The 1,153,433-nt window shown below is 41.6% G+C and overlaps 2 protein-coding genes, 4 long non-coding RNA genes and 1 other non-coding gene across 39 annotated transcripts; 2 read left to right on the forward strand and 5 right to left on the reverse strand.

The window, feature by feature from the left end:
* Positions 1–27,614: 27,614 nt before the first annotated feature.
* Positions 27,615–135,165, forward strand: LOC142830367 (uncharacterized). Of its 4 annotated transcripts, XR_012905550.1 has the most exons (13): positions 27,615–31,528; positions 37,683–37,960; positions 68,391–68,541; positions 75,719–75,813; positions 105,056–105,160; positions 105,555–105,608; positions 114,846–115,002; positions 115,694–115,805; positions 120,781–120,899; positions 121,990–122,098; positions 127,373–127,555; positions 128,717–128,792; positions 134,578–135,165. It is a non-coding gene; the product is annotated as an uncharacterized LOC142830367 (long non-coding RNA). The 4 variants fall into 4 exon arrangements; XR_012905549.1 differs by lacking the exon at positions 37,683–37,960 and having other exon boundaries at positions 27,621–31,528; positions 134,578–135,161; XR_012905551.1 differs by lacking the exons at positions 37,683–37,960; positions 105,056–105,160; positions 105,555–105,608 and having other exon boundaries at positions 27,626–31,528; positions 134,578–135,158.
* On the reverse strand, positions 112,054–854,217 carry KCNMA1 (potassium calcium-activated channel subfamily M alpha 1). 27 transcript variants are annotated; one of them, XM_075934710.1, is made up of 33 exons: positions 853,096–854,217; positions 683,899–683,934; positions 647,521–647,685; positions 478,786–478,847; positions 395,489–395,512; positions 383,213–383,306; positions 379,696–379,807; positions 346,290–346,365; positions 339,067–339,142; positions 333,357–333,527; positions 331,613–331,704; positions 307,242–307,352; positions 302,377–302,482; positions 299,632–299,714; positions 294,427–294,496; positions 292,532–292,687; positions 273,922–274,031; positions 263,825–263,893; positions 252,970–252,981; positions 244,770–244,856; positions 239,021–239,097; positions 203,452–203,745; positions 198,974–199,067; positions 182,295–182,418; positions 177,302–177,526; positions 174,101–174,293; positions 140,861–140,974; positions 137,604–137,734; positions 127,367–127,561; positions 122,739–122,857; positions 120,464–120,688; positions 118,312–118,340; positions 112,054–112,786 (listed from the first exon to the last, which is right to left on the reverse strand). In XM_075934710.1, the coding sequence occupies exons 1-33, from the start codon at positions 853,417–853,419 to the stop codon at positions 112,635–112,637; spliced, it is 4,008 nt and encodes a 1,335-aa protein (XP_075790825.1). In that variant the 5' UTR covers positions 853,420–854,217; the 3' UTR covers positions 112,054–112,634. The 27 variants fall into 27 exon arrangements, with proteins under 27 accessions (XP_075790825.1, XP_075790824.1, XP_075790827.1 ...); XM_075934709.1 differs by having other exon boundaries at positions 112,054–112,789; XM_075934712.1 differs by lacking the exon at positions 683,899–683,934 and having other exon boundaries at positions 112,054–112,789; positions 853,096–854,216.
* Positions 854,218–860,953: 6,736 nt separating this feature from the next.
* Positions 860,954–904,299, reverse strand: LOC112544316 (uncharacterized). Its single transcript, XR_003087659.2, has 4 exons — positions 904,189–904,299; positions 903,242–903,377; positions 877,898–877,956; positions 860,954–861,089 (listed from the first exon to the last, which is right to left on the reverse strand). It is a non-coding gene; the product is annotated as an uncharacterized LOC112544316 (long non-coding RNA).
* On the forward strand, positions 867,969–880,455 carry LOC112544315 (uncharacterized). Of its 2 annotated transcripts, none has more exons than XR_012905553.1 (4): positions 867,969–868,058; positions 868,602–868,696; positions 878,277–878,362; positions 880,319–880,455. It is a non-coding gene; the product is annotated as an uncharacterized LOC112544315 (long non-coding RNA). The 2 variants fall into 2 exon arrangements; XR_003087657.2 differs by having other exon boundaries at positions 878,277–878,443; positions 880,319–880,449.
* A 29,469-nt stretch (positions 904,300–933,768) lies between the features above and the next one.
* Positions 933,769–939,188, reverse strand: LOC142830481 (uncharacterized). 2 transcript variants are annotated; one of them, XR_012905767.1, is made up of 4 exons: positions 939,080–939,188; positions 938,454–938,604; positions 937,691–937,846; positions 933,769–937,315 (listed from the first exon to the last, which is right to left on the reverse strand). It is a non-coding gene; the product is annotated as an uncharacterized LOC142830481 (long non-coding RNA). The 2 variants fall into 2 exon arrangements; XR_012905766.1 differs by having other exon boundaries at positions 937,656–937,846.
* A 23,717-nt stretch (positions 939,189–962,905) lies between these two features.
* DLG5 (discs large MAGUK scaffold protein 5) lies at positions 962,906–1,134,917 on the reverse strand. Of its 2 annotated transcripts, XM_075934726.1 has the most exons (34): positions 1,134,217–1,134,917; positions 1,072,041–1,072,109; positions 1,068,251–1,068,280; positions 1,039,210–1,039,375; positions 1,028,515–1,028,658; positions 1,026,125–1,026,308; positions 1,020,473–1,020,732; positions 1,013,892–1,014,204; positions 1,009,959–1,010,189; positions 1,007,164–1,007,348; positions 1,006,531–1,006,656; positions 1,004,719–1,004,851; positions 1,004,044–1,004,171; positions 1,002,207–1,002,382; positions 1,001,015–1,001,118; positions 999,912–1,000,004; positions 997,546–998,565; positions 993,825–993,963; positions 990,807–990,951; positions 989,438–989,559; positions 988,236–988,325; positions 986,494–986,662; positions 983,075–983,237; positions 982,443–982,576; positions 981,635–981,799; positions 981,106–981,289; positions 977,880–978,028; positions 977,306–977,476; positions 973,498–973,694; positions 971,979–972,122; positions 971,652–971,779; positions 968,664–968,773; positions 967,296–967,405; positions 962,906–964,589 (listed from the first exon to the last, which is right to left on the reverse strand). In XM_075934726.1, exons 1-34 carry the CDS (start codon positions 1,134,533–1,134,535, stop codon positions 964,486–964,488), a joined length of 6,105 nt encoding a protein of 2,034 aa, XP_075790841.1. In that variant the 5' UTR covers positions 1,134,536–1,134,917; the 3' UTR covers positions 962,906–964,485. The 2 variants fall into 2 exon arrangements, with proteins under 2 accessions (XP_075790841.1, XP_075790842.1); XM_075934727.1 differs by lacking the exon at positions 1,068,251–1,068,280 and having other exon boundaries at positions 1,134,217–1,134,915.
* LOC112544324 (small nucleolar RNA SNORD109A) lies at positions 1,102,964–1,103,030 on the reverse strand. The gene has a single exon (XR_003087673.1). It is a non-coding gene; the product is annotated as a small nucleolar RNA SNORD109A (small nucleolar RNA).
* Positions 1,134,918–1,153,433: the final 18,516 nt, after the last annotated feature.

The following is a 1,153,433-nucleotide window of genomic DNA, read 5'->3' on the forward strand; positions in this document are numbered from 1 at the left end:
ACTGTGGGGTGTGAAGTCAGTGGTGAATATTTGTCTCAGGTTGTCAGGCTGTCTTTTGGCAAGGTCTGGCCTGCCTCCCAAGGTCTGTCAAATGATAAAATACTGATATTAATGTAAACATGCATAAAGTCAGTGATAGAGGGCTTCCTTCAGTTGCTTTGGGGTCCCAAATGATAACTATTAATATGTGTTGTGTGGCCTTAGGGTGCCCAGTGGGCTAGAACTGCTTCTGTCGATAGTATATCCAATATGCTCTTAACCTTCCCTCCCAAACATTAAGCTGTCTAGATCATACAGTAAATAACATTCTATCTACTATTTCTCAGACTTGCTCACATTACAGATGTGATTGGTATGTTGCTATTCTCCCTCAATGAGTAAACAATTGATCCTAAGCTTCTGCAGGAGCCTTGGAGTTACATATTAAAGGAAGCCAGTATGATACGTTGGGACATCTAGCTATATTTTTAGAAGTGTTCTCCAAAAGTGGGTTGGAGTGAAGTTGAAGTCATCCAGATCTCAAGAGGTAACCGATGCAAGAAAAATTCCTCTTATCAAGAAAAATTCCTCTTATGTTTTGTAACCTCACTTCAGGATGCATCTGAGTAGAGCCATTTCCTTCTACTCACGTGGAGATGTAGTCTTCTATCCACAGAATCTACAGTTAGCATAGTGACAGCTTCTACATCCTGCTTTGCCAACCTCTCGGCAGCCCTCTGCAGCTGAAAAAAGGAGGTAGTTCAGTTCCCTCTCTATTCATTTCTTGCGCTTTCTAGTGAAAGTACTACAATGAATTCCAGTGAGCCTCTGATGTGATGGGGAGAAATGGGATTAGATCAAGTGGCCAGCTATCTCAATATTATTGAAGAGTCCTCACATGGCAGTAACTTTCAACTACTACTTCTTTGACCTGGACTTGAGTAGGCTAACAAGCAATGAGGTGCTGTCTAACCCAATACCAATCCTGTGAGCCATCTAGTCTTCCCATCAACAATACATTTCTTTGTGCACATAAATTGCCTTGGACCTGGGTCCTCATCCACGCTCCTATTGGGTGGCTTTTTAGTACAGTCTTTGCATAAGAGCCTTGTAAGCCGCTATTTCTACTTTACAAAACCATGGAGTTTTGATGTTTTGGATTATATAAAGCTCTCATCTGTACCTATTGAATTGATTAGGATTGTACTGGTATTAAAACCTGATCAAAACTAGTTGAAGTCGATTGAAAGATGCCTTTTGATCTGAATGGACTTTGACTCAGGTTCTTAGTAAGAGCAGAATTTGGGCCACTACTTATTTCTCTGTCCTGATTCTCAGTTTTGCCATTTTCTGTACTTCAAAGGTACAATGCTACATCATCTTCTGAAATCTAAATGTATATATGCTATTCAGTTCTGCAGATAATTTTGCAGATTAAATTAAAATGTTAAGCAATATATGCAAGAGTAGAATAAATGAAGGGTATTGTTTCAGTTTTCCTAGCATCTCAGGTTCTCTCATTCACATACATAATGATAAACATTCTGCTTGGAATTTCTTGTTTTCCCCCTTGTAACTTCTCTTTCTTTTTGATTGAGTAGGTCAGTAATGTAAACTGATAAACGGCAGAGAAACATGATGTGGACATGAAGACTTTCATCAAGCACATCAGTTTAGAATGGCCTCAAGTGGGGGGAAAAAAGCATGTGTACTCATGCACTTGTGTGTTTTATATTTAACCAGGAAAAAAAGCCTAAACAAAATGCAGTATAAAAATAACAGTGTAAAACAAGAAGCTACATATTGTGCTATTACTGAAAATACAATGCAGAGTGAGAGAAAACATCCTAAAAGAACCTGTGTATTGCATTGTCTTTAATAGCAATATTTGGAGGGAGTGTGGGGCCCGAGTCTGCATTCCTTACTCAAGCTAATCAGCATCTACTCATGCAAATAGTTGCAGGGCGAGGGGTGCAGAATTGGGCCCTTGATACACCTCAGAATTTTGCAGGGGTGGTTTTCAGACTTTGAGAGGATTCCTGCAAAACTCTGCTGCTTGTATCTATTCAGATGATTGTTTATATTTGGAACAGTCTTTTTCTTTTCATACATCTATTTATTTTAAATAGTCCCCCGAGCTGCCTGATGCATAGAGATTAGTGCAGATCGCTTCAAACGCCATTTGGCTTGGAATACATATTTACATTGTGCCTGGTTAGGAAGAGGAGACCCTAGTAGATCTGTGAGCAATTATCAAACCAAGAAGATAAAACATAAAACCTTGTGTGTCTTTGTTGTTGTACTTTAATTCTGCTAATCGCCCTAGGTAAAGATTAGCTGCTGTTGTCAATTTAATTCAGCTTCAAACAAAGCAACAAGGTCACTTTTTTCTTTTTTTTCTTTTTCTTTTTTTTTTTTTTTAGCAGACAGGATTGAGTTGTCATGTAGTTCTAATAGGCAGCACAGGGAATCATTAGTCCACCTCAACTCCCTGACTGATGGGCATTTCACTTCAATCATCTGCCTGAGCACTTGTGGCCCAGTACTATTGACACCATGTCAGAGCTGAGAGAAGATGCCTTAATCGGCTCAGACACCCTCTGCATTGATTTGACAAGTTGCTGTAATGACCTTCTTGTTTTTCTGAAGGATTACTGTTTACCCAGGGAGGTGTTGCTGACTAAATGTACTGCATCGTCATGGAAACTATTATTGTTGCATCTCCATCCCATTAACGCTGCGGCGTGTGACATTGATACGAGATGCTGAATATTTCGATGAAGCCCAATCCACCTCAATAATATTAATCTCTGCCCATTAATTGGGCTTACACAGATCTCTGCATGCTTGGGCCAAAAGGAATTAAAGAACCAATGTTCTATTCTGCTCAGTTGGATCTCACGCACCCCAAGTTTTCCCCCCAGTTGGCATGAGAAAGTGCTCTGCTCCATTTCTAGTCTAAATTTTGTTCTGCAGTGCAAGAAACTCACCAGGAAACATCAGGTCAAAAATGGGGAAGACAGAGAGAGAGCAAGAAAGGAGGAAAATGGGCTCAAATGTGAATGTTGTATCTGCAATGGCAGAATGGGTATACAGAACACTGACTTAACATGGTATCATTCCTTACTTGATGATCCTCCCATGTATGTTTCTCAAATGGCTTATTTCCTTATAGCTTTAAGATGATGGAAGATGAAAGCTAAAAATGTTAAATCTCCTTTGTCCTAGGTAAGTTGGCCTACATCAATCTTAGATGCAAGGTTGGAAGGGAAAAAAACAGTAGCTTACCCTTCAGAGTAGCCTCTTTCCCCAAAATGAGGTTCCTAATACCATCATGCCAAATACAGATGACTAGGAATAGAGCTGCTTATCCAGGCTACGTCTACACTGCAATGCTATTTCGGGACATTGGAGTGTCCCGAAATAGCTGTCCCGCATCCTTACAGCAAACCCATTATTTTGAAGTATAACAGGTGCGCTATTCCAATGTCCCTGTAAACCTTATTCCACGAGGAGTAAGAGCTGTTTTGGAATAGTGGGTTATTTTGAAATTTGGCACTGTGTAGACAGCGCCAAATTACAAAATAAACTGTCAAAATAAAATTGAAATAAGACATGCAAATTGCATAGCTCAAATTGTGTATCTATTTCGAGCTACAATGCAGTGTCAACGCACCCCCAGCAGCCAAGACAAAAGGGGAAGAGCCAGCAGCACAAAGCAATTTATCTTGACAAGAGCCCCATAAGGCGGAATTTAAAATTATGACATCTGTTTTCTTGGGAAAAGCAGGATTGGAGGCGCTCTCTCATGCTTAGAGAGAGAGAGAGAGAGGTTATCTTTGGTCATCATTTGAAAGGTCTCTAGCATCAAGGGATGGTTTCTTTAGAAGTGGTTGGAAAATTGCAGGTTTTTCAATGGGTAGTACCTTCCCCTTAGCAAAGGAAATGCAGACCATTTCTGTTACCGGTAACAGAACTTACCACTAGTATCTTCTCTCTCCCCACCCACCTCGGCTGGGCAGGGATCAGCATTACAAGTCGAATCCCTGACAGTCATTACACAGCAATTATGATTGCTATTATGTTTGTAAATGGGTCCAAAGGATGGTGTTGTGTTCCCGATCTTACGCATTTAGCTACTTCTTGGCAGGATATGAGACCTTTTATTTCACAGAGAAGATGGCCCACATGAAGAATGAAGTGCTATTATAACCCTCTCACCTGCTGGAATTGTAACTCACACACACTGTCCCCTCCAGTGGCATTGAAACCACCTAGAGAGGGATAACGAGTCTACTCTACAGCCTAGGCTTCGAACCAGCTGGCTTTTCACTAGAGTCTCATGCACTAAGCTCCTGAGATCCCAGGTCCAATCAGCTGAGTGGTGTTGTGATGCTTTGAAATCCTTTTGCTGGCATGGGTGAACTCAGTCAACACCTTCATTGTAGCTCTGGGTGCCTTACATTCATGTTGCTGACACTCAGCAGTCTTGCTCGTATGCTGACAATAGAAAGGATGCCATTTACCCCTTCAGCATACCCTCAACAACTCTGCCAGCCACCAAAAATGCTTCTCTGCCAAATTCAATCCTGCTCACTGTATCACTCACAAAGCGTTAACAAAGTCACTGCTACTTTAAAAAGGCCGTACACAGCAGTCTATTACCTTTACTGGGATTAACATACCTTCCACGTAAATGCACTGCAAGGAGCTGGTTGATAGAAATGGTTACAAATTTGTTTTACTTTGGCTATCCCTATCCCTTCTACTTGGTGTCACTGAAATCTCTGTTCTATGGTTACTAAACAAACAAAAGTAAAAAATATTTTTTAAAAAACCAACTTTCTAAAACGGTAGCCTTCTGTTCCAAGTATTTTTTTTCACCACAGCCATTCACTGAGCATAGCTAGCCAGCCTTCAGTCAGGATCCAACACAGAGACCAAAGCACTTAGCAGAAGACCATGGCATAGAATCCAATTCCAATATCTCCAAAATACTTGCTCATACCCCTCCAAGAAAAAGTTTCACAGAACATTAGAGGGTTATCCCATAGCTCTTGAGCAAGACAAACCAAACTTTCTTATAAAAGAAAAAAAAAACAGGCAGACCTGGACATTATGGGGAAGTAAAGGAGTAAGCCCATATAGCCCATGCTAAACTTCGGAGTCTTTTTGGAGAGCATCACGGGGGCGGGGGGAAGCTAGATACATTTCTAATTTGTCATTAGTAGTATTTTGGCTGTACGCCGTATTTCTCTTGGCTAAATATATTGCAACATCAACATGCTGATGCCACATAGGTATTCTTCAATTATGCTACAGTATCACTTTGAAATATGTTTCAATTTAAAGTGACACAATAATCCTACATTCACTCATTCTTTAATTTGAATCACTGGTAATACAATATGGATTCAACAGACAACATACTGTCTATTAGCATTTTTACAGTGAATCACTGCTGGAGACTGTCATCTTAATATTTATTTAACTGAGCCCCATATGATCTATTTGAACATAGCACATATTCCTGTCTTTTCCTTTCTGACATCATGTGTCTGAAAACAAATTTTGTTCAGTGTATAAAATACGTCTCCATCATATGCAAAAATTTATAAATGCATGAGGTTAACCTCTGAAGAATTAAACAAATGTAGAATACTACTAATTATGTTTATTTATGCCTATTTATTTTGTGCACACAACCTCAGGGTTGTATTTTTATAAGCATGTTAACAGCAGGAAAAGCCAGTTTGATCATGGTACTAGGAAACAGGATTCGTGGATTATGTTGTCCTGCTGGCCATTAACTCACATTCATAGTTGACCATGCCCTGCCATGGGAATAAGAAAGGAAGTGGTATGATCAGCATAGGGGGCTAGTTCCTTCCTATCACTGGTAGTTCTCTCCCTTTTGCTGGGCAAGAAGAAACTGTGCTTGGCTACCAGATTGTCTTCAACCTTCCCAGATTCTAACACTTATAGGAATTTAATTTATAGATTTTTTGCTAATCTGGCACCCTTGGGACCGGACTGGTGCCAAACTAGGGATGTGAGGGAGTAATTGACTAGTTTTTGCTTATTGGGTAGACGAGTCGACTACTCACATTTTTCCCCCTCCTTGCTGCCTCTGGATCAGAGGCAGCGGGGGTGGGATGGGGAGAGGAGCTGGCTAAAAAGGGGGGTCCCACATACAGGGGCTGCTGCTGGAAAGCAGCCCTTGTCTACCATGGGTTCGGCATTTAAAATGTAGCAGGAGCCAAGCGGGCAGGCAGGCAGCCCGGCTCAGTTCCGGCTCGTGCCGGGTCCGGGTCCGGGTCCAGGACCAAACCCCACTGCAGCTCTGCAATTTAAAACGCAGTAGGAGCCGGGGAGCAGACCCTCCTCCAGCCCTGAGCACCTCAGTGCCAGAGAAGGGCTCTCTGGTATCTAGTAGTGAATCTTAGCTGACCTGAGAAGTTCACTGTAAACCCCCCCCCCCCCGCCATGCTGATGTCATGATATTTAAATTGCAGCGCTGCAGCAGAGTTTGATCCCATACCTGGCATGAGACGGAACTGAGCCAGGCTGCGTATCAACTAATTGAGCAGTCAATACAAATTCTATTGACTACTCGATTAGTTAAATACCCACCTCTTAATATCCCTATGCTGAACCAGAGAATTTGCTGGACCATGGGAGGTCAATATTGTAGTGAGTGGGCCTCTCTTTATTTTTATTTTGCTGATGCATATTAATGGATCAAGGCTTGCAATGCTGCTTATAGGGTGCTTCAGCTACCCTAGACTAACACGGCTACATTTCTATCACACTTATAGGGTGTATTAGTACAGTTAGACATTAATATTAGCCTAAGCTTAGCCAGGGTTTATCAGCTTTCTTCAAAAAGTGTTAGTGTTGTTACACTATTTTACTGTACTGGCACAAGAAAATAAGGAAATAAATAATTAAAAAATGCTTATGCTTAGCTCTAATTTACTCCTACATGTCTTCTAAGAGCCCAACAGGCAGTGCAAGTGCGAAGTTGCAGCCCAGAACACTGAGAACTGGGACTGGCAGCTGTTAAATGAACTTTATGGGATTGTGGGAAACTTAGCAGCATGTCTGCTTGTCATTGATGTGGCCAACTAAAATAAATCTGGACCACAGATATTACCAGACCAGGGAGTAGCCGCTTAGAGAGGTTCAATCTGTACCAGTAACAAAGGCACTTCCAAATTCCACATTTAAGCTTCTTTCACTGTTTTTGTTTCCTGATCTCTCATGGAGGAGGAGAACGGAGATCCTAGACTTCTTTTTTACAGAGGCAGCAAACCTATGTATTTATGATGTGACTTGCCCTCCAGTAAATTAGTTGCCTCCTCTGGCCCTAAGCGCCTCAGTGCCAGAGGGCAAAGGGCTCCCTTGGCAGTGAATCTAGGGTATCTAGCAGTGAATCTCAGCTGACCTGACCAGTTCATTGCGCGCGCATACACACACATCCTGCGATGCTGTTGTCATGATATTTATTTAAAAGGTGTTTTGCAACCTATCATTGAGAAACTAGTAACTCACTGGTCATTAATCTCCTTCTGTGATGTATGTATGGTTAACAGGTCATTCCATGTTTGTGTTGAAAAATGTTAAATGTTATATGCAAGGCACACAAAGCCATCAGACAAGTCCACATGACCTCGACAGGGGATGGAGGCGTCACCTGTGGAAAACCTTCCTGCCTCCTTTAATGGGGCCAGTTAACTTTGGGAAGATGCATGTGAAGGCAAAAAAAAAAAAGGCAGCAACTAAACAGAGAGCACACACTGTGATTATGCTTGCTCCCTGTGCAAGTTTTCGCACATCAAAGGCAGAAAGAGAAGGAAAAGGCACTGTTGCACAACAAAGCCCATAATCAGACAGACCTGGTGACTGAAACGCCTTACCGACAGATCAGAAAGTACGTGGCAATGGCTGTTATAACAGATCTGCCCTGACTTGCAGTGTAGCCAGCAGTCTGGCCTATTTTACCAAAGGGTAAAATTGGATATTGTGAGGCTTGCTTAACATCTGCATTTGTATAACATTTCTCACCACGAACTTTCAAAAAGATTTACAAAGAAGTTCTTATACATTGAATACATTTTTTTTTCTTGAGCAGATTCGGTTATTAGGTATATACACCTCTAGTATCCTCCCCTTCAGGGTGATGTGTCTTTGGGTACATCTACACAGCAGTAGTAGAAGTAACAGTCGGCGTTGACACTACCAGCAGTTATTTCGACATGTCAAAATACTGGCAATCTGGAAGACTTCTTACTCCGACTCCTGTAACCCCCATTTTACGAGGAATAAGGGAAGTCAGAGGAAGAGTGCTCTTCCTCAGAGTTCCTGCTGCGTAGGAAGCGCCAAAAGCTGAATTAAGCTATTTCGACTTTGTGTCTTTGCCACAATCAAAGGCTTAAGGGCACATCTACACAGAAGGACTAAAACCGAAATAAGCTACGCAACTTCAGCTACGTCAGTTGCGTAGCTTGTATCCTAATGGCCCATGCTTATTCTCTAGGAAGTAATATTTCTACTTCTTGAATCATCAAAGATCTTTTATGTATCCTATCATAAGAAATACAGGAGTTTGTTTTTGAAGCACAAGAACTAGGTTTCTGCCATAATTGTAAGACCACGTATGACTAACATCGGGTTGTAGCATTGAATCGTAACAGCTTTGTTTATGCCGTACTTGATACATTCACTTTTTTTGAGGAAGCAGCCTGGAGTCCAGAATGGATCTGCTGTAAAAGTGGCAGGATCTGCAAAAGCAGCAAAACTAGCTTGTCTTTTAAATGTCTTTATCCTATTATGGTACTTTCCCTTCCTCAAATAATCTTGTTGCTATTACAGTTAAAAACTATACTTAAAAATCCACCGGTGAAGCATTTGATACTGTTAGGTGCAACATGGGAACTGAAAGGCTTGGCTGACAAAAAGATAATTTGACACTGCATGCAAAGCAAGACAAACTGCAGCTAGACCAGCTGCTGCCTTGCATGTGAATGAATTTGGAAGATGAGAAGAGAAGATGATTCTTTCCACAATCAAGCTGTGAACTTGTCTCGACCAAGCATGAATTGTAAATTTCTCTTTCCCAAATGGGTAAAGCACGTGTGTGTTTAAAAAAAATTCAGTTGTTTGTGGAGGCATGAGTCAGATCTCATATTGATTGTGTTCTTCACACCGCGTGTCTCAGCCATTGTTCAAGTCTGCTTTCTCCTGAAAGCTTTGTGTGGTGGAGTGTGCGCATGGGATCTGATCCTTCTGTCACTGCCAGTCACATAAGGCGAGAGTAACTCTATTGCCTCCATTGCAGTTTACACCATTGTAAAACTGGAGAGAGGGAAGGATCCGGCCCAGGGATGCTAAACAATTGATAATTTCTATTGATGATTAAATTGATTAGGCAGTGTACGATCTACAGAAGAAGTGGTAGAAACTCAATTTGAAACGTGTATTGTACAGATGTTTAGTGAAGTCTATTTTTGACATTGGTCTCAGACTCATAGAGGTAACAGATGAAAAGGACCTGTTAGAAATGATTTGCAAGAGTTTTCAATATGAAACCATAAGCTTACCAGTCCATGTCTTTAAATGCTGCTCACCTAGAAGGTTTGTCTGCATTTGCCACACTCTTAGGGTATGTCTACACTACCACCCTAGTTCGAACTAGGGTGGTTAATGTCGTCAACCGGAGTTGCAAATGAAGCCCGGGATTTGAATTTCCCGGGCTTCATTTGCATGTTGCCGGGCGCCGCCATTTTTAAATGTCCGCTAGTTCGGTCTCCGTGCCCGCGGCTACACACGGCACGAACTAGGTAGTTCGGATTAGGCTTCCTCTTGCACGAGGTGTACAGATAGTTCGGAATAGGAAGCCTAATCCGAACTACCTAGTTCATGCCGCGTGTAGCCGCGGGCACGGAGTCCGAACTAGCGGACATTTAAAAATGGCGGTGCCCGGCAACATGCAAATGAAGCCCGGGAAATTAAAATCCCGGGCTTCATTTGCAACTCCAGTTGACGACATTAACCACCCTAGTTCGAACTAGGGTGGTAGTGTAGACATACCCTTGGTGCTGCCCACATTCTTTTCTTTACCTAGATTAGACCATGTCACCCTGATACACCTTGGAAAACATAAAGAATAGCAGGGAGCAAAGTAAATTGATAGAGGAGAAAATGAAAATAAACAGAACAATTGCCTTAATCCGCCTACAGTGAGGCTACGGCTACACTGTCAGATGTAAAGCGTTGGCAGTTACAGCGCTGCTCAAGGGGTGCAGCAGTGAAAACAGTGTGGACACCCAATATTGTCAGCCACCAGCGCATTAGCATGGCTACCTTCGTGACACTCACTGGGAGCAATGAATTCTAGGTATCTATCCTACAGAATGCTTCTTCCTTGTCTGTGGGAAGGCATAGGGCACCCTGGGTCCTGTCCCAATGGTGAATCACTTCGCATAACAGGAACCCCTGTGATTCTGCCTGCATTTGGCACCAGCTTTCAGCAGCTCCATGCTGCACTCTCTGGTGTGTAGGAATGGAGCCCCAGCTGTTGACAAAAGTGCTGATGGGCACCCACATGGCAGTCGAGTTATTCCTGAAGCTGTAAAGTGACAAAGAGGAGTCTGTGTAGTGTTCAAACAACAGGAGATTTCTTATGGCGTTCATGGAAGTGCCGACCATGGCGGAAGGCCACTTTTGGGCTCAGGAAAGAAGCACTGAGTGGTGAGACCACATTGTCGTGGAAGCCTGGGATGACAAGCAGTGGCTGCAGAACTTTCGGATGAGGAAAGCCAATTCCACGGGCTTTCGTTATGGAGTGGTAAAGTTGACTTCCATCAGTACAAGCCCAGTAATGTTCAGGGCCCTCACTCGCATCCTGCTCGGAAAGACTGTGATTCTGGACCACATGCATGAAATTGCAAATGGCTTTGGATAGATGGTCTTCCCAAACTCCTGTCGGACGATAGATAGCACATTCCAATTCTGGCCCCAGACCACCTAGCCTCCAAGTACTTTAGCCACAAGGAGTATTTCTCCATAGTTCTGCAGGTGCTTGTGGATCACCATGGGCCTTTCATAGTTTTTGCCTTCAGCATGAACCTTTCCAGGCCAGCCTGCATTATCTTTCAGAACAGAGTCCCCTCTTGCAGCTTCCACGGTGCAGGGAGTGACCATGCTCATTGTGAGGTTTGGAGACCCTGCCTATCCCTTAGCACTGTGGCTCATGAAACCATGTGTGAGGAGCCTTGGTAGCAGCAAGGAGAGGTTCAATAACAGGCTGAGCAGATGAAGAATGACTGTGGAATGTGCTTTTGGCTATTTGGACACCCCCTGGCTATGTTTGTACCTGAAGCTGGACTTGGCTAATGACAACATCCCTGTGGATATTGCCAAAGGCTGTATCCTCCATAATATTCGCCAAGGGAAGAGTGAAAGCTTTACTCAGAATTGGACTACTGAAGCACAAAGCCCTGGTCTTGGGCTGTACAAACTTGGCCTTCAGGCAGTTAGAGGAGCAGAATGTGGGGCTGCAAGGATCAAGGCGACAATTTGATTCTGAAAGCTAATAAAACTGGTTGTGATGCATGGGAGTGCAGTGGCTGTGTTGCTAGGAAGTTACTTTCATTGGTCCATGTGCACCACTTGGCTTTGATGGGGTACATCTGCTCTCTCACTCACCGAGGTCAGTGTAGCGATTTCCTGCTTTTCGTGTAATAGTCATAAATGAAGTTCCTGTGTTTCAAAGAATCTTTAACAGTGCAAATGTTTGTTCCATGTTTCCCGGGTGTCCCATGTTTACTTTTTTGTGTTTAGAGACAGGGAGGATGCAAGTGGGGCAGCAGATGGTCAGGCGTGGCCCAAGAACATCACAGGTTTGTGTATGTCCCCCGTTCAGATGCAGCCCCACCTTCCGAGGAGCCATGGAGTGGGGGAGGGGCTCTGGTTCATCAAGACTAAGCTGCAAATGGATTGGTGTTTGAGTGTATTGGCAACCTGCGGTGAACTTCACCTGCCCACTCATGCAGAATGCAGCGGGTGGCCCCCAGGGACAGAACAGTGCCTACATTACATTCGCGGATATGGGGGAAGGGCTGTGGCAGCTTTTGTGTCCCTTCCCCCCCCCAATCACAGTAATTGGGGTTATTCCAGGGTGCGGTAGCCACCTGATTGGTTGCTTGACTGGCAACTGTCTCATTAGTCCATAAGTTTCTTGATCCCTACACAACCCCAAGTCCGTGAGTAGTCCTATTCACCAGGCAAAATGGCCTTCTGGCCTACCCAGGGTCCTGTGAGCGGTGGGGCTGCCAACTGCTCTCCCTCAGCAGGGAAGCCGTCTGAAACACACTGAGAATACCCAGGTGGGAGAGGTGGCTCCTGCACCTTTGCGGGGTCGCTTCCTACCGGTTCTGCTGGGGCGTCGTCCCACGTAGCAGTTGGGTCTCCCAGCTCCTGGCTGTGGTTTCTCCCAGGGTCTCCATAGAGGCTGAACCGTGGCAGCCTCCTGGCACTTCAGCTCCCTCTGTCTGAGACGTGGGCTGTAGCAGCATTGGAGCTCTGTCTAGAGAACCTTCCCCTTTGCTGGCCAGCCTAGACTGAGCTGCTCTCTGGCCTTTTATACTGCCCCGGCACTTGGAGCATGCCCAGTCAGGTTGAAGGGGCGGGACTTCCTCCGCCCACAGGATTTCCACCCCTCCCGTTCTAGTGTGGGGTATGCCCACCCGGTTACAGGGCCGTTGTAGAAAAGGTTTTGGGACACTGGCTACAGGAGGGGCGGTTAAGCAGAGGCTCCATTCGCAGTGCTAGCAGCACCTCCAGCCTATCTGCATGTCCCTTCATGGGGAAGGAGCTGTGGCATGCTATCCTTCTCCTCCCTTCTGCCACTGTCCCTCCTCTCCAATTCCTTGTGCTCAGGATGTCCACAAAAACTCCTCCCTAGTCTGCCTTGTGCATTTCCATGCCCACTTCAGAGGCTCTGCAGGAGTTATGTTGCCATTTTATCCTTGAGAGAACCAGCCTGATAACTTCCTGAGACTGGCATTCTGTCACAGAAGGCTCATTGTGAATGCCAGACATAGCATTGCCCCAACCCCTTTGATACACTTGCTCTGTCCATGTATCTAGCACTGCCTGTCCTGAGGTGAGTGTAGATAAGATACTGGAGCCCCACAATGCTGAGTCTCCACTAAGGACATCCAAAGAAAGCCCTACATGCAGCAGGAAAGGGGAAAAGGCTGGGAAGACCCTTGCTGTGGGGTTGTGGGCAGGGGAATCCTTTCTGCAAAAATCCTTGGTTTAGCCAGGCAGGATGCTGGGGAGCGGCCGTACCATGTTCTGGTCAGCAGTGAACGGGAGAGAGCAATGTGGGGTTAAGAGGGGGAGGAGCAAAAGTAATGGCTACTCCTTTCCACAGGCTCTGTTCCCTGCTCATCCTAAGCAGCAAAATGTTTTCCAGCATGACGTGAAGGAGGGTCTTTTACTAGACTGCTGATTCTGTGCAGAACCATACATGGCTTGTCCTTTTGCAGTGATGCTCCCCCAGTGACAGCACAGTGACAAGGGAATGTCAGCCTTCAGGGGCCAAACACCATTTTTGCTCTGCTAGCTAATCGGAGGAGAAGGGTGGCACAGCAGCTGCATGAAGCTTTCAGTGAGGCAGAGTACCGAGATGTAAGAGATCACATCAACGGTCCGTTCGCCATCTGACCGACACTCTGCTGGAAGCAGCATCTCACCAAACCCGGCCTCCTTTCTCTAACCCTCTGCTCCCAGCAAGTTGCTCGAGTGCTTTCCCTACCCACTTACCAGTCGCATCATCCACAGCCTCTGAGGGCTGCAAGTGGCTTGCCTCTTCAGGGGTGCAAATCAGCTTCTATCTGCAAGTCTCTATGGATGCCGAGTCATCCTCTGGCCCTGGGTCCCTCTTCTCCAAGAACTCTTGGCCACGACTTCCTCCTTCTGACTCAGAATCTCTGGGGGCATCTGGCAGTGGATTAAGGTATCCATGATGGTCTTTGGAGTAGATGTGGGCCCATCCCTAAGTACATCATCCAGCTCTTTGTGGTAACTGCACCAGAGTGATGGTTTGCTTTGCACGTCTTGTGATAGGCATTTTGCTGAAGTGCATACCGGTTACAGCCCCTTTCGGAGTACAGCAGTGACTGGACTGCCTCCTCTCCCCAAATGCTGAGGAGATCCAGCGTCTTGGTGTGGAGCAGGCATGGCCACACAGAGAGGTGCACTGAGAACACCATGTGTCACTGAGTAAATAGGAAGGGGACTTTCAAATTTCAAAAAGAACTCAAGGACAAATCTTGGTTTCTGCTCTGCTCTACCAGGTGACCAACCAGGTAGAGGTCAAACAAATGACCAGAGAGGCAAGAACAGGCTTCGTGGGAAGGGTGCCAGAGGCCAGTCAAGGTTCAGTACTACACCACAGTGTGTACACCGGCACCCAAGCACACTATCCAGAGCCAGGTGGTGGTGGTGGTATTTATTATTTTGGGTATTTCTTAGTAGCCTGTGGGGGGGCTGAAGCTGCCCTAAGTCAGCACTTACTTGTCCTGTGCAGTCAAGAATCTCTTCATGCACATACCGCCTCCATTTGGAAATCTCATTTCTGTGCACTGGGGTGTATCGCAAATTTAGCAATGGAATGAACCCTTCCCTTCCCCCCCCCTTCCTCCCCCGGATTCTGTCTTCTATTCTATAATATAAGAGAGAGAATGGTTTCTGCACAACAAAATGCCTTCTCCGCCTTTCTTTCATGAAATGCCCTCTTGTTTTCACAAGGGGTGGGGAATAGGCTACTATCAAACTGAGGGATTAATTAATTTTAAATTTTAATCATGAATTCCTTAATCAAGTCTCTTTGAACTATACAACTTTTCCAGAATGAATAATCCTGTCATACCTCTAACTATCTTCATTTCTTTTTCTGTGCATCTTATCAGTTTCCATGCTATTTTAACTTTAGGGTAAGAGAGAACTTTGGATCTTCTATTCCAAATTCCATCCCTTTGCATGTACATGAAGGTTTGATGTTTCTAGGATTTTTTTTAATACTATATTAATTTGAATTCAGTTAGTAGTTAGGGTACTTAAGAATTTCCATGAAATATTTCTGTTGAAGGCAATTGGAAAATCATAAATCTGTCGGCAGCTAGTTGAGGCTCCCAGGGAATGAGTTTGCAGGCAATTATTCCTGAGTGTTTTTCACTGAAATGTAACATTTCTGGTACACTCAGAACATTTGATTAGCTAACGATAGTTTACATGCACTTTTTCAGATTATTTTCTGGAAAAATAGCTCTCACCAACCTTGACATACTTTTTTATACATTCATCACCAAGGCGTCTTGGTCTCCCTTTGTCTTTGTAGGATGCAAGAGAATCAACATCATTACATAGTAATAGAAGAAGACGACCTCCATTTAATGTTTCATTTCCCTCCAGAGATAGTCACTTTCATTGTTTCAAGATGAGGCTCATTTTGTTTCCCCACCATATTTCTCAATTCCCTATCTAACCCACATACCTAGTGGGTGTGGTTCACTGTCCCATGTAGTGGCACTTAGACCACATAGGCTCTAGAGCTCCCTTGTTCTTATCTTTCAATGTAAGGTGGGAGCTAGCTGGCTTTCTAGCTCAATCTGTAGAGGCTCCTATACTAAGTGCCAGATGTCTCCCGGTTCAATTCTGCCCTTTTCAGTGGGAAAAAATTCAAATGGTACAACCACCAGCATGACATGCATTGGCCCTCTACGTAAGGATATAAGTCATGTGCGTCTTATTTCAAAGATGTAGGTAGCACATATCTATAGACCTTCTACTGATGCGCCAGACTATATCAGTTTTGGAGTTGGCAAGGCATTTCACTTCTCTTACAATTTCAAATGGCAAAATACTATTTAGTACTTCAAGATTCAGCCCATTATATAAAAGATAGTGTCATTTAAAGCCATCAGCTTTTTAAGCCATTCAATACTGGAAAGGACCTTTCTAATTGTTCCCTTTCCTATCTAAAAGTGAGACCTCACTGTCTGTCAATCCTCTGCTCTAATCAGAAAGGCTACTGTACCAACAGCAAGTTTCAGAAACACAGTGAACTTGATTGATGGTCTTACTCTGGATTTGTAGCAATGGGTGCAAGAGGAGAATCTGTTTTACCAGATTTCAAGCCTAAGTCAATGTAACTACTTTAGATTTACAGTGGCATAAATGAGGTCAGAATCCAGTCCAGTTTAGCATTTCTGATCAAAATAACTGATAGGTGTTTTCTGAATCTTGGTTGTCCAAATCTCCCCTTCAACACTGATTAAACTCTACTCTAGTTCTATGCAAAATACTGTTGGAAAAACTGTAGCATCAGACAGATTTATTTATTTAAATATGATGGCTGCTTTAATTTAATACCAATACATCTGTTGTTCTTTTCCTGGACATTAGGGCCAAGTCTATGCTAGCTCAGACTTGGCTTAACTTAAGCTGAACCAAGGCAGCATCCACATAGCAAGAAGCCAATGGGAGCAAACGCTCACGTCAGCTTCCCTTACTCCTCACAGTACGAGGAGTCCTGGACACCAGTGAGTGCTGCCCTCGGCATTTGATGTACAGGTCTATATTAGACTCAGTAAATGGAACACTAAAAGATCGACCTCCAGAGGGTCCATCTTCTGGCAAGTGTAGACATTCCCTACGTTTCACAGCTCGTGTGCTCTTATGGATACAACATGAGAGAGAGTTGTGCACAAAGAAAAAGGGCAGAATTCCGTCGGACTTGATGGGATCACAAGGAAAACAGCAAAGTCCCTTTCTGGTTGCACTTACGTCCTTAATAATTTTCTGTGGAGTAGACTTTATTAGGAGCACTGTCTAAGAAATGTTTATTTTTCTTGAGTTGAGAGAATGTGTTTGGAGATTTTTTTGGGGCAATGTACAAGTGCTGACAGAGGACCAATACTTTCATGTGAGGTGCTTTGTGATTGGTATTGCACGTATCTTAATGGGGCCCACAGCTCACTGGCAGCGTACAGGTTTTTTTTTCTGCACTTTCTGTCACCACGCTCTCCGCGGTGTATCCTTCTGCAAGCAAAGGTAAAGAGTCATTGTTGATATTGCTGCTTGCAGTTCATCGCATTGTGCTCACGCTTCCCCTCTTCTTGTCACGGAAAAGGTTATTTATTGACAGTGCTGACACCGGCAGTAAATAGAGCTTGCACTGTTTTACATCGCTGATGAGAATGTGTGTCTCGTAATTCTTTGTGCACAATCTGATGCCAAAATCATGCCTTCTTATCCCCTTCCTTTAAACGCGTGTTTCTGTATTTCATTATATGAGCAAGAATTAATGCAGACAGGCAAGAAATATGAGCAGTCATTTATATTACATTTCTTTTGAGTGCACGGGTCTTTTCGGACTTGTTGGCAAAAGCAGTCAACTACAAATGCCAGATCTGATGTACACCCTTTTGCAGAGCTCATAATTTACCCAATAGACTTTAGATCAGGGATGGTAATCGTCCTAACTATATTAAATTGTGTCCCAGTTGGGGAGGGCTGTTTGGGGGAATGCTCAAAAAGATTAGCTAGTTATTAATACTTTCCTATAAATCCAAGCTGTTCACTAGACCATGATCTGTTCGCTCTATCACAATTTGGGATGCGTTCCCGCTTGTGTTTGAGCATTGCACGCAGTTGTGGATTTGTCTAAACCTCTGTGTATAAACCACACCAATATTCATAAATCATACATTTTCCCAAATGGATCATACATCCATTATAGACTCAAATTCATCCATAAAAGTATTCATGGCAAACTTGTATAAGACTGTCTAATAGTATATTTTAATTAAGAAGGAAAATCATTCTCTCTGCCCGTGTGGGGGGGTATCTGCAAGACTCAGGCACTAGAGATTTCCTACATGCCATAACAAAATAGTCTATGGGTTGACTTTATTTCATATCTGAGGTTCGTTCACTCCTCAGCCAGTCCAGCTCTTTACTCTTGGTTAATGTAAATATTCTCCCCCGATTTAGCCGGAATTCATAAATTACTCTAGTTTTGAACACTATGTGTCTGCTGAGCTATGGGCCTATGTTAAAGAACAGTCTAGAAAACTGAAGAAGATGCCGCTTTCTTAACAAATGCACATGGAATTAGAAACTGGCATGTCATTCTTTCCTGCATTCTGTACGCTTTGCATTACTTTGGAAGTTGGAAAGTTGGCCAAGGGAATTCCCCAACTGGCAGGGAGCAGAGAGAGCAGGATAGGAGGCAGCTCTTTTACTACTCTGGGGGTTTCTAAATGCTGATATAAGGCTGGGACCCAACCAGCCCATCAGAACAAGAATGGCTGTACTGGGGCAGACCAATGGTCCATTCAATGTTGAGGGTTTGTCGGTTGCCAAGCATTAGTTCCTCAGAATTTTTACTCATCAATTTGCTATTGGGCAATGACACTCAATTGTTGATGAATGCCTGTTGATTAGGTTCTGGAAGAACTGCGTCAAACCACTGATGATGATAGTGGGCTAGACGACTATGCCCTCGTGAAATACAGTAATGGTCCATCTAGCCCACTATCCTGTATTCTGAAATGGCTTCTAGGAGTGAAACGTTCAGTCAGGGCCGCTCAGGGCATGTCTACAGAATGCGGAAGATCAAGACCCGCTAAATTGAACTTAGGAGCAAATGTTACCATCAACTTCCCTTACTCCTTGTGAGGAGTAAGAGCACTGGTGACAATGGGGGGGGGGGTGGCATTGAGGCTGGCGCGGAAACGTGATGTAAAATACGCAACTCCAGCTATGTAAATGACATAGCTTGAGTCAACATATCTATCTTTGACCTTCCGATGTGGTATAGGCCAGGCTTCAGAGCTTGACCATCTTGGCCATTCATCTTGGTTGGATTTATGCTCCATTGTGCCACTTGTGGGCAAGCCTGCTACTGGGGGCAGGGTTAGGGCCCTTTAAATCACCGCCGAAGCTCTGCACTGCATGTTCTGGGCAGTTCTAAGGACCGGCTGCCCTCAGCCCCCAAATTCCATCTCAGGCCATGCCCCTTCCAGAAGCATGGAGCAGAACCTCCCCCCCCACACACACACACCATGGCCACAGAGTCTGTGAGGCTTGGCCATCCAATGAATGGTAGCTCAGCCCTGAAGATTCTAATCTGCATTCATGCTAGGATCTGGAATTCAGAGCCTCTGCATCTGGGGAAAGAGGGCACCCTAATTCACAGGTTTCTCTTCAGTTCATATACTTTATTTAGCACAAGCCCCTCAGACATATTTGTAGTAAAACCAAATTAAAGCAGAGCTTGAGAGATAGAGATTTAAAATAAATGTAAATAAAAGCATATGGAAACATACGGTTATGGGTAAAAGAAAAGGATAAGATGCAAAATTTAGGCTGTACTTATTGAATTAATTCCCCGTCTCAAAGAATTTCTCACCTAAATCACTTCTCAACAGTACAGTAAAACCTGTGTTATCTGGCACACTCGGGGATTAGGGCATTCTGGTTATCTGAGGGTCCCATCAACGTAGGAAAAACCAATGGATAATAATAGTAAAATTCAAGTTTTGAATATTGGTAGTTTTGTAGTGTGAGGTACTTGGTCTCACATTTCTATTTTGTGTTAAAAATAATTTTTTAATTAAGAAGTGCTAATCAAGCCGATCATGGTAAACCAAGACACGCCTGTGCGCCTGAAGATGTGACAGTATTGTGGCTGGGGGCAATGCCGGTTAACAAAATTTCTGGTTAACAGAGTATCGGATAACAAAGGTTTCACTATACTTCTACAGTCTGAAAACCTGGAATCCACCATTCTTGAGGCAATTCCAGCTGTCAGAGTAACTCTTCTGTAATGGATGTCTCCTTGACCTCTTTCTTCTTCTCTTATAGATTACTGTGTTTCTACCCAGGGTTCCCTTTTCAGAGACTTTTATTGGGGTTCTCTTTATAGTCTGAGTCAGATGAGGGCTTTTAGTATTTACATAGACTAAACTACAAACTGGCTTAGCCATTGTTCTCCGAATCACTGATCTCAAACCCACCCTCTAGGTCAGTGGTTCCCAAACTTTTCGGTGTCATGCCCCCCTTTTGATTTTTGAGAAACCTTCATGCCTCCTCACCCCAGCAAAACTTGTTGAGGAAAAAAAACCCCACTGACTGGGACCGAAAAACAAAAATAGCAGCAAAACTTGGGAGGGTGGGCGGAGATTGACGGGGGGTTGGTTCACCTCTCACAGCCCCTGGAATTTCTTCATGCCCCCCCAGTTTGGGAACCCATGCTCTAGGTGCTAGGTTCCAGGAACATCATAGCCTACATGTTACGTGAATCTAAAATTGTTCCCTGTACAAACATCTCACAGTAACAATCTGCTAGACATTAGCTTTTGGCAGAGACCACGTGACCCTCTTTGGTGAAATATTGAGAAAATGGTTTGATACAGGGTAATATACCTAACTGGGTGTGCCTGGGCATGTCTGTAGCATAATGTGCGGTAGTGTTCTCTCCCTCTATTTTTTTTAATCAAAAGTGCATTTTTGAGTTTCTTCACCACCTATATTTATGACAGCCAAACAATTGCTTTAATTTTTTGAACTTGTCACTGGCAAATAATGTATATTTTCTCTTAACATTTTTTTTCTTCAGTAGGCCAAGAATAATTTCTCCCCCCCCCCCCCCCCCCCAAAAATGACCCGCTATGGTCGCCACCTTTATTAAGTGCTCACATTTAGAAGTGACTTCTGACTTAAATTTCATACTGACTGTTGTGCACCAACAAAACCTAATGCCCTTTCCCACCTTTAATGAATGCCAAAGTCATCACAAAACCAAGCCTAATGAATAATGCATGTGGCCCAATTAAATGGTGTTTAAATTTGCTGTTTTATTTGCTGTGAGGAGTATTTTTTGCCAACTACTATCTTGTAGGCAGTGGTGAACTACATTTTGACGGCTGAACCTGAAATCTGTAGCTCCTTGGAACATTTTCAATTCTGTGAATTAATGCTGCTTTGGCTTGTTTGGAAAATTTGTCATATCTGATACGTGACTTAAAACATTTTCAGCGGTCCAACTCATGAGAGAATCCAGTATTTAAAATGGAAGTGTGGGTGGAATCAGGAACATTTTTCAAAATGTTTTGGTATGTCCATTTTAGATCTCCTTCACATATCTTTAAGCTGATCCAGTAGTGCTAAATTGATGCAAGAATCTCAATCACAGAAGCAACCCTATAATCTTTAAGAGTGAGAAGAAACAGATTCAGGAACATACAAACGTGATTTAGTTTACCTCAAAAGTGTAAGTGCAGCCACTGAAGTGCTTATGGTGAATATTTGGTAGATGTTACAAATCCCTTTGAGTCATCTCAGAATCAATAATCTAGCATCCATTAATCTCTGAAAGAGAACTATTTTTAGATGGAAAACCAAGGTTTTTAGCTACTTGTGCTCATTAAAAAACTCGTGACACTCTTTGCAAGAGCAGACATGCAGTGCTATCTACCCTGTGGTTTTCAAAAGTACCTAAAGAAGTTAGGTCTTTTGAGTCCCAGTTCAGCCTCCTTTCTGCTGGAATGGGGTTTTTAAATGTCAAAAAGTATTAAAGGGATTTGTTATCCTAAATCCAACAAGCCTAAATTCTATGCAATGACCTTGATTAATCATTTCACAAGCAATCTCTGTAAAAGTTCTGTCAACTTAGATTTCAATGGGAACTCCCATTGAAAATTCCCACCTATGGAATTCAGGCACAAAAATCCCATTGACTCCTCTTTTTGAACAGAGGAGCCATAGACCGTAAGATCTTTTGAGGCAAGGGCAGTTTTGTTATGTTTCCATTCAAGATCTAACACAATGGAGCCCTAATTCTGATTTGTACCTCTGATTTGTGTGATACAAACTAAGTATCGTCGTTTTTAAAACACAGATCGTAATAATGAATTGCTTTGAGATTTTGAAGTTCTTCCTTTGTTTTACACATTTATTTTCATTGTGGATAGAAAACAGATATTCCTTCTGTTTCTAATTTTGATTTGGGTGTATCCAGTCCATTTGGCCTAATAGGAAACTTCTATGGGTTCATTGTCATATACAGAAACAACTTTTGCTTGGGTGTTAATGAATCAGGGTGTATGTAATGGTTATTGAGTATTTCACCTGTAGGTCACCAGCTTGAATTTGGCCCAGGGGCTATTGACAGAAAGTAATTACTATCTGACAGCCGTTTGGTGGCCTGAGTGAAAACAGGTAGTTTCAGTCCTGATAGTCATGCTGAAAAAAATAGCTTCCCATGTGGGTTCTGCAATGTATTTTATTCCAAGTTAATGATGTAGATACAAATACGTAAATAAGTATTTTTGTATATCTCCTACCCTTCATCTGTTTGCCCTAAAGGGACATCAACGTGTAAAAGATACAAAGATTCTCTCTTTTTTTGTTTGTTTGTTTGTTTCTCCACAGCACTCAGTACAAAGGGGGTCTTTGGGTGCTATTGCAATGGAAATATTTATACTCTTATTACTCTTATACTCTGCCAACCCAAATATGTATTTTGTATGTTCACCCCAGTAAACTGATTGGTGCATGATCTGACATACCAGTAATGTTGGGATAGGACTGTGGCTGTTGGTTTCTGAAGATGATAAATACCTGTCTGACACAGAGCATTTGACCATATTAATTATAAAATATGCTAGCTAGGGATGTGTGGTTATTAATTCTATTAGACTTTTCTAATAGGGGATTCAGTACTTGCTGAGAAATGCTTGCCAGATTAATTAATCACAATGCAATATAATTTTCTAGTACAGGTGGAACCTCTTTGGTTTGGGATTCTCTAGTCTGACAGGATCACGGATGTTGCTGGACCAGAAAGCCCCTGGACTAGACAGCCCGGGCAGGAAGTAGCTGGCCGCAGAGTCCCAGCAGCCCAGGGCTGGCCAGAGAGCCAGGGGCCCCGTTCCAGCTGACCTCCAGTGGTCTGGCAAACTCCTTCCTTTGGGACCAATCAGGTCCCGAGGGTGCTGGACCAAGGAAGTCCAACCTGTATTTGCTGGGAAACTTAAATTGAAGCTTGTGTCAGTCAACCATGAGTGGTATATTTTGTATGCAGATATTACCAACCCAAGAAGTTCATGGGTTCTCTCATTTTTAAGTATGTGAGCTGTCCTTGCATTTGGGAGTATATTTATTTGCAAATAATCAGTCTTAGCAGGATTGGTCTCTACTGTTGTTTCCAGTTTTACCATGAAATGAGTTTGAGGGGTAGCCATATGAGTGATCTTCAAAAGAGAACAGTGCAAGATAGAAACAAAGGGCTTCACAGTGATACAATGCCATTCTCAGTTTCCCTTGTTGTTTCAATCCATAGAAACAGTAGCTCCTAGAATAGAATTATGCCTCGTTTCTGAGGGTACGTCTAGATTACAGACTTTTGTCGACAGAAGCTTTGTTGACAGATACTATCGACAAATCTTCTGTCGACAAAGAGCGTCTAGACTACATCCAGTTCTGTCAACAAAGCAAAGTGCTTTGTCAACATGAGACTGTAGATGCAAAGGACAGTGTAAATACAATAACACCTTCTGTCAACAGAACTCTGTCGACAAAATGCATTATTCCACATAGAATGAGGTTTACAGCCATCGACAAAACTGCCAAGTTCTGTCGACGTTATGTTGACAGAACTTGGCGGTAGTGTAGACGCAGATATAGTTTTGTTGACAAAAGGCCACTTTTGTCTACAAAACCCTGTAGTCTAGACATACCCTGAGTGTAATGCCATTTATAAACTGTACAAGTGGAAATCTAGTGGGTTGGGATGTCTATATTCTTTATTCTTTTGTCATTAACCGGGAGGCTAAATTTCCATTAATTTCAGCCAACTTTCAGCCAAAAGAACCATACAGCATTAGGGCAAAAAAGTGATTGATTGCTTAGCTTAAAATTAATATGGTTAAACAGATGTTGGATGGATATGACAGTCTAATATACTTTTGTATTAACTCATAAGGCTAATAATCAGAATAAATATTAGTGTTTAAAGAGACTTAAAATGGCATTTCAAGACACACAATTCATTAATATCCTACATTGGTGATTTCTTTCAGTATTTTGTCAGAATAAACATGTTGTCTATTGTTTGCTGTTTTTTTTTTGTTTCTTCTTCTTAAACCCTTGTACTCTGAGTGGAGCATAGGTCATCTACAAGTCTCCTCCATTTCATTCTGTCTTGAGACAAAACTTCTAGCTGACTCCAGGAGCACCCCAATTGTTATCCTTCAATCTCAGTAGAGCTTCTCCATGTTGTCCGAGGTCTTCCTCTTTTGCACTTTCCTTGCAGGTTCCATGTGAGAGCTTGACAGACTATGCTGGATGATGATCTTCTGAGAATGTGGCCTAGCCACCCCCACTTTCTTCTCTTGATTTGAATGTCAAGTGATTCTTGTCCTGTTCTGTTCTAAAGCTCCTCATTTGTGACAGTCTTGCCATTTGATGTGAAGGTGTATCTCAGGCATCTGTAGCTTGTGATTTGAAGACTTTTTAGTATGCCACGTCTCGCATCCATACAAGAGCATACTCTTCACATTTGTTAATGCTCAGTCCAATCATTGAGGCAGTTTTTTCTAGTGTTGTGACCTTTTCTTCCGTGCTTTCATGTTGGTGTGAAAAGAGGGCAACATCGTCAGCAAAATCAATGTCCTCTAGCTGTCTGAAAAGTGTCCACTGAATGCCACTTTTTTGTTTAGTCAGGGTTAATCTGGTAAATGCTTGTTTCAGGATTTCCAGATCAAGTTTCTTTAAAGTCAACTCTAAATGAGACTGCAGGGAAAGTGTTATTCCACAGCAATGATTTGTCTTAAAAACAAAAAATGGAGTAGACGACACCTTTAGGACTTTTAACTAGAGCTTATTTTTTACTTAGTAGCCGGTGACATGTAAATATCAGATTGTACTTCTGAGGCATGATTCTGCTTTTGCTTACCTCTGGGTAAATCAGAAAAAGGCTCATGGAGAGAGGTGTAGCCACCTAACACCAATATAAGTGGGATCAAAATCCAGCCCTATGGCTCTTAAATTATAGCCACATATTCTTGACTAATTTTGGGGAGATTGATTTGGCCCCTTTTCTATCAGACAGGCTCTTATCAAAGAGAGTACAGCAATAGCTTAACACATCTTGTCAGGAGTAAAGTCCAGCTTTTGAAGGAAGGAACTGCCATCCATTTAAAAATACGGTATCTAAAAACAAGGAAGATTGATAGTCTGGTCTCTTATTCTTCCAAGAGGAGCTAATAGAATTGAGATGTTGAATGTCTATAATGATTTCTTCAATAAAGCAAACAAAGTTCTTAGGCCTGGTCTACAGTAGGGGATAGGTTTGAATTAAGGTACGCGACTTCAGCTACCTTTACTCGAATTTTGGCGCCATCCACACTGCAGGGAGTTGAAAGGAAAGCAGTCTCCCTTCAGCTTCCCTTCCTCCTTGTGGAAGTAGGACTGCCAGCATCAAGAGGAATGCTCTCCTAGCAGGTATAGTGAAGACCTACTAATTCAAACCCTGGAAGATCAATTGCGGCTACTTTAAGGCCATGTCTACGCTACAGACAAGATCATTGTTTGAATTTAAATTCTTCTCTGCAAGATAATGGGGGCTAACAAATAACTAAATGATTTTGAATGTATTTTGCCTTGGGCTTATGGTATTCATATGCTTAAACATAACTGCGGTTTCCAAATTATTTTCCAGCAAGACAACAGAAGAATGTTTGTGGGTTGTTATTTTTTAATTTTCAAATCAAATGTGACACTATGAAGGATACCTAGCCAGCACACATTTTAGTGAAGAAGCTACACCTATTGCACCCTACATCCATTGCACATTACAAACTCACATGATTTTCTGTCATTTAAAGAAATCTGGATTTGTATTTTAAACAGACAGTACCTTTCATAGAACCTTTTGATAAAACGATCTATCGTTGCTTCAAGTCTGCAAAAATACTATTGCTACGGATGCTGCAGTTTTACTGATTAGAAGTAATTTGCTTGATCTACCCCACCCTGTCTACTTTTCAACTTTTTCCTCTCATTCTTTTTTTTAAAAGAGGACTTCTTAAGATTTTCTGATTCATTATAAGGTTAATATATAGTTTATTGTGAGCCTGATAGCTTGATTAATTAAACACTGAGCTGTGGAACCGCTACAATTCATGTGTCAATTCAGACAATTTTCTGGAAATGATTTGAATCAATTGCTAATGAAATTGAGAAATTTAGCAGAAGCTTTCTGACTTTCAAGTGACAGCACTCATATTTAACTCAAGAAATGTGACAGTAAATGACAACATAAAAAGTACTGTGAATTATTTGCCAGATCATGTGAAAATTACAGCAGCATCCTATCGAAACAGCTTGTGGCTCATCAGCATGAAAATAAACAGTTGTAATCACATACTTAGAAATCTATGATGCCGTTTAAAATATAAAAGATTCTGTCTGAAATAAACAAAGAACATAATCTTCATGAGCAGTTATAATATTTCATAATTTCTCTGAGTATAACATGATAGATGAGCGTACTGCTATTAATATTAAAATTGTAATCCCGTGGAAAAGATAGTGTCTTTGTACCTATTTTGAGAGTTTAATATGATTATATATAACAGTCTAATTTTTCTTCTCTGCTGTAATTAACATGCTCACTGTTGCAAAGTTTGTATTTAAAGTGATGTTCTGCTGCATTTGTTTCCATAACTTTTCACTCCCAGACACACTTTAATTAATTTAAAACTTCATCCAGATATAATGAGACAGTTATTGCGTGTTAATGAAATATCAATGGAAAGTGTACTAATCAATAATTAATCTAATTAAGGTGTATAAAAGACAATATTGCTATGTAATTAACTGAAAACTGTATAAGTAACACATGCATATTTAAATTTGTATTAATATATTTGTAAGGAATTTTTAGATCATGCTGTTTTATGGGTTTACAGGAGAGAAATAAAATTAAAATGTTTGTCAAAGAGCTTCTGGAGTAAACATTAAATGCAACCCTGAATCATTTTAACAGTCGCTTAAGATTCTTGTGCGTTTCTAACACATACTAGGAATGAAAATATATTTTACTGAAAATAAGGCTCAACTTCCAGGGAAGATTCCTCTTTGGTATAGGCCTAGCTCATACATATTCCATATTGCTATAGATTGAAATTCATACACTGAACTTAAATGGGGAAATATGCATCTTAACTTGAAAATTCTGCATTTCTATGTGTGGGGAAATGATTAACTATGGAATTACAAGCAATGCCTCCTAATTTAAGACTTCCACTTAAAGCAGAAATTCAATCTTTTTATATATGAAGAACAAGCAATATTGTTGACAAAACTGCCGTGTGTACTCTTTGTGAATGCATTTTCTGAGAATTTACAGGTAAATCTGTTAATTAGATTAAAGGATCAACTTTTAAATGATTAATTCCAATAAATTTAATCTTTGTTGAATCTCTTTGAAATGATTTTCAAAATGGATTAGTGTAAGACTCTTCAAGTTTTGCATACAGCTTAGCTGCAACTGAGTTTTAAGTGTAGTTTACATACTAGATTGTAATGAGTTTGGGTATCATAATCAATAATATACTTAATCATTCTTGCTACCATTATGGTGAATTTTGGTGATATGATAGTTGTGTTCTAGCCTGCATTTGAAGAGGAAGTTTTTGTTTTACATACAGAATATTTTCAGCGTACAATTGATAATGAAAGTCCTCAAAACTGGAGCTTTTTTTTTTTTAAATAAATAATTTAGTTCACATTCTAACATTATTTGGGAGCCAATTTTTAGTTTTAATTCACAATTTTTCTTTCATTTAAAAATCTGCAAATTGTAGGGCATCACAAATTTGTAGATTGAGGCAATTTGAATTCTATGGAGTTACGTAAATATGCTGTTAATTAGGAAAAAATAATTGTGGTGTTTCGTATAACAACTCTTTAAGCCTCACATTTAACTGACAGAGAATGAGATGTTTAGGAGACTGCTGGTACTTTGTTGAAGGTGCTAAATGAGCTGAATGAGCTCAACAGTTTCAAGTCAGTGCTCAAAGCAATAGCTACTGAGTTGAGGACACTGTTCTTTAGGAAACTTCTCAGCCAACTGAGGAGCATTCGATTTTCCCTAAGACCGAGTCAGTGGTACTCCCTTGATGTACCAGACAGCACAGGTAGACAAAATTTAATCTCAAATGTATGAAACAAAATATTTTGGGCTCTGAAACATCAAGTAGGCTTGTGACACCTTAGAGCAGGGGTGGCCAACCTGTGGCTCCAGAGCCACATGCGGCTCTTCAGAAATTAATTTGCGGCTCCTTGTATAGGTACCAAATTCAGGGTGGGAGCTACAAGTGCCAACTTTCTATTGGGCCGGAGGGCACTCACTGTTCAACCCCCAGGTCTGCCCTAGGTGCTGACCCCCTCCACCCTTCCCCCTAAGATCCTGCCACTTCCTACCCTCTGTACTGAGCCTGTCACACACCTGCTTCCCCCCTCCAGTCCCTTCCAGTGAGAGAGAGCTGATTTCAGTGGGCAGGAGGAAAAGGAGGAGGCGGCACTGACCAGAAAGGCTGCCAGGGGGCAGGATGTGCTGGGAGTGGTGGTGGGGAGATGATCAGGGCTGGTGACAGCCAAAGAGCAACAGTTATATATGTGAATTGGTAAATTTTGGCTCCTCCTCTGGTTTCAGTTGGCCACCCCCGCCTTAGAGATTAACAAAAATACCTTTTGTGTCATGAGATTTCATGGACAAAACTCACTTCCTCAGATGAGCTTGAGTGGAGAAAAACAGGGGGACACTCACAATTTATAACAGCAGAAGAGGGGACGGGGAAAAACTGAAAAGGCTGGACATCTCTTATCCAGCACACTCGGAACTGACTGATCCCAAACCAGGGAATTTGTTGGACTGAGAATGTTCCTTGCCATAGCCCCCAGCCACCGACTGGGTAGGCTGCCTCTGGCAGGGTCTGGAGGTAGTTCCCCCGTACTTCCCTCTGAGCTAGCAGTGTTCTGGCCCCGCTGCTGCTGCCCCAGACAGACTTCCTGCTGGACTCCAGCAGTGCTGCGGGCTGCCAGGGGCTGGCTCTGGCCCTGGTCGGGCTGCAGAGTGCTCGGGCTCTGGTCCCCAGCCCTGCGGCAGCCTGCAAGTTCTGGCCCCACTTTTTGTGGGTTATCCAGGGCTCCGGCCCTATGCTGCTGGGTGGTGTTGGGGCTGCCACCAGCCCTGGGCCCGGGCCCGCTGTCAGGAGCTGCCAGGGGCTGCTGCTGGCTCCAGCCCAATTGCTGCAGGCTGCTGGGGTCTGCTGTCAGCCTAAGCTTCTGCCCTGACCCAGTACATCAGCCCAGCCCCTTCTAGATTGCCCTCCTGCCGCTAGACTACCAGGGTTCTCTGATGAAGCTGGACCACGGATGTTGCCAGACCAGAGAAATCCAGTTTTGAGAGGTGTAATCTGTACCTGTCAATTGTAGTGCTAATGAGGCTAAGTGAGTGGGCTAGAAGTATCCCATACTTAGCTTTTGATATTGATGAGTGTTAAATGTAAGGAAGCTGGTTTTATAACGGGCCATCAGGTTAATATCTTCATTCAGGCCAAGGGAAACTGTTAAATTTGCATATGAAGGTCAATTCCTCACTCTCGAGTTGGCTTGTGAAATTTTTATATAGAAGAATGACTACTTTTAAATCCATGCTTTAGTGCGCAGATAGGTTAAAATATTCCCCTACAGCAGGGCTTCTCAACATGCGCGGCACAAGGCCTGTATGTTTGCGGCCCGTGGTGCGGTTTCAGTTTACGCAGCCCGTAGGTGGGATCTTTTGAACATGGCCTCCACTAGGAACATGCTCTACAACAGCAAAGCATCTCCCAGGCTGGGTGAGCATTGAAAGATGCAAGCAGATGGGCTCGCTGAAATAGACGGCTACAGGGTGTCGGCGATTCTAGCCCACAGGGAGGAGGTACTAGGAGTGCCGGGGCATTATGAGCAATGCTTTGTATTCATGTCCATCAGTGTGAAATAAGCTATTTGCATAGATATTTTCATGTATATGCAACCACACTTAAGTTGCAGCCCTCAGCATGTGGCTGTGAGTATCATTGTGGCCACTGGGGCTTCCAAAGTTGAATAACCCTGTCCTACAGCTTTATGTGCGTTACCATTTCTGGTGTCAGATTTGTGTCCATTAATCCTTCTTGTAGAGATGGTCAGGTCTAGCCAATATACATGGCAGAGGGGCATTGCTGGCACTTGATGGCATAGATCATATTAGAGGATGTGCTGTTGTATGAGCTTCTGATGTTGTGGCTTATATGGTTAAGTTCTGTGATGGTATCGCTTGGATAGATGTGTGGACAGAGTTGGCAAGGGGGTTTATTGCAGGGGTAGGTTCCCGAGTGAGTGTGTCTGAGGTGTGATCCGTGGTTGCTGGAAATAATTGGGGTAAAATTAAACTGAAGCAAAACTAAATATTTCACTTTATGTAGCCTTAGAAAACTTTTGGTTTGGGGCTGAAATTTTTGGGATGGGGAAGAGATTAAAATGTATACAAATCCCATTTAAATTATGTTATGTGCATTGTTGGCCAAAAAAATCTACAGTGAAAAATTATGTTTTTCAAACATCTCTATGTGGAATATAGAATGCTAATGGGCAAGACAGTAATTGGTGTAAAAGTGAGTGGGTAGATTTGTCAATGGTAGATTAATTGGTTGCAAATCGTCATTGTTCTTAATGAATCAGGCTGCCAACTTGCTTGCATGTAGCCATGGAATTTTGGACACGCCGCTGAGGCTTTCTCCTGCTTCACTGCGGTAAAGGAGCTGTAAATCCGTCCATGTGCTGTCTTTTGTGCCTCAAAAATAGTGAGAACTAATCAGACTATACCAGGGAATCTGTCCCTACATTTTGAAATAAAATAGGCTAGTACTTCGTTGCTTCAACTCATTAACGTTGTTCCATCGGAACAAGAACTTTTGAGTTTTCCATTCAGGTATGAAATATTTAATAGCAAAAAACAAGCATATTCCTTTTTTGAGCCATACATCAAACTGAGTTCAAAACACAAGATAAGATTCCTGGAATTGTCCTCAAAACAAGCATTATAAACCTAGGAAATTCGGAGCTAGTTAGTTAAACTGAAATAAAAATACAAACATATGAAGGGAATGTATGGGTAAGACACTTACATAACCATAATCCCATCTATTATGGACACGACAGAAGAAAATTATAATTAATGTATTTTTATAATACCAGACTAAACAGTTTAAAAAAAATAAATTTTCATCTTTTCTTTCCCTCATGGCATCACTACAGGGTAAAGTTAAGATGATTTGGTTACCTTAATGGATCAGCTTGCGAACAGGAACAGGAACAGCTAACAAGGAGTTTGGAGAAGGCGTTCTCCAGGTAAAAGAGGAGTAAAAACAGGACCCTTGTGGTAAGTGGCTGTCTGGAGCGTGTGTTTGTGTGTGGGGGAGTTATTTGCTGTGTGCTGAGGTTGTCTTTGTCTGGTTGGTTGGTTGGTTTGTTTGAAGGAGCTTCTAAAAGGTTTGAAATATAGAAGCCTCTGTTAATTGGCTGAGCCTCGGTCAGGGGGAGGGGCTATCAGAGTTATATAAGCCTGTGACTCAGTGACCAGGAACAGCTAACAGGGAGTTTGGAGAGGGAGTTCTCCAGGTAAAAGAGGAGTAAATACGGGACCCTTGTGGTAAGTGGCTGTCTGTAGTGTGTGTTAGTGTGTGTGTGGGTTATTAGTGTGTGTGTGTGGGGGGGGGGTTATTTGCTGTGTGCTGAGCTTGTGATTGTCTGTTTGGTTGTTTGAAGGAGCTTCTAAAAGGTTTGAAATCTAGAAGCCTCTGTTAATTGGCTGAGCCTCAGTCAGGGAGGGGCTACCAAGGCTTGATAAGCCTGTGAGTCAGCGACCAGGGAGCTTGCGAATGGGAAGTTTAGAGGGGGAGGTTAGAGGGTGCTAGTGACTCTTGACCTTCTTTAAAACATAACTCTTATAATAATCTATATTCCAGAGGTTTAAAAAGAATCCCAGTTTATACTTAAACTTATTCTTTAGAAAAATGGAGGCAGAAGCCCAGCAGCAGAGTGGGGGCTATCCTGTTTATTGCGTCGAGTGTAATATGTATGATTACCTGCCCTGTGGGTGGGTGGCGTATGTGTGCACCCATTGCAAGGAGCTCCTGACTCTCAGAGACCGAGTTCGGGCTTTGGAGGCCAGGGTGGCTGACCTGGAGGAGCTAAGGGAGGTAGAGAGCTATGTTGATGAGACTTTCCAGGACACTGTAGTACTGTCCCATCTCCAGTCTGAGAGCCCCAGTGCTCTTAAGGAGGATGAAAGTCGCAAGGGAACAGAGCATTCAATGAGAGCAGAGGGAAATCATCCTGTAGTTGGGACCCTCCTCCCAGAGAATGTTGCGGTATCCTCTCGCACTGAGGATACCTCTGAGGGAGAGGGAATGCCAGTTAGGAAGAGGCAGGTGTTAGTAGTGGGTGACTCGATCGTTAGAAACATAGATAGTTGGGTTTATGATGACTGGGAGAACTGTATGGTCACTTGCCTGCCTGCTCCGATAGTTGCGGATCTCTCGAGGCATCTAGATAGACTTATGTGTAGTGCTGCGGAGGAGCTGGTGATTGTGGTACATGTAGGTACCAATGACGTAGGGAAGGGTAGGAGAGATGTCCTGAGGCCAAATTTAGGTTGCTAGGAAAGAGACTGAAATCCAGGACATCTATGGTGGCATTCTCGGAAATGCTTCCAGTTCCACGCGCAGGGCCAGGTAGGCAGGCAGAGCTTCAGAGTCTCAATGTGTGGATGAGACAATGGTGTAGGGAAGAGGGGTTTGGATTTATTAGGAACTGGGGACACTTTTGGGAGAGGGAGAGCCTATACAGGAAGGATGGGCTCCACCTAAACCAGGGTGGAACCAGACTGCTGGCACGAAACATTAAAAAGGCCGTAGAGCAGTTTTTAAACTAAGAGATGGGGGAAAGCCGATTGATGCTGAGATGCACGTAAATCGGAGGGAGACTTCTCGTAGAGGAGAATCCATTGATAGAGACTCTCTAAGCTATAGTCAGAAAGAGACTCTCTAAGCTATAGTCAGAAAGAGAGGAGGGGAGAGGGCAAACCATGGGCCAGAGCAGACAAACAACTGCATACAAAGGAATCTAATGCATCAGGAAAGGGCAGACAAATAAGCAGTGGCAGATTTTTAAAGTGCTTCTACACAAATGCTAGGAGTCTGATTAATAAGATGGGTGAACTAGAGTACCTCGTATTAAAGGAGGAGATTGATGTAATAGGTATCACTGAAACTTGGTGGAACGAGGAAAATATGTGGGACACAATCATACCGTGATATAAAATATATCGAAAGGATAGAGCAGGCTGGGTGGGTGGCGGAGTGGCACTGTATGTGAAAAATAATGTAGAATCAAATGAAATAAAAATATTAAGGGAATCAACATGTTCAAGAGAATCGCTATGGATAGTAATTCCATGCTCCAATAATAAGAAATTAGCTGTAGGGATATATTACCGACCACCTGACCAGGACAGCGATACTGATATTGAAATGCTGAGGGAGATTAGAGAGGCTACCAAAATAAAGAACTCTATAATAATGGGCGATTTTAATTACCCCCATATTGACTTGATACATGTCACCTCAGGAAGAGAAGCAGAGAGAAAATTTCTCAGTGGCTTAAATGATTGCTTCTTGGAGCAGCTGGTGCAGGAACCCACAAAGGGAGAGGCAATTCTCGATTTAGTCCTGAGTGGAGCGCAGGATCAGGTCCAGGAAATAACTCTTACAGGACCGCTTGGGAATAGTGACCATAATATAATAACATTTAACATTCCAGTGGTGGGAAGAACACCTCAGCAGTCCAGCACTCTGGCATTTAATTTCAAAAAGGGGAATTATGCAAAAATGAGGAGGTTAGTTAAACAGAAATTAAAAGGCACAATGACTTGAGCCAAATCCCTGCAAGCTGCATGGAAACTTTTTAAAGACACCATAATAGAGGTCCAACTTAAATGTATACCTCAAATTAAAAAGCATAGCAAGAGACCTAAAAAAAGAGTCACTGTGGCTTAACCACCATGTAAAAGAAGCAGTAAGGGACAAAAAGGCATCTTTTAAGAAGTGGAAATCAAATCCTAATGAGATAAATAGAAAGGAACATAAACACTGTCAAATCAAATGTAAAAATGTAATAAGAAAAGCAAAAAAAGATTTTGAGCCAAAAACTCAAAAAGAAATAACAAAATATTTTTTAAGTACATTAGAAGCAGGAAGCCTGCTAAAAAACCTGTGGGTCCCCTAGATGATTGAGATCTAAAAGGAGCAATCAAGGAAGATAAAGCCATCGCGGAGAAACTAAATGATTTCTTTGCTTCAGTCTTCACGGCTGAGGACGTTAGAGAGATTCCCAAATCTGCACCGTCCTTTGTGGATGGTGAATCTGAGCAACTGTCCCAGATTGAAGTGTCATTAGAGGAGGTTTTGGAACAAATAGAAAAACTTAATGTTAACAAATCTCCGGGACCACATGGCATTCATCCAAGGGTTCTAAAAGAACTCAAATGGGAAATTGTGGAACTATTATCTGTGGTTTGTAACCTATCCTTTAAATCAGCTTCCGTACCTAATGACTGGAAAGTAGCCAATGTGACACCAATATTTAAAAAGGGCTCTAGAGGCGATCCGGGCAATTACAGACCGGTAAGTCTAACTTCAGTACCGGGCAAATTAGTCGAAACAATAGTAAAGAATAAAATTGTGAAGCATGTAGAAGAACATAATTTGTTGGTCAAAAGTCAACATGGTCTCTGTAAAGGGAAATCCTGTCTTACTAATCTATTAGACTTCTTAGAAGGGGTTAACAAACATGCAGACAAGGGGGATCCAGTAGATATAGTATACTTGGATTTTCAGAAAGCCTTTGACAAGGTCCCTCATCAAAGGCTCTTGTGTAAGTTACATGGCCGTGAGATAAGAGGGAATGTCCTTTCTTGGCTTGAGAACTGCTTAAAAGACAGGAAACAAAGGGTAGGAATAAATGGTAAATTTTCAGAATGGAGAGCAGTAACCAGTGGTGTCAGTCCTGGGACCAGTCCTTTTCAACTTATTCATAAATGATCTGGAGAAAGGGGTAAGCAGTGAGGTAGTAAAGTTTGCAGATGATACCAAACTGTTTAGGATAGTCAAGACAGAAGCAGACTGTGAGGGACTCCAAGAAGATCTCACCAAACTGAGTGATTGGGCAACAAAATGGCAAATGAAATTTAATGTGGATAAGTGTAAAGTAATGGACATCGGGAAAAATAACCCCAACTATACGTACAGTATGATGGGGGCTAATTTGGCTACAACAAATCAGGAAAGAGATCTTGGAGTTATCGTGGACAGTTCTCTGAAAACTTCCACACAGTGTGCAGCAGTGGTCAAAAAGGCAAATAGGATGCTAGGAATTATTAAGAAAGGGATAGAAAATAAGACCCAGAATATCTTACTGCCCCTGTATAAAACTATGGTATGCCCACGTCTTGAATACTGTGTACAGATGTGGTCTCCTCACTTCAAAAAAGATATTTTGGCCTTGGAAATGGTTCAGAAAAGGGCAACTAAAATGATTAGGGGTTTGGAACATGTCCCATATGAGGAGAGGTTAAAGCGACTGGGCCTTTTCAGTTTAGAAAAGAGGAGACTGAGGGGGGGATATGATAGAGGTATATAAAATCATGAGTGGTGTAGAGAGGGCCAATAAAGAAAAGTTATTTATTAGTTCCCTAAATAGAAGAACTAGAGGACACCAAATGAAATTAATGGGTAGCAGGTTTAAAACTAATAAAAGAAAGTTCTTCTTCACACTGCGTGTAGTCAACCTGTGGAACTCCTTGCCAGAGGAGGCTGTGAAGGCTAGGACTATAATAGAGTTTAAAGAGAATCTAGATAATTTCATGGAGGTTAGGTCCATAAAAAGCTATTAGCCAGGGGATAAAATGGTGTCCTTGGCCTCTGTTTGTCAGAGGCTGGAGAGGGATGGCAGGAGACAAATTGCTTGATCATTGTCTTCGGTCCACCCTCTCCGAGGCACCTGGTGCTGGCCACTGTTGACAGACAGGATACTGGGCTAGATGGACCTTTGGTCTGACCCAGTACGGCCGTTCTTATGTTCTTATGTTATGTTCTTTTATTTTTCCTGCTCTTCAAAGGATCTGAGCTGTAAGATGTGTTTATGTAAGATGAAAAGTACTTTGAAATTCCAGGATTATTATGTCGTAAATAGTATCAATTTTTTAATTACTCCTGTCTTATTTAATTTTTAGTGAAGTAATAGATGCATGCTACTTTTGAACAATGTAGTATTTGGTTGGAAGGAACTTTAGCAGAGCAGTGCTGGCATTTTACGTATTGTTAGAAGTGACTTCATGCTGACACTTCAGTCTGAATTCCTTATAAAAATATCTTCACTTTATTCTACTGACTGCTGTAAATCAATCCACTTCCATTATTGTGTGATTAATTTCATTACAAATCCATCAAAATATTATGCTAGTCATTACTTGACATTTATAGCAGTGCCTTTGCTTCTCTAATCCAAGCGAAACTAACTGTACTGCTAAGAATTTTAAAGGAACAATGATTATGTGAAAATCATGGATGTAGTCACTTTTGATGTTTCCCTTGTATGGTTAGTAACTTTTTTCTTGATGAATAGAGGGGCTTACAAGTATTCAATGGAGGAAGGAGGAAAAAAAACTTAATTTTAAAGGATTTTGTAAAAAGGAATTACCGTTTATAGCTATCAGAAATAAATCAATTTTAACAAATACAATTTGACAGCATGCCTTTAACTTGTTTTATCTGCTTTCGCAATGCACTGGTATAGCTATTGCACTATATGTCAATCTGTCATCCACCCACATACCCAGAATGTGGAATGATTTGTAATCCTTCCTTTTTCACATCATTTTACATTACTTTCAGTGAGGGGTGGGAAGGGAGGGGGTTAAAATTACTAGCTTCTTTGTATTAATCAGTTTATCCAAATTACCATATAATTAAAAATGAAATTATACCAATAAGGTGAAAGATGTTGAGAGACAGACATATAGGTGAGTTCAATTCCTGATCAATAATTTCCACCAAGTTGTTAAGCATTTCATTAAATGTACACTTAAGTATCTCTCCCTGTGGAATTCTGGTCTTGAAGTGAAACGTACCTGATATTGTATATCCCCATCCTTCTGATAACTGAACTAATTAATTTCTCTAGAAATCTCAGATTCCCTTACCGTCTTTCAATTCTCAGTCCTCATATCTTAAAGAGTCCACTCTACTGCAATTTTATCCAGTATGAAGATTTAAACAATGCTGTATTTCCAGACCAAAGTCTTAGAATATTATAAAAATCTAAAGAGTTGCAACCTCTCAAAACTGGTGAGATGATATTCAATAAAAAGAAGTGAATTTTCAAGTTTTCTAATTTTTAACAAAGAATCTGTCAGACAAAATGACAACCATGCTTTACCTAAACACAGGCTTTCTCTTCATGTGTCTGCAATAAAGGCCATTGACTGGAATTAGTGCTACCTGAGCGGAATGTTGCCCATTGCTGGTGTCTCCTACGAGATGAAAGGCAACGTAGAAGACATACCGAAGAGGGGACCTGTCTGCCCATCCAGGAGATGTTCAGTGACTGACCAGACATTGGGAGCAGGTCTGTCAGCCAGTATTGTCTCCACCAGTATGGAGCCACCAGAAAAACAAAAACATGGCTTTGACTCTTGGGTTTGGAAATCACCCAGGAAAACAGAAGAACTGGTGGAAGAGATCCTCTGTGAAAGGTAAGTATATGCTGATGACCAGCACTTAGTCTCCAGTCCAATTCCCAGACTGCGGATCTGGATGGAATATCAGTCTGTGATGCACAGAGATCTCAGGTCTATGCAGTCACACCACTGCATGGTGTGGCTGTTGGAAGAACATGTCCTTTTGGTAGATATTTTCCTCTTTTGCTCAGCCCTCCAAATGGAAAAGGATTTCTATATGGCAGCCCACGAGGCTCAGGCCAAGCTTTCTAACACAGTTAGACTCATAGACTTTAAGGTCAGAAGGGACCATTATGATCATCTAGTCTGACCCCCTACACAATGCAAGCCACAGAATCTCACCCAGCCCCTCCTAAAATAATCCTCTCACCTAGATCTCAGATACTGAAGCCTTCAAATACTTTGAAGACCACAAGATGCAGAGAATCCTCCATGTACCCCATTCTACAGAGGAAGGCAAAAAACCTCCAGGGTCTCTGCCAATCTACCCTGGAGGAAAATTCCTTCCCGACCCCAAATATGGCGATCAGCTGAACCCTGAGCATGTGGACAAGACTCACCAGCCAGACACCCAGAAAGTTCTCTATAGTAACTCCTATCATCCCTGCATTGACCTATTTCCCACTGATAATGAACGGTCAATTAGTTACCAAGATCATGTTATCTCATCAAACCATCCCCTTCATAAACCCATCTAGTTTAATCTTGAAACCAGATAGATCTTTTGCCCCCAGTACTTCCCTTGGAAGGCCGTTCCAGAACTTCACTCCTCTAATGGTTAGAAACCTTCGTCTAATCTCAAGTCTAAACTTCCTACTAGCCAGCTTATATCCATTTGTTCTTGTGTCCACATTGGTATTAACATTGGTTTCCACACAGTTCCTTGACTATCTACTGTATCTCAAGCAGGTTCTTCACTGAACTTCGTTAAAGCCCACCCAACACTAATTCCACATGGTCACCCACCTGTGGGCTCCAATGCAGGGGAGTGAGGGAAAACAGAACATGGAGTTTTGTAAAGGTGATAGGGTGTACCTGGTTCCTCTGGCGGCAGTGAGGTTTTACTGCACCCTGCCTTAGGAAGCAGTAGTGAGGGAGGGTCCTCCAGCATAGAAACAGCCAATCAGAGCCCAGCAGGTTCAGATAAAAGTAGTTGCTGGTCCTGAGCAGGTCAATTCAGCTGAGATCTCACCTGAAATTCATCGCCAGAGGGATTATCAGAATTGCACTGGAAACAATCCATTAAATCACCTGTCCTCTTTCCAGACCCGCAATTGGTGTTCACAGAAAATAAATTGCACCCATTAAATATCTTGAAGATTCTGTGTTTTACATGGATAGGACTAAGCCATTTAGAATGTTGCCCCATCTTTTTTCTGGCTCTAGCAGAGTATTCAGCAGGCCAAGCTATCTTTTAGCACTTGTCAGCTAAGAAAAATGTGGAAATGTCAATATAAAAACACAAGACCCTGTATTTTGTAATATTGTTCTAGGCACAAAGATATAGCGAATGACAGTTCTTGGACAGAAGCTAAGTCCTTGACTTGGCTGAACTCTGTAGGTGTAATACAAATGTTAAATACTGTTCAAAAATAGAACATCATCTAAATCCTAGGGTGGAAAACCCATTCCGTTTTCCTATTTTTTCTACTTTCTGGGCCTCTTATTATGAATGAATCCAGTGGAGCAATTTTAAGGATAGTGAAATGATCCTCGCCTAATAGCATTTATCAACTTCTGTGCATAAAACTCAATTAAATCAATACATGAAACTTTCCTTGAAAATGCCTTAAATTTAATTCATTCATCACTAGTGAAAACTATCACACTTAAGTCTTAATAACTCTTTACACCAGAGTGCTGTCACTGTCCTCATTATTGTATGTACATATCTTCAATATATTACAGCTGTTAGAATCCGTGCACCAGAATCAATGCGTTAGGTATAAAATATTCTAATCTCTCACAATTAATTTTCTTCCTTGAATTATGTTAATTATGATCTTCCCCACCTGGGAAGAAACCCCTATTGCTTTCCTGTCTAGATCTAGATCTAAAGAAGGTTCCCTGAAGCAAGAATCTTTGATAAAAATTCCATAACTTCTTACTCGTCTCTCACTTCTGTCATTTGTACATACAGCACAGTTAGAAATATTAAATGAAAGGTTTCGTTTCACCAATGTTTCTTGAATACATATGACATCTAGTCTCTCTTTAAGTGAAAAAATAAATTCCTTCACTTCTTGCCCCAGGGCAATTAAGCTGTACACATTCCATTTTGAGATTAAAAGCCCAAATTGAAAACCCACTCATGATTGACTGCTTAACAGTTTAGATGTAAAGTATAAAGAAATATCTTTTTTCCCCCAGAAGAAAAGATAAGTTAAAAATTATCCTTGAAGCAGCAGAAAGACAACTAGATAGAGAGTTAATAAAAAAAAGTTTCATGGACTTTGATGTTAACTAAATATATCAAAAACATAATAATGGACTAATACATTTCTCTGGGTTCTCAAACTCGGGTGATTTAAAAATAGATCAATGAAAAGAATGTGAGTCAGGTGAAACAAATATGGGAAGTGATCAAGGAATTTATCGCTGATCTCCATCAGATTAAACACTCTGTTTTGAGTGCCTCTGCATGGATATCTGACTTACAGCTTTAAGCTTCTGAACTTCCTTGGCCTTGTTTTCCAGAGCTGATTGCTATGTAGCCTGCAAATTTGGTGGGATATCTACTAGGCTTTTAACCTTGTTGTTTCATTGTCTTCAGAATATCAATTTTAAAACCCTGTGGCCCATCCACATATTTACTGAGATTTGCTCTTAAAGCTGTTGCTTAGAGGATGTTTTTGGCATGCATTTAAGACTTGACCAAAGCAGAACCTCTGCTTATTTTTATCCTGCTACTCACATTTGATAACTAGTCAGGTGCCCAATCCAGTTGAAAACTTCACATCTCATTTTCGAACCAGCGAGAAATCTCACCATTCATTGCCTTTGCTCTCCACTTGTCTCTACTCATGGATGGCTTTCCCCAGTCTTTGCAATACAGGTCAACAAATTGAGTTTGTTACAAGTCTTACTAGGACCGGAGGATCTCAAAAGAAGCAGGGTCCCATAGAAAAGAGAAAAGGTTGCTGCCAGTACCCTTTATAATTAACTGAGGTCTTCAGGGACTCAGATCATCCCTATAATAAATGCGATCATCAGTTCATTTTTATGGGTACAGAGAATTATTTATTCATGTGAAAGTCATCAAGGAATCCTTCCCCCAAAAAAGTCAGCACGAAAATATGTGATTCCTGGTTCTAAATATTCAGTAACTCGATAGCCAGGGAACATGTTTTACACCTCTCCATCATATTTCAGTGATTTGGATGATGATTTGCTAAATATATTAAGATATTTGATTCTCTGTGGTCAATGGCAGATGTTAGGAGTCCTTTGTGCATATACACACACACACTCTACCCTGGGGGAGTTTCAAAAATAGATCACTGGGCAGACAGGTGCAATGTGTACAGATCTCTGGCATTTGGAACTGCGATTGTAGTTTGGCAGAGATGGGAGTCAAGATGTGCATAGCTGATTAGAAAACTGTTCCCCGAGAGTAGTTATTAGTGATTCACAGTCAAGCTGGAAGGGCATATCGCAGGGGGTCCTGCAGGGATCAGTTCTGTTTCTGGTTCTGTTCAATATCTACATCAATAATTTAGATAATGGCAGACAGAGTATGCTTATCAAGTTTGCGGATGATACCCTGCTGGAATGGGTTGCAAATGCTTTGGAGGGTAGGATTAAAATTTGTAATGATCTGGACAAACTGCAGAAATTGCATGAAGTCAACAGGATTAAATTCAATAAGGACAAACTCAAAGTGCTTGGGAAAGAACAATCAGTTGCATACATACAAAATGGGAAATAACTGCTTAGGAAAGAGTATTGCAAAAATGGATTTGGGGTATAGTGACTCACATGCTAAATAGGAGTCAACGGTGTTCTGCTGTTGGGGGGGAAAAAGGCAAATAAGCAAACCTCATTCTGGGAGGGATTAGCAGAAGTGTTGCAAAGAAGACAGGAAAAGTAATTCTTCCTACACTGATTAGACCTCAACTGAAGTACAAGCATCTAGTTCTGGGTGTCACATTTTAGGAAAGATGTGAGCAAACTGAAGAAAATGCAGAAGATTGGAAAAAACTGTGTTTGAAGAGAAGACCAAGAGGGGACAGGGAGACAGTTTTCAGGTAGTTCAAAGGTTGTTACAAGGAGACTAGAGAAACATTTTTCTCCTTAACCACCGTGGTTAGGACAATGAGCAATATGCTTAAATTACAGGAAGGGCAGTTTAGGTTGGATTTTGCCTAACTGGAAAAAATGTCCTGTTAGGGTAATTTATTCCAGTGTTTAAGGAGAACATGGAAGGAGCAGGTTAGACAAACACAATCCTTTGTCCTGCCATAACTATCAAGACTGTCCCTGAGTGCAGGAGGCTGGATTAGATGACCTCCTGAGGCCCCTTCCAGTCATATGAACCTGTGAGCAAAATCTCAATCTTGCACCTTCTTATCCCGTATAGAATCATTTCATTGTATATAAACTGTGTAGGAGTCCATGTGGTTATGGTTATCGTGTCTCTTTTCCATGGGAGGATAGCCAAACAAAAGGGAGTTATGCTTCCATATTCCTACAGACTCCGGAATGCTTGTGAGTGGGCAGGAAAACTTTGGCTGAATAGCAACAAGGCTTTCCATGTCAGAAATGAGAGGAAGTGGAGGAGAAGACATGAGAAGTTAACCAAATGTAGAGAAGCATTGGCAAGGCCGGTCAATCAGGCTAGTTTCTCAGCATCCTATACTGTAGGATATTATTAGTGTTAAATTAATTTACTCTCCAACCCTAATCACGTTCAGTTCACTTTGCTATGAAATCCACAAGATTAATTACTCTATAGCTACCTGATATTTACTAAGCAATTACACTGTGCAACAAAGATCTACATCTTGCAAGTTACAAAGCAATTGGATTAAATTCCTGGGTACTTAGAAAACAAAGTTATGTTTTTAAATTACTGTGTACTTAATTTAAAAAGTTGCATAAGATATGGCCTCCCAGAGGTCCTCCCCTGCTATTGGCCAAATGCTATCTTCTTCAGATGGAAAGATATTACATATTAAAAACAACAAACAGTCATGTGGCACCTTAGAAACTAACAAAAATATATATAGTATCATGAACTTTCATGGGCAAAACCCACTATATGTATTTTGGTTAGTCTCTAAGGGTACGTCTACACCGTGGTGCTATTTCAGGATAATGGACAATATTCTGCAATAATGGGCTTCCTGTTAAGATGCGGAGAATGCTATTTCAAAGTACATTCAAAATAAAAGGCTTGTTATTCCGACATACCATAAAACTTATTGCATGAGTGTTAGGGGATTCATCGGAATAACGCTCTATTTTGAAATTTGGTGCTGTTTAGACAGTGCCAAATTTTAAAATAGGCCATCTCAAAATAATCTATGCAATATGTGTAGCTCAAATTGCATCGCGTATTTTGAACTATGTGCAACTGTGTAGATGTAATCTAAGGCACCACTTGTCTTCTCATTGTTTTTAGAGTTACAGACTAACATGGCTACCCCACTGAGATTTATTAAACATTCAGTTCATAAATGGGAAACACAAATTGCTGGTAGAGGCTGGTTGCATTGTAGGAGTGCACTTCATTGTCTTCTAGCTCTTACAAGCTTACAAAACCAGAACGGATCTCGGCTTTTTCTGTAGGGGAAAAGCCAGTTCTGAATAGCCTGATTTATTTGGATTAATGTTACTTACTCCTAGGTCACATACATTGGTATGAAGCATGTTTTGTTGCTTTAGTTGAAATTATCACTTATATAAGAAGATCATACACCGATTCCAGCTGTACTGAAGCTATGCCCAGTAAATGTGTATCTGGGAAGTAATAAGTGGGCAATCCTGCACTTACAGATATTGGACCCTGGTTTTGGAATGGGATTTAGGTTAAACAAAATAATAGGGTTGAAGGCTTTGTCTTAGAGACTGGAAGCTCAGTCCAGGGAGGCAGAACTCTAAGTTATCTCATGCCTGGAGATCCAGAAGAGTTTCTGGAGTAATTGTGTGGGACAAGACCAAGCTGAATTGGCATCTCTGACTACAGAGCTACTTTATTAGGAAGAACCAACCGGACCAGCAGTGCAGATCTGACATCCCAGTGCCCTGACAGGTAGCAGTGGTAGCTCAGAGCGGACTTCATGAGGCCTGAGCAGACCTGGATAAGGTAGCTTTGTATTGGAACACAATCTCATGATTCAGACATCTTCTGAGCACAGGATATGGAAGCAGGAAAATCATACCACCACTTCTGACTTAGCCTGAGAGTGGAGTTTTTGATTAGTGGAGGTACTTGTTTGTGACTGAGGTTTTCCTCATTTTGTTGTATATAAATTGTGTTCAAGTTTCAAGAATGTGACTTGTTAAAGAACAGAACTCAATCTGTGTAGCAGAAGTACTATTAGTGCCAAATAGGGAGAAGGCCAAACAAAAAAACCATAATAATCAGGCACTAAGTAAAAGGTATTTGTGCTTCCATATTCCCAAGGATACCTAAATGCTTGAATGCGGGCAAGAACTACCTGCAAAATTGGCATCTGGCAGAAGAATGTGTGTATTGTACAATATCACCACATGACTTGACAGCATCGCATTAATCTTGAAAGAAGATTGTCAGATCTGCTGAAGTACTGAAGTATAATGTCCATTGGAGAGCTATGTGCAAAACCTCCCTTGCATGCTCCTAAGATAAAGTAAATGCCAATAGCCTCATTTTATTATGGCGGCCAAATTCACCCACTGCAGGTTGAACCACTCTAGTCCAGCACTCTCTGGTCCAGTGATATCTGTGATCTGGCATGGTTTTTGTTAGCCAGATGTTCATTTATCATGGACGTGGCCAACTAAAATCATATGTCCAAATGTACACTCATACACCTATGAAGAAAGAATCAGGTCATGGTTACAGGATATAGAACTCTTGCAAAGTTATTTCTTTATAGAATAAAGACTTATGGATCACAGTGGATCACAGGCTAATGTGGTCTTTGGGTATGTAAATAAAGGATTTCATGCAGGAGTAGGGAGAACATATTGTCTCTGTATTTGCCAGACTACTGTGTCTAGTTCTGGTGCTCACAATTCAAGAAGAATGTTGAACCAAACCCATTGAGATCCTTGAACTTCAGGCATGTTTTCCAATCTTTAATTTACTCTCATGACAATTTTTGGGATTCCCTCCAATTTTTAACAAAGTGAAGGCTAAGGGATGACTTGACCACAGTTTCTAGGCAACTAAATGGGGAACATACATTTGATGAGAATAAGCTCTTCAGTCTAGCAGACAAAGGTATAACTTGGCTGGAAGTTCAGGTTGGAGAAGTTTAGACTAAAAATATGACCCACATTTTTAAGAATGAATGCAATTAACAACTGGAACAAGTTGCACTGGGCTGTGATAATTCCTGTTTGGACTACAGCATAGCTTTTAGAAAAAACATCTTGGCTACGTCTAGATTAGCATGATTTTCCAGAAATGCTTTTTACAGAAAAGTTTTCCGTTAAAAGCATTTTCGGAACAGAGCGTCTAGATGGGCACAGACTCTTTTCCGCAATAGCACTTTTTGCGGAAAAGCGTCCGTGGCTAATCTAGACGCGCTTTTCCGCAAAAAAGCCCCGATCGCCATTTTCACAAATCTCAGCTGTCTACTGGCCCTTTTGCACAAAAGTTTTGTGCAAAAGGGACTTTTGCCCGAATGGGAGCAGCATAGTATTTCCACAAAAAGCACTGATTTCTTACAGTAGGAAGTCAGTGCTTTTGCGGAAATTCAAGCGGCCAGTGTAGACAGCTGGCAAGTTTTTCTGGAAAAGTGACTGATTTTCCAGAAAAACTGGCCAGTCTAGATAGCGCTTGGTTTTTAAAAATTCCAGAAATAACTCAGAGACATGCAATTGTAACCCCTACACCAACTGGGTGTATTTCACTGTCCCATCTAGTAGCACTTAGGACATGAGCTTCTACGGCATGAGCTAAAAGCCAGCTGCCTCACAGCGAAGGCTGTAGAGCAAACTCATACTCTCTGTCTGTAAGTGGTCTAAGCTCCAGAGGTCCCAGGTTTGGATCCAACTGTCGGTGTTACACAGTGGTCTCTCTTGGTTTTATTGATTTCATATAAATATAGAGAGAGCGCATCTGATGACATCATCAGAGTTGTAAAGCTACCAAGATATGAGAAGGCTCTGGCAAAAGGAACCTCTTGGCTGGGCTCCATTCCTCAATGTGGTGTAACTGCTCTTCTCAGCTCCTGCTCCTATCAAATAGCTTCCACTAATTCCCTAAATTGTGCAGGCAATTGTGTTGTGGGGAGGGAAACAAAATCCCAGGGCAGGGCCAGCCCAAATGCAGTCTGGGGCCTTATGAGAGACTTATACATAAAACCGCAGTCCCTTACTTGCAAACCCTGACTTATGTAAGTAGTCCTATTTGCCTGCATCTGTGTGCATATCTCTGATTGAGATAGCATGTGCATGTTTTGTAAAAAATCCAGCATATCTTTTGAATCAAATTAGAACAAAAAAAAAAACCTTAAACAACAATAATCAAATAGTACCTTAAAGACTAACAAAATATGTAGATGGTATCATGAGCTTTCGTGGGCAAAACCCACTTCTTCAGATGACATCTTCAGGTATCATCTGAAGAAGTGGGTTTTACCCACAAAAGATCATGATACCATCTCTATGTTTAGTAGCACCTTAAAGACTAACAAGACTATTAGTCTGTAACTGGAAAAACAAACTCGGCTGATGTGGTGAAGGGACAGTCTTTTTTTTTTTTTTTTTGTTCTAAAGACTGTTTGCACTGTGCTTAGCACAATGGGGCTCTGGTTCATGATTGGAGCTCCTAGCTGCAACAGTAATACAGCTTGTTAATACTAATAAACACGGTGGGTGGTGTGTGCATGCACAAGACTCATTTTGAAACTAAATCCTACATGATGTATGAGATCTGACCCCCTGCACCTGGCATGCCCAAGCTGCTGCTTCTTTTGAATTGCCCATCTTATCTTGAAGAAACATGTCTTGTTTACGATCCAAACCAGGTTCTTATCTCACTTCAGAGGCCAGGTTGAGGTGCAGTCTCAGAAGTGAAATGACTTGAGTGCTCTCAGCTCAACTTGTGCTAGTACTCTGATGTGAGCTGCACACGCATCTAATTTAGCTGGCTCTGGCAATTTGTTCAAAAGAAATTTAGGAGTACATTTGTAGAGTCATTGAGTTATTTCTCCTCTCCAGAGACCAAGAATTAGAAAAGGATCCTTTCAGGTCATAGCTGAGGACACTAAAGGAACTCCAGCACTGTAAAATTTGAAATGTGTGACTGGTCAATACTTTCAAGGCTAGAAAAGGGAATATGAAGAGACAGACCTTCTACAAAACAGTGAGGGGAAAACTGATAGCAGCCTTCAACTATCTGACGGAAGGTTCCAAAGATGGAGAGAGGTTGTTCTCAGTGGTGACAGATGACAGAACAGGAAGCAAGGGTCTCAAGTTGCAGTGGAGGAGGTCTAGTTTGGATATTAGGAAAAACTATTTCACTAGGAGGGTGGTGAAGCACTTAAAATCCTCTAGGGATGGAGATTCCACCACCTTCCTAGGTAACTAATCCCCGGCTTGACAAAGGCCTGGCTGGGATGTTTTAGTTGGGATTGGTCCTGCTTTTAACAGGGGGTTGGACTCCATGACCTCCTGAGATCTCTTCCAATCCTATGCTTCTAAGGAACAAATGTTCCCAGAAACTATATTAGCTCATTAGAATGCCATCCACAATTTTTGTTTGCATTAAAATAGTTTCCCTTGAAATTTATGCTGCAGTTCCTTACTTGCAAACCCTGTCTCATGCAAGTAGTCCTATTTGCCTGCATCTGTGTGCATATCTCTGATTGATTCAAAAGAGATGCTGGATCTTTTACAACTTCTCACCATGACAACGCACCCCTTACATTTCAGATGTTCATGCCATAATGAAAAGATTTTTCGTCTCATTTGATGAAGACATTTAACATGTAGGTAACAAAACATGGAATATACCATCTTCCAGTATCAATGACTTTTGCTTTCCCTTTCATTAACGACTGGCTTTGGCATTGCATCAGTAAATAAATGTACTTCTCGGGTCACAAGTCAGTGTTTGCTAATTATTTTCACTGTAGTGGTTATACATGAGGAATATTATGCACGCCACACCTTACTGCTGAAATACTTTAAATTTTGGGCACTGGATATTTCACCGGTGATGTATTGGGGTTTCCCTTCCCTTTGATGCGTGTAAGGGTACATCTAGATTGGCGGGTTTTTCCAGGATGCCGGAGGTATCCTGGAAAAACTCTGCCGTGTCCAGGGAACGCATTTGCTCTTCTGCTTTTTTTGTGGAAGAGCAAACGCGCTCTTTCGGGGAGCCGTGTATACTTCGTTCTATGAGGAATATGGGCTCTGCTGAAAGAGGAGGCTTTTCCAGAAAAGCAATCGGTAAAAGCTACGCAAATTGCCCAGTGCAATTTGCGTAGCTTTTTCCGATAGGCTAGGTCTAGACTACACTCTTTTGACTAATATTGGACAAATGAAAGTAGTTATGCATCTTAAAGAAAAATAGCACTAAGAGGTGCATCAATCCTACTGACATTGAGAAGAGAATTGGCCACAGTGGTAATTAATTACTAATATGGTGGAAATAAATTAGGGAACTGGGTACCTTCAGATACTGGCAACAGAGGCACCCGTCACTTCTGGATCTTTGGTTTTAATTTGAATCACATTGATCGTTACTGAGTGGTAGGAGGTAGCTTCCTGGTAATCTGTGCTACAGAATGTGAAACGAGTTGATTTCAGGCTTGTGGACATGTTTTTTTACGTCACAATCATGTTGTGACTAAACCGAGAAACTTCAGTTTGCACATATAAAACACTTCTAATCCAGGCCTTTTTTTCCCCTTCCCCACCGAACATTTCCCCACAAATGGGTTAAAAGTGCTAAATAGCCAAAACGAGTCATCTTTCTGAGTTGCAGCTTGGCAGGCTTCATAAAACAAGAGGAGGACGATCTCTTATGCTACTGATACCTTTCCGACCCACACAGATTGCAGTCCCAGAGGGGTTTTCCCCATGTCATTATAAAAGTGGTGCTTTCAGAGAAACGTTTGCAGATGTGAAATGGCAATTAATGTGCCGGCAGGTATCAGTTTCCAGAGACGCTAGTCCAATGGGGTTGTGTATAATTTACACAGAAAAACAGGGTAAGCAACAGAAAGAGGAAAGCAAAGTACTCTTGGCTTTTGTGCAGAGGGGATATGGTGCCCTTTTAACATAGGGAAGAAAAGGCTAAATAAATGCCAAATTGAAAGGCCCACCACCTTAATTAAAGAAGCAAGTGCTCATTTTAGTCTTCTGTTATGTATTTATGAAACTGCTCTAAAATGCCATGCCCCTCTCTTGTATTTTTTACCAGTATTGCAAAACACATTTGCAGGGAAGGCTGTATCCTATCAGCCTGGAATCCCACCTTCTTCAGCGGCTTGCCTCCATATTGATGGCATACAGGATAAACAGAAGAAGTTAATTTGTAATCTTAGTTAGAAAATGATAGCGGCACTGTTTCTGTCATTGAGCACTCTGCCAGTTTAAACAGCTGATTAGTCAGCTTCTGTGGAATCGATCTGAATCAGTTCCACCTGCGTGCACCCCCCAGGAGCCACTTTATTGTAAATCAATCATTCTGAAAACATCTCACAAAGGGGCCAGCCCTCACTAACAAGCCATCAATTTAAGCTGTCTGTCTGAAGCACTCTGCAAATTAGGAGTGCAACAAACATTTATTCAAAAATTATCAAGAAGGATTTTTTTTAAACCATAATGGGTAACTTTTTTCTTTGTTTCTTTTTTGGGTTCTTTTTTTTCTAAAATGCAGTGGGATCAATTTTCAGGCAACACAAAACAAAACTCAAGGAATGAAAAAAAACCTCATTTTTTGAGAGAAAAACAGTAGGTTGGGAATTCTAACAGCAATGGATGGCCTTTATTACTAGAAGGCAGCATTAACAGTAACTCAGAGACTTTATGTTCTGCCCTTGTGCCCCTAGGGTGTTAAGATCGATCCCTGGAGTCAGAGAAGTTCTCCTTATTCTTTGACATGATGAACTGCTAAATTTTGACTGTGCACATAGTGGGACTTCCAACTGGCAGCGGTTGGAGAAGCTGCCCCAAGGGAGGCATACAGATATATGGTGTGGTCTCCAAACTCTTCCTTTAAGACATTTCAAACTATCCTAAATAAAAGAGAATGGAAAAGGTATATTCCACTTTTTTTATTGGCCTGTCTGGACATTTCACTTATGTCAACACACAAGCTGTGAGAATCATGTTTTGAAGTTGAGTGCATTGTTTGGAATCTCTGGAGCTTTATTCCGCATGAAAAAAATATGGCAGCACTTTATTTTGCAAGGTGCACTGAAAACTCCTCTGTAGAATATTGTGTTGTAATTGCATGGTGCCCTATGATGGTTTCTCTCAATACCGTGTCTTTCACTTAGTTATTAAAGAGTTCTTCGGTCCAAATTCACAAACATGACAGTTGTGCTAATGGAAATATTGTCAAAATAAAGTCCATTAAGCCCCCACCAAATAGTATGGGAACCAATTTAATATATTGGTGAAACTGAGCCTGCTATACTTTCCATTGATATCAGTCGAGAAAGATGCCAGTAGACTGCTTTACACGGGGCTGATCCAAAACACATTATAATCAAAGCAAAATGAATACAATAAAAACTGAAACCAGTGTTGACAAAAATGTAACTGGTATGGAAAGTGTCATACCAGAAGTGCACATAGTGAACAATAACCAACACTGCTCAACTTCTAACAGGATGTCAAAAAGAGGCAAATGCTAGCACTTTGTGGTTTTGCTGAGTCTATAACATTTCTATCATGTAATAATTCCCAGCTCCAAACTTGCCATTAGAAGTACACCTTGAAAAGCTGACTCCAAATTTTGCACTGATTGGCTGAACCTGTGGCATATCACTCCAGAGGGTGGAGAACATGACTGCACTTTTCTATCCTAGTGGCTAAAAGGGAGCGGGAGAGGACACAAACTAGCTTCCAGGTATTTTGCCAAGGGATTGATCCCTGTGCTTTCCATCCTAACCATTCACAAGGGCAGTGTAACGTATCTCTGGCCCTGATCTTCAGGAGCCATCAGGAAAATGCATCTGTGCCTCTCCTTGCTGTCACTCATCAAAACTCTAGCTCCTTCTTCAAAGACATGGCAGAATTAGAGCAGAGCCACACTGCTACCAGCTCTGGCATCTGATCCAGTATCTAATTATAGGAGTGGACCTTGTCCCCGAAAAGGTCTACACCGGATTAAGAATTAATATGAGGAAGATCTTCTTGGAGATGGGTGGGGCATGTGGGAACAGAAGGTTTTGAAGGCTCCAGGGATTTAGTTTCCAAAAGTCTTTGAGGTTCTCCCATCGCTAGTTCTCTAATTTAGTTGTGGTAAGGGTGGTAATAAGGCATGTTATTTGGCTTGACTGTGATTGCTAACCAGTGGTTTGAATGCTTACTTTATTCCTCTTTATGGTCCTAGAAGGAGGGCAAGAATTATTTGAAGAGGGAAAGACCACAGTGTTCAGTTTCAAGTAGGAGGCTATGTCTACACTGATCTTTTTCCCCAAAAAAGATACGCAAATTGCAAACCACAATTTGTGTATCTTTTCCTGCTTTTTCTTTTCGGAAGAGGATTTCCTGATGTTTGGCCCATCTACACAGGGCCAAATGTGGGAAAAAAAATCTTCTTTTGGAAGAGGCCTTATTCCTCATAAAATGAGAACACAGGGCTTCTGAAATATTGTGCCTGCTTTTTTAGAAATTCTTCCAAAAAAGCGGACGCATTCCCTAGACATGTTCCCTAGACGCAGCAGAGTTTTTCCAGGATACCTCCAGTATCTGGGAAAAATTCTGTAGTGTAGACATAGCTGAAGTGACTTCAGGCTATCCTGAATATGAATGTATTAGACATTAAGGTACATTAGTCACGCCCTCCAAGTAGACAGAGACAGCTGAGTGCCTTTAGGCCACTGTGCTCAAATGCATTTGATTACATATGTAGTCCCCTTATTAAAGCGGCCTCTGACTTTCTGGGAGGATCCTTTGTGCTGCAGTCTAGCCCTAGAGACTACAACTCCCATGAGTCCTTGGGGGAAAAAAGGAGGGATGGAGGGTCTTCCAGGCATGGAGAGAAAGAGAGTTAGGCGAGGCTCCATTTTTGAGAGAGGAGCCAGGCTGCTGGTGTGGAGCCTTTTTCTAGCCAGGAGGTGTTGTGCTGCACTAGAGCCTGATACTGAGAGCCTGCTGGGGCTTGGATCTAGTAGGTTGCTTTGGAGGCTGCTGTTGATTATCCCTGGAGGGAAGAGATCCTGGCTGTGCTTGTGGCTGAAAGAGCTTACATAAACCTATACAGGAGGTAACTGTGAGTAACTGGGCTGCTTGGAAAAGTGTTGCCTGGGATGGAGCACAAAAGACAAATTGCCACTAGAACAGGCCCCACCAAATGCCAGCAGCTCTGGTTCCCTGGGCAGATCACGCTGGGTCTCATTGCACCCAGAGTCAGAGGGATTTTGCAGCTGGCTGCTCAGCTGGATTAACACACACAGAACCTGCACAGCTCTTTCTCCACTTCAGCTGCAAACCATCAAGCGCGCCCTCGCAAGCAAGTGTCTGGGACTCTGAATCCAGAGGAATGCACACTCCGGGGTGGGATAAATGGTGGCAGTGTAAATGCCAAATAGATACGTTTCCTTTCTTTCTGTGTGCTTTAAAAGTGAACAAAATCAATTAAAATCTGTTAAACCCAGTTTCCTTAAGTTATTAAGTAAAGGTGTGTTAATTCTAATGTAATCAGTTAGATATATCTTATTTATAAATGTTGTCTCAGAGTTGGGAGCCTCCAGGAATAAAATTCTTCCAGTATTAACCTGGAACTAAGGCACACCATGAGTGTGTATAGGGCCAGCCAGGTGGAAGCCCCACCGTTGTATATTCTTTAGGAGCAAGGGACTGCAGCAAGAGGGTGGATAGGGAATCCCCAACTAAACAACATCACCACTGGGGTACTCAGGATCTCCTTTTATGTTAAAAACATTGGGCACACACGTGAGTGTGACCTGCTCCCAAGTAACCCAGGGAGGAAAAAGGGGGTTTACACATATTTACAGCAAGAAGGATTCTAGTTGTGGACCAGGCTAAAAGGTTAGTTCAGCTCTCTGGTTCCTGCCTCATTATATTTTACTCTACTTTTGATGGACCAACATCATTCACTGTCCTGTCCTGGTGAGTGTGCAGTGGACACATCGTAACAATCAGCGATGCTTTGATGGCACCACTGGGAGGAGGCTGCCCTTGATTAGGGTGGAAAAAATCCTCAGGAGTCATCAAGTCCAACTCCCTGCTCAAAGCAAGACCAACCCCAACTGAATCATCCCAGCCAAGGCTTCATCAATTCAGGATTTAAAAACATCAAAGGATGTAGATTCCACCACCTGCCTAAGTAATCTATTCCAGTGCTTCACCACTCTCCTAGTAAAATAAATAGTTTTTTCCTAATCAGTTGAAGCCTACTCATCCCCTCTTCTTCTTATTCTTTCACCTACTTTCTTCAAATTGCTGTCTATCCATAAGTAAGTCTATCCATAAGTAATGCCACAGGAAGGGACAGTGCAAGCTATTGAAAATGCAGCTGAATTATTGGAAAAGTGGGCCAAACAAAGGGTTGCGCAGCACTGCTGTGCATATGACGATGGGATAAGAGAAGGAGAGGTCAATGAATGTATAGTTTGCAAACATGACTTACTGACTGCCATATACAGCATGCTAGTGTTGCATTGTTATTTATAATATTAACAGAAAATGCTGACTTGTGAAAGCTATAAAAACATTGTCAATCTAAGTACGTGATTTGCACTAAGGATGTTCAAATGCGGTTAATTGACTAGTCGACTAGTTGATGGAATTTCCGTTGACTAGTCGATAGGCATTTCCGCATTCTTCCTTTGAAATGTACAAGAGCTCCTGCTGGCTCAGCTGTGAGGTGGCTACCCCTTTGAATCACCGCCTCCACGCTTTTCAAAGGGGCAGTGGAGCCCAGAGTCAGGTGGGGAGTCCCCAGCTGACCCCAGGCTCCAACACTGCCCCCTCTGAAATGCAGAGGTGGCATTTTAAAGGGGTAGCTGCTGCACATCTGACCCGTGGATCAGCTGTAACGTGGCTGTATCTTTGAAATATCGCCTTGGGGTTTCAAAGCGGCAGTGCCGTACAGCTGTGTGGCACTACCACTTTGAAGTATCCCTTCCCCTCAGCAAAGGGGAGGGATATCGACTAGTCAAAAGACTATCCGATAAGCAAATAGTCTTATTGGATAGTCGACTAGTCTTCAACATCCTTATTTTGCACATACTTTAGTTTACAGATTACAAATAATAAGTATGTTCTTACCTGGTGCTATTTATTTTATGCCATTGAAAACTCTGTACCCTCCAGTTGCTGTTTCTGTAATTTTTACTAGTGTCTTCGTTCTACTTAGCAAGTATGTTACACGTTTTGTATATTATATCTAGTGACCATGGGGCACAACAGCAATATATTAATACAGATTTTGTTAACATCAGCAATTTCTATAATATCTAGGTTGTTTAGGAAAAAGTAGAAACATGGTTACATTTTGATTACTGAATTTAAATACTGAGTTTGCCATATGCTGCGATGTCAAACAACAAGGCTACGTCGACACTACGAGTTTTCTCGGCAAAAAATATGCTAAGGAGGGACTCATTTGCATGAACCGTGATTTCATTTGCATATTTTCTGCCGATCTGTTTTTTCGCTAAGGTTTTTGTGAAAAAACAAGCAGTGTGGATGTTTTCTTTTTGTGCAAAAATCCCTTTTCTCGCAAGATCCTTATGCCTCCACAAAGGAGGTTTACCGTTCTTGCAGAAAAAGGGGTTTTTGCGCAAAAAGAAAATGCCCACACTGCTTGGTTTTGCGCAAAAACCCTAGCAAAAAAAGGATCTGCAGAAAATATGCAAATGAGATTGACTCATGCAAATGAGTCCCTCATTAGCATATTTTTTGCCGAGAAAACTTGTAGATTAGACGTAGCCAACTGTAATTCCTATTATAAATTGGTACATATACTGCATGATAAATACATCCATGTAAAGTATATTAGAAAAAATCCAGCAGGCAACAGCTGTAACTTTCTAAGGGTACATCTACACCGCACCCTAAACTCAAAATAAGATATACCCAGTGTGCGTAGCTTAAATTGTATCTTATTTCAAATCTATTTGGAAATTTTGTGTGTCTACACAGAGCCAAATTTCAAAACGAGCTATTTCGAGCCATCCCTTATCCCTCGTGCAATGAGGTGTACCAGAATGGCGAAACAGCACACCTGCTATTCCGAAAAATATTTAAAAAGAACAGGGGGCTTGTTGAAGCAGGTGACACCAGATGGATCACTTGATGATCCCCCGTTTTATTCATTCCTTCTGAAGCATCTGCCATTGATGCCCTTGGGAAGACAGGAGACTAAGCCAGATGGACCTTTGGTTTGGCCATTTTTGTATATTCTGATGAAATATATGTTGTTCTTGGTGCCTCTCAGTTCTAGCATTTATTTCCTGCTAGAAATTGATGATGAAAAGTCAAGTGATCATTCTAGAGTGTATAGCAGAAGGAATTCTAGGGATTGACTGGTAAGATAAATGCAGCTTTAAAAAAGCACATGGCAATGCTCTGGAAAAGAGCTCTGAAAGGAAGGCTTTGTATTTGTCTCCAAATGACTTCCAAACTGAACACACATAATGTGAAAGTTTAAAAAAAAAATAGAATTGTTTCGTTTAATAGGCCCGTATCTGAACCTGGGACCTCAGAATGTTGGGGTTTTTTTCCATTCTGAATTGTGTTTCAATATCAGAAGTAAAGATTCTCAGCTGGTATACACTGGCATAGCTCCACTGATGTCAGAAGAGGGATGTTAACAGCTGAGAATCAAGCCTAGTCTAAATTTAGAACTGATTTCAAATTACTGTACAATAGATGATGCCTGCACCAGAAAGGAATCCATTTCAGAGCCAGTAAAGGCACAAGAATAAAAAGTAATAAAAGTGTATTTATATGTGAGCTGGGCAGAGATCATTTGGAAATAGAACTCGTCAGATATTAGAATTTCTTTTCCATTGGAAATTTTGAAAAAAAAAATCCATTTCTGAATGAAAATTTTCTCTCTGACAGGAAAATCTGGAAAAAAAAAAAGGGTGACACATATTTCAAAATTAAAGAAAAGTTTCAAAATGAAATTGAGCCTGGAAACCCAACCTTTGAGACTCCCCATATCCATTGAGTCTGGGACCTATAAGGTCTGTGATCATGTGGATAGTCCGCAAGGCAGGCCTGCTCTAGAGTCCTAAACTGTGGGATCCCTACCATTCCCAGTCCACATGGTCAGGGAGCTTCTGGGATCACCAGGAGCCCACTAGATTAGATGGCAGGAAGCCAGACATGTTTCTGGCTGAAATCTGACTGTTTTTTGTTGGAATTTCATCAAAACCTATATATGTCCAGGGAACATTATGGTTTTGACACTAATTGGCATTTTCTGAGGAAAACCTATTTTGTCAGAAATTTCGCAGCCAATTCTATTTGAGATACACATTCAAGGGGAGATTGACAAATTCTGCTGTGTGACCTCAGTATAAATCTTGAGTTGCTCCTCATTAGATTTAGATGGAACTCTTGTTTCTTAGTTACATGAACATAAATCCCCAACTCTTCTTAATTGGATGAGATGCAGCACTGACGTAAATGGTTGGGTAAGTTAAACTGCTTCGTTCCTTATACAGTTTCTTTGAGCAATATGCACTTGCCATGTATTTTATCACACTATTTATATCCCTCTTAAATGTGACCCAGAAATTTCCATGGCATTTATCTGCTTCTTCCAAGTCAACCGAATGTGGCCTGTGGTAGGCCAAATTTGTCCACCTTCTCCACTGCTATCACGCTATCAAGAGATCCAAATTTATCCATGTTACGAGATGCCAGTTAAACCAGTAATACCAGGATGAATAAAGTGTATATAGATTTGTAAAACACTTCTGTCGAGTTTCTTATTTAGAATTTAAATCCAAATTTATTTTGAAGGTGGATGGTGATGGTTCTTGTTGATAGACAAACAAATCAAGAGTCTTTGATGAGATGTGCTAAAAAAATACATTTTGTAATTTTGTAGACCAGGTAGAGTTTTCATTGTGGGCTGTTTACTGATTTTTTTTTTAAAGTTGGCCTTGAGTGGAGTTGCATCCTGTTATTACTTATCTCTAGTATATAATTTTCCCCGTCTGAAACACAGACTTCTGTGTGAAGAGGCATAACTCTGTGCTTAGGCACACAGCCCAAATGTAGAGCTCTGCAAAAAGATTTCTATAATAATTACAAAATATATTGTTCTCACTGGGAAGAATAACAGAACTGATCAATCTTACCTCAACAACAAGAAACCAGCCAGTCTAAAACACTGATGTGACAGTAACATATAGTTTGGGACCCAAGAAGCACAATGACAATAGCAATAAAAATTCCCATTTATAGGGCACTTTATCAAACGAACATCTCAAGGTGCTATACAATAAAAACATAAGAAAATGAAATCAACCGCTGTGGGGTTGATTGAAAGGAAATCTTTGAACCTTATTCCTAAAAGTGCGATGAAAGGAAACTTCATCCCTGAGATCTCATTTCCTAAGCTTTGGGGTTTGACACAAATGATCTGGAATAGATTTCTGTCTTTTGTTATGCCAGATTCACTCTGGTGTGGCATGGTATTAGGCCTCTGATCACTGGAATGAAATCTGATTGAAAGAGGAGAGTAGTCCCACTTCAAATATTAATTATGGGGTTAGAAATATTATTTGTTCTAGCAATAATGCCTGTAACTACAGAGAGATATCCTGTATCAGTTTTGGAGTGTAGGGGATTAGTTAGCTTCATTCCCATCAGGATCCTGTGGTATGGACCCTTGCTTCTGTGTGGAAACCCATTCATTTCAATTAGATGCTGTATGAGTGCATGTGTCCATCTCTGGGATTGTGTGCAGTTAATAGTAGCATTCACTTTACTTCAGATGTCTGCCATGAGAGGAACAAACTCTACTTTTCAACACTGGTTGCTAGCGTCTGTGCATAGGGAAAAAATTGGATTCCCTTCTAAGTTCCCTGAGATCCACAAGTGAGTCCCAAATACAGGTTTAAAATTATCCCCTAAGGCAATGAAAAAGCTTAGTATGTAGGAACCAGATTTTTTTCTTTGTAAAATGTGCTTTGTATTTTCTAAATAATATTTTAACTATTAAGCAAGCATATATATATATATATATACACACACACACACACACACACACACAATGTGTATTTTTATATATATATAATATGTCATAACAAACAAAAATATAACATATATGAATGCTAATCATCTGTTCTTCAAGCAATAATGAGTGTACTTCAAATCGGAGATGATTTTTCAATTCTAAATCCCAACTCTTGTCCTCTGTAAGCCTGAAAGGAGGGGTGTAGAAACTTTGTGAATTTGCCAAGTCACCAGTTAGATTTTAAAGCTGAAATCTAATGAACTAGAGTCCTCAATAAAAGGGTTATTCTATTTGATTCCATTCCTCACTATAATTCAAATCGAGTCCGGGGGTGGAGGTGGCAGGGTTAGATTTCTAAATTAACGCATGTGTTTTTTCCATGTTACCTCTTAATCTTAATAGTATTTCTTAGATCAGTACACTTGGTTATTCTTATCCGATCAAAAAACTTTAATTCACCATAACCACATCAATATATAGTCAGCAGTTTAGCACTCAAGTGCCAATACAATCAATGTTCTAAGTGTGTGCCTAAACTACACCCCTCTGCCGATGGAGGGATGTAGAATATGCACATCACTATTGCAAATGAAGCGGGGATTTAAATATCCCATGCTTCATTTGCTTAAAAATGGCCACCGGTTAGTTTGTTTCGTTAGTAACTGCTTCTGATCGTATGCCTCCTTATTTGTACTCACTTTGTAGTCCATAGATTTATTTTACAGAAATAGATAAAATATAAAATCTAACTCAGTGACCTGTCTGGAGAACTCCATTCAGGATAGCAGGTTGTGTGAATATTATTCCCTTAAAGAAATAACAGACTCAGTAGTTGGGGACTGTCCAGGAGAGGATAATAGGTCAGTACAGGCCTTGGTAAGTCATGCACATATAGATACAGGCTTCTTCAGAGACTATGAAGTTTCAGCTGTGGACATTTTATGTTCTTGGCTCAGAAGCAAGTTATTCCCAACTGATTTAAATCTACATTTTGTTTTTCCTTTCTTCTAAGTCTTAGTTAACATACAGGAGACCAGAAATGCCAAATCCCCCTCTCTGCATCTGGCCAAGGCCCTAGCATTCCCCACACCCCTGCAACTGTTCTGCCTCTTTCCACCCCCCTTCCTGCCTCTTTCAGCCCCCCTCCCGCAAATGTGCTTTGTCCTCCCTCTTCCCCTTCCTTTCCAGAGCCTCTGAATGCTGCAGAACATTGGTTGTGCAGTGGCGGGAGGCACTAGGAGAGAAGGAGAGGAGCAGATCAGCTGGGGTTGCCAGTGGGCTGAGGGAGACGGTGGTACTTTGCAATCACTAATTTTCCCCCAGCAGCGTAGGAGATAATAGGGCACTCTGTGAAGGGAAGGGGGCAATGATCCTTGTCTGATTCTTGAGAAAGGTGGTTCTTACCTAGATAATGTGAGTCAATAGGCCCAACCCAACAGATGAGATTTTGCTTGGAGAGCATTAAAGTAAAGTAAAAAAGGACAATTCCAAGGAATTTTCCCACCCTTGTTTGTTTCTCAAACCAAACACTGATGATTTGTTCAGGGAGGCACCTTCCATGTTTTTGAACCTCAGCTTCCTCTAAGGGCTAGAATACGATGATGAGGCTGATTGTCTCCTGACAGTTAAATGTGCAGAGCTAGACAGAATGTATTTGGGGCATATTTTAATATCTGTGCATCTCACGCCACCAAATAAAGAGATGTCCTGTCTTTAGTGGTTATTTTTATACTTTTTGCAATGTCCTGGTCTGTGTTATGAATGCCCAGAAATGGGCATTTTCTTAGTAATTGAGAGGTTCAATCTGTATTGTCTGCTCTGGCAACATCTGTGGTCCAGCATGGTTTTAGTTGGCCACACCCCTGATAAGTGGACATCCAGCTAAGTTTCCCACAATCCCATAAAGTTTTATATCCACTAGTCCTGGCTTTCAGTGTTCTGTGCTATTAGAAGACATTTAGGGGTAAATGAGAGCTAAATAACAGCCTAGTAAGCAGTGGAAGTGTTGGTAATGCTGCTAGACAATATTGACCACCGGTGGTTCGGCAAAGCCTCAGGATCTGACTGGTGCTGAACTAGAGAGATTTAACCTGTACAAGAAAATATCTAACTGTCGTACCCAGAATATTTAACAGAAAGTTGGATATGTCTGTGTTTTGGAGGGTGAGAAATAAAAGCACAGAGGATTGTTAATGGCAAATCTTAAATTTTTCCTTTAAAAAACCAAATCTCTTCTGTGTATAAGATGACACTTAGGTTTTAGTTTCCCGCCACTGCTCCTGAATGCATAACACATGATTATTGATCTTTGCCACCAAGCATTTGTGTTTAAATTTAGTGGGGAAAAACACCCTTCTGAAATCCCATGGGAAGGTTCAAGTAATGTATTCACAAGGATAGTAATCAGAGTTTTTGTCCAAGCCCTTTGTCATGAAGTAAAATGATTGGCTTTGTTATGATACTAAAACTTAGAATTCTTTCAATACTAAAGTTTTATCTCTCATTACTACTGGTGAAGCTTTGGCACCTGTAAAATTATGTAAATCTATCAGCTGTTTTTCTGTTCTTACTAGAAAGCAAATGTATACAGCTGTTGAGTTAGCAGGAACAGCACAGAGGTCATTTGTAGTTGTCGTAAATAAGGATTTCTTCACCACCCGTGGAGAGCAAATATGATTTGGTCACGTTTCTGATAGGATAAATTTTGAGCTGTTGAGTTCAGTAATATGCTTGGTAAAGAAAAAGAAGGGTTAAAAATCATCCTAAAATGTCTAACAAACATCAGCTAATATTTCCTTAAACATGACTTAGTATTTCACCTACACTGGCCCCTTTTCCGAAAGGGGCATGTTAATTTCACAGGTCGTAATAGGGAAATCCGCGGGGGATTTCAAAGTAGGAATAAGATCCTCCAGAAAAGGGCTTTTTTCCAGAGGATCGGGGCCAGTGTAGATGCTCTTTTCCGGCTTTTCTAAAAGCCGGAAAAAAGCGGCGGACATTTTTATTTAAATGCCGCGGGGGATATTTAAATCCCCCGCGGATTTCCCTATTACAACCTGTGAAATTAACATGCCCCTTTCGGAAAAGGGGCCGGTGTAGACGTAGCCCTAATGTCTAGCAACAGCAATTCAGTCTTTAGCTAGATTAAAACAAAACCAGTTTCTAGACCTTCAAGTCTGAGTTTTACTTATACATCCAGACAGCATGGAGGCTGCCTTGCCAGAAACTGACATAAAGGACAAATAGACCCAGTTATTATCTGTGACACAGTTGGAGCCCCGACCATATTCTATAATGATGACTCAGAGTAGTGAAACAGAGAAGCTGAAAGGGACTGGTACTACAGTAGAATTAAGCCCTGAGGACCACCTCATAGACTAGAAAACCACACAGCTATCCCTACTGTCAAAGTAGTACACTGAAACATCGGAGCAAGTGAAGATGCTGACAGTAGCATTACTTCAAGTATTTAAACACTACAGTAAATGTGTATGGTCTGCCAACAGGGTTTCATAGACTGATTAACAGCTCATCACCATAGGTTTATGGCTGAGGTAGTTGGTAATGGGACTTGTTGACCAATACCAACATAGGCTGGATTCAAATTTACAACCTACAAATAAAAGGTGCCATCTCTTAGCTTCTGCAGCATGGACGCTACTCTACCAGATATTGCCACAACTTGTGCTGCCTCACATTTACTAGTCCAAGAACATAGCAGGCACGGAAAATGAATTGTCCTCTCTTCCCCTTATCTTGATCTCTCTCTGTCAAAGTTGAGGTGTACGAGGAGGGCAGAATGGGGAAGATTGCACTGCCGCCGCATGTGTCCTAATTAATTATTTTAATGTGTTTAAATCTCAGTGTCATTAAGCCACAAACCTCAGAATAAAGATACTAAGACTGAGGTGTAAGTGCTATACAAAGAAAGGTAAGTCTCAGTTTTCTCATCTGCAAAATGGGAATAATGATGCATGAAGTGGAGAGTTGGGATGATTATAAATCCTGCTGAAGGCACTCCCTGTAACTGTAGGCTAGCTGAAAAGCAAACTGAGCTCAGTGTATCATAATGCACACAGTATGATAAATGCCCAAGGGCATTTTCCAGGATCTCACTTTAAAATAGTAAAATAAAACAGTAAATAATTTCTGGACAATACATTGTGTGTGTGTGTGTGTGTGTGTGTGTGTGTGTGTGTGTGTGTGTGTGTGTGTGTGTTAATAACAATACTTTGCATATACACAGCACCTTTCATTTGAGAATCTCAAAGTGCTTTACAGATGGAGAGACAGGCACAAAGATTATGACTGAATCATTGTGTTATTCTGGGCAAGCCAAACAGGGTGAGCTAAATAATGATGGAATAAATTGGTATTCATATATTTGTAAAGTACATGAGGAAGGGGGCAGAGCTAGTATTACATTTCTGACTGATTTTTTCTTCATTTGGTTGTATCATCGGAATGAATTGTGTAAAAATATGTAGAATGCTGCTTCTTGTTGACTAAAATTGTTATACATCTGAGTTTTTGTTTAAGGCGCGAGTGTTTCATTTATGATAGACACTAGAGAAAGGGCAATGGCTGAGCTGAGATTTGCCACGGACACCAAATAATCATAATAGATTTCTCCCTGATTGTGAGAACATAAGTGTCCTCCCCCCAAAAGTCATTGTGTTGGTCGTTTGCTCAGTATTGTGACATCATGCTCAATGTCCTAATGTCAGTGATCCCTTAAAGTTCTATATAGAATGGGTCAGTTTACTCCGTCTGCTTTGCTATTGATTTCAAACAGAGTCAGATTCTATTATGTACACTGAATTTTGCACTATTGCCAGTTGCAATTATTAAAAAAAAAAAGTCCAGTTCCTTAGATAAGCTTATTTAAAACATGCTTTTTAGAACAATGTAGCCTAAACCATGCATTTTGGTATGAGACTGGGTCTCTTATCTTCTCCTTTTCAATGAATAAACTTCCTTAAATGCCAGATTGAAAATCCATTGAAACCAATCCAGACTCCTATTAAACTTCAGTGGGTCTTTGAAGGCAATGACTCCAATGGTCTTTGGGGCAGGCCCCAACTAAGTGTCACAAGCAAGAGAGAATATTTAGGGTAGTGAATGAAACCACGCGAGGCACACGCTCCTATCACATGTGGGGCCTTGCAAAAGCCATTTCATGTCTAAACCATGTGCCTGTCCTTGGTTTACCTTGAAAACCACATTCTGTTGCTACATTCAGTTGTGCTTAACTAAGGCAAACTCGGGTTTAAATGCACTCCTAGGAGACAACACCTTGAAGAGCGATGGATGTGGTTCTTTCGTCTCTATAGGGCTGTGCTCAGAGTATACATTCCTTGCGCAAAAGCACATGCCAGTGTAGACACTCTCTTGCGCAAATACTTTAACGCAAAAACACTTGCGTTAAAAGTATTTGCGCAAAATCTTGCCAATGTAGACGTAGCCTGGCATTGAATTCCATGCATATTATACTTTGTGTTTGACCTGCATCATTGTACCACAGCCAGGTGGCCAGTTTTTTTGTTTTCAACCATTCTTCCAAGCAGAGAGCAGTTGTTACAAAAATTGCACTCTGTGTGATTGACCGTTTATCGCAAAATTCTCAGAAGTTCCCTCACCACATGCATATATAGCATATAGCTTCTGCAATGAAAGGAGAAGTGTAAAAGACACCAAGGATTTTCTGCCCCAAGAGAGGGAGTTGTCACAGATATAAAACCCTCCATTAAGATTTTGAGTTGTCTTTCAAACACCCAAAATTATTAACATTTAAATTCCTTCAAAATATGACTTCAATTAAACAAGACTTCCATTGAGAGCTTTGTTTTTATGGACTCTTTTCTCCAATGCCTCTGTTTTTTGTGCATATGTTCTCTTCAGCACAACAACAAAACATGCTGAATGTTCAGGATATGATGTAACATCACTGAAGTTACACAAGGATATTAAAAGATGAGGTGAGAGAATCATGTGGTAGCTAATTAAAGGGAAACAGGGGAGGGAACAAAAGAAATAAGAATAGTAAATGACCCAGATGATCGGCCTAAATTTACCTGCACTTTAAATATGTAGGGGCTGATCCTCCATGAAATTTTCACTATTCTATTGCATTATACATGAGGGCCTGTATCTTAAAGTCAATAGGGGCTTTTCATATATAAAACAGCTGCATGATGGGGCTTTTAATCTGCGCATGTATCTTTCATGCCAAGTGTACCCCAAAATGCTTCATAGAATTGAATAGTATAGTGACAGGACAAAAGGTTGCCATTTCTCTATCCCAGTCTGATTCTGCAATTAACAGGGCACAAAGAAAGCTTTCTTGGGTTTTGAAAGTGGGGCTACAAGAATACAGCTGTTTTCAGGGATAGGAAGCAAAACAAATTGTGAATGTGAGGTGGAGGCAAGCATCCAAGGAGTTATCCACACTCGTCAATAGCCTCTTGACAAATTTCCCATCTTAGTTGCTGTATTCGTTGTTACCAGGAGGTGACAGTATTGACACCGGTATCGAAGAGCCAATAAGAATAGAGGGGGTCATGAAGGAAGAAAGGATTTTTTTTATGCACAGGTCCATCAAAACCTGGCAGCCTGCAGTGATGGGAAAGATACATAATATGATAAAGCTTGGTTGCCGGCATGTGCGATTGAACAAACCAATGAAGAGATAACATTTGAAAGCTTTACAGCTTGGAAAGCTGTTAGCAAGCTGGTGTCTCCTTCATCATTTTTAATTTTACTTTTACTGCCCTTCATTTGCTTTGACGGGTTGATGTTGCCATGGTGCAGTTGAAATTCTCATAAAAGTGCTGTTACCCTTTCAAGATGGCTATTTTTTCCTAGGGTTTATACCACATTTTATAGTTATGTCAGAAGGTTTACTTGGTTTATGAATTCTCCAAGCTCTAAGATTGCTCTAAGAAATCCGGGTTGTGTTCTGACTTTTGCCATTTAATTTCGGAATTTTAACTACCATTACACTGGTGTGTTATCGCCTGACATTATTAGCAAAGGATACAAATTAGTCTTCTAATTAAGGTAAATAAAATACCAGCTCCTCCTTTCCCTCACCACTGCTTTCAAAAAGTAAAAAAGGTACATTTTTTTGGCTACGGATTTCTCTTTTCTTGGTCCACTAAAGATAACTTTTAAACAATATAGAAAAAATAAGATGTGATCTGGCATGATTAGCTGTGAAATGTAGCACAGGAATTGCTGCTGGCATTAATAGGAATATTTCCATTAGTTTCAGTGGAATTACAGTGTGTGAGATCAGCTGAAGATTTGGCCCCAAATACTTATATGATGGCATAAATGAATTAGCCTATAATAATAAAATCCATGTGAAGGATCTAAGGTGAAACTTTCAGCAACAGCTATCTGATGGGGTATGTCTAGACTACATGGCTCAGTCAACAGAGCCATGTAGATGAGTTTATTAGACATAGGAAAATGAAGGGGCAATTTAAATAATCGCCGCTTCATTTACATCAAAATGGCCACCACGCTGTACCAATCAGCTGTTTGGCGGCAAAACGGGGCAGTCTGGATGCGCCGCGGTCGACAAGGGAAGCCTTTGTCCACCGCTCGGATAAACCTCATTTCAGCCAAAACCTCATTTCTTGACTACATGGCTCTGTCGACGGAGCCATGTAGTCTAGACATACCCATGAAGACTTGAAGACTCTATTGAAGGGTATGCTCTTTATAGCAAGAATGGGAGTTAGGGTTGATAAGTCTTTAAAAGGACCCAGTTCTGATGCTTGACAAGGGATATTTTTTTAGATCAATGGGAATTTTTGTAGAATTATCCAGCCTGAGCAAGGGATGCAGAACTGGTGCCATACAGCATTAAATGTCCAATGGCATTGCACATGCTAGTACGCACTGTGCCTGGCTGAGCTTAATTGTCATCTTCTGTCCCCTGCTTGGAACAGGAAAAGCTATACCTGAGGTTTCAAGGCAATAGCCATGTTAAGACAATGGGAAGAGAAGGAATTTCACAATCAACCCTCATTTTATGCCACTATTATCAAAAATTAAAAGAAGACACTGCAGTGTTGCCCTCCCTCCTTTTGAATTGTCCTTCCAATAAGACTTCCCAAGAAATGAATCTGTGAGTCTAATGGTGGCAGAAACCAGACCAGTGGTGCACTTAAAATTCATAAGCGCTTGGATCTGGGATTGTGGTTTGGTCCAATCATTGATATAATGTAGAATGAAATGGACAAGCGAAATTAAAAAGAGCAACAGAAGTGAACAATAAACTAGATGCTGGCTCTGATTCAGCACAATATTTAAGTATATGAATACATCTACTGAACTACCTTGCCTTCACTTAGGTATTAACTCAAGCCTGTGCTTTATTTCACTATACCTCTGTGAAAAACTGTAGAAAAACTCAGCTTTCTATGGCCATAAGAGACCTAGGCCAGGTCTACATTAGATCAGGCAGATCGGCTTAAGATACTTAATTCCAGAATTTGTAGCTAGAGTTGGCTTACCATATGCTGAGCTTGGGAGAGTACCCACAGTGGGAAACTGATAAAGGGCACCCTTGCCAGTGGCTTGCTCCCAAGTTTGATTTAGCGAGTCTTAACTAGATTGCAACAGCGGCAATCTTCTGCTTAGTGTAGACAAGGCCCTAGTGTTCACACAATACATAATTTATATGAGCACATGGCAACAAAACCCAGATATTACAAATAGTAAGTCACGTATAGTTTATGTCCCCCATTTTTGTCTTCGTTTTACCTTTATATCTGTACAGACTTGCACCTGGTACAAGCTATGAGAGAATTAGAGGCACATATATTAATGACCAGTGGTTTGATTGCTCACCAGGGACAGTATGGTGAACTCCAAGGTGCACCTAAATGCATATGGGTTTCCAGGGTTTATGATGAGCGGAGCTGGAAAAATTGGACTGTTTTTCTGAAATGGAAAACCTTTTTGTCAGTTCTTTTTCTTTAACATTTTAAATATACATTTGGAAAACTTTCCCCACCTCTAAGCATGAGAGTAGGCCATCCAGATGAGAAGCACTTATTTTATCCCTTTTGCAACTGTAACATGTTTGTTGGCTTTGTTTTGTTTGTGAATAAATGTTGTGTGCTATAGATCAAAGGATGTGTGCTATAGAAATAGAGGACTTCTTGAAAGGTTGATTCCATCAGTGTAGGCAATGTCTCATTTAATTTTATGTTATTTTATTGTAATCAAGTGACAGTGTAAATGTCATTGCAATGATGATCTGTCTTTAAAATAGTATAATTTCATTTTGGTCTCTTGTTCAATAGTTCCCTTCTTAATTGCCTTTTCATTCAACCAGAAGACATATAGAAGCAACCACTATACAGTTGAAAAACTATTCATCGTATCAGTCACTGAGCCTCATAACGGAGTACCTTAATAAGAGCAAGTTCTGTACTTTGTGAAGGCTCAAGATGGATTATGTTCAGAGTCCATTATGTGAGCAAGGCTATCTGACTTATAGAAAATCTATCTGAAAGAGTGTTGTAGAATTGTATTTTATCTTTAAGAAATGTATTTTATAAAAGTAAGATATTTACTTCTGTTGCAGTAAAGAATTTAAACAGAAAAATTTCTCTCTAATGTTTGTTGAATCATGCTGGAATGATGAGCGAGAGCAGAAGCATACATCAAACTACCAATGTGAACAACTCAGTGCTGTATTTTATTTCAGGAGGGAAAGCTAAGCACAGAATGCCCAGTGGTGTTACCAGGAACACTTACTCACTTTCTTCCTTACATTTCAAGTCATACATATCACAAAAGAGATAACAGCACCTTCTTAACCTTTTCCCATTACTTACATTTACACAAGCACATTTTATTTTTCAGATGCTCGCAAAGGACACCAGTCCTGGATACAAAGTTGCTATGTATCCACAGCAAAACGACGGAGGAAAATTGCTTCACTACTTCATGTGCCAACTCCCCACTCAAGATGCCCTGTCCACGACTTGGGGGACTAACCTATACATGAGAGAAGGTAATGAAATCTCCTTACAAGTTCAACATCTTCTTGCTCTGTGACAACTAATGGCAAGCACTCCAATTAATGCTAACCACATTATGGAATGTGGACACTTGTGCACCTAGGACTAGATTGAAGTCAACAACTCATTTTCTGATTATGCCTTTAGGGTGTCCTAGTTGTAAGAATAGCTTTTGGGCTTTATTACTTGTCTGGGCTAGATGCCAAGTTACAACTGTGAGAGATCCTTTGTTGCATTGAAATTTACTCAGGTTATCCCTCTCAGTTACCTACTTTTGTTTCAAATACTTCATGGCCTACAAAAATTGACTATCAAGCGGGAATGGAGGTTATCAAGGCACCTATATGTTATATGGTACAGCAAACCCCATCTCGTCTTGATAGTCTGAGACCCCAGGAGCTATTTCCAATCCAAGTACAATTCAAAGGCAATAAGTGGTACTGGGTACGCAAGGTTTCTTAAAGTATAAATGAGAATTATCATGATTCTTGCTCACAATTAAACTAAGTACTCAATGTACTCTATTGGCATATTAGCCCACAACATATTGGGTGGACCTTGGATATTTTTTATCTTCTGCTGCAATGAGTATGAGGGGTTGGTTAGAAGCTATTTGCATAGAATATGAGTTTCTTAGCCTATGTTGCCAGGAGAGCAGCATTGGTGGACTTTGGTTCTTCCTGTTCTGTGTTCCTACACAAAATCGTATTTTCCATTGTAAATATACTCTCCACAGATGGCAATTTTGGTAAACAGCAGCTCACAAACTCATTGCTTCTGGTGAAAGGCCAGCCTAAAATGCCTATACTTTGCTCGCTAAGTTGAGTGAGCTAGATCAAAGCATAACAACAAAACCCACAACTCTATTCAAATGTTATTAAGAGAGTAGCAGATAATTTTTAGAGGCACTTATAGTAATTGAAAAATTTGCATAAGAAATGTCAAATCCACAAACAGGAAGGAAGTTGAGAGGGTAATACACAATTGTCTCTGTCAGCAGAGAGGGCACATAGGGAAATTTCAACCTCAAATGTCCTGGATCAGGAAAACTAAGGGTAACCCACACAGCTATTGTGGTTCACTATTCCATGTAGCGACACTTGTCCTTATCTCTCTCTGTAAGTGGTCTAAGCTAAGGGAGCTCTATAGCCTGAGATCCCGTTGGCTTTATAGCTCAAGCTATAGAGGCTCCTGTACAAAGATCCTATGTTCAAATCTGCCCGTTGGTGGTTACATAAGCTCAGATCACTCCAAGTCCCAAGGGCAGATGGTGCACTGGTATTGTACTTGAAGCATCATGGGGGTGCTGGTCTGCAGGGGGTGCTGGTCTGTCTCAGTCCCAGACGGAGGGGGACTCTAACCTGAGCCTCCCCAGCTAGAGCTGGAGCCCTTCGGTTTCAGCCCTGGACAGTGGAGCTTTAGTGTTAGCCCGGGGTGGTGAGGTATCGGCCTGGGCCCCAGCACATCTAAAGCCAGCCCTGGTGACCCCCCTTAAAAGTATAGATCAGAAGTTCTCAAACTGTGGATCATTTTCTCAAAATGCAGACAAATCCTTTAGGCACAGGGGCTGTCCTTTTCAATATATTTGTACATCACTAAGGCAGGAGAATCCTGACCTATGGTAATGTTATATAATATTGCCAGGTTAAGGCCCATTGCCACTCCATGCCCACAGCAACCAGTGATGACAGGAAGCAAATTTTATTCCTAAAGTAAGTATTCGGAGACCACAAATATCACCGCCTGCTGATTCTGGCTTAAAACGGCAACAATTAGGTATGTCTAGACTACATGCCTCTGCCGATAGAAGGCATAAGGGAGCGGTTGACAAAGGCTTCCCTTGTCGACCGAGCCGCGTTTTGACTCACGCTCTGTGCTGACAATCAGCTGAGCCGGCACAGCACGGCGGCCATTTTTATTTTAATGAAGCCGGGGATATTTAAATCCCCGCTTCATTCATTGTCGGGTTGCCTATTTTACATGCCTCTGTCGGCAGAGGCATGTAGTCTAGACATATCCTTAATGGCAGACAAGTACATTGTGCCTGTCCTGACATGTTGCTAGCAGTGATTTCTATAGGCCTTCAGTCTGCCATTAACCGCCCTTGGGAGGACTGCTGAGTTGGAGTGGTGGCCTGTTGAAGCCAGCAAAGCACTGTACAAGCACTCTAAGCCAGCTGTATGCTCTCGGTTCCAGGATTGTGTCCACAATAAAAGTTTTATGCACGTCTTGCTGACATTTTTGCTTAGTAAGCCAATCAGGATTGCTCCACTGTTTACCTACAGTCTTCCCCATTCGTTTGTCTAAATCGCTTTCTGTTGTCTTGTCACATGTAGATACTGTCAATTCTTTCAGGAAAGGATGACCTTTCTGTTGTGTGTGTGAAGGCGCACACAATGGTCCCCAATCTGGGTGCTTTCAGAATAGGAATAATAAATATGAATAGCAGATGCCAGGTATAATAAATAATAATACAAATCACAAGGTAATTGCATTGACTGCACAAAATATTTACTTTTCTGGTGTAAGGGAGCAATTTGACATTTGCAAGATTGGCCTTGTAGTAGAAGAGGCTGACTCTAGTGAGAAGTATACGGAACTGGCACAAAATTGTTACATTTCTGAATCCTGGCATGGCAACAGAATTTTCTTTTCTGTTTTGCCCTCTACACTTCCCTGTGCGTTGGCGTAACAGAAATTAGAGACAGTCTGGAGCTGCCCAGTTCAGATCCAATCTATTCCAGTGGTGGAGATTATCCCCTCAAAAAGATTCAGACAGCGTCTGGCCCATCTCCAGAGAAAGCTTTTTTGTGGCTGCTGTTTTCTCTCAGGGAAAGCCGGATGTGCTCTGAAGCAGCTGAAGTGTCGGATGCAAAGGCAAGTGACATTGTTTGAAAATGATGGCCATGAAACGCAAAGACCTTGCAAATCACTCAGCTGCACAGTCTTGGAATAAGAGCACTGCACTGCTGATGTATGGACTGATGTCGCCATTTAATGTGGTTTCCCAGAAAACCTTTCATAAAATTCATGACTGCAGCTGACCTCTCTGGCTGTGTTCTTCTCAGCAAAAAGGCTATAACCCAGCTCTCTAAGACTGTTCTGAAAAGTGATGTGTGATCTGAAGCAAGGTGAGAGGAATCATGTTCACTTTGCCCGATATGCTGTGACATTTAATCAACTGTTTGACTATGGGTTCACCTCCAGTGTCTGTAGCAATCTTACCGAATGACAAGATTTTGCTCCGTTCAGCTTCAAACCAAGAGCCTGATTCCAATCTCATTTACACCAGCGTGTCACGAGGGCTAGTCAGAAGTAGTCTTATTGTGGCACATGAGAGCAGAATCAGCCCGCGAGTGCCAGTTGTATTGGCTACCACTGGTTAGGTTGTGGCTTTTCCCCAGGCAGGGAAGACCGATGATAACTAAAGTTCTTGTGAAAACGTGATATGTTCTTCTAGGGGAAACTGAGGCAGCTCCTCCATGCACTGATTTTTTTCTATCCAAAATAGGTAGACTTTTCTGGTTTGTATTTTAACTGTGGTTTCAAATCTGGGTCTGTCCACTTCCCCATGTTTATACATAACACTGAAGAGTGCCATCTCAGGGTACGTCTAGACACCGCCTCTTTAAACGAGCCCGCTATTTCCTGAAATACAGCGCCAAGTTTCAAAATAAGTTCTTTCAACCTAGACTCAGAATAAGATACACAATGTGTATAACGCAAATTGCATAGCTTATTCCGCCAAAAGGGTGCTGTCTAGACACACCCTCAGTCACTTACACACAGAGAGAGAGAGAGAGAGAGATGGAAAGAAGCAGAAATGGCGTAGTGGGGAAACAAGCCTCAGCTGGAAGTGCTGAGAATTCTGTGAAGATGGAAGGGAGGAATCAGAATATCTAAACAGGTATCTGGAACAAGAAGGAGGAAGGAAAAACACACACAGCTAAGTGCAGTTTGAACCTAACAAAGATAGGAATGAGCATCACGTTTTACACATAGGGTACATTTAGACTACGAGCCTCTTTCGAAAGATCATCTAGACAGCCACAAGACATTCAAAAAAGCAATCTGTTTTTTCAAAAGAGAGCACCCAGGCAATCTGGACGCTCTCTTTCGAAAAAGCCCTGTTTGCATTCAAGAGCTCTTTCAAAAAAAGGTGTTCTTCCTCGTAAAAGCAGGTTTACTGCTGTCGAAAAAGCTGCTGCGTTCTTTCGATTTGATTTCGAAAGAATGCGGCGGCAGTCTAGACGCAGGTGAAGATTTTTTGAAAAAAGGCCACCTTTTTCAAAAAAACTCTGTAGTCTAGACATAGCCAAAGAGTCCTCAGGACATGGAAACATCTTTCCTCCTATGTGTGACTGATTCACTGTTAACTGCCCTTATTGCTTTTAGGCAAGTTAGTTCATAATTCCTACTCCTGTCCCCCAGATCCACTGTGGCTAGCTAGGACTTTTTCAATGCCTTCAGTCCATGTGTGGTAGGGAATACCTCCTCTGGGCGACTGGGGATTAGGAGCCACATACCGCCCTTTAGACGGTGTTGACATCACACTGAGTGTATGTCTACATTGAATGCTTATTTCTAAATAAGCTATTCCGGAATAGTTATTCCAAAATTGACTAATTTTGAGGCTTCCCTGCAGTGTAGATGTGCTGAGGCAGGCTTCCCTAATGCAGACATGCTATCTTGGTTTAGAGCTCCAGGAGGCACTAGGGAGGAATAACTGAGAGAGCCCCTCCCCAGGGCCAATTTTGAAATAGCAGCAGTGGTGCGTCCACACACATCATATTTCAAAATAGCTATTTTGGAATAGGCGTTATTCCTTGTAGAATGAGGTTTACAGATTTTTGGAATAAGCCATCCATTATTTTGAAATTATTTCAAAGTAACAGAATGGCTGTGTAGACGCTCACATTATTTCAAAATAATGCTAGTTACCTCAAAATAATGGTGCAGTATAGATGTACCCTGAGCGATCTTGAAACACTTGCATTCTTCTGCCAGTAACATTGTGTATGCTTCTCCAAGAGTGTGGCGGTGAGGTGGACTTTCAGAGAAGAGAAATTGTTTCCTTCTTCCTCTCCCATGGATGTAGGTTTCACATATCATGGATGGTTGGGGAGAGACAGCAAGGGAGTCAGGCTTTATTTGGAGGGAGGAAGTGTCTCATTCGGTGGCAGTGATGCTGAATGCTAATGAAGCAGTACTTGTGAGTCATATATTGAGTAGATAAATCCAGGCACTGAACAACATAGAAGCAAGTTAGGTACCACAGTTGTTCAATCTGAAAGTAAAATGCAGCCCCAAATTATCCCATTTCCAGTTCAAACAAGCTGTAGATGTACAGTAATAAAGAGCAATAGCTTCAAAAATTTACAGTATAATTAATTTGTTTTATCCTAGTTCTGTCTGGGCTATATAGCCCTGCTTGCTGTTTTATTTACTTCATAGCCACTCTCATTTTGTAGCTATTCCCTTTCGCTTGTAAACTCTAAGGTCAGTCTAAGGACAAGATGTTGCTTCCCAGAGATGAGTTGTGAACAAATACAAGTAAACTGTGTTAGTGCTTCTTTCCTTCTGCAATTTCTGAAAACCCAGTCTGGAAAGAAAAATCTCACATAGCTCAGGATTTAGGTCCTGAATTCAGATTTCAAGGTTGATGTCATTTAAATGAATGTCGCGATTCAGGAAAAAACAGAGTCGTTACTGAGTAAGATAAGGTTATTCAGTGCAGTGCTTGAGCAAGAGAGAATTACAGACCTTTTCCCCCTAACCCGAAAAATGCATAAGGCTAGAACCCAAGTTCTGTAAGTTTTGGTCATTGATTTTTTGCAGTAAAAGTTTCATTTCATTGTTTCTATTAAAACATTGTCTCTTTCTTCAGAAGCAATGAATGCTCAGGACAGTGTGGACTAGATAGTACACCCTTTGGGTATCATTTGTACTTGTGGCAGAACATTAGTACTGAAGTTATAGTCATACCTAGTGCTCTAAATATTTGAACTGTGAGGGCAACAGATCTTAACCTCCAGCTAACACGTTTGAATTATAGAATTGGAGACAGTAGTACTACAAGAATCGGCTCCTCATTCATTTTCTTTTTCCAAACAATACAAGTGTGCTGGTGCTAAATGCCTTCATTTATATGTGAGTACAATAAAGATTAGTCTTTAATTATTTCTGGCATATGTCCTTTACATTTAAAGCCTGCAAATCGCAATGGGCAAAGGGTAATCCATCTTAACAGTTTACACCTCCCTGAGGATTTGTTGATTGACATCAAAATTGGTTTTTCCCCCCCGCCTGATTGACAGGATGGCAGGTGTGAAGTGATGGCAGAGTGCTGTAATAATGTGTCAAAAGACCTTAAATCAAGACTAATGTGGCTTCAATGATAAGCTCCCAAAGGTTTGTATGGCAAAAAGGCTTTGAGAAACTCCAGGGCAGATTCATCTTGGTACTGTAATGTCTTTGAAAGGCCTTAACTAAAGAGCAGTCTAGACATTCCAAAGACTTTTGGGCAGAGTTGTAAGGAAAAGCTTCCTCTTACACAGACGACAGAAGGAGAAAATCATTTCTGTTCAGATTAGTTTCATTTTTTACTAATGGGAACGGCCAGACTGGGTCAGATCAAAGGTTCATTTTGCCCAGTATCCTGTCTTCCAACAGTGGTCAATGCCAGATGCCCCAGAGGGTATCAACAGAACAGGGAATCATCAGATGATCCCTCCCCTCTCAATCATTCTCAGCTTCTGACGAACAGAGGCTAGGGACACGATTCCTACCTATCCTGGCGAAAAAAAAAAAAAGAGTTAAAAAAGAACTAGAAAAATTCACAGAGGAGAGGTCCATCAATGGCTATTGAAGTCCTGGTCTTCACAATATCCGCTTGGAAGTATTTCTTCATGCAACACACAGTCAACCTGTGGAACTCCTTGCTTTTGTTTTTTGTAAACCTGTTACCTATTAATTTCATTTGGTGACCCCTAATTCTTCAGTGATGGAAACAAGTTAAAGAACTTTTCCTTACTCACTTTCTCCACACTAGTCATGATTTTATAGATGTCTATCATGCCCTTCCTTAATCTCCTCTTTTCTAATGCTCCCTCATGCCTTCATTTTACTGTTTTAAAGTGACATTTTAACGCAAAATTAACTTTGTTACAGGGTCTGGAGGAGATAACAGAGAACTCATTTCTAACAGACACTGCTGGACAATCCATATGTATAGAAGTCAGCATCTCATGAGTGCCCAGACACAGGTAAGATAGTAAGATTTATTTTTAAAGGTGGGAGCAAGGGTGTGCAGGGCCACAATCTCATTAAACAGGTTCTGTGGCCTGGCATATATATGAGTTTCACCTGAAGGGTTCTGGAGTTTGATTATGCAAAACATAAGGATAATGGATGAATTTGCCTTTTGTTTAAAATGTGGGCTTTCATGCCAAAATAAAGAGGAAAAATATGAACAACTAGTTTTCAATTGGATGATTACCAACAGAAATGTTGTACATTCTACTTACACAGTTCAGATGAGGTCTGCTTGAAAACCCACTGAACTCAATAGAACGTTTATTGATATGATGAAGCTTTAGGTGGAGTCCTTCTGAACTGCACTAGTTTTGCCATTTTTGTTCTGGTTAGTTGTGAGGGCTCTTCGCAGGACTAAGCAGAGACATTTCACAATTGTTATACAAGTTCAGCGACAGCATTTTTAACGCTAATAGAAAAAATGTCAGTCCTGTAGATTGTGTCTCTTCCTTTCATTTTGTGAGCCTGTTCTAGTGGTAAGTTCTGGGTTTATTCAAAACCTGAAAGTCATTAGTATTCTGTTTTGCCGTTGTCTGCATCTATGCTGCTTTTCTATATTAAAAAAAATGCCAAAACCACCTCTTAAAAATACAGAAAATATATACCTAAGAAGCAGGAATTCCAATTTATGGTAAGGGCAGCTAGAGTGTTCCAGCGGTTGGTATTACGATGTAAAGACGTTTCTCTGTTGCTCACTGTTTAAATTGTTGTAGTAATAAAATTATCAGACAGCATTTATTTTCTATGATGGCTGATATGAAATGAGCCGACTATCACGATCCAGTCTGTAGTGGACAGATATCAGGGGTTTACAAGAGTCTCCATTCACCATGGATGCCCTAGTTAGCAGTTTCATTAGATATGCTGAGAACTAATGAGGAACAGAGAATGACATATCTTAGGATTTCTTTTAAGGTTGCATACCGGGATTAACCATGGTCGTGGGAAAGTTTGGGCAGCTTCCTGTGTGTGTGTGTCTGTGTGTGTGTGTGTGTGTGTGTGTGTGTGTACACACTGTACCTGTCCTATGGAAAAGTAAGTTTAATTTCTCCAATGCTATCCAGTATCTCTTTCAAAGTTAAATGCATTTTACATTGAACATTTGTAATTTTCTTCAAAGGAGTAAGTAAAATGAAATCCATATGGTTTCAGCAGTGACCAGGATGTCCCTTTGCGATATAAGCCAACAACAATCAGTGGTAGCCTGGACGTGATAGAGAAACAGTCCTTCTGCTGAGCTGCGTGTAACTCTAGCTTCTATGCATGCTCATTCTAGATCTCTTCCTTATAGCTCTACCTTACTGCTGCATTACCTATCATTAATGAAACAGGCATGAAATTACAGCAGTTCAGGTATTGCGTGGAAGAGAAAGGCAAGCAGGTAAATGTACAAAGATTGCCTTGTAGTGCATTTTAAGAAAATTGTTAACCAGTTAGCAAGAAATTCTGTTTTCCAGTACAGGCAGTCCCCGGGTTACGTACAAGATAGGGACTGTAGGTTTGTTCTTAAGTTGAATCTGTATGTAAGTCGGAACTGGCATCCAGATTCAGCCGCTACTGAAACTGATCAGTTTCAACAGTGGCTGAATCTGAACGCCAGTTCTGACTTACATACAGATTCAACTTAAGAACCCCAGGCGTCCCCAAGTCAGCTGCTGCTGAAACTGATCAGCGGCTGATTCCAGGAAGCCCAGGGCAGAGGCTTCCTGCAGTCAGCCACTGGTCAGTTTCAGCAGTGGCTGACTTGGGGACGCCTGGGGCAGAGCAGCTGGGGTGCTGCTGGGTTGGTCCAGTAGCGCCGCCGCTCCTCGGCGCTACTGGACCAACCCAGCAGTACCCCAGCTGCTCTGCCCCAGGTGTCCTGATTCAGCTACTGCTGAAACTGATCAGCAGCGGCTGAATCAGGACTCCTGGGGCAGAGCAGCTGGCGTGCTGCCGGGTTGGTCCAGTAGCGCCAAGGAGCGGTGCTGCGGGACCAACCGGCAGCGCCCCACCTGCTCTACCACAGGCCCGGGGCTTTGCTCCAGGTCTCCCTGGTCTGCTGGGGGGGGGGCCGCTAGCTGCGCCCCCCCCCCCCCAGCAGACCAGGGACACGGGGAGCAAAGCCGCAGCGTCGGCGGGGTGCCGCGCCTCCCCGGCTTTGCCAGAGCAAAGCCTCAGAGGCGCGGGACCCCTCCACCTCCCCGGCTTTGCTCCAGGTGTCCCTGGTCTGCTGGAGACGGTCCCCAGCAGACCAGGGGCACCGGGAGCAAAGCGGCAGCAGCGGCAGAGTCCCGCGCCTCCCCGGCTTTGCCAGAGCAAAGCCTCAGAGGCGCGGGACCCCTCCACCTCCCCGGCTTTGCTCCAGGTGTCCCTGGTCTGCTGGAGACGGTCCCCAGCAGACCAGGGGCACCCGGAGCAGCTTTTCTCGCCCCAGAGGTCGAGGTGGCGGGACCGCTGCGCTCTGGGCGGTCCCGCTGCCTGCGAGCTCCGGGGCGAGAAAGCCCCGTTCGTAAGTGCGGCTCCGACGTAAGTTAGATCCGCGTAACTCGGGGACTGCCTGTACGCTTACTGGCTATGCAGAACTTGTGATCTGAACTTTGGAGATGGCTGCTCTACTTATGGCATAGATGATGATAACCGTTACCACGAGAGAAGAATCTGTGGGTAAAAAGAGGTGGTCCCAGCTTGAATATAGGACAACTAAAGTGAGATTTTGCCCATGAGGAAAATAAATAGTACAAAATGAACCCAGGTGAAGAGTCAAATGAGGAAAATTTATTAATCAGAAATGGTTAATTAATTATTCTTAACCATTTAAATTTTTAAGGGAGAAAAACCCAGCGTTGTCCCCCCCCCAAACAAGAAGAGTGTCGTTTAGGTACCAAGAGAGGGTGGGAATGATGGTACAGAAAGGGATTGGACGGTATTACTTTAGGACTGAAGGAGGAGGATATAAAACCATCTGATTGAAGAGAAAAAGGAATAAAAATGTTCTTTACAGAAGCAGACCAACAAATGTAAAGATCTCTGGAAGTGAGAGAGAGTGTTCATGGCACTGTCATACAATATTAATGCCAACTTAGGCTGCCTAAACGGAAGAGTGGAAGGCTAGAGAATTAGGGAATGCCCATCCTTCCATGCCCCTCACCTACTTTAAATCTGCCCAAGCCACATTTTTTCCAAAAGGCCTTTCCTTTTTCGTCGGGTTCCTAGCGATCTAGGGGTGTGTCTACACAGCAGTGTAACTCAAAATAAGATACGGAATTTGAGCTACGCAAATTGCGTATCTTATTTCAATGCTATTTTGAAATAACGTATTTCATCATTTGGTGAAATTTGGAAATAAAGTGCCATTCTGAAACGTCCTTTACTCCTTGTAGAATGAGGTTTACAGGGACGGCGGAATAACAATCCTGAAATAGCTATCCTGCATCTTCACAGCAAATCTGTTATTTCAGGATACTCCGGTATCCGGAAACAGCATTGCAGTGTAGACATACCCCAAATGACTATAACACAGTTAGCACGTTCCTCATTTCCACAGTAATGATTTAACGTGCTAATGAAGCCAACATTTATAAATCAGAAGTGTCAACACAAGGTACCTGATTAGTAAAAAATAACAACAATAAAATAACGAGAGATGGCATATAACCTGTTGATTTTATACACAGCTGCTTTATTTACTCCGCTAGTAAAAGGGATATTTGAGCTTTACTTGGTGACAAAGCAAATATCCCCAGTAAAAATTACATTCCTTTAAAGCTCAAAGGCCCACCATAAACAAGAGAAACATGGGAGAGGGAGAGAATGCTGGCCGGGGATGAGCAACCAAAAGCCATTCAACCTATTCATTCATAAGCCTCCAGAAACTCATCTGCTGTTACTGTTTCCCCTGTTACATGCATTTTAGACACTCTGGGTATGTCTACACTACCCCCCTAGTTCGAACTAGGGGGGGTAATGTAGTCATACGGAGTTGCAAATGAAGCCCGGGATTTGAATTTCCCGGGCTTCATTTGCATAAAGCCGGCCGGCACCATTTTTAAATGCCGGCTAGGTCGGACCCCGTGCCGCGCGGCTACACGTGGCACAGACTAGCTAGTTCGGATTAGGCTTCCTAATCCGAACTAGCTGTACACCTCATTCCACAAGGCATATAGCTAGTTCAGATAGGAAGCCTAATCCGAACTAGCTAGTCCATGCCGCGTGTAGCCGTGCGGCACGGGGTCCGACCTAGCCGGCATTTAAAAATGGCGCCGGCCGGCTTTATGCAAATGAAGCCTGGGAAATTCAAATCCCGGGCTGCATTTGCAACTCCGTATGACTACATTTCCCCCCCCCCCCCAGTTTGAACTGGGGGGTAGTGTAGACATACCCTCTCTTCCCCTCACCCCACAAATGTAACTTATAGGCCTGAGAAGACTGAAGTTACTGCTTGGTGCCATTTTGGTTGTTAGGTCGGCAGGCGTGTGTGGGGAGAAGGGCAATGGTGGATGTGTGCATTAAAATTGCTACTTCTTTTCAAATGATGAGGAAGCAACATTCTTCTCATAGCTTTGTGAATTTATGGAAGTTTCCCACATTATTGTTTGTCAGCTTGGGTTTGGGTCTTTGGTCCTATCAGCCTGCCAGAACTTAAATGTTACAGCATAGGCCACTCTCCTCAGGAAAGCTGCACAAGCCAAGGGTGCTAAGAGCTACAGTTGGTTGGTTTTCATCTAGCCTATATCTCTGAAATCTATGTGTTGCGGAAACAAAATACAGGACTATGTAGCACTTTAAAGACTAACAAGATGGTTTATTAGGTGATGAGCTTTTGTGGGCCAGACCCACTTCCTCAGATCAAATAGTGGAAGATACATTACAAAGATAGCTTCCCCAGTTATCACCTCTAATATCATTAGCTCACAGACATTTACCTTCCCCCCCCCCCCATCCCCTTTCTGTTCTGAAATTTGATTTGTCCTTTTCATATGTGTTCATTTTTTTAAAATTGTATCCTTTGGTATATATGGTTGTGACTATTTTCATCACCTAATAAACCATCTTGTTAAAGTGCTACATAGTCATAGAATCATAGAATAATAGGACTGGAAGGGACCTCAAGAGGTCATCGAGTCCAGCCCCCCGCCCTCAAGGCAGGACCAAGCTCCACCTACACCTTCCCTGACAGATGTCTATCTAACCTGTTCTTAAATATCTCCAGAGAGGGAGATTCCACCACCTCCCTTGGCAATTTATTCCAATATTTGACCACCCTGACAGTTAGGAATTTTTTCCTAATGTCCAATCTAAACCTCCCCTGATGCACTTTAAGCCCATTACTCCTTGTCCTGTCCTCAGAAACCAAGAGGAACAAATTTTTTTCCTTCCTCCTTGTGACACCCTTTTAGATATTTGAAAACCGCTATCATGTCCCCCCTTAATCTTCTTTTTTCCAAACTAAACAAGCCCAGTTCAGGAAGAATCGGGAGCTGGCCGGACACGATCTCCCTCCTGCTGTAACCTGATCCTCTTCCCTCTCCCCTCCCCTTTCCCCTTCGCTGAAGCAAAACGCTCTTCTCCATACTGTAACACGATCCCACTCTCCCTCCAACCTTATGCTCCCTCCGGTTACAGCCAGCATGTGTGCTGAGCGGCAGGCTTTTTAATCAGCTGGTCAGGAGCGCTTAGCATTTTGATGCCGGAGTATCGGGAGTGCCGAACAATTGGATACCGGACTACCGGAGTTTTATTGTATATCATAGTTTCAATCCAGTGCCTTGTGGAGTAGTGTCAGGACTAGAGCACCAGGATTGGCACTGATAGTTGCAGGACAAGGATTCAGTGGTTTAGGGAAAAAACCTGTTGAGTTGATGCCCTCGGTTCTGTACTGAGGAACATTTATGAGTTAATGTGGAAGGAAGCTTGCCCTTCTTTCATCTGTGTGGGCATGTGCATTACTAAAACCAGGAGATGTACGTGACTGAGAAATGGCGAGCAAGAAGGCAAAAATAAAAAGGAGCTCAAGAGACAGCCAACGACACAATGAGCCTGTGTAATGTCTTGGGTTTGTCAAGAGTCATTAGTGGGAGTAAACAGTATTCAAGACACAACTTCACCTCTAATTCTGTTTAATGAAGGCTGGAATCTTTAGACACATTAGATCTTTACAGAGGACAGCACAACAAGCCAGACTTGATAGAGAGACTGGGAATAAGGGTGGAAGCCTTTGTTTCACACCCCTGTGCAACATAAGGGCTAGTGTAGACATGGCCAGAGAGAAACAGCCTGCTAGGTTAGGTAAATGGCTTGGGGATGAGGACTGCAAACACCTCAGGCTGGTAAACCAACAGAAGTACCAGTGTGAACAGTGTTCTACTGTCATAAAAGTTCTGAGGGGCTCAAGTCACATTGAACAAGTACAGTCCCTCTTCCTCTGAAATGACAGCATCACTACTTCTGGAGAAATTCCAGCGTGCAAAGGGCGTTGTCCACATGGGATTTTGTTTAAACTGGGAAAGTAAAGGGAAAATGAAGCCTCTTAAATCTGTAAAATGAACTTGCTCCCCACCCTTGCCTAGAGGACCAGTGAGGCTGTCAGCCCCACAGACCAAAAAATATGAAAATCAGCAGAGGCGACTCCACACCTACGGTTGCCAGGTGTCCGGTATTCATCTGGACAGTCCAGTATTTTCGGCTCCTGCCCGGTAAAAAAAGTCAGAGAATACTGGACACCTGAGATGTCCGGTATTCTCTGAATTTTTCCCGGCCAGGAGGCAAAAATGCCGGACACCTGGCAACCCTACAAACTTTCAGCGCCCAGCCTCCCCCCACCCCGATCCCCTTCCGGTCCCCAACATCCCCAGCCCCCCGACCCCAGCCTCCATGCTTACCTGGTTCACAAGGCTGCCGGCACAAAATGGCTGCCGGCCAAAAGTCTTAGTGCTCTTGGGTCTTAGTGCTCAACCGCTCCCCTGTTCCTATCCCTGCCATTTTAATTCTGTTTTATTTAAAACAAGAGTATTTTATTTTTTGCTCAACAACTTTGGTCTCCCCTCCCCTTTTTCCCCCCTTTCAACAGAATTTTTTCCTGGTGTTTTTTTTGGGGGGGAAGGGGGTGTTCGGTATGTTTGTTTCAACCATCTGGCAACCCTATCCACACCGCCGGATGGAATAGGGCCTTCGGCAGAAGGAGTGGGGCTAGGTTACCACAGACAGCCTCCATTCCACCTGGCGCATTGCTCAGAGTGCACCATGTTGGGCTCCTGCTGCCGCAGTAGTGACAATGGGGGAGGAGGGTAAGGGGGCGAGGAGGACAAAGGGCCCCGCAACTGCCCCAGAGCCTGGTGATTCAAAAGGGCCTGGGGTTCCTGGCCGCTGTCACCAGGCCTGGTTTTGGTTGAAAAATACCCCTGGGAAAGGCAACACTGAGGGAGTGATTAAAATTTTAGTTTTCATGTATGTATTCGTGCCAGTCCTTGCCCAGCTGGTATGAGTGGAAACAATCTTCTTAACATAGGCTAACACCCTAACCACTGGACAAATCTCTAATATGACCTGAGTCTTGTCTGACCTTGATTCTGTTCTTGTTCTGCCATGGAAATGGAAGGATATGTCTGTGGTCATACAGGGAGTCTGTCTGATTCAGTGTCCCATCTGTGAAAGATCTGGGTATTTTGGCACATCACTATTCACAGGGATGTTTTGCAGATAAGTACATAAAAATTGGGATGTACTTAATCTGTTATAGGATGCACTCAGATTCTATTGAACAAGGGATCATTTAATAGAAGTTTTCTGTAAGGAAGTATAATAAGGCCTTACTTTTGTTCCTATTAATAGATTGAGTTCCTACAAGTTTAACTTTCAAGTTAAAGTAAATCCATTTCCTCTCACTATAGTCACACACACACAAAAAAAAAAAAAATCAAGCAACCACCAGCTAGACCAAAATTTTTCACCATAGCATCAGCCCCTCGTGAGTCTTTCCATTCTCACATTTTGCCACCTAACCCAATCAAAGTCTGCAACAAACTTTGTTTTTATTATCTAGTTTGTCTACCTGTTTGAAAACAACAACAAAAAAAACATACCACAGGATATGTGTGGAATATTTCAAACCAAAAATAAAGAAAGAAAAGAGGAAAGTAAAAAAAATTTGCTTCTGAAAAATAATTGACATTTTTAAGCAGCTCTGTTTCCAGCTGGAAGGAATCAAATACCACCACCACCACTAATAATAATAATAATAATAATAATAATAATAAAAAGGATTGTGAATAGGAGCCAGATTTGTTGTAATGGTTATTCTAAAATGTTCCTTTTGCAAAAATTAGTACATATTACTAAAATCAGTTTCCCCCAAAGGGCTGTGATAACCCCTGGACCTGTATTTCTCAGAACAGGATTAAAATTACATTCATTCATGAAGCTAAGTAACAGTTGACTCCAAACTACAGACTCACTACATTCTGAGATATGTGAGAAATTAACTAACGAGATAGTATAAGAGTAGTTCAAAGCCAAGATTTGAGTAGAAACATAAAATACAATCCTAAAAAACAGAATTTCCCAAGGAACCTGCCTCCCTGAGGTGAGTAAACCAGACCAGCAGAGTCACAACAACAGCATGGATAGTTACTGTTGGCAAACACACCCAAGATGGGTGGACAGCTGTGGAAGGTTGTGCGTGTGTGCACATGTGTGTGAGTATAGAGAGACTCGTTTTTTTGTCCACTCTTCTTTTTATAATCACAGTGGCTTATGTGTTTATTAGAATAGTCACATCTGTGGCCTTGTGACATAGGCTAAACCTAGATGTAGCCAAAGGAAATTGGTGTTTCCTACATCCAGGAGTTAGTCTTATGTTAATTAAAACATAAAATCCATGAGAATTACATGGGAAGGAAAAAAAACCCGAGCAGTGTGTGAAGCTATCTAAACTCAGGCTTTTCTCAGATATGAATACATCTAAATGTCAAATTCATCCTCCTTCCCTCAGATACAAATCTGAATATAAATGTCAGGACCCATGCACATGCCTAGTTTCTATATAAGAGCTTTTTGCCTATCTGTAGGAGTGATTTGACTTCTCTGTATTGCATTAGACCACTGTCATTAACAACAGGAGTGTCATTTTGATGTGATCTATGAGGCAGTAGAAGCTTTGAAGTTGAAAGATAGAACAGACATGGATAAATTGTGCTCTGAGTATGCTGCTATCACACCATTATTGCTGGCAATTATTTCACCAAGTGACACATTGGATAAAAAGTCATCTGCCTTGCTGTGAAAAGAAAACTCTGCTCACTGTAGCACGTGGTAGATTTGTCGATTTTAGAGTCTCATAAAAGCTCATTAGTTGTGGGCAGCGCATTCTGTACCATTCTTGGGCTGTTTTATGTGAGTGTTTCTAAGCATTATTTAGCTTGGTTTCTCTTTTCAATCTATGAAATCTGTGAATGTGAGAAGGGACCTTTATGTTATACAGGTCCAATTGGATAGTCAGAGATAGAAGTGAGACAGTCCTTTGGCTTTTTGGTGTCTGGCCTTTTCACATCTCTTTTTTTTAGTAGTACTGTAACTCACACACCTAGTGGGTGTGGTTTACTGTTCCAGATAGTGGCTCTCAGGGTGTAGTGCTCACCCATTCTAATCTCCCTGGGTATGTCTACACTACCCTCCTAGTTCGAACTAGGAGGGTAATGTAGGCATACCGCACTTGCAAATGAAGCCCGGGATTTGAATTTCCCAGGCTTCATTTGCATAAGCGGGGCGCCGCCATTTTTAAAACCCCGTTGGTTCGAACCCCGTGCAGCGCGGCTACACGGAGCACAAACTAGGTAGTTCAAACTAGGCTTCCTAGTTCGAACTACCGTTACTCCTCATTCCACAAGGAATAACGGTAGTTCGAACTAGGAAGCCTAGTTCAAACTACCTAGTTCGTGCCCCATGTAGCCGCGCTGCACGGGGTTCGAACCAGCGGGGTTTTAAAAATGGCGGCGCCCCGCTTATGCAAATGAAGCCCGGGAAATTCAAATCCCGGGCTTCATTTGCAAGTGCGGTATGCCTACATTACCCCGCTAGTTCGAACTAGCAGGGTAGCGTAGACATACCCCCTGATGTATGTAGTCTGAGAGCCAGCTGGCTTTACAGCTTAAGTTGTAGAGGCTCCTACACCAAGCTCCAGAGGTCCCAGGTTACAGTACTAATTATGTTGTGCTGCCATGCCCCTTGCCATCCCTGGATTGTTTAGCAATGTGAAATTTCTCTACTGGTCTTAGAAAATGTGTTTCAGTTCTCCTTTAGGCAAAACCAACCTCTGTACTAGTTTTAAATATCTCCTCGTGGATCAATTGCTGGCTAGCTCGAATCATTAACATGATGCACTTAAAACTGATGGTGCCTATTGCTAGGAATAATAGAATGGTTTTGACTATACAGTACCTGACCACCCCCGTGCATGAATGGAACCTCACTGACTTCATATAAGTCAATGAGGCTCATAGAAGTCTGCATATAAGTGTAAGACCCGTCCCACGTGATCTTGTGGGATCTCAGCCTAAATGCCCATATTGGAGTGTTTGGCCCTGTAAAGTGAACTAGCTTAGTCCTGGGCCCCAGGCCTGTGCTCAGGCCCATAAGTAATCTGTTAGAGGCTCCCCTTTATGTCCAGGCCTAGAGTATGGGCCGAGTGGTTCCACAAACAACAGTCCACTATTTCGGGCATCCACAGGCCCAATGTAGGACTGAGCAACAGACAAACTTCCACCTAGCCTGCAGACAGGGCTGGGTTGGTAAACTAAAGGCCACACCCTGAGGCAGGGCAGGGCAACAACCAACAGTTCAAAACAGTCACAGTTTAGAAGGCCAGGCCCGGCGTAAGGGCGGGGCAGCAACCAACCAACAAACAGTCCATAAACAGTTAAACCATCCAAATAGTTCAAATCTCAGGCCTGTCTGGAGGCTGAGCCAAGGGTTAGGTTCCTTGCTGGTGGAGAACCGACAAGTGCAGGAGTTTTCTCCCTACAGGGGGAACCTGCCACCCTAGGTGAGGGGTGGCAGGTGGGAATGCAGGCCCACCAGATCCACTGTGTCCCAGCTCAGGGCCCTAATGGTGGCAGCACAGGCTGTCACTCGGTTGGCAGGTATCCTGGCCACAACATGCCACCCACCTGACCTCCATCTCCTCTGCTGGCCTTAGGTCAGCTCCCCTGGGCTGTTTCCCGATTCCTCTTGGGGTCTTACCTGGCTCCACAGAGTCTGCCGGGGATGAAGGTGCTGGTAGTGTGTCCATGGGTTTGGCTCAGCCAAATTCTTCAGAGCCTAGCATGGGTCCTGGCAGCAGTCTCAGCAGGTCTACCCATGCTTGAGGCCCAGCAGTGGCCATGGCAGTCTTGGCCAGTCCTTCAGGGCCTGGCAGTGGCCCTGGTGACCCAACCCAACCCACTCCACTCCTCCCACTGACTTCCCTTGCTCCTGTAACCCTCACTGTATGAGGAGTAAAAAGTCCTCCAGCTTGACAGTATTTTGACATTATTTCAAAGTACCTAGCATTATTTCCAACTAATTTGGTCCATGTCTACACAGCAGGCAGTTATTTAGAAATAGTGTTACAGTGTAGATGTACCCTATTATTTAATGGGTAAATTAGAGCTAGATGTCTTCTGAGAAGCCAGGACTGGAGGTTGTAAACAAACTTTATGGGACAACAGGAAACTTAGCCAGATGTCTACTTATCCTGGGTGTGGCCAACTAAAATCTTGCATGACTTGGTCTGGATTTCATTCTGAATATGATCCAGTTATATCCTTGTCGGGGTTAGAGTTGATATTATTTTAGTTACTAACCTAATTTATATAGGGTTATAGTCCATATTTATATTAATTGGTGCTTTGTTAGGGCTAATGTCACGAAGCTGAAAACAAGTATAATATGAGCCAAATAGGCTATGAGGAAGATTTAACCAAAAGACTTCTCAATCATTCATATTTTTCTAAGTATACATTATTAACTGTGGGATTATGTCTTTTGGGGGCATCTGAGAGAGAAAATGTAGTCTGTTTAAAAAAAGTAGAAGTTGATGGCATTGAATTTAAATCAGAAGCTAGGAAATATAGAAAATTGATAAGGGAAGCAGAGTTCTCATTGTGTCCCATAGCTTCCATTATCAATTTTCTATTCTGATGGCCACAAAGGGACATACTGAGCAATCTTCTTCATTTCCTTAATTCTGCTGGCTGCAGAAGTTTTTAAAATATATTAGGAACAAAAAGAATCCTTACCATTTCCATCTGGTAATAGATGATACAATCTTACAATTGCATTGGTCTATTCTCTTCAATATATTTCTGATAAACAGAGAAAAGGCAGAAGCGTTCAATACGTAAGTCTTATCATATTGTGATAACACTTCAGTAGCTACTATTTAATGTATCTGGTCCTGGTGATATTAAAATGTTGAACACAAGTGCAATAGAATGTGTTAAATATCCTTAAAAGACCATGCTAAGGAACTCATTGGATTATTAATGTAGCTTTTCAGTAAGACGTGGAACACTATGGAAGTTCTAGATGACTGGAAGAAAGCTAATGTGCCAGTTTTTCAAAAGGGTAAACTGGATGTCCTACACAATTATAGGCTTGTCAGCCTGAATTAATCCTTCATGGACTGAGCCCAGTATCAGCTGCTACATTATCTTGCCAAGGATTAAAGGAGGGTAATATAATTAAAGCAAATCAACATGGTTTTACAGAAAATCGATTTTGTCAAACTAACTTGTAATCTCATAAAAAGGTAACAAGTTTGGTTGATAAAGATAGTAGTGTTGACATATTAGACTTAGACTTTGATAAGGTGTTTAACTAGGCTCCACATGACATTTTAATTGCCGCCCCCAGAATGATATAAGATTAACTGGCATACATTTAATGGATTAAATACTAGCTGATTGGAAGGTCTCAGATTTAAATTGAGAATTGTCACTAAATGAGTTTGTTTCCAGTAGGGGCTCTAAAGAGATCGGTTGTTGGCCCTATGATGTCTAACATTTTTGTCAATGACCTGCAAGAAAACAAAAGTATTATTTGATATTATTTCCTAAGTTTGCAGATGAGACAAAAATAAAGGATGTGGTTAAACAGTGATGAGGTCAGATCACATATTCAGAGCCAAGTGGATAGCGTGGTAAACTGGGCGCAGACAAATAAAATATGGTTCGATAGGGCTGCATGTAACTGTGTACTTCTAGGATCAAATAGTCTCCCCTAATCCTATAATTATGGCCTACTTTGCTTCCTAGAATAATCGGCTGAACTTGAGCTTCCAGTGTGACAATGGTCGTGATGGCCAATGTGGCCAAAAGAGCTAATGCTATCATTGGTTGCATAAGTGGAAGCAGAGAGGTTATTTTACCTCTGTGCTTGGAATTGTGAACTGCATACGGGATTCCAGGAGTGGTCACTCCAGAGCCAGTCTACAAATCAAGACAAATTGGAGGGGATTCAGAGAAGAGCCATGAGCATGATTACAGTATGCCTTGTCTCCTGTACTGGGTGCAGCTGTGAGTGTCTGCCGCCAGGATTGGAAATTCTTATAAAGGAAGGGGTTCAGAGAAGGAGGGGGAGGCAAAAAGGCCCAGGGCAGCTGTGGGGTAACACCTCCCCTCTTCCCTCCCCCCCATCTGGGTTGTCTCCCAGAGCACATCGGTGACTCTATGTAATGTGGTGGCACTCACCTCCCGGTAGTACCCCTCATCTGGTTGAGTGCATTTGCCTGCACTGCCTCTTTAAAAGACTTTTGGCGACATTTCTGCGTGATACTCAAGACCCTTCTAGGTACATCCCTAACAGGGGCCCATCCCAATGCCTTCTGTTGGTATCTCCAGGCTGACCAAGGAAGTTGCCTTCAGGAAGTGCCATTCTCTCTGAGCAGGGTGTCTGCTCACCTTGAGCTCTGCCCCACACTGACTGCTGCTAAGCTTTGCAGCTCCTTTTGTAGGCCTCCCTGGCCCCTGATTGGCCAGTTTCTCTAAAACCTCTCTAGCCTCTTGGAGGACTTGTCTATGGCTCTTTCTGGATCAGGGTCTTGTCTGCTCTATCACACTCTGACTGAGGGAGGCTTGCAGATTCAAAGAACTGCTCTGATCACGGGCAGCGAACGGGCTGCCAGAGAGAGCAGCAGCAACCTGCTGAAAGACCCCACCACGAGTCAATGACACCCTGCCTTCTCCTTCTGTGCTTTCTGAATCACTGTTCTTCTCATCACTACCATTCTTCACATCCCAAGGGGCTGAGTATTGTGGCTGGACCTTTTAAAGTGACAGTAACTTCACCACATGATTCAATAAAGGTTTGCTTTCACATTTGAACAAATACCTATGAGTGAATCTTTGTCAAAGAGAATAGAATCTTTGAGATCTTGTTGTTGCCTATTTGTTAATCACCGAATTTAGTAAGAACAAAGAGATTTTGCCGTGTGTCCCAATAAGGTGAGGATTACAAACATTTAATTAAGGCCAGTTTTTAGTCATGATGGCAGGACAGTCTAAAGATACTTGCCCAGTATCATTTCCTGTCTTGAGAACTCTAGCTACTGTTTGATTTTTGTTTGTTCTACACAAACAATGTTATGCATACATGCTAAGTTGACAGTTTGGCTAAATGTCACCATTGTGGTTCTTCAGCTATGTAGTGACAGCTGAGAATTACTTCAGAATGGTTTGTTACAATATGAAACACACATAATCATGCAAGACAGACATAGCACAACAGGATCACTCATTACTTCATAGCAGCAACGGGGAGCGAATGCAAAATCTTTAATTCCTTATCTCCAGTACTGTATAACTTAATAGCAATGGAGATTTTCCTTCATCTCAACAGTATAGGGTCTATGAAATACAGCTAAATAATTTTGATTTAATCCAATGAAGGGCAATAATGCTTTTGTAAATAGCATGGACTCTATTGGCTAGTTTATACAGGCCAGTGCTTTTATGTGATGGTCGCTATCCACAACATCAAAAATCTTTCGGTGTTTATTGTTAGGATTGTTTCGGGTTAGAGACATACCTGGAGAGCAAGAGGCTTCATACCAGTGGCCTCTTCTATGGATTCTTTTTGAAAGATTGCCTCAGAAAACTGTAGTTTTTTTTTCTTTTGTTTCTGGTAAGAATATTTTTGACTTGCTGTCCCAAGTTGCTAGTAACTGAGCAGCAGGTGCTAATGACTTGAATGGGGACTCCTAGCCAGAAAGGACAAACAGCGCTGTTTCATTCAGACTTCTACTGTAACTCGGCAGTGGTGGGTTTTCTCGAGGGTGCGGTCGGGGCTTTTCATTGAGACTGGAAATGTAAAGCAACGTTGGGAAGCCGGCCCTGCTGCTTTTCCCTGCCAAACACCCTACAGGCCTTCCCCTGCACGTTGATAGAATCGTTTCAAGGGAGTCCAGCTACAGCACATTGAATCAAAGGCTTGTGAGGAACTGCATTGCTTGACAGCGTGCCATGAGAGCCTCCCCACGCATCCCTTGGATAGAGGCCAAGCACAAGAAAGCATCTGCAGACTCTGAAACGATGAAGGAATGTCTCCTTGCAGCGATTGATCCAGGGTGAGAGGGAGAGAGGAACTCTGAAGTGCTCGGTGAATTTAAAAGGATTCCTTTGTCATGCACATCCTCTGTTCGAAGGGCTGAGTTATTGGCATCAGTAGAGGCAGACAAGCTTGTCAGTGAAGTGAAACGTGAGCTGCCATACACTGGCTGTTGATGGATCAGCTGATAGTGCCCAAATGTGCATCTTTGTCAGATATTCAGTGGTCTCCTGCAGAACGGTCGACGTGTTACCCCAGCTGAGGCAAACCTGAGATGATAATACGCTAGACATACTGGGGATTGTTGTGATCTTTGTATTGGCTTGAAAAAAAATAGCATCCCGCAAGATGGATGGTTCTCCATCCGCGAGGGGCCCTGAGAATGGATAATGAACTGCGCTAAAAGGCAATGAATCCTCACTTATTGGCGTGTTTCACTCAGTCTGAGTTCAGCTCACAGGAACATTTTGCTTCATGATAGAGCATCATATCCAGCCACTGCAAACATTGACGTTAATCATTTGTGCCAGACTGGCATTCATTCATTCTTACTAGAGTGTCATGAATTATTATTTATTTCTTTACTAGAAGAATTACCCGGCATTGCTCGGGTCCTTAACTCAATTAATTTGTGGAGGTTTTTTTTGGAAAGTAAAATGATTTAAATGAGGCATGTGCATTTTCATTACTCTGGGCTGGAGTTGAGGAGGAGGGGTTCAGTAGGCAGGCTGCCCTGGTGAGAGAGGACAACCCCAGCCCTCTCTTACTGCAGTAGCTTGGGGCCTGGAAGGAAACATCTCTCCAGGACTACTGCAGCACCAGCAGACACAGCCAGGGGAGTGGCGCATATCCCTTGGCTGGGGAAGATCCAGATTCATCTGCTGCATTCCTCACTCGGGCTGGGGAGTGCAGGGGGCAAACTGTGCACTTTCCCCTCCTTGCTCCCTGATGAAGGGGAACACCAGCCACAGTGTTCCCATATGGAATAGGGGAGAGCTTCAGCCTCCCAACTTGCCTTCCCTAAAGGGAGCCTGGGGAATGAGAGGCTTGGGGTGAAGCTTGGGGAGGAAGGGGAGTACACCCCAGCTAACCCCTTTCACCTACCTGGTGATTCTGTCTTTTTTCTGTCTGGTTTATGAGAAGCCAGTCCCATTCCAGGCACATCCCATTTTCCTGGCACAACCCATTTTCCTGGCACAACCAATCCCTTACATTGCTTTAAGTTACAAGAAGAAGCTGCATACCAAATTCGCTCTTACCATTTAGGAGGAGTTCTTAGAGAGAGACACACAGACACTTGGAGAGAGTCAGGTAGACGAATACATACATAGTAGATTTGCAGATTCTGGTTGTTTATAGCTGCACTATTGCTGATTGCTTCTCTTCATTGAACCAATGTTCCTAGTGATTAGAACCAAGAAGCGTGATCTTTCAGTCTTTTGTTCTAATCCCGGCTGTGTTGTTGGCACCCAGTTTACCACATGGCCAAATCATTTTAACTTGTGACTAGGTAAACTGAGGCATACCCAGAGATGCAATATAATTTTATGGAGGGAATGAAGACAGGGAGCAGCCTGTGTTCTTACAACCTTTCCCTGAGTGAAATGCGAAGATTTAGAACTCAAGTTACAATGGCCAGAGGTCCTTAAAGAAGATCACCATTACACACAGAAAGGTTAAGACATTATTCCTACTGCCTTTATTATCACCTCCATATTACCGATAAAGGCTTGCAACACATCTTTGTATATGTTTCAATAAATTAAGGATGTTATTTGCCCTGAACTGAGTACTTCAACCAGCTCCCCTTGCCTTCATCTCATGTTTACACCCCATGCACCAAGGCATCTGAAGTATTTTTTTAAATGCTTGTACCCTTTTTGACAAACCATTAGTGAAAATGTTTATTGACATTTTGAATGTTGACCAAAGGGGAAAATTTGCAATTAGAGAGAGTTCCAAATGCAGCATGGAAGCTCCCTTTCTGATCCTGGGCTGAAAGGTGCTTGGAAATTCGGAGTAGGGCTCGTGGTGGTATTCTTTGAATAATACTTCACAAAGGTTAAATGGAAAAAACATTTTTAAAATTTCAGCATGTCAAATGCTTATTTTTCCCTCCCAAGAAAGGTCTCATGTTTGTAGGCATTGCAATGGTACTTAATACACTTCACTGAAATTGCCTTATTCGGGGGCCAAAAATAGTGATAGGAGCTTGCTAAGGTATTACACAATCTGTAGTCAACAGATGTAGCCCATTGTCCTCATTTTACACACAGAGAAGTACTTTCGTACCTCAAAGAGGTAAGTCATTTTGCGTCATTGTACCTCAAGAGTCATACAGGAAGTCTGGAGAGTTTTGAACTTTAATTATTATGTTAACTACTGAATCGTTCTCCCCTGTCTTTCGGTCCCTGAAGCTGAGGCTAAAAATCTTAATTATCTTGTGTTAGGTAGAGAATGTTTGGAGACCTGACCTGGAGAGCTCCAGATAAGATTTTTAATGTGAAGCTTGCCTAAGGTATGATGGAAGCACAGATGCAATTATATCAGTGATGTGTCAACCTGGAGAAGCCACTTTATCACTGAATATAATCCAGACCCACAAAATAATAAAAAAGTGATATTCTGTCACATCATTGTTATTACAAATCATATATTGACGCAATGTGACAGAGAAACAAAATAACCAGCTAGAAGCAATCAGAGCAACACAATGTAAGGACATCAAGTGCTGTCTTCCCTTCCCTCCCCCATATCTTATTAATTACAGTATAGAATGCAGAAGGAACTTACTGACCACTGTTCATTACACCAGTACTCTCCAGCACAGACTGACATGCGTCAGGCTGCATGAGTAACCACTTGCTTTCGCTCAGTCAAATTGATCAGGGTGCCGATCACACACGTACATTAGAAGCCTTCGTCCAAACCTATTGCCATCATCCGAGCCACATGAAAGGTTGCAAAGAGCAATTTGTGGTGCCTACATTCTTATCCTTCTCAAAAAGGAGTCATATAAAAAGTGGAAACTAGGTCAAATTACAAAGGATGAATATAAGCACACAACGCAGGTATGCAGAGTAAAATTGGAAAGGCAAAGGCACAAAACGAGCTAAATCTAGCTTGAATATTTGTACATATATTTGTAGAATGTCTTCTTATTACTCGTTATATTAGAAGCAAGAGAAAGACCAAGGACAGGGTAGGCCTCAGTGAAGAGGGAGAAACAATAAGAGGAAACCTGGAAATGGCAGAGGTGCTTAACGACTTCTCTGTTCTGGTTTTCACCAAGAAGTTTGATGGCAACGGGATGCCTAACTTAGTGAATGCTAGTGGAAATGGGGTAGGTTTAGAAAAGTTAGAAGTTCAAGTAAAGTTTTAAGACATCTGTTTTATTTTAACTTGTTCTTAAGTTACCAGAGCCTGATGAAATGCATCCTAGAATACTCAAAGAGCTGATAGCTAAAGGCTCAGATACCTCCTCTACCATCTTTGAAAAATCATGGAAGGTGGGAGAGATTCCAGAAGACTGGAAAAGGGCAAATATTTTCATTTTTAGAGATGAGCACTATAAGAACAAGCCAGGAAATTGCATATGAATTCCTTAATTACTTGCTTCATTATCTTCCCTGGTATAGAAGTTAAACTGACTGGTCTGTAAACAATTGGAAGATAATAAGGTGATTGGTCTGACATGATTTGTTCTTTATAAATCCATGCTGGCTGTTACCTATCAGAATATCAAGCCTTGTGTATATCAATCAAAGAAAGCTAAGGGAGAAGTGGTGAACGTGGTAGACTTTAATAAGGCATTTGACATGGTCTTGCATGGCCTTCTTATTACTAAACTAGGGAAATACAACTTAGGCTATGTCTAAACTGTAGGCTTCTTTCAGAAGAACCTTTTTTCGGAGGAGAACTTCCATAAAAACTTCTTCTGAAAAAGAGTGTCCATACACAAAAGCGCATTGAAAAAGCAATCTGCTTTTTTGAAAGATAGTGTCCATGCTGAATGGATGCTAGCTTGCATTTAAGCTGTGATTACTATGGACAGAGGAACCTGTGCTTTTTTCCTCTTTCCTCTTCTTTCAAAAGAACTCCCTCTTCCCTGTCCACACACGCCTTTTTCTGGAAGAGCTTCTTCCTCATAGAAAGAGGATTACAAACGCTGGAAAAACCCCTAGCTGTGTCTACATTTGCAAGATTTTGCGCAAAAGCAGCCACTTTTGTGCAAAAACTTGCCGCCTGTCTACACTGGCCGCGAGTTCTTGCGCAAGAACATTGATGTTCTAATGTAAGAAATCAGTGCTTCTTGCGCAAGAACTATGACGCTCCCGCTCAGGAATAAGCTCTCTTGCACAAGAGGCCAGTGTAGACAGGCAACATGAATTTCTTGCGCAAGAAAGCCCGATAGCTAAAATGGCCATCGGAGCTTTCTTGCACAAGAGAGCATCTACACTGGCACAGATGCTTTTGCGCAAAAGCGCATCTCTTGTGCAAAAGCACATGCCAGTGTAGACGCTCTCTTGCGTAAATACTTTAACGCAAAAACTCTTGTGTTAAAAGTATTTGCGCAAAATCTTGCCAATGTAGACGTAGCCCCTCTGTTCTTTCGATTTACTTTTGGAAGAACGCAATTGCAGTGTGGATGGAAATGAGGTTTTGTTGGAAAAACAGTCATTTTTCTGACAAAACTCTGTAGTATAGACATACCCCTAGATGGGGCTACTCTAAGTTGGATGCATAACTGGCGGGATAACCGTTCTTAGAGAGTAGTTATGCCCTTCCAGCATTATTGTGAACCATTAATAAAAAATGGGGTTCCGCAGGAGTCTGTTTTGGGACTGGCTCTGTTCAATATCTTCATCCTATTTAGCCCATTTCGCTAGTTTGTCCAGATCATTTTGAATTTTGACCCTATCCTTCAAAGCACTTGCCACTCCTCCCAGCTTGGTATCATCTCTATGCCATCATCTAAATCGTTGGTGAAGTTTATTAAGGAAAAATGCAAAGTACTCTACTTAGGAAGAAGCAATCAGTTTCATACATATAGAATGAGACTTGATTATCTAGGAAGGAGCACTGCTGAAAGGGATTTAGGGGCCATAGTGGACAACAAGTTAAACATGGGTCAACAGTGTGATACTGTTGCAAAAAGAGCAAACCTGATTCTGCGATGTATTAACAGGAGTGTTATGAGCAAGACTCGAGAAGTCATTCTTCTGCTGTATTCTGCACTGATTTGGCCTCAGTTGGAGTATTGTGTCCAGTTCTGGACACCACATTTCAAGAAAGGTGTAATGAAATTGGAGAAGGTCCAGAGAAGAATAAAAAAAATGATTAAAGGTCTAGAGCTATGAGGGAAGACTAAAAGAATTGGGCTTGTTTAGTTTATAAAAGAGAAGACTGAGGGGAGACAGGATAGGAAGTTTTTCCTAGAGGCCAAGGAGAACAATTTTTCTCCCTTCTCCTTGTGACACCCTTTTAGATACTTGAAAACCTGCTATAATCAATGTGCAACCTAAACTTCTCTTGCTGCAAATTAGGCCCATTGCTTCTTGTTTTAACTGTCAGGGTGGTTAAGCACAGGAATAGGTTGCCTCGGGAGGTTGTAGAATCTCCATCACCGGAGATATTTAAGAACAGATTAGATGGAATCTAGCAGGGATGATCTAGATGGTGCTTGATCCTGCCATGAGGGCAGGGAGATTGGACTCGATGACCTCTCGAGGTCCCTTCCAGTTCAAAGATTTTTTTATGATTCAGCGTGTTTGCTTTCACCAGCAGGCTGAGGTCTATAATTCTCTTATACCACATGTGCAAATGGCTGCAGAATGTGATTCTTCCAAGCATTGAAGATTTAATTCTCTGAACAGTGGGCCCTATTTCTTCATTGTGCTTACAGCAAACAAACATCTCAAAAACGGTCTGCTTAATGAGGCTCTAACTCATATATATTGCTACCTCTTAACATGGATGGCGATCATTTTTATTTCATGATCAGTAGGCAGGAGAGGAGTGACATTTCCTTTTCATTTGCAATTTGATACAGTATATACACACACACACGCAAAGATGCAGTCTTTAAAATTCCTTCCGGCTAGTTCATTTCAGGTACTTGAAACATTCTGCCTCCACTATTCAAGAGGGTGTGGACCCAAAATTATGGCATATGCTTCTCCAGACTCCAAAGCATTCCAAAGCTATGGTAATTGCCCACTGTCGCGAGAACTACAGGTCCGATGATGCATACCCAAGGGGGGAAGGATAGAACCAGGTAGACCGTTTTACAAATCTTAGAATAAATACTATAAATCCATCACTATCATAAATAAATATATTTTATTTACTAATAGACCCTGTTAATAATGAATTTACAGTATTTATTATATTCTATGATTTCTAGTTAAACATGTCAGAAATATGAGAATGATAAGGGGAATAGTCTCTATTCTAAAAATATCCAGCTACACTAATTAAATAACAGTGATAACTACAAACTCTATGGACTACCCAAAACAACTACCACACAATATGCTTATACAACAAAGAAAATCAAATCATACCTACCAACTTACACAGCACACGGAACATTTCAAAGATATCGATTCAGTTGCGAAGGCTTTGGTTACGCCCGAGAGTCGAGGGAGGTGGCTGGTCGGTTGATCAGGCCGGCAGCGCTTTGAAGTATACGAGAAGGCACACACACGGTGGTTCGTGTGTTGCGAAGACCTCCTAGAGTGAACTGTGCGATGGGTATTTATCCTCAAATCTGCACATCGCTTTCCTGCGCTTGCATATTACCATAGACAGCCCAATGGTCACCAAGTGGGAGGTCGGTGTCCCAGGGGTTGGGCCGAAACTGTGCAGGTTTCATGCGACCAGATAAGCCCTGCAGTTCTCATGCCAAGGTGACGGGTGGTAGAGTCTGAGGCTATTTTCCCCTTTTCACACCTTCCCTTTGTCTAAAGGCAATGGTATGCAGGAAGGGTGCGGCTGGTTTCTCCCAAGGAGTACTGCAGCCCACTATAGCAAGAGCGGCCTGGCCAAACTTTTTACTGGGGGGGGGAGTTTTTTCTCTAACATCCACACATCATCTACCATAACCCAGTTAATAAAGAAACACAGGTAACATTAAATGAGCATTTCATGTAGATTTGGACACCTCTCAGTATGAGGGATGACATTTCAGACTGAAGGACTTTGTAGAGCAGCTGCAGACTGTCACTCTTTGATGCCTTTTCACTTCAACAGGGGAGTTGTGTTTAGTTTATGTCCCAGTTGACAGGTTTCTGACCACTTTTCCAACATACCGGCAGCAGAGGCAGCATTTTTAGTTGCTGCAGCACAGACCGAGAGAGACTTTTCTCTTATGGCTTTCCAGGCAAATAGATTTATTCACAACCATCCTGAAGGAACCTCAACACTTTGCTTTACTTAGAGCAAGAAATGGATGGTGACAGACAGGCAGTTTGCAAAGCTATTTTAAACACACACCACACTCTGTGTGTGTTTTCTTTCAGAGTCAGAACCTCAAGAACCCCCTTCCCATACTTTGTATGACGCTTCACCTCTCTCTTTCCCTTTTTATACTTTGTGTTTGCACAATGACTGGCACAAACAATAAAGATCCTGTCACTGTATGGTTTTGCTTGAAAGCTCTTGATGTAACCAGACAATGGGGGCATCTGGGCACTATTGTAATACATAATAAATACTAACGGGGAAGACGATAATGCAGGCATCTTGTCCATTTAGCCATTGACCTTTCTGCTGATTCTGCTACCATAAGTGTTGGTTTATAGATTAAAGCTCATTTCAGGCAGGTCACAAAACAGTTATCGGATTGTCATGGTCACTACTGGCTTGGGCTGGAGTCCAGCTTAGTTACCTAGACGTGAAAGATTCAATAGCCCATTATCATTCACACTATCTAGCATGCACAAATACGTTTGCTCACTGCCTAGCCAAAATTCACGTGAAGTTGCAATACCATCTTTTCACCTTCATCAGCTCTATAGTTTCCCCTCAATAATATTAGTTTGATTTAATTTTGTTTAAAGATACGTTTTTACACATAAAAAATGCTGCGTGTACTTAGAAAATTTCCATTAATAAGCATTCATCAGTTTGTGTGTTTATGGGGTCAACCTGCTGTCTACCAACATTTATTGATTTTTTTAAAAGTCTTCCAGGTGTAAGGATATTTACGTTAAAGCTCAACATCTAGTGTCATTAAATAATTAAAGCGTTATAATCATTAATATGCAAATTCTCAAAACTATCAAGATTCAGTGTCTGAGCCATGCCTCCAATGTCCCACAATGCTTAAAATATAAAATTTAAATTTCACAGTTGTGCAAAATTGATAATAATCTGAAAGACTTGCTTAAAATATATAATTTAAATTTTCACAAAATCTTTCAGATTATCATCAATTTTGCACAACTGAGAAACTGTAAAGCAATTACAAATAGAAAAAGCTTGAAATAAACAAATTTTAGTTGAAATTATACAAAAAGCACATTATGTCAAGCCTAAATCTGCACCATTTTGGTCTCTTGACGATTATTAAAATAGGAAAAAGTGGTCTGTATAAATGTGTTACGCTGCTCGTGTGAAGTGATCAATGTAAACACCAACAGAATCCACGTAATTACATACTATAGCCACATTTTTAGATGATAAGTCCAGTGGCTGCAAGGCCATGCAGTTTCTGTCTTCACTGGAGTCTCGTATTTCCCATGCTGCAGCCTTGAGTGCACCTCCTGAATTGTTGGTCTAGTGGTAAGATACATGTGAACAGTTCTTCACTTGGAGTTGCTTCCTAGGAGGCCTGTGGATGGGCATAATTTGTAGGAGAAGCATACAGATATTATAGAAAGTACAATCGCCAGGGTGGAGTTCTTTTTAGTGTAGGCACAACATGCCTCAGGTGTCATGTGATCAGGGTTCATCACTGAATTTGGCCAGTGTTGGGCTCGGTAGCTTCCCCAGCGTGGGCTGGTGCTGATCCATACCTGGTAAGAATGGAATTTAGTGGATAATAATTATGAATCACAATTCTTACACACACCCGAAATATAATGTAATAGTTAATGGTGTCAGTTTGAGTGTACAGTTCCATTTAATGTATTGCATGCAACAAGCGGTTAGGCTGTTTTACCATTAATCCTGAAGCCTTGTGGACTTGTAAAGATGAATAGTAGATGATTGCAATGAGCAATGCACATGAATAGTTAATGGAATCTGATGATCATATGTTATTTGATGTCACTTACTTCTTAACAAATTAGAACTCATACATTTGGACCGGGAAAGGATGTGAGATTCAAAATACAGGGTTGGATCCAAATTTTGCAGCTAAACCCTTTTTGGTTTGTGTCACAGGGCGCGCCCCCTGTCATAGGATGTGACACCCCCACAATACCAATCTCACAATTTGGTGTCCCTTACTTAGGGGAAATAGGCCCCACAGGCCTAGTCCAACAGTTCAGTGCCCCTTTTCCAGGGGAAATGCGGACTAGGCTTGTGGCCATATTTCTCCTGAGTAAGGGGTACTGAACATTTGGGCGAGGCCTATGGGCCATAAGTTCAGTGCCCCTGCTTCAGGGAAAATATGACCCACAGGCCTAGCCCAAAAATTCACTACCCCTTACTCAGGGGAAATATAGCCACAGGCCTAGTCCACATTTCCAAAAGTGGCCTAGAGGCCTGAGTAGCTAGTGTGCTCTCCCTGGCTGTTGGAGAGCCAACCACCAGTTGGGGTGAGTGTAGGGGGGGGCCGGGTCCCAACCCAGGGCCCTGTTGGCGGTGGTGACTGCATTGACAGTTCAGCGGGAGGTCTCCCTGCACCACACTGAGCTCCCAGGAGGGTATCCCTCCGCCCTGGGCCACTTCCTACTGTCTCTGGAGGGAGTTCAGTCCCCGGATTGTGGATTACTTATTTTGCAACTGATGGGTGCTTTTGTACCTGTGATTAACATACAGTTCCTCTCTTTGGATCTGTAACTGAACCATATTTCCTATAGCTGTGCTTTCAGTCAGTGCCATTTATAAACTTCCCCCTTTGCTTAGAATGACATTGGCAACACTGAAAGTTAAATGGAGTCTTTGTTTGCTGGACTAGAGCGTTAGAGCCGTGAGTGGTACTTTAAAGAGGATGTTTATTCTTGTGCTCATTTTTCTGAATGAGAAACAAAGCAGCTTCTGTTAGGGTATTGTACATCTGTCTTTGACCGTACTGTCTGATGATACATGTGTAAATTCTAGTGAAGTACTAACTTAGATGTCACAGCCTCTGGGATTGGCACATGGAAGAGAGAGACATAGGTGATATCAGATGTCACATGGCCCTGGAGTAGGAGCATACAAAGGCATTAGAATGGCATTTAAAGGTGACTTAATGAGACTTCAGTATTTGTTCTGGCTGCAGAAGACTGCTCTAGCTTCTATTAGTTGGGGATCACCCTTAAAAATGTCCTGGCCACATCCACTTTCTCCTACTCATGCCCCCTACTCTAGTAGCCTGGAAGGGTGGCCGGGATAAGAGTAATTCCACAACTCAAAGATCCTCTTTAGACTGGTGATCCTTGGGTGGCCCAATCCAATTGCTTTCTAGTTGCTTTTTCTTCCTGAAAGCAACCCAACGCAGCTGTAGAGGTGGGTTGAAGAAGCCCAGAATCTGACACAGTATGCCCCATATAGGCAGGAATGTGTTGACTAGGTACAAAGCCCATCTCATGCAAACCTTCTGTTAGTGATGGATTAGGACTATTACTCTGTGTAGATGTTTTCAGAAGCAGTAGTGCTTCTAGCCATCAACTTTGTGGGGTGGAGAAATAGTGATCCAGATAGTTGGCTAGCCAGTTATTTTATTACCCTAGAACAATACCAGCGTAAATGCTCTCAGGATTTGGTCCTATAAATTGGCATTAAATACAGTGGCCTGGAAAGTAAGGACAAGAAGAAATTCCACCCAAGGGAACAAATGTTTAGGTATCTTCTGGGCAGAAACAGGACATTGCTAATCTTGAAGTCTGGAAAGACATTCCTGAAAGGGTCATCTCCTGGAGAGTCTTCATGCTCAGAGATACACAGATGCTTTGGATCAGGGCAAAGACTAGAAAGGAGAGGGGAGACTTGTCAAACACAAGACACTAGGTGGCTTTTCATAGTAATTCCCAGGCCAGGATGTTTTTTACTATTTGCAATGGTGTAAAGCTAGACTAACCTTGGGGTTACAGAGCAAGGTGCTAAAACACCCACAGAAGTAAAGGGGAAAAAAAGAGATCTTGTAGCTTGAAATTAGCCCACTGATATAACCACAAAGCTAGATACTTGTGTGTTAGGTCAAAAGCATGTAATTCTACACATGAATAGATAAGGAAGATATCGCTTGCCTTTTGAGCTTTGTGTGTTCCTTATTTAATTGATGTTTGTCCCTGGAAAATTATTCTAACAAATTGTGTTCAGTTAAAATACTGAGCAGTCTGCATCACCAGACACTAAAGCCTGTGCCAAAAGCTGGTGCACATTTCCCATCAAATACACAAACACACTTTCATGTAATATACAAATTCAGAATTCCAAGTAAATATATTGCAGTTGCTTTCTTCTTTACAAATAATTTTGGTTCCAGATTACCTGAAATCATCTAAAATGCCAGAAACTCCCATTGAAAATGTGTTTAAATGTCAAAGGAATCTGTGAGCGAAGGGTCAAGCAGAAGGAACAAACAACAATTGGCTCGTTTCAGCTTTCTGGTTGTGTGTGGCATGACTCCAGGTTTGCCATTTACCTGTGTCCCTGAGAGCAAACTTTTGTCGTCATCAGTCTGGATTCCGATTGTCAAACTTAAGTGCTTTCCTTCCTGCCTCCCTTCATTTCTTCAGAATTTTTAAATATTATGTTGTTAGCTGAATATTCTGTTTTAAGCCAGGTCTCTCAACATCCTTTGGAGGTGGAAGCTGTCTACCTGCCGAATGCCAAAGTGTTTCCTTTCCGTAAGGATGTGCCTTGAACAGAAATAGCAATACATGGCTCATGCAAAGACTCCATCCAGTGACAATAACTCCTTCACTTTCAAGGCATCAAATGCTGTACATTTCTCCACTCAGCTTAGCTCATACACTTCAGTTCTTCCCTTCAGCATTCATGGATCCAGGCAGCCATCTTGGCCAAATAATGTTGATTTTAGTGCCTAATGGATGTTGTTCCATATCACACACAGAGCATCTTGATATAAATGTGGCTCTAGAAATCAGAACCAATTTGTTGCTCAGGCCCTCTGGCCCCATCCACCTATTCTTTTTTATAGCCACGTATCAACATCGACTGAAATTCCATGCAATGCGGAGCTCCCAAACAAGGTCCTTGAAACCATTTAAACCCTGGGGTAAAATGTTCAGTGCTGATGTGCTTTTTCGGGCTTTTGTCATGCAGGTGACTTTCTTTCGCACTAAGCTTGTGAGAGTTTTTTTCTTGTTTGAGACTGACAAGTGGTCAATTCATTAAAGATAACACTGGATTCTTCATAATTACATATCTGGGATTGGTATGATGTCTATCCAAGGTGTAACTTCTCAGCGTCACTAAGCTATTTTTTAAACTACTGGAGGCCAGTCCTGGAAACTGTGCTAATCTTGAAGCCCACGGGTAGTTCCGTTGTTTCAAAAAAACCAACAATTTTTCTTCTTAAATTAAGCACCTTTGTAGGTGCCCTCAGGAATAGGGCCAAAATTTGGAGTGTGCTTATCTGATTTCGCTTCTGATAGCTATACAATGAAAGTGTAAATGTGACTTGTAGCCACTGGGGCAAGAACCAATTAGACTTTCTTTAAATGTGTGCAAACCTAACATTCAATTAACTATCAAAACTATTAAAAATGAAAGAAGAGACTCTCTTTTATGGTTAGGTTAGCTAAATTACTCCAGGATATAAATCATATGTTGGGATTGGAAGGAAATGTATCTTGGAGGCATGGTTTTGCAAATTTGTCCATAGGGTTTCCACATCTTCCTTCAAAGCGTTTGGTTTTGACCATTAGTGGAAACATAGCAACAGGCTCGTTGGACAACTGGCATGAGCAGCTAGTTCCGGTAGTTTCTAGTTGTGAGTCCCAGATTAAAGGTGGCATGCAAATTAGAGCAATTTTATTACCTATCAGGTTGCATAGTTACTGGTAGGCTTGATATCTACTGTTGCATCATACTTTGTGAAATACCCATTTCTACGACAAAAATAGAGCTCACGCCTTGTTTTAGAACACAAATACATAAATTTTAATCTGAGAAAAATACAAAATGAAACCATGTACAAGTTATGTACAAACCCTTTTTACAAGACAAGATATTTATCACTGGATATTACATATGACAAAGTCAGGTAGATCATTTCTGAGCACCAGCATTTTATCTCTCTCACCGATCCTTGGTACAAAGAAAAATGATGAAGTCATACTCCTTTTTCTCTATGAACTGGAAGCGTGAATACCATAGGTAGTTTATAGGAATTGTTTTCAAGGAATGACTATAATGGCAAATGCTTCCTTATATTATATGTATGAACAAGGGGTCTTAAAATAGTTAACCTGTTAAACAATAGCACTTAACTGGCTAACCATTTTAACATAGGGCCTGCTTCCTAGCCTGCTGCCTGGCCGTGCCCCGTCCGTGAGGTCCTGCCACTGAGCCTGCTATGGCTGTGGTTTCCCGCCACTGGAATTGATAGGCATACTGGTAAGCTTCATGTTTAACATCTTTAATGTGAACTGTATGTTTTCTATGGTCTAGAGGAGGAGAAAGGCCAACTTTGCCTGAAAAACACTGACATTAAAATTTTAATTCTTCTGGAATTCCAATAGGTTTAGCAAATGCAACAGCTAAAATATGTCTCTGAAACAATATCAGGAGACCGAGAGAAAGAGAGAAATGTTAATTGCTTCTTAAAATAAGCAATGTGAGGATTGCAGCTGAAATGTTGATGAGATTCCTTAAACTCTTCTCGTTACCAGAAAAATTCCCATTCTCACTTTTCAATTTCAATGAAAGAAGAATTGCAGAAATTTCTCCATTTATTCTTATGTGCTTTAGTGCCTACATTCTTTTTTTTTTTTTTTTTTTTTTACTGCAGGCCTCCTCTGAAACTCATTGAAACAGTGGGGGGGTCTTCTTTCAACTTCAACAGGTACTGGATTTGACACATAAATGGGGGAGCATTTTATGGATATTTTATTACTTTTTTGACAAATCTGAAGCTAAATTAGAATAATCTTCTTTATTTTATTGCCTTTAATGAGGAGCAAACATCAATTTTAGTAGTTCAAAAATCGGCTAGGTAAATGTATAGACTATCGCAGTTTATAGATTATTCAATCGCTGTTTTTTACTTGGCTTTGTGCGCCACATCACTGGATGTCTGCCTGCTAAATAACAGCAGCATGCATTCTCACACATCTCACGCATATTCATTTGCAGTTTTTTTCTAATTATCAGAGAACCTGGAAAAGAAGTTTACACACATTGAATAGAAAAAGACCTAAAAACTGAGATGATTAACACACACTTAAGAAAAATAAGAGATGAAAAAACTACCCCACTGTACAAAATAAAAGCAAGCGCAAATTTTATTTTTTTCTGAAAGCAAAAATTGAGATTAGTTTTGGATGTCTGTGGCCAAAAGCTTTTAAAGCATATAATCATCTGGCATTTCTGCAAAGGTACAGAATTGTGAATATCTGGTTTTAGTATAATGTCCTGTCTTCTGTTAAATGTTTGGTATTTTGTAAGGGAGAAATTCATTCTACATAAGGCCCCTCGTACAACTTATGGGAAGTTAAGTTTTGAGATATGGACGACTCTGCATAGTGGAGAATTTGACTGATGCTGAACTGTTCTAGTATTTATATTATACTCTGATTATGACCCACTGCCAGTCATGGGTACTAACACTGTGTTCAGTAAAGTTATTTTCATACCGTCAATGGAAACAATTGTTTTAAAAAAACAAATTATAATAGACCCTATTCATCAAAAGCCTTGAAGTACATGCTAAAGTGTGTAGCTAGATCCACTGCATTGACTAGATTCAACAAAATGGGACTATGCACTTGCTCAAAGTTATGTATTTTGCTGTATCAAGACCTTAGTGGCCCAACACATATTTAAAAATCGTGTTAACTATCTTAGACTTGGTTTCCATTACATCAATCTATGTGACTAGCATAGCTGAAGTCGACATACCACAGCAAAAACACTGTGAAAATTAAATCTAAGGGTATGTCTAGACTACAGGGTTTTGTCAACAAAAGTGGACTTTTGTCGACAAAACTATACCTGCGGCTACACTACCGCCGAGTTCTGTTGATATAAAGTTGACAGAACTCGGCAGTTTTGTTGACGGCGGTAAACCTCATTCTATGAGGAATAATGCCTTTTGTCGACAGAGTTCTGGACGTAGTCTAGATGCTCTTTGTTGACAATATCTGTTGACAAAGCCTCTGTCGACAAAAGCCTGTAGTCTAGACACTCCCTAAGTTACACAACTTCAGCTAAGTGAGTCAAGGGTAGATGCTCTCCCATCAACTCTGGTACGCCACCAAAATGACAAGCATAGGCAGAGTCGACGGGAGAGCACTCAATAGTCTATTGATTGGGTCTATATCAGATGTGATAAATTGACCCCACTGGATTGATCACTGCCCATCAATCTGGAGGGTAGTATAAACATAATTTAAAAGGGTAAGTACTGACTGGTGCCATTGAAGAAAGCTACTAAGCTGTGAAAGATAAAGAACATGCGCTTCCCTAGATTTTCCCAAACAGCTCCCATAGCCTTTGATCAGTTTCCTACCCACACCAACACAAGGTATGTGGGCCTTTGCACTGACTCACTCACCCTTTTATTTGTTCTGCTTTGCGGGACATATGACAAGGTGTAGAGGCATGTGCCCTGATAATTGCTAGAACACTGGAAGCACACTTCAAAACTTGTTGGCTTCTTGAAGCTGTTGCCAATTAATTTGTATTACGTTAAGAAGGTACAGATTTGTACAGTAACTTTTAGACTGGGAGATGTAACAGGGCAGTTGCTAAACATATGTATGTTTTCACAGCTATGGATTGTATAGCATGCAAACAGGCAAATTACCCATTTGTAAGTTGAGTCAACAGTGAGTAAACATATGAGACAACAGTGTGACGCTGTTGCAAAAAAAGCAAATATGATTCTAGGTTGTATCAACAGGTGTGTTGTAAGCAAAACTCGTGAAGTCATTCTGCCGCTCTACTCTGCACTAGTTAGGCCTCAGCTGGAGTACTGTGTCCAGTTCTGGGCGCCACATTTCAAGAAAGATGTGGAGAAATTGGAAAGGGTACAGAGAAGAGCGACAAGAATGATTAAAGGTTTAGAGAACATGATCTATGAAGCCAGGCTTCATGAACTGTGCTTGTTTAGTTTGGAAAAAAGACGATTAAGGGGGGACATGATAGCGGTGTTCAAATATCTAAAAGGGTGTCACAAGGAGGAAGGAGAAAATTTGTTCCTCTTGGTTTCTGAGGACAGGACAAGGAGTAATGGGCTTAAAGTGCAGCAGGGGAGGTTTAGATTGGACATTAGGAAAAAATTCCTAACTGTCAGGGTGGTCAAATATTGGAATAAATTGCCAAGGGAGGTGGTGGAATCTCCCTCTCTGGAGATATTTAAGAACAGGTTAGATAGACATCTGTCAGGGATGGTGTAGGTCGAGCTTGGTCCTGCCTTGAGGGCGGGGGGCTGGACTCAATGACCTCTTGAGGTCCCTTCCAGTCCTATTATTCTATGATTCTAAGTTATCGCTCTTGCTGTGCAATAATTTATGAATCTGATTAGTAAAGGCAGTTTCACAGAGAGAAAACAAATGCACCAAGCAAACTCTATGTACTTCAGACCCTTAAAGGACCCAAGCTGTACTCTGCAATATTTTATCAGATCTTAATTTAAAATAGAACATTTTTAGATGTGTAATACATTTTTTGGTACTTCCTTTCCCATCCATGGCACGTTACCAAGATGTGGGTGGAGAGGAGAAGGTGTCTCCCTTATAACCCAGCATGCCTCATTCAGCCAGTCATCTATTTCTTAACGTGACAAGAATTTTTCATCCTTAATGTCACAGATAGATGGGGTGCCTAACCCCTCCGAGGCAGCCTCCTCTGTTTCCCCCTTGATGCAGCAAAAAATCTAAGCCATTGGGCTTTATTTGGCTAAATAGTACATCGGCTGGGATAATGCAAAATTTTCCACCACCTTTATCGTGGGCTGGTGTTGTCCGCCCACCCACATTCAGTTGCCTCTCCAGCCTCGGGGCTGGAATAGAGACATCTCCTCCATGCAAATTACATGGATCCTTAGGTCTGCTCTCAGTCCTTATGACTTCAGATCACATGGGCTTCTCCCTGAATACCTGCTAATATACAGAGCACGTCTGAGAGGGTGGGGCAGCTAAGCTATTGCTGAGAACGTTTTTGCTAGCCCCCTGCCTCTGGGTGAACAGTGCCTTCAGTGATTCTGATCTATCGCTCTGCTCTTAGTTGGATGCGTTGGGCTCACATTCAAAACAGCAGAAGTTGGGCATGTTTAGCTCAAATAAGAATTAGGCCTTGTCACATTCCAGTAGTCACTTTGCTCAAGGAACCCTGATGACTCGTACACACGCGCTCATATACACATTGTATTGCCGTTTCGACCAATGAAGTACTGGCTTAGTATTAGACCTGTCCCAATCGATCCCTCTGCTATGCCAGGACATATCAAATACGAATTACTGCCCTAGTGACCTACAATGCTGTATCTGTCCTGGATCTGACCTGCCATTTCTTCAAAGTACAAAGCCATCAGATGCACACACTTTGCCTCTCTTTGGGTTTAAAAAAACAACCAAACAGTCAAATGGTCTAAAACAGGGCCACTCAACATGCGGCCCGTGGTGTGGTTTGGGTTTATGCGGAGCTCTACACACAGCACGCTGGTGGGATCATTTGAATATGGCCTTCACTGGGAACACGCTACACAATGGTGAGTCAGTATAATGATCTTTTGTTGATATGCGTTGAAGTAGTTAAATTCCTGGACTGTCATTGCTCATTAAAAGTACTGTCATATGGGTGGAAATTGGGTAACTGTTGCATTTTATTAATATCAGCAGAACCGACTTAAATGGGGCCTGTGTGTTGTGCAGTCTTGCCGTAATCTTTGTATTCATGCCCGTCAGTGTGAAAGAAGTATTTGCATATATATTTGCATGTCTATGCAACCACACTTAAGTTGTGGCACGTGCTGAGAGTATCACGGTGGCCCCGGGGATTCCAAAGTTGAGTAGCCCTGACCTAAAACCTAGAACTTTCCTGTCCTACTTTCAGATTTTCTCATGTAGCCCCATAGACTTTGTTTTGCTGAATTCAGTACACTGTACGTGAATTACAGTGGTCACTTTCTTTGCCTGAAAACCCAAACCACAGCTGTACTACATGTTTGTTAAAAACTCATTAGTAATCTAAGGAAGGAGCAAGTCTAAAGTTTGGATTTCATATGTTTTTAAGAAATGTGTGTTGTTAATTATTTACAGCCCCCACATCCGATGGTATAAATGGGTGCTATTGCAATTAGCTATATTAATAGAACTGCTTTTCGTGTTGCCCAAGACCTAGTTATATAGTGGCAATCTGCTTTTTAACGTAGACCCCATAACAGCGTGACCCTGACATGCAGGCCTTAGCAATGCAGGTGAGGTTTTTTTTACAATTCAATAAAAAATATGTCCTCTACATGAGAAAGGAAGGATGCTAAGAAATGGCACCGTGTACAGTTACTTCTGTAACATTCAACTTAAGAGTACTTCACATTATTTCCTATGCCAGCCATAAAACAAGTGACCTATAAAAATCAAATGTTTTTTGGCTAAGATTGACATCAATTTCAACAATTCTATTGGGATTGATGCCAACTTTTTACTCCTCTGGCAATAAAATTAGTGCAGTTCACAAATGAAAAAGGAGTACTGACTTGAAAGGAAAGGTTTAAAGTGACCCAATGCAAAATCAGAATGCAAATTATAGGCTGCCGTTAGCTAACGTAATAACAAATCAAAACCACCAGATTCTTGCTTTATTTGGGGTTTTGTGAAATGGGTTAAATATGCGTAAAAACGGCTCAAGTTATTTTGTTTCTTCATAGGATAGTGAGTATAAATATTTTTAACAATCCCATTTTACATACATTATATTCACAATTCTTGTTAATTTTTTGTTTAAAATAACTAATTCTACAAAAGGTAACAACAAAGTAGTCACAGTCCCAAAAGTCACTCCAGAGTAAAGCCTGTTTAGGTGGCAGTATGGTTATATTTGTACTGCAGCCAGCGAACAAACATTGACGCTGAGATAGTTTAGCTTAAATGTTGGATTATATAGTGGATGTTCTTTTCACAGTAAATCGATCTGCTTTGTATGTGTCTGATTCACTGATATTTCGCTAATGTTAATAGTACCACAACATGTTTTATCTTGGCGTTTTGCAACTGTACAAAAGTACAAAGCCTAAACTTAACTGGCACAATGGGACCTTATCTTTTTTTAACCCATGGGGGCCTTTTTTTTTTTAAACCCTTGATAGCTCCGCTGGTTGCATCAAATGTTAATTTGAAACTGAGAGTTGCTAACTTGCTTAAAACATCAAATGCCTAGGTGAATACATACTGCAGCACAGATATGAAATATCACATATTTGTCTGATGGCTGTAAAGCTTGTTGGCCACTTTGTGAAACTGCTAATACAATTGGTTTTACTGTAGACAGCTCTTCAAAGGCCTTTTGTAAGTTATCATGCTTAAATACATTCATTACTTTTGTTTTGTTTTGGTTTTCACTGTACCTTTGAGTGGAGTCGCAGCAACTTAAAAAGACAAGCAAACAATAACATTTAAGACATTTTTTACCAAAATTAACTGGCAACAAGATGTTGAGACACTGTAGACAAAAGCCTGAGCTGCAAAGTTTGTGCTGTGAGCTGAATTCACCAAAAATACAGGTGTGCTCAGAGCTGTGGTTTTGATTCGGTCTGTTGCTGATAGATGGGCCATCAGCAAAATTCTGCTATGGACCCAACCTTTGCCACCTTTAAAGGAGCGTTTGGATCAGGTAGGGTTTGGGTCAGGCACAACTCCAGTAGTTTTAAGCAAGAACTCAAGTGCAATCTGGTAGATGTGTGGGTTATGAATATCATGATCTTGTGTGCTATTTAGACATCCTGGATTAAAGTACTCAGAAACCTGGCAAAAGAAGAGGATTTTCCATGGTTGAACTCCTTGAGTCAGCAAGTGCTGATGGATAATATGCAATGTGAAGCAAAGCAGAATTGCACATTTTGCAACCTCAAAGAAAGTGCCACTATGTGCATCTTATCTGCATGCCCTTTGTTTTACACTAATGGTCACTACCCATTGTCATAGAAATGTACCAATGCATGGTTTTGGATCTTAAATTTACCGGCGCTTGAGATGAGCTGTAGGAACGTCTTCACTGTGGATGGTAATAAAACGATGAATAGTTCAGAGAGAATGTTAATTCTACAAAAATATGACTTTCGGCTTTGAAAATAAATACATTTCAGTTTATTAAGAGCTGGTGTCAATGCTGAACAAAATACATAGTCTCCAGTAAAGAAACATGTTGGTGAACTGTTTGGAGGTTTTTTTCTTCTTTTTTGATTTACTAAAATGCAAGTTGGACCTTGTATTTTTTTATATATTATGTATCTCCCTTGATTACATTTCCTCATAACTGTGACCATCATTCTCCTCAGATATGAGAGTCAGCAAGAGCAGATTTTTTTTATTATTATTTTTAGGAGTCTGGCCACATATTCAGCTATTTTAAAGGGAAAAAAAGACAATGAAAAAAAGAAAAATATATTTTCTTTCTAATAAATAAAAATAATTTAAAATGCTAGAGGCTATATATGATTATTTTTGATTATGTTCATTTATAAATGAAATAGTTTCCAAAATACATGGAAGCAATATTAAAGGCAGACAAACAAAGATCTGTCTACTTTATTTTCCCATAACGCTCGCCCTTCGTAACTTTTCCACCCGTGGGTCAGCATGTAAGAGGAATAAATGTCACATCACCATTCATGAAGTCTGCTTTTAAAAAAATAGTTCTGGCCTTCTGTGAGTCAACATTCATCTTCAACTTCTCTGATGGGTGGGATCAAGCTGCTTGTAGATTTATACTGATTGATCTGATTGGCCATGTGAGTGCTCATGGGCTTGATTTGAATGTTTCTGGGATAGGCATTATCCGGCTCATCTGTAAACCATTTCTTTTCTGCTAAAGAGCAAAATGGGTAGAGACAGAACAAGGAGGGAAAAAGAGAAGTTTAATTAGTGCGGTGCAAAAAGCAGTCAGTAACGTTCATAGAGGAAAGGCAATCAACAGAGGGTAACAATGAATAATTGCTAGCAGCAGAGTATAGTAGCTTAGTACACTTGAACACATATTATAAAAGGAGGAGATGTTTGCAGGGTTCATAGTAAAGGGTTAAGGAAAACTGGCAATTTGCTGGGGTGTTTGAATGTATGAGATTTTTTTTTTAATGCAGTCATGTGACGTGCTGTGCTGATCAAGTATCAGAAATAAAAAGGATGCATTTAGAAGCTCGGAGCATGCTGGGGTTAGTGTTGGGCTCCTCTCCTAAGGTTTGGGAGGTTGTATTTGGTTTGTGGCAGTACCTGAAAAGTCAACCTCGTGGGGTCTGCACAACTGGCTCAGGAATCACACCAGTGCAGGGTTTCTTGTACGTCTGCTTCCAGCCCTTGCTAGAAATGCAGAGCTGGATAAAGCTGAAAAACCATGTTAACGATGTGGGAAACATTTCAATTCCTTCCTGCGGGGTTGGGCACTAGAATACAAAGTCCTGGCTGGGATGCTTTAGTCAGGGTGAGTTTTTCTTCATGCGAGAGGTTGGACCAGGTGGCCTTCTGAACCTCTTTCACGGAAGATTAGGGTTGGAAGCGACCTCAAAGGGGGGATAGCACCAAAGCCTTGCCTCTTACATCCAGGAATGGACCCTGGCATCATGGCTGTTTGAATGCTGCTGAACTTTCTCATTACATGCAGCTACAGATGGATCAGCTGACTAACCCCAACATTCCGTTAGGCTGAATGGGTTGTTAATGATGAATAGGAGCATGGCAGGCGAAGCAGAGGGAGGGACGACTGACAGGCAAAAAAGGGGAAGAAAAATGGGGAGGCTTTTCCTTTTGTTTCGGGTCCATTTGTGCAAATGTGGAAACAATTTTAGAATTGAGATTCGAGGGAGTGGGGGGACACTGGGAGACAAAACACAGCACGCCGCCACCTCTTAGGCTTTGGTCCTGGCTCTACAGCGCGTTAGAGTCATGATTTCTCATATAGAATTTTTAACTAGAGATTTTCCTTCAATTGTTTATAGAGCAGAGCTGCGCATCCCGTGACTCAAATACAGAATAGTGGCGAGAGGAGAGGTACCGTGCAAAAATGAATCGTCGTTTTTCCTGGGCACAAATGAGAGGATTGGCCCATAGGCTGGAATTCTGTAGATGCGACATATTTGCGTGGTGCTTGGGTAGAAAATTTCAACCTGTATATTGTTTTCTCCTGTCACCTTAAAGCCTTTGTACTCACTGGCGGTCAGAGTGTTCAAACTCAGGCAACTTTACTAGGGAAACAAATAAGCAATGTTTAAGCTCCCCTCCCCTTACCTATTATAATTAAGCTCCCTTTGATTTGAACAGATTGAACGATAGGAATTCATAATGTTACATCCTGCACAGTGAAGCTAACTGATTAAGTGCTTTAAATTATTCTTCCTGACAGAATGATAAAGTTACAATCTGTTCTGAAATGATCTACAGCTTGCCAGACTCCTACCGCTTCTTTCTACATTCATTTATCTTTTTGTCAAGCAGTATTTTTTTTTAAAAAAAGCTTCAATTCCAAAGATCTTTTAAAGTCATCAGAACATTTGAATTATTAATGAGACTTTAAGGGAATGTCTGACGGGGGCTGGTTTACAAAAAGGGGGTAGGGGAAAATATCTGGGAATGTGTAGACATCAAAATAATTTCAGCTCCGTTTAAAAAACCATTTAGTTCAAGTATGACACACGAACCATTATGCATTTGTGGAAACCAATTTTATGTGATCTACGATTACACCTCTCTGAAAGGTTAGTTTAAAGTGTGATGGTTATCATGTTCTAAAAGCCTCGCAAGATCACATAAACAATTTCAAACTAACAGTTTTCAAATGGTCTGTGTTTAAAATGATTTTGAGGCAAGTTAAGCATTGTGTACTTTTATCCGACTTTTTTTTTTGCCTACCGCTGCACACGCTTTGTTTACAGGGAGAACTTGGTGAAAGTTCTTTCAGTCGGTGTCAAAAGGAGGACAGAGTGTTGGTGCGAAGGATGAGAATGAACTACATGTCCTCCCCTTCCAGCGGCAAATGAAAAGCTTTTCCATCTACCCAGCTTTCGTGGAAATTTGCAGCAGCCTCACTAGGTAATTGCTAATATATTTGTCTTCCCCGTACAATCCATGGAGACCTTTAAAAGTACAGACACTGTCAATACCCTGGTGCATTCACACTGTATATAAAATGCTTGTACATTCCATTTTCTTCTTTTTAATTCCATCCTTCCTGCACGCAAAAACTCTGGCCCTTGCAGGGGCCTCTCTTGTGCTGGGACTCATCAGCCCCTTCCTGGCAGCTTCATACCTTACCTTTTCTGTCTCAGCTGCTCAGATCATCTTTCTTTTCTGCCCTCATCATGGCCAGACTCCTCTCCCCTTCAGAGCCAGGTGCAAGCTCTTCTGCATCGTTACCTTCAAGCCTCACGATCTCTTTCATTATATTATTTTCTTTGCAATCACTTTCTGCCGGCCCATTTGTCAGTCTCCAGAGATGGGCAGAATAGCTGCTAAGCTCACGGCAGGTTCTACGGCTCGGTGGCTGTTGAAATGCTCCCCTCAGTCCAATCCAAATATGCTCCAGTGAAAGTTGTCCCACTCCCTGCCTTGTACTTTAGGGTGGAACACGCTGCTGTTCCAGCAGCTGGCCAAGGAGGTCACTGGACCAGAATTGCCAGCACAGCCGCCAGTGAAACATGGAGTAGTTCAGATGTTTTATTGTTCAGCTGCAAAGGCACGTCCAGTGTTCTAACCTGGGGGCCCTTCCTGTTTCCTCCTCTAGAAAAACCCTCCCATCATCAGTGATGGAAAAGTGATACTTCCTGGAGCCAGCTTCCCTTTTCCCTGCCTGGTGCATGTGGTTGACTAGTCAGGCCCTCTGGAAGACTGCAAAGGTAAGTGGGGAGGAAAGGTGGGTATCTGACCATTAGCATTTGGTCCTCCAGAGGATCCTGCAGGTTTGGGGCTGATGCCATCTGCTTTAAAACTGAGCCTGAAAAATGGGGTTCGGGTGCGTTCCATGAATGGACCTTGCAAGGTTCAACCACATCTAGTCAATGCATTAACCACCCCCTCCCTTCCATTGCCAGATGCGGTCTCACTTTTGTTGAAGGCGCTAATCCCTAAAGCCATGCCTGTACCTTCACCCCCTGAGGACAAGCAAGGAAGATACTGTACACCCATAGCGGGGAAGTCAGAGCCTATTCTTGTTATGTGCTCGGCTGATTTTTTTCTGTATCAGCCGAGAAAATGTTTTCCTTTCACACATTAGCTTCAAACCACAGCTCGCAACAACAAAGTAACAATATAGGCAGCTTATTTAAAATTAAATGGTGGTGTTAGGAAGCAACTGCATGCGAGATTGTCTAAGTAAGAAATATTAGAAGTTTCACCACCCACCAGGGTTGTTAGTTTGGCAGGGGAGTATTTTATGATACTCAATTTGCCGCTCAGTGAAACGGCTCTCATTATTTGTAAATGTCTGTGACTGGTTATAATGCAGCTCTCCTTGTACACATACTAGTGGTTAGAAGGGCTCAGCTAGCAGTTGATTAGATGATACAAACGTGCTGTCAACTGATGCACATATGCATTTTGTAAGAACAACGACAAAAAAGAAGCCCTGTCTTTGGGGCCCAATCAGCATAATTCCCTGTGGTGTTAATGGCAGCTTTGCCTTTATACGGAAGGCCAGGCAGGGCCTGCTGTCTTCTGGGGATGTGAAAGTCTGCTTGGCAGTGTCAGATACCCCATACGCTCGCTAGGCTATGTCCAATCATTAAGTAATGTTTATCACGACATAGACGCACAAAACCCAGCAAACACAAAAGTGCCCCATACACTACACTACTACTTTGCAAAAGCTAAGAGTTCCTTCCTGTTTTGCCTTGCCAATCAGAGTCTAACATGTTATGGGGGAACATGAAAGTACAGAGAACATAAAACTACAGAACTTATGGAAAGCACCTAACCAAGCTCAGTATCTGAACTGTGGAAAGGTCTGTTACCATAGAAACCTGAGCATTTCACTTAATTGTACCTATAAGGGATACAACTCCCTCTGGCTTTTCCTTTACAGGAGTATTCGTTAAACCAATGTTATGTATCTTTTATTCGAAATGCATGAAAGTTCTAAGAGAACCTTTGGTTAAAAGTACTCTGCAATATTCTACCCATTGTACAGTTTTTCCCCTTTTGAGTGGAGCAAACATTGGATGCATTTGGCCTAGAATAGCCATATAAATGTTGCTGTAACTCAGCTAAATCAGTGTAGTTTTTGGTTACTTTTACAAATATAAGGACCATAATCACCAGCAGGGTGAGAATGCATGAGTTTACCAGGAATGGCAATTAGAAAGGAGTTGGGGGAAGGGAGAGGGAATTGACAGCTATTCGTGACTTCAGATAGCTTTGGATCTCTGGGATGATAGAGTGTTTGTTTAAACTAGATTGGGGCTCTCTAGCCTTTGAAAATTTCCATAGTGTCATTGAAAATGTAATAAAATATGTCTATTAGAGACTGTCATATGCAAAGAAAATAAATAGTCAACACGCAGGTTATTTTGTACACTGAGCTAGATTCCTACATATAATTCAGTGTGCTTTTATATTGAGAGCAATAAAAATGTATTTGGCCCAATCCTCAAATCCTTTTTCACTTCTTCTGCATGTAAAATTCCCATGGCGAACTAGTCCTTAGTAAAACCATGGAATTCGATATAGGCTCTTACATTTAGTGTCTCATTTTCTGCTCAGTTCCAGAAGTGGACAGATTAGTTCTCTCATTGTCCATCACTTTCTGCCTGAGACAGAAATGATCATATCGTAGAATTTGCATAATTGTGCATGCATTGAAATCTATTTTTCAGATACGTGACAATTGATTCCATATTAACGCCCCATTCAAAGGAAAATGAAATGAAATGAGAAGAGAAAAGCATGTTAGGTGGCAACGCTGCTAAAAAGTGTGCAACTGGTAACAACATCAGTATTGCCACTGGAAACAACATTAAAAAAAAAAGTTCAGGGCCTTGGTTAAAAGGTTTGGGGGGCGAAGCGGAATGGAAATGAGAATTTGGCAAGGTGAAATGAGCTCTGTAACAGGTCAACATTTTTACTACATAGGTACGTAGATGGTTAGCAGAGGGCGCGTGCAGTTAAACGCCAAGCAGATGAGAGGAGAAAAATAAAACAGGGTGGAGCAACAGCAGCAGCAGCAGCAGCCAGTTTTACTTTTGATTTAGGGGAAAAAATAAAGCAAAACAATTAAAAAACACCCCCAATAACTGAATAAAGTTTTTAACTTCTTTTTTTTTAATTTCACAAGTTTTCACAAGGACAACATTAGAGAAGGAACCCCACAGCCGTTGCTAGGTCATGCAGAACCATTAATTGTCATACCTTGGCCCATTCTATTCATCCTTGTTGCACTTTAGAAAGAGAAGTAAGCTCTGTAAGTTTTACAATGCTTTTAAACTGTCAAATTTCCGGTTGAGCACTTTAACTGGCACAGCCTCGTCATTATGCATGTTCTTAGGGCAAAACCTCAGAACTGTTTTCAAAGAATACCTGAGTGTGTCTTCAGAGGCAAGAATTTTTGGGACAGGGGACAAGCATAATTTGAAACATCTTCCACTGGGAGGACTAATTGGCTGCAATTATGCACAAACACATACGCAATAATTTCTGATTCCAATCATTATTCTTAACACTGCACAGATGCACTGTGGGTAGCCCCGTTTGTACCATACCAGGTTTTGTCAGTAAAAGTGCTTGACTTCATTGTCAATTCACACAGCAAGCAAAGCTCTAAAATTACCATGCTCGGGGAAGGGAGAGAGGAGAAAACAGCGCTAACCATAAAAACACCTCTTGCTGTTGGGTAACTACCATGCTACACCTCCTCGGTCGGTTTTCTAGAGACATGCCTATTGGGCTGGGCAGCTCGTCACAAAGTAGGTAGTGTGATTTCAAAGTGTCCCCCCTGCTGCTGGCATTTAAAATAGGTTTCAAGATACAATAAAGAAAGGGCAGCTAGGATTGGAAGCCACTAAAATGTATTTAATTCTGGCAACGGCAGGATACTGCACCAGTATTGTAGCTAGGAACAGCCTAGCACACACAGCCTCTGATTTGCTCACTTCTGGCCATGGGAAGGCATATAGTTTCATGTGTGGGCTGTGCTCTGTAACTCACCCCTCCACAGCTTCTTATGCTGCAGGCCCACAGAAACTATCGTTCTCCCTTGTGCTTCTTCTAATGCATGCGCCCTTTACAAACCAGAACACAGCCGACGATTTCCTCCTATTCATTAGAGCGGCCAGTGAAAGATCTACCAAAGCTAGCCTATCATCATCCCCCAAAGACTGATACTTTGGTTTTGATACTTAAAGTCCTAGAAAGGCAGGTTGTAGACATCTTTGTACATAAGGTATCTTTTCAGACTAAAACACTGCTCAGAAAAATATTTTTGCCATGTTTAAGACTTACATCCAATCTTTGATACATATGGCTTTTCATCCCAAATGTCACAAGTGAAGGATAATATAGCTACTCATGTGGCAGTATAAACAGTGAGAATAATAATTTAGCATGCAATTAGACACTTTTTTAAGTTAAAAGTTTTACAACTCCACGCCTGGAAAATGTCAGCGGTACAGGGAGGAGATGTGGAAGGACATGCTTTAAAATACTGTCCTTTTTGGCTACGTCTAGACTACAGGGTTTTTCTGGTATACCAGAGGCATCCTGGAAAAATCCCGCCACAGCCAGGGAGTGTATTTGCTCTTCCGCTTTTTTTCGCAGAAGAGCAAATGCTCTCTTTCGGGAAGCCCTGTATACCTCATGCCACAAGGGATAAGGGCTCCACCAAAAGAGGAGGGTTTTCCGCCATTTGGCCCCATCTAGACTGGGCCAAATGGCAGAAAAGCGCGTCACTTTTTCCAATAAAGCCCCATACTCGAGACCTAGCCTTAGAGAGAACAAGTCTCTGATGTAGAGCTGGTGCTTAATAATCTATACAGATGGTGAAAGACTAGACTATTTCAGCTTTGACGGTGAAACAATCGCTATCTTTACTTGAAGCGTAGAAGTTTTTGTTCAACGGGTAAGCTTTCTAATATCTTGTGTGTGTTTAAACAAAAGCCCCAATATATCACTATTTCTTTATTAAATTACGTGCTTTGTGTGACTGACTTTATGAACAAGCATTCGTGCTAAACACATTCTATCTTTGGATATGTAGAGTAGTTGCTACGGTGAGTTATTTATGCTTTTGGCATGCCTGTGGGTTTAGGATTTTTCCCCTCCTTAGCATCATAAATAACTTTTGGTCCGTCTGCTTTGTTGCTGTTGTGCTTAAGGGTTTTATGGTGGTGAAATAAAAATGACACTCACATGCACACTGTCATAGCTATGTAAAATATGTGTACAAAAAAGAAGAACTCCATGGGAAAAACAGGGAAACACCAACAGGGAGGAATGGGTGGCAGATGCAAGTTTCACACAGGGTAGGGATGGGTACACATATCAAAGTCTATCTTCTTGAACATACTTCTGTTTTTCCCGGGAGTCCCTGGTCTTGCTGCGGTTCTGTCGGTTTGCTGTTGACGGGATGGAGTGCACTGATGAGCTCTTTTTGCTGGAGGAGTAGGAAGAATGGGAGGAATGAGAGAGGCTGGCTCGGGACTGGCCAGCGTTGTGGTCAAATTGCATCAAACAGAAGATCAAGTCTGTGGGCACAAGCTCAAACTCATAGGGTGGGTTTGTGATCACGTAGCTGGAAAAGCAAAAGAAGAAAGTGGCTTTAGAGTTGCATTAACGTCTTCTCTAGTGACATTTATCACAAATTTTGCATGTCTTCTTCCTTAGTGGGGCCTGTGTTGAGCCCGTATGAGGACCTAGGAAAATCTTATCTCTGAGGCAGCCTGACACGAGGAAAGAGGACGTCTCTGTCAGTGGGACCGTCAAAGCAGAATATTCTCCACAGGGTGAGAACTCATTCCACTCCCTTGGTGATTCAGTTTATGATGCAAGGGCACTTTAGCGGGGAAACCTAACACCTTCAAGCACCAGTGGTAACGCACTAGCAACACAACATTTACATAATTGCAGAAGCGAGGGCACTACACGTGTGGTCTATTTAAGTACAGTCAGGGAGCACGATAGAAAGAAAAATATATATCATTGTAAAAGAACGGAGCTAAAAAATAAACTGCAGTAAAGTGAAACATTGTTAATTTAAAATGCGTCTCTCACTAATCTCTTGGTGCATTTATAAATGTGCCAAAAGCAACACCGACATTTGAAGATGCAAACAAAAGATGCCTTTTAACCTCAACCCTCAAAAAATCAAGGCTGGAGTCACTTACAGAGTCTCCCAGTGAAATTCTGTGGCCATGTGATGCTCACTGACTTCACAAGGCAGGCCTCGCATTGTATCCAACAGCAGAATTATGTTTTTTCTTTAGGTGGGAACTAAGTAAGTCCTCAGTCTCTGATTACTTCCTTGTATCACTGATATTCAAGTAATCAAAAAATGATCAAGACCACCACAATTTAACTTAAGCATTTTATGAGAGAGAGAAAGTAAGAGATGAAAAAATGGTAGGGCTAAAGGGAATTTTTTGAAGTGAATTTAGTGTTTATGGGAGATTTGGATTGGCACTTTTGAAGAGCGAAGCATTTTACTTCTCCACAGAATAGCTAGCCGTTAATCTGCTCAGCAAGTGAAGTGACAATCCAATAAGCAACCCTGTTGTCCACCAAGGAGACACATTTGTCACACCCATTTAGTTGTGAATCTTTCTACAGCATTTCTGATAGAAATATTGGGCAGTTAGAGTGGGGGTTGTGTGATGCAGCTATCATCTACTAAAGTAAGACCCTCTACTCATAGAAGCTTAGCACACTGATAGCCAAATGGTTTAGTGGCGGCAGTGAATATGGTCCTCTTTGCTGCGTACATTGGCGCAGATCCTGGTGCCAGAGAAGCCCATAGAAATGTTGCCTTTGACGACTTCTGTGCAATCAAAATATGACATATCAGTAAGATGAAGATCTGTGTCTTTCATTGAGCAGAAGCCAAGTCCTGGTCCATTAATTGAAGGCAACGATGAGAACTGCACCGAGCAGTAAAATTTCTCCTTGGTTTCCTAAGGGTGTCAGCTATGCAATATGAGAGAACAGAGTAAGTACAGACCACTGTGGCTGCTATTATCTGATAACCTGAGCCCCCTCACAGAGAAGAGGTTATAATTATGTAATAAAGCAGTGTCGTTAATATATAGCCCTGATGGTGTTCTAACCAAACTTCTGTTGGTGAAAGAGACATGCTTTGAGCTCTTCTAATTAAGCAAGGATGCAATTAAATATATGCTGCTGTCTGAGCATTTCAGTTACTACTTTGTCTCATATATGATAACCCAAGATATTCTACTTGTGCTTCGGGAATGGGGGGAAATTTACTGTGCACTAAATTTAATCGGCAGTAAATTAGAATCAAGGTGGGTAAGGCAATTTTTTTTTTTTTTTTTTTTGCTTGAGACCACTATGGCTATTAGGGGTACTCAAAAATTAACCAGTTCAAGCCATATCAAAGAATATGAATGGTTTTGTTTTCTAATTCTTTGGTGAGCCTCAGTGATAATCCCCTTTGTATCCCCCCAAAAAAAGAAGAGGCATTTGTGTCTCGGTGATACAGAGCATGGTTGGGGATGGTGGAAACAGTTTACAAGGCACAAATACCAATCATTTTAAGGGCATCTGGATTATCCACAGCAGGAAGAATGAAGCACAAATCAGCAAGAGAAATAAAAGTCTAGACATACCGTTTAGTGCATTGGCTAGGTGTACTTTGATGTGCATCCCTCAATCGATAAATTCCAAAACAAAGCATATTGTATGTTTTCAGTGCTTTACAAAATAGATCTCCATAACAACCACCATCCTAGGAGACAAAATAAAGGGAGAGGAGGAGAGAGATTTTCAGTCTGTGTCACACCTTGGCCCAGAATCACAATCTGTTTTTTGTTTCTCATCTGTGGCAGGTTATCATTCAAGAAAGTCTCTAATTTAAATGTTGAATTGTATATGCATAGAATGTTACTGGCCAGTGATTTTATTTGATGGGAACACGCAATCAGTGAATGACTCTGTCCCCAAGTCTTGCGCTTCCAGTTAAAATCAGAGAATAGATGTTCCATCCTTTGAGAGGGTCATGGTTGCAACAAAATGATGATTGACTTACTTTTTGCTCCAATTTTGGGAGTATGCTCTTCCTGCTGCTTTTCTTTCACAACATGCAAAGTGGTGATGGCTTAGAATTTTAAGGAGGTAACTATTTATTAGAGCCAATGAATTCAGTATTTGGAACCAGAACCCATCCATCAAATTATGCTTGTTGCAAAGTTCTGTTAACTCATCATAGAAATTCCACAGATTATTTACGAAAATAAAAAAAATGATTTGGGGAGAAATAATCACTTTGTGATGAGACATGACTGTACGTGATTAGCTCTGCTGATACACTCCAGCTGAATTTCAGGCTTAGTTCCATAATAAGAATTGGTAGTAATCTTTTGCTTGCCTATACTTTGGAGGCTCTGTTGTTTATCCTGACTCCAACTCAAACGTCAAAGACCCAATATATCTTGACTCATAAAGCAAGATCCCAAGAAAACACTGAGCGCTAACATTTGATTACACTTCTAATGCAGGCAGGATGAGCTTAAGTAATTAGTATATCCATTCTATAGTTGTATTCATTGATTGTGGAAGACTTTCAAGTAGGGAGACTGTTCATAGATAGCTGGAGTTCTGTTCCATGCTCTTCCACTATAACCCTGTTTGTAATAATATGTAGTGACTTACATAACCATAATTCTGGTGCATCACATGATATGATATTGGATGCAGCTTAAATATTCATATTTAACTAAATATGCATACCATTCCATAGTTTTAACTACCATATAGTTATGTCAAAGTCATTTAAATTTGTCAGCTAACTACGGAATCCCAGTGTCTTGGTACTCTCAGAACATAAACACCAATCAATTGCCATACTGTCTCTGTCGTGTCCAATAGGGTTTCTCAGCATCTTCTGCTATTGTCACGTTATTCTATCGGTATCCACCTTACGCCTCCCTCAGCAGTTCCTACGCCATCCATTAGTGTCTGGTTTATGTCTTGAAACTTATGAGTTAAGATAAAAATAGTTTTTACAAGGGAATCTGTTGTAACAGATTTTATGGGTTGAACTTCTCTAGTTCAGAACCAGTCAGGCCCGGAAGATGCCGATCGACAGTCTTCCAGACCATGGGAAGTCAATATTGTCTAGCAGCGTTACCAGCCCACTGATTGTGAGCACATTTAGGGTAAATTAGAGCTAAATAACAGCACAGAACACTGAGAGCTAGGATTGGTGGCTGTAATCAAACTTTTCATGGGTGCGGACAAGTTGCCCATGGTCCCATAAGGTGGACAATCTGGCTACCTGAAATCATGACAGATGTTTCTGGAGAAGGGAGTTCTGAACTAGAGAGGTTCAACCTATAGTTATTATGTGAAAGACATCTTCAAATACTCGAGAACAAGATATGTTTTGTCTATAGATTACATAATTTAATGGCCAATTTATGCACATATTGCAGCATTCACTAAAGGCTTGATCCCCACTTTCAAACATTTGACAATTAAATCATAAAACTAGAAGAGACCTCAAAATGTGATCTAGTCCAGCCCCCTGCCTTCAAGGCAGAACTAAGTATTATCTAGGCCATCCCTGACAGATGTTTGCCTCTGAAGATTGTGGAAGCTCCATCATTAGGGATTTTTAAAGAGCAGGTTAGATAACTTTTTCCCAGTGCTTAACTACCCCAACAGGAAGTTTTTCCTTATATCCAACATGAACTGCCCTTTTTACTCTTGTAACCCGTCAGGATAGGACAAGAAGTAATGGGTTCAATTGTTACAAGGAGGAGGAATAAAAATTGCACAGTCTTTTATGTACTTAAACTTTGTTATGTCCCCCTAAATCCTCTCTTCCCTAGACTTAAAAAACAAAACAAAAACAAACCATTAGTGTTTTCAATTTTCCCTGATAGGTCTTGTTTTTTCTTGCTCTTTTCTGGGTGTCCTCCAATTTATTCACATCTTTTTCTTTGCCTAGTAGCTCTACTTATTTTATTAAATGTTTGAGCAAAATTATTACTTTGACCAAATGAATGAAAGTTTCAGACATCTGGCCAATGCAACAGAATGTCTATGACCCACACATGAGCATGGCTTATACACCCAACACTGAAATGTAGTAAGTTAATTTCAGCCTATTTCCTTGATACAAACTGTGGAGTCGCTGCCATAAAAATGGCTGTTGTGTTCTATCTCTTAACTGTCTCCAAACCCATGAAATAACTACCCAACACTTTAGCAAGCAAAAACTGTTTTACTTGCTTAAATATCCTATCAAAATGATCAACAAACACATCCTTAATTTGGATACTCAGATTATGTTTAAAAATGGTTTTTTAATCTTCATTTGACTTTTGCTGTAAATACTTCTGTGTAATTTCTTAGTCTGTCCATTGACTGAAGATTGCATTTACCAGTACTGGTCAGAGAGAATGGACTGCTGTGTTCCATGAAAATCACAGAGATTTGATCATTATAAAATAATCAGATTTTCTAACAGCATGTAAGGAGACGTTCAAAGCATCCATAAGATTTACAAGGTTTGGCAATTTGATTTGGTTCAAATAATTTTGTCTCTGTGTCTGGATACTTTTTGACATTCAGAACTTTATAAATAATGTTAGGTACTGGAGAAGGAAAAAAAAGAAATCCATACCTGCTAAAACTCATGTAAACACTTTTTTTCTGATTTTAACTTAAAAACAACACAATCTAGTGTTCTATGATTCTATAACTGGAAGGGACTTTGAGAGGGCATAGAGTCCAGTCCCCTGCCCTCATGGCAGGACCCAGTACTGTCTAGATCATCCCTGACAGGTGTCTGTCTAACCTGCTCTTAAATATCTTCAGTGATGGAGATTCCACAACCCCCCTAGGCAATTTATTCCAGTGTTTAAGCACTCTGACAGGCAGGAAGTTTCAGTTTTCCCTCATAGCTCATGTTTTCTAGACCTTTCATCATTTTTGTTGCTCGTCTCTGGACCCTCTCCAATTTCTTGTGTCTTCCTCACAAGACTCTTATGAATGCATCCCAGAATCATGTTTGCCTTTTTTTCCAACAGTATGACACTGTTGACTCATGTTTAACATGAGTCATCCACTATAACCTCTAAATCTTTTTCAGCAGTACTCCCTTCTAGACAATCACTTCCCATTCTGTATGTGTGAAACTGATTGTTCCTTCCTAATTTGCATTTCTCTTTATTAAACTTCAACCTCTTTACTTCCAACCATTTCACCAGTTTCTGCAGATTATCTTGAATTTTGACCCTATCCTCTAAAGCACTTGCAACCCCTCTCAGCTTGGTATCATCTGCAAACTTAATAGCTCTATGCCATCATCTAAATCAGTGTTTCCCAATTTTATTTGGCCACGGAACATCTAGGGTTGCCTTAAAAAAAAGCCCCGCCCAAGTATTGTGCCGCCACATTTTGTTGAACAGAGGCACTATCTCTTTAAGAGAGGGCGGGGGAGTGCCAGCTCTTGGCGGAACCCTTGCTTTCGCTTCGCAGAACCCCAGGGTTTCACGGCACACCAGTTGGGAAACACTGATCTAAATCGTTGATGAAGTTATTGAACAGAACCGGCCCCAAAACAGACCTGTGAGGAACTCCACTTGTTACGCCCTTCCAGCATGATCGTGAACCGTTAATAACTACTCTCTGAAAACAGTTATCCAGCCATCGTCTTCCTTGCTGTATATTCTAGCTGAGGTTTATGGTCTTAGACTTATGAGCAAAAACAAGGACGATCAGGAGTACAAAAGGGAAAAATATGCTACCAAAGCCCCACAAAGATTCAGATTTAGTTCAGCTTTAGAAAGGAGACTGGGGAAACAGCTCTTATTTCATCCAAATTGTCTCACCCATCTCTTCAGATACTGTGAAGAACTATAGTTTTGTTTATAATTGCTTCCATGAGCCAGTGTTTTCCTGAAAAAGTCAGCAGTCCCATTAAAACACAAAACAGTTTCTGTAAGGAGTTCCTCAGGTTGCTTCTGTGGATGGGTCCTGCAAATCTACTCTGTTCCTTTTACATTGTCATCTCCGGTTTCAGCCTACGGAGCCATTAGGGGAAGTTGGGTGTTGACAACAGAAACGTAACACCGGAGCTATTCAAAATTTCAAGTAAACTCCACAGCTTATGGGGGAGAAATTAAAAAAAAAACCCACCTCTTTCATTGTTACAGAAACGTTTTTTTTTTTAAATTCAGCAAACGGCGCAACAGTTACGGAACGGCTGCCTTTTCTTTTCTGCTCTTACCCCTAGGTCTGCAAATGGCCCATCATACAAAGCCAACTGAGCAACTCGACACCTGTCCCTGTTTGCAAGTGTCTGGGGTGTGCTGTAGCCTCCTCTCAGTGCATTCTCCTCAGCAATCAGCGCTTCCAACTCTGGTGTGGCTCCTCCTGTTACCAACGTCCGTATCAGCGTGAGGATATTGTCATTGAAGTATGTCTGCAGAGATAAAAGAAAGCTCTTTAAGCAAACACCATTAAAGTCACAACTGAAGACATCCAAATTACAACTTTTCTGGGTTTCTGCTGTTTAAAGTTCTCGGCTGTCTCTTCAAATGATTTTACATAGAAAATGAAAAGACAGCAGACTCCAATTACTCTATTTTCTTCTATCCCATTAGGCCCCTACACTAGATCTTGCCTTTTAAACACCAATTCAGGCTGATTTTTATTAAAGAACAAAAATTTGAATGATTTATGTTTCCTATAATTGGTGTTAGTAGTGATGCAATGACTGCTTTCCTTCTCATTGCCTTCACGTCTAATAACAAGCTTTAGGACATGTAATTGTAAAATTCAGACCACATTTAAGGCTTACACAGGCTAGGCTGCCTTTTTATACTTGTCACCAATTCGTTGGGGAGCTGCCTTTGTGCTCCAAATGTCGTTACTTATTACTGTGGCTGGACTCTTGCCGTCTAACCGATGTATTGTACTAAACATCTCATTACGAGACTTGACAGTGTTCAGACATAAGCATGTATCAATTAAACATTTTGAGTTCATTCCAGATAAATGTATGATGAGTTTGGGATCCTGGTGGTCCTTTTAAAAAACTCTAGGGTATAGGATAAGTGTGGTTTATTAGGGAAGATTTACTCCATACTGACGTTTTGCCAGCGTCTGTAGCATTGCTGGGCTGTCAGGCAAACAATGGGCATTTGAAATATTAATTTAATGCCAGATGAATAACTTTCAAGTTCATTTACAAGTATACTGGTCTAGTTCAAAGATACTCAGTTAAACACCTAAAATATACACTGACAGTGTGCACTGTTTAAAAACAGAATACCCAGAAAATGACCACGACCAAAAATTGGCAACTATTACTTCCAATTCTATTGATGTCTGGTATTTTTAGAAGATTTGCACACAATGAAGTAGATTAGGGAGAAAATGGTTCATTGAAATCTTGTGAGATCAAAGGATTTGCCTTATTGATACTTGCCTATCACTGAAGTTAACCAGATGCCTACAGTGCCACAGGACTGCTCACTATTTATAACAGAGACTCACAAATATATTACATGGGTAACCCCCGCTTCATCAGATGAGTATGAATACTTAGACCTGAAACTATACGTTTCATCCACAGATCTCAGTCATGCTTCCCTGTCTTTGTAATGAGCACTATCTACAATTCACTGATTGGGAAACAGAGGCACATAGAGGTAAGTGGCGTACCCTCGGTCATACAGCAGGTTGAATAGTAGAGCTAGCTTCCAGACCAGGGCCTTATAATCTCAGCATGCCTTCATCAAGACACAAACATGGCAAACGAACTAATTTTCCATCTTTGGCAGGGCTACTGTACTACAGGTTGAAACTCTCTTAACCGGGACTCTCTGGTCCAGCAACTTCTGTCGTCTAGTAGGACCACAGATGTTCCAGGACCAGAAAGTCCCAGTGCAGGGCTAGCGCCAGGACAGTGGGAGCCCCCTGTGTGGCAGCAGGAGCCCGGCGTGGAAGCTACGGGCCTGCCCGGAGCGGCAGCAGGAACCAGGCATTGCGGTAGGAACCTAGCATGTGGAGACATGCTGCACAGCATGATACTCAGAGCCAGGTGTGTGAAGGCAGAGGGCTTCTGGGCACTGCTATAGGAGCCTGGTGTGCACATAGGTGGCCAGGGTGCCTGGCGTGGCAGTGGGAGCCCAGTGAGCAGAGGCAGCGGGGCTGCCCGCTAGAGCAGCAGGGTCAGAGCGAGAGGAAAGCCAGCTGGGAGGGAAATGGTCAGGCCAGGGCTGGAGGGGGTTGGTGGCAGGGTTCCAGAAATGACCACCCCCGATCTGGCAAAAATCCCTCATCCGGGATGGGTCAGGTCCCGAGGGTGCCGGACCAGGGAAGTCCAACCTGTAGTGAATGGGGAAAAGCAGTAGATACGATAGCCTGTCAGTCATGCAGGACACCGATCTTTCAACCAGTTCTGCACCCACTATGTATACAGTAATTTAAACTAAATCAGTGTTTCTCAACCTTTTTTTGCTCATGGCCCCCTTCTGAGTCTCATTCATCATACACCTGGCAGTTACGTTTGGGTGGCCCCCTCAGAAACTTACTGTGGCCCCCTAATGTTCCTTTTTTTCCACGTTGCCCCCTAGAAGTAAGGCATGGCCCCCTGGGGAGCAATATGGCCCATGTTGAGAACCACTGATGTAAATCATGTTTAACTAATCTTTGTCAAAAGCCTTCAAAAACTAAAGCGCTAATAAGTAAAGAGTTTGTTCTTAAAGTGGGAGGTGGGGACGCTGTAGCAAGTGGGGTCCTATAGGAATCTATCCTGGATGTTATAAAATTTGTTCTCCAAGTAATTAATGAAAATATCAGAGTGTAAATAGTACAAGTCTAATGACCAGACACTAAGCAGGAAGGAGTTACAAGCACTTTGGAGGACAGGATTAGAAGTAAAAAATGATCTTGGTGAATTACTCTGAAATTAATAAGACGACATCCAGTAAAAGACCAGTCCTAAACTTAGTCCTCGTTCTGTGGTTGTGCATTTGATTTTTCCTTCCTAACTGACTGCATAGGTAGTAGAACTGCAGAAAAGGATTTGGGGGAGGGGGGTTGTATCACATTATAATGGATCACAAATTACGAGCCACGTGGCTCTTCTAGAACTAACTATATTAGGTTTTTTCAGCAACTGCAAGACATGGGCAATATTAAAGTAGTTCCACTCTACTTGGCCCTGGTGAAGCTATATCCAGTTCTGGGCACCACATTTTAAGGAAGGAATGGGAAGCAAATTGGAGAGTGTTCAGAGGATAGCTTCAAGTCTAGAAAGCCTTTAGAGGAAAGGATTAAAGAAACTTGGGCATGTTTAATTTGGGGAAGAAAAAAACCGGGGTAGGTGGACTGAGCCCGCAACATTCACCTCACTAAAGAACTCTTGTTAAACTGTGAAGCAAAGGCAAAAGAATATATTAAGTAGTGCATCTGTCACAAAATCAATAACACAAACACTAAACATGTAAAAGGAAGCGATAATAGGCGTTATTCTGATTCCAAGGAGCAAGCTCAATGGATTTAGTGACGTTAAATTGATCCAACTGAGGAGGGAATCAGGCCCGCTGTCAATGGAACAGAATGCTGTCACAGGAGAATGGTCTCCCACTGCTAGACAAATGTCAAGGCAAAGCGAAGACATTTATTTAGAAAGCAGAGAACATTTATCTTGGAACAATAGATTACTTTGAGTTTCCCACCATGACTGATGTGGATGTTCTCATTGAATTTGACAGCTGAGTGCAGTCAAGTGACACTTTTTGGTCATGCTCCTGCAGTTGAATGAAAATGTTCTGATTTTGAGAATGGATTCCTCCTGGCCTGCTGCCCATCAGAAAACATCTGAGATGATGAGGAGTTTAACTTTCCAGAAGGAACGCTATTTAAAGATGACCCATGCTGCCTAATCTTGCATACCCGCAACTCCCACGGCACTCAAGCGTCCTTCAAATCTTTCCACGGTGCACCTCAAGCTCAAAAGGGTTAGAAATGGCGATCAGCCAGATCAGACTTTTTTTGAACTAATAACATATTAAAAATGAATGAGAGAGTGACCCACTCAAGAATTGGCATATCCAGGCCTTGCAAGGGGATAATGGGTTTAGTGCTACATCGCTGTTCCAGCTTCATTCAAGGTAGCAAGCCACTTTATGCAATTAACAAAAGGAATTGTTTGTTACTGAAATCATAACTGAAAATCACTTTTCTACTGCTCTTACTAACTGAACCACAGGCTGGCTGTCATGATAACTTTATCATGCCAGTCTGAGAACATGCATTCAATACAGTGCTGAGTAATGGAAAAAAAGGAAATGCATCATAGATGCTACACCATAGGAAATTGACAAGCAAATTCTGAAATAGATAGCTGAGGTAGCAGTGCCACCTAGCCCGTGAGACTGAATTCTGCTGCAGTTGTTTTTGAGTGTGAGTGTTCTGGGAGCGCTTTCCAGTTTGCACAACCATTTTTTAAAGCATAATTACCAGAGCTTATGTTTCGCAGTTAATGCTGTCAAGCCTTTTAAACTAATTGGTCTTTTACAGAAAATTTAACTGAAAATTAACACATCTTTTAATAACATTGCTTTAACTTTAATGACACTTTGCCTTTCATTTATAACTCCTCTAAAATTGTCATTTTCCATGTCATAGCTGCCATTTTTCTTATGTTTAAAAAAATTACCAAAGTAGCAAAGGAAAAAAAGGTGGTTATTTTGCTTCCATTTCAGGCAGATACTTTAACTTGCTTGTTTCTCCATACGTGATGAAACAAACGGTATTCATTTGACAGAATGGATGTGAATGCATATCCAGATATGGGGGATTACAGAGCTAAACTCATTAACTTAATCCTGAATAGGCCCTTGGGACAGGTCCAAAGCAAAGGTGAAAGAACGATGTTTTATATTGTACTACATTGTAAAAATACCTTCTAGACTATTAAGGTCTATTGTAAGTCCTCTGGGTAAAGGGATGTATTACTACCTGCTAATCCTTCTGAACAGCAGGACACAAAAATAGAAAAGTTGTGTTTAAACTTACGAGATGGTCATTTTGAAACATACTTCCGTGGCAAAGAACCTTGGGGGTTCCAGTGCAGGCTCATTTATTCAGAAAAATTAATTTTTAACATTTATCTCATGAGGGAAGGAGGAGTGACTTCTGATTTCATAAGGGAAAAAGGAATGATGTTGATAGGTCTGTGTTGATAGAACCATAATTTTTTTTAAAAAAATTATAGTTCTATCAATGACAAAGTTAAATTTAAGTCTCAGGATCTGACTCTGAATAGACCATTTTGTACATTGACAATCCCTAAGCTAGACAAATCCCGCTGCCAGTGGTATGTATAGAAATGATGGTAAAGCACTGGAAGTTCTGGATTGGCAGTAGCATCACCAAAATGAATACTATCTACAATCAAGATACATAGGAAACACTTGTTGGGGCAAATGGCATTTTTGCATCCTGCACTTTGCTTGTCCTCCACAGCTAGAGATGTTGTCCAAGACTTTCTAAAGTCACTAGTGATTTTGGGTACCGAAAGGCCTTTGAGAATCAGACCCTTTTTAGTGCCAGTGTGGCACATCTTACTGGGGCCTGATTGGTAAGATTTTAAAAAATCATGAGACTTAAGATATCTTAAAGACATACCTCTTTTGAAAGTGTAAAGCTTTTGAGAGTAAAATGTCTTGTGTCTCAAAGATAGTTATGAAGCCTGGATTAACCTATTTCTGTTTTGCTGTAAACAAGCATGGAAAGCAATATGTACTTCTTTGTGTACTTGTTTGATTACCACTCAAACATCTACAAAGCATGTTCTGACAATACGCTTAAGTTTTTCATTTGCCTCAACTTAGATTGCCTAACCTTTACTGTGTCTCCAGAATAGAAGGAAATATAATGAAAAACTCAGGCATTTCTTCTACATCAGCCTTAATCATAAAGTCTCTGGCATATGCGGAAATGGTTCCCATCCAAAAAATGCTTCCTTGTTTGTTATCAATAACTAACACAGTCTTGTCTGCACACCCCTCGTTGCTGAAAATGCAAATAAACCTGCTGAGGAAATATATAGTGTGTTGCTATAAATGAAGTCTTCTTCTGCATAGTGCCATTGGTACATATAGAAAAGAAACCCCGTATGGTTGGGCCTTACCCAGTGGAATTCTGGCATATCTCCACTGATATAAACTTACTGCACTGGGTACAACAAAGGTGTAAACTGCTCACATTCTTCTCTCACTTATTACTTTAAACATTTACATTACCAAAATTAATTACATTACACAGAGATCATGGGATAAATTTCAAGTCTAAAAATTAATGTGAAAGGGAAAAGCAGTGCACTTTTTTAGTCAAGGGACACAGTGGGAGAAAACAGTGTGTACCTTCTCTAACTCTCTTTACTATTCTATGCAAATATAACTTTTGCCCAAACATGCTAATCAGTGACCTCCCGTTACAGACCTACTAGCTTTATGGGCTTTCCCCGCAGACTTTGAGTCTATCTGCTAAACTGATCAACTAATAATTGAGTCAACCTAATCCTGAAGCTTACAAAAGTCCGTAGTGAGCTGACATGTAACAAAGGACTTCCAGTTCTAGTATGCTATGATAAGAGGGAAGGGACTTTGAGAGGTCATCTGGTCTTGCCATGAGGACAGGAGATTGGACCTAATACCATCTAGACCATTACTGCCAAATGCCTGTCTAACCTGCTCTAAATATCTCCCACGATGGACCTTCCACAAACTATGTATGTAAGCAATTTATTTGAGGACTTAACCACCCTGACTGGAAGTTTTTCCTAATGTCCAACCTAAACCTCCCTTGCTGCAGTTTAAGCCCATTGCCTTTTGTCCCATCAGGCGTTAAGGAGAATAATTTTTCTCCCTCCTCTTGGGTTTGTTTAAACTTTGGAAAAGTTGAGACTAAAGGTCTAGAAAACATGATAGCAGCTTTCAGTCTTCCGTCATAGGTCATATCCCACCTCAACTGTTTTTGTTGCACTTTTCTGGACCTTGTCCAAGTTCGCCACATCTTTCCTGCAATGTAGTGCCCAGAATTGGACACAATACTGTAGCTGAGGCCCAATCAGCACAGAGTAGAGTGGAAGAATGACTTATTGAGTCTAGCTCATAACAGTCTTGTTCATGTATCCCAGAATGATGTTTGCTTATTCTTATAGCATTACTGTGGAGCTAGTGTAGTGAATGTATGACTCATGTTGGTCCTATAATCCTACAGACTGTTTTCGGAACGATGCTTGAATTAAGACAGTTTGACTAACAGCACAAGTAGAGGTCAGATCACAAAAAGCAAAGTGGATATTAGAGACCTAATGGACGGTGTGGGAAATGACAGGATCCCCTTTTTTTTGGGAAAAATATTTGGTGTAGGAGAAAGTCAGGATAATTGTTTGATGCCTGTTTCTTTTCCACCCTGCAGGGAAAGTCGCCCAGAAGCAGGGGACTGTGAGATCCTATCAGCAACACAGTAAGAGGAAGAGACAGAAAATTCTAGCTTAGAAGAAACACTAGTCAAGGGGAAGAACTAAGGTTTCACTCTAGAATGATTTGCCAGTCCTCATTTGCTATATCAGTTTCTTACATCAGAGCCTTCTCCCTGGCTTCAGATGGTGGTTTCATCCTTAAGAGATTAAACAATATGGTGGGGCACAAGCTTGTCATGTTTCTTCTGCAAAGATTCCTCTTCAGCAGTCATGAACAGATAAAGGGGGAAATACATTTGCTTTTTGAAAAATAAACTTGACTGACTGTGCTCAAAGGAAATATTTCTAAATTGTGTTTATGCTTAGATAACTCACAATGGAGTATTACAATTATTCTCTTACAGTTTCTCTGTCTAGCGTTTGCACAATAAAGCAACAGTGTGGTGTGTGCAACATTGCTCTCTGTTACTCTGGGAATGCCTATAATAAATAGAAGGATTAGCCTTTCAATAAGGGAAAGGGCAAGCAGCAAGCATTGAATTACAAGACATTCTTTGCATCAGGATGCTTAGACACCTGATTAAATGGCAATTTGGGGAAGAGAGTTACAGGAGAAGAATCAGTGAAATCTAAATGGCCCTGATGTTTAAATGTTGACTGAAATTGACTTAACTTTCAAGACAGAAGGCTAATCTTTCAGCTGCCATTCTCGCCCATATTTTCATTCTGTCCATGCATTATCTGCTCATATTTATGATTAAAATTCCTAAAATCAGGAATTGTGTGTCCTAAAACTCAGTTTTATTTGGGAATCCTCTTTTGTCTGGTAAGATGAACAGTACAAAATGCCAGTTGGAACTCTTACACATGAAGTTTTCAAAGGCATTACAAAGAAACTCTAAACCATAAAACATTTATGGGTCATAAGTATTGAACCAAACTCAAGCCCTAAATCCATTTAGAAAGTCCAGGTGTGTGACTCTTGCAAAATTTGGCTGCCGACTCTCAAGAACAGGGTATCTCATAAGATTACTGTTATTTTATTCCAGAAAGGAGCAGGAAATATCGTAGGAAAAGGGTCCCTCATATTATTTCATTATGTCTGGCTCCAGCAGCAGAGCTGGGTTTCTGAAAGGTCAGCTGAACTTTTTGAGCCATCAAAGTTTGGTTTGACTTTTTATAAGCGCCAATTCAAACCTTCACCTAAAACAAATTAATATTATTTGGGGCTCAAGCCAACTTATCTCCGGGGAGATGGGCAAACTAATGACATGAAACTAAATTCCATGGCATAGTCTGAAAGGGACTGGTTGAGCGTTCTTACTTTACATTTAGCTTTACAAAGTCTGCGTCTGCAACTTTTGGCATGCACAGTCAGATTTTTTGTGCACAAACAGCATATTGGTCACACAGGTATATATTAGTTTGTGTGTACAACTGCTTTGCACATGGACAGGGAAGGTGATAGTGTCTAGCCTTAATTTAAAAACAGAATTTAAACCAGTCAAAATCACTAACTTTTTTGTCAACAGCCCCAATCAGGATCATGAAAGGCACTATTAAAAAACATAATTTACAAAGTAATCACATTACAACAGCTGATACTGCAACAAAAGAGTCTTCGGAAACAGCTGCAGTTAGGATAATCAGGAGTAAACAAGGTCTCCAAAGGGATACTCATTTGAACACTTTTAAATCAGAGGTATAATATAACAGGCCTGCTTAATGGAGCTTATCATAAACAACATTTCATATTCTCCGCCATTAATTACAGCTCTCCTGCATCTTAGACCTCTCGGGGTAGATGACTATTTCCAGTGAAAAGTATCAATCTGCAAACTGCTAGTGTTTGTATCCTAGTGTTTCTATACAATCCCCCAGACTACTTGCTTTCCATTTGTCCTCTTTATGTGCCAGCAAATGAATGCTGGAGCAGCTTTCTGCAAATGGACCAAGGATTTTAAATGGCGATCCTTTAACTTGGAGAGCATCAATTTTTAGCTGGTTTAGGCACTCAAAGTAGAGGCCAGTACCATGCATGTAGTGAGAAAAGCATTTAATTATTTGCTGCTGGCCAGAGAATAACCATTCTCTTGCTTTTCAACCAATCTGAAGCCTTAAGATGGGTTTTTGTTAGCTGCTTATTTTCAACTCCACTGAAACTTAATTAAAATAAACCTATTCTATTTTAAAATCGGGCAAACACTGGTTTAGACAAAACAAAACACCCGTCTCGATTAATTATTTTTTTTCAGTCTGGGTTCCAGGTACAAGCAGGAATATTGGATTAACTTGACAGCACGTTCTCACGTATATTCAGCCCTAGAACTGTGGTGTACCTAATCTTTCAAGAAATCCCATTCCCACTGATTTCCAGCCCACTTTTGCAAATCCTAGAGGGTCATCTGGTTTAATTAAGATTTGTAGACGCATCCAAGCTTCTATCTGCTGACCAGATCTGAGCTAAACATCCTATCCTTTTGTTAGTGCATTGTATGGGTAACAATCACTTTATGGATGAAACATATCCATTAGAAGCTGTAAAATGTGTAAATCACTGTGTTTTTACATAACATACCTTCCTTGACACTTCAATTTCCAGATTTTAGAAATCATGCTCTAACCTGCCACCGGCGACTGGTGATTTTGAGAGCTTCTAGTTTTGGAAGGCTAGTTTGTGACACCCTGCTGCAAGCCACTGGCTTTTCTATCCATTCTGAAAATAGCACATATTCAAAATCACCAACATCTTGAAGACATAGGCCAATCTACATACCTGATGGTTTGAAATATTAGTTGCTACAGTCTCAGATCCAGATCCTCAAAGGTAATTAGGCACATAACCAACGGACAACAGGAATTAAGCATATAAACACCTAAAAACCATCATGATTTTAATACTTTGCAGAGAATACCTTTGGTTGTGAACCATAGACAGACCATGGGAGGCTGATAATGTGTAGCAAGACCAGTGCCACCATGCAGCCTATGGGGAAGGGGGAGAAAGGTTTGATTTGCTTACAGCGCTCATGAGGGAGTCCAACACACTGACGGCGAATGCGGTTCCGCACGCAAATGGCTGTGTGAGATACAGTTCTGTGTCTGGGTCATCGTCGTCATCTTGGTCCAAAAACTGAACATTTGAATCGTTTACTGCAAAGAATAATGCAAGACATATTATCACCTGTTTCTTGGCCCATAACACGTGACCTTTCATACTACACAGTCAGCAAGAAAAAAAGCAACAGCATGTGTCTGGAAATACAGACTTGTGTCTTTGACGCCACTTACAATGAAATCAAAGTGGATGTGAAAATGTGCACTTAAAAATCTGCAGATCCGTGTTTCGCTTGTCTGAAAAGAGACTATGCCTGTGCCAGAAAGACGGCACCACCTGTTTACTTGCCATGGAGCTGAAGTGCATCTTCCCTCAGTACAGGTGAGATACAGTAGGTCGGGCTGTGCAGTGCTGCAGCGAGCCATTAAAGCCACGGCCACTTTGGGTCAAGCCAGTGTTTTCATGGACCAGGTTTATTTCACAATGGAGCTGCAATTGCATTAACACAGTTTCACTGGAAAAGAATCACAGCAGCAGATGCCTAAGAGGGAACCCCCCCATTCAGCTTGCATTTAGATAGTCGTGCCAAATAATACACTGCAATTCTACTACTATCTTGCAGTAGCAATGGTCATCCACATGGTTTGAGCCACAGCCTTACTGCCCTAACCACAACTTCTGCAAAGTAACCTGATTTGGAAACTTCCTCACACCGAATGGCATAGAAGAGAATAATCAAGGAAACACTTGACATTTAGATCGTAGTGGCATGGGACAGGGGTGCGTCGATGAACTCTGGCAACTCAAACAGCTTGATATAAATCTTATCAAGCAGATGATATTTGAGGAAGTCATCTCTTTCACATACGAGGACCCCTCGGGCATAAAAGTGCAGACTGATTACTTGTGTCACCAAAGATGCTTCTGAACTTTAATTTGTTTATGAAAAAATAACTAATTTCAGACACGAAAAGTATTCAAGACCCACACTAATCAGCTGCCGTAAAATGGAGACTTGCCTAGCCCCGGATGGTAACATTAAAAATGAAATGACAAAGATGCTTCTAAAAAGCCAAATCCTAGTGCCTTTGAGTTCAGTTGGATCCCTCTCTGCCTCAAGAAGATAGTTCAGAATGGCAGGCATATTTCTAGATAGTTACTTTTATTTGATCAAACCGCCCGGTTTTTAACAGCTATCTTTCGCTGGTATAGTAGTGCACTGTTCATGCTGGGCCTCAGTGACAGCACTGTGAAGAAGATAAGCACTGTTATCCGTCTTTTACAGCTGGGCAAATTAAGGCACCAATTGGCTGTGACATAACCAAGGTCGAACTGAATCAGGAGACGAGCTGGGGATAGAAAGTACAATTCCTGATTCTCCGTCCCCTGCGATAACCACTAGTAAGTGACATCTTTCAGAGCTCTCCACGGTCACTCGTTACATTATGTGATGCAGATGAATTTTGTCCTGGTAAATAGCTCCATTTACACTAATACTATCCTTCCCAATGGCTGTCAATTTATTCTTGGGTTTCTAAGCAAGATGCCATTTGAAAGGCTGTTGTACTGTTTCAAAATATACTTTTTCCCAAAGATGGATTAGTTTGCTCGCAGAGAAGAGGAACTAAGGCACAACCATCAGAAGCACTCTTTTTCCACTTCTATCAGAAAACCTATGCCAAGGTCAGATATTAGCCTTACAAGTCTGCCAAGCAGTCTGGAGTGTCAGTTTCCAAGTTGCATCAGGAAAATAAAGATATTTTCAGCCTTAAACTGCACTTGTAGAATTCACTGATGATTTGGTGTAAGTTAGCCTGCTACAATTTGTAAAAAAGGTCTCTGGGCTAGACAGGGGTAGGTTTAAGAGTGCAGCGCTGCGCCACAGGAAATGCTAATCAAACTCTGCTCTCAGCACCTTGTGAGATCTTGGTTTATTGAGAGAGAAGCTATACAAGCAGCTAAGCTTCTCGGCACTGAGTCTAAGAAAAGGTCTACCCACAAAAATAAAGCCAACAAATAAACAAACAGCTTAAGGAAAGGTCTGATACCAGGGTTTCTTTTTTGAACTCGTTTATTTCTTTTTTGACTTCCTGTGAGAGCTCAGACATGTCAGTCAAATTGACAATCGTAGACTGAAATAAAAAAGAGAGGGAGAGAGAGGGAGGCCCAGGCCAAAGGAAATGAATTGGTGAGAAGATGCTATGGAAACAGCCGGCAGGTCAGACGAGTGTGATCAAAGGTTTACTGATGCTGCGTGAAAAAGAAATCATTAAGGAAGGCCAGAACAAGACAGTCAATTTCTACAAGAACCACAAATAAAACACATTCAAAGCAGTGCCAGGAGGGTAGCCCCTCTGATACAGCCAGATAAATAAAGAAAAAGCTGATGATGGTAGGAACAACACCACCAACAACAAAAAAGAAGACAGTGATGTGAAGGAAAAAGGCACTTCTTACCCAGTTCAGTTATCATTAGTATGTGGGTTCCACTGTTTTTTTCCTGACTGATTGAAACCAAAGGCAGAAGTTTGCCAGGCTTAGCTAATAAGTAAAGTATTTGGGGGGGGGGGGGGGAAGAAAGTACAGAAAGAGAATAAAATAAGGGAGTAAGACAGGTAAGGCTCTAAAAAAATAAAATTGAAAAATAAAAAGGACAAAGGACCACAAATCAAGTTTGTATTTGCCACAAAAGCTTCTGCACTTCACACCACAACAACTTGACAACATGAATATCCACAGCTGGAATGGAAATCATACCCTGGTCACCAGCTGCCCCATTCTCAAGGGTAACAAGTGTCACATCATTATGCAGTGATTATGCAATAGTAAAACAAGTTTTGGAGCATGAAGGGTTACAACCAAGTGGTCATTTAAATGCAGAAGGGAAGTCTTCTGGCATCTTACATAGTCTTTTCAAAAAAAGGAAAGTAATGTATTACCAAGTAGGCAGCATTCTTTGGCATAACCTTTTGCCTAATGTAATGTGTGTTCTTGAATACAGCAGATGGAAAATCCATATGGAAGAACTAGTTTAGTTACTTACTTATCCAAGTAGAAATAGCTGTTTTGATTTATGCTCTCTTGGAAATATTAGGGGAAACTAACTGAAAAGTAAGCCCCGTGTCACTAGCTATGAAACAAGTAACTCTCCTGAGGCCTGTAAAAAGAAATGGGAAAACATATGGGAATGGACATCAAAGGAGTGTTTTTGTTTTTCTTACCTAGCTCTGTTATAATAGGGATGTTGGCTCCCGTTGTGATCGAGGGTTGCCGTAACAGACCATGGACTGGACTGTTGTCTGGTGATGTCCTATCCATTCCTGGTGGCGTGAACCCTAAGGAAGGAAAGTCAGACAGTTATAGGATGGCCTTCAAGATGCAAGGCAAAAAGTCATTTCAGACAGATGCAAATGATGACACCAGACACAAAATTTGCACCTAGCTCCTGCAATAGGTTTCTACCTGTAGCTCTCTCTGAAGAATAATCCATCATACTTACTACAAACCAACATTCAATATTGCTGAAATACAGCCCTTCAAGCCTATCAATATTCAGAGAGTTTATGCTCTACGCCAGCTGGCAACAATTAAAGCCAACACACTTCTGCTCAATTTGTAAAAACTGCTGTTTCACAAACATCAAAACATGCTAAAAGTTTCCGTGCAAAATGTGATCCTTATCTGAAATATTGATAGGAGAAAAAATAGAAAAACTGAAAACAAAATCCAAACACCATTACTCTTTTAAGAACACTAGTAATAGGCATCCTTACTTAAACCCATCAGCCCCTGAAGGCTACAGGCATGGTGAAGTAAGAGTCATCATTGTATATCCACCCCAAAACTTCGGAATCACGCCTTGCACAGCATTCTAAAGGCCTAATAGATTTAATTACTTTGTGGAGCCCATTGAGTTCTTTGCACACAAACCTTGTGACTTCTAAGATCAGCCTGGAAACAATGTAAGAGCAGAACACACTAGTCTAGAAGGAATGGGGAGAGCGTGGGAAAAGGGGTGGGGAAGGACATCTGGGAATAAACAGTAGAGAGGTGCACACACTTCAAGTGGAGAAAAGCCACATAGGTGGAGCATGCAGATTGCATAAGGAGGCCCTTGCTTTTGCCCCAGATGATCCCCTAACCTCCTGACTCGCCACTGCATAATTCTTGTATCATAATTCCAGCTTAGGAAAATACTGTGCCTGGGTGAGTGCTGAATTTGTCAGTGATCTCAGTAAACCAAAAATCTCTCATAAAAATGACTTTCCTGCCGACTTTTTGTGCTGTGCACTTAAATGCATGATCCTATTCTTCCTACTTTTTTTTTCCAAACCAGGGAGACACAACATCACTGTTGTTGCAGTGCAAGTGACAACACAGAGTTAGGCTCAAGGGCTCCATTTCCCCATTACGATGGCAGTATTTGTTTGAGCAGCTATTTGTCTGCTGGGAAGAGAAATGAGGCCAAGCTAATCTTGCATTATAACTTGTTGAACAGCCATTAGAACTTGGACAAAGGCTGCCCAGATGTTTTACTTTATGGCTAAGACCCCAGGACAGGGTGTTTGACCTTCTGACGTGGAGTGATTGAAGAGTGGCAACTAGCTGATTCAAATCTAGCTCAGGAGAATAATGACGAAATCATTCTGGGTGTAAACTTCTCTTTGCATACAAACAGAGCTACTCAGCTACATTGGCTCAAACATTCCTCCGCTGTTGACTCCATTGCGAGTGGCTACTGTATTTTCCTCTGCCCCACCCTCAATTTTGGCAGTACAAACAGATCATGAACTATGTAGGGAATCCTTTGATCACATTTTGAAATACTATAAAGTTATGTCAGCCTCTTACCTGAATTTGTGCCCCTTTTGTGACACTAATAATTACAGCTATCAAACTAGTTTTAAATATTTTAAAATATTCAGTGTGCTCATTTTAGACCCTCCGTTGTCTTCTCAGTCTAACACAGGGGTGGGCAAATACTGGCCCAGAGGCCAGATTCAGTCTGCCATGGTTATCCTCTGGCAGAGGGCTTCGCAGGTACGGGGGATCACGGCTCCTGGTGGCCACGGGTCACAGTTCCTGGCCAAGGGGAGCTGCGATCATGGATACCAGTGGAGGTACAAGAAAATATAGTGGCAGCAGCCCACCAGGAGCTAACCTTGGTGAATGTACGCCATTTTCTTGTCCACGCCTGATCTAACAGCAGGTCGGCACATGACGTGAGTCTCCAGTTCAGTTCTGTGCACCCACGTTAGCAAGGTATGACAGCGTTGCTGGGGTGCTGGAATATTTTTAAGAGTGAGGGTGCAGAAATCAGCCCCTTTACACCTGTGCACCCTGCCCCTCAGAGATGGGAATGAGAGCAGAGCTATGTCTCTGGAAGGTGGGGGGCAGGTCCAGGGCATGGGATGGCAGCAGATTCCACTGTAAAATGTGGGACTGCTGCATGACCCCCTGCACTTCTAGTTCCCACACCTATGAAGTGCTTGCAGGAAGGGACTATGTAGCACTTTAAAGACTAACAAGATGGTTTATTAGATGATGAGCTTTCGTGGGCCAGACCCACTTCCTCAGATCAAATAATGGAAGAAAATAGTCACAACCATATATGCCAAAGGATACAATTTAAAAAAAAATGAACACACATGAAAAGGACAAATCACATTTCAGAACAGAAGAGGGATGTAGGGGGAGGGGGGAAGGAAGGTGAATGCCAGTGAGTTAATGATATTAGAGGTGGGGAAGGGGAAATGTCTGTGAGTTAATAGTATTAGAGGTGATAATTGGGGAAGCTATCTTTGTAATGTGTAAGATAGCTGGGGTCTTTGTTAAGTCCGGTGCGGAGAGTGTCGAATTTTAGCATGAATGCCAGTTCAGAGGATTCCCTTTCAAGTGCAGATTTGAATGTCTTCTGAAGTAGGATGCAGGTTAGCAGGTCATTAAGACTGTGTCCTTTCTGGTTGAAATGACAAGCAACTGTTTTTTTCTTTGTGATCCTGTCTAATGTCTGTTTTGTGGGCATTGATTCTTTGGCGAAGTGTCTGAGACGTTTGTCTGATGTACATAGCAGACGGACACTTACGGCACATGATAGTATGGTTGTGACTATTTTCTTCCATTATTTGATCTGAGGAAGTGGGTCTGGCCCACGAAAGCTCATCATCTAATAAACCATCTTTATAGTCTTTAAAGTGCTACATAGTCCTGTATTTTGTTTCAGCTACACAGACTAACACGGCTACATCTCTATCACTATTCTGCAGGAAGGGGGCATAGAACTCTGATGCAGCACAGTGGGTTCTGAACAAAGCAGAGAGCGGCCTTTTGTGTTACATGGACACCACACTGGAGCTTAGGCAAATATGTGGGGCTGAGAAACTGCCCCACTCCTGCAGGGAAATAGATTTGCTACTGTGGGCCTTGTCTACTGGGAACTCTCGTGCTCCTCCAGAAAGCATATTAAAGGGATTTTGTTTTCTCTATGAATGAAAAATAATTCTCTGCCTTCATGTTTTTCCTCTATGGGTTTGGAAGATCTTAGAAATATCCACAATTGTATTTCTCTGATTGTGCTTAATTTGAATTGGCTGGAGGAATCCATGGCTAGTGAATAGAAAAATACTTACCTCAAATCCTTACATTTTCTGATTTTTCTGTGCCTGAAAATATTCCAGCTTCGTTTAACAGGACATAAGGACTTTGCAGCCTACCTTCCAACCCACAACATAAATGTTAGTTTTTTCAACAACAGTCCATTTTCTTCCACCCAAAAAAGTGAAGGAAAACTAAACTGTTTTATCAGAACTTTAATTTGAACGCATGAAAAACTACAAGTGACAGCTGTGCAGATTCAGTGAATGAGACGTTTTTGAATTTCTTCAATTTGACAAGTAAACACCTTAAATCGGTAATGCTATATGCATAATACATGGCCTGTATTTTGACATCCATCATCAAATGCTGACTTGAGAAAATACAGGCTGTACATCAAGGAATAACACTCATAAAGTTGAGAGAAATTCAGGTCACAGGGTATTAGGAAAACTATTTCATTACAGAACCAGAAACAAGCTAAGGTACCAGTTTTAAGATCCATTTTCATCTGTGAAAAGATTCAATTTGCACAGAGCCTTCGTTTAGACATGACCTGTTTTCCTCATGGTCTTTTTTCACTTCCCATTTCAGATTCCATTTTCTTCTTCAGTCTCCAAGTCGTGCTCCATTAACATTCATGGACACAGTAAAATAGGGCATGCGGTTATTGCGATCTTCCAAACTGCAGTGCCATGCTTATTCCCGAAACAATGCCAGATGTCTTTGCCCATAAGTATGTGAAGTCTATGTCAATTTCACCCTTGAGGATTATCTTCTTCTGAAATCCATGTGAGATAACATAATGGCCGATGGCGAAGGATGAAACTCCGTTCTCTACAAGTAGCTGGTAGGGTGTTATTGTGCAGCTAGTTCATGACAGCATCTACATCTAACTATGAACCAGCAGTAACAGTCATCATTGTCCTTGACTGTTGAATCAATGGCCCCAATCCTTGCATAAGTGAGCAGTAGATAGAATACAGCCACTCAGTCTGCCTCAGTCATGTTTCTGGAGAGAGATCTTTCAGTGAGGGTATAGCTAGACTATGCGCTTCTTTTTTTTTTTCAAAAAAACTGCCCTTTTACGAAAAAACTTCACCTGTGTCCACACTGCAATTGTGTTCTTTTGAAATTAAATCGAAAGAACGCAGGGTTTTTTTCGACATTGATAAACCTTAAATTACGAGAAAGAATAGCAATCAGGGCTTTCTTTTGCAAGAGCGTCCATGCAGTCTGGATGCTCTCTTTCGAAAAAGCAGTTTGCTTTTTCGATCTGGTTTTGAGGCGTGGATGCTCTCTTTCGAAAGAACCTTTCTCAAAAGAGTTCTTTCAGAATAGCTTCTTTTGAAAGAGGCTTGTAGTCTAGACGTACCCTGAGTGACACATGCAAAGGTCCTTCTGTGTGGGGCAATACACATGCCCTTTCTGTGGCTTTAATTAACCTTCTTACTAGTGGTTTGCCAGAATTTGCATGCAGGAACAAACCTGGCCGTTGGATGTACGCTACAAGGCTTCCACGGACTTCACTGGGCACATTTTGATCTTTTACATTTATAACATGGTTTCCATTCAGAAGGATCACCTGATGCCTCACAAACTAATCCAGAACTGAGGTACAGACAGTTTTAAAGAGCTCTTTAACTTCAAGGGCAGGTAGGCTGGATTCAGGTAAGTATTCGAAACCATGTTGTGTTACTAACTCCAGTCAAATACACATTCATCTTTTCATCTTCTCTTTCACAGCACACAGTAAAATCAGTTTTCCAGACTAAAATGCCAGCCATACTTATGGCGCTGCCTAATGACAAGCAAGACTATAGCCTTTAGCGCTGGCAATCTGGTTACATTTCAAAGAAGTAATAAGACATTACCTCATAAATCCCAAAAAGCTTTTGCTATCTTATTTTTTAAAATTCCACTTCTACAGGATTTAATCTGAATATCTTTTGAGAACTATCTCTATTGTTTCTTGCTTCACAGATGCATCAATCATATTTTGAATATAGATGATCAGCGTGCAAGTGGTGAACTTCTAAAGCAGTGGAGGGACAAGAGTAAAGAGAGCGAGAGCCACGAACCAGAGACAAACAGACAATTCTCCTACACTAGGGCTATGTCTAGACTGCAAGCCTCTTTCGAAAGAGGCTCTTTCGAAAGATACTTTCGAAAGAGCCTCTTTTGAAAGAGAGCGTCTAGACTGCACGTGGAACTTTCGAAAGAGCAAGCCGCTTTTTCGAAAGAAAGCACCCAGTGAGTCTGGATGCTCTCTTTCGAAGAAGCCCTATTTACATTCAAGAACGCCTTCTTTCGAAAGAAGCACTTTCGAAAGAAGGCGTTCTTCCTCGTGAAATGAGGTTTACCGCCGTCGAAAGAAAAGCCACGTTCTTTCAATTTAATTTCGAAAGAACGCGGCTGCAGTCTAGACGCAGGTGAAGTTTTTTCGGAAAAAGGCTACTTTTCCCAAAAAATCCCCTGAGTCTGGACACAGCCTAGGACTTCACCTTTGCTACTGTTGGCTGACAGTGCACATTAAATGTCCATTGAATTCAACAGAATGATTGCCTTTACCTCTTATTCTCCAAAGTATGGCCATTTGGGTATAGCTAAAAAGTTCAGCGGCAATCATGCAGCTAAAAAGGTGCTGACATTCACAGGAATCTGTTACAGCCATTCAATTTCGAAACCATTCCAGCTGCAGTGTCCCCCTGAGACAAGAGCTTTGGTTTGACCACAGCACCAGGAAATCTTGAGTTCTAATCTAAACCGTTTTGGTGCAGCCTTGTATTTAGATACAGTTGAGCCGGAAAACAACTATCAGGATCTGGACTGGGATTTCAACCCCTCAGAAACCTGGACCAAGTGACTTCCAGACTTTTATTTAACAGTCCAAACACAGAAGTTTATGTACAGATGCCCTGACTTTGAAGTTCATAAGATCCAAGGAAGTTTTTTTCTCAATGTGACTTCCTGTTATTCTTCTGTCCCACAGTGAAGTGGTTAAAACTACAGTTTGCCTGAACCCAAAACTCTGAATTTTGGTGTGTATCTGTACATAACATCGTCACACTTACGAAGGACCAAAAATTTGGGCAATTTTAGAAGGGTTTTTCTGTTTGCTTTTTAGCTTAGAACCATGCTAAACCACACATATTATTCACCCTGGAGCCATAGAGCAGGTCAGGTTTACCACAAGTTTACACAAAACCTAAAACCACAGGAAGGGTTTAGGTTTTGTTATCAAAGCCTTGCAGACCTCTGTTTTGGAGCTCTGTCTGCTCCCTTCCCCACACACTAATTTAAATAAGATGAGATGCAGTCCTCTGCCATTTCCAGGAATAATAACCCTATCCTAGCAGACATCAAACACAATCAATATTCATCCAGATGAACTTTCCACACTCGGTGGCGCCAAGCACAATTTTACTGAAATTACATTTATTTTTGGTAAAAAGGAAACCAAGGGAAAGGCCACTTTTGTTGACTTTTTATCCAGATTTTTCAATGCTGCAGCAATTTTTAGAAGGATCCGATCACACTTTTGTCCAGGCCACTAAATTTCTTTGCCCTAGATTTTTTTTTTTTTTTTGGTACTTGATAACACCTAATACACAGTCTAGTACTCTGATTAGGACTCACAAAGTAAATTTTGTGTGCCAATGCATAAGTGTTATCTTAATAGTGTCTTTTTCTATTGCCTAAGGAACCAAGCAGAGAATAACACTTTAAAATAATTGTATTTCCAGGTTTTGTTAGTGCAAAACAGGCCCTGCATTGCATGAAGAGCAAAACTGCAGAAACCCACAAAGTCATAAAGAGAGGAATGGTGCTTAGATTGGAAGGCAGCTATGTGGAGGAGGGGTACTAGCAGCCACGTCTTTTACAATTACAGCAGATTCTAGACATCAGGGATATGTCTAGACTACATGCCTCTGCCGACAGAGGCATGTAAATTAGACTACCGGATATAGTCAAGGAAGCGTGGATTTAAATATCCCCTGCTTCATTAAAATAAAAATGGCCACTGCGCTGTGCCTGCTCAGCTGATCGTCAGCACAGAGCAGCAGTCAAGATGCTGACCAGTCGACAGGGAACGCCTTTGTCGACCGCTCCTGTAAACCTCGTTTCACGAGGCATAAGGGAGCAGTCGACAAAGGCTTTCCCTGTCGACCGATCCGTGTCTTAACTGCCGCGCTGTGCTGACGATCAGCTGAGCCGGCACAGCGTGGTGGCCATTTTTATTTTAATGAAGCGGGGGATATTTAAATCCCCACTTAATTGACTACGTCAGGTAGTCTAATTTACATGCCTCTGTCGGCAGAGGCATGTATTCTAGACATACCCCAGAACAGAAGATTTCACATTTAAGATACAGTAGAATTATTTACTGTAAAGTGCACATTACAAGTAAGGGACCAGAGACATACAAAGTATTTTCATAATGCAGAGAGGATTTGGTCTAGATTGTGCTCTAGTTGGAAATATCCCTATCTATTACCTGCTTTTGGCCTTGCACCAGCAATCTTACAATCTTCTACTAGGATTGCAAATGGGAGAGGGAAATAGCCACCAATCAATCGTACTATCATCTACCCACCTTTCACACCTTTTCCATGAAAGCAACAGCTATAGCTGGCATAAGAACATAAGAATGGCCAGACTGGGTCAGACCAATTGTCCATCCAGCCTAGTATCCCGTCTGCCGACAGTGGCCAATGCAAGCTGCCCCACGTAGCTAAGTGTTTAAGTAGTTGTGCAGTCTCAGATGCATTATGTATTTTACATTTCTAGAAGAAAGGACGGAGCAGAACACAACAGTGCAGTGAACTTTCCTGTCTGGTCTCTTCCCCTTTCTGTACTTCTGCTCCTGCTTCTCTAACAATCTGCCCCCTTTCTCCTCCTGGCCTTTTCTTTCTTGTTGGGGACTGTTCTCTTCTGGGTGCACTCCCTGTGGACGGCTCCTATTTCCTCACCGCTCATGTGCTGGCTACAGCTGGCTTGGCGCCAGCTATTTTTATATACACCCCAAGCTTTCTTTTGCCAAGAACCACCCAAAGAGCTGCTGAAGTAGTTGGGAGCAAGAAGGAGAGCATGGTAACCCAGCTTTCCTTGGACCAGCCACAAATGCAGTTAGGAAAAAGTGAGGAATTCTGAGTTCTCATGGTAAAACCACGAGGCATGGGTTGCATTTTGAATATTTAAATTCTTAACCTCAGTGTTGAATCTGTAGTTTTTCCTCTTAGTCTCCATTTAAAATTTGTAACTTTGCACAGATTGGCATCCATTGCACGGGGGCTGTGAACAGTGTTATATTGGTTTATACCCAATAAAAAGTTAGAAGCATTTATTTACATGCACAGACTTGCAGCTATACTGCTTACGGACCAGATTCTCCATATTTTACTCATATGAATAATCCTGACATATTTAGCCTTAGTCTTGGAAACCAGTATGCAATTCTGCTGATATGGCTTAATTTAGTTGACTCATTTCATATAGCAGAGACAAGTATTCACTAAGAAGTTGTAAAATAGAAAGCTCCCAGTTAAAAATGACCTATAAATACATGTTTGGGAAACATTTACTTTTTCTGGTACATGATGTAATATAGGATGTCTCCTCAGTGGAAAAAAGGAGCTAAGCCAGATGTGATAGCAAGCAAAGATCAATAAAAAACAAAAGTAACAATGCTGTTTAACTCATGATTGGCATATGCTGAAACATACATTATACCGATTTCCCATGGTTGCTTATGGGAAAATTATGTAGATTAGCATTTGATTAGGCTTATATCATGAGACTCAATTTGGACTTTTAATCTATTAAACTCCAATAAATGAGGAATCTGAATAGCTCCCCTGAGCAGCAACAGTAATAACCAAAGCAGTCATTTTTTGCAATATGTATTCCGACAATTTCCTTAGCTGAAGAAATTAAGAAAATTCCACATCTCTGTGTACAATTACTTTGTAAGAATCCATTTCCCAGTTGCATACACCTGAAATTTCTGCAAAAGTTTCTACGTGCTTAAAGAGATAGTTCGTGAACAGCAACACCTGTCACCTTATGCTAGCGATATTGTTTTCACATCAACTTAGATTTATTCATGGTTGACTTTCTGGTCTGCATGGGTGAAATAGGGTTTTACTTTACAATTTCAGCTGAATTCTTCCTTGAGCAATTTATAAGCCTGCTGACACTATTAAGTGCCATATATGAGGGGTCATAACCAAAATCTCAGATCCAAGCCTGCTCAGATTTTGGGACAGTTTAGATTCAGAGCAAGATAACTTCTAATGTGTAGCTCAACTATTTCCCATAGGGCTCCTGGTACACTTACTATAGTATAATCCATATACAGTGATTCCAAAACTTTTCTACAACTGCATTCATATTATAAAACTCAACTGCCAGCAAAAGTTACTTATCAAACAGGGCATTGACGAATATTTTCATTCTTTCAAAGATGAGGTTGATCATTGAAATTGTTCTTTGCTTTGTACCTATGTCTCAGCCAAGTTTTTGGAAGACAATTATGCAAGTGCATAATCAAGTGCCAGTCAAAAATTTTTGGGCCATGAGATAAAAGGCCCAACTTTAAACAAAATATTGTCATAGAATCATAAAATCAAAGAGCTGGAAGAGATCTCAAGAGGTCATCGAGTCTAGCCCCCTGCCCAAGGCAGGACCAATCCCAACTATATCAAACCAGCCAGGGCTTTGTCAAGCTGAGACTTAAAAACCTCTAGGGATGGAGATTCTACCACTTCCCTAAGTAACCCATTCCAGTACTTAACCACCCTTCCTAATAGTCAACCTAGACCTCCCCCACTGTAACTTGAGACCATTGCTCCTTGTTCTGCCATCCGTCTCTACTGTGAACAGCCTCTCCCCATCTTCTTGGGGACCTCTCTTCAGGAAGTTGAAGGCTGCTATCAAATCCCCCCTCACTCTTCTCTTCTGCAGACTAAACAAACCCAACTCCCTTAGTCTCTCCTCATAGGTCATGTGCTCCAGCCTCCTAATCATTTTGGTTGCCCTCTCCTGGACCCTCCCCAATTCACCCACATCCTTTCTATAGTGGGAGGCCCAGAACTGGACACAATACTCCAGATGTGGCTTAACTTGTCTCCTAAGGCTAACAGTATTCGGCAAACCAGTACACTGGATCGCTATCTCCAAGGCCTTTTTGTAAAATCAAAGATTTCACACAATGCCAGAATTCCTACCGACCTTCTGTAGGTCTGTTTAGAAAAATACATTCAATGGCCTTTTCCATGGAGCTACCAGCTTATGTTACACAAAGGCTTCAGAATACTAGGGTATTTAACATTATGTTATTTGTATGAAAACATATTCTGAGACTTCTGAGCTATGTCAGTGATACAATCCCAACACTTTGAAAACATTATGTGATAGGGTCATACCACCATATTTGAGCAAGAAGTTTATAGTTGAAAGAAGGTGACAAATTCTCAAAATCTTCCTAATTCTTATGTCTCTACTACATCCACCAGCTTTCTCCTAGGCTACTCAATGTAGTGCTAAGAGTCCCTCACTGCCTACAGCCATCAAAAAGGCCTAAGAAATGCACCACGCTAAACACTGCTGCCATAGTCTATTGGGAGTGAAGAACATTTTGATGACTTACTTATATAAATTTTGTGAGATGCCTACAAGGGTAACAATTTAAAAAGTTGTAGGCACATACTAAAAATATGCTGAATCCATAAAACCAGGCAAGGCTGGTAAATAAATTCCAGCCAGGAATGTTGAGTTGCTGTCTGCTTAGGTCTCACAGTAAAACCAAGAAAAATGTAAATCTCTATAAATTTAAAGTTCTTCCCAGTGTAATACATTGAAGTGTGAGCACTTAGGTGACCTAACTGTGTTGTCTCTCTTTGGAGACAGCGGATTTGGAAATTTCTGTTCATGTCTGGTAATGGGCTGGGTTCTGCAGAGGAGTCCTTTTCAAGAAGGTTGAGGAATTGGAGAGCACCTGAAGTTAGCTCCCCAAACCTCTACCAGCGTTTACTTAGATTTGCTGGAGCTAAAGTGTGTCCCTGATCACCAAGGTCTGTTAACCAGTCTGTTAACCTGCAAGGCATTCTCTCGCTATGGCAGGGGTAACAAGTTACTTCCTCAGGGAGTTCAAGGCCAGGAATCATCACAAGATATCACCACCACATGGAAAATGAGCACCCTTGCAAAAAGCATAATTTGGTCATGGAAGAGCACCCAACTTTAACACAAGTTGGAATGAATATAATGAGAAAGCCTTGTTGAATATGGCAAAACTATTCCATGACTCTCACACAAAGTTCATTCCAATGGCAGAGATATTTGCATGTCCAAACTAATTTTTTGCAATGTCCATGCAGGACAGCTCTCTCTGTCAATGTAGCAACATACAGGCAAGAAGTGAACTCTATTAAAATAAATTAGCCAGACGTGCACTTCTGTAGTAGAGGATTGAAATAAAGCCTCATGCTTGCTCTCAACTTGTCCTGTACCGTTCAGCTCAATATAATATCGCTATGCGTTGGACCATATTCCACTGCTTTGGAAAATTCTAGTTTCAGTATCAAATGCTAAAATTTGTGTTTTTGAACTATTTGTTTGTTGCAGTGTGACTGTTACTGGAGCTATTACTGACAGCACACAATGTAATCTTTTCTTTAAAATGTATAATCAACTATTAAGATTATACATTTGTGCGTTCTGGGAATCAGGGCATACACTAGAGCAGTGGTTCTCAACTAGTACACGGATGTCTTCCCAGGGTACATCAGCTCATTTAGATATACGCCTATGTTTACCATAGGCTGCATCAAAAGCTCTAGTGAAGTCAGCACAACCTAAATTTCAAACACACTTCAGTGTATAGAGCAATCATGATCTAAGTACTAGATTTGTATTATAATTATTCAATAAATCAATTGAATAGTAAAAATGAGAGAGTAAGCAACTATTCAGTAACAAAAATACAAACGTGTCACCTCATATTAAGTCTGATTTTGTCAGCAAGTAATTACTAGGTGAGACGAATCTTGGGACATGAAAGACAAATCAGACTACTAAAAATAGTCTGTGAAGGTTAGGTCACCCTTCAGGCTGCTCTAGTGAAATGGCTCTCAATTTACACCCAGAATTAGGGAGTAGGAAGAATATCTTCTCCAAGGAGCAGCCAGACCATAAAGCAGTATTCAGAGATGGCATTATTTGCTGCCGTTGTCATCTATTTTCCCTGATTCAATGGTTCAAAACATCCAAGAACTGGGCCCAACATTTTGCTAACAGCTAGACTTTCAGCTTTTTTTTGGAATTTGCAACACAAGCAGCAGTCTTTCTGCGTCAGACAATCTTAATGAAGATCCTACAACCACAGTGCTAATGATGATGTAAAATCAGAAGCGAATTCAGTGTTAAATGCAACAAGAATTATTACTATTATTGTAATTATTTATATATTGATCACTGGAGTTGAATATCATAGAAGCATAAGGCCAGAATTTCAGTTGGGGCCTTTGGGAGCTGATAGCAGAAAGGTTTAGCTGAGGGCAGGTCTATGCTACTTGGCAATGTCGACGTATGTGGAGTCGCGCTAACTTAGACTGAGTTGCACTGGAGTCTTTATTGTGGGAGGGCCGGGGTTGTTGGGAAAAACTCCCCTTGTCAGCATCCTTTATGCTTCTTGTTCCAGAGGAGCACTGGTGTCATTGAGAGTGTGTGATCAGCAGTCGATTTAGCAGGTCTTCACTAGACCCGCTAAAGCAACCCCCAGGGAATCAATTGCCACATCACAAATCCCCCGATAAGTACAGTTCATACCCAGGCTATAACCTTATCTGAGTGATATGATAGACCTTCTTGACTTCTACCCTGACATCAGGCCCATCACTGCAGCATCTCAGTAAGGGTAGGAATAAATCTCATGGTGTTTGCCCTATGGTACCATATCAGGTTACCTAGCCTAGTGTTGGAGCTTATTTGTTTTATATCAATTCCTGACATCTCAATGTTAAATTGGAACTTTCAAGGTGCAGCACATAACTGTGGCCATGACAACACATTTTCAGCTCTATTTTATAAGTGGATTGAAAAAAATTGCACTGCATAAATTCTCTCCTAGGACATGTGTGACATTTGCTTCCCAGCAGAGGCATACCTTACACATGGACATATTATTTGGAATACGGATATATGTAGTCTGGTGATAGATCTACTGTGATGAAGAATAATAGCTATTATTGAGCAAGTGTAATTTCTTGTATTGTACTTTGTAGATGATGGTTCATCATCAATTATTTGGTGCAGTGACGACACTGAATTGCTCTAGTGAAATTGTTCAAGCTCACTCATCCATAGGTGTATTATCTCTGCAAGTGCTAACAGTTGTCAAAACTCATTTCTGTCAATATATTGAGATGACATGGCTTGGAGATACATAGGGAACTGATACGTCTGCTAAGAACACATCACTTTTGCAAAGTATCTTTTCTGACTATACCCATAACTTTATGATTAAATCTAATTCAGCACTTTATGTGTTATGCTTGATCACACATGGACTAAATGATAGGAACTGCACATTGGGCCACATTCTGATTTCCATTACATGCAGCAATGGAGTTGATATAACTGGGTGAATCTTGCATTCATTTACACCGTTTCAAGACAAACACAAAAGCATAACACTGAAGCCAGTAACATAATGTCTGTTAATAAAGTAAACAGAAAGACCCATCTTGCTAAACTCTATTTTGGTTTCCATTATATCAATTTCCCCCATTTTCACTGAACATTACATTATAATGAGCTATGTGCATTTCTGTGATTAAAGGTAGGTATAATTTCAATCACTCTCATTTTAAATGTAAAAAGTTATTTGAATTGCATGACAGATGTTAAAAAGCAGATGTTAATATCCATAAGGATATTAGGAAACTGTTTAAAAAGTGCATGCGAAAATGTCTCTTTCTCTAATCTCCAAGTGTTTCACTTAAATGGGATCCAATAGGCAATGTGGTAGAAAACAAACTGTAAATGACAATGATAACAACCCCCCCCCCCATCTGATATTCTTAATGTAGTGGACAGCAATAAAGTGTTTGTTTTCAATAGAATGTTACTATGCTTGATTCATGCTGCAGTCTGCTGACTATCTTAACACTTTCTCAGAGAGCAATTTTTGAATGTATTGTACAAGTATAGGCAATCTCTACCCTGATGTACATTTTAAAATATGTTAGTATTTAGATAATCTCCATAAACCTTTAACCTACACACATTCACATATATATTATTATTTATAGCACCTAATGCATAAACTGGAGAGGAAAACGGACAAGTAAATGTATGTTAGCTTGCTTGTTTTACTTATAGTAATGACAAATGTACATGGAAACATTAGAAATCCCTATTTTAAAAGACAAATATGAACCATGAAATTCAGAAATGTGCCCATTATTTGATATGACTGTATAGATACAATTTGGAGATGGGCTGGATCTCTGTAAAATTCAGATCCAAATTTTTCATGTGTTAGACTGGATGCGTTGGATTTTCATGTGTTAGATTCCACCCAACAACCCCTGAATTTTCTCCTATTTCTAAATTTTACACTGTGCCCTCCTTCTCAAATAGGTCATTCCACACATCCAAATCCAATCAAAGCTCTCTGTTAGGATTTTGGTTTATGCATACTCCAAGACATAAAGTATTAATATGAAAGCCAAACTTGCCACCTACCCCACGTTACTCCTGAAAGTCTAAACTTGATGGATGATGGGGGTCATTTAAATAAATGCAGACTTGCTGTTTTTCTGCAGATTTTTCTGTTTCTCTGTAATTTAAGCTTTCACTTCATTTCTTGTAAAGATATAGCAGACCAGGAATGTAAAAAGCATCATTGAGTTAATCTGGCTGAAAAGAACTGAGTTTTTGTTAAGGCATTTTGATTCTCTCTCTGAAATTCTGTGGTGGAGATGCAAATGATTAGAGTTGACTGGATTGGGGCAAAGACATCTGGAGCTTTGCCATGGACTTTTATGTGAACAATTTTTTTTTTAGTGCAACAATATGCATGGTATGAAGACAAGGAGAGAAAGCCTAACCCCATTTATGTGGCTATAAGAAACACAGCTGTAAATAACTATTTTAATGATATAAAAGGAGTACATGTTCCCAGAGTGTCAAATGAAATAATTATACATTTTGGTATGTATCTATATAGAAAGTTAAAATGAAATCTCAATGTAATGTTAATTATAGCTATTTTTCCTTTTAAATAAACTTAGGTCACAGCTCACAAATTTTTCTCTCTAAGGATGGTTGGGTTGGTTTGTTTTATATTTTCACCCTCCAAAATCTGCAAAAATATCTGGGGGGGATTTTCTCAAACACTTTTAGTGCATGTTATTGGCGTAACAAACATAGCTCCATTTAACCTCAGTAGCCCTCATCTAGTGAACTCATCCATTCCACATGCAAAATGTAAAGGTTCATATCCATGGTTTGACAGCTTGATACTTTTCAAGAATAGGGAAGTTTAAAAACAAAACAAACCGAGAACTTCTCAAACAAGGCAGCTTAGAGTTAAAGACGTCAAGAAAGCTGGGGAACTCAACCACCTTAAATGCTACCTTCAGAGATATGTAAGCTTTTATGTTTCCTCCTCTGTGGACAGAGAATTGGGAAGCGTGCACCACAACATAATTTAAAACATTTGGTTTACACATGGTGCTCATAGCTCCAACACCAATGTATTGCTTTGTCACCACACTAACATTTCCTGGAAGTGCTGTAAATCTATAATCTGGGCACATGTGATTTTGAAGCATACAAGCCAGAGTTGGGCAACCACAAATAGTCAATGCACTGCATCCTTCATCTCCGTGGGCCGCAGCAGCAGTGTTCCAGTTCTGGGAGGGAGGGGAAGAAGCGGGGACCGAGTATGAATCAGCAGATTCGCGGCTCTTCCAAGAGTGCTGGGAGGGAGGGGGAAGAGTAGGACGTGCAGGGCTCTAGTACCCGAGAGGTGCAGGGGGAAGGAGGGCAGACAGAGCGTCCATTTGCCACAGATGGAGCCCCACTGGACAGCATGTGACTCAGAAGCTGCAAGTTGCCTGCCACTGATGTGAGCTTTGTGTCCTGTGAAACGTAGGCTTGGTCTATGCTTAAAAGTTAGGCTGATATAGCTACAGCGCTCAGAGGCGTGAAAAAAATCACACCCCTCAGCATTATTGCTACGCTGATCCAATCGCTGCATGGCACAAGTACTCTCTGATTAGAATAAAGACATTCTGGGTTTTGTGTTCACTGGTCACATCAAACTTGCTCATGGACACAGAAGAGAATGAGAACTTCTGATTTTTAAACTGCTTCGCCCTCCGGGGGGAGAGCGGGAGGGGAGACGAAGGCATTTTGGGAGCCTTGTTTGGAGTTTGAGGCTGCTGTTTCAGCCAAGAAAAGCAAATTTGAGATTGCACTTTCCAGTGTTCTTGAGCAGAAATTAGCATTCAAATTAGTGATCTGTGCCTGAAACTTCAGCTGCTCCTTAAGAGAGTTTTTTGGTGTTGGAATTCTCTTGGACTAAGGAGTGAAGGAAACTTGGCAAGAGATGGACACGGAGCCTTTTCCTCCATTCTGAAGTGTGCGCAGGGAAATGTTCATTAATTCACATCTCTTGCAGACCTATCAACCCCCTGTTTAATCTTGAGAGGCTTGTCAGGTGTTCTACAATCTCTCCAATCACTTGGTTCCTCTGAGTCCTCCAATTCCCTTGCCCCTTTAGATCTTAAATGTCCTCTCAACAAATGTGAGTCTTACACTAGCCCCAGGATAAGGAAAGGCTGCTAGGAGTAGCTATCTATCTAGGGTAAATGTGGGAGGGAGGAGCTGACATGCAGCTCGGTGCTGCACAGAAGGCAGAGAGAAGCAAAGCAGATAATTTTCTGAGGAAGACAGCAGTGAAAAGTCCCCGGTGATAAACCTCAGGTACCCCAAAACTTCCTTCTCCTGCTGCACTGTGGGCAAAGGGGAAAGCAAGCTTCTCTACCCAAGACACTACCTGTGGTTCATTTACTTCCCTCCCGACACTTCAAAGTAGGCAATTTGGTAAATTATAGTCACATGTCACAAAAATGTCTGATTGAATTCTTCCTCTAAACTAAATCTGCTTTAAGCTGTTCTGCTTCTTAAAGGCCCCATTGAGAACTGATTTCAAAAGTTTGGCCATGTCAGACTCGTTCTTGAATTGATATATCTAAGTTACATTTTTACAGACGGACATCTGTATAGGAGGATACTTATAGGAACAGGAGTAATGTCACAAATCGTTGGCTTCTTCCACGGTAGATCGATATTATATCCATTCAGAAAATGATTGTAAAATGACCCTATACTAGAACCATCTAATGTTTCGAATCATAAGCTAAGTATTCAAAAAGCTATTACAAAGAATATCTGATAAAATCTTATTATATTCATCAACTTTAGCTGGTTTCAGTCAACGTTTCCCCATGATTTGTTCTTTTAAACTTTCCTGGCTACCTTTGCCTGTAGTTTGTGACTTTCAAAAGAGCTGCAGTCTTGCTGTGGCTTTCTCTGTGCAAGTTTGTTCCTTGATGGCTTATCGGCCTAACCTACTGGATGTAAAAAATAAATTAGAGAAAACCTCCATTCCCATTTCAAAAGATTGAGAAAGGCTCCATAGCCGAAACTCACTGTGAGTTTCGTCTCTCTCTCATTTCTATATATCTGATGGCCTCTGCTGAACCTGCTTATTTTCTTTTAGGTGTGTTGATCATCTAGTGGTATTTTTATTTCAACACATTTTCTCGGTGGGCCCTGTAAGCCCTATTAGCACAGGCGGCTGCTCAAACATAATGGAACCAGTCAACCCCTATGGGCGCATCAACCCATGTGAGAAGGGCCTGCTGTTGTTGATACAATCTCTGCTCTTGCATGAGAGTATGGGCTCACCAAAAAGAAAATTTAAAGAAAATACACGCTGTTAAGTTTTGTCTGTCAAACACATGTCTATCGTCTTGCCTTTCATCACTAACCTCCAGTCATGCTCCCCTGCTGACACCAGAAAGCACTGAATTATTTAATGTTACATAAAAAGTTAAGAACAACAAATCAGAACAGCCAAGCCTAGAATCAACAAGGAGAATGCCTAAATGAAACAATCCATCTCAACTTTGATTTAGACCTTACACAAGTACAAAGTGTGAGCTCTTCAGAACCAGGTAGGAGGTCGGTAGAGCTTCAGGTATACCTATGGCATTGTGGAATTGCATATAAAAACAATTAGAATAATTCTGGACCCACTGAATTCAAAAGCAACATTTCCATTGACTGCAAGAGTACCAGATCAAGTAGAATAAGAATAATCAGAAACTGAGAAATATGAGTCAACACTCCTGCTGCTTTAAAGAAGCTGTTTTATCAAGGTATATGGTTTTGTGCTTTTGAATCAAGAATTTTCCAGAGCTGAGTATCCTAGCAACCCAAAAGTCAATTTGCGAAAGTAGGTTGAGCTTTGGTTTGAGTACAGTCTGAAGACAAGGAAACAGCGGTCACTCAGTAGATCTTTTTCTATCCTTTTTTGCATTTGTGCTTTGTTCATCAATGGTTGTTTAAAAAAAAAACGTGCGCTGTAAACATTTTGAGGTGGCTGCTCAGTAGTGAAATTGAGTTTCAAACCATATTTTACTATAAAAAATCGGTATGGTCAAGCCACATGTTTTTTTTTTCCAATATTGCCATTAGTTTAACTTCTGATTCTTGCAAGCCAAACCTTGTCTTTGCACTGAACTTGCAAAGGTTCAGAGATTCTACAGCCAAAGGCCTTATTTGAATTAATCAAATTCAAATGAGAAAATGTCATTAGGAACCAAATGCTTTGAAAGAGGTGGAATTTTTGTCCAACAAGAAGGGATTACAACTCCACTTCCAACACTTAACGCATTCATTTGTCCTTTTAATTCTTTGGTCTCTTATTCAAAGACTTTTGACCATCTAGAGATGGTTAGGACCACATCAGCATCAAGAACAGTCCATTGACTGAGTGAGTTTCTCTTCAACTTTCCAAACCAAAGACAAGCACAACAGTTGACACTGTGTTTTCCTAAAGCAATTGTTCCAATGCATTTAAATTCCCATTTATTAAACAAACAATATGTGCCAAAGCAAGGAAAGATACTTCATGAGCCTCAGAAGCATAATTCTGGTACTTCACATAATATATTACAGGATTACAAGATAGTTATCTATGTATTTCATTTCCTTGAAGTTATCTTCATAATCAAGATTCTATCACTACCATCATGGGCATTGAAACTATTTTTTAATTTTAATTTAAAGAGCAATTAAAGAAAGACAATGGAGACACACGATAATAAAGCAAGTGATTAGCAGCATGCAAATGACATAGGCTTAATGATAATACCATTCTATTCTCCAAAGGGCCTGTCGAAAGAAATCCTTCCTACATGTGGTTGTTCAGTTAATGTGCCTCAACCTACAATTACAACATTGCTGACACCATTAACCACTGAAACAACATCACTTCGTGAAATCCTTGTTGTCTCATTAAAATGTAAGGGGTCAGGTAATTTACCAGCTTTGTATGTCTAGTTTTGTTGTTGGTAATTAGCAAGCATTACCCAGCATGGAGTCCCACTGGGAACCAGAGAAACTTTGTGAAATATTAACAAGAAACGCTTGATATTTCACTGGGAATTATAAATACACACCTATTCTCCGGACATACCTGTACATATTTTCAGATGTGAACAATGCTGCCTTTAAAAGGTTTTAATGTCACCTAAAAGACTGGCTGTACAGGATTATTTTGGAAAGTGAATTGCCAGTTTAAACAAAAATGCTCCTACATAAGTGAATTTAAATATAGCTCCCTATATTTGCAAAAGCTGCTTATTTACAGGGGAAGAAAGTACAAAAACAACAAAAATTACCTCATACAAAATTTCCAGTTTGGGAAACTCTTCAGTATTTTGAATAAACGATTTTGTTAAATTTTTTTTTTTTGTTTGAAACATAGGGAAAGAAAATGCACCCTAATGCCAATACTCCCTTTCTTCCTGCTAATGGAAGCCTCATAACCATAACAGTGATGTGGGTTGCTTTACATGAAGATAATTTCATATGTTGGCCAGGAGCAGAATGGTATCTTATTCTTTAACTGGAACTTTTAGAACATAAAACACATTCCAATAAAAGTGAACAGAAAATTATGAATTCATTAAACTACTTTTGTATCTTGTGCTATATATAATATTTATATCCCAGCTACTGTAAAATATGCTTTAATATCTTTAGGCAACTATAAGGACTTAAATATTTATAAAATGGCTAAAGATAAAGTATGGCCCTCTTATTCCTACATACAGATGATGTAAAGCATGCAATCAAAGACAATAACACTTCCAACCCATTTGTCATCTTAAAGGAGCCTTTCAACTTCAGATCCCTTGTGTGCAATCTGCATAAGAGTTGTTGCCTACATAGGCAACTCCAGAGGAGCTTGCTCCTTAAAAACTACCAAGAGTGCTATACTTCACATAAAACAGGGTTTTCTGAAAATGGACACAAAACTATAAATTTGCAGGCAAAACAGCTCCAAGTGTGGCTTCAAAATACGGCTGTATTTATCTCTAGGACATCTGGGAACAGGAAGCATTTTGATTTAATATTTCATAACACAGAGGCAATTGCTTCCTTGCCTGTGTATAATTAATGCTCATAAAAAGAGAGTTTTTTTTTTTATTTCTCAGCATCCGTAACACGCCTCTGCCCGCCTGCTAACACACCTACCCCTGCGTAAGGTCGGGTTTGCTTTGGAGACTTTGACTCATTTACTAATATTATTTGTTGTTCACAGTCAATTTATAATGGTCTTGGGACTATGAATCGAGTTTATTGTTTAAGTGTGAAATGACATTTGGCAGACTGTATTATTTACCTCTGTTGTCCACTTTTGTCTTCCTTTAGGCCTAGCAGAAGTCATTTGGGCTAGTATTTAGCTGCATCCTTCACCTTGACATCTTCTAACTTGCCCAAACACCACTTCTTTCCTGCTAGTTCCAAACACCGTTTCATGGCTTGTAGTTAACACATCCCTCTCTCATTCCCCCAACACAACAGCAGGTTTGAAAACTTCCTGACCTATTCTATCTCTCTCTCTCTCTCCAAGGAGATAGTTTCAGAAGGCAGGAAATAGTAATTTCCTTGCTGCTTCCCCTCAAGGCATCAGAGGGTCTATCCAATATACTAAACTCAGGTAGTCTGAGAACTGAGGGGATAAGGGTCCTGGATAGAGACTTCCCTCCTCCCTAGGGGTTCCTTGTAAGGGCTCATGCCCAGGATGTCCTGTCTGAAGAAAGACAATGGTGTAAAGTCATAAGTGAGATAAAGGGTTGAAGGAGGCTATATATTCAGCTGGGTGTCTGGGTCCCAATCTTGAGCATAAAACAGATGTTTAACTTCACATATTTGACTTGTTTCACTTAGTCTATAAAGTGCTACCAGACTATTTGTTGTTTTTAAGTTAGTACTAAGGTGTTAGGCTTTGCTCTGATGTATTTACAGCCGAACAAAACACGTAGATGGTATCATGAGCTTTTGTGGGGACAGCCCACTTCTTCAGATGACCCCAGTACTATCAAGACTGAAATTTACTCCCATTGACCTATCTCCTACTACTGTGCGTACAGTACGCCTAGCACGATAGCCTCCTGATCCCAGCTGTAGCCTTCACTATAAACACATTAGATACGTTAATAATAGTCAACCAACCCACTATCCAGAATAAGGATGATGCCCAAACTGTGGGGGCTTATTTTTACTTGTGTCTGGAGGCTCTCTTATTTTACTAGTATTTAGAAGACCCGGAACCAGAAATAATAATGCATTGGAGCAAAGGGCTGAAGTGGGGCAACTGCTGAGAAAAACTGACCATCCCTAACATTTTATTTCATTGAGAATGCTAGGTCGAGACGTGGGCTGAGACTGGGTCCCCCCCCCCAATGGTCAATTTGCTGCTGAGTTTACTGGTTAATCCCATACTGTCCAGCTGAACTTCTGAAATATTTATTTAAAAAAAGAACAGCTAACCCCTCTCAGAGTTTTGGGATGCTCTCGCTGCCATGGATGTCTTCTCTTTTCTTTCAAGTTCCACGATCACCCATGGAATATGCAAAGCAAGAGTGTTCTTAAATAAGCACGATCCTCAAATTAAAGCTCCTACCATCGCTCCTGTTGATCCTAGCATTTTTGCCAGTCAGGATTTAGAGATGTTCTGGTTTCCGGTTAAAGATATAATTTTCAAAGTGTCCTGAGTGATTTAGGAACCTATTTTTCAATAGACTTAAGAGCTTGGTCTCAGTGAAAGTCATACATGCTTTGAAGTCTCTTGAAAAATGGGATTTAGGTTCCCAACTCACTTAGACTCCCTTTTGCTACTTTAGTCATTTGTTTTGAAGACCAATTTTCAAACACTGAAACTCTTAATAGCCCAGCTAATTGGGATAAGTGCATTTTTTTATAATGTGCTATAAATCTGAATACATAATATAGAGTTGACATTTTAATGTGAGATTCTCAGAAGTGTTCAGCTTTGCCTAACTCTTCTCCCACAGAGGTCAACGGTACAAGTTCCATTGGACTGAATGGAAATAAATTTTAGATGTATGTCTCTAGCTCAACTGTAAGTGTTTATGTGCCACCCAAAAGAGACCTACATTTATAGACACCCTTTATCTAGCATTCCTTCCAATGTCTAATAACATTGGAAATGTGTAAAAGTCTTGGAAATTAAAATAATTTTGCCCAGTAGGATATCACAAAGCCCTTTTCAGAGCTCGTGAACCATTTCCTCACCCCAAAGTAAAGGTCAATTCTAAGTTTAGGATGGATCAGATTTATAGCCGTGTTTATTATGCAGAAGAACCGCAAACCATTAATTGATCTTTTTATACCATGAACTTTCACACTAACGTCATCAAGTTTATGACAGCAGATTCTACTCAAGAGACGTTCTGAGAACCAGCTAAATCCAGCCATTCCTGGCAAAAATTACACAATTATTTTAAAAGCTAAACAGAACTGATTTCTTTTTCTCATCTTTGGAACTGAGTAATTAAATACCTGGTATTCAATGTGAATAATCAATTTAACAGATTCACGGGGATGATCAGATGTAATTTTCTCAGGGTTTTTTTTTTAAACCTTTCACCTTTGATTGCATATGGAAATCACAGGGCATGCAGGAATGTGGATCCACTCTAAATAGCCTTTCTGGAACACTTGCACTGGCATAGCATCATGGGTTGGGTATGTCTGTCTTTAGGGCATGCTGGCAAGTGGACATAGCTGGTGGACATGTGATCAAATGAAGTCTATAGAAGGCTGCGGTTTTATTATAGATAAAATTTAGCTGCTAGATACACTGACAACTGGTTAAGGGGAAAATACCATTCCTGATTAGTTGCACAGGTCTTGCTTTGTGTGAGGAACGGGATTTGGTTATTATAAACCAAGTTCTCTTGACAAACCCAGATGCTGATTATCAATGTTATGTTTTGAAGGATGTCTGGTGTTTGCTTTACGTGTTTTAGTTTGATGTTGGGAAGTACAGAGGAGTTAGCCACAAAACCAGAAAGTAATAATATTCAGCACTCAACAAAAAGCATCTTCTACAATATTGATGCAAATTAATTCCCAGCCGTTTGCTTTTTGAACTTGAATTGCTATATGTTGGCTATGTTTCTAACCAACATGGCATGCAAGTGTCACCTATTCACCATTGACACAATCATACTTGGAACTGATGGGAAACATTGACTGAACAAGAATCTGAAGACAACGCAAACGGGATAAGATAAGATAAAGAACTTTTCTGACTTCTAATACTGATAACACTGCATATATGTCCCAGAATTTTAAATGAAAATCATCTACTGCTATTGATGTATTTAAGTTATATCCCACTGGTAACTTGTATGGTCTTTCTTCTAAAAGTAGGCATTAGTTTTTATGAGAGATTTCCTGCATACAGGGCACAAGATTGGGCCCCAAAAGGGTGCATTCATTTTATAACTGTTGGATTTCATTAGCATTGTTTCACAATCATTCAATTCAACTCAGTGACTAACAAACTCCTTCAGTGTATTTCTGTCCTCTCATTTAGGCCACATCTCCACTTGCCATGCTGGAGATCGATCTTCTGGCATTCAATTTAAGGGGTCTAGTTAAGACTTGCTAAATCAAATGCTGAGGCCAGCTCTGAATGGCGCCGCTATTCCCATTATGAAGATGGCACCACGCTTGGCTTAAGGTAAGCTGACTCCAGCTATGTATTTCACCTACCTGGAATTGTATACCTTAATGGACCTTCCAAGTCTAGTGTAGACCTGGCCTTAGATCCTGCTGCAGCTTCCTTGGAAATTGCTGGGGAAAATAGCACTAACTTCAGCAAGAAATAGACTGAATAGGAAAAGCTTAAGGATTTCAAGTTATATTTCACCTGTGTAATCTGCTACATTGTGAAGCAAGTGTAATTTTTTGAACATATTTACTCGATTTTATATGATTTCCCCCACAAGAACCTTCCATGATGAATGAGAAATATATTACTCAGGAGTTTCCTCCTCTTAGAATCAAGGAGAAAAAAAACCCTAAAGTATTTTTGTTGGAGGATCTATTACCAGGATTGTAAATGGAAGTCTTATGAGAATTTTCCCTAGGAACAGTATTTCACCACTTGAGAGAGCTTTGTAAGTTGAAGTCGTTCAGAAAACAGCTGCACTGATTGTAGCAAGTGCATATGTATTTCAGCACAGTGGTTATCTGTCTTATAATATCCCTGGGAGAAAAGCAATTGTACAGCCTTGCTTTCTGTACTTTAGACCTGCTTGGAGCCATAAGTTGGCTTTTCTTTATTGTTTAATAAGTGGCTTTAATGAAATGTGCTGCTCTTATTATATAGGAGTCAAAATAAGACCTAAATCATTAACCTATAAAAGAAAATTATTGGGCAAAGTATCTAAAGTTACTACCCGGAGGCTACTCTTGTACACTGTTTATATATCTCTAAACAGTTAAGTATAATTGTCTTTCTGTTTTTTGGGAAGGAAGCCAAATAACAGTTTTAGTTACAATTGAAGACAAATATTTTGTGTTGAGCTTGGATTATCTGGTGGGTAAAAAAAACAAGTGAAATTCCAATCATGTGGGATTTGAAAAAGAAAATATTCTGAAAGTTCAGTGCTGGGTGGGAGCATGAGATAAATATTCCCCTAGAGGGTAGCGAACAAAAGGAGGAGAAAAAGTTACTGGAGTTGTTGCAATACACTGCCAATGCAAATCCACACTGCAAATCCAGAGTCACGCACCCTGGACATTTGGAGGCAGTCTATATTTTAGAAATGTTGTGAGAGAGAGCTTCCTAAAATGGCCCCTTAATCAGAGGCAGATTAAAATTCATCAAACAACATTGATCCTGCAATGAAAGCCAATATTTATGAGTGGGCCACATTACTGCAGCACGTATGACGGTGGGAATTGGCGAAAAAATCCCCACTGAAATACGCACATTAGGAAGTCAACCCCCATGGGAAGTCCAACCGCATGTAGTCAGGCAAATCAGGGAAGTACAGGCAGTCCCCGGGTTACGTACAAGATAGGGACTGTAGGTTTGTTCTTAAGTTGAATCTGTATGTAAGTTGGAACTGGCGTCCAGATTCAGCCGCTGCTGAAACTGATCAGTTTCAACAGCGGCTGAATCTGGACGCCAGTTCTGACTTACATACAGATTCAACTTAAGAACCCCAGGCATCCCCAAGTCAGCTGCTGCTGAAACTGATCAGCGGCTGATTCCAGGAAGCCCGGGGCAGGGGCTTCCTGTAGTCAGCCACTGGTCAGTTTCAGCAGCGGTTGACTTGGGGACGCCTGGGGCAGAGCAGCTGGGGTGCTGCTGGGTTGGTCCAGTAGCGCCGCTGCTCCTTGGCGCTACTGGACCAACCCAGCAGCACCCAAGCTGCTCTGCCCCAGGCGTCCTGATTCAGCCGCTGCTGAAACTGACCAGCAGTGGCTGAATCAGGACGCCTGGGGCAGAGCAGCTGGGGTGCTGCCGGGTTGGTCCAGTAGCGCCCAGAGCGGCGCTACGGGACCAACCGGCAGCGCCCCAGCTGCTGTACCACAGGCATCCGGAGCAAAGCCGCGGAGCACGGGGGCAGCGGGACAGCCCAGACGCGCCGTGGCTGTCCTGCTGCCCTCGGGCTCCGCGGCTTTGCTCTGCTTTGCTCCCCATCTCCCTGGTCTGCAGACCAGGGGGACGGGGAGCAAAGCGGAAGAACACACGGGCAGCGGACAGCCCAGACGCGTCTGGGCTGTCCGCTGCCCGCGTGCTCCGCCGCTGTGCTTCCTGTCCCTGGTCTGCTGGAGACCAGGGAGACGGGCCCCGTTCGTAACTGCGGATCCGACATAAGTCGGATCCGCGTAACTCGGGGACTGCCTGTACTTATAAATAAGCAGAGTGCCAGCACCTCTCAGTGTAATTGTTTGAGCTCTGACACCTTTTTAAGGGCCTGCTTGGTTACTTGAAGATGCCATTCTTCCCTCAGCTTTCCTGATTTGATGCTTAATTTTTTTCCAAGGCTTGCCAGAGCTGTTTCAGTAGAGGCCTCTTCATCACTTGGGCTATGTCTAGACTATGCTCTACTTTCGAAAGAGGATATGCAAATTCCACGGGGATTTGCATACCTTCTTCCAATTTCACTTTCAAAAGCAGAGCTTTCAAAAGTGAAAGTAGTCTGGGATGCAGTTTCTTCAGAAAAAAACCCCTCTCTCAAAAGAACCCCCTGCTCTTCCTTAAAAAATGAGGTTTATGCGGTTTTTACGAAAAAGGGTTTTTTTCCCGAAAAAAACGCATCCAGACTGCTTTCACTTTCGAAAGCAGAGCTTTCAAAAGTGAGTTTAGAAGAATATAGAGCATCTTTCAAAAACAGAGTGTAGTTTAGACGTACCCTAGTTAGACCTCTGTTTTGAGAGGAGATGAAGAGCCACCACCAAATCTAAATTAGCTTTATTTTTCCAGAGCAGCTTAATACAATGTGTGCACAGGAGTCACTCGGACCTTTGTTCCAGTTTGGTTTAGCTGTATTGCAAACACTAGAATGTCATTTAAACAGAGCTTTATTGGATATATAAAGCTTCAGATAAGACCTGTCTTTTATAAATGGAGCTGCAGCTACAAAGGTATTATGTTTAATATACAGCTTACGTGGTCTGTGTGGTTTAGCTGAATGCACCTCAGCTCTGAAGAATTAGCTTTGTGCTAGCCAGGGATTCCCCCATAGTGGGAATTCCTCAGCTAACTACCATTTAAGCCATCGTAGCTGGCTCTGCAATACCCATTTCATAGGCCTCTTTGTAGAGGTGAACCCAGAAATTGAAAGCACAAGAGAAACGGGCTTCCTGCTCTTGGTTTCAATGCACCCTAGGCAATGCAACCAGAACCAGTGAATACAGCTGAGGTGCCCTGTCGCTCCGCGAGGGTAGCGTATGTGCAGTCTGACAGCGAGGATGGAATCTTCAGTAAGTGGAATGCATGTAGGAACCATGAGCGGATGAGCATGCTCAGTGAGGACGGAATCTTTGGATTTTTTTAGTTGCTAAATTCCAAGGAGTTTCTACTGAGCATGTGGCATTTTTAAAAGGCTTATAACTCAGCCAAATTTGGGCAGATTTTTACAAGATCAGCACATGTCCATACCCTACCAATTTTTGTATTGTTGCTTCAAAATCAGGACAGCACTAGTGCTCAAACAAAATGTCATCTATGTATTTCCCCTCCCCCCGCGCCTTGTTCCCAGAAGCAGTGAAATAGTTCTCATTGAAACTTTCCAAAGTAGTTGAGCCTGAGGCAGACGCTGTGAATAGATCATTTCTGCCCACACAATTAAAATTTGGCAAAGTTATAAGCAGTTCAAATTAGAAGATAGGCACAAACTTCCCGCAGTTTCTGGGTATTTGGGGTCCATAATTTATTTCTGAGTTTGAGTTCAGATCTAAATTTTACACCCAAGGACCAACACATATATAATATTTAGATTATAGAGTGTGTGTTTGTTTGTGCATGTAATATGTATAAATACATGTATGTAATTATTAATTATCCTCTGTCTGCCCCATTTTCAAGCTCATTTTAAGTCAACCAAGAAGTCTTTAAACAACATAAGTAAAAAGCCTGGGAACATTTAACTGCAAGCTTTGTCAATTAAACAAAATGGAAAGTTCATGAGTGGACTTTCATTTCAATGACAATTGCCGTTAGTGGGTAGCACATTCACCACAGTGGACTTGAGCAGTATTTGCGTACAAATGTTTTAAAAAAGGTACAGAGACATGATAAATACATGCATCCCGCAGTCTATTTCTAGGTCACAAAAGCTCCTTCAACCTAGACAGAACATATTTGCTCCAATAAATCTCTGAGAGGCCGAAGATTTAAAAAGAAAAGGTGGTTGTGTGGAGGGGAAGAGATAGAGGTCAGAGGTGGTGGGAAAATCTCACAGGAACAAACAGGTGGCAGTTTTTTGCTCAGAGGAAAAAAACCCTATCAATGAAATTATTGCTATTATAATTTATGTTTGGCCCATCTAAAAAGAAAACAAATGTCAGCCTTGATTGTAAGATTGTACTTTCCCTTAACTGCACAATTGTACTGACTACATGGCAACACCCCAGAGGCTATTTAAACAGCATTGCAAAAACTCATTAAGATTCCCAATTTTTGACTGAATTCATACCCAAATAAAGATGACCTTTGATGGGGTACAGAAGAGGGAAGAGATAGCTGCATAGGGATAAGTAAATTTCCCAAACACCGTCTATTCAGAACCAGAAAGGCCCACTTTGGCAAGAGTTGTACAAGCTGAAGTGAATTGAAATGTTCTGCCTGGATAAACGAGTGTGTTAAATAATACAAAAACGCTTAATTATAACTGGTGATAGATCATTGTAAACAAAGGCACTTTGTGGGCAACCAAAGTGGTTCTGTTATGTTGTTTGCTGACCAGCAGAAAGCTGGATCATGTGGTTTGTATAATTGTCACCATAGTTGTGCCTACTCTACGTTAAAACCGCATCTCATAGACAAAATGTCACATTGGATACAATTGCCTGACAAGTTTATGCCCCCTATTGATCTAATTTTGTCTGACAATATAGCCGTGGTATTAAAGATCTTTCAAGGAAAGCTCCTGTGTTGAAAGCAATGTAACCAGTTCAGAGGTTGTAGATACGTAAATGGTGCAAGCTATGGAGACGGTAACGGTTTTCCATGGAAGCGGTGGGTGGAAGAGGGGATAGTAGTTTGCTTTTCAAGTGAGTTGGAAAATTTGTATAAACCTGCCACATGTTTAAAATGCACATTGATCTTTTTCCTGTGCCCCAGACATGTTCTTCAGGCAGAGTATTCTGCAATGGGAATTTCCTCCAAGCCTTTTATAAGGTGCAGCATAATCCATTCCTCCTCCAATGAAAGATGTCAAGGAGGCTTAAACTGTGCCCCTACTCCACTCTTTTTAACTCTTGCTTGGGCTCTGTTCTGCAAAAGCCAAATTTGTATCCCTTTATTATGGACTTCTGTGGCCCCGGTGTGATGCTTGGAGAGAGAATTCCTCTCGACTTCGGCAGATTCTTTGCATGCAAAGAATAGCAGGACTAGTGTTTGTGCCCGAGCACTGAGGTTAGCAACAAGGTAAAGCTTCTGCTCTTTAGCCACACTGAACAGGGCCAGAAGAAACCAAGGGGTCCCTAACAGCAGGAGGGAGACAGAATTTTAAATGAATCTGAAGCGTGATTAGAGAAGGAAAAGGATGTGAGCTTGCTTAGTTCTACATAGCTCATGTGTTTCATGCATGTCAACTTTGCTGTACTTATTGAGTTTGTGCATGTATTATTATAAGTATTTAGATAGTGGATACAATCAGAGAGAAGGCCTGATTTTAAAAATGGAGCCACCACATGTCTAAATAACGTATAGAAGCCACAAATGGAAAAAAACAAACAAACCTCAAACCCATTTCAGTGGAGTAGGAAAGCAAGCCTTCCCTGATACTGAGAAGTAATGCTACCATGGAAGCGTCACACACAGATGTTGGTAATGATGTGGAAGATTTGTGATAAGTTTTCAATGTCATCTTCTTTCACCTAGCAACTTCTTGCTCAAATATGGAGGTGTGACCCTAAGAGGCCTTTTTGATGGCTGTGGGCAGTGAGGGACTAAGAAACGCACCACACTAAACACTGCTGCCACGGTCTTTATCAGGAGTGAAGGACGTTTGATAAACATTTTCATATGATATTTTACATGTCATCAGAATCATAGTGAGATGACTACACAGGTAATTAAAAAAGTTGTGGGCATCCACTAAAAATATGCTCAAACCAGAGCTGGTAAATAATTTTGCCCCAGCCTGGAATGTTGATTGGCCTGTCTACAGAGATTTACATTTGAGACCGAAGGAAACTTAGGGTGTGTCTAGACTACTGAGTTTTGTCAACAAAAGTGGACTTTTGTCGACAAAACTATACCAGCGTCTACACTACCGCTGAGTTCTGTCGACATAACGTCGACAGAACTCAGCAGTTTTGTCGACGCTGGTAAACCTCATTTTACAAGGCATAACACCTTCTGTCGACAGAGTTCTGTCGACAGAAGGTGTTATTGCCTGTAGGGTTGCGTCTAGACTACAGGGTTCTGTCGACAAAGCAGCTTGCTTTGTCGACAGAACTGAATGTGTCTACACGCTCTATGTCGACAGAAGTTTTGTCGACAGTATCTGTCGACAAAACTTCTGTCGACAAAAGTGTGTAGTCTAGACGTACCCTTACACTGAGAAGAACTTACAGTAAAACCAAGAATAATACATTCAAGTATTGATCTGCCTTTGGTGAACATTGTTCTTTCTGCCAGGCCCCTCTTTTTCTGTCTTAGGGTCATGTGATAGTTTGTCTGCTGCAGTCCCAGAAACATGCCTTCAGATACTTTCTGTTCCTTTGGATCCTGCCACTCAGGAGCTACATGATCCAGGGAACATTCCATGGGAATACAGACTGATTCATGCAGACAGAGCTATTATGAGCTTCCATTCTCTTGAGTCTACACTTTAAACTGGCACAAGCTTTTCCTTGCTAAGTCCCAGATTGTCAGCCTCTGGTCTCCTGCACAAAGCTGGGAAGAATTTTCTCCTGCTTACTCCTAATCAGCACATTGCGGGGGAGGGTCATGTGTTACAGCCCAACTGTTACCTTCTGCTCCAGCACATGGAAGAAGGCCAGATCACTAGGGGGAAACCTATCTGGTCCATGACCATAAACAAACAAACAAACCCAAATCACTGGTCCCCTCCATTACCCTTTGCACACCTTCCACTAGGAACTCCCATATCCTTTGCATACCCATAGTCTAATATCCCAGCTAGCAGCAGATTTTTTGGATGAAAGTGTAAAATTATTCCATAGCTACGTATGGTGGCATTTCTGTCACACTAGCGAGGTCTTAACTATTAGTCATTAGGATAACATTTCATGCTCCAGAGTTTAAGCAAATTTCTAACTCTCAGCTTGCTATCCCTATAAATATCCAATCACTCTGAATCTTGCTAACTTCTTGGCCTCTGAAATCATGTGGCAATGAGTTCCAAAGTCTAATTACTTTTTCACACCAGCTATACTGGTTAGCCCACATACAAAAGTTCGGGTCTGATTCAAAGCCTCCCTCCTCTGCTGACACAAGAGCTACGTGCTCATCTCATCAGCAGCAGTCGAAGTCACTCCATTTGAGTGGTTCGAAACCTATCAACGTAGCAATCAATGTGCTTTGAAATTTCATTCTGTCTTTAGGCTGTGGAGGGGAGGTCACAAGAGACCTTCCTTCCAGCCATACTCCCTATCCAAGGATGGACTTAATCTCCGTTCTCATGTACCTCCAGGTTGTACAAGGTTGGTGTTTACAGGAGGGAAAAGGACAGCATGGGCCATAGTATCGCCCTTCTGCACCAGCCGTTAGAATAGCTCTGGAGGAATAATTCACTGCATCAGTTTAAAAGGTTTAAGAGAGGCCACTACTGTCTGCAGTTCCGCAGAGAGTAACGAAAGCTGGCGCCACACTGAGGGAACTACATAGGGCACCTTAGGATGGATTACCAGCACAGATGGTGTAAAATGGCCTTGGGACACTTATGAAGCAGGCTGTAAGACTGAGAGATTTGTTCTGTGCCTTTATGGGAGCTGTACTTGCCAAAGAAATCAATTCTCTGGGGCTTTTTCTCACAACAAAGAGCAAGAAAGCACCAAAAATGTAAAGAATCCTCAGTTTAAATGATCTTTCTTTTCTTTTACCTTGCATGGCATTTGGCTGTTATTTGCTGTGAACACCGGACTGTAGCCAAATATCAGCCAGCATGTACCTTCATGCCACTGATAGCCCGAGTTGGCTTATCTTCGCAACTTTGTTTCGTGGAATCCAGAGCGAACAGAATTGTGTAGCTTGAGCAATCAAAGGTGCAGTTGGGGGTAGGAGGGAAGAGAAAGAGCAACACATTTAAAAATTAAAATCTCGGTTCATTCATTCCCCGCTGCTCCCTATTTGCTTTGTGATGCAGCAGGGAAACTATGTGACTGTCCCTTTAAAAGCCATCATACCAATCAGCAGGTTTAACTGTCAAGCAAGCTGATGTAAGGTTCTTTGAATTACTGAGTGAGGGATATTCTTCCTGCCAGGTCCTGTCCCCTGTAGGCATGGCAGAGAAGTATTATAGGGCAGTTCTTACCTTGGGAATTAGCCTGCAAGACCCCAATGCTGTCATCAAACTGCATAGATTTGATGTTGAGTGACGCCAAGATGCATTCCTTGTCCTGCAGCGAAGCATCATCAATATTATTCTGATTGGCTGACAGGATAACGCACATGTCGCAGAGGTTGATGTTGACAGCCCTTAAATCAGCCCGACTTAATGGCGTACCCTTCGGCAGAGTGGGAAAAAAAAAGAGAGGGGGGCAGGGAGAGGGGAAAAAAGAAAAACAAATTAAAGATTGAGAAGGAGCTTTGGGAAATTATTTAACAAGTATCTTTTTTATGCTCTGACATTAAGCTGGTCTAACTATGTGCCAGGGAATAGGAGATGTGTGCTAATCTAAAGGGTAGTTGGTGCTGATGGCAGCATTTTAGGTTCAGTCTCGATACTCAGTCAAGCTATTACTAATAAACAAGGAATAGGAATAATGCCAGCATTCTACATCTCATCTGTGACTTGAAATTGTCTTGATTTAAATCACTATCATGTGCCAACCTCTGGCTTTCTGAACATAATGAGGGGTGTGTTCTAAATGTCTGTTTATCTAATACCAGCTCACGCAGGTCTAGGGCAAAAAAACATCTCAATTTAAACAGGAAAGCTTTGTGTGTCCTAGCCATTCGATCTGCAATCAAGAGGAAACTATTTTTCTAAAAAGCGTACTACCTGGAACAATACACAAGAAAGGTTAATCCTTTCCAATACATGTTTTTGATGCTTCTACCAGCAAAACACGCTGATATTTACAATTGTGTGATTAAACCCTTGGAAACAGAAACTGGATGTTAAGTTAATAGGCACAATTCATATAATATTCCCTGGAACTACAATTACCTATCAGAGGATGCAGTATTTAAAATGAAATGTTGTGGTCGTTAGTGGGGTTTTTCATGCCTAAGGCAACCAAGATACAACACTTAACCTTCTACATTTTATACACAAGACAATACTTATTTTTTGCCTTAAATATTCCAGAACTTAAGTTTCGGAGTATTATATCTAGGTAGCAAGGGCAGCACTCGGACTGGGGTTATATGAGTGCCAGCCATAGCTCACTTAGCTTCTACAGAGTTGTACCCACAGACCTAATGCTGACAGGGATATTAAACATTTCCTTTGTCCAAAGTTGTGTCCCTAGAGCCCACATACCATCTTCCTTAAAGACTGAGCAATGAAACTCCCACCCTTCTCCTCATGGTCATTCACGAGGAACGATCTGCTGAACTCCATGGAGATACTGAATGGCACAAAGGGTAGTTAGGGTCTGCAAATTAGAGCACCGTGCTTCCCACCCAGCTTAAAATTCAGCCATCTTGTTTCTCCTAGAAGAGTTGTCAGCAGCAGCGATGGAGACCTGCCTTCTTTTGGGGGATGTTGGTGAGGGATTTGGGGGAGATATTCAAGAACGCAAAAAGGAATTAGGAAGCCCAGATGCCATTCAAAAATCAATTGGATGTAGACACCCAAGTCCCAGCCCAGTGCACAGCTCCAGGTAACTCAGTAAAGAAGAATTGATTGTGTGCTTGAAACTAGTACCAACAAAGGCACTGAATTAATTCTGTGAGCTTTCACACAAGAGCATGGGCCAACTGCAGGAGTCCTTGGTTCATAGCACCCCTCCCCTGCCACAAACCCATGAGAAGAACGTTATTTAGGTTGCAAAATCAGGCACTCGGAAGTTAGGAAATGCCAGATTCAAGGTTTTCATGCAACATTAATTCTGCCCCTTTTGTGTCCATCCTTAATAATGAATGAGGCAGTGGTCCCATATGATACATAATTGTGTGGCTGCACATTATTTTTTCTAAGGCATGCATACCAGAGAGCCAAATTTGAGCTTTCTGAACTCAGGTTAAAAAAAGTACAGTATCTCCTTATTTGATTAACAAAAAATAGCATTTCAATTTGGATAGGTCTGTAGCAACAGCTGGATTCTGCTCTCACACATCATCAAGAATATTGTTAGCTAAGCTCTGATTGCTGAATCTTTATTACTGGCAAATGTAAGAGGCTTGACTTTCAGATGTCAGGCTGAATTTGCTGGGCTGGCAGTTACAAGGAAAAAAAATCTTTCACGGGGAAAATTTGATCTTGACGCCATTTGTGAGGCACAAATGTCACTTGCTCAGGAATTGCAGAAGAGAAACTAAGGGAAACAACCAATGTTAGGTCATCTCTACCCATACATTAGACTAAATTCATCATTGGACTCTGAAAGCTTCTGGCTTTGAACTTGTATTAGTTTAAATGTTAAAGAATGGTAAACTTCTACTTGACTTTCTTTTATTCTGGTAAGGATTAAAGAATATTGAGAGCTGAGAAAACAGAATGGCCAAGCTCGCTTTACTGAACTTTTGTAAAGTCTAGGACATCTCTTCTGCTATTTGACCAAGGGCCTGACCCTCTAATTCTTCCACTTTGTGAAATCATATACACCTCTGGGTGTAAAACCATACTGAATTATGAATCATTCACTTACACCAGAGGTAGCATACCATACTCACTACACAAATGTGAATGATGATACAAGAAAGTAGAGAATCGGGCCCTTGGAATATTGGACTCAAGAGACTGAAATCTGGACTCCAATGAAGTCAACAGGGGAGGGGAGAGGGGCGTTGTCATTAACATTAAAGGGACCAGGATTTCTCCCACTTTTGGTGGTAAGCATTTTACTACATAACTGTAAACACTTAAAAAGGAAACGCTCTTAATGAAAACACTATGATCATTGCCTTATATGCAAGAGAGCTAGGAGGCCAGCATCTATCAAGCCTTTACAGTTATAGATAGACAAATAATAAAAAAATAGTTTTCAAAGGTTTTCCAGGCATAAATAATGTCATAAGTAAGTACTGTCATTCTGTCAGAAAAATCACAACATCAGAACTAGCTACACGCAGGGAACTAGAGTGAATGTTCAATAGATAATGCAGCTAATACATTTCATAGCAGCTGAAATTCATCCTTGACAAGGGGACTGAACACTGCTGCAAATTTCTTCTAATAAGGTCTCACAGGGCTGAGTTTTCATAGATATAGTAAAGGGGAAGGGCTAGGTCCTGAGGCCGATAACCAGACAAAAGTAAAAAGCCTATCATCAAAGTCAAGATGAATCTGTCCAGTTGGTGTCTTTAAATAAAAAAAAATAATCGATATCACGACGTTAAAACTTACAGGCAAGATTGAAACCTTGGGGAAGTTATGCAGCATCTCCCATTCCCTTTTCAGATATTCAAGTGACCCCACAAATACAATGTGCTTGAGTTCATGGTAGTGAAAGTTGCTGGCGCGTAATGGCATCACTAGATTTCTCACTCCAATCAATGCAGATGTAGCATCCCCAAATATGCAAACGACCACATGACCACTTAACACAGTCATCGCTGCTTCGCTCCGGGTCTGGAAAAAAAACCCAACAATTAGGGAAGGGGGAGATGGAGGAAAAAGAAGCATGAATCACAGACTGAATTCTAAACCAAGAATAAATGTGCTTTTTCTGACAATATCGTTCATGCACAGCGAAACAGCAGGACATTAAGTCATTCATTATTACATTTATTATTGAATGTGTGTGGAGTGTGGTCATTGCTGTATAAACAGAGGGGTCCTGGCCCATGGTTCACCTGAAGCTTGCAGTTCACAGCAGAGGCCTGGTCTACACTGCAAAATCAGGATAGTTTAATCACAACAGTGACCACCAACCAGTCAATCGGGATCTACCAGTAGATCTTGGAGTCTCTGACAGGTGATCCTGACTGGTTTGGCTGGGAGGCTCTCAAGTGCCTACACTTCAGCTGCCTCAGAGCTGCCCCCTGCTTGTTCTGCAGAGTGGGGGAGAGAGAGGCAGGGGGGTGTTAATGTCACTCTGTGAAGATGGCGTACAGGAGAGGGGGACAAAGTGAGGCCTGAGCGAAGGGGTGGACTGGGAATATTTGGGTTTAAGGTAGATCCTGGACTGACAAATTCAAAAAGTGATCTTGTGCTTTAAAAGACTGGAGACCACTGGCCTACAATGTTCAAACATGTGAACAATCCACCCCTCTTGAGTGGCATAACTGAGTTGACGTAAGTCCCCATGGAAAACGTGCACCATGCATTTGATGATCTGATGGTGGATTTGTTTCAGAGAATTCAGGACGCTACACTCTGTGGGGGAACCAGTAATTATAAACTAAGAGATAAGGCAGATTGGGGGAATGCGGGGTCCTAACCTCATGAGAAGCATGAAGGAATGCAACTGTCTCCCCCTCATGTTGGTGCCAAGGGGCCAGGATACCAATGGCTTAACTTTGTGATTCAAACCTGCACTACTCTAGTAGAGCAACACTTTATGTTCCAGTATGAGTAAAAAGAATAGCTGTGAACTGTAAAATACAAGCAATTGAGAAAAAAAACGGTGCTCAACATGAAAAAGAATGATGTGACTCTATTTGGTGTAATGTGTCCACAACAGGAGAACGAGGGGTGTGTGAAAAGAGTGTGGGAAACAAGCAATGGAAGAAGAGACTCAGACCTTATTCTGTTTGAGTTATGTTCTTAAACCACAAGAACTGCCATACTGGGTCAGGCCAATGGTCCATCTAGCCCAGGATCCTGTCTGCTGACAGTGGCCAATACCAGATGCCCCAGAGGGAGGGAACACGACAGGCAATCCTCACATGATCCCTTCCCTGTCACTCATTTCCAGACAAACAGAGGCTAGGGACACCATTCCTACCCATCCTGGCTAATAGATTCATGGATGTTATGTCCGTCAATGGCGCTTTCTCACTTTTTTGAATCCTGTTAAAGTCCTAGCCTTCACCACATCCTCTAGTAAGTAAGTTATACTTACCTCACTATGACTCCACTAACTTTAGTGCAGTAACTCCTGAATGACAGTGGTATGAGACAAGAAAGAGATCCCCCTAGATGTGGGAAAAGCCTTCCAACAACTCTGTCCATACCCTGAGGTTTTGGGTTGCTTTCCAATTAGTCTCTGGTTCAAAGTGTTTTTCTTGGGCTGACAGGAATGGTTCTATTTTACTTATGCAGCTATAACCTTTGGCTACAAAAGCATATAAAGGATTGTAACTTCTTGTAGCAAAATTACAATGTCAAAACCCAGAATGCTTTTCCCGCTCACTGCTATTTAATAGCTGTGTTGATGAGTCTGAGCTAATGGAATTTTCCTCCTCTTGCATGTCACTTGACCTAGAAACAGAAGGGAGCCTTAAAATCTACACCCGATTCTCATTTATATTGTTGAGCTGTGCATGGTGCCACTTGGGGGAGGGTTCATTCTAGGATCCTGGACTTAGTCACAAAAACTTCCCCTGAGTGTAAGTACATGCTTTAAGTCTATGTCCTGGGACAAGCTGCCACCAGCACCACCCCCAGAATAAAGTGGAGTAGCCTCTCTGCCACTCTAGTCTACACCAGATACCAAAAGCCCCAGAGGGTCCTTTGCACCATGGTGAAAGAACTTGACTTTTGGTGACTTTTCATCGCCAAGAACATCTGAGGGGACAGAAGGAAGAGCCTGATGGCACATATCTAAATAGTGTTCAGAACTGCCTGCTTATCTCAATGACAGACGTTAATCCCAGTCACTCTTGAAGGCAGCCCACACATTGAGATAACCATTAAATGAAGTCATTAGTTGACAATGACAGTCATATCTAGATCCACTGTTGGTGCTGTTGCATTACACTAATAAATATCTCCTTTCATTCATCAAAATTCCATTAGTGAGGTAGATCTTCAACAAACTTAGCTACGGGCTGTGAGGAACTAAGGAGTAAAAGCTTTTCATGGAGAATAGGTTTATCAATCATGATTAGCCAAGATGATCATGAACACTAACCCATCTTCTAGGTGTCCATAACCCTCTGATTGTCAGAAGCTGGGAGTGGACAACAGGGGATGGATCACTCAAAGGGAAAGAACCATACAGGACAGTTTATTAAGTCCTTTCTATCTTCTGACAACATAGACTCATCGTCTGTCTGAATCCTCTGATATTTAGTATGACCATTCTTATGTTCAGAGTCAGGGAAACATATTTATTGAAGCAAGAAAACAATATTTTTATTCTTTTTTCTTCATCCACAGAGTAAGCTGTGGATCTTTGCTGCTTACAGTTTACACAGACTGCATGGAACACAAAGACAGTATCTCAGCAGCATATTCTAACTCTGGAGTGATTTTGGCCAAAAGGTTTCTTTCTTGTCACTTCAAAAAAATGTTCTGCTTTCAATTGCACGATTGCAACTGTATTCATTTTTTTTCTGTGAAAGCCCCATTCTGCTCTCAGTTGCATGAAAATTAAGGACTTGATCCTGTAAGATGCAAAGCATCGTGGCTTTGATACTGTACAACATTTCAGCTTGCATTTGGAGCATATGAATAGTCCCATGTATGTCCGTAAGTGCTTTGCTGAATCAGGAATTTACAAGACTGAGCCAAACTATTGTTCTTGTCTGAAAAGTATGTAAAAATGTCACCTTCCCAATTGACAAACTAAACCCCCATAAGGATTAGAAGGCATGTCTGCTGATTTGAGTGACACGCTGCCCTTAACTGCTGTCAGCCCTGCACAACCAAAAAAGCCCTAGGGAAGAAAGGTGAATTATTTTCTGGTTTGGGCATCATCAACACGATTGTTCACACAATTTTCAACTAGAGGATCATCTGAGCAACCCCATCATCTTCAAATTATGCCCTCATTTGCACTTGTGCGGTAAGGTTGCACCGATGCACATGCGGACATAATTTGTGGACAGTGGACAAGTGTAAGTGTAAGTGAGGGCAGTCTATTGCTCACAGGATTTGTATCACGGGTGACGATGCATGAAACAAGAAAGAACTCAACAAAACTTGCAGATCCCAGGTTGAATTTACGGAGCAGGCAGTTAAGGGAAAAAATCATGTACTTGCAAACTGAAAAAAAATTGATATGAAGTAAAAAAAGATATAATAAATGAGGTAAACCCCACAATGCGATTTTTACAGGAATACTTTTCAAAGTAGAAGAACAGGCTAAGGTCATACCTGACTGATCTGTGAAAAAATATTTAAAATATTATAGCTGATCTCTTTTTTCCTCTGTTATACAATCATGTCTAGTGATCCCTCTCTGTTATGAAGTAATGGATGGTAAGGTTGCCCCTCATGGCCTACTGAACACCCTGGAATGAATATTAATTTAAAATGCTCAGACCAAACTCTAACAATTTAGTCCCTGGAATTGACTAGTTTATTGATTGTTTAAATGCCAATATCGCAGTTCCAAACAATGTCATGGTTATTATAGAAACCCCTGAGGAGCTTGGGAAACAACCTTTTATGCCCCAATCGTTAGAATAAACCGGGGCTGTCACCATTATTGGTTACACCATGCAATAGCATGGGGAAAGTGTAGACAGCAATCTCAAGAAAAGCTTTATAAACTGCGACAAAGCGAAGATCCACCAGGGAGCTCATTTCAAATATCATCAGTTGTGTGTTTGAGATCTGGAGTTAGTTACTTGTTACTCTTAGGTAGGAGTGTATGAACATATACAGAACAAACTTTCACTGAATGTAACAGATTGTGATAGGCCCGGTAATTATTTTTAATTACTTGAGTCAGTTTGATGGCCCTCCCAGTTTAACAATGAAATGAATACACACTAGACCCGGTACACTGTTAGATGGGTAGACGAGCAGTACCATTTACTCATGTTAAGGCACTCAAACAAGCTTGTTTAAAACAAGATGATCATGCATTATTCCTTATTGGTCAATGTGAATTTTCCCCTATTTAAGTTTATCTCTTGGTTTTCAAGAGGCAAATGATACATGGTGATTTATGTATGTAAATCTGATTTACATAATCCTTGCTCTGAGCCTACACAAGGTATAAAGTACATGTATAACTTTAAGCTGCTGAGTAGACCCATTGACCCATATGTCAATATAATCTCAAGATTTGGGGCCAATTATCAGTGACGTAAGTAAAGTTTTAGGCTTGAATACCTAAAAGGTTTGGCTCAAAATCCACCCATATGGCATTTCTGATATCTATGTCATTTTTAAAACCATGGCACTGAAAACTATGTTAACCCACTAAACATCCCACATTCCTATTGTCAACAAGGCCTCTCTTTGGATAGAACTTCGATGGTCATTCTTTTAAGGCACCCACCAAAATGACCTTTTCAATGTCCTTGGCTGGACACCAATGAAACATCCCTGTGGAGTCATATTTTTTCACACTGGCATCCATGTTGTCAATCTGCTCGTTGCCGGGAATTAACAAAGGGTCATGCCTGGGGAAGAAAAAAAAAGTCAAAGATAATGTAACTGGAAAACATTATGAATTATGGATGGGAAAATATCCCAAGAGCTATATCCAATCAGGGATCAAAGTTAAAAAAAAAGTATTTACCTTTAAACCAATGTTTTCAACACACCTACTTTAGGAGGGAAAAATCTAATAAAATAACAAAAAATAAGTTTTTAAATGCTAGGTTGGGGCCTGGGAGATTTTTCAATAAGCTTTTCAGTTGATTTTAAAATAGTCTGTCACGTTCATGTCCATAAATATTCTCTCTTCCCGCTCCCATCCCTCCAAAAAATAAATATCAAAAGAGTTGCTATTAGCATCTGCAATGAAGTAGAAGGGATCGGAACAGAGCCCCATGCTGACTGACTGGCAGAGGTATGGAAAGCCAATTACTTGCTTTTACCACATACAACTTCTGACGTGATGCTCTTCACAGTAAAAGCTTTAACAGGCTGCACTTTAAATATTTTAGCAATTTGCCCAATCCTATTTTGCTTTCCCAAACTGAAGCCCTTTAAAGATTCAGCAGTATGTCATTTTAGAGTAGACTGACTAACAAATGCCCACATCTGGAATACATGATTTTAATACTAAACAACAGTGTCCATTTTCTGTGACAACTGTATCTGTGGAAACCTAAGTGTTTCTCCGGCAGGATTTTAAAACCTAGGGTTTTTCAAAGGAGGCACAAATAAGAGACATTTTAATTAACTGCCCTCCAACAAGTATAGCTGTGTGTGCACTTGCACACCCAAATACACACACCGTTCATTAATTTATTTGTTGAAAAAAAGTAAGGGAAGGGGGTAAGTGCATTAGCCAGAACTCTACAAGATGCTAAATAAGAGAAGTCTTTCTAATGATACCGAGGGATGCTATTACTATCAGTACAGCCACTGGAAGACCAGGGGCATCTGACCATAAAAACAAAATAGGGCACAGAACATATTCTGCCAAAGCCTGAGTGTTCCCCACTTTTGCACAGAATTCTCTGAATACAGAACAGTTTATACAGTGTATATCCACAGGTTAACTGTCCCTGAATTGCACAACAAACATAATGTGATACCTCATGCAGAACATGCTCACAAACAGGTGCCTGAAGGTGGCATCTACTTTGGTATCCACTTCGGTAGAATTCTGTCCAATGTCACAGGGATAAAATGATGCTTACGGTGCCGGATTGCACTCCTACTGAAATCAATTGGCAACATTCCTATTCAAATGAGTCCTGCTCACTTCCTCTATGGGTTTGTCCTGATGAAGTGGTTACCCGTTTAAAACAAAATACTTCCATGCTCTCTCCCAAGGAGGGAAGCAATTCACTACTTGGCAAACACATGTGTAGTTAGTGAATGTCACCTGAGAAAAACATTAATCACTTGGATGGCTTTGTACTGTCACTCAGTACCATAATATCTATAAAGCGCCGTCCATGTTAATCCGATTAGCAGCAAGGTTATCCTTACTGGTCTTCATGGAGACTGGCTCTGGGTCCTTGCAAATGACAAAAAGCTCTGTTTAGGGTAGGGTCTCACTCTTGGAGTAGGAGGAGAGAGAGGAGGGACATGGGGTTAAAAAGAACTTGTTGATGATATCAGTGACATTCTTATTATGATGCATCAAGTAGGAATGTTGCAAAGAATTTGCTAAAGATGGACAGATTTTGGATTCATCTAATCTCTTCAGGAGTATGTTATGTGCCCATGACTGCATGTTTTGTGTGGGACATGGATGCGCGCACGTTATTGTCTGACAGAAGTTGGTACCACAGCTAGATCACCTCAGTTAAGGGTGCTTAGCCCTAAGTGAGGTGTGAGGTGGCTGGAGATATTGTTTCAGAGGAGCCCAAGAATCCTGAGATTTTGTAGGTAAAAACATTAGAAGTATTGATGGACCAGCACTTTTGTAATTGGTAAGATGGTGGAGTAGGGTGAATACAGCACACAGCTTGGCACAGAATGTTTTAACACCTGCCATTTGCTTCTACTAGGTCCTCTGCAAAGGATTGGCTCTTCAGAAATATGTTTATGAATTCCAGTGATAAGTCACTGGTTGCACATGGTTTAGCAGCAGTATCCATAGTTGGAGACTTTATCCCAGGTTAGGAAATTTTCCAAATTTTCCAATTCTTCCTTCATATTGGCTATGGAAATTCAACAAATGATTCCCCATGAGCCCTTCCTAGAGCATTACTGACATGAAAGCAGAAGTCACTAATTAAATCTTTCTTTCCCCTTTTAATGTGGTTTAATTCAAACAATTAGACACATTAAGGATGTGATTTATACATTTCCCTTCCTATTCACTAGGAAACAACAGTAAAATGGGTTCTTAAAATGTCTCCATTTTATGTTTTAATTAATTTTTCTTGACTGCTCTCCGGTCTAACCCTCTTAAACTTGTATTCAAAATCTGCAGCAATGTCCCTGGTTAATTTGCAGCAAAGTCCAAAGTTAGGAGGAATCCTTTAATAAAACCAGGGGACTGCACTATAAAAGTCTGGTCTGTGTTTAACTGTTTTCAGCCTTGATTCAGTAAACCACGTGCATGGGAGCTTACGATTCAGCACTCGTTTATGAGCTGTTTTGAACTATGGCCTTGCCTCATACCAGAGACCATTCATAAGAGTTTGTGATAGAAACTTACAAGTACAGCTCAATGAAAGACTCATAATAAACAATTTAAATGAGGAGAGCAGCCCCTTTTTCTGCTGATGAATTATCTGCAAACAGATTCTTATGGATTCATTTATTGATAACTGTTTGACTAAAACCTTTTGTAAACATATTTCATCCAGCAGACAGTCTCTAAGTCAACAAAGTTTTTTTTACTAATTATGGTACGTAACTGGGCAATTAAGGCATATGGTTTCGTTTTTGTTCTCTGATTGGATATTATATCAATAATTACTTTTCGTATTACTGTAGCACTTAGGGGAACCTAGCCACTGTGAAGGACCCCTTACTCATCACCAGAAATACACTCTCGCTCCATCTCTAAAAGCCACCTGCATAGTAAGATTGTCTTGAAAACAAGCAATCCAAACCAGGGGAAAAAGAGCACTCACTGAGACAAATGGCTCAGCTCACACTTATCAGAATGACAGTATCATGCAGAATTAGCCTTCATGGGGGATTCCAATTCATTTGAGAACCCATGGAGATGAGTTAACTGCTTTGTAAATCTCTTATGATTTAATAAAATAATCAAGAAGCTGATTGAGGTATCTGAGCCATTAGCTATCATCTTTGAAAAGTCATGGAAGATGGGAAAAGGGCACATATAGTGCCCATTTATAGAAAGGGAAATAAGGACAACCCAGGAAACCACAGCATGGATTTGTAAAGAATAAATCATATCAAACCAATCTGATCGCTTTTTTGATAGGATAACAAGCCTTGCAGATAAGGGGAAAGTGGTAGATGTGGTATATCTAGACTTTGTAGCAAATGCTTTACTAGTCTCACATAATCTATGCTGTATTCCCCTAGTTTATTGATAAGAAGGTTGGGAATATCTATTCAAACAGTTATGCACCCACTTTATTGTAGCCCAGAGAGTATTTACCAATGGTTCACAGTCATGCTGGAAGGTCATAACAAGTAGAGTTCTGCAGAGGTCAGTTTTGGGACCAGTTCTGTTCAATATCTTCATCAACAATTTAGATATTGGCATAGAGAGGATGCTTATAAAGTTTGCAGATGATAGCAAGCTGGGAGACATTGCAATTGCTTTGGAGAATAGCATCATAATTCAAAATGATCTGGACAAACTGGAGAAATGGCCATAGATAGGGTGAAGTTCCATAAGGACAAATGCAAAGTACTTCACACAGTCACTTCCCATTTAGTATGTCCAGGAAGGAGTGCTGCAGAAAAGTATCTAGGGGTCATAGTAGATCACAAGCTACATATGAGCCAACAATATAACACCGTTGGGGGGAAAAAAGCAATTATTCTGGGACACATTAACAATAGTGTTGTAAGCAAGAAATGAGAAGTAATTATTCCCCTCTACTCTGCACTGATTAGGCCTCAACTGGAGTACTGTGTCCAGTTCTGGACACCACATTTTAGGAAAGATGTGGAGAAATTGGAGAAGGTCCAGAGAAGAGCAACAAAATAATTAAAGGTTTAGAAAACATGACTTATAAGGGAAGACTGAAAGAACTGGTCTTGTTTAGTTTGGAAAAGAGAAGACTGAGAAGGGACATGATAGCAGCTTTCAAATACCTAAAAGGGTGTTATAAGGCAGGAGAAAATTTATTCTCTTTAATGCCCGATGATATGACAAGAGGTAATGGGCTTAAATTGCAGCAAGGGAAGTTTAAGTTGGAAAGTAGGAAACACTTCCTAATTGTCAGGGTGGTTAAGCATTGGAATAAATTACCTACGAAGATTGAGGTCTCTCCATCTTCGGAGATAGTTTAGATAAATCAGGGATGGTCTAGATGGTGCCATGAGGGCAGGAGACTGGACTTGATGATCTCTCGAGATCTAGTATTATATGATTCTGTGATGTGGAAGGTTGTGCAGCAGTGTTCCCTCTATGCTGCACTACAGCACAGCTTCACAAATGATTAATCAGCCCTGCCCAGTCAGGCAGCTCCACACAGGGAGCTCTGAGCCTCCGACTTGGTGGGGCTGGTTAAATACCTGTGAAGCTGTGCTGCCACACAGTTTAGAGGGAACACTGTTGTACAGAGCTCCTTTCCCTACCCTGGTCCATGAAATGTAGTGTGGACTTATCCTTCCAGATTGGGGACCTGGCGGAACCAGGAGGAAGGCAAAGCTATTAGTGTTCCCAGGAAGCCTCCTTGTGCTTCTTCATTAGTGATCCTTGACTACAACTACATCCTCAAAAAACAAGGAAAATTGATAGCCCCAAAACTTGGTTATTGCAGACCTGAAGTTCACCACCAGTACCTGCTTCCAGAACATCAAATGCATTTAATTTTCAAACTTCTTAAAACCAGGACAGAGAGTATGTACCCATATCACCCCACAACCTTAATTCTCCTCTCTTTGAAATGTATTTTAACCCACCCATTACAGGCACTGTGTAGCATTCTATCCTTCCAGATGATATAGGATAGTGCCGGAACAGATCATGTGGTTACAACAGGAGATATGCATTTAGAGCATATCTAATGACCTGGCTATACCTGGCCTGTATTCAACCATCTCATCAACCCTGATAATATTGAGCAGCTCTCTGCTGAGTAGTATAGTCTATGGTCCTTATAAGGATTCTCTCAGGAACATAAGCTCCACTTCCTCTGATCTGCAGTGCACTCTTATGACTGCTACCAGACTGTTATCGACATGGGGATTTTGTAGCATACAGTCGTGCGCCTCTACATGCATAAGTCATAACACAACCCAGCCACAAGGAGTCCATGATTTCTGGGTGCACCTGCACCTCTCCTCCTATGGTGACCAACTCCAGGTAATCCTTTCACCAATAAATACAGTTGTCCCTAACACAATGCAGGGAACACATGCAGACAAATGAAAGAATATGATTCCGTGGCCCACAACCTGCAACATGAAATGGCTCATTTACTAGTCATTCCTCCTGTCTCCTTTATTTTAGGACTTCCATGGCTGAAGATCATGTCAGCTCCCAGGGGCAGAGTTAAGGTTGGGGGTGGGGATGGAATGGATCTGTGTTATTAAAGCTTTTGGGCAGTGTATAATTCTGTAACTACAAATGAATTATTTACACCACTATTAGGTTCTTTGTTTCTCTAATTTAACCTTTCAGACTGTGGTAACAAGAGGCACAATAGGAAAAATGACAGGATATAATAAATAGGGAGTAATTGTTTTAAAGTCTAATATTATAATTTACTAACAAATGGCTAACGCATGCTAGCTGACACCGTCGCAAAACTCTTATGGGAACTGCATTTGATCATCGAAGAACAGAAATTGTCACAAAGTAAAAATTACCTTGGTAAACTCTAACAATGGCTTCTGATACATCTACTGTTTGGAAACTGTGTGTGTGACCATATTTCTGTCTCTTATAAATTGTCTCTAATTAAAGCTTTCTCTGAAGACTTGCATAATATTTAAAAAATTGTTTAGAACTAAGGTCTTTGACATGGTCCTGAGAAAAATTAGTCAACAAATCTAAATATTTTAGAACCCTGTTATGTACTTAAATATATGTGGTCATGACTATGTTATTAAATAGTAGTAATATTTTAATAATACATTATTACTTTAGACATATACAGTTCCTTTAGACTGGGGCTCTATACCTGCTTTACATATACTAATTAATTAAGACATTGTACAGACACACAGACACTAAGATTTTCAAAGCTGCCTGTAGGATTGAATACCCAATTCTCATTAAAATTGACATGAAAACACTGCAGTTGTTCTTAGCTACTAAGGGTACGTTTATAGTGCACGCTTATTTTGAAATAAGCTATTTCGCAGTATTTCTTACAGAACAGCTTATTTCGAAATAGCACGTCTACACTTCAGGGAAGCCTCAAAATTAGTCTGAGGCAGGCTTCTCTAATGTGGACATGCTACCTCAATTTAGAGCCCCAGGAGGCACTGGGGAGTAATTACTTTGAATGACCCTGGGGAGGAGCCATTTAGAAATAGCAGTAGTGTGGACGTGCCACTGCTGTTATTTCAAAATACCAATTTTGGAATAGGCATTATTCCTCATGGAATGAGGTTTACAGAAGTCGGAATAAGCCGTCTGTTATTTCGAATTTATTCTCTGTGTAGATGCACCCTAAGTCAAACTGAGTGTTTTTTGAGACTTCCATCCTGTAACCTTCAAAACATGACTTTGAAAGCTGCTGATTCCACAGACTTAGACATTGCATTGGCCACGGCACTAATGCAAGATTCCCCACACTAACCCTACTTGTTGACTCCAGCGTTCCTTGAAAAAGGCACTAAAAAATTCTCATAAAATGGGGGGAAAGCATCTGTCAGTTCAAAAGGGTCTATTTTAATCTTGATATCCAAAGGATTTGGACCTTCAAGCATCTTTTGATCATTGCAGGACCGACTAATGTCTTGAAATGAGAGTACAGGCATGTTAGAAAAGCAACCAAGTTCAGTTTCCTCACATCGATATACTCCAGGTTATAAATAGCTTCTTTAGTTCTTATGGAAAAAATTATGTGTGCATGACTTAAAATGAAAAATAAAAGACAATCTTTTCAGGGTTTCGTGAAGCATATAATGCCACTTACCATCAATTAAACCTGGGAACGACACTAAATGCCATGCTACAGCGGCAAACCCAAAAAGCCTGCCTTGAAGACAACAGCCTAAAGCAAAACCATGAATCCCTTTTCCAGCAGAACTGTTGCGAGGAAGCCAGAATTATATTTTAAAGAGTACTGCTTTCATTGTAGACATTTACAACCACTCCAAACACATTCAGTTGGCGTTTTCAGCTTGGAAACTTCTGACAAATGTGGAAATGGAATAAAAATAAGAGTTTTTAGCCTTTTTCTTTTTAAATTGTGTGTGTCATTAATATTAGTCTTTCCATGGATTTTGTCACCTTTCTGTCAATCCTCTTACTATCTGTCATATGCTTCTATGTATCAGGGCCGTATATTTGCATGGATCTGCTCTGGATCTCCCACAGATCCAGAGCACAGGGAACTCGGGCAATATACGACCTATAGTGGCCATCACAATGCTTGAAAGTAAAGCTGAGATATGTCAGTCTTTACCTATGGATTAAGGTCCTTTTTATACTCTCTTAGAAAACAATCCTACTCATACTGAACAGATATACAAACTTCCAGTAGACCTCTATGCCAGGTCTACATTAAAGGAGAAGTTTGAATTAAGATATGCAACTACAGCTATGTTAATTGTGTAGTTGTAGTCAACATACCTTGATTCAAACTTTGGCGCCATCCCCACAGTGGGAGGTCAATAGGAGAAACGCTCCCATCAACGTCTTTTACTCCTCACAAGGAGTAGAAGTATCAGTGGGGCCCCATCAGCATTTGATTTAGTGGATCCTTACTAGACTGGCTAAATCAAATGCCAGAAGATTGATAGGAGCGTCAATCCACTGGTAAGTAGAGACATGGCTTTAGTCTCACTGGGCATGCTTATGTCTGGAAATACACTTTTTCCTTGGTAACTAATGGCCTGTAGTTTGGTATGAAGAAATGAATGGCAGTCCCCCTAGAGACTGAAAGGTTTGGAAACCATCTTGTGCCCTTTGCAGTGGTTTTCAGTTTCCATACATGGATGCTCTTTTTCTTTTTAAGGGAAACGGAAGGAAAAGGTGCCATGCAAAGATGCATTGCAAAACGTCTCAAGCCTTTCAAATATCTTTTACAACCACCCTAACAAATTATGGCAATTAACATGCTGTTAGTGCGAGATGTATGCAGCCAGTGCAGGTGCTAATAATTGAAAAAGCATTTAGAGCTTTTACACCCGGGTTGAATATTTCATGATGCGCTGCATGTTTCACTATTTACTCAGTAGGCCTCTGTCACTTCAATCTTCCCTGACTGCTTTGACTGGTGCTATAAAGCTCTACCAAGACAGAGTGACGGCTTGTCACAGGCAAACTCCACTGACTACTGCAGCTCGCTGGGACTAGCTGTGAAGGTTGTCACGCTGCTCTTGTGGAATTCAGCAAATGTTTTGTGACTAATACACCCAACATTTGTCGACTACCATTAGCCATTCCCTATGACCCTCAGCAGCCTGGGTGGATGGCGTGAGGTTGTAATGAGAATTGGTTGTCTATGTGCAATACGCTAATGACACACTTTAGCAGACATTTACTTTCACAAGTTAATCAGCAATTAAATTTCTACAGCTTTAGTGCACACATGAAAGAAACTTTATAAGGGAAAAAAGATCCAATGAAAACATAGGTTTTTCTTTCTGTCACTGTATCACTTTTTCTCATGATATTCAAACTCATGGCTAATGGAGTCTAGTCCCACTCTTCTCACACTATCCTCCTGAAACTACTATGTCAAGTACTTAGCTAATGCAGTCAGTGGTAGTCCATTTGTCCTGTGGTTGCCACTGGACTGAGGTGTGCCTCTGAGAATTAGCAATCATTTCTTCTGCCTCCACTAAAATGCCGGTAGTGTCTTTGCTAAGTTTACTAAGGAACCTTCTTTTAGGAATCTGTTGCCTTATGTCACAATATTCTACTCTATTCAGCCTTTCCAAAGAGTTGTCATGATGAGTAAATGTATTCTCTAATTGGAATGTCTCGAGTATGTCAACAGCAACTCAAAGTATACTCCTCAAATTCTCACTCAGAAGAGTTCTGAGATGGTCACCTATTCTTGCATACAAGCAAATCAAAGATGACGACACTGGGGCCAGAAAGCGTGTCCTTAGTTCTTAGCATTTCTCATTTAGGTTCTATCAAGCTGCACACACACAATTTTTTGGGGGGTGGGAGGGTGGAAAGCACCTAAACAAAAGCAATCTATAGAAAATTACCTCATCCTCGTCTTAGCTGCTGCATTATCCTTTACCTTGAGGTATGAAACATATAATCCATCCAGGTGGAAACGTCACAGCTTTTAGAGACTTATTTTCTCTAAGCCATTGGTGAAAGAAAAAAATTCTCTTCTGCTCACCTGGTTTAAATATTTTACATTTCTTCCTCCCGACAACTTTTGTCTAAACCTTATATATTCGGGTTTAGCCTGTACATTTGAAAATAACTTGCTTATTTTCGCTGCTGGCAGACTCTCCAAATTCTTCCTGAAAACCTCTCTCTAAGTTTGGATACATTTTTGCAAGATTTCACAAAGGGTACATCTAGACTACACGGCTCTGTCGACAGAGCCATGTAAACAAGTTTACCCGGCATAGTCAATGAAGTGGGGATTTGAATAATCCCCGCTTCATTAAAATAAAAATGGCCACAGTGCTGTGCCAACCTGTCGATCAGCTGATTCGGCACAGCGTGGCAGTCTAGACGCGGCGCAGTTGACAAGGGAAGCCTTTGTCGACCGCTCTGGTAAACCTCATTTATTTAAATCCCCGCTTCATTGACTATGCCGGGTAAACTAGTTTACATGGCTCCTTTGATGGTGCCAGGTAGTCTAGATGTACCCAAAATGCTGGGTAAAATCTGACACTTTCTTATCCCCATGGATTGTAAACATCACAAGGGTAAGTTCATCTACTATAGCAGAAGTCGGAACTCTAGAATAAACTGTCCCCTATCCTCTAAAGTATCAAGTCACCTAACTCTGCCAAGAGCAGATCTAGACAACATGGATGTTTTAATGTCAATCGTCAGCCTAAAACCTGCACTACTGCACTAGCTACCTCTTTTAATATAATGGATTCCTAAATGGTTGCGTGGAGTTGACTTATGCCATTAAACAACTACTGAATAGCCCCTCAGAGGTGGCTTGCACATTAGTTCAGTGTCATGTGATTCTTGAACATACAAAGTAGCACTTTCAAAGTTTATAAAGTGCTTTGGGATTCTTAAAGGTGAAAGATACTATATTCCATAAGTCATTGTTACGGGAAACACAGTACGCTTTCACCTCTGCAGACCTGGTATTCAGATCTGATGATCTTTGCTGTGTGAGTAAACCTCATTTCACTAGTTTATTAATGGACAGGTTTTTCCATAAAACTGCACTATTGCTGTAATTGGTACAGACAGAAAAAACTAAGCATATCAACTGGTACACAGGTCAACCCCGAATAGCACTGGCAGAACACAGTGTGCATGCCTGTGATGTTATGTCTAGCCAACCAGAAAGGGGTGAGAGTCCCCTGCATGCATACATATACCCCATGAGGTGCTTGTTCTCACCGAGTGAGCGCAAGTAGAAATAGCTCTAACTCTGGCAGCAGCAGCTGTACAATTTAGCCATATTGAGAAAGTCCTTACTCTGGGTGCATATTCAGCCTTGCTAATAGTCCCTCCTGGAACTGTGGCTTTATACTTGCTCTAGCTCTGTGAGAACTGGCACAGGTATGCCTTTGCAAGCAAGGGAAATCACACCCCTCTCTTACTGTGTAGACATAGCTGAGGAGAGAGGAGTGATGGAGATGTTGTACAGCTACTGCCCACGCTATGCCTAGATTAATATATGTCTTCTCGTTAATATAGACTGTGGCTATATTCCTGTTTATTTGTATCAGACAAAAATAGGCTCCCTGGGTTTTTACAAATCTGGCAGAAAAGTTGACTTTTTTCCATGTCACTCAGCTGGGCCATGATGGTTTCTGAACAAATTTACTGTTGGATGGGTATTTTAATGGATCTTAGATCAAGCAAAATCCTCAGGCTTATGAAATTTTCTGTGGTAACCAACTGAAAATGCAGCTTCCCAAAGCCTCGGATTCTTCTGTGATCAGGGACAGTTACGATAATGACCCTTTGCTGAGTATGCTACTTGTCTAGAGGCCGATGTCAAGTATACCACTCAGTTCAGAGTGGACAGGGACAAACTATTTATTTGCTCTTCAAGCCCCTTGGGCCCTGTCACATGCCATTTGTTCTTATATTAATAGGTAGCTTGACTCAACTGGGTTGACATTTTCTGCTACTCAGTGCATTCCAGCAGTAGTTACCAAGTCATTAAGAAAGAACTTAGACCCTGTCAACAGTTTTTTAAGTGGCTTGTTGGTTTCTGTCCAGGACTTTTCAAAATTTTTACATTTGAATCCAAGGGGACTACTTTTTGACCAGCTTAGCTACCACATACACTGGGTGAGATAGCCTAGTCACATTTAACATGTCAACGACATGCTCATCATCTCATGATCTCTGTAAAAAGGCAATATGCAAACATTTGGTGCTCCCCAGGTCATTAAGAGATATACATTCCCTTGCAACAAAACAAAGGCCCTAAGGAAAGCAACCTTATGTCACCGTTACTCTGCTATGTTTTGTTTTGTTTCTTTCTTTCTTATTCTCCCTTTTCATTTTGTGATGTGGCCTCACGGGATGTCTTGCTGTGTCTAGGACAAGTCTGTAAGAAGCCTGCTCTCTTCCCTTTTAGAGTTTGTGGTTGCGTTTTTGTTTTAAGTTATCTTATAGCAAAATTACTCTGGTGGATTTAAAAGACCAGATTCTCAGCTGGTGTAAATGGGAGTAGCTCCATTGATATCAAGAGGTCTATGCTAATAACAGCAACTCAGGATCTGGCCCAATATGTGTTTTCTATTTTATTGCCTACTGGTACGGCTACACTGTCTTTTTTTCGGAAGAGGTATGCAAACACTGTTTGCATTTGCATACCTTCTTCCTTTTTTTTCCCCCTGGAAGAGGCTTTTCCACCATTTGGCCCCATCTACACTGTCTATACGGGGCCAAAAGTCAGAAAAAACCCTCTTTTGAAAGCCCCCCCTTCTTCCTCGTAAATGAGGTTTACAGGGGCTTTCGAAAGAGGGATTTTTCCCGACATTTGACCCTAAATGGTGCAAAAGCCTCTTCCGGGGGAAAAAAAACGGAAGAAGGTATGAAAATGCAAGCACTAATTGCATTCCTCTTCTGAAAAAAAAAGACAGTGTAGCTGTACCCTAAATGTTTATTCAGTTTGTCAGTTTATATATCAAGTGTTATAACTAGTCTGTGCCTGATTCATCACCGCATTCCTCCTGTTTTATGTTATATCAGTGACATTTCACTGATTTTCACTGGAGGTGCAGTGCTAGCATGATACTGGCATCACATTCAATTTCCTGAATCTCCAATATACACCTAAAACATTTCTAGTATCTCCAGGAAATTTGCACACTTCACAACTATTTACCTCTGCGAGCAATTGAGTTTGCTTCTTGCATGGAAAAAATAGAGTTTTACAGTCTTTGTGGCCTGCATCAAATTAGGTAATATGGATTTGTATAGTGCTGGGTGAATCTCAAAAACATCTGAGCTTAGGTTTACTTTAGAGTAAGAATTCGTTGATCTGCCCAAACCTCTCTGTTCATGCACCTGCTGGCCATGCTCATGACACCCCTGCTGCTTATCCTTTGTGTTCCAGTGGAAAGAGCTATCATGGGCGTTTTGCCCCTGGCGCACAAGGAGACACGCAACCTCTTCCTTGCTGCAGCCATGGTCCTGCAAGGGGTTACATCCAATTGTCAGGGGCCCACAGCAGGGAAATCATGCCCTGAAGTCCACAAGGGGGTGACACTGGTTTGCTCTCTGTACAGTAGAGGCCCCTATGCTACCTGTAAGGCTAATCAGGAAGTAACACTCTGTAGAGCTCTGATTAAATTCTCAGATAAGTCAAGTGTCACCCCCTTGTGAGCTTCAGGGCATGACTTCACAGTTGTGGGACCCTGACAGGCCATAGGACCACTGCTACAATCAGCCAAAGGCACACTGGAGTCATACGCTCTCCAAAAGTCCAAATGAAAAAGGTGTTGATTCTTCACATAATTAATTAAAAATATAATGAGAATAAAAAAATCTGGTCCACTGGGGATTCAGCAGTCAGAGCACATCCTTCTGTCTCCATGTGACTCATTCATTCTTGTCCATCCTCTTGAGCTATACATCCCATCCACAAAATGGCTTCCTCGTAGCAAACTATCTTACGCTTTTGGCTGGAACCTGCTTCCCTGAGGAAGCAGCTCACGTCTGCTCTCTTCCTGTCAACTCACCTCTCCATGTGTGACACCGGCTTCAAGTTTAGCTGAGCCGTGACACACGAGCTCTCTGCAACTCCCTCATTGCCAGTGCGTGTCCTATTTGCCCTATCAAAGTCCTTTTCATCAAAACTTAGAAGCACTTTGAAATTGAAATGTGTTGACCTCCCCAACACAGGTTCCTGATTAATATCACTGAGAAATAGACAATGTTTCCTTCTAGCGAGGGAAAAATAGTTTGCCGCCCATGGATGGTATCTACTTTCAATTTCAATCATTAAGGTATTAAACATTAGGTAAAGGAGCCTACATTAATGTGCAGAGGGGAGGATTTGATCACTGCACAGCTTACAAGGAAAATAGATATGGCAGACTGAACTGTAGCTCAGAGCTCTCAAAGTAGAGAACACAGGAACGAATTGGAATTAATATCTATCAGGAATGGAGTGGCAGAAAGGCTATGGGATATGGGTAAGGATTGAGGGAGGGGGCATAGGGTGGGGTAAGTAAATTCAGCAGCAAGACAGAGGAGAAAGAAAACAAAGTCTGGATTCAGAGGCTTGGCAAGTTCTCCACTCATTGCTCGACCCGTGTTTAGCAATTCTGATGTGCTACTGAGCCGACAGCCCAAGCTTGGGCTGACGATTCTCCCTCAGTCCCTCTTCGGCAGGCAATGAAAGCAGGCTCCACTTTGAAAATTTTCCCCCATCATGCAAACTGACACAGGCATGCTTTTCAAAAACCCACAGCCAATCTGTTGATCATTACTTATTTACAAAGGCCTTCGGGCAGAAAGTCCTGTAAAAACCATACTTGATACGGTATACACTAGCTTTTTCTGCTTGTGGAAAAAAAAGTACCCCTAAGGCTACCTCAAACCATCACTTTCTATTGCACATAAAATGCACCGTGTAACACTAAAGTATTTAATATATATGGTATAATATATCTACAGGAAAGGCATTTGTGTAGAAGTATGTTACCCTGTATTTGGTAATTTGATGTTTTGCTGAAGGCTATGACTTGAAAAAGCCTGCACCTAGTACAGAGGACCTGTCATCTCAGTACCCAAGAGCCAGTAGAATAAAGAAGTACCCTTAAGCAGCAAAACTTTGACATAGCTTTGAAGCATATGAAAACAGTATAACTCCCCAGAATTATTATTACTCAAGATCAAAGAAATGAGGCATACTTTACATAGCAAACAGGGATAGTGCACTCAGCTACAAATGTTTCAGTTCTCTCTGTCTTTTAAAAATGTTTTACTGCCCTAAATTTAAGGGTTAAAGAGGGAAGTTCCCACATTTTTCAAGCTTTAAACAGGTACAACTATTAGTGCCAGATAAGAAGATTACTCAAAGGTGAGTAAATTGAAAACGAAGCTAGCATGACAATGGGCGTCATAAAAACGAGAAGCTTGGCAGAATGCTCTTTTTATTCTTCTTCGGAAACTGTAAACAAGCATGTAAATCAGTGTCACAGAGGCAAGGCTGTGTTCCCAGGAAGGCAGAGAACTTTTAACGATACATTTAACAGAAATAGATGGTCAATGGGGGAAAAAAAAAGACACAGCCGGGTGCATTTTCTTCAGTGAATCAATCTCACTTTTGGTCCTACAGTTAAAATACAGATGAAGAAGACGTAAAAAGTTATGTCCTTGCATATGCCCTAAACTGTAGGAATGATAAACAGAAGAAGATGCTTCCTGAATTGGCTGAGGAAATTCCCACTGTACTGACTGAGTTACCGGGGGAGAGGGAAAATCATCTGACTCTGTAACTGTTAGGAGAACATGGCTGCTACCATGAAGCAGTGAACGGTGCAAAGCAATACATGTATGTTACAAATATACAGAAAAAGCATGCATGTGTGCCTGTCTCTTTAAGTGTATACAGACACATACACTAGAGAGGAGTCTGAGGTATGATACTGAGATCTGGAGATAAATTTAAACTGGAGTTCCATCCTGGCCCCTTCCTTATGTGTAGACATAAACAGAGTAGAACAAGTTGCCTGTAGAGAACTTGGATGTAAGACAACTCCATTGAGCCTGATCTTACACCCATGGACTATGACGGGAGAAGAGGAAGGCAGAGAGAAAAGTAGAATGAAAGTGCTATATCACGTCAATGTAGTACAGTAACCCAACTGCAATTCCAATTGCAGGGAACCTGATCTTAAAGGAAAATTGCCCTATGGAAAGGAATTACTTTAATATAGGAGAGTTTCCTTATTATAAAATACTATATATCCAACAACAGCAAGGAAATTTCATTAGCAATCACAAGATGTTTTTATCATCCACTTTCAAAGTATGTACTATTCTTAAAAAAAAAACCCTCTGTATTTCATAATTAATATTGCTTTTAGCCTGAGTAAAACTGCATTAGTTTTGAACTTTGCTTCGGCAAGTACATAGATTATTAGACTTTTTTTTAAATTGGTCAAAATCAATTAACAGAAATTTGATTTCAATCGACAGGATAAAAGGAAGGTAATATTCAGGTTCATTTTTGATTGTGATGATACATCTCACATATGGCCTTAAGTACAGAAAACAGTACTCCGAGGGATTCCAACAAAAAGAGAATTGCCTGAGGCAAGCTAACCACATGAGTTCCTCTGATTGGTTAGTGCTATCATTAATGCCACTGCTGTTTAAGAACTACACATGGACAGGACAGGGTGACAGCTAAGACTTTAAAGCCTATGTATTTTTCAAACAGCTTTTCAAACTGTTTTTCATGACAGAATTTTTTTCAGCTCTATCATTAACTGCTGACAAGCTGACAGAATAAATACTTCAGCCTTTCAGAAACCATCTAACAATCTTTTTCTTCAACCCCCTCCTCCTCTTTTTGAGGAAGGGGGAGGTGTAGAGGAAGTAAAGAAGATAAAGATATGAGTTTCTTACAGTCTTACCTCATCAGTTTGGGTGAGGAGTTGGGTGAATTTCGCATGCCTCCATTTCGCTGCTTTTTTTTGGGTGACAGTGTTGACGGTTGTTCATCTTCAACTGGAAATAGAGGCACCTCATGAGATTAAGGACCACTCTGAATGCATATACGAAATACAAGTGACATAGCAAAGAACACACACTCAACGTCCATTCACACACTGATACTTCATTACTAACTTTTTAGGCCCAACAGTATAAAAAATATCAAATGTGTTAGTCAAAAAGATCAGGTTGGAGGAGGAGGGAAGAAAACCAGGGTTTTGAACACAGACGTTCAAATTGGTTTCATACTTCTAAACCAAAAACAAAAACAAAAAAAAGGGTGTGTATGTCGGGGGACGGCCTTTATGTTATTCTCTGAGTTATTTTCAATTAATCTGTGCTACTGAAAAGTAGAATTAGTGCTTAGCTATACAGACAGAAAAATAAAGTACTATTTGAAATACCAACATAATAGCTGCCAGCCTGCTTTTGCTAATGAACCAGAGACCAACTGGTTCTTGATTCTCACATGCCAGACAACAGAGTCTTCATGAAGAGATGTAAAATATTCAATGCCTTGATGTTTAATGTTGTGGTTAGTCGGGATTGTGAACGTTGCCCGCAACTGTGCACAGATCTCCAGCACAACTCAGACCTCATCACTCCACCTTTGTCACAAAGGGGAGCTGTTATAACAGGAATGAGCAGAATATGGTGGAATGGTAGTGAGGGATAGCACCTGTATAACAGAGGATCCTTGTAGCAAAGGATCTTTTAATGAAGATGGAGTGCATTTTAAATGAAAGATCATTTTCCAAATGCAAAATCACTTACGATTACTATAAAGTGTACAGCAGTGGATTACCTATCACATAATGCTATTTGCTTTAAACAAGCACATTTTTCTAACAAGTTATATGTTAATATTAACCTTTATCATTTCTGTTTAAGGGATAGCTACTGCATAGGATAATTAGCACACATAAGTATTATGCTTGCTATCAAAGGGAATCATCTGTGAATGGTGGTTTCTCAAATTCAGACTAACGCTGTAATATCAAGAAGGAAAAAATAGTCTCTTTTCCATCCCATAGTTAATTGAAAAACAGACTAGAAGACAATGTAACTGAGGACTAAGTAGCTGTTACCTTAAAGATAAAAGGAAAGAGATTAGTCGTAGCAGCTACATTAAAGGAGCTTAATACACATGAGCAGTGCACAAGCAGCAGCTGGAAAGAAAATCTATTTGCAATGAACTATACTGAAAAAGAAAAAAGCAGACCTAGACATGTCACCTGTTCTAGATTTATCTGAAAATGAATTAAACAATATCCTTCTGCAACAATCCTCTTCTGACACTATTTTCTTACAGCCCGCATTCTAGCTTGTCATGTCTGTCTTCCGGAGTATGTTATGGAACTTCATTTTGCCTTCATCAAGATTACAGGACTGGGCCCTGAAAAGGCAACATTGCTGTCTTCTTAAATGACCTAGCATTGTCTAACAAATCCTGGGATTTTTTTAAAGCCGCAAAACACTGAAGTTATAGTAGTTGTCGTTAAAACTGAGTGATGAACAAGTGACAACAAATAATTTATTAGACTAAGTCAGACTTTTTTTTTCTGTTTAGAGAACATCCATAAAGAATATGAAATTTCCTCAACATTTGACCATTTCATTTTTTGTTTTACAAATCCACAGCACAATAATCATGAAATTTGTGATCTGATATTTGACATTCACATTTCTAACTCTGCTACCTAGTTGTGATTCATGAGATAAATCACATAGTGAAAATTACTGCTCTTTGATTGGCTGAGAGTGTAAACATTTCCTTCATGAATGCTGAAATGTGCACATTTACCCGTCTCTGGCAGAGTTGGTTGCAATAAAACTTAATCACTTCAGTATCCTGTTGTTTGTAAACTCTCAGATTTTTTTTAGCAGTGTCTGCCCAGCTTTACTTATATAAAGAACCATGGTTTATTATGTTCCATAACACTCTCTGGCAAGTCATTTTCTGGAAAATGGTGAAGGCTTGTTTTAAACTTGTCTGTCAAAAACAGTTATTCACATGCTATGCTACACAGGCAGTAATTTGCTTTTAATACATATACTGGAGTCTCCTGTTCTTTATTGGATATAAACAGTTAGTCCAAATCATATGGACTCATCACTTAAGTGATTAAAGGAAATAACCACGCACAATGTTGCTTGCAGAAATCGCCTACAAATAATATGTTTCTCTCTGCCAGTAAATACAAGCTCAAAATTTATCTAAATTCATCAGCTCCCATGGGGCTAGAAAATTTTTATTAGAAATTCAGTAATATACTATAAGTAGAGTACATCTTTATACCTTTGTCACTAGTATAAAAAAATCTGTACCCAGTAGTAGCATTTGTAAAGTCTTAATTTGATATAGACCAGCTGTAAGGATATTGTATACAGAAATATTTCTAACAGTGCAAAATGCTATAAAACTATTTTTCCAAGACTCCAGTTGATTTCAATGAGTTATGCTTGCTGTTTCAAACATTAAAGTTAAGTCCAATGAGAATCTTTTATTTTACATGGTCTAGCATTTGTTTTTTCCAGTCCCACCAGATGGTATTATCATGCTGGCCAATTGTAAAAGTAGATTTTATTATTATTGCCTTCCAGAATGATGGTCTCTACAGTTGGATTTCCTGACCAAATGCACAGTTTCTTTTAGTGTTGTACTTATAATAAACAAGCTCTTTTCTTCATTAAGTACCCATCGTCTTTATGCCGTATTATTAAGTTTACCTGCAATGTTCTAGGGTAACATTCTCACAAGTTAATACCTTTTAGCAAAGCCATCTGAGACACCTGATTTCTGTACTAAAGCTGTGCCTTGCTCAAATAAGGGAGTCATTTATTTTCATTGAAGCAATGAAAGATCATCTAATTGAAACATGTCACATTTTAATCTGGATTTTGTTTTTAAAAGAAATTTGTGTACAAAGAGTTTATAGTGCAGCTGTAGTTTGGAAATGTAATTTTACTTCCTAAATGTGTGTGGGTTGAGGGGTGTGGGAGAATTATATGAAGCTGAAATATACAAATGGCGTGTAATGAAAACCACTACCTATGGACTGGTTCCCCAAAGAACTGCGTAACTCACAGGTGGGTTCTTAGTCATAAGTAGGCTATAAACCATATTTAATTATTATCTTTTATATAGTCTATTAATTTCCTATGTATTTCAAGAAAGGTAGAACTAGCAAAACTTTTAGTTCAGCTATAAAATATTTTCATTTCATGGAATCTATTTCTGCATGAGAGAAATAAAAATTAAATTAAAGTGAATCTTAAATTTATTCACTTTCATGAAAGACATCTGTATTTGAATAACAGGCTGTGATATATGGCAACTCAACACTAAAGTTGTTCATTTAACTTACTGCTTCTGTTAATGAGAATGTGCCCCTATTTTTTAATATTTTCAATTTATTTAATGCTGTGGGAATTGTATTAGAGTGCAGTCATGCTATATTATGCAGACCTTCATTACCAGCTTTCATGAAAGTACAGACAAGTTCAGGAATTCGACATAGAATTTTATAGAATGTGAACTCAATTCAGCCTCTGAGTTCTCATAAAATTCAAGAGCTTGTTTTTGCACATCCCTAAGTATAACACTTAATATACTGTTGTAACAATCCAGTGCTCGCTTGTCTAATAGGCACAGAATCTAACAGTTTTACAGTTCAGGAAGACTCAGTGCTAGAAAAATGTCAGGCAAGTCTAATGAGGCTTCAGATACTCTGGTTTATGCTGGAGTTTAATTTGAAGTTACACTGATGTTTTAACATGTTTGCTTATTCTTGAGTAAAAAAGGATTCATTATTTCAATGACATAACCTCCAGACAATGTTCCATGAATTGATTTAAGATGTGCTGGTAATTTTAACAGCCGTAATGCAGAGCTGAACATCTGTAACAACATATTACTTGACTTTTATCCTCATTTCTTTTTTAAGCCAAATAAAGGAAATGTCTTCCAGAAACAGTGGACAAGTTCATAACTTTTATTTTCTTATTTCGTTGCATTAAAAAAATAGTATCAGTCTCTTTCATTGCCTCAGCAAGGTCGCTAGCAATCAGTTTATGGCTTTTGTGGACCCCCAAAATGAACTGGATTATCTAACAACCTTTAAACTACCAAACACTATACAAATTGGAATACCTAGGAAGCTTGTTACCTAGAATGCAAATATTTTAAGCAAAGAAACCATAAGAAAGATAAAGCATCAACCACCCAGAAGCATTTGTTAACTATCTTGTTTAAGTTATTAATCACCACATCTCAAGAAATCCACATCTGTAAGCACTTAGAGCATTAGTAATGTCATTTTCACATTTCACTCCAAGTATAAAACCATGCACAAGCCAATCTGTACTGCCTTATACATCCAGCTAAGGGGCTACCTACAGAGATCTTGGTTCAACCCAGGATTTTGAGGGTGGTAGCAGTATTTTACAGGCAAACTGAGTGCCCTTTGCAATCTACAGAAGGTAGATTTTCCATGCTCAACAGAACTCAACAAGTTAAGGTGCACCAGCGAGGGACTGTTGGAGAGAAAGAGGCTCCCTTTACGGTTATTAACAAGTGGAACAGGTTCCAGGATTCCTTCAGTGGGCTTGGCACCAACGAGTGAATTAGTGGTTGCATTCTTGAACTGAAATGAACATTTTGGATAACTTGATCTAGCTTCATTCTTTACTTCTAAATAATAAGAAAAAATGTAAATTAATGTTTTGTGTATTAAAAAAGGTTTCAAACCACAGGCTAAACAATGCTACTACAATGTGGAATTATAGATTTAAAGTTTAAACTATCAGTTTCCACAGCTGAAGTATAGCTTTATACCTGCAGCCTTCTTAACATTTTCTAAAAATGCCAATATATAAAATCAACCCTTAAAGATGATAATATGGAATAATCCTTTTATAAGCAATAATCCTCCCCTAGAGGATGTGTGTTTGAAGCAAAACCTATTTCCTAAAAGTTGATACAGATCTCAAGATTTATGAGCTCGTAGATGATGTTTATTCCCTTGAATGTACTGAAAGTGTCAGGGAATGTGTAGTCCCTCTGTAGCTATTAAAGTGAAGAAGAATCAGAAAAGAGGAAAGGTCAACATTGTCAAACTTGTGCACCTATAGTTATGGACTGAAGTCCATATTTACACTTTTAATTAAAAGTGGCCTGATTTTCAATGGAGCTAAACACTAGCAAATTTCACTAACTTCAAAGCACTGCACCTATACAGATAAGATCAACGAATTTCAGTGCCCAGATGTGGTTTCAGTTTGGAATTGTGAACTTTATCTTCTGGTCTTTAGAAGAGGAAATATTAATTTAACATAAACAACCCATTAAGTTAAACCTTTAATCAACGTAACCTTCTGCAAAGAACAGCGTAGAACATGCTTCAACCTTGCAGTAAAATAATGCAGCTACAATCGCCTATTGCTGGTTTCAATCCAAAAGACTATCACAGAAAAGTAGATACACTGGGTGGGAGAGGTAATATCTTTTATTGGTTCAACTTCCATTGCTAAGAGAGAAAAGCTTTCAAGCTTACACAGGGTATTCTGAAGAACAGTTCTGTTTTAACCTCGAAAGTTAGTCTCCTCACCAGTAGACGTTGGTCAAGTAAAAGATTTAACCTCACTCAACTTGCTTCTCTAATATACTTGGAAAAACTGCATGTATCTTAAGCCTGGTCTACACTAGACCAGGCAGGTTGGTTTAAGGTATACAACTCCAGCTATGAAAAATGGGTAGCTGGAGTCATCTTACCTTAAGCCAAGCCATGGTGACATTCACACAGCGGGAGGCTGACAGGAGCACACACAACCATCTTCTTCCCTTACTCCTCGCAGAACAAGGTGTGCTGGATGCCAGTTATTGCCCTCAGCGTTCAATTTACAGGTCTACATTACACCTGCTAAATCAAACGCTAGGGAAGATTGACCTCTGCAAAGTTGATCTTCTTTCTAGTGTAGACATGCATAGAAAAGTAGGTAAGCATACCCTTGAGCTGGTAAAATTCTGTGATGCATTATTACATTGCCATAGCTGGGGAACAACTGGAAGGAAGAATTTATGGGCTTATTTTGCCACACTATTCCCCCGGCTTACAAAATTATGCACTAAAAGAGAACAGACTGTTTCAGAGGTCAATTATGTTTTTTACCTCTTTGCTCAGTTTACCATTAGCAGGAAATGTGATATATGCGGGACACTCAGATACCTGCCAATTAATTCCAAGAGATAAAGACCTATCTTGATCCCCAAAAGCTTATCATGCATGACCTATGTCAGATTAATTGAGTATGCACTGATTATTACAATTCAACCACTGTAGATTTACTGAAGTACCCATTTGTCCAAGAAGGGTCTCTACATGTACAGGTAGATCCAACTCTTTTGGCTGTGGATGAAAATATTTAAAACAATAAACGTTGGATCAGAACTTAATAGCAAGGAGCAGCAAAAAAAACAACAACCCTCTTTTCACGTTAAGAATAAATATGGTCAAATACTAATTGATAAGATTACAAATGGATTCTAAATTGTTGGGATCCAATACAAGACCTCAATTAACTAAAATCATGTGCAAAAATTTGCATATTACACTGAGCGGAATACATTCTCAGGGAATCATCAGACATACATTGGACAGATTGCGCTGTTTGTCAAACCTTCCACTTCTGGAATTTCTCTACTGACAGATTTTCTCATACTAAAATCTATCCAAAGAGCCTACTTCTCTTTGCTGGTCCATGGAGCCTTGCACTGATTTGAACACTTACTAAAAGACCGCAATCTCATTCCATTTTTTGTCCACGGTCAATAATGGTCAATAGGATCCATAAGAAACTACATTTTTGCATCAAAATACTTGAAGTAAAAAGGAGGGAGGAAAAAAATCTACCAATAAGCTTCTTAAACCTTTCCAATCAACTCGTGTGAGGACCAGCCCAGTTTTGGGGGAGACAATTCCAGGGCATAGTTGGCTTTGGGTGCTCAGATCCCATGTTGCTAGATAGCATAAATGCTCTCATAGTTCTTATCATTAGGGATTTATCTCCTGATATTCAGCCTAGATTTTCCTTGGCTAAAATTCACTTTATGACTTCCAGCTTCATCTCATACAACAGGGGTGGGTAACCTTTTTGGGGTCAGGGCCGCTGACTCTCAGAAAAATCAGTCAGGGGCCACACAAAAGTGAGGAAAAAAGAGAAAACACCACAATCTCACTTGATGCTTGATGTGGCCCCCAATTGAGGACACTCCTCATATTCCCCTTGCACACCAGAGCCAAAGGGGTCCAGGCTAGTAGATTTTGTGGACCCTCATAAGCTCTGGAGTCGGGTCAAATGAGGTATTCAGTGTGTGCAAGAGAGAGGGCTGCCTGGAAGATAGATATTTGCCTACAGTAAATAGGCAAATATTTATTTAATGGCAACCACTGTATGCCTCTGGGCCAACAATCCTTTTAGGACTATTTTATGTGTTAATAATGCCTATCAAAAATGAGGGTCTCAGAGACGATTTATGCAGAGGTTTATTTTCAAGAGAGTAACGTGCAGCCCCACAAAAGGTCTTAGCCAAGCTGCACTCTGAAGACGACATTATCAAATCAGATTTGCCGATTGTCTTTTTTCCATTGCTATACGTTAAACTTGTTATAATTACATTAATTTGAACAATAACCAGCGACTCCTGCACATCTTTTTAAAACAACCCATGTGCTTAATTCAATGCCCATGGCACTCTCTGTTTTGTTCTTAGCTTTAATTTAAATGTAACAAGGCAGAATACCAGTACTGCTCTTTCAAAGAAATGGCTGGAGCTGGCTCCAGTGTGATTTGCCTGGAAGGGGACATAAAGATGTGTTTAAAAGATGAAGATGACGACAAATCAAAACAATAGCTAAAATAAAACAAAAATCTATCCAAACTGTTAGGCTTTCGATACCATTGCTTCATCAGAGTCCAACATATCATTTTCCCTCACAGCCAGCCATCGGCCACAGTTGTCACTTGCAGATGCCTCGTTTTTTTGTTTCGATTTAACCCACAACACATCCCTTTCATCCCTATAAAGAGTGATACTACATGTCTATACAGATAATTCTCTGTGCTTGCAGGGATAAGGTGGCTTATCTTAGCAGTCTATTAACTCCTGGTTTGAATAACTAGTTGATTCCCTGCCCCCTCCCCATCACCTCCACGCTGCCTCTTTCAACTTTCCTTTTCTCTTTAGCAACTTATCACCACACACAGCAATCACTGTTCTGCTGTAATCTGGCATTCTTTATATCTTGCTCAGCCCTCATACTCCAAGGGGTGGTGGAATACAATGACATGGAAGCTCCCTATTACTGAATGCAAATAATGAATGGGTTGATTGAGCTTCGGTGTACTCAATGTCTTTTTGGTCTGAGTGACAATGAACATGACTTCCCTCTTTCAATGGCAAGCCTGTTTACTTTCCTACCTACCACTGTGCATCAGGCAACCAAATATACCCACTGCAATTGCTCCAAACTGTCAGCTGTTGCTGTGATTCCACCCAGCACCCCCTGTACAAGACAACAGATTAACCATTAGACTAGATATGTTGAAAATATACAGCTTCAACCTTTCCCCAGCTAGCTCAGAGCAATGTATAGATGATTATTTCAACCGTCAGCTGCCGCATAGACTTAAACCCCTGCACAATAACTCCTGGATTCATCTGCCCCTTGTCAAACTTGCACAGCTTTAGTTTGAGCGTACGTAGTGTGGCAGTTTCGCTGCGGATCTAGAATAATCCAGACGGCTGCTGTCTCTTTGTTAACAGGAAGCTAAACTGATGAGTTTGTAATGTATTTCTTATCAAAAGTAGTTAAAAAAAAAAAGAAGAAAATATACCCAATCAGTTTGGGTTGGAATTTCACATGCACTGAAACATGGTTTCATCCTAACACTTGTGTTATTTGTCAGGAAAACAAATCTTATTAAGCCCCCTTAAAAATCATTTTATATCAATGAATTATTTATTTTATGAATTTATAATTATTGCTTGTTTTTCCTTCAGTCGCATATGCAGTGAAATCATTGACCAGAGACTAAAAGGCAATGGTGCCTGACTAGATACAAGAATATTAATTTTAGAAAACGGCAAAGCAGTATTTGTTTGGTGTCTGAAATGGTAATTTGGAGCGAAAGGAAAGGAGAGCAGTCTTGTTGCCTGTGTGCCTTCCAAATTCCAAGAGAAACATTTCATTTCTTTGTGTGTAAAAGGAAACCGATATCACCTATATTGATATACAGTGCTGCCGATATAAAAGCAAGTGAGTCTCACTGACAATCAGTTTGTGCTATGTGCTAGAAGATAAGGAAACAAAGATCCAAGAATGTCAGGTGTGTACGGTTTCTGTGTGTTTTACAAATGGCTGGCAATACAGAATGCACTTTGAGCCTTTGCATACGGTACTCTCCATGAAACAACAAGACCCAAGGAGCCAGTTATTGCTCTTGTGGCGGAGGAGGGGCCTTTTATCTTGTGACTAGAAACATATAAAATTGATTGACCTTCAAATGAATCACTCCAACTCTCTTTTTTTTTAAAAAGCAGGCATCTGCTGTTTAAATGTTGTATTAACACAACAGTGGTTTTCCCTCTTCTAATTCTCACAGCACAAAAGTGATTGTTCAAGAGAGTTTTTTTTTTTAACTTGAATGCTCTATATAAGCAGTTAACTCACGTGTGAAATGCTGGTAGGTGAAATCATGTTATGTATTATAGATAGTGGCTCTGATCTTCTATTAAACCAAGCGAAAGTTAAAATATATGGGCTTTTAGGGTAAGGCAGGTACATACTTTGGCGCAATGAAAGATATGCTGCAAAGACACTTGATTTAACCTTAGTCTGGCCTTTTATTTTTTAATCAAAAGACTAAGATTTTACACTGCATGTTGCCTTTAATATATTTCTTTAGGGGTACGGTAACCCCCTAAGGATACTGTAGAGCTTTGATTTTTCTTTGCTTAGCTGATGTTTTGGCAATAGAGTGATAAGAACAAGTATCTGTGGGAAAGCATTGATAACACGCTGCCCTTGGATTAAACTGGAAAGCAAAGTGAGGAACTAGGTTAAGGCTGTTCATTTTAGAGCCTGTGAATGTCTCTCTCTCTCTCTCTCTCTCTCTCTCTCTCTCTCTCACACACACACACACACACACACACACACACACACACACAAACTATTTTTATTGACCTCAGTGGGCTTTGGATCTGGAGCATTAAGCTGTTCATAGTTCATGCTTCGGGGAGCGAACTGATGAAACAGGGCAGAAAGAAAGCTTTACCTATTGCACAGCATAGCTTAGGCACCTATATAGACTTCAGGTGTAGGACAACACCAGAGGAAGGACACTAGACTAGATAGGTCTGGTATGGAAAATGCTGTGTTCCGACACAGTGATATACATCATGGCGCTGCTGTGTGCGGAAACCATCCCCCTTTTCCCCAACACTGGCACACAGTGAAAAGTTAGAACTAATATCTATGAAATCCATAATCAAATCGGATATGAATGGGAAAGGACTAAAATCTGAACCAAATATCCATACAAGTATAAATAAGCCTGACTATAAATTATCTCAGTTTTTCAGATGCCCCATTCCACATTGACTTCTCAATTTACTATTCATTCTGTAACTATTTATTCAAGCCATTTAACTGTTATTGGCAAACTGTCAAATGAAAAGTTAAAAAAAAAAGAGGAAATTTTCCTCTTCTGATTTAACTGTCCACTTGACTTTCCCACGTATCATGGTTATTGGAAATATCAGTGAGGTACGAAAATGGCTCTTGACTAATTGTTCTTTTCCCATCCCTATTTCAAAAGTCTTGGAATAAAAGCTCCTAAGTTCCAGTGTTTAGAACAGAACTCCCTCAGCACTACAGGCAATTTGTTCCAGGTCCACCTCTTTTGAGAAGACTGGTAAAAGGAAGAGAAGCAAAGAAAACACTGTAGCTAGGTAATGCTGAAACATAAATTCTCCAATTGGATACATAGGGAACAAGTATTCTCTCAAGTAGATTTTACATGCTGGTGTTATATAGGGTCATGTTATTCCAGTACCTTAAATGGTAGGCAAGAGCAACAGTGACAGAGAGAAATCTGGTGGATCTCCCAAAGTGGATCTCCCAAAGACTAACTTTGACAACAACTTAGGGTTGCCAGATACTTTCACACAAAATACTGAACACTGGGGGACCAAAGTTATTGAGCAAAAAAAAGAAAAAAGAGGCACTGTGCCTTTAAATCCCCACTCTCCCCAGTCCTTCCAGACCCTGCTGGATGCGGCAGGGGAAGAATGTCCCCGATGGCCTTCCATCTGAGAAAAACAGAAAATACCGGATATTTTCCATGTCCGGTATTTTCTGGGTTTTTACCACCAGACAAAGGCCACAAATACCAGACTGTCTGGGCGAAAACCGGACACCTGGCAATCCTACAACTTCTCACTGGCTTGTAGCCATTAAACTATCAAGCATCCCTTATCAAAAGGACAGGGTTAACCCATGGTGCTGAGAGATCTGGGGTTTTAGTTGTAGCTCTACTGCTGATTTATGATGAGAATTTGGTCAGGTAACACCTGTCCTGATGCTTAGTTGTGTTCAGCACTCACAGCTCCCACTGAGGTCAACAGGGCAGTCATCTCTATGTACCTCAATTCTTCTATATACAAGATAGTCCTATTAGTACCCATCTTTGTTAAGTAACTGGAGATTAAGTGCATATGAAAAGTATTTTTGATAAGGATAAGTTGAGATTGGTCAATGTCTGATGTATTGGACACACACAGAGGTTTCTTCTATATATATATATAAAATTTCATATTTCTGTGCTTTTTTATTAAGTAAATGTACAGTATCTATAAAGGAAATTGTTGTTCCTTTATGAGTGGTCCTCTGGCATTTCCCTTCGGGTGAATCATATTAAGCCAAACATCATGCCTTTTTTTGGCTCCCTTAAGGGTATTATCACAGGCAAACTGTAGTGTTAAACTTTTCCACACTCATAGTCCTGGACTTGATGCAATGGAAATTATCCTCGTCTTAATATGTTGCAAGCCAAAGCATAGGCTTTGACCCACTGCCTTGGAGAGGGTTTTGACACCAGCTGCAGAGGACATGGAGGAAGAAGCAGTAGCATTAGCAAGAAGAGACTACAATTATGTCATTCTGTCAAACTGTCCTGTTATTCCTGCGAAGTACTCACTAATGGAGGTTACCCAGGTGTAGTTGAATATACTGCAGAGTGATCAATCACTGTTAAAACCATGGTCAAAAACTGTGGTCAAGAAACCAACCAACCAAAGAGGAGCCTATCTTTAAAATGAACCTCCTATGCCAATCCCACAACAGTGCCTGTGGTGCAGTTAACTGTTTGTACTCTTCCAGCTATCGTATTAATATTCAGTGGGGAAAATAATATAAACTTGTATGTCAAGGACGACACTGAAAAAGAGAACAGGGCCCTTGGTGATAGCTTGACTCCTCTGGATTGAGAAATCTTGTGATTATAGCATATAGCACATCTGACAGGAAAATAAGGTTATTTAGTGCATAGGAAAGGGATTCTGCAATATTCACTTGCTTACTTCTCCAGAGGAGAGCCCTATAAATCTAATCTAGACTGTGGATGAAATTGTTTCCTTTCTAAGAGCAATGGGAAGTGTAGATTTTGCCTTAGAGAAACCTAATTAGAGTCATTACTTTGTTTTCCAGTGCCAACTGCCAATTTTTATCTACTTTTAAAAACATATATTTCCAGTAAAATTCCAATCACTATCTTCTGGAAAATATAAACTGAGGAAGTAACCTGTACTTTTCCCCCAATTATTTCTGCCCTCATTGAAAGCATGTTGAGGGGGTTTTCCTTAACAAATGGAATGGATAAGTCCTATTAACCATCTTAACAGCCTCCTGACAGTAAAAGGCCATTAAATATGGGGAGTTTTAAGAGAATTTAAGGGATTTATGTCCATTATGTACCTGGGAAATTTTCCCGTTTGTTTTTCAGGGCTTTGCCTAGTCTGTTTTGAAACATCACTATTTAGATAACTTTGCTTAGGTTCTTGTCCCAAAGATTCCCAGTGCCTCTTTCTGAGTGTCTGATTTTGCCTTTTTTTCCGCTTGTTTCCCACCCCAATTTTTTCCTTCTCCTTCTGCAGCTCCTTGCTGCCATACTGAAGGGCAGATAAATGTATGTATCTCTCAGTGATGACCATGCTATAGTTCACATCAGCAAAAAGAGGTAAGGAAAGCTTCCTTCTGGCCCTCAATAGGAGCCTGTTCTTATTCAAGTCAATGGGAAAACTCCCTTTGAGTGGAATAGAGCAGCATCAAATTCAGTGATCCCAGGGCTCTGTCATGCTAAGGCCCAGTCTACACTAACCCCTCCACTGCCGATCAAAGCTACTCCACTTTAGCTACACAAATTAAGCGAGCTCCGAGCACTCTCCCATCGATGCTATCACATCTAGGCAGACCAAATAAATAGACAATCAGTGGATTCGTTGTTGCAGTGTCGAATCCTGGCGTAGTGGAGACAAGCCTGGAGCCGCATCACTCTTTTGTGATGCAGGGCTTTTTTTTTTTTTCCTCTTAATCATGTGTGGGTAATAGGTTTTTTCAGAAACCTTCATTAGCCAAGCATAAGGTTCTGTTCAGATGTTTATATAATTCATAAAGCCTTGTTGTTTTACGTATGTGAATGTATATTGAACATGTATTCAAGTTATGTGTATTTTTATTCGATTGCCAAGTAGCATCTGACACATTAGAAATTATTTTTTTCTAAACAAAATTAATTACTTAAACATTTGATAAAAGCTTACAGGATCTTGTTTCCTTCTCAGTTGCTATTTTATTTGTAAGCTAGCAGCCCCATCTGCTGGTTATACTGAGTTTCAAACCCTTCTGTGGTTTTTCTTCCCTGGGATCTATGCACAAATAAATAGCAGTATTTCTCAGCTGATGTTATACATTGAAATGGTATTGCCAGGAGGCAGTATTTCTAGCACATCGGCTGCAGTTTAATAATACTCCATTACCTGCAGTATGGCTTTATTAAGCAGTGAATGTTAATTGTTGACAGACCAGTTCTAATATGTGAAACACCAAAAGCCATTAAGTAAACACCCAAATACATCATCTTGCAGGAATAGTCTATTGTATATGTTGACTTGATTTCTTATCAAATAAACTTAAATACAGTTTAAGACATGAAGAAATCAGTAACGTATGCCACTAAGAAGGAACACTCTCTTTATCAATGATTCCAGTGATGTATTTTACAGACCTCAATATTATGAAATTATTTTGTTTTCTAAACAAACACCCCTACAGTAGAAGCATCATTTAATACATTTACTAATAAAATGAACACCCAAGACACACACAACTAAGATTAAATCCATAAAATGATAATAAAAATGATAATCAACCAAGCAGAACTGGAACATAATTCACTGATATGGAGAATTAGAGAAGTTCAGCATGTCATTTTTAGGTAAGCGATGGCAAAGGAGAGGAGGCAAAGTAATAATAGAAATGGCTATGTGATAGCTAACTCTGATTATATCTGCAAAAGCAACTGCACAAAGAATTAATGCTAACACATCTGCCAAGCGTACAGTTGTTTGGCTAGAACTGATTATTGCTGGGGAGCAAAGAATCACAATTTCTTAAGAGTGAAAAATAAAGTATATGCTGAGAAATCTAGTGGTGATAACTAATGACAATGTTACTTACAACGGTGATTTGATCTCCAACAGAAAAAGTACTCTAAAGGATGGATGTGCACAGCAGGGATCATATTTTTCTTACAAAACAAAATAGAATCAAGATGCCTCTGTGAAATAAATTACCGTTATACATTCCCACTGATTAGATCTATAACAAAAATATTACACTGATAACACTCAAATACCCACAGAGGGTAGGGCCAGACTACTTAGTGTCATTACATGAAGGAAATGGATGACATTTCACATATTGCTAATGGGAAGCTAAATATAATTTTATAATATGGAGATTACATCTCTATGTGGGAAAGAGCAAAAAAACCAATACAATACTGAAACCTCCACCAAAGTACATTATTTGAATGGATTATTTTTCTTTTGCTGTTGTAGTTAAGCAAGTAACTCCAATCTGCTTATTTGACACTGGCAATGGGCAGAAGTGGGACTCTTTGGACAAGTCACAGCTCTTCACAAGGAGCAGACTGCGTAAGGAAAGTTCGTTCTAGATGTGTATTACATGGGAGTGTTTGGTTTCATTAATCAAGCTGGGGTGAAAATGCGGACCAGAGCATCAGGAAGTGAAGGAGAGAAGGAGGTGGTAGCATCTAAGGGTGTGTCTAGACTACAGGGTTTTGTCGACAAAAGTGGACTTTTGTCGACAAAACTATACCTGCGTCCACACTGCCTTTGAGTTATGTCAACATAATGTTGACAAAACTCAGCAGTTTTGTCGACCTATGTAAACCTCATTCTACGAGGAATAATGCCTTTTATCAACAGAGTTCTGTCGACAGAAGGCATTATTGCATCTACACTGTCCTTTGCGTCCACACTGTTATGTCAACAAAGCTGCTTGCTTTGTCGACAGAACTGGATGTAGTCTAGATGCTCTTTGTCGACAGAAGCTTTGTCGACAGTATCTATCGACAAAACTTCTGTCGACAAAACCCTGTAGTCTAGACATACCCAAGTTGAAAACATGGCACTGAGAGAGGGGTGAGGGAAAACTGTGGCAAGGCCCAGGACTGCCACAGAACTGAATTAGCAGCTCAAGTTATCTAGACAGATCCAAAGAGAACACTTCATTTCTCTGTGTTACAGCTCCTAGAAATGGCCCTATAGTCTGTAAGCACTAAGAGTTAGGGATCTGAGTATTCAAAATTAGCAACACCCATTTTCAGAGCAGGTAGCATGAGATGGGGAAAAGACAACTGACCAAACCAACAGAAATCTGTGGGGAAACCCACTACGATCTTTGGCCACAATATTAATCCCGATTTTGCTCCCATTGAAGTGAATGTGTATTTTGCTACTAGTGTCAGTGGTATCCAGCAGCCAAGGGAGTCAACGAGGAGAAGCAGTAGCTGTTTCCAATACAAAGAAAGATACTATGCTAGCTTTAATAAGATTTAATTTGCCACAGGATGTCAATAGAGTATTGCTGCCAGATGTCTGGAGAGTGAGATTCTGAAAGCATCCAGAAACCCAGCTCTCAAGGAATCCTGACAGCTGTCAAGAATGTCATCTTCCAAGAGCAAGTTGCTTGGAGTTCTAGCTCTCAGGCATTTCTTTACTCCTGTAAAAGGAGGTGGAAGAGGGCAGACCAAAGAATCATATGCTGAAGGCGGATAAAAGCTACTTTGTATACTTACAGACTTTATAATTCCTTGAGGCCAGACCCTTAAGGATATCAATGTTCTCTGAGGGGTATGTGGGACCTGGAAGCTAGCTGCATAAGCCTGCGGGTTCTGCTTAACCAATGCCTTAAGAAATGTCAACTGGAGACTTACTGATTCAAAGCCAACTGCTGACCTGTTTGGTAGGAGGAGAGTGCTTTGTACAATGTGGATGAGAAAACTGCAGTACCAAAAGGAATCAAACCATCAATCCAAATAAGCTTCTGGACTTAGAAATGAAAAACCTTAGAACTCCAGAATCTAAAGGCTAAACATTTCTCTTCACCGCTCTGGGGGTGTATCTACATAGCAAAGTTATTTCAGAATAACGACTGTTATTCTGAAATAACTATGCGAGTATCTACACAGCAATTCCATTATTTTGAAATAATTTTGAGATAACTGATGGCTTATTCTGACTTCTGTAAACCTCATTCTACAAAGAATATGCCTATTACGAAACAGCTATTTCGAAATAAGGCGTGTATAGACACTTCACTTCTGTTATTTCAAAATAGACCCTTACCAGGGCCATTCTAAGTTATTCCTCCTTGGGCTCAAAATCAAGATATCACACACATCTGCATTAAGGAAGCCTGCCTCAGACTAATTTTGAGGCTTCCCTGCAGTGTAGATGTGCTATTTCAAAATCAACTATTTTGGAATAACTATTCCGGAATAGCTTATTCTGAAATAACTGTGCAATATAGACATACCCTGGTGGGAGAGCATGTGTTTGGGATTACAACTGGAAAAAGTCATGATAGTACTACCTATCAAGACAAATCTGAAGGTTTGATACCACTATAATCAGTGGACTGACTTGATATGCTTCATATCTTCTGTGCTGGTTCTGCCAGGCAGGAAAAGCCAAAGTACAGGGGAAGAGGAAAAAGGCAGGGTGGGGGGTGCTGGTAACAGGAAGCACTTAAAGAGTTAAAAAAAAAGAATACCAACGAAGATACTCTAGTAAAGATTATGTGGGGGCAAAAAATCTTTGTCCAAGAATTAAAAGGATAATTGCTCTTAAGGAAATCAGAAAATGTTTAGTCTTGCAAAGGATTGCAGGTGTATTTTGGATCCGGGACAGTAAGGGCATGTAACAGATTAAAAATCATGGATGTAGAAGACTGATAATGTCAAGTATCAGAGGGGTAGCCGTGTTAGTCTGGATCTGCAAAAGCAACAAGGAGTCCTGTAGCACCTTACAGACTAACAGATGTATTGGAGCATAAGCTTTTGTGGGCAAAGACCCACTTCGTCAGATGCATCTGATGAAGTGGGTCTTTGCCCACAAAAGCTTATGCTCCAATACCTCTGTTGCTACAAGACTGATAATGCACATCGAAATCATGCAGAAGGAGCCACTTGCCAGTTGGTCATAAGAATAACAGTATTTCACCCTATAGAATGTAACAGGGAGAGCAGGTAAAAGAATACAGAATCATGTAAGACCAAGAAAATACCTTTAGACCTTGGGCTTGATTCACCTTTTCCCTTAACCTTTGTGTGGCAAACCTCTTTCACTGCTTTGATCTCCTGTAAATGACCACCAAAGCGCAAGGAAAGGGTGAACTGAAAGGAAGGACATTGTAGAGTAGACGTAATTAGATTATTTACGTTGTAAGTTCTTCTATTGTGCTTATCACCTTCATATCTGAACAACTTTTCAATAGGGCATTTAGCAAAGTGACTAATAAGTGACACATGATTTGCTCTCATCCTGTCCCCAGAGAGCGCCTACGACTTACATCTGAATGAAGGAAACAATAAGGCACATCCTGTTACCAGAGCCAGAAGTACTCCTGGCTAGAGTGGTGTTACGTATTTGTTGTAATGAAATGCTTACAAGTAAAAGAGTGCATATTTTCAGAGAAACTTTTCCTTTAGCCTGCAAGTTTTTGGAGCAAAATGGGCCCCTTTCAAGGGTCAGTTTTTGAGCAAAATCAGGCCTTTTTAAAAAGCAGAAATTGGTAACTATTGCCCTGGTATAGTGATTTTTTTATGCACAAGCCAACTGCGCAAATGTGAAACTGTCATCTTAAATGATAAATAATTCAAAAATATATAGCGGGATAAACAATTAATCCTGTGTGGAATAATCAAAAACATCTTGTACCTCAAAAATAAAACATCTAATAAAATGCAGATTTAGTGCAACTCTGTGACCAGAGAAGCAATACGTTTTCCCCTATTCAGGAAAGAACAGTCAAGGTGAGAAGACAGCAAAACTCTCTGAAGAAATTTCTGATCACCTCATTGTATTATAAAATCCAAAGACTGTCCCTCTGGTCTCAAATGCTGTCTGTCTGTCTATGCATTTACTAAGAAAAATTGATAGACGAGTGGATACAGTACCAATTCCACTATCTTCTGTGAATGTCACTAATATTACTAGACCTGCTGAATATTGTGGGAATTAGTTCACACATTTGAAAGTACTAACTAGATGTGGAAGCCAACAAAGTCTAGCCTGTTCTGCATTGATGTACCTCTCACTCCATTCTTCTGCCTGCTGAGGTTGTAAGTTGCAAACATTTTGCACGCCCTTTGTTCAAGAAATAAGCGCAATTAACACTTCCTACCACTTCCACCAATAGTCTCACCAGTTCACTTCAGATGAGCCTGTTCTACCTCTCCCTCACACACACCAACATCAGGGATCTTTCCAATGATATTACACCCAGGTCATTAAAAACAATAAGGGGATAAAGTTACCATTCATGAAATAAAGTGTAGGTTTCTGGGGGTTAATTTGAATGTTACTCACAGATGGGAGGTAACGGTCCCTTGTAATGGAAGAATGCATTTGTTCTTTGATAGCTTTAGTAGCCCATGAAATTTAATAGCTGTGTCATATGAATCATTACTTAGAAATCAAGTTTACTAGCTAGGCTGATATTTATCATTAACAAAAGTGTGAGTTAGAAGTCTTCTCAAGTATATACTATTCAAAGAAGGGGCTAATTACAAAGGGAACTGAAAGCAGAAAAATAGAACCAATGCAAATCTGTTCTGCGAAGGGCTTGCTAAAAAAGTCTGATGGTCTCATGGCATATAAACAGGAAATAACATTCACTCCTGATTGCCATTGTTTTTTCTGGTTATAGCTACCGTAACGCAAAATGCTTCTCCATATTGTACCAGCTATGTCAGCCAACACATATCACCACTGGTGTTTCGAGAATAAAGGCAATGCCATGCCCGTTGCAATGCAGATGGATACGCGTTTAAGGCAAACAAAGTATTTTGTACAAGAACAAACAAAGGAAGTTGCATGACACAGCTCAGAAAAGCTGTAAGGTTTTCTAAGATTTCCACTGGCAGTTCTTTCACAGGAAACATGTTCCGTGTTTCAATTAGAGTTCAAAAGGATCTAAAAACTACAGTGATTTTTAACTATTTTCCCCCAAGATATATACTTTGTGTTGTACTGTGTCACATGCGCATCATCACTAGAATTCAGAGACATTTTGCATTATCAGTATTGACTAAATACACTACCAAATATATACAACTTAGTTTATTATTCTGATTCAGATGGCTCTCCTAATATTGCACCATTTTCCATTCTGTACTAGATTTTGACCATAATTCATCACATTTCAAGCACAATCTGGAAGACTAAAGGCCAAGAAATGTGTTTTTCTCTATATTTGATTTAAAACATTCTGAGTCTATGCAAATAAATTATTAAAATCTTTCCGGAGAGTAGGAAAATAATCAATGACCGCTGCATCATGTGAAAAATTAGCATAGTATAGTCAGAGTGAAGTCATCATAGATTAAGCATTCAGTTGAATTTGGAAGCAATTTGAAAGGAGCACAAGATCACACGGTAAAGTGTCCCTTATAACCAGTGTAAGGGTTAGAGTTTTCTATTGACTTTGAAACAAATTTGTTATGGTGTGATTGGGAATGTTCTCCGGTTAGTATCGGACCAGATACAACATGGCAATTAAGTTGGGAGTCTATCCTGAAAAGCGGAACTAAGAACTTCCCAGCCTTGATGTGCTTCTCAATCCTGCAGCTGTTTCTAAAAGCTTCCTCCCAAAGGCACATTTAGTATGAAATTAAATGCAACTTTGACTTAATTAACGTTTTAAATGATAATGAATACAGCGTGGATTCATAGGAGACATTTACATTGTGTTGTAAAACGAATAAAAATTTAATAACGCTTTGTTAATAAGTTATGTCTCTTCAGACCCGTAAAGCCTAAGGCAGTCAATGCTCTAGTCGAGGGTCTAAGCTAGGTTCCTAATGCAGGTGGAACAAGGATGGAGAAGACTGACTTGACATTTGCTCTAAGCCTGCTCTGGATCAAGCCTTGGTTTGTTCATAAGTACTTTATTTTATACAGTAAAGGTCAGAATTTGGGCTCAAGGCAGGGCTATGACAGAAATGTTCAAGTGGAAACTGAGCTAGCCCTGGCATCTGTCGCTTGAGATAGCTCAGAAGCAGGAGAGACGGAGAGCTAACTGGCTAGCATCTGTCCTACACCAAGAAGGTAACAGGAAGAATCTGCTGCCTGGTGGTAAGAAACTGTCAGGGTGAGTTTCATGACAACCAGCCACACTCAGGAAATAAAAATGCAAACATAATTTCTATGTCACCTTTCATAAGGTCCTCTGCTAAACTCACTCCACCGGATGCAGACAGCATCTCTCCTAGCTTGTCCCCATCAAGGCAAGCCCCTCACTAGTCACTTCCCTGTGACCCTGATAAGAATCACTCCCCAGTGGAAAGGCCTAAAGGAATTTTAAAAAAAGACTTCTTGGTCTCTTTCCTCCCTTCTCAACTCTTCAAAAAGATATGTTGCTAAACTTAGCAGTGCCTGAATCCTGCACTGAAGCTATTGTATGTATCGCTATGCTGTATTTCACTGAGCACCCTCATACCAGCCCATTGGTAAACACTGCGCCACAAAACTCATTTGAAAGGCATCTGTTTCATTATTCATATATTCTGGTCATGTAGAACAACTAGTCAGGTTGTCTTGCTTTCACCATTCTACTGGTTGACAAGGAACAGCTGGGTGGTAGTTTTTTCCCCCTGCTTCTGCATTTCCACGAATCACTATTAATCTATGTCCTCCTATTATTCCCCAAACAAACGGAAAGCCAAGTCATTTAGCATTGCTCACGTTTGAATTAAAACGTGCATCTACAAAGGGGATTCGTTTTCCATCTTTATGAGAATCCAACAATGATTGTGTACTGGAAGTCAGATATATGAAAAAAATAGTTTCATTTTCCTTTTTTCTATTGTAATTAATCTAAACAAGAAGTAATATTTAATCTGCAGGGTTAACGTCCTTTATGCACAGATGGATGAGAGCAAGGTGTGGTAAGAATCTCTGTGTTGCCAAACTTTAGAGACAGCACACTAATCGGATTTTAAATTATACTTATTTGTTATCTGAACATAACCACTATGCACGTATATACACACACACAGAGCACATAGTGTGCAGGGGAAAAGATCGCATGAGTCCAAGGTTTAGTTAACACTATAGTATAAATCCAGGATTGGTCCCAGGGATGAAAGCACACCACTAGACTGAGTGACCAATGATAATTTTAAGCTCAGCTAAACCATGAGCTAGAAATGAATGCTCTTGATGCACCTGTCCAAGAAGCTCAGCATTAGTGTGGCGGACACACTTGTTCATGTGGACTCTTTCACATCAGTTTTTCAAAAATGCACACAGATGGACAACAACTATTTGCTAGCCTGAAGTTCTTGTCTCTCTTTTAAGAGAAGTGTCTTCTCCCTTCTGCACTAACTCTCTTTTATAAGAAAACCCACACGCTATAAAATATATAGGGCTGGAATTAGTTTCCCCTCTGATCACTGATGAAATAATTCCTTACAACCACAAATAAGGCCTGCGGGTGCCCCAATTATTTCATGACAACCTACAAAAATATACAAATGGAGATGGGCAGGGTGTGTGAGGAAAAATCACGTCTCTCCCCTCCGCCCCCCCCAAAAAAAACCACTTAAGCATCGAGCCAAAGAGTAATAATGGGGTTATTTATCTTAAAAATACATCTCATGGCAACTGAAGTTGCGGTTTTTCAGAATTCCAGTGTCCCATGCTTATTATCAAGAATACCCTGTCTCCAGCACCTACAAACTCAGATGCTATAGCGAGAAGCGCAGTGTAAGAACATACATAGAATGGAACAGCACTATGTTACCTCTCTGAGTCTTTCCACAGTCTGGTTTTATATACTTCAAAAGTGCATTTAGGTGTCATCAGGTTTGTTGACAGTAGCTTAATCTGTGCTTAGAGCTAATGAAAATAAATTGGTGTTGTTTATTATCCCGTAGCACTGAAGATTACATTAAAGCTGCTATGCTGCATGGTGCTTTATTTTTTATGGCATTTTTTCCTGTATTTTTTATGGTATTTACTGGACTTTTTACCATGAGTATGTTATTTAAAATTGATTATTTACATAGAAATAATTTTAAAACATAATTGTGTATATTAATAAGCATTCAATTTTTACCAACATTATTGAAGGTGTATAACATACTGTAGGTTTATCTACGGGAAATATCACACTCATTTTGGCGCTCAGTTACATAAGCATAGTTCCAGAGTAACTATCAATTTCAACAGTAACTGAAGGAAAAAAAATATTGTCCCACAGGAGGAAGGATTTTTTTTTAATAGTTTTATGGAAGTCAATTTCCTCTCCACACAGTGGTTCACTGAGTTACTTCACAAATGTTAGATGTTTGTGACAAACACTGCATGATTTGTCTTCTCTGTGGGTTTCAATTAATAAGCTTTTTATTGTGTCACCGTGCCCTCATTTTAATTGTCCTTTTATATTAGTCTCATTAAAGGAATGTCAGGATAGTACAGGCTAACACTAACAGTTTTATGATATGACCCAACCTCTTTGTGTTGGAGACTGAGTTAGAAAAACATACCACTCTTATCATAGTCACTTAGTTAACACTGAACAGGCTTATCCTGGAAGAGGGGGTGCCTAAATCAGACCCATTTTCCCTCCCTCAACAGATCCCATCAATTTTTCTCCTCAACCTCTCTTTCCCCAAATACACTCTGTGGTTTGTTGTGCAACACAGAGAAGAGATAGCATAAGCAGAAAGAGGGTCACTGAGCCATGTGAAAAGGTGTCTGTGGGGTAGCAACAATAGTAATACTAGCATCCCCAACAGCACATGCACCTCTGTTCCTTCTGCGGTTACAGTGATGCTCACACAAATGGGGAAGGAGTCTGGACAACAGCACAGTATCCGGCATATTCCTCTTCAGCATTTACATAAAAACTGGATCATAAGTTGAGTAGCCCTAAACTCCCCAAACTATAGCTTTCCCATGCTACAGAGAGGATACACACTGATGCTTATCAAGGGAATCCATTGCCATTGTAGAATGAAATAACCGTGCTCCATTAAAGGAGGTTCCATGTCACAGCCTGTACGGGTCTGTATGGCTCCTAGCCTAGGAAACAGAAATACCTGCTCTTGTGGAGGGCTGCTTCAGGATTCAAATGGCAGCAAACGAGGAGCTGTGGATTTCAGGGTTTAAGTCCCACCTTTTAATGTAGAAAGCAGAAGCTACGGACCTCAGAAAGCAGCCCGTACCACACAAGGAGATGATCACTCATTGAGATGTCTCTGAATCATTTACATTGCAAATAAGAGAACTAAACCAAACCAACTAACAAAACCCCTCTGCCCTGTCTCACTGCCCACAGTTTTTAATCTAGTCAGTCTGTTCTGGACCCAAGATTTCAAAGTTTAATCGGTTTGGTAAACCTAGGCAATGACATGCACCTTCCAATTATAACCCACTGCTCAATGTGTGTCATGTGTCCCTCTCTGTGTCTGATCCACAGAAGATGTCAGCCTCTTACAACCCGGGCAACAGAGCCTGGCTCTTTAGTTTAAGCTGCAGAGACCCATGCTTTCCTATGAAGGGCCTCAGGGTATGTCTACACTTACACCTTAGTTCGAACTTGGGATGCAAATGTAGGCATTCGAAATAGTCAATGAAGCAGGGATTTAAATATCCCACTCTTCATTAGCATGATCTCATCGGTGCATTACTCCAATCAACAGCTGTTTCAAAAGTGAAAGTGCGTGCCGGGACGTGTTAGTTCGAACCAAACCCCTTGGTTCGAACTAACATTACTCCTCATTTTTGGTTCTAACTAACACATTCACTTGTGCGCACTTTCACTTTCAAAACAGCTATTGATCGAAGTAACGCGCCGGCGAGATCATGCTAATGAAACATGGAATATTTAAATCCCCACTTCACTGACTATTTCAAATGCCTATATTTGCATCCCCAGTTCGAACTAGGGTGCAAGTGTAGACCTACCCTCAATCCATGAATTGCTGCCATCACACAAATATTCCTAAACAAAGCCAGGTGCATGCTGAGGCATATTTCCTAAAGAAGAGTATCAACCCACTTCCATTCATGTCCTTTCCTAAGCACCTGCAGGTCGAGATGCTCGGGGGATGGGCATGGTAAATTTACCTACATAGATTAGAACAGAGCAATGAACCTTTACTCTGGGACTGTTGATATCTGAGGAATATCACTCTGACGTGTAATTCAGGTGGTGTGAGCTTCCCCTTAAATTAACCTCTCTCTCTTCCATTCAGGGCTTTGTACATAGAAATTATTCTGTGAACACTACCCAGAAATCTCTTGATGGAACAAGAGATCACATGAGGCCTGCCCTTTACATACTGCATCAACACAGTGGGTTTTTTCCCTTTCTGAATTAGCCCAGGTTTCCAAGTGGAACTCTACCCCTCAATGCATCTCCAAAGCAAGAGTGGGAAGCACCCCTGAATTGCTGTGTATTTTATCTACCTACAAAATGTGGCTAGCTCTCTCTCTCTCTCTCTCTCTCTCTCTCTCTCTCTCTCTCTCTCTCACACACACACACACACACACACACACACACACACACACACACACAGTTGCTCATCTCATATCGCCCTACATTTGCAAAAACCACTGCTTTCATTTCAGAAAGATGCCAACAATGCCAAAAGATATTTTGATGTATTTATAGCTAATCAAAATCTGTGTGTCATACGCTGAAGTTCAGTGAAATTCTATCTAATAAATAAACAGCGGAATAATCTCTTTCACGTACAGTGCATCAAATACTATAAACTCCACTACTTCCATTGGGGCACACAATTAGCACACAAAAAATTCTGTGTACCTCACTGAATATGTAACTTGATGCATATAGGGTTGATAGGGTTCTAGTTCGCGCCAGATTTCTATAAACAGGATTAATTCTTATAACAGTTATTCACTGTTTCAAGACACGTCACACAATGGTTTCTGTTAGTATTTATTTTGAAAAATGGAAAGCCCCCCTTTAAAAATAAAATAGAAATAAAATAGAAATAAAAAAAATAAAAAAATGAAAAACACATTAAGCAATCTTAGAAGCACACCAGCTCAACTGGGGAACTATGACCAAAGCAAGCCCTGTAATAGTATAATGACCTTTAATGAGTGTCTTGGGAAACAATACAGCCCTAGCATAAAAGACAAAGGGCAAAATTCATCATGGCTCCACTGACACTAATTCAAAATGATTTTCTGAACAACTAAAGAATGTAAGAGAGGTAATCTGATCTACCCATGTGACCTCACTTTGATTCCAGGGCCCTGCTGCTGCCATTTCTAATTGTCAAACACTCTAAATTTCACATCTGTTCATATTTAATGAAAAGCCGACTCTCACCACCATTCTTTGAGTTAACTAGCTCTGTCAAGATGGGCATCATCTGACCCCTCTGCACAGCAAAGAAAACATGGTGATTTCTATTGAAGCTCTTCCAGTGGAATTTGGTGAGTATATGCGTGCGTATGTATACATATGACTTATGCTGGTTTGTGAAGGGCTGGCTGGAATTGATATTGATTTTTCTGAGTTATTATTAAACGGGTAAAGGTGACTGGTCTCACACGGGGAAGAATGAGACCTCTTGATTTGATGGGGCGACGATGGGGGGAAAAGGCCTATGAAACGGAGGATGCTACAAATCCCTAAAGTTGTCAATATCCCTTAGATTTCAACATGTAATATGGGTGTGACGTGTTTCCCAAAGTGGTGCTGTTGAGGGCAATGCTATCATACACAGGATGCTTTTGGTTGACTAGGCAATGAAATTAAAACCAGGGTTTTTCCCCTCTATAGCCTTAAGTGAACTGGAAAGCACCAAGAACTATTAAAATTATGACTTCTTTTTGCTTGCCAGATGATATTCATGGTCACCCATTTGTAGAGGACGTATTCATTTAGCCCTGTCTGTTGGCTGCTAGCAGCAGTGCCAGGACTCAACCACTGTCTCTTTGCATGAGACCACATTAATGTAAAACTATTCTGTGCTGGGCTGCAGAGACTCGGAGGTTGTAGGAGTAAATGCATCTGCAGTATCTCGCAGGAGGGAAAGGTTCTCATTTACTGGGCTGAGCACAAGGCAGTTGGTTGGACGATACACTGTGGTGACCCAGGTTTCAACAAGGGGTGCCACCTCTTAGTATAGAGCAAGGGATTTACTAGTGGAAGCTGACACCTGTGGCAGGTGATGCATTAGAGGTGACTACTGGAAAAAGTGACACCACAACTACGCTACACACTCCTTTATGGCACTATGCAGAGTACATACGAGTCACATCCCTCCAGCACATGTATAAATAGTGTAAATGGTGAGACTTTGCTTAGGCGAGTTGAATAAGGCCCAAACCCTTACTGTAGACACTCTCAACAGCTCTGTACATGCCCAAGCTGCACCTCCCCCATCGAGACTGCTATGGGAGCTGCATAGTGTCCTGCTACCTCTCTGTTGCTCAAGTGCTTTCCCCACGGCAGGAAAAAGGCAGTAGCAGTGCAAAGAGGCCTGGTGAGGAAGAGGAAGGTGCTTCAGCAGTGCCCCACTGCCGGAGCCTTTCTTTGCCACAGGGAACTGCTATAGCCTCCGCGCCCTCCGCCTTGCCAGAACATTCACTGACACGTGAAGTTACATGCTGCAGTGTGGACACTGTTTCACCGTTCCATGTAGTCTACCTATGGCTGCCAGCAGAGTGCAGTAAGAACATAGCCTCAGAGTGCTGGGACCTACACACTGGGACACAGAGAGGGTTCTCATCACCAAGAAAAGCCTGCTAGATAAAGCTTTTTGTTTAGATGCCATGAATCCATCTCTCTGAATCCAGGGATCACAGACCAAAATAGTTAGAGCCAAAGCATCCACCAAGTGTCACTAAACTCTGCATTTATGATGGATCAGCATCCACTAATCCTATTGCACTCAGCCCTTGTTGGGGCTCCTGTGTTCCAGACCAGACGGTATAAGGTGACTGCTCTTCCTGACCAAAGCTAGATCTTTCCTAACAGCTCATTCTGATTTTGCCCATCCATTTGGATAGGGAAAAGGAAAACAAGCTCTGTCTGTTACGGACACTTGAACAGAGTGGCCGTGGTTGTCCTTAATCATTTTCTTTGACTGCTGACGAATTCACTGAAAGAACTGGTGTGCTCTGGCTCCCAATAATTTATTGAACAGCCACATGCACTACCCCTCACTCTATGTCGTCAGAGGCGCCTTTGTGGCTTGGTCACGATAGGTACTAACCACTGTCTGTTGGTAGAAGTGTATTTCACTCCTCCTTCACACAAGGGTACTTTGTCATGGACTCCCTCACATAAAGCTTGTATCAGGGTAGTCTCATTAAAGAGCAGCTGATGATGAAATAGCTGTACAGTGGGCACGCTCAACTGTACTAAAGCCTTCTGGGGTGTCTATCTTGAATGAGGACTTCCTTCCTTACAGAAAACAAAAGCTTACAAAGAACAAGGCTAATAAAAACAAACAAACAAACAAGAAACCCTAGCTTCAGCTACAAATTCTATCCTTCATAGGGGATTTCCACTGCCTATTATATGCCATTCAACCACACTGCTATCATATTTGCAGACTGAATTTACAGGTTTTTTTTTTTTACCAACTTTGTAGTCACAGATTTAGACACAGACTTCCCCCCCTCAACTATCAATAAGGCATTTACTTTACTATTTAATGACAATTTATACTGTATGCATGAAATCAAAACAAAAACATCACCAAGCTGTGCTACTAAAAGTCTCACATGCTGCTGCAAAGACGCACTGTTTTTAAGAAGCACATAAAGCAAATTGATGCGTAAATTAAATTTTGGTATTAAACTCCCCTCCCCCCCAAACCGTGTAATACATAAAAATAGAACTATATTAAAATTAGTTTGGAAAAAAAGCATCAGCCCAATAAAACTCACAGAACTACAATGTACGACACAAGACAGGGATGGTAGCACAGACACCACAGACATGGAACAGCATGTGTTGGTGTTAAAACTTACAGGCACGTAAACTGGTGGAGCAATCATTAACAGAGACAGAAGAAAGTGGGAAGGCTCTCTCAAGGGTGTCCATGTTACTATGTACACTGCCTGACATGCAAGAGCAGTCACGCTCAGAGCGTCCGCAATCAAAACAACATGCCAGTTTCATTCTCTTGTAGATGGACATCTTGGCTATAACCATGTGTTGGATGGGAGGAGAGGAAGAGCAGCAGGTTAATGGCAAGGTTATATAAATATATAACAAGGTAGCTGGAAGGTAACTTAAGGGATTTAATACAGGCCTTAGATTATGTTTAACAGTCTTGACCCAGGAAAAAAAATGCAATGTGATTATTGATAACAATTTGGCTGCACATCAAAAGTAGGGAAAAGATAAATTATTCTTTATACTCTCCCCAAGCCATACAGGGTGACCAGAGACATAGGGAAAAAATCACAATCAGATTTTCAGATTAAAAAAGAACAATGTAAAACGAGAAAATCCTAAAAACATTTTTTTTCCCTGGCACAATTAACACTGCTGGGCCAAAAAAGAGAGAGAAAAATTTAAGGATGTTAATCGATCAGATAATGTGGACCTACATTTTTTGTGGCAAACGTCAAAGTTATTTTTTTTTTAAGTAGAGAGCCTCTAAAAAGTACTAATAATTTCTCACTACACATTAGTGGAGAGTTACAAGATGTCTACACAAAATTTCCTGAAAGATTTAGTGACTTTACAATATGCCTTCAGGAACAGAAATGGACTCTCGACAGAATACCAAAATTTGTCCACATGAGGGCTGCAGCTAATAATGGCAAATATGCTTGACATTAAAGTCAATTCACAAATAAGGCATCACCAAAACACACACTGGTCCATTGGAACATGCTGAACCAATCATTGGCATATTTTCTGCTCCAAGTGGAACTGTGAACGAACATCACAACCGTCTTCAGATGTCTATTTGCTATCAACGTAACACGTTTAATTTTAAAATGACTTGAAAATATCATTGCCCAATTTTGCCATATTCACAATTGTGATCTGAAGATGAAAATAAATGCCACTTGAAAATAGTTTCAGATGTTGCACTGAACCATCATTGTTGGTAATGCCTTAGCATGAACTGGCTTAGTTATACCACCACTTAAGCAGAACACTGAAAGCCAAAAGTAAACCCTTTAAATACAAAAGTGGCCAAAAAGGAACTGCTTCTTTTGCCTGTAGCTTCTATTAGAAAGTTGTGGGTTTTTTTTCAAATGTGACAGTGGTGGCCTTATTTAAATTATTTCCCCTCGGTTTTGCCATTTTTTAATGCTATAGTCACCAGGAAAGAGGGAGTTCTCTCTCTCCAATGGGTCAAGTCCTGTTCTAAGGCCTTTGTGACTTGCCATACAGTATAATTGTCAAGCAAGGGTAACATTATGATTGTGGAACACAGGCATTGAGGGAGATGAATGAGTGATCTCTTCAGCAGTGATTCCATTCCTCTAAAACATTAATTGCATTTCTAGTGGCATGTTCTTTTAGCATCCTAGTCAAGTTATCTTACAGCTGGTCAGAAACTCATCATGCAGCGCCAGGCCCGTTCAGTGCATTGTACATCATTCCTCAGAACTTGGCTTTTAGTACCAGGGGTTCCACTGCAGCTTTTGATACAGACAAATTTGGACAACATAGGACATCCATGTTTTCCTCTCCTAATTCTCCCCAGCGTGCACTTTTAAATCTAAAAGTCAGGGATTCAGAAGGGAGGAGATTTACAAATAAACTGTTTAGATGTTTCCCTTACACCTCTTTTTATTTTATTATTCTGTTTTTCACTCTAGCAACATGTGGAGTTCCAAAAGAAAAAATACTCAAACACACTAATACTAGTTGAGGGGAAAAAGGAAGACTCGTTTTAGATTTCAAATAAGCTGCATTGAGGGATTTTTTCTAATCAAATGCTGTAGTGAAACACAGTATCTGAAAAATTGTGTAATACCATTGTTGGTTAGTAACAGTCCCTGGTTTTCAGTTACTTGTAGTCATATTTTGTCAACAGAAAATAAGACGATACAATGCATTTCTTAAAATTAAAAAAAAATCATTGCTAAGGTCAGGGAAGGCTTGGAAGGAAAACTTTGGGAGCTGTTTTATTCAGACTTAAACCAATGATGTGAACAATTTAAACCCTTCTAGGCAATAACAGGGAATTTTGTCAAGTACATCTAAAATCTCACACCTTTCAGGGACTGTTTTTAACTATTATTATTGACTGTTCTGGAGACCATGCATCATTTTTGATATTTCACATTGTTAACATGCAAGAAACAGGCTTTAGCCTGGCAATAAATATAACACAAAAGACTTGCTATAAAGGGTTTAAACCAGTATATAAGCAATCACATATCAAAGCAATACATTTTGTAAAGAAAACATGCTGTAACTCTTCATTCCTGTTACACAGTCATTTTACATTCATACCAAATACAATATTGAAATAAATTTAAATTAAAATATGGAATATTAGTAAGGATGATTAGTGAAAAGATCAAAGACAAGACAGAAATGATTAAAGATGGTTCAGCCACACACATACTGTTTCCTGTTAAACCTCCATAAATATTAATAAAAAATGGTAATCAGCAGGGGATAAGGGGCTCTTTTGTACAGCCTTTTGGATGGATGCTAAATTCATATGATACCTGTAGCAGCTGCATAAAAATCCAATCATTCTCTACCATACCCTTGTAGAAATGATCAGGATGCTGAATGGAACTGTTATATTTGCAGTTCTAGTGAAAATAAAAACAGAACATAAAACAACTTAATTATCCTATTTTAGGTTCTTGAAAGACAAATGGCTAAAAGGGAATGGCAGAGCCCTTTACTCCACATAAAACGCCCCCCAAAAAGGAAACAAAAAACAAAACACGGGAAGTGTCTATGTATCTGAAATCAAGCCAGTGAAACTTGGATTTTGCTAATGAACCAAATGTTGCTGTTCCACTGACACAAAAACTATTTGATAAGAGCCGCACGCTGAGGCAAGATTCTGAAGCTCTCTGGAAATGTTTACAAAACTATCAACATTTTAGACTTCAGCTCTCAGCTTTCGTTTATTTTATCATTTTTATAGTGGCCAAAATGTTTTTGTGGCAGTTTTTAAAAACAGACTGAAATTCTTTGTTTCTGATCAGAAAATGAGGTGTTGCCAGAGTGCCAGACGCTCTGCATTCTCCTCCAAAGTAGAAAGTCCCCCAAGCCCTGTCAAAATGTCTAGAAGAAAATACCTCAGATTGTCTGAGTGAGGTGTCATTTAAAATTCACAAAGAGTAATGGGGAATATTTCCAGGAACAAAGAAAAGCAAGGGAAATGGCTGATTGTTCTTTAAATAAGTTGTCAAATAACAGTTCCTTGTCTAGAGCATGCAGGACAAAGCACCCCTTTTTCTCTGCTGATTGCTTTTTGTTTGTTTGTTTTTTTGTTGTTTTTTTGTTTTTTTGTTACCATACAGTCTCCCGGATTTCACTGCTCCACCCATCACTAATAGTAGCTTTACTCTTGAAACTCAATGGTAATAAAAAGTAGATCTATGAGGACATCTAGTGGATCTTTATCAAACAGCAGCTGGTTAAATACAACCGGGACTGGAGGTCACTTGATTGGCAGTGAGTAAAAAAAGCGCCCAACTACCATTACGAATTGAAATGGATACAATGTCATTTCAATTCATCAAGTTCTCATGATCCACAGCAAGTAACATGACAACGAAGGGGAACTTTACAAAGAAATTATGGAAGAAAGCAAGTAGCAGCATTAAAAGAAGGCCATATTGATCTGATTGCCTTTTGGCGACGTTGGGTAACATCATCAATCTAAAAAATTGAAAGGGCTTCCCACAGCACAATTTCAGTTTTCTTAAAAATACAGCAGCCTGTCAAACTGGTGACAATTGATTTTCTCTTAACCTGACCGGCAAAGCTAGCTCTCCGTCATTTCACTGTGTTCCAGGGCAATTTCAAGACCACCAAATGCAGCCTGCAAGCTATTGTGTGAGTTTTGCAAATTTCTGACTTTAAGTGATGTCAGTCATAGGTAATTTGTTAGCCGTTTCCTGAAATTCACAGGGTGTTCTTGTTCTTCAGCCAAAACCGCAGGAGTAGCAGGTGAAGTTGTTGGACAATCGGCACGTTCCACTGCCTTTCGGGAACGTTAGGAAAGACTTGCATGTTTTGAATTAATAACATTTCATAGACCAATTTATTTTTATTTTCATGCATCTTCATGACCCTTCCTTCATTATATTTCAGGGAACACTCAGCAAATGTGTTCTTAATACTTCCTTCCTTCCTTCATTTCTAACTGGGCTGAAACTAGTAGAAGAACTAATGCAAAGTAGCAGTGCTGGGTGGGTTTTTTAAAAACTATATTCTTGTTTGATTCTGCTTGTCAGCTCAAGGTGAATTATATTCAAAAGTGACTATGTAAGACTGGATTCTTCTTTTCAATATCTCTGTTCTTGATGGAGTTGGTCTTCAAAACAGGACTCAAACTAGCCTCTTTTTTCCAGGAATAGTTTTGTGTCTGAGAATAAGTATGTCTAGTATGAATTGTGGGCTACAATATTAGGGCTTACATGGCAACCAAACCAATTTGAAATGGCAAAAAAAGAAGGATTCTATTATATGATATTGTACTTTTTGCATCATTATCTAAACTGTCACCTAAATTCTGATGGCAGACTCTTTATTGGTGGTGATGATGTGCACTACAGATAGAACACAGATTGAATCCTAGACCCTATGGGGAATTTGCAAGGTGCAAAGTAAGATAAATAATCTTTTCTTGTGCAATGAAGACACATCTGATATGTAGATAATTTAGAAATAACGAACAAACCCCCCATTTTGACATTTTTAGTCTAACTTTTTAAATTATAATCTTACTTTTAAACCTATTTATTTTTGACTTAATAGTCCTGATACTGTTAATTGAGCTCTACTGGATCAAAGATGATTGCAGCAGGAACTGGATGCTTGCTTTCAAATCCTGATTTGCTGAAGATAGGAACTGAAATTAAAAACAAAACTGAGATGCAGGAACCCAGCAGGCCAATCAGACCACTGCTTTTAGCTGACATCAGGGCAACCCCCCCGAGGATGCTGGGTGAGGTTCTAGAGTCACTAATGTCAGCACTGAAGTCCTCGTATAATGTACTAAATTTTCGGGTGTCAATTCTGGAAGCAGTGTGCATGTAAAAATCCATTCTCTGTCCAAGAATCAGGAGGAAGGTGTTATCTGGCTGAACTGTAAATTGTTACTATGCAAGTGGTCAATTCTGCCACCACTGATAGTCTCAAATAGGAAAGCTGGTGAACGTGGTTCTTGAACTATTTACTTGATTTCAATTGTGTCGTTCAGCAACTTGCATGGAGTAGTAGATTCCCTTTTTCTCGACATACCTCCCAACAACAAATGGCATTACCACACTGGGATATGCTAATTGGCTAACCCTGTGATGTTATTACCAGAAATACTGTCTTTCCTCGATTCTTTGGGTCTTTGTGTTCCTATTTGATTGTACAGCCCTTAGCACAAGGCAGCCAGAATCTTTTGCTGCCATAAAACAAACTAACAGCAACATTTGGGGAGACAGTTAAAAAAAGGAGCCTTACGGGTTTGGAGTAACCATGGCTAAAATGAATGGTTAGTGAGCTCACAGTGGGACCACTCTGGCTTACTACATCATGGAACTATCTAATGCTGGCCCCTGAAACTTCTGGGGAACAGTTTAGTCATACTGAGAAGCTATGTATAGTCCTGTAAGTATGGTAGTAGTACCTCACCCCTTTCCGATGTATTTTCGTTGGAGTGCCTGTCCATCTAATCAGTGCAAATGAAAACTATTCTGCACCTCCCAAGTGCTGTATTTATTGTAACTACCATGACCACGTGTACCCTAAGAAATGTTTAAATGCCTCCACAGAACTGTAGACTTAACAATGTTGTGGCTCATATTCAGATGGAGTGTCTAAAAAGTTCATACTGGATCAGTAATAAGCCTCAGAGTTATGCTACTGAAAGCATAATTGGGCCCTACACAGCAACGGGAATTTCATAGACTGGTGAAAAATAATTACCACTGTAGAATCACATGTCTCCAGTTAAGGACAGGTTTAAGGTTTATGTATCAGAGGTTGATCACACAATTAATTCATTGCCTGGCTTATTTTTTTCAGGGGAGGGGGTGGGGAGAAGGGACACTGGGGGGTTGCTGAATTGCTCTTTCTGTCATGAAATGAAACTGAGCAGCAGAGCATACATGTACAAGACCTTGCATACAAGCCGGGCAATGAATTCCACTTAAACAGGCAAACCGTGCTATAGTGGTAATTACTCCAGTCTAACTAGCAACCCTAAAAAGTAATGAGAAGTCCAAAGCCATTTAAAGGAAATGTCATTGTCAAGGCTTCATTTTCCATTGGAGATAAAAATAAGATTGGGGAGAAAATGGAGAGGAAAGGGAAGAGGAGGAGGAAACTGCTGTATTTTCTTCAACGTCGCCCTGATCCGTGTGGGTGTCAAGGATGAGAAAGGCGGGGGGGTATGACATCACTGCTACATGCAACATAAATATTAAAGAAAAGAACCAAACTACTAAACAAAACAAAACAAAACAAAAAAACTCTCCGCTAGAGAAAGACAGGTTGGACCGCACTCTGGGCTACAGGGAACCCGTTTTTACTCACAATAGATCACTATCAGTGTGCAGTTAAAATATAGTAGGGACCGTGTTCCAAGGCAGCAAAGAGGAAAAATAAATCAAAAATTTGTCAATTTTCACAGGTTACAACACATTCCTTTAAAAAACATCAACGTACACACGCTCTGTCCCTCAGGGGTTCAGCCCCCACCCTTTGCAGCAAGCAAGTGGCTGGAAAAAATTTATAGAGAATTAGACAAGAGTTGTTATACAGAATGAAAGAAAACAGAAAGTGTGAACTGTCCGGCTTAGAGATTTCATCCCAGCGTGGCTGTATTTAGTATATATGAATACACATTTGGCCCTTTGCTGAAAAGCTACAATGAAATTAAATAAGAAAGAAATTGAAAACATAAGCTAAATATACAACACGATTATCAATGGCTTGTGAATAGAATTTATAGATTTCTTTTTGGACAAGGAGATGTGAACATTTACAGATTGTTCAGGCAGTTAGGAGAGGAGGGAGAAGAATGGATAGCTGAAAACTGTGAAAGGAAAGCATAGTTACTTTAATTATCCCTAGCCTTGTGGAGAAGCATAGTTCTTACTTGAATTATTAATACTAGGCCTAACAGGTTTGGACAAATGGCTATGTAGGTCAGGCTCACTCCTAGACCCTGACAATACCACCGTTAATATTCAGACAATATCTAAAGGGACATGAAACCTCAGATGCATTATTAAAGAACATGGCTTTCAACTGTCCCAGGAAGCTGCATGTAATTAATGCCATAATAATTAAGATTTCTATGTAAAGAAGACATTCTTTCACATTTCATTCACCTGTACATGCTGATAGTTTTATCTTCATTCCTTCATTTTATCTTACATGTCATCTGCACTCCACTGTTTCTCATTTTGATTATGTTGCTCATTAATGTTAAAAAAATATATCTGATATGTTCACAGTGTCGTCAGAAATTAAATAGACAGCCAGGTCCCACCAATTTAGAAGGAAATGATTTTAGTGTAATTTCTACTTTGTTTTTAGCAAGAATGTGTTTTTAAAGAAACAATTTGGGCACCAAAGACAGGCAAGATTTCCAAAGGTGATTAGTGATTTTGAGGGCCAAAACTGTGATACCTTAAAGAGGTAGATGTACAAGACTCCCTACGAAGGAGTCTCAAAGTTGGGTATCCAAAAATTTCTTGATTAAAAAAAATAACTAGTCACCATTGAAAATCATGTGCTCTATGATTCACTGATTGACAGGACTTTAAACAAAAAGCTACTATATTATTGCTAATAATTATGAACACAATGTTACAAGCTGGTGTGTGTGCATGTGTGTGTGCGACAGAGAGAACAAACTAAGAGAACATTCTGAATAAATATTAGATTTTCCCATCTTTGTCTTCACCTCCACTCCCCACTTGACTTGGAGCACTGAATGCCAAAGGGGTAATCTTCCATGTGGTGGCTCTGACAGGCTTCTTCAGCCTCACTAACTCCATCATTTCATTCCACATCTGTCCAACTCCCTTTTATGCACTGGACTGATGTGTGTGACCACGTCGTTGGGAACATTTCCTAGTGCTACATGCAGACGTTGTCAATCTAGCCCTGACGCAACCTTACCCCTGTTTTATACTGTGTTCGCTGGTCTCTTTCCAAGAAGTCTTCTCCTCCCTGGCTTGCATATATTATGCCATTTCAGGTTTCCAGCCTTTCTATCATAGTTGCTAGTTAATTAGTATCAATATATTTGAGTTAAATGTGATACAACAATATAGGTCTCCCATCCAAACGATACCAAGTCTCTGGGAGAATTTGGTAGAAGCCTAGACATGAATATATCATGGTACTACAGGTATAAAAGGTTGGGTGGGGCAAAATAAGAATATATAACTGGCACCCCCGCCCCCCGCTGGTAACATGTTCCCCTTCTCTCTGGGAAATCCTGGGGGGAAATTAGTTTTGTGAGAACCCAAAAGCATTTTTAACTTGCTTGACCCGAACTTACTCAGCAGTCTCGCTGACCTTGTCAGAAGTTCTAGGGTCACAGTCACACATGGATAAGCAGTTCTTCAACAATTTTTATCAATCTGTTAGGCAAATGCATGCATTCCTTCCACATCAGACATGTGTATCTTTGTTCTCTGTGATTGGGTCTTTTTTTGGAAGAGATTTGAAAGGAGAATGACAGCCACAACAGTCACAGTGAATGCAAAGTACATGGAAATCAAAGTTTCTCTATTATTTTCTTATGATAGCATAATAAAAATGGCGGAGAAGAGGAAGGTTGCCTTTAATAATATTGTTCTCTCTCAATAGAGTCCTTAAAGAATTATCTGGTTTGGGTTGAGGATAAGCACTGTTATACTGGTGTGTGTGATGTCCCTCTGTCATTTTGGCATTTGGAAGAAAAGGCTAGAATGGACCCAACAGCATTGAGTAGGCCACAGTATTCTGGGAATCATAAAATAAGAGGAGCAGAAGCATGGGCAACCTCTGCTGAGAGTCTAAACCACCTTTCTTGTGACTCTAAACAGGATCTCTGCACTTCATGTGCTTTTTAATGGCAGATCATCATGTAAACCATAGAAAGTGTACACACCAGAGTTAAATCGGTAGAGAGAAGGAATCCCCACACAGTTGAAATCTATACTACAAATAGTGCCCCAGAAATGGATTTGACCAATGAAATAAAGGCAGTTCCCGGGTTACGTACAAGATAGGGACTGTAGGTTTGTTCTTAAGTTGAATCTGTATGTAAGTCAGAACTGGCGTCCAGATTCAGCCGCTGCTGAAACTGATCAGTTTCAACAGCGGCTGAATCTGGACACCAGTCCCGACTTACATACAGATTCAACTTAAGAACCCCAGGCGTCCCCAAGTCAGCTGCTGCTGAAACTGATCAGCGGCTGATTCCAGGAAGCCTGGGGCAGAGCAACTCTGCCTGGGGCTTCCTGTAGTCAGCGCTGGTCAGTTTCAGCAGTGGCTGACTTGGGGATGCCTGGGGCAGAGCAGCTCGGGTGCTGCTGGGTTGGTCCAGTAGCGCGGCCGCTCCTCGGCGCTACTGGAGCAACCCAGCAGCACGCCAGCTGCTCTGCCCCAGGCGTTCTGATTCAACCGGCAGCGCCCCACCTGCTCTACCACAGGCCCCGGGCTTTGCTCCACGTCTCCCTGGTCTGCTGGGGGGGGGGGGCACTAGCTGCGTCCCCCCCCAGCAGACCAGGGAGATGCGGAGCAAAGCGGCGGAGGACCCGGGCCAGACCGTGGCGCTTCCAGATCAGCGCCGCGGGTCCGGCCTGGGTCCTCCGCCGCTTTGCTCCCCGTCTCCCTGGTCTGCTGGGGGAGCCAGCAGACCAGGGAGACGGGGAGCAGCTTTTCTCGCCCCGGAGGAGGCAGGCGGCGGGACCAGGCGTCCCGCCGCTCCAGTCCTCCGGGGCGAGAAAATCCCCGTTCGTAACTGCGGATCCGACATAAGTCGGATCCGCGTAACTCGGGGACTGCCTGTATGTGGGCATGTGGTTTGGGTAACCTGATTGCAAAAAGTCCAGCAAAACTGCAGAGTCAGATATCATTCAGACATAATTATAAAGAAATAAACCAAAAACAAAACTAGACCTCAACTCCAAAATTCTTCTCTCCCTGCACTCGCAAATCTCCCACTGACATCATTCACAGTTCTATTAACCTGTGTAAAGCAGCTGATAAACACTGAAGTCTGCTGAACATCTCTGAAAGCAGAATTTTGTCCTATTTAAAAGACAAGTGCTGCATTTCTTCTGTCTGTGCACTGAACTTCCATTGACTTCAGGGTTTCCTTTGCAGAATGACAGCAGGATGGAGCCTATGGGACTCATCATAATATTTTATATCAGCATTGTTACATAGCTCATGCTGTTTCTTAGCTTACTTTATATGTTAAATTACATTATGCAAGACCCAAATCTGCCTTTATGCTTCTCAGAAGCTATTGCAAATAATGGGTTTTCATGGGATGTAAGTCAGGGCAGAATTTGGTCCTGAGTGGATAAGTTTGTTAATCTACACAGAACCTCCTATTGCCCACAAATAAAAATGCTGTGGGCACACATTCATCTTGATTTAATTACCTGAACTTCATTAACTTTGGACACAAACAGGCATTTTAATGAAGCTGCAGGTGTGAGTGAGTGGTGTGAAATTTAATTTTAAATATATTCATCTGTCAGAATTACAGATGACATTTAACAGCATTGCCATGTATTTATTTCCTACCCTTTCTGCACCACTGTGTAAAACACATAAATGCATTTAAAGAGATTCCTTAAGGCTGAACAGTTCCTGGAAGGGTTGGGGTAGAGGGAAGGGGGAAAGAAGGAAGGGAGAAGAAATATTACTTACGCCGTTTGCAGCCACATTTTTTTATTCTTTTGGGATCTGTGATGTCATCATGACAGGCCTTGCAGTAAAAAAATGCCCTAGAGAGACAGAATGGAAAAACTGACACATTTCTTAATCCACACAAATGAAATTAGTCCCACATTTCCTCCTGCTACATTGCCAAATTAATGAAACATGCCAGCACTAATTTCCTTTAATCTTTGGAAAGGTTCAGACATTTAAAGGAGGAAATGTTTGCTGCAAGACCATTAATTTCAAACACAAGACTATGATTCAACTTAGTGCTTCTTTTAATAAACTTTCATTTGAAAAATAATTAGGAGAAAGGTTGACAAATATGACACAGTGGATCAGATCATTTGCATTTCATCTTTAAAAAGTAGCATCCAATGAGTCTCATCATCAAGGCACATATGAAATGAGTTCACTGTTCTTGACTTGAAAGTCACCAATTCAGAGCTGAATGGTTTTTGAGAAGGACAGCTAAGGATTTAGAGCCAAGTTTGCCCCAGACCTCCATATTAGTTAGAGCAATCTGGGATTTCTGTATCATTGTGACCTAAATTGTGGTCAAGAACATCATGTGTGCAATTACTTGCATCTATAAAAATGGAAGCTAGCGTCTGAAAAATTAGTCTTAAAAAGCAGTGAATAAACACGGTGACTTTAGTTATCTTGGTTCAGATTTCTTTCCTTTTGCCATCAGGCTTCAATTAGAGCAGAATCACACTCATTTTGACGGCATAAGAAAACCCTCAGCAATAATCCCTAAGCAAACAAAATGATGTAATTCACAAGACGACCTACCTAGCTCTGCCTATTTAGGTTTTTACATATTGCCTGTTACCCTACGTTTTGCATACTTCACCTAGCAGTAAGTGCAATAAAACATAACATACCAATAAAATAAAAATGATGTTTTAACAAACATACACCACTGGAGATTTCACACGCCTGTCACGTCAGTATGCCACATACTAATGCTCTGACACGTGTACACTAAGTGACGATCGCAAAGCACGTCTCAAATTGAGCCAGTCTGGGATGCTATAGTATGCACATGTTTTTTTCTAGCATGACAAACTGGGGCACACCAGCCCTTCAGTAGCTGCCAAACTTCCCCCATGGCCTGCCTCTGACTCCTCTCTACAGATTCAGGTTGATGAAAATGAGAGGTCTTGCAGGTAATACTGCTCCTGCACCTGAGGTGGCTTGAAGGCTCTGGAAATAGGAGAGGCCAGAAGAACCTACAATCCTGGGATACTGGAAATTAAAATAAGCATCAAATGCACAGGGACAGGAATGTATAAAATCTTAGTTCCAGTGTAAATGAAAGTACTGTTATGCACTCATGGAGACAAAAATAACAAGGGTTTATTTATGTTTCACAGCGTTCAGGGATGTTAAAGAGAGGGAGAGGGCTCAGGGAACATGGTACTTTCCTGGCATAAGAAGAAACATAATCCATCTGCCAGACCCCTGAAGCACAAGAAAAAAGAGGGAGTGACTAGCACTGCGCACAGGAGCAGCAGAGCCTGCAGGGCTATTTCCGGGTGTTTTCCTGTGCTGTTTCCAGGCATTACCTGAAACTGGGTGTTATGGTCCTCACGCTACAGAAGGGGGAACTGGACCCTAGAGAAAACAAGGGATACATCTGAAGTCAAAGAGCCAGTTTGCCACAGAGGTGTCCAAACTCTCAGACTGCCAGGCTACCTGGAGTCAATGAATATTCTCCAGGATTGACCTACGGCTGATGTTTTTAATTAGTGTCAGGTTTAAAACACCCCTTAAAACAGAGGGGGTTTTCCAACATTGGTAAACCTCTTTCTACGAGGAGGAGCTCTTTTGGAAAAAGGCGTGTGTGGACAGGGAAGAGGGAGTTATTTTGAAAGAAGAGGAAAAAAGAAAAAGAAAAGGTGCCCTGGTGGCCACTCTGCCTATAGTAATCACAGCTTAAATACGAGACAATATCCATTCGTGTGGAAGCTATCTTTTGAAAAAGCAGATCGCTTTTTCAATGTGCTTTTGCTGTGTTGACACTCTCTTTTGGAAGAAGTTTTTTTGGAAGCTCTCTTCTGGAAAAGTTTCTTTCGAAATAAGCCTGCAGTCTAGACATAGCCTTAGGACAAGAAGCAATAGGAATTTTTTCCTAATATCCAACCTAAAACCTCCCTTGCTGCAGTTTAAGCCCATTGTTTCTTGTCCTATCCTCAGAGGCCAAGGCAAACAATTTGACTCCCTCCTCCTTGTGACTCCCTTTTAGATACTTGAAAACTGCTATCATGTCCCGTCTTAGGCTTGTTTCATTTGGAAAGGAGAAGACTAATTCTTTCAGTCTTCCCTCGTAGCTCATGTTCTCTAGACCTTTCATCATTTTTGGGGCTCTCCTCTGGACCTTCTTCAATTTCTCCACATCTTTCTTGAAATGTGGTGCCCAGAACTGGACACAATACTCCAACTAAGACCTAATCAGAGTAGAGCAGAAGAATGACTTCTCATGTCTTGCTCACAACACACCTATTAATGCATCCCAAAATTATGTTTAGCTCATGGCCCACTATGACCCCTAGATCCCTTTCTATAGTACTCCTTTCTAGATAGTCGCTTCCCATTAAGTATGGATGCTATCTTTCGAAAAAGCAGATCACTTTTTCGATGTGCTTTTGCTGTGTAGATGCTCTCTTTTGTTAAACTGCATTTGTTCTTATTAAACTTCATCCTATTTATCTCAAAGTAATTCACTTAGATGAGGTTTAACTGGTAATTCAAAGTAAGGGGTTTATTTCGGAATCACCCTTCTCTGCCGCGTGTAGACGTGGGCAGTTATTCTGGGCTATGCAATTTCCAAAATGGCGACTGCCCAGGAACATGCTAATGAAGCGCAGGATATTTAAATCCCGCGCTTCATTTGCAATTTCAGTCGCCCTCATTAGCCTCCCTAGTTCAAACTAGGGGGCTAGTATAGACATACCCTTAGGAAGGAACAATCAGAGTAGAATAATAAGAAGAATAAGGGGGTCTAATTCAAACAACTGTGAATTTAATCTACACAGAACAATTCAAACTGGCCCAGATTCAGCTGTGTGAATTATATGAGAATGTGTAAGTGACTTGAAAGCAGCAGGGTTTAGTGGAGTCAGCATAACGCGAGCCATCAGGAGATTTGGGTTCTAAGCCTGCTATGAGGACTAGTGGACTAAAACACTCAAACCAGTCACTGTCAGAGATAGAACTGGGACTCAGGAGAGTCAGTCTCTATTCTTCTATGGACCATGTGGACTCCTGGGATACATTTCCCTCCTTACTGTGTGATTTTCCTATTATTCCGTAGGCCAAAATTTCCTCTCCAGTTTTTGCAGTTCCCTCTTAGTACATTTAGTCCAGCTGAAGCAGGTCCTTTAGCATCAATCCCTCCCCACACCATACAAGTTTAGAAGACACTGCACAGGAGTGGGGTCCCTGCTGTCACACTCTAATGCAGAACTAGAACCCTAGTGTAGGCTACATGGGATGCTCTCTGGGTAGGTCTGCTCTGCTGCTTGGCTAGACATACCTGCACCAGATGGCTAAAAACAGCAGTCACCCTTCAATGTAGCTACAGAGGCATGAGCTTCAGGATGAGCTGTGTCAGCAGGCCAGGGACCCACATTGCTAGAGTGCACTAAAGACTGCCACACTGAAGACTGCTACTTTTAGCTGCGGTAGCATGATGAAAGCTATGCCTAGCCATGCTCCAATCACACTGCAGATCGCAGTGCAGGCTATACCCTAAGTGCAAGACCAAGAATAAGTGACTGAGATGCTTTTTAAAATGAAATTACCATATTGATAAAATAATTAAAATAAATGGATTTCCATAATGCATAATAAAATGTAAGTGGCTAAAGCATGAAAAAGACATCACTTATATTGCATCTATGACACATTAGCACTCAACTCTTTATATACAGCTCTTCACTACAATAAATCCTTAACATAAAGGTGTGTAATATGTACCTATTATGTAAAAAACATAAAAAATCATAGTTTTAGCAATATACAAAATTACTCTACTACAATTTATGGTGCATAAACCGTGTTAAATATGCAATGCAATATGGTATAGTTATAACCTAAAAGATGTGTCAACATCCCTTAAAGCACATAACAATAAACAAAAACATTTAATTTGAGCTACAGTGTATAACATATGTTTGGTTTGTTTTATTGTACTTAGGTAAAAATCCTGTTTTTTACTCTCCTAGAATTGTTGTTATTGTCATTGTGTAGAGATAAATTTTCCAATAGCCCATTGATACGTAGGTAAGACCCCAAACTATGGTCTCTGGTTAAGCCTTTGCAGAGGCCTTGCTGTGCAGTCGAGGCAAAGACACAAGGCCTTGATGAGCCAAAACAGATAACAGGAAACTCTGGGAAAACAGGACAGACACAGGACAGCAGCCCTATCTGTTTATAAGCTAAGCAGCGCAACACCAAGTGGAAAGCAATAATTGGGTACCATTATCATGAATTTCACATACACACCCAAGGTTATGGCTCTGCAGAATGCCACCCAGTCTGCTTCTTGGCATGGGAAAGCACACCCAGCTGCCTTCTCAAGGCTAACCACAAATTGTTGCCAATGAACTAGAGATAGCCCACTCTAACAAGCCCAACTCGCAAATCTACCAAAGGCATACTTTAAACAATTGCTTGCTGCGTACCTTACTTTGTCTTTGTTTATACCCCCAGAACACCACCTATAAACCACCCCCGCACATGTTGGAAAAGCACCATCAGCATTCCTATGAATCCCAACCGGAAAATAGCTATGCCTTGCAAGGCAATCCTTGGGGAGACCCTATACCGTCTATTGTAATTATTTGCTTGGCAGTGTTTGCTGAGCCCAAGTGGCCAAGTGGCACTCCACCAGCGCTGTGCGTAATAAACCTTCCTGCTTGAATCTATATGGTGTATATATGTTGGTTTCCAAAACATTTAGATCCCACCAAAGCATCTACCACTTGTTTGAAAACAAAGGCTGAGAATTCATGGAGAGGGATTCAGTTTCTCTCAATTTTGGAACATGTTTTCTGACTCTGATTTACCAAGTTCAAAGGGTGAAATTGGCAATCAATTTTCATAAATGGCTTTGTGAGCTAAAGCACACCTGATAAAGACCAGCTTTGCACAGAATGGCTAGGGAAGGTAGGAAGGGAGAGAGCAACAATGCATATTTCTGGTCAAAGATTTCTGGAAAAGGCAAGTCGCAGCAGGAAGATCTGCTTTCACTTGCTGTTGTCATGGATGGAAATTGGTATACCAACCACCTCAGCGAGTAACAGGGCTGGCTGGTAACGAGAAAGGAGTGAAGGAAGCCTGCTGGCCAAGAAGAGGCACCACAGCATGGACTGCACTGATGGACCAGCAGGGGGAGTGGCTAGCCCTATATGCTACCACTATGTGCAACCACCAACCTTGCACTCCCAACCTCAAATCCAAAGGGAGTTTAACACACACAACTTTGAAGTAATAATTTTGCTGCAACTGAAATAAAATGAAAACGACTTTTTTTTTTGGCCACGAGAAAGAGTCCAAAAGAAGAGCCACATGTGTTTTGATGGCTGAATTTGGTCCAAATCTACCCTCATTGAAGAAATGTGACTCCTCCTGCTGACTTCCATGGGAGTTGGGATGAAGCTCTGAATGTGAAGAACAAACCAAGGAAGAAACTGCATTTTTCAATTGAAAAGAGCCAATAAAAAATTACCTTTTTACTTCTTTGGCATCACTTGCAATGAAGAATCCTAAAGTACCTTCTTGAATCTTGACATGGTTTCCAGGATTGATTAATATACTGCTCAATGAAACACAAACAAACACAAAAAGACAAAGGCTGTGAGTTTATATCACTTCTCATGGAGTGCTCAAAAATGCTGTATTTTTTGTCTTATTCTAGGGAACCCACTAGTCAGGAAAGGCTATAAGGAAATTTGAAGCCAGTTTCTTCTTTAAAATTTCCAATCAGACCACTGCTTCAACATCAACAATGGGTATCATTACAGGACTTCAATATGTAACAGGCGTGTGTATCTTCCCTTAAAATCATATCACCATTTCAGCTCTAAAGTCACTACTTTCTTACATTCTAGCCATCACAGAATTAGCATCTTTTACCAAAACAAAGCAAAAAGAGCATTTCAGAAAAGACATGTGTGAATCGGAACAGTTTAGCTTTCTTGCGCTGTTATACAGGCTGATGAAAAAGTTCATGATATGGTGAAAAGGGAAGAGATTCCCCCCCCCCCCCCCCCAAGGAAGCAACTGCGTGATAATAGTACAAAGGCATTTCATGAATTAAATGATTTTAAATATCATTGTGCCAATTTCTTATGAAAAATACTGTAATGGGACCCCAACTGTATATATTATATTGTTTATAATATAATAAATATACACATACACTCAAGGGGAATGGTACAAGACAACCAGTCGCTATTACTGAGGAAAACATAAAATGAATATAACATTTATAAAAAAGCCTTTACTATACAGCCTCTGGAAAAAAACAAAATAACCCAGCCACCCTGACAGAGTGACTGCAATTCAGTTTGATGGAGGAAATCGCAGGTTAACATTGGGGGTGGGGGTGTTGATCTCTGCTTATGTGTAAAATATCTGCTACACCGTCGAGAAGATTTAGCACCAGAGTATTTTTGGTTATGGTAATTTTATAAGGTATCAGGCAGCCATGTTTATTCTTCATCATGTTTTACTATGAAGTGTAAAATAACTCCGCTCTTGACTATAAGTTTAATAAAGCTTGCCAAATGTTTCACTTTCTTTTTTATCAAGTTTAAGCTTTGTAAGTTAAAGAGTAGTAGGAGTATGCATGCAAGATTTACAGTAAACTAGGGATAAAAGAAACTATGATGCTTGTGGCTTTATCAGACAGTGACTTTTAGGAAAGATGTAAATGCAGCAATCGATAAAACGTATATGTGAATGGACATAAGGTGCTAATATTGCAAGTATGCGCATTGCTAAAGATTTGTACCCTTATTATTTGGGAAATATAGGCTCAAATGTTTCCATAGTCTTGATTATAGATAAATTATTGAGTTAGATAATGCTGGTAAGTACAGAATGTTTTCTTAAATACATAACATTTTCATATACTCTACTTTATATACTGAATATGTATGACTTATGCATGTGCATCTGCTCACATACTTTTATATACAGATGCACACATATACACATCAAAAATCTTATGTGACAAGAACATTACCTAACTTTTAAAAGCTGATTTTGCAAGCTTACTGTCAGATATAAGGCTGCCAGTGCACCCTAAATTCGGCCTCTTGGGCATGTTTTAGGATATAGTCCTCATTGTCATGATCATGTACTATTTTTAGCTCCTTAACCGAATAGTTTGGATGCTGCTCACTGAATAATAAGCTGCTCAATAGTTTATTGCTTCACCTGTAGCCCTGTGCAGACAATCCTGTTCTATGTACAGAATTATTCACCGCCTCATGGATTTTTCAGCACTATAGTATCTGACTACTTCCTAAATATTTATTCATTAATTTGCATAGCACATCTGTGGAGCGAGAGGTGTGTGTGTGTGTGTGTAGAGGGGTGGATTATTCCTATTTTGCAGTGGGGAGACGAGCAGAAGCAGTGGGAGACTAAGGTTAAAAGAGTTTAGTCGTTTTAGATACCTGATCTGACATTACAAAAGCCTGATATTTTTCAGACTACTTAGGATTATATAGCACCTGGTATGTTTAAAGCCTCCCTTTCCTCATTCACAAAACAGCTCCAGCTTCTGCAACAACGGAGGCGGCTAAGATCCTACAGACAACAGCCTCCATCACTACACAAACCTAATTTGTTCTAAAGCACAGTCCATCCAGTCCAATGAAAGAGGCAAGAGGTCCTGAAAAAAGTGTGTCCAAGGGGACTGAACTGAAGATGTACAGGCAACCTTAAGTCTGACATTTGCTAACTTTTGAGTGCTTGACTTGGCAACTAAAGTGTTCTTTTACTTGGGGAGGGGCAAGAAGGTTGATACAATTTTCTACATTTTAAAAAAGCAAACTGAAAAAACAAGACATTCGATTACATGGAATTATATCGGCACCCACATGGCGGGAGCCTTTAGAACTACCGCACAGATCTCTGCTACTCAAGTTAAAAGAGAAACTGATAGCAACAGTAGATGGATGAGACACATTCTTTGCCAGTGGTTGGGTGTCATGGATATTTGATCCCAGCGAACAGTATCCTCCAGAATTCCTGAGCCTCAACATTTTTACCTGTTAGCAAAGACCTTTCTGCTCCTGTCCCACTGAAACCTGACACATTCTGCCTCCTTTCTCCAGCCTATCCCTTCTCACTCCTCCTTGCCTTCGTTTTGCCCTTACCTCCTCATCCTAGTCCAAGACTCCTCACCTAGCCAGTCCCAGTCTCCAACTCCAACACTTCCCATCTTAGTCACAGTCTCCTGGCTCAGCAAGTACCATTTTTTCTTCCCCCTTCTCCAAATTTTGTATTCCATCTTTCCCACCCAAAGCTCTTTGTCCTAAACACCTTTCCTCCCTGTGACATCAGATTCTTGGTCTCTCTGATGTGAGTCAGGCTGCTTACTCTGCCATCTTGTCAGGATGCCAGTAGCTGGGAAGGGGAAAGTGTGATAAACACAAGAGTGACATTTTGCCTCTTCTCAACACTGGTATCCAGTGACAAAACAGCAATAGAATCCAGAAGTAATAATGGCAGGGGAAGCCCTACTCGGCCCCTACTGTCCCGGGATGCATCATGTTCAGTGCAGATGGAATAGTCTGAGAATTCAGCTGCCAGTAAAACAAATCTCTTTGCACCATGGACAAATAGATATTTCAAATGTTAGTGAGTCTGCGTTTTTTCACAGAAAGTGCAAGAGGAATATCCACAACACATTGATAACCCCTATGACAAATGTCAAGACCTTGTTCCAAAGCATGGAGATGAAAGATGAAATGACTGTAAAATATTTTTAAAGAGCAAAAGAACATATTTTTCCTAAATTTCATTCTTGGAAATTGATCAAGTAGCCTGAGGCAGATACCAGGTATGGAAACTTTTCTCCCAAACCGTAAAAGTCTGTCAAGGTGACAAGCACCTGAAAAGAGTGTCTTATAATGGGAAGTGACAGGCAAACTTAACTTTAGGTGACATTTTCAGTTTCACCTTTAATATGTATGTAGAATACCACATCACATGAATTGAGTTCATATCTGTCAGAAAATTTTGAACTATACTATGTCATAACCACAAAATAAGGACCGTGTCCATGATGGGAATAAAAAAGAAATCATTTTTCTTAATAGTATTAACAATAAATAACAGCAGAGGTTCACATAGGTTTGCTTTTATTCTCACACATTTTTGTAAGTAACACAAACATCAGCTACTCACAAGCAAGTCCTATTCATCTGGAATGCTTTCGAAGAGCAACTAAAAGAAGGTATTTCTGATGCGATAGCTCTCTTACAAAAGCTAACAAACATAGCCCAGGCTAGTGATACTAATTATTGATTCAAATAGATATAGAGGGAAAGTATTATTGAGTGACTGGGGAAAAAAAACCTGTGAACTTAATAACTTACCCTTTACAATGATATATATCTGAATAACAAGTCCATAATAACCAACTTGTATGATTGTGTGTCTCAATAGAGAAGATGATGTGGTATAGAAATCTTGGGGATCTAGAAGAAGATGACTTTTACCAGAACTTCATCCAGTCTCAGCATCTCCTTAATGTACCCCTAGTCTTTTATACATAGTGAACAGCAGTGAATACAGCAAAACTATAAAATGCATTGTATGACATGCATTGGATCAAATATACACTGATATCAAAGTCATTTGTTTCTTTTAATCTAATACCTACCTACAAAATCAGACCAGGAATGTCATATAATTTGGAACTTTTATAGTTCCAGCTTAGGTTAGCTTCAGATCTAATGAGGAAATAGCCAGCTAGAACACTTTTGAGATGTAGCTTCTTTGGCAGTCCTACTTTCAGGAGTATTTTCCTCTAGCAGAAAGGGATCTCAAAGTTTCTCATGACATGGGCCACATCTCAATACAAAGATTATGAATGGAAGGGTAGCTTGTAAAGGACACAAACATGTGAGTCATGTGGCCAGATGGTTACACGAAAAACAAATATTAGGAAAATATTTAAAATTTTTGCGGTAGTTTATTGCAATTTAGTAGCTGAAAATGTGGAGAAGGAAACAGTTCCACGTGACCAATCAGTTATCCATAGAACTCAAGCAATTTCTCTGTGGGCCACCCACCACAGTTTGGAAACATTTGCTCTAGTATAATGTGGGTCAGTTGGTAAAATGGGTTTGTTTGAATCACCTGCATTTTAATACAGCCAAATGCAAGTTCATATATCAAGCAAGAGCAAATGCAGGTCACATTTACAAGATGAGGCAGCATATCCTCAAATGCAGTGCCTCTCTAAAGGACTTAGGCAGGTAACAAGGGGGCATGAGCTCCAAGTGTAATGCAGTAGTTAAGAGGGCAAGCACAACCCTTGGATGTATGAGTAGGAGACTATCAAGGAGGAAGATGGAGATGGTAGGGAGAATATTACTGGAATACTGTACACAGTTCATTCTATTAAGTTTTCACAAGAGAAGGGTAAGACATGACAAATGTCCATGAGCAAGGGATATCTGATAGTAAGATAATTTCTTACTATTCTATTGAAATATATATAAATATATATATATATATATATATATACACACACATACACACACACATATACAGGGCTAGCCAAGCAGCAGGGAGCCTTGCTTGCCAGCCACGTAGAAGTGAACACTGTGCATGCACAGATTGTGCTGTGCATGCGCTAACTGCGCTGCTAATTTGTTGAGCCCTGTGTGTGTGTGTGTGTGTGTGTGTATGTGTGTGCGCGCGCGTGTATAAACCCTCTTCCATACATTTGAGTAGAGGAGAAAACTTTTTCTATCTTCCCAAACTGCCCAGCAATCTTCAGTCTGACTCACAGAAAAAGTGAACCATAAGATTTGTTCCCTGCATTCCTATTGAATTCTAGATATTAGTGCATATAGTTATTGAAAATGAATTCATGAAAAAAAAGTGTTATGTTTTATTTTGTTGGACTTCTGCTCAAGTGAAGCCTCTGTTCAGATCATAAGTGAACACAAGCTTGGGCCCTGAGGCTGAGCAACAGTTCCATAACACAAAGGTACCACTGGTGTGACTGTCAGGTTTGTTCAGGAAAGATCGCAAACTTGATTACCAGGGATGGCAACAGAACAGGACTTAATTTAAGATGCATTGACAGAAGTGTGTATGGAAACCATGATGAAAATCACAGAGAAGGCAGCAGATCAAGACAAGGCACTTTAACAGGAACCTTTGTCTTCCCGTCTTGGGGATCCACACAAGTGATGCTGCGGGACAGATTGAAGATGCGTTGGTAGAACTTTGCTGGGAAACGCCCACAGCATGAACTAAACTATGTCTAACTCTACAGTATAATTAGAGCTTTATGTTTTACTTTCACTTGGATACATTTTCAAAAGCAACAGGTGACTTAGAAGAACAAACCCCATTTTCCAAAGCTCTGAAGCGAAAATTTAATCCCTCATTGATAATATCTAACCCAAAAAGAGCAACATGTAATATGTACACATCAATCAACACCACACCACACCCGTGGGCATCCATGACAAAGAACATTTTCTGACCCAGCGATATTCCTCTTCGTATTTTTCAGGTACACTTCTAACTTCCATTGATCCCCGCCGTAAAATATGGGCCCATTTTTTTAACTCAATGAAGAAAAAATGGCAAACTTTGAAGTAAATCAGTCAAAAGCCATGACAACTCTGGTTTAAACTTTGTGGTAATGTACTGTACCATTCCCCATGCAACTATAATAGAAACACTAATATATTCATCAGTCACATATTATAATAGTCATATTATAATAGTCATATTAACTGAAACGAGATAATGGAATGTTATTGACTATAGCTATCACATATAAACACAGCTACCATTTTAGACTGGTTCATGCTGTGCCCAGATGAAATGCACAATATTAGTGCAATGGCCTTTTTAATTGTGCCATGTCACAAAAAAACTATCAATTATAGAAATAATTTGAACCATTATGGCTTTTCAGAATATATTTTGAAAGCACGTGTGAGGGTAGGTGCACAAACCAGCTTTTGGGATCTGTGTGAATACCAGCTGCACACCGCTTGTAACTCTTAGGCATTGCTTCTTTCTTCTGGGCTCTATGACTGATATGAGTACAAATTCCATATAGCTATACATAGAAAATTCTATTACGACACTAAAAAGGATACAAGGCAAAAGACACATTGCAACATTACATGCTACAGTATATTAAAGCTTCATTACTACAAGCAAACAGAAACACAACAAGTTGCTCCCAGCAATTAAGTTCTTAATAAGAATGACTACTAAGTGTGCCCTATATGCACACCAGAGATTTAATTGCGCAGAAATTAATACTCTGTAAAATACTTCAATTAGTGTTTTTGGTTTACGGTATGAATCAACTAGGAATACAATGGAAACAAATGGACTCAGCAGCATAAAGTATTTTACTCTGGGAGCAAGCAACTGCACTTGGTACCACACTTTTTCACACTGCTCAACATGCCAGTATCAGCATGCCTTCACCACAAGGTAAATATACTCAAAAGCAAGAAGCCAAGTAGAGGTGCAACAACTGCAGATCCTTGAAGATGCTGTGTTGCAGTAACTTCTCTGCAGTTGGATCATATCAATAATGCCAAACTGACAGGAAGCCACCTCTCCTTTCACACATTGACTCAAAAACACAGTAAAGTGAGACAATAAAGAAAATAAACACAACACACAGAACACACACAATGGAACACATGTGGAAATTAAGGTTGGAGTATGTGATTAAGTAGGAAACCAAAATATGTCTTAACAATGAGGAGTCTCCAAAAGACATCACACACAGTCAGGCTGTGATAAGTTGTTAAAAATAAGGATTTGATAGGCCCCGCCTTGCTTATTTCATTCAAACCAAAAACAAAATGTAATGTAGGCTGAAGATGAGGCCTATAACATGGTTATTAGAGGAATGCACAAAACATGCCAACACAAAAAGAAAAAAAACAAAGCAAAGTCTTTCATTTGAGATGTTTCAATAAATAAGCTCATGTAATAAAATGATTACGAACATACAGCATAAACTACCTATAAGGACTTCACTGGAACAGTACAGTCGCTTTAATATGTACTGTATTACAATTAATCTGGAGCAGCAATGCAAAAAAATCAGGCATTCAGTCACTGGTAACGGGAGGTGAAACTATGAGAGCACAAAGTATTGTACAGTAAAACACATATTTTACAGAAAGACTCTGTGGGACGAGTGGCTATCTCTAAGGTTATGAATATGGAGATAAAATGGCAGCACAAAGACTGGTAGACAGAGGACGTGTCACAATACAAAACAAATTAACAAAAAGAGAAAAAAAAGGATGGTGAACAGCAGAACGAGTTTGATTTCCAAATGTAAAATTGGATATATCTATTGTTCCATGACGAAATAAAATTCTAATGCTTATTTTTATTTTATATTTCCTGCAAAGAAGTTAGTGCATGAGTCACAAGAACCAATAAAAAATAAAATGATTCTATTTTCTCTCCTCTGTGAAATTGGGGGCTCATATATAAATATGCATATATATATATATACACACACACAGAGACACATGAATATATATATATATGTACATATATAGAGAGAAAGATAGACAAAGGTGTTATCTTCCTGAGTTCTTGGCAAGGAATTAGTCCTGAAGTTAGAAGGAGTGAAGGTAGGATTGAGGTTGGAAGGAAAGGTAACGAAGAGGGCATACCGCTTTCGGCTTCTGCAAACGACAAGAAAAAAATTGCAAATCAAACACTTTGATAAGAAATCAACTGACACCAAAACAAAAGCAAAAAAACCCTTTATTTAAAATTCTTCAATGACCAAAACATTAAAAAAGGTTTTTCTGCTGAGAATGAGGACAAATAAATGGAGAGACAAAGAGAATATTAACAGAGGAGTAAAACATAGGGTGCACAAGGGAAGAATGTGGCTTTTGTTCTTTCTTATTCTTGGAAGAAGAAAAAAAAAGTGAGGGAATGGAAAAACTCCAAACAACACTGAGGAATCAGGATGAGGATTTTTTTGCGTGTCTTTGCAGTTTGTATTGATGAGGTTGTAGTATATTAAAGATTTTTTTTCTCATGATCTCAAACAAATTTGCCACATGTCTTGTTGGATTATTTTTAGGAGATTATGTGTTTCTGCAACTTTCTTAAGAAACAGTATTCAACTTTAGGGCTGCATCACTGAAGCAACAGTAAATCTAAAAAAGTGTTTCTCAAGCATGTTAGCATCAACTGTATCTAGGATTATTAGCCCAAGAGTAAAATAAATTACTTCAAAAACACTAACAGCTACCTCAAATTCTGATCTGCCACTGGGGCCAGTTAGAGTTCACCATCAGAAAATTCCATTTACTTAAGTGAGATTCTGCATAAGTACAGGGAGCTACATTAGTGGAATTCAAATCAGGATCAAAATTTTAAATCTCTTAAAAACTGAACCTAACTTTAATATAAAAATACTATAAGATACAATATAATTATGCGTTACATTAAACATGTAGAATTTGTAATCAGCATAAACCATGGTTCGTCATTTTTGTTTCAAAAATCATATTTTACATTGACCATGTGTATATGGTTGTAATAAACATACTTGTATTTGCATAAACGATTGGGTTTCTTTTCTTTTTTGTAACTAAAACCTTTTTATAACTTTAAAAATGCTTTTGATTACTCTTCTTGAAATAAAACGAAGTTTAAATTGTAATGTGAACAAATAATTAAAAAGGTAAAAAACAAACCAAAACATGATCTGACATATGTACACACCAAATGACTGCTTAGGGAAATGGGTGTTTATATTATGGCTGAGACTGTGGCTCTAGTGAAGTCAATGGGAGCTTTGCTATTGATTTCAGTGGGGCCAGGATTTCACCATGTGTCTCTTTAAAAATGAGTACAGTAGTGTGACTCATCCTGTAGTTCTTGCACAGGAAAACTAAAATGAGAGAGACTTTTCTGTGCAACTACAGGAACAGGTATATTATTTGCTTATGTAAACAGATAAATAATATATATTATTAAAATAACAGAAATCAGGGACAAAAACTGTTGTCTGGTTAGGTGTTCAGGACCAACATACAAAGAGAGCTTACTCACTTTGTGCAGTGACTGGAGTTCTTTGAGATGTGCAGTCCCATGGGTTCTCCACTGCAGGTGTAACGGCCACTGGGTGGATTTGAACCAGTGGCCTCTGGTGCTTAATGTAGGAGTTTCTACAGCTTGAGCTATATTAGCCAACTATCGCTCAAGCTGTAGAGGCTCCTACACTAAGCTCCAGAGGTCCAACGTTCAAATCCACCTGCTCATCCTGGGTCTCTGAAGCTGGGGATGCCCTTCCTCAGCTAGGGGAAGTATGTAACCCACATACCTAGGCTATGTCTACACTCATGGGTTCTTCGCAAGAATGGCTGTTCTTGCGCAAGAACCCACAGAGCGTCCACACTGCCCGCCCGCTTTTGCGCAAGAAGATTTACAGAACAGTGTCGGAAGACAGGGTTTCTTGCGCAAGAGCTACGCTCTTTTCTAACAAGTGTAAGTCCTCCTGTGCAAGAGCTCTTGCTCAAGAAGGCAGTGTGGACGCATGGCAGGGGTTTCTTGTGCAAGAAAGCCCTATGGCTAAAATGGCCATCAGAGCTTTCTTGCAAAAGAGAGCGTCCACACTGCCATGGATGCTCTTGTGCAAAAGCACATGGCAGTTGTGGACATGTTCTTGCACAAGAGTTCTTGCACAAGAACCTTTGCATAAGATGTTCTTGCACAAGAACCTGCCAGTGTAGACATAGTCCTGGTGTGCTTCACTGTCCCATGCAGTGGCACTTAGACCACTTACAGTGAGAGATAAGAACAAGGGAGCTCTGCAGCCTAAGCTGAGAGGCCACTGGCTTTACAGCTCAAGTTGTAGCTGGTTCTATACTAAGCTCCAAAGAACCCCAGGTTTAGATCTGTCCATGGCAGTTATCCATGCTCCATTAAGCAGAGATTTTTGTTAGCAGTGCCCTTTTGGCCTGCATCTGAGCCCTGCACATTCTTGTACCCTGAACTGCCCTCATTTCCCTCTCTATTGCAAAGTATCACAGAGCTAGCTCCAAAGCAGAGGGGAAAGAGGGTGGATAGCGGACCACCTACATGGACACAAATCTAGAAAACTCGTGTTACTGCACAAGCAGAGTAAATTCGTCTCCTTCTTCAAGGAGCATTGCCGGTGAGTGCTCTGCTTGAGTTGACTCCCCAGCAGTAAACTTTTAAGGAGTTGGGAGTTTTTTTAACAGAGTCCGTTGGTGAAGTAGGGCTTGTATAACCTACTGCTGCATCTGATTTTGCTGTGGGTAGTAAGTAGAAAATGTATGCACCAATGACCATGTTATAGCCTGGCAGTTTTCAGCAACTGAACAACTTTGAGTGGGCTACAAGCATAGATGATGATCAAATACAGCATGCAGTCCCTTGCAGGGAAGTCAGAACATCGGCACAACAATAAGAGGCAACAATTTATCCAGAAATCTCTACAGAAAGTCAATGAGTGGAGACATAGGCACTGTTTCTATTGCATAGGTCGAGGGAGCCTATGAGTCTTCTTGAATGGTCCAGTTCTATCCGAGTGAAAGACCAAAGTTCACTTAACATCTCATGGACAGGAGGTACTCTCTTGTGTAGGCTCACGCAGCATAGGAGGGGAGAGGACAAAACAATGGGTGAATAGTTTGGTCAAAATGTAACTCAGCAGAAGCCTTAGGTAAAACTTTGGATAGGGTCCTAATAATATCTCACCCTTGCTGACCTGTCTTTAGAGGACAAAAATGAGCTTGGCTTGGTCCTTCTTGATTTTGATGAGGATGTTTAACAGTAATTGAGTGGGAGGATATGCATAAAAATGACCTTTTGTCCATGTAATAAGGAAAACATCTCCTAGATATTGGGGATTAAGTCCCTCTCTGCAACAGAATTTCAAGCACTGTGTGTCGACTGTCATGGCAAAAAGGTCAATCTCTGGACATTCTCAAGAAAATATATTCTCTGATGACTCAAGAATCCAACTCCCATTTCTAATTCACGGAGAAATGTCTGCCAAGGTCCTCTGCCATGTTGTTTTGTGCAGATAGCCTATCAGAGAGTTCTCTCAGCTTCTTATTTTCTATGCACCAGATTCAACTTTATCGCTTCAGTTCATAGCGTGGTGGAGTGCACACATGCTGATGAATGGTGTAATACATGCAAGCCATGTTGTCTGTCATAATCTTCATATACTTGTTCTTGAATAGGGGAAGAAAGTGAAGGCAAGCTACTCTGACTGCTCTTCACTGTAACATATTGATGTGCAAGCACTGTTCCTATTAGGATCATTTGCTTTCATCTATGTGATGACCCAAATCCATATCTGATATAAATGATAGGGGAATCCTGATTGAACAGGGTTATTGCACAATCCATGGAAGAAAACTGTTACTAGGTGAGTGACTGAAGGATACAGATACGCATTTCTTTAGACTGTGTATTTTGGGTATATAAGCTGTTCTGTGCCTTCACGGCAGACATTAAAGATGCAACCTGTGTCTCAAAAATGCAAACACCTACCTGTCCCAGCAGCTGCAGATATGTTCTAGCTGGGTAACAGCTTCCTTGCTCTAAAGGAACATATCCAAAAACAAACAGCGGTCTGTATCAAGATGATACACTCTGCCTGTTGTCAAACCTAAAAATTCTCCTGTAGAGAGAATTAGCTGTCTAAGAATCAAGATTGATCTCTCAAGATTTATCTGCAGGCCTAGATTTTGGAAGAGCAAAGTTGTTGTTGGAACTGCCATCGAAACCTCTTGATATCCTTTTCCCTCGAGGAGTCAGTTGTTGAGGTAGGGAAAGCCTGTTATTCCTAGATGACAGGTAGGCAGCTACAACCACCATGGTCATTGAGAACAGCCTTGGGGTGCATGACAGGCTGAAAGGTCTGGCCCAATACTGGTAATAATTGTGATTGACTGTGAAATGAAGGTTTTTTTGTGAGAGGGATGAATCACTAAAAAGAAAGAAAATGCAGGACTATGTAGCACTTTAAAGACTAACAAGATGGTTTATTAGATGATGAGCTTTCGTGGGCCAGACCCACTTCCTCAGATCAAATAATGGAAGAAAATAGTCACAACCATATATACCAAAGGATACAATTTAAAAAAAATGAACATACATGAAAAGGACAAATCACTTTTCAGAACAGAAGGGGGATGTGGGGGGGGGGGGGGGAAAGGAAGGTGAATGCCAGTGAGTTAATGATATTAGAGGTGGGGAAGGGGAAATGTCTGTGAGTTAATAGTATTAGAGGTGATAATTGGGGAAGCTATCTTTGTAATGTGTAAGATAGCCGGGGTCTTTGTTAATTCCGGTGCGGAGAGTATCGAATTTTAGCATGAATGCCAGTTCAGAGGATTCCCTTTCAAGTGCAGATTTGAATGTCTTCTGAAGTAGAATGCAGGTTAGCAGGTCATTAAGACTGTGTCCTTTCTGGTTGAAATGACAAGCAACTGTTTTTTCTTTGTGATCCTGTCTAATGTCTGTTTTGTGGGCATTGATTCTTTGGCGAAGTGTCTGAGACGTTTGTCCAATGTACATAGCAGACGGACACTTACGGCACATGATAGCATAGATTATATTTCTGGAGGCGCAGGAAGCATCTTGGAAGTTGAGGGTCACAAACCAGTCCCCTAATTTCAAGGTGGAAATTATGACTGCTAGGGAAACCACCCTGAATTTCAAATGTCTGACATGCTGGTTCAATTGTCTGAGATCTCATATCTGCCTCCAATCCCTGTTTTCTTGGGTATCAGAAAATTTCATGAATGAACCCCTTTCTCTCACATGGAAGTGAAATTTCTTCTATAGCTCCTTGCATGGCAGCAGGGTTGGAAATGCAGAACTTCTAGGGGAACTTGTAGGATGTCAGCAAATGATTTTCATCAGATCCTGGAAGTGCCTAAAGTCATTTGGCTAATGAAGTCAGTTTTAGCATTAGTGCTTTGTCAGGTGATGACAGAAATTTTTGTAAGGCAGACAACCTCCTTGACTGCCCTTGCCTCTTGGTCCTCCAAGATCTCCGTTGATTCAGAGCGGAGAGTACACATGGGTATTACAGTAATGAGGGATTTCAATCACAGTTCTTTGAAATCGCTGGTAACTTGTCCAAGAAATCCAGAGTGCCATATCTTGCCTCTAGGCCCCAGCCTAGAAATTTATTTCTGTAAACCATGCTGTTTTGCCCATGTATAAGCATGGGTACTGAACTAATAAAGATACTATCAATGAAATTAATGTGTGCAGCCATTTATAAGAGTATCATAAAGTCTAAGCACTAAACATATTGTTATCACGTGTTAAGTTTTTGCTTTATTCCTATAAAAAAATGGTTGCCCTAAAACCATCAATCTGATAGATGAGATTAGTTCGGATGGCCTTTTTAGTCAGCAGGAGACAAATGGACCATTGTGGGACAGGACAAAGACTTTGTGAATTACCCCTTCACACTCATGAAGAGGTCTATGTGCAAAAGGCTCACCCCATGTGTTTGGATTCTGGAAAGAGGAAATAAAGATTGTGAACAAGAAAGGTAAACATCTATTTTGTTTTTTGGACTCTGACAGGGCTGGAGCTAAGAAACAGAAGAAGACACAGCCCCTAGGGTGAGCCTGGGTTAGCCCTAAAAGACATCCAGTGCTGACAGATTACTATAACTGTCATCTTTTCAAACCACAGACTGTAGCTCATTTGTGTATTTGTGTTTGCCTGCTTTGACCTGTATTACTTTTCCCTAATTAATACATCATTAATTAGTCAACTATAAGATTGGCTATAAGCATTGACTTTGATTTGAGATCAGAGGCACAAGTTGACTTGAGATAAGCAGCTCTGTCTTTTGGGAGTGGAGGCAACCTAAATCTTTGGTATAGAGCAACCAACTAAGTCTTGCAACTGAGGCATTTCAGTCTGTTTATCAAAAAGCAAATCAGACACCCTAAACTTTTTGTATGTTCTATGCTTTTCATGACCCACTGAAAGCACTAGCATAGTCCTACCATGGAATCACAGTCTGCCCAGGAGTTGGCACTCACAGTCATGAACTATTCCACAAAGTGTGCCACTCAGTCAGGCTAGTGAGGGGAATCAAAAAACAAAGTGAGGGAAGGTATCCAACTTTGTTCATCTGAAATATATTTAGGCAAGGGCTGATATTCTGAAATAAAGTGCAGAACTTGGAACTGAAAGTTCAACGTCTGAGTTGGAATGCTCCTCCACATACTGTATCCAAAGTGGCAATCCTTCTTCATGGACAGAAGAAGTTGGGGAAGAGGTACGTCTCTCAGAAACATGAGCAGTCAGTGACCCAGCAGTCCTCAGTGCTGTGATCTCTAGAAGTCACGTGGAGTGGAGTCTCAGGCTCTTTTGATACCTTAAGTTGTTTTGGATACCAGGATGCCTGTGATACCAGGGCCACAACAGAACTGAACAGTCACTGATGATGATGTTCTAGATGACATTGTCCAAGGCATTGATGTGATTTAAATTATTGCCACTTCATTTACATCAAATGGCCGCCGCGCTGTGCCGATCAGCTGTTTGGTGGCACAGCGGGGCAGTCTGGACGTCGACAAGGGAAGCCTTTGTCAACCGCTCAGGTATGCTTCGTGAAATGAGGTTTACCTGAGCGGTTGACAAAGGCTTCCCTTGTCGACGGCAGCGCATCCAGTCTGTCCCGTTGTGCCACCAAACAGCTGATCAGCACAGCGCGGCGGCCATTTGATGTAAATGAAGCGGCGATTATTTTAATTGCTGCTTCATTTTCCTATGTCTAGTAAACTCATCTACATAGCTCAATCGACAGAGCCATGTAGTCTAGACATACCCTCAGTGACTGTAATCTCAACGATGACAAAGCTCTAACAGCTTGTACAGGGTTGTTCTCTGCAATCAGTCAAAAGTCAGTCTTAAGGCTAGCTCCATTATTAAGAGCCTATATTTAACTTCCCTGTTCTAAGAGGCACCTTTTAAAACCCATGGAAACCAGCACCCCAGATGAAAGAAAATTTGTCAGGGTCCCTCAACAGGGGAAACCAACAAAAATATGTATTTTTTTAAAAAAGAGAAAAACAAACAGGAACAAATGTTCCAACAACTATAGAAGACACTAAACCTACCACCACTAAGAAATATTAATGCTAAAAATACTAATAAAAGAGGAAATAGTTGAACACTAAATTCTCTCGCTGCCTGAAAGCCATTGAGAAGAAACTGCCCATGGTTTGTCTATACCGTTCTATATGGCCTTGGTATAGGGCACAAGGATATGTAGGGTACATGTGTGGGTTAGACAGGCACTGCCACCAAAAATCTCTGATGAAGGGCTTAAGGACACGTGCACATTTGAAATGGAGCTCCCACAAGGACACTTCTACTAGTCTGTGAAGCAAGGGCATCTACTTAAATATGTTTTCCTAAGAACATTTTTTCTTCCGATGGAATGTAAACTATGGAGAACTTTCCAAAGGTTTCACAAAAGAAGGAGGAAAGTTAATTTATACCCCCTCCCTTGGGGATCTCTCGGCCAAGAAGCGTGAGAAGCTGGCTTCAGTCCCATGCGATAGATGGCTTCCCTATTCATATTGAAGAGGAATGACCGATTAAGGCTAAGTAAAGTGCTGAAGACATTAGAAGTGGAGGAAAAAAAGGTCTGATATTTTCACCACAATCAACAGCAACAAAAAATACTGGTGAATAATAAATGCAAGAAACTGACACCCCATGCTTAAAATCAGGTTATTCTGATTGCTGTCTTGCTTTCTCATCTCTCTACTTCAATGCAGGCATGACTCTACAAGTCAATATTCTCATGAAACCCTAAAAAGTGAGAAATGAATGCTTTGAACTATTACATTTCTGATTAGTCTAACATGTTCCAGTTCAGCAATAAACGTAAGCATGTGCTTAACTTTGAGGTCCCATTAAAGTCAATGGGACTTTACCTGGTTTTAAAGCATGGGTTTCATTTTATGTATTACACTCATTGTTTATGTAGTTCTCTTTTTAAGCACATGCTTAAGTGCTTTGCTTAACTGGGGCCAAAGCATATGGTAGAAAAGCAGGACAGTATCAGAATTATGTGATACTGATGTCCAGTATCACATGGACAAGCAGGACTATAAATAACATTACCTGTCACTGGGAAGTGGTTATTCCGAGCTTTCTAATGCAATGTAAATATTCTAGCAATGGTAGTTCACAAGGTAACGAACCCTAAAAGAGTCCCTGGTTCATTAGACCAACAGTATTATTTTGGCAGTAGTTTGATAGAGCAAAAGTTGACCCTTCCACTAGTGGAATTCTCTTCTGTTGTATGTTTATCACACACACTGTGTGCTCTCAGTCTAAAAAATGTTACCTTATCTTCATTAGTATTTTTTCTTTGAATGTCCACTAGCCTCACCTCCTACCAAATTTCTTAACAATGAACTTTTAACTTTGGTGACATTAGGTAATTTATATGTAAGTAGATGCTCTATCATGCTGTGTCACTTTATTTTACTTTTTTGGAGCATCTTATGAATAAGGACCAATATAATTCCCATGGAAGTTGATGGAAAGGCTCCCATTGACCTACATGGGAGATGGGTTGTCCCCTAAATTATTGAAGAAAAACTACAATATCAACACTTATGTCACAAAATGGCAATGGAAGCAATGACAGCAGAGTTGGATACAAATTCTTATTGAGAACCAGTATAAACCAAGAACTTCATATAAATAGTTATCAATAATATTTCTATTGCACTGTCCTTTCTAATCATGAATGAAACTCATCAGACATAAAAACAATAAATTGCTTGCTTTACACCTGCTTATGCAGAATGAGGCAATTCAAAGGAAAGCATCTATTTTAAGAGAAGCCCATGGAATTTGAAAACATTTCAAAATTCTGACTTAAATGAAAGGTCCCATTAATTGGCGATGGTATTGCATAGAGAGAACATCCATCGTCACATACACCATTTCACATATCACTTGTCAGGAGTAAAAAAGGAGAGATATAAAATCTAACATTCACTAGGGCTATACTTTAAATAGCCACATAAGGAGTGGAAACATTCAGACTGTCTTGGATATCCCATGTCTTTTTCACAGATTCTTTTTAATAGCAAATGGGTAAAAATAAAGCCTTTTCCAAAAGATCCCTTATCTCTTATTTCAAGAGGGATAAGGGATCTTTCAGAAAAGGCTTTATTTCAAGAGGGATAAGGGATCTTTCGGAAAAGGCTTTATTTTTCGAAAGATCAGAGTCTAGACTGGCGCTTTTCTCCGGCAAAGCTCCGTGCTGAAAAAAAGTGGCAGCCATATTTATGCTAATGAAGTGGGGGAGATTTAAATCCCCACTTCATTAGCAATTGCGATACGTCTAATTTACATCCCTTTTCCAAAAAAGGGATGTAGTCTAGACGTAGCCTCAGATGTGTGTTTTTTCCATACTCCTGCATGACATACATTTTGTAAATGTAAGTGATAGCGTAGACATGATCCAAAGCTATATAAATCAAACATCATCTCCAACTTCGGTTTAGGTGATCTTCGGTTTACCAAAATGAGAAGATGATAGACTTTTACATATGCCTCCAGTTTTATTACAGAATCTTATAATACTATAATGGATTTGTATTCAGGATGCTGATAACACATTTCAGCAATATTTAATACAGTGTGCAAGTCCAAAATTACTTTGCTTTCACACTACATTCGTTCCATGATCCCTGAGATGGTAAGGAAACTGTCTAGACTGTTACAAGTATGCTCTAAAAGGGCATGATGCTAAGATGGAGGTATTAATAAAACCAAAATCAACTCTTTTCCTCTCTGCAAATTTTGTGTTATTAGCTATAGAGTGTTTTCCTTTCATTTCTGCATGTAGCGTGAGATTGGCATATTTAAATTTTCTAACTCAACCAAATCCTTCCCCATCTCAATCATGCTATTTACACACACACACACACACACACACACACACACACACACACACGATACTTATCTTTATCTATCAGTTTTATCTATACTGTCCAAACCATCTATGTTTATGCTAAAAGTAGCTCTCTCATCCTATTAAAAAACTGTGATGCAGAGAAATGCATGCAGTACATAAAACAGTGTATCTTACCATGAGATTGTTGCTTTCATTCCTGAAAGTCCACTAAAATATGCTAGACCAGAGCAGCTCCGTTCCCTCATGCAGTCAGCCAGGGCACAAAAGATGGAATCCATTTGCTTCACACATACCAACTGTACTAAGTTGTACATTAAGCTATCACCCTTTCTTCCACCTAAGTATTTGATGCAATGTTAATTCAGGTGCAGAGGGGGAGAAAGACAGAGCCTGCCAATATCATGTGAACTGGTGTAAAGTGATGCCATATTAATTATGCTTTGAAATGCTTTCAAAGGGATACAAAGAGTGATGTTCGTTCAGAAAAAAAACCAAATTGTCCATGGTGTATACTGAAAAACTGTCAAATGTTGTAGTCATTTACATACCTGCTTTCCCGTTTTTCTGACTTGTATTCTATGGCTATCATTAAGAGCTTTAGCTTCGCAAACACCAGTCTGCAGAAGAAAATAAGTCAAGATTCAGTGCTTCTTTATGATTTATCATGAATCTAGTATTCGTCAAAACATTTCAGACTTCCACGTTGGGACAAAAAATCCCACGTTTTTCCTTGAGACTTTTTGCTAAAACCTAAAAAAAGTCTCGGCTGGCGGCACATATAGCACTTATCAAGGCTTTTCCATAGTGAAGGTTAACAACAGCCACCCTCATTCATATATTGCTCAAGCAATTATAATGGTGCTGGTGCTGGAAACTTAACTAGTAAAGGGCACAATACTCGAAATAAAACACTTCTTCATTTTTTTTTGTACTGTGAATGTCTAGGAGCAAGTTTTCAAATATGTGTTAGAATTTAGTCATAGGAGCCTGGTTCTTACCACTGCATATTCATTAGATAAAGTCAGTTCCAGTGTTTAAACCCCTAAACACTGAAGAAGCTATTAAAAAGTCAATATTTGTCAATTACCACCACAGTTAGCAAAATTAATTACAATTCCAAATATAGGGGAAAATGTGTAGAAAGACAAATGCTGACTTTTTAACAAAGCCCACTATAATTATGAAAATCCGTGAACGCTACTATTAACTAATACATTTCAAGAAGTTTCAGAAGGGTAGCCGAGTTAGTCTGTAACTGGAAAAACTTAAAAATCAATGAACAGTATAGCAGACTTTAAGGTGCTGCTAGACTATCTGTTGTTTTTTAAATTATTCCAAGAAGTGCTGGCTTTACACTACTGGAATCCCGCTGAGTTGAACACTTGATCAACTATCTTCCTGAAGGCAGACAATTTCAGAATTATGAAATAAAACATATGGAAAACTAACTAAAATTCTTAGCTAGAACGTATTTTCATTTTGTTTTTGTCACTCAAATTTATGTGAACACAAAGTCATATGCCTCCTTATGCTCTTAACATGTGGAATAGGATTCATATCTTTTTCTTGGAGTGTTTCCTTTATGGCTTTTTACAATTTAAATAACTTCTTTTACAATGATGTACTTAGAATCTTGTATAGTAAGCCTATGTCTAGACTACACTGATCTATCGAAAAGGGTACGCAAATTGCGTACCTTATTCCGATAGTTTTTTTCGAAGAGGCTTTTCTGAAATTTGGCCCATTTGGATCTAATTTCAGAAAAGTCTCCTCTTTCATAAGAGCCTTTCTTCCTCACGGAAGGAGGAAGACAGGGCTTCCAAAAGAACGTGTCTGCTCTTCCGCAAAAAAAAAACCAGAAGAGCAGACGTGTTCTCTGGACGCGACAGTGCTTTTCTGGAATACCTCTGGTAATATAGACATAGACTCAGTGTACTTAGTACACTGTCAGTGTTTCCCACATTTACTGTACATGAATAGCATGCTAAGTACACTAAGTAGACAAGGCACTAAGTACATAATTGTAAAGGAATGGAGCTCTTTAGATGCCCAGAAATCAAACCTCCAAACAGAATGATGTAACATGACGGGAGGCTACTAGACAATCTATTTCAAGGCCAGATTTTCCCATTCACACTGCTTAAGCTGTATCAAGTGAACCACAAGCAGAAATAAATTTGCAGTAGAGATTTTCCCTTATATAGAGAGAATTTCTGATCAGCACAATGCCGGTAGAGGTGGCTCTTCAGCCTTCAGTGTTGGAGTATCCCACTTCTCCCACTGCTAAGGAAGGGAAGGTGTGCACTGAGGTCAAAGAGGATACCGGAGAAGCTATTCATGAGCAAAGCTTTCCAGTACTCTCCACTAGTGTAAATTAAAACTGTGATCTGACCCTTGTGCAGGGTCTCAACTGGATGGTTGAGATTAGCTTCCTGTCCACGGGAAAGCGGCATAGTGTAGTAGCATCAGGATACAATTCATATTTACAGGACTTCGTACTGAAATCAATTTGTATGGCTAAAAGTGTTTTTCTAATCTGTAACAATAAATATTTTGTTATATGTATTTGCTTGCACAATTTACTGTCATGACCATTTCTGGAAACTTAGCCAAAGACGACAAACCCAAAGTATGTTGCTGGCAACAATATAATGTCAAGAACAAAACAAAAAAAAACAAAACAAAAAAAAGCCGTTTGCTAGTACATGGCCTTTGTATGACAATTACCTCAACAAAAGGGCTGTAAGAACACGTCAGATCGTTTTCCCTCCCAATAATGATGAGAGGTCCACAATATTTGACAACAACATTATAGGAAGCCTTAATCTCTCTCTTTTTTTTAAGCAAGCATCATCTGTTAACTACAGGGGTTTGAACGCAGATGTTCATGAAGAAAGGCTGTTAAGACGCTGAATCCAACTGTTTCTACTTACCCAGAGGGAATTAAATTATTCTTGCCATTAAATCAACTCTCCTGACTGGTAAGACTAGTCATTGGCATAAATTAGATAGGGAAACCTGCTGCAGAATTTGTACACTGGGGTATTTGTTAAGTATGAGTATGAGTATTTGTACAGATATCGCCTAGTTCTAAGGCACCTAATGCCTTTGTATCTGAGAAATGGAACACAAAGATGAAATCTTTGTGAGCTATTAATATACACAGAGCATTAACATATACACAAAAGGAATCTTATATAGCAAGCTATTAAGTGGAAAAGGCTTATTCTTTTGGTATATCTTTTTTTTCTCAAAGCCATTCACATTTTCTTCAAGCCTAGTTTTGATGAAGAACTAGATCTTATCCTCAGAAAAAATCAGAGCATTTCCCATTTACTTTTATCCAGAAATCCTGCTTCAGTTACCAAAGGTATGCACATTGCAACGTTATGCCATAATAATACATGAATAAAATTCCAACTGCTAAACAGAATACAGCAGTCTCATAAATAAAACATTTTGAAATAAAAACATAAAAATCATGAAATGGGGTCAGACCAAACGTCAATCTATCCCAATATTCTGTCTTTTGACAGTGACCAAAACCAGGTGCACCAGAGGGAATACATGGAACAGGCAGTCTAAGTGACTACTTTTGTCACCTATTCCCAGTTTATGACAAACAGAAGCTAGGGACACCATCCCTGCCCATCCTAGCTAATAGCCATTGATGGACCTACCTCCATGAATTTATCTAGTTCTTTTTTGAGCCCTGTAACAGTCTTGGCATTCACAATATCCTCTGTCAAGGAGTTCCATACATTGACTGTGTGCTGTGTGAAGAAGTTCTTTTTACTTGTTTTAAACCTATTACTTTCATTTGGTGACCCCCTAGTTCTTGTGTTTTGGGAAGGAGTAAATCAGAAACACTGAGTCACAAAGGGAGCCTATGGCTCTCTTTGAGAAACACTGGATAGCTGCTTTTTTAAACACTTTCTCCATACCAGTCATAATTTTATATACCTCTATCATATCCCCCTTAGTTGCTTCTTTAATAAGCAGAAAAGTCTAAGTCTTTTAAATCTCTCTTCATATGGCACCACTTCCAAAACCCCTAATCATTGTTTTCACCTTTTTCTAAACTTTTTCTAATGCCAAGATATCTTTTTTGAGATCAGGCAACCACATCTGCACATAGTATTCAAGATGTGGGTGTATCGTGGATTTATATAGAGGCAATAAGCTAGTCACTGTCTTTTTCTCTATCCCTTTCTTAATGATTCCCCATATTGTTTGGTTTTTTTTGACTGCCACTGCATATCGAGTGGATGTTTCCAGAGAACTATACATAATGATGCCAAAATATCTCTCAAGTGGTAACTTCTAATTTAGTCCCCATTGTTCATAGGTTTGGTTCATCACATTATCACAAATTCATTCCCAAACATGCATTAAATCTAAATGGGAAAAAGTGTTTAAACTGAGAATAATAAATGGCAAAACAGAAATTTCCAAGTATCCCGACGGGGGAAAGATAAAAAAATCCCAAGCAAGGGACATACCATGAAGTGAAACAATCAAGAAATATGTAAGCCTCTGCGTATTGACCTGCAGTCATACAAAATTCAGAAGATCTGATTCTCATGCAATTTAAAGTGGGGTGTATCAGTATTAATGCAACTGTAGTTACTAGAGTTACACCAAAGTAAATGAGGGGTGAACGAGAGGGGAGCTCAGTATAATCTGTTACACCGGTCTTAATGGGGCATTAGCAGTTCCATGTCAAAATTAGAATTTTATCTACAGTCTCAACTCTGCCATATTTTCAGAGTATGTCTTCTGTCTTAACCCCTTCTGACCAATAAAATGAAACACGATTAGCATTTCTATTTTGCAAGCAATCAATGGCTGACTGAAAAAATACCCATTGTCACATTCAGTGCATGGAAAATGTTGTTCGTGTTCAAGCCAAAGCGGGGAATGATGCGACTTTTGATTTCCACAGCCTGAATCCAATAGATGATGTGGAGATAAATTATTTAAAATTGGTCCAAATATTTTTTGGGGAACAAAGTTGAATAAGTTCACATGGCAATATTTTTGAAAAGAATTTAGCAGTTCAGTTAATCCTTCCCCTGATGTCTTGGGGGGAGACAATACAGAAATTCTCATTCCTTTCATGGCTTCATTGCTAAAACTCATGATAATGCCAATTAGTTTCATCCCTGCAGGCTCACTTTTGAGAAATACCTAGTAGATGCCACTGCCTTTCACTCTTAAGAGTCTGCTGACTCGGGGATGTATACAACCCCGTCGAGTTCTAATCATGTGATGGAACCAGAAAACAGCTCTCAGCACTATGATATGCAGTGACTGAGAAGGAAAGTTTACAAGGGAACGATTTATGAGTTTCTAAGGGATTTGCTTGAACTTTTATACCCATCAGGCCCTGTTCTTGACATAGCTAGTGTCTGACAGGGGAAAGAGTCGTTTTGCTGTTAGTTTTAGTGACAGAAGCAAGATGCCCACAATCTGTGAGCCTAGTGCAAAATCCAAAAAAATCAATGAACGTCTTTGCATTGGCTACAACTAAAACCATTATAAAACCATTTTACGATAATTGTGGTATGCCATCTATTAAACCTGAAAAAGCCAGAGAACTAGCTCTTCAAATGATGCAGAGCAAAAAGGGCTAGTGGCCCATAAGTGACGCCACTGAAAGATATTAAAGGTTAACAGGGGATTGGTCATGGTGAAAAGAAAAGCGTGTGGCTGTAGTAGGGTTTTGCACACCCAAATGTAAATCTGAACCAATTTCATTAATGCTGCAAAAATGTGGGAAGAAATTCACCTTTGCAAAGCAATCCAAATCTCAGACCAGAATCAAAGAGGTTCCTCAAATCACTGTAAATACCTATTTTGAATAGTTTTGAATAGTTCACTGTAGCTGGCAAGGGCATGAGTAGGGAAGTAGAGACATTTGCTGCCAGCAGTAATAAATCTGAGAAAAAGTTGTTATTTGGTGGGTAGCAAGAATGACTGAACAGTAAACAGATTTAGTGTCTCATCTGTCAGTGCTTTTAATCAGGGGATGTAAAAAAATGACACTGTCAGGTTTCATTTTCATATTTTCATATTCATTTTCATACTCATATTCATTAAGTTGTCATGGGATAAGAGGGAAGGATAAATGGTTAAAAGACAGGAAACAAAGGGTAGAAATAAATGGTCAGTTTTCAGAGTGGAGAGTGTGTGGTCGCTCAAGGATCTGTCCTGGGACCAATCCTATTCAACTTATTTATAAATGATCTGGAGAAAGGGGCAAACAGCAAGGTGGCAAAATTTGCAGATGATACTAATCTGCTCAAGAAAATTAAGACCAAAGCAGACTGTGAAGAGCTTCAAAAAGATCTCACCGAACTAAGTGATAGGGCAACAAAATGGCAAATGAAATATAATGTTGATAAATGTAAAGTAATGCACATTGGAAAAAATAATCCCAACTACCCATACAATATGATGGGGACTAATTTCTCTGAAAACATCCACTCCATGTGCAGCGGCAGTCAAAAAAGCAAATAGAATGTTAGGACTCATTAAAAAGGGATAGAGAATAAAACAGAGAACATCTTATTGCCTCTATATAAAACCATGGTACACCCACATCTTGAATACTGTATACAGATGTGGTCTCTTCAACTCAAAAAAGATATACTGGCACTGGAAAAGATTCAGAAAAGGGCAACAAAAATAATTAGGGCTTTGGAACAGGTCCCATATGAAGTGAGATTAAAAACTTAACTTTTCTTTATCCAATTTTTCCATACCAGTCATGATTATATAGACCTCTATTATATCCCCCCTTCATTTCCTCTTTTCTAAGCTAAAAAGTCCATATACTTATTCCCACAATATAAGAACTAGGGGTCACCAAATGAAAGTAATAGGTAGAAGATTTAAAACAAACAAAATGAAGTTTTTCTTCACTCAGTGCACAGACAACCTGTGGAACTCCTTGCCAGAGGAGGTGGTGAAGACTAGGACTTTAACAGGATTCAAAAAAGAGCTAGATAGATTCATGGAGGTTAGGTCGATTAATGACTATTAGCCAGAATGGAGAGGATTGGTGTCCCTAGCCTCTGTTTGTCTGTAAATGGGTGACAGGAGAGGGAATCACATGAGAATTACCTGTTGTGTTCCTTCCCTTTGGGGCATCTGGTATTGGCCGCCGCGTGATGACAGGATACTAGACTTGATAGACCTTTGGTCTGACCGAGTATGGCCATTCTTATGTTCTCTCCATAATTTCCTGTTCGAATATCTCAGTTTACAAGTCAAAAGACTTTTTTTTATCCAACAGCTCTGTAATGGTCATCAAACTGCATTAATTTGGCTTCATTTGCACCATCAGCAACAGTGCAGTCCAAATTTATCTGACAGATTTCTAGTGCACAAGAGAGAATAAAATCCAACTCACTCTTCCAGCTACTGGTGAAATTGTGTGTGGTTTCACCTGCAAAAATCAGTTAAAATGTGGTGGTAGGTTTGAAAGAGTTTCTTTTTTGGTGTGTGTGTGGGCACAAGGGAAGGACTGAGTTCTTAGAAGCTGAAAAGGAAATTAAAAGGAGGGCAGGGGGCTAATCTATGCAAACTGAAATTGCAGAAAAACATTTGCACTGAGTTTCACACAGCTTTAACGAGTGGAGAAAGTATCGGAAATGCTGGTGTTTGAAGGGCAATTTCTGTGTATAGGCTTCAATTTAGTGTGAGAACTGAGAGCTCACAGGACCCTCATGACAAACCAAGAAGAGAAGATGCATTAAGAGATCTACTGAAGAGCAAAATATTACTACAGATTTGGGGTTGTCCCTCGACTGAATAAAACGTAAACAGTCACATCTGGCCACAATCTTTTAGCAGATAAAGCACCCCAAGGACTTAGGAATACCCTCTCTTTCTGACTTAGAGGAGCGGTTTACCGTAGTGGAAAAAGCTGTGATATTTCTAACACATTTAATGTCCTATCTCCATAGAAACTAAGGCTACTTCCACATCCTTTTGCTTCCAGTTGCCCGAACTGAGTGGCAGCCCATTTATCAAAAGGCACTTCTCTTGCTACCTACTGACCCTCACTGCCTGGACAGTTGGGACGGTTTTGCAGTTACAAACGCACAGGGTGCTGTTTATTTTTCATCAGGAAGTGTATTTATTGCCTCTATCATCATACTACCCTGCCACAGGCTTATAGAAAAGAGAGGCTTCTCTGCAGCCCTCATTCTCTAGCCCAGGCTCATCCTTTGAGCTCCTCTGGAGCTGCCCCTGGCTTCCAAATGTCCTCCTCCTATTGCCTCCCCCATTACCTTGTTAGTCCTGTGATTGTTACCCAGATGCTCACAATCCCCCACCAGAAAGGGTGTAACTACCCTCAACTAGGCCTGCAGTGATCAGGATGCTGCTGATGGCACCCCGTCACTCCATTCACCAACCAGTTACGTTTCTGCTTTGCTGAAAACCCCCCCAAGCTAATAATCAACAGCAAGAGCCCACAGGAACACACATTACATCCCTCTTCCGTGTTTCAAAATGCCAGTGGCTTCATGAATGCTGAAGATCCCTGCATGATGAGAAAAATTGCTCAGTGTCTCTGCATTTTGCAGGCAGCTGATTGGACACTCTGGGGGTATGTATACACCGCATGGCTATTTCGGAATCCCAAAGAGATTCTACATAAGCCACCTGTTATTTCAAAATATTTTTCAAAATAGCAGATGCACTATTTTGCCATCCCGATAAACCTCATTGCATGAGGGAGTAGAGATGGCTTGAAATAGCGTGTTATTTTGAAATTAGATACACAATTTGCATAGCACAAATTGTGTCCCTTATTCGAGTTTAGGGTGCTGTGTAGATGCACCCTGAGTGTCCACTGATTCTTTTTTGCCTTTTCACAAGCTAGCTTGAAACACATTTTGGCATCCAATGCGTCATCTGCAATTGGAAGCCACTTCTTACTGTAATGGAAATACTTATGTGCCAAGCTCAGTGATGTACAACACTACACTCGAATTACCACTGTGCTTTAATTAACCTGAATTGAACAATGTTATCATTATACTGCTGGTGCATTTAGTTACATCTTTTTTTCTTCAAGTTCAACTAGAAAACACAGATAATTAAACCTCTGGATAATCAAATGCCTGAGGAGAGCTCTAATGTTCTGGGATGTTCCTAAACCTCATCAAATGGCCCTTCTTTATTGATTGTTCTACCTCAGCTATATCAGTGGGTTAAATGAATGATAACTCCATGCTGAATACACTCTCCGCCACCTTTTTTCTAGGAAACGTATGGAAACTTGACCGGATTTGAGAAAGAATTTTGCTTGGATATTTTCTCCTCATAAAAGCAGCTTAGTTCATGTGGTCAGAGTATTGTAGACTTTGCTTAACACCATGCAGAATGGTATCTTTTGTGATTTTTTTTTTTTTTGGCTTAGTGCATTTGACGTAGAGGGAGACATTTTTTAATACAATTTTCAGTTCAAACCAGCGCTGTCTGCTAATAAATCAATCACAGGCCCTGGAAGCTAAGGGCTGCAAAGGGAACACCTTCCTCACACAAATCCCCATGGACGTGTGGTCTGGCTTCATTTAAATCTACATAAGCTCCGAAATAATTTATGGCCAAAGTTCTATCACTTGCAAGAATGGAGGCGACAGTAGATTTATGTCTCAGAGTCATCATGGTCTATTGGCCATGGCCAGGCTGGGACTCAGATACCCGGAGGATCTGTTCGTGGGTTTGATGCTGATTTGTTACATAACCTTGAGCCAATCACTTCACCTCTCTGTTGACTCTCTCCCCTCCTACCCTGTCTGTCTCATCTAGTTAGACTGTAAACTCTTCAGGGCAAGGGCTACGTGTTTATACAGTGCCCAACACTTTTTGGTGTGAGTCTAATAATAAACAACAACAACAACAACAGAAATCTGATGGCCAAGACTCTTCTGGAAGCATTTGGGGTGTTTGTGTCTATCATTGTTGCTTTGTGCACTTTCACTTCCTTCTGACAGAGCACTTCCTGGACAGATGAAAGGCCACTCAGTCCTCTATAGGAATAAGACTTATAACTGCCCTGTGGACTATGCAGGACTATTCAGTCCATGCCCAACACGTTCTCCTCTCATTGTCAGATGGATCTATTTTTCCTGGCAGAAGTTATGTTTGTTCAAAGCATTTTTCAGGCAGTTCTATGATGTGTTAAATGACTCTCTCCCTACAGTATATATAACTCCTTTACATCTGCCCAGATTAATGAATAATTTTCTAGAGATCAGGCAATAATCAAGCAAGTGATGCTGACAAGCACCATCCAAAGAATGGGAACTATTAGAAGAAACAATTGGACACCAGTTATGAATAAATAACTCCCTTTAACCAGATTGCTGATTCAGTTTTTCAAACACACTTTGGCATTTAGGCTTTCGTTTATGTTCCCTTACTTTTAAGTCTCTTCTGAAAACAGACATTAAAATTTTTGTAGTACTTCCATACAGTGATTGCTTTAATGTTTATTTTACTGGATCCCATCTGATGAGGCAACGATATCGGGATTGTAACAGAGTGGAAATGCCTCCCATGGAAACCTTTGATTTCACTTGAGAGCAGGCAACGAATGTATGACAATTAATATATATCTACTTACTCACAAACTGCAGGGAAGGACAGACCCACAAAGGCACTAGATAAATATTCTGTATACATTTCATTCGCGACTCCTTCTAGATAGTATTTCTGCCACGTATCCTCTTCAATCTAAGAAAAAGAAACACAGATGCAGAGTTGTAAATTAAAAATTGCTTTCTGCAAAAAATATAACCAGTGGATTTAATATGAATCAGTTTTTAGTTAGTTGAATTTTGGAGCCCAGTTTCCTTTTTTCTTTACAATTAATAATACTTAGCTAGCAGGGTTCCACTGGACACTAATAAACAATGCAAAGTAAAAATTAAATATCACTGTACTTGACATTGTTTGGGATTTTGTGCAGGTACATTGCAATAGTGGCTGAATTAAAGTTGTGGAAAGGAAAGAGCAAGGCAGTTCCTGATTTTGTTTTGTGAAAACTCTCCCGTGAATAAGTGTAATTATTTTATCACTTTACCATGATTGTATAAAGATTCACTTGCTTTCACAATATTTGAACACTTGGGCAGTATTTTGCAATCATCACCATCATTAACTCAGCTACAACAACACTACAAACAACATTTTTAACACTAAAGGTAGGCAGAGATGGTATGCAATGTATACAAGAGAAGAGTAGAGAGGTCTTATGAGTGCATGCTTTGCAAGAGTATTTTTAGGATTTGGGGGCCCAAGTACCAGGTTAGTCTTAGTGAAGTATCCCTTCATACCCTCTGTCCTCACTGACATTTCAGTAGGGCAGCCCACAATCTGACCCCATACACAGTTTGCTGGAAAATTGCTTATCCTTCAAACTGAAATTTGCCTGCAGAAACTGAAAAGAGGGGCTACAGACACGGTTCCCAAAAAATGGTCCTGCGCTCTCTGGACAAAATTACATGTTGTCAGTGCAAACTACAGGAGCTCAGCACCTCTAAAATTCAGGGCTCTGTGCTCAGGTGAACTGGATAACTTTAGTTTTTAATTTTTTTTTGCACTTTGTATGCTACCTCCTCGTATGTGTGTATGTACATCATAGGCACCACCTCAAAAATATCTGTTTGCATAGTTTGTCTATCACTTTCCATTAAAATGTTAAAAAGTTTCATTTTCAATTGGACATCCCTTCATTTAATTAGCCCTTTGAATATTAGCCAATTATGTGATCAAAACCAGAGCCTTTCGTGATTCCAAGAATTATTATACATATGACACAGCATCAAAACAGTGATTACACTGAACAGTGAGATCATATGCTCCTTGGGGGTGAGATTAATAAACTGTGACACAAGAGTAACCAAAATAACTTGCCAGCTACACCAGAGCAGGGGAAATAATATATGAAACATTATTTTTGACATAGCAAGTTACTGACACTAATCAGAGGACGTGCAATTGCACAATACGCAAGGAAACAGAAAGTAGCAATACCAAGCCCTTTGAGAAAGGGTGGTTTTAAAACTGCCGATCCAACATGCATTATTATAGATCATGGAAACACTTCTTTTAACATGAGCCTGTGCTGCAAGAAAATTCTGGCCCTTCCATGTTGCAAAGAAACCTTAATAAGCAAATATGAATACCTAACTCCATCCTTACAAGCATCCTTTAGGATATGCCTTACATAGCAGAGACTGAGAACAGAGAGTTCTTCAGATGTAACGGCCAATGGCTTCAGAAAAGCTTTGATAGAAGCTGAAGTAGAAGGCATTTTTATCAAGCTCTTTGGATAAGAGTTTCAATTTTGGGTGGAGAATTTGTGTGGAGAGTTCTGACTGATGTTAGTGGGACTGCAACAGCTAAATCCCTTACAATGCTTTCAAAGTCTCAGTATTGGTTCATAAAAAGTGATGTTTTCTAGGGGCACATTACAAATATGATACAAAGAACACGAACCCTGATTCACGGCAACACTGAGCTGCTGATGCACAGCTGAGAAAGTTGCAAAGAGCTGGTTGTGACTTCCTGATTCAGGGATGCCCAGGACCCAGGATAAATTACAGTAGCGGAGGTTCTGCTCCAATCTATGTCACTGGCACTGCTCAAGTAAGTTCCCATAGATAACAGCTTTGTGGAACTTGGCTCTATTAGGTCTTCTCCTTCCTTCTCCCCTTCTGTTGAAGGTGGGAGGAGTTGTGGACATAAAAGGCATTTACTGTATACCACTTCCACCAGCTGTATGGGAGGGAGCCAGATTCAATGAGATACCCAACCAAGGTAAATAACTTATCACTGCTGTAAAGGATGTGATAGAAGTACCGGCTCACCATATTAAATAGCTTGAGTAGAATCCAGCCAACTGTTCTGAGACTGCATGTAAAGCTTTACACTCAGGGCTGTATATTTTTAACGTACAGTATATTAAATGAGTTTTTTTAAAATTGTGGCATGTATTTCTTTCTTGCATATATATTCCTTATCCTAATATGAATGCACATCTCTGCTGGAATTCAAGCAACAAAATTAATGCACAGAACTCCAGTGATTCAGGGAAAGATGCCAAAATTAATTTTTCAGCCATTCAGTGATCAATCAAAAGAAGAAAAGCATCCCGAGGCAACAATATATCTCTGCCTGTCATGTCAAACTACAGCTGTTTTAGAAGAGCATTAAAGCAAGAACTTCTTGAACAAAATGCAGGGCTTTAATGGAGTATCTCACTGGAGAGTCAAAAAATGAAACTGGAGATAGAAAAGACTTAGAGGTCATTGAGAGCAATCCTGAATTGACTAGGGATGCAATCTATCATCCACTGCACACAATTTTTTTTCCAGTTAAGTTTCTAATGGCTTTCCACAACTTTCCTCAGTTTAATACATATAATTCAGGATCCTAAATGTTACAGTAATGAATATCATTATATTGCTCTTACATTAATTATATGCCTTATTATTCTACTCTAACACTGCTTTTAAAGCAGTGGCCTGATTTTCAAATGTCCAAATTTGTTAGGAATGTTAATTAATTCAACAGAAGTTTTAACATGAATTACATTTCCAAAAAAAAAAGTGAAATACTGTCCATGGACACACTGACTAATTGACCCAAATCAATGTGCAAAGCGTTAGAATATTCATATTTCTCTTGCTCCTGGTTTCATTGGCAACACATTTAGAAAATACCGACTGTAACTAAGTTATACCGTTGTGTTCATTGGTGTTACTCCAATGCCACACACTGAAACACGTAAAATACAAAATGGTGGATGATACATTAAAAACCAATTCAGGGAAGATTGGACAGTACAGTGGCCAAATCAGGAACAATTAATGTTGAGATAGAGATTCCACCCCATAGTTCAAGTTGAACTCGGCAAACCAGGACTCTCTTCTCCGGCATCATCAGTGGTCCTGTCGGACTATGGATGTTCCTTGACCAGACAGCCTGGCAGCGAGGAGTCCAGTGGCAAGAGGGCTGGTGGCCTGTGGGGGTCAGGAGCCCAGCCAGTTTGCCAACAAGGGTGCCAGCGGCCAGGAGGGGGAGCTTAGGAGTGGGGACCGGCGGCCAGCAGGGAAGCCCAGCAGCTGGGGAAAAGCCCAGAGACCGGCAGCAGGGAGGCTGGCATTGACCTCCCCAGGTCCTGATTCTTATTTTCCTTCCCCATTTTAATTAACATACCTGGAGTTGCGTATCACAATTCAACCTTCCCCTTCCCGGCTGCATTCTCATATTGGACACTTCAAAAGGCACTAATGGAATGGGAGTATTGCAGACTTTCTAAGAACTCTCCATTGAGATATCTATTTAAGACAAGGCATTGGTCTCGTGGTGGGCTGCTAGGTAACCCGGGACATTAGTTTTGGAGATGCAAACATACAATTTTAAAAAAAATTACATGATGAGAATGGTCCAAATCTCAACCTCCCTGAGAAGTGAGCTGCAAATAATAAAGATTTCATCCCCAAAGATGGTTTTGCCATTCCAGAGCCATGTGAGGCTCTAAAAAGATGTTTCCATTGTGTAACATCCTGCCACATGCACAGAGATCATCTTGCATCCTCTCTATTTATGGCTGGTGAACGATGTTGGACAAGCAGCTCGGAAACCAGAAGTTCTCTGTTTGTGCACAAAACAAATCCATCCCACACAGGGTAATAAACAATATCACATGGCCTCCCCCAAGCATCATGCCAATATATCCCAGCAATCACATAGTATAGAAATAAGGTGACCATGCCTTCAAAATCAAAACCAAGAGCTTTTTTGTGGCAATTTTAGGTTTTTGAACTATGAAAATGCTCCTCAACCTGGCTCTATTTCAGAAATATAGTTAAATGCCTTTCCCTCCCCATGGGAAAAGCACAGGGATTTGGAACTCACAGAGAGGGGCATTCACTCATTGGGACTCAGAATGTAATACTGTTGGTCCAAGTTTTTTTTAACAAAGTTGGGTCTTAAACAACGATTGGTATGAAATACACACTTACTAGATGATGCGAGTGAAACACACGTGTATACCAAATAATATACAACCCCAGTGATTTCCCCATTTCTGAAGACAATCAACATTTCACTGTCATAGTAATTACTTATGTAGTCAAATAAATACACCGAATTTAGCCTAACTATAGATACTAGTGAATTCCCAGTGATGGAAATGTCTTTGATTTAAAACAAGCAAGACAATGGAAATATCTTTGATTTAAAACAAATAAATTAAAATCTTCAGGTCCAGCCTTCCAGTTACAAAGATACCATCTTGTTATTAACAGTAATGTGACAGCAGATTTTGGATCCTTACGTTTTCTATCACTGTACTATGTGGACTTCAAAGTTGAGCCCATCAGAAGAGATTTCATTTCAGAGCAAACAGTTTCAGCAATTAACTTTTGCTTGTTTGCCAAACAAATGCTTTCCAGCAGAAGGCATAAATCTTTCTTTATTAAGTTCTGGGGAGTCCAAAAAAAGCCAAATTGTTTCTTTGGTTCTTGTATCAAAGACGGAGTTTTCTCTCCTGTTCATAGTTATTGGTGTGGAGTGCTGCCAGTTTGAGAAGTTGGTAATTTAAATAATACCTCCTATTCTTCTTGATAAAGACTCTCGGGCTTGCTCTACACTACACGGGAAGGTTGAAATAAGATATGCAACTCCAGATATGTAAATTATGTAGCTGGAGTTGACGTATCTTACATCACGTTTCCACGCTGTTCACACAGTAAGTGGCCAATAGGAGCAAATGCTTCCATCAACTTTCCTTACTTCTCGTGAGAAGCAGGAGTACTGGTACCAGTGGAGGCGCCCTTTGAGTTTGATCTGCGGGTCCATACTACAACTGCTAAACTGAACCCAAGAGGATTGAATGTGGCATGTCGATCTTCCATGTAGTATAGACATGCCCTCAGAGGTTCTCTCTCTCCAATGTTCTCTATGGCAGAATGGGCAAAATACATCACACAAAATTTAGTACTTTGTGGAGACTGTGGAATTTGCTACAAAAGTTCACATCACCCCATGTCAAAAGCAAGGAAAATGTAGGAGGAACGCTTATGATGCTCTAAAATTAAAAAGCAGAATACAAGGGATCTATATTGCAGTTGCAGTGAGCATTTCAGACTGTGTCAGATCCCATTATTTATTCTCTTTCCTTCTTGTACCTATCCCTTGCGCTCAAATGTTATTCCCCTTAATTTGTTTATTTTCACATCATGGGCCAAATTCAGACCTTCACCAGAGTTTTGGGGGCAAATGCATATTAAAACTTCCATCTCTCCCCTTCTCCCTCCCCCCCCCCCAGGAGTTGAGCAGTGCTCCCTGTAAACTAGGCACTTGTGCATCCATTGAAGAAAGATTCAAATGCCACCCAGCTAATGGGGCTGGGGGTTGTTGTTTCTACAAGTGATGCACATTTACACAAGCCTCAGTGCACACAGAAAAATTTATTCTGCCCATGGATGGAAAAGCTTAGCGGGAACATTGGGGTTGGACCCTTTTTTGCTTGTTTTTGAATGAGTAAGAAATGCACCTCAAAAACACAGGCACACACCTATACGGACTATAAGTCCTCATGCGCAGGGCATTAGATGATCACTGACAGTGTTAGGAAGTGACTCTGCATGTTTAGCACTGCAAAAGTAGGTATGTTTTATGCGCTTTCAACTTTCTTTTGAGTCTATTGCAGGCCCGCTGATGGGGGAGGGGCAATTGCCCACGGCCTGGAGATTTAAAGGGTCCCAGCAGTAGTGATGGTGGGAGACCCCGGCCCTTTGAACTGCCATTGGAGCACTGCTCCACATGGCTCTGGGGGCTAGGATACACCACAGTCTGGGTGATGCTAAGGGATGACTGCTTTCGGTCCCACTCCTCCTGTCCTAGGCTCCGCCCCTTCCAGGGCTGTGGAGCCAGGCCCTCCACACACCTTGCTCCGGGGCCGCAGTTGGTGTTGGCCTCGCTGGTCAAATGATTGTCAGAGGCAATAGCCAATTCCTTCATCCATTGATAAAGCTTCCACTTGGGCACTGAATCTTACTTAGTGAGCTGATCAGGAATGTAGGATACACAAGAACTATGAAGTTAATATTCCACTGCAGGGTTTTTAACTAACTTTGCATAAAAAGTCAACATTTTCTTAAAGTCGCCTCTTGTATCTGGTGGGCTTTTGTGTCTTCAAGCCCTGTAAACCCAGCCCAGTGCACCCTAGCCAGCCTTCCTGCCTCTTTTTACAGAGATTGGATTTTATCTACATGTTTTGTTAGTCTATAAAGTGCTACCAGACCATTTTTTTTTCTGTAACAGACTAACTCGGCTACCCCCTGAAACTCTTTTGTTGGGATTTTAAAATCTCAGTTTAGAATTTTATAGCCGGGGCAGCATTCTCTGTTCAAGTATATGGGCCATTGTGGGATTGGTACTTGAGAGATACACAAGAAGCTTCCCTTCTTTTCCCTGGCTCATGCACGGGCTGATCGCAACAGCAGTCTTTGTGAGTAGGACGGGTTTGTTATTTGCCACTTCCAGGAAGCAAATTAGCCAGCACTGAGCTAGGGCAGAAGGGCCAGGAGTTTGCAATATGGCCTCAATGCCCCCTTTGACCAATCCTCAGGTAGGCCGAGTTATCTTCACTGCCCTAAAAGACAGTGCTAAATGTGCATCCTCCATGAAAAGGGGGAGAGGGGGAGGCAGCTTCTTGCTCCTTGACAACAAGAGCTTTAATCAGATTGTGCAATCGAGCACTACATATTTTTAGAATCATTTCTAAATAAGAACCCCATTTGTTTCACCCCTATTAACTTTGTTACCCCAGGGGGGAAAATAGGAGGGTATTTGATTTAGGAAACATATGCTAATTGATGGAATTCGTTGCTGTTGTCATTAACCGCCTGGTTTTAGATAAATCCAAACAGATGTAGTATGTTCTTGCATGCTTTTTCAGATGAGCCAATTTGGCCTGTAAGTGTTCAGAAAGAAAGATGAATTAGGAAGCTGGGTGGGGAATCTGCACTAGAAATCAAGCTGTCTTTCAATTTTATGTTTTAGTTTTCTGTTGAAGAGACCCAAGAGACTAAATCAGCATATTTACTCATTACTCAAGAATCTGACAGCCTAAGAATTAAACAAGAAATCTCTCCCCCGCTCCCCTCACAAGTTGCTAACTGCTCTGATAAAAAATCTGGGAAAACTAGGCACTTTATAAGGACAAACGCTTGAATAGTCTATGCATAAAATCTTGTTACAAATGTATTTCTTTCCAGTCACACACAAAAACAAGTGTTTAACCCCATGAATGTGGCAGATTGATTTGGCTAATCACGTCCTAAAGACTATCCTGATCTGAGACCTTTAGGCACAGTTTAAGGCCCAGCCTCGAAGATCTGTGCATGCACATGCTCCATGGAAGTCCACAGAAGTTGTACACTTCCACATTGTGTAGCATCTGAGAATCTCTTTTACCTTATAGTGATGACATGGCATTCTCTTCCATAGCGTGTCCATGGCTTATTGAGCACCTAGTCACATAAGTAATGCCATTAAGATGCAACCAAAAGGGATGGTTTATAAGCATTAACCACAGATGCAACCCAAAGAAGATCTCGTGAGATAGATAAAATAAGGAGAAGCCTGGCTTATTACATTAAAGACATTTTGTGGGCCCTTGCCACAATGCAGATTATGTAAAAGAGTAATTTACATCTGATAAAAAAAAGTATCAGACGGACTCTATCTTAGGGTGCATTTATACTGCACCATAACTGAAAATAAGATACGAAATTTGAGCTACGCGTATTTTATTTCAATGCTATTTCGAAATAGTCTACTCAGCGTCAAATTTCAAAATAAAGCGCTATTCCAAAATTAACCTTACTCCTTGCAGAATGAGGTTTACAGAGACATCGGAATAACAAGCCTTAAATAATGAGCTTGCTGTGAAGACGCGGGATAGCTATTTTGGGATACTCCAGTATCCCGAAATAGCGTTGCAATGTAGACGTACCGTTATAGTCGATAAAGCCACAAAGGCTCAATCAATCCATTTCTAACCACCAAGGTTAACAATGGTATTACGAGGAACATCAATAGTTACTTAAGGGTGTCAAGGAGGGATTTCACCATACTTTCCCCCCCCTTTTCGATTGTGTACTTCGTCCTTCACTCATTTATGCAATGTCATCTCTGGGGCACACTCGAAAAGAGGATAGAATACACTGCCCTGGCCTGTTCCTATGGAGAATAGGAGTATCATGGCTTGAAAGAGCCTGCCTGAAATGAGCCCAAGAAAAGGCATTCAGAGGTCACACAATCATTTTTATCACTGATGCGAAGCAAGTCTAAGACACTTCAGAGAGTAACTATAAATATGTATGCAATATAAGATCCTAAGGACAGAAAATGGGTGCAGACAATTAACTGTTTCAACTAAAACAGTCTTTAATGAATCTGAACCAACAAGAAATCTACCATAACTCTCCCCAAAGAGTGACCACATTGCAGATTAGGTGATACACATTTTCCTCTTTATAATTTACATTCTGCTAGTGCCTACATGCTCTAACTGATTTTGGTGCCACCTTGTTCAGTACTTTGCATGCACATACAGTCGGAGGCAGTCGGAGGCAGTCTCTGCCCCCAAAGAGATAATAATCTAAACAGAAAATAAATAAGTACAAGGTGGTAAAAAGTGAATCATTTTACAGATAGTGAAATGAAGATGAGAAGCAAAGGTGGAATTTCAGAAGGTGGGGGAGCAGCAGCTGTGTGCTCTGGGACACTGCTTGCTTTTCATCCCATTCCCCAGACTATCAGGGAGCGAGGGGAAAGTACTTGCCAGCCAGGTGTGAGAAGCATGCACGGAATGCGTGTACTTTCCCTTCGCTCCCTGATAGTCCGGGGAATGGGATGAAAAGCAAGCGGTGTCCTGGAGCGCATGGCGGCTGCCCCTCGCTACCCTTCCCAAAATTCTGACCTTGATGAGGAGAGATTATGTGACTTTCCTACAGTCAAGGAGAAAGACAATTGCATAACTGAGATTTGAACCCAGATCTGCTAAGTTCTAATTGAGTGCCTTCATTAAAAGTCATCTCTCCTACATAACAGCTCTGGTCTCCTGGATAATAGTACTACCTTATCCATCGATTCAATGGCCCATCTGAAGAATAACTGGAAAGTGACATAATAAGCCCCAAGAGAAGAAATTTAATTTTCATCTGAATCATTTTTTAAAATAAATGGCAATGTTGCTACCGTCTTCTATATCCACATATAGATACAATCATGAGATCATCAAACATATTTACATAGGGCTGTCATTTACCAATGATAAATGGTGACAGAGGGATAAAAAATGATGCAAGTATCACAAGTATGACCATTAATATTGTTAAAAAGTCACCCAGCTCAACATTGTGTAGTGTAATTATCAACAGCTCTGCAGTTTCAAATGATCTATCTTGTTCATAGCACGTACTTCTCAATGCAATGAAATAAATAGTCATGTCAAAGAGATCCCACATATATAATGATCCTATATAATGTCTTCAGTGCTGTCAAGGAATATGACCAAAAAGAAGAGACTGAGGTTGGAGTTTGTTTGATTAGTGACACTGTGTTGCATTTTGCATTTAATCAAAAATAAGCCTTTGTAATTACAGGACAAGCTGTAATGTCAGCTCACTCTGCCATCATGCAGGGAATAGCATAGCTCACTAATTCTGCTGAAAATCAATCCAACCATTTGGAAGAGGAAAACTGGTCTCTCTCATTTTCCATCATACCTTTGACCTTCATTTCGCTATCTGTAAAATGATTAGAACGTATAGACAGAGAATCCTATTTCACATGGGGAAAACAAAGTTGATAAACATTTTAATGATATTAACCATAGAAAATAAATAGGATGGATTTAGGTTATTATCGCTTCAAAATAATTTTTGACTATTTATATTTTATGCCATTAAAATTTGCATGTTTGGTTCCTCTGGCCTAATCTGTTTATTCAATGTAAATGAGGAAATATGTGAGATTCTGCTGAGATGCGTAAACCTTTTACGATCCGAAAAAGCACCCAAAGATGGAGCTTGTGCTTATACACTAGCCGGTTAGAAAAAAAACATTGAAAATTTTTCTACTATGTGAATTAAAAAAATCATTGTATTGCCTGGGTCTAAGAGGTGCCCAGTATCTTTCAGAATCAGGCTTTTACCTTCTAGTGAGGCTAGGTTCTAGAACTGTCTGGAAGCTCCGATCAAGCTTCTCAAGCTACAATCAATTTGATGTCTGCATAAGTCCCACCCATCCTTCAAGAGCATCAGTTCATCAGTTCTCCTTTATCTTTATCCCATGTTGGTAAGTATTAAAAAGCCAGGACAATATGTTTGAACATCTTACACAATTCCTCCCCAATCTAACAGACAAGGCAGTGTGATGTGCAAATACAGATTTATTATTTATTAGGCATGAGTGTATTTTTATTTAAAAACAAGAATCATTTCATCTGAAGAAGTGGGCTTTGCCAACGAAAGCTCACGATACTATACATATACTTTTGTTGGGTCTCTAAGCCTTGGTCTACACTAGGGAGTTATTTTGAAATAACTCCCCTTATTTTGAAATAATAAGCGGCGCGTCTACATGACCAAGACCATGATTTTGCAATAAGGTGCCGGTTATTTCTAAATAACAACTCCTTCTTTCCATGAGGAATAATGCTTATTTCAAAATACCTATTTTGAAACTGTGATAGTGTGGACACTCCACTGCTGCTATTTCGAAATAACTATTCCTCAGAGTCATCCAAAGTAATTATTCCCCAGTGCTTTCTGGAGCTCTAAGTCAAGGTAGCGAGTCCATATTAAGGAAGCCTGCCTCGGACTAATTTTGAGGCTTCTCTATAGTATGGACATGCTATTTGGAAATAGTTATTTCGGGAGTTATTATTTGAAATAAGTTATTTTGAAATAATTTCCTAGTGTAGACATGCCCTAAGGTGCCCAGGACTACTCACTATTTTTTTTAACAGTTGTTTTTCAAGTTACAGATTAATATGGCTCTCTCTCTGGGACTATGTTATTATTTGTTCATCAACAGGAAAAGGGGCAAAATCTGACAAATGAGTTATTTGGCAAAAATAATTCATACAAACTCATTACAGGCAGTCCCCGGGTTACGTACAAGATAGGGACTGTAGGTTTGTTCTTAAGTTGAATTTGTATGTAAGTCGGAACTGGTACATATTGTAGGGGAAACTCTAGCCAAACATTTCTCCAGAGCTCAGTTTTATTCTCCCACACCTCACTTCCCTCAGTCCTTTATTCTCAAGCTGAGGTGTCTGCTGAGAAAAGCCACTCCGTGCCTCCCTGATCTGCTGGGGGGGCACTAGCTTCGTGTCTCCATAGTCTGCTGGGGGGAAGCAGCTAGTGCGGGGTTGCCTCACCCCGTTTGTAAGTAGGGATCCGATGTAAGTCGGATCCATGTAACCTGGGGACTGCCTGTATATTTAAGAATCCTGGAAGTAAACTGCCCAGTACTAAGTGTTATACAAAACCACTACCTTCTAACTCACTTACATTTGTCTGTGTTAATCAGAGCTAATAAACCTCTATAACAATGTAATTACATAGCTTCCGGGGCAGGGACAACAATCCCAGCCAACTGGATCTTTTTGGTCCCCCAGAACCAGATGTAAAAACAAAACCTGAGTGCATTGTATCTTAATCAAATGTGTAAATCAAGATTAGCTCTAACAGACAAGATTAGATATAGATGCATTTTCCATAGTATACAGAAATAATCTGTATGCATTTAAATGGAGTCTTGTGCTACACCAAACAGCTACTGAAATACTAAGATGGCCACGTACGCCCACAGATACAGGCAGTAATGGGACTTGCACCCATGCCACTAAGAGGAGAAAAGGCACACAGATTTCATTTTAGTCTTTAACCACAAACTTTACCATTCAGGGAAGGCATTAGCCAATCTGGAGGGTGTGGAGGAGAGGGGGTAACACATGAAACGAAAAATGCATCATTTAATGCAAATTGGTGTTCATACAGTCAAATAACTTTGTAACTGCATGATTTAAGATAGGACAACAAGCCCAAAAGAGCATGTGTGGATCTTACTCCCATCCAAGGACAGTTTCAATGTACCACATTCATAGCTGATTCTCACACCAGTTTTCAAAGGCTTGTGTCAATGCATAGGAATGGCTGGTTCATAATTTACAGACTCCCATTGAAATCAGCAACCTAAATTCCATTCCCTTAACAAAATCATGGAACACAGTGACTTCAGTGGGGTTGCATGCTTGTCCCGAAGGCTGATTTTGGCCCTCTGCATTATTTACTTACTTTAAAAATATTTGTATAATGGTAAACCTCTGGCAAATGTTTGGTAATCCAAACCATAAACAGTAATTGCTCTATAGAGCAGTATTTCAATCTAGTGCTGAGATCATGTATGAAATTAATAGGCACATCATTTCATTTTTATATAACCCTGAGAATATTCAACATAATAAAATGAATGGGTCTATTAAAATATACCTTACTGTATGGTTTTGATTTGTTTTCTCTTAAATCTTTTTATTGTGCAATTTTTCCTTCTTCCTTTTAAGTATTTACAGAACCATTTCTGTTACATTTTTTAACTGATTTTACCTTTGTTCTATTTAGTGCCAAGAGCAAAATAAAGAATTCCATATGAGAGTACAGCTACAAAACCAAAAGGAAAATATTACATTTAAATATAACAGTTTGAGGTTTATAAATTTGTTTTACCTTTAATGCTGGACAGAGAATTTACACAAATCATTTTGATGCAGACTAAGTTATAATGAGTTAAATGTGTGTGGGATAACCATCAATCAAGTTCATTTGTCTTTGACTGACCAAGCATTTACAACACATTAGACAACTTTCTAATCATGTTAGGAAAAAGGAGAAACAAATCAGGTTTTTTTTTTTAATACAGAAGTTTCAGTAAGATTTTTGGGAATGTTTTAACATATGTACAAAACTCCACTAATAATGTTTGCTTAAAGAAATTGTGAAGCTCTGACAGTTGCTATATTGAATGTTCTAAAAGAGTGCTACTTTGAAATAAGGAAAGTGAGACATTCATAAATTGCTTTTCTCCCTTTCAATTCCTATCAACACAGTTCACTTGTAGTAGCAAAGGCTCTGGGTGTTGTATTGCATTCATTCATTCATTATTTCCATCAATTAATGATTACCAAGATTAAACAACTGTGTGTGTAGGTTGAGGAAGAATGTTATTTCAATTAAAAATAATCAGCATTGTCTTGTCATTGATGGAGTTGGGATTTTGGTTTTGTATGCATCAGTTCTCATGTGCCTGTTTTGTTTCAGATATTAACAAACTCAGAAATCTGAACTCTCAGATAGTATCTACACCCAGATACCGACATGAATAATCCATTGTGCTGGAGTAGTGATGGCAGAAATCGATGTTAACCTATATTAACTATTTTCTCTCAAAACATTTATACGACTATATACTTTTTGTTTAACCCTAAAACACTGTGAAGTCAATATCTGAATAGCCTGCTGTCAAGAGCACAGAAATGTTCTTTTTTGCCCATTGGCCTCCCAGAACCGGAGTTAAGTAAAGCTATGATACAAAACTAACAGAAATGATGATCTATTCACTATGCACAATAAGCAGCAGCAACATTGCTACCCTGGTATGACCCAAATTAGTCAAATTTCCCATGATTATACGGGTTGAACATCTCTAGTCCAGAACTCTCTGGTCCAGCAACATCTGTCATGCGGAATTATTGTAATTAGCTGGCTGTCCAATTATCATATGTCTGGCCAAGTTTCCCTTGGTCCCATAACATTTGTTTACAGCCACCAGTCCTAGCTCTAATTTACCCTAAGTGTCCTCTAACAGCCTAGTAAGCTGTGGAAGTGTTGATAATGCTGCTAGACAATATTGATCTCCCATGGTTTGGAAAATTCTCTGGTTCGGGACTGGTCAGGTCCCAAGGGTGCCGGACTGGAGACATTCAACCTGTACTATATATCTAGAAAAACCTGGTCAGAATCAGCAAAGTCCATTTGACTCCATGAGAGTTCAAAATGCTGCAAACCTCAGTAAAGGTCCTCCAAGCCGTGCAGAACTGGGCCTACAGGTCGTAGAAGAAATCAAAGGACAACCCCATCAGTCTGTTTCATCTCACACTGCTGAAAAATGTTATTGTATTATGACATGGAGGAAATACTGACCGGGTGGCTTGAAGAGGGACAAGTTTAAAGGCAGAATAGTTTGCTGGTGTTCCACTGAGCCTCGAAAGAGAGACATACCAATGATAAGAGGGATGAATTAACATTGAGATGCACCAATTTTAATCCAGCTTGAGCAAAAGATTTTCAACTACAAGATCTAGGTGGTACAGCTTCCTCCCAAGCAATGATTTTTACTGGTTAAGTCTGTCCCTAATATTCTCAGTGCACTGGGGCAGTGCTTAGAGAGGACACACACAAGCCTTTTCTATAAGCAGCTTGCTCACTTCTAACCCTGGGGAAGGCAGAAACGGAACAGAGGTGACAGTCTACACAAAGGCTACGTCTACACTGGCCCCTTTTACGAAAGGGGCATGCTAATTTTAAACTTCGTAATAGGGAAATCCACGGGGGATTTAAATATCCCCCGCGGGATTTAAATAAAGATGTCCGCCGCTTTTGTCTGGCTTGGGGAAAAGCCGGAAAAAAGCATCTAGACTGGCCCGATCCTCTGGAATAAAGCCCTTTTCCGGAGGATCTCTTATTCCTACTTATTCCTACTTTGATCTCTTATTCTGGTTACTTTGAAGTAGGAATAAGAGATCCTCCGGAAAAGGGCTTTATTCCGGATGATCGGGCCAGTCTAGATGCTTTTTTCCGGCTTTTCCCCAAGCCAGAAAAAAGCGGCGGACATCTTTATTTAAATCCTGCGGGGGATATTTAAATCCCCCGCGGATTTCCCTATTACGAAGTTTAAAATTAGCATGCCCCTTTCGTAAAAGGGGGCAGTGTAGACGTAGCCAAAGGGTCAAAAGCAAGAGCACAGATGTCCCTGGAAAGGTTTGCTTCAGTGCAAACACAAGGAAGTTGGCACATGCAGAGAAAGCTGAATGCCCTCGAGGCTGCTGGATTCTGGTTACAGATATTAGCAGCAGAGCAAGGAATTGCACAGTGACTCTCTAGTGACTAGCAGTTGCAAAGAATGTAATTAAAAGAAGAGGCAACCACCTGTTTTGTGTTTGCGACACTTTCTGTTTAGGATAAAAGAAGGAGGTGGTTAATTTCAGAGTCGCAGCATGCCAATGAACTAGCAAGAGTTCAGGAAAGTTGAGCCTGTGTAGTGAAAGGAGTTACAGTTAATGGTCTGATAAAAGCAGCAAATGGTCTAATTGCATAAGTAGAAGCATTGCCAGCAGATCAAGGGAAGTGATTATTCCCCTCTATTCAGTACCAGTGAGGCGACATCTGGAGTACTGCATACAGTTGTGTTCCCCGCCCCCCAGAAAGGATGTGGACAAATTGGAGAGAGTCCAGAGAAGGGCAACAAAAGTGATTATGAGGTTGGGGCGCATGACTTTTGAGGTGAGGCTGAGGGAACTTGGCTTATTTAGTTTGCAGAAGAGTGTGTGTGTGTGAGGGGAGGAATTGATAGCAATTTTCAACTAACTGGAGGAGGGTTCCAAAAAGAATGGAGTGAGGTGGTTCTCAGTGATGGCAGATGACAGAACGAGGAGCAATGGTCTCAAGTTGCAGTGGGGGAGGTCTAAGTAGGATATTAGGAAAAAATATTTCACTAGGAGGGTGGCGAAGCACTGGAATGGGTTACGTAGGGAGGAGGTGGAATCTCCATTTTTAGAGGTTTTTAAGACCTGGCTTGACAAAGGCCTGGCTGGGATGATTTAGTTGAGGTTGATCCTGTTTTGAGCACAGTGTTGGTCTAGCTAACCTCCTGAGGTCTCTTCCAACCCTCATTTTCTATGATTCTAAGTTAAAGTGAGGAGCCCAGGTTTGCTTTAAGACAATTGCAGAAATAGAAAGTGACTAGGAAGGGGCACTGCAGAAAGGGAACTAAGGGTCATAGTGGACCACAAGCTAAATATGAGTCAACAACGTGATGCTGTTACCAAAAAAAGCAAACGTTATTCTGGGATGTATTAACAGAAGTGTTGTAGGCAAGACACAAGCAGTATTTTTATGTTTTACTCTGTGCTGATTAGGCCTCAACTGGAGTATTGTGTCCAGTTCTGTGTTCCACATTTCAGGAAAGATGTGGAGAAATTGAAGAAGGTCCGGAGAAGAGCAACAAAAATGATTAAAAGTATAGAGTGCATGAGGGAAGACTGAAATAAATGGGTTGGCTTAGTTTGGAAAGGAGAAGCCTGAGAGGGGACATTGACAGCAAATTTCAAGTACCTAAAAGTGTGTTACAAGGAGGAGTGAGAAAAAATATTCTCCTTAACCACTGATTATAGAACAAGGAACAATGGGTTTAAATTGCCACAAGGGAGGTTTAGGCTGGACATTAGGAAAAACTTCCTAACTGTCAGGGTGGGTAAGCACTGGAAGAAATTGCTTAGGGAGGCTGTAGAATCTCCATCACTGGAGATACTTAAGAGTAGGTTAGACAAACACCTGTCAGGGATGATCTAGATGTTGCTTAATCCTGTTATGAGGGCAGGGAACGAGACTTGATAACCTCTCAAGGTCCCTTCCAGTCCTATGACTCTATGAACTTGGCTTCCATATTGAAAAGCTGAATTCTTCTTGCCACTTCTGCTAATCGAAGATGGTTTCTTGCACAGAGTCCAGAACCCCATGAAGATCTATTTTCTGGGGAACTCCAAAAAGCTCCTCACATCAGTCTCGGAAACCCCAGCTGCTACTTCACGCCAAGAGAATAAATATCAGAAGGCACTGTACCAAGGGCTCCCAACCACCTGTATGTGCACCATAGCTGGCACAGTCTTCCTGGCTTTCCTGCTTGGTACTCTAGGAAACTACTGCTCACTTCCGTGGTGGACTTGAAGAATCACAGCCCATCTCACATTCCATCATGCCCTGGCCCCTGGTCACTAATGGACTTGAAGAATCACAGCCCATCTCACATTCCATCATGCCCTGGCCCCTGGTCACTAACACAGGACTGGACATTGGGCAACCACGACCTCAAGCAAGAACGCCTAAAAACAGAATAAAAGGAAGGGAGCACCAAGGTAAGTTATATTTACACTACAGACTTTCGAGCAGCACGGCTGTATCGCTGCAGCTGTGCTTCTGTCAAGTCTTCCACGTAGCCAGTCTATGATGACAGAAGTGAGTTCTCCCATCTGCATAGTTAAACCAAACCCAACGAGCAGCAGTAGCTATGTCAGTGGTTGCAGGTCTTCCAGTCACGGAGCACTGTCTACCACCGGTGCTTCCATCGGTGAAATTCATGTCACGCAGCAGTGTGTTTTTTCACACCCTAACCGACAACATTTTACTAAATTTTTTTTAATTAACTTAGGTGAGCTCTTAGACTAGTGAGATGGCATGGTTGCCCCCAAAAGGGTAGGAACCATGGCACTACAAGTTTTTTGCAAATGCGCCCTTAGGGGCTCTGTGACAGAGGAGAAATAAATAAATGAGTGATATTGTAGGAGGTTTGGGCTTCAGTGCAAACACATGGTCCATATTTATTCTCACAGTGAGAGGTGCACTGGCCACTTGATGTAAAAGAGCAAAGTGATCATTCTTTTTCTCTAGGCGCTTTGTTGCCATATGGGATACATATAAATCATATTTTTGTTTTAACAGCAGAGGCTTTCCTGATAGATAAACATGTGGTTTATCTAAAAAAAGAATTGAAATGGATTGTGCTTTGAACGATCATTTAATGGCCATAGATGTGCCAAATAAAAACATATTTTTTTAAGAACCTGGCTCACTGCCCAATATAGAACAGAATTTGTATGTGTGTGTGTGTGTGTATGAGAGAGAGAGAGAGAGAGAGAGAGAGAGAGAGAGAGAGAGAGAGAAAGTGTGTGTGTGTGTGTGTGAGTGAGAGAGAGAGAGACACCAAACTGGTTAATGTATCCCTATCTGTTTTGAGTTTAAGCAGTGCTCTCTACTCGACCCTGTGCCAAGTTGAATCCCAGGCTAACACACTCTAATGAGACAAGACATTACCTTTATGAATGACCTCATAGAGAAGAGGTTGGCGAGCATTGTTGAGAGGCCTGGTGCCAGGCAGCTCTGGGCTATGAAACCCAGCTTGAGCTCAGCAAGACAGATTGCGTCATCCCCTTCTTTCCAATTCCAACTTGGGATATTTAGCAGATGAGCCTGAAGGAAGAAATATAGGTAAAGGACCCCGAATGCTTTCCCCACGTTTTGTTAACACAGGAAGTATCCAAACAGGTGACAGCTAATCTTTTCCTTTTGTGCAGGTCTGCTCCTCCTGTAGAAGGTTAAAATATGATTACGACTCAGACCTCAGTGATTCAGGAGTCAAATAAGTCAACAGCATTACCAAAAAGAGCTCCAGTACTGTCAACTCATTGCTTCATTTTTTTCATCACATATATAATTATTCTCACAGGAAAACTACTGACCAAATATTCTGCACTTGGCTAATAGCCTAGTAAAAGCATCCTGATCGGTTAATAATTAAAATCACACAGAGTTTTGATATCATGTGCTGCCAATAGCCATGGAAGACAAATTAAAGAGACACTTGTAGTTTCCAAGTCTCAGGCTGAGTATCACTGAAATAGAGGGTTTAATAAATATTCTTCCAAACCAAAATATTTCCAACAAAGTTCCTGGATGGGAAAGGTCTCCACTTTCACACCTTTCCGTTTAAACTTCCTAATATCCCTTGGGAACTTGATAGGAGGCTTTGTAAGGCCCAGCGACAAAGCTCAGGTTGTTATAGAGTATTACAGAGTTTTCATTGCACCCAAATCTTTGTATACTCCTTACAGCAATCTCAGCTACTCCCTGAGAGATAAGAAATGCACACAGACCTCAGAAATCAAACACAGGTTTTAAACTAATCTAATGTGGAAATGCAGAGGTGTTATCACATGTCCACAAACTCAGCCCTCGAATAATATGATAAAACCCGCACTCTTATGGTTTCTCTAACTCTCAGAATCCAATAAGCAGAGTCTCATGTAAGGAGTCTTTTCTCTCATGTAAAGAGTCTTTTCCTTCATTTCCTCATTAATTTTCATTAGAAATACAAAGCAAAAACATGTTTTTAAAACAACATGCTTACCAATGAGGGTGAAATAGAATGAATCTGTTCCACAAAAGAAAGTGGACCAAATTCTGCACATTAGCTGCCCTCCACTTATATATGTGCAGAGGACAACCCAGGCAGTAGAAACCATGCTGTATAAAACCAGGTGGATCTTTGAGCAGGCCTACATTTCTTTAACTGACATTATACAGAAACAAGATGGTGATGTATCTTTTACTATACCAGCTTTGACTGGAGTGAGACACAAGCTTTTGGACTTACACAAAACACTTCTTCTGGTCTGGAAAACTTAACCAGAGTGTCACAGCAAAGCACAACATAGAACATAATAGTTGATGAACAAAGAACACAACAGTTGATGTATATTTCAAAGAATCATTCAAGGGGAAATGAAGGTACGAATCCCTTTGGAAATCTTACCCACCGTCTGCAGACTCCCAGGACTCCACAGACCACAGGTTGAAAAACACTCCCATACACTCTATCTGAATAGATAATAAAAGCATTGTACATGGTTTAGTGAATCAAGCTGGGCCTTATTTCACAGGAAACATGTGCTTGTAAGACCAACTGAAATCAATTGGAGCTAGGGAAGCTCAGCATACCAGGGTAACGGATATTTTAGCATTCTGCTAAGGTCTCTGGCATATGTAAAAACAGCAGAATTAACTTTTTATGGGATTCCATGACAATTCGTATACACCCATTCCTACTGGAAAGAGAAACACTTCCAATTTATGGAACCAACATAAGTGGGTATGGGAGACTGTGGTAGCAGAAGTCTCTGAAGAGCGAGTCCCTTTGGTCTTCTCATTACCTTGTTATGATACTGCAGCATCTGAGTGATAATTCTTATCTTCGGATGGTAATTCTTTATGGAAATTACTCTATAAAGAAAAAAATAATATTTTAGCTAGTGGACACATTGGACATTCTCCGAGAGCAGCTTGTGTCACTGATTTATTTGCATCCGACAATTAAAACTAATTTGATTTTTCACTTGATTGTGAAAGCATCTTAATGAGTAACAGACCAGTTTAAATTTTAGAGCTAACAAGTTAGTCAACTCAGACTTTAGGGACCAAAAATTATGAGGGTTTACAAAAAAGAAAATAAAACAAAACTACGTGGCCTAAATAGCTCTGCCTATTGTGGATTTCACAAGAAAGTTCTCTCTGTTGTACCTAAAGGCAGCCAATATGACTCTTTTTGTTACATAAATAATATGCTAGCAGATAATCTTGTTTTCATCTTTTATGTATGAGGGATAGATTCTTCAATGAATATCCTAGCTGGCTTCTTTAAACTGTTTATTTGTTCAAATTTCCCAGTTGGCTTACACTTAAATGGTCTCCCTTCCTTTTTTTACTGTCAATAGCATTTTCATTAGTCTTTTGTGCAAATCAAATGCCCAGATCTCAATACCCTGAATTAGAAAGTATTCAAAATCCAAACCTGAATCCAGATTTGAATTTTGCAAATGGCTCCTGTTTTTATGGCTTAATCCAAACGGGCCTGAATTTAGGAGCATGTAAAATCTGAGTCTACATTCAACATTCTGCAACCTGACTGCATCATCCCCAACTGTTCTCTACAGAACAATATAGTGTCTTTGAACTGTACATAGTGCACAGAAAGATACCAACAATATACAGGCAAAAATTACTGGGAGAAAGAAATATCTTGAATTTTATCTTAAATACAGGTTGGATCTCCAAAATCTGGCACACTCTGGTCTGGCAACATCTCTGCTCCAGCAGCACCATGCGTGCTTCTGGACCAGAGAGCCCGGGAGCCTATGAGTAGGAGGGCCAGACAGGCTGAGCATTGGTCAGCAGCCTGGCTGGGGACAGCACAGGACCGGGACAGAGCCCTGCAGCAGCCTCCAGCAGCCCCTGGGAGTGCAGGGATGAGGTTGAAGCCCCATGGCAGTGCAGGGTCAAAGTCCTTGTGGCAACCCCCAGGAGGGCAGGGCTGAGGAAAAAGCTTGCCCCGGAGGTGCAGAGCCAGGGCTGGGACTGGAGCTCCAGACCTGCGGCTGCCCCAGGTTGTGTGGGGCTAGAGCCTGCGGCAGGAGCTGGAGCCTATGCTGCCCAGGAAGCCAGCAGTACTTGGGCAAGCAGACCAGCCAGGTGTGGTGGGGAGGGCCAGGGTGAGGCAGGGTTACCTGCTGGGGAAACCTTCCAGCAATGGGTGTTGGATTTGGGGGCCAGTGGCTTAAGACTTTCCCTGGTCTGGCAAATTCTCTCATTTGGGACCGGTCAGGTCCGGACAATGCTGGACCAAGTAGGTCCAACCTGTACAGCGGACAAGGCACTAGATTGAATCCCTGCATATGTATCCTATAGGTTATGAAGAGAAAAATAACCCCAGAGTTTTAAAGAAAAAGAAGCACACATCAAACTTAAACACACAGACATGAGTTGCAAATTGAGCTCTGTCTTATTAACAGAAGGCAGGAAAAGGAGAGAAAACAACTGAAGGGGAGAAAAATGTTGTGGCTCTGCAGTTTTTGCAGCATGGTAGATTCCACGTATCTCTAGGTATCTTTACATTGCACACAGCCTGGGTCCCATAAACTCAAGTTTGTGGTCCTGGCGTTTCTGAGCATACTGCATTGTACACCTGGATTTACAATTCCTGAACCTGGGTCCCATAGCCATGCTAAATTGTCACTCATGCCTGCAGCTTGACCAGCATCCACATGGCAAAATCACAGGGCTTGGACCCATGCTACAGCTCGACTTGGGCAATGACCTATCCCTCCCCACCATCAAGGTCCTCAATGCTTGCTGACTAAATTAGATTGATCTGTGTCTGAATGAAAGGGAGACTTAGGGTCTATGCTGCAGGGCTTAATTTGAAAGAAACTACGCAAATTGAGCTACGTCAATTGCATAGCTTATTTTGAAATTGGGAGTGTCTACACAGCACTTATTTCGAAATAGGGGATTCTTCCTCCAACTTTCCTTATTCCTTGGACAATGAGGGTTACAGGAGTGGGAGTAAGAAGTCCTCCAGCTTGACAGTATTTTGACACTATTTCGAAATAACTGCTGGCTGTGTAGACGCAGATTAAGTTATTTCGGAATAGCGCTAGTTATTTCAAAATAGTGTTGCAGTATAGACGTACCCTTAGTCTCCAACCCGAGTCAGAGACAAGGTTTAGTATGCAGTGTAGACATACCTTCTGAGAGCAATAGCTTATTACAATGGTGTGCTGCCGGCATACTATGCCGGATGTTGCAGGCATATGGGGCATACTTGTTGCAGCCTTATTCCAGAGATTAGAGAATAAAGGGGTCTGATTTTCTTTTTGGAGGGAGGAGAATTGAAGGGCAAAGAGAAAAGTGTGATGCTCCCCTCCCCCTATTAATTTCCCTTTTTCCATTGAAGTGTTTAATTAAATCAGTTTTATTGAATCACACTCGCATTCCCAGTAATACTTCTGCATTTTATTACATTAAACATACTGAATCCATTTAGGAACCCACCAATCCGCATCTGGAATGCTCTTTAATCTATTTATTGCAATTAAAATCAAAGTAGGATTTCTCCCGTCACATCCCAAACGTGGCTTTGGAAAATAAAGCGAGGGTACTTAAACCCTTCTTTCACAGGCATCCCACACTCGAGAGAATACATGGCCTTTTCCAATGAAGTATTTCTATTTTAAACTGCATTCCTGCATCTACCTTCAACTCTCAGAATGCAAGCATTTGACAGGCCAATAAAATCAGTTTGTAATACTGGCCATTTCATTGCATTAAATAATTTCAATGGTTTTTTCCATTTTAATTTTAAAAGGGGAAGACTGGTTTCCTTAAAACTAATGCTGCCTGAACAAAATAAAAGCAATGAAGAACTCTTATTTTGACTTACTTTTTGCAATTTCCTTATTACTCCCTTGTTATGCAAGACAAACAATGGCATCGTGTCTCCTTAACTAGAACGGTTATCAGTTTTCACGGGTTAATAGCCTGTGACTAGCTGGGGAGGTCAAGAATAGCAATTTCAGATCAATATTCACAGCAACTGTGGAAGGCAAAACAAGTCTCTTCTTCTCAGACCACTCTCATGGCAGGAAGGCAGAATAGAGCTTAGGTGTGTAGTTGGCCAACACAATCATGTTCCTCAACTCAAAAAGGAGATAAAGCACAGGGCCAAAAGAACTGGCTGCCACTAAAAGTAGGTGCAGGGGGAGCCCGTGTTACACACTGTGGCTCCGGCTACACTGTTTGTTTTTTGTAGATGAAGAAATGCAAATGAAGTGCTCATTAGCAAATCTCACACTCTCATTTGCATATTCTCTTCTGATCCTTTTTGCAGAAGATGTTTTTGCAAAAAACCTGCAGTGGTGATGGGGCCAGTTTTCGGGGAAAAAAACCCTTTTGTGCAAGATCCCTTATTCCACAAAAAATTAGGTTTACAGGATCTTGCACAAAAAGTTTTATTTTCCAACAAATGGCCCCGTCTATACTGCGTTTTTTTTTCCTTTCCCAAAAACCTCTTTCGCAAAAAGGATCAGAAGAGAATATGCAAATGAGATTTGCTAATGAGCACTTCATTTCCATTTCCTCTTCTGCAAAAAACAAACAGTGTAGATGGAGCCTGAGACTGACAGAATTCCTCGGAGCACTACTGCCTGGGTTCCATGTTGCCACTTACCCAACCTCATGAATGCATGTGGATACAAAAGCCAGAATTTTAGGCTTAGCAATCTTGTTTAAATGAAACGGAGCTATTCTGCAGAACAACACTCTTCGGACTTAGTTTTCAGAAGAGCAAGTGACATTTGTTAATTGGGTTGGAAAGCAGTAACCAGTGCTCCTACTATAAATGTTGTGTATTTTGCCTCTGCTGCCTAGGAGCATGGGGAACTCATAGTAGCACTTAGAAGGTGCACTGACCCCAGACACCCTGCCAAAATTTTAATTGCAAAATGGAGTATCCCACATGTCCCCCTCCCTGACTCTCTGGGTGGCCCTTCCCTGCTCCCTCTATCCCCGGCAGGCACCTGCCTCGGAGAGCCAATACCGTTATTAAGGCCTTTCAGCTCCACTCTTCTAGAACATGGGATGAACAAAAATAAGGGGAAATTCATTTCCCCACTGAATAGGTGGCTTCTTTATGGGATACAGCAATAAACACAACTGCCTTAAAACCAGAATCCTGAAGGTGGTTCTCTCAAATATCATTACCCTTACTTGCCAGAGAGGAACACACAGGAACCCGTAACGAGAAAAACTGGACTTTCCTTGTAAGCAATAAATACATCGGTTGAAGAAAAGACTGTAAGTAGGCTGAGAGAGTCTGGATATTGTGTTCTGAATAAAAAATACGTTTGAGCCCAAAGTACAGGATAAGGTGTTTGAGATGGCAAGGTCCCTAGGATGCTGCCAACACATGTAGAAAGTGCGGGGCGCACACAGGCAATTTTAATGTGAGTATCTACTTCACCTTCATTCTCCAGATAAAATCTCTGAGGCCACATAAATGGTACTGGCTAAAGTAGCTGACCTGCTCTGGTAATCTTGGCTAGCACTTCCTCTTTTCATTATTTTACTCCCTGTCTCTGGAAGCAATTGTGTGTGAAGTTTTCAAACGTAACAGAAATCGGCAAGTATGAAGCAAGCTATGGGTATGGTCCACCTAGACCGGGGTGAACAATAAAATGGCGGTGATTTGCTTGGGTTATCCCTGGTGGGTCTCTACAGGCACAGGTAATTGCAGCTCCCAGTGGCTATGAATCACCATTCCCAGCCTGTGGGAAGTGTTGTTGAATAGGACACCGCTTCCTACAGCTCCCACTGGCCGGAACGGCGATCCATGGCCAACAGGAGTTGCAATCTCCCGTACCTGTGGAGATGCAGGTAAATATAGCAATGGCGGCCTGTCAGAGCTTAAGCCTGGGGAACTGGATCTGGCTCATGGACCGGTGTTAGCCCACCCAGACCTAACACCAGCAATTTGCTCGTCATAAATGAGCACGACAACCACCCTCAAAAACTCTTCAGGTTACCTCATAATATTGGAGGCATCTTCAGCATCTGGGTCAGCGCAGTATTTATTGGCAAGGATTAGGCACGCATCTGCTGACTCTATCTGAGACACACAAAAAAAGCAATCATAAATATAAACCTTTGTTTCCAACTTCTTATCATAACCATGGCCTCTAAGAAAGCAAAACAGGTGCTTCTTCCAAGAGCAACAACAGTTTGTAATTTTTGCTGAGTATAAAGCGGATGGTATGCTGTAGATTCTGACTCCTTATGATGTCAGTGGCACTACCTACATAGAACTGATCACTCAAACTGCTCAAAACACATTCCAAACATTACAATACTCATGGTTGGTCAATACTTAAACATACTACTGCCGTGGTTGTTATTTCATAGATACCAAAAATGAAGCACCAACAGGTTCACAGCCAAAGTTTTAAAATTCCATGTTGTAGGTCAAGCTCCTAAATCCATAGGGACAGGGACTGTTTTTCTGTTGTTTGCACACTGACTACAGGTTTAACCTCTCTGGTCCGGCACTCTCTGCTCCAGCAACATCCATGGTCCAGCATGATTTTAGTTAGCTGGATGTCCAATTATCACGGGTGTGGCCAAGTTTCCCGTGGTCCCATAAAGTTTGCTTACAGCACCAGTCCTGGCTCTTAGTGTTCTGTGCTGTTAATTAGCTCTAATTTACCCCAATTGTCTGCTAAGAGCCCAGGAAGCAGTGGAAGTGTTGGTAATGCTGCGAGACAATATTGCTCTCCTGTGGTTTGGCAGATTGTTTCAGGACTGATCAGGTCCCAAGGGTGCTGGACTAGAGATATTTAACCTCTATTACAACAGGACCATAGTTTGGGTCCCTAGAAAACAACATCATAAAAAAAACCCAATAGACAACTGATTTTAGGGGCAAGGTCAATCTAATTGTAAAACTAACACTCATCAACATTGAGTCTCGTTAGCATAAAGCAGCAGATTTAAAGTATAACAAAATGACTATTTTTCAGTACATTTGGGCAGTTCCCACACTGTAAAAGAGAAGATGCAGAGAGAAGATAACAAGAATGAATTTTATGGCCATTACAAGAACTTTATTTTATGCTGCTGATTAGAGCTCAGCTCAGAGTATGTTGTGTAAAAATGGACCAAGCAGCTTTTGTAGCTGGCGCAGGCAAACCCCCTAATTTGTATGCAGTAGAACAGCTTAAGATCAGGTAAAGATCTTTATGATTTAAGAAGTGTGTTTATGTCCCATTAAAAAGGCATGCAATGGGGTAATGCTGCATATAAGTTTGGTATCTTTTTCTCTTCCCAGTTTCAGGGTTTGCTTCAAGAGGATGAAATTATTTAACACAGAGTGCTTTAACCTAGTGTTTTTCAACCTTTTTTAATAAAGTACCCCTTTTAAAAAAAATTAAAGTACCCCAGTATCTACAGTTTTCAGACACACACCATTTTTTTCTACCATTGCAACACATTTGTTTAAACAACTTAATTGTAGCTGGGCGGCTGATGAAATTTTTGGGTGTAAAAAGTACAAAAATAATACAGCGCTGTAAAACTTAAAACAAAACTGAGTTTTCTCCAAATTTCAATTGTGTTGATGTGCTCCCCCCCAGACTTCTCTTGAGTACCCCTAAGGGTACACGTACCACTGGCTGAGAAACACTTCTTTAACCAATACAGGTTGAACCTCCCAATTCCAGGACTCTCTGGTCCGGCAACATCCAGCAGGGCCACAGATGTTGCTGGACCAAAGAACCCCGGAGGTGGGGAGCGGGAGCCAGGCGAGATCGCAGGGCAGGGGAGCAGTGGCTGGGCCACGTGGCAGCTGGGGCGCTTCGGCCTGGCGGGGGACTCCCCCGCGTTAGCGTGGCCAGGCGCGGGTGAGGAGCCCTGCCCCGACCAGAGAACCCTGGGCTGGGGAACTCCCGGTGAGAGCAGGACTGACCCTGGCAGTGGGGCTGGTGATGGCTGGGTGACTCCAGCTGGGGAACCCTGGGGAATCCCTAGTGATAGCAGGCTGGGCAGCCCCGGCCAGGGAACTCCCCTGTGTTATCGGGGCAGGCGGGGCTGGGGAACCCCCAGCATCAGCGGGGCCAGGCAGGGCTGGTGTCAACGGGGCCAAGCAGCAGGGGAGCCCCAGCTGGGGAACCCAGGGAATCCCTGGTGGCACTCGGGCTGGGATGGCCGGGCAGCTCCGGCCAGAGAACCACCGGAGGTAGTGGGGACAGGCGGCAGCAGAGAACCCTTGGCTGGGGAGCCCCAGGGAATTCCCAAAGGCAGCAGCGCCAGTAATGTCGGAGCAGGACTGGTGGCAGCTGGGTGACCCCGGCAGGAGAACCCGGGAAACCCCCGGTGGCAGCGAGCAGGAGCCCCAGCCTTGGGAGCCTGGGAGTGGAGCAGCCAGCATAGTTCAGGACCTAGGAATGGTTCAGGATCTCTCCAAGGGTGCCGGATCAGAGAGGTCCAACCTGTACTGTCATTCTAGTTAGCAAATATCTCAAATTCTATTTGCTTTTTCAGGACACTAGGCAAGAGAAAAAGAGTAAAAAAGGTTTTCTAATTGCCCCAATGTAAACATGTCAACAGTGTTTGTAACATCAACTTCTAACATGTTAAATGTTAACGATCATAGGACTTCTCCTATTAAAGTCAATTAAAAGATTCCCATTTACTTCAGTGGACACTGCATTGGAGGTAGAAGCTGCTTATTTAAGGGAAGAGAAGGAGTAGAAATAAAGCATCAGCAGAATCATTACCTTTACTCTTGCCAAGTCGTGTGGATTGAGAACTGAACCCTGATAAAATTCCACCTGAGTGAAGTGTCGTTTAAAAAGAGCTTCCAGTTCAAGGTTAGGGGAGATACTGCATTGGGGGGGAAGAACAAAGTAGTAGTCAGTTTGCACAACATTTCTGTCCTACTCTTCAATTCACTTTTAAACTCTCTGGAATTCCATTGATGCTTTTCTTGTAGGGTGAAAACCATGGGTCTCACCTTTTCTTGGCACAGCTCCATTCCTTTTACTACATATGTCCCCACATCAACAGCGAATGTGGCCCACCAAAAGGAACTAAAACCAGCTTCCCTGCATGTAGCATAAGAGAGCTAAGTATGTGGATTATTTTTTCATTTGACCACTTAAGGGAAAATAACACTGGTCAAAAATGATATGACAGAATGAGAACAAATGGACTTAGTAACGGTTAATACAATCTAGAGGTTTTATCAGGTCCTGTAGGTGACTGTTAACTTATTGTATGAATTACACAGTCTCGTGGCAGTGCATCAAAGTGCAGATAGATAACTGTGTATGGTCTGGACTGAGTGAGCAGCCAATTCAATGGGTAGATTTTCAAGAGCATCATGAATTGAACTCAAATAATAAGCTACTACTTTTGCATCCTTTGGTCTTAAGTGCCTCCAGGGATAGATTCCTAACAAAGCAGAGGAGTTTTTAGGGATCAGTGTTCCTCTTCTATGTATGAATTCATGTTACTAAGAGCCTATGTGTGATGAATAGTTTTGCTCCTGTTTTCTAGGTTTGAGTTTCTTAATTAACCCAGGAGCCATAAAGTTAATAAATAATACCAGTGCCAATATGGACCTCCTCTTTGCTATTGTGTAGGATTCTTGTATCTCAGCTGTACCAAGCAGTATGGACACAGCGTATATGTCACTCAGACAGAATACTTACACAGCAGAGAGTGAAACAAACCTCATGGTGTCTGAATTGAGGAGAGATGCTGACATGGTTACAAGACTACTGCACCTCTGTCCCCTTTTCTGATCTCTCTGTCTTGGTCTACACTAGGGAGTTATTTCGAAATAACTCCCCTTACTTCAGAATAGCAAGCAAAGTGTCCTCCCTATCAAGCCCATTATTTCGAAATAAGGTGCTGGTTATTTTGAAATAACAACTCCTACTTTCCTTGGGGAATACGTTTATTTCAAAATAGTTATTTCAGGAGTTATTTCAAAATAAGCTATTTCAAAATAATTTCCTAGCATAGACATGCCCTTGGTAACTAGCAAACATTTACTTGCCAGGTAAAGAGCATTAATTCAATTTTTAAAAAAAAGTTTACTTGTGGTTGTGTGGGCCATTTCTCCAAATGCATGCTCAAATGGGTAGGAAGTGCTTAGTTACCCATGTGCACAAACAGTAACCAGAGTTCTGTACACCACTGCAGAAAGTGCATATGCAACTATGGATGCACATTGGTCAGACTTAGTAACAGTTAATACATTCTAGAGGTATTAATTTTTTTATGTTCCCGAACCTCCAATTCATTTCCTTTTGGAAATTCAGTTCCATGTGATCTCTTAAAAGGGAACCTCCTGCTTACCCTAATAAAACACAAGCAGTTACCGGGGATATCAGCTGTATCCATTCATCTAATTTAATGGCAATAGTATAAAATCAGGCAGGTAGCAACTCTATGCATTGGCAACTTCCTTTATCCAATCACCACAAATGACTCTTAACCTTTCAATCATTTGGTTTGACAGGACGGAAAATGCATTGCTTCTTGTTAAGTGCGTTAATATCACTCATTCAATAACAGCTCATGGCGCGTAGAAATGCATACTGCTCTCGATAGGAACAGACAGTTAACACCATATTTCTCTCAAGCAAATAGCTGTTTCTAATAGCCTCTCCCTAAGACATGCCAATTTGATACTGAATTGTGTGTAATGGGATGCTAGTGACAAATAGCAACTACCTTACAGCAAAATTTCTGATGGGAAGGGTATTCCCAGGCAACTAATGGTTGGCTGGAGAAATTGTGGTCCAGTCAGTCCTTACTTGCCAGGAAATACCTGAGTTAAACATGATCAGTAATGTTACCAGATAAGAGTATTTCTATCAGTTTGCAACATCACTACAGCGGTTCGACAGCGTTTTGTTTTTGTTACACTGTTGTTTTGCTAGCAAATATAGACCAATACAGTAAAACCAGAGGTGACTGCACTGGGTTTGTAGATCTACATGAATTGTATCAATCAGTGTTCCTCATCTCATTCATTTTTACAATTCAAAGAGCATCTTGGACCTCCCTAACTGTTCAGGTTCTAGGAGCAGCTAAAAGGGGTGCGTGGAAAGCAGCAATGTATCATAGAGCACTTCTTGTTACAGAGGGATTCCAGTCATTTTTCAAAATTTCAGAATCCAATAATCTTTTCACAAAGTCATTGGAATGGGCAATTTCTGTAAATTTACATAAAACTAGTTAACTGTACTCATCGTCTGCAAGTTCGCAATTGCCTGGTAAGAAGATTAAATGCAGCAAAATCTTTTTTCATGATGTTTGTGTTTGGAAAAGCAGCTAGTTGTGCACATCGTTAGGTAAACTTGAGCATATATTTGAAATATGTCATTAGAATCAGAGAACACAGCTTTGCTGCAATTCAGCTTGCAACTGTTAGACTGATGAGGCATAAAAGTTGGAGATAGAGATAGATAATTGCATATGCCTATGAATGGGAGTTTCTAACATGTTTTCTCCATAGATTGCATGATGGAAATTAATCTCCATAAATTAAACATAGAACTATCCATGGCCAAAGAAAACTTCTACACTATTTATTAATGTTTTTATTATCTATTATTTCTTATTTCTGAGTACGATGCACTCTTTAAAATAAACTTACCAATAAAATTAGTAACAAACAACTGAATAATTGAGTTTTTCTTTAATACGAGGAGCAGAGGTCTGAAGTCTAATAGTTTCAAATACCTGTACTGTTAAGTGTACTAGTAGGTGGGAACAGAACACTTGGGGTAGCCAACAGGAAAACAAGATTTCATTCTCAACATTCCATTTGTTTTGCAGTGTTGGCCAATAGTCTGCTCAGATCAGGATAACCTGGGATGGTCATCTGTCTCAAGTTTTTATTTCTTCAAAATTTCAAATATACGTATTTAATTCATTATCCTTTAGTAATTATCAATCACTAAATAATTTGAAATTTATGTAAACTATTTCTTTCTTGTACTCCCTATTAGATCCATACTTTTTCTTCTTCACACAGCATTTGTTTTCTTATTTATAAACTACATGTATAAAATATCCTTGGTCAGGTCTCCTCTTCTGAAGAAGCATAATTTGGAGAATAGTAGGACACACTTTAAGTGTCAAGTTTTAACTAACAAGGTAGGGCTAATCTGTTTCCACTTGCTTTAGGATACAACACAACACAAACTACTGTTGAACAGCCTAACAATTGCATAGCAGATGAACTCAGTCTTTGCTGAGGCTTAACTAAAATAATTTGGGGCCAAGTAATCTCTTTAGATGCATATGGCTTATAATGAAATCTATATAAGCAGTTCTGTGGACCTGATGGCAGAATTTCGCCCACTGTGCAGAAAAGGAAAGAAATTTCTGTGTAACTGCCTGGAGGTTCTTGAGACTATCGTATAGAAAGATATTGTGTCTACCCTATGATTAGATTAATAATGGGTACAAATACTTATAAACTATTTTAGGCCTCACTAATAATAACGAAATATATTGCATTGAACTATTAGAAAATGTGGAACCAATGAAGAATAACAACTGACAGTAAGGTTGGGAAGTATTCATGGATTGACACTACACACTTTCAAAAGCTTCCTGTGAAGTGCAACAAAGCTTTTTAACTTGTAACAGCAATGTATGATTTCATAATGCAGTCTTGGCCTTTGGTCATCATGATGAACTGGTGTGGATAATGGTTCACAATGACATATGTTTGGTTCCATAAGTTTCTCAAAACTTCATGCTGTATCTTGGGTATTTTAACATTTCACAGGAATGGGAAAAATCAAGGCTCAAAATTATTTTGACTGGTAGGGTCAAAAATAGTTTATGAGAATCAGGCACTCTGAAATTCAAGAGCCTTCATAATCCCAAATGTATAAAAATCTAGTGGAAGAGAAACAAACTGACACCCAGGGTGAAATTCTGATCCTTTTAACATCAACAGAAATTTGGCCATTAACTTCAAAGGAGTCAGGATTTTACCTCCAGGGTCAAATACCTATCTGGTCTAACTTCACTGAACGTAGCTGAAACTAAATGAGGTTACACCATGAATAAGTTTGACCATTAGGGTACATCTACACCACATGCTTATTTTGAAATAAGCTATTTCGGATTTTTTTCTGAAATATCTTATTTCGAAATAGCACGTCTACACTACAGGGCAGCCTCAAAATTAGTCCGAGGCAGCCTTCCCTAATGTGGATGTGCTACCTCGATTTAGAGACCCTGGAGGCACTAGGGTGTAATTACTTTGAATGGCCCTGGGGAGAAGCTATTTCAAAATAGCAGCAGTGGAGTGTCCACACTACTGCTATTCTGAAATAGCTATTTTGGAATAAGCATTATTCCTTTTGGAATGAGGTTTACAGATTTCAAAATTATTTTGAAATAACAGAATTGCTGTGTAGACGCTCAGATTGTTATTTTGAAATAACGTTAGTTATTTCTAAATAAATGTGCTATGTAGGCAGTACCCTAAGAGTCCCATCTTAACCTGCTCTACCTCAAACCAATACAGACTGGCCAAAAGGAGCCTTTATGACATGTTTGGACCATTTAAAGAGCAAGAAAGGTTTTGGCTGGAAGAGTTACTCACTTATGCAGAAAGACGATTTCCACGTTCACATCATCCCTGTCCTTGTGCAGGAAGTCCTTCAGGAAGTTGGACACGCTTTCAAGTGTTATGTGACCACAGACAACTATGTGCCTGTCACAGAAAAGTGACAGTTACTTTTTCAGGGAAAACTAACACACACGCATGCAAATAACAAAGGGTAAAATAAGCTGTTGGCTGAAAAGGGAAGCATTAGACTTTTCCTGATGCTTCTCTAACACCTGAAGTCATCAAAGGAAACCAACAATCCTCGAAGATACTTTGACACTGAAAACACATATGGGCTCTCACGTCATGCTGTAAAAGACTATTACAACCAAAATCATTTGGCCAAGTGGTTTAATGAATTTATTAATAAATATTATCATTTATACATGTATATGCTATATTATCTAGTCCATTCCAGAGTCATATTTCTCTCTCCACCTCCATTCCGATTAAGATTTTCTAATTTTTTATGACATAGACCTTATCATGTAATGAAACAACAATCCTCCCCAAAACATTTCTTATTATTTTCCCAGTTATATATCAGTGAAGCAAATGCAAATCTTGACATATTATGGGCCATAAGCAATAAAAAGAGAAATCATGAATTTTCTACTGTAAGTCCTATAGTGGAAGCACTTCACAATAAGTGGATTTTTTTTATGCTGCCATGCAATGCAACTCCCACAGAACTAGAGTCTGTGTAGAAAGTCATATCCACTTGTGCTCCATCTCCACACAATTTCCAGCAGTGTTAAAAGGAAACACTCACATATACAACACTGAAATGGTGTCCACTTCTATATATTTATTTCTTACAGGCTGAGCAAGAGGTCTAACATTGTATCCTTTCTTTAATTTCTTGCTTAATGTGTTGTTAAGCCACTTATTGTCAAGTGTTGTCCAAGTGCTTGTGTTAGCACGCTTTCTTATGGCTCAGTGTTTCTACGACAACGCAGACTAAAGCATGGCTTTCATTAGTCAGAGGAGTACGTGGGAGGTGCTGGTGTTTACAGCACTTCCATTGCTACTGCTCCTGCTTGCCACATTTCTTGCAGCTGTCAGAGAAAGAGAGGGCAGCAGAAGTGTGGATTCAATTTAATTATTAAGGTAGCAGATAATCATTCGGTAATCTGACCTCATTACAACTGATTGAGTCGATATGCTCATTGCAACAATGGAACATTTTTTTCATTGGCTGCCAGCAGGTGGCCAAAATGAAGCAAAGCAATTTCAAGGGCAAAATTTAGACTGCCCAAATCTTACCTACTTCATAATTGTTTTGTGAACATTCCATTAATACAGAAACCTCATTGGCTGGAAGCAACAAATAATAGGTAATAGCAATAATTGCTTATGCAATGTACCATAACGGGCCTGGCCTTGCTTCATAATTTGGTGCTTGACTAAGTATATGAAAACAATGTAATGAACTCATTGGTGAAAGGATAATGATTCAGAACAAAGAATAAATCAACAATATGCATGATGCAGTTAAAAATATCACCATTGTGCACTCTTACTTTTGCAGTGGTGCACGTGGTGACTAGGAAAGCAAAGCACAATGAAGCATTATACTAATCCAGCACACCACAGGGGACTGCTTCACTGTTACCTCTTTGTTTTTAATGAATCCTTTAGCACAGGACTTTACATCTGAATTTAGGAAGACAAGTTTCTCAAACACTTCTTATTTGGCCTTTTAATAACCTTTAACGGCAACCCACCAAAGCATGAGCACGTGGCGTATTGGAAAGCAAACAAAAATCACAGACAGCTCTTTTCTTCAGTTTATAACAGGTCTCTATAAAATTACGTTTAGGCTGTATGATGTCTAATTTACGGCTTGGTCCTACATACCTATTTGCCAGATGCAGTGTTTATTACAACCGAGTGGCTGCTTCAGCTTCAACAAGATTTCATCAGCTCAGAAGCTAGATGATTGGTAAAAACGCATGAAGCATTGGACCCATAGAGAGTGAACTTCTCAAAGCAGGAAACAAAACTTTCTTCCCTGTCCCATGAAGTACCAAGCACAGTATCAGCATGCAATGAGCAACAAATGCAACGAACCAAGTGTCTGACCCATTTTAGTGCAAAGAGAGATGCAAGAGTTGCCTTGTAAGGACTTCACAATCTGGCAGATTACCGCGGCCTCTATGCTGGGGCTTAGAGTGGGGTAGGACCTGACCCTGCTTTGGGGAGCTGCGAACTACTTGGCAGCTGCATCCTTCAGCTTTGCCCAGTGCTTATTGGGTAGAGATGAGGGTTCAGCTGACTGTAATGATAGCTCTCTCTCATATGCATGCAAAATAATACTCAAGTCAGATACTGCATCAGCTCTGAAAGTGTAGCAAACTCATTACTCCACATAAATTAATGGAGAGGCTTTTTAAGGGCTAGGTTCCCATGGCTGATTCATCCTGTTGGCTCTCTCTTTGTGAATGTAAACACAGCAGAAAAGAGATCACCACGTTATGTCTTGACTTGACTGAACACAGACTTAAATGAAGTAGTCAGTATTTCCTTTGAGGGACACAAATTGTGGTCACAGTAGTATAAAGTCAATAAGAAAAAGGTTTAGAGATAAGAACAGAGTTTTTGGTAAATCTTCTGACTCTCTTTGGGTTTCACATCAAGTAGCAAAGAAAGATCTCAGCAAAAGGCTACTGGAAGGCTTGTGTCAACTGCTCTTGGAGCAGTTCTCACTAGAGACCCCAGGTTTCTCCTAACTGGGCCCCTTCAATTCATCTTCAGTCCATCAACTTAACCTAAAATGAAACAAAATCTGCCCTTAAATTACAAGTCTTCCTTGCAGTCTTCCTTTTTCCTCTGTCAGCTTCTTAAAAAAGTAGAATAGCCATAACCAATGGTCCATCTAGATCAGTTTTCTGTCTCCTGACCATGGATGGTTCCTGATACTTCAGAGGGAATGAACAGAAGAGGGAAATTATCGAGTTATCCAATTCATGTCATCCAGCTTCAATTTCTGGAAGTCAGAGGTTTAAGCGTGCCTGAGCATTGAGTTGAATTATTGACCACCTTGTGTAATAGCCATTGATGAACAGACACTCCATGACCTCTCCTCTGCAACTGGACTCAGAGAAGCTAACAGAATTCTCAGATTTCAGTGTGGATCAAAGAAACAACGAGATTTTGAACTGGGCATTCAAACAAGTAACAGTGATATATGAGGAAGAAGAGAACCCCTAAATACCGAGGACTCAACAGTACCTTTGTGACACCAGTAAGACAAGACTTGTTATATTACATAGATGGCCAAAAAAAAAAAAGTTCTCTGCCAACCTGACTTAGGGGAACATTCCTTACTGTTCCCAAATATTGGAATCAGTTAGACCCTCAGCAAGTGGGCAAGCCCCACCAAACCCCTGAAAAAGAATTTGCTGTAACTCAGGGTGTGTCTAAACTATACCCTTCACCCAGCAGAGGGATGTAAATCAGATGTTATTGAGAGTGCAAATGAAGCCGGGATGCAAATATCTCATGATTCATTTGCATAATGGCGGCTGCTGCTTTTTTTCGAAATGGTACTTTTCAAAACAAACAGCAGTTTAAACAGGGCATTTTCATCAGAAATGCCCCATTTCGAAAGATTCTGTACTTCCCATGGAAAGCTATGTCAGAACTTAACTCTTCTAATGGTTAGATACATTTCTCTAATTTTAAGCCTAAAGCTACTGATGTGCAGTGGATACTATTTATTCTTGTGTCCAAGGAGGCACTTAAGTCCTCTTGTTTGCGGGTATTTATCTTCCTAATGAGTATATAGACAGCAATCATATCTCCCTCCTAACTCGTCTGACTGGTTTCCCTTTATTCTTTCTGAATTAGCCCCGTCCATCAACTTAACCTCAAATGAGTCTACAAGTCTTCATAGTCCAGGGTTTGCAGGTTTTGTCTCCCTGACAGATTCTTTAGAGGCAGCCTGGAATGGGCAGTAGCCCCTCCTCTGTCCTAGACCTTTCTGCCTCCCCATCCCTCTCCATTTGTCTTCCTTAATAGATGAGCTTGATTTTCTTATTGGTCCCACCAATGTTTACAAGGCCCCACAATTGGCAGATCAGGCAGCAATGCTGGGGATGTGGCCAACCTCATTGCCTGTAAATAGGGAAGACTCTCCTCCCCATTCTGCCTCTGTTCAGTTTTGAAAAATCTCATGACGCTTTGTCACTCAGGTTTTGTTCCAAAACTTCTCACATGGTGTTTCCCACATAGTGTGGTTCTCCTTGAGGGGTTCTGCTAGTGAGGGACAGCTTTAAAGAGCAATTAATGGTTGCCTCATCCTCTTTTCTAGCCACTTGTGAGGTTGCATGGGTTAGTTTTGCAAGAGTCACACATGAATTATGCCTCAGAAAGCACCTCAAGTCTGACTTTCCCCTATGTAATATGTGGGTGAACCTAGTCCATAAGCTTAAAAACTTACAAATGAGGGATGAGCAAACCTCAAAAGCTTCACTTTCTGTTGGGATATACTTATTCTCGATGTTTAATAGAACATTATATGTAAACTGTGAACCTGCCACCATCTGCCATTTGGAGGTAGTAGTGTTGTACTGGTTGGTATTCAGGCAGCTTGCCTGCATCTATTCCTAAAAACACTCCCAGGAATTGTAGAGGCATAAAAAAAGTGAACAGTAATAGCAAAAAATAAGCAATTTTAATCCTAAAAGTCACAGTAAATGGGACTTATTTGCCCCTCCCTAGTTAGGAGTTGATATTTCATTTTGTTTATTGGAATAATATTTATGGCAACAGGAAAAATTCAAGTGTTTAGGTAACTGCATTTTATTATTGCTTTTTACTGTCCTTAACACTTAAGATTCCACTTGCTCTGCAAAGACTTCCAGGAACAATTCCATAGGACAATATTGTCTTCCTAGAGAGGAAAAAAAAAGGCACTTCCTTCCTGGAGGAGAAGTGGGACGGCAGACATGCTGTAACTCACAACTGTAATTTTTGTATTTTTAATTAACTACCGTATTTTATAAGAGAAAACTGAAGACCAGATACTGGCTGTAAAACCATCAGCCAAGTTGGTTGCAATTCGGAGGTGAACTCTTACAGCAGGATCTCAAGCATTTGGTTAGATTCTCAAGTGCTTTGCTGCTCAGACAGTCATTTTGTCATGCATAAAGCATCAGAATTCCAATTCAGTAGTGTTTTACATCCACTTTACCCTGGTGTTAAAGTACTGCATAAGGCTCTAGGCAGTGTAGAAGTAGGACCATAGATTTCTTGTACATAAGCACAAGGACTGGAATCATGCAAAAGTCACAGAATGCATTGGAATTAGGTATTCCTTACACACTTATGTTCATTATCTATCCCCTTGCATCTTTGCTTTGCCTTATAATCGTATTAGTTGTCAGATACAATTCAGAGCAATTTGGACAGGGAATTTCTGGCTTCAGAATAACTAACTAAATTTTAAAAAATCTCCCTTTAACATAAGTGATATTTTTGCTTAGAAGAGAGATTGATAGAAAACAGATTGCCTTCTTGCCCAAGGAGAGTTATTAGGTACATTATAACTTAGAAACACTGGAAAACCCATGTTGTTCCAATCTGTCCTGTATCTGATTTGAAGATTTACAGCTTCCTCTTTTTCTGCCAATAATCATTCCCTTCCCTTGCATCACCCATATTTTTTCCATACAGTGATTTTTTTTTTTTACAAAAGCCAACATATTGAAAGTGTTTTGAATTCTGTTTGAATTGATTGATAGTAAAATACCATTTAGTAACTCAGAATCTGGGCTAACAGACTTCCTGTGGTGGGAGTATACTTTAAAAGGCATTACCAAGAAATTTATTCTGAAATACAGGCTTTGGATTAAAAAAAAAAACAAAATCAAAGACAGCATTAACCAAAATTGCTTTGTTGTATTATGCTTCCAAGTTTCAGTTAAAGTTCTTTTTAATTTCAAAATTCACCTTACAGTGCTGAAAACTCAAGCATTGTTGCCCTGTCTTATAGATCCTGATCCTGCAATTTCATCTACTCTGGTAGATGCTAGCGCTCATGTGCAGATGACTTCAAAAGGATACCATGTTGGTGTGAATGAATAATTATAAAATGAGGGCAATGTCTTATGAATGAGAACAAGCCACTGAATCTGGCTATATAAGCAGAGCAATGAAATTTGAGTAACACAGAAATATAAAATTACCATAAATGGGTAAAAATAAATTAAGATTTTAAAAATTATTTTCTTTTCAACAATTAGTAACACGAGTAAAGAAATATTTTATAAGTAACAGTCAGATTTCAACCTTTGTGATGACTCAGATGCATCTCAGAATTTAGGCAATAGCTTTTAACCTGAATTAAAGGTTGACTGAAAGCTGTAATGTCATCTCTCATAATATTAATTTAGTGGATTATTTTGATTCTTTACATTTTTGGGAAAGAAACAAGAGTAGGTTGATTATTTCAGATATCTTTGTTGTTATTAAATGTTCATGGACACTAAATTCATTCTATTTTTGTAATAGTGTCTTTTGGTGGAATTACTCCATTGTGATGCAACTGCTCCAAGAAATCAATGCAATCTCATAGGCTAAAGGTCTTCGTCCTGAAAAAGGATCTGTAACATGATAACTCTCTGCTAAAGGCTGTAGGACTGAGGTTAGCCAACTCTGATCACTACAGAGGCACACCTGAATTGCATGAGGAGCTTCCTTATACCAGAGCAGCAGGATGGAGCTAAAAAAAGGAGAAACTAGTTGTCAGAGGGCAGGTTTCCAGACAGAAAGGGCTGGGACTGGCAGCTTTGGGTGGAGAAGACTAGGACAGAAGAAGTCTATGTGGGACAGAAGAACCAGGGCTGAGTATTAACATTTGTGCTCTAGCTATGGACTTTCTTTTGGGACTCCAAGAACCATTATTAAACCATCCCCAGGTGGAAGGACTGTTAGCCATAGGAGCAAGAGCATGGAGTTCTCAAGGGCCCCACCAGAGGGTGCCTGCCAACCGACCCCTAGCTACAAAACGGTGCTCAGCAGGAAGCAGGTCTTCTACAATTGGTGTACTCTGCAGCATTCATGATCCCCACTCACAAAGGAGGAAAATGGAAACTGTAGGAGCAAGAGTCAAACAGAAGATGGAGGACGTTTTCTGCTCATTCATTGAAGGCAGAAAAACTCAGATGTTCCTCCTGCCACTTTTGAAAAGTCAAACACGGTCTGAGTACAGTTTGCCGCCCAGCAGCAGGATCAGTATCTGAGACATGAGCCACTGGAGCGGTTTCTGCAGCAACGAGAAGGGTTGCCATTTTTGGCTGGGAGTATTTGTGGAGATTTCATTGCATGATCTAATCTTTAATTAAAGATGAATCTTTAATTCCTGCAGACGCCAGGCCAAACTTCTAGCACTAGGTTAGGGGTTGGCAAGGCTGGGGCCTGAGAACAATCCTGAGATTTTTCTCTGAGCCTTTGAGAGGATTGCCCGTGTGAGAGCGGGAAGACTCCCAGGGCAGCTCCATTGTTCCTTGGGGAGGCTGAAGCTGTTTATTGAGCTTTGAGTGGCCCAGTGTCAAACTTTTACCCTGAATTGAAAGCCGCCATGTTGGATACATTCGGACAGACACCAGAAGCATCCTGGCATAAGTTCCACATTGAGCCGTTTCCATGGAGAACATGGCTCTGTGTGGTAAAGCAGAGGTTGCAGGGCCGGGCTGATTGAAGGTGGCTTCTAGATAGCAGCTCTCTGGGAAAAGCCAGGGACCTAATTATTTGAGAGCAATTCTTGAAGGTTCTGCCTGTGGGAGCTCAAACTTGGATGAAGCCGTTTGGCAATCTTCTGGGGGCTGAAGCAGTGGAAAGAGCAAAGGCTTACTTGGAGGATGAAGGAGTCATGCAGCTAGAGCTACAGGCTCAATTTACACAGCTTCTCTGTACCTCTGGGAGTCCATTCTTTTTACAGGGACATAGTCCAATTCACCTCTCATTTCCTCAGAATTTCCGATCTCAAAATTACTATTAGCATTATAAAAACAGTATACATTATACAGAGATGTGGCTCTGTCTTGGTGAATCCCTTTGCATAATCAGGGATGGAATTTGTTGACTTGTGTATTGAAAGGTGGGTTATATTATCTTTTAGAGAGGCACTGGCTCCCTACAAAGTATGCTACAATTGTGATAAAAGGTCCTTAAACCACTACCATTACCGCCAAATGTACAAGTGGGTTAAGGCAAAGAAAAAGGATAACTAAAACATCCATATTCCTGAAGTGAGATAATTAAGAACACACAGTTAATCCATGTAAACTGCACTGTAAATGAAAACAGCTCCATCCCAAACAAGATTCTGCCAAACAGATCTCATATCTCTTTACTTGTACCTCCTCCAGAGAAGCCAATATGAAATGCAAACCTCTTGGCTGTTTATTTTTAGAGAAGTTATATACATTTTATTGGAAGAAATATAAAGAATGTGAAGGGGGAAAAATTGCCCTACCTACTGTCATAATAAATCAGAGAATGAACTGAAAATTCCACTCAGCATTCCCTGAATGCATTGTGTACACTTTGTCAAGTAAGTTAATAAAATGTGGCAGATATTGATCTAGATGTCTCTTTAAAAGTATAATATTTATATCAAGTACATATGCTTTAATCTCTTGTCTAACTTCCTGCTTAGTCTTCTAGTCGTGCCCTTGTCTAATGGCCATCCGCCCTCTGCACAATAGTAGCAGGATGATAAAGTTGGAAATGAAACAGAGGGATGTTTGATGAGCCTACTAGTATTCTATCATTGTAATGTGAGGGGAATTTGGTTAGTACCAAATGTTTATGCTTTTCCTATTCAAACATATCAGAATCACTATCTAAAAAACTGTCTACAGTTCTCATCGGGGATTGGATATACTGGTATTTACATGATTTAAACATGCACTCTAACTGGATTTCAACTATATTGTCATGTGCTTTTGCTTTTTTTATGACTTATGTACTATCACTCAAGACTTCACTCAACCAGGTTCTGATTCAGCAAAGACTTCATGCATGTGCTTACATCCATCCCTTCTCACTTAAGATGTACCTAATTTTATTATACTCCCCTTTCCTGGATAGGGGAGGAGGGCAAAAGCCATCTTTGCATTCCTTCACTTGGGCTCTTGTACCAAGCAGAGTGTGGTTGAATGTGATTATTTAGATTATTAGACAAAGGAGACCCATCTACATATACTGAGAGCTTGGCCTTTTATTTATTTTTAATACTGCAGAGGATACAAGAAACAAAGGGCCTGACTCGCCACGGTTTTGCATCTGATGCAGCCATTGGTACCTATGAAACAAACATAAAATGCTACCAAATCAGAACATAGCATTTTAACATGAAAAATTACTTGCATTTCCTAAACCTCTGTAAAATACAGTATGTTGCTACATGCTGATGCCAAGATCAAGTCCAAGAACTCCTCAAGCAGAAGGGATAATGGAAAAAACACAAGAACATAACACAACATGTAGTTTCCACGACACTACTTTGAACCTAAAACTAAAGCCCTGACACATGCAAAAATCCCTATTTTTATCTGCATCAGGACTTTCAGATCAAGGTTATGCAATCAGAGCTAACCAGGAAATATACCTTTATCAGATAGTATAACAACATAGCTATTGCTGAATCACTCACTAATTTATTTTTTGGCAGAGATGCCACTGGTATGCTGTCCCATATCTTGTGACAGTCAAAGCTTGAGTAGTAGTACTTTAAAATATTATGCACTGACGCTTTTAAGTTCCTACTTAACTGATTTTTATTGCAAGCATGTGGAGTTACAGCTACTATTTTTACCTGACTCTTTGCTCTCCTTCAGCTATTTGTTATAACACAGAGTTTCATTACAAAATTTCTCTGTAGCACTGCCCAGTTTCCTGACCTGTAAGTATGCTCTTATTAGGCAGGGTGAAATATTTCTATTCATGTGGTTACAGAAAGTCATTTAAAAATTAATCCTGTTTAGTTTAGATGGCCTTTACTAATGATATATGTCTCTTGAGACTAAAAAATGCCTACTACATAGGTCTACCTAAACCTAAAGTTTTATCATACATCTACAGAGGATCAAGAGGGACTGCCAGGCATGCCTAGCTTTTATCATGTAAGCTTTGGGTATAGTAACTTGGATCCCTACATTCATGCCCATTAGTTAGAATGGCCTTCAGCCTACCACACATTAGTAGGCTTTACATGGTTAGCTCAAAAGCAAACTTTGACCTTCTCAGAGAACTGATGGGCAGGATCCCCTGGGATGCTAATATGAAGGGGAAAGGAGTCGAGAGAGCTAGAAGTATTTTAAAGAAGCCTTATTGAAGGCACAGGAACAAACCATCCTGGTGCGCAGTAAGAAAAAGCAAATATGGTAGGCGACCAGACTGGCTTACTAGTGAAATTCTTGCTGAGCTTAAACACAAAAAGGAAGCTTACAAGAAGTGGAAACTTGGACAGATGACTATGGAAGAGTATAAATATATTGCTTGAGAGTGCAGGGGAGTAATCAGAAAGCCAAAAGCGCAACTGGAACTGCAGATAGCACGGGATGTGAAGGGTAACAAGAAAGGTTTCTGTAGGCATGTTAGCAAAAAGAGGGTTATCAGGAAGCTTGTGGGGCGCTTACTGGATGAGGGAGGCAGTGACAGATGATGTGGGAAAAGCTAAAATAGTCAATGCTTGTTTTGCCTCTGTCTTCACAGACTAGATCAGCTCCCAGACGACTGCAATAGGCAATGCAGTATGGGAAGGAGGTGGGAAGTCCTTGGTGGAGAAAGAACAGGCTAAGTACTATTTAGAAAAGTTAGACATACACAAATCCGTAGGGCGACATGTAACGCATGGGAGGTTCTGAGGGAGTTGGAAAATGTCATTGCAGAGCCTTTGACCATTATTTTTGAAAACTCATGGAGATTGGGAGAGGTCCCGGATGATTGGAAACAGGCAAATGAAGTGTCCATCTTTTAAAAAGGGAAGAACAATAATCCAGGGAACTATAGACCAGTCAGCTTTACCTCAGTCCCCGGAAAAATCATGGAATCCATTTTGAAGCACTTGGAAGGGGGAAAGACATCTGATTAGCTTCTATGACGAGGTAATTGGCTCTGTGGACATGGGGAAGTCAATGGATGTGATATACCTTGACTTTAGCAAAGCTTTTGATATGGTCTCCCACAATATTCTTGCCAGCAACTTAAAGAAGTTTGGATTGGATAAATGGACTGTAAGGTGGATAGAAAGCTGGCTAGATTGTCGGGCCCAACAGGTTGGCAGTCGGTTTCAAGTGGAGTGCTCCAAGGATCCGTTGTAGGGTCAGTTTTGTTCAACATCTTTAATAATGACCTGGATGAGGGGATAGATTGCACCCTCAGCAAGTTTGCAGATGACACTAAGCTAGGGGGAGAGGTAGTTTCGTTGGAGGGCAGGGATAGGGTTCAGAGTGACCTAGACAAATTGGAGGATTGGGCCAAAAGATATCTGATGAGGTTCAACAAGGACAAGTGCAGAGTCCTGCACTTGGGACGGAAGAATCCCAAACATTGTTACAGGCTGGGGACCGACTGGCTAAGTAGCAGTTCTACAGAAAAGGACCTGGGGATTATAGTGGATGAGAAGCTGGATATGAGTCAACAGTGTGCCCCTGTAGCCAAAAAGGCTAATGGCATATTAGGGTGCATTCGGAGGAGCATTTCCAGCAGATCTAAATAAGCTATTATTTCCCTTTATTCAGCACTGGGGAGGCCACATCTGGAATATTGTGTCCAGTTCTGGGCCCCGCACTATAGAAAGGATGTGGATGCACTGGAGAGGGTCCAGCGGAGGGCAACCAAATGATTAGGGAGCTGGAGCACATGACCTACGAGGAGAGGCTGACGAATTTGGTTTTATTTAGTCTGCAGAAAAGAAGAGTGAGGATAGCAACCTTCAACTTCCTGAAGGGAGGTTCCAAAGAAGATGGAGTCATTATAAGAAAGGGATATTAGGTCCCTCCTCCCTAAAGTCTCCTTTCTGGAAGGCAATATATTAACTTTCCTTAGATGACGGGTTTATAGGCCTATTCCATCTGGTGGAATTTTCACTAACTCACCATCTGGCATGGACTAGTTACTTGGGCAAACACTTTTGAACTCTGGTACTTAAAGTTCAGATTTTATTCATATTTAAGCACCTAAATGTAAATGACCGGATTCTCAAATGTGCTAAACTCCTGCAGATGCCACTGAAATCACTGGGAGCTGTAGGTGAGCAGGATCTTTGAACATCTGCCCAGTTTTACTCTTAGGAGTCTAAGTGTCGAGTTTCATTTTGGAAATGCTGATCTTGACTTTTGGGGTTCAGAGACCTTCCATCCGTCACATATAAATATACTAATTAGTGGGAAATCTTTTAGCTTTTTGGAAGTTTCTCCTTTTCCAGTCATGTTTGCTGTCTCTGTAATCATGAATCCTGCTGAAACTGGTAGATATTTTTCAAACTGGTACATATTTTTAAGGTCACTTCTTGTTTGTTCCAAAGCAATTGGGTAATTTGGGGATTAATTAGTACTCGTGAAGCATGCTGAAAGTGAAAAGTCCTATAACAGAGTACAGTTAGTACATCAATACCAAGCAATGCATTCAAATATGAAAAACAAGATCAGAGATGTCACCTCTGACACAGAATTTTATTTATTTTTCGGCCAATAAATCAATGCAGAAATTAAGAACCATGAAAGAATAATCTGAAACTCTTCCTTTGATGGAGAGGTTGGAGCTTGGAGAACAGTAACAGACAGTTACCCACCCCCAGGACACTGGAACTCCTGGGCTGGGTTGCAGAATTGCTCCAGCCCAGGGTAGCCCGCAGGCCGGGAGTTTGAGACTCGTGGTCTAGCTGAATCAACACTGGGGGGTTAGGTTCACCTATCTACGGCATTCAGGGTGCAAGATTTTTCACAGCCCTGAATGATGGAGTTAGGTCAAGCTCATTTTTAAGTGTAGACCAGGCCTGAGAGCGCCAGGGACACAACCCTGATCTCCTGACTTCTAGCCAGGTGCTGTTAGCTCTTTTAAAAGGCATCAGAATTTTGGGTTAATAGATAGTATATGGTGAATAGTAGGGATGTGATGAGCTAACTGTGTGATGCTTACTGGTTATGGTTAACTGGTGAGGGCTGGAAAAAAACCCACCCGACATGGGCAGGGAGCCAGAGCGGCCTTGTCTGCAATAGGTCCAGCCCAGTGTGCTGCAGGCAGGAAAGCACCAGCCCAGTAGGACAGGCCTGGCCTGGCCGAAGCAGCATGACAGAGGCAAAGGCTCTCTAGTCCGGCTGTGGCGGGCCCCCATCCCACCCCCATTTAAATGGTTAACGGGTTAAACATAATGTTTAAACCGTTAACTGATTACATCCCCAGTGAAAGTCAGTAAAGGAGTGTAATTGGGCTTAATCTCTAGCTCAGAGAGTCCAAGTACAGCGGATTAAGTGAACCCTTCCAAAAATACAGTGAGCTATCTGATTGAGGGACTTTACTGGAATACATCACACTTGTATAAACAGGAAAACCTCTTTCTTTCCCAGAGTATTTTGAATACAGACTGGCAGAAGTGGGACATGTTTCCTCCTCCCTCAAGATATTCTATAGGTTTGACAATGCACTCCCACGCCACCTGGAACATTTTTATAATGCAGGAGAAATCACTGTTATTAAGCCCACCTAACTGGGACTACTGCCAGGGAACAGAGGCAGAGGAATGCATTTTAGTGACTGTACCTGTGGATATATGGCACACTTAGTCTGTTTAAACAACATACCTGATGCTGTTTGCAAGCCTAAACACAATAGTATGCTAGCAGGAATGATCCACTGAGAGTCCTCTTTCTCACTTCTGACCGCTTCCGTGCTCAATTTTGGCCCCCATGAGTTAATTTGATCTTGTTTAAAAGGCTTGTACATGGCTTATATCAAAAACAAGTCTTGAGGCCTAAATTAATATCTCTCAGCAAGATGTATCTGTCGCAGAGACACTGACAATGAGGAATTTGTAAAATTCAAATGCTTCTGTTTCCACCAGGGTTTGAGTGAGTTAAGCAGATTCTACCTTAACTCAAAGCAGTGGATGAAAACTTGCCTTATATACTACAACACTAATATTGTCCACGACTAGAATATTCTTGCTTTCACATTGTATACCGAAACATTTAGACACAACACACGTGCATAACAACAACACAAATTCAAGGCTTAGTAAAACTAGTAAAAACTTGAGTGCTGTGACATGCAAAAGGAGAGCATGCTAGAAGGTTTACAGGACAACAAACGAGTAAACCATACCTCTAGCATCAGCACTTCAAAATCAACCAGACTTTCATCTACTGCTCTAATCCTTCCAAATACCAATATTTTTGAGCTACTGAGTGTAACATAAAATGTGCAGAAGATACCCTGCTATTACTTTTGCAGTCACCTGAAAATGATTTTCTCTTGTATATTCAGTATGTATATTGTTCACTACAGAACATAAAAGGCTCCCAACCCACTTCCCCCATTTAAAATGCTCATTCATTTCCTTAATTCTTTTAAACATTTTTTTTACAAATGTTCCATCTGTCAAAAGACAGTTGCATGACATTAAGTTATCAAAGGCTTTAAAACTTCAAGCATTTTATGCATGACTGAAAACAATGCGTTTCTCTCAAGTGAAATCACCCCCAAAATTTCATGACTATTTTCTACAATGCCGCTTGTGGAAGTAAAAGGTCACAATTTACCAAGGCTCACTACATTTTTTCAACATGTCTGCCATCTCACATTGCTCCTTGTGCAATATTTACTTAGTAATTCACAGCCTGCATATTCTGTGGAACATGGGAACTCACTGCACTGAGAATACATTTCTGATCAGACTCATTTTCTTAGGTAAAAATTGGGACAGTAATAGCTGCCACTTTTGTGCTAAAATAAAACAGTAAATACTTAAAAAAAAATTGGGAACGGCAAGGGAAAAGCCTACATTTTTAGATTTGTGCCTAGAAATGTAAAATTACTGTGCTCAGAAATGAGTATGAGCGATGAGGACCAGAGTACAAGTTTTTAGAAAGGCTTGTAAATACTATTACATGTCATTGCCTACATTTCCATTTTTGCTTTAATAAACAATGAATAGATTTTAAATGAATATTCAGAAAAGAATGGAGACAAGAAAAGAGGAGGAAAGACTCAGTCCTCTGTCCTACTTATTGTATGTGTTAGTTAATCTATTTGTGTTTCCCAAATGGTGTTCCGCAGAACCCAGGGGTTCCCGAAAAGTGAAAATAAGGGTTCCGCACGAAAATTCCATTACAACAACATTTTATGATTAAAAAATGAATATTTAAGCGTTTATGAATTTTATTGAAAACAATTTTCATTTGTGGTGACCTCATGACCTTGTTTAGTATTTGTTTATTATTATCCTTACTTATTTGTGGTCTACTTTTTCAGCTCCATATATAAGACTGTTATTAGGGGTTCCGCAACATTCTTTCGAGTTTAAAAGGGTTCTGTGGCCAAATAAAATTGGGAAACAGTGACTTATTTAGCAACAGGGGTTACATCTGTGGCCCCAATACTGCAGAGAGCCACAGAACATGAAACATCTCTTTCCTTACTAGTTGCGTGAATGGGAGTGCTCTTTCAGGGACTTGGCGGAGCACAATGACTGTGCAATCACATGTGACCAGATGGGGCAAGAAGCAGTATCAGGACATGAGAACAGGATTATTTCAACCTGAATCATATTGTCTGTATCTCTGAGTAGGTCTTCATTTGAAATTGGGGACTTAGAAGAATGGTTAGAATGATACACACACCTAGGTCCAGAGAACAAATCACGGCATATTCTCATATTACTATTTACATTCCAGTGGAAAATAATCTGACATATTGTATCAAATTGACATTATACAGTAAACTTCCGATAATCCGGCACCTTTAGGACCCAGGGGGTGCCGGATTATCAGATATGTTGGACTATCAGAAGGGGGGCCTATGAGGGGTCAGGAGAGGCGTGGGAGGGGATGCTACCCCAGACCCCTCATAGCCCCCCCTTACGATAGTCCGGCTCTGCCCCAGGCGTCCCTGATTCAGCTGCTGCTGGTCAGTTTCAGTAGCAGCTGAATTGGGGATGCCTGCAGTAGAGCAGCTGGGGTGCTGCTGGGTTGGTCTCATAGCGCTGCCTATCGGCGCTGCGGGACCAACCCGGCAGGACCCCAGCTGCTCTGCCCCAGGAGTCCCCGATTCAGCCGCCGCTGAAACAGATCAGTGGCTGATTCCAGGAAGCCCGGGGCAGAGCTGTTCTGCCTGGAGCTTCCTGGAATCAGCCGCTGATCTGTTTCAGCAGCGGCTGACTCGGGGACCCCTGGGGCAGAGCAGCTGGGGTCCTGCCAGGTTGGTCCCGCAGCGCCGATGGGCAGCGCTATGAGACCAACCCCGCAGCACCCCAGCTGCTCTGCCCCAGGCGTCCAGATTCAGCCTGCTCTGCCCTGGGCTTCCTGGAATCAGCCGCTGACCTGTTTCAGCGGCGGCTGAATCGGGGACCCCTGTGGCAGAACAGCTGGGGTCCTTCCGGGTTGGTCCCGCAGCGCTGTCCTTTGGCGCTGAGGGACCAACCCGGCAGCACTCCAGCTGCTCTGCCCCAGGTGTCCCCAAGAGCATCTGGGGTGCTGCTGGGTTGGTCCCGTAGCCCCGAGGGGCAGCGCTATGAGACCAACCCAGCAGCACCCCAGCTGCTCTGCTCCCGGTTTCCCAGATTCAGCTGCTGGTCAGTTTCAGCAGCAGCAGCTGAATGAGGGAAGCCTGTCCGGCTGCCCCAGCACTTCTGGGTTCCTGATGGTGCCGGACCATCAGGAGTCCCGGAGCATTGGATGCCGGACTAATGGAGTTTTACTGTATCATTATATTAAATACTTTCTTTGAAACTATGTCGCTCATTATTGAAGCTTAAAAAAAAAACAATCAACCAAACCTAAGGGTATGTTTGCCAAGGTATTCAGCTGTCTTTTTTTTAAGTCATTCTAATTCCTAATCAAACCAGTATGCCTAATGAGTCCAAGATGGCCTGTCAACTTAAATTATCTGTTTGTCTGTCTGTTTACTGTATTCTGTCTGTCTACAGTTCTTTTTTTAATCTCTGTGAAGTTCAGTTATTGAGTCCCAGATTTCCTTCTGGAAGGAATCTCTAACAGATTATCTTTCATGGTGATATGTTGATGATTTGCTAATATACAGCTTATAAATGTAAGAAACCTGAAGAAATCTCTGAGAAGCAGAGCAGCTCAGAGGAGAGGAGAAACAAGAGATTTTAATAGCTTACCCAGCACTGCAGTTTGATTAAAATAAAAATCTTAAACATATGTCTTAACTAGAAGAATATTTTGGGATGATTTAAAAGTTTCTGATTTAAAAATGTAAAATAGTATCTTCCATTAATTTTTACTATCAAGAGATTTCTATATTATATGTATTCATGCTGAGCCACATTTAGCTCACATTTTTCATAAACAATCATAGCAGTTAATAGGAGAATGCATAAGTCAGACAAGCAGGATTTGGCCCTACAAAGTATAGTCTAACAATAAAATAGAAAAGCTTCAGAAGGGTAGCCGAGTTAGTCTGTAACAGGAAAAACTTAAAAAACAACAAATAGTCCGGTAGCATTTTAAAGACTAATAAGACATGTAGGTTGTATCATGAGCTTTTGTGGGTAATCAGGTGAAAAAAGATCTATCTTTCAGCAGTGCACGATTATTTCTTACATTATTTTTTCTAATGTTATGTGCTGTCCAATTGTAAATGAATGACTAATTTTCTTTAGGAGATTATTCCTCAGTGTTTGAATAAATTATGATCACATGAGCTGCAAAGTATGTGCATAAATACAGAAAACTACTAAGTAAGGGCCATTCTGATCCAAGATTAATGCGAATGTCACGAATATCAAGCAACATGTTAACTTGGGAAAGAGCAAACCAGTTCAGATAAATTAAGATCTGATTTCGAGTTTCATTCAGAACTCAAACTGAACTTGACACTTAAGAATTTCAGACTCATCAGTTTGGCTTTTGGGCTTGTTTTTAAAGTTTCAGTTGCCTCTATCATTTGTACCTTGTCTGGAACTAGAAAGGAAAATTCCAATATACCACAAGGAAGAATACATTTTCAGAATTTTCGGAAGACAAAACCAAGAATCACTGAAAATCTAAGGAGAACACCAGCCTGAATTTCATCGTAAAGTTGGTTGGAGAAGAGTATCCAAACACAAAGTAGTAAAAAAGACCCTCTCAGCTTTTCAGAGGTTTGCACGAATGGAGTGACTTAGACCAGGTTTACACTAAAGAGAAAGATCGAATGAAGATACACAACTCCAGCTATATTCATTACATTGCTGGAGTCCACGTACTTTATTTTGAGTTTCCCCACCATTCCAACAGTGGGAGGCTGACAGAACGAATGCTCCTGTAGGCTTCCATTACTCCTTGCAGTGGCTGGAATGCCAGCCACCAAGGGGGGGGGGGATGCCCTCTGAGTTCGATGTAGCTGTCTTTACTAGACTTGCTAAATCGAACCCAGAAAGATTGATCACGGCAGCGTCGATCTTCCCCAGAGTGTCGACATGGCCTTAGAAGCCTAGTGGCTGCATTCTGGAGCAGTGGTTCTCAACCAGGGTACATCTATGGGTACACAGTGGTCTTTCTGAGGGCACATCAACTCATTTAGATATTGCCTTGTTTTAGGACAGGCTACATAAAAAGCACTAACAAAATCAGAACAGTCTAAAATGTCATACAATCCTAGTTTATACTGCTCTATATACTAGTCACTGAAATGTAACTACTATATCTATATTCCAATTGAATTTTTGTTTATAATTATACACTAAAAGGTGAAAGGAAGCAATTTTTCAGTCACATTGTGCTGTGATACTTTTGCATTTTGATGTTCAATTTAGTAAGCAAGTGAGATGAAACTTGGGGCATGCAAGACAAATCAGACTCTTGAAAGAGGTACAGAGTCTAGAGAAGTAGACAGCTACTGCTCTAGAGTCTCTGCTCTGGTTCCCTATCATCCGGCAGATGCTGGACATGGAGGTGTCCAGGATCATTGACAGGAGGTGACAATGGTGTCTGTTGCCCGGGGCCCAAGAAACACTGCAGAAAGAGCAGCAGCCAGAGACCTTCAAATCACCACCGGAGCCCCATGTGTCAAAAAGGGCTGGAGGAGGGGGAGGCACCAAGCAATGCAGGCAGAGCTGGCCATAGCCCCGCTCCTTCCAGGTGTCCAGAGCTGAGCCCCTCCCCACCCCCACCCCAGCACATTGCCCAGGGCCCAGCCAAATTTGTCACTAGCCCTGGTGTGTCCTGTTCATCCATATATGGCCAGTGGAGCTGAGCTCCTGCATGCTAATCCAGGAGGGCCAGCCAACCAGCTCCAAAAGAAGCCCCAGTAGCTTCAGCTGAGCTGAAAGTGTGAAGATGAGGAGGACTAAACACAGGATATAGGGACAGGTTGGCAATCTCAGAACTCCTTCAGCAGATCACCAAGGGGAAATAATAGCCCCACAATATTCAAGACATACCTTATCGACTTGTCATTGGTGATACCCAAGGTAAAAAATGACTGCCTGCCTTACTGAGTTTATAATCTCTCTTTTGTTCCCTGATCTACAGGTCCTGTATGATAGTGCATTTCCCAGATCACATAGCTTTTCCCCCTCCTCGCTTCCTGTTATATCTAACTTTTTTCCGGCATCTGTTTTTGTCCAGTATCAATCATTGAAAACTACTATGACTGTTCTGTATGATCCCTGCATGCTACTAATTTAGTTAACAATTACTTCCACACTCTCATCCTTTGTAGCATGCAATATATTACTAAGTGCCTGATGTCCAGATAATATAATGGCTCACATGTTACCACTGCAATTTGTAACACAATATATTCTTCAGCAGTATAATCCCATATTGTCTGCTAAGTAGACTTTATATTTAGAAATCCACCTATCCAATTGCTTGAGTACATAATACACATCTCTTGTACAGGACTTGCTTTGTCTAGTCAGTAGTTCATGCTTATACGAAGCATGAACATACTGGCAATGTTTCATGTTATCGTGAAATAAGCTATACAAATACTGCATATAACGTTGGCAGTGTGATGACGCAAGCAGATTATAAACTTCGCTGTTTCACACTGCATATCACCTTTCATCTGCAGAAAGCAAATACACAACTCAATGAAGCCTCACAACATCCCTATGAGGTAGGTATTATTCTATTAATTATAATACGTCAGCTGAACCACAGAGAAATTACATTATTACCCAAAGACAAACACAGGTACTCAGTGGCTGAGTCAAAAGCAGGAGCGAGGCATTCAGATTGCTGGTACCCTGTACTACCCGCTAGACCATTCTTCTCTTTAGAGAACGGATGATGCAATACAGAAACTAGAGCCAACACTCTCAGTTTGTGAACTGAACGCCCACAGACCGCAATGGGAAAGCCATGAACCTCTGACAATGTCACATCTAGTAGCATATTTGCATCCCCCCCCCCAAATGGTCTTCTAGAAACATTTGCAAAAAAGGGCATACAAAAATCTTGCCGTTAGAAATTAATGGAAAGGTGGGACTGCACGAGCGTATGGAACAGAACAGATTCCTTATGTGCACACTTTAAAAGTAAAAAGTACAGTGAATAACATTTTTTATCATTATTTCCATGAGTAACTTTAGAAAAGTAGAGATGCCTCCCTCTGAATTAACTTTATTTCAATTGTCCTTTCTTTAAAATAAGCACATTCCAGGATTCACATTAAATAATCTATGGTCATTTCAAGCCAGTTACTAAACATGGCTCCCATGCTTTATAGAGTTATAATGCATTGAAAAGTTTTTGGATCATTTGTGTGCTGCAGCTGTAGTACACTGGGCTATAGCTGTATCAGGTATCATCAGGTAAGCAAGGTTTGAACCAGTCAATATTTGTATGGGAAACCTCAGTGTGCTATTTTATGATTTATGAAATACTAAGTGACACTTTGCCTAAAGTCAGCATTGAACAAATTCTCTTGCATGGTGTTCTATCAACTCTACTCTAAGATGTTATATTATTGGAATAGCCGCGATGCTGAGGTCCTACGCATTTGGTATAATTAAAAAACTCACAAGCTATTTTGCAACAGAAAACTGTGTTTGAACAACAGCAATTACATTCTTCCTCCAAACTCCTTTTATTCCCAAGTTATCTGTGCATCTCACCCCAGGGGTGAAGGTTTCTGTAATGAGGAAAATTATTTTTATAGTGTGTAAAAAGTTTTGGGATTTTTCTGGTTGAAAGGCACCGTGTAAACATAAGGTCAGAATTAATGGGGGGTTTTTCTTAAATGACTGATGATATTGGCAATGCTTTCTGAGCGTAGGTTCCAGCTACTTCCATAGGTATAACTTTACAGCAAATTCTCTTCAAAATATATCCTTGGTCTTGAAATTGGATAACATAATTTTCTATTATTTTTGAAACAAGAACTGAGAAATACTTTTTTTAAACTTTATACTATACGTAATACTGTAATTTGGATAGACGCCTTATTTTATATGTACAATATTTGTGGTGTGTGTGTGTGTGCGCGCGCGTATGCATGTGCACTCTCTACTACCACATTGTGTGTGTTTCTCTCAAAGAGAAAATCAAACACACATGCTATTTAAGAGTCTGAACAACATCTTTCAACAAAGTTTAGCTGCTTTCATTTTGTAGACACTTTTAATTTTATCTGGAAACTTTTTGACATTAGAAATAGAACAACTTGTAGTTTCTCATTATGGTTGCTGCCAGAATCTATGCTTGGTTGCTCAACTAAAGACCTTGCATTGCTAATTACTTCCACATGCCCATATCCCAAGTGAAAGAAAACTTATTGGTTCTGACAGCCCATTCTCTCAACACTGAATTCCAAATGAAAACTCAAATTTTGGCCAAACATAACATTTCATCAATCTTGTTCTACTGACTGGAAAAGCAACATCAAACAAGCAGAGCTAATGGCTTTTTACTGAGCAGTTCCCAAGCTTATATTCTCTGATGATAGATCCACGTGAGCAAAGGACTTCTTTAAAGTACTTAGTAATTAGCTTTTGAACCAAGAAACAATGCGTAAAGTAAATTGAACCATCCATATGCCGATGACAGAGTGAATTCAGTTGACAAATGATATGGACAGCAGAGACCAACAGAGTAAGAGCTAAAACAAACAAAGTGCACAGAAATAAAGCAAAAAGAAAAAAAAGTGATAAAATAAGATGAAGCAAGCCCCAAAGCTAGCGGGAAGCCTGTGATCTGGGAGTTGAGGCCTTCAGGATATTGGAATTTAATTGAAGATCAGGTCCAAGTTTAGAGACAACAGAGCAATGCTGGGTACCAGTGACCAAAAAAAGAAAGAAAAAAAAAGACTAGACTAGGGGGGATTAAAACTGTATTTTTATAACTGTACTGTATTTATTAGGTCAAATTCTGTGCTGGTGAAACTTCAGTAATAATTGCACCATCAAATGCTGTAGTTTTATGTTTGCAAAACTCCTAGACTTGAAAAATCTGGGACAATGTGTAGGAAACTGAGTAGACGGGTATTAAAAACAAACATTTTGGGGAAACTAGTGATTCCTCTCTCTCTGATGGTCAGAGAAGGCAAATGACAAATGAGAAGGCAAATCTTGAGGATTAACTCAATTGGTCTGGGTCAGCTGTGCTGTCAGATGCCCGTACTGGTAGCAGTTGTGTATTTTAGGCATTCAAGAGCATATTTTTAAAGTGGTTAAGGAGTTATCTGCTTTACTGGGGACATACTGTAATGCTCAGTGGTACAAGTCTGTGGTACAAGGAAAAGGTTTTATTTGTGGGTCACATGATGTAAATCAGTGCTCAGGAATTAGCTGGTAAATGGTTACAGATTTTTGGAGCTTCTCAACTCAGCAAGGAAGATAATATCAAGTTATTTCTCTTATTTCTGTCACACGACAATGAGATGTCAAGTGATGGGTTCAAAGGAACTAGGTTGAAATGCTTAATTCTCGAAGATGAGGGGAGGGACAAAATTTGGATTCCTCCAGAAAGGGTTATTTGGAGTATCCTCTATTAAGTGCTGTGCAAAGGAGTATGCAAAAGGTCTTGAGGGTAATGGACCAGTTTTCTCCATCTCTGTACTGGAATGGCAGACAGATGAGTGGAACTAAAGATGAGATGGGAAAACTGTTAAGGTGGGACCAAAAGGAGAATATTATTCTCTTGGTATCTAAGTCTTATTTGAGGCTATTTCTCAACAGATCTAACATGGCTTTCGGATAGACTTGGTTATAACATGGTAAAGATGAAAACAGGCATTCAATGGAAACGCAGTTAATGCGTGAAAGTTTACGTGGCCTGTTTAAGCGTAAGTGTTGCTACCAGCCAAAAAGAATTATTTGTATGTGTTTATAGCACTACCCTGATATTGACTCTCTCATTTTTTTTAGGATTAACATAGCTTTTGGGGTGTGTAGGTGGGCATGTAATGGTCTTTAAAAGACTGCTCTGAACCCTAAGAGTGCCCTGAGCACCTGCAAACACAAAAATAAGCCCATTGGAGCTGCATATAGTTAGCGTCTTTTAGAATTTGATCAATGAAAAGTAGCAACATCACCTTCCAGTAGGGCCATCGTGATGAAATTAGCTGGACAACATTAAGTGCCCATGTCGTATTCTGGCATGATCAATTTTCTTATGGATTAAGTAATTTCAAAATGACAACCAGTCTAATTGCTTGTTTAAAATACAGTCAAGTGATGTCTAACTGGTTGATGCTTAGAAAAGCACAATATGACCTTTGTCCATAAGCTAACTGCAGATGCAATAGCAGGGTTCCTTCCAGAATGTGTCCATTTAGTTCTAGTGGTATCTAGAGATTTTCTTTAAAAGGGGGATAAAATATTGTGACTTGTACCTTAGCATGGCCCAGGTCTCTAAGAACATAGTGTGACAACTCTCTGGTGGTAACATGTGATGTCACAGAGCACAAGCATTAGGCAGTGTCCATGAGTCAGATGTCACCACCTGCAGGGGCTCTTTAGCGTGTCACCACCACACCTGGTCTTTTTAGACTTACTTTCTGCCTCGGGTTGAGTTAAAAGTCCCGCCGTATTTCTTCCGATTAAGGATGAGAGCAGCAATTTCTGGCACGTAGCGAGCAAACATTGCCTACATGCATGAAACAAAAAAAACAAAAAAAAGAAAATGGCATGCAGAGAGTGTTCTACTGCAGCAGAGGCAGCAGAGCCCCCTTGGAATACTTACTTTCTTCCACTAACCGCACTATAGGAACCACCATATTTCTTGCGGTTTCCTATTAACTCTATGATTTCAGGGACGTAGCTGGCAAACATGGCCTAAGAAGAAGATAGGAGACAGAAGAAAAGACTAAAAAGAGAGGCCAAAGAAAGGGGGATGATGAATATTTTCAGAAGATATATATCTTTAAGATCTGAAAATGCAAAAGAATTAAACCCAAATAAAAGTATTTTTAAAAATGAAAAAAATGGGGAAAAAAAACAAATTTTTATAAAACAAAACAAGAGGACTCAACGTAAAAGTTGATCTTGAAGAAGATGGACATTTGGTAAACTAAAAGCAATGGTTAAAAGAGGGGAAAAAAAGCACACAAAATAAAAGAACAAAATAAAGTCAAATGTGGGATTTGATTGTAAAATATTGGTTGTGTCTAATTCTTTCGGAAAAGGGTGGGGATGGAATTACACAAAGATTACATGCTACAAAAAACAAAAGGGGAAATTAATATTTTTAGGTTTTTTTAAAAAAGATGGGTGGACTTTTTTCCCCTTAATTAAGATTCAAAGGAAGACAAAAACAATATGGTGCCAGGCGTTCCCCCACATTCAAGAAACAAAATGGAGTCAATCCCCCTTAAACAAAAAACAAAAACAACCTTTTTCAAAAGTTTTGTTTTTAAAAGGGTTGTAAGCACACGTGAGAGAAAAAGGTAGTAAGGAGAAAAAAAAATGATCTGCCATGTTTTGTCCAACAAACATCTTGCTCGTGGCTGGATACTTCTAAGAGCTGCTGCCAGTCAACTTGGTCTCTTTATCCAGATGCAAATACGTGTGTTTTTTGAAGTGCATATATATTATACATATTGCATTGATAATGTATCTGTTATACATATACCTCCTACAGAGAGACGTATGCATATGTACAATAAATATGTGTGCATAATAACAATACATATATGCACATAAATGTGCAATACATGTATGGTGAATGAATTTTAAGCCACACTTACCTTACAGGGTATTAATCTTAGCATAAACTGCTCTTTTAAAAGACAAAATGTAGCAGTTGCTGTAGTGGTACTAGTAATGATAAAAAAAGATAATTTGACATAGAACAATTAGTAGCTTTAGTGCTAAGTATATACTTATTTGAACAGGAGAAGTGATACAATTTGCTGAGTTAAAAAAATGGTTGTGTTTATACTAAGTGAGGCTACTGCCAGAGGACATGATGACATGGTTGCATGTCTGAAATTAAAGAGAACATTGGTTGTTAGTGTCTGGATCAGGCATGCTGCTCTTTAAGGCAGTACTAAGCCACAGTGTTTGTTGGAATTCTGGGAAGGAACACGGGGGTCGGGAGGGGCTCTTGAAACCGCAAACTTCCTTCAAAATATCAATGACCATTATCAAACAATGCACAACAGTAATTGTTACTGAAAATAATGGACTGTAAATAATACTATAAATACAATTGCTAAGGCATTTCATGTATTTACATGCATTACTTTGTAAATGGATTAAACATATTCTTACTGCAGATGAATTACAATCTCTGCAAAAATGTGACAAGACCTAGCTTAACAATACTTATCTATAAAATGAAAAAGGTGTGTGGCTGAATGGTTTAAAATTCCTGTATTATGTTTTTAACTTACTCAACAAAATACTATAGCTCAGGTTGCTACTTAATAGATTTAGGGGGTATAAAAATCTGTATTAAAGCAGTAATAGCAATAAAGAGATTTTACCAATCCCCCGAGGATGAAGAAGACCATGAAAAGGCGACCAAGGGTTGTTTTTGCATAAACGTCTCCATAGCCAACAGTGGACATTGTAACCATTAGTAAATATACACATTCCCAATATGTAAGTGATTGGTTATTTTGGAAATTTTCCCATGGATCCCCTGAGTTCTCCACCTATGATATGAAAGGACAAACACATTGATTTAATATGGCAGTAACAGATTAACACTAGCTAATTTTAATTTTAACTCTAATTGGTATGCATGTAATGCTGGAAACATTTTACTCATAAAGGACCAAATTCTGCCTTAATTAAAGCTGTACATGTACCCTGTTACCATTCAGAGTCTTCTTGCTTACATTATTTGTGGAAATCATTATTATTTAATTTAATAGTCTGACCTTCCTTTTCCTTCTAAAATAACACACATCCAGTGATGTCATGTACACAGTAATTACCCACACGTATGCATCATCAAAAACAGATCTCTGGCTCCAAAAATTCATAACTTTTAGTTTCATAAGCACAAACGTCTATCATCATCAAAACTTGAATCTTCACTGTCTATTGACAGTAGCATGATTCATGTCAACCAATGAATAATTATAGACGACTAAACAGTTAACAAGTTCTTGCTATACCCAGCAGAGAGAAATGTTACAGTTATCAAGAGTTTGTTATGGCCTAACTTATGAATTGGTTGAGATCTTTAAGCTAAAGTTATTTTATAACCCTCTATTTTCATGTGTCTGTAAGAATATGGGAATTGCCACACTAGATCAGACATAGGGTTTTTCTAATTCAGCATCCTTTCTCTGACCATTACCAGAACCAGCTTAGGATGACTATAAAGGCTAATTCCAGTCTGAAAATCATCAAGGAGCAAATTTTCAAAAAGATCCCTGTAGTGAACCTGGAATGTTAATAAGTGCATTAATCTATGCAATCAAAACTCTGGGGGGCTTCTTTGTGTGCTCAAGTGAGGGAGTCTATGTTGTTGAATTTGGGCAGAAGTACACGCACAGAGCCGGTCTTAGGGGCGCCATTTTCAAGGGGCTGCTGACAGAGCCGGTCTTTGACTGCGACCACTTTTCAGCCCAACTTCCTGAATCCTTCCCCCAGGTTTCCCTGGTTACTCCCCAACCGCTCCCCTTCTCCCCCCCCCCCCACACTTTTTTTTTGCTTGACAAATTTTTGTCCGGTATGTTTTTTAAACCATCTGGGAACCCTACGGGCAAGCTGGGCAATCGCCTGGGGCCACCAATTGGTTAGGACCGGCTTTCTACATGTAGACAAATAGAGGCCCTTGAAAATACTTGGGAGCAATTTAAAAGGCCCATCAGTGAAAAGTTGTCTCAAACTTCTGAATATGGAAATAAAGCAGTTTTAAAAACAGTAAGTTTGCTATTTTTAATCATTCCTTCAAAGCTTCTTGACTATTCAAGCTACAAGACCAGGAACCAAAGCAGAGATCTTGTTTCCTAATTTTAGATAAAAGTTCTCCAACTCCAAGCAAGGTAACAGAGATCTATGTTTAAAATTACTACAGAACAGGGGTTCCCAAACTACCATCTATAGATCACTTGCTGGTAATCATAGGAAAACTGGCTGATTCTATGTGTCTGGCTCCCCCTCTTATTTTCCAGATCATTAATTTTATTAAAAAGCATCTAAAATACATTAAGTAATTCCCAAATTTTATTTTCCCACGTAGCCAGTTACCACAGGGATGTTGTATGATCATGGAAGAGAATCTTTCAGATTATGATCATCTTTAATAAGATGTGGTCCACATTATCTGGTTCAGCTGCACCATAAAGAAAATATGAAGAAAACTGAGACATGTTGCATAAAAATGCCTCTGCCTGAGCTTACTTGATTTATATACATGGGTTTTCTGAAACTACACCAAACTGTAAGGTCTAAGGTTTTAAACTGCAACTCATTGTGATCTTTGTCAAACTTTGTAATTTGTGTAACTCTCAGAAATTTACTGTAAACTGCAACTTTATAATCTTTTTAAATCTCAGCCACCTTGTTTGTAACTTTCCTTAAGCTGCATTCTCTCCTGGGTGAATGGAGAGAGAGTGTGAGTGTGAAGAAGACTGGGAACCATGGAGCACATTTCAATGAATCATCACAGTCTGGGCATGCTCCCTGCTGCATAAAGGGAAGTCTGGGCATGCTCCCTGATGATGAGGTGAATGAGTCACAGGAGCCAGTCAGACACTATATAAAGAGGAGCACGTGAGACCCTCTCTTTTTCCTTCCCCTGCTCCTGAGAAGCTCCCCTCCAGTGTCTCTCCTCCTGACCAGCTTCCCCAGCTTGATAAGCAGACAGACCCTCCAGGATCTACATGCCTTGGTTCCTTCTGCATCCCATATGTCTGTGTAAGTGTGTGAGTGCCTGAGGGCAGGAATGAATGGGTGTGAATGAGTGAATGAATGGAGGGCTGTGTGCTTACTTGCTTGCGCGTGAGAGTGTGTGAGAGAGAGAGAGAGAAAGAGAGTGAGTGAGTGAGTGAGTGAGTGAGTGAGTGAGTGTGTGTGTGTGTGTGTGAGAGAGAGAGAGAGAGAGAGAGAGTTCTATCTTCTTTAGTTTAAACCTTTGGTGGCTGCTTTCTCCTCTTTAGTCTTACCTAGTGGAAATAAACCCGTACTAGTGTAACCCTGGGTGGTCTCCAGTGAGAATATTTTTGAGGTAACAAGACAGATGAACAACTACAGGTTACACCTCTGAAAACTGGCACTCTCTGGTCTGACAACTTCTGTGGTCCGGCAGGACCACAGATGCTCTTGGACCAGAGAGCCTAATAGCAGGAAGGTCAGCATCCCCGCTAGGACCGTGGGCAGCAGGGCCAGAGGAGCCCCACAGAAGTGATGGGGCCAGAGACCGGAGAACCCCAGCAGCCCGCAGCACCACAGGGCCGGGAGAAGCTGATAGCCTGCAGCAGCACGGGGTGAGGGGCTGGAGAAGCCCGGCTGCCCACAGCAGTGCTGGTTTGGGGAAATCTAGCTGCCCACAGCAGTGCGGGCCTGGGGAAATTTGGCTGCATGCGGTAGTGTGGGCTAGGCTGGAGAACCCCTGTCATCCCTGGCAGCCTGGGGCTGACAGCAGCACAGCAGACTGCTTGGCTGGGGAGAGGGCAGATGAGGCCAGAGGCAGGGACCGGCTGGCTTAGGCCCATGGCAGACGACACCTGCCTCTGGCCTGGTCTGGCGCATGTCATTCGAGACTGGTCAGGTCCAAACTGTGCTGGACCAGGGAATTCCAGCCTGTATTAAAAACCTGCTTCTCCTCAAATCTAGAAGAAGAATCCCCAGATTGCTAATAAATCATTACTAACAATGGCTGGCACAATTATAATGTTTTGTCCCTTTTCCAACCCACATTGCCTCTTTCACCAGTATAGCATTGTGGTGTGCACAGCACTAGGTCACTCTAAGTGGCGTCACTCGGAAAAGCAGGTTTTTTCACACCTCTGAGCAACATAGGTTAGAGTGACTTAAGCAGTAGTGTAGGCCTACCTCGAGTTTGGTCTTTTGAGGCACTAATTAAAAGTCTATGATGATGCTTGTATCACAAAGTCACTAAGGAGTATTTGTGATATAAGACAGACAAGGTGGGTAAGATGCGATAATTTATTTGGAGCTGTTTCTGCTGGTGAGAGACATAGATGCTAACTTTTATTTTTCCCTGGAAGTTCTCAAGCCCCACTCTGCCCTGAAGGCCCACCTCTGCTCTATCCCTTCCCTCAAGGCTCCGCCCTCCCTCCATCTCTTCTCATGCTACCTCCCTGCCTGGAGACCCCACCCTTGCTCTGCTTTCTCCCAGGCATCCCTGATTAGTTGATGGGGACATGACCAAAGAGCTGTGGCTTGTGGGTTCTGACCACCCACTGTTTTTCCCTATGGGTGCTCCAGTCCCATAAACCCATGGAGTCGGCATGAGCAGCAATCAAGCTAGGTCGAGCTCTTTTTAAAGTTGGGAAAGGAACTCTCAGGTCACAGCTAAATGGAAGATGGAACAGATATTTATCACATGTTGTAAAGGACCATTCAAGCCAGAATAGCCTGGTGAACACCTCTGTAGTCAACAGGCTTTAAAAACAAGGGGTTAGTGGGTTAGAGGTTGTTGTCATAGGCCATAAATCCAATGTGTCTGATTAATCCACAATTTTGGGACTCTAGCAGAGTAATGAATTTAAGCTACCAGGCTCATCTTTTAAAAGTCTACTGCAGATTTCCTTCGAAAATGAGGTCTGATCGGTCAGCTACAGTGATCACTTTTTGAAAAGTGTTTAACTACAGGCGCTATGATGTTATCGTCTATCATTTTCCTCTGTGATATAGTGTACAATAAGAGGAGACTAAAAACTTGTTATCTTACTAAGCCTGAGTTGAATCTATTACATAATATGCCCCTAAAGTCCTATTAAATTGTACTCACAAAATAAACACTTTGTTTCAAAACTTGGATTGCTTTTTTAACTTGTAAAATAATGGCATTAATCAGCATTTTAAAACTGGGCTTCTTTTAGTGATAGAAGTGTTTAAAACAGACAGCTAATCAATACTGAATAAGTATTTAAAACATCAAATAGATAATATTTTTTGGCAGGGAGTGAAAGTCATATGATTTTTTTTAACTCAATAAAGCAGCCCTAAGATCACTACTCTAAAGTGTCAGGAACTAGATTAATTCTTCTGAAAATATAGAACTGCTTATTCGGCAGAGCCTTGTGTTTCCCAAGATGGCCACTCTCAGAAATAGGGTGACATTACTATTTATGAAAACAAAAACAACAACAAAAATGGTAGCACCTTAGAGACTAACAAATATTTTATCTATCTAGTATCACGAACTTTTGTGGGCATAACTCACTTCTTCCGATGAGCCCATGAAAACTTATGATTCATATATAAATTTGTTAGTCTCTAAGGTCATGTCTACGCAACAAAATACAGGACTGTGTAGCACTTTAAATACTAACAAGATGTCTACACGACAGCATTATTTCGGAATAAAGAGCGTATCTACATTACAAGCCTTTATTTCGCAATAATGTTGAGCTGGAGGACTTCTTACTCCGACTCATGGTAACTCTCATTTCACGAGGGATAAGGGAAGTAAAAGGAAGAGTGTTCTTCCTTTGACTTCCTGCTGTGCAGACAGTGCCAAAAGCCGAATTAAGTGATTTCGACTTCAGGTACGCAACTGACGTAGTTGAAGTTGCATAGCTTATTCCGATGTTAGCCCTGTTGTATAGACATACCCTTAGGTGATACAGGACCACTTTGTTTTTTTAAGTTACAGATTAATATAGCTACCCCTCTGAGACTATTACTATTTATGCAACATCAGCTTTTGTCCATTCCCTCCCCTCCCCTTAAGAACACACACTAATTAGTAAAGCAATATTGCCATCTAGTGGTAGGATGTGATTACTGAAAGTTCTATTAAAATCCATGATTTATGTAACCATTGCTGAACCTAAACAGGGAGGCTAATGATGTGAATATTACTTACTGTTCAGAATCAGTTTTGGGTACCAGGCCTGAAAATCAGGCAGCTGTGATGCCTTTCTTTATTGTACTTTGTAACTGTGTTAAGAGATTGTCCTGAGCAAGGTCATTTTACATAATAAAGTAGCTCAGAGGAGCTGATCCATGAAAAAAAAATCCTGATGAAGTATTTTTAAGTATACTTACCAAATGTATGAACCCAGCTGCTGTCAGCCACGTGCTGATAAATATAGAGCACAGATTCACCAGCTTGATGGAATTACTGCACAAACAAATAGATATATATTATATTTCACAGCTAAGTTGTAACTGGAACACAAGTTATATAAACCATTTTGTAATGAATATCCCTACACAGACAAGCAGATCACTTTTATATACTTTAGGGCTGAAGTTCTTCATATTCATTTTAGTGGGAACAGAAGCAGGTGCTGTATGGGAATTTAAGAAATACTGAAAAATACCATATGCAAAAATATTTATTATTACATAACTCATAATTTCTTCCTTCATAGATTTCATATGGTTTTATATGCAACTTTTGTGAAGCTATGAAATGGAGAGAATAATAATTAACAAAAGTTTTCTGAGATCTGAGAGGATTTTCCAGCAGCAGGCAAGACAAAAATTGGGCATGTAAATTACATTTGCACCTGTGATCAAATATGAGATACCCATGGGCCTAAATCATTCATTCTTGCCCTATTTTCACATTTCCATTCCCCTTTCTCTTTTCCTCTGTCTATTCCTACTTGGATTAAGAATAGTACTTAGTTCAGTGTAAGTACTATGGGTTGGATTCTCAGCTGGTGCTAACTGGTGCAGATCTAAAAGCTACACCTATCTACCTCAGGTAGGAATTGGACTTTTATACCTGTAAAATGCATTTTTTAAACTGTTTCATTTCTTATGCCCTTTTGTATTTCCTCAGTATGCATTTTGCTTTTAACACCATTTCTATGAAAACCTTACATTCTGTGAGCAGCCCCATTAATGAAAAATGAATGTACTGAATTCAGTGGTACAGATGATAGCATGTAAACACTTGTGTAAATCATTGCAGGATTGAGGTTTTATTCTGCACATATAGAAAATAATCAGTGACCAGATTAGTGCAGTTAATCTGTAGGCACTATATGGCCATGAAGAAGCTGGATAGCATAAGGCCATTATGCCTACAGCTGAATGTCCTGTCCCTGTTGCAGGAAGAGGGGAGGCATTCTTCTTCAAGAGGGTAATGAAATTTGCAGTGTTCTCTAGTGCTTCTATGGCGCTTCCCCATATAGGCTGTGATTTTGAAATACCCTTGCTGGTGAAAACACTTCTTTGTATGAAAGAACAAAAGCAGGAAGGTCAATTTGCTTTCTTCTGTGAGATTATTGGGTTCGTTATTCCTGAGCATTCACACGGTTGGTAAGTATACGTAAACATATTAATGAATCCTCAAAGTTCTGCCTTTTTTGTGTGGAAATGATGTTTTTTCCCCAAAATGCGTTCCAGAAAATGCATTAATTATTTTACTATTTAAAAAGTTTCAATACTCAGATGATGGACTGCACATTAAGAACTAACTGATGTAAATAAATAAAATGAACTTTCTTTAGTACTTGCAAACATTTGTCAAATAATTTAACACGTGGATAGGTATCAGGATCAGCTACAGAACCATATACAAATAGGAAAAAGGTTAAATCCTAGAGAATATTATTTATTAGAAATTATTTGTATGCCTTTACTGTTGATATTAATAGTGCAGCTAAGCAACCCCAATATTAATGTTGTCATTTTACATACTCTTGGAATGTTTCAGAAAAACTTTGAGTAGCTGAAGTAATCTAAGGGCGGAAGATAAATTATTTTTATGTGTAGGAACTATTTTTTCCTAAAGCTTTCACAAACAGACATATCACGGCCCTGTTACATCAGTCTCCCCCCCCTCCCCCCGCCGATGTGAATTTGCACATGCACTGAAGAAAAAAGGAATTGTGCACTGTGCAATGCACTAATGACAGTGACAGATGTGTAAGATTAGACTTCCAAATTAAATAAAGGTTGTGTTTGGATTTTTTTTTTTCATAAAGACATACTTTTGTTCAAACAGGAATTCAGGGAAATTCTGTCGCCTGAATTATACCATACAGGAGATCAGACAACATCAGGGGGGCCATCAGCCTCTCTGAACCCTTGAATCCTTCAGTGTACTCAGTGGCTTGCGGCAGTGCAGATGTCTGCCCCAGCAGAATAACATGCAGGACATAGTGAGTAAGGCAGCGGTTCTCAATCCACAGACTGTTTGCGATCCATGTGACATCCTCAGGGCCATACAAACCGTATTGTGTGGCTGCAGCCCACAGGATACCTGAGGTATGTCCACACTGCATTCTTCTTTCGAGAGAGGAGTGCAAATGCAGACAAATGAAATTGCAAATGAAGTGTGGATTTGATTTCCGCACTTCATTTGCATAATTGTGTCCAGCCGCTATTTCGAAATACCCTATTTCGAGATTAAAAAATGCCTTGTAAACGTGGTTATTTTGAAAGAAACCTTCTTATGAAATAACCGTTAAAACCTCATTTTTAAGGAGTAAGGGTTATTTCGAAAGAAGGGGTTTCTTTCAAAATAACTGCGTCAACACTGCGTTTATCTCGAAATAGGGTATTTCAAAAAGCGTCCGGATGCAATTATGAAAATGAAATGCGAGAAATACAAATCCACACTTTATTTGCAATTTCATTTGTCTGCATTTGCATTCCTCTCGAAAGAGGAATGCAGTGTAGACATACCCATGGTGTGCTGAATATGCAGCTCCCAATGGTAAACAGATCGAGAATCTCTGTTGTAAGGTTTGATTTTGACATTTGTTTATACATATATTTTATACATCTGTTTTCATTTTGTTTTATACTTAAAATTCAAATGGCTTTTATTAAAGAAATGATGGTGAAAGTACTATTAGTGGGTTTTAAAAAAAACGTTAAGAGTAACCTTCACACTGGTAGAAGATAATGGACTTATTATTTACTGCATGGGCAAATGCTAGTCATTCAATTTGCTAAATGCATTCATTCCAGCAATATATACCCCAATTCACTAAAGCATGTAAACAAGTGGATAACTTTAAGAACGTGACCTGTCCCAATGGAGTATATAAACAGTTAATGCCATATTACATCATATCCTCTTGGTGGCTACATTTGATTATAGCAAAGAATTCAAACCTTTGTCCTTAAATTAGAACAAAAGGCATAATTCATAAGCATGCCGTGCTTCATTATGAAAGTCTCAATATTGCTCATCCCATGAATTTCAAGAGGAGGACTGTATCTTCCCAATGATGCTACAATATATCAACTGGCTTCCAGGTGCTCTCTTAGCACACATAAATAATAGTAATCGCTGGTATTAAAGAACTACTTTGATTACTTCTTTAGGTCTGATGGGGTTTTTTTGCACATTTATTCATAATCGTACCCTGCCTGTCCTTTATGAAATACCCCTCTTTCTGCCAGAGACTAAATATAGATGAAAGATTAGTCACAAACATTTTTCTGCTCTTTAAGCTCTTTCCAACATCTGTGCAAAACCCTTATTACGAGGCTTGCCTAAAGCTCTGTAGTTTTATTGAAACCTTGGATAAAATAGCGAGGGGAAAAAAACTAACTAAATTCAATCATCTAAAATATGAGAGAAAAAATTAACAATTCTGAAAAAGATTCATTACATTTCATAAGTATATAAACCTTAAATCAATAAGGGACATAGTTAGCCTCCTAGAGGTCCAGGTTATACTAGGGCTGCAAATTCTTTCTGCATCTGCGGAGAGTCTGCTAAAGAAGAATTAAGGCATTTTTAAAATGTGCATATAATTACATGACACCCAACAACTACCTGCTAAATGTATTCCTTTTTCATTTGCAAAGTATTCTAGCCACTTCGTATGGATCACAGTGTTATGAATGGCCCTTCTGCTGATCGTATGAATGAGATTTGTTCCTTTAATCCTAGTCCTTCAATTGCTACATTCACTCAGCTTCTCTTTCTGACTTTGTATTATAGAAAATAAAGCCTTGCAGGCAGTAATTTTAACTTAGAAGTTAAAGTCAATCATATTTTCCAAGGGAGGGGAATTCTCTTCCTCTCCAGCAAGATCCAAATATTACAGGGTCTGTCTTTCCATGTGACCTAGAGAAGAAGGGATGTACTGCATAACCCACCAGTATTACAGTATATAGGGTAATAAGTGTTGCTACTGAACACACAACACACTGTATTCAAATGACCCCTTATGTTATTGTTTTAGGACATTCTTTACATGAATCACTTTTAAAAGAGGGATATGAAATAATACATCCAGAATTATTTAAATGATCCAAAGAATTAATGTTCAAGATACAATTATTTCAGTGTTTATTACTGTAGCTAAACATGTTAGAGAGTATCCTGAGCCTATTGATATTTGGCTTGCCTTGCAAATCTGCTGTTATTCGCTCATGCATGTCTCATTAGATTCAACAGATCTAGGCCTTCATATTCAGAGCTGAACAATATTTTAAAATTTCTACAGAAGCATAATACAGAATCCTAAAATGATGTACAGTTCTCTATCCAGGAGACACTTCACCTGTTTCAGGTGAAGTCATCTCCATGGTAGTGCACAGCAGCTGTTTAACAATATGCAGTACTAAAACACAGTGTAAGGCAGAAAGTGAGGTAGATTTACTGATGTTAGAATTTACTTAGGGAGAGTGTATTTAACCAAAACACGAATTTAGTCAGTTAACTGAGATAAGTGTTCTAACCCTTGGAAAAGTGCTAAAGGATGAGGAGTAACCACAAGCAGTCAGCACCTTAGTTTTACATTTCATTTGGAAAGACTAATAATACAATAATATTGAAAAGAAGCTTTCTTTTTCAACATTTGTTTTTACTTGGAGTCATTTTGATACCTAGCACCTCTGAGCATCACTGATGGAAAGTTTATTGGTGCTGGCTAGAATGCCACACTTTTTTTTTGTTTGTTTTTGCGCTATTATGTCAACAGCTATAAGGTCTGTCAAAATGGCCTTTTAGGCTAGATCAGCGAGAAGTCCTGTGGCACCTTATAGGCTGTCACAGGACTTCTCATTCTTGCAGATTCAGACTAACATGGCTACCTCTCTGATTCTTGTCACCATTTTATGCTAGATGCGTCTGGTTATTAATCACACTTAAGTGCATGGTAAGTTGTGGTCCATCATTAACTATTCTTAATGCTTAACAGATACATCGTCTTCCCTGTTTTATTTTTGTTTGGTTTTAGGTTCTGAGGTTAATTTGGCACATCATATCCAATTAACTACAACAACACTGCTTCCAGGTCGAACTTCAGGTCTACTATAACCACTGCATTGAAGTCAGTGAAATTATGCTCCTTCATTTCAGTTTGGCTCACAAGATTTTATAAATTACATTTTTTGGACACAGTAGTTTTTTATACTATTAATTTTTCCTTATGTTTATTAAATTAGACAAAAGATACCACATGTGCCTGATTACTGCCTGTTCAAGAATAGGGTGGGGGACACAAAACAATTTATTCTGCAACGTTTGATGATTTTTAAATCAAATGAATTGTTTAGTGATCAATCAGTTTGGGTTAATCAACTGAGTAAAACTGAAAAGCAGCCCTGTAGGTAAGCTGGATTTGAAGGGCTTTATAGTAATCAGAACAGGAGATTTACGGATGCCTGAATATCCATGTAAATAATTACAAAGACGATGAACATCTAATTTGGGAGCAAAGTTTGGCATCAGACAAATGCTATTATGAACAAAGGGGACAGGGTCCTAAGCCAGCTTTAAATGAAACACATTTAATTAAGGCACCTCTTCTTCACTGGCTGTTCTTGAGCGTTAAAATTCCACCATTCCTGAAAGGGATTTGAACCTTTATAAAAAACTTACTGAAGTCAATGGGATTTGTTCCACTGATTTCACTGGGTTTTAGATAAGATCCTTTGTATTCTGTAAGGAAACTTTGATACACTGAGTTTCTGTAACAATTACCCTTTCTCCCTGCCAGACTACTAGCATTTTAAGGCTAGAGGACTATATTTTTTCTGAGTGTTTATTTAACAAGTTACATTATTTTAAGAAGAAAAACTACACTCTCACTCTATTCCAGGCAGATCTTGAGAGTTCTAGAGTAATTTAAGATCTCTTTCAATGCAAAAGGTGGCATAATGAGAACAGTTTTAAAGTACTGCAGAGACTGCTTGTTATAATGTACCTGCACACATCTGACTAGTCTATTTACTCACCATGAGTAGGGTGATTTACATGGATTCCTTGCTCATTAAGGGTACGTCTACACTTGCTCCCTAGTTCAAACTAGGGATGCAAATTGCTAATGAAGCGGGGATTTAAATATCCCACTCTTCATTAGCATGATCTCGCCAGCGCATTACTCGGTTACTCGGAAATGTCGAGTTATTTAAAAAAGTACTAGAACATTGGCGCAATATTTTAGGTGGTGTATTTTAATGCATGTTAAAAAGTTAATCCCTTTGCTGCAGTGAAACATGGCACAGTCCCTTTGGTGCTTCACAGTGATTAACTAATGGGCACAATAGCAGCTAATGTGTACTCACACAGAAAAAGTTAAAATATGAATACTGTAGTTAACTGAAATATCGTCAAACATCCATCTAAAGAAAGGCTTATGTCAATGAATGGAATGACATATCCAGAGTGGAAAATCAATACAAAAATGTTTTTGAAATCAAAGATTTTCATCATGATTCAGAGCAATAATCACCTCTGAACTGCCATCTCCTCATTGAATGTTTTGTTGGGCAAGTTATTCCTACTTTAATGAGGCAATAAAGTAGGGATTCAGAATGTGGAAGGATGGATTATTTAATCACTGTGTAGCTCTATCATGAGTCTTTTAAATTCATAATCACTCAGTCCCTTGTGTATTACAGGTATAAACATGTATCAAGTGACATAATCAACAGAAAATATCAGCAAGACATTTAAATTGATAAACCATTCACTCAAAATACAGCATGCAATGGGAATTTAGAATAGAAGAGATGACTAAACCTTTGTGAAAGAAAACCATTTATTAGGAAGCTCTAGGTTCACCAATGCAGCAGGCTCACCAATGAAACTAATCACCAATTAAACTGATAAATCACATTTCCTAAAAGATGAAATGGATGCATGGATAAGACTACACGACAGCTTGGCTCATGAATGTGCCTTAGTAGCTAATGTCTTTAATTAAAACTACCTCAGGGAAAAAGTCAAAAAGGTGTATGTGTTTCCTGCCAAAAGCATTAGGGAAGAAGAAATTACCTCTGACTATGACTATAGACTGGATAAGACAGACTTTAGACAGGTAAAGTATGCATTAAAGTCTTACCTTGTTTTTAGGATATTCAGAAACTGCAAAATTTCTGAAAATTGTATCAGTCTAAGGGCTCTTAAAAATCTTAAACCTGCATAAAAAGAGAATCAGACATAACTCCAGTGCATAGTAACCCATATTATTATAACTTCTGACTTACAATAGTAATAATCAATGAAGTCAACAGTATGTAGCATAAAGAATGTCAAATACCTTTGAAGTGTTCTTCCATATTTAATAGTCCCAAGATCTTGACCAGTTTTTCCTCAGTTAAATTTAGATCTATTTCTCTACCCTACCAGAAATGTGTACTGCAAGTACAAAGCTATGAAATGGGACCTCAAAACGATGGAGAAAAAAACCTTACTTAGCTTCAAATAGCAGTCTTGGTGCCCATACTCCTTACATTTGGAATGGCTAGCTAATGAAAATATAGATATACAACTCCCGAAAGCTCACAACTACCCCAGTGCTCAGCAAAAACTAAGAGATTAGGCGCAAGAATCTGATAACCTGTTTTTTTGAAAAAGCTAGACTGTGGATAGGCCTGATTAAATTGGTAATTCTTAATGACGTAAATACTTTTATTGTTATACTGCTCCTTATCCCTATCTGAAACTCCAAAACTTCAGACAAGATTATGTAGTTACCATGTACTGTGGCTTTAAAAAAGTAAAATTACTGCATTTGCTATCAAGCAAGGTGATAATTACAAGAAAAGACTTAACTTTGGTTCTTAGAAAAGTAATCATGTTTATAAAGAAATAGCATTGACTTGTCGAAATCAGGTTGCTTGGATAGCAATTCTCAGACAGCTGCAGGGTCAGACAGAGAGAGAGAGAAAATACCATAAAAGATTAAGGGCTTAAATTACTGAGAGACTTATATTGGTAGTAAACAATTTTGCTGTAGATCTTTGGCATATGATTCAAGGTACAATGTGTATTTTATATATACAGCTTATAAAGTTAGCCAGAGGCTTTGGGCATTTTTATTTTTTTTACTGCATAGCTGGGCCAAGAGTTACATAAAAATTGTTTAATATGGTAGTTTGACCTCTAGGGTTGGGCCTGGGGCAATGTCAGTCCATGTATCCTCCTTACTGACATTTTAAATTTAGTAACTACTAATATTTCTCAGTTAGCATCTCAACAGCATTTTCTGTTTTCAAAATGCTAAGGATGTGATGTCTCAGAAACCTCATCACATGTATAACGTGATTCACGCCAGTGGACTCCAGGGGGACTACTCACAAAAGAGAAATTATACACGTGCTCAAGTGTTTGCAGAGTTAATTTTCCAACACTCCAGCGAGATAATCACATATTAATTATTATCATTATTTCCAAGTGGTATACAGCCGCTACCACAAGGTCTGGGATCTCATGTGTAAAAGGGATAATACTTCACTGGCTACTTTACATGGATATTGTGAGAATTAATCAAGATTTGTATGGTCACCTGAGATCTAGATTCAAACTGCTCAGAATTACTAAATTTTCCATGTGATCCCATTTATCGAGTCAGTAGTTTAGGATCAGGTAACAAGACAGACTAATATACAGCATCCTGCTTGGAAAGAAAAGTCTGCTTCCTGAAAATAAAATCATCAAAACCTGCCAAGAAGCTTGGGAAAGGTTACAGTTAGCCCCAAAACCTCTATTTCCAAGGCCTCACCATGATCTGCGCCTATTTGAAATGGTCACACACAGGAGGCACAACCCACCAAGAAGCAAAGGGTTACAGAAAATTCTTCACTGTCTCGGGGAAAATCATTAACAGGGAGGGTCTACAATTGCTGTTGCCTACATCATTTTTCAGATATTCCTTCCGGCAATGGTATTTGAAAGAGAAAGTGAATGGGTTAGAAGTGAGCTTAAACACAGGACTGCTCAGTAGGACAATGCCTTCCTTTTTTCATGAGGATGTCTTTCTTGTACAGTTCTTGGCTTACTGACAAGGTGAGTCGTTTGAAATGAAGGTCAAGCATCAAACCCCAGAAACTATATATATAGTACTTGCCTTAAATGATAGCCAAAGATGGTAATTAGGCCTGGGTGGGATGCGGGGGCAAAATAACACTATCAATGTAGCATCTGATATTTTCTTATCTGTGGACCTGAACCTAAAACTCTAAAATAAGCTCTCTCAAGGTTTTGAAATTTCTGTTTAGCTTTGTCAGCCAATGTTTCTTTTTCATGCATTGCTGCACTTCCAAACAGAAGCCCGGGAAGGAAGTACTATCATAAAAAAGCAGACTCTCCAACATTTATTTCTACTCTGACTGGAAGCACGTGGGAAATGTTATCAGAATCTGCTCTGATGACACTTCCAGCTAATGGTTTCTGGAATGAATAGGTATGGCATTAAGGAAAAGCACGGGAACACTCAGGTGCCTCTGTACAAAACCCAAAGCTTTATACCTGTATTACAACTAGTGCTCTCAATGTAGGCTGTTTATTTCCTCTGATTTTTACAAAAATTAATTGCATGTATTTTAGGAGAAAAACACAGATGCATTATAAATGTTCAAAAATGTTTAGGAGTTATACAAAAATTTGCCCTTCTCTGAAACCTCATAGACTTTAAGGTTAGAAGGGACCGTTATGATCAACCTGCACATCTGATGAGAGTTTGGCATCACCATTCAAACTCAGATGGGACATCATCATTTTCCTGGGATAAAATTCTAAGCACAAAGCATATTTAAATGAGAACAATTTAGGGAAGCTACAAACATCCTCCAAAGTGGAGCCAGACAATGGGGTTACAGTGAAACACTCCTGTTGGACCCAGATGCCTCTTCTTGGATGGTTTATGCTGATGTTTAAGCTATAATGTATGTGTTAGGAAGAGCTAATATGCTTAGAGATGTTCACAATAAAGCTCCTATACAAAAAGTAAAAACACAGTGTATAAATGGTGGAAACAGACTTTGTAGGAACTTATACAGGTTATGGTCTGGCACCCTCCAGACTTCACCGGTCCCGGATGAGGGATTTTGCCAGTCCAGGGGAGGTCATTTCAGTTCCCCTCACCCCCCTAAGCTACCGCCAGCCCTGCTGCAACCACCGACCTCCCAGCTGGCTCCCCACACTTGCTGGTCCCCACTGCCCTGACAGCCTCCCCCCCGCCACCTCCGCATGCACCAGGCTATTGCTGCAGCACCCAGCAGCCCCACCACCTCTGTGCACTCCCAGCTTTTGCTGCCATGCCGGGCTCTCACTGCGGTGCCTGGCTCCTGCTGCCGTGCTAGTCAGTCCCACAGCCTGTGTGCACCCGGCTCCCGCAGCCCCACTATTGTGTGTGGGACTCCCACTGCCCTGCCAGGAAGTAAGGATGTTAAATAGCGAGTAATTTACTAGTCCACTAGTCGAGAGGCACTTCTGCATTCCTCCTTCCTCCCGCTGGGGCTCTTGTACATCTCAAAGGAGGAATGCAGAACTCCATGTGCAGCCAAGGGCCAGCGGGAAGTCCCGCTGACTCTGGGCTCCATGCTGCATGCCAGCTTTGAAATGTACAAGAGTCCCCAGTGGGGCAAGAGCCTTGGGCCCTGCACTTTGGGGGCCCCGTGCTGCTGAGTATACACCATCTACCGCTTGGGCCTGGGACCCCACTCCTAGCATCCTGCCTTGGGCCCTGCAAACCCTTTGGCTGGGCTTTTCCCTGGCTCCTAAGCATTGCAGTCAATTTCACCCCTTGACAGAAGAATTAACTAGTTAAACTGAGAGCAAAGGAAAAGGGGAGTTCTCATTCTTAAATGACTGCTGTGGAAAGGGATGCATGTGTTTAAATGTGTTTTGGGAGCTAAAGCATTTGAACATTAACTGCTCTATCCTCTGCAGCCCAATTACATGTGTTTGGAAAATCGAAGTAATTCAGAGGCTTCAATCCTTTCTTCAAACAGAATTCAAAGAACAGCTGCTGAAAGTGAACTTTAAGAGGCAGACTCAGATTAAATGAGTTTGCCCTGAGTAGATGATTGTCAGTATCATCTCGAGCTTAGCAAGGAGATGAAGAACGAATCGAGTACACCCCAAAGAGAGAGCCCAGAGACCACTTCATTCTGGTGCTGTATTTAATGACATGCCAAAAGCGAGCTCACAATCAAAGATGCTTCTGTGAGCAGATGACACAGTAACCCTTTACTCACACTGATCGGTCTGCCATAGTACCAAGACTGTTGTCAGAAACAAAATGAGCTGAATTATTCTGTGGCTTGATAAAAATCAGGTTGCTATCCATCCAAGCACAGCAAACCCTGCTCTGCTTACATTAGCTTTAATTTGTTGGTAAGACTAATTCAGTAACAACAATGGGTTCATACAAAAGGTCTGTAAAAGTGACACTTTTCAGAGGTGAGGAGCAGCATAAAGCTAGCAACACGATGCTCCCTATTTATTGTGTTTCACTGATCGTTTGTCAAATTTTATCAGTTGATAGTTACAATGATGATTGGTCTGTCAGCCCTCCCAATGCACCAGGGATCTGAAATTCAAGCAGTGTTCTTTATGGCTTGTACATCAACGGTAATCAAGATTCTGTGATAGGAAGCTATTGCTAATCCTTCTAAAGATTTAACAGACAGAAATGAATCTTGCTCATGCTCCCACAGCCATGTCAGCTCTGCATATAACAACATTTTTGTAGCTCTAGCTATGAGTACTATGTCTGGGATGTAATTCTGTCGGTGTAGGGAGACATGATCTTATTACTTCATAATATGGAACAACTGCTGAATCGCCTTGTCTGTATGATCAATAATCTCTCTTTGTTTAGGTAACATCACTTTGTAGTTCAGTAAACTCTATTTTGATTTCAGATTGATTCTGTATGTCAGATATTTCATTTGGATCCCTGCTCCTGCCTGGTTAAATTAATGACACAAATCACTGAAAAGAGTGTTCCAAATACATTTCTTTGAATTCATTCTCCTTTATCCCAGTGATCCACTTTATGTTGTAGTCATCTTTATGTGATATGTCTTGAGTAGGCACCCAGGGTATGTACTGAAATATCATTTGTGATTAATCTTTCACACTTTTTCTACCCCTTTTTAAATATAAAGAAACTACTTCTCTTATCTAAGCAGACATAATGCATAAAGCATATGGTCCTATAGTGTCAACTGGCTCCAAAAAGTGACTCTGTTAAACAGGAATTTTCTTACTCAACACATCTGGTCTCTATATTGTAACTAAATTAAGTCTATATGATGTTCATGACTCCCAACCCGGCTGAACCAAAAGAAGGGAGAGAATGAACCAGATTCTATTCCTTCTTATACTTCATTAGGAGAATTCTTTACATTAGAAAAGTCGCACTGGTTAACTACATTGAATTTAAATCCATCTAGTTAAAACTATGCAAACTCCTAATATTGACACTTTTAAACCGGTGTCCACATCATTGCTTTGCTCAAATTGACTGACACAAGTTAAATTGATTTGAACAAGAATTAAACCACTTTAAGTATATCTACGTTTGCACAGGCTTAGCTAGATCAATGGATAATGCTCACTTAGGGGAGCCAACAGGATCACTGGGAAGTATGGGGGGGTGGCTCTATGCCCCCAGAAGGGGTGGGGCCTCAGGTGGAAGGGCAGGGCTGGGGCAACCAGCCCTCGACACTGCCAGATAGCTTGATCTCCCCCATCTGCCTGCCTTCAGAGCTAACCAGGAGTGTGCTGCATGGGGCTCTGGAGACCGCCACTCACTGCTTCAGCAGCAATTTGAAAGGACTCTGACCCCCAGAGGACCAATTGGGATTGGTCCTGGTTTGGGCAGGGGGCTGGACTCGATGACCTCCTGAAGTCTCTTCCAGCCCTAGGATTCTATTCACCACCTCTGCTATAATATCCATGGTGGCTGGGAGTCCCAGGCTGTTTAGAATTGCCAGGCCCTAGCTCAACAATCTCCTTTGCTCCCCCCCCGCTCTTTAATGTTTTTAGAAAGATTGTTCAGGAACTAGACTGATTTTTTAATAAATACAAAAAAAGGATGAATTAAACAAACATTCTCACCAATGAGAGATGCAGGTCTCCTGCCCTGCCTTTTCAAAAGTGAGAAAAAAGAAAAAGAAAAAAAAAAGAAAAAAAAGGAAAAAGGAAAGAGGAAAAAAGTAAGGATCCGTCTTTCCATGGTGGGCCTGATCCATATTTTTAAACTTTCCATGGGCCTCCTGCAGCACCATCACGGACCACACATTGGGAACCTCTGCAGTAGACCATTAATTTCTGCATATATGCTCCAGGGCTGGAAGGCAGTTACATTAAAATAGAGGATGCATGACTGATGTACAAAGCTGTTTCAGTAGCAAAGAAAAAGGCATTTCCCCAGAATGTACACTGCAAAACAAACAGCATACATTTAAGTCTTAGTCTGCATACATTGCTAAAAGATGCAGTGAACATAACATTCTCCGCTTGTCATTCAAGCACTGATGCAATCTGCTCTACAAAATTAATGATTTCAAACGGATTAGTAAACAGCATCAATCAGGCTTACTCAAAGGTTACAAATCCCAACGAAGGGAACTCCTTTCAAGCATCAATGTAATTTGCAAAAGAGAACACAGGGAAATCCCCACAGATAAACTATTCACTGGCATAAGATACTATAGTCAGGGGATTTTTAAAAGGCACAAATGTTACCTGTGTGACTAACTCCCCTTCCCTTTTCCATGATTAGCAGGTAAGATTCCTTTTTACCAATGGGATTTTGCTTGGACTGTTGGCTCATTCATGAAATAATTTTCCATCGAGACACTGATGGTCCCTTTCTCATTCATGTGTTTGGTGTAGTGCACATTATTATTCTCCAAATATTCTGGGACACACTATTTACTTCAGTCTGCAGCATAAGGGGCTTTGCGTAACACTTCCTTTCCCTGCTTCCCACAATCACAGGAGTTTCACAACTGAGGAGTTCCTTCCGTATAATCTAAGCTTCCTCCAGAAGTTTTAGTGTTTGTGGTTTTTCAGATGTAGGGTTATTAGCATGCTCATAACTTATGCCATTTTATTTCTGACACGAGACAAATACTAAATATCCATTTATGCTCCTACTCCTCAAAAGAAGTACTGTAGAATAAGATGAATATAATTTTTGGTGAAAATCAAATACATTAATTAATAATCAAATACATTAATTAATGGTCAGTCCTATCCCGTACATGACCAAAACTAAATATTTTATTCAACACTCAAAGCACAAGAACTCCTTTCTGGGAAACCAGATATAAACTGATCTGATAATTACACAACAGAGTGGCCATGAAACCAGAGACTAGTTTCCCTGTGGGCAAAGAGCTTTTCCAGGATGCAAAGCCCCTAGATAGATTTTCCTAACCCTAAGTCGCCCAACCTGCTCTGCAGAACTGCATAGGATCACCCCCACCCCATGAGGATGGAGTTAAAAAGGTACCCAAGAACTCTGACATGGAGAAAAAGGCACAATGAAGTGTAGGTCTGTACGCCCATGGTCAGCACATATATGGGAACAAAGAGATAATTCACAACAATAAAAGCAATAACATGATGTACTCAGAAAGTTTTGCTTATATGGCTCTGCTTGTCAGTGTTATATAAGGGTATAACAGATCAGAGCTTACACAGCACGGAAATCTACTGCCTATGACCCATAGCAGAAAAATTGGATTAAGGGCATAAGATGATCCTAAACCTTCAAAGCTTTGTCATTTGTGTTTTTCAGGCAGTGCTACAAAAATGTCCCTTTATTAAAGGTCTTTGCTGCACACATCTGAACTATTCTTTACCTGGCCTCATACCCGTTAAAACAATAAAGGCAAGTGTAGTAATAACCGGAATGACTGCCTCGTATCGCCCTTACTGTAGAATGCAGCCTGAACCTGAATCCGGCACTCTCTGGTCCAGCAACATACGTGGTCCTGGGATGCAGAGTGGTGGCCAGCTAGGATTCTGGCAGCAAGGGGCTAGGAGCATTGCTGGGCCTGTGGCAGGGGGGCCAGAAGCCAGGATTCTGCTCAGGGCTGGGAGCTCAGCATGGCAGGTGGTCCAGGAGCCAGTGGCTGGAAGCCCAGTCAGGGCAGGGACTGGAACTGGGATGGCACAGTCAGCAGTTGGGAGAGGAGCCTGGGAGAAGGGGATGGCAGCCATGAAGTTAATGGCTCCCTGCAAGAGGCCAGAGGCTGGCAGGAGGGGGCTAGCAGTAGCCGCCACCACCACTCCCCCGGTTCTAGCAAACTCCCTAGTACGGCACCCTTGGGACCTGACCAGGGCAGTCCGACCTGTACTATATCCTGCATCTAAACAGTTGTGAAATGCATTAAAATTCCTTTCTAGAAGAACATTTAACCCCTTTACAAGCAGCATTTTACATCTCCTGTGAAGATTATGCATATTGCATAGTGGCCCTTTAAGGAATGGTACTTCTGCTTGAAGCTGACTAAAATCTATATCCGTGCAAACGCACTAAATGAACTTGAAAAATTAACTCTAAAAAGCTTCCCCTTGGGGAAGGATTCTATTAGCACCATAGGCAGGATCACAACAAAGAAAAAGCATCCAGATGACAAGTTTGGAAGGAGAAAGTTTAAGGTTATAGCTGGACCTTACCCCAATAGGCGCCGACCCTATAACAAGACACCAAGGAGTGTCGAAAAGTGTGTTGCTCCTCCTTTTCAGGGACACTATGTCCAGCTTTGACCCGGTATCCATTTTGGAACAGTTCTCCTAGAGACTTTTTACGCCGCCTGGTTGTTCGGTAAGTCTCAGTCCGAGTGCCCCCGGTGGGGTTGTGGTAGACTAAAATCTTGCTTGGTATCATGCCTATGGAGCATCAGGGTCAGTAAAGGCTGAGTGTAGACAAAACTGTATTCCACCCTCTGTTTACAGCATTCTCTGATAGCAAAGACAAACGTGTCTTTACCCTTCCTTTTCCTAATTCAGTACCAAATGGGAAGGAGACTGATGAGCAAAAATGGTCTCTCTAATACCACTTCTCTCTGGAAGCAGACTAGTTTTGTTGGGCAGGAGAGGCCGCAAGATTCTCCTGGACACATGGCCATCAAAAAGCAACTCAACAGATCACCGGCATCGCTGCTGACGGGAAACAAGCAAAATGAATCCCTACCCTACCCAAATTCAACGCCCTAAAAACGCACAGGGAACATCACCAAGTTCAAAGCCAAATCAGAATGGCAGGAAGGCAGACAGGCAGTACAGATGCTCATCCAATCTGTGATGTACCAGAGCTTAAAAGCCACCTTCTATCCGGATATTACCACATAAGCTTCTTTCAGACACACCAAGGAAGAATACATGGAGAACCCCCACACCCAACCCAAAATCCACAAGGCTGATGCTTCCCAGCTGGAGGGAATAGTTTACTCTAATAGAAGAAGGGAGAGATTTGGACCACATGCACGAGAGGCATAGATTGTTGTTCCAATTGTTCCTTTGACTGCATTACATGCCTTCTCTTCTGGTTAAATCGTGTATACAGAAGGCAAGGGTCACGTAATCAGCCAACTCGTACAGGATTTCTTTCCAATGAAATGAAATGAAAAAAAAAACAGAATAAAACAAAAACAACCGACCTTCAACTAATCCTGGGTTAATGACATCTATAGGACTGAATTTAAAAAATGGCTTTAGCTATAAAGCAAATGTACTGGAAGCAGGCAGCATTAGCTCTCTCAGGCAGACTTGTTGTGGATGGTCACAAAAGGGGATTTTCATTCAACTTGGCTCCCATCTAATGTGCTTATCTTAATATTTTAAAGAGGCATTTTTAATAGGCGATTTTTCTACATGGAATCCAACCATTTTCCAGAAAAGGAAGAGATTTTGAAAGCCACAGCAGCTTTGAGGAATATACAAATGACTGATGAAGTACTGTGTGCTTTCTTGAGCTATCTTTTCACTTTGAATGTGACATGTAGAATCACTTGGTCTTTGTTCAGAAGAATCTGTGTATGTAGCACTTCAAATTATTTGCATACAGAAAATGCCATAAATACTCATGTGTCAAAGGGTGATTGTATTGCTTAATCTATGCAACACTATGCATTTACAATGCACCATAGGGCATACAAGGGCAAAACTCCACCAACACCAGTGGGAAATAAACTCTTTATATATATTTAAATACTTGGGCAATTAGAATGATTCTATTCAGAGCTAGAAGGATTTTACAAAAGGCAATCCTTAACAGTGTTACTCACTGCATCTAGCAAAGTCACGTTGCCAGAACTTTATATCATCTAGAGTATGCCGTTTGTTTTCTGCTTGGATTTTAATCAGCGTGGGGAATCAAATTAGCCTGATATGAAACATACACATATTATTACTGAACTTTACATTGCATTTAGATCATAACATTTTGGCAGTAAAGCCCATGTATCTTACGAGCCACATAAAGCTCGGAGCACAATCTGTGCATGTATAATAAATAGCAGTACATAAGTCTTATTTAAATTGGAGCATCTACAGTTTGACCTTCATCATTTGACAGCATTCCTTTAATTTTCTCGGCTTTATGGTACAAGATGGGAGGCACTGATCTATATACTCAGATCTATATTGATCAACTTTCCAGCATGGTTTTAGTAACCACTATGTTGATGGGCTCCCGGCCTTGCAGTTTACAGGTGAAATTGAGGTCCTGAGTGTTTGGGGTCCAAAATCAAAATAGCCTCTTTCCCTCTAACACAAACAGCACCATTTTTCAGCTCGCTTGGTATTTGCCTAAGATCAGCGCTGGTCAAAAAAGCAGCTGTCTGAAGCTTAACTCAGCACACAGCAGCAACACTTTGCGGACGACGAAAAGAAAGACTCTGGAACACTAGAAGTCACTGTTATCCAAACCATCACTGAAGGGGAAAGCACTGGTATGACTGGATACACAGATAGAGATAACCACGAAGAATCCTTTCCGCCACCTCTGACTATTCAAAAGACTGCCCCTCATCCTACCGAACATATCGCCGGCCATATCAGTCCTGGCTTTTGTGATCACCCGGCTAAGTTATTGCAACTCATCATGCCTGAGTATGAAAATATCAGCATAAAACCTCTTCCGTTAACCTGGAATGCACCAGCCCTCTTCTCAACAACAGTATCTAATGGCAGCCTGTTACCCAAGTGTCTCACTCACTACAATAGCTTCCAAAAAGATACCAAGTCAAAATCAAGGTCAGACGTTAATCTGCAAGGCCCTCCATGGAAACAGGTCAAAATACCTGAGAGCACTTTCCTCTTTGCAAGGATGACTTCCCTTGGAAGCTATGTGGAGCTGTGAACACCTTGAGGAAGAGAACAAGAGGGCTTTCCTCTGCAGAAAGGCCTAGTCTTGGCTCTGGGACTGCAGGAATAAGAGACTATGGTGCACTTCCTATCCTCTCTTGGCCAGGGTGAGGGGCAAGCCATGGGTGGAACTTTGGCACTGCTATCCAGAACGCTGGCCACAGTCTTGTATAGGTCAACAGCAAATTATTCTTTCTCCTGGAGCAAGAGGGAAACGGAGAAGGGATTGTGCATCGGTGGAGTGACTGATTCCCAGTGCTGGAGCAGGCAGCTTGTGGCCTAACGACTAGCTCAAAGCAGTACTTAAAGGTAAGATCAAGCCCAGTGGTGCGCAACCTTTTTTCAACCGTGACCTCCATATACTCATGTTGCGACCCCCAGGATAATTTGAACAGTGTGGCATGGCACTTAGATCTTGGCGGCTGTGGGCTGGGCCCGGCCACAGTTAGCCCTGCAGCGTGGCACGGCACTTAGATCCGTGTGGCTGTGGGCTGGGCCCGGCTGTTGGTGGTCCCCTAGGAAGACATCCGTGACCCCCTTGGGGGTCGCGACCCACAGGTTGCGCGCCACTGATCTAACCCACACATAAAAAACAACAAAATCCAGCAAGCACATTGCTACGCAGGGGGAATCACATTGGTACATGATTTCCAATTATTTTTTTTACTGATTGACAGAGTCGATTTTATGGACTGATTTTGTACTAAGGCAGCATGAAGTACTATGTAGGGAACTCTTTCTCCTTTAAAATTGTTAACAGATTGCATTCTTACTCATGCTATCTCCTGATGGTATGACTGAATAGGCAGCCTAACTGGTATTTATCCCTCTAATTTTCATTTGCCCTCATTCAAACACCATAAAAATATGCACAGAAAAAAAATCCTATACATTCAAAAACATTCTCCAGCCCCCTGTATATTTTTTTCCTTGGGTCTTTCTTCACAAGGCTTATGTTGCAAACTTCTCTGAGTGGTGAGAATCTTGTTAAGTCCTTACAAAAAGACAAACATCCCACTACACGGTGAAAAATGTGACACCAACATGGAAAATACGAACTCAGCTTCTTATGAAAGCAGCGCTGTGAACTTATTTCTTGCCACACAGTCATGAGCAAGAAGTCTTACCTAGCATCACACTCAGGAGACCTCATCCGACATGGTATTAATACCAAAAATTAGGCACGTCACACAGCCTTTTGCTACTTTGTGAAGTATCCCTGAACATACAACAGGTTACAGATATACTGTAACAAGCTGTGATTGGGCCTTATCTCATAGGTAAACAGGGCAGGGAACTGTTTGGGTGCAAGATTTGTAAGTGGCACACTTTCCCTGAGTCAGAACCGAAGCATTATCATCCCACTGGGTAGAAGCAAGTACCATTTTTCAGATGAGGTGGAGAAAGCTGACAGGAAGGGGAAAAGTTGAGAAAAGCACCTCACTAAAAGAGAAACGTAGCAGAGGAAAAGAGGCTGTATCGATTCCTAGTAATTTTCTATTCATTTCACACTTCTGTGGTCCTTTCTTGATGCTATCATTGGGATTATACAAAATCCCCATTTAATGCTTTGCTTCTGGAGCCAGGAGGGCTGACAGACTTGCCGGTGCCCTGGCCGAGGTATGGCAGGGGTGGGTCCAGCTTTGCACTCCCAGCATTAGGGGGTCCGGCTCCACACTGATGGGAGGGTGGGGCTATGGGCAGAAGGAGCGCGGTTGTGGCCGCCAGTCTTCAGTGCCGCCCAGAACATGCCGTGTCCCACTCCCACCAGACAGTCCTCAGAGCCACCCGGAGAGCACTGTGCGGCACTCCAGTGGCAATTTAAAGGGCTTGGGCTCCAGTCCTTTAGCAACAGTGGTAGCCAGGAGACCTGGGCCCTTTTGAATCACTGAGCTCAGGGGCAATTGAGCCCTATGCCCCTCCCAACAGCGGGACTGTCCAGAGCACTAAACATAAAACGCCGTTTCTTAATGTTCCTGTTACAATCAAGCTGGCACTTGGAAGGAGACGTTACATTTCAGTAAGCTAACCTTGTGAGGAGGCGGGGGATGAGGGCTGCTTTTTAAAAAATATATGCACTCATTACAACGCAATACGATGTAGTTTAACTTCACAGAGAAATCACACGTCAGCATGTTTTGTAATTTTCTATGGCATTCATCAGGAACAAATTACCCTAATACAGGACTATACTATTCCGAAAGGTTATAACCATGGGGCAGGACAGAATGACAAGGAGAAAGGCAAAAGAAGGACAAAGACCAGTCTCAAAACCTGAATCATGCTGCAGGGTGCTGTGTGAAAGAAGATCCGCAGTGGCGTTTTCTTTGCTCCTATGACTCACAGGGCATAGGCCACAAGTGCCAAGAAAAAGACGGATATGCTATAAAATAAGAAGCGAAAAGGAGTCAAAATAATTCAATTGTGTTCAATTTGTAAGAGGTTATATATACACTGGCCAGGAACTTCAGTTCAGTAATGCCTATAAAATAGATGTTTCAAAGAGATTCAAGATGGCTGATATAGATTTGTATAGCGTGGGTGATAAAAAAAACCCAACCTGCTGTAAGACGGCACATGGGGTGGCTAGCCGAGATCAATAAGAATGTATAGTATCCTGACCAAACACATGCTAGACACTTTAGAAAGGATTTGTCACTGAAAAGGAGTCCACGGTCATTCACCATTGGGAACGATCCATGTTTCATAGTGTAAAATCTTAACATCACATGTGAAGTGTCAGATCAAGGACAGGACCAGGCCATATTCTCCAAAGAAGGCAACAAAACATGCTGCTTTTCCACCAGGTACTGTGACTTAAATGTTTTACAAAAAGAGGACCAAGAGACCATAAGCTCTTCCTAGCCTTCCACATGCCAGTGTGTGCACCATGCACACACAAACACACCCCTCTCGCTTTAATTGGATTTTGTTACAAACTTAAATTTATTCTGATAAGGTGTAGGGTTTGGAGGGACCCAATCCAACCATTAAATTCCCTGATGTAGAATAATTCCAGCAAAGGGAGCATTAGTGCAAGGTTTCATAGCTCCACCTGGTTTTGGAGGAACTATCCCCCTCTTCCTGAAACTCCCTCAGAGACGTTGTGAGTTTTGTGATGTGGACATATATACCAATTAGATATAAGACTAGCCTCTCAGCTTATTTTCAGCTGAACCACCAAATAGTTAATTGATGGCAATGACCTCCACTCACGACCAGGCCGGATGTGAACCTGTGCCTTAGGAGAAAAAAAATGTTGCTTTTACTCTCAAATCACCATCATGGCAAATCCAAAGGGACAGAGACTTTTTGCATATCAACTGCCACCTAAATGGATCACTAGCTAGGGCCTTAAGATGGTTCACACTTATTCACAGATGCTCCATCCTAAATTTGTGTGTATTTGAAAAATGGAAGCAGCCGTTTCCTATTGACTTGCCTGCTAGCACTCCAAGAGCATCTTCCAGGTACTCCAGGTGCTGTTACCCCCCTGCTATTCCCAGGACAAATTTCCAAAAGCCAAGAGGAGTGGAAGAGAATCCAGAAGAGCCTCGCAGGCTTACTTTCACCTTTTGAGGAGTGGTGGCCTGCAGTATATCTGGAGTGAGGCTTTCGTAAGCAGGGAGGAAGGAGAGACTGAGTATTAACCGCTGGAATAGTGTCATTCCATTCACAAGCTATCCACATTTGACTTAATATTTTCTCATGCAGGGAGAGTCAACCAAACAATCCTCGTTTGTCACTCTTCTTCGCGGAAATGTGACGGTCAAGATACCATTCCAAGACAATATAATGCCTGTCAATCACCCTTGTCAATCCTGTGATGTTGGAACCATTTTTAGGGTGGGGATGCTGAACTGTGCTCACCCGCTCCCTGCCTGTTCACACCTCTCACTGCTCCAGACTGGAGTCACACTTACAGTTGCCTACACTCCTGGACTGGACATCATTGCCACAAATGGCGTCTGATATTTCTGGTCAGGGAGAGTTCACAACCTGCCCATAGCTGGAGGCGGCTACAGAGTCCATGGCCTGGAGCAGAGTCCAAGACCGGTGGCTGGACCTTGAGCGGCAGTGGAGCCTCCAGGGCCAATGGCCTGGACCCTGGGGATGGTGGAACTGGGAATAAATAGCAGGACCCTGGAGGGGCCTCCCAGAGGCTGGCAGTAGAGCTGGAAGAGCCAGTGTCGAGTTCACAGGGGGTCAGGATATGGGTGCAGGGAAGCCAGATGCAAAACTCCTTCACATCCCTACTTCCTGTCCCTGTCTGCCAATCCATGGCTTAAGAATCATCATTAGCATAAACTTCTTGTTAATATTATTTACCTTCAGCAATGTTATGTATTTTCCCAACACACCACAAGAATTCCCAATTCTGATAGCTGCTACGGGAGCAGGATTCTCACTATGAAAGGGTTACAAACACTAGATTTCAAAAGACGAAGAATTAACAGGGAGGTTGTATAAAGAGGCAGCAAGACAATCCATTGAAATATAAGGATTTTACACTAATCCTATTGTGACTATTTCTCATCATGTCACATGGCAGCCCACACATTAAATCCCTGAGAAGCCTGACTTACCCCAGAGAACAGGATATTATATAAAACAATCCCAGCCTCAGAAATAGGCAAAACTGATCTAGAATGATCATATCCACTCCGAATGTAGTATTGTGTGTCAATGACTGGCTCAGCCACCTGGAATTAGGACTAACTCGTAGAGATAAAAAGGCCTTTCCCACAGCAATGTGGCAAGTGTGTACATGTAGCTAAGCAGATGATGACATTGCATCTTCAAGCACATGCCAAAATGTCCCACCACTAGGACTGTGTGTTGGCTTGACTCGGTGATAGGTGGGAGACATGACCGGGGGCAGAGGAGGGGTTGGCACCACATCAAAAAATGAAGAACTGGAACATCTCCGAAGCATCACACAGATACATTTATGCACACAGATGAGGGATACACACATGATGGAATACATTCCAAAAAGTCTCCAGGAGCGGATCAGAAAAACACCAGCAGCATTTGGGAAGACAAGGAGATGCTTTACCTCCATGATGTTATCTATGCCAAGCAACAGCATCACGGAGGTCAATCCAGATTTCAGATGTAGCCACCAAAAGTTCTGAATATCTCTTTGATTTAAAATACAGCACAACAAATACAGTGTTCCTCACCCTATTTGCCTGTGAGAAGTGTCCCTATATTCTTGAGTACGCAGATCATAATTTATGGAGGTACCACTTTCATGAATGCAGCAACCCTGGAGATGGCCAAAGAGCAGCGAAGGAGTGGTGCTGAAATACTATTGCCACCAGGATCATTACCTCTTAGGGGGCAAATATTGCACAAACTGCCCTCCAGTAGTTGGAGCGTCAAACCCCTATCCAAATATTTCTACTTGCAAATTGTCTCATCTTCTAGTAGTTGGTCCACGACGACCATCCTGAGATAGCTGAGAGCAATGAAGTATCAAAGAGCAGCTGCCAGAGGAGGCAAATTGAATTAGAAACATAAAAGTAATGCCAAATCTGGAGTTTTTGCTTATTTAGCAACACACATTCTTAAAACAACTTCTTCTTAGCAGGGTCAATCCATTTTTACCAGCCTGCATTGACTGCTACATTCTGATTGGCAACTGATGGAGCAGCTGAGATAGTCAAGAAGGCTACCCTAGCAATAATTCTGGCCTGACCTGTAGTAGAAACTACAAAGATTTCATAAGGAAGCTTATTTGTGGGCAATTTCCTGTCCAGTTGTGCAGACAAGACAGGTGTGGAAAGTTTGAACTGGAGTTCACCATGCATGCCAAGCCTTTTATTGTTCACCCCTGTGTAACCAGCACATCAAGGAATCTTACAGAATGGAAAACGTTTCTTTAATTATGTATACATTTTCACATCAAATCTGCTAAGGAATGGCACTGATCAAAAGAAAGCACCAAACACATACCTGAAATGAATGATTTCTGAAACTTCACTGCAGAGGATTTAACAGAGCTCCATATTAAAAAGCTTCTTGCACTAGAAGAGGCTTGGAAAGACAGGAAAGCAGTGGAAAGGTCCAAGAACACGGAGATGTAATGAGCAAGCAAACACTGCCCTCTAAGCATCATTAGCTTTAGTGTTCGTGGCTTCCTGGCAACCTGTCAGGTGCAGTACAAACGGTTCCAGAAAGGCCATTAACTTCAGTGAAGCCTCTGTACAGCAGAGAACTGCCCTCTCATTTGTGGATTTGACATCCGTATTTTCTCCACTGCTTTTGTTTTATTATTTAAAAACTTCAGACAATATTAAACCAGATGCTGAACTGAAGGTGATGCCAGAGCCAATGAATGCTGCATGTCCCTAGGCCAGCTTGGAATCAGAAGCAAATCTGCATATTGGGAGTAAACCCAAACGTTATAAGAGAGAACTTTAGGTCCTAGGTGGCTTGATGGAAAATTCACACGCTGAGTCTGAGAGGTGCTCAGCATGTGTAAGTCACAGAAAAGTTGTGCCACTGAATGGATTCCTGTATTCATGCCCTACACACACGGAACCGTCTTTGTTCAGACTGTGCATTGTGAGATATCATTTGAAATGAGTAACTCACTGGTAAAAACAACAAGGTAAAATGGATCCCTTATTAGGCAGGAGTGATTAAGCACATGTATCTTCAAGTAATGAGGGTTTATCCCAATTATATATAAGTGGTCCTTGAGATAGCAAGAAGGAGACAAGGTAAATCAGTAAAGAACAGAAAGGAATCCCCCCAAAATGGAGCAGCATAGGATTCACTTAATCACTATTGCAAAAAGCTGAATTGTAGCTGGACCCTCGTGTCACAGAAGTCGATGGGCAACAGATCCGCCTAAACCAACCCGTAGTGCAATTCCTTTCCAATCCCCCCTCTGCACCACCTCCAAACCTAGACGCGTAGCGTTACTACCTGACAGGCTCCAGAAAACCTATATCGCACCCCACTCAAGTTCTGTAAGTCACACCATTCCCGCTGCTTCTGGCATGCTCTGCAGCTGCATAGGAAGGGTCACATTTTTGCTGAGACCAATATCTGAGCTGACAGGAGTAAGAGAAATTGTCCTTGCTCACCCAACCCTAATGGGACTGTTGGCTCACCAGTGCATAGCTGAACGCTGGAGCTAATGAAATGCATCGGTGAAGAATCCTGTTCTCAGTCTAAACTAGTCACGTGAGTCAGTGAGTTCTGAAACTCATATTCCCCTGGAGTCAGACACAATAACTATCAAGTAACCCAAATGTACTCTCCCCACATTCATGCTCTTTTGACTATGTCTTCCCTCAGCTGGGCCCCTCTCTGTATCTAGTACCAGCAAGGAGGGTTATTTTTCAAAAACTCATATACTTTTACAGCCCTTCTGTAATGACTTTTTTTACACCATTTGGCTTGATACAGGGTAGTCAAACACTGGAATAAATTGCCCAGGGAGGTCGTGGAATCTCCATCTGTGGAGATATTTAAGAGTAGGTTAGATAAATGTCCATCAGGGATGGTCTAGACCGGTCCTGCCATGGGGGCAGGGGACTGGAATCAATGACCTCTCAAGGTCCCTTCCAGTCCTAGTATTCTATGATACATACAATATACAGTTCGGCAGAATATATGTAATGTAAGTGAGGCACAGGGACATAATTACATCAAAAGATTGCTGGTGCCATCATAAATCATTTGAGCAAAGCAACAATGACCTCTGATGCATCCCAAAAAGCCCCTATGTATCATGTTACCCTTGCTGTTCAATGTTGCCTTGTCTATTTTATTTCTTATTTTCAAATAAAATCTGGTCAGAATGTTTACAGAAATATATACACTGTCCCATTCTTATGGTCAGGGAACTCATGCTCTTGATGGCATCCAAAAATATCTTGAGACCACAAATTTGTGGACCTGTGACAGTGTTTTGCTTTTTGACTTCTGCCAGAGTCATAGATTTGAGCTATATTTTAAGAAAAAAAATTGAAAAATAGAAGCTTTTTGTTAAAAGAATAACCAAAAGAATTCACATGGGTTGTTCAGTTGTTTTGTAACAATATGCATCTATTGCCTTCACTTTAATGGCTTATATTATTATGTAATATTTAAAAAAAAATACATTAAATACTCCCTAATCTTGTCTTATATTTATTTCTATAATAATCTCCCAAGGCTAGGGATAAAAATGGCTCTCAGAAATAATAATGAATCTCTTTTTCTATATGAAACAACTCTGTACACAGAGCACCAACAGTTGGGTTAAGTCGTCAAGATCCATCGAGGTTAGAATTGAACTTTACACTGAGGCCCTCCCCAAGACACTTTAAATCACTAATTCCAGCAGACACAGAAAGCTTTGCCATTCCCATGTACCACTTCACAAACCCCTCAAGGATAGTACACTTAGAACAGCATGCAAGGAACATCCTTATCTAAGGACAGAAAGTCTAGTAATACCCTCATGAGGAGGAGAGCTGGCTGAATTATTCATTGTGAATGAATTATGTAAATGTAGTCCCTATCCTCTTTGTGAATCAAATCTGATTTCGATGAATGTAACTCCTAAGCGTGCACTGGCTATTTTAGACAATTTTCAACCCCGGGTTGTTGTGAGCTCTTCATTGTGACAATTTGTGATGCATGTTTAGTCACCTAAGTCACATTGCTTTCTTTCCACTCAATGACTGAGTGACAGGATACATTTAAGCAAGAAAATGATGAATGATGCACAAAAAATCATTGCATACTCTTACTCACACATGTGTGCCCATGTGAAAGTGGGGGTTGCCATAAAGTACATGCACTTTCCTTAGATTCACTTGGAAAACAAAAACCAATATATCTGCACAGCTGCTCAGGGATAGCTTTTAAAAAAGGCACATAGATGTGGTCAAACTGATAAGGTACATAACTAACTCTATTCTTCCCTCAGTCCCTCTTAAGCCAATTTTCTAATAATTTTCTTAGGCTGGGGAGTAAGAAAAAACAGATTGGCCAATACAAGAAACATTTTTGATCAATTTCTGAATAAATAAGAACATTTTCCAGGGTGAGGCTGGTTACATTAAATGGCATGCTTGTATAGGCTCCTGCCTTTGAAACTTTAGTGGCAAGGCCCAGTCATGATGGCTAACCCAGTGCCTCTTCCTGGTACTTCACAATGAGAAATCCAGATGCCGTGGTATCTGCTGTATTAATTTCAATATACAGGTTGAACCTCTCTAGTCCAGAACTCTATGGTCCAGAAACCTCCATCGTCTGGAATGATTTTGGTTAGCCAGATGTCCCCTTATCATGGGTGTGGCCAACTTTCCCACAGTCCCATAAAGTTTGTTTATAGCCACTAGACCTAGTGCTCAATGTTCTGTGCTATTATTTAGCTCTAATTTACCCCTAAATGTCCTCTAACACCCCAGTAAGCAGTGAAAGTGTGGGTAATGCTGCTAGACAATATTGACCTCCCGTGAGCTGCAAAATTCTCTGGTTCGGAACCTGTCAGGCCCCAACGCTGCCAAACTAAAGAGGTTCAACCTGTACTATACAGGCCTAACTGTTAACATAACCCAGTTATTATCCAATGTCAAACCATGTAAAATACTGTTTGGAATTTGGTGTACAGAGGCAACTGCCTGCTTTGTACCATGCAACACACATCATCACAAATCCTTTGAACTTTCCATTAAAGATAAAGCAAAGATGAAAAAAGTTAAAGCATTTGAATTGTAAAGTCTTTGTTATTTTAAAATCCCTGGTTCACGTTAGTTGCGGAGAATTTTTAGAAGGAAAAGCCCAACAACTTGACAGTCTCTCAGATGGTAATAACCGTCCTTTTGGGGAAAGGAGAAGTAGTTAATTGATGATGAGTAGTCCTGTAGAACTTTAGAGAATTATATAAATAGTATCATGCACTTTTGTGGGCAAAACCCACTTTCTCAGATGAGTGGAGAAAAAAGGGGGAATCTCCAAATTTATAACAGAGAAGGAAGGGAGGGTGGAGAAAAAAAACCCTGTCAATTGTAGTGCCAATATGAATGAGGCTATTGAGTGGGCTCCAAGTGTCCCATACTTGGCATTTGATGTCATTTGGGTGTTGAATGTAACGGCCCATCCAGTTCATGTCTTTGTAAGCAAAGAGCAGTGAGCAAGAGTACCATGGAAACCTGAAAGCTCAATATTGGGCTGCAAAGGGAGTGATGACAAAAGTAAGGTGGAGAGCCTTTTTAGAGGCACAGGAGGGAGAGTTTGGGGATGTTAGGAAATAATTTCTGTATTGCAGAGAGCTGGAAGGAGCCTGCCAGGTAGGGTCTCTGAGCTAGGATGAAAAGGAGCGATTGTAGAAATGACTCACGAGGAAGAGAGGGTCGTGAGAGTGCTGTTAGTGCCCATGAGATGGGAGAGAAGGTGTAAAGGCATCTGTTCAGGGGACAAGGCAACAGGAAATGGTTGCATCTAGGAACTTATGTTCAGAAAGGGCTAAACCGAAGAAAGGCAGAACGGTCATTGAGGGGAACAACTGGGTTCCTATAAGCATCTGAGCTTAGCTAAATAGAAGCTCACAACCCTCTGAGGTTTACTTGGCAAATCTCCTGTTGGTACAGGCTTACTAAGCCACCTACTGAGAATACCAGGATCTAACTGAAGCTCTTCTTTAAGAAGTGCCTAGCTCTCTGTGCATGGCTTGGTAGCCTTTTAAATCTCACCAGGGATTGCTTTATGATTAATTCATTCTCACAAAAGCTCAAAAATTACTTCTTTAAAATGACTCGGCTGCATGCTACATCCCTTCTTAATGCCACATAAACCAAACCCCTACCACACACACTGCACTCATGAGAATTCGATAGGTGACTGCTGCTGAATGAATGAGAGATTCATTTACGTCAGCAAGCGTTTGTTCCAGGGCTTTAGAGGCGAGGAAGAGGATCTCCAGGCTGTGAAGTTACACACTGGGAAATATGTAAAAAGCCAATCACGCTGAGTCCAAATGGCAGCTGAAAGTTACTTCCATGTGTAAAGATCACTGAAGCATACCTGGTCAAACTTTAAGGCCTAAGTCCTTCTAACTTTTGGTTAAAACAGATCATTATTTACTGTGCCCACAAGGTTAAAAAAACAGACATTGCTGCATCATTGTAAACATCAGCTTATAATTAACACAATGACAACTTATCACCCATAGCATCAGCTTGGCACTATTCCTAGTCCTGCTCACATTCACCAGAAGCTGGATGTAACAAACTCAGGTAGCATAGAGCCATGGAACTAGGACAGATTATGGACCTCACCCCATCTCACCCTACTATCATTCGATCCATAATTACCCTTTTAAAAATGCTTCGTTAGGGTCATCATCCCATGTACTGTACTGGCTTTGGGAGGATGAATGAGTGATTTTGCAGTTATCTGGCTGATCCAGAGGGTAAATAATGGACCTGCTCCTATGAGTAGCAGGTCACTAAAACTACTATACCTGTTATCCCAGGAGCTGTAGAAGTTCTGGGACCAGAATTCTAGCCCTCAAAACCACTTTTAATAGCATCTGACATATGTATTGTCTCTTCACTCCACACTGAAAAGAGCCCATGTGTCCACGGCACAGAAGGGAAACAATATCAAAAAATAGCAATGCAGGCTTTTAGAACTTGCTGTTACTGGTGAAAATCAATGCTTCCATTTTGTTTCTTTATGGCAAACAATTACCTGATATCATGAACGTCTAGGAGGAATTCCACATTTTGGCAAACTGAGATTAAATATAGGTGGGAAGCTATAAATATCGGCAGGTACTTTTAATCAATTTTGAATTATCTAGGCTTCTTTCCTTCTAACTTTTCTGAAAGAAAGCTCTCTCTCCTGCTAAGATGTTATGGCAAGAGCAAGGATAAAGCCATCATTCTTGTGTCTAAGTAAAAACACTCCTTTTACAAGTCTGAGTAAAGATTATTGTGGCAAAATTTTGCATCCAATATACCCTTAAAACAGATGGAAAAATCTAAGAAAGCATGTAGACTGTACAAAATGTTTGATGTTCAGACCAGCTAAGCAAACCAGCCTTCACTGTAATATTTTTTGCCATCAATACTGTACTAATTATTGAAAAATTCTCTGCAGTGAGTTTTAAAGCCTACAAATACAGCTCTACCTGGAGCACAACGGCAAAATGTTGCAAAAGACCTGCATTGCTACTGCACTGGCAGACGACATAGCAGAACAACTGCATAAGTAGATGCCACATTCCTTTGTAGCTACAGTTCAGCAACATGTAGCAGCTCTTCATGCAGGTGTGTGAAAGGCTAAATATTGGTCAGTTCAGGTAGCAATAATGCATGAGCTATATTTTGGCACGCATCGAGGGTAAGAAGAGCCAAAATCCTACATAAAGAGACAATAGCAGACTCCCAATAAGTTGGATAAATGAACATACTGCTTGTAGATTCTATTTCCTAGTCTCATGATGTTCAAGTGCATTTTTCTTGGTCAAAGGCTATTTATTTTGGCTTTGCTCTATTTTACAAGGTTTGACCCAAGGTCCTTGTGAACCTGTGTATTGGTATTAATCAGCTACACTGTGCTTTGTAGTTGTGAGACTGCAATGAAAGACTTGAGAAGAGACAAAAGACACTTTACACTTGTATCCTTTCTATCTAAGGATCAGGCCTCAGCTGATACTACAGATATTAGATGTCAGATTCTGACATCACTTATTTTTACGCAATATAAAAGAAGTCCTTTTGATTTCTGTGGAAGTACTCCTGAGTAAAGTACTACTCAGGGTGCATCTACACAGGAGGACTTAACTCAAAATAAGCTATGCAAATTGAGCTATGTCAAATGCATAGCTTATTTCAAAATTGGGAGCGTCTACACAGCACTTATTTTGAAATAGACCACTCTTCTTCCGACTTCCCTTACTCCTCGTACAATAAGGGTTACAGGAGTCAAAGGAAAAAGTCCTCCAGCTTGACAGTATTTCAATATTATTTTGAAATAATTCCCTGCTATGTAGATGCAGATTAAGTTATTTTGAAATAATGTTACAGTGTAGATGTACCCTCAGTGTGAGTGGATGTACAGAATCTGGTCCTGTTAATTGTATAGCAGGTTAGCATTATTAAAAAATGCAGAAACTCAGGCAAATACAATTGAATTCCTTGCAAAAATTCCCACAAGGACTCAATTTTAGTTCTAGAAAAAGAGCACCTACCAGTCCCTTCTTCCAGTCTCCCACTGTAGCCATTAGCCTATGTAACCAAGAAACAGAGACTTGAGAACAAAGAGGAGAAGGAAGTTATGAGACAATGACAATAGGGAACAAAATGTTTTGGTCTTATTGTTTTTGGTCTTATTGTTTTGGTCTCTACTTTTGTAAAGAATTTTAAAGTGTTCCTTAAGAGCATTGTGACAAATTGTAACACTTGTCTTTTGGGCTTACACTTTGGTAATAAGATGCTAATTTATTTCCCAGGAGACATGGAGGAAATAATACTTACAAGGCTAATAAAGAGCAACCTCATGATTTAAATCCTTCAGTTGCATTTCATATGCCTGCTCATTTATTGCATAACAGATTTTGGCACTAAGTAAGTTAATTATTAGTGCTTCGGTTCCAGTTTATATCTGGACAATTATTATAGTCAAACACATATTTCACTTAATTTTATGTTTGATGCCAAAAATCAGTTCAAACTTCAATAATGTCACATCCTCCATATGAAAACCACACGTTATGTAAAGATAATCCAGACACAAAAAGACTTTGTGATACATCTTGCCTATATCATTACCTCAAGTCTCCTCTTTCCAATCACTTGCTGGCATCACAATATATTATTTTAAAATAATTTGCATATTCAGATATTTAATTACCATTTCAATTTTTAAAATTCATTTAGTGCCTTTTTTGATTTTTTTTCTTATTGTACATGTAAGAATTTGGGCACTAGCACCCTTTTCTGTAGAGCATTTGTTCTTTAAGACAAGCTAAAGTTGTAAAGAACTCAAAGCATCTGTATTTTTAATTCCATACATTTTTAATTTGGAGCTGTGTTTGTCTAGTCTACTCAAATATTTCCTAATTCTGTTCTTTTTCTCTTTCTATTGGAAAAAAAATGAGGAAAACTGAAAAGTATAATTGGCAATATAATATGAAGGCATTAAACTTCTTTCAATGCCACATTATTTAAAAATAGCATTCCATGGAGGGTGTTCACAAAGACTTTTATTGACAGGCTCAGTAGCTATCTGAAACTCTCTCAGGAACACTAACAGCTGTTGTGAAATATGAAAGAGAGGAATAGCACATATATATAATGTATTGTCTTCTAAGGCTAATCCAGGGGACTTCTATTAAGGAAATTAAATCTGAGAGTCTAAAAATCTTGGCAGTATGCTTTTTAGAATATAACCAAATAAACTGGATAAGTTAACTTACAAGATTTCTCTAGAATTAATTATTACAAATGTGGAATCTATTTTGAAATCCTAAATCAATGGTTTCAGAAGTGTTTTCAATTCCCCTTTTGGTCACTAGATGGCAGAAATGCACAATAGTTAACCAACAGAAACAAAAAATGAGCGCAAATTTATAAGAGAGTTTTTGTCATGTTAGGCTACAGAAACAGGAGGCTGGAGGAAACTGATCATTCCCCCACAGATCTAAAATAAATATTTTGGAGCTGAAAGTTCTTCACGTGTATTGCTGACATCACTTCAAGCTCTAGTTCAATTATGACAGCCACTGTATTTTGCCACTAATATTTAAGGTGCTGTCAACAATCCTATCTAAAATTGCATTTTCTGAAATTTATAGAAATGTGCTGAGGAAGGAAATATGAAAGATGGGGCTCCCATTGCTTGGCAAAGTTTACACAGAAACAAACACATGTAGCTGAGTGATTTTTTTTTAAATAATAGCTTGTCAAAATGCAATTTCACAGCAGTTCATGTGATTTGTGAATAGTTTTGTTAAAAAATGTTTTTTGTTAGTAAAGTCTAAGTGTTTTATTTTGACATTTTCAAATGTGTTTCAAAACATTTCATTTAGAAATGTGGCTAGTTAAAAAAAAAAAAACACATTCCAGATGATGGTACTATCAAACCTGAACCATTCCCCCACTTACTCCAAAAACCCTAAATATATCTAAAGTCAAATAAAATCTTTACTTTGACCCAAAACAATTATTCTAACTGCTTTTTTTCTCTCTACAACTAACAAAACAAGTTCGTATTTGTTTTAATTTAATTAAAATATTGCAAACAAGTCAGTCCCCAGTCTAGAGTAACATTTGGTAATTGAGAAAACAAAACAGTTACACCATTTTTTTAAAGTGCCTGTGTATATACAAGGTAATCTTTCTTTCAAACCTACTGCATCAATCATCTGAAAAGCAATTCCTCAAGAAGTGATTTTATTTAAAAGTCATCAAGACCCTATCCATACCGCAAACAGTATATTGTGCTCACACCTGTTGAAGGTCAGTCAGCAGACAGCCATTTTGAGCTAAATGATTCAATGTATATGCAACCTGATGTAGAGAGCAGTGCAAAGAACCCCTCCCCCCATGCCCACAATCTCCCCGGGACTTTTCTGATACAGGCTACTACCTGGGGTATTCTATGAGCTGGTCCATGGACACAGCAACTTGTTCACTGGCAGAACTGCTAGCAGGAACTTGTTATTGTAGTCAGTGCTGGCACAGGCAAAAGACATGAGGCTTCTTGCATGCTTCTGCTGCATCACCTGTGTCAAGTCTCATCTGAATCTGGCCCTTTCTCTTACATTGTCCTATTCATGCTTGCTTTGAATGCACTGTTGATATCTTTCTTCCGCAGTCACAGAAGCAATTTTTTTCCAGAAAAAAAAAAGTTTCACAAATCATCTCACTTTTGTAATAACACAGTCACAAATGATTTATCCAAGGCCTCCCATGGTTTACAAATGGTTCAGTGATGCAATCAAGGAGTAAAGGCAAAACCATATGTTTTTTGCGACCATTTAAATGTCACAAAGAGCAAATACTCAAAGCAATAGTTCACAGCCAACAATCTGTGAGCAAGCCACAAGCTGAAGCTGGTTTGCATGAATACGCCTCAATTGCAATTAATGGACACATTAGTAACAACTGAAGTCTGTTTGTGGATAATTAATGAATAGAAAAAGTGATCAATCTGGTACTTAAATCATTCCTTGAAAATTGCTTGCTCAGTTTCAGAGACAGATTTTCTCACACAACATGGCAGCAAAAATGCAATTTTGGGCTGCATGTGCAAATGCATCACTTCGTGAAGTAAGAAACACAATCCATCCATATGGCTTTGCTGTCCAGCATCACTTGCTAGTGAAAACTGGCAAAACTCCACTTGAGACATTTTCTTCACTAAAGTTTTAATCTGCAACAACAGAAAATATGGCTGACTATATTGAATGCTGGGTGAATTCAGTCCACAGAAGCTAACTCAGCTACCCTCTGAAGCTTTAGATTTATTAAAGTGGCAAGGAGTCCTGTGGCACCTTATAGACTAACTGAAGCATTGGAGCATAACCTTTGTGGGCAAAGACCCACTTTGTCAGATGCATCTGACGAAGTGGGTCTTTGCCCACAAAAGCTTATGCTCCAACGCTTCAGTTAGTCTATAAGGTGCCACAGGACTCCTCGCCACTTTTGCAGATTCAGACTAACACGGCTACCCCTCTGATAGATTTATTAAGAAAGACTTAAAAACCAAAGAGAAGCTACTGCTAATGGAGCCAATAACAACAATCTATGAATTTCTAAAGGGTGTCTAAACACCAAAGAAGGAAAGCCAATTTAATAGATGGGCCAAAGAGGTAACATAGGTTGCTAGAAGTAAATGTAATGAAGTTAGGGAAGGGAAAATTTAGGTTGCATGTCAAGAAAACCAGAATATATTAAAGTTGTGAAATCATCTCCAGCTTTTGGAATTTTTACTACCTGACTGGGCATTGTAGAAAACACTCCCATACTGGGAGGCAGAGGGATGGATGATTTAAAGAGTCTTCCCATCTCTAATAGCTATGATCCTAAAATACCAGAGAAGAAATCAAAGCTTAGGCTGTGATGGCAGTCCTAATGGCATCTCATGACAGCTGCTCGTCAGACTTGGGTGCTGCCACAGCTAGTGGCAAGGGGCAGTTTGTTTTATCTGCTTACTCCACCTCTATCAGTATTAGCCTGTCTAGGCAATTAATTCTGAGGCTAAGTTTCAACCAGAATCAATACCTTGCTTTTTTCCTCACATAGCATCTATAGTTGTCAGATTGAGAGGCAATTTCAGGCATTTAATGTGGCTAAAGTAACAGTGTTAAAACACCGTGTGGTATATTTGTAAACTACTGCTGAATGTATTTCTGGAAGATACTTATTTTTACAGTGTTATTTAAATCAGTATATTGCAACCCATCTGAAAGCAATGAGGATTTCACGGTTGAAAATGCAGCTGTGTCGGCTAAAACACAACTCATGTCTGTTACAAAAGGAGAGAAAATTATAACATAAGACTCATCCCTCTAGACTGATGTCACTGTTTTCACAGAACAATTTCATTTTTAACCTAGCTTCACTGGAACTGGACATAAAACCTGTACACACTGCAATGCACTGTAGTCATTTGGCTGACAATCTGTGAAATTATTTTTTTTAAAACACGAAACTCTGCTCTTTTTGTTGGCAATGTTTTCTTGGGAAGATTCTCCTCTCCACAGATGTGTGTGCTTGGACTGGAGAATTGTCCTTTTATTGCTATTATCAATTTTGCGTATAGTGTTATGCTAGAGATATAGAGGATTTTATGAAGCATGACATTGCCAGCACAGGCATGACTGCTTCTAAAAGAACAGTGGATGGAGGAAATGGCCAGGTAGTCTGCTTTTCTAAGATGAAACCTGGAAGTAAGTAAACTTCCCTCAAGAGAAAACAAGGATATTTGTGACCCTGTCATAGAATCCACCCCTAGGGAAAAATGGTACAACGTGACTAACTGAAGAAATAAACCCAGCTCCATAACACTGTTCAAACTGTCTCCAGATACGCTAACATTTTTCTCTCTTCTGTGTTTCACCTTACTTTTGAAAGGAAAGTTAGAGTAACAATTAGGAAATGAAATGTCGATCAACAAGCATGAAAAAAAGACGGGAAGAAAATTTGAGGTAAAGGGAATGAGAAGGAATCCATGATGATGTGGTGCGGAAAAAGGTTTTATTGACACTCATTTAGAATAGCAGTGCTCACAAATGCAAATTCTTCCCAAGTGAGTGTTGATAAATCTTCTGTACACTACCCACACCAATAAGTATTTTCCACAGCCAATGGCACATTTATAATAAATATTTTAGAAATGTTTCCCAGATACGTTTTTTTTAAGTAAATCCTTTCTTGATGATGCTTCTCTCATCCTTTCTGAATGACTAGAGGGGAGGAAAGAAAATTAACTGGCTTTCCACTGTAACTGAGCAATAAACTAATGTATTAAGATCATGCAAGTCCTTTTTTACTCTTGATAACTATGGAAATGCATGATGAAAGTGGCTATATCTCGGTTCTTGAAATGAATATTTGCTTCTCTGGAAACTGTGTTTAATCTTGGGTAAAGAGGGGTTTGGTTTCTTTTGTTTTGCTGTAACTGAATTATAATGTCCATCTATTTCCCTTGGCCTCATTTACAGAGGCTTAAGATATCTAACTGATTTAACCAGTTGGGACAGTTCTAAGTTATATTAAGGCAATGGCACCATAAATTGGCAGGAAGTCACATCTGCTCCCTCGAGTATCTTTGCCTTAGGTGAACTCACCTCAGCTTGCTCATTCAAATCCCAAAGGAAGCCATGGATCAGTTCAAGAAACCCCAGAATGAAGTGCATTCTTGATACTATCCCATCCTACCCTTAATACCTAGGGCTTGGGAATTCTCCTGTGCTCAGGGAATCCTTACATTGCCTGCTTAGGTCAGCTTCATAGCCCTTTATACTACTGCAAAGGGCTATGGGAATAGGCCAAGGTCTGGTGTTTTGTTGAGGGAAAACGGAAAAATATTTATACCATCCTTGGACTCTTCAGGCAGAACCAACAATCTAAAGGGTGGACTCAGAGGTTCATCATTAACACATATTGCTGGATTTGTACATAATTCGTTTGTCACAGCATGTAGGAGCAACACTGAAGGAGCTGAGGTTATGGCTCTAAATTGTAGATCTGGCAGGAAGCTTTAATGATTCATGGTTCATTCTTTCACAGAGGACCCTTCTGCTCTGAAGGGGGAAAAAAACCACAAGGAGAGTGGGAGACAGCTTAGAGCATTGCCCGTTGTACACAAAGCCTAGGCTGATTTCACAGACAAGTTCAGTCACTCAACAGGGAATGAGAGCCTTCAGAAGAGGTAGCCACGCAACAGACAAAAGCGAGACTGCAAATGGCAACCAAGGGGAGAATGCTCTTGCCTGGATCGGGGATGACTCTTCCTACCCAATGGGAAGGAGTCACGTTCAGTCTTGAGCTTCCTTTTCCAGTAAAATGGCATCTACAGTGGCAGAACTAATTTATAAAATCTGTAGAAAGTGTATATGCTCTCTAATATTATTATTAATTATTTAAGTTGTGGTACCACACTGAGTACATCACGCTGTCCTTGTCCCCCAAAACATATAGAGAAAACAATCATCCCTATGTAGTGAGTGGCATTGGTTTAACATTCAAGTAGCATCCCCCGTCATTGCCTGGGTAACCCCCGGGAAGCTAATGACCCAACCTAGCAGACTGAATTTTTATGAATTCAATAAATCCTGGTACTTTGCCAGACGTCATCCCTGACATTGTGCCATGCCGGAATTTCTAGGCATTGGTCCGGTTTGAAGAGTTCTCCAACTCCATGTTGGCATCCAAGCACAATGTAATCAGCTAAATCACTCATCACAGTGCTGACATTGTCTAATGACAAGAGAACACATATAAATCAAGAAGCAAAGAGATATGCCATCAATTAATCTGATCTGCTGTCACGTTGCACATGCTAAATATGTTTGAGGATCGCAAGTTCACTTCAGACACCTCTGATACTGCCTCCCCTCCCCCCCAGTGTCATCAACCAACTACGGTGGCCTCATTTAAGTGTCTGGGTTCCAGGCTGCAAATGTCTACAAACCACTAAGTGTAAACTGGGAACAGCCAGTCTTATCCTCTCCACCTCACCCAGCTGTGTGTGTGGATGAATCCAACAGGAACCATGCTCACTTAGAGCCAAATGCAGACAGCGGACAACTGGTTGTTTTGTGCCCACTCCACCATCTTATTCTTATTGCTGACCCAAACCCATGGGTAATCAATCCTGTGGTACATTAGAGACTAACAAAAATATAGATAGTATCATGAGCTTTTGTGGGCAAAACCCACTCCCTGGGATGATGAGCTGGAGAGGAACAACAGAAACCAACTATTTTATAACAGAAAAATATTATCTGTCAATTGTAGGACTGGTGCTAATGAGACTAATTAAGAGGGCTTTGAGTGTCCCATACTTAGCTTTTGATGAAAAAATGAGCTGTTAAGGGCAGGGGACACTGGCTTTCTAATGCAACATCCAGTTAATGTCTTTGTTTAAGCCCAGGGAAACAGTGTCAAATTTGCAGAAGAATACCAATTCTGCCCACTCACTCTCTCTGTAATTGGCTGGTGAAATTCCTTTGTAGAAGTATGGCTACTTTTATATCCATGTTATAAAACACTTGGTTTCTGTTATTCCTCTCCAGTTCATCATCTGAAGAAGTGGGTTTTGCCTCAGAAAGCTCATGATGCTATGTACATTTTTGTTAGTCTCTAAGGTGTCACAGGACTACTCATTGTTTTTAAAGTTACAGACTAACACAGCTACCCCTCTGAGACTCCAAAACCAGGGTAAAGTGGAAAATGGGTTGGGGTGGTCCCTTGTAACCATGACTGCACTAACTATAGCAAGAGCTTTGACTGAATAAGAATTCCAATATTTGAATTAAAGGGGACGTCTGTGTTTTGTATTAAGGATAGAGGAACTTCCAAATACTAGGCTGGCACATGGTTTGTTTTCCATTAATATTTCTCTGTCGCCATCTCTGCTTCTCTGCCCTCCTCCCCTGTGCATTCTCCCTTGGTATTTCTTTTTAACACTGTCTGCTCAGCTTCATTTTGTGCTTTCTGTTTTCACACAGCACCTCGTTATTTTCACCACACCAGCAGTGGGAAACCTGCGCTTCTATGTGCAGCTTGAAAGACGTTTTGTTTACCATTGGTCATGCACAGAGTTGCCAGATTCTGCTGGTTTCCGTCCATGTCGGTTTTTGCATACCAGTATTACTAGCATGACATGCAGGTAAAGCAAGGGCATGTGAAGTGAGGTGTGCGCTAATCGAAAACAACATTGGCTATAAAATCCAGGTGCTCTTGCTGCATCCAATCAAAGTGCTCTTACAGTTCGACCAGCACACCCTACACATTCTTAGTACACAAGCACAGTAAGCAAAACTACCCTGTCCTGGCAGACCGCCTTGGTTGTGACAGTCTAGCAGACCATTGAGATGACGGAGGGCCACTCATGCAACCCATTCACTAGCCTAGGGAATCAATCATTGTTCCACCCCCATGGTCTTTCCTAAGCAAAAGGTCACACCAATACTATCAGAGTCTTTCCAATTGTTCATACGAGTTGGCCCCAATCAGTTCAAGTTTTTGTTACACAGGTTCATGATGATTCATGGCAATGTACGTCTATAAATGAATGCTTTGGATTGTCTGCCCAGGTTGTGAGCAGGAACAATTAAATTAAACTTACCTTTTAAAAAGTAACTTAATCTCAGACACTTCTCCTTGCAAGCTGGTGTTCACTGCCACGCAAATGTCACCAGGTATCTATTGCAACTCTGCCGTACTGGGAATTGCATTCACGTATCAAGAGTATAATGGACCTGGTAAGTGTCCCATGCAATATAACCCACCTGTCTGCTGAAATGAACATCCTGCAAAGACAACATCTGTTCCATTCCTCCACTTACATGGGATGCAGAATGAAGAACTGCAAAACTCTGTCAAACTGGGCCTTGGTGTGTGTGTTTTGATATCAGCAATTAAAATGAAAAGCTATTTACTTACCGAGCCAACTTCTGTTTAAATACACTGACACAAACACCGGAGGGACTGTGAAGAAATCTACCACTGAGTTAACCTCCAGCCAAAACCATAGCTTGTCATTGGCTGCAATGAACTAGAAAAAGAAAAGGGGGAAATAAATCAATTTATAAACATGTTTATACATTTGTGTACAATATTCTCCTCTCTGAAGATTAAGTTCCCGTTTTACTTTAGAAATTTGTGGAGCAGCATTTGGTGTGCTCAGATGAATCACAAGACTGGTTTACTTGACAACATTACCTGGCAACACTAAAATTAACAGTGAGAGGGCCATATATCAAGAGAAAAATGAGGAACATTTATGCATTGAGTTCTCAGATTTGTTGAAAGGAGACAGCAGCAATACACCCCTCTTTTAGCATTTATCGAGATCATTCCAAGTAAACTCTTTTTTATAAAAAGCCATGGAGAGTGCAATCAGATTTCCTTCAGCACCTCCACTCAAGTATTTGATAGCAGTTACATACATGTGGTTGATACCCAATTTTTCCTGGCATTTTTATGATCTCAATGAGATCGTATGTGCTACGTGGGCTATTCTGAACATTAATGTTTCCTTTAGGAAATGTGCAACTACTGTCATGCAAAACTTGGAGTAAGTGTACACACCAAACTCAGATGCACATCAAAGGCATTCTTTCATTTAGTTAGAGAAATCAGGAATCTACCCCAGCTAGCACTTGACCGTTGGATGATTAGATATAAAAGCAGTACCTTCAACTGAAAGCAATGTCCATAAACCATATCATTGTTTCTCAAGTCTCTGACTACTTGTTGCCTCTTTAAAACTGTTCTACATAAAATAATACATGTTGTACACCAACCGCATTGCAACTCCAGAGAGATTATTAGAAAAGGGCATGGAGTGATAAGAATCCAATAAAAGTCCTATACCCAAACAAAAGGCCCCGAGTTTGTAACAACACATTTTTCCATGCTCATGAAGTCCCATTAAAATAATTAAAGAGACACCTGCTTGCTCAATTGACATCAAAGGTCTGGCATGAAAATATAACAAGGAGATAACCAAGTGTAGGCTGAAACTTGGTATCACCTTGCTCAGCAAGGGTGTCCCAAACTTGGGGAGATTTTAGGAAGATGTACATGGAGATATTTAGTCACAACAGAGTTGGTTTCTTGTGTGATTTTTAGCCTCCCATAACTCAGAATTCCCTTACTTTCAGAAATCAAGTCAAACTGAGACTTGATTCAAATTCAGTAAGCAAAAGACATTGGTTTTTTCTATAATGGTACTGAATACAAATACTGTGAAAGTAATTCATTTAAATAATTAATAACTCTCAAACAAATTCCATAACTGTAGCAGGATAAACTCCTGAGGTAATACTTATCATGCTCTAAGTGTTTGCATGCCATCATTAAGGTACTTCGCAATATGTCATGCATCCCAAAGCCATGATTAGCTCTTGAAAACCATAGTTCTCTCATGCCTTATTGCCTGACTATCTGGTAATTCATTTAATTTGCGTTTTGTCTTCATCAGAAGTTTGAGAGCTTCTGTTTCTCCTCTGCAGTAAACTTAGGATGCCAGCTGAGTAAGAATTTATACAGGATGCATGCATGTATTTGGACACAAATATCTTCTAGAGCTGTAGATAAAGTAATATTTATATGATTGTGAGTTGCATTTCATTATTCCAGGGGGAACAGATGAAGATAATATATATATATCCATCTGATTGATTATATATATATATATATATATATATATATATATATATATATATATATATACACACACACACACACACACACACACACACACACACCTCTGAAGAAGTGGGTTGTGCCCACAAAAGTTCATGATTCTATATCTATAGATATATCTATAGATACAGATTTGTTAGTCTCTAAGGTGCCACAGGACTACTCATTGTTTTTAAAGTTACAGACTAACATGTTACAGGCTATCTCTCTGAGAATTCTATTATGTATTTGTGATATAGAATATGGGAAGCAATACTGAAAATACAGAGATAATCTGTTTTTCAAAGGGCTAACTAGTGTACCTAGCTCAAGTCAAACTGACCAGATAAAATAACTCCCAATCAAGACCCTTTTTCCAAATCACAAGCCAAACTTTCTTACTGATTCCTAAAATATTGATAAAGTTTTTCTTAACTTCTTATGCTCACGATTACACTTCCAGCTCCTGAGAGGAAACAAAAGCAGAAGTACCAAGATACCACAGGAAATATGTGAACCCCCAAGAAGGATATAGAGGAAAGCCGATGAAAGAATCTTGAAAAGATTTCCAGGCCAATTTTACAGACTATCAAATCTTTTGAGGTTCTCCCCATAAGCATTAATAGCCAGCTAACAACAAGCAGTGTTACCCTCAAGGGCATAGCCCTTTCGCCTGAATTTAGCAAAAAAAACCAACATACATGACAGGGAAAATTGGCCCACATTTTTTTAAAATGACTAGTGATTTTAGGTACGTTGATTGCACAACCTGATTCACATTAAACAGATCTGGTTTTCAGAACACAGGGAGAAGTGATCAATGATGCATTTTCAAAATACCATTTTTTTCGAATAACTTAGCATTTCAGACAGCTGCTAGCTTGATACCATTTCAGACAGCTGCTAGCTTGATAGCTTGCAGACAGTATGGCTGTGTCTAGACTGCAGGCTTCTTTCGAAAGCATCTTTCGAAAGAGCCTCTTTCGAAAGATTGCGTCTAGACAGCAGGCGGATCTTTCGATAGAGGAAATCCGCTTTTTCGAAAGAGAGCACCCAGCGAGTCTGGATGCTCTCTTTCGAAGACGGCCTCTTTACATTGAGGAACGCCTTCCTTCAAAAGAGGAACTTTCGAAGGAAGGCGTTCTTCCTCGTGAAACGAGGTTTACCACCATCGAAAGAAAAGCCGCGTTCTTTCGATTTACTTTCGAAAGAACGCGGCTTGAGTCTGGACGCAGGGGAAGTTCTTTCGAAAAAAGGGTACTTTTTTCGAAAGAACCCCTGAGTGTGGACACGGCCTATAAATGCAACACAAGATGTAGCACTGAATTTCCCTTGCTATATCACCAACGCGTCTGCACTACTGAACTAGAGCAAAAACACGGAGGAGCTCAAAGACAGTTCAATCACTCTCCCAAGATTGCCAAGAAGGACAGGAGTTTAATGCCAGTTGTAGCAATTTTTGTGATGTAGACATCAGTCCATTCGGAACTGGACTGAGACCAAATTCCACACGGGTCTTTGAACAGTATTAGAGGATAGCAGATTGGCAACGGTCTAAAGTTATCTATTCCAATCCCCTTAGTAATCCAGTCCTATCATCACTCTTACTTAGCCTCTGAGCCCTCAGCCAAAATCCTTACTTATTGGTCTCAGAAACCACTTCATTTCCTGGCATCAATTGTGAATGAAGAATTAGGCAGCTGCCAAATAACCTCTGAGTACAATTCTTGCATCCCTCCCCAACCCATGTGGCATAATTCAAGGTACTTACACGCAAGCCGAAGTAGAGTAGGAAGAACACGTTGAAAGCCATGTCTATCTGTAATGTGAAATCTTTGTAGAAATTCTGGCAGGTTTCTATTGGGCTATTTGAGAGAAAAAGAAATTGAAGTAAACTGGCGGTATCAGATTGTGTGGAAAATTTCAAAAAATACCCCCTTTTCAATTTTGCCTTTGGTTTTGATAAAGGCCTGAATTTAGGAGCTACGATTGTTTACCCAGCCCCCTGCAAAATACAAGCAGGCATTTCCAAAAAGAACATTTAATTCATTCAATTAGTCACTCATTCATTCCTAATGCTCACATGTTCAGGTGAACTACCTGAAAAGAAACATGCAGACATTTTAAGGAAAGACAAGCAGGAGAATACCTTGGGATCCCCTAACTCCACATTAACCCTTAAAGAACTGACTTCTTTTTATTGGATGCACAGCTACATTGGTGTAGGAAGTAAATCTACCAGGCATACAATTACACTGAAACATTAAACACTTCAAATTAATGTCATAATGTAAAACCTTAAAAACGGTAGCTGCTTATGAATAGATCACCCATTAACACCCTGGGGGAGTTTGTCTTGGTAAGATTTGTTCTCATAAAGAGTTCTTTTTTACATGGCTCATTACATGAGTTGTGTACAGTACTATGAGCTGAGTAGCAAAGCTGAACAGCCCACTAGTAACATTAAACAACAACAAAACTGTGGAACTTGAAGCAGTACTCTAAGGGTTAATTTTTGCATGCAGGTAAATCAATTACCTTTGTGTGTGCAAGCAGACATTGCACATTCTAGCATATTATATTAAGAGTAAGATAGGTCCAACTCCAAAGCATACGCTATACAAACTGGTACTTTACAGAATACTTAGATCTACCAGCTCATAGAGCTAAAGAAGGAAACCTTTTCTATATACATAATTAGTGATTTATTTTTGAAATTCATATAACAGATTAGGGAAGCCACAGAAAGGTCTTCAAGTTGCAGACCAAGGTAAACAGCACATCCCAATATATATATAGCAAACCATCATTTAATCATAGATATCTAAAGAGGAAAGGGAAAAATATACTCCCTAGCTGGAAAGTTCTTGATCATTTAGAACCATGGAAAATACACTTTTAGGAGAGAGATGCAGAATTTTCTTGGCTTCTCCTGTTCAAAATCAATCACTGAGTGCAATACCAGTTAGTATAGTTGTACCTCTGCACATATGATGCTGAATTGCTCAACAAGCAAGGTTCTATGCATTATGAATTTCAGTAACCTATTTTAAGATATAAAGGAAATTAGCTGGGCTACCAGGTCATTTTATACATGCAGTCAAATTCTCTCCGTTTCTTGTATACATTACAGGTCAAACAAGTTCAGTATAGCATGCCCTCTCTTGACTTTAGATGCATAAAAATATGGCAAAAGTCTCCCTGACATACAGTCACCTAGTGTTTTAAGAATGTCAGTTCAGTAGGAAATTGTATTCAAAATGTTTGAAAGAAATACTATTTTGCTTTGATGTGAACACTATGAAACATGCCACCTAAATTATAGCTGAAAAGCTGATTTACAAGAGCAGATGGAAAGAAAAAAACCCCAAACAGCTAAAAAATTAATGTATGTATTGAAATTTGCATCTCTCACTCTACTCATACAGACTGAGTTACAAAAAAAGGATGGACATCAGCAAAGAATCAGTAAATGTACCTTGTGTGAGGACATTTTTGAGAACAAAGGACCTTGTTTTAACAAAGCAGGCTACCCAGTTGAGTCATGATGTACCACAGCAACAAAAATCAAAGGAAGTATAATGGAAATAGGAAAGATTATGCTGCAGCAACACAGGGTTTTAGGGCCTCTAACTCCTAGTTACACCACTGTAAAATCAGCAGTAACACCACTGAAGTCAGTGGAATTACACACGTTTAACAGTGGACAAGAATAATCACTCTTATTGTCTTCCCTCCATTGCCATGTAGTGTCAGCATGCCTGCTCTCGGAAGGAGTCAACCAGGGTTGCCAATGAGGCCTGCATGTCTGCACTGCTGTCCTTCCAGAAAGCCATACGATTTTTACAAGTGCGCTAATGCCATTGTTCACCATGGCTTCTCGTGTTTCTACAGCACTTAGCAAAAGGAGATTCCGATCCAGACTCTGGGCGCTATCAAAAAACAAATACCACCACTAATATTCCCACCTCTCAAGTGTCCCTTAATTCGAATCCCTCATTTCTAGTCCCAAAGAAAGTTCTGTTGTACACAAATGTGGTGTCTTTTTGCTTTTATTGTTGAAAATTCTTTGCATCAGAAATGTAGGATCATGGAAAGGCAGGAAAGCTATTTACACCAAAGAGATGAATTCCACAGCAATCTGACTTTTCCAAACGCTGCAGGATCAAGTCTCTGTCATTCATTTAGGCCATGACATTTGACTATGTTGCTGGTGATGATAATCCTGACTGTAACCATTTTCCTTTCCCATGCTGTGGATTATACAGGGTTACCACTAGTTCCTTTCTCTCCCCAAAGTCTACAAACCGTATATATTCTGTGAAAAAGAAAAAAAAAATCTACAAAAGTATTCACCATGACATCCTGCAAATAGTTAGCCTTGGAGAACACGTCCGACAGATAGGCACAGAGATTCTAAAGGTACCAGGATAACTATTGCTTTGGTCCTTTTCCAACTAATAAAAACATGAAGGGATATCTTTTCAGTGCAATAAGAAGAAAGTATCAGCCTTAAAACTCCTATTAGCAATATGGGAGCTGTGCTTTTCTTCCTTACTCCAAGCAGAAAACATAACCACAGCGTTACTACTGAATTTTGTTTAGAAAAAAAAAATCAGTCAGATTATACTAAAAGTTTCATTCTCCCCTCGGTGCCTGGATGGAATTCACATTTCTACGAGATATTAGATCACATTTATTTCTCTTACTGTGAATTATTTGGGGGGAAAGGGAGGAATATTAAAAAAAAATCACACAAATATAGTTTAATATAGTGGAATTGAATGAGGGCAATGATTCTGGTGTAAATTTTGCATTCTGGTTAAGTAAATACCATAATTAAAACAAATCAGAGTGGGACACTCAATAAGAATACAGAGTCAGACAGCCATGGAGATTAATAAGGGACTTTTTTTTTTTGTTTTAATTCAAGTGCCTTTCATTTATTAACCATGTTTTCTGGACCAAGCCAAGTTCTTTTAATTGAAAAGCAAACATTGCTTTCCTGCAACACACATATTGATCTGTTCTAAATGCTAGCCAGTTAGTTAAGTGGCTACGTTTGGAAGGCCTCGCTTTAAAGCTTAACATCAATAATTTCTCCAGCGCCCAAAGGGTTTTAATTATTTCTCTGATGGACTGACATGATATGGGTGAATAACCGGGAATGTCCCCATATTGATGGTGATGTTAGGTAGCACTACAAAGGGTATGTAGTTAGGGTTGTTTTGTGTCAAAGGGAACACTCGCCATTTGGATCAGAACAATATTTTAAACAAACAGAGGAAAGAACTCCCACTATATCATGAATGGTGCATATGAATGCAGCATCACCTTGGATGTAGCCCAAGGCTACATTCAGAAGTGTTATCTTTCTTTTGCTCATCTTCTAAGATTAACCTTAAATGACACACACGCTCTTGCTGTGACACAACCTTTTATCCAAAGAGCCAATTATTGCTGTTTGTAATTTACAAACTCGGGGGCCAGATTCTGATTTCATTCGCGCCAGTGTACATTGGGAGTAAGTCCACTGAAGCTAATGGGAGAATGCCCCTCCCTGTGCTGTCCTAACATTGAGCAGAAACTGGCTCTGGATTGTACATATAGGACTGTGAAATAAGGATGTGTTTATTTCTACGGTTACAATATTTTCTAAAATAGGATTCAATACAGGGAGCTAAAATTTAACCAGTTGGTAAAAGAGGCCCCATTTATGCTCTCACTGAATTCTCTGCATGTTTTGACACCCACACTCCTTAACGTTCCTTCATCCCTTGCCACTGATGTAGAGACCTTAATATCCTCAATTCCCTCTCCCCCCACAGCTACAGTTTTGAATCCTCCCCCTACTGTGAAACCCTGCCAGTCTTTCTGCTTTTTAGTTTTCCGGCCTGCTTCCCCACCATGGGAATGGCTTATCCAATTCATTCCTCCCTCTGTCTTTCACATTCCACCTAAAAATCCATGAATGCCAAGAGGCTCACATACGAATGTGCACTTCAACATTACGTCACTGTGTGGTGCCCTTATTCACCCAATTTAAAAAAAAAAATCTTCTGGGTCTCGGTTGTGTTTTTGACTACATCTGCAATTGACTTGATGCAAACAGCAAGCTTCTTGGGACAGCACCTGCCTTCCCCTTGCCAAGAAAAGCAAGCTCCTGTTTTCGTTTCCCTTTCCTAACACAACATCCCCTTCTACTTTTACTGTCTGGCACAGTACAAACTGGATGCCAGAAAATTAACTTTCTGGTGTTAACCTGATTAAAAAATGCATCTCAGCTCATTTCCTCTGCAGATGCTGTTCCCCCAGGAAAAAACTATTACAGTATGTTAGCAAGTTCTCAGGGCCCTGGGCAAGCTGAATTGACGTGTGGCAATTTCTTCTAGGTGAGACAAACACCGTGTTTTCACCTTAATACAACCAACAGAGAGGCAGAAAAAAAAATGCACCAGGAAAAAGAAACCAAATCATGATTGTTAATAAACGAATCCAGAACACCAAGTGTACCTCCTAGAGCACAAACAATTTGGTCTTCATGAAGTCAGGGCCAGAACCACACATCTTTGCTTCATTTTTTTCCACACGTCACTCAAAGAAGCCACTCTTACGCTAAACCAGTTTGTATACAATTTGTTTACTTGGTGGGCTTGAGGTCTGATAAAGCTGTGTTTCATTCGCAAACAGGCTAACCAAAGTTATAACACCCATACGATTCTGTAGAGAAGAGGCAGCAGACAGACTCTTCTCCTTTCTGCCTTTTATGGAGAGAGCAAATACAATGCAGCAGCCAGCGTTCACTATCAGGGACCACTATCTATTCGACTATTCAACCGTCATCTTGCTGAGGCAGGGGCCATATCTTCTTCTCTGTGGAAGCAAAGTGGAAACCCCACGTATATTAACGAGCATCAAATGCTGCAAAGAAACATGCATGGTTTCCTTTAGATAATGCTGTAGATAAAACTAGCTGCACCCTGGGAGTAATATCCTACCACAATCCACAGTTATATTAATGATGACAGGACACAGTTTAGAAGAAAGATTCCTCAGTGTTCCCACTAGTGAAATACCCACAGCCAAGGCAGCTGTGTAGAGATGGAAACTGGGGACTTATTCTGAAGGCAGCTGCACTGCATATCCTGTTTTGAGCTACTAAATCTGCAGAAGAAGAGATTCAGAAGCAGAGCCCACTGGTACCCAGCCTGACCTTTACGAGGTTGGCAGACAGCATGGTGGGCAAGGGATTTATAGACTCCCTGCTCCTATTCAGTTGCCTTCCTCCCATTTGGTCTCTGTCCAAATGTCCAGGTCTATTACGAGGCTTCAGATTGAGGGAGCATTATTCAGGTCCTCTAACTACCTATCTATCACCATGGCTTGCACTTCGGTAGGGTCTCTTATCCTGCAGGGTAAGTACAGAAATAGCTATTTCTGTCCTCCTGCTCCTTGAAAGATTATTCCTATTACTATAGCTCTCTCCCACATGTCAAACAGGAAGAACCTCACTGCACTCCGCTGGTTGCACGTCACAGGATTCAACTGGCAAAATTCCATGCTGACAAAGTCATACACGCTGCACGTTGGGGGTCAGAAAATATGTCAGTGGCAAAGTTCTGTAGCCCAGACTCCCAAACTTTGTGTGGCACCAAAATCCATGGAGCCTAATGAAGTTGGTGTGATTTCAGTGTAACGTAAGTACAACACATAGCCACTTACACCTCTCCTCTAGCCATCTTCTAGTAAGTGTCTGATTCTCCTCTCACATGCATGAACTTTACACTGGTGTAAATGCCAGGACTTTAAGTCACTCCTGGTTTACAACATTTGTAGTGACAGTACAATCAGTGCCAGCTGTCAACTTCCCCTAGCTAAACCAGCACAAGTTGGCTAAACTCAGCAATGGCATTATGGTGCAAGTTACACAGCCACATGCAGCTTGTTCAGTCACTAAGAATGGTGCAAGTCAGAAACATCAAATGAAGTCAGATGACTTACAGCACTGTAAAACTCGCGCATGCATTTGACTTAATACGTTCATGATATTCTGCGTCCCCAGAATATCATGGACATCTGCTATTAGGGAGTCAAGTCCTGGCCCTTCCCTAATACAATTTTCCATGGAGTGGTTAAGTATTCTTAGGAGGGGATAAGCTTCCCATGACACCATCCTTCTGAAATTCCAAACCAAAGCTACAGTGCTGCTGCACACAGAATCCCAAAACACCAAATTATGTCTCTCTCTCTCAGCACACACAATTCTTCCACTTGTAGAATTCTGATAAACATTCAACCTCTCTTCTGGATACATTAATAGCTAGGAACTTCACCTTGGTGAATAGCACATTTCATGTAAGGTGCCAAAAAAAAGGTTTAACTAGTGTGGATTAGCATTCAGTGTTTGTCCCACAGAAAGAAGAGGTTGCACAGCACTAACTGCAGTAATATGAAATTAAAGAGCAATTTCACGTAACAATGATTTTACAGGGCAGAATTGTATAAAATACCATAACCCTGGGAGTTAACATAGCACCATTCTTCTTGTGTTGCCATTGCTCAGACAGTTTTAAAAATAATTTAATGTTACTTTTGTGATTGCTTTTGTTGCCAGCCTAAAGGCCACTCAAGGTGCATCTACACAGCACCCATAGTTCAAAATGTGCTACGCAACTTGCGTAGTTTATTTCAAATGTATTTTGAAATAGCTTATTTCGTAATTCAGCACTGTCTACACAATGCCAAATTTCGAAATAACTCGCTATTCCAAAATGCCCCTTATCCCTCCAGTTACTGGGACATTGGAATAAGCCACCCGTTATTTCAAAATCTATTTCAAAATAGCAGGCTGCTTCAATAGATGCGGAATAGCTATTTCAGGATAATTCCGATATCCCAAAGTAGCTCCGCAGTGCAGATGTACCCCAGGAAATAGCGTGAAACTGCATTACAACAGCAAGCAGAAAGTCCATGGCAAGGATAAACAGGGTATTCCCCATACTCAGAAATGAGGCAGTCAGATTCTCAACAAAGCTCTTCCAATAGAATTACCTTAGCAAGGGTGTAGATCTCATTGACTTGCATTACCATGATAAATCCATCCTCTCTCTGTCTTACAAAGATTTTTTATCCTAGAAATATTCTGAAGATTGGTACTGGCCTAAAATGTTGATATTTTAGCAGATGCACGGAACTCTAATTTTTCATTATGAGAACCACTAAAATATGCACATGTAAAAAACAAACCAAAGTTAACAGGCCATAGGTGAATATTCATGTGCCATCCAATAAACAGACAATTATTCATAAAGATAGCAAAAGGGAGATATACCTGGTTAAAACCAGGAAGCTACTCACATGCTGCAGAAAAAGGTCATTGACAATCTTACAGAAGCAGAATTCCTTCCCAATCCCACATATACTGATCAATTAGACCCTGAACATGCTGACCAAGAACCAACCAGCCAAACACACAAGAGAGAAAATGCTTCATGCCATCTGAGAGCATTGGCCGACCCTGCCCCGTCTATAGAAGTCTCAGGTCCCATCTCTGATGCTTTAGAGAAAAAGACGACAATTGGAGGGCGAGGGAGGGAAATTCATTCCTTATCCCTGCAGGGAGCCAGCTGAAGCACTGAAACAAGAACTTGTGAATCATAAGACCAGCAGGGGCACACAGGGCTGCTGAATCCTCCCACCCGCACCACAAGCAACCCCATCATACGAGCTTACTCCTAAAGGTGTCCAGTTTGCTCATAAAAGTCATTAACTTGTTTGTTCCCCACATCTGCTACTGAGGAACTGTTCTAAAACGTCATTCCTCAGAGGGCTAAGAATTAAAAGACACTAGCTTGTCTAGACTACATCCCTCTTTCAAAAGAGGGATGTAAATGAGCCAGATCGAAAGTACGAATTAAATGCAGATTTAAATATCCCGTGTTTCATTTGCATAGTCACGTCAGAGTGCTGTTTTGAAAAAGGGTATTTCGAAAGTAAAACTGCAGTCTAGACGCGGTTCTTTTGGAAAAAAAACCCTTTTCGAAAGAACCTGTACTCCTAATATTTTCAGGAGTACAGGTTCTTTCGAAAAAGGGATTTGTTTGGTTTTGTTTTGAAAGAATCACGTCTAGACTGCGGTTTCACTTTTGAAATATCCTTTTTCAAAACAGCGATCTGATGCAAATATGCAAATGAAGCTCGGGATATTAAATCCATGCTTCATTTGCGCTTTTGATCTGGCTCATTTACATCCCTCTTTCAAAAGAGGGGTAGTCTAGATGAGCCCTAGGTGCTGGAGGAACCCTGACACTGATGAAGAAGCACAGAACAACAGGGTTTCCCATCAGGGTTGAGAGCGGTAAGACTATGACTGTTAAAGATTGTGTGTGCCTAGAGTGCTTTATAATTTCATACACAGTCACTCCCTAGCGTAAGGTATGAGACTGCAACACCTCAGGAGTGGCTACTTATTCACTTCTGGGGTAGAAGTTATAATTAATGCAATATGAATAATGTGGGTTTCTGTAGATAGTGAAATGAACCGAGCTATACTACAGAGATTAGAGATGCAGGACACCGCTGCTGTGGTTAATGCAAAACTGTCTTTATGTTCTGCTTATACAGACTGTTACACTTTACAAAATGTCCCCAGTTGATCTCCTGAGTACTGGCTGTAAGAGACCACTCTACCGCAAGACAAAATGGAAGAATATCTATTCCAACGATGTAACTACCTATTCCTACCACTCAGGTAGTGCATTTAGTTTTCATAGCTTAATGGCATTTTAGTCTGCACTGGACAAAGCTACTTTACTTTAGACTCTGATTCATTACTACTTGGTACAAATTAGTGCAGATGTCTCCCTTGGACTTGTGACCCAATATTGACCTAGTAGATAATTCAGAAAAGATGTAAAACAGAATGAGGTGGAAATCTTTAACTTTCTCACTCTGTCATTTTCACAAAGGAGTCACATTTATCTTGCATGAGAGGCTGTCCTATTTGTTTATATGGAAGGAATGATAATTTAAGGGAATGTCAAATTTTTGAAGTCTACATTTACTGAATATTATGAACTCCTGAAAAGACGTGGCAAACAGAATTAAACAGAAAAGTAATTCGGGTTGCATATAACTTAATACTCCTACTTCACGGGTCTCCAACCTTTTAAAGGATGAGATCACTTTCTGAATTTATGTGCAATCCAGGATCTACCTCAAACCCAAATATCTTTGCCCCATCTCCTTCATGCCCCTTCTCCAAGGTCCTGCTCCTGCTCCCTCCATGCTCGCTCCTTCCCTCATTCTCCCTCCCTTTCACCAGGCAGGGGAAGAGGGTTGGGGCAAAGGCATTGGTCTTGGGCTAAGGGATTTTCAGTGTGAGAAGGACTCTGATCTGAGCCTGGGGCGGGGGTGGGGTACCAGAGGGGGGTTGGGGTAAGTCTCTGTAAGGGAGTTTGGGTCTAGGAGGGCTCAGGGCTAGGACAGGGGGTTGGGTTGTAGGAGGGGGTACATGACTGGGACAGGGATTCAGGAGGCAGGCTCCAGCTGGACACTGCTTACCACAGGTGGCTCCTGGGTGGTGGTGCAGTGGGGCGAAGGAAGGCTCATGCCTGCCCTGGCCCTGCGTGACTCTCAAAAGCAGCCAGCAAACTCCCTCCAGCCCAAACCTGTGTCCTCCACACCCGTTCTGTGGAAATAGAATTCAGGCTGAGAGAGGGAAACAGCTCCAAGGCAAAGAGCAGGAGATGCGCAGCAGTGTGGGGAGGGGCAGCGGAAGTGCTGCACTTGACAGCCTCATGGCCAAACCAGTCAAGATGATCTGTCAGAGGCTCCAAGATCTACCAGTAGATCCCAATCGACTGGTTGGTGACCACTGGCCTACTTCAATTTTTCAGATAAGAAAGTTGTTTGAAATCTGAATGAAAAAATGCAGAGTCCTGGTGATTTGTTAAAGGTGAAAGCCAAAGGCTTGTTTATAATAGTACATTACGTTCCCCCCTACCCCCCCCCACAGCATTTACTTTTTACTGATCACTTTGGCTACATCTACACTGCAACGTTATTTCAGGATTCCAGAGTATTCCAAAATATCCTGCATCTTCACAGCCATCCCATTATTTCAAAATATAACAGGCTCACTATTGTGACATCCCTGTAATCCTCATTCCATAAGGAGTAAAAGACGTTTTGGAATAGCGGGTTATTTCGAAATAAGATCAGCAATTTGTGGAGCTCTAGTTGTACATCTTATTTCAAGCAATGGTGCAGTGTAGATGCTCCCTTTATCTGCTTTACAAAATGGAGCTCAGGACTGGCAGCTTTCAGCAGCGCAACAAGCTATCACAACATGGCTCCAACTCCACAGAACTGAGAGGATGCAGAAGCATTTTGTACCCAAAGTAGCAGACAACATGAGGAATTATAATGATAGAACAAAATTTGCACAGTTCTTCTCATCTGACAATATATCAAAATGCTTTACAAACATTTGCTACGCTTTGTAACAGCCATCTGAGGGAGGGAAGTATTTATTGCCCAACTGATAGGGAAAACGGATGTACAGCAAGGTTAAGTGCCATGCTTAATACCACACAGTGGTAGAGTCAGAAATGGAACCCTGCTCATGCCATTTCTACTTCCTCTTCCTGTGCTCTACAGAGACATTTCTGGCCAGTTCAGAAACAGCCCTCTCAATAGCCTCAGTTTCTCTTCAGCAGAAAGGTAACTGGTATTATATGGTATCCTCAGTATGTAAAAAAAGAAAAAAAGTGGTATGGAGTCCTAAGAGCTGCAAGACATCCCCAGACATCACACTACATCTGTTATAAAATGATGTTCTTCAAGCAATTTCCATTATTTCTCTTCCATTCTGAATATATTTGACTATTCACTGGCTCCTTTAAAAGCCAATGTTTTAATTATTTTTTTCGTGCTTACAATTCCATTTATCTACATAATTTTTTTTCATGTTTAAAATACCATTCAAATTACTACAAATGCAAAGCATGGGTGTGTAGGTGTGTGCGAGTGGAACGAGGACAAGGCATAATCTCCAGGCATCATAGATTGCTAGAGAATAGTTCATCAGTCCTGAAAGGAAAACTTATGGTGTCTAACATTTCAGCACACGATTCACATGATTATATTTGCTAGTCAATAATACCACCAAATGGAATTTTGAGAGAAGATGCTCAAAATACTGTCTATGTGGGGAGTACATTTCCTAGCGATGATATTACACATCATTATTCCATCGAGACCCAAGCTTTAGAATTAATACTACATCACACATCTCTTGCCATTTTAGATGAACAGTTTCTGCCAACACATCTAAGAACAAATAGTGAAGAGCCCGTCTGGATGGCCAAAACAATTTGCCAAGGGAGTTTAGGACAGGATGGTGAATCTTCATGTCAAATCGGAATCGATACTTCTGGTGGCATTTGATAACGGAATCCATTTGAAATTAATTCAGGTTAAATATGGCAGACTGTAGAACTTTAAGTTTCTTCACAAAGTTTTATATTCGATAAGAACTGGTATATTACTCCCATGGCCACCATAACTATTATGAAGGGGTTTTGTGCTCAGTTAGAGGCTTACCTGACTTTTGAGTGCTTTTAGCTTCCATTCAACCCTCATCTAACAATAATAGCCAGGAGGCTGTGTGCACTCTCTCCTGCCACCAGCAACCCTTCTCTTAGTGCTTATTCTTTTGGTTAACTACCGTAGGATGCCAGATATTTTAAATGAACAGACTTAGTACATATTGCTATTAATTTAGTTCTATAAGGGTGTAACTAACTCCATATACAGCGATAGCCATCATGTTTATTTACTCAAAAGTCATCTTTTTTTAAATTCTGGTTCATGCACTTAATGCTTAGACTGCATTCAGTGTATAGGCCATTAGGATAAGCACGTTGACATGCACAAGCAGTACAAGAATAGAATATAATTAATCCCATAGACAACCAAAAAGGTGAAGTTGCATCATGCAATGAATTCACAGTTTAGCCTTGGCTGCCATGCAGAAAAAACCTACATCATTGAGTCTGCAGTGCGGCTCCTAGGTATAAGAGTTGATATGAAAGAGGTGGGTTATTTCAGCAATGAAGACACAGGCTGAAAATGTTTACGCTACTATAAACAAAAATTCTATACATAAGCAAGAGTTCTACACACTAGAAAATGAAGCTCTCTGGAGGAGAAAGATTAATGAGCTTGAAATTCAATCTATGTTTTTATATGCATTTTGGTTTGTTGTTTAAAAAAGTAACCTTATTAGCACTTTCAAACCAAACCTTAATTTTCAAGATGTTTGGAAAACTCCAAAAGAAAACAAGGCACAGATTAATGATATACACTGTAATTTCAAAAATGCCTACAATATCCTGTAATTGGGCAATAATTGGAGCTAGTAAATAATACACAAACATATAGCAGTGAATTTTCAATGAAGCACACAGGATTTAAATCACACAACTTCTACTGATCTGAATGCATAATGTATTGCATTGCATGAATATTGATACCATAAGGAAACAATTAGGTGTAAAGGGTTTGCTCAGCAATCATTCTACTCCTTAACTGGCAGGCTACCTTGTTTTCTCTGAACAAGATACTACATTGCATAAACCAGCAGAAACTCTGAATAGCCTTTTGTTTCATTCACCTTCATGGCTGCCATGAATATAAAATATAAACATATATCCTGGAAAATAGGGTGGTCACCTAACCTATGTTTTAAGGGCCATTCAATATTTGGCATCCAATAATTCACATCCCAAATGCAACAAGTAGCTTTTTAAATTAGTCTGATCAGATAGAATTTCTTTTCAAATAATACTCAGGTAACAGATCATACAGCATAACTAACATGTATGATTTTGTATCATGAATGAAATATTGCATGATGCTGCTCTACTACAAATAAGCTTTGTTCCATAATTTTATTAGCTGTTAATTTTTTTCCAAGCAACTGGCTTTTACTTCCTTGAAATGTAGGTGACCACAGTAGGTATGTTCTGTAATTCCCAAACACATTAACTAATTGTTCAAGCGAACATTTCCGACAACACCATACTTGTGGCCAAATTTTGAAGACAACAAACTAATGTAACTGAGAGCAGAATTGAACCTCTGGCCTCCACAAACCACTGAATTCTTTCAAAAGGTCTGAGCAAACTCCCTTTTAGCAGAGTCTACAACCATCACTAATATCTTGTCTTGATTTCAAAATATTTGGTTAGAATTTAATAAAAGCATAGCTGTTCAAAATTATGGACTGGGAATGAGAACATGTTTTTAAATAAACAGAAGCGCACATACACAAATATGCACTGCACATGTGTACACAGCTAACTGGGTGGGCATTTGTTGATTTAAAAAAAAAAGAGAGAGATCAGCTCTGCTACCAAAACCAGCAGACTTTAAGCTGTGCAAGTTCATTAGCTGAGGTGCCATAATACTTGTGAACTTCTAAGGAATGCCAAGGAAAGAGTTGAGGTTCATTCTGTATATCCATCATATATATTACAATGTACCCAATATACACTATACAAATGATATAAACTATATGTATATTTTATGTATGTAACATTTTGCACTGTTGGTGATACTGTCTTACACATCTGAAAATAAATATCTAATGCTTTTTTCCTTTTCTAAATGACAAATGTTGATCCAGCTAAGAAAATGTATGCATATACAAAATTTACAAAAATCATACCCCTGGTAAAAAACCAGGCATAGTTAAGTATTTTTCCCCATCTAGACATTATAGAAGTGTCCCAAGAGTTTAGTAACTTGCCTGGATTTCCTATCCTGTCAATTTAACAAAATGTCAGTTAAAACAACCTCATTGACACAAGCCCAGATTTTCAGAGGTGCAGAGTAGATACAAAATCCATCTGTTGACAACAGGAGCTACAAATACCAGAAATTATAGTTTCATAACTTCAACACAGCCCCCAGTAATATTTTATCAGCATGAGCACAGAGGAGCCTACAGCCAGACCGCTCCCCTGAGCAAAGTGGGGGAAGCAGACCCTTTTGCTCCCCCCATCTCCTAGTTGACAGGCCTGGATGAGCACAACAACATTCACTATTAATGTCTAGTATTAGGAAATCTAACAGCATCCAAGAGAACAACATGGATTCTACATTTTTATATCAGCTACACCCTGAAGCACTATGGCTTGTGTAACCTTTTTGGGCTGCATGGGTGCAGCTAGCAACTTCTCTCCAAGATGTGCTCAATAAAGGAACCAACATACTTTGAATGCCTTGCAATCCCTCCTCCTTCCCTCAGAGTAAGAGCACACCAGCGGGTAAGGGTCTGGAGGGAGTTGACCTATACACTGGAGTGAGTTGTACTCTACACCTCACACTGCTAAAAGAGGTCCGTTCCCGGGAGAAATTCTTATGGATTGCCTTCAGGGAACTGGGAGAGAGATGGGGGCATCTTTTTTTGCATCCTGTGGATTTTGCTGTTAAAGCTATTCTCACTTGAAGATTTTCTATCTTAATCTAGCCAAAATGTATTGTTCCTTACCCTCACTGTACTTGTCAAAAATAAGACGCATATGCTGCCTTCAAAGTACCTGAAAACAATTCAATACGATTTCCTCAACCCCTATACAAATATATGCCATATATGTGTGTGCTAAACAAGACAAAAGCACAAATTAAGGGAAGATCCAGGTGAAACAAAAGACAGGGGTATGCAGCACTTTAAAGACTAACAAGATGGTTTATTAGGTGATGAGCTTTCATGGGCCAGACCCACTTCCTCAGATCAAATAGTGGAAGAAAATTGGCACCCAGGTGTGACAGTGAAAGGGACTGGTAGGTAAATCTTATGCTTAGTAACAGGTGCCTGTGCTGTGACCTGTATTACATTCTTTGAGACGAAAGTGAAGGACTCATAATTCTCCTCCCAAACTCAAAAGATAGAAAAGGCACCAGAATGAACAGCTCTTTTGTTCTCGTGGATCCAGCAGCCGTTTAGATTTAATCCAGTTGAAACAAGATACTTCCCCCCCATGAAAATAATAATCAATTTTGGATATTGTATGGTTCAAATTAAACCAACACTACTACAGGCTGCACCTCCCAAAACCAGCACTCTAGTCCGGCAACATCCGTAGTCCAGCAGGGCCATAAGTGTTCCTGGACCAGAGAGTCTGGAGGCCCCCAGCAGCATGGGTCAGCCCATGGAAATGCGGGGGCCAGGGCTGGAGCCCCTGGCAATCTGGGGCAACGCAGGGCCATGGCCAGAGCTGAAACCCACAACAGCCTGGCTGGGGCCAGAGCCTGAGCCTGTGGCCTGGCAGCTCTGGACCTGGGAGCTGCCAGCAGCCCAGCTGCGACTGGAATCAGAAGCAGCAGGGCTGGTAGCAGTGCAGTGACAGCCCAGACAGGCTGTAGCGGGGGGGTGGGGGGGAAGGGGAGAGAGGTGAGACCAGGCTGGGACGGTAACGGAGCCAGGAGCACTGAGGGGAGGCAGGCTGGGGAGCCGGTGGTAGGGGACCTCCCTTGGTCCGGCAAATTCCTTCATTCGGGATCAGCCAGTTCCCTTGGGTGCACCAGGGAAGCCCAACCTGTAAAAAGTTTTCCTTAATTCATGGGGGAGGGAGGGATTTTCCTACATTTGGGCTGCAGCTTCTTCACACTGTCCAAAAGCTGATCTCCTTCTTATATACAGGGAAAAACAGCTAGCAGCCGTTCCATAACCGATGCTCTTGGAGTTAGGTTACACATTTCCATTGCTCTGTAGCCGAGTGTATGCCCGATGCATGATGGGCAGAGAGGTTTCCCCCTCAGTGGCGCCCATTCAGGGAGGTTCGAGTGACCTCTGCTGCTGTATGCCACTGTGTGCAGGTATAAAAGGTGGAGTTGCCCCTCCCAACTCCTCAGTTCCCTACTCTCAGATGGACTCTGACGGAGAAGAGGAAGAGGGTGGGCCATAGAATGGACATGTGCTAACCCCACCTCAAAGAACAACAATTAAAGAAAGATTAGTAACCATATTTTGTCTCCAAGTGATTGCAGGTTTCCACTCCCCGGTGGGTGGACTCATAATCAGTCTGATCTGGAGGTGTGCTCATAATCTAGCTGAACAGTGAGTGTAGAACAACATGCCAGAATCTGGCATCATTCCTAGACTGACGGGTGATAGCACAGTGGGGGGCAAACATGTACCCCACCGAACAAATCAAAAGCCTTCTAGACGATGGAGTTACATGAGCAACTGACAGCACAAAGGAATATGAGAAAATGCAGGTTGGACTGCTCCAATCCAGGTGTCCTTCATCTGATCACATCCAAGCTCTGGCATTCGTGGGTACTCCACACTTGGGACACTCGTGGGGAAAAGCCAGGGGCCCTGTGGTGAGTAACTCCTTCCTCACCCTCTCAGAGGTTCTGGATGCTGCAAATCCCTCATCTGTGGCATTCAAGCTCAGTGAGAGAGGAGCAAGGTGTGGAGACAGGAGGGGGGGCTAGGAAGAAGCAAGATGGCGGCAGCCAGCAGCATCAGCAGGGCCAGTATTGACCACTCCGGGTCTGGCAAATTTCCTGCTTCGGGACTGATCAGGTCCTGAGGATGCCAGACTAGGGAGGTTCAACCTATACCAAGAGGAAATTTGAGAGGATAGAGGGTGGACTTTCAGTCCCTCTACCACTGCAATGAACAATTGCAGTAAGGACCTAAAATGGTTGAGGTCAAAAGCTGAAGTTCTAACATCTACTAGGTGAAGCTTTTCTTCAACCTTACAAGCATAAGGCTTTGGGAAGAAAGTCATCAAATAGATTCCCTGGTTAACATGACAGTTGGAAACTCCTTTTTTGAGGACTTTTAGACGAGGATGAAGGCAATCTATGTTCCTATGGAGGGCTGCATAGGGAAGCTCTGTTGTCAGAGCTCTCAACTTACCCACTCTCCTCACTGAGGTAACTGCAATTAAGAACGCCACCTGCATAGACAGCGGCACCAGAGAACAAAGTGCTCATTAACTTTGCTCATATCAGGTTCAAATCACGGATGATGGCACCAGGAGAGGTTTTTGCACCTGAGGGAATACTCTGGCCAGAGCTTTCAAATGTCTGATAGCATTGGGATTGGAAGAGAGAGACCATTTTTTTACCAATGGTTGGAAAGCTGAGAAAAACTGCCAGACAAATCTTGACAGAGCTAAATTACTAAGCCTTTATGTTTTAGTCTAACACATGGTTAATGGGAGTCTAAGACCTAAAAACTGAACAAATAATTAACAAGCCACAACCTTAAATATAAGAATATAAGAATGGCCATAGTGGATCAGACCAAAGGTCCATCTAGCCCAGTATCCTGTCTTCAGACAGTGGTGGAGAGATGATCTAAAACTAGCTTTTAGTTGGCTCTAAGTGAAAATGAATATATTTTACATGGCATGAGGGAAGAACTTTCAGTAGCAAGGCTGTAATCGCTCCAACCACCACCACATGTGCATGCAGCCACAAAGGACAATTAAGGCATCCTGATGGGCACCACAGACAGAAAAAGTCTCCAACCACGTGCACACCCACCTACAGCGGCATGGCAGTGTGCAATCACTTGAAGAATGACTAGCAGCAGCAAAGTGAGTGACACTGACAGGATGATAACATGAGCTCCAACTGTGTGAAAGTATCTACGTTTTTTAAAACACCATAAACATGTTCTGTGTAACTCATCCAACATACAGATAGGCCAATTCATGCAAACACTTATGGGATGAACATGAGTAACTCCTTCCTCACCCTACTAGATATTCTGCAGTGCTACAAATCCCTCAGGAACTAGAAATCTGCAGCTGATCACATATAACAGGGAATAGTTTCCTAGGCCCAATTCCTGCTATTTGGCTTATCGACAAAGCAGCAAAACAAACACTCTCCTAACTTTCAGGCATGTAAATAGCCTCCGAACTGCTCATGCATTTATAACCTAAAAAGAACATTTCACTTAGCAGGACTATTTCTTTCATGCTGAAGGTAAAATTGCTAAAACTTAGGGTAACTTTTTGGAAAGTATCTAATTGATACAGGAGCTGAAATCCCATGTGCAAAAATTATATAGGCACTTAAGAACTTAAGTCTCTTTTGAAAATGTGACACGAGTCTTTTTAAAAATGCTACACAAACAACTAAAAATCGTAAGCAATATGACTCCCACCACAACCTTTAAAGACTATTTCACAGTTTGACAGGGCTCACAGCTAGGAATCTTGTATTATTAATGTTTACATACATACTGTGTACTGACATTCAACAAATGCAGCACCCTGTTCTTAGTTGAAATGCTGTTTAAGACAGACTACTCCTCCACAACAAAATCATGTACTAAAAGAATTCATTAAAATTCACAGTCCTGCAATGGGCACATGGTAAATCATTTAGGTAATCTCAAAAGGAACAGAGACTAATTATTGCAGCTCACTTTGCATAATAGAATTAAGAATTTACAGCCCTACAATTGATAAATACTCTTCACTTCAGGTACTCGACATGGCAACAGAATTTCAATAAATAATCTGAAAAAAATCCCATCCATTTCCCATAATAAAATACATAGATCATTAGATAAAAATAGAGGGAGAAATTTTCTTACAGATGACAATTCTTCAATAATTCTCATACACTGTACAAGCAGAAACCCACATACTAAAAAATGGTATTTGCACAACATTTTAGCCTACGAATCATCATTTTCTCATTGTCTGAAGCACAGAATTACAACTAAAATGGAGATTTGTACCAATGGTACAAACCGCAACCCTCACTTTAGCGTGTCTGATTCACCACTGAAATTTTGCAGTTACACAACTTGAGCTGGGGTGGTGTGGAAGGAACTAGTGGAGAAGGTACCATACTGCACACAGGTGACACCATCACAAAGAGAACGTGTCAGTACAAAGGGAGACGGGAATGGGCAGAGCTGGTGGATCTTTCATGACATGGATTCGCTGCCTTTCCCCTTACCCATGATGAGAGACAGTTCCAGAGTGCGAGAGGCTACTACCGAGCCGAGAATGAAGTCATGGCTGTGAATTAGTTCTGCTGTCATTCTGCATCTATGGGGTGAATCAAAATCCCTTCTTTCTTTGACCCTCACAGACCTCAGCAATGCATAGAATACGGAGGCTTTGCACCTTAATGAACAGACCAGATTCATACAAAGGCAGTTAGCCTTTTTTCCTCTTGTTAGTTTCAATGACAAGCCTCAAGATTCTGGTAAGCTTGCTTGCTACCAACTTAAAATAGTTGGAATGCCTTGGAAATCATGGACATTTAAAAATCAATTTCTATTGTGAGTGGTTAAGTCAAGGAAATCCTGGACTGCAAATGTATCAGATAAGACAACTTTAGATTCAGTTCAAAAGATGTGCCTTTCCCTTCCCTTCCCCTCACAAATTATTCAGAAAAAACTGTTCAGTGGTTTAAAATTAATGTTCCATTAAATCGGATGAATTTAATGGAGAAACAGCTACCACCTTAAAATACAATCCTTCAGAACTCTCTTTGTGTCTGTGTGTGTGTGTCACATCAATGCTTGCTTACTAATTCCTTATTCTTTAACATTTAAAACACAGTGAATAGTGAATTGAAGTCTACCTAAATACCCCAGTATTTATATTATCTCCATCATCACAGGATCTGGGCATCTGCATACTAAAGCCAACAGAAGTTCAGAAAGCTAGAAATACTATTTCTGAGCTGTTCCCTTTCATATACTTTACATGGCTACCACTGGAAAATTTACTGAGAAAGTTAAAAAGAAGTCATGCATGTAACAACCACTGCTTCTTCTCTGCCAAAGAGCTGACAATATTTGGTTCTATGAGATACAGAATGGTTCTACACAAGAGATTTCTGGAGACAGATGACAGATATTTCATTTTAGGACCAGTTTGTTTATTTCATAACAAAGCCACACCACTGATTAGCCAAAACAGCAAACACAGCCTGGAATGGATCCGAGAAACATGTAACACACATTTCATATCCTCCTCAGAGAGCACATTTGTTCAAACGCCCTTGCCAGGGAGATGGCAGAAAAGCGATCAAAACAGCATGAAAGGTAGAACCAAGGGGACACACCAGAGAGGAAAGTAGGACAAGAGACATCTGATCCTGGAGGCTGGGTCTCTGACACATCACCCTGCTGAAAGGGTCAAAGAAGAATAAACAAACTAGCAGATGAAAAATGTAAGCTACAGCTTATTACTTACAATGGCACAAAATTCTTATGTATCTTGATTTAGTAAACTTCCTGTGATTTTTAGACTTGTTTAGGAATTTTGCACAAAGCATTCCCAGAAAGTTGAAAACATCTTGGCTCTCCAGGAGGTTTTGTAAACAACAAAATAAGTAGTGGTGAGTAGAGAAGGGTTGTTTATAGAACTAGGAAGGAATGTGCTTTCTGGAGCTGAGGGAGAACAGTCTGCAGTGGCCGAGAGCAGGATCCAGCAGGGGACCCAACATTCACATATTGATAAAACTATTTGCAATTTTGTGTGTCACAACAGCTACTGGGGAAGTGATGCTTTTTTACTCTGGTTTGCCAGAAAAACATTTCAGTGTATCACAATTGCCCGATGAATATTAGTTTGATCCACAAGAGTTGATCTAAGAATTTAAAACTGACTAAATACAACTAATTGCTTTCCAGAACAACCAGGTGGGGCAGATAAAAATCAACCATTTTTTAAGCATTGATTTTTTTATTTAAATTGGATTTTTTTAAATAATCCATGCAATACTACATTTCTTATTTAAAACTAACAGATACAATTAAATATCATTACAAACACTCTCATAAAAATGAATTAATAGCTCTAGTCTGTCCAGCCTAACAATCAGCTCTTGCTTCTTGTAAGTTCTGGGCTTTCAGCTTCTGTTTCTGAGCAGACTAAAGTCACCCGTGCAAAGACAGACAACAGCTGGATAGGTTTGTTTTTGTTCTGTGCTTATGTGGTGGTGGACATTGGCCAGGCATGGCAGAGGAGTTAGTAAAGACACTGTCTTAAAGATAGACACACAAAATATAGGAAAGAACGCAGGCATCAAAGAAAGGAACAGTGCCGTGGACTGGAAAGAAAAAGAGAAGGTATTATTCAGCACACACAGAGCTTTCTATATCTCCCCACACTTTTCCCTCAGGAAAGCTGTCATGGCTTTTGGGTACATGGTTGTGCCCTGGTGCACAACTCTGGCAAGAGCTGCAGCAAAAGCCTGCAAGGAGCTATTTAAAGAGCAGGCAGGGACCCAGGCTGCAATAGGACAGTCCCTGGAAGAAATATTAACTTACTTTCACACCTGCATAAGACAGAACCTAGCTGGGAATATTTTGAAGAAATTCGTTCCGTGGTTAAAAAGGAAACGTGTCAAGTGGAAGCAGCACAAGAAGATGATGCAGGGCCTAGTTGCATGAATGAAGCAACATATGGAAAACCGCTTTTGGAGAGAAAATGATGTGGATATGGCTGAATGGATCAACTGTTTAGTAACTTAAACCATTTTAAAAAAAAAAGAGTCCTGTGACACCTTAAAGACTAACAGATTTATTTGGTCATAAGCTTTCGTGGGTAAAAACCCAATGCATCATTCTTCAAGACTCTCTCTCTTGTTTAGTGTGTGATTTGACAAGTAAATTCCCCAAGAGGTTTACTGTGTTGGATGTTGCTAGGAAAAAAAAAATCTATCTTAGCTAATCCTCATGGCTTTTTTAATTAGTTAACTAGGTTTAGAATCTAGCACTGATGTATACAATACAAAAAGCTGCAGTAAGAGAAACCTAGAGTTGCCACTAGCCACTGAGTGTCATTTTTTATTTTATATTATGGAATATATGCCCGTTATTTTGGAATATCATGGCCACAGTCCAAAATGGTGATGCCATAAATCTATTCCCTATTTCATCTGTACTGACCTAAATGTAGAACTGCTTTATGAAAAATTGAGGGGGTGGGTTTATTTTCATGGTAACTGTCACACAACAATTCTCAACCAAGGTGCCACACAGATGGCCCTGAAATCTAGCACTGGAGAAAAAGGCATCGGGATGGTGGGGAAATCAAGAAAAACTTTGATTTTTTTTTCCATTTTTTCATTAAACAGAAACCAAATAAAAAACAAACAAAAAAAAAAGGTGCAATTTAACTGGGATAGTTTTTACTAGTTCAACTAAAACTAAGGCTAAAATGTTCAGATGTGGGTGTCTAATATTAGGTATCTAAATCCATAATGGCTTGATTTTCAGAAGTGCTGAATACTCACAATTCCCACTGAATTCAATGGGAGCTATGAATGTCCCACATCTCTCAAAATCAGGCTACTTATGACATCTGACTGACATAAGATACCCATGTTTAAAATTGTTTGCTAGGAAATATTCATTCAGCTGTCTGCATGATAATTGATCCTTTTTTTTTTCTTTTAAACCTTTCTGTAAGGGCTTCCGGGTTTATATCCCACATTTCATTCATTCTATCAGGGTCTTCAGAGCATCTCTGAGTATTACTGCAAATGAAGAAGCAGGGTGGCCGTAGGGAACTTTTTGCATGTGCATTAATTAATCTTCCAGCAACTGACACTGAAAAGAAAGGTACATTCTTAGATGTCTAGCAGCTAACTCCACCCATCTGCATCTGGTTCATGTAGTGCTAAGTATTTGTAGTATTGTTATTCTATTATAGGTGGAACCTGTCTAGTCCGGCACTCTTGGGACCCGACGCGTGCTGAACCAAAGAATTTGCCAAACCCCAGTAGGTTAATATTGTCTAGCTGCATTACCAACACTTCCACTGTTTACTGGGCTCTTAGAAGACATGTAGGGGTAAACTAGAGTTAAATGACAGCACAGACACAGAGCCAGGATGGGTGACTGTAAACAACCTTTATGAGACCACGGGAAAGTTGGCCACACACGTGAAAAGTGGACACCTGTCTAACTAAAATCATGCTGGACCACAGATGAGGCCAGACCAGAGAGTGCTGCACTACAGAGGCTCAACCTGTACTACTTCCTTAGCTTCTCTGATGTCACCTCATTGCATCCCACAAAAGGAGAGAGATTTCAGAGAGCTAACGGAAGAATTAAAAATCCAAACACTACAGCAAATCAACCTCAAGCCTCATTAACCATTGAGACATCCGTCCGTCAGGATAGCAGTTTTGTCCTGTCCCAATAGGACTAAGGAAGCTGACTCCTCCCCCTGCCCTGCTAGTGTTCCCTCTAAGCTGTGTGGCTGCTCAGGAGAAATTCAAATGCTGCCCAGCTCATTAGCAGAGCTCCCACAGCTAGATTTTGTATGTCTATTGATGGTGCATATTTGTACATACCTCGGTGCATATAAAATTATTCTTCACATGGATGGAAAAAATGAGAAGGAACATTGCCCCCAACCCTCCTTAGGTCAATACAGAGTTCATCTTCCTTACAACTGCTAGTTCAAATAGAATGCATACTACTAGAAACAATATTTATTGTGTAAAGCCTCCGCCTGAGTTATTACCCTGTAAATTGGAGCTACTGTACTCGGTTTCCACATAAATTTTCTGTAAGGTCCTGCCAGCACATGACTTAGAGAATGACAAAACCAGCTGCTAGAACAATGGGAAGTCCTGTGGCACCTTATAGACTAACAGATTTACTGAAGCATAAGCTTTCATGGGCAAAGACCCATTTCGTCAGATGCACGTAGCGGAAATTTCCAGAGGCAGGTATAAATATACAGGCTTAAGAAAAGAGTTCCAATCAAGAGCAAGGTTAGAGATAATGAGGTCAATTCAGTCAGGGAGGATGAGGCCCACTTCTAGCAGCTGATGTGGAGGTGTGAATACCAAGAGAGGAGAAACTGCTTTTTGTAGTTGGCTAACCATTCGCAGTCTTTGTTTAATTCTAAACTGACAGTATCAAATTTGCAGATGAATTGTAGCTCTGCAGTTTCTCTTTGAAGTCTGGTCTTGAAGTTTTTTTGCTGCAGGATGGCTACCTTTAAATCTGCTACTGTGCGCCACGGGAGATTGAAGTGTTCTCCTACAGGTTATTGTGTATTGCCATTCCTGACACCTGATGTGTCCATTTATTCTTTTATGTAGGGACTGTCCAGTTTGACCGATGTATATAGCAGAGGGACACTGCTGGCACATGACTACATATATTACATTGGTAGATGTGCAGGTGAATGAGCCCGTAACGGTGTGGCTGATGTGGTTAGGTCCTGTAAAACAGCTGCTGATTGCATTGCTTTGGACACTATTTGGGGGGAGACAGTCGTCTCCTAAGCCATTTTACCACAGATGATTCGTATTTGATTTTCAGTCCATTGCAGTGCTTTGGAAGGTATCTTTGTAATTGTTGAGCTCTGAAGTTTTGTAAACTGTTTCTTTGCAACTTTCAGGTGCTTTGCCTATACGTTCTGCAACTTGTGATAAGATTGTTGAGCTCTGCAACTTTTTAGTCTTCGTAACTTTCAGCCACTTCGCCTTTTAAGTTCTGCAACTCACTGTAAGCTTTGTGATTGTTGCGCTTTGCAACTTTGGAACCCCCACCTCTGAGCGGTGCAACATTCCCATCCTGCAGTGTGTAGGTGATAGAGTGTGAATGTGTGTCTGGGCAAAGAAAACAGCAAGGCTAAAAACAGGGAGCCAGGAGATGGCTAAATAAAGTAATCACAGCGGCACGGCTGCGCTAAGCAAATAAAGGACTTGGAATGAGGTCTGGGCATGCTTCTTGGTGACAGTCACGGAAGGAGGACTCTGCGTACATGAGGAACCGCCCAGTTCCACTAAAAAGGAGAGATTATGTGGACAATGCTCTCATTATGATCAGCTTGCCGGCCGGGACACGTGACTGCAGGCAGATGCAGGAGACCCACTATGCCTTGGCTTCCTCTGTTGTCTCTCTGCAACCTGCGTGAGGTCATCTGTGTAAGTGTATGAGTGCCTGAGTATGTGAATGTGTGTGTGAGTGTGTGTGACAGCTCGATCCCCTTTTGTTTAACTCTATAGCAACACTTAATAAATCCATATGAGTGTAACCCTGGGATGGTCTCTAATGAAATTTGGTAACAATATTCTGTGATTCTTTCAGCCTCTTCTGGAAGCCTGCATACTCCCTAAGGCCTTACTATTAGCTATGTTTATCATGCACAATGGCAGTAATGTACTGAAGGTTATCAGTTATTGCAACTTCATCCAAAGCACTGGTTTTGTGCACACACTCACTGTGGGAGGTGAATTACAGAAGGAGTTGACGCATGTCTCCTCTATTGAGTGTGACATTGCTGAACTTCAACGAGACAATAAAATAAATTAAAAATACAACAGCATTGAACTCCTCCTATTTTCATATCAGCATATCAAGACTGGAGGTCTTCTACATTTTCTAAATGAGAAGTGTTTCTGGTTCTAACATAGGCATACCTTTATATTTCATATTAACGTAGAAAAATCTTTTAACATCCAGCTAGTCAACAAAGAAAAACAGTGGAAGTGTCTATCAACATTCTCCCTCCAACTGCTGAAAAGCATTTTGATGATACTTTGGGCTATGTATGAAAGTTATGTCACAGCTAAAATATTCCAAATTACTACTACCATGGAAATGAATAGTGGTGGGATGATAGATATTTATATATGAGCACAATCTTTTCAACAACCATGCCCCTATAAAGTATTGGCACTCTTTCCATCTAGCTATAAATGGGCCTTTTGGCTATTGGTTTTGTTATAATTAATTATGCCTTTGTTTCCTAAAGATTAGGCCAGTGGATTATGCTGTACAAGGGGATGGGGGGAGGGAGGGAAATAAGCTACATCTTCTAACAATTCAGAATCAAAACTATGTTTCCCATAAATATGTAATTTCCAGTCTCCTTTACTGGAAAAAGGAGGATAGCAATTCCATGGAAAAGAAACTAGAGCGCCTTTCTCAATATATGACTTTTGTAACTAAACTTTTCATCACTGCCCTTGGTGACAGAGGCAGACTTTTTACATTTCAAGGTACAGTACTCAGAAAACAGCTTCACAGCTGCATGCAGGTTGGATCTCCATTGTCTGGCACTGTTGGGACCTGACCAATCCTGACCAAGAGAATTTGCCGGACCAGGGGAAGTCTGCCACGAGCCCCCAAGCCCATGCTGCTGGCAGGCTGCCCCAGAAAGCACCCTGGCTCTCCCTCCTCCCTAGGGTTGCCAGATACTTTCACAAAAAATACTGAACATGGCAGGAAAAAAATTGGTTGAGAAAAAAAAAAATGCAGAAAAAAAATCCATACGCTCCCCACTCCACCAGACGTGGCGGGGAAGAATGTCCCAAGCAGCCTTCCATCTGAGAAAAACATTTTATATGTCTGGTATTTTCTGGTTTTTTTACCTGACAGAGGCCCGCAAATACCGGACACCTGGCAACCCTAACTCTCCCTCTCCGCACCAAACTGCCTGGGCTGCTTGGCCAGCTGCGGACGGCGCCCTGAGCTGCACAAGCTCGGGCTCCTGCTGCAGGGCTCGGCCCAGCCTTGTGCTCCCAGGGGCTGCTGTGGGGCTCTAGTTCCAGCCTCTTGCTCCAGGGAGCTACTGTGGGGGCTTTGGCCCTGCATTTCTGCAGGCTGCCAGGATACTCTGCCCCCACAGTGCCATAGGGCTCCATCCAGTTCCCAGGGGCTGCTGCAGTGCTTCAGTCCTGTGCCAATATGGGCTACCTGGGGACTGTGGCTCTGGCCTTGTGCTGTGCTGTGCTGTGCTGCCACAGGGCTCTAGTTCCAGCCCCCTGCTCCAGGGAGCTACTGCGGAGGCTCTGGCTTTGTTTCTGGAGGCTGCCAGGGGAATCCAGCCCTGGCCCTGCACTGCTGAAATCTGGTCCAGGAACATCTGTGGTCCAGCTGAGGAATGCTGGTTTTCAGCGGCACAGAACACACAACTGCACAGTTACTTAAATGACCAATGACAATGTAAAAACCACCCTTCTGCCTGAATATATTGTACCCACTGTTGTTACTAACCACACTGGAAATGACTAAAACAAAATTATAGGGTGAGCAATATCCAGCTCTATTTCTTCAGTCTAGTTTGGGACCAGATGTGTAAAGACACAGATCCCTAGCTGCTTATGGAAATACCACTTCGGTGCCCGCCTGAATCTTATTGCCCCTAAATACCTGCAGAAATATGTCCTGTTGTACATTTTTAGTTACATGGTTTCCATTAAGTCACCCACCAGCGGATATGGGCTTTTCATGAAGCCACAAATGAGAGAAACCCTATTTTAAAAATACTAGTATGACATTTTAAAACCACTGAAGTTGGTTGTTCTTAAAATTACCTTTAACTCATTTTTCAAGTCATTTCTTTTCAACTGACTATCTTTCAAGTTGACAGGGTTCCTTTAAGTGGCATTACACACAAAGAGAAGATAACATAGTTGGGTGTGTTCACTGCACTGGATTCCAAGAGGGTTGCAGGAACAGTTTAAGGCATTTCATAGCAAATATGAGCCTTAAATGGGTTTGCAAACTGGTTATCACAGAGACTACCTTTCTTGCTTTATATTACTCTGCAAGCTGATGGGGTGTGTGTGTGGGGGGGGGGGGCTGTTGGCCTTTTTTGGGGGGAGGGGGAAATCTGAAATGTACCCCTCAAATTGAGGGAGCTTGATTTATTGAGGACATGCTTTAATGCTCATTTCTTTTACTCTGTGTGTCGGTGAATTAGGGATGTGTGATGGGTGGTTGAAGTTTTTGCAGATGAGTATATTTCTTAGTTTGAGTTGATCTGTATGGGAAGCTTGTATATTTTACGAAATGATGTATGCATTCTAAATACTTCTAAAAGCACCTATAACCTGTAATAAACAAACTGTACACAAATTTAAAGAAATAAATGGTAAAATGTACATATCACACACACACACACACACACACACACTAAATCCACACTACAAACTGAAGCAGGCTCATTAACAGGGCAAGGGGCAAAGGGGGCAGGCAATTGCACAGGGGATGGACATTTCAAAGGGGTCCGGAGTTCGCGGCGGCCGCTGCTGCGGGAACCGCTCTGAGGGCAGGGGTGGGGCACACCATGTTTCTGGTGGCACTGAGGTAAGACTTCCCTAGGGCCTGCCCCTTCCCACCCTGCCCCACAGCCCCTGATGGCTGTCAGCCCCACTGAACTGCACTCAAACTTCAAGCCAAACTCAATGAAAACTGACCCATTAGGTCCTGCCTACATATCCTGGGGCTACCCTGCATGACTTTACCTTCTCTGTTCACCAATTTATCTTTCCACAAAATGGGGACAATCCCCAGAAAGTGCTGTGAAGCTCAGGCCATTAAAACACTTTGAGACACTGCCCGCTAAAAGGTGCTACATGACTGCAAAGTATTATTATTAACACTGATCCACATGCCATGTTCTTGATATGGGGCATAGGATTTAGCTATGGATACAATTCTGAAGGATGAAAATATTACAAAAAGTTGTTGAAGATTCTCAAACATGTATTTCAAGTAAAAAAACTTCCAAATGCCTATATAAGCAAAAGTAGGACTGCCGTTCTGGTTTTGTTTTTTTAAAGGTGCAAAGAGTGAAAAGTCAGACATTCCATTATCAGATATGGTCACAAGAGCTTCTCATTTGGCAGAAAACTGCATACAATAAAATGCCTATATGACAAGCAACTTGCCTGGCAGACCCACACCAACCCCTGGGTCACAAATTAGTTTCTTACAGTTCTTCCAATCATGTTAGAAACTATGAATATTATTTGACCCAAGCAAACATCCTTATTTACATTCCTCATCTAGATTTCTGATCAGCTACTCTTCCCTACACCAAAATATCGATGAAAAATTGCATGCAGTACTGCAGCTGGCATTTTCTTTTCCTTTTGGAAGCATAAAAATGTTCTCTGTGGGAATCTGACGAGCACTTTAATGGCACAATAGAGTACATTCTGTTTCAGTCCTCAGTACCATGGGGTTAGTTACAGTGTTTTCTGTTTGGAGTTGAATCTAAGCTTACAGGCAAATAATACCCATGTGATGTAAACTCTCAAATTAAACATGCAGGTTGTTAATCATCTCTGTGCTGCAACAAGGAACATTATAGAGCCTGACGTTGTGTTTTCTGTGTGTGTTATAACAATAGCGGCAAGGCACGGAAGATTAACCGTTCCCTTCTTCCCCCCACTATAATTTATCTCTCAAACTTGGGGCCTCTTGTTAGTTTTCTAGTGACAAAGGAATAATTCACAGGCAAGAGGCCTTCACTTTGGGCAGCTGACTCTATGGCAGAAATAACGTCAATGTATCAAGTGGGGTGAGGAGTAGAAACCAGGACACAAACATCACATTATACTGTCCTCATATGCTCCTGATTCTGAAGCCAGCTGGAGTCAAGGCTATTTCACTGGTGTAAGTTAAAGCAACCTGAAAACTGCTCAAATACACACCAACTTGCCTCTCAATAGTCCATTAGGGTCGTTCCAGCAACTAGGCTGGAACTCAGATTCCTTCCACAACTTGTATTAAGTGCAAGTGCCCCGTGGCATTGGTGTTGTAGTGAGTGGCTAGTGGTCCTTTGAAGCCGCCTGTCTTCATCTTCATGTTCTCTCAGACCATCTTCTACCCAGAAGTCCCCTGTGATCCTGCCTCCCTTGCCCCGTGCTTGGATAACTCTGGTAAGCGGTGGGAAAGGGAAGCCAATAGCATTATTGACGGTAGTCCTGGCTGGGGTCGGACAGTGCTGGGTGGTGAAAAGTTATCCTGTAAAACTGCTGTCCTAGCCAACACACAAGGACTGTTTGGCAGGCCATGGCTCAGTGCTATATGCCGACCCCCAGCAGCGTTACGCTGCTGCCTATAGATCTGTGCCCATGTCAGCAGGGTGCAGAGCTGAAAGATAGATCCATGTAACTAGCTAAGTTCTTACAGTGGAGCCCATCTCTATGGTATGTAAGTGGCGCCAAATAAACAGTAACCAAAGTAACGATTGATCTGTGGTCTCTGTCTGCATCTTCTCTTTGCTTCCTCAGGGGAGTTTGTTTCTGGTTTGATGTATTTCTTTGCCCGCTGTGCCTTCTTGCCCTCACTTTTTTGGCTTCCTTCTTTTTGCTTTGTTGTTAAGTGAACATACACTTTAAAACGTGAACTCTGCTCACTGTCGATCTGTGGTAATCCTCATCTTCTCCAGTAACATGGCTGGGCCCTGTTGCTGAGATTGTTCAGCTCTGACAATCTTACAAACATGAGATGTATAGTTTCTTCATTCCTTGAGGAATATAACTGCCTGGGACCATTGCTGACACTAGAAGAGAGGCATTCTCTGAGACATCTTGGATCAGTTCTACAGAGGTCTTTGAAGATTAACAGCAAGGCTCTGAACTTCCTTGGAATTGTACTAGGAGACAGCGCAGTGCACGGAGCACTAAGCTTACCTGAGTCAGAGGAAAAGAGGGATGGATACTATGCAACAAGTGGGAAACCATGAGGTAGGGAGAGAGAGAAACATTTTCAAGTCATTGCTTTTCAAGTCAGTAAATGGTCTGGAAGCCATTGGAGGACTTTATGTTCATTCTGCAGACTGGCAGATGATTTTTCTTTATTTTTTTCTCTCACGTAAGAGACAAACATTCCACAAGCACCCAGAAATAGTGCATAACAATTTTATCTTAAAGTAGTAAAGGACACTTGGTTCAAGAAAAGAAAGAAGATAATATAGATGAATGAACTATTTTTTTTTCCAAATTGGAATGTGGCCGGTATCACATGTTAACACCACACACGTTATTGTCAAAAACATGCCATGGACTCTTTAAATAGCTAAGAAATCAGATCCTCCATTTTACATCTCCTCTTAAAGATGTAATATGCACTTCCTTAAAATTCTGCCTCATGTGTAAGGAGTGTCACCTATTCTATCTTCCCCATCACTACCTAGAGCACATGTTTGTTTGTTTCAAAATTCTGAACAGGCCTACGTTCGCTTGGCTTGTGGGAGCTGAGAAAATCACAACTCAAAGTGGCCTGACTACAGAATTATCTGAGCCGGTCTCAACTATTTATACAACCACTTCTGTTTTTCAGCTTGCTTTGCCTTTCAGCTTGACAAACTGCTGAAGGTTGATAAAGTAGTTCATAGTGAATGGAAAAGAATCTATTTGAATTCATAATAATGGCATAAAAATTGTCCGTGCACTTTTCTGTTCTCTTGCTATTTAGGTAACATACTAGTTAAACAATTATCAAAGGTTTTTTTGAAAAAAAGAAAAAGAAAATAAAGCAATCTAAATGTGGTTGTTTAAAAAAACACACCCCTTTTTTGAAAGAACCCTTATTCCTGAAAAAATGAGGTTTGCGGGGTTCTTTCGAAAAAGGGTTTTTTCCCCCAAAAGAACCATGTCTAGATCACTTTTAAAAAAGAATCTTTTGAAAAAGTGATTGGATGCGATTATGCAAATGAACGGCGAGATTTGTAAATCTGCGCTTCATTTGCATTTTTGATTTCCTTCATTTGCATTCCTCTTTCAACAGTCTAGATGCACCCCAACAGAAGTTAGCCCAATAAAAGATATTAGCTCACCCACCTGGTCTCTCTACATGATTTGATTAAATAATTAATTTCTTAGCTTTCCTATCGGTAAATTGTGGGGGGGCGGGGGGGAGGAGTTAGTATTATGCTTGCCTGCCTCACTGAGATGTTGTAAGGGTTCGTCTGGAGTGTGTGCATTGCTTTCAAGAGGAGAGCATTATAATAAATAGATGAGTGTGCCATATACAACTGATCTAAATCTTCAGAAAAAGCCAATCTTTTGTGGGGCTCAAAGATGTTTGTTTATCTTTCCCTTGCCATTGATTTTCATTTTCATACACTTCTGGGTTCCCACCAAAAGTGGAAGCAAGCAATGTTGAAATACCACCAGTCTGCCCTAAAGCAGGAAATAAAGGAAGCTTTAAAGCAGGGCTGGGCAACATATGGCCCGTGGGCCAGACCTGGCCTGCCAACCCACCGGATCCAGCCCACGGACACAACAGGGAGGCCCAGGCAAGCTCCCTGCTTGCCTTAGCTCCTTTTCTGCATGGTGTGTGGGTGGGGCGTCGGGCCATTTCCCTTTCATCACCGTGAGCCGGGAGGAGGGGGAAAGGCTTCATGAACTGTCCCCACTCCTAGCACAACCCCATTGGCCAGTTCTGGCCAATGGGAGCTGCCTGTTCTTAAAACAGCACATGAAGCACCATTCCCCCCCGTCCCCTCTGTCATGATTATGAGGGTTAGCGAGCAGCCTGGGGATTAAGGGGTTAACTACACCTAGCTAGGTGGAGTGACCAGTAGGAATGTAGGTGGGACTTTCAAACTAGGACAGAGGAATTTGGGTTTTTTCCTTTCTCCTTTTCTCTCTCTGAGAGAGTCCTCTGCAGCTACAGGGAGGGACAAGCATGTCTCTCTCTCTCTCTCTCTCCAAGAAACAATTCTTCCCTTCTGTAAGTAGGGTAAAGTTTAGGTAGTTTCATTAGGCTTGATTGTTTTAAGGGTTGGGTTTGGATCTGATATCCGGCACTGCTTAAGAGTGCTTTTCTTTTTAACTAATTTCTAGCCCATGGTGTAACTCCTCCATGAGTATATTTTGTTACCTTTCCATCTGATCCTTATGCTTGCAACAGGAATATTGTTGTAATAATAAAGGTTTTCTCTTTATTAACCTGGCATTGGTTACTTGTGTGTCCTGATTTTTATAATAGGGGTGAGAGTTCCCTAATGATCTTTACCCTAATCTCGTTATTAATATTTGGGTGGTGGCAGCGAAAGTTTTATTCCCAAAATCTAGGTTTTTAAGATTTTGGGGGAAGTTTTATACCAAAGCCTGGTAGATAAGGCTTTGGGGTACGCTTGCTGGCCCCCACTTCTGCATTTATCATGCCAGCATGGGGAAGGAGGCATGACACCCTCCGGCTCGTCATTGTTCTCACACACACACACGGCTCCCACAGCATGTGCAAAGGCAGGGATATTGCCTCAAACACGCTGGGCTGCTGGCCAGGAGTCACCACGGTAAGACTCGCAGGTCAGAGCCTGCCTCTGCCATTCCAGCCTCTCCCTCCCCTCAAGACTCTGCCCCGACCCCATTCCTGTCTCCCTACCCCACGTAACCCAAACCCTCTCCCCCCTCCTCCCTTCCCAGAACTTGTACCCAATACCCTGGCCCCAGATCACAACCCCCTCCTTCCCTATGTCACAACCCAAACCGCTGCATCCCAGTCCAGAGCCCCAGGTCACAATCACCTCCTTCACCCAAACTCCACCCCACACTCCTTCCTGCACCCTAATCCCTTACCCCCAAGCTTCCTTCTGCACCCAACCTCCATCCCAGATCCCAGAAATCCTCCATTAATACCATGGAAGAGTGCGGCTCTTGACCAATTTCCAAAATCTTGGAATCCCCCCTCCCCCCCCGCCATCAAAAATTATTGCCCACGCCTGTTCTAAAGGGAAGGTGGTTCCTAGATTTCCATTCCATCTTCAAACAACAAAGCTGTTCAGGTAAATGGGATAGGCACCGAATCAAACAGAGCCTTCTGACCGTTCATGGTTCCCTCCTCAGTAGAGTTTATATGTAATTATGTACACCATATCATCTATTTAGAAAACATACCTTTCACCAACCTTTCTAGTACTTTATAGTTATACCACAGATTTCTTTCCCTATACTGTACCATCTGGTAATTGCAATCCTTTCTGAACACCAGAAGGAAAAAAAATCATCCATCTTCAGCAGGATGCCCATAAATGTTAAATTCTAAGGGTGGTTGTTGGTCAAAATTTTGTCCCTCAAAACAAACCCAGTCTATCTTCTGTAAACTTTCTTCCTCTGGAATGATAAGGTCAGAGTAAAGAGTGGCTGAATACATTAAAATGAAGCTGAAGTCAAGTTTGATCACTAGGAATGTTGTTTGATTCTGATACAGCAAAGCAGATTTGTTTATTATTCCCCAAAATGTCCATCCCACAGTGTCTCTACTTCACTGTTACTATGTAGTGCTTCATCTTGAGAGGAAGATTTATGCCCGGTCAGCTGCTGAAGGGAATGGCAACTGAGAAGGAATTCAAACTTCCCCATTTTCCCCCCACACAAAGGAGACTGCCTAAAATGGGACTTATTCTTCTCTTGGCTCTTGCCTGCCCTCTTTCAGTATGAGCCCCTTTCATTTGTTTCCCATTCTGCAGAAGCAAGGCAGGATGCATAGTTCCAGCTGAAACCCACATCTATGCGAGTGACCTACAATATCAGGCTGTTCTCAAGAGAGGAATCCTTTTGTGGCTGCAACATTCATGCAGAGGAAGACACTTATCCACTTTTATCTTCTGTTTGAGAGGTTGTTTCTCTGATTGATCCACACAAGCAGATTCAATCCCAACTTGACAAAACTGCCAGAGGCAAGAAATTCTGACTTGCGTTACACTGACATTTGACTCACCTGCGTACAAAATCCCCTCTCTTCATAAAGTGAAACATGTTACCTTTGTACCACTTTTGCATGGCTATGTCTACCCTGTGAGTTTTCTCAGCAAAAAATATGCTGAGTGACTAATTTGCATGAGTGGTGATCTCCTTTGCATATTTTCTGCCAATCCCTTTTTTGCACGGGGGGTTTTTCGCAAAAACAAGCAGTGTGGATGTTTTCTTTTTACACAAAAACCCCTTTTCCTGCAAGACTGGTAAACGTTTTTTGAGGCATGCAGATGGATCGACAGAAAATATGAAAATGAGATCACAACTCATGCAAATTAGTCACTCATTAGCGTATTTTTTGCTGAGAAAACTCGTAGTGTAGACATAGCCCATTTGGTCAACCTAGGATAGGACAAGTAGTTTCACGTTCCGGCCTGCTTTTTCACTTTTTTTTTATTTTTGCTATCATCAAAGGCTCATTCACCTGAACATCTACTAATGTGATATATGCCATCATGTGCCAGCAATGCCCCCCTGCCATGGACATACTGGACTGTGTCTATGCGACAGAATACATGGAAACAAATCAGACATCAAAAGTGATAACATACAAAAACTGGTGGGAGAACATTTAAACCTCCTTGGACACAGTTACGGACTTGAAAGTTGCTATTCTCAAGGAAAAACACTTCAAAACCAGGCATGTAGAATAGTGATAGAAATGTAGCTGTGTTAGTCTGGTGTAGCTGAAACAAAAAACAGGATTATGTAGCACTTTAAAGACTAACAAGATGGTTCATTAGGTGATGAGCTTTCGTGGGCCAGACCCACTTCCTCAGATCAAATAGTGGAAGAAAATTGTCACAACCATATATACCAAAGGATACAATTTAAAAAAACACATATGAACACATATGAAAAGGACAAATCAAATTTGGGAACAGAAGGGGAATAGCGGGGGAGGCAAATGTCTGTGAGCTAATGATATTAGAGGTGATAACTGGGGAAGCTATCTTTGTAATGGGTAAGATAATTACAGGCAGTCCCCGACTTACGTGGATCCGACTTATGTCGGATCCCTAGATACGAACGGGGTGAGGCAACTCCCGCACATGCGCAGCAGCATCCCCGGGGCTCGCTCACCTGGATCCTGGGATCCACCTCCTCCTCCTCCTCCTCCTTGGGCCTGCTCCTCCGGCCCGCGGGCTCTGACTGGCCTCCGCCTGCAGCAGCAGCTGGCCGCAGGGAAAGGGGTCCCGCAGAGCTGCCGGGCGGAGGAAAAGTGCCTCCCCACGTCCGCTGCCCGCCGCGGTCTCACAGCCTGCACGCCCCGGCCGTCGGCCGCTGGCCGGCCTCAGCCCATCTTCCCCCTCCTCCCCTCTATACATGCCGGGCTCCCGGCGCGCAGCAGCATCCCCGGGGCTTGCTCACCTGGATCCTAGGATCCACCTCCTCCTCCTCCTCGGGCCGGCTCCTCCAGCCCGCCGGCTCCGACTGGCCTCCGCCTGCAGCAGCAGCTGGCCGCAGGGAAAGGGGTCCCGCAGAGCTGCCAGGCGGAGGAAAAGTGCCTCCCCACGCCCGCTGCCTGCCGCGGCCTCGCAGCCTGCACGCCCCCCCGCCAGCAACAGGCTGCCTCCCTTCCCCCAGCAACAGGCTGCCCCCCAGCACCAGGCTGCTGAATCAGCGGACAAAAGCAGCCTCTCTGCCCCCTAGTCCCACCTTCCCCCTCCTCCCCTCTATACATGCCGGGCTCCCTGGGAATGTAGCAAAAACAAACAAACAGACTCCACCAAAACAAACAAAAAGTGCTGGCCTCATTGTGTTAGCAAAAAAAGGACCCTCCTCCTAGAACCCTGGATGGTGTGTGGAAATAAAGCTATTAGCTCAACGCATGGTGCAGAGCTGTTTGGTATTTGATGAGTTACTCTCTTAGTCCTGAGTTTGTTGCAGGATTAGCATCTCAGCTGGAATGAGAAGACAGTAAAGTTTACCATTCTCATATAGCCCCTTAGGCTGGAAGGAGGACACAGAGGGTGAGTGGAGACAGCTGGGGCGGAGAGGGTGGAGCCACGGGGGAACGCCTGCGCAGGTGTTCCGGAGGAGAGGACAAGGCCTCGCTGCTGCTCTGTGACCCAGGCAAAGGCCAGGGCCAGACCGAGGTGCCAGGACGCCCCGTAGCTCCTGGCTAGACCTCCTGCTGCTTCCTACCTTCAGCATCCTGTCCCCAGTGCCTGTATGTCTGCCCTGCTTTGCAGTGGCTGCGGCTCCGGCTCCTAGAGGACGTGGGGCCTGGCTGGACACGCGAGGTGGCTCAGATGAGCGCAAGCAATCAGTCACAAGGGCAGCCGTGGGCCGGGGAGCAACCTGGAATAACTGGGCAGCACATAGTCAAGCCCCGGGTTCTCTGTGTAGTAATGACATGGCAGGGGACTCAGGGTTGGACAAGGCAGAGGAGGGGAGGAAGCAAGAATGAGCTGAGCGAATGCCAGAGGGGGGGCTCCGGGGACTCTGTGGGTGACCAGCTGTGGTCCTGACAGCTCTTCCTCCCTGTCACCACGCAGCACAGTGGACGATTTGGATGGGCAGAGGTGGGCTGCTGAAAAAGCTTCCTGAGAGATAAGGGGCTGTAACAACAGTGTACCCCACTGAAGATAGCTAAAAGGCCTGCGTCCCGCTGACCAGAACCTGTGTACATACTGTACAGTGTTTTTTGCACCCTGCAACAATGCCTCCAAAACACAAATCTGATGCAAGTGCTGGTGAGACAGCAAAGAAAAGAAAAACCATCACCATGGAAGAAAAAGTAGAAATAATAAAGAGATCAGAGAGAGGTGAAAAACCATCATCCATTGGCAGAGCATGTGGTTACAGTCGGTCAACAATCGCAACAATTTTAAAAGATAAATATAGAGTAATGGAGCATGTGAAAGGCCATACCCCAATGAATGCTACGATTATTACCAAGCAACACAGTGGTTTAATTATCGAGATGGAAAGGCTGCTGACAATTTGGATAGAAGACCAAAATCAGCGTAATCTACCTATCAGTCTTTCTTTAGTGCAGGAAAAGGCTCGAAGCCTTTTCAATGATTTAAAAGCTACTCGTACAGCAAGTGAAGGTGATTTCAATGAAGAATTTGTTGCAAGTAAGGGTTGATTCAATCGCTTTAAAAAAAGAGCAAATTTGCATAATATTAAAGTTCAAGGTGAAGCAGCGAGTGCCGATGTCAGTGCTGCAAGTTCTTTTCCCAAGATATTGGAAGATATTATTGACGATGGAGGCTATTTGCCAGAACAAATCTTTAATGTAGACGAAACTGGCTTGTTTTGGAAAAAAATGCCTGAGAGGACATACATTTTGAAAGAGGAAAAAAGTGCACCAGGACATAAGGCATCAAAGGACAGGATGACTTTATTACTTGGGGGTAATGCATCTGGGGATTTAAAGCTGAAACCTTTGCTAGTGCATAGCTCCCTAAATCTGAGGGCACTACGCAATGTCACTAAGGCATCTCTTCCTGTTATCTGGAGGGCAAATTCAAAGGCTTGGATTACACTTGCTATGTTTGAAGAATGGTTTTCGAACCATTTTGTCCCTGCTGTTGAACGTTATTGCTTGGGCAAAAACATTCCTTTCAAAATTCTCCTTCTCCTTGACAATGCCCCTGGACATCCAAACACTTTAGATGACATGCACCCCAATGTAAAGGTGGTATTTCTACCCCCCAACACCACATCACTAATTCAGCCAATGGATCAGGGAGTCATAGCCTCCTTTAAGGTCTATTATTTAAGGAGGACATTCTCACAAGCTGTCAGGGCTACCCAAAAGGATGAGATGACCTTAAGGGATTTCTGGAAAAGTTATAACATTTATGATGCCATCAACAATATTGCTGATGCTTGGGATGAAGTGAAAGAGACAAATATGAAAGGAGTTTGGAACAAATTGTGCCCCCAATTCACAGAAGAATTTCTGGGGTTTACAGATGAGGAAATCGCCGAAACCAGGCAAGCTGTGGTTGCTATTGGACATCACTGAAAATGATATCATAGAGTTACTCGACTCCCATAGCAAAGAACTAACCAATGAAGACCTTATGGAACTAGAGCAGCAGATAGAATCTAGGGAAGAAAACCAGGACCTAGAAACTCCACAATTGAAAAAATTTTCTACAAAAGAGTTAGCTGATGCTTTTCAACTTATTGAAGCAGGATTGGCAAAGTTAGAGGAGCAAGATCCTGATACAGAGAGGTTCGAAAAAGTTTACCGCACAGTTAACGAAGGTCTGAGATGCTACAGGGCTATTTATGATGACTTTGGCGAAGTGTCTGAGACGTTTGTCCAATGTACGTCTGCTATGTACATTGGACAAACGTCTCAGACACTTTGCCAAAGAATCAATGCCCACAAAACAGATATTAGACAGGATCACAAAGAAAAAACAGTTTCTTGCCATTTCAACCAGAAAGGACATTGTCTCAACTACTTGATTACCTGCATCCTGCTTCAAAGGCCTTTTAAGAATACACTTGAAAGAGAATCCTCTGAACTGTCATTCATGCTAAAATTCGACACTTTACACTTAAGTTTGAATAAAGATTCTAATTATCTTACCTATTACAAAGATAGCTTCCCCAGTTATCACCTCTAATATCATTAGCTCACAGACATTTACCTCCCCCTCTATTCCCCTTCTGTTCTGAAATTTGATTTGTCCTTTTCATATGTGTTCATTTTTTTAAATTGTATCCTTTGGTATATATGGTTGTGACAATTTTCTTCCACTATTTGATCTGAGGAAGTGGGTCTGGCCCATGAAAGCTCATCACCTAATAAACCATCTTGTTAGTCTTTAAAGTGCTACATAGTCCTGTTTTTTGTTTCAAAACCAGGTTGCAACTTGAATCTGCTGAGCTCGAATTCATATGCAAATTCACAATGGGTCTGAAAAGGGACTGGGAATGGCTCTCTCACTGCAATAAGTAATTTTCCACTTTAGGTATTCTCACCTTCTTATCCATACCTATCCTGACTGAATTAGCCCTGATGTAACACTTTCATCTCTGTTTCCCTAGTACGTGTTTCTTTTTTTCTCACTTCATGCTTCTGAGAAAGTAAGTTGCAACTAATGAAAGCTTATGCCATAATAGAACTGTTAGTCTTTAAGGTACCCCAAGATTCCTTGTTTTCACAGAAACAGACTAACAAGGCAATTTTTAAAACCGGTAATTTGCAGAAAAGTTTTCAGAAACATATTCCACAACGGTGCCACAAGGTGGCAATATTCTATGCAAATGTTCTGCGTTGTCGGATTTTAGGGATATATTCGTGAGTTAACGAACCCAGTCTGTTTATCTAAAATGAGAAAGTGTGTTTCATTGGAAAATTTAGTCATTAACAATGATGAGTAAAAATAATTACTGAGTATACAGGGCTAAGGCAATCCCAAGTCGTCTCTGGGCATTCTCCCAGGGCATCTCAATGGGATCCTAATAATCCGCACATTTCATTGGTTGGCTTTCAGGGGTACAAAGGAGCAAAGGGAACTGCCAGTGTGCCTCTAAAACTCTCCCCCTATTTCCTCATGCACATGGGAGAAGCATATTTGACAGAAAACTAAAGAAAATGGACTTTCTGCCAATTTGATGAGGTACTGGGAAACAATACAACATTTTTTTCATAAGGAATTGTATTTGTCCTCCTATGCTAACTGTCAGCATTCAACATCACTGAAGGTTTGATGCTTTTCCCATTGAGGTAAATGGCAAAATGCCCATTGATTTCAATGAGGTAGGATGCAGCCCTAGGGTTCTATTTGTCTTTCACTGAGTAAGGGAGATTTATGCAAGTAACTCTTGTGAATAGCAATAGGAACCATGCATAAACCTCCTGTGCATCACTCAGGAACAACCACCTCTGAAAGATACAAAGATACAAAGACACAAAGGGACAAGAGAATGCTTGAATAATTTAGTGCTTAGCCTACTTTGGCTGGTTGTGGGGAAACTTTTCTAAGCAAATAAATAATAAAGGAAGATCAATTTAGATCACTCTTGTTAAAGAAAAAAAAACCCTTCCCTCCCTCCCTTCCTCTTCCCCTTCCCATGTGGGACTATTACAGATCTGGAGGTTCACTGAGAGTCTTAAAGTACATTTAAAGCCCTGCCAAATAAACTGAAAAAAATCCTCAGGTGCATATGCCCAGAATCTCTTACTTTGAAACCCACTATAACCAAACACTGTCACAGTTTCAGGATTAATTGTGCCATTGACCCATCCTCTCATTATGATCTTCCAGGCATCCACCTAAGAGTCTCCTTCCCAAGCCACAACCTATCCTAAGGCAGAGATTTGCATCTCCCTCCCATAAGACTGGAGGTGGGGAGGTAAGTTTCAGTCCCTTCTGTAGCTCAGTGAGGTTTTCCTGTAGGTCTGACAGGAGACCAAATCTATGCTTAACTCTTCTTCCAGGGGCTACCATAATTTATAGCAGTTACTGAACTCTGAGCTGCCTTTTGAAAGCAAACTGCACATATTCTTGTGGGTCAAAGCATTACAGCGATAAAATACACAAAAACAATAAAAGAACCTACATGCATGCTGAAAGCTTTCTAGAGATTATCCCCACTGCAAAAGTGTGTTTCAGTCCTTCAAGTCCTCCATTGGGTTAGCTTTTTGATCATAAGCTCATGCCAGTTTTTAAATCAGGAACCAGACTCTGAATGGAGGTTCAGCTATTTATTTATACACCTGAGGCCTTGGATCTAGTGTCTCTGGAAACAGGTAAATCACCAGGCAGGGGTCTCTCTCTAAGACACAGAAGGAACCAAAAGGCCAGGTTTTTGCATAACTGGGGTTGTGTAGTTTGCATTAACCACTCCTCAAGGATTCCCCAGGAGACCCACTCTAAGACTTAGTTTGATTTAGTTGGAATTGGTCCTGCCTAGAGCAGGGGGCTGGACTTGACGACCTTCTGAGGTCTCTTCCAGTTCTATGATTCTATGACTTCTTGTCCCAAAAGTCCATGTATGTCTTGCACATGTCAGTATAATTGTCTGAATTCCTTACACTTTCTAGGTCTAATCTCTAATCTCTCAAACACCGTTTTTATGCTGTAAGCAATTCATGTGGAATCTCAGTGGTTTATCAGTTAGCAGTTAGGTGTCCCACCAAGCATTTTGTTATTTTCTCTAAATGGCACCATTGTCGCATATTTACAATATAATTATATATTTTGCAGGGGATGACTTCTGACCAGTTTGCTGCCAAATATGTTTGTGTTTTGTCCTCACTGCCCTGCTCCTCTCCCGACGTATTTCCCGACTATTGTTTTAATTAGGCACTCAAGCAGCTGTGAGAGCGCTCGCTCTTCTCAGAGAAAGTCCCGCCTCTCGTGCCAAGTTCCAGAATGGCAGGCTTATTAGTCATAGATCTGTAAATTGTCCGGCTCATAGGCTATATGAGCAACTTGGGAAGAAATTCCTGGGTTTCTCATTGCACATGTGCATTTATGAGCTGGATTTCAGAGTCATGTGGGCTTAATACTGAGGTAAATCGACTTTGTTTCCCAAAACCAAATAATAAATCTCTCCAACGACGGGCTCTTGCAATTCTCATCTGGGGCCTCTACAACAGCAGATATGAGGTGCCTACTCCGATTGTGTACTCTGACCACCTCACCCTCAGTCACACTTATATCTAGGGGTTTCTATGTCTGTTCCCAAAATGGGGTTTTCTGGAATGTATCTGTCGCATGGCAATATCGGTGCTTAATTGTCACACAACCATTAGATTCAAGTTGCCTGTGATCTCTATTTGTAAACTGTCTAGATTAAGTACAAGAAACTAAGGAGACAAAAAAATTAGACAGCTGCAAACTTGGCCTGGGCTAGATGGTTTTGATGCACTGCTGTTGTTAGACCCCAGTGGCTTTGGAAATAATCCATCCCCGGACTCATCAGATGAGGTACAGGTTGGACCTCCCTCGTCCGGCACAAGGGGATTTGCCAGACTAGGGGAGGTCCCTCCCAACATGTCCCATGCTGAATTGCTGCCCCTTGCTTCAGCCCGGCACTGATGCTGCCTGCCTGGCCATGGCTACCCAGGCTGGAGATCTGCGGCTGCTGCGGGACCTGAGTTCTGTGACCAGGACCGTATCTTCCTGGCTGTAGCCAGGGCTGGAGCTCTGCAGCTGCTGCCTTCTGGCCACAAGGACTAGAACTCTTCTTTGCATCAACCCGCCCCTCCACATCCCCCGCCCATGGGGCTCCCAGCTGAGTCACTAGCTCCGCACCCACCGCGGTCCTGCCCCACAGTCCGACCTCGCTATACCTGGGCTCTGTGATCTAGGAATACTCGATCCTGCCAGACCAGATGTTGCCAGACCAGAGTCCCGGTTAAGAGAGGTACAACCTGTATAAGGCACATATTTTAACAGCATGGGTAATTAACCATTGGGTGTTTTTCAAAACAGCTGCTCTAGGAATTATTTTGGGGCTCTTTTATAGCTTGCCTTACAGGAGGTTAGGCTAGATAATTACAATGGTCCCTTCTGGCCTCGGAATCCACACAGCTAGGAGAAACTGAGCTTTGCAGTCCGAGTTTGGATTCCATTGCTGGGATATCCTCTCGTTTCATGGGCACACTCCAGATCTCTCCTGCTACCATGATCTCCAGCTGCTTTACCTGTTCTTTTGCTCTCTACCTGCCTGCCCCACACACCCCTGCTGCTCTGTGCCCCTGGCAGCAGTGGGAGAATAAGATAACCAGATAAGCAGAGTGCTGCCCCTTCTCCCATTGTCCACTGACTTTGTTAACCCACCAAACTAAACATCAATGCCAAGCTGGGCTAGCTGGGGCTCCCCCGGGCTACCTGTTGCTGCTGCTATTGCCCCATGGCCAGCCCCCCCGCTTCCCCATTCTGAACTCAGAGAAGGAAGCCGAACGTGTCCGTAAAAGAAAGAGCTAGTCTGGGAACAGGTGCTCTTGTCAGCAGCGGGTGGGACTGCAGCCCACAGTCACCAGCTGTAGAGGCAACAGCAGCCCCACAAGGAAAATCAGCCAGATTTTCCTGAGCTGACAGCAGCTGTTCAAGAGACTGCAAGCAGCTGCCAAAAATGACAGAAATTTCTGAGTCCCAAATATTTTTGTGAGACTGGCAACCCCAGAAGTAACACAATAAATCATTCCACGCTGAGCCAGAATCTATACATTCAGAAGCCCGGGCACATTCTTCTACGTGAAACGGTCCTGGAGGGCTCAGACTCCCTCTCGCATGGGACAAGTGGCCACCTCACGGAGGTAAATGGGGAGCCGAGAGGCATTTCTTGGTTTCGTTTTCCTTTTCATGTTGTTACCGCACCCTCTCGCTTGTCTGCGTTGCCCACCTGTTGCCTTCTGTTTGACATCTGAGCTCCGTGGGGCAGGGACTCTACGGGCTCACTCTTGTTTTTCTGAACATGGCGAGGCTCTGACCAATTGAGGTTCACAGATGCTACCAGAATACAAAATCTGCCATCACAACTGACAACGCTCATCTTTGGTGGTGGTGGCGGCCCCAGCAGAGGGCCACATAGGTTGGGTGCACATCAAGAGTGAGTTTTCACCTGTCTCCCAGATCGGAAGAGAGGCAAATGACCGGGCACTGTCTTGGCTGGGTGGTGCCACCTCCTTCTTAAGCAGGCCCCTTTTCAGGGCTGGCAATAAAGCATCTTTCACAAGCACTAAATCATCTTTGTCTCACGTGTGCACAGATATTTGTTTCGCATTGGGAAGTGGCCATGCAGGGAACTAACATAGCCAACAAGATTGTAGTTGTAGTATAAACCAGAGTAAACAAGCAGGCGACACCACATTTCAGTAGAAGCCCTAAACTATATGGAAAGAATACCGAGGCCTAACAAAGGAGGAAGGTTTTGTGGCTGAAGCATTGATGGGGAATTTAGCCATCCAGGGAATGTTCTCAGCCCTGCCTTGGCCTTCTTTTGTACCCCTGGGCAACTCAATTGCTTTGTGCCTCGGTTCTCCAACTACAAAATGACAACTTTCTTGCTCCCACCCTTGGTCTGTCTTGTCCCCTGTTCAGGGCAGAGCCTGATTTTTACTGTGTTTCTGTATAGCACTTAGAATAATGGAACTTGGGTAATTACTGTAATACAAACACTAACAAAACTCTTTAGTACCCGTCGGATGCTACAGTAAAATTGTGTTAATCTGGAGGCTAGCAGCAGTGTAAGTCTGTGATTTTCTGAGTTTGATTTGCAAATTCCAGTTTTCATAATGTAAGCAAAGTCTTGGGCTTTTCAAGCTATTTGTAGCAGACTACCATTTATTTGTAGAATTAATGTAACTGCATTAAATCTAATTATATAATTGGTAATAAAAAATCTGTGTTATTAATATGGTTAGAAAGCATGAGAATTGCCTGAAATTACATCATTATGACATATAATGATTCCATTTTGATGTGCAATGTAGTAAAAATAACTACAAAGATTTGAAAGACACACTAAAAAAAAAAATCTACATGAGTGGGTCAGTGGCTAATATTTTACAAGGATGCTGTCAAGTAGCTTTGCACGTGTCCTAAAGGTTAGGGTATGTCTACACAGAAACTAGACTACTACGGCTAGGCCGAAGACAGCTGACTCAAGCTGTCGGGCTATTTCATTGCTGGGTAGATATCCAGGCTTGGCAAAAGCCCAGCATCTAGAACCAGGCAAGGTGGGAAGGACCCACAAGGGTTCCAGGAACTCTGCAGGCCTGAGTCAGCAACAATAGACCAGCTATGGCTTTTTCTTTTCTGTGTAGACTTAAACAGAATCTAAGGGATACAAGAGATGTTGGTAAGGTAGGTTCGGGGAAAGCAAGTATGCAAAACTTAACAGAAAAACTGCTTACTGTCACAAGTTGGGACGACTGGGTAAGAGGATATTCTCTAGCTCTTTGCAAAAGCATTTGGGAGTCTTGGGTCTCTCTGCTTATATCACATGGTCCAAAAAATGACCATCAGCAATATTAAACTGACAGGTTCAGTTCGCTGTGTATGTAAAATACACTGCATCAAGTTAGGATAGAATAAAAAATTACAGGTGGAAAATGGAAGGGGCAGTGAGGCCTACTAGAAATGCCATTTTGTGCCTCATTTCCATCCTTCCTCCCCCATGAGCAAAATAGGATTAAGGACGCTGCCTTCTTTTGTAAAGTGCTCTGAGATCTCTGGATGAAATGTGCCATGTCACAGTTAAGCATTGTTATGAATAGTAGTAGTAGTAAAAGCCAGTTGGAGAATCCACTTCTCCCTCCCTTGACAGTTCTGGGTTGTTCCTGAATGCATGACGTGCATGACCTATTAGATATAAGCAAGGGGAGAGCCTTCCATACAAACAACAGAAGAGATGGGAACGACTTCCACATTAAATAATGATTCATGGTGTTAATATAACGTTCTGAGTATGAATTTTACCACTAGCTTTGCTAAAAGCATTGAACCAAGAAAATATATTGTTGGAAATGTTAGCCCAGAACCTTAGCTGTGACAATCTGCATAGTTCCACTGACTCCATGTAGTGATGAACTTCTAATGGTACACAGCTAAAGGCACTTGGGCAAGAGAATTGTAGCATCCCAACATATACCTACATAGAAATTATGGAAGAATATGTATGGATCTGAATTCTATATTTAACCAGACATTATTGTTATCATATGAAGGCGGCTTAGTGATCTATGTGAAATCCATCGAGTAGTCTCCATTTAGTACTTACCTAGTTGTGCTCACATTTAAAAACAGCCCCCAAAACATCAGAAAAATTATTCTTGTTAGCAGCCTCAGTAGCAAAGTCAGACCGAATAGGCTCATGGAGAAAGAGTCATCGTTCTTGCCATAGAGATGTGCCTTAAATCAGCATTATACATAGACAGTACTACCCGGGTATCCGAAGATGTGCAATGACCTTCAGGTATGAATTCATCATGGCGCTTTGCTCAGGTGATTAAAATTATTTAAATATTTTGCAGGGTTAAAATTAAAATATGACTGCACCGTTACATACATGATAGAAGACAATCCCCCCAATGCAGTGGCTCTCAAATTGAGAGCAGCACAATACCATTCTGAGAAGCATATTTTGTCAAAGTCTGCATTAAACTTGCCAATTAGTCAAGCTGTAGCAGCATATATTTAATTTCCACAGGGAGGGTAATTTGAGCATACAGCCTAATAAAATTAGGATCTGCTTTCAGAGAAAACGGATCTGACACACAAAAATATACACCTAGTCTCAGAAGTTATTCCAAAACTTTTGATTTGAGTACCCAAAGTCAGGCCTCTATGGGTGTGTCTAGACTACATGCCTCCTTCGACGGAGGCATGTAGATTAGCCAGATCGGAAGAGGGAAATGAAGCCGCGATTAAAATAATCGCGGCTTCATTTAAATTTAAATGGCTGCCCCGATCTGCCGATCAGCTGTTTGTCGGCAGATCGGGGGAGTCTGGACGCGATGCCCCGACAAAGAAGCCTTTCTTCATCGACACAGGTAAACCTGGTTTCACGAGGCTTACCTGTGTCGATGAAGAAAGGCTTCTTTGTCGGGGCATCGCGTCCAGACTCCCCCGATCTGCCGACAAACAGCTGATCGGCAGATCGGGGCAGCCATTTAAATTTAAATGAAGCCGCGATTATTTTAATCGCGGCTTCATTTCCCTCTTCCGATCTGGCTAATCTACATGCCTCCGTCGAAGGAGGCATGTAGTCTAGACACACCCTAAGTGGCAAGGATTTTCAGAAGTGCAGCCACTCAATAGTTCCCATTGGCCTCAAGACTATGCTTTCAGGGATGCTTTAAATTGTGGTCAGCTGCAATGGCCCCAGTGAACTATCTGGCAGCTAAGAACAGGTGGATACAGCTGCGGAATAGCACCGTACCACTTAGGCTGTTCCCACCCTCTTGTAGCCCAGGAGCAAAGGAGAGCCATTCTGGAAGCCCTGTACAACTTGGAAAATCCTCTTAAATTGGGTTGTTCTTCGGGGACTCAATATGGCTGGTTTATATGCACCACTGAAGTGTCAGCCAAGTGCAAGAGTGGGCTTGTTAATCAGGCTCTACAACTTCTCAAATTTCAGGCTAATGATTTCTGTCCTCCATTTTATGGAAGAGGTGCTTCAGACTTTAAGCTTGATACAGTCTATACACAGTTTATTTCGACAAAATACAAAGGAAATGCTCAAATGATCCAGAAGTGAATTGATTTTCCCTGATTTTTATCCAAAGAAATTCAAAATGCATTTTGCCAGTGGTATAGATTTATAGCCACCCGATCCAGTCGGGTTGGATTGCCTTTGGGAATCTGCTCAGTGTTTTTTCTGATTCCAAACTTCCCATTACCGTGAAAGCCCATTTCTTTAACACCAGTATCCTTCCAGCAATGCTGTATGGCTGTGAAACCTGGAATATGATGCTTACAGAAGAATCAAAGCTGCAAACCTTCCAAAGAGCCTTGGAAAGATTCGTGGTGAGTGGAAGTAGGCTACAGCATGTTGCAATTTGCGTACAAGAAGCAGTGTCAATGATATTATCCAAGTAATGCATGACTGGAAAAGAAGACGGGCTGGCCATGTAGCAAGACGGAGAGACAACAGAGAGACCATGCGTATACACCACTGGTATCCACAAGACGTGAAATGAAGAAGAGAAAGGTATGTTGGGTAGATTCTTTATGGAGGATTCATGGAAGGACATGAACGAGAATCGTGCAAAACAGGACGGCATGGAAAAGTTGCGATCTGCATCGGTAGCAAGACTATCCGCCTAGACGAAATCATAGATCTTCCAAGTATTCCAAGTGTATATTTATAATGTGGCATTTCAGTTTACTCAAAGGAAGCTTTCTAGTCAAAAGATGCCTCCTTTGAGCTTCTTCGGTACGATCAATACTTGTGAATGCCATTTGCCAATCTCATTACACTCGGAATCTATCACTCATGCTGTCACTTGCTTCCAGAGGAAGACAGAGGGAATGAGCTGGAACAATAGCTTGGTGGACAATGAGCAATGGTATTCAGATCCTAAAGAACACGTAACATAACAGGTCAGTTTAAGAATTCTTATTTTTCAGAGCTCTTCATCCCAAGAGGAAGGTTACTTTTTCCACTACCATAATTACCAGGTCAGCATCCCAAATTGCTTTAGAAACTCCTTGTTCCATTCTGTTTGCCGTTCACCAGCTTTCTGGGGTAGGGTGGGGGAGGGGAGTGGCAGGTTTTTTTAAACAGCACATAGCAACACCACAGGACAGTAAAAGACAAGAGATAGAAAATAAGTTAATTTATTAAGAGCTTGTCTACGGAGTCCTTTGAAGTACATTAGAGAGGCGTGACTTGCAGACCTTGCTGGTGAGAATGAAGAGGGCCTGTTTGTTCGCATCAGCAAGGTCTACACAAGACAGTTAAAGCACAGCATACTAGTAGCCTCTACAAATGCCCTTTGACTGTTCTTTACCGTGCCGTGCAGACAAGCCCTAAAACTGCAAGAGGAGTTCAGAAAACCAAAATCAGAGTGTGAACCTAGCCAAAGGACCATGCTATCGGTAGTGTACTGTTTTGGAGTCAGTCATCCAACTTACTGAATCGTCACCAGAATTTCCTGCTGGACCTTGGATTGTCATCAGCAGTCTCCCAGTGAAATGCTGAGCAAGCCCATTGTGACTTGGTTTATAAAACCCGCTGTGATTAGAGCACAAAACAACACAGCTACCGGCAAAAGATGAGCATAAGATTAGCCACAGAGCAGCACTGTGGTGCTTTCTTTATCACTATAATTGTGGATAGGGGAAAGTGGTACATGTGAAGCTATCTTCAGTTTTATGATACTGTCTTGTATGACCTTCGCATAAACAGATCAGGGAAATGCAATCTGGAGGGGGCTCCTTTTAAGTGGGTGCAAAGCTGGTTGGAAAATTATTGCCATCGAGTAGTTATCAGTGGTTCACAGTCATGCTGGAACGGCATAAGAAGTAGGGTTCTGCAGAGATTGGTTCTGGGGGTCCAGTTCTGTTCAATATCTTATTAATGATTTCGATAATGACAGAAAAAATGCACTTATGAAGTTTTTGTATAATATCAAGCTGGCAGGGTTGCAAGTGCTTTTGAGGCTATCTGGACACACTGCAGAAATGGCTTGCAGTAAATGGAATGAAATAAATACAAAGTACTCCACTTAGAAAGGAACAAATCAGTTGCACACGTACAAAATGGGAGATCTAGGAAGGAGTAATGCAGAAAAGAATTTGGAAGAGGGGGCGGGGTTAGTGGACCACAAGCTAAATATGAATATGAATCGACTAACACAGTTGCAAGAAAAGCAAACATTTTGTGATATATTAGCAGGAATGTTGTAAGCAAGACACGAGAAGTAACTTTTCCACTCTATTTTGCAATTAGGCCTCACATGGAGATATTGTATCCAGTTCTGGGTCCCACATTTCGAGGAAAGATGTGGACAAATTGTAGATGCATCTGACAAAGCAGGTCATTGCCCACAAATGCTTATGCCAAAATAAATCTGTTAGTCTTTTAAAGTGCCAAGGGACTCCTTATAGTTTTTGAAGATACAAACTAACATGGTTACCCCTCTGATACTCAGCATATATTTCTTGACATGCTTTAAAAAGCCTCAGAGGGGTAGCCGTGTTAGCCTATAACTTTAAAAACAATGAATAATGTTGTGGCACCTTAGACACTAACAACATTTACATATATAGTATCACGAGCTTTTGTGGTTAAAATTCAGTTCAGCAGATAAAAGCTCATGATACTATATATCTTTGTTAGTCTCTAAAGTGCTATAGGACTACTTGTTTTTGGCATGCTTTGTTGAACATATGATCTGCTGCATTAGAGAGAGAGAGACCTTTACATAAGAAACAGGTTTGGTTTATTGGAATGTGCATTCAGCAGAGTAATTTGTAGTTTTTAGGACAGGCGGTGGCAAAAAAAAGTCACATTCATATATATGTCTGATAATTAAAAAAGAAAGTGCTATCGTTTTTGATGTACAGACTCAAAGGAAGCTGAAGATTAAGCACTATCAACCGCATATAAAAATGGCCCTAAAGCCTCCTTTTTTAACCACTCCCCCCACTGCCTGTACAACTTTTCAGTTAATTCATTCCTACAGTCTGTTTCTAAGAAGGTCTGACCTCATGTATTATGCAGACAAGAAGCTACTGAGCTATCAATCAAACTCTTTTCCTTTCTCAACAAGCTTTGTGTAAACATCCCAGAGCCTTTCAAAAACAATAAGGCCAATTAACTGAAACATTCAGCAACATAGATTATAAGAGCTATTCTTCAGAGACTCCGGCTAATATTCTTCCTTTGCATGATACATATTGAAAGAAGAAATGCCTGAGTCATCTCATGTACCACTGGAAAAACAAAACTACAATCCTATTTAAACATGGAATAAAATGTTCCTGAGAAATGCATCAGATCCCTTTGGGGTCTGAATGACCTTGACTTGTAAATGAGTGCAAACCATTTCCTTCAGTATTCTCATAGCATGACCTCCTCCCCATGCCATCCAACTCAGTTTCTCTGGTTTTGTGCTCTGTAACCCTAGCTAGATTGATAAAATAATTAGAGATGGGTCCATGCCAAAACTCAGGATTTGAATAGCCATCAGATTCCAGAAGAGCCTGGATAAAAAATCCAGAGCTGAAATTTGCAGCTTGACTCCCTCTGTAGAAATATTTTTTTAGCGCTTGCATAACACCGCCAGATTGCGATGCACAAATTGGTCCCAAAGGACAACACACTTAAAAGTGGCAGCCCTATATAGTAGAAGAAGTGTCATAAAAGTGTACGTGAAAGCTTAAGCTTGACATCATAAGCACATCCTACACTGACAAGCACTTTTTCTCTATGCTAGCAGACTGTATCCTAAAATCCCCAACACTATTCTTCTGAATAAGATATGGAATTGACAATAGGCTGAAGCCTCGGCTTTGTGTACCACATTAGCTTTCCCTGTGTCTGATGGATATCGACGTCAGCTTTCATGTCTCTGATGGAGTATAGCAGAGCTCATCTTAATTCTGTTGCATTTGCTGGGTAATATGTAATAGCCCAACCTTCATCCCTCCCCTGGTGCCTTTCCCCATACTCCAGGGGATTTATAGGGGAACTTCCTTCCATCTTCAATGAGGCTCGACATTAGTTTCCCCTGCAGACGACATAAAATCTTCATCAGGGAATTCCTTATGTTGGATGGGGCTCTCGCAGTCTCCCATATGTCAGGCTGGATCTATTTCAGAGCAGCCCCTGCAGTCACCATGGGAGGTAAGCGGAGTCACCCTGGGTATTGTAGGAATAGGCAGCAGAGACTCCTTGTGTCAGATTTGGGTCTTCATTATGGCATATTCCATTCTATCAGCATTTCATGGGGAAAGAGGCATCATACCCAGGTGTGGGTTGGGAAAAGATCTTGTCAGCTGGCATGAGTGGGAGTGAGTAGCCTAAGGACAGTGAGCAAAACACAGCATGAGAATGAGTCTTCCATTTTTTATCAGAAGCCGAACCTGGGTTGATAAAGAACCTGATCTACTGCTTAAAATTATATGTCTAACCTGCAAGTCTTTTTTATAGTGCTTCCAGCACGGAAGTGAATTGAAATCCAATGCTTTTTTCAGTCATTAATCTGCAATCTGCAAGGCAAGTCGCCATCAAATGAATTTTAATTTGTCTCTTTTTTCTTTCATCTAGGTTTGGACATGAGTGCCCACATTCTGAAAATGAAAACTAGTTTTTAAAAGATACACTCATAGACTATATATCCACACATTTATATAGTTATATTCCCACCTATACCCAGAGAGATGCACCTAAAATTTACTGGCTCACAACCTGAACTTTTGTGTGTGTGTGTCTGGCTACACCTGATGTCTCAAACAACAAGTGGATTCTAACTGACCTCATGTACATACATTTTATGTTTATGGCTGGGATTTTCAAAGGAACGTATGGGTGCTGGGTACCTTAATCCTCTTGCAAGTTAATTGGATTCAATGTCTAACTTACTTAGGTTCTTTTGAAAATCCCAGCCAAACACATACAATGAAAGAGAGTGCTTGCACTGTATTATAGATCTATCCTGCAGATCTTATATTTAATAGCCACTTGATTTAAAGCAATACTTTTGTTTAGTTGAAACAATAATTTGTGCATTACTTTCTGTACATCAGACACTGATAATATATTATAACAGTATATAAAACAGTGCCAATACATATATTACAGAAATGTTATATGAACTTACTCCACACAAAAAGGATGGGTACTAAAAGCAAAGATCTACACTATACAATGCCTGCTCCTGCCAAATGCTGAATGTCCTGTATTCTCATTGACTTATGATCAGACCCATAAAATCTTCCCTGCAAATTATCTGAGACAGTATTTCCCTGGAGCTTTTGGGTTGTTTGCTTTTTTATGCATGTGTAAATCCCTCTATCTAGTTAAGGGAAAATATGTTATAATAAAAATATACATTCCATCGTTCGGCGCTGATGTCAAGGTCATTTGCTTATTATTATAAAGATTATTCTAACGCTATTCCACTTTGCACCTTGTGTCTCTAGTTAGTTTTCCCTCACATTATGCTGAAAAAAGCACCTCTATGAAATGTCAGAACAAAACTGATTGCATCTCTTATCTTCATCCAGTAGAATCGTAATGTGCACAATTCTATTTATGTGATATTTTCAGACTTCTCACTACCAGCAATATGCAACAGTGATCAGAAAATCCTAGACAGGGAAGAAATATACTTGGCAGGACACATTTTGCTGAGATTCCAGACTGAAAGCAATTTTTTTATAATAAAACAATTTATCAATTGAATCCGTCTGCTATCAGTTGCCATTTCTTCTTTTCTCTCATGAAAGAGTTAAAAATGGAATTATGTCAATCTACAGTATGACCACTGGGGGTCATTCATCTTTCACAAACATGCCAGGGCAGTGCAAGGTTTGGGACATTATCTGGAAAGGAACAATAATGCACATTTCAATGAAATTCATTTATTTCTATCTATTAACTGGTATGTTTTCTCATTTAGGCTGACGGATAAAAAAGCATCAATTCCTATAGTCTTCATTAACCATTGTGTCCCATCAGTCGAAGGAATAATTGAAGCGGTATGAAGGAAAGTGCAAAGTTCTCACACTTGTACACACTCCTATGGCACCTGGGACCCTAGTCATGAATCAAGACCTCATTGTGCTAAATGCCATACAAACACCTGTTTTGCTAGTGTTGCCTTATACTTTTAAAGTGATGAACTAGAAATTAGGAGTTTGCTTAGTTGGATTATGAAAAGTGAGAAACAAGACATTGTTTATTTCAAAGCAGTCACTCTAATCTCTTTTCATCTGGTGTTGGGCAACTTGCTGCATCTCTTCACAATGTGAAGGCAAATGCATCAAAATGATCTTAGCCCTATATAAAATAACCATTCTGGATAAAAAACAAAAAAAAGTGAATAAAAGAAATGGACAATAAATTTCAGCTCAAATTTACTTTGGAAAGAGAAAGGGTTTTTTTTTTCCAAAGATTAGGTACTCCACTTTAACTATTGATTTAAGAAGGTAACTAGAGCATTAAAAAATTTAAAAACTACAAAAAAGGTCATGATTCAAAATCATTCACAAAATATGGTCAAATAAAAATGAAGACATAACACTTTATGCCCTTATCCCTTTTTACCAATTCATTGCCACAACACCCTTATGAGAGCACCTAATTACTACATTACCATATCCAATTATAGATGGGGAAACTGAGCCAGCGACAGCTTTACTGACTCACTCAAGGTCACAGAATGAGTCAGTGGCAAAACCAAGGATAGAGACCAGGAATTCCAGCTCCCAGACTCTTGCTCTAATGGTTAGCCTCTTGTTCATGACTTATCAGTGCAGCCAGGATTCCAGTATCAAAACTCACATTAACGGCACCAGAGTTAAGCATGTTGCACCATGTTTCTTCCACCTTCATATGTGCTTTAGTATTAAAAATGGCAAGTACATTCGACAATACTATAAATCAGAAATTATTTCAGCCTTCACAGGCCTGTTAAGTCTTCAAAAAAAACTCACTACTATGGGCGCTTTCCTAGAGCTGCTACCAATGGCTAGGTCTAGACTGCAGTGCTTTTTCCGGGATACCAGAGAAGCTATGCCACATCCAAGGAACACATCTGCTTTTTTGGAACAATTTCTACGAGGAAGAAGGGATGTGCCAAAAGAAGAGGTTTTTCCAAAATTTGATGCTGTGTAGATGGGTCAAATTTTGGAAAGCCTCCTTCCAAAAGGAAAGCAGAAAAAGATATGCCAATTGCGGTTTGCAATTTGTGTACTTTTTTCTGACTTTTCTTTGCCGTGTAGACCTAGCCAATGTTACTAAGTGCTAAAGAAAAAGGGGTTCTTTTCTGTGGCAGGTATTGGAAATATACAATCCCAAGTTCAAGTCCTGACAAGCAAAAGCTTTACAGTTTTTTTAAAACAACTTAACTTAATAAATAAAAGTCAATTGTCCACAGACTTATTCAGATGGCAAAATCAACACTTAATTACATACTTACAAACTGTGTGATAGATTGTGCTATCCTGACTACTTATCCTGAGCACCTTTTCACAGATAGCTCCAAAGATTTCAATAGGAGTAATCAAGGAATAAGGTATTAAACAGGAGCAAGACAATCAACATCTGATCCTAAGGAAATTATGATTGTTTTTGCATGTGCACGGGAACACTGCATTTCATTAAGTACTGTCTAGAGGTTGTAGCACTTGGGAAAAAGAGGCTTTAGAGCAGGATGAGGGCTTGGCAGAAATCAAGAAAAGATGTAGATGACAAGCACTTTATTATAAGCAAATCTCAGAGGATAGTTCTGTTTCCTCTAAAGTCAGTGTTTTATATTCATTATACTTACTACATATTTGTACTTGTTATTAAGAGAGCACGATAAATAAGGAACCACTAATTTTGACCTGTATGTATTTGCACCGACAGGTACCACATTTGTGCATACAAGTGGGCTACAAGACATGTTGCTACAGCACATGCCCCTTTGGGGGGAGGGAGGGTAAAAAAAAACGCCTGGTATCTGTGCATTATGCACCTTCTCCCTGTTTTTGACTCAAATGCCTAGTCAAAGTTCAGGACCTTGACAGCTGTTCCCGTTGGGAGTAGAATTGATGAGGTCTGCTATTTTCTTTGATGCAATTGTGTTTACTTACAAAAAATATACAACAAACTGCTTCTGGGAATGCAAGAAGAACCAAAACCAAAAAGAGTAGTTGGTTTATTTGCATAAGTCCAAGTTTCTTTGAGCCTCCCCCCTTTCAACAGGACCTCCCTTTAGACTTGTCCCAGGGTCTCCTCAGGGTTACAACAGGCTGCTCCTTGGATCTCTTGCATTCTCTATTTCCTGGCTCCCTCTCTCTGCTCCCACAACACCCACAGGCACTCACAATAAAGCAATACCCTGGGGAAATTTTACTCACAAAAGCCTTATTTCTGGGTAGTCTTTAGTTAGGGGGGCTCCTTAATTGTTTTACAGCTCTCTCAAATTAAGGGTGCAGTCCCACCCATGAGTTTCAAGTAACTCATCCCAGAGAATCCTACGGTTGGAAGAGACCTCAGGAGGTCATCAAGTCCAATCCCCTGCCCAAATCAGGACCAACCCCAACTAAATCATCCCAGCCAGGGCTTTGTCAAGCCGGGACTTAAAATCCTCTAGAGATGGAGATTCCACCACCTCCCTAGGTAACCCATCCCAGTGCTTCACCACTCTCCTAGTAAAATAGTTTTTCCTAATATCCAACCTAGACCTTCCCCACTGTAACTTGAGACCATTGCTTCTCATTCTGTCACCTGTTCCTACTTTTAATGAGGTTTAACCCATTCCATAGCACCACCAGTAGAATTTGACTTTTTAGTTACTATAAGTTTCTGGATCTGAGCAAACAATGACAAGTGGCATATATTTAAACATCATATTTCTATTTCATGCTCTTTATATTTTCTTACCTTGCTCTCAGGGCTGGATTAACTCTTCTCGGGGCTCAAGACTATTAGATTTTGTGGGATCACCTAGGCTTCTGGGTGGGGACAAAAATCAGGGCTTAGAGTGCACGAGGGGGCTGTGGGTTGAGGGAAGGGGTTACGTGCGGGAGCAGGTGAGGGGTCTGACTGGAGGTGCAGGCTCTCGAGTGGAGCCAGGGATGAGGTGTTTGGAGTACAGGAGGAGGCTTCAGGTGGGGGCCAAGAGGTATGGAACGTGGAAGGGAACTCAGGGTCTGTGAGTGTACATCTACATTTGCTCCCTAGTTTGAGCTAGAGATGCAAATGTAGCCGTCCGAAATTGCTAATGAAGCAGGGATTTAAATATCCCGCGCTTCAATAGCATATTCTCGTCCGTGTGTTACTCTGCTTAGAGTCCTGTGAGGATACAAAATTGGCATTTGCATCTGCAAAAATGAATTCGCAGGTACATACATACGAGGGTACCTACAGTGGATATCCATGGATTTGCGGAGCTCTAATTATTATGGATTCCACCTTAAAAATGACAGTGCATCTCTAAGAAATGACTTACTAAAATCTACAGCCACCCCATGTGGCAAATTTAAAAGCTATAACTGAACCACTGCTTTATGACTCAGCACTGCACCCCCACTCTCCAAAATGACATTTCCATCAGAGTTGGGGGGGGGTGGCATATGGGAACTCATACTGCTCATCAAGCACGGTAGACTTGGCAAGTTATATATTTTTTTATTTTGCCCAAAGAGGAGGAAGCTGGCACAGTAGTTCACCCAGATACTGAATATGAATGCAGTTTATTGGGAAGGATCTCTGCCTCCTCTGCCTACCTGCCTCCTCAATATTTTTTTCAATCCACTGTAGTCAATTTAGTCGAGTTGCTCAGTTTTGCAGCCAACACAGATTACTCGCTTATGAAAAGAACACACGCTCTGAAGATGAAGAAAAAAAAATCACCTAAGCATCTTCTGTTTCTGACAGGAAATTATCCCAGCCACCTAAACTCCCTTCCTACTGCTAGCAGTGAATGACTCCAGCACTCGGATTCGTTACGTGATGATACCCACATCTACTTCTTGAACGTGAATAGAGTAGTACCCCCATAAATTTAAATTTCATGACTAAACACCTTTGCCACATGTTTAAACACAGAAGGGCTTCAGATGCAGACAGTGCTATAAATGTTCATTACTTGTAGGTATTTAACACAATGAAATATTTTAACATCTTTTTTGAACTGGGAAGCAACCCGCCTGATATTTCAGAGATGCAAGAGATCATAAGAGACAGGGTTGTTTAGAGATTAAGGCCTACATTGATATAAGGGACCTTGCAGCTACCTAGTTGTGTATGTGGCTACGATAAAAAAAATCTAGCACCCTGTTACTCTGACATAGTAAGACCAGCTTCCCAAAAGGCACGGAGCCACAGTTGATGTCTGATGGTCAATCCAGCGGGACTGCCCAAGTGACCATGCTGACTACAAATGCACTTCTGCCTGGAGGAGACAGGCAACGCTGGATCCCTTGAGCCTAGGGGAGAAAAGTCTGTGCAGACACAGCTCTGAACCAGACATAGAAACATCAACATCTACAAGCAGAATGCTTGGGGGATGAAGGAGAGAAGGCACCACAGAGGCTGGCAGCACTCCTGAATGAAAGCCGATGAGCTGAGGAGACCTACCAGAAGGCCAGGAAGACCAACAATCAAGCCGATACCTAGCATCAAAGAGCTTTATCAACGAGCTGCATGCCGCCCTTGGTGGAGACCCCATCTCCCTGCACACCGCCACGGACACCTCCATGGAGCCTGAGTCACACGGTGAGCAGTGGAGGATGAGGAAGAGGAGAACGAGGGATAGTTAACGATGGAGGTTGAGCTGTGCTGTTTTTGATTCCACCACCGTCCAGCCAGTCACGTATGAGTGAGCTTGATGTAGAGAAAGGAAAGTTGAGCAAGTGTATAAATAAATTTCCTCTTACAATGACACTGCCCCAGATGATCAGGACACAAGTATTGAATTTTCCTCGTTTTCTTGTAGTGCTGGAGGCAGCGGGTACAACAAAGACAGACAGAGTTGCATTCCACTTTTCCATAACCTTCTAGAGTTAAGCAGAGGGGACCAGGTGGAACAGTTTACAAGGCTGTCCCTGAATCCTTCTGAAAGCCTGATGAAACTTCCTGGAGTTGCACTGCCATCCGACACTTTCCCATGCCATGAGGCGATTACAGCAATGGAACCTGTTGACATTACCAGGCTGGTGGCTCAGAGCAGGGCTGATGTAGACTGATGCCATGAACAAGCAATCCGAAGCAAAGAGAGCGCCAATGAGAGTGTCTTGTTTAGCTCTTTAGGACAACATGAGAAAGGAGTTCTGAAGCTCAGGTTTCACTTTCCTTTCCTCCCAATAAATCTGTTGGTTTTTAAGATGCCACACAACTCCCCCTTTTTTGCTGCTGTTGATTTTTTTAAGGCCTGAAAGTCAGACTGTTCCAAATTGCAACTCTGGTTAGAGAAAACTGTCCTTACAGAAGAAAAGAGATGGGCCAGGCACAAGTCTAGGAAAGTTTGGATAAAGACTTAACCGTACATTAGAATGAAGTTTTTAAGTGAAAATAATTACTTCATGCTAAAGGAATTCCACTGCCTCTCTAATCAAATGTAGCCGAGTGTCTAGTTAAGTAACATGAGACAACACAAGTGGTTTGAACTAGTCTAGACACATTTTTCAAATATCATTGGATACCTGTGATCTTCTAAGAAGCATCTTCCTCCCTATACTTTGGGCACCTGAGATCCAGTGGTTTCGATCTTTAAGAGCAGGTTAGACAGACATCTATCAGGGATGGTCTAGATGGTACTGGGTCCTGCCATTAGGGACCTCTCAAGGTCCCTCTTCCAGGTCTAGTGTTCTACGATCATGGCAAACTTTTCAGCACAAAAAAGTGAAAGTTTTTTAAAGCGACAAGCAATTGAAACAGGAGCCATCACACGTACTTGGGAAACCTGCAGCTTCAGATGCCAACTGTCAATGCCCACCCTGCGTGCATGCACACATCTCCCACCCCCTTATGTGTGCTGTCATAACCCTCTCACAGATCACTGTATAATGGTCTACTCAGTGTCTATTGCCATGACAGAGAGTCACCCAGTACACTGTTTCCATAGTAACTAAAAGAGAAAACGCAGGCGACTAAAAAAAGGAAAAGTTACACAAAGCCAACGACAAAGAAGCAGCACAAACAAAATGGTCCCACTGCTTCCAGTGGGATGACACCACTGACCTCTGTGTAATTATATCCGTGATAACCTGTGCTGCTGGCCGAGGGGGGTGATTTACTAGAGAGTTTCCACGTGTGATTTATTTGGGAAGATCATGTGACTCACTTTTTTGGTACAATCACTTATGAATAATAAGGTAATTGGACTAACAATTGTCTGGCCCAGTACAGTGTGAGGGGTGGTATCATATGGCAAATGGCTGAACTAGGAGATATAGGAGTTAGGTACCGAGCTGATGTCAATGAGCAGAGTTTCATTTGTGTCAGCTAGGGATTTGGCCCCATAACTTTATTAAGCACCTTTTGTGATGATGCACCTCTCTGCATCTTATTCTCACACTCCAGATGCCATGGGCAGCCTCACATAGCTGCCCTATTTTTTTTTTAAATCAGCCTGCTAGGAAAAGAAAGGAAGCTAGCTCACTTCCTTCCTTTGCACCTTCAAGGCTCACAGTGGCATGATTCAGTGACCTAGAAATACCATGTTAGGAATTCTTTGCTGTGCCTCCAAGAAATGCAGGACCGAATGTGCAATTCAGGGGGAAGCCGAATTAAAATGGCCGTCATCCATCTTGTGCCTCTAGGATTTTGGACAGCACTTGGAATCAAGAGAGACCAGGTAGAAAATCTGGCTGTGCAAGTCACTTGGCTCTGTCCGACCCTGAGTAACAGATAACGGAGCCCGTTGTGGTGCAAGGTAGACACAATGCCTGCTCTGCCACGAAACATGACTCTAGCCACCGTGGCGCTACAATGGAGACAGGACTGTCCAGACAGGGAGGCTAACCAGGGTACTCATTATTCAGTGCACTGCCGTCACCCAATGCCAGGGGGTGCTAGTGCTACAAGTTAAACTGCACTCTCCCAGCAGAGCCTCTGAGAAAAGGCAGAAGTGCAAGCATCATCCATCCCTCTCTCAGAGCTGCATTTGCCCTGGCCAGGACCAGGGGGCAGCAATTTGCACCTAAGACAGAGAGAGTGAATCAAGCCAATTTTCTGCATAAGTGTAACGGCGACAAGCAATACCAAACCTGGGCCCTCAGTGCATGAGCCTCTATGGCTTGAGCTAAAAGCCAGCTGAGAGGATTAGTAAAATTCAGTCTCAGTAACCATTTATTACGTGCTGAGATTTCCAAGAAGAACAAACTTTCTTATCTTACCATATCTGTAGATCCCATCTGTTACATTTCCCCATTATTTACAGTCTATGCAGCCTCTTACACATACACGTAGCTAGTATTCTGCAAAAGATTTATAAACACACACACACACACACACACACACACACACACACACACACACAAATAAAAAGCCCTGTACAATGCTTTGTACTTGGGATTGTTTGTTTAAAACTATTTACTACCCTGGACTTTCTAAAACACAGCAAATCCAACTCCCGACTTAACTGGATCCATCCCATGACAGATGCGCCGTCTTACAGGTTGAACCACAGGGTTGTGAAGTTCCACATCTCTGCGGAAGATGATCCAATCGAGTAGAGTTGGCCTGCACTTTGTTTAACAGATGTTTTCTCAGGCGTTGCAAGATGGTTTAATTTGCCTCTGTTAAATGTGACCTAGGTAACTTCAATTAGCAAACTGATTACTTCTGTAATTTCCCGCTAAGAATTCTTTTATCACCACAGATACAGTGTCCCAGGAGAATAGCTGTAAATAACTCTAATTTTCATATGCCTAGATTAACAAGCTATTCTGTTCTGATATTAGTATTCACCAGCAGTCTGACCCGTTTTCAATAATATTGTTGTTGATATTAACAGATATATCAGTAAATAAGGCAAGATACGCTTCTATAAGCTATGCAAAATGCAAATATGGTTGGGAGTTAATTATGGTTGATAGACATGTTTAAGATACAGAATCTTTCCAGGAATGTGTGTGTGTCACTCTAATCACGGGTGTACCTCATCCATACAAATGCTAAGTCTGCACAGAAAGTCACTGTGCTGTACAGTTGGCTTGTTATTGAGTTTTGGTTTTGATTGAGTGAATTCAGTGCCAGGTGAAGCATGCCAGAAATTGACAAGCACTGGAAGTTTAAGTCTACTGTTAATCTGCAATAGGCATGAGGAACTTCTTTTCGGTCAGGGGCCACTGACCCACAGAAAAAAATCAGGTGGAGGACACACACAAATGAGACAAACAACAAAACAAAAAAAAAACCCTGCACCTCAAAACCCAAAACAGCAACAAAATCCAAAACAAAAACAACGCCAAACAAAATTCACTCACCTCCTCCCAACAAGCAAAAAGAGAAACAAACTAAACCTCACTCGCCTGGCTCTCCACAAGCCCAGTGCAGGGCAAGCCAGCACACACAGCCCAGTCCCAATGGGGGGCGCCGAGGCTCAAACACTTGCTGCGGGGCTGTAGCAGGAGTGCTATCTTGCTCTGCTGCCAGGGAAAGCCCCGAGCCTCAGTGCCCTCACTCCCCACAGGGCTGAATTCGAGCACTGGCTTTGCCCGCTGTGGGGGAAACCCTAAGCCGTCTCACAGGATGGATCCAATTAAATCGGGGGCCAGATCTGGAGGTTCCCCACCCCAAATCTACAGAATTAGAATCATAGGAATAATAACGGGACTTTTCCATAGTCTCTGTTTTAGAAAAGAAGATGTTTTACATAATCAAGGTTAAAGTGCAATGAGAATAATCTTAACCAGTTGAGGGGAAAAATGAAGTTTCCGGAAGTTATCCCTTAATTCTTCCTTTTATGGACTGGATGCAAAATGCAGCCATATGCCTTGTCTCTGAGGGGTGTGGGCATCACGTGCAGACAATGCAGGGTCTTACGAAACTCAGCAAGTCTGATACATTTCACAAAAGCTGTGCGGTCTCTAGCATTACAGCAGTGCTATCTGAACCACACTTACTGCTTGGCAGGAGGCTGTCTTTTGGCGGGACTTTAAGGAACCTCAAAATAACTCTCCCCTCCCCTCCAGCTGTCATTCTTCTGGAGAGCAGTAGCAAACTTGCTGCAACTGACCATGTAGAGTCAAGAATATTAACCAGACAGAATGTTTGCAAATAGCATCTTAAACTTCTCTCTATATTTTGAATATAATTGGCATCCAACCACCTAAGACTCTTTGGGAATTGCCAACCTCTGTTCCTTACTCCATGAGTCATTGGAAGGATGTGTACTCTCATCTCACTGATCTGGATCTAGATATATCATGCAATACTGCTTGCTTTGCTTGTGTTTCCATTTCTAAATTTGATAATGTTCAAAAAAATCATTTCTATTCCTACCCTGCTATACATTCATAATTACAATGACACTCTGAATGCATCTGCCATATTGCACATTTCCTCAAAAGGTATCGAAGTGGAATAATGCACTAGCCCTCACAAAATCTCTAAGTTTGGGGAAACTGAGGCACAGGAGTGCAGCAACTTGCTCAACTGTAAGGTCACACAGCAAGGTTGCAGTGGAATTGAGAATAGAAATTAAGTCTCCTGAAATTCTATCCCAAGGTGTTACCCTTTGACGCTGGTTCCCAACCCCACTTTTCACAACCTGGATAATGTTCTTTATTTTACGGGTGAGAAAAATTAGACACATGAAAAAGCAAGGTTTCCAAAACTGTTGAGCATCTGCAGCTCCACACAAAAAATAATAAATGGCCTTCCAGGTGCTCATCTAACCCATGCACCTAATAGAGAGCTATCTCTTGGGAGACCCTTGGGGGAGGTAGGAGCGTGTTGTGTGTGGGTCCCTAACACTCCTCCCCCAGAAGCTGGAACTGGGTGTGGTAGTTTGGGGTCTGCTTCAGAAGGTTTGGTCTCTGTTGCTGGGTTCAGAGTCTATGAGCAAGCAGGCAGGGCAGGCAGCTGCTTTTCTAAAGGTCATGTGCTGAGACGCTGAGCCAGGAGCAGAAAGCAGGTTGCTGTTCCTCACTTTGCAGCACTTTGCAGCAGGTAGCAATGATGTGAACCCTCTACCTGGGAACATGGGCATGTTAATTATAGCAAGGGGAAACTGGAAGGGGAAAATAACTTCGTGTTAATTGTATGCTTTGAATGCTGTTTTGATTTTAGCCAAACTGTTCTAATTAACTTTCTCAGTCAGTCTGATTCTTCAGCTCCACTTTAAATGTAGTAATAGGGAAAGAGTCATTTCTATTTTGTTATTCTCAGGTTTTGTATTTTCTTGTAACAGGGGTTTCTTAAAAGCTATGTCTAGACTACATCCTTCTTTTGAAAGAGGGATGTAAATTAGACAGATCGAAATTGCAAATGAAGCCGGGATCTGAATTTCCCACACTTCATTTGCATAACGGCAGCCACATGTTCTTTCAAAAACAGGTATTTCAAAAGTGAAACTGCTGTCTAGACACAGTTCTTTCGAAACAAAAACCCTTTTTCAAAAGATCTGCAGGAAATTCAAATCCTAGCTTCATTTGCAATTTCGATTTGCCTAATTTATATCCCTCTTTCAAAAGAGGGATGTAGTCTAGGCTTGCCCTAAGTCTGTAGGCTTGAGAGTTACCAACTGGTTAAGCAATGAGCTGGCTGTCTGCAGGTATCCACAGCAGAGGAAGAGTCTGCCTGGACTGCAACTGAGGATCCCTACAAGCAAGTGGAAAGATGGTTCAAACTCCGCATATGGTTCAGATTTGATGATCAGAGATATAAACAGACTTTGGTGAATTAAATCTAAGTTTTTGGCCTCTCTCGGGGTAAGTCTACACTTGATTCCTCTCTCGAGAGGAATGCAAATGCAGGCACCCAACATTTCAAATGAAGCAGGGATTTAAATATCCCACACTTTATTTGCATAATCGTGTTACGGCGCTATTTGGAGAGAAAAATGGGGTTATTTTGGTGCCTGTCAAACCAGGGCCACCGCTCTGAGAACCTCACTTACCATGGAAAAGTTTCAAGCCAGATTTTACTTCAAATTCAACACTTAGCCCAGGTTTTTTTGCAGAAAAGTCCCCCAAAGTGCACAAATCTTTCCAGTAAAGCTGCTTCTAATTTCAAGAGAGACTGAGTTGATTTTTTTTTTAATTTCATGCTGAGACCAGGCATGGCTCTTGGTGCCACCATGGTTTCAAAGTGAAACCAGGAAGTTTGACACTGATACACCAAGTGAAACTCAGGGATGAGAGCCCTGCAAATGCAAACCAAAGAAAAGATTTGCATGAACAGAAGCCATTCAATTTCACACTAACACTGTGTGAAAATGTTGCTCATTATACTAATAGCCATGAATATGGAAGTCTTGGCTTTAAATGAGAATGTAGGAAGTGTGGAGGGGTGTGTTATTTATGAGGGAAAACAATTGTCAGGGCTGTTTTTGGTTGGATTGTTTCTCTTCATCTGTCCCCTTTAATCCCATGATTTTGTTCAATGCATAAAAGTTTAATTGCATTACCCTTATTCTCCACCACGCTAACATTCAAGGATAACCATAGGGCAGATATAAAGAGTCTCCTTAGAGTTCACCTTGCCGGCCTTGATCCATGCGGCATGAGGGCTCTGAAAGCTCTTCATCCTCTCTTATTATTGTCCCTGTTCTTCGTTAACTCATCTGATCAGCAGTAGGGATATAAACTCCAGTTTCATCGGTTAAATGGGCAAACGCAGTGCTGACACGGCATTTAACTGATTAAAAGGGGTGTGTGTATGGGAACCACGCCAAACCCCCACCCATTGGGGTCAGGCTATGGGGGTAGGGACCACTCCAGCCCATCTGCTCCCGGTCCCCCCCATGCAGGGGCTGCCGCTGTCACGACTCCTGGCTCCCCTGCATGGGGGACTACCCCTGCTACTCTTTCTGGCCCCCAGGGGCCTAGCAGGACTGGAGCAACCCTCCACCCACAGCTGGGCCGCAGGGGGAGGGGGAGCTGCTTCTGGGTACCATTTAACCGTTACCGGGTAAGTAGCACCCATTATGGGTGATGCATACTGGCTAAACATTTAACTGGCTACCTGTCAACATCCCTAATCAGCAGGGCTAAAAATGTAAATTCTTAGGGTCCAATTCCCCTTCACTTATTCTGATTTTATAACTGAGTGATTTTCTCAACTTCAGAAAACTTATTCTGCATTTACACTGGTGAGAGAGTAGAATCAAGACCTCTCTCTCAAGAGCCCTGCTTGTTCCAAAAAGTCACTGTCCTCTAATATGTTTAGCCACTACCCTTGCTATCCTGGGACAATTAAGCAGTCACACTCTTGTGGGTCCAGGACAGATGATGAAAAGAAAAGCCCACAGAGAAGGACCATTTGCATACTCAGCCTTTCCCTGTGCAGATGTTTCCCCATTCACTGATTCTAGAACTGGAGGGACTATAACAAGCCAGGACGTATGAAAGATACTGTTTTCTTCCAAGTCATTAAGAAACTGAGCACAACTTTTCTGAACTACTGTAAGTTGAAAAGAAAAACAAAATAAAGCCAAATTCATCTCTGTTTTATATTCATCCATTGATTTTGATGGAGTGACATCAAGAACAAATCCACCCAGAGATACTAATAACTTGTTTGTTGAGAAATGCAATACTGGAAAATAAAGATCATATCAGTTAGCAGTTACTGTCAGAAAGGCATCTACAGAAAAATGGTGCTTCTTTAGATTTAAGATGTCTGCTTCCTGTGTATCCATGCTGAAACTCCTTGAATTTGTGGGCTAAAGCACCTCAACACATCTATCTTGGAATGAGCTAGTGTATTGGGAGTCACAGTGGTGGGAATCAACAAACTGTCAGCTAGATGCTACATGTAACATCTTTATTATTAGAGATATAGACAGAGGCAGAATCCCATTTGATTTTCAGATCCCAGATGGAGTTTGCAAGGCAAGAGAAGTAGAAACACTTTCTGACTGCTAAACTGAGCAGTTCTAATACAGAGCCCCCCAGTGTCAACTTTACCTCAAAGTTTCAAGTTATAACTGTACTTTAATACAAGTTATACTGAGAACTACCTGTTCCTACTTGCACATCTCTGTTGTTTCAAGGAAATTCCAAATAAATAAACCATCATGGGGGAGGGAGAGAATAAACAACTATATAATGCTATTCCTTCAGCTCCGTTTTTTGGGGGAGATGTATTATTTGTGTTTTTCTTCCTATTCCACATTGTCTGTTGGGTAGAGCTGTCAACGGAGCATCTGACACTGGGTTCCTACTTTCTATTTTCCCACCACTGTCACTGATTTGTTATGCAACCTTGGACAAGTCAATTTACTCTCCCTCCCACACCTCCCATTATATGTCATTTTCTCCGTGCTCTCCCCTGCGCTGCTGTTATACGGCACTGAAAGGGTCTGACTATCTAAGGGCCTTATTTCCCTTCAGCCTGACAGAAGCAGGAATTACCAGTCATCTCACTAGAACACATCATGTCTCAAGATTGCCAGCCCACTTCTCTAATACTTTGTCAAGAATTAGTGCCTGCAACAGCCAATTTGGAAGCAGGGCTAGCAGTAGAGCCAGTCTCTAGGCAACCTAATGATAGTGAGCCTGCCTGATTGGCTATTGCCCCTGATTGGTTGAGAGAGCCAGCAAACTGGCTCTGAAGCTCAACAGCAGCATAATTCAGCAGCCGACCAAAGCATTCACCCACAGCGGCAACAGCTCCTGTGCCAGCTTGTTCCTCAACCCTGCTCAGCCTCTCTCCAAGCAACTGAGTTTGCACTCTCAGCTCCAGTTCCTGTTTTTTGCCCTGATCCTTGCCTCTGGCTTCTGCCTCAGCTATGGAGCTCGGATTTCTGTTGACCATGAGCACCGGATAAGAGTGTCCACCTCCCAGTCCCTGACTATGTGAGTTGATCCAATACAAACAGTATGAGAACTTGAGCTATCTAGTGAGCATAGATTCTAAAAAAGCCAATATCTTCTGGACAGAGGTACCGGAAGCCCCAGGTTGCTGCCTTACAGCTGCAGAATGTGGCCTTACAAGCTCACACAGGGCCACCTTCAACTCTGACCTCTATGAGCCCAAGCTCACAGGGCTGTCCTTATACACAGGCAGAATATGCAGCTATGCAGGGCACCTGAAAATTTGGGGCACCACTGGGTCTTAATGTCCGCCCACCAGACTCTTCCTATTCCTGTTCCGTGGCTCAGATTCCTCTGGAGAAGGTCTAGCTAACTTACAAGTGACATAGCCTGCCAGACCTAGGAGCAGAACACTGGCCTGTGAAAGAGCCATTCAAATGGTAATGAAGCCATTTCACAGGCATGTGCCAACCCCCAGGCATATGCTGTGAGTTTCTGAATGTATTGTGTTAGTCTACAGGACCAGACCATAGTTTAAAATTTACTTTTAAAAAAATCAAGCCCCCTTTTGGGATAATTTGAGGGCTTAGTTTGAACTTTGGTGGGGATCTTTGGTGAGGGTACGGCTAGAGAAATGCTTCAGGCTTTGCAGCAGAGACTCCAGAGTTCCAATGCTTGGTAGAAGACACCAAGGGAAATAATGCCAGTCAGTATGATCTTTTCTGGCTTGGCCTCAATAATGATATAAAAGCCGAACCAGCAGGTGTGGAATCCCTGTCTGGACTGGATGCCCTATTTGACTGACGTGTCTGGATCGACCGATGCCTGACTACATGCCCCCAAGATAGAACATGGTCCTCCTGACTTCCATCAGCACTGGCCTCATCACCAATTCCTTCTTCATCACCTGAACGCAGCAAGTCAATCAGGTTCTGCCCATCTCTCCACCAGACACTGGTCCTATACTGGATGGTGCCAGGACATTTTGCATCAAGCTGCCCTGCTAAAGTCTGTCTGCACCTGAATCAGAAAATGCCATCCCTGGGTTGGTATCCTCCTCCTCGGTAGCCCAAATCACTTGTCCTTTATGACCAATTTGCCACTAATGAGACATTTTGGCAAATTCAAGACCTGGAATCTGGCCAAGAGGCCTACAAGCTTTCCTCGTGGATTACATAAGGCTCTCTGGTCTCTACATCCATGCCAAGAACCCACATTTAAAATTCCCAGATCTCCTCCAGCGTCAACCTACACTTCAATAGCCTTGGTCTACTGTATCCATGGACTTTGCTGAGTGTCCCTAGAAATCAGTTTGACAACAATCATATTTTTTGTTACTCTACTAACAAAGATGGTACATTTCATCCCGTGCCATACTCTTCCTATAGCATGGAAGACTGGTCAGCTCTTCCTGAAAGTCTCCCACTACCACAGGTTGCCGACAGGCATAGTATCAGACCTAAGAGCCAATTAACCAGCTTCCCTGCCTCACCTCACTGCCCCTCACCTCACCTCACCGCCTGTTCCCAGAGTATCAATCAAATCTCGGTGCAGCATTTTCACTACTTTTTGAGTTAACCACCAGGATATTGGCTTCCCCACTTATGCTATGCAGAACATGCATTCAGCAAGGCAACCCACGCCTCACACCAACATAGCACATTCTTTGCAAAAAATGGCGCTCACCCTTACTTCACTCGGTCTTACCCATGAGTTCCCCAGTACTTAACACCACAGAATTAACCTCAAACTTACACTAGGTGCACTAAGCACTCAAAGAACCATTGCCATCTGCCAAGGAAGCATATGAATACCATGTGGTCTAAGAGAGTCATTCTGTCCCTGCTCTAGTTGTAGGGGATAAGGTGTAGTTCTCTGCCCAGAACCATTAATTGAGCTGCCAATCTTCCGAAGTAGGCTACCAAATCCTGGGGCCTTTCATGATTATGGTACAGCTAATCGATTAGCTTTCAAATGACAGCTAACGAAATCCTTGAGGGCTCACCCAGTCTTGCCCATCTTACTTTTATCCAATCTGCTCTAACCCACCACCCATAATCCACAGACAAAATGAGCACTTGAGCCACTTAGTTCTCTACTCTTTGTGAGTTAGAAGGGTCCTCTACAAGAGGACAGAGACTTAACAGAGTCAGTCTGGAATCAGAGCCAATCTCTAGGCAAACTACAAAGCTCACTAGCCTGTAATAGGCTGCCTGATTGTTGGAAGAGTAAACAGAGCAGCTCTTAAGCCTAACAGCAGCAACAATTCAGTGACTGTTCAAAACATTTGCCCATGGTTATGATGGATCCTGTGCAGCCTTACTCTTGCCTTAGCCCCTGCGCTGTACCAGTTTGACTTACTCCAAGTAACACTTCAGCTCCAGCTCCTGACTTCTGCTCTAACCCTTAGCTCTAATGGCCCTGACTATCGACTCCAACGGTCAGCATTCAGAAAGCAGAATCGCTCTCAATTCAGTCACCATGTGGCAAAAGGTAACTGTTATTATATAGCAGTAGATGGGAATATTGAGACTAAGATATATTACTGCCACCTATCACCAACGACTGCACAAAATGTATTTCTCAATGAGAATCATTTAGGGGTAATTTTTGAATACAGTGGTAAGCTTTTATTCAATTCCTTTTCTGGCAAAACTCTCCCTGATTTAAACACAATAAAATAAACCAACTGAGTGATTCATCCCAACACTACTATATCTACCACAAAATAAACCTCTGTATGAAACGTCTTTAAATTCTCATTTTAACAGTTTGTCCTGTACGTCTCTGTGTGAGTCCAAAATATTAGGTTGGAAGTTGGCAAACAAAATATTTTTTTCTTATTAAGGAGTTTAGCAGTTTAAGTGGGATATAGACTCGCTTCCATTTATGTCCTGGAAAAATATGTCCTGAAACTTAGCAACAGTGTTTGAAAAGGCTCTCACATTTTAAACAATACTGTTTATATTCATTAGACTTTATCCCGTGCTCCCTTCAGTCATGACTAGTAGGAAATGATATGTACCTTACGAGAGTTAAGTAAAAAATTATTTATTTGCCAAATATACAATAAGATGGCTTTTGTATTAAGTGCCACTAGGACATGAGCTTGAAATCACAACCTGGTTGTATCAAATATATATATAATTACATACAGTATTCAAAATATTACTGTATATTTAATGTGCATGCATAGAGTTAGGATTAGACACTACTCTAATAGTCATTACAGAGAATGACAGGTAATATTCTGGAGCATTTACAACAGACATCGAACAATTGTTAAAAGGTTCAGAGGTCCGACTTTCATTACTATGAAAGCTAACATATATTCGAAGGGATGCTAAATAATAGAGGATTTGCACAAAGGACTCAGGCATGTCCTTTGTACTGTGGGACTAATTTCAAAAACAAAATCTGCTTTTAAATAACATCAAAGCCTAAAATAATTTTTAATCAGTATGGTGCTAGTGACTTACTTTTCAATTATAAGTTTACGACCAACTGATGTAAGTCAAATACACCGTTTTAGAAATATTCCACTGAACATACTAAACTATACTTGAGAAAAACGGTCCCTCAGTTTTTAATTGAAGATCTAAAGATCATTTTGTGCTACCATTTTGTTCACTCCCTCACTATAGTTCTCCTGGGAGTCCTACACAGGCTGATATAAACTACTAAAGCCACAGCAGCAAAACCATAAAGGAGAATGAGAAACATAAATATCTGAAACCTATATGGTTTCATTCATTGATTGCCTCCTTTAAGTCTGTGAACTCCTATCCTTGAATTCTGCCTACCATGTTATATTATGTTTAGCATTGATGTGCTATATTCAGACAGGCCACTGACAGGTGCGGGGGGCAAAAGATCAGTTGCCCCACAACCCAGAGATTCAAAAGGGCCTGGAGCTCCTAGCCACCACCACTGCTGCCACCGCAGTGGTGACAGGCTGAGCCCCAGACCCCTTTGAATTGCCACGGGAACGCCGTAGCACCGCTCCACACAGCTTTGAGGGTGCAGTGCCATAGTGTTTGTGGCACCAAGGGCAGACTGCCCTTAGCCCCGCCCTTTTTGTGGGTGCAAAGCCAGGGCTCACCCACACCTTTCTCGGGGCCCCCCAAGGTTGTCGGCCCTGCTGCATGATGAGAAAGTCATTAGAATGATGGCTAAAATTGGGATTTTTAAAGGAGTCTAAAGTGAGTTAGATCTCTGTCTCTCCAGTGAAATACACAACATGAGGGAGACCACTGTGTCCAGTTCTAGTGTTCATACTTCAAAATGGTCATTTAAAAATTGGAAAGGGTTCAGAAAAAAAGCTACAAGGATGATATAAGGTCTGAAAAACACACCAAATAGCCTAAAATACTTTAGGAGCCCAGTCAATTTATCTGAGGAAAAAGTTAAGGGATCACACAATTACAATCTATAAGTACCTTTTATAAGTAGAAGATGATTCTTTAACATAGCAGAAAATGGAAGAGCAAGAGCCAATGGGTAGAAGTTAAGGTTAGACATTCAGACTAGAAATAAAGTGTAAATTTTAAGTGAGGGAAATGATCTATTGGAACAATTTAGCGACTCTGCATAGGGACATGGTAAATTCTCCATTAGCTTGAAGTCTTTAAATCAAGACTAGATTTTTTTCTAAAATAGAAATTATGGGCTTGATACACTAGATAACATAGAACCCCATCAAGTAATTATCATGCAGAAGTTTGACTAAAAGATCATAATAGCTCCTTCAGTCCTTAAAAGCTATTACAATCAACATAATTTTGGCACCTTAAACCCAACCTGAAGAAGTGTACATGTAAAAAAGGTCAACAGTTAACAACAATTACCACAAAATCTTTATCTGAGATACCACAGTGTCACATCAAAGTGAAATATGGCATAATTTTATTATCAGTGAACTCTGGGATTTTATATAAATCATGTAGTTTGGTAAATAATTCAAAGTTTGAACATTATACGGACTCTTGGTAGGAGTTTATTGATAGTATTTCTATGGGAGTTATTTGTAAATTAAATTCTAAAATTATGAGGCTTTGTACTAATGATACATATCACACATACTCTAACACCAAAACTGAACCCAAGAGGAGAAAAGACAGGTTAATCTGAAGATTATCACAGGACTTTTGAAAGAAAAGGTTGCTGAAACCAATATTTTTATATTCTTTAGAGAAAATGGACCTAGCATAGAAACAATATTGCCCAAACTTTTGCATAATTGATATTGCTTGGTGTATTAATAGCTGCATTAGAAAATGTTTGCTATTTGCCTTGGAGGAGGGATTCTCAAATCTTTCATTGCAGAGGCCACATCTCAGAGAGATTCTCAAGGCACACCACCTACTGCCATGGGGACTATGGCAATTGTTTATTAGTTCAATAAATGTTAGCCAATAAAAATAAGAATCACCAACAAGTGCTCCTTGGGCCACACTTTAAGAACCAATCTCTTATGATTACTATATGCATTTAGTTCCTTTGCTTGCCTAGAAGACACTGTGCCTTTATTGCCTTTATGCCTCAGAGTTAATTTCCTGTATTTGCCTTAGATAATTCCAATAATTGTTGACTTAGATTCTGTCTTTTAAAAGCTTTTTTTAAATATATATCAAGCAAAAGTGTTTTGACTAGTGTCACTATTCATGACTAGTGGGACTAATTCTCTGTGTTTGATTATAATAATTGGATCTTTATTCCTGTAAATTGTCTTACTATTTTAAGGGAAAATATCAGGCACTTTTACTTACACACACACACACACACACACACACACCCCTTACTTACGCGCACACACACACACACATACCCCTCTCTCTGCTGACAAATGGTAATTTTTTAATGGAGATTAAGGTTAATATTACTAAGGACTTAAATTACATGAGACAGATATGAAATTCAGCTTTTTTTTTTTTTTTTTTTTTTTACAGGACCACCAGACACAACAAAATAACCAGCTAGCAAAATGCCACAGAGGATCAGCAGCAGCAGCAGATCAAACACTCATTGCCTGACAAATATTAAGATTGGCACACTGTTCCTAGAATTGTGTCTTTTACAAATGAATCCTTCCATGGGTGATGCAAATAAACCATTCCGCACAGTATCAAATGTTTATTTGTGTATGCTTGTAAAAGCATAGGCATCAAGACAGGAGTAATTCTGTATGCTGTCACTCCATTCTTATGTCTCAAACAATTCAACATAGGTATGTTAAACAGCTAACCAGTCAGCATTGCAGGAAGCATCAGGATTACTGGTATACTTATCGGTTAACTGTTTAACCAGCATTTGACAGCAAACTCTGGAAGTGGCCAGCTGTGCCATGCCGGAGCAGGGGACCAGGCAGCAAGACCTCACGGTTGTGGTGGGACTCCATGATCACTGTCACGGTGTGGGCCAGGCACCGGCCCAGTTGGCAGAAGCTGAGTCATTAGTGGGTTAACCGCTCTCATTTAATGGAGTAACCAGTTGAACGTCCTTAATTCAACACAAAATGCTTGACTCTCAGGCTCTGCTCCTGAGTAATTCCCATCAACACTAATAATGCAATTCTATTGCTAGTTTTGCTGATGATGCAAAAGTCCAGAACAGAATCTGGCTCTCTCTTAGAACTAGATTAGGTCTGCAGAGCTAATGGGGAGGTAATGGGTTATTACTGAAAGGAGGCTTAATATGAAGATATACAAATAATAGAAACATAGAGGAAGGTGGTGCCTTTTATTTTTTAACCCACATACCATAGTCACATATCTATTCTATTTCTTAGTCAGGATCTTCTCTGTTGCTTGAATCTTGCTCTGAAAGCAGCTAAATGTTTGAACACTGATCTGTATTATTCTTGATCTACTTTTTTATTCCCTTTCTCCACCCATTTCAAGTGCCCTACAGTTTTTTAAATAAATAAATATTTTGTAGCCTTTTTATCTGTGCACGTTGCAGACTTTAGGTAATATGGCTTCATGGTACTCCTCATGAAGCAGATATCACTATATCCACTTTACAAATAGGTAAATTGAGGTACAACGAGACTCACCAATCAGCCCAAAGTCACTGTCTGAAAAATGGAAACATTAAGTCTGACCTTGGAGGGTATGTCTACACTACCACCCTAGTTCGAACTACCGTGGTTAATGTAGGCAACCGAAGTTGCAAATGAAGCCCGGGATTTGAATTTCCCTGGCTTCACTTGCATATTGCCGGGCGCCGCCATTTTTAAATGTCCGCTAGTTCGGACTCCGTGCCCGCGGCTACACGCGGCACGGACTAGGTAGTTCAGACTAGGCTTCCTATTCCGAACTACCGTTACTCCTCGTGGAACGAGGTGTACCGGTAGTTTGGAATAGGAAGCCTAGTCCGAACTACCTAGTCCGTGCCGCGTGTAGCCGCGGGCACGGAGTCCGAACTAGCGGACATTTAAAAATGGCGGCGCCCGGCAATATGCAAGTGAAGCCAGGGAAATTCAAAACCCGGGCTTCATTTGCAACTTCGGTTGCCTACATTAACCACCCTAGTTTCAACTAGGGTGGTAGTGTAGACATACCCTGAGTTCCCTTCTCTAACCAGCAGGTGCAATACTACTTACAAAACACACAAAAAAAGACCATTTAAATAAATGAAATAACTTTCAAATGCAAAAGAAACCAATGGTAAACATTATTCCTGGGAATTAAGCATTTTGTGGAGGCCTTAATATGCTACATTACACAGCCAATCGCCCTCATTCTCTACCACTGCAAAAGCCAGCAGTTAGTGAAGTTGGCTTATTCCAAACACAGAACTTGTGTCACGTGTGCAATCACAAATAATTGCTCCACACACAGACCAAAGCCATAAAGGATCCATTTACTGAGCCTTTTCACATACAGTGAGTTTTGAAAGTCAGTCAGCATTATAAACGTACACACATTTATAAATGTGTGGATTTAAAACTGAATACTGTAGCTAAATTTTAAGTCCTTCTATACCTAGATGTACATATTCATTTTCATATGAAATGACCAGCCAGGCTAATAATTTATTTCAAATCTTATCCATATTGCGAAGCCCAATGCAGTCACTGATGTTTACATAGATGCCAAGCTGTTTCTTACAGTGTCGCCCCAATTTCAATTCTGGCTTTTTCTAGAGAAAGAATTTTTTCTACCTGCCTAATTAACATGACATACTTGGTGCCATGACTCGGTCAGTAGTGAGGTATGAGTCAAAAGTGGAATGGGTGTCCTTGTTGCAAGAAATTCTATTTTTGCACCACAGAAGGAGCCATCAACTCCTGGGGCCTCCCAAAAGCTGCAGGTTGTCAAGCTGACAGGAGAAAGGGAAATAAAAAGGGGGCAGGAGGGAGAAAGAGGTCACTTCTCTCTTTGTGTTTCAAAAGCAGATAATGAGTCTGTGCTTGCCTGTGCTGCCCCACACAGAAGGGTGGAGATCCCTGCTAGTCCTCGTGCACTGATAACCGGTCTGTTGTATGATGTTTCTTGGCAAGGGGTACCCAGTCTTTTAAAAGCGGATCTGAATTGTCTCACGGTTTACATTAGACAGATTTATAATCTTCTCCAGTGGGAAGGAGGAATGTTGCTAATTCACTGTGCATAACTAACCTGACCACAGGGGGAAAGAACAAGGAATTCAGTTCTTGCAGAGACACTATCGGATGCTTTAGGACTGGCCTAAAAGCAAGCTTTGATTTAAAGAGAGAAAATTGAGGAGGAGGAGGAGGAGGAAGAACAGGAAAAGGTTTTATTCAAATACAGCTTACAAGTATTTGGGGTCATTCCCTCCCCTACCCTCTCAGGAGTATTAGGACGCCAGGAAAAACTCAGGGCTAGTTCTTGAAAAACAGAAAGCAAAGCTGAATATGAGCAGAAAACATTTCTGGTCTATTGAGTTAGTCTAAATTGAATCTGCAAACAGTATCCAGTAAAAAGGATGAAAATAAACAATGGGAACTCATAGGTACTGAGCTTTTTAAAATCTGGCCTGACACATCTACTATCTATTTTAGAAATTTTGTGAGTCCTTCCGTCTGTGAATCCATTTGTTCAAGAACTCCTACGAAATGGTAAGAGCTAGGACCACCAAATTCGGTAAGCAGCTTCCTCTTATCATAACTTAAAGCAAGGTCAGGGCTTGGTTGTGCCAGGACAATGGGATGCACCTGGAATTCAACTGCTCCTCAAAAAATGGAAAGGGAGGGGTCTGGTAGGAGGGACAGTTATACTGTAGAATGACCACAGAGGGGGAACAAGAGGCCAGAGCTGGTGTCAGGGACGACTATCACCCCATTGGGCCCTCGGGGGCAAGAGTGGAGAAAGGTACAGCTTTCAGAGAATGTGTCTGTTTATGTGTCTGTCTATCCTCCCTCAGTGTGTCTGTCTATCCTCCAGCTGAGGGACATACTCCCCTCCCCTGGCTATGCCTGCTGGAGCTTCAGTGGCCATGGGGAGGCATTTGTCACCTGATCCGAAGCTGCTGGGGTGAAAGAGGGCTAGGGTAGTCCTCTCTCCCTGGGACAGCCTGCATACTTAACCCCTCATCTCCAGCCCCACCCAATGATTTAAATGAAGAAAACCAAAACTTATTTGTATTAAGGACCCAAGCAATGCTGGGTAAATCGTCTAGCTTTTAGTACAAATTTCAATTGTAATTATCTGCGGCATTACCAGTAGAGTGGGTAATGGCATTATTGTAGGAACAGTTTATTGCATATTCATTTAGCAAGACTAGTAACTGTATCAAGTAAAATTTGACTACAAACAGTGGTTACCAGAAACAGTTTACTTTATATCCAGAACCAGTTGTATCTAGTATTAATGTAACATGTTTACTTGTACATATTAAAATATATGTAAATATCCATTGTCAGAGATTCATAGTAATGTGGCATGGCAAAGACCATTCACCGTGTATTTTTTATCCACTATGTCCAAGGAAGGGGTGGGCAATAATTTTTGATGGGGGGGGGGGGCACTCCAAGAATTTGGTAAGTGGTCAAGGGCCGCACTGCAGGGATTTAGGCTTCATCCTAGGGCATTGCTAGGAGAAATTCTGGATGTGATGATAGCTTGTTGCTCTTGCTTGAGCCAGAAAGGATGTTGTTGCTCAGGAGAGTTAGGAGTAGATGAAAATGAAGACGGTGCAGAGAGACTTTTAGGTGCTCCCAGAGATGCTGCTCATGCCACTGAGTTTTCATCAACCCCGCTGAGATATACTTGCCAGTTTGCTTTCTGCATCGTGCCAGGCTTCCCGTCAGTGAAGAGTAGAAGATCTGGTGTGATACGACCAAAGAACCGCGGTGGTCATGGATGCAGAATAGCAGAAATTTTGGGCTAAACTGTGCCAGGCCATTGCACAAAGCTGAAAGGATTCCCCACCTCTCCTCAAACCCTTGCAAAGAGGTCTGGAATAATGCCAGGCTTTTGAGATGCTGACATTCAAAGACCAGGAATCTAGGCCTGACAGTAGTGAAAAGCAGTAACCATCTCAAAAGGGAGCTGGAGAATACTGAAGCCAGGCTAGGGAGTGGGTCTCTGGAAATTGCCCTGCTCTGTTTATTCCCTCTGAGACATCTGACATGGGACACAATCAGAGACAGGTTCCTGGGTTAGGAGAACCATTGGGGTCTGACTTAGTATGGCCATGCTTATGTCCTAACTTACCCCTCTCTGGTACTGAAAGACGATTCAAACAGAAGGGGACTCATGGGGGGGGGGGGGGGGGGAGAGCCAGCAGCAAGAGCAGACCTGGGTGCAAATAATGAACCTAGGCTTACAATGTCTTTAACTGTAGCAAGGAATTGCCAGGAGTGACAAATCACATGTGTACTGGATGGCAGCTCTGTTAGGTGCTGGGCCATGCTCTATTTTTCCAGGTGTTTTCAGGGTATCACACAAGAGAAAGCAATAGAAGCAAGAGTGTCCCAGGGCAAGGCTTAGAGGAACAGATTGCTCAAACCAGCCAAGACACTTAACTAGGTCACTGGACTGTCCATATTGAAGAAAAGAAGGAAACAGGTAATTTTTCAATGTATTCATTACCATAAACCTGCCTCCTCCCAGATGCAGTCAATTCTCTTCAGCTGAGGGGTGTCAAACTCCAGGCTTGAGCCATTGCACAATCTGGCCTGGGACTCCTGGCAGGCTGAGGGGAGAGGGGGGCTGTCCATTACCAGCCCACAAACCCCACCCCCTTCCTGACCTCACCTCTCCTCCACATACATGGTACCCTGTCTCCGATGATGCGCACTCCCCGTAGTGGCAGGAGACACATGGGGAAGCAGAGCGCCCTGGGCGAATTCGATCGCTCTGCTGCGCTACACTTTCCTATGGCTCACGCCAGTGCAGGGAGCATGGGGAGGTGTGACCCCTACCCCCCAATGACCCCTACGGCTGCATGTTCAGGGGACAGGGTGCTATTGGGAGAAGAGGGCAGGGCAATGCCGGGAAGGGGCAGGATTTGGGGCCTTTGTGGTACAGCAGGGCCCATGCCCAGGGCAGTACTTGCAAGCATTGGCTCTGCTGCACCACAAATCAGGAGCTGCCTGAGGTAAGCCAGCGCCCGCACCCCTCACCCCTCCCTGCAACTCAGCTCTCTGCCCCAGCCCTGAGCCATCTCCAGCACCCACATTCCCACCTGCAGCTTGCACCCCCACCCCCTCTTCTGCACCCCAACACCCTGCCCTGGCTCCACATCCCCTCCTGCATTAAAACTGCCTCAGAGTCCGCACCTGGCACCCCCATCTGCTGTAGCCCAGTGAAAGGGAGCGCAGGTGAGGTAGAGTGAGTGATGGGGGAAGGGGAAGACCTTGAAAAAGGGTCAGGGAAGGGTGTGGCCCAGGCTGGAGCAGCCCGTCACTCAAAGTTCTCGCCCAGCCCTGCACTCCAGCTCTGGCCTCTCACCCACAGTTGGCCCGGCCCAGCAAGCTGTGGGCAGGGGCACTCCAGCCCACCCTGAGCAGCCTCTGCCCTCAGCAGCCAGTCCCTGTTTCAGCGGTTAACCAGTTAAACAATATTTAAGCGGTTAACTGATTTAAGGGGAGTTTACACCCCTAGCAGGGAGCAGGCAAGGATGTTTGAGCTTATGTGGTTAGACAGTGGCCAACTCTTGCTGCAGGGTTCAAGGCTGAAACATGTCAATTGGTTTTGTGGGTCTCCTGTGGCAGGGACCTCAGGCAATTGCTCTGCTTCCTACCCCCTAACACCAGGCCTGCTTGAAACCCCCTCCCTTTAAACTCCTCCCGCGTTGAGAAACACTGTCCTAGGATAACCATCTTTCTCCTTCAGCATTCAGTGGCTGGCTGCTAGGGAGGAGTAAAGAAGGGGTCTCAGCAGGGTCATCTGGGGAGTGAAGTCTCCCAAATCTCCACAGCCAAACGCAGGCAACTTACGTTAGTTACTATATCCCACTGGACACCTAAACCAGTTACAGCTGGCTCCTGGCCTAGCCTCCCCTCCATAGGACATTCTCTTACAGGCACTCAAGCTGTTCTGCTCCCCTCTCCTCCAGCTTTCCCTCACCAGCTCAGACCCTTCAGTCTCCCAGCCGTTCAGTGCAGCTTCTTTATAATCTCCTGACTTTACATATCCCCACAGAGGATCACAGAGCTTATAAGGTTCAAGACTCCCACAATCTAGATCATGGGATTTGGAGTCCTCATAATGTCTAGCCTCTACAGTTCACTGGTAGGACTGTGTTCTGGACAATGCTTGACCAGCCTCGCTGGGTTTCTTTTTAAATGAATTTGCCATACAAATTATTTAATCTGCCTGAGGCAGAGGGGAGGGTTAAAATATGTCTAAAGTTTTGCATCATCATCACAGTACACTGGAATATCTAATATTTATAGTTTCTCTGTCCATCTAAAGAGGCGGAAGTGTTCCTATTTCTGCAGTTTAAGTGATAATGGATCAAAACTATTGAAAATGAAGCAACTGCTTGCTCACCAACACACAAGTGCACGATGCAGGTGTGAGAGAGGGTTTGAGTCATGCAAGAGCAAGGAGTTGTGGGATGTTGTTAATCTTGTCTATGCATGTTCTCTTTCTAGGTATTTTAAGCGGCTGCTGAAGTAACTTGGAAAAATTGCCTTGGATTTTGGGGGCTAGGACTATGGCAGACACACCTTGCAGGAAGGAAGGAAGGAAGGAAGGAAGGAAGGAAGGAAGGAAGGAAGGAAGTTGCTGGATTCTTTGCTTTTCAAAAGTGCTACCTCAATTTAATGGGGTTTAGTTAGAGTGCAGCCAACACACAATACACTGAAGCCGAATCAAAAACCACCCACGGCATGATTCGGATGCCCCCTTAAACGGATGAGCCAAAACTTGCAGCACAAAAACTCATACTTTTTTAGAAAGTCACCTATGATACATAATATTTTTAAATAGCCAATTTCAAACAATTTTAAGTGTATAACAAAGCACCCGTTAAAAGTCAATGGAGTTCCTTTAACGTTCCCAGAAAAAACAACATTCAGGCAAGACCATTTCAAACAAACAATTATGTGAAATAATACTGGCCAGAGACTGAATTCACTGGAGAATTAGGATGAGTGAGCATCTGTCACATCCAAGCAGGTTACCAAAAGAGGAAGGCCAAATCAGAACAGAGAAATTCTTTAGTTATGACAGTACTATTACTCCTATCTTTTCAATTACACATAGCAAGAACTAGCCATGCCCCTTTTAGAGAGTCTATTCTTTATAAAGGACAGTCACCTCAACTTGACCCTCAATTTAAGGCGAGCCAACTTTCAATATTAATAATCCACATAACAAACACTAGAAGCAGCTGAGTTTAAACATTAATCAAAAGAATAAATACATACCACTCAAATGAATCATCAGCTCCCAGAAAGACACTATAAATATGCAAATATAGAAGATCCTGAACCAATCTTTGGCTCCATATAGCATTATGCTTTCTTCAGAAATGCTGAATTAACAGTTAAATGACACTATATTCTTGTCACTCATATAGAGCATTCAAGGAAGCTTTTGACCCCTGATGGCATGATGGAGATTCCCAGTTGTCCCTTAGCATTTCCACTTTCAATAGTCCTCCCCCAAAAGAAATCATACACCAGAGACTTTTGAATGTGAGCCTTGCTAACCAAACTAATTTGAAAGAGAAAATGTTCAGATGTAAATTCCACTTGAGATGCCAAACTGAGAAGGCTAGAAAATTGGATTCTTCCATTTAGCAATAGAAAAGGTAAAATGTGGGCAAGCAACAATGAATGCCTCATCCTGCCATCATGCCTCAACACTGATCTGAGGGGAGATAGTCTGAGGACAAAAGGGAAGTTCATTATCCATGTTCATTCATTTCTTGGCTTTCCTGTTGAGACTTCCAAGAGCATGGCAATTGATACTATTGTATTTGTGATGTTGACTCCATATCAAACTGGATTTTTGATCATTCTTTGCTAACCTAGGAATAACATGTATGGAAGCACTAGAGAGGAAAAGCTTCATATCCCATTAGCAATCTCAATGGAATACATAAGAGGTGTCAGGGTAGTCAAACACTGGCATACGTTGCCTAGGGAGGTTGTGGAATCTCCATCTCTGGAGATATTTAAGAGCAGGTTAGATAGACATCTACCAGGGATGGTCTAAAAGACGGTACTGGATCCTGCCATGAGGGCAGGGGACTGGACTCCATGACCTCTTGAAGTCACTTCCAGTTCTAGTGTTCTATAAGGTGTGAATAAACATTGCTCAAAGGCTCAGCTTGTAAATATAGGGGATAAATATCCAGAATGCTTAATTCTGAATTCTATGTCGAATACTCAACATCAATCTTGTTTACAACTATCTGTAGACTTTAAAGGATTAGATTTTTATTGGCAATAAATGTGGAGATCACACACACCCTGAGGAAAAAATATTCCCACTGATAATGATCTAAATTTACCAATAGGTAAGAAAAATGATGCCTGAGAACTTAAGTTTAAGAATTATGAGGTTAATGATTGGTTATAATTTGTGGTTTTTTACTGTAGAACCATTAAGTACTATGAAAACAAGGACAGGGCATTTATGTTTATATTTATAAATCTGTCTTAGGAGAGCTGAATTTTTAATCAAGCATTTCTGCAACCCTCTTCAACCCCACAGAAACCATGGTATGGGGTGTTATGTTTTACCAGTTCTATTAAATTTGTTATTTTTAGATGGCATGGACTAAATAAGTTGCGAACCAATGTGAATCATTGTCTTAACAAATGGACAGTGTGGAAAACATGAGCGAATTCCTGCATGTACAACTCAGACTATATTTAGCTTGAAAATAACATAGTAAATGACCTATTTAGGGAATGACCTATTTAGATCCCCCATGCCCATTCGTGAATTCTATTCTATTCACCCATGCCACATACCCACATTCACAAGCAGAAACTCTGAAGAGCCACCATTAGCAAACTTTCAAAACTTTGCAAATATCTTTTTGTTCTGTGTTTGTACAGTGCCTCGCCCAATTGGGTTGTGCTCTGTTGACAAACTCCTGGCTGCTACTTGTTTCTATGCTGTGGATTGATGACTCTCTGGCCATTTCATGCCATTGGAGTTCTCTCACAATTAACGTATTTTGTGCTTAACAAACAGCCCTGCTTCTCTTTGGCATTTAATTATCTGCAAAGGCTGCATATTGCATCCGGTACTCCTCGGGCATGAACAGTGGACCTTAATTATAACAAGAGTAGTTACCACTGAGGCTTGTCTGTGGACAGTGCATTGCAGAAATCTTGTCACAGTGCATTGCAGAACATTAATAATTACAACAGCTATAGAGTCACCAGGCACCTTTTTCAGAACATTACTTCTTGGCTAAAGCAGCAAGCAGGTACACCGCAGAAACTAATACAAATACAGTGAAGATCACATTGAATTCAGCTGGCCTTATAATGGGCTTGGAAAATCTTATTTGGTGCTGAATCAATATAAAGTATGATGATTCAGTCCTTTAAAGTTATACACTTAGTCACTGCCCAAGAACTGGGAGTAGGAACAGTGTATCAGTTTTATGGTTTACTGGGATCAATGTGAAATGAATGTAAAGTCTTTAAGTAATTTGAAAGTAGTGATTTTAGCAAGGATTCATTGACATCTAACCCAAAAGTTTCTATACAATGAAAATGATAAATTACCCCTCGTGTATTTCAAATGAACTGCTGTGAAAGGGGATTATAGGCTGGTGCTAGGAATTAACCTTATGGTGAGCAATCCAACTGAATTTGCTCACTAATGGACAGGTTTCATTAGCTCAAAGCTGGCATTCTTGCCAAAAATAATTTCATAGTCAAAAGCCATTACCGCATTAATCAAACCAGTAGAAGTGACAATGCAAGTAATGCAAGGAAACCAAGTGGGATACAGTGGCAGATCTGGACAGATAAGTGGAATGAGACCTGGACCATTTCCATTGAGTGGTTTTCATATAAATAAATTATTAATTGCTGCCGTGTGATAGGTTTAAATAGTGTTCTACAAACACTTGAGGAGATTGTAAGTTCCTTGGCACTGGGAGGGAAGTGTCTCATATTGATAAGACATAATGTAACTGGATTTAAGTACAAATGCGAAAGCAGGAGCGGGTAGTTTCAGAGGGAAGACCAACAGCATTGTACGGAGAAGGACATGAGTTGGAGGCATGTGGAGGAGATTGAGGCTCCTTCAAGCATGGAGAGGGGTGCAAACTTTCTTCGATGCACATGTTGACTATGCCTTTGCAATTAAAATTGCTGAGATATTTCCTCTATAACCACGCTCTCACCATAGGGAATACCAAAGTGCTTAGCAAGGAGAATGTCACAAATGTTTTCACGACTGCCCCTGTCATGGCCATTTTGAGCAACGAGAAAGTAATTTATTTCAAGATGTTAGAGAGCCCTAGGTCAGCATTTTAATGAATCCTCTCCATAGCTAATCCTACAACTGTGGGAAAAAAATACACCACAATATTCATCCTGGCCTCAAAAAGGAAACAAAAAAATGGGCCTGAGAAGGGATGATATGATGCGGTTAATTGGCTAATCGAGTAGACAGTCGATAAGGTAAGGCAGCCCCCGGCTCAGTGCCAGCTCGCACCAGTCCAGGATCTATCCCCCACTGCGGCTCTGTATTTTAAATGTAGTAAGAATAATAGGGGATGCTGGTGGAGCAGCCTCTGTCCATGGCCAGCCTGTGCTGCTGGGGACAGAGGCTGCTTCATGGCAACAGGCCCCATCCTTGGGGGCAGGGGGGGGGCCCCCCAGGACAGGGGCTGCTACTAGAGCAGCCTCTGTCTGCAGCCAGACTGGCTCCCCCCACCCCCGGCTCCTGCTCCAGAAGCAGCAAGGACAGACGGGAACCAATAAGTGTAGGCTTATCAGTTAGTCGAGTAGTTGCTTACATCCCTAGGCCAGAGAGCACTGGGTGTAGTCCAAAAGTGCCATCAGGCAAAGAACATTTTTTATCAATGATGAAGATACAATTCATAGGGGTGACTGGGAAGCTCAGAGACTATGCACCCCTTATGTCCCTCTTAAATCCTCTAAATAGGATTTAATTGGTTCTATAGTCTTGGCTATCTGCCTATAGGTAAATTTCATCCCTTCTACAGAAAGGAGCCCAGATATAGTAGCTGGCTATGAGCAGACAAAAAGCATGGGCTCTAGCGTGAAAAAGAAACAGTCACACAGAATGGTAGAATTAGCTCAAACTCTTTATATAAAATGCACCAGAATGTTTAGATTCCTAAGAAAATAACAAATGAATCCAAAGCAGAATTGTATTAAGCATGCTAATGAAAATACAGTAGAATATTCTATGATCTAGTGTTCATATCACTGCATTAAAACTAGTATCAAGCAAGTGTTTCAATGCATAATTTTATATTGACTTTCTTCTAAGACAGTTCATGGGGATTCCCATTGCCTGAAATGGGGTTCAAGTTTTGGATCTGAAAAAAATAAAATTCAAACCCAGTTCAGATGAATCTGCCAAGTTTCACCTGATTTAAGATAAAACTGTCATATGGCGTGTTTGATTTGTTTTTCTTTCTGTTTGTCAAAGCTGCATAGTGGGCATGGTTCATCCAAAGGTTTCGGGGCTGTCATGAAAGGGGAGGTATACAGGAAGAAAGTTTGTGGTGACATACAATAGACTGATAGTCAGAAAAATCTGGTTATACTTCTTGGCACCGTCACTTATTTCCTGGACAATTTAATTCATCTCCATGGCTCTTCTTCTACCCACCGACTAAGGATAAAAGTACACTCTCCCTCGCGGTGTGCATCTCGTCTGTTTCGATGGTACATTTTCTGATAGAACAACTGCTTTAAATGTTGTAGTCACTGCAGAAAGTCACATAAGATGCACTAAGATCTCTCTACAGCCACAAATAGCCAGGAGAATAACTGAGTCCATGGACACTGCCTGCAGTTACACTGACTGAAAGCATCTGCAAATGAATTATTCCAAAAGAACAGACAGGTCTCATTAATTACACTTCTCTACTGGGACACACAGACAGGAAATTCCTTGATTGAAATATCTTGCCTAGTCTCAGTGGATTCTAATTTAGCCCCTAACAGCAAATAATCCTGTGAATCCACAGAATTCTGCAGGAATCCGGGTTATTCTTTTGACACTTAAAATTGCACATGTGTAGGGAAGTTAGGGAGTGTTTCCTCCCTACCTGACCCCACCACTTCTCCTCAGAGGATCTGTTGAGGCACTTTCCTTTCATAAGAGTGCCAAGGCACTTTTTATTAAAGTCTGTCTTACCAACAGGCTTTCTGAAGAGTATAAGGGGGACCACCAAACAAACAAAAATAGGGAAATTCCCCAGTCACTCAGAATCCCTCCCAAAAACCTGGCTGAAGTCATGGCTCTTACCACAGGCTGGGTGAGCAAAAAGGGTTTCTTCACAGAATCTCTCTTATCAGCTCCAAAGCTGACTCCTTTGAAGCTTCTCCAAGTCTGTTCCATTTTTCTCCTCCCGCCACCTCCAATTTTTAATCAGCTGCTTAAAGTTCCTTCCGTGTGCTAGAGGTCTGTGGTTGGCTCATTTAGCAGGCCTGTTCCAGGCTACCGCCTCTCATTCCTTCGGTCTCTCACCAAGAGCATTCTATAAAAACTCTCAGTAAACCACATACAGGGGAGCCAACTGGACCACCAGGCCCCGAGGCAATGGAGGGGAGGGAGACTCTGTGCTCCCAGAAGAAGCGTGACTGGGGCAGCCAACTGCCAGTGCCTCCTGGAATGCGTGATACCGGGCTCTAGAGCATGTCGCCCAGGGTTCTAGTGGTGATTATAAAGGTCCCAGGCCTCCAGCTACTGCCTTTTTGAGTTGGTGGGCCTGCCCACAAACTTGGTTTTTAGTTAATATTGCTACCATACAAGGAACAAAAAGCCAAACAACTGTCTCCAGACAGCTGAAGAAACCAGACTCAGGCTCTTAATGGAGCTCAAGACAATAATTTTCACAGATGAGCTAGTCTGTGCCTCAGACTGAATTTATCCTAGCCAATTTCGCTAGATCTCAGTGCATTTGTTATATAGCAATAGCTAGATAGATATGTACAGTTTTTACTTAAATATATGTTGCAGAAAACCCAGACAAGAGATGGGGAAGTTTCTAGGCAGAATCTCTGCAGTGAAACAGAGGATGAAAGAGCAATTTTGGGATTAATGCTGTTTTCTAATAGAATCCCTTAATCTGTTTAGGAAGAATGTAACTTTTGTAATTTTTTACCACAGTGTCATGTGATGATCTGCAGTAACCATGTCTCAGAAAATACAGGACTCCATGAATAATGAACCCAGCAAGTTAGAAAATGGGTTTTCAATTGCATCCTCTTTTACTATTCAAAACCTAGTTTCATAATCAATGCAGAATCAAACCCAACAACGGTGGGATTTACAATAGCTAAAACCGAGCCCCCTTATCGCCTGTGTCAGGTGAGGAGAGAGTAGCACAAAATGGATTTTTGAATGGTGAGGAAATTGTTTCAGCTACACCAGACTAACATGGCTACATTTCTACCAATATTTACATTTAGGTATTTTTAATCATTGAGAGCAGTTTCATGAGAAAGTGCTGACAGAAGGAAACATTCCTTAAGTAATATTAGGGAAAAGACCATTTAAATTAATATTTTGGCAAAGCAACCAGAAACAGAAGAGGAAGTTTTCTGTTTCTAAGCTGGCCTCCACTAGAGAGATGGCATAGCATCTGAGTTAACACAATACTTTAGCAGCGTCTAAGAGTTGACAGTATTTGTGCAATCTATTGGACTCTCACAACTGAGAGTTTGGTTAGAAAACTGAAAAGACCATATTCTCCCACGCAGAAGCAGCAAACAGTTTTGAGGCCTTTCTTGATGCACAAAGAGAAGTTTTATGGGCAAAAAAAGATCTAGCTAACCACAGGGAGCAATTCATGTGTATCCACCATATCTAAACAGAGAAAACACTGATTCTTGCGGTCTTCAGCTTAGGAAGCAACAGTGGTGGACAAGCTTGTATCCTCAGCAAGTCTTTGTATGGACATATATGTATAAATTTCATCATTCATAATGTCATTGCCATTCTAAGATCCAGCTGTTTTATCCTCATTCCCAGATGGCATTTTTATATATGACTCTAATTAAGGAAGTGCATGACGACAATATAAAAATTTAGTCATTTAGCAAAAGCTGCAATATTGTCTTTTAATTTAAAAGACAGCATAAAATAAACCACTTCGATGTTTCTGCAGAATGTAGAAAACAAATTAAATGACTTGTCTGTTGCATCTTCTCTCTCATTTCTGTGCTGCCCTTTACCATATTGTTAAAGTATAATTGGGGACTTGATCTTGTTGCAAGGGGACTTCATTAAAAATGTTGCTCTCAGGGGAAAATGGATGCAGGGAAAATGGATGCAGGATTAGGCCTTTAGAATGTAAGCTCTTTGGGACAAGGGTGATCTATGTTAGATAGATGCCCTGCAATCCTATCCCTATATATAAGTAACAGCCTTAGGTTGAAGGGTAGTTCATGAATCAATCCTTGCTCTAGGTAAAGCCAGTCTCAGGATGAAAGAGACCCCAAGAAAGTGTATTAATTTATATCACAAATTGTTCCTTTCTACTCAGATTGCAGGAGGGAGAAATCAGGAGAGTCCACAAGTTACAAAAAAAACATGGAGGACTGCAGAGTCTTCAGCAATTACTTCTGTTGTTTGTCTCTATGGCCTAGTCTACACTACAGTGGGCCATCAATCTAAAGTTATGCAGCTTCAGCTATGTGAATAGTGTAGCAGAAGTTGATGTACTTAGAGCAACGTGCTGTCTTTGCTATAGTGAGTTGACGGCAGACACTCTCCTGTTGACTCCACCAACGCTTATCGTTCCAGTGGTGTACTGAGTCGACAGGAGCGCACTCAATGGTTGATTTATCATATCTACATGGACCATTAATCTGGCGTGTACTGTAGACCTGCCCTGAAATGCTGTTTCTTCCTCTGTGGAAGGTTATTCAGTGTACTGGGTAGCATTTTTAACTTCTACTGTACACTGTTGATAATGAACTCTGTAAATAATAAGGGTTGAGTGCATGAAGGGTGGGAGGGAAAATGAAATGAAATAAAATAAGGAATGCATTAATTTTGAGACCAACAAACCACAGAATATGCCACATTGCATACAAAAGTGTTGAGAATAAGTCTTAATTAATAGCACACTAGTACTATTTGAAAAGCAAATACAGACTACCAGAGAGGGGGAATTACCCACAAACAGCATGCCCTAAACACACAACTGCCAAATGTTTGGCATGAGTCACTGTTCTATTACACTGTTCTATTACAGTGGGTGCAGCAGAACCAGCAAAGGGACATAGGTAAACATAAGGGTTCTTTTCTTAACTATAAGGGTGACTTCATTGATGTCTTACCTTGAAGAACCAAACATAACATTTTTAAAGGGAAATGAATGGGAAAAGAACCAGAATTAGAACAAATTAACCTATTTTATACTATAGCAGATTGTATTTGACCACTTTTCCTTTGCAATTTAAAGCTCTGGTTTTTACACAAATTAAAAACACATCATGAAGCAATGGAGTGAAACTCAGCTTATTTTTCTAAGTTGAAATGTTGTGGTTTTAGGATTAGACACTTTAAATAGTTTAGAGTGTTTAAAAGTTCTAATGTCCAGAATACTTGAGTCTTATTGATGCAGTTCAACAAATTGTGTGGAACCATGATCAACTAATATGGAAACTTTTGAATGAGACTATATTTAGTTGGGAAAGACCCCAAAGCAGTTAAGCCATTTTCCTGTTCACTCCTTTCTTCGTTCATGGACAAAATTCTGTCCTTTGTTGCAAGCATGCGTCACTGGGGTTCATAGGAGTTGCACACATTCATTGGAAAGAAGAACGTGGTTTTACAGTTTTGTGGAACAATAAGCAGGTAGGAAGAGGCAGCATTGAGTGAAGTAAAGAATAATGTTCCACCCACTTCTAGCAAGAATGAAGTACCTTTTGATTCTCTTTGTAAAGAGCCTTTTCTATAGCGTGAATGGAGCAGGAAAGAGAATCTAAGACCCCGCTCTCTGCACAAACACCAAACTTATCACAATTGCAGGGTGTCGTCATAGCTGCCTTCTAGCCAGTTAACACCATTCACTCTGCAGAAAACCCCCTTTCCCAAAAGCACGGTTTCCAAAAAGCATGAGCAACTTCTCTTGCTTCTGAAGATGCCAACTCATGTATGGAGTCACATGCAATTCCATTACAAACACATCCATTTCCTGTGGTTCTAAAACTAAGTCTAATAGAGGATAACTTCGTTGAGCCATATACTGACATATTGATCATTGTTGGGTCTTCACCTCCAGTTGAAGAAAGACTGATTCTACATAGTCATATTTCTTACAGAAATAGTGGTCTGGATAAAAGTTCATTGACCTGTTGCTAAACCTTTCAAGATGGCTCTAGGACTTATCAAAGAAAAGCTCAGGAATTGTGCCATCTAGGATATGGCTGCCTTTCACCAACATGGTTTCCAGCAGTAGGTTCTTAATCCTAGTTGGTTGGCCAGGAAATCTTAAAACGCTCCTTTCGAGTTCAGCACCTAAAATATTCCTCCATCCCTTTTGTCTCCTCCTGATTCTGCTACTGCAATTCAGCCTATTGAAGTTTAAGCAACCATAAGTGATTGGTAAGCCTGGAGACAGAATAGACTCATGCTCACTCTCCCAGAGCTGCACAAGACAAGACATTCTAACACAAGTAAAAATACAGTTGGGAAGGGGAGAAATCTTATTGTTTGTTAGTACAGAGTCATATTTGCTTTAGAAATACGCTCAGCAGCAGGTCTCCTGAGTAAGGTGGCAGTGTTTTGAAAGGGCCTTTTCTGACTATCCATCACTTCAAGGTGAATGAGGAGACACTTGCTGACAAGACCCAGAAAAGACTTCCCTAGCTGAAGGCTCTTTCCTCTAGAATTTGCTTCCTCTCACAATTTACCAGAACTTGCACCCATTACAGATCCTGGACACGATGTAGGAAAATTATGCTTGGCTTACCCTATTGTTTCAGTTGATTTTATAACAAATATTTTGGCATCTGTATTTCTTTAATGATGCTCATGGTCTGGTGTCTTACAGAAGTTGCATTTAAATAATTTAAAAAAACACTTTAGGCTAGGGCAACAGGTGCTCTTAAAAATAAATAAATCATATGAGTCTGACAATTGAGAACCCAACCATCCTGTAAAATACCCAGACAATGTGCATTGTATGAAACCATCCAGTATGTCCTTGTGTGACCCAGGGATTCCAACAGGCAGAGGGCATGGGGGTAAATAGGCTTTTACAGGGAACCCCTGTGTTGGATACCTGCATAATAGTTCACTTAAGAGAGACATATGAAGTCTCCACTGAGGGTTAGTAATCCACTGGTTTTCATACCCACTGCAAAATATATGGATAATATTGAGTGAGTTAAGGATCTATACTGAAAATTGTGTTCTTAAGGTCTTGGAGTGAAGGAAGGTCACCAGACCTAAGAAATGTCCCTTTCAGTCAGGAGGTGACTGGCATGCAAAGTGAGGCATACAATTCATAAGTGGCCAGACAGGGAGATAGATGTGTGTTTGCATAAGGAGAGATTGCAAAATCTATAAGAGAAGAAATTCACAGTAATAAACCAACAGCCAGCAGATGTCCTCTTTACTAATGAAGACAAAGGGTTATTTGGGGATATCTTGGAATGGAAAGCAACATTCTGGATGCTTAATTCATGGCGCTGTGCATGTCTTATGATATAAGGGTTGCAGCCAGCCTGGCTGTCAGAGCCCTTCAAATCTGTTGATAACCAATTTACACCCATACACTATACAGATTGTGAATGGCGGCAAATCCAAATTTTCTATTCGTGCATGCATCTAGCTGTAAAGCACTGCAAGATTTTGGGTGAGCAATACTCTGCAAGCCATGATAGCATCTTGTCGATTATGCCTAGGATTTAGAAGGTGCATGTGATGATTTTATTTTGTACGTGACCGTTTGTTCTCCGTATATCTACTGGCTAAGATTTAAATCTCTGCTATGGTCATGAAACATGCTCGATTTCATTACAACCTTATCTCAATGCTGTTGTTTACTAGGGCAGTGACCTGAGGGGGAACTGGTAAGTTGGGGTATCTGTTTTTTCAGATGCAGTAAAGCAGTGAGTATCGTGCTGTTGCAATGGACGTGGGATTGGCTGCTCTTGGGAGACAGAGGGCTCCAGGGTTGGAGCATGCCAGTTGCTAATCTGCAGAGTGATAACAGGAACTCCAAGGCCTCGAAGGGGAGTGTTGCCAGTGGTTCATGGAGTGGGGGAGCTGACCCATGACAATCACAGACGAGATTTCCTCATGCTACGGGCAGGTGGGAGTGAGATGCATCACAGCCTGGGAAGCATCACACCATCCTATGCTGGACACCCTGAAGCATGAGGTTTACTTGCCCTCACTTTAGAATATATACTGCCAAATTTTGCCAGCCATTTGTAAACGTTAGTGACAACATTTACTTCAATATTACCTTGAGTTTCTGTAACCGAGTTAGCCTACAGATTTACAGAGTTTGCTTTAAAAAAAAGTGCAGAACTTGCCGAGTCATTTGGAAACCAGGAAATGTACCTGATTTTCTGCTGCCATGCTCCAATTCCACCAGTTCAAAGCGAGTGTGAGAGAGATAAAATGTGCTAACGAATCTGAATAAAACAGGTTTTGCACTGGGGCAAATGGTTTAGGGCAATGGAAAGGCACAGTGTGTGTAACACCCTATGTTATTACAAGTTTGCAACGCCATTTTTTTGCTGATTGGCTAGTCTGATCTTTATTCAGAGGGGCAGAAGTGCAAATATACAGAAAATGAAAGTTAATCTTGTGCAGTTAACAGAGCAGTCCCATTTTGATTGCTTTTTTCCCAGGTAGCACTTTTATATGTATATTAGCCTTTACAGTCTCCCTAGAGATTTTATATCAACCATTGGTTCGAAACCACTACATTTCTAACATGGGACTGTTTTCATGGTTTGGACAGAAGTAGAGTATTTGCACAGTGTAAACTCTGAATTACTTGCATTACACACAGTACTGGAGATCTACATTGGGGGTCTTAGGCCGATACTTCACTCCATATGGTTCCACATCCTTGTAATGGACATCAGATCAGCTTCTTAATGCAACAAGTTGATTCAGAGCTTTTCATTGCAGGGAATTAACTGTGGAGCTTCTAGATCTGAATTAAGGTAGTAAGGGTTACTTTCCTCTTAGTAAAGGAGGAAGCTCCCTAAAATAATCCATTAATAGAGAGACTGTTGGTCTGAGGTTGCTGGAAACAGCATTTCTTAGTTTAATATTAGATGAGTAAATTGATGAGAACTTGCAACTCAGTGCTCAGAAGGTGAGAAATAGCAATACAACTGTAGTACTACACAGATGAGATGGTCTACATATGCCTAAACACCCCCAGAATATCTTCCCAATAAGTTGAAAGAAACTAAGTGAAAACGGGAAAAAGAGAAGCTGACATATAGAGGCAGGCAAGGCTCAAGAAATACTATAATGTTGTACAGCTTCACAGCAGATGAGGGGCTCCAGGGAGTGAGGACACTGCCACCAGCGTCAGAATTTAATTGGGCTAAAATAAAAATAAAAATAAAATCAGGAGTAACAGTTTAATCTACCCATGTCATCGTTGTTTATTTGACCCTTTCAATGGAGCATTCTATAGTGCATGTAAGTATGGCCACGGCTTTGCAGTGAAGTTAGTCTATACAAGGATACTTCACTTTTACTTTCAGACCAGCCACAGCTGGCAGGGTAACACAATAAGGAGAAATTAGCTAGGATGAGAAGCTCATAAAAACTCTAATTGCACGGTCAGAAGTCCTAGGGCTCGCCTTCATGGCATTGTTAGCTCAAGGTACAACTGAAGTGTTGCTGTTAACCTGACTCCTGGCTACAGACAAAAACCCTTACCTCAAGTCAAGCGGCACTTTAAACTTGCAATAGCCAGCTTGTGAGGAATGAAAGGGGAGGAAAATGAGCTCAAGGGCCGCTGATGCACTGAGGATGCTGCAGCTTGAATTACAACAGCTCCTCGACTAATAATCCGGTCATGCCGAGCGGTTCGTCAGGTCACTTTGTGGAGCTAAAGTGTTATTCTGCAGGGAGGCTGCTCTCATTTTTGCTAAGCTGGTTCAAGTACAGTCACTGAGGTGTGCTAAACTGTACCAGCAAAAAAAAAACCCCATGCTCAAACTTACATGGTCAACTGCGTTCACAATCTTACTGCCTTATCATGCCGCTGATGCCTGAGTGGGTATACCCACCCTAATGGAAATTCTACTGATCAACATTTCTATTAACTCCACTGCCATTTTCTTCTTACCAAGCCTCTTGCCCATGAGAGGCCACTGAGCCAGGCAATCTTACACCAGCAACTGATGTTCTCCTTGCCACAAGCAGAACTGCTTACATAAGTCTCAAAGGGGAGGATATAAGATTAGTTTCAATCACCTCTGTCATGACAACAGGACTGTTACGTTTCCACTGATGATGTACAGTCATGAGGAAACTTTGAGCACCTCTCATTGAAACATCAGCACAGAACCACATTTTATTCATTCCCCCCCCCCCCCCACACACACACACACAAAAGGTTAAATGTTTTGCACGTCCTACAAGCTTAGCTTGCATGGCCTGGGATAAGCCCATCAAATTTAGAATTTGGTAATCCAAAGAGGTAACAGTGCTTTTTACTACATAGAGGGTTTTAACGTGTTTTTTAAGGAGTTCCTGGAAGTCTCCTTAGATACACGCTATTTATCTTTATAATTTCTCAAGTCCATCTTCCTTCTCTACATTCTCTATTCTACTTTTATCCTTCAAGGATAGAGTCAGCTTAACCAGAAGTATAATACGTTCCTGCAGTATGCAGGCTCTAAACTCAGAGGAATGTTCTTTTCTATCCTCTTCTTCTCTAGCACCACATATAACCAAAACTAATGCAGTTCACAAAACATCTTTCCCTCATACCTAAACCTCTCCTAGAAGATTATGAACTATTATAAAGTTCTTTTGCATTCAGGTGAGGAGTATAAAAAGCTTTGAATTGAAGTAGATGAATGGAGCAATTTAAAGCATATAATTGCTTTAGGAAAAGAGGGGAAATGTATTAGAATACTCACCTTGACGAATCTATGAAGTATATTACAAGAGCACCAATACTAAGAGCAAAGACTAAGACAACCTGCAAAAAAACAAAAAGAAAAATGCAATCACTTAACGGTGTATGACGGAAACATTTATTCTTTCACACTTGAAAGAGAAAATAATATGTAAAACATCATTCAATTTATTTTTGCGTGTCGCTTGTTTTAAGAACTAACCCTGCTTGCATTTTCAAACATATTTCATTGGATTGAGGAGAGACTGACTTCCATGTCAGGGAAATGCAATTTGCAAATGGCTCCTATATCCTAACTTTTGCTGAAATGGAGGCATTAATTTTAAATGACAGATTTCCCCCACTGAAAGTTATTAATAGTCATAATGTTGCTTTATAAAAGAGCTATCCTTCAGCTTTCTCATAAAAGTCACATTTTTTGTAGGTAACCAATAGAGATGACAGATTAGATTACATATACATTTATATTACATGTGTGATAGTGAAATCCATGTGTTTATAGAATTATGACTGTGATCATTGACTTTTACCATGACCTCTGATCATTTTACCAATCCGCTGCCCACTCATACTCCCATCTCTACCAGAGCAGCTTCTGATATTCCAAGCCTTCAGGCAGCTTCAAATAATTGATTTCTCTTTCCAACACCCTAGCAGATAAGTTTCTTCTTCTTTTCACATAGCTGTGCCATTTCATCTAATACTGCAGGGAAAATCAAACCTATCACTAGCCTAAAGCTAAGGTCCAATATCTTGCAAACCATGAAGGTTAGAAATGGGTGCATATGACCATTGAAAAGCCCCTTTTTAAAGCCCAAAGTTTTCAATTTCAGTGCTAATAGGTTGGGAAATATCAGATCATTTGTATTTATTTTTTCAACAGATGCATTTTCAAAAGACACATCATTCTCTCTCTAAGCCTCACACTTTTGGACTGATCAAGGACCTTAGTTTTATAGACAAAGAGATACAAAAAAGATCAATAAAACCAAGTTTTCTGAAAAAGTTTTTAAACTTTTTTTTCCTGTAAATTATATGGGACATGAAATACAGAATACGGAATATGGGTGATGTACTATAAATGTTTTATTGGCTCTAGTATAGAAATAATTGGGCAACTTATTCATGTCTCTGCTACCAATGCCGCAATCTCTAACATACTCCAATAAAACCTTTCTTCCACCTTTCATTTCTTGCAGTCATGTATTCTCCACAGATAAATACACACACAATGCATATTTTAAAATTTAAAATATCAGTTTCTCTATCCTGTCTGGAGGTTCACATACTATACTGACCAAAATCCAAGAATGTTTGAACAGATAGATATATAGGGATACATTTTAAAGGAAAAGAGTATGTGAATTGTCATGCTATTTTGACAAATCCTTTTTAACAGGAAACATGCTTAGCCAATGCAAAAAGTATTTTGTTTTTAACAATATATTTAGTAAATCTAAAACTAAACTTTCCACTTCGCTTGGTAAATGATTTTGATTTAGAGAATTACTAAGTTAGTGACTTGAATATTTTCTATTTTCCTTCTCAACCAAGCAAATATATATATGTAAGTTGCCTTGCTCTGTGGGAATAAAACAGTGATTCCTTGTCACAATTTCTTGCACTCTTAAAAGATACCGAAACAATTGATTTGAGTGGGTGCAGGATCAAGTCCTTAGTGACAGGGTAGGACAGTGGCGAGCAACCTGTGGCTTGAGGACCACATACGGCCTACTGGGGTTCTACGTGTGGTCCCAAGACATGTTGTTAACTGTTGCCCACACACAAGGTTGCCAGAGTCCACTGTTTTCTGTCCACATAGGTTTTCGGCTTCCCCCCCCAAAACTGGTATTACTAAAGTGACACATATGTAAAGCAAGGGCACGTGAAGTGAGGTGAGTGCTGATTGCATGCAACACTGACTGAGCCAGTATGCTCCCCCCTGCAATCAAAGCGCTGCTATGGTTCAATTGTCACTAAGCATGTAAGCAACGAGTCGATTAATTGACTGATAGGTATAAGCTTATCAAATAGTCGACTAGTGATGCAACTAGTCACTTCCCCTTGCTTGGTGAGGGAAACAGGTGCCGGTATTGGGGGGAGCCATCTTAAAAGACAATTCCTCACCACCACCACTTCCGGGGGGTCCAGGGAGGTAGAGGCACAGTGGGAAACGGCACAAGCAGGGACTGAAGTAGTCTCTGCTTGTGATGCTTCTACTACTATTTTACTTTTGAAATGTACAAAAGCCCCACTGGGGCTCTTGTATATTTCAAAGGCTGAGGTGCTGCAGGGAGCACAAGGCCAGTACCTTGCTGGCCCCGCACTGCCTGCGGAGCTTCCGCTTTTGAACTGCAGCAAGAGCCCAGTAGGACTATGCACAATAAACACAATGTATTTGCTTCATAAAGAGAGGGATTTGTTCTGGAGGACTATCACTCTGCAATCTATTATTCTAATCCACAGTTAATTAACTTTTTGCATCCTCAACAAATAATTCGCTGTAACTCTTCAATGTTTCCTTTAACCACCGAGTTTATTATTGTTCCACAAACTCTAAAACCTTTGCTATCCCCAAGATGATAAAGACCTACGTCACGACTCGTGGTCTCAAACCTCAGTTTGCAAAGTTTGCAAGTGCAGGCTTACTCCAACCGTCCACCTGGCCACCTACTGGAAATTCCTTACCAAGAAAACATGAACCCAGTGCCAGCTTAAAGCTCTACTCCACAAAGTCCTATTAGTCTCAGAGCAGTTGATTGGCCTACTGGCCCTTCTTAAGCTCACAGCAAGAACAAAAAGCTGTATGAATGACTGGGTTCCTGTTCCCCCATATGGCAAACTAGGCCAGCTGGACTCCTGGCATCTGAATGTGGTTCACAACCTTACAGTTGTCTCTTCCTTCTGATTCACGAGTCCATCTTGTGACTGGGTGCTCTGGCGGCCTATGACCCAGTCATGGGAGCTTTGGTTTTCCTTGTGGCTTTTTGGAAGACTCCTTACATATCTTCACAAATTAAATCCAATCATCTCTGGAAGTTTTGGGGGTTATTTTTCATTTGGATTCCAGTGGAAATATTTTCCCCCTTCCTTTTAGCAAAATAGGTTTTTGCTAAAGGAACAATACTGCATAGTCTACACAACTAAAACAACAACAAAAAAAACTTATCTATTTTAAGTTATCTCTGAAGCTATAGTATTATGAAAGAACCCAACAGTCTTACAATAAGCAATGCAGTGAATAATGTGCAATGTGTCCATTCTAGGAGGAGATAATGAAAAAAAGAACTGGAAATCCCAAGGTTTTTAGCCATCACTCAGCAGCATAATGGCACTTTTTGAAGTGGTGCAACTGTGATTACGTATGGTATATTGAAGCTTGCAGGGACACAAGTCACAGGAACAATAACGAGGATTTGCATCATTTTGTATCTTTCTACTTCTGAGAAAACCAAATTGCTGATCAGTCGAACCTTCTTCAGAGATTTGTTTCACTCTTCAGAGATTATTCAGTTCAACATTTTGGTTGTCCAAGAGTACCTTCTCAAACTTTCATCCTTTGTCAACACAAGGCCATGAAACCTCATCCTGCACCACTGGAGTCAATAGGAGATTTGCTGTAGACTTCAATGGATCAGACCCTTAATGCTGAAGTAATACTAGAGGTTTTACTATTTAACCCTTATGCTATGCATACAACTAGATGTCAGTTCAATTAAGAGTTTTGCTATTAATTTTGATGGAAAAGAGAACAGTCCTAATTGTATAAGTAAAGAAAGTGAATAAGCCCATGCCAAGAGGTTAAAATCTGGAATTGATGGGGTTTTATAAGGAACTTGTACACCACATAAAGCCTTTGACTGTTACAAGTCAGCTTGAAATTTGGTTAGAGATAGTCTCTTATTTTCCAAAGTCTGGAATTAAAAACAATTATTTTACAGTGTTGCGTGCTGGAGAGACTGAACAGGTGCAAAGCTTGGATCCATATGTGAACCTTTCTAAAATTTAGGCCAGGGAAAGGTCAAGAGGCAGACCATGGACCAAATCTGGACTATCAGACACTTTTCAATGGATCCCCAAATCTTTTTATTTATCATTTGCTGTTGTTATTTTTATAATTACTTTCTCTGGAGTCTGAACTATCCCTTGCCCAAGAAATCTGGACTTTGACAAAAAATTGACTCCCATAGGTTTAGTAATTATGTTTTGGCTCTTCTTCTATGAGTCATCTATAAAACTATTAATTGCACAGGATTAAACAATTATTTTAAAATGCTTGCAAGACACACAAAGTGAACCGAACTACTCAATCTGCATGCAAAAGTTTGGCAATCATTGGGTCAAGGTTCACATTACTATTATGTGAATCATAATGGAAAATTCAGTCATGCAGCCTATAAACAAAGTGAAGACTGAATATAGTATCTAGCTAATGGCATATTTCTTGTTATAATAAATAATGGTAACTACAGACTGAATACATTGGAATCACTCAGCTATGGTTATAAGCAAAGTCCAAGTCCTCTAAACCTTGCAAGTAGATATGGACTTGAGTTCTGCCTCTCCTATAAAAAAAATAATGTTTTGTGGCATAATATGCCTCAGTGAGTAACCAACTAGCGGTATACTTTGGAATAAACAGCATTACAGCCCACAAGTGGAGCTATATTTAATTTATACAGAGTGTTTTCAAACACTCATTACACTATTGGAATTTTGTTCTACAGAACCTGGTTGAGAACAACAAAGCTGACTAAAGGATTTAGGCATCCATCTCCCAACAGAATTCCTACATCTTCCATTAACCAAATCCTATTGACTCCTCTGAGACATTCAAATACATTATAACCATATGGCTAATAATCCCAAATATTTAAGCATTTTGTCTGTTATCCTAAAATACACAAAAAACTTAGATCAGGGCTTCTCTCCCCACTCCCATTGTACTTAGAGAGAAAGCTGGCCTTATAAGTTACACTGCCCCAAGACTCCAGACAGGGTAGAGGGTTGAGAGGAATCAGACTTCTGTTCCCCTCTCCTCCTGCTAGCAGAGCTTCTTCCTCTACTACTCCCCTTAACAGAAAAGGAAGTGAGTCTGGGCTGTAACTTGCCAAGGTTACCTGGCATCCAGGGCCCAAAGTAAATGCACAATTTAGTTGAGCTCATGGCTGACCCTGCCAAAAAATCCCCCCCCCCCCCCCCCGTCTGATTAATTGGTTCAATAGAAATGGGCCCAAGTTACATAATTTGGTGTGGATCCACATTTCATACATCTCCAAGTTCATGGATATTAAAATCCAGGATTTTAAGTTGAGCTGGTTATAAACTGGTATGCCCCTTGTGGAGTTGGATCCAGATTTAGATTCTGAGTCCCTGGCAAAGTTTTTATTTTATTTCATGTTTACTTTCTGGATACTTTTGCTTTCTTAAAAGGGATAGTGAAAAGTTATAACTTGAGTGGGTCCTCTTGGATTCACGGCCACCAGAAGCCGTGGTGAGACAGGGAGGATACTTTGTTTATGAAGTAGACTTAGAGCAAAAAAAGGCTGTCTAGTGCCTTTTATTATTCCAATGCATTTCGCACAATATTGCTACTTCTACATATTTATTATAGCTGCTATCTTTGTCTGGAAGGAATCTGTTTTTTGTAATAACTTACTGTTTGTTTAAGCACAGGGAAGAGAGAATTATTCAGTGGTAACTACATTGACTAGGCATTTAATTCTGAGTAAAAAATAAACACCACTTTGACAGGGGGAAAAAATAAAACAGTTGCTGTACAATCTCCAAATCCTTCTTAAAATAAAACAACCTGGAGTTCAATAAAATGTCACAAAGCCTTTTTTTGAGGCAGGCAATCACAGAAACAATAGAAAATTCATGTTCCATTCACCTGTGAATGAACTACAGACAAATCAGTTTTCCTCTAACATTAGCAATGTTCGAGGAGCTTGGGCTAGGCTGTTTTTCTTGAGATGACGGACTATGCATCCAGATGAACAACTAAGAGAGTAATAAGGGCTCTGCAATCAAGATTTCCATGAAGGATGTAAAGAAGCAACAGAAAAGAGAGACGTGTGCATATTTAGAAAACAGTGTTTAAATGAAGCCATAACACTTCAGGGTATGATCATGTGTCACCCAAGAGCAGGTCTAGCAAGCATAAGTGTAAAAGTCCTTTATGGAACAAAAGGGTTCCTGCAGGAAATGGTCCTACCAATAACCCAAAAGGGAGCACTGCTTATCCTAAGTCAGTAATGAAGCAATGCGCCCTAGCAAGATTAAACACACATATGTGAACAGAGACTGAAAAGCTTGGAACTGATTTCATAGAAAGTAGATTAATAATTGGGGACATTAAAAGAGAGATAAAATGGTACAGAGAAAGCATATGGACAGTAAAAATATCTAGGATAATATTAATAAATATTTTTAAAAAGAACTAAGTTCAGAACCTATGCTTCAAGGTATAAGTCTATTGAGCACTCCCAGTGAGGATGCGCACTGCAGACACAAGGAACGAAGTGGAGACGCACACAAATGATGCGTACACCAACATAAGTTAGGTTGGCTTAATTTTACAGTGTAAGCGTGCTGCAAGTCAAAGGAGTGAGGTCTTTTTCTGTGTCCTTCTCCCTATGTTCTCTCCTGCTTTCCTCTTCTTTCTTGGTTCCTAGAAACTCAATCGAGTTTCCTAAAACACACGGGGGAGCGTAACAAAAAAAAACTTTCCTGTTCAACTTTACATAAGACGCAAGATACATATTTTAGAGTGAACTTTTAAAAAGAACTGTATAAATAGCCGCTATTTTTGTTGAATTTGCTGCCTTTGAACAAAATAAGAGGTCTGTTGAATGACTGACAGCAATTGCAACAAGTTGTTCTGCCTTTGGCCAATGGAACTGTGATGAGAAGGAATGTCAGCAGGAAGGTCAGTTGACTAAGGGCATGTCTTCATGAGGATCAGAACTGTGCTGCACAGCCACAGCTGGCAAGGGCTAGCTGATCCTGGCTCATGGGGTTACAAATTGTTCTTTAGATATTCAAGCTCAGGCTGGGGGCTCAAGTTCCAGCATTCTCCACCCTCACAGTATCTCATAGCCAGGGTCAAAAATATGCAGCTGCGTAGGGCACCTGAAAATTTGGGGCACTATTGGGTCTTAATGTCCGCCCCATCTCTTCCTATCTCTGTTCTGTGGCCCTGGCTCCTCTGGAGAAGAGCTACTTGACTTAAAACTAAAAAAGTCTGCCGGACCTAGTAGCAGAACCCTGAGCCTGTGAAAGAGCCATGTGAGTGGTAATGAAGCCACTTAACAGGCATTTGCCAACCCCAGCTGTATACTGCCAGTTTCTGAATTTACTGTGTCAGTCAATAGGACCTGAGGCCTTATCTACACTGTGAAGTGGATCAATGTGGAAGCTATCGAGCCACTGGCTGTCGATTCATCATGTCTGCTGTAGGTGTGATGAATTGATCTCCGAGTGCACTTCCATAAATGGTCATTCTCCACCAAGAGGAGAAGAGCAGCCAGTGTTGATGGGAGAGCAGATGCCACTGGCCTTTCCTGCACCCAAAAATGCCAGGGCAAGTACATTGACTTCAGCTAGGCTATTTGTGTAGCTAAAGTACATCAATGGTGCCGCATAGTGTAGGTAAGACCTTTGCTTAAAAACTGCTTTACAAATATGTCATTAGTGCATTGCTGAGGATTATAAAATCACATCTCTAAAAAAATCATTCACCCCACTCCCCCGGGCTGCCATTGAGCAGAGGGGCAGCAGTTTAACAGTACTGGGTAGGGCCCCATAACTTCTAAGGACAGCCCAGCCCAGAGGTTAGGCTCCAATCTGTCTACACAATGATTTTTCAGCCCCAGAGTCAGTGCTTCACAAAACTATTTTAGCTGATGTGGGGCAGCCATGGGGTTACTTTATCCCTGTGCAGAGCTACCTAAGAATTTCCAGGGAACAGAGCCAGTTTTGAAGATATCTTTGGGGCCCAGGAACTAGTCTTCTCCATACTGCTTTTGGGCTGGTTGTTAACTACTTTAAATGAAGACCAGACTTCAGTTAAGCTCATCCCGTGCATAAGATGCAAAGAGAATTTGCTTCTTTCCTTTTCCACCCATTGTTTGATCCCTGCAGGTACCCATTTTGCTCTGTCCTAGAGGCAGATGCAGCTAGTTTCTAGTTTAAATTAGATATCTCTCAGTCACACTCTGTTCTTATTGCATCTGAGGTAGTTTATTCTGTTTTGATATGGATCTATATAATTTCTAATGAAGAGGATAGCAATATTGCAGGAAACATACATTCCTTTAATCCCTTAGTTTAATAAGAATAGGAGGATGAAAGCAAGGTAACTGAGAGTAACAGATTCCTAATGCTGTTAAAGCTGGGGGGAAAACAGAAAAGGGAAATCTAAAAAATTGTTTTATGGAATCAGGAAGACAGGAAAAATTCCGTCTAGTACGTTCTTGAACTGGTGTCGTCTTGCTTTGAAATATTATTTCAGACATCTGTGTCTGAGACTCTGCTTATTCTAAGGTCACAATGTCAGTCTTCATTTTCGGTGCTAAAGCATAAGACCTATTGCACTGCTTGGAATATATTAGACTGCCCATTATTAATATTTTAAAGGTCACAACTTTAATTTGGTTGTGAATATCTTTAGTTGCTAATAAGATGCTGAGAGTTGTTTTTTTTACAATATTTAAAGCTAAAGCAGTCTCTATTAGCCCCTGTATTTTGAATTATATAAGAAGAATATAAATTATTTCTTATTACAGGAAATCTCCATTTTCCATTAACTCCAGGGTCCATTAATTTAGTTACACCAATGGCGGCATTAGCAACTCACCAGCAGCCTAAAGCTTCCAACTAATTTGAAAATAAATTTCCATTACTTTGCAGATTGACATTTTCAACACTGATATTTAAAGTAATTCACGTTGGAAAAACTCTACTATATGCGCACAAAATGTTGGGGTCTAAATTAGTTAGCACCATACAAGAAAGAGATCTTAGAGTCATCATGGACAATCCTCTGAGATCATCTGTTTTACATCTGTGAAGTCGCAGCCCAAAAGCTAATAGAATGTTAGGAACTACAGGTTGAACCTTTCTTGTTGCTGGCCTAGAGAGTGCCGGACATCTTTGGTCTGGCATGATTTTAGGGAGCCGGATGTCCATTTATCATGAGGTGTGGCCAAGTTTCGCACATTCCTATAAAGTTTGTTTACAGCCACCCGTCCTGGCTCTCAGTGTCCTGTGCTGTTATTTAGCTCTAATTTACCCCTATGTGTCTTCTAAGAGCCCAATGAGCAGTGGATGTGTTGGCATTGCTGCTAGATAATATTGACTTCCCATGGTGCAGCAAATTCTCTAGTTCGGCACTGGTCCGGACCTGTGGGTCCCGAACTAAAGACACAGATAATAAGAAAGAAAATATCATAATGCCACTCTATAAATCCATGCACTGGAGCCAACAGCCATACTTGGCCACTGGACAAGGGTGGCAGCTCTATGCTCCTAGAAAGGGCAAGACCTCAGGTGGAAAGGGTGGGGCCTGGAAGTGAGTGTGCCATGCCAGTCCCCCTCCCCTCCCCTGCCAGTCCTCAGAGTGTGCTGTGCAAAACTCTAGTGGTGATTTAAAGGGTCCAGGATCCTGGGCCCTTTTAGAGTCACCAGACTCTCTTTGCTTCCTCATGTCAGCAGGCCTGAATCCATGGTATGCCCAAACCTCAAATACTTTGTGATGGTCTGGCTGCCTTATCTTATAAGACATATCAGCAATGGAAAAGGTACAAAGAAAGGCAACAAAAAGTAATAGATGTATGAATCAATCACAGACTCATATGGCTGGAGGAGACCTCAGGAGGTCATCAAGTCCAGCCCTCTGCCCAAGGCAGGACCAATCCCAACTAAGTCAACCTAGCCAGGGCTGTGTCAAGCTGAGACTTAAAAACCTCTAGGGATGGAGATTCCACCATCTGCCTAGGTAACCCATCCCCATGCTTCCCCACCCTCCTAGTGAAATAGTTTTTCTTAATATCCAACCTAGACCTCCCCCACTGATCCCTGAGACCATTGCTCCTCGTTCTTCCATCTGTCACTACCAAGAACAGCCTCTCTCCATCCTCTTTGGAACCTCCCTCTTAGAAGTTGAAGGCTGCTATCAAATCCCCCCTCACTCTTCTCTTCTGGATACTAAATAAGCCCAAATCCCTCAGGGTATGTCTACACTACCCTGCTAGTTCGAACTAGCGGGGTAATGTATGCATACCGCACTTGCTAATGAAGCCCGGGATTTGAATTTCCCGGGCTTCATTAGCATAAGCGGGGAGCCACCATTTTTAAATCCCCGCTGCTTCGAACCCCGTGCAGCGCGACTACACGGGGCTCGAACTAGGTAGTTCGGACTAGGGTGCCTATTCCGAACTACCGGTACACCTCGTTTCATGAGGAGTAACGGTAGTTCGGAATAGGCACCTAGTCCGAACTACCTAGTTCGAGCCCCGTGTAGCCGCGCTGCACGGGGTTCGAAGCAGCGGGGATTTAAAAATGGCGGCTCCCCGCTTATGCTAATGAAGCCCGGGAAATTCAAATCCCGGGCTTCATTAGCAAGTGCGGTATGCATACATTACCCCGCTAGTTCGAACTAGCGGGGTAGTGTAGACATACCCTCAGACTCTCCTCATAGGTCATGTGCGCCAGTCCCCTATGGAACTGCTTAAAAAGACTGGGATCATAGCAGTTACAAAAGAGATGGCTAAGCGGGGATATGTAATCGTGAATGGTGTGGAGAAAGCGAATAAGGAAGTTTTATTTACCCCTTTGAGAACCCAGCGTCACCCAATTCAATTTATAGGCAGCACAAACATAATGAAATACCTCATACAATACACAATCAGCTTGTAGCACTCATTGCCAGGGAATTTAATGAAAGCCGAAAGTATAACTGGATTCCAAAAGAGATTAAGATAAATTCATGGAGGACCGATACATTGGTGGGGATTGACCACAATGGTGTCAGAGGACAGCTCACTGTGCAAAAACATACTACAATTCTGTTGAATAAATGCCTATTTATGGTATACAGCTGTATACATGTATTTCTCTTTTTATTCCTTTGAGTCTGTGTAGTAAGATCATTTTCAGTAAAATTGCTTGGGAGCTCTCCGAGTTCAACAGTGTGTGAAGTAATAGCAAAAAGACAGAAGTTTAAAAAGTCAGAACAGTAAATAATGTACTGAGCATTCTCATTCTCCATAGACAGTGTTTTTATGCCAGGGTGGTAGATATCAGAAATATCTAACGGAGAGCCTTTGGAACTCAGATCCCCATGGCTGGGGCTCTGCATCTGGTAAAACAAGACCCTAGATCACTGTGAATGTGCACACATACAGAAATGCAACTTATTAACTACAATAATAGGTCATCAAGCCCTGGTTCACACTAGGGTTTTACTTCAAAATCACCCCCCTTAGGTTGAATTAATAAGTGGAATGTCCACACTACCAAGCCCATTATTTTGAAATAGCGGGCCACTTATTTTAAAATCTGTACGCCTGCTTTCCTTGGGGAATAACGCTAATAGTGAAATAGTGATTTCGAAACAGTGGTAGCATGGACGCTTTGGTGCCACTATTCCAAAATAACTACTCCCCAGAGTAATTCAAAATAATTACTCCCCGGTGCTTCCTGAGGTTCTGAATCGAGGTAGGGCATCCACATTAACAGAGCCTGCCTTGGACTAATTTTGAGGCTTCCCTGTAGTGAGGATAGGCTATTTCAACTTTGTTATTTCAGGAGTTATTAAATCGATTTTAGTTATTTTGAAATAGTCTCCTAATGTAGACATGCCCCAAGGCTAGGTCTTCTCTAAATACAACCCAGCACGCAAGACACCTAGCAATCTATTTCTTGTTTTCTTTCTCTCTCATATAGGTACATATGAGCCTTACCCCAGGTTTGTTATTGTAGGGTTACATATGAATTCTTCAGCTCCATCTGCACAGCTCAAACAATTTGTCTGGAATTCAGTAAGAAGCTAGTATCATGAAGGTACAAGATTAGGGCTGTGAATAGTCACCTTTTGAATCAAGATTGTGTGTGAAAATTACAACCACCAAGCAGTGTATTAAACAAGGAGAAAGAAATGGTTTAAATAATGACCCTTGTTTTAGGAAAAGCGTAAACAAAAACAAATTCAAGAAAATCTTTGAAAAGTTGTCTATTACACCCTTCTAATCTTTACTAGCATTTCAATTATATTTTCCTTTCTTTATACAAATGGGTTTTTTTTCCCCTTAACTACCTCCTGACATAAAAACCATTAAGAAAAACCCACAGATTTATTGGCAAGAAAGATAAAATCTTCAATTTGATTCCTAATTTTTAAAAGGCTAATTAGTGAAAAATCCCAAAGAAAAAAAAGTCCCATCTGTTAATAGTGCTCCCCAGTTTGAAGTTAATTAGGTTTATTGGGAGAATGCCTGGCAGTGTGACCAACTGAGGTGCATGTATCTTTGCCAATACAGTTTTTAATTTAATTAACCTAAAAAAAGCACTACTTTCAGATCAAAATGTGTAATTTTCTACTGCTAAATGCTGAGTGGATGGAGAGTATATTATAAACGCACACTGTAACAAACTTTGACATGAGCATAATCGTGGGGCACTAGGCCTGCTCCCATGAAAAAGATCAATGGCAAAAATGCTGTTGCTGTTATCTCAAGTTAATAGCGAAACGCTTATTGACTTCCACTGGAAGCAGGATTCAGTGCAGGGTTTATAGTGACTTTGGTGTGTGGGTAGTGTTGGTGATCTATCATAGACAGGGATTCAGCCTAGATTATCTGCTGGTCCCTGCTACCAATAAACTATGGCTCTAGAAAAAGACCTGTTGTGAAAGAGCTGTATCTATAATATATCTTTTCTACGGTTAATCCATTCCACCCTTCCTCCTGCAGCACACAACTTCAGCCTGGCTATAGCTCACAAGGGGTAATGAGTCCAGTTTAGAGTTATATCCACTTGACCTCTTTAGCAAGGCAAAACATGTAACCAAAACCTGAAAAGGCAAACTGGCTTCACAGTGCAAAGCCCCTCGTTTGCAAAAGGTAACAGCGCCAGGCACAATCTACCCACCAGGGACAGCTAAACAGAACAACCCTGTGCTCTTTCTCTCACTAACCCTCTGAAAGTCTCCCCCTAGGACATCAAGCCCTCAAGCGCAGCCGCCATCAGTTATTCTTGCAAACAGCATGGTGAGGTTTCATGACACACCGGACCTCCTATGTATGGAAGTAGATCCTACATGCCCTCACATAAGACCCTGAATTCCTTAGATTTCCTTGCCTTCCCTGAGGAAAGAGCAAATTATGACAACAGGGAGGGAATAAAAAACCTCCACCCTCGAACACTTGCACAAACAGCCTTGCCCATGTACAACTGTCCTTCTGCTGCAGGCCCGTGTAGTGACCCTTAAAAAGAATTTTTTTAAAAGATACAATATCTGGCTCTAAGGGTATTCCAGAAATAGCATTAGAAAAATCATGTCAGCGATTCATATAAGTGGTTCATCGTCGGGCTACAGGATTGGAACTGAAAAAGAAATGCAATGGTTGCCATTACAAATCAGCATTCACCAAGATATACCATAGAGCTGACTGTGAAGTACTACAATTGAGAACTGGACAAAACTCTAGTAAGTGTGTAGAATATATTGCTCAACGCTAGCTTTTTTAGTGTATCCCTTACCGTTATTCAAAAGGAAGGAGTTACTTTGGTTTCCTTATATTTTCTTATTTTCAAATGCACAAATGCATATCTATTTTTGTTCATTTTAATAATGTTGATAATTAACAAAATGGATGAGTGCCGAATGTGAGAAAGCAGACACATTTACAGGAAAGAAAGACAGAGAAATTAACTGAAGAGAAGCACTTTGCAATTGCAGCTCATTGCTGCACCAGTTATGCGTGTAAGGTTAAGCGATTAAGTTTATTTACATTCACTTCTAATCATCAAAAAAGCCATATTGCAGCCTTCAAAGAGTGGCCCAATATGAAAGATGTTTCCCTGTAATCATCGGTTGCAACTATCAATTTTTATGCTATGTAACTGAAGGGCAGGACAATGCCAGAGAGCTAACTCAGAAAATAAGCTTTACAAACATGACCTTCAAAAACAGATTTGTCTGACTGTGTCGTGAACAACAACATTGGACTGTGTACTTAAAAAAAAACCCCACACAAAAAAATTTAAAGCCATAACTGAGACATCAAGTCACCTCGAAGAGATGATAGCTGCTTTTAGCGTGCATTACATTAATTAAATTTAACTTTTTCAATTTTGCTTCAAATTGCCATGTTTTTAAAGAAGTTTCTCTCTCTGGTTACACTGATCACTGTATGTCAGCACATTTCTTCTAAATTAGCCTGCGCCAGCTTGATTGATTCATTCAGTGATGTCACACTTCTCTGTTTGCTACATAATAATGAACAACTACCGGGAGCGGGGTGGAACTGATGTCCCAAACAGTGGACTGTGATTCATTCATCAGAGAATGAATCAGGCCAATAATGGAAGAGCATATTCTCAAACAGTTTAGTACACTACATGCGAACATACACACTGACGCAAACAAAGTGACAGGATTGATTATATAATACATTTGCTCCTGACAATGAGATTACAGTTTAAAGATAAATATCTGAAACACAGATCGGAAGGAAGGCTGCTATTGGCAAGTGCTTACAAACATGAGTACATTTGCAGACTGGGGACCTTGGTGAATTAGTGCCGGATCCGGGAAGCCATATTGGGTGTTGTATCATTTACATGGCAGCCAAAATGACTCCATTAAGCATTCAGGACAAAGCTAGAATACATGGCTGAGTAGGAGAAACTTCATATCCCCAGACATTGCAGCATCTCCTGCCCTGATGTGGAAGCCACTGTTTTTCAGGACCTCATGGAGCAGGTCCTGAGTTGAAGGGATAAGGCAAGCTAGGATTAGGCAAGCCAGGAAGAGACAGGACCAGGGAGATGCATATTAATACTTATCAGCAGTGTCAGAGGGCAGAGCACTGTGAAGGCATATAGGCTCCACAAGGAAGGTCTGGATTAGTCCGTCGGACACTGCAGCCTGCTCCACAAAGAGATGAACCTATTGCCCTGGGAGGCTGAAGGAACTCCATCACAGAATCCTCACAGAAATTTCCTCTCCTGCTCAGAACACCCTCGTGGTTTTACCAAGTTAAAGGTTGAATCAATTGAAGAGTCTCCACGTGTGTGTTGTCATTAGCCTGCTACATTTTAAGCAAAAAGAATTTAACTGTTTTAAAAGGTGATGCCTCTCTCTAAATTAGATGCAAGATGTATTGCTTACCCAAGCTGACATGTAGGCATTGTGATTGTTGGTTAATATTTGAAAAAAAAAAGCCAAAGATATTGAACTGGTTCTTCTACCCTCCTGCTCCCCTCCCCTCTGCCCTTCTTTCCCACTGTATCCAGTGAAAACCAAACCAAGGAATGAATGAAGGTAAAATGAAGGCCAAATCACTCAGCTTGGTAAGAGCATTGGGTAGTTCGGAGAACAGTCAGACTAATACATTCTGGATGAACTCAACACATGTTCTTCAGAAAGAAAAAGGACCCTATAATAAGGCACCTGGCTTCAGTTTTCTAGTTATTCACCCATGCAAAGGAGTGCTCTCTCTTCTCAGAAGCAAACTCAAACCCTTCTATTCATACGAGGTGCCACAATCCACAGGTCCCGCTTATGAAAAATCCGAAAGTCAAACAAGATCAACACAGAAGCTCTGCACATCTCACTGACAGGTCACCCTTCCCAGGTGAGTCATCAATTGTTCAACCCAAACTTCCAGGTCTTCTACCTCACAGTTCCAAGGCCCACATCTCCCCCATTGCTCCAAGCAAGATCACCTGTCAGAAGGCTCCCTGCACTATTTCACTTCCTCAGGCTGTCTTGCCTGAGTCCAAACCCCGCAGAGGGAAACAGCCTTCCTGGACCAACTCTCTGCCCGGAAGCTCCTCCTACAGCTCTCCACTTCCATCTTGTTCCACAGGGTTTCCTGCATGTTCTACTCCCAGGCCTCCTGGCCTGGAAGTCCTACCTCTGTTCCTGGGGACGTCCCTTCAGAATCAAGTCCTTGTTTCTGGGCCTGGCTTATGCTGACCAAACTGATTCATTTCTTCTTCCTAGGAGCCAACGCATGAGCTTTCAGATAACTTGGTAGTTTTCTTCAGCTCTAGCCCATGCCCCCAACAGTTTCTTATGGCTCACGATTGGCAACTCACTGTTATGGCTCTCCTTGCGGTCTCCTACAGCACTTGGCCTCAGGAAACTCTCCACTGCTCCATTGGACTTCTCTCTATTCTCAGGCAACTCTTAACTGCTCCTCCTGACTGACTGTTCTCAGATGTTTGCCAACATGTGACCCTGCTGTCTGGTCTTAAGCCTAACTGGGATGCAGCTAACTAGTCACAGGTGCACCAGCTCCATCTTAGGATTCCTCTACACACTGCACACCCGTGTGGCCAATGTATAGGGCATATGCCACAGTGAAAAGAGCACTGCAACCACACTGCAATGCAGGCTGTGGGGAGGCAGCACAGAAAGGGTTCAGCAGGTCTCCATTCCCAGAGCCTTTTATTGTGGCAAGTAAAGGCTCTGGTAGGGGGAAGCAGTGGAGAAAATACTTATCAGCAGTGTCAGAGGGCAGGGACCTGCCAGCATTTCCCTATGGTTGGAATAGGCTACCTCAGCCAGACATTACACTGCTTAATATAGCAGTGTAGACAGAGAAGGCACTGCTTGGGCTGTAGGGAGTGGTGTAGGGTGCAGGCCCTGAAACACAGCCAAAGGGCTCAAATAGGATTTTACTGTACTCACCTAATCAGGGCGTCACCGTGTATACAACTATTTAAAGCTGCATGAGGGGGGCGAGCCATCTACGTGCTCTACATAGAAATGTGCAGTGCAGATGATCCTTCAAAAAGGGACAAATCACACTGTGGCAGAGCCATTCATGGGATTTCTTTCATGAATTACCCAGAGTTGTTCCCTAGCTCAAGCACATTCCCATCAGTGCTCCCAGCTTGCACTGTCTTCCCCAATGCATTTTTCAAACCCTCCTTTCCCGAGAAAAAAAGCAGCACTACTGAACGGGCACTGATCCTTAAGTGAGCTGTTACTCAACCAAATTCTCTTTCTTGCTCCAGGATAAATATGAGGATATACAATCACCAACCAGTGGGTGGTCTCTCAGACAGTCATTTCTTACTTGATAGTGATCATTTCTGCCTTCCTCTCCCCCTTTCCATAAGGGACTGGAATCTCCATCCCTAGAGGTTTTTAAGTCTTGGCTTGGCCTCTGAGGATAGGAAAAGAGGCAATGGGCTTAAACTGCAGCAAGGGAGGTTTAGGTTGGACATTAGGGAAAACTTCCTAAATGTCAGGGTGGTTAAACACTGGACTAAATTGCCGAGGGAGGTTGTGGAATCTCCATCTCTGGAGATATTTAAGAGCAGGTTAGACAGACACCTGTTAGGGATGAGCTAGACGGTGCTTGGTCCTGCCGGGAGGGAAGGGGACTGGACTTGATGACCTCTCAAGGTCCCTTCCAGTTCTAGTATTCTGTGATTCAATGGTAAGACATCAGTATGATTAGAGGCACTCTCTAATCTGCCTGGTTCATTCGGTGATGACAAACACAACTTACTGTTGGTTGCATAGTGTTTCCTTAGCAGTTAATTGAGGTAACAAACACGTGGTAGTGATGTCACTGACCAAAATCAATCAAGAGAGACTATGCTAATCAAGAAGAAGAAATCTGCTACAATGCAGTTAGACACCGCATCAGCTTGGAAGGTCATTTATATAAGGTTATTTCCTTCAGCAGTTTTGTCCTTTAGTCATTTCACCAAAATTGATAGCTGAGATTCACAGGTACAGGAAAGCCTCTCTTGTACAGATCCTCCCTTCTGGGCTCTTTTGGTCATTAGGAACAAATCTAAACACAGTTAATCACTCAGCCTTATATGAGTGCCTGCCAATATTGAAAGCTGCCCTGTAATTAATTTACAAAGAAAAACTGTAGACACAGCAGTAGCCTAATTTATTGTAGCAGTCATCCTGCACAAAGCATGCTGGCTCTATGAAGGAAAATTTAAGCCTCGTGTTATCTGAAAATGCAAAATGTCTTCTTATTGTCTACTCTCTTTTCTATAGCTTGCACTTTTACCTATGGTTTTAATTACAGACTTAGGATTTGTCTATACAGCATCCTAAACTCGAAATAAGGTACGCAATTTGTGCTACGCAAATTGCGTATCTTATTTCAACTGAATTTTAAAATAGCATATTTCTACATTTGGCACATCTACACAGCACCAAATTTCGAAATAACACGCTCTTTCAAGACATCCCTTAACTCTCGTGGAACGAGAGTTACAGGGATGCCAAAATAGCGTGTCCACTATTTCGAGACCTATCTTGAAATAGTGGGCATAGTCAAAAGATGCAGGGTAGCTATTCTGGCATATTTCCGGTATCCCAAAATAGCTCTGCTGTGTAGACATACCTTTTAAGACAAGGTCCATCATATCTATCATAACGCAAGTATAACCAGTGGGAACTTTTCTAACATAACTGATATATCGTGCCACTGGACTTCATTGTTTTAACCGATATATCTGTAATTCAGTCCTTGCCAGTTATAGAAATTACAGCATTTCCAAACTCTTTTCCATGCTAAATGTGTCATATGGTTTAACAAACTAAATATAAGGGGCCAAACAGTATCAATATAACAAATAAGGATTCATTATTATATCTGCACTTTTAAATTCTCCCAAATGGGCTTTTTAATGTTCACAGGCATGCACATATGTTACATGGATGCAAACATGCATACAAATCTATGACTATGCATAAAATACTGCATTAACTTACTATGACTGCACTCCTCTTTGTAGTTATTTTTTATGCTTTTGAGGCCACTTGACCAAACAGCTGGAGGACTCTGCCTGCCATTATCAAGGCTTCGTAGCAGAGAAGTCACACCATTATCCACAAGGAAACGTTGAGAGTGCTGTTAATCTTTGAATTATAAGTCAATGTCACAGAGAGAATGCTAGGAAAACCTCAACAATATTTAAATGGAATTAATTTCCTGCTACTGCAGTTATCACTACAGCTGTAACGATGAAAAGCATTTGCATGTGCACTTAGGTACATACATAAGTACTTTCTTGATTCAGGGATTATTCATAGAAGAGAAACTTGGACATGCTTTTTTGGGGGAGCTGGAATTGATATGCATCTCAGGGAAGAAACTTGTGATAATGGAGAAACCAAAAGCTAAATCCTTTTTCAGAAGGTTGAGTTTTTACAACTAATTCGAAATGAGGGGGGCACTTAGGTCAATGCCGGTAACCCTTCTTTCACAAGGAGTAAGGGAAGTCGAAGGAAGAGTGTTCTTCCTTCAACTTGCTGAAGTGTCAACAGCGCCAAAAGCCAAGTTACGCTACTTTGACTTCAGCTACATAATTAACATAGCTAAAGTTGTATGCCTTAATTCAAATCTGTCCTGTAGTATAGACACACCCTATGAATATAGACAAGTCTAAGGAAATAATGAGATGATGTTGGTCATCCTAAGAGGTAATAGTTTCAGCACACTAGTAGCAAAACCACGGTCAAGGTTTGTGTAGGAATCACAGCAAGAGAGCTTTAAAGAGATTTTTTTTTTTACTTTTTAAAGCTAAAAATTAAAATAATCACATGAGTAGGAAGAAAGATCACACCTGTGTTGAGTGTTCCAATTAGCAATTTTTTCTGCGATACCTGTTTTTAAATCCAGACTTTAAAGCCATGCTTTGCTAACTTTGTCACTAAACCAGAACCCCAGAAGGGGAATGCAAAATCAAAAACCCATGTGGTGTTTTGACTGATTGTGAAAGAAGGTAAATTAGGGCAGTGAAGTGGGCCAGATGCTAACCTGAGTATGCTGGTAAAACAGTTGGCCTCAAATGAAGTTTTCCAAGTTTCTTCCCCAGATGCAGTCATGCTTTCCAGCCCTTCCTGCCTCAGGTTCAATGGTCTTTTCAGTCCTTACTGGGCTTTGCAAGCCCTAGAACCCTCCCTCCAGGCCTTTGTAGTCTCCATGGCCTCCCAAGTTCAAACATTTACATTTGCTCTGATGGTACAGGACAAACAAAGGGGCTTCCTCCCATGTTCTTCCTCTTTAGTTCTCCAGCTCTTACGTAAAGTTCTAAACCAGCTCTTCCAAACTGCAACTCATCCTGTGCAGACTCCCACTCCATGAAGATCTATACTCTTTACCTGACCAGGGTTGCCAGGTGTGTGTGTGGGGAAGGGGAGGGGGCAGATGCTGTTTACAACTGTAACACCTGGTCAAAAAGGGACGCTGGGGACTGTAGTCAGCATCACTGAACATGCAGAACAGGCTGGTAGAAGTCCAGTTGATTGTGCAGTGGGGCTAAGGCAGGCTGCCTACCTACCTAGCTCTGCACAGCTCCCTGGAAGCAGCCACATCTGTTGGCTCCTCGGCAGCAGAACAACCAGGGAAGTTCCGTAAGTGCCCCCACCCTGAGTGCCAGTTCTGCAGTTCCCATTGGCTGGGAACTATGCCCAATGGGAGCTGTGGGGGGTAGAACCTTCAGGCAGGAATGGGATGGCACCTCTGCCTTACAACCCCTACTGGGATCTTACTTTCTAACAGTGTTATGAGAGTCTTGGGCAGCCCACTGGCATGTCAATTATGACTTTCCCTACATATACAAATAAATTCAAGAAAGTAAGTGCTGAGTGTATGAGTATCTCCAATGTCATAATGTTTGCTGCTCAGTCAGTTACAAGGGGCAGTAAATGTCTACTGTGTGGAAACAATAAAAGGCTTTTCTAGCATTCCTGTTTCCCCACGTTTCCTCAAATACTATTATACAAACACAAAACACACATTAGTGCCTGAAATTTTGGTTGAACTCCCCAGTGCACTTTGACAAAATAAGCCTAAAAGAGTTGCTGGGACAGAGAGGGCATGTCTACACTTCATGGTGAAAGTCGAATTAAGATACATAACTTCAGCTAAGTCAATTACATAGCTGAAGTCGAAATAGTTTAATTTGGCTTTTGGCGTCTACACAGCAGAAAGTCGAAGGAACACTCTTCCTTCAACTTCCCTTACTCATCATGAAATGAGGGTTACAGGAGTCAAAGTAAGAAGTTGTAAGAGTCAGAGTAAGAAGTCCTTGATCTTAAAATTATTTTAAAATAACAGCTTATTGTGTAGATGCACGGTTATTCCAAAATAACACGGGAATGCAGATGTGCCCTGAAGATACAGATGAAAAACTGGAGAAGTCTGATGCAACCGTAACTATGGTCTTTATGACACAACAATAGAAATGCAGGGCTAGAGTGAATCTCAATAAGTCATCTATCTCAGCCACCCGGGCTAAACGTGGTCTTGCTATTGAGAGACCATATTATACAAATCCATAAAATGGATTTAACCCTTGGAGAACACCCAACAACATACTTGCTATGGCCATTCTAAAAACTGCTGTCAGTCTAGTACTTTACACACGCTTTCTTTTTAAAAAGTCCCATTGGAAGAGTACATTAGCAAACAAAACAAATGCATATGGCAAAAAACGTTCTTTATAATTACTGTGTGTCTAATGTGTTGACAAACTCTGTCACCATCAACATTGCCGCCCCCAAAAGCCTACAGACATTTTTCAAAAAGTTAATCTTTCAAAATATGTTCTCTAATGTATGGCTTTTTTTAAGGATCTGCTTATTTTCTTAGAGTCAGTATTAAAACAGTTTTCACCTAAACTGGCAATAAGCACTGAACGCTTTCATATAGCTCTAAGTCCACTAACATTTGACTTTTGACTTCACTTCAGATCACATGTTATTAAGAATATATTCACAACTGGTGCCTTGGTGTTGGGAAAAGTCAACACAAAATCAATGAGGTACATTATATTTTGAGAAGGGCATTTGTTCTTTAAGGAAAGATTAAAAGTACCTAACAACTTAATGTGCTTGAAGTTCACAGTGTCAGCAACCTACGTGGTGTGATACAATCTCTTGCCACATTTCTAGACATACAATACAATTTACAGCAATGATTTAGCAACATATGAGGAGAGTTTAAAACAAAAGGAGTTAAGATTGGGAACAGTGAGAACCTCAGTGTTAAAATATCCATATCCCCAAATTAGTGGGCCTACAAATTCATTTAATTATCTAGATGAGGGCTATTAAGATAACACCCAAGTAAAAATCAACAAGCCACCATCATATCCTACCACTCCCTGATGTGATCATCAAATTTTCTTCTCAGTCTTTTGGCATTTTTCCTCCATTTGAATACTTTGATAATATGGTTGAGAGAAAAAGTGGTTTTCAGAATTGACAATAGGCACTTATCTGTGATCTAAGAACCTCTTAGCCCTAGTCTATAATAGGGAGTTATTTTGAAATAATCCCTCTTATTTCCAAATATGAAGCAGAGCATTCACACTACCAAGCCTGATGTTTCAAAATAACAGGCTGGTTATTTCGAAATCTGTACTCCTGCTTTCCTCTGGGAATAAGCTTATTTCAAAATAGTTATTTCTGGAATTATTATTTTTAATTTAGTTTTTTTGAAATAATTTGCCAGTATAGACATGCCCTTCATGACAACTAGCAAGGAGATACAAAAAACTCATGAGAACCTTCTAGTTCACCAAAGAATGTCAGGCAAAGTCTCAAATGAGAGCTGTGGTCACAGTGATCATTAAAATCATATGTAGTATCTGTACATACATTCCAATAAGGTGTAATATACACATACATTGCAAATATGCTTTCTGAAATCTGTATCACATTATTAATTACCATCAAAGCTGAAAAACAGGTTTTTTCCAGACATGAGAAACATGTATCTCTGTCAGGATATAAGCATTGCAAGCTAACACAAGGAATGCCAATTTACATAATATGAAGTCAAATATCAACAAAAGGCACATGAAGTCAACCAGAAAGCAACACTTGGGTGATCAGACAGCAAATGTGAGAAAACAGGATATTTTTTTCAGGTGGTTGTGGTAGTACAGTTGCATGTACACGGCAAAATCCCTAATTTGATATTATCTGGACTATGTGGTCATCCTAAACAGCACACAGGGAATAAGCCATCGATAGTTATTCTTTCCCTGAGAAAATACAGTAAACTTTGGAGGTATATCTGGGAGACAAAAAGAGGACACCCCTTCACCCTGTACCTAGCAAGTAAATGGACAGTACATCTAAAGTCATGAAAACAGGATCTCTAACAACTTTCATTCAAAATCCTGGAGAGGACTTTGGGTGAGAAATTTTAGATGCCAAAAAGCATATCCTGCTTTTTTCTATATGTAACCATTTGTTTCCAGTATCCTCACTCACTATCTCCTGAATCTCTAGCCTTTGGTAATAAACATATCCTTGTTTTCACTAGAAATATCTCAGTGCAGTGCTGAGCAAGCTGGTGTGTGCCTTGCTCCTTTGGGAAGAAGCAGGTCTGGCATTTCTGTGAATAGCCAGTTCCTAGATACCATGGGGGGGGGGGGAACATTTCAAATGGTGCCCGAGACTGGAGTACACCTACTGTTAAACAGCCAGGCAAAGTGAGAGGTAGCATAGCCACTGAAGCACTCTGCTCTGAGTTATCAGGCTACACACAACAAGCCTTCATCGCGCTTGAGGGTGACTCCAAGACACAGTAACCTGGTGAATTCATCATAATAAACAAAAATGATGAAAGGTCTAGAGAACATGAGCTATGAGGGAAGACTAAAGGAACTGGGTTTGTTTAGTTTAGAAAAGTGAAGACTGAGCGGGGACATGATAGCAGTTTTCTAGTATCCAAAAAGGTGTTACAAAGAGGAGGGAGAAAAAGTGTTCTCCTTGGCCTCTGAGAGGACAAGAAGCAATAGGCTTAAATTGTAGCAAGGGAGGTTTAGGTTGGACATCAGGAAAAATTTCCTGCCTGTCAGGGTGGTTAAACACTGGAATAAATTGTCTAGGGGGGTTGTAGAATCTCCATCTCTGGAGATATTTAAGAGCAGGTTAGACAGACACTTGTCACAGATGAGCTAGCTGGTGCTTGGTCCTGCCGTGTGGGCAGGGGATTGGACTCAATGACCTCTCGAGGTCCCTTCCAGTTCTAGGATTCTATATTGGTTTTCGGGATGTAAAATCCCATTTAATTGGTTAATGGTTAACCAGTTAAAGGGGGCGGTCAGCTGGCCAGAGCAGCCCCTGCCTGTGGTGGGTCCTGCGGGGCTAGAGCAGCTCCTTGACCTCAACAAGCATGAAGCTGCTCCAGCCCCTCCCATTTAACCGGAACCAGTAAACCTCACTCATTAAGGGTGAGGCTTACTGGTTAACTGGTGAAGCATTCACAACCCTAATAGACTTATACATTGTTTTGGTCTATTTTATTCATTTGCCATCCCTTTGGAACAATAAATATATGCAATAACAACATTGTATAACAAATCCAGGTTGTATCACAAGTATAAATTATGTAACTGGACATTTTACAAGTAGATCTAAAATTAACATGATGCTACAAAACTTTACTTATGACAGATCAACTTCCACCCAATGCCAAGGCCCTGTGGCCCACTCATTTCTTTAAGCATTCTGAGTGAGTTTTAAATAAGGTAGATGCACCTCTTAAATCCCATTTAAAAGCCTCAAAATAGGCCTTACATGGTGCATAGCCCTTGTGCAGCTGCCCCTGATGGGTGATTTTTGCCACCTAAAATAGGTATTCAATAGTGCTTGAAGTCTGCATAGGGTGAATGTTACGTGAAAGGACCTATCCTGAGATCTTTACCAGGACATTCACCCCGTAAAACTCCATTAGACTTCAGTGTGAGTTTTGGTCCTCAATCGCACATTTCAGAAAACAGTGATTTTCATTCCCTTTCAAGTCACACGTATGCATTCACATTGCTGCATAAAGCCACATGCAATTTTATCCTGTGGGTCAGAAATATTGGCACCTCTGTGATTTGTGTTGAAAGTGAAGAAACACCAACTCGTCACCAATGATTTACATTCATCTGGCAACTTTGCACACTGCAGAAAGAACAGTCTTCAAATAAATTTTCAGGAACTCCTTGTGTGTGCTTTTAGGCTTTTCTCTAGGAACAACCCAGCATCAAGTTCCAATATTTCTTGGAGGCATTAGGGATAGACACGCATTGAGAAGCTCATGCAGTAATGAATTGCATTGTACAAAAAGCAGGGATCTCCTGGCAACCTGTCATTAGGAACAGGGAAGAAGTGGAAAGGATCTTCAACCAAACATTGCACATGATGGGCAAAATGTATCCTTCAGCTAAGTGCCACCACTAGGTTAATGCACCACTTCAGTCCTACTCTGATGTCTTGTGCTTGCCCTTTCCCTGGGGGTGCATTTCGCCCAATATGAACAGCACTGCTGAACTGTTTAACTATTTTTTTCCTGTGACTCACAGACCCCATTAGGGGTTTTTGTTTGTTTCTTTGTTTGCTTTCAATGCTTACCCCCGTGAGGAGACAGTCTGTAGGCGTTGGCTTTATTACCAACACTGAAGCAGAACTGAAGCATATGAAAATATGATCTGACATGGCTTCTAAAGATTTCCTGGAAGACAACTTAATAAGGAAGGACTTTTATGTGACTACATATGTACTGTATGGTACAGAAGCTAAACTTATATTCAATAATAGGCTCTCTATAGTTATTATGTAAGCAACAATTTTATCTAATTACAATTCTTTGCTGTTAGCTGATATCTTATCCACGGATGTCAAATCACTTGATTTCCTACTACTTGAGGAAGCCTGACATATTTATCTATAAATACACAAAGATCATTTCACCCACCACTGAAACATTGCCACTTTTTTGTGTTCTTCTTTGGCAGACCACAACAGCAGAGTGATGCTATTCAGGGGTTTAGTTTAGGAAGACAAGAAAAATACCCTCATTTATTGGAACATCAACAGCATTCTCTCACCTGATTTGGAAGTTGGAAAGAAAACAAAAGGTAAACACTATTACAGGTTTATAAAAAGTGCTCTAAATGATTTCAGCTGATTTGGACCTTTGTTTTTATGCCAAGCTGCAAACCAGCACACACTCAAGTGCTTACTTGTTCCAAATCCAGCAAATTGGAGCCAAGCTATCGTTCTGGTCTGCAGTTTACAGCAGCACTGCAAGTGCCTGACAGCTGGAGTGTTTTGTTTAGGAGGCGTCCTCAGTGTTGTTTTGATTCTCCTACTATTGTCCTCACCATTCAAAAATAATATGTGGCTTAAAGCAAGGATCCATTGTATTATTATGGGTAAGGTCTTCCTCTACCAGGAACAATGTTTTCCATGGATGTAAACTCAAACATGGTTCAAAAACAGAATCCAACATGAGTGCCATAAAGTCAAGTGCCATGGAAAGCCAGGCAGAGGCACTGAATCACTGCTGATTCAGAGTACCACCTTCGGAATCATCAACACTACTTCCAGCAACATGTAGGTGTTCTTTGGCAATCCGTTGTCTAAGCACCAGCTGAGTAATGTGCCACAGAGCTTATGGGATCAAATTGAATGTCTCAAAATATTGTGGATCCAGGTAATTACTACCAAAAAAATCTTGCATGATCAAGTACCACACACATCCACAGTTTTCGGGTTGTCAGTTCCTTTTTTTTTCCTTCCAATTAATTAAAGGCTGCCACTTTTTTTTTTAACCCCCCCACCCAACACAGGAGGGTGGCACTAAGATCTCCAATGTGTTGCAGGGGATCATTCAGCTGCATCACATGGAGCCAGAAGGATCAGCTTTTGTAGTATGCATGACTCACAGAGATCACCTTTAACTTTATCACTTGCATTTTAGTTTTTTTTTTTTTTTTTTTAAGTTTTCTATGATTTGCAAAAACTGGGGAAAAATCTAGGTTAGGTCTCAGCTTTTATGCAAGTTGTGTAACTTTTGCACTTCACCATATTGTAAAACTAGATTGAACAGTATGCCTGTTTTTATGGTACTGGTATGTTTATAGTTCATTTTAACTGCTATATTTATTACTGCTATGTTTATTAGAGTACTATGTTTTACTTCTTGGTTGTCTTGCATTAGGACAATGCTGCTGTTTGAGTTTCCAAGGAATGCTTACATTTGGAAATGAGGGGAACAGAGAAGCCCCTTTTCATTTATGTATAGGATTTAAATTTTTCAATTCCAATGAGTTTTGAAACACTAAAATTTCATTTTGAAATATGCGCATGAACTACTTCAGTGTCCATCTAAAGAGGAGAGGAATGGCTTGACTAAGTGTTCACCTGTTTTTCCCTTTATTATTCATTAAAATCCTGTAATTGTGAAGTTCTATTACAAGTGTAGAGGTTCTATGTCATCAAAACTCAAAGATTATTTTAGATTATACAATGCAAACTTATTTTTAATTTGGGAAAGTGACTTCTTCATGTCAAGGCCTACAGACTCCTCCCTGCAGAGGCTCACTAGCTCTTTTAAAAACATCAGAGGAACATGCACAAAGTATTATTTTTGAGACAGCCATTAATTATCCATGAAGACTTATCTTGGAGTTAGTAGTACATTTACATCTCTGTTTGAGAGAGGATTAAGTGCAGATTAGTAATACCTGAGCTAATTTTTCATCAAGCCATTTGGTGAGTTTGAAAAAACAGCTTCTTCTTTCATAAATATCTAGGACCAGGCTATTTGTTTTTGCCAACAGCAACAGAATAAATCATGTTTAATTTAAATATATTACTCAACTTCTATTTTGGAGAAGTGGAAAGGACATGGAGCACAGCTTTTTCTGTCTCCCAATTGCTAGCAGCAATAATGGTGGGATGGAGGAGGAAATCCCTAGCTTTTGAAGGCATGTGCTTATGTAAGAATCTAAGTTTTCATTTAAAAAAAAAAAAAGAATAATTGTTGAGGCTTTGCAATTATGAAGAAAAGCTGGAAAATATTATTTGCATGCATGCTGAAGTTCAAAAGCTCATAGCAAATACAAATCTCATGATTTTTAGGGCCTTTCTATATGATTTTTGAATAACTGCTGGCATAGAAGTATTACAGTATTCTATAGTTATGGTCCAAGACAGCATAATTTTCTTTAACACTACAGTGTTTGAGCTCATATTGCACTCCATGTAACTATTTAAACTCAAGAATGAAGGTTTAAAGTATATTAGCATTTAAAATGTGATATCGTTCCATTGATTATATTTTAATTGAATGGAAAAATACTCCAAAAGCCTTGAGTCATAGTTAAGATTTATTACTGGACATACAGTACAATACATTTAAAATGACGCTTGTCATCATAAAAGTAGTTCTAGTCAAAATGAGTCTTTCTGGTAAAGTAAATTCTTGAAAAATAGACATAGCTTTTGTAAATCTCCAACCAAGGATAGATAGAGGATATAACTAGGGACAAGAGAATTATAAAAGCTGTAAAATCTAATAGTATTGACGACTTTTTTGGGAAACAAAACCTAACATACACCTTTTTCCCAATGCACATTTCTTCATCGTATACTCTGTACAACTGACAATACCAAGTTTTCAGCAACAAAAGTTGAAGATAAGCAATGACACAAGTAAATTACCACACACATAAAAAGGTGCTGATTAAAAAATTGATCAGATGGCAATTTAGAACAAGTTTGCTTTATCCACGGGAAGATATATGAAAAGATGGGAAGACTCAATACATAACTCGCAGAAGAACAGAATGACAACTTTTATTTCTAGGTTTCATTCAATACTGTATTTACAGCTTACTATTTAGCACCATTTAAGAAGGGACCTTTGTCACTTGAAACATGTTGGAAGTTACTATGCAGCTGACTATAATGACCTGGTCCTTCAGGTCTACAGGGAGCAAGCTGGTTTCTCTTTGCCAGGGAAGCTCAGTATCAACAGGCAGGTTCGGTTGCCTATTTAATTAAGGAGTAGTTGTAGACAGGGAGTCCTCTGAGGACTCTACACTGAGAGCATGTGCAAGATTTCATCTGAATTTCTGGCCTAGAATGGAGCACCTGCTTGAGCTTATTTGGGGATGCCTGCTTCAGGGCCCTGAAAAGTTGAACAGAACAATTTTGTTCCAATGAAGCTACATTGGCTCTTGAATTTCCTAACTCAAGGCTCAATGCTGCAGTCCCCTTCCTTTTGACCGAAGAGATGGACGTAAGAGCACTCTTATGTTCCTGTAGTAATTGGTTCAACTGGCTGGTTTTATTTGCTTTATCCTGGATTTGAAAATGTTGCCTCAATGATCATGAGAATCTATTTCTACTTGTAAACGCACATGCACAGCTGAAGTCAATGGAAAGTCACAGAAGAGAATGGGAAAGGAGAATGAAGCTCTGCACAGTTACTTCTGTTACAAAACTTTGGATTGAACCAAACTAGTCCACCATGTACGGATGGGGAACTTGGGTTGTGGGGTTCTTTTCTGATGTTCAAGGCTGATGCACTAGAGAATAGCCTACCTCTCATGTTTCTCATTGCTAGCTCAGGTCGAGTTTAATGCTAATTATCGGAAAGGAACACTCCATAATGACACAGTCTAGCATCCAAGTAGAACTAACTGTCAAGAGAAGCAGGTGTTCCTGACAATACTGGGACTACAGGGTGAACGTTTCTATATGGGAAAAAAATCCCTAGAAATACTGAACTTGGAGCTCGAGTCTAGCCAGGCAAGATCTGAGATGCTGGTGGTGGCAGGAGAGGAAGTGGCCCTTGTACCTTTGCAGGCCCCAGATTCTGGTTCTGTTAGGTGTAGGCCCTGACATAAGTTACAGCAGACTGATACATCATTCTTACACTGATACATAACTATGCATGTCCATAACTTCTAGGGCTGTGGTCCTAGCTCCTGCCCACATTCATACCCTATGCTCAGACTACATGAAGGGGTGGGCAAGAGCCCTATTGGCTGCTCTGCACCACCTTGGAATTTCTCTTCGGGCAGGGGAATTCCCAACTGGACAAACCCACCTGATTTCTAGGGTCTTTACATTACTGGAGTGGTGTACAGGGGCTGGACTGGTCAGTCCCACTGATGGGGGAAGGGAACAAAGGGGAAAACTGCCCTGGGGTCCGGTGATGCAAAAAAGCCCAGAGCTCCTGGCCGCTGCTGCTGTAGTAGCAGCATCTGGGAGCTGTGGGCCCTTTAAATTGCTGCTAGAGCACCGCACCTCACGCTGTAGGCAATACTGAGGGCTGGGGGGGTGCGCCACAGTGCTTTCCAGAGGTGCTAAGAGCTGGCTGTCCCATCCCTTCTGGTCCCCTCCCCCCACCACTGCCTTTCAAGGCCGCTGGCCCTGCTGCAACTGGCACAGGGATAAAAAAGTGGAGTCATCAAAGCAAGGGACTGAAGCTAGTCAAGTGAAAGGAATACTCCAAAGTTACACAGTCTAGCATCCAAAAAGAACCAACAGTCAAGAGAAGCAGGTGTTCCTGACAATACTGGGACTACAGAAGGAACTTCTCTATTGGAAAAATTCCCTAGAAATGCTAGACCTGGTTCTTGAGTCTGGCCAAGCAAGGCCAGAGGTGGTAGTAGTGAGAGAGAAAGCACATTAGGGTATGGATGCTAAGAACCTCCTCAGCCAGAAACAATGGAAGTGAGTAAACTACGACCTGGGCCTAATGGCACTTGAGTTGATCTAAAGTTAGATGTTAAAGACTGGACAGTAACTACTGGAGGATCATGCAAAAATATGCTTATAAGAATCAGTCATCTACCTTATTCATAGCTGTCAGTTCTGTTCATTTATCTATTTTTTGGCAATGAACTGTATTAATTTATTGCCAAATAAAACATAAGCACTGGCAGTGTGCTGAGGCTAGCAAAGTTTATGGGACTCTATTTCATCAAAGCAAATGGCAGCAAAACTGCCAAAAAAAAGCACAAAACATTACACATCAAAAGGCAGGCTGCTTTGCTCAGCTCCATTTGCTACACAGTAAATTAAAGAGAAGAGAGCAATGATTTCAGCATAATGCCTTAGATAAATAGTTGTTTCTTTCACGAAGATGTGGTAAAAGTCTTATTACTTGCCCAATTGTGAGATTTGCATGTTTGGGCGAGGCTTTTTAAAATAATGTTTGTTTTGTGTAATACCCTATATGGGGGGTAGACGGGAAGGAAGTCGAGGGGATTTCTGAGGAAGGAAAGAATTGCAGTCTATCACCAACGCCGAATTCAGTGAGTATCCACCATTTGACAAAATGGGATAAAATGCAATTAGAATGTGCAATATTGGCATTTTCCTGTGCCACTACACTTGCTCCATGGATACAGTATAAGAGTATATGAAAGAAATGCCTGCTTTCAAATCAAAGAGGGTAAAATGATAAAAATGCACGTTCATGTACTTTGGACCTCAGCCAGCCATTTCCAAATACTTTGTACATCTGATTAATTAACCCTCCCAGACAACCACTGCTATGAGATTGATACCAGGTACCCATTTTCTAGGAGGTTGAAAAAGACAAATCACTGTTAATTTGACTTCCTTAAGGACACACGCAGGACTGCTTAAAGACCTCTATCACCTCGTCACTGAGTTTCAAATACAGCAGATTCTCTTTCATGAGTATGGACTTGAAGATCTGCTACGTGTGTGTGACAATTTTTGCAACTAAGAAAAGCAACAAATATTATGGAACAAAATAGGGGCAATGCACAAGATATCCTTGCTCATTTGGGGTTTTACCCTGCTCCGCCTTAAAGAAACTCCACAAAAGTAAATGCCGTCACGCTATTGCACAAGATGGATAAGCAAGAGCAGAATGAGGTACACCTGTCCCCTTGACAAATATAATTGATGTTTTAATTATTTATTGTACTATTGATAAGTATATCAGTAAGGGTTCTTCAATTTGCATCAACAGAAAAACCCTAGCAATTTAAAGCCTCATAACACAGATATGTCATTATATTTTTGCCATGAAGCAGGGAAGCCAGAGGAGTTCTAGTGTGAGGATTCAGGTCTCTGGGTTAGTTGTACTGTAATGACTTTTGATGGATTCCATTTTTCCATTTCCTTACTTTGGGGGTGAAGAGTGAACTTTTAAGGTGATCCAATACAGTAGAACAGCATCCGTCCTCTATACCAGCAGTGGGCAATAAACAGCTCATGGACCAGAGGCACTTCACTAGGGTTCGTCCCTGTCAGGCCACTGTCACCTTACTTATCTGTGCCTCCACAGGTACAGACGCTTGAAGCTCCTGTTGGTCACAGATCGTTATTCCCGGCTAATGGGAGCTGTGGGAGATGGTGCAGATTGGGACATCACTTCCTGCAGCTCCCATTGGCTGGGAACAGCAATCCACAGCCAATGGGAGCTTCAAGTGGCTGTACCTTAGGAGGTGCAGCTAAATAAAAGTGCCGGCTGTCAATCCTGGTGAATCGTATCTCCCTTATTGCCCACCCCAGCTTTATGCTCTGTTCATAGAGCAGATGATGATCCTAAACTTACACTGATTTCTGTGAGAAGGTAGGATGCACTGCACTTCACAACACTGGGATCCTGGTGACAATGAACCTGTTCGGGCTATTGCAAGCCATACGTACAACAATGGTGCTAAACTGAGACAGTTACAATGAAGTATACCTAAGAATAGTGGCGAATGACAGAAGAGGTCCTAGAAGATTGAAAAAGGGCTAAAGTAGTGCCCATATTTCAAAAGGGAACTAAAGACAAGTCAGTCGGACCTCACTGCCTGGGACACCACTAGAACAATGTTTACAATATTTATCCTCCTCCAGGTATTTGCAAATTTAAGGGGCAGCAGCCAACATGGGTTTCCTGAGAACAAATCATACCAACCTAGTTTGATTTCTTTCTTTGACAGGGTAAATGGTTTGATAGATGGGGGAATGCAGTAGATATAATATATATATCTGGACTTTAGCAGGGCTTTTAACACAGTTATATATAACATTCTCGTCTATAAGCTGGAGAAATGCAGGTGTAGTGGAACTGCCATTAAGTGGACACACAACTGATTAAACAACTGCAAACAAAAGAGTAGCTCTTAATGGAATGATGTCCAATTGGAAAGATGTGTCAAGCTGGGGTTCCACAGGACGTGGTTTTGGTTGAAAGCAGTTTGCATGAGAGAGCTAAAATGCAAAAGGGTCCTAATAAAGTAGAGAACTGGGCTACAGACAACAAAATGAAAATCAAAGACAAACGTGAGACAAATGTTACACTTAGAGAAGAAAAACCAACTGCACTAATACAAAATGGGTGTGGGATAAAGGGCTTGGCAGCAGCACTGCTAAGACGGATCGGGGCTGTGTGGTGGATTACAACCTCCACATGAGTCAACAATGTGATGCTGAAAACAAGCGCATGGCATGCAAGTCATAGGGGGCGATTGCACCGCTCTATTCGGCACTGGTTAGGCTGGAGTGCTGTGTCCAATTTGGGTTACCAATGTATAGCAAGGGTCTAGAGAAACTGGAAAGGATCCAGAAGCAAGCAACCAAGATGATCCAAGGGATGAAACACAGGCCACGTGAGCAAAGGCTGAAGGAACTGGGTATGCTTACTTTGGAAAAACAGATTTTTTGGGGGGGTGCAGGGAGACATGATAGCATTCTCCAAATACTTGAAAAGCTGCCATAAAAAAAAAGATGGAGAAAAAAAATTCTCTCTTGCAACAGAGAGCAGGACAAGAGGCTATTGGCTCAAACGACAGCACAACACATTTAGATTAAATCTCAAGAAATACATCTAAACCCTAAGAACAGTTGGACAATAGAACAACCTGGATAGCCATCTGTCTTGGATGGTTAGGAATCAACAAATCCTGCATGTTGGCAGGAGATTGGACTAGATGACACTTGAGGTTCCTAATAACCTTGTGAGTCTATGAAAAATGACAGAAAAGTCAGTATAGGAAAATGGAGGTTAAATGTTACTGACACCTATTAGACTATGGAACAATTTTTGAAGGGAACTGGTGCAAGCCCCGTCACAAGTCATTTCACTCTGGATTGAGCTGTTTGGGGTATATTTAATCCAGATGTTTGCATTCTAAATAATTTAGGAGATGTTCTTTCATGTGCATTTAATATCACAAGTGTGGGAGTAGCATCATGAAAAGCAGGAGCATAAGTAATGAGGTAATGAGAAAAGAAATATACACATTCAATGACAGAAAAAAAATTCAAGGCACAAATGCATTTAAGTTTATAATGTTTAAAGTCAAATATGGGTCCTGTGTAGTTTCTTTAGCTTTATGCTTATTTTCTCATTCTTTTTGCAATTTTAATTTAGCCATGACATTTTTTTTATAAAAACTATGTTGACTCTTCCCCACTATATCATGTTCATTTGTGTGTCTGATAATTCTGTTCTTTAACTATAGTTTCTACTAATTACTTGGTACTTAAATTAGTTTTACTAACCTCTAATTGCTAAGATTATAACTGGAGCCATCTTTTAAAAAATCAGTGTTATATTAGCTATCCTCCAGTCACCTGGAACAGAGGCTGGTTTGAGCAACATGCTGCATATCACAGTTAGTAGTTTTGCAATTTCATATTTCAGTTCCTTCAGAACTCTTGGGTGAATACCATCTGGTCCTACTGACTTACTACAGTTTAATGAATCTATTTGTTCCAAAATCTGTTCTATCAATACCTCAATCTGTGACAGTTCCTCAAATTTGTCACCTAAAAAGAATGGCTCTGTTGTGTGAATCTCCTTCATGTCTTCTGCAGTGAGGGCCAACTCAAAGTCATAAAGCTTCTCTGCAATGGCTTCTCTTCCTTGATCATCCAGTAGCCTCACTGATTAGTTGCAAGCTTTTTGCTCCTGAAAAAAAATGTGCTTTTTCTAGTTGCTCTTCCAAAAAAAAAAAAAAAAAAAAAAAAACCTACCAAAAATGGGGGGGGGGGGGGAGGCTGCTTATTTATACTTTTAAGCTATGTCTCTACACTCACACTTTTGTGTATCACTGGTTAGAAAAAAAAAAAAAAAACCTCAAGGGATACAAGTTTCACCAAGAAAAGTGCTACTGTAGACAGCACTAGATTATTGGGGATGATTTAATTATGCCGATGGGAGAGCTCTCTTCCGTAGGCAGAGAGCAGCAAAACAAAAGACCTTATATCGGCGCAACTTCAGAGAGGGTATGTCTACACTGCATCCCTAGTTCGAACTAGGGATGCAAATGGAGACAATCGAACTAGTTAATGAAGCGGGGATTTAAATATCCCGCGCTCCATTAACATGATCTCGCCGGCGCGCTAGTTCGAATCACAGCTGATTCGAACCAGGAAGTGCGCGCCGGGACACGTTAGTTCGGACTAAGGCCCTTAGTCCGAACTAATGTTACTCCTCAAAAAATGAGGAGTAACATTAGTTCGGACTAAGGGCTTTAGTCCGAACTAACGCGTCCCGGCGCGCACTTCCTGGTTCGAATCAGCTGTGATTCGAACTAGCGCGCCGGCGAGATCATGTTAATGGAGCGCGGGATATTTAAATCCCCGCTTCATTAACTAGTTCGATTGTCTCCATTTGCATCCCTAGTTTGAACTAGGGATGCAGTGTAGACATACCCTGATATAGCTGTGAGACTCTACAGGCCTTAGAGTAGACCTGACATTTGACTTGCCAAAGATTATGCTCCTCCGTAGGACCTGACTTCCAGTTTTTTAAAAGATTCCTTTTTGCCAATAGCCACCTCCTTTCACCCTGTTGGCTAGAGTGAAATTTTTAGGTCCTCTTTTTTTTTTTTTTTTTTTTAAAAGTTAAAAGTATTTGAGTATACTTTTGCTTTCAGCCTCTATGATGGGTGTTTTCAATAGTTTCTAAGCAAATTGCAGGCATTTCATTGTCTTGAGTGTTCCTTTTAATTTTAGTACAACAAGCTTCCTCATTTTTGTTCCCCTTTTTGAAGTTAAATTCTACTGAGGTGGGTTTCTTTGTAGGGTTGCCAGGTGTCCAGTTTTGAACCGGACAGTCCAGTATTTGAGCTTTCTGTTCAGGAAACAAATTGAGAAAATATAAATGTCTGGTATTTTCTAAATAAGACGTAATGTAGAGTGTGATGTAATGTCAAGTGTGTCCGGTATTTTTGTTGAAGCCACCTGGCAACCCTATTCCTTTGGTATTTTCCCCCCTACATGGATGTTAAATAGAATTACATTATGGTCACCATTACCAACCAGTTCAGACATAGGCAATGTGCGGGATAGGAAAAAATGCAGGGTCCCCCGTCCACACTCCCGTTCCCCCCACTCCCTCCCCACACACAGAATTTCACCAGGATGGGAGTCAGGCGTAGCACAGCTGGGGAGAGCATGCCTGCTACTGGTAGGCCTCACTAGGGAGCACCTAGAGCAGGGAAGCAAGACCAGGCTGGAACCAGCCCAAAGACGGAGCATACCAGACTGCAGAAGGGAGATCAGGGCAATGCCGGGAAGCAGCAGAGGACAGTGAGGGATGAGTGGGGAGAGAGCCATAGCTAGGCAAATGGTGAGGAGCCCACAGGGAGACAGGCTGGGTCAGGGGAGATGGGTGGGCTAGGGGCGACAGGGATTTTTTTTTTGGGGGGGGGGGAAGAAAAGTGCAGTTCCCATGACATTGTGACAAATGGCATTTTATTTCATTTTTTTCCCTAAAGGCCCTAATCCAGCAGGGTATTTTAAACAGGCGTAAATCCAAGCAGTTGATTTCACTGGGGCTACTCACATAATTGAACAGATGCTTAAGAATTTGCTAGATTGGGGTCTTACTATATCCAAATATAATGAGCATTTGTAATTAAGAACTGAAAAGTCATACTATTAAAACTTTGTACTGTTCCTAAACTGTAAATCCAAACTGAAGCCACTTGAAAGGAGCGTTCAGATCTGGGGTTCTGAACTGGCCCATCATAAAAATAAATTTGAGCTGCGAAGCTGAAATTGGGGCCTCAATCTGATCTCCTTCGGGATTGGATGGTTTGGATTCTGTGTCCTAGTTTCGGATCCATCCCTAATTAAAAATGAATGGTAACGAGAAAATGGAGTTGAAGGCAAGCTCAGGAATGTGATTTAAGAGTACCTACTAACTGGGCTGGGCTCAGGAAATTAAGCACAGAAATCTGTTTTAATTTATTTTCCAAAAATTATTTCAAACCACTATCCTCCTGCTATGCAATCTGTTTTCACAGGTTGGTTAATGATGCCCTATATCCTTCAGCATTTGGTAATACAACAGATACTGGAAGAGTCAGATGCCAGACAAGACTGGATAGCATGAGATTTTTGGTACTTGTGATAGCTAAGAAAGCCAAGATCTCCTAGTAAAACCATCATAAAGAGGAGATTAAGATGGAGAAGGAAACTAATTTTATACGGTTAATTACAAATAGCCCCTGGCACTATTATTGGGTGCTGATATCACAACAGCTATAAAAAGACTGGTTTGCAAATGCCTCTGTTCTTCCAATGGATGTCATACACCACTGTAATCCGGCAATTCATGTGTAGAACCATCTCCATTTACCATTACATAATATCATAAAACACAGCATCAAAAGTAGTTCTAGAAATCAAAACTCCTTTGACTCTTCAGTACCTGCCCTGAACCCCACTGTGTGCCACCAGAACCTTGAAATTGTGCCACCTTTCCCCACTGTCAGCATTTACCTGTTGCTTTTGGATTCAGAGAAAGCCACCTCTTGGACTAGATCCTGTTGTCATTTAAGACTAAATTAAGAATTACTTCGCTCCTGGAGAGTTCCAGGACTAGCTGTTCCAGAAAGCAGGCATTAATGGTCTCTAGAAATTTTCTCTCTGTATACCAGAGGGAAATTATATGTATCCAGGCAATATGGAAATAGTTGAAATCCCCCACTATTATTATTAGGGTGGGGTTTTTTTTGTTTGCTTGTTTGTTTTTGCAACCTGTCTAATCTCTCTGAGAATTTCACAATCACCATCTCCATTCTGGTCAGGTGAGAGAATTTCCATCCACAAAGATTCTATGGTACAGTTTGATTCATTTAAGATTTCTGCTTTGACTGTATGCTTTCTTTCACAGATAGTGCTATTTCCCCAACAAGCACAACCTACCCTGTTGTTCTCACGTATTTTGTACTCTGGTGTTACTGTGTCCTATTGATTATCAACATTGATGTCCTCTCCTTTTCACTAGGCTATGGAGAATCCCCTTTAATAAATTGGTCCCTATAGAATCTGATTGATATGGTTTTCTTCTTGAAGAAAAGCCTCTGGTTTTGAATCAGAAACTCATTTGCTTCTAATTTTAGTAACCCACTTGCCGAAGCTGTGTCACCTTAAAGTTCCTTAGCTTTAAGTATCAGTAATGTGACAGCATGCACTAAGCATCTCTGAAATAAAAATGCATTAGGCACAAGCTTGAGGCCTACTTTCATCACATTTTTATAGGACCTCAGTTTCATATAATATATGTATTTACATTTTCACATCCCAAGAAACCTGCATCCCACTCATCATCAATCAGCCAACAGTGAGTTTGTTAATCCGACCCTTTATTCTCCTTGAGAATTTAAATTGTGATAAAACTGTTTTCATTGACGCCTTTTAGCAAGCAGGTTTAGCATTTGAAATTGCAAAGGCCTAATAAATTGTAAGGGGTGTAATTACACAATAAATATACAGGAAATACAACGAAAAAAGTTTCAGTCTTGGAAGACTGAAAGGATTGCCACTTTCAAGGTTCTGGTGGCACACAGCGGGGTTCAGGGCAGGTACTGAAGAGTCAAAGGAGTTGTGTGTCTCACTATAGATATGGAAACTTATTTTTAGCCTCTCAGGTCTGAACATTTTCTCACCGGCGTTATGGCAAAACATAGAGAATATGTGACACAAGACACTTCTTATGTAATGTGCTTCTTCAGTGACCTTTCTGTTGCAAGTTGTGGTTGCTCACTACTAGACACTAGTGTTATTGTTTTATTATAAAATTTTTAAACATTTACAAAACTGACTTAGAACTCTTACACTTACAAGAGCACAGTGAAATAATATGCACGTACCCATTGCCTCTTCTCCCTCCCCCCCTCCCCGGGCTATTTATTTTGGTCCTGGACATCCAACACTCTGGTCATCTGAAGAAGTGAGCTGTGCCCACAAAAGCTCATTGTATCATCTCCATGTTTTGTTAGTCTTTAAAGTGCTACCAGACCATTTGTTGTTTTTTAAGGTTACAAAAGACAGACAGACACCCCTAATGGTGTCACCCACAACAAAATACTAATGTCACTGGAGTATGCATTCGTAAGTGAATTCTGCAGCCTAGAGCACACTACTATTTCTTTTAGCAATGCATCATTACGTCCTCCTCAGATGTCATAAGAAAAACAGATTTCTATCTATTTCCATCCCTCTACATCTTCCCTCTTACAATCTCAAGTCCATTTCAGTATGCAGCTGCTTACTGAACTTAAACTGTACCCACCTGGAAATACATCTTCCTCTCAAGGGGCAGGATGCTTTAGTAATTAGCAAAGAGACCTCTTCTTCTGTAAGTTTCCATTTTGCAAAGGGGCTCATTAAGAATCACCTTCTGAAAATGTTTACTGCTCCTTTCCAAAAGAAAACACTTGGAAGACGCGGTTGGGGATGGGGAATAAAACAGCTTCCAAACATTCTCACTAATAGGTAACAAAGTGGGGAGGGCATCAGCAAATTGCGCTCCTTTTCCTGAACTCAAATAGGGTACCACAGCATAGCAAGGCAATTACTGCATAACTCAGAGAGGCGATGACTTTCCATGATGTGAATGAAATTGCATCCAAGCTCTCTGTGTGTGTGTGTGAGAGAGAGAGAGAGAGAGAGAGAAAGGGAGAGAGAGAGAGGTTCAGCTGCCTGATAAATTCACTGACTGATTTGCCACCTTGTATATAAAAGAGATTATCCGAGAAAGCTATATTTGTTTCTCAACCAGATTGTCTACATGATAAAGTGCCTGACAATTGATTGCTAACACACAAGTGCATGATCTTCCTCATAAAGTCCCTCACCAAATCTTAGAAGCAAGGAGTAGAACAGATTTTTGCTCTAAGCTGGGAAATGCCAACCTTTGAGATATTTTGCACAGAGTGGCTCTCTCCAGCATTTAAAAAAACTTAAGTGGCTTACATTTTGCCCTCAAAAACTAAGAAGAAAGAGGGCAGGCTGTCTTCTATCTTCTCTTCTACTGACCCCTGTTCTGTCCCCTTCTGGTCTCCCTTTCTTTCATCCTCCTCCAGGTCAGCATTCCACACAGACTGATACCCTCCCCCTCATGCACAAATACATCCCTTCCCCTTGGTATCAGAGATTTTCAACATTTTCAATGATTCTATAAGTCTAAGATTCCAGCTGTCAGCTCCTTGTACACCAAATGCATTGTAATGAACTTGTCAGGGGCAGTGCTTCCTTGCCATTCCTTTATAAGAGGCAACCCTTCTAGCTCATACCTACTCACTAGAGAGGGGGACAGCTGAACTAGTTACAGAACTGACAGCTCAAACAAGCATGTGAACTAAAAAGTGGAATCACTAAGAAAGAGCACCGGGGTGGGAGCATGCGGGTACTCAGAATTGTACATGGCTCTATAGTTGAGGCATTCTCCATGGATTGAAGGCAGATGTCAATACTCATAAGGATGGGCATTCAGTCCCTTATGTAAGCCCTCTTGTGGGTGTCCAAATGGGAAAATTGTCCTGTATTTTCACTCCCCATCCTGCAGGGTATGTCGGCTGTCAGCACAGCTCCACCAGCCTCCAGTTTCTGGCTGGCAGGTGAATGCTGGCAGGTGGGAGCCTGCAAGGGGCGCTCTCCGGCAGGGTTCATAGGCAGAAAGAGGCACCACCCAGTAGGAGGAGAGGCAGCTAGTGTGAGATAGAGGGGTATGGGTGTATGCGGGTGAGTGATGGGTGTGTCACCCTCCCCCCCCCCATGTGCACCCTGGAGCAGGATTTCTCAGGGTGGGGGGAGATCAACTAGCCTCGCAGCCTGAAAGGGCTGAAGCCCTAATCTCCAGCACCTGCCGCTGGTCTGAATTCTGGATCCCTGGCATACCCCCACCCTGAAGCTCCAATTCTGGTGGTTTTCCCCTCAGACTGAAGCCTCAATCCCCCGCATGTACCTTCCCCACCCTAGGAAGAAGCCCTGCTCCTCAATGCCCCCTCTGCCCTTAAGCTGAAGCCCTGATCCTAGGCATACCCCTCCCTCAAGGGCTGAAGCCTCAAACCCTGGAAACCCCTGTGGGGCTAAAAGCAGGAGCCGAGAGACTGAAGTCCCATTCCCCTGAACTGAAGCCAGAAGTGGCAGGGCTGAATTTCAAATTCCTGGTACTCCCCAGGCAGCAGAAGCCCCTGAGTCCATAGGCAGAGCTGGGGGACATGAGGGATGTTGCCCCCCTCCAAACTTCAGTGGACATGCAGGACAGCCCTGGGTACAGACCCACCTCTCCTCTCTCCATACCTCCTGGGCAGTTTGGAGGTGGGAAGCACGGCATCCAGCGGATGCCATGGCGCAGGCAGCCGTGCTGTTCCCTCCTCTCCCAGCCCTCTTTTCTCACACAGCTGGTGATAGCTGCAGGGATGAGGGACCTGGCTCCATGGCTGGCAGAGCCCGCAGGGAACAGAGGCACCCTCCTGGCACGCAGCCTGACCCCTGGGCTATGCCCCTATTCGCACACAGCTCCTAGCTACCTCCTCCATGTACCCTGAGTTATTCCCTGGCCACACAAAGCCTCTAGTTACCCTTTCCCAGCACCCTGAGCTAGCTGCTACCCTCACACAGACTCTAGCAACCCCCTCTCTGCATCCCAAGCTATATCTCCTAACTATCCTCTGCCTGCCCCCTGGCTCAGAGCCACCCTGTCTATAAGACAATTCCCCAGGCCCCATGGTTTGGTGGGCTCTGTGACAGCCACCACAGTCATCCTATGGATAAGGAAGGACTCAGGGGCCTGGTTCAGGCCGGTAGCAGGAGTCCTCCCCCCCCCCCCCCCCCCACACACACACACTGTGGCAGTAGAATCCAGAGTACCTGGAAGCCTACACCACTGCACCCTGCCATCTCCCCTGGCTGGCTGCCCTCTGCTTCTCTACAGCAATGGGAAGTAGAGCACCCCAAACCCGCAGAGAAGCAGGGCACAGCAGTTTGGGAGGGTGGCACGGGGGTGTGGAGCAGGCTGACGGGCCACTTTGGATTCTGCTGTGGCGAGGGCAGGAGGGGGGAGGCGGAGACAACCCTTTTTGCCACCCGGTGCCAGGTCCCGGAATCATCTGGAAAAAAGGGTGAATGGTGAGATGACAGTTTTGCAAACAATGCCAACAATACGTAGGATAGTTAGGTCCAAAGCAGACTGCAAAGAGTTACTGCGGGATGTCACAAAACTGGGTGATTGGCCAAGAAAATGACAGATGCAATACATTCTTGATAAAGGCAAAGTAATGCACATTAGAATACATAATCAAAACTATACATACACAATGATGGGGTCTAAATTAGCTGTTACCACTCATTAAATACATCTTGGAGTCATTGTGGATAGTTCTCTGAAAACATCTGCTTAATGTGCTGCTGCAGTTAAAAAGCTAACAAAATGTTAGGAACCGTTAGGAAGGAATAGATAATAAGACTGAAACTATCATAATGCCTTTGTATACATGCATGGTACACACACTGCTGCTTGCAATTCTGTTCCTCAATCTTAAAAAAAAAAAAAAAAAAAAAAAGATATTTTTGTTAGAATTGAAGAAAATGCACAAAAGGGAAACAAAATTATGGATATGGAACAGCTTCCATATGGGGAGAGATTGTATAAACTGGGACTCCTCTTGGAAAAGATGTAACTGAGAGGAGACATGGTAGAGGTTAATAAAATCATGAATGGTCTGAAGAAAGTGACTACGGGAGTGTTTGTCCTTCACAACACACAAACCAGGGATCGGATCACTCGATACAATGAATAAGTAGTCGGTTTAAAACCGTCACAGAATACAGTCAGTCTGTGCTATTCATTGCCACGGGATGTTGAGAAGGCCAAAAGTGCAACTGGGTTCAAAAAAGAGCTAGATGAATTCATGGAGGGCCTACTCACTACTGTTTAATTTATCAGTGGTTAGTAGCCAAGGTGGTAAAGGGTGGAACTCCATCCACTGGATGCCCCTAAACTTCGGGCTGCGAGAAGGTGGGACTGGATAACAGGGTGCAGTCTTGGCGCCAGCCACTATGAGAAGCCAGGATGCTGGGCTAGATGGACCATTGGTCTGACTCATTGTGGCCATTCCAGTGTTCTTATTATCTTAACCAAACTGTTCGGGGTACAACACCCATATAGAATACATATGTCCATATGTGCCTACCTCTATGTTTGGTCCAAAAAATAGCATATTACATATATAAACACAACATTGCTGCATTATTCAAAGGAACACCGAGGGCCCAACTCTCTCTCACTTATGCATGCAGAGTAGGGCCTCACATCACAAGAAGCCCATTCAAAAGTGAAAGGATTACATGGAGGACACTACTTAATACAGGCCAGGGGAAGTGAATCAGTTCCTGGACGTTTATGTATATGTTATCTCCAACACATACACATCTACCTAAAGGCTTATGAGTATTTGCTACGATGCCAAATGGTCACATAGTCCAAAGTGCTTGACAACTATTAAACCAATAAACAAATATATATGATATTTAGGGGTGCATTAAAAATAAGCTTTAGAAAAATTGATACAATCCAGGTCCCAAAGACCACTAGAAAATAGGAGCTCCTGACATGTAAACTACCCCCAGGCATACTAATGGCATTATGTCTGCATCATAGGACCCAACACTTGCCTTCAGCACTGCCGCCTTATTCCAAGAAGTGAAACTTTCTGTGCCCAGAAACAACATGAAACACAGGGCTACAAGAATCTGGCAAAGGTAACGGATCAATATTCACAAGGGTTCCTGGACTAATCTCACTAACCTCTGTTTTAAGCGATTTGTTTTCACATACTTTTATTGCATTTTGGGCAAGTTGGGCACATTTGGATTCACTGTAATTTAAATTGTGGACTGGAAAATTGGAGATTTGAGTTCTAGACCTGACTATTCCATTGTTGACTTACATGGGTAGCTTTGCCTCTTTCTGCTACTCCATCTGTAAAATAGGAAATTATGGCTTACCTGCCCCTCAGTGGGGTGCTGTAAGAATTTATTAACATTTATTCGTAAAGTACTTTAACTAACTGAAAGTGTTTTTCCACGGCACAAGAAAGGATACATTTCTGAATGTCATTGCTCAGTTCTTTTCCGACTGGAGTTACTGATGAGATGTGTAGTTTTAATTTGCAGGCGACAGGTCTGAATCTAACTAAGATCACTAGTGAACAAAAGCAGTTACCATTCAAAGGCTGTTCAGTGGTAGATGTGTAGTGCATTTCCTAATGAATTTATGTCCATCATCTCATCTTACACCACAACTGGCACTAATTTCCTTTCCCCATTGCTAACTTATTTGGCAGCGAAATCAGCCTCCATAGTCCTATAGAACTTGAAGTAACCTTGCACTGTTGGAGGTAGTCTCGCCTACATTCTGGCAGGAGCGGAGCGAAGAAACTAGCAGCGTGACACATCCTATGTTTGCTGCTCAGAACCCAGAGCTCTAGTCTATCACCATTCACAAATGCTTGAGATAAATAAATGCAAAGAACTTTCCCAGAAAAAAAACAAAACCACCCTCCTGTTAAACATAACAGTAAATTTCTGGATAAGCAAAATCTGAAAATTCGCAAACACCGACACCTCATCTCAAACTGGTTTCTATGTTTATAAGCCTCCTGCCCTCCATACCCAATACCCATGGTGGAGGAAAGCATTGAATTTTCGTTCAGAGTGATTCAAATAAAAAACTGTGTGTTTCTAATTTATGGAAAGCTTGCATCACAGAGAGACTCCCTCTAAAGTAACAAGCAGTACAAATGGGCCCCTCTAGAATATAAACAAATTATAGTGTGTATGCCATATTCATTTTTATTTAGAATCTTTCCTTTTCTTTTGGTCAATATCTCATATTTGTTTTTTGTTCTGTCTACACCTCACTATATATTTTTCACCAAACTTTTCTCTCTATCTCTAATCCCAATTCCAACTGCTCCTAAACAAAATTCTAAAGATATTAACATCTGATGTAGACTTCTGAACCCCCAACATTTGTCTGGGTTCAAAACTAGGCAAAATAAATTCACTTATCACTAGTATATAAAACTAAAAGCAAAATGTCATAGAATCATAGAATAATAGGACGTAAACGGCTTCCACTGCTAAAGATTCATAAAACTATTTAGATTCCTAGTGTGACTAATTAACTTGGTATATAATATATTACACTTTAAAGTGATATTAATTGCTGTTGGAATTCCCATACAGTGTATCACAGGAAATGTAGCAATAATGATTTCCCACTTATTACAAAGTGTTAACGTTGCAGTGAGTAGAAAGTTAAGTTGCAAATGCAAAATGCAAGCAAGGTGCTCAATATTAACCCCCACTGAACCTGTACTGAGTTTCACAAAAAGTCATTTAAATTCAATTGATATCACAACACTTTCAGGTTGATAGTTTATTTGGAATTCTTAAAGAACAGTTATAAAACTAGAGGTCAAAGTAGGATAGTCTTAATCTATAGCTATTAGACAATGAATATTTTACTCAAACACCAAAGCGCACACACCCCTCACACCCGTTAAAGAGGTCTTGGATAAAAGAGAGAAGAGTCTATAATACTATCACACACTTATATAGGCTCTCTCACTCTACCATCTCAAAGCACTCAGCAGAAAGCATGGATTTACTGGCTGATTTTGAAAAATGAATGGACATTCTGGCATCAAAATTACAAAGCCCACGACTAACTCAATCCTCAAAGGCGTTTTACCTATACAAAATGTTGTTGACCACATGAAAGGGGAAAATAATCAGACACTATATTATTACCTGTATTGTGGTATTGCCTAGAAGAATCTGGATCCCATTGTCCTTAGTGCTGTACTAATACCAAAACAAGAAGATGACCTTTGATCCAAACAGCTTACAATTTACGCATGAAGACGTTACACTAGCACGTTAATTGTGGCAAAAGTATCTTAAGAATCAATAATTGGGTTGTCAAGATGGACATCTGGAGAAACCAGCATCTTTGACAGAAAGAACCAGTTTAGTGAAGCTCTGGTTAAAGGAAACAAAATGCTTCAGTGCAGACGACAAACAATTGTCAATATTGTTCTAGTCAGTCAGATGAAACGAAGCTTTTCTCCCAGAGCCAAGCTAAGATTGTCCTAGCTCTCACTGCACATTTAACACAAGGAAGCTTTGTTTTCTAGTTGAATTGCCAGTTCAGTTACTCTCTATTCAGCATCACAATGATGAGGAAAGGTTCTGAAGACGACTTTTCACTTCAAGTGCTACAGTTATTTTATTATCAGACACCCTCTGTTGGTTCCATTCGTAGGAAGTGAATAACAAATCGTCTGAAGGGCTCTAATTAAAGTTGTGCAGATAAATTCATTGAAGAAAGGCTCTCTCTCCTCATTCCCAATCTTACATAAATGACAACTAGATTTGTTGTGTAAGTTACCACAAAGAGCATTTCTGGGGAATTTTGATTGAGGGGTTCTGAGATCATAACTAAAATAAGCATCAACATAATGCTGGAAGATCTCATTCCAGATTTCAGAAGGTCTGTCTGTCTCTCTACCTGTCCCACCCTCACCCCATCCCAATGAGGGTGCATAAGCATGAAAACTACCAAACTATCAGATCCTCCCAAAAGTGGCCAGAACAATAAAAAAAAAAGAAATTCTATTGGTTCACACATATTTGTCACCTGTTGGGGGCCTTTGTTTTAAAATGAGATGTTTAAATTTTTTGTTTAAAATAACAAAGGGAGCATTTTTAAAAATTTGGTCCAAATAGACATAGTTGTGTTTTTAACATTTCAATTAAAAAATTTTATCACGCGGTGCTGAAAACCTGAACATTGTGCTTATGAGATAAGAAACAAATGAAATTTACTAAAAAGAGAGGGTAGAAAATAGACTAGTTTAACTATCCAACAGATGAATTATAAAACAAACTTGTTATAAATGGTGAAGACTTCAGAACATGTCTTATAATGTCTTTCATCTTACTAGTGTAAGGCCTCACCTGCTTTCTTTTTAAATGTATGATAATACCTATCTTGATGGTATTCCTTTAAAATCAAATTTACTGCAGTTATTAATGATCTCTCTCTACAGTTGTTAAAAACTTCTTCAACTCGAAGTCCCAATGCCTTTGCGGCAATTCTAAACCTTGACCTAAATATCTTAAGAGCAGGCAAGCCACTTCAAAAGCTACAGTTAATGCATTACCTGCAGAGGATTAGAGAAGTAATCATATTTCATAGGAAGCTACAACCTCTATCTAATACAAATGCCACATACTCTTAGGAAAGGGATCTGTACAAAGTAAACAGCAATGGTCTCAAGTTTTCTACAAAATTCAGAATAATAGAATACTAGAACTGGAAAGAACCTCGAGAGGTCCTCATGTCAGTCCCTTGCACTTATGGCAGACCAAGCACCATCTAGATCATCCCTGACAGATGTTTGTCTAATCTGCTCTGAAAAATCTCCAGTGATGGGGATTCTACAACCTCCTGAGGCAATTAATTTCAGTGATTAATCACCCTGAGCGTTAGGAGGTTTTTTTCCTAACGTCCAACATGCTCCTCAAAATTTTTCAGCTCATTCATTAAGTACCATGTTTAATGGAAGCCAGCTTTACATAGCTTCAATATTTGCAATGTTCCAATCCAGTGCATGGAAAGCTGGACAAACAGTTAGGGGTACATTCCCTTTGTAATGGGCATTTAACACCTGAGACTGGTAGTGCAATTCAGTTGCACTCTCAACACTTCTAACTTAGATCTATTGAGTCCAGTGATACTTTTGCTTTAATAAGGAGTGCTTAATCAAGTCCATACAGAGGAATACAACCTTCTGACCTATACATTTTGAGGGTTTTATGTTTCTTTATCAACTGCTACTTTTTTATTTACTGTATGGGGAGTGACTAATATGGATAGCTCCAGAGATGAGAGAGAAAAAGCATTTAAGTGGAAAGTCCTCATTGAAACTCTTTTTTGCTGCCAAATGTACTCCAGTGAATGGAAAAAGGGGAAAAAAATATTCCATTCCCTCATGTGCTAGTTGCGTCATTATAAATCATTAATGTTCCATGGAACTAGACACTGTTAGATCCCAACAGAGCAATAAGTTCAGTATCATGAACTTTGCCTTTCAAATCACAGCACTCTCTCTTTTTTTAGGGGTAAAAATGTAGACAAGCCACATTAAGGCTTTGAAGATGCAGACCAAGGTAAATAAATAATTCTACAATATAAATTACTTCCCCACCAGACATTAAGTTTTATCCAGGCAACACTTTCCCTGGCTGCCCAGCACTACAAACAAACCAACCCAAACTACCTTACTGTACTTTCTATAACCTTTTATCATGCATCATAAATGCTGCATATTAACGTTGACTTTTCCCATGATGGTCATAGGGACTCAGCAGCAGCACATTGCTACAGGGCTGGCAGGTCTTTGTCTACACTATACTTTTAGGTTAAAACATCAGCCAACAGCGGTGCAGCTCCTTTACCACTGTAAATCAGAGATGCTCTATGACGTGGCCCAATACGGTCACATTGAGATCAACTTTAGACAATGAAATTCTTTGAAATAAGCAGCTTGTTGGATCATTGCTAGAGCTGTTCCAGAGTAGAGTAAATAAACACCTCTAGGTTTAACATAGCATGCAATATTTTCCTATTGGCACCATTAGAGATTGGAATCCCTTGTAATTTCATCCTCTCCTATCAAGGCACTATGCATTCCATGACTCCCTGGAATTCTCTCTTTCAGCAAAATGTTGCTCCAGGACCTGAACTTTAATATTTTTTTAGTTCTTGTCATTGAGGTAACCATGGGAACCGAGTGAAAACTGACACAGGATCACGTGCCTGAATCTGCAGACAGACAGTCTGAGGCAACACCGTCTGACATCTCAATCAGGGCAGGATGGATTCTGCTAATCTGCAAGCAATGGTATTCGGCATTTTCCCCAAGGTGCCACAGAATTCCCCCACTGTGTTGCAGCCAGATGCTTGCGCACTTGGTTTTCTGTCTCCATGCCCACCCTCGGGTTCCCATCACTCCTCCCAAAGGAAGAATTGTATTACAACGCACACTTCCTGCATTGCTCCTTGCAGCCAGATATATGGGCCACCCAACTTAATAGCAAGAAAACAGAACAGTCATTCAGACACAATGGGGAGCTTATAGCCAGCTTCAGCAGCTCCAGTTCTTTCACATATTTGGGGGAATTTGCTTCTGAGCTGCATTGCTACATCTTCATTATGGGAGTTGGGCAGAAATGGCGGAGCTGGGGCTGCTGGATACTATAATGAAAGGTCCTCCCATGAAAATAATCATGGATGAATGATGGGCATTACATGACAACAGAACAAATTAATGCTGCCCCCGTATCATGGAGAGTAGCTGCTATGGAATGTGGTCTAGTTAGGCCTCCTACTAAGTGTAAAACATCATCAGATCATACAAGACCCTTCAGGGACAATGTTTCCTGCATGTTGAGTACAGTACTTGGGCAGCCACCCAAGAGAGATTCAAATGCTGTCCAGGTGATTAACAAAGCACCTACAGTTGGCAGCATGTGTTTCTACTGGTGGTGAGCATCCACAAACAACACAGTGCACAGAACAAAAATTATTCCATGCGTGGATGGAAAAATTAAGGGAACATTGTTTTAGGAATGTGAAATATTTGGTAAATTAAAAAAAATAATCATGCTGCTCATAAGTGTTTCTGACTCTGAGGGTATGGGTCAGTGCTCACGTCACACTTCCCATCATATCCATCCTGGGCAAGTTAGCGATCCGATCAATGGACCAGGTTTCATCACTGAATTTGGTCATGTACTGCTTCAAGTACATTGTGCATACACTAAGATGATCATTTCAAACTGCCTGAAGACCTCTATTGCATTCAAAATTCCTTCTGTGCTCATAAAAGGCTTAATTACAGTCCCAGGCTTCCAGTAAATTAGCAGAGTAAATTGGAATCTCTGTGCCAATAGCGCTAGTACAAGCAGTTGCATCTCCATTGACTTAAGTCATATTATGTTTGATTTTGCAGTGCTCAGCTGGGCCTAGTACTCCAAAGCGTTAGGGATTTCCTATAACGAAAATAACTTTTTGATAAATAGCAAGAACTTCTAGAACCAATAGGTTCATCTTCCACTCCAAACTGCAGGGACCCTACAGTACATACATGATCCATGCAAGAAGAATTCTATCAATATATTGCATATATACCTCAGGTTAATCAGTTCTGTATTTAAAAGCAAAATATGTCAAGGGTGCAATATATTAATACATTATCCAGGTTAGCTGATGCACAGAGTTTATATTATTATTATTGAGTATAATCTCTTTTGCTAGGACTTGGAATTAACATGTTGGTAATGGAAAAAAAAACAAAAATTGTGAAGGACTATAATCTTTGGGGTATATTAGGAAAGTCAAAAATGTTTTAATATGGTATTTACGGAAAAAATGAGACTGTTTGTATATTACATTTGAAAATGAAGGGGAAGCAGTAAAATACACATCCAGGGAACACATCAGCAGAAGTCCCACTTCAGTTTCAACAAAAATGTAGGGAAAGGAGGTAACCCGTCAATATGACTAGCCCACTGCAACCCATGGTGGAGCCCAGTTCACTGTGAAACCCTTGAAACAGTGAAAACAACAGCAAAACTGCCCATTGACATGGGGGATTTGATTCTCACCGTTGACAGTTGCTCTAAACAGAATCCTAGATCAGAAATGGCTGTCTCAGTCTTTGAACAGACAAAGAATGACCTAGACACACAGTATCCAATTGCCCAACCTCCAAGAATCCCCTCAAATTATCTTCTTAAATCCTCCCTTAGATCAATGGGATGTGCTGTTGTTTTTTGCTTTCCCCCTCAGTTGTTGTCAGCACTGCAGTTCACTGTCAAACAAGTGCTGAATCGAGCTACGGGTGCATAACTGCAGCTAAAACAATTCATGTCAATAGTTCAGGGTCCTCAGAGATGAAGAGTGCTTATATAAATATAAGATAATACCATTAGGGTTAGGTGCCTTATTCTTATGCCTTCCTTCCTGGAGATGCTATCTTCTTACAGCCCTCCGCAGGCTCTGTCTCTACTCAGTCCCGGCAGTCACCCAGGTGTTCCTTCATTGCTCCCCTGATTCCTGCCAGCAGTCCCAGCAGCTAACCAGGAGTCTCTTGTTCTCCTGGTCCCTACCAACAGGCGGTGTTTGGTCCTGCAGCTCCATCAGCCAGGCACAGAGTCCCTTCTTCTTCAGCTCCAACCAAGAACTAACTGCTGCTCTGTTCTGCAGCTCATTTTATAGAGTCCTCTTAGCCCGTGATTGGTTGTTCCCATAGCCCCTCTGATTGGTTCCTTCCTCACGACCTTCTAGGCCACCTGGAGAACCTCTTTACCTGCTCTTTTCTGGAATAGATGTGGCAGAACCCTGAGGCTTCCAGTAGGGGACCTTTGGGCCTAATCCACCCCATCACGGTCTTTTGACTTTCTGGGATGCAAGGCATGGGAGGAAGGCAAAGGACTATTTTTTAAAGGTTCAGAGGAGACACACAACTGTCTTTCATAAAAGAATGGTCACACCCTTCCTTCTGGCTCTCCTAGATCTCATACTGATCCATGCCTTCTGCTGTAAGTCCAAGGAACCAACATCAACACCAAGGAACCAACATCAATGCCTCGCACTCAAGCTCTGCCCAAACGCGTGCCATGAATGTATGGAATGGAAATAGTAGAGAGTAAATATAACTGTATGATACTTCTTTAGATAGAGTAGTCATAGTGTTTGAGCATTTCCTGTTCTCCATCCCCAAGGCATCCCCTGACCTAGAAATACCTGTTGAAAATCATGGTCAGGTTAACAGATCTCTATGGGTAAATTACAGTGTACATCCAATGCTTGTTTTCTTTCAATGCTATTGAAATACTTTCCCCCCAACCTTGCACCCAGCACAGATGTTGAATTTTCTAAAAAATTGCAGAGGTGACATATAGAGAATCAGGTATCTAGCTATCTAGTATTCATCTATTAAACTCTGAATGCATTTCTAATCTTGCACGTAAACGGTTTGTTCCTTTTTAATCAGAATGTTATTAAGTATTTTGGTACAGGTTTTTGTCTCTAATGGAGCATCAAATCTCTTCCACAAACAATCACGCTGTCACATTCAAATACCCCCATTCCCTTCAGTACTCCTGCCTGCTAATGATAAATCATTTAAATGCATTTTCCCTTGCTACATTATCCAACAAAGTTTCAAGAAATAAAACTTCTGATACAATTGATCTAAAAAGTAAGTTGAAATAAGAAGCAGTTTGTCAGTGTAGTTTAATTTATTCATGTGGGCCCAGCAGGAATTTAAAAAAAAAAAAAAAACACACAAAACCCTAATTAAGAAAATGTCTCAAAATATAATCAACTAGTAATTTCTTCCCCTGCCAATAGGGGTGACAGCTCTGAATACAAGGCTCTATCAAATAGCTGAGCATCTGAATAGTCAATTTAAAAAAAAATCACAGAAATCAGAGGTGGGAAAGTCATCTTGGGTAATTTGGTCAATCACTCGGTCTGTTACTGATTATTTTCTACAGAATATTCTTCAATGCTTTGTCCAGGTTAGTGTTAAATGACTACAGCAAAAATCACGTACCATGTCCCTTAGGAGATTATTCCACTCTCTAACAGACTTCATTGTTAGGAAGTATGCTGGTCTTTATAAAAAGCCACAAACCCACTAAACATTGATGGATATGTCATTTTGTTTTAATTTGGCCTTACATGTATTGTAATGTACTTTGTCTTAACCAGGTGGACTTCCTATAGAATGAATTTAAAAGATCATTAGCAAAAGAATGTCTGTGTTATACTGCAATATTTTAAAGTACAGTAAAACCTGTGTTATCCAGCACGCTCGGGGATTAAGGCGTTCTGTTTATCTAAAAATTCCCATTATCTGAGGGTCCCAAAAACCAATGGACTATAATAGTAAAACACAAGTTTTTAATATTGGTAATTTTGTAGTGCGAGGCAGTTTGTCTCACATTTCTATTTTTAGTTAAAGATGATTAGTACTTCTTAAATAAAAAATTGTTAAGCCAATCATGGTAAACCAAGCCAGGCCTATATACTTGAAGATGTGGCAGTATTGTGACTGGGGGCAGTACTGGTTAAAGTTTTCTGGTTAACAAGACTGCCGGATATCAAAGCTTTCACCGTATTGTGTCATGGATTATACAAGTGAAATTCTGTCTTCATTTCAGGTCGAAGACCAAAACGTCTCCTTTGTACACTGTACAGTCATTCATGAAAAACCCAGTGTGGGTATTGTTTCAACCACTTATCTATAGGTGATACTCAGGCCCTACTGCTTTGTGACTGAAGAACAAATACACAAGGGTTATAAAACTGGACAGCTGAAAGCCTCACATTCGTCTTACTCCTCACAGTACTTCACCCCAAACTCACAGTATCCTAGCCAAGCTCAGGAGAGTTAGAGAAGCCTTACATCATCAATCTCGGAATGATGGCTGCTTTGGAACTTATTCATTAAGTAAAAAGCTCCAATTATGGTAATTGTCCTGGGGGAAAAGAAAAAAAGAGTGAATACCGCAGAAATGCCTACTTATAGACTCTGGTTGAACTGAAACAAGAGCTCTGAGCTAAAGGTTTTTCATATGGGGAATGTCACCTGATATTTAAATGAGATGAGCCTCAGCCACAAAGCCACGTGTGGATCCTCATTTCTTCACAGTTCAGGGGTGGGGTGTTTGTTCCAGGGATTTTGCCTTGATTTATTGTTTGCATTATTACAGCACTTGGGAACCTAGGTGCTGACTCCACATGTTCTCCAAAGCTGTTGCACTCACAAGAAAAAATAGTGAATGCAAAGCATCCTCTGGCAGCTAAAATCCCTCCCTTTTACTCTTCCCCTGTGCCTCTCACCTCCAGCTGGCCCCACTGACCAAATCCTCTCCTGCCTTCCCTGTGCTTCCACAGCTCTGCGAACAGCTGGTTGGTTGTGTTCAGGAAGCAGAGGGAGGGGAGTGAGGACAGGGGACTCTCAGAGAAGGTGGCAGGGAAGAGGTGGAATGGGGCAGGGTTGGGGAGGAATTGAGCACTCCCAAGCTGAGGAGAAGCCAGCACTTGCGCCAGGGAGTACCAGTCAGGGACCAGGACGCTATTCTGCCAAGAGCTTTTCATACATAGAACATGGGCCCATCCCACAGAACGTACAGCCTAGAAAAAGACACGAAACAGATGCAGATGAGGAGGTGCAATGAACGGGACAGGCAATATTGTTCAGCATGAAAGGCAGCAGTCTCGTCACATCAACATCTAACCGTTGTCAAGCTTTTTTTGGAGGCATCGCAGCAAAGGGGAGTTTGAAAAGGAGGGATCTGAAAGTAGTCAGTGAGGTTTGCAGGTATTTTCAGGGAACTCCTCCCGAGACATACGGGAAAGCCCTGGACAAAGCAAAAAGATGCAAGTTTGAAAATATAACAAGTAGGAGATACTGGCTCATGACGGCAGCCTCTAAGGCGATGTCTACACTGGGAAGGTTGGGTGACAAAAGTATTGTTGACATGCAAGAGTCACCGTAAGTGAAAACCAGTCAAATCAGTTTGCCTGCCTCCCCAGAACCCACTCTACGGATAGAGCAAAGCATCGTGGGAAAGCATCCCACAGTGCAATGATGTGGAAAGACAAAGCTGATCCCTGCACTTCTTGGGATGCCCTTGTAGCCCAGCCGTCTCTCCAGCCCTCCCCCTGTAGCCGTTGCCACAAACTTCCTGGAGTTTTGAAAGGAGAGGGGCACATACCTGCAGGGATCACAAGACACTGAGCACGGCCATCATTGTTGTTTACTGGTGGAAGCCAGTGCCATTGACAAAACAAACAGCTGATTCCACACTGGCTCTGTGGACAATAGAAAGAGGAGAAAAGTCTCTTGCAGGGGCTGAAGTTTTTGTTGACAAAAACTGGGTGTTTTGCCTGACAAAAGTCGCATTGCAGTGTAAACACTCTCACTGTTTTGTCACAGAAACGATGTTCTGTTCTGCCATTTATTCTTCCACATTTCCAGGAGAATGCTGAACAAAAATCGGAGTTTTTTAAATCTCTGTGTTGGGAAGCAGTTCTACTTTGGCAATGCAATTACACAGGGACATGACGGTTACTGTCCTGTAACTGGAGTTTTTTAGATGGTCCCTGTGCAAACCGAGCCAGCTCCTGAGGGGTGAATGAAGAGACCGCTCCAAGAGCATTGTATACTTTGGACCCAATTCCCAGGAGGTGCTGAGAAACTAGCTCTGATTTCAGAGGCAGCTGTGGGTGTCCAACACCTCTGGAAACAGACTCTGTTCATGTGTACATGCCATCTTATTCTGAAAGATTTTCATATTGTTGATGCCATCCTTGTCTGGTGACTTACTGGTTCTGCTCAGCCCGGTTACAGGTTTCACCTTCCAAACAGGTGTCTTAAAACGTCATAATTCAAAAACACTGAATTGTGCATTACAGCAATATTGTGTTATCTGCTTTCCTCTCACCATCCCGCATATCATGAATATCAAGCTTTGGCACTCGAAGGATATACTTTGCTTTATGGGAGAAATGGCAATTATTCAAAGTAGCCAACCTGGGATATTCCACATTCTTCTGTTTAATGCACAAAACATTAAGTAAAATGCAGGAGCACCCCACTGCAGAATAGTGAATTTGCATAGCGGAAAACTCATAAATAAATCCCGATTTATTTCAGTGCAATGCATCGTGCAATTCTGTTGATAGTGAGGTCAATCGGGGATAAAGCTATTTTTGTATGATGCTTCACATGTAGCAAGTGCTCTTAAGGGGAATACAAATTTTGAAAAATCTTGATGTTTAGACTGTAAGCAGAATTATTTTGATGATACCTACTTCAGTCAACTATCTTCCCAAAGAGCAGCAATGGTTAAACTGATAAAAAACTACAGAATAGGGGACAGAATTTCTCTCAATGGATTTCGTGTTGTGATGCCGTTATGCGAGTGGTCGTTGCGCTAACTGCACGGCAGCACCCACACTGCATTGTGGGAATTAGAGCCCAGAGATGTTTCTGACAAACTATGTCTATAATAAAATGCTGCCTTTAGTTTGTTTTGACAACCATTGCTCACATTCCCCCTCCTCTCACTGAAGCGAGGCGTGTTACAACCCATTTAATGAAATGGCACTTTTGCTACATCATTCATGAGGTGATTTGTCAACCTGTGACACGACAATACACAAGGAGTGGATGTGAGGCCCCAGTTGCCAACCTGCTTAATGGGGAGGATAAAGTGTAATAGGAATGTCTAGAGGCTAATGTAGCAGTCAGAGAGAAAAAAAATAGAAAAAGGAAACCCACACTTTTTCCAGAGCATCCTACATTGTGTCTGTCTTGGGAGATAATCGAATGGCACTCATCTGAAGTCTGCAAATCCATCAAACTCACCCCCGTTTGTGTTTCCAAAACAAAAGGCAAGGTTAAGTGGGAATAAAACTAAGACTGCCCTTTGAGCTGCACTAAAATACAATGGAACTTCAGAGATACAAACACCAGAGTTATGAACTGACCAATTACACATCAAATTCTGTACCAGAATTATGCAATCAGGCAGCAGCAGAGACAAGACAGAAAGAAAAAAGGCCAATACACTACAGTCACATGTTATGTAAAACTATCAAACAAGGCAAATCAGCATTTTTCTTTTTTCAGAGTAGTGTCAAATCTGTATTAAATAAATGTTCATACATCACTGGGAGGACGCGGACCAATGGCAATTAATGCTATTTGGGAAATCCCTACTTTTGGATGCCTTTCTTGAGACACCTAATTTTCAGAGATGCTGAGTGCCTACAGCAGCCCCCATTATTGTTAACAGATGTTGTAGGTACTTGATATTTCTGAAGCAAATTAAAGAACTCAAAATTTGAAGTACCCCAAAACCCTGGTCACTTTTGAAAATCTTGGTGTAAATTTCTTAGCTTTGCCGGTTTTCTTTCTGTCAGTTTGTCAATCCCACAGAAACAAACTATGATCACTTTGACATCTCTCCCACCAAAACCAAACAAACTACAATTTGCAGTGCAAAACAACGAATGACCTAATCTTGCATCTCAACTCCTACTGAAGTTAATGTGGGTTTTTCCTGAGAAAGGATTGCCTAAATGGGCACTAAATGTTCCACAAAATGTTCAGGGTATACATACAATTTCAGAAAAGTAAATTCCAGTTTGAATACATGGGAAAGAGCTACAATTTCTTGTAAGCATTCTGTAGTATACATGGAAGGCCACCGCTATTCAACTGAGACTAATTTAAATTGATAGTGTTACTGGACTAATAAGCAATTCCAGATCTTCAAACTGCTTCTTCGGGAAAGGCCAGCATATCATCAGCAATGATAAAGCAGATTATTTATGCTGCAGCATCTCTTAACTTTTACCAGAGATCATTTTAAGCATCTCTTAACATCTGAGTTGCTGGCTAAGACTGTGTGTTCTGAAAAGAATTTAAATAATCTACACAAACCGCTCTCACCTGCTACTAACATACCATGGTCAAAACGTACATTTTACAGGGTTTGGACTTATTATTAATTTGAGTTATGATTTTCAAAATTTTAGGGCACATTTAAACAGCAGTGTTATTTCAGAATACCTGACATTATTTAGAAATAAAATGTGCATCTACATAGCAAGCCATTATTTTGAAATAATGTTGAGTTGGAGGATGTCGTATTCAGACTCCTGTAACCCTCATTTCATGAGGAGTAAGGGAAGTCAAAGGAAAAGTGTTCTTCCTTTGCCTTCCTGCTGTGTAGACAGCACCAAAAAACAAATTAAGCTATTTTGACTTCAGCTACACAATTGACATAGCTGAAGTTGCATATCTTAATTTGACTTTTTCCCTGCTGTGTAGATGTACATCTCAGCAGCTATGTTCTGACTTAGGCTCCTGAATAAGAAAGTTGATTTTCAAGCCTGTTGAGCACCCAGCAACTTCTCACTGACAGGAGTGGAAACATATTAATGTTATTATAACCCATGTTGCCCTTGGATCTTCTACGGTTCTGGTCCCTTTTGAATCAGGTACACCCTTACAGAAAAAATATCTACTCAGACTGGTAAATAAGTCACTGAAGCTCTCAATTATTTACTTCAAAATATCCTAACCCTAAAACACAGTTATTTTTTAAATATTTCAAGGTAAGAATCTGTCCTTGTTTCTTTTTCAGAAGCTCTGCAGGGCACTTCTAAACAGTGAACACTATGAGCATTTATACTCAGCAGGTCTCTGATGTGACTTTATTCCAAAAGGTCTATCTGTTGCATTAAACTGAAAATCCATGCATTATATATAAGCACAGGACACACTTGCCTTCACCTAGAATATTAAAAATGCAGCACAGCTCAGTTATAGTTAATTCAATCATTTAACAGGCCTCCATTAGAAAACAACTTCATGTACATAATACCAATGTGGAACCATGCAGAACTAATTTATTCATTGAACAAGTTTATTTATACTTCATCTAAAATACATTTTATTAATAGAACCTCTCAGTCTTCAGAGATGGCAGTGTAGCAATGTATTCTTCTAACTGCATTTTACTTGTTTTTCGATCTTTTTTCCCCCCATCAATACTGATGACACGTACATTTACACCAAGGTTAGATCAATCGTTTACATTATCCCAGCATAGCTATTCTCATTATCTTGTCTTTTTCTCTTTTTGGTGTGCTGGAAAGGAAGGAAAGCTGATCTGATGACACTCTTGGAAAACATATGATCTGCCTCTCCCTGCACCCTATTGAAGTCAATGGGAGCTTTGCCATAGAGTTCACTAGGAAAAGGATTAGACTCTTTTCTTTTTAATGCATCTCCCCTGATCACCCAAACACCCGGGTCATCTCATACACTGCGAACATTTAGGGACTAAAGATGAGATTCAAAGCCCACTGAAGTCTTGCCATTACTGTCAACGAGCTTTGGATCAGTGCCTAAAATAACAGAAGCCCTTAATTCTGTTGCTTTCCTGCTTGTTTGTTCATCCCCACTCCACTTGCAAGTCTTCTAGTTATTGAAGCTGAGAGAGCCCAGTATGGACAGAAGAATAACTAACTATTATATACGCCTATCAATGAAACCCTGTAGCCCCAGGAGGATGGTGCAGAAGTGCATGTGGTATTAAAACAATATTGTGTTTGTTTTCAGTGCACGGAAAGCTGAGACGCCTAGATTTGGCAGAGGGCAAATCAATCAACTAGCTCTAATTAGAGCCTGGCTGATTCTTTGCCTGCCATTTATTATTTGAAAATTAAGCAGTTTTGAACTCGGTTAAGATCTTCAAGTCTACAGTTAGCCAGTTCGTAAAAGGGCAACATGCCCAGTCCTGCTAACACCCGGGACCATGCTGGGCCGATATCTATAAACACCACTATTATCTGAGAAACAAAATTACATGCAGTAGTATTTAGGGTTGCTAGTCTACTATCCGATAAGCAGAGGCAGCAGCAGGGGAGGAGGGGAGAAAGAAGTGAAGGGAGTGCTTCAAAGTAGCAGTGCCACATGGAGCCCGGGGGCAGACCCTGGGCTCCATGCAGAACTGCCACTTGGAAATGCCATGTCCCCAGCTAGCCCCAGGTTGCACACAGCATTTCAAAGAGGCAGAGCCATGTGGAGCCCAAGATCTTCCACTTGGAAATGCTGCGTGGAGCCTGACACCAGGCTCAGAGTACACAGCTGACCCCGGGTTCCCTGGACACTGATGCTTTGAAACCCTGCAGGGAGCACGGGATCAGCAAGGGGTCAGCAGAGGACTCCCCACAGCCCTTTTGCCTTTGAAATGGGGCTGTTGCTACACTTCAAAGCTGGAGGCACCCTTATTGACTAACTGAGTAGTTGACTATTGCAAATTGCATCGACTACTTGATTAGCCAATTCACCTAAATTTAACATCCCTACTAGTGTTGTACCTGTGTCATTCATGTTAAAAGAAAAAATATTTATGCTCCCATTTCCAAACATTTTAACGTGGCAACATAATCTGTTGTTGTGCTTCTTCATTTATTTACTTTCTTTGGACTGAAGACAGTTCCTTTTTTCACAGCATTTTTTAACCTTGTTATTTTTGCCTATTTGAGAGTGTTTGTTTCCTCCCTTCCTTCCCAGCAAAGTGCTTTACTGACAACAAAGTATCACCTCTCCTTTGGAGAATATGGAAACACTGAATCCAACTGTACTGTAATTGACTCTCTGGGGAAAATGTTTCTTTAAGATGTACTCCTATTAGAAATATTTTATCTGCTACTAAATGTTTAATTCCAGAAGAAAAAGGGCAATCCATACAGAAGACACACTAGGAATTAGAAGATGCTTTTAAATCACAGTAATGGGAACATCTAAAAACAGTTTAAAGTTTAAACCATGAGAAAGCAACTCAGTGGTCCTGGAGATTTGAATGAATCATTAGCAATTAAAATTGGGGTGTGAAGAAGCCCATAGAGTTCTCACTGCTTCAGGCTCTCTGTAAGCTCAGCATTGTTCCCTTCAGGGTTCTTAACTCAATCAGGAAATAAAATGTGTCTAGATAAGCTAGTCTGGCGCATGAACTAAAATAGCAAAAGAAACATAGCCAAAGACACCAGATCCAGGAAGAAATGCAGTCATTACAGAACTAATATGTCTGGCCTCCTGGAAATACATTGCTGCCAGCATACTCTCAGCTTTCCCTTCTGCAGCTGATTGGGTTTGTAAAATAGCCATTGAAAGAGGCTTAGAAGAACATCTATACTTGGTCAGATGAACTGTCCATCCGGTCATCCAACAGTGACTTATGCCAGATGCTTCAGGGAAGTAGAACAGGTCACGTATGGAGCCACCTATCCCCAGTTATCCCTTCTTTCAGAGCAGCTGTAGTGCAGAGTGGGAGGTATCATTGGGAAAATAAGAGAAAAATGATACAATATCCTTTATTTCTCTTCAATGAATTTCCTATCCCTATCCTGGTTTAGGGTTTAATTTTTGGGGTCAAAGGAGGTGAAGGCACTCAATGTTTAGGAGGTACTCAGGACTTCACTGAGCTATCCATGTTAATGGAAGCAGGATCAGATCCCAGAACAGGAACAGGTTCTCGACATCTATGCATATTAGAGATCATAGAGCACTAGAACTGGAAAGGACCTCGAGAGGTCATCAAGCCCAGTCCCCTGCCTTCACGGCAGGACCATGCACTGTCTAGATCATCCCTGACAGGTGTTTGTCTAACCTGCTCTTAAATATCTCCAGTGATGCTACCAGACCATTTCTTGTGTTTTCTGTAACAGACTAACTCAGCCATCCCCTGAAACACCCTGACAGTTAGGAAGTTTTTCCTAATGTCCAGCCTAAACTTCTCTTGCTGCAGTTTAAGCCCATTGCTTCTTGTCCTATCCTCAGAAGCCAAGGACAATTTGTCTCCCTTCTCCTTGTAACACCCTTTTAGATAACACACTGTCATGTCTCCTCTCAGATTTCTCTTTTCTAAACTAAACTAAACAAGCCTAATTCTTTCAGTCTTGCCTCATAGGTCATGTTCTCCAGACCTTTAATCATTCTTGTTGCTCTTCTCTGGACTTTTGTCAATTCCTCCACATCCTTCTTGAAATCGGGTGTCAAGAACTGGATACAATACTCCAACTGAGGACTCATCAGTGCAGAGTAGAGCGGAAAAAATGACTTCTCATGTCTTGCTCACAACACTCCTGTTAATGCCTGCCAGAATCATATTTGCTTCTTTTGTAACAGCATCACACTGTTGACTCATTTAGCTTGTGGTCCACTATGACCCCCAGATCCCTTTCTGCAGTACTAGACAGTCACTTTCCATTCTGTACGTGTGACACAGATTGTTCCTTCCTAAGTGGAGAACTTTGCATTTGTCCTTTTTAATCTTCATCCTATTTACCTCAGACCATTTCTCCAGTTTGTCCAGATCATTTTGAATTATGACCTTCTCCTCCAAAGCAATTGCAACCCCTCCCAGCTTCATATCGTCTGCAAACTTAATAAGCGTACTCTCTATGCCAATATCTAAATTGTTGATGAAGATATTGAACAGTACCGGTTCCAAAACAGACCCCTGCGGAACCCCACTTGTTATGCCCTTCCAGCATGATTGTGAACTGTTAATAACTACTCTCTTAGAATGATTATCCAGCTAGTTATGCACCCACCTTATAGTAGCCCCATCTAAACTGCATTTGCCTAGTTTATTGATAAGATCATGCGAGACCGTATAAAATGCCTTACTAAAGTCTAGGTATACCACATCCACCACTTCTCCCTTATCCACAAGACTCATTATCCTATTAAACAAAGCTATCAGATTGGTTCGACATGATTTGTTCTTTACAAATCCATGCTGGTTGTTACCTATCACCTTATTTTCTTTCACATGTTTCCAGATGAATTCCTCAAGTACTTGCTCCATTATCTTTCCTGACACAGAAGTTAAACTGACTGGTCTGTAGTTTCCTGGGTTGTTCTTATTTCCCTTTTTATAGATGGGCACCACATTTGCCCTTTTTCAGTATTCTGGAATCTTTCCTATCTTCCATGATTTTTCAAAGATGATAGCTAAAGGCTCAGATACCTCCTCTATCTGATAATCTTCATCCAAAAGTCTTGCTGGTGAGTCTTGCCCACATGCTCAGGGTTCAGCTGATCACCATATTTGGGATCGGGAAGGAATTTTCCTCCATGGTAGATTGGCTGAGGCCCTGGAGGTTTTTCGCCTTCCTCTGTAGCATGGGGCACGGATGACTTGCTGGAGGATTCTCTGCATCTTGGGATCTTTAAACCATCATTTGAGGACTTCAATATCTGAGATATAGGTGAGAGGATTATTCCAGGAGTGGGTGGGTGAGATTCTGTGGCCTGCATTATGCAGGGGGTCAGACTAGATGATCATAATGGTCCCTTCTGACCTTAAAGTCTATGAGTCTATCAGCTCCATATTCTAGGATACATTTCATCAGGCCCTGGTGACTTGCAGACATCTAGCTTTTCTAAGTAATTTTTAACTTGTTCTTTTTTTATTTTATCTTCTGAACTTACCCCCTTCCCACTATCATTCACTATGTTAAGCATTCCATCATCAGATTTCTTGGTGAAGACCAAAACACAGAAGTCATTAAGTACCTCTGCCATTTCCAAGTTACCTGTTATTGTTTCTCCCTCCTCACTGAGCAGCGGGTCTACCCTGTCCTTGGTCTTCCTCTTGCTTCTAATATATTTACAGAATGTCTTCTTGTTACCCTTTATGCCTGTATCTAGTTTGAGCTCATTTGGTGCCTTTGCCTTTCTAATCTTGCCCCGCATACCTGTATTGTTTGCTTATATTCATCCGTTGTAATTTGTCCTAGTTTCCACATTTTATATTACTCCTTTGTGATTTTGAGATCTTGCAAGATCTCCTAGTTAAGCCAAGGAAGTCTTTTGCCATACTTTCTATCTTTCCTACGCAGCAGAATAGCTTGTTTTTGGGCTCTTAATAAAGTCTCTTTGAAAAACTGCCAACTCTTGTTTTTCCTCTTCATCTTGCTTCCCATGGGACCTTACTTACCAGCTCTCTGAGTTTTCCAAAATGTGCCTTCCTGAAGTCCACTTTCTCTATTTTGCTGTTCTCACTTCTACCATTCTTTAGAATCATGAACTCTATGATTTCATGATCACTTTCACCCAAGCAGCCTTTCATTTTCAAATTCTCAACCAGTTCCTCCCTATTGGTTAAAATCAAATCTAGAATAGCTTCCCTCCAGTAGCTTTTTCAACCTTCTTAAATAAAAAAATGTCTTCAATGCAGTCTAAGAAATTATTTGATAGTCTGCTCCACTGTGTTAGTTTCCCCTACATATGTCTGGATAATTGAAGTCCCGCATCACCACCAAATCCTGCACTTTGGATAATTTTGTTAGTTGTTTAGAAAATGCCTCATCCACTTCTTCTACCTGGGTAGGTGGTCTGTAGTAGACTCCTAGCATGTTATCACCCTTGGTTTTTATCCCTTTTAGCCTAACCTAGAGACACTTGACACATCTGTCTCCTACGTTCATTTCCACCTCAGTCCAAGTGTATTCATTTTTAATATATATGGCAAATCTCCTCCCACCTATCCTTCCGGAATAAGCTGTACCCTTCTATACCAATATTCCAATTGTGTGTATTATCCCACCAAGTCTCTGTGATATCAATTATGTCATCATAAACAAACACAACTATGACATCACAAAAGCCTGCTGGCAGTGACACTTTTGAGTGAGCATGTGGTCCTTACACTCACCATTCAACTTGTTAAGGAAGTATGAGGGTCCTTTTAAAGACAGAGCTGATCTCCTGTTTTTCAGGAGGACAGACAGAAGCCACCTGGCAACACTTCCAAATGTCAGCAGTAAATGGCCTTTTAATCAGAAAGCCGAGAGGTCTCTCATGTGCCCGAGAATGTAAAATTGGCCCAAGACCTGTTTTTAGTGGTTTTAGAAGGTCTCCTATTCTAGGAGGAGTGTGAGAAAAGGTAAGAACCCAGGAGCAACATTCAGGTTAAAAAGTATATTAAAAAAAACTAAATTTGTCATCATGCTACTAAAAGCAGCAATTAACAGCAAAAAACATCTAAATTTACTTTGCACTTAATTTAGTACAGTGAAATGAGGCAGACTCTTTCTAGTCAATAGCATCTTCCAAGTTCCCATGCACTAGCACAAGGCTGCAATATTTGCATTTGCAACACTGCAGAAGGACTCAACTAACCTTAAAAACATTCGTTCATTTTAAATGTGCATTCATTCAATACAGCAAAAAGATTTAAAAGTTGTCCAAGCCCAGATTTCAGGGACAGGCCCTAAACTTCCTCTCAGTTAAGTTCCGCTAGGGATTATATGACCCTTATGCTTATTAGATGGAAAAAACGTTCAAATCACAAGTGTGTGTGTGTGTGTGTGTGTGTGTGTGTGTGTGTGTGTAACCAGAATTGATGTGCTAAGAATGACAATGCTGATGATAGAGTAGCTTGAATGAGGCATGTTCTCTGCCACAAACCAGGAGTTATCAGTGTCTGACAAGTGAGTCTAGTTACTGTTACTAACTCAAAGTCATTTCCAATGCATCTGGCTGTAACGAATTATGCAAGATCAGAATTGAACAATAGAGGGCAGATAGGTGCGAATCAGAGCAGGACAATGGGAAATATTTAAGGCTATGTCTAGACTACAGGGGTTTTTTGAAAAAAGTAGCCTTTTTTCGAAAAAACTTCACGCGCATCTAGACTGCTGCTGCGTTTTTTTAAATTAAATCATACGAACGTGGCGGTTTTTTCAATAGCCGTAAACCTCATTTTATGAGGAAGAACGTCTTTTTTTTTTCCAAAAGAGCTCTTTCGAAAAAAGGCGTTTTTGAACGCAAACAGGGCTTTTTCAAAAGAGAGTATCCAGATTGCCTAGGTGCTCTCTTTCGAAAAAGTGGATTCCTTTTTCGAAAAAAAGTGGTGGCTGTCTCGATGATCTCTTTTGAAAGAAGTTTTTTCAAAAGATTATTTCAAAAAAGCTTCTAGTCTAGATTTACCCTAAGAGACACTGTTTCCTCAGCTTGCTGTTTAAGAAAGAAAAATTATTTCATTCTCTCTTTACCCGGCAAGCAGCTTTTTGGGTGGATCTGTAGAGTTGGAATAGGGACATTTTCAAGTCAATACTAGTCTTCAATAACAGCTAATTCATTTTTTTTTTAACATTTGTACATGGTCTGCTATTCCTTCCATCTCCATGTCACTCTCTTTGGAGTCTGTGATCACAACATTGTTATTCTGCACTCAAAGAGGTTTTAAACAGCTTCTTCAAGCATGTATAAACTTTAATTTATTCAAGTCTTTGAGAAATCAAATAGATTAAGTTATATAATTGAATATTCACAGAGAAGGTCTTTTTGGATTACCTTTTAATGCATTTCCACAAATATTCAACAAATGGTGTATTTAATATATATTTTCAGATGCGTTCCCCTAAGGTCTCAAATTTACAGCAGAAGTTACTCCACTGTGCTACACGTCTGCTTCAAACAAGTCAGCACGAAGAGAGACTGTTATAATTAGATTATCTCAACCCTGGATTGTGCCTCTCGGCAAAGTCTACAGAGAAAAATAAGGAAGAGGGGTTAGCTTGCCACATGGAATTCTTAAAAAGTAACTGATGGACTCTTTCTGGCAGATAGCAGTGGCACTTTCTGAAGAGCGGCTGAGGATGTGGTGATATTAATTTTATACTTGGATAAGGAGATGATTGAAACACTTTGCTTATATTTATACTGTTTTGTTGGGGGAGGAGGGGCGGGAAACAAACTTCCCTAGTTAGATATGTTAGGTGAAAGGATTTTAAATAGGATTGTCTCTTGTTTTATCTACAACTTATTAACAGATTCTCCTGCCAATGATGGCAACACCATCACTGCCAGCTCAAGTATTTTGATTGCTCATGGCAAACTAAACTACCCCTATCACATCCAAACATCACTGGCATGATAAATAGTCCAATAATCACTTTGGTGCCACAGGCAACCACCTGCTCTGCCCATATGTAATCAGTATAAATCCAGGATAGACAACTCTGAACCCAAGAAATTATTCATAGTAACAATCCTACTCTACTGGCATGACTATCCCTGATTTCCTCTGAGCAATTCTCCAATTTCTAAATTTCAGTCTCCATTCATGTTTTGCAGAAAAAAACCAAAGTCAGTCTCCCACACAAAATTAACAATCTGAGACAGAGCTGTGCACTTTAAACAACTCCGGACATGTGTTAAAACTACTCAAGGAGCTGGGTTTGTCATTTGTCCCTCAAAGTTCCACAATCTCCAAACACCTAATTTCAATGGGAGTGGAAAAAAAGGAAGAAAATTTCCTATACGCGGCATATTGCAACGAAAAGGGACAGTGATTGCTCACGCATCTCAAATGACTAAGTGTCTTGCATATCCTGATGCACAAAGAATGAATTAGTGGAGGTTTTAGAAGGTGTCCATGGATAATTCAAATTGCTTACGTTTAACGGGTGCCTAATGCCTTATATCAGCAGGGGGTGAGGAACTTAAGGCCTAGGGGCTGGATATACCCTCCCCCCAGCTTGCCTGGATCTGGCCCCCAAGGCTCAGGGCTCCTCCCCAGCACACGATCTGTGTGGAGCTGGAGCACACAATATCGACTAGCCTGGACGCCACTAGACTCTGCTGTGTAAGAAGAATGTGGGGAGCGTCTGTGTTCTCAGTCAGGAGACACGTCAGTGAGGATTTCCATTTTTCCTTCTCATTTGTATGTGTCCCCTTCACCCCCTCTCCCCCCCCGACTGATTTTCCTGGGGGTCAGTGGCCCCCTGACTCAAAAAAGGTTCCTCACCCCGCCTTACATCTTTAAATACTAATTTGATACAACTGAATAGAATATCACTAAAGTTGATTTTCTCCAAGTTCCTGCATCTTGATACTGAGCAATTTATTATATGACTTGTTACATTCACCTACCATCAGGGTTTGTAGTTTACTGCATACTTTTAGGCTGCCTGACAGATTCAGAAGAGTTTGCAAGTGTCAACAAGTTGGGTGTAATTAACACACTGGCAGAACGCAGCAGATGGACAAAATAAAATACCAGAATGTGGAAAAACCTGGAAGTGCTGGAGTTTGGTCATTTGAAAATTCTGCTTTATCTCCAGCAAGAACTGAAATTTGACATTGGATTTAAGGCAAATTGAATCAATAATGCCATTGGACCTACCTAAAAAAAAAGTTAATTTAGAAAGACTAAAACTGTAAAAGTTTGAATTTCATAGCTCATTTATGTTTTGGGGAAAATGATCACTGCAGTATGACTATAGATGCTGGTATATTCAATGGTTCATTCAGAAAACTCTGGAAGGCTGCTGCTAACTAGTAAGGAAGCTGTCCTATTCCTAGGCCATATTTGCAATGCAAAGGTGTCAACAAACACCTGCTCATTTTCATAGGCGGCACTATGAACAAGTTTGGTAGAACCTCAGTTTTATAGACACCAAGCTTATGAATGATCACTTATATAAACCATTTTTTTCCACATGGGGAAAAAATAAACCACATAAAAAAGGGAAGTTAATGAAGAACAAACTGGCATATTTTCACATTCTAATGCCTTCAGTGGATTGGAAATTGGTGTGCTGTGGTTGGGAAGCCAACAAGAAAATGTAAAAGCACCATTCTGCAACATGTGCCCCATATTTAATGTCACTTTTAGACAGTCAATTCTAGGAACATTTTGGTTTTATGAACTTCTCAGTCCCCAATTAGTTCATGAAAGAGAGGTTTTACTGGACTCACTCCCACTTGGCAAAGGGATCACATGGCAAAACAGCTAGTCACAAAGATACAGTTTCTTGTGCTCTTCACTTATACTATATTTTTCTTGTTTTATTTTTGGAGAAGGCTCTCAACCAAACCTACAGAGCTAACTACCCTACACCTGGAAGAAGTGTACATCCAGAGCCAAACCCGGCATCTCAGATTCATCCCTACTTTTTATTTTTTAAAACCTCTCCGTCCTGACTTTCAAGGTATAAGAGGGAGCAGGGACTTGCACTTTGGAGATAATTAAAATGAGGTGCCATGTATAACTTACTGAAATTGAGAACGGGATGATGAGTCTTTCACCTCCAGGACACCGATTCAAATTCATCAAAGACTGGTGGTGGCAAGAGAAAACTCCAGATGCAACACATCTAATACTTGGGGGGGGGGGGGGGAATTCCTGCTAGGATCCTAACTTTGGAGTTCCAACTCATCTCTGAGAACCAGTCGTCTGAAGGCATTTTGGTCACCTCTATTCCTTGAGACATTTCAATATCACCGTGCACACCCTGGGTGCTAATGTCCTTGAGAGCCATGAAAACTAGATCTGGGTGGAAGCACCATGGCAGGACTTTATGTGTAAATATGTACAGCCAGTTTCAGTATTATACCTGGGTTGAGGATTTCACGGTTCTTAGCTACAAATCCCACACCCTTCACCAGTGTTAAATTCACTTGCAAATGAAAATTAAGTTAGAGCCTAGTGAAATGGCTGACTGTCGTTTCCCCAGCATCAGCTCTTTATATGCATTATCCACAGTTTTTAAGGTATTTGTAAACACACAGGCATATTAGTGAAGACAAGTATCTGTACAGATTTCCTCTGTGTCACTGATTATAATCAGATGCTCAAGCTCTGGGTGCACAAAGCCAAAAAGAACAAGGGGAAAAAAGCCCCAGATTTATTCACGAGCTTCGACTACCAAGTGCTTCATTAAGGCCCTGTACCGCGATGCACTGAACATCAGACCTACATAACCAAATGCATGATGTCAGCTGCTATGTCTGGATGCTGCAGGAGGACACAAAACATTCTGATGCTATATTTGAATTGACAGGGCTTAACTATATCTGGAATTTTTGCTGTCTCAGAGGGAGCCTGGGGATATGGCTGTCAAAGCAAGAAGCCAGGAATGTCCTGAAATGGGAGCCCCTGTCAACTTCCTTCACTTCTTCAGCAGTAAACTTTTCTTGGTGTTGTCCCTACTGTGAGGCTCCACGTGCCTGCTTCGATTGCAGCTCCTACTCAGTATGTTGTCATTCATTTGAATGAAATTGCCCCCTCTCCCCCTTTCCACTAAATCAGATAGACTAAAAGGGCTTGGAACCAGTTCAACATTTAGCATTTCCCAGTCAGATCAGCATCTTCAGATCAAATGGTCACTAATGGATGTGAGTCCACACACTTGTGCCCCCTACCTCACATGCCCAATTCTGCTCAGAGGTATTTATACATACTTATACATACTTACACTGCCAGAACATGTTAAGACTGTGGTGAACTGACACGGGGCTGCTGCCTATGTGTCTTGAATCAGTGCTACTAGATCCATGCTTCCAGAAGTACCCACAATTTCTAAATCGCTGTTCTTCACCCTCACCCCTCCCCATCCAAGATCTGTGCTTAACCCATACCAGGTATGGAAAAATTTAGTCTGCTTAGTAGTAGTGGTTCTTTGATTCCATTTCACAACCTTCCACTTACCAGCTAGTTCAGCTTAGGCAAGTCACTAAGGCTACCTCTACACTACTGTCTAAGTCAGCAAAACTTATGTCACTCAGGGTATGTCTACACTGCAGAGTTTTTCTGGAAAATCTACACTTATGTCCACACTGCTATGGCATTCCTTCGACAGAAAATCAAAAGAACGGAGGGGTTTTCCCAACAGTGGTAAACTTCTTTCTACGAGGAAGAAGCCTTTTACCAAAAAAGCTTTTTCAGAAAGAGAGTATTTTTTTCCAAAAGAAGAGGCCTCCAGGAAAAAGCACAGGTGTCCTGGTGGCCGCTATGTCCACAGTAATCACAACTGAAATGCGAGATAGTGTCCAGTCCATGTGGACGCTTTCTTTCGAAAAAGCACATCACTTTTTTGTTGCGCTTTTCCTGTGTGGATGCTCTCTTTCAAAAGAAGTGTTTCTGGAGGATCTCTTCCAGAAAAGCTTCTTCCGAAAGAAGCCCGTAGTCTAGATGTAGCCTCAGGGGTGTGAATATTCCATCTCTCTAAGGTGCACGAGTTACACTGACCTACAAGGTAGTGTCCACAGGGCTACGTCAGTGAGGGTGCTTTTACATGCTGAAGGGAAAGCTCTCCTATCAGCATGCAGCGTCATCACCAGACGTGTTGGAGTGACAGCTCTCTCAGTAGAAATGCACAGCTGCAGCACTATATGTGTAGACGTGGTCTTAGTCTCTCTGCGCCTCTGTCTGCTTATTTATTAAAAAAGGTGGGGGGGAGGGGAGTTGCGCAGCTTCCTTAATATCCATTAAGTGTTTTGAGATCTCTATTGTCTAGGGGCCTGATCCATACAACCTTACTAAGTCAAACAGAGTTTTCCCTCATTTAGAATTTCAGGGTGAATAGAGAATGAAAGCAGAGAACAACTTCCTTTATAGGCAGTCCTGCATCTCAATTCTAATATTCGTAGAGCTATCTTTTAGATAACTCCTGGGGTATTGTCATATTAAAATGAAACCGTCTGGATAATTTATTCTGTAACTATAACCCAACCAAACAGCTCACAGATGGATTAGGAATTGCTTGTACATTTAAACAGCTCATTTTTGCACTATGGGAGCACGTTTGTAAGTGGGCTATAGAAGAGGCAGTGCTTTGCCACACTAACTTCTAGCAAAGGCAGACACTATTTTATACTTTTTCCATTAGTTAGCCCAGAAGACATCTTCAGGCTTGTTAAGTGGGAGTTCTGGGTATTTGGCACCTCTGAAATTCAGGCCTTGGGTGTTAAGAATGGCTATTCAAAAAATTGGCACACCCAGCATTAGCAGATAGTATAAAATTAAGTCCTTATCCTCTCACAATTTATCCATCTCTAAATTGGGGAGACTGTGAATTCGCCTAGGACCCAATCCTGCATACCTTGTGACCCTTTAGCAAGAGTTAAGGTGCTCAGTATTGGGCAACCACTGTAGAGAGCTGTTCTGTGAATTATTTACTATTTGTAAACCACTTTCCATACAGCTGGTTGATGCTGAAATAATTTGGAGTTTGTGATCTTTTTCAAACACATTACTCACTAATTTTTCATTATTCACACTGCTCTGATTTAGAAGATGAAAGCCAAAGTACGTGATGATTATTAATAATCGGCATAATAAAAGTGATCTCCCCCTCTCACACAAGTAATAGCTTAACTTTTAAACTTTTGCCTACTCATAACAGAAAGGGATTATGATATCTCTATTAAATCAACATCTAACTTAAATGTAAATTTCCTGATGTATGGACAGGTGCCATTACAATGTTGTATTCCTTTACTGTATTTACACCAGGGTGAACATAATCAGATTTGGTGTAATAAATTTCTATGACAACTGGTGCATAACAATCGAACTGACAAATAAAGAAAGACATTTGCAGCCGGTAGCTATGTTCAGCTGAAAGTATTCATTTGGAAGACTTAGAAAAGCTTGTAATGGTCAGTATGGTTACTTTTCCAGTTTTAAGCAATAGTCCTTTTAAGCTGGACATTCACATTTAAATTAAATCAATACTTCCAGACAATGTATGTTTACACCAAAGAATATTTCCAGATAGAACTGTACTATAAAAATCAATAGAAGAGTAGGATGTGCTGTCTAAGGAGGATTTTTCATTAAAACGTGGCTAGAAAAGTTGAAAAAAAAATATAAAAAGTATCCTAATGTCCATATTTCTCCACTTTCTGGGGTGGGAGGAGAGGACATTATATGTTTAGTGTACTGAAGAAAATAAAGATGCTCCAGATCATTAGCCTGCTACACATGTGGATATGCTCTTGGTCTCATATGTCTTCACCTAAATGAGCATGCATTTAGGTCAGGGGTGGGCAATAATTTTTGCACGGGGGCCACTTCAAAATGTTTTTGAAGTATCCCTAGGTTACCCCGGAAGGAAAGGGTCCTAAACAGGAAGGGGCGGGGCTACCCCACCCCCAGACCATAATTGGCCTGGGTGCGGGGGAGCAGCAGAGCCTCCACGGGCTAAATCCACCCACTTGGTGGACCGGATCCAGCCCACGGACGCCCTTTTGCTGATCCCTGATTTAGATACACTTTGGTTTTGACAATGAGCTTCACAGATAGAACCTCAGGCTAGTAGAACAACCTTTAGCACCTTCAACATCCAACTTGCAAGGTATCAATTTTACACAGTAACTTGTCTGGCTACAAGCACAATCTTTATAATTTAGTCACTCCCATACTACTTCCTTTTTTCTTATTATACAAGCTGAAGTATCATTTTCTAAATGTAATAAGAAACAAGTTACAAATACAAATCTAGTAGGTATTTTTTGAGAAGTTTTACATTTTCTTGATACCTTGCTGATGTCACTCTATGGAACTTAGATAACCACCACTTGCTATACCACCCCACCCCAACCAAAGCTCAACTTTGAGGGAAAAAAAAAGTTTGACATCCTTGCTCTAATTACAGAGCCAGTTAAATACACTGGCAAAGTTCATCTGCATAAAGCCAAGGGGAAGGTAATGCCAACAGTAATTTGAAACATTAAACATTTAAAGCACTTCTCATATAAAATTAAATAAGTGGAAACGTGTTTTCTTTTTATGCAGCCTTTTGTTTCCCAGCAGATTAACTTTTCTTTTTCAATGCAAACAAAAAGTGATGAAAGGACCTGGCTCATTTGTGGGAGTGAATCTTTACTAATCCAATGGAAATATAAAGAAATAAAATAGCTACTTAAACGGATGTTAAAGGTAGTGATAAAAAGATCAGTAAAAAAGATTTCCATTTCCAAAATCCCAGAATATTATCAGGAACAACTGGATGGAAGGGAAGGATTTTAACCATTCAAAATATCTTGGCTTTGCAACAAATAGTTCCAACAAAATCCAAATAAAATGATTTCCCCAGAAACATTTAAACACGTGTTTAACATATATGAAAAAGCCACTATCCTAAAATCCAGCGAGAAAAGTTAAATTAGAAGATGGCTATTAGTTTAGTCATGTTATCATCAGCCATCCACCAACCTCAATGCAATTCTACAATATCTCAAAGTTGTTTACACTGAGAAATAGGATAACCAAATGCCTACTAAGTATAAACATCAGGGAACAAGTGGAATTGTTTAGATAGGTGGTACAGGGAATTATAACTCATATAGTAAAAATGGAATAAAAATCAGTAGTGGCAAAATAAAATGAATTAACCATGAGGAATTAAGCCCTGCCACTGAGTTCCAGCTGACTATCCTAGATAGAAGTCTTGCAAAGGAAATGTTGGAATCTTCCTTGCTGGAGGAATCTGCACTACATACAGCATGATTTACTTTTAGAATCACGGGCACAGACTCAGAAGATCTCTTATAATTTTATGACGCTATAAACAAAATCAAGGTGCTAACAATCTTGGAGACATCTGCAAATAACCCTGATCTAGGGTCACTCTACCCCACTCAAGAACCTGTTACTCCACAATGCTCACAGCGGTTTTGTATCCATGTTGGTTCCAGCATATTAAAAAGAAATAATATCTTTTATTGGACCGACTTCTGTTGGTGAGAAAAATAAGATTTCAATCTTACACAGAGCTCTTTTTCAGATCTGTGAAAGATATTCAGCGTCACAGCTAAAACAAGGCGGAACAGATTATTTAGCATAGCATATATTGTCAAACACCATAAAGTGGCCAGTCATTCCCTCCGCAGTGATAGAAAAAAGGTTAGAGAGTTATATATTGTTGAAATAAAATGATAAAATCTAATGTCTTTATGGAGAAAACTCTATATCCACCACTAATACACTGCTAGCTCATTCATTTCATTCTCACCTGTAAAAATTTTACATTCAACCACAAACACTTTGTCCAAATCATGGGAACAGCCACAGGTACTAGAATGGTCCCCCAATATGCCAACCTCTTGTTGAGCCACCTTGAAGAAGAATTTCTGGACAAATGCACTATGAAGGCATAAGATACTCTTTCATTCTCTGGACAGACAACCTAAATCTCTCATAGATTTCCACCACAACTTTAACAACCATCCATCCAAACTCTCCCTAGAGCATGCCCAATATCAGCATCATCTTCCTGAGCACCACAATCAAATTACAGCAATGGAAACCTACAGACAGATATATACAAGAAACCTATAGGTGGCTACTTGTACCTTCACAGATCTAGTAACCATCGCAAACACTCCAAGAAATCTATTATCTACAGCCAAACAGACCTCACAAAATATGCTCTAGGAAGAAAATCTGGGATAAACTCCTTAAAACCATCTTTACCAAAGGAGGACACCATCAGAAAAATGGATTTCATCATAGAACAGACTACCAAAACACCCAGAGAAATCACACGGCAATACAGGGGGGAAAAAGTTCGGACTCGCATTGGAACCTACACAGGGTACCATTAAACAGTTATAACACACAGCTGATAGGGACCACATCCTGAAAGAAATGTTTCCTTACCTCCTCTTCTGGCTGTCAAACACCCTTCCCTCCTTCCCCCACCCTTCATCTCATCAAGTTCTTTAGCATAAGCAAGCTGCTCACAGACCAGGGCACATTAATGCAAAGTAGCACCAAAACATGCCAGAACACATGCAAAACCTGGAGGCAATGATAAATCCCCCACAATGCACCTTTTGAGATCCCTGGATCCTGTGCATGCCAATCATAGTATAGTGTACCACATCAAGTGCAACAAATGCCCCAATAACTATGTGAATGACATGACACAATCGCTATACTCTCGAATGAACTGCCAAAAAATTATAGAAGACAAAACACACTGTATCAGCCATGGACAAGCACTCTTCACAAAATGATGACACTGTAGCTATACGACTTCTCAGTCCTCATCCCCAAAGGAAACCTACATAACACTTTCAAGAGCTGAGCCTCAGAGTTTAAATTCATCATTTTGCTAAACTCTAAAAATCATGGCCTTAATGAAGACAATGGATTCATGGCTTAATACAATAATCTGTAAGCCACTAACCCTCTCTTTTTTGGTCCTTTGACTGCAGAGGTTAACTGGCTACTTCATTTGGAATGGTCTCTTACCATCTGTGCTAACCACTCTGTTCTACCTTGTACTGAGCTGTGGGATTCTGATGATCTTTCCTAGACCTAAAGAAGAGCTTTGTGTAACCTTGAAAGCTTGTTTCTCTGGCCAAGAGAGAATCCAATAAAAGATGTTACCTCACCCACCTGGTCTCCCTAATTATACAGTTATGTCACGCTCACATATGAATCCTTATCTTAGACTTTTTAAAACACTAACATGGAAATGCCTTACAGCACAATATAGGGAAATGCCAATTTTACTGAAATTATAGGAAATTACAAACATATGTTTGGGTAGTTAAGTCTTCCCACTAATTATAGAAAATGCATGTCTCACCAAAGGCTGTGCAGTTCAGAAGATTTATGTGCACCGAGTAATTCTGCTACTGCCAAATCAGTGCATTGGGACTAAAACTGAAAAGTTTTAAGTGACATTTTTTAGTTGAAATAGGCTTTTTTTGAAAAACAAAATATTTCATGCATAATTGATAATTTTTCTGAAATATTTTCCATGCTGAATTTTAAATCAAAAGCAGGTACTGACCTGTTCAATATTTTTTCATAAAAACCATTTATTGAAATGGTGAATAATTGGGGGTGGAGCAAAGAGGGGTCCATCATGAACCCCATGAAATGGAAATAACTTCAAAATTTCTTGTCTCTCTCCCTCCCCTTCCCCAGCTGTCATTAAGATAGGCAGTTCGGTTTTGTTAAAACACCCCTGTTCATATCGAGCTTCAAAGTTCTAGCTCCCCAATGTGGAAATACTTTGCATCTGCAGTGCTTGGGACTCTGCACATGTTTGAGCTTCATCAGTACAATCCTGCAGGATATAACTGACCTTTGCTTGACTATAACTGTTGGTTACTGGAGTTCAGTAAATCAATGTATGGCGAGTACAGTCAGATTCAGTCCGGTGCACTTGCAAAAGGTTTCTCTTCCTCAAAAGGACACTATATAACTTCCTGAATTTTTCCATTGACATTTGAAGTAAAGAACGCGAACAATTAAACTGCCAAACAACAGAGTAATTGGATGGATTTTGCATGCCAACTACAGCTCACTCTGCTGCCAAGCAAAATATTCCCCTTTCCTGTTTATCAACTTTCTCTCCAATCCTGTGTATAGACAATAGGCACCATTCAAATTCCAATACAGACCCAACAAATCTTTTTCAGAAGACTTGGTTGAGTCCAAATGTGATGGACAGTATAATTGTTAATCATACCTGCACCTGGCACCTTACCGAGGGTGTGGATAACGTTTTCATATTAGGTACAATATATAGAGAATAGATGCTTGTATGATATTGTATAGATATTTGTAGAACACTCTTCTCTAAAAATATAAAACAAAAACTATACTCCATGGCTCTTTCTGAAATACCCTGAGCAGTACCAGATAAATGTGAGAGAAAATCAGGCTTGGATATAAACAAACACAAAAAAGCAAGTATATTGGTTATCAACTCTGAGGGAGATATGCCAGTGTTTGCAAAGCAAAGCCCTGCACAAGGGAGATGAGAAGTGATGGGCATTTCCTACCCTTCCTTCTCCACATACTTCTATTCAAAGACTATGCATCATCATAGTCTTTGCGGCAAGATGAGCACATGGACCATCTCCGCCAACCTCAATTGGTGATCTGATCACCTTATGACCTCTTGATGCCCCCTTACCAGCAGGACTCTCTAGCTGCAAGTGCCTAAACAGTGTAGAAGACGTCACATTTCCTTGGTATTTCCAGGAGCTAGCTTCCAGGACTATTCTCCTTCATGTGATGACAAAGTCTTCCATTTGCCCACTGACATCATGTCATTTAACGTCTTACTAATGGGGTGTTTGTGAGGCATAAAGTTTGTAAATTTGCTTTGGTATTCTGATGAAATAACATAGAGGTTGCTAATGTTATTAAATAAAAAAAATCTTTGCAAAGATATTGAACTGCTAAAAGACAAACCTTTGTACTCATATACATTTTATAGCTTTTTAACTGTCAAGAGTGCAAATTTCCCAGAACAACATATGCAAATCAGAAGCATCCCATACGCAGTAAGAATAGTTGCTGTCCAAAAAACAACTATGACACTCATCTACAAGACTCAACTTTTGGCAGGTACCACCATGAGGATAACAATGGAAATCTGACTGACAGACAATCTTGCAGAAATTACTTTTAAAAATCCAGTGCTACAGCCATTTATGTCACAAACCCATCATTCTTTCCCTTATCTCTGTGGAAAACATGACAACTCAGAGATTATTTTTTCCAGCTGCTCTTTTTGGATGACTCTGTTAGCAAGGTGGGAATGACCCTCATCTCCCTGCTTGCACAGCACACAGGAAAACAGCACATGGCTGTCCCTGACTGAAAACAACTTAAAAAAACCTGAATAATCTAGCAGCACTTTAAAGACTAACAAAACACGTAGATAGTATCATGAGCTTTTGTGGGCACAACCCTGAAGAAGGGAGTTGTGCCCACAAAAGCTCATGATACTATCTACATGTTTTGTTAGTCTTTAAGGTGCTGCTAGACTATTCGTTGTTTTTTAAGTATTTCCAGTTACAACTAATTCAGCTACCCCTCTGAAGCTTCAAAATAACTAGTAAGTACAAATTTATCAAAGGCTATGTCTACACTACAAGTTTTGCCGCAAGAGCCTATGCTAATGAAGCACGGATTAGCATTTTTTCGCATTTCATTTGCATACTCTCTTTGGTCCATTTTTGCGCAAAACCAAGCAATGTGGACGTTTCCTTTTTGCACAAGATCCTTATGCCTCAAAAAAAAAGGAGGTATGCCGATCTGGCACAAAAAGGGGTTTATGCGCAAAAGGAAAGATCCACGCAGCTTGTAATTGAGCAAACACCCCTGGTGCAAAAATGGATCGGAAAAGAGTATGCAAATGAAGTGCAAGAAAATGCTAAACCGCACTTCATTTGCATAGGCTCTTGCGGCAAAACTCGTAGCGTAGCCATAGTCAAAGAGTTTGAAGGAGAAATAGAATATGCCCACTCTTATCCATGCCACAGTAATTCTTCTACTATATAAAGCTTACAGCAATTATCCTTCAATGCTCAGTGATAAGGCATACCATTCAATTTGTTTGCACCTATATTTGACTGATAATTGTTGCAAAGGGCTATGATTTTGAGTGGGTAACCTTTTTTCCTTGGGAAAATTTACACTTTCCCTTTTTCCCATCTATAGTTGATTACCCAACAACCAGATTTGCACCTGTATACAAGTGTCCTTAGTGGAATCTGCAATTCTTATTGGGGGGGGGGGGGAGGAATGCAGATACAAATTGTATCTTCAATAAAAGGGAGATTAGGTCTAACCCTCCACCTTCTTTTCTAATATTACTTCTGACTATCCTTAAAGGGAAAGGGAGAACAAAATAAATATTAGGATGAAATGAATAGATTTAGTGCGTAAGACCCAATCCTGAAATTGAATGGAATTTTGATGTAATTAAAAAAAGACTGATGATGCTTACAAATCCCATTTCCAAATTTTGCAAACCTCTCAATTTCAGGCTATGACTATAGGTCTGATTTTGTAACTAGCTCCAGGCTTGGCAAATCTCTGTGCCCAAATGAAGCCTATGGGGTTGCGTGTAAGCACAGGTATCTGCCCATGCTGAACAACTTGCAGGGCTGGGCCTAAATGCAGAAATGAAGCAGAAAAAGTTCATTCTTATGCATTTCTCCAGTTTAATTATAAACAGGAACTCTCATTAAAAAGCCTGTTTTTGTAATTTTGCAGACCCAAGAGTTATCATAAGCATCTACACATTTGAGAGCTTATCCACATGGAACCTTTGACCCTGTTGAGGTTTGCCCCTCATTAAAAAGAAACCTCTCTGCGTAAACACATTTGGATCCTGCTGTTCAGTTTCTACCAATCAATGGAACCTGCCATCTCTCATGAACTAGGATTTCACACGCACATTCCAATCTGCTTAACATCTGTACAAAGACCTGAGATAAATTCTAATTCTACAACTGAGGTCAACATAATCTTGTGCATGATTGTATGAAGAGAGAAATGTGTGTTTCCTTATTCTGAAACATACTGCCGAAAAAGCAGAACTACTTTTCTCTATTGTGAAGGCTTAGATGATTTAGAGAGTTTGGGGCATTTGGTGAAGTCCCCTCGCCTTCTTCTGAAAATTTCAAAAATTACCTACGATAGAGCTCCTTACAGAGTTGTCCTATACAGCTCTGGCAAACTGAATATTATTATGGCATGCAGCCATATATGATTAAAACCTGGTACATGTTGCTGGAGCTAGTCAGAAGAATCAATAAAAAAACCACATAATGTGGTAGTGGTTATTCAGTAAGTGACACTCTTCCCTGTAAACCTGTACTGAAATCAACCATCTAGCATGGCATAAAGGAACACTGCTGTGTTGCAGAATTTACTGAATAGGACGTAAAAACTATTACCCTGAATTCTTGCGGTCACAAGGGAGCCAGTGGAAAATTTTTCCATGTAAATTGTGGTGTTAACAGTGATGTCCTAACAAAACTCCAATTTGAGCAATTGCATTCTTCTCTTCCTGCCCTGGATAAGGGAGAGATGTTTATATACATTGAATTTTATTTAGAAAATTGAAAGTCCATGATGTTTTCCCAGTAACTATATATTATTTGTATGCTCACTAACAGTGTAATTAAATGACAATACAATTAAACAATTCTTTAGAAAATATTGTGTTGATATTTTTTTTTTGCTGCCTACTGTTTATTGTAAGGAGTTTTCTGATGAATGGTAAAAAGTCTAACGCATCTCTCCAGCTGCAAAAGGTCATTATAAAAAGACTATGATTTGTTTCCAATGAGAAAAAAAAGCTCTAAAACCAGTGCTTTCATGTTCCAGAGAGCGATACTCAAATCTGTTAGGGTGATTAGCATTTAGAAGCTACTAAGTCATATAAAATTCTAAACCCAGTGAAGCATCAAATAAGCAATAAGACTGTCATTACACAACACTTCGGTTTAGTGTGAAGCCACAGCACATGTGTAGGAAGTGGGCTAATACCTTTCAGTCTAGTGAATTCACTTAAGTGTTTTATGGGGGCTGAAACAGAGTTTAAGACATTGAACACTGTGCTATGTTGGTTTTTCCCCCTACTTGCAGAACAGACATTTGATTGCAATGAGTGCCTGCCAAGGCAACTTTGGAAGCAAATTTAAATGCATGCCATTAAAAAAAGAAAAAGAATAATGATAAACTTTCTGAAATTAGGAAGAAGTGAACATCTGGATCCTCCTTTTTGGCCCAATCCCCCTTGAAAAAAAATTCAACAAAGGCACAATAATACATTTTAACATGTTTAAATTTATCATAGGATTTTGATAACTGATTTTTATTCTGTTGAAATCCATAGCCATAATTTTGACTAAATACTGGAATCCTGAGATACCATGATGATCAAACTAATATAGTCACCAACAAGAGATATTGATCTCTAGATTACAATTTGAGAATCTCTGATCTAAACAGTCTGTAGAGAGCTTTCCTGGTTAAAGAATTAAATCTTTTGAGAATCAAAGCAATGGCTTTGAATCACTCTCTTACAAATTGGTGTGGATACTGAATAGTTTGAAGAATGACAAGATGAGAGATAGACCAAACGAGATAAAATAAATCAGATGGGTCTGCTCTCAAGTGTTTTAATAAATTTAATTTGAAACTGAAAGCAGAACTCAGTGAGGGAAATCTATGTAACTCCAGTCCAACAGAAGGTGCTATGAAAAAACAGAATTTCAGTGTTTAGTTTCAGTTGTGCATTAGAATAGACCTATATTCCCCAAAATTAGTGGAATGTTACATGTATTGTTTTCACTTCTGTTCCTTTTATAATACAAAAGCAATAATTAATATTGTGGATACCTTGACACCTAAATAACCCATTAAAGAAATCACGAGAACTGGCAATGAAGGATTTAAGGACATTACAACATAAAATGCTGATTTCAAAGCATGTGACCAATATGCATGATGGTCAAAGGTCAAAAGACTAAGTGCATTTCTCACTCAAAGGAAAAGTGCACATGAACAACGGTGTTGTCAGCTTGGTTCCAGTGAGAAGGTGGTATGAACTGAATTCATGGAAAGATCCTTTCTCTCTGAACTGTTTGGAAGTGTGACAGATGCAAAGTGGAGACCCTCGACCCCTCCTCCCCCCGAGACAAGCTGGAGATCTTGAAAAGGCTTCTGGGAAACAGTTCATTACACCACTAACTTTGTAACTGAGAACTGTGATTCACCTGTAAATATATTTTGCCTGCTTTAACCTCTCAATTCTCCTTTATTCCTTAGGTCATATCTATACTTACCCATGAATCAACACTCCACAGGTTGATCTTGCAGTGTTTGAATTAGCTGGTCTAGTAAGGACATGCTAAATCAAATGCTGAGAGCACTCCCATCAACTCTGGTACTCATACTCCTCACGAGGAGTAAGGGAAGTTCACAGGAGCTTTTCTCCCATCAACTTCCCACTGTGTGGATGGTGCCAAAGTTCAAACTAAAGTATATTGACTCCAGCTACATAATTATCCCCTAGCATCGATCTGGCCTTAGCTAACAAATCTTATGTCTTTGGTGTAAAATCTAAAGTAACTATGGGGTAGATGACTGGCGTTTTGGGAATGAGGGAAGCCTGATCTGGTGTGATTTGGGGTTTAAGTTCCCTTTTATCCCAAAGTCCAGTTTACTTGGACTTAGACTCTCCAGCTTGACTGTGATTCTATGGTTAAGACCAGTATAGTGATCCAGGAGTTCCTATTTGTTACTGACTTGGTGAAATCTAACTATAGCGCATGCCACCGGTTTGGGTATTTTCAGACAATCTGCCCTGAGATATGCACTCAGAGTTATAAGCCACTCCAGACAGCAAGACAGGCACACATCTAAAAAAAGGAGTGGAAAGTGAAAGCCAGTAGTATTGGATGGATTTCATCTCTACCTGTTTAAAAGATAGTAAAAGAGTTCAGATCCTGACCCAGTGTCTAGAATCATTATCTGCCTACTTTCCTTAGGATTTTCGAAATTGCCCATCACTGTTGCATCTAATGAAACAAAACTATACAAAAAAAAAAAATAAAAGAAGAAACATCCTGCTCTTTTTGCCTGCCTATGTAACATTGTTAGGATTCAGGTTTTGATTTTTTTTAAACGCATCAAGCCCTTTTAGCTATTGCGTACATAGTAACGTGAGCTTGGAATGATTTCTGAATATCGCATAGGCAAAAACAGATCTGGTAAGCATGTTCCTTCCTCCCAAGTAAAGGAATTATCCCATGACATTTGATAGTATTAACATTTATGAATGTTGCTTACAGAGCAATGCATTATTAATTAGACTTTTGCAGCCAAAATCCTCTCTCCTATGCAAGGAGGATGGCTAATCTTTTACCCTTAGAACTAGTTCTCAGCAGTACAAATCACCCAGAAGAGTATGTAGCTTTATAATGAAGATTTACAAATATTTTGACATTTTGTGGCGCTATCACTCTAACAGGATGGGCTTAGGATGACAAGTAAAGCTACTTAAAACTGAATTTTGTGGGTCAGCAAGTTGGTAACTTTCTTTACCACTTAGGCCCAAAGATGGTTCTCAGCCTTGGATTTGGTTCCAGGATCATTATGGGCACCATAAGGGCCGATTTAATGAACCCTTGACATGCACTCAGTAGCGCCAGAATTCATCCATTAGTATATTATTGCAGCACAGCATTATTGGGGGGGGGGGGGGGGGGAAGAGTAAAGGACACATCCCAGATATATCTGCCAAAAAAGCTTTGTCCAATTAATGCAATTCCAATAGATGACATGGATTCAAGTACTGTTGGCTGTATTCAAGCCAGGTGTTCCAAACTGTAGAAACTGAACTATCATTGTGTTCCTACTCCCACTCTACAATAAGTTCTGTATACAAATCAATCCTCTGGAAAACACTATTCTTATCCAACAGTGCACTACACAAGCTTCTTAGGACAGGAACAATAGGCCAGATTCTCAGCAGTGTAAACCTACGTAGACACATGGGGCTAACACTTTGGACAAACCATGTTATTTTCGGTAACATCACTTCAGTTTACATTAATGGCTTTCAGTGAAATGCTGCCAGTGAAATTGGTGCTTGGAGAGGGCATTAAAAATAGTATTGGACCCGACCCAGCAACCCTCCTGAACTACTGATTCATATGTTCCTAGATTTTAAGGCCAAAAAGAACTACAGTAGACTTCTGATAATCCGGAACCTATGGGACCTAGGTGGTGGCAGATTATCAGATATGCCGGAGTATCAGGAGGTACTATAAGCTGGTTATGTATATACTGCATATAGTATATACTGTGTATACAGTGTTCTTAACCCTTTTTATTGTACATACTGTATACAGTATACTGTAATGTTTTAGGGTTTTTTTAACCCTTTTTTACCCTTTTCGCTCAGTTCAGCTGCTGCCGCTGTTACCTTGTGACTCATTTTTTGCCGAAGCTCACTCACTAGGCTCTTGCCATTTTGATGCCGGACTATCAGGAGTGCCGGACTATTGGATGCCGGACTATTGGAGTTTTACTGTATTATGATCACCTACTCTGATCTCCTGAATAAACAAAAAAGGCATCGAATTTCCTCCAGTTTTTCTTACAGCATGCCCAATAACTTGTGGTAACAAAAACTGGGATTTCTCAAGACAAAATTTTTGGTGGCCTCAGGGTGCAGCTACCAACTCTTGCTTATGGCTATTCTGACCATTTTTCCTGAAATACTTTAGGAAAAACAAATATAGATGCATATATATGCACACGGCCAAAACACATTTATTTATGTAGGGTTTTTTTTTTATAGACTAGGTAATAAAAATGTACAGTTGTCTATTCTTTTCTATTCATCTTGTTGTTTCTTTTGCTTCTTTGTTTCCTTTTTAATACTTCTTTCTAGTAAGTCTGCTTCTGTGAAAAGTGATATTTTTATGTTAAAACCTTTTTTTAGCAGACTTGTTAGCTAGCTAGAAGGCAGTGAGAAACGATATTAACAAACATACAAATACCACTTTTCACAGTAGACTACTCAGTCAGGGGAAGAGAGGGACTAAATAAGCCCTGGATGGAGAGGTGCGTTTGAGAGACAGCAGGAACTAGGGGTGATGGAGAGGAATGGGAGCAGCTGAGGGCTGAAGCCCTGTGGCTGGGCTCCTTCCTCAGGCCACAGAGCCTGCTGCCTGCCACTCCAGGGATGAAGCCTACAGCCTGAGTCCCACTGCTTCTATGAAGGAGAACTCACATCAGCTGCCTCCTCCTCCAGCATTTATGACTCTGGAGGGGGACAGAGCCTAAGTCTGGTTGGCAGTCCTTGGGGAAGGGGCCACTGCTTTGCTCCCTCCCCAGCCCTCAGGAGGATGTGACTGCAAACAAAAGTCCCTGGTGGCGACATCTGTGAAACACTGGCGTAGACTGTGAGTAAGGATTACAAAACTGAGCTCCACATCCATTAATCAGTAAATGCCGTAAGTACTATGTAAAACTAATCTCAACATAAAAATTCTGATTAGTTTCCAACTCTAAGCACTCATCAATTAAGGCCGCTGGCCCTCTGCAGCATTTTTACTCTGCATGAGTAACTAATCAATATACATCAACAAGTAATTAGAACTCGATGCAGCCTCGAAGTGGCACCAATCTTCCTTCCCCTCAGCTGCAGAACAGCCTTGTAGATAAACAAGTGCCTGCATTACTGGTGTAGCAGATACATTAGAAGCATTGTTGAGGTGGTGTTATTAATATGAAACTATCAAACTGTAGAAGGCCGAGTGCTTGTCGTCTTCTTCTAAAGCACACCTGCCTCCATGCCCCAAATAGAGTGATATACAAGAGTGAAGCACCAGAATGTAAAACCTGACAGCACTGACTAGATAACAAGTACATCTTGGAATGAATAAATTAATTTATTGTTTACAATATTTTTATAGTAAAGTAATCATAACACGGGTAATTTTTACGTCACCCCGAAGGGCAAAGCGGTGATAAATGAGATAAACAAGTCTACAATGATATTAAAAGTAAAACCAGAGGGTAATAATCTTAGCATTAGAAATATTTATGTATGCGTGCATGGATTCCTAAACATGAGCCAGTATATAAAGAGGGATTTAAAAAAAAAAAAAAGACACAGTAGTAAACTCTTGAATTGGTCAGGAATCCTGCCAGGGCACAGATGGGGAATGGGTTGTGGCTCTTGAGAGAAGCGGATCCGAATAGACTTGGAAGTCACATCCATGAAACACACACACACACTCACTCACACACACACACACACACACACACACGCCTCTCCATTTAGCTATCTAACCTCTCCTTCTTCATCCTATACAGTCTGCATTATCACTGACTGCCTCCCTCTACATTTGGTTTAAGCAGCAGTAACTAGCTACCTAGATCCCGTCAGTACTTATCCGGCCTATACAACCGTGGTATCGGAGTTGCTTGCAGTCTTAAACCAATGTATCCTCACAGCGCCCCTGTGCAGTAGGGCAATGAAATTATCCTCATTTTACAGATGGAGAACTGAGACAGAGATTAGTGAATTTCCTGGAGGTCACCCAGAAAGTCTGTGGTAAAGCAGAGACCTGAAGCTGTGTCCCCCTCATCCAACACTAGTGCCCCAAACCATTGGCCCACCCTTCCGCTCTGTTGAAGAAGTGATCAATGAACAATTACCCTGAAGAAGAGATTGTGTGGGAAGCATGGCGTGGACAGCAGCTGCATTTTTGCACCACCTTCTCCAAAGATGTTTCCTCATTTTAAAGCCAGAGTCAGAACTCTCACTATTACCCCGGGTAATAAGAGGTAAAGGGGACACGGGTGAAAACTTGTATCCACCACAGTAACACTCCTGGCTAACAAGTAATTCCAAGGATGTTATCACCACCCCTTCATGATATTTGCATATTCCCTCTTATGAAAGGGGCCACCTCTGTTGCACTAGGCAGTATTTCATTCTCTGAGAATCACCTGCGATATTTTCCACTGGCGACAAGGTAAGTTTTAGTTATGGGTTTGCGACAGACACTCATTCAGTAGGAAGTTTAGAATGAGTGTGCCAAAGCAGAGACCAAAGTGCTGAAATGGACACTTAACTATGCTTCTCTTTGACAATAGACACGGATATTCTCCAGAACGCCGAGTTGCCTAGTGAAGCTACATGGCTCATACCCAAGTGGAAACTAATTCATTATGAAAACATACCCAAAGACCTGAATTAGCAATTCATTGGCTCATTTGGTAGCTGACCAAGAAATGAAAAATACTACGTTGCAAATTTTCCTTTAACAACACAGACCAGAACATTGCAAAAGATTTCTCCTCTCAGAATTCTCCGAACACCGGAACGTTGAAAGGAAAGCAGTAATACTGAGCATTGTGTCGTCAGACAACTAAGTCACTGGAGTAGGAGCTTGTCTACACTAGACAAGCTGCAGCAATCAATCCACCAGCTGTCCATTTAACATGTCTGCTTAGACATAATAAATCTCTCCTGTCAACTCTTGTACTCTACCAGGACGAGAAGAGTAGCTGGAATCGACAGTAGAGTAGCGCCTGCTGATCTTATTGCATGGAAGACACCACAGTAAGTAGGTTAACTTCAAATACACTATTCATATAACTTTGCTGTGTAGACACACGCATGGCAACCACACCTCCCATTTTTTAATGGGACACTCCTGTATTAAAGCCCTCCTGCAGATGGACTGAGTTTTTGTTTAAATGGGCAAGCTGTTCAATATTTTCTGCCTCCCCCCCTGCCCAAACAGTACCTGCAGGTTCTGTTGCTGGCTGGATCCTTGCTCACAAGCCAGACCTGCCCACCACCAGTGGTGAATGGAGTGGTGCAAAGTTTGATGATGAAGATGAATGTGCAAAAGGTGGTGGTTTGTTCTCTTCTCAAACTGACAGACTCCATAACTGGGTAGGGGCTTAGCACCCTTTCCTCCCCCCCCCCCCCCCCATATCCCTGGGTCCTACCCTCAAGGGTCACAGAGCTGCTCCATCCCCTAGTAGGAGAGAATGCCTGAGCCACCTCCTTTGGCCAGGCTGTGGCCACTGAAGCCCCTTAGCATTTACCCCTTCCTGCCTGCTCTGTATCTGGGGGCAGGAAGAGGTGCGCTGGGCAAAGATACAAACCAGGTCATCCCTTCTTTGCAGCTGCAAGCAGCTCTCATGCCTTCTGTGCTACCCATGTTCTGGTGTGAATCCTGGCAGGAATCCGGAGAGAGCAGGTGAGCCTGTGTGCTCACACACACATTGGCTCAGACAGATGCAACGCCAGGTACCCGAACCATCCCCGCCAGGCACAGTGGGCAGAAAGCGTGAGGCAGGGAGGGTTGACTGGTCAGTCACCCCGTATGTGAGAGAAGTTGTGGCGTAGTGGGGGTGCCGTCTGCTCTGTGACCCGGGGTCCCCCTGCGCTGTGATGGGAGATTCTCACTGACTCTCCCAAATGTGGATTAACCCAGGCACCCAGGCTCAGCCTCCCAGGGAGAAACAAAGGAAGGAGGACGGAGACCAGCACCTGGCTGGGGGGCAGGGCTGGAAGAGAGTTTTAGTTCCTGTCTGGTATCACGGGGGAAGCAGCCTAAGCAAGGGGCTGGGATTTAGGGGCCCAGTCTCCCCCATCTCAAAGGGGGAGCTGAAGCATCCTAGGCTTGCCCTGTATCCAGATTACATCTATGCTGTGCTGTATTCTAGAGAAGCAATAAACTCCCTCTATTCTACTGGCTGGTGGAGTCTGTTCGTGCCATTACGGGGGTGTAGGAGTTGGGGGAACCCCGACGCGCCGCGACAGAAGTAAATAAAGAGAATCCAATTATGCAGTATTTTTAGCAGGGGCTTAGTCAACTTATTTCACAGTTCTGATTGACAGATGGCCAAATTTCTTGAATAGGAGTAATTTTACCAGGTGTTCCATACTTAGCATAAGGAAATACAGTCCCCCCTATTCACTATACATTTGTACAGGGCTTAGTATAATGGGGCTTCAGGATTAAACAGAGGCCTCCAGGCACTCCAGCAATACCAATACATTCGTTTAACAAGATTATTAACTTCTACATAGGTGCCAAAGTTTTGCCTTGAAGATGTGCTTTTACCTTATCACAAACCAACAGAGTTTGGAATCAGGACATCATCACCGACAAAAATACAAAAGAAGGGTGTGTCCGGGAAAAGAAAGCACACTCTCCTCCCATGCACCATGGGGAAGGGAGACAGGGAGAGCTAAGGGGGCCTCAGGCTGGGGGTGGGAACAAGTTATGTGGGGGGGGTCAAAAAGGAGGGTTACATCCCCCATACAAGCTGGTGCCCTCATTACATCCCTCCCATCAGTCTCGCCTGAGGTCAGCTGCTGTTCCTTGAGAGCTTGAAATCAGCTAATGTTAGAATGAACAACAAACTGAAACAAACCCAGTGGTGACCAAAGGGAAGGCAAATTTAGAATAGCAGCACACAGTGACAGAGCAGGGAAAGTAACACAGTTGGTGAAACTGGGAGACTCGGTGAGGCAAATAAAGACTAGATGCTTGAGTGCAGTTGCCCCAGCAATAGAAACTCTGCTAGACATGCCTGTCCCAAAGCATTTCTGTCCATGGGACCCATATGAACTCCAGCTTTAATTCAAAGCTGCCCTTCCCTAGTAAAGTGTGATAGTAATACTGTCACCTACCCATCTTCCACACCCTCATGCGGTGAGTCTCTTCTTGAGTACTGGTTATGTTCCCAGCACTTGCATAAATTAAAGCATTTCATAGGGAGCCCAATGTCACACTATTGTATTTCTTAGACTCTAGAACCCTGACGTGTCAGAGCGAGATAACAGAGCTAGCTATGACAGAGAGCCACAACTCAGCCCAACTTGCTCAAGCCCAGCTCTTTGTAGTCTGCACAGATCATGTGGCCTCCATCAGAGCCACCTAGCCCACAAGTAGGACCAGGAAGCCATTTAAATGACAAGCTCTCAATTACAAGCTCTCACTTCACATTTTCAATACACCGCAGATGAAATAGGGTACACACACGTTTACATGGGGTGAACTAAGCCTGTTGGGAAAACTGAATGTGATGCTATAGAATTAACTATGATGATTTGTATCATTATTGCTACTACTGTTATACAGTTGCAGCAAATCTTGCACAAAGTGTGTCATGGAAGAAGTCAATGCAAAAAGTTATGATTTGCTAAGTAGAACTATCCTGTTCATATGCATGTTTCATCTTTGCATAGGAAATTATGAATACTGGCTACGTACTTGTATCTTAAACCTGATAGTATTCCTGGTTAACCCCACCACTGCAATGTAATTTACATTAGGGCTAGGCAGTTGTGTGCTGATGGCCTCTCGAGGACACTCTCCTCTCACAATGGACCATTAAAGAAACACATCTTGCACAGACGAGTCTTCCTGAGGATGCCTGCAACAGCAAGGAGCAATGGCCACTCCCCACCCCCATCATTCAGCAAAACAGGCAAGGACATGCGATATGCTTATATAACTCTGGACTCCCTTTCGGCCCAGTAACTTTCCCCAGACAGGCACTGTGGCTTTGTTTGGGACAATACATTTCCATGCACATGGTAGAGGTTATAAAGAGACACCATGAAACATCTCCATGTTGCCTTTTTCCTTCTCTAGGATTTACATTTAAGAGGAGCATTCTGAACTATAGCCTGTGGACTGTCAAATCTATAATCCTGATTTTGCAATCAGTTGTATGTATATGATCTATTGTTTGTAACTCTGCTTGTATTGGATAAATATCTAATTAGCTTACTAAGGATCAGCATGCTATTTGGGTAAGATTTGAGTTTGACCTAGCAGTGTGAGTTTGATCCTTTGGGAAAGGATAAAGTGAAATGAGTTCTCGCTATATTAGATTAAGTTGCCTGGATGTGACCCAAGAGCTGGAATGCATCAAGGCAGTGTGTTTGGCTTCCAGTAACCAGTGTGGTACTGCAGAAGCTCTTCTGTTAGTGGGGTCGTTAATCTAATTATAGAGAAAACCACCAGCTTTGAGGATTGTCTGCCCTCTCTTGCACTCTACCTTCGGTGTGGCGTTATCAGTGCGATCTCTCTCAGGCACTCACTGGAGGAGAGTAGAGTAGTTACCTAATGCTCCACAGTGCCCATAGATTTAGGAATGCAACCAAATTCTTTACACCTGTCCCATTCATATCAAGCAAACAATATGTTTCTGTAGGAAAAACATATATATCTTATTTTTAAAGAACTAAGTTGGCTGCACAGTTTCAGCCGCTCTCAGAGAAGTGTTTGCAATAGACATTGCTTCAATGACATGATCCGTGTTGTAAGTGCTTAATAAACTGTCCATAATAGCAGAAGCGATGAGGAGTCCTGTGGATCCTTATAGACTAACAGATTTATTGGAGCATAAGCTTTCATGGGCAAAGGGAGAAAGAAAAGAGGGAAGACATGCAGGAAAATACGTAACAGATTACTGTAAACAATAGACAGGGTAAGGTAAATTATGTATATTTTTAAATTACAGAGTTCCAGCTATACCCAGAAATAGTCTTTACATATATTTGTACATTTTATCTCTAGCTCAGACGGCGAGTGTCTCTCTCTCTGGAATGCAACAGACTGCACAAAGTTGCACAAATTTACACTCCTGCATCAAGGATATCCCTGGACCTACCTCATCAGGTATTGAAAAACAATTGGCCTAGTTTAATGCCAGTGTTTTCCATCTGTGATCTGAGTTGGGCCCTTCATTCACCCAGTCCCAGTCTAGATGGGACTAATCCTATCCCAGCTTTCCCAGCCACTCAGTCTGCCCCTCCTCCTCCAAAGTATGCTCCCACCCCACCGTGGGTAGACTCCCCATCCCACTCTCTGGGATTATTTGGATCTAATTAGTCATTTGCTGGATGTCACATGTCTAAATTTGCATCATTTTCCCCCCACGGCGCCGATCCCAGCCTACATGGAGGGGCAGGGAAAGAGGCACCAGAAAAGCAGCAGCCTCGCATCCCAGCAGGTAGAGAGAAGGGCTCAGACCTCTACAGAGGGTAGGGTTCCTTTTCATCCCAGCACATACACTGAAGGGAGAGAATCCAGCACGGACAGACCCTCCCATGCATGATAACCCACCAGCCTCCTCTGTTGCCCCTCACATTCTGCAGTCCCTCCTGCCTTCTCCCCTCATCCTGACCCCTTTCCCTGAAGCCTTTCCCCTACCATCCATTCCCAGTTTCCATTCCTCCGTATAGTGCATGTCTACACTAGGAAACTATTTCAAACTAACTAAAATCGATGTAATAACTCCTGAAATAACAAAATCGAAATAGCGTGGAAGCCTCAAAATGAGTCTGAGGCAGGTTCTGTTACTGCGGACGTGCTACCTCAACTTAGAGCCCCGGGAAGCACTAGGGAGTAATTAGTTCGAAATAATGAATCCCCAGAGTAATTCAAAATAGCGGCACCGGAGAGCCCAAACTACTGCTATTTCGAAATAACTATTCCCTGAGACAAGCAGGAGTACAGATTTTGAAATAAATGGCCCATTATTTCAAAACAATAGGCTTGGTAGTGTGGATGCTCTACTTATTCATTCAACCTGAAGGGAGGTTGTTTTGAAATAACTCCCTAGTGTAGCCCAGGGCATAATGTCCCTATCCCTAGCTGCAGAACCTAACTCCTCTAGTCACCCTGCTCCTGCCCCTGCATTCACCTCTCCCAGGGAGTATTTGCATGTGTAATGTATTTTCTTTTCAAAACCAGTTTCAGCGTCTTCCAAATCTTCTGCTCCACTCATGGTACATTCCTAAAAACAAAGAGCCTTGAGGGAGGCAAAGGATTACACTTCATTCTCAGATTTTTTTCCAGCCTGGGATTCAAGTGTTCAGTAGGCCCATTCATCTCAGTGAGATACTGTGAAAGAAGACCTAATGGAGAAGAATACAGCCTGAGAACAGCTGAGACATGTGCACCACTACCTTTCCCCTCAGCATGTCCACTGCTGACCAGGGATGGGGCTATTACCCTGCAGATGGGCAGAGGCCCCCAGATGGCAGAACATTCACAAGGGCAGGGAGCAGAGCTAAGAAGTTCGTGACCTCTGCTAGTGTGACCTTCAAATATTAAATGCCCTGTTTTTTCTCTCTATATGATTTGAACACAAAACCAGTTGCCAAAAGTCTCTCAGCTTTAAGAAATGCTTTTTTGAGGGCTCAGCTGTATCCCCTCTGTGTCAAATGCCCCCAAATTTGGGTCACTAATAGAACTTCAGTAACCATGTGGGGATTTTAGAGCATTAGGAGCTGAGTTTCAAACAGACGCTGGGTCTAACCTTATAACAGGACTGTTGTGCCTTTTATAATTTCAGCACATTTAGTGACAGATAAAGGAGGACAACTCCATTGTAACTCCACCGCCTTTTCTACCTACACTAAACAATTTAAGGGACTTCTAACACTTGGCATTACACAGAGATGGAAGGATGACTTTGAATTACTGAAATTATAAGTGCAAAATGGAAAGTTTTGCTAGTAATTCTCACTGCCTTTCAGTTTTATGTTCAGGTGGATAAGAGTTCAGAAACTTTCAATGAAAAGCAAAGGAAGAATTGAAAATCATTCCTTTAGTACCTTTCTGGCCTGCTTTTATCCATACAATATTGAAACATTTACAGTATAGGCCATTCCAGTAGCATATCTATTATGCTCAATTAGGGTGCTGCATAATTCTCTGACAAATAAGATCAAAAGGAAAAGTTCTATTTTAGCATCACAACATTTTTTAAAAGGATCCCAACAGCGTAGTCAACAATATTTATCATCTTGCTTCTTGTAGCTTATCTTCTTGATACATCAGTGCTAGCCAGGACAACATTAGCATATTTTCTTTTTAAATCACATTAAACATACAGGGGCAAAATTTTACCTGTATTGTAATAACCATGTCGCTTGTCACAGGGCACCTGAACCTCACTACTCGGGCAGTTCAGAGGGTCTTGCAGTCACAAACACCTGAAAGGCTATTTTCCTTAAACTTTACAACAACAGGCAACACTGGCTTGTAGAAAAGACAGGATTCCCTGTAGTCTCCCCTCCTCAACCCAAGCTCACCTTCCTGAGCTGCCTTTGCTTTCCATTTTCTCTCTAGCTGCACTGTTAACCCAGTGACTGTTGCCCAGGTGCTCACAATCCCCACTAAAAAGTGTACAATTGCACTCAGCTGGTGCACAGCTTTCTCCAGGCTGCAGATGACTGTGCTGCTGCAGCAGCTAGCAGCCTGGCACACAGCTTTTTAGCTGGGGGGCACGGGGATATTGCATCATGGTATGGTGCAATCTCTTTTGCACTTGACTGGAAGGTTCTGAATGAGGCAGAGTCAAGGTTTAAGACAACTATGCCACTCAGAGTAGGCAGAATGGGGTATGCTACTGAGCTAGTCGAGCAACAGGCAAAGGGACATTGAAGAGGCCTCCTGAGAAAAGCTGGCTTGGGGCCTGAGCAGTCATAGCTGAACCAGGAAGCCTGGGAAGAAGATTGAACTTTTAAGTGATCTGGCCAGAGGGCAAAGTCCCAGAAGACCCAGCCAGAGGCCAGTAATTGGAGGAGGCAAGCAAGGGAAAGGTCCAGTAACCCCACACCCAGCCACAATGGCTGGTAAGACATTTCTGTGTACATGGGGGCTGGGCCCTGTAACAGTGGGCTCTCTTGGGCCAACATACCTGTGGAGTGCATAGCCACTGTCTGGAGAGCTCTGGGATTCTACCACCATTTTTTTTTCCCACAGAGGAGCTATGATTTGTCTCTTGCCTCGGTGCTTAAGAAGGGGCTGACATCTTCTCGTGACAGGAATTGCAAGGCATGCAAGCATTCTGTAAAACGACTCAACCTTGAGCTGCACAGTGCTAGTGGGTGAGTGAAAAAGGGCTGGAGCAACCCCCTCCCTTTGCTTTCCTTCCCCTCCCCACCATGGCTGGGCTAGAGTGGCCCACCACCGCAGGCAGGGGTCGTTCCAGGCATCCGCTGCAAACAGGGACAAGTGTTTATGCACCTTCAAACTAGGAATGTAAAATCCTGTTTAACTGGCTAACTGGTTAAACGTGAAGTTTACTTCACGTTTAACTGGATGACCAATTAATGGGGGCCCAGTTGAACTGGAGCAGCTGCTCCCCATGGCTGGCCAGAAGCAGCATGCCTATACCCCTCCCCTGCTGGGCCCTCCCCCAGGCATCCAGAGCAGCCCCTGTCCATGGCAGGCCCCTGCAGGGCTGGAGCAACCCCCTGCCTGTGGCAGGCAAGGAGCTGTTCCAGCCCGCACAGGTTAACTGGAACCAGTAAGCATCACCTGTTAAGGATGGTGCCAGCCAGTTAACCTTTTACATCCCACTTCAAACAATAGCCACAGACCTAAGATTGCCAAGTAGCAGGAATTGCAGTAGCACCTGTACTTCAGCAAGTGAACTGAAGCTATCAATTCATTTCACATGGACCAAAAAAGCCAGACAGATAATGACTTCCAGTGATCTGGTGACCGAGATGTGAAAAACAAGAAATTACCAATTCCTGAGCCCCCCCGCCCCAAACAAAATCAGTGTTCCCTGTAAATTGAGCACATGGGTGGCCATCCAGGAGAGGTTCAGGTGCCGCTCAGTCAATTAGCAGAGTACCCACAGCCAGCAGCATGTGTTTTCATTGCACAGCTGCACATACCTCAGTGCACATAACAAAATTTATTCTGCACACTGGTGGAAAAAATTAGAGGGAACATTGAACGCAACTGTAGCCTTTAAGTTTAATTTTTAAGCCTTTGCAACAGGTTGATTACTATGAATAACAACAAAATGACAGCACTTTAAGGTATTTAGAAGAGATATAATTAGACAACTCATTTTTGTTGATTATGAACTTTTCTCAACATACTTTAAAAAAGTCTGCACTATGAATGGCAGCTTACATCTAAAGTAATGAGGGATACCAAACTGAAATTAAATTTTCTGGGCTCTGTATAAATGGAAGAAAAGAAACTGGACCAACAGCAGCAGGGAGCAAAATTCCTATCTAGCCTCCTATAAAATCAAATTTGATGTATTGAAAAAATTAACTCACTTCTTGTAGGGGGAAAAATAGCTGTCATGCAATACTGGAAATCAGTCTTGCTTGACAGTATTTAAATTGAATCTCTGTGAGTACTACCCACAATTTGCAGAGAAAGTTGAAGCTATTAAAAAGTCTATGCACAAGATTAAAATTTAGAATGCTATTTTAATAATATGGAATTCTACTAAATTTCAGAGAGCTGTCATTTTTTAAGTTAAACCAATTTTAAAGTATTTGACAGATTATATAGAATTTAGAGTAATTTCTACTATAATTTCCCTTCTTTATATGCTCTGCAGCCAGAGATATGTGTGTATGGAAGGAGGGATATTAATGGATGAGCAAGAAAAGAAGTGATCCTCGTAAAAATTTGTGTAAACACTCTTATTGGACAGGCTTTACAAATTATGTTTGCTTCCTTAATAACTTAATCATTTAATGCCACTCATCGAGGGTATTCTTTGATCAAGATTCACACAATGGAAGCCTTAAAATAATCCAGATGTTAGTTTTGTATGGCAGAAAATAATCTATTTGAATCAGGAAGGACTCTGGGATACAATCTGAAAATATATTTTGGGTGTTCAACCTAAGATGTCTTAACAGCATCTGATTTTCTTACTGTACTGAGCATATACTCTTTAAGATGTTGTGAGATGGATAACTAAAAACTGAGGCACCTAAAATCCCCAGTTACTGTTGAAAATGTAGACTTTGGATTGTCTTTTAATCTAAATGTGCAGTGGATAATGCACATTCCCAGAACAGTCTGACAATATTTAGACTGGTCATTCCTAAGAAAAAACTATCCATCCAATCAAGGTGAAGATACGTTCTCTATCTTCCTGTCAAGACAGTTTTTCTCTTCACAACTTGTTGATACCCATAAAAAAAAAATCTCACTACTGAGTTCTGTACTTCGTGAAATCTCTCTCATATATATATATATATATATACACACCCACTGATTTAGGGAACTAACATTTTAGATTATATGTTTCAATACTTGAAAATAATGTTAAATCCACTCTCCTGCTTTACTGTCCACAAAATATTACCTTTTATGGAAACATGAATGCTGCTATCAGCCTTCGAGTTACTGGGTTTTAGAAAATAATAAAATGCCAGCTGATATCAACAGAACATGACAGGACTGTCTTCAGATACTAGCAAGATACAATCCCAGTTGATTAACAAGTAGATTTCCACTACCTGAATAACTTTACACTACATTTATGATAAGGTCACCCAACCTGGAAGAAAAAAGGACCGTTTCATTTCCCCAGTAATATAATTAGAAAAAGATGTATACAACTATAGGAGAGCACAATGAGTTTTTACTCATTTGACAAGAAAGGAAAAAAATTCTCTGAAGTTAAATTTAAAAATATCTGCAACATAATTTTTAAGTATCTGACAATGATATTAGAATGCAATACCCTTTAAACCTTAAATTGTAGCAGCCAATATTATGGTTTACTGAACCTATACATTCTACAGAAACACATTCACAAATGTCATAACTTCTCTTCTAGCGCTGTATTTTTTTAAAGCTATATTCTATAAAGCTTGCACATTACATCAGTGTTTTCATGGTGTATATCACAATACCCAATGCATCTTAAGGTCTCAAATTTCTAGCTCTCATGATTGTGGAGAAGAGCTTGAAAATGTACTGTAATTGTGCCATAAGTGTCAGAGACCAAAAAGAAAAGCAAACCACCTTCCGCCCCTTGTTTATTAATTTATTATCATTATTATTTTATTAATCTTGATTTTCGGAGGCCAATGTAGTGATTGGGGGCTGGGGTGATTCGTGATTTGGGAATTTGTACATCAAAAGTCGCATTAAATAATCTCCCCGAAGACCAACTCTTTCATATTCTAGTATTTTTAATAATCAAATAGAATTAAATTGTGTTGTGGGTTAAAATGACATATTACATTTTGTTTGGCAAGTCTCAGAAGTAACTGGTCCCTCTCTCCCTTGCTTTCACTATGTGTATGTACCACCAGATACCACTGGCGTGATGGGTGATAGACAGAAACAAATAAACGTTCTCTCTCTCTGTTTGTTTGTAATATGGTAGTGCTTAGATATCCCAATCAGGAATTAGGGCCTTATTGCGCTGAGTACTGTACACATAGGAAATATGAGGTAGTTTACAATCTAAATTTAACACAATAGGTAGTGAGAAAAAGCTAGGGTGGAGATGAAGTGAAGTGTGAATTTATGTAATTTGGTGTAGCAGGCACCCTCTCTGCCCAGGTGTCATGAAATAATTTGCAGACGGTTCCCAGCGGAGGCGAGTTTTAGAGGAGAGATTGAAAGCGGGGGTTTATTTTGGAGCATTTTGTTTTAAGTTTTCAACATTAAGTTTAGTCTTTAATGTGGAGATTTTCAAAGCTGCCATGGGACCATATTTTTACTAGAGTGGATAGGATTTGACAGTAGAAATCAATTGATTAAAAATCTAAAGGTTTATTTACATATGATGTTCCTCTTCTGAGTCATCCTAATTTGGGTGCAAGAGATGGATGGAATAACATTGAATTTACCCTTCTGGCATCATGTGCATATCTGTGGGTGTGTAGAAGGCTTTTTAAGGTGTTATAATCTGAAACAGTAGTGTGTCTCTGTATTATTCTGTGTATATATATGTAAGGGATTCCTGTGCCCGCCCCCTTATTTGTTCACAAAAAAACAGAACCAAATTTGGAATGAAGTTCATTTGTGCCTAATTTTTGGCAGCCCTACTAAATGAATACAATTTATATTTCTGAATCCTAATGGGAAAGGATAAGGCTAACATGGCCCATGGCATTTCAACTGTGCCAAAGGCCAAACAACACAAATGTGTACCAGCAACATAATCTGGAGGTCATGTGACCACAGACAAGGACAAACACAATCCAAGGACAAACACAATCATTTCTGCAGTAATTTTAGAACCTTTTTAAAATCTGTCTTAGTCAACTCATTGGTTTGCTCTCAAATCTCATAGTTTTCTTCAAATAAAAAACAAAACAGAACCGTGAAAGTTAGATGCTTCTATAACCTAAATCCGCAATTGCATATGAACGAGTCTTAATGGTGAGATTCAGACTCCCTTATATTGTAAGTAACTTATCAGGCACTACTGCACACATGCCAGACGATACGTTCACAAGGGCAACTTCCAAAGTCACTCACCATATTCTAACAAATCTGTGTCCATGCAGATTCTGAAATGAGGACCAGTTAATCCTGTCCTGTGGTACTTTGTCACCAGAACTATGCTGCTATGGTATTCTCTCTCTCTGCTCCTCACCTCCGCCCCAGCCACAGTGGTTAGAAGTGCTCCTCAAGCAGAAGAAACCCTCCAAAGATGTGTCATTTGATAACACCCAAAAGGTCAGGTGAACTGCCTTCAGCTTTCCTTCAAGCCCGCTTTTTCCCAATTTGGGGGCATAATCCAATCACAAGGCCAGCAGTATTGGATGTTCTCATTCAATTCCATTTTAGTTCTGTTTGTGGATCTGGTCTCTTGATCAAACTGACATTTTTAACAGGAAAAAATAAGTAACTCTTACTCTATCTTTCTCTCAGCTCAGACTTAAAAGTAATTTTTCTCTGGTTAGGAGCTCTCAGACTTTGTTTAACTGTAGGTGTCTATAGACATTTGCTAACGGGAGTATTATGCCCCCTTGAACTGTCCTGAACATCTCCCTGAATGGAGTTACCAATGTATAACCAAAGATAACACCAGGGCTGTGTCTAGACTGGCCAGTTTTTCCGGAAAATCAGCTGCTTTTCCGAAAAAATTGCCAGCTGTCTACACTGGCCGCTTGAATTTCCGCAAAAGCACTGACTTCCTACTGTAAGAAATCAGTGCTTTCTGCAGAAATACTGTGCTGCTCCCGTTCGGGCAAAAGTCCCTTTTGTGCAAAACTTTTGCGCAAAAGGGCCAGTGTAGACAGCTCAGATTTGTTTTGCACAAAAGCGTGTCTAGTGTCTAGATTGGCCATGGACGCTTTTCCGCAAAAAAATGCTTTTGCGGAAAAGCGTCCATGTCAATCTAGATGCTATTTTCCGAAAATGCTTTTAACAGAAAACTTTTCCATTAAAAGCATTTCCGGAAAATAATGCCAGTCTAGACGTAGCCCAGGAGTAGGACAGAAAGGAGATTAACAGATTTAAACAGACAAATTCAAAACCTCCATAGTCCTCATCTCTTTTTATTTAACAAGCCCCTCTTCCCCGTGAATTGCTTTCAAACCTACTGCACATTTCAATCTCTGATAAGATGTACAGGACTGGAGGCAGCACAGACTTAAAATCTAGCTACAACTATTCACTGGTAGCTGCAAGAGGTGACTTCATATTAAAACAGAAAAATTACCTCATACCCTTCTTCCCATGAGAATACCCTTGCAGTAATTTATTTAGGGACTGGGTATGAAAGGCTCTTTTTTTCCCCCCCTCACTCTCCATCCACTGCCCAGGAAAGCTGTAATATTTTTAGCACGGAAATGACAATATGAATTCAACATATTGGGGATGCAAAAATGCAGGGCAGAGTTGTCTAATATCCCACAAGTTTGTTAGCAGGCCTCATGAAATACATAGCATCTTGAGTTGCATCAGCCATAGAAGAGAAACATAGCAAAGATTCATTTCTTAAAAGTCCTGCTGATGTCTAAAGGAAATTTTTCTATTTAGAAAAGACGTCTGCCTACGTATGTTCTCTGGTTTTCTCCCTGGAAGCATTTGAAAACCCTTGACCCTCTGTTCCCCTACTCATTTTTGGAAGGTAAGGTCACATATTTAAAATGTAATGCTTATGTAAGATTGTCAAGGGATGAACCCTGCAGTATGAGATCTTGACAAGCCATCCAGAGCGGTCACATAGGGTTATTTCAATCCCTTCACACAACTTTGCTCAGTTTTCCACTAGATCTGCAATGTGCTGCAGCTGTAAATGCTCACAGTAATTGACAATATACCTGGCCTTTTGCAAGAGCTTGTCAAGAATAAACTGAACTTATCATTAATGTGAATTATGGTCAATGTTTGTTTTACCGTATGAATCGGTTAGTTCCCTGAGACATTGACAACAACTCTTCCCTGGCCTTCCACAAACAAGTTAAAACAGGGGTGCTAGGTTCCTTCATGAAGGAGGACCAAGTTAACCTTTCAGATACAGCTTGAGAGCCAGGAATTAAGAAATTCATGGGAACTGAGGCCCATTTTGTTGTCTTCACCAGGTGCATAATGTACCTCTTTAGTGAGCAAAGTTAAATCTTGTATTCAAAGACTTCTTTTAAAAAGTAAATCCATTTATGCAACAGTCCTTTCCCTGACAATTAAATTTCTTCAGTTGGCACATTTCCCCTATGACCAGACCTGTAATGAATTCTCTCCTTCCCCCAGCACTTCATGGATGCCTGTTCCCATGGGATATGGCTTTCTGAGAGAGATTTTGAGGGCCATGATTGAAGGTTCTTAGAGTTCAGCTCCTCCATGACATAACAGCTCTACTCCCTCACTTTCAATTGAAGTTTAATCTACACAGTTCTCACTTCCTTTCCGGGAGCACAGAGAAATTAATTTCACATCTCATTCACAGATTTAATGAGATGTAAAATAAATTGTGGGGGGGGTATGATCATCTAGCATTTGAAATTGTCATGCTGGGCTGGACAATTCCTCAATCCCACAGCTTTGACATTCCCATGCCATTTACTGGGAAACATTAAGCATGGAATTGTCTACTCAGTGGCTCTTTTCCTTCAATTTTTCATCTCACCTTCATACTTAGCCTGACTGGAATTTCAGTGATGAATTCTCTCTGTCTCTGTCACACACATACACACACACACCAATCTCACAGATCTAAAAAAACGCTTGCAATATGCATTGGTATAATACCACGCGGACAATGGTGGATTAGCCATTGGGCCACTGGGACCCATGGTCAAGGGCTCTGGCCAACTGAGGTGCCCCCAGGCTCTGTCTTGCTCTTCTTTCCCAGTACTCCTGCCAGGGAGCTAATTTGGGGTGAAGGGCTTGCCCTAGTTCCTTTGCCTATCTGGTGCTCCTGCTGGGTAGCAGGACAAACCCCTAATATCTGACCCCATTTCCCCAGCAGGAGTGTGGAAGAGGGACCGGGAGGGTCTTCAATCAGAAGAGGTGCAGAGGGGACATTTGCTTTGGCTCAGGGCCCCACAAGTCCCTAATGCAGAACCACCACTAAAGAAGCCAAGTGTGTTGAACATATAATGCTGGCAGTGTCTGGAAGGGTTTAGAACCTCTGGATGTTTGGTGGCCAATGAGAAATGGTGTGGAGATCCTGGTCTGTCTCTGATGACACAAGAGACCTATGGCCCTAACCAATCCTCTGGCTGATCACCTCAAGCTGTCAGTCGTGTGGGCTAGAACTACTACTTAATCTTATTTTTAAAGAAGAATCTCCGAGCACAAGGCAGGCGGGTGGTTCAACATCCCAGGGCACCGCAAGGTGCAACTGTAGGTCTATTAAGCTGTGTGCGTAAATGAGATGGAGCCACACATTTCCCATCACAATCTAGATTCAAATTCAGCAAAGCTAAGGGTGCTTAGAACTGGGATTCAGATTCAGCCCATTACAGCTCTAAGAGTCAGTAACAAATTCTGGACTTGGTTTAGGGCTGTTTGGATTTGAGGATTTAGTTTAGAACCATTTCTTGGATTTGGATAATATATGCAAAGCCAAAAATATTTCTAGGCCCAAGGCACAAAAAAAGCAGCTCAGATCTCATTACTCATAGTTATATACTCTTTGCAGTGGTCTACACATTCAGGCTGTGTCTACACTGGCATGAATTTCTGGAAATGCTTAAAACGGAAAACTATTCCGTTTTCAGTTTTTCCAGAAAAGGAGCGTCTACATTGGCAGGCTGCTTTTCCGGAAAAGCCCTTTTTCCGGAAAAGTGTCTGTGGCCAATGTAGACGCACTTTTCCGGAAAAGACTACTGGGCTGTCTACACTGGCCCTTTTCCGGAACAGTGTTCCGGAATAAGGACTTATGCCTGAGCAGGAGCAGAATAGTTTTTCCGGAATAGTGGCTAATTTTGTACAGTAGAGCATCGTTGCTTTTCCGGAAATTCAAGGGCCAGTGTAGACAGCTCGCAGCTTATTCCGGAAAAGCGGCTGATTTTCCGGAATAAGTGGCCCAGTGTAGACACAGCCTCACGTTATCTATGTGTAGACCACCAATGATAGATTATGAGATACCATGGCATATTATTCTGAGCTCAGTTCATTCAGTGGAGTTGTGCTGTTTTTTACACAGCATTACAAATCATTTGGAAAAATAACCTTTGTGCTTCTCTTTCTCATTCACTATTTTTGCTTACGTATACAAAGTGCAAAATTCTGTTCAATCATTCCTACTGACTTCACTATAATTTCAAGTTGAATTTCCTAGATAGATTTCCATATAAAGATATCCTTGTACTGTAGGTGTGTCAAAAATATCATTGCTCTCCAAAGTTTTCATAAGACAAATCTCCATCTTAGGCTGTGTCCAGACTCCATGCCTCCTTCGACGGAGGCATGTAGATTAGCCACATCGGAAGAGGGAAATGAAGCCGCGATTAAAATAATCGCGGCTTCATTTAAATTTAAATGGCTGCCCCGATCTGCCGATCAGCTGTTTGTCGGCAGATCGTGAGAGTCTGGACGCGATGCCCCGACAAAGAAGCCTTTCTTCATCGACACAGGTAAGCCTCGTGAAACCAGGTTTACCTGTGTCGATGAAGAAAGGCTTCTTTGTCGGGGCATCGCGTCCAGACTCTCCCGATCTGCCGACAAACAGCTGATCGGCAGATCGGGGCAGCCATTTAAATTTAAATGAAGCCGCGATTATTTTAATCGCGGCTTCATTTCCCTCTTCCGATGTGGCTAATCTACATGCCTCCGTCGAAGGAGGCATGGAGTCTGGACACAGCCTACGTGTACTGAAATTCAAAAAGGAATAGGTTTGGGAATGGTAACAAAAAAAGGAAGATTGATTCTCAGGTTCAAATATGTTTTCAGTGTAAGCATAAGTTTCAAGGTAATTATTTTTCAATAGGGATTCATTACAGCTTGCAAATGAATTAATCTATTCACTGTGTTTTCAGTGACAAAGGTTCTTGATACAGCGATTAAATTTTCTTTCAACCTCAATTCCTTCCTCTGGTACCCTCACCTCTCATCAAATTGAAAATAAAATCTATTCATTTGAAAAACTTATTCGCTCCCTATGAATAGAAAAATGACCTTCTACCCAAAATAATTGTCTTCCTACTCATGCTGAAACTTTGTCCACATAAATTTACAATAGGAAACTCTCAGTTAACTCTTCACTACCATCTTTCTTACAGCACTTCAGTAATTCTACATATGCCTCATTTAATTCAAATGCACGGTTTCTTTGGTTTCTTTTGTTTATCTGACAGGCAAAGCCACAGCTCTCCCAAATCAGAAAATAGGTAGCCCCATAACTGGATCATACCAGCGGTCCATCTAGTCCTTTTACTTTGTCTCCAAAAGTAAACAGTACCAGTTGGTTTGGAGGAAATTCTAGGAATCTCCGTGATGAACAATATTCCTGGGGAGAAATTTCTTCCTGACTTCAGGCAGCTAGCAGTCAGTTTATTATTTGTATTACCATAGCGCCAGCAGGCTCTACTTGCAAACCAGAGACCCATTGTGCTAGGTGGCATAAAATGGCCTGGAACATAACTGATGATATTTCATACTACTGAAGATGCCTTCCCATCACTAGTCATTTTTTTTCCCACCTTTGGACCCTTTCTATTCCTGATATATCTCTTTTGCGATGAGGTGATAACTGAGCAGGATATTCCAGGTCAGGGCATCATGGAACTTTACACACAATGGTCAGTTGTTTCCAGTTTGCATAAGATGGATCCCTCCCCTTCGGCCTAAGCTCTCACTTGCCAAGTTGTACAGACAGACACTCTTTACGTGGCCTCACCAGGGACCAGGTGCATCTCAAACGTTCACATTTTCTTCACTGATCTCAGTGGGAAATCATACTTCTCATGTGAGGTTTGTTCACTCCATGGGTGCAAGTAAAATGGTGTATGTGACTTGAGGAGGACTCATTGCATACTAAGGCTACATCTAGACAGCAGGGCTATTTTGGGATACCGGAAGTATCCCGAAATAGCAATTCCGCATCTTTAAACGCACCTGTTATTTCAAAATAGATTTTGAAATAACGGGCACGCTATTCCAGTGTCCCAGTTCCATGAGTGTTAAGTGACTTTTCGGAATAGCGCTGAGTTTCGAAATTTGGTTCTGTGCAGATAGCACCAAATTTTGAAATAAGCTTTCAAAATAACCTCGAAATAAGCTACCTAAATTGGGTAGCTTAGGCAAGGATGCTGGGTAGACACATCCTAAGAGTGCACAAAACTGCTGAACACACACAATGGGTGCTAAACTTCATGCTTACCCTCACTTTACTTCTCTGTTGCCTCCCTAATCCTCATCTCTTGCTTGTCTATTTAGGACAGTTTGTTCTTAGGTATGAATGCCTTGGTCTTCAGACACCTCTCTGACTTCTGCCAGTGAAGATGACTGCAGAGGAATGACCACTAGAACGAACACCTGCTCAGCATAGACCCAAAATGGGCATCTCCCCTTAGCAAGGCTCCTCCATAGAAGTGTCCATAAAAATTCAAACCTTCTTCCATCAGCTGAATCCCCTAGGAAGAGAAGCCATGCTAGCACCATCTAGACCAGGGGTGGCCAACCTGCGGCTCTTCAAAGAAAAAATTGCAGCTCCCGCACCCGTGGCTCTTCAAGGGGCAGACTTCAAAATGGCTACCCTTTAAAGGGAAATGCCTGCTCTGTTCTTAAAAGGGCTGCAGCTGGCTTCCTCCCACCCCCTCTTTTTTTTTTTTTTTTTTGGTCAACAACTTTTTTCCCCTCAGGTCTTTGCGCTGTATCCACCACTATTTTGGCTCTTTGTCTGTAATGGGTTAGCCATCCCTGATCTAGACTTTAAGGGAAAATCTCAGCCTGGGTTTAGCTGCTTTCACTTCCTGCCTGCACATACACAACCCACAACATCCATCATCTGTAAAGAGCTGAATATATTGTTGGCACTACACACAAAAGTGATGAATTATTTCCAACATCAAAAACTACAAGCAAAACTGCAAAGTCACATAACTTACAGGAGAAAAATGCATACAGATGCATGTATTTGCTTTCAACTGTCCTATTACATAAGAGATTGCTCCATATATTTTATTTGGTTAGTTCATTAGGGTCAGGACAACTACTAGAGGATTAATGATGTGTTGCTTAAAAATGGCATTGTCACTAATATGCAGCAATAGAAAACTCAAGTCAGTTTTAAAATAGTATCAGAGGGGTAGCCGTGTTAGTCTGAATCTGCAAAAGCGGCAAGGAGTCCTGTGGCACCTTATAGACTAACTGAAGCGTTGGAGCATAAACTTTCGTGGGCAAAGACCCACTTCGTCAGATGCATGTATTTTTAAAATAGTGGAGCACTGTTACTGAAAGATCAGCATAGCACATGTCTGCCATGTGTGTCATACTTGAATACAGTGTCCCAAACATACTTCAAAATAGGAGCCTGGCATTTCCCAGGCATTAAGGCTACGTCTAGTCTACAAGCCTCTTTTGAAAGAGGCTTTTTCTAAATAATCTTTTGAAAAAGCCTCTTTTGAAAGAGAGCATCTAGACTACAAGCAGATTTGTGAAAAAGCGAGCTGCATTTTTGAAAGACAGTTTAGATGCTCTTTCGAAAAAGCACAGTTTGCATTCAATAGCGCCTTTTTTCAAAAAAGTACTTTCGAAAAACGGCATTATTCCTCGTCAAATGAGGTTTACCCTGATCAAAAGAACTGCCACATTCTTTCAATTTACTTTAGAAAGTACACAGCTGCAGTCTAGATGCAGGTGAAGTTTTTTCAAAAAAAGGCTACTTTTTTCGCAAAAACCCTGTAGTCTAGACACATCCTAAGAGACACTGCCACTTCAGTCAGCTGAGTTGGACACTTTTCTCCCTCAGTGAAAGCAACTGGATGATTCTGAGAGACCTGAGAAAAGCGACATCTTTATCTTATCAAAATGAATTAAATGTGACATGAAGCCACAGCAATCCTTAATATGAGCCAACAGCACCTTGATGAAATGATGGTGGTAATGGACACTTTGTGCAGGAAGGGACTTCACAATGAGAGCAAAGTTTGGTTTGTGCCACTGTGAGCAATTTAAAGCTCACGCATGCAAAATCAGTTGTGTGTGTACGTTGCAGAAACAGGAGGATTCCAATTACCTCACGTACACAGATCAATTTTTCCTTAATGTCCCGTTTCATCTATTCCCCTTACATCTCAATGTTCGTTACAATAAGCATTTCAGCATTTCTCAGCCAGGAGTCTACTCTTTCAGAAATCAGACTCAGCCTCTTATTTTCCTTGCCTTGTTTCAGTTTGTGTGCTCAAGAGCACGTACCCTCTACAATCAGCATGCAGTCTCATCCATGGGGATTATCTGGAAAATGGAAGTACTAGACTGGGCAACCACCTTTCACCACCAGTCAAGAGAAAAAAATTGATTAATGATAATTCCAGCATGTGGCCAGCATGCAATTGTGATTTTCCCATTCATCAGAGAGTAACTCGGGGGTGGGGGGGATGAAAGAGAAAAAGGCTGTGTGTCTCAGTGGGAGAGAGACAGACATGCTGACTGTGTTCTTACAGCTGGGAAACCTGGAACCATCTAACAACCAATCCGCTCTCTTTCACCCTGGGTCCACCCGGTGATAGCTAAGGTAAAACGATGTGAGAAGCACCTATAAGGCATTGCTGAACTTGAATGTCCCACCCTGCAGAGACTTCCAAGCCCCCAATCCTGCAAGCCAAACTGCAGAGCCCTGGCTTCGCAACTTCCTTTATGAACCAAAGTTTGTAGGGCCTGCACAACCCTAGGGCTACGTCTATACTGCCCTCTCTTGCGCAAAAAATATGCAAATGAGGCAAAGCGTGGAACATCACCACACCTCATTTGCATAATTAATGAGGCTCTGTTTTTGCGCAAGAGGCTTTTGCGTAAGAGCCGTTCTTCCACCTTTTTTCAGGAAGAACAGCTCTTGTGCAAGAGGGGGTTTTGCACAAAAAGGAGCCGTGTGGACAGCTCCTTTTTGCGCAAAAGCCTGTTGCGCAAAAACGGAGTCTCGTTAATTATGCAAATGAGGTGCAGCAATATTCCATGCTTAGCCTCATTTGCATATTTTTTGCAAAAGAGAGGGCAGTGTAAACATAGCCTAGTAGTTCCTAATAGAGACTGTTTTTGTGGCTTTATTTCCTTTTTAGTGTAGTCCTGCCAGCAGAGGAAACAAAAGTCAGAAGTATAATGAGAGCTAATGAAAGAGCCTACTATAGCACTAATTACTGAGAGGCTATTTTTAACTTGACAGAGTTTAACAGATCTTTTTGGTGCTTAGCAAAGTGGCAGGCAATTGAGTTAATCCATCATAAGGAGTTAGCCCTCATAATAATACAGCTATCTGCATTGAAAACATTTATCTTTATTTAATCATATGCTCAGACAGGCTGCTCAAAGCAGAGAAGGATATCACACTCAGAAAGGAAGTTTAAATCCTTTTGTACTCTACTGTGTAACAGGGCAGTGCATAAAATACAGCTTGCATAGCTATAGGTCAAACACCAACACACCACCAATACGACACCAAGCACTCAAAAATTAGTGAGATCCCCAAAATCATTCCACAGGCTTAAATATGTCAAGATTTTAAAATTAACATATTTGGGATTCTTTTTATTTGCCTTCAGATATTGGGTCCTCTTGGGTTCATATTTTTAAGCCATTCTCCATAATCAAGAGTGAAAAACTTACTTTGTAAGTGCAAAGCTGAAAGTCTCATGTAATCACATGACACCAGGAGCTGGTGATTTACAAACCACCTACAATTATGAGATTCACAATAAGAGGGTGAGAGCTGATTAGACTAACAACAGGGTTTAGCCAGGTCCAAATTAAAACCCCAAATGCATAGCTCACATCAGCCAGCTTCCAGAGAGGAAGAGCAAACCACCCCAGGTTCTCCTCTTAGTTCCAGCTCCTTCCCCTCTGACTTTCAGCATGAAGCTCAGAAAGTAGCTCATCACAGCACAAACCCTGATAATTACTCAGCTATTTTAATTGTTTTTCTCTCCAGTTACCAAAGAGACAGCCTAATGGATTCCAATCAGAGTATTATGGCCTAAGCCAGTGGGACTGGAACAAAGGCAGGGGAATGGGACCATGACCTATCCCTTTTTAGCTTCTCTAAGGGTGAACAAGGCGGGAGGGGAGTGGAAAGAGTAAAGAGGAGTGAGGAGAGGCAGGGCCTCAGGGAAGAGGCAGGACCATGGTTCAGGTACCGGTGGCCCTCCCACGTCTAGGGAGTTTCTGGAATTCCTGGTTTAAGACCATGTCTATACTTACCCAGAAGTTCGAATTAAGAGACGCACATTTAGCTACGTTAAGTGTGCAGCTGGCATCAACGTGCCTTATTTCAATTTTTCGCACCAGCTTCACAGCGGGAGGTCGTCGGGAGCGTTTGCACAAATCGAGCAGTACCAGCATCGATGGGGGCACTCTCCACATTCAACTTAGTAGGTCTTTGCTAGACCCGCTAAATGGACCACCGGAAGATTGACCACCACAGTATCGATCTTCTCCCTAGCACAGACATGGCGTAAGCAAGACTGAATGAATCCAGGGTCAGCCTATCAGCTCCCTTTATTTTCTCCAGCATCATAATGCTAACATTAATGACGACAAACAACACAATAGCGACGAGGAGTCCTGTGGCGCCTTATAGACTAACTGAAGTGTAGGAGCATAAGCTTTCGTAGGCAAAGACCCACTTCGTCAGATGCATCTATCTGACGAAGTGGGTCTTTGCCCACGAAAGCTTATGCTCCTACACTTCAGTTAGTCTATAAGGTGCCACAGGACTCCTCGTCGCTTTTGTAGATTCAGACTAACACGGCTACCCCTCTGATACTAAACAACACAATGTGAGATCAAATGAGAGCCAGGGTTTTTCCCTCACCACAAGGATTTTCAGGTGTTCTTTGGTTCTTTATCCTACTTGTGCTACATTTTGTGGTGGGAATAAAGAGTATAAGGCCTCCAATACTTCAGCGTACAGGGCTTCTACTCTTTTCAGCCGCTATTCCAGAAAGCATTGCTTGACATGTGCCGAGGCTATTCCCCACTCTGGCACGATGAATGCAGAAGTGGGGGGCCCACAAAAGCAAACCAAAACCTGATCTCTACAGGCTTTGGTACAAAAAATCCTACCACCTGGATTTTGGGGAATCTGCTGCTGCCATCAAGTGCTTCTTGAAACCAGCCTCTGGGCACCCAACCTCTTTTCTCCAAAGAGCTTGAAAATAAAAGAGAAATATACAGGCTGCAATCTGTGATTGCTATCCCCTTGTCAGAGGCACAGACAGATTTTCCTGGACACAGAAATGAACCACTACCAGGTTAATTTAAAAAAAGAAAGAACATTTAATAATTAAAACAATACCCCAGTTACAAATATAGTTGGAATGGCTAGATGGTAAGAGCCACCAATTTATATGCTCATGCAGGATTCCCCCATGGGCCAGAACTTAGTTGCAAAAGAGAGGAAAAACCATTTCTAACAGCACAGACATCAGATCCAAATTCCCAACCTAGAAAACAAAACCTGATGGATGTATCTAGATTTTACCCTACTTAAACATTAGGAAGAGTCTTTTTCTTGGAGAGAGACATGTCTTCTGTCTCCCTCAGTATCTAGAGATCAAAACTGGTTCAGAGACAAAAGAGGAACCCTCCCCCCCCAATTACTTAGTCTCAGTTTGAAATCCCTACCTGCATTTCTATTGGCTGACCGCTACCTGGGTAGGTTAACCCCTTAGTCCCCAGGCTGCTGGCCAACCCTCATGGTTATGACAACATGAAACACCTTATTCCTGAGGCTGGGCTGGGGAGTGATCTGCAAAGAGGCACAGGTCCCTCAATCTCACAGCCTGTCTTCAACATAAAGAGGGAAAGTGTTAAAAATTATCTCCAGTTCCTTCAGTTTCTTAATCTCTAAAAGGATCTGATTCATACAGTCATCCGTAAAAATTAAAGCAGCGTTGTATTTATTTTGTGGGAAAACTGACACCAAGACTTAGATTGACTAGTTCTAACCATACACAAAGCTGTCTTTTGTAAGCATTGTGTATCTATGAAACAGGACTGCCTTCTGGGCACCCTACAGTGAGGACTGGAGAGAATGACAAAGCACAATCAAGGTTCATATCACTGAATCTGTCAAAAGGCATCAATATGGTCTGCTGCCAAGGTAGGGCCCAATCATGCAAATGGGGGGCGGGGGGAAGAGGCCCCGACAGCTTCTGTGGACCCCTGAGCAAGGTGTGGGAAGGGCAGCTCTGTGTTCCTGGAAGAAGTGGGGCCTGGGGCAGAATGAGTGGGGCCAGAGGCAGCCAGCCCTCAGTGTTGCCCTGACCATGGTGCTGACCCCTCCTGCCCTGAGAGCTGCACAGATTGGCACTCCAGCGGCAATTTAGATGGGCTCCTGCCTCCTTTACTACCCTTATCGGTGGGCCTTCATGCAAAGTAGTGAGTGTCTTCAGCCACAAGATGAAGTCAGTAGGCACTAAGACACTCAGAGCCTTCCAAAATCAGAGCCTGAGTTGCAAACTTAGTTTCACACTGTGGTATGCATTTAAACTTGGTTCCCTCCCCCACAGAATAATAATAAATGAAGACTCTAAAACTGTTTTTGAAATCTCTTCTCTTGCAATAAGTGGCTTTAAAAAATAATGCTTACTTCTGCATGATTTACAGCGAGGGAAAGGCCGCTACAAAGATTTTATACTGGTCACAAAGAACTTTTTGAGTAGGTGGTTATGTTGTAAAATTTTCCAGAGAAAGAGTTCCACACAAAGGGCACACAAATTCTAGCTCATTAAAGTTCCATCTATAACATAAAGTCTATTTTTTCTCTTCATTTTATTTAATGATTTTTGAACACTTCCATTTATCTAAAAGTGCATTTCCCAATTCTTACTCCTAGCTGGTCATTGATTAGAAAAGAGTTTTATGGGTAACTTACAAAGATCCTAGAGCTCTACAGCCAAGGACACCACACTAGCTATAATTATTAAGGCATATAAGGTGGCTTGCGAAGAGTCCAATCATGCGCCCAGTCAAATCAAAGGGATTTTTCCACATACAATGGAAAAATTTGGCCAGAATCCAAAAGCTGTGCTAATGGACTCGCATACCATTTCACGGTGATGACTGCAGTATAAAAATCCAGAAAAACGGACAAAGAAAAATTTTTTTTTTTTTAAAAAGCTAGTAAAGACCTTTGATTGTTTGTTCCTCTGAAATAGTGCCAGCTGCATGTTGTCGCAGGTGCTCGCTAATTGCATCAGGACCCTGGCTGTGGGGCGTATGTGTGTAGTCCAGTGCTCTTACTATAGCTCACCTTTTAAAACTGGGAGCTGCAGTTGTAGAATCCTTGCTATTCCTAGTTATGTGCCCTTTGGGAAATCATACCTAAGGCTTCTTGCTGCTTTGTCAGGGGAGCACACAGGAGACCCCCAGAATCAGGGAAGGACTTTAAGAGCACTGGCTCTTTGTTCCAATCAGGAAAGAAGACTATAGACAGAGACACTTCTAGGGAGCAAAAGGCCATTGCAGAAATCCCTGAGATGGGGGGCAAGACTGGGAATCCCTGAAGACAGGGCCCCAAGGATTAGAGACTGTTTTGGGTTACCTTAGTGTTGCTTTGAATCTTTGTTGTGACATTAATAAAGAAAAGCCCTGGAGAAAGAAACTGGAACTGTGCAATTATTTGGTGCATGATTTCACCTTCCCTGGTTAATGGATCTGTTCCCCCCAGCTAACAGTAATATTCTGGAAACAAAATCCAGAGCAGAAGCATAACTCAAGAAAGGCCGAAGGGGAGGTGGCAAAAAGTTGTCTGGTTCTACATGCAGTGTTAAGCAACAGACAGACTATGTCAGCTCAGCACCTTGCAAAATCAGGATAAATTAACCTCTGCATTTGTATGTATTTAAAGAAAATTCTATCAATCAATCTATGGAAAATTGAAAGGAACAACAAAAGCCAGGCACATAACATGTTAAATAAGGAAATGATACAGTTTCTATGGGTGCTGCCAAATGCCCCAGATATCCTTCCCTTCAAAAATGGAGTTGCCCTGACATTTTTTCATTATAAGCCCCACTCTCTCAAGCATCTCACTCACCCAGCTCCCTGCCTCAGGTATCCTGCTCCATCTGTGTCTCATAATTGCTAACTTGGGGAAACTTTCATGAATCTATTTATGGATTTGAGGGCTAGAATGTTAATATACCCTAGAACTGGGAGCAAGTACTTAAACTTTTCCCGGATTGGGAAGTAGAGCTACTGTGAAAAATACTAAGCAGCTTAAAAACTCCCTTCCAAAGCAGAAGGAACGATTCTGTTACACATATTTAAATGAGTTTTCTTTAGCAAGGTTAGTTCTGTAGGCGTTCTCCAGTCATCAGTAGCTTTAAATTTAGATCTCAATCTCAAAAGGTTAAACATGTGCTTAACTTTATACATGTGAGTAGTCCAATGGCATAAAGCTAAGCAGGCGCACATGCTATTGCAAGCTTGGACCTTATCATGTACGTAACATACTTCTTATAAAATACATGATGAACAGTTATAAAGACCTAGAAAAGACAATTAGAAAAACAGACTGAAAAGTCTAGTTCTTTCAGCTATTCCTACTTTGCTTTTCTTATACTCCATTATGTCTGTTAGCATGAATTACCTCACTTCTCATCTCAAGAGTTTCTGCTTTTGGGCAATGTTATAGTACTGAGGGATCCTGTATCTTTAAAGCATCTTGTAAAAAAAAAACCCCACTGTCTGCAAACTTATACAAACTAAGAGTTCAACAAAATATCTGCAGAGATTTTCTTATCCTTTTGAAATGGAGTGAATTCTAGTGTTGAACTCTGGACGGGACTGCATCAGATTCTATAGGGGATCAGACAATAATACAGTTTAAGTGTGTGTTCTTCATTTTCAGGGTACAATAATACAGTTGATGTTAAAATATTTGCTTTCTTGGGAGATGCCATTATTCCACAAATACACTTTTTCGATCACCACTCTTCCAATCTTTGATAATGCCCAGTCAATTCCCTCTCCCTCATTATACAAGTGCAGAGATGAAAATAAATCTGAAGAATATCAGAATTTTTACTGTGCATATATCATCTACATACTCTTTGAAACATCAGTTACAGCCCTCAAGGATGTTTAAGAGCTTAAATGGATCCAAAAAAGTTCTTCTGTTCATCATACTGTATCTATTCTTATCTCTCAAACAGGGGGTGGTGAATCAGCATTTACCACAAATTAATACATCTTTTACACTTTATAAAATCTATTAGATGTGTTGCATGCACAGGGGTTAATACTCAGAAGCTGTGGGGAATTTGGGGTTCCAGTATCGGTCTAACAGGCATGAACATTTACCACGTGAGTGTTTCATGCTCAAGCCAAATTTTAATTGGAAAAGTGCATATTGCTTGTTTGGGAGCTTTTTGGAGACTCCCTGGTAGATACACTGACCTGCGAAAAAGTAATACAACCTTTTCCTGTGATTTCAACACAGGAAGAAGTGCTTTCTTCTTGTGTTAGTTTCCTGTTTTGCAGATGCCGGAGAGGGACAGGGTGTGTTGTTTTCCAAGGACCATGTTAAAACCAGAAAGCTGCATCCTAAGGGCAATTACACTCACACCCTTCCTTATGCAGAGTACAGTCTGCATATTGCTTTTCAGATACACCAGCACAGTTTTAAAGAGTCCTTCAACTTTTTTCACACAATGTCAAGAAAAGTGTCCTGTTTTTTTAAGAGCATAATGAGACAGATCACCCCCTCACTCACACCCAGGTGGTAAAAACCATAGGTAAACATTGTGGAGAATGTAATCCCAGTTTTTCCCACTTTGTCCTGCCAGGAGGGCCGGTCTCATCTTGTGTGCTGATTTGCAAGGTATATTAGAACTCTCTTCCTAGAGTATATGGGCAGATGAGGTCAAGACTAAGGATTTGTGTGTTGTAGGTTTTTCACTAGACTGCGGATGGCATTATTATCCTTTATAGCCTTCTTCTCATTAATGCTACTGCTCCAAATAAGTTCCCAAGTGAACAAAAACTTCCAAGATTTCTGGCAAAATTTTCTCTGGAAACTGGCTGGTAAGAATATGAACAATTCTGAACATCAGTCCACCCTTAGCTCCACTGATGAGATCTAATCACTGAGCACTTAGTTTTCAAGTTACACCGCTGTAAGGAGTCTGTTTTTACACTACATTCTCAATGCCACAATAATTCAGCCTCTCATTTACTTTCTTTGGAAAAGGTTTAAAGCAAAAAAGGGAAACCTGAATCAGAAAGAGTGGAATCATCACATCCTCCGAATCTCATTGCCAGATCTGCTTACTGCTTTACATCCCGGACCAAACCCTGTATCAAAAATACAGTCACGACCATGTAGGACAGATTAGATGCTTGTAGTGCTATAGATCCAATCTGTCTCCACCAATATATGTTTCTGTCTCTTTATATTTACAGCCAGATTCTGATAATCAGCCTGCTTTCATACTAGTGTGACCTCACTGACATGAGTGGCGTCAATCCTGATTTATGTTTATTTAAGTGAGCAGATTTTTTACTTTCCACAGACTGATCCCTGCTTTCTCTAAATAAAGTGCATCTGAACTACATATAAGAGATGTTACCACCCGATTACTACCAATTGCTCCATGACACTTAGTATTAGAGCATTTTTCACTAATCTATTCCACTTACATCATGTGAATTTAAGCAACCACAGCAATTGTATCTACTGAAAAACTTCTTTAAATAGGTTTGTAGTGGGGTGGAGTGGCCATCCACTGACTCAGAAAGGGAGGAGCCCCTCCCAAAGCCTTACTGGGCTACACGTGGTGGAGAATGTGGGCAGGACCCAACCCCTGAAGTAAGGGGTATAGGAAGTGACTCAGTTAGAAAAACCCTATAAGGAAAAAAAAGCGAGGGAGACATGGATCTTGAAAATGTTTTCAAGTACTTTACTAAGAGCCAGCAGCAACAGCTGGGTGCCCAACATGAGCAATAGCGGCATCTGATGCGAGAGATGGGCACACGGCACGGCAATTCCTCCAGCAACTGGTTCCAGCAACAAGAGTTCCAGCAGCTGGCGTCCCTCCGGTCCTGACCTGGTGGACTGTTTATCTTGTATAGGGGAGGGTCAAGAGCCAAGAGTTTAAAGGGGGGGGTGTAATGGGGCAGAGTGGCCGCTCACTGATCCAGAGGAGGAGGAGTCACTCCCAGAGCCCTACTGGGCTACAAAGACATATTCTCAGTTCTTATTTGAAAACTAACCTTCTCTATGTCCCCCTTTTACCCCACTAAGAGAGGTCTCATAACAGACTTTTGCATTTTAAAACGCTCTTCTATGAAACTTACTCCCAACAGAAGAAGTTGCAGCAGTTTGCCTCACAGCTTCCTACGGAAGAACATTAAAAAAAGTAGGCGTTTAAAATTATAATCAAGCCCATGGGAACTTTGAATCATTTTAAGGTTCCAATTCTGCTGTATCAATTAAACCCTTTCTCAGTCTGCTATTTTCCAAACTAAACAAGCCCAATTCTTTCAGTCTTCCATCATAGCTCATGTTCTCTCACTAAGTGATCCAAGTGACAGTGAAGCACACTAGCTGTGTGGGTTACATAGACACATGGCTTATGTTTATTTTCAAATATTCTGTTTACATAGCACTGTGGTTAGAGATGTCCAGCACCGAGGATACCAGTTCAAATCCTGGCTTGAACCTTAAATAAAAACATGGAGTGCCATACATACCTAACTGAGGGATGGGATTTCACAATCAAAATCAGAATAAGGGCTGCCTAGTTTGCTGGGGTCAGAGACACAAATCCCATTACATAGTATTTCTTTAGTTGTTTCAGCTAGAGAGAAATATTTAAGCCCTTCTTGATGCTTTGGAGTGATCACAGAATGATTTAATAGGAGTTCCCTCTGAAAGCCAACAGTGAATAGGCATCAGGGAATTAAGCATAATGCATCAGGGAAGGAAACATTTTCACAGCAAAATAAAGAAGCATCCTTGTAAACTCAGACCATTTTGAAGAGAGACTCCCTATTATGACTAAATTAGCAACCTAACTGCCAAATTCGTTATCAGTGCCCAGAAAGCAAATCCCTCTTAATGTACAATACAGTGTTGATATCTATTTCATCGTCAAAGGTTTTCATGTTATTCATAGTGGCTTACAGAATTGGTATAGTCTGACTCTAGGATTCAAACTGTAGCCCAGATGCATAAAAACAAGACTACTACAGGCTGTTTACAGCCTCACCTAATAGGATCCATTTTGATCCCAATAAGAGTAGTATGGAGGTTCTCTCCATGCAGGCTTCCGTTCTCCCATGGAGGGGAGGGGGGCAGTTCTCAGAGAGCATTAGCAACATCTTCCCCACCCAGCCTGGGATCTCATGAAGGCCCAATGAATAGAGGGATAAGCATGCTGAAAATTACCTTTTCCCAAAACATCTGAGATTGAATTAGTTTTGCAGGAGAAAACCTCTTAGGGGATTCTGGGATCAGCTGCCGAATAAGGATTCTAAGACACTCTAACTCTGACAATTCATCATGCCTGCAAGCAGAACAGAACTGAACCTATTTATGTTCACCTAGCAAGCTTAGGTCCTTTATCATTCCATTAGCCACTGTGCAGTTGGCCCAGTGCCTCCAGTACATCCTTTGAGATCGGCAGGGTTTTTGAGCAGGGTCAATAGCTTATTCTACTACCTACCCACAAGAGAGAATGGTCTGAAGTAATCAGGATGAAATTCAATAAGGACAAAGAAAAAGTACTCCATTTAGGAAGGAATACTCAATTCCATACAAAGTGGGCATGGATTGCTTAGGAATGAGTACTGGGGAAATGGATCAGGAAATCTAGCAAAAAAACAAACAAACCAACAAACAGACATACATAATTCTGGGATGAACCAGCAGACCATACTAAATAAGTCATAAGCAGAAATTCTTCCACCCTATTGGAGTATTGTGTCCAGCCTTCAGTACCAAATTTCAGGAAAGATTTGGAAAAACTGGACAAAGACCAGACGGGAGCAACACAAATAATTAAAGGCCTACAAAACATCACCTCTAAGGAAAGAATGAAAAACCTGAGTTTCTTTAGTTTAGAAAAGAGAAAACTGAGAACAACAGTTTGGAAGTATATAAAGCATTGGTACAAGGAGGGCAAGAAAATGTTCTTGTTAACCTCTGAGAATAAGATAAGAAGCAATGGGTTTATACTGCAGCAAAGGAAGTTTAAGCTGAACATTAGGAAAAACTTCCTGTCAGAGTGGTTAAGCACTGGAATAAATTACCTAAAGAAGTTGTGAAATCTCCATCATTGGAGATTTTTTAGAAAAGCTAGAACAAATACCTGTCAGGAATGGTCTAGGGAATTTCTTGAGTGCAGGAAAGTGGACTAGTTGATCTACGGCAGTCCCTTCCAATCATGCATTTCTATGATTCTTGTAGCAATGTGTAACCCTAACAATGTGACTCCATTTTCAAACAGGAAGACAAACCAGCCACTGTTCATATGAACAAAACATTTTCCACCACCTTTCCAACATATGAGATCTCATTTCTCCAATGGCTGAAAGATCCTTCATAAGCTTCCTTGTCCAGCACAAAAGTGAGCATTTGGGGTTAAAGCAATAGGATTTTAAGATATGCAGTTTCACACCTGTCATTAGTTCAGCATACTATAATTCGGAGGATCCTTGCTGCAACAGTTATTAAAAAAATATATGAGAGGAGAAAAGGCAAATAGGCAATAGAAATGATGGAAGACTTTAAAGACACGTCCTATGAAGAGGAAAACACAGGAACTTAAGGCATGCAGCTTGGAGAAAAGATGATGTAGCCTGGTTGAATAATGGTCTATAACATAAAGGGGGAGGGAGGAATCACTCCAGGCACCTGAAGGGCAAACAAAAAAAAAGAACAGCCTGAAACAAAACACATGGAAGACAAATTAGATATTAGGATTCAATTTCTAACAGTGAGGTCAATTAGATACTGGAAAAAAATTGCCAAGGGGGTCACCGAGGCACTGTCATTGGAGAGGCTAGAGAAATGTAAATAGATTAGTACAGAGGACAGTGTTGCACTAATGTAGAAGATAGGACTAGATGACTCAAAGTCCTTTCCAGCCCTAATATACATAACCAGGTGCTTCCATGCAAGTTCTTAACACTGGGTTGCTAGTTAAATTATCTCCAAGTGCCATTTACTGAAGCACACTCAAATGCATGTATTATAAAGAAGTAACCATATGATACCACCAGGCAAACCAACCACATCTATTAATTCCCTTGTCTATCGTAAAGGATTTACTATGCAGACACTCTTCTCTGGGCATTATACTAATTCAAACACTGGGGCAAAAGGCACAACCCTGGAGATTCATACAGGTTACAAAATGTCATGGTTGCATTTTGACAAGTAGCAATGAAAAACAAGAGGAAGGAGAAATCTGGGTCTTCTCCTAGCCCAATGCAAATGGGGCACGTTATGAGCCTAGTTCAAAGCACAGAACTTGGGCAGATGTCCAACTTTAAGCTTAATGTGAAATCCATCACCCTCATTAATAAGGTATTTAAGCATGTGCTTAATTTAGAGTGTATCTACACAGCAGGTCTTAACTCAAAATAAGCTACGCAAATTGAGCTGTGTTAATTGCGTAGCTTATTTCAAAATTGAGAGCATCTATACAGCACTTATTTCAAAATAGAGCACTCTTCCTCCCTAGCGCCTCGGACAATGAAGTTTACAGGAGTCGGAATAAGAAGACCTCCAGCTTGACAGTATTTCAACATTATTTTGAAATAACTGCCTGTTGTGTAGACACGGACTAAGTTATTTCAAAATAACGTTGCTGTGTAGACGTACCCTTAGTCTTTATTGCAGTTGGACTTCAGTGTGAGCTTAAATGTTTTGACAAATAGGAATGGTGCTAAATGCTTGAAATTGCACACATGGTAAATTAGATCCTGTCACCTGCTCTTGATACAGGCTGTCTGGGGGGTTCCAGCTCTCCCCTTACTAGTTCCCTTCAATTCATCTATACTCCAAGCAGTCTATAACCACTTAACTTATATCGAGTCCATTGGTCATTAAACTCCATGGCTTGCAGTCTCCTTTCTTGTGCGTGTCAGTCTCTCAGATGCAGCCTGGCATTGACTGCAGTGCCTTTGCTATCCCAGGCCTTTCTGCTTCCTTTTCCCGCTTTGCTCTTGCCCACTTCATAGCTAGGTTTATTTCCTTTGTTGATCCCAGCTGTGGGCACCCGTGTCCTCCATGACTAGCCACTGTGGACTGAGCAGGGGTGTGGTCAGCCCGATGGACTGTGAGTAGGGAAAACTCCTAGGTTCAATATGGGGTTTGCAAATCCATTTTTAGAGTAACTCAGAGGTGGGCAATAAGTGACCCATGCCTGGACACAATTTTCCAGAATTTGTCCCTGGTGCAGAAATGGGCAACCACTGCTAGTTTGTGGGCTACATGAGGGGCCATCCATCTTAATGGGTCACAAAATTGTCGTAACCAGGATGGTGTCCCAGGACAGGATAGTTTTGCTCACTGCGTGTGTATATGGGCTGTGACAACTGAACCGTGGTAGCACTTTGATTGGATTGAAGAAGGAACATGTGGCTCTCACAGTCAGCGTTGTGTGCAACTAGCATGCACCTCACTTCACACGCCCTTGCTTTACGTGTGTGTCACTTTAGTAACACCAATAGGGGAAAAAAATGATGTGGATGGAAAACAGCAGAGTCTGGCAACCTTGTGTGTGGACAATGGTAAACAAAATGTCTCACAGGCCTCACACAGAACCTCTATGGGCTGCATGTGGCTCGTAGGCCACAGGTTGCCCACCACTGCGCTGGTGGGTTCCCAGACATTTTATTTATCTGCATGTTTGCATGCTTGCAGCTCCTACTGGCTGCGGATCACCATTCCCGGCCAATGGCAGCTGTGGAAAATGGCATGAGTCACTTATTGCCCACTCCTAGTCTAACTACTATAGTTAATTGGATGCTTCATTGTGCCTTAATCCTGAAGGGTGTATGGCATCTACCACATTGGCCTGTAAATTAATTTGATTTTTATTCTTGGGATGTTGTCTTTCTTGTATAAATTCATCGTATTTTGTAGATGCTCTAAAGGTACTTGTTTGGAGTTTGATTTTTTTAAGTTAACATATTTCATCTATGAGTTGGGGCATCTACCAATGGAATCCTGATCCAGAAGGCAAGAGTCTAAACATACTCACATCACCAGTATATTTGAAGAAAGAACCATTTTGAGGTATGGTAATGAATGCAAGTGTAAGGATGACTATAGAAGAACTTCATGACCTTGGGTCTAGCCTAAAATTACAGGAGTTCCCATCAGCTTCTTCAGGTAATTCTGAGTGAGCTTGCCAGGTTTCCTCTTGAGATCTCAGTAGACTGATGCAGGATGAAGACAAGAATGACAGCTTGCTTTGATGTTTTTGACTGCTGTTACTTATTTAATATAGACACCTTATCAAAGATTTCTTCAGGTGGCAAATCAACCTGGCTCTCCCTGCATCTTTTAAAAAGCTAAAATGTATTATACATATCATATCACAGCCAGAAAACTACATTAAAAAAATAAGAAGGACTCAGAAGTTAAGAAATTTCAAAATTGTCATTGCTTAGGTAACCTTAATGAACCTCTCTTGTGCATATACACTATTCTATAGTCTGTAATTGCATGATCCCCAAACTATTTTTCCCTGCCTCATTCAGCCCAGAGGATAGGTGGTGTTCAAGAGATGAATCAGGATTGTGCACTGAATGATGTTCGGGTCTGAAGGACCCAGGCCTCATTCTTTCCCAAAGTTGGAAGAGGTGTAGTGAATGAGGCAGACATCAGTATGGAAAATTTCAGCCATAAAGAGTTAAAGTTTGGTGAAGTTATAGGCAAATGTTTGCAACGGAAAATATCAGGCAGCTTTAACTAAACACATTGCCACCTGTACAGCATATAATATAACATTATTATAAATGCTCCATTGTTGTGCTCCTATGAAATCAATTTAGTAAAGTAGCAATAAGAGGCTTAAAAGAATTAAAGTATTTCTTGGTTAGCCAAGAGGATCAGAAAGAAAAGTTCTCTAATTAGAAGTTCTATTAAACTATGGAATCTCTTCCTAGCGGAAGCAGTGGAAGCCTGATCAGGCAGGTCATTTGAAACTGGACAAGACAAAATGCCAGATAATAGTTCGTAGGGAAACAATCAGCATTGGCAATTGAATAAACTAATTGAATAAATTCCCCCCGTGTGTGGCTCAGTGATTAATTTGTCACTAATTTGGTACATTTTCTGCATCTTTATAAGCTAGATACAATAGGTCAGGCGTGGCCAACCCACGGTTCGCAAGTAGGGTTGCCAGGTGCCTGGTAGTGACCCAGACAGTCTGGTATTTTCGCCTCCTGTCCAGTAAAAAAATTCAGAAAATACTGAACACCTAAAATGTTTGGTATTTTCTCATTTTTTCCTGGCCAGGAGGCAAAAATCCCGGGTGCTTACCTGGTTCTGCAGGGGAGCTGTCTGGCCCAGAGTAGAAAGACAAAATGGCAGATGGCTGCTGGCAGTCTGTTAGGGCCAAAAAGCCACAAAGGGGCCATACTGGATTTTTTTTTAAAAAAAATTTGGCTTAATAACTCTGGGTCCTTTTTTTTCCCCCTCAATAACTTTGGTCTCCCCCTTTTTTCCTGTTTTTTCTCCGGTGGTTTTTTTGGGGGGGGGAGTGGGAGGATGGGATTTGGTATTTTTGGTTAAACCATTTGGCAACCCTACTTGCAAACTGCATGCAGCTCTTCCCCCCATCAGTGTGGCTCTCAAAGCCGCCCCGCCTTCCGGCTCCCCTGTGCTCACCGGGGCAAGGGAGCTGTCTGGATCCAAAATGGTGGATCCAAAATGGCGGCTGAGGCTGGGAGCCTGCTGAGGCCAAAGAGCTGTTGGATCCAAAATGGTGGCTGCCAACGGGAGCGTACGAAGGCCAAAAAGCCTTCTTAAAGGGCCAGTCGTTTTTGTTGGTTTTTTTTGTTTTTGTTTGTTTTTGCACTACCATTTTTTTGCCCCAACTCTTCACACTGGATCCAGCTGGATCTTGGCTCTTCATCCAGAACAGGTTGGCCATCCCTGCAATATGCTTTCAAAGTGAAAACTATATGTATAGCATAATAGGTTTTTTAATATAGCGAATGGGAGTTTAACGATTCGTTCTCACATTTAAATTTTCACAATATAGTCCCTTTGTGGTAAGTGCCAAGAATCTGGAAGCTTACTTGAGTTTAAAGCTGCGTCAAGATACAAATTAAGTACTATACACCCAAACAACAGAGTTCTTCTGCAATGCAAACTGTTAGACTGGAGAGCTAAATGGAGTCTTTTTAACAATGAATTCAATACAAAGGCTCCCTCTGTGGTAAGAGGACAGACACTAACTGAAGAAATTTACTAAGCAGATCATTTAATTATCATGAACCTGATTCCAAGAAGGCACAGATTTCTTCTAGGGGAATAATTAAGACACTGTCATCCATATTTTGCTTGAAACACCCATTGTTACCTCAAACATTAAAGAAAAAATACAATTTTGTATAAACTAAGATGTCAAATGTTCTGTATCTAAAGAAGTTAGAAAAAGAATGCAGCAAAGGAGCTCTTTAGAGAAGAAATACATTTAGAGAACAAAGATAATATATAGACATTACACTAAGTTATTGGGTAGCAGCCAGGGAAGGCAAACAGATTTGAGAATTAGTCTTTTAAGGCCCTTATTTTCCACAAAACAACATCTGAAATACTGAATAGTTATTCTTATAGTCTTTTTCCTGCTTTAAGCAGCCAGGATAGGAGAGGAAACACTCTTCCAATTAACTTCCTCTTTGTCCCCTGTTCTCTTCCTTTTGTGTCCCAACCCTTGCAGCCATGTGAGAAGCAGGACCTCTTAACCCTTTAAAAGCTGCACTGATAGAAGTGCAGGGAGGTACAAAAGCTGCAGAAAAAAACAAGTCTCATGGGAGAACGTTGAAACGTAGTACAGTAACTTGCACAATGGATGTTGATATGTAGCAACTAGCGTGTAAGAAGTTCTTTTCTCAAAGCAAGTTAATGCATTATGTCTTCAATCATTCTTTGGTAGTAAACAGAGAAACAAAAGTTAAGTGAGTTGCCCAAAGGCAGATGTCAGCCCCTCCCCTCCCGCCCCAAAAAACAACCAAGCTCATAGCAGAGTTGTAGAGCCCAGATCAACAGATTCAGGCTTGTGCTCTGGGGCAAAAAATAGCAGCACAGATGTTTCCATTCAGGCTCTGAGATCTGGCAAGAAAGGTAGTGGGTCGATGAGAGAAAAGAAATGCAACTTCTAGGTCTACATGTGCAATCCCTGCTTTTATCTGAATCACGATCTTGTCAAGATACATTTCCCCTCATTATGAGTTTTGTTCTTCTGGTGGTCACTGTACACAGATATGCAAGCTGAATGTCACTTCATTTGTAGGCAGTTTTTAAGGCACTGTTCCCTGTAAGCTGAGAGCTTGCAGGGCTGCTCAGGAGAGATTCAAATGCCACCCAACTGATTAGCAGAGTTGAACATGGCAGTGACAAAACTTTCCCAAATACTTGAAGAAGGCCCTGTTAAAGTCAATAGGAGTTATGCCATTCACTTCAATGAGACCAGGATCTCAAACCTTATCACAGCCAAACTAGATCTTTATCAAGCAATGCTAGTGTCCTAAATAACTCTTTTTCTTTTTAAACAATTTTGCAGTTGTTTCCACTTTACATATTTCAAAATGGACTCCTTTTGCTGTTGTTTTAATTTATTCATGAAAAGTACTCAGAAGATGGAGAAGCAGCAGGCATATAGGAGAAAACTCAGCCATTATGTAACAGATAAGGTCTCCAGATGTTGTTATATCCTAATTTATCCTGGCATCTTGGAAAACTACATAGATATTTGCTGCTTTAGGATTGAGTCTGAAGTAACAGGTTGCTTGGCTCGTGGACTAGCAAGACTGGAGCTAAATCAGACCTGATCACAACGCAGGCCACACCTGGGTTGAATCAGGAGATTCCAAGAGAAAAGGCAGCAGGAAGTGAGGGGTCGGGAGGGTGTATTCCTGCAGTGAAAGAGTGAAACTGTAGGGAAAAAGGGTCACCTGCAGTGGTTCTTGAGGAAGGGACAGTCCTCGGGGACTGTGCCCAGTTTAAGCCTAGGTGGAAAACTCTCTTTGGGTATGTCTACACTACCCCGCTAGTTCGAACTAGCGGGGTAATGTAGGCATACCACACTTGCAAATGAAGCCCGGGATTTGAATTTCCCGGGCTTCATTTGCATAAGCGGGGAGCCGCCATTTTTAAAACCCCGCTGGTTCGAACCCTGTGCAGCGCGGCTACACGGGGCTCGAACTAGGTAGTTCGGACTAGGATTCCTATTCCGAACTACCGGTACACCTCGTGGAACTACCTAGTTCGAGCCCCGTGTAGCCGCGCTGCACGGGGTTCGAACCAGCGGGGTTTTAAAAATGGCGGCTCCCCGCTTATGCAAATGAAGCCCGGGAAATTCAAATCCCGGGCTTCATTTGCAAGTGCGGTATGCCTACACTACCCTCCTAGTTCAAACTAGGAGGGCAGTGTAGACATACCCTTTGTGTTTGAGAACTTTGTCAATGTTAAAAATCCCAGCTCATAAAAAGGGCTATGACTGAAAGACTGTGGAGCCTGCTGAAGGAGCCCTTGTAAAGGGGGGAAAAGAGCAGCCAGGTACCCCCAGCCAGAAGGGCGTGCTTGGGTGGCAGCTGGCCCTGTGACCATCATCTCATTAAATAACAGTTCCCTGGTAACCTCCTTGGGAAACTGGGTGAGATACAAATGCTGATAGCTGTGTAAGAAAGCATGCACCCTGAATAACCCACTGTAACCGGAAACCATGGTTCTAGCTGGAACAACAGTCACCGAACCCGAAAAGCCAAAGTGACAGCAAAAGCACTTGTATACAGTCAGACACACTATGAATGCAGGTGTCCTTCACCTCAAAAGGCCTGTACTACAGATGGGTCCACACCATAACACAAGATCCTCAGTGCTGTGGGAGACATCGATAGTTATGATCCGGTTCTATATATGATCTTCATACCTTTGGCTTTTCTCTACAGTAAAATCAAGCTAGAACATCTCATCCAAAATCCTGTCCCCTTTGGGAACTGTGGGCGAGAACAGTTTCAGCTCCAAATTGGAATTCAAATTCCACAGATTGATTATTTCCATATATATGATAGAGCAGTTCCACATGCTCTGTCTCCACTTTAACAGTGCAGATTAATTCAGGATTAAAATTAGCCACGTGAAAAGCCACACAAGTCAAAGAAGGAACAACTTCTGCATAATGAAATGCAGTGAGACAGCAAAGAGCATTCTGCAAAGCACAGACAATATAATATATCCTTCATGCTCCTTCCCATATATTTTGCCCCAGTGTACCACTAAGACCAAACTCACTATTTAATACTCTTGCCTCTTGTGCAATAATTAGTTTTTATTTCATGAGGCAGCACTAAATATTTAATTTTAAGATGGTAGCTTTGAGGAGCTTTAAAGATGACCTTGAAATTTCTCCACCCAAAGGTCACAGCAAGTATGTAAAATCCTCAGACAGTTATATAAAGTGTTAATTTCACTGCTTGTTCTTGAATAGGCATAGGATGAGAATGGTAACTAATGAAATTCTTAAAGCATAGTGCAAGATGATGCAGAAGGGCCAGCTGTGCAGTATATTCCTATCTAATTACTTCAACACACCTCATTTTCTATAGCATATTTTTCTTTAGAAAAATTAATCGAAGATGCAAAGCCGTAGTTCAAGGTTACAATTTACAGCATAAAAAAACCCTATTGTGAATACTTAAATTCCAGTTAAATGTGTCTGCATACTGATTTGTTCCAAGAACAAAAAATAACCACATACTGTCATACTTGTCACCTTCCTTCCACCATCTCCCACTCTCCTCCCTCCCCAGTACAAGGCAAAACTATGTCACCAAGCTATCTGGCACCATCCTACTAAACTCACAGCTTGGAGATGACACTTAACTGGCTATGAAGAAAGAATAGTGAGGCCAGCCAATTGCTCCTGCTAAGCTTCCACCAGCTCAGGAATCAGCAGGATGCAATGTGAAGCACTTGCCAGAGGGGTCATGGAACAGTGCACATTTTCCCCAGGCTGTTCTGCTAACATGGCAGGGTTGAAAAGAGATTCACTGGTTTTGTTTTCCTAAAGTGGGGGCTCAGCTTTCAAAAGTTTGGGGAACATGACCCAACTGGCTGCCCAGAGGACTGCTCTACTTCATCCTCAAACACCAGATGTCACCAAAACTGGGTGCATAGATTGATTCCAAATGGTGAGGGCCCCTTTATTGAGAGGTCAGAAATCTGGAGCAGCTTTCCCATCAGCTATTCTTCTTACTAAAGGCTTGTCTTCTCTGCTGTGGCCTCTGATCTTCCGGCAGTTGATTTAGCAGGTCTAGTAAAGACCCACTAAATTGAAGGCTGATCGTACTCCCATTGACCATGGTGTTCCTTGCACTCACGAGGACTAAGGGAAGTCAATGGAAGCATTTCTCCTGTTGACCTCTGTTGCAAGGGGATGTGGATTGCAACTGCTTTAAACACTAAGGAGGGGTATCACCACATAGGAGTGTAAAGGGTTTGTTTATTCAATTAAAACTGGGAAGGGAGGGGAATCTCACTCATACACTCAATCACACTTACAGTGCCAGACAGGATGATAAAGCTAGCAAGAGGCAGTTCATATTGTTTGATTTTCCCAAGTTGACTCCTAAGCTGGTCCGCTGGCCAGGCGATCCGAGCAAAGGGCGTTCTGGGGGGCTCCACTTGATGGTCAACCCACTGTGTCTCTGTCCCTCTCTCCTTTAAGGATCAGCCACATGCAGCCTCTGAGTCTGGGCCTCTTGGGGCCCGTCTGCACTCCCTGCTGGGGGCCGTGTGCATTGTTGTTTACCTCAGGCATTCTTCTGCACTCACTCAGGGAAAGGATAAGGGGTTAACAGACATCACTCTAACAGTTTAGGGAACCAGATAACACCATTAACAGGTGATAAAGAACAACCACCATTTTAACTCTCCCCTTGCTCCTCCTTTGCCTCCAACAACCTCCTTCTGTGGGGCTGCCCCAGAAAAATCAATGTAAAGAACATTGACTCCAGCTACATAATTATCATAGCTGGAATTGCATTTCTTACATCCATTTTCTCTGCCAGTGTAGACCTGGCCTATTAGACTCAATGGCAGAGTCATTTGTGCTTAGATGGGCATGTGATGGGCAAAAGAACCTAGAAAGATACACAGAATTTAGTCTGGTCTAGTGAATAAGGCACTGGATGGGGAACCAGGAGGTCATTTTCAGCTCTGGCACTGATCTGAGCATGTCATCTCACCTCTCTGTGCCACACTTTCATCTCTCTTTTTTCTATTTAATTTATAAACTCTTAGGAGGCAGGGGCTGTCTATGCGTCTAGGATCCCCACTAAAACTGGAGCCTCTAAAATAACAGACAACAAATAAACTACACTATTTCTGACATCTGTTTCAGAAATGAATAAAAATGTTTTGTTTACATTTGTTGCTTTAATATAACAGACTTCTTGTGTGTGTTGTTGTTCCCCCCCTACCCTCGACACCTCCCCTCCTCCAACCTGGACGTGAAGCTTTCTACTTCAGTACTAACACTGAAACCCATATCCATCATTTGCTACAAATCTCACACCGTCAGACTTCAACACGTCTACATGCAACAACAGATCAAATAAGGGATTCATTTCCCATTGGTATCATAAAGAAGATGTTGCGCATAATAAGCTATTACATTCAGAGCACACACACAATGAGAGTTATGTAAAAAAGGTTTTACTAGGCAGCTGCACAGAAGACACTTTATTTTTCACCTGACCTTACTGCCCTGTACAAAGCTGAAAAATATATGAACCACCCATCAGTGCCAAGGAAAGTCATGGAAGCTCCTTCACAGAGGTTTCCTAAAAGAGGCAGGATAACCATCTATCTTGGATGGCATAACACAGCAAATCCTGAATCTTGACAGAGGGTTAGACTAGATGACTCTTGTGGTTCTTTCTAACTCTATGGTTCTATGATTTTGTGATACTTAAATAGCCGTCTCTGTCTTTCAAGGGAAAGAAATGATTTTGCTTTTATTCAACGTTTTACCCTTTCCCCAAAGAAAAATCAAACCTGCCTGTTGCCATTGAATTTGGGGAAGAACGTTATCAGATATTCTGAGAACCGCTAAGCATAAAGTTGGTACTAAAGAAGCTATTTAATTAACCACTCTGGGTATGTCTACACTACCCCCCTAGTTCGAACTAGGGGGGTAATGTATGCATACCGAACTTGCTAATGAAGCCCGGGATTTGAATTTCCCGGGCTTCATTAGCATAAAGCCGGCGCCGCCATTTTTAAAAGCCGGCTACACGCGGCACGGACTAGATAGTTCGGATTAGGCTTCCTAATCCGAACTATCTAGTCTGTGCCGCGTGTAGCCGCGCGGCACGGGGTTCGCACTAGCCGACTTTTAAAAATGGCAGCGCCGGCTTTATGCTAATGAAGCCCGGGAAATTCAAATCCCGGACTTCATTAGCAAGTTTGGTATGCATACATTACCCCCCTACTTTGAACTAGGGGGGTAGTGTAGACATACCCTCTGCTATTACTCAGTGAACTCAGGAGCATACAAGTATAGTGCTATTGCCTCTTTTCCCAGTTTTCAGAAGAGATGTGCCAATGAGACAATCTTCTGATCTTAATATGGATTAGATTTGTTTGAGGATTTATGTCTGATCATGAATGCAGTATAAAGGCTAGGTTACACTGTTGCATTACAACCAGAGCAGTCACACCAATGCAGCTCTGCCGCTGTAGCACATCTGGTGAAGACACACTGTGCCGACAGGAGAGTGTTGTCCTGTTGGCATAATGACTCCATGTCAAAAAGAGGAGGAAGCCACATTGGTTGGAGCAATAGCATGGGTAGTGCTTAGACTGATATAACTTCTCCACTCACAAGTTGGTGGCTTTTTCACACCCTCGAGTGACATCATTTACATTGCCTTAAGCAATAATGTAGATACGATTCATTTCAACAGAGCTAACATCTCATGTGCTGTTTTCATGAGAGTTAGAATGCATCCAAAACAAAACCCTTTAATATATCCTGTCTAGTTTCAAGTCTTCCCCAGCAGCAAAACTGCAGCAATAGATTTGGATTGGAGATTTAAATCTAGTTCCTCTCACCACGATGACCTAAGGAAAATGTGCAGTGTAGACTCCAGAGTTTGGCCAGTCTGCTGTTCTTAGAAGGATAACTACAAAGTTGTGGCTAAAACCACACACAGCCACCTCGAACAGTGAAATGGAGAAGTCATTATCCATTTTACTGAGAGCACAACTCAATTTCCCATACAATGAGCAGTCCTGTGCTACCTTAGATTTATTAGGTCATGAGCTTTTATGGGGAAAACCCACTTCAGAGGAGTTGCAGTCGAAATTACTCACAGAAGCTCATGACCATAGTTCCCACTAAGGTGTGTACCTGCATAGCCCTGAACAAAAAACAAAAACAAAATCTTCCCCTGCCACCTCCTCTGGAAAGCTACCCAGAAGCACTCACACAGCAGGAAGCCGCTCCAACGGCCACACCAGTTGCTGGGACAGGCCACATGGAAGTGGGGTGGGGTCTGCTCCGGCTGCTGGGAATGCAACCTGTCATATGGCAGAAGGTTCTACTCTGGTGGCCGGGAACATGTGTGTGTGTTAATAAACCAGGTGCCATGGTGGCACACATCTAAATCAAGGAACATGACCTCAATATTGGTGCACAAGCCAAAACTCGGCTCGCAGTTGGAAAATCTTAGAGGGAACACTGCTTATGACCTAATAAATTTGTTGGTCTCTAAGGTGCCACAGGACTGCTTGTTGTTTTTACAGTTAAAGACTACCACAGCTGCCCCGAGACTTTCTCCCATCCAAGTTTGTTTCTGTGCTTTAAAGTGAGCAAACCTACATAAGAACAGCTATACTGGGTCAGACCAAAGGTCCATCTAGCCCAGTATCCTGTCTGCCAACAGTGGCCAATACCAGATACCCCAGAGGGAGTGAACAGAAACAGGTAATCATCATGTGATCCCTCTCCTATCATCCATTTCCAGTCCCTGACAAATAGAGGATAAGGACACTGTTCCTACCCATTCTGACTAATAAGTATTGATGGACCTAACCTCCATGAATATATCTAGGTTTTTTTTTAACCTTGGTCTTCACACCATCTAGACCTAAATGCCAACTATGCTTCATGTACTAGGGTCTTGGATGTTAAGCGATGAAGCTTTGTCCTAGCTAATGGTTCAGTATTGTGTGATCCTTTGCAAAGAATGCGCTACATTGAAATATGTTTTGTAAATGCATGTGGATTTGAAAGGACATAACTGCTGTTGACGTCATTTAGAAGAGATTTTCCAAGATGGTTGCTGATGTACATAAAGTAGAAGTGAAACAGTTCGTATACCTTTCAGGAAGTTCATGTTACTCCCCCTCTGAAGGATGGTATTTTACAATAGCATAACTAAAATTTCCAATCCACAGTTAATTGAAATCATTATGCTGTCAGGATGTTTCATAATATTAACAGTGAATTGATAGACCTTTTATATTACTACTCCAAAATTCATCTCCAAAGGATTCATTTCCAAAGTACTGCTCTAATTAATACAATACCAAATCTATTGATAAAGGATTTTTTTTTATTTGTATAAAAGTTGTTTTCTCCCATACCTTTTCTCCATAGGACTGCAGGCCAACCTAGTTAAATTTGGTGGAACACAATCTAGCAAAGACCATGAAACAGTGAAAATACCATTTGTTCAGTTTTCTCCCCTTCTACTGATAAAGTTTGCTTTCAGTTCAGAGATCCCTTTGCGTTTCTAGATGACTTATCTATATAATGGAGTGTTTCAGGACTTCACTACAGTTACAGTCATGTATGCGCCAATGGGTGTTTATTCATCTGTTCCATACTGTATTGTTCTTACTTAACTCTTACATAGCACATTTAACTCAAACATGAGCATGCTTTATGGAAATGACTCCATATTACTGATGAGGTCGTGGAAGCATGGAAGTCAATTGCTAAGGTCTTACATAAAGTTTGTGCCTGAGTGGAGGAAATCAGCTAGGTCACCAAACTCAGTAGCGTGCTCTAGGTGCCAGACAGCGGTATCTTGCTATAGATAAAAGCGAGGGAAAGTTGTGGTGAGTAAGCAATCTTTCAGGAGTGGTCACTACACTGTTCCTTAACATTTAAGCTTTTGAATCTGAAGATATATTTTTATGGTCTTCAATTTTAGGACTCAATAGTGCTCCCCTTGAAGTCAATGGAAGATATATTTGGCCCCAAACCAGGGTTCACTTCTGTTTCTTTATAATGTAACATATTAGTAAGGTTATCATGAACACTGGAAACTTTGGGAATATCTTTCACACTGATCAACTAGGTTCTATGTTGGTGAGTCCGTGTAGTATTTATGTAGACAAGGTTTCAATGCAAAAGTGGAGCTGAAGACAGCAGGAAAACTATATGGAAGTCATGCAAAACAATCTTCCTTGACTTATTAATTGGCTCACTCTTAATTCTTACTGAAATCTGGAAGAGAGTCAATTCTATGCCTCCTTTGGGAATTTTGCCACAAACTAAAATGGCTTCCAACATCAGTTATAATTAAAGCTGGGAAATGAGCAGTCCAAAGTCTGTCCTGTGATGTGTCTGAAGTCGTGCATCTGAGAAAAGAACTGGGTGATTTGTTTGAAGTTTCCGAATGTGATGCGCTAGCATCACTTTTCTGTCTTGTGATTGCAGCTCATACAGTAAGTTACTTTGAATTCAACTGTAGGAGACCATCACCATAGTCTGAATCATAAGAATAATAAGAGGCCAATATGGTCCCATCAGGAGTTCATTAATGACCTGAAAATCAAAAGGGGATCCTATAAAAAGGAGAAATGCAGAAACAGCTGAGGAGTACAAAATAATAGCACCTCACATTACAGATGGCTTCAAGATGGGAAGGGTTGTAAACACTTTGGAGGACAAGATGAAAATTCAAGATTACTATGACCAAGTAGAGAATTAGTTTGAAATCAACAAGATTAAATTCAATAAATACAAGAATAAAGTACTTAGGAAGGAATAGTAAAATGCACAATTTCAAAATGAGGAATAATTGCCCAGGTAGTAGACTCCTCAAAGGAAGCTCGGGGTTTGAATGGATCACATGAAGAATACTGGTCAACAATGTGATAGAGTACCTTAAAAGATTAGTGCTCTGGGAGAGCTGTAAGATAATTGTCTACTCTGCCTTCATGAGGCCACAGCTAAGTAATTTATTCAATTCTGAGCACTGAACTTTAAGAAAGATGTAGATGAACTGGAGAGAATCCAGGGGAGAGCAAAAACATATATATGTATATAGGAAGTTTACAAAACCCTGACCTATGAGCAATGCTTAAAGAACAATGGACATGTTTAGACTTGAGAAAAGAAGATGGACGACCTGATGACAGTTTTAAAAAATGTTAAGGGCTTGTTATAAAGATGACTATAACAGATTGTTTTCCATATGTCCAAGAAATAATGGGCTTAATCTGCAGCAAGGGAGACTTAGATGAGATATTAGGAAAAACTTTCTAACTATAGGGATAGCGAGTTTTGGAACAGGCTTCCAAAAGAGGTTAAGAGTCCCCATAACTGGAGGTGTTTAAGAACAGGTTGGACAAACATCTGTTAGGGGTGATTTTGGTTTACCTCTTGACTTCCTATCTGTCCCAGCACAGGAGGTTGGATGTGATGACTTTTTATAGTCCCTTCCAGTCCCTACATTTCTCTCGTCACCTAATTTGTTGTTGAAAATGGGACCATTACGGAGATGGAACTGTCAGTGAAAAGGGAGGAAAGCTATTTAGACAGTCACTATGGAACATATGGATGGTATTTTACAGAGACTATAAAGCAATTAACTATACAAAGCAGTGAGCCAAATGCTACTCTAAGTTCCAACTAAACACACTGACGTCAATATGCCCAATGTGGAGAACTTACCCCAGAAATTCCAACTCACAACAGTGCTGATGGCGCAGCAAATTCCATTGTCACAACTTTCAGAGAGAGAGTTGTGTTAGTCTGTTACAGCAAAAACAATATGGAGTCCAGTGGCACTTTAAAGGTCATCGGATTCTTTGTTGCTTTAATTGTCACTAGTGCAACACGAAGTAAGGATTACAACTATACGAAATACTCACATTTATGGGTACATTTTTCAGACACAATAAAGCCTTGGATCTAAAGACAACAATGATACAATATTGCCCAAAGGGGAAAATTAGCTGCAGCATATTGTCTGGTAATAAAGCCCAATGGAAATGTGATTGGCTAAAGATATTTTTTCACTGTAAGGTTCATTGTTTCTTAAAACTGCTGTTGCTGTCTCAACCAGTGTGCAATTCACTGTTACTGCTTACGTAGTAGGTGTATGACTGTAGCACTTATTAATTAATATGCTAAGCCTAGTGTGTTTGAAGAAACCCAATAGTTGTCCAGGTCACAGTGTTCTAGGACTGCAAGTACTGGACTCTGACAGGTTTTTGCATCAGTTGCCAGTCATTATTCTGGTATTTTCTACTCTCCATTTTGGAGGCAATAATTTTGCCTAACTTTGGTCATGTAACTATTATCAATGGGCTGATAGGTAAAAAAAATATGTATGTGCCTATAAAAATGAAGTACATTCTTATAAACTGGCATCCAAAACTGATGGAATTTTGACATGACACCAAAGAATGAAACATCCTGGGTTATAGAATTATAGCATCATAAGATACTAGAACTGGAAGGGACCTTGACAGGTCATTGAGTCCAGTCCCCTAGCCTCACGGGGTAGGAGCTAGAAATACAGTATATAGAATTACAGAACCTAAATTTTTTTTTCCATTTTAGATTCCCTCATTTCCTATTTGTTCAGAAGTTGCCTTTGATTTTCAGCAGCATTATAAATAGGTCATGTTGACCCATTCAAATTCCCACAGATGTTATCAGGCAAATACATTATAATGTTGTCGGCCTAAGAACAGAGTAGCTAGGAAGTAATTGAGAATAGGCAAGAAATACAAACTCCATCCAAATAAGAAAGCCAAGACTAATATTGTAACATTCACAAAATTTAGCAGACAAGCTCAGAAGCATTTCCTGTATGTATATTGTATATCATAGACTTAGAAAACATAAATGTTCACCTTTATTTTTGTCTAATGGTAAATAATTGGAGGGTTCTCATTGGAGTAAGCAGTAATTAATTTCACTTCCTTAAATGGTGGCATTTTATCTGTAATGTCTGACCTACATTAGAATTACAACCATGGCAATTAGCTTAAGTACAACATAATTTAATTTGACATGTCTGTGGCTTTAACACAGTGCAGGGGAACATGCTTAACATCACATTTATAGAAGAAAATAGTATGATGTAGGTACACCTAGCTGGCAAATTAGGTCATCTCCCTTATAAGTTCTCATTGTTTAGCTTAAAGAATATAATGTTTGTTGCACCTACTCTGAAACTATGCCCCTTACCTTTATTATGCAGAGTACAACATAAGAGAAACCCAGATTCATAATGTAGAGAAATTGAAGGGAATCCCTCCCAGCTGACGTAGAGATGATAATTGTCTGTGTCAGTCTAGCTGGGTTGGTTTGTGATATCAGTCGCCACAGTAACAGAAATCCAAAATCACTGCAAGGGAAGACTGCAGTCTACAAGTAGTCACAAGGAGCATCTCAGTCACTGATAGTTCAGAGTAACTTAGACTGAAATAATACTTCTGTTCCCAGAGGGATTTACCCAGCCCAACAGCAACACACAGCAGAAGACAATGTATGGGGGAAGTCTTTTCTGCTACTGTACTTTCGATAAACAGCAGGCTTAACTTTGTAGGGCTTTCAAGACATGAGTCAGTCTCTCACACACACACACGATTTAAAGAGACGTTTATGATTATCTGCAAACAATTTGCAGATATGCCCCAAAAAATTTACACTAAATGTCAGTCAATGAGTGACACAAACAATAGCAGCAACGCACAATGTAGTATCAAGATGCCACAATATAAATTACACATCATCACCATACTGCTTTGCAATATCAGGACACAATCCTATAGTACAGAAATACACCCTGGATTCCTCCTACCATTAATATCACACAACTGTGATTGCATTATTAAAATCTGAACAGACCTGGAAATATCTGAACAGTCACCTTATTCATCACATCTGCAACAAGGGAAACATTTTCCTTCTTTTGGAATGAACTTAAATATTAACAGGCACATGATTAATTGAATTTTTATGAAAACACCAAGATGATCTTGGATTTTGGTGATGATAGCTTAACAAATTCAGGTTGACATGAAGTGCATTAGATTTATTCTGAGAACAGTCATGTTGGTTTCCCACTCTGGTGGAGTGTTTTAAAACAGACTCCCTAAACACCACTGTGACTTCAGCTGCAGATAAATGGAAATAAATTAGTCTACAAGTGAGTAAGAAATCAGAGTAAAAGCGACTGAGCCAATTTGCTTTTAATTAGCCTTACATGGCCTTCCTTTCCTTATGTTCCTCAACTCCCTCCCCATCTTTGTAAACCTTCAGGGAAAACAACAATAAATGCCCTTAAGCTTTTACATATTACTCCTCTCTAACAGAAAGACTGAAAAGCCTTTTCAACCTCAATACTTCTAATATAGTTAGCAGGATTCAAAATTTACAATCTAAATATATCCCTTGTAAGAAATATCCACTAATTTTAACAGACCATAAAAAGGGGCAGTTGCCCACTATTGTACTTCTGGGCTATCATTTCATTGAATGCTTAAAGGCAGATTCTTAGGCTATTTTAGTTTTTACTTATACTGGCACTACACAAGGCCATTCTCTTACATTAGTACTAAAGGAGAGCAAATGCAGCACAACATTCTGAAGATGTAACAAAGTACAGTAGATTGCTGCATTTATATGAAGGTACACCTCTCCATTACAGAGCTGCAGTCTTGGGTTTACTCATTACGCGAATATATAATACCCAAGAGGGGTCCTGCTGCCCCCTCTGCCCTACAGCGCACATACAACTCTCAAGTCAGGCAAACAGAAGTTATGTGCAAGACAGGAAGAGAACAACTAAAAAAATTCACTCATGTTGCATGCATGAGATTCATGGACAAAATGAAAAGGAAAATGCATATGGACTCCAGCTCTGCAGTAGGTATTATCATGTTTTCCATTGGCGAGGTCAGTGGGGATAAACATGTCTCCACAGTTGCGAGCACACAGGACCAGCAGTGAAGTTGTTCAGCTATTGCCTCAAGGTCAAATACAAACATCATTCATGCACACTCACTTAGTGTATATGGGAGTCATTGCTGCCATACAGATCGATGGCTGTTGCTTTATCTCTGTGCCATTTCCTCTTCTCATTCTTCAAAACATTGACCCACATGGGAGGGATAGGTGGGTAGGAGAATCATGCAGCATTAGTCGTCCTGTCCACAAGGATGAATCTCTGATTGCCACAAACCCCTCTGACTGGGCTGTGTGAGCCAATCCTGTTCCCTAACCGTACTCTTGAATAAGTCTGTTTGACTCACCCACTAGTGAAGCTTAGTTGTGCTGTGAAAGACTGAAGCACAAAACTAAAATAAATCCCTAAATACTCCTAAAGGTGTCTTGCAACGGAAGCCATACATATTTTAATACATGTATTTTGCATTAAGGATTATGGGAATAGAGTCAGGGATTCAGCATAACTAGTTCTAAATGTTCAAAAAGCACAAGTCAGCTTCACCCCACCCTCCCAAAACAGACAAGGGTAGGAATGGATGGAAGGGGGAGGATTTTATTTCTTTTGTTTTGGGAGATACTTTTGCGGGTATTGATCTATTTGTAATTTTACATTAAAAATTATGATCTGATAAAGTAAAAGAGGAGGAGATGGTGGGAAAACAACCCTTTCAAGAACAAAGAGTAAGACTGGAGGGAGGATGTGTATTCAAAAATTCCGCAGGAAATGTTTTATATATGCAGTCCCTCATTAAAAAGAGATTGCACGCTGGGGAATTGGACAGTAGGAGTTTGTGCAGTAGAAGGTGTTAGGATGGTTGTTAAAAAAAGAGCCAGCCTTACTTCAGGGTCATAATGTAAGCCATTTCAATCAACATGATATGAGGAACACAAACTGGGACAGCTTCGGTAAAGGAAAGTTGTCTCTCTACAGTCTACTGGAATTCTTTGAGCACGTCATGACTGTTGACTTCCGTGAGCCTTATGTGGCTAACAGACATGGAAGCGTCTGCCTTATAAATCAGCTCAGGTTGCTATCCTGTCTTTTGTCTCAGCCTATCTTCCTCAGCCACACTATAAATACTTATCACAGTGACGAGTCCATTCAGTCAAGGTCTCACTTGGAAGCAATTACAGCACATCTTCTCAATCACCTTCCCTTTCATTCTGGCTGGGATGGGGCACATCCCAACATTTTTCTCTTGCTGTAACAGGGTTTCCTTTATGGAAAAGGCTAAGAATCACTGGTTTACAGGATCAGATCCAAAGTCCCCTGGCTCTAGGACCCATTGAGCAATATTTCACAAATGGGCTTTAGCAATATCTAGATGGTTATTTGATAGCTTCTGTGCTACTCTGGAAAACTGGGGAATGAATGATAGAATTCTGTTGAAATCAGAATGGACGAGCCAGTGTTGCTGAAAAGTGGGACAGTTCTGGGGGAGTTTCTGCCTCTCTTCTGAACCAGGTACCCAAGGCAGCTGCAAAGCTTTTAACTTCTAATTTTCTAACTTGTGCAATTGGTGTTGAAACCTTACACCCAAAGGGTATGTCTACACTACCACCCTAGTTCAAACTAGGGTGGTTAATGTAATCATTCGAAGTTGCAAATGAAGCCTGGGATTTAAATATCCCGGGCTTCATTTGCATCTTGCCGGGCGTCGCCATTTTTAAATCCCCATTAGTGCGGACTCCGTGCCCGTGGCTACACGCAGCACGGAGTAGGTAGTTCGAATTAGGCTAATTCGAATTACCGTTACTCCTCGTGGTAGTGTAGACATACCCAAACTGTCACATTCGATGCATCAACAGCTCCTGAACTCATTTAAAAGTAAGTTTTTCATAAAATACTAATTTTTTTAGAAAAATGACATCTCAGTGAGCCAAGCTTACGCCTTATGTGGCCCGACATGAATGAGGTATTAACCTTCCTCAAAAGATTGGTTTCTAATGTAAAAGAATAATCTATTGCTGCACTATCAAATGTCAATATAATAAATCCAAGTTTCAGGGAGTTGCAAAATTTAATTCAGCTCTGATTTCAGAAGAATACTGCTTCTAATAACTCTGTCACACTGGGAATTTGTTTTCCCAGTCTAGGTCACTCATTCTTGTCCTAGTGAGATGGCAATATTTTACATTAGTTTTGTTAACTGCATCACCGGAAGGATCTTTACACGGTAAGTTTATAGTTTTTCTGCATGGCAGGGTCCAGCTTTATAATTCTAATTCAGGGTCATTCGGGTACTTCTATTAGAAATGGGGCTACTCATGTGAGCAGCTCTCAGCTAGTTGTACTGTAAGAAAACCCCAGGACAAATGAGTGAAAGAGAAGGAAGTCTTACACAGGCAGTTTTATTCTCTTGCGGAAATAGAACAGACGTGGTTTTGGATATGGAAAAGAACTGCATCATTAAAAAATAGGTCTATCATCTCAAAAGCCATCAGCTATGAGGACACCATGAGCAACTAGTGTTGATGCCCAAGGCATTTTCCAAAAGGGGAGTACATAATGAGTCTAATGGATTGAATGGCAAGGAAAAATTCATATTGTTTATCTGTCTGTGTGTATCGGCCCCAGACAGAAGATGAAAAGCAGAAGTGCATAACAAAAACAGTAGGAAGAGGAGCCTGAAATGAGGTAGGAGAATATTTTGGAACACAGAAACAGGCATTCTGCAATTCTTAGTTCTGGACATTAAATACTTCTAATATTTATATAGCATTTTTCATTCATAAATCTCAAAGTGCTTTACACACCCAGGAAATTACCTTTATTCCTATATTTCCAGAAAAGGAAAATGAGGGACAACAGTTAAATTCCTTGCTCAGGGTCACCAAAGTCAGTGGCAGTGGTGAGAAATAATTTCTGACTCCTGGAGGTGGCCAGCACCCTGGACCCTTTAAAATGCTTATGGAGCACCATACAGCACACTCTGAGTGGTTCGGAGGGCTGCCAAGGTGACAGTGAGAGGCCGCGGCATTGCACTCTCTGGATAACCCTGAGGGCTGAATCCACAGCTCCATTAGCCGGAAACCCTGACACCTCCCACCTCCTCACACCATCCAAATCCCTGCCACAACCCGGAATCTCCTCCCATACTCCAAAACCCTCAGTCCCAGCCCGGAGCTTGTACCCCCTCCTGCATCCTAACCTGAGTGAGCGTGGGGGAGAGCAAGTCACGAAGTGAGTGGGGATGGAGTGAGCAGGGCAGGACCTTGGAGAAGGGTGTTTGGGTTTGTATGGTTAGACAGTTGGCAACCCTAAGTAAGAATTAGCCTGATAAGTCCAATTTGCCTCTAAAAATTTTTGTTACTGCAACGGGCTTTCGAGTTTTCCAAAAATGCAGCTCAACAGGCCTTGAAATCAAGTCTGTGGCACAAAGCAACCAAATCGCAGTAATGGAAATAGGTCCAGGCCTTAAGAATCTGTGACAATGAATATAATGGAACCAGAAAGATTCAATTTTGTATTTTTGAAAGTAAGCAAGCTAACAACCATATTAAGAAACCTAGTGCTGGATTCATCTTACTGTATCTATTCCTGGTTTCCAAGCACTCCAAATCATTTTTATTATTTTTTAATTAAGTGGATTTCAAAAAAGCTTACGTAGAAATTGAGTTCTGTCTACATGACTCAGAGCAGACATTTGGATTTGTCTAATATAGTTAGAGAAGCAGAACCGATCAGACTAAGTTCTGTTTACATGGGGTTGCTTTAGCTGCAGCACAGAGTACTCAGGTCTGCTCTGCCATGCTAATGACACCATAATAAATATAGCCCCACTGACCTGATGCCTTTGCTTGCTACTCAACTGTAATCCAAATGGGTAGTTTGAAGCTGTAAGTCACAGGCTCCACCCATGTTCCCGCTATTCTTTTCCATCCATGTGCAGAATAATTTTGTTTGTACCAAGACATGTGAATGTGCACCACCACTAGAAACAAAAAGCTAGCTCTGGGTGCTCTGTTAACCATCTCGGTAGCATTTAAATTTCACCCAGCTTACAGGGACCATTACGCTCCATGCATTCTCCCAACTTCTCCCTGGACAAACCCCTCCCTGGTCACCCCCAATAATTCTCTCTCTCCTGAAGAAAGTTTAGCTCTAAAGTAAAAGTAATTTGAAAGTGTCAAGTACATTTAAACAAGATCTCCCCAACCCTGATTCTTTCTTTCATCCACCTTAGCAATGCTATCAATTAATATAGCTTTACTCCCCAACATCCATTGTTAAAATGCAGAATACATCCACTGGGAAAGATTAAAAGATTCATCCAGTTTAGAATTCTGTTAGTAACATTTTACCTGCCTCGACTCAAAAGAACAACAGTAATGACACCAGAATTTTTTGTACATAAAAAACAAACAGGATGGAAGATATAAATTGTATTGTGTGGCTAGAAAAGACATGTAAATAAAAAGAACTTGAGTATATCTACGAGATGTAAAGATGAAATATATATTCCTGTTTGAAATGGGGAAAGAGAAAAAACACAGTGATATGCTCTCCAGCATTCAGAAGACATATGTTGGTCTTAAATGGACTGGCAAACACTACAGAATCATTTTTTTCATAGATAATAGCAAAAATATAATGTAAGCCATGAATTGCTAGATAAATCACAATGCTCCTATCTGCCTTGTGTCTGGTTCGCTACAGTATCACATTTTGTACATCAGGGCAATCTGATGGCTGGATACCCATGTTGACTCCTCAGTGAAGCCTAAGAAGTCATTTTTGTAAGGCTTTCACGTGACTGATGTGAGTAATCCTATGTTATGAGACAACAGGAATCACATGTGCATCTGACGGCAAGGAGAAGGGGAACCCTTGATAAAGGTACATGTCTTCCATTTCACTCAGTTTCCATCTGAGGACTACATGTCCACATATTTAGTGCTCCTCCTTTAACTGCATGATTTTCGACACCAAGCTGTATTTCACCCAGCTTACGGGGACCATTAGGCTCCACGCACTCCCAACACCACTGTAACACTGACAGACCTCGGTTGTCTGCAGACAGAAATTAATCTGGGATCCTTGGAGTTTACTGTATGAGCCTCTATGGCACCAGTTAGTTATTAGGTAAGGCTGTAGATGTAGCGCAAACTCATCATTCTCCCTGTAAGTGGTCCCAGTGCAACCAGATGGGACAGTACAGCACACACCCAGAAGATGTGTGTGGTTACACCTAGAAGGTCTTTTTATTCTTTGGGGGTCGGAGGGAAGACGGAAGGAGAGAGGATGCAAAAAGCTCATCAACTAGGCTCACATCACACAGTGATTATGAATTTGTATACATTTAGCCCATTTACATTCAGTGCTACCTGAGAGGGTTACAGCCTCTCACAAGCATGACAGTACCAATGCATTCATTCCATATCCTGCCAGCCCAATCCCAACTAATTTAGTGGACCCCATCCCAGCTGGTGCTCCTGCACTTGTGGAAAGTCTTCTTCACTACTCAGGCTATGTCTACATTATAGCCTTTTTGCAGAAAAGCATATGCAAATGAGGCTAAGTGTGGAATACTGCCGTGCCTCATTTGCATAATTAATGAGCGCCCATTTTGCGCAAGAGGCCCATTTTGTGCAACATGTCCACTTATAGGTGTAGCCAAGTTTCCTGCAGTCCCATAGCATTTGTTTATAGCCCCCAGTCCTGGCTTTCAGTGTTCGGTGTTGTTATTTAGCTCTAATTGACCCCTACATGTCTTCTAAGAGCCCAGTGAGCAGTGGAAGGGTTGATAATGCTGCTAGAAAATACTGATTTCCCAAGGTTTGGCAAATTCTCTGGTTCAGCACCGGTCAGGTCCCAAGGGTACTGGACAAGAGAGGTTCCCCTTGTACTGCAATGTGTAATTGGTCTGATGCTAAGGAGACAGCGAAGGATAACTAGAAAGGAAGGACCTGCAGAAGGATCTGAAAACCCTCAATTGAAAGCGAAACCCAGGAGAAGACAGCTCTCACATCACTATCCTGGTATGTGCCATGCCTACCTAATTTTGTCCCTTTGCTATTCCAGTTTTTAACTAGGTGCCTGTGGAGTCTCTGTTCTTTTACTTGAAGGCCAAAGAGGTGCTTTCACTTATAGGATAAGCAAAGATATTTCTAATTCCTCACTGCAAAAAAGATAAAGCTTCAAATGTGAAGGTTGTTAGCTAGAGGGAATACCAGTCACTGCACTCAGCCGATTGCTCTTTCTTTAGGCAGGGTCTTCCTGAGTCTTGGATGCTACCACATAACATTTTGCCTCTTTCTGTAGGACATCGTTCTCTCCCAGCAACAAGCCTGTGGCTTACAGGCAAGTCTTCCTTTCAACAGTAAATGGCAAAGTTGTTTGCACTGCAGCTTCTGCAGCAGAATCAACACATTGCAATGGGAGCTTGGGCCCGCTTTGCTAAAGCTACTGCAGCACAGATGCTCATTTAATCTGGCAGGGTGGAACTGCTGCACTCAAGTGGAGCTGCTGAGGTCAGTGAGCAGCAGGATCCAAGGTCTGTCCAGAGCCCCCCGTAATGAGATGTTGCACACAGCTTGTTAGGAAACCCCTAAGGTTTGAGACTGCTAGCCTGATTTTCCATCCCTTGGCTCACAGTTCCAGTTTACAGCACCTCCTTGCCAGTCTCAGCAGTTCTAGTCAAGACATTTCATAGAACAGCTGACTTACAAGTAATAGTAGCAGTTCTATAGGACTAATGCTGCAGTATATGTGCTCTCCTAACAATGCACTTGCTCATTAGGCTGAATGTGTGCTTTCCAAGAGTCTCACATTGACCACAGACACTCCCTTATCATCCAAAAATGACCAGCTACACTTCTAGGGTACGTCTACACAGCAGTGTTATTCCAAAATAACACAAATGAGCATCTACACAGCAAGCCTTTATTTCAAAATAATGTCAAGCTGGAGGACTTCTTACTCTGACTCGTGGTAACCCTCATTTCACAAGGACTAAGGGAAGTTGCAGGAAGAGTGTTCTTCCTTCGACTTCCTGATGTGTAGACAGCACCAAAAGCCGAATTAAGCTATTTTGACTTCAGCTATGCAATTGACATAGCTGAAGTTGTATAGCTTAATTTGACTTTAGCCCTGCTAAACAGAAACAGGACCATGTGATCTTCCTTGGTAGTGTTTTATCATGAGCAAGAAGAAATAGATCTTCCAATCAAGGAAAGATTTAAGTCAAGGCAAAACTCCTTGGAGCCCTTTTTTCAGCAAGAAGAGTTTCCCTCCTGTTTCTATCACTCTGACTCCCATCCACATATGCAGATGGATACACAAAAGTTAATTTCAATGGCAAAGGAAAAATGTGTAACACATAGTACCTGGTTTTATGTGGATGCAGACAGGGGAATGGATGAGGATAAAAAAAATCCTCCCTACCTTGCACCCCTGCATATAATTATTTGTATATTGGATATACACTATTCAGACCTTAAATGTTTCTCTGTGTTGTACCAAATTCCTGATAAACAAGAGACACAAAGCTGGAACTGAAGCTGTGGGGAAGCCTTTGGTTGTTTTGTTTTTTGTTTTTTTGGGGGTGGGGATGGACAATGTGTCTCTTATTTGTAGTTCTCTTGATTATATGCCTCTGGGCTGCGAATCCACGTATTACCATGTAGCAAAAAGTGCAAGGAATTAAGGTCTTCAATACTTCCTGCAATAATAGAACCCCCGAAGCAGATGGGGAGGTGCAACGACTCTCCCCTTCTCTAAACGAGGCAGTGGTGCTGCCTTGTCATGAGGAGAAATATGCTGCATTTTTTCCCCAAGGATTATAACAAACTCCATGATTCCCTAGAGATCCTATCTCCAGCATAATACCTTTGGGAGCTCTTTCCTTCCTTTTTGACTAGAGGGAGTAATCTCCAGGACTAGCCCCAGAGGGTGATGATCTTAATAGGACTTTATTTCTCTCAAAAACATCCAGCAGCATTATGTGATTCTTTAGCAGCTAAGTCACATTCATGAGATATTTTATTTCCTCCAGAATATTTTTAAAAGGTAAATTTCTGTTTTTAAGTACACATTACCACAGTGACAGAATGATGCTATATTTTGCTTTCTTTTATTAAAGCTTTATAAACTAGTGGATAATGATTTCCTTTCAGGGCATAAGAAAACAAAATAGCACCAGTGGCCCTCCTCCCCATCTTGGGGGTCTCTGGAAACATGCCCAAGCCAGATAAGCCAAGATAAGATAACTAGTGCCTGTTATATTTTCCAGTGATCTGCTCAAAAAGTTAGAATGAGATTAAAAGGAAAAATCCACAAGAAGTAGAGAGACCCGACCTAGACAAAATTCATACCAAGAGGTTACCAGCCTTCACCACTGATCTAAATCACAACCCAAAGATCTGTATACTATGCAGAGGCAAGTTTTAGAGGGACATTTCAATAGGACCCTGAAGAAGCTGGCTACATCCTCACCTTGAGCTAATTACTTGCAGATTACAGCAAGCAAGAACAGTGAAGAGACCACAGAAACAAAAGAATGACCTGTTAGAACCTATGGTGCGGTCATACACAACATCAACCTTGCTTCTTTCATAGTATCAAAGCAAACAACCATGCACAGTTGTATCAGGTATTATTCAGCCATTTCAAATTAAATGGCCCATGATGTTTTACTAAATAGAAACAAGTCGGAGTTAATATCTTTTTTTTTAATGCTATTGTCGGTCTGACTTTTCTTGAGGTCTATAGAAAAAAGATTTGTTTATTTACAACTTTATCATCTGAATTGTCCATTGTAAATAGTTTAAAAGTTTGTAAAATTAGTATTTAAAACTAGCTACAGTACTTAAGTAAACATTATTGATGTACAACCAAAGCAATGTTTTATCCTACAGTTCAATAGGGAATATTACCTATATTTTTAATAGTACTTTAAAAAGTAGAATTTCTAGGACACCCATTCACATCACAATAGGTACTAATAAAGGAGACATGTGATGCCTGATCATTAAAAAACATAACGTATTTTAAAAACCATCACGATGAATTCATCTCAAATGTTCTGACAGTGGGGGAAAAAATCAATACTTCAGGCAGCCAAAAATCATTCAGTAGAGTAAGAATCCAACCTTTATACCAGGGAAGCTGAGATCATGTGGAAGTGGGTACACAACACAGCATCAGGTAAAAAAATAAATAAATAAAACAGGCTGTAATTCAAAATAGGGCCAGCCAAGGCTACTATGCCTATTTTGACATATCACTACTGGCTAAGAACAAAAAAGAAATCAACATAGGAAAAACAGAAGTGGAGTAGAGCATGCGTTGTCTGGCTGAAGTTGAGATACAGCTGTTGGTAAGACTGTCATTAGAAAGGTTTCTGCAGTCATGATCTGCTCACCAACCACAGTCCACATCACTAGCCAACTGACAGACAAAGGAGCATCTATTTGCATGGTCTAAATTAATCATCTTTTGCTTTTTATGGAGCTGCAGATTTCTTAAAGAGAAGAGCTGACTGGCTAATTCCACTTTCCACACAACACAAAACAATACGTAACTGATACTACTGAGGCTTCCCAGACACAAACAGAATTACTCTTAAGAGTGTTCATTATCGCATTAGCGTTTTGTTTTTGAGAGCAAACACAATGTTACTAAATATACTAAATGCAGGGAGGCAAAGATTAAACAAACAATGTTATGAACTGCAACATGGGAGAAGCCCTTTGCTTGAGAACACTGCAGATGCCTTGAGGGGAAGCCATCTGTCTCCATGGGTGAGCTTTGCAAATATGTTTATTCATACACAGGATACAACAGTTGTGTCCATACCTTTTGTTCTATGTGATGATTGCCAGGGGCCTGCAGGTAAAACGTGAATTATCTTTGGAACATAGTCACATTGAAAGGAAAATGTCTAGGTTTGTGGGAATAATAACTGCAGGAGCTTTTAGCAATGTAATAGTGGGCAGATCTTTCCAACTTGTACTTGGCATTTGTATTGAGTGTCATATTGACCTGAGACAACTTCTAAAACAGTAAACATTCCTCCTTACCCCTAGATCCCCACATATACACACAGTGGAGTTTCCCTGTGCCAGTCTTGTTATCCTGTGAGTCCTAAACCACAACCGGATAAAGGCTCCCCATGTTTTCGACCATAAAAAGGGATTTTTACATATGCACATCCCATTGTTACCAGCAATCAGTTTTGAGCCTCCTCATCCTAATTATCGAATGCCCAAGTACACTGAAGTAAACAACATGGGGAGGTAAACATCAAGATTTTAATGGGATCCACAGAGTACGTCCATTACAGCTGTAAGAAAATTGAGCTGTTTCAATTTGAAGGACTATGACCATGCCTTTCCTTGGGTGTCAGTGCATGGGTTTGTTCAAAACGGACTCAGTTTTTAACCGAAAGTTTAGGAACCATTAATTTATCCCACAGCAGCTGTACATGTGGGCTGGTACAGTACAGCAGACCGTAACAGGCAGAGCTGGAATTTCTGCTTCTTTCTCCAGAAGGGGGAGGGGCAGTGGAAAAAGGAGCAGAACACCGGCAGCCCTGCACCCCCAACTGTCGTACCCTCCCCAGCCCCCACCCACCCCCAGGTAATGTGGCATTGAGAGGGGAGGTGAAGAGCATGGGAGTCCCAGACTGCGGGTGGGGTACAGTCACATGGGGGGGTCACATGAGGAGGTCACATGCTCCCCTCTTTACTGGTGTCCCCCCTTCCCTTCTTGGACTGGTAAGAACTTTTGTTTACTTGCACCACTGTCCCACACCAAATTCTGAGATCATTAATTGATGTGTATTCACACAATTAGCATCTGGAGAGGATAAGTCCTTCCCCCTGACTATTTAATAGTGGTGTAGACAGGACAGATTAACCCTTGCTAAGAAAAGACTCTGTCCTTGGATGTCTAGAACAGACAAGTCAAATCCAGGTTTCAGGAGCTAAGATACTTACACAACTTTTATCATTTCTCATGTTTACCATGCTCAACTGGCATCATAAGTTAGTCACGTATTCTGATGTCCATTACAACCTTTTTGTTTGTTTTTTAACTTTAATTTAGGACACGGCTTCTAGGACATAGACGAGACAGAAATCTAGAAGCACTGCTGTTGATTTTACAGAGCCAACAGAAACAAAACAATTGAAACCACCTAAAAACATGATACATTCAGTTTCTAATACAGTGGTAAAAACTGGAGATATGTTGCTTTAGCAGAGCACATTCAATCATCATTCTTCCTGTTTGGCTTACAAAAGCAGAACTACTTCCAATGAAAACAATTGACAGGAATGTGCCCAAATTACATAGACATAGAACTGAGGCACTCTGAGTCCTGCCCTGCACAGTGCTGGGTGATCTCCATTCCCCTGATTTCACTAGGAATTGAGGGTGCTCCGCTTTTAATGGGAGTAAAAAACCCTGTATGAATCATCATATAAAGTTTGGAAATTTCATTTGGCGACACTCCAAAATATCCAGATGCTTCTCCAAACATCTTTTGCCATACAAAAGGTGTAATATCAGACTCACTCTTTCAGGATATCCAGGACTTCCTGATTTGGGCAGGGCTGGAAATTTTATAGGCTTAGGTGTGTCCTGACTTTGCATTCAAACTAGCACTGGACTACAACTGCATCCAGCCTCTGCATTCCCTGGAGGAGGTTCCTTTGGCACCCATGTGAGGGCCAGCCTGATCAGATTAATAGTAATAGGGTGATTTTTCCACCTCTGCATCATGGCAAAAACAGAAATTGCAGAGGTACTTGGACACTGTCCCATCTCTCCATTTTCCCAAATCAGTCTCCCTCCAAAAACAAAACAAAAACGCAAACCCAAACCCACACATTTGATCAAACTTTCTCAGAAAGAAAATAAAAGCAGAACCAGTTTAAGTTTTAAGGAGAGGAAGAAGGCAGGTCTGTCTTTTATTCAAATACCATAACCATCCCAAACACAGAGCATGTGTCTTTGGGACAGTCAGACTGGTTTAGATGGACAGATTAAACCTGAACTAAATACCAAGGAGCAACTTACATTTTTGCTTAATCCTCAGAACCAACCAGAACTTTTGTGAAGGCGTGAGAAAAAGGAGGAAGGAAAAGATAAGGTGCCTAGAGCGACACATCGCTTTTTTACTTCCTTGATACATCTTTCTTTGTGTCTACAAGCATAATGCACTGCCATCATTAGTTTCTCCACTCACACCCAGATGCGTCTACTGCCCTCCTTATGTCCTCTCTTCCTTGTGATTATAAGACAAATAGATTTTTTTCCTCATAGGTGCCGCACTCACTTTGAACTACTGTCGCGCTGCTGCACGATCACTATACAAACAAAAACACCAATGTCTCTCTCATCTAATCCAGGCAGGCATTTCAAATGCACTTATCACCATAGCTACTGATTCAGTGCGCCGCTTGGGAAAAAAGTGGTGTAGGGTGCAATTCATGCATTCAGCAGCATGTTGCATGGAACAATTCAATGGAAGCCACCAATCCGGCCATAGCTCAGATTTTCTTACTTAAAAAAAAGAAATGACACCTTTCAACCTTCCCCGTGCCCAGAAGGGGGCCAAAACTTACTCATTTCATTCAGTGCACCCTCCAACAAGAGAGAATATTGGCTGCGAGGAAGGAAGCAAGGAAAGGAACTGAATAGCAAAGGCTGCCATCGATCATGTGTTTGTGGAACTAATATCTGAGTTACATTAAAAATACATATTCCCAATGGTTAGGAAACATCAAGCAAATGTTTTCCTACTATTTATATTTTCCACTTCTTACCAAGAACATCCTCTTGAGGTGCTGGTCTTTAAAAAGATCCCCTCCCAGGTGATTAATTCAAGTGTACATATACTGCATTTATCAACCCAGTCACAGTGAAATTTCACTTTAAAATGAATTGTCCAGGCCTTACAGTTATCTTGGGACAGTGCCTGACCTTGCATAACCAGACTCTATAATCCTGACCCTCATTGGTGTTTTTGATTAAAAGGCAATGCTCTGATCTATAGGGAAATAAAGAAACTGGGATATTTCCCCTTCTCATAAATCTTTATCCATACAGAATGCAGGCCACTGACCTGAACCTGTCAATGGATAGAACCACTTCTTTCTGCTTTTGAAGTTTCCAACTTAAGTTTCTAAACTCTCTATCTAAATAGCTGTCTGGAAGTCCTGATCCGATCTATCCAGTCACTGTTCCCTGGAGGGAAAGTGCTTGGGCAGCCACCTAAGAATAATTCAAATGTTGCCCAGCTGATTAGCAGAGCACCCACAGCCAGCAGCATTCTACTGGTGGTACATATATGCATATGCCTTGGTGCACAAAACAATATTTATTCCACATGGATGGGAAAAATTAGAGGGAACATTGCTATCTATGCATTCATACTGGGTATTAAGTATTTAGAGGGCACTAATTAAGGTTCTATTGATGGGCAGATTGGTACTGAAATTAAAAACCTGCAGCTGACCTATGTCAGGTGATGTGGGCTCTGGCTAAGGAGCTACTTAATTGCAGTGTAGACATTCAGTCTTAACGTAGAGCCTGAGATCTGGGACCCTCCCCACTTTTGGGGTTGTAGGGCCTGGCTTCAGCCTAAGCTTGAACGTCCACCCAGCAATTAAACAGCCCTTTAGCTTAAGCCCCAGGAGCCTGAATCAACTGACATGGGCCCGGCACTGGCGTTTTGTTGCAGCATAGACATACCATAGGTAGTTAGACCTGTTACCCTCATGCAAGTCTTGCAAAATTGTGTTCCAGTGCCTGAGAGCGCTCAAAGGTAGCAAAGAAGCGATCCAGTCAGCCTCCGGTGAAAGAAACGAACACAAAGGCTGTCTCTACACTAGCATTTACGGTGGCACGCATCACTGGCAAAGCTGCACTCGGTAGTTGTGCTACTTTCTAGCACTGCATCATCTAGCACAATTCGGTGACGTACTGGTAAAAACGCATGGGCTTGATCTATACCACCACTTCTACTGATGGAACTGCAGCTAGGTGTTCCACAGCTTCTGCCTGAATCCTCCCCACTCCATCACTTCGTCACTTAAGTGGGTGGTGTGGAGCTAGTTGCCAGGGAAAACTGCTCATGAGCCCATTAAGATCAGACAGTTCTCTGAAAAGTCAGTCCAGGAACTTCAGTTAGCTTGGGTTCGAGGGTTTGCCATTTCACACAAAGGGTGCACTTTAGGTCAGTATACAGCACAGAGTTGTTTTGCAGTCTGATCTCCAGAGTCATGTGCCATCGAAGTAATAAGATGTTGCAATGGAAGTTGAGAAAGAACAGAGAAAGGTTTATAACATTGGGATGGACTCTACACACACATTTCATTTTTTGTTTCTTCACCCACATATCCCCCCCTTTTTTAACAACATGCCCAGACAAGAAACAGTTTGAAGGATAACACTAATGCTTTTATTCCCACTACCTTCCAATTCCCAAGGTGGTTGCTGCCATTTTATTTTGTAACACGTTATAAATGCTGCACACTGAGGTGTACTTTGGCCTGGAACAGTTTGCTTTATCCTTGTTTGATATTGGCATATAAATCTTCTGCATGCTCATCCAAACCACCTCCACAGGACAGTAGGTGTGTCTCTGTATGGTGTGGGGACAAGGGCATTTGTTGTTGATTAACTCAGATTTTCTAAAAAAAAAAGAGTAAGTCATGGAAGGATATAACCAACCTTGAAAGAAATTTGAGCATGGGATTCAGAGATATAGAGTGAAAGGCAGACAATCTTTCATTATACCATCACTTAGATGCAGTTGAATAGAACCATGTCACAACCTGGTTTCATGACGACACTGTGCCATCTTGTGATTCAGGCATTTTTCTTGCTCCTTTCTAAAGGAATTAAATCCAGTGTGAAACTTAAAATGATAGTCTTGGGAAGATATGAGATAGATCCAGCTCCATTAAATTTGAACAGGTGTCTATCTGCACCTCTAATGGCAATTTGATGGTGACTTCTATTGTGACGTTGCAACATGCAGAATAATAAAATACCAAAATCACGTTGATTTATGCTAAAGCAACTTCCTCTCCCTCACCATTTTAGGCATAAGCGCAGCCTTCAAACCAAAAAGGAATCCCTGCAAACACTACCTGGGTTTGTCAAAAATAAATAAATAAATGTGAAAAGGAAACAACCATAGGCTGAATTTAGGCTAGCTCCAGTTGCCATAGAAACTGGCTTGACTTACTCAGCTCCTCTGTACTCTGTGCCCTTATCATTCAGGCAGATGATGAACACCAGTGGAGAAGGCATTGTCCCTGTCCCTATAGAAACCTAGGAAATAGCCCAGACTATTGTCCTGGAAGATTAAACCAACCTAGGAGACACCTCTCAGAGTCAGCATTTTGCAATTCTTAGTAACACCAGGGACTACCACCGATTAAAAAAAAAGCCTAGGGAAGCCTCTGCTCAGCACCAAGGGGAGGAAACTGAAGTGTTCGGTCTATGCACGAGAGATAAGAAATCGGCAAGTGTTTGTGAGCAGATTAGACTATGTGAACACCTAAAAAGAACAGGCCCACATTTACAGTTATACTCGTTATCCATAACCCAGTAAATTGCTTTACACATTCTAGACAAGAGCACTACATGTTCGCACTACTAATACATAAAAGCCCTAACTCGGGAATTAGCCTCAGTTCTGACTGCATAATTATTTGTTGTTTAAGGTGTTTTCTACACAGAAACAGTATTATCGCATCTAAAACCTATATACCCTACTTTCCATCACAAAGTCTCCAAAAAGTATATTAGACACAGGTTCTGATTCATAGATAGTACTGAATAAATAAGATTGACTGCTCGCTCTCTCTCTCTCAATATGCAGTGAACTAAGTGACATCTTTACTTGCAGCTACAGTAGCTGTTTCACCGTGCACAACAATACCACACAACAGTTTAAGATATGACATAAAGAATGCCAGAACTAATTGATATTACATGGGGAAGTGTAAGCATAAAGAATATTGTTACCCAAACTGGAATTGGACTAGGCCACCAAAGTTAAAGCCCTTACAGAGGCACTCCATTTTATTCATTGTATAACACTACAAAATTAGAGAAAATATAGCATGGGCCAATGGTTAAGTGAAGAAAAAAAAAACCATGGTCTCGTGACCAGAGCACATGACTGATAGTTGGTAATCCAAGTATTATTCATGGCTCATCCACAGATTTGCTGGGTGACCTTGAGAATACTACTTAGTGCTTTGAGAAGGTAATTCAACCCCTTTGTGCTTTAGTTCCTTCATTTCTAAAATACAAATAATTTCCTACCCCAGAAAGGTGTTGTGAAATTTAAGGCATCAATGTCTCAATAATACTTTGAGAATCTTTCAAAGAAGAAGCTAAAGAAAAGCAAATTACTTACGAACATGATTAATTAGTATTACCTACTACTAGAGACAAAGGAAATTTTGTGTCTGAAACTTTTTCACAGCAGGAAATGAAGATTACACAATACCAGTATGTTGTAAATTCATGTTGGTGTCACAGAATTGTTTGTGTAAAAAAATTCTTCTTCAAAATAGTTTGTTTTCCCTTTTTTTTTCCAATTTGAAATTACCTTTAATTTTATTTTTAAAAAACTAAAAATTCTTTGAAAGAGCTTTGGGTAGAATGAAAGGTGTCACCTGACCTGAAATGTAATTTCTTTAGACTTTTTAATTCAACAATACAGAAAATATTTCGCTTTTGAATAGACTTGAAGCAATTTTCTTTCCAGAATTGCTAGTGCACAAAAAATACATAATTTTTCACACAGCTTTAATTATTACCCTTATGAAAAAGTGTCAGAGGAGTTCTAATGGTCACAGATGGTCCAGTAGCACCTTAGTTACATGTCTCATTCAAAAGAAGCATCTTGTCTGGGACAATGATATAGTACTGACTAAGAGGTAAGGGTGCCTTTTTTCCCTCAAGGAAGATAGCAATAAAATTTGAATTCTTGGCATGTACCTTGGAAGACACTGATCCAAGCACTGCACAGCCTCCAACCTGCTTTAGTGTCTGAGTGCAGTCAAGATTAGAGCTCAAAGTAGTTTGGGCTGCTGACACTGTGAGACAGACAGGCCCTTTCATGCTTTGGTAGGACTGTTTCTAAGCTATCAGCAATCTCGTTCTGAGATACCAGCAATAATTATGAATCCAAGTCCTCGTGTTGGCCTTGAGTCCATGACCCTATGGACTAGAAGCACTGAGGGCTAACAGAGCATAGCTGAGCAAAATAAACTGATGACTGCTTGAACTGCTGCAGGTGGAATGAGGAGGTTTTTAAAAGATGATATGTGAGACTTTTGGAAAAAGTGCCCAGGAATTACTTACAGTAAATTGAAGTTATTAGTCCAAATTCAAAGGTGATTTTAGGTCAGCCAAAAGTAAAACTAAATTGGCTTTATTGATACCTTCTGTAACATTCTCTTCCTAACATGTGTGTTATCACACTTTAGAGTCTGGACGTGTTTACTTGACCAAGACAAATACATAGTTTTGTGTCTTTGCATGACTATTTAACTTCCATTAATGTGAATGGAAGTTATGTACACCTACCGGGAAGAGAAGTGATAAAGACAGAGAGTGAGTATGACCTACACAGACAGTTACATTTTCTAATAGTATGTCTTTTCCCCTAAACATCATGGTACTGTGTTTTATATTAAGGGTATGTTTATCATTTTAAAAGTCATGTTTTTGTTGTTTATTTTATTGAAACATATAGGATGGTTCCTTTTCAGCTTGTTCAAAAAAGAACATGCAACAAAAAAAATCATCTTCCTTCTTAAGCACAGGAGCAGCACTCTTGAAAAGACTTAAAATAGAAGATTAATGTTCATAAAATTATCTTTCATATAAATGAGCTTTTAAAGTTATATAAAAATCACTAAAACTATACCCAACCCATGGCAAAGTCATTATGATTCAACGTCTTCTGCAAACTATTTCTAGAATAATTATATTACTATGAACTCTTTTACAAAAGTCCTTAAACTAAGAAAGAATGTATTTAATTTTGTTCCACAGCACTTAATCTGTTCAGCCCAGCTTAGCCAGACATTACATATTTGGATTTTTCAAAATATGTTTTCTAGACTGCACAAAGTCTCTGTATGAGGTTTGTTGTGATAATAGCAGTCAAGTAATGATACTCTAAATGGTGTAAATATAACTATGTAGTAGCCATATAGTCAGAGAAACACTGTTTCACAGATCTTCTATACCAGATCGCTGGTGGTGTTAGCTCTGCACTTTGTTACTCCAATAATGCACAGACATAGGGTAGGCTGACTTTACCAACTGAAAAGTCCCTGTGCTGTACCAAACAATGTCAAACAATGTCCAATTTACAAGTTCTGGTCCTCTACTGCTGCATAAAAAATTTGTTTATGAAGTACCTTGTGGTTCAGTTAAAGATACCTTGGTTTGGCACTCACTACACAGTGCTGATGTTCCAACCATTAAGTTTAGTAGTGGTCTGTTTTGTTTGTTTTAACAGGAGTTTGTTTTATGTGGAAAGCTCCAATATACTTGATAAACTCCATACATTCTTAAAATACACAAGAGATAAAGCATTTTGCAGATTATGCAAAACTCCATCGAAGCCCAAAAGGCCTAGACAATGGGTAACAGATACCACATTGGCTGAGAAGACATCAACAATTGAACTGGGGCCCTAAAAGCATGAGTCTCTACATTAGTTATCTCTCCCTCCACTTCAAGACTCTCTAGCGGAGAGAAAGGATAGAGGTACAGATAGGTAAGGCACACTGACTAGTGGGTTACAGATGCAGATGGGAAAGACTGTGTTCATTTCAAAGCTATCTGATTCAAGGTTCTGATAGGCTGCCCACACTTGAAGAGCTCCCCATAGAGAGCAAGAAAGGAGGCCCAAAATTTATGAAAGATTGGCCATTGATTTTGAGTGCCATACTTGCAACACCTTCTCAATGTCCATCTCTGGGGTTCTCATGATGTTGCTTTGTTTCTGAAAATTCTCCTGATATTGTGCATGCCCAACTAGATGGAACATAGACAACCTTGGCAATAATGGGACAGAAAAATGACCTGAGTGCCAACCTTAGAAGTCCAATGCAAAACTGAAGAGGAGTTTTTGTACTGTAGAGGCATATATCTTGCTTTCATTCAAGTCAATGACCAGGGGAAATGGCCCCAAATAATTTGTAGGTTGCTGTATTTTGTTACAGGTGCTACATAGGTGCCAAAAATACTTACTATATACACCCATGCTAAAATGTTCACAGGAAAATCCACTATAATTATACATAATATTTTAATTTTTTTGCCAAATTCTTCATGAGTTCTCAGAGCGTTGTGCTTACTTAGAAAGATACAAAATACATTTTATATGACATTGCTTCATTTATACTCATTTTCCTCCTGGGTGCTTTTATTTGATATTATTTTTAATAAATCTCCTTCTTGTGACACGTTGATGGACAAATGTAGCACATTATCTTAGGAAGATAAATGGACCTAGATTGAAGTCAGCTTGCTTGTTAGCTTCAGCAAGAGTACTGTAAATTCAGCTACCATTCAGGCACCATGTATAAAGTCTATCAGTGGCCTCAGAAGTAAACAAGCTAAAAAAGCTGAAGGCTTCGATTTTCTAAAGCCTAGGAGAGTTAGGCACCTAACTCCCATTGAAAGTATATTTTGGAACTCTCTGCTGAAATATCTGTTTTTTTCAGCATAGTACCAGTTCATCCACTTCCAAAAATAGTTGGCAATGGATTAGTACAGGGTATTAAGATACTGCTCTTCTTTTATCTATGAGGAGAATGGGGTTGTACAGCAGCCATTCATAGGGGCTATGTCTATACTGCAGAGTTTTTCCGGGATCCCGGAAAAACTCTGCCGCATCCAAGGAACGCGTCTGCTGTTCCGAATTTTTTTCGGAAGAGCAGACACATTTTTTGGCATCCCTGTAAACGAGGAAGAAGGGATGTGACAAAAAAAGAGGGTTTTCCGACATTTAGCCCCATGTAGACCGGCCAAATGTCGGAAAAGCCTCTTCTGTCATAGAAACAGAAAAAGGTACGCAAATTGCGGTTCTCAATTTGCGTATCTTTTTCCAGAAGAACACCGCAGTCTAGAAACAGCCTAGGAACCAGTGTTGCTTTAGACCATGAAAGGTGAAGGAGGTACACTAGCAAAGTGGCTGTGGTAGCAGACTGGAGAAGTGGTGTAAGGGAAGAGATGGAAACTTTGAATAGTACTGTATTTGCCTTTACCATAACTCCAAAGACCTGCCATTGTGTCTATTATCATTTTATAAGCATTACCGCAATCCAACTTATATTACCCAGAAATCAATTAAGTACTGGACAAATTCCATCCAATTATCCATGCAGTGGTGAATGCCGTTTGGAAAATGGCACACTGAGAAATCCTGATAGAACATTCCAGAGCTGTTGCTGTTACTGTATGATTTTTGTTTTGTTTTAACAGAAATGGGAATAAATGACTCAGGTAGATATTTTCACACGGAATTATGATGCTACGTAGAAAAATATAGCTATATTTGAATATAACTATATAAAGAAATGCAAACCCTCGCCGCCAACTAGTGAGTTGTTTCTCATACACCGGTATGCAAATTTAATACCAAAGAAATTACGGAGGTAACTGAACAGACACCTGTGGTTACAGACCTTTCCCCCAACGGGTACAAATGGTTTTTAACCATTATTAGAGTTAAGTTTTCCATCCTGTGGAGAAGGGAGTCATGGCAAATCTTCATCACAAAATTAATTAACTGTCAGCACTCTCAATTCGTGTGGCATTCAATGCAAGTTGAGATGTTCCACACCTTGCAAGATCAACTCCTCCACAGAGACAATGGCAGGGGTAACAGCCTCCTGCTGTTAACCTCTGAGTGACTGGCAGCTTTGTTCAGTGCTTCCCAGCTTGCATTTTCAGAGGGAGGAAACATGAAAGAGATCTGAGATGCACGGGGATTCTTTCTTCGACAGTGGTACAGTTAAATATCTTTGGTTTCTTTTTAATTGTCTGAATACTAACAATGTTGAAATCAATAGCTTAGATTCTAAGAGTGGGGGGCATATAACTGCACACACATGCATTCACCAGTTGATACTCTGTAGCTACAAACCTGGGACCCAATTTAATGCTACACGGATCAGGACAATAAGTTTACTCGTTGGCTCAAAATAAGACCACAGGGTTCTGCAGAGAAGAAGAAATGCCTCTTCTGCTTGGTTCACATAGGAAAAAAAGGCTGCAGAGGACCATTTAAAATAATCAAAACTATGAGTAACAATCTGTCCCAAGACAGCCTTTCAGAGGCAACCTGTGTGCTATTTCTTAACCTGCATTTGGGGGGTCAGTGTTCATCCCTGCCCTGGGCATTCAACATATATGCCTCTTCTTTACAGGCTGGTAGATGGAAGGCAGGCCTACTCTCAACTCTAGGTTTCAGCTCAGGGAGCCTGTATTAAGAAGCTAACTTTGTTTCTTTTGACATCCTGCATTTTCCCTGATCCATTCTTTTGACATCCTTCAAGTCTCCCTGGGCTGCTTTCCTTTGGTTCTTAGGTCTCTGGTGTCTCTCTTCTATGCTGAATTAACTGGTCTACTGTCCCTCTTGGGCTGGCTGCTTTCTCTGGGCTTTTTGCCACAAAAAAGTCCTATCGCCTTAAGAATCTTGCTATGATTGAGTTGCCTCAATTTCTATATAAGGCCCAGGTGCTTAATGATCCTTATTTTGCTCCATCCTCCAGACCAGGAAAAAACAATTACAGATGCATTAATTGGCTTTTAACCCTGCTTTATTTTACAAGTGATGGCATTAAGCCCTATCATGACCATTTTTATATCCATATTACAGTGCCGTGCTCCTTCAAAATAGAATTATGTATAGATAGGTTACATGGGAGCTTCATGAAACCATGCAGAGGTGAGAAGAAAAGTAAAGGATTTTTCTATCCATCTCTAACTGAAGCTGTCTTGGTGGATATTTTTTTTTCAAAAAAGTCCCTAAAAAAAGACAAACTGTAACCTACTTTCTGCACAGATTTGATGTTCCAACTCCTGAGAGATTAAGTAGGGCAAGAAAAAGGGAAGACACAGAGGAAACTGAATTGCATTAATGTACGATAGCGAGCTCATTCCCATACACATGGAGTCAGTTATGAACAATCTAGATGTCCTGTAGAACGCATTCTGAACAAATACTTATTGCACGTTTTTAAAAAAAAGTCAACAGGATCTATGCAAAAAAAAAAAAAACACATGCAGAAAGGGCAGCTTCCCCTGATAACAACAGACATGGTATTAAAGCAAAGAAAACTAAAATTTGAAATACATTGCTTATTACTTCAGAGGGGTAGCCAACTTAGTCTGTAACAGGAAAATCTTTAAAAAAACAACAAATAGTTTGGTAGCAATTTAAAGACTAACAAAACATGTAGATGGTATCATGAGCTTTTGTGGGCACAGCCCACTTCTTCAGATGTGTCTATATAGAATCTAGTGTTAATACTCTTCCTTTACATTGCAAACTAATGGTTCTTATCTGCCTCTTTTAATTATCTAGTCTTTAGGTGCTAATAAACTATGTGTTGATTTTCAGTTTTTCCTGTTAGATACTGGCTCGGTTTTCCCTTTGGAATTTATCTACTCACTGCCTTTTTTTCTTCTCCCACCCCTCCAATTTTTTCCTTCTCCCATTCCTCCCCACCCCCTTTCCCTTATTTATTTTGATTCTGGACATCCAACATTCCAGTCATCTGAAGAAGTGGGCTGTGTCCACGAAAGCTCATGATACCATTTACATGTTTTATTGCATCACCAATGTAATATTTTGTATTTTCAATTACCATAGAAACATTAATCAATCACCACCACAGCTGATTATCATTACTACTAGAGTCAGCAGGAAAATGTCACACAACTAGTGACTAGTTTATTGACAGCTGAGGACAATATGGTAAAAAATATCATTACATAATCCTATTAAAGCTTAAACTGCATGTTGACTGGCCCAGAACCACCCTTTAAAGGGAAAGGAAGACACTGTACTCCACTTCCTGTTTACATGGATCCAAATCAAGCTAGCAATTAGCAGACATATGTAGCAAAGCAACCTCAGTTCCTATATAATTAAATTAATCTATCAATGAATTGATTATCATCAGGTCAGATTTCTTCCCAGATTTGTTTTTTCCCCCTCAGTGTTAGTTACCTTTTTTTAACATGATTTATTTTAATGGGTTCATTTTCCCTTCTGTGAGCCTTCCTGGTCCAAACCCTCTCCAGTGACCTCACTGCTCACCTTTATACATATTGCCCAACAAATGTGCAGTGCACCATGGCAGCATATAAAAGGTCACCAGAAAGGAAAATAAAGCACGCATCACTGCTATCCATTTGCAGGGTGTTTGATAAAACAGAAGAAAACAAGTGAAAGATTTCCTCTGCCATTGTCTCTCCTGGGTGAGCAATAACCACAGTAGTACAGCTAGCCAGGGAATCATGTATCGGCTGACATGGACAAAGGTGTTCAGCTGACTGGGTTCACTTTCTTAAACACACAGTTCTTGAAGAACTACAGATGCTTTTCTCTGTTTCCATAACAACAGTGGATATCCTAGCCAGTTGCAGGGGGAAGGGTGAGAACAGCTGCTTCCTACTATATGTAGGGGTGGGGGCAGGGAGGTGAATACACAGATCCGTGTTATTGCTAACCCTTCACACTGCAAACAATAAGTATCTAGCTTCCGTCTCCCAAACTGTAATTTCAACATCTCCAAGCAAATGAAAATTAGTACAGATAAGAGCTGTAAAGTGGTACCTCTAAGGGCTGCATTGAAAACTGAAGGACAAGTAAGAGAGAAGAAAAGAATGTTCAGCTATTAATGCTGTAAGCTTGAGGTGTGTGTGGTACAAATGGACTGGTGAATCTGCAGAGCTTGAGTCTTGGAAGGTGCTCAGAAACATGCAGTTGCATATGATAATATATAGATAGCCTCAGAGGGGCAGGCTTGTTAGTCTGTATCTGTAAAAACAACGAGAGTCCCATGGCATCTTAGAAACTAACAAATGTAGTAGAGCTTTTGTGAGTAAACCCCCCCTTCACCAGATGAGTTGGAGTGGAAATTACAGAGTCCAGGATATACTGTATATAATGGCAAAGGAATTTACCTGTCAGTTGTAGGACTAGTGTTAAGCTAATTAAGTTAGGATGGATGTGTCTCATTCACAACATTTGATGTGGGGATGCAAATATCAAAAGCTGGGAAATTGCCTCTGTAGTGCATTAACTAGTTCAGATCTTAATTCAAGCCTAAATTGATAGTGTTGAACTTGTGAATTTCCTCACCATTGATATTCGCAGAACACATCAAATGCTGTGAACATACTCTCCATGGGTATATTCCACTCTCCACTGCACTGTATTGCTTCAAAGTTCTGTCTCATTATTGTTTTAATTAAAGGATTATTTCTGATTTCATAATAAAACAAATAATAATCCATTCATAAAGTAGTGGCAATGCATTTTACATTAAAAAAACCTTACATTTTCTATGTCAGATTTGTACAAAGATATAAAGATACAGATAAAATACACAATGCCACAACTATTACTCATCAACAAAATGCACTACTATCCATTCTTCCCCACCCTCCAGATGACAACTCCATGTAAAACTGCACATTTTCAGGCATCAGACTCAATGTAAGAGCAATAAGAAACCATAATGATATTGCTTTGGCTCTTTCTAGCTGCTCAAACCTCAGTCCACTGCTACAGCTTTCATCTTTATTCCACAAATATTGTGCAAAATACGAGTTACAGTCTTGGATAATTTTTTTCTGCAGTCTCCAATCTATTCTACAAAACCAGTGCCTCCTTCCTTTCAGATGGCCAAATGCACACTCTGTGGTCATTCTGCAACTACTGATATAATAGATAAACAGTTCTTTTCTTTCTGTCCAAGTGGCCTGTGAATAACTGCATTAATCAGAGCAGCAGAATAAATGGGGTCTCAGGGTAACTAGAGCAATCAACATTATATAATTCTATACTGAGCACTGAAATTACAGTAAAGGTAGGTAAGATGAAAGTGGTAAAAACAATGTTGGCCAAATGATGTAATAATTGGATGACTACATGTCTCGTTCTCACGTCTCACCTTGAAAGATGGGAATTTGCCTTTTGAACAACCAAACAAAAATTGATATTACTCCAAGGGATCCTCATAACAGAATTCCACTTTAACTACTAGGCTGCTTTTGAATGTTAATGTAGCTATATGGGTTATGTCAGAAAAATAGATGAGGAAAAGGTACAAAGCAGTAACAAGTGGAACACCCTAAAATTCCCATTTCTGCAGAAACAGCTTTTCTTAGCTACTTCTCAGGAGCACCAAATAAAACACTTGCCACACCTCTCCTTCAGCATTTCTCCAGAAGTAATTTAAGAACCATATAAAGGATACTATTGTGGCGTAAATGAGAAGAACCAGCTGAAATGGAAGCATGATACCTTGCATTCTGTAGCACAATAACCTCGGTTTCCTGATTCAGTATCTCTCATGTAAATAATTTAACCGATAATAATAATAACCAGGGGAGAAATGCAGATGTGTGTAAGTCACAATTAATCCAATATTTAAGATGAAACACAGCTGAAAGCTACCATATGCAAGGAAGTGACCCTTAGAGAAAAGTTCTGTCAAATTCAATAGTGATTAATCTCTTTTGTATATAATTTATAAACTACCCAAGAGAATACTACAATGGGGACATAATTTTCTTGGGTAGCTTAAAAATTCTGTACAGTGGATATTGAGGATATCATTCTCATTTATGGGAATGGTTTTAGTACCATTCATTTAACATGTCTTTTTTTTCTATAAATCCCTTGGGTTTTATCTTTGTTACCTTCTGGGAGACAAAAGCATGATACCAGACACCCAGTAACCCAGCTAATCAGATATGTTTCTTCAGAGTCCATCTCTACGTCTTACAGCTGTTTTCCATGTTTCATGTATTAATTTTTCAAAACCACAACAGTTCACCTTTATCTAAAATCTCATCTAATAACCACCCAAGATTTCCGCCCACGTGTTCTGATATATTTCACAACGCAAGTCTATTTCCGCTTTAAGAAAAACACCAAAATAAATAATATGAACAGGAGAGGGAAGATGACAGCCAACAAGAAAAATTTCGGAGGTAACCAAATTATTCATATTTCTGTATTTGCTGATCATGGTAGGCATCATACAGCAGTGTCTTAACTTATGCTCTTGAACAAACGTGACACTCCAGTTTACATAGTACCGGACATTTACATTTGCTCATTTGGGGCCTCAAGAAAACATAGATGCACACAAAATAAATTAGATGAAAAAGGCAGCAAAGGAGGCATCTGGAACATGAAGAAGAGATTATATAACTTTCTTTCAAATAAGCTACACAGTGCTGCATGGAAAATGAGGTTTCCCATCTTGAATCAGGACGAAAGGTCAAAATCTTTCAACAATTTCAAACACTTTTTTTTTCCCTTTTCAAAATGAGAAACCTGTCAAACTAAACCTACTGCTTACATTTTGAGGAATCAGAATTTTCCTGACTAGCTCTAAAGCTGTGAGATTGAGGAAGACTGTCTGTCCACCCAGTACTTTTAGGGAGTCTTAGTTTCTGACTATTGACCCATGACCGATATTCCATAGGAAGCATCAAATAATTACTTCGTCCTGAAAAAGATTTGGTTTAAAGCAACAATTCTGTAAATAATTCCACAAAAGATCATACACTATTACAAAAATATATGATCTTATATCACTGTGGGGTAGTGCCCCTTAAAAAGTAAATTTTGTTCTGTACTTTTCATATTGTTACCTTTTATTTCCTTGAAAAATAGGTATTCACCTTTGCAGACACACTGGACATTCTAACAGCATATCACTAAAGCAAATAAAACTCCCAACAGCAGCAGCAAGTGTAAATGTAGGCTATCACACTCACTCACTCTACGCATTTGTGCAATATGATTTGCTAAGTTAGGAAATCACTTTCTGAGGTTTTGCAAGGACAAGCCAAAAGCTAGACTAGACCTGACACCAAACTTCATTAGGAATCAGTCCTGCAAACATTTAATTTAGGTTCCACCGACAGAATTTGTCACCCTACGACAAGTCACTGCCAAGGAAATGACTGCCCAAATAAGAACAATTAAGCGAGATTTTTCTATGAGAAGAAAACATTAATGAGGTTCCACTTTACACTGATGTTTACACCGCACTTTGCTAACTCGTCCCCTTCACTTGGCAAATAAATCCAGACAGCAGTTATACAATAGCTTTCCGCCCATCGTGCTGCACTAAAAATCAATTACAACTTTTCTCCTAAGTTAGTGTTCAGGGAACCAGTACCTAAAGGTTATTTAATAGTGAATGTGGAAGATTGACTTTGATTTAAAGCTTTGGCTACAGTATGAAAAGATACTTTAATTTCTTTAGCCCTGGCTTTATCTGGTCTTATTTTGATCCTCAATAGCACTGTGAAACCATTACCTTTTTGTCAATACAACAGAAATTTCCACATTGTACTTGCACAAAAGCATAAAAACTTTCTGGAATGGGCTATTTTAAATCACTAGGAATTCATTAGTAAATCTCTCAAAATATTTTCCCACAAATATTCCATCAGATAAAAATGCCAGTCTAGACTCATCTGTGTTCAATTTCCACAAACATTCTAGCAAACATGCTGCCTAACTGAAATGCTCAAGGAAATAATGGATTTTATCCAGGGTCAGAGTTAGGTCCATTGTCTATAGGTAAAGCATTGGAATAAACTAATTACTTGCAAGAGACAATGGGGTATTTTAAAGACAACATTAATTAAAGGATCAATTAGTGTAAATGAGGAAAAAAACTTTTTGAAAAGCTGTCTTGAAGCCTTGAAGCAACTCTAGTTTTAAACTGCTCCATTTTTCGTGGTTCAGACTTTACCTTCAACTTCTTTGAATCCGTGGTAAAATTCACCCCAGCACGGTGAACAGGCATCAATTCCTGTAACTCCCGTAAGGGTTTAAGTGGAGCATAAGTACTTATATAAAGCTCCTGTGCTAGGTGAATTTCATCCTTGATAAATAAATCAGCATGTTCAAAGGAACATGTCAGCACATGAGAAATCAGCACATTCGTTGTAAAGAGTCAGAGCTTTAAGATTTACTGCTTTTTTTTTGCAGGAGATGTCGAGAAATTATATAAAAACCAGTATACTGTACCACTCTTCATAAGATGACTGGCATGTTAGGCCTTTTTTCTCCGCTTACCAGGAGACTTACCTGGGGAGATTGATCTCCACAGTGGTCGATTTAGCGGGTCTAGTAAAAGATTCTAAATTGACTACTGATCATGCTCCCATTAACTCCGGTACTCCAAGGAGTAAGGAAAGTCAATGGCAGAGTTTCCCTTGTCAACCTCCTGCAGTGGGGATGCCACGTAAATTCAAAGTAAGGTACGTCAAATCCAGCTACGCTCTTCACGTAGCTAGAGTTGTGTATCTTAGTTTGACTTTGTCCCCCAAGTGTAGACCTAGGCTCAGACTCCCACAGAGAAGTTCAGAATTAAGGCTTGGTGTACAATAGAAAATTAACTCAGTGTAACTATATTGATCAGAGGTGTGAAAAATCCACATCCCTGAGCACCATTGTTAAGATTACCTAAATTCTTGTGTAGACAGAATTCTTCCTTCAGCCTAGCTACTGTCTTTTGGGAAGGTGAATTATCTTACGCCCCTGGGAGAACCTCTCCTGTCGCACAAGGCAATGTCTACACTGCATATTACAATAGCATAGCTGGAGTGGTGCAGCTGTGCACTGTAGCATTTTAAATGTACAAGCCCTAAATCTAAAAGCAATATCCTAATAGGTAGTCCAATAAGATGAACTGCACAAGTTAATGAGCCAGAAAGCAGAAAATAGCTGATGTTAAGTGGGGAGGAAAGTCTAATAAATTTTTCTTTTTAGATCCACCTGCAGATTAGATTTCTGTTAAATGAGTTCAAAACATACCACAGATATTGGTAGCGTGAACAAGAGAGGAGACATTTGTCAATTGTAAAGGTCTAGGACTTAAAACAGCAGAAGAATTTTATTAAGAAAAACAATCTAAATAACTTATTGCCAAAAGCAATGCAGAACAATATAAATAACTAGCCAATTAGCCCGTCATAAGGCGGGATTTTCAGGTCTCTCCTCCACGTCGGTCTTCTCTCCTGAGCCTCCGGTCTCTCGCTCAGTCTCTCTCTCTCTCTCCTTCAGCTCTCCTCCACCTCCTTCCTCTATCTCTGTCTCTCTCTTTCTCTTCTCCTCCCCCTGCTGCCTCTCACTCGGGGGACCGTGGAGCCCAAATGGCTGTTTGGGCGCCGCATGCCACTCGCTTGCGCCACTTGCTGCCACGCAGCGGCCTGGCTGAGCAGCACAGAAGTCAGCCGAGCGCCACTGCGGGAGGTGAAGAGGGGCGGGGAGGTGACATTCACGGCCAGGGGGCAGGGCCTAGAGCCGCTGTCATGCCGCACGTCACAACCCCACCCCCTTTTGCCTCCTGTCGTGGCGCTCGTGGGGGAGCAAGCAGACGTTTGGGCCCCGCACTCCCCATTCAGCATGGGCTTCCCAGAGAGAACAGCCAGCATTTCAGGCAACAGCACCTACCACAGGGAACAGCCAGCATTTCAGCATTACAGACTCACAGACACTGGGCTACTATATATATGACAGGAGCTTTCCTGCCTTTAACACTGCATTGTGTTAATTTCATAGAGATAGTTAGACAATAAGGAAAATATCTGTCCAAGAGCAGAAACATCTTTTCTTAATCTCCATAGCTATGCACAGTAAAATCTCTCTTTTCCCAAAACTAAAAGTCAGAGGCCAAACTCTGCTTTCAGTTCAACCTATTTCATTCCAGAAAAGCCCATTTAGTTTCACTGGGATTGGAGCATAGAATTCAGCCCACGCTATATGATCATTCTCTGCATTAAACACATAGCTATTGACATTGGGCCTAATCTGAAGCTTAGAGATTTTTCCATGTCCTCAATGGGCTTCAGATCAAGCCTGTGGAAATGCAGTAGCAGTTAACAGAACTGCAAAATTACCTGCCTGAACTTAACTGAATGGAAACTTTCACAGGCTTTTTGACCATAAATTATGTATTTTCAGCTTCTGATATACAGCTCCATTTGTTTAACTTCACTAGCTTATTGCATAGCAAAATTTTCTGAGTAGATAAAAAAGAGAAGATATCATCACCGCTTTGTAGGAAACAAGATCATTCACATCACACATCTTATTCAAATCTTATTCTTACAGTTCTTTCTAACAGCTAAAAACAAAAACTTATTGAGCTGGATTTTCAATCTGGCCCTGCATTTCAAGTGTAACATTGTGCTCATGAGAAAATAAACTCACAGTTTTCCACTAATTATTAATTAGTAGGAAGGAGGAGTAGGGAGTCGTGCAAAGTGATGCCTGCAAAAATATTGGCACAGATAGAAAAATCAGTCCCTAGCTACAACAGAAAAGGACTTTCATTACCCACTGTATCGGCAACAGGAGCAGGGTCTGCCTTTTCCATCTCCGAGAGAAATTGCGAAGGGAGAGAATTAGTGGTGTGGCATAGCACTGATTAGCAAACCCTAGCCCTCCTGAGACAATAATCTGAAGAGCTCATTAACAATTACTCTTTTCAAAGAAGATATGAGCAAACTGGGTACAACTCACAAGGACTCTGCCGGTCAGAGTCTGGGCAGATATCATCACTCCTGCCCAGTCTTTCACAGAGGTCATCCAGCCCACTTCTGCTGCGACAGTCTCCTCTTTCTCATCTGTAGGTTTGCAGGATCCATCCGCCTGGGTCTCCCCACCACCATTAATCTTCTGGGCCTCCTGTAAAGTACAGAGAAGATTTAGAATGTTTTGCCGGGTGACAGTAACACTTCAAAAGCCTGTGACTAACGCAGAGCTAATACAGAACTGTGATCATAAGATGGAGACTGACCATTTGGAGGTAGATCAGAGATGAGACGGCACTAAGAATGCTGTCTGTTCTCCTCGTTAGGTGATCATGATTCCTGTCTCTCTCCAGTGGCAGCCCTAACTACTAGTTACTAGCTAACGGAGCTTCTCCTTTACTTTAAATCTCAAAGGCATCTCTGGCACCAAAGATGCAGGGTTCCATCCCGTGTGCTGTGTGCAGAGCAACTGGCAACAATGACTTTTGTAATTACACAGCCACTTATTCCTATGTTTATTTATTATAAACAGATACTCATGCAAAGGCTTTTTAAATTTACAGGGGTCAACAGTAAGCGTGAACATAATGTAGGTAACATTTTCATTTTGCAATCTCTCAAATTAGTTTTCTGAACAGGTTAAATGGGGATTCCAATGCAGCAAGACAATCATTATCACAAGGCAAGGGAACCAAATGCCCAGTGAGCCGCGATGCTGTCAGTGAGCCATTGTTCCAATGGTGGCAGTTGAGATGTCAGAGCAATGCTATTATGGAGCCAAGAGATAGAACTTAAAAAGGCATCTCAGCTGCACTAAGAAAGCTGACCAATGAGTCACATTCATTGGAATTCATATCCACCATGGGCAAATACTGCAACAAGGATCTTCTACGTGCTAGTCATGGAAGAGAAACACAAAAACAGCCTGGGTTGCACTGCATTGTTTAAAAATATATCATAGGCAACAGACTGTAACAGATTGTAACAGGGCAAGAGTGTGCCTTTGGTGACAACGGACCAGCAGAGAGGGTTGTAGGCACTCACAACTACCCCAAGGGCTCAGCCCCTTGCAGGATCACATCTCTAGAACGCACTCGCCTAGTGAGCAATCACTTGAAAACGGCTATCAGTTCCTTGTGGCCAATCCCCACATGTCAATCATATGTGACATTGACAGGGGGTTATCAATAGGGAACCAGACCTGATGGATATACAGTTGTTGTAAGATAAGCATGCAACCCTGAGTGTATTAAAGTACAAAGCCAACAAAGCCACTTCCTGGGAACTGAACAGTATTGCACTTAGACAACAATCATGCTGAATTTAGGAACAGCAAGACCAACAAAGTAACGTGGAATAGGATTAAGAATGGGTAACCAGTTAATGGTTACGTGGTAACCATCACCTTTCGTGGGTGATGCTTACTTGGTAATGATTAACTGGTACCCTGGAGCAGTCCCTACCCTGTGGCCCCATCAGTCCCGAGCAGTGCTGGGAGCTGGCAGCCCCACACAAGGGCCAGCCACAGAAACCCCACACAGGGGCCAGGAGTGACAGCCCCACATGAGAGTCCCCCCCCCCCCCGAGGGGCAGGCAGCTGCAACCCGATGCATACTGGCAGCCAGCAGTCCCACACAGGGCTGGAAGCAACCTTGCTGGAGCAACCCCTATCTGAAGCATGGGGACCACTCTAGTCTGACCGCAGCAGGCTGGGAAGCCCCTCCACCTGCCTTCCTTTAATCAGTTAACTGGTTAACCAGTTAATTGGGATTTTACATCCCTACTGTGGAGCTGGTCAATTGTTCTCCCAGACTCCCAATTTTGGATCTCAATTAACCAATGAGATCGCTCCCTTAGTTTTGGCCATCTTCTAAGTAGTGCCATGGGGGTGTCTCTTGGAACTGAACAAATAACAGTAGTGTTGTTAAACGAATTAATCAATCACGGTTAAAAAAAAAGTATAAGTACAGTCCAGTATAACTCAGTGGTAGGCAACCTGCAGTAGGAGAGCCACATGCAGCCCATCAGGGTTCTATGTGAGGCCCACGAGACATGTAGTTTATCTCTGCCCATGCACAGGATTATCAAATCGTTTTTCGTCCACTTAGTTTTTCCCCTACAAAAAGTGACATACACTTAAAACAAGGGCATGTGAAGTGAGGCACATGCTGATTGCACACAAGAGGTGTGCACTCCCTCTGCATCCAATCAAAGCGCTACTATGGTTCAATCGCCCCCTCCCCCTGACACACAAATTCTAGATATGTAAGCGCAGTTAGCAAAACAACACTATCCCGGGAAACTGTCTTGGTTACGACAATCTTGCAACCCACTGAGTTGAAGGAGGACCTCCCATGCAGGCCACTCACTAGCCTAGATTGTGCCTCACTAATAAAACATCTGTGGGAAGGATAACAGTCACTTTCCTTCTATTTGCATACCTGTACCTCACTCACTCATCCATATGGATATGATGAATCAGACACTGCAATCAGCACTGAAAGAAAACTACTGCATTCCCTATGCATAAACCAACCCACAAAAAAGAGCTTGTTGTTTTAAGCAATAATTACTACGGAGGCACAAGACATTCCCTGAGGATTCAAGGCAGACTACAGTACCCCCTTTCAGAAGTCTGATTTGTCTTGTGTACCCCAAGTTTCCCCTTACTGAAAAACTGCTTGTTTACAAAAACAAACATAAACATACAAAAGTGTCTCAGCCCACTATTACTGACAAATTGCTTGCTTTTTCATTTTTACTCTATAAAATAAATTGATTGGAATATAAATATCATCTTGGTGTGAACTACATGTTGCAATATGAACAAGTCATTGACTGCGTGAATTTTAGTTTGTATTGATTTCACTGGTGCTTTTTATGTAGTCTTTTGTACAACTAGGCATTTATCTAGATGAGTTGATGTACCTCATGGAAGAGAGTTGCATACCCTTGCTTGAGAACAACTGACCCTAAGTACCACCAAGGTATTGCAGTTAACCATCAGGAAATGCCTTGTAATAAAGTTAGTATTTCTGTTATAAAATGTGAAAAGAAAGAAAAAGCCCCGTCGATTTTCTTTTCTGAATGGTTATTGGCATACTTAGGGTATTGCTATCGAAAGAATGTGTGGTGAATTAACCAATTCAGTTGCTTCTCCTTTTATCTGTCTGGTAGAGTAGTAACCTACCATAAAGATGGTTGAAACACAATTGTCATATGTGGATCTCTGTGATTTTTCATGCTAATGTCACATATCTCACATGTGATTTTCAGAAGCAGAAACCACTCAACTCCGCCTGAGTCAATACAAGCTGTGAGGTTCTCAGCATCTCTCAGAATCAGAGCCCCAGCTACCTCAAGTTGAACAGTTAAAATGGGATGTACTGAGAATTACTAGATATTTTACCAAGTGTGTGCCTAAGAAGGAATATGAATGGTTAATGGTTAACCGGTAAGCCTCTCAGAGTATGTCTACACTAGCCCCCTAGTTCGAACTAGGAAGGCTAATGTAGGCATTCGAAATTGCAAATGAAGCCCAGGATTTAAATATCCCACACTTGATTTGCATCTTCCCGGCCGGTTGCCATTTTTTGAAATTTACAAGTCCAGACTAACCTCATTCCAGGAGGAATAACAGATAGTTCAATTTAGGGCTTTATTTCAAACTACCGGGTCCCTGCCGTGTGTAGACGTGGGCAGTTAGTCCGGACTTGTAAATTTCAAAAATGGCGACCGGCCGAGAAGATGCAAATCAAGTGTGGGATATTTAAATCCCGGGCTTCATTTGCAATTTCGAATGCCTACATTAGCCTTCCTAGTTCAAACTAGGGGGCTAGTGTAGACATACCCTTACTGAGTAATGCGTACCAGTACTGGTTAACTGGTGGCAGGGTCTGGGGCAAGTCCCCACTTGGTGCAAGTGAATGCAAGGTTTTATTGCCAATAAGCTGACAGAATAAGCAATCTCACTTCCCCTAAATACAAGTGCAAATACTATGGTTGCCTGCATTTATTCTGTGATAAATGTATATTAAGAGTAGGTGCAGGTCCCCCAAGCTCCTGGCAAACTGCCAACATTAATTACTAGTCTTGCCAAGTCTGAAGAGTCCCTCATGGAAATTTGGTAGACAAGTCTACAGTACAATTCCATACAGTGATGGCTTCCGTACAGTGAGGCCGTTTCCTGTGTTACCCACCTACTTGCACAATTTCTCCCTGTCCTCTGACTCTTGTTACTGTGCTACAGGTGTGGTTTCAATATATATTGTGAAACAGAAAAATGGGAAGAGTACAACCATGCCTGGTAAGTGAAGAGTCTCAAAGGCCCATCCCCTGATATGGTACATTCACAGACATCATGGCTATTACTATACTGAGGAATACCTGGCATCTAAATTCATTCAATGTTCTATAACTGATCCAACAGATATTTAGAAAAGTAGTTAGAGTACTTGCCAAGAAGGTTATACATCTATTTTTCACTAAAATAATTAAAATACACATAAAAAATCACATAGCGTGGATATACATACACAGTTTGGAAAACTGCATACTGTTAAGAAATTAATTAATCTCATATAAACCACACTGTTATGCATTCTACAGAGGCAGAGAGATAATCTATGTAAACTGGGAATAGTATTTCCCAGCAATGAAACATGCACTGCATGTGCTTCTGCTTAATTGGAAGAATTTACTTTCACTCTTGGAGCATTTTAGAAGACCCAGCAAATGTCCACAGTGAGGTATGGGAATGGCCCTGTTAATGTACATTGTATATCATAAGGTCTGATTGAAAGCAATTGGCATGTGAAAAAAGAGTGCCTTGCAAAGGAGAATTTAAGACTTGGTTAAAAAACAAATCCTTACCTCTAGGTAGAGATGGAAATGTCATTTGCCTTTGCTGCCTTTAAAAAGAAAAGAAATCCTCTTCTAAAATGTCTCTAACTCTGTACAGTATGCCGCCTTAAAAAGGAAAAATGGGAACAGAAGGCAGGTTTTACCTAGAGTTTCTATGGCGACTTGCAAATCTGCTTGTTTGCTGTAAATGAACTCTTTTAAAAGGTGCTATGCGCTTGCATACAGCATCTTTCATCAGAGGGACACAGAGCATTTTGCAAATTTTAATTACCTGTCTGAGGTAGAAAAATTGCTCCTGCACTATTATGCATTTTATTTCACCTACTCAGGTAAATGCAGTCAGAGTGGAACTGAGGAGTCCCGATGCCCAATTCTATGCTCTATCCCTATTGTCACAGCACAAAACTTTCTGACACATTCCACAAGAGGGATGAAATTTTGAAGGTTTTGTCCCTGCCCAAAGAAAAGGAAGATTTTGTCTGGAAAAATTCATTCAGATATTTTGAGTGTTAAGCATGCAAAATAGCTACATTTTCCCTTTAAAGATTAAAAAATCCTAACCGTGCTCTTTTTGGACAGAGCATTTGAAAGATAAACGATTGGTGTTTGAAAGATAAAACTTGACATGGACCAAGTGCTTGGTGTTTGAAAGATAAAACTTGACATGGACCAAGGGGCTAGTGCTTTTGCTTGGGTTGAAAAAGAACAGCTTTGATTTAATAACGTTATTAACATTGTGAAACTGCAGTTGATATATACATTAACTTCCACAGGTGTAGAGCTGAAGGACAGTAGCATTATATTGCCATCATTAGCCAGCCATTGGGAGGGGATGGTAGGGGAAGTACTGGTATACCGGGGGTGAAAGAAGAACTACCTGACACAAGAACCATAATAAATGAATACTGATATTTAGTTCTTATATCACATTTTTCATTGGCGGATCTCAGAAGCTTGATTCCCATTAACTTCCCCTTATGTAGAGCATACCATAAACTACAACCCAACTAATGGCTAAGCAGCTGCCAAGCTGTAATCACTACTGATGGTTGGTTAAGCATCGAACACAGCCTGTTTATGTTACTGTTTCCCTTATTCCATCCCAGCGTGCTTGTTGTCTTGTCCACATGTTACACCTTGTCTTTCAAACCATAAGCTCTTTGGCAGAGGGACGGTCATTGATTATGCATTTGTACAGTACCTTAAAAAATGGAGCCCAGCCTGGTTCTATCTTCTATGCTGCCCCCATAGAAGTACCAAATTAATGACAATAACATGCTTTGCAAAGGAAGGCAGGTATATTTATCTCCACTTTCCAGATGAGAAACTGAGAGAGAGGTGACATGGCTAACCCAGTGTCATGTGGCAGGTCAGTGTCAGAATCAGGAATAGGACCATGTTCTGTGCTGATTCCCCATCTAGCACCTTATACAAGTACTCAGAGCAGGATCTGGCAAATTACTTAGAACACCTGCAAAGGCCAGAAGCTGGGAACAGGCAACAGGGGATGATGATTTCTCTGTTCTGTTCATTCCCTCTGAAGCACCTAGCATTGGCCACTGTCAGAAGGCAGGATACAGGACTAGATGGACCACTGGCCTGACCCAGTGTGGGATTTCTTAGGTTCTGAATATTTTTTAAAAAACATATTTTTATGGACCATCTTGCAAAAAGAAGTAAAACGAAGCAGGTTTGCAAATGTTATTAATCTTCAGATCTATTCTTCTGTCCAAGACAAACAAAATCAAACTGCGTTTTTAGCACTTGATCATCCCAAAACACAGTACTCTGCAGTCAGTATAAAGAACGAACAACTCATTTCATTGAAACAGAAAATTAACTACGTCTAGTTTTCAATTCCCTAGATTCCTAGATTCCTTGTAAGTCCTTCTTGAATTCATTATGAGTTTTGGTTTCCCATAGAGCATAGGAACAGTTGAATAAGTTCGACTATAACCAGGAGGCAACCAGACAACTCTCCAACACCACATTTTACAAACCTCTCTCCTCTGATCCCACCTCAGAACAACAAAAGAAACTACACTGTCTCCTTAAAGACCTCTCTACATCTACGCGGGACCAAATCCACAAAGAAACACCTTCTGAACCCCGACGAGGGTTGTTCTATCTGCTTCCCAAAATCCATAAACCGGGACATCCCGGATGTCCCAACATCTCAGATATCGGCCCGCTCACTACTGGATTATCCAGCTATGTAGACTCTCTTTTCAAACTCTACACAACAAACACTCCCAGCTATCTCCGAGATACTACTGACTTGCTGAGAAAACTACAAAACATCAATAACCTTCTTGATAACACCATCCTTGCTATCATGGATGTAGATGCTCTATACACCAACATCCCACATGAAGATGGATTACAAGCAATTAGAAACACTATCCCAGAGGACACCACTGCCAATCTGGCAGCAGACCTATGTAACTTTGTTCTCACCCACAATTATTTCCAATTTGAGGACAACTTATACCTCCAGATCAGTGGCACAGCCATGGGTACCCGCATGGCCCCACAGTACACTAACATCTTTATGGCTGCCTTAGAACAATGTTTCCTCAGATCCCAACCCTTTTTACCCCTTCTCTACTTACGCTACATCGATGACATCTTTATGATCTGGACTCATGGCCAAGAAACACTGGAGACATTCCACAGAGATTTTAACAATCTACACCGCACCATCAATCTCAGCCTGGACCATTCTACACGAAAGATCCGTTTCCTGGATACCACAGTACAAATCACCAATGGAAAATTAGACACCACTCTCTACAGAAAACCCACTGACTCATACAGTTACCTTCATGCCTCCAGCTCCCATCCAGAACACACCATACAATCCATCGTCTTTAGCCAAGCCCTTTGATACAACCGCATCTGCTATAATCCCACTGACAGAGACCAGAAACTTCAGGATCTCTACCAAGCATTTATAAACCTCAATTACCCACCTGGAGAAATAAAAAAACAAATTGAAAAAGCCAGACGAATACCCAGAAACCATCTACTTCAAGACAGACCCAAGAAAACCAACAATAGAACACCACTTGTCATCACCTATAGCCCCCAATTTAAACCCGTCCAGCTCATTATCAATAAACTACAACCTATACTAGAACAGGATACTATACTCCGAGAGGCTCTGAGAGACAGACCCATAGTCTCCTAGGCTGTGTCCAGACTCAGGGGTTTTTTCGAAAAAAGTAGCCTTTTTTCGAAAAACCTCACCTGCATCCAGACTCAAGCCGCGTTCTTTCGAAATTAAATCGAAAGAACGGGGCTTTTCTTTCGATGGCGGTAAACCTCATTTCACGAGGAAGAACGCCTTCTTTCGAAAGTTCCTCTTTCGAAAGAAGGCGTTCTTCAATGTAAATAGGGCTTCTTCGAAAGAGAGCATCCAGACTCACTGGATGCTTTCTTTCGAAAAAGCAAGCCGCTTTTTCGAAAGTTCAACGTGCAGTCTAGACGCTCTCTTTCGAAAGAGGCTCTTTCGAAAGTATCTTTCGAAAGAGCCTCTTTCGAAAGAGGCTTGCAGTCTAGACATAGCCCCACAGACAATCACCTAACCTCAGGATTATTCTTACCAACAACCACAGGACATACCACACTAGTACCAACCCTAAGACTTTTCCTTGCAACAAACCCCGTTGCCAGCTTTGTCCACATATTTACTCTGCTGACATCATTATTGGACTTAATCAATTCAGTTATAAGATCAAGAACATATATTCCTGCTCATCCAGAAATGTAATTTATGTCATCATGTGCTGACAGTGTCCGTCTACGATGTACATTGGACAAACGTCTCAGACACTTCACCAAAGAATCAATGCACACAAAACAGATATCAGACAGTATCACAAAGAAAAAACAGTTTCTTGCCATTTCAACCAGAAAGGGCATTGTCTCAATGACTTGGTTACCGGCATACTGCTTCAAAGACATTTTAACACCAGACTTGAAAGAGAAACCTCTGAACTGTCATTCATGCTTAAATTTGACACTTTACGCCAGGGTCTTAACAAAGTCACTAATTATCTTACCCATTACAAAGATAGCTTCCCCAATTATCACCTCTAATATCATTAGCTCACAGACATTTACCTTCCTCCCCCCCAACCTCCTCTCTGTTCCGAAATTTGATTTGTCCTTTTTATATGTGTTCACTTTTATTTGATTGTATCCTTTTGGTATGTATGGTTGTGCCTATTTTCTTCCACAATTTGATCTGAGGAAGTGGGTCTGGCCCACAAAAGCTCATCACCTAATAAACCATCTTGTTAGTCTTTAAAGTGCTACATAGTCCTGTTTTTTGTTTTAGGAACAGTTAGTGACTGATTTTTGTAAAGTATTACGGTATGTGTGCGCACACATATTTATATCAGCTCTTAGTTTACATCTGCATAAATCTATCAGCCAGGCTATTTTTCCATAAAATTACTTTTAAAATTCACCCTCTAGCAAACTGAAGTCCTAGAAAATTTCAGTCTGAAAGGTCTAAGCTCCAGAAAATCATGAGTGACTGAAATAGAAGCTTAGAAAGGCAACTCTTGCAAAATTTAACTGCAGCAACCACTACAGCTACAGCTGCATTATACATCCAGATGTGTTCAACATTTCTCTTATGTAACAGCAACACTGACTAAGTCTATTTTTATTTTCAACCTACATTCTCTATTCTCTTTTAACATATTTAATATGCATTTCAATATGCAAAAGAAATTGCAGGTTTCTTTCCTCAAAGTCACTTTTGTGATGTATGTGCAATTGCACAGTGATTCTTCAAACTGCTTTAAAGCCACTTTCACTTACACTATGCACACACCCAGCCTTTTATCAATTGTATAATACAGCTCTGTTATTATTTCTTCACCTCAAACCATTAACTAAACAGCACCACAGCCAACAGCAAGCTGGCAGAAATCACTTTAAAATGTTCTGTTTAATTGGTGAATTATTTAGGGGCACAGCCAGTACAAGTAAGATAAGACCTTTATCCTGTCTGCTTACCTGTTGTTTCACAAGGTAGTCATTATTTTCATTACGTGATGACAAGAGAATTTAAATATATTAAAGTGAGAGGAGGTATACTTTGTTGTTTGCACTTTTCCTGTATTTATTTTTCAACTAGAAGATTGACCTGGCACATTGCTCGGGTCCTTAACTCAATTAACTTTTAGTTACTGGAAAATAAAATGAAAATGTCCATGCTTCATTGGAATCATTGCGTGGAGGTGGGTCTGGCGATGTGGGGTTCAATATGCAGGCTGCCCTGGGGAGAGGGGACAACCCTGGCCCTCTCTCACCACAGCAGCTTGAGGCCAGATGAGAAGTGCCTCTCCAAGGCTACTGCAGCTTCAGCTGGCACCACCAGGGAAGGCTTGGCTATGCCATGGCTGGGGCAGGTCTAGGTTTGTCTGCCTCCCTACACTCCTCAGCCAGACTGAGGAATGGAGCAAACTGTGCTCTTTCCCCTCACTCCCTGACAAAGGGGAACAGCCAACAATGTTTCCACAGGAATCGGGGGGGCATTAGCCTATCTCCCCAAAAGGGTGACTAGAGAGTAGGAGGATCAGGGCTGGAACCATCCCAGATGAGGATGAATATGGCCCCAGCCAGCCCCTTTCCTCTTCCTAGTGATTGTGTGTCTTTTCTGTATGGTTTCATGAGAAGCGATCCCATTCCAGGAATGATGCTCTTCCAAGCTGACACTGCAATTGTAAGTTTGTTAAAGAAACACTCACATGCTTTTGGCAGGCTTGGGCAGGACTGCTTCGGACTCTTAACACAAGTGGCTTACCCAGCCTCCATTGACAGCCAAGAGAGGACTCTGCATTCTGAAGGGTTTTTAATTATGCAGCTGTGTTTCTATTTAATTTTAAAATCTTTCAGAAGAGCAGCCTCTTCATACCCTGCATTCTATTACACTGGGCTGAGATAGCCGCAGTTCTCTTGCACCCTCGCATTGCTTACAAGCCAGTGACTTATTTGAAAACACCATCAGATGCTGTCCCAAAGAGACTGATGAGTCAGCATCTTGCATTTATTATGCTTTCTCTCCCTACAATGGAGCAGAAGTCTAATTATTGGGTTAGAGTATTTTTGGTGCAGTTCCTTTCTGAGGTCCAAGACAGACTCCATCATCTAATGGATAGCACCAATTAAATATTATTGCTGTGAACAAAGGTTCAAATAACATAATAGTTTGTTTTTATTAGTATTATTAACAGCTAGAGAATGTACCAAATATGTCAAGACACAAAGTACTTGCCAAATGTTCCAGGAACACCTGCTGCACTGCCAAATGTGCCAGGCACATGCAAGATATTCATCAGCATAACAGATGTTCTCTATCAGATAAATCCAGGTGAAACACCTGCTGTGCTGCTCAGTGTGCCAGGTACCAGTCCACCTGGGTTAAAAAATAACCAACCAACCACCTGTTGTGCTTCTGAGTTTCTCAGGCACATGGATTTAGTTGAAATGTCAATGGTCAACATCAGAAGATGTGGTGAGGAAAACAACAGTAAAAATATTTACAGTACCCTTTGAAAAGAGAGTCAGCTTTAGTTGAAAAATAAAAGGAAAAAAGGCAGAAGTAACTAAATGCCTTCTAAGAAGTACTCCTACTGACCTACAAATAGAGCTATCCACATACTTCTTTGAATTGTCCTTTTGTTATTGGATTACATTGACGTCAGCTATCATACTGTACCTACGGTTTGGTTAGTTTGAAAGCATTAATTATTGATACACAGAAAAACATTGTTCTTTCTAGTGAAGAAAAAGAACCAGGATGACCCGTGGAAAACATGTCTGATGAGAGCCAAACGTTTTTCGGCCATAAAATATTCACAAGCTAGGTAACATGTTGTTTGCGGATTTGGCAACTTAAGAAAACCTGAGCCCAAAATAGATTTCATTCTTAATATTTCAAGAGTGAGCCATTACACAGTTAGGTGTTAACTACTCTGTTTCCTTACATATCCAGCCAGAATTCTGATGATCCCTCTGAGACTGTCTCAACATCAAGGCCCTTGGCTGTAGCCAAGGGATAGCTTTAGGTAATAAAGTCCCTACATTTACGCAGAGTAGGATGTGCAAGGCACAATCCATTCTCTCCTGTCCTATGACTAGCTCCCTCCCTTAGCTTACACATACCCACTTATTATGGCAGATTTTGTTTGCCTAGTATGTCCCTAAAATTGCCACCATATTCTATCCAGCCATCCTTTCATGTCATAAGACATTACTTTGGCAGAACTGGGCAAACGAATATAAGAGCTTGACCTGAGAGGCAAGTGAAGATTGGTTATGAGGAAAAGAGGATTCCAGCAATGCTCCTATGACAGAATAGGTCTATGGACACTCAGATCCTCTAGGTAAAGATGATCCTGTGACAATATCAGAGGTATAGTGGGTCTATAGCAGTCAAAGGTTGGAGGAGAAATCAATGAGATTTTCTTCAAAGCCTAAGAACACACTCTGGAAATCTTAACAGGGTCACAGGTGAACGTTACCAGATCTTTGTTTCATCTTGCTCAAGAAGCAGAGTGTGGATATTACAGACTACATCATCTGCATCAGGATACAAAGGGCCTGGAGCTTTGACCAGCACTGTGCAAAACTCAATGCTTTTGGCTCTCAAGTTTCAGGTAATTTTTTTCATATACAAGATTATTTTTTATTATTTTATTTGGCATTGGCCACCGTCAGCAGACAGGATACTGAGCTAGAAGGACATTTGGTCAGATCCCGGTATGGGCGTTTTTATATTCTTATGTACTTATAGAATACTAGAACAGGAAAAAACCTTGAGAAGTCATCAGATCCCATCCCCTGCCCTCACTGAAGGAACAAGCACCATCTAGACCATCCTTGGCTGGTCTTCATTTAACCTGCTTCAATGATGGAGATTACACAACCTACTTAGGCAATTTATTACAGTACTTAACCACCTGACAGTTAAGAAGTTTTTCCTAATATCCAACCTAAACCTCCCCTGCTGCAATTTAAACCCTTTGCTTCTTGTCCTAACATCAGGAGTTAAGGAGAATAATTTTTTCCCTCTTTGTAACAACTTTTTAGATACCTAAAAGATGTTATCATGTCCCATCTCAATCTTCTCTTTTCCAGATTAAACAAATCCAATTCTCTCAATTTTCCCCCATAAGCCATGTTTTCTAAACCGTTAATCATTTTAGGAAGACCGAATCATTCCGACCTTGGAATCTGTCATTCTATGCATATGGCTCCCACTGACCACAAATCACCAAGGCCAAACCCTGATTTGTTATGCACTCTTTCACAGCTCATGATCCCATCTACATGTTTTGTCAGTCTTTAAAGTACGACTAAACTATTTGTTGTTTTTTAAGTTTTTCCTGTGACAAGATAGTAAAATTAATTCCATTGCTATGCTCTACATATTCTGTGGCTAAATAACTTCAATTTCCAATGCTGCATATCAGGCAACATTTGAAACCTAATACAAATAAGTTTATCAGTCAGTGAAATATAAAGGAATAGGGGAACATTTTGGTGGGACAGAGCAGGAAAATGGCAAATATTGCATCTCCCCCCCCAAAAAAAAGTAAGGAAAGGAGTTGTCTCCTCTCCAGTTAGTATGGATGCCATGGACAGATGCTGTCAATCCTGTGATTTTAAAAATACAATAAAATACTTATTTTTAAAATGCATTCCATGAAAACAAATTCAGAAAAAATATTTCCTTTCCTATCACCCCATCTTCCAGTAGATTTTATGCTGGGGAAAATTGATGCATTTACAGCCTGGGAGACTGAAATCTTGCTGAGCCTCAACACAGTTAAATTATGGATACGCAGTATGAGCATTCCAACCATATCAGCCTCAACTATAATTTAGAGATACCATGGCCATGAGTGTAACATTTATTACCACTGCAGTAAAAGGTCCTAAACACATTGGGCTGTACTATTTATTACAGGTTTTTTTCCTAATACTCTGTGACAAACCATGAAACGAGAGATTTCCAGAATGAACAACTCACAAAATACACTGCTTGCTGTGTCACTAATTTTGACTGTATGACAGCTCCAAGTGATAGTCATTCCTTGGCTTCTCCCCTGGCTTGGTAAAAACTATGAGACATAGGAATGTTAATGTACAAGTTCATTCTCAGATTCCCTTGTCATCTTATTGATGGTTCACAGCAGAACTGATGTGCGGAGTCTAGAGGAATTCCTTCCATTCAGCAACTGTTATCCTTAAAAAGATTTAAGTGTGGAAAGAAGGCACTAGAATTTAGAGAAAACTAAGAACATACATTATTATTATTATTTTGATACAATTGAAGGGTGCATGGTAATTTAAAGCATACTGTTGAGGGAATTTTAGGACAGCAAGATACCAGTAATGGTTGATCAGTCCTGTAATCAGAAGTAAGGCACATGAAGTGAGCTTTCAGGAGAGATTTGAGGATAGCACTGAAGGATAGCTGTAAAGTGACATACAGCATAAGTGAACTTTTAAAAAAGGGGAATTAGAAAGAATACACAAAATAGCTAAGGCTAATCAAACAATTATAGGAACAGAAAAGTAATGACCAAAGAGGATGTCTCAGCATTATAGCAAATGGTGAAAGGAAAACACATTTTTCTTAAGGATCTGAAAGGGAAATCAAAGGTGGAAGATAAATGGGGATCTACAAAGTTAGACAAATAGTGAAGAGGAGAAAATAACAATGGTGGATTGTCTAATCTCTCCTGTCCTTGATCACATCTACAGAGCAAGGCAAAAGCTGAATTAAGCTACGCAACTTCAGCTACATCAATTGCGTAGCTGAAGTTGAAATAACTTAATTTGTTTTTTGGCGAACACTCTTCCTTCAACTTCCCTTGCTCCTTGCGAAATGATGGTTACAGGGGTTGGAATAAGAAGTCCTCGCCAGACACGCTCTTTGTTACTTTGGAAACAGGTCGATTATTCCGAAATAACATTGCTGTGTAGACATACCCCTAGAGACAAACAGCAGAAATAACTTCTCTTAAAAATGCAGAAGTCTGGGAAGAGAATGTCATATTTTCAGGTTCAAAGTATGCACTGACAGGTAGGTACACAAGAAAGGGAGTGAATAAGAAATCAATAGAAAGTGGTTTCTTGGGGTATGTCTAGATTGCATCCCTCTGTCGGCAGAGGAATGCAGTTTAGGCAGGTCGACATTGCAAATGAGGCAGGGATTTAAATATCCTGTGCCTAATTTGCATAAAAATGGCCACCGTGTTTTGCCGACTCAGCACTTTGTCGGCAAAAAGCGGCAGTCTAGAGGGGGATCTGTCGAGAAAGAAAGCCTTTTTTGACAGATCCTTTATGCCTCCTGCAAGGATGTTTATAGGATCTGTCAAAAAAGGCTTTCCTTCTCGACAGATCCCCCTCTAGACTGCCCCTTTTTTCTGACAAAGTGCTGAGTCAGCAAAATGCGGTGATCATTTTTATGCAAATTAGGCACGGAATATTTAAATCCCTGCCTCATTTGCAATGTCAACATTCATAATCTGCATCCCTCTGCCGACAGAGGGATGCAATCTAGACATACCCTTGATGCTATCTGGTTCAAAGTAACAAATGCCTATACATCTCTTGCTGCAACAGTGATCATGCAATGACCATATTCTTTTCTGAGATGAATGTTACTTTGAGTGCGTGAGCAGTGAGAGAAAAAAGGTATCATTTTAAAAGTGGAAGTTTAATACCAGTGAGGAAAATAGAAAGAAACATAAACTCTATCAAATTAAGTGTAAAAATCTAATAAGAAAAGCCAGAAAGGAGTTTGAAGAACAGTTAGCCAAAAACTCAAAGAAGAATAGCACAATGCTTTTAAGTACATCAGAAGCAGGAAGCCTGGTAAACAACCAGTGGGGCTACGGGACTATTGAGATGCCAAAAGAGCACTCCAAGATGATAAAGTCATTGCAGAGAAACTAAATGAATTCTTTGCTTCGGTCCTCATGGCTGAGGATGTTAGGGAGATTCCCAAACCTGAGCCATTCTTTTTAGGTGACAAATCTGAGAAACTGTCCCACATTGAGGAGTCATTACAAGAGGTTTGGGAACAAACTGATAAATTTAACAGTAACAAGTCACCAGGTCCAGACTATTCACCCAAAGGTTCTGAAAGAACTCAGATGTGAAATTGGGGAACTATTAATTATGGTTTGAAACCTATCCTTTAAATCAGCTTCCGTACCTAATGACTGGAAGATAGTGTGGCAGGGCGTTGCCCTGCACTGGCCCTTTAAGGGGCTGGGAGCTGTAGTGAAGAAGGAAAGCTCAGCTGTGGCAGCCAAGGAGGGCTCAGCTGGAGGCCATATAAAGCAACACCTGGAAGGAGGAGAGGGACCTGCCTGCGTGCAAGGAGAGAGGCTTCGGCCTAGCAAATCCAGGCTACCCGGCCTGAGGCCCAGGGCTGCAAGGAGGCAGTCATGGAAGGCAGGGTTCGCATGGAGGCAGCCCTAAACTGCCAGGCTGCAAGGAGGCAGCCGCGGTTCGCAAGGAGGCAGCTGCAGTAGGCTGGGGGAGTTTGAGCCAGGGAAGCCCCAGGCCATAAGTCCGCAAGGCAGGGTTACAGGAGGCAGCCGGGCAAGCAGAGTGGGAGAAGAACTGGGGGTCCTAGGGAGTAGGGAGGATCCTGGAGGAGGTGCGGAGGAAGAACAATGACTCCACCAGGAAGGGGGCGCAGACCAAGATCAGAGTGGTCATTGCTGGAGGGCAGTGCCCTGAAAAGAACACCTCATCCAAAGGGGGTGCGTCGGCATCAGAGCAGCCGGTTACTTCCCCAAAAGCCACCCTGAGGGAAGAAGCCGTGAAAGTGAGTCGAACCCGCTACAATAGCAAATGTGATGCCAATATTTAATAAGGGCTCTAAAGGTGATCCTTGCAATTACAGACCAGTAAGTCTAATGTCAGTACCGGCAAATTATTTGAAACTATAGTAAAGAATAAAATTGTCAGACACATAGATGAACATAATTTGTTGGGGAAAAAGTCAACATGGTTTCTGTAAAGGAAAATCATGCCATACTAATTTAGAATTCTTTGAGGGGGTCAGCAAACATGTGGACAAGGGATATAGTGTACTTAGATTTCCAGAAAGCCTTTGACAAGGACCCTCACCAAAGCCTCTTAAGTAAAGTAAGCTCTCATGGAATAAGAAGGAAGGTCGTCTCATGGACTGATAACTGGTAAAAAGACAGGAAATGAAGGGTAGGAATAATTGGTAAGTTTTCAGAATGAGTGAGGTAACTAGTACCATCGGTCCATACTGGGACCAATCCTATTCAATTTATTTATAAATGATCTGGTGAAAGGGGTAAACAGCGAGGTGGCAAAATTTTCAGATGACACTAAACTGCTCAAGATAGTTAAATCCAAAGCCAAACTATGAAGAGTTTCAAAAAGATCTCATCAAACTAAGTGATTGGGCAACAAAATGGCAAATGAAATTTCACGTTGATAAATGTAAAGGAATGCACACTGGAAAAAATAATTCCAGCTACACATACAACATGATGGAGACTAATTTAGCTATAAAAATTCAAGAGAGAGATCTTGGAGTCACCATGGATAGTTCTCTGAATCATTAAAAAGGGATAAAGAATAAAATAGAGAACATCTTATTGTCTCTATATAAAACCATGGTAGTCCCACGTCTTGAATGCTGCGTATAGATGTGGGGGCCTCATCTCAAATAAGAAATATTGGCACTAGAAAAGGTTCAGAAAAGGGCAACAAAAATGATTAGGTGTTTGGAAGGGGTGCCATATGAAGAGAGATTAAAAAGACTTGAACTTTTCAGCTTAGAAAACAGGTGACTAAGTGGGGGGATGTGATAGAGGTCTATAAAATCATGCCTGGTGTGGAAAAAGTGAACAAGGAAAAATTATTTATTTGTTCCCATAAGAACTAAGGGTCACCAAAGTAAATTAATAGGTAGCAGGTTTACAACAAACAAAAGGAAGTTTTTCTTCACACAGCGCATGGAGAGCCTGTGGAACTCCTTGCCAGAGGAGGTTGTGAAGACCAGGATTTCAATAAGGTTCAAGAAAGAAGTAGAAAAATTCATGGAGGTGAGGTCCATCACTGGCTATTAGCCCGGATGGGTAGGAATAATGTCCCCAGCGCCTCTCAGAGGCTGGGAATGGGTGACGGGAGAGGGACTGTTTGATGATTCCCTGTTCTGTTCACTCACTGTAGGGCATCTGGCATTTTCTTTCCATTCACAACGGTTACATTTTATGTTGTGTGTGGTGTGCACATAAAATCATAAATTGGCCCAGGTCCACTTCCAAAGAGAGAAACAATTATTCAGTAATTCTCTTCAATAATTCTCGAGTTAGGCTATAGTTTGTGGCAAAACCCAGCATAGGGTAGGACTGTAGGATTGTATGGGTAGGGGTAGGGTGGACGTTGCAAAGACATTTTGCACAGCTTGAGTCTGCTTTTTGGCCCAGATCCACCAACAGAAATTGTGCATCCTTCTCCCTTGTTACAAGTCAAAGCATTCCTGATTAATCCAGTTTATGAAGACTGAACCATTATCACGTTAAGTGATTCCCCAAAGCCCCCATTCAATTATAAAGTGGCAGCAAAAAGGGCAAAACAGACATTCTATTTGATTAATGGGGACACAGACTTTAAATCAAAGGAGACTCTATCTTTCTTCTTTTGTCCCTATGCACTGAGGCAATAGGTTCAGTCCTGTAAATAAAGAAGACATAAGACAGTGGTTTAGTGTTTCAGTACTAAACCACTCACTGCTCTATGATTCAAGTATTACACTGCAAAACAACTCTTCCAAATAGGTAAATGTCTTTAAAGTGATACACACAGGACAACAACATGGTCATACTAGATCACAAATATCTAAAGATCAGGCAACTGCAGGTGCAAACACATTTAGGGGAACTTTCCATAAAGGTCTAATTATCATAATTATGAAAGGGGAAGAGATTCTTACTAGGAAAACACCCTGAAGGAAAATCCATCCAAACATTTTGGTTTCCTTGCACAGCATGAACACTAATACAGGTCTGAATTGGAAATGGATCAGGACAGAACTATGAAGTGAGGACACTTAGGATACTAGCTGTTGGTATTATGGATCCAGACCAAATTCTTTACTGTCAAAGAATTCATAATATTTTAAGTTTCAATCATTCATTGAGCAGTTCTGCCACTATTTTTATTGTTTCACTCACCCTAGTAATGCTTAACTCTTGTCATTAACATAGTGACCAAGATAATATTTCAATCCAAAGTGCTTTACAAAAGAAGGCATATTGACCCCATTTAAAGCAGGAGAAACAAAGACAGATCTTCAGTAACTTGCCCAAGGTTACAACGTGTATCAAATGCCTCCTTAAAACACTTTAAGATTCTGAAGGATAAAGAGCATATAACATATCCAAGAGGCGTTTCAGGGAAGTAGAATTGGTTGAAAAATGTTCAATGAAATTTTTTTCAAACTTTTGTCAAACTTACTGAATTTTTTTTATGGAAACATGTCACTTCAGACAAAACTTTTCTTGAGAAAGTGTCTCAGTTCCGGAATGGAATTTCTTATCAAAGCCAGAGACAACACATTGCCCCAGAAATCCTGTATATCCTGGTGGTGATGGCCCTAATGTTGAAGATCTTGGTTCAAATCGCTGCTCTCACTAAATCTTTTAATAAGGTTTTTAGCAACAAAAAAAAAATCTTATTTTGTACTGATATAGAAGGGGAAAATGTCTAAAAATATATAAAATTGTCATAAGACAAGGAAACCACTTTCCATCCAACTCTGCAATGAGGAGAAAATTAATGTTCTTTCACCGCTAGGTAAATGACCAAGCTCAGGTCCTCAGTTACCATACTGAGGCTATGTCTAGACTGCAGGCTTCTTGCGCAAAAACCTTTTACAGACAAGATCGTCGGCAAAAACTTCTTGCACAAGAGCACACCCACACTGCAAAAGTGCATCAAAAAGCGATGTGCTTTTGCAAAAGAGAGCATCCAGACTGCATAGACGCTTTCTCGAAAGTAAGCTCTGATTGCTATGCACTGAATGGCCACCAGAGCACCTGTGCTTTTTCCGCTTTCCTCTTTTTGTACAAAAAACTCCTCTTACGCATCCACACACACCTTATAGTGAAAGAGCTCTTTCACAAAAAGGCATTCTTCCTTGTAGAATGAGGAATACCTATGCCAGAAAAACCCCTCGGTTCTTTCGATTTTGGGGGGCAAAAACATGGTTGAGATGTGGATGCTCCACAAGTTTTTTTTCAGAAAAAATGGCAATTTTTCCAAAAAAAACTCTGTAGTGTAGACATAGCCTGATTGCTGCTATCTGGTGGTATCTGGTCTCAGTTTAATTCCTAAAAAACTTTGGTATCAATATAAGAAAGCTGTATAAAATCTGGCACTTAGTACTAGTCTTTCTGGAAGTCTCAGCAGAGAAGCTTGACTTTTCCCTTATTTGCAAAGGTACTCCCTCTCACTCAGGGTGAGTCATGCTGGCATTGCGACATAAATGAAACATCCATTGCTGCTGCCTGTACTACGCAGTATTTGTTGCCATGTGGTTTGGGAGATACTTTTATTTTTAAAATTAACGGAAATACTAACTGCAAATTAAAAAACAAATCAGACGAGGGCTTAACCTGTCAGAGATGTAACACAGAAACTTTGCATAAGAACCAAACTTCCTCATTTGGGCACAGGGGAGAATGGACCTGGTCACTTTCACTTTGTCATTCAGTCATACAATACTACTGTGTTTGGATATCTCTAGTTAGGTAACAGTATACAGGAGTGAACTTCCCTTTTTTAGTATGCGGGCCTGGCTAAAGAGTTTGTGGGGCCTGAGGCAGCACGCTGTGGTTGGTTGTGTTGCATGGCCGGGTGGCTCCCAGCCAAGGCAAGGAGCAAGTGGCTGGGGAGGCGAGTGCCGGGCAGCACGGGGCCCCTGAAGGTGCAGGGCCCAAGGCAACTGCCTTGTTTGTCTTGCCTTAGGGCTGGGCCTGTTGCTATGCCTCTCAAATAGACTTTACTTTCATTTACTTGTGTATCAAAATTAAAGAAAACACAAGAGGTATGCAAGGGGAGAATTTTATTTTTATGGTGTAATTTTCAATTTTTTAAGAGACATACAAATCTAAACTTGAAACCCAAAGTATTTGATAGTGTCCTTTTAATTTATGAAACAAAATACAGGACTATGTAGCACTTTAAAGACTAACAAGATGGTTTATTAGGTGATGAGCTTTCGTGGGCCAGACCCACTTCCTCAGATCAAATAGTGGAAGAAAATTGTCACAAACATATATACCAAAGGATACAATTAAAAAACCGAACACATATTCATTTTTTTAATTGTATCCTTCGGTATATATGGTTGTGACAATTTTCTTCCACTATTTCATCTGAGGAAGTGGGTCTGGCCCACGAAAGCTCATCACCTAATAAACCATCTTGTTAGTCTTTAAAGTGCTACACAGTCCTGTTTTTTGTTTCAGCTACACCAGACTAACACGGCTAAATTTCTATCACTTTTAATTTATATTAGCTTTAAATAGTTTCACCAATAATTATTAGAATTTTTGGAATTAAATGACGTCTTTTAAAGGCCTTGCTCCCTTTTTCCAACCATGGTTAATACATAGTCTTTTTATTTGTTTAAAATTTTAAAATACAAAGGAAATAATTGTGAATTAAAGATAAACCTGCAATTTAGATAAACCCATGTGTGATTCTATGCTGACGTGGGAAAAGTTCCAGTGTGCATAACAGAAATACTTGAAGAGCAGTTCAAGGGAGCAAATAAGTAATTAAAAATCTTTAAGGGCATCCACTTCCCACCTCAGAGCTTAAAGACTTTAATATTGATGTCAGGCTGGAAAATCTTTATCTTGCTAGCAAAGGGAGTGGTGGTGATGGTGGTGGTTGTGGCCAGAGAATTGGCAAGAAGAAACACAGGGATAATTGTCAAAATTTTTCAATCCAGTATTCTGTTGTAATGTTATTGCCATTTTAATAATTAATTTATATTAAACTAAATATCACCCTCAGGGACTATAGTGATACATTTTTGATAAATCCAGAAGTGACATTATTTAATGCTGTGGCTATGAAATTCATATCCTATTGCTATGGAAACAATGATGTCATCACAATCATAAATTCTTGTTGTACAGTGCTGATGATCACGAAGGTGGAAGTAGGTAAGAGCAAACAATACTTTTTAAAGAAAAATTAATAGAACTATTTCCTGCATGGCTCTTGGGTGACTTACTCTAGGTACAATGAGTTTGATAGTCTCAGTACATTTCCCACTAAACAGTGGTGAGTAATGGCTAAGCAGTCTCGTTTCTATAGTGCTTTATTCATAATGTTCAGTGAAATGCCAATATTGTTAAGTATTCTGGTGTTGAATCTCAAAACAGGACGTGCTGAGGCTTGCAACAATAAAAACATGTATTTTTAAAAGCAAGGATTTTTAAAATGGGTTTGTGATTGAGTTTTAAGGCAATAATTATTTCATTCTGGACTATTTCAGATATCCCTACACTCAATAATCCATCCAACAAAAGGATTATTTAATCTTTAAAACATGTAGCCTTATTCCTGACAATGCCCTTTCAAACAATTTTTAAGGAAGTCTGTGAGTGGTACAGACCTGGCATTCTTGAAATACCAGCTGTTCTATAGGACAGGATTGCCTTTTTCACAGGAACTCTGCGTTATTCAGTAGAAATCACCTGGAACAGGAGGTGGCATATGGAAGGGCCAAGACATGGTAGCTGAATGCCACTGGTTTGAGACTCAACGCAAGAGTAGTTAACAATATTGGCATTTCATTGAACATGATGAATAAATTGTCATAGTACTGAGTCACTACTTCTCATTTTCAATAGTTAACGTATTTTACAGTCATGAACTAATTTAGCTCTTGAAGTATGCTGCTGCTGCTGCTGATGAGTTAGAGTGTGACCAGAATAAAACATCTCTGAATACTGTTATTGTCTACAGACGAATAGATATTCATTTTACATACAAAGTCAGACTCCAGAATGTAACACAAGGCACTTCTTTGCTAAAATAATACGGTAGATCATGATGAGAGAACATAGTGTCTACAAAAAAATAAAATAAAAATAAAAGGACTAATTTCTCAAAATAAAAAAAATACAGTCCAATAAATGTTCATTGTCCTGAAATTTCAGTAGTACTCCCAATGTACCTTCTTTTTTTTAATTTCCGTAACCTGGGTCTTCAGAAATACAATACACAAACAAGCCCCACATATTGTATTGGGCGATGGTCAATCTGAGTGAGAGCCACCTAAACTGGCAGAGCAAGAGTATACATTATGCAACCTTGGATGACCTCACATGTCCACTACCACTAATCTGTCTCCACCAGGATTATATCCCACATTCCAAACATCTGACATTCTTCAAAGAGCTGTTGTATTTTTTTTAAAAAAATAACCTGCCTGAGTAACATTCCCTCTGTTCGATCCCATAGTCCAATATGGGCAGCAAGTTGATACCCAACACCATTAGGGCTCTGTCTGCAGACACTGACAGTCCAAAGCTGACTTCTGACGGGCCGCTAAATCCTTTTTGCTGATGTCATGGTCATGCATCAATTCGCAGTGACGTGCACTTGGTGCCTCACCATCAAGACAGCAAAAACTGCGCCACCTAATATATTCTCACCCTGGGAGGAGAAGAAAGCTCAAGAACCATGGAAGATTCTATCAACCAAACTTCCAGATATATCATAAAAGAAAGTGAGGTTGGTGTTATGTATGTAGGGCCCCTTTGAAACGCCCATCACAGGGCTAGTGAGAAGCAGTACCTCGGCACTTCTTCTACCCAGCAGCCTGTCTGTGGTAGCTGAACAGAGCCAGGGGTTGTCACCTCTCTTCAGTACTCCTCCACCAAGTCTAGATCGGGATAGTACCCCTGTCTGTCAGCAGAGGGGAAGAAGATGAGGTAAAGCAACACCTTTAGCCCATCTCAGCCCCCAAGTGCTTCCTATTCTCAGGGGAGGAAAAGGAGACCCTTGATCCTGTGCCTGTTGCTTAGAGCAACTAAACACCCAAGAAAGATCCAGTATGGGTTCCCCTCTTCAGGTGCCCCCTTCTCCTACTCCCTGTTCTGCAGTCTCAAAGAAGCTCTTTTGCAGACACACTGCCTAAAACCAGTTTCCTCCCTTTCCCCCTCACTAATGTCTTGGAAGCAGATTTACTTGAAGGGGGCGGAGGGAAGGGTATAAATAGGAGGTCAAACTTATGTCTATCAGAACTCCATCATAGCCCTCTGTTCTGGCTACAGAGAAGCCTCTGGACATATTTGCCATGAGGATTGGGCCTAATGTTCTTCACATTCCTGCAGCAGCTACATCCAATGTTTCAATGGAAAAGTATGCAGAGTTCATTTAGCCATCATTTAGTGCAAGATGGCAGACAGAAACAAGGAAATGAACCAGAGTCAGCACTTTGGATACCATCAATGGTTCTCAGACCACAGCCTAGAAGAAAAAATACTCTGCTGTGCAGATCCTCTGTTTCAAATGCCACTAAGATGTTCAAGAATGAGAGCACTTTGGTCAGAAATTTCACTATTGTGGAAATACTACATTTATTTTTCAGCTACCTTACAGAGAGAAACCAACATCTCCTAACCTTCTCTCTAATGGAGTCTCTTGGAAAGCCTAGTTTACCCTGTGCACACCTCTCAGCTCTGAGAGTTTTAAGACGTTTAGAGCAGGAAGAGCTGCTGATCAGCTCAACTGAAAGAGCCTATTAGTAGAAGGGGAAAAATATTCATAATGGAGAGAGAGGGAAGATTCCCACTCAGATATTTACTCAGGGGATGGGGAAGACTTCTCCATTCTTCTGCTGTGTCTTCCAAATACTTGGTTTTTTTTTTATAATTCAATATTACATTTTTGTCATTTCTTGTTTTCAAGTTTGTTCCACTGCTCCCACGGTCTTTCTGAGCTTCTGCAGTGATTCTCATGGATTGCAGCGACATGGAGTGATAAAGCAAAGATCAACAGCAGCACCCATCCATCTGGCTGAAACTCCACCAGCCAGTAAGCCAGCCTCCTAGGGTGACAGTAGATGTTTCTATTATTCCTCACCTCTCCTCAGACCCAATATTAGCACAGGGTAGGAGCCTAAAAACTGAAAAGACAGGCCAGGACATTGTCCCTGTTGTCTGTCTAATTGCCAGTCTTCTGTTGGAGGATACATGCATAGTTAAGAAATAAGTTACCCACAGGTAGTGTTGCTTTCTAGAAATAAATTTATTACCAGAAAACAAAGGTCTGATTTACGCAAGACCTGAATTCACTAGTGGGTTTGGCAAAGCTACTAGAACGGGGCTTTTCGGAATGATAGGAGTAGACAGAGTAACCTGAAAACATCCAATGACAGCTCAATGTTTTATTTAGTGTTTCTATTTTGTAATGTGAAAGAAGCTGAGCATTGGGGAATTCCTGAGCTTCACTGTGACAACATGAGTGTAGGGAAGAGAGTACAACTTTACTGATACACACCTCATGGGAACAGGGGGGAGAGGAGGGAATGGAATGAGTTTCTGAAGTGTGTATAGAATCAAATTTGATAGTCTCGATTTGTGATTTCTTTGGCTTCTCCTCCCTTATTTCTTCTGCAATCTTTAGGTGTAAGGGACCACATTTAGATACAGGTGTCTAAACTTTATCACTGTGAATAAAGACCACATTCTCAGATCCAGGAAATGAGTTTTTTGTATAGCAAGTGTATTCTTTCCACAAGCACTAACCTTTTTATATATATCAACTTATGCCCCTGTGTTAGAAACTATGGTCCAGCATTTAAAAACAGACCTGGAGCACTAGCTGGGAAGAATTTCTCTTTTGTATATTGTGGTACAACCTCAAGGTTAAGTCAGGTACCATAGTTATTTTCATTGAAAATAACACTTAGCATTCATCTTCAAGAGAATGACCAGAACATTAATTAGGAGTTCAGAAACTACAAAGATTGTGGTTGTATAAGGGCCAAGTAGACACAACTACCTAATCCTGATAACACATCTGAGTAGTATCATAAGTCTCAGTTTTCACCGATAGAAAAGCTGAAGTAGAGAGGTTAAGTGACTTATCCTAGGTTGAACAGAGAATCAATGTCAGAGCTATGATTAGAACTCTGAAATTTCTGGTGTGCAGACCTGTGCACAGAAAAAAAACCCAATAATGAACCAAAGGTAAACTTTCTTAGCGAGAGTTTATATATCTATCTACTTGTCATTCATAGCTTGCTGGGACCCTTGAAGGAGTCAGTTTCTCCTAAAACTGAGAGAGACATCAGAAAACCTAAACCTTGGTATGTTCCAAAAACTACCTCAGGAAAGCTTTCTGAGTCAGAGAGCTCTAACCATGATATTTAATAAAATGCTCATCAGTCATTAGAAAGGACACAGTTTTAAAAATGTATGATTTTCCGCTGCGCTCTGCACTCATTGAAATCAACATGTTCTCCTGGAATCCAAGCCCAAGAAATTTTTCATCCACTCAGTCGTATCAATTATATGAATGTCAGCTCCCTTGGAGGCCAAACTCAAACTGTAGTTAAGGAAGTTGTTTATGCAGTGGATAGGGCAAAACAGCAGAAAAGAAAAATAAAGGGACTCTTTGGTGTACAGAGTAAGGTATTTTACAATTAGCTGCAACTTGCACCGACGTCCCATGCTGATACAGAACAAGGTTGCACAAAAGAACTCATTTTTTACCCCTTGATAGTAATTATGTCTACCCATGCTTTCATACATTTACTTACAGTCAGAAGTATTCCAAAATGCTTAAAAATTTTAAAAACATCTGTTCTATAAACTATGATCAGAGATCACTTTAATCAACCTCTGCAATACAGCTACCTCTGGAAGTAAGAAAAGTGAGTGTGCAGACATACATGTTGGGAACATGTACAGAACATCGAATCATAGAACACTAGAACTGGAAGGGACCTCGAGAGGTCATCGAGTCCAGTCCCTACCCTCACAGCAGGACCAAGCACTGTCTAGATCATATCTCACCTGCTCTTAAATATCTCCACGGATAGAGATTCCACAACCCCCCTAGGCAATTTATTCCAGTGTTTAACCACCCTGACAGTTAGGAAGTTTCTCCTAAAGTCCAACCTAAACCTCCCTTGCTGCAATTTAAGCCCATTGCTTCTTGACCTATACTCAGAGGCCAAGGAGAAAAATTTTTCTCCCTCCTTCTTGTAACACCCTTTTTGATACTTGAAAACATTATATCTCATTGAACCTGTTGCCTGATTAAGACTGCATATGAATTCCAGTTACCACCTTTAGAGGATTCTTTGCTCCCGGATCAGGCCCAATATTCAATTATTTTATGGCTGGGAACCCTGATGTGCACAATTGCAACACTCACACTATAAGAACTCTTGTGTATTTACAAAAATAGTGTATTCATACAAATAGCACAGTCACAAACACTCCACTTTCGTAAGAGAGATAGGGAATGTACTTTCGTATTTCCATACCATATTCTCACTATTTCTTCTAGAACAACATGAGGTGTTAGCCATCATCTACCTCATTACCTTCACCTTCCTCATCATCACCAGGGGCCATCATTCTGGCTCCTTCCATGGACTACATCTTCTCCTCTTCCCATCCCTAGGCTGCGATGCCATTTTTATCATATGTTATGCTGACGTTGTTATGTTTGATGCATATTTACTAGGGGATGTTTCCTTTTCTCTTTATTTGTAGTTTCTCACCTTACTAATGGTAAAGTGGGTTTTTTTCCAATAGGTTAGTATATTATTGATCTCAAGTTCTTATCATATGCTTTAGTTCATTACCATGGGCCTTTTGTGGTTGTCCGTCACATTTATTATTTCTGACCTATTTAATTATTAGGTCTGGTCTCAACCGGTTATTTCAGGTTTTTCTAAGTAATGATGTACCTGCTAAGTTTGAGGGTATTCTTGGAAGTGCCTATACCATAGAAAGTCCTTCCATCTTACTACTATCTATCTAGGTAAACAGTCCCAAACATATGTGAGCTAACTGTGCTAACTGGAAAGGTCCCAGACAAAAATACTAACTAAATATATTTATAGACAAGCAAGAAGGTTAGCCGTATAGGCTACAAACCAGCTAGATTAAAACATCCATGTTCTAAAGAGTGCCACGTGAATCTCAATAAAAGTCCCAAGTGGGTAGGGCCTCAACTATAAGAATAGCAGCACATTCACCCTAATGCCAAAGAAAGCGTTCTTGCTGATTAAGCCTGTCAATGGGAAGTGGGGGAGGAGGCAAAGGGGACAACTGCTTGGGGGCCGGGAGATCCAAAAGGACCCGGATCTCCCAGCTGCCACCATTGCTACTGCAGCAGTCACCGGAGCTCTGGGCCCCTTTAAATTGTCATTGGAACGCTGCTCTGTGTTGCTCTATGTGCTGGAGGGGATGCCACATTTTGTGCAATGCTTGGAGCTGACTGCTCTCGCCCCCACCCTGTCCACTCGAGGCCTTGCCCCTTCCAGGGGTGCAAAGTTGCCCTCCGCCCCTTGCCTTGGGGCCCACAGTGGCTATGCTGTCCATGCTGATGCTGAATCAATGACAGTGGCTGGTGAAGCACCTTCTGCAGAGCACTCCTAACCAAGAGGATGGGAAAGTAACTCCAGTTCGGCTTAGTTTGTGGAAGCTAAGGGATTCACAGCACACAGTCCTATTGGCCTCGGGCTATTTTCTTTCCAACTTATAGAATCACCATTCTGGAAACATGAGTTATCAATCCCATTACTTATCTACCAGGCAGTAGAACTGGATTGTGCTGTGCTGAAGATCCCTGCAGGCTTCCCATAGACAATTTAGGACTGCACCCAATAAAACTTTATTGCTATATCAATATCCATGGTATGACAAAACCATCATTTAAAAAAAATGATTTTTTTTCCTGCTTTCATTATTATTTGTGCCCAAACTACTGTCCAGATACAACTCAGACATGCATACAACACGGCCTTCAATAATCTTAAATAACTGTGGAATTTATAAAACCTGGACAGATCCCTGGAGAACTCTGAATGGCTCTTTTCCTCATAAACCTCACACATTGCTCAAGCACAGCAAAGTCTTTGATGTTGCCTCTTCTTCCAGCATCTGCTTGTTACAAACAGGTGGTAATGGAACACGGTTACTTTCTTTACAGTTGGGTATGGTGGAGTAACCCACACCCCTTTTGGGTGTAGGGCACTGTCCCATATCATGGCATTGAGACCACTTACAGAGAGATTAATGAGTCTGCTCTATGGCTTTAGCTGAAAGCCACCTGGCTCTTTAGGTCATACAGCTGAGACTTAAGCTACAGAAGTCCCAGGTTTGATTCCACCTGTCGGTGTTTCAGTAGCACTATGATCAGGTGACTTCCAGAAGTTCTAAGGAAAGTGATCTTGAGTTATATCTACACTGCAAATAAAAACCTGTGGCTAGCCCATGATTTAGGCTCCTGAGCTTGAGGCTATGGGGCTGTTTCACTGTAGTACAGAGTTCCTGGCTCCGGCTGCAGCTGAGCTCTGGAATCCACCCACCTCATAGGGGCTAAGAGCCTGGGCCATGAGCCAATTAGCTGTCACAAGCCAGCCATGAGTGTCTAACAGCAGTGTAAACATGCAGTATAAACATCCCCTTAAATACATCCCCTTACATACAACCGTAGCACAGCTCCCAATTGCTAGAGAATAGAATGTAACACAGCCATGCATTTAGCATGACAAAGGGTGGTCGTTCACAGAAGACGACCTAAGTCAATGAAGTAGACAACAGAACTGTACTTATTTACATCATCTAATGATCTGCATAAAGATGTGTTTCCTTCAGGACAGGGTGATTCAGATTGCCATATGGCGTTATGAATTATCTTAAGGATTTTGCTTTTCTATGTTGCGTCTGATCAACATCTGTTATTTCTCAGTTTACTATGCATTCTGACTATACTCCAAAACCACTCTTAAGTGACACAATTCATGGTAACATCTAAAAATAACTTTTAATCACCCATTGCATCTTTAACGATTAATAATTATGGTACACCCAAACACAATTAGCATTGTGACATTCAATTAATTTGCAGGTTTCTCAAGGGTAAAAACGGACACCATGCAAGGGCCCTACAATTTTCTTACTTCTCTGCTTAAGGGATATTTGTTCCCCTGCCCTAGCATGCATTCTTGGCCCCTAAGCTCACTCCAGCCCCCCCAAACACACCGTGAAAGCTAAACACATCCTTCTGTCTGCCATAGAAGGGTCATGGAACTCCTTTGACAATATTAAGTCCCATTTTACAGAATGGAGAATCTCCATTAATGTAAAAATAAAAATAAATAACTACTGGAACCTGAAGAGATCCTTTTAATTTTTTTGCATGCAGCTGACACAAGGACCCCCGGGACATTAAAGGTAAGTGTTTAGTGAGGAAGTGGTCATGATAGGGCAAGTAATGAATTGGAGAGATTGGGATGGAGAATAGCTCAGTATTGTTTTAGGAGGTAGAAAAATGTACATAGAATGTACCTCAAATGTATCCAGCTCTGAGACCTACTATGACTAAGACAAGAGAAATGCAATCTGAAACTTACATAACAGAAAATCAGTGGAATTTAAATGTATCTGCAGCTCCACATAATTTTGTTTACATTGGTATTTTACACACATGCACATCTAACACACACACACACACACACACACACACACACACACACACACACACACAAAGATGTTACCATTTGCCCTCAATAAAAATGGGACATATTTGTGATTGGGGGCACTGGGACATACTAGTTAATAATGAAAAGGGTGCTCAAATTGGAATCAATACTGGATTCTTGTGAAACCAGGGTTTGCAAAGCTAGTCTCTGAAATGTATTTGCTTTTCTGAAATTGTCATAAATATGTGACCACAGAGTTTGGGTTCAAATCTGAACCCTCCCAAAATTTAGAGTTATCCAGAATTGGAGCTGTTTAATGTTAAAATATATTCGTTATGAATTTTTAGAAAGCACTTTCAGTCAAAAGTGACTCTTGGTTACTGCTCAAAATAATCTTACTGATTGAAATCTGCCTCAGTCAATAATGGCTAACAATTGTACCTATCCCACAGATGCTTACCGGCATATGGAAAAACAGTGAGTTAGTTGCTTCAGGTCATTTCCCACTGTACATCTGTCTACGCTTTAAACCCACTGCCACAATGAGCAGTCTCAGCAAAGAGAGTGAATGGACAAAGACTAATCTGTCCTCTCTTTCCAAGGAAGCTGGTTTCCTAGGTTAGTCTTGGAATACACTGAATTCACAGTGCAAAGGAGGAAAGACAGCACTGCTACTGTCTATGTAGTAGTACTTCTGGAAACAAACTGAGGACTTCATTCTCCAGGGACATTAAAATAGCACTTTTCATTAGTATTTAAAAAAAACATTTAAAAGAAAAAGAACAGCCTTATTAGACAATGACCTATCTTGACCCTCAGAAGATTCCTTAAGGACATGATTTAATTGGATGTTCTGACTTAAGCAAAATTGCTTTTTTTGGGCCCACAGAGAATTAATTTTGAAAAGCCAATATCCCTTTTTGCACACTGCCAATTTAGATTGCAACTAACCTGTCAGAAGGTTCCCACAAGTCTGGAGAAGTCTCTCACTCTCTTGGTGGTGAGATCTCCTCACACTGTGAGGACTGGGACAACTGTAGATTTAGTGTTATAAAGACACCCACAACTGGCAAGTGACCTAAGAGGAAATAGTGGTCCTGCCTGACAAGCATTCCATCCACACAATTCCCAAGCAAGTCCATGGAGGCCTTGTGCATGGACACCTTGCAGGACCGTATCCATAATTAGAATTGTGCAAAACTAAGCGGTTCTGATTCACAAACACTTGAGTAAATATTTATTTTCTTCAGTTTCTATTCCCTGGGTTGGCACCTCTGAATTCTGCACACAATCAGTAAAACAGCGACTTCTGCAAGATCCTTCCTGGAGGAGTCCATTATCTAGTCTGATAAAAAGTGGATCTGGTTCTGTGCCACAGACATCATTATAACCAATGTGAGTGATACAAGTTAAGGTTGCCTGCCACTTCCCATTGTAAGACATGCTTTCACTTGCTGCTAACTTCACCACTCTTACATCATTTGGGCCCAACTTTTCCATGCCATGTCTCTGTCGGAGCTGAATTATATTGGGAAGATTTCAGGATTTCAGCAAACACAGAGCAGTCATTTCCCAGAATAAGGGCACAGGCATCCTTAATTTTGGCACTTCCTAACTTTTAAGTGCTTGACTTGGTAGCGTTAATGTTAACCGAATATGGTTTTTTCTATATATGTTATTTACTTAGGTTTGCACTCCGATCCGATCTCATTAGCTAATGAGTGTCAGGTCATTACTGGATGAGAAAGGTGCATAAATACTTAGATGACCCAGACACAGGTATTGATCATCCAACAGCACTCTTCCTTCAGAGACAAGGTTGCAATTTGGCATTAAAAAACACTTACTGTTTCTTTAGGGTTTCTAAGACAATTATCACCAGGGCTCGAAAAACAATGTAATCTACTTGCCTGCGGCGAGTAGATTACACCCCAAAAGAGCTGGCACAGAGCGATCTGCGCATGCAACAGACGAGACCTGATTATCACTACGGCATGGAAATGCTGTTGAACAGAGCTGTGTCTTTTAGATGAGACAAAAATCAGTACTGATTACCTGCACAGACTGATAGAACACTAGAACAGGAAGGGACCTCGAGAGGTCATCAAATCCAGTCCCCTGTCCTCATGGCAGGACCCAGTACTGTCTAGACCATCCCTAATAGATGTCTATATAACCTGCAATCATTAAAAATCCCATAATTTTCCAAGCATAGGGGTGTTCTCTCCAGCAGTTTGGGCCAATTCCAACTCTGGCATTTACATTTTGTCTACCAAAATTCACTCAACAGTTATAGCAGGAAAAAGGGAATATTCATTTGCCGTCTTAGGCCACGTGTCCACCACAGAGCTTAGAGCAGCACAGCAGTACTGATGCAGTTGTACCACTGTAAGGTTTCCTGAGTAGCTGCTCAATGCTGATGGGAGAATTCTTCCATTGTCATAATTAAACTACCCCACACACGCAATCAGTGGCAACAGCTGTGTTAATGGGAGAAGTTCTCTTACCAACCTAGCACTGTCCACATCGGCGCTTATGACTTATGTCACTTGGAGTGGGGAGGTGGTGTTTTTTACAGCCCTGAGAGACATAAGCTTTTCCAACAGAAGCGGTAGTGTAGACAGCAGAACAAGTGTAACTGCACTTGCTGTAGTAAGCCCCAAGTCAATGGGCCATCTCATGACCTCTAAGTTAGGCATGTGTTTCAATACTTTGTTGAATTCGCCCTTAAAGTCAGTATATGTGTGGTTCTCTTTCATCCCATACATGGCTGCAGTTTCAGTGATGATTGAAATGAACTCGGTATATATTTTGGGTATCAGTTTCTAATTCATTTTGGGATGCGAGGTTATTTTCTGATCTTATTTTAGCACATTTTAATGCCTTTCCTCCTCCTTATCCCCATCTCTATATCTTTTGAATGTGACTATGAGACAAACCATGTTAAGAATTTTCAGCTTTGATCTGCATGATGTTTTTGCTTTTAAGTGTAGGTTAGAATTATTACAGCATGTTCACTAACAACATTTCATTACTAGCTCTGGATTTCCTAGTACGAGCATTGTTCTCTGCCTGCATGTGTTCTTCTGTTTATGACTGTGAAAGGACGAATAGTTTTATTTCACTGTATATTTTCCAGGTACGGCTAATGCGTCATGGAAGAGAGAAAGATGTACAACGTAATTATATATCATGAAGGATCAAAGCAAGGAAGAGATGGGAGAGGAATGCAACTCTTCTCTCCTCTCTGCTAAAAGAGAAGGAAAGTACTTTTCTTCTCCCTAACTTGGGGAAGTAACATCCTCTGCCCTACCCATCTCATGACTTCCCATCCTACTTTACTGTTTTGGTTTGTACTCCCCGTCCACTTTCCAACTACAGGCAGTCCCCGGGTTACGTACAAGATAGGGACTATAGGTTTGTTCTTAAGTTGAATTTGTATGTAAGTCGGAACTGGCTCCAGATTCAGCCGCTGCTGCTGAAACTGACCAGGGGCTGACTACAGGAAGCTGGAGGCAGAATTGCTCTGCCCCCAGCTTCCTGGAATCAGCCACTGATCAGTTTCAACAGCGGCTGAATCTCGAGCCTGGGACAGAACAGCTGAGCTGCCAGGTAGGTCCCTGCAGGACCAACCCGGCAGCACCCCAGCTGCTCTACCCCAGGGTCCACAACAAAAGCCTGGTCTGCTGGGGGGGGCGCACTAGCTGCGGCCCCCCCTCAGCAGACCAAGGACACGGGGAGCAAATCCGCAACGGCGGCGGGGTGCCGCGCCTCTGAGGCTTTGCTCTGGCAAAGCCTCAGAGGCGCGGGACTCCACCGCCGCTGCGGCTTTGCTCCGGGTGTCCCTGGTCTGCTGGAGATGGTCCCCAGCAGACCAGAGGCACCGGGAGCAAAGCGGCGGCGGGGTGCCACGCCTCTGAGGCTTTGCTCTGACAAAGTCTCAGAGGCGCGGGACCCCACCACCGCTGCGGCTTTGCTCCCAGTGTCCCTGGTCTGCTGGAGACAGTCCCCAGCAGACCAGGGACACCCGGAGCAGCTTTTCTCGCCCCGGAGGTCGAGGTGGCGGGACCGCTGCGCTCTGGGCGGTCCCGCTGCCTGCGAGCTCCGGGGCGAGAAAGCCCCGTTTGTAAGTGCGGATCCGACGTAAGTCGGATCCACGTAACTCGGGGACTTCCTGTACATTAAACCAGTAAAGACAGGTAGCCAGTCCATATTACCATACAGATTCATAGATTCTAAAAACAAGGAACAATTATTATAATCTAGTCTGACCTCCTGTATAATGAAAGTCACAGAAATTCCTCCAAACAATTTCTAGAGTATGTCTGGGTGTATTGTTAATTTGCACAACAGGTCAAAATTAATCCTTTGGTCTCATAAATGGTTATTTCAATAAAGAAATGCCAACTGTGGTGATAAGAGGGTATGAGAGTGATTAATGGCTTTAGAAGATAAAAAGAGAGGGTGCCTAGTGAAATTATAATCTAAAAACATTCATAAATGCATATAGTTTTATTTAAGAGGACATCTCTATGAACAGCTAATGAGTGAGCCATCACTAATGATATTGTCTTGCTTCACTGAAAACTCTACAGCTATGTCTACACTGGCAGCTTTTTGAGCAAGAATGGCCGTTCTTGCACGAAAACTTGCGGAGCATCTACACTGCACGTGTGTTCTTGCACAAGTAAATTTACAGTAAAGAATCAGACAAGAGGGCTTCTTGTGCAAGAGTTATTTCTCTCCCCCATGAGTAATAAGCCCTCTTGCTCAAGAGCTTTTCCACAAGAAGGCAGTGTGGAAGGGCAACAGGGGTTTCTTGCGCAAGAGAGCGTCCACACCACCATTGATGCTCTTGCACAAAAGCACATCTCTCGCGCAAAAGCATATGGCAGTGTTGACACGCTCTTGCACAAGACCTTTTGCCCAAGAACTCTTGCACAAAATAGTTCTTGCGCAAGAAGCCTGCAGAGTAGACACAGCCTACCAGCTTTTATTAGTAGCATTATGCTTAAAGTTGTGTATGTCTCTTTCTGGTCATGATCAGCCAGTATAAAGACATGGAAAATTCATCTGTTTAAATTTGGTAAAATTTGGTAAAAGTTTCAAACCCATGGTATTTCAGCCAATGAGATTAAGAAGGGTGAAACCAATGTTCCATCTAGTCCAGTGTCCTATACAGTAGCAGATGCTTGGTACTTCAGAGGGAATGAAGAGAACAGACAATCACTGAGTGACCCATTCCCTGTCATCTGCTCCCAGTTTCTGACAATCAGAAATGCTTCACAGGACAAGTATTGCAAAAGCAGGTCTTGAATGAAGTTTTTACTCCTTTGTATTTGTTAGCACTCCAGATCAAATTCAACTCTGAAAGAGAGAGTTGATTCTAACCTACATTTGGTGTCAACAACAGACTGTTTAAATTTTTAAATTGTTGTGGGCAATGCATGGCTAAGTTCCCAAGATATGTTTCTAGGGTTGGCAGGTAGGAAAGAATCTTTACTTAAAAATTAGTAAATTTGATGTAGAATCAGTAAGAAAGAAAAATATCACAGTTTTTTCTTTTGTTTTTAAGTCATTTTTCAGACTAAAAAAATCACATTTTAAATTTCCGTCTTCTCATAGTATCTGGCATGTAATGTGACCTACTGATACACAATTATAAGGTGGAGAAATATGCACTACATTAGCACTCTTATTACAAAAAATATTCAAATATTGACTTGCCTTAAAATCTTCATGCCTCCTTCTGTTTTTTTCACTCTATGCAAGGACAAAGGCAAAAGAAAACCGATGATACTTAACAGTGACCCAGAATGCTGACTCATTTACGACAGTGATTAGCTACATTTTTTTCCACTTCCACTTTCTTTGTTTTGTTCCAGAACATGTCTGTGGCATCTGTTAGAAAGTTTTTATTACTAGCTATCACAATTATTGCAGCTGTACATAGCATTGTGTATAAAATCAATCAGGCTTTATGACATACTTATTACCTATTAGCCTTATGTCCAATGTTTAGCATTGGTTTGATGTGTAACTTTTTATTTATCTCTATTAAAAAATCTCAAAAATATAAAATTATAATTATAAATCAGCTTGGCCAAAATTAGGATGCACAGTTCTACAAGTGGTTACTTAAGTGTATTAGGCTCTGATCTGAACACACTAATCCAGGGATGGGCATGTCATTATATTAAAGGCCTATATAATCAAAGCTTTAAAAGTCTGTATTGGCATCCCTAATGTCACTATATTAGCAGGACATCCAGGAAAGGGGTCAGTTAAACTCATATTTCAAGACAGGCAGACAGACTGAGAAACAAGAACCACAAAAAACACAATGAATTATTTGGATTCTGCAGGGAGAAACACAAAATAAAAAAATCAGCTATATCTTTCTCTCAGAGCCAGAACTGATCAAAGAAGTCAGCGATGTTACTACTGGCCTCTTTGGACTCTAAATTGGCTTTCGGTGCACAGTGATCTGTTGTAGAGTAGGTTACATAACCACAGGTGAACCAGTTACTGGGGCTGCAACATACACATGGCAGAAGAGCTGCCCAAACACATAAACAGGCCAAGGTATTTGAGAGTTTCTTATTTCAATCATGAACCCTTATAGGGAGTGTCAAAAATGGCTACTTTTTAAGATTGTGTCAGTGTAAATAGAGAAAGAATGAGAAAATTAGGCTAAAAAAGAAACTGAAAAACACACTCTCTTTAGATCAGTGGTTCTCAAAGTGCAGTGCTGCCTCCCAGGTGGTCCGTGGCTCAAGCTCAGCCCCCCTCTTCTCCGACACAGCAGGAAGCCTCATGGTCAGCGCACAGCCGTGAGGCTGCAGCACCCGCTCTGGCTTTGGGGGTCAGCACCCGCTCTGGCTTTGGGGGTATGTGGGATGAGAAGGGAGGTGGAAGAAAGCAAACTCATCCCCACCCCATGGGGCACAGAGCTACAGGTGCATACTCTGAACCCCTCATTTTTGTTCCCACCCAAGAGCTTAAGGGGGGGCCCATAAAATCCACTAACTCCGGAACCCCAGAAAAGTAAATCTGAACTGAGGCCTTGAACCTCAGTCTTCCCTTCCCCTCACCCCATGGGGCTGAAGTGCCAGAGGAGTGAGGAGTCTTAGTTGGGGGCTACATCGGTGAGGGTTGGGGGTTTCAAACTTGTTTTTTTGCTTCTCGCTTGTATGGTCCCCAGCTGATTTTTCTGTGAGTCAGTGAACCCCGACCCAAAAGGGTTCCCCACACCTGCCTTGAATAAAGAAAATATTGAAACCTTTTGTGTTGGTCATAAATTAATATTTTACTTTAGTTAAAATGAAGTTTGATAAACTAACATGAGAAAGTTAATACATTTCATCTGTTGAATCATTTAAATTAAACCATTCTCCCTAGCTGCAGCACTAACAAAATGGCTCGGGTGTAATTATGTGATTAACGGTAAGTTTCTATTAGCAACTGGTGGTCCGTGGAAAGGTTTACATTCAGCCAAGTGGTCCATGGGCCAAGTTTGAGAACCACTGCTTTGGATCCTCTCTCATAAAACATGCACAAGGAACTACAGTAGCATGTTTAGCATTGGGAAAGTAGCAAAAAAGTGCACTGATATAGCAAAGTACTGAGACTCTGGAATACCCCATGTATTGCCTCTCACTTCCTCCCACACCAACCCTAGAAGTCAGCACTCCCATTAACCAACATGCAATATCAGAATATTGTGATTGGATTTACAATAGACATCATTTAATTGTGTACATAGGAAATTGCGTACATAGTCCTCATCATAGTGCAATTAGCTATGAAACCCTTTGTTTTCTGTATATGGAACCTTTAACTCTAAGCATAATCCTTGGTTCCATGCAAAGCTTACTGAAGGTCAATGAGACCCTTTCCATTGAGTTTAGCAGGCCATTTAGATCAGGCCCTCTGTGTGCAAAAACAGAAACTGCCTTTGCTCTCATTACTGACTACAAGAAGAAACATACACTGTGTCCTCATGGGGTCTGTTTGCTCCTTTCATATAGAGAAATATAACAGCACACAGGTTCAGAGTGTCTACACAAGTGGTGTTTTCAGGATACCCACATCCAAATGCAGTACTTTGTGATTAAATATGACTACCACATATTTTTATAGCACTTTCTATCCAATTGGTATTTGGTTGCTATTAATTGAGTAAAAAGAAAACAGGATAGCTTTTTTTAAGATGATTGATTATGAGAGAGATATAGGTTGATTCCTGCATGTGCAGCTGCCAAGAAGCTGAGAGTTTTAAAGCATTTTCAATAAGCTGAAACCTGTTTAGATATGTAATAAAATATTTTGTGCGAGTTTGAGGAGATAAAGAGGTCTCATTCTTTAGCAGAATCCTGTAGCTTCATGAACAAGCAGAATGGGATCAGTAAGTTTAATGTATTCATGTAACAGTAGCACGAACAAATCTCTATGCCCTATTGGCACAGTTCATTTTATTCTGTGCTCTTCTACTTTCTGTCCACTCGTAGAATGTATTCAGTTTTTATACAAACAGAGGCACAGGAAAAATAAATAAAAATCAAATATAACTATAGAAATAATTTCCTCGTATAACTTTAGATTATTTTTCAGAACATTAAATGGGAGGCTGGTATTAAACTGTTGGCAAAAAATTCCATCTTTTCTCATGAGTGGCCAAGCACATGCACAATGTAATGAGCTAATCTGAGAAAAACATATAAGCCATTGCCCCTCCCCCCCCCCAAAAAAGCTGGTGTTTTTGGTAGGCTAGTTTCTGTTCAAGGCATATATATAAAGTCTGGGTCTTAAATTGATTTTATAGACATATACCTATTTTCACAAACTTCTGATATATTTTCATTCTTAAGTGCAAACATTTACCTGACATGCTGGAAACCCAAACAGAAGCCTGGTGCTAAATAGAAGCACCAGATAGGGAAATTGATTATGAATCGATATGCTTATTTTCTTGTATACAGTGAATATGCAAATCATAAAAACATATAACTTATGGAAAGAAGAAAACAGGCTTTTAAAAAGTTATTTCAGTTTTACTATTATAGGCCCCCAGCCTACAAATTGCTCCATATAAACAGATTCCTGTGCCAAACTGTGGCCAATTGGAGCTGTGAGCGGCCCTTCCTGTGGAACTCAGGTGAATCAAGCATCCGGTGGCCCACTAGAGGTTAATCCTGACGAACCATGTCGGGCCTATGGGCTGCTTTTTGCCCACTCCTATTCTAATCCTATAGGGCTTGTCCTGCCACCTTCTACTCATACAAGTTGCCTTTATTGCCACAAATATTCCCATCAAAGTTACTAGGACTAATTGTGTGAGTAAAGACTACTCACACGAGGGTAAGTTTATAGATCAAACCAATGGAAAAATATTTTGCAGTCAAATAGTAACTTTCCTCAACGTTGAAGTTTGATATAACCTGAACTGAGATTTGAACGCTGCAATTTCCTGAAACAATTTTAGACTTTCATTCCCATTTACTATAAATGGAGTTATTTTATAAAGGAGAATAGAGAAAGAGATCATTGAGGGATAGGAATTTATCTTCAAACACCTTCCATTGCAAATGGAAAACTAAGGCACAGGCTAAAGTCCAGATTTTTTAAGGCATTTGGATGTTCATATCCTCAGCATTGCAACTCCTCACCGGTTTAGGTGTCTAAAGCTTTTCAAAAACAGATTTATGACCCTAAATCACATTGGCTAACATTAGGATTTTAGCTCCTCCTTGCCTACATCCCTTTTAAAAATGAGTTTAAACACCTAACTCAATTAGGCATTACACAGCTGATTACCACAGTGCCTCAATACTTTTATACATCTGGGTCCAGGTGTCTTATCCAAGATCACACAACAAATCCATGGCAGACCAAGGAATTGCACCTAGGTCTACATGAACGCTAGTGACTGAACCACTTTCTCTCTCTTTAGTACAATGCAAACAGCTTCCATTCCACAAAATCTTTATCTTCTTCTCCCATTGACTTCAGTGAGACTTTGATCAAGCTCTTTGACAGTGTCCTTGCAAAATGACTTCAGTGGATTGTGAGCTTGGTCTAGTGTGTATAAAATATATTGGTTTAATAAAAGTCCTGATCCTTTGACAATATACTCTTCTAATTGGTTTATATTGTGCTATAAAGTCAAGACTCCTCAGGACTGCAAATTTAGCCCATTCCTTCCTGTTCCTCTCCCCTCCCCATTTAAGAGAGAAAAGTTGATTCTAATAATAAAGTTAGTTGTTATCCAAGTTTTATTAGTCTTTTTTGTCAGAAGTTGTCTCATCACAAGAAACCCCGCAGCAAAGTCTCTGCTTATTTAACTGATCACCGATTTCATTTTTTGATTAATTCATTCTCCCTGCCACCACCAGTTTGATTCTAAAGCACATTAAAAATGAAGGCAGACAGGAAGGACAGAAGTCTAGCCAGAAAATTTATGTCGATCCCTGTTGATTATTCCAGGCAGCAGGTGAGCTTTGTCTGGCTACCATGTATATGTTCTTCAGTTTATAATTCTCTAGACATCTGAACTCAAAAACAAATCAGATTAGGGTAATGAATTGGTCTTAGCCAATTCTTCTCTTTCCCATGAATAACATCCCTCAGGAGAAAAAACAGCTGGAAAGTCCCAGACTTACAGAAAATATGTTTCACCTCATGGAATCTCCTATGAAAAGCAGGGAAAGGAATGGAAAAGACAAACTCCTAAGTGGCTGAGCCAGAAGAAAGCCATCCCTTTTGGTTCGCCTCCAAGAACTGCTTTCTAGGCTTCTTCAAGCAAATCTAGGGTCCTGTGCAAAACAGCAGGTTACATAAGAACATAAGAACGACCGTACTGGGTAAGACCAAAGGTCCATCTAGCCCAGTATCCTGTCTGCCAACAGTGGCCAGCACCAGGTGCCCCAGAGAGGGTGGACCGAAGACAATGATCAAGCGATTTGTCTCCTGCCATCCCTCTCCAGCCTCTGACAGAGAGAGGCCAAGGACACCATTTTATCCCCTGGCTAATAGCCTTTTATGGACCTAACCTCCATTAAATTATCTAGCTTCTCTTTAAACTCTATTATCGTCCTAGCCTTCACAGCCTCCTCTGGCAAGGAGTTCCACAGGTTGACTATTTGCTTTGTGAAGAAGAACTTCCTTTTATTAGTTTGAAGCCTGCTACCCATTCATTTCATTTGGTGTCCTCTAGTCCTTATATTATGGGAACTAATGAAGAACTTTTCTTTATCCGCCGTCTCCACATCACTCATGATTTTATAGACCTCTATCATATCCCCCCTCAGTCTCCTCTTTTCTAAACTGAGAAGTCCCAGTCGCTTTAACCTCTCCTCATATGGGACCCGTTCCAAACCCCTAATCATTTTAGTTGCCCTTTCCTGAACCCTTTCCAAGGCCAAAATATCTTTTTTGAGGTGAGGAGACCACATTTGTACACAGTATTCAAGATGTGGGCGTACCATAGTTTTATACAGGAGCAGTAAGATATTCTGGGTCTTATTTTCTATCCCTTTCCTAATAATTCCTAGCATCCTGTTTGCCTTTTTGACCGCCGCTGCACACTGTGTGGAAGTTTTCAGAGAACTGTCCACGATAACTCCAAGATCTCTTTCCTGATTTGTCGTAGCCAAATTAGCCCCCATCATACTGTACGTATAGTTGGGGTTATTTTTCCCGATGTACATTACTTTACACTTATCCACATTAAATTTCATTTGCCATTTTGTTACCCAATCACTCAGTTTGGTGAGATCTTCTTGGAGTCCCTCACAGTCTGCTTCTGTCTTGACTATCCTAAACAGTTTGGTATCATCCGCAAACTTTACTACCTCACTGCTTACCCCTTTTTCCAGATCATTTATGAATAAGTTGAAAAGGTTAGTTTCTATTAAACAGGAAATGTGGAGATCTGCGTTTTATCATAGCCCTGGAGAGGCTGAGGACAGAAAGGAAAACTTCCTGATTTCTCATGGGGAAGTTGTTTAACAGCTACTAAGTTTACCTCAACAAATAGAAGATCTGCGTGGAATATTGCACACAGCCCCTTGAGGTATATTCAATTAATATTTAACAATAAGCCTTTTGTCAAACACATGTTCCTCACAATCAATGGTAGACATAATTGCTCATCATGGTAGCCCTTTTTACAGTCCCTTCTCTTGCTCAAAACAATTAGTACATCATGGATAAAAGATACAAGAACTAAAATTATATTCTAAAACTTCCCTGTAAAGAACAGAGATACAAAATAATGCTGGGGGGGGGGGGAGGGGGCAAGTATTCTTCATTTATTCTCATATGCAAGGTACAGGCTATATCTTCCAGTGCCTAGATTCCCTAGTTGAAGCCAAGAATAAAATCTAGCCATGTTAAATAAAACTACATGTGCTGAGGTCTGGTTCATTATAAAGTCTACAAGTTAGAGGTTCAAAGCTTAGATTTCCTGCTGAAAATTAGAATGAATGTTTATGTATGCTAAAAATATGCTATACGTTGAGCTGGCTGGTAAATACACCATTGTTAAAACTTCTGAGTGTATAGTATAATTAATCCTGAAAAGTGCTGTCAGACCCCTTTCAGAGCATCTTTTAACAATGGGGTGCATTATTGTGCAAAATGGTTCCAAGCTCTGGGGAATCCTGACACATTTTAATGACATAACTTACTAGATATTCCGATTTAACTGAAATTTACCACATATTTTCAAAATACACTTCATGAAATAAAGTGTATAGTGGAAGAGACTGCTATTCAGTCACCTGACTTTGCTTGTTTTGGGGTGATTTGGACTTTGCATTCATTAGATAAACCTGGAGAGAGTGTTCCTCGTATTCAATTCTTAATGCGTAAGAATGGGGAACTGAAATTGGAAACATCACCTAACCAGCTCCTCTAGAAAATGGTTGGCTTTAATGATAAAAATAAGAACATAAGAACATAGGAATGGCCATACTGGGTTAGACCAAAGGTCCATCTAGCCCAGTATACTATCTGCTGACAGTGGCCAGTTCCAGGTGTCCCAGAGGGGGTGGACCAAAGACAATGATCAAGCAATTTGTCTCCTGCCATCCATCTCCAGTCTTTGTCAAACAGGCCAGGGACACCACTCCTTACCCCTTGGCTAATAGCCTTTTATGGACCTAACCTCCATGAATTTATCTAGCTCTTTTTTAAACTCTGTTATAGTCCTAGCCTTCCCAGCCTCCTTTGGCAAGGAGTTCCACAGGTTGCCTATGTGCTATGTAAAGAACTTTCTTTTATTAGTTTTAAACCTCTTACCCATTAATTTCATTTGGTGTCCTCTAGTTCTTATATTATGGGAACAAGTAAATAACTTTTCTTTATTCACCCACACCACTCATGATTTTCATACCTCTATCATATCCCTCCCTCAGTCCCCTATTTTCTAAACTGAAAAGTCCCAGTCTCTTCAGCCTCTCCTTATATGGGACCCATTCCAAACCCCTAATCATTTTAGTTGCCCTTTTCTGAACCTTTTCTAATGCCAAAATATCTTTTTTGAGGTGAGGAGACCACATCTGTATGCGGTATTCAAGATGTGGGCGTGCCATAGTATTATATAGTAAGATATTCTTCATCTTATTTTTTATCCCTTTTTTAATAATTCCTAACATCCTATTTGCTTTTTTGACTGCCGCTGCACTCTGCATGGATGTTTTCATGTGACAAAAATTCTTTACACAGTTGGAAATTAAGGAACCCTTCATGAACACCAACCTGGAACACACACGGTATAGAACACTCCCTGTCCCCACAAGTGTTCAGAAATTAAATCTCACACTTCCTGTCACTCATCAGAGAATGTATGTGGTGCTATCTTGATAAGACTTTCCCACTCATTCATCAAGTCAAATTTCAACATATTGGAACTAAAAGATGCATCTATATATATATATCACAATAAAACAGTTACGTAGTTTCCCAAATTCTGCCCAGCATTTTCCTCAGCAATAAAGCAAGGTGCTAGTTTGCAGAATGCCAAATCCTCCCCCGCTAAGGACTCACTATTCTATTTTGAGTTTGCCATCCGCCACTGTTCTCAAAGTGCTCCGGCTGTTTCCACTGCAGCTACAGCTCCCAACTGGAGAACAGGGTAAACAGCAGGTTAATATATACATCTATCTATCTGTATATATTCATTTGCCATAAATGGCCAGCTAAGTCTGAATTGCTACCATGGGAGAACACCTGAACGTATTGTTATACATCCCTTTGAAATGAAAGCAAAACCACAACATCAGTGCAATAGCCCAACAACACTGGAGTCTATGTGTAGTCACAACATTAAGCCAAAACATGCACACAGACCTGGCTGAGTGATGAACTTTTATTTCAACCAAGAAACTGAAAATCAGGGAAAATATTCCGTTTGGTTCCAAAAATGTTCAGAATGTGTCAGTAAATTGAATGACTCCATTTTGGGCCAGCAGAGAACAAGATGTTTTATGTGTTTAGCCCAGTGGTTAGGGCACTTCACAGGCATGTGGGAAGGAGACCCATGTTTGAATCCTGACTCTGGAACAGAGACCTCCCCCCTTTGTGCTACAGGCTATTCTGGCATGGGTTGCTCTCAGTTTCTCTTAGTGGAGCTGTTCCACTTCATACCAGTGAGTATTTAAAACAAAGAGAGAAAGACCGAAAATGATTTACCTCCTCTCTGCCTGGTTTAGAGGGATATGAATCCACGTTCCTTAATTACCAAGCAGTAGAGTCATTCTCAGGCCAGGTCTACTCTAGCATAGAAAAATCGATGCAAGACATACAACTCCAGCTATGTGAATTGAGTAGCTGGAGTTGACATGCCTTGCATGGATTTTCCAGGGTGATCTCACAGAAGGAGGATGATGGCAGAAATGTTCCCGTCAACCTCCGCTATTCGTCATGACGAGTACCGTCTACTGAAGGGGACAACCTCAGTGCTTGATTTAGCGGGTCTTTACTAGACCTGCTAAATCAAACCCTGAAGGAAGTGGACACATAGCCTTACTCCCTCTCTTTGGCCCAATAATTACTGTAGTTACAAAGTGGAACAGCTCTAGCAGGAGATGCAGCCCAGGCCACAGTAGCCTAGAACCTGCTGGGCAGGGCACTCAACAGGGAGAAGAAAGAGCTTAGTAAAGTCCCTTTTCAGAATAGGGATTCACACCTTGATCTTTTACACCACAGGCAAGTGCCCAATCACTAGAGTACTGTTCATAAAAAGAGGTGCATACATGTGTGCTGGTTCTGAAAAGCTTTCCCCAAGCTGAAACAATTAGCTCAAATTCAAAACAGTTTCAGTCAACCCAAAACTACATATGTAGTGAATAAATTATTTGTCTAAAGTCTTCTCCCAACCCTGCTGTTGAGAACCCTCCAGTAAGTCGTCATATTGTATTTTACTCATGTTAAAAGATGTGCAGACCTACTTTGAAAGATTAAAAAGAAAAAAGACATTGAGTCATCAGTGAAACTTACCATTATACATTTTTTACCCTGTCCCATAGAAAAGCTATGCCTTCCCCTTTTGGCCTATGACCAAACCTTGAGTTTTCAATGAATGTGACCATTCTCAAAGAGGCAACGACAAGTGTTTTCTACAGGGCACTACTCAGCCACATTTTCAAAAGCTTCTTATGTATTTCCATAAGGTGATTTTAACTGGAGAATCTGAAAGCTATATTTCACATACAGGCAGTCCCTGGGTTATGTACAAGATAGGGACTGTAGGTTTGTTCTTAAGTTGAATTTGTATGTAAGTCGGAACTGGCATCCAGATTCAGCCGCTGCTGAAACTGACCAGCGGCTGACTACAGGAAGTCCGAGGCAGAGTTGCTCTGCCCCGGGCTTCCTGGAATCAGCCGCTGATGAGTTTCAACAGCGGCTGACTTGGGGACGCCTGGGGCAGAGCAGCTGGGGTGCTGCTGGGTTGGTCCAGTAGCGCCGAGGAGCGGCGCTGCGGGACCAACCCGGCAGCACCCCAGCTGCTCTACCCCAGGCGTCCTGATTCAGCCGCTGCTGAAACTGACCAGCAGCAGTTGAATCAGGACGCCTGGGACAGAGCAGCTGGGGCGCTGCCGCGTTGGTCCAGTAGCACCGAGGAGCGGCGCCGTGGGACCAACCCGGCAGTGCCCCAGCTGCTCTACCCCAGGCGTTGGCGAGAAAAGCCTGGTCTGCTGTGGGGGGGTGGCGCACTAGACTTTGCTCTGCGTCTCCCTGGTCTGCTGGGGGCCCCTCCCCCAGCAGACCAGGGAGACGCGGAGCGGCTTTTCTCGCCGCAGAGGAGGCGGGCGGTGGGACCGCGCGCATCTGGGCGGTCCCGCCGCCCGCGTCCTCCGCCGCATCTCCCTGGTCTGCTGGGGGATTCCCCCCAGCAGACCAGGGAGACGGGGAGCAAAGCCGCAGAGGACGCGGGCAGCGGGACCGCGGCATGTCTGGGCAGTCCCGCCTCCCACGTCCTCCGGGGCGAGAAAAGCCCTGTTCGTAAGTACGGATCCGATATAAGTCGAATCCGCGTAACTCGGGGACTGCCTGTATATCCAGTCCTAGAAGGATGCACCTAGTTTTTCAAGGAGGGGAGTGGTTCATTTTTGTATTACATATATATTTGTTGGATCATTAATTGAGCATATACTTGTGTTCAGACATTAAAATGACATCAAAATCATTTATCTTGGAAATTATTACAAGCTCTACTTGTTTTTTTCTTGAGTGCTGTTGTATTATTTTAAATATGATTTATTTTTATGCACAAAAAATATCTTTTTATTAGTAGGGTTTTTATTAGTTAGTCGATTAATCTCAGCAAACACATGTGATTAATTACTCGTGATTAATAATAATTTTCATTGCACTGTCAAGCAATACAATGCCAATTGAAATTTATTAACTATTTGGGGGGGATACATTTTCAAATACAACACAGAATATGAAGTGTACAATGCTCATTATGTTGTTATATATTATAAATTATGGATTTTTACAAATAGTTTAAAAAATCAGTACAAATATTTACAAACAACACATAGTCCTGTAGCACCTTAGACACTAACAAATATATATTTAGTATCATGAGCAAAGTGGATTTCACCCATAAAAGCTCAGGATACTATACACATTTTTGTTAGTTTCTAAGATGCTACAACAGGACTTCTTGTTTTTAAAACTACAGACTAACACAGCTACCCCTCTGAGACTATATTACAAATATTTGTACGAGTTTGTTTACATTTGCAATAAAGAATGGGGCCTGTGTCTTATTTACAATTTCATCTGAAAGTAAGAACAAGTGATCACGTGACATTACCTGCCAAATATGCTGAACATTTGTATGCCCCCCTTCATCCTTCCTTCTAGAGGACATGCTTCCATGTTTGTTAAAAAAAATAACGTGTTAATTAAATTTGTGACTGAATTCCTTGGGGGAGAATTGTATGTCTCCTGCTCTATTTTACACACCTTTTGCCATATAGTTCATGTTATTGACATCTTGGATGATGACCTATCTCACATGTGGTTCATTTTAAGAACCCTGTCACTGCAGATTTGACAAAATGCAAAGGAGACACCAATGTGAGATTTCTAAAAGTAGCTACAACACTTGCCTCAAAGTTCAAGAATATCAAGTGCCTTTCAAACTCCAAGAAGGACAAAGTGTGGAGCATGCTTTCAGAGGTCTTAAAAGAGCAACACTCTGATGTGTAAACTACAGAACCTGGACCACCAAAAAAAAAATCAACCTTTTGCTGGTGGCATCTGACTCAGATGAAAATTAATGTGTGTCAGTCCATACTGCTTTGGATTATTATCAAGCAGAACCTGTCACTAACATGTAAGCATGTCCTCTGGAATGGTGGTTGAAGCATGAAGGGACATATGAATCATTAGTTCCTCTGGCTCATACATCTTGCACTACAATCTACAGTAGTGCTTTGTGAACATCTATTTTCACTTTCAGATGACTCTGTAAACAAGAAGTGAGTGGCATTATCTCTTGCAAATGTAAACAAACTTGTATGTCCAAGTGATTGACAAAACAAGAAATAGGGTTCAGTTTATTTGTAAATGACAAATCTTTTACTTTTAAATGCAGTTTTTTGTACATAATTCTACATTTGCAAGTTCAATTTTTATGATATAGAGATTGCACCGCACTACAGCTTTTGTTTTAGGTGAATTGGAAAATACTATTTATTTTTTACAGTGCAAATATTTGTAATAAAAAAATAAAGCAAGCACTTTATTGTTATGACTGTTGAAACTGAAATCAATATATAGGAAAATACAGAAGACATCAAAAATATTTAAATAAATGGTACTTTGTTAATCTAACAGTATGTTTAATCAAGCCATTAATCGTGATTATTTTTAATCACATTATTAATTACAGTTACTTTTTAATCACTTAACAGCCCTATTGCTTAGTAAAATAAACTGCCCTAATTTGAAGAACATAAGAAGAAGATCTGTTGAATAAGAAGGTATCATTTTTACCAAGTCAGTTTTCCGGCCATATTCAGCCCACAAGGACATACCAAGGCAATGCTCAATATCCACTCTCTATATTTTCTTATTTCCCTGTTGGAAATATGGTTTGACCTTGAAAACTTGCAACATCTCTAAAACGGTAATCTTGTCTCTGTTCCCTAAAAATCTGTTTAACTTCTATAGACTTAGAAGTAAAAGTGGATGTTTTTGGAGTAGCTTTAGACTTTTTATGTAGAAAACTAATACAAAGTTCTTGATTGGAAAATGTAAGAGAATATGGATTTGCTTTTCTTGGATTCCAGCTATTTGTTCTTCTCCATGCTATTTCTGTCATGGTCACATTGATAGAGATATCTCAGTAATGTGCTGCCAACCCAAGTGTGCACTTAAGGTCCCAATCCTACATCACTGAAATCACCACCTTGGAATACCAAAAGAAACTACACTGTCTCCTTAAAAGCCTCCCCACAGCTACTCGGGAACAAATCCTCACAGAATCACCTTCTGACCCCCGACCAGGATTGTTCTATCTACTTCCCAAGATCCATAAACCTGGGCACCCCGGACGTCCCATCATCTCTGGTATTGGCACGCTCACTACTGGTCTATCCAACTATGTAGACTCTCTTCTCAAACCCTTCGCAACCAATACCCCCAGCTATCTCCGAGACACTACTGACTTCCTAAGGAAACTACAAAACATCGATAACCTCCCCAATAACACCATCCTTGCCACCATGGATGTAGAAGCTCTATATACCAACATCCCACATGAAGACGGATTACAAGCAATTAGAAACACTATCCCAGAGGACACTACTGCCAACCTGATAGAAGACCTATGTAACTTTGTTCTCACCCACAATTATTTCCAGTTTGAGAACAACTTATACCTCCAGATCAGCGGCACAGCCATGGGTACACGCATGGCCCCACAGTACGCTAACATCTTTATGGCTGACCTAGAACAACGTTTCCTCAACTCCCGTCCCCTTTCACCCCTTCTCTAGCTACGGTACATCAATGACATCTTTATGATCTGGACGCATGGCCAAGAAACATTGGAGATATTCCACAGAGATTTCAACAACCTACACCCCACCATCAACCTCAGCCTGGACCATTCTACACGAGAGATCCACTTCCTGGACACCACAGTACAAATCAACAATGGAAAATTAGACACCACTCTCTACAGAAAACCCACCGACTCATACAGTTACCTACATGCTTCCAGCTCCCATCCAGAACACACCACATGATCCATCATCTATAGCCAAGCCCTTCGATACAACCGCATCTGCTCTAATCCCACTGACAGAGACCAGAAGCTTCAGGATCTCTACCAAGCATTTATAAACCTCAACTACCCACCCGGAGAAATAAAAAAGCAAATTGAAAGAGCCAGACGAATACCTAGAAACCGTCTACTTCAAGACAGACCCAAGAAAACCAACAATAGAACACCACTTGTCATCACCTACAACCCCCAACTTAAACCTGTCCAACACATTATCAATAAACTACAGCCTATACTGGAACAGGATACCATACTCCAAGAGGCTCTGGGAGACAGACCCATGGTCTCCTATAGACAACAACCTAACCTCAAGATGATTCTTACCAACAACCACAGGACATACCACACTAATACCAACCCTGGTACCTTCCCTTGCAACAAACCCCGTTGCCAGCTTTGTCCACATATTCATTCTGCTGATACCATTATTGGACCTAACCAAGTGAGTTATAAGATCAAGAATACATATTCCTGCGCATCCAGAAATATAATCTATGGTATCATGTGCTGAAAGTGTCCGTCTGCTATGTACATTGGACAAACATCTCAGACACTTTGCCAAAGGATTAATGCCCACAAAACAGATATCAGACAAGATCACAAAGAAAAAACAGTTTCTTGCCATTTTAACCAGAAAGGACACTCTCTCAATGACTTAACCACCTGCATTCTGCTACAAAGACCTTTTACATCTGCACTTGAAAGGGAATCCTCTGAACTGTCATTCATGTTAAAATTTGACACTCTCCAAAAAAGAATGAACAAACACTCGAACTATCTTACCCATTACCAAGATAGCTTCCCCAATTATCACCTCTAATACCATTAACTCACAAACATCCCACTCTCCCCACCTCTAATATCATCAATTCACAGACACTTACCTTCCTTCCTCCCCCCCCGCCCCCGCATCCTCCTCCTGTTCTGCAATGTGATTTGTCCTTTTAATATGTGTTCATTTTTTTAAATTGTATCCTTTGGTATATATGGTTGTGACTATTTTCTTCCACTATTTGATCTGAGGAAGTGGGTCTGGCCCACGAAAGCTCATCATCTAATAAACCATCTTGTTAGTCTTTAAAGTGCTACATTGTCCTGCATTTTGCTTCAGCTACCCCAGACTAACACGGCTACATTTCTATCACTGAAATCAATCGGAATTTTGTCTTTGACTTTAGTGGGCACAGGTTTGACCCCTTTTTAGCACTGGATTCAATTTGTTGGCTTTCTCTTTATGATAATTAAGGAAGGACACAACATCACTTGAAAAATAAAACTTCACTGCAAATATTACACTCAAAACCAGACCAATGTAATGAGTAGACTGATATTACTATGCAATGGGGACAAGCAGGCAAGAAAACAGGATTTGGGGATCCCCAAGGTTTCTTTGTTCCTATTTCAAACCAAAGTAAATGACCAATTTTAAAGTGTTTCTTGGTTTCTCTAAGACCAGCAAGTAAATAGTATGTGGTAGGGAGGGATGGTTTCACAGTATCTAGCAGGATGGTGATTTAGATAGAGGCAGACAAATTATCACACAGTCAAATACAAAGTTCCTTGTGGGATGGTCAAGTATTTGTTCTATAACATATGACAAGCCCAGACAGCCACACATGCAGCAGCTGGCATATGAACAATTGTTTCAGGAAATAGGTTTCGTTTTGAAAAGCTATAGGATAGGAAGCAATTTGGGAGGGTTTTCTGAAGGGCTCAGCATTGAACCTAATTCTGCTCCCATTCAAGCCAATGGAAGTTTTGAATTCAGTGAGAGGAGAGTTCTGCCAGAGTTCGTCAAATGCAAAACAACTGAAAAATCCCACCTTTCGTATTTAAATTGCAACCTGGTCTGTTTCTTAAAGGATGGCAAAAGTATCATCACAGCCAAATAGTGATAGAAATGTAGCCATGTTAGTCTGGTGTAGCTGAAACAAAACCCCAGGACTATGTAGCACTTTAAAGACTAACAGGATGGTTGAATAGGTGATGAGCTTTCGTGGGCCAGACCCACTTCCTCAGATGAGGAAATTGTTCCTCTGACAGCACTGAAATTTTTTGCATTTGTTCATTTAAAAAAAAATCCAAATGTGCTGAGCATGATTATATTTCAATATATTGCTAACTGAAGGAAATACAGCTGCAAATATTTCAAACCATATTTACTTCAGCAATATTTCCATCTCCTCCAGATACAGAATTCTCTGAAACTGCGTAAAAGAGGATGTCAGTTAAAGGTTATCAGAAATGCTATAAGCTCAAATAACTACAGGCAGTCCCTGGGTTATGTACAAGATAGGGACTGTAGGTTTGTTCTTAAGTTGAATGTGTATGTAAGTCGGAACTGATCCGTTTCAACAGAGGCTGAATCTGGACGCCAGTTCTGACTTACATACAGATTCAACTTAAGAACCCCAGGCTCCGCGGCTTTGCTCTGCTTTGCTCCCCGTCCCACATAAGTCGGATCCACGTAACTCGGGGACTGCCTGTATCGGATTTGGGATCTGAAAGCTTATCATATAACCTATGACAGGATGGATAGGCCCTGAGCCTCACTCATGGGCTACATCTACGCTGCAGCGCTATTTCAAAATATAACGGGCTCGCTATTCTGACGTCCCTGTAAAGCTCATGCCATGTTCAGTAAGAGTCATTTCGGAATAGCAACTTATTTTGAAATAAGTGCTGTGTAGACAGTGCCAAATTTTGAAATAAGCTATTGACTCAAAATAAGCTATGCAATTTTCAAAGCTCAAATTACGTAGCTTATTTCGTACTCTGGGTGCATTGGTGACGTACCCATGGAGGCCTTGTTGCCTAGCCCCAACCCACCCCAGGGAATGGCAGAAGAGAGGTCCTCCAAGTTGCTTAGAGTGGCTATGGGGGAAACAACCAGTCAGGACCCAGCAGGCTAGTATAAGAAGTGCCACAGGGCCAGAGTGAATTCAGTTCAGTGTCACCACTTTATTTTGGAGTGGGGACAAAGAGAAACATTACTGAAGGCACGCAGAGAGGCCCTAATGGGACTTGTGCCATAACATTGGAATTTGGAGTTCCAAAGGAGTTTGCTTTGCGTCTATCACACACATGTATGTATGATTTGGCCAGAGTACTGAGTCAGTGAAGACCTACCACAAATGGGAGGTGGGGGGGGGGGGGGGGGGGGAGAGCGAGCATGTGTGCAGGCACACACACTCGGACAGGGGGCAGTTGGAAGAGGTAAGTGCAACCTCATCACACATACAATTAACACATAGATACCTCTTTTTCACAACTGCCACTTGTGTATTAAAAGATACACACGTGTTAACAAATACTTCTTTTTTGTTACAAAAATTTAGTAAAATTAGCGAACAGCAGCAAAGCTTGAAAGGCAGAGAAATAAGTTAATTAAGCCAAATTATCAAGTCTTTCCTTACTCAAAGAAGCTAGTATTAAAAAGGGAGTTTTGCATGATTAAAGACAACAAGATTTGAGTCTATACTTATCCAATTTTATTGTCTTCAAGATGTTTTAAAGCAAACTACAATTGGGTAAAAGTTAAGCTAATAACTGACATAACTGACTACAAATATACATGTACAAAAGGGCAGCCAAACAGCTGTTTTCTATTGTGTCTGAGTACTCCCTTGGGTAACTGGTTTATGTAGTTAAAGAAATATTGATCTGAAAGCCTTAAATATTTCTGTATTACTGAAATAGCTACAGTATCTCTAGAGACTATACACAAAGAGAAAAATAGAAATGTCTGCCTCTCGTGTGAGAAAATTAATGTGATTGTTCATTACTGCATGTTACTATAAAATTCCAACTTTAAAAATTACCTTAAATTCCCTGATTTTTAGATTTTTAGGTTTCAAATTCATAAGCATCTCGCCAATTAACTTTGCTACAATTAACTTTGTTTAGTATAATAAACTTTATAATAGTGTTTAACACTAACAGATAAGCCCAGGCCAGAGCCATAGGCCAATTCATTTGTAGGTGGGCATCAAAGAACTGTTAAGTGTATTGGTATGTATTCAAACTAACAAACGCATATGCTACAAGAGATGTTGATATTATTATATTTTCCTTATCTGTAACTAGCTGTCTGGTACTACATTACATTTACATTTCATATACCCCAGTAGTTACATTTGCATTATGTGTACCCTGGTAATTAGATGATCCTAAAGGGTATGCTTGCATGAGAATGTAGTCAGGTGTTCAATTCATGACAATTAGTAAAATGCTTTATTGTTTGCTATTACAAACATTTGCATTTGTGTATAGATGGGGCGAAAGCAATTTAAATTTTTTACCAGTACAAGGGTCTGGCCTCACGCAGACCAGGCTCCAGCTGCTGCAGTGGTAACAAGAGCAGAGGCTGGGAGCCTACTGGGCTATTTTTAAATGGCTGAGTCCAATAGCAGCTACCCATTTTGCCCCTCCGCTCCTGATGGCGATCTTGGGCAGGGGGGGGGGACAAGAGAGGCAGAAATGTTGCTGGACTCTACCAACAAGGCTGACGATGGGGGACAAAAGGAGCAGTAACACTGAAGTGCTGCCTCAGAAGCACTTTCGCATTGGCTGTGTATGGGCCATATCAATGACCACTTCTAACTGGTATGCTGTCCCAGCCCAGACGGCCTCACTTCCACCTCTGTGTATAACCCTGTACCTAAATGACTCATGAAAGAAATCTTGCACAGTGCTAATGAAGAACTTAAGGCCTGTAAAAGGAAATGATCATTACAAAGCAAGTGGCCAGTGCATGAGTAAAACACGTATCCGATTGTGGTTTGGAGAAGAAGCAGTAAGTACGGTTTCAAAGGAAGATCCTTTATTTCTGGACCATTTAGATTCTAACAGGGAAGAACAACTAACATGAAGATGGATCCCCCAAAATCTCTGAGTAGCCCTGAGAAACTTTTGGAAAATTGGCAGTGTTTGCATCCTGCCATCTTTGGAATTATAAACTGTGACTAAACTATGATTTTATCTAGATTATAATGATTTAAAACCACTTTCAGGAGACTATTTTACTGTATTTATTTATTTATTCCACTTATTCTTAGGGCAAATTTCAGACAGTCTCGCTGCTGAAACTGCTAGGTTACCATTTGGAGCCAGATGTGGTAGAGGTATGTTTTTCTTTTTATTCTATAAAGATGGATAAGTGAGCTGGACTCACACCACAAAGCAAGTCCTGCTAGCCTGGTACCCAGATGGACAGTCTTACTCTTTCCCTAGTACAAGTTTTTTAAACAACCATTTTCTCATTGGCCTGTTGTAGGAAAATCCAAGACTAGGTGCTCAGATGTACTAGATGAATTCATATTTCAGACACAAGGGTTTATTTTAATATTGGGTAGGCTACCCCAGAATTGGAACTACAACATATTGGGCACAGACAGGCATGGCCAAGCATCTGTCCGGTAATCAATCTGTATGAGAGAACTAAATCTCGGCCCACTTCTCAGCAGAGAATTGTAGCAATTCAGATTTGATTGCAGCCACTGAACCACTGTATGAGCTTGGTAAGACAATTCACCTCTCTGCACTTCTGTTTCTCCTCCAACCCCTTTGTTTGATTTGTCTATTTTGATTGTAAGCTCTTTAGGGAAGGAACTGTTTTCCACTGTTTGCATACTGCAAAGACTGGGGGGGGGGGGGCTCTAATCTTAGCTGGGGCCTCTTGGCATTATCATAATTCACTTTATACTGCAGATCCCTCAACAGAATATGTGGAAGTGTAGCTCCTTCTTCAGAAACATTTAGACCACCTCCCCGCTACCTGCCCCCACATCCAGGTTGATTAAAGTTTCTTAAAGTTATGCCAAATCTCTTCCCCCCCCTCCCCCCCCCCCCCCCCCCCCCCCACACACACACAATGTACTTAAATTGTTAGGGGATTCTTTTTTTGAAATCAAAGTTCCTAAATATACAAACCCTCAATGGGGCAATGCTGATCAGACTATGATTTTGATAAGATTTCAGAAGAAAAATATGCACAGCTTTGACATCTGAACTGAGTGCGGAGAGCAAGTTAAGAACAATTTACACCTAGCAATCTAGCTTCTCATATGCCCTTAGGAAATAACTTCTTTGAGTGGAAGAAATTCAATCACTAAATGGTTGCATCAAAAAGCTTCTCACCTTCATCATGCTAATATTTCAATGTTGAAAAATGGCCACTGACTACTAGCCATCACTGCTGCTGCTGCATCAAGTCAAAAGGGAGGGGAGAAATAAAAAGATTTCTGACTCATTACTAATAAAGCATCTGTTACTAGCTGTAAAGTAAATTTCAGAGCCTTTTAATTTAAACATGAACTGAGACAGGGGTGCAAGATTAGTTTGCATTATCAGCTGGTTGAATAACTCTCAGTGAATACCTTAGCTAACTTTCCAGCAGAGTACAAAAGAGCAGAAGGGAAATTGAAAGACAAAATGATAGAAAGAGGCTATGTCTACACTTAAAACGCTACAACTTCATCTGTACCTCTGTAGGGCTTCCGTGAAGACATTCAGAATAGGGACAGGAAGGTAGCTACGGTGATGGAAGAATTCTTCCATCAATGTAGTACTGTCTACACTAGGCTTAGGACAGCATGGCTATGTCACTCAGGAGTCTGTAAGCTTGAAAGCTGGTCTCTCTTCCCAGCAGAGGTTGGTCCAATGAAAGATACCACCTTTCCCACCTTTTCTCCCTAATATTCTTGGACTAACACAGCTATAGCAGCCCTGATACTCTCTTTTTCAGGGGACTCTGACAAAAAAAGGTGCAGTATTGTTTATCTGTTTAATGCAAGTGCCTTGAAGTTAGATATTAAGAAAAAACTTTCTAAGTACAAGGATGGTTAAGTACTGGAATTGGTTGCCAAGAGAAACTGGAATCCCCATCCTTGGAGGTTTCAGAATAGTTCAGACAAAAACCAGTCAGGGATGGTTGCGGTACACTTGTTCCTGCTTCGCTGTCTGAGAAAGCAGGAAAGGGGCTGCACTAGATGACCCTTGATGTCCTTTCCAGCCCTACATTTCTATCTATATATTGTAGAGATGTCTGTCTCTCTATGAATCCATCTCTCTGTGAGTCAGTTTGTTCAAGAACTCCTCCAACATAGTAAGAGCTGGGAGCCCCAAATTTGGTACGCAGCTTCCTCTTATCCTAACTTTAAGCAAGGTCAGAGTTTGGTTGTGCCAGGAAAACAGGATGTGCCTGGAATTTGATTGTTTTTCTATAACACGGAAAGGGGGCTGAATAGAGGGGTGCAATACTGCACAGTCACCACTGGGGGGCAGTGAGCATGTGGGACAGCTATACTGCACAGTGACCTCTGGAGGCATCTGCACCAGGAAAGTTGGGGACAGGGCTTGCCACCTTGCCAGCACGATACAAAATGTAGTGGGCAGGCCACATTTCTGGTGCGGTCTAGAAAATAAAACATATGTGGCCTTGCTCTTTTACTATGAGCAGCCTGCTCCATTAGTATTATAAAAAAAGGGGGGGAAGGGTTGTAGTTAATGCAAGCCTTAACTTGCACCCTTACCACTTTCCATAGGGGTTCATAGAAGATAGTGTCAGAGGAGAGTTGTTGGCTCAGGCGCATGTTGGAGAATATGAAATATTTCTCATGAACATTTTCATATAATTCCACCTCCCCCATTTTTCCTTGAACAAACGTAAATGGAAAAAATTCTAGATAGCATATGTCCTTAAAGGACCAAATAAAGCTATTTACTAGGACTACATCTATTGTTAGGCATGGATGTTATTGTGATGATGTCAATACATACAGTGAGAAACCTGGATGATGTTACTGTGACCTGACTAACTACAACTCTTAGGACCAAATTTCTGCTGCAAATGCTCATAGAAATGGTTCCACAAGCACTTGCTTTCCATACTACCCTGTTCTAGTAGAACTCAGCTGTCTGAATTCTCATAGGAAGAAAGCACAAAAGGGAGAGCCAACATGGTTGAAGAAAGTAAATAGATATTTGCTATAATGTTTTGTGCGTGAGACCTTTGGACACTGCATTTCCCCACCCATTATTTAAAAAATTGCTACAAAAGAAGCAAAAACTATGAACAATGCAGTTACTCCACAGGAAATCTGTATACTACAGGCAGTCATTTCTTTTATATATTTTTGGTAGTGGTTCTGTATATAGTGTATGATGACACAAAACAGTGAAAAGAGGTTCTTTTCAGTCCAAAATAAACACAACCTTCAGATTTCACTGCATTTTCTTTACTTTTCATTCCACTGTTTAAAGTTTTCTTGGGATAGGCACAGTGGGGAGGCAAGAAAGAAACTGACAGAAATGTTAACACTTTCTAGAATCCAATTGATCTTTTGGACAAGAAAGAATGTCAGTTTTTAAACCCAGCTCAGAATTCAACAATTAGGATCTCTCTCTCTCTCTCTCTCTAATAGGTTCAGAATAGAACAGAAGTGTCCAATACAAGTGTCAATGCTGAATAATGGACTCAAATTCCAGATTTAAATTTTGTAAGCAATGGCTATTCCTAATGCATTTACAAACTAAGAGGTTCAGTTCAGAGACAAGTCCCAACTCTACAGTCCCTATGCAAGTAAAATTTCTATTAATTTCAATAGAAGTTAAAGTATTTATATCTGTCAAACAAAACCACCACATTTTCTTTTTAGCTTTTCCTCTCATTACAGATTCAAATACATAGTAAAATCCACTAAAAACTACAAGGCGGTGTTGCTTCTTTAGGGTGCAAAATACTTATTCGGCTTTATAGCAAATGGCTTCTATTTACTGCTTTTATTATTCAGTGAGTGAAAAAAAATCAAGTTTTGAACTGCAACAGAATCAGGGTATAAACTCAGTGGATCCATGTAACTAATTGTTTTGCTTTGGGATATGCATTTGCATTAATTGACTGCTAATGTCATGCTCTGATACCACTGAAGCTATGGTACCTTGTACAAGTAGTGTGATAATTGTGTATTCTACCTCCTTTTTACCCTGAAAACAATTCTTATATTTCTGTTTCAAGAGGTCTAAAATCATCGCCATCTTAGCTTTTCTTTTTATGACGCTCAAAACAATTTTACATTTGTTTCTTACAATGCATGCTGATTTTGTATTTACTAGCTTAATTCTTTTTCATCACATGACCCATTCTACTACATATTTGTTACTAGCTTTGGGATATAGGTTTATTTGGTGGTTCCCCTCCTCTCAAATAACCTCTGATTGACAGATGGCAGTACACATCTAGTGGAACTTCAAGAAAATTGCAACCCTCTTCTCTGCAGAGGGGTAGATAAACTGCAGAATGCCAGTGACTGCAAGTGCTTAGCATAGACTAAAAATTCAAACTGGGATTCTGAATGTCACTGGAAACAGGAAGTGCTGCTTCCACTTCAGTCAGCACTAAAGATTGTCTGTGATAAAGATATGGCAAACTATGCTGGACATCCTGAGAGGGATAGAAAACTATACAGCCTTGGCTGCTGTCTGAATAATTTGGAGAAACTGATAAAGCAAAATATGGGGGACACAAACTGTCTGATGACTATCAAGGCTAGCTAACTGTTACTGGATCCCACAACTAAATTAAGCTCAAAGGTAAAGTTAGGAAGGGGTATATAGTGAGGCAAAGTGGGCACCCCTGGATCCCTTCACTGAGCCCTGGTGAGCAGAGCCAGGTCATACTCACCCCTCCTGCCGGAAGTCGGAGGGGCAGGAAGTACACGTAAGGTCTTCAGGTACATATTCAATGACGAGGTTAGCACAAAATATTTCCTCTGCATATATAAGGTGTAGATTCACCATGCCATAAACATAGGCACGTCAAAACCAATTTCCTAGAGAACTAATCTGCGCACTGCCTTACAGTGAGGGCTCTCTCATTGCCAAATCGCTGTTTTATTACAAACATGTTTAAAATGTTCCCTGCTCACCTTCTCTCTCTTTCCCCTCAATAGCCAAACTTGTCGATATATAAAATGTATCCATGTCTGGGCAGAGGCTCAGCACAGACAATTTTGCCCCGAGAGGTACAAGTTTCCAGAAAGTTCTGAGTAAATGAATGCAGAGGCTAAGAAAAGAAGCTATTAAGTAGCTTTAAGTAGAAAGTGCTCTGCTACAGACCCTGAAGTTCTATGAACAGCCAGAGTTAACGCTCGTCAAGTTACAATCCTTGTTTTCAGTTGCTTCCGTAGCAGTTTTAGGCAATACTTGATAGTTTGCACAGCTAAAATTGCCACATGTTAAAAGTATGTTGGGGGTGCTATTGGGTGGGTGGTTTTGTTTTTTTTGAAGGTAGGAGGGTGAGTAGCTTTGGGAAGGCAAAGAGCGGGGAAGGCCCAATTTAATACACTCTGATTGACATCAGGCATAAAACAAACGTGCTTCATTGCATTATAAATCACAACGGTTTGACTGCAAATTACCTTTAAAGGGTTATAATTATAGATGCTATTAATACAGCCTAGGGCTTTACTGCTGCTAATGATATTCACATTGTTCATATTGCATTAAACGGTGAAATATATGGTGTTGTGAACCTAGCCAAAAAGTTCTCAACAGGCAGATAGTCAAACTATGCTCAATACATCAATTAAATTACTGGACTGTATCTGATAGCCTATTATATATAAAAAATGAAGCATGGTATTCCTATACAGTTTGTGCTTCCCTTGCTCTCAAATCAGTGGAACCCTGAAGTTCCAATTGCAAAAGAAGTACCATCCACCACCCCCGCAAAGTGGTGGCACCCTACCATCACCAGTAACTGAGTCAGTCACTATGGAAAGGCGCCCCCTTTGCTCCTTAGACCTGGTGCAACTGCCTGGGTTGCAGGTGCTTAGCACGGCTCTGGGCCCTCAGCCTCCCTGAGGACTCACACCCCTCTGCTCTGCGGTGCATTTGCAAAATCCGACAGCATTGAGCATACTGGAGTTTAAACATGCTGGTAGCAATGTATGTTTCCATAGATATTTCTTGCTGTGGGACACGGAGAACTGTGTGTCTGCTTGCTCCATCCTCTCCCCAGACCCACAGAATTCTTCTCAACTGGCCCCACTCAAGTTCTGCTGGCCTCTGCTAGACTGTGCATAGAAAAATCAACTTTCTTTTCTAGGATTTCTTCTAATAAGCAGCACAAAAGTACACTTTATTTAGGGCTGCCTTTCCAGCTTTTTTCCTTACAAACTACCTTTTTTCATATCTATTTTACAGAATGAAAAAATGCACTTCTTGAATATGTGTATGTCAGGTAGCTTAGTAGAGCTTGAACCTCTCTAGTCCAGTACCCTTGGGACCTGACTGGTTCTGAACCAGAGAATTTTCTGGACCATGGGAGGTCAAATTATCTAGCAGCATTACTAACACTTCCACTGCTTACTGGGCGGTTAGAGAACATTTAGGGGTAAATTAGAGCTAAATAACAGCACAGAACACCGAGAGCCAGGACTGGTGGCTGTAAACAATTTTTATGGGACCACAGGAAACCTGGCCTCAACCATGAAAAGTGGACATCCAGTTAACTAAAAGAATTCTGGATGATGGATGTTTCCAGACCAGAGAATTCTGGATTAGAGAGGTTCATCAACCTGTACATCTTTCAGATTATGCCTACTGTCACATTTAATAGCTGCAGAGGGGTAGCCGAGTTAGTCTTTAAAGTGCTACTAGACTATTTGTTGTTTTTCAAGTTTTTCCTGTTACAGACTAACAAAACATATAGATGGTATCATGAGTTTTTGTGGGCACAACCCACTTCTTCGGATGACAGGAGTATTAGAAGTCCGGATCCAAGAATAAATAAGAGAAGGGGGAAAGGGCATGGGAGGAAAAAAAGAGAAAAAAGTAGGGGAAGGGAATAAAAGAGAGACCATGAGTAGATGGTTCAAATAGCTACAAGAGGCTGATAAGAACAATTAGCACCTCCATTGTTTGTTTGGTTGGTTAAGTCATTAGGATGTAGAAGGTAGTGTGTGAGCCAGCCCATGTCCCTACTCATACCATTTGCATAAGAATTAAACTTGTGAATGAAGTTAAGTTCCAACCCTTCTCTATGTATTTGGCTTGTGGAATTGGCCTGAAACAAAATGATGACTTAGAGATCCATTAATGAGTGTCCAGGCAGATTAAAGTGTTCTCCAACATGTTTTTGTGTATTACCTTTTTGGATATCTGATTTGTGTCGATTAATTCTTTCCTGTAGAGACTGTCGATTGTCCATTTTGGCCCATATACATTGAAGTGGGGCACTGCTGGCATTTGATGGCATAGATCACATTAGTAGCTGTTTAGGGATACAGAAACTTAAACATCAATGTAGTTAACAGTATTGGAAGAGTATGCTAAAGCCAATGTCTATCCGTGGGAGAAGCAAACATGTGTGACCATATGTGACAACACTAGAGTTTGCAAAGGTTCATAGTTTCCCAATGAATGTTTTGATAAAGGAGCACCTGCAAATTAGGGTTGTGATAGTGTACACACAGTGTAAACAGTTACACACAACGCTCACGTCCCCACCCACCCCCGCCGGGCTGCTACGTCTGTATGGAATAGGAAGCCTAGTCCGAACTATCTAGTTCGTGCCGTGGGCATGGAGTCCGCACTAGCGGACATTTAAAAATGGTGGCGCCCGGCAACATGCAAATGAAGCTCGGGAAATTCAAATCCCGAGCTTCATTTGCAAGTTTGTATGACTACATTAACCACCCTAGTTCGAACTAGGGTGGTAGTGTAGACATACCCATACAGAGGCAGCAGTGCTGGGGGTGGGCAGCAGGTAGGAGTCACCTGCCCCCTCTCCCACACTGCTGCCTCTGAAACAGAGTTTATACAACTGGCAGCTAGACAGAAGCAGTGGTTTCCACTTCAAAGAACAACTTATCTCCATCTGCTAGCTGTGTGACCATCCCTGGTTCCTCTGGAGTCCTCTGGCCAGCCCTTATATTGCTTGCAACCTCTTGTCCCTTTTACCTGCTCCCCTGAGGTTGCAGGTGACCTTTTGTTTGGATGTTCATAAATTGGATGTTTGTAACTTGGACAGGCCTGTACTAAAAATATTTCTTGACTCAGTCAAAATTGTAGCTCATTTGTCTCCCCTGCCACGGCCACTATGAAGTGCTGGAGAGCAACAATTGTGATATTTGCATGAGCATCAATAAAGTACTTGCAAGACATAGTACAGCTATTGCGTAGCACAGTGGTTCACAACCTGTGGTCCATGCACCTCTGGTGCAATACTGTGACAGTATTGCAGGTGGTCCGGGGAAAGTTTAAAAATAAGGAATGGGCCAATCATTACTTTTCTTTTCCCTGACTTTTTTTTTCTCTGCCAGGGGGACGGGTCTGTGAAATTTTAATCGATTGAAAAGGGGTCCGTAAACTCGAAAAAGTTGGGAACCAATGGCCTAGCATATGAACAGCACCAAGAAAATCAAATATCTGAGCAAGATCATTCTTGATGAACTTATTTTTTTATAAGCATCACAAACTGGGAAGTACATACTTAATAGTTGCCAAGAAGCTTTTTTTTTATTGACATTACAGATCTAACTATGGATAGTAGCCATGCTGATCAAATGGCCAATTTGTTTTTCTTTATTAATACTGATCATATTGAAGGAAAAGGAGATATATAAATCAATTTGTAAGGTTTGTGGCAGTAAGTGAGGAAGATGTTGATTCCTTGTGACCCCACATAACTCATGTTTTATTCTGCAAGTACAAAATTGGACCCCAAATATATGTCCAGACAGTGATATACTGGAACCAGTGTTAAAACCTCCCTGTACACAATCTAGGGAAATGCAACCTAGAGCTACTATACAGAGGTTACATAACAAATTGGAAAATTCTTCCCAGAGTGTAGTTATCAGTGGTTCACAGTTAAGCAGGAAGGATATATTGGGGAATGGGGCCATAAGGATCAGTTCTGTATCTGTTCAATGTCTTATTTAGATAATAATGCAGAAAGTACGCATAAAGTTTGTGGACGATACCTAGCAGGGACGTAAAATCCCATTTCATGCCTGTGGCTGGAGCAACCCCCTTCCCGCAGTGGGTGGGGAGCTGTTCCTCCCCTACTGGTTAACCTTTCACAACCCTAATTCCTAGTTGGGAGGGGCTGCAAGTGCTTTGGAGGACAAGAATAAAACTCAAAATAATCTGGATAAACTGGAGAAATGGTCTGAAGTAAATATGATGAAATTCAATAAGAACAAGTGCAAACTATGCCCCTTGGGAAGAAACAATCTCAATGCCTACGAAGGGATACTTCAGAAAGAGATCCAGGATTCATAGTGAACCACAAGCTAAATAGGAGTCAACATGTGACACTGTTGCAAAAAAACCCAAACCTCATTCGGTGATGTGTTAGTAGAGTGATGTAACCGAGACACGAGAAATAATTCTTCTGCTCTACTCCACAGAGATTATCCAGAGAAGAGCAACAAAAATTAAATGCCCACAAAACATGACCTATGAGGGAAGATTGAAAATATTTGGTTTGTTTAGTCTGGAGAAAAGACCGAAGGGCAATATAACAACAGTTTTCAAGTACGTGAAAGGAGGAGGATGAAAAATTATTTTCATTGACTTCTGAGGACAGAACAAGAAACAATGTGCTTAAATTGCAATAAGGGAGGGTTAGGTTAAATATTAGGAGAAACTTCCTGTCAGGATAGTTAAGCACTGGAAAAAACTGCATAGGGAGGCTGTGGAAGCAACACCATTGGAAATTTTTAAGAGCAAGTTAGATAACCACTTATCAGGAATGGTCAAGATCAGGGCTACTCAACACACAGGCCACATGCAGCTCATGGCCTGTTTGTTTGCAGCCCGCGGTGCGGTTTGGGTTCACGCGGGACTCAACAGGCAGCCCGCAGGTGGGAACCTTTGAACATGGCCTCCACTGGGCACATGTTCCACAATGGCGAGCCAATATAATAGTCTTCTATTGATATGTGCTTTAGTAGTTAAATTCTGGGACTGTCATTGCTCATTAAAAGTGCTGTCATATGGGTGGAAATCGGGTAAATAATTGCATTTTATTAATATCATCAGAACTGACTTAAATAGGGCCTGCATGTTGTGTAGTCTTGCCTTAATCTTTGTATTCATGCCCATCATTGTGAAAGAAGCTATCTGCATATATTTGCATATATATTTGCATGTATATGCAACCACACTTAAGTTGCCCTCAGCATGCCCTGTGAGTATTATTGTGGCCCCCAGGGCTTCCAAAGTTGACTAGCCCTGGTCTAGATAATATTTAGTCCTGCCTGCAAGGCAGAGGACTGGACTAGCCTTGAAGTTATCTTAAGGTCTCTTCCCGTGCTACAATTTTACAGCTGGAACTCATGGGGATCTGCAAGCAAAAATGAAAGAATACTTTTCAGGCAAGGGAGACAAAAAGTCTAGCGCATCAAATTAATCTCACATTGGTGCATGCTGCTGAAAGTAAGGCCAATCCAATCACAAAGGTTTTCTTCGCTAGAAGTAAAACAATTTTTACTGACTCTGTCAATGGAAAAAAACTAACCGCTAAGTCTAAAAAGTATCTGCATCTTGAAACTCTTGTGGGAGGGAGTTTTGCAAAAGGAAGAGAAACTTGATGCACTTCAGGCCCTTGAAAAAGTTGACAGGATTGATGCAGCGGATGAAATTGATCGAACATTTGAAGAATGAAGGAGACCTTTACATCTAAAGGTATTCTAAAGCTAAGTGGGCAGCTCGAATGAAAGCCAGAGGCAATGATAGTAAATTTTCAGAGTATAATTGAATGCTTAGAAGATGAAACTATTGCTCAAAGCAGGAATAGCAAAGACATATGTCAAGCAAAAAGCAATGTGTCTTTGATGGCTTGCATGTTCTATCTCGATCAGTTATGGTGGCATAGGACATTAGTTATGGCTGCAGCCTCTGGAATTCTTCAAAGAAAATTGACACATTCCGAGTCCTCTAGACATCTAAGAACACAGAAAATGAGGTCAGCAAACTCAGATCTGAAGAAAAGTATGAGGAAATTGTAAAAAGACTCCCAGAACAGGTAGGAAACAATGGGTTTTGAAAATGCAAACTATCCAAGCCACAGTAGGATGCTGACATCTCATGGATGATAAATTTAGTTATTATGCCTTTGAAGAAAAAGATAACCATCAAAGGAAATGTTTCATGGCCTTCGACAATATGATTAGGGAACTAAAATCACAATATGAGATATTTCCAGAGTTAGCTACTTTATTTGGTTTCCTCCAACTCATGCAATTTCAAAATATAACTTTAGAAAAGCTAAAGGAGGAAGTTCTTAAACTCTTGGGACAATACCAATACTTTTCTTTAGACTTGGTTCACAAGATTAATTCTGTCGAGTTATATTATTTTAACAAACAAGACAGTGGTATGCATTTTGTCACTTGGCGTCAAGAACTATTTGAATTTCTCTGGAAATCAAGTTCTCTTGATGATGTTTTATTAAAAATGGAAATGCTGTGTCAACTTTTTCTCTCCATGCTAACTGGAATGCCTAGTGCTGATCACACCATCGTACCCAAAGGACTGAAAGTGAACAATCCATTAAGATCAACATACTGTACTGACTACAGTGAAAGACTCTGCCTCACACTATCCAAGATCTGAAATTTGATTTGTCCTTTTCATATGTGTTCATTTTTTTTAAATTGTATCCTTTGGTATATATGGTTGTGACAATTTTCTTTCACTATTTGATCTGAGGAAGTGGGTCTGGCCCACGAAAGCTCATCATCTATTACACCATCTTGTTAGTCTTTAAAGTGCTACATAGTCCTGTATTTTACCATGCATAAAGTGAGACATGCCAAAAACTACATGCATTCAGCATGGGTGACCTTGCTTTCCTTGCAATTAAGAAAAACGAGATAGTTAGATCAAAGCTGGACACCATCACAGAACAATTTGCCAAAGAAACATGTTGCTATAGTGTGACCTTCTAATCATTAGGCATATGCAAGTCAACACATTTGGGGTGATTTTTGTGTAGGCCTGTGATTTTTGTTGTTTTATTTTTAACTTTTTATATTTAAAAAAGCCTAAGATGGAGAGCTCACTGGACCACATAGTTCATGTTACAGTCCATGTTTACTGTCTAGTAAATCCGCCACAAAATCTTCTGTCTTGGCTTCTCACTCTTTCCAGTCTCACTGCTTCATGAACAGTCTCTTCTTCCTGTTTCCAGGCCCTGAAACTTACACAGGGGAAACCCCTAGTCCAAAGTTGCTTATGTCGACTATAAGACCTGGAAAGGGAAACTTAGGCATCTTACCTCCCACTGTGCAGCTGTTCCACAACATAAAGGAATCTTGAACCAATTGCTACCCTATTATAATGAACATATACAAGAATTAGAGTTATGGGTAAAGTTACTGTAAGAACCTTAATGCTGAATGTTTGAAATTACCATCTCAAATTTAATGTGATGAAATGTTAGGGATTTTTGCACATACGTTTATTCTGCCTTAAGATATTTGAAAAATATTGTCAAGGGGAAGTACAAGTTCAGAAAAGATTTGCACAGAAGTTGGAGTGACAGGTAGAGAAGCAACTTGGTTTTGTGGAGCTTAAGGATTCAGGAGACCTCTGGACAGGTCTACACTAACCCCCACCATCGATCTAACCTACGTGACTTCAGCTATGCAAATAACATGGCTGAAGTCGATGTACTTACTGCGGTGTCTTATGTGCAGTAAGGTTGGCAGGTCCTGCTCTCCCATTGACACCACCTACTCTTCTCATCCTGGTTGAGTATCAGTGTGGATGGGAGAGCACTTAGATTGATTCATCACATCTAAGCAGATGCAATAAATTGATGGTCGATGGAACGATTGCTGCAGCACTGATCCCGAGCATTGTGGAGACAAGGCCTAAGTGCTATTCCCAGTTCTGCCACAGACTGACTATGCCACCTTGGACAATTCACTTAATCTCTCTGTCTCTATTTTTCCATTTCCACCCTTTTCTCATTCTTGTCTATTTTGATTGTAAGTTCTGTCTTCTACTAAGCGTCTGTACAGTGCCTGCCACAACTAGCCTCTGATCTTGGCTGGGGCCTCTATGGGCTACTGTATTATAAATAAATAATATAGCTACAGTCTAGAACATAAAACATTTTGTGTAGACAAACAGCAGTAAATATTACATGCTGCAGTATTGCATGGCAGACATGAAGTTCACTAAAAGGCAGGAATGTGAATTACTTACCCTGGCAATCGATAAAAGGGCAGGAAAATTCATATTAACACAGACTAAAATTTCCTTCACAATAGCTAAACGAATGTGACTTAAAGAAACAGGTAGTAATATTCTGATGTTTGCCTGATGCTGAAACCTACTTGTGCCTACAAGAGACTAGACTGGATACATTTTTGGAAGACAAGTTGCCAAGGCCAGAGTGAACTCTTGCAAGAGTTGGTCGTGCATATTAAAACAGGTTGGGGAATCTTGGTGATAGTCTAACAATGCATTGTACCTCTACAACAGCGCTTTACATCTCAGGATCTTTACACCTTTACAAACATTCACAAATTAATCCTGCCACGTCCTTTGGGAGATTAAATATTGTCCGTCTCATTTTATAGATAACGAAACTAAAGCAGAGGAAGGTTCTATTGCTTGCTCTATCTGAACCTTGTATTGAGTCAACTCCCCTCCCCCACTCTCACCCCAAAAAGCTGGATTTAAAAATCATTCAATTCTTAAAACAATACATGTGATGGGGTTTTATGTGCTTCCTTATTTTTTTTTTCTGAGCCTTGGGGATTCATATTTTTAAGCTTCACAACTTCAAAAATGACTAGAGACTGCGTTTTATTTAAAAGTAAGGCTGAGAGCCTCCTGGAATCACAAGAAAATATTGCGAGACTTGTGATAAGAGCTGGCAAAACTGAATCTTAGAGAATGACAATACTGCATAATTGTGAATGAGAGATTCTTGTTGCATCATTTAATTTTTGAATTATTTAAATATACAGAGAGCAAATCAAAGCAAAATAGAACCATTGGATAGTAGCTTTAAAAAAAAGAAATAGAAGCAAGAAATGATCAGCCTACAGAAGTCTGGGTATAATTGCAATTTATGATGTCTGAATCATGAAGCTTTGAATGTTTGGGAATGCCAGTGTTTCAAAATAGAAGGAGAAAGCCATTAAAATGGCACATATGGAGAGATATTATACATACTCTGTTCCAAATCCAAGCTGGATTTAAAGTGATATTAAAATATACCTTCATATACATAATCAAGGTAGATTTTTATACCTGCAACTTTTAATATTTAAAACAGTGATAGCTAATGGATGCCTCGTGGAGAGCTCAAAGCATTTTTTAAACAAAACTGTCCACTAGAGAATAATGGAGAAAGAGCAGCCACAGGATGATGGAAGAATGAACCCATCTTTATTTCCTTAATTGTCACTTCAGTAACTGATTCTTGATGTTCAAAAAATTACCTTTGTGGTCAACAATTTTCCACATACCACTGCTCTCCTATTAGCTGTTAGAACAAACACCAAATAGCAGAATTTGTTGCAAAACTGGTTAAGTTGTTCTGTCTGTGATCTCAACAGGTTCTTGTCAAAGCCTTTCATCACTCTAATGACAAGAAGCCAGCTTTGTTTATTTATTTTTGTTTAAACTCAGACAGTTGCCCAGGATAGTTAATAATCCAGGGCCTGCTTTTTTTCTCTGCCCAGCATTTTGTGAAAACTGGGTGTAAAATGAGACCACCAGTGGCAGTGAGCAGAATTCTCAGATTTGATCAGGTTTTTACACTCTTTGCACAGATATAAAAAGACTATAGGAGATGCAAGGCAATAAACAAGTAGGCCCATAGGACATAATTTAAAATATGAGACAGTCCGAGCCAACATGGGATAGCTGGCAAGCATATCTCTCCCACATACTCTTGCTGCACATTTTTTCTTTCGAAGCATCAAGGAAACTTTGTTTCATCCTTAAGAAAGTTTCAGTCAGGGATCAATTTGAGATTTTCAGAGGCTACACAGGAAAGCACTTTTAAAAAAAAGTATTTTTCCCTTTTCCTACTTTTATCTAGTAGTGCACATGCCTAGACTCATAGGAATATAAGATTAGAAGATACCTCGAGACATCATCAAGTCCGGCCCTCTGTTTACGACCAAGTAAACTTAGACAACCCCTGACAGGTGTTTGTCCAGCTAGATTGGAACAGCTTCCAACAATGGGGACTCCCGTGGTAGTCTATTCCATAGTTCCCTCATTAGTTTTTCAGTGGAAAAGAACAACAATTAATCACTATCCTCTTTATAGCAGCCCTTAGCATAGTAGAAGGCTGCTGTTATCTGGTCTCCCCTCAGTCTTCATTTCTCAAGACTAAACATGCCTAGTTCTTTTACCTTTTCCTCAGAGGTCATAGATAAATATTTTATCATCTTTGTTGCTCTCCGCTAGACTCTCTCCAATGGGACCACATCTGCCCTGAATTTTGGTGTCCAGAACTGGACACAGTATTCCAGCTGAGGCCTCACCAGGGCCTAGTACAGCAAGACAGTGACCTACTGTGTCTTACATAACTCACTCCTGCTGTTAATACAACACAAAATTAGGGGGTTTTTTTGCATCTGCATCACATTGATGACTCATTCAGTTTGTAGCCCACTATAACCCTAGATTCTTTTCAGCAGTATTTCTACCTACATAGTTAATTCCTCCTTTGTTGTGGTGCATTTTATTTTAATTTTATTTTGCTAAGTGAAGTACTTTGCATTTGCCTTTATTGAATTTAATCTTGTTGAATTCAGAAAAATTCTCCAGTTTGTCAAGGTCATGTTGAATTGTAAGCCTCTCCTCCACAGTACTTATAAATCATTTTCAGCTTGATGCCATCCACAAGTTTTATAAGTATGATCTCTTGTCCATTATCCAAGTCATTCACGAAAATTTTGAATAGTGCCAGACCCAAGACTGGTCTCTGTAGGAACTCACTAGATAAGCCCTCCTAGACAGAAAACCACTGATAACTACTCTGAGTACAGTCTTCAACCAGTTCTCCAACCACTTTATAGTAATTTCATCTATACCACATATCCCTATTTTGATTATGAGAATGTTATGCAGAACTGTGTCAAAGGTGTTACTAAAAGCAAGCTATATTATATCTATTCCTTCCTCCATCCATTAAGTTGGTAATCCTATAAAAAAGAAGGAAATTAAGTGGGGTTGGCATGATTTGCTCTTGACAAATCCATGCTGATAATTTTTTAGGGATGTTAAGGACTAGTCGACTATCCGATAAGCAAATGCTTATCTGATAGTCCATCGACTAGTCGACTAGTCGACTACTCGATTCCTCCCCCCCCCCCTTGCTGTCTCTATCAGTTGGAGGCAGCAAAGGGGGGGGGACGAGGGAGTACTTGAAAGCAGCAGCGCCGCACAGCTGAGTCCGGGATCAGCTGTGCAGCGCTCCATGCATGGAGCCCGGGGTCAGCTGGAGACTCCCCAGCTGATTCTGGTCTCTAGTGTGGCATTTCCGCAGAACCCGGGATCAGCTGGGGAATCCCCAGCTGACCAGGGTTCTGGGGAAATGCTGTGCGGAACCAGCAGTCAGCTAGGGAGTCCCCAGCTGATCCCAGGTTCCGCTAAAATGCCAATGAAATTCCGCTGACCCCAGCTCCTCATGGCATTTCAAATCGGCAGTGCAGAATGGAGCCCAGGTCAGCAGGGGACTCTGAGTTTCCTGCTGACCCCAGGCTCCATGCTGCACTGCCGCATTGAACTACACAAGAGCCCCTATCTACTACTCGACTAGTCAGTTAACTGCTAGTTAACATCCTTAGATTCTTTACAACTCAATTACTCTCTACATGCTCAAACTAATTGTGTAATCATTTTCCAATATTTTTCCAGTTATTAGAGGTAGGTTTACTGGTCTATAATTTTCAGGACCCTCTGTTCTTCTTTTTATAGACAGGTACTATGTTTTCCCCTGTCCAGTCTTCTGTGACGTCCCTCGTCCTCCAGGAGTTCTCAAAGATAATTGCTAATGGTTCTGGGATTGCTTCAGCTAGATCCTTATGTATGATAGGATGAAATTCATCTGGCCCTGCTGACTTAAAATATTTCACCTATCTAAATACAGTAATATTAATAGTATCTAAATATTGATTTACCTCTTATTACCCTAATTTGGCTTGCTTCCCAGTAGTTGTTAATATTGTGTTAAGTAACTGTCCATAGTTAAAAAGGCTATGAGGAGTAGCCAGGGGAGTCTGTAACTTTAACAACAAGGAGTTCTGTGGCACCTTAGGGTATGTCTACACTACAGCGTTATTTCAAAATATCTTATTTCAAAATAGTTATTTTGAAATATTTATTTCTAAATAGCTTATTTCAAAATAACGCGTCTACACACAAAATGCATTTCAAAATAGCATTTTGCTATTTCAAAATAGCGCATGCATACTGAGTGGACACTGAATCTCATTTAAGGCCGGTCGGAACCTGGTCCGGCAGGGCATCAGGTCAGGAGTTACTTGGTGTGGCTGGTGCCTGAGGCTATCTGAGGCCTGTGCTTAAAGGGACCTGCCCCTGGACAGCCGGTTCTCAGCTTTCCCTGCTTGCTTGCCTACCTCGATGAGGGACAGCAAAGCATTTTGTCTCTGCGTGTTCTGGTTGCCCTCACTCAGGACACCACAGCACTCTGCAACATGGACCCAGAGCTGCCCCTGGGCACTCTGGTGCTTCTCGTGGACACGTTGCTGAGAGCCTGGCTGCACTTTCTGGTTTCACGAGTAATAAGGGATCGGTTGGCAAAGGCTTCCCCAGCCAACAGATCTGTGTCTAGACTGCCGCGCTATGCCAGCCATGTTTTCAGTGCAGCGGCCATGTTTTATTTTAATGAAGCGGGGATTTTTTAAATCCCCGCTTCTTTGCCTATGCTGGGTAAACTAGTTTACATGGCTCCATTGACGGAGCCATGTAGACTAGACATACCCTTAAGCTATGTCTATACTGGCGGGTTATTGTGCAAATATGGCAGTTCTTGGGCAAGAATCCACAGAGCGTCTACACTGCCTGCCCGCTCTTGCGCAAGGAAATGTACAGTATGGCGTGATAAGAGATGGCTCCTTGTACAAGAGCTACGCTCTTTTTTAACAGGTGTAAGCCCTCTTGCACAGGAGCTCTTGCTCAAGAGGGCAGTGTGGACGCTCAGCAGGGATTTCTTGCACAAGAAAGCACTATGGCTAAAATGGCCATCAGTGCTTTCTTGCGCAAGATAGCGTCCACACTGTTATGGGCACTCTTGCACAAAAGCACATCTCACACATGGTGGTGTGGACGTTTTCTTGCACAAGAACCCTTGTGCAAGATGTTCTTGCGCAATAAGCCGACGGTGTAGACATAGCCTATGAGACTACCAAAAAATATATATATAGTATCATGAGCTTTTGTGGGCAAAACCCACTTCTTCAGATGAGTTTGAGCCACGATTAACATCTTTAGTGAGGATGAATGCAAAATAGTTATTAAGCATCTCAGCTTTCTTCATGTCATCATTTATTAACACTCCTTTGTGGTTAAGCAGAGGACCTACACTTTCCTTCATTGTTCTCTTGCTCCTTATGTATTTAAAGAACCTCTTTGCATTGCCTTTATGTGCCCCATTTTGTGTCATAGCTTTTCCACATGCGCTGTCCTTTTGTACTCCTCCTTATCAATTTGACCATTTTGCCACTTTTTGCAAGTTTCCTTTTTGATTTTCAGGTCATTAAAGCATTGCTAATGGAGTCATATTGGCCTCCTTCTGGTCTTTCTACCTTTTCTTTGCATTAGAATAGTTTCCACTTATCCTGTTAATATTTTCCGTGAAGAACTGCCAGCTCTGCTGACGAATTTTCTCTTAGATTTTCTTCCCAGGAGACCTTAGCTACCAGTTTTCTGAATTTGTTAACATCTGCTTTTTTGAAGTCCTTTCTTGTTCTTCTGTACCTCTCATTCTTTCCTTTTCTTAGAATCATAAAATCTACCATTTCATGATAGCTGCTACCCAAGTTTCCTTTCTTCTTCAGAATTTTTACCAATTCCTCCTTATTGGTGAGAATCAAGTCTAAAATGGCTGTCCATTTGGTTACTACTTCCACTTTCTGGAACAAAAAGTTGTCCCTAATACATTCCAAGAATTTATTGGAAACTGTGTGTTTTTCAAATGCTGTGGTAGGCACTATCATGCTTTCTACTATACCTTCAGGACAGCATCATTTCACAATATTAAGTGAAGACTAGGGGGCATGTTCATTTAGTCTTTTGCAAATCTGGAGTAACTCCACTGAGAGTCAGACACTGGAACAAAACTGATATAAGTCAGAGGAGAAACCAGTGTTCATTTCAGGGGGTTGCCACTGCCAGGAGCAATTCATATACTGCAATGGAACTTGTGTCCGAGTGGAAGAAACCCCTCAGGTTTATTAGGATGCACTATGGTATAGTGGATTATCATGGTTAACATGGAGTGTGTTACTTTGCGGGGACCACATTTGTTAAATTGCCAAAGTAAAAGATAATTACACTTGCAGCAAAAAATCCATATGCTAGTTTAGCCTGTAGCGTGCTAAGTTCCCTGGGGGGACACTAGACTCAACAGAGAAAAATCTTCTTTTTAGAATGTCTGCATCAGCTAATACTGCTAAAAAGCAAATAATGGTGGGGAAAGGGGGGAATACTGTTAAAGGTTATATTGGCATATTGCTATATAACAAATCTTACATTTATATTTTGCTTTTTGTCACTAAAGTGGCTCTGGGCTCTGCTTTCATTAGAGGAACTCAAAGCATTTGTGAAATATCAATTATTCCTCACAACAATGCTACTAGGTAAGTAAGGGATTACTTCTCCCAATACAGCTATACCATCACCTTTGAGCAGAGATGGGCAAAAGGGTCTCCGCGGGCCGGATTGGGCCGGCTAAGCAGGTGAATCCAGCCTGCAGAGGCTCTGCCATTCCCCTGCTCCCGGGCCAATTAGGACCTGGCGGGGGTGGAAGCGCATGAAGTTTTCTTTGCCTTACTAGGAGCGCGTGGCTCCTCGCAGGGCGGGAGAAGACTTTGCGCACTTTCCCGCCCCCAAGTCCTAATTGGCCTGGGGGTGGGGGCAGTACACAAAGTTTCCTCTACCCAATCCCTGCCCTGCAAGGAGTGTAAAGCACTTAGAAGTGCCATGCGCTCCTGGCAGGGCCTGGGGGGGGAGGGGAAGTGCGCAACGTTTCCTCTGCCCTGCCCTTGCACTGTGAGGAGCGCACAGCGCTTAGCCATGCACTCCTGGCAGGGTGGGAGGAGACTTCGCGCACTCCCCCCCACCCCTAGGCCCTGCCAGGGGCGCGTGGCACTTCTAAGGGCTCCAGCAAAGGGGAGCATCCCAAGCCTTTCCTGGCTGCCTTTCCTCACTGGGGAAACAACACTGGTAGAACAAGCAGTGTAAATGGGGAGGTCTGGCTTCAGCAAGCAGAGAACACCTTGGGTATGCACTTGCATACACCCTCCAGGCTTGCATTTACTCATCTAAGCTGTGCTTCACCTGCTAGACTGTTATTTAAGCTGTGGTAGGCAGCCTGTGCATCTATGGACACACCACTAAAAGAAGCATGCGGCGTAGATGCACCTCAGGGGTATGTCTACATGGCAGCGTTATTTTGGAATAACTGCCATTATTCCAAAATAACAAAGAGCATGTCTACACTACAAGGCTTTATTTCAAAATAATGTTGAGCTGGAGGACTTCTTAGTCTGACTCCTGTAACCCTCATTCTTCTTTCGACTTCCTGCTGTGCAAATGGCACCAAAAGCTGAGTTAAGCTATATCGACTTCAGCTGCACAGTTGACATAGCTGAAGTTGCATAGCTTAATTTAGCTTTAATCCTGCTGTGTAGCTGTACCCTAAGTGACATGCCCACGGTCAAACAGCAAATTAGTGGCAGAGCTAGGAGCATAAACTAGGTCTCTTGACTTCTAATCCTCTGCCCAGTTCATTAGGCCATGTTGTTTTCTCTGTTGTTTGGATTTCTACACTGCTTATCCGACAGAGCTATGGTAGGATGGTGGAACAAAATGTAGTACTCCTGCATTCTCTTTGGACAGCAGAGCCTTTATATTTCCTAAGCAACCCTGTAGACAGCTGGACTGAACATTTAAGTGTGTAATGGTTAAAACATGCCCTGCTGCAACGTAGAGGTAACGTGTCTTACAATTAGTCAGGGCTTCCTAGGTTCTGTTCCTGGCTCTGACACTGACTGTTTACATGTTAATTTGCATACATTACTTTGATACTCCCAGATGAAAAGCACCACCAATACTCTGAATATTAATAGAACTGCAAAGTATTTTCATCTCACATGCCAATTCTCTCCTAAGGCTGCAATGCTCTGTTTAAAAAGTTAACCACTTAAATGTTAAGTTTAACCAGGATCCAACAGGCAGGGAGCCCAGCTGGCCTAGAGTGGCCCCCCCTTCCTGTGGTATGGCCTGGTGGGCCTAGCTGGGCCCTAGCAGACCCCCTGCACCAGTGGACCTGGCTGGGCTAGAGCAGTCCCCTTCTCCCCCCCCCCACCCCCACGGCTGTGCCACTGGTGGGGGGGGGGGGTGCTTCAGCCTGGCCAGGCCTGCCACACTGCAGGCTGCTCAAGCCTGATAACCCTTTACATCCATGTTCTCTCTCTCCTGCCCCCATCAATGAAAGATGTATTGGGCCCCAAATGCCAAATTATCCACCAAAACCGTGCTCTAATTTCCATTCCTCCAATTGCAGTTTTTATAATTTGATAAAATGTCTAGAAGCACCAGTCTCATGGGGGGGAAATGATGGGGAAAAAAGAAAGTATAAAAATAAAATATAAAAACTATGAAATAGCAGCACCAACATCCAGTGTGTTGGAAGGGTAAGTAGCTAACATTGATTTCTAACAGGCCTACCCAACTTATTTGGCCTCAGCTATACTTATCCCATTCATTCATTCATTCATTCATTCATTCTTTAAAAAACCTCACTATTTCAATAACAAGACATAATTGCATAACACACACAGTAATTGATTTTTTTCTCTCTCCCATTCTCCCAAATGGGATTCTTTCTATTCCAATGCAGCCAAGTAATCAAATGATCATTTCATTCTCCCCCATTTCAACTGAATATGACAGCTTACTGAAAAAATTAACAATGATTTCAGGGAATGTAATTGCTTTGCAATTCTAGCCACAGTGCAAAAATAAAATAAGACAACAGGAGGGAGATGGTTTCTTAACACCAGGTCTATATTGAAGCACACATGGGAGTATTTCTGGGATATTGAAAGGAATGACTTCTACATATAAAGAGGTCACCAGTAAACAAATGCACTAAATACAAGACTGGTTGTCAAATGATTTTTGAGATCTTTAAATTAAAGAATTCAATGTAAGCTACACATCAGATGAGATTTCTTTTTAATACAATTACCTCAGCCATTCACATCTCTGCAGTCTATGAAAACTAGGTCAGGTCATGTAATTCCATTCATATAATTCCATTTTTCTCTCTCCATTCAGCTTTTATTCTTTAGTAGATTCAGCCAAAAGGAAACATTACTGCAGAAAATAAATTAAGACTATGTTGTTTGATATTTCAGACTTTACATGATTGGTTTAAGAATGAGTCAACTTAAACCCTACAGAACCAAAAATGGATCCGAGATCAGTATAGGTTTGTAAATCAAAAACAAGCCAGAAAAAAAATTTTAGTTATTGGAATTCTTACACAAAATTAATAGAAGTAGCTAGAAAAACATAATCATGCTATCTTACATTTAAATGGGACACTTTAGCTGAAGATTCAGGCCTTTGGTTCCTATGCTTGTGGAATTAAATACTGCAGCAAATTATTCAAATTCTGAAGTCAAAATGCTCACTAAAATAATTGTGAGTTTGCAATGAATAAGGACTGAGTTTAACACAAATTAAACAGCACTATGTGGTAATCAAAGTGAATAGGTATTGCGGAATCAGTCCCCAAGTACATGCTACAGGATTTGGACTTATATTTGATAAAAATAAAGGTTCAGGTAACTACTGGATGGCATAATCCATTATAGCTTATTTTCTGACCATAAGAAAGAATTCAGGGTAATAGCACAAGTCTGGAAAAGGAAAGTCTCAGAAGAAATTAATGGAGTGAACTTAAGGTATCATATCACCAGCACTACATAAGAGAAACTGAGCCCAACTTATTTACAGTGCACTTCAAAGCAAGGGCACCATTTCAAGAGAGCAGGGGAGGCAGCAGCTATGTGGACCGGGACGCGGTTTGCTTTTCCTCCGATGTCCCAACTATCAGAGAGTGAGAGGAAAGTACTTGATTCTGTGTGTTCCTCTTATTCCTGGATGGTGAAAGGAGGGGACAGAGGAGTAATTCACAAAATACATGTACTTTCCCCTTGCTCCCTGATAGTTGGGGGAATGGGAAGAAAAGCAAGCTGCGTCCTGGTACACATGGCTCCCACACTCCACCCCGCTCTCCCAAAATGGCACCCTTGCTTCAGAGGTGTTGATTTGTAATAAAGCTAATTCATTCTTCAGTCCAATTCAAAAATACTATTCCTTTACAAACATAGGGCATTAATCATCCTTATTTCACATGCAATGTCTAATCAAAATATTTGCCGCTTCTTTAATCACTGGAAAAATAAATGCTACATTTAATGGAAAATCATTAATTAACATTACCAGCTCTTGATGGATCAGAAAATGGAGGCTACATTCAGCTGTTACTTAACAAGACTCGTGTGTAAGTCTTGCGATACTTAGTGAAATTGTTTTCTGAAAAAATCCTTCCCAACGAATTAATATGCTGACAATCTTTTCCTTCAGCAAGAAAGAATTCAAGGTGCACTTCATCAGGGATCCACGGACATTAGGACACGTTTGGTTTTGGCACTAATTCGCCTCACAAGGATCAATGTAGTGAGCTTAATCCTCTGCAAAAAAAGTCAGCACAGAGCATGTTCTGATGATCTGATGTTCTGATCTGACAAACTTTATCAGAAGGAAGATGAAATTGCAGACCTTCCTCCCCCTGAAAAAGCATAAAAGCACTGCAATGTGGAAACACACTTTTCCAGGCCTGCTTGTTGATCAGATATCTCCAAGCCCAGACTTCACTAGGACAAAAGATGTGATTTTATCCCATGGCAGCTAACATATAACTAATATGAAATAAAAAACATAGTGCACACAAGGCATATGTAGTTTTAACATGAGATCACATGTCGAGATGAACCCTACGCTTGACCTGCTAATGCATTAAAAACTACACTAAGATTGTACCTGGTGTTAGTTACCATGTTGGCAAACAAACCTAAAAATAGACATTCTCCCTAGTGAAGGTTGCTCAGAGTTTTCAGGGTAAGCTTTGTTTATTCCGTAACAAGAATTTTGACCACACAGTATTCAGAAGTGACAAGAAATTGTGTGTGCCTTCATTTTTTGAATGCTCACCTTGGATATTTTCAAGAGGCCTGATTTTCAGGAGGTGCTAAATCTTTGCCCTATGTTAACAATGGATGTAGTTCACAGAAGAACAGTAAAAATGATCAGTGAGTTGAAGGTTTTTGTTTAAAATTCAATATTAAAGCAACAAAATGTGTACAGCTTTGCTGATGACTAAGGAGTCAGGATACTCTTTGAATTGCTGATGGGGTAAACACTAAGAGACAGATTATGTAAATTAATGTGGGAAAGAAAGAAAGAAAGAAAGAAAGAAAGAAAGAAAGAAAGAAAGAAAGAAAGAAAGAAAGAAAGAAAGAAAGAAAGAAAGAAAGAAAGAAAGAAAGAAAGAAAGAAAGAAAGAAAGAAAGAAAGAAAGAAAGAAAGAAAGAAAGAAAGAAAGAAAGAAAGAAAGGTAAGGTAAGGTAAGGTAAGGTAAGGTAAGGTAAGGTAAGGTAAGGTAAGGTAAGGTAAGGTAAGGTAAGGTTATCAAGACAAACTTCCTGGCAAAGAAATATTTTAGTTGTTGTGGATCAGCAAAGTTTGGAAACCCAATTTCTTGGGATGTTTAAAACCTGACCAGACAGAAAGCAATATACCTGAAGAGCAATTCCTACATTTTTTCAGGATGACAAGTGATAGAAAAGACCTGTTAGATCACCCCTCCCCCCCCATCCAACTCTAGGACAATATGATTTTATCTGGCATTTAAGACTTTCTTTGTACAACAAATAATGCAAGATAAAATAGGTCATCATGTTTTAGCAAATTCCCCACTTGCCTTTCCCTATGCCTTTCATCAAGTTGCCCTCAAGGCACTTACCCTGAATTGATAGAGACGATGGATAGAAAGAGAATTACAAAACATGACAAGAAATTTAGCTTGGGCGAGCCAAATCCAGCAAGCTAGATTGCAATCTCCAACATGATTTCCTTGGAGGGTTGTCCTTTCTTCATATGCAGCTAAGCAGTTCACGTACTATCCAAAAGACACACAAAAAATAAAAAAGACAGAGAAATGCAGGAGTCTGCAAACATCCAGACTGGTGAATCCAGTGACATAAGAGATTGATAGTACTGCATTTCTGTTGGCCAGGAAAAAATTCTCTGCTAAACACTTGTGATACAGGACAAAGAGATGGTAGAAACCTTTTATATTGTAAACATCACCGATATATGGATATCCTCCTTAATTCAGATGAAAGTGTTACTGTGGCTCAGTGGTAAGATTAAACACCAGAGTCAGAGACACCTTCTGAATGTATTGTGGACTACAACACAGAAAACTGTATTCTTTGACAATTGGTACACAGTCTGACTGTACCTCACAAACATTCCTCTACGGCAGTTTAGATAAATGTATACAAAGCACAGTTAAAATGCCTACATTCTAAACATGGTTATTTATATAGAGTTATAGAGTCAAAATATGCTATGAGTATAAATTGCTGTCAGCATTAGTGGATGTGTTGAGCAGTGTATTCACAAAACAGTGTTCTATTTCATGCGCTGGTCCATCTTGTGTCCAATAATGTGAATGCAAAACAAATTAATGTATGCTGCGCAATAAATAAAATAACAGTGCTTATTCACCAAACACCATGTGTCTAACTTGTCCACATAAACAAGGCCAAATGGCAAACAGGAAAGCAGCTCAAGAGAGGTATAATTGGCAACCCACTGAGATCTTGGTTTCTGTGATTCACAACCTCTTAAAAAAAGGTTTTCCTTTCACATAAATATTTTAAGGGAGGCATGATCAAAGCCCTTTCCCTCTTACAGGTATCTCAGAGCCTTCCTCCTAATTAAACATAGAAAGGAAAAAAAGGTTGGAAACTGATGTGCTGAAATGGCGGCTGGCATAACCCTTACCCAGAAAAGAACCGAAACTGGAAATGGTCTAATCCTAATAGGTGGTCTCAGATATCTAACATTTGTGCACTGGACTGGTATCACATCCAGCCCTCTAAATGCCTTAATCTACAAGATAAATCAGACCACAAGCCAAGGAGGCGCGAATCTCAAGAGGCTCCGAGGTTGGGATAAGCACCCATAAGGAAGGCACATCCAAATCTTACATTAATTGCCTCCATCTTCAGAATGGGGCCACCAGTCTCATGAGAGTAGGTTCTCTTGCAAGGCTCTTGTGCTTCTTGCATGTGCATGGGAATGGATGTGGGACACTGCTTCACTCCCCAGAACACCACATAGATGAATACCCTGAATCAGGCCAATAAGCAACTACACATCTCCAGCTCCTTGATTCATCCATAGCTCACGTGTCCCACATATGGGCCATGTTCAGGGAGTTCCACTGGACACAGGTGGACAGCTGCTCTGCAGTCAAAGCTATATCACATTGGAACTCTCCTTACAGTCTCAGCAGAAAGGCAGCTGGCTGATCTGACAGAGACTGAATGCCCCTCTAGCACCAGTGAGGTGGAATGATACACAGCCAGATTCGTGCTGAACAACTTGCACTACCATCTGCCTGAGCTGTACTCTGTACGTCTGTTCTATTCGAGTTTCTGACTGTGTTAATCGGGCACTTCCTAAATGTACCTTTAAAAGCATGCCTGCCACGATCTAAGAGCATGGAATCGCACTCCCTTCCTTTCTTTGTGTGTGTGTGTGTGTGTGTGTTTTATTCTTTACAGAAGAAGCCAGAAACCCACACATAAGCCAATTCTGTCAAACTCATACCAACAACTAAGAACTGCAGTTTTTTTGATGTTCAAATAATAGTGTGGGGGGGTGGGTTCAGATTGTTCTGATTGTCAATTGTCGTTTCGGTGGGGTCTGTTTTTGTTTCTTGCTGAGCAGTAGCATTTGCCTCAGGAAAAACAGCTCTTTACAGTAAAACCCCCAAAAAGCTGATCTTAAGTAACTGATTGCACATGCCCTTAGAACAGGATTAACGGTAGGGATGCTGTATTACTACAAGAGGAGTAGGTATCAAAATCCCAGTGGAACTGTAAGTTGATTGACAAGTTTTCATATTTCACTCATGTCAGTGCTAGAGTAATATATGGTATTTACTTGCTTAGTTATATGAAATATTATAGATTGATTTGGAAAATCACCTTTCCTGGCAACAAAAAAAAAGCTGTTATACAAGAGCAGAGACCGTATGGGATGAAAAGAAAGTAACACAGAATTAAAAGCCAGCAGGAAAATACATAACTAAAGTAAGGGATGAGCCTCTGTGAATAGCATGGCATTTTACATTAGCTATGCAGTAAGAAAGCACTGTGTATTGCTGTAAAAGCAGCGAGGAGTCCTGTGGCACCTTACAGACTGACCGAAGTGTTGGAACATAAGCTTTCATGGGCATCTGACGAAGTGGGTCTTTGCCCTCAAAAGCTTATGCTCTAATACTTCGGTCAGTCTATAAGGTGCCACAGGACTCCTCGCCACTTTTACAGATTTAGACTAACACTCTGATACTCTGTGTATTGCTATATAACTGTTGTTCTGTTAAATATAGCACGGGGATTGAAGAGTTGTATAGCTTTTTATCTGATGTTTTTAAAACATTTAAAACATCCTTCCCACCATTGAAATGCACCCACCATTATTTTAGGAAAAGTAGTGATGGGTAAATTCTCTAAATAAAGCTACAGGGAGAATTTCTGGCTGGGAGAAAGTACATCCCCAAAATGGTCTGTGGCAATTGCCCTAACAGTAGTCACTCTGCAGTCACTTTAAGAAACCAAAATGAATGTGAAATACAACTAAGCCATGGAGTTTCACTACAGGATTGTGTCTGAGGGCTGTGATACCTGAGACAGAGTAGGATATGTTTATAGCAAATTATGAACTCGATTTTGTTTTGTGGGTTGAATACATATCTCAGAGCGCTTGAGGCTAGCCCATGGAATTGCATTACAGAAAGTGGCCCTGTTTTGGAAAGATGATTGACAACTTACTGAAGGACTATCATGGAGAAGTCCTGGCACAGTTGGGCACCGATAGGATTGGGAAAGAAGGTTAGCATTTTCCAGTTGAGCACATGGCAAGGAGACTAATTTCAGAGGGTTAGCTGTGTTCGTCTGGTTCAGCAAAAACAACAAGGAGTCCTGTGGCACCTTAAAGACTAACACATTTATTTGGGCACAAGCTTTTGTGGGTCTGGAAGGTGCATTAGAGCTGCCCAGGTTTCTCCCTCTGATCACGTGCCTGATTTTCATATTATTTTTCTCAAAAACATAAACTCTCATATTGTCATTGCCCAAGATGCTTAGTGCTTTGGTAAATCCCTCTAGGTGCCTATCTGCATTTTCTCACGCCTTGGTAAATCTGGCGCGCCATGCTGAAAATAAAGGTGTCAGACAATTGGCTTTCTACATCTCAAATGTTGCTAGCGCCTGGAGAATTGAATTGATTTTAACTGTTGGAAAGTTCTCTAAGCATAGAAAGGGTCTTTGATGAGGGACTTTCATCCAGTGCCTGCCCAAGGTAATTGGAAATCTTTTTTTTTTTAATAAGATTGAGATAGGGTGTCAAATAGTTTACCTAAAATGCAAATATACAACATTTGCTCTGTTCCCTTCATCCAGTAATCCTGTAACACTATCCAAAATGAAAGAACAGTTGCTTTAATACAGATGCAAGGGGAACCGAGTCAGTACCATTTCCTGGGTTCTCTTTGGAAATGTGCTGGATCTTGTTTAATTTAGGAGATCTGACAAAAGCTTAGTCTGAAATGGGATGGCTGCTGGAAGAACTTTGCTCTACAGTAACCTCCCTAAAGATAGCACTCGCAGGTCTTATGAGATCATTCTTGATGATGATATAGAAAGAAAAGAGAAAGTGGGGAGAGATCAAGAAAATAGGAGATGCCCACTAGAATAGTCTACAGATAGGGTTATAGTTTGACAGCAGCTGGAAATCCCTTCACCTCCTCTGGCAGGTACCCAATTACTGACAATGCACTTGACTGTGGCCAAAATTGAAGTTCCTGCCTATGATCATGCATCATACAATTGCTCCTTGCTTGAGCAAATGGTAAGGAAACAAATTTCAGAGGGGAATGATGCATTAAACTTTGAAGGGCCACAGTTTGCTTTTAAGTGACTTCATGAAACTATCCAATTACTGGGTCACCTCAGTAGCTGCTTTGCTACAACTTTAAATATATTAATTATGCATTATAGTAATAAAAAAGCCTCTATTCAAAATCATTTATCACAACCACACCTCAAATGAAGAGCAGCAGAATTTTTACTAAGTTCACATTACAATACATAGCTTTGATTACATAGCAATCAGAGATGCAGATGCCAATATTAAAATATGAAAGCAATTTACCATCTTACAAATTTGGTTTAGAACATTTTTTCTTGCTTTCGAATATTGGGAATGGTCGTGCTATGGAAGGTGGTTGGACTCAATGACCTCCTGAGGTGTCTTCCAAACCTATGATTCTATGAACCTAAAATACTCTCAAGTAAGTGGTAATATGACAAAATAAAATGCTGGGTCAGTGTTTATCACCTGCTGGAAAGGATCTGGCCCTGGAAGTTTAAGACAAATTCAAATTTGCAGAAGGGGTAGGTTAGCCAAATAAATGCACTGTTTAGAGTGCTTCTGCTGATGATAGGTTAATTAGAAATATAGTGCTTTCTAAAGATAAAAGTTTAGCTTATGCCAAGTTTCAGAAAACACAGAGCACATTTAACAAAACCTGGCACTCTTTTCTCAAAATCTAGTTTATGACAAATCCTACCAATCATACTGATTGACCTTCATTTAGAATTTGATCTTCTTCACCAATCTTATCTTCAGCTGCCTGTTAGGTAGAGAAGCAGAGGGTGGAGGGGGTTAGGAAAGTGCCACTTTGTAGAAATCCAGATAATTCTTATCAGTAGCTTCAATTAAAAGAAAAAACTTCCCTGAGAGATTCAGCTGTATCAGCAAGTCTTTCTATGGGGAGGCTAACATCTTATTTTAAAATACTCCAGCATTCCTCTAAAGAGATTTCTGGTTGGAAATCTGGTGAGACAGTATGCAAGAGGCTTTGGTCAGGTTTCCACTTACATGAGAACTATAAATCCCATCTTCCTATACATGCTGTTCATCTAGTCTTGTAGCTACAATATGTGCAAATCCGTCCATCTCAAAAAACTTGTCAAGTCACAGATTGCGAAAGGAATCAACATAAGGTAAAGTCTTTCTTCCAGTTCACCTCTCAAACCTCTGTTAAATTCTATTAATAATTTCTGTCTATCTTACTTAGCAGCCTGCCATTACTGTAGTTAAGTCATGAGGCTTTTCCCTTAAAAAACATGCAAATACTTTCAGATTTTCCTTTGCTAGAACTGGGTCACCTTAAGTTTTTATTATATCCCGTTAATTATCTCTATTTAAAATAAATTAGAATAGACCAGGAAGAGCAGGAGGAAAAGAAAGATCCCAGCACCATAAGAACCGTTGCTGAAAACACAGGGGCCAGAATCAGGGATGAGACACAAACGAAACCAACCCTCTTAAAAATGAACATTATGCTTCACTAGCTTTTGGAACACAAGACACACTCTGTATTAGTGTCCTCACTCAGCCCATTCCTGCAGTAACTTCAACTAAACATAAACCTCAGCATAAGAACTTAACAGCTGTACTGGGTCAGACCACAGGTCCATCTAGTCCAGACTCCTTTCTTCCAACAGTGGCCAATGCCAGGTGCCCCAGAGGGAATCAACAGAACAGGTAACCATGATGTGATGCACCCCTTGTTGCTCATTCCCAGCTTCTGAAAACAGAGGCTAGGGATGCCATTCCCGCCTATCCTAGGTAATAGCCACTGATGGAACCTAACATTCATGAATTTATCATTTTTTGAACCCTGTTAAAGTCCTGGTCTTCTCAACATCCTCTGTCAAGGAGTTCCACAGGTTGACTGTGTGAAGAAATACTTCCTTTTGTTTCTTGTAAACTTACTACCTGTTAATTTCATATGGTGACCCATAGTTCCTGTGTTACGGGAACAAATAAATAACTTTTCCTTATTTAGTTTCTCTATACCAGTCATGATCTTGTAGACTACTACCATATTCCTACTTGATTTCCTCTTTTCTAAGCTGAAAAGTCCCCGTTTTATTAATCTCTCCTTGTTTGGCAACCATTCCAAACCCCTAACCATTTCTGTTGCCCCTTTCTGAACTTTTTCCAATGCAAAGATATCTCTTTAGAGATGAGGAGACATCTGTACACAGTATTCAAGATGTGGGCATAACATGGATTTATATAGAGGAAATAAGATATTCTCTGTCTTACTCTCTATCTTTTATTGTAATGATTCCTGATATTCTGCTTGCTTTCTTGACTGCTGCTGCACACTCACTGGAACCATCCACAGTGATGCCAAGATCTCTCTCTTGAGTGCTAACAACTAATTTAGTCCCCATCATTTTATACATATAACTATAATTAAGATTATGTTTCCAATATGCATTACTTACAAAGTTAAAATTCATCTGCCATTTTGTTGCCCAGTCACCTAATACTGTGACATCATTTTGAAGCTCTTTGCAGTCTGCTATGGACTTCACTATCTTGATCAGTTGTTATCTACAAATGTTGATGCCTCGCTGTTTACCCCTCTCTCCAGATCGTTTATGAGTATGTTGAATAGGATTGGTTCCAGTACAGACCCTGTGGGACACCACTAGTTACCTATCATCATTCTAAAAATTGACCATTTATTCCTACCCTTTGTTTGCTATCTTTAACTATTTATCAGTGCATGACAAGATATTCCCTCTTATCTCTTGACAGCTTACTTTGCTTAAGAACTTTTGGCAAAGGTTTTCTGGAAATCTAAGTACACTACAGCCACTGGATCCCACTTGTCCACATGCTGGTTAACCAACTCACTGAATTATAGTAGATTAGTGAGGCATGATTTTCCTTCACAGAAACCATGCTGACTGTTCCCCCAACAAATTAGGCTCATCTATGTGTATGACAATTCTGCTCTTTACTACAGGTTCAACTCATTCGCCCAGTACTGAAGTTAGACTTGCCAGTCTGTAATTACCAGGATCACCTTTAGAGCCCTTTTTTAAAAATTGGCATCACATTAGCTATCCTCTAGTCATGTGGTACAGAAGATGATTTAAAGGATAGGATACAAGCCACAATTAGTAGTACCCCAATTTCACATCTGAGTTCTTTCAGAACTCTTGAGTGAATGTTATCTGGTCTTAGTGATTTGTTACTGTTTAGTTTATCAATTTGCTCCAAAATCTCCTCTAATAACATTTCAGTCTGGGACAATTCCTCAGATTTGTCACCTAAACTTAACAGCATAAACGTTCTGTGCTCCCAACGTGGTGCAAGTTCCACTGCCTTCTAATCCACTCTGCCCTCAATTTCCCTCCAAAAGATGATGCTTAATGCACACAAACACACACAATAAAATTTTGACAGCATGAGCTATCAAGTCTTCCAAAATCTGCATCATATTTCTGTGCTTTGCGAGCTCTGCCCTAATTTTGTTATAGATTATTTTAATCACAGTAGCAACTACAAATCCTGGTTCCCACTGTGTTAGGCTCTGTACTCATACCGAGGTGGAGAGAGTTTACAATTCTAACAGGCATGTGAAACTAATATGCAAGTGACAGTATACAAAGTATTAGCAAAACTACGCCTCCACAGTTTGCTGTATCTACTGTCTTGTTTCCAACTCCAAGAGATTGATGGGGTTCCTGTTTGAAGACCACTCCCTCGGGTGTCATCTCTTGTTCACAGAGCTCCCCTGTCAAGCACAGATGGCCAACAGGACGCAACAAACCCATTAGAAATATTGTAAAGATAAGCATTTATTTTTAGATATGGTCACAGTTGGGATGAAGCCATCTGTTTCCACTGGTTCCAGAGCCTGCCAAGAGTTATAAGGGGCAGGGGCAAGAGACAGACCCTGCACGAAAAAGAAATTGTGAGAATGTTTTGTACCAAAAAAGGGAAGAGCAGGGTAAAAATTACAACAGAGTAAAATGGGCAACCAACGAACTAGCAACCTGAAGCAACCCCCGCTGTAACCTCAGCCTCCATTTATAGAGTCTATGCAGCCCATGTAGCAAAGAAATGTAGCTATTTTCATCTGTCTCAAAACTGCATTGTGTAACATCTGCCAAAAACACTAGTAATGCTCAGGTCTAAGAGGAGGCAGAGTCAGCTCTGCTAGCACTGAGCGATTAACGGCACATGGGACTGCAATCATCCTATAGCCTGAGATTTGAGTTCAAAGAGCCTAGGCACATTTAAACTAGTCATTTCTGTGTCAGCAGCATCTTTCTGCCACTGCTTATAATGCTAAGCTATTTCTGAGATGCTGGAGGAAGTGATCAAAGAGACGAACAGAATAAAATAAATAATCAGCCTCATAAATGAAGTGACTGCTCCTTCAGTTTGTGTGTGTTACAAAACATGACATCTTCAAGAAATGATGTATTTACTAGTTGTGTCACTGAGTTCTAGTAGGTATGCCTTGATTTTCACCTACGTGACCTATTTTTAATAAGGGTGACTACAGATGTGCTTATTTCTTTTTAACGGTGGAAGGAAAGTCGTTACAAATAGCTCCTGAAACCGCATCAGATTCATGTCCAGTTCAATTTTAGCAAATACAGAGCTATTTCAAAGCGCAGCATAACAAGAAAGTGGGCCAATATGTCCCCACCACAAAAACTAATGCACATTTTTTCCCCAAACTATTTCTCTTCAAGTTACATTGCTTTTGGATTCAGAATAGTCATGAAACCAACCATACGTCTGTCCAGACAACTGTTAGAATAACATCATAAATACTTAGAAAGCAAGTTAAAAACAATCCACCCATTTAATTCAAATTATTGAAGAACATTTGGAAAGAAATATGTCTGTGTTACAGATTTAATATTCCTTGCATTCAAGTAAAAGCCACAGGCATCAACATTTTCATATCCTATACCTAACCGAGGATATTCACAAATCTAAAGAACACAAAATTTAGACATAAAAATGGAAAATAAAAACGTGGCGGTCAGGCCTTTTAAAGTATAGCATTAAAAACAAACAAAAAAGTGCAAATTCTTTTCTCTCTCTTGTTGCAGATCACTTTTAATATTTCTTTATTATCAGGCTGCATAGGCCTCCATCTTTCAGGCCAGCCAACTGTGTTAACTTGTGAGTGCTCCTGAACACCTCTGACTGAGAAATCTAGGAAACCTTTCCCACTTCAATCAAGCAGTCAGACACATACTACTTGAGAGGAAAAGGGTAGAAACCTCATGATGGATTCCTTAAAAGGCAAGGAGCTGGAATAAGAAATAATCACAGGGAGAAAAGGGAAGGTTGTGGAGAGAGACTTGGACAGAAAAGCAGAAAAATGACGTTCTCCCCCTTTTGAAGGAAAGTGCTTGGGTTAAGGTAGGAATGGATGCCAAGGTCAGACAGTGGTCGTCTCAATGTCAGACTATACAAATCACTGAAACAGCATCATCTACTTGGTGTTTTGATCTGGCTCTTTCAAAATATAAATCTTCCTTTTATGCAAAACATTAGGATTCCACAGCCATGGAGACTTCTTGGTATGTTAGTCTTAAAGCACATACTCTCTTGGCTGTGTCCAGAAACATCACAGCAGAACTAACCAATGTCTTGAAGGTCCATTCATAGCTACATTCTGTGACATTCAAAAGAAAAGCCATTGTGTCAAACACACCTCCTCACAAGGACTGCTGGGAGCCTGCTATTCTATATTCTAACCACTAGAAATCCCTGATACATGTAAGGGATATTAATCTAAAACATGTCAAAAAGGGCAGCTACAAAAGGAATACAGATCACAAATTGAAAACCAAAACAACTCAACTGATATTTTTAAACTCAGCTGTTGTCAGCATTTCTCACACAGCAAACATTTTTCTCATTAGACTTCCCTTGCCTGTCTCCTCCATAATCCTCTTCAGACCTTTGCCTCAGGATAACTCCAGGCTCTTTGATTCTTCGATATGACCCATGTCATTCCCCAGCAATGCCACTTCCCAGGAGTGGGCATTTCCTCTCTAGCCCTGTTCGTTTATTCACTCCCAGGCTCTGATGCTTATCTGTCATATACCCGTTTTGTGGCTAGCCATGGCGATGTATTGATTAAATCCATTTTTGTCCCCCAAGCACAGTAGCATATTAATAATCCTGAGATTACTTCAGCAAGTCACAGCTCCCTGAAGCAACCTGGCAAACTCATTTACTACTTTGGACAACAGAATAAAGCTGTTCAGATAATAGAGCTAAAAAGGGTAACTCACGACACTAAACTAGTTAGCATCAATTGATTCACACTGCAGTGTTCAGTAAATGGAGATTTAATAGCTAGTCTCTGCCTAGGGAGGCCAACTCACTAAGCCAAAAAATAATTCAATAATCTCATCAGGTGTGTGAAGCTCTAGCAAGAATGATTTGTCTTGCTTTTCTTTTGTCCAGACACTAACGGTGGCTGCAAACTCCTTAGCAACCATTATTTACATGACAAAATAAGGAGAAGATGAGGTTGGTAATGGTCTTGGGACGCCTTGGACCACATTTATTTTCCTCCTTCTTTCTTGGAAACTTTAACAAAAGACAAAGAAGAATGCACAATTGCAGTTAATAGCTAAGTTCCCCTCTACCCGCCCCCCACATGAGGATAATCAAATGTCATGATCAGGCAATGGGAAGAGTTGTAATTGTAATTAATGCTGGGTTCATATACCTGCCACTTTAATGGCCTATATTAGCTGCCCTTAAAGGGTCATCATCTTAGGACCTTCTTTAAAGATAATTTTTATGGGACTGTCTTGAGCTACTTTGGAATTATTTTTGCTCACTTTACTATGCAAGTGAATTTTAATGCTGGTGAAATATGACAGACAGACATCAAGACCCCCACCCTGCTTCCCTGTAAGTCAATAGCAAAAGTCCCACTGAGTTCAGTGGTGTAGTATTATAGTTACCCTCAGAACAGTTACCCCATAGCCCGGGAGATACATGCAGGCTTACCCATCGCCAGTTCTCCAATAAGCCTTTACTTAGAGGAGGGGAAATCACATCGTGGAGCAAGAAGATATTTCAGTTTAATTCAGTTTAATCCTTATTCTTTCTGCTAAGACTGCCAACAGAACAGCCAGGTGGCAAGGTGGCTTTGTGACATGGAATCTCATCCAGTAGTAAATGGACCGATGGCACCATATTAGAACTACAAGCCCCTGGAAACGTCTATGGTTAACAGTTTGATTTCATGACATGGTCTATTATCTTTTCAATGCATGAGTGTAATTCATCAGCTTTAAGCTCTATCAAAACATACTTATGTTAACCCTTAAGGGCCTCACCGCACGTCCCATAGAAGTGTTGGTGAGCACATTGTGAATCAAGTATTGCCATTTAACTCAATGGAACTGCTCACACGAGGAAGCACAGCCTCCCCAATATCCAACTCATCGGAGGAAGTGGGTTTTACTCGTGATCCTATATATTTGTTAGTTTCTAAGGTGCCACAGGACTCCTCCTTGTCCCCTATGTAAGTAAAGGCTACACAACTGGGGTCTTTATGTCCCACACTGCATGTTGGAATAGGAAATAAAACAACAGTGTATTCTCCAAAACTAAAATGTCTCTAAATCGTGTCTCGTTTATTACAAAGCAACAGGATTTAAATGCTGTATTTCTCATAGACTACATTATTCCATGGTAAATAACAAACTCAAGACTATGTTAGCAATAATAACTTCCATGAACAGATCAGCAGGTTAGCTCTAATTCAAATAATTCTGGTCTGAGGTGCATGGATAAAATGTCCTTCACCAGCAGACGTAGGCCAAAACCATGGTGTGCTCTGAGGTTTATGATGACAATCCAAAAACAATTTATTTCAGAGTGCAGAAATGAAAACTTAAGTCCCTCCATTTTATTTAATCAAAGCAAAGAATTCATTATAGATTTTATACAGTCTATTCATCAGACTGAATTAAATATTTGATGACCCATGGTTTAATTTTTTATAATATAATGAACTGCAATAGATCTTCCTGTGTCTTCCCCATTTCCACACAATCTGCTGGAATCAAAGGTCAAGCCCAAATAATAAGAGAAAGTTCAGCTTCCACATGCTGAATACCTGGACTGTAGGAAGCAGCATGAGAATAAAACTGCAAACCAAGCTACAATATTTGCACAACCCCAAATGCGCAATAGGAGGGCTGCTTTTCTAAGACTTACAATGGCTATCTGCACAACAATTCTGTAACACCTTTTCACCAAGCATCTTAACAACTGCTTTACAAAAACATTAGACAAGCTTCATAATGCCTCATGAAGCATTTTTGTGCCATTATGCAGACAAAGAAACTGATGGACAGACCAGTTAATTGACTTGCCCTAAGTCGGTGGCACAACCAAGATTAATATCCAGGACTTCTGTCTCTTGGTCTCCTGCATAACATACGGAGAATCACTAAGGGCAGAGGGGGGAAATGTCCCCCTCAAGTTTTTAGTCTCTTATTACAACTTACAGCAGCTACGGGTGTTACATATTCTCTTACCTGTTCCCCCAGACAAACATCCAATACCTGCACTAATTACACAAGTGGAGCCCTTGCATCTACTACAAATATGTCATTCCACCATGTTATTAGCACAAATGAAACCCTAATGATGAAGTGAATGTAATTACCAAAATTAAAGCAATTCCTGACTTAGCCTTATTTCTGGTCTCTGAAGGTGGCATTCATTTCAGTCCCAGAATAGATTCATTTGGCAGCAGGAAGAGGTAGGTGTCTGTGAAGTTCTCAGATGGGTGAACTTCACTGGTACCCCTTTCAGCACATATCTAATTAATTTGCTCAAGTGCTTAGAGAGGCCAGAAGAGGAACCTTTTTTTAATGCAGGCAGTCACCAGAGATTTACACTTTAATTTCTTTATAATTGGATGCGCTGATAACAATGCATCGAAAATGTCTTTTAAACCACTCCCTCCCTCCCATTCTTTTCTTTCTCAATCACTCTTTTAGTAGCAACACACATTAGTTGCTGAGTGACTAGTTGGAAAATCAACTAAATATTTTTTCATTCTGACTCAATTCAATAATGAGGGGCATTAGCTGGACTTCATAAGCTTGTGGACCCATTTCAACAATTAACTGATAGTAAAATGATAGCTGCTCACTTCATAGGCCTTGTGGCGATTAACGGTAAAAATCTATTTAAACTGCAGGTATTTCACAGTAGCCTCATTAGGCTAAGGGTCTGTTTCCCTCTTTTGCGCTGATCCCCAGTGAAGGTACAGGACCAGAATCAATGAGTTCTGACAGCTACAAACAGAAAAGAGAATAGGCCCAAATTCTGTGGAGGTAATCACACCTGAGATTATTCCAATCTGGATGCTTAGTAGACGACACTAGAGATGTATTTGTACATCTCCTCATATTTTTTAAAATATAGTATAACTATGATATGCTGTTTGCTGCATGAATAAAATATACCTCCTCAGCAGCCATTTGATATAACATAGTCCACTCTGTGTCTTTCAGTGCTACCAGAAGTCTCAAATATATGGTTTCAGCCATCCCTCTAATCCATCTCCCATTGATGCAAACATTCCTTTTTACATACATATATTTGTGTCCACAAACTTGGGCATGTCCTTTAATTATTCACATGCATATGACAGAATTCATGCCTGAAAAACACAGTGGCACCTAATCTGTTTTGCAAATACAGAGTCTAACACTTCCCTACATACTTGCCCAGTGGTTTGTATCTGCAAAGTACAGGCACATACAATTCTATGTGCAAACTGAAAATTTTGCCCATGACATCACATATATTTCCACAATTAGTGCATTTGAAACTGGAGCATTGGCATGTAGACAAGCAATAAGCCTCAGTCATGATGCATGGGTCTGGATTGAAACATTTTGAAAGTTTGGAGTGCTTGGATCAGATTTCCTGGTATACAGCCACTTCAAACTTAAAGAGAATTTACTTATAATCCAAATTCATTATAGACCTGTTCCATTGTATAACCACCTTGGCACAGTTTCTTAATTGAGACACCATAGTGGATGGCCTAGTAGCCCAATTAAGCAGCTGCCCTACTTAAGTCAAGGTACCTTTAAAAAAACTGAAGAAAAAAGTTAAATGAAATAAGGAATTGTTCTGACTCAGATGCAAGAAGAAATGCATTCAACTTTATGTTTTGTTCCTTGAAATGTTTTCAGCCAGCTTCTCTATGAAAAGACAGAGTTCAGAATTTCACATTGAGAGAGATGTGGAGCTTCTCTGTCATATTTTATAAATACTGTAGGTTGGGGGATTCTATATGACTTCTGGTTTAACACAATAGGTGTCTGGGAAAACAGCCAGAGGAAAAGCCGTTGTTATTCAGGAGAAACAGAGGGAACACAGGGAACTGCAGGAGGTAGCTGAAGAAAATGGTGCTGGCTAGGTTATCATCAGGGTCTGGGGAGCTTCTAGGTGAAACAGAAGAGTACAGGCTACTCGTGGTATTAAAAATCCTTTTTCTCCCTGGAAGCATAGATCCTTCTGCTAAACCAGCAATACTTTGGTTCCGAGAGGGCTGCCCAAACACTGTAGCCTAGCGATCATAGATTCCTGAAGGGGAGCTGCTTGAACTCAGTTACACCTCCAGGGCAAATATGATTGATACTGAAGCCCAGAACCTGGTCTAGGGGCAGGAGGATTGAAAATCCTCCCCCCACCCCCACACCCTAATATGTAAAGGCATAAGGCCTCACACCTGGGGGGGGTCACTCAGACTAAAAAGGAAAGTAAGGTGCAGCTAGTCCTGTAAACATGACACACATCAAATACCCATGCAATATTTAGCATCTTGTTGAATGCCAATTAACCCCTTGGCATTAGCTAAACCCCATTCAGATTAAAACTTTACCAATAATTTAGCATTTATTGGTTTCTTAGGAGTTAGGGCAATCATTCAGCCATATGAATTAAGGACATTCCAATTAAATGATATGTCTAGAACTTAATGCCTATGAGGAATCAGTATTTCTTCATCAGAATCCAAACAAGTTGTGGGGACATTTTCACAAAAAATATTTCCCCCTTTTTTTTTTCATTTAAAAAATGGCTTTTTTGTTCTGAATTTTCCTTGAATGGTTAGAAATGTCAAAACAAAACATAATTTGTCATTTTTGGCTCGCCAGAAAATTCAAAATGTGTTTATGTTGTTTAACCAGAAGCAAATCTTACCCCTTTCCTCTCCCCCACCAATCCAGCCACTGAACCGATAACTCAATTATCCACACAGTTCTACTGTTGGAGACTGAGGTCTTGGCAGGTGCATACAAACCTTTTTCAGTTTTGAACTCACTTTAAATGCAGCTTCTACAAAGCTTACATTTACCTGAAATTGTGCTTCACAGTCTGTCTGCCACCAGGAACCTGCAACCCAGAGGAATCCATTGGATGACTCCAGCCCATAAACTTGAATTTTCTCACTTGATCTAGTGATACCTAGTAACAATAAGAATTGCTAATCTGTGTCACATGTTGCCTGAGTGCCTGCTCCTTCTATGTGCCTAAATAAAGAACTCCATCCTTTACATTCAATAACACTAATAAAGAAGTTACTAAGTAGACCTAAAGAAGAGGAAAATTAATAAAAGGCCTCTAGGACCGTCTGTAGAAAGAAATTATCTGATCTGTCCAATGTAGAACTATCTAGCATTAATGTTAAAGATTAAACAAGAGTAAGTGTGGTCTATGTATATTAATAGCTGAGATGCATTTTTAAAGGAAATTAATTGTGAGAAAATTATGAATTCATTTTTTTTAAAAAAAGATCAAAGAAAGCACTGGCTTGAGCTGAAAAATGGGCAAGCAAATACCAAAAACTCACCCTTTCTAATTCATGGAAAATTCTGACCTTTCGAAAGTTTTTTTGCACAGAAACACTGCAGCAAGACTATGGCTACAGTTTTTACTAAATAAGTTAAACACCACCTTAAGGTGTTGAGAAGTTATCAGTCAAATGACAATATATTAAAACATTTTATGGTTTTGCCTGGGCACATTTTTTTTTCCAGAAGTGAGGATGCTATCAACTGCAAATACTAACATGAATGTTTTCACATGGCGTACTTTTAACTGACAAAGAAACTCAAAGGTTATTATAATATTTTTCTATTTCCATTGAAATTTGCTGATGCGGATGTTTTGGTCCTTGCAGTTCACTACTTTCAAAAAATGAAACAGTATGTGGATTGAAATAGACACCACACAACTGATAAATATCGCTTCATGCCTGTGCATGCACTTTATGATGCACTCACTCCAGTAACACGCATCTAGCTGTCATCCCTATTACCTATTTGATACTGAGAAAACATCGGTGTTTAATGTTGTAAAAAAAATGTTGTTTGCTGCTTCAGATATCTTGCCATATTGGGAGAGTGATGGAAAAGCCACAATTCCTGCAGCAAGTTGGTAGCAGGGCTGTATGACCAGACAGTGAGAAAAGGAGACTCGCAGAGACCTGAATTGTTTGAGCTCCCATCTAGCAGTCAAAAATGACAAGTCACAGGCCAAACTACCACCACATGAGGATGATTTTGAAGAGCTTGTCACAACTGCATCTTGTCAAACAAAAATATAGATGTCTTTGCACATTGGTAAACCAGATATTGAATTACCATTGCAATGTGAATGGAAAAATATGGATGATAAAACCATTTGTTGTATTCTTCATACATAGGACTGTACCAGTAGGGGTCACTGCACAATCAACTGTGCCTCCAGTCAGAATAATCTTCCCTGCACTGAACTGCCTACATACCAAGTCAACAAGACCATGGTAACCCTCATACGCCCAACAAAAATCATAATGATGACTGAGATGATGGTAATGATGTTGTTTAGAAATCTCACTGATGCTATTCCATTACAATGATACTTGTACACGGTTATTATTAGGTTTTGTTTTATCCTTTAAGATTGCTGGTGTGATGCTTTCATGTCACAAAAGATCCAATTTCATGTGTTCAAATAATACGTACAGTTATTAAACTAACAGAAACAAATGCAACTATTTCAGAGTGGTCATTTCAATATGTTGATGATGTCATTATCATCTCAGTTTCTATGGTAATGGCACCACTTGACATCATACATCATCTTGAGGAAGACACCATAAATTTTCAAATGACAGGATGGTCAGCGGGTGTAGAAAGTGGTGGTTGCTGCTTGCTTATTTGATATCTGGCTTCACCTGAATGCCAAAAACTTCCAAACTCCTAGATCCTCGACAGTTCATGTAGCAGGGATGCCCAGAGCTGCAGCTGCTGAAATCTCAGGTCTACAATCTGCCAGGCAAGGAACCAAGTTCTATGAATGAGAAGTCATCAAACCAAGACTGTTTCAATTAAACAATTCTGTTTTGATAAACCGGCATTTTCATTTTCTGACAAAACTGTGTTTCACTGGAAAATTTCTCTACATGCAAGTTTCCCCTCTGCCCTTCATGTAGAATCTGCAATACACCCTATTATGACACCCACAGACTGTTTGAGCAGAACTGCACTGATCTGGTCTACATTAAGATACCAACTCATTTTTACTTATGACCAGGAAGAGACAAGAAGCCAATCCATGAATTTGAGCTTCCCCAAACTTTCGGGGTTTTCAGACCCAGATGTGAACTTCAGACCTCATAATGAGCTGAACCAAAACCCCACATCGAAATACTTCCAAACTTTGGGGAAGCCCAAATCTGCAGCTGAAGTTTGTGAGTTGAATCTCCAGATGCATCTTCATGCGGGAAAATAGGGTATTCAACTGAAGATGGCTAACTCAAGACAACTAACATGAGATAAAATCCTACTGAAAACAAGCCAGTGTGTAGTTTTCACGTGAGTTAGCAGGTCAAGTAAGACGATAGATGATTCTGGGATTTACTCAGACCTGCTAACTCTTATGAAAATTACAAACTACCAGGTCATCACTAGGATTTTACCTAGTGTTTCTTAATTTCAGTTAAGAACACACTTTTTTGTGAACAAAAGGCCTAAAACTGATGAACGTTTATTTATTTTAAGTCAAATTTACCAGAGGTGAGAAGAAAATGCAAACGCCACATCAGCATATGTATATACCAAACCCATATATAAATGTCATTGACCAATCCTATAATCAATCTTTTATCTCATGACGTTAACACACAAAAGAGTCATTAGGCTTCTCATGATGAATAATTTCTATCGCAGATTAGAGGCATTAGAAAGCAAGGTGTGAAAAATGTCCTGCCTACAGCAACTTTCCTAGTTTATTGAACCACTCCCATGAGACTTGTTATAATGAAAATGAACATGTGCCATCCACATAGACAGTTAAGCACCATCTGTATTGGTTAAAACCTGATTTAGTGAGGTTACAAGCTAATTTACATTAAAAGTGATTTCCATTCATCATTCAGTCCTCTCCAGGCAGTAATAAGTCAAACAGACACACTACCAATTGGATATCTAATTAAAGAAGCCCTTCTAGGGGACAATTCAAATGTTGCTTATCCAACTTTAAAACCCACAGTGTTTTGCAACCATTATGAATTCATTTCAGCTTTCTGTTTTGATGCACTTCTTGCTGATGAGAGGGTCGAGTCTTTGGGGTGGGCAGAGGAAGGGGAGTTTCTCCTCCACAACTTCTCCAAGATGAGGACACTAATCAGGATGCTTCAAGACGACAAAGCAGTTATGGTCCCCATTTATTGAGTTTTCTACCAATATATACAAAAAAAAGATGCCTATCCTTTGCTCTTAGAGGCTCTGACACAAATTAAAAATACAAGAGGCAAGGATTGCTCCTAAATATGTTTGTACGGTGCCTAGCGCAATGGGGCCCTGATCTCAGTTGGGGTTGTGCAACTGTTATACAGATTTAAAAAAAAAAAAAAAAAAAAACAAGAGCTAATCTGCTCCTAAAAAAACTCCTTTCCACACCAAACTTCTGCCCTTTCCCTTCCAGCATAAGCAGACAGGCCTTACCGTACAAGCTCACAAAGCTAAGGAGAGCCTCAAAAGGCCTGTCTACATTGGGAAAACTTGCTACCCGGTTCAGCACTACTGGGCTCAGGCTGCCATAAACTACCAAAAAGTGAGTGTATGTTAAAGGTCAGAGGCTCAAAACTTTTTACAATGGGAACTGGTTTTAAAAATTAAAGTAGCACCTCAGGTAGCCTGCTACAAAAATTAGGCCTACAAATTTACCCTAATTGTGTGGTCAATTGTGACAACCAAGTGAGAGTTCATAAAATGTCATGTTAACTTATCAGAACAAATTCTGAAGGGAAAAGCAGCAAAAGGGAATCAAGAGTGCATTATTCTGAACCAAAAGGCCAACTGATACAACTCCAGGACTGTAAACCTCGTTCGAGGTAGATCCTGGCTTGACTTAAATTGGAAAAGTGATCTTGCGCTTAAAAAGGTTGGAGACCGCTGATATACATACTGTAGTTCAATTGGCTTGTGACAGTTTCCAGATATGTGGAATGAGAGGTGACATATTTCCGACCTGTGATTTTTGCAGAGTTTCAGCAAATCACTGCAATGAAAAGGCACTGGTGTACCATACACACCCAGACATTTAATAAAACTCCAATTGGAGAAAAAGCTTGGGGCAATAACATTAAGTATCTATATCACAATTTTGCTTGGAGTAGTCTAAGATAAAATATCCATAGTTTTCATTTGTTAAGCTAAGATGATATAACTCCTGTTTGGGATTAAAGCTATTTAAATCAGGCCATGACTTACAGGCATTGTAACTTCTACATCTGCATTATTTAATGCTTTTGTAAAGATGATTTTCAAGGCAGGAGGTAAGTTATCTTATCTCCACGTATGCACTCTCCTAATTAAAATCAAGGGCACTGATAGCTTTATTAATTTAAGGGGGCACACAGCCAACACAGGAAGTAAACAAAGGTAATGCTGGTATGTTGTATATTTACAAAGAGCTTCTTTCTTTCCTCCACTATTCCTTTGATTCCTTCATAGTGTCAAAACAGTTCCAGGAATTGCATAATCCCCATGTAATTATTTGGTATTTATCAATGACATGTTTCATGCCATAGATGGTGCAGCTACAACAAACAGAATGGTCGCACTCCCTGAGCTAACATGAAAAAAATCCAGATCCAGGAAACCTTACCTTAGGGTGAAACTTCCTAAAGTCTAAATGGCCTATAACCCTGTGCTTGAAGCAGATGGAATGCAGTCCATTTCAAACAGGAAGCAATGGTTTCATATGGGTTGGTGAGTGTGCTTATGGAGAGTGGGGGTAAAAGAATCATTTGGTTGGAAAGACAATTTATGAGCCTCATACCACTTGAAAACGAGAGAAAAAAGTTCATCTGGCTAACGGAAAATTAGGTGAGCAAATATATCTTCTAAAATTTTCTGCTAGGGGATTTGAAAAGTTAGAAGCTGAAACAACGCAGGCCATATGCCATTTGAATCTCATTTTTAAAAAATAGGAGTTTGGGGCGCAGTTAGTATTATGAATGAAAAGAAGTGGGATATATTAACTCCCATATTAGAGATGTTTTTCAATTTTAGCATAGAATTCCCCACTCTTTTCCTAGAGCTTTACAACAGGAATAGCATGTTGAAGGACCATTTGGAAAACTGGATAATTTAGGAAATTGGTTTTGTGCAATGGAGCTTTTCAACGCTCAGTCGCTAGTTTCAATCCAGCTCAGATCAGCGTTCATCTAGAGTTGCTATCCACTGTCAGCTCTGGTGGCTTATTAATATGTGCAATGGAGCCTTTCAACGCTCAGTCGCTAGTTTCAATCCAGCTCAGATCAGCGTTCATCTAAAGTTGCTATCCACTGTCAGCTCTGGTGGCTTATTAATATATTTCATAAACCTCAGTTTGATTCCTAGCAGACATGTCCACACCACAGAAAAGAAACACCCACAACACATCCAGCACCTCTTTTGTAAGTCTCAGCCAAAGAGCCAAGTACTGAATGGGTGCAGAATCTGAATGAACCTTGGCCTTCCAGATGAAGTGTCAGCAGAAGGTAGCTTGAGACACATTGGCAATATACCATGGGTGAAACTTGTCCCCGCCCTTGCTGGTGCTCAAAAGATTTTTGTGGCTACTCAGGAGCCATGAACTTGCAGTCAGGTACCTTTCACCAAGAATAGTTTCACCTGTGCAGGAAAAGAACATGGTGACTAACAAAATGTGCATCCCTGTGGCTAAGTCCTTGCTGGGCATGTTGCCTGCTCCTTAACTGACCAGTTATGCCTTCATGGGAGCAGCAATTTCACACATCATGTATTCAACTACCATTAACCTCTACAGAAAAGAAAGTAGCTCGTGAGCTGTGACATGATCCCCATAACCCCTGAAAAATACAGCAACCAAGCCAGCTCTTCTCCTGCCCTCTTGTTCTAAGTGCCTTCAAATTGCAGAGGTATCCCTGCGTCCTTTGGAAAGCTATCTGCCAGCACACATTCCTTTGATCATGTTGCCAAACAAACAGCAACCCAACAGGCATAAGTGGTATTTGATGACATTATGTTGTTTAATTTGCTAGGCATAAGTATTACATGGACAGAGCTTGGTAGACTGGGCCGGCTTGCACTTATCAAGTAATGGATACCATCAATCAATAGCAGCTACATCTGTCTCGTTAATCAATATGAGTGGCTGGGCTGTCTGACAGGAAGCAGAGTAGAAGAGTTACATGGGAGGAGAGGGATCACGTTATCACTCAAAAGCGCTGACAGGACCACTTCCAGATTTCTTCTCAACAAAAGTTTTGGTGTCTGAATTCTTCACAATGGATAAGATTACGCGAGGGAACTGTCAGCAGAGGTTATGGTGCTAGCAACGGTCAGCCACTACCTGGCCCAGAACTCCACTCCAAATTTCAATTGCTGACAGAAGTATTTAGGCTGCACTTCTACACATACACACACACCCTCCACATGCACACTTCCTTTACTGTGTTGGTTTTATGTTTCTCTAAAATAAAATACAAAAATACCAGCTAATTGCCAGGTCTGCATAATTGTGCCATGTGAGTCATGAAGAAAATCAGAGGGTAACAGGTGGAACTGAAAGTCATCAAAGTTTTGCACTGAGTAAAAATATGACCTCGTTTTCAGAGGTGTGAGCATCCTCTGTTCCAACTGACTTCAAAGTTCAGTGCCACTGAAAAATCAAGTCACTAGAAGTTGCTGAAAACTTCTAATCATTCATCATCCTTTGCCGTCCTCTCTCTCCTCCTTTTCCTCAAAAGATGTGAAACATCTACGTTAGGTCCATTTAAATGATGTACTCCAGAGATTAAATATATCTACCACATCTGCTTGTTAATAAGATCAAGCTCTCACTAAATTTCAGACAGTTCATAAAGGTCATATGATGACAATGAGAAAATGAAGACACAGTGGTGTCTCTAGGGGAGACAGAGAGATGCGATATAACAGACAGATGACTTAATTTCTAATTCTGGTTACGATTTTGATTTGCTGGGGAAGCCATAGGTTAATCTCTCCAATTTCCGTGTACTGGGTTTTTTGTAAAGCATCCTGCTCTTTTGTAAAGCATCCTGAACTGTACAGCTACCAACAAGCAGCCATCTATAGCTGTTACTAAATGCTACAGGTTGAACCTCCCTGATCTGGTACCTGCAGCACCTGAACGGTCCTGGGTGAGGGATTTTGCCAGGCCAGAGGAGGCCATATCTGGCCCCCCTAATACTGTGCTCCCAACTCCTGGCCACTCCCTCCCTGCCACCGCTGCTCTGCCAGTCCCCCGACCCCCACTTCCCTGCTAAACTGGGCAGCCCAGTTCTAGCCCAGCTCCAAGCGCACCAGGCTCCTGCCCTAATGGGCAGCTCTGCTAGGGGTGCACTGGGCTCCCTGTCCCGCTGAACACCCCAGCTGGGGCACAACTAGAAGCCCAGCTGCAGGGAGCCCAGTTCCCAACCTTCCACTAGGGCACAGATGTTGCCGGACCAGAGTGTCCCGGTTTACAGAGGTTCAACCTTAAGTAAAGTAAGTTGTCATGGGATAAGAGGGAAGGCCCTTACGTGGATTGATAACTTGTTAAGAGATAGGAAACAAAGGATAGGAATAAATGGTACATTTTCAGAGTGGAGGGAGATAACTAGTGGGGTTCCCCCAGGGTCTGTCCTGAGACCGATCCTATTCACATTATTTATAAATGAACTGGAGAAAGGGGTAAACAGTGAGGAGGCAAAAAGGTGCAGGTGACACTAAACTGCTCAAGATAGTTAAGACCAAAGCAGACCGTGAAGAGCTTCAAAAAGATCTCACAAAGCTAAGTGATTGGGCAGCAAAATGGCAAATGAAATTTAATGTTGATAAATGTAAAGTAATGCACATTGGAAAAAATAATCTCAACTATACATACAATATGGCAGGGACTAACTTGGCTACAACTACTTGAGAGAGAGATCTTGGAGTCATTGTGGATAGTATTCTGAAAAAAATCCACTCGATGTGCAGCAGCAGTCAAAAAAGCAAATAGAAAGTTAGGAGTCATTAAAAAAGGGATAGAGAATAAAACAGAAAATATGTTATTGCCTCTATATAAAACCATGATACGCCCACATCTTGAATACTGTATACAGACGTGGTCGCCTCATCTGAAAAAAAGATATATTTTTGGCATTGTAAAAGGTTCAGAAAAGGGCAACAAAATGATTAGGGGTTTGGAATGGGTCCCAAATGAATAGAGATTAAAAAGACTTGGACTTTTCAGCGTAGAAAAGAGGAGACTAACGGGATATAATAGAGGTCTATAAAATCATGACTGGCATGGAAAAAATGATTATGGAAAAGTTATATACTTATTCCCACACTATAAGAACTAGGGGTCACCAAATGAAATTAATAGTCAGCAGGTTTAAAACAAACAAAAAGAAGTTTTTCTTCACTCAGCGCACAGTCAACCTGTAGAAATCCTTGCCAGATGATGTGGTGAAGACTAGAACTTTAACAGGGTTCAAAAAAGAGCTAGATAGATTCATGGAGGTTAGTTCCATCAATGGCTATTAGCCAGGTTGGCTAGGAATGGTGTCTTTAGCCTCTGTTTTTTTGGAGGTGGGTGACAGGAGAGGGATCACGTGATGATTACCTGTTGTGATCCCTCCCTCTAGGGCATCTGATATTGGCCACTGTCAGCAGACAGAATACTGGGCTAGATGGACCTTTGGTCTGACCCAGTATGGCCGTTCTTATGTTCTTAACCTGTATTATATTTGCATAGGTAGCAGAGTTTAATTCTATCCCATGATGAACTGAAAGTCATCGTTTTCACTCAGCTACTGCAGTTTTAAGATGAAGTCAGTCTTTTTCTGGACAAAGTTCTTGAGGCAGAAACAAAAAGTCATTTGCATGATAGAGCCAAACATGTTTTTGCGGTTTCCTTGGTTTGCGGTACTAGACCCATTTTCTCCTTGTCCTTATCCTTTTGCAGTAGGAGCCTCATGGCCATGCTCAGAAAGCTTCTTTGCCATCAGAGAACAGCACCTGTACCTGGAGAATCAGAGACAGTCTGAAAAGAAGTGTGCTATTCAAAATTTGTCTGAGCTCGTATAGAAACCAGAAATGCAGAACCAGGTAGAAGAGTATTTGCTCTTATCTTCTGTTATTATCAAAGTTAACTCTGTGCTTAACCATCCATTTCAGAGGCAGCTGCCATTGTAAATTGGCCTGTTGGTCCACTACTGTGAATGGTCTTTCTACATGGCGAATGGTGGGTGTATAAATTGCTCACATGTCCATTGTTACAGTCACTCTGAAATTATGTGAAAGTGAGAAACAGGGAAATAAGAAAGCTCCATTTCCCTTCCAGGGTATCTTGATTCCATCCAAGGGCTCCGTAACATTTGGGCACCTTCTGTGGTTCCTGGAAGATGCATTACAGCTTGGTTATTGTCCACCACATGGGAAAGAAAAAGATTTTAAGTCAATACTGTTTCCTCATTCTGACTCCTCTATTCCCCTTGTGTTCACAATACATGCACAATGGAGGTCTCATCTCTTGAACAGAATATTTTCTGATGTTATAGGGTTTAGCTTTTTCCAGAGCCATGTTTAAAGCTAATTCCACTAAGTAGCCAGGTAAATAATTATTCCTTTGAAATGTTTATTCTTTTCCCACCCATTGGCCTGGCTGTGACCGGGGAGGGTGGGGGGAAGCTGTGGAGGGCGGGGCTGGCTATGACCGGGGGGGGCAGTGAAGAGGCCTGGGGCAGAGTTGCAATCAGGGTGGGGTGACGGGGAGGCTGGCTGTGACTGGGGAGGAGGGTGGAGAAGCTGGGGGGGGCAGAGCCGAGAGTCCAGGGCTGGCTGTAGCCTGAGGAGCTGAGAGGCTGGGTCTGGCGCAGTGAGAGGCTAGGTCTGGTGTAGCCCCAGCCCTCCTGAGCGAGCAGGGGGATATGAAAGGCCTGGTTTGGTGTGGCCCCAGCCCTCCCCAAGTATTGCAAGCAGGGGACACCACCCCCTAGTATTAAATTAACAGCATTTGAATCAGTTTGCTCCATTTTCATAGCAGATTTCCATTTTATAAAACATCAGTTTTGCAGTGACATTGAATAAAACTGGATCATATCAAAAGCTCAAGATGCTTACCATGAAAACACAATCATGAAATAAGATACTCTCAAACTACCACAAGAACTGAAGGCTGTATCCAAAATATATGGGATGTTCTGAAAATCTGGCCAAGGTACTTTACAACATGATAAACATGATGCAGAGGTTCAGTATTGCTTTGCATATAGCAAGAAATAACACTATGAAAAATATAGGTTCCACCTGATAAATCCTACATTTGGGTAAAATAGCCATAACATACTTTAACGTACATGGATGACTAACCATAATGCAGAAAACATTCCTGGGGGTAAAGGAAAGCTGTATTAAATGAGTAAGTCCAGAAATCTAATTTTAGTTACCATTTCATCTTTTCTAAGTACTTTCCTAGTAGTTATTTTGAAGTTGTTATTAACCGCTCGGTTATTTTTAATGCCCTGCATGTGACAGATGTCTATGAAATAAAAAGGTGGCTGAAGTAAAATCAGTTGTCTCCAGGATATTTTCCATGTAATGTTACAATGAAATCAGTCCCAAAATGGGTCTCTAAAGACCTATGGAGGGGCACACTGGTAATCTTCATTCACATCAATGACAATTTTATAAGACCACTTTTGCTTTTTTTGCTTGAAGACCTGATATTCTCAGCACCTTAATAGCAAAAAGCAACATGCTGAAAACGCACCAAGAGGAGTAGGATCTTGGTTGAATCTGAGCCAGGGAGTCAAGAAGCCAGCATAGAAGTATGTATCACAGATACAAATCTCAGAGTAGCTATCTTAATCTGTAACTGAAAAAAACAACAAATGGTTCTGCAGCACCTTAGAGACTAACAAAAATGTAGATGGTATCCTGAGCTTTCGTGGGCACAACCCACTTCTTTGGATGAATGGAGCAAGGGGTCCAGAGTTGCAAATAAATAGCAGAAAAAGAGGGGATGGGGAGGGAAAGAGAAGGGGAAAAAATTGTGAATTAGAGAATCAGTGCTAGATGAGGCTAATAGAATGGGCTGTAAATGCCCAATACTTAACTTGCAGTGTCATTAGGGTGTTGAATGTAGCTGCCTATCCAAGTAAGGTCTATTTCACATCTTGATTACAGGTGTCAGATTTGGGGACGCAAATCTGTAATTGCTTTTGCTGCAAGTGTCATTGGCAGGCATAGAAGGGCCACCATGTGGTGTTTCCCCATTTAGAACAGAGCCCTAACCACGCTGTCAGGTACAGACCAATTGCTACAGAAAATGAGACAGTGCAGTGGGGAAAAAAATGTTCGTGTCTCTTAGAAATCTGATAAATGGGTTGTCAGCACATGAAAACATTAAAACTTGTGCCAGGAGCTTGCTTTCAAAACCTCCAGAATACAGTACCAACCTGTGTTTATGAGATGTATCCGTCTCACCCAGAATCCCAAATGTGCCAGAGAAACTAACTTCTAAAATGGTGCTCTGTGTGGCCCATCTCGCTGACAAAATTAAACAAACCCACCTCAAAACCACTTTACACAACAGCCAAGTTCTTCCTACAACACCGAAGTGTTTAAAAGAGACATAATTGCGTGTGCCAGGACTGGATTGATGTCTAATTGCTTAGTATCATGCCCACCTGTTTGTGTGCCCACTCAGACAATATTTGGGCTCTCACCCTTGGGTGACAGAGAGAGTTTGCACAATGGTGTACACTCCATCTGTTCGGTGAATGGTCCCTTCTCTGGGTCTCTTCTTTGGTGGTCCCCTATCCATTTTTGGGTGGGAATAGAAGGATAGCTGCACTGTGAGGAATACACAGTCCATTGGTCATTTTTCCAAGTAGGTTTTATTGGCTCTTTTTGATGGTGCCAAGACTGATTGTATGCTATCAAGTGCCAGAAAAATCCATCTGTATTCCTTGGACCACCAGAGTACACATAACAGGGAAATGCTGGCTGGTCACGTAAGCAAGTCAGAAAAGGCCTGAAGGAGACAAGGTAAACCACTGACCAGGGAGTCCAGTTGTATTTATGGCAGTGGTTCTTGCTATGATCAGCAGCAACCAGGCAGGTGATGCTCTTATGAGCTCCACAAAGACAGAATATAGACCTCATACCAGGTTGTTCTGCTTGCAGATCTATTCTGATCCATTGTTTGTAGTTGTTGCAGAGAACACACGGGGTAGATCAAGTGATTCAAACCCTACATGGACTGAGATATATTAAGAGATACAATGGTCTGCTACGAACATGAAAACAAGTCTATAAATACTAGTTTAGAAGCATTCAGGCAGACATAAGCTATAATCAAATGTCCTTCTTAAAGTGGGGTTATGGTCAGAAAAAAAATGACTGAGGCAAAGGAAAACTAACAACATCACTTTCCTGAGTACCTACAAGCCAGTTCCATTTATTTGAGAGGTAAAAACATTTTTTTCTGTTTAACTTTTGTTAGCTCTAGAGCATCAATGCTGTAATAGGACAACAACCTGGATTCTATTCTGACTCATATTACGAGCATATTGTCAGATGAGTCTTAATGGCAGTGTCTTTATTAGCAGCAATGGTGTGATAGACAGGAGGAATCTCATCTGACTTCTAGAATGCAGGAAAAACTTTAAAAACAACATATAGTCTAGAAGCACCTTAAAGACAAACAAAACCTGTAGATGGTATCATGAGCTTTTGTGGGCACAACCCACTTCTTCAGATGACTGGAGTATTGGAAGTCCAGATTCAAGATTAAATAAGGGAAGAGGTGCAGGGAGGAAAAAAATGGAGGGGAGGAAGAAAAATAGAGACAGTGAATAGATAAGCTTCAGAGGGGTACCCGAATTAGTCTGTAACAGGAAAAACTTTTAAAACAACAAATAGTCTAGTAGCACCATCAATGACACCTTCATCATACGGACCCATGGGAAAGAGATGCTTGAAGAGTTTCACAGGGATTTCAACAACTTCCACCCCACCATCAACCTTAGTCTGGATCAGTCCACACGAGAAATCCACTTCCTTGACACTATAGTACAATTAAATGATGGACAAATTTCCACCACCCTTTATTGGAAACCTACCGACCACTACACTTACCTTCATGCCTCTAGCTTCTATCCCAGACACATTTCTCAATCTATTTTATATAGCCAAGCCCTAAGATACAACCGAATTTGCTCCAATCCCACAGACAGACACGAACACCTACAGAAGCTATATAGAGCATTCTTAAAACTGATATACCCACCGGGAGAAGTGCAAAAACAGATTGACAGAGCCAAAAAAGTACCCAGATATGAACTACTTCAGGGCAGGCCCAAGAGAGAAAACAACAGAATTCTACTTATCACCTACGATCCATAACATAAACCCTTCCAATGCATTATCAACAATCTAAAATCTGTCCTTCACTCTCAGAGGCCTTGGGGGAAAGGCCAGTTCTCACTTACAGACAACCCCCTAGCCTCAAACAAATTATTTCCAAGAACCACACAATACACCTCCATCATAATAATCCAGGAACCCACCCCTGCAATCAGCCCTGGTGCCAACTCTGCCCACACATCTACACCAGCAATTTCATCACTGGACTCAACCACATCAGCCACCAAATCAGAGGCTCATTTAACTGCACATCCACTAATGTGATCTATGCCATCAAATGCCAGCAATGCCCCACTGCAATGTATATTGGCCAAACTGGAAAGTCTCTATGGGAAAGAATTAATGGACATAAATCAGATATCCAAAAAGGCAATACACAAAAACCTGTTGGAGAACACTTTAATCTTCCTGAACACTCATTAATGGATCTCCAAGTCACTGTTTTGTTTCAGACCAATACCACAAACCAAATACACAGAGAAGAGTTGGAACTTAACTTCATTCACAAGTTTAATTCTTATGCAAATAGTACGAACCAGGATATCGGATGGCTCACATATTATATTCCACATCTTAATGACTAAACTAAACAAACAAACAATGAAGGTGCTAATGGTTCTTGATGTCTGTGCAGAATCTGGTGTTGGTCATCTTCCTTTCCAATGCTAACTAATGGTTTTTATCAGTCTCTTGTCACTATTTAGTCTTTAAGGTGCCACTAGACTATTTGTTGTTTTTTTAAGTTTTTTCTGTTACAGACTAACTGGGCTACCCCTCTGAAGCTTATCTACTCGCTGTCTCTTTTTTTCTTCCTCCCTTCCATTTTTTTCTCCCCCACCTCTTATTTATTCTTGGATCTGGACTTCCAACACTCCTGTCATCTGAAGAAGTGGATTGTACCCACGAAAGCTCATGATGCCATCATGTTACAGACTAACTTGGATACCTCTCTGAAGTTCTAGAATGCAGATGGAGTTGGCAGAGATGGTGTGGGTCTTCAAATCTGACCAGTGAATTAACATGGGGAATAACGAACACCACAGACTCTCTTCTTTTTACACAGATCTCCTCTGCCTGCACTTGCATCGTCAATTCTTTACATGGGGAGAAAAGAGGAGTCATTGGTCTGTTTCAGGAAGCTCTTATGTATGTGGAGGTCATGTTCTTCTCTCTTACCATGCTCAACAGCTTCACGGATCTCATTAGGTCAGGGCACCAAAAACTGGCTTTACACTCTGAACCCTGATCCACACAAGGGCTTTATTTCAAAATAACCCCCCACCCTTAGGTTGAATTTATAAGGGGAGCCCATACTTTGAAATAATAGGCTACTTATTTTGAAATCTGTATACCTGCTTTTCTCAAGGAATAACAATAATTTTAAAACAGTTATTTTGAAATAACAGTAGTATGGATGCTCCAGTGCTGCTATTTCAAAGTAATGACTCCCCAGAATAATTTGAACTAATTACTCCCCAGTGCTTCCTGCGGCTCTGAGTCGAGGTAGTGCATCCATATTAATGGAGCCTGCCTTGGACTACTTTTGAGGCTTCCTCATAGTGTGGGCATGCTAGCTCAATTTTGTTAAATTGGGAGTTAAGTCAAAATTATTCATTTCAAAATAATTTCCTAGTGTAGACATGGCCTGATAGTCCTATGTCTTTAGGGAGAAAGATCAGGCCTGAATCGCTGCTGCCTCCAGTCAGGCTGTTAGAGGAAAGCAATCTGAAAGGGATTTGTTTTTCTTCTCCTCTGTTCCCATTGCTGGACAAAGATTTCATAACATGAAGGATTCTGAACACAGCAGCAGGTAATAAAAGTCACTTGTTCAGTCTGCATCTAAGATCAACCCTTAAGCCATCATCCATATACATATGGCAAAAGATGGAGAAGTAACTTCATGTTCCATTGCAGTAAAAGGAAGAGGCTGCCAAACCTTTATATATATATGACTTTGTTACTAGAAGATTCCAAAAAACACATGGATTTCAGATCACAAGTCTACATGACACATCTGGGTTTTCACAGCCAATGTAGATTTTTTTTTAACTTATTTGAATCTTTAGTTTTCACTTGCTACTAAACTGCAAGAGCTAGTAACCAGAATTTGAAGTAATTTTCTAAGAGTTCAGTGACTAAATTTCAGCATTCACACATGTGGCTAGAAGTCCTGGATTCTTATAGGCAATACATTGTAGGCTGCCTTAATTAATATGCTGAAGCCGTTATCTGTGTCTCATTGTCTTTCATTCGTTTATTATAAAAAACCAAACTGCAGGTGTTAAACTGTAGCAAATCAGCGCATTTTTGATTTTGCACAAAGAATACTGCCGATACACTGTAGTATCCCCTTAACTTTCAAACTACCTCATGGAAAAAAAGACATGCTAATGAAGGCGTGATTTCAGCTATCTGAGACTCACAGGCAGAAGGGACTCCAGTTATGCATGGAGATAGTCATGTTTGCTTTATACATTCTTTACAACAACCAACAAACAATAAAACGGCAATATTTAGATAGCACCATTCAGACAAGGATCTAACATCTTTCAAACATTTCAAGCTGTATATAGCACCACCGAGAAATCCTTTTATCCATCACTGAAGTGCACACATTTCCAATGCTGGAAGGTGGCAGCCTTTATCCAAAACACAGCAGCACTCTATAGCTATACACAGAGAACAACATCTCATGTCATTTCCCGGTTAGAATTTAGCAGAACCCTAGCGTTTAATACCCAGATATTTGTAAGGGTAAACAGACTGTGCCTTCTAGAGTACAGTATAATAAGAGGGGGGAGGATCTGATTCTCACTGAAAGAGAATAGTGTCGCCTACAGAATTAACTACCCCCTCTTGCTTTGTGTTCTCTCTAATGATCACTATATCCAAAAGCCCATAAGCAATTTATCCTGAGGCTTTAAAAATTCTAGAATTCCAATAGTTATATAGGTAGAAGAGGGCTGTTGGAATACCATCTCCACCTTAGATACCGATCCGCTCTATGTTAAGAGAGCAGAATCAGAGACATTTTTATGTAAAGTATGACATCAGGGTTTTCCCCCATATTCCGATTTTGTTCCTGCTTTTTCTGAGAAGCACTGTGGTCTGGAGGAATGAGCATGAAACTGTAAGTCAAAAATTCTGGAATTCTAATCCAATCTCAGTCAACAATTGACTATTTGTCCTTAAGCAAATCTCTGCCCCTAGGTTTTCTAAGTATAAACTAGGGCTTAACACAGCTTGTTTGTTCTGTTTTTGTGAAAACTCGCTTTAATTTCTATGAAGAAAACAGTCTGTGGGGGCAGACAGCACATGTTTGCATGTGTAGGACTTCAGTAACATCAGCACTGAAGAAAGTGGCTGCTAAGGCTGCACAGGCTGACCATTAAAAAGTGCAGAAGACAAAATGTAATAGTTCCATGAATCACACCTATGGCACAGAGGCAGTAAGCATAGTTAACAAGTCTGATCTGCTCCTGTTGACCTCAAGCACCAGAAGATTCATTGTAAGCAGGCTCGGCACAATGGTCAGGTGAGGCTTTGGAGATATAAATGGACAAGAAGATTCACCTAGCATTGCCCACATCTTTTACTCAAAAGCCTTTTGTTTTTCTTCATTTAAATCATTGCTCAGGGGGGTTGGGGATGAAGGGTTCATGATGCAGGCGCCCGGAGAAGAGCGGTCCCTTTCTCCACCCCTGCCTGTCCAATGGGGTTATAACTGTTCCTGTCCCCATCTGTGCCCCACCCCCATGATCATTCTGCAGTATAGCTCCTGCAAACCCTCCCCTTTCCATTTTATGAGAAACAATCAAATTCCAGGCACATCCCATTGTCCTGGCACAACCAAGCCTTGGCCTTGCTCTGGGTTATGATAAGGGGAAGCTGCTTACCAAATGTGCAGGTCCTAGCTCTCACGGTTTAGGAGGAGCTCTTGAATGAACAGACTCACCGATGGACAGACATTTCTACAATACAGAGTTAGAAGATATGCACTGCTGAGTATGCTTTCATTTGTGCATTGGTGAAAACAAAGCCATGTGGGAACCAGCATTTTTCCTAAGGATACTTGTTATATGATCAGAAAATAAATGCTAGCTCTGCCTTCTTACTCCTTATCTCATCCCATCCCCCGATTGTTCTTGCAAGGAGCAACAGAGTTGCTTATCCCCCACATCTTTCTCCACCCCACACACACACAGACTCTGCTTTCCATCTGATTCAGGAACCTATGGCTAATTGCTGTTATGACCTATATGCAAAAGGATTTGTCTCTTGGGTAGAACAGAATCTAAATATCATCCCCACAGCTCACAAAGCCACTACTGCTCCCTGCCTGTTTCTGCTTAACTCCTGTGCAACAGCTTAGCACCATTAATGCAATGGGCTCTCTGGAGCTTTACACAGAGATTTACATTTTCTACAGAACTCATATTCCATTATAATGATTTGACATTAAGAAACTTAAGAGATCCTCGTTAAGTAATAGCTTTGAATTTGAAGAGCGGAATACTCAAACAGCAGGAGCCCTAACGTAGCGGACATGTCAAAACAATGCTGGGCCTATGTTTTTGCTGCAAGGAAGAATACCAAGTGATTGTCATTTTAGTACATTCTTGGCCCCTTCTCTCTTTACCCAGATGGCATGCAAAGATGTCTGTGGTCATTATCACCAATCTCCCAGTCAAGATTGCCCGAAAAAGTTTGAGTATCTTTGTTCAGTTTGATGGAGGGTGGGGGGACAATTTCATTTTTAAAAAGGAGAATTTGCAAATTATATACGAAGCAAACACAGAATCTTTTTTTTCAATGTATGCATTTACTGGTTTCTTTATAAAGTATTGCACTTATTTTTTAAAAAGTTGAAAATGACAGAATACCACTTTGATATGGACAAAGCACATACTAAAAATTGATGGAAAAAAACATCTTATAGCCAACATGATTCAACTCAGTACATTTTTATTCAGCTTGGAAAATGTGCAGTTAAAGATAGATGCGCACACTTCTTAGAAGGAATATGTTTAAACAGCATCCGGAGTCTGGTTTTATTTGTTCCTTAAACTTCTAGTAAGCTAATCTTGTGGTCCTCCCCAAAATTGTGCTATTTGTTGGGAGGGAGTTCATTATGAAGCACAACAAAAAGTAATCTACAGCATTAAAACAGCTGAAACAGTTTAAACCTATCCTAATCCAAAACCTGCTTTTAAAGCTTTAGATCTGTTTAAATAAGAGAGTTGGAGAGGAGAAAAACAAAACAAAAACAAGAAAAAAGAACACAATTTAAGGGCATAACAGGAAGGCAGAAGGTGGATCGGAGAGGCATTGAGAGGTATATATCTTTCTTATCTATTTCTTATGTGAGCCCACGTATAAAGATACAAAGTAGGCCTGCAATACCAATGAGACACACTGTGACCTAAAGCCTGTTAAATATACCTGTTTGTCATGATCAATAGTAAACTACAGGCACAGACTAATTTTGGCCAGTGAGTACATTCTTTCTGATTACACAACTGGGACCTTTCTTTATTCCTAGTGATGTAGACAATAAAATACAAAAATGTGTGTGATGGGTGCCTAGCCAAGCATTCAAAATTTTGGAACTGCAATAGCTAAGGTTGAACGTGCAACCTTACATTTACTAAAATAGTTTAAAAAAAATGGCCCTGCAGGTTATGCAAATGCAATACCGAGTACAGACAGAGATAAAAGCTAGAATATGTAAGCATTATATTATTATGAATTAGATGCATCAAACTGAACATTTTTTCATACAACTGACTTGCTCTTTTGAGCAACTTAGAATACATTATTAGCAGCCCTTGCTTTTTCTTATGTAGATACCAAACTTCATTAATAAACCTTGGCTAGAATGTTGAACAATACTAATTGTTGCAGAAATCTAAAGAAAAAAAATGTGTCCCTTGCAACTAAAGATTAAGAAAAAAGTTCTTCTTGTGGAACTCATTTTCTAGACAATGAAAGAGAGGCAGGGTGTGTTAAAGAAAGCCCATATCACTAATAGAACTGGGTGAGGAAAAAAATGTGAACATTTTAATGAAAAAAATTTCCTACCCCCACCATTTGAAATTTTTCAAAATTTGTATTTATTTGACCATCTCTATTAGTGATATTAACCTTCCAGTGACAGAAGATACTACAAACGAGTGTGAATGGGACATCATCAAGGTTCAAGATGCAGACGTCAGGGTTTTTACAATAGCAATTTAGGGAGAGATTTTCAAAGGCTCATATGGGAGCTGGGCTCCATCCACCATTCGCACCTTTAAAAATCTCTCCCGAAACAAGCATTAAGGTCCAAACAACCCAGCCTCGTCCTTCAGGTAAACAGAAAGCACCACTTTGGGCTTCTCTCTTCCTACTGAGAGATCAACATTGTAGATATTGATTTCCTGGTGTTTGATTTAATGGGGCTAGTAAGGACCCGCTAAATTGACCATTGATGGTGCCCCCTTGACTCCACTTACTCCTCACGACTCGGTGGGGTACTGAAGTCAACAAGAGAGTTTCTCCTGTCAACCTCCCACAGTGGGGATACCACAGAAACTCGACCTAAGGTACCTTGACTCCAGCCAAGCTATTCACTTAGCTGGAGTTGTGTATCTTAGATTGACTATTTCTTTTAATGTTGACTTGGCCTATAATGAACCATTTAAGGCCCTCATGCAGGAAAACAGCCTTATTCAGGATAGCATTTCAACATGTGCTCATTATTATTGAGGTCAGTGAGGCTAAAAGCATGTGCTTAAGAGCTTTCCTGAAGCAGGGTCAAGGAGTTTAGTCTCCATTAGACTTCGGTCAAATCTCCATTGGGAAGTTTCCATTAATCAACAATACACAGGAGAGCAGCAAGGTCCCTCAGCCTATCATCCTGTCAGTAGCCTGAAAGGATGGTTCTGTTCAGGTGAAATTCTCATCAGGAGAAAAAACAATGTAACTAATTCAGCTCGGAGATTTTAACTTAATTCAGTCCTGTAATGCTAATTACCCTTTCCTTTTTAAAGCATTGACACTCCATTAAAAGAGCCTAAAGCGGTTTCCTAGCCAAGTAACATCAATAATTTGGTCCATAATTCATCTTGTTTTTCCCATTACTGCTGAAATGATTGTGGGTCACTCACTGGCTATGGAATCAGAGATCCCTTTTGTTTGTAGCCGTATTCCAAGCTTCATTGGCCTATTTCTTGCACCAAAAGTACTTCCAGAATATTTCAAAGTCACCCAAAGAAACAAAGTTATTTTTGTGCCAGTATTCAAGTGTTCATTATCTGTCTTACATCCTGAGAATAATTAAGGACACACTGTCAAGGTAATTTTTCATAATTAAAAAATATCTGTGCTGTTTATGAATTCTTACAAGCTTGAAACTCAAACCAGTTTCCTCTCTGAAATGCTATTTTCTCTGTATCTCAAACAAACACACAAAGACACCAGTTTGTTACAGAGAATTAGGCTAGTGGAATTTAATTTATTTATACTGATAAACAACAGCACTGAAGCATTTATAATGAAGGAAGAAAAGCAGCACATAAATGGATTACAAAGACTTAGCAAACACATGCAAGGGGTGAGGAAAGGGTAATGGTAGATTTAATTTGGGACCCACAAACCTTGACCATCTCTCTTTAAATTCTTCTGACACCAGCATTTATGTGCCCCACTAGGCATAAGGGAAATGAAACAACTGTTCACTCTAATTAGCTTTTTGTGCTATGAAAGCCTGTTCTTCAGGGAACTAATTCCACTTCGAACATCTGAAGAAGTGGGTTTTACCCACTAAAGCTCATGATCCTATATATTTGTTAGACTCTAAGGTGCCACAGGACTACTTGCTGTTTTTAAATTTTATAATTCAGTTCTAAATAACTAACCAAGTACAGCTACCCATCCTCAGAGATCTGACAAACATGGTCCGGAAATGCCCTTAAAATATTATAGGCATAATATTTCCAACTTTCTTCTCAACTTCTTCTCAGTTGGAAAGAGAGAAGTGGATGTGATCCACCTCCCAATTCAAGCATTACCATGAATGCCTATCAGTTCCCTATCTTAGGTTTGTTTGTTTGTTTTCTTTCAGCACTCCTTGTCTTCCACTGACAGGTACTCTGATCCCAGCATTGTACTTATTCACTAGGGGCCTGATCCAAATCCCTCTGAAGTAAGTAGGAGTCGGATCAGTATGGGTTAACATGTTCCACATAAAGCAAGAACTAACCTCAACCTTCTCACAAATCTTGAATTAAAACATTTCCTGGGGTTCATTAAAAGAATCTGGATAACTTGCTTTTCATTTTTGCATGTCTGAGCAGTTCCTGGTCCTGGCTGGAAGCAGAAGGAGAAATGTAAAAATACCAGGAGGAAAATTACTTTTTCTGAAAATTAGGGCCCAATCAGAACCTGTCTATGGGACCTGTCTATGGCATATTTCAGACTTCTGTGTGCTTAGCCTAGCCTAGCTTCTGAACACTTTCTCCTCATGCTCAGATATTTTATATTTTTACAATCCTAGATACAAAGCTAAACATGGAAGGCCTCATTCAAACCTCTGCTGAAGACTCTGGATCCCAGGAATTTCACTGGGAGTTTTGGGATTTCGTCTCCTCACAAGTTCAGGATGAGGATACTATAGTATGTGCCATCCCCCCAACCTTTTGATGCCACTTTTTGAAAAGACCTGCTTGGATGGAGAAAAGAAACACATACAAGAAAAGAGCCTCATGTACAGTATATATTTATAACAACAAACTTGCATTGACAGAAAAGAACTATGCAGGGTTATTTGGTACCAGGTCATTCCCCATTCTGTGCTGCTCAAAAATTTCACATATTCATCTCTGCTGGATTGTGCTATCAAAATCCACACAGAAGCAGAGATGAACTCCTTCACACGGCAGATACGCGTGAATATCTCTTAGCAACAACCAGTCATGAGCCAGCAAGGAAATCTTACAATCCCACTTAAAACATCCCACGTCTGAATACACTCTGATAATGTCATCAGTAAAAACCCAAACTGCTCACTAAAGCCCTTCGCTCCTGAATTAACAGCCTTTCCAAAGAAGCCAGACACCTGAAGGAGATGTGGTCTAAATATGCTTTGTCCCACTGGCTATTGCAAGATCAGTTGTGATGAAATTATTAGTATGCCTCCTCCCACAACTCTTTCATTTTCAAAACCTTAATATTCAAGGCAGCCCTATCATTCACAACACTTGAACCTCCATATTCTGAGTGGCCCTAATCCAGGGACACCTGTGGTATGGAGGAGGAAGCAACTCTTCCCAGCTGAGGGAACACAGCGACAGACGTGCTTCCCCTGCAGCTTTTCCCTACTGCTCTCATAGTGGCAGGGGTTGGTGCCTGGGAGCAACAGGGAGTGCGGAGCCATGTGTGTTCCCAGGTGCAGGGTGCCAGGTAAGCACGCTGCCCCCATTCTCCTCATGCCCAGACCCCACAGCACCCTCCATGGCTCAACAAAATCTGTTCATCTGGCATACCCTGCTTCCCAGGGCTGCCGGATTAAAGAGGTTCCTGTGTATTTATAGAATGTGCCTGTTTTATCACCAATATATAAAGAAATGAAGGGGGAGAAGAGAAGAGGAAAAAGAGAGGCAAATCATTCATAATCACCACAGTGTTATCCAAACAGGGAAATTAATGTAGTCAAACTAGATTACTTGTACCTGCAGCCTCAAAGTCAGATTGGCCCTTGTGGTCCTAGGTAAAAGAGCCTCCTTACCTTCCACACCACACACAAAGACCAAAAACAACTAAAGTCTGCAGCTTCCCCGATACCAGGAAGGAAGCAGGACCATGAGCTGCGTGCTAGGCAGCAGCAAAAGCTTCCACCTAGGGAACAAGTCTGTATATTCCTCCCAGGGACTGAACTGCATCAGGAATGGTGTGGGAAGAGGGTCTACAAGAATAGTCCTTGTTCTCTCCTTGTTCCTTTTTTAGTATGTCAGCCTCTACAGAGGCCCTTGGCTTGATTAGAGCAATAGTTATTGCAAAGCCGATCCTGCAATCCTGGAGAATTCTTGCTGACCTCAGGGAAGTGCAGAGTGACCACTTCCATTGAAAATTATACAACATATTTAGGTGCCTGAATATAAGATCATGAGACTGATGTTAGGACCTACTTTGTTCTTTCAGTCTTGGCCAGAAGCTTAAACTGCCTGGCTGTGTCTTGACTGGCATGATTTTGAAGAAATACTTTTAACGGAAAAGTTTTTCCGTTAAAAGTATTTCTGCAAAAGCGCATCTAGATTGGCAAGGATGCTTTTGCGCAAAAAGTGCTTTTGCGCAAAAGCATCCATGGCCAGTCTAGACGCGATTTTGCACAAGAAAGCCCCGATCGCCATTTTAGCCATTGGGGCTTTTTTGTGCAAAACAGTTCTTCCCTGTCTACACTGGTCCTCTTGCACAAGTATTCTTGCGCAAGAGGGCTTTTTCCCAAGCGGGAGCGTGAAAGTATTTGTGCAAGAAGCACTGATTTTGTACATTACAAAGTCAGTGCTCTTGCGCAAATTCAAGCTGCCAGTGTAGACAGCTGGCAAGTTTTTGCGCAAAAGCAGCTGCTTTTGCACAAAATCTTGCCAGTCTAGACACATCCCCTGTGCTTAAGAGGCAGCAGCCCTGCAAGTTCTGTCATTGCAATGCTGAACGACTAATCTAACCACTCATGTAACATGGTATCCCTGGCTAGATAGTTTTCTCTCCCTCCACCCCAAATATCAACATCCTAGAGGTGGCTTTTCAACCTTCCACGTTCAACATTGCCAGGTTTAATTGATGGAATGGTTATTAAACGGAATAAGCCACTAAAGCAAACAAATGGCATTTTAAATATATTTCTAACTTTTTTCTCTATAAACCTTGTTCACATCTTTCTTTTTATGTTTGCTCCAGATTAAAGACCCTATACTTTATAGCACATTTCTCAAAGGGCTGCTGTTCATTAGACCAATATAATTGCATACTCCCATGTCTACTTGGGCAGAGACGGGGGAGGAATGTTCTTTCTTTAAGAACAAATTGACAAGGTATGAGTGAACTAGTTTAGAGTTGGATTGGATAAGGACTGACCTGAATTTTCACCGTGTTTGGACCATACAAAAGAGGAAAGAATTATAAGAATCAATATTGTGCGGGGTGGGGGGGGACAATCTTTAACAAGATAATGTCTCTAAATCTTCATCTATACAATAAAAGGATTGGCTTTAACTCATTTATCCCAATATTACAAAGTCATTTTCCCTTAATTTTCCCATACTTCTGCATTACCTAGTTTCACCTGGAAGGAAAAGTTAAATTTAAGAAGAAAGGCTGCTCCCATGGTATGTGTGGTCTAAATGGAAGCAGGAAATACCAAAAATATTGGGAGGAAATTTGTTCATGGAAGCACTGCCGTCAGGATTTTCACATCCATTTTGGACATCTGAAAAGTTTGTATAAACACTTGAATTGTGGATGTTTATTATCCAAAATAGTTATATTTCAGTCATCGCTGTAAGAGACACTGATCACACAGAGTAGCAGAAGTACTGGCCAGAGTAAACTAGCCCCTACACTATTTCACAGAAACACCTTCCTTTAAAAAGTAAGAAAAAAAACAGCCTATGGGACACCTCATAACTCTAATGCCTACATGGCATTCTTCCACCATGATGGACTCGACCGCAAAATATTAATGTCCTTTACAGTATAATACAAAACACTAATTACAAGCTCAGCAATATTTAGGACCAGCATATTTACCCAGCATTGCTCACATCTTTAACTCAATTTAGTTTTTTTAAATAAAAGGAAAATGTACATGTTATCTTGAAATGATTGTATTTTTTTAAAAAAAATGTTCTTTTTATGAAGTTAATTTTATGTTGGATTTCTTTTTAAAAAGGGCTTGTTAAAATGTGTCCATTTAGTTTTTGTTAGTACATTTTTTAAATAAGAATTCCAACAAGTATATGATTTGTCTTCGTCCCTCTAATCATTCACTATGTTTAACAAAAAAGAGCTAGTCAATTTGGTTTTCAATAACATTGTCTTCTAGTTGTGAAACTTTAAGCACTAATTTAGCTGTGCTAAAACAGAGCACTACACCAAAATCTCCATTTTATCTCTTTTTTCAAAGGTTTATTGAGAAGCAATCCTATTTCACATTCATCCGATTTCTCCGGCTCATCTTGCTTCAGTCTCTTTCAACATTTGCTCAGTTATGCCAGTTTTGAAGACTGTTCTTGATTTGGTGATTCTGTCTCTTCTCTGTTTGGTTTTATGACAAGCAATCCCATTCTGGGCACATCCCATTTCCCTGACACAATCAAACCCTTACCTTGCTTTAGATTATGGTAAGAGGAAGCTGTATACCGAATTTGGTGCTCCTAGTTCTTACCATTTAAGAGCTAAAATATACAGTAGATTGTTTATGAAGTGAAACATGAGTTTATAATGAGAGACTTGTGTTATAACTTTAGGCATAGTGTCTTCCCTTAACTGTAGAGCAAAGAAGGAAAGCCGATCAATGATAGTGAAGTCATGAGTAGTTTCAATCACATTGTAAATTATGGGAAATGGGAGTAATTTAAAATATGAAAAAATGTGAATATAGCTTTACCGAGATCATGTGTGGCCTCAAACCTATTGAGTAGCTTCAGTCTCACTGACAGACATTTTCAGTGAGGGAAGATCATGAATGTCATTTGAAAGACAGAAAAATAATGGTTAATAGCTCATTTTTTAAAATATACATTTGAAGATTGAGGACAATAAGTTTTCACAATAGGGAAAGTGTGAATGATAAACAAGCCATTTGTTAGCAACAAGGGCACAAGAATGGATAAGACACTAACAATATCTTAATGTTAATATTTTAAAAATAATTTTTAATTCAAAGAGATTTATTTGAAACTCCTCGGAAAAAGAAGTCTTCACGCCAAAATTGTGTACTACACATTTGGGAGAGATATGCGCTATTTTCCATATAACATAGTCTTTCATTTAAGTGAAAATCAGCCCAACCTTAATACAGAAGCACAAATTCATCTCTAACTCTCTATAATAGAGATGAAATTTCTGCACCATCTAACATCTTGCACATTTTTCCACATTTTTTCTCCGCTACCTTAATTAACTTTTGGGTCATCTTTTATTTTCTTCTGTGTGAAAAATAGATAATTTTTCCACTGGATTACTTCAGTATATTTCAGAACTTCTCTCAATTATAGTAGTTTTATTGAAAAATATTCCTCTAACTGTGACAGAAATAGCTCTCTGGTTTACTATGTAAGTTAAGTGTCCCCTTCACTGCAGTTCACCCCCATAGCTGCTGCCAGACAATTTATTCAGAATAACCTGGTTTAACCATTGGCTGTGCAGTTTCACTGCTCTTTGGACAGTGCTTGAATACTCTCTTGTGGATAATGGGCAAATTGCTCCTAAATATCCAAAATGCAGAAGTACAAAAAAAATAGTGATGGGTCATAGATTCAATACGTCTATATGTAGTTTAAAACAAACACAACTGAGAAAATTCTAAGCATTCACATAGTATTTCTAAATATATTACTAAGCCGATAATGTGATCCACTTATTAGTAGGCAAGAATAAAACTCATTTTAATAAGATCTTTTACTGAAAAACATTGTTAAATCCTGATTTCAAAGTTACCAGCTGAGTGCTGTTCTATAGCCCAAGTGATGTGTAATACTCGCTGGCTAATCAGACTAAGACAATGAACAGTGAACTGGTGTCCACAACTCAAAATTACCCACTATTGCAACTAGTAGAGAGGCCAACCATTGCACAAACACAGAGAATGAATTGCCCTCACACACCAAGAGGAGAGCTCAAGAATATGGCTGAAAAACACTGATGGGACCATCTTGGGAAGTTTGCGCTGGCATGACTTCTTTTTGGCGTGCATGGAAGACCTTTCATCTCTAGAGCTGTCCAGCTCTGAGACACTGCATCTTCAGTAAAATTCACTACACACAAATCACATCATAAAACTTTAAATCCTTTCTTGTTCTGAACTATGATGTCTCTCTTCTCGACTTCAAGGGTCAAAACTCTCTTTTCTATCTTGCAGAAAGACAAATTTATTTATCACATCTACATAGGATTTATTGAGAATAAAAATCCAGGCATATTCTGATTCGAAGTTTTGAGAATTACGGATATTTGGATGTGCCACAATGCATCTCCCACAGAACTGATCGAGTCAGTACTATTAAAGCCTCCTAACAGCCTTGAAAGAACATCAGACCCAGAAGTGCTATGCTATGAGCACTGTTCCAAACTAAGCACTGAAAAATGCAAGCACTGAAGGCCAGCAAAATGGACAGCAGAAATCAAGCTAAATCTGGGGGGATGTTTTAAGATAAAAATCCCTTAACAACCACCTAGCATATCTAAGACTTAAACGGAGACTATAAACTGCATTTGCAATTAATTTATTCTGGTCTCAATTAGACAAGTAACATACAAGCTGCATACTCTGGTAAAATATAGTCATTAGAAAATGAGTCTGGCCTCTTTTCTGACACAACCAGCAACTGTATGCCATTTATTGTTATGTAGCTGAACTGACTCACATTTATTGCATTAGCCCTCATAGCACAGCCACTTTTACATGCACAATTGCCAACTTGAGTATACTCCCACGTTTGTAACAAGCATGCCATGAAATGGCTGTGAATCACAGATGGTGCCAATGAAGTTCTATCCATTCCTATCTTTAGTCATTCTGCAGGCAGGAAAATCAATTAGCTACACAGTACCCACCTCCTGGAGCTTCACTGCTTCAGCAACTCTGTTTTGCCATAGACATTAGGTTATCTGCATATGCCTGACTCTCTCTTCTGAAATGTTTTCTGCCTCCTCTCCCTCAAAAACCCTCTCCTCTTCCCCAGACGCACCGCCTAGCATTACAGGACTTTCCTTAAACCACGCAAATTCAGAGTCATTTATGCCCTTCAGCTACAAGCCAATTCCTATAGATACAAAGGGGATTTTTAGGTATGGATAATGGGACACTATGAAGACACTATTGCTCCCAAGTCCATATGTGCTCCAGAATTCCCACCATGTAACCATTTCAGCAAGGGGCACCCAAGGCTTTCCCTGGAGGTAACGTGCGAGCGGGAGAATGAGGAGGTGTGAGAAATAATGGATATTATGTGAGCCTGTGTGATAGATAAGTTCAGACAGGATAGACAACAGCTTTTGCTAACGAATGGGGAACTCTGTCCAGAGCTGAAAGTCAGGCCAGAGGGAACTGCAAATTAATTGTTCATGTGCCAATTATAGCTTAGAGGTAATAAAATATTGTAGGTATTGAAATTCAAGAAGTGTTTTACATCATTCTGAAGTAACACCATTCATTGCTAACATCTCTGTCTGTTTGGTGACCCTGTTAAATGTAACACTGCATAATTCCACTACCCACACTTTTCTTGATGTACAGTAGGTTTCTAAAGGAATCCACTGAAAATAATTCCTCCTCAATGTAGCCCTTAGAGAAAGCTAAAAAAAGTTCCCATTTCCTTCCAATCTTGTTGAAAGTTATTATCCTATCCTGGTAAACATTTTTGGTCTCTTAATCAGTGTGGATAACTCTGATGTACAGTACTGATTAGCAGTAGGAATTAGGTTACTGTAATATTTCAGACTGCACAAAGCAAGACATATGCCAGCACAAAGTGCTTTATCCAGCTAAGTTCTGGCATGTGTAAGTGTGGCCTGGAACAAGAGAATCAGACTAGCAAATATAGATCATGAGCAGGTTTTTTTTTCCGCAGACAAAATACAAACAAAATTAGGGAACTACCAGCTATCCAGTGGTCTTGCAACAAAGTCAGTTTCAGCTAAACCACTTTCTTCCTCTATGTTATTATGTGTGTTGTCTGCTTTACTACAGCAAAGTAACTATGTCCCTAATCCAAAATTATCAAGTACAGACACAAATCCAAGAACACAATTACCAAAATCAAAGAAAGGAGAAAACAAAAGAGGCTCTTAGCAAGGTCATCAGATTTTTATGAGCTGGCACAGAAAAATAGCACATAACTATCCGGGGAGTAAAACTAGCAATCTGTTTGCTTTAAAAGACTCCTTTCCATTCTTCAAACTGGGCCAGTGCACTTGCAGACACCACTTGGGTTACATCAGCCAGCTGATACATTATGATATCTGTAGCAGCGTTTTACTGCCTTGTTTTTCATCACCAAAAGCTAACCTCAGCTCTTTGAACTCATGCACAGTGGGCCAAAGTTCTCCTTGCTGGAGTTAAAGACTCCAGAATCTGAACCTCAATTAGTGAGCATCATATGTGATACTGAACACAAAGAAGAAATTGGACTGTTTCTGAACAGCAGATATCCTTGAGCAATGAAAATGATTAAGGGAGGAAAATTATTTGAATGGGTTGCATCACAGCTTAGAAAGAAGGCACGATGACCAAGTGTATGGCCTACACCTTCACAAAATGTAGCTCCGTAGTATGTTAACTCCTAAACTTTCACCCTCTGTTCATCTGCTGAGATTAAGTCTGGTAAGAGAAAAGCAGGACTGGGGGTTTCTTCAGCAACCCATGTAGATGGTAGACTGCACACACCCTCACCTCACTTGTACCCCCAAAATCTCTATGTCCTGGTCTACATTTAAAAATTTAGATCAACCTAGCCCAGGGTTTCCCAAAGTGTGCTCCACACAATGGGTGCAAGAGCTTGACAAGAAAATATTAATGACAGTTGTATGATCTTGTTATTTTCTGATAGTTTTCTTGGGGGAAAAGAATGTATAAGAAATGTGTAAGCAATAAAAATAGAATTACAAGACTTGGTTTATTTGGGTACCTACTGAAGTAAAAAGCATGATATTTTAGGGATCTGACAAGTTTTCAGGATCCCAAAGGGGCTCCATGGCTGAAAGAGTTTGGGAAATCAGCAGTATTAAAAACGCGCACCCCGTAGCGCCATTTTTAAGCCAAACTAACTCCAGTGTAGACACAACTGGGAAAAATCCCATCAATGTAGGAAGTATCTATACTACAGTGCCTACAGCAGCACCCTTGGAATGTGACAGCTCTACTAATACAGTAGAACCCATTGAGCAGACAGGCCATTAGTAAGTTAAGTTTTTTGTATTTCTGAGAACATATTGGGAAGTTCCCCAATCAGCACTCTGATATGAAGCACTCTACTGTCTCGTCGACTCCAGAAACAAATAGAAAAGGATTCATTAAGATTTAAAATAGCTACACAACACATACAATATTTATTACATATACTCACCTGCAATTAACATGACCAGTGCCATCAATTTTCACACCTTCTGTGTTTCTGTAGTTATTGATGCTCATAATTAAAGGGATAAGAATCTGGTACCACATCCTAATTAAAAACTAAATACATAAAAATAGAAATCATCATTGATAAAGAAGTTGAAAAAAAAAAACCATGTCAGTTCTCTTACATTTACATTAATGTGAAGAGCCTGAACCTTTTTTCATTTTATGTATTGTCTTGAGGATTTACCCCTGCATTCCCTTATCATCAGAATACGTAGTGTTTTTGCATTAGTAAAGTGCAGGGTATTTTCATTTAGCATTATTCTGTACACAAATGTTCCTATCATTGTCACTATCCTATGAAATTATCACACCAAGTTCTGTCTGTCAAATGGGAGGCTATTTTTTCAAACAAGAACTAATTTGTTTAAAAGACAAACTGCACCAATGGATTACATCATCTCAGCCAAGAATAAATTGTCACCAGTATGCACAAGTACCATACCGATTCCTTAAACATGTTGCTTATTTTGAACAATGCAATCTGGATTGTCAATAAGGTAATTAAATAACATGAACACATCCAGTGACTACAATGAGGCTCATGCATGAGTGATGACAATCGGGATTTCTGTAGAAAAATTCAGGTAAGATTGCAGAAAGTATGTGCTCTTATGGGACTTGTTATGCGGATTAGAAGAGGTCAGTACCGAGGGTTCTCATATTTTCCAAAGCACACACTACATATTAACAGAGATTGTCTTGCAGAAATCTTCTCTCTCAGGCCGCATCCACTCCAAATGCTGATTGCAAAACCTCCCTGTGGCATCTGCATCAGATGCCTTCATGGGAAAGTAGTGTTAAGGAAGTGTTTAATGTGTTTTAGCTGCCTTTACATGCAATTTAGCAACGGGTAATAAAAAGGAAAGACCCTGTCATTAGCTGCTCTCAGCAGACCACAGATTGATATTAGTGCCAACACTTAGCATTCAAACATCATGAGTCAACCACCACAGAAATCAAAAGATTGTCTTCAAAATCATGGGATTTTTAAAATTAACAACATTATTAGTTCCGCTGATTTGGCTTGTTTTTTAGCCTTTGGGGTTCATGTGCTCGTGTTCATCTCCATAACTACGAGAACTAACAATTTATAAAAGCGAGAGATTTTCATGCGATCCCATCACTTCAGAAACTGGGGCTTTAAGGAAAAGAAACACTGCCAGATATAGAGAGATTCACGATAACACAGTGAGAGTTGGCAACTTTAGTGAATCCCTGTGGTGTACAACAGCCTAATTGCAAATAGCTTCCATTATTCGGGATCTACATTTAAATCTGAAATACTTTTCACTATTTACATTATGCTTGCTTTTGCATGTCATTCAATGTGTATTACTCATCAGAATATTTCACTGTCTAGTTTTCATATAAATTAATGTGTAGACAAGTGACACAAAAGTTCAAAATTACTCGCTTTCTCTGAACTGAGCAGGAAACTCTTGCTCATTATATTCATAGATCCCAGTTAAAAAGTCTCTTGCCACTTCAGTCTCACTATTGGATGCTATCATGACCTTCCTTGGGTTCCCAAAAGCAAGCTAATAATCATAATCTGCTGGTAAAACCCATAAAGAACATGTATTTACTTATTTGGTGCTATGTCGTGGGTTTTGGTGGTGGTTGGTTGTTGGTTTTTTTAGATGATTAACAACAAAAAAGCTAACTATTAAAATTGTTTTGTGTTTAGCCAGCTCTTGAAAATAACTTAATATATTTTAATTGCATTGTTTGTGGGGGGTTTCTCTGTTTAACCACAGAAGTGAGTGTTTTATTAAACAATAATCTTGTAACTAACCTTCACACAAGGTCTGTATCTCTCAAAATGTTGAGCATCTATTATTGATGAGAATTATTTTTCTCCAAAGTGAAGAGAGAAAGAAAATCATGCATTAGGAAATACTGCACTGATGTGAAACCCAACCCTCCCTTTAAGGCTGGCAAAACCATTTGGCATCAGAAGAGGATTATTGGAGGTGTGGTGAAAAACTACCTGTGAGGAGCATATCTTCTCTGTGCATGCCCTTCTGCAAGCTTGACAGGAGTACAGTAGACTTCCAATAATCCGGAACCTGTGGGACCTAGGTGGTGCTGGATTATCAAATATGCCGGACTATCAGGAGGTACTATAAGATGGCTATATATATACTGTATACATTATATACTGTATATAAAGTGGTCTTAACCCTTTTTACTGTACATATTGTATACAGTATACTGTAATGTTTTAGTTTTTTTAAGCCTGTTTTACCCTTTTTGCTCAGTTCAGCTGCTGCTGCTGTTACCTTGTGACTCATTTTTTGCCGAAGCTCACTCACTAGGCTCTTGCCATTTTGATGCCGGACTATCAGGAGTGCCGGACTATTGGATGCCGGACTATTGGTGTTTTACTGAATATAGGAGCAGGGAAAGATTACAACTGCTGGGAACTGTATAAGAAGGTACAATAGCTAGTTACTTTTTTTTTTTTTAATAAGTGAAACATTTGGGAAAGACACTGAAAATCAAATGTTAACAGCAATAGCAATTTAGCTATGGAATAATCTGCCTAAAGAGAAAGAGATAAGCCTCCAACCCTAAGAGGGTTTCAGATTAGGTTAGATAGTAAAGGAAACAATATATATAAAAGTACTTCAATCTAAATTTAATATAACTAGAACAGAAATAATCGCTAATTACAGACATAAACCTCAACACGGACTCATGTGAATAATTCTTATGCACACAAACAGTCCTTCACACAAAGCTCAATTAAACCATGAAACTCTTTGCACAAGGCCACTTGGGGAGGTTAAGCCTTTATATGGATGACAAGAGTTTCCAGCATTGGAACAATAAATGTTAAAAATAAGAGATTAGGACAAAAATTAAAAACCCTCCTATTTCCGGGCTTACCCAATTTATAGCTCTTGGGAGTTAGGAGGAAGTTCTCTCAGGCATAATGTTCCCCACAATTGCTACTGTAGGATTTCTTGCTCATCTTCTGAAAAGCTGGTAATAGTCACTGTTGGTGATAGGATTCTGGAGTAGATGGACACAATCTGAACCAGAATGCCAGTTCCTGTGTTCCTTCTCCCCGTTAACTTAAATGAGATCGCTTACATGAGTAATGAGCACTCCAGTGAGTACTCCTTTGTAAGATAATTACAGGTGACAATAACTAACAATAGACCTTTGAGAAGGAAGCACTCACAAGGAACTGCATAATTCAGGAAATTATTAGAACAGAGGTTGGCAAGCAGCCACTTTCTGGACTTAGGTACATGCGGTGCTCTCTCTGAAATCAATGAGAGCTGCTTTTATGGATTTGCAAGTGGAATTTGGCCTTCAGAGGGGATTGTAGCCTGCTATCTATCGACCAACAAAACTCCCATGCATTTTGATGCCTCTCCGTGATAGGAAAGATAGCAGGCGATAGTCCACAGTTTTTTCATTGGACGTTGTAGAGCATAACGAATAATGGCTCTGCAATAAAAGACTTTTTCCCTACTGATATGATGATTAAGGTTGGTGGCTGCTGGGCCTTCTCGGGTGGTTAAATCCACTCTGCCCACACAGAACCCAAGTACTGGGGCTCTGAAATGGAAGAGCCTGGTGGGGATGAGGAGACTTAATCCACCCCAAGGGGACTTATTCAGCAGCTCCCCATCACTCTGACCTGCTGTTGCTGCAGAGGATGGGTAGGTGAAAGAGCACCGGATCTATATTAACACTGCTGCCCTCTCCACGCAAGATTGAGGTGCACAGCTGCTCTTTTCCTCCTTCTCCCTGCATTCCCCCCATACATCTCCAGTCCACACAGCTGAATTTCATCCTAGTGTATATTCCCCCAATCTAGGAAATTGTCTATCCATAATTGCCCTTTCACCCTGAGATATCGTTATTCTTCGCTGACTCCATTCTCAAGAAATCAGTATTATTGTATATTTAAGCCTGAATGCCCTCCTGCTGCGAAGTTAAAAATTGATTTATTGCACCAAGTCCCAGCTTGACTTCCGACTACCAGTGAAATAATGGAGTGCTAATATCCGTGTGCTACTTCCTGTTAACATTTTTATCTACATAGCAGAACAGAATATATTGACGGTTAACTGCCTAACTGCTTACTAAATTGCATACCTTTGTGTCTCTTGCTCTGAAGCCAAAACAAATGGTAAGAAAACAAGAAAAAAAGACTCAGTGAATTGAAATAGTAGGATAAGTTAAAGGGCTGAGAGCTAGTTTTCCAAAAGGGAGGCAATTTTTAATACTACTGAATACAGGTTGCATTTGCCAAACCCTTTATAATTTTCAGGGCACCATTGTAATACTTTACACGTATACTGTGTCTCACCAACAACATCTGCAATAGTAATCTTTTGTCTTCATGAGGAAAAAAATCAATGTAAACTAAAGCTGTCCAGACAGGGTACAAATCCAAATTAGGATTTTCTCCTCACCAACTAAAATATTTCATAAATAATAGAAGCTTCGCATGCTAAGAGGCCCATTCTCCCATGAATATACAGAGGAGTGAGTCAAAATAAATAGTATTTCTCATTTATAAGAAAAAGTGAGCCTTATAAATAGTACATGGAGCTGGTAACTACAGTTCAACTAGTTTTCTAGTTTCCTGTAAATACAGACATTTGGCAGTTGTCAATAATAAAAGCGATCATCACACACACAAAATGATAAACAGAGATAGCACTTACTGCACCAAATTTAAAAGATTGAAAATGGCCGCCTTTCCCCCTTATAATTAACTTATCAGTATTTCAGTAATGATCACCAAGACGAAGCTAAAGAAAGGCAGCTGGAAATTATGAGCTTGATCCAAGCAATCCTTACTGATCTGAGTAATCCTCAAGGACTGGAGTCCTACAGCAAGCCATATGGCATCACGGAAGGACCTTTGCAAAGGTGTTTCATAGTCGTGGGAACTGACTGGATCTGCTACACATTATCTGCAAAAGTAACCTCCCCCCACTTTTCCATTAATTCTGTAGTTTGCCTGAAGTAACATGCAGAGAGTCTGCTACAGCTCTAATATAAATAGCTTTCTATTTATTTTAATCTCTTCAAAGTAGGAGGCATCTTCAGAAGAACAAAAAGTTCCGCAAACTGATGTGCCATTCCAAGGGAGTGTGAGAATTTAAAGGGAGATCGGCAGGTTAAAATGATTGCACGTCACATGAATAGTCTTCACCTGGCCACAATTGTTTCTACTAGTTTCATGTGTGCTGCCCAATTGTGAGAAGCTGGTGGAGCGCCACTGCTATGACTTATTTAGAGCTGAAGGGCAAGGCAGAATTCCTTTCTCGGGGTTCCCCTCCAATCCACATCATTTCCCTCTCATGCCATGTCATGCTCCATCCAGAAATGACCTTCTCCCCCAGTTTGTAGGGCCCTTCCAAATTCACAGCCCATTTTGGTCAATTTCACACTCATGGGAGTTTAAAAATTACAAGTGTTGTGATTTCAGCAATTTAAATCTGAAATGGCATGGTGTTATCACTGTAGGTGTCCTGACTCAAAAGAAGGTGGTAGAAATGGGGGAGTCCAAGGTTATTGTGGGGGAGGGATTGCAGTATGCCACCATGTGCCAGCAATGCCCCTCTGCCATGTACATTGAACAAATACGACTGTCTCTATGCAAAGGATTAAATGACACAAATCAGACATCAAGAATGGTAACATACTAAAAAAAAACAATAGGAGAAACAATAGGAGAGCACTTCATCCTCCCTGGACATATAGGGTGTCTGTTATTCCAAAATAACTATGTGAGCGTCTACACAGCAATTCCGTTTTTTTGACACAATTTCAAAATAATGGACGGCTTATTCCAACTTCTGGGGGGGTTGATTAACTTCTTTTCCCTGTCCTTTTTGGTTTGTTTTGCTCAACAACTTTACTTTTCCCCGGGGGGTTTTTGGGGGAGGGGAGGATCAACAACTTTTCCCTTAGGAATGATTGCCCTTTTTCTTTTTCTTTTTTTTTTTTTTTGGTTCAACAAAAAAACCGTTCATGTTCCCCATAAAAAAAAGGATTGTTTGGTGTTCCTCAGTTTTAAAAAGTTTAAGAAACACTGCTCTAGAAAGACTGGGAAAGACTAACAATATAATAATAAATGTTCCCCTTTAGGTATTTTCACCTTCGTATCACTATTGGAAGTGAGCCACATCTACCCTGATTGAATTAGCCTCATTAACACTGTTGTAGCACTGTATGGATATATATCCCTGCATTTGAGTCTTTCACATCATGCATCTGATGATGTGAGCTGCAACTCATGAAAGCTTATGCCCTAATATATCTGTTATTCTTTAAAGGTGCCACCAGATGCCTTGTTATTTTTGATCAAACAGACCAACACAGCTACGTCTCTGAAATGTGTCAGTACTGCCACTCTTACTTCTGTGCTGCTGCCTTCCAAGCTGGGCCCTGGACCAGCAGCTGCCTCTCTCCAGCCACCGAGCTCTGAAGGAAATGCAGAGTTAAAACTGGCAATACTGTGACCTCCTTACAATGACCTTGCAACCTGTCCCCAACCTTTTTCTTGGTTCGGACCCCCACTTTCAGAGACATGGGTCTCCCCCATGAATTCTGTATAAAGTAAAATACGCAAAAAGCCAGATTTAAGTCTGAGAAGTGTCTTTCAGGCCCGTGAATTTGGTAGGGCCCCATCCATTTGTTACCAATTCCCTTCTCCTTAGTTCCTAACCCCTCCATTTTTTGCCCCAATCTCTGCAGTTTTCCAGCTCTGACCTGTCTCTCTGGGAGTTACTGCACCAGCTAGTAGTCCCAACTCCTTCTCCTCCCCCTATTCCTCATGGATTGTAGGGAAAACTAAGAATGGAGGAGAGGCTGAAAGGCAGCAGCCTGAGACCTGTGTCTAAAAGCTGCTCTTTAGAATTGAGGTTTTTCTGTGAAATCGTGAAGAGTTTTGACCAGCTCTACATATATGCCAGTTCTAATTTAACCCCGCTGCTAATAAAAGTAACAATGAGTGGGTGCAATGGGTTCAGTCTTAAAACCAGAACTTTCACCAGCTGCATTGGTTGGCATGGGCTAGAGGGTCACCAGCTTTGGTATTTAAGTGCTCCCCAACTTTCCCTAACTAAGGACCCTGCCACCAAGTCTGGATGGAATCCCTCCATTACCTGAACAACCATCGGGCTATTGCAGATAGTTCAGAGGCAAATTTCCTTACCTCCAAAAAAAAAATTGAGTTAAAAAAAATTACGTAATTGAAAAAAGTAGAACTGTAACACAAGTGAAGTGAAGTAACGTTGTAGAATACCACATGGCACTGTTAAAATGGGATAAACTCAGGGTAGGAGTAGTCTTTCAAAGGAACCAGTCAATGGGAGTTAAGTGTCTTTGTCCCATTCAGACTTGGGAAATATCTATCCCGTGATGTTGTTTGTTCACCTAGAAATACAGAGAAAACCACTTGTCTACATGATGGACCTTTTCTAGTAATCACAAGAAACTTCCTGGAAAAACTAACAGAGAAGCATTACCCATCTCACAAAATTACCCTGGTGGAACTAAAACCTGAATTCATGTGCTGTGTGTGGTCACAAAATGAGGCCAGCAGTGGGGTTTACAGATCTTTAAATCTTCAAGATAATTAAAATGTTTTATGATGAGACTTATGCTCCACTGTGCAGATCTTATTCCAAATTGTCTATTGCTGAAGTGCATAACAAAGCGTAAGAACAAAGAAATTAAATTCTAAACCCAGAAGCGCCTTTATGCATACAAGTAGTATCTTCTCTTATCTGCTTGATAGCCCTCCCTTTGAAGAGCCCTTGGAGATTTATTTATTTTTGTCATTATTTCTTTTCTTATTTTTATAGTATTTCAGACATAGCAGCAATAACTAATGATATCATCATGCCAAGTCATATCATATTATGCATTTCTACTACTGCATATCATAACACAACAGACGTGATGTGTTATGACCTAATATACTAGTCTGACTATTTGATTCATTTTATGTGTCATTTTATTTTAAATTCATCAAGGGCATCTGCTACTTAGTACTGATTGAAACATCTTTTCTATAGAAAAGTGTTTCCTGTTAGGGGTAATGAAACAGTTTGATGCTAACACTTTGAACACGAAAGAAAGATAAGCACTCAGTATACTAGTGGGAGGAGTGGTTGGAGTCAATATCCTTGCAATAAGTCGGGAATCTTTTTTTCTAAAAAAATAAGATAAAATGTTTCAATCAGAACTAACTCATGGTATAACGATTTAAATAACAAAACATAAATTTGATAGACTATTTCCATTATTCCACACTAGTAGTTAAGTCATATGGCATGTCTATTATACATTACTACTACACTGAAATAATGTAACAATTATAAAATATAAAAATCAGAAAACTAAAATTCAAAAGAAACATTTCCACAAAGTTTATTTTTCCAAAACCAAAAATGTTTTAACCTATATTTTTCAAAATTTTTCAAAATTTTGTGTTCTGATTTAGAACAAAACATTCTTTTTTTACATTTACATTTCCTGTGAAATGGAAGTTCTCAGGTTTTCCAGTCTACTTGTGACCTACCTAACAACCCCTTTAGAGTTCTGTAGTTAGTGATTTAGAACAGGACTTCAGCTTCTCAGCAGATAGGGACATTTGCACCAGAGCGCTTCCTTCAAGATGAGAAAAACTTATATCATTGTTCTCAAACCCCATCCCACATCTCCCTGAAGTGGTCTAAGACAACAGAATACACAGAGACCTTAAACAAAAATCTGCACTTTTCTGTACAAGTGCAGGTGGGCCACTTAGTGAGGAAACCGGAGACAAATGATAGGTCAAGACACCGCCCCCATGACTGCAGGTGAATCTTTCTCCAGGGAAATACATAGGAGTTGCCAACCTGCCTCCATGAGAGGCCAGTTACTCAATGATCCAAAGAAAGGTGAGTCTGTTACTGTTACCATGGCCTCCCCCTTTTTTATGGCATCCATTTTTTACATCCCATTCTTGGGAACTGCCTCTTTCTATACGTTTGTCCTGCACCTAAAATCATGGACTGCTGAATCCTGGATGGGGACTCCAGGTACCGCTGAAGTGCAAATATGTACAAAGTTCCCACATGAAGCCTCAGTCCAACTGCATAATGCTGACTAAATAAGGAAAAACTTCTTTTTGGACTCCTGCAGGCAAAATGCTCACCTCCTGTAGCTTGAGTTAGAATTACCCATATCCTACCATAGTTACAAATGCTTTTACCAGCTATTCCGACTGTGGTCCTTTTACATATTCAGGCAATGAATTCCACCGCTCCAATGCACACTTTGGGTATGTCTAGACTACATGCCTCTGCCGACAGAGGCATGTAAATTAGACATACCGACATAGTCAATGAAGTGGGGATTTAAGTATCCCCCACTTCATTAGAATAAAAATGGGCACCGCGTCGTGCCGGCTCAGCTGTTTGTCGGCACAAAGCAGCAGTCAAGATGGGGATCGGTCGCCAAGGAAAGCCTTTGTCGACCGATCCCTTATGCCTCGTGAAATGAGGTTTACAGGATCGGTTGACAAAGGCTTTTCTTGGCGACCAGTCCCCGTCTTGACTGCTGCTTTGTGCCAACAAACAGCTGAGCTGGCACAATGCAGTGGCCATTTTTATTCTAATGAAGTGGGGGATATTTAAATCCCCGCTTCATTGACTATGTCGGTATGCCTAATTTACATGCCTCTGTTGGCAGAGGCATGTAGTCCAGACATACCCTTTGTAAAGAAGCATTTCTTTTTGTATTGATTTTAAATGTGCTGTCTTTTAATTTCTATCGGTGTCTCCCCTTTTCTTGCTCTCCCTCCACCCCTCCCATTATCTAATAAGGAAAAGAGAGAGTCCTGATTCTAGGATAAAACTGGAAGATTTTATAGTGAAAAGAGTTATTTTCAGTATTGATTTTTGGAAATATGCAGTATGCTTGATACTGAATTACTAAGAAATGGATTATAAAGACTGGACAGTATATGCAGGACCACACCTACAAGTTACAAATAATGACAGGATTTGGTGACATTTCCAAAATCATATCTAGTGTAGCTATCTGAATTCCTGAAGAATAAAGAGCATCCTATGTCCACTGAGGTAGTATCATTGAATTATTCACCAGCCATTCCCCCTGCAATACCTCTGAAATCCCTCCCACTAATGCGTATATTTTCTTATTTGTCTCTCAGACACATCTGGGAAGGAGACTCTTCTGAATACAGGATCTCAATGAAAAAAATGTAAAGCCAGACGAAGTACTATTTGCCACTAAGAAAGCACTTTCCCCTGGCAGTAGAAAGACACTGGGTTAGGAAACAGAATATATTTGGAGACCTAAGAAAAGATTCCTTATAACTGAAGCATAATCATTTAACATATGATAGCACAGATGTTTGCATTTCTATTTTGTGAACAGCCCACTCGATAGTTCATTTTTTCCCCGCACACGTTCAGCATATCGCACAAAATGCTAACCCAGACACTTAATTACTACTATCTCCTATTGGGTATGAACTGGATACAGAAGTTGCTTGCACATTCAGGGCTAGAGTCTACCTCCCTTACACACAGGGAATGGTACCCAGGTAGTCTCACTGGCTATGTCTACACTACAGAGTTCTTTTTGAAAAACTGGCAGTTTTTCCAAAAAAAACTTCACTTACGTCCACACTGCAATCGTGTTCTTTCGGGAAAAAAATGAAAGAACTGAGGGGTTTTTCTGACATTGGTAAACCTCTTTCTATGAGGTAGAAGCCTTTTTCCAGAGCTCTTTCAGAAAAAGATGTGTGTGGATGGGGAAAAGGGAATTCTTTTGCAAGAAGCGGAAAGAGGAAAAAGCACAGGTGCTCTGGTGGCCATTCTGCCCATAATAATCACAGCTTACATATGAGATACTGTCTATTTAGTGTGGACGCAATCTGTCGAAAAAGGAGATCGCTTTTTCGATGCCCTTTTGCTGTGAGGATACTCTCTTTCAGAAGAAATTTTTTCAGATGATCTCTTTCAGAAAAGCTTCTTCCGAAAGAAGCCTGCAGTCTAGACATAACCTATGAAGTCGGTCACTAATTCCAGTAAGGCCATTTGGTAAGTAAAGTACAATTCAATGTGATTAAGGGTGAGAAAAAAATTGGCCTATAATCCTTATTTATACAATAGTGGTGGCAGTTTCAAACGTACTCCAGTCGATTAGTTGGCAACCTTGTGCTCCTCAGATGCTAACCTGAGAGTCCTCAGGAGTGAAACATAGGCTTCCTGTAATACAATAAACTTTCTCGTGCAGGAAAGGAGACTGCTAAAGTAAGAAGGAAGCAAGAGTCATTCCAGTAGCAAAGCTGCTCAAAAGAACTGCAACCCGTGTATGTCATAGATATCCCTTTTATTCACCATCCATTTTCTGACAAAGCTGTTTCATAAAAAATCTCCTGTAAACAGGGCCGGCTTTAGGCCGATTCCCCCGAATCAGGCCCGGCGCCTAGGGGTGGGTCCTCGCCTAAGAGGGCCCCGCTTCCGGGCACAGAGCGCATGCGCAGCCCTGCCCCCGCAAATCGGGCCCCCACACTTCCTAAAGCCGGTCCTGCCTGTAAACAAGGAAAATTAAAGAACGAATCTGTCAGCGATATGGATTGCAGAGTCTAACACTAACTTGCAAACACCTGGTTTAGACAGGGTCTTTGAATCCACTTCTGATCAGGAACTGCACTAACAGAAAATGAAAAAATAAAGCTCATACAAACATTTAAAAACCTTCAGGTCTTTGTCCTCTACCCTACTGCCATGCCTCCACTCCAGGAATGCAAATAATTACTAATTATGGTCAGCTATAACTTTTGCTTTCCATATTATACCTGCAGATGGCCTCAGTTCCAAAGTTTATTCTTCATTTGCAGCAAATTTACAATACAACTTTGTTTCCCCAAAAGAAGATGACACACTGAGGGTATGTCTACACTAGCTCGGTAGTTCGAGGTAGGTAGGCAAATGAGGGCAACCGGAGTTGCAAATGAAGCCCGGGATTTAAATATCCCGGGCTTCATTTGCATCTTCCCGGGTGCCGCCATTTTTAAATCCCCCTTAGTCCGAACTCCGTGCCCGTGGCTACACGCGGCACAGAATAGGTAGTTCGAATTAGAAAGTACCGGTAGTTCGAATTAGAAATCCTAATTCGAACTACCTACTCCATGCCACGTGTAGCCGGGGGCACGGAGTTCGGACTAAGGGGGATTTAAAAATGGTGGCGCCTGAGAAGATGCAAATGAAGCCCGGGATATTTAAATCCCGGGCTTCATTTGCAACTCCGGTTGCCCTCATTTGCCTAGCTAGCTCGAACTACCGAGCTAATGTAGACATACCCTGAGTCTTTGGAGAGGAAGAGTACTCTCTGGAATAGGTCCAAGATACCTCAGTGCCCTCGCTCAAGGGAAAAGCATCATGGGATCTTTAATGACTACAAGTGGTCAAGATTTCTGTTTTGCATCTCATCTGAAAGTCTGCATCTCTGTCAAGAGAGTGCTCTCAAGTACAACAGTAGAGCACAGGGTCACAGAAGAAAGAATGTCTTACAGTGAGTAAGTCTTGCAATATCTCAGATCCTTGGAGGCCTTCCACTCAAATGCTCATGAGAATTAGCCCCAAATGCTCCATTTTGCTTAATTTCAGAGCAATCATGGGATCCTGGGAACAAGTCAGAGATGGAATGCAGCTAGTTACTCCAGCTACACTTAAGAAGGGAGTAGTCACAGAGATGAAGCAGCTGGGTTAGTTTACAAGCACACTCCACACCAGTCAGGGTGAAACCAAATGGTTTTCCTCAGAAAGAAGAAGCAACTAAAACTAAACAATGGCCTCAAACAAACTGCCAAAAAAAATCATAAACTCAATCTGATGTTAAACTTCCTCTGACCTAGGGTCCCCTTTCCAGCCCTAGTCTGATTCCCATGAGGGTCCAGGTTTTGTCGGTGTCTGTGACTCAAATGACTGCCCATTGACTGAAGCCAGGCTTAGCCAAAGTGGCCCATTCTGAAAGGAGCTCTGTGAGGAGAAGCTCCATGCAGGCTTGCCTCCTTAACTCCACCACAAAGCCTAGAAACAATTGTGTCACACACATTTCTAGCCCTTTCAATCACTTCTTAGGTAACATCAGTTCTGGTCCACCAATGGGGAAGACAAAGGGGCAATTGCTCCCAGGCCTAGCAATTCAAAGGAGCCCAAAGTTCCTCGCCACCACTGCTGCCAGAGCCCCGGGGGCCTTTAAATTGCTGCTGGAGCACCATGTCTCTGAGCATGGGCAGGGGAGGGAGAAGATGCTGAGAGCTGGCTGCCCCCGGCCACACCCATATCTTGCCCGGGAGCCCACCAAAGCTACCGGCCCCCCGCATGAGTGATTCTTGACTGAGTCTGATTCTTGCCCCAGGGTAGGAATCACTGCCATGGGACTGCTAATAGCATTCAAGGAAGAGGGTTTGTGAGTGTAAGGACTTTATGGCAGGATATGATGAAATGCAGGTCTTAGCAAAAGGCTCTGAGAGTTTATCTTTAGAAAGCAATAAAGTTTGCTTCTAAAGATAAAAGTTATAAAAAAAACATGTGGATGGTGGATACATTGTTTTTCTATTGTGCAATTTCTAACACTTGCTATCAAAACCAAACACCAACTGCATATGGAAAAAGAAATACCTGTCTTTCTCGCTGAAGTACCGGGAAGATGAATAATTGATACCTTCAGTATCAGTGGGCCATAAAAGTGTACACGTGAGTGTGGAATGGAGCACACACAAAAACTTCTGCTCCAACCAATTCTCTGTGATAATTTCCCAAGAGCTGTGAGCTGTCTCATAAGAATGCTGGTATTTATATGGCTTTTGGAGAACTCCATACAGTACATAATTACAAACCAAACAGAAGATGGCAAAGCTTTTGAGACAGTCTCCAACAGTATTCTTGCCAGCACATTAAGGAAGTATTAATGGGCTGTAAGGTGGATACAAAGCTGGCTAGATTATTGGGCTCAATGAGTTTGTGATCAATGGCTTGATGTCTGGTTGGCAGTTAGTATCAGGTGGAGTGCCCCAAGGTTTGGTTCTAGAGCTGGTTTTGTTCCACATCTTTATTAATGACCTGGATGAGGGGATGGATTGCACCCTTAGCAAGTTTGCAGATGACACTAAGCTAGGAGGAGAAGTAGATACGCTGGAGGGTAGAGATAGGGTCCAGAGTGACCTAGACAAATTGGAAGATTGGGCTAAAAGAAATTTGATGAGGTTCGACAAGGACAAGTGAGGAGTCCTGCACTTGGGACGGAAGAATCCCAAGCACTGATACAAGTTGGGGACAGAGTGGCTAAGCAGCAGTTTGGCAGAAAAGGACCTGGGGATTAAAGTGGATGAGAAGCTGGATGAGAGTAAACAGTGTGCCCTTGTAGCCAAGAAGGCTAATGGCATGTTAGGTTGCATTAGGAGGAGCATTGCCAGTAGATCTAGAGAAGTGATTATTCCCCTTTATTTAGCTCTGGTGAGGCCACATCTGGAGTATGAGATCCAATTCTGGGCCCCCACTACAGAAAGGATGTGGACGCATTGAAGAAGGTCCAACAGAGGGCAACGAAAATGATGAGGGGGCTAGAGCACATGACGTATGAGGAGAGGCTGAGGGATTTGGATTTATTTAGTCTGCAGAAGAGAAGAGTGAGGGGGGATTTGATAGCATCCTTCAGCTACCTGAAGGGAGGTTCCAAAGAGGATGGAGAGAGGCTGTTCTCAGTAGTGACGGATGGCAGAACAAGGAGCAATAGTCTCAAGTTACAGTGGGGGGAGGTCTAGGTTGGACATTAGGAAAAACTATTTCCCTAGGAGGGTGGTGAAGCATTGGAATGGATTCCCTGGGGACGTAGCGGAAACTCCATCCCTAGAGGTTTTTAAGTCCCAGCTTGACAAAGCCCTGGCTGGGATGATTTAGTTGGGATTGGTCCTGCTTTGGGCAGGGGGTTGGACTTGACTTCCTGAGGTCTCTTCCAACCGTACAGTTCTATAATTCTGTGATTCTATGGGCAAGTTTCATTGTTACCCCACGAAGAGCACTGAAAGGCATATATCGTCAATGATCAACTACAAAGTCATGTGACATGCATGGCAGAATGCACAGCCAACACAACCTCATCACAGTGGAGGTCACAAAATTCCTGCACTAAATTATGAGACGGGCTCAAGTTCTACTTCCTCTTCATTTGCAAAAGATCTCTGAAATAGACACACACCTTGTGGTTAGTTTTTGGGGTTTTTTTTAAAGAAAAAACAGAACTTTTTAGTTTATTGTCATGGATCTGCCATAATTTTGCAAAAATTTCTATCATACTTTGTACGTTGTCTGACTCTAAGGCCAAGAAGGGATTTGCACACCCACCACCAATAACTCTGAGACAAAACACAACTCTGCTTCCATCTTACCTGCTCAGAGTAATTCAGCCCACGCTGTCGGCAGAGCATATAGCTGGTTATCAACACATACCAAAGGCACAGACTCTGAGTGCTCCGGGGCTGGAACACCCAGGGGGAAAAAGTTTGCGGGTACTTCCCTCCCTCCAGGGCCTCTCGCCCACCGACAGCCCCACTGATCACCATCTCCCGAGGCCTACTGATGGAGAGGGAAAGGAGGCTACTTCCCTGGAGCCTGGGAATTCTAAAGGGCCCAGGGCCTTCTACTGTGGCTGTGGTGGTGCCCAAAGCCATGGGCCCTTTAAACTGCTGCCAGGCAGTTCTCAGGGCTGTGGGGGGCCGGCATGGCACGCTCCGGGCAGCACCGAGGCTGCGGGGGAGTTGGCATGGTGCACTCACTGGCCCTGGCCTCACTCCTTCCATCTGAGGCACTGTCCATTCCGGGAACACGGAGCCAGGTCCCCCAGACACCTTGCGCAGGGTCCAGGTGTGGCTGTCTGCTCCCTTGCTCCTCCTTCTCCCTTCCTGCACCTTCCACAAACCACAAATGGCTGTTTCACGGCATTCAGAAGCTCCTGGAGGAGCTGGGGGAGTGGGGAAGGCGTGGACTTGGCGGAGGAGGTGGAATAGAAGCAGAGTAAGGGGCCGGGGCTTGAGGGAGCTAGAATTACATTGGTTGCAGGAAGGACTTCAATGGACGATACCTGTGATTCTATCTACCAGTATTTTATCAGTTTCCCCCATCAAAGGCATGGGCTTCATTCTCATCTCACTGACACCGGATTTGTGTGTGGTAAATTAATAGATTTCAGCAGGCTTTTTTATAACAATAAAAAACACAGCACAGTTCAGTTTATGGTCTTGGTCATTCAAACCAGCCATGTATTCTGTAAACCTCCCGCCATGAAGTTTACACTGTCTTAATCCAATAGTTCACAATCGGGATAGGAGTACCATGTGGGTCTGCAAAAGTCTTCCAGAGGGCACATCAACTCATCTAGATAGATATCTGCCTACTTTTACAACAGCCTACTTTTTTTTTTAATGACAAAGTCAGGAAAAACTAAAATTTCATACAGGTAATGACTTATTTTATACTGTCTATACACTATATATTGAAATGTAAGTACAATGTTTATATTACAACTTATTTAATAATTATATGGTAAAAATGAGAAAGTAAGTAGTTTTTCAGTAATGTTGCTCTAACACTTTTGCATTTTTATTTCTGATTTTGTATGCAAGTAGTTTTTAAATAAGGTGAAACATGAGGCATGAAACACAAATCAGACTTCTGAAAGGGATACAGTAGACTGGAATTGTTGAGCGCCACTGTTTTAAACTATTGATTAAACTAGCACTAGACAGTTTTGAATTATTTTATTGTAAAAGAAAAGGAATTGTCTTATTTCAATAATTGTACATCACAAACAACTTAATTATTGGACACCTCCAGATCACCTACTAGAAGTGGGCCTCATCCTCCTTGATTGGATCCACCTCGTCATCTCCAGCCTGATTCTGGCCTGCATATTTATACCTGCCTCTGGAAATTTTTCACTACATGCATCTGACAAAGTGGGTCTTTGCCCACGAAAGCTTATGCTCCAACACTTCGGTTAGTCTATAAGGTGCCACAGGACTCCTCGCCGCTTTTGCAGATTCAGACTAACACGGCTACCCCTCTGAAACTTAATTATTGTGTACCTGGCTTTACCTGATTTTCAAACAAAAATGATGACACTTACATTTTTTACAAGAACACTCCCCCCCCCTTTTTTTTCCTGTTACTAATAGCCCAACTGAATCACTTTAACTTGGTAGCATAGGGTATGTCTACACAGCAGGGATAAAGTCAAAATAAGCTACGCAACTTCAGCTATGTCAATTTTCATAGCTTACGTTGAAATAACTAAATTCGGCTTCTGGCACTGTCAACATAGCAGGAAGTCAAAGGAAGAACACTCTTCCTTTGACTTCCTTTGCTCCTTGTGAAATGAGGGTTATGGGAGTCGAAGTAAGAAGTCCTCCAACTTGCCGTTATTTCGAAATAAAGGCTTGTAGTGTAGACGCGCATTATGTTATTTCAGAATAACGTCAGTTATTCCAAAATAACACTGCTGTGTAGACATACCCTTAGAGTTGATGCATGTAAAAGGACTGATTTCCTTGATTTATAGCAATCATATTGGTAGGAGATTCATTTAACTTCGCTCCCACCCTTGACTCCCATGTACTATAATATTTGCCAACCTCGGTCTCCACATAGTCTCTTAAATTGATCTCAAACCATTCCAAAAGAGCCTTCTGCTCCTGCTGCTCTGTACAAAGAACTTCAGAGGAAGTACTGCTTGCACATTCACTACAGATTCTAACCTTCAAACTTCTCACCTCTCAAATCAAAAGGAGCGGGGGTGGTCTGTCTCTATCTGACACATCTCTTGACATTTTTAGTGGAAGGGGGGGAGTAAGAGGTAGCAATTAATTTATGTCATGTTATTTCTCCCACTTAGGGAATTTCTCTACCCCTCCCTACTGCATTAAAAATTAATAACACCTTTTAATGTATGGGCACCCACACCCGACTGTTTCTAAAATCCAAATGCTCATATGCAAAGGCAATCGGCCTATTTGAAGCAGAACAGCAAGCTAGGGGCCACTAAGCCCAAAACGAGAAAGGGAAAAGAAAGTTTTGCTTGGAAGGAAGCGGCAGATATGTTTTGGTATTAGCAAAGAAAGGGAACACTTTTGAGCTGGGAGGACTGGTGTCACCAGTTCTAACCAAATAACCGTAATTCTGAGACTGGCATAGAGCAGCAGCTAGTAGTCCAGGCAAAATGCTCTTTTTATTATGTAGATCAGAGATTTTTCAAAGGCACCTACTAGATTAGGACTCCCACATCTCATCAATTCCAAATGCCCTAGGGGAGCTTTAAAAGATTTCCGCTTGAAGATTTAAGTATTATACTACCGGGAAAGAACCAGTGGACACTTGCTTGATAAGAGGCAGGCAGAGAAGGTCACAAATCCCAGCGAGTGAAAACCCTGCAGATATTCTGCTTCTATTGCAATGCAATAGCTGCAATCTGAAACCATCTTCATTCATTTCAGTGCATTGGTTGTTTTTTGCATCCTTCTCAGGTTTGTCATATGTTTGCCCCCTTGGCACTTTTATCAAGTTTAAAAGTATCTAACCAATTTAGAAACAATTTTGATGATATTATTTCCATGCTTCCTAATTCATCCTTCCAAGCAAATTTAGTCTTTCTGTATCCAAATCCTCATTTGTTAATGCCGATAAGGAACCAGCCTTCAGTCATTTAAACACACGATAAACTTCATCCACATGGGTCTCTTCTAAGAGAATTAATCAAATGAACCCGGGTATGTTTTCAGGGAAGATAAACTCATTGGGACCGACAGTACAAAAACTGGGGTTTTTTTCTCATTTGCTAGCAAGACTTCCTATTTTCAGCATGCATTCCACACCTAATAAACTAGAAAGATAAGCTGTGCTTTATGTAAGACTACCTGACTAGTCTGAGAACAGAAGTTGCACAGCACTTCCCTCCCGTCAATAAACTGGGGTTGAACGTGCAGACTTGACTGCCAGCCAATTGTAGCCACTACACATCTTCATCATTTTGAGAAAGCCTCTCCTTTGCACTGTTTTAACTTGTCCAGTAGCAGCTGTATGCTAACCACTAAGGGGAAGAGAGGGATTTCAAATGAAACAGCAAACAAATAGGAGCACAGGAAAAACGAAATGGCTGTTTAGTAATTACTGGCATTTCATCCATTGCATTACAAGGATCACCACACGTGGCAGATCCAAAAATCAAAAGATAGCCCAGAAGGTTTGAGGCTAACACAAAAAGCTGCTCTTTGGCCTTCTAGTATAAGCAAACACAAAAAGCAATTCTGGGCAAATTTCCAGATTGAGGGTGTATTACACAGCTACTTAAATTTGGAGATTCAATGTGTCATTTCTGTTTTATCTACTATTTAATAAGAATATCCTTGAGTTGGCTTTTTTTAAAAAATATTTCTTTATTTTGTTTTCTTCTCAAACAGGATCATTTGAATGTGCAGGATATTCTATGCTGTCAACACACAATGTCATGTAGGTAAAGATCTTTAATTCTCATAAAGTCAGCTTTTTTTCTAATATTTTCTCTAGAGAATAAAAATCATGTTCTTTAGCGTGCACATGTTGGACAATGATGGATTTTTATTCTCTTTCCGGAATTTTGCATAAATGTATCTGGGCATAAGCCTACGTATTATTAAATCTGTAAGAGCATCATGCTGAAATGAATGAGTGGGTTTATAACTCCTATATAAGGAAATCTTTCTTTGGCTAGAAGATTCCTTCAGATGCAAAAAAATGGTGCATTGCACATATTGTACATTACACACATACAGACCTAGCCCATCTGTGGAATTTCTATTTCAGACAGTTTCTTAATTGCTCCAGCATGTTGTCAGAGTCTTTTAAAAACAGGAGGTACCATCTCCAACCGAGTGGCAGGCTGATAAATTTTGCAATTAACTCTCGGGGGCACTACCTTGTTTCTTACAGTTATTACCTGAAGTAACAACTCCTGTAGATGGTAGGCCAGGTCTGAAAGGGTGTATTCAAGAGTTTACTGTACAAACACTGACAAGCCTGTGCATACAACGCTGCACATAAAATCCAGGGGTTATATGCAGTCATGGTCTTTAGTGTGCACAACGTACAAAAATTGTATTTCTGAAAATATAGTCTTCTATGTCCAGGAACTGCGTATCTGAAATAAAGTTGCTAGTATTGTAATTTCATCCAGAGTAGTGTTTTCTGAAAGCAATATTTCCAGCAGTGACAGAAGAAGAGAAGGCTTGGTAGATGCACGATATTGGGAATACCTCTGTTAGCAGCATCTTATAAAACCCATTTTGAACTCTCTAAATCCTAAGTGCACATCTAATATACACATGCACAGAATACAAAACCTGCCTCCTTATAGCATCACATGTTATAAACATACATAAAGGAGGGCTGGACTAGCCAAGAGGTATGAAGCCCTTTGCTTCTGTACCACTGGTCTGGCTTCTGCAAAGGGAAAGGTTTCCAATCAGCTGTATCCTGAACCTGGCCCAGTGAACCTCTCAACTTGCTGTGACCCAAATGTGGGATACAATGTGTGACAATGGAACCCTTAAAATAAGGGACACACACAAATGATACATGCATGAAACTTAACAGGCTTTGGTTCTAAATAATCCTTGCCTTATCCACAATTCTTCATGTGAGATATGAGTTTTCAACAATAAAGGTGGGCGGGTGGATGCCTAATTTGTGTGGAAAATAAATAATTTTAGGACTAAAACAGGGGAGAGCCCTCAGAATGTAGGAAAACTGAGAGGTATTTGGCCTACAATGGCACAGAACAAAGTTAGTTACCATCTCTCTGACCGATGTGAAGCAACCTGATACTATATTTGTAATGAGCTGATGTCTACCTTAATATTAGAATTAACTAACTAATGGCCTCAGAAAAGAGGCTGAGTGAGTATGGAGAATTCACTCTCCAGTCATGCTGACAGAAATGATCTCTCTGGACTAAGGTCGAGGCAAATTGACAGAGTCACACAGGGAAATTCAATTTGCCACTGTTATACTTGTTTGGTGGGCAGTCTCCTTCAATCTCCTAAGCTGTCAGGACATCACCAGGCATAAGCGCTCAACAGAAACTTAAAAATAAAAAGAAACAGGAAAAAAAGTCTCAAAATTAGTAAGTGAACACCATCCAAATGCTATTTTCCAACACGAACTGAAGACAGAAATGGGTACATATATGCACACAGCTTACAAAGTCTGGGACATTCATTAATCAATAACAGCAAATTCACTTCTGTAAGGAGCTTTGAGTGCTTCCTTTTAGTCTGCTGATACATTATCCAGGGAGATTTTAGATTTGCTGAATCCCAAACCAGTGCATATGTACATGGACAAGTGACTGAACTGTCTGTGATTTTTTCAACCTGTGACTCTGAAGCAACATTAGCAACTTTGGACTTGATTTCTTTGGTGAATCCCATCATACTGCAATGGAAATGGAATCACCACTAATTAACACATCTTATTACATAACCTTCAGAAATAAGGGCTTCTTCAATGAACTACACTCTGTATGCAGTCTGAAAAAGCATATGGTAATGTAGACTTTTCGTGAATTCCTCTCTGGCTGTACCTTAAAAACATATCCATAGTAAATTTAAAGTGAACAGCATACCTGAATTTAAACCAACCCTGAGGATATAAATGTAATTGTGGACAATGCTCCATGGTATTAAACGACTTCATTTAACAACTGCTCAGCATGCAGACTATTCAAAGGAAACTATTCCACTGCTTGCAGGAGACAGGAAGCTTTAATAGATATATTTTATTGAGTTTAGACAAATTAAAAGGGTCATAAGCCCCAGACAGTGACCAAATAACCATGAAAATGACAACACATATATCACTCAAAAGAATACTTTAGGGATCCGCTCATAAAATAGTGTATCAACTAGGAGAAGACTGAATTATCACAGATGAAAGATCTTTTTGGTTGGAGGTAAAATATCAGAAAAGTTGCTACAAGGCTACAATTTTACAGGGCTGAGTTTGTTTGAACAGAAATGCTGTAAACTCCTCAAGTCACTGTAAGACTCTGAAATGCCTATGTCATTTCTGAATGTAAAGTATTTGGTGATTCCTGTAATATAATATCATGAAGAGTTACGTTTTCTGCTGGTGGTTTAAACTCTCACAAGTTTGTCTGGCCCATGAAAGCTCATCATCTAATAAACCATCTTGTTAGTCTTTAAAGTGCTACATAGTCCTGTATTTTCCTTCAAGTTTGTAAAACGTTATCATTGGAAATCGTGAAGATTCCAGCTTTATTTTGTTTTAGAAATAAGCCATGTAAGTAGGTGGGGTTCAAATTTGGAGTTGATAGAGGTTGACAGTTCGGATCAGCAACATCTTGGTTTAAAAATTATTTAACTGTTTATTGTTAGTACAGATCTGATCAAATGTAGCCTATGTGGTGATGAGCAGGGGAGGGAAGCCGTTTATATTACCCTGTCAAATACCAAATGGAGGTATAAAATTCTGACCTTTGTCCTTTATTCATCTGCCTGATAATTCAATCTTCCACACACACAACAATAATTTCAGCAGAATTGTCAATACCTTACTTTTCAATTTTGGTAATTGGTTCCTTTTTGTTAAATGCAATTCACACATATCTTTCTTTAGAATTCCTGTTCTAGATCTTACTTCCAATCACAGTTCAAAACCTGTGACTTAGGAGGAAGATAAAATATGACCTTCCATTATATTACTTTGTTCTAAGAAGTGGGTTGGCTTAGTACCTGCCTGAGAGAAACTGAGGTTGCTACAGGTTCAGTAGGTGGCACTTCTCCATTTGCAAAAGCACCTACACCTCAATCAGCAAAAATTCAGCTCACATGGTTTGGTCCTGCAGCCATTTTCATGAGAGTTGAAATGTTCAAGGAATACCTCCTGCTCAGTTCGTGCCTGAAGTGTAGGTTCATGGATAGAAAACCTAACAACAGAAATATTGCCGTGCCTTTTAAAAAATTCCACTGGGAAAATTTTGCATTACAAAAAGCCTTCCTCTACTATGGAATGCTAAAGTGGTATGCTACTGCATAAGGACTTGAAAGTGAAATTGGAGAGAAGAAATAGAAGAGAGACAACATATATACCGCATTCTTTCAATGTTAATAATCTAAGATGCCATTAGCTTCACAAACATTTAAAAAATCATGGTATAATAATGTCCTCCCAACTCTCTTGGCCAAACTTCAATAGAGGGATTCCAGCTGGCTAATTTCCCACTGATATTTCAAGTGAAGATGATATTCTTCACCACTTCCCCACCACAAACCTCAGTGGAATGTTGATACACACTATTGACACACTATTGTATTCCACCCCAGAGAAAGATGTGTGAAAAAGGAGTGTGGTATGGTTGCAAAGCTCCTGGATATTCTTGGCTAATGAAAAACAAAGACATTAGTACTTCAAAGCTCATGAATTACAAATATAAGATTTTAATAGGCTGTTTACATACATACATATAGGCTCTCACACTTTTCAGGCTGTGGTTTCCCACAGTTTTACAGAGGTCACTAGCACATCAAGAAGAGGTGTTATGCAGAATTCATTCCTGATGTTGCCCTTTACGCACAATCACATTAAGGACTCAATTGGGTCCAGTCAAAAATCATTGGCAAAATTCCCATTACTGTTAGCAGGATCATGCTTGAACCTACAAGTCATAAATATGTAAGAGCTTGAATAGGTTTTCAATCCATACATTCATCTCAGCTCCATGTGGATGACCTACATCAAGAATTCTGTACCAGGAAATGGAGACCCTAGTACAGTGAAATGTGATTAGACTCAACATTTGAAGATGAGTTCTCGGGTAGGGAATCCAGCAGTAATCAGCAATTCTAGGAATGGTAAATCCTATCAAGGAACAGACTTTTCCATTCTTGAGTATAAGGATGCCAACGTATTTACCACCCATCCAGTGACAGGTTAAATTCCTAACAACAGGATTATGTTCTTCATCTCTATCCTGAAATAGCTCTATTTTTAAAATAACCCACCAAGGTGCCAATACTGCTTCTTCCCCCTCTCATCCCCCCCACTTCACCTCATTAATTCCAACTCTGTTACACTCCTTTGTTGTTACAAAAAGGATGTTGAAATCCACCGCTCCGGGGGGAAAAAAACAAAAAACAAAACACCTCCTTTCAAGGAAAATGTGCTGTATTAAGTGATGGATCTGCTAATGCAAAATAAAACCATAAATCAATCAATCCATCCTTGCAGGTTAGTAAGTGTGCAAACACTATACCGCTTGCTGAACCAGAGCTGGTGAAATCACCAATGATCAATGCCCCTCGGCTATTTATTTGTGGTGGAATTGAAGGATGGTTGGGGTGAGAGGATTAACATGGCCACAGACAGTTTTGATACTCAAGATACCTTACCAACAGAATAATATAGGAGGGGAATTTTCTGGGGGATTTTTTTTTAATCCTGGCACAGCAGGGCATATGGGAGGCCATTCCCTGAGAGGTCAAACAGCAAAATCTGCCAGGGTTCTGCTACAGAGAAGCTGACTGGTAGGTCACCAGCTCTACAGACAAATGTGCTTTTAAAGCCAAGGTAAATGATTGAATCTTTCCAGGAGCAACGAAAGACCAAAATGGGGAGGGATGTGATTAAATAATGGGAAAAAACCAAGGCATAGTTCTTATTATCTACTTTATTCTCCTGGGGTTAAAATAGTTGCCACCAAACATGCACACAAGTGCATGCTGCTGCTAGAAAGGCATTGTTTTTGAGATGTTAATTCTGTTTTTAATCATTAGGGCTTTACTGTGTCCTGCACTACGGTGTGAAGGAAAATTCCTGATATTAAGAACTAGGAAGACTCTTTCCATTCAGGATTAAATCAGTTTCTCATTGGAGCCCACAAAAAGACCGAAGTCCCTGCACAGCGTTCATCCATGCTGAACAACAGGGACAAAGTCCTGGGAGTAGATGACCTCCTATACAAGTCTGTCTTGCACAACTTAGCATGGAGTAGAACAATTCAACCTTCACACCAAACACAGTGCCACCACCCTTAAGGTAGTCATTCTGTTAGGGGTTGCATTCTTGCATCCATCACCTCCTAGAGGCCAATCAAGTGCCTTGCACATCTGTCTGGCAGGATATCGGATGCACCCCATCCAAACAGGAACTGTACCAAGAAAGAACAGAGACATTCCAACACAACAGTAAGGGGGGCTTGATTTACTCATCACCGTCTGATTTCAGAAATGTTTATTGAGAGACTCCTATGCTAAACATCTAAATACTGCTTCTTCCCCTCCCCCCATTCCACCCCACTAATTCCAACTCTCTGTTTGTTACACTCCTTTGTTGTTACAAAAAGGATGTTGAAATCCACCGCACTGGGAAAAAACAAAAACTGAAACACCTCCTTCCAATGCACGGAATGAAAAAGAAAAGCTTTAGCTTCTGACCAGATGATGTCTGAACCACACAGAGGTTTATATTCTCCTCTACAGGTGGGACCCTAGCTCCAATTAGCATTTAGGAGAGTTGTAGATGTTCAGTGACTGGAAAATATACCCCAGCATTCTTACACCCTTTGATATGAATAGGTCTCTCTTGTTCAAGGATCGATTAAGTCAATTTTGCCTTACAGGAAAATGACAGCCATTCTGTTCAGCTCTGCTGTCTGAAAAAGTTCACATGGCGAGAAGCACTTCTCACCATGAGGAAGCTGTGAAATGTAACTTGAAAAGAAAGTGTCTGGTTACAAGTGGCATTTCTGGAGCAGCCTACTGTTGGTAGCATCTATCTTGCTGGAGGAAAGTGACTTTGTTTGTGACACCAACAGAATGGGAGTTCAGCATCAAACTGTGCAAACACCTTGCCATCCTGCTTTCTTGCTGTTTTAAAACCGTCTTAAAAAGCTCCTTAAATCCTTTATAAAATGGGCACAGCTTTCTTTTAATATCTCGATTTTTAAGCCTGCCCAGTCATTTGTATGTACCGTGTATTTGTACCTATCCAAAGGCTTTATGGAACAAAGCATGAATGAAGTGTTGCTCTCTTACTGTGTTTATCCACTGTAAATACAGAATGGATCTACTAGCTCACAGCCCCTACTGCACACTGATCTACTAAAACCTTGGGCAGAACGCCAAATTCTGTCCTCAGATGTATACATGTGCCTCCCACCGATTTCAACGTGAGCCACAAGTGTGCATCTGAAGGCACTAATCCATGTTTTAAATGCCTAATGATGCAGCAACAGTCATGTTTACTGTTCTTTTTAGAAGCCTGACTAGCAGGCCAATCTTTTTTATTTTTATCTATATGTGTTGCTAGTACAAAAAAAGCAAAGGAAGCAAAGACATATAGGCAGAAATTTCCAGTAAAATAGACCTAATGCTGAGGTCACTTGTACTGGCATAAAATCAGGAGTATTCTCATTGAAGTCAAAGGAATTAGATCAGTGTCAAACCCATACTAGCAAAATCAGAATCCATGGTATTTTTCAATACCTGTTCTGATCAAGCTCATGTTTTAAATGTCATGAGTAATAAGAATACTATATTCTTAAATTCTTACATAGATTTGGGAGATGGGAATAGACTAAGTAATAAGCACGTTAAATACTAAAGTCATCTCTAATTTTGAAGCAATTTCTTTTTATTGTATTAATTACTTTCTGATCTGTTTAATTCTTAATATATAAATATAGTCATTAAAATGATCATTTGTGCTTAAATGAGTCAGATTAAAAATCTTGTAGTTAAAAAAATCTTCTTAGCTGTGTTACACATAATACTTTAGATTAATAGAAGTAAACTAGATTTTTAAAATTTTCGTCACCATGTGTTTGCTTTGTGTGTCATTCTGCCTGAACAATGAAAAATAGACCACTCATTTCACTTCTGTTTGTAATCAGTTGCATTTTCTTGCTCTCCTGCAGTAGTATAATGTCTGCTTGCAAACAATGCAAGAAGATATTTAAATCCAAACTATTCATCTGACGCAAAACCCACTGAACTCAATGGAAAGACTCCCTTTTGTTTAAGTAGATTTTGGATCATCATGGAGGATACTATCTTGCAAACACTAACAAGCATACCATTTACCAGATGTCGTCCTATTGCCTTTCCTTGGATTATTCCAAACACAAAGCAACATGCCAGTAGGTGTTTTTGTTTGATTGAGGTTTTTTTCTTATGTTATGAGAACATTTCTAGTCATACTAGATTTTTTTTGGCACAAAACCTGAAATTTGGGCTTAACCTGCCTAAGAACATTGTTTTTATAGAAGGGTTGTATCTGATTATCCAATAACACTTTACAAGTTTTCACCTCAATAGTCAGGTGAGAAAGATCAGTATTAACCACATTCACATTTCAAAACAGCTAAGTTGAAGGACAGAAAGATATTGTCCAAGATCACACAGGAAGTCAAAGGTTATGCCAAAACCCCATGATTCTAACTCCGAGATCTCTGCTGCAGTCACTAGACTAAAGAGCTGAAAAAGGCAGAGGGTTAGAGAAAGTGATATAAAATACAAGCAGAATGAACAGAGGTGACATGTTAGTTCTATCATTTTTAAAATAATTCTTGGTGGATTTTAGTTCATTTTACTTCATTTATTGAATGGCAGGGTGCATTATAGGGCTACGGGATCAGCTAAAGGAAAGAACCACATAAAGAAGAGGGGCATTGACGGGAAGGATGTAAAGAGGAATGGAAGGGACCATGGAGTGAAAGCAAGTGAAGAGTCTATGTGAAGGGATGGCTGCGGAGTAGAGCAAGAAGCCAAGAGGGGAAAGAATGAATGTGTCTAGTAAACTCTGTAGAATGTATGACATCAGACAATGGAGCAGTAATGCAATTTATGTTGAGGTTGGGAATTAAACAAGATGCTTCAAAGTACTTACTACATTTGCCCACTTCTGTTTCCAGTGGCCAAGGCTTACATGCTCGTAGGCTGACTCTGAAAAAGATTTGGGGTGATGGTGGATAACCAGCTGAACATGCCCTTCCATTGTGAGACTGGCTTAAAAAGCGAATGTGATCCTTGGGTGTATAAACAGCTAAAATCTTGAGTAGCTGTACAGAAGTTATTTTGCCTCTGTGTTTGGCGCTGGTGTAACCACTGATGGAATGCTGGGTCCGGTTCTGTTGTCCGCACTTCAAGAAAGATGTTGATTAATTGGAGAAGATTCAGAGAAGAGACATGAAAATAATTAAAGGGTGAGAAGCTAAGCCCTTATAGCGATAGACTCAAAGAGCTCAATCTATTTCTCTTAACAAAAGGAAGATTAAGGGGTAACTTGATTGCAATCTATAAATACCTACATGGGGAACAAATATTTAATAATGGACTTTTCAGCCTAGCAGAGAGAGGCAGAACACAATCCAATGGCTAGATGCTGACACTAGACACATTCAAATGGGAAATAAGGTTAGTGGTGAGGGGTGTGGTGAATTCTCCACCATTGACAAATTAAATTAAGGTTAGATGGGGGTTTTTAAAAGCTCTGATTTAGGAAATATTTTTAGTAACTTCTATGGCCTGTGTTATACCTTCGACCAGATGATGAGATGCCTCTGTGCCCACACCACATATCAATTTGCTGTTCACTTCATGTTATTAAGGGAAAACTGGTAAAGCCAAAAATAAGGTGATTCCTTAGATGCTTATTTTTATCTTATGTGACCTCAAGAGCCAAAACAGGCCAAAGTACAGACAGTAAAATTAATCCAGGGTGTTGCATAGCAAAGCCAACTTGGGCTTGATCTATATTTACAGTACTGCAGTGGCACGGCTACACCAGCGTATCACTTAGTGAAAATGTCTGCTATGGAAGTTTGGTGAGTATAACTACATGGCTTTTGAATGTGGATTTTTCTACACCACTGAACAATTTAGTTATGCCAAAATAAGTTGATAGCATAGACCAAATCGTGGTCTAATACGAGACCTGAAGCTGAGAGAGTCAGAAGATTTGTGTTTTAAACACAACTGACATTTGATTTCTTGGTGTGATCTTGGATAAAAACAACTTCAACTTTCTCCTCTACAAAACAGGAATGATACTTACCCACCTTGTGAGATCTTCAGCGTGCTAAGATTTATAATAGCCTGAGCAAGACCATCAACCCTCTAATATGGATGCTGTTTGCTAATCGCGGTAAAGAAGATTAGTAATACAACACTGGTTACTGTAACAATTTGCAATTAATCTGACTGAAAATGCTGTATTACAGCCATCAACATCCATCTTGGTGGGTAACTTGTAATCTCTGCCATTGATTTCTAAATAAATATATTTTAACCATTCTGCATTTAATGGTCCCTTGAGGAACTATTGGCACATATAACACAATTAATCCTGATTCATTTATAGGAACAATTTAATTAAATGAGTAATGGGAGGGCATTTTCCCAGCTGAGTTAGAAGAGTAAAGGAAAACATCTCTATTCCTTTACAGAGATTGTACTTAAACAGCAACATTTAGGAGTAGATTTAAATTTTCTCTTTTCTACTGATGCAGTGGGAGATGGCATTTCGAAGACCCCCATAGTATCTGTTGACTGCTTATTTACAACAAAAAAAGCTTCTAAAAAAACCCAGCTTCTTATATGAAAAATATAAAAAGAACAACATTGGGATTTCTAGTTTTTAGCATGGCGTAGCTTAACAAAGAGTAATGTCTTAAAGCACTAAATAACAGAGATGACTGGGAAACCGCTCTCATCCCTCCTCCTTGGAAAAGTTTCCATTAAAGCAAAACTATTTTCATCCACATTTTTCAAGTTTTAAGCCCCAAACATTCACATTTGAGTTTTGCTGTGTTTTCAATGAAAACCCCAAATACACCAATGGAAATGGACATTTTCCACAAAAAATGTTTTGACAGAAAAATGTTGTATTGATTTTTTACAAAATCAATGATGATAAAACACCCGGTATTATCTGCTTCCCTCCCTGCTCCCCTTTTTCTTCTATTCCCCTAACCTAAGACCTTTCCTCGCTAAGTGCCACACCCAACAGGACAATACCCTCACACTGTCCACCTCCAGCCCCACCTTTCATCTACTTCACTACTGCCTCCATACATCTGCTTCCCTGCCCTGATACTCAAAGTGATTTGCCTCCTCCCTGCTAGTCCCACCCTAGGCTGGAGGGAGGGATGGCTCAGTGGTTTGAGCATTAGCCTGCATAAACCCAGGGTTGTGAGTTCAATCCTGGAGGGGGCCATTTAGGGATGTAGGACAATTCTGTTGGGGATAGTATTTAGTCCTACGGTGAGGGCAGGGGACCAGTCTCCACCTCTCAAGGTCCCTCCCAGTTCTATGAAATGATTTATTTTATATCAAGATATACACCTATAAGAGACACCAGGGCTGTGTCTACACTGCACCCCTTTTCCGGAAAAGGGATGCAGCTTAGACACTTCGGAATTGCAAATCCGGGGGGGATTTAAATATCCCCCGCGGCATTTGCATTTACATGGCTGCCGCTTTTTTCCGGCTTGGGGATAAGCCGGAGAAAAGCGCCAGTCTAGACGCGATTCTTTCAAGTAGGAATAAGAAATCCTCCGGAAAAGGGCTTATTTTCCGGAGAATCGCGTCTAGACTGGCAATTCCGAAGTGTCTAATCTGCATCCCTTTTCCGGAAAAGGGATGCAGTGTAGACACAGCCCAGGAGAAGGAGGACCACAATAGGAAAGCAGGCTTGGGAGAAGTAGAAGGATCCTCATCTCAGATTGTGAGATGCAACAGGGTCCTCTCGAGTAGCTTTGCAAAAGCGTTGCTTTATCACTAGGTGCAAAATCCCTACACAGTGGCTGCGGCCATAAGCAGTCAGTCAGTCTAAGCTGTTATGGGATTTATATTTTTGAATAGCTATTATTTCCATACCACCTGCAGAAACACAATGTTGAGCATTCCCCTCTCCCATCACACTCCTGTTGGCAGGTAGCTGGTTTTTTATTTCCTCAAAATGCCCTCTCCCTCCCCCCCAAATTTTCAGAGCTGTGTTGGCTGACAGCAAAAGACGCTAGTGTATGAACTAAAATGCTGCGGCATGACAAGACCCTAGAATGTAAATAAGTGGTAACAGTTGCTCATTTCAGTTCGGAATGCAAAGACAGAAAAGGGGGAGAAGCAGATGAGAAAAGACAAAACTCACAAGGAAAACAAAATTACTTTCAAGCTGTGGATTGGAACCCTGGAACACCAAGAAACACTCCTTCCCTTAGTCCCTGCATTTGACTTCTATTTAAAACCAGAATTTAATTCTCTGTAGCACTGGCCTTCTAAAAAAATAATAATCCCACCTTTCTGCAGAAGCTTTCTTGTCTGCAGTTTGAATGCTATTATAGAATACTGAAAACTAGTAAAAGAAGAAACTCCCTTTTATCCTGATGGAGCCTAGCCCACTTTTACATGTAACCCTACATGTTCAATACCACAGGCAGATTAAAAAGACACACACTCACAAAGCAACCACTTCACCTTCCATTATAATGCAGCCACCTCTTGGGCCCAGCAACTATTAACAGCCCTCACCAACAGTGGGTGTCCCCCCAAAAATAAAATCAGTCTGTTACAAACAAGGGCTGGCTCAATATTGGAACACGGGCTCATCAGTCCAGGTGACTAATAATTCTATCTTTGATTTGATATGAACCCATAACTCTAGGCTGTTTACTTTGCTCTCCCTCCTAGCTCCTTTACTGAGAGCAAGTGGGGAGCTGAAACAAGCTTCACTAGAACACTCTCGTTTTGGTTGTTGGGTTTTGGGGATGGGGGAGGAAAGGAGGAGGAGGCTGTTTCTTGAAAAACCAAGTTGGAACATTGACCATCACCAGACTCAAATGCACATTCACTGTAGACTTTCCTTGCATGTGTTCCAGCGTCATGATCTGCACTGAAAGATGTGCAAAATAAGTCAATATACACTCAGTGTCATGTTCCTCTACCTCTGAGGAACTAAGTTTGATAAGCAACCTTTTGTTCCTGTTATTTTTAATTTTGCACCACACAGATAGCACACTGACAGATGCAACATAAAAAAGTTAAGGCAGATATATAGTGCTGTCGCTATTGTTAAAGCACTTATCTAAGTATCTGATTATGTGTTTTGTGTTCTTTCAAATCATTGTACAAATGCTGGCCTTTTGCCAGGCTGGTAGCATTTGCTTTTTAGGTGACCTGTCCAAGGAAAACCAGGATCTAGAGTTTGATTTTGTGGATGACAAGAAAATAGGAGTTGTCATTTTATATATTTTAATGCCTATGTGCACTAGCCAGAAGCAGTTTTCTCTGTGTTCAGTATGGGGTGCAGCTGGTCGACTCTGAAGTCAAATAGGAGCAAGAGCCACCATTTTTTTTGCTATGCAGAACCATTTACCAAGAAATAAACAATTTGCATTGTTTTAATCCTCAGCCTCAGGTCAGAGGCACCATGTCATTGCTGGTCTGCAGCCAACAGGCAATAAACGATCACATTTCACTTAACCAGCCCAGGTTTTATTTGTCCTGAGTCAATAGGATTTTTCTAATCATTTAAAAAAAGACAGAGTGTTCCCCCCAGCGCTCTCAATATGACAACACATCAGCAGCTGTTTAGACGCATGCATTACGTTTAAAAGGTCCATTTACAGTTGGTCAAACACTACACCATTATCTATGTATTTGCTTATGTGCAAAGTCCTAAAATGGTAACCATACATCATAGGTCTCACTGATTCTGATATAAGCTTGTGCACCATTTTTCCCATTGAAAGGGTTCACAATATTTTATTCCCCCTTGACACTAATATGAGGAGCGTCTGTCTTTTTCTAAAATGGAGCTATCACACATCTGGCAGCCAGTCATGATAGCGTTATCAATTGCTCCTTCCTTTGTACTCTGACCTAGCAGAAACAGCATGTGTTCTGGGGACAGCTTAACTCTAGTTAATCTAGAAAATTCTAGTAATTATTTTCTTCCAGCATCTCCTACGACCTATGCAGAAAGGTCCCAATTCCTCCACATCGTCTCCAGCTTTTATGAGTGCGTTTTAATATATCCTGAGCTCAAATGGAGAGAGCTGCTATTGATAAAGCAGGTTATAAGAAATTTCATTTAATGATTCCAAAAAATAAAATAGTTTTGGTCTTCTTTCAGATATTTCCAGTTGCCAAAGGGAGCTATCTGTTTGTAAATCCATTTTCCCATAAAGGTAAACTTATCTCCTAGCTACACTGGTATTAATACATCATGGCATAATCTCTTGGATGGCCTTTGCCATAATTAGTTATCTAGACTCATTAAAGGCTACCACATGGTGTTTGACATTATAACTGGCTCCCCACCCCCTGCTGTCTGGGTGGCAGGTGGGTGTGGCTTGAAAAAGAAGATGAGGGAATAGGACCGAATAAGAAGTCTTACTATGGTGGGAAGTGTCAGCCAGTGCCAGCTGTGGGGGAGGAAAGTGTTGCTATTCTGTTAGAGCGCTGCATGAAAACTGGGTGGAGGTTTAGATAATATGGATTCACCTCCTTCCTTCAGATACCTCTAATGTTGTACGTAATGTGTGGGTGGAAAATAAGTTCACACTGGTATATTACTATTCCCCATGAGTTCTCGGATAGTATAGATTTCCATAATGTTATCGTTATGAAAGACCTGGCCAATAGCTGTGGACCCCTTTTTCCTCTCTCATGTTATTTAGGGGACTGATAACCCTGGTTGAAATTCTGGATGGCCTCTAAACAGGGAGGAGAATGAGCTCTCAATGAAGTCTCTGATTGGCAGGCAGCTATTCCAAGGAAGTGCTCTCGTGGTAAACACCAATTATTGTGATGGAGGTTTGAACTCTCATAACAGAATGAAACTGGATGGGCATGACAGTCCATTAGCAATCTTCCTCCCCTGCTCAATTCGGATGTGACAGAACTGGATCAAATCCAACAGCATACCTGCCCAGCGGGGACTGTCGTACGGGACTGTCGGCTAACACCACAAGCAAATCTGTCCCTTCCCTTCGCTACCTGACACTGATCTGTGCTCCCAATAGGCAGTGTTCCTCCATTCCAGAAACAGCACCCTCTTTCTGCCCCTCAGAAAGGTGCCAGTCAAAAGGGAGGAGGGGGAAAAGAGCAATTTATAATTGCCTAGAACAGCTTTAAGTTGCTTGCTTCTTACTTACATATAATAATAATAAATGCTGATTTTAGAGGGGATCACATACACCCTGAGTATGGCTCTATTTTGGATGTACATACTAACTTCTCTTGCGGAGCACGCAACTCACAAGCAACCTATAGACACTGCTTTCCATATACGCATGCTCATGAGGGCAGCAAGTGGGTGTAATGTTTGTGAGTCTGTCTGTCTGTCTGGACCTTTCATCTACCAGGCTGTCGGTAATTGGTTTACTTTCCTTCATTGTCATGCACATGACAGCAGGGATAGGGCTTGTAGCACATCATTTACACTGCAACCTATATTGAGCAAGGGCGCGAAACCCAGCTAGCCAGTCAAATTAGCTTTCTAATGCTAAGAACACACAATAAATCCAGTAAATGTACATCTGAATGAATCCTGCTGCTACACAATACATTCTGCTGTCCCCTACTCCCTCTTAATGAAGGAAAAATCAACCACCAGAGGTACGGGTCTAATAGGCAGTGAAATAATTAATAACAGGGTTTGAGTTTAGGTCTTCTTTTAAATAAAGCCACTGATGATTAGTTCTGTTAATATAAATCCTTATGCTAATGTTTATAATGACGTTGTTGAGCAATCACATGCTGGAGGATTACTTAAGGAAAGTATTTCTGCAAACTCTTTTTGCTGCCTCCGTGAAGGGAGAAAGGGGCTGGACGTTCTGTGAGCACCACCACCAGTGCAATGAGCCAGATGAAAGTTATCTTTTAACTTCCCCCCAAACCAATAAACACAAAGCCACAGAACAACTTAAACTAGGTACTAGCATCCTAAGAGCATAAGAACGACCATACTGGGTCAGACCAAAGATCTATCTAGCCCAGTATCTGGTCTTTCGATAATGGCCAATTTTAGGTGCCCCCAGAGGAAGAAAACAGAACAGGTTCATCGAGTGATCCCACTCCTGTCACCATTCCCAACTTCTGACAGAGGCTAGGGACACCATTCCTACCCACCCTGACCTATAGCCATTAATGGACCTATCCTCCATGAATTTATCAAGCTCCTTTTTGGACCCTGTTGAAGTCCTGGCCACTCACCCCACCCTCCTCACCATGGAATCTGATTACACAATGTAGACTCATAACACCTTTGTATATTACTATTATCCCCATTTTACAAGTGGGAACTGAGGCACAGAGAGATTACGGTCATATGAAAACTCTTATTGTAAAGCCAAGTCCTTTGGAGTTGCACTCCGGTGTCTTAAACATGAGGCCAACCAGCACTCTGAGCAATTCAACAGAAAGACAGGGGCCAGTTTACTCCCCCCGTTAGTGCATACGCAAACTTCTAGCGTCAAACACAGTCATACAAGAGCACCCACAGGCCAAAAGACTCATCCCCACACCTGTGCTCTCACCAAAGGGAGAAGTGACCCTGTGGCTCTGCCACACCAGGAGGAGAAGAAATCCTCAGCCAGAAATTCTGCTTGGGAGAGGAGAACATCCCCTAGTGTTTGCATAAAGGAGGACAGCCCCTAGTGCACAGTCTTATCTCCTGTCCCAGTGGTAGAGTTCTGTAGTATACACAATATTAGTCCTAGAATTTCTAACAAAATCTGGGTACCCCCAATTCCCACTGCAAGGTAGGATTCCAAAAATAATTTGGGTCAATAAAAGAGCTTATTCTCCCCAGCTCACCCTGCAGCCTCAAGTACCAAATAAGTGGAGTGGAACAGAATGGAGAAAGGCACTTGCAGCAGTGCCAAGCACCCTATTCAGATCACTTAAACTAGGACAGCAGAGATATAATAGTATGGCTATACTTCAAGTAAAACTATATTAAACAATCAGAGTGAAAGCAGAAAAAAACCTGAACACAGTTGGTGGAAAAGAAAAAAAAAATCCAACTCTGATGGAGTTTAGGCACTGGAAAACAACATGTTGGTATGACAAGTAGCGAGGCCTGAATTCCCTGATCTACATTTAAGCTTAAGCATTTAAACCAATTTGTTTACTTTGTTTTAAAATTCAGAGACGCCCTCTGGTCTCCCACATCATTCACATTTTACAAAATGAAACACAGAGTCTCCACGTGTCAGGGAATAAGAAAAAGCACTTTTCATCACTCAATCATCCATTCAGATCTAGCCCCTGTGCATGAGAAACATTCTCTGCTGCTTCATGGCCAATGTGAAATCAGTTGATCGTTTTGCTGCAGACGTGGGCATAGGTCTCCAGGTTTGTCAATTTGAAATCTATTTTAAGGGTCACAGAGGGAAGGGAACCAGCAGAATTCCTTTGTGGACTCAGCACAACAACTCAAATTTCCACAGAACTATGCGATGTGGAATCCAAGCATGATGTGGCAAAGGATACAGAAAGCTCATGCCATGGTAACCTCTTTTTACATTAGGGTCCTTAAAACGGGGGTATTTTCAATCTCTTAAAATGTGTATTTCCGGAATATGCTTCAGTTTCTACAATGGCGTGTTGCAGGCCAGACACTGTACCACTGAATGCAATGGAAGTTCGCTATTGACGTCAGTGGGCACAGGAGCAGGCCCAGGAATCTTTATACTGCAAATTACTTATGCAGATATTTTTCCAAATAAGATTAAGGCTCCACAGAAAGCTTCCCTAATGGACTTTTAGACAAATAACTCTTGCCGCTTTCATTCCCCCTATTTGCCTCTCCAATAGAAAGTTTATTAAGAAGATGGCTCCTCCCCGCACACCAAACGTACACACCATTAATGCCCTGAGAAACCACTGTGAAAGAAGGCTGTATCAAGGCAAAAGCATTTCCTATGGAATTAGTAACTCATGCTTTATTGTGCTACTGACCGGAAAAGGCTTTTCCAGTATTTTTTTTAAAGACTTGGTTAGTTTTTGTGTGTTTACCGGCAAGTCGGACCAGAAACAAAAGATAGGCCACCGTGCCAAAAAAGATTTTATGACAACTTGCCATCTCTATCCTATAGATGTTTAGTGTTGAAGAAGAGCAAAATACTCTACCAAGGGTTTAGGAGGAAAGAAGAAACCCTGATCTGGGGGAAACAACAAAATGCTAATCAGAACACCTTTTGTTTTGTTTTTTTAAAGGGATGCCCACACACATGATTATTATTTTAATAAACTAAGCATCTCAGTCTTCATCTAAAAGCAATTATTTAAGGGTCACTACTCAAGCATTAAGAACAGCTTGCTCAAAAGCTCAGCACTTGAAGAATCACCTTAAGGAAATATATTCATCTCATTCTGTCATTCCTCCACCCCCTCCTTTTGATACACATGGACATCGAGACAGATGGGAAAGGTCACTGCGTCCTAAATCGTAATCCACTTGCCAGACATGACAAGATCCAGAAACGCTCTGCTAATTCTTTTTAGCTTAATCTCTGAAACTGGAATCAGTTTACACAAGACCACAGGTGCAGAAGGAGCGGGGAGCATTAATTTGCAGGAACAGAAACAGGTTTCTCCCAGGCTGAAAGGGGCTTTCATCCAAATGATGAATATACCTGCACAGAGCCTTGTTTGGTGGTGGCAAAGCCGGGGGTGGGGGGGAGGGTGTGCATGTGACAGAAACACAACTGTATCCTCATGATACCAGTTTCATTTGTGCTAGAGAGAGAGAGGAGAAGTAACATGTGTGCCACATTTTTTTTGCCAAGATGCAATACCCCTTCTGTATACATCATCTTCCTTTCCCTCTCATAGCCTTGTACATAAACACTGGTGACAGCGCTCATTTAAAAGCCAACAGCAGCTGAAAGCCCTTTATGCTGTGAAGCAGGCTACAGTCATCTATCACGCAGCACTCCCCTGGGATCAGCCTAATTGTCAGAATGCTTTGTATGTAACGTCAACCACTTACCAACACCCCCTTTACAACATGGAATTGGGGGGCATGGCATCACAGTGGAAACCCTTCTTCATTCCTTACCCCCTTTCCTTGTCCCCACTGACCCCATGTTATAGGAATTCTCACGCCCCTCCAGGACTCCCAGAGGCGGGAGCGAAGGTGTTATGTGCCCGGGGCAAAGGCAAAATTTGCACCACCACCCCGCCGCCGTGCAGCAGGGCCCTGAACCTGGCGTACAGCTCAGCCCGACCCTGGGAGATGGGGGGGAGCTTGTACCGCGTCTCCCTTCAGTCCCCTTCAGTCTGGGGCCAGCACTCCGCATGTATTAAATCGCCAGCAGAGATGGAGGAGGGTTGGGGACGGAGAGGCAGAGAGGAAGCTATAGCCACCGGAAGCAGGCAGAGGAGGAGCAGGTGATCTTAGGGATGACTGGGGGAGTGGAGGGAGACTAAATTGGCACCCCCCATAGCATGGCACCCGGGGGACAACTACTGCCCTCCCCAGGCAAATGCCCTATCTGCTAGGCCGCTCCAGAACCCATCCCACTTCCCTACCTTCAGCAGCTCCCTTCTCGCTATGCCACTGAGGACTCCAGTCTTTTTAGAGCAAAGCAAAGTGCCCTTCTACCCGACATTTACAGAGTCATTTCAGCACTAAAACAACACATATGGGTACGTCTACACTGCCCACTTATTTCGAAATAAGCTATTTCAGAAAAACTATTCCAAAATAGCATGTTTCAAAATAGCACGTCTACACTGCAAGGAAGCCTCAAAACTAGTCCAAGGCAGGTTTCCCTAATGTAGATGTGCTCTCGATTTAAAGTCCCAGGAGACACTGGGGAGGAATAACTTAGAATGGCCCTGGTTTATTCTAGTTATAAATAGACTATTTCGAAATAGCAGCAGCGGAGTATCTATACACACCTGATTTTGAAATAGCTATTTCGGAATAGGCGTTATTCCTCGTAGAATGAGGTTTACAGATTTTGGAATAAGCCATCCGTTATTTCGAAATTGTTTCAAAATAACAGAATGGCTGTGTAGACGCTTGCATTGTTATTTCAAAATAATGCTAGTTATCTCAAAATAACGGTGCAGTGCAGACGCACCTATAGAGGCCGAACCTAGCCCACTTCTTCTTATTCACCAAACAGCACTGCAAACTAGGAGAGTCCTTGTGCCAAAGTGTTTGGAATGCATAATTTTGCCTCGCTGCATAGCACTTAGGCTAAAAATAAATCTATTTAATATTTAAAGTTCAGAAGGTTTTTGTTTTTCTGGGACAATTTAATTTTCTCATCATGAGGGATATATTTGTAATTCATTGCAATATCACTTTTCCTCATGCATTCCCTCTCTATAGATGTGGCTGGCAGACAGATCCCCACAGGATAGCCATTAGACTTTAACATTGGCTAATGGACATACTTAAAGTTTCAAATATCCAAAACTATCCCCACCTCCACTACCCCACTGCAAAGAGAAAAACCCAACAATCTGTTGCTGTTATTACTGTATCAGATCAGACTCTTTGCTCTAAAGGTAAATGCATAGGCTTCAGGACAACGTTAAATATCACAGATTTTTGAAATGATTAGAAGGATTTTGATTATTTGCACAGCACAGCTTTTTTTAATTTTACAATCTAATTCTGGTTGTACAGTCTGTGCTGACAGGTAATTAAGTGAATAGCTTTGAAACACTGCTTATACCAGCTACTTTAGCTACTAAATTTAAATTGCAGTTTATAGCATGTATCATCACAATGGTTGCAATTTATAAAAAAATCCATTTTTATTTTGCTAGGTATTAATTAGAATTAGTGGTGCCAGACTGACAAGCTGCTGATGTCTCTTCTCTATCCACAGAACAGGTTTAGCCAAGCCAGCAATATTACAAGCTTCCCCTAGAGTTAGCTTTCAATGTACCTTATCCTGTGGTATACTGAAAACCATTAAGATCGTGATCATTTTAAGTTTTATGGTGTTTTTCTGGTCCTGACAACAGCCTAGGGGCCTCTTTTGGGAACCATTTGATTGGTCTAGAAATAGACAGCCAAGAAAATGGTGGGTTGAGTTATGGCCCAGTCTGTCTTATTTTTGAACCATCTGCCTGCTTCATCTCTCTAGTTTTGTGCAGTGGGTATAAGAGGTGGGGGAAGGCAACGCCTTCGCAAATGGCCAGGCATGGCCCCGCCCACACTCCATCCCCAGAACGCCTACTGCTTGAGCAGAGCGCCTGCCAGGAGCTGTGCTGAAGTAGTAGCCATTCTGGTGGGAGGAGTGTTGCTTCCCTTGGGCTCCAGCCACGCTGAGGCTGCAGACGCTGAAGCAGTATGCCCTCCCTGTGTTGCGCTGGGACCAGGGAGACTGAGACTGCACACTGCCCACCCTCCCCATGGTGCTCCGGGGTCAGGGAGGCTCCCTTGGGGGGCTGAAGGCTTGCCCCTGTGCCGAGGGGGGGCTTGGCTCCTCTGGGGGGTGAGGCAACAATACTTCATGTTTTTATCTCCCTTCTTTTCTCATGCCATGAACATAACACATCGGAGACCTGAAGAGAGTATCTTCTCAAGATGAAGAAGGGATTTGTGCCCAATCAAGCTCCAGTCTGTATGCTGAGACTATCAGCAATGGAGCTAATTGGTAGGAGTTGTGAAGGTGATGTCTGCTGTGTGTACAACTGACATGGTCTCCAAACACATTTCTTTATAGTGCCAATAAATACATCATTCAGATTCACCGCATGTCAGAGCAGCCTTTCCTAAAATGCCCATCTGTATTCCTGAAGCAATTTTTCTTAAGCGAGGGGAAACAAAGAAGTTGGATGCTGCATACAAAATAGTACCTTGTATTTCTATGCAATTTTCATGCTCGAGGTTCCTAAATTACTTCAGACTTTCAACTATATGATCATCCACCTCTGAAATGCACAGCCCTAGGGTGGAGGTGGCTTTGGAACTTTGGAACCCTACACAACAGTGTTGGGAACTGAAAAGTAACCTGAAGTTCAAGGAGATTTCACTGTAGCTAAACAGAGCAGTTTAACCAAAAATATAAACACGGGATGGGAACCTCACCCCCTGCAAATCTATTTACTTCAAACAATGGCTAAACTTCTGGCCATCAATAGTTAGTTCATATTACACCACAATACTGTCTTTTGGTGGAGACCCTAGTAACCCACCAGCACACACCCTGTCGTGTAGTCTTTTGGTGGAGGACTTGGTAATTCACCACTGTGCCCATTTATTTTAACTTCAGCAAGTTGCCAACTGAATATATATAGCAACTTTTTCCATTATAAGTCAAAGAAAAACATCCCACTTCTCCAGCTTATATTGATTAGAAAAAGAAAAGTATGAGAGCCTAAATAATAGAATTTTACTGTCAGGGGGATTGGTTGTCAGATAAGCAGGAAAAAAACAATATTTGCTTGGGACAGAATGCTTGTTACAGTTCAGATGAAAAGCAGAGCATTTGACATCTGAAACATTTTCACGAGGATTTCTGTTATTAAAATAGCCTTACTCAGAGGAAGATCTTTAGTTCAGGTCCTGAGTTTTGAGCTCCTTGGGTCAACTGCAAAGTGATGATGGAATATCTTTAATCCTTCTTAAATGCCCCCACACTGACTGGCACTTGAAGAAGAGTTGCTGGGCTCCAAAGGGTTTTGACACAGACGTATCCCATGCGGGGAGACCTTGGAGATGGCAGACTCAGTGTGTCTGAGGAAGACGGCAGATCTTAGAGAACATTCCCAAAAGAAAGCCTGGAAATATTTGGAATGACTAAATGGTTCAAATCTAAGTGTAATTATGAAAGCTAGGCATGGCTTCATGCCAGCACATAGAAATGCAGATTTAATCATAATCAAGTCACACAGCATGACACTGTTAGCCCCACAGCATTTTGCAATTTAAATACGGAGTACACAGGACTCATTCCTTCCACCAAGGAAATGTAAGACACTGGGGTGCATGGGTTTGCGGCCCTGACTCAGCAAAACATCTAAACACATGGGCTGTGTCTACACTGGGCCACTTATTCTGGAAAATCAGCTGCTTTTCCGGAATAAGCTGCGAGCTGTCTACACTGGCCATTGAATTTCCGGAAAAGCAACGACGCTCTACTGTACAAAATCAGCCGCTATTCCGGAAAAGCTACGCTGCTCCCGCTTGGGCATAAGTCCTTATTCCGGAACACTGTTCCGGAAAAGGGCCAGTGTAGACAGCCCAGTAGTCTTGTCCGGAAAAAAGCCCCGATCGCGAAAATGACGATCCGGGCTCTTTTCCGGAAAGGCGCGTCTACATTGGCCACAGATGCTTTTCCGGAAAAAGGGCTTTTCCGGAAAAGCAGCCTGCCAATGTAGACGCTCTTTTTCCGGAAATACTTATAACGAAAACTATTGTTTTAAGCATTTCCGGAAATTCATGCCAGTGTAGACACAGCCATGTTTAAGTCTCTTTGATTTCAATGGGCCTTAAAAGCATAGGCTTGGAGTAGGTATGTGATTCAGTATGTGGCTGAATTAGGGTCTTGGAGCACAACACTTTATAAAGAGTTTAAAACAGGAAGCTAATTACAAAACTGTACCCAACAAAAACTAAAAGGCAGATGGGGAGCTAGGGAGCAGATCTGATAGGCAGGTCCTAACTCCCCAATTTGGAACACTGAAGCTGACACCACTAGCCATGTGAAGTAGTAGCAGGTGATATTTTTATGATCGCTAGTGATCAGAACCTCTGTTTCATCTGTGTTTCTAATGATGGCACCTCTAAATGCACAATTCCTCCTAAAAGCACACAGGTTCTCTCCACAACCTTATTTAGCCTGCTAGATCTTATGAAATCATAGCTGAATGTTAAAAATATGAGTCCTTGTTATTATCGCTACAATTAATGAAATTAATGGTATTCTCCTTTGTTAATATTCAAAAGTAGCAAGGTAGTCCTAATCATATCCTATTGTATGTAAACTAAAGCTCTGCCCTATACAGATGTGCTCTTTTCCTGTGGATATGGAAATAAAGCAATAGTTAGAACTATTTGTTTTCTAACCTCCAGTTTCAATGAACAAAATTCATTTATTTAAAGCAAGATACAGATTTTATATTATTTTGGTGAGCCAGTGAATAGTTTAAATAGGGCTTCATTCTGTTACTGTCAATTTATTCATGTATTGGGTCATTATTATCTTTTTAATCTGCTACTCATGGTAGCTAGTACAAGGCATGAAATAGCTATTGTGTGAAGCACAAAGGCAAAAACCAATATAACTGGCATATTATGTTTGTATGTACCAGCTCTGCTCCCCGGGATTTATAGGCAACTGCTCAGAGTGTTGCTGAATGTTCCTGAATTTAGTGCTTACAATTTTGAACCAGCTTATTTTATTGGAATACTCTACTGAGTAAGTTATGACATTGTGGGCCTGATTCTGCCCAACAGGAACAGTGAGAGACACTGGACAGCCTATACTGCATGGTAGGCTGGGACTTCAGGAAACGAATTAATAGCAACTTTTCAGGCAGCGCTCTCAAGAAGTCTATGGGAGTTTCACGCACAAAAGCAGCTAAAAGCACCATGTAAAAAGAGTATAAACTACAGAAGACATTTAAATATCATACAAATAAGCAAATAATGCTGCATGCTATCACCAATATTTCTCTCTCTCGTATAAAAACCAAAACAAAGAACAAGAGCCACAAACACCAAAAGAGTCAAAGGACTTCTGGTGTTTGTCAGAAGAGACACGGACAGTAGTTATTTTCCAGGTCCTCTCTCTAGATCTGGCTTCTTTTCCTTGACTATTTTAGCATAGGCTCCTGCTCTTCCTTTCCCACTGCTCCTCATGACCCTTTACGTGGTTCTCTCCTCTTCTTTCTTTGCTCACTTTCCTATGGCGACAACACTCCTTTGCTGACACAGTTTTAACTGGCATCTCTCCTGTTGCACTAACTGCCAAAATCTATCCTCCAGCTCTGACCTCTCCTCACTACATCCTTATCTCCGGGCTGCCTCTCTGGTATATGCATCTGGATGTCCCACTGCCTTTACATATTCTGCAAGGTTAAAACTGGCCTTTATAACTTTAGGGACTCTCTCTCTCCTCTCTCCCTTGCCCATCCTTGTGCAGAGCATCATCATCCTTTCCACCAGTTTAAATCCTGTCTCTCCCTCTCCTCCTCATTTTAGCTCTCATCACTTTGTCATTTCTTTTTCTGCAAACTCATTGGTATTTACCCTGAAATGCAGAGGTCTTGGTAGTTCTCTTGGATCTACTGCTACATCCTCCCCATTTCAAGTCTCCCTTGCCCAGTCATCAGTATTAAACACAAAGACCATTTGCCTCTTCCACCATTCTGACTACTTCACACCTTCTTTTAGCTTCCTCAGCCTGTTACCTCTTTGGGTACGTCTAGACAGCAGCGTAATTTCAAAATAACTTAGACCGCGTCAAAACAGCTGGCAGTTATTCTGAAATAGTGTCAAAATACTGTCAAGCTGGAGGAGTGCTTACTCCGACTCCTGTAACCCCCATTGTACGAGGAGTAAGGGAAGTCAGAAGAACAGTGATCTAGTTCGAAATCAGCGCTGTGTAGACGCTCCCTATTTCAAAATAAGCTATGCAATCGATGTAGTTCAATTTGAGTAGCTTATTTCAAGTTAAGCCCTGCCCTTATTATCCACAGGAAGTGCACTTCTTCATCCCACTTCTTAAATGCCTGCATGGCTCCCCAGTGACTCCTCCCCTGTCCACACGCCTTTCTCCCTCTCTCCTACTCCTCTTCACAAGCAGCTAACGTTGACTGTCCCATTCATATCCTCCTCCAGACTGGCTCCTTCACAGTTCTTTCTGCATATGAATTCCTTCTTTGAAAAGGGTGCAGCTGATGTTTTTACTTAAATCACTTGCCTCCAGCAGCCAGGGCATTAAGAAAAATACTAACGTTGTGAGTCTTGAAATAAAATTGCAAAGCAATTGCTGGCGCCACTGCTTATAGCACCAGATGCACAATCTCACGCTACAATAACATTTCTTTTGAGTTCTCGGCGCGCCAGTAACATATCCGGTGCATCTCTGAAGTGGAGGAAATGTAGCACTTCCATGGGCGAGAGAGAAGAATGGAAAGGATTTTCAAGGACTCCACACCAGTGCAAAAAAGGAGATAAATCAATTAGTGATTCCCCAAATATCTGTAAGTGACAGTTATGAAAGAAGAACATATTTATTTTGAAATGCATCCTTAAGTGATTTTTTCAGATGATTACAGAGGAATTTGCTTCCTCTTACTACATAAGCTGAACAAGACAATTTCACAGCAGCATTTTAAAATAGATGGACATTTATTAAAGTACCCTCTAATCCATGAGACACTTGTGTAAAATCTAGAGTCTGCCACTCCCCCATTACTTAAACGAGGAATACCTGGCACTTGCACCTCCTCACAGTGGATGTGAAATGGTACCACTAATATACCAGAGGTTGGAAACCACAGATGTGGTAGCACCTTACCCATATAAATAGGTACACAAAGTGTAAGACAGCAGAGAATCAGAACAAAAGCGAACAGAAAGAATGAAGTCTATGGGAGTTTTGGCAAAAACTTCAACAGGACCAGGATTTCACTCCAGGTTTCTTCAGAGATGACATGATACACTCGCTCCACAGAGTCCTGACCCTCAGAAGGAATGTAAGTGCTACACAGATGTACTCATGAGCCAAAATTTCAAGAGGGGGAGTAGGCAGAACTGGAGAAAGTCTGTCAATAAAACCCAAATCCTGCTGTTTCCTGTGTCTGTGCCTGCAGCTTTTCTATTTCTGAATTCCTTATATACATCATCTAGCTGGCCAAGTGTTTGATTCCTGCTTAGCTGCATCATAGTCAGATGTTTATCCAATAGTAATGATTTAACCACTTTTTACCTTAGATCACATGGTTGGAAACTTGTTTATTTTATTGTAATTTCCCCCCTCTATTTTCCTATTAAAAAGATGGTTAAGACTTCTTGGAATCAGCTGTTCCCACTTTGGGGAAGGGAGAAGACTTCCAGTTATTTGTCCAAATTATTGCTGCTCGCTACATTTCCTGCCCTCCCCCTCCTGCATGTGTACACACACGTACATCAGGATCTCTATGATTGTGACTGCTCTTTTGCATGGGACAGGAATGGGTTTTTCTGAAATATATTAGAAGGCTCCCTTAAATCTGTCCCATGTTAGCTTTAGGTCTACCGTAAGTTTATTTCTACACTTTGCAATATGCCATTGGGGTTATGTTTTATTTGTGCAACTGTTTAAAACTGCTCTTCTTCTTTGCTGCATTTTATGGTTTTGTTTGCCTCTTACACTCCTTAATAAAATATGTGAACTCTAAGACATCCAGAGTACCAAAGCTGATTTGTTCAGTATTGATTGTTACACTGGACTGATTAAGTATGCTTAGTCCTGAGAAATGATGTGCAATTCCTGTCCCGTAGAGCAGCATACATGGTTTAATGCACCTCTCCTGTAGCCATATGTATCTTTCTGTCTTGTGTTTCTCTCTGATGGAATATACAACAATTCTTAAACTGGGCCAATCTGTTACATTTCTCCGCATATATTTTGAATGTGTCTAAAAGCTCTACCCAGGGGGGCCTTTTCCATTTACTCAAGTAAATCGCACAATATTGAACTGCAAGGGAAAAAAGCCTTTTCATAGAGTTTAGGCAGGATGCATTGTAGACAGCTCTGCCCTGGCTTCAGCAAGGTTCAAGACAAATCACCCCTACGTAGCACATTACTTCTGAAATGTATGAGTGCTTATAAATATTTTCATAGTGACTCCATGGAAAGGCAAACAGGGATGTTTCATCTTTCTAAAATAAGTTCTCCTTTTCAAGTAAACTCTGAAAAGATTCAATGTGAGAGCACTCCCTTCAGTGCTAGAGTGACTTTCCAAACACGAATCATTAACACCAAATGCTAGGGAAGAATGCTTTTTTTAGGCTATGAACTGATGGCTCATGTAAACAGCCAACACAACTTGTGAAGCGGAGACTGAAAGTTCGCACTTCAATCCAAACATTTCACATTTAAAAAGCAAAACTCAATGAGACACGTTAAACGCTCTTCTAATCCTTAAATAGCTAAAGATATAGCTTGTTTCTAACAGAAGAGATACATTTGTGAATCTCAAATATTCTGTTGACAGGTGGAATTTTTCACCTAGGAATAGTCGTGAAAAACAAGAGATATCATTATACCAGAACGGCAATGAGAGTTTTCCCCACAATCCTCGCTACGCCCACGGCTATCTCTTGAAGGTACAGAACGTGGGTTGGAATCCAAGTCCCAAAAAGTTTTTTCTGGCTCTTTTAGTGAAGACAAAGTCACAGTCCTGTGTTTATGACATCATAAAGGGCAGTCAAAGAAATTAATAACTATAATAATAGCTTTTATTTTCTAAGCCCCTATCTGCCATGGAATTCTTAGCACCTTATATAAAGAGAGCAATAAAACAATCAAAAGCTCATTAAAACATAACAATAAACATAAATAAATCTTTACCAATAAAATAGCAGACACTGAATTTCTTTCAATATAAAAACAAAGAGTTTAAGGCCTCATTGCATAAGATTAAATTTGTCCCCCTCCTGAAGGACCAGAGAGAAAGCATCTCATGCAGCCTTTCCTGCAAAGGTGAAGACAGAACAGCTGGATACATCCAGTGTGTTAAGCGCTTTAAAAACCATTAGGAAGGCCGGGTATCTGCTCCAAAGCATTTCTAACCTTGTTACACAACATCATACAAACACAGAAAGGGAAATGGAGAGGATCCAAAACAAAGAGACTGAGAAGTGGAGCATAATAATTGTTTTGAGTGGTTGCATGACTTTTGTTTGCATTTTCTCCTAAAATAAAAGGAGTTGAAGTTATGAGCCGTATCTCTTCCAGCCTGGACAGCACCAAGATCACCAGCTATAGATGATGCACTAATGGGCACTTTAGACTGATAGATTTTAAGGCCAAAGGGACCATTCTGATCATGTGGCCTGTCCTCCAGCATAGCACAGGCCAGAGATGGGCCAGTCTGTATTATGCCCAATAACTTCTAGCTGAATCAGAGCACATCTTTTAGAAATTCAGAGGGGTAGCTGAGTTAGTCTATAACAGGAAAAACTTTAAAATATTTAAGTTTTTCTATTCTACAGGAAAGAATGAATGGACACAAATCAGATACCCGAAAAGACAATACGCAAAAACCTGTTGGAGAACACTTTAATCTTCCTGGACACTCACTAATGGATCTCCAAGGCTACATCTACATTGCAGGCTTCTTGCACAAGAACTTTTTGCGGAAGAGATCTTCTACAAAAAGTTCTTGCACAAGAGAGTGTCCACACTGCCATGGACACTCTTGCGCAAGAAAGCACTGATGGCCATTCACAGAATGGCCATTAGTGCACCTGTGCTTTTTCCATAGGGGTTTCTTGTGCAATAAACCCCTAATATCCATCCACACACACCTTTTTGTGTACGAGCATTTTTTTTCCTTCCTCCTCCCTCCCTTTCCCTTATTTATTCTTGGATCTGGACTTCCAACACTCCTGTTATCTGAAGAAGTGAGTTGTGCCCACAAAAGCTCATGATACCATCTACATGTTTTAGGTATCAGAGGGGTAGTCGTATTAGTCTGAATCTGCAAAAGCGACAAGGAGTCCTGTGGCACGTTACAGACTAACAGATTTATTGGAGCATAAGCTTTCGTGGGCAAAGACCCACTTCATTACATGCATCTGATGAAGTAGGATGCCACAGGACTCCTCGTCGCATCTACATGTTTTGTTAGTCTTTAAGATGCTACTAGACTATTTGTTGTTTTTTAAGTTTTATCTTTTAGAAAGACATCCAAAGGTAGGATAGCAGATAAAGGAAACAAGACCCTTTCAATCCTAGCCCCTTGTGCCTCAAACACAAGACCATTCTTCCATGGCACCAGCTTTATGATTTCACTGCAGAATCAAGTACAGAAGAACAAGAGAGCTCTGAAACAAAAGGTCTGCACATAAATAACGCTGATAATATACTAGTCTTCCATAGTTTGGAAAAGCATAAGTCGTGACTATGTAACTCAGACACCTACTGGGTGTGGTTCACTGTCCCATGTAACAGCACTGAGACCACTTACAAAGAGAGAGCATGAGTCTGCTTTACAGCCTTAGCTGAGCATGACCTGACTTTTAGCTTAAGCAGTAGTGGCTCATGCACTAAGCTCTAGAGGTCCCAAGTTCAGTTCCTACTGCCAGGCTAACAAATACATTTATTGAAAGGTATGGTAGATTTTTTTAAGTGTTCTCCAGTTCCTTAAACAATCTCTCTGCTAAATTCAGATCATTAGCCAACGGTTTTAATAGTGTAGGCACAAATGTATTAAGAAGCAGAAATGAATCTGTGCTATTTTCACTATTATTTGTGCCAGGCCAGGTAGAATCACTAAAATGTGAATAACAAACTCATTTATTAAACAACTTCTAGCCAAATGAATTCCAAAGTGTTTTATCAACTGACTGGACAGCCATAACTGTAGGAACCATTCTGATAGGCTGAAGTGCAGGAACTTGGTGGGAGTGAATGCAACAGAGACAGAATACTGCACTGCAAAACTAATAGTTTAGAATAGCATGTTTATAATGCCAACATCACTGCAGGTAGGACAGTCAGAATGTAATTACTCAAGCTGGAATGTGGCCAAGACAAAATGTAGCATCCAACAATAAGTTTCTCCTTCTAGCGTTACTTATTGCTAAGAGATGGATTCTAAAGAAGTGGAAATTTCCTGCAATGATGAATATTAGTCACTCGTACACTGTGGTCAGGGTGAGCTCAGTGTCCTACAGCAGATTCATTTCTGAGGTAACTAATTATATATTGGCTTTGAACACACACACGATCCAGACATTCAACCCAAAGTTCTTTTGCTCTTCCTGAGTATAGCTGTGTGTGGGGCCTCATGGCTTCTTTCTCACCCTCAACCTACCCTATGTAATCATGCTAGAATGCAGGGAAAAGAAAGGGGAGAGGACTGGCCAGATTTCACCTTTTAAAAATGGAGAGACATTTAACTTCCACCCCCAACACACGCACTATGGATCTGATTCTACCCATTTCCCTGAAGAGGCCCTACAGAAACTAGCTACTCAGTACACGTCAGGAAAGCAGATTCTGGCCTTCTGATAGAAGACTGAGCTTTTCTCCTCTCCATTCCTGTACATCTCTTTGATCTGGTCCCTAATAAAACAGCTATCTGCCCTTGCTGAGATCTACTATTTATTACATTACAGGCAGAGTATAAGCATCTCAAATCTCCCTCAAACCAGGGAGGAAAATGTTATAATTAAATTGCAGGGGATGGGGCAAAACTATATATAATAGATAATAGAGAATAATATGTATTAGACTATATAAATAAATAATAAACTATAATATATCTACATCTATATCAGAGAATTTGCGCGTCTGTCTGTCCATGAGTCTGCTTGTTTATGAACTCCTCCTAAACAGTGAGAGCTAGTACCACCAAATTTGGTGGCCAGCTTCCTCTTATCCTAACTTAAAACAAGGTCAGGATTTGGTTGTGCCACACCACTAGTCCTCTGCCCTGAAGGACCAGAGCCATGCCGGATATGTCATCTAGTAGTTCTTATATTTATATTTAAATAGACCGTATCCAGTCTACAACTGAACCTGATCCCATTTTTATTCTTGAAACAAACACTAGGATCAGTGACATGAAACATCTGGAACTTGGCATAGAGTTGGGACTTCTGTCTGCCACTGGATGATTAGTCACCCTCCTTGAATTAACCACAGACCACCTTTGGAGTCCAAAGGGATTGGCTCTTTTCCCTGGGTCATTTATTCTACTCTCAATTTCCCTTTTCTTTGGGCTTAAATAGCACTGTTGAGGGGATGTCATCTCAGAAAAAAATAGGGGTGAAGGAGAAGGCAAAGTTATAGCGGTGTATAGAACAATATATGTGATTATATTATAACCTACAACATCTGGAGGGAGACACAAAGCGTGCTAAAAATGGAAAACATCACTGTACATGTTGTGGGGAAGTAGAGAAAACTGCCTACCTTGCTCCATAACAAAAGAGTGCCTTTGCTAGCCTCATAACAACTGAACTGAGGTAATTTACATTAACATTATATTAATAAATAAGTACGTCATGCAATGCCATGTTAGGCTGCTATATAAATAAAATGAGAATGGCTGAAAACAAGGCGGTCCCGCTTTCTTTAAATCAGTTACAGCTTTGCATGTACAAACATAACATTGGTCTCACATCTTTTTCTCCGTCCCTCTATCATTTGCCATTATCTCTGATAGCACAATCCTGCATTTGCCTTCCTTTTGCTGGGAATTTAGAAAGAACCATCTTTCCTTCTACATTACACCCTCATCACAACTTGTCGCTCCTTTGGCCACCCAGCAAGATTTTTTTAATGCATTTTCTTTTTAAACCATGTTAAAATGTGGATGATCCCAGCTAAGGTTCCTCAGTGGAAGCAGTTATATTAGAGTGAGCTTTACTCTGGGCTGCATATTGGCAACAAACACAGCTGTACATGTTGTATTGAAATCCTGCTCCCTCACTAGCCTCCACTGGCTTTCAGTGCTAGTAAAGCTGCAACAAAAATAGTTAGGGGACTGAAGCACATGACTTATAAGGAGAGGCTGAGGGATTTAGGCTTATTTAGTCTGCAGAAGAGAAGAGTGAGGGGGGATTTGATAGCAGCCTTCAACTTCCTGAAGGGGGGTTCCAAAGAGGATGGAGAGAGGCTGTTCTCAGTAGTGACTGATGACAGAAGGAGGAGCAATGGTCTCAAGTTGCAGGGAGAGAGGTCTAGGTTGGATATTAGGAAATACACTATTTCTCTAGGAGGATGGTGAAGCACTGGAATGGGTTGCCTAGGAAGGTAGTGGAATCTCCATCCTTATTCGTTTTTAAATCCAGGCTTGACAAAGACCTGACTGGAATGATTTAGTTGGGGTTGGTCCTGCCTTGGGCAGGGGGGTGGATTAACTAACCTCCTGAGGTCTCTTCCAACACGAATCTTCTACGATGTCATCCACTTTGATGTAGCAAAGTCACAATGCTGTGATCCAGTGAGACCAATATTCATGCAAATCACAAGAAAGAACATTACTGACCAGCATAATAAAAGGGGCATGTGCATAACTTAGGGTATGTCTACACTAGCCCCCTAGTTCAAACTAGGGAGGCTAATGTAAGCATTCAAACTTGCAAATGAAGCAGTGTAACAGTTAACTCGAACTAAGGACTTAGTTTGAGTTAACGTTTGACTGCCGCGTGTAGCCGCGGGCAGTTAGTTCAGACTAAGGGGATTTTAAAATGGCGTCCGGATGGGAAGATGCAAATAAAGCCCGGGATATTTAAATCCCGGGCTTCATTTGCAATTTCGAATGTCTATATTAGCCTCCTTAGTTCAAACTATGGGGCTAGTGTAGACATACCCTCAGGAAGTAACAGGGTGTAAATTAATTTCTGTATACTGCGTTGGTGTAGGAACTATTTTCTGTATGTTTTAAAGTAAGTGCAATACAGGCAACCTGCCACAGCTGCATCTTTAGGCTTTCATCTAAGATGTTATTGTACCATCTATTACCACTGCTAAACGCTACAGCCATTAACTTTCTCTTCGTATGGTCACGTGCTGTATTATGTGAAAGAACAAGATGGAGCCATATGTCTTCACCAGGCTTCCCTTTTTTCACGTGGTAACAGATGGTCACTTGGAGCTATATATGCTAAGAGTGCTACTAACATTTTTATAGCTTCTGCTCTCAGCCACACAGTGGGTTGTTGTTACCATACTGAAAAGTGCTGCTGATGGAGGTGGGCAGAGAGACTCTGTTTTCTAGCCACCTGCTGGTGAAATAACATGAGCTGAACCAGCTGATTCCCAGAGGAACCAAGAAGTTGCCATTCTAAGATAATGACTTTTAGTTACCTTGTTCAAAGCCCTAAGTGAACTGGGTCTTATATCCAATGACATGGCAGGAACATTCAGAGAGAGGGAAAATTTGATTCTTAAGGGCATTCGGGGGTCTCAATGGTTCATACACCTCATATCATCTAGAGCTCCAGAGTCTGACTTGATCTTGCATCCTAACACAAGAACTGCCCAGTCCCCTTTAGTGCTATGCGGGGAGGATAGGTGACAAAGTTCATTTTACTGTATTTAGCAAGGATTTATCTATAGCACCATGGTTTCATTTACTTTTAATGTCTGCACATGGAATATGGGTTTGCAAGACTGGGGATTTTATTCAGTATTTTAATTCCTGTTTCAGCCATTTTCTCTAAATGCTACAGCTGCTTCACAGAATCCTAAAAGTTTGAAACAGAAAGGGCATTAAATCAGCTAGCCTATCTCTGTGCCAGGTGCCTAAAGAGTGGGCAAAATTATCTGACCTATCCTGCAGAACAGGCCAGCTATGCTTCATGACAGCTCAGCTTATGAGAGATTTCATTTGAGAATTTAAATCACAAATATTTATGGGCTAACAGTAGAAAAAAAATAACAAATACTTTGCTGCAAAGATGATCTGATTCCCTTACCTTGAATAAAGCCGTGCAAGAAGTGATAGACCTATAACTAGGAACATCTCTACTCATTGGTATTCTACAGGCTTCTCTGATGTGTCAGCTAATACGATTCACTACACTGTGAGCTTCCCAAAATTCAGAAACATAAAAAGAGTTCATTGGGTTAATTCAAGCCTTTTGGTTACAATAGCCAGAGATTTAAAAACAAACACACACCTCAATCAAAAACCTGTCCTTTGCTCACACTTCCACCCACTCTCAGGATCTTGGGGATGTTTTTCTTCAAACCTCTGCTCCTGGAGTTATATGATTATGGGACATTTTCAACTTTTATTTTAGAACAACAAGGTAAATTTCCAGCCCTTGTGGTCTCAGGGGGAAAGGCTGAAAATCTGAACCTCAACAGCTAAGAGGGAAAAGGCAAATAAAAACACATTTATTCTTTTTTTTAAAAAATCTCATTATTTTTAAGACAACCTCATGGTTTCTGAATATTTTGGGATTGTCAATGCTGTAGTCACTGCTTGCTTCCTAGTTCCTTTCCTCCCAAACATACAGAAACCAGAAGCAGACCTGCTACTACCTCTAGTATAAATAGCATTCATGTCTTAGGTGAAAACATACGTGTGCCTGTTGTTCACAGATGATTACTTATAATCACATGAATTTTAAAAGTTCCTCCCCAAGCATCTGTGAGAACAAGTTCAGTTGCCTGAACAGTTGGCAGAAATTAGTATTTTTTTAAAGGATAACAAAGATGGCTGGGTCAAATCACAAGCTGGGTTTAATGAACATGACTGCGAATAAATTGGCTTGCTATTTACTCAGCTCTACTCTTTACAACATCTCCATGAGGCAGATTAGTATTATTTCCATTTTGTTACCCCCCAGACTTCTGCTCAGTGAGCCATGCCACTCTGAAAAAAGCGGCCTTTTCAGAGGCTTTTTCTGCAGTCCACCAGAGAGAGACCTAAATAAATTTTACTGGCAAACTATTAAAGGGGACTAGTCTTCAAATGCCAGCAAGAAAATAAAATCTGTCTTTTGGATAGCTATGCAAGGGTCCCATTGAATTAGAATCTGGCCCTTAAGATGGTTGTAAGAGGGACCCAAGCCTTTCCTATTTACACTGGATGAAAGGAGCACACTGTACTTTGAATAAGCAAATCAATAAACATTCTGGGTTTTAGCAAAGAGCTACCAGCAGTCAACCAGTATTTCCCCTCCCTCTGTGCCACATTTATCATGCTGCATGATGTGAGCCCTGCTGTTTTTCTTTTCTTTGGTCCTAGTATTTTAGGACAGGCCCCACAGGGAAGCCAGAGGCCAGGGTGTGTGCCCCTTTCACCAGCAATGGGAAGAAGCTGGTGGCCCACCCCCTAGTCCAGGTGAACCCAGGGAGAAGCCAGCAGCCTGAATGTGCCACCCCATCCCTGCCTCTGGCTGGACCTGGGCAACGAGGGGTAAATCCTCTCGTATGTACATAGGTGAGTCAGGATTTTAACAGTGTGACCTGACAAAATTTCATTTTGGATAATCACATCAGCCTACTGAAAGCTTCTATGAAGTTCCGGTTGGACAGAATAATCTTTGCTTCCCTGAACAGCAGTGTGTCCGTGTGCTGTTATATAGATGCTGCATTCTCTCTCGGTCATGGATGTGCTTCAGTGCTATTCAAGACGGCTACGTCTAGACTGGCATGATTTTGCAGAAATACTTTTGACGGAAAAGTTTTCCGTTAAAAATATTGCTGCAAAAGCGCGTCTAGATTGGCAAGGATGCTTTTGCGCAAAAAGTGCTCTTGCGCAAAAGCATCCATGGCCAGTCTAGATGCGATTTTGCGCAGAAAGCCCCGATCGCCATTTTAGCTGTCGGGGCTTTTTTGCGCAAAATAATTCTTCCCTGTCTACACTGGCCCTCTTGAACAAGTATTCTTGCACAAGAGGGCTTTTTCCCGAACAGGAGCGTGAAAGTATTTGCGCAAGAAGCACTGATTTTGTACATTACAAAGTCAGTGTTCTTGCGCAAATTCAAGTGGCCAGTGTAGACATCTGGCAAGTTTTTGCGCAAAAGTGACTACTTTTGCGCAAAATCTTGCCAGTCTAGATGCACCCGACATGTGTGTGTGTGAGAGAGAGAGAGAGACACAAACACACACAAACACACACACTTACTTTTCTTTGAGTCCTATTTTAGCTCAACTTTTATTAACTCACCTTTTTCCAGTGTAATCCATTGTATTACGTTTTCTTACCAATCTTGCGGGAAAAGCATATTTTTTGCCAAGAAAACTCATAGTGTAGATGTAGGCTCAGTGTGCAACCCTGGGAAGAGCTGAGGACTTCAACTCCCATTGACTTAATTGGAAGATTAAAGTACTCAGTGCCAGGCAAAACTGGATCATATTGCCAAATTTAGCCTTGGTAATTCATCAAAATGCTGCCAATACATGTATAAATTTCAATGCATGAGGCCCTGTGCACCACTTAAGTCCCACTGAAAACTTTTGCCCAGGAATGCATTTCAGCCTGACAGCAGGGAAACTTAAGATGTCACCGTCTTCTGTACATCCTACCGTTTGTCACACTGACTGTCATACTATTCCTAATGTTTATCTGAGCCAGAGCTACTTTGCTTTTGTTTAGTTCTATTCTCTCAAAGCACTAGAATTCCAGCCAAAACCAGAACATTAATATTAGGCATTTGTTTATTGAGGCAAACATTCCTTCAGGCAAAGGTAATCCAACATCATGAGCTGAATCCCAGAGAGTCTTACGGATATGTAGGTACTGATCCCAAGTGCCACTTTGAAATGGATTATATCTGATTATAGCTGTAATACACCAACTCTGACTTCTGTCTAGTTCAACATTACCTAGTGAAAAGGTACATAACAGGACAACAAGAATTCTTTTCATTAAGCCGAAGAATGTCTCCTCTTACTGTAAGGAAAGAGGAGGAAAAAATGAGAGGAAATGGATGTGTAACCTAATTGATGCTTGCCCGCACAAACTGCAGAGCTTTTAGATCTAGGATGACGTCAGTATTTTATAGGAAAATGAATCAGGCTAAGAAAAAGAATGAATTGTTTTGCCATTAAGACAGGAAAAATAAAACAGCTAGTGAGTAGTATACAGAAGCAATACAATACCATTTATTGTTATAAAGCATCCTTTCTGCACTATACTAGATCTTTATAGTGCCACAGTTTAGAGGCAAGCACAAGGGGGAAAAAGACACGAAAGAATATTAACATATCTGAATTAATCTAGCTGATGGGGGGATAGGTGGGTGTGTGTGCATGCACATGTGAGCGTGTGTCCTGTTTGTTTGCTTGGTAGGGCTAAGAGGCCCCGGTCAAGATTTCCCTAGATATTGTGGTTAAATTTTTTTAAAGTTAAATGATGTAGGAGCCTATGGACATGTCTACACCAATATTAAGTTACAGCAAGGTATGTTGTAAAACTATCCTGCAGTAGCCTACGACACTCTAAGGTTATGTCTACTAGCGTTATTTCAAAATAATATAACTGCCAGCTGTGTAGACATGGACTATTTTGACAGAATGTTGAAATACTGTCATGGTGGAGGACTTCTTACTCTGACTCCCGTCACCCTCATTTTATGACGAGTAAGGGAAGTCGGAGGAAGAGTGCTCTATTTCCAAGTAAGTGCTGTGTAGACAGTGCCAAAACTCGAAATAAGCTATTTCAAAGTAACCTACGCAATTGACGTAGCTCATTTTGCTAGCTTCTTTGGAGTTAAGCCCTGCTGTGTAGATGCACCCAAAATGTCCATGTGAATCCTGTGGCCCATTTTGAAAGTCCTGTGGCAGTTTGACCTAGTCTCATTTTAAAACAGTAGTAGATCAAAGCACAGTAGTGCACTTTTAGTGCATGTCAGAAGGATCCACACAGACATAAGAATGTAACATAAGAACAGCCGTACTGGGTCAGACCAAAGGTCCATCTAGCCCAGTAGCCTGTCTGCCAACAGTGGCCAGCACCAGAGAGGGTGGACCGAAGACAATGATCAAGCGATTTGTCTCCTGCCATCCTTCTCCAGCCTGACAAACAGAGGCCAGGGACACCATTTCTATCCCCTGGGTTATAGCCTTTTAAAATGACATTTAATGAATGGCAGGCTACATCAGGGCAGATTTAAACCCAAACCCCAGTGTGCTACAAACTAAGGACTTGTATACTGTATACAAATGAAAAAGTCATTTGAGCACTTTTGAAAATGTTAATTTGTGTAAACATATTGAAACACAGTTCCTGCCCCAAACCGTCTAAATAAGATCATACACAAAGAGGCATGCGGGAACTTTCATTCCATTTCACGTTGAACAGTTTTACTGTATCTGAGTTTGCTATAAGTTTTCACTGTATTCATTTAGGTCCCTGTCACAGTATTCTAGAGCATCTGCCCTTTTGACTTAACGCATCCAGTGTCATTGTCATATGGTGCCAATAAAACACAGTCCCCTTGGAGACTTCTACAAGGTAATTACAGTTATTGGTTTTAAGGACTGCTTTGAAGCTGGAATTGTATTACAGTGAAAGCTTTGTTACCTGGCACTCATAAGGTATGGGGGCTACTGGTACTTTAATGTGTAGGGTAACAAATCTTATTGTTCTGCCCCCATCCCCTACCAGCACACACAGGCTGAGGGGAAGGAGGCACTTGCTGATGATGTCAGCCAGCAGTGCCAGCTGTCAGAAGCTCTGCAACAGCTGGCTAGAAAGGCGAGAGTCAGGCCCATGCATCTGAAGACACAGTACTGTGGCTGGGGGCAACACCAGTTAAAGGTATCCACTTAGCAGAGTGCCGGATAACAAAGCTTCCACCGTACATTATTTTGTATGTTTTTGTTAACTCCCCGGGCATCAAATCAAATGATATTTTCCCTATTCTTCCCAGGTAGCTACATAATTATAAACACATACGCGTTCCTCTGACATCATTCTGGCTGACTAAGTAGTGTTATCTACACATGGATGACAGAACACAGACTCAAGTTTTCAATCCAAATAAAACACTCTCTCAAATTGACCACATGCTCTGCACTATACTAGGCAACAATTGCCCTCTTATTTAAAAAAAAAAAGTCACTGATTGCTTACAAATCTTCTTGGCTAACAACATAATCCAAGCACCCTCCATACAGTGACATCTGAACCCAAGGTAACCCGCAGGTCACCATTTTAGGATGTGTATTCATCATGTGTTGTTAGGGTCCTGTAATAATATTTAATAAAATACAGTATTTCTTATTCTAACCAAGCTCACAAGGAACAGTTTTAAACAAACCTCAGTCACACTGCTTTTTAATTGCAAAGTACTATACCTTTTATGCTGCTAATTTCTAAAAGAAATTTCCACCAATAATAATTGTATTTTTAAACCACAAACCTTAGCTCTTTATTCTTTCTTTGCCACAGATTTTATCAGCATGTCAAAAGTATTACAGCAATTCAATTAGCCCCAATTTAACCCAGTTAGTCAGCAGGGGGGTGTTACTGCAAAGTTTCTGTTAAAAAATGTTCTAGTATCCATTTTTCTGAAGTTATGGTACATTTCAAAAGTCTAAAACAATTAACATTTAATATGCAGTGTTACTCCTTTTGTCTTCCAAACAGAATACAAAGCATAAAAATATTGTCCAGCTCCCAAGACAACCATAAAGACACTTGGAGAAGTAAAATGGAGTTACTTAGAATCTGATTTCTCACAAACTCGCATGTGCTAGAACAGCCACTTGGGCAAATAAATCACAGTACATTCCTGACAAACAATGAAGTTATGAAAATGAAAAGATTGTTAATTAAGCACAAGGCAACACACCAAATACAGAGCTCCGCTTTTGTAGTCACTTAGGCCTTTTCTATATTAAAAGGAAGACTGCCTCTGCCATGACTGATCTTCCAAATTTCAATTTAGCGAGTCTAGTTAAGCCTTACTAAATCAAACTCAGAGGGTGCCGGCATCTGGTACTCCTCTTTTTGTGAAGAGTAAGGGAAGCCATCAGGAACATTTGCTCCTGTCAGCCTCGCACCTTGGGATGCCGCAAAGCTCAGTTTAAGGTAAGCTGACTCCAGCTACGGTATTCTACGTACCTGGAGTTGAGTACCTTAAACTGAGCTGCTGGTTCTGGCCTTAGGGTGTGCCCATGCTGAGGCAGGTGGGGGGAGAAGAAAAGCATGTTTTTAACTCAGGTTAATGACTGGTTAAAACAGCAGTGAAGACACAGCAACCTGACTTTTAACTCAAGTGAGCAGCTTTTAACTCAAGTGAGCAGTATAACCCCTGGCTTTACTTTCCTACCACTTGTGGAACAAAACTGGAACAAGGAGCCAGCCAGACTCCAGACCAGTGGTACCCAACCTATATCCCACTTGCGGGCTAATCAACATACAGTTGCAGCCCATCTGATATCCTCAGAGCCATGCAGGTAGTGTATATATACTGTGTGGATGTGGCCGACACAACACAGACGTGCATGTGTGTCCTACAATGGTAAATGGGTTGATAACTATTGCTCCAGATGGCAGGAGCAGAAGCAGGAATCTCTTATCGGGGCATTCAGGGAACTTTCTACAGTTTTGAATGGACTCTGCCCTGTGCTAATTGGCTGTTTGCTCCCCTTTCTTCCTTCCACAGTCTCTTTACCTCCGCTTTATTGCACAGCTGCCCCTCTCACCCTCTTCTCCTCAGGTCTGTCCTCCTCACCCCCTTTCCAATTAGTTTATCCCCTTAGAGCTAAACCCACAGCAAAAAGAAAGAGAATGGGGGGGGAAGGCACCTTAGCTCCACACCCATTTCTCCCTTCCCACCACAAAATGAAATTTCAGTTAAATTGGCACAATTTGGGGAATCATTTCACTTTTCACCAAACTGCATATTTTGGCAGAAAATGGCTCAGTCCATTTCCACTCCTCCCACCGACACTCAGCTGTATTATTGCTAGAGCATTCTGTGAATAAGTATTTCCTATGTTTTCTAGTACTCTACGTTCATCAGTGTTTGCTCATAGCCACTATTAATTATTATTATTACATAATTACTGATCTATACAAGAATGTCAAAGTATCTGTCATTTCTGCCAAAAAGGGAACCATGATCATTGCAAAGAGCTATTGGCAAGAGTTGGTCTGCATGCTCTTCACTAACAATCTAGTAAATAATTTGTTTCTGTTCCTTGCACTTAAAGGGACACTGGTCAAAGCATTTTATATATCTCATATCACAATTAATTTCTTAATTTGAATGCATATTTAGTCTTTTCCACTTATGGTCATATTGGATTAATCCCATTTATTATGGTTTAAAGATGTTAAAATACTAGGCATCTTTCATGTGGGGATTTGAAAATGCTTTTCCGAGCAACGAAGGAACAACCCTCACAACTTTCCGGTGAGGTAAGAAGTATTATTATCCTAACTGTGTAGACAGACATGTGGCAGAGAGAAATCAAGACACAGAAAAAGGTAAGTGACTTAACAAGCCAGTTGAAGAGTTGGAAATAAAAAACAGGGTCAGCATTTTCAAAGTTAATTAGGGAATTTAATCACTGAACTCCTATCAATTTCACCAGGAACTGGTATGGCTCAATTCCCTCATATATGAAAAATCTCTGACTCCCAGTCACGCACTCTGTTCATGAGGAAACAACATCACCTGCTAGCTTGTACCTAAGAATACTGGTATTAGCAGATACTGAATGTTACAGGCAATGATATTTGAACCAAACCTGCCTGTCTTTGATCCATAGAAAGTATAAGTTAGGGTAAGCAAAACAGAAACTGATTAATTGGTTAATAGATAAGTATCAGTTTAACTCTCTATCCCTAGTCAAAATTAGAAATAATAGATTGGAAATACCGCTATTTTTATGTGGATACAAATAACCATTTTTCTACAACTTTTCAGAGCATATGCTGTTTATATTTTGCACTCCTACCGACAGGGACGAACGCAATTTCATTTTTGTTTGCAATCTCTCCCCCTTGCAGTGTTTGCAATGCAGAATTAGGACTGGGAATGCCTGTTTCTTAAAAACATCATACTCTTGCCCAGAGAAATTAAGAAAAAGGATTTTTATTTTTACAAAGCCTGCTTTTACATTAATCTAAATTGGGGGAATGGGAAGGAATGAGTTGTTCAAAAATTCAAAACTATATAAGATTTGTGCTTGTGTTGGACTCTTTCTGTGAACGAAGCTACTTTGTTATTTCCAATGCATCACTAATACATTACATACAGTTCCCTAAGTTTTCATAAAACAAAATATAATAATGTGAAGTGTTTAAAATGGAATATTGCATGAAGTCTATTTGCCTTTATAAATGCTATTCTGAACAAAAGGAGATGGATTTTCAAGCTGAGTTGTTTATCATCTACCATGTATCGCACAACAATATGATGGGCTGTAAAATGTTTTTCATGTTTATTTTGGCTCAGATCCTTTCACCTGTTCTCCTCCCACATCATTGTTTGCATTAACTCAAGGCAAATGGGTACAGTTTAGATACAATGCATGTATTATTAATTGTTATCTTCAGCCTTGTCTTCCAGGCTTTCAAAGAAATAAAACACTGACAAGACACCCTGAGTCTTTCCTTTCTTGGTTACAAAGAAAGAACCTTGACATTGAGATATTTTCCTCTTAAGAACAGAATACTACAGCTGTGAATAATATCTGGGAACAGCATGTGTTGTTCAAAGGAACTAAAAATCGTACAATCAACAAGCTTATGTTTAACTGGAAACCCCCTTAAGTTCTAGAAGCAGCATTATTTTTGGAGATTTCCACATGCTTTAAAATTTAGACAGATTATATAAATAAAGGTATAACACAGGAATCAACTCTCTCCTTTGAGAGATGCTACAAATGGAATAAAAGAAGATTTTTACTTAATGAAAAGAAAAAATACCTTTACCAATTGAAGGGATAAAAAAAGATACTTTTACATGGTGTTATGACCTATTTATGCAAATACACTGCATGTATACAAGATAGTTCAAGAACTCTCTTTGCTATGAATAGTCTTTTTATTACAGCAGTAGAGCAGTGCTTATCCAAGCACATCCTAAGAATGTTTATGTACATAGACAGCAAACACTGTACAACATGCATGGCTTTGTGACATAGACTCTCTTCTTATGAAAGAAAAGATGACTCAGAACTGCTGTGAAGCGCATGTCTCCATGTAAGTAAACAGAATAAATCTCATAACTTACAGCAGCCAAAGACTGAATTTACACCAAAAATCGGAATTTTTACGGTTGTCATTTTCATGGGCCTTTTTGGTTTATTAGCAGAATCTAGTTGCAGTACAACATTGCACATGCTGGCATGAAGCAAGTGGTGATATTACTCCCCTAGAAGCTGAGCTTTTCATTACTTGTACCCCCTTCAATCCCGTGGCTTCTGCCTGTGCAAGTATTTGCATTTTTTGGGTGAGCCAGCATCATTTACTCCACTGTAACCACCTCCCGCCCCACATGCTTAGGGCTGACATGATCATTCTGAGGAGGATTAGCAATATAATTCTTTCAAATATAAAAACTCCAGTGATTTGTCAAGGAGCCAACCAGGGTGGGAATGAGCAGAGCTTTGATGTACAGTCTGATGAATTCTAACACTTCATAGTTCTTTGTAAAATGAAGATAATAGAGACAGAGAAGGGTCTAGCACAGTGGTCACCAACCAGTCGATTGGGATCGACTGGTACATCTTGGAGCCTCTGACATGTGATCCTGACTGGTTAGGCCAAAAGGCTGTCAAGTGCTGGCCCCTCCCCCTTCTGCTGTGCACCTCCTGCCCTTTGCCTTAGGGCTGCCTCCCCCTCCCCCAACCCTGGGAGCCTCCTGCTTCTTGTGCAGGGCAGGGGAGGGAGAAGAGGGGCACTGATATCAAGGTGCCCCCTCTCCCGCCCTGTATCCTATCTCCACAGAGTGGGGGGAGCAGGGAAGGGGAGCACAACAGGGCTTGGGAGGGAGTTTGCTGGCTGTTTTTGGGAGAGGTGCAGGCCCAGGGCAGGGGTGAGCCTGCCTCAGCCCAATTGCACCACCAACCAGGAGCCACCAGAGGTAAATAGTGCCCAGTCGAAGCCTACATCTGGAACTCCTACCCCAGTCATGAACCCCCTCCTGCACCCCAAGAATCCCTGCATCCAAACACCCTCCCACAGCCTGCACCTAGAATCCCTTTGCCTAACCCAAGATCAAATCAGAGCCCCTCCTGCACTCCAAATCCCTTAATCTAAGTCCAGAGCCTGCCCCACAACCTGCTGCCCTTGCCTCGTGAGGGAGGATGGGGGAGGGAGGGAGAATGGAGTGAGCAGGGGTGGGGCCTTGGAGAAGGGGCAAGGATAATTGGGTTTGAGGTTGCTCTTGGATTGCACTTATATTCAAAAAGTGATCTCACACTTAAAAAGGTGGAGACCTCTGGTCTAGCAGACATCAAAGTGGCCTGCAAGCGAGAGAATCTCAGTTCTCATCTTGACTTTGCCACTAAGTGCTGAGTGGACTTTGCCAGGCATGACACAGATGTACTCAGAATGGTACATTATACTTGTGTCCAACCATTCTCATTATACTTCTCCGAAGGAGGCCATGTCTGGTCTCTGCTATCAACTAGCTGAGCATCATGGTTATTGTTTATAGAGAAAATATTTTAAGACAGATGTAAAATGTACAGTATTGTGTTCTGAAACCACTGTAGATGAGCTATGCTATCTGAGGCTAAGGGGAGGGAGATGTCTCTGGTAATTTAATCAAAAAATGAGAACACTCAACAACTTTCAACCCACCCAGCCCTGTGTTTACAGCCTGGACCAGACATAGGTCTAATATAACTGTCCCTATGCTTGCCGTCCCCCTACGGTCATTCCAGAGTATAACTCTCTCTGCTATCACACTCCTCCCTTTCTGTTTGATGAGAAACAATCGCATTCCACTCACACCTAATTTTCCTGGCACAAGAAGAGCCTGACCTTTCTTTAAGTTATGAGAAGAGGAAGCTGCATACAAGATTTGGTGGAAATTTAGCTCTTACTGTTTAGGACGAGTTCTTGAACAAACAAACAGACTCTCTCAAATATACAGTAGATTTAACAAGTGTGCATCATGCTCTCTATAAAGAAAAAAAAAAGCAGCAGCAGCAGCAGTTCCTGTCCTTAAGAACTTACTGCCTACGTTCCCAATCCTGTAAGTACAGGCAGTCCCCGACTTACGCGGATCCGACTTATGTCGGATCCGCACTTACGAACGGGGCTTTCTCGCCCCGGAAGTCGGGGCGAGAAAGTCCCGTTCGTAAGCTGCTCCGGTGCCCCTGGTCTGCTGGAGACCGTCTCCAGCAGACCAGGGGCACCGGGCGGGTTCCCGCGCTTCTGAGGCTTTGCCAGAGCAAAGCCTCAGAGGCGCGGGGAACCGCCGCTGCTGCCGCTTCAATCTGGGTGCCTGTGGTCTGCTGGGGACCGTCCCCAGCAGACCACAGGCTCCCGGACTGAAGCCGCAGCCGCGGGGGGGGGTCCCGCGCCTCTGAGGCTTTGCCAGAGCAAAGCCTCAGAGGCTCTGCTCCCCGTGTCTCTGGTCTGCTGGGGAGGGGGGGGGGGGCGCAGCTAGTGTGCTCCCCCCCCCCCCCCCCAGCAGACCAGGCTTTTGTTTTGGACTCTGGGGCAGAGCAGCTGGGGCGCTGCCGATTGGTCCTGCAGCGCCCGCTCTGGGCACTATTGGACCAACCCGGCAGCACCCCAGCTGCTCTGCCCCAGGTCCTGATTCAGCCGCTGCTGGTCAGTTTCAGCAGCGGCTGAATCAGGACCCTGGGGCAGAGCAGATGAGGTGTTGCTAGGTTGGTCCAGTAGCACCCAGGAGCGGCTCTACTGGAGCAACCCAGCAGCACCCCAGCTGCTCTGCCCCAGGCTCCCCAAGTCAGCTTCTGCTGAAACTGACCAGCGCTGACTACAGGAAGCCCCAGGCAGAGTTGCTCTGCCCCGGGCTTCCTGGAATCAGCTGCTGATCAGTTTCAGCAGCAGCTGACTTGGGGACGCCTGGGGTTCTTAAGTTGATTCTGTATGTAAGTCAGAACTGGCGGTCAGTTTCAGCAGTGTCTGAATCTGGACGCCAGTTCCGACTTACATACAGATTCAACTTAAGAACAAACCTACAGCCCCTATCTTGTACGTAACCCGGGGACTGCCTGTACTCAATGTGCAGAAATTCTTCCCCGGTCCTAGAAGCGCTCCATGCATGTCTCCCCGTGTCAGACATACTAGTATCAGCAGACCCACCAATGGGGTATCCAAAGGGGTAATTGTCCCAGGGCCCAGCAATTTAAAGGGGCCCAGACTCCTAGCTTCCTCCATTGCTCCTGCAGCAGCGGCCAGATCCCCAGGCCCTTGTAATGGCTGCTACAGCGCTGTGCTATCATTCCAGGTGGCTCTAAGAGCTGGGGGGAGAGGGGAGAGCATGGTGTGCTCCAGGTGGTGTGGCGGGCTGGCTGCTGTGCCCCCGCTCCTTCTATTTAAGGCCCCACTCCTTCCAGGAGTGCAGAGCCACCCGCTCAACTTGCCTTGGGGCCCACGGAAGCTGTCGGCACCTCTCAGTACCAGAATATTATATCAGTTTTTGGGAACTGAACTGTATTTACCAGTCCGTATCCGCCTTCTCGACACAGCATTCTAATTCACGGAATGTGACCTTACTCCAACGTTTTCTGGTGTTTGGATTTATTAATAACTCTAAGTCAGTTCAATATAGGCTACCCCTCTGCACTAATTCCCATCAGACAGAAGGGACAATCCCATCCCTTTATGCCCTAGCTGGAGATAATGTGACCCATCTGTTGGCATGAGTTGACTCAATATTAATCACCATGAATCAGGGTTTTAGCAATATATGAGAATGTGCCACCATTTTGCAGTACATTGACCTGTTTCAAAAACAAATGTTAGCCATGTGCAAATTAAATATTTTACTTCCATGTGTATAAAAGAATATAATAAATGTTCAATCCCATTAAATTTGATCTCGTGGTTTTAGCAAAAAGCCACACAAGTCCCACTTTTAGAATGTTACCAGAACGCCTCTGCGTTTTTATAACCTGGCATTGCACAAGTCTCTTATCCTTTCATATATTAATGGTGGAGTGTCTTTATTTCTGCAGGCATTTTATACATTCAGTTCCAGAAATGTGTTCTAGTTTTATAGAAAACCTCTCTATTTCTGGCATAGGAGTTGAATGTAGGTCTTCTATATTTAAGCCATTCCTTTTCTTAAAAAGAAACACTGAAAGACCGCATGCACCCACACGCACAAAGGTGGGTGAATAACCCTACAGCCCATAAAGGGAATAAGTGCAGCCATTCATGACATATTCTTGTCAGAATAATCCCTACAAATTAAAGAAAATAAAGAGAACCAAAAAATACCAAACAAATACATTGTCACATAAATAAACGAACGGCTTTAAACAAAACCTTCCTTTGTGTGGGAGCGATACCTAATTCTCAGTCTGGAGGAAATTTAGAGCTAGACATATGTAACTTCCACAGGCTAATGTACTTGAAGCATTTGTAAAATTATACATAAGCTAATAGGATATTGAGGCAGACTCTCTTGTGCGCATGTGTGTGTGACGTGCATAACATGCTGAATTTTATGCATAAATCAGAAACATGCAGGGAACACTGTCAGATCAACATTTTCAAAGAAGGCGTCTAAATTTCAGGTCTTAAAGTCATATTCGGGTACCTCAATAAGCAACCACATTTTCAGAATGCTGAGTATCCAGAATTTCCCATTGATGTCAAATGAAGCTGCAAAGAGCTCACAATTTTTGAAAATCAGGCCACTGATTTAGGTGCCTAAATATGAACTTAAGAACCTACCTTCAAGCATCTATTTCTGATACTCTTGGCTTAAGTGCCATGTGTCAACAAAAATAGCACATATGCTACATAATGCACAATTTCCAACAGAAAGCAAGCACATTTCACCAACAGAATTGAAGTAAGAGTACTATGAGATCAGCACAAAGTATAATACTGTTATAATTATTACTAACTGAAACTTCAAGGGAATTAAATGTTCCTTTCTTCTTCATTTCCTGCCTGAGAGGTGTTCAGCCACCTCCATTCCCAGGAAGTATTTAAGTACCGCATAGGATCAGGTCAAAAACAAACAGCTGGGTAGTACTGTTAACAATGGACAGTACTGAACATTTTTCATCCTAGAGGTGGATACAGTCTACCGCTGCACTAACAATCAGATGTTTAAAGGTATTTAAGTGTAAAGAATTTGTAAAGTTTTTTGTGATCTTCCCGGAGTATAAGACCTAGGGTAAAAACCTTGTTCTCTTTTCTTATACAAAACCACTGTACAATTAAAGGGGAGATGATTTAGCCTTATTATAATTTAACACGTGGAGTAACTTCTCCCAAAGGAGCATTTGAGTATCATGCACAAAACACAAATTTTTGGAAGATTTAGCTGTTAGGGGTTCATTCATTTTGGGTATTTTGCATATTTTAGGCACCATGAACTAAATTTATCACTGGCATACTTCACTTGAAGTCAATAGGATATTATCAATCTTAGGGATATAGGATCGACCAATGACCCACTGAGATCCCAGCATCTAATCAACAGAACTAACACCAAAGATAGGCCTGAGTTTTATTTTTAAAGCCAAAGCCAGACTATTCCTACTGAAATATTTCACTTCTTGGACATATAATTCATACCTCTCTTGAAAGCACCTGTACAGAAGAATAAGTGCAGTATAGTCCTATAAATGTAAGGTGAAAATAAATCAGACAAACAAAAACAAATATTATAATAAGGAACTGCAAATTATGCAAAAATATATAGGTGTTGTTGATACAAACTGACACACTGACAGATATAACTATGTATGGAACAGAGGGAAACTGGATTCTAATTAGGCTACATCTACACTGGCATGATTTTGCGCAAGAACTCTTTTGCGGAAGAGTTCTTATGCAAAAACTCTTCCAGAAGAGAGCGTCTACACTGGCATGTGCCTTTGCGCAAGAGATGTGCTTTTGCGCAAGAGCATCCATGCCAGTGTAGACGCTCTCTTGCACGAGAAAGCTCTGATGGCCATTTTAACCATAGGGCTTTCTTGAGCAAGAAATTCATGTTGCCTGTCTACACTAGCCTCTTGCGCAAGAACAGTTGCGCAAGAGGGCTTATTCCTGAGCGGGAGCATCATAGTTCTTGCGTAAGAAGCACTGATTTCATACATTAGAATGTCAGTGTTCTTGCGCAAGAACTCGCGGCCAGTGTAGACAGGCAGCAAGTTTTGGCGCAAAAGCGGCTGCTTTTGTGCAAGATCACATCAATGTAGACACAGCCTAAAATTAAAGGCTGCCCCACATAATAAAGACAGTTCAGTCTAACAGAATGTTAGAAATATTCATTTACACAAAAGTGACAAAAAGTTAAGGCTATTCAGAAAATCATTGTCTAGCCAAAAAAAGGGAGAGGGTGTTTGTACCACATATAATTTAGGAGCCAGACACTCACTTATGTTGGCGGAAGAGGGAATGTGAGTAATCTAGATTATTTAAATGGTATTATACACATGAGAAAGGTTTGCAGGTGATAACACAAAACCTGTAGTGATGCAACCCCACAAACCAATAGCACCATATATATTTATGATTAGCAAACGGACTTTGTAATTCAAGTGACTCCAATCAATTGACAACAGCTGACCAGAGACTTGTATCACTCATGGCTAATGATAAAATTTTATTATGGAGGTCACGCCGTGACTTTCAGAGACCATGGTGGTGGTGGCTGGAGGTTTTAGTTCCCACTCATAAAATGAGCCCACTTAGGTTTAGTAAAAGTCACAGACAGGTCACAGACTTCCGTGAATTTTTTGTTTATTGCCAGCAGCATGTCCATGACTTTTAAAAATAACCATGACAAAATTTTAACCCATGGCCAATATCATCCAAATAAGCTAACTCTCCAGACACTGGGACATCAGTTCAATTATTTATGCTCAATGGAATACTCACACAAATAAATTCATCAGCAGGGCTCTTAAAAAAAAACATTAAGATGCTTGACGAAAACACTATACCATGACACATTTTATTTGAAATACTATGTGCCGCTATGTACAAATAGCCATCATTTACAAATAGCTACTATGGAGCTTCTGAAATACAATAGTATTTCCCTATTTAGAGAATGGAAATTAACCACAGTATTACTGATATTGTGATTACTCTGAACTTATCAATAGCAACCTTTGAACATATCTCCCTTTGAGGTTAAACAAAAGGAGACCAAAGAGTTATCTAAGTGTAACCCAGAAACTCTAAGAGTGAAGACAGCAAAGTCTGCTCTGTGGTCTTCACTGAGAGGCAGTTAGTTCTAGCTTTTAGTTCATGCTCTACAGGCACATGGCTTTAATCCATAAGGGTATGTCTAGACTACATGGCTCCATCGACGGAGCCATGTAGATGAGTTTACTAGACATAGCAAAATAAAGCGGCAATTTAAATAATCGAGCTTCATTTACATCAATATGGCCGCAGCGCTGTGCCGACGATCAGCTGATCCGGCACAGCGGGGCAGTCTAGACGCACCATGGTCGACAAGGGAAGCCTTTGTTGACCGCTCTGGTAAACCTGGTAAACCAGAGCAGTCAACAAAGGCTTCTCTTGTCAACCGCGGCACGTCTAGACTGCCCCGCTGTGCCGGATCAGCTGATCGTCGGCACAGCGCGGCGGCCATTTTGATGTAGAGCATGAACTAGACACACCTTAAGGTTGCAGGTTTAATCCCCCCTGCAAGAACCAGGGTCCCTGGCCTTTACATAAGTACTAAAGTATTTTATGTATAGTAGATAGAGTGTAAGAAGGCAAAGCACACAGAAAAAAAGAAGAAATATTTAGCCACCATTTTCCTGGACAAGAGAAATACATATTCTCTGAACATAAACCAGACAATAAATGTGTAGCACGGTGGAATTTTATCTGATGGTTTTAGTGACAAGCTCCACTCCTGTGGTTTATAATTTTACCATAATTCCTCAGTGGCATTATGACCTGGCACTAATGGGCATTTGCTTATCCCATTATATATTAATATTGAGGTCATATTGTTTGCCCATATATTTTATATTCATTTCTGCATAGGAATTCCAGGTTTTCCATGAATACTTGATAACAGAAAATTTAGGTCGGCATTTATTTGATGCCATTACATATACTCAAATAAAGGACATAAAACACTGAAGGATTCCCTTTATAGGAAATAAATAGAATACTAGCTTTAACATAAGGTTTTTCCACCATAGATCTCAAAGCATTTTACTCAAAAAAGCACCATTATTCCTAATTTACAGATGGAAACACTGAGGAACACAAAGGTGACATGACTTGTACAATGAGTACCCATGTTTATTAAAATATTGGCAAGGAAACATAGAATACTCTATTTCAGATTCACCAACTGAAGGCCCCAATCCTGCAAATACTTTTACATACCGTATATACTCGAGTATAAGCCGAGTTTTTCAGCACAGTTTTTGTGCTGAAAAATGCCCCCCTCGGCTTATACTCGAGTCAGCATCTCGAGAACTGAGGCGGGCAAAGCCTCAGAGGCGCGGGACCCCCCCCCCCCCCCCCCCCCCCCCCGCGGCTGCGGCTTCAGTCCGGGAGCCTATGGTCTGCTGGGGACGGTCCCCAGCAGACCACAGGCACCCAGATTGAAGCGGCAGCCGCGGCGGTTCCCCGCGCCTCTGAGGCTTTGCAAATGTTAACAGATATTTTTACAAGGTTTAAAGTCCATAATACTCATCCAGAGCCTGGACTAAAGCCCACTGAAGTCAGTGGAACTGTTTCCATCAAATTCAACAGGCTTTAGTTAAAGCTCTCAGTTTCTGGAGCTATCAAATTGACAAATACAAATCACAGACCACAAAGACAGGGCCAAATCAAATTGAGCCCTTCTTGCAACACATCATCTTTTGCCTCCACCTTCCTTTCAGTTCCTGAATTCAAACATGCAGGACAATAATATCTCCATCCCTTAAAGCAGATGTTTTACATGGGCATCTAGACTATCTTTTATTTTTGAAAAAGAATATGCAAATTCCGCGGGAATTTTCAAAAAACCACGTATAACCTTTTTCGAAAAACCACGTAAACCTCCATTTTTAAGGAACAGCGATTTTTCGAAAGAGGGTTTTTTTCCCCGGAAAAAAACATGTCCAGACTACTTTCACTTTCAAAAGACCCACTTTCAAAAAAGCAATCGGAAGATACGCAAATTCCTGCAGAATTTGCATATTCTCTTTCGAAAATAAAATGTAGTCTAGACATGCCCTTTGTGTATTTGTTTATATATATTACACACACACATAAACATACGCATACAAACACACACTATATTTCCTCTGACAAGAAACTCTACCAAATGTATGTTAAGAGTACAGCTTTTCCGGGGGCAAACTGCAATTGGGAATCTGAAAACCTGAATTTAATATTCAGCTTCACAAAATTCCAGGATCTTCATGCAATTCCAGGGGGGATGACTTTTCATCCAAGCTGACAAAGGATCTCCTCACCTTCTTCCCCTCAAGGTCCTGCTGGAATATTCTGTATAGTCTGTATCTAGCAATTTCTGAGGCTTCCATTCTACAATCTAGCACATTAGAATATGTAGCCACAGCGTGTTTCATGCCTGATCAGGCAAAGGGACCTGCAAAGGCAAACCCCTTACACTCACACAGAATCTCACTCATGTTATGTGGATTCTTTAAGAAAAGAAGGCTCAGGATCAGGACCTTAAATTCTGACTGTGGTTCCATAGTTTACATGTTGGTCACCACATGCGCCACACTCAGATGATCTGTTGAAATAAGGAGCTTTGATGAGAGAAATGGACAAGCCAGTTTCCTTCCAGAGCTTTTATGTTTTTCAGTGTAGGATTCTACAGATGACTCCACTGTTCAGAAAATTAAGGTCACAAGATAGATGGATTTAAAAGGTCTTTTAAGAGCTTTTAAGAGGTCTTACAGCAATGCTTCACACACCTTCTCTATTACAGACCAACAAGCAACTGTCAGAGGTTATATACAGACCTAATGAAATGTCATAGTGAATTTACATTTAGGGTTATATATTGTATGCAGGAATCCCACAGGCATCAGACTTGCATATACGGATCAATATTAAACAGCCCAAATCTCCTGATCACAGTTGTTGCTTCAACTGTGCTATGCTGGGAAAAAGTGTGATGTCTAATGGTTTCCATAGTAACACTTTACAGCTATGTGATGTGATGGGGGTAATCCAGTGATATATTAGAGCACTTCACCTTAGAAAAAATAAGAAGCAAAATCTTTGTCAAACATATTTGTTGCAAAAGCCACTCCATAGTGCTACTTCAGAACAGCAATTGAGACCTGCTAATAGACTTTTAGTTTGCCTTTTAAAGCACTGTCCATGTCCTGGATATTGTGGGTGTGTGTCTATTTTTACCATTTACATTTTTAATATTGAAATGAATTGGGTAATGAATTAGGAACTTTGGAGACTGACAGCACATTTTTTCCACAGCAAATGTATGGCCCAGACAACAGCAGTGTATTGCACTGCAGGTGCCCAATTGCTGTTCTGGAATGAATAGCTAATGTTTGAAGATAGTTCTGCCTTCAAGGGGCTTTTCCTGCCTGACCGCTCTCGTGACATATTCACATCACAACTGGCAACCTGCTCACTAGAAAGAGAACTCACACTCACCAAGTGGTTTCATACAGTCAGGCAGAGGATGGGAAATGTCTCAATCACTAACCATCTTGGCCAGCTATGACCTCTAACCTAAAAGCAAATGTTCTGTAGTTCACTATTAATCTCATGAGCCTCCAATCCTCTTCTGTTCCTTTGCTTCTGTTTAATACGTATTAAAGAGAGGCAAGACAGGCTTTGTATTGGAAGCTTTGAACCAAGGAAGCGCCTACGTTACAGGTATGTGCATGTATGCATTTTGTTATACATGGGTACTGGGAGGGGTGTCCACAGGTTAAGGCAACACTAAATACAAATCTAGAATGTGATCTTGAACGGATAAGAAAATGGGGTTTCCTCTTCTAGGGAAATTTTTGACCATTCATTGGGAATGGTTTGTTGTTGTTTTTTCCAGTTTGGGGTTTAGTTTGTTGATGAAAATTCTAACATTTTCAAGAAAAACAGATGCTGCATGAAAATGTTAGTTTCACTGAAAATCCAATGTCCCCATCACAAACAGTGGAGAGAATATTTTTTTTCAACCAGCCTTAACAGGGTTTGATTTTTTTTTTAATTTACTGAAATAAGTGGCTATGATAATTGCAACGAGAAGTTTTTTATGGTTAGTAGTTAGCAAGTTACACTGAGATGACTATTTTAGTAGTCATACCTGAGCCAAGCAAATTCCCGAAAACATCTGGTTTTAGAGCAACAGCTGTGAAGCATAACTAAAGCACAATGCCTTCTGAGGATCCAGAGACCATCACGGGTGAGGTGCCAGTGCCCCACCCTTCCAGAGGACACAGTGCCGCTTCACTCTGCACCTGGTAACCTCCAATTGAGCCCACTCCCTGCCTTGCATACCCAAGGGAAAGACATTCTGCATGTCCTCTCTTTCCATTGCAAACCTGTGCAAGGGTCAGGAAGTCTGATTAGCTTGTGTATAGGTTAACTGATGTAAAACTGAACACTCTGAAGGTAGAAAAGTAATTCAGGAACATAGGCATTGCTAGCAGCAGGTACATTGATTTCAGTAACAGGTGCTTCAAAAGAAGTTGAAAGAAAACCTGAAACAGGCAATTATGTCCATGAAGGAAGGGGTTCCATCCTAACCTTGGACAGGGAGTGATCAGTTTATACCTCAAAACACAAAGGATTATATCCCTCATTGTTTTAATCCCATCCAGTGTAAATGATACAATGCCAATTGTTATTATTCATATTTGAATCTTTTTATTGTATTGCTATATAAAAACAAGTCTAATAGCCAGAGAGTCCAATCCACCTGATTCCTATCTCATGAACTTCCATTTTAAATACTAATTTAGAAACTTAACTGAATGGGTTTGCCAAAGAGGACAGAGAAAAAGAATCTCATCCTAATTCTTAATAAGAAAAAAAGCTACTTACTATTTAAAGTGCTGTGCTAAACACAAGGCATTGAGAAATAAACAGCACTTTACAATTCCCTAAAAGCAAGACTAAAGGCATCGTTGCAAAATTTAAAATAAATAAAATGTGTAACTTGTAAAATACAGAACAAAAACAACAAATAGTGGCTTAAAACTGCAGTGACTTTTATATTGTCTGAAATACTAATTAACATAGATCAGAATTTACATCATTCTTTCTGGCAGACTGGAAGAAAAAGAAAAAGTGTCACCTTTCAAATTAAGTCTACAGTCCACAATAAACTGTAACTTCAAGAATTAAGAACAAAAATGGTGAATATTGATTTCATATTACTCTGCAACAGTTTTGGAACTTTGAAAAGCATTCTATTGGATATTATCATTCCCTTCTTTTTTGTTGTACACATCCCTAAGAAAAGTGAAACACAGTAGCTACAAATTTGTAACACATAAAGGGTTATATACAGTGTGTTTAATATCCTTTTTTTAAAAAGTTTAAAAAAAACTGTCAACACAATACAGTTAAAACCAAAAAAGAAAGAAAAAAGAACTGTAGCTCCAAACAATGCATCCATTAAAAAGAGTTAGGTCCGTAAAGTGAACTTGACAAAGTCCTGCAGGAATATTAAGTACAGCACTCTAAACTGGAGTTCTAAGGAAAAGCATATGGTAACTGATTTGCTGCTACTGGAATAACAGGTGATGGAATTCCTGGAATCTGCATAAACTTGATGTACTGATCAGCTGCTGACAAAGTAATTCTGCTCCCTGTGACTTTTAATAGGTGAGCAAATGATTTGGTATAAGTCATAGAAGTGAGAGATGGAAAAGATTTATTAGAACACCGTGAACACTCCTTATGTGGATACAAAGCGTAGGATATTTTAACTCTGACCCATCCACAGGGGAAGGAAAAGGGACGTACTAGTGAGGAAGGGTCCCAGCACATACTAAGTCTCATGCCAGACACAGGGGTCAGTCCCAGTATTTCTGTTGGGGATTCGAAGTCGAGGACATAACATACATATGAATCTGTGAATATTTACACATCTACTGCGGCAGCTTTTCCTAGGTGGCCATAGGAATAAGACTGGTGCAGAAGTTTAAGAAGATTTCTTTTGAAATTTCAGCTGGTATCTGTTGCAGGCTCTTTTTCTAGCATTTGCGATATAATCGTGCACTTTTTGAAATTGGTGGGACTCCTGGGTGCCCCAGGAATGGTGGACTGGGGACTTGTTAATTATTCTTTCCCAAATGCTAGAAAACCTGCACTAATTTAAGAAGTGCATAGTAAAAAGGGTGCACATCTCCCCCTGCCTGAAGCGTCCTTCATTACCTCCCTAACTTCTTCCATAGACGGTCATAGAGCTGGGTATTTTAGCGCCAAGATGTGTAAGCTCCTGGTTTACTTCTGGATGAGGTTTCTCCTGCACACAGTAAGCCCGGAGACAACTCAAACACAAAAAGGTTCGGGCCTGTGGTGGCAAACAATCATTTAACTCAGTAAATACATTCGGTCTGTTTAAAATGTATGTTTAGAAGACCATTTAGTTGTACCTTTCCTAATTTTCCCTGCAAGACACATGAGCTGCTGCTGCTGCTGCTGCAACTGACCATCTCCTAAAACTGGATTGTCAGTCCAAGGACATTTATGAAAACACTATAATAAACCGTTCGTTAAAAGGCAGCTTGCTCTAGCTTTTGACTCTCGAGGGTGACGTAGTAGGTGATTATGTCAATCACCCTTTAGAACTGTCTATATCCTATGTGCCTTATGGCCACCAGCAGAGGCAAGGACTAAAAATATAGAGGGGAAACTCCAGACAAATCTAGCTACATACCCCTTGCTTGGGAATTTGGTTTTATCTTTTCATAGGAACCAGTATTTTCCAAAAGACACATAAAATACAACTATGTTTGTAAACACACCCACCAAACCTCTCCTTCCACAAGGTGATATTTCAGTTACTTTTATTAAACAAGAAATCTCCAAGGTATCTGCTTTGCCAGGTATTTTTTCTCTAAGTCAGACCTGTATTAAAAGTTTTACTTTACCCATCTATTTAATTGCCACATTTTCCATTGATAGCACAATTGTTATATACCCAAGTTATTCCAAACTGAAATTAAGAGGCTCTTCTTAAGGCAACTTTATCTTAAGCTACCTGGACACCCCAAGAAAGATACTAATGAACTGTATCACATTTCCCAAGATGCTACATAATTACCTTACTTTATAACTTTTTCCTGTCTCCAGTTAAAGAAAAAAAACCAACCCTCTTGTGTAGCCAGGTTATGCCAGATCATATGGGGGTGGAGGTTGGGGGAAAGCAGGCAGCTCACTGTACGTCAAAGCAAACTAGCAACCTAGCAACCATATATTAAAAGGTGTGTGTGTTCTTGTCAGTGTTTGTGTGCCAGGAATAACTAAAGCAGATATTATTCCATGTGTAATCCAAAAAATGTGAAAAGGGAAGGGGAGAAACTCCAGCTGCCAGTCTATTTTGGGGTCTTAAATTGCCTGTCAAAATCCACTTTAGTAAATTCGGAGCCTTAACGCTTTATGTCCCATTTCTCTGAAAATGAAAAAAAAAAGTGGAAAGGATCATAACGATCTGTATTTAGCCAGGATCAGACTCCTACTTTGGGGTATGAAGAGGAAGGGAAGCTGGCATTTCTGCAAGCATGTTCATTGCACTCCTTGGGAAGGTGCAAATGGAGGGAGGACTCCAAAGCACCTTGAGGTACTCTGTCCCCGGAAGATTACAGAGGAAAATTGGATCCAGAGCGGTGACTTACAACATCACAAAACACACTACATTTACCACACCAAACAGAAGCCAAGAGCGCTGGGGGAGCCTGTCCTGCGGACCTAGCCTCAGCAGGGAAGGAATCAATTCGGCCAAGTTTTTCCTTCTAGGTGCCATGGAAGAAAACAACTTCATTCAGCCAAGGCTAACCACCCACTAACCTCCCCCCTCCGAGGTTTCTCAAATCTAGGGGCGAGTCCGTTTAGGGAACCATCTCCGCGGTCCTGTCCCGCTGTGTCCATGGGCAGGATCGACCCTGGCCAACAGAAGGGGAGATGCGGGACGCTCCTGCCATTCTGGGGGGACACTTCCTAACGAGGACACCCAAGAGAGCCACCCTCAGCCGGCGGCTCCGCTCTGGACGGCGACCCTACCACAACACCGCCGCCGCCACGCGCTGCGCAACCCCAGGGCGACCCTACCATAAACACGCGCGCGCCAAACACCCTGCGCTCGCCGCTCTTTGGAGAACGCCCCTGGTCGAGGGAGGGGAAGGAAAAGTGAGGGAGGGGGAGGTCTCACCTTGTTTTTGACCCCGCAGTGGCAGCAGACGGTCCACAGGTACTTGAGGGTCCTCCAGAGCAGGATGATAAAGAGCCCGCCAAAGAAGGTGACCATGGACGAGGCGAGGAAAGCCCACCACATGCGCTGGCCGCGGCTGTCGCAGGGCACCTCCACGGTCACCGGGATGATGAGCGCATCCATCTTGGGCACGCTGAGCGGGGACGAGGACGAGCCCGTGTGGAGGTGGCTGGCGCCGAGGCTGTTACTCATTCTAGCGCCGCCGCCGCCGCCTCCCGAGGCGCTGCTGCTGCTGCTGCTGCCGACGCCGCTGCCATTGGCCATGGCTAACACCCAGCAGGGTGCGCGGGGGCCCCGGGGAGCGCCCCCCGCCGCCAGCGCCCCCCAAAGCGCCCCCCGCCGGCCATGCCCAAGGCCCCGCTCCTGCTGCTGCTCCGCTCAGACCCGCCCCACCGGGCCGCCCCCTGCCCGCCTCCAGCCGGCTAATGCGTCCGCGCCACCCGCGAGGGAGCCAGCGCTGCGCCCCCGCCGCGGGGCTGTGCCAGCTGCTGCCCGGGCTCTCCCCGGCGCTGGCTGAGTCTTGAACTTGTTTATGATGAATAATCCGCCCCCCCCCCCTTTTCCCCGCCGCCGCACGCGCGCACACCCTCCTCCTCCGCCAAGCCCAGCCCCTTCCTCGCCTCCCCCGGGGGCTCCTAACGCCTCCCGAGCCGGCCCGGCTGCGCCGCCTCTCCCATGCTGCAGGCTCCTCCCGTGGGGCTGGGGCGGCGCCCCCCTCGACCTGCCCGCGGCAGCCCCCGCCAGGCGTGTGGCGCGGGCGGGGCCGCCGAGCGCATGAAGCGGGGTGTCCCCCCCCCCCTTCTTCCCGGGGGGCGCGCGCGCGCCGCTCAGCAGGGGCCGCCGAGCTCCGGCTGCCGGCGGCTCCCCATGCCCGCGCCGCGGCCCTGGCTGGTCCTGCTGCCGGGCGCGTCCTTCCCCCGGCTCTCCAGCCTGCCCCGGGGGCAGCGAGCCGCGTCCCAGGTGGCGAGGCGCAGCCCAACAAGTCCCGCCGGCCGCGCCGCCACCGGAGCCAAGATGGGGATGGAGAGGGAGGGCGCAGAGAAAATCCCCCCCGCGCACGCACACACACACACACACGCTTCAAAGCCAATGTGCTCCTGGCTGCTTTGGTGGCTGCCGTGACGTACCGGCTAACGCACGGTGCCTGTCACGGCTCCGGGCCTGGCTCCCCCCACCCCGCCAGCCGCTCCGTGCAGGGGGAGAGCTGGGACTGGCATCCCCAATGCAGGGCGCAGGGAGAGAGGCGCGCATGGAGATGGCAACCCGGCCTCTTTCTTCCCCCGGCAGCAGCGAGGCCCGCGTACTGGACCAGGCGCAGCGAAAGGCAGAGGGAGCGCAGGGGCGCTAATGCTGCGGGGGAGGGAGATGAACGAGCATTTCTGCCCTGTTGAATCGGATCATCCTCCTAACGCGGTGTTTTGTTGGGCGGGGAAGGGGGGAGAAGCTGCTCTCCCCGGGGCTGCTGGGGCCGGTTGAGTTGCAGCAGCAGGTGCCAGAGGATACGGGGCGGAGCTGCTGTGCGCACAGCTCGCTGGAAAGAAACGGGGGGGGAAAGCAAGGCAGGGAGAAGCGACGGGGCTGCGCGCGTGGCCCGCGAGACGGTCCAAACCCAGCGAGCCCAAACCCGGTCCAAGGCAGGCGCCCCCAGGAACCGCAACCCAACCCCCCGGGCGGGCCACGCAGCCCCACACATCGGCTGCGACGCGGGGCTTTCTCGGCTCCCGCTCGCAACACCCGAGAGCCTCCACCGAGTGGGGTTGAAGCCCCTCTTAGCCACATGCCCCTCTCCCCCTTGCGTCTGAGCGACGCGCGGGGCAGACCCGCACCCCAGCGCATCGGGCTGTCGGCGCGCACCGAGCCACCATTATAAAAGAATCAATGTTTCGCCTTGGCCATGAAGCGTGTCCTTTTCTGCAGCTGTCAGGGAGACACTCAACAAAAATCGAAATAACCGCACGGGAAGGCTGCATTAAGCTGCGGTACGGGGCCACGTCTGAAAAATGCACTAACCCGGCCTGGGCTAAGCACAGGGCGATGTGAGCCAACTGGGCACATGTATTAGTGCCATCTGCTCCCCAAAACACCGACCCTGTTCCACCACAGAGGCGGCTTCGTCTCAGGGACAGGCTGATGGCTTCCATACCTAGGAGACCTCCTCAGGGGAAGCATGGAGGTTAGGAAATACAGGTCTACACACCTGGCCCCTTAGGAAACTGGCTGAGGGCCGGATTTCTAACACCTGGGCACCAAAAGCTTAGCAGCGGAGGGCTCTGACAAGGCAGGAGAAAGGGATCTAACTGGCGGCAAGTAGGTCAGGTTATGAAGAGCTCTCCCCCCCCCCCCCATTACGGTGGCGTCATTAGCCTCCCCCCTTTGCTAACAGTTATTGACTGGGCATAAATTCTTAAAAGCCCGCAGAGACGCTAGACAGGGTGTAAAGGTGTAATTATTAAGTAATCCCACACATGAGCTAGGACTAGAACCTGGATAGCAGCTCAAGTAGATTAGAAATGAAGGAGAGAGCAAGCACCCTTCAACCGGGGTTCTACATACATAGGAATCTGTGCAGGATAAATTTTATGAGCACTGAGGCATGGGTGGATGTGCACCTCCTATAAATACACAGTGCTGGCTGGCTGTGGATTGTCTGTTGATCAACTGAGCTGCATTAGAAACTCCCAGGTGGCCACTCAAGTGCTCAGCATACAGAGAACACTAGTCACCAGCAACTTTGGAAAAGGGGGGAAGGGGAAGAAAGAGAGATCAGTAGATTTCCCAGTAACCATCTCTGGACACTGGGATTTGCTGTGCAGACTGGTCTGTTCTCTCTCAATGGCAGTGGCCACATCTACAAAGAATCCTCTTATTAAAAGACTAGGATCAGGATAGATCTTAGACTGCACTAATCCCTAATTAAGGTGAGGTTTCTTTAAAAATTGGCCTAAGCCCATTCATACTCCTTTATATCAATATTCTAGCATTCAGCTTATTGTAGATATTTGTAAAAAGTTAAGTTGAGACTTCTGCTGGTCAAATATTAGTATTACATAACTAGCCAAACAGTACAGAGGAAACTATACATTGTAATTTCATCCTAGATATCCAGTTTGAAATCCTTCCTGCTGTGTACTTACATAAGGTCACAATCCTGCAAAAGCTTATGCCGATGCTGAACTTCATGCTCTGTGTAAACTAACTAACTTCAAATGATATGATTTAGGTAATCAGTTAACGGAGAGTAAATGGCAAATTTTGAATCGTTGCTCTGAATTCTTCATAAAGCATCAGTGAGCAAGAACTATCAGATGAAGAAATTTATGAGTATCACAAGCCACACAGAAAGCAGATAATTTTGCAGTTAGGGCATTGATTTCTGAATTCATAGAAATAAAATTTGTAATGAATTATTCAGACTAACCAGATCAAGAAAAGCCACTTCTTTGCATACATTTACATACATAGTTTAGAAAAAAGTGCACAGAAGCTGCAATCTTAATTAACTTGTATTAACAGCTGCATTTGAAGTTGCATTCAACTAGGTATTTAAGGCTACATTTTCTAGAGTCATCTTTTCTGAGTAAACAAACCTATACACAGGTTCCTTTACTTAGTATTTCAACAAAGAAGAGCTGAAAAGCTTGTTTACATAACCACCAATGTTTAAATATCTAATGAATACTATATTTTATTTTACTTTTGTCTGTGGCTAGCAGGTAATAAAATCTGAGACATGATCCTGACAAGGTGATATAAATCAAGATGGTCTGGTTTTGGAAAGCAATATTTCAAAAGCAAGAAAACAAGTCTTCTTTATGTAAAACAGTTCCCTCTTGTGGATATTCTGTGTACTCTCTCAGATAGGAAGTATTTAAAATATTCCTCAAATGCCTACAGTTTTTTTAAAACTTGCCTAAATCCAAATTAGAGATGTTCCCAGCAAACAAGACAATTCTTCTTAGGGTTTAAATATATAGGATTCAGAGAAATGGATGAAGGAAACCAAAGGAGTCTATTTTAGCAGAAATATTTGCTCTTAAATATTTCTTCATATATAATCAATTATGAAGTATTAAACTAGAAATAAATAACACAAGCAAGAGCCAGAAACAGGCTGGAGGACTGGACACATGTATAGGCATATATTACAATATTCTTCTCTGATGCTTGTAGGAAAGAAGCTTTTTCACATTGCTATGAATGGGAACAAAAGAAGAGAAGGAAAACATATCAAAAGGGGAGAGTAGATAACAGAATTTGGAATGTGAGTGTTGATTTCTCACTCACCTCTAAACTCAAATACTGAGCAAGGGTGCATAAGCAGAACTCCCAATACCAAAAAGACCAAATTCATGCCTGGAATAATTCCATTGGTGTCCATTAATTTATACCCGAGACTGTTTTTAGCAACCTGTTGCTTCCATTTATTATTAAATTTAAATAATGTCAGGTTGACAATCTGCACATTTGAAGGAAAGGGCAATTTTAAATGGCACATTTTGCTCTCTACAGTTTAATTATAGCATATATGGAGAAATTAAAAAAAATAAGGAAATAGGTTAATAGGAGAGCAAGTGTGACCATTTGTATTTGTTATCTGCCCACATTTGAACCAAATTTTACCTAATCAGTGATTGGAGCCTAGGACCTGAAGCTTATAAGACTCCTTGGCTAGATCTACATTACAGTCATACTTTGTTATAATTACAATGCACAGGCTTGTGAAAAATCAATATCACTAAGCAATGTAGCTAGCCCAACCATATCTTCCATGCCTTCTGTAGATAGTGGGACAAGCTTTCCCATCAACCCAGCTGCCAGGTGGAGTTATTAAACCAACATGGGAGCTCTCTCCAGTTGCTTAGAGCATTTTCCCAGAACCTGTTAAGCGGGGTAGCTGCACCAGTATAAATGTGCAGTCTTGATCTAGTTTCTATGCCACATTATGACATCAGGCAAATCATTCAGTCTTCCTGGATAGAATCCACAAAGGTACTCTGTGGCACCTGTGAGCCGCATAACTCTTGCTCATTGCTGCCTAATCCTGTATGCTTCTCAATACACAAGATGCCTACATTTTTGTAGTTAAAGTTCCCTAGGAGCCTGTGTTTCTGTCACTGAATGCACCAACTGCAGACTCCCTCTTATCTAGATGCCCATCTCCTGCCTGAACTCCAGAGCTAGTCACAGACTAGGAGATATAGATGCTCAGTCACCTACTTGGTGTGTGGGGCCCAATCTGGTAGGTGTGCTCAGAGCCAGTGTTCCCTCTTTTTTCATCCATGTGCGGGACACATTTTGTTATGTGCACTGAGGCATGTGTGGATGTGCACCACCAGTAGACACACATGCTGCCAGCTGTGGGCACTCTGCCAATCAGCTGCGTGGCATTTGAATCTCTCCTAGATAGCCACCCAACTGCTCAGCTTATAGGGAACACTCCTCAGATCCCACCTACCGGATTAGGCTCCGTAGGTGAGTTCGCACAAAAAAGCAGGGTGGGGTTAGGACCTCCGTTATAGCTGTCCCCCTGTAATTAAATACTTGCATAGTTAAATAGCGATTGAGCCTGAGGAAGCGTTTGTGACTTTAGAGTCTAGTGGTTATACCACTCACTTGAGAGGTAGCACAGCCCTTTTCCCCAGGGGGGAGTCCTTACCACCAGACTGGCACCTCTTTCCTGCTTGTGCTAGGGCAGGGGTCTCCAACCTTTTTAAGCACAAGATCCCTTTTTTGAATTTGAGTGCAATCCAGGATCTACCTCACACCCAGATACCTGACCCCACCCTTCCTCACTCCCTTCTCCCTCACTCCCCCATCCTTCCTCCCTTTCATCAAGCAGGGGTAGAGGGTTGAAGTGCAGACCCTGGTCTTGGGTTAAAGGATTTGGAGTTGCTCTGAGCTGAGCCTGGGGCAGAGAGTTGGGGTGCAGGAGGGGGCTCAGGCTCTGTAAGGGAGTTTGGGTCTGGGAGGGCTCGGGGGTAGGGCAGGGACTTGGGGTGCAGGCGGGTGTTTGACTGGGACAGGGGTTCAGGATGCAGGCTCCAACTGGACACTGCATGGTGCAGTGGGGCTGAGGCAGGCTTACCTCTGCCCTGGCCCTGCACCACTCTCAAAAGCAGCCAGCAAACTCCCTCCATCCCAACCCCTGTGTTGCCCCCCTCCATTCTGTGGAGATAAACTATAGGGTGAGAGAGGGGGCACCCTGACATCAGCACCCCCTCCTCTTCCTTCCCTGCCCAGCAAGTGGGGAAAGGCGGGGGCAGCTCAAGGCAAAGAGCAGGAGGTGCACAGCGGGGGGGAGGGGCAGCGGAAGTGCTGGCACTTGACAGCCTCTTGGCCAAAGCAGTCAGGATCCCGTCAGAGGCTCCAAGATCTACCGGCAGATCCCGATTGACTGCTTGGTGAGCACTGTTCTAGGGATTAGCTTGAGGCCAGTGCCCATGTCCGCGGTCTGCACCCCAGCGGTGAGTCAGGGGAGGGAGGAACTGGGCCCACCCTCTGCTTTGGCTCTCACTGCTGCTTCTCTAACCTTGGTCAATCCTGGTCTGTTTCCCTGGGCCACTTCCCCATGGCGCCCCCAGCACATTCTTTGCCCTCACTTCAGCACGTTCAGCGGCTCGGTCCCAGGAGCCAGACACTGTCCTGACCAAGGTGTTTACAGATCTCAGCCCTCCAGGGACACAGTCCTGATTCCCTGGGCTCCCACCAGCAAGTGATGCTACTCCACACTGCAGCTCCCTTTTATCTGAGCCTGCCTGGCCCTTGGTTGCCCCGTGACAGGCAAGGTCTCTCTCAGCCTCTCTGGGCCCTTGGAGGACTCACCTCCTTTACTCCTTCTAGGACAGCTTATGACTAACTCCTTCCATGACTGTGTGAGGTAGGCACCCTATCACATCCCTGTTCAAAATCCCCTCTCCTCAGGCAGAGGACTTGAGTCAGGGGTCTCTGACCACCGGCCTACAACTTATGAAGCCTCCTCCCCCGGAGGTGTGAACTTGTGTGCAGGGCCTGAGTCAGTGGGCAGCCTCTGGAGAAGGCCCCGCATGTGACTAAGGGGATAAATGTCTTTCTTCTCCAGCTTCATAATCAGGAGCACAAATGGGCATTTCCCTGCAGAGTGTGGACTTAGCACCTAACTCCAGGAGAAGGATGGGGCTTAGTTCACACCTCTTCACTTAGCATCTTCCATTAGCCAATGACATAGGCAGCCTCCCGCAGGCTTTGTGGACTGTATTGCAAGGTGCCTATATCTTCTCAATCCTTGTATAGGAAGTCTGGGTGTCCAATTCAGGCTTTGTGATTTGCAATGTTGTTTCTGTGATTGTCTAGCTGCCTAAAATTAGGTGTGAATATCTAGTCCCTTTTATAGATCTGGGGCCCTCTGCTTCCCAGTATGTGGAACTGGAATAATACTGGAACTGGAATAATATTCCCCTGCCTCACATACATGCTAGGAGCTTTATTAACAATGTTCACAAAATGCTTAACAGCTCTGGATATGTACTATATAATTTCAAGGCATTATAGCTTCATATAAAAAATATCTGGGCATTGTCAATAGTGTAGAAGAGAAATGTTCTGTAGTTATAATTTAACAAAATAAACACCACATTAAATACAAAGGGGTTTAGATTACAGAAAAACCTACACAGTTTCACACTTTGGAAACTGGCTAGTTCCGGGAATTCCTGCCAAAAAAGCACAAGGACCAGGGAAGGATTCCAGTTTGTTTAAGAAACATTCACTGGGCTAAAGGGAGACTGACTCTAAAGCCCCATGTTTAAAGTACTCACCTGGGATGTTGGAAAGCGAGAGTCAAGTCCCTATCCCGAATCAGAAAGAGCAGGGACTTGAATCTGGGTTTCTGATGTTCCACATGAGTATCCTAACCATCAGACTGTTCTAGGATGGATGCCATGTCTCTCATTTTCATTCTGCATTGTATCAAAACAAAAATATTTAAACACTATCATTTTTTACAAAATTATTTTTTTTTTCCAACCAGCCCTCTTTTTTGGCCTACTTGAGGCCTATAGTGGAGGAGAAGGCGGCAGTCTCATTTTACCACAAAGAGGGATGATGAAGAGAATGCTTTTAGCCTAAGGGCTCTTAGAACATCCTATGAAACCACAAATGCCACAACTGTTTGCTTCATGGCCATTTCAGAAAAGGTTATATTTAAAATGAGATTATGGGTCCAATAGCAATAGTGACCAAGCAGCCTCAGGTGCATTAAGCAAATATTTTTCCAACATGAAACATGTCAGTGTTGCAACCATTAGGTATGTAGAGTCCAGTTGGTACAGCAAGGGCTAGGTTACCACCAGTGAGATTTCTTACAGTTGTGGTTTCACCCATGTGAGTTGAGTAATTTATGACCAAGTCCCCACTTTGAATTTCTGTCATAATTGTGGGACAAGCTAAAGGTTTATAATACATGTGTGATGCAAAAATGATCAAAAATGAAAAGACTAAAGAAAGGAATAATAATAATAATATTGATTGGTTAAAGGCCTGTATTACCAGTTAAGGCCTTTGATTTCAAATTATGTAGAATTGGGTTCTAAATACACATCCATATGTTCAAGCTAATTTTACATTTATCTCATCCTTTCCTTGTATTGGTAATTCTGAAGCCACTTTGAAATGTTGTCTTTTGCCTTTGCTCCAGAGGCTACCTTCCCATTTTGGTCTTGTGTGTGTGTGTGTGTGTGTGTGTGTGTGTGTCTCTCTCTCTCTCTCTCTCTCTCTCTCTCTCTCTCACACACACACACACACACACACACACAACCTTTTAGCCCCTTTATGCAGGCAAAATCTCTGTCAATTTCGGTGAGATTTTTATTGAAATACTAGATCCCACACCATGGCCTTGATTCATCATTTAAAAGCTGACACCTGATTCAAAGAGAGCTGCATGGATATTAGTAACAGCAAGACATTTTTCTAAACACTAAGCAAACACAAAAAGTGTAGTGTAGACACAGCTAGAGAAACAGAAAACTAACTTGCAATGATTCTCAGCTAGAACTCTTAAACACGTTAAGCTCTTGATCTCTGTGACAACAGACCAAATCCTCTGCGGGTGCAAATCAGTGTAACACCACTGACTTGGATGGAGCTGTACACATTTACACCAGCTGAGGATTTCAGAGCTTTTAAAGTGTAAAATATTTAGTTACGTGGTGAGAATAGAATTGTCTATATGTGGAGCTAGCTTGAGAGAGAGAGTAAGAGCATGAGCATTTAACCAGTAAACACTATCTACAGTATTACTACTTCTTGTAGACTACAGAGGACCTATGCCAGTAGACACCAGCTAAAGACCTACTCCATTGCACTGTGTCTACCTCTAGTCCTTGTTCAAAGAACAAAATAAGTCTCTCTCCTGGCAATATACCACTTTTATAATGCCCTCCCAGTAAAGTTATCAAGGAAATTGACAAATATTATATGAATTCAGCCTCATCAGTCCCCTGTGAAACACAGCAGCTGAGTATTACTATCCTCGCTTTTCAAGCAAGACTAACAAGCAATATCAATTCTTTAATACTGGGTTCTCCCACTGGTTGGGCCTGCTTATTAGCTGGACAGCAGTATTTCTCAGCAGAATGGCTTGAGTAGGTTTCCTACCACTCTTGGTGGTTCTCTTCAAAAGATGCTGTAATCCACAAACTCAAACAAACAGAAAATTGGCCTCATCCATAGCAATCCAGAAAATACCTATATAGACTAAATAAAGAGTAGTGTCTGCATCTGTGGAGTATCTCCCTCCACCTTCTGCTTACACTCTTCCCTCTCCCTTAGGTCTTCTTACATGTATCAACCCCACATAACATATGTCCTTTAATAATGATATAAGTGGGCCCTGGAGTTAATGGGCCCTTATTTTCCTCTTAAAAATACCAGTTTATTGTTATTCAATTCGGTGGAGTTATTTGGTTCTCTCAAATCTTACCTATGTAAGACGACTATCAGCCCCCACCCAATGGAAAACGGTATATAGTGTAATGCTAATACTAACATTGCATTAATGTATTACTGGGGATTCAATTAAAATACAAAAATATCAATAGCAGCCAAAATGAAGGTGCTGGTGTAATCACCACTAGGCGGATTTGAACCTAGAACCTCTAGAGCTTAATGGAGGAGCTTCTACAGCTTGAGTTATAAAACCAGCTGGCTCTCAGCTTGGGCTGTACAGCTCCCTTGTTCTTATCTCTGGCTGTAAGAGACCTAAGTGCCACTACATGTGACAGTGACCCACACAAGGTACGTGGGTTACACTAGCAGCAACATTAACTTGGCTACCTTTTACAGACTGATGTCCTATAGTGTGCACTTAAGAACAAACAATAGTAATATTATGCTACATGCGTAAGGAAAGCATGCTAGGCTCCCCAGAATCAGACAAATAGCACAGGTATGAAGAAAACCCTATCATTACTGTGAACGTCAGTCTTTGTTCCAGCCAGTATTTTCCCCAGGAATTGAAATTCAGGTGGGGTTGTTTGAATATACCGGGGGAGGGGAGGCTTGAAGGCTAATCACTGTTGACATCATGAGAGCAAGGGTGAGCTGTAGGGTATCATAGTAAAAACTGAAATACATTTCATGACAACTTTATTAGCTTTCACTCATGGTTTAAAATCATCACAGAAATTAAAGTTGGCTACTCAAACTTATTATGAAGCATTACATGTAGATCCTTCTTGGTGTCTTATAAATCTGCACTACTCTTTGGTGTCTTCTTGGATGCCCGTTACTTCCAGTCCTTCATGATATACTCATGATCAGGCATAGGAGACTTTTCTGAAAACACAAAATTCTATTCAATGAGGGGAAAGAATGATCAACTGTAGCTGTTGAGATTAGGAGCAGAAAGAGCTGAATTTCTACTTCTGTCATCCCAGGAAACATAGCACAAGGATTGGGTCAAGCCCTTAGTGATGATAAATAAGAAGTTGAATCTTCATTCGTTTGTCATATAATATTCTACTTTGTGTTCAAAATTCTCTATTCTGTCCTGATCACATGGCAGCCCCGTTGCTGGGAGTGCCTCACTCCAGTAAACTGTTCGTGTTTTATAAAACCGGCATCTGTAAAAGCTATGTGCGGATTGAGTAGAATCCAGAAATTGCTATTGTAGATTTGTAAGACTCAAGTCTGTGTACTTTTCCAGCTGGCTTAACCACTTCTTGTTCTCTTCACTTAAGGAATCAATATAAGTGTCTGCATTAGTCAACTTCTGGACTGAAGTCTTTACTTCTTCCAGTAATTTTTCAGTGGCTCTCTCTCCCATCGACTTCCCTTACTCCTTGCAGAAGCAAGACTACCAGCATCGACCGGAGCACCCCCTCAGTTCGAATTAGTGTGTCTTTACTAGACCCACTAATTCAAACCCCAGAAGATTGACAGTAGCTGCTTCAATTTTTATCTGTAGTATAGGCGTGGCCTGGCTGATCGAAGGATAGCTTATATTTCCGGACAAAGAGCATTTTAATTGGGTTTTATGACCCAAGTGGTTTCAACAGTAGATTTAGAAGAGAGAGTGTGGAATAGTCTTCTATGAACTTGGTAACAAAATAGTCCACCAGACTCACTACTTAAATCTGTCCTATCTAGGTAAATACTTTTTCCAAAGCCAGTAACAACAGTTGCAGTCATTTTAGGACAATAGAGAAGAATCATTCATGAGAAAGCCAGCAGGTTTTCCCAGGCTGCACTAATTTAAACTTGAGCCCCAGTGTACCTTTGTTTCCAAGATGTTCAGTTGTTTGGATTCTTGCTGGGGAAAAAAAATAGTATAACACCGCCATTGCATTTATGGCTTTTTGATGTTTTTTGAAGATTCAGCCACACATACTAGTACTAGCTAAGCAGATGGCCTCCGCAGTGTATATAGGGGAGATTAGGGTTATCCTTTTCTCTTAGGAAAGCTTGTACTCCACTATATCTTCCAGAGAAGTTTGTAGCTCCATTGAATGCATAAGCAGCCATCTGTTTGGGGTTCAGTTTACAAGCATTTAACTCTAAGATGTCACAGATGCAGCTGATGTGTCGTCGATAACCCGAACATCTAGAATACATCTATGGGCCTACCACAGACATTTGGGTAACATGCAATGATTTCATACTTCATGCCTATTTGCATTTGGTGTCATTAGCAGCCATGCATGCACATTTTTTTAATATGGTGAGAGAGTTCTTCAGTTTTTCAACAGCTGAGTCTTTCACTGTTGCACTACACGCTCCTAGAGAGTCAGCTGAGTTTTTTGCAGAAAGAGAGAGTGCATTTGTCAGTCTTGTTCAGAACCAAATGTCCAACTTCAGGGTTAACAAGTGCAATGCCTTTCACTTTTGTCTCCAGTTTGTAGCCTGTGATATCTCTTGCGTACATAGAAAGTATGATGCAATAATCAGGATTTCCACTTTATTCACTAATAATCTAGAAAAGAAGGTGAACAGAGAAGCGGCACAGTTTGTGGAGGATACAAAGCTACTCAAGAATGTTAAGTCCAATGCAGAAGGTAAAAAGCTACAAAGGAATCTCTCAAACCGGGGTGGCTGGTCAACAAAATGGCAGATGAAATTCAACATTGAGACGTGCAAAATAATACTCATTGGAAAAAATTATCCCAGCTATGATACAGTGATGGGTATACAATGATGGGTTCTACAGTAGCTGTTATGCCAGAAAGAGACCTTGGAGTCACCATGGGTAATTTTCTGAAAGCTTCTACTCCTTGTGCTGCAGCAACCAGAAAGGTTTTTGGTATGTTAGGGATTATTAGGAAAGGGATAAAAATAAAATACAAAATCTCATCATGTCATGATAAATTCACTGAATGCCTACACGCAGAATACTCTGTCCAGTTTGGGGTGACATCTCAAAAAGCAGACAGTGGAACTGGAAAAGATTCAGAGAAGGGTACTTGCTAGTAGCGGTCTGAAGAGGCTCTCAAGAACCGATGATTTCAGTAACTGCGATCATTGAACTGAAAGAAAATATGAAATCACTGCTGACAACAGGTGTAGGTGACAAAATAGGAGCAGCATGGTAAATAAGGCTGAGACCAGGGCAGTGATATAGAGTGAGCGCTGGGGAAGCTGGACCCAGGCAAACCATCAAGATTTCACGGAGCCAAATGCAAGGTTCTACCCTAACCCCAAAGCATGCAGGCCACACCCCTAGAATGGGGAACTGTCTCCAGTGACTCTGAGAAGGATTTTGGGGATTATGCTAGGCAAGCCAATCAACTAGGGTTACCAGATGGCTTAAAAAAAATACCAGACTCACTTGATCTCAGATGGGGGCAGGGACCAGAGGTGGGGGGAAGCAGGGCTGGCCAGGGGAGATGGGGGGGGGAATAGTTGGTGGGAAGCAGGGCTGGCCGGGAGGGGGTTGCGGGGAGCAGGGCTGGCTGGAGGAGATTGGGGGAGGGAGAGGGAACTGACTAGCGGGAAGCAGGGCTGGTCAGGAGGGGGTCAGGGTGAGCGGGGCTGTGGGGGGAGAACCAGCCAGGATGGGAGCAGGGCTGGCTGGGGGGGAGGGAGAAATTGAGGAGAGTAGGGCTGGCCAGGCAGGGGGGTGGGGGGGAGAGAACCTGCCAGTGGGAAGCAAGGCCAGCCGGAAGGGGGCCAGGGGGAAGAGAGAATCGGCCAGCAGGGAGCGGGACTGACCCAGGCGCACACAGATACCAGGGTGCTGCTCGTCCCGCACGCGGTCCTAGCGACGCACAGCGAGTCCAGCCCCAGGGATTCCATTCCGCCCCAGCTCCGTGCCCCACCCCCCCGCGTAGTTGCGTACTGCCTGACTGGTAGACACACTCATGCAACATGAGCATGTCTATCAGCCAGGCAGTATGCAACTATGTATCGATACTCCTGAGAATAAAACTTAATTAGAAAATACTGGACATTTATATGTCCAGTATTTTCTCAATTTGTTTCCCGGAGAGAATCCTCAAATACCGGACTGTCCAGTTCAAAACTGGACACCTGGCAACCCTACAATCAACAGGCATTTCCAGGGGGATGCTGTGGTGAACACAGCGTAAGTCATCATTACACATGAGCAGAGGAATGAATAGGGCAGGGAGGTGACAGTATAAGAGGGACTGAGGTTGGATATTGCAGCCTGTTTAAGGGGCCACATAAAAAGATGTTGAAAAATAAGAGATGGGGCAGCAAAGGGCCCAGTGTTTTGAGGGATGAAGAAAAACACCTTGTGAGCTACTAAAAGGAGCACAATCTGTTGAGCTTCCACAAAAAAAGGCTGAGAGGTGACTTTGAAGTGTATAAGTGCCTTCCTCGAGAGAAAATGTCAGGTATTAAAGGGCTGTTTAATGTTGCATAAAAAGGTATAATAAGACCAGTGGCTGGAAGGTGAACACAGACAAATTAGTATTGGAAACAAGGCACAAATATTTCACAGTGTGGATGATTCACCATTGGAACAAACGACTAAAAGTGAGTGGCAGAGTCTCCATTTCTTCAGTGTCTTCTAATGAAGACTAGTTATCTTTCTGGTGTGCGCTTGGATCAAAACTTAGCTACTGTGATACACAGGAGGGCTGGCATATGCAAGGTCAGATTCAATATTCTAATGGTCCCTTCTGGCCTTAAAGTCTACTAATTAATGAAAAACAGAGTATGGCATAGGGAGCAACCTCCGGGGCTTTGTTGTGCAGCCAGCTTAATCCCCAGGTGGGTGTGGCAGTGACATCACAAAGGCCTGTTACAGGACATCAGTCTATGGGGGGACAGCGGTGGGGAGGTGCTGACCTCACAGAGACCCTGACATCAGCTAGGCAGGACAGAGGTACAAGGCAGGGGCTTTGAAGCAACAAGTTTCCTTCTCCAGGTCTCTCCTTGGGGACGGAGAGAGAATTAGAATTAAAGTACGTGAGCGTGGGGAGCAACCTCATCCTTCCCTACCACTGATTTTGTAGCCCCTGTTTAGAAGGCAAGAGCCTCAGAGAGATTTGGAACCTGTTTGGTCTGATCCACCTGGTACCAGATGAATTCTAGGCCTAGAATTCACTAGGTTAAGGTGATTTGGTTTCTTACCAAGGGCTTTGTCCTGTAGAATCACTGGGGCACTGGGGGGTGTTTCCTTTTAGCTTTCATTTTTCCTCCTTCCTTCCCTCTTTTTTCTCTTGCTTCTTTTCCCCTTTTTATTCCTCCCTGCCTCCACCAAGGACATAGATGGGGGGGGGGGGGGGAAGAGGTTGCTATTACTGTGGAAGGCCCTCACAAAGAGGTATACTTGGAGACTGATCCCCTCTGGTAACGACCTGAGCCATCCTTAGGGACGCTTAGACCTGTCAGCCTCCCACTTCTCAGATTCTTGATGCTGATTGGCCAAGCAGGGGCCTGTTAGCAGGGAGGGACATTTTTCCCAATACAACAACTGTGACCCTTGGCTGTCCCTTCCTTTGTAGGCTCTGCACAAGGCCTTGTCTGACCTCAGGCGTGCCATGGTTGGAAATGTGCTGGCAGAGCCCCAGACACAGACTGGCTCCAATACATTTTGGAGGTGAGCATGGTCAGGAGGAGCAGGGGGCACATTTACCTTAGCGCTGGGGAGAACTGGAAAGGAGAGACTGGAAATCCATGTTCCCATCTGTTCGCCTAACCTACACCCCGGTGGCCATCCTTGGTCAGGGCAGTGCTACGTTGGACCCTAACCTCCTCCAAGTCAGGCTCTGGCTAGCTGTGGTAGTGAGAGCCTCAAATCCCCTGCCCAACCTTACGCACTCCTGCCATGGGATCCAAGACATGGTGATCACAGAAGAGTCACAGACTCCTTCCTAGACAATTGAGTGGGCCTGAAGGGAACCAGCTCTTCTACCAGCACTGAGCTTTTGGGTTGTGGGAGAAACTGTCCTCACAGTCACCCCCTTCCTCTGATCATGGGCTTTTGAACCAGTGAGAGTCAAGGCATCACTCTCCATCCGATGAGCTGTACATGAATCAGGAGCTCAGGATGAATAGGTCCAGCTCAGACCAGGGTTCATCTACTCTGCCCCCGTATCTTGAAATAAGCTGTGTGATTTGAGCTACACAAATTGCATTGCTTATTTCCAGTGTCAAAATAGCTTACTTTGAAATTTGGCGCTGTCCATACAGCACCAAGTTTTGAACTAGAGCACTGTTCTGAAATGTCCCTTAATCCTTGTGGAATGAGGTTTATAAGGAAGTTGGAATAGCAATCCTGTTATATTTTGAAAGAATGGGCTTGCTCAAAAGATGAGAAATAGCTATTTCAGGACATTTCTGGTATCCCGAAATAGCTCCATAGTGTAGACGTAGCCACGCTGAAAACTGGCCCAGTCTAGAGAGATAAAGACAAATTGTGACAATCCCCTTCTCAAGCACCAGGATCAGTGAATCAGATATTCCACCCTAAACAAAATCTGTCACCCGCGGGGATGCGGGTAGGCTTGTTTGCACAGCATATGCATCACTCTATTGATCCTAATCTACCTCATTCCCCCCCATTGTGTCAACTTCAGCAGCAGGTCTGAGCAACATAGGCTGTGTCTAGACTATGAAGATAATTTGGAAAAAGAAACAATTTTCAGTACGCAAATTGCGTATCTTTTTCTGATTTACTGCCGAAAGAGGCTTTTCTGACATTTGGCCCATCTACACGTAGCCAATTGTCAGAAAAATACTCTCTTTCGGAACATCCCTTCTTCCCCGTAAAATGAGGTTTACAGGGATGCTGACAAAATGCATCCACTTTGCCGACTTTTTTTTCGGAGCAGCAGATGCGTTCCTTCGACGCGGCAGAGCTTTTCCAGGATACCTCTGGTGTCTCGGAAAAAGCTTTGTAGTCTAGACGTATCTTATAGAGTGAAACGATTAGACTTTTCTTACAATTTTCCATATAAATATTGGAAAAGGCTTTTTTGTGCATTCAGATTTTCCCATTGCGTCCTTGCGATTCAGTTGTGAGTAGGGTTGGACAATGTCTATGTTCCATAGCGTGACTTTTTTTGCATGAAAACAAAACCTGGGTATATTTTTTGTTGAGTTTTTTTACCATTTGTTTTTCTTCCCTTCTTTTCATTTGTCTTTTACCGCACATTTGCTACTCAAAAAGAGGAGGGATAAGAGAAAAATGGCCGTGGATCTCTCTTTTGATATGGTTGTGAGAGACCTGCTCTAGCTAGCTACTCTGTAAGAAGCCATTGTGGTTAGGAGTTCTGTAAAATTTAGCACTTTTCTACAATGACATAAAACAGCTGAATCTCCAGTAAATTTGATTGAATTATTTTGAAATCCTGCTTCCAGTTTCAGCACATTTTTGGTTAAAATATCTATTGTGTTTCAAAGAGTGAAGAAAAACCCTTCCTTTGTTTTTGTTCTGCTGCTAATGGTGAAGTGTCCCCTATTGTTCCGAGTTTTTGTAATAGAAATGAAGCCTTTAGGTTAATAATAGATCACTCGGGGATTTTTGGTGTGTGAATCCTTTTAAGCAGTCTCTCTTCATTCAGATATATAAAACTTCATTGTGAATAGCATGGTCGAGCAGGTGTTCCAGGCCTGAACGTTTTTTTTTTTTTAAGACTCTCTCTGCACAGTGTCTGGAGAATCTGTACGACTTCACCTTGCTGAGCTGAAAGGGAAAGCTAAGGATGGTGATGCATCTTGGCATCCTTTGAAGGCTGTGTGCGCACTAGGAGAGACCTCTCTTGTTTAACATTGATAAGATGTGGCAGGAGATCTATTAAGGTTCTCTCTTGCAGTGTAGCGGTACTAAATGAAAGAGTCTAATGAGGCCACGTCCTCCATGTGCTGGGACCTAGGAATCAAGTATCTAGTTTCCCGCCCGAGCACCCCCGGCCATTTCACATGATAAAACTTGAGTCCGATTTAGAATCATAATGGAGGAAATATTCAGTTTTAGAAGGGTGAAGAGTTATATGTCCTTGTAAAGACTAAAAGGACCATTCTAATAGAAGTGAGTTCTATTAGATTGAAGAGTCTCTTAAGTGAAATGCTGGCATCCACATGCTTTGAGCCACTTAAAATTAGATTGGACAAAACACTGAAAAGTATACTAGTGGGGACAATGCTTGGGTGGTGGCAGAATGAAGAAGGTGACCTCATAGATCCTTTCCAGCTCTAATTTTTATGACATAAATCTTAGACAAATCATTTGGTTTAAGCTTTAGGGAGGCTGTGTAGTCTCAGAGGAGGAAGGCTGTAATCTCTAATCACAGATGATCCACTGCTCTGTGCGATGATTATGAAATTTTTGACCTTTTTGGGGGGGGAGGGGTGAAGGCAACCCTATCAGATAATAGGATAGAAAGAAGAGCCATCAGGGAAGAACAAATGGTTCATCATCAGAGCTGAATTTCCCTAGGTAAATATACTGTATTCAGACCAGATAAGGCTACATACATTTCGGGTGTAGACTTTCAAAGCTACTTTCTTCGGGTATGTCTACACCGCAAAGTTTTTTTTGGAAAAAATTGCCATTTTCTTGAAAAACTTCACTTATGTCCACACTGCAATCATGTTCTTTCAAATAAAAAAAATCAAAAGAACACAGTGATTTTTCCGACATTGGAAAATCTCTTTCTATGAGGAAGAAGCCTTTTTCCCCAAAGAGCTCTTTCGGAAAAAGGTGTTTGTGGACGGGCAAGAGGGAGTTCTTTCAAAAGAAGAGGAAAGAGGAAAAAGCACAGGTGCCCTGATGGCCACTCCATCCATAGTAATCACAGTTTAAATGTGAGATAGCATCCATGCTGAATGGACGCTATCTTTTGAAAAAGTAGATTGCTTTTTCGATGCACTTTTGCTGTGTAGACGCTCTCTTTTGGAAGAAGTTTTTTCAGAAGATCTCTTCCGGAAAAGCTTCTTCTAAAAAAAAGCCTGCAGTCTAGACATAGCTTTCTGCTGTCACCTTCTGGGGCTTGACATGAGTTATATGTTCCATTGCTTTCTCTTGAAAGCGTAGTGTTGGGAGGTGATATATATTCTTTATGATCTTCTCTGTTAAGAGGAACCCATCTCTAATTTGTCTGGAAAAGAGCATGTAAATGAGCTGTCTTCATTCTTTCTCCATACAGCAGATGGTTCAGCCTATAAGCCTAGCATGGACAGCTAAGGGGATTTGGTAATGGGGTATGTCACCTGCCACTTCTAAGTCATTAGGTCAAACGAGGTCCATAGGAGAATGTTTGAAGTCACTTCTATCCATTGGTTTTCCTTTGAAGGCTTTTTGTGCCTTGCAAAATGACATGGTGATCTTGGTTTAAGTCCCAGAGAACTAGTATCTACATCACTCAGTACGAACTGGCATCTTTGTGGCCAGTGTCTGAAGAGATGCGAAAGCTGGAATGGGCTGGTAAACACCACTCCCGTTTACGTACAGGTTATTGTTCCAGAGAGCTGACACAATGGCATTAGAAAGTTTGTACGATCCAGGCTGTATCTCTTTAGCAGTTAAAGAAGAGTTCTCAACCTCGGCATAGATCAAGTCAGTCAACAAGTGTGACATTTATACTTCATTTTTAATATCTTACTTGGCTGGAAATTCTATGGTGGACATTATGAGCTAGTTTCATTTTTTGCTTGTTAAGCGAAACCAAAATCTTTTTTTTTTTAAGTTCACCCCTATAATGCTAATAGATCAGAAGTCATATTAACAACAGCTGCAACCATGGACTGTCTCCAAAGCAAGCCAGTAAGCTTTGGAATATGTGAAATCATCTTTTTGTCACTTCTGTCCCTGGGATATTTATTAGTGGAGTATGGCTATAATGCTAGCTACACAGATGGATTTGAGGCTAAGTACCAGCCTGACAACTAAAAGCTGATTAGAAAACAGAGGTAAATGTTGTTCTGAAATCCTCAATCTTTTCCCATAAAAGTGCTACGCAATTTGCTACATCAAACTGAAGAATTCCAACATTATTGGTTCTTGTCAATAGCACGTTCCGTAATTTACTGTAACATTCTGCACTGTGGTGAGAATGCATCGTTTCTGAGAGTGGTTCTGCATTATTAAAGTTTTTCAAGTAGCAAATGGTTTTAAAAAGCAAAATCACAAATCTGGAAATCCAAACGGAACTTGGCTCTTGTCCTTAAAAAACCAGAGGTTTTAATTCACTCAGCCATCTAACTGTCAGTGCTGGCACATTCTTATTAAACGTGACAGTCATGAACAGAGTCATCTCTTATAGATTGCAGATTTATGACTTGCAGCCAGATGCTCACATAAGCATGGAAGAAAAAAGTTCATTCATCAAAAAAGGCACTTCGTTCAAGTGACACCTTTCTGTTTCCCATCTAGTCACGTATCCCGTCTTTGTAGGTCTAATCATATTTTCCTCACTTTACTGTCTCAGAACAACTTTTCCTCGCAATCAGTCCTGCACATTAACCTATAAAAAGCAATTTGTCTGCCTCAGAGATCGTTTCCAAAATCTATTGCAGAACGAATGGAAGTAAAGGGAGGATTGATTCATATAATTTATTAAAGGACCTAGGAAATGCTTATGTTAGGACTCCGCACTTCTAGTCTCTGATTTCTTAAAAAAAAAACTTTAGTTTTGTATTGTAATCTGTCAGTACAAGCAGATCCGACCATATTTTAACTGTTTCACAGTGGCATCCATTATCCCTAGCTACAGATGCGGTTTGTTCTGCAGTTATCATAGTTTATGGAGTGAAACTGAAGATCCTGATTAGACTTGGTACAGCTGTTTTTTCTGAGACTATCTTTTCAAGGGGATACAATCGATACCTAGAAAGAATTCATATGGCTTAAAATGCAGTATTTGCCTTGCCTAGCAATGCAATACTCTCTCTCCTCTTGGTTAGAGGCATGCAGGAAGTAGTAAGCAGATTACAAAAAAAGAGAAAGCTAGGTAAACTGTGCTGAAGACAAAGTAGCCAGAGACTAGGTCTTACACTGGGAACTCAAGGTACTTATGGCCAGACTAAACCAGAATGGAGCTACTAGTGCCTTGCACAGTTCACTTCTACAAAACGTGAATGCTAGAGCTAGATAATATTCCAAGTGCAGCAGCTGAGGAAAGAATAAATGAATCAGGTACACAAGAAAGACTGCAGCTTCCACTCACAGTCTTGCATTATCTATGCAAGTACGGGGAACAAGTGGGGCAAAATGAATCAAAAGTTTCAGTGCTATCCTGGGGTGTCATCAATGCTAATATGGTAAGTTAATAGCCAATCAATCACACACCGTACAAACAGGCTAGGATTAATAGTAGAGGATCTGGAGTCCTAAAACTAGGCAGTCTGAACTTTAGTTGTCAGCTGAGCATCATTCATTAAATGGCTTGTTCTGTCTTGAGCGTGGAATGAAGCTGGCTGATATATTAGTGTAACATAGCTTTCCCCCAAAAGATATATGGTGTTAGGCTTGCAGGCCTCCAAAGCCGGAAGAAGAATAGAGCTCAGGATTTCTTATTAAAGAATCAGCATGAGACAAATGAAACCACAAGGTGCTTACAGGGAGCTGAAAATCAATAGGACAGGATGAGAAAATTATTGGCTAAAATGATAAAATTATTTAATCTCTGAATTATACCCACTTGGTACATCTTCAGGGAATCTGATCTAGTCGGTGGTTTTCATCCCTTTGTTTTCTGGTCATCATTGTGCCCAGTGCGTATTTCATGTGGTAAACACTGTTTTTGCTCTGAGGCATGGTTGCTCAAAGACAATTCTCTTTTAAGCACGTGCAGCATTTGCCATTTTTTCCCCCGGGGATTTTTCAACCCCAAACTAAAGTAAGTTAAAAATGGTGCAGGGAGACTAGCTTGCCACATTTTGAGAGACACACAAATGAGTAAAGTCAACTTCTGACACCTCCCCACAAGAAGGGAACACTGGGGACCCTGTTCGATTGACACTCCTTCCCCCCTCCCTGCAGCCCCTCCACAGTTGATGCTACCAGGGGATCCCCAGTCCAGAGTGGTACCATGCCATAAACAGGCTTGTCCTGGCCAGGCTTCCTAGTGGTTAAAGCAGATTGAAACAGGAAGGGGAGTGCCTCTCTTACTCTCTATGGCAGATGCCTCAAAAGATAGAGTATCTGTGAGTGCAGGACTTCTTGTGTATCTCCCTCTACCCATCTCTAAACCTTAGAGGTGGAAGTCCAAGAGAAGGCCTCTGCAGGTGGGTGGAGAAGAGCATTCTGCAGAAATGAGGGGGCTTCCCCCCCAGCAGACCAGGGAGACGCGGAGCAGCTTTTCTTGCCCCAGAGGATGCGGACGGTGCGACCGCGGTGCATCTGGGCATCCCACCGCTCGTGTCCTCCGGGGCGAGAAAAGCCCCGTTCGTAACTGCGGATCCGACTTATGTCGGATCCGCATAACTGGGGGACTGCCTGTAGTGGTATATAGTGATTTTTGGTGAAAACACTATAATCCTCCATTAAGAGGGGACATTCTTCATTTGGCCATTCCCCACACACGACCAACGTGTGACCAATGGTAATTGGGAGACGCGTCCATGCTGGGATCATGTGCTGGATCCACTGCCCTTGGCCACCACGTTAGGACTTATCCCTAGGTGAAGAATTTGCTAAGGGGCCCAAAGCCCAATGTGAGTATCCCCACTGCTTGAAAATGTACTGAGCTTCATTGCATTCGAGAGGCAAAAGCACAGAGAAATGAAGCTGTGGGCCAAAATATTGATGTGACTAGTGATTTGGGGTGCTTCCATTTTTGAGCACTCAACCTAACACCTTGAGGAGGACTTGATTTTTTTTTCCAGGGGGCAGATGCTCGGCCCTTTCTAAAAGTAGGGTTCTATAAGGGTGTCTTATTTCGTTGCTGCAGCCAAGTGGAACTCGGGGAGGGGCTCCTCCCCCTCTGTGTCAGTGGGCAGCCACTCCGCCCCACTACACCCTGCTTAGACTCTTTGGGGAATTCGCTGTGGCTTTTCGGCTCGGGGGCAGTCCACAGTCTCAGCTGTCAGCGGCCAGCAGTGCTCAGGCCTGACCCTGACTCAGGCCGGCAGCAGGTAAGTAGGCCTGTCCCCAGACCCTTAGTTCAGGGCGGGGCGGCAAACACACAGTTCTGAGTCCCGGTTCAAGTAGACAGACAGACAGTTCTCAAGTCCCAGTCGTTGAGGCGGCGGACAAACAGTGCTGAACCCAAACCCTCGTTCAGGGCAAGGTGGCAACACACTGTTCTGTGCCCAGGTCCTTGGTTCAGAATGGGGCGGCAAACAAACTCAGAAACCGTCTGAATAGGAGGACCTGTCCGGATCCTCTTGCTAAGGCAGGGGTCTGGCAGATGCGGGCTGCGGTCCTGGAACAGCCAAGGGAGGGGACTGCCATCCAGGAGTGGAGTGGCAGGGGGGACACAGGCCCACCCACTCCACTGCATCCCAGCCCAGGGCCCTAGGAGCAGCAGAGCAGTCTGCTGCTGGGTCAGCGGGGACCCATACTGCAACACGCTGACCAGGCGCTGGTCCAGCTAAACGGTGATCGGCTATCCCTGGGCTCTTTCCGCTCTCCCCCTCGGGCTGTGCCTGGGTCCCGTGCGGGTCCTCTGGGCTCCATCACGCTGGAACCCCTGGCCAGGTAAGCAGACCTTCCAAGCAGTAGACCTGGCGACCCAGGCCAGTCTTCGGCTTCCCCTGGGTCTAGCTTCTGTTTGGGTGCACAGGGGAAGCTTCTGGCTCCTTCGGTTGCTGGGCTCTCTGGCAGGCCTTTTATATTCCTGGCCCTGCCCCCTGGCTTCCGGTCAGGTGGGTCGCTAAGGCCAGGTGCTGCCCACCAAGGCTCTGAGAGGGGCTCCTCCCCCTCTGGGTCAGTGGGCGGCCTCTCCACCCCACTACAGTTGCCCAGAAATGGAAGATGTTGACCTTCTTTATAAAAATGCAAGTGTTAATAGCTAGGTATTATTATTAAAGGCACCCAAAAAGTATTATGTGAACTTGACTATAATTTGTCCTGGCAAACCTTAGGGTCTTCTTCCATCATCTCTTTGGCTACACCGACACTGCAGCGCTATTTCAGGATACCAGAGTATCCCAAAATAGCTATCCCGCGTCTTCACAGCAAGCCCGTTATTTCAGGCTCACTATTCCAACATCTCTGTAAACCTAATTCTATGAAGAGTAAGGGACATTTCGGAATTGCGCTTTATTTTGAAATTTGGTGCTGTGTAGACAACGCCAAATTACAAAATAAGCCATTTCGAAATTCACTTGAAATAAGCTACATAATTTGTGTAGCTCAAATTGCATATCTTATTTTGAGTTATGGTGCATTGTAGACGCACCCTTACGTAACCTCCAAAGACAGACAGCAAGATTTGGATTTCTTCAAGCAGAAGTCCTAAAGTAATTTGATACTGCCTCTGAACACAATCTAGAACTAAATTGGGCAACAAAACTGCGTCATGTAAAAAACTTAGACTACATTTTGCATTTAGGGCAACTATGTTTCGTTCACTTAATATGTATTATGGACCAAATAAACATCTTGGAGATGCACTAAAACTCCATCACTCCAACATCGCCATGTAAGAGCTCTTTGACATGTCTAGAACAGAACTTCCAAGTATCAGAGTCAAGGCTTGTTTCAGTTTGTTTTCCAGTTCAGTCATCTGGGGTTCCAGCTATCTCTTAAGTATTATAGAATAGAATCTGGAGGTGAATCTTCACTATGGGAATTCTCCTCCAGATCTTGCTCTGGGGCAGTTTGCAGCTCATATATGTTCTGACCAATGCTTACCAGGAATGTCACATGTGTAGGAAGTCAAAGAAGTCTTGATGGATGAAGTTGACATGTTCCTGTACAGGATGAAGAATAAATTGACAGTATTCCATATATATAATAATCAGTAAAACATGCAAATATAACATACAGGGATGCAGCAAAGTCTAGTAGCTACACTACGGAAATGGGAATTGAGATATCTTCGCTCTGAGGGTGACTCGTTCTGTGACTTCAGGCAAATCACATAATCTACCTCGGTTTTTCTCCAGCCATAAGTGGGGAATAATATTTACCATATCTAATTACTGCCATAATGAATTAGGGACCAATTTTTCCAGAGGTGCTAAGTGGTCAACTCCTGTTTCTCTGATGTAGCATCTTTCCTCTGTTACAGTCCTTGGCAGCTTGCTCTATCTTCCGTGAGAATCTACTGATCAGTCAGCTGTTCTGACTTCAAGTGGAGTTTTACATGGAGGACATGTACGTTCAGGGACTGATTTCATGGCTTTATTTTGTTTTGTTCAGGTGAAATAATAAGCAAATTGAAAAAGAACAAAGTGGGTGAGTGAAATAACGGCCTTGCTTTTCTACAGTGATAATACCCTGAGCTCCAGAACTAGATGGTATCCCAATCCAATAATTATGGGGATGCTTCTCATGACTAGAATATCATTACAATTCAGGGAACAGTGTAATTTTAAATAATCACAAGTGAATGTTTAAGATCCCCAAAGCTGATATGCCTGGGTACGAATATAATTGAAATATAGTACTACTACAGTTAAACCTAACAAAACAATAAAGGCTACACAAAGCATCAGCATTAACTATAGGTTTTTCTGACAAAAATATGACTGTCCTAACACATTTCTGTTCCCCAGGAGAGCTTTAATCATCACACAATACAACTCGTGAAACACAACAGTCCAATACAATGTTTAATTCAGGGAAAGCTTATTGTGAAACTAGTTAGGAAATGAGATGGATATTTTCACTACGATTATACAGGCTAAAAATCAGACCTGAGCAGAGGGAGTCTAGGCAGCATTGCAAGTCCGACTAAAACCTTGTTTTGGGGACGGGCTAACGTGGGACATGAGCCCTCTGTTAGCTCTGCAGTGAATTTGGGCAGACCAGGGGCTTTAGGAAGATTCATTGGTGTGAAGCATGGCTCCAGGAGCTCTCTGAGGCCAGGTCTACACTAGGTCAGTTTAAAATATGCAACTCCAACTACATAAAATACGTAGCTGGAGTCAGCTTATCTTAAGCCAAGCTTGGTGTCGTCATTACAGTGGGAGGCCAATAGGAGCAAATGCTCCTATCAGCTTCCCTTACTCCTCGCAACTGCAAAGGGTACCAGCACTGACCAGAGCTGCCTTCAGTGTTCAATTCAGCAAGTCTTAACTAGACCTGCTAAATTGAATGCCAGAAGATCCATCTCCAGTGTGGCAAGTGAAGACATGGCCTGAGTATTACAAGATAGGGGAGTTTGCAAAAGGGAGGCTCAGACCACATCTCCACTTGTCACCCTAGGGATCACTCTTCTGGCATTCGATTTAGTGGGTCTAGTTAAGACCTGCTAAATGGAACACTGAGGGCAGCTCTGGCTGGTGCTGGTACTCCTTGAAGTCATAAGGAGTAAGGAAAGCCAATAGGAGCGTTTGCTCCAGTCATCCTCCCACTACGAAAACAGTGCAAAGCTTGACTTAAGGTAAGCTAACTCCAGCACATATTTTACATTGCGTACCTTAAGCTGACCTTCCAGGCCAAGTGTAGACCTGGCCTCAGAGTGCATACAACTGACATCACCATGGTTATGAGGGTACTAGAATCCTCCCTTCATCCAAAAGCATTATTAGGGCTGCAGATGCTGCACCAACTAGGTACAAAGAATGGCTGCAGAGCAACTCCATAGAATTTGCCCAGTCTTCAGCCCACTTAGTTGGCCAGATGGTAATGCAAGGATTTTGGCCTCTTTAGCCCTAAGTTCCAAGTTAGTTAGTCTGAGTAATCATCCTATGAATGTGAAGCAAGGGAGCCAAAATAAATATGGCACATACGTTTCACTCTTTATGGTACACGACTGTTCTCTTGTTTTGGTGAAGTCTATACTATGGCAACTACACCAGCTTAGCTTCCTTACCATAACTATGCCAGCATAACCCTGAAATGCTGATACAGCCAACACCAACAGAAAGGGGTATTCTTTCTGTGTAGGAATACCAACAGCCTAAATAATGGCAGCTACATCAATGGATGCATTCTCTTGTTGACATAGCTGCACCTATATGTAGCAAAAATGTAGTATTTTAGTACTGCTATAAGAATGTAAGTTTGATGTATAATGATTTGCTTGTAAATTCTGTATGATTGTATTTCACCCTGTTTCTTATGACTAGACCATGTCTGCATTGTAAACTAAGTTGTGTCTTCTAGTATCTAAGCCATCCTTTGCTGGAATGTTCTGTCCATTGTTTGGTGTAAGTGGAGAATGTGTAAGAGTCATCAGGAAGGTCCATATGGTCAAGAAAACTTGATGAGAGAACATCCACAGTGCCAGAGGCTAGATGAAGGCTGAAGAAATTAACAGAATAGCTGAGACCTGGAGACGGGCAGACACTCCCGAAGATGAGACCATAAACAAGAGAGAACAAAGCCTGACCATACACATGGAAGGATAACTGTGAGGAAAGACCAAAATTAACATATCAAGAACTGCAGCATGACACTGCAAAACCCATCGACTCACATGGGAATGTCCATGTATAAGAAGGGGGACTCTTGCCATAAGTGTCTGGGTTTGGTCCTGCAAGCCAAGCCCCAGAGGAACCCCGACTCCTTACTCAGGCAGCCTGCCTGGCCAACAAGACGGACTTGAGCCATGACAGACTGGTAGCTATGCACCATCTGCAAGACCTGTGTGTGCGCGTGGGGGGAGGGGCTTGTCCTTATGAAGCATATGGTAGCCGCTTTGATATTTAAGTATGGCATCTTGCCTTGGCCCCTAAAAAGATCCTGTGTGCTTCTTATAAACAGAACATATATTGGGAACTGTGTCAACCTAACTACCTTGTTCAGGGTTCTCCCCTCCCAACACCTGGACTTGCATTGCTAGGCCGACTTAACTTTTAAGTGTAGATCAAGCCTTAGATTGAATTGTGCATTTGATTTTGTTCTCCATAGGACTGCCACTAATGCACGTGAATACTTTTAAAGCCCATCAGTATCCAAACAGCACAACTTGGAAAGGTAGAATTGTTATCATGGACTATCCTTGGGCTCCCTTCCATCAGTCAAATTTGTCCATCCTTATTAATTAAATGACAGCCTTCATTAGCCAGCAATTGAATTATCCTCCAATAGCTTCTTAAATGGATTAAAATTAACTCTTTTTAAATATGCTCCTTAGAGTATTGATAATGTAAAAGGCAGGATGAGATTAATCAATGATTTTTAGTAAGTGGAAGGACCTAGCTACAATGAAAATGTAACTTTAATTTTAGAACGGATACAATGAACAATAAAAGATAAATTTTTGTGTGTGCTGAGCAGCATGAAAAATTGAGTGCCTGACATGAGCTGTAGAATGTAGGACCTTAAGTATGGCCAAATTGGGTTTGGTTTGGTTGCAGGATATGAAGGGAGATGAAAGCTAAGCATTTTAGCTATGTTTGAAAGATGTCTTTATTGCTAACAAGTAATAGATGATCAAAGCCAAATAAAATAAAGATTGTCCATTCCCTTCATTTCCATCTTGAATGACACCACTTTTTGGCATCTGAAAAGACAAAATTCAGATTTTCCTTCCATATGCTCCATGCAAGTTTCCATTTGCTGGTTTGGGGCTAGAGCCAGAAGCAGAAAACCCTCTGCAATACCAAAGCAAGGGGGCATTTTTGGATAGTTCTAATCTGGATGGAACGCAGATTTCTCAGAAGTTTGCTCAAAAGCTTTTGCTCCTGACCTTTTCTAATGTCTTCAAGACTAAGTAGGTTTAAATATACACAGTTACGCCCCCCTCTCCTCATTTTTAGGGAGCTTTGCTTCCAATTCCAGAGACGGTGTGCTCTGAAGAGGGGGTGACCGGTGTCATATGCATAATCTTTGCCCTCCTGCATAGCCAACTTCTTTTGGGGAGGCTTAACTTCCCCAAGCCTCTTACACACACCACTCATGGTTGTTGAATTTCTGTCATTGGAGGTTTACAAGAAATGGTTGGACAAAAACCTGTCTGGGATAACCCAGGTTTACTTGGTTTTGCTTCAGTTCCTACGTTTCTTTGATTTTATGTACTGCTAATGAATTTTTAATAAAGATGCTAACAAATCCCCACTCCCAAATAGTGATACCCCTCCCCCCCCCACACACACACACCAGAGATTCATAGATTTTAAGATCAGAAGCAACTATCATGATCAACTCATCTGCCCTCCAGCATATTGCAGGTCACAGAACCTCGCTCACCACTCTTACAATAGAGCCCTAACCTCTGGCTGAGTCACTGAGGTCCTCCAATCATGGCTGAGAGCAGTGGTGGGCAACCTGCGGCCTGCAGGCCACACGTGGCCCATCAGGTTCTGTATGGCCCACAAGCCTTTTTTTTTTTTTTTTTAATACAGTGGCCCATGTGCAGAGTTGCCAGATTCCACTGGTTTCCAGCCGCATTGTTTTTGGTCCAATTATTTAAGCAACACCCTCATAAACCAAGGGCACATGAAGTAAGGTATGTGCACACAACACCGACCATGAGAGCCTTGCACTCTCTCTCTGCATCCAGTCAAAGTGTTGCCACAATTCAATTGGGACATCTTGCACCTTCTAGATATGCAAGCGCAGAGATTGTCCCGGGAGATTGTCTTGGTTACGACAATCTTGCAACCCACTGAAATGAAGAAGGGCCAGTTATACATATATGAGGTCCCACTCATTAGTCTAGGTTGCCCATCACTCGTTTAGAGAATTCATGTTACAGAGAATCCATCCCATAAACCTGCAAGTGACCTAGACTGCAAAGGAAGGCAAAAAAAACCCTAACAAACGAAACAACCAAAAACAATCCAGTGTCTCAGAAAGGACAATGAGAGTACATCTAGACTACAGGCTTCTTTCAAAAGAGATCATCTAGACAGCCACAACTTTTTCAAAAAAGCAATCTGCTTTTTTGAAAGAGAGCACCCAGACAATCTGTTTGTGGTCAAGAACCCCTTTTTTCCCAAAGAGCTCTTTTGAAAAAAGTCGTTCTTCCTCGTAAAATGAGATTTACCACTGTCAAAAAACCCCGCCGCGTTCTTTCAATTTAATTTCGAAAGAACATGGCGGCAGTCTAGATGCAGGTGAGGTTTTTAAAAAAAAAAATGCCACTTTTTTCAAAAAAATCCTGTAGTCTAGACATAGCCTGACAGAATAAGTGAAGCTTTTATTTGAAAACTTCATTTAAAGAACAATACCACCGTGACTAAGTAGGGAGGCCGGAACACCATCTGACTCACCAGTTTTCAATCTCTATTGAGTTTACTTGCTGGAAAGATTTACAATGTGTTCCTGAAGGCTACACTCAGAGTGCAATATAGCATTCTACTTAAGGAGTTTACTTGGAGATAGAGTGGATGAAGACCTGCCAGGGATCCACAAGGCCCTGGAGGTAAACAAAAATTAAGATCTTGCAATTCTTTGTGCAATCTGCTCCCCTCCAAAAAAATAAAATAAAATAAAATAAAATAAAATAAAATAAAATAAAATAAAATTGCACTTTTATAAGCCCAAGGAATAAGAGATGGTTTAGCAGGATCCAGGGAGAATTTGAGCTCTATTTAAGAGAGAGAAATCATTCCAGCTCTTCCTTCAATTTGTTACTGGTTGCTCCCATGAGCTTACTCTATCCCATCCCTGTAAATAGGAGAGAGGCTATTTAGCAGTCATCTCTTTCAAATAGCACGGGCCTCTCCCCACAATGGGTATGCCACAGCAGGCTTTTCAATTCACACTGCTGTCATGCTGGAAATGATTTACCACACACTTCTTAACCCAGAACTGACATGTTCATATTTCATTGTTTGCAATCAAATAGCGGCTCTGACACATTGGGCACATTTCTAAACGGTTGAATGCCGTGCAACGTACACGGGCTGACACCGTATTATAAGAATGCATATTTTTATTATACAAAAAAATGGCTGCCACGGGCGGACTCACCACCATGGCGCCTCCTGCCAGTCGCACTGGGAATTAACTCACACCTGCTCACCGAACACCTCCTTCTGGCCAGCGTCTCCCCGTCTCAGCTCCAGACCCACGGCACTTTGGGACCGCGGCGCCCTCTTCAGGCCACTGCCGTCCAGCAGTGCCCACTCCAGTGACTCTTGGCCCCCTCCCAGGGAAGAGGGGGTAGGGGGCTAGCAGGCTCTGTACTCCGGGGTCCTACCCTCCCAGGGAACACCCAGTTCCCCTGTACCCTCCTTGCCTCAGTGACCAACTGCCAAGTCTTCATCTAGCCCAACTGCAGTCTGTAATGGCCACTCATCATTGGCAAGGGGGTGGGGACCTGCTGCCTTTACCTACCCTGGCTGGCTCTCTGCAGCCCTAGTAGCCTTAAGCCTTGCTTCAGGCCTTGCAGCCTGGGAGCTTGCCTGACTAGCGCTCCCCGAGCTCTGCCTGCCTTTCCCCAGCACTGTTCTACCTCCAGGAAGCCTCCTGCTTCCCAGGCAGCCAGATCCCTCCTGCTCTTCAGCCAGATCAAGAGTAAGTCCTCCTCTCTCCCTCCAGGAGCCCTTCTTTATATAGCCCCCAGCCAGGCCCTAATTAGCAATAACTGCCTCCCCAGGGGCTTCACTCTCAGCCCTCTCCCAGGGCTGGGTTTTTGCCCTTAAAGGGCCAATGCAGGGCAAATGCCCTATCACAACGGCCTTTTTGCTTGAAGCAAGTATCTACAGCATGCACTGACCTGGAACTAACTGAAAGTTACCCATGTGAACATATCTTCCTGAGCAGTACTACATGAATGTTTAAATAAGCTTAGTATGTTGCAATGATAATAGTTTGGACAATTTGCAACATACATAAAATTATTCCTTCTGGGCAGTTTCATGAGCGCATTACTGGAACAAGCTAGTCTACCCTATAGCGGAGTCTAACGTTATTAGTCCAGAAACAAAAAGAGCGGAGTTAGTTAAGTTAGTAGGTAAGAGATGGTAAAGCAAAAAATCAGTGTACCTAGGAAATAGAACGGAGGGGAACATGACCATCTGGAGATAGTAAAAACAACAAGTAGTACAGTCGTACCTTAGAGACTAATACACAAAGAACGACCATACTCGGTCAGACCGAAGTGCCATCTAACCCAGTATCCGGTCATCCAACAATGGCCAATGCTAGGTGCCTCTATAGGGAATGAACAGAATAGGCAATCACCAAGCAATCCCACCTGTCACCCATTCCCAGCCTCTGACAAACAGAGGCTAGGGACACCATTCCTATCCATCCTGGCTAATAGCCATTAAGGACCTGTCTTCCATGAATTTATCTAGTTCTTTTCTGAACCCTGTTAAATTCCTGACCTTCACAACATCCTCTGGCAAGGAGTTCCACAGGTTGACTGTGCATTGGGTGACGAAGTACTTCCTTTTGTTTGTTTTAAACCTGTCACCTATTCATTTCATATGGTGACCCCTAGTTCTTATCTTATGGGAACAAGTAAATAACTTATGCTTATTCACTAGCTCCACCCCAGTGCCACAGGACTGCTCATTATTTTTAAAAATTAGATGACCATGGTTACTCCTCTGGAAAGAGTCAAGTATTTTAAGCTAATTAAAAGAGATTATGTACTTTTGACTTGTGTTGAGACTATTATGAATAGAACAGGAAACAAAATATGAGGAATAATCTTTACTCTAGAGAGGGTCATTGTCCAAAACTGAGAGATTGGGGGGGGAAACAGCGTTTCTGGGAGTGAATTGCTAAACTGTTTGCATCACAGAAGAACAGCTGGAAAGTGGAATTCCATTATTTGGTAACATTGTCTGAAATGGTTTCTGAATTAGTTGTGTGTGTGTGTTGTGATTAGTGTACTATGAATTATACTGCTCGACTGGGTGTTGAAACCTTTTGGTCTTATTTTTCCTGTAGTCACACAAATAGGTAAGCTACATTTCTCCCTTTTTACTCTTGCTCATTAACCTGCTATCCTTCTCATGTTTCCTACACTTCTGCTTTGAACGTATATTTCCAGATGAGCAATTTTAATCTCAACTACGTGTCTCTCACAAATCCTTAAATATCCCTGAAGTGAATAGAGTAATGGAAAAATTCTTTTCACTAACCTTAACACAAGAGAAGACTATCACTGGTATCACATGTACATTGCAAATATCAAGGAGAACAGAAATAAACTACCCAGAGAACTTTGTATTGGATGATTAGAAAGCTGGGCAGAAAATAAAATGTGATTCATATTGGAAAAATATGAGCTAATGCATCTTTGAGGTGGAGAATAATCCAAATCGCAACATTAATGGGAGATGGAAATCTTGGAAAACAACAATTCTGAATAGGAATTAGAAGTAGCGATAGATGCCAAATCAAAGATGAGCTTACAATATGATGTAAATTAAACCTCTACGGCTGAATACGCAAAGGTGTCGTAACCCCCTCTCTGTGAGGCTTTTGGTGCAGGAGAACCTGAAATAGCACATTTCGTTGTTGGTACCTCATCATCCGAAAGACAGACAAACCAGAGGGAATTCAGAACAGCTACAAAAATTAATGGGGAACTAGAGGGGAAATTTATTATATACAGCTTATCTAAGACCACTGTGGGGGAGTGTGTTAAATCTGCAAATACTTGAACGGTGTAAACACAAGGGAGAGAGAGGTATTGAGGTTAGTACCTGGGAAGATAGCTAGTAGTAGTTGGACTGAAGGAATTAAGAGCCAGATCCAAAGCCTACTGAAGTCAGAGTCCTTCCTTTGACCTCACTGGGCTTTGGATTAGGTCAGATGAAAGGAAAACTTTAAGATGAATGTCAGGAAAGTCTTGCTGGTTATGACATACTTTTTGGACTGTGACATTCTGTTTAAAGGGAGAGATGGAAGCCTATGTCTTGGGACATTTACAACCATCCTTGACGTAATATAAAATATACAACAATTCTGCACTGGCAGGGAGATGGACGAGGTGACCTAATGGGTTTTTTTTCCATATCTAACCTCTGTGATTTAATTAAAAGATGATAAATTATCCTTCAGCAGACTCCTATGTTTCAAACAGACATGCAGCTGCAGAAAAGTACCTGGCCTCTTTTTAAGAGAAACTTAGAGCTGGGAAGAGCAACGTGGAAAGTTGTTTGCGATCAGGGTTTTGTCATGAACAGCATGCCTGGAGTATTAAGTGCTCCGATTCCAAAAAGGAATGGAGAAAAGTCAAGTGGTAAATGGGGTGGAGGAGAGGGGAAACAAGAAACAAAACATAAACCTCAGTCCCTCCTGCAAGTGTAAATATTTCCAAAAAGGAAACAACAAAACGTGTTCCTCTAGAAAGTGCAATTTGAATAAGAAATAAGATGTGGGTGTGGTCACTCATAAAAGCTACATCTACACTGCACAGTTATTTTGGAATAAGGTATTCCAGAATAGTTATTCTGAAAAAGCTTATTTTGAAGTAGCACGTCTACACTGCAGGCTCCATAGCTTTAGAAGGGTGCAAACAACAGAATAATAAATTACATGACCCCACAACCTCCCAGCCTAGTAGATTCACTTCCAACTCCTGCAATGGCAGCTTGTGGCAGGGGTGAGGGTGGGGAGAAGAAGCCCCTTTATGAACCAAACCATGCAAGTTTCACATAGCTCGCCTTGCCGCAGATTGTCATTAAGTACAACAATTGATGTGTGAGGTGAAGAAGAAACGGAATCTAAACATGGAATTAGGAGAATTACAGGATGAGCAAAAATAGCAACTCTTCAAGTCCACTTGGGTTGGACTGACCTACCATCTCAAGAAGCTGCCCTTGGCTAGACCTCTCAATGACAAGGAACCGTCAAATCTGGAACATTCACCCATAGACAGAGACTTGTTCAAATAGGTTTCAATTAGTGAGACTAGTCGGTGCTGTATTATCATGGTAGGTCCGGCATTTTGTAAACTGGGGGCTGTATTCATCAGCCAGTTGACTATCCAGAATAGCCCAATGGGCTATCACTTGGTATTGTTTAAGATAGAAGAGAAAGTGCCTCATTTTTCACAACAGTGGTGTATTTCTGTGGGAAGTTTTTGTGGTCTTGTCCTAGGCGGTTTTAGAATAGGATTTGTGGCCTTCCAGTTTTGACACTGTTCATCTGTGGCTCAATGTGTTCTCTGCAGGGGAGCAGGGAGTACTGAAGAGAAGATGGTGCCAAGAGGTGACGATGTTAATGATTGTGGTTGCTAGGCGGTGATATTGCTTTGTCATGTGATTGTGCACAGGCCCTGTAGTTGAATGACATTCATTTTCCTCTCTTCCAGAAAACATATTGGGTTCATGAGTCTGCAAGGGTAAACACGTCTAGTTGCTCAACTACTCGGGTAAAAGAGAAAAGTAATGAACATGCCTACAACAGGTAGTGATCTCTGCAGGAAAGGGATGAGTTGGCTTTATTTTTAATAGCCAGTCTTGGACTGAAAATCAGATCCAGTAGTATGTGTGTCCATGGACCCAGAGAATCTTCATGGACTTGTCCCCTCATACAGTGCAAACGTTGTGCTCTTTCTCTTCTTTATCTGGACACGTATCTCTGTGCCTTACTGACTCTCCCACTGTTTTCATAACTTGTGTGCAAAGTGTGTCTTTCTCCTCTGTTCATGGGCCTTAGAGTCTATAACAGCAGGAAGGAAGATATTATGAATGAATGATTGAATTTATTCAGCATGCAAAGCCTTTATCCGAATGCTTTCTGCCAATCCTTGCTGCATTTCTTCTCAGGCTAGTTTCACCTCACCAGGAAATTTTTCACTACTGTAGTTGATAGCTACCAGATGCCAGGAACGGTTACTTGTGCTGGTGATGCGTTTTTGGCTCCATTGATGCACCCTCTGCCCATCCACAGTCTCTGCTAGAGAATATCAGCCAGCTTCAGGCCTAGTTCAGATCACTGAGCTCTGAGTTAAGGATGTAAAATTTCAATTATTTAGCTAATCGAATAATCGATAAAATTCACATCAACTATTCAGTTAGTCGATAAGGGCGCTTCTGCCTTTGAAGTGTACTCTGAGTCCCCAGCTGATCCTGGGCTCCATGCAGCGCTACCGTTTTGAAACGCCATAGGGAGCCCGGCATTAGGCTCCACACGTGTTTCAAAGCGTCAGCACCGCACGGAGCCCGGGGTCAGCTGGGGACTCTCCCGCTGACTCCAAGCTCCACACAGCGCTGATGCTTTGACAACGCCGCATGTAGCCCAGGCCAGGTGCACCAGCTGGCCCCGGGCTGCATGCGGCATTTCAAAGCAGCAGCACCACATGGAACCCAGGATCTGGCTCCTGGCTCCCCACAGCACTGTAGCTTTGAAGCACCCCTTTCTCTTCCCCCCATTGCTGCCTCTTTACGATAGACGCAGTGGGGGGGGAAGCAACTACTTGACCAGCTTGTCAACTATCCGATAAACATTTGCTTATTGGATAGTCGACTAGTCGTTTACATCCCTAATCTGAGTGTCTGGTTCTAGCTGGTCGTCTTCAGACAAAATATTCCCACTCCAGAGATAATCTCCCCATACATTAGCCATTATGTAATTTACCTCCACCTTGCTCTTCCATAAAATCCCAGTTTAAAAGATGGCTACAAATTGCTATAATTCTTCATGCTGGAAATGGACTTTGTCGTTTTTCCAGATTGCAAAATGGAGGTTTAACCAAATCAGATATGTGAAGATGGTGTGAAAGTATGCTCAACTTACGGTAATTAAAAAAAAAATCTGTTTGTCTCCTGACTGAAAAACATTTTGTCGTGTCATTTGTATGAACGACACAAGGCCAAATAATTTTACTTTAAAATAAAATACAGTGCAGCTTTAAGAACTAAGAGTTCCTCTTTCATCTAATCACTATTGCATTTTCTGCACTATACCCAGAACTTCCACACCTCAGTGTGCAATCCATACACTGGATATGAGGAGTGGGGGGGATATGGCAATAAAGAACATTCCTAAACATAAAACTCCATGCAAAGTGGGGAAGAGAAGTCTGGAATATGTACAAAGATTCTTTTTTGTCTATGAAACCCAGGAGCAGAGTGTGACCTTATCACGATAAACTTCCTGTGTGCGAGGATTTGTGTATACTGCTTAGGCTGTTTTCAACATATTGTGCATCTGTTCAGTAAATAGCCAAGAGAAGTTTATTATGCTAATCAGCATTTCCAAAGAATTAGCTCACTTGTGCAAAACTGTCTTTGGGACAGTATATTAGTTCTTCACTAGTGGTCTGCAACAGCAATTTCATTTTGTTTGTGTTTACTTGCTTCGAGATAAACAACATCTCAGATGTATCCATATTGTATATATTGACATTTAACAACTTAATAGTGTGCAGGAAAAGTTAAAATTCAGAATGTGCCCATGTCTGTCCTTAGAAATACCTACGTATTCAGGACCAAATTAGGATGTTTTAGAAGTGTATGCAATTCCACTAATTTAATGTTGCCCATGGGTCTTTTTAATTAGAAAGTCTATACGCTACAAAACATTATCAGCAAAGGCTCAGTTGTCTAAACTTGAGTGTGAAATTCATTTGGAATCATTTCCTCTTGTAAACTCCTTTTAAATTAAAACCACTATGGCAAGGGCCTTTCTTTCCCTTGCCAGCTTCTGCAACTCCTTCCAGTTGACAAGATGGGCCTTGAGTCAAGCGCCCCCTATTTGCTGTGTCTGGGTAGTCAGCCTCACCTTCAGCAGAGGTTTAGACTTGTGACCGTCCCTTGGGATAGGGAGCTCAGCCTCTCCTCCTGAAGCTGCTCACTCCCCTGCTGTCTCTGGCTTAGTAGCTATGTGTATGGGGGGTGCTTCTCCTCCTCTTCCACCCAATAGGGCATGAAGGTCACAGGCAGGCCTGAAGTGGAATCAGCTGACTTAAGTGGCCCAAAGTAGCCCTGTCTCAGCTGATCCTACCCTGCCTGAGACAACCCTTATCAGCTGATCCTGACTGACCTGAAGTAACCCATATATACTTCACAGGGGAGTGGGCCTTTCACCCTTCTAGAGCTACCTTGTCTGTCACTGGTGCAGCCCCCTGGCCTGACTTTGTCGCACCATCCAAAGAAGGCAGCAGAGTTACTATCCTTCCTACTCATTTTTCTTTTCCAACATTCAATTAACTCTTCTTCTCCAGACTCTTTGGAGCATGCCCTTTCATGTTTGCATCCCAATTAGTATTCCCATCCACTGCCTGACAGCAAAAGCTGAATCTCCTTGTGGGAAAATTCCCTTCTATTTATTTTACATCTTCTGTTCCAGGACTGAAAGTCCTCACTCTTTCATGCCCATTAAAGTCACCTTCTCACCCTAGTTCTGATCTGTGCGTTATGATCCTTCAGGATGAAAGGGATTAAAGTCTCAACCCTCAGAAACGTTCCATGAGTTCCCAACACATATACAATTTTAAATCATGTTCAGGTTACATCAGCCGATACCTCTAGGGTGGTATTTACAACAGCCACCACCACACTGAAGGCATCTCGTGCTCCAACAACGTGTATGGTTCTGTATGCAATGTAGGACTGATGCTACAGCATCCGTGGACAAGTCAAGGATTAGCAAATCTTTCCTCCAGTGAATTGGGTTTCAGACGGAACACAGCCATTCTGATAGGCAACTCTACTTTTGTAATATGTAACAAAGTTACATCAACAAGTCAGATTTGTACGTAAAAGGTCATGTGGTATTCACTGACTAAGTCCCTGCTAGTCAACTACATTGTTTTTATTAAAACAAACATCTTCAAGAGTTATTTTTTTCCTCAAAGGATTGAGTCTCTGCTATTTGTAGCTCATTAAAATGCAATTCAATCTCTCACTGAAAGTCACTTTGCTCATGGCTTCAGTGTAAGAGTATAGTAACTCCCGCCATTTCTTAATCTTGTACTGGTATTCGGACCATTCGGGGAAGGTGACCTAGGATTGTTCAGACAGGCATTCTGCTAATGCGGTAGCAAAGAACTTTTAAAGAGTAGCTGCTTTAGGCTGCTTGATGAGAGAAGAAATTTATTTTTGTAGAAATAAGCATCCAGGAAGCATCTGAGACAAACTGGAAAGATGTGTGTGGAATAAGATTTTTTGCTTCTCAAGTGCCCTTTATCTGAGGTTCTTGAAGTGCTTTAGAGACATTAACCCCCACAACACCCTTTAGGGACAACTAAATAAGATGCACATGGTACTTATATGATTTGCCCAAAGCCATGCAGTCATGTTTGTGGCAGACTTCTTGCTCTAGGGTCTGCTCTAATCGGTAGACCACCATCCCAAGCATTCAGAAAACAAGAAACAAAGTAAAAACAATATCTTAGTCATTTGTTATGATGGAGTGAAAATGAGGCAAAAGTTATGAAAAAAATTACTAGCTGTATGCGGTATTTGTGATTACAAATGTGTAAATTTGAAACTGACTTTAATTTTCTATGGGCGCTGTAGCAAGATTTAAATGAGATTGAACTCCAATGAATAACAAATTGAGAAATGGTGTGATAATGTTCTCTGGAGTTCAATTAGCCAGTCATCTTTTTTTTTCCCCCCTTTGGTGACAGTTATATATCCAGGGTTACAAGTGATTCAATCCAGTAATAAACCGCCATCTAATTTTAAAGATTTCATGGACATTATTCAAAAGACAATAGGCAATTTGAGGACAACGTACTAGCGTATGCTGGGGTATCAGTGCATCTGAAGTGAGTATGAAGCTAAATTTTGTATTCAAGCCATTGGAGCTGGAATAAATCTTCTGGATAAAATTTAACATGCTGCCACACTGTTCTCTCATAACTTTTGGTGTTGAGTAGCCATGAATATTTCAAACACCTATGTGGTGAAATTAATCTCTCACTGAACCAATTATCTTCTTAAGCATCTATTTCCTGTAGCTTGATACATTTTGGCTTGCTAAGGTAAAGCCTCTTTGTAATTGCCTTCCCTCTGTTTTTAAAAGCACTCTAATGCAATGGTCCTAATGAACAGTTTTGTGACTACAGATGAATTCTATAAAGTCGAAGTCAATAAGCCGCACTGCTGTGGTGAAGTAGGCTACTGAGGTAACAAGTTAGAAGGGTTTAACATGCTGAGAGATTGGCAAGCCTGTGTTTCGTCTGGAGTGGGATGATAAAGGAAGGGTTTTATGTGCTGCTGAAGGGTAGGTGAGACCTTGAGGCCCAAGAACACGGAAGTGATCAAGAAGTTGGAGTAAGCGCATGGCGCGGGACTGATGAGACTGTCAAAGTAACAATTTTCTCCACCCGGCCTTCAAATTTTTATTTCCTTAACATCACCTGAAATGTTGATTTCTTGTCAGAAGAAATTCTGGTTTGGACTTTCTCCTTTGAGCTTCTTGGAGCACTAAGCAAATAAGAAGCGGTCTCCAGTTTGCAAATGGCTTCTTTGCAAGGGTTTGGCAAACAGGAAGGATGCTCTTCCAAACTGCACTAGGGGGAGGGAGGAGGAACCCCTGACAGAGGCACAGAATTATTTTTAGGCAGTTTGCAGCAGACCTCCTCCTGAGTTTCATTTAGGGAGGGCAGCAGGGACTCAAACTTCTCCTACCAGGATGCTGCTTGCACAAATACTTTCCCTGTAGAACCTGGCCTGTAGACAGCGAGGGGGCTGGTCTCAAATCAAACCTGACTGTTCCCCCAGAACAAAAATTCACTTCACAGAATAGCCCAGAAGAGACTTAGAAAGGAGGGAGAAAAGTTTCAATTGGCTCTGCACTGGCCACTCGGTACTGGTTCAAGCAGGAACCATTTTCTTAGCCTTTCACTGCTCAACACATTTCTGATTAGTAAGAGACTGGGCAAAGCAAACACAAGAAATGAGCAATGACACTGAGTCTTTGCAACTACCTTCCCTAGCAAAGATCTAGATGTTGCTATGTACTGTGGTCCGGCGGGACGCCAGACACGCTGAAAAGCTTTGGCTCCAAATAAAGTAGGATATTCTTGTTCTATGAATATATGCAGAAGTCTCCCACAAACCCTCTAGTGGATTGGCTTCTTTTGCCTGCCAAAAAAAGTCTGGGGCACTTCTGATGGCTGGGGAAAAATAGCTAAAAGAACTGTAGCACTATGCTGCAAAGTAACCCTGCTACTATAGTATGTGGCAATGTATAGCTTGGCACTAAGGAATCTGAGAAATGGAGGACGACTCTGGAGGAGGGAGTAACAGAAGATGATGGTCAAAGCTAGATGAATATATGATGAGGGACAGAAGCTACCAAATAAACAGGTCTTCTGTTTAATGTTAACATCCAGTTGCATTCAAACTGAAAACTTGAATACATTTTACACACAAAAATCCCAATGCTGAAAGCCATGACGCAATAGTGGATTTACATTGTGGCGGCAGTTCAAGTCCTACGGGTTCTTTTTCCATGGCACGTCTGTGCTGTTCAGTCTTTGAAGCAATACTTGAAGTATTAATTTGGTTGAGAAGCATTTTCTTTTTGGTGGGCTGTGGCCAGGAGCAAGGGAGTTTGCTCTCTGCCATAAACTTTCTAAGTGGAGTCTGTGTTGTTCCCTGAATGCTGGGTTCTGCAGTTTGAGCCAAATTTCCTGAAAGACAGGATTGCCTGCAGGCTGCTTTTTGACTATGCGTGTCAATGGGTCAGTGCAGAGAGTGTAAAGTGTAAGAAGTTGTAGTAAAAATGCACCCACATTCTGTATTCACTGGTTTTCTTCTAAAGGGAAGCTGACTTGCCAGTCCCTCTTGCTGCTTAACGGAGGAGTCACAGTAGTCTCACAAGGCAACCTAACCACTGCTACCTCTATAGATCAGCCTCGTTTATCTAGCCTACTTCATCACTCTCTAACCCTACAGAGTTTTATGTTGCAAAACATAAAATCGAGTATACAGGCAACCCCCGCACTTACAACCGAATTGGTTCCTGGAGAACGATTGTAAGTCGAGCTGTCATAAGTCGAACCTTTATTTCCCATAGGCATAACATTATAAATGGCGGTTCCGTTCCTGGAAATCCATTTCATACCCTAAAAATACCAAAATTGACTACTAAAATGGAGGAAAACTAAACTAAATAGTTCAAATAATGCACAAAAATAACTAAAAAGTGAAGATCAACGTGGTGGAGACGCGCGCAGTTCAAGCAGCAGCTGCAGACTGGTGAGTCCGACTGACTTTGTACGTTTCCTGTTTTGGGATGATGCATAGAGTCTGCATCGTACACCGTCATAAACGCGAGCTGCAGACAAACTGGGGGGGGGGTTAGGATAGCTGATGAATTCCTTCATCAGGTAGTTGCTGAACCAACAAGGGGGGATGCTATTTTAGATTTGGTTTTGGTGAATAGCGAGGACCTCATAGATGAAATTGTTGTAGGGGACAACCTTGGTTCGAGTGATCATAAGCTAATTCAGTTCAAATTAAATGGAAGGGAAAAAAAAATATATAACTGAGACTAGGGTTTTTTATTTCAAAAGGGCTAACTTTAATAAATTAAGGAAATTAGTTAGGGAAGTTGATTGGATTAAAGAAATTATGGATCTTGAGGTGGAGGAGGCCTGGGATTATTTTAAGTTAAAGTTGCAGAAGCTGTCAGAAGCCTGTATCCCAAGAAAAGGGAAAAAAAATTATAGGCAGGCGTGTTAGACGAAGATGGATGAGCAAGCATCTCAGAGAGGGGATTAAGAAAAAGCAGAAAGCATATAAGGAGTGGAAGATGGGAGGGATCAGTAAAGAAAGCTACCTTATTGAGGTTAGAGCATGTAGGGACAAAGTGAGCAAGGCTAAAAGTCAGGTAGAGTTGGACCTTGAAAAGGGAATTAAAACCAATAGTAAAAGGTTTTATAGCCATATAAATAGGAAAAAAACAAAAAAGAAGAAGTAGGACCGCTAATTACTAAGGACGGAGTGGAGGTTAAGGATAATCTAGGAATGGCCCAATATCTAAACAAATACTTTGCTTCAGTCTTTAATGAGGCTAATGAAGATCTTAGGGATAGTGGTAACATAACAAATGGGACTAAGGATATGGAGGTAGATATTACCATATCTGAGGTAAAAGCCAAACTTGAACAGCTTAATGGGAGTAAATCGGGGGGCCCAGATAATCTTCATCCAATAATATTAAAGGAACTGGAACATGAAATTGCAAGTCCATTAGCAACTATTGTTAATAAATCTCTAAACTCAGGGGTTGTACCATTTGACTGGAGAATTACTAATATAGTTCCTATTTTTAAGAAAGGGAAAAAAAGCGACCCGGGTAACTATAGGCCTGTTAGTTTGACATCTGTAGTATGCAAGATCTTGGAAAAAATTTGGAAGGCGAAAGTAGTTAGAGGCTAATGGCAATTGGGACAAATTACAACATGGTTTTACAAAAGGTAGATCGTGCCAAACCAACCTGATCTCCTTTTTTGAGAAAAGTAACAGATTTTTTAGATAAAGGAAATGCAGTGGATCTAATCTATCTCGACTTTAGTAAGGCATTTGATACAGTACCACATGGGGAATTATTGGTTAAATTGGAAAAGATAGGGATTAATATTAAAGTTGAGAGGTGGATAAGCAACAGGTTAAAGGGGAGACTACAGTAGGTCATACTGAAAGGTGAACTGTCAGGTTGGAGGAAGGTTACTAGCGGAGTTCCTCAGGGATCAGTTTTGGGGCCAATTTTATTTAATCTTTTTATTGCTGACCTTGGCACCAAAAGTGGAAGTATCCTGATAAAATATGCAGATGACACAAAGTTGGGAGGTATTGCCAATTCAGAAAAGGATCGGGATATCATACAGGAAGATCTGGATGACCTTGTAAATTGGAGTGATAGCAATAGGATGAAATTTAATAGTGAGAAGTGTAAGGTTATGCATTTAGGGATTAACAACAAGAAATTAGTTATAAACTGGGGGCACATCAGTTGGAAGTAACAGAGGAGGAGAAGGACCTCGGAGTCCTGGTTGATTATAGGATGACTATGAGCCGCCATTGTGACATACAGTCTTGGGATGTAGTAATAATACAGTCTTGGGATGTAGTAGGCGAGGTATTTCCAGTAGGGATAAGGAGGTGTTAGTGCCATTATACAAGGCATTGGTGAGACCCCATTTGGAATACTACGTGCAGTTCTGCTCTCCCGTGTTAAGAAGGATGAATTCAAACTGGAACAGGTACAAAGAAGGGCCACTAGGATGGTCCGAGGAATGGAAAACCTGTCTTATGAAAGAGACTCAAGGAGCTTGGCTTGTTTACCTTAACCAAAAGAAGGCTGAAGGGGGACATGATTGCACTCTTTAAATATATTAGAGGGATAAATACCAGGGAGGGAGAGGAATTATTTAAGCTTAATACCAGAGAGGGAGAGGAATTATTTAAGCTTAAATCCAATGTGGACACAAGAACAAATGGATATAAACTGGCTAGTAGGAAGTTTAGACTTGAGATTAGACGAAGGTTTCTAACCATTAGAGGAGTGAGGTTCTGGAATGGCCTTCCAAGGGAAGTAGTGGGGGCAAAAGATCTGTCTGGCTTCAAGATTAAACTAGATGGGTTTATGAAGGGGATGGTTTGATGAGATAACATGATCTTGGTAACTAACTGACCATTCATTATCAGTGGTAAATAGGTCAATGGAGGGATGATAGGAGTTACTATAGAGAACTTTCTGGGTGTCTGGCTGGTGAGTCTTGCCCACATGCTCAGGGTTCAGCTGATCGCCATATTTGGAGTCAGGAAGGATTTTTCTTCCAGGGTAGATTGGCAGAGACCCTGGGGGTTTTTTGCCTTCCTCTGTAGCATGGGGTACAGATCACAGCTGGAGGATTCTCTGCATCTTGGGGTCTTCAAACTATTTGAAGGCTTCAATATCTGGGTTATAGGTGAGAGGATTATTCTAGGAGGGGGTGGGTGAGATTCTGTGGCCTGCATTGTGCAGGGGGTCAGACTAGATGATCATAATGGTCCCTTCTGACCTTAAAGTCTATGAAAGCTCTCTCGCATTAAAAAAATGGTTGTAAATACGGGAGCGGGGGTGGTCGTAAGTCTGGTGTTTGTAAGGCAGGGATCACTTGTATTGAATAGATGGGCCATGCCATGCAGGGTTTAGAAGCATCCTACTTGGGTGATTTGCATTAAAGGGACACTATACTCATGGAAGGGTAAACAAAATCTTAAGTGGGCAACATTGTGTGGATCTGAGTATAACATGGACCTTGACAGGTGTTTGTTGGTCTATATTTGTGATGTAGCATTTATTTAGTAAATGTTAAACAGGGAAGGGTGTTCTTAGTGGAACACGTTCTACCCATAAAAGCCAGAATCAGATAACACAGTCAAATTCCAGTCTCCATTACCTCTGTGCAAATCCGGATTAATTCAATTGACTCCTAAAGCTACTCCAGAACTACCCTGGAATAACTGAAATAGGATTCTGGCCCGGTATTTCTATACATTACATCTAGCCACTGCCCCAAGTACATCTACATGGGGATTGAAAACAAACGCCAAAAAGACCTGTGGTGCTCCCAGGTCAGCTGATGCACGCTTTCAGGACTTGGGCTCTGGGCCTGAAAATCACAGTGTAGGCATTCAAGTTCGGGCTGGGGCTCTGCAGTGGCTGGAGGGTCCCAGAGCTGAGGCAAGAGCCTGAACCCAAATATCTACACCGGGGCAGTGGGTATACAATGTGGGGGTGGGGGAAGGCATTGCCTTGCCAGACTGCCAGCCTGGCCCCACCCAGCCTCCATTTTAGAACGCCTATCATAGGCATACTGGAGTGGAGAGTTGCTTCCCCTGAGTGCCCACCCTACTCATGCTGTGGGGCCAAGGAGGCTGGGACTACGTACCAACCTCCTTCTCTTTGCTCCAGGCCAGGGAGGTTGGGGCCACGTGCTGCCCACCCTCCCCGTTGGACGGGGGGCAGGGCTTGGCTCCCATGGGGCGTGGGGCCTGGGATGAAGGGGGAGGGCTCAGGGCTTGCCCTACAATCACCCACCACCCACGATCTACACAGTGATTTGATTTTTCCTCCCCCCTGCAACCCAAGTCCCATGGAGCCCAATTCTGCTGACCTGGGCCTGCTGTAACTGGGCTGCAGTGCTTTTTATCCTCATGTTGATATAACCTTAAAGACTTACTATTGATTGGACAGGGATTGCATTTTAAATGTGGATTTATAATCCTTCCCCGCCGTTCTGAATGTCACTTAACCTCACCAGTCATGAACACAGATATTTGCAGAGTCTCTGCTGTGGAAAACATGCAACACAGATTCAGCAACATTTCCGGTTTAAACAAAAAAGCAGCATTTTGACCTATTATGTACATGACAATTTGGTGTGTGTGTGGAAATCTCATGATATAAAGCTCAGGGATAGCCCATCACGGTAAAATAGCAGAGATATGACGTTATCGTGTTCACGAAAGAGGTGGAGAAATCGGAGAAGGTCCAGAGAAGGGCAACAAAAATGATTAAAGGTCTAAAGAACGTGAGCTATGCATCTAACAAAGTGGATCTTTGCCCACGAAAGCTTATGCTCCAATAAATCTGTTAGTCTATAAACTGCCATGGGACTTCTTGTTGTTTATACAGATTCAAACACTGCTACCCCTCTGATACATGAGCTATGAGGGAAGACAAAGAATTGGACTTGTTTGGCTTAGAAAAGAGAAGACTCAGAGGGGACAGAGAGCGGTTTTCAAGTACCTAAAAGAGTGTTACAAGGAGGAGGGAGAAAAATTGTTCTCCTTGGCCTCTGAGGATAGGACAAGAAGCAATGGGCTTAAACTGCAGCAAGGGAGGTTTAGGTTGGACATTAGCAAAAACTTCCTGTCAGGGTGGTTAAACACTGGAATAAATTGCCTAGAGAGGTTGTGGAATCTCCATCTCTGGAGATATTTAAGAGCAGGTTAGACAGACACCTGTCAGGGATGGTCTAGTTGGTCCTTGGTCCTGCCGGGAGGGCAGGTGACTGGACTCGATGACCTCTCGAGGTCCCTTCCAGTTCTATGATTCTATGCACGGTAACATGTAAATTAATTATGCAACAATTAAAAATATTGTAATACCAAAGATGTTCATCTACCACGTGCGTTTAGAATTTCTCTACACTGAAGGCAGATAAACAGTAGTTAATGCCATCTGCATAAAAGCATAGCTTCCTGCTAAACCAGGGGGCACTAGGAAAATCTGGCATGTGAGATAAGGTAGCAAAAATATCAGACGTTATTGACAGGACTTTGAATGAGCTGTGAATGAGCTGATGAGCAGGTAGTAGGTTGGGGTGAGGATTTCCTGTTTTTAATTAAACTTAATATTTCCTTGCCCCAAAACCAAAGTAGAACAACAGTATTTATGGAGAAAATGTTGCCTAGTGGGTAGAACACAGCACTGGGACTCCTGACTTGAGTGTTATTTGGGATTTTTCCACTGGATTTTAAGTGACTTGAGGAAGCCAAGGCCTCTCCCTGGCTTCAGTTTCTCTTTGAAACTGACTGATGAAAAACTGTACATAAGCACTAGTATAATTATTATCATTGTGTTATACTATCTGCAGGATGTCTGTGTTCATTTTGCCAGAACATGCCGGAATGATGTCATGTAATCATTGATCATGCTTCCAAAAATCTACCTATTAAAAAAAGTGCATCATGATACCAATATGCCACTGGCAAGCGAACGCTGATAAATTATGGAGATATATTTTCATTGATCTTTTTTTAATTTTCTTTTTCAATAAAGAACATATAGTTTCAAAGGTAAAGGGTTGCCTCTCAGTGCACACTGATATGCAATGTGTGGCAAAAATACAAAAGTCGTCGGAATACTTGCAAGTCCCGGGCTCAGTTTAAGTACGAGTAAAGTAAGCACCCAGTCAAAGCTGCAGATCCGGTGCCAACTTTGCTCTCATGAAGAGTTCATTTGTGGAAGTGGCTACATACTCTTGTCCTGAGCCAGCAAAGCACTTCGGCATGTGCTTAACTTTGTACGTGTAGTGCCACTGAAGTCAAAGGGTTTACTCTGCTTTAGTGCTTCACTGGATCAGGGCATGAATGCTTAGCATCTTACAAGAGTAAGCCCTAAATGGGGCTGAATCCTTTTTGGAGATCAGCTAGATTATTCTGGGTGCTTATTCAAGCATCTGACATAGTGGGCTTGACCCAGGAGAGCTTATTCCCAAACAAATGTTAGACTTCAAGGTGTCACAGAACTCTTTGTTGTTTTATCTTTTGTTCCCAGGCTCTCACCTAGTCTTTGCCTGTTTCTTTGGCCCACAGGGGTGATCCCAAAACATTCCCTGTCTGAAGATCTATTGAGACTAATCTTCCAGATGAGCTCCAAGATACCCAGGTATTAACACATCCTGGGATGAAAAACTACAGGCATCATAATAAATTGCAAATAAATGGACCGGGTGTTTGTTTGAAAGCAAATGGTCACCCCCTTTATATCCTGTCAGATTTTTAAAAGCCAAGCAGATTTACACCCAGTGTCTGGGCAAATCGCTAGTGTTCCAGATTGTCCCAATGGCTGTTTTGAGCGCATATGTATTTTTCACAAGTCTTTTTTTTCCAATAGGTGCTATTATAAAAAGCATAAATGTAATGGGAGTGGTCATTTGGGAGTCTTTGATTCCTGCTGCTGTTACTGGTTCAAGTTAATCGGTTAAATCTGTAAATAGTCAGTGTACCCAGCCGACTTTAGGACCCTCTAGAATCTGATGCCTGGCAGCTGATCTCAGGAATGACTGGCAGTTGAACATTGCAATGTATTCTGACAGCAGACCTTCTACGTAATTGACATGCAGCAAAGATGGCTGCTGGATTTCAAATAGGATCAACCAATAAACAGATGATTCTCACCACATGATTTTTGAGGATGCTGTTTTCCCCTACTATAAGGACTGAAAACCACACAGGTGGGCTGACCTGGTGGCTTCCTAGAAGAAGTAAGAGGTCACAAGTCGAATCTATAAGATCCTAGAGTTTTTGGTGCGTCTTCAAAAAATCTGCGATAATATAACAATTCTACTCAGCAATCCAATGGATTTGCTTTTAGGATCAATGGGCTAAAAACCACCCATATTTTTCTTTGCCATCATCATCACCATCAGGGAGTCTAAATAGATCTCTGTAGCCATTATTATTCCCCCTATATTAGTGTCCAGATGTCCCAGTCCAGACTTGGGCCCTGTTGTGCTCAATGCTATACAAAGACACGTGAAGACAGTTCCCTCTCCAACGTTCGCATGACGGTTGCACAGTGCTGGTTCAAAAATGTTTGGTTTTACTCTTTCATAGCTATGTCCACTTGGATAAGAAGGGAGGTTGAAAAGAGGGGTTGGGGACCTTGAAGAGCTGAGGAGTGGCTTCCGCAGAGCAGAGTTGCAAAGTAATGCAGACGGAAGGCCTGCTGGGCACAGTGCAATCCGTCATCCCAAACAGACACACCACCACAATACAAGCACCACAACGCAATGCTGAAACATCCTTCTCTGATTTGGTGGCTCCTCTTTCCCTCTCCCCTTCGGTCACATCTGGGAGGGATGAGTCTGTTTCTCCTCCCTTTGGGTGGGAAGAGATACCTCCCTTCTAAGCGTGAAGGTATTTAGGTATCTATGAAAATAGATCCCTACTGGGATTTTCAAAAGTGCCTAAATCTGTTTAGGTACCTTCCATTCTCTCAGAAAGCACTTAAATACCTTTGAAATATGATCTTCAGGGCCTAATTCAAAGCCCACTGCAGTTAGCAGAAAGATGGACATCACCAAGCCCTTTGATTCTCCCAGCTGTTGCTAGCCTGCCAGGGAGCAGTGGGTGGCAGTGGTTGGATTAATCCTTTGGATTCTGAGCTGGCATGAACATATACCCCATGACAGGCTTCCTCAAACTCCTCCAGCTGGGATCCCAATGACCCAGGCTCCCTACGGTGGGTGAAGTATCCATGGTGCTTGGGAGGAGGGTTGACCCTAAGTGGGGTTGGGGAAGAAGGAGAGAGACAGACTCATCCTCCAGCTGGGGCCCATCTCAAAGGATTTGGTGAGTTTCAACAGGGCTCTCATTACCCAATGAGAGAGACATCTGAGATGGGAGGTGCATCATTTCTTCCAGGGTCCCATTGCCCAGGTTGTCAGTGTCACTCTTCTATTGGGTCCCATTTCCAAGCTGGGTTTCTTACCTCTGGCAGAGCGGCAGTTTGTAGAGCCGGTAATTCCTCTCCCTGGCCAGCTGGCCAATGTCCTTGGCTAGGTCACTGATGGACAGTCAGTCACAGCTAAACCACTGAGTTCCCTAGTTTTCAGAACTTTGCTGAGCTGTAATGGAAAGGGAGGAGAGGGGGCTCCATCAGCATTCCCAACCTCCCCTGGGCCAGGAGTCTTTCTCCCCCAAGTCCCTCAGCTGGAAACATGGGAGGAGAGGAGCTAGAGTAGGGCTGGCCAACCCGGCGCTCGTGAGCCACATGCAGCTCTTCCCCCCTTCAAGTGCAGCTCGCAAAGCCTCCCCTGGGGCTTGTGAAGCTGCCCCTGCGCCCCTGAAAATGGCCCCCAACCTTCGTTTCCCTGTACTCACCATCTGGCATGGCAAAGAAAAATGGTACCAGCAAGATGGCGCCAGCTGACAGGAGCCTGATGTGGCCAAAAATCCACCCAGAGTAGTGTTTAAAGGGGTAGTATCCTTTTTTTTTTTTTTTGCACTCGACAATGTTTCCCTCCCGGCTCTTTGTGCTATATCCCCAACTATTGTGGTTCTTTGCTTTTAACGGGTTGGCCACCCCTGAGCTAGAGGTAGACCCACAGCTCCTTCTGCCCCCAAGGGACCAAGGAGCAGGACCCTCCATGAGGACTTTCATCCCACCTGCTCCAAGAGAACAAGAAGTTGACCCACAGCCAGGCATAAACCTGGCTGAAGCAGGGGTTGGTACATGGACCCCATAAAATCCCAGGATCTCCACTGAACCAGAAGATGATGAACTTGACTAAAGTCTCTCTCACTCCCTGTTCTGACTCTGCCTTCCCTAACAGGAACATTCCCAACCCACAGCCCTGGCCGCTGCAGATCCTACAGCCTATCTGAGCCAGCCTGCCTACGCCTGGCATCAGGAAGCTAAGGACAGAGGTCACTTACGTCAATTTCAGGGAGGGAGCTAGTGAATCCAAATGGGGCTTTGCTGCTCTTCACGAGCTTGGCTCTCTCCTGAGACACTCTGAACCTGATGCAGAAGTTGACACACTGTTGGGGAAGGAGGTAGGTTAGGATCAATAGACCAATGCACATGCTGTGCAAACAAGACCACCCCCATCCCCAGGGGCGAGACATTGAGCTCAGGGTGGACTGTCTGATTCACGAATCATGGAGCTTGAGAAGGGGACTGTCACAATGTCTTTGTCTCTCTAGACTGGGACAATGTTCAGCTCCCCCTCTCTGAACTCTTGATCCATGAACAGCTGATCAGGATGGAGACAGACTCCTTACCCTTCACTGACTCGAAAGCCCTTGGTCAGAGGAAGGGACTGACTGTGGGGACAATTCCCCACCCCCTTCCACATTTCAGTGCCGGTTGGAGAGAAGAGCTGACTCCCTTTGGGCCCACTCGATTCACTAGGAAGGAGTTTATGACTGTCCTGTGATCTCTATCTGCTAGATCCCATGGTGGGAGTGGGGGGAGGCTGGGAGTGGGGAAGGAGACAGGGGATTTGAGGCTCTCACTGCCAAAGCCAGACAGAGCCCTGTCCCGGAAGGAGGAAGGGCCCAACATAACACTGCCCTGACCAAGGATGGTGCACAGGTTAGCAGGAGAACCTGGAAAATGGATTTCCAGTCTCTCTTTTCTAGTCATCACTAAGGTAAAATTGCCCCCTGCCCCTCCTGATCCATGCTCACCTCTAAGACGTACTGGAGCCTGTGTTTGGGAGTGCTGCTAGCAGGTCCCCAAGCATGGCACGCCTGAGGTCAGACAAGACCTTGTGCAGAGCCTGGGGTCACAGCTGGGAAACAGGGAACACCTCTCTCTGTCAGCAGCCTGCATGCTCAGCCAATCAGCATTGAGATTCTGAGATGTGGGCGTCTCAGCAGATGCCCCTATGGATGGCCCAGGTCACCTCCTGAGGGGATCAGTCTCAGGGCACTATTCCAGCTTCACGTCTTAGGGACGATCTCCCTCAAAGCCATAAAGGGGTTGGGAGTGTCTCTGATTGCCCTTGCCTTGCAACTTTGTCTAGCCTGGCTGATGTCAGGATGTCTCTGTGAGGTCATCACCTCCTCACCACCTTTCCCCAATAGGCTGAGATCTTGGAACAGGTCTTTATGATGTCACTGCCACCAGGGGTGGATGAGAGTGCCGTGGGGCCCCGGGCAGCGCCACGGGGCCCCGGGCAGCAAAATTTTGCGGGCCCCCCCCCTTTGACACAGTGCATGCGCGGGGCCTCGGGAAGCGCGGGGCCCGGGGCAGCCGCCCCGCTCGCCCTGCCCTAAATCCGCCGCTGACTGCCACACCCCTGCCAGGCTGATGACTTATCCCTTGCCAGCCCTAGGGACTCATTGACTGATCAGAAGAAAGTGCTCTCAAATGACAAGCTGACCAACAGTTGTTCCTAGTCATTCTTCAACAAGTATTTGAGCAGAATTGGCACATTGTACCAGTCCTGATTCTGTCTAATCAAATACATGATTGCTTGTGACTTGTTTGATCTTAAAAGAGTACAGGACGACTCGACTCTTCCCTGTCAATAGCCACCTGCTTATCCAATCAGCATTGGGACTCTGAGATAGAAGATGGAGGGGTCTCAGCCAGAAGCCCAATAGGACAGTCCAGGTCACCATGAGAGGGGATAAGTCTCTGAGAGGTACTCCAGCCCCACCTCTTTGTGAGAGCCTTCCCTAGTGACAGCAAATCCCCCCAACACACACATACAACCCCTCCTTGGTGTAGACAGGCAGGAATGGAAAAGCAGGGAAAGAAGCAAGAAAAGATAAAGAGGGAAGGGAGGAGAAAAAGAGAAACTTAAAAGGACAATCCCCAAATACCCTAGTGATTCTACAGGACGAAGTCCTTGGCAGGAAACCAAATCACCTTAACCTAGTGATTTCTAGGCCTAGAATTCATCTGGTACCAGGTGAATCAGACTGAACAGGTTCCAAACCTCTTTGAGGTTCTTACCATCTAAACCAGGACTACAAAATCAGTGGTAGGGAAGGAGAAAACTCTGATGTGATTCCTCCTCACGCTCACGTACATTAATCCTAATTCTCTTTCTGTCCTCAAAGGGAGACCTTGAGAAGGAAACTTGCTGCTGCAAAGCCATGGGAGTCTCTGAGGTTACCCCTGCTTTGTACCTCTGTCCTGCCCAGCTGATGTCAGCTTCTCTTTGTGAGGTCATCATCTCCCCACCACTGTCCCCCAATAGGCTCAGAGTCTGTAACAAGCCTTTGTGATGTCACTGCCACACCTACCTCTCCCTTGTAAAGCTGGTGACCTTGCCAGCCTCATGGGATGTTTCAGTGGCTTCCCCCGGATCATCCCATTTAATAACAGCTGAGTCTGGGAATCAAGCTGGCTGCACAGCTAAGTCCCAGAGGATGCTCCCTATGCCACACACTGTTTTTATTAATTAGTGGACTTTAAGGCCAGAAGAAACCATTAGAGCATCAAATCTGACCCTGCGTATCCCAGCCCTCCTGTGTATCACAGTAGCTAAGTTCTGATTCAAGCACATGCCGGAAAGGCATCTAGCCTTCATTAGAAGACAGCAAGAAATGGAGACTCCATCACTTGCTTTAGTAGTTTGTTCCAATGATGAAACATCCTCACTGTGAAATATTGTGCACTCGGCACCTTGCAGAGTTGCTTAGCACCTTGCAGCATCAAACGCTACCAAAACACATCCGAAAGAGTTGCTATAATTTCACAGAAAACTTAGAAAAGCATCTGAGTTGGAGACCATTCTGACCCCATTGGCTGTAATGTTTACACCAGAGCAACTCCATTGACTAGAAGTCAGTCCTCAAATCTCAGGCTGAGTTTGTTGAGGAAAATCCCTCTCTTGTTTTCTAATAGGGCAACTCTGGTAAGGACAATGTCATTACCCATCCTTGCCCTATTGGCATACTTAAGGCATGTGTCATTGCATGCTTATATTTCTCTCTTTTTTATCCTTTTTCTCTTTATTGGTTTCCTCTGGCTTTCCCAGTAGAGATGACCTATTTTTATGGTAAATCGTGCAGTTGCTTGTGATGCTACCAGGCAATTATAATGCTTCTTTCTTCCACTCCCCTCGAATACAGCTGCTTTGAGGATTAATTCAGTTGCCTGGGAATTTCAAGATAAAGAACGGCTGCTGTTATAATTCACAACCCCACAACTTCTCTAACGAATGAATGGTGGGCACAGCACAGGAATCCAGAACTCCTGAATTATAGTCTGCAAGTAGGCCAGAGTACCTCAGAAGTTGTGCCAGCCTGTGCTTTTTGCTGGTTATCACCGTTATTTGTGACTTTTAGTGGGCGAGGCCAACATCTGTTAATGAGTTATTGCAGAATTGCTGGCGGGAGACCGGACCAAGGCCATTTACCATTTTATATTTCGTTCAAGTGGAAGAATTCTTTCCCGTGGTCACCCACAGTTGAGTAGGCTACACAAAGGATGTTTTTGTAATGGTTGACATCTGCTCCAACGTGTCATTCTTGGTAGGTAACATTAAAACAACATGAACACAGTATGAATGCACTTAATTAGGTCAGGCTTAATCGGCAAGACCGATTCATCAGGACATCTTCCAGACCCTACATCCTCCACACATGTCAAAGTACTTCTTGTCTCTCTGCGACCTCACTTTTATTTGCCTAATTAAGAGTCTATAATGAAGATCACTAAACATACAGAGCTGAGGCTTTTGCAAGGACTCTGTCGGTTCTATGAGAGTCCTTCTAATATCCATGAATTCTGACCTCCATTGACACTTCCCTGGCATACACTGTGATGTGTCCCAATTTATCACTGCAGTCTCTTTCCAATGTAGCAGGATGGGCATATCTTGGGACGTCCCCTGTCCCAGAGGAGAAAAAGGCACGCCTGGCTCACTTGCATGCACTGAACATGTAGCCCCCGAGACTACAAGGAACAGGAAGTCCCGCAAAGACTGTCATTTAGAGTACTTCTGAAGCTTATTGTATGTTCCCCATTAATCCAGCTGTCACGAAGTTAACAAATGAGTAGAAGTGCAACAAGCAATTCTGAACCTATCCAGGCATAAATTTGACAGTGATTAGGGTATCCAGGCCTCCAGTTTTCGACCAGAACATGTGGCCAAAAAGTGACCCTTGCGGATCTGTACAGCATCATTGACCAGGTCATTACAAGACCGGTAGGCAGCACAGTAGGGGCCGGGGCAAGTCAGGGTCCCTACCTGCCCTGCCTCTACAAGGCTTCCAGAAGCAGCTGGCAGGTCCCTGTGGCCTCTGGGAATACGGGCAGTCAAGGAGGCTCTGTATGCTAACCTCAAACACAGGGGTGGGCTCTCATTGGTCGGACCTTGACATGAAAGCGGTCATGGGAAGCTGTGGTAAGCATCACCAGGAGGCACCTCATACACCAAACCCTGACCCACACATCGAGCACCTGCACCAGCCTTCACACCCTCCATCCCAACTCCCTGACCCAGCCTGGTGAAAGTGAATGAGAGAGCAAGGCAGGGAGGGAGAGGGGATGTGGCAATTGGGGCCTCGGAGAAGGGGCAGGAAGTAGGTCAGTCGAGTTCAGTTTTGTGTCGTTCAAAAGGTAGCAACCTTGTGATATGTCATAGTGAAACCCAAACACCAGAACTCTAGTTTAACACGTTCTCACCAGTGCCACATTGTCACATGGAAGGGGAAAGTCAGTCAAGGGTGGGCAGGGGAAGAAGGAAGCTGGATTTCAAATTCTTTTTTTTTTTTTTACACTAACCACTACAGCAAAATGTTAACGATAGCCACAAGGAGTCAGATTAATTTTTAGTTTTAGGCATCAGCTACAAATATACAGATGAGCATGAAGTGCCAGTTCTGTAGCCTCTGGCTTTTACTTTTTTCCAACGAGCTATTCAGCCTTGGCATTGGGAAAAAATTGCTTAAAATAAAAAAAATGTTCTTTTTGCCTATGTGTAGTTCTCTGAGCTAGCACAAAGGCAGGTGTGGTTTGATAAAATATCCTAGATCAGTGTTTCTCAACCAGTGGTATGAGTACCCTTAGGGGTACTCGACGGAAGTCTGGGGGAGGGTACATCAATTGAAATTTGGAGAAAACTGATTTTTTTTAAAAAGTTTTACAGCGTTTCATTATTTTTGTACTTTTTACACCCAAAAATTTCATCATCCGCCCAGCTACAATTAAGTTGTTTAAACAAATGTGTTGCAATGGTAGGGGAAAAAATGGTGTGTCTGAAAACTGTAGGTACTGGGGGATATGTATAATTTTTTTAAAGGGGTACTTTATAAAAAAAAAGTTTAAACACTCTCCTAAATAACCTGGGAATTAGCACTTCCAGTTGCTACCACCTCTATGTGCTCTGCTCTTTGCCAGGTTATCTAGGAAATCTCATCAATGTCTTCTTGGCAGGAAGATTTTGGAGCAGCTCAGAGAGGGGGCAACATTTTGTGGCACCTCAGATCTCTATCTGGTCTAGTTTTGCTCAGTCATATTTATTATAGTCCCGCACTGGAAAAAAACAAAATTCCCCTTATATATTTACTAAATACCATTCGGGTGGGCATGAGTGATTCTCTGTCACAGTTAAGGGATTATTTTCTAGCCTAACGGTGCTTTAAACATTTCACATCAGATATAATTGAAGAGCTTTATAGCGCATGTGACATAACATCTCCGAGAATGAGTTATAAATACTATATGCTAATTTTGAAGAATTTCTTCTTGGAAGGGAACATAAATAGGCTGATGGAACTCCACAGATAACAATTTTTGCAGGATGGAATAAATCACTGTTGCCAAGCTCTTATTAACCTTCTTAAAGGCTGGTTCCTTGACACAGATATGTCTGTAGGTTTTCCTACAAACGGAGAGTTGAGCTCAAAGCTGTGTTCCTATGAAAGCAGAATCTTCCATTAGGCATTGTTTGGTGTGGTCCTGCATCCCTCTATCCCACTGAAAAATTGGCATGGGAATTCATTTGGAAAACTAGATAATTACATTGGTGCAGATGTGTCTTTGTAAAAATTACTGTTTATTGGAGCAAGGGGGGGGGGGGGGGGAAGGGGGTTCTGTATTGACCAGTCTCCATAAAAGGGTGAGCAGTTTGGGCAGGAAGACATATTGTGTGCTCCCAACTGCTTCCTTTTTCACCTTTTCCCACCTTTGGCTCGCTGCAATCACTGGGAGAAATATTTGTTGCTGATAAATTATTGGCCAACGTAGGCTTCTTATGTATCTGTCAGTCACTCTCAAACCAATCCTGCTTTCTACTGAGGGTGACCCCCGACTCCCCAGCCAGAAAGCACATCACACCCCAAGTCTGCTCTAGGATTGCCAGATGGCTTTGACAAAAATAAACACACTTGATCTCAGATTGGGGCGGGAGATCCGGCTGTGGGGGGAATGGGGTTGGCAGGGGAGATCAGGGTGGAACCGGCCGGTAGGGAGCAGGGCTGGTTAGGAGGAAGTTGGGGGGAGCGGGGCTAGCCAGGGGAGATCGGGGCTGGGGGGGGTGAGGAACTGGCTGGCAGGGGCAGGGCTGGCTGGGAGGAGATCAAGGGGTGCAGGGCTGCCCAGGGTGGAAGATCTGGGGGGAAACAGACGGCGGGAAGTGGGGCTGGCCTGGGCACACGCAGAACCTGGGGCGCTACCCATCCCGTGCATGGTCCCAGCGGAGCACACGGGTGAGTCCGTCCCCAGGGATTACATCCTGCTCCAGCCCAGCCCCCCTTCCACTGCATAGTTGCGTATTGCCTGGCTGGTAGACATGCTCGTGCAGTGTGAGCCGGTCTACCCGCCGGGCAGTATGCAACTACGTACTGATACTCATGATAATAATAAAACTTATTTACAAAATTCAAGACATTTATATGGCTGGTATTTTCTCAATTTGTTTCCCGGACAGAAAGCTCAAATTATCAAATACCAGACTGGCCGGTTCAAAACTGGACACGTGGCAACCCTAGTCTGTTCTGGTCCATCCTTCAGGGTACAGTCTCATTCAACAAACATAAGGCCCACAAATTAAGACCAAAACACAACTGTTTACCTTAGCCAAGCAGGCCACAAGCCTTTCCCCTCATGTCTTTTCTCTTCCACATTAAAGACCAAGCCTAAGGCCCAGGGACCCAATTTCCTTACAGTTCTCTTCAACTGAGCCACTTGCTGACTTTTATAATCACTCGGTCTCCTCTTACCTGATAATCGACCATGGCTGGCTGAATCACAGGTCCCCCTTGTCCTTAAAGGGGCAGATCACCTTGTTACAACCAGCAATGCATGTATTATTTGTAACCATTCACCACATCGGTTTTGTAAATATATTTTAGCCTGTGTTCATTTTTGGCCTTTTTCTTATTTACACTGCACCGGCTGAATAAAGAGATTTATACTAGGTTTTGTTGAAAATATTCCATCAAAACCATTTTCTGACAGAAAATTGTGTTTCATTTAAACACATGTTGGGAGAGGGAATGTCTGTTTTCTGGAAGCAATTTTGATGTTTTATTAAAAACACCCTGAACACCTAAAAATTGAAACATGATGATTCTTCAGTGCTGCCTTGGTGCCTCAAAGAAGTTCAGGTGCCATGTTGGTCTCTTCCCTTTGATGGGCCAAGACCCCTGCAGAACTACATCTCCCATGGTGCACCACAGCCACACAACTGCCACGATGCACAGCCTCCTTTCACCAAGAGAGGAGTTGTAGTAACATGGGAGCAGATTTTTGATAGTCCAGAGCCCAGTAACATGGTCAAATCATTGCCAGCAGCTGAAATACCAATTGTCGTCCTTATTGCTGAAAATAGCTAAAAGGAGACCTTTCTGACACCTTAGCACAACAACCAGATGTGGTGACAGATGTCACCGGTCCCTAGGCAAGGTGGAGAGGGATCTTGGCTTGGGGGAGGGAGCAGGCAGTGAGAAAGGAAAGGAACAGGGTGGGGAGGGCCTTTGGGCAGGAGGCACGGGGCTAGCCTTCCTACCATGCTGCAACGGGTTCTGGCGGCAATTTAAAGGGCCCACGGCTCTGGCTGCTGTTGCCTTTGCAGTAGCAATGGCCTAGAGCCTCAGACCTGTTTAAATCGCCAGGACCCAGAGCAGCTGCCCCCTTCCTCTCCTCTCCCATTCCCTGTCAACGGTCCTGATCAGACCAGAAGGGAAGGAGCCAGTGAGCGAGCTCAAGGAGTAAACATAACCCTCTGTCTTTTTGACTTATTTTTCCAAAGCATGCTGTTTTTGCAAGATGGAAAGTCTTCCGCTAGGTAACTACCGCTATACAGCTGGTTGTCTGATAGAACATTCTCCTGCTTGACTGATGGAAAATTGCCCACCTGACAGGATGGAAATTTCCACCCCTTAACTTGTTCATTAAGAAAACTGCTGATCAGAAGCTAAGTTATGCAATACTAACAAGTTGGCTATAAAAAGAGGAAGAAATCTGAGATTCATAGACACTCGAATGCTTGGATACCTCTCAAGTTCCCCTGCTGATCGCTGGCTGGCAATGGGATGTTTGCAGTGATCCACTAGGATTGCCCCAAGATCCTGAATAAATATGAATCTGGATTTTTTGGGGGGCGTGGGAGGTGGGGTTCCACTAACCTGTTGCAGATGTGTGTAATTATTTGATGGTAAGTGAAGCTTAGCTTTTAGTGCAAGCACTCCTGTATACTCCTGTTTGTGCCAAATCTATCAGTTGGACGGCCATTTCCTGAAACCATCTTGCACAAAATAAAGATACTACATGTTTTTGGCTGAAAGAAACCCTGGTAACAATGCATCACTGAAAACGTAATCCAACCAAGGAGCCAGGGTCATAGAGGAGAATGGGAGCACAGAGGCATCATCTGGTCAGTTCAATGTAGAAATAGTTCTGTTTCCAGCTGAAATATTTAAAAAAAAAAAATCACCAAAAGGTTAATATGCTGTGGAAAATTTCAAATATTTTTTTCCTGATCACCTCCAGCTTATACTCACTTTCCAGACTCTTTTGTCTTGCCAGAATGGTACACAGGGATATCAGTGCAGATGAGATTTAGGGCAGTGCCATTATTTGTTAGTCACTATTGACGGGGTGTGTTTAGTCACCTCGAACACTTGCTAGGATTTCTGCTTCTTGGTTGAAACAATCCTTTAAACATGGTAAAAAGCCTAACAACAAATAGAAGTTAATGAATCAGAGGATGCATTGGATAAGTAGAAGTAGCAGCTACTGGCCTGTCTAAACCAGGGTGCTCAAACTTGCTAACACAGTGATACTCAGACCGCCAGGATTAAGGAGCCAAATTAGTGATCAACATTACCCTAAAACAGTGGTTCTTAAACTGTGGTCTGTGGTACACCGGTGTGCCGTGAGGCAGTCGGAGGGTGCCGCGGAGAACAACAGAGTTCAAAATAGTTACCCTTAAAGGGGCAGGCAACTTTTTTTTTTTTTGGTCAATAACTCTTCCTCTCCCCCCCCCTTTTCTTGGGGGGTGGGGGGGTTCAACAAAAAAATCCTTGGTGTTCCTGAAAAAAAATTATTTGGTGTTCCTCAGTTTTAAAAAGTTTAAGAAATACTGCCCTAAAACAAACACTCCAGTCATTCTGCTATGAGAATAATATATATATAATTAACTACATGACTGGTTAATAATTAAATTACACCGTATTTTAATATCATGCACTACAACAAGCTGCAAGACACACATTGGCAAGCCACGTGCCGCTTGCTAGCATTGATCTGAGTAACCATGCTGAGTAACTATGCTAACCAGTGTTCCCTGTAAACTCAACACTTGGGCAGCTACCCAGGAGAGATTCAGGTTCCACCCAGTTGATTGGCAGAGCACCGCACAGCCAGCACCATGTCTTTCTATTAGTGGTGCACATCCACACAGGCTTTGGTGCATGTAACAGTATTTATTCTGCATGTGGCTGGAAAACAGAGGGAACATTGGTGCTAACATCTTTGGACTTGAACCAGCATCATAACAGTTGCCTGCAGAGTGCAGTGCCAAGAAAGAAAGATGTAAACACAAAAGTTTTTAAAAATCCCAAACCTAGTTAATTTGTCTGGCTGGCTTAAGAGACTTTTCAAAAATGGCAGCTATCGTATTTCTATACTGGATGAAGAGAAGTCACTCCCAAGGAATCGATTAGGGAGATAATGGATTTCTGAGAAACCTTGAGGGCATACATTTCTTATAATGGAACACATGCATACAAAAATAGACTGTCAATTTTTTCACTCTATAAACACTAGAGAAAATTCACATATTTGTCTTCCTTGTATATTAGGCAAATAGCAATGAGCATCAGGAGAGAGATGGTTGCTACAGAACTATGGGAGGAAGGGGTGACTGGGAAATAATTACCCTATATCAATTAAATTAACAACGGTTGGAAAACTGCAGGGGAATTCTCTTTATATTTCATTTTGCAATCAATTCTACTTGAACGCTATCGTTGGGAAATCCTTTCCTGCCGAAAATGGGAAATTCTAAGAGTGAGCATTTATTGGAGTTGTCTTGGCAACAAGAGCAGTATGGAGTTATAATTCAGACCAAAGGGGAGCTTTTGTTTTTAAAGCTGGCACTCAAATAGGAAAGAAAGAGGCGAAGTCTAGGTACGCAGGTGATTATATGCTCTGCTAAAGCTCTAGGATAATCAAAAAGTCTGAAGTAAATTAAACAAAATGCAAGTAACTGAGATAGTGGTGAATATATGAGTATAGAAATAAGCTTTGCTTTGGGTTTCGTGTCCATTTTCCTGTCTCCGTTGAGACCTGAAAAATATTTTATATTGCTGCTGATTACTGCAAAAGTAATCCAAAAATAATGCTAATTGTTATTATTGGCACTCCTCAATCCACTGGGCTATTAATGAGAGCAGCATGAACCAATCCAAGACTTTCTGTAATATCTCTTTCAAATGAAACTCCGCCCCGCCCTCCCCCACACACACACACAAAATGAAAGTTGTTTTCTCTCCCTTGTTGTGTGCACACAACTACAACCCAGCAAATACTGAAGGACAGATTGGCCCAGAGCTACGAAACTATTTAGAATCCTAATGGCCATTTATTTCTGTGGAAATCTGGAACCTAAATCTCTTTCCAGTTCTGGGGCATTGTTCCTAAAGTAAAGGCTGTGTGTGCACTAGAGAGCTGACAGCAGCCCAGTGGTACCAATGCAGCTGCGCCCCTGCAAGATCTCCCATGTGGCTGCTCTATGCTGATGGGGAAGAGCTCTCTCATCAACATAATTAAACCAGCCCCCAGGAGCAGAGATAGCTATATTGGCAGGAGAGACACTCCCACCTGCATAGCGCTGTACACGCGCTATCACTTACGCTACTGAAACTTATGTCTCTCGGTGTGAACACACACACCCAGAGCAATTTACGTCTTGGCAGCATACGTGGTACTGTGGACACGGCCTAAGGTGCGTACGCCCAGCAGCTGTGGCCAAGCAGAGGAGCATTCTATTTACACAAGATAGACATGGGTACAAAGTCTCTGGAAGCACCTTTTACACCTCCTAATGAAAGGCGTGACGTTCATGCTCCCTCCCTGATAGCAACTGGCAGCTGGTAATAGGAAAAGACTCTCTTACTGCGGCTGGTGCTCCACTTTGGGTGCTTTGAAGTGGCTGAATAGGTACCTGCTGACTACAACGGAGATCCTGCAGAGCTTCCTAAATTCCTGCATCTTTGTTCTCTAAGGACTCTCTTCCACTAGCCCCTAGTGCCCGAAAAATCAAAGAACAAGTTCAGAATTGAGCTAAGCTCTTGCCCAATTCGAATCTGTATTAAGACTCATCGAAGTTCAGGTGACTTTTTAATCTTTCCATTTCCAGCCCCTTTGCACGTGTGGTCTGGTGGTCAGGCCTAAAAGCCAGAACCATGCATTGTGATTGTATGGGAGTCACTGAATTTTTTGCCTCCATTCTACCACCTTGAAAATAGATTAGACCCTCCTCCCCTCCACCTTGCAGGTATATTGTGAAACTCCAACAGCAACTTCAAAATCCTTGTTCATGAGTGGCAAAGTATTACTCCTAATTTCAACCACAGCTGGAAGGGAAAGTATTGAGATGCTGAGAGAAAGGGGAACCTACCAACTTGCAACATTTTGCAGACAGAGCCTTGTAATATAGTGCCAAGCTGCTATTAGCTTTACATATTTACATTTAAGACAACAAACTGTACTTTTGGGGAGCTAGAAATAACCAAAGGAGAAATTTTAACTTAGGAGCTAAATGTCTTTGTAAGGGGATGGCTACACTGCAACTCTATTTTGAAATAACTAGCGCTATTCTAAAATAACAGTCTGCATTTACACAGCAGGTAGTTATTTCAAAATAGTATCAAGCTGGAAGACTTCTTACTCCGACTGTTGTAACCCTCATTGTACGAGGAATAAGAAGTTGGAGGAAGAGTGCTCTATTTCGAAATAAGTGCTGTGTAGACACTCCCTATTTCAAAATAAGATACACAATGGATGTAGCTCAATTTGTGTAGCTTATTTCGAGTTAAGCCCTGTTGTGTAGCTGCACCCTAAGTGTGATTATGTCTCAGGATTTTTTTTTAAAAAAAAACTTGCACTAATACAGTCACGCTTTTTGTTTTGGCCTCGTTGACGGATATCTCAGAAACAATGGGGGACTGATGAAACAGGAGACCACTGTGTAGCTCTCTCAGAGTAATCTATATTCCATTGGCGTTGTCTTCTAAAGACTTTTCATTCAACTTGCAAAACTGCTCAAATAAAGAGCCATAACCTCCCGCACTTTCACAATGCTTGACTTATTTTCTTAAGGTGAAAGTCACTATCTCCCTCAAAGCTATTTTAATCCTCTCCCTGCTTTTACCTTGTAGAGCTAAGATGTCATAAAGCAACACTGTGCCATTAAAGCAGCCATACAATACGCATCTGGGATCTTAAAACTTGCTTTTGGCTTCACATCAGATCTGGTAGGGACTACAACACCAGCAGAAAGAAGGGTATTAAGTTTTTATTTTTGCTATATTTCACACAGTACTGCAGTGCAGTACAAAGGAGCCTTTCCTAGGATAAACCCGAGCAGACCAAAGCCAAAGAATAAAGGAGCATTGTAAAAAGACATGGTACTAACGCTTCAGTAAGTTCAAGGAAGAGTTCTTCTAATAAAACTTTTTTCTCTAGAAGCCTGAAGTCCTGTACTGAATGTCACATCTATTACCTGCTGTTCTATTAACAATATATGGCTCAGCTAAATTTGTTAAACAAATAACTCAAGGAAGATAGAGGTTGTTTTAGACACTTACTTTGGTAATACAGACCATATATTTGAGCACCTCCCAGTCTGTAATGTATTTACTGTCACAACCCCGTCTCCCCCATGAGGAAGAGAAGTGTTATTATTCCCATTTTACAGATGGGGAACAGAGCCACAGGAAGTATTTAGATGTCTTAATATCTGGGCCATATTTCCTCTCTGTAAAATTCTGCTATTTTTTTCCTAAATATTCCTGTGTGTTATGTGTAGAAGATCAAGAATGTACAGTAATAACAAGTGGACTGGGTAATCAAACCTTAAACATGAGGTGTACCCCATCTGGGGTCTATCATACCCAATTCTGACAACTACCCATGTGATTTTTGCACTTTGGCAGCACTTGGATTGCTTGCCATGTCACCCTAGTTCAAACTAGGGATGCAAATGTAGGGATTCGAAATAGTCAATGAAGCGGCAATTTAAATATCCTGCGTTTCATTAGCATGATCTTGCCGGCGCATTACTCTGATCAACAGCTGTTTCGAAAGTGAAAGTGCGAGCCGGGACCGTGTTATTTCAAATCAAACTCCTTGGTTTGAATTAACGTTACTCATTTTTTGAGGAGAAACGTTAGTTCGAATCAAGGGATTTGGTTCGAACTAATGCATCCTGGCGCACACTTTCACTTTTGAAACAGCTGTTGAGTGGAGTAACGCGCCGGCAAGATCATGCTAATGAAACGCAGGATATTTAAATCCCCGCTTAATTGACTATTTCGAATCCCTACATTTGCATCCCTAGTTCGAACTAGGGTGCAAGTATAGACATACCCTTACTTAACTGACTAGGACTGTGTCTGAAGCAAATGTTCCGCCCAGTCTCAACAGTTCATCCAAACTCTCCATTGGAATGTGTGCATGTGAAAGAACCATGTTTGACTTCAGGAAGGATACATATTAAGCACTTAGGCTATTTCTCATCACCCAACTATCTTCTATCTGGATTTGTCAAGAACAAATAATGCCAAAATAGCCTGATTTCCATCCCTGACTGGTAACTGACGTAGTGGCTGGAGAGGAGGAGACAGACATAACTAGGCATAACTTACCTTGATTTCAGTAATGTTCTTGAAACAGTCCCAAATGATAGTATCATAAGCCAAACCAGAGAAATGTAGGTACACAATTAGCTGAAAAATTGAACTTAAAGAGCAGTTATCAATAGCTCACAGTAAACAAAAAACAGGACTATGTAGCACTTTAAAGACTAACAAGATGGTTTATTAAGTGATGAACTTTCGTGGGCCTGACCCACTTCCTCAGATCAAATAGTGGAAGAAAATAGTCACAACCATATATACCAAAGGATACAACTAAAAAAATGAACACATATGAAAAGGACAAATCAAATTACAGAACAGAAAGGGGATGGGGTGGGGAAGGTAAACGTCTGTGAGCTAATGATATTAGAGGTGATAATTGGGGAAGCTATTTTTGTTTTATTCTTTTATTTTTGTTTCAGCTACACCAGACTAACATGGCTACATTTCTATCACAGTAAACAAAGAGGGTATATCTAGTGGAGTCTATAGGGATCTGTCTTAGGTCCAGTACTGGTCACCATTTTAATTAATGACCTGGAAAATGGAATAGTGATAGAAATGTAGCAGTGTTAGTCTGGGGTAGCTGAAGCAAAATGCAGGACAATGTAGCACTTTAAAGACTAACAAGATGGTTTATTAGATGATGAGCTTTCGTGGGCCAGACCCACTTCCTCAGATCAAATAGTGGAAGAAAATAGTCACAACCATATATACCAAAGGATACAATTAAAAAAATGAACACATATGAAAAGGACAAATCACATTTCAGAACAGGAGGGGGATGCAGGGGAGGGGGAAGGAAGGAAGGTAAGTGTCTGTGAATTGATATTAGAGGTGGGGAGAGTGGGATGTTTGTGAGCTAATGGTATTAGAGGTGATAATTGGGGAAGCTATCTTGGTAATGGGTAAGATAGTTCGAGTGTTTGTTCATTCCTTCTCGGAGAGTGTCGAATTTTAACATGAATGACAGTTCAGAGGATTCCCTTTCAAGTGCAGATGTAAAAGGTCTTTGTAGCAGAATGCAGGAGTGGAGAATAATAAAATTGACAGATGATATTGCACTGGGGGGGACTTGCAAGCCCTTTGGAGGATAGAATTGGAACTCAAAAGGACCTTGATAAACTAGAGAATAGGTCTGAAATCAATAATATGATATTCAATGAAGGCAAGTGCAGAGTCTTGAATAGAAGGGAAGAAAAAAATCAAAGGCTGGCTTTGGCTAGGCAACGATACTACAGAAAAGTATCCAGAATTGATCATAAATTGATGCATTTGTGTAACTCCCATTTTCCTTCTTGGATTACCCGAGAGCAGGCAACACTCACCTGTATGCTCGGCCCCGATGTCAATAGTAAGGGAGATTCTGAGTATCCCAGTAGTGATGCTGGATATTCACTCTCCCGCTGGAGTCTTTTTACTTGTAAAGGAAATTCGTCTTGGTGGTGTCTGCACCAGGGTCAGCCCTATACACACGTACTGGTACACCTTGACAGCCTCCAGGAATAAACCTGAGCTAATTGATGCAATGGGTCTAACTCAAAATACCTATTAAACAATATTCAACAAGTTTATGCTTTGAATTAATGCACCTTAACAACTTAATCTCAATCTGTTATATCCTGGGATTTTTTTTAATTAAATGTCATGAGGACTTCAATACATCAATTAATAAATGGAGTTTGCAGAAGAAAATGAAACTCAGTCAAGTTGCAGTTACGCTGTCACCAGTTACCCCTCCTCTGAGTGTGCACGCCTCAGAATTTCAGAGTTTTGGTACGTGTTTGCATGGGCTGGCGCGTTTGAGGAGCTTGAGGCTGGGGACAGCACTCCATTGGTCCAGCGAAACAGTCCAGTCAAAGCAACAAGGGACAGAGCAATTCTTACTCCGGATCATTCCAAGCTGCACGACCCTCTGAAGCTTCAGAGGGATAGCCAAGTAGTCTGTAACAGGAAACGCTTAGAACACAACCAATCATCTGGTAGCACTTTAAAGACTAACAAAACATGCAGATGGTGGTATGAGCTTTCATGGGCACAGCCCACTTCTTCAGATGACCGGAGTGTTGGAACTTCAGAACCAAAATAAATAAGGGAAGAAGGGGCGGGGAGAGAAGGAAAAAATGTGGGGGGGGGGACAGAAAGAGGCAGAGGATAGATAAGTATCAAAGTGAAAGCCGAGAACGTGTGTAACTGGAAAACAACAGATAGTATATTAGCACCTACAAATTAGATTGTTAAAAGAGGCAGATAAGAACCATTAGTTAGCAATTAGAGAGGAAGAGAACTAAAACCAGATTCTACATACACATAAAAAACCATTGGCACCTTCATTGTTTGGTAGGTTGATAATGTCCCAGCCATCCAGTATCTCGATTTAAACCATTAGCATGAGAATTAAACTTGTGAATGAATTGTAGTTCCAACCCTTCTCTGTGTATTTGGCTTGGGGAGTTGGTCTGTAACAAAACAGCAACTTGGAGATCCCTTAATATGTGTCCAAGTTAGTTAAAGAGATCACCAACAGGTTTCTGTATGTTCCCTTTATGGATATCTGATTTGTGTCCATTAATTCTTTCCTGTAGGGACTGTCCAGTTTGTCCAATGTATATTCCACTGGGGCATTGCTGGCATTTGAAGTAATACCCACCACCCTTGACCAGCATCTCAGCTCATCTGGAAGAAGGGGCCCCACCACATGCATCCCTGGAAGTGGAAGTCCCTCTATTCCCCAAGGCATCATGGAACTTGTAGTCTCCAAGGCCGGACTGCAGAACTCAGGAAGATTACCAATCAGTTCAGAGGCCCCTCTAGTAGAGACTGCCTACAGTTGCATTAAAGGTTAATATTCTGGGATGAATTAATAGGTGTATCATATGTAAGACACAGGAGGTAATTGTTGGCTCTCCTAGACGCTGTTGAGACCTCATTGGGAATGTTATATTTAGTTTTGGGCTCTACACTTTAAGAAGGATGTGGACAAATTGAAGCGAGTTCAGAAAAAAATGGCAAAAAGGAAAAAGGACAGAAAACCTGACTATGAGGACAGGTTAACAAACATAGGTAGGTTTAGTTTAGAAAAAAGGAAACCAAGGGAGGATTTTATGAGTCTTCAAGTATGGTAAGGGCTGTTAGAGGACAAGGAACAATTATTCTCCATGTCCACTGAAGAGGACAAAAAAGTCATGGTTTTAATCTGCTGCTGAAATACATCCTAAAATATTCACACTGCCGGAGGGGGCTCTCAGCCATTGTGATTATCTTCGAAAAGCCTTGGAAGTTGAGGGAGATATGCCAAAAGACTGGAAAAGAACCAATATGGTGAAAAATCTATAAAAGGGGGAATAAGGACATCCCTGGGAATGGGGATGGGAGCCGAGGAGGGACATTCAATAATAGATTTTAGCCATCCTTGGACCAAAAAACCCTACAAAACCCAATTAGGAAGGGAACCAGCTAAACTGCAATTCATTTGCAAATTCAATACAGTCAAATTAGGAATAAATAAAGATTTAAATTGGTTATCCCACTATAAAGACAATTTCCCCTCTCTTGGTATTCACACCTCCCCATCAACTGCTGTGAGTGAGAGCCACATCCATCCTGACTTAATTGGCCTCATTAACACTGGTATTATACTTGATAAGTAATTTTCTCCTTTTTGTTGTACTATATATAGATACACACCCACATCCCTGGCTCTGTAATTTCCATTCCAATTCATCTGATGAAGTGGATTTTACCAACAAGGTTAAGACCTCATAAATCTGTTAATCTCTAAGGTGCCACAGAACTCCTCATTGTTTTTGCAGATGCAGACTAAACACAGCTAACTCTCTGCGACTTTCCGGCCTTTAAAGGCAGTCAGTGTAACTTTTGCAGACAAAAAACAAAAACAAAACACTTCTACACCCTACAAGCCTATTTCCTTTGTTGCTAGGAAGGCAAAGCTTTTGTCCTTGGGGGGAAGGAGGGGAAGCACCTGTGAACCACAAAAGCTTTATTGCTCAATTGCCAGTGTAAACAAAGCCTGAGGCAGGGAGTCAGAAATTTGTTTATAAACAGAGTGATTAACAGGTGATTAAGATAAGAAAGGGCTATTAGGATGTTTCCTAAAGTTAAATGATCTTTTCCAAGCTTGGTGAACCGCCAAGTGGCCTAACAGATAGGAAGTAATTGTAAGCTTTTCTACTGTCCTTCCAATTATAGTCAAGAGGTGGAAACAAAAAGTTACAGGTTGCACCCCTATAAACTGGGACTCTCTGGTCCAGCAACATCAGTCAGGTTTTGAGAGTGCCGGACCAGGAAAGTCCAATCTATACTCATATCCTTTGAGATAACTGATTCTTTAGACAAAAGAAATGTAGTAGCCCTAATGTACCCGGATGTCAGTACGACATCTGATGCAGTTCCATGTGAGAAACAGTTAAGTAGGAGAAGATGGGAATTAATATGAGAACTGAAAGGAAAATAAGGGACAAGTTACAGGGAACACTACAACAGATCTGAGAATCCTAGGGCTGGAAGAGACCTCAGGAGGTCATCAAGTCCAGCCCCCTGCTCAAAGCAGGACCAATCCCAACTAAATCAACCCAGCCAGGGCTTTGTCAAGCCAAGACTTAGTAAACTATCAGGCTAGAGGGAGGTTACTAGTGGAGTTCCTCCGGGATTAGAAAGGAGGCCACGCTTATTAAACATTTTTATTAATGGCCTTAGCACAAAAAGTTGGCATGTGCCAATAAACTTTGCAAAGCACACAAAGTTGGGAGGCTACCCAATACCGAGGAGGACCAAACTATCATACAAGAAGTCCTGGATGGCCTTTCAAACTGGAGTAATAGAAATGGGATGCTATTTCATGGTGCGAAGTGCAAGGTCTAGCGTTGAGGGACCAACACCAAGAATTTTTGCTATACAGTACTTAGTTGGAAGTGACAGTGGAGGAGAAAGAGCTCAGTGTCATTACTGATCAAAGAAGAACTAGGAGCTCAGCGTGATGCATCTGTGAAAAATGTTAATGTGATCAAAGATGCATCAGGTGAGGTATTTCCAGCAGAGTCAGGAAAGGGTAAGTGCCATTCTACAAGGCATTGATGAGACTTCATTTATAGCATTGTGTACAGGTCTGGTCTGCCAAGTTTAAGAAAGATGAATTCAAACTGGAACGGGTGCAGACAAAGGCTACTAGAATGATATCAAGGATGGGGGGAGGGACCTATTTTATGAGAAGAGACTCAAAGAGCTTGGCTTGTTTAGGCTAGCCAGTTGAAGACGACAGAGGGCAGATATGATGGCTCTGTGTGAACATACCAGAGAGAGAAATGCCAAGGAGAGAAAGGAGTTATTTAAGGTCAGCATCGCTGTGGATCCCAGAACAGATGCATATGAACTTGCCATCAACAAGTGTAGAAACTTGCATGGAGAATTGCAAGTTTAGTTGCAATTAGGCTAAGGTTTTCAAACTACCATAGGAGTGATGGTCTGGAGCCACTTCCCAAGGGGAGCAGGGGAGGGGACAAAAATCCTTGTTGGTTTCAAGATTGAGCTTGCTAAGTTTATGGAGGAAATGGTACGACAGGTCTGCCTACACTGGCTTGTGACCCCTTGGCAACTGCCTGTAGCAAACCCTCCACCCCAGCACCTGGAGACTGGATACTAGACGGGGAAGGCTGTGAGTGACCACAGAGAATTCTTTTCCACATCTGCCTGGTGAGTCTTACCCATATGATCAAGGTCTAACTGAATTGTGGGGGTCAGGCAGGAATTTCCCTGAGTCAGGTTGGCAGAGACCATGCCGGTGGCTTTTCAGCCTATTCTACAGCAAGGGGCACGGCTTTCAGGTTAAAACTAGTGTAAATGGAGAATCCTCTGTAGCATGAAGTCCTTAAACAATGATTTGGGATTTTAGAAAATCAGCCAGAAGTTAGGGGTCTATGGCAGGGGTAGATGGCTGAGATTCTGTGGCCTGCAGTGTGTAGGAGATCAGAGTAGATGATCACAAGAATGGTCCCATCTGACTTTAGTAAGCATGTGTTAGTAAGAATATACATTACAATTTTAAACCTAATCACTGTCCTTTAAATCATTTGCCACAATATGTCAAAACAGGTTAACATTAGAGTAGTCTAATCTTTATTTAATTTTCTGTCTTGATATAGGAATTAGATACAGTGCTCCTGTCATATATTTCTAAATTATCACCTGCACAAACAGAGTTTTTAATTGCCTAAGTAAAGTTGCCTTCCCATATAAAATGGTGCCCCTGTGGGCAGGCATGGAATTTTCCCCCTCCAACTCCACTTACACACAGCCCTATTGGAGCTGCCGTCCAATGAGAAAAGTCAAACGCACCTATGACCTAGAGCAGGGACAGTCAATAAGCAGCCCATGGACCAAATCCAGATTGCTGGACACATCGGCACGGACCCCAGAGCTTTTTAATTACTTATCACTCTTATTTTTCTATTATTTTCTCTGACGTCAGGACCCTGACTATACCTTGATCAAGAAATCGAGACCTTGACAACAAATAATTGACTACCCCGTCCTATAGTAATGTGTTTTCAAAAGATCCTTCCCAAAGGCTGCCTAGCTTTGTCATTTACACGGTCACACAGAGAGAGAGATCATGTCTACATAAAGGTTGCTTGACCCTGAGATCTGAAAAGGCAGCATAATAATAAGCACAGAAGACATTTTAAAATGAAAGTCTTCCTCATCTGCTTCAGTCCCTTTTCTTTCCCTTTGAGCCTTGTGGTTAGAAGCCTTGCTGTATTTTTAGCCTTAATCCTGACTGTGACTGAAAAGTATGAAATCTCTGGTTCAGGTAGCTACAGGGAGGGTGAGCATGGGAAGCAGAGCTGCTGTGAACCTATTACACTGCTATGCCCTAGACCGTTTAGATGTGAGAGATACACTTGTGTCCAGTGTCTTCTATAAGCTGAGCACTAGGGCGACCACCCAGGAGAGGTTCAGGTGCCGCCCAGCTGATTACCGGAACTCCTACAGAGTCCCACAGCTGGTCGCATGCGTTTCTATTGGTGGTGCGCATCTGAACATGTCTTGGTGCACATCACAAAATTTATTCCACATGCAGATTGAAAAAAAATGAGTGGGAATATTACTCGTGTCTGCCTCCTTTGCTTTGCGAACAAAAGCTGGTGCGCTACATGGAGGAATTTCTCTTTATAAAAAAAAAAAAACCTACTAGCCATAACTTTCTTCACTGCAAAATCATTTTCCTAACTCTTAGCTATCATGGGACACAGAGACCATGCCTGTCTCGTGCAGCTTCAAGACAGCTGCAGGGATCTGACACCAGCTCTTGTTTCATATTAAGGATATGAAATAAGCATCAACGGAGAGCCTGGAAGAAGAAGAAGAAACAGCTGTTATAAAGAACTGGTTATGAAACCCTTGCATCTCAGGCTGTCTGTCGAGCCTTTCTAGTGATCAATTTAGATTTTTTTTCCCCCATTTTTTGATGACCCTTTGATAAATCACAGTTTAACATAGGATATAAATACTCATAACCGATTGCCATAGGCGGACCTGGAAGGAATTTTCCTCAAAGTCAGTTCAGCAGTGACCTTGAGAGGTTTTCACTTTTCTCTGCAATATGAAGCGTGGGTCACCTTGCCAGGATTATTTAGTAAACCTCATGTAATTCACTGCCCTTGGTGCATCCTCAGTCCCCCACTCTACGGTTATGTGCCACAGGAAAGAAACTAGGCATCTGTGGCCTGGGACAATTTAGCTGTTGGGTTTGGTGTGGGTGGGTTTGGTGGCCTATGATGATCTGGGGATCCACTGTGGCTTGAAAGTCCATGACTCTAAAGCTGAGAGCAGAGTCAGAAAATCACTGGCTACGTCTACACTGGCGGCTTCTTGCGCAAGAACTTGCTAGGTGTCTACACTGCACGTGAGCTCTTACACAAGGAAATTTACAGTCTAGCGTCAGAAAACAGGTCTTCTTCCGGAAGAGTTATGCCTCTCCCCACCAGGAATAAGAGCTCTTGCGCAAGGCGGCAATGTAGACAGGCAACATGAATTTCTTGTGCAAGAAACCCCTATAGCTAAAATGGCTTTCTGGAGCAAGAGAGCATCCACACTGTCATGGAAGTTCTTGCACAAAAGCACATGGCCGTGTAGATGTGCTCTTATGGAAGACGTTTTGCTCAAGAACTGTTCCGCGAAACAGTTCTTGTGCAAGAAGCTTCCAGTGTAGACATAGCCACTGTGTCAAACTACTTGTTTCATCATATGTATTAATGTTATCGCCATAGTCCTAGGTACAATAAGAGTTTTGTTTTGTTGATTGGAGGTTAATGTGGCCACACTGGTTTAGTGAACGAAGTAACGTTTGTCCAAGAATTGGTGCATGTGTCCAGTGCCACTTGCTCCTGAAGGCAACTATGTGACGTACTGTGGTTTGGTCAATGATAAGCTGCCAGTCCACTAGAATGAACATGTGAAGTTACCATGCCGTGCTCACATTGCATGAACAGATCTCTTGCATTCGCCTTCGGTGGCACTGCCCTTGAGGAATCTTCCCTGTGGTCTGAGTGCCACAAGCCTCACTCTTTGGATTCCAGGACCTATTGGTTTAAAAAGGCAGCGGGGCTTGTGCATTTCACGCTGTTTCAATTCCCCCCAGCAGTAAGGCAGGCCTGCAGGGGACGGCGGGGGAGGGGGGCAGTGTGGTGCACTCCCAGTAGCACTGAAGTCTCCCCTTTCAGGAGCATGGAGCTGCTCCCCCTTTGCCCAAGGGCCTGGCGTGGCTGTTGGCCCCCTGCTCAGACAGAGGAAAAAAATCCACCCACGGATGGAAAAGCTGAGGGGGAACATTGTTGTGCACCAAACTGATCCCTGCCAGACTACCTGCACCATGACGGAGTCTCTCTTTGTCCCAAAAGATGCTTTGGCCCAGGATGGTGTAGGTCTGGTCAGGATGGAGCACGTCTGCCAGCGTGTATCCAGCCTTTGCTACGACCATGGAGTCCATGCTGAGGAACAAGAGGGTGTGCCCACCCCCGAGGTAGCAGACTCCGGTCTCGGGGAGCAGAGCAAGCAGCACTGGTTTGGCTGTGGGTTTGCCTCACTTCACCCCCCACCTCCGAGGGTGCCTCCCAGGCATCCATGGAGTGGGCTTGTTGGGGTGGGACTGGGGACACTTGCAGAGCAGGCTGCAGGCATACATGTTGCTTCCTGGCTCCCAGCAGGGCTGCTCTGGGCCATGATCTTCTTAAATTGACAAGGTGCAGGCACTTCCCTCAGAGAAGCATGGAATCAAGGATTTAATTCACAAGGTGTCCTGCCTCTGCTTGCACCAGGATTAGAGGAGAAGGGGACTGTGTTTGTCCCAGTGCAAAGCTGGAAGGGAGAGGGGTGTTTTTTCCTAGGTCAACACAGAACACAAGGTGCACTCGTTTTGCGGGGTGAGTAGCTGGAGGTGGAACATGACCAGGTTAATTTGCTGGGTGATGAGGCAGGGTCTATCTAAGGCAGTGGTCCCCAACCATTTGAGGTTGCCGGGCACCAGGGGGCGTGGCCGTTCGCCCGCCAGGTGCCAGGGGGAGGGGACACTTGCGCGCCTGGGAACAGCCCCCCCCCATAGCCGCATGCCCGGGGCCGGCGCCCCCTCCAAGGGCTGCGCGCCCGGGGCCGGCGCCCCCCCCCGCCAAGCGCCGCACGCCCAGAGCCAGCACTCTCCCCCCCCGCCAAGCGCCGCACGCCCAGAGTGCGGGCGGCCAATCCGCAGCGCTCCCGGGGCCGGCTCCGGCACTATGCATGCGCCATGTGCCCGGGGCCAGGCCAGCCCCGAGCACTTGGCGGGCGCACACAAATGCCCCCGCGGGCGCCATGGCGCCTGCGGGCACCATGTTGGGGACCATAGATCAAAGGCATCAGCAGTTTCGTGGAGCCAACTCCCAGTCCTCAAGGGTGGACACTTTCCATGGATCCATACTGAGGTCTGATGGAAACTCTTGAACCCCTTATAAGAAGCCTGTATCAAATTTTACAACATTGCTCCAGAGGCTGGGGATGCCAGAGCTCCTCAGATAGGTCACCAGAAATCCTCCATACAGACCCAGGTGGTCCTGCAGCAGACACTGGGCATGAGACATTTCAGCATGACCACTTAAAGTACAACAAAGTTCTAAGCAACTGCAAACAGAGTCATACAACCGGCAACTTGAATAGGAGGTGGTGCTGTCAATTCAGCTTGCAGCTACACCAATGCGACAAGCTAAGGCTGTAGCCCGCTGCTTTCCGAGCTAGCAGGAGTGTAAATAGCAGTGTGGCTGTGGTAGCATGGACAACAGCTGTGGGAGCATGGCTGAGCTGTACCAAGTAGAAACCCATCTGAATCCCCTTCTCTGTACATACTCTGCATGGCTCAGTCAGGCCTCCGCTGCCGCTGTCAGCGGTACATGCCATGGCTACACGGCCATTTCTGTTCACATTGTCTTGATGAGAGAGGGCGTGAGTAGCCATACTGAAGTGGTGGCATTCCACCCCTAGCTCTTAGTGCAGACTTAGGCTTAAATAGCACCACCTCCTGGGACCCAAGTGGTTAGCCAGGCTTGTTGGTTTCCATCAGAAATGAATAAGTCAGTCAGATATTGCTTCGAGGCAATCCTGTTGGTTTACACATGGTCCTGCTTCACTGACCACAATATAAATCCAACAGCAGGAGACAGTTTCTTTACTTGCTGTTTCGTGCCTCTTTCCAGCCAGCACACTGCCCCAAAATGCTCCCCTTCACTTTTTTTCAGGTCATGTAAGTGCTTTGCTCTCTGGAGCTGCCTCGTTGCCTTCCCCCTGAACTGTTTCTCACTCTCCCTTTCTGTCACTCACACATGGACCTCCCTCACCCAACACTTAGCCCCTTGGATTTGCGGTAAAGTTCCTTCAGAAAATTACAGGTGATTCCAAATACCATCCAAAACAGTAGAAAGCCTTAATTACTGCTGTTAGCTCTGCTTAAGCAATGGGGTCGCATCCTGCACCAGTAAAGTCAAATGAGGGTTTTGTCATTGACCTCAGTGGATGCAGGGTGTGAAACAGTCTTTGTTAACAATACTTAGTTTTACACAGAATACTAGAACTGGAAGGGATCTGGAGAGGTCATCAAGTCCAGTTCCTTGTGTTGGAATTGAAAGTTTTATTCTTTTTATATTTGTATTTTAGGATTAATAATGTAGCAATGTAAGGTAACATTATCACATTTAATATTTTATTAAACTAAGCCCTTTAGTAAGATGATATATATATAAAGTTTAGTAAGTAAAGAGACTGGATCTCATATTGTGTCTATGTCAATGAGATTAGAAGAGTGTTGAAGGCCCGAGCCTTCAGTGTGAATTGTTTTACTTACAAAAATTAGGAAGGCAATTTACAATGCTGTTTTGCTGTTTGCTTTTGTTCAATATAAAACTTTGCTGTTTGTATCTCTGTGAAAGGCTGTTTGTATGAATGAGATAAGAAGGTCATCGTTAGAGCCACATGGTCAAGAGAGAAGGGTGAGAATGCAGGGTGAAGGCAAACTGTAAAAGACAGACTGCAAAAAAGACATATTGGGGTCAGAGAAACCATCAGTGCATACCCACAGTCAAGAATTGATCAGATTGGCAGATGGATGGCTCTAAAGGTGAAGGCATCCCTAAAAGCAACTGATTAACAATCCAGGATAGGATGAGCCTCTTGGAGATGTTAACATCAACAGGTCACAGACAGACACAGAGAAATCCACAGACTTCAACAGAGAAAAGGATTATAAAAGCAGGGTGCCTTGCTATGGAACTTTGGGTTCGTTTTGCCACCAACTCCAGAAGAGCATTGGATCGCAACTGACAAAAGGCCCTGCTCTCCCTCCGTGATTGATCTGGCTGGCCACTAGATTGATACTCTGGACTGGTAACTTTAACATCGTCTGGCGGGACTGTGTGTGTGTCCAGTGTTTGTGTGTGAATGACTGAAAAGCATATGCAACTGTTGTATTCTCAATAAATGCGGCATACTGCCTTTTCCCCTATAAAAGATCTCGTGTGCTTTGTTTAAGCATAACACTTGCCATCATGGCAGGATCAAACACCATCTAGATCATCCCTGACAGGTGTCTAACCTGCTCTTAAATATCTCCAGTCCAGTGATGGAGATTCTACAACCTCCCTAGGCAATTTATTCCAGTGTTTAATCACCCTGACAGGAAGTTTTTTCCTAATGTCCAACCTAAACCTCCCTTGCTTCAATTTAATCCCATTGCTTCTTGTTCTATCCTCAGAGGCTAAAGAGAACAATTTACCTCCCTCCTCCCTGAGACACCCTTTTAGGTATTTGAAAGCTACTGCTATGTCCCTGCTCAGTTTTCTCTTTTCCAAGCTAAACAAACCCAGTTCTTTGAGTCTTCCCTCGTAGGTCAAATTTTCTAGATCTTTAACCATTTTTGTTGCTCCAATTTCTCCACATCTTTCCCGAAATGTGGTGCCCAGAACTGGACATAATACTCCCAACTGAGGTCTAATACCGTACATCAAGGAGCAGTGGGACATGTTAATAGGAGTTTGCAAAGCACTGACAACTTTGGTTGGTGCTTTTACAGATGTGCAAAACAAAAAGCTCATTGAATATAATCAACAGTAATTGTTTTATATCCTAAATACAATTAAGATACATTTATAGCTCATCTGCCATTAGGAATTTCTAGCTCACTAGATAATATTCTAACAGGATGAAGAAATATACGAACATTTCCTCCAGGAGATATTCGGTTATGAGCGTTTAACTTTAAACAAAAATACTGTTGTGACAATGATCACAGAAAGTATTAGAGGCCCAAAATTACTACAGTTGTAGCTAATAGAGAAATCCCCATTGACTTCAATGGCAACAGGATCTGGCCTGTTTTAGCCAGTGTTTCTGCTTACTTTGATTGCAGGCTGAATTATAGCCCTGTAATCTCGGGAACCCATAGTATTTTCCATTACTACATCAACAGCTGTTAGCTAGTGCCCAGACTCTTAAAGTGCATGATTCCTCACTGATACACATAGCTAGCAAGCTACACCGGACTGCATCTTCATTATAAATGCTACGACTTCAGTTGTGTTTTCTCTCCTTTTCTAAAAGATAACCTATACAAAGATGGACACCAAAATAATGAAGTGGTATGAAACTGATGTGACATGACTTATGTTGGAATAAAAGTAGTAACCTTATCTTTAGCTAATGCCAACAAAAAAAATAAATCAGTGTCACTACTTTTGTTCCAAATACCAGTGGCCATACACAGACTTGCACTGGAGTGCACTAGGTTTCATCCACACCTTTTCTTATTTCTGAGCAAAATTATGTATAGACAGATACTAAGGCACATCCTGGTTGGCTGTGCTCACATGCTGGTCCAGTCACCACAGTTAAGGAAAATACCACGTTGCAATATCTTACTATATATGTTAGAAACTGTTTGTATCTGTCTGAGTCCATTTGTTTAAAAATTTCCTCCTATACGCTAAGAGCTATTTGGTAGGCAGCTTCCTCTTATGACAAAGCATAGTCAGGGGTCGGTCATGTCAGGGCAATGGGATGTGCTTAGACTGCAATTGCTTTTCATAACAAGGAAAAGGAGGGGTCTGATGGCAGGACAGTTATGCTCCAGAATGACCACAAGGGGGCAGCAAGTGCACGGGACAGTTATATTGTAGAGTGACCACAGGGGATGGCCACATGTGTAACAGCATGGCCAGCTGCAGGCCGGGTTTTGAATGCTGCCAGCCATTGGCCCCAAGTAAGTGGTCCCCCATCCTAAAGTTGGAGCCCAAACCAGCCCACCACCCCCAAGCTGTTGGCCCCAGTGTACCAGCCAGCAGCCCCACCAACCAAGGCCCCTCCCCACCGTGGAGCAGGTGCCAACCAGGCAGCACAGTGCCTGCTGGCCCTTGGAGCAGCTGCCGGCTCCCCTGGGAAACAGCCACCAGCCTGGGCTGGGCAGCACAGTCCCGCCACCACCACCCCCTTCGACACCAGATGCCTGCCAGAGCCAGGTAGTGCAGCCAGCACCACTGCAGCCTCCCAGACGTCAGCCAGCTGGCAGGCCTTCGGGCTGCCCTGAACCCATCCCCCAACCCGCTGCGCTGAGCCTCCTCACCTCCCAAGCCCTTGCCCTCACTCCTACACCCCCACACCCTGCCCTAACCTGCATCCCAACCCCCTGCCCTGACTCCTGCACCCCCCATACCCTATACTGACTCCTGCACTCCACACACCCTGCCCTGTGCGCCCCCACCCCATACTAGTTGCTTTAAATGAAGGTACATGCAGTCCCACTAGTGGGAAGTTAAGGAATAACCTACCATAAGCCAGTTTTTCTCTCACCTATAACATTCCAGCATGTATGGCACGGAACATGAAGGTTTATATGCATAGAGTTGAGCATTCTTAGACACCACAACCCTGTTACCATGTCTGCGCACACACACACACACACACAGAATGAGTTACTATGAGCGTGGAAACTCCCATCCCCTCAGCCAAAACCAGTCCTGTCTGAGCCCTTTTTTCCCTCCTACCCTCCCCAAAATGGAAAAGCACCTTTATTTGTCCCCCAAATGCAAAAGGCCTTTTGCATCCCCTAGAAATCTAAATGTCACTGACTGACCCACTTGTGAAATTCTTCCACTCCCATTAATGCAATGTAGGTCACCAATTTCTGCTTGATGCCGTGCGTATCTTACTTCGCTTATTGCTTAGCAAAACCTAGGGCCGTGACCAAAAAACCCCCTTTGTTTATCTTTCCCCTGAAATAATTGTCATTGGTATCCATGGCTTCATTTATTTATAAAACACGGGTCTGTCCTCACTCTTTCCCTTCTCTTTATGAACACACCATCTGACTTTCATATTCCTACAATTGGAGGACACGAGCACTCTTTAGCTTTTAGTGTCCTGCCAAGATGCCAGTTATGTCAAGCCCCTCTCCTCAAACAAAGGAAGCCATTTTCCCTATTCTAGATTCCAGTGCTACACATCAAAACCCTGCATTTGCCTGCCTCTCTGCTTCTTCTATTGTCTGGGCTAACACAGAGGACTGTGTGCCGATCCTTTTTAGAGGTAATTGGGAAACGACAAAAGGATAAGCCTGTGTGGTCCTTTCATTGCACACCCTCCCATTGCACGTGGGCCATCCCTTATAATGATGCCATTATCTAAATGTCAAGAGGTAACATTAACCAAAGGGGGAGGGGGGAGAACACTCAGCAAAGCCATAAAACGGGAACATCACAAGGACTCATTATTCGTATTCAGCCTCGTTAATAAGGTATGTGCTCCTGGTGCCAAGACAGCTAGAACAAGTCATCTCAACGAGCTCAAGGTGCCTAGGAAAAGCTGTTGTCATTAGCTAAGATGTTCGCAGCTTTTACCAGTGCTTGCTTTTTAATGGCCACATACTATATACAAAGATTGTTATGTTTAAATAGGATAAAAGGTTGAGGTAATCATCAAACCCACATGGCTGCTGACATCAACCAGGCAGGCAATTATTTTATTGTGACTATAAATCCTATGTATAGCAATTAAGCAACGTGGGGATTATTTTCCCCATTATATGCATGTGTCATTCTCATCAGTACTTATATGCGTACAAAGTACGAGTAGCACACAGAGCTGGGCAAATGCATGCAGGATTCAATTTGGAAAGGGAGGGTTGGAGGCAGATTAACTCCTGCTGGTTCACAGGGAGGTTTGGAATATGAATTTGGATATCCAAGGAGAACACATTCACATCTTCTCTCCCCTCTGCCACTACCAATTACACAGCACGTGCCCCATCGGGCTTGTCTTCTGAAGCTAGAAAGCCAGCCTGATCCGGTCCAGCACCGTTGGTCTTGTTGAAGTTGGGAGGTGGCGGCTATCCAGGCATGTGACATAGGGCACCTATCAAATCCCATGGCTGCCCAAGCATGCAAGCAAGCTCAACCCATGTTGCCATAACTTCAGTGCATTTGAACTGAGGACTCTTCCTGAATGGGTCTGAGATACAATACATGCCTTTCGTACTGCTAGACAACCACAACCGGCAGCTTCCACCAAAGAGCAACACCCAATTCTTCCTCCAGCCCATCGCACTGGAGCGGTAGCGACTCTTGTGGCTCATAGTGCTTCACGACAAGGACATCAACTATCGTTTGGTTCAGTGCGTTAAAGGCTTGCTGTCAGAGACCTGTCCCGTCACACTCAACATTCTGCTTTGTGAGCTCAGTTCCTGCTGTTCCACTCCCTTCTTTTCCCCCGAGTTTTATGTCCTTGTCTCTGCATCTCGGTAGATTGTAATTTTCTGTCACAGTCTCATTCAGCTTCTGTACATCATAGTGAAGTGAATAATGAGGTTCTGTGCCATTTTTTTCACCCCCTTCCTGCACTTGGTTGACTGCTGGAACACCTCAGGTGCTGGGCTTATGCCCATCGACAGGCACAGCCATCTGTAGTGACCAAATAGCGTCGCAAAGGTTGCTTATTCACGTTTATGGGCAAAACTTATTTCTCACATTACAAACTGTAACAACACTGGCTTTGGCAAGTTTTGGCAAGACATCAATTGTGGATGGTGGTTTCTTTTCAGTGCCTAGGATGTATGTCAATATGTGATTTGTCTGGTGGTTTCTTAAGTACCACCATACAGCTTATCTCAACTGTATTCATCCTGACAGGTGCAAACTTGAGAGCTCCTTGCTTATTGGATTATGTAGTGCCACTGGAATTTTCCTTCGTGGTTAGCAAACAGGTTCCATTGTGGGGCCTGTTTCAGTTGCAGCTTGCCTTGGAAAATATCTCCATGTGCTTTTCAAACTGTTCCCATCGGTCATGGGTCTCCTTTTCCTTCTTGGACTGCACCTATAAAATTGTGAGTCTGGGTTCTGATCCGCTCCATGGCTTGTATGGCTGTATACCCAAAAGGTGTTTGTGAGGCTTACCATCCACCTGCCAAAACTTCCATTGGTACCATCTATTGCTTTCCAGATGTGTTACTAGGTGGTCACATTTTCATACAGGCTGCATTGGGGTCTGTGGTAGATTATTAGATTGCCCCAGCTCTTTGTAATGAATATGTTCCAGTTCAGTCAACTCGGGAATCTCATTGCAGGAGGCCCCAGCTAAAAACACATAGGACATTTTCCTAGTAACCTCCATATTGCATGCACAGAGGCTGCTATTGTCCCTTGTTGTCTTCTTGTCCAAAGAGCTTGAACCTGATATGCTCTGCAAGAAGAGAGACCATCATCTGTCTGATGTGACCAGGCCTGACAACAGAGGCAAGCAAAGGGGGTAGTTGCTCCGGGGACCAGCAGTTCAAAGGGGCACAGGACTTCTGGCAGCCAGAGTCCTTTTATTTGCTGCCAGAGTTCCACGCTGCATGCTCCACGCAGCTGTGCAGGCCGGGGCCCAGTGCTGTTGTGTGGTAGTGCCGATGTATACCGGGGTGACGTACAGCGGGGACGCCCTGTACTCCATTGGTCCATGCAATCTGGTATCCTGCTCTCTGGCAGTGAACCCCAGGCCAAATTCTTCTGAGCAAAGTGAAAACTCCCTTCCCTGAAGGCACCTGGACCATTGCATAGCTAAGGGGAAGGACATGTCCTGGGTGAGTGCAGCTGGTGGGAGCGTATGTCCTGAAGCAGGAGGGTGCATAGCTGTCATCGTCTTCACCGTAAACCAGTGGGGCTGGAGGTGTGCTTTTCCATACAAGTCTCAAGAGAGAGTTATTGGTGTGGGTGGTGTGGTTTTTTTTAAGCTTATAAAATTAAGATAAAAAGGCAGCTGCTTTCCCAGGGAGTTTCTCTCTGCCCAACCCAGCAGGAGCTGTTCTGAGCTGCTCTCGTCGGAGCCTAGTTTTACATATCTTACAAGGAGGCAGCTGAAAGGCAGCCCATGAGTGCAAACCGAGCATGATGCAATGGAGTCTCTGCGCACAAATGCCTCATTGACAAACCTCATAAGAGCCGCGTGTCAAGAAATGATGTTTCCGCTACAGTAAGCACATGCCACAGCAAATGAAAAATCATCTGGACAGTGACAAAACACAAGTGGAGAGGGTGCAGATGCTGTTCTGCGAAGCAAGAGAAATCCACAGCAGCTTGTCGATGAAAATGGGGAATATTTGTAGGCAGGGGATATCAGTCTTACAGACATCACATTGCCTGCTATGAGGCAGGTTAAGCCTCATAAAATAGGAGAGGCAAGCATTAAGAAATCTAAGTTAGAAGAGGAAAAATATGTAGCAACACCTAAATAGTGACATGCGAACAAGATAAGCCAGTGAGGGCTGCCGAATGTTGAGCTCTGGCATGGTGAGTCCATAATGATGTTAATTAACTACAAATGCAGCAGAGCATTGTTAAATGCATTTGGGATATGCACACGCCCCATTTGGGTGGAAAATTAACGAGCTGCTGTTCATGTGGAAAGAGAAAGCATTAAGAAATTGAGTTACAGATGAAAAATCGGGAGCTGCTTCCATGGGGTCCTCCTACCACACATATGTCCTTTAATTAAAAGCAAGCATCTGCCCAAGGACTGCAGCACCTAACCCTTTACTAATTGATGGGCAAGCGTCATCAGTTGTGATAACAGAGCTCTTGATTGCAGATCTAAATTTTTTGACCTTGGAAAACAGGGAGCTTTTGTCCAGGTGTCACTGGGTACTGATGATGGCAACGGCCTTTTTTGTCCTGACCTAAAAAAGGGATTACCATCAGGGCTGGCATTAGGCAACATGGCAGCCCTGGGAAACTTGTGTTTTGGTGTTCTTGGCCTCTGTGGGCCTAGTGCCACCCATTTCCCCTGGCACCCAGGGGCTCCCCAATCCCTGCACCCCCAACTTGTAATCCCTTTACTACTAACCCTTACATTGGGCCCCCTTTACCCCTCACCTCTGCACCGTGCCCCCCACATCCCAGCTCTACCCTGTATCCTCCACCCTCTTCACCCAGCAACACCCATGCCCTATTGCCCCTCATGATCTATGGCACCCTGGGCATTGGCCCAGTTTGCCCAGCCCTGTTACCAACACTCACAGAAACAGGGAGATTTGGGCCATTTTTCTAGGCACCTGCCATTTAGCAAGTTGGGCACAGCCCTCTGAAGTTTCTCCAGCTGGATGTTAGGTCAGCCATGTTACAGGACAGGTAGAAGACCCTTTGGGGAGCGTGATAGTCCACAGGAAAGGAGGGAGGAGCAGGAATCAGGCAGCACTTTCCCTTGTCACCTGCCTGCAGAAACACAGGCAATGCAATCAAGATATGGTTTTCCCTTCCTAAGTCCTGATGGGGCTGCTGATGGCAGCCACAGAAGGAGTAAGCAGCACAGCCTGAGCCTGCTGGAGACTTCACCCAAAAAGGTGGTGCTGCAAAATGTAAAATAAAACAGCCCCTGCCTCTTTATCTGAGGGGGAAAGGGGTCTGTTCTTGGTGAACACCAACCTTCTACCTTTCCCTGAGTTGTAAGGTGCTGTGTAATGTACGCTACTCAATCACTTTTAGGTTGACCCCCTTGGGCCTGAGTTGGTTCTGTTCCCCTAGCGTAACTCTGTTGGTGTAAGGCTCCACAAAGTGTGGCTGAGCGGAGAGTCTGGCCTGTTAGTTGTGGTAGCTGGAAATACCTTCCCGTTCACTTCAACATCAAACCGATGCATGAAACCATAAATACAGCAAGGAGTTAATTCTTTCAGTCCTCCATGAGAATCTGCATGGTGCCCATTGAGAAATACTGAAGGCTTCCTGCCCTAGAGTGGCCTCGCTACATTCCACTTGCAACCAATACAATATTTTTTACTACTATTCTATCAAGCTGTTGTGAAGGATCACAGGAATGACCTGCCTTATTGGAGCCCAGCAATGATTCCTCAAGGCCATCTCCAGGAAGAAGCAGTTTCAGATGAAGACAGTCATTCCAGAAAGGATAGGGATGATATAGCCTCGCCAAAAGGGAAACATTTTTTCCTGGGCTCCAGCATGCCATCTTGCTCTGAAACGAAGATTTAGACCCTGTATCATGTTTGGGCTGTCGAATCTCTCTCTGCTTTGTCTGTGTTCACATAAATGGGCATGGTTGCTGTGCAGCACCAAGGAGCTGTTGCAGTCCACCAGAAGGTGGCTACATTTCAGTAGATGAAGTGAGGTGTGGCAAAGCTCTGGTTGTGTTCTGAGGGTGGATATTGTATGGCTCGGAGGCTTGGTGTCACCCTCCCCATAGCCTCTGGCCCTTCACTAGAGGAAAAAGTTACAGCCTACTGAGCCACCCTCACCCTTTGTAGTCCTGGTCTCCCCACTCTGGGGCAGACTCTGTGGTGGTGTGGGGAGGGTTGGGGAGAACCTGGGCCCACCCACTGCTCTGGGTTCTGGCCCAAAGCCCCTAAGGCAGCAGCAACATGGAGTGTTTTCTCCACTCCCAGTCTTGCAGCCTTTCCCTGGGCCACTTCCCCAAACACTCCCCCCAATACCTTCTCTGAGCAAGCCACTCCTGCTCAGCACACTTCCCTCCTTGCAGACCTCCGGCAGCGCATCTCTTACTCCCAGCCCTTGGGCTTTTCTCCTCCTCCTGCCTTTCCTGAGGGGAAGCCTTTTAGACTAGTCCCTAGCAGGCCTTAATGAGCTGCAGGTGCCCTGATTAGCCTGCTGCTTCAGGCAAGCTCTTAATTGGCCCCAGGTGCCTGCCTGCCTTGATTATGCCAGTTCACTCAGGGAACCCAAAACTATTTACCTAGTTCCCTGTGTATTTGCCCTCCACCAAACTACTGTAGCCACACGCTTCTTAGTTGTTCTTGCAGGGGTGTTAGGATAGGGCTGGGGGGAGTATTCGCCTCCCTGGCTTAGCTCACTTCTGGATGAATAGATGACTCTGGATGGAACCCCGACGCCAGCTCCAGAGCCTTTGAAAAAGTTGGAGGCCTATGGAGAGGGAACTCTATTTCCCAAGCATCTTAGTTCGTCCTTGCTGGGATAAAGAGCAGACAGTAAGCAAACAGTGGGCCTTAATCCGGTGACTTCTCCAGCCCCACGTGCAGTGAGGCTGGCCACGTCCCATCAGCGGAGCAAAAGCAGTGAAACGAGAACGCTGCATCTGGATGGCTCGCAGGTGCGTCTGGAGCAGGGAGAGGAAAAGGCTTCTCTTCGTTTCAGATTCTTACCACGGCAGCCCTTCCAACCCGGTGTGCTATTTCTAGCTGTTCTTGGCTTCCTTTCCCCTCTCTGCAGATAGCCTGGGGGGCTGACTCACAGGTTTTATTATAAACTTAAAAAACAACAAATGGTCTGGTAGCACTTTGTAGACTAACAAAACATACAGATGGTGTCATCTACATGTTTTGTTAGTCTATAAAGTGCTACCAGACCATTTGTTGTATAAGCTTATTCTGTACAGACTAACTTGGCTATCCCCTGAAGGTTTTATTATGGGAGGCTGGTGGCATTGTTATAAAATATTCATGGGCATACGCACATATTTTCAGTCAGTTTCACGACCATGGTCCATGTTTTCCTGAAGCTGGTGCTGCTGTCTTTTGGGGTTTTTTTTTTTAATCAGTGGCCTGCAGGTCTGCATTGTGTTGCACTGCTGAGTTCATCACGCAGCTGTGTTTGTGGGCACAGTGCAAGAATCGGCACGGGGGGGAAGGGAGAAAAGAAAGGGGGGGGGAGAGACAGGCTGTGAAAGCGTGACAGAGCCTGTGATGGCTGTTGAGGGGCCCCAGTTGGATTGCTTCCTTTAGGGCCACAAAAGAGTAAACATCAGATGGGTTTAAATCAAAGGGTTTGCAGAAGGTTGAAGAAAACCAGACGAGCTGAGTGAAACAAAAACAGCACTGGGGAAAGCCGGCTTTCCTGGCACCACTTTATTAGAAAGTCTGCCAGCCAACTGGAGCTGCCAGGGTCTTCCTGGGGTAAACCCTGTGATGGGACCGGGGCCTTCATTTGTGGCTGTTTTAGGGCTTCTGCCTTCCAAGAGGCAGCTTTACCTGTTAGCTAGAGCAGGGAAGTAGGAATTGGGATTCCTGGGTTCCATTCCTAACAAGTCAGGACCTTAGGCAAATCCCATGATGCCTGCTTTCACAAAGGGGGCAGAGAGATGCAGAGCCGGCCAAGCCATCGCCCAACCTGCCCCTCCCCCCCTCAATACCTGGAAAGCCAAGCATATCCGAGGGTTTGGGGTAGCAGTTCTCTCCCCTTCTCTCCCGCCACATAACCAGAGAGGTACTGGTGTGCTTGAGGCAGAGGCTAGAACAGGGGAGGAGGCAACACACGTCAGCATCTGGCTCAGCAGGGCCACTGTCATACAACTGGTCACACAACTAGAGGGTCCACCCCGAGTTACCACCACACACCTGGAGCAGGCTTACCGCTTGTAACCACATGCATTTATGTGTCTATATGCAAAGCAGCAATATAGGAAAGAATATTTCAACACCATTCAGAGTGAGACATCGTGAACAAAGGGTTAAGCCCAGGGTACTCGGGGAAAAAAGGAAGATGCCAGTTTTCAGTTTGCTTCCATGACAGGAACTTATTACAATAGAAGTCAATGTTTCTCAACATGGGTACTGGTCTATTTATAACTCTCAGAAAAATCAAGTGGGTATCACCCACTATAGACCCTTTAATATTCATAACTCTTAAAAGTCAATAGAATGGAATATTGATACTTGAATATTGATGACTTGGAAGTTTACTTTTTCCAAAGACTGTTTCAATCCAATTTCAATGAATGTTTGTCGAGCACTTTGGGGTGTGGGAGGAATGCTTATGTGGTTTTTTTTTTTCATATACTGAGAGAGATTGTCAGTTAAAGCAGGACCCAGTTAAAAATGTACCGCAAAACCTTTTTTGTTGTCTGACTAGGGATTTTAGAGTTATAATTGCAAAGTATTATTACAGAAGTTGCTTCCATCTCAAAATGCTATATACCCATTAAATCAAGCCTAACTAAATGCCTTAGGCACATAGCTGATTATGTACCCAGAGAGAGGCAAACCACCCCCTGACTAAAATAAAATCAATAGTGGGAGGTGAAACTGAAATTATCAAATGCGGATGTCTAAAATCCATCCTTAATCACCTCAACAAGGGGCCCGATTTTCAGGAAGTGCTATGGACTTGGGGTTTGACCTAACATTAGAATCCATATTTAGGCTCTAGGGTTGACCAGTTGTGGCTTCTTTGCATCAAGTCAAGTGGCAGAGGTGGTTTTAAAGTCAATGACATTGTGCATGCCTCTGCCATCTCTGATTGTTAAACCATAACCCCACCCATATAGAATGAAGAAACCTGAAACTCACCATGACAGAGCCTGTGGATCTTCACAAAAATTCATGCGAAACTATTCTCGGAGAAAACCAGGCTCACAAGAACCAGTCATCTGGTTCTTTGTACAGTACCCATTAGGGAAGTTAAATAGTGGTTAATTGAATAGTTGGGAGCCCCCTGCCACTACGTGCTGGTCTGTGAGGGGAGCCAGTTTAAAAACCAGTCACACTGTGCTGTTGCATCTGATAGAGGCAGCAGCGCAAGGTGGAAGCAGCCATTGTCTAGAGGGCGGTCTGAGCTGCTGGACCTGGTGTAAACTGGAACTGAGCTTGGCTGTCTGCCTGCCCGACTCCTAATATGCTTTAAATGCAGAGTCACAGCAGAGGTCGGTCCCAAATCCATCCCAAGCCAGGACTGAGCCGGGCTGCTGGCCAGCCTGCTAAAAACTGTACGGTCCAGGGAGGGGATAGAAATGCATGTAGTCTATAGCATAACCAATAAGCAGAAGCTTATAGGTTAATTTGGCTACACTATTACATCCCTAGTACCCACACATTGAACTGTAAATGAACACTAGTTCAATGTGGCTATTGATTTGGCCCTACTGTGGCTGAGTCGTGCCTCTTCTGCACGTGTATCCACGGAGAGGCGAGTATAAATCTCTATGTTGCCTACGCACATTGGGTCAGTCGTCAGAGCCTGTTGCAGAGATTTTCCTTTTAAAGTCATACCTTTGCTCGGTGTAGTTTGACACCAGGCCAGTCAACCCAGCGATCACTCACACTTGCGGCTGACTTGAAAGGCTGGATTGTTATTCTCTCCCGAACTAAAGGCCCATTGCCTTATAAGGCTGAGCCTGTCAACCTATTTCTTAGTCCATTTAGGAGGCTTGTTAAAAGACAAGCTCAGAACGGGTGCTTTTGACTCGCTGCGCTAGGAAAATGATAGTTTCATCACTAAGCAAGAGTTTTCACCCATGCTAATGGCCTTTAGATTTACTATCCCAACCGTCCAAATGCACTGGGCATTACCTGAGGTTACAGTCATTTGATAATTGGTTCTGTGAGACCAAGAGCTGCGAGTCCCCATGTTTACTAAGCTTGAGAGTTCCCAAGATTTGTTTGGTGGTGCATTATATCTTAAAGACATTGACAAAAAAAATGGACCCCATTTTTTCCCCTTCATAGGTCTGAGTTTGACTGTCTGGATTGCCTCTTAATTTTTTAGGTAGCTTATCTGCTAGAAAATAGTTCACTTGCTTTTCTATCAGACTCACAACCTTGAGGATGCTTTAAATCTTTGCTCTTATCCTACAAGAAAAAAAACCAGCCTGTGGCGCAGACATGATAAAATGATGGTAAGAGAAGCCTTGTAAACGGTGTGAAAAAAATAACAATGTCAGAATTAAATGTATCAATTTGCATGAAGGGAAGAATGTCACATTTTAAAAGGTAGCACGAGACAGCTAAGCACCTCTTTGGGTGATACCCATCTGTTTGCTGTACCATTTTGCTGCATAGAAACAGTTTCCTTCATTTTCTTCATGCATTTTTCATATTAACATTAAACTGGCGGCAGGATCAAAATTTATCTCCTCGCCCACCCCAGCAACAGAATGGTCCCAATCTCCACTTTCTGTAGCTCTGTCTGCACTTGGATCCAAAGCCAAGATGTTTTTAACAAACAGTGACACTGGTTGTGTCCATTTAAGACTACCTGATTTGCAATACCTTTCAGAGGGCCCTGGGTTTTTTCAGAAAGTGCTAAGCACTTGCCCTCAAAATATTCAGCTTCTATCAGGTTGAGATATTCAGAATGGCTAGGTCTTAGACATCAGTGGAAACGAACCACTTTCTGCATGGACACAGTTTTGCAAAGGAAAAAATGAAAACCGATTCTCCCCCCTCCCCCCCCCCCCCAGTGGCTTTTACTTTGTTAGAATTCTTTGTTTCAAAATTTTCAGTTTATTGGGGGGGGGGGGAGGGGGAGGGGAAGAGGGGAGGAATTGTTTTGGTTCAAAGTCTTTTTAATGAAAATTTGACAAATTCTATTAGTCCCTTTTGAGAAGCTTTCCCATAAACTTTAGAACTTCTAATTAAAAAAAATCTGAAAAATGAAGGAAGGAAGGGTGGATAGGACTGTCCCACAAAGGAAGAAATCCAGCTTCTAGTAAATGTATCCAGATTTGTACATGGGATCTCTCTTCCCTTGCCTCCCTGTTCCAAAAGGGATTATTAGGCACTGGGGAGGGAGTGGAGAAGAAGCATAGAAGCAAACAAGCCTGCGATCTGTTCAACTGGCCCTGGCACTTTTAAGTCGCCCTTTCAAAACTTCCACCATCGTGGAAGAAAAGGCTTCCTTTTTTCCTGATCAGCTGCAAGTGTAAACAATGCTTACAAAGAGAATAGAAATCTCCTGTTGTTTAAGATTAAAATACGGTTTCATCAGTATCCTAAGCTCATTTGAATTTTACATTTGAATACTGTAGATTACAGACTGCTTGTTTAAGACTGTCCAGCTATGCAGAAATGGATAGAGCGATTACAAGGCACATAATGCCAGACCAGTATGGGGATTGAAGGGGATTGTTAGCTGTGATGACTTACAGCACTTCACACCTGTACTTGTACAAACGGATGCTCCTAGTTTAGGCACTGTGAGCTATGACTGAACATGTTAAAATGCACTAGCTATTGTATTGCCAATGTAGGTCAGATGTCAGTTGTTCTGGATTTCAGTCACAGTGATGAGTCAGTCATGGCTTTACTACTGCATGCCTTGTTGGTGCTGTGTCATTTCAGAATCTGAGCAGTGTAGGCAAAGCACAAAATTAAATGCCAATATGGCAGTTTACTTAAGCTAGAGGTCACATGTTCGCTTTACAGCAGAGATGGCTCACAAAAAAAAAAAAAAATCAGTCAGGGGTTGCACACAAGTGAGAAGCCAAAAAAAAAAAAAAAAAAACCAACCCCTCACTTAAGTCTCCCCAGCCTGAGGAGAAAGACACTCCTCATATTCCCCTTACACAGAGCCAAGGGAGCCCAGCCTAGTAGATTTTGTGCACGCCAGCCCTGTGGTGGGGCAGCAGGGAGGCGGGAGTGCCAACATGGCTTCCCCAATGCTAGGGTGGTGCCCTAAGCCTTGGGGAGGGGGGGACAAATCCAGGCAAGCCAGGGGCTGCATCCAAGTTTTCTCCTCCCCCCAACTGCTTTAATCATTTTTGTTGCTCTTCTCTGAACCTTCTCCAATTTCTCCTAGGTTCTCCTCCCCCCCCCCGCTTTAGAGGCAGGTATGTGGATTTTCTTAGGATGTATTCCATTGTTTACCAGCTGGGTTCTTTTACCTCAACTGCTAACTCAGTAAAGCATCACTTTTAAAGAGTCCACGTTAAAGCAGTAACCATCAGGATGGGGGTTGTTTGGACAGCTCCCTTGCTACCGTCCACAGCAAAACGACCGAGTGAAGGTTGTAACTAGCGTAGAACATCAAATCAGTTAAACCTGCTCTATTTCATGGAACAAAATGGACTTTACACAATGGCATATGGACTAGACTATTCATTTACATTGGTTCCCTCAGGCTTCAGAACTAGGCATGTTAAAGTTTAAATGGTTAGCCAGTGGGCATGCACCTTACCGGCACGCTCAGCGGGTAACCGGTTAACCCACAGCAGCCCAGCCGGAGCAGGCCCCAGCCTGCGGGGCTGGAGCTGTTCCAGTCACCCGCGGCCATGGCAGGGCTGGAACAGCTGCCTGTGGCTGCAGTGGTCCTAGCTGCAGCAGTCACAGTAGTCCTGGACCCAGACCCAGCTGCCCCAGTAAGCCCCCCCCCCCCACCAACAGTTAACAAGTTAAACAATTTTAATCGTTTAACTGTTTTGATCAAAACATTCACTCATATGGATCAAAACGTTCATCCGTATCTGTTCATCTGTATATCCGTATATATGCTGCCTTGGGTCTGTGCAACATCTTTCCTACAAGAGTGAAATACTTCACTGTTAAATAGAGAGGGAGAGGCGACTGCATGAGCACAGAAGAAAACCTCTTCCCCCATGGACACGGAAACAGATGGAGATCAAGGCATTGAAGTGATCCAGGAAAGTGATAGTATATAGTGGGTCATTTTTGAAGAAGGTTCTTGGGCCAACAGTGGCCTGTGTGTGTGGTGTGACAGAAGAAACCAATGCTATAGTAGAACCAGAGTGTGGGAGGATCTGTGATGTACACACAATTTATAAACAAAATAGAGCAGCAGTAATTATTTGGAGTCAAAGGTACTGTGTGTTACTTTCATCTTCCAGCCGGAGAGCACCCGAGAGCTGGTAAGAGACCATCTCTGAGGTTGACCTGACCCTCCAATATAATAGAGCACTTTCTGTATGTCTTGCTGATGCAAAGCGGCCTTGAATCACGCTTAGGCTGAGCTTTGGAAGGTATAAAGCAGCCAGTGTGGTTCTTACATCATCCCTACTCATAGGTGCTAGTGTCAGGGATGTACCCAGGGCATCCCCCGTTGTGAGTGTACAGGCAGTCCCCGAGTTACGCGGATCCGACTTATGTCGGATCCGCAGTTACAAACGGGGCCCTTCCTCTCCCTGGTCTCCAGCAGACCAGGGAGAGGAAGCAAAGCGGCGGAACACGCGGGCAGCAGACAGGGCTGTCCGCTGCCCACGTGCTCCGCGGCTTGGCTCTGCTTTGCAGACCAGGGGGACGGGGGGGCAAAGCAGAGCCAAGCCGCGGAGCCCAAAGGCAGCAGGACAGCCACAGCGCGTCTGGGCTGTCCCGCTGCCCCCGTGCTCCGCGGCTTTGCTCCGGACACCTGTGGTACAGCAGCTGGGGCGCTGCCAGTTGGTCCCGTAGCGCCGCTCTGGGCGCTACTGGACCAACCAGGCAGCACCCCAGCTGCTCTGCCCCAGGCGTCCCCAAGTCAGCCGCTGCTGAAACTGACCAGTGGCTGACTACAGGAAGCCCCTGTCCCAGGCTTCTTGGAATCAGCCATTGATCAGTTTCAGCAGCAGCTGACTTGGGGATGCCTGGGGTTCCTAAGTTGAATCTGTATGTAAGTCAGAACTGGCGTCCAGATTCAGCCGCTGTTGAAACTGATCAGTTTCAGCAGCGGCTGAATCTGGACGCCAGTTCCGACTTACATACAGATTCAACTTAAGAACAAACCTTCAGTCCCTATCTTGTACGTAACCCGGGGACTGCCTGTATCCTAAAGGCGGTTGTTGCCCATTACAACCGGTGCCAGTGTACTGGGTCAGTGCAGAGTGGCCCTTGGAGTAGATGAGCACAAAGATGTCTTGAAACCATTCTTGTCCCCAGCCTCTATGGCATGCATTGCATCAAACTCTCCTAGCCAAACCCGGGGATCAAAGTCTCAGCCTCCCAACAATGCTTCACCCACAGTCCTGTACACTGTAGCATCAGCACTGGGTAGGTGTCAAAGCCATTGTGTGAACTCTTCTAGCCTCGGAGTAGAAATGTTACCCCCAAAAGGGGCCAACCCCTCTGCCCCCATATCTGCTCTAGAACAGCTCTACTGAAATGCATTTCTAGCAGCAGGACAATCATGTGTCTGCATGTGTCACAAAATGTCAAAGTGCAACTCCAGAGGAATGAATTCTAAATAATTGAATAGCATCTCCATCATCAAGTCTTACCAGCTCACCCCATAATTGCGGCTATTAAAGACCAATTCTTGTGTCACAGTAGGTGTCAGTTTTAAAATATGAATGTTCTCTATGTGATTCAGAGGGAAGATAGGATTGCTGTCTTGAGTTCTATTCAAGTCTTTACAGCATCTCAAGAGCCACTGCAGAACCTGCGTGATGCATGTTTTTAACCATAGGATTGTCCTGGAAACATAGCATTGAAGTACAAAACAGATTTCATGTATCTACAATTTCTTAGCATATCTTCCTGAACCAATGTTCTCAAGTAGTTGGTTGCATGCTGCAAAGCATTTTGGAGCTTGCCTAAAAATGTTGTTCATCTAAAACTTAATTCTTTGACATGAGGCTTTTTTCAAGATTAGTACAGGATTCATTGACTTGCATGTTGGATTCTGTGTCCCACCTGTGTGATGTTGGCATTAGAAAAATCCAGGAGTCTTGGTTTACATAGGCAAATCAGAGAAAAAAATTCAAAAATACTTGTGTCTTATTGAAAATGCGAGTGGCATATCCATATAAAATCCTGATTGTGTCTTTTCACTGTCAACTGACCAATGCAAACTTGGCACTGAACTGCTTTTACAAGAGAAGCATAAATTACTATTTAGAAAGCATAAAGTAGAAACTGATGAAGATTTTTAATTGATCAGAAAAACCTCGTGATGTAAAAATAATTCAATTATAAATCCTGACATAAGATCAATAAGCAGATGTGCTGCAAAAGAGGCCACTTTTGCTGAAGAGACATGAAGCTGTTGTGGGGTTTGTGTTTTACATTAGAAATTCAGGTTGTGTCTGGCCCCGACAGGTGCCTTAAGTAGCAAAAAAAGGCCTATACAAGGCCAAGTGAAAGCTGAGCAATTTCACAATGATTTTGTTCAACACGTATTTAACCTCAATGAGACGAGAACTTCAACTTTTGGAGAAGGGAATTCATGGTTAAATATTCAACATTCGCATCCCTTCAATAGGATGCAGGAACTGACAGTACAAATATCCTGAACATCCTGAAGCTTTTTTTGGTGGGGGAGGGGAGGAATTAGGATGAAGAATCAGGGAAAGACTTAACATTTTCATTTCCAGTAGAAACACTGACCCCGCTCTTCTGTGTATAACCAAAAAGGGGGCACAAATTCTCTCTTTACCAAATCTATTACAGGCTTTTTTTAAGCCTCAGGAGATTTGCAAGATGGCGCATAGTGACAGGACCTCTCTCTGCACATGAACATCTATGGGTTAATCTAATGCCAACAGAAATGTAATGAGAAGGGAAATTAAGGCACAAAATACTATATAGATGGATAATACTGTGCAAAAGTTCGAATGAATTATGCCTGTTCTCCATGTGACTTCACATCCCAGAGAAGTATATATTTTTGCAAAAAACTTGTAAGATATCATGGGCTGTGTGTGAACTGATTTCTCTGGAATTTTGCATTTTTAAACTTGGAAAAATTAGTTTATCCTTAAATGGCCATACTTATTCAGTGAAAAAAATCTGTAGATTGTACCCATGTGCATAACACAAAGGTTTTGCTAACACAAGCTAGACACTGAATTATGTGAATCCAGAAAGCTAAGTGGATGGGGGACTCTTACCACTTTTCTTGAATGGAGTAACCAAAACATATGACTACCTATGTAACAGAACAAGTCATTGTCCACTGGATAATCAGTCAAGCAAGGGCTTGATCTGACAAACTCATGCTAGTAAATAGCCCTTTGGCAGGTGATGAGACTATTTCTATACTATGTAATCTACAAAACCAATTATAAACCATTGCCAATTCTGCAGCTGTCCTAAAAAACGGGAGCTCTAATGTATCTCCACTCCAGCAGCCGCTTGTGGAACTCGTCAAGTTTGTGTGGTGCTGAAAACTGCTGGCACGAACACCCAGCTACACAATGGATCCCAGCACCATTAACATTTTTTAGCAATGGCAGACAAGGGTATTTATTACTAGGACTACTTTCATGGATACAGATTATGTCAGTAGTATTTCTATAACTAACCGTTCACTTAATACAACTGCATAAAAACACAACGATCAGGGTGAAAGTCACACCATTTTCAGTACTGAAAAACTGTTAGCACGAAAACAGGGCTGCATTTCAAAAGAAGCATGTGCTAAAGTCTTCCAATCTCAGTCAAAATGTAGGGAGGGAGCTTGGAATTTAGGATGAATGAAAACATTGATTTAGTCATCTAGTTGCCTGATGAAATAATTAATCACAGAATACAGAGGCAAAAAACCCAGCTCCATGTAAAGGATTAGAAACCTGACTGTCAACACCACTACCTTGATATCGCACGTGAACAATCCAAATACATTTTCTAAACAAAATAATTTAAGTATAGAATGAAGGCTGGGAATATATTTTTCCCCGGTAGGGCAACGTAAGTAATACATGTACTATTTTAAAAAACCCTCAAACCAGAAGAAATTTGAAGAAAGAAGCCAACTATTCTCCCTTCACTGCTCAACTTCTGCCTATGGACTGAGGAGCTTTGCTACCTGTTATGCACAACTCAGGTCTGTCTTGTGGGGTATCTACATGTTGACAGCAGCCTCCTTAATCACAGGTCCATGTAACTTCCACTCCAATCTTCCAGTTATGGGTGTCTCCACTACACATTAGGGTCAGGTGTCAATTGTTGATCCTTGAGACTTGAATACTGTTTGTAGATTTTATTACTTGTCATAGAGCGCAAATATTCCAATGGGGGAAGTTACAACTTTGTACAGGCAGTCCCTGACTTATGTGGATCCGACTTACGTCGGATCCCTAGTTACGAACAGGGCTTTTCTTGCCACGGAGGACTCTGGCGGCGGACCATCCAGACACGCTGCAGTCCTGTCGCCTGTGTCCTCCGCAGCGAGAAAAGCTGCTCCGCGTCTCCCTGGTCTGCTGGGGGTCCCCTCCAGCAGGCCAGGGAGACGCGGAGCAAAGCCGCGGCGAGAAAAGCTGCTCCGCGTCTCCCTGGTCTGCTGGGTGGCCCTCCGCGGCGAGAAAAGCCTGGTCTGCTGGGGGGGGGGGGGCACTAGGTGTGCCCCCCCCAGCAGACCAGGGAGACATGGGCTGTGAGACTGCAGAGAGGCACTGCGGTCCCGCCACCCACGTCCTCAGAGGCTTTGCTCCCCGTCTCCCTGGTCTGCTGGGGGGAGGGGGAGCACGCAGCTGCCTGTGGAACAGCTGCCTGTGGCTGCAGTGGTCCTAGCTGCAGCAGTCACAGTAGTCCTGGACCCAGACCCAGCTGCCCCAGTAAGGCCCCCCCCCCCCACCAACAGTTAACAAGTTAAACAATTTTAATCGTTTAACTGTTTTGATCAAAACATTCACTCATATGGATCAAAACGTTCATCCGTATCTGTTCATCTGTATATCCGTATATATGCTGCCTTGGGTCTGTGCAACATCTTTCCTACAAGAGTGAAATACTTCACTGTTAAATAGAGAGGGAGAGGCGACTGCATGAGCACAGAAGAAAACCTCTTCCCCCATGGACACGGAAACAGATGGAGATCAAGGCATTGAAGTGATCCAGGAAAGTGATAGTATATAGTGGGTCATTTTTGAAGAAGGTTCTTGGGCCAACAGTGGCCTGTGTGTGTGGTGTGACAGAAGAAACCAATGCTATAGTAGAACCAGAGTGTGGGAGGATCTGTGATGTACACACAATTTATAAACAAAATAGAGCAGCAGTAATTATTTGGAGTCAAAGGTACTGTGTGTTACTTTCATCTTCCAGCCGGAGAGCACCCGAGAGCTGGTAAGAGACCATCTCTGAGGTTGACCTGACCCTCCAATATAATAGAGCACTTTCTGTATGTCTTGCTGATGCAAAGCGGCCTTGAATCACGCTTAGGCTGAGCTTTGGAAGGTATAAAGCAGCCAGTGTGGTTCTTACATCATCCCTACTCATAGGTGCTAGTGTCAGGGATGTACCCAGGGCATCCCCCGTTGTGAGTGTACAGGCAGTCCCCGAGTTACGCGGATCCGACTTATGTCGGATCCGCAGTTACAAACGGGGCCCTTCCTCTCCCTGGTCTCCAGCAGACCAGGGAGAGGAAGCAAAGCGGCGGAACACGCGGGCAGCAGACAGGGCTGTCCGCTGCCCACGTGCTCCGCGGCTTGGCTCTGCTTTGCAGACCAGGGGGACGGGGGGGCAAAGCAGAGCCAAGCCGCGGAGCCCAAAGGCAGCAGGACAGCCACAGCGCGTCTGGGCTGTCCCGCTGCCCCCGTGCTCCGCGGCTTTGCTCCGGACACCTGTGGTACAGCAGCTGGGGCGCTGCCAGTTGGTCCCGTAGCGCCGCTCTGGGCGCTACTGGACCAACCAGGCAGCACCCCAGCTGCTCTGCCCCAGGCGTCCCCAAGTCAGCCGCTGCTGAAACTGACCAGTGGCTGACTACAGGAAGCCCCTGTCCCAGGCTTCTCGGAATCAGCCATTGATCAGTTTCAGCAGCAGCTGACTTGGGGATGCCTGGGGTTCCTAAGTTGAATCTGTATGTAAGTCAGAACTGGCGTCCAGATTCAGCCGCTGTTGAAACTGATCAGTTTCAGCAGCGGCTGAATCTGGACGCCAGTTCCGACTTACATACAGATTCAACTTAAGAACAAACCTTCAGTCCCTATCTTGTACGTAACCCGGGGACTGCCTGTATCCTAAAGGCGGTTGTTGCCCATTACAACCGGTGCCAGTGTACTGGGTCAGTGCAGAGTGGCCCTTGGAGTAGATGAGCACAAAGATGTCTTGAAACCATTCTTGTCCCCAGCCTCTATGGCATGCATTGCATCAAACTCTCCTAGCCAAACCCGGGGATCAAAGTCTCAGCCTCCCAACAATGCTTCACCCACAGTCCTGTACACTGTAGCATCAGCACTGGGTAGGTGTCAAAGCCATTGTGTGAACTCTTCTAGCCTCGGAGTAGAAATGTTACCCCCAAAAGGGGCCAACCCCTCTGCCCCCATATCTGCTCTAGAACAGCTCTACTGAAATGCATTTCTAGCAGCAGGACAATCATGTGTCTGCATGTGTCACAAAATGTCAAAGTGCAACTCCAGAGGAATGAATTCTAAATAATTGAATAGCATCTCCATCATCAAGTCTTACCAGCTCACCCCATAATTGCGGCTATTAAAGACCAATTCTTGTGTCACAGTAGGTGTCAGTTTTAAAATATGAATGTTCTCTATGTGATTCAGAGGGAAGATAGGATTGCTGTCTTGAGTTCTATTCAAGTCTTTACAGCATCTCAAGAGCCACTGCAGAACCTGCGTGATGCATGTTTTTAACCATAGGATTGTCCTGGAAACATAGCATTGAAGTACAAAACAGATTTCATGTATCTACAATTTCTTAGCATATCTTCCTGAACCAATGTTCTCAAGTAGTTGGTTGCATGCTGCAAAGCATTTTGGAGCTTGCCTAAAAATGTTGTTCATCTAAAACTTAATTCTTTGACATGAGGCTTTTTTCAAGATTAGTACAGGATTCATTGACTTGCATGTTGGATTCTGTGTCCCACCTGTGTGATGTTGGCATTAGAAAAATCCAGGAGTCTTGGTTTACATAGGCAAATCAGAGAAAAAAATTCAAAAATACTTGTGTCTTATTGAAAATGCGAGTGGCATATCCATATAAAATCCTGATTGTGTCTTTTCACTGTCAACTGACCAATGCAAACTTGGCACTGAACTGCTTTTACAAGAGAAGCATAAATTACTATTTAGAAAGCATAAAGTAGAAACTGATGAAGATTTTTAATTGATCAGAAAAACCTCGTGATGTAAAAATAATTCAATTATAAATCCTGACATAAGATCAATAAGCAGATGTGCTGCAAAAGAGGCCACTTTTGCTGAAGAGACATGAAGCTGTTGTGGGGTTTGTGTTTTACATTAGAAATTCAGGTTGTGTCTGGCCCCGACAGGTGCCTTAAGTAGCAAAAAAAGGCCTATACAAGGCCAAGTGAAAGCTGAGCAATTTCACAATGATTTTGTTCAACACGTATTTAACCTCAATGAGACGAGAACTTCAACTTTTGGAGAAGGGAATTCATGGTTAAATATTCAACATTCGCATCCCTTCAATAGGATGCAGGAACTGACAGTACAAATATCCTGAACATCCTGAAGCTTTTTTTGGTGGGGGAGGGGAGGAATTAGGATGAAGAATCAGGGAAAGACTTAACATTTTCATTTCCAGTAGAAACACTGACCCCGCTCTTCTGTGTATAACCAAAAAGGGGGCACAAATTCTCTCTTTACCAAATCTATTACAGGCTTTTTTTAAGCCTCAGGAGATTTGCAAGATGGCGCATAGTGACAGGACCTCTCTCTGCACATGAACATCTATGGGTTAATCTAATGCCAACAGAAATGTAATGAGAAGGGAAATTAAGGCACAAAATACTATATAGATGGATAATACTGTGCAAAAGTTCGAATGAATTATGCCTGTTCTCCATGTGACTTCACATCCCAGAGAAGTATATATTTTTGCAAAAAACTTGTAAGATATCATGGGCTGTGTGTGAACTGATTTCTCTGGAATTTTGCATTTTTAAACTTGGAAAAATTAGTTTATCCTTAAATGGCCATACTTATTCAGTGAAAAAAATCTGTAGATTGTACCCATGTGCATAACACAAAGGTTTTGCTAACACAAGCTAGACACTGAATTATGTGAATCCAGAAAGCTAAGTGGATGGGGGACTCTTACCACTTTTCTTGAATGGAGTAACCAAAACATATGACTACCTATGTAACAGAACAAGTCATTGTCCACTGGATAATCAGTCAAGCAAGGGCTTGATCTGACAAACTCATGCTAGTAAATAGCCCTTTGGCAGGTGATGAGACTATTTCTATACTATGTAATCTACAAAACCAATTATAAACCATTGCCAATTCTGCAGCTGTCCTAAAAAACGGGAGCTCTAATGTATCTCCACTCCAGCAGCCGCTTGTGGAACTCGTCAAGTTTGTGTGGTGCTGAAAACTGCTGGCACGAACACCCAGCTACACAATGGATCCCAGCACCATTAACATTTTTTAGCAATGGCAGACAAGGGTATTTATTACTAGGACTACTTTCATGGATACAGATTATGTCAGTAGTATTTCTATAACTAACCGTTCACTTAATACAACTGCATAAAAACACAACGATCAGGGTGAAAGTCACACCATTTTCAGTACTGAAAAACTGTTAGCACGAAAACAGGGCTGCATTTCAAAAGAAGCATGTGCTAAAGTCTTCCAATCTCAGTCAAAATGTAGGGAGGGAGCTTGGAATTTAGGATGAATGAAAACATTGATTTAGTCATCTAGTTGCCTGATGAAATAATTAATCACAGAATACAGAGGCAAAAAACCCAGCTCCATGTAAAGGATTAGAAACCTGACTGTCAACACCACTACCTTGATATCGCACGTGAACAATCCAAATACATTTTCTAAACAAAATAATTTAAGTATAGAATGAAGGCTGGGAATATATTTTTCCCCGGTAGGGCAACGTAAGTAATACATGTACTATTTTAAAAAACCCTCAAACCAGAAGAAATTTGAAGAAAGAAGCCAACTATTCTCCCTTCACTGCTCAACTTCTGCCTATGGACTGAGGAGCTTTGCTACCTGTGATGCACAACTCAGGTCTGTCTTGTGGGGTATCTACATGTTGACAGCAGCCTCCTTAATCACAGGTCCATGTAACTTCCACTCCAATCTTCCAGTTATGGGTGTCTCCACTACACATTAGGGTCAGGTGTCAATTGTTGATCCTTGAGACTTGAATACTGTTTGTAGATTTTATTACTTGTCATAGAGCGCAAATATTCCAATGGGGGAAGTTACAACTTTGTACAGGCAGTCCCTGACTTATGTGGATCCGACTTACGTCGGATCCCTAGTTACGAACAGGGCTTTTCTTGCCACGGAGGACTCTGGCGGCGGACCATCCAGACACGCTGCAGTCCTGTCGCCTGTGTCCTCCGCAGCGAGAAAAGCTGCTCCGCGTCTCCCTGGTCTGCTGGGGGTCCCCTCCAGCAGGCCAGGGAGACGCGGAGCAAAGCCGCGGCGAGAAAAGCTGCTCCGCGTCTCCCTGGTCTGCTGGGTGGCCCTCCGCGGCGAGAAAAGCCTGGTCTGCTGGGGGGGGGGGGGGGGGCACTAGGTGTGCCCCCCCCAGCAGACCAGGGAGACATGGGCTGTGAGACTGCAGAGAGGCACTGCGGTCCCGCCACCCACGTCCTCAGAGGCTTTGCTCCCCGTCTCCCTGGTCTGCTGGGGGGAGGGGGAGCACGCAGCTAGTGTGCCCCCCCCCCCCCCCAGCAGACCAGGGTTTTCTCAATGCTTGGGGTAGAGCAGCTGGGGCGCTGCCGGGTTGGTCCAGTAGCGCCAAGGAACGGCGCTGCAGGACCAACCCAGCAGCACCCGAGCTGCTCTGTCCCAGGTGTCCAGACTCTGCCGCTGCTGAAACTGATCAGCAGCTGATTCCAGGAAGCCTAGGGGAAGAGCAGCTCTGCCCAGGGCTTCCTGGAATCAGCCGCTGATCAGTTTCAGCAGCAGCTGACTTCGGGACACCTGGGTTAGAGCAGCTGGGGCGCTGCCAGGTTGGTCCCCACAGTGCCAAGGTGCAGCACTGTGGGGACCTACCCGGCAGCGCCCCAGCTGCTCTGTCCCAGGCGTCCAGATTCAACCATCATTGAAACTGATCAGCGGCTGATTCCAGGAAGCCCGGGGCAGAGCAGCTTTGCCTTGGGCTTCCTGTAATCAGTCGCTGGTCAGTTTCAAGAGCGGCTGAATCTGGACATCAGTTCCGACTTACATACAAATTCAACTTAAGAACAAACCTACAGTCCCTATCTTGTACGTAACCCAGGGACTGCCTGTATTTGCATCATGAGAAACGAAATATACAGGAATCTTGGACATCACTTTCACTCTTACAGAAGTTTGCTTCAAAAGTGGCATAGGTCATTGTTGGCACTGTTGGTTACAGCTACTGACATTGTGGAAATAAGACAAACTGCGGCCTCTTGGGGGTTAAAATGAGAAATTGAGTCAAGTCCACCCACATTAGCTTTAACCAATTTTTGTCTTTATACATTTTCAGTCAGAATTATCTCAGTGTCTGAATGCATAATAGCAAGACAAAATGGAATTAGTAGGGTTACCACATTCCAGAAGTTCTTCCATCTTCTTTGATAGTTGTTGCCTCCTCTGATGTGGTCTGGTCCTTTGGTTTCTGTTCTGCATTTATCCAAGCTCCTGGTCACTTGAATTTTTATACATGTCCACATTTGGTATAACATAACCTTTGTCTAGTCAGCTTTTAACATATCCATTTACTTTATGTAACCTGTGAATTACACATGTACATGCTTCATTTTACCCAGGGTCTGCATCTTAACTAGCTAACGTCCTACAAAGGCAATTTCCTCCGACTGATAAGCATTTCCACATCAAATCCTGTGAATGAGACACATCCAGCCTGACTTAATTAGCTTAATTAACACTAGTCCTACAATTGACAGGTAACTGCTTTTGCCTATATATATATATATATATATATATATATATATACACACACACACACACACACACACACACACACACCCACCCACCCACCCTGGATTGGGTAATTTCCACTCCAACTCATCTGATGGAGGTTTTGCCCACAAAAGTTCATGACCAAATATCTTAATATATTTGTTAGTCTCTACAGTGCCACAGGACTGCTCATTGTTTTTAAACTTACAGACTAACCTTGCTGCCCCTCTGAAACTTTTTACCATATCCAGTATGTGTCTATCATGCCCCCTTAACCTATTTGAAAGGGAAGTTTCAGGAACATGGATTACCCTTTTCTATCAAGATTTCTCTTATTTAAAACATGGGTTTTCAAAGGTCTTTTCCATTGAAAGGCCAGTTTTGTTTGTGAAGGATTACAAAAGCCATTAGAAACATATCTGTGACACATTTTCATAGAAACCTAGAACACTAGAACTGGAAAGGACCTTGAGAGGTCACCGAGTCCAGTCCCCTGCCCTCACGGCAGGACCAAGCACCAGACCATCTCTGATAGATGTCTGTCTAAATTGCTCTTAAATATCTCCAGGGATGGATATTCCACAACCTCCCTAGGCAATTTATTCTAATGTTTAGGCACCCTGACGGTTAGGAACTTTTTCCTAATGTTCAACCTAAGCCTCCCTTGCTGTAGTTTAAGCCCATTGCTGCTTGTCCTATTATCAGAGGCCAAGGAGAACAATTTTCTCCTTCCTCCTTATAACACTCTTTTAGGTACTTGAAAACCGCATGTCCCCTCTCAGTCTTCTCTTTTCTAAACTAAAGCAGCCTAATTTTTTCAGTCTTCCCTCATAGCTCATGTTCTCTAGAACTTTAATCATTCTTGTTGCTCTTCTCTGGACACTCTCCAATCTCTCCACATTTTTCTGTACCCAGAACTAGACACAATACTCCAATTGATGCCTCATCAGAGCAGAGTAGAGCGGAAGAATGACTTCTCATGTCTTGCTCACAACACTCCTGTTAATGCAGCCCAGAATCATGTTTGTGATGCTGTTGCAAAAAAGCATTGTTGTCTCATATTTAGCTTGTGATCCACTAGGACTATGACACCTAGATCCCTTTCTGCAGTACTCCTTCCTAGACAGTCGCTTCCCATTCTGTATGTCCGAAATGTATTGTTCCTTCCTAAGTAGAGTACTTTGCATCCTATTTACCTCAGACCATTTCTCTAGTTTGTTCAGATCATTCTATCCTCCAAAGCAGTTGCAACCCATCTCTGCTTGCTATCATCTGCAAACTTAGTAAGCATACTCTCTATGACAATATCTAAATTGTTGATGAAGCTATTGAACAGAACTGGTCCCAAAACAGACCCCCGCAGAACCCCACTTGTTATGCCCTTCCAAAATTATGAGGGATGTCTCAATTTTTGGGCCTTGATATTTGGTCGCCACAATCTGCTGTGCTCACTGGACACCAACAAGAGGTCTTTGTCTAAAATGGCAGGGCTGGCAGATGCCTGACAGTAAATTTTGGTACCAGTGAGAATCTGCCACTATTTCAAGCCCATGAGGGCAGAGTGCAGAGAACGAGGGTACAAGAGAGCAAGTGTTTGTGAATGGACAGACAGTGGATTAGGAAAGGATAGACAGTTTAAAATCTAGTCAGTTTTGGGTAATGACTAAAGTAGATTCAGGTGCTGCCCAATCCCAGATTCCAACCAAATTCTGTAGCTTTACAATCATATTTAAAATGTTTCCCTCTCCCTTGTTTTCTGTGTGAAAGGAGGAACAGAAACTGACCCTGCATAAACAGCTGCCCACTTAACCATGAAAACAAACAGGGAAATAAACAAACTCTCTCCAAACTTTAAGGTACGGTTACCGTGGGCGTTCCTTGTAAGTAGAAAAAAATGTTAAGAAAAATGTAAGTTTCTGCTTTATAAGTAGCTTTGAAAAATGCTATTACTTATTGTCATCTCAAGTACAAAAAGAAAAAAATATTTCAAGTCACGTAAGAAACCCTGACGTGGGAAGGGTTAAATATACACTAGCTATTCTCAGGCTATGTCTAGACTGCAAGCCTCTTTCGAAAGAGTCTCTTTCGAAAGATACTTTCGAAAGAGCCTCTTTCGAAAGAGAGCGTCTAGACTGCACGTTGAACTTTCGAAAAAGCGGCTTGCTTTTTCGAAAGAAAGCATCCAGTGAGTCTGGATGCTCTCTTTCGAAGAAGCCCTATTTACATTCAAGAACGCCTTCTTTCGAAAGAGGAACTTTCGAAAGAAGGCGTTCTTCCTCGTAAATTGAGGTTTACTGCCGTCGAAAGAAAAGCCGCGTTCTTTCGATTTAATTTCGAAAACGCGGCTGCAGTCTAGACGCAGGTGAGGTTTTTTCGAAAAAAGGCTACTTTTTTCGAAAAAACCCCTGAGTCTGGACACAGCCTCAGAGAGTACAGATTATGAAAGGAAGAGCATGAAACCCAGTACAACCAAAATGAATCTCTGTCAAAATAGTGGTTAAAACACAGGCTTCTTGGGTCCTTTTCCTAACTCTGCCACTGATGTTGTGCAACTCTGCAACTTTACAGGGGAAATTGGGTAGGAAGCAACCAGATGGGATATGATCCAGGTGGATTCTCTCCCAAAATGGAGGAAATGTCATAAAAAATTTGTGAGGAAATGAGCTGTGAAGTACCCATGACCAATAGCTGCAGAGTAACAGAGCTGGCTATAATTCTGATGCAAGGATCTGGACTCCTCACACACAAATACAGATACATTCGTCAGGGTGCAAGATAAATTCATGTATTTCTGTTGGGATATTCATCCTGACGGTGCCTGACTGGTACCCCTTTTCTGGAGGAACTTACAGTAGAACAGATGCTTAGTGGTAAGGTCTTGTCCAAAGTCTTTACTCAGAAGACGATGAAGCCTATGGTTGCTGGGTCTCTATATATATATATATCACAAGAGAAGCAAATGCTGAACATTGTGCAATTAGAGTATGGAGTTAATACAAGAAAATATTGTGTTCTGTAAACATTTTATGAATAAAATTGGCATCTGCAGGAACGGCACCAAAAGTCAAATGGCAGATACATAAAATCAGACTCTGGTATAGGCACAGCATATTTGGATCCTAGGAATTCCATGGCCACACAACAAAGCCTTGCATACAATATTTATAATGGTGCAAATTAATTAGCCATAATCTTTCTAGGAAAAAAACTGAGATGTTATTTAAGGAGAATTAGAACATATAGATTTTCTCTCTCATATGCAGCTGCATCAAAAATAGGCTTGATTATATTGTAAATTATAATACGGGCTGGCTAAAGTGTTGATGGGCAATTTAGACCTCCCCCTTTACAGCCCTCCTCTTTTTATGTATGAATCGTTATTGAAAATGACCCGTTTCTGTGAAAGTGTTATTTGTAGCTATTTGCTAGATGGGCTATTTGACTAGTCACTACATGTTGGTGGAATGTGACTGATTATCCCTGTATCACCTGGGATTACTTCTGCTCTCTGATAGGGTGGAACTTTTAGCATCAAATGAATAGTAAATACTCTTGTTCCCATATGCAACAATCTGTTGATTGCAGGCAAAAAGGGACATTTATATGAAGAACAATTCTTACCCAATACATTAGCTGTCAAAAACGTGTTCACAAATGGCATAGTACTCTTAGTATTTCCCATTTTTCATGTCTGAAGCTCAAAAGGATAAATTGGGTGAAGGCTCGAAGTCACTTTTCCTAAAACTCAAAATAGCTTCTTAGCATTATGTGCAAAGAGCCTATAGCCCCCCCAAACCTATTTTTACAAACTATTTGAGGGCACAGAGGCTGCACGTTTTAGTTGAGAAAAAAATCATAAAAATATTCATGTTCCTTTCATGCACCATAGAGTTGTTTACAGAACCTGAAGCAGCAACGGTAAAAATCACCCGATAAGGCAGTGCACTGTGAAAAGGAGTGTTATGCTCCATGCGAGTGGATTCCATTTGTGAAGGGCATGCCTACTAACAGCTAAGAAAAGATTCTGAAATATGATAATATTTTGAAAAGGTCACTAGGCAAACCACTGTGCAGTGTGTCTGAGTGCAGGCATATTGCGGGGCATTCAGCCGTAACATCCTCGGAACTCACTTTCTAACTACTGCTGTTTTTACAACAGGCCTACGTGCATTAACTAAACACTGGGTCAAAATTATTTCTTCTGGAATTCATGGCCAATCTAGCTCCAAGGTGGTGGGTATGGCATGAAGACTGTCTCAAAATATGCCGAATGGATGAGAATAGCACCTGCCAATGATTTTCATTTCAGTCTCCTGATAGAGCACAAGGAGAGCGTGCTGTACTCACCCGCATCAGTTTACTTCTCATATTTCAGTTGTCTGCTTGTTGATAATAGGACAATTCTCAGTAACTCTTCAATATTATGTAAATCTCTGTATTCTAAGAGCCATAAGTGGTTAATCAAAGTATAGGGATGCAGACAGAAATTGTCTTAACCACCATGCAGTCTGACTATGGGAGTCTAAAGTTGGCTGCTTGGCATTTAGTTGTCAAGTAACTGCTGAAGCAAGGATATTCGGATATGATCATCTCTAGCTTTTCAGCTTTCAGATAAAGCAATGAACAGAGTAGCATGTAGTCTGGCTACAGTGTAAAAGCAGGGCTATAGAGTTGCACAGTGGGCCTCAACCTGATGCTGAACATTCTTGTGTGCCATCCTTTCACTCTTTGTATTCTAAGTGTCCCTCACTAGAAAGAAGCCTCCATCGTGGTAACGTTAGCTTGATCTGTGGTGCAATTACAAGCTCTGTTCATACGGAACCAGCACTGAATTCCTCATGCTGATAAAGTGCTTCTTTCAACCAACCCAGAATTCATTCCTCAAGACAATTGCATCGCCTAGAAGTCTCATGAAATTGCACTATAAATCTGTCCCCAGCCATCGCACCGCATAGATCCCTGCACAATGCTAAAAATAGACTTGGACACAACCAAGGCATTCGGCTGATCAAGTTCACTTTGTGTCCTACCACTTCACTTTAAAAAAGGTACAAGTTGTGCATGTTGGATGAAGGCAAGATTTTCTTCTGCATTCAGGCCACGCTACTTTATCCTTGCGCTCCATGGATTTCTTCACAAAGAATCAAGCAGTTGTCCTCCAAGTCTCACCTGATGGCATTACTGGGAAGTTGGTGTTAGGTTGCTTCACAGAGGGCATGTTGTTCACAGAGTTGCTCATTTTGCTTGCATTAGGCCAAATGGCTTTGATGTCCTTGCTATACATGTCTGGAAAATTACCACTGTATGATTTGGGACACGTCCTGTTCAAAAAGTCTCTCTACATGCTACCCCCAAAATTCCCTTTCTTCAAGTAGGGACACCGACCCTGCACTAGCTCAAGTAAGGTATCTCCAATTTGACGTGACCCTCTATTGTAGAACATAAAAACTTGGTTAGATTCATGGTTAGTAGTGTTTTACTTCTAAGGTGGTAATTAGTGCACAGGCTTTTTTAATCAGTTCTCAATTGACAGGGTCTTCAGAAAGGAATGCAACCAAGAGACACCTATTGACAAATCTGAATTCTGCCACTTGGAGTAAGCGTACAAAGTGCCTGCAGAAACTATTATGTAGACAAAGCCTGTATGTGCTAAGCCGCCGCATCACTTTCAGTCTACAGAAGGAAGATTTTTTTTTATGTGCAAATGTTATGGGCACAGCTAAAAACTAAAACTGGCTCCATGTGTCTCAAGAAAAAAGTGAGTAGTTACAATACATAAATAGTTCATATGCACAAGTTCTAGAAATTGACTTATTTAATACAGTAATCCATTTCTTTACTTTAATACAAAGTGACATTTTTGTTTTTAGTACAGAAAATCCAAGTCAGAATCGTACCGTTCTGTTTCAATTGTACCGTGGGAGTCCAACTCTGACCTCAACTTAAAAAAAAATATATAACTGCTGTCCCTCAACATGTGAAGTATTTTAACTAGTATTTTAACTACATTTCCTATATTTATTTTTAAAAAGTATTTAGAACTATAAAACAGTATCTGTAAAACAGAAGTTAAAATTTAGGACCAAATTTTTCTTTGAAGAACTGTACAAGAAAAATCCCTTTTTTAATTAAAAACTGCAAATAAAAATGAAACTACACAACTATTGGGTAAAACAAATACTTCTTGCTACATAATGAAATGTTAGGAACAGTCACCGAGAAACAGTTAGACTAAAATGATACTTCAAAAGAATTGAAGTTCAGTACCTACAACGTGACATACAGTTTAGAGAGACAGAAAAACTTCTTGTTAGGAACACAGACTTAGAAGTGCAAAAACAAAAAGGATCTGATACAATGGAGTTTGGTACAATGGGGTACATACGTCTTGTAACCAAAACTAAACAATTGCGTATTTGTTGACAGTGACACCACCAACAATTATGGTACCTCTCTAAAGGCTTTCAATCAAAGCCCTAAAACTGTGACTGTTCTTTTATTAAATAAAAATCTATGTGAATGCTACACACTGAAGTACGACATTTAAGAATTACCCTGCAAAATTGCACCAACATAAGCTTTCAATATTTACAGTCTCTAAAAGTGACACAAATAGCATGCTAGGCCTAGTTATCGACTCTCCCCATGTCTACTTAATCCAGGCCCAACAATCAAAAATTATTTCTCAACACACATTAAGCTTAGAGTGATCTGATATATTATGATGTTTAAATATTCGATCCATGCATAAAAACAAAAAAACAGTATCCATGACAGACAAATGTTTGCATTTTATCAACAGTGGTCGGCCCTGTAGAGGAGTGCACTTCCTTCTGAGCTCACTCCCAAAAGGTACCATTCACAAAACCCATGCGATTACCCGGTAGTTATGTCAACAGCGGCTTTGGAAATGGTCAGAAATACAAGGTAGAATCACACTGCCCACAACCATTCATTCATATGCAGAAACGTCACTCCATTTTGGAGATATGCCTTGTTTAGGGGAAAAGCAACAAACTTAAAAAAAAAAAAAGACATTCAAGTAAACAGCAACAACCAAATACTTGGAAAAGGTTTTTGTAAACTTGTCATTCTAAAGGGTTTTTGTTTCGCAGCATCACTAAATAAATCTCATATGAAAAAGTACACCTACGTCATACCATCCTGTTCTGTATAAAAGCACACCATAAGATACAAGTTCTTCTGATGAAGTGATCTATCCCTTCCAACACACCTTGTGGATTTTTTTAATTCAGTGTATCACTCCCCTTCATGGAAAAAAAAAAAATCAATCATTTATATCTCTATACAGATATAAATGGATAGTATCCATTGGATGAAAAAAGCCAAATGTGAAGTACATCTGAAGAAGAGTATCTATAGTGGGCCAGCTGGAATCCACAGGACTTTATTTTGTTCTTGATCAACAGTTGTCATAATCTGAGTGCAAATGCTTGAAAGGGCTCCTCCCTGGACAATACCTATAAAAATAATTTAAAAAACCACCAGAGTCACACACATCAGACACTGGAAAAAGCAATTCTTAGCCAGGTATTCTCCTACATAGTATTTATCAATAGATCATAAATAAATTAACCACTTGGATATCTGGCAGATACATGATTGTAGGGAAAACAATAACAAGGATAAACAGAGCAGAGAGGTTAAGTATTTAATATGCAAACTTTCCTGCTAACCCTTAAAATGACACAGGAAAGCAGTCAGAGTCCTGGTTATAATCAGCTAAGACAACTGTTTTGTTACTGAGTCCTCCGTGTGCTATTTTCAGAGGCATGTGCTAAAATTTATTCATTACCTCTAAGGATAGCCAGAACCCTTGTTATATCATAATAAATCCTCACTGCTGGGCAAGTGGTGTTCAAGGTTTAACATTTATGTAGTAATACACAGCGACTATAGCTGTAGCAACTAGGCACTGTTTACAAATATTTTAAACAAACTGTACAGGGCTGAGCTAAATAAAGACACTCTTGCTGCCACCACAAACTAACTGAAACAGCTGGGGAGAGGGAATAGCCCTAAATACACCTGGCATAGTATCGGTCAGTGTGCCAAACTCAGCCTAGGGTGGAATACCAAGCAGAACAAGTTGAAAAGGCCAGGGGCCTTCTTGTTGAGAAATCCCTGATACCTTTCTTGGAGACTGTGCTCAGCCACAAGAACAGCCGCCAGTGTTTTGCATCATGGTGTTAACCCACTTGGATAAGCTTTGCCTGGGACTTTCAAAGCATGCAAAATACCTAGAGCTGGCAGCCAGGAACAGGAAAAGGGACTTCACCAAAATAATAAATTTCCTAAGCTTGGGCTTTGCTTCTCCTAACACCAATCTCCTCGCTCAGCTGCAACAGCATTAGCGTAGGGAAAGAAATCAGTGTAGACAAGGGAAAGCTGATCTTTGGAGCTTTAAAACATTAAAGAGAGCCTTATGTGACTTAATAGTTGTGCCTGAAAAAGCGCCTGTAACGACAGCTAACACCAAGGTCAAGTAACAGGAAAAAACAAGAGGCAGACTTTTTCCCACTTCTGACCTTCGAAGACTGAATACCACTTAAGCAAAAATATATTGTAATGGATGCAGCATGCTGTGCAGTACCAACACCATGAGAATGCATGGACCCAAAAAAAGGACAGGCCTGTACCCAGCAAAAGGGGCACTTAAAAGGCCATGCAAATCACACTAAGTGTGCAGTCTCTGAACTCAACATGGCCTTAACAGGCTACTTGCCAAAAACAGTTGGTTACTGAAGCAGCCCCTGGGCTTGAGACCTATAGGTCTGCTGCATACCAAGGGAGAAGAAGCTACTGTGTGCAAGATTACATATAGCTCTATGCTCAAACTGCACACTTCTCTCAGAACCCTGTCATGCGAGTTAAGCACTGAATAGGAGCTTAGAGTTTTTAGGTCAAAAGTATAATGCCGTTTCAACATAGCTGCTTTGGTTTGCTGCCTGACTAACATTTAGGAGCCTCCAACTGAGGCACTCAGCGTGCTAGGCACTGTACAGACAGTTTGAGCCTCAGAGAGCTTAGACTGAGGCCTCTCATTGTGCAACGTGTCTGGTCATGCATTTTTTTTTGGGGGGGGGAAGGATTTGGCTTCAATTAAGACAACATGCAGCAAGTAGGTGACACACAAGGAATAGAAGGTAGCATGTGGTTATATAAACCAGTTCTGTGCCCATTTTCAAGGTGCACAGTCACGTCTTAGAAAATGAAGTATTTATCTGGGTTAATAAGCTGGAAAACTGCCATTATGACTGAATTTTCTCCACATATAATAGTAATGTCCCTTCTTATGAAGGCTTGTCCCTAAAGATACCTGCATACTGTGTGTGTGTATGACTTTTGTAGAAATCTAAGTAGAATTTCTTTTAAAGTAAAAGAAACATTGAGGACTGTTGCTCTATATAAGGGCTAGGAATGATTATTATTAAAGGCTTTGTGTTGTGTTCCTAGGCACCTTGTGTAACGTTGGGCCATTCACTTCTATAGTACTAAGCTTTCAGCCTGAATGTTGTGAGTTTGTGCAAAGGAGTTTGGTTCACTGAAGGGAGCTAAAGCATCCTCTAAGTACTGCAGCACTGTCTTGGTAAAAGCATATTAGAAAACAGTCCTCAAATGTCTGGTTGATATTATGAACTATGCCATCAAAATAGACCTCTGATAGGATTATGTACAATGGCTCCACACTCATGGCATAACGTCATCTCCCTTTGTATTATTCCAAAGCCAGTAAATCCCAATATAGCTTTCTTATGGGAGAACGCCTCAATACACCATATTGGAGCAGGAATAAAAAATATCTCTGTATGTTGTCATGTAATAGTAACATTCATATCTTCCCTATGACTAACACTTACACTTTATGTAGTTTCAGTATAATGCTCCCACTACTACAGGGTCATTTGAATCAAGCCACTTTGAGACGACGGCTCCCTAAATACTAAAACCAAACCAACTCCATTTTGTAGACTAAGCACTTACGATTTTTTTTGAGGGGGGAGGGAAATTATATATTTTCTCTTAAAAGAATCAGAGCGCACACACAATTGGAACCCAGGAGGAGGAACTAACCCTGCTACATACATTAAAGGCTCTTTTGAAACACAATTTAGGTAGGAAAGCCTGCAACTGTGTTCTTACTGAAATGATGATTAAATACTAACCTGTAAAGTACTTGCTATATTCCTGTTCTATTTTTTGAGCGGTCTCAAATTGTTCTTTGGAATGTTTTTGTGTAACCTTGTCCCTCAGAAAGATTGGGTCTTTTTGCTCTCTGTAAGAGAAGAAAAAAAATATTTACTCAACAGTCATTCTTTCAACAGACTCCAGATGAATTACATATACTTATGATTATCTCCACGCCTATGATTAATTTTCAGGCATACAAAGAGCGCCATCTGGAGATTCAGTGTAATAGTACCATTAATATGAAATGTAAGTGATAGCCAAGGCATACGAACTGCTGTAATAGGAAACACTACATAACACTGACAAAAATTCACTCATCAGTGAAAGCCAAGAAACCCTCCCCTCAAACTATTCATTTTAAAGGATCTTTTCAGAAGTCTTGGATCATCCTACACTTTGCGAGAAACACTTCTTAGTCAAAGCAACATTAAAGAAACCGCTCTATAAAAGGACTTAAAATCTCAATGCATTTCTCAAACTTTGCAAACAAAGAAACTTTGATACAAGTTGAGGGTGTGAGGGGCTGGAGATTAGCGATAAACTGTGTGTCTCTTCCAGATCAAAATTTCTCCATCATTTAAGAGCATTTTAAATTCATAGTTCTGATTCAGACCTCTCTCTAGAAAAATGCTTTGTTTTGTGAGCATGAAACAAAGATCTGCTATCACATTTTGGATACAGTAGCAACTGGGATTGGTAGGTAAAAAGCCCTAATATAAACAGAGACTCTTCTAGGTATTAGTGAGTAAAGGCAAGTTTCTGTATGAAATGGTAAAGAGCAGTTAGTCTGCCTCTGCACTGCTGAACTAATACATAAAGCTGGGCCAGTGTTGTGGTGCTATCATAGACACTGTCCTAGTATAAAGGTGGTTTTCAAACACATTTAATTGCTCTACAAGACCTGTGCTAAATCACATAAAGCACATCTGAAAATCCTACTTTTAAACTTTTGATGCCCAAAACAGGCACTCCTAAAGTGAACATACAGCTTATTTTGAGGAGCTTTTGCGAAATCATAATTTCTAGTGTTAACAGTTCAATTTTTCACAAAGTTATTATATTGAACTTTCTTTTCAAAAACAGGTGCTGAGAGCGCTATTGGCCAGTTTTTTCAAGAGTTCAAGAACAGCAGTTTGGTTATCTTTTGAAAATCTGGCCAATAGCTAATACATAAATCATTTTAGGGTTATATTTTAAAAAGATGGTAGGATTTTAACCTCACAACAGAGCTGCAAGGCCTAACTCAATCACATTGATAAAGGTTTTCTGATATACTACAATGAAACAGACTATACAAACTATTATTGTGTAACAAGTGGCCGAAGGTGACGCTTCTCACTTACTTGATTTGCTTTGCATTTTTGTACCGAATGAAGATGACAATGGGGTAGATATGAACACTGTGGAGCCGTTCAATGGCATGAGGAGCAATGTCCAACAGACAATGACAGTCCTAAAAACAAATATTGCAATAGAAAGCATAAGCAAACTTATAATGTCCCTATTCATCCTCCAGTGAAACCTTGGTAACTCAACAGAATTTCTGCTTTACATTTATATGACAGGTCATTAAGCATATTAGCAACACCTTTTTCACATAAAATACATTGTAGCAGTAACTACCAAGTGAATTGTATGGGAAAGATTTATCAATGTTTAGGAGGACAAAAATATACGAACCAGTAAACCCCATTTAGAGTACTACAATCTATTAATAGAATGAGCACTTAGAGGATATTTGTACTAAATTGAAAATGTAACTTGAAACGGATGGAATCAATTAATCCCAAGCGTTCTGCCATAAAGTATTTAGGTATTCAATCATTTTGTGTTGGAACACAAAACAATAGATGAATAGTCTCTCTTACCTCCTAAATAGACCAAATATGCATCTCTACTCCTTAACTGATAAGAATGTATATCTGCTTTGACAGAACATGTTTAAATCTTTTAAAGTTAGTTAGGGGGTTTGCAACAAGAACAACAACAAACATCTATATTATAAATTACACTTTCATTGTGAAGAAGAGATTGCACTACACTGTTTGTATGAAGTAAACTGAAAAATACTATTTTGTATGAAGTAAACTAAAAAATACCATTTCTTCTGTTTACCAGTATTTCACTGTATAAATAATTGAAATAGTAGCATAAAATGAGCACTGTACACTTAGTATTCTGAGTTGTAACAGAAGTCAATATATTTGAAAACAGAGAAAGTCATCCAGAAATATTTTATACATTTCATAGAGTCATAGAACTGGAAGGGACCTCGAGAGGTCATCGAGTCCAGCCCTTCGCCCTCAAGGCAGGACCAAGCTCCGTCTACACCATCCCTGACAGATGTCTATCTAACCTGTTCTTAAATATCTCCAGAGAGGGAGATTCCACCACCTCCCTTGGCAATTTATTCCAATATTTGACCACCCTGACAGAAATTTTTTCCTAATGTCCAATCCAAACCTCCCTTGCTGCACTTTAAGCCCATTACTCCTTGTCCTGTCCTCAGAAACCAAGAGGAACAAATTTTCTCCTTGTGACACCCTTTTAGATATTTGAAAACCGCTATCATGTCCTCTCTTAATCTTCTTTTTTCCAAATTAAACAAGCCCAGTTCATGAAGCCTGGCTTCATAGGTCATGTTCTCTAGACCTTTAATCATTCTTGTCGCTCTTCTCTGTATCCTTTCCAATTTCTCCACATCTTTCTTGAAATGTGGCGCCCAGAACTGGACACAGTACTCCAGCTGAGGCCTAACTAGTGCCGAGTAGAGCGGCAGAATGACTTCATGAGTTTTGCTTACAACACACCTGTTGATACAACCTAGAATCATATTTGCTTTTTTTGCAACAGCGTCACACTGTTGACTCATATTCAACTTGTGGTCCATGATGACCCCGAGATCCTTTTCCGCCATGCTCCTTCCTAGACAGTCGCTTCCCATCTTGTATATATGGAACTGATTGTTCCTTCCTAAGTGGAGCACTTTGCATTTCTCTTTATTAAACTTCATCCTGTTTACCTCTGACCATTTCTCTAACTTGCTAAGGTCATTTTGAATTGTCCCTATCTTCCAAAGAAGTTGCAACCCCACCCAGTTTGGTATCATCTGCAAACTTAATAAGCGTACTCTCTATCCCAATATCTACATCATTGATGAAGATATTGTACAGTACGGGTCCCAAAACAGACCCGTGCGGAACTCCACTTGTTATCCCTTTCCAGCAGGATTTAGCATCGTTAACAACAACAACTCTCTGACTATGGTTATCCAGCCAATTTCAATTGGTAGTCTATTGTTTAACAGTGTGCTTAAACCTAATTAATAATGATTAATTTTAAACCAACATTAATTTTTTAGTTAATCGTGTGAGTTAACTGATTTATCAACAGTCCTGTTAAAAATATTTTTAAAAACAAAAAAATTAATTCAAACTCGTCAATGCATAGACACTGTTTTTAAGTAATATTAAAAAGACTTAAAAAATCACCAACACAACCAGTTTCTCTACATCTAGAACTATAAACGAATCTTGAAATAGTGACATGATAAAACAAGGTAACTGCATTTATATTACCTAGTTTTTCTTAAGAAAGTACCCTGGGAACAATTATTTGAGTCTTTTGAAACAGAACAATATCTGTATTGGCAAAACTTTTTCAGGAAACGTATCTGTGGCAGGGTGTTGCCCTTTAATAGCCCTTTAACGGGCTGAGACCTGGAGTCAGGGGGAAGCCTACCTGGAGACTATAAGAGCAGCTTCTGGGAGGAGGAGAGGGACCTGTCTGCCTGCCTGCAATGAGAGAGGCTTCAGCCTAGCAAACCCAGGCTACCCGGCCTGAGGCCCTAGGATCTGCAAGGAGGCTGTCATGGAGGGTGGAGCTCGCATGGAGGCAGCCCTAAAAGGCCAGGCTGCAAGGAGGCAGCCGTGGTTCGCAAGGAAGCAGCTGCGGTAGGCTGGGGGAGTGTGAGCCAGGGAAGCCCCAGGCCATAAGTCCTCAAGGCAGGGTTGCAAGAAGCAATTGGGCAGGCAGAGTGGGAGAAGAACTGGGGATCTTAGGGAGTAGGGAGGACCCTGGAGGAGGAGCGGAGGAAGAACAATGACTCCCCCCCCAGAAGGGGGCACGGAGCAAGACCGGAGGGCAGGGCCTTGAAGAAAACACCTCACCCAAAGGGGGCACGTCGGCATAGCCGGTTACTTCCCCAAAGCCACCCTGAGGGAAGAAGCCGTGCTGAAAGTGAGTTGAACCTACTACATATTATATAATAATTATCTGTACATTTTACAGTGAACTGTGGCACAACGAAGATACCATAAGATGACAACCACCTTCTCTGTTATCTCCTTTATCGAAGCTACCGTTGTCACGTCAAAATGTCCACTCCTCCGTTTGTAATCTATAAACAAACAGTCTTTCACTCCCCGTTCAATGGCTTGTTGGGAAGCTTTCATCACTTCTGTTTCAAAAAACAAAAACAGATTCTTAGTTCATTTATATTTCTTAACCACAGCATAAGATTTACAGAATATGCTACGGTTCTACATCTCTTCCCCTCCGCACCCTCCAGGAATTTTTGTGCTACCCTTTCATCCAGTTGTTAGGCCAACATAGCACATAGCAAAACACACATTAGCTCTTATTCCTTGTACACGTACCAAGGGGACATCTGCAAAACTTTCCAGGAGATTCTTTGACTAGCATGTCCTTCACAGCATCAAGTAATGGTCCTAGAATGAGTACAGGTCTGGGAGAGGTACAATCCACCTTCTGTACACGCTGATAAGCCAGACTCACGGAATCTAAAGAGTAACAAAAACAGTTATGTACAATTGAAAAATGTTTTTGTGGTAACGTAAATTTTTAGCAACGGACAAAAAGCCTGTAGTCCTGTTGCGAGAAGCTGGAATCGTCAGGTGCACAAATACACAGCTGTCTCACCCCATTAAGCAGTCTTTGTGACTTAGCATTTTGCTTAGTGTTAATTACGAAATGTGAACAATCCTGCCACTTCTACAGATTAAGACAATTTGCAGGGGATCAAAGACATTTTCACTTGTAAAATGCAATTGTGTTTTCAATTAAGCCATAAATGAGCATAAGCCGGGGTGGACAAAAGGGCCTCCGCAGGCTGGATCCGGCCCGCCAAGTGGGTTCATCCAGCCCTCGGAGGTCTAGCTTGTGGCTCCTGAAAGGGTGGAAGAAGACTTGGCGTGCTCCTCCGCTCCCAAGCCCTGACTGGCCTGTGGGCAGAAGGGGGAGAGCACAAAGTCTCCTACCACCGCCAAGGGCATGGGCGCTTTGGGGTAACCCCAGACTGATCATGGTATGAGGGTGGGGAAGCAGGGAAGTATCCCATCCCACCCCACCCCTTCTGCTTGAGGTCCCGCCCCTCCCAGAGCTGCCTGGGATCACTTCAAAATTTCTGCAGTGGCCCCTGGCAAAAAATTATTGCCCACATAAGCAGTATAGAATTCAGTTGTTTGCTCAGGAGCTGTGACTATTCTAATGATTTAGACTCGTCAATTGAGACAGAAATCTCTCAAAGGAGGATTTAAACCATGCTGGTGAATAAATGTCAAAAGGCTTTTACCCCCTACCAATCCTGCTTAGAAGGTACAATTTTAATACAGGTTGAACCTCTCTAGTCCAGCAGGCTCTGGCCCAGCATGATTTTAGCCAGACGTCCACTTATCATGGATGTGGCCAAGTTTCCCGTGGTTCCATCAAGTTTGTTTCCACCCACCAGTCCTGGATCTTGGTGTCCTATGCTGTTATTTAGCTCTAATTTACCGCTAAATGTTTTCTAAAAGCCCAGAATGTGGCAGAAGTGTTGGTAATACTATACAATATTAACTCCCATGGTTCAGCAAATTCTCTGGTTTGGCAATGATCAGGACCCAAGCATGCCAGACTACCGAGGTTCAACCTATATTTATACATTTCAGGGATGGACTTATTCTTTGTAAATTAAGAAATTACAAGCACTAATCTGAGATGATCTGGTTTCTTATTTAATGCCTACATTGGTGCCTGAGGACAATAAACGTCATAGGACACAGAGTATACTTCAGTGTTTATATGCAGACTAAGCGACGCGGAGGGGGAGAGGAAATCACATCTCTCTTAGGAGGTTTCCATAGCCTTAAGAAAACTAAACATAACAAAAGCACTTGCCATCCAAGAAAGGAATGGAGTCGGTACTGATTGTATCGAGAGCCAGTAAATCCTTTCCATCTTTGGAGCCGCTACGCTTGTGTTTATGCTTTCTTCTAAAGAAAGATCTTCGAGCTGCTGCTGACAAAGTCTTAGTGGAGCTGTTTTCATCTTTAGCCTCCGACATACTGTGTCTCCTATAAAACTCCTGGTCCATCCTACAGTGAAATGGATTGAATAATTGTATTCAGGTTGGCACAAACACATGAGGTTTTAAGAGCCATTGTTCACAACAGAGGAGAAAAATCTTAACAGTATGAAAAACTTGTCTAGGACAAATGTCAAATCATCTAAAGCGGCATCAATAGAATGTCCATAACCTGAAAAACTACCCCAAACTACTATTGAACACCACTGGAAGAATATAGCCCATGTATTACATTTAGGTTTGATTTTCTGGGTCCCTCTTCAAGGACACTAGAACATAGGTAAATACAACAGCACTGGAAAAGCTCAATAAGCTGTGCCTGAGAATTTTGGGGGACATTATTTTCAAGGTAATTAGGTCCCTAATCCCTTGTGAAAAATCCATCTCCTGCTACATACACAAAATTGAAAGTACATATTGAATCACTGTGGTCCGGGACTCTTCGGTCCCGCAACATACATGATATAGAAGGATCACGAATGTTGCTGGACTAGAGAGTCCCAGCAGCAGAGGTTGCCGGCAGTGAAGAGAAGAGCTTGCTGGTAAGGCCAGTGGCAGGGGCGCGATTTCAGATTTTGGAAAGGGTGAGGGGGGGGGCATGACCAGTGCATGCCATAATGGGGGGGTGGGAAGAGTCAGAGCATGAGGGGCCAGATAAGGACAGTGGCTTCAGTAGTCTTACTCAGCATGCTTAGTACAAGCCAAGCAGCATATTGGGGGGACCAATTCCATTTGCACTTCTGCCACACACGTATCACCTCTTCCTAGGGCTACTAAGGCACTGGAAACCTCTAGGGGTTATGGAAGATAACTCAGCAATTAGCTGACAGGAGCACTGTATCTAATTCCTATATAAAAGAAAGAAAACTTAAATAAATATTAGAGGCACTCAGCTCTAATATTAACCTGTGGAACTCTTTGGCAGGAGATGGTGGAAAGGCCAAACTATAACAGAGTTCCAATAAGAACAAAATAAACTAAAGGAGGAAGCTGGAAATGGGCAACAAAGAATGGATCGTTTGATTATTGGGACTTCTGTTGGTTAGGGTTATTAAATTTTGAATAACTTACTAACTGAATAGTCGAACTTTGTATAGACTATTCGATTAGTCAGTAGGGCACCTCCACCTTTGAAGTGTAGCAACACCCCTAGCTGGTGCACTGGTAAGACCAAAGCACCACATGGAGCCTGGGATCAGCTGGGGCCTTTCAAGTGGCAGCACTGTGTGAAGCCTGGGGCCAGACCCTGGGCTCCACACAGCACTGCCACTTTGAAATGCCTCACCCAGCTGCGATGTCCCCAGCTGCATGTGGCATTTCAAAGCAGCAGTGCTGTGTGGAGCCCAGGGTCAGTGAGGTAGTCCCCAGCTAACTCCAGGCTCCACATGGCATTGCCACTTTAAATGCTGCATGCAGCCTGACGCCGAGCTCCTTGTGGGCGTTTCAAAGCAGCAGCACCACATGGAGCCCAGGGTCAGCGGGGAGTCACCAGCTGATCCCGGGCTCCACCCGGCGCTTTTGCCTTTCAAGTGTGCCAACTAGGGCTGTTGCTCTACATCTCTAAAATCTCCCTGCTCCCATCCATTAGTCATTTCTTTTCCAAGCTGAAAAATCCCAGTCTTTTTAATGTCTCCTATGGAAGCTGTTTCTTACCCCTAATCATTTCTGTTGCCCTTTCTGTACCTTTCCCAAATCCAATACATCTTTTTTTAGATGCGGTGATCAAATTTGCATACAATATTCAAGATGTGGGCAGACAGTGACTATATGTAGAGGCAGTATGATAATTTCTGTCTTATCTATTCCTTTCTTATGATTCCCAATATTTGGTTAGTTTTTCAGTTTTTAGACTGACACTGCATATTGAGACTATATTTTCAGAGAACTATGCACAATGATTCCAAGATCTCTTTCTTGAGTGGTAACAACTATTCTACATCCCATCATTTTTGCATGTAGACACAGGATTATAGTTTTCCAGGGGCATTACTTTGCATTTCTTAACACTGAACTCCAATGTCCCTTGTGCTGCCCAATCACCCAGTTTGGTGAGATCCCTTTGTAACTCTTCGCAATCAGCTTTACACTGAACTATTTGAGTAATTCTGTAGTATCTGAATATTTTGCCACCTCACTATTTACCCCCTTTTCAAGAGCATTTAAAGGTGTAACAAGTACTGGTCCAAATGCAAATCCCAGCAACACAACACTCATTGCTACTCTTTCCCCCCCAACCCCGTATCTTTTAAGTGGAGTACCAATATTTTCATGATGATCTAATAATCCTTTAATTACTTGAATGACCAGTCTTTTGTTATTCTTCATCACCTGCCTCTCTCTTTTTATAACAAACTCCCTGACCCAAAGGCAATGCTGCAAGCAGCTTAAACTCTGTTGCAATTAAGACTCACCTTTGGAGCTAGGGCATGCAGCTTTAAGCAGACCTCAAGTATGAAATCCAGAGGTTCAAACTTTCAAGGGGGTGGAGGGCTATTGCCCCCTAGCTCCCCATAAATGGTGCCCTTACCCAGAGGGTCAGTGGATGCTGTGGGGCAGAGAAGCTGGAGTGAGGGGCTGGAGCTCCAGCAGGGTGTCTGGGTCACTGCAAGCTCTGGTGGGGTGGGGTAAGGTCGCCATGAGCTCTGGTGGGGTGGCAGGGCTGCTGCAGCTCATTGGGTGAGGAGGATGGGGAAAGGAGTCCAGAAGGGAAGCTGGCACCCACACCTCCCCTCACGACCTTCCCTGGTCCAGCAAACTCCCTTGTTTGGGACCAGTCAGTTCCCCAGGGTGCTAGACTAGAGAGGTCCAACCTGAACTGCTCTTTTGGCAACACAACGCAGTGTTTTGTATTGCCAGTATTGTTTCTACAAACTAAGTGACTAATTCTGTTTAACATTATCAATTAGTATCACGCAGTTGTATTTAAAATGGAAGCAAACAATGTACATACAGTAGTAATCTGTCCACAAAATGGGGTCCATTCCCTCTTCTCTCACAAGAACAGTGTCAGGATAGTTAGGTCTACACCGCACTTGCAAAATGTTCTGCAACTGCTAGGGTACGTATTTTAGCGTGGCTTCTTTTGTCAGGAATTGCTTACAAGTTCTCATGAGGAAAGGAGAGAAAGGAAGGGCAGAAATACTGTGGCAGAAAAATGAGACGGAATGTGACTGCACTAAACAGCTAAAAATTGAGTTATTGACTAAAGATCACGCCATTGATATGGGGGGAAATCTCCCTCAGAGCAGTGGATTGTTGTGGGTACACAGTCCTGAATTTATCATCATCAAAAGGGAGAGGTACTTTCTAACAATGAGTTTGACAGCCCCAGTTTAGATATTTCTGTGTTAAGTCACTTAGGTTACTGTCTGAATCTTCTTTCACAGCGCCAGGTGTTCGTTCCACTTTTAGGAGGTTACTATTAGCAGCATTAAAAATGACTTGGCAGAACATATTGTTTAATTAAATGTTATTAAAACATGCCACCCCTGAAATAACACTTCTAGGAAACTAATACCACACGGGAATCACACAGCTTTGAAGATTCAAACCCAGCTCTCTTTTGTTTATAATTCATCATTCAGGCACTTTAAGCAGCAATTTGTCACTGCGGTTACTTACATATATTTGCTGGGGATCTGTCCTCTCTCTAGCTTTTGAGCATTCTCATCCAGCTGCCAAGCCATCCAGCAACCAAAGTTCCCCTGTGGTAGAGTATCATCAACATACAAAATGTCATCCTTCTTAAAGTTTAAATCCTGCTCCACCTCTGCCAGCCGATCATAAAGTGCTCTGCAAAGAGAGACATAAATAGACGCTATAACTGGAGCCCCACCATCTCAAGAGAAGCAAGTGGTGTAGCTACTTAGGAAAATAAATGACTCTCCACTGGAATTGGTCTCTGATGTCCCAAAGGCTCATGTACTCACAGTGAAGTACCTAGTTACACTTACGATGTAGGTTGGAGGCTTTCAACAACTGCCAAGAATCAAGGACTATCTGAGATTGTGCTTTGAATTTCCAATAAAAGCAGGAAAAAAAGACTGACTTGCTAAGCCTCTCTCACACTTTGCATACAATGCTCAGCAAACTATTGTAGCCACTTTGTACTTGCCTTTAAATCATTTGCTACCACATGGGATTCTTGCTGGCAAAATAGTTAGGACACTAAGCTATTTAATGAGCATGTGAATACCTGATATAGAATCCATCTCCAGGTAAATCTTTAATCTTGTTGAATTCTTCTATTCTGTACTGAGTCTTTACTCTAATATTTTCTCCTGGCTTCATCATTTCCAGGTAGGCTTCCTCCGCTGTTTTATTTCGCATATCAACAGATCCATACTGTAAAATACAGAAAAACCCAAAACTCATGAGGTCTCAGGGCTCATGTTGTTTCTTAATAGACTGAAGGATTAGAATGGAGCCTGAAGCAGCGTGTGAAGTGGGAATTTGGTTCCCCTAACGGCAAGTAAACATGTAAAAGGAAAACTCACTACAGCATGACAGTGAAGGTACCAGTCACAATGGCCAGTAGAGAGAGAGTAGGGCTTTTTAAATCCCTGAAGAAAACACACTAGATATACACAAAAAGGGAAAAAGCCACCTTACGCCCTTTGCTGTTCCAGAAACAAATGCAGAAAATCACAAGATTCCAAGGAGAACTTATTTAGGAATCCTAGAGAGACAAGGTGGATGCGGTAGGCCTGATATACCCTACAGTGTTAGGTCGATGTAAGCCATCTTACAGTGACCTAGCTATGGAAACATTTTTGCTTAAATGTGGCTCCCACAGATATCAATGCCTCTCTATGCTAATTGTAACACCACAAATCTGAGGGGCGTGGATGGTTGATGACACCCACCCCCAGCCAGAGCCTTCACACTTCTCCCTCACACCCTCACCCCTGTGCAGAGATCTCTCCCATCTTCTGAACCCTTTCATCTCAATTTAGAGTACCCCTCCTCCATCCTAAACCCCTCATCCCCAGCCCCAAACTTGTACTCCCAGCCAGAGCCCTTACCCCCTCCTGCACGCCAACCCTCAGCCCCAGCCCACACATCCTCTTGCACTCCGAGGTCCACATTCCAGGCCCCACCCCACAGCCAGCACCCCAATCCTGATTTTGTGAGCCAAAAAGTTTGCCATTTGTTGCTTACAGCGACTGTAACTGGTTTTCAGGGACTGGCCCACAATCTAACACTACAACAGATACAAGGGTGTCTAGTAAGGACCAGGGTGGTTGACAGATTTTGTGGGTACCTGAGTAAAGTGTGTGTGGGGGGGAGGGGCATAAAATGGAAGTGGTGGGGTCTCAAGTGGAAGGGGTGGAGCTAGTAATAGTCTCCCCCAGCCAGCCCTTCAGTGCAGCCCAGCACACGCCACCCAGGGCTCCAGTGGGGATTTGAAAAGCCTGTAGTGGCAGCTGGGAGCCCCAGATTCTTTTCAAAATCACCGGGCCCCGGGGCAGCTGTCCTGCATTGCTCCCCTGCTCCTCCCATCCCTTCCGCCCTCCCCCCAAATCAGTGGGCCTGGTGAGGACACGTACTGCCAACACAAGGAACCTTGTGTGCGCACATATTCAGGCAATTTTATAACTCTAATAGCTATATGCTTACATAAATCAGAGCTGACAATCCTATAGACAGGGCTGTAATTTCAATGTCGTTAGGTGAGAGGGGCAAGCTTTCAAGCCACACAGCTCTTTTGCAGGTCTGGGAAAGGTGCTCCCAGAGTCACAGCAAAAGACATGGTACAACAGATTGTTTAGCAGAAGCAGTTAGCATCTATAGTAACAGGGCCATTCAAGGCTGAGTGGCCCGTTGGCATCTCTGCAGTCATAAGACAAAATGAGGGTGTTAGTGGCTTACAGGTTGTTTTAAGAAAGCAAAAATCCAGAGTCTTGGTTCAGCACATGATTTTTATTTTAGGATCCCTAGGCAGATTAAGTGGCTTTGATTCAAGGTGTAAACTTAAAAACAAACCCTGCACATCTTCACCATATAAACCAGCCATCCTGCAGCGGCGGGGGGGAGGGGGGGGCGGTATAATGGGAACATCTACTCAAGTGCTCAGATGGATTTCATCTCTATAATATTTAGCCAGCTCACTATCAATGAATTTATCCTCCTAACCCGGTGAGGTAGAGAAATATCCCAATTTTATAGATGGAAATAAGGGAAAGATAGATAGGGGGGTTGCTCAAGATCACAAGAGCAATCTATGAGAAGCCCAACCTTCTCTGTTACACAGATCCTTTCCTTCTTGACTCCCTCTCTCCTCTGCCCCCAAGAAGAGGGCTGCATCACAGGAGCTACTGTGTCCATCTACAGAGTCTGGGCTCGAGATTTCCCGTCTACAGCAGGAATTTTCAGCTCCTAATACATGTACCCCAACCCTGGTACTTGGAGCTGGTGTGTGGTTTGTACTGTAAACTCCCTGTCTTTAGCAAAGATAAATCTCCATGAAGTGCCAGGGCCTTCCAACTATTTGTGAGAGTTTAACCAAGGCCCTGGGCCCTCAGTGGTATATAAAGCCCAAGTTATGCATCAGACTCAAGAATCATGGGGTGGTACTTCCCCTCCTCAGTCTGTTCCAGTGGGCACAGAGTTTTCTGCAATTTAGGGTTTTCATATTCATTCCATTTTCTATGCTGTGGCAGCTGTTACTCTTGCAGCATACTACCGATTTTTGTAACTGTTAAGGAGTAAGTACAATGTAAGTCTCAGGACAGTTTTTGTTCTGGAAAGCGGATGCCTTGCCTCACAGCAGTATGTGTCGTCTTCTCTACACTGTACCAATGCAAATTCCTACTGCAGAAACACAGAACTGTGCGAATCATGGCTCACAGAATTTTCATCGTGTCTACACTAGGAGTTATAGCTATGGCTGAAAGAGAGGTTAAACTGACAGTGGTACCTTCAAATGCTCCAGCAACTAGGTGCCCCACTACACTCTGTCCCAGTTGCCACTCCAGCCAGCAATGAAAAATAATCACTTGTCTGCTAAAACGATCACCTGTGAAATAGTTCCTGGTGGCATTTAAATGCTTATGAGACTTAAGTCTCAACACTCCATTGAAATTATGGGGACAAGTCACAGGTCTCGGAGACTCAAGAATTCTCATACCATCACTTAAAAGTTTAGCAGGGCTGTCAATTTGCACTAGGTTTTCCAGGGTTACTAATACTGATGGAAATTAACAGGTCTTCATGGAATTTTTTTCGGGTGTCTCTAGGGCAATCATGAAGTGCAGAAAAGAACACCAGCGGACAGAAATCTAAAAGAGGGGGGGTCCACAACAAAGCAGTTACTCTAGATAACTACATGAAGCTATCACTTGCCAGAAAGTGCCCTGCTGTAAAGACTCTAGAAGCAACAGGAATATGTCGCCTGTATTTTGTGCATCTTCATGGTTTACCTCAAGTATCATGTCTCCCATAACTAGTCCTTCTGGTCCTTTGGCTGGGCTATCATCTTCTACATCAGACACAAATATTCCATACAGGTTTCCACCACAGATCTGGACTCCAAGCTCCACTTGGGATTTTTTAATGACAACATTTCTTGGTTCTGGGGTCCTCTTGTTTGTGTCCACGGGGACCCTTTGAATAGCAATTTTAAAAAATAGATTAGTTGCTCATTTACAGCTCAAGCACCCTTAGTCATCTCAACAAAAGCAATGGATTTCCCTCTATTACATCCCTACAGCACAAGCACCCCATTTTTAACTACAATTTCATGCATCCTGTATTATTCTTAATTCAACTAATCTTGTTTCTATTATTTGTATTTGAAGTGCTTCTCAAACAGGTTTGCAAGAAACATGGAAATGGTTCTCTCCTAGCCCATGTGCTCCTGTCTATTTAAAAATGTCAGTGCACTTCATTTTTGTGTCTTTTCCTCCCCCCCTTTTCAAAAGCAGAAAACGAACAGGTCTGAGTATTTACCTCATGGAATTCCGGGGACTAGTTGTAGGTGTGGTTTGTTTGGATGGAGGTGTCATTGTTCCTTCATCCTGTTCACTCACAGTATCAATTATGGAATGATTGTCGGGGGTTGCCGCCCCACTGCCTTGAGGAGTGGAATGGTTGCTCACTGGTTCTAAACGAGAACTAAACAGACAGACAAAATGGGTAACACACACTGATATAAACGGTTAACAGTTCAACAAATCCCCAACTAACTTCAGACTTGGAGGAACATTAACCATCTAGATACTGATTTTCCCTGGAATCTCAATCTGGGCTATATAATCAAGTTGAAATCAACTAAGAAATCTCAAATTATTGCAATCATCAGTATAAGCCTTCCAATATTTTTTTCTAAATTGTATTAATCTTATAGCTAATGTGTCTTTGGGTTTTGTTCTACAATACTTCTCTGTGCAGACCTCCCAGTTAGGTCCTTGGTTTCTACATGCACTGACTTTGCAAGCCAAACCTTTAGTGGTCTTTTGACAGTGTGGATGATACTAGCACTCAGCACCAGCCTGTCCGCCACAGCAAACCAATGTGTGATTACAGTGCTAGAACACTTTTTGGTTTTAGTTTCATATTTCTGAAAAGTTTATTTTCCCTTGTTTACTCTTTAACTAAATAAAACAAATGGATCCCATCACCTTGTTTGGTTTTTCTCTAAGCACTCATATTTCTTATCAAAACAGCTTTAGTGAACAGTCTCCGTTCAGAATGTTTTTAGTATCTTGATAAATGATTCAGACCAAGAGTAGTATTTTCAAGGTCTAGCTAAACTTACCTCGATCGTGAGTGATTGCCAAGTTGATACATATGGGGGTTGTACTGAGCCAGAATAGTAATGGTGTCACATTGCTGCCCAATGATCAGTCGAGCCTGTTGCTCTGTTGCATTTCTCAGATTAATTCCATTAAACTAGAATGAATAAATGTAAGACATTAGAAATCACATTTTCAAAGGAAAAAATGGAAAAATAATTTTAGGACTTGCAGCATCCTGATGTGTTTCAAAAAGCAACATCAACACAAGTCTCAATCTGTGGGAGTGCTGCAGGATGGGTGTCTGAACAAAGGGGAGAAAAAGTAGCTACAGAACTAGTGATTTAATTACTCTTTTGGGGAGAAATCAACGCAACTAATGTTTGATAACTTGATGACAATCCTCAAATATGTCTCATTTTTAGATGACAGAAAGCTACCTTCAAAGTAGCATTATCCCTTATACAAGATATGCTTAGCGAAGGAAAAACTTCTGAATAATTTGTGATGAAACTTCACATACAATTAAAACATTATGATCTAGACTATCCCTTGTATTGTATTTATATTTTGAGAGATGACTTCTCGTTCACAAGCTATTACACAACTGCATTTGTTTACTAAAGTAGTAGAAATGTTAAGTGAACAAAATTACCTCCAATAACTGATCACCATATTCAAGGCCAGCTTGATGGGCAATGCTCCCACCAGTTACTTTAGACACAAATATGCCACCGTTTTCTCCGCTCACAATGGAAATCCCTAGTGGCTCAGAACCCTTTTGCACTTTAACATGGCGTGGTTCTTCCATATATGGCCTTTAAGAAGAAATTGTTAAAAAATGATTTGGACAAAATGGCACTCAAAGCAAAATATTTAAAAGTGACATGCGCTATGTAATCTGAAGTGGAATATTAAGACTAGTTTTAAAAGCTACTAAAATACTGTAAACAGCCTATGCATTCCTTAAACACCATGCAATGTAGAGTGGTGGAACTAAATGTATATCAGATACACAATTCTAGATACATGACTGCATAAAAAAAGTTACAGCAAAAGTGAATTATAAATACTATGATGGTGAAAGAGGTAGGAAATAAATCTCCACATCCATATTATATAAAAGTAAACCACTCTATATAATATGCAATTTACAAACCATATTCCAGAAAAGTGCCTTACAGTTTATAAATGCTGGGAGTCTTAATATCCAGTGAAAACAAACATTGTAAATAATAACATGGGGAACCAAGAGAAGCCAATAAACACAAAATCAGTTTTATACTTGTACGCAGGGAAACACAAATTAGTAATGAAAATTAAGCTGTTGCAAACTCAAGCTTTAAGACAGCAGTTTGCATGGTAGCATTACATTTACCATGCAAATTCTCCTTGAGGGAAATTATCAAACATAAAATAGCACAAGGTGCGCAATACTGCTTGAGAAGGACAACCTTATATCAGGCCAACCTCAAACTCCTTAGTGATGAGAACCTAGGCCTAGGAGCCAGAGGGATTCTCAGAAAAGACCTATTACGGAACAGATATCTGAAAGATGCAGAAGATTTGAGAAGAAAAGAACACTTAGACACACAATAGTAACAGGCACTAAAAAGCATAACAATAAAATAGTCTATACATGTTATTTCAGAATGAAAGCCTGGTGTAGTTTTCTCCCCGTCATTCCCTGCATTCACTGTACTCAGATTTGGATGTCTATTTCTCGTTGAATCCCTGAGTGTTATAAAACTTTAGGGAAGGGAAATCAGTCTGTTTATGAGTTTCCCAGACCAACATGCAATTTCTACTCCTTACTCCAAAAGGCAGAAGAAACCACAACTGCTTAAGGCCTATAATTGTTAACGTGGTGCCCAGTTCTAACCCCTTCCACATGACAGAACAACACACACTCACATTACACCTTTTGTGGTACTGACAACAGAAACATCAACCTTCTAGAAAAGTATTTCAACCTGCGGTCAGCAGCTCAGTCAATCTTGTTTTGATGTGATTCACATAACACAGAGAGCTGCATTTGTGGTCCACAGTGATAGAAAGGTTGAGAATCACTGTTCTAGAGAATGCTTATAAAATGGTGCTGCTAGATCCCTAGGTAAAAGTTTCAAAAGCACCTGACCAATGGCTTTGGAAAGAGGGAGGTGGGAGAACAAGGAGGACTTCTTTCCCCTTCATTATCATAAAAACAGCATTTATAGTTGAAAAATCCTTAATGAGATTTCTGTCTGATCTGCTTTTGATTTCTCTCTCCTGCCAATTTTCTCTCCCTGCCCACTGCCTTTGTCAGCATCCCTTTCCAAGGGAACACTCTTCTGGTAACTCTTAGTAGGGGCATTCTTAATGTCATCAGTTTGTATGGATAAAAGAAAGGTCTCATCTAATGACAAGCATAATTACAGAACCCAAGAACTCCTTAATTTGAGTCCTGATTCTAAGACTAACTCCCCTCTGTGGTCCTGGGTGTGTCAGCACTTCCATCTTCTCTCATAACATGAGAAGTAAAAACAGCACCTTCTTACTCAGCAGATCTTTACCCTCTGTATCTGCTTTTTTCACACCAGCCAAGCAAAGTCAAAATGGCTACGTGAGCAAGATATTACTCTTGCTTGTACAACATATTTTTGATTAAGTTCCCAAGCACGAATACCAGTGTAACCTGATAGCCCATGAATATGACATTACACAGGTAACAATGAACATATCATACTAAACCACTCAAAGTTATGTGCAAAAAGGGGAAAATGCAGTTGGACTTTCAGATTCCAGGGTAGGATTGCATGACTGATCATTAGCAGAAAACATCTTCTGACTTGATAACTGAATACAGTTGTGCTAATCATGGTGAATTAATAAATAAAGCTCCACCATGAGTTTTCTACAATCACTTGCAAAACTGCAATGTATAGTACTATACACACACACACACACACACACACACACACAGGAATAAAAGCTGCTGAAATATCTTCAGTTACAGTGAGATGAAACCTGAAAAGTTCATATAAGATTTAAGAATTAGTTTAATGTTATATAGGATGTTCTTGTTATTCGATTTTATTGCCATTTTAAGGGCCAGATTGCTATTTTTACCACTCTTGATGAAGTGCATGTAAATGTAATTTATTCCTACATCAAGGTTCCTTTATATTGCCGAAGTAGTGCAAATAGGCCTCATTGTAAAAGTCCATGGTTAGTTGTTTGATATTCTGAGTTTATGTAAACTCTAACAAATGCAGATATAGCGCATTTACAATACAAGTAAAACCAACAGTCCAAAATTAATTAGCACAAGCTGAAGGAGCATTGTAAGATACAGGGATGTGACATCAATGAAAACTTACATTATATTAAAACCCCAGTATCATACTTAGGCTCCAAACATCCAGCACAACCTGGTATTGGCCACTATTGGCAGACAGGCTACTGGGATAGACGGACCTTTGGTCTGACCCAGTACGGCCATTCTTTTGTTCTTATTACTGTCAATAATCCATTAAAATCTTTGGAACTAACTCATGGTAGTGAAGTTAAGCATGCACAAGCATTTTTGTAGGATCAGGGCCATGATCCTGAATTTAAACCTCGTTGAAGAAATCTGCTTGAACTTGAATCCTTCCAAATCACAGCAAGTAAAAATGAGGGGTAGGCCTGGTGGCTAGTAATGTTAACAAGTTGAGCATTAACCAAAAACTACTTCCAGGTCTTCATTTTCTATTATTGACTCCTAGTGAAAGATTCTGTAAGGGATCAACATCTGAACAAGCCTAGGAGAACAATCCAGTTTAGGAGAAAGTACCCCATCACATGCATCAGCCTAAGAGTTTCTGAAAGTTTTAACACTATCCTGTAACTTCTGAAGGAAGAGTATGCAACACAAGCTTCTTTCACAGCACATAAATCATAACAAAAAAGAAGAGTAACAGGACTTAAAGTACAGCTCAGCACTTAATATATACTCCTGATTTTGTAAAGCCAATTGTTCATATTTTTTCACTTTACTGAATAAGATTATCTTAAGTAGAATTGTATGAAAGATGACAACCACCATCACCTTACCTATCTTTTCTACGCTCTCCAATTGATACAGGGCTAATAGAAATCCTAGGTAATGTAGAAAGGGAGTTCTGTGACTGGCTGCTGGCAAAAGAAGAGGTTTCCAGGTTCAGTGGTGACTGTGGAGGGGTTATCAGACTGGGACTGCTACATTCAGAATGTGATAGTGAACCTGCAATAATGTAAGAAAGGAAATCAGTTTCTGTATAAAGTGCTTATTGTAAATGTCTTACAACGGAGGAATCTGAAGAGGTATTAAAAGACAAGCACACCCATAATATGTGATGTATAATTTACATAAACATAGTTGGGCTCAACTCGAAATAAGCTATGCAACTTGACCTATGCTATCAAATAGCTTAAATCAAAACAGCTTATTTCAAATTTGGGCACGTCTACATAGCACTTATTTCGAAAGAGAGCACTCTTCATCCGATGTCCTTACTCTTCATACAAGGAAGTTTACAGGAGTTGGAGTAAGAAGCCCGTTATTTTGAAATAAGAGGCTTGCTGTGTAGATGTGCAATATATTATTTCGGAATAATATCTATTATTCCAAAATAATGCTACTGTGTAGACGTACCCGAAGATATTTACACATGCAATGTTCCTTTCAAATGTGAGTTGATTTTACTGCTCTAGAAATTGAAAGCATTGGCTTGAAGCAGTAACAGTGAGAATAGCCCGCAGGCCAGCTCCTTCAAATGAATATAGAAATGCACATGAGTAATGGAAAGCCCTGACATCATAATGAAATAAAGAAAACCTAGGGAAAAACAAAAAGATTTAAATGTATGGACAGTCTCAAGAGGATCTTATCCCTTTGCTCCTGAGTCTAGAATGCCTTAAGTAAAGTCCAGACATATAACCTGCAGGTCATGTAGTACAGAAAGTTATTATTGAATATCTAAGGTTTTAAATACTTTGCTTTGACTGTTTTCCTATTCAAGAATATTTAACTGAAAAAACTGACAGTCAGGAACGTTCAAATCAATCAGTTGCTGCATCAGGGAACATTGCAGAAAATACATTTATAATTATGAATGAGTTAAGTTTAGTCATGGTATAATAACGTAACATGTGACCTCTATGTATGTCCATTCAAAGTATTTTCAATACTTAATTAAGGATTCAGAAGAGTCAAAGCAATAATAGCAGTCGTCAACTTGCAAGCAGTTTACAGACTGAATTCTACTCATGTAAAATAGTTTTTAAAATATTACCAAGAAAATTTGTTCTGCTTTATACTTCATGAACAGAGATAAGAACTGTTTGCTGAAAATTATTTTCACAATTCCAATATTTTCAATAATTCAATCAATATTGTTTAAAATATTCAAGTCCTCAGATGAATGCTTTATATAATCAAAATATTAATAATCAAAACCCTTTAAACTCTAAATTTATATCCCGGTTAGAAAGACTGAATTTTCCAAAGAATACGAGGTTTTAGAGTTAACACAATTATATATACACCTTTATGGAATAATTTCACCACTATTATCCACTTAGGATATAACTTCATATTTGCCTACAGAAGACTCGTGATAACTGATGTATTCCATGAAGCTGCAGCTCCTGGAATCAAGTGCTTTCATGCAGAAAAGTAAAAAGGAACATTTTCTATTGCAGTTTTTAAAAATCTCCTAGTTTTTAAAATATTCTTTTGGGACCTGTTTTTTTAATGCTTGGGGTTGGCAATGCTGAAAATATTACCAAAAAAAGTTAAGAATAGAAGATTTTACCCCTGTCGGAGCCCATGATGGACCTTGGATACCTTGGGGTTAAAGGGATCTTAATTCTTTCCGTCCTGTACTGCAAGTTGCTGGATGAGCCTATTTGTAACAAGAAAATGTTAGAATTTATAACATACTTAAATGCAAACAGATAAAACATATTTAAGTCCTGATTCTTCAAAGGAACGCTAAATGTTCTCTATATGGGTGCAAGAGTCCAGTTCTAGCACAATTAAGGTGTTGCAAAAAAAATAAAATAAAATAAAATAAATTCCAAAACCCTTTTATTCTCCCATTACCGTGGCTAACAAGCTGCCTGGCTCAAACAGCTAATATAGCTATGGAATTGCTTAATGTACATTGCTAATACTCCATTGGGTGCTAAATAACTCTTTAAAATTTTGACCAAATACACAACATGTAAGACAGGTGCTGTTCACTTGTGGTCACTTCTCTTTCAGAATGTGCCAGTGAAAGTTTTTAATTATATTCCAGTTACCTATATTCGTTTCAGTGGATACATCTCTTCCTACCCTAACCTGAATGTGGGTTTTGTTGTACTGCTACCATGTTCTGCCATAGACGTAATTGCATTTTGTGATGGATAATGGCATTCTTGAAGATACAATTTTAAAAATACGTTTCAGAATTAAAAGGTCTATGTCATGTTAAAGACTATTGCCATGAAGTGTGTGTATATTTAAGTTTTGCTGGAATAGATACGTACCCAAGTGTAAATATCAAAACTGTGTAAGGTCGATATAAACAATTTAATACACCTTCTTATCTTCCCACAAGATAATACTTTTCAACTAAGTACTACACAGCTATTTGATCAGTGGTATGCCTCCCTTCTGGAGCTACCTCCTTTCTCACTTCTCATCATAACTCTGAAACTCAAAATAACATTTAGAAAATCTGTCTACCTGCTGATAACAGTCATCACACAATTGCCTTCCATACAGTAACAGCTGCTTAAAAAGTGTCTCGCACCATTCAACTGTGACATACTAAGCAGCATATAGGCTGAAAAAGGGGTTTCATTCAAATCCTCTCAGTGAGGAGAAATTTTAAGAGCCAGGAACTGAAAGCAAGAAAAAAGATGTATCCGATATGAAGGATCCCTCAAGGATGCTTTGAGTGGGGTTGGAATTTTCTCTGCTTTGTCTTAGAAGTAATGAGAGCGTGAATGAACTTGAAATGCTAATTACCAAGTCTTGCACTGGATGGTAATGAATTTGAACCATGTGATGCCCTCGTCCGTGAGTTTTCAGAATAATCACTGGAGTGCTTGTGACTTAGATCCAAACTCAAGCGACCTTGGTGCTGAGCACTGCATCAAAAACAAAATAAGTTATACTAAATTCCAAACAATGTAGCTCCATGCCACTGATCCTTTGCTTTAGCTCGCTACTACTACTTGGACAGCAACTTTATGCATTTATTTCACTGCAATACATCCTTAAAATCATGAACCATATACAACTGCATTCTATGAAGTATTCCATAATAAGCACAATAAAGTTACCTCTTTATTCAATCCCAGAGAAAACTTTTTTTTTTAGAAGACATTTGTACAAGCCAGTCCGAGATAGGACAAACATAGTACTTCCTAACAGGACATTAAATACAATTTTTGATAATGTGATCAAACACATAGCTATTATTGTATACCACAGACTGCAATCTTCAAAAATTCTTTAAGAGTCTTGAGTTATGGCTATTAGGAGAAACATATTTGCTCTTTGTGAAATATGCTAATAAGATTATTACTTAGTTGGAAGGCAGAGACCAAATGCTCTTATATTACATTCTTATACAGATGGTGCACTGAGCCACAGCTCAACAGAAATAATATTTGTGGCCTTTAATTCAGTTCTCTAAGCTTTCAACAGAATATGTCCTTCGTGATAAATTCAATCTTTTTCTAGTAAGCTTTTGGGAACAATTTTAAATATTTGCAAAATATATATTAATCTAACCTAATAATGAACTGTTTGCTTAATCAAGGGAAGCAGGAATTGGGTTTGCTCTCTGGCTTTGCCAATGAGAGGCGAGTTGGGCCCAAGAAATTCACAGTAACTATTAATAACTTTGCTTAATTTTAATCTGTCATCTTCAAACACAAGTAGGGTTCAAATTTGCAAAGCCATTTAACTATGGAAATTCCAAATGGAAGAAAGAGTTGAGTCAGTGGGAAACAACAAAAAGTTAAGTCAACATTACAGATAAGGGTTAAGTTTTTAATGACCTTGCTAAATTTTCTACAGATTTTGTAGTCACTTTCTACTTTACTTTCACAGTAAATTATTCTCAGGCAAAAATATACAAGCCAGCGTTGCACGGCTTTTTTCAGAGAAACCCATTACATAGGAAGAAGTCACTGACTTTATACAGTGTTTGTAAAGTGCTTTGAGATTCCCAGGTGTAGGGTGCAACAGAACTACTATTTTACATTATACTGCACTAGTATATAGAGTTGCACTTTGTGTGGACCACAGTGCAGAGCAAGAAGCAGCTTTCTCTTATTGATTTTATTTGTAAATAAAGATCTACAAATGTGATGTTCTGAATATATACCTAGGGTGCAGGTGCTGATGGCAGATTTGGCTGGCAACTGACGGGCAATTGTTGGCATGAACTCTGTGGCTCCAAGCAGTATAAACTGGATTTCTCATTACAGCAGTTACTGCAGGACAGGGTGCTAAACTTCTTGGTACAGTACCTATTTTCAAGTGGAAAAAATATATGGTATGAGTTTTTCCCTAATCAATTCAAATGCTCTAGATATATTCAACATGCTGGGTTCAAGTTATTTATGCAAGTCACTAATCAAGTGGAAAGCTACACACAGCTACAATATGTTCAATGCATTATTTCAGACTGCTTTATTGAACAGCTCAAAAATCTACTTGCCCACCAAAATAGGAAGATTTTTCTGTCTCTTGTCAAGGTCATGAAAGTGTCAAACATTCATATGTAAAGGCAATCGTTCCACACTTCTAGCTGAACTATAATTAGGTAAGAGGTAAAATTTTAGAGAGGTGCACAAAAACTGTTCTTGGCTACAAACGTCATTTTCCCTCGTCAGTTGGCTCATATACTTCCAACTTCTGTAGCATCCTATGGCCATAGACTGACAATTCCCAACACTTTGAAACTGATATTTACACATCAGTCTCATTTAGGATTTTCATTAAAGTACACTTATATTTTACTTTCAGGCAAAATGTTGTTCAACAAATGCTTTGGTAATGTAATTCAGTGGCAGAAATATTTTGAAAGAATGAATATTTACAGTCAGATATACTGTGAGGTTTGCTGTAAAATTAAGAACACAAATAAAAATAAGGAAACTGCTTTTTAGTGAAAATACCTTCCAATAAAGTCCCAGTTATTAATTTAGTGGAAGATTTAACTGGAGTTACTCAGGTCCCTAACTCAAATAATTTTTGTTTTTCTTCATTTAAATAATTGCTCTGGGATGGAAATGGAGATGAGGGGTTCAGTAGGCAGGTTGTCACAGGGTCAGAGGACTACCCCACCTCCCTCTCTCGGTAGCAGCTTGGGGCCAGGTGAGAAGTGCCTCTCCATGACTGTTGCAGATTGAGTGGGCACAGCCAGGGAAGAGGTTCATGTCCCTTGGCTGAGGCAAGTCCAAGTTTCTCTGCCCCCGCACTCTGCAGTCAAGTGCAAACTGTGCACTTTCCGCTTACTTGCCCCTTGCTCCCTGACAAAGAGGAACACCCAGCAATGTTCGCATGGGAAATGGGTGAGGGGCTTCAGCCCCCACAACTTGCCCTGTCTCAAGGACACCTGGGGGTGGGAAGCTCTGGGCTGAGACAGTACCAGGCAGATAGGTTGTGGGGGAAGAGGGAGAGCAGCCAGTCCCTATCACCTGCCTGGTGATTCTCTTTTCTGCTTCTCAGAAACCATATAATCCCATTCTGGGCATATCCCATTTTTTCCTGTATAACCAAACCCTTACTTTGCTTTAAGTTACAGTATGAAGAAGCTGCATACCACATTGGTTGTCCTAATTCTTACTATTTATATTCTCATATCACAATGTTGTTCAATAAATGCTCACATTTAAATTTTGGTATTTTAATTCACAGTTGCAGAAATACAAAGAAACAAAACAAATATTTACTGTCAGATATAGTTTGAGATCTGTTCAAAAATTATGGGCATTATTAAGGAAATTGCATTTTTAGTGAAAAGACTTTGCAATAAAGTCCAGTTATTAATTAATAAGTTTCATTATTACATGTTATAATGCTTGGGATGCTACTAGGCTAAAGAATGCTCAATTTTACTAACGTTAATTAAATAATATCCTCATTTACAGCTGGGTAATTTGAGGCACAGAAGTTGAATGAGTGTTCTGTTGTCTCCCTGTAAGTATTGATCACCAGGATGAAATCTCAGTAAGCCCTAACAAGAACTGTGAATAATACTCAAATTAAACTTCATTCCTGCTTGAGCTGGACCATGGTTTTGAGAACTGATGAATGGACATACCTCAGACCCTCACTCAACACAGGCAAATACATAGAGATACATTTTCTGAGATATTCTATGCTAGCAGAAATGCAAACCATATTAAACAAGTATTTTGAAAGACACCAGGGATAGATTTCTACCTACCATTGGTTAGGGGATGCTCTATTGCCTGCATTTCTACATTGTCTGCTTTACACAGCCCCCTCCTCAGCCAGTACATCTATATCAATTCTACAGCATTTTTTTTTAAATAAGGTAGGCAATTTAACTGAAATGTCTGCTTTGTAACATTTCCTGCAGGAAAATGCTCATTTTTGCTATTGATTTCATGCAGTCCTCTCACACTGCCTTTTGTAACTGAAGTAAACCTCTCCAATGAACAGTTTCAATCTGATCGAAGGCGGCAAATTTAGTGTTTATAGTAAAATTGCACTCAGAGGCTCCAGTGGGAGAGGTATATTACAAGAGCCTCAAAGGCCTTACAGTCTCATTTGTCAGATCAAACGCTGGAGGTTGAAGAGGCACAGAAAGCAATTTGCTCAAGACTACACAGCAAATTAGTGGCAGTGACAGGATTCAATTCAGGTCTTTTAAAACACATTCCAGTGGTCTCTTCATTTAGTACGAAGCTCCGTTCTGAGATCTCTGTGAATCACCGGTAACCTTCCTGAGTCTCGACATTCATGGGCTCACTCAAAATAAACTCCCTGGTTTCTGGTTACGTATGAACAGTGCGACTTTTGCTGCCCTTGGCGTGCAGCTGCCACTAAGGCCCCCGCTTGCCATGGCGGCAAGATAGACAGGCGTGCCCAAGTGACTGCCTCTGACTCTATGTTAAGACTGGTATAGTGCTTCAGGAGTTCACATTCAGTACTGAGTTGGTGAAATCTAATTCAAGGGGGTGTCTGCCCTTGTTTTTCTCACCAGACAGCATGACCATCATAATGGTCACTGCTGGCCTTTACGTTTACTAACTGAAGGCTGCTTGGAACGCAAAATGAATATTTCTAGCTTGCAGTCAGAACATTACAACTGACGACAAATTTTCACAATGACATTACAGGCCTTGCCATCCAGGTCGTCATCACTAACCTGATGACATGCCTCCAGCGTACAAGGAGGGAGACACAAAACCATCGCTGTGCCTAGTGGAACGTTTTGGTGAATACGGCGCCCACTCCCGGAGCTCCGGTGAGAGATGCTCTTCGCTGGCTGGAGTGTATTTCTGTATCTGTAAGCAAAGTGCAGAATTCAATCTGCAATTAATCCAGGAAGCTTTGAATAAACTATGACAAAAATAACTTGATGCTGATTATGCTTTGACTCCACCACTTCACGGATATCACTCCTCCCCGTTATTCTTCTCTGTGCCTTCACATTGTCTTTATCTTCAAACTCCTCTGCCTACATCTCAGCTCTCTTTCTCTCCCAATTAATTACCTATGGACCTTCGGTCACTCCCATAGGCTCTGCAGACTACTCCCATTGTTCTCCTCATGCACTTAGGCATGGGTGTAATTTTAAACATGTCAATAGGAGCTTGTTCAGATACTTAAAAAAGTTATGAATCTGCCAAATTATCTTTCTGAATCAAGGCCTATATTGGAAGTCAGCCCCTCTTCACGTAGGCAAAACATCCCCACTACTATTCAAATTCTTCCTAAAAGCACAATGGCCCCACGCTATTTCAACCATAACCCCCTCCAAAAAGAGATGTTTGAAAACAAATTCTACACTCTTTCTCACCTGCCCCTTTCCAACAGAGCACATGACCGCCTAAAACAAGACTGGCTGCTGGACCTGAAGGTGTAGCACTCTGTCTTAGCTTTCACTGACAGGTGGAGCAACGTGGGTTGTGGATAAACATTTCTACATTGTTTGCTTTACTCAGAGTGACTAGGCATGGGTGAATGAGGAAATCTAACGCGGACTGAGAACGCGATGGCCAAAAATTTCAGCAACCATAGGCAGCTGCAAGTACAATTTTTAAGAAATGCATCACCCTCAACACCATTTTCAATGTACACACAGTAGTACATAAAAAGCATGATATTAAAAATATAATATACAAACTATGAATCATTTAAGGCTGCTCTTCATGTAACAGGGAACTTATTAGTGAGAGAGATTTAATAAAACATACACTGCTCTCACTCCTGCATCAGAGGCAGACACAACTTTTCCCCAGCTTAGAAAAGCCATTTGTAAACCTCTCCTTTTTTCTTGTGGTCTTATTTAATTAAAAGTCTCCAATACACTCATCCTTGATACCTACGTGTTTAATACAAGAAGAAACACAATAACAAATGTATCCATCAACTCCACCACAATGAACACCCTGTATATTTTTGAAGACATGCATTTAATATTAATAGATTCACATTTATATGTAGGGAAGATGGTCTTTCAACCTGAGTAAGGGGCAGTGCATAAGCTGCACCAACCTTAACCTCAGAGTGGCTCCAGACGATGCTGTTCTTGGAGACACTCCTTTACTTCTTGGCATATACCAGCTGATGGGTTCCAAACCTCTGCCCACTTTGCAGAGAGGGAAGGAGGAAGGGTGGGAGGGGGAAATAGCAGGCTTATGACATCTGTACAGCTACATTGGTCTATTTTCAGTCTAGCCACCAGAACAGAAACACACCCTCCATGATACAGGTATTAGCAGCATTACGATGGAAGCCAGCACATTTTCGTTTCTGATATTTAAGTGTATACATTTGAAACTTTAACGTAACTTTTTGTATTTTAAATATCGTCATTTTCATTGTCTCTGCAATTATTACAACTATGAAAGTTAGTGCATAAAAGGCACTTTTGTGAACGCCACACTTTTTAAAAGACACCGCACAAACCCTATTTTAAATCCTGCTCTGAAGCTCACAGCTCAGTTTACAACACAATCCAGAGACAAATGTGTGCGCTCTTGTATCTCTAAGCCTGGAATTCTTGCATAGGCATAACTCAGTCAACATACTTGTACATCAACCACCTCAAAAAAATAAGCGCAAAATTATATGGTTTTCATTATCTGAAAAATACTTGTTGGGGCTGGACGACTTGGAAAATATTAACCACCAACACTAACATGTCCTGATCAGATTCCTACCTCGATTGGTAACAAAGATAAAGGCTTTCTATCCAGAGAATGATTAATGTCACAAATGAGCGCCCTTCAAATTTCTTGTGTTAGCATAAAGATGGCAGGCAACATTTGTCTAGCCATTTAAGGATAATATAAATGTGAGGCACTTAAGGTGACTGATGACTACAGTTAAAATAATAAGCATCTAAGTATCAGTGTACATGGATCAACCTGACATTGTGTTTAAGGCAAATTCCTGGCCCTCAAATATGCAATGTTTTTCTGGGTATGAACCAAAAGGCAGGAGTAACCCATATATTAGCTTTATACAGTACAAATCTGTTTTGAAAATAGCATCCTTTTTCTCTGCTCCCTGGGTTTGTTCAATAATCATCTGCTGACGGCAGTTACAAGAGTAAGCTGTTACTAATGCAGTGCAGACAGCAATAAAAAGAGGTAGCAGGGCTCTATTCTAGACCAGATAAAATTATTAAAGGCCCTTCTGGGAGCTGGCAAGTGTTTCTTGAACCCCCAAATGATATCAAAATAGGAGCAAGAGGTGCTTAGCACAACTGACAGAAATTGCTAAATTTTCATTTAAAAAAAATCATGACAGTTTTTAAACTAGCACTAGTACCTTGCACCTCACAGCACTGAGCGTCAAACCCTGGTCTCACTTATACCTTTTACTCCATTGTCTGCTCTGTTACACTTTTGCAAAGCCAATGAAAACAGTGGGCCTGATCAGATGTAACTGAGGGAAAATCTTGCCCACAGAATCCTTATAGTTGGTAATTATGCTTAAAACTAGAGAGAAACCAGTTTGAATCGCAAGATCCCAGTTAGAAAAAATTAACTGATAGCTCTGTATGTGCATGTGGTGAGGGGGAAGACTCTTTACTTGGAAACAGAGCAGATCTGATCTGAAGGCCTTGAGCCTCACTAACCCTGTGGCCATTTTTACTTTATCTCCCAGTTAACACCCTACCTTAAAGTGACCATCTGCAATCCTTCCTTTGTCTACATCCCTACCATGGAGGGATGGTTCATTCACACCTTCCTCTGCAGCAAAACCAAGTGCTTTCCGGTCCACAGTCCCTTATTAAATAGTCAACATTTATAGGGTACAATCGCACTTTAACGCTATCTTCTTCAGGCCAGACATAAAAAGGTGTTTAGGCACCTAACGATGTAAATAAGCACCTAACGAGATTCACAGAAATGCGGATATTCAATCAAGAGCCCAACTCCCATCCATTTTCAATTGCTTTTGTGAATCCCACTAGTTGCCCATCTGCATCATTGGACACATACATAGGTTTGTAAACTTGACCCTTCATAATTCAATTTTTGCAACCTGTCAACACATCCTAGAGAACCTAGAATTATCACGGAAAACATCGGCTACCGAAGGGCATGAAACAGTCATCAAGTGAGACACTTTTTGTAACAATCAGTGCCTTTTGAATACTGTAACTCTGAGAATTACTTTTGTCCTCTGAGACATAAAAGTATTTTAATGAAAGTTTCAAGGGCCAATATTTTCATTATTATCCATTTTGGGCATCCAATTTGACACACCCTGAAGGGCCCCGATCTTCATAATGTGCATCTCTTCTCTGAAAAATCAGAATCCCTTTGAGGTGTGTCAAGTTAGGCACCCAAACCTGAGTAACTTTTAATATACAGGCCAGCATCCCTGCTTTGTGTATATTTAATTTCTACCTGAAGTGAAGGATTAGGAATGGGCACGGGGGTGAGTTTATGTCTCAAAGCAGGTGCTGATTTTGGTCTTGGTCTTTTTATCTCTGGCTCTTCAACTCTTTGAAAGCCAATGTCATCTTCACAAGATTTTCTTGAAGACAGATGAGTACAGTCGAGCCCCTCCTCCCTGTAATAATGCCCAGTGGTCCTGCTGCGCCCCTTGTGAGTGTCTGAGTCTTGCTTAAGTGCCAAGGACGCTGGAGGCTGGGCTGTAGCTGGGCTGGTAGGCGGAGATCCAGTGGTTACCGTAGAGTCTGAGGCAGAACTTGTCTGCTGTTTATGTTTAAATTTAATAGAGTCACTTCTCTTGGGAGGGGTTGGAGGGGTTGAAGCCACTTCAGCTTTTGAGGGCTGAGGCGAATGCCCTGACACCTGATTAGGAGAGAGATAGTCCACTTTGGGAGGAGTCTGTGGTCTTTTGAAAGTGTCAGGATCAAAGATGGACTTCCTTTGTTTTGGCTTCTTGTACACAGAGAACTTTTCAGTTTCTACTGTTGAAATATTGACCATGACTTTAGGCCACGTACCACCACTATGCTTAGCTCCATGCCCTTTGTCTAAAGCAGTCTCTACCATGATGCAGTTGGCTACTGTGGGCTCAAACGGCAGCCTCCTGCCGTCCAAATCAACAAGCCCATAGCCTCGTTCCCCATAAGCATCTGGGCTAAAGGAGCTAAGACTGTGTTCGGAATTACTGTGGCAGCTGTGCACAGCATTCCTGCGCGAGTCTGCCCGTGAAGCGCAGCCGGAAAAGGGCTTGTGATCACAGAACGAGCCATTCCCCTGGTCGCTCTGGTCCTTCTTGCCATCCAGAATGTCTGGATTGAAAATGTCTGTTTGTGTTGAACTGTTGTGTTTCAAGTTTCTTTTATTCTGAGATTGTATCTCTGATGTATGAACCCGGCAGTTGGATATTTTCTCGGAATCCTTCAGGTTTTCAAATATGTTCTGACCACTCCATGATGAGCTCTGAGGAAAAACCTAGGGGGAGAAAAATATTTACTCAACAGTGTGTCAGATTTGAGTTTTGCCCCTGGCTGCCTCAGCTGTCCCCACGAGTTCCCAATTCACACGCAGACCATAACACGAAGCTGAACATAAAGGAGCACACCTACGTTCTGGGGGAAATGATGGATGGAGTGTGTGGGGGTGGGAAGAGCTCAATCTCAGAAACCGCTAGTAACAGGGAATCCAATCAATCCAGCAATCAGGGAATCAATCCAACAAACCTTTTTGGTCTTTTATAAGTATCTTCACAGAGGCAGCATGGGGAATGGAGAAGGCCCTTGACCAGGACACCAGAGATTTGGATTTAGTTCTGGATCTACCAGTGGGCAAGTCACTTTTTAGTGTGTCTTTTCACTCTTACCTTTTGTCTGTCCTGTCTATTTAGCCTATCAGGTCTCTGGGGCTGAAACTTTTAGGGTGTGTCTACATAGTAGGGCTTAACTCGAAATTGAATCATGTCAATTACGTAGCTTATTTCAAAATAGGGAGCGTCTACACAGCACTTATTTTAAAATAGAGCACTCTGCCTCTGTCTTCCCTTACTCATCGCACTATGAGGGTTAAGGAATAGGAGTAAGCAGTCCTCCAGCTTGACAGTATTTCGACATTACTTCGATATAACTGCCTCCTGTGTAGACATGGACTAAGTTATTCCGAAATAATGCTAGTTATTTCAAAATCATGCTGCTGTGTAGGTATACCCTTACTCTCTATGGCACACCTAACTTAATTTACCCCCAGCCTCAGTAGAGATTCTGGTTTGAAATGTGTTTCTCTACTGATGGCCCTCGAGAATGAAGAATCCACTATCATGGGAGGAGGCTGCTTTTCCACCAGTGATCCCCACCCCATCTCACAGCAGTGTTCCCTCTAAGCCTCTGACTGGGTGGGGCTGATCAATCACCTGTAAAGCTGTGCTGCCACACAGTTTAGAGGGAACACTGCTCACCAGGGATCCCTTTCGAGAGGCAAGAGGACAGTTCAGTTTCTATGTGCATGCAGACTTTCTACAGCTGATGCTAACAAAGGGGCTATATTACCTGTTGCGTTGAGAGGTTTTTGGTTTTTTGCAATGTGTGCGCAATGGAACTGAGAGCAGCCACTGAATTCTACACACTGGAACAGCCATCCAAATGGGCTAATGACCCCTATGGACCAATTACTATCAGGGAAAGCCATCTGTTTTCGTTGAATTTCCACATTACTGTATTCATTTTATGAATGCGCTCTTTCCCCTCTTTAGAATTAAAAAAATGTGCATCTTCAAAAAACCTTGCAGCTTTTTCCTTCACCTCCTCCGTTTCTGTCCCCACACTCACCTTCATCAATGAGAGTGTAAGGGAATCCCTACAGTTTCGTAGCAAAGCTTCACATTCAGTCAGTGATTTATTATCAAGTGCAATGCCATTAATCTGCCAAGGAAAACAGCAAAACAAGAGGAAATTACCAAAACAAAGCTAGCAACAAGAATTGTCTTAGTTTACCTTCTATGATATAGGTACATAATGGTTACACAAATACAAACAAAAACAACACTAGAACAGAAAGAAAAATGACAGTATCTAGGTAAATTGGATCATTTTTGCACATGCGAAGTCAGACAATGTCACTAACTAGAGATTTCATTTCATCAGGGCTGCAATTATGGACTAAAGCTGGCGTTTAATGTTTGATTGCTCCACATTATCTTTATCTATTTGCATGAATCTACTCTTCCTGAGATCTATTCCTCTGAATAAAACGTATAACCAAGATACTAATAATTAAGATACTATTCAACTGATCACGCACACCCAACAGTTCCCAGAAGGGATAAAGTGGCATCCTGGAGGAGACAAGAATTGAAGAATCTCTTTGATTTGGTTCTGGAAGAGCAGGTATCTCAGAGGAAGTCTGAAGATAAAAACAGGCAAATTGCAGGAGCACCTGTAGTTTAACCAGCGCATCCAGAAATGGAATGGAGACACATTGGTCCACTTTTAAAGAAAGAATAGTCACAAAACCATTCCAGATCATTTCTATTTCTAACCTCTAATGGAGATCTAAAGATTCCTTGTATTAACAATACAATTCCTTGCATTAAAGATCCTTGAACTGAAGTCCTTATATTAATAAGTCTTAGATATCACCTATTGTGAAAAGGGAAGGCTGTGTGACTGTCCACAAGTAAGTGTGAAGGATGAGTTACTGCAATCACATTTGCAAAAACTTCACTAATGAAACTACTAAACATGACCTATATTTTCTATTACCCACCCTACAACCCCCAAAACGTTTGTTTATTCCTAAGATCATTACATTTAAAACAGAGAAAAACATCACACAACAAGCCCAACAAGAAGATTCAAGATTTTTAAAGCAAATTAAATGTGTGTTTCATACTCCCTGTAATACTGAAATGATATCTGTTCATTAGACTTACGGCAATTATTCTATCTCCCACAGCAAGAGACCCGTCTTTGGCAGCTGGGCTACCAGGCACAACAGCAGCAGCAAATACTCCATTTTCTAAACTAATTCCACTATCTGAAATCCATAAAAGATAAAACACAAGTTCACTCCTGTAGTATAGTAATAGAAATGTAGCCGTGTTAGTCTGGTGTAGCTGAAGCAAAATGCAGGACTATGTAGCACTTTAAAGACTAACAAGATGGTTTATTAGATGAGCTTTTGTGGGCCAGACCCACTTCCTCAGATCAAATAGTGGAAGAAAATAGTCACAACCATATATACCAATGGATACAATTAAAAAAAATGAACACATATGAAAAGGACAAATCACATTTCAGAACAGAAGGGGGATGCGGGGGGGGGGGGGGGGAGAAGGAAGGTAAGTGTCTGTGAATTAATGATATTAGAGGTGGGGAAAGTTAGATGTCTGTGAGCTAATGGTATTAGAGGTGATAATTGGGGAAGCTATCCTGGTAATGGGTAAGATAGTTGGGGTCTTTGTTCAATCCGCCCCCCCGGCACTCTCTGGGGGGGGGGATTGAACAAAGACCCCAACTATCTTACCCATTACCAGGATAGCTTCCCCAATTATCACCTCTAATACCATCAGCTCACAGACATCTAACTTTCCCCACCTCTAATATCATTAATTCACAGACACTTACCTTCCTTCCTTCCCCCACTCCTGTAGTACAAATCCGTTAGAACATATCTGAGTTACCTGCATGAAAAACAAACTCGTGTAATAAAAATGCAGTTGAAAATAAATTAGCCTAACTTCGAATACCTTTTAAACACACAGAACGAGAAGAGGGTTTACCGATAGCCCAACATTTAATATAGCCTGACAAGCACTTTCTAGTGGAGAAAAAGATTGCAGGGATTTGCAAGTTTATTCAGCTGAACTCCAGTAAGCCTCCTGAGAAGACAAACTAGACGGGAGAAATGATACATTAGCAATATTTATGCAAGAAATCTCTAAAGTCACTACTACTTGAATAGTGATAGAGATGCAGCCGTGTTAGTCTGGTCTAGCTGAAACAAAAGACTGAACTACTTGTTCAGTTCTACAACAGTTAACGAGAACTCGTATCTAGGAAGTCGTAACAATTCAAGCAAGTGGACTAATAGCTAGCCCTGAGCATTTAAATATATGTGATTACCTTTATGCCCAGCAAGATTGATGTGCAGAGGTGTTATCACTTTCCCGCCTAAGGACTTCCTTCTCCGAACCACCATATTAATAACTCCACCTCCATTAAGTACAGCTTTTATAACTTGCTTCTTATCCTTATTAGTAAGATCCACATCATTTATCTTCAGCAACCAATCATTCACTCTGGCAGTTAAAACAAAGGCAAGGAAGTCCATATTATAAGAATACTTTGCTAATATGCAATAATTAATTACAAGGGCCATAATAGCATTACAACAACTTAGACATTAGGGGTGGCATGTCAAACACTGCTCATTTCTGAAAAAACATGATGTATCCCATCATCTGTTAATGACTGAGTTAGCTCAAGGTCCTCTGGTTCCACCACCAGTGCTTACTAGCCCTTGTAGAGATGACTAGCGGGAAGTGACACAAGGGGGCACATGTGACTCCTCCCCACCCTTAGCTCAGGTCCCTTCATTGTCCCCATCCTGTCCCTTCCCCATCTCATGTTAGCTAGGGTGGGGAGAGTTCTGTTCCACTGCTCTGTCCCAGGCAGCAACCAGCATCCTAAGCAGTGTGCCCAGAAGCTGTCTGGGATAGAGCAGCAGTCAGGCACAGTGGCTCAAAGAAGAGAGGCTCTGTCCCCACCAGCTATTGGCCCCTTGTTCCCCCTCGTCCTCTCCAGTGGCATTTGGGGACTGGGACATGTCCCTTCTGCCACTGCACCTCCTCCCCATGCATCACCCCTGTCTCAGCTTCTCCTAATCAAGCTACTGACTCTTGGACATCTTATCTAAAAACATGGTGGTAACACAGCTGTGAAGGTACATTAAGCAGGATTAGCTCCACATTAGAGGCTGCCTAACTAACCACAGATACCTGAAGCAACATTTGAGAGGTAGGTTCTCCTGTAAAGTGAATAAGTCACAGTTATTACCTTAATAATCAGGGCTATGAGACGGATTTTGGCAATTCACTTGACATTTTTCAGTTACCTCAAACATATTATTGTTCTTGAAACCATCTCAGGCATGACCCGCTCTCAAAATCTACCTATGTTTCATGTATTCTGATGCCATTGTGTTGAGCAGACATAGCATTAGGTATGTTCCCAAAATGTCCAGCAAAAGACATTTAAAGCCCTTTAAAATCAGAGAGTGGTCCCTTAGTTTAAACAAAAATGTCACAATATGTTCCAGCTTTTATTGAGACCTCAACTGTACACATCTGAAAACATGAGTTACAAGGCCATTGAAAATTAGCCTTATGAAAGGACTGTGGCTGCAACTTTCTATTGGGGGAGGGGGCTTCATTCCATAATAACCTCTGCACATAGTTCCAGAGTCTGGACAAGAGCTCTGGTTCTGCTGTTTCAAAACACAAGTCTCCATCACTTCTGCCAAAGGAAGACCTCTTTTAGCTTTCTGTACTGTTAACACAATTTTCTGTAAGCTGGACCAGCCAACAGAAGGACAGACATTTAGTCAACTTTCACTTAAGAGACCCAAAACTCAAACTGACACTATGGCATCAGTACTAGGTCATAAAGTATCCATAATCTTCCATCTCCTCGCTATAGCTTACCCACAAATTCTCAAGAAGATCTAAGTACTGTAAACGGAAAGTGTGAAGCAACAGAAGTAGGTCATGTGCTAGAGGGCTTCTTACTGCAATTTTCAGATCAAACCAATTTCCCAAGCCTAAGTTATTAGGGAGCTAAAACAGAAGCCACTTAAACTATGCAGAGGTGACCAATTATACATATGATTTTTTTAAACTAAAGCACATTAAAATATGTGTTTACCATTGGCATGCAAATGATTTACCAGTTAACACTGTACCTTAATCGACCATCCGCAATACTTCCTTTGTCTACTTTGGTGACAAATATTCCACAGTCTCCAGGGAGGTATGGTTCATTCACACCTTCTGCCACATCAAAACCAAGTGCTTTCAAGTCCATATCCTCCTAACAAAAACGCAGTTAATATTAGTGAGCAATTCAACAGCAATTCAATTTAATATGTACTTGTAGGCACAGCAAAATTGTAGAATTGTATGATTTCTTTTGGTGCTTTAACAACATCCCAGATATACAAATTATTATATAGAAATGTCAATTCCTCTCCAAGGGTTAAATATTTATCATTATTAATTAATATTCATTTATTATTCACACACAGTCTTATATATAAGTAACACCTGTGCAGCGTACAAGATCAATGGCAAAGTTATCTATGGTTTGTACTCCACAAAAGCAAGTAGATTTCCTATAACAAATCTTTTTGATAATGGTCTATTGTGTCTTAATGTGTCAGCTTTTCATACCTGACTGATATGATATTGGTTGTGGATACTGCATTTATGGTATGTAACCACAATGACAATTAATAATGCTTAAAAATACATATTGAACAAACTGCCCTATTGTACGACCTATTATACCAGGGATGTAATAACGAAACATCAAGTAATTCGTTCAGACAAAACCCTCAAGTCTTCAAATGACAGCTTACTCTGTCTTTTTCAAACTCTACCACTTCAGTTTCCCATTCCAGAGAATCTGTGTCAATGGCTGAATCATGAGAACTGTGGGCCATTAACTGGCGAAACCTGGCTTCCTTTTCCAACTGGTTCTCCATCTTCTCTCTATGGAATAAAAGACAATTGTTTATAAGTGATTCAGCAGTTCCCTTGTAAAAATATGAATGGATGACATTATGCATTTTACAGTTTCTTCTCTAATTTAGCAATACAAATTATGCTCAGTCTAGCCAATCCCAAAAGCTTGGTAGAAACCTCCAACCACTTTTAAAACATATTTCCTACATCCTGTAATAACCTTCTCTTAAATGAATGGGAAGAAACTTATGAATAATTTCTATACATGAACATATAGAAAATATCTTAAGAAACCTAGCAGAAGATTTGCTCCCCTCGCCCTCCAGATAACCTGCTCCAATTACTAGGGGAGAAGTGGATGTGAGTTAGTACTGAAACTAAGATCTCCTATCACCCTGAAATAGTATGAGATACAGGTTTTCTGCTCTTATTTATCATTCAGTGGGAATCTGGTTGTAATGAACAAAGCTACAGAGAAATCCTGACTGCAGTGAAAGAGTTGCTTCCATGCATTTCAACTGATATATTTCATATGTAGACATATTCAGAACAGATTACACTTCTGACCCAACAGTCTAATCTCAATGGAGACTTTCTATTTTCTTATTTCCTGTGGGGCAGGCTCTGCCATAGGGCAAGGCGAGCAAAGCAAGTGACTTGGGCCTCATGTTTTCGGGGCCCCCTGATGCTGAGTATTCACCATCCACTGGCCGTGGCCCCACTCCCAGGGTCCTGCCTTGGGCCCCGCAAACTCTTTGGCCGGGCCTGCTGGGGGGACAGGGCATGACTAATAGGCTCCTTTTGTCAGCATCTTACACAACACTGATATATAAGTTTATCTACATGTGGATCCTTCCCCTTATGCACAATAGGGCTGTGTCTACACTGGGCCACTTATTCTGGAAAATCAGCCACTTTTCCGGAATAAGCTGCGAGCTATCTACACTGGCCCTCGAATTTCCAGAAAAGCAAGGACGTTGAACTGTACAAAATCAGCCGCTATTCCGGAAAAACTATTCTGCTCCCGCTCGGGCATAAGTCCTTATTCCGGAACACTGTTCCGGAAAAGGGCCAGTGTAGACAGCCCAGGAGTCTTTTCCGGAAAAAAGCCCCGATTGCAGAAATGACGATCGGGGCTCTTTTCCGGAAAAGCGCGTCTACATTGGCCACGGACGCTTTTCTGGAAAAAGGACTTTTCCGGAAAAGCAGCCTGCCAGTGTAGATGCTCTTTTTCCGGAAATACTTATAATGAAAACTATTCTGTTTTAAGCATTTCCGGAAATTCATGCCAGTGTAGACACAGCCCCGGTGTTTAAGTTCTATTTAATCTTAATGAAAGTGATGGGTATAATGCAAGTGAAAGACTAGGATTAGCCAGAGGCACATAGATATCAAAATGCTGACTACCTCATCAGTACATGTTGACTTGAATTTTTTTTCTGTTTCTGAACAGCTTTTGAAGGGGCATTAGAAATAAGATACTTTCTTAACCTCAAGCTTAAACAGTCATCAAAAGCCCTGAGTTACTGAAGTAAGCTAAACCAGAGAGCGAGCCCTGCTGTGTCTTCAGGCTTCTACATAAGGGGGGTTGTGTACTAGTGTTATCTTATTTACACTGATGCAGGCAGACAGGCCTGAAGAGTCAGTGGATTAAAGGTTTTTAGTATAAAAAGAATTCCATACAATTACATCATTTTATAACGTACTTCAGTTCCTTCAATTCACGCACAGCATCATTTTTTTGCTTTCTCATGTCATCAAGATTGCGAAGCGCCTCTGCCAAGTCACTCACAGCTCTGTCTCGCTCTCTCCTCAAGTTGTCACACAAAGTCCTTTGAAAGTAACAGATATTCAGGTAATATTTTAAAGCTTCAACTTACATTCATACAACTCTGAATCTTTATATCCAGACATGTCCTTTACCTGCTAAAAAAATCCTTCCTGTTTTAGAAATTCTGCTTTTGTACTTAAGTGTTTATCTAGCACAAAAGGGGTGTGAGGTGTTTTATAGACAGTAAGTTAACAACTAGATCCTCGGAAATCATAATTCAGGTCCCTTGCTTTTTAGACCATGGGTACTACATAGTCGGCTACTACATGCGGAGGAAGATACCTTGTTACCACGCTCTTATGACTGCGCTGATGGGCTGTGGAGGGAGAAGTTAGTGTGGCAAGGAAGGGATTTGTTGTTAAGGTTGTCTTGGAAGACTCTCCCAAATTAAAAAGGGTTATTTTGCCTATTACTTAAGTTAACTGTGATCAAATCATGCACTGGCTCAAAAAGATGACACACACGATCAAAAGCCGTCCAACTATGAAGGAACATCTAATGTGTTTACCGTATGCTCTCCCTTTCCGCAACTATCTTGTCCCGTTCTTGAAAAGCCCAATCTCGCCGACATTTGGCTACTTCTGCTTCCTGGACAGCCTCCTTTAGCTCTTGTGACATGGCCTCATATTGCTTTCGAAGCATTTCAATTTCTTTGTTAGCTCTTTCTATGTCCAATGTAGCAGAATCTTGGATCTGTAAGTTCAAATATATATAAATATTTATTTTATGAACAATTCATGAGATAAGTATGCACGTTAAGTATTTTAACCCATACTACCCATTTATTATATGAAGGGCTTGATTTTGAAATCCTTCCACCAACTAAATAACTGTTCAGTGAGAATCCCGATGGGAACTTTGCCTGTGTAAAGGGGTCAGGATTGGCTCTATGCATTTTAGCCAAGAGGGAGGCTCAGTGATTTATAGGACTGATTCACAGTAGATTTCCTCATCTTAGAGAAAAATCAATATATATACTTGATATTTCAGTGGCACCTTGCTGACTCATTGATCTATTGTAGCATAGAGACCGAAGATGTCGAAGGACAGCTGGAAATGAGATCAATATAGTGCACTTTCATTGCACAGACTGACTGTTCTAGTGTCTAGACTTAGCCTGTGAGACTGTAAACAGATGCAGATTTACAGTGCACCTACACTGGTGATTCACAATCCCCAATCTCACAAGAGGAATAATGGCTCTCGAAGATGTTTTAGCTTTAATTGAATATTTAAAAATTCAGGATTTTAGAAAAGATTTCACTCTTTTAAAAACATGGAACTCCACCTGCCGTCCAGTGCACATTCTGAACACCAAAGGGAACAGCGACAATGGCAACACCAATTTAAAGAGAAACACCTCCATATTTGCAGCACAAAACAAGCAAGATTATTTTAACATGACTAATTCAAAACCTTTTCTTGCTGTTATATGTGAGCTTGACTTGACATACGTGAGTAGTCCTAATGAACACAAAGGACCACTCATGAAATTACGCAACTATGTGTTCACAGAATCAGAGTCTAAATACACGTAGAAGGTTCCTATCAGTTTTAGACGAGTCACTTCCAAAGGACTCTACACATTTAGGGCTGTATGCCTCCCCAAATTGTTTTCAATTGTAGCCACTAATGCTTAAAACCCCTTGGCACATTCCAACCCACCACTTTAAAATGTATAATCCTAATTCAGGAGAATAAACACAAGTCACAATAATATATGTCTTGCCTTTCGTTGTGCTATTTCCTTTGCCACTCTTCTACACACCCCTCATGTCAGCCCACCTCTCAAAATCTCCAAATCAACCCACAAACAACTGAGATCTGTGCCTATATATTATGTATCCATCAGTGATTATGTCAGGGCTCTCCACTCAGCTTGTACAGGATTCTCCTCTCCCCTTCATAAAACAAAAGGTAGATGTGACAAAGTAAAACTTCGCTCCTTCTGAGGGTCTTGTGTCGGAAGAGCCCTACAATTCCTTCTCTGTCTCTTTCCCCACTGTACAGATCCTTAAAATCTGTTGACCCCGTTGCCTCTTTTAGCAGACCATTTAGCAAGGCTCCTCCTTTAGAGTCTATCATATGCAACCCTTTACCTATTTGGGAGGTGGGGGTGCACTGTTGAGTGACAAGATGCTGCCAGACCTGCCTATATGGTATTATGATCAAGGATTGATACTATGATGAAATAAGGTAAATGAAAATATGCCGCACACATAAAACATTCAGAAAGATCTTACTTAAACAATTACTGTAAATCATGTAGTTCCTACACAAGCATAGGGAAGCAGGGCTAGTACATGATTTTTAAATACATGATAGCATAATTACAAACATTGCAAAACTGCAGGAATATTTTAATTCTTCTATATAAATAATTAAAATTAGCAGCCATAACTTGTTCTCTGTAAGTTGTAAGAAATGTGTGCAGAACAGAGAGTCTTTAGTCACACTTTATATTGTTTCACTTACAAATTGCTTTATAAGGATTTATATTAAGTGATTGAGATGAGGCACAGAGGACCAAAGTGCGCTGTATCCACGAAAGCTCATGGCAATCCATATTATAGATAGATAGATTAGATAGATAAGTCTCACATGCCAAGCCAAGAGGGAGGATAAAAGACCGCCTGGCTCAGGTCAGAGCTAACAGCCCTGCCAGAAGGAGCTTCTCTTGCAGAGCTATAGCAAAGAGTCTGCTCACCAGAGCAGCCATTGCAGGAACAGCCAAACCCCAAGGAGCAAAAAGTCCTCTAATCAGAGACTGGCTGGGGAACCAAAGCCAAAGGAAAAGCCTGGGGTGAATTCCCCCTCCTCTCACTGGAAGACTGGGAAACAGCCTAGTGTTTTGGGGGAGGGTGTTGGGTTTTTATTTGGGGGGTAATTGAACTCTTCTGGAGTTTAGCCCCTCAATCCTGTCCAGAACTGGAAAAAGACTGAAGGGAAAACTGATTGGTGGAACAGAACCTGCCACAATGAGGTCCTGGAAGACGCACAAGGGGGCAATGTTCCAGGCACACCACTACTGGAACCTGATGAACCGTTGGGCTATAACAATCCTGTTAACTATATATTGACATCTATTAATTACTGATTAGCCCTTCATAAAGGTAAACTTAAAAGCTGTGACTGATTTATGAAGTAGCTTAGTTGCACCCCCTCCTAAGAAGTGCATTCTTCATCGAGCTTTTAAAAAAAAAAAAAAAAAAAAGTTTTGTACGGAGACCTTACAAGTCTGCCAAATGGTGTTGACTCTCCTTGACCTAAAAGGAAAAAGCCATCTGCGAAGACAGCCAGTACCTGACGAGCTTGGTAATATTCCCTTAGCAGATGGTCTCTCTGGATGATAGCTTCTGTTCTCTCTTTCCTGGCAACATCTCTTTCTTCCTTCACTGTCTCTATATCCTTGCAGGCTTGATCAAGTTCCTTCTGGGCCTCAGCCTTATCCTTCACTTCATGACAGTACTTTTCCAGCAACTCGTTCCTTTCACAGATTGCCCGATCACGTTCCACTAGAGCGGAGTTTAGCTCCTGAAACAAACACATTGTTTGCAGGGTGTTTTGTACAGAGCAATATTTCTTATTTCCAGTTAAATAAACGCTGACACCTTAAGAACCATGGGTGTAGAATAAACTTTCTGCAAAAAGGGGAACTGTACAGCTCTTTGACCATACTAAATGCAGACAACATTCAGGAAAGTTACAACTGCTATATCACCACCTTTAAACACCCTGTCATCTGAATAACAGCACACAATTAGGAAAGTTCATGGTTCTGAGAAACCGAGAGCAAGGACATTTGTTGCGAGTCCACCGGAGTCTTGGATAACCAGTCAGATTTAATACCGGGGATGATAAAAAGTGGTTAATTAGGTAACTATGTAACTGTTAAAAACCTTAGCAGTTACACGGTTACATGCCGTAGGCTCTGCAGAGTAAGCTTTATACTGCAGAACCCACAGAACTGGGCGGCAGCTGGAGCCAGCTGTGAGGGGTGGCAGCTCGTGTGTAACCATTATGGTAACCAATAAGCTCATGCTTATTTAATAGTTTAAACAGTTACACTGTTCATCCCTATTTAATATAAAATGATATTATGTACTTTTAATGTACCTTATTCAGTATCATGCTGCATTACACATCAGCACGATAGCTGAATAGGATGGGAGTATTAAACTGCACAGCAGTGGGAAAACAGGATTTCTGGAGAGGAGTAGGACAACAGACTGCCAGTGTGGAAAGGAAGATTGCTAACATGGCTGTGTGTGTCCAGATCAAGAGAATTTTCTTCTCTTTAGCAAGTAGAAATGGATGCTGTAAATGTACAAAAAAATTAGTCCCAAATCCCAGCTGAAGAGTTTATATATTCTCTTGTTTGCAAACAATACTTCTACAAATTGAAGCATTCAACAGTGCTAATAATGATTGGGCAAATGTTGCTCTTTCTTACTCAATTTGCTTCTGCCTACACATATGTATGTAGGCACTCAAATTACAGTTTGATTACTATATAATCAGATGAAAAATGTAGCTAGTTCACAGGCAGAAAGTGAACAGTGTTTGCATCCGTGATAAACATTTTCACTCTTGTAGGATGTTTTCCAGTGTCAACACATTGTGACTAAGATCCCCAGAAGATACCAGAGTCAAAACAACTTGGTCGGCAAAGGAAAAAAAATCAGCTGAATAGCTGAGAAAGTATTGTATACTCAGGTAGTTGCTTGTGCACCTCCCCATCCTACAAGTAATGTGTTATGGTAGGTTACCTGAGCCTACAAATATAAAGACAAAAAACCCTTATCAAAGCTGTGTGGCTAAAGCCATTGCAATCTTGCCTTAAACTGTCCACAAAAACTCTTAACTAAGCTTTCCCACTTTTGATTTGTTCTGTCACTTGTGTGTGGTATACATTTCAGAAGTGTCTGAATATGGTTTGATCTCTTTGTGTTCAAGCACACAGGGCCCCAGGAAGATTTAGAAACTAGCACTAGGTCTGAGAGTTTATGACTGATTACCTTACATAATTTCAGCTTTTAAAAATTACAACCACCCCCCTAAACTTTAGTAGCTTTTACATTTTAGTAACAACACAAAACCCCCTGTATCATTATGCACAGGAGTACTGCAGGATGAACGTTTAGAACAGTTTAAAAAAAAATGGATGCAGTGCTTGCAGTTCCAAACAAATATTTGTGACCATACTATACATGACCATCATAACTGCAGTTTTTCACTAGGTGGCACTACATACAAGTAAGAGTAACTGCAGTACCAGGCGCAGTCAAACTTGTTGAAGGGATAATCCCATTTACATGGGATTATCATGCATACACCTACAAGCTGAAGTGTTGCTTGATCAATAAACCACTCATACATCCCTCTCAGACTCCTGCCCCAGTACCAGATCCAGGCAGAACCAGATAAATGCAAGCTTATATGATCAGTATTACCTAAAAAAGGAACACACTGCTCATAAGGCAGAATAGCTACATAGTTCTAAAGAGAGAAAAACTCTAAACCCAACACAGTTATTCCAATTTATATAATTAAAATAGTTCTAGCAAAAGGTACTTCAGTGCGCTCAGTATATAGGAATTGTATATGCCCTTGAAAACATCCATAACTTTTTTTTAAAATGTCAGCAATTAGCATCTTGTTGATCGGGGTTCTCTCACTCCTGTCTCTATTAAACCACTCATCCAAGTGGGCTTTCAAGATTGACACAGCTCTCTGGAAAAGCTTGGGGTTTTTTTTTTCGTCCTATGCTTAATCATCCATGCAAATTACTGTAGGAACTGTGTTGATTATTAAAACAAATTATGAACCGTCAGTCAACTTGGAGTGAGATTTACAGAAGAGCTCAAAATTACCTTTCCTCTGCTTTCATGAAAGTGAGTACTAAAAATATGATTGACTTCAATGGGATCAGAGTTAGGCCAACAATGACAATTTCTGTAAACCCTACCTCTTGACCTGGTCTATACTACAGCAGTGCAGCTAGGCCTCTGTAGAGGCAAAGTTCAGACACCACCCATTCTAATGGAAGGAGTTATTCTATCAATGTAGCTGATAGATTTCCACTTCATATTTCCACTTCATACAGCGGAATCAGTGCTTTGCATGCAAGCCTCTGTCAGTGTAGCAATTCCACCTCTCCAAATGGTGGAACACCAATCAAACAGAAGAATCCAACCATTAACATCACTACATTTACACTTGGTGCAAGACTGTTTTAACTCTGGTGCTCAGGAGGCAAAATCCCTCACAGGTAGGTTAATTCATTTTTTAAGTGTAGACCGGGAATTCACAATTCAAATTCCGCACAGCTAGCACCAACAACAGTTAGTCCAAACATTTTTCAACTTGGTTGTTTGGGTGTTGGCCACATATATAAACATGGCTTAGGCTACCTAAATAAAAGAAGTCTGTTTTTCAGAAGTGCTGCATTTAGATAACTGTATATGTGATCCTTTACAAGTGTGTGAAAGAAAAGCAAAAAAAAAGGTTTATGAGTGCAGGAAAAGTATTTGGTTGTATGTGAATAACACTAAAAAACTGAAAACCAAATGAGTATTATTAATATTCAGCAGCAAGCTGCATTTGTAAATCCTCTTAACAGCACTAATGTTTTAAACATTAAGACTATATAATGCTTGAATGATACAGCTTTTGGATTAACATGATTTATAAAGCAGTGCCTGCTTTTTTTTTTTTTTTAAATCTTAGTGCCAAATGTCCTCTTTCATTTGAGAGGCTAAAGGATAAAATACAGGGGACATACTTCTAGTCTTTGAGTAGATGTTAAAGGAAACTGAGCGTCTATTTTCTAATGCTAGGTCTTACTTCTTAACAGTTAATACCCCGGTGTTTGTTTCTTTGCTACCAGTTTAAAAAAACAAAGAAATGTATTTGAGTTCTAGCTATTGTTATACAGTGCATCACGTACTGGGTACAAATGGTTGGCTTGTTAAAATGAAGAATCTGAAGTGAACTGAACAGAGCAAGTCAAGTGAATATAGCAGACCGCAGCTGACAGGTACTCAACTGTACTCACACTTGGAATATAATGAGCTGACATGCAAGAGTGCCACCAGCAGAACGTCAACAGGGAATTCCCTTTCCACAATGAAGTCAGGTTTCCAGCTCTCGGGTGCATGCTTATTTTCACAGCTGCAAGGAAGCACCGGTAAAACTCTTGATCCTCCCACCCATAGCAAAATGGTCCCTTGGTACCTGTCTCAAAGCTTCCACCTCCTCACTAGCCACTCTTTTCTCTGAGGACGTGTTTTTCAGTTTGGACTCTGCAAGCTCTAGTTCGGTCTGAAGCTTATCCACCTCTTTAATCACTTGGTCTCTCTCACTCATTATGAGGCGATACTCATTGAAAACAGAGTCTCTCTCTTCCTTGTACTTCTCTGCATCCTTCACTGCCTTCAGCTGCATTGTTTTGAACCGTGTCACCTCTGACTGCAACCGCTCCATCTCTCTCTGCAACTCTTTGTTCTGCGCAGTGGCTTTGCTTAGCTCTTGCTGTATTGACTCAAACCTAAACAAAAAACAAAAACAAGAAACAGAGGTACTTCCATCACTGTGCATTTTTTCTTGTACAAAGCGGTAGAAATGTCCAGCCAGAAGGGACTCAAGAAGTCCAGCCTCTTGACTTGAGGCAAGACCATGTAAGCCTAGAATGTCCTGGACGGGTGTTTGTTGTACCTGTGATTGAAAGCTTCCCATGATGGGGATTCCACAACCTCCTGTGGGAGAGTTTAAACCACTCCTATAATCAAAGGGTTTTTTCTCATGTCTAGTCAATCTCCCTTGTTACAGATTAAGCCCATTACTACTTATTTCACTTTCAGCAGACATGGAAAACCACCAATTACCATCCTGTTTGTAACAGCCCTTAACATAAGTGAAAATTCATCACCTTTTCTCTCTCAAGACTCAAAGGCATACCCAATTTTTTTAGCCTTTCCTCATAGGTTTTATACCTTTTATCATATTTACTGCTCATCTCTGGATAACCTCGTTTTAGTGCACATGTATACAACTAAATGCTTTCCATGTGATCCAGAGTATCCATTAAACAGTGCAGTAAATAGCAAAACTTTGCAGATCACATTTTTTTTTAAAAAGACACCCACCATCTACACTATATAGTCAGGTTAGACCTACACCACAAACTTAGTAAGCAGCATAACTACATAGTTCAGCGGTGTGAACACCACACCTCTAAGTGGCACAGTTATTCGGACCTCATCCCGGGAGTAGGCAAGATATATTCAAGGGAGAGCTTCTCCCATCAACCTAGCTACTGCCTCACAGAAGTGGATGAACTTGGCCAATGAGAGAAGCTTCCCAGTCAGCATTACGCCCATTTTCACTGAAGTGCTACAGCAGTGCTGTACATGCAGACAAGTCATTAGTGCAATAGCTGTCATCCTTTCCAGACTATTGGACTCCTTTATGGACTCTGATTTGTCTTACATACTAAGGATATTAAATATCAGTTTATTTACTAGTCGAGCAGTTGATGGAATTTCCATCTACTACTTGACTAGTCGATAGGCACTTCCACATTCCTCCTTTGAAATGTACAAGAGCCCCTTGTGGGGCTCTTGTACATTTCAAAGGAGGAATGTTGTTCTCTGCATGCAGCCCAGGGCCAGGGCTGCACAGGGGTGCCAGCTTTGAAATGTACAAGAGCCCCCAGCAGGGGATCTTGTGCATTTCAAAGCAGAAGCGGCCTCATGGAGCCCGGGATCAGGGGCGGGGGGGACTCCCTGAGCTCCGTGTTGCGATGCCTATTGAAATGCCATGCGAAGCCCAGGGTCAGCTGGGGAGTCCCCAGCTGATCTCAGGCTCTGCATGGCAATGCTCCAGAACTTGGGGTCAACAGGGAAGTCCCTAGCTGACCCTGGGCTCCAAGCAACACTGCTGCATTGAAACGCTGCCTCAGTGTTTCAAAGGGGCAGCGCCACACAGCTGATCCTGAGCTCAGCCGTGTGGTGCTGCCACTTTGAAGTACCTCTTCTTCCCCCCTCTCCTTTGTTGCAGCGGGAGGAGGGGGAGAAATTAACTAGTCGACTGACTATCCAATAAGCATTTGCTTATCAGATAGTCGACTAGTCCTTAACATCCTTATTGTGTACCCCCAGTTCCATCTCACTTAAAAACCTACTTGCTTACTGAATCAGACATAATACAAACTGTCACAGCCCACTATTACTAAAAAATGCTTACTTTCTCATTAACCATATTACAAATCAATTGGAATATAAATATTGTACTTATGTTTCAGTGTATTGTATATACAGAAGTACAAACAACTCGTCTGCATGAAAATTAGTCTCTACTCAAGTTACTAGTGTTTTTATGTAGCCTTTTGTAAAACTAGGCACACTTCTAGATGAGATAATGTACACCTTAAAGGCCTCTGCTAATCTGCATCTATACATGTACCCCTGATAAGAACTAAGACAGTGGTTCTCAAACTATTTGTGTACCAGGAACCACACCCCCATCCCTCTTTCCAGAATTCCTGCCCCACATATGCAAAACACACTTAGGGAAATGAGAAGGACAGAGTGGTTGCAAATGAACTGACTACAGATTGGTAATTTAAACAGGGAAAATACGTATTTGATACACAGAAGCTGTAGAAATGAAGTGAATGAAAACAATATTACAACGAGTATAAAATGCGATCAACAACAATACTGAAAATGTGCCGTTATAGAAATTGACTGTCTGCCTTTGCATGAAATAAGGTGTTCCGGATCCAGGCACTCCAACCCACAATGGATATAGCAAAGGCGTGGGAGACGGGAGAAATGGGTTCCCAGATCTGGGCATCGGAAATGATCAGTGTCATGGTCAAGAAAGGATACAAATTAGAGGTATGGAAAATAGCGTGGGGGAAAATGGCAAACTGAATGCTTCTATCTGCCTTACTTTGATGAGAAAACAAAAAGGACAGCAGCTAAATTAAGGGAATCACATTTAACTTTGATTTAAAAATATATTTCTTTTTAACAAAACACTTGGTTCAGCTGTGAATTTTATTGCCAAAATGTATGAGAGACTAAGATCTTAGATTCAGAAAAGCACCACCTGCCCATATGAACATCCAGAGTTATGTTGATAGAATTTAAAAAATAATGAAGCATATAAGCCTTCATGCCTCAGAGCAGACACCACCTGATGGGAGCATGGAAGAAACTTCTATCAGAATATTCTTCCATAATTTTATGAAAAGGGATTTCTTTCGCACCTTTTTTTCTGAAGCATCTGGTTATAGTTAATGTCAGAAACAGGGTTCCTGATTTGGACTTCTAGTCAGATCCAGCATGGCAAATCCTATATGCCTCTGGTATATCTTGTGTTCTCACACACAAACTCGGCATGGTCTAGACATGGTTCTTGTGCAAGCCGATATACTATGAATTAATTCCTGGGACCAGAGCTGTAAGCCTGATCCATTGTGCCAGGCTCTGAACTCATCTGGCAAGCAGGGAATGCTAAGATTTGGGGGGGGGGGGGGGGGAGAAAGGGGGCCGGAAGAGAGAGAGAGTCCTGAAAATTTAAAGCTTCTTTCATGCCATTAATGACATCTGTCAGTAATTTCCAAGTGTGTTTCCTGCCATTAGTGCAGCTCGAAGACTCTCCTAACAGATCACCAGTATGGAGAGTACAGAAAGATCTACTCGATTAAGTACCTAATTGTTTTTTTCTTTTAGAGTTGTGGGCAAACATGAAGAGGAGATTGTATTGTAACAGGCACACGTTAAAAGCCTGAGACATACACATCTGTGAAGTGTAACCTTGTAGCAGTGCGCATCCCAAACACCATTCAGGTCAACAGTGGGAGTGTGGAAGGCGAGTGGGGAAAGGGAGAATCAAATCAATAGCTGACAAATGAAACCAGGTCATCGGCTATACAGGATACTTGCTATGAAGGATTTTTTTTTTAAAGCAAGAAAAAATCCAACTCTGAGACATTAGGAATTAGTAAATGGGGCAGGAAAATCATACCTTCTGTAGACATTACTTCTATCTGTGAAACGATCATAGTACAGAATTCTGAGTAGCTATTGAAGAGAAATTCCACACAGAAAATCTGGCTTCAGAACTGACCTTGAACAGTCTGCTCTCTGCTTCCAAGAAGGAAGACAGCTGGCATCACACTTTCACAGCTCAGAGGCTTCCTGTTCTAGAAACTGAGTCAAAGCAATTTTTGCAACAGCTCTTATGAAAGCGGAATAGTGGGGAGTGAGGGAGTTTGAAGAGTAAGGAAGGCTAAATCTGGGGATGGTGGCCAAAACCTATTTACACAGTTATATCCATCATACCAATCTTGACATGTAGTATCGCCTCCATATCACAGATGGAGGAAACAAGGGTGCAGTGTTATGTGCTTTTCCCAGGATGAAAGTAGTAGTCCAGGTCAGAACCATGTTTTTGTGTGCAAAAACAATGCACAATTTAGACTCTGCTTAAACAAGTTTTTAAAAAACTGTAGTTAAAACTTGCTGAAGTTAGCTAGTTTTAGTTCATCATTAACTTAAACTGCAGATTTGGTACGTTTGATACTCTGAAAAATATATTTTGAAAAGAGCAATATTTCATGCTTAAACAATACACTGACCATGCACAAGAATTGTTTTCAAGCTGTTTTCCATACTCAATTCCCCATTCAGTCCAATTAACTTATTTTGCATAGGTTTCTGAGGAACAGGACTGCAGCTCCTCAAATTCCTCAGACTTCAGCATACATCAGTCTGACTATTATATCACAGATTTCACTTACACACTTCATTTCATGAGGACTCTTTTCGTGACTATACAGTAGTAGCTGTGAGCAAAGTATTCCATGTGCCTCATTAAAGGCTAGGATATTATGCAAATCCCCAAGCAAGTAGATTCTCTAATTTATATAGAAATCTGTATATAAAATTTACTCTGAAGGAGTTCTCTAGGACAGGACCATAGCATAGAATCATAAAATACTAGAATTGGAAGGGAGATCATCAAGTCCAGTCCCCTGCTCTTATGGCAGGACCAAACACCGTCTAGATCATCCTTTGGTATATATGGTTGTGACTACTTTCTTCCACTATTTGATCTGAGGAAGTGGGTCTGGCCCACGAAAGCTCATCATCTAATAAACCATCTTGTTAGTCTTTAAAGTGCTACATTGTCCTGCATTTTGCTTCAACTACCCCAGACTAACACGGCTACATTTCTATCACTATCCTTGAAAGATGTCTGTCTAGCCTGCTCTTAGATATCTCCAGTGATGGAGATTTCATAACCTCCCTAAGCAATTTATTCCAGTGCTTAACCACCCTGACAGTTAGGAAGCTGTTCCCCATGTCCAACCTAAACCTTCTTTGCTGCAATTTAAGCCCATTGCTTCTTGTCCTATCCTCAGAGACCAAGGAGAACAATTTCTCTCACTCCTCCTTGTAACACCCTTTTAGATACTTGAAAGTTGCTATCATGTTCCCTCACGGTCTTCTCTTTTCTAAACAAAACATGCCCAGCTGTTTCAGTCTTCCCTTATAGCTCATGCTCTCTGGACCTTTAATCATTTTTGTTGCTCTTCTCTTAACCTTCTCCAATTTCTTCACATCTTTCTTGAAATGTGGTCAGTGAGGCCTAATCAGCGCAAAGTAGAGCGGAAGAATGACTTATCGTCTCTTCCTCACAACACACCTGTTAAAGCACCTAGGATCATGTTTGCTTTTTTTGCAACAGTGTCACACTGTTGACTCATACTTAGCTTGTGGTCCACTATAACCCCTAGATCCCTTTCTGTGGTATTCCTTCCTAGACAGTTGCTTCCCATTCTGTATGTGTGAAATGGATTATTCCTTCCTAAGTGGAGTACTTGGCATTTGTCCTTATTAAACTTCATCCTAGGTACCTCAGACAGTTTTTTTTTCTTTAGCAGCTAACTTTTTGCCTCCTGGAAAAATTCTGTTTCTGTGACTGGAAGAGATAGAAATGTTAAGCTTTTGCACACTTCCAGGAATCAAAAGAGTTGTGTATAAAATGTTCTTTTTAGCTGGTTTAAGCCTCCTGTGCATCTCTCACACACAAATGGCACTGTAAAGGTGTTCATTCTGCAGCCTTCATCACAGCCAACAGAGGATTGCATTAATAGGATGAGAGGGAGTAATCTGAAATTGTACATTGATGTTGGACTTTCAGTTAACACATGAGGAATGTAAATATTCCTAAATTAAGTCACTGAAAAGCCATAGCATCTCATCTCACCCACAGATACCTTTTTTAAGCCTTGTCTACACTAGCACTCTTCTTTTAAGCATTTGTGTAAACTATCTGAGTTCAAGCAGAGTAGAGTGAGGCCACATCTTCAATTGCCATACCAGAGATCCATCTTCTGGCACTGGATTTAGCGGGTCGAGTTAAGACTGCTAAATCAAATGCTGAGAACGGCTGCAGTATTGTTGGCAGTCGCAAGGGATTTATTTTTCCCTCTGAGCAATACTATGAACCAAAGGCTCTCGCACATGAACAAAAGGACAGTTTGTACAGGATTTCATATGGGTTAAAACATAATTCTGAGAAAGGGAGCATTTTCCCTCAGTGCTTTTCAATTCCTGAAGTTGTGTGGGCTAATGTAGATTTTTTGGTGTTTTACATATTCATGTAGGTTCCTTTCAACCTACATATGCAAATGTTTGGAAAAATACTGGTTAATCACACCATCTCTTTAAAAATGCCACTCGTCAGCAGAATTATCGCCACTTACATGACGTATATAAGCTACCAAAAGCTGCCTATACCTTCTAAGAGAGGAGGAATACTGCTGCTGGACATGTATGGCTGTGTCCCTTTGTTTCATTAACATGTCGATCTGCTTTTGAAGACGTCTGTTCTCCTCTTCTGTCTGTTCTAGCCGGCTAAGGTCTGTGTTGTGGCTTGCTATTTTCTCATTGTACCGTTTCCTTAATGCATCATAATCCTTTTTCACACCCTCTAGCTTGTCCATTGCTGTATCATAGAGTTTATTTAGTATTTCTGAGGATCCATTCTGTTTCATAACCTTCACAAGAAACAAAAAGACAAATTTAATAAGAGGTACATATTAAAGTCTTTTCACTTTTTTAAAAAGAATATGAATCTCTTAGGAGAGATGTTAATGTGTGACAACTACTTAATATTTTTTGCTTACAGCTACTTTTTAAGTTGCACTAGACCATTTTGAAATGTAAATCTCTACATAGAAAATTCTTACCTTCAGGCTGGTAATACTCATATTCAGTAAGTTTAAATGGGAAAATGTGACCATATCAAAACAATTTTTTTCCAATAGGACTATTGCTAAAGACAAGTAATCTAAATTAAAAAAGGTGTCAATAGTTAACTTTAATACATGGATCTTAAAAAAAATTAAAGATCACAAGTAGATAAAAAGAAACTTAATTTATGATGACTAGTTGAACATATATTGACGAAATGTGGAAAGTTAACTCCCAAATTGTAAAATACTTACCAAAACATAGCTTTGGAAGCTAAGATAGCTAGAGGTGTTAAATTTAGATTAATTGGCTAATCGAATAGTCCATGCAATTTGCATGGACTGTTCAATTAGTTAATAAGGGGGCCTATGCTTTTGAAGTATAGCAACAGCCCAGGGGTTGTTGCTACACTTCAAAGGCAAAAGTGCTGCGGGGAGCACGGAGCCAGTGGGGACTCAAATGGTCCCCAGCTGGCCCCATGCTCCCTGCAGCGTTTCAAAGCAGCAGTGCCACACAGAGCCCGGGGTCTCCTCCACTGACCCCGGGCTCCATGTGGTGCTACCACTTTGAAGCACCTCCTCCTCTTCCCCCACCCCTTGCTGCCTCTTTCTGATAGAGGCGGGGGCGGAAGGGGGAAGTGACTAGTTGTTCACATCCCTAGTGATAACAGTTATTAATGCATCATTTTACAACTGCAGCAACAGTAGTGGTGGCTGGAGCCCTTTAAATTGCCCCTGGAGCACCATGCAGCTCTGAGGGGAGGGATGGGGCGGGGTCTTGCACTACAGTAGGGGCAGCGCTGCAGGCTGGCTGTCCCAGCCCCGCCATTTCCCCCCGACCACTCTGGGGCTACAGAGCCAAGGCTCACCCACACCTTGCCTGGGTCCTTACAGAAGCTGTCAGCCCTCCCTATTTGGGCCATGTCACTGTGCTGATTGGGCCTAAGGTTACGAACCACTGCCTTAGGTGGCAATTCAGAAAAGAACTTTAGCACATTCTTTTACCCACCCCTATTTAGGGGGGTGCATTTTTTTTAGTACTCAACTTCAACACATTTGAATTTAAGCACAAGCTTAAGTGCTGTTACTGGGTAGGGATGTTTTCCTGAATTAGGCCTTGACCATAACTGAACTGTCTAAGAAAAACAACAGATACTGAAAAAACTGAACAAGCGGTACTGAAAACAAGCTGAGCTCCCAGACAGAAGCAAACATTTCCTCACAGCCTCAAATGTATGGAGCCTCTTCTCATTGACAGTATGTTAAACAACTATCCAATAAAGTAAACTAAAAGAGAAAACACACGGCCAAAGATATCAGGAATTTGGCTACATTTAAAATAAAGGCTCTAAAATGCAAACGGAATTTGCAGGGAAGAAGAGAGAAATTGCCACAATCAGGAAGCAGAACAAAAAAGACCATGTCCCATCCAGTGCCCCCATATGAGGAAGAGTAAATAGGCCCAGCTGGACTCAAGGGTACAGCCATGGCAACGGAAAAGTTCATACATGAGCAGTAAAAACTTAAAGGTCAGTCAGCTGCTGTACAGGAAATCAATGGCAATTCCACACCATAGGAGTAATTTGATCAACAATTCATGTTTCTCAAGCAGTTGGGCTGCTGTGTTTTGCAACAACCTGGTGATAGAGTGACATGTCAGAGAGACCGTCCAAAATAGAAATAGATTAATCCAGATGCAAAGTAACCAAGACTGAGATAAGACTGCTGGCATTCCTTCAGGACAATATGATTCACAACAACACAATTAGAAAAGGAGCCACGCACACTCGTCACTGTCTGAGCATAACCAAAAAACTTAGTTGGAATGGATAACAAAGTCTGCACAAACTTTAAAACTGACTGACATCTATCGTAAGTGTTACATCACCAATTTACAGTGAGAGAAACTAAGGCACAGAAAGACTAAGTAATTTGATCAAACTCGCATAGTGAGTCTGTAGTATAGAAGAAAATGGAATATAAACCCAACCTCCTATAGTCCTAGGAGTTTTACATACAAAGATGTATAGGAGAACCAGTTCAAGCAAACCTGATATCAAAGGAAACGAGCAAGATGAAATACAAAGAAAGTTAAAATAATTTAAAAAATCCCCATAAAAACATGGAAAACACCTCTCAGTATTTGTAGTTTATTGTGACTTTTACACCCTTCAAACCTGGCAAGTAATTATTTTTGTTTGCATAGACTTTGGTTCTAAAGCTTAATCATTTGACTTAAAACTTTGTCTTGTGAATCTGCCCACAGAAAATAGGTAGGGCAGCCTATTTAGCCAGTCAACATGTTACTGTAACTGTTCTAACTAAATGATCACTTTTCTGTATATGAACCGTGGACTAAATGCCACTTCCAAGTTGTTTTTAGTTCCAGCCCTCCTGCCCATTTTTTTCTATAGCACGTTTACTACATTTTAAAAAAAAAAAAATCACCTTGGTGTTGAGGCTGCTTAATTGTTAGAAACATCCATTCTTTTTTAAAGTTTGAAGTTGAAAAACATTAATCAACCTGTAGCATTGTTCTAACTGAATAGTGTCTGTGAACCTAAATAACCAAACTTTGTTCAATCATTCCCCTAACCTTTAAAGGTGTCACTGGGAGAAAGAAAAACTGCCACTCATTTTTTGGGATACTTTCCAAATATAAACTGAGTCTGGACTTTTGCATGCCGATAGCTACTCGCAAGAAATACCTTTAGGGACTAACGTCATTTTTTTTAGCAATTTGCTTTGCTCTCTCTTTGAACATTAAAATGTACCTTTTCTTTATAAAGTATTTCTGGTTTATAATATAACCCAGTTTATGTAATTTCTAACTTCTAGGAAGGGTATGAGAGGGGTTGTGCAGACATTCCTTCACACCAAGGAAGGAGGCAAGCTTTATATAGCTTCGGGTTTGTACCCCAAAAGCAGGAGACGGGGGGAGAATTTGAGTATCTGGGTGCTGCAATAAGTTCCTTAAACTGAATCTTCCCAGAGCTGATCTCAGCGTCTGTATTTTGTGCAGCTGGGGGAGGCCCTGCCTGTCAGCTTTGCTAGAAGAGGCCTAAGTGTTTGGCTCAGCAATACAAGGTTCAAATGGTGACCAGGCTAGGCTGAATAGGCTGACTCAGTGGTATTTCAGCACCTCAGGTGACGTCCCAGGGGTCCTGACCCATCACACAGGCACTTAAGTGATACCTTGAAGGTTTATTTAACATCTGCCTTTGGCTGACTATGGGGAGTTTAAAACAATGAATTTTCTAGGTGTTAAGAATCCATATTTTCTAGGTCTAAATCATCTAGGGATATGAGAGAAGATCTATATTACATGAAAACAATGTCATGTAACAGATTTGTTTTGTTTTCTCAGTGCATCTTGGCAAATGTTTTCATGTCTCTCTCAAGGTGTCCCTAAGTCTAACTTATCTGTAATGTCTAATAATGTTTTTTTGCTTTCCTACTCTTCCAAGTTTTCCCTTTGCACAGTGTTTTCTCACCATCTCTCCATTACCTAACAGAGGAAAATTACCAAGGAGCGATAGGAGTTATTTAAGTTAAGCACCAATACAGACAAAAGAACACACATCAACCGGCCATAAACAACTTTAGCACTGAAATCAGAAAGGTTTCTAACCATCAGAGAGAAGTTCTAGAACAGCTTTCCAATGGGAACAGTGGGAGAAATAAAACCTGACTGCCTTCAAGAATGAACTTGATAAGTTTATGGAGAGGGTGGTATGATGTGAATGTCTACAAAGACATGGAGCCCATCTGCAACTGCTGGCAGCAAATAGCTGCAAGAGCTGAAGATAGGACACTCCATGAAGAGAGCTCCAAATTACTACACAGAACTCTTTCCCAGATGTCTGGCTGGTGGGTCTTGCCGACATGCTCAGGGTCTGGCTGCCTACTTTGGGGTTGAAAACCAATTTCCCCTCTTCTCCAAGGTGAGACTGGCAGAGACCGTGAGTTGCTTTTATTGCCTTCCTCTGTAGCAATGGGGACAAGTCACTTGCAGGTTTAAACAGGTATAAATGGTGGATTCTTTGTAACCTGCTTTATACCATGATTTGAGGAAGTCAGTAACTCAGCCAGAGGTTAGGGCAGGGCTGAGCAAGAGTCTGTCAGCAGGCTGGATCCGGCCACATTAAGCTCTTTCATCTGGCTCTGCAGCAGCTCTTGACCCTACCTCCTAATGCACGACCTAGGAGCCGGGGAGGTGTGTATCCTTTCAACTCAAGGGCTTGCACCTCCCCCGCAGCTACCCAGCAGGCACAAACCCTTTAAATAGCAGGAGTTGAAAGAGCTCACATCTCCCGGCCCCACTAATGCGTTGCCTGGTTGCCGCAGGGGAGATGCAAGCCCTTTCAACTCCTGCTATTTAAAGCTCTACCCCTCTCACCCGAGGCCCCACCCCTTCCAGGGCAGCCCGTGACCACTTCAAAAAATTTTCAAATGGACCCCCTTTAAATACTATTGCCTGCCCCTGGGTTAGGGGTCTGTTATGGAAGTGGTGGGGTGAGGTTCCATGGCCTGCAACAAGCAGGTGGTCAGACTAGGTGATCATGATGGTCCCTTCTGACCTTCTGTGATTCATCTCTTCCTCCTTACTCCATCTCTCAAACACACTGTTCTCTCCTCTCCCCAAATCCAATCATACGTAAACCTCAATCCACCTCCTTTCTCCTCTTTGCACACCCCCCATGCCAAAATTCTCCTCACACAGCACCAAGCTCCCGGTCACTCCCAGATGACACTAGGGCTAAATTAGGCGTGTGTAAATAGTCTCCTTTTGGGATTTTTTTTTTTTTTTTTTTTTAGAGTGCTAAGTAGTACAGCTCTTCGTCCTATTGAGCTATAAGACACTTCATATTGCAGGGCTAGCAGGTTTTCAAAGTAAGATGATTTTGCTAATTAAAAGACATTAGAGATATGGAGTTACGGGAAAAAGAGACAAGTAACCACACACAAAATCAATTTTAGAGAGTCGTTTATCAGAGAACAGTGATAATTAAACAAGCATATTACCATTGGGTTTTAAATGGCAATTAGGTGCTTCGCACCCTCAGATTTTTGACGCATAGGAAAAATTACTGCAACTGGTAGAAAGAAAGGTAAGTGGTCGGCCAGCCTAGCAAGGCTTTATATTCCTTGAAAACATTTGTTGCTCATAGCATTCATGCCAAGAACCGCAGGCTACCTGCTGTTGCTGACTGCGAAGGTCTGTTATTTCTTTCTGATCCTCATCGTGAAGTCTCTTCATTTCCTCACATGACTGTTGGAGATGGTTATGCTCTCGTAACAACTGAGTATTCTTCCTCTTCAAGGTATCCATGTCCTCCTTCAGCTGCGACTGGTCACTCAGCAGTCGACTATGCAACGTACTGGAATGCCACAAAGAAAGAGCATTAGATTGAAACTTTCTAGCAAGCCCACTTCATGCCAATGCACTACTGCACATCAATCCAAGATGACGTTTCAAATTTTAAAAGGCAGACAATTAAGTAATTTCTTCAGCTCTGAATATTCTGTATGTCATGCGCATGTAAATCCCACTGAAGAAAGACTGCACAATGAGAGGCCTTCTGGAATTAAAAGCGATTTGCCAGCACTGTGCAACGTTAAAACAGACACACTTATACAGAACAAGCATAGTCTGCTGGGATAGTAGTGTATTTCAACAAGGAAATTGCTAAACAGATACAAAGTTGATGGCCCTAGGCATAAAAGATTTTCCAGGCAAAATAAATTAGCCTACATATTCAACACACTTGAACAAAAGAAAACCATGCAATACCACAGAATAAGGCATCAATGGAGTAGAAAAGGCTTTCTGCCTTTTTTTTCCTTCCCCAAAAAAATATTGTTGGGACTTTCCAAACCAGTAATGCTACCAATTGTTATTCCAAATTATGTATACCGCTTGTAATAGCAGACATATGTCTATTTAAATTTAAAAATCACAACTACGTCATATTTCTGAGGATGTAATTCAAACAATAATTCAATGCAATAGCTCAGTGTTTGAGCAGATTCCTGTTGCAGCAGCCCGAGTTAAAATGGTATTAAGTTGCAGTTTAGAGAAAAAACGTGGCCGTGCCAGGTTTTATTGTTAAAACAGATTGAGAACTCATTCTCACACTTACCAGGGAACGGTTTAAAGTCATTGTAAAAAAACTGCTGTTGCCTGTATCTTCTCTTCCCCCCCCCCCCCAATGGCTCTTTGCACTCCCCCCCTTCACAAGTAAATGACTGAGCTACATAGCCTGTCCTGTGGTAGACATACCAAAATAACGCAAGAGTTTACAGACATAATTCAATTTAAAAAGGTAGCAATAACTCAAGCAAAGAAAATGAAGCCTTTGATAAATTATGTTTTACAGGACTACATATATACAATCCTTACACCTGGGTCAGATTGATCTCAGCATCTGCTACTCAGACTTAACTTAGATGGTAAATTCTTTGGGGGCAGGGACGTTTTTGTCTTGTTTGTACAGCACCTAGCACAATGGGGATCCTGGTCCATAACTGGGGCTCTTAGATGCTACTGCAATGCAAATACATACTTATTACCATGTTAAAATCAACCTTGACTCAAGAGCCCCATCCTCTCTCTTCCAAGAATAATTCATAGTACAAGTACAATGTTTATGCATAGACTTCAAAATTAAGTATTTGGAGAAGACATCCAAACTCACTAGTTACTTGAGAACACTGGCCAACCTGGGTAAAAGTTTCATTGAAACCAGGGTGGTGCAAAACTTTGAAGGTTTCCTAGATCGTTACAAACTTATCAATTTTGCATGGTGCACCATTAGAAAACAGTAACCTCAAAGCTACTTCCAGCATTTTGTTTTTCCTCTATGCTGATTAAAAATTAGAGTGGTCTAAGATATTGTTCATATCATGACACGTTTGTGTCATGTTCATTCTTGCACCGCTAGGTGGTCTGAAGTTTTAATTATTGATCATCATTACAGCTAGAAGCAGATACTGGCAACTTTTCCCCCCATAACTTCATTTTTCACAAGTGTTTGCTGGTGCTCTAACTCTGCTCTCAAAGTATCAAAACTCCCACTGATTTAAATGGGAAATGGAGTCAGGGCAATGCAGAGCCCAACCTCTTATTTCTAGACTTGTCCGATCACTGAATACCTGATTTTAATAACACTTCAGTTGATAGTTTCGGCTCACACTACTCCACCGAAACACAAATTCATTCCTGGCTTTAGAAGTTACTATTAAAAGATCCCTGCAGATAAAACCCAATGCTCTCCCCCTTCTGAAATCATACAACTCCACCTTTCACAGTAGGTGAAATAAATAAAACAATAAAATCCTTTGACTGTGGAAGTTCACAATAACTTGCATTTAGAATGGTAAGAAACCCAAGATGGTGGCAAGAATCATCTAATTTACAATTGGCATATTTTAAACGATCCATTACCTCATGATCCAACAGACGGAAACTTTTCTGGCAGACCAATACTACTGCTTAAGTCACTAGTAAACTTGTAGGCACTGCTCCTGAACCAGCATAGAGAAAACATTGTTTTTTTACCCCTACCGTTTGTGTGTGTTACTTACTGATAAAAATCTGCCTCCTTGGCTGCTTCTTCACATCTTTTTAGTGTCTTGGTATGTTGATTCTGTAGAGACTGTAGGTCTGACATAGCTTTCATACACTGGATCTTCAATCTTTCATAATCATGACTTGGTTTTGGACTAGGCCTGCCAGAGAAGGGAAAAATAAAACCATACTTCATTTATTACATCAGTGGAGCTATTGTGAAGTGACTATCCAGTTATTAACAAGTAATCACTCACATTGCTTTAAGAAATTACACTATTTAGAATCTACTACGGTAACAAATTACATTATTCAAGGAGTGACCCTGCATCTGTTGCTTTTTCTTCCCCTTCATGCTTCTGATGAAGTGAGCTGCTACTCACAAAAGCTTAAGCCGTAATACAATTGTTACTCTTTAAGGTGCCACAAGACTCCTTTGTGTTTTTCCTGAAAAAGACTACCCCAGCTATCTCTCTGAAAATTGTGCCCATAATATTTAAACATCTCAGGCTTGAATTTATTCATCCTCAACACCCGTGAAAGGTAGAGATATTAAATTTAGATTAATGAACTAACTGATTTAGTTAGGATTGGTCCTGCAGCCCCTTACCCAAAGGGCTCAATGACCTCCTGAGGGCTCTTCCAGCCCTGGTATTGTATCAATCTATGAACTAATCGAATAGTCCATGGGATTTCCATCGACTATTTGATTAGTCTATAAGGTTGCCTCCGGCTTTGAACTGTGGCAAGAGACCTGTCGCGCTCTTGCTACATTTCAGCAGTGGAAGCTCTGCAGGGATCGCGGGGCCAACACGTGACTGGCTCCACACTCCCTACAGTCAATGGGGCTCTTGTACATTTCAAAAGCAGAATCACAGCAGAAGCGAAGACTGCTTCAGTCCCCACTTGCGTCATTTCATGCTGTGCCTCTACCTCCTTCCGCCCCCCCCCCCCGAGACAGTGCTGGGGGAGAACCAGCTTTTAAGCCAGCTCCCTCCATTGTTACTTCTGATAGAGGCAGCGGGGGCAGGGAGAAGGGAGGGAGCAACTAGTCACCTCACCAGTTGACTATCCAAAAAGCATAAGCTTATCGGACAGTCAACTAGTCGGTTACATCCCTAATTGAGGTAGAAGTACTAGACATGGAAGCACAGATATACCAAGAGCTTGTCTACTCATGCAGGGCTCCAAGGCTGTGATAGCGATGATGAGGGAAGAAGCCCCTCCATAAACACTGTAACAATAGCTACACCGAGATTTGGGTTGGTGGAACTGCATCACTTGGGGATTACATGTTTGTTGCATAAACCATGGTCAGGTAACTTGCCCAGGGGCATAAAGGCTCTAAGGGATCTGAATGAGGCTCTGTAGCATGTCAGGTTGCACCCTAACCGCCACTAACTACACAATCTCTCCTCTACACACTCTCACTCGAACCGTAACTATTAAAAATTATTTCCATTAACAAGAATTCAAATTTACATGAAGAACAGAGATAGGGATGTAAAATCCTATTTAATCTGTTAAACATAACATTTAACCGGTAAAAAAGTTAATATTTCAACTGGATCCTGCAGGCAGGGGGGCTGCTCCAGCACAGCCGAGCCTACTGCACAGCCTGCTGCTCCGGCCAAGGCGGGCCTGCTGCAGGTGGGCACTGCTCAGGGTTGGCTGGACCTGCCACACCACATCCCAGACGGGGAGGCTGCTCCAGCCGAGCACACTACAATGCAGGTGGGTGGGGAGCTACTCCAGCCAGGCCAAACATTCGCCTCCCCTCCTTCCCTGTGACATGGCAGGCCAGAGCAGTGGGGGAGCTGCTCCAGCCCAGCCGGGCCACCAGTTAACAGATAGGGCCACCAGTTAACAGATAAGCATCGCCTGGTCAGGTGACATCCTTAAAGCTGAATACCTCTCCCAGGTACAAGAGCATTATTTTACTGAATACAACTTCCCTGCTACATAGATCAGTCATAGTTGACTGCGTTAGCTTGCCAGCTTGTTTTCCTGAATACATTTCAAATGGGTTCCAAAAGCATGCGTCTGTGACAATGTAACTTATCCACTGAATTCATGCTGCTAAATTCAATGTAGTTTTGAAGTATTATGATAATATTTTATGATATTTTAAGTTATTACAAATATATGTAGGGTTGCCAGCTGTTTCAACAAAAATACCGGACACACTTGACATGACATCACAATCTACAGTATATCTTATTTAGAAAATACCAGACATTTATATTTTCTCAATTTGTTTCCCAAACAGAAAGCTCAAATACTGGACTTTCTGGTTCAAAACTGGACACATGGCAACCATAATTATATAAAGATATCAGTCTCCAATTTAACTATATACAGAGATTCTTCTGCTGAATACTCTGGGAGTTTTATTTTATTTGCATAAAACATCCAGGATCATTTTTAAGAAAACACACCACTAGTAACAGCCTCTAATGTGATATGCAAACTACAAGCCATTTTAAAATCAAGATGACTTCAGAGGCCGGAATTAAAAATTGTACCAGAATGACTAGATAAAAACAACAGTTACAATCATTTGGCTAACAATTGGACTCATTTGTCATGAATTCCCAGCTCTTATATTTTTATTTACTGAGCTAAGAGGCAATGGGAAGTCATGTGAAACTACTAATTTTAGTGTTGGTAACAAACCAAACTAGCAGGATTTTATCCTGTTTGGCCCATTAAACATTTGTAGAAACTCTAAATTCAGCTCTTTGCGGTCTCTGGATAACCACAATGTTTTTGCAAGACTGAATTTGCTGGTTTCACAATGAAACTTTTGATAGTTAGTCACATGATCTGTCTCCTGGGTCCCCTAAAAATCAAACAAGCCTCCTGGCAATGAAGAGAGCTGAGTGAAAGTCACTTGTCTCTCCTTCTGAACCTGTTTAGTCTCCTATCAAGTTTGCTCCACTGCCAGTTCAGAGCACATTTCCCCATCCCCCAAATGCCACCACTCAGCCTGAAAAGTAATCTGGGTTCTTTCTGCTTCATGCATACAAATGGCAGTAAGGATTCTGGAACTGAAATTTAGCTGGCAGCTCGTTTGATGAAGGAGAATGGACGTGGTCTTTACACAGCTGTCATGGTGAGAGTAGTAAAAATAATGTACTAATCATATAACATTCACAGACTCACAAGGAGTCTATGAGCAATACTATTGTATCTTTTTATTTTAACTGATTTTTGTAAAGAATGCAGCTGTATTTGGGTTGATGAATTCATAATAGTGAGCAATTGTGCCCCAGCATGTAACCCCCCTCTCTCCAAACATAAAATTGGTCTTTGGAACAACCTTCTTGCCTGACAAATTGTAACAGGCATTTCAAACTAAACGACATATTACAGATGAACTTCCAATAGAGAAATCAGGAACATTATTTTCACATGTTCCCCTCTCAAAAATGCCAACTGGCAGAATACCCCGTTATTAATAGTGCTGCATGAGTTATCATTATCAACTGTTAAGAGAGTATTTCCCTCTCAAAATGTAATCCAAGTTACTGCAATTATCCACCCCCGTGACAGATGCATTCAGAACCCAAGTATGACTTAAATGAGGCTTTAGGGTGAAATTATTGAAAGCAGACACCATCTGTCCAACAGAGTAATTAAAATGATGTTAACTGAAACACAGTTTAAATCCCAGTGAATACACTATGTTTATTGAGTGCCATCAGCACATGCTCATATTAAGCTTGTAATCAGACATGTTCATTTGGCAAAGTATTTCAGTGTGAGAAATTCAATCAAAAGGCAACTGATAAACCTCTCTCAAAGGCAAACAAATATTTGTTTCACTCTCAAGTAAAGAAAGAATGGAGAAGTATACCTCGAACTCAGCTGAAGTTAATTTTAAAAACCTTACGTTAGTTCCAGCTGAGTCTTATAAACAGATAAATATTGTAGTGTACACACTTTAATGTACCTACTGAAAGGTGGCGCTAACAGTAACTAGCACTTGTATTCTCAATAGCTGATCCAAGTGTAACCAGAACCATGTTCTACACTGCCAATTTAGAGGTTTAAGCCCCACTAACAGAAGGCAATCAAGATGAAATTATACTGTAGATCAAAAAATCCCAGATCAGCCTATTACAGCAATACACATCCTTTAAAACCAACATAGCCGTCAGATCTGAGTTCAGATCTGATGAATTTTACTTTGTCCTGAAATTGCAGAACTGTATTCCCTAGCATAACGAAGTTATTTTAGTTGAAGACATATTTGTTGTATTTCATAGAAATGTCACAGTTTCAAAGAATTTAAATAAATCTATATATCGAAAATCTAAGAATTGTGGGTCAAATCCTGTTATAAACTGATCAACCACACACGTCATTTGGAACCAGAAATGCACAATCAGGCGTAGGGATGTGAATGGGTAACTGTTTAACAAGTAAACATTAACCTTACTGGATGATGCTTCCCGGTAACTTGTTAGCTGGCAACCCCCGTGGGACCAGGGCCCAATAGTCCCCACCCATGGGATCCTGCTTAATCGGATAACTAGTTACACATTAACTGATTAAACGGGATTTTATATCCCTCATCAGGTAGCAAGAGACAGGAGAAAAGACAGCAAACATTTAAATTAAGATGATTAAAGAAGCGTTTTTCTTCTGCACAAGTTTCAAAGCTGTATTAAAACAGCATGCAGTTGCAAACTTTTGAAACCATCATAACACTCAGTTCAAACAACTTCCATTCCCAAGTTGTTTGTAACTGAGGTTCTATTGTATAACCCCCACTAACTCCCTTGATATGCCAATATTACTCCCCTTGGTGTACACATCAGGGCAAGATTGGGATCAGCACTTGTTAAAAGGTAACAGTAACAAGGAACTACAAAACTAAGGCTATGTCTACACTGGAAAGGTTTGGCAACGGAAGTGCTGTTGACATGCAAAAGTCTTCAAAAGTGAAAACTGGTCAAATCCACTCAACAGTTTATCGTCACGTTACTAGTCTCCTGTCGATAGATCAAGCAAAGCAATGTGGGTAAGCATCCCACAGTGCACTGTTGTGGGAAGGCAGGGCTGATCCCTGAGCTTCGTAGCTCTGGGAGTTGTCGGTACTAAGGAATGCCGAAGCAGCACAGCTGTCTCTCCAGCCCTTCTCCTGCAGCAGTAGTCGGCCTGCTACTGTATTCCTAGCAGGGCAGAACAGAAACATTCCAATGAGTTGCTCTTTGTTCCCCAAATGGAACAGCTCATTCAGGTGTGAGATACTTTCCCAAGTTTTCAAAGGGGAGGGGTGCATGCATGCAGAGCAGCAGAGATCAAACACACCGAGCAGTCTCATCAGGGCAGGCATGGTGGGATATTGGTAGAATCCAGTTCTCCTGACAAAACAACAGAATCCACACTGGCTCTCTGTCCACAATAAAAGGAAAGGAAAGAAAAAAAACAAGAGTCTTTCACAAGGCTGGAAGTTTTGTTGCCAAAACTGGGTGTTTTTCCCTACTAAAGTCGCATTGCAGTGTAAACGCTCTCGCTATTGTGTTGCCAAAAGGCAGTTTTTGGCCACAAAAACTTGCTAGTGTACAGAAGCCCTAAGACAAATAGCTGGTGCCACTATTGCTGGCAGTTATCTACCAGCATCTTGAAAATGTTTACACTCACTATTTCCCCCAATATGCAGTAATTGTAACAGACTGTATAATCAGCTCTCAAACGCTGCTTTCACTTGTTTCAAAATCTTTAAAGGAAAAAATATTAAGAAGGGCAATAAAAGCAGTAGATTTTAAGCATGTCAAATATTCCTTCAATGCATACACTGGCTGCACCGCCATGCACATACTGCACAATGTATGTACGTGTGCACACAGTCACTGACAGAAGGTACTGTAGCATGAGCAATACTGCTTTTACTCAGCAGAATGACAAGTGTCAGACAAGCATGGCACACCACAGCCACTATTTTTGCTCTTTTCAGGAACTAAACATGTAGCAACTCTCTGAAGTTCAGCTTGCACTTGCTGGGAAGAAAGCACATGGTACTTTTGAAGCAACCACAACCCTTGTCCAGCGTACTCTAACAGTAGAAGTGTTTTTAAATCCTCTTTATCATGACACACCAGGATCTCGGTTTGTCAATACTACCTATCCACATCTACAGACAAAAGATAAAAGTAAAAAAGCTTTAAAAAAAAGAGTTTAGATTCAGAGCTGGGGGAAAAACAGGACAAAACAAACACCCGCCCCTCTACCTACCCCCCCCCCCCGCCCCCCCCACACACACAAAAAGTGGGCTGACCAAAACATTGAAAAAATTTACAATTTGTTTCCATTTAAAAAAAAAATCTGAAACATGCTTTGTTTCAACATTTTCAAAATAAAATGTTTCAGCTTTTTCATGTGAAATAACTTTTCATATTAATTGTATTTCAAATGTTTTACTCAACGAAAAAGGCAAAAAACGCACAAAAGCTAAACAAAATGTACGCTTCCGAGTCAAACAAAATGTCATAATTATTTCTTTTTTTCCTTTGGCCACTGAAAAGGAAGCGGGGGGGAGAGAGGGGGGGGAGGGGGAGAGAGAGAGAGAGAGAGAGAGAAAGAAAAGATAATTTGGATATTTTCAAGGCTCTACTTACAAAGCCACGGCCCAACTCTATGGACCTACAAAGATCCATGGGTGTTTTGCACTGAGCAGGACTGAAAAATGGAAAATAAAAGTAACATGACAAGTTTTTTTGTTGTTGTTTTTTTAAGAAAGAAGTCTACTCAACCTGTTAATTTTTGAAATACCTTCAATTGTTTGGAAACTAGTACCTATTAGGGATGTAAATGGTAACCCAGCTGGAGCAACTCCCCACCAGCCCCAGGCAGGGGCTGCTCCAATCCTGCGGGGCCAACTGCAAGCAGGACCAGAGCACCCTTTGCAGCAGGCTAGATGCTGGCTCCCGGGGAGGGGGGGAGCCGGTTACGCAGCCTGCAGCTCATGTAACGGCTAGCATTCTTAGCAGTTATGTGGTTACATTTTTCAATGCCTTTTTACATCCGTAGTACCTATCCCTTTTCTATACAGGCTGTTTCAACAGTGATCAGCCACAATATTTCTTCTTAAAAAGTTAAGACTATTAAAGCTTACAAATATATTTTCCAGCACACACTTCCTGCAGCTAAAGCAGTGGGCTGATTTCTTGTTCAAAAAATGCACACACTTTGGCACTCTACAAGCCCAAAAGAACCTTATAATAATATCCTGACTTGTATTAAAGAAACTGTTATAAAAAAGTCAGGCAGTCAAATCCTTAAGTCAAGCAATCTCCTTCTGCTTCAAATGGGAATTCTGCCTAATTACGGAAGATGTAAAAATGTAACAACAACTTTAGGATTTGGCCAAGTGATACACAAAAATGCTTTGGAGATGCTGAGATGGAATCTATGACAATGTGTTGAATGCTCGTTAAGTCAGTCTCAACGCTCCCCGGGAGATAGGTAGACTGGCTGACTCAACTCCAGTTCAATGGTTCAAATCTTGGCCACTGTCAGAGGGACTGAAAGTTCATAGTTAAGAGTCTTGCTTCTGAACTCCAGCTGGCAAAGATCCTGTCCCAACAGGCCCCAAACCCAACAGAGGAGGAAACGAAGGTGCAGACTAAGATTTGTCTCATGTCTCCCAGGAAGCCTGTGCAGTGCAAATGCACTTCAGCAGCAGTGGCCATGGGACTAATTTACTCTAGAGCAGTGGTTCTCAAACTGCCACCGTGGCCGCCATTCAAGTGGGCCATAGTTCAAAGCTCAGCACCTTCCCCTGCAGCAGGGAGCCTGTGCTGGTGCTCCACCCTGGCCTTCTTTCCCCTGTGAGGTTGGAGCGCCAGCATCGGCTTCCTGCTGGCGGGGGGGAGAAGGGAGAAAGCCCTGAGCCTTGCCCTGGCACGTGGTTTGCAGGGGAACAAGCAGCTCCGCATGCTGCTGCTCCTCCTCCCTTTGGCTCAGAGAACCGTAGCGCATGGACGTGCTGCCTGGAGGCTTTCCCCGCTGCTTCCATTGGCCAGAATCATGACCAATGAGAGCAGCAGGAGGTGGTGCCTGGGACGCAGCGTCTCAGAGCACGATGATTGGCAAGAGCCTTCCCGCTCCATGACCCTGCACCCCCAGCCCACTCCTGGCACCCTCCCTCCCGGAGAGTCACTGCAGCCTCCCTTGCTCTTGCATCCTCCTCCTGGCCAGACTTCACTCCCTCACCCCCTCCTGCACCCAAAACTCCTACCCAGAGACCAACTCCCAGCCTGCTGCAGCACCCTACCTCCTACCCACATCCTTAACCTGCACCCCCCATCCTTATCCCACTCTCTCTCAGCCTCCTCCAGCAATGAATCCCTCATTGTTTTACCCCAACCCAGGCCTAGGGGCCTCACAAAATCTACTAATCCCAGGACCTCAGTAGAGTTCACCTGGCCCGTGGGAAACCCTGAACCTTCCCCTCTCTCCTCCTCCTCCATTCTTGCCCCCCCCTTGGGGTTGGAGCACCCGGGGAGTTAGGTGTCTCAGTTGGGGGCCACATTAGTAAGTGTTGGGGTTTGCCTCTCACTTGTGTGATTCCTGACTGATTTTTCTGTGAATCAGTGCCCCCAACCCAAAAAAGGTTTCCCACCCCTGCCGTAAATAAAGACAACGTTGAAACCTTTTGTTTTGAATATAAATTAGTATTTTACTTTATTTAAAACAAAGTTTGGTAAGCTAACTTGATAAAGTTATGGCACTTAATCTGTTCAGTTATTGTGATTTTAATTAATACTTCCTCTTACCAGTTATGTATGCACCTTACGATATAGCTCCAGTACCGCAATATGAATAATTTAGTATTTAAGGTATTTAGAGCTAAGCAAAGGCATTTTGTCATCATGGCTGGTGGTCCCCAGAAAGGTTTGCGTTAAGCAGAAGGGCCACAGACCAAAAAGTTTGAGAACCACTGCTCTAGGGTTCAACATATTTCCTTGACAAGTACTGTAACTAGCCTTGGTGGAAAATACCTATATACCCCTCAAAACCATTTTTCTCTATATTTTCATATCTTCACTCCTCCAAAATAAACCAACCCTTTCTCCATTCCTGCTCACCTCCCTTCAGGACACCACACTCATAATGCTTCCCACTTAATATTGGATTGTTAAACAGCCTCCTTTCCCCCCCTTTCAAATTAAAACCAAAAATATTGGGGTGTCAAGTATTACTGAATGGAAAATTGCATATTAATAGTGTGTGGCCCCCACAATCAGTATATGCTTTCCCCCCATGCCCTGACACACCCCTTTTCCTACAAGAGATTTTATGCTGGGCCATACTTCTAGGCAGGACTCTCTTTTGCCCTTCTCTCACAAAACTCTGGCTTCTTCTTTAACTCCCACGAGGAATGTTTTGGAGAATGCTCTGCTCCTTGGCTCCTCTCCCTTCTTTCTGAGCACAAGCAGCTCCATCCATTCTGCCCACGGCCTTCCCTCTCCCTCCTCAAGAGAAGAGCTGCAGGCAGGCAGCTAAGACTTCTTCACCCTCCTCTCCAAGAAAGGCACCAATGACTAACTCTAAAAAGCCCACTCACTTTGGCCATGTGATTTTGCAAGTGTTTTATATACTCTGCTACCAAAACTCTTGAAGTAGAAGAGCTCTTCACCCCTGTCTTTCTAATCCAGGGCTACTCAACTTTGGAAGCCCTGGGGGCCACAATGATTCTCATAATACATGCCAAGGGCCGCAACGTAAGTGTGGTTGCATATACATGTAAATATATATGCAAATAGCTTCTTTCACATTGACCAGCATGAATACAAAGATTAAGGCAAAATTATACAACACCGAGACCCCATTTAAGTCAGCTCTACTGATATTAACAAAATGGAATATTTACCTGATTTCCACCCATATGACAGCACTTTTAATGAGCAATGACAATCCAGGAACTTAACTAAAACACAAGACCATTATACTGACTCACCATTGAGGAGTGTGTTCCCAGTGGAGGCCATATTCAAAGGATCCTACCAGCGGGCCGCATGGTGAGCCCCATGTAAATCCAAGCCGCACCGGGGGCCGCAAACAAATAGGCTGAGGGCCGCATGTGAAGTAGCTCTGGTCTAATCATTAGCTCAGAATCAATGGACCATAATAGATGGCTCTTAAGCCTACATGTGGCCACCCAGTTTTCCCTGAGGATCCCAAGAAAAAGTTTGGAGGAAAATGTTCCAACGTTCCCAGAAGACAATAGTAGTAGGTCCCCTGTAAGACCCCTGTGGTAGGTCTCTGTTCTCCTCCGCCCCCCCCCCCGTCCCCTCCCCCGCCCGCCCCAAAAACTACAAAGCAAGTGGTGAGAAAAGTCATTTACAACTATGGAGAAGAGGCTTATGTCCAATGACAAATGAATTTCCACAAACTGGAGTACTGCCAATGCCCATTTGAAAACAACCGCAAAATAAGTTTGAAAAAGGCTCTATTTTATAAGCAAAACAGTTGTCTTCTGTTGAGGTAAAACTCAAACTACAAAGCTATATCTTTTCATCATCCATATAAGTCAGCAACAAATACTAGTGCTACTCAGGGAGTAGCAAACACATTTTACAATCTATTCGCTAACCTGTTTTAATTGCAAGAGGAAGTCCATCTACATCATGAAAACCAAAATGCACAGAACACTCTTTCAAGACCCATGTTCACATTATATATTCCTATTATATTTGTACCTGCAGTCGTCGAAGGTTGATCCAGGAGATGAAAGTGCAAGGCGCTTGCGTAACTCATCCCTCTCCCGTGTAACTTGGCGGAGCTGAAATAAAATAGTCTCTAGTTTCTCATTCATCTGCCTTGTGTCTAAGACAGGTGGGGGGGAAGATGTTTTGCCTGTTGTACCTGTTAAGAACAGAGACATTTCGATTAGACTGTAAAAATCAGACCAGGGACGTGAATGGTTAACCAATTAACTGGTAAGCCTCGACCGACTAACCAATTAAAGGGGATTTTACATCATTATCTCAGACGTGAATAATTTATTTTCATTATTACGAGCTAGGCTAAATAGATACAAACCATGACTACATCTTTTGGTGTAATCCTTGTTTTAAAAACCATCCAAGCTACTGTCCTGAATGCTGGCTCATGAGGAGCACCAATGAATTCACTCAGAGTATGTCTACACAGCAGTGTTATTTCGGCATAGCTGAAGTTATTCCAAAACAACAAAGAGCGCATCTACACTAAAAGCCTTTATTTCAAAATTACATCAACCTAGAGGACTTACTTTGACTCCTGTAACCCTCATTTTACAAGGAGTAAGGGAAGTCAAAGGAACAGTGTTCATCCTTCGACTTCTGCTGTGTAGACAGCACCTAAAGCGAAGTTAAGCTATTTCGACTTAAGCTATGCAACTGATGTTGCTAAAGTTGCATAGCTTAATTCAATTTTAGCCCTGCTATATAAACGAACACTCAGACTCTGACGAGGTGCAGACTGGTTTGCAAGATGGAGGCTCTTACGTACTTGGCAACACAGTCACCAGAAAATCAAGGTGCTAGAAGTAGCAAGAGCCTTTATTTACATTGGATATTTGCCCCCACTGTTGACAGTGGTTTGCAAATTCCTACTATAGGCAAAGCCATTACTCACAGCAGTAAAGCTTATTGCATAGTTGAAACTGGAGTAAGGTCTATCAGTGCTCACAACAGCTTTGTTAATCTAAACTGGAAACAGCAATAATGCAGCTATTCTAAAAACCACCCACAGACACACTTACCCTAACTCTGTACATTCACTGGTTTGCAAAGTATTATAATTGACTCTCCTTTTAAAACAATGTGACCTTTAGATAACTATTTGCCTCCACTGAAGATATAGGATAAACTCAAAATAAAACATGGAAAGCCAGAGAGATTTGAGACAGTCTCTCAAGCTTTCCTCAATCAGCTGCTGCCAGGACAGAATCCATAACCAAACACCAAGAACTAAGATGGTACAAATATCCATGAAGACATTGAACATTATTTAATAGGGCTGACATTCAAAAAGAAACTGGAATGTAATAATTAATTCAATACCCCAGCAATTCAATATCCCGGGACCCAACGTAACAGATTAATCCAGTACACTTCAAATACTACTTTTTAAAAAATATAAAGGTACATATGCAAGGTATCTTGCACTACATTTTAAATGTCATTTTCTAAAATGAGTTAATCACATATTTATAAAGCTGAATTACATGATAGCTACCTGGATGAATTGTCACACATTAAGTTTATATGACAAACCACCCCTTTTTTAAATTTAATTGGTGACTGATGGTATGTATTCTTTCAGACAGCTAACATGCATCCATCAGGTCACTGTAAGAAGAGGTTAACTTCCTGCCAAGACTTAATGAGAAGTATTTTGTTTCAAAACATCCTGGCATTAAATTCAATTGTAATTTTAGCTCTGCCAGCACACTGCCCGATTCTAATCTTAGAAGCACTATGGTGAATTCTGAGATGCAGGTCACAGATCAGAAGTTAGAATTTAGGTCTATGTTGAGATTTGTAATTCTGTAATTTTCTAATGCAGTTTTCTAAATGGGTGAAAAAAAACTGACAAATTGTTTGAGGTATTTCTTTTTAAATACTACACAGATGCAGGATTTTCAAGTGAAGTCTTATTAAGATGTGTTTTTAATTATAAATCACATCTGCTTTCATTTGAGGCCCTCAAAGCACAGTGTGAAAGGTAGGTGTCTTCCCCCATTTTAAAAGGTAAGTAATCCAAGGCATAAAGAGGTTAAAGCCAAAAATTTCAACAGTGCACCTGATTCTGGGTATAGGACCTGAAATGTGGAATTTCCAATTAGCAACAGCACTCAACAAGAGTAACTTCAAATCGATCCGTGGACTCATTTCTGAAAATTACCCCCAAGGTCTCTCAGATACTGCCCACAAACACTAAGATAACTACAATCAATGGCGATTTTAAAATGTGACTTACCCAAAACAATGTAAGAAATAGTTCACAGCAAAAACAAAAATACATGCTTACACAAACATCAGTCCTTTTTTCACATTCACTAAGAAAGCCTGTGCCTACCACAAGGTAAACTTTTGATTTATAAGCATCAGAAGAAATCCAAAGCAGTGTATGGTTTTGCTAGATTAACGATAATATAAGGCCAAAGCATTTTGCTCTACAAAGCCTACCATCTGCCTTCTTTCTCTAGTATTTTTAGGCTGGAAATTTAGAATCACATTATTTCCTAAGGCACAGTCCCAACATTTGTTGATTTCAAGTCATTGAACAATGTAGATACTAAAGACAATAGTGCAAAAATTCAGTTAGGCAGTATCTCTGCTGTACATAGTTTTACTTTATAAACTCGCCAAAAGCCTCTTTACCGCAGGCAAATGATAACATCTACAGTTCAGCTATTAATATGCTAACCCAATGGTCTGAAATTAATACATGTCGGTGCAGCCCATACTGCTATATTAGGGGAACTTCACCTGTTGTCCCACTGTAATGAGGATCAGGTCCCACTGTACGTGTCCACTACTCAGATACACAATAGGGAGTGACAACACCAGGAATATGCAAGCAGCAGCTATATGACTCATTCCAGCTTGGTTTTAAAAGTACTGGTACAAACCACTGAACTAATTTCTTGAGACTGAACTCTCAGAAGCAGTGATCACCCTTCTACTCTGTGGCCCAGACAGAGAAAAGTACCTAAATATACTTGACTTCACACATGTGAATATTCCCATAGCATAGACTGTAGAGTGACAAATTATGTTTTGAGTTATGCATGCTGAAGGAACTTCCTAGATGAGTACCTATGTTTGTACAGCACCTTGCACACCAAGACCACTGTTTGAGTTCCCTCTAAAGTTGCACTGCTGTGCAGCAGGTTATCAAGAGCTGTGCAGGCATGCAGCCAGAGGGGCATGGAGAGCAGAGAGGAAAACCTGCATGCTTGATGTTCATGAAAAGCCTGTTGCTCAAGAACAACTCATTGCTAAGTTAAGATTAACCCATCCATTACTTCCAGTGGTCAATATTCACTTGGGTTATTAACTGCATAAGTGCAGAACAAGCCCATCAATACATATCAAATGTTGAGCTCTTCATTTCTTCATCTCATTTTTCTTGCTACTGTATCACAAAGGGGGCATGTTCCTTTGCCATCCTGCTTTGAACTAGAAGAATGTCCTTGTGCATAATCAAAAATGTAAGTTCATGAACATCAATTTTCCTCAACTAATGCAGCATGGCAGCTAGCTTTACAGAAAAATCATCATATGCCACCTCAAAATTGGAAAGCAATTGTTTTCAATTTAGTAATTGATCACTTCCATGAATACACTCAGAATAAGAGTTTTCATCTCAGAGTTCTAAAATTAAATATGCAGAACAAAGCTACGTTTTCACGACTGAAGGAACCTCACATTGTGTCTCAAATACTGAAAGCAAAAATAATTACTGAAAGTCTTAGATTAAAAAATTGATTCCCTTTGCCATGTAAAAATGCACACTTATCATTCAAACATCTCCCTCCAAACAAAGACATTAAAAAGCTTGTATTTGCCCAATTTACTAACAACTTTATATTTTCAATAGTGCTAGAAGACCTTTTGTTGTATTATTTGTGAACTGTATATGCTTGAAATAACTTAAGTTAGCCTCTAGCTCTCAAGAAAAATTCAATACTCTTCATTCCCCTTAAAGGGAACTTTTCTAGCTGAATGCTAAAAGTCTTATTTCAAATGACATCTTGATGTACTGTAAGGAAAGTGACCTGTGCTTACTATTCTGTATTTTTTCCACCTGGCTGCATACATTACACAACATTGTTTCCTTTCTGTACTTTAGCCAATCAAATCTGACTTAATGTGCACAAGTTTAAAGGCTAAAGCTCTATTATCTAAATTATGCTGCCCTTCAGTAACTTACCTGCTTTTTTCAGACAAATCAGATTTGTCAAAATGTATTTATACAACTGCTGCCAAGTACAACTTGTTTGTCTGCTTACATAAGCCTCACATTTAGCCTCAAGAAACCAATTAATATGCAGGTCACCTTTTCTGGCCTATCGCCAGGTAATCTGTGTTCCGTTGTTACGTCTGAAATGGCCTTATTGTTCTACTAGGGATATGGTCTATAAGCAAAATTCATAGTGCTTGTATTACACTACATACATAAAATCTCCATGACATATTAACGCTTACACAACATTACATTTTCACAAAGCAAATCACTCCACTTCTGACCTCATTCTCAAAGGAAATCTGGACAACACTTGACGAGTCTGGGAGCTTAAACTCATACATTGGTTAGAGACTGAAAATCATGATTGATGGCTAATTACAGCAATCTGTATCCCACTTCGTCCTACACTTCAGGATGTAAAATCTCGTTTAATTGGTTAACCAGTTAAATGTGATGTTTAAATCGTTAACCAATTAAAGTGGAGACAGGTGAGGGGGGCACTCTAGCCCAGCAGGGCTAGAGCAGCACACACCCCTCCACCCATTGGGGCCCAGGCTGGAGCCGTCCCCCCACCATAGACAGGAGCTGCTCTAGGTTACCCGGTGGACAAGGGCTGCTCCATACTTATGGGCCCTGCAAGACAGGGGCTGATCCAGCCATCCAGATCAACCCCTGTCCACAGTAGGACCCCGGGGCTGGAACAGCCTCCTGTGTGCCTGTGGTAAGCAGGGTCAGCCCCCACTGGTTAAGCAGAACACATAAGCATCATCCATTAAGGGTGATAGTTACCGGTTAACCTTGCACAACCATACCTACAACTGCAGACATGTCAACTGCCCACTTCACCTTGATAAAACAACTGTTCAGCTTCTATTTAGTTGCGATACCCAAAGAACTCTAAGCCCAAAAGCTTGACTAGTTCCCCAACTTTGGTTTAATAGAAGTTGGTCTAATAGATTATATTACCTCACCTACATTTGCATATTAATATCTGAGGAGGAAAAGCAAAATCCACGTCTCAGAGTATCCTTTATAAATGCTTTTAAAAAGAGCGTGAGTAATCATACAGCAAGAAATTAAACATTAAATGTAGACGTTAACAAAAATCCGCAAGACTCCTTTCCTTTTACATGCAAAAACATACTGATTGCTCAAAAATGCTGCTCAAAATTAACTCCATTGATTGCATTCTTTAGGTATTTCCTAATATGACAGTCTCTGATCACAATTTGTAAACCAAAAAGGAGGAAATATCTACAGCTAATTGCCTGAGTGACTGAATTAGGAAACAAACTGGCCAGAAAACTATGTAGTGCTGTACCATTTTTAGTGCAATTCTGAAACGAAACTAGCAGGTGAGAAAATAGTAAATTCTAAGTGTTCATGAAAATATGTAATAAACGTATTACTAAACATCATAGGGCAAACCTGCCTGCCACACTGTTGAGGCACACTTGTGAGATCATGGAAGGACTGTGTCATCTAGCTAAAATATAATCCAAGGTCATCCAGCAGAATGCACACTTCAGGTTTTACTGCAAATTAGTTTAAACAAGTGCCAGATGTTATATGCAGACATCAAACCAAAACAAAGTATTTAGTGTCTCTTCAGCATGTTTTACACATGCTGTGTGCCTTCTACTATCTGAATAACCACATGGTGAACTCAAAATTTTCTTCTGTTCCTGTGAATCATAACTCAGAACATTTCAAAGATTCTTGCTGAATGAAGACAAGACGACAAGAGTCTCAAGCCATTAACAGCTGTTTTTTTGTGTAGCCTCCGTTTTAAAAAATGTTTATGCCAAACCAGCAGTTCACTTCAGCAACAGCAAACGGAAACGAGGGCCATGCCCTAAGACAAAGGGCCATCTGGAGGCACTGAATACATTAGAAGCAGTATAACAAGGTTACAGAGGCAAGTAATGAGAAATATTCCAACAGAAAACTATTATGTAGGTTAAATAAAATATTAGTGGAGGCAAGCAACATTCCGTTATAAAGGGAAAGGGAAAGGTACAATACTGAACTGTACCGGCCATATACTGTGACAGGCAGAGACTATAATAAGCTGTGAAAGCAATGGGGATCATGTTTCAGAAGGGTAACCCTGTTAGACTCTGTTAGACTGTTTCAGCAAAAACAACCCGAAGTCCTGTGTGGCACCTTGAACGCCAACAAAACTATTTGGGCATAAGCTTTTGTGGGCTAGAACCTACTTTGTCAGATTCATTAAGTGGAAACTTCAGTTTGGCAGGGATATATACAGATAAACAAAGATGGGAGTGTTCTATCACTAAGGAAAGACCAGTTTTAAGGAGGCCAATTCAATCAGAGTGGATGTGGCCCACTCCCAACAGATGGTAAGGTGGTAAGACTACCAAAGGCCAAAAATTACTTTTTGTAATGAGTAAGGCACTCCCAGTCTCTATTCAGACCCAGTCTGATAGGCTCAGAGGGGTAGTTGTGTTCATCTGTAAAAACACAAAAACCAACAGTGGTTCTGTAGCACCTTAGAATCATAGGGCTGGAAGAGACCTCAGGAGGTCATTGAGTCCAGCCCCCTGCCCAAAGCAAGAACAATCCCACTAAAGCATCTCAACGAGGGCTTTGTCAAGCCAGGACTTAAAAATCTTTAGGGATGGAGATTCCACCACCTTCCTAGGGAACCCATTCCAGTGCTTCACCACCCTCCTAGTGTAATACTTTATTCTAATATCCAACCTAGACCTGCCCACTGCAACTTGAGACCATTACTCCTTGTTCTTCCATCCGTCACCACTGAGAACAGGCTCTCTGCATCCTCTTCGGAACCTCCCTTCGGGAAGCTGAATTCTGTTGGAGACTAACAAAAATATCAATAGTATCATGAGCTGTTGTGGGCACAACCCACTTCCTCAGATGACAAATATGGAGCCTTGCATTGTTGTTTTCCAATCTGATGGTATCAAGTTTGCATATGAATTCTAGCTCTGCAGTGTCATGCTGCCATCTGTTTTAGTATAGCAGGTTTCAAGTGTGTAACTAACTGTCCAAGGAGGCTGAAGTGCTCTCCGACTAGTTTGAGTGTTATCGTTCTTGAGGTCTGATTTGTGTCCGTTTATTCTTGTGTGCAGAGGCCGTCCAGTTTGGCCAATGTAAATGGCAGAGGAGCACTGCTGGTACATGATGGCATGTATCACATTAGTAGATGTGACGATGAAGGAGCCCCTGATGGTATGGCGGATGTAGGGACTTAAATTCACTGTCCATTCTGGTCAATTTCACGGCCATAGGATTTGAAAATTGGTAATTTTCACATTTTCAGCTGTTTATACTTGAAATTTTCATGATATAACAACCATGGAGTCCTGACCCAAACCAGTGATTCCTTTTGTAAAGACTTTGAAATGGGGAGCCATAAAGCAATGAAGCCTGGGGCACTAAGATGGACTGACATAAGAAAACAGCTGACAAAGAAGTTTTGCAAGGCATGTGAATGTCAAACCGATAGAGAAGTGTGAGGGAAAGATGCAATGGAGACACAAGGACCCTGGATGCTTTGTCTTTATTTAAAGCAAAGTCGAGTCATTCTGCCCAGACCTGCAAATTGGACTTTCAGAGACACAAATGATGAGCTGACAGATAACATCAATATATTAAATATGAAAAAGGGAAATAGAGGAATCAAAGTGATGAGGGAAACCCTAATTTTCTGGGACAAAAAACCAAAATTCTCTGATAAAATGAAGTTGTGACAAAGTGGGGATTGTTTTCACTCTGTTTGCTTTGTTATGTTGTATGTGATTTCTACTGTCCTATGCTATGTTGTAACTGCACGCATGTGCACGCCTGAGTTTCCCTCGGCACTACACGAGTGCCACCTAAGGATGGGAGTTTTGGGTGTGAGACTGAGGGGGAGGCCAACTCTGCCCCCATATCTACACTGGAGCAAACAACACTGGAGCAAACAACACTAGTCACAAAATCAAAGGGTCATTTGACTGCTCATCTAGTAATTTGATCTACGGCATCAAATGCCAACAGTGCCCCTCTACTATATATATATATATATGTAGGTCAAACAGGACGTTCTCTACGTGAAAGAATCAATGGACACAAATCGGATATACGTAAAGAAAAATACTCAGAAGCCAGTGGTAGAACATTTCTGTTTACCTAACCATAATCTCACAGATCTGAAGGTGGCCGTCTTGTCACAGGCCATGCAAATTCATTTCAATTAATTATAGACTTAATCAAGATATGGGGTGGTGGAACCTTTTTCAATGAAGGTGCTAGCTACTTTCTGAAATGACATCCTTCCTGTCTTATCCATCCACTGACTTTGATCTTTATCTACTAAGGTTTAGCACTGTCTCCTGATACTTTATGCAAAGAGGTAGGGGGGTGGGCGACAGAACATCTTTCTTCCCCCCCCCCCCTTCCCTTCTCCTATTTATTTCGAGTTTCCTTATCCTCTAATCTTAACTCCCGTCATCTGAAGAAGTGGGCTGTGCCCACGAAAGCTCATTATACCATCTACATGTTTTGTTAGTCTATAAAGTGCTGCCAGACCATTTGCTTGCTGTTTTTTTCTGTAACAGACTAACATGGCTACCCCCTGAAGCTCCTGAACAATGGTTTAGGTTCTCTTGCAACCTAAGCCTGGGGGGGGGGGGGAGGAGGAGGAGAGAGAGCAACCAGGTGACATTAGATGACCCCTTTTTGCCCAGGGAAACTGGACAAAGGAGGAGACAGGGCTGCCTGCAGGCTGGGACTAGTTACTAAGTGTGTAGGAGAGGCCCTGCTGGGTTAGGACGCTGGGAGGGGACTCAGGTTCCTGGCTCCCCAAGTTGGATTGTACTGACTGCTTCTGGTTCCTGTGTTAACAAGTCTGTGCAACGTTGTATCCCTGTCAATGACTAAACCTACCATTCTACTTGCTGGCAGAGTCACATCTGACTGCAGATGTGGACGCGGGGCCTAGAGACTCCTCATTCCTCTATGACAGAACGAATTTTGTGTTTTTGTAGTCACAGAAAAACGTAACACTTAACTTCAGTGTCCCTAGTCACAATAGAGATAGGCAGGGCTCGACAAATCCGTGTATCTACTCGCCCGGGGCTAGTAGATTTCAGCTGGTCGACCCGTTCACCGGCGGCACACACATGCACAGTGTGAGTCTGGCGCATGCCTGGTCGGAGGCCTGGCAAGTGGATTCACCGCAGTTTGTCGAGCCCTGGAGATAGGCATCAATTGAATACAATGTTTTGTTGATATTTAGTTTTTAAGATCAAAACCTACCAGTGGCTTCATCATTAGCAAAATTACAACTTACATTTCTTAAATACAGGTTGGACCTCGCTCGCCTGGCACCCTCAGTACCTGACTGGTCCCGAACAAGGAGATTTGCTGGACCAAGGGAGATCCCTCCTTTCCTAACCCGGGCTGTCTCCAGGTTAGGGCTCCAGCCTACTCCTGCTGCTGCTGCTCCAGACACTCTGGGGCTTCGGCCCACACTGCTGGTGTGCTACCCATTCCACCCCTCATACACACAAACTGGGCTCCTGGCTGAGTCACCGGTTCCCCATACTGCACTCCTGCCAGACCTCCCTGTTCCTGGGCTCTGTGGTCTAGGGGAGTCCCAGTTACGGGAGGTACAACCTGTACCCAATAGCTCCATGTCTGTGTTCCATATTTTCAAAAAATTGGATTCCCCCCCAAAGCAATAACACTGGAATCATCCAAGCACCTTATGTTTCTTCTTTACTGCAGTTGATGGCCTTGGTGTTTCAGCCTCTTGTTTGTGTTTCTTTTCATTCAGTTTATGTTTAGCCCTTTCCACGTGTTCTGCAATCGTCTGCCTTTGAATATCAACTTTACAGCGTTGTTGTCCACAGTACAGAACAGCACATTACCATTAATGTGAAACTTGCTCTTGCCAAACTCAGTGACAAGGTCTTGGGGGGATTTTTAAAGTTTTTGGCATCTTTTCATAAACTCTTTACTCATGTCTGGAAGCTGAAGTGCAATCTGAAATGCATTAAAACACAAAAACTACAAGCCATTGAGTAACCTCCGTGCAGGAAGCAGACTATGAAAGTATGTTTTGCAATGTAAAGGGAAAGCACATTCCAAAAAACTAGCCACAAGAAGGGGAGGATGCAAACACAGAATAAGTAACCCGGGTATTTTCAGTAAAATTTAGTTAACTCAATATGGGGCGGGGAGGGAGGGGAGAGAGATTAGTTCACAAAACAAAAATTACAGATTCGCTATAAAAAATAATTTTTGCATTTTTGGAGGCAAATTAAATACTAGGATCCCTGGTGATGAGATACCAATGCCTTCCAGCGTATGTTCTGAGCCCTACACTATAGACCTGGGTCTCTAATTAATGGGAATGTACAACTGACTGTCAAAGTACTAATGTGACAGGCCAAGGCAGCTGACTCTAACCTTGAAGAAACACAGGAGGAACTAGGCCAAGAAACAGAACCCATCTCAGGCAGGTCACAATGGTCTGAGAGACAGAAGCCAAAACACTTCTAGGAGGCAAGGGGAGCAAAGTCCAATTCTTTTCCAGTAGGGTAGCCAAGTATCAGAGCAAAAAGACAACAACCTGGTCGAAGATACAGGACCACTTAAGTCCACAAGAAATGAGCTATTTGGGAAGCGTTTTAACTCAACCATTTGCTCAGGCTTAATTTTACAAGGAAGGTATTGAACATTAACTACAGAGTGTGACCAGAGGTTTGGAAAAAATCAAAGGCAGTCAAAATTACTGTATTTTGGCTGTTTACAAATATTCTGATGTTGTATAAAGTTAACTTTCTAAGGGAATGTCTACACTATGCAGCTTTCAGAGACATGGCTGTGTTGATATAGCCCTGTCACTAAAGGTCAGCAAGTGTCAATGCTATTAAATACTTCCACCCCCAATGAACAGCTTTCACTTTGTCAGCAGGAGAGCCAAACTCTCCTGCCGACAAAGCAGAGTTCACACTTGCCAAGACAAAATTTTGCGGTTCATGAGGGTGGGGAGGAAGGGGAGAGGAAGGGTTAAGCATCCCTGAACAACAAGAATTGTCCATCAACTGCAAGTGCATCCTAAACAACTCAATGGTTTTCCCATCTGCAGGCTTTCAACAAGCAGTAACACAAATCTGAACATAAGCTGACAAAGCAACGAATGACAAATGTGAGATAGCTTTACCAAATTAAATTCTGTGCTTGTGTTACCATAAAAGAAAAACATTCCCATTAGCTGACCTGGAGAAAGATGGAGGCAGTTATTCAAAAAGCCAAACAAAGAATGTTTGCCCTTGACTGAAAAACAAGCCTTATAAAGCATGTTTATGGGTCTGTTAACACCAAATGTTCAAATGGACACAGAAGCAAGCCACTCTACTCTGCACACAGACACAAACACTGAGGAAATAAAAAAAAACTGATTAAGACGGTTAAAAATAATGCATCTAATGAACATAAGTAAGTTGGACAGCGATAATGCAAGACTAAGATTGTGAAAAATACATAAATAATCTGATCTTTCTTGGGAATGAAGTGTCATTGCTTTGCAGTAACTAAGATTTAAGGACTCAAAATTAAGCAGCCTCCATGGAAGACTGTCAAAACACAGCCTGGAGCAGGCTGGTTAAGCCCACAAAATGGCGGGCATGGTGAACTCACTGAACTAAGGACAAGCCAGGCACCAAAAGATCGAAGTCTTAAACATCACAGTCCCGGAAGCAGTGTATGTTACAGAATGGAATATCAATCATGCTAAGAAAAGCCAATACGGATTGGACTTCCTGGTCTGGTGCCCTCGGGACCTGACCTGTTCTGAACAAGGGAGTTTGCCAGACCAGAAACATCCATGGTCCATTGCTGGACCAGAGTCACCCAGTTTAGAGAGGTTCAATCTGCACAATAAAGAGTGAGGCATCCGTGGCCAACAGAACCCATTGTGAGGAAATATATTGAGATGTAATTAATAGATAAGGAAGATGAGACAACAGAAAGTGACATGAAGCAACTGTGACTCTAGAAACAACCCTGCATGTACAATAAAGGAATGAAGAAAAACTCTATCAAAAGGGAATGACAAGGAACCGAGAGGAAGAGAACATCAGAACTGCCATACCATCCATGGCGAAAAAGAATCTGAAAATAGGAAGAAAAGTAGTTAAGACCATGGGAGAATGTATTTAATGCCACCACATTCAGGGAAATTTATTTTTATTCAGAAATCACAAAACGCTTACGAGCAGATTGTCAACAGACTTAGACACTGCCCTCTAGCTGCACGCTGAATGCTGACTGATAGCATTGTGTAGAAACTCCAGTTAAGGGGAAGGAGAAAACTCTCTATACCCTGAAATACAGCCAAGATCACAGAGCTAGAGGTAGGATCTGCAAACAAATGTGGATTATACCCTGATCCTGTAAACACAACTGTTTAAATTTTATGTACAGGAGTAGTCCTAGTGATTAGGTGTAAAGTTACTCATACACATGTGTGTTTATAGGATTGGGCCCATAGGAGTTACCATTTTTAAGAGGAACACCATTCACAAAACCTAGTTAATGATCCCAACATTTAGGACAGACACTGAGGTCATAGAGATTTGAAGGGGTTCAGGATTTCACTCCTAGAATTTAGCCTGGCTACACAGCTTCACTGGAACCTGATCTTTATCTTGAAACTTTTCAATTAAATTGAACAGAACTTTCCTCTCTCTCTACTGATGTAAGCCTTGAAACAGGTAGTTCTCCAGTGGCTCTCTCGATATACCTTTTTTTAAAAAAACCATGGAACTTTAAATACAGCTTTTAAAAATGCATCTCTTAAAACATGTACCTTCTCCTCTTTCCTTTCTGATCCTTGAAACAACATTTTTTCAGTTCACTACTAAAGCATTTCTCTACTCACTGGATCCCTTCCCTTCCCTGTAGGCACTAGGGTTGCCAGATGGTTGGAACAAAAATACCGAACAGCCTCCCCCTCCCCTACCCCCAAAAAAAAACCCACTGGGAAAAATTCTGTTCAAGGGGGGGGACCAAAGTTGAGGGGGGAGGGGGCGGAGGAAAAAAAAAAAAAAGACTCCAAGGACTTAAGCAAAAAAAAAAAAAAAAAAAAAAAACACACACACACCACACCAGCATTATTAAAACAGCATGTCCCCTTTAAGAGTGAGCGCAGGGGAGTTGATGAGCACTAAGACCCAGGGGAAGCATTGCTTCCCCTAGGTCAGTGGTCCCCAACCTTTTGAGGCTGCCACGCGCCCGGAGCCGGGGCTACCCATGTGCCACGCGCCCAGGGCCAGCCTCCATCACTTGGCAGGCGCACATAAATGCCCCAGCGGGCGCCATGTTGGGAATCACTGCCCTAGGTCTTTTGGCCAGCAGCCATTTTGTACCGGCAGCCTTGGGGAGCCAGATGAGCATGGGGGTTGGGGTTGGTGGAGTGGGGGCACACGCTCAGGGAGGCCGGGCGCTGAGTGTTTGTAGGGTTGCCAGGTGCCCGGCATTTTTGCCTCATGGCGGGGGAAAATTCAGAACACACCAGACATCTCAGGTGTTCGGTATTCTCTGAATTTTTTTTTTTTTTTTTTTTTTAAACAGGACAGGAGGTGAAAATACCCGACTGTCCGGATGAATTCCGGGCACCTGGCAACCCTAGCAGGTACATCATCTCTCACGTGCATAATGAGTTGTAACCTACAGCCCAACTGCCTTCATGCCTCACATTAATAAAGCCCTCCATGAACCGGCTGTTGGGAAAGCAGGGGGGCGAAAAAATGGACAGGTTTCTCCCTCCCCTCACTCCGCTGCTGTGACTAGCTGCAAAGCACTCTACATTTTCACTTTCTCCAGCACTCACACAGACAGGGACATACTCATCTGCAGTTACATGCAGGCTCTCAACTCCAGCCTCCCACCCCAGAGCAATGCTATCCTGCTCTGATCAAATCTGGCCAGCGTATGGGTTTGACACCCAGCTGTCTCTCCTTCAATGTGAAACGGTAACCAGTGCTCCCTTAGAGTTGTGGGTTTGTGCAGCTTCTCAGGAGAGATTCAAATGTTGCCCAGCTGATTAGCAGAGCTCCCACTGCTAGGTTTTTTGTTGCTACTGATGGTAAGCATACACATGCCTTGGTGCACATTAAAAAAAAAAAGCATTCCACACATGGATGGAAAAAAATGCACCTAAATGAAAAAGATTCGAGAAAACATTGATGGTAACAATGGTGAGATTTTCCCTTGATAAACACACACTGATTTAGATTATAACATAAAATAAAGTTTATTTAACTTTACAAAAGGATGAGTGATAGCAAACACATCAAAGCAGATTATCTAGTAAATAAACAAAAATGCCAACAGAGCTTTAAGGTATGATATGAATTAGCAAATGCTCACCAAGAGTGATAAACATGCTTGTAGATGCTCAAGGCACAAGCTACCTTTGCTCTGCAGCTGCGTTTCCCAGGTTTTTATACACTGGCTAGCCTGGGGATGATCAGATCCCTTCAGCCTGGGAACCACCTCTTCCCTGAGTTCAGTCTTTATTCCTCAGGTGCTTCCAGATATGGTGTTGTAGTCAGAGTGAGATATCAAGTCATGTTCTCCCCACCCAACCCCCCCTTTATATATTCTTCCAATTTTCTGGCAAGTTCTTTTGCTGTGGCTTGGGTCTAAGAGACCCCACTGTGGGGCGCTATCTCTGAGAGATCCATTGCACACAGTTTCTGAAGTAATCTTTGGGCTTGTATGCATTTCCTCAGTAAGCCATCAATATTGTTTGTTCTTTCTACTGTTGTACCTGAAAGGCTGCTTGTGGGTGTTTAACCTCAACATGTTTTAGTAATGTATAGTCAAAATTCATAACTTCACATGCAATTCGACAAGATATTAATTACCAGCAGATCAAGACTTTTAGAATACTGTACTTCACAAGGCATACTTTGTGCAAAAACACAAACCATAATTATACTGCAGTGCTGATCAAGAGAATGCCAAGGTGTCACACAATCCACTCCTAGACTAATCTTGTGTTTGTGACAAGCCAGACTCACCCCCAACCCCACCAATTGAAATGTAGTCAGCTGGACAAATCTCTCCCCACCCTCTGCCCCCCCCCCCCCCAGTTTCTCCTTCTCAGCCACAGCTTGAGTAGTTCCTTTTAAGCAAATGTGGTTTAGATGGTTCCTGTTAGATGAACGAATGTGGTTTAAGTAGCTTCCTATTGTGTGAAGCCAATAAGGCCATACGCTTGCTTAGAAATCATATTGCTTAAATAGAACTAATCACATTAAAGCTTATGAATATGTATGTAACCTACGGAATGTGTGAAGAAGTATGAATGAAAAACACCCAATCATAAGGCAGTCTAGCACCTGTTACCTTTTAAGACAAGAAAGGATTCTGCAAAGTGCATACATTAACATAACGAGTGGCCAGGTGGAAATCTCTTCCTCAGAAAGATGTAACAGTATGCCAAGCCCAGGACAGACTGAAAGCAGTAGAGCCCCTCCCTTGGATCCGAAGGGACCCCAGGGAACTCTCATGGCCTCACAGTTGATCTTCCAGGAAGCTGACGCCTGGCCAGCTCCAGCAGCCTGTGAATCAAAAGTAATTTATGCTGCACCTGCAGTCTGCCTCCAAACTGCCAGCATCAATGTGATGTGTACACCATTAAAAATCTCTTATAATAAACTAGCTTCAGTGCAGCTCAAATTTACCCTTTATCTAAGTTTTTTTCCCTTAGCCGGTCCAAGGACAGCTAACAGTGGTAAGGGAAAAATTCCTTCCCAGCCCCCTTAGAAAGGAGCTAAGCCCACCACAGGTCCTGAACAAACCTGGCATTTTGCTACCTCAAGGGAAAGAAGGGTGGACAAGAGACTTCTTATGCCCAGGTTAGCCCTTTTTAAACTCCTCCATTTTCAGGCAGAGAGTCAGAATCACCACATTGACCAACACTTCACTTTCTGCAGCAGCTTTTTACCTTTCTCCCTCCCTCCAATCATACCGTTCCCTGTTACCTTTTAAAAGGGCAGTGCAGTCACTTTCTGGGCACTAATGAAAAGCACCTTCAGAAAAGTTATGCACTAGGAATGATTTGGAAATTCTATGACTTGTGTTATAAAGAATTAGATTACAATGGCGGCTCTCAACCTTTTCAGAGTACGGTACCCCTTTCAGGAGTCTCGTGTCTCTTGCATACCCCAAGTTTGTGGGTCTTGTGTACCTCACATAAAAACTAATTGCTTACACTATTAGGCATAAAAATACAAAAGAAGTCACAATACATTATCGAAAAAGGTGCCTATTTTCAGTATTTTTATTGCAGCTGACAGGTTTACAGGTAAAAATGATGTTTACATTTCAGTGTATAGTATATAAAGGAGTATAAACAAGACATTGTCTGTATGAAATTTTAGTTTGTACTAGATTTTGCTAGTGCTTTTTATGTAGCCTGTTGTAAATATCTAGACTAGTAGATGTACACCCAAATGACCTCTGCAAATTCCCAGTAGGAAGTATACCACTGGTTGAGAACCACTCGACTATGTGATCACAAATGTCTCTTTTGGTCTTGAAATCTATCAATCCTCAGATTAAAAGCATATTGTAACAAAATTACAGTATTTCTATGAGCTGCTCTTAAATTGCATTTTAGTCCTGACTTTACTGCTAATCTGAACCAAAGGTTTACAGCTATGTCTTTTCTTCTGCTATCACAACTATAAACTTAATATCTGTCATGTTAGTGGGTTTCACTCTTCATGGAAGCCTTCTCTGTCATTAAAGATCATGTAGGATTTGCTATATTGTTATTTGATCATATTCATTAACATTAATTAATAGCTTTTAATTTGCATAATCAGCATAAACATCCACTGAAGTAGGTTTTACCCACCAAAACTCATGATTCTATATATTTTTTGTTAGTCTCTAAGGTGCCACAGGACTTGTCATTGTTTGTAAATAAAGAAAATCTTAGTCTTTAGTCTTATTTAGCTTACTATGCCACATTAGGTCAGCTAAATGTTAACAGCACTTTTTCCTAAAGCATAGAAAGAACCATTTCCATTAAAGGCAACCTATATAGATACATGTGTATGAGCGACAGACGCACATAAACACAACTATCCCAGCAATTTTCATACGCAAACTTCTGCGAACTCCTCTTGTAGTTGAAAAAGTATCTGAGTTGTATGACACAGTGCTCGCTCAAAGCAATTAAATTGTCTAAAGAATTCTTTTAATAATCTGGAGAAATTGCTGCCTGTGAGTTTCTAAAATCTCATCTGGATCCTTAAAATTTTGCCAAAAAAAAAAAAAAAGCTTTCACTTTGAATACTAAACAATGCCCTCTGAAGTTGCTAGGTAAACTACTCCCAGAATCAACAACTCCTTTTATTTTGGATGGAATTATTTTCAAGCACCTTTACAGAATGATGCACTCATGCAGCCATGTGTAGAACCGCCCATGGTAAATCACTAGAGGAAAAGCATTATTTAGATTTGGAATGTAAAAGTACAACTGTTTAAACGGTTAACCGGGGGATGCATGTAGTCAATAGGATTCTCCAATAAGCCCAGGCTTATCAGTTAATCGTGTGCTCAGCTACATGTTGACATCCCAAACCATGACTTGCAGTTCTTCCTGCTTACTCCTTGTATGGAGGACAGGAAGGATGGGTGAGAGCATTAGTTGAGCCCCAAACTCTTATCTTCCTTCCCACAGCTAACACGTAGTCTGCTTAAAGTCATTCTTGGTAGTATAGCTGGTACCCACATGAATAACCAAGAAGGGGGAATAGTGATAGGAATGTAGCTGTGTTAGTCTGGTGTAGCTGAAACAAAAGACAGGACTATGTAGCACTTTAAAGACTAACAAGATGGCTTATTAAATCAAGAGCACACAGGGGAGCAGAGCCGCCTTGCGCTGCTGTGCGATGGAGGCAACAGTGTGAAGCAGCGCCCAGGAGCCCACTGACTGCCGACTCTGCCCCTGGGTGGGCCATCAAATAATCATGTAACTGCTAAGAGTCGTTGCACTGGTGAATTGTGAAGTCTCCTTCACTGGAGGTTTTCAAAAGGAGGCTGAATGGTTTAGTTCTAACAATCCCTACATCTTGACCGGGGGGGGGGAGGGGGAGGAGAAGAGGGGGGCGGTAAGACTACATGAGCCTTGTGGTCCCTTCTGCCCTATGGTTCTATGATTCTATAACTGTTACAGTAAAAACCTCTGAACATTAAAAAAAGATATGAACAAGCAACGTAACAACTGGGTTTTTGATTGTACCCGCTCTGGAAAGCTACATAGCTTCTCCCCCCAACAGAAATGCTATATGTAACTGAAAAATATTTTATCAACACTTAAAAAATTACTTGTGCCTACTTGATAGTCCCTTCCCCATGAGTACTGCCTACCCACAGGGGAGGGCAACCAGAAGCTGTCACCTACATGCTCGGACACTGCTTTCTGCCCAATTCTTTAGTGACAGTACCTCTCAGTGCTTGGTGTATAAGCACTTATCTCCATAAAATTACTCTGATGTCACAGAAGCTGGATTGTATTTCTGCTCATTGATTCTGCCTGGCAGAGGGAGCAGACTCATGAAGGAAGCTTCTATTCACACACAAGTATCTTTGTGATCAGCTGGGAATGAGAAGAAAGGAAATTCAGCAAGAATATGACAGTTGAATGAAGATTTGTTTGGCGGGAAGAGGAAGGAGGACTGATGCACTGTGGTGGGAGTGCAGGAAAACGAACTGTTGAAGCTTATATCACACCTATTCTGTGGCTAAGAGGATTCCTGACTCCAGTACAGGCCATCCTTGCTACAGGTCCACCCATTCCTTTCTAAGTGGGCTACTCACACTGCTGGTAACAGCACAAGTGCGAGAGGACGTTACCAATTACATGGGATTTTACATCTCTAGTCACAACTCAGTCCCTGCTCTGCTCCCAGGACAGCAGAACTATGTGCTGGCGTTCACTCAGGGCAGACTATGAAACTAATTTAATTCTAACATTTATCAATATATCAACATAAGGGAGCTGCGGGGGGTGGGAGACAATTTTTGAACTATTTCCCAGAAATATTAGAAGTAGTAGGCTCTCCCCAAAGCCCATCAATTTATATGCTTCCATTTTTCAGAGCAGTGAATACTTATTGTAGATTATAATTTAAGAGCTCACTTATAATCGGAATTAACTGTGACTTTTACAGCACCCCAGGGGAAAAATGGAACACGGCGTAATTGTTCCAATCCCAATGTATAACACGTACATTCAAATTGCCTCCAAGATGGCTCAGAGTTCATATCAGAAAGCTACAGTATACAGTACATTATAAATAGGTTGGCAACTCCCATCAGAGTGCCAGATGGGCTCCATCTTCCCCTCAAGTCAGATATCTAAGTGGGGTGTTTTTAAATAAAACTGAATAAATGGGATTTTCCATATCAGTGTTCACTGAAAAAAATCTGTCCAAGAACACTGCTTTATTCTAATCAAAAAGAAATTTGGAGCTAAGAAATAAGTGACCCTAAGACTCTTCCAATTTACCCCTAAGAATTATTGGATCAGGCCTTAAATATGTAACCTGTAACAACAATGCCATCTCATGCCACCAATGTTAAAGCAAAACAATCTCCAATGCCTTCGATCGGAAGTTAACATTTTAAAAATAATCATTAGTATGAGTGTGTCTATAGAAACGTTGCATACTATATACACACAAATTAGAGAAGCAAAGGGTTAACCGGTAAGCATCAGCCTTACCTGCATGCTTACTGGGATAGCCAATACACTAGCGGGTCCTTCCCAGCCTGGCTGAAGCAGATCCCCAACTACTGCACGGTGAGGCAGGCCGTACCCAGCCTGAGCAGCTCTCTGCCCGCAGTACCACGAGCTCAGCCCAACTGGGCTGGAGCAGCTCCCTACCTGCAGCAACACATGGTGGATGGGGGACCTTCACCACAACTGGGGGGCCTGCTCCAGCCCAGCTGGGCTAGAGTGGCCCGCTGCCGCCGGGATCTCAATTTAAACAATGTTTAATCGATTAACATTTTTACCTCCATAACACAAATTATTGCCAAGACTGTTTGAGTCAATTTATATCCTTTGCTATATTTTCAATTCATAGTTAACAAAGCCTCAGTCAGGTACAAATTAAGAATTATTCACACACGATTAACAGATTAGTAGAATATTGGGGAAAAACCCAAAACTGTCTCCCCTAGTATACACAACATTTGTATATACAAAGTAAAGGTTCATCAATGGCTGATGAATTGTCTTTTTCAAAGGACATTAAAGAGTTAATTTTCTTCATCTACACGAAAATTACTAGATGTTCATATTTTAACATATTGCTGGAAGCTCCTGTTTGCAAAACCATAGAACAGAATATGTACTGGTTTGGGTGCTAAATATTGCACATTCATTCTTCCGGTAGTAAAACCTAAAAGGCGACCTATGACAATTGTTTTCTAACAAACATTAAGGAAAAAGTTGACATTTCTGGATATTGCAATTTATTTTCTTGCTACTCCACTAACACAAAGCAGCAGCATAGAATATTGGCCATCTTAACGAACACTAGTTAAAGAGGCCGCCACTCCAACTCCAGAGAGACATTTTTCTCCTGGCATCCCTTATCAGGAGAGTGTTTGGTAACACACAAGTCTCTTGAGAACTGTTCAAAATATGGGAAGCATTAAATATCTTGTACAGTGCATACCCTACAATACACCATGTAAAACACATACAATTAATAATATTTGCTCATTTTACTGAAGATAATCTGGAGTCTTACAAGACTTCACAAACAAATTGCAAAGTTGTTTCCAAAACAAAATATGCTGGGTTTGATTACAAAAGTATTGCTCAGACAAATGGGAACCTCATCCCTTCTCATTTTTTGCCTACTGGGTTGGAGTATCCCATGTTTTGAAGTAGAAAAGTGAGTCAAAGAACATGCAGTATTCCTCTTACGGCAGTTCTACACTTTCCCTTGTCTGAAAAAGACACCCTTTTAGTGACATGTTAGTAACTTCAACACTGTCCGTACCAGCACTATGTCCATGCGTGATGCTCTCCCACCTCTCATGGAGGTCGTGTAACTATGCCTACAGGACAGAGCTCTTCTATGCACAGAGGGTCTTCACCAGATGTGCTACAACAGAGCATCTGGATCAATGCAGCTCCACTGATCTACACTTGAAGCGCTTTATCGGCCCAGAGATGTGGCAAGAATTCCCTTAGCTGTCCACTGGAGAAAAAGCAGGCTCCAAGCCCACAACAATTAAAGACAGATGATCCTGGCAACGAAACAGCTCTGCTACCAAACTAGTTTTTTCAAAATTATGAGACCTGGGCTCCTCTCAGAGTAATTATCCACAAATCAGCATCTCTGCCATCTTCCAAGCTGCAATAATTAGAGTAAAGACATACAGACTTATATACTGGAATATCATATGTTGAGCTGACCATTTTAACTTCAATGTTCACTTAGCTCCGTTTATGTGCACTCTCTTTGGAGTCATCTAGAAGCAACTCTATTTTGGAATCCATAACTTGCACGAAGTTGCTTGGTCAAAGGAACAGGGACAGACCCCAAGAGACTGGACTATGGCATGTTTACTTATTCCAGTTTTACAACATCCTATCTTCTATGCAGAAAGGTGGATTGTGCAGTTGAAAAGCATAGTTAAGAAAATTTAACTGGCAGTGGGAACTAGGTTTTCAAAAGGAAGATCAAAGTTTGCAAGCAACTATAATACTTATATTTCTACTCAAGGGGATAACAAGATATAATCCCTCAGATCTTTTTCATTTGATTATCACTCAGAAAAGTCCAAAAGAAAAACAATTACAAAAATATATTTTATAAAGTATGCTACAAATGAAATTAATTCCTCTGTTTATGTGCCTCAATATTTTCCTTGCTTAATAAAAGCAGTGCATGTCTATGTGGTGAATTGACTAAGCAAGTGGCAAACAGAATACTGAATACAGCTTAGTTGCACATAAACTTTGTGGCTATGAGTTAGTGAGAAACTAATTCTTAAAAAGAAAAAAAAATTACCCTATCCTTTGCTTGCCTGGAAGTTTGCAGGAATAATGATGACCCAGTTATTTGGCCTAGCAAATTAGTACAGTACAGAAAGTTAACTGTCAGATTACGTATTTGCTAGCTAACCGCACAAGCAGCATGATTATGACAAAACTATCTTGTGTTCATGGAATTAAAAAGGACAAGAGATGTAATGGGCTGAGAACTGTTCAGTCTCCGGAAACTAGCTGAGATGCTCACAATGACCAATTTCACGCTGAAGGAATATAAAGCAGAAGCTCTTAACCACAGGGCTGGGGCCCCTTGGGGGCTGCAAAAAGGTTTCAAGGAGACTGCCAAACATGGCTGGTTTTAGACTCACTAGGGCCTAGGGCAGACAACTGCAACCTGCCACTAGGACTGCAGTCCGTGACCCTGAGCTGCAGTACCCAGGGCTGAAGCCGAAGCCTGTGCCATGTGCTCCTTGGGGCCCTGCTGCCAATCTCCTTATGTCAGACTGCTCTTTTAAATGGAGAAAAACAGTTGTTGTGGCACAGGTGGCCTGTGGTTTTTGTATAGCACATCGGGAGGCCTCAAAGAAAAAACCTGAGAACCCCTGACAAAGCACAGAACTCAAGGCATGATGTTCATGAGAAGGGGAAGGAAAAAGGATGAGAACTGCACTTCTTGAATAACAACAAGTTCAGGCCTCAGGGAGCAAACCAAAAGCCTGGTATCCACTGATCAAGCTGCGCAGATGAAGTATAGTATTTTTGGCATCTTACTTGCAAGGCCAGTGATGTCGAAGGACTATTGCCCAAGGGTAGCAGTTGTCAAGCATTTGTCTAATCTGGATTACAGAATTAACATGGAAAGAGAGGGGCAATTTTAACAAATTGCCGAAAACAGCCCAACCATTGTAATAAATCAGATGTGTTCCTTTCTGTGAAACTAGTCCTCATGTTCCTAGCAGACTGAATATGATAATGTCTATTTACAAGCCAGGCCCACCATTCCCAAACTACAACCACTGCACTGCTTGATTTCATGGTTCACAGACTTTGAGGGAGAGCAGGGGTGTCCAGGAAAGTCAGTTTAACTGTGCTGGGCTCCATAGCATTGACGTGCATGGATTTCTTTTTCCACAGGGGACACCAAGTTTGCACTCTTTGTGACTGATAGGAGCTTCGTAAACGTGAGCAGTCAGATTAAGAACCATGACATTTCAGCCCGGCATCACCAAAATTTCCCAATGTTGCACTTCCTCAGAGCTGCTGAGAACAAACCCGGACAAAGGGTGGGCTGGAGCAGTATTGCTTTTCAGGTTTACTGGTACCGATTCTTAAGAGTGAAGTGATACTCACACACATACATCACAGTCATGCTGGCAGTTTGGAGACAGGCTACTTTTGATTTCGCTGGTGATTGAGTGCTAGTCAGGCATCAGCTTCCCAGAGACTCAACCATTATATTCCTTGGGAGATCCTTCGGATCTGCAGGAGGCTTTACTTCCTCTGGGCTGGCCCCAGGTTTCTGCTGTGATGCTACATTTTGTCCAAGAGGCAGAGAAACAGATTCTCTGGCCACTTCTCAGTTAATTTATTTGCTTACAGGGTATTTGTCTGCCTTAAAAGGTCAGGGATCCTAAACTGACTCTTTGGTTGTGTATTTCTCATGCACACCTCACACACATCCCACAGCTTACATACATATCCATAAGCAATACGGTTTCTAGGCAAAGCTGGGCCTCATGATGGCCCTGAGTACAAGAAATTGCATTGTACTACAGTTAACATACCAAAGGCATGGAAAAAAAAAAAGCTTAAATTATAGCTAAGAAAGAAGGCAAAAGCAGAGGAATATATGTCTGGTCAGCTAGACACCAGTGAGGGGAAGGGGAGATGTCCGACTGTTTACACCCAATGCCTAGAAGAAACCAGAAGTTATGTGAAAAGCAACTGGCTCAAGCACAATGCAGAGAAGAAACATGTGATGTAGTAGAGAAAGAGTATTGAGGCAACAAAGCAATTTACTAATGCTCTGTTCCTCCCAAACACCTGAAGTCCCCAGACTGCACATTGCCAAAGGAGTGTGCAACTTTAGGATCATGCTGCATTCATTGATACGTCTAGACTTGCAGATTGCCATTGTGACGCTGACCTATCCAATGCAGCCCATGGTTTTATCTCCTCCAGATTATAGTACTGGAGCTCACTCTACTTGGGGCTGAATGCAACCAAAGCAACTGACATTGATCAGGTATGCAGCATTGTGTCTCATGAGTGGACATGAACACATCATATACATGCTTCCTAAATTCCGCTACCTCCCATTCATCATGGAATCAAAAACCCGGTCCCTATCTCCAAAGCCCTGAACAAACTGGCATCCAGCTGCCTCATCCACCACTACTCTGCACAACAGCTACTCTCTCCAAAGACAACACAGCTAGAGAGACTCTGGTTAAGACTACCGTGAGAACGGACACACACTTACCCCGTAGCTGGGGCATAAATGTCCAACAAGCCAGCCGAACCGCCCGCAGCTCCCTGACATGGATATGCAGGTTCCTCTCTGCCTCCAACCACATACCTTGCATATGAAGATCTGCCAGGTGGGCACCTCATTCTGCATCGGACACATCGGCTACTAGCTGGACCGAGCAGGAGGGGTGGTGGATTGGGACCCTTTCGCATACTTCAGAGTCCCTCCGCCACCAATTCAGGGTCAATAACATTGCTGAAGGGACCATCACCACCAGGTCAATATGGTTGCGGGCTGGCCTGTACACTGTCACCAGCCAGTTCTGGAGAGGTACTGCCATGTGACCCAAAACCCTCATGCAGTTCTGCACCATAGTCATAGCCGCATGACTGGAGGCCGCAAATGTCGTCACCCACGGACAGGAACCGTGGACATGGGAGGTACACCCTGCCACATGTGGCATCCAAAAGTGCCCCCACAAACTCTATCACTTGGGTGGGAATAAGGGTGGACTTCTCTTCATTCAGTATGAGCCCCAACCCTAAGAACGTTTCCCTGGCTAGGTCGATGTCGGACAAAAGTTGGTCCCTCAAACGGCCCCTGATCAGCCAGTCGTCAAGGATAAACGTGAAGCCCCTTCCTTCGAAGGAATGCCGCCACTACTGCCATGCACTTGGTGAACACCCTGGGTGCTGTGGAGAGGCCAAACGGCAGCACCGCAAACTGGTAATGGTCTTTGCCCACCATAAACCAAAGGTATTTCCTGTGGTGGGGAACAATCGAGATGCGGAAGTATGAGTCCTTCAAATCGAGGGCCGTGTACCAGTCTCCTAGATCGAGGGAAGGGATGATGGAGGGTAGCGTCACAATCCTGAATTTTGACTTAACAACCTGGAGCCCTCGAAGGGGAGGTCTTACAACGTCACCTGGACCTCCTGCGGTATGCCGGAGATCTGGAGTCACGAGCACCTACGAACAACAATGCCCGTGGCCATGGCCCGAGCTGCCAAGTCCGCGGCATCCAGGGTGGCCTGCAGTGCTGTTGGTGCAACTATTCTTCCTTCCTCCATAAAGGTGGCAAACTCCCGCTGAGAAGCTTGGGTACCTGGTCCTTGAATTTGACCACAGCCACCCAAGAATTGTATGCATACCGGCTGAGCATAGCTTGCTGGTTTGTGATCCTCAGTTGTAGGCCCACCATAGCATATGCCTTCCGCCCCAGCAGGTCCAACTTCTTTGGCTCCTTACTCTTCGGAGTCAGGCCCCACTGCCCCTGCCTCTCCCTCTGGCAAGCTGCCTGAACCACTGCTGAACCCGGTGGTGAATATGCGAAGAGATGCTCATGCCCAGAGTGGGGCACGAAATACCTCCTCTCAACCCCTTTTTATGTCAGGGGAATGGAGGCCGGTGTCTACCGTAAGGGTCTTGGTTATCTTTGCCACCATTTTATTCAGAGACAGGGCGATCTTAGCCAAAGCATCAGCCATAAGAATGTCCACCACAGGGTCCTCCTCAATCTCTTCCGCCTGTATCCCCAGGTTCTGCACAAGGTGCCTGAGGAGGTTCTGATGGGCTCGCATGTCCATCGTAGGCATGCCCGGAGATGGATCTGCTAAGGCCTCATCCATTGATGAGGACGAGGACTCCAGCAGCTGGGGTTGAACCATAACCGTGGCGGCAGGCTCAGTCCTGTGGCCAGGGCTCTGCACAGGGCCTGCTGGAAGGAGATGACAGGGTGGCTCAGCCGATTCACCTCTCAATCCCGGGGAGCTGGCTCTAGTCTCCAAGCCCGAGTCCCTGGTGAGCGGGGTGGCCGAGGGGGCAGACCTACAGCTAGAGCGCACAGAGGTCGCTAGAGAGCCTGGTCTCAACAGGTCAGGGCTTTGTGCCTGATAAGCCCACGGTGTCCAGAAGGGCCACTGCATAGGCAGCTGCCACTGGGGGGGGCCATGTCTGGACCATGGGTTGGATGAGATGCCCCAAGTGATGCCGAGACGAGGACCGGTGGATTGGACCTGAAGCGGTGCGCCGACCTACAAGACGAGCAAGAGACCCTAGATGCAGCTGACCATTGAGAGGAGGCTGATGAGACCCGAGACTCCGCATAGGACTCCAAAGAGTATTCCGACACCCTCCATGGCAGTGCAGAAGACCCTTCTTCCCCCTGAACCACATGGTGAGCCATGGCAGCCCATTTCCCTCTATGGGGTACAGGCAGTATCGGGGGGGGGGGGGGGCGTGGTGTGGGACACCAGTGCCAGAGTGCGCGGTGCCGACTCTGTGGGAAAAGGTGCTCTCCTCCATGGTGCCAAGCCCAGGTCTTGCGTGGGCGATGGCCTAGGCAGTGCTGGCTGCAGTGCCAGGGCCCGCTTAGGCACATGGGTCTTGCAGCCCGCGTGCTCCTGTGCGCTGCATGGATGGCCTCCGGACCTCCTCCAGAGACAGGTCCCAGCCCCCTTGGGCTCCCAATCCTACCAGGCTCCTCCCTTGAAGCACCAGCTCCCGGGGGAAGGCGCTCCAGTCCCATTTCTGTGGCAACCTTTCACTTCGTGCCAGTTACTGGTCGACGGCACCGGCAATTGAGATCCGTACCTCAGTGCAAATCGGTGCGGGGAAGGCACCATGTGCCTTGGAGCCCCCTGTGTCTCTAGTCGATGCTGGTGTGCTCCAGCGGGGGGGGGGGGGGGGAGAGAAGCATTGAAGTACTGACTCCATTAACAGGAGCTTAAGCCTCGAGTCTCTCTCCCTCTGCATAGACGGCTTAAAGGACCCGTGGGGCATGGGTTTGGAGCACTGTTGATAATGTTTGAAGCCCGGGGGCCCCAGCAGGAGAGAAGCGGGGGTGGGGAGGTGGTAATGACTAACACCACTATCTAATCCAGTGGTCCCCAACCTTTTGGGGCTGCTGGGCGCCCGGGAGCGGGGCCGCTCACATGCCGGACACCCATGCGCTGCACTCCCGGGGCCGGCGCCGCTCCTCCGCTGCATGCCCAGGAGCAGGGATGCCCATACGCCGCGTGCTCGGGGCCGGCACAGCCCTTGCGCCGTGCACCCGGGGGCGGGGCCACCCACTCGACGGGCGCACAGAAATGGCCTGGCACCACATTGGGGACCACTGATCTAATCACTGTCTACTAACAATCAACTGCTAACTACTCCTAAGGAGAAAGCTAAGGGCACACTTGCAAAGGCGACCAGAGCGTTCCAGCAACCGTCAGAAAGAAGGAACTGAGGGGGTGGAGGGCCAGCAGGGGGTTATATGCTAGGATATACTGGCACCACTCCAGAGGACTCCCCTACTGGCCCAACGAGTACTGCTAAGGGCAAAAAGCTTCCGGAACTTGTGCACAGGGCATGCGCACACACCTGGACAGAATGAACATAAACAAGCACTAGAACCACCACCAGTCTGCTCTTAATTAATCCCTGTGGAGTGCTGCATCACAGAACACCAGATGCCTTTTCCCCTCAGTTTATTGCCCATCTCAAATTGTCCTTCCCCAAGTCTCCTGGAATAAGTAAACACCATTACCCTCAGAGTAAATAAAAAACAAACAGAGCCCAGGTAATTACTAACAAACCCAAAACGAAACAAATCTGTGAAGGAAGATCTGATCTCAGTGAAGGGATATGTGCCGCAAGCAAGAGCGCAGGTAGACAGCACTGCAGATGAATAACTGAGAAGAACGAAGAGAAGCATATAAGTGCATAAAATTGATTTGAAGAACTTTGCTACCATATTCCTATCAGAAAGGTGGAAGGGTTGAAATCTGCAGCCAGCACTGGTGACAAAGATGGCAGGATAGATACATTTATATCCCAAGTTACTTTGGATTCTCTCTTCTCCACACCAGGGATTACCCCACAATCCATTTATGCAGTTTGCAGGGAGATACCACAGGACTCGGCAACTACCAGCTGTTTGATTTGCACACAGATTGGTGCAGCTGCAATGCACAATCAGTATTATAATAAATCAGTCATCAACTAAGACCATGTGCTAGGCACTGTAGGAGCTCTCAAAAAAAAAAAAAAAAAAAAAAAAAAAGACAAAACAATCCATGTAGAATATTTATACCAATATCAACATGATTTGTGGACACTACAATGTTTTCATACAATCAAACTATCCTGGACAGGATCTACCTACCTCTATTAAAGCAGATTACACTGGGGGAAGATGCCAATACAATTCTGTCTTACTAACTTCTCATGTCCAGGCCTGAAGTTTACTCACCTACTTGCCCCAGCTGGTCATTAGCTTTCCCTGATGAGGAAGGAAAGGATAACAAATCTAAGCCACAATTTACAGCAGGCAAAACTTTTATTTTTCAAAATGAAATTACATTTCCAGACTCTATGCTTGATACAATAGTGTGAAATATCAACTCTTCCCCAGACTACTGACAGAAGAACCTGGACAGTTCCACAACTGCTATTCAGAATCCTAAAGCAGTTGTTCAACTCACAAGTATCTTTTCCATTATACTGTCTCCATTCGTTGGAGCTACTTCAAGACAGAACCACCTAATGAAGACGACCAGGAACTGCACCAAATACACCACCACTCAGCAGCGAGGACGATCTGGCCTACAGAGACAGAGAGAACTTACTCCATTCCAACCAACAAAGAAGGGGGAGGGGGAAGTGACTCACGTTTGTATGACACATTAGGTTAAAGGAGGTTATGAAATACAAAGCCCCCAAGCAGAGTCCAAGGTTAGAACTCTCTTCTAAGCAACTTGGGGCAGGATTTGGATTTCTCACCCATGCACTTCCCCTAGGCCTTATTAGGGGCTCTCAAATCTTTTGTATTTGCCTCTGGCAACTAGTACTCCCAGTTCTGAACTTTATTTGACAATCAATGGAAATAGGAGGATCACTTGAGGTTATCCCCAGGTGAACAAGTGAGATGGATCCTGGGTGAACCTTTCTTGCCCATCGTGAAAGAGAAACAGATGTACTGAAGAAACACCCTCTCCCCCGGCCCCCACATATGTCCAAGTGGATTTACATTTAATCCAGAGGATATATCTAGCAAACTACTTTTCTCTTTCCTCCATACTGTGTGCATTTCACATCGAAAATGCTTGTCTGTTTCATTGCACAGCGTGTTCTATTAATGAAAATCTATTTGAATATATGTTTTTATATGTAATTTCTGAAATATTGTAGCTTCATACTGCTAGGATTCCATTCAAGAAAGCCATATGAAGCCTTCAGGGTTCTGGCATGCAAACAGCTTCAGTTGTGACGACCTGTAACTCAACAAATCAAATAGCATTGAAAGAATTTGGCTGTAGTTGTAAGGTAACTTGCTAACATAAAAAAGCCTTTTTTATATGCTGGTTATTAAGCAGCAAAAATACCGTTACTGGGTTCCAAAAAATAAAGTAAAAAAATATTTAAAATACTGTTCCCTTCTTACAGGAGGAAAAGTGACTGGATACAAATGAATGGAATGTTGTGCCCTATAGTCTGGCCTGTGGAATTAACAAATGGTGGGAGTGTCAAAACACAAAAGAGAATTAATTTACCTATGCAAGCACTATATACCCTATATTAATTTTTTTCCCCCAAGGGAGATGAACTATGAAGAATCCTAAAGTTAGAAATATTGATGGTTTACATGTTTAATAGACTGCCTTCCGTTCATGTTAAGAAATAGTCCACTATTGCCTACTCTTAACAGGATCAACAAATCCACTCAAGAGCTTTGTGCCCTTTAAATACCCAAATCAAAAGTTCAGAGCAAAATGGTGTCAAATGCTAGTTGTTTTTCCACAAACTCTTCATGAAGACCCTGAGTTATATCTTGGACCATTGGATATGTAAAAAAGATCTTGACACACTCTGAAATGAGGATCGTGTCAAATTCTAAAAACATTGCCTCTGGATTTTACAGAATTTAGCAACAATCCACTGTATTTTTAAAAGTAAGGCTCTGATTCCAAGTCATCTGAATTCAACAGAAAGATTCCCATCGACTTGACAGGCTTTGGACTAGATCCTTAATTATTTACATTGCTTTACATATTAGCTTTAATTTCCCTCTCCTTTTTTAAAATTCTCTAACCTTCATGCACTCTTTCATTTCCTCACCCCCAACATTTACCAGTTCCTAACAGATTACACTTTCTTTTCCCTCCACAATGAAAGAGGGAACATACAAAACATTTAATAGACAATACAAGTATTTGTATGTAACACTTAATTTATGTGAAACTTCCTGCGATATGTCTTGCAAATGAATCCAACCACACTGTGTAAAACAAAACAGATGCATGTTTCTGCTAAAAGCAAGCAGCAATGAAATAATTGATATGTTGGCATATGAAACACCACCATTAAGTTTCCGTGTTAACAATTAGGATGTGGAAGCTCATGACTCAGGGCTACTGTTTGTGGCTAACTACAGGTTCTACATGACAATACTAGAATGCTCCACATACAAAAAGAGATCCTGCTGTATCCAGAAAAGCTAGGAAAGTATTTTTGAACACAAACCTGAGTTCTGCAAAAATAACTGGAAATATCTGAAGTCTACAGATATGTCCTAAATCTGCATTAAAGCATAGAATTTCTGGCAACATTTTAAAAAGCGAGATTCGTCCAATTCTAACCAAAATAATGTTGAATTACAAGATCATAAAGATCTTTTTACTGTTATTCCGATTCTAGGTGCTGATCTATCTAGCGAGTGGAACAACAATTCTTCCGAAGGAAAATAGTTGTATTTCTCTTACATATGATGATAGTCTGGTTTGGATAACAGCACAAATCTTGAGACAAATGATTTAGAACAGAAAATGGAAAAAAAGATTTGACTGTAGCTGCCACAACGCCAGTCTCACTTGTCTCTCACCTGCACTTTCAGAAAATACACACCTGACAGAAAGGCAGAAGGAAAATAGAAGGCATATTAACTATAACTTGGAGGGAGGCAATTCTGGAAAAAGGAATCATGTAAAATGTATTTTATACTCTCCAAAGACTACTTTTAACCCACTCCTCTATTAAAATTTTAAAAATGCAATTTTAAACACTCTTATTCCAACTCTTTAGTATGTGCAAAAAAGGTTAAATATTTATTTTTAAAAAGAAATACGTACACATCTTCTATATGCTAGCAGCCATCCTACAAGTTGAGTCTTGAAAAAAAAAATTCTGAAGTGTCACGGCTTCCCGTTATTTCAGTAAATAGTTTTAGTCAAAACTGAAATCTTGTTCTTGCATGCTGAAGTTAAAGTTCAACCTGATGTCTGAAGACATTCTTTAATAGACAACTGACTTGTCTTGTGCTATCAAGAGAATTCTACGGATGTCTGACGCAACACTGGAACTTTAACATGCAGGAGTCCATGACCTTTATTTAAGATTAATCACGTTTATGCAAATTTCACAAAAATTTGTGTATGTGGAAAGCTGAATAAGCTGGTAGTCAAGCTCGCTATGCCACTCTTGTTTAATTTTAGACCACACTTAACTTTTTCATACGTTTATCAGAGAGTGGTCATGAAAATGATATTTAGAAAGTTGGAGGAAGTGAAGTAACCAATCATATTAAGAACAAAAGATCTATTACAAGTCACTCCCGAAGTTCTGCAGCAGCTGGACAAAGCTTAAGAGTTGGATAACTTGAGCTAAAACTATTTTTCATTCTCTTTCAGGGTTGTTTTAAATCTAGTTATGATTTACATGTTAAATATCACTAATAAAAATATCACTAATAACACTGCTGTAATTATGATCAGTTATGTAACTCAACGGATCTTAAGCACAGATTTTATTGGCTGCTCATCATTACCTTTAGCTATAAAAATGTTTAGCCCTGCAATATTAACTGAGCATAAGCGTTGTCATTGGGAAGACAATTGCAGTTCACTCTCATAATTTAGCCTACATTTACATTTGTTATTATACAAAACCCAGAGAGATCTATTCATGCTTCCAACTGTGATCCTTGAAAAATGTAACCCCACTGAAAGGTGTATACTTTAAGCTCTTTGCTATAATATTTTACTCACCAATGCTACTAAGAGAACTGCTGCTTTCGGAATCAGATGGCATGATTGACAGCACACTGTAAGTGGACCCTGGAATATGAAAAAAAAAAAAAAGCAAAAAGTTAGTTCTTTGCCTTCACTCTCTCCCTCCGGTTTTTCTTCAATCCACCAAGAAAATATCAATTTTGCTCTCTCAACAGATCAAACCAGTGGTATCCAACAGACACATCTCTGCTGAGATCCTAAAGACAGTTTGTTATTTACTTAGGTATTTCTAGAACATATCACTAGAATCTCACAGTAACTGGAATACCTGAGGTCACTGGCTTCCTTTATCATGAACCAATCCTATTAATCTGTGTTACTCCTATTCCAAACAATTACTTCCCTCAAGCACATAAGAGACAGTAACACTCAGCTTAGTTCAAGACTTTCAGAAGGAGGCCTACACTAATTGCACTTTTCAGTTTTTGCAATACATAGGAGCTGCTACCTGGTCATGACACCCGATTACGCTATGACGACCCTCAAGAAACCATTCCCAAGCTTGAAGAACTAATTTCATGCTTGGGCTTCAATAAATCTAGATTCCCTCCATTTGCTTTTTTCAAGTAGCCAGTCTTACAAGAGGAAAGCCTCAACACTGTTTTGCTAATACTGGAGACACGGAAGGGTGGGATCTTTAATTAGCATTGCTATTATGAAAATAAAGTACAATTTATTTACGAGAACAAGCAATAAGATGGGATCTATTTGAAGAGCTGCCTATCAAAAAATTGCATCTCTTCTCTACCCCTCCCTCCAAAAAAAATTCCACCACACAAATGAGAGAGGGAAGGAGGTTATGAACGATAAGGTAAGAGGCACACCAAGGGAATTTCCACTGGCACATATATCAAGTCTATCCTCCAAAAACCTGGCCTTAGTATGAAGGTTTCTGTGCAAGACTCTTTTACTCTCCTAATTCTTTCCACTCATGCTTTAAGGTTTGTTTCTTCCAAACTCCTTGTCACAACGTGTCACACTACAAAACACAGTATCAAAAACCAAGGCCGGGCTCTTCAGCTAGAGTACACTGGTATGGCTTCCTAGATTTCAATAAGCAATTCCAATTTACACTAGTTGAGAAGCCAGCCCTGAATTTGGCACAACAGGAGCAAACGCTGCAACGATGAGAACAAATGTCAGAAAAGTAGGGTGATGCCACAATTAATCCTTTGAAGCAGACTCTCTAGCTTCACTACTAAACCAAAATACCTACAAGAATTGGTTATTTTACCTGACAGCTTTTTGGAAAGAAAGTTTCAACATGCACTGCTTATTGAATAATTCCAATTGATTACACATATTGTAGATTATAAAAAAAACATATCTGACAAGTATGTCACTTTGACAGGTAACTAATGTAGTAGCCTCTATCTTTCCCCCCATACTGTGGACATTTTTGATGCAGTAAAATGAGGAGTTTTGTTATTTGATACTGCTCATTTAAAGGAAGATACTCTAAGCATCAACTAGAGTCCATCAGTGTCTCTTCACTACGTAAGAGTCTTTCACACCTCCATCCTAACCTTCAGCATATTTTGTAGCCCTGGCCTGGGGGCAGGAGTTTGAAGAAAACCTTTATTGGCCACCACCTGTATTTGGAGGAAGTTTTTACAACAGCAAGTATCAGGATGAGATCACGATCTCGCCGCACGTGCGACTAGAGCAGGATCTGAATGCCCATCTTGAAAGGTAAAAGCTAATTAAGCATCTGTTAAAAGTTTACCTCCTCACCAGTTTCCTTTTAGGAACACAAGAAAATAGGCACTGCAAAGGGCTTCTGGCCCTTTTCAAGAGCACCCAATGAATTAAAAACCAGGAGTGCTCCAATTCCAGTAATTCAAATTTTTCTCTAGAAAGAGTTTCATCATGACTCTACAGATAGCTGAACTCACTAGCCTGCAATGTGTCTCAGTGACAAATGGGATGATTGATAGTGGAGAGGGAAGATGTTCTGGCAATTAAGGTAGTGACTTGGAGACAAGATCAGGGTACTATTGCCAGCTTTAACTCATGGCAATAATTTACGTTCCGTATCTCAGTATCCCAATCTATAATATATTTCCCTGTGAAGGAGCACTCAGATATTATAATTAGGGCACCTTTGAGAAGTTAAAAAACCAAACAACTAGCACAGACTGTTCTCCCTGTCACTCCAGTAGTTTGTCCTTTCCAGTGTCTCATTTGATACTCAGACTGAAATTTGTAACAGACACCACGATGATCCAGAATGTCATTTGTCTTCAGCTTAAAAATAATACAACCGACCCTTGTAGATTTGGGCTGAAAATCAAACATTCCCTCTTTCCTAGCTAATGTCAGCTGACAGTTTTGCATACAATGAATACGCTGTGGAAACATACCTTAAAGCAGAAGTCAAAAACAGATTATGGGCACAGCATTTATCATCCCTTACACAGTAGTAAACACATGCTAAGGCATTTACGACATATGAGGAGACAGGCCCCTTCCCTCAACAGCCGATAACGTAAGACCCCAAGCCTGCAAATGCATCCAAAGCATCACTAAAGTCAATGTAGTCGGTGCAGGTGTTTGACTGTATACATATGGAGAACCAGGACTTAAGGAGAGAAAGGATACCAGGGTACAAACGTATCTAAGTGATATCTGGTACACATCTTGTGGGTCCAAAAATCATCTCCTCCTCCCCATGTGTCCAGTTGGCCCAATCAATATTTTTTTCAACAGCACTTTGGTTCTGCATCCCTATCTGTTGCAATGTGTTTTTTTCCTTAAAGAAGCACACTCTTTAAAAGATGGGCACTGTTAAAGAGGTTCCCATTGGTAGTTTCACACTGCTTTAAAACCTTACACCCAAGTAAAGCTCCTACTTTTGATATTTAAGAATGATCTGACAAAGTGAAAGATTTGGTCTACTGTTGCTGCTTTTAAACATTTTCAAGTAAACAGCTATACAGGTTAGGTCTCAAAATCCACAACAGATTCTTCAAAAACCAGACAGCATCTCACTGTTAGATCCTTGTTTTTCTTCATCAATAAGCAATCTTGTTTTTTAAAAAGGAGTCAAACTCTCTATAACAAAGTTAGAATAGCGTTTTGTGAAATATATCAAGATGGTCTAGATAAGTAAAGCATGACCTCTTCCTAGAGATAGCGGGAAGATGCAATACAGCTGTTGGTAAGAACTACGAGTGCAAAAATCTGACAGTCAGCATTCTGCCATCTGAACACCCACATCCAAGAAGAAGGTTGCAGTCATCTATCTAATCCTTCATAGCTCATCAGCCCTGCAACCTGAAAAAAAGTTACACCTGGGGTTCTTCTTAGTAATACCTATGGAAAAGAGTTTGTGTCTGCTCCCCTAAAGCATGTGTACCTGATGAGTTCTGTTCTGTTTAAACACAGTGGGGATGAAATAAGGTCAATGTCTGGAACTTGTTACGTTAGTATTCAATATCAATAAATTGGCAGAAATTGTACATGCAACTAGGTGATTTGGTAAATTATTCATAGTGTTAGAATTATCCCTACACCACTATTTTCACATTAGCAAAATAGAGTCTCGTGAATTACTGTACTCATCAACCACCCATTGCCTGAAACCACTCAAAGGGATGCAGCACTGAAACTATTGTTCTAAACTGCTGCTGTTTAATTAGGCTGGGAACTGTATTTGAAAGAGGTAGGAAATATACCAAAAGACAAAACTACTCCAACTTTGGATTTCTTTGCATTTTATCATCACCTTAAGTAGATGTTTTGTAAAGTATGAGACAAAACTGGTCCATTTTTCTAGTGAACAAGTTACAGATTTTTTTAATTTTGTAAATGGCTACTTCAACTTTAACCGAAAAGTCTTTAATTAGAAGAACATAGAAGGTATGTTTCACTGAAATTATCACTACACCTTTCAACAGGTTGGCTCATGCAGTTCCATAACAACAGCCATATGGGGTCAGACCAAAAGGTCCATCTAGCCCAGTAGCCTATCTTCTGACAATCAGTGTCAGGTGGTTCAGAACCAATCAACAGAATCCATTATCAAGTGATCCATCCCATTGCCCATTCCCAGCCCTAACACCAGAGGCTAGGGACACCATACCTGTCCATCCTGGCTAATAGCCATCGATGGACCTATCCACCATGAATTTAACTCTTTTTTGAACCCTGTTGTAGTCCTGGACTTCACCACATCCTCTGGCAGGAAGTTCCACAGTTTGACCGTGTGTTTTGTGGGGGAAAAAAAAAAACCCCTACTTTTTTTGTTGGTTTGTTTATCTTAAACCTGCGCTCTATTAAATTCATTTGGTGACTCCTCATTCTTGTGTTACAGGAAGGAATAAATTAACTTTTCCGTATTAACTTTCTCTCCATATCCCCCATAGTCATCTCTTCCCAAGCTGAAAAGTTCATTTTCACACAGATAGATCTGCTGTTCAGCTGCCACCTGGAAATTTGTTTCATGTTTTTAATAAAGAGGGGAAGTATTTTATTAGGAAAACTCAAATGGAATTTTGCTTTTTCAAAACAAAATTGTAATTGACATTTGCATTTGGAATTATCAACACTATAAAGCAAGTAGAATATTAGCTCAAGCAACTCTCTATAGTCTTTAGAGTCAAGTAGATCTTTCTAAATATGTAACGTTTTTCCTGTGTGTCCTGCAGCCCCTCCCTCCGTCCCCCATGCTGAGGGCCTTGGCCTCCCTGGTGCTAGAGCGGGCAATAGCAATGCAGTCTCCAGCTTCCATGGAACTCGGGGGGGAAGGGGGGCAGCAGCCATGAAGCCTCCCCAATGGGCAGGGCAGCAGCCACATGGCTTCCCTGGTGCTCTGGAGAAGGTCCAGGAGCTGCTCCCCCTTCCTACTTGCGGGGGAGGGGAGGCTGGGAGCCACACACCCTCCCCCTCATGGGGGGGGGGGGGGGGAGGGCGGCACTCGGGAGTCACAAAGTCTCCACCCTCATGGCTTGAGGTATGGCCAGGTTTTGCCCCCTCCCTGGTGGCTGGGGGGGGAGGGCAAAGATGCAGGGACAGGGGGCCAAGGGCCTGGTGGCTTTGGTCTTGGGGGTGGGGGGGGGGAGAGCCAGGGTGTCTTTGGCCTCAGGGCCTAGGTGGGGGGAGGAAGAGCCAGGGCAGCCTCGGACCCTCCCCACCACAGACTGAAGCTGCTCCAGCATCCCGTACAGCCGCCGCTGCCCTCCCCACTGTTGCTTCTGATAGAGGCAGCAGCACGGGGGACACAGAGGGAGAGGCTGCTCTGTGAAGCCAGTGCTCATGGGGGACCAGCTTTTAAGTCAGCTCCTCAGAGCACCAGCTCCTGCTTGGCCCTCCCCGCCCCCACCTCTGCAGGAAGCAGCCGGGGGGGGGTGGGGGGGGAGCGGAGGCAGCTTCATGGAGCCTGCTCTCCGCTTGTATCAGCTCACACCTGCCATCCCCAGTGCTGCTGCCTGGGATAGGAAGGCAGCAGCACGGTGGAAGAGCAGCTCCGTGTGAGCGAATACATGCGGGGAGCTGGTTTGAAAGCCAGCTACCTGCAAGTACCAGCTCTCACCTGCCCCCCTCACCTTCCACGCTGCTCCCTCTTTATGAGAGGCAGAGGCAACAAGGGTGGGTGCATATAGTTGTTTGGATAAATCAATAAACCCGAGGTTATCAGTTAATTCTTTAAATGACTATATGCTAACATCCCTAATGCACAGCACCAAAGTCAACAGTAACTTTTATATGCCCTCTCCCTCACTTGGAGTTTTCATGGCTGTATAAAGAAAAACACTAAGGAGGACAACATCAGCCATCTTTGCTCCTGGTACAAATAGGACTGATTATAGTGCAATTTTTATTTTGCTAGTCCACTTCATGATTTAGGCCCTATTTCTGCAATATCTACCTGCCCTACCATTCATCCTGTTTTATTAGGAATTTTAATGTGTCCATCTCCAGCCATTTCTGACTTGCTCACAAGTGTTGTATTTATTGGCGTACTGATTTAGCAGCCTCTTATGTACCTCCAACTAGGCACTGGAGTTAGTCACTGAATGCTGAGAACAGGGTTATACCAGGATTTATTATCCTCAGATCAAACCTGGGAGGCAGCGGATTCATTTCCTTTCTTCCCCCTCCAAAGACCTACAGCACTGAGACACTGACATCTATTTGAGTTTAATATGACTCCTTCTCCCAGTTTAGGAAAGATAATGATAGCAGGACAGGGAGGGGTTGAGAGAGAGTGTTACACATCCAAAGAGAATGCCAACTGTTAAATGCTGCTAATTCCTCATCAACAATGCCCAGTCAAAAACAAAGCCACTAGGCAATGCAGCTGGATCAATGGAAACAGCTGAAGTGTGTGGGGGAGGGATGTGGGGAGGACAGGGATGCAAGGAAAAGATGGATGCCACTGTAATTAAATGAAAACATTGCTCTTCTTCTGTCTCTCTAATTACAAATCATAAAGCACCAGGCAATACTGAGCATTGGCTGCATTTGGAGTAGACATTAAAATAAAATGAAAACATCCAACAGTTGCTATCCTCAAACAGACCACAAATAGCCTAACCAGGGGGTATCCCTGCAACTGGCTGCTAACTTGCTCCAAGTGGCCAGTTGTCCAAGTCTATCCACGTTAACTCAGTACTGTACAAGGAAGATTTTTAAGGGATACTAGCTCCTCTTGCCTTGGCCCTCACACCAAGCCACCTGTCAGAACTACAGCTCCATTATCTTCTCTCTCACACCTGATCAGTGAAACAATAGACAGAACTATGTAGCACTTTAAAGACTAACAAGATGGTTTATTAGATGATGAGCTTTCGTGGGCCAGACCCACTTCCTCAGATCAATATGTGGAAGAAAATCGGCATAACCTTATATACCAAAGTGATACAATAAAAAAAAATGAACGCATGTGAAATTGACAAATCAAATTTTAGAACAGAGTCGGGGTGGGGGGGGGGGGAGATAAGTTTCTGTGAGGTAATGACATTAGGGGGTGATAATTGGGGAAGCTATCTTTGTAATGGGTAAGATAATTAGAGTCTTTGTTTAAACCCATACATAAAGTGTCAAATTTAAGCATGAATGACAATTCTGAAGCTTCTCGTTGAAGTCTGGCATTAAAGTCTCTTTGAAGCAATACGCATGTTTTAAGGTAATTGAGGGAATGATCAGTCTGGCTGAAATGGCAGGCAACAGTTTTCTCTGTGAGAGTCTTATGTCTGTTTTGTGTGCATTGATCCTTTGGCAAAGTGTCTGAGACGTTTGTCCAATGTACATAGTAGAAGGACACTTTAGGCACCTGATCAGTGTCATTCAACGGGGCCACAGTCACCAGGAGGGGTCTCCGTTAATCAGACTGGTAAACTAAGGTATGGAGAGCTTAAATAAATTGCCCAAACTCTCACAACAAACATACACTGCTAATGCCACTTCTGTTGAAGGACTCTGTTGTCTTGTGCTCTCTGTGTCTCGGGGGCAGAAAGCTTACTACAAAGCAGCCTTTGCCAACAATGGGCCCGGGCTCCTCACAGACAAAGGCTCTTGTCCATAGGGGGGTCTGAGCTTCCCGTGGGTAGAGGCTGCTCTGCCTGGAGCCTGGACTCGCCACCCCAGACAGGGGGCTGCTGCTGTATCAGAGGCAGCAGCTTGGGGAAACAGGTAGGAGCAGGTCTGTGCAGGCAGCTGGTTTTAAATCCAGCTCCCCTCATGGACTGGCTCCCCCCCGTCACCCCTCGCTGCTGCCTGATATTCCCCTGGGACTATTGAATATTCATATAACCGCTAAAATTTGAGGCATTTATACAACTATTCAATTATACGCTAACACGCACCCTTAAGGGCAAGCACTCTTAATCAGCAAGCTTTGCCTGATTAAGTACACACTTACCTATGATGCACTCCTTCAATGTTAAAGAAGTTCTGTCTGAATGAATCTGCTTCCAACGTAGGAATTTTGAATAATCAAATATCCACAAACATCATCAGAGCTCTACTGCCATTTCAGAGTTTCTAGGGGGTCCAATCCTGCAAAGCGCTGAGTACTCTGGTCCCAATCCTGCAAGCCTTAGGCACATGCCTAACTTTAAACACACGGGTTGTGTCAGGCTTAAAAAGTTAAGCACATGATTAGTGCTTTACTCAACTGAAACCAGGGGACTTAACGTTTTGCAGGGCGGCACCCAAAATGAGCAAGTACTTTTCACATACTGTACTCCTTTCACTACACATCTGAACTACAGTGACATCAAGCAACTTTCTCTTCATACCCCTTTGCTAAAAGTTTCCATTATTACTTTATTAGTAGTAGTATTACTTTACTAAAGTATTATATTACTACTTCACTTCTCTCTTTCTGCTGCCCACTTCCCCACAGGCACTGGCTAATTCAACTTCTTGTCAGCAAACACTTTCTGACAGAGGCCTAATACGCAGGATGAGGGGGCAGTGTGACAAACATTTGTTTATCCACATCTCAGTGACCGAACTAAACTGACTTTGGCAGGACTCCCACTTGCTGTGGGGGAGCTAAAAAGTTTGACTGAAAATTGAAGTGACCCTGTTCACCATTTTCCCATTGCTTTTCACATCACAAGAAAAAAAATGACCAAGGAGCTGAAGAATCACATGGATCTACCATGCTTTAGCTTAGAGTCTATTCTTTTCTTAGAAGCCTGTGTGGTCAGGTTTGTCAGAAGCTGTAAAATGCGTAGTCATTCAAGGGCTAAGTGCTTCTTCTAAGTCATGTGATGCTTACACAAAGCCCTGAATGTACTGCATTAGTTCAACAGGAAATTTGCTTCGGTCTGTGCCATCTTTATTTCAGGTGTTTCACAATCATTTCTCTTCAAGACTGACTGGGATTCCTAATGAAAGGGCTAGAACATGGCAGTGAAGGGTGGGGAAAAAAAGTGTAATAAGTTTAGTTTTAGTTGCATAACCAATGTTCCTCCTCCCCCAACCCAACACTTTTAAAAGCATTTTCTACACTGCAAGATGATCTTGCATACTAAAATTCTGATTCCTTAAAATTATGTCCTGCAGTATAAAATTCTCCCTTTCTATCTTTAGCTCTATGGAAATACAAAATGGAACACTAAATTGCTTTCTAAAACACCAAATGACTAGAATTATCTTCCAAGTGCTGTACAGGCTTTAACCCTCAGTGTCTCTGTGAGCCTGTTAAGAACATTATTTCCCTTTGTACATGCTACACTGTCGTATTTTAACAATACGGGATAGATGCTTTCAGGGCAAAACACTCCTGAATTATTATAGGAGGTTAAAAGTTAATTTTTTCCTGGAGACAGGAATTACCCTAACTGTATGGGGGTTTTTTCTATCTTCCTCAGAAACAGTTAATAGAAGCTGCTACTGGCAATACTGGATTAGACCTGCAGTTGCAACTCCTATGTAACTGGGACACAGGAGGTTAAGAGACTTGCACCAGGCCAGAGATTAGCCAGGATTCAGATTCTGGAGTTCCTAGCTCCCCATCTCGTGTTAGACACAGCATTTGATTATGAGGTGGTAAGTGGCAAAAAACCTGGGCATTTATGCCCAAGAAAGTACTAATTTCCTATCTACTTCTCGGGGCGGGGGGGGGGGGGGGGAGAAGGAGGGAGGAGAGAAGAGAAGACTCAATAGTAGATTGAATCAGGCAGGTGCAAGGGAAAAAACCAGGAACTTCTCACCTCTCCATAGCAACAACTGTGCTAGTACTGTGGCGTTTTCTAAAAGATTAGTTGCTGGTAGTGAGTTGTATTGAAAAGAATTCACAATAAAGCTTTTCAGAGGATCTGGGTCACTGGAATGTTCTTGTGAATCATCTGAAGAACAGAAGGCAGCCCCTTCAACAAACAAGTAAAAAGTGAGAGTGGTAGAGAAAAAATGGAAGAGGGATGGGTGGGTGAGGTGGGTGGAGGAGACAGCTTCCTTTGCCTTTTGTGTAACATGATCTGTCATTAGCATACACTCGCAGGATCCACATATTTATTTGTTCTTGTTCCTTGCATTCAAAATAATGTGCCAAGTCATCCCCTTTTCAGGCAATTATGCACCCAGGAGGGAAGCTCCTTAAATCAAAATGTATAGTTTCTGGCATCTACTGTCCACAAGGTAGGAGGCTGGTGCCAGTGATTGGATTGGAAGCACAGGAGCAGTCTGGCCACAGCCTTGCTACTTTATACTCTGGCTTATGAGGGTAGAGGGGGAAAGGGCATTTTTAAAAGCTTAAATGATCATAAATGTTGTAAGTACACCATTGTTTTACCTGCACTCATTTCAAGCATTGTTCGTGCCAGTAGATGGAGCATCTTTCGTATATGATCAGTAAACAATTAGATACATACCCCATAAATATCAAGGCTTACAATAGCAATCATGTATCTAGCTGCTACGGTTCACCACCACTTTTCCTTCTATTCCCTGGGCAACGGACAGAATGACTCGGTGATCAGCCTTGGCCCTTGACTTTGTCAGCACTCAATGCTCCTTCTAATGGGCCTTCACAAAGAGCAGGGGACAAGTTAATATTTCAGGCAACTGTAACTCATGTAGCTACCACTGATGCAGAACAAAAAAAAACCTGTCACATTTCAGATTCAGAATGGAATTTAGCACTGAAAAGCAACTGCTTTTACCTTTGCCTACTTGCTGTTGAAAAGTCTGAGAGGCAGCCATGTTAGTCTGTAACTTGAAATGGGTTGTGCCCGTGATACTCCATATATTTGTTAGTCTCTAAGGTGCCATAGGACTACTCATTACTTGCTGCTGGTTTGTGACCTTTTATTGTCTGCTTCAGTCAGCTCATTTTCTACTTGATGATCTGTAAGACTATATACTACCAGAACATTTCAATAGATGAGAACCTACCTTTATGACAAGACAGTTTTCCCATCACAATCCTGATTTCCACCATGTGGGTGCACTGACCTTGCTTTCTAAAAATCCTTTAAGGCTGGTTCCCAACATACCTAGTCACTCTGAAAACAGTGGAGTACATATTATGCCAGGGATGGGCAAAAGGGCCTCCGTGGGCCAGATGTGGCCCGCCAAGTGGGTTCATCTGGCCTGTGGAGGCCCTGCCACTCCTCCACCCCTAGGCCAATTAGGACCTGGGAGAGTGCACAAAGTTTCCTCCGCCCTTTTAAGTGCTGCACACTCCCAGCAGGGCAGGAGGAGGCTGTGTGTGCTCCCCCACCTCCAGGCCCTGTATTGGCCTGGGGGTGGGCAAGCACTGGAAATCTCTTCCCACAGCCAGGGGCATGGGTGATTAGTGGGAAAGGCTCCCCCATCCCCAGACCAATCATGGTCTGGGGGGTGGGGAAGCCCAAAGCATCCTGGCAATGTCCCTTCCAGTGCAGCCAAGGCCACTTCAATTTTTGAAGTGGCCCCTGACAAAAAATTATTGCCCTCCCTTGTACTACGCTGTGCCGTATGACGGACTAAAATTCTCATTTGTACTATAGCACGTGCTGCATTCATGTAATACATTTCTTACATAAAGAATCCATATTTTAGAGGTATAAACACAGAAGGGGAAAAATGAAGTAAGATTTTCATCCATATCCTAGCCTCCGAGCATTGATTCTTTAACCTTAATGATCAACGCGTAGTCCTGTAGCACTGTAGAGACTAACAAAAATATACCCGATCATGAGCTTTCATGGGTAAAACCCACTTCATCAGATGAGTGGAAGTGTAAATAACAGAACGTGGGTTTTTTTCCATTGAGAGCTATGTGAATAGATACAATATATGTATTATGATAGTGTACCTGTCAAATACAAATTGACATAAATTGCATTCTATGTAAACGCATATGAAAAGTATAGTCCTTGGAAAATCATTACTGGCCTGGTGTTCCACAAAGAAGTGCATCATGGAAGTTAATACCATATCAGAAAAATATCTAAGTAATTCTTCGGGTGATTCCCTAGCGATTCTGAAGAATTAATTAAATTTTAAATACTACTAGTCACCTTATTCTGGGAAATCCATCTCCTGCTTGATTGTAAAATGTCTAGCAGGATTTTTGTGCTATATATAAACCATAATATTCATCATAGCACCCTTTAATTTATTACCACAAACTAAAATATTTAATTAAAATGACCAATTTTGTCCGCCACCATATTACTAAAAACATTTATAGTACTGGTCCAATGTCATGCCAAATGTACTCCTGACTCATTCATGTTTTCAGATTGCTCTAAGTAGCAAGGATCTGACTAAATCAGTCTTTAAATAATTGCTAACATTTCTCAACCATATTCTGATTTCTTAACATTGAACTGTAAACAAGAGAGATACATAAAGGATATTTTTAATCAGTGTCAGGTCACTCCTCAGATGCTGATTAAGCGTTGCCTTTATTTTCAAACAAACAAAAATACATCCCACAATGTGAGCTTACACAATATTACGATACTTTTAAAAAGTGAGAATTTCTTTGAAAGCTTTCCAATATTCTTAAGAGGAAAGCATCCTTATTTGGTCAGCTCCCACAGGAGGCGAAGAAAAAATAATCCAACTAGCATACTGCAAGAATTGCTCTTAACCCTCGTAACATGATTCCTATTGCACTCAATTTACTAAAGTAGCCAACATTGCTTGCTAGGGACATACATATTCACTTGTAGAAATCATTTTCTGGAAAGCTTAAGAAAAAAGGCCTTGCATGATACTAGCTTTCAAAAACTATTACCTTTATTTGCTGGATAATGCATTGCAAGCCAAAGGGAAAAGGAGTAACCTTTTTAAAACAAATGCTTCATAAGGTTTAACATCAGTGCTTCTATGGCAGAGGTGGGCAATAATTTTCACGGAAGGGAAGTGGGGGGGGGGGGAAGGGGGAGGAGAGAGGCACTTAATGTTTTGGTATGTGGTCATGAGCCAGCTCCACCCTCAGAAGGAGCAGGGCCTGGAGCAGAAGGAGTGGGCTGGGGACTAGCCTCCCCTCCCCCCAGAGTAGTCTGGGGCCAGAGGCTTTGAATTAAACACACAGCTAAGGACTTGTGGCTATGGCCTCACGGCTATCGGGTTGCTGTGGCTATTTAAAGGGCTCACAGGTCTGGCCCCTGCAACTGTGAGCCATTTAAATAGGATTCTGCTGCCAGAGCCAACCCCTACAAATACGGTGGCTCGGGCAGCAGGATATAAATAGAAAGCGGCAAGAACTGGGCTGGGCCAGATGCAGTATGCAGACCGGCTCCAGCCCCTGGGCCACATCTTGCCCAGCTCTGTTCTACAGTCTGTTATAAAAATGCCCTCTTTATCTAGGTTATAAAAATCTATTGTAGAAAACAGCATTAATAGTTACTTCAGATGCATTAAGGAGCAAAGTAACAGTGACCAATGTTTCCTATAAGCTGGGCACTTGTATGGCCACTCAGGAGAAATTCAAATGCCGCCCATCTGATTAGCAGAGCACCAGCAGCTAGGCTTTTTCTTTCTACTAGTGCTACACATTTGCAAATGCTCGGCACACAAAAAATTATTCTGCACGTGCATGAAAAAAATCTCCACATGGATGGAAAAAATTAGAGGAAACACTGACAGTGACCCCCATGTTGAACAAGACAACAAGTAAAAAGAAACCCTTAAGTCTCTCTCAGCTAAATAGATAGGTCAGGTCTCTGGGGCAGAATCTGGCCCATTTGTTACTTTTGCCTAGCATTTGTTTGCCTAGCATTTAACACAATGGGGCCTAACCCTTGATTAGACTTTCCAGGCACAACTATTGTAATGGATATAGTCCTTGGAAATTGGGGAAGAGGATCCTTCCTCTCAGTATACTATGAGCAGCTGAAATCCTGGGGAAGCCGGGAGGCAGCCCTTCAACATGCAGTTGAATTGGCTCCAAAATGGTGGATTGGAGGTTTAACATGTTCCCCTTTAACTTAATACCGCTAAGTAAAAATGAACTTCCTCTAAACACATACCCTGGAGCACCCCTTTTCCTTAAGGCTAGAGGGGAAAGAATGAGAACACCAGTTCTAGGCCTTACCAGTAAAACCACCTTGGATCCACACAGGACCTTAGCAAGAAAGGCTGTCTGTTGAGGACTTGAAATAAAGCCTCCAACATTCCCACATCAATGTCAGAAGGAAATCTATTTTTCCAACTGAACGGTGAATTGGGAGAACAGTTTTTGGTCATCCTTTTGAGATTTAATGACCAAATCAGTATGCCAAATAGCATCCTCACTGACTTTTCTGCTTAGAGTGAGTGGGCCCTGGTCAGTCAATGAAGCCAGACATCACACTGAGGGTGCCCTTCTTGAGGCAACTACTTGTCTCCTTGATGATTTGGATCCATGTTATTGGTTCTGCCACCAAGTTAAAGTACAGTGTGGATCTGGAAGTTAAGATACCCAACCCATAAGGAAACTTAGAAATTAATAACATATTACCACCACCAAAAGGCAAAGTAGTAAGAAAACTACAAGAAAAATAGTGGCTCATATTATGGAATCATTTTCACCTCCAACAGTAAGCACTTCTATCCTCCCAAAATCCACACTACTGGGACTTTCGGACTGCCAACAGTCAGTATCAAAATTCTTTAAGACCTGAGTGGGAAGACCTGGGCAGCAGAACGAATCAGAGATGCAACTTGGGAACACTTACCGTCTCTGTCATCAGCTACGTTTGGAGCAAGAAGGCACAAATGAACATTTGATGAGTAGCCTAGCAGTACTAATGAGACTAAAATGGTGGAACACAAATAGGTTGCATACTCATCTGGCCTGGTAACTCCTGCAATCAAGCAAGTCTCCTTATCTTTCCATTTTCTCCACCCCAAAGCAGAAGCCACAAAAAGAACTTGTACTGACCCACCCCGGCCAGTCATTTATGAGCAGGGGAGATCAACTTGATATGGCATAAGAAGTTAGAAGGAAATTTCCACCAGTTGCCAACACCACCATTTTTCATAATTAAAAGCTATCACCAAACAGAAGACAAGAAAACCTAAACCACTTACAAACATGCAAGCTCTGTGGGCTGCATGTCCTCATGTAACCAACATTACCTAGAGCTCCTTCAGAAACTAAGCTTTCATGTAAAAGAAAAATTAAGTTTCTAGCCCTTGTATTGGTGTAACAGCCCCTCTTCCTTTCTCATGTGAACCAATGTAGTAGTTTCTTCCTTAATTTGCCAACAGTGGCTCTAAGATCTCACTAGGATGTCAATGTAAATATTCATCAACCAATATAGATTCACCTACAGTAAAACTCCATTAGTCCGGCATCCAATGCTCCGGGATGGTCCGGCACCATCAGGAACCCGGAAGTGCTGGGGCAGTCGGACAGGCTTCCCTCATTCAGCTGCTGCTGAAACTGACCAGCAGCTGAATCGGGGAAGCCGGGAGCAGAGCAGGTGGGGTGCTGCCGGATTGGTCTTGTAGTGCTGCCCCTCGGGGCTGCGGGACCAACCGGGCAGCACCCCAGCTGCTCTTGGGGTCGCCTGGGGCAGAGCAGCTGGGGTGCTGCCGGGTTGGTCCCGAAGTGCCTAGGGGCGGCGCTGCAGGACCAACCGGCAGCACCCCAGCTACTTTGCCCCAGGCGTCGGGATTCAGCTGCTGCTGAAACTGACCAGCAGCGTCAGTTTCACCAGCAGGCTGAATCCGGACGCCTGGGGCAGAGCAGCTTGGGTGCTGCGGGGTTGGGCCCATAGCGCCGCCCCTCGGCGCTGCGGGACCAACCCGGCAGGACCCCAGCTGCTCTGCCCCAGGGGTCCCCGAGTCAGCCGCTGCTGAAACAGATCAGCGGCTGATTCCAGGAAGCCCGGGGCAGAGCAGCTCTGCCCCAGGCTTCCTGGAATCAGCCGCTGATCTGTTTCAGCAGCGGCTGACTCCGGGACCCCTGGGGCAGAGCAGCTGGGGTCCTGCCGGGTTGGTCCCGCAGCGCCGTCCTTTGGCGCTGCGGAACCAACCCGGCGGCACTCCAGCTGCTCTGTCCCAGGCATCCCCAAGAGCAGCTGGAGTGCTGCTGGGTTGGTGCCGTAGCACCGCCCCTCCGCGCTGCGGGACCAACCTGGCAGCACCCCAGCTGCTCTATTGCAGGCATCCCCGATTGAGCTGCTACTGAAACTGACCAGCAGCAGCTGAATCAGGGACGCCTGGGGCAGAGCCGGACTATCGTAAGGGGAGGGCTATGAGGGGTCTGGGGTGGCATCCCCTCCCACCCCACTCCAGACCCTTCATAGCCCCCCCTTCAAATAGTCCGGCATATCTGATCATCCGGCATCCCCTGGGTCCTAAAGGTGCCGGATTATCGGAAATTTACTGTATTTAGTTTAATACTTATGTTCACACCAACAGTGTTTTATGGGATGTTGTATATCACTGAATTAATGAGAATGTCAATTAAATAGTGTACCCTTAATTTCACTTAATGCCAACTATAAAAATAACATTTTGTTGTAATCTTAATACAATAATTACAATTAGATTTAAAGTCAATCATAATAGCATCTTATCCTGATTGTTGGGTTGCCAGGTTACAGCCTAGAACCTAGATAAAAGAACAAAGGAAAGAGGAAGTACTGACATTGAAATGTCAGATGCTGATGTTCAAGCAGTCAGAACTCTTCTACGTAAGCAGAAAAAGTAAGCATTAATTCCACAAGATTAGCCAGCATCTGGTCCTTTCATTAACCAACTAAAGCTTGGAACTGGGCATTTCCCACTACAGAACACTCTGCCAGCAACAGGAGATGTGTGTCACAATCTAACAAGCCATTCTCTAGCAAATTTAAGTCTCTATAGACAGAAGCAAGGTTACAATTCAAACCTTGCCAGGTCACTCATCAGATGTTCATAACAAGCAGGTTTCGATAGACACAGTCTTAGGCACAATCTATACACAGAAGCTGTGCTGCTTTAAACATGGGCTTATCTAGACTACGTGGAACAGTCGAAAGAGGATATGCAAATTCCCACAATTTGCATATCTTCTTCCGATCGCACTTTCGTTTCGAAAGTGAAAGTAGTTTAGACGCAGCTTTTGTGGCGAACACCCCCCCCTTGTCAAAAAGCCACTCTTCCTCAAAAAATGAGGTTTTGCATATCTTCTTTCGACTGTTCCGTATAGTCTAGATAAGCCCATAGTGGCACTGTTAAAGCAGTACAAGCCCCTTTTGTAGGTACAGTTATACACCAGTATAAGGTACCGAATATTTACCGATGCAGCTTATTTCCAGTTTTTTATGCTATTAATAGAGGTCTGATAGCTACAGGAACTGGACTAAGTAGTACTGGTATAAGGCTCATTTACACCAGTAAAACTGCAACAGTAAGGGTTGTTGTGTTAACTAAAATGGATTATACACCTGCTTAGTTGAGGAATACCAGGAATAAACAGGTCTGAATCAGACGTAGAGTAGGAACTATGCATTAACATTCCAAACTCCAAGGTTTTTTTAGGATGCCCACCATGACTACATAGAAAAAATTCTAGATATATCTTAATATATCTTAATACATCCACCAATCTCCACTGACCATCCCTTTGACAGACTTTCATAGATGTAGTAACTTGATAGAACTATCAAACAAACTCCTAAGAATGATTGAATTACACGGAAAACTGTCTTCATTACAGTACTACAAAACACAGTTTCCATTTGAAAAGGAGGGTTAGCAGTTAATCTCCTTTGCATGGCAGTTCTCCATCTTAAATGATACAGATATTAGAAGATCTTCTAGGGCTTTCTTTTTATGGAGCTCTGTACTTTTCTAATAATTTCCTATACGACTTAAAAATTCCCTCAGTCCCACACCTCAAAGGCCACTTCAGAAGAGATACCAATGAAGTCATCCAAGTTCAAATTAAGGGGGAGTTAATATTCCATATACAGGCAGTCCCCGACTTACGTGGATCCGACTTATGTCGGATCCGCACTTACGAATGGGGCTTTTCTCACCCCGGAGCTTGCGGGCGACAGGACTGCCCAGAGCGCAGCGGTCCCACCACCGCATCCTCCGGGGCAAGAAAAGCTGCTCCGGGTCTCCCTGCTGTGCTGGGGAGGGACTCCCTCCCAGCACAGCAGGGAGACAGGAGCAAAGCTGCAGAGGGGGGGACCCCGCCGCCTCTGCGGCTTTGCTCCGGGGCAAAGCCGCACGGGCAGCGGGGTTCCGCCGCCTGTGCGGCTTTGCTCGGGTCTCCCTGCTGTGCTGGGGGGAGACGGGGCGCAGCTAGTGCGCCGCCCCGCCCCCCCTCCCCCCAACAGACCAGGCTTTTGTTGCGGGACGCCTGGGGTAGAGCAGCTGGGGTGCTGCCAGGTTGGTCCTGCGGGGGACCTACCCGGCAGCACCTCAGCTGTTCTGTCCCAGGAGTCCAGATTCAGCCGCTGTTGAAACTGATCAGCGGCTGATTCCAGGAAGCTGGGGGCAGAGCAACTCTGCCTAGGGCTTCCTGTAGTCAGCTGCTGATCAGTTTCAGCAGCAGCAGCTGAATCTGGAGCCAGTTCCGACTTACATACAAATTCAACTTAAGAACAAACCTATAGTCCCTATCTTGTACGTAACCCGGGGACTGCCTGTACTACTTCTGAAAAGTAAGTGACATGACCAGAGTGTCCTCTTCTTTAAAATGTACACTTTCCACCAAAGCCGGCACTTCTGAAAGAAAGTGATTCACATTTCCTGGCATAAAACTGAAGTAACTTCTTTCAACCCTGAAATGGCATGCAGCCAACACCATCAGCTGAGACCTGATAAAAAGAATACCTTATAGAGTACTCTAGAACAAGTAAAGTAATGTTCAGGCCACGGCATACAGAAACAGGGAACTATTTCCAAGGACGAGCAGCTTCATTTAAGTATATTCAAATTGGGCTTTGCATTTTATTTGTCTAGTGGTAATAGGAAAAAACAAACTTGTTATAAAGAGTAGCTCATATCCAATTCTCTTCAAGCTACTAATCCAAATTCACAGTGGTCATTAATTGAACGAGGAGTATTTATAAAGATTTTGATATAATGCATACTACAGAATTTGTACTTCTCATGACACTGGTTTAATAAAGCGAACACTTATACAAAAAAATAAGCCAAATCCCCAAACTCAGAGGTGAGGATAAGAAGTCATCAATTCGGAACACACTGAAATCTCTGCTATGGCCAACTGGAATTACTCAACTTTGACAATCAAATGGAGGATGAGACATGCTGGCCGTACATCAATTTAGAAGTCTGAAAAGACTGTACCTAAACTCTGATTTAAAAATGCAGTTAGATTCCTGCCTTAGGGATATTAAATAGCAGTTAGGAAGCTAGTCGAGCGATCCATGGCATTTCCATTGACTACTGTATTAGTCAATAAGGGGGTTCACTGCGGCACTCCTTGTTAGGCTCTTACTACATTTAAAAAGCAGAGGCACAGTGTGTGGGACCCAGAACGAGCCAGGACACCTCAGTCCCAGCTCACGACATTTCCCTTGCTACACCTCTGCCTCCCCTGTGCTCCATAGAGATGGTGCTGGAGGGAAACAGCTTTTAAGCTGATAGAGATGCAGCCATGTTAGTCTGGTCTAGCAGAAACAAAAGACAGGACTATCCAGCACTTTAAAGACTAACAAGATGGTTTATTAGGTGTTGAGCTTTCGTGGGCCAGACCCACTTCCTCAGATCAATCTGTGGGTCAATTTCTTCTGTGACATCAATATGTGGGTCGAGATCCATCTGTTCTTAAAAATTCTGCAAGAATACCTTGGAAAACTCTTCAAAGTAGAAAGAGAAAATTGACCAATATCACCGAACCAAGAAAACTCATTAATAGTAACGGCTTGCCTTCCACCGTGGTGGTGAACATGAACCACTGTGTCAAAAAAACCAAAAGCTCCATTGGCAGCAGGGCATGTACCCGAAACGTGAAATTATTTTCCTACATCACTCACCCTGCTCTGGTGAGGTTTCGACAGAGCAAGGGAAGAGGAGATTCCTTCTGGGTTTGGAAGAATAGAAGATACGTGAACTGGCAGCAGCAGAGGCCATGTGTCATGGGCCCCTCTTTTTCCCCTCCCTTCACTTGCCTTCACCACATGAGGGCTGATTGTCTTCTCCTTTACATCCCTAGATAGCTCACAAGGAAAGGGAAGGAAATACCCATTTAAAATGTTAACTAGTTAAACTACATGTTTAACTGTTAACACTGAAGGGCTGAGGTTATCTCTAGCCAACCTCGCCTCAAGCGGGGGCTGCTCCAGCCCGGCCTGTCCTCTGGGTAACTGGTTACCACATAAGCATACAGGTAAAGCTAATTCTTACTGGGCAGCCAGTTAACCCACTACATCCCTAGCGCTCTACGTCCCTAGTACTCACATGGCGCATGTGTGTGCTGGAGGGGGCGGAGCGCAGCGAAGTGGGCAGGGCTCTGGAGCTTGTCTTTCTTGTTACCACTGGATTACAGTGCTGGGGCTGAGTGACTGGTTCCCATTTGGTTATGGCAGAGCACGTGCAGGGCTGATACCATTTGCTGCCTTGGTGGAACAGCCATTGTGGGGTGGAGGTAAGACATGGTCTTCTCTTTCACCAGGATGCTTACAGTACATCTGGGCAATAGGTTCCCATTGTGATTTATACAATAAGTCTCCTGTGCAGTCTAGCATGGTTGCCCCAGTTAGGAAACAGTTTTCAATAAAGCTGCAGCCACTGCATTTAACTATAGTATAGTATCTGTCTCATTGTTTTCATGTCTACAACAGAGACAGAAGTAATGGTACCAATTTTGTCTCCAAGAATAGATTGGTACAGGTCTAAGTGCAGCATTAGACATTGCTTCCCAACTGAAATCTTTATGGATACCAATTTCCTTTCCTTTTTTATTTTTCAATAGAATCATAGAACACTAGAACAGGAAGGGACCTCGAGAGGTCATCAAGTCCAGTCCCCTGTCCTCACAGAAGGACCAAGCACCATCTAGATCATCCCTGATACTTGAGAGCAGGTTGGGTAGACCCGTATCTCCAGTGATGGAGATTCCACAGCCTCCCAAGGCAATTTATTCCAGTGCTTAACCACCTTACAGTTAGGAATTTTTTCTAATGTCCAACCTAAACCTCCACTGCTACAGTTTAAGCCCATTGCTTCTTGTCCTAAGGTTTTGCAAATGCACTGTTTTTCAGTGTAGGTAACGTCACTAGAAGCAATTAACTGTTTTTGTATGCTTCCCTGTTCACTGGAGGTGACAAAGAAGGGTAAGGGGAGGAACCACAGAAATACAGCCAACAGCATGAACAGAATGGGAGTGCATTACAAAAATAAAGACATCCATTGTTCTATTCATAGTCTTACTGCTGGCATGAAGTGCAAAATGCTTTCATGTACAATTAAATACAAATTCCAGCCCTTCATCCCGATGCTTTAAAATAACATTTTACAATCCAAAGAAACAAGGTTTGATGTGAAACTAGCAACAAATGCATCAAAGCTAATACATTTAGGGTGTGTCTAAACAACAGGGTTTTTTTCTTTTTTTTAAGTGGCCTTTTTCGAAAAAACTTCTCCTGCGTCTAGTAAATCGAAAGAACATGGCCGTTTTTCGACCGCGGAAAATTTTACGAGGAGCAACACCGTTTTTCGAAAGTGCTCTTTTGAAAAAAAGGTGCTATGTAATGCAAACTATGCTTTTTCTAGAGCATCCAGACTGCCTGCGTGCTCTCTCAGCTGCTTTTTCGAAAGTACTAGTTGTAGTCTAGACGCTCTTTTTTCAAAAAAGAGGCTTTTTCGAAAAAGCCTCTTTTGAAAAAGGTGTGCAGCCTAGACGTACCCTTAGAATGAACTGAAAGGAAGTTGAGAAATTTAGTAAATCCATGATCAGTGAGATTCTTTCGAAGTAAGAGTTGCCAGTACCAAGGTTTTTCTACATACAGTATATCTACACTATGCAGTTTTTAGCAACAAGGCTGTGTCAACACCGACCTGTCACTGAAAGTTAGTGCGTGAATGCTGTCTGTTGGCATTTTGTAGACAAAATACTTCCACCCCCAATAAGAACACAAGAATGACCATACAGGGTCAGACCAAAGATCCATCCAGCCAGGTACCCTGTCTGCCAACAGTGGCCAACACCAGGTGTCCCAGAGGGAGTGAACTGAACAGGTTAAAAAAAAATCATCAAGCAATCTCTCTCCTGCCATCCATCTCCACCCTCTGACAAACAGAGGCTAGGGACACCACAGGTAATACCTGTATTTTACTTTTGGATGAAGGACAAGATGAAAAAAACATTACCACCTGTCCTTAGAAGACACTAATTGAGGGGAATTTTACAACCAGCATTCAGATGGACACACCAGCTTTAGCTAATAGTGACAAGAAACCTTTGCCAACCATCTGAAAACATTTAATTCATTTATTTGGGGTTTTTTTGATTGACAACTTCCCAGTCAAAGCAACTTTCTGGGAAGTTATAACTTGCATAGCTACAGACCTTCGACTCTGCCTACCTCTTGATTTATTTAAACACACCTCCCAGAGGCATACAACTCCAGAGAAATAATGGAATTTTTAAAAGACAGCGAGAGCTTAAATAACTCATAATTAAGAGAGACAAGAGGGTTCTTAGAGTCAATTTCCAAGAGTGCACTCAGTTTTCTAAATTAAAGGATTTCATTTAGTCCCACATAACTGTTTTTCTTCAGTAAAATTCAGGGCAAAACTCCAAAGGTGGCTGAATTAATTTCTTAGTCCCAAGATAACACCTCAGTATCACTGAGGTTTTAGGCTCAAGAGCTTGTTTTCCTCAACGACCAAGTATCATCACTGCCCCCATTCTACAATCTTTTATACATAACCCCAATATTGTAAGGAAACACAGTAGACCATATTATACAAAGCATGTGTTTAAGAGTGTTACGGGGAAAGTAGGAGCTGGAAGCATCAGGAGAAGATTTCCGTGAGCACATAATATGGTTCATTTAGCACGTACCGTGTGTGTTGCCCTTTCCATAAATGAACAATGCAACTTAAGAGGATAGAGTAAACTTGAAATTTAACCATCACAAAGTTGCATTAAGCAGAAATAGGCACCAACAGCTAGAGTCTGTAAGTCTCAAAGTCTTCCAGAAAGAAACCTTTGCCCACAGAAAATCCTAGAGTGGCAGGGAATGTTTTCTGTCACTTACGGTACAGGGAGCTTTTACTCCAACCCTGAAGATATCAATCTGGCCATATTGGGAAATGCTTAAAGAACCCTGCAAAGAAGGGACTACTCTGCAACAGAGTATACTTGAAGGAACGCCAACTTTTACAGATCACCTACCAGTTCTGGTTGAGATATACAAACTCTCAGTGCTCTGTTCTCTATACTTATTTCTCAAAGAGTAATCAATCAGCACCCAGGCCTCGATTTTAATGTTCTAGGAAGAAAACGGGATTGACCCCAGGCACAGACACCACCTATCTCCATGAACAGGGGGTGTCACAACAGCTGTGCTCATTGTGGATAGCTCTAAGGTACCCAAAGAGTGCAAAGGGACATGCTGTCATAAAGCTCAGAGCTCTATAACCCCTCTTTGCAACAACCACAGATCTGACCACCATCCAAACTTACATGCAAAACTCAGCTCTTTGACTCTTTGGCATTTCCACAACAGTAGACAACAAACAAGGGTAACATGGATGATTACCTGTCCACGAGGCAGGGAGCTTATAAATACAGGAGGTGTAAGGAACTCATGCCCTCAAAGATAGGTTCAGGATCTTGAGGCCAGAGTTGCTGAAGTAGAGGAGCTGAGGTATACAGCAGTGTCATCCCAGCTCCTGTCTGACAGCCTCTGTGCTCCCAAGTTGGATGAATGCCTCAGGCCAGGAGACCATCCATATGGCACAGAGAGCAGTGATTCCATAGTTGGGACCCACTTTCCAGGAGAACTCACAGTATCAGCTTGCACTGAGGTACTGCACTGCAGACTGAACCTCAGTTATTCAGATAGTATAAGCAATAGTAGTGGGCATGTGAATATTAGAAACAGATTGTTGGGTGTGAGATGAAGGAGAATGCTGCATGGTGCTGCCTTCGCACCATCTCATAAGACATTTACACAGCCTCAGAAAAACTGCTACAGAGGAGCCAGTGATCATGGAGTTCATTCATACCAATGCAAGGGGAAGGACATAGGTCCTGGCTGCAAGATCAGAAATTAGTGCAGAACCTCCACGGTAACACTCACGTACAGAGCCAATAAGACAGGCAAAACTGCATGATTTCAATGTGTGGATGAGATGGCATAGGGAAGAGAGATTTAAGTTTATCAGGAATTGGGCAACTTTTGGGGGAAAGGAGTGACCTGTAGAGGAGAAATAGGCTCCACCTAAACCAAAGGGAACCAGATGGCTGGCATTTAAAATTAAAAGAACTGAGGGCTGAGCAAGGGCCGACAGGTGCAGAGGAGCACGTGGTTAGAGTAGTGACATCCTTTAGGAATGAGTTTATTGAAGAAAGAAGTTGATACGGTACAAGCAGAAGTAGCGATGAACAGTCAAATGAAACAGAGCCCCACTTAAATGCACAGAGGGTTGAATTGAATATTGACAAATAGTGCATATATACAAATATTAGGAATCTAAACACTAAGGATATGTCTACACTTGCACCCTCTTTCGATAGAGGGATGCAAATGAAGACGTTCAAAATTGCAAATGAAGCCAGGATTTAAATCTCACACTGCATTTGCATAATCGCGTTATGGAGCTATTTCAAAACAACACGCTGTGTAGAAGCGTTATTTTGAGAGAAAAATCTCTGAAAATAAACTTCATTTTGAGGAATAAGGGTTATTAGTTATTTCGAGAGAAGGGTTTTCTCTTGAAATAACGCATCTACACAGCGTGTTTTATTTCGAAATAGCGCCATAACATGATTATGCAAATGAACTGTGAGAGATTTAAATCCTGGCTTCATTTGCCATTTCAAATTCTTCATTTCCATCCCTCTATCGAAACAGGGTGCAAACGAAGACATACCCTAAGAGAGGTGACCTAGAGTGTGGCACTAAAGGAGGATATTGATATAATAGGCAACATGAACATTTGGTGGAATGAGGATAATCAATGGGATACTAACACCAGGTTACAAAATATATAGGCATGGCATATACATCATGCTGGTCCAGAAGTGACAAAAAAATCAACACCATGAAAAATTCAACATCAGACCTATGAAGGCCCCACTTACATGTGCTATGTGTCATCAATAGGTTGCTAAAAATTCATCTCTCCTCTTAGTGACACGCGTTTTATTAGCCACCTGTCACAGGAAATAATTTCCAAGCTACGTGTGATTAATATAGGAACTCACTATCACCTGCAATATAAAAAGATTACAGAAGTAGTCCATATATACAAAGTCTGGTAAGTGGCCCATTGAAGACAAGTGACTCCATGAAGTATACAGCAAACGCCATTTACTTTATTATCCCTATAAAATAATTTCCTCTTGCAAACAAAAACACTTATCCAACTAAATCAGCTCTGTCTCTCTCTTTGGAAAGCTTTTAAGCAGTCTCTAATCAACCACAGGAAGTCCCTGCGGTTGGGACCTAACCTGAGAGTTGTGCCACTGTCAAAGGGAAGTGGTTATCACACTTGTAATAATCAAACCACAAAAAAGCCTGGTTTTAGCCTTAAAAGGCTTCCACTTCCTCACACTGCAGAAGTCTTGATGAGACTGTATAAAGCCAAGCCCGAACTGTAAGTGTCAGCTTGAAGACAGCTAAGTGATTTGCCAATAAAAATGTTTTTCCTCTTAAGCAAGTTTTAGCCATTCAGTTTGTTTTTAAAAACACTCAGTATTTCATGGATAAATTATAAAACCTGGCTGAAGTATTTGAGAATCAGTTCTCCAAGATAAAGAACAGAGTGAAAAATCAAACACAGGGTCACATTAACCCCTTTTAAGAGACACAAGGAGGAGCAAGGGGGAAAAGACAAGGTAACAGGACTCCTCAAGTGCCTTGTGTATTCTCCATTCTCCTCTCTCCACAAGGGGAAGGAATCAGAAGCCACACAAAAGGAGGGCTGACAAATCTACCCACACAACTTGAAAACTTTAAAAGCATCTGTAGGTCTCAAGAAGCGACTGGTGAAGGTGAGACAGGGGCAGCCCCCAGCCATGAGTTCCCCTCCCCAACGCTGCTACTCCTCTCCATGCCCCTCCTCTTCCCCATCCCCAGAGCCATGTGGCCCAAGGGACCAGCAGGGCGACCCTTACCCCCCCCCCCCCCCCCCGCCACTCACGGACAGCACTGGAGCAAGGGGAGCAACAGCCTCAGCTCATTTTACTCCCCCAGCTGCATCGCTCCACTTCCTGCCAGTGAGTGTGGGGCAGTGCCACCTCCCCAAGCAACACGGACAGAAGAACTCAGTGAGCTGGAGCCACTGATCCATTTGCCCCGTCACTGCCAACGGGGGTGCGTGTGGGGGTCACTGTTGTGGGCACCAGACCCTCCCACTAGTCCCCACCGCTGCTGTCTGTGCCCCTTCTATCCACACCATTTGGGGCACACGTGACCCCTCATGCTTCCCCACATGACCCCTGTGGTAGGACTAATGCATTATCCTAACCTACCCTAACCCCGCCTTCCCTCCCAATTTTTACTTATGCTGTTCCTGTCCACCACCTCATGGGCCCACCTCCAAGGCAGTGCAAGGGGTGGGGGCTCGGGTGAGGGTTAGGGTGCTAGATCAGTGAGGTTCAACCTGTAGTGGCTTCTGGGTGGGTGTATCAGGAAAACAAGTTGTAGAAACCTTAGACCAGGATTATCATGAGCTGCAAACGGGGCCACTAGGTTAGAAAAAAAAATCAATGTCAGGAAGACGGCCGGGGCGAAGATAAGATGTGGTTTTTAAAGTGGCCATGCTGCTTTTCCGAACGGCAGAGGACACTGGGGATCTTATAACCTCACGTTGTGTTTCCAGTTTACTCGCACAGTTCTCGGATTTCAAGAAGAGGAAGTAATATCGGAAAACATTAAAGCTACATTAATTAGTTACACTGAGCAACTAAATGGTACTGTACTTGCCTCAACTGCAAACTTCATATCCATTAAAATTACAACACTTTATCAAACTGAATTACTAAGTGACCTCAGGGACAGCATTTCTGAACTGATACAAGTTAATGTATTTATATGGCACATAAATCCTTAATAAATAACCCTTGTATGCAAGTCAGCATCATTTAGATACAAACACCATTTAAGGAACATAAAATCAGCATGCTGTATTTTTCTGCATATTAAATAACTGCTATAAAAGCTATCAAAATAAATCATGGAAATATAAAAAAGAGCCGGAGTATATTCTTCTTTCTAAAATCAAATATATTCTCAGTATTTCATTGCTTGTCTATGCATCTTAAACTATACAGTTTCAGTTAGATATACATAGTCTAGTTGCAACAACACTAAAATAATGGACCCTAAAACAGCCACTTGAATATGATTAGCCCATATACCAACAGCCTAACTACAATAAGCAAAGAAAAAGGTAGACTGCACAAGTGAGTGCTTGCTTAGTACCAACTGTCGCAAGGAATATTCTTCTACAATGGCTCTCAAACATGGGTTACACACACACACAGCAAGAGTAATTATTCATGGTGTAAAATCCTCACAACAGAGTCCATATATCTACTGTATTTTATGCTACTTGGCAGTGTAAAACAAAAGGGTATAATTTATTGAAGCCCAAGTCACTGGGACACCAACTGACAGGTTCTACAATCAAACACAGCAACCTGCTGACAATGCACATTGGACAGCCAAGCATACAAAAGGCTGTTGTTCTGAACTAGCCCCAGCATAGTGGCTGAACCAGTTGGCCCAGTACTTTATGCTGGTCTATGTTACAACAAAGACTTGCTATGACCTTACCATACAATTAGTATGTTGGTGTAGAATTACAAAGCTCTAAAAAGTCATTCACAGATGGATTTTAGTACTGCAATGCAACTAGTTGCTCTGTTTGTTTGTTTGTTTTTTAAGATTTAGGATTAGTTCCTTTATAGAACATTCAGGACAAAAAAAAAATTGAGGAACTAATAGTGCTACTTTTGTATGAGAATAAATTATACTTCCTATCGCTTATGAACATCTAAGGATTTACATTCTAAATATTCTATTAATATTACACAATAATCATTGTAGTTTACAATAAAAGCATAATGATGTGCACACAACAGCATGCATGCATACCATGAGACGGAAAAAGTCCCTGTCACTCCCAATGTCTACTTTAAGGTGGAGGTTTAATGTGTTGGCCAAATCAATCAGCAAGTAAGGGGGGCATAGCACAGCATGAGAAGCAAAAAATAAATCATTTTAGTTGTCCCAACTGCTGGGAACACTGACAAAAATAAATTTCTCTTCAAACAGAAGATAGGAAGGGTGAGAACAACAGGAAACTCATGGGAAAAAGAAGGGTGAACAGCCCGATGCTTGCCAAATAGGCCAAGAGAAGAGAGATTGAAATAAAAAGCAGAACCTGCAAAAGGATTCTTGAACATTCTCAAAACCACTATAAAGACACACATCTCACCTAAGAACTACTGTATGTTCTCCCTCAAACACACAATTCACCTGCTTCAGCACTAACAGAAGCGTTTAGGCTTTATGATACTAACTAGCCATCTAACTCTACAGCACTGATCCTGCCCCAGTGACATACTCTTAGTGAAAAACTACTTGAAGACAGGCTCCCGTCTCATTGTTATATTTAAACAAAGAAATGGGTGAAGTAATGTTTTATTGGATCAACTAATAGGAAAGGTACTAACAGTATTACAGCTAAATAAGATCAGACTCTTTACCATAAGCAGCTGGCACATACTAAGGTGAAACAGCCTTGAATAGCCCCATAAAAATGTGCCATTTCTTTCCCTCCTTTCATTCCATGGACTTCCTATTTCAATTCATATGGTTTTCAACTGCCCTTGTAAACCATGCACCTGCCACCTCTGCCCAACAGCATAAATGCTAGGCTGTTGACCAGTCTGGTGATGAGCCATATGAACCCAACTTGGACAATCCTGCAGTATTTCATGAGTTCCAAAACATTCACAGAGCAGCTTGTCACATTGGACCATCGATACTGGGCTAAGGACACATGCACTACGTGATAGGATTGTGTCGGGATGCTTGTACGGGATGAGGAGTAGCAAGTGAAGAACTTCTGGATGCACAGATCCATCTTCGTGAAACTATGTGCACAGCTCGCCCCAACACTGTGGCACAAGGACACTGAAATGAAACCTGCCTTCACTGTGGTCAGCATGTGCACACTGTGAACTTCAGACAGCTACCGGTGAGTTGCCAATCAGTTTCGGATTGGCAAGTACACCATGCAGATCGCAGTGATGCAAGCATGCAGGGTCATTAATCGCCTCCTGCTATAGAGGACTGACTCTTGATAATGAAATAATTGATGGCTTTGAGGCAGAGGGATTCCCTAATGCGGCAGGGAGACAAATGGAACTCATATCCTAATTCTGGCCCCATATCATCTTTCAACACTGTATATCAACTGAAAGATACTTCACACTGTGATCTCACAGGCCCTAGTGGACCACTGTGGCCATTTCACTTCACTGACATCAATAGGAATGGGGGGGGGAGCAATTAGGGAGCGTGCATGACACGTGCATCTTTTGGAACATTGGATTGTATAGAGCGCTACATGCTGGGACTTAACTTTGAACAAATTAGGGAAATGCAACCTAGATGGAGTTCCTGTATGATGGGTGCAAAACTGGTTGGAAAAAACATTGCCAGAGAATAATCATCAACACTTCACAATCAGCCTGGAAGGGCATAATGAATGGGGTTCTGCAGGGATCAATTATGGGGCCAGTTCTGTTCAGTATCTACATCAATGATTTAGGTAATCATCTTATAAAGTTTGCAGATGATACCAAGTTGGAAGGGGTTGTAAGTGCTTTGGAGGAGAGGGTCCTAATTCAAAAAGATCTGGACAAAATGGAGAAATGGTCTGAAGTAAACAGGATTAAATTGAATAAGGACAAATGCAAAGTATTCTACTTCGGAAGGAATAAGCAGCTGCACATATACAAAATGGCAGAGGACTACCTAGTAAGGAGTGCTTCGGAAAGGGATCTATGGGCTCAAAGTGGACCACAAGCTTAAGATGAGTCAACAATGTGATAGTTACACACACACACACACACACACACACACACACACACAGATGTATTAACAGATGTATTGTAAGCAAGACACAATTAGCAATTCTTCTGCTCTACTATGCACTCATTAGGCCTCAACTGGAATACTGTGTCCAGTTCTAGGCACATTTCAGAACAGATGTGGAGAAATTAGGGATGGTCCAGAGAAGAGAAATAAAAATGATTAAAGGTCTAGAAAACCTATGCATTCCCCACAGACAGCAGCCTCTGTCTGCAGCAGCCCAAGCTGATCCTTAGTCACCTGGGTCCCCACCCCTTTCATAGGAGCCTCCCCTGCTTCCCTCCCTTCCCCCCACAATGACAGAGGCAGCAATGCTTGGGGGGGGGGGGGGGAAGAGAGAGGAGGCAGCACCAGAGAGCCGGTGCGGGGGGGGGGGGGGAGTCAGCTTTTAAGTCAGCTCCCTCAGCACTAGCTCCTGTTACACCCCCCCCCCCACACACACACACGATCACCCTCTGCCTCTGGTACTAAGGCAACAAGTGGGGGGGAAATGCAAGTAGTTGAGACGATTAACCAGTAAGCCTAGGCTTATCAGTCATATACTCAACTACTAGTTTACATCCCTACTGCCTACAGCTGAAATTTTTGAAATGTTGCAGCAAAAAGTTGTCATTTCTGAGAATGAATTTAGGGGAAAATTTGCTCATGGTCAATATTTCAACCATTTTATCAATTTCTAGCATTTTCCTGCTTTGGAAGAGGGACCAGATCTGGCACAGGACTCACATTAATGTCTGGAATGTGTCTTTCATCATCCCCATCAGAATTTGCTCAAAATTGGACTGTTTATAAACCCCTGAAAATTTAATTGTGCAAATGCTCACAAACATGATTTTGGCAGCTAATTTCCCCAAAGACTTCATCTGAATTGGCTATGCTCTATCCCTACACACCTCCATGCCAACTGGACATGCATGAACCATGCCCACAGCTCTAGGGGCAGAGAAAAACTTCTCTTGTAATTACTCTTCCCAGACAGCTAATGCCTACGTAATCTTAATTTGGTTCCCTTGTATGTATGCATCTTGATTCAATCTTCACATGCACATTTTTCAAAGGCCTGCTTCCTCAAATGTAGGAAAGTGTTCATTTTAACAAAAAAATTTTAAAAAGTCACTGTAGTGAAACTCATCTGCATTAAGAAAAACAAGCACCTTTTCTAGGTTTCAGACAGTACATTTCAAAGGTTTAATGACTGAGGCCCAAACCAGAGGGGTTTTGTTTAACTAAAACCCGTAATTGAAGAAATATATGCTTTCAGAAATTCTCTCAATTCAATGAAAATGTTTCTTTGAGTTTAAAACCATTTGCCTACAAAACAGGGCTGTGAACCCTGCTCTAAACAGTAATCACCACCCTTACCAGTGATGCTTACCAGTCACGGTTAACTGGCAGAGGCTGGAACAGCCTACAGCCTGATGCAGGCAGGTAGTTGCTCCAGCTCCGCAGGACCCACCACCAGCAAGGGTGCTCCAACCTGGCCGGCACAACTCCCAGCCACCGCAGGCCCAGCCTGGCTGGAGTAGCGCCCAGCTGCCCTCATTTAAGCAGTAACCAATTACACATAACATTCAAGTTAAACATAACCGGTTAAGTGATTAAGCGGGATCCCTATTATAGAGCTTGCCATTCAAACATTGGGCCATGATACCAGAAGGGCTTATTTTCCATGGGCAAGCTAAAGTGCAAAGACACAGGAAAAAATGGTGGAAAGTTAAACTTATTAAAACCAAAAAAAGTAACTGAGTCAACAAATTGCTTACACACACGCCCAATTTTAAGCACATGAGCAGTCCAACTGAAGCCACAAGAAATACTTACGCCTTAAAAGATGGGCACCTGCTTCAGTACTTTACTCAACTGGAGCTTTAAAGGATTCATAATTAAGTAAGGCGGGGGTTCTCAAACTTTGTGATACCACGACCCCCCCGGGGGTCAGGATCCCCAGTTTGCGAAACGCAGAAGAAAGAAATTCTCTTTTCAGGCTCTGGGACAACACTCCAGGAACAGCAGAAGGGCTGGCATTCACCCTGTGAGGCCCAGATAGGAGTTCCACGGGGGAAAGAGGCTGGGTGGCCAGGGACCAGAACCACAGATGTTGTCCGATGAGAGGAAATCCAGACTATAGAGGTCCAAACTTGACATGCATATGGAGATTCAAGATTTGTGAAGCTTTCTGATAAAGACATTTTTTAAATAATATTTACAGTTGAGGAATATTAAGTCCAATACTATCAGCATAATTCTACAGATTTTACTCAGGCAATTTCACCAACATCAGAATTTTGCCCTGTTAAGAACCAAGAACCAAAAAAGTCAATGACAGTATTTTTTGCAACACTCAAACCTTTGAAATTTCACTGCCATCACAGAAATGAGACTTGAATTTTCCCCTTTCTGCTAACTAAATGACAATGATGGGTTTGCAAGATGACAGATGCCACTAGCAAGATGAAAAGGAAAATAATATGAGATTGTCAAGGGAATATTTTAATGAAATTCATTTCTAACTTCTGAGAAATGAAGATCAAAATGTTTCAGATTTCAACTTTCTCTGTAAAGTACATTTTACTTTCTAATTAAGATATTTCTGTAAGCACAGTCTCCATTTTGTACAATAATTAATTTTAAGTCATACCTCTAGTAAAATAGCACACAGATAGATGGAGGATATAATGATCAACTCCACCAAATGTATCCCACTGGCATTGGCTAACACATTCACGTTTGAGAATTACTCAGGATTGTTTTCGTAGAGATTCATCAAGAAGGTTCAGATTACCTTACCAACAATCAGTGCATCCTGTGAGCAGAGTGCTTGAGTAGCCACTCAGGAGAGAATCAAATGCCACCAAGAGTGCCCACAGCCGGCAGCATGTGTTTCCACTTGCGGTGCACATCAAATACCATGGTGCACATAACATTTATTTGCACACGGATTTAAAAAAAAAAAAGAGTAGCACTGGCAACAGCCCTTAAAAACTCTCGTTTTACCTTATTTCTGTATTGTTAAAATTCTTCTGTGTTAGACTCCTTTTTTATTTTAACAAAACAATCTCGATTTTTTAAAAAAGAATATAAACTGTACAAGAAAAAAAAGTCACGCAACATGCTAAACCACGTGGGTGCGTCTAGACTGCCAAGATTTTGTGCGAAAGCATTTGCTTTTGCGCAAAATCTTGCCGCCTGTTTACACTGGCCACGAGAATGTGTGCAAGAACGCTGACTTTGTAATGCACAAAATCAGTGCTTCTTGCGCAAATACTTTGATGCTCCCATTCAGGCATAAGCCCTCTTGCGCAAGAATACTTGCCCAAAGGAGCCAGTGTAGACAGGAACATTAATTTCTTGCACAAGAAAGCCTGATGGCTAAAATGGCCATCGGAGCTTTCTTGCGCAAGAGAGCGTCTACACAGGCATGGATACTTTTGTGCAAAAGCAAATCTTTTGCGCAAAGGCACATGCCAGTCTAGATGCATTTTTGCGGAAATACTTTTAACGGAAAAACTTTTCCATTAAAAGTATTGCCGCAAAATCATGCCAGTCTAGACACAGCCTACATGTTTTACAAAAGTGAACCCTGATCTGTTTTAGCACTTCACACCTACAAGATTTCCTTCTCACATATACAGGCAGTCCCCGGGTTACATGGATCCAACTTACATCGGATCCCTACTTACAAACGGGGTGAGGCAACCCCACACTAGCTGCTTCCCTCCAGCAGACCAGGGAGATGCGAAGCTAGAGTCCCCGTCCACCCCCCCGTCCACCCCCCAGCAGACCAGGGAGACGCGGAGTGGCTTTTCTCAGCAGACACCTCAGCTTGAGAATAAAGGACTGAGGGAAGTGAGGTGTGGGAGAATAAAACTGAGCTCTGGAGAAATGTTTGGCTAGAGTTTCCCCTACAATATGTACCAGTTCCGACTTACATACAAATTCAACTTAAGAACAAACCTACAGTCCCTATCTTGTACATAACCCGGGGACTGCCTGTACCTGCTTTTTAGTCGACAAGTAACACTCTACTGTATTTACTTCTAAATACACTGTTAGACAACTTACTGTTATCTTACAATTTAGACATTCATCTGAAACAGTTTGACATTCTTTGAAAAATGGAACAAACCTTTTCCACCTAATGATCACTTTGTTGCACAATCACAGTTGATACACACACACTTTTAAGAAAACCCTTTCATTCCTGTATCAGAATAAAAATCACACAATACACATAAAACTCTGACTCAGCCAGAGTCACAAGACTGTTAGAGCCATAACAACATTTTAACAAGCATAACTACTACTAGGACACTTCATGTTATTTTGCAGTTACCATAGTAGCTGCAACGCTACCAGCACATCTCACTGTCTAGTACACCATAGCAGAAGAAGCTGTCGGTAAATTCTCTATATGATTTTTCAACTATGGACATTTCTTTTTTGGACTACACAGCCCAATATATTTGACAGTTTTCCAAAAAGTACTAGTTTAACTCTCGTTATCTCAGAACTAACACACACGTTTTGATACAGAAAGAGCTGTAAAAGCATTATTCAGCTGCTCCAATCACCAGAAATGCGAAACAACTTGACCTTACCTGAAATCTCCATCAATTTCATCCCAAATTAAAATCATATTGAAGTGATATAAAGGTAGCTGGTAGCCATGCAGATACAAGTTCCCAACAGTACAGTTCTATCAGTTTTCACTGCTCTAATTTTTAACACTCTTCCAATGATTTAATTCTACTCCAATATTGATCAATTTATGTTCATGTCGCCGGACATCCTTAATACATACTGGATTAGCCATTTTAAAGAACAAATCAATGAGTTTTGCTGCCTCAATAAAAATGAGGTCCTAGTGAAGTCAGGCTCCATGCAGCGTTTCAAAGCGGCAGCGCTGTATGGAGCCCAGGGTCTGTCCCCAGGAGCTCCATGTGGTGCTGCTGCTTTGAAGCACCCCATATTCTCCCCCCTCCACCCCTCTTGCTGCCTCTTTCCAATAGAGGCAGGAAGGGGGGAAAGCAACTAGTCATTCACATCCCCAGGGATGCTGGAACAGTTTTTGTAACTAGGGTGTGGATTATGGAAACGATGTATTTGATGTGTTTGTTATTACTATTTCAAGCCAGAGAGTGCAGGAACACCCCTAGCACCAGCCACCCATTAGCCTACAGACCCCTAAATATCTACTGATCACAGATTAAAACCACTGATTTAGACACTATCTATTGTATCGTAACCCCAACAAAAACATTAAAAGGACATTAAGAGTGCTAAATTATGCATTAAAAATTTAAGGAACGACAAACTTGTATGCACAAGGAGGCTCACATAAGTCTTAACCTATTATATTCTCCACAGGAGCCCAGTCTCATTCAGTGCCCAGGATGCACGATGCTAACTGGATAAGGATTTAAGAGTTTAATTTATCTTCATCCTTCAGTGTGGCCTCATATGTTATGTACTGTATAACATTCAAACTCTCCTGAATACAGAATGATGATTAGTTCCTCGTGGGCTTTCGAAAGTTTCTAATTGCTGTTGTTTCTGAATGCTTCAGAAAGATTAATTTATTTACACAACATCCATTTGAGACAAAGGATTAGTAGTATCTTATTTTACATAAGGGAAACTGAGGCACAGAGAGATAGTGAAAAGAGTCCACTAATTTTGGATGCCGCATCGAGGAGACTTAGGACCTGATTTTTCAGGTTACTTATCAAATTTCATACAACCCTGTGTTCAAAGCACAGCTCCCAGTCCCTTCAGCTGCAGTACTCAATACTCAGGCAATTCAGACTAGGGATGTAAAATCCCGTTTAATTGGTTAACTGGATAAACATGATGTTTAACCAGTTAACCGACTTAAGGGGGCATGGGTGGTGCTGGAGCAGCTCCCTTCCCCTGTGCCTCCCTCTCCCTCCCTCCCCACCTTGCTGCAGTCAGGAACTGCATCGGCCTGGCCCTGTCCATTGCAGCCCCATGCAGAGGCTGCTCCAGATGACTGGAGCAAACCCTGTCCACGTCGGGCCCTCCCCACCCACCGCGGGGCTGTAGCAGCTCCCTGCATCCACCAGTTAACCAGAAACCCTAGTCATTTTGCAGCCACACAAGAGAAACTCCAATGGTGCCCAGCTGCTTAGAAGAGAGCCCACAGCTAGGTAGTATGTTTCTACCCGTGGTGCATATTACACAAATAGATGGAAAAGATTCAAGGGAACATTGATTCAGACACCAGCATCTCAAACTAAATACAGGAAGTCCCCGGGTTACATCAATCCAACTTATGTTGGAGCCCTAGTTACAAACGGGGGGGTGGGGGGGAGAGGCGCGCAGCTAGTGCGGGGTGCCCAGAGGCTGCAGCCCAGCCGGGTGTTGAACGGCAGAGGCGGATTCCCCTTTACATCTCCCGGCCTGCCCCCCCCCCCCCCCCGTCTCCCTCTTATCACAATGCACCGGGCACGCCGGGCTTCCTCAGTGCCGCCTGAATGGAAATGCCGCCGCCGGGGCGCAGCTAGTGCGGGGTGCCTCCCCCACTGTCGTCGCCTCCGGCGGCGCGGGGGACGCTTCCCCCCCAGCAGACCAGGGAGACGCGGAGCTAGCGCGTTCCCCCCTCTCCCCCCCCCAGCAGACCAGGGAGAGACAGAGCGGCTTTTCTCGCCGCGGAGAACGCGGGCAGCAGGACCAACACGGCAGCGCCCCAGCTGCTCTGTCCCAGGCGTCTCCGATTCAGCCGCTGCTGGTCAGTTTCAACTCACATACAAATTCAACTTAGCATACCAGTTCCGAATTACATAAAAATTCAACTTAAGAACAAACCTACAGTCCCAATTTTGTACGTAACCCAGGGACTTCCTGTACTGAGAAAGAACCATTTGTGGACGTTCAATAGGAACACTGTAGCAGCAGCAGGATTATAATCCAATTCTCCAGGGTGGTATTCAACTGTCGGAAACCATCCTTATATTTCCTGGACTCTCTTTCCCCATTCACCACACTTTCCTCAACAAACGAGGCAGGGGTCCTACAGACAGAACCTCCTTCGCTACACATTCCTGAATCCATGCTAGAGTATAGTCCATCCTTTGCACTGCATGAGCCAGGGGGGCTGTGGAAAAACAGCATGCTGTCATGTAATTAAAGACTCTCTCAATGCAAATACAAAAGTTGGCCAAATGAGGGTTACACGGAAGCAGCTGGCCTGGAAAATTTCAGCCTGAATTATTTAAATTTTGGCAAAACTATAAGCAAAAGAAAACAATCTTACAACGTAAAGAGGGGGTCGCCCTTTAACTATAGGCCAGCGTTTCCCAAACTATGGGCCGCAGCCCAGTACCGGACCACGGGAAAAAAATACCGGGCCTCAGCATGCCTGGAGGCTGCCAGCAGGGCCAGCCTTAGGCCGATTCGATCGAATCGGGCCCTGCTCCACCAATATGTGCAGCTGGGTCTCTCCCCCGGCTCTGCCTAGACCAGGGCCCGGACCCCCCTCCGCGTCCTCCCATCCCGCCCCCAAAGCGTCTCCCCCTGCGGCCCCAGAGCATCCCTGCCATGTGCAGCTCCTCCTCACCGCCTGCTGCTGCCCATGCGCGGTGTTGCACATGGGTGGGGAGGACCCCCTGGCGTGATGTGACATCACGGCACGAGGTTTTAAAACTCTTCGGAGGCACGTGGCGGGGCCACGCTGGCTCCGGGTTCAGCCTCCGGGGCCTGAGCGCGGCCTCCATCCCCGCAACGTGGAAGGCAGAAGGTAGGGAATGGGCTTGTGCGGTGGCAGCAAGGAGGGGAGGGGAGGGGAGGGGAGAGAAAGGGGCGGCAGCAGGCTTGGGTAGAGGCAGGGGGAAGGAGAGGAGGCGGTGAGGGAGCAGCGGCTTGGGCAGGGGGAGCGGAAGGTACCAAGGGACAAGGTGCAGGAGAGAGACAAATGCCAGGGGGCCAAGTGCAGACAATGGAACGGGCAGGAGGGGAGGTGTCAGTGGGAGAAGGGACAGGGTGATTCTGGGAGAGGCTAGGAGAGGGGAAGGGCATTGGGGGCTGGAGAAGGTGGTGCTGGGAGATGGCTTGAAAGAAGGGGTGGGCATGAGGATGGCCAGGATGGAGCAAGTCATATGTGAGGGGCAGGAGGGCAATGGGACAGAGTGGTGAGGGGGTGGGTATCAGGGAAAAAGAGGACAAAGGGGGCAGGGGCAGTAAGAGAAGGGGGAGGCTCAAGGAGGGGGCAAGGCTAAGGGAAGGTGCAGGTGCCAGGGGATTCTGGGGTGAAGCAGAAGGGCAGACACCTGCAGGGGAGGGACCAGCACCAGAGGAGAGAGGCAGGGTAGGTGTGTAGAGGGAGGTGTTAGAAGAAAGGTAGCTCACTTGATCAGAGTGGGGCTACTAGAGGAGTGGGCACAGGGGGGGAGAAGGGCTGGTGGAGGGGGGCAGGTCGCAGGAGGGCTGAGGGCAGTGAGAAGGGTAGGAGTCAGAACAGCAGAAGAGGGTGAGGAGTTGGGGAGCAGCAGGCACCAGGGGAGATGATGGAGCAAGGAGAGGAGAGATGGCAGCAGAGAGAAAAGGTAAAAGTTGATAAAATATTTATTAATAACTTGGTATGCTGCCCACGGCCAGTTTGTTTGTGCCTCATGGTGTAGTTTGGGTTTATGTAGGCATCAACACATGGCCGGCGAGTGGGAGCCGAAACAAACAAGTAGTCAGTGTAATGACCTTCTGTAAATATGCGTTTTAGTAGTTAAATTCTTGGACTGTCATTGCTCATTAAAAGTGCTGTCACATGGGTAGAAATCAGGTAAATATTGAATTTTATTAATATCACCAGAACTGACTTAAATGGGGCCTGTGTGTTGTGTAGTCTTGCCTTAATCTTTGTATTCATGCCTGTCAGTATGAGAGAAGCTATTTGTATATATTTGCTTGCACATGCAACCACAGTTAAGTTGACACTCTCAGCATGTTCTGTAAGTATCAGTGTGGCCCCTGGGGCTTCCAAAGTTGAGTTGCCCTAGCTCATCCCTGACAGGTGTCTGTCTTAAGTATCTCCAGTGATGGAGATTCCGCAATCTCACTAGGCCAGCATTTCCCAAACTATGGGCTGCAGCCCGGTACCGGGCCGCAGGAAAAAACTACAGGGCCTCAGAGTGGTTGCCGGGGTGTTCTGCGCTTCCAGAGTGCCCGTGTGGTGCCGGGTCCCCCAAGCCCTCTGCCACCTGGGCAGAGAGTCTGCAGCTGGATGTTCCGGCTCCTGGCAGAGTCCAAGCTAGGGGAGGTGGGGGGAGGGAAGGAAGAAGGAGGAGGGGAGAGCCAGCCACCGGAAGCAGCACTGGACTAGGGAATCAGGGCGGGCTGGGAAGATTGGGGGGGCCGGTGGAAGCAGGGCTGCCGGGGGGGGGGGGGAAGGCACGAGATTGGGGACAGGGAGCTGGCCAGGGAAGATGTGGGTGGGGGTGGGGGGGGGGGGGAAGAGAAGCAGCTGCCGAAAGGAGGGTTGGACGCGGACAGCGGAGCTGGCCAAGGGAGACTGGGGGGAGAAGCGTCAGACACACTCATGCAGCCTAAGGACATTTACCAGCCAGGCAGTTCAAAACTAGAAACTGATACATCCAGTAATGATTAAATAAAAATTAAAATTAAAAAAAAACCACACACTTAACTAATGTTATATGTCTTGTATTTTCTCAGTTTGTTTATGTGTTTATGTTTTTGGGCTGCAAAAAAGGGTTCCAACTAAAGTAAAAAGTTTGGGAAACCCTGGTCTAACCAGCCTTCTGTCTGTCTTGCAGTCCATTTATCCAATCCATATTCCTTAACTTACTGGCAAGAATATTGTGGGTGACCATATCAAAAGCTTTGCTAAAGCTGGCACTGGGGGTTTTGAGAGGACCAGAAACAATTTGAATATTCATCATTTGATTAATGAATATGCAAATGAACGTTATCAGTCCTCCAAAAGTTCATGAATGGATTTACTGGTCCCTGTGTCAAAAAGTTCGGGAACCCCTGCTATAGGCAGTGCTACCCACTCCAACTATAATGAAACAATTGAGGATGCACAAATAAGTTGGAAAAGACTACACTAGTGTCACATCTGTCCAGAAACAGGAAGGCATACTGATACATGATCAAGGCTAGAGCTGTTAAAATGTGTTACATTTTAAGTGGATACATCTTCACAAAAAGAATCAGCAGTTACACGTTTACACACAGAGAGTTGGCAGGATGGAGCCAGTGCTCACTGGGAGGCAGCGGCTCCTGTCCCCCTGCGTCTCCCTACCCCTCTGCGTTGCTGCCTGTGGGGAGGGAAGCTGCATGTAAGCATGAGGATTTACTATGTACACCTTCACATCTCTGTTCAACTCACCTATATCAACTCCCAAAACATTAAAATGATACCTTTTGAACTCTGTTCCTGACATGAGCCAACAAGGGACAATTTTGTTATTTTGGCCAAGACAGTTCACTCCTAATAAAAATCCCCCTGAAGTAAGTGGTCAAGTTTATAAATATTTGCTCTGGCTTCTCCCAAATCAGAGTTTAAAACAGTAGGAATATTTGCTTGTTTTTAAAATTAAAGTTTGAAAGTTTAAATAAGATGGCAATATTTCTAAAACACTATTAAACTTTTAGTAATTTCAGTGGACACCTCAGGCCCAAGTACTTATGACAAGCTGAGACTCCTCATAAAAAAATATTGCGGGAGAGGGTCGGGGTAGGAGGGAAGAGACTAGATTAATCCACTCATATCATTCATGTTCCTTATATGTACAAAAAGCTAGACAAATTCTTTTGCCACTATCAGAAATCCCTTGCCAAAAGAACAAAGCTGAAAATATTTAGATATTCAACCACTACTTGGATGCAAAATCCTAGTTAGAAAAATAACGTTTTGTTACAATTTCACAATACACGTGATCATCAGCTAGTGAAAATTATTAGTTAAAGACATTTTACACATAGCCCACAGCTCAGTAGCTCTACGCTATGACCCATGAACAACCTTCGCATTAGTAGTACTTAATAACACATGCTCTATTTCCTCAGGCATCTATGAAAAGTTCAAATCAAATAAATGCCTTTTTTTTTTTTAAAAGGCCTGAGATGCATTATTCTGGATATACATGCAGACATTTAAGAACAGCACCATCTCTCACACAGGTATCATGTTCTATGATTTACAATGACATTCATGTTCCAAACCTTCCATCTACAAATCATTAGACTTCTGAAAGTAAATGGCTAATGCACATTTATCTGCACAGTTAATATGTTTCATGACCTGAGTTAGGAACATTACAGCTATTGTTCATGTAAAGATATCAAATGAAAAACATATTACCTGTCCTAGAAATGGCAGGTCCTCACATACCTTTTAACTTCTTTGCTCCCCATTTAACAAGATTACTCAAGTACAGAAATGTGGGTTCAACCATTTTTACGTATTTCAGTGTTTTCTCTGCATTTTCTTCACTCTCATTGTAAAGCATATTGGGGTGCCTGTCCGAAGGGTGGTACCTAAAACAAGTGACTAGTAAATACTAGTTAAGACTTAGGCACCTGGAGACTCTGCTTTGGCCCTGACTGCTAAATCTGGGAACAATCAAAGATGAGAGGGTGCATTTTAATTAAAATCCTGCAGGCCTTTCAAAGGCACTATTTACTGTACTGACTAATCTTTACGAAGCAATCAATCTATTTTCACATCCATTTGAGACAAAGCAATAGTACTCCTATTTTACAGATGGGAATCTGGGGCATTTTTTGAGTTACAAAAAACTTCATCCGATATTTTCATTTTATTAAAATTAAACAGTCAATGCTACAAGAGGTTTCCTGCCACCAAGGATCCCCAGAGTTGATCTAAGGAAGAACTCTTTGGCAAGCCTGAAGCACTATGTCTTTATGGAGATTTAAATCAAGGAAGCTAAGATGACATCTGCACAACAAACCCTGTTACTACTTGAAAAAGTCATCTTGACAATGAGAAAATAGAAAGCAAAGAAAAACAAAGTGACTGGAGAACACTTTCAGGAAGAGTGCTTAATTTAAGCATGTCACTAAATCCTAGTGATTTCATTTTAAATGCTTTCCTGAATCAGATCCTGACAAGGGAATACCAGAAATCTTTCATACTAAAATAAGATTCCTTGTTAGAAGTACTAGAATCCTACCCAGTACTAGGTACGATTAGAACAACTGATATCAAGATTTCATCGCTGGACTTCCACGGTCTAAATGGTTTTTGTACCCATTCCAAAACATATCGATGACTGCAGCTGAATGAATAATTCAATTTTTTGGTTCAGTAGCAAAAACAAACAATTCAAACAAACACTTAGGTTTTTTTCCTCACCAAAATGAACAAAAAACCTTCATCGTGGTCCATTCAAATCAACATTTTCAGAATTAAGTGTCAATTTGAATCAACATTTATTTTAAAAACTAAGCATTTTGCAAATTCAGAAAATTTTCAAACCCATTATTTTGTCTTTTCTGAAAAAAAGCCTCATATTTGTTTGGCCAAAGCTATGTGCAAAAGTTTGTCACCTGAAGCTGAACAATTAATTTTCCAAAAATGCTAACAAAATGTTTTGCCTCGACTCTATTTGTGACCCCATCTCATAACAATACAGGGAACTTGACTACAAGTTATACCTCCCTAAACCAGGACTTTCTGGTTCACGATGTCCCTGGACCAGAAAGCCCAGGGGTGGGCACCTGCAGCAGCCCAGGCTGGCAGTGAAGAGGCCACTGGCTGGTTAGAGTCAGCTGCCCAGAGGCAGGGGAGGTCAGCAAGCTGGAGAGGGAGGGGCAATAGCAAAGGCCCTTGGTCTGGCAGACTCCCTTGTTTGGGACGGGGGAGGTCCTGAAGTGCAGGACCAGGTGAGTCCCAACCTGTAATACAGAATGATTCATAAAAGTTATTTCCATACTGGTGGCAGGATGGATATGTTATAATGCATTAATAAGCAAGGTAGCATCTCCCTACAGCATGGAATGCACATACGTTTCTCATAACCTCTCCCTGCCCCAACTTACTTAATTATCTCTTCACAGGCCAAACTGACAATGTTACGGTTGGAGTTAGATGGATGATGCAAAACCAGTTAAGCCCACTAAAACATCATGCAGCTTTCAGGCTGGGGGAAGCACTCAAATGTCTAAATCAACAAAACATGACTTCATAGGCTGTAGGGATGCTGTCAATGTAACACTGGCTTTCTTTGATCATCTTGGGTTTTGTGTAAATGCAGAAGTTGAGTGAAAAAACCCCTAATAATGCAACTGTATGGGAATGGGCTTTATGAACTCATAAGGCTCTTTCATAAACATCTACTGCACTCTAGTCACTGCAGTAAGTAGGCAGTTTTCTCCCTCTTGTCTGAAGTCAACAAACGTGCATGGGATTGATGCCAAATGGCCGTCAAATGGCCTTTTTTTCTGGTTTTGATCCCATTCCCATGCAGCTCTCTTGCTAGACAAGCTCAGCCCCTATTCGTGTTTGAAATTAACCTCCCTTTACACATTACGTCTGTTTGCACACTTCAAACTATTCACTTGTGGGAGTCTTCCCCCATTCACCCCTCAAACGAACACCCCACAAAACAAAACCCACATGTTTCTCTACACTCTTTTTAAAACTGTTATTTTGATTAACAGTTGCTCAAAGAGACGTGCATTAAAGATGAAAAAAAGATTGAGAGCTTGCAGAACTGCGTGAAAACATTTGCTAACTCAATGATGACTTTGCAGCCACTTTGCCAGAAGCTGTGCTAGCAGAGGACGTGGCATACAACAGCGATGCTAGGAGAATCAAATTTTTGCTGCAGGGTTCTCCTTGCAGCCAGATCAGACAAGATTTTTTTTTTTTTTACATATATCCAAATCCAAAGGTCATTTCTTCTATGAAACAAGATATTGCCACCAGCATTGCAAGAGAGCTTGCATAGAGATACCATCTCTGCACTGCGTAGGTCAGGGCTGAATAAAATACAGCCCAGGGGCCAAATCCGGCCCACAGTCACTGGATCCGGCCCACAGACCACACCCTGCTGCGACTCTCAGGCATGCAGCTGCCACAGTTTAAACTGAAGTCTGTGCAAGTCTCTGCTCTGCAGGCATAGGGAGGCTTTGTATCATCTTCATGCCCCCATCCTCTGTTCCTATTTGCTGGAAACAGCCAATAGGAGCTAAGAGACTGGCTGGGGGCAACACAAGCCTCTTCCCCCTCACCCCCCAGAGCGGAGAGCCAAGTTGAGGGAGCAGCCTGCAGTTTCAAGCAGTCTGGGGTTGCAACATGCAGGGAGTCTAGCCTGCCTTGTTGGTGCTGCAGGGCTGCTGGCCAGGAGACACTTACCTAAGTGCCTCCCAGCCAAAGCCTGCCTCTGGCACCCTAGCCCCTTCTGCATCCCAACTCCCTCCCCCAGGTCACTATCCAAACCCTCTGTATCCTCTTGTCACAGGTCACAACCCCCTTCCTCACCCAAATTCCCTGTCAGACCTTACACCATCTCCTGTACCCCAGTCCCTTACCCCATTCACCCTTCTACATCCAACCCCCATCCTAGACCCTGCATCTCCTCTACAGTTTAATGTAGCCCTTGACCACTTTTCAAAATCTTGGCGTGGGCTCTCCCCCCACCAAAAATTATTGCCCATCCCTGGCGTAGGTGCTTCTCACACCAGTAACAGAAACTGAACCTTAAGTCGTCTGATTTTGGCTGGTGAAGTGAAAGAGAAACTAAGCAGGTAATCCCAGTTCATGATCTTTCAGAAATATTTTCTAATATTTAATATTGACATCAAAGATAAAATATATCAGGTGGTATAAAAACAGGACACTAGATAAAAAGACATTCTGACGTAACATAATATGGAAGTATCACATCCAAATGAAACCATGTTAAATGAATTCATGTCATGAAAACAGTTGCTTTTCCACTCTCTCATTCTTAATTGGGACAGAACGATTAAAATGCTCACGAGAAGGTCTACCACTCTTATGAAGCTAATTGTGGCATATATTTCCCAACAAAAGAGAAATTAATTTTCACTGCAATTTCACTGAAAATCTCCAACAGAAAAAAATTCTTTCCAGTTTTCTGATTTAAAAAAATTCAGACGCATTTATGCAAAAGTAGTAATAATGCTGTGAAAGGTAAATCGTCAGACGCACAATTTTCTCAAAAAAGTGACTGAAATTTTTTTTACTAATCTTATTATGTGCTAAGACACAGAGCACATTGCACACTCAAAACACTAGGCCATGCTGATTATTGCTAAAGAGATGTAAATTGCAGTAAATACATATCAATGTTTGACTTATATATCATCCCCCCCCAAAAAAACCCTCTCATTGTACTATATTACTAAGCATTACACATCATAGATAATATAAGTCTATTCAGTGATCCTTAGTTTTTTCCTCCACTCTGCTCCGCTCCCCCCAGTGATGAATTGACTATTTGTTCCCATACAACATTTGATTTCTTTTAAAATTCTCTCATGTATGAACATGTTTAAGTAAATGTCATGAGTTTTAAAATACTTGGTTGAAGTCATTTCTACAGTGCATAAAACAATCCATTGCTCTCAAAAGGAAGAAGTACATTAAAATCTCACTTTCAGCTCAAGTGCATATTACTTGGTGCCCCTTACTGCCAAGGTTTTTTAAATACATAAAACCACCCATGTAATCAGATAGATTCAAAGATCCACTATACTACTCAAAGCCTCAGATATGAACTCACATGCCCATGAGAAATACAAACATATATATAGTTTTGGTTTTGTTTTTTTTAAAGTAAACACAATAACTGTCACATACATACAGAGAAAATTTTATAGAGAGGTAGCCACGTTAGTCTCATCTTGGTAAAACAAACGGAAAAAATATGTAGCACTTTAAAGACTGAGAAGATAGTTTATTAGTTTCTAATATTTCATCTATCAGTACATCATTTGTTTACTTTCTTCATTGTATTCCTTCCTTATATACGGTCATGTCAATTCACTTTCAGAATATGATCTGAACAAGTGGGTCTGCCCCAGAAAAGCTATATAAACTATCTTGTTAGTCTTTAAAGTGCTACTTTTTTTTGAGAGAAAGAAAATTTGGAGAACTTTCCCACACACTCCTTCCTATATAATCTATCTCCTTATGAAACATACAATACAATGCAGGTAGGAAAAATATTGTGTTCAGTACCGACAGGTAACATTTCAGTAATGGTCTTGACCACTCCACAACTGTCTTACTGGCATCCTGATAAAAAAGAAAATAAAGAGCCTTATGTGTATTGGAGGTAAGTGTATGTTATCATCGGGTTTTTCAACATCCATGCTCTTTTCATAATACTTGGAGAGCATACCTCTGGATCTAAGATGAACTGGCAGTTAAGACCTGGGTAAAAGGGAGGAGTGGGGGAGACAGCCATCTGGAACATTGCACAAACCATTTCTCACATGTACAGAAGGAAGGAGCCATCACAGAAAGATGGATTCATATTTTAGGTTTCATCTGAACAATTCTCAATACAAAAGGACCCCTAACAAACTTGTTTGCCCTAAAGAATGCAAAAGGTCAATCAACAAACAACAAAAAGAGAGTATTTTAAATACCATGGATTTAAGTGGAAATCTTTGACCTGAAAACATGACACTGCTTCCTACCATTATCAACCAGCATTCTCCCTCTCAGTCAAAACATTGCTGTGTCTGTCATTTTCATCTATACCGCAGAACAAAATATTCCAGACGGCTGCAGAGATGCCAAAAAGCTCAATGAGGTTCATGAAACAACAGAATAAGCATGGATTGTGAGATAATGCTGTACATCTTAAAAACACTGACCTAGATATTTTCAAGGCCTATAATTTGGAAAATAAACCACAGCATATAACTTGGGGCTTAATCCTATAGCGCAAACTCAAGTCAACATCTCAGATACAAATGAGATTTTTGCCTAATTAAGGATTGAAGAAACAGTCCCAGACCCTTAATTTCTGGAATTCTGTTTTTTTACCCCAAAACAGTAAGTACCCAAATCCACAAAAGAGCTATAATTTTGGCCAGATATACTCAAAACAAGATATCCACTCCTCCTCTGCCACAGTTTCAGAAATATGCATGTTCCAGCCAACATCAAAGATGCTTGTGCAGAGAGAGAAAGAAACCATGCTGGCTGCTGTAGCATAACTGTAAATGACACCCCCCCCCCACCCCCACCCCAAAAAAAACTAGGTAGCCAATGCTGTCTTCAGTCACTGGCAGAATTTTTTTTAAATATATTTACTCACACAAAATCAGGACTATTTAAAATAAAAATATCTTTGCTCTTAAAAAGAATCAGCGAAGTTGAACAACTCTAGAAGTCTTTTCTTCCTAAATGCTTCTTTCCTCTCAAAGAGAAGAGTGATTCAAATTAAAAAAGAAACACCATCCTTAACAAAAAACACACAAAGTTCTGGTCTTGTCTACCTTGTTTACTCTGGCAATTGGAGAACTAAATTATAACACTACCCATATCAAGCAGTTGAGATAGAAAATGTTTTTGTTAAAGCTTTGGTTTGTTTATATATTTTAACCACTCTTATCCAAGTCAAATGCCCTATAAGCAGTTGAAAGAACCAATCTATTAGATTAAACATGCCCGGCTTCTTCAATTAAGGGTTGAGCAAGCTCCCCAAACTACACCAGTCCTCCCAAAAAGGGTGCATCTACACTGCACCCCATAACTTGATATAAGGTACGCAATTTGAACTATGCAAGTTGCATAGCTTATTTCAAAATTTGTCACCGTCTACACAGCACTTATTTCAAAATAAATTGCTATTCCGAAATGTCCCTTACACCGTGTGGAATGAGGTTTAGTGACGTCGGAAAAGCATGCCCGCTATATTTCAAAATAACGGGCATGCTCAAAAGATGTGGAATAACTATTCCCGAAATAGTGCAGCAGTGTAGACGTAGACAAAATGTCCAAGAGTGAAGACCAGCTTAGACATTCCTGATATTTTAAGGTAAACAAATGGATTTACAACAGTAAAAGCTTCACGCCTTCAACAACCCTAGAAGCAAGCGGCAAGAAAAAAGGCATACAACCAAACTGATCCCCACCACCGTTCTTTGCACATCAGCTTTAAGACAACATTTAATTCTGTAGGATCAAGTTGTCAAATAGCCTCTCTCTCCTATCCTGATTTTGAGTTTTGTTAACCTTTTCATTCACTTGGTGTTTTTCAATTACTCTTCCAAAAAGGCTTTTACCTCACTAAGGAACCAGGATCCGGGCAGGGCAGAGGGAGGAGAGAGAAAGAAGAGACGGTAATCTGTGTACATCCTATCAAGCTCCGTTTAGAAAAAGTCACTGACATATGGCCCTGCCCCTTTTTCTTTGAGAAGTTGGAAGGAAAGGGGACCTGGAATGACAACCATGAGACCAGCACTCCAAGAGTGCAAAGACAAATGGCAAATTGATGTTTATATAATTACTGATTTATAAGGACTTTCATTTTTATTTCATCAATAGGAAAACTGGAAGATTTACAAATAATGGGGGAAGAAAGCTGTACATAGGAAAAAAGACACAGGTGAATGACAGGCAAAACATAGAAAGAAAGCTAACTCAAGAGAACAGAAGCAACTAGGGAAATAAGGATGTTAAAATGCAATGATCTGGCTAACCATATAGTCAATACAATCTCTATCACTATACAATTAATCAATAAGTGCTGCTGTGCAGACCCACAGCAGAGGTAGCTCCAAGAACAGACTCCAGAGCCACCTGCACTGATGCTCTGCATTTTAAATATCCTAAGAGCCAGGACTGCTCGGCCCCAGCTCACACTGAGTCCAGCAGCCCTTGTTCGAGGCAAACACAGGGGCCAGGGCTAGCCATGGACAGGGGCTACTGTTTGAGTAGCACCTGGCCACCACAAACAGGGGCTGCTTCATGGGGCTGGGGGGAGGAGACTGGCTTTTAAGCTGGTCCCCCCCGGACACCAGCTCCTATCCTGCCTCTCAGAGGCAGCAAGGGGGGGGGGTGCCGCAGAGAGTACAGGGCGAACAGGGACTGCTTGATTCCCCACTCACCCTATGCTCCCTGTAGCACTTCTGCTTTTGAAATGTACAAGAGTCCGGAGCACTCTTGTACATTTCAAAAGCAGAAGTGCTGGCAGCAGCAGGGACTACAGCAGCCCCCGCTAGCGCTGTTTCCCTGCTGTGCCTCTGCTTCCCCTGCCCCCCTGCGGAGACGATTCTGGGGAGACCAGCTTAAAGCCAGTTTCACCCCAGCACCAGCTCCTGCTCCTCACCCCCCTTGCTGCCCCTCTGATAGAGGCAGGGAGAAGGTGGGGTAGCAACTAGTCAAGTGGCTACTCGACAAGTGACAACTTACACCAGGTATATCAAAATTTGTCAGCTTGTGACCCCAAAAGCTCTCCCGCTGCCATCCCTCCAACAGACATCTGTATTGTCTTGACACTCTCCCCTGCTTTGTTTCCCTAGCTACAGGCATAGTTATACGTAGGCTGAGTTAGAGCTGATTTGAAATAAGACATTATGTCCTATCAGCTGAATTTTCAAAAACAATTCAAGATTTTCTAATACTATCAGAATTATCAGGAGGAAGCCAATTATATTCCACAAGAGTGAGTTACAGCAGAATTTGTTTTAAAATTCATAATTAAAATGTATGAAATGGAAAGGACCTTTCAAATGCAATAAATTATCCTTTGCTTACACTTTAAACGTGCCTTTACAAGTGGAGACCAAGCCTGCAAGAACTTCCACCCCTGCTAAAGGCCCCCTGCCCTCCCCACTCCCGAATTCTGCAATATGGAGGAAGAGGTGCAGGAATGAGAGAAGCTGCTGGCTCTGACGTCTGTGGCCAACTTGTTCCCATTTCTAAACACGTGCCTTTTCAGTGACCAAGCTCCAAGCATACAGATGACTACAGGCAGTCCCCGGGTTACGTACAAGATAGGGACTGTAGGTTTGTTCTTAAGTTGAATGTGTATGTAAGTCGGAACTGGCATCCAGATTCAGCCGCTGCTGAAACTGATCAGTTTCAACAGCAGCTGAATCTGGATGCCAGTTCTGACTTACATACACATTCAACTTAAGAACCCCAGGCGTCCCCAAGTCAGCTGCTGCTGAAACTGATCAGCGGCTGATTCCAGGAAGCCAGGGGCAGAGCAACTCTGCCTCGGGCTACCTGTAGTCAGCCGCTGGTCAGTTTCAGCAGCGGCTGACTTGGGGATGCCTGAGGCAGAGCAGCTGGGGTGCTGCCGGGTTGGTCCAGTAGCGCTGAGGAGCGGCGCTGCGGGACCAGCCCAGCAGCACCCCAGCTGCTCTACCCCAGGCGTCATGGGCAGAGAAGCCTGGTCTGCTGGGGGGCAGGGGGCACTAGCTGCGCCCTCCTGCCCCCCCCCCCAGCAGACCAGGGAGACGGGGAGCAGCTTTTCTCACCCCTGAGGATGCGGGCGGTGGGACCACGGCTCATCTGGGCGTCCCGCCGCTCCCGTCCTCCGGGGCGAGAAAAGCCCCGTTCGTAAATGCGGATCCGACATAAGTCGGATCCGCGTAACTCGGGGACTGCCTGTATTTCCACAACACTGTAAGCCACCCTCCAACTTGTGGGAATTCCCATCATGACGCTGATGCTGAGAAGGACTAGCATTAACAAAGCTGCCACCCTAGGGTGGGACCTGGGATCCGTTTAAAATAGCAACTGCCATTAGGCTTAGGAAAAGTTTAGATCCACCAGGCTTTTGTACAAAATAGCTCTAGCTTCCAACACAGCTGTGGTTTTCAGGAATTAACCCCTCCCTTCCCCACTCCCCCCACTGCCCTCTTCCAGTTACTAGAGGGCTTGGGAGGGAAGGGGGAAGAGGGGAGGGAAAGCGTGAGAGAAAGGAAGAGCACTGTCCTGTCTCAATGAGCACAAACTTGCCTACTTCCTCGCCCCTACATCAGAAAGATTCAGGATAATTATCGAAGCCATTTACCAAAAAACAAAACCCTCAACCTGCCAACGGTATTTTGATTTTGAGAAGTGGGTCAGCTCATGCTTCCAAATGATGATTAGTCACCATGGAAAATCCCAGAGGAGCCTAAAATAATGTTGCTTCTGAATTATTGTAGCTTTCATTACTAATGTCAAAAATAGTTATCCCAGTAAGTTTTATCAGCAATACTGCACAAAATCTTTACAAAGAAAGGATTCAAAATAAGCATTCACAGAACTTATCAAGAGAGCTCTTAGAGAAAAACTTGGCAACCAATTACTATTTTACTTTAGCAGCAAATTGTGGTAGGTACTGTGGACATACAGGAAGAGACAATCCATATGCCCTGCAGCTTACAATATTACAGATGTCAGAAGGAAGGAGAAAGAGGGGTACAACATACAAGGAAATGGTCAGGATTAATGACATATTAGATCAGTGTGTAGAAAGATTAATCATTGTAAAGGGAAGAGGGAAACTGGGATGGGAGGGTAGGAAAGGAAGGGAGATTAAGGCTGACAACAGAGCAGAGGTCAGACCAAACATTCAAGAGAAAAGAATACTCAAGAGTTCCAGCTGCAAAACCCAGTGAGCTGACATCACTAGAATTTAACCAGTACATCCAGTGGCTGGTTTTAAGCTCATTCTGTTCTCCATTGAGTCTAGGGGACTGGAACTATAGTCTGATACCTTTGGAATGAGTCACCTGACAGAGACCTGGTAAGTCTGCAGGAGAGGCCACATAGAAACAAAATGTAACCAATAGTGAAAACATTCTAATAGCTAGATCAGTGACTGAAAATTGAAGAGGGTTATCTTGACTTCCAACACAAACCTCATACCTAGTTCCTCAGGTGACTGATTTCCCTTACTAATTTGGTACCCTCTCTCTTTTTTTTTTTTTTTTTTTTTTAATAAAGTGACTTTTTGCTATGTATTTTAGTATGATCACTGCTGGATACGCATCACAGCAAAATGCCCAGCTGCAAAGAAGCACTCAATCTTATTAACTATATTTTTACTTCATAGTACCCTAACTACTAAGTAGCAAGTTTCCTTCTTTGAGCTTGGGAGACGACTTCAAAGCAGCTACAACTTGATATTGCGTTTGGGGTTATCCGTTCTGGACATACTTCTTGATTCTCCTAAAATATCTGTGTCATCTGAGCAGGCATTCAGAATTGAAGACTATCAAGAAACCAGGAGACTGCTACCAAGCTGGCTGGCAAATACCTGATCAGTTTCACTGACCACCCAGCAAGCAGCAATGGGAAACCAAGACTAGTGGGCTGGACGAGTAGCTCTCTGTCTCAGCGGGCCCCATATTGCCACAGGTGGATAACCTACAGACCACTAGTGTTCCACCTGAACTCCCATCCCCCTTCCCCTCCCACACACCCCCCAGCACTGGAAACCCACACTTCATACTCCTCCCGCTCCTTCCCAGCGTTTGCAGAGTATTGGCAATCAGCAGACTCAGGGCACTCCAAAAATGCTGGGAGGAACAGGAGAGGAGTAGGAAATGTATGGCTCCGGTGCCCGAGTGCACAAAATATGCCTGGGGTAGAGGAGCAGACAGGAGGCCTGCAGGCCGCAAGTGAAACCACAATATGCCGCACGTTGCCCACCACTGCAGTAGAGCCAAAGGTCTTTCAGTCCCCACCACCAAATAGTGTTTTTTGAATGCTGCCTAACCAAACAGAAGGAGTAACTGCATGACTTCTGAGCTACATAGTGCAAAGAAATCCGCAATAGGGTTTCTGGAGTTTTTCCATCTGACTAGTAAGTACTGGATAAGCACTGTGCTATCCCATACACCACTCCTTCCACTTGCAAGGAATAACAACTCTATGCCCTGTTTATTGTTTCACTCAACCATATTTAAATTACAGCAATTTATCTTGCCACTTCTTCACTATCACAGTGCAATTTTTCATCATCTGTTGCTTCTTTCCTTCTCACCATCTACCTCTCTTCTGCGGCAGGGAGGGGGGAGGGAAGAGATGAGTCTTTCACCACCTCCTTCTTACCGATCCCCCCAAATCTCTCAGCCAGTCTCAAATCTTCCACCCACATATTTACCCATTTGATGGCTTCTCTGGCTCTCTGATCCCCACTCCCTTTCTGGGTAAAGAACAGTGGACTCCAGGGTCTCCCTATCTCTCACCTCCTTTCGGGGAAGACATCAGTCATTTCAAAATCATTCTGTCCCAGGGTCCATCACTACCCTCCTGAGAAGTGGCCCCCAAATAATACCTCTGCTTATTAACTCTAATCAAACAGCAACAAGGGAGTGGAAAGACATTTTAAAAGAAAATAAAAAGGATGAAAGTTATCTGTAGAAAACTCACTGTGTGGCAGGGGGTGAAAAGCTATTTTTTAAATTGACTGGATTAAGGTGGTGCCATCCCTCTAAAGATAAAACAGTGAGAGTTTCCATTCAATCTCCATTTTCCATGCACTTAGAGCAGTGGTGGGCAACCTGTGGCCCATCAGATTTCTACATGTGGCCTGCAAGACATTTTGTTTACCAGTGCCTACGCGCAGGGTTGCCAGATTCTGCTGATTTTCATCCATGTAGTTTTTCCTCCTACCCATATTACTAAGTGATATACGTGTGAAGCAAGGGCACGTGAAGTGAGGTACATGCTGTTTGCACACAACACTGACAGAGCCATGTGCTCCCTCTACATCCAAAGCAAATTTTAAGCATTCAAATGCCCACTGAGATGGAGGGCTACTCATGCAGCCCACTCACTAGTCTACGTACCCCATCACTGACTTGGAACTTCATAAGATTGCACTAGAGATTAACACATGATGTCTGCCCAAAGATAAGTAAAAAAAAGTTTAAGATGCAACTTCGAGCAACTTTCTTCATTTATTTTTCAAATTAGGTTTACTACATTTTCCCCATCCCCAGGGTTTCCCAACCTATGGGTTGGGACCCAAATATGGGTCGCCATTACACTTCAAAAGGGTTGCCAAGTGTCTCCCCAGGTAGCTTTGCCTCCTCTCCTCCCCCCGTTTTTGATTTGCCTTCCTTCACCAAGTCTTCCTGAATTGTCAAAATGGGTCCCCATCTGGAAAAGATTGGGAACCGCTGCCTTAGAAACAAACTCAGAAATGAGAGAATGGTGGAATTTCAAACATAGTCCGGCAAAAACGTAAGCACATGTGTAATTTTATTTACACAAATAATCCTACTGGCTTTCAGTGTTGCTCATCTCATGCCCTATTACATACAGGTCTCACTCAGTAGCACGTGCTCTGTGATGAGTATCTGCAACAAGTACGGAAAGTGCATCAGAAAACTTCTAGTCTGTTATTAGCCGCAAACTTCCAGATGGTGCAGTTGGTTGGTTGGTTACAAGAATTTACCAGCCTGGCAGGTAAAGTAAAAGAAAAACGTCAACCTGACAAGCTTAACAACTTTGAAGATATGCAACTACTACATGATTAAAAGTATCTTGGCCAAGTCAGGTACTTTATTAAAATGTCTAAGTTCATAAAGGCAGATAAGAACTTGAAAAAAATATATAGGAAGAGAAACTTATCAACTGCTTAAAATAAACAACCGGCACACCTAGTTCGGCATGGCTTTAAAATGCCAAAAAAAACCATCAGATTGATTTTCAAATTGACATTTTCAAGAAATTACTGTAATCAATTGTCTAACAAGGATTAGGGATGGTAAAACTCGTGTATCAGAGGTAGCCAGTGTGCTCCTGGCCCAACTCCTGGAGAGCCCCCTACTATACCATACTGCTCCCTCTATTAGCAGAAGTTTAAAAATTGACACCCTGTGCAGACCGACTCTGGCCTGCTGCTCTCCAGTGCTGTCTCTGATACTTAAGCAGGAGTGCAAGGCTGCAGCAGCCCTTGTCCACAGGAGCCCCGTAAACAGGATCTGCTCTGTGGGACACTGGAGCAGCCTCTGTCAACCGTCAGCTCTGGACCCCCAGATAGGAGTGCAGGGCAGCAGCAGCTGCTAACTATGTATCAGAGACAGCACTGGAGAGCAGCAGGCCAGAGTCCGTCTGCATGGGGTGTTGATTTTTAAACTTCTGTTAATAGAGGCAGCAGTATGGTATAGGAGGGGGCTCTCCAGGCGTTGGGCCAGGAACCAGGAGCACACTGGCTGCTGGGCCCTCTTCTGGGGAAGAGCATTTTAGTAACTATGTAAACGCTAAGAATTGTTATGGCTACACAATTACTAAAATAAATAATTTACAACATCCCTACTTTATACTGCAGAGCCCACAGGGAAGCTGCCTCCCAGGGGCCAGCTGAGTGTAACGGACACCATTAACCAATAAGCATTAGCTTATTGGTTAAACGTTTAATCAGTTAAACTCTAACATCCTGAGCAAGGATACATCTACCCTGACCTTTGAATTGGCCTCTCCAATCTTGAGAGGTACATTAACCATCGACTACTAGAACTGGAAGAGATCATCGTTCAAGTCCAGTCCCCTGCACTCACGGCAGAACCAAGCACAATCTAGACCAGTGATTCCCAACCAGTAGTACACAAACCACTGGCTGCTGGGCCAAAGCACACTGCCAAGCCACACACCCATGGCTTGATAATTGGCTTGGTGGGGGGGGAGGGGACGCGCAGGGGGAACCCTGTAAGTTGCATGGCTGTGCAGCTGCTAATTGAGCAGCCGCACCATGGACCTGGTTCCAGCTCTAGGGGCCACTACAACCAATTATTATTCACAATTAATATGTACCCATACAAGGTAGACTGATTTAAATCAATGTGATTCAAATTAAGAAGTGGGTAACTGACTAATCGTGTACTGGATTTAAAAGGCAGAGCCACAGCAGTGGTAAGTCAGGGGCCCAACACGAGCTGCGAATGAAGCAGTCCTGGCTCACGCCAGGGCCCTGACCACTGCTCCTCTGCCATTAAATGTAGTCAAAGCCGGGCTGGGCAGGTCCAGGATCGCGGCGCCTCTGCCTCTGTCTTCCCCCCTCACCACACCACAGAGACAGTGCTGTGGGGGGTGGAGGGGGAAATCAGCTTTTAAGCACCAGCTACTGCTTCTCTGTTGCCCCTTTGTTGCCTCTGATGGGGGGGTAGAAAGTGAGTAGTCAACTGGACTACCCAATAAGCCTAGGCTTATCAGGGAGTCAACTAATCGACTGCTCTTTTACACCCCTAATTTAAATGGCCAAAAAAAATCGTTGATGTAAATCAAGTTACCAACCAGAAGTATAGACTTATTGGAGCATAAAATTTCATGGGCAAAGACCCACTTCATCAGATGCACGGTCCAATAAATCTGTTAGTCTATAAGGTGTCACAGGACTTCTTGTTGTTTATGCAGATTCAAGCTAACACAGCTACCCCTCTGATACAAGTTACCACGAAAACCAAGACTGACGGTGCTTAGAGTTAACAAACAAACAAACCACAGAACAAATGGTCTGGTAGCACTTTATAGACTAACAAAACATGTAATTTTGGAGTAAGACCCATGGTACTTACTAGCACTTCTGGTTTTTTAAGAAAACAAGTATAGAATGGGGCTTCCTTGGAAAATAGGAATGCAAAATCCTGTTTAATTGGTTAACCAGTTAAACGTGAGGGTTAAGCAATTATGAAGGGGGACGGAGCAGCCCCTGCTGTTGAAACACCAGGCCCATCACATACAGTGGCCATGGTGGAAGGAAGCTGCTTCAGCCCATCTGGTTAAACACAAGTGGTAAGCAACACCCTTAATGGTGATGCTTGCCAGTTAACCTTTCACCTCCCTACTAGAAAAGCTGAGTTATGCTTTGGCATCACCGTTATGATCTGTGGTCATGATGTTCCAAAATAAGAGGCATATATGTAATATGAAATAAGTGCCAGTAGCAACTGGCAACTCTAGATATATCTTACAGCAGCTTTCTGCATTATATACTTGAGTGATAGAATCTAAACCTAGTTAATTAAACAAGCCATGAGGATTAGCTAAGCTTAACTTTTTTTCTAGCAACATCCAACACAGTAAACAGCTTGGAAATGTACTTGTCAAATCACACTTATACTAAAAAGACAGAGAGAATCTTGAAGAATGATGCATTGGGTTTTTACCCACAAAAGCTTATGCCCAAATAAATCTGTTAGTCTTTAAGGTGCCACTGAACTCCTTGTAATTTTTTGATTATTTAAGCTACTAATCAGTTGATCCATTCAGCCATATCCACATCTTCATCCACATCATTTTCTCCCAATAAGCAGTTTTCCTTATTATGTGTCATTCTTGCAACTAAGCCCTGCATCAACTTCTTGTACTGCTTACACTTGACATGTACTCGTTTTTCACCCACAGAACAAATTTCTTGAAAATATTCCCTGACAGGGTCTCTCTTATACCCAGAAGCCATGACAGTTTTTCTGTGGCACAAGTGGGGGGGGGGGGGGGGGGGGAGGGAGAGAGAAGTAGAAAGCTTTGTGTGAGCTGAATAATATCTTCCTTTTTCTTTCCAATCCACTCCACTGTTCCTTTCTATGTTGACTGCATCCTTTCCTATATATTGTGTCTCACTAAGACAATACCTTAACTAGTGCCTCTATTGCTCTTGGCCAAGGTCCACCACCACATAAGCACAGAACAAAAACAATCCTATCCGTGTGCTACTTTCTCATCTGCTGCAAAACAGAAGGCCCAAATTTTTCAAGAAGCAAGAGCTGGTAGTACGGCTGGATAGACTATGGGGGGAGGGGATCTCCCTGGTCCAACATCCTTAAGACCTGAGAGGTCCTGAACAACAGTTTTCTGGACTGGGGAGGTCCACCCTGCTCCCCGCCGCAGGTCCTCTGCCCCCCCCCAGTGCACTGATTCCAGCTGGGGCTGTGCTTTCGCTACAAGGCCAGGCTGTACTCCCAGATACCAGCCCCACTGCCTCTGGTCCAAGTAGGGCTATGCTCCTCACTATGCTGGCCCAGCCAGGACTGTGCTACCAGAACCTGCTGGCCCCACTGCTCCCAGTTGGGTGCAGCTGCACTCCCCACAGTGCAGGTCCCATTGTTGGCAGGTCTGTGCTCTCACCACCAGCCTCAGTGGGGGCTATTCTCCCCACCATAGCAACCCTACTACCACCTGCACTGCACTCACCACTATGAGCCCAGCCCTTGAACCTGGCCAGGCAGGACTCTCTGATCCAGCAGTATCAGTGGTCCAGAATCATGGATTTTAGAGGAGCAATCTGAAGAGCCATTAATTCATTTTTATGTGTGTAGCATGTTGGTGATGAGATTTAATTGTAACTTGTTTTTAAATGAGAAATATAGTATTTTGAGGATTTTAAAAATCTGAATAAAAAAATCTGTTTTAAAATCAATTTTTTTCCACTCCCATACTCTAAGTGTGCAACATGGGTTCAAATCTGAATAGTTATTGAGCTAGTGAAAATGCTATAAAGAAAATCAAACTCTTTGTAAAGCAAATCCATCATGATCCATGTTAGCAGTTCTTTAGTAATTGCTAGAACTCCCAATCTCTCCCTAAAGCATTCAGAACAGTTGTTTACTGGTGTGCAGACTGTCTCAATGGTCCACAAAAGGCTGTTACCATAGAACAGAGGTTTTCTGCCTGTGCTCTGCAGATCCCTGGAGGTCTGGAGACTACGGTTAAGTTTTCCAAAAAGATCTGCACCTCCATTTAAAATACTTTTGGTTTGTAAACAATAAAAGGTTAAAAACCATTGCAATCCACCAATGGATTAGAAATCTCATTGACACCAGCAAGTGGAATGCATGTGTCTAAATGAACGTCTATCAACGTTGATGTAAATTACTGGTTTAAGACCCTCTCTTGTGAAGAAAAAAAAATAGACCCTTCCAAATTTGTTACATGTAAGTCGTCTGCTGCATATTATTTTAACCCGCAACAAGCATTCAAGATGTATACTGAAGATACATCATGCCTCTGCCAAACAAGCCTGTAATTTAATTGTGCTTGTCCTAAATTCCTTCATTAACTCAACTCTAAATAGTAACTTGAAAAGCTAATTCAGGAAAATACCTTAGATTGAATTAAAGGGACACTTCATTTAGTCCCAACAGCTAGTTTTTACATTACTTTTAAATATAAGCATTTTACAAAACTTATTAATAGAACTGTTTTCACTAGTTTCACTTTTTAAAATTTTGCACATTTTTGTTCAGATACAAACCATGCTCCCTTCAGTGTTTGCTATCCAAACAATGCAGCAACTCAATCTACATGAGAACATGAAACTGATTACAGGTAGTCTATTTTCATTGTCCACATGAATAGAAGTGCAAAAAAAATCAACTACGTAAATGGCAAAGTATGAAGCAGATTCATTTCCAACTTAATATAAAAAGAAGATCATTTTAAAATTTTAAATAGGGCCCCAAATATGCCCTTTCCAAGCGGCTGTGATTAAAGATTAACACCTTTCCTGTAGTATATTCAATATGCAACTGAATATTTAGGTTCTGATCCTCCAAAAAGGTTTGCAAGTACAGGCAGTCCCCGGGTTCCGTACAAGATAGGGACTGTAGGTTTGTTCTTAAGTTGAATTTGTATGTAAGTCGGAACTGGTACATATTGTAGGGGAAACTCTAGCCAAACATTTCTCCAGAGCTCAGTTTTATTCTCCCACACCTCACTTCCCTCAGTCCTTTATTCTCAAGCTGAGGTGTCTGCTGAGAAAAGCCGCTCCGCGTCTCCCTGGTCTGCTGGGGGGAAGCAGCTAGTGCGGGGTTGCCTCACCCCGTTTGTAAGTAGGGATCCGATGTAAGTCGGATCCATGTAACCCGGGGACTGCCTGTAATTATCTTCATGCAGGAACAGACCTACTGTCTTCCCTGATATTCTTAGGCATGCACAGTTAAGCATACGGCAGAATCAGGACCTTAATATTTTAAGGTACATTATGACTGTCACTTCATTATTAAGTCACTTCAATAATATCTGTACTAACTTGTAAAAATTTCAGTTTCAATTAAATGAAAAGTGTAATTTTAAAAAGGTATAATTTTTTATGATAAAAAACTAAAGTGTTCTGAAAAGTACCTGTCAATATGAATGCACTTTACATACAAAGTCTATCTGGATATATTCTTACTAACATTGGCTTCATGAGTTCATGCAGAAAGAAAATCATTTTGCCCATTAACTTCAAATGCCTTCTCCATTGGGATCTCATTATTTTAACACTTGCTGAATCTTACTTTCAGATTATTCACACAATATTATCACACAGAGTGCAAACATCCACTCCATTTTAAACTTTTTTTTTTTTTTTTTACGACAGGAATTCAAGTGGCCCAGCACCCTCAGTTCATTGAATAGAGCTTCCAAACCATGGTACACTGAGCATTTAATCACATAAAATATTATGGGTCCTATTCTGCAAAGCAGAACATGCAATAGAAGAAGTCATGAGGTCCATTGTTCCTGTCAACTCCTGATACACGTTCATTAGAGATCATGTTATAATATATGGGGACGTAAAATAAAGTCATGTTTTCTACATGTGAATCTTACAGCTGACAATTAAAAATAAAGTCCACTGCACAGTATATATTACAAAGGCACATCCATAAATATTTTGTAGGTGAAACAGGCAAATTTAAGAATCTGATAATAAAAGGTTTGCATCAATTTTCCTAATAAAATTATATGGTTCACATGAGCCAGGAAGCACCTCTCAAGGATAGTTTCCATACTGTAAACAGGTATGTCGCTCTTTAAATCCATCTCTGATGTAAAAAAGCTTTTTCCTTATTGCCAAATGTTAATAGCCATTATAAAACAGTGCTTGCACATTACTCTAACAAATGCATATTCTTTAAAGCCAATCTACGATAAAGCCTTGAAATTTAGATCAATTGTAGTAGTTAACTTAGAGAAACAGCTGAATCAAAACACTTCAAAAAGCAATACCAACTTCATATTTAAAAAAATAGAACAGAGTCCTGACAGGTTTTCATAAATGAGGAAGTTTACTCTCAAAATTCTCATTGCTACCTAGCTGAAGAGCAACACCAGTTGTGTCTCTCCTCTTTCCCAATGCAGACAAGTTACTACAATGTAGATCCAACCAGAACCAGTAGTCATAATATTTGCCATTCTCCTCAAACAGTAAACGCAAAAAATCCTGTGTTTAACTAGGCCAGCCCAGCTCAATCCATCTGCAACAGAAACAGTAACTTCACAACTGCAACTAGTCACAAAACTTCAACTGTTTAAGGACTTGAACTTTAGTGTATTTACAAACAACAGTGAATCACGCCGCACTATGGGAAACGTTAGCTTCATCTTCACTCATCCCAGGCTCCCAGAGATAGGAATAGTAATAATGAAAGCATGAATGAAGTAATTATGTCACTTTTTCGGGAAAGTAATGCGAGATACAGGCTGAAAGTCGGCATTTACAGTTACCTGAGAACAAGCCGCAGCCCATCTTCCCAAAACAGGAAAAATGGTTGGGAGCAAGAAGGCAGAACAAAAACTCCGAAGCAAAGCCCGAAGAAAACATAAGCAATAGAAGAACAAGGGCCCGCATCCCTAAGTGCCTAACTCAGCTCCTGTTGATCCTAACGATCTGGCAGTATCCAGGCTCAGGTGTGTGCCCCGTTTCATTAAGAGTGGCCTCTCCACAAGTGCGCGTTAAGATTAGCAAGGTGACTTAGTGGCCAAGGACTGGGCTGAGCTTTGGGGTGTGAGTCCCTGCTCCGCAGGGCAAGCCCCTTGCTCTCTCTCCGCCTGCTTCCCTCGGGGTACAATGGAGAGAAGGAGGCAGCTCTCTGGGGGGAGAGCAGGACGCAGGGACCACTGCCCGGGGTGGGGGCAGACCCACGCTGGGCACTTGCTTCCATCCCACCCTGCTCCCCCTCTGGTTTGAAGGGATCAGGACGAAGCCGGTTTCCACACAAGCCCCCCCCCCACGCGCCAGCTCCCCCGCCCAAGCCCCGCGCGGCCCCGCGCTCACCGGCCGTCTCGGCGGGCGGCGCCCCCGCCACCCCGTTCAGGTAGAGGATGGCGAGCAGGTGAGGCTGCGTCTTCTCCAGCGCCACCCGCAGGTCTTGGAAATGGTCCCGCTCCTTGGCCAGCAGCAGCTGGAGCAGCAGGTCGGCCTTGGCGGCGGCGCCCCCCCCTCCTCCTCCGCCCCCTTCCTCCAGCTCGCGCCGCTCGCGGGGGCTCAGGGCGCCGCCCGCCTCCAGCAGCTCGATCACCGCGTCCACCTCGCTCATGGCCTGGGCCAGGCTCGGGCGGCACTGGGCCAGCAGCTCCTTGTGCTTGGGCTCCATGGCCGCCCAACTCCGTCCGCTCCCCCGCGGGATGCTGCTGAGGCGGCGCCTCCCCGCGCCGGGCTGCTGCCCCCCCGGGGCCGCCCCAGCCTCCTGAGGGGGGGCGACTGCTCTCCCGCGCCGCGGCTCCAACGGCTACAGGCCGGGGGCCGCGGGGCGCTGCCGGGGGCCGGGCGGCTTCAGCGCCGCGCGCCGCCTCGCACCCGCGGCCATGTTGGTTGCGCGGGGCCGCGGGCCGCCCCGCGCCCGGGCTGCAGCCGTGCCCCTGCCCGCGCCCCCCCGCCCATGCGGCCAGGCCCGCCCCGCCTAAGTGGCTCCCCCTGGGCTGCTCCCCGCCGCAGCCTCCTCCGCCATAGCCCGGCGGCGGCGGCAGCAGCTGCAGCGCTCGCCTCCGCCCGGCTGCCAATCAGCGCCTCCCCGCCGGCCCATGTACGGGCAGGGGAGGCGGGCCCCGGCGCCGGCTGCGGCCTCTCCCCCGGGCGGGGCGCGCACAACCGGGGGCGGGAGGGGAGGAGTCCCCCACCCGCGGGAGCCCAGCTGCGGGGGCGGGAGAAATAGACAAGTACCCCCCCCCCAACACACACACCCGGCTGGGAGACCAGCGCCTGGGGAGGAGAACAAGACACACACTCACCCCCCTCTCTGAGTGGGGCACTAGCTCCCGGGGAAGAAAAACGAGACACACACACACCCCTCTGACTGGGGCAGCAGCTTCTAGGGAGGAGAACTAGACACACACACACACCTCTGACTGGGGCAGCAGCTCCTGGGGCGGAGAACTAGACACACACGCACCCCTCTGACTGGGGCAGCAGCTCCTTGAAATGGAAATCTAGACACACACACACACCCCTCTGACTGGGGCAGCAGCTCCTGGGGCGGAGAACTAGACACACACGCACCCCTCTGACTGGGGCACTAACTCCTGAGAAAGAAAAACTAGATACACACATACACTCCTCTGACTGGGGCAGCAGCTCCTTGAAATGGAAATCTAGACACACACACACTCCCCTCTGACTGGGGCACTAATTCCTGGGGAAGAAAAACTAGACACGCACACACCTCTCTGACTGGGGCAGCAGCTCCTAGGGAGGAGAACTAGACACACACACACACACCCCTCTGACTGGGGCAGCAGCTTCTAGGGAGGAGAACTAGACACACACACACACACACACACACACACACACACACCCCCACACACACACACCCTCTGACTGGGGCAGCAGTTCCTGGGGATGGAGAACAACATACTAGGGATGTAAGAGTAGTTGAATAGTCGATGTCTCAATAAGCCTAGGCTTATCAGGTTGTCAAGTCGACTACTCATTCCTTCCTCCACATCCCCAGTTAGAGGCACCAAGCCAGGGGCAGGGAGCAGGAGCCAGTGCTAGGGAGAGTCAGCTTAAAAGCCGGTTCCCCCCTGCACTGTCTTTGTGGGAGGCAGAGGCAGAGTGGTGATGTGGCTCTGCCGCCTGGCTCTTAACTACATTTAAAAGGCAGAGCTGCAGCACTGGACCGGGCACAAGCTAGGACTGCTTCAGTCCCTGCTCGTGTCAGGTCCACACCGCTGTGGCTTTGCCTTTTAAATGTAGCAAGAGCCAGGTTGTGCTGCCCCCAAGAACTAACCCTACTGCATTTAAACTGCAGAGCAGCAGACAGATAGTGATTTGTCCTCCCACCATTGACTAATCAAGTAGTTGATGGAAATACCATCAATTACTCGATTAGCCAATTATGTTCAATTTAACATCCCTACTACACATACATACATCCCTCTGACTGGGGCTCCTGGGGATGGAGAATTAAACACCACCTGGGAGACCAGCTCCTAATTGAGAAAACCACCTCACTAGGGAGAAAATCTGCTCCACAGACACAAAGCATCCTCTGGGCGGGAGGGGGAAAAGCAGTTAGCAGAAGAGGGTGGATTCTTCATCCACTCCTTGCCCAGGGATGGGGCAGCAGGTATGGCTTACATAAGTATGGAATTCTGCCTCCCTGCCTGAGAGATTGGCATGGCATGAAGGGGGCTCCCTCCTATTCTCTTTCTCCACTTTGAAGCTAAATATAAACATGTAAATAATGATTTCTTGTAATGTGTATGAATATAATCTGGACAGACCCAAATGGCCATCTGCGATATTACAGCATGCTGTAGCTACTCAGAACTTCACAGCCACCGAGCAAACTGCTCCAACAGGCTAGGCTCCTCCTTCCAATAAAAAAGAAACTCCTATTATCAGTGTGGGGCCTATGACAAGCAACTGTCGAGTTCTGATTCTTTATAGTAGAGGGTCACAGTGTACACACATCCCCACCACTTGATTACAGTATAACATTTGCCTTTTGTTTGGTCTCTCATTGTCAAGATTACATTTGGGAGGAGAAAATTTTTTTTCCTTCCAATTCATTCCCTCCCCATGCCGGCCCAAAACAAAAAGAAACACAGACAGAAGATAGGGGGCTCTAACAAAGGGAAAAGGTACAATGAAATAAACTATACACTTGATCCAAAGAGGAAAGAAAAGGTTTAATTAAAAAAAACCAGGAATGTAGACCTACATCTTGTACTATATAAAGTTAGAAAATGAGTGACAGAGCAAAGCTGATTTCAGGTGCTCATAATATAATATATGAAATTGTGTGGACATGCCACTGCCATCTACTGGAAAGGCTATGTCACACCTGTTCATAGACATAACCAACAATTGATTTAGCCTATTTGGTGACATTATTAATACTGAGCTGTGCAGGAATTGAAATGTCCATTGTGATTGAAATACTGTGATTGCAAGATTTGTTGCTGGCCCAAGTTGGAATAAAACCAAAGATTGTTGAAGTTTCTAAGACAGCATACTCATCAGCCGTAGCACCCCTTTGTGCCAGGGTGCAAACTTGCAAGGGGCCCTGGCCTCAGGCACCTCCTACAGGACATCTACCTCTCACCTTGTTTTCTATGACCTGGCCTTCTGGCCAACTCATATAAACTCAGTCCCTTTCTGGAGTAGCTAAAAGGCCAACTGAAAGTCCAAGCTAAACTTCCAAATAACTCTTGGGGCCCACCCTCAGGGCCTCCCCAAATGAACCTGGCCTGCTCCTATAGTTGGGCTTCCTCAGGTGCTGGTAAGGGAATCCAGGGCCACCTGCTGCTCTGAATTCCAGGTCCCTCTATTAAGCTGCTAAGACTGCTTCTTCATCAAACCTGGCGCTGTTTCTCTGGACCACTTCCTATCTCTAAGACCCCTAGAGCTGCTTCTCTACAGCATGTGCTTAACACAACCTACCTTTTCATTCTCAGGCCTCTGGCTTCCCCCTTCTCTGCTGAGCCAGTTTGTCTCCCAACCTCTCAAGTTCCACTAAACTTCTTTTAGCAGTTCTTCCTCAGGATCTTCCCTGAAGGACTCTGACCTCAATCCCAGTGGGTTTTCCAACCTGCAAAAAAGTCCCTCTTTCTCTCCCATTTCTTTTCCGCTATCTACACTGAATTCCCCACTTTACTATGTAAGTAATCTTTCCTGATTCCCAGATGCTGGGGGTTAGCTGGTACTCCGAGCCTTGTTTCTCTTAAAGGCCAGGCTTCCTGTGACATTCCTGCATGCCAGCATTTTCTAAACATGTTAATGTTGTTAAAGTCAATCAAAATGTTGTGTTTTGTTTTGATACCGCTGTTAAATCATTTACTTTTCGATTTTAACTTTGTTATCATGTAACTTACAATGTAAAATAAATATCAAAACAACAGGTTGTTACAAAATGGAAGCTCAAAAGATCTTGTTCAGACATCACTGAATTTTTTTCCCCCCAAAATGAAAATTTGTTACATTCAAGGCATTCTGAAGACTATTTAGATGTGGCTGAATCTGCATTTTCAAACATAAAAGCTTTCCATCAGAAGGTTTTTGACGAGCTCTAATGAATTTATTTACATGTTACCTTTCAACAGAATGTTCTTATTAATAACACAGGTTACGTCCACATTGGGAAAAAAACAAACAAAAAAAACCAAAACCCTGCAGCAGCAAGTATCAAAGCTCAACTCAACAGAGTTGGGTTTACACTGCAGGGCTAAAATAGAATGGTAAATGTTTTGTGCTCAGGCTCTGAAACCTGGCAAGGGCAGTGGGTCTCACAGCCTAGGCAGGAACATCTATACTGCTATTTTAAGTTTTGTTGTGTGAGCCTGAGCCAGCTGATTTGAGCTGTGAGATTCGGGGTTGCAGGGGCGAGTGGCGGGTGGGCTGGGCTGCACTGCAGGTGTACCTCTCGGTCACGTCAGACACCCAAAAATGCTGCTTGCTGTAGGTAGAAACATAGCAGCTGTTTACCAGCAATAGTACACAATATTTTAGCCCCAAAGGTGAAGTAATAACCATTTTTCCAGTGGAAGTCAAGAAGAATATTATTAGTTATTTAGGACCAGATTCTGATACACTTCGCAAGAAGCTGGTGACATCTATCAGGAGATCTGTAATGTTTGTAAGTGGTCATGACCTCCTCTTTATATTTTCTCTAAAAGAGAGTGCTTTCCCCAGTGTAATGTATCTGACAGCCCACTATGACATGGCATGTGGTTTAGCAAATGATAGTTTATGTTGCTATACTGGTAATACTTGTGTTGCCCTTTGGCATACTTGAATTAATGCAGATAGAAATGGAATCAGAGACTGTGACATTTGTCTAGACTTAAAAGTCTATTATATTTGAAAGAGACATCTATGTGCCTTTTAAAGGGTTTCCATTCATCTTTGCATATTTGTTTGTAATCTACGCTTAGAAGTTTGAAAATAAAATGTTTTTCCTTTTTCTGATTTAGTTTTCATATTTAGTAAACATAGCTATGTTTAGCAAATGGAAATGCACACAGCTGATTTGGTTTACTTCATTGTTTATACTTCAGCATCTTGAATCATCTCTGAGTGATGTTAATACCCAAACAAAAATCTTTATTTGCTAACAATTAAGGTTGCGAAGTGCTACTCCAAACATGTGCAATTACACACATTATTTAAAAGAAAACAAATGTAAAAGCTATGGGAAATTGCCCAGTAAGGTTAAATATGCAATGCTGACATCAAATCTAATAACTCTATTAATACACAAATGGCTAATTTTCATCAGTATAAAGGCAAAACAAACTTAACTCTCTCCCTGTAATGATGCCAACCTACAATATTTCCTTTCTTAATCTTTTCCTACCTGGATTCTGACCTTAAAAACAATTTTTAATATAATTTAAGGTTTGCAATGTGAAGCACCCATATTGTAAGACCAGCTCCATTTTGACGAATGATTTATTTTAAAGGGTTGTAAGACTATGGTTGAGGACAAACAGAATTTTAAAAAAGTTTTACCACTGCCATCCTTCTATCTCCCTCTCATTAGAAACAATAAAGGGAGAAAAGACATTATCTATGATTGTTTCTTCTTAAATGTATGACTCAAATTCTCTAAATGATATTCATACAGTAAAACACTTCTGGGTCCATTTGTATAAATGTTGGACTTTGACCATGGCTAGTATATCTGTTCCTATTAAAGCTTCAGGATATATCTACACTGCATTCCTCTTTCGAGAGAGGAATGCAAATGCAGCGGAGCAAAATTACAAATGATGCGCGGATTTGAATTTCCCACGCTTCATTGCATAATCGCATCCGGCCGCCATTTCAAAATACCCCATTTTGAAATAAAAAACGCTGTGTAGACGCAGTGATTTTGAAAGAAACCCCTTCTTTCGAAATAACCGTTAAACCTCATTTTTTTTAGCAGTAAGGGTTATTTCAAAAGAAGGGATTTCTTTCAAAATAACCGCATCTACACAGCGTTTTTTATTTCGAAATGGGGTATTTTGAAATAGCATCTGGATGCGATTATGCAAATGAAGAGCGGGAAATTCAAATCCACGCTTCATTTGCAATTTCGCTCAGCTCCATTTGCATTCCTCTCTCAAAAGAGGAATGCCGTGTAGACATACCCTTCAGAGGGGTAGATGAGTTAGTCTGTAACAGGAAAAACTTAAAAAACAACAGATAGTTGAGTAGCACCTTAAAGACTAACAAAACATGTAGATGGTATCATGAGCTTTCGTGGGCACAACCCACTTCTTCAGATAACAGGAGTGTTGGAAGTCCAGATCCAAGAATAAAGACACTGGAGAATCTCTCAGCACCAAACGAGGTCATGATTTCAGATTTATATCTTATCTAAATCACATATATTATCTCTCTCACCTCCTCTATAGCACTATGCTGATAAACTGGTCTCAGCCATGACATGAAAAGAAGCCTACCATGTCCATACCAGTTATACTTATTGTAGGTCCTGACATAACGTTATATTGTTCCTTTCTGGTGATAAGAGTATTATTACTAACGGTCTGATTTTCAGAGGTGCTGGTCACCCACAAATCCAGTTGAAATAAATAGGAGTTAGAGATGCTGAATAAGTTGGACCACAGCTAATTTTTAGAATCTGGAAAAACTATTACATTATGATGTTACATAGCATAGGAAAGGAAGACCAGCCATACAGGATCATGAAATACAGGATCAGACCAAAGGCCATGAAATACAGGATCAGACCAAAGGTCTATTAGTGATCAGTGCCTGCTGTTCCAGGAGGAATGAACAGAACAGGTAATCATCAAGCCTTACATCCCTTGTCACCCATTCCCAGTTTCTGGCAAACAGACTAGGGACATCTTCACTGCCCTTCCAGGCTAAAAGCCATGCATGGATCTATCCACCATGAATTTGTCTCGTTCTGTTTTTAACCCTATTATAGACTTGGCCTTTGCAACATCCTCTGACAAAGGTTGACTGAGTAAAAAAATAGTTCCCTTTGTTTGGTTTAAACTTGCTGCCTATTAATTTCCATAGCTCTTGCAGGAGCGGCCTGAGGCCGGCTGCAGCAGCTGGCGCCCTAGGCAGGGCGGCGCAATCGGCACCCCTGCCTGCACGGCCATCAATGGCTGTGACATCATTACAGGGTGCCCCGGCGCCCCGTGACGTCATCATCGGACGCCCGGGCCACCGGCACCCTAGGCAGCTGCCTAGCGTGCCTAGGCTCACGGGCTGCCAGTGAGCTCTTGTGTTATGAGTAGGAGTAAATAATACTTCCTTATTTACTTTCTCCACATCAGTCATGATTTTATAGACCTCTATCATATCCCCCCTTAGTCATCTCTTTTCCTAGTCCCAGTTTTATTAATCTCTCTTCATACAGAAGCCGATCCATACTCCTAATCATTTTTGTTGCCCTTTTCTGTACCTTTTCCAGTTGGATAGATCTTTTCTTGAAATGAGGCAAGCAGATCTGCATGCAGTATTCAAGATGTGGGCGTACCATGGATTTATAGAGAGGCAATAGAATATTTTCTGACTATCCCTTTCTTAATGATTCCTAACAATCTGTTCGTCTTTTTTGACTGCTGCTGCACATTGAGTTGATTTTTTCAGAGAACTCTCCACAATGACTCCAAGATCTCTTTCTTGAGTGTTAACAAGTAATTGAGACCCTATCATTGTTTATATATAGTCAAGATTATGTTTTCCAATGAGGATTATTTTGTATTTATTAACAGGGAATTTCATCTGCCATTTTGTTGCCCAGTCAGCCAGTAATAGGAGATCCCTTTGTAACTCTTAACAGTCTGCTTTGAGCTTAGCTGTCTTGAATAGTTTTGTATCATCTGCAGATGTTGCCACCTCACTGCTTACCCCCTTTTCCAGACATTTATGAATATATTAAATAGTATTGGTCCCAGTACAGACCCCTGGGGGACATCTCTATTTACCTCTCTCCATTCTGAAAACTGATACTTTATTCCCTTTTTTTCTATCTTTTAATCAGTTACTGAACCATAAGAGGATCTTCCCTTTTATCCCAGGACAGTTTACTTAGGGTGAATCTACACAGCAAAGTTATTTCGGAGTAATGGCCATTTTTCCGAAATAACTATGCAAGCATCGACACAGCAATTCCGTTATTTCAAAATAATTTCAAAATAATGAATTGCTTATTCTGACTTCTGTAAACCTCATTCTATTAAGAATAATGCCTATTCCAAAATAGCTATTTCGAAATAAGGCGTGTATAGATGCTATTTCGAAATAGCCCCTCACCGGGACCATTCTAAGTTATTCCTCCTGAGGCTCTAAATTGAGATAGCACATTTACATTAGGAAAGCCAGCCTCAGACAAATTTTGAGGCTTCCCTGCAGTGCAGATGTGCTATTTCGAAGTAAGCTATTTCAGAATAACTATTCTAGAATAGCTTATTCCGAAATAACTGTGCAGAATAGACGTAGCAGAATTATTTGAGGGACCGTGTGAAAGGCTTTCTGAAAAACTAAGTACACTATATAGCCACTGGACGCCCCTCAAATAATTCTAGTAGATCAGTGAGGCATGATTTCCCTTTACAAAAATCACATTGATTTTTTCCCAGCAAATTAAGTTCACCTACATGTCTGACTGATGCAGAAATAGCTAAGTTCTGAGAGGGCTCAGCTATAGGGCCTTATCAGCTTCTAGAAACACAACCCTCAAAAGGGACCAAAACCCCAAATAAATCTGTCTTATTCAGCATAAAAGTTTTACACGGAGAAAGCTCATAAATTCACCCTCTTTATCAAGGAAAAGGAGATATGCACAGTGGTTGCTTGGGTAACAGTTATTTACACAGGGAGCGATAATAAACAAAAGAGGTTTTATTAAGTACAAAAAGTAGCATTTAAGTGATTGCAAGTGAAAACAGACAGATCACAGTAAATTACTATGCCAAAATAAACAAAAGATGCCAGCTATTCATAATACGCCCAGATACATAGTTACAGACCATAATTCTCACCCTACTCCTTATCTCAAATACAATTCTTCACAAGCCAGAGTTGATCTTTCTCTGGCTTGAATCTAACAACCACTTCTGTAACCTCCTCAAGTGGCAAGGCAGTTTCAAAAGCCAACTGAAGATGACTTTTGATCGCTACCAATCCCTTAAATAGAATTTTCTCAGGGCAGGAATCCTTTGTTTATCTCTCCGTCCCCATGAAAAAATACCAGATTGAAGATGGATGGGGCGGGGGAAGGTGCTAACAAAGGCATTTTGGCTTTGTACTGCCTCCAGGAGTTACCTCTGCATGTCCGTGTCTTTTCCCAAACTGTCTTTGGCCAGGGTGATGTTTTCCCAGGCCACTGCAAGCATCTCCATGGAAAGTTCCTTCTCAGATTCCCTCAGGGAATGCCTACACTATAGAGTTTTTTTCAGAAAAATGATGTTCTTAATGTCACATTAAGAATCCTATTCAAAATCAGCAGGTTTCAAGATAGAAGTTTTAGGCTCTGATCTTGCAAAGTCTTTGGTACGTTACATAGGGACTTCCCTAGACACACTATCAGCAGTCCTTGGACTTCAATGAGGTTAATCACAGTATGTAAAATGAAGCACATGCATACGACTTTGCAGAAATTTGAATCTGATGACTAATGGCCCAATCTTGCTCCTATTGAAATTACTAGGAGCAAAATCAGGCCTAGAGGTAATTGCCAATATACAGACTTTTTGCTCTGCAACCTCTACTGGGTCTGCCTGCACAAATTCAGCAGCGAATATTCTGAAATAAGATTCTGCCTACTATGTTTAATAGATTAAGCTTAAAAGATAGAGGTGTGCTGGAAATTTAAATTCACAGGGCAGATGAAATTTTACAGCTTAACAGCCTACAGATTGAAAATATAGCTGATGTGTGAACCATGTCCCTTGGTAGTATGCTTTCCTCTTAGAAATGTATATGCTCAAGTCAATATACGGTACCAGTATAATTCATTATGATGCTGAAAGATCTCTGGATACCTAGAGAGGAACAGAACCCAGTGCATGTATGGAACACCCAGAGTTCATAATCAGCGCAGAACACACTGTTCCTTTGAGACTGTATCTTTAAAAAGGTTCAAAATGTGGGCAGAAAGCAACCTCACAGTATATATTTATTGCCAGAACACAAAGGCTATGTCTACACAGATGCATTATTTTGGAATAACAGATGTTATTTTGAAATAACATTGCGTATCTACACAGCAAGCCATTAACAGCTGGCACGTCTACACAGCATGCTGAAAGACTTCTTACTTCGACTCATGGTAACCCTCATTTCACAAGGGCTACGTCTACATTGCATTCCTTTTTCGTAAAAGGGATGCAAATTAGACGTATCGCAATTGCTAATGAAGCGGGGATTTAAATCTGCCCCACTTCATTAGCATAAAAATGGCTGCCGCTTTTTTTCGTCACGGAGCTTTGCCGGAAAAAAGCGCCAGTCTAGACGTGGATCTTTCGGAAAATAAAGCCTTTTCCAAAAGAACCCTTATCCCTTATTTTAAGGGACCTCGTAGACCTCGGGTATGTCCTTTTACTTGGCCAGCCCTATCCTTCAGAAAGACAGTGGCCAGGCTCTTTTGAATGAAATTGGACCAGACTCTTTAGCTTCTTTAGGAGATCACTTTCCATGGTGGGATTGCTTTTCTCCCCAGCTGGCCGGCTGTAATGCAGCTTCAGAAATTTAAAGAGACGGTTGCTTAAAGTTTGATATGGGAATGTTTCCAGGCTGACAGAACTGCTCTGGAGCTGAGTAACCATTTGCTGTTACTTCTTTTAATGCTGATGGGAAACAGAAGCAAATGGCTGTCATTAACATCTCATGGTGACCACAAGAATAAGAGAGGAGTAAAGGGGCCATGTGTGTACTGATAATTCAGATAAAGAACAAACAGGCACTTGAAAGAGGCTGGTGACTTTAGTGGTTAAGATTTCTACAGTAAGCCACTAAACAGGCTTCCCAGAGCCCTTACCAAATGCATCCTTTTACTTTATGAAAAAGCTCCTTTTTTTGGTTGCCATAGCAATATATGTATTCAAACTTGATTTAAGTCTAAAGGAGGCTGAAGACAGAGATGGTTTATGATTTTTTTTCCTTTACTCCTTTCACATTTGAACTCCCCCTTCTCCAAAGACATAGCCACATGCTTTAAATTCTACCCGCTGTGACTAGTTCCCTTGTTCTCCAGTGTAGTAGTCTACCCCCGACTCTAAGGCTATGTCTACACTGCTGAGAAAAGTCGGAAAAAGATACGCAAATTGCAAACTTCAATTCACTGCTTTTTTTCCGAAAGAGGCTTTTACACATGGCCAAATTTTGGAAAAAAAGTCCTCTTTCAGAACATCCCGTATTCCTCTCACCGAGAGGAATACAGGGATGCTGAAAAAACATGTCCGCTTTTTTGGAAACCATTCGGAAAAAGTGGACGCGTTCCTTGGATGCCGCAGAGCTTTTTCAGGATACCACTGTGAAGTCTAGACATAGCCTTAGTCACCGAGAACATGAGGGTCAGTGGAAGGATCTCGGGCCTGACCCAAAGTCCTTTGAAGTCAACACAAGTCCTGTCATGGACGTTGAACCAGGCCCACAGAGCATTATCTACCAACTTACGTATTTTATTCCACCATTTAAAAAAAAATGGATGGAAAATATGTTTTAAAAGAAGTCTACAGTGAGAGATGCGGAGGCTTCTTTGATAGGGCATATAACCTTTACTGTTGGGTACTAAGCCCCTTAGGTGTAATAAAATGTATGGGCAACACACCTGAATTATGAAGTCTTCAAGCATCCTAGGGGGTGGGTCTCAGTAGCAGAGCCAGACAGCCACAAACCATTCAGACAAGCAGAATTTCTTTTCTGACACATCATCCATGACAACTTAGCTCTGAGACGTGAATCATAGAGTAGAATAGAACACTAGAACTGGAAGGCACCTTGAGAGATCATCCAGTCCAGTCCCCTGCCATCATGGCAGGACCAAGGTCTATATCATCCCTGACGGGTGTCTGTCTAACCTGCTCTTAAATATCTCCGGTGATGGAGATGCCACGACCTCCTTAGGCAATTTATTCCAGTGTTTAACCACCCTGACAGTTAGGAAGTTTTTTCCTAATGTCCCACCTAAGCCTCCCTTGCTGCATTTTAAGTCCATTGTTTCTTGTCCTACATGACGGTAGCAAAGAGCTCCATGGCCAGCTTTGGCCCTGATCTAGACTTACTGACATCGATGGAGTCTTATAATTGACTTCCACAGGTGCAGGGTCAGGCCCTGCTGGGCCTCTTTCCGAGGGGGGGTAAAAAGAAGAACTATGCAAGACAGATGATGGTCACCATCATCTAATATGCTTCTGGAAGCTGCTCAGCCCAGGATGATGGACATGCTACAGGAATCTACATTTTAAAAAATTAAAACAAGTGTGCTCATGTCCCAGTCCCACCCAGCTATCTTAGGTACTCACTTGAGGCAAAATTCGTTAGTATGTCATAATCTTTACACTACCCCTATGAAGAAGTACAATCGTCACCATTTGACAGATGGGGAACTGAGGCACAGAAAGCTAAATGACTCTCTCAGGGCCCTACAGGAAATCACTGGCAAGGGCAGGGACTGGAACCTTAGTACCCCAAGTCCTAGATTAATGCCCTAACCATCAGACAACCTTCCTTCTGCTAACCTGTGCTTAACTCCTGTTGAGATACGAGTTCAGCAGATGAAAGAACTACGGCATCAGTTCAATGGGAAGAGTCCGGACAAGGAAGGAAGAAAATGTGTGCATTTTGATAAGAACGACAAAAAACACAAAAAATTGATGCACAAAGTACAAACTCTTCTGTGTAACTGGTTATTTCCCCAGAAGTCTCTCAAGTTCAGAGTTGTAAATTTGATGGCAATACATGTAGAGGTGAGGTGTTTTTTTTCCTTGAGCAGCTGAATTGCCCTCAGGGGAAGGGTTCACAGTAACCATGCACAGCTGAGTTAAAGCGAGCCAGCGGCACAATATGGTTGATGTAGCTCTGCTACAAGGAAGTTATTGTCACCACCAATGACAGTCACTGCAGGCCCAGAGGGAGGAAAGTCTGTATGAGAAATGAGACCAGGGAGACGCAACTAAATATAAAAAGAAATCACAGAAGATGGGTAGCAGTGGATTCAGAGAGAAGGATTAGAACAAAGACATCCTTCTCCTTAAGAGGAAAGCATTAAGGGTTTCCCAGAAACAAGGAGAAAGCAACATCTGTGTAACCTGCAAATCTCTTTAAGTAAAGCTGATGGAAGGAGGTGATACATCCCTAAAGGATATCCAGAGAAACACACACAAGCCAAAAGTTTTTGCACTGGTACACTGGATGGGTTGTGTGCACAAAGAAGCAGCCTTCTTCTCCTCCCCAGTGCACCCTCGCATGACAAAGGCATTATACCTAGTAGGCTGCGTCTAGATTGGCATGATTTTCCAGAAATGCTTTTAACGGAAAAGTTTTCCGTTAAAAGCATTTTCGGAACAGAGTGTCTAGATTGGCAGGACGCTTTTCCGCAAAAGCACTTTTTGCGGAAAAGCGTCTGTGCCAATCTAGACGCGCTTTTCCGCAAAAAAGCCCCAATCGCCATTTTCGTGATCGGGGCTTTTTTGTGGAAAACAAATCTGAGCTGTTTATACTGGCCCTTTTGCGCAAAAGCTTTGCGCAAAAGGACTTTTGCCCGAACGGGAGCAGAACAGTATTTCCGCAAGAAGCACTGATTTCTTACAGTAGGAAGTCAGTGCTTTTGCGGAAATTCAAGCGGCCAGTGTAGACAGCCGGCAAGTTTTTCCGGAAAAACTGGCCAGTCTAGACACAGCCAGTACTGCCTTGTTACCCGCACACATTTCTCTATCCCTTCCACACTGTAGGGACACACACCTTTACCCAGTTCCAAGGTGCAACCCTGTGAATTTACACAACACCCACCCTTACCCAATTCCTTGGGCTCAGGGCACATTTTCCTGCGGATTTTGCAGGATCTTTAGCCACTGAAAGAGCCTCACACAGTAATGGCCTTATCCTCTATTTATTAATAATTCCCAAACAAGCAGAATACACATGCTAAGCACACAGTGTCATGCTCACCAATCCTGATAAAGACAGGCAGACTTCGCCTATTGGCCAGGCAACATCAGTGTCTCTGGATCTTAGCTGCTGCATGTCACGGTTGTGCAGGAAAATCCTGGCAGCTCTTCTTAGGCTGGGTCTTGGAGGTGAGTTCTTCTTCTTGGGGTTCCTTGACTCCCTTTGGTCTTCTTCCAGCCTTTTACTTCCTTCTTTCTGTTTCTGTTACTTCCAATCTCCTTCTTCTCCTTCTTGAACCCCAGTTTAGATGCTGAAATTTGAGTCTTGCTTAGCTAGACCTTAACCAATTATTTTAGTATAATTTTACTAAACAATCATAACAAAATTACCTAACCAATCATACCCCATCCCTGTAATTGATTTACACCTAGCAAAATTAATTATACAGCAGACAGAAACACCAGACAGAGATCACACAGACAAACAATAGGAAAGTGTCATAGAATGAAGCTTCCACAACATTCTCTATTGATAAGCAGTTTCTTGCCAGACAGCATGGTGTGACTTAAGTTTTCTTTACCCATCTTGGGATCTGCTTCTTTATCTGGTGACAGTGGGGGAGCGATCAGGGCAAAGTCTCCTCCTCACAGCCTGGTGTGACACTTTTTCATACAATTTAGATGGAACTGTGAGGATGTGACTCCAGGCCTTACAGGAATGGCTGCTGCTCTTCAGTCTGGCTACAGAAGGCGGCTTTGGTTCAGGCCTAGCACAGGCCTTCCAACGTGGCTACAGAAAAGCCATTTTGTTACAGTCTCTAGAGCAGTGGTTCTCAAAGTGTGGTCCACGGACCACTAGTGGTCTGCAACTGTCCTGCAGGTGGGCCATGGGTTCGGAGCCCCCCCCCCTTCCCCGCCCCGAAATTGGAGTGCCAGCGCTGGTTTCCCTCTGCGGGGATGAGGGAGTCCTCACAGGCTGTATCCGCCTTGTGCACTGTGAGGTGGGAGGGAGAGTGGTGCCTGGGCGTGGACAGTGGCATGGAGCCAGGTAAGTGCCCCCTGATTCCCTTCCCAGTGACACCTCCCAGACCACTCCTGCCCCCTCCCTCCTGCCCAGAGCCCCACATCCTCACCCCTCCTGCAACCTTCCTCTCAGCCAGATCCCCTTCCACCCATAGCCTGCTCCTGCACCTGCACCCTCCCTCCCACCAAGACTCCCCATCCCCACCCTTTCCTGCACCCATTTTGTCATCATGGGTGCCTGGCTGCTGGTCCAAAGGTTTGTGTTGAGTGGGGTAGGTCATGAGCCTAAAAGTTTGAGAACCACTGCTCTAGGGACAAACCATCTTGGCCCACAGGATAAGATACTTTGAGAACCAAACCCTGCAGGCCATAAATGAAGAACAGATGTATAGCTATTTTAAAGCAATGTGTCATTTTGGACTGCTACACCATGTTTCTCAGACAGCATCCAGCAAAAGACTGAGAATATCAAAGCAAGACACTAGAATATTTTAAAATCTCATTTCTGCTTAATTTTTGTGTTTCCTGGCATTTGGTGAGCAAAACTGCACAAGCCCGAAGTTGCATTGTGAAAACCGTTAGCAGTTCATTTCCTTGTCTTTGTTTGCAGTTTGGTGAAAACTACCCAAACAATAGGACATTTTAAAAGTATGCACATGGATATAGTAGACACAGCTAACAAAAGAGGCAACTCCTAATAGAAACAGCTCCACAAAAAAAGAGGAAGACGGAGTTAACAAAAGGGTCTTACATTTAGTAAGATATTAAAATACCTGTATCTAATCAGATGAGTTGCTAAAGGTTGCAGAACAGTTTCCCACCTTTGCAATTACTGCTGGGGTAGAAGAGAGATGCTGAAAAGCAACACTGTCTGACCAGGCATCTGTTCAAAAGCCCTGGACATTTTTTGTCTCACTCATCACTTCTTCCATTCCAGCACCTGTTTTCTGCTGCCAATCTGCAATAGTCTCTAATGCCAACCAACCATTTTAACACCCCCTCTTCCCACCTTACCGTCTTCATTTTTCTAGCCCTCGGCAGTTTTATTTCTTCCTCCCTCCATCTTGCATCTTCTCTCCACATGCCACAACCTCACCTCCCTGCTCTCACTTCCTTCTCTGACCAGTTCTTTCTTCCTGCCCAGATAGATTGGTGTAGAAACAAACCAGGTCCAAGTGCGTTTCCAAAAATATTTTTGCTAAACTGCAATACTCACCCCTAGCCCTCAAGACATGAACACAACTTGCCTCAGCTTCTGCATGGCTTAGCTGTTTTGTTTACACGTTAGAATGTAAGTTCTCTCAGGCAGGGACCACACATCTAGGGTGCATCTACACGGCACAGTTATTTCAAAATAACAATGCGAGTGACTACACAGGAAGTCCGTTTTTTAAAATTAAATTCAAAATAACGGATGGCTTATTCCGACTTCTGTAAACCTCATTCCACGAGGAATAACGCCTGTTCCGAAATAGCTACAGGCAGTCCCCGGGTTACATGGATCCGACTTACATCGGATCCCTACTTACAAACGGGGTGAGGCAACCCCGCACTAGCTGCTTCCCCCCAGCAGATTAGGGAGACGCGAAGCTAGCACCCCCCCAGCAGACCAGGGAGACGCGGAGGGGCTTTTCTCAGCAGACACCTCAGCTTGAGAATAAAGGACTGAGGGAAGTGAGGTGTGGGAGAATAAAACTGAGCTCTGGAGAAATGTTTGGCTAGAGTTTCCCCTACAATATGTACCTGTTCCGACTTACATACAAATTCAACTTAAGAACAAACCTATCTTGTACGGAACCCGGGGACTGCCTGTATTTCAAAATAGCAGTAGTGTGGACACTCCACGGCTGCTATTTCGAAATAGCTCCTCCCCAGGGCCATTCAAACTAATTACTCCCCAGTTCCTCGTAAGACTCTAATCGATATAGCACATCCAGATTAGGGAAGTCTGCCTTGGACTAATTGTGAGGCTTCCCTGTAGTGTAGACGCACTATTTCGAAATAAGCTATTTCACAGTATTTCTTCCAGATTAGTTTATTGTGATGTAAGTGTGCAATGTAGACACCCTCTCATATTCATCTGTATGGTGTCTAGCACATTTTGGACACTCTGCAAATAAGCAACAGTACTGTGAACTGCAAAAATCGTGGATCAGAAATCATGAGATGCTTAAAAGCCTGCTTCTGGCTCACCCTCATTGTTATCTACATTACCCTCCAACCTCTTATTTAGGGGCAAGTGTAGGTTGTGTTAAAATCCAGCCTAAGCAGTTTTCACACTGACTACAGCCGTCAAAGTAGCAAATCTGCTGCTTTGGTTTTCGTACAGCTGGTGGAATGAAGAGTGCAGACAAATCACTTATTTGCTGACTGAAGTGAACAATTCAACTCTGTTATTTATCAATATTGTTGCATCACCACCAGAGATGTCATTTCAGAAAAATTCTGGGGGAGGCAGAGTTGTGTCAGCGCATAGAGCTTTCTCCATCCACAACAGCATCTCCAAGGAGGAAAATCAGGCAACTGTGGCTTTCCTATTAACTGTATCCAAAATCTTGGAGGGGAGGGGATAAGGGAGGAGAAGGTACAATAGAACATGTTGACCTCTGACAAGTCTGGAGGGGGGGCAAACGCAGGTTGAAGGAAAGTATGGACAGTGCCTCTCTGGGGTCCTCACTTGCGGTCTGGTGGGGGAACATGTCCTAGTGGTCACAGCCACAGTCCCTCACTACCAATGGGGAGTTGTGGGAGTGGAATTGAGACCCTCCCACTCCACTGGGCTCCATCCCCATAATCCGGTAATCGAGCTGCTTAAAGCTGTTCTCCCTGGGCCTTTTCTTTTCGTTCCTTCCTCCTCCCCCCGCAGGTCAGCTTAGTCCAGTGTTTTCCTCTGGTGGGAAACCCAAGCCTCAATAAGTAAGAGAGAATTACAAAATCCAAGGTCACAGGATACTTCCCTCTCCGGTTGTCTCTGAGGTGGGTCCTCCCTTCCCTGAGGGCGGGCCTCTGTGGGCAGCTGTGTCCGCTCACCTCCAGCTCTGCCATCCAAATGAAGCAAATCCTGCCTTTTTATTCCTCCAGCAGGTGTGGAGTGCGGGGGATGGGAGTGGGAGGGGGCTGAGCCCCAAATAATCCCTTAACCCGTTGTTGCCCAGTATGGGGTTTGTACACCCCATCACAGACTCCTTGTGGAATCACTAATACCCATGTCTCAGGCTACCTGCCTGGAAAGCTTCAGAGGGGTAGCAGAGTTAGTCTGTAGCTTGAAAAACTTGAAAAACAACAAATAGTCTTGCAGCACCTTAAAGTCTAACAAAACATGTAGATGGGATCATGAGCTATCGTGGGTACAACCCTCTTCTTCAGATGAATGGAGTATTAAAAGCCCAGATCCAAAAATAAATAGGGGATGAAGGGGAGGGGAAAAGAGGGGAAAAACAGTGAATTAGAGTGTTCAAGTTACAAGAGACTGATAGAGTAGATGTAAATTGTTCTTAAGTACCTATTGTTTAGTTGAGTAAGGCATTAGGATGCGGAAGGTAGTGTGCTAGAAAGAGTGCATTTTCACTCTATTGCTTACCACTCGCTCACGCAAGGCGTGAGACTGAGTACCTTCATGTTTGTACATTGCTTCTGAGACACCGCGCCTCACATATGCTCTAATTCCACACCCGTCCCCTTGCTTCTTACTCTCTTCCCAGTCTTTTCACAAACTATTTAACAAAATAATTGCAATTAATTGTGAGATTAAAAAATAGTTGGGATTAATTGCAATTTTAATCACACTGTTAAACAGTATGAATCTAAATGCATTATACTTTGGGATTTTTTTTTTTACATTTCCAATTATATTGATGTATTCTGTTTATAAAAGAAAAAGTGTTATAATAGAAGAAGTTGTACAGTGATCACTTATATTATTATTTTTGATTGCAAACATTAACACGGCAG

This window comes from Pelodiscus sinensis, chromosome 8, assembly GCF_049634645.1.
Source record: "Pelodiscus sinensis isolate JC-2024 chromosome 8, ASM4963464v1, whole genome shotgun sequence".
Taxonomy (NCBI): Eukaryota; Metazoa; Chordata; order Testudines; family Trionychidae; genus Pelodiscus; species Pelodiscus sinensis.

Bases quoted from the DNA above. Each gene is read 5' to 3' on its own strand.
- KCNMA1 (XM_075934709.1), bottom strand. From the start codon at position 853,419: ATGGCCAATGGCAGCGGCGTCGGCAGCAGCAGCAGCAGCAGCGCCTCG. The intron at 395,513-478,785 runs GTGAGTATTCTA...TCTTATACCTAG, and splicing joins TACTTCATAGATTCGTCAAG to GAGCCGCACTGCAGACTCAA. The intron at 122,858-127,366 runs GTAAGAGCAGAA...TTTGTCTCCTAG, and splicing joins GGCCATTTGCAGACCTAGGG to GATGGTGGTTGTTATGGAGA.
- DLG5 (XM_075934726.1), bottom strand. From the start codon at position 1,134,535: ATGGAGCCCAAGCACAAGGAGCTGCTGGCCCAGTGCCGCCCGAGCCTG. The intron at 1,007,349-1,009,958 runs GTACTGGCTGTC...TTGAACTTACAG, and splicing joins AATATTACCAAGCTCGTCAG to ATCCAAGATTCTGCTACATT. The intron at 971,780-971,978 runs GTACGTGTACAA...TTTTTGAAACAG, and splicing joins GTTTTGCAGATGTCCCCTTG to AAGTGATGAAAGCTTCCCAA.